At 48.3% G+C, this 968,181-nt stretch overlaps 2 protein-coding genes and 1 pseudogene across 3 annotated transcripts; 1 reads left to right on the plus strand and 2 right to left on the minus strand.

The window, feature by feature from the left end:
• Nucleotides 1–256,581: 256,581 nt before the first annotated feature.
• LOC140420984 (kelch-like protein 4) lies at nt 256,582–820,777 on the minus strand. Of its 2 annotated transcripts, none has more exons than XM_072505214.1 (11): nt 820,643–820,777; nt 351,537–351,710; nt 343,056–343,192; nt 340,811–341,007; nt 323,630–323,842; nt 320,463–320,649; nt 319,424–319,648; nt 290,023–290,185; nt 275,677–275,889; nt 272,795–272,966; nt 256,582–261,178 (listed from the first exon to the last, which is right to left on the minus strand). In XM_072505214.1, the coding sequence occupies exons 2-11, from the start codon at nt 351,677–351,679 to the stop codon at nt 261,119–261,121; spliced, it is 1,710 nt and encodes a 569-aa protein (XP_072361315.1). In that variant the 5' UTR covers nt 351,680–351,710; nt 820,643–820,777; the 3' UTR covers nt 256,582–261,118. The 2 variants fall into 2 exon arrangements, with proteins under 2 accessions (XP_072361315.1, XP_072361313.1); XM_072505212.1 differs by lacking the exon at nt 820,643–820,777 and adding an exon at nt 486,368–486,916.
• Nucleotides 752,807–951,011, plus strand: LOC140418111 (small glutamine-rich tetratricopeptide repeat-containing protein beta-like; annotated as a pseudogene).
• A 7,139-nt stretch (nt 951,012–958,150) lies between these two features.
• Nucleotides 958,151–963,831, minus strand: LOC140422758 (uncharacterized). The gene is made up of 2 exons (XM_072507693.1): nt 963,791–963,831; nt 958,151–959,961 (listed from the first exon to the last, which is right to left on the minus strand). Exon 2 carries the CDS (start codon nt 959,934–959,936, stop codon nt 958,749–958,751), a length of 1,188 nt encoding a protein of 395 aa, XP_072363794.1. The 5' UTR covers nt 959,937–959,961; nt 963,791–963,831; the 3' UTR covers nt 958,151–958,748.
• Nucleotides 963,832–968,181: the final 4,350 nt, after the last annotated feature.

Consider the following 968,181-nt stretch of genomic DNA (forward strand, 5'->3'; position numbering starts at 1 on the left):
TTGCCGGCGGGCGCCAGATCTCGCAGAGAGACCGTGTCCTGTCGGCCGTCGGGGTACTCCACGTAAGCGTACTGCGGGTTCGCGTGAAGGAGGTGAACCCTTTCGACCAACGGGTCCGACTTGTGCGCCCGCACGTGCTTTCGGAGCAAGATGGGTCCTGGGGCCGCCAGCCAGGTCGGCAGCGACGTTCCAGAGGAGGACTTCCTGGGGAAGACAAGGAGGCGCTCATGAGGCGTTTGGTTAGTGCTAGTACACAGTAGCGACCGGATGGAGTGGAGAGCGTCCGGGAGGACCTCCTGCCACCGTGAAACTGGGAGGTCCCTGGACCGTAGGGCCAGTAGGACTGTCTTCCAGACCGTGCCGTTCTCCCTCTCTACTTGCCCGTTCCCCCGGGGGTTGTAGCTGGTCGTCCTGCTCGAGGCTATCCCGTTGCTGAGCAGGAACTGGCGCAGCTCGTCACTCATGAAGGAGGACCCCCTGTCGCTGTGGACGTATGCGGGGCAACCGAACAGTGTGAATATGGTGTTCAGGGCTTTAATGACTGTGGCCGCGGTCATGTCAGAACAGGGGATGGCGAATGGAAAGCGGGAGTACTCGTCCACCACATTAAGGAAGCATATGTTGCGGTAGGTGGAGGGGAGGGGTCCTTTGAAATCCAGACTAAGGCGTTCAAAGGGGCGGGAAGCCTTAATCAGGTGCGCACCATCCGGCCTGAAAAAATGCGGTTTGCACTCTGCGCAGATGTGGCAGTTCCTTGTGACTGTACAGACCTCCTCTAAGGAGTATGGGAGGTTGCGGGACTTGATAAAGTGGTAAAACCGAGTGACCCGTGGGTGGCAGAGGTCCTCGTGGAGGGTTTGGAGGCGGTTAATTTATGCGTTGGCACATGTGCCGCGGGATAGGGCATCGGACGGCTCGTTCAGCTTTCCGGGACGATACAAGATCTCGTAGTTGAAGGTGGAGAGCTCGATCCTCCACCTTAAGATCTTGTCGTTTTTGATTTTGCCCCGCTGTGCATTATCGAACATGAAGGCTACCGACCGTTGGTCCGTGAGGAGAGTGAATCTCCTGCCGGCCAGGTAATGCCTCCAATGTCGCACAGCTTCCACTATGGCTTGGGCTTCCTTTTCCACTGAGGAGTGGCGGATTTCTGAAGCGTGGAGGGTTCGGGAGAAAAAGGCCACGGGTCTGCCCGCTTGGTTAAGGGTGGCTGCTAGAGCTACGTCGGAGGCGTCGCTCTCGACCTGGAAGGGGAGGGACTCGTCGATGGCGCGCATCGTGGCCTTTGCGATATCCGCTTTGATGCGGCTGAAGGCCTGGCAAGCCTCTGTCGACAGAGGGAAGGTCGTGGTCTGTATTAGGGGGCGGGCCTTGTCTGCGTACTGGGGGACCCACTGGGCGTAGTATGAAAAGAACCCCAGGCAGCGTTTCAGGGCTTTTGAGCAGTGCGAGAGGGGAAATTCCATGAAGGCGCGCATACGTTCGGGGTCGGGGCCTATTATCCCATTGCGCACTACGTAGCCCAGGATGGCCAGCCGGTTTGTGCTGAAAACGCACTTGTCCTCGTTGTACGTGAGGTTCAAGGCTTTAGCGGTCTGGAGGAATTTTTGGAGGTTGGCGTCGTGGTCCTGCTGATCGTGGCCGCAGATGGTTACATTGTCGAGATACGGGAACGTGGCCCGCAACCCGTGTTGATCAACCATTCGGTCCATCTCTCGTTGGAAGACCGAGACCCCGTTTGTGACGCCAAATGGGACCCTTAGGAAATGGTATAATCGCCCGTCTGCCTCGAAGGCTGTGTACTTGCGGTCACTTGGGCGGATGGGGAGCTGATGGTAGGCGGACTTGAGGTCCACGGTGGAGAAGACTTTATATTGGGCAATCCGATTGACCATGTTGGATATGCGGGGGAGAGGGTACGCGTCTAGTTGTGTGTACCTGTTGATGGTCTGGCTATAGTCTATGACCATCCTTTGCTTCTCCCCTGTCTTTACTACTACCACCTGTGCTCTCCAGGGACTATTGCTGGCCTGGATTATGCCTTCCTTTAGTAGCCGCTGGACTTCGGACCGAATGAAGGTCCGGTCCTGGGCGCTGTACCGTCTGCTCCTAGTGGCGACGGGTTTGCAATCCGGGGTGAGGTTTGCAAACAAGGACGGGGGTTGCACCTTGAGGGTTGCGAGGCCGCAGATAGTGAGTGGGGGTATTGGGCCGCCGAATTTGAAGGTTAGGCTCTGTAGATTGCACTGGAAGTCTAATCCCAATAATGTGGGGGCGCAGAGTTGGGGAAGGACGTAGAGCCTGTAGTTTTTGAACTCCCTCCCTTGCACCGTTAGGGTAACTATGCAGAAGCCTTTGATCTGTACGGAGTGGGATCCTGCAGCTAGGGAAATCTTTTGTGCGCTGGGATGGGTGGTCAAAGAACAGTGTCTTACCGTGTCGGGGTGGATAAAGCTCTCCGTGCATCCGGAGTCGACTAGGCATGGTGTCTCGTGCCCGTTGATCAGCACCGTTGTCGTCGTCGTCTGGAGTGTCCGGGACCGAGCTTGGTCCAGCGTCATTGAAGCGAGACGTGGTTGTAGTAGTTGAGCGTCTTCTTCGAACCCCGTGGAGCCGTCGATACTGGGGTCCGTTGTTGCCGTCCAAGATGGCGTCGGGGGTGAACAAAATGGCTGCCCCCATGCATCGCACATGGCTGGGGGGTCACAAGATGGCGGCGGGGGTGGACAAAATGGCCACCCCCATGCGTCGTACAGGCCTGGGGTGGTCCAAGATGGCGGCGCCCTTCCTCCCCTCGTGGTGGCCGGGACCCAAAATGGCGGCGTCTGCGGGTCGCACATGGGGCGCTCGGGGGGTTGGGGAGCGTTAGGAACGCGCGGGGCTCCCTCATCTCTGGGGACAGCGGTGGTCGGGACCCAAATTGGTAGCGCCGGCGGGTCAGACGTGGGGCGCGGGGGGGGGTGGTTTGGGGGGCGTTAGAGACGCGCAGAACTCCCTCTTCTCCGGGGAGAGCGGTGGTCGGGACCCAAAGTGGTAGCGCCGACGGGTCATACATGGGGCGCGGGGGGGGGGGGGTTGGGGAGCGTAAGCGGCGTGCAGGGCTCCCTGTTCTCCCGGGACCGCGGTGGTCGAGACCCAGAGTGGCTGCGCCTGCGGGTCGTACATGGGGCGCTGGGGGGGTTGGGGAGCGTAAACGGCGTGCAGGGCTCCCTGTTCTCCTGGGACAGCGGCAACCTCGCGGGACCGGCACACAGCCGCGGAATGGCCCTTTTTCCCGCAGCTCTTGCAGATCGCTGCGCGGGCCGGGCAGCGCTGCCGGGGGTGTTTCACCTGGCCGCAGAAATAGCAGCAGGCGCCCCCGGTGCGACTTGGCGTTTGGACCGCGCAAGCCTGTGGGGTGTCCGGGGGGGGGGGGGGTGGGTTTGTCGCGACGGGTACGTACGGAGCCCAATGGGCTGCCGCGCGGTCGGGGCCGTAGGTGTGGGTATTTCGCGTGGCCACGTCTAGGGAGGCTGCTAGGGCCCGTGCCTCTGAGAGTCCTAGCGACTCTTTTTCTAGAAGTCTTTGGCGGATTCGGGAGGAGTTCATACCTGCCACAAAAGCATCGCGCATTAACATGTCCGTGTGTTCATTTGCGTTCACTGACGGGCAGCTGCAGGCTCGTCCCAAAATTAGTAGCGCGGCGTAGAATTCATCTATCGATTCTCCGGGACTTTGCCGTCTCATTGCGAGTTGATAGCGAGCGTAGATCTGTTTTACTGGGCGGACATAGAGACTTTTTAGTGCTGCGAACGCCGTCTGGAAATCCTCTGCGTCTTCGATGAGAGAGAAAATCTCCGTGCTTAACCTCGAGTGCAGGACCTGTAGTTTTTGGTCTTCTGTGACCCGGCCGGTGGCCGTTCTGAGGTAGGCCTCAAAACAAGTCTGCCAGTGCTTGAAAGCTGCTGCCGCGTTCACTGCGTGGGGGCTGATCCTCAGGCATTCCGGGATGATCCTGAGCTCCATAGTCCTTTAGTCACGCTTAATAAATTGCAGCGCACAAAGACTCCGAGAGACGAATAGAGTGAAGTCGATGAGGCTTTATTAAGCGTGACTGTTTCCCCCGCAGTTCAGTAGTAGACTGCTTGCGGGGGAGGACTCCAGGTACTTATACTCCGCCTTCAGGGCGGAGCTAGAGGTCAACGTCCAACCAGGACCCGGGATCTGTCAGCCAATGACATCATGGCTTCACAGTCCCACATGACCCCTAATGCATACTACCACATCCTGTATTTCCCATTAACCAGTGAGGTCTGGCTAGGACAATGGCCGGTCGTGGGCGTATACATCTGATTCAATCCAAGCTTCCCAGTTTCAAGAAAGCATCAAACAGATCTTCAGCAAGAACCTGGGAGCTGCCCAGGCACAACCATCGCAAGAAGAAAGGGCCCTGGGTTTTGAACCCAGAGAAGACATCAACATCGAGTGATCGAAGCCTGCTAGCCTCCTTTAAAAGTGTGGGTAAAACCCAAAGCTCATCTGTGAGTCTGAGTCATGTTTTCTTGAGTAATAGAATTGTGAATAAAATCACGTTAAACTGTGAACCTGTTTTGTCCTTTCATCTCGCAAATAAGGGCACCTGAGTAAAACCTTTCCGTAAGTAAACTGGTTGAAAGCATCAAAGGTTTTAATGGTACAACAGAAGGTTTTAGGGTAGACAGCAGCATGGCCGGCGCATGAGGACCAAAGGGCCTGTTCCTGTGCTGTACCTTTCTTTGTTGTTTGGAGGAGCGGTGGGGTGGTCTGGGAGTGGGGGGGGGGAGGTTGCACAGGCCTTGCATTGTGAGGGGGAGGGAGGGTTGTTCTCAGATAGACTTTATGGATATCTCCCTTAAGAAGTTACCTCCTTGGTCCACCACGGGGTCCACCACTTCAAGGCCACACTTGATCATACCTGCAGTAATTTTCACCCATGTGATTCCCAGCCTGAGAATCACGCAGGCCTGGTGAATACGGTACCCTTCCCGTGGGCGCAAATCTTGATCCTGACACCAGCGGCGGGGCATAAGCATCGGAAATGGATCGGCTTTTTCTCCCAATGCTGGATTCTCCAACTCACCGGGAACTCATCTACTGGTGGCACAAGACGGAGAATTTGACCGATAAGATTGTGGGTTTGAGCCCTATTTCATGGCTTTAGTGCAAAAAAATAACGGCTGAGTTTCCAGTGTAATACTGGGAATGCGTCGGAGGTGCAGTTTGGATAAGACATGAAGGCGATGCCCCATCTAGCCTACTTGTTCGAGTGGACTTTCTGGCATTGCTTTTGTCATGGGAATGTCACTTTAAGAAATATTTGTCTTCTCAAGTGGCTGCAGTGATGTCATTGTGTGGGTGGAGCTGGGCTCTGGCTCTGCTTTTTACTTTCATTTTGGCTCTGAGTTCTAGTTTAGTTTTCAGTTGGAAAGCTGTATTCAAACCAAGGAGGTGTATTTTAGTCTCTCTCTGCATGCTAAAGAATGTCTCCAGATCACTTGATGATTTCAAATTAATACCCGTTTCTGAAAGGAATGAAAACCTACAAGGCAGCACAGTAGTACAAGTGGATAGCACTGTGGCTTCACAGATCCAGGGTCCCAGGTTCGATTCCCCACTGGGTCACTGTCTGTGCGGAGTCTGCACGTTCTCCCCGTGTCTGCGTGGGTTTCCTCCGGGTGCTCCGGTTTCCTCCCACAGTCCAAAGACGTGCGGGTTAGGTGGATTGGCCAAGATAAATTGCCCTTAGTGACCAAAAAGGTTTGGAGAGGTTATTGGGTTACGGGGATAGGGTGGAAGTGAGGGCTTAAGTGGGTCGGTGCAGACTCGATGGGCCGAATGGCCTCCTTCTATATGTTCTACTGGCCGGGATTCTCCCGCAATCGGCGGGATGGTCCGAGGCCGGAGTAAAAAGCTGCGCGAACCACTCCGGCATCGGGCCGATCGGAGGTTGCGGAATCCTTGGCACATCTGGGGGCTAGGCTGGCGCCGGAGGGGTTGGCGCCGTGCCAACCGGCACCAAAGAGCTGGTGTGGTCCCACGCATGTGCAGGACCGCCGGCGTGGTCCCGCGAATGCGCAGACCGGCCGGCGTGTACTGGCGCATGTGCAGGGGGGTGTCTTCTCTGCACCGGCCATGGCGGAGCCCTACAGAGGCCAGCGCGGAAGGAAGGAGTGCCCCCATGGCACAGTCCCGCCCGCAGATCGGTGGGCCCCAGGTCCAGCCAGGTCCCACCATGTCCACTTCACGCCGGTGGGACTGGCTGAAAACAGACGGCCGCTCGGCCCATCGGGACCCGGAGAATTGCTAGGGAAGCCGCTGCCAATGGCTCCCGACCGGCGCGGCGTAATCTCCGCCTCCGCCCGAAAACCGGTGGCGGAGAATACGGCAGCCGACGTCGGAGCGGCGGGGCGGGTTTCACGCCGCCCCCCCCCCCGGGGATTCTCTGACACAGCGGGGGGTCGGAGAATCCCACCCACTGTCTTTGTTAAAAAGGGTCTTTGACTTATGGATGTTGTTAGGAAAGTTACTAAGGGCTAACTATAGAGTACTGTGTCATTGGTGGGGAGCGTTGGTGGGGGTATCAGTGTTGGTAGTTGATAAGATGTTTACTGTGTGTTTATAAAATGTTAACTAGATTCATAGAATAAACATTATTTTGTTTAAAGTACTTTAGTTCTCTGTTGCATCACACCTGTAAAGTGAGCCCTTGTGCTCCACCTAACCAAAGTCTATTAAAAGTTGTGGGTCAGGTGAACTCCATGATATACTTTGGTGTTCTCTAAACCCTGGCCCATAATACTTTGAAGAATGGTGTCCTGGCCAATATTTATCCCTCAATCAGCATCGCAAAAACAAAGGGATGATCTGGTCATGGTCACATTGTTATTTGTGGCTGTTTGCTCTGTGTTAATTTGCCTGTCACATTTCCTGCTTGACTACAGCAACTACATTTCAAAAGTACTTCATTGGTTGTGAAGTGCTTTGAAGCATCCAGTGGTGTTGAAGCACTGCAATGCAAATATTTTTAATTTTATCATTTCATTCTGTTCCTTGGTGAAACACATATTTTCCTGACCAGTCTAGTCCGCTTCTTCTGAAGACCTTTGCAGGCTAAGCAGCATGTCCTGTGGTCGAGGTGGTTTTAATCTGCCTTCTGTAGTTAGGTGTGAAGACTGCCTCAATTTGTCTTCTGGTCTTGCACCTTTGCTACATCCATTATCATTAACGTATGTTTATGCCTCATATTAAAATTTAGAAATGTTTGCAATGTTTCCTTGACTGAAGCACCTGAGTGTACACTATGGGGTGCTAAATGCTGTAGCAGGCAGAACTTACCTGGTGCTTCCTGACAGCGGGCTGGTGAGACCACTGCCAGTATTCAATGGCACGACTGCCAGAAATGATCATCCATGGGCTCCACGCGGGAGCTGGCCGGCCCATCGGCTGTTTCTTTGGACCATGCTCGGCAGCTTCCCATGAGCAAGGGGGAGCTGCACATGAACATTCCCTCCGAACACACCCCGGTCAGCTTGTAGGCATGGCATTGCGGAAATCAGCTCCACATTTCGGGGACGCCAATCTGGCCTACTGTTGGACGCGTGGAAGTGAGATTGGACACCCTGTTCCCCTGAGGATGTCGGAGGACCAGCCACAGGGCAGCCAATGCTGCATGGGAGTCCGTGACAGCAGCTGCAGTTCAGGCAGCATCAAGAGGAGGACCGCTGTCGAATATCATAAGAAAAACAACGACCTGCATTGGGCTGTGAGGGTGTGAACATCTGCCCCCTGGCACTGGTCCCGCCTGTCACACCCATCCCCCACCCTAACAAATCAGCGGCTGGCACCTCCCCCTCCCCCCCCCTGCCCTCCACCAGCACAGTACCATGCTCATGACCCAGCACACCCTAGCCCCCACCAGCACAAGCCCTCCATGTCCAGTTGCAGTACCCACATATGCCACCTGTTGGCAACCCCCTCCCCCCATGCATTAAGCATGCCACTCACGATGCCGCCTCTCTGTCCCTGCAAAGGAAGATAGCCCATAACAGGCGGGAAGGGGCTCAGACTGGCGGTGGGATTTCAGACATCATAGTCATCACCCCCAATGAGGAACGGACCCTGGCGATTGCGGGGTTGGCAGAAGACAGAGTGGTCAGCGGCAATGTGGTTGACATGTGCCGCAGAGGTTAGGAGCCACCGTCCCTTCACTCAAATGACCAGCCTCAAGTGAGTTGTTCATGTCAGATAAAATAATCCTTCCCTCTCACAGACTACATGTCCATTCTCTTGCAGGATTTCCATTCGAGGGAGCTTCCACCGACCCCTCCCCCCCATCCAAGAGAACACCCTCGGAGGAGAGTCCTGAGGATGTCACCGTCAAGGCGTCACAGCTGCACTCTCCACCTTCCGTCAGCGCAGAAACACACATTCTCGTGGACAATATTAGTGGACAGGCTTCTGGGGCACAATCTGGTGAGCATAAAACAGTTGCTGATGCACGTCAGATGGAGGCAGGAACAGCCATGGGAGCCAGCAGTCGAAGGTCTGCTGGATTCCAGGACTCCCGGTCAGGTGCTCTGCCTCTGGACAAGGTTATCCCAGAGCTGTTGCAGATGCTCGGGTGTAGCTGTGACATTTACGATGGCCGTCAGCAACACTGCACGAGGAGTCCCAGAGCCACGTACGTAGGAGATGCTTCCGACAATGTGTAGCACCGAGGCAAACACTGCTAGGATGGCGACCACAATGGAAAGCCCAGAACACAACATCAACATCAGCATCCTGAGTAGTAGTGCCCAAGGCATGGCTCAGTCAGGGCCGGACCAGGAAGAGCTGGAGGACGAGCTCGGGGAGGACTCGTGGGAGCAGCCGGATGATGGAAAACAGGCAACAGCGAGGGTCCGGCACATTAGGGCAGCACGGTAGCATTGTGGATAGCACAATTGCTTCACAGCTCCAGGGTACCAGGTTCGATTCCGGGTTGGATCACTGTCTGTGCGGAGTCTGCACATCCTCCTCGTGTGTGCGTGGGTTTCCTCCGAGTGCTCCGGTTTCCTCCCACAGTCCAAAGATGTGCAGGTTAGGTGGATTGGCCATGATAAATTGCCCTTAGGGTCCCAAATTGCCCTTAGTGTTGGGTGGGGTTACTGGGTTATGGGGATAGGGTGGAGGTGTTGACCTTGGGTAGGGTGCTCTTTTCAAGAACCGGTACAGACTTGATGGGCCGAATGGCCTCCTTCTGCACTGTAAATTCTATGATAATCTATGATCTGGAGGGCCAAGGAGGCCCTCATCCTCGCATAATTCTCATAGGCTTTGTCTGTCATCTCACCCCATTCCTCCATGCCTCCCCCTCCTACCCTGTCTTTCCCCCTCCCCACCTCTTCCCTTCTCCTCCTCTCTTCCTTCCTCCCCTCTCTTCACCTTTCCCCTGTTCCACCCTCCCAGGATTTGTGTAACATCACTCCAGGGAGATAGCCTGCGTCAGCACTCTCAGCTGAGGGCCTTGACGACATGCATTTGTGTGTGCTAAATGCACCCTTGTGCCCCTCCATTCATTCACTCATCTCATGGATAGACATCCATGCTTTGCCATCAGCTCTGGTTCTGCCACCCTGGTGCTGTGCCATTTTCAAGGCTGCCTCCTACATGCAGATTAGGATATGCTGGTATTGCACCTCTCTGCCAGTTTTGGCCCTCTTTTTGTTGTTACTTGTTGTTCCTCCTGCAAAAAAGAAACACTGATAAGTTTCCAGACAAGACAAACACAAAGGGCGGGATTCTCCGATCCTGGGGCTAAGTGTTGACGACGTCGTAAAGGCAGTGCGTTTTACGACGGCGTCATCTGGCCCCTAGGATCAGTGATCCTGTGCCGCACAGGGGGCCAGCACGGCACTGGAGAGCCTCACGCTGCTCCAGCTGCCGATACACGTGTCAGCACAGGCGGCGTGAGTTCACGCATGCACGCCTCGGCCGGCACGAGTCCGCGCATGCGTGCCACGGCTGGCACGGGTTCGCGCATGCGCGTGGGTTGTCGTCTCCGCGCCGGCCCCGACGCAACATGGCGGAGACCTACAGGGGCCCGGCGCGGAGGAACATAGGCCCCCACCAGGATAAGCCCACCCGCCCGATCGGTAGGCCCCGATTGTGGGCCAGGCCACCGTGGAGGCCCCCCCAGAGTCGGATCCCCCTCCCCCTACCAGGCCGCCCCCCGCAGCATGAATGTCGAGGTCCCACCAGATGATCTAGTGGGGATCAGAAATGAGAGATTGATGCCTCAAGTTGCAGCCATGCTTCTGGCAGCATGTGTTAGTCTGACCCCATTGACACGATGCGAGTGGTCACTCCCTTTCTACCAGATGCACCATCTGGTGTTGCGACATGCAAACTCCAAAGTGCAAGATTATGGAGTACTCACTTTGGCAGAATGGATGACAAGCTTGAGCACAGGATCCAAGTTTGTTGTGTGACCCTGCGGCTGCAGACCTAATCTGTAAACTCCATCCAGGCTTTTATGGCCAGGTGGGCAGTGTCATCTTCTTGTCCCTGGGGAACAGGACCTCGCACTTTGTTCTTGCAGCCTGGGGGAGAAACTGCAGGAAGGCATAGCTGAAACATGGGACTACCCAGGGCCTTCCATTTGCCATTGTGGCAAGAGGCTTGGCAGCAGTCAGGCAGGCAGAGGCTGTTTGAAAGCAGGCATCAGTGAATGCAGGGCTGGCAGCCTCTAAATATGGTGCCAGTGCTGTGATGCCCCCTTCACCTGCTCACTTCCTGCCTCTGCAGTTCAATTGGACAGGCCCAGCCAGTGCCATTCCTGAATTAATTGGCTGGCCACTGTAAGGTGACCTGCAGTGACTCACTGAACATCTGAAGCACTGCCTGCTTCTGTTCCCAATGTCAGGACCTGTAACCTTGCCAGACATTTCAGCAGTTGTTGTCTCTCTGATTGCAACGATGGAGTTCAATACGAACTGGGAACCACCTGCTTTGTATTTCTCAAGTATGAATGCATCAACTTGTTGAAATATTGAGGGAGCCCTGCCATTGCAGTGTTTGTGAACAAGATGTCAGTCAAGTCTCAGTTGGTAGCATATTTTCCTCTGAGTTAGAGATTGTGAGTTCAAGTCACACTCCGTACGTTGAGCACAAAGATCAAGGCTCATACTCCAGCGCAGTATTGAGGGAGTGCTGCTCTGTTATAGGTGCGATATTTGAAGTGAAATGTTAAACTGGGGTCATTTCCCCCCCCCCCCCTCAGCTGGAGATATAAGATTCCACTGCACTATTTTGAAGAGAAACAGGGTAGGTACCCATGATAACCTGAGCAATATTTATATCACAATCAACATCACAAAAACACATATTCAGCGGGATTCTCCAATCCCCCGCCGGGTCGGAGAAACCCTGGGGGGGCGGCGCAAGTCCCGCCCCACCGTCGCGACGCGGCTGCCGTATTCTCTGGCGCCATTTTATGGGCGGGGGATGGGTAGACGCCACGCCGGTCGGGGGCCGTTGGCAGCGCCCCCTCCCCGGCAATTCTCCGGGTCCCGATGGGCCGAGCGGCCGTGCGTTTTCGGCCAGTCCCACTGTCGTGAATCACTCAGCTCACTTACCGGCGGAACCTGGCAGGTAAGTCGGCTGGTGCGGTCCTCGGGGGGGGCTGCGGAGGATCCGACCCCGGGGGGGGGGGGGGGGGGCGCGATCAGGGCCCACCCATCTGCGGGCGGGCCTGTGCCATGGGGGCACTCCTTCCTTCTGCGTCAGTCCCTGTAGGGCTCCACCATGGCTGGCGCGGAGAAGAGAACCCCCTGCGCATGCACCAAAAACACGCCGGCAGTTCTGCGCATGCGTGAGATTATGCAGGCCCTTTGGCGCATGCGCAAACTCACGCATGCCCTTCGCCGCTCGTTGGAACGGTGCCAATCCCTCCGGCGTCCACCAACCCCCAAAAGTGCGGAGAATTCTGCACTTTTGGGGGCTATTGACGCCAGAGTGGTTGGCGCGGGCTCTCCCGCCGCCGTGGGGACTTAGTCCACATAAGGAAGAATCCCGGCCATTTTGAATCTTTGGGCCTTTAGCACACTGCTGTGTTGTTCCATGTGGCTGCTGCATTTCCTACATCACAACAGCGGCTAAAATATTTCATGGGATGTAAAGCACTTGGGGACATACAAATGCAAGTCTTTTTTTAACTGGCTGAAACAGAAGTAATTCCATATCTCAAGTGGCAATAATCCAGCTCACCAATGCTACAAGACCTTGCTGGAATACGAGGAAGAGTGCGGTAATAGACTGCTTTGGTTCCCATTAGGTCAATCAATCTAAAAAATATGAAAATTGCTCTCATTTTTAGATATTTACTAATTATTCACACGATCTTCTATTTAATATTCTGAACCAATTTGATGTATCGCTATTTTGTCTTGCTAAGATGGTGCTTCAGTTTCATTTTAGGAAGAGGTGGTACAAACACCCCAGCTTGATTACCACTGCATGCCTAAAGGATGAAAGGACGATTGCTGAGGGAGGTACAATGTAATGCTGTGCCAAAAATGAGGCTGTTTGTCTATGATGGATTATTTATTGGATTTGTATCCAGTCACAGTGCACACAGATAAAATATTGATTTACAGAGAAGTTATATGAAAGTCTCCCTATAGGTCATTTCATTGGCATTAATATGTTGGTTACTCCAGTGCAGTGCAAGACAGTTTAATATACTACCTCTGTAAAATGCAGAGTCCCATTTTGTCCCAGCAGTGTTCCTCCAGGCTTTATGGATAATGACCCTTTCATTGCCAGGTCCCCTCATCATCAACATCTCGAGAGTCGCCATTGCTCAGAAACTTAAATGAACCAACTGTGTAGTTCCAAGGGCAAACAGATGCTCAATGCTGCAAGGAGATATAAGCAATCACAACAAGTTAATTTTATGTTGAATATTAGCACAGAAGACGTTCTTTGTTTCTGACATTTGAAGGGGAATAATTTATCATTACTGTAAACATATTGTTGGTACTCGTCACTATTTAACTTATTAAATATTCAATTAACCTATCTTGTAGTTTTTGGTCAGAATTGTGGGCTGAACGAATGTTTATTCTTTGGCAGCATGTCCTCTCGCCAGTTTGGTGGGCGGAATTATGAGCATTCTCCGAGAGAGCAAAAGAACAGACTATTATTTAAATGGAGAAAAACTGCAGAAAACTGCACCACAAAGGGACTTGGGGGTACTTGTGCATGAAACGCAGAAAACTGGCACACAGGTACAGCAGGTAATCAGGAAGGCTAATGGCGTGTTGGCCCTTATTTCAAAAAGGGGCTGGAGTACAGGAGTAGGGAAATCTTGCTGCAACTATATATCATAGATTATCATAGAATTTACAGTGCAGAAGGAGACCATTCGGCCCATCGAGTCTGTACCGGCTCTTGGAAAGAGCACCCTACCCAAGGTCAACACCTCCACCCTATCCCCATAACCCAGTAACCCCACCCAACACTAAGGGCAATTTTGGACACTAAGGGCAATTTATCATGGCCAATCCACCTAACCTGCACATCTTTGGACTGTGGGAGGAAACCGGAGCACCCGGAGGAAACACACGCACACACGGGGAGGATGTGCAGACTCCGCACATATATGATGCTGGTGAGACCACATCTGTGAGCAGTCCTTAATTAAGGAAAGACATTGGGCTGGATTCTCCGCTTCCCCAGCTGTGTGTTTTGCGGCGGGCACGCCGTTCGCTGACGGTGGGACTCTATCTTCCCGACACTTGTCAATGGGATTTCCCCACGCTTCCAGGAATCCCGTGGGTGGGTGCTGGTGGGAAAAGTAAATGCAACAGCTGGAGAATTTCGGCCATCATTTCATTGGAGGCGGTTCAGGGAAGGTTCATTAGGATGATCCCCGGTTTGGAGGGATTGTCTTATGAGCAAAGGTCGAACAGGTTGGGACTCTAGCCATTGGAATTTAGAAGAATGAGAGGTGATCTCATTGAAACATAAAGTAAGATTTATTGCCCAACCCGCCACGTGTTTTTCAGCGGCAAAGGCGGCCCGTCAACGGGATGACTGCAGCCCTCATCGCCGGGGTGGGACTGGAATATCCCACCGTTGTGAACAGCCAGTAGATAGAGGCTATATAGGATTCTTAAGGGACTTAAAGAGTAAATACTGAGAGGATGTTTCCCCTCATGGGAGAGTCTAAGAACAGATAGCAAAACTCAGAATAAAGGGGTTCTAATTTAAGACTGAGGTGAGGAGGAATTTCGTCACTCAGAGTGTTGAGGGTCTTTGGAACACTGCACTATCGGGGCTATCTGGTGTATATTTAAGGCTGAGATACATTGATTCTTGATCAGTAAGGGAATCTAAGGTTTTGGGGAAAGGTCAGGAAAGTTAATGTGAGGAATGTCGGATCAGCAATGATCTTACTGAATGGCGAAGCAGGCGCGAGGGGCCGGGCGGTCTACTCCTGCCAACCCAAGAATCAAAGCATGAGTGGCCATAGGAGGCTGGCTAGTGACCAAGCAAGCTGGTTAGAAGGCCCATTCAGGTCCTCGGGACTTCATCCGAGTAGTTTTAAAGGTTGATAGGAGCTCTACCCCTGACTTCCCACATCCCCTTACCCCACCACAAACCGCACAACCCACCCCCCTATCCCATGGCCCCATGCCAACTAATGCTCCCACCCACTTCCACAAGGCCTCATATACCCTCCTTGCCAACTCCTTTCCCCTACCTAACCCCATTATTTCCTTATAGCCACCACCATACCAGCCAAATGGCAACTCATGCTTAGGGGCTGTTTAGCACAGGGCTAAATCGCTGGCTTTGAAAGCAGACCAAGGCAGGCCAGCAGCACGGTTAAATTCCTGTAACAGCCTCCCCGAACAGGCGCCGGAATGAGGCGACTAGGGGCTTTTCACAGTAACTTCATTGTGACAATAAGCGATTTTCATTTCATTTTTTCATTTCGTTTCATTTCATGCTCCTTACAGTTTTATCCATGCCAGGTCATGTTCATCATTCAACCTCCATATCAAATTATCTACCATGACCAAATGTCAAGAGTTATGTGGAGGTGACAAAAGTAAACTTCTAACAATTTAATACAGCTCTGGCTTCTACTCGCTTGTTATGGACGGGAAAGCGATGGTAGGATAGCTTTTTTGCTCCCCATCTCTTGGTTGTCTGCAACAAGGGATTGGAATCTCTGTTCCCAGCAGATACAAAAACGCCAATTTTTATTAATTTTGCAGCCTTAAGGGATTAAAAGTAGATTGCTGGTGGAGGCGGTAAGTGACAACAGTATTGGGCCAAAAATGAAGTTATTTTTCTCTGATGAATTACTTATTAGATTTTATTTAGTCACAGTGTACACAGATAAGATCCTGGGGTCACATGCTGACTGTAAATGTGCTGAATCTTCCATGTGGCTGGAAGGCCTTCTGTAGTTTCTTCCCATCAGGTATTTAGGACAGTGGCGGCCTTTCTCCCAATTAAAGACCCTGGGATATGACACCCCAGTCACCTAAAGCTGCTGACCAATCGGAGGCTGGCAGCTCTTGCAATCAGCAGCACCACAGAAGAGGCCATAGCCACCTACAGACAAACTGTGGGTCGGCGTTTCTCATGGGTTGCGGGTCACGGCAGAAGGGGCCCATAGGCGTTGACAGTGAGAGCAGGGGGTAGCTGTCAGTGGTTAGCCCCCTGCCACATGTCCATGCCATCAATAAGCACGGAATAGTGCAGATTGAGAGACTTCCCTTCCAGCTGACATGCAGCCTGTCCAATTTAGCTAGTCATGCAGGCCTCGTATCAGAAGGCCCGGATAGAGCTGCAAACGTTGCACTGGACGCAGAAAGAGGCCCTTAAGTGGTGGTTAATTGGCCAGTTAAAGGTCTCAGGTGGGGGCCGACCTTGGGCCTTCCCACTACTGGTGGAGGAAGGAAGGCATCAACTATTGCTCTGATGCCAACCCACCTAATTTTCAGACCCATCCATCTCCTAACTCACCTCCTGTGGGATAGGAAGATTCCACCTAAGATGTCTCTTTTAGAAGAAGTGTTTTAAAACACTTTTAGTGTTGTTACTTTTAATAATAGACACATGTCACACTTTCTGGTTGGCTTAAATCAGAAAAAAAATGTTATTCACACAACACCTCGAAATGTAAATACAATGATAAACACACATTTCTTCACGCAAACAGACATGCGTATACAATTAAAGATGGATGCTAGAATCAAAGCATTCATTTAGGTTATTAACAGAAATAGAAGAAGCAAATTACATGTTTTAATGTGGCCCTTCCAGGTGCATGTGTTTGTCATGATATTTAGATCAGCATATCATGGTGCAATCAAACACACACTGATGGACATGCAGTAGGACCAACCAACACACACATAACATGGCAGCCAATCACCAGTGAGAGCACACGCACTATAAAAACAAGGGACACTACAGTTCCCGCTGATTCCAGCAGCAGCCAGCTCAGATCACCGAGCTCAGAGCCTGCCACTCAGACATTCACCATGTGCTGAGTGCCTCACCCAGATAGTAATAGGACAGGGTCCACAGATTAGCTGGTAATGCACGTACCCAAGTTAGCAGTGTGCTGTTACAGTTAAGTAGTTAAGAAAATTGAGTTACACCATCTCCAGCTGTGTTGGATCGTTTGTACATCAGAACACCCAACACGACAGTTTTGGGCCAAATGGACCCACTCTTGTAATTCTTTGGAAACCTTTGGGCATCCAGAAGTTTCTACAGAGATAAATCTTTGCAGGTGAAGACAAATTAGCCCTCCTTTCCCATTGACTGAGTTGATTGGGTGTCTCGCAGAGATTGGAGGATTGGTCCCCATTGTCCTGTCGGTTACCAGAATTATCTGTCTCCAGCAGCTTCTTGGGGTAATAGGATTTGTTATCTTAAGTCAGTTTCAATCATGGGGCTACACAACCAATGTGTTTATTGTCTACAGTAAGGCTTTGAAGTTAGAAGGCATTGCTACACAATGGATATGAATGATGGCCGTTTGCACCTGCTTGTGGTAAACTGGTGACTCTGCACCCCTCTTTGTTAAATGTCCAGCTCACAGACATCATGTTTGGGGGGTATCAGTTTTTGAGTTTTGATAAATACCAGCCAATCGGAGGTGTAAATTCATAAGTAAATACATAATTATCTTTATTTCAACTCACAAAAACTTTATGATGGTTATTCAAATTGGCACAAACTCCAGGGTTGAGAAGCATATACACCTTACTTTTCAAAAACACTGTGGATGGTAAGGTAATTGGGAATTTTGTTCCCTCTCCTCCCTTGTCTATAATAAAATCAACTACTTATTATAAGTATCATACTTTTTAGTGCTTTAGTGGCTAAAGCTGCAACTACATCTCTGCTACTGTAGTTTATCAATAATGCATAATCATCAGTAAAAATCCCATGATGATTTTTGGAGGTCTTTGAATCTCAAAGCAGAGATGTAAGTTCCCAGCTGCACCATTTGTTTATTAATGCCGCTAACCATTGCCCTACTTTGCAAGTTACTAGTTCTATAATCAGCAAGAATCAGAAAATGAAGAATGAGGGTTTGCACTGTTAATAAACATCATGTTCAGCTATTTCTGTTACAACGCTTAAAATTGCTTTGAAAAGGATCCATGATTTTATTTGAAACCTACTAATTTTTGACAAGTAGAATAAATTAATGCTCAACTTTTAAAGCAGGAAATCTAATTACACATCAATGTAGCTTAATATTTACTGCAGTTTATGGGTGAGACATTTGTGCATGCAGCACTGCTTCTAGCACACAGTTAGAATTCCCTGATTTTGAGATGGGGGAGGCTAGCTACACAGTCAGCACAGCATGTGTCAATGATATCAGTGGTAAAAGCTGCACAGGCTGAGCAGGTAGCAGCCTAAAGCATTACTTGCCTCAAGGAATTTATATAATTCTGCGTAGAGCAGCACTTTGTGGATACATTTCCCCCCTTAAATATTTAATGCAGTATATACCAAAAAGGTTAACACCCTCCTAATGATGTAAAAGTTCCAAGTACACAGGATCAAAACTTCACTTTACTTTTTTGTCTCAATATAAAGAAGAAAAGGTTATTTAAAACAGACTGCATAAGCATGAACATCAATTTTATAAGGGAGTACTTTATTCTTGTTGATTCAGGACCATTCATAAAACATTTAGCCTCAACATCTGAACTGTTTTAATTGAATTACTACTTTGAACGACACGGTCAACCATCCAATACCATCCCTAATTGCCCTTCAGAGGCTGGTAGTGAGCTGCTTTCTTGAACCATTGCAGTCCATGTGATGTAGTTGTTCCCACGGTGTTATTCGGGAGGGAGTTCTTAGATTTTGACCCAGCAATAGTGATGGGATGGTGATATATTTCCAAGTCAGGATAGTGACTGACTTGGTGGTGTTCTCTTGTATCTGCTACCTTTATCCTTAAGATGGTAATGGTCATGGGTTTGGAAGGTGTTTCCTCAGGAGCCTTGGTGAGTTCCTACAATGCATCTTTTGGGTGAGATCAGCCAATTCAGACCATACCAAACCGAGGACCTTCCTTGTCTTTGTGACTCAGCTGGTCAATGAATAATTGATCCACAAGAAAAGAAAAGAATGACAATCGACAGCATTATCAATAGCCCAGTTTGTATCTAATTGCTGCCTCCATCACAATTGTTTTAACAAATTTCGAACAGAGTTAGGTCAATAGTGTGTACATCATAAGTTTGTAAAAAATAATTGCTTTTCTCAATTATAAGCTAAGAACGTGGGAGTACCTTTTTCAAATTCTGTTCGCAAACGAGGATGATTTTCTTTATTGCTCCGAAAGATTAGCTACGTTCCACTTATGCCTGCTCAGTTGACTCAGTGAATTGTTGAAAGGTTACATTCTTAAGGGACACGTTTAACCCTGTAGATATTAAGATGAACTGCTCAAAGAAGGTTTAGAAGCTGGAGAAGAGGGTAAGACTGAAGCTGTGGACATTTAGGTAATGGGAATGAGAGAAAAGAGGAATGAAGAGAGTGTGCAGTGAAGGACGTCACAGTTTACTGTTGACTTGAGACAATTTAAACTGCCTACATTGGGGGGTGGCATGGTAACACAGTGGCTAGCACAGTTGTTTCACAGCTCCAGGGTCCCGGGTTCGATTTCCTGCTGGGTCACTGTCTGTGCGGAGTCTGCACATTCTCCCCATGTCTGCGTGGGTTTCCACTGGGTGCTCCGGTTTCCTCCCATAGTCAGGTTAGATGTGCAGGTTAGGTGGATTGGCCATGATAAATTGCCCTCAGTGTCCAAAAAAAAGGTTGGGGTTACTGGGTTTTGGGGATATGGTGGAGGCGTGGGCTTAGGTGGGGTGCTCTTTCCGAGGGCAGGTGCAGTCCTGATGGGCCGAGTGGCCTCCTTCTGCACTGTAAATCCTATATGATCTATGATAATAATTTCTAGTTCAGTGTTCCGGGAGCGAGAGTGGAAGCGGGAGAGAGGGAGGGAGCCAGAGTGCAGCTTGGGATTCAGGTAGGTGCTTAAACTTACCCTCAGGTTCCAGCACCCTCATTTCCGGGAGCGGGAGAGAGAGAGGGAGCCGGAGTGCAGCTTGGGATTCAGATAGGTGCTTAAACTTACCCCCAGGTTCCAGCGGCCTTCATTTCCGGGAGCAGGAGAGAGAGAGGGAGCCGGAGTGCAGCTTGGGATTCAGGTAGGTGCTTAAGTGTTTGATTTTTACCTGTATTTAAGTTGGGTGGTTGCTAAACCTGAGACACTACACTTGTAGTGTCCCCCACCCTTCCACCTCCTCTAACCTAAGGGGTTGAGTGAATATCAGGTAAGCTCTTTCTTTTCTTTTATCTGCAAGTTATAGCTTCAGATTTTCGGCGGGAGCAGTGGCCAGGGGTCTGTCGGGAAGTTAAGTTTCCCTATTTCAAAACTTACCTTGCAGGAGAAGCGGCCTTCAGATTTTCGGCGGGAGCAGTGGCCAGGGGTCTGTCGGGAAGGTAAGTTGAGCTCTTTAAAAACTTATCTTGAAGAGTGACATCACAGTATATCAGTGACCCGATTGGCTGGTAAGGAAAGTGCTCCAGCTGGGAGAAATTTAACTCTTCGTGTGTTGGTAAGTATTGTGATTAGTAAGTAAAATCCTTGTTCCTTTCACTTATTCATTATTTGATATTATATTTGTAATCAGTTAAGGTAAAGTGTAAAAATGGCAGGAGATCCCAGACCCGTGTTATGCCCTCGTGCTCAATGTGGGAGTTCAGGGATGCGGCCAATGCCCCTGACTCCTTCATGTGTGGGAAGTGTGTCCAGCTGCAGCTCCTGTAGACCGCATGACGGCTCTGGAGCTGCGGATGGACTCACTATGAAGCATCCGCGATGCTGAGGAGGTCGTGGATAGCACGTTCAGTGAGTTGGTCACACCGCAGATTAGGATTGGTGAGGGAGACAGGGAATGTGTGACCAAAAGGTAGAGAAAGAGCGGGAAGGCAGTGCAGGTGTCCCCTGCGGTCATCTCCCTCCAAAATAGGTATACCGTTTTGGATACTGTTGGGGGAGATGACTCATCAGGGGAAGGCAGTAGCAACCAGGCTAAATGGCACCGTGGCTGGCTCTGCTGCATAGAAGGGCGGGAAAAAGACTGGCAGGGCTATAGTCATAGGGGAGTCAATCGTAAGGGGAGTAGACAGGCGTTTCTGTGGTCAAAAACGAGACACCCGAATGGTATGTTGCCTCCCGGGTGCACGGGTCAGGGATGTCTCAGATCGGCTGCAGGACATACTGAAGGGGGAGGGGGAGCAGCCAGTTATCGTGGTGCATATAGGCACCAACGATATAGGTAAAAAACGGGATGAGGTCCTACAATCAGAATTTAGGGAGTTAGGAGATAAGTTAAAAAGTAGGACCTCAAAGGTAGTAATCTCAGGATTGCTACCAGTGCCATGAGACAGCAAGAGTAGAAATTCAAGTATAGTCAGAATGAATACGTGGCTTGAGAGATGGTGCAGGAGGGAGGGGTTCAGATTTTTGGGACATTGGAACCGGTTCTGGGGGCGGTGGGACCATTATAAATCAGATGGTCTACACCTGGGCAGGACTGGAACAAATGTCCTAGGGAGTGCTTTTGCTAACACTGTTGGAGATGTTTTAAACTAATGTGGCAGGGGGATGGGAACCAGATTAGGAAATTAGAGATCAGTAAAGAGGCAGCAACTAAAGCCAGTAAGGTACTAGATAATAAACTCAATGTGACTAAGGGGAAGAGTAGACAGGGAAGAGATGATAAACGCAAAGGGACAGGTGGTCTGAGGTGCATTTGTTTGAATGCGAGAAGTGTAGCAGGTAAGGCAGATGAATTTAGGGCTTGGATTAGTACCTGGGAATATGATCTTATTGGTATTACTGAGACTTGGTTGAGAGAAGGGCAAGACTGGCAACTAAATATTCCAGGGATAGATGCTTCAGGAGGGATAGAGAGGGAGGTAAAAGGGATGGAGGAGTTGCATTACTGGTCAGAGATGATATCACAGCTGTGATTAAGGAGGGCACGATAGAGGATTCGAGCACTGAGGCAATATGGGTAGAGCTAAGAAATAGGAAGGGTGCGGTAACATTGTTGGGACTTTACTACAGGCCTCCCAAAAGCGAGCGTGAAGTAGTGGTACAAATATGTAGACAGATTATAGAAAAATGAAGGAGCAATAGTGTGGTCGTGATGCGAGATTTAAACTTCCCCAACATTGAATGGGACTCATGTAGTGTTGGAGGCGTAGAAGGTGCAGAATTTGTAAGGAGCATCCAGGAGAGTTTTTTAGAGCAGTATGTAAATAGTCCAACTCGGGAAGGGGCCATACTGGACCTGGCATTGGGGAATGGTCCCGGGCAGGTGGTTGACGTTTCAGATGGCGAGTACTTTGGGAATAGCGATCACAATTCCGTAAGTTTTAGAATACTCATGGACAAAGACGAGAGTGGTCCGAAAGAAAGAGTGCTAAATTGGGGAAAGGCCAAGTATAACAAAATTTGGCAGGAGATAGGGAATGTGGATTGGGAGCAGCTGTTTAAGGGTAAATCCACATTTGAAATGTGGAAGTCTTTTAAGGAAAGGTTGATTAGAGTGCAGAACAGACATGTCCCTGTGAAAATGAGGGATAGAAATGGCAAGATTAGGGAACCATGTATGACGGGTGGAATTGTGAGACTAGCTAAGATGAAAAAGGAAGCATACATAAGATCTAGGCGACTTAAAACTGATGAAGCTTTTGGAGGAATATCGGGAAAGTAGGACAAATCTCAAACGCGCATTTAAGAGGGCTAAAACGGGTCATGAAATATCTTTGGCTAACAGGGTTCAGGAAAATCCCAAAGCCTTTTATTCGTATAAAGAGCAAGAGGGTAACTAGAGAAAGGATTGGCCCACTCAAAGACAAAGGAGGGAATTTATGCATGGAGTCAGAGGAAATGGGTGAGATTTTTAATGAATACTTTGCATCGGTATTCACCAAGGAGAGGGACATGACGGATGTTGAGGCTAGGGATGGATGTATAAATACTCTAGGTCAAGTCGGCATAAGGAAGGGGGAGGTTTTGGGTATTCTAAAAGGCATTCAGGTGGACAAGTCCCCAGATCCAGATAGGATCTATCCCAGGTTACTGAGGGAAGCGAGGGACGAAATAGCTGGGGCCTTAACAGATATCTTTGCAGCATCCTTGAGTACGGGTGAGATCCCGGAGGACTGGAGAATTGCTAATGTTGTCCCTTTGTTTAAGAAGGGTAGCAGGGATAATCCAGGGAATTATAAACTTGTGAGCTTGACATCAGCAGTAGGCAAACTGTTGGAGAAGATACTGAGGGATAGGATCTATTCACATTTGGAAGAAAATAGACTTATCAGTGATAGGCAGCATGGTTTTGGGCAGGGAAGGTCATGTCTTACAAACCTAATAGAATTCTTTGAGGAAGTGACAACGTGAATTGATGAGGGAAGGGCTGTAGATGTCATATACATGGACTTCAGTAAGGCGTTTGGTAAAGTTTCCCATGGCAGGTTGATGGAAAAAGTGAAGTCATATGGGGTTCAGGGTGTATTAGCTAGATGGATAAAGAACTGGCTGGGCAACAGGAGACAGAGAGTAGTGGTGGAAGGGAGTGTCTCAAAATGGAAAAAGGTGACTAGTGGTGTTCCACAGGGATCCGTGCTCGGACCACTGTTGTTTGTGATATACATAAATGATCTGGACGAAGGTATAGGTGGTCTGATTAGCAAGTTTGCAGATGATACTAAGATTGGTGGAGTTGCAGATAGTGAGGAGGACTGTCAGAGAATACAGCAAAATATAGATAGATTGGAGAGTTGGGCAGAGAAATGGCAGATGGAGTTCAATCCAGGCAAATGCGAGGTGATGCATTTTGGAAGATCTAATTCAAGAGCGGACTATACGGTAAATGGAAGAGTCCTGGGGTAAATTGATGTACAGAGAGATCTGGGAGTTCAGGTCCATTGTACCCTGAAGGTGGCAACGCAGGTCCATAGAGTGGTCAAGAAGGCATACAGCATGCTTGCCTTCATCGGACGGGGTATTGAGTACAAGAGTCGGCAGGTCATGTTACAGTTGTATAGGACTTTGGTTGGGCCAAATTTGGAATACTGCATGCAGTTCTGGTCGCCTCATTACCAGAAGGATGTGGATGCTTTAGAGAGGGTTCAGAGGAGGTTCACCAGGATGTTGCCTGGTATGGAGGGTGCTAGCTATGAAGAAAGGTTGAGTAGATTAGGATTGTTTTCATTGGAAAGACGGAGGTTGAGGGAGGACCTGATTGAGGTCTACAAAATTATGAGAAATATGGACAGGGTGGATAGCAACAAGCTTTTTCCAAGAGTGGGGGTGTCAATTGCAATGGGTCACAATTTCAAGGTGAGAGGGGGAAAGTTTAAGGGCGATGTGCATGGAAAGTTTTTTACGCAGAGGGTGGTGGGTGCCTGGAACGCTTTGCCAGCGGAGGAGGCAGAGGCGGGCACGATAGCATTATTTAAGATGCATCTAGACAGATATATGAACGGGCTTTAAACAGAATGATTACGTATGGAATTAACAGCAGACTCATTGGCGGATTGTAATCTCCTCCCTGTGGCAGGTTTCATTGCGAGTGCCTGGGATCCAGCAATGATCTTAGGCCTTGAGTGATGTATTGACAGCAGGCACTGCTGAATCCCTGATGGTGCAGCTGTTCAATAGAGCTTCTGGCCTCTGATTGGGCAGGACTCCCATCCCAGAGTTCCTTGATGACAGGAACAGCCACTCCCCCCCCACCCACCCCTCCCCCCGCCCCACTTCCCACACCAATGTTCAGTTCAATGCCCAACTGGTAATTTATTGGACTGATCAATCCTGGAAGAGGCAGCACAAAACTCTTGCTGGCTCTCCAGCCGGTGGGTGAGATACCGGTCGCCCCCATTAAATTCACTGCTGTGCCTGCTTTCTCTGCTCTTAGTGCCATTTTACAGTATATGGTATTGTCAGCTCCAAGATTACTAACACCAGATGTAAGTACTGCCAGTGGGTACCACTCTGGAGAAATTGTAACAAAGTGGAATTTTTAGTAGCAGCTGTTCTAATTTTTGCATCTGCCTTGTCACTCGTGAACATTTTTAAAGTCTTCAAATCACAGAAAACATGATATTTGTTATTGAGAATGTCACAGATCAGCATTACACATTTTTGCCTATTGTGCTATTTTTAAAAAAATTCTGAATAATAGATCTCACTTTTCCCTGTTCTTTTCTAATGCATCCAGTCCCTACTGTATTACATTTCTTGGTGATTGTTCAACATTGCTGGATATTTGCACGAACTGTGCCGGTGCTGTCATGATATTCAAACATACATCATAACACATACATAATAATAGACAGACCAACGGACCAATTAGCACACATAACACGACAGCCAATCACAGACAAGAGCAGACACAGTATAAGACAAGAAACACGACACCTCCTAGCCAGTCCATCTGGAGACAGCACAGGGCCAGGACCTCATTAGCAAGACACTTACACAGTCACAACGTGCTGAGTACCAAGTCAGATGTGTAAATAGTTAGTTGGAATAAAACTGCGTTGTACCAATCGCAACAGTGTTGGTTCGTCTGTACCTCAGAGCACCCAACACCTCATGGTATCAATGAGTGAATTGATACCTACCGCAAATCTGCCATCCTGAGCCATGGACACCCGCAACAAACCGCAGCCGTTGCAAGTCGCTGGGAACCTGGGCACAAATTGGAAGCTCTTCAAGCAGCGATTCGAACTGTTCATGCAAGCCAATGAAAAACAGGGCGCCTCGGACGAAACAAAGATTGCCATGCTCCTCACTACCGCAGGTCAGCACGCCATCGATGTATACAACTCCTTGGTGTTCGCGGAAGGCGAGAACAAATCTAAGTATGACACGGTCCTCCTCAAGCTCGACAAGCACTTCAACGTTGAGGTCAATGAAAGTTTTGAGAGGTATGTCTTTCAGCAGCGCCTGCAAGGTAAGGATGAGCTCTTTCAGTCCTTCCTGACGCATCTCCGCATACTCGCGCAGTCCTGCGGTTACGACACCACCTCAGAGTCCATGATCTGGGACCAGGTCATTTTTGGCTTTGCCTCCAGTGGCCTACGCCAGCAGCTTCTAAAAATTAAAGACCTGACCTTAGCATCTGCAGTTGAAGCCTGTGTCCTGCATGAAAATGCGACCAGCCACTATGCCCAATTTCAGGCGACCGAATCGGCACGGAGGGGGTCCCACGCGATCGAATCGGCAAGCCAGGCCGCCCACGAGGCCGAACGCATCCAGGCAATCGAGTTTCTCCTGGCCCGCGGCCCGGACGAGGGCGGCCGTTTCGCGCGCTTTTTGAGGCCTCCCGCGTTTGTGCGCGCCAAAACCTACGGCAACACTGAGGAATGTGCTGCGCAGGCGCGCCCGACGCAAGACCGAACTGCACATGCGCAGTGGCGTAACGAACGCCATGACGTCATGAAGTGCGGCAACTGTGGAGCTGCACATTTAAAAGGGCAATGTCCTGCAAAAACCCGACAATGCCTACGCTGTGGCAAGATGGGCCACTACGCTGCTTACTGTCGAGCGGCTCAACCTGTTGATCTTCCACATCTCCGACAACCTCGCAGGAACGTGCGGACCATTCAGCCTCCACATCACGACATCCAAACCGACGACACAGATGACCAAGACGCCTTCCGGGTTGTGGTCATTGATGCGAACAGGGTCAACACCATCAATCCGGGTGATGAATGGAGTGCCACCCTAACGGTCAACGCGAATTCGTCGCCCACCTACTAGACTGGACTTATGAGACTGTTCACACGTCAAACTTCAGCAACTACTATTTTGTAACATGTCACTGTTTTATCGTTCCAGGCCTCGTTTGATCGGTCAAAATTTCAACGTTGTTCTTCTTTTGTTATGGTACAACCTCGTTAGCATGTCACACCTGACATCGCCCCTTGTACATAGTTCAGCCCCATGTACATGATGTAAATATTACGCACACACACCTTTAGCTGCACTCAGGACACATTTATATTTATAACCACGTAGGCACATAATCTTGTAAAAAAGGGAGGATGTCATGATATTCAAACATACATCATAACACATACATAATGATAGACAGACCAACAGACCAATTAGCACACATAACACGACAGCCAATCACAGACACGAGCAGACACAGTATAAGACAAGAAACACGACACCTCCTAGCCAGTCCATCTGGAGACAGCACAGGGCCAGGACCTCATCAGCAAGACACTCACACAGTCACAACGTGCTGAGTACCAAGTCAGATGTGTAAATAGTTAGTTGGAATAAAACTGCGTTGTACCAATCGCAACCGTGTTGGTTCGTCTGTACCTCAGAGCACCCAACACCTCAGGTGCTACATGGACTCATGTGGCACATGCTTGATGCCAATCGCTTGTATGTTAATGTTGTTTCCTGTAACTTAGTCTACTCTTTAATGCACCACAGTAAACATCTCTATGGCAAAATAGGACTAGCTACAAGCTAAAGTTCCCAATTTTAATAACAGATGCATGAACGTTGCGTCAAAGTGACAGATGAATGCAGCCAAATGGTATCGAACTATTAAACTAAAGGATCTTTATGACCAAAAAATAGTGTAGCTAAATAAAATATAGTGCGTTAAAAATTTGTCTTGGGTGGTGATGCAAAATGGACGGTCGGGAATTGGGAGATGTTCCGCAGTTGTCAATAAAGTAAATGGAAAAGCAAATTGAATAGAGTGAAAAATGGGCTACCCATTCTAGAGCTATTATCAAGGCGAATCTATACCCTATAGTCTTTGGTTTCCATGTTGTTTTATAAGACAATGGGCTGACGTTTCGGACCCAGTGGAGGCAGTCAGAGAAGTGGAGCGCATGGAATTTTATGCCACCAGCTGACATGCCAGTTCCCACGCATCACGCCAAAGTTTTCTTGGAGGCAGGGTGCAGAGTGGTGCAACCAGGCTAGTCACTTGCAAGCTGTGGGTATCTAATTGATCTTGTTATTGGTCTATTAAACTTATTGTCGAAGGCTGCTAATTTTCCAGTCAGCCTCGATGGATTAGCAGTTGATGAACTGATTCCAATATTGATCAATCTCATACAAGAGTCAATCCACACTGGCAACTTACCAGACCTGTGCACACTAGATAATAGCCACGCCATATTCAAGACAGGGGATAAAAATCATACAGAAAACCATAGGCCGGTACTTCTCACCAGTGACATTTGTAAATTGCTTGAAAATATTATTCATTCTCATGTCCGGAAGCACTTCGAAGCTCACACATCCAAATGGATAGTCACCGTAGCTTTTGGTCAAAAGGTTCTATTGAAACACGGCTTTTATAGACTTTCAATAACCGCCAATCTTGAAAGAGCTCAAACTGTTCACATGGCAATATTGGATTTCTCAAAAGCTTTTAACAAAGTTCCTCATGAAAGTTCCTGTACGGACTTCACAACTATGGAGTCAATGGAATATTTATTGAAACTGGCTTTTCCTAGCCAACAGAGACAAAGTGTGTGATTAGAAATCATCCTCTCTCAGAGACATCCTTTCCGGAGTGTTTCAGGGAACTGTGTAGGGCCATTCACTCTTCTTGATATATGTCTTCCCGACGAGTTTAAAAACAGGATCCAACTGTCCACAGATCACTGCATGGTACACACATTAGGGAACACTCACAAGCCTCTCAATTCATTACAAGATTATCTGTTTTTTCAAAACTGGCTGGACCAATGGGAGATGGCATTCAATGCCAAACAATACTGTGTACATTACCAACAAAAAGAATCTAGCAACAAAAAGCTTTACGTTCTGGAACAAATTATCCAACAGGTAGAAACATAACCAAAGAGGTCCATCTTAAAAACAATCTTCAATGACGAGTCGACATTCAACAGATAACATCCAAAACAACTGGGTTCTTGGATTTCTGAGGAAGAGTATTTGGTTTGCAACAATATATCAGAGTCATAGCTCACCTAAACAGTTCTTTGTCCAACCCTAGAGTATGCAAGTTGTGTGAGATTGTTATATGGCAAGAGATGTAAATAAGCTTGAAGTGATCCAAGTATGAGCTGCAAGATTCTGCATGAATCAATCTGGGAAATACATCAGTGTCACATCCTTCATCAAATATTTGGAATGGGAATCACTACAACAAAGGAGGGAGTAAAATAGACTTACCATGTTTTCTAAAATATGGAATAGACTGGTGGGAAATAACAGAAACATGTACCTGGTGCCCTCCGGCAAGGCCAAAGCATGGAGGTCATCATCCATGGAGGTCATCATCCAAAGCATGGGCAGCACAGTAGAACAAGTGGATAGCACTATGGCTTCACAGCACCAGGGTCCCAGGTTCAATTCCCCGCTGGGTCACTGTCGGTGCGGAGTCTGCAAGTTCTCCCCGTTGTCATGAGAATGTCGCTTTAAGAAATATTTGGCTGCTCATATTACTGCAGTGATGTCAGAGTGTGGGTGGAGCTGGGCTGTCTGTCAGCTTTTTACTTTCGTTTTAGGCTGTTTGCTGCAGGGTGTGCTTCAGTTTTGTTTTCAGTGTTGGAGCTGAAGCCAGACACAGCAAGTGTACTGTTGATCTCTTTGCCATGAAAAGACTATCTCTTGATCATTTGGTGAATTCAAAATTATAAATGTTCTCAGTAATGAATGTAAACCTAATGTGCTTCTGTTAAAAGGTGTTTCTTGGGTCTTCTGGATGATGTTTGGGAAGTTATTAAGGATTACTTCGTGTTGTATTCTTTAAGGGTTGTATTTGAATTGGTGGTTGCTAAGATGTTCACTGTATGTGTTAAAAAGGTTAACTTGGGTTCATAGAATAAACATTGTTTTGCTTCAAAAAATACTTTTCCATTTCTGCTGTACACACCTGTAGAGTGGGCCGTGTGCTCCCCATACCACAATCTATTAAAAGTTGTGGGTCAGGTGAACTCCATGACACACTTTGGGGTTCTCTAAACCCTGGCCCATAACAAATTGGGGGCTTGAAGGGGATAAAAGTCCATCTATTGGATTGGCTGAGTGAACTTAAAGACAGTGAGAGGTGAGCACATTGCGGTTGCTTTTCAGGTGTGATATTCGAGTTTAAGTAGGGAATGTGTTGTGGACAATGGCTCTTTCAGAGGCTCTGAAGTTTTTGGGGGTGAAGACGGTCACACGCAGTATCTTACGGACAGCGACTAAAAGCAGACTGTTAGATTTGGCAAAAACATTGCAGTTAACATCACCTGACAAAATGTGAAAAGATGAGGTAATTATGGCGGTGGCTAAGCATTTAAAGTTGCCTGAGATACAGTTTGACTCATTGGGAATGGCAAAAATTCAGTTCCAAATTAAACAAATGGAACATGAGAAAGAATTAAAGCAGCTTCAATACTCGAAAGAGGAAGAAGAAAGAGAGAGAGAGTGAAAAGAAAAGGAAAGAGAAGAAAGGAGAAAAGAAAGAATAGCCCTAGCAGAACAAAAACAAAGAGAAAGGGAGATACAGATCAGGGAAAAAGATAAAGAGAGAGAGTTTGAACTTCAGAAAATGGCCATGAAACATGACACTCAGTTAAAATTGGCAGGCGTAAAGGGAAACGTACAGTTGGATGATAGTGATGACGATAGTGAGAAAGAGCGTCAAAGTCGAAGGCTTGGTGGGAATCTATTTAAATATGCCCAAGCATTGCCAAGGTTTGACGAGAAGGAGGTAGAAGCGTTTTTCATTTCATTTGAGAAGGTGGCTAAACAAACGAAATGGCCACAGGACATGTGGGTATTACTGATTCAAACAAAGCTGATAGGTAGGGCTAGTGAAGTGTTTGCGTCACAACAGCAGGAGGTATCTGGGACGTATGAGGAGGTGAAAAAATCTATCTCAGGTGCATATGAACTAGTGCCTGAAGCTTACAGACAAAGGTTTAGAAATTTAAGGAAAGAATTTGGTCAAACATACATGGAGCTTGCAAAGTCCAGAGTAATTTTGATAGGTGGATAAGGGCTTTAAAAATAGACCAAACATATGAAGCTCTCAGAGAAATTATACTTTTGGAGGAGTTTAAAAATTCAATTCCTGATGTAGTGAGAATCATTGTGGAAGAGAAGCGGGTTAAAACTGCGAGATTGGCAGCAGAAATGGCAGGTGATTATTTATTAGATCATAAATCAAAGCTTGGTTTCCAACATCAGTTTCAGCCTGTGAGGGATAGAAACTGGGGACATGAGAAATACTCAAGTGGTAAAAGTAAAGGTGATCTAATGGGAGATAATAAGGAGAGTGTACCTCAGATTAAAAAAGAAATCCAGGCGGGTGGAAGAGACATGAAAAGTTTCAAATGTTTTCACTGTAATAAACCAGGCCATGTAAAGTCACAGTGTTGGTGATTGAAGAAAAGCACTAGGAAGGCTGATGTGGTAAAACAGAATAAGACAGTGGTGTTTGTGAAAGTGGTAAAGGAAAGCCCAAGTGAAGTGAAAGAGGTGCAAAAGATTGTACAGCCTGATCAAGAGGTGATTGATAAGAAGGTGCTAGATCTCTTTAAAGAATTTACTTGTGTTGGGTAAAGTTTACTCATGTGTATCAGGAGGAGCAGGTAAAGAAGTCACAATTTTAAGAGATACGGGAGCTAGTCAATCTTTAATGGTAAGAGATGAGGAATTATGTAGTTTGGGAAGAATGTTGCCTGAAAAGGTGGTAATATGTGGAATTCAGGGTGAGAGGAGCAGTGTTCAATTATATATGGTAAGGTTGGAAAGCCCAGTGAAGAGTGGTGAAGTGGGAGTAGGAGTAATAGATAAACTATCTTGTCCAGGAATACAGTTTATCTTGGGTAATGATATAGCTGGATCGCAGGTGGGAGTGAAGCCGACTGTGGTTAATAAGCCAGTGGAAAACCAGACAACTGAAGTGTTGAAGGATGAATATCCTGGGATTTCTCCGGATTGTGTAGTAACAAGGTCGCAAAGTCACAGGTTAAGACAAAAGGAGAAATCAAAGAGTGAAGATGAAGTTGAAGTGCAATTATCAGAAACAATTTTTGATCAGATGGTTGAAAAACAGGTGGAGGATGAGGCGGATATATTTAGTTCAAGAAAATTGGCGGAGTTACAACAAAAAGATGTAGAAATAAAACGGATGCATCAGAAAGCATACACGGAAGAGGAATCTGAGTGTATACCAGAGTGTTATTACCTTAAAAGTGATGTCTTGATGAGAAAATGGAGACCATTACATATGCAGGCAGATGAAAAGTGGGCAGAAGTTCATCAAGTAGTATTGCCGGTAGGGCATAGAAAGGAGGTGTTGCGAGCTGCACATGAGGTACCAGTGGGAGGTCATTTGGGAATAAGGAAAACTCAAGCTAAAATACAAAAACATTTTTATTGGCCTGGACTACATAAAGATGTAGTTACATTTTGTCAATCATGTCACACGTCAAGTGACAGGGAAACCTCAAGTGGTGATGAAACCAACGCCCTTAATACCCATTCCAGCATTTGAGGAACCTTTTACAAGGGTCCTAATTGATTGCGTAGGACCGCTTCCAAAAATGAAAAGTGGGAATCAATATCTTTTGACTATAATGGATGAGTCTACTAGGTTTCCAGAGGCCATTCCAGTACGTAATATTAAAGCTCAAAAGATTGTGGAGTAGTTACTTAAGTTCTTTACTAGATGTGGACTACCCACAGAAATACAATCGGATCAAGGATCAAATTTTACCTCAAGGTTATTCAAAGAAGTTATGGATGGCTTAGGAATAAAACAATTTAAATCAACTGCGTACCATCCAGAATCGCAGGAAGCGTTAGAAAGGTGGCATCAGACATTGAAGACAATGTTGAGGACTTATTGGTAAGATTATCCAGAAAATTGGGATAAAGGAATTCCATTCGTACTGTTTGAAATTAGGGATGCACCGAATGAATCAACCAGATTTAGTCCTTTTGAACAAATGTTTGGTCATGAGGTAAGAGGACCACTTAAATTGATGAAGGAAAAATTGGTTACTGAGAAATCGGAAATTATATTATTGGATTACGTGTCAAATTTTAGGGAACGATTAAATAGAGCAGTGAATTAGCTAGACAACATTTAAAAGTTGCACAAAATGTGATGAAACGGGTAGCGGACAAGAAATCCAAAGTTCGTAGTTTTGCCAGTGGAGATAAGGGTTTAGTGTTGTTACCAGTGGTAGATGAGCCTTTAAAAGCAAGGTTTTGTGGACCTTATCAGATTGAAAGGAAATTAAGTGAGGTGAATTATGTGGTAAAAACGCCGGATAGAAGGAAAACTCACCGAGTGTGTCATGAGAATGTGCTTAAAAGGTACTTTGAAAGGGAAGGAAAGAAAAAGGAGGAGGTTTTAATGATTCTAACTCAAAGTTTTGAACCAAATCCAGATGACTGTGAATTTGACATACCTCAAATTAAATTGGAAAACGAGGACGTTCTTAAAAATTTGGATAAATTGTTGAGTTCCCTTCCAGAGGAAAAACGGACTTTGACCTGAAATAGTTATTGACATCACATGGGCAGGTTTGTGGAGATAAATTAGGAAGTACTAAAATGGCTATACATGATGTAGATGTGGGAAATGCTGTTCCCCAAACAACATTCATACAGACTTAACCCTTTAAACTTGGCACAGGTTAACAAAGAGATTGAGAGTATGCTTAAAAATGGCATAATTGAAGTGGGTTGCAGCCAATTCAGCTCACCCATAGTGATGGTACCAAAACCAGACGGTACCCAATGGTTGTGTGTGGACTACAGAAAGGATAATGCAGTTACAAGAACGGACTCTTGTCCTAACCCACGTTTGGAGGATTGCATTGAGAAAGTGGGACAGTCCACTTTTATTTCCAAACTGGATTTACTTAAAAGTTACTGGCAGGAACCTTTATCCGAAAGGGCGAAGGAAATTTCAGCTTTTATGACTCCAGATGGTATATACCAATTCAAAGTTATGCCATTTGGCATGAAAAATGCCCCAGCCACATTTCAACGGTTAATGAACAAAGTTGTTTCAGGATTACCCAATTGTGCGGTATACATCGACGATCTGGTAATTTTCAGCCAGACATGGAAAGAACATTTAAAACATCTGATGGAGTTATTTGATCAATTTCAGGAGACGGGTTTGGTGGTAAACCTAGCCAAAAGTGAATTTGGAAAAGCCCAGGTCACTTTCCTAGGCCATACAATCGGACAGGGTCGAATGGCCACACGGAATGTGAAACCAACAGTTATTGAGGAGTTTCCGATACCCTCAAGAAGAAGGGAAATAATGCGATTTCTTGACATGAGTGGATTTGATCGAACATTTGTGCAAAGGTTTTGTAGCGTGATTGCTCCACTGATGGACTTGCTGAAGAAACGTCGATTTCAGTGGACAGCGGAGTTTCAACATGCATTTTACTGCCTGAAAGCTGTGATAACCAATGCTCCTGTGTTGGAGAATTACAAAGAACTCTGTGATCAGATTGAACTGAAGTGTCTGACTTTAAAGAGAAATGCCGAGGCGTAGAGAAATGGACTGATCGCGCAGTGACCTTCTTGTTCAAAGAGACTGTCAATCAAGCAGGATTTCAGATGGAGGAAGAAAAACAGGAAAAAAATGGATTATATTATTATACCTGTTTGCGTTTGTTGTTTTTTGAAACAAAAAAGTACATTTACTATGTGCATTTCTTAAAGGATAGTGAAAAGGTGAAAAATGAAACCACCTTGAAGTTGATGTTTTGGGTTTTTTTCTTGGGAGGAGGTGTCATGTGAGAGAACCTTTAAGAAATGGATGTTTATACATGGGTGTGTATGTAAATATCTGTAGTGAGAGTACCTTTACGAAATGGGTGTTTATTGCTGAAATTATGTCAGAGGGTGGGTGGAGCTGGGCTGTCTGTCAGCTTTTTATTTTCGTTTTCGTTTGCTGCAGGGCGTGTTTTAGTTTCGTTTTCAGAGCTGGATAGCTGCAGTCACAGCCAGAAGGTGTATTAGAGTGTCTCTCTGTAACCTAAAGACTGTAAATCGATCTTGGTGATTTAAAACTAATAACAGTGGTGACTTTAACCTGATGTGCTTCTGGTAAAAAGTGTTTTAAGTCTTATGGATGTTAAAAGGAAAGCTTAAAGGATTACTTAGTGTTGTATTCTTTGGGTGTTGTATTTGAATTAATGGTTGCGAAGATGTTCACTGTATGTTTTACAAAGGTTAACTTGAGTTCATAGAATAAACATTGTTTTGCTTTAAACAATACTTTTCCATTTCTGCTGTACCACACCTGTAGAGTGGGCCAGTGCTCCCCATACCACAATCTAGTAAAGGTTGTGGGTCAGGTGAACTCCATGATACACTTTGGGGTTCTCTAAACCCTGCCCCATAACACTATCAAGTTGAAAGATCTGTCAGATGAAGATGAAAGTCTTCCCTCTGTAACCTTGAAATATCTTGATGTCTCTTCCACCATGTAAATATCAAAGATCTGTCAGATGAAGGTGATCGTCATCCCTGTTGGAAACATTTGAAGCTCTTTTTCTCGCCTCTGGGCATGCAGTGAAGCTTAACAACTTTCAACTGCATTATTTACATTCAATTTCACAGTCTCAAAAGCCTCCTAATTAACATGTCCAGGCTATTTCAAAGGAGGGTTAGCTTTGTTTGTTTCTGTAGCTCTTCATGGGCCATTAATGAAAATGAAATGAAATGAAATGAAAATTGTTTATTGTCACAAGTAGGCTTCAAATGAAGTGACTGTGAAAAGCCCCTAGTCACCACATTCCGGCGCCTGTTCGGGGAGGCTGTTACGGGAATCGAACCGTGCTGCTGGCCTGCCTTGGTCTGCTTTCAAAGCCAGCAATTTAGCCCTGTGCTAAACAGCCCCGGTAATTCTGAAGTGTTTCCTCTTTTGAGCAGGTATTATTTCTAACAGTAGTTTTCTTTTAAAAGAGGCTGTTTCTTTCTTCTTAAGTGTTTCCGAGAAAAAGCATGTGCAGGAGCAGAACTCAGATGGGAGGAGGGGGTCTGAGTTGGGACTTTAAAGGGGAGACTGAGAACGAGGCCTGAAGGGGAGGATGTGGGTGTCTGAAGGAGGGTGTGGGGGGGACTGAACGGGGGGACTGGGGGGATCTGAAGTTGGGGATTGTGGGGGAGGCTGAAGGGGAACTGGGGGGCTGCCTGGAGAGGGGGTACTGACAGGTCGAGCTGAACGAGGGAACCTTAGGGGTGGTGCCTGAAAGGGTAGCCTGAGGGGAGGGGGGGGGGAGAGAGCTTGAAGATGGGAACTGTGAGGGGGGTTTGAGGAATTGGGGCCTGAAGGGGAGGAACCGGTAGGGACATTTGGCTAGCTCATAACGTGGTGTCACTCACATTGGGGAGTCATCTTGCTCGTGATTGGGGGAGGCTTGCCAGCGTTGAGGGGAGCACTGCGATATTATTCTGATCAGGATAAGCTTTAAACATGGCACCCTGATCTCTGAGGAGCAGGAACTCTCCCATCTCAAGGCCAACGCAAAATTCGCCCCTCACCAAAAAAGTTTCTAAGTGGGATTCAATCCCACTTCACCAACTCTGCAAGTTCCAACAGGAAACACTCCATTTTTCCCATTGGCGGAAGCAGTTTGTTTTTATTCAGGAAAATCCTGGCCACAATTTCTTTAAATATTGCAGTTGTTGCCCTCATTTTACTGATAATTTTAATACTAATAATAATCACTTATTTTCACAAGTAGGTTTCAACGAAGTTACTGTGAAAAGCTCCTAGTTGCCGCATTCCGGTACCTGGCTGGGGAGGCCAGTACGGGAATTGAACCCGCGCTGCTGGCATTGTTCTGCATTACAAGCCAGCTGTTTAGCCCACTGTGCTAAACCAGCCCCTGAATACTTGGTGATCAGACCCATCTTTTTATTTCCTTTTGATATTTGCAACAGAATATCTCATCCATTATGTACCCACTTCAATTTTCCTGTCTTGTCATGTTTCTGTATGGCTTTTATTGTAAAGTTTGACTTATTTTCTGGATTTTGTAAATTTTGACTTATTTTGTGCTTCAAACATGATCAGATCCCTTTGAATATAGTCAGCCTTGTCTACATAAGGTAGGTACATAATCAACCAGTTCAGATAATGCAAAAACTCATTTCTGGTCCGATGTTTCTGTTACATTGTTAGATTATTTGAAGAGTTAGAAACTATATTATTATGCACATGTATGCATGTTACCATAGTCCCAGATGACCATACTGCTTTTCTCTTTTGAGGGGGCGAGCTGACTGGTGGTGATTTAACCAGAGGATCACCACACCTCATGCGAGGGGGCAAGTTTGAGAAGGCGGGATCTTCATGAATAATTTCAGCCAGTAAAGGAATTGAACTTGCGCGGTTGACGTTGTTCTTCATCACAAATCAGCTGTCCAGTCAATTGAGCTAAAGCAGTGGTAGCACTAAGGCCTCATGACGCCAAGGACCTGGGTTCGATCCTGGCCCCGGGTCACTTTCAATGTGCAGTTTGTACATTCTCCCAATGTGTACATGGGTCACACACCCCCACAACCCAAAGATGTGCAGGGTAGATGAATTGGCCATTCTAAATTGCCCCTTAATTGGAAAAAAAAATAAAAACTGAGCTGAATGGCACACCGCTCAAGTCAATACACCCAGCTGCAAGAATGTATCAGTCCACAGTGCATGGTGAGATCTGCGAAATGCATTTGATATCAGCTCCAGCATTTGTGTCCATCAGTGTGATCATTTAATATTGTTGGGAGTAACAGGAAACAACATGGCGGAAATGGGTGCCTGTGAGCTAAACCAAAGTATTTTATAAACAAAATAACTGCTGAATTAGATTGGGAATAGTGAACCCGAATTAATACAGAAAGAGCAAAAGATGGAATAAACTGTAGAAAAAGTGGTGGCACAGTGAAGATCGCACAGCTTGAGCTCTGGATGAATTGGGAGGCTGATGATGTCATAGAAACAGGAGAAATTTAAACAAAAGCGTAGATCAACATTTCGTAGTTTCCTAAAAGGCACGAGCCAAGATTATATGTAGCTGGGCAGCAGATGAAAGGTTAAACAAGCTGGGATATCAGTGAGGGCAACACTAAAATCCCAGACAAAACTTTTCAAAAATTCAGTACACATCGCCAATCAAAGTCAAACCATCAGGTTTACCAGTATGAAATTCAAAGCCTGAGGCAAGAATCAGGTGAGCCTGTTGGCAATTTCTTAATGAGATTGAAACATGTAGCCAGCAAACGTAAATTCAAAGAAAATGATGAAAAGCTGCTGGATCAGTTCATATAGGACTCTACACATCCTGATGTACAAAAGTTTAATTTGGAAAGGACCAGTTTACAATATTGCAATCTGTTGATAGTGCCAGAGCACATGAAGCTAACAGTAACTGGATGAAGCTGCTGACTAAACAAACAGCTCGCCTTCAGTTAAACCAATGGAAAGGCAGCAGGGTTGTTGCATTGAAACAAAAACAAAAGAATAGCATACTAGACAGGGAGAAAGATGCGTAAAAGCTGTGGACGACTGTCGTGGAAATCAAAATGAAGACAAATTCCTCGAGGTTCGATTTAAGGAAATTTATTTACACAAATATATTTGCGGAGAGAGAGTGTTCTAGCTGCAAAGCCAGGGCACCGCACTCTGAGATTCGATTGAAGACTGCATGTTTATATTAAATAGACCTTGGAAAGTACGTACGATGAAATACGTAGTACGTATGTTCTTGCCCTTGGCTTTGTTATCTTTCGGAGGACAATGTATTTTCATAATAAGGCCGAAACCAGAATATTTCAGCAGTATTTCATTTGTGTTAATTTCCCTTCCACAACGACCATGTGAGTTCACAGACAGCAGGCAATGTCCTGCATTTGAATCAAACTGTAGAGTTGTCTAAATTTGTCGAAAACTGCAAAGTCCAATCACTGCAAAAAGGTGTGCCAAACAGAGAAAGAAGATGGTAAAGGTGTTACAACAGGCAGAGCAACTGTGTAAATGAGAAGGAAAAGAAACCAAAAACACTTATATCCTGGAAGTTGATGATGAGTTTGAGGACACAATTGACATAGGAACCGTGCAATTGTACAAAATCTCCGAAGCCACATTTCCCAGAGGACCTCAGACAGCAATTCAGCTCAGGGGGAAGACGAGAAATTAGACCACAACCATAAATCTAAAGCTGAAGCAGAGCAGACAAAATGCAAGAAGCCAAGCAGAGCAGGCACAGCAGGAAGTTGCAAAGCTGGTGAAAGACAGGCTCATAGAAAGGTTGGAAGAAACACTGGTTGCAGATTCATGACATAGACTCTTGGGGAGAAGTACAGCCAGGCCGAAGACTGACTGCAACATGCTGCTTTAGCTCAGAGGATAAGGTATTATTTTATCTCATTATCACCTGTGCAGTAGAGTGAATAACGTTCCTGAGAAAAGGAAGCAAACTGTAACAGGCTCTTAAAGTGTTCAGTTTAAGTATAATTGTTAATCTTCGTTAGCTTAATATGAAAAAGTTAATGAGTGGAACAGTTATATTGACATATATGTTTTTACAGAAAGAAGAAAGTTATATTATTATATTATATAATGTATCAGCGAATACATTCCTGCTGGTTCTGCATTATGTGAAGTGTGGTGACCGTCAGCATAATGTTTGCATGGGTTTTGAACAGATCACCATCTTGATTGTATGAGCAACACACTTAATATAATAAACCTCTCATCGTGTTTTACAAGAATCCAGAGTATGAGCACCTTCATATATTTTCTCTTTGCAGCAACAAAGAATTATAGATGGAGGGGAAAAACTGGCGATGAGGACTGAGGCAGAAAAGGTACTGGAAAAACGATTTTGGCGACTAACTGTGAGATGGCATCAGGAGCAATGGACGATTCTGGGAACTGGACTTGCACACACAAATGTTGGACAAAGCACTGTTGTTGATGTGAAGGTTGAACAAAAATTTTCGAAAGCAACTGAGCGTAAAAAGACCAACAGTCGGGGAAGATTTTCTTGCGTTGAAGTGAGTAGGATCTGGGCTGCAGGAACCACACACATGGCAAAGCTACACAGACTGTGGGGAGTGGGGATTTTGAAGTCTGCCAGCTCTGCACAGGGCCACTACTTGGGAGAAAAGTTGAATGCTCAGTCAAAAAGGTGGAAGATTCCCCTGTTGCTTGTTCAACGAATTGCTTGTGCCAGACTTTCAACCACAATCAAAAGGGAGGAAGTGTAGCCAAGATCCAAAAATGCATGCCATGAAATTCATATGGGAAAATCTTTCAATTGTTTTTAATAGTTAAGCAAACACCTAAAGTTCACAGTGAATTTCTCAGGTCAGTTGCTGTAAAACTTTTATGCTGCTACAGAATCTAGTTCAGCCAGAAAAAACAGAAGATAAGTCCTACATGAATTAATGAAAATCTTATGGGGGCATTTCTCTCCTAAACCGTTATTGATTGCAGAAAGGTTTCAGTTCCACTGCCATGGTCAGGAAGACGATAAAACCATTTAACAGTTTGTAGTTCCCTTCAGAATATTAGCTAGATACTGTGAATTTGATGATACTCTTTGAGTCAGGCTGGTTTGTGGACTCCACAGTGAAGCTATGCAGAGGTAGCTGCTTAATGCAAGTATTCAACCTGGGAGAGAGAGTGTTAGTTAGGAGCTACACCATCAGTGAGAAATGGGTACCACCTATGATCCTAGCAAAGACAGGTCCCTTAGCAGACACCATACAAACGGATGACGAAAGAATTAAAGTGAGTTTTCAGAAACTTCTCAAGAGGTCCAACATTTAGAGGATCGGGAAAGCTATATTTTGGAGCAGAGACCAGAGGCAGGAATGAGTTCAGATTCATTGTTTTCTTTGAATATTATCACACGTAGATTATACATGACCTTATACATATCACCCAAGTATCGTGTAGATTCAAACATATATAATCACTTGACAATGATAATAATGAACTTTCAAGCCTTGCTAAGAAATCCTATGATCAAAAGAATTTCTAAATTTCTCCAGAAGCTTGAAGTGAAATGCGCTGACCGTATTAAATGTCTTAGAGGTTAAACATCCAATTTGACGACCAAAGGGAGATGATTCCAATCTTCAACATTACATTCATTTGTATAATGATCCAACCCCCTTAGTCATGCCTTATTATGTCTAAGCTACTAAGCGGTCTTGTTAGGGGTAGAAAGGTAGAACTTTCTCTCTGGATTTCGAATTTTTTATGATGCTGGGCAAGGCTGTTAAGTTCTGGTAACATTTTGTTGTGTTTTAAAAACAGCCTCCAAGATATATCTTAGTTTCATCTCTTTTAGCTTTCTAAATGTCTTGCAAGAGAAGGCGAGCAGCTGACCTATCCCTGACTGGCAATTCAGTCTATGATTAAGTCCTTTTGGACTTATAAAAGTTGAATGATCCTATACCACACTGAGGAAATGCCTCATCTCTGGTTGCATGTCCATAATGCGCATGCTGAAAATGGGAACGCAACATACGGGAAATTAGAAATGCAAACAACTCCAATCAAGATTTTTTTGAATTGCATCATTATAACAGCAACTGGCATGTAATAAACCCTTACATTTATACAGTCTTTTTCGCCCTCAGAACTTCCCAAAGCACTTTACAGCCAATAAAATATTTGTTGTAACAGGAAATGTGGCAGTCAATTTGCACACTGCCAGCTCCCACAAACAGCAATGTGTTGATGATAATACAAATATGTGACTTTGATGTACATTGAGGATAAATATTGACCAGAACAAGAGGGATGAACCCCTGCTCCTTTTCAAAGTAGTGCCAAGGGATCTTTCAAAACCATGTTTGAAAGCAGACAGTCTTGTTTGTTTTTAATTTTTCCAATTAAGGGGTAATTTAGCATGACCAATCCACCTAGCCTGCACAACGTTTGGGTTGTGGGGGTGAGACCCATACAGACACAGGGAGAATGTGCAAACCCCACACGGCCAGTGACCTCGGGTTGGGATCAAATCCAGGTTCTCGGCACTGTAAGGCAGCAGTGCTAATCAATGCACCACTGTGCTGCCCTCGACAGAGTCTTGTTTTAACATCTCATCTGGAAGATAGCACCTGGGTCAGTGCAACACTCCCTCAGTTCTGCATTATCTGACTGGAACGTGAACACACAACACTGTAGTTTAGACGGTAGAGTTCTATCACGATGCTCCAACTCACGCCATATGGCAGCCTTTATATTGTAACTTTAATGGAATAAAATGTTCCAAGGCACTTGATGGGTGTAATTATATAAAATATGACACTCAGCTAAAGAAGACGAGATTAGGACAGGTGACCACTTCCTTGGTAAAATAAATAGGCTTTAGGGTGTGTCTTACTGGAGTAGAGAGGTGGAGAAGTGTAGGGGTTTAAGGTGGGAATTCCAGGGCTAGGGGACTAGACAGCTAAACACAAAGCTGTCAAATGGCGGGAAGAAGGAAGTTGGAGATGCACAACAAGATTTTGTTTTTAATCAGTTTATCTTGTTCCAATCAAATTACTTTAAAACCGATAAGGGAACAAATTGTATTGCAGTCACAGTATTAATGCCGTTTTAATATACAATACGTTTGTATTTGGTGCAAAGATAATCGAGAGGTTTATCTCTAATAACATTTCTTTAAACTTAATTATTTTTGGTAATAGAATGGCACATTGGAATAACCTGTTAATAAGATACAATCCAGATCAATAATCTATCAAAATTGTAGGTTATATATTTGTCCAGTTGTTCTTTTTTCTTGTAGTTCTTTTCATGGACTCTATGTAGTACTTGTGGCCTCTGGATCATACCTCACCAAAGTATCTTTCCACATTCGCACATTTAAGCATTTGAGATAGGTTTGCTGCCAAATGAATATCACAGCACAAACCAAGGTCCCGATAGAATCAGCCAGCAGAATTGAGAAGTGATGCATTGTCTTACTGTATGAGTTCTAAACATAGAAAAATAATTCCTCCCATCATAAAAATTAAGTACTTGAAGTGACAGATGATTAGTATAAAAGGTGAAATTTTCATTCTTTGAGCTGTGGAGGGCATGGTATAGGGAAAGCTTTTCCATTAATGGCTGTCTATCAGATCTACAGACAAGGACAGAGATGTAATAGCAGTTGGCATGGTAGAATCACTCGACTCAGATTATAAATTAATGAATGAATTTTCATGGTGGACAGTTCTTCATCAAGACATGTAGCCTCATTATATTGTTTGATAACCTGCTCTTCTGTTTCAATATCCATCAGGGATAATAAATGAGGTCAGGGTCGAGCTCGTACTGAAAGGGCACACTAGCAGCCAAGAAGATTCCATCGTCCTTATTACGATTACGTGGTCTTGCATATATTGCATGCGTCAGCTCACACTCTTACATTTATTATAGTAATATCCATGTTTATATTCATGTTCCTTATCCTGAATCATCAATACATTGTATAGCAAGTCCCAATTCCAGAGATTCAGTTATTTTTCTGCAGTTGTCGTGATTTGTTATCAATATAAAGTACTTTTATATTCAAATTCTCTGTTAGGTGAGGGGAGTAGAGAAACCTTTTGAAAAATGAGTTTCAGTATTATCTCAACAACAAAAACTTGCATTTATATCTCTTGACTTGTTCATCCTTTGAGGCAAAGTGCCCAAGCTCATCATCCGGGATGTTTGGCAGTGTTCCAAGGAGGAGGCAAGCGACTGCTAAAGCCGATCTGCACCCAGAGAGTTCTGCTGCAAATAGGACGAGATACCCCAGACGGTTGAGTTTTGGATGTGTTGCTGGCTTGTAATTTCTTCTCCTTCCATCTTCCCTCTGCCTCTGATAGGTGCTTGCTTTCCATATTGCATCTTCTTTTCTCTGCTTGTGCCAGGTGCAGTGATCCTGGGCGAGTTTCTCCCAAGATTCAAAGTCAATCTCAAAACTCTTAAGTGAAGCCTTCAGACTGTGGTTGCAAGAACTTCCTTTGTGCGCTATGAGAACACACCCTGGGCTCAAACTCTCCAAGATTCACTTGGTATGTGAATGTTAGGCATTCAGGTTACATTTTCAGAAGACTACCCAACTCCATTCTAGCTGTCTTAATATGGTTTTGAGTGAGCGCCTCAGTGTCTTGTTATTTTTTTCCTGCCATCTGATGTTCAGAAGCTTCTGAAGGCAGTTCAACTAAAAAGTGGTTGACGTTCTTGATCTGCTTCTGGTTAAAGCCCAAATCTCACATGCGTGGATCAGAGTGATAAGATTATTGCACTGTGGACTTGCAGTTGGGTCAGCAGATTCTTCATTTCCAGACTGATGTTTGAAATCTGTCATAGGCTACACTTGCTTTGGCAATTCTTGCATGTGTTTCAGTGTCAATATAAACAGCTAAAGAGAATGTTCTGCTGAGATATGTGCACATATCCCGTAACAGCCTCCCCGAACAGGCGCCGGAATGTGGCGACTAGGGGCTTTTCACAGTAACTTCATTTGAAGCCTACTTGTGACAATAAACGATTTTCATTTCATTTCATTTTCATCTCCATTGCTGACAGCTTCTGGTCATGGACTGACAACTTGGGTTTGAGATAGGATTTGCCCGGAGAAGACATTATTTTAGGTTTCTTCATACTTACCAGAAAGCTAAAGTTGATGCATGCATTGGAGAACAAGTCCAGGCTACATTGAATGTCCAGCTGTGAACCAACAGCTTGGGTGCAGACATTGGCAAACAGATTACCCTGAAGTAATAGTCCTTGGAAACCTTGGACTTCGCCTTGAGTCATCTCAGATTGAGCAATTTCCTACCAGTCCACCTGATATCTGATTTTGATGCCAGGATCATCATCAGGGTATGTATTGGAGAGCATGGAAGAGAGAAACGTGCTGATGAGTATTAGTGCAAGCACACTATCCTGTTTAACCCAATTAGAATTCCGACAGTGCAGAAGGAGGCCATTCGGTCCATTGGGTCTGCACCAACCCTCTGAACGAGCACCTTACCTAGGCCCATGCATTGAAATAGCACAAGTAACAGAATAAAACATTCCAGGATTGCAGCTCCTCACTATGATGGAATAAATGGCTGTACTTTTCAAGTAATGTGGTGGGTGAATTGCAAGGGAAATTGAAAGTAATTTTTCGAACTGGTTGTAGTAAATTTCTTCAGTAAGTTAATTCTTGTTTCAAAACTTATCCGGTTGCTTTTTCCTACTAAAAATCATATCAAAAAGCAGTGGAGGTTCAATGCTTGTACTTGCTGCTCTTGCTATGCATGGTGGTATAAGTTGTGAAGTTAAGAGATATTACCAAGGTAAGCATGATGTGCTGTTTCAATGTATCCTGTAGATAATATATACCAAAAACTACAGTATAACAAGGTTGGAGGGAAGAGATATTGAGATCGATCTTTTTACCTTTTTTTCTGAAAAACGGGGATTGTGGATTGCCCCCCCCCACCATCATCCACCACCGCACCCCACCACCTGCCCCCCCCACCATCCACCACCCCTCCTTCCCCACCATCAACAGTCCCCCCACCCACCATCTTCCACCCCATCGCCCCTCTCTCCCACCATCCAATGCCACCCCATCATCCACCACCCCTCCTCACCATCCAACACACCCCACCATCAATCGCTTCCCCCATCTATACGTCCTCCCCCACCATCCACTGGCCCTCTCCCAACCCCCACCATCTACTGCCCTTCCAACCATCCCCCACACCACTCTTCACATCATCCATCATTCCTTCAGCTCCTCCCACCATCCACACCCCTAGAATCCACCACCCCTTCCCTGTGATTCAGCAGCCATTATGGGTCCGGGGTGGGTGGTGGTGGCAGCATTACTGGCAGCATTGTCAACTGGGAAGTCCAGTTGATGCAGGAACGGGAACTACTGGCAATCATTCCAGCAATTCTCCTCAATCTAATCCCCATCCACATGGAAAATGAGGGCCTGAATCTCGCGCTTGTTGGGCGCTCGTAACAGGTGAGCCCAAAAGCAGACATGATATGAGAGTTTGCATGCGATCGGACGCCGACCACAATTTCACACTGGCTGAACTCTGCTGGGTGGGGGGGGAAAGGGGGGAAAGAAGCCAGGTGCTGAGTTAAGCGAGGGTGAGCATGGGCATATCCAGTGAGCTCCCTGAAGGCTGACACCTGCTGTGAAGCTGCTTCAGGGAGCTGCAGTTCTGTACAAATTAAATGAGCTCAAAGAACCACTTCAAAATGTATCTGCACTGCACAGTCAGGTACCTGAGAGCAGACCACACAGCACCTCAGCCCTCAAACATCTTGGGCTGGATTCTCTGTACAGCGGCTAAGTGCCGACGCCAGCAGGGAACCCGTGGGGCTGAATTCTGCGCTGTCGGGATTCTCCATTTTGCCGGCAGCCCAGGGGTTTCCCATCGTCATGGGGATGCCCCACAATGGAAAATCCCATTGACCAGCCAGCAAAACAAAGAATCCCGCTGGCGTGCCACACCAGAAATTTAGTGCAGCGGCACGGAGAAACACGCCCAAGGTGTTTCACAATGGGAAATTTGACACAAACCCCGAACCGATTCCGGTACTGGTGAGGGGCTAGCACCGGTGCCGCGTGATACACCCACGGCTCGTGCGGAGAAAGGCCGGAGAATCGGCGGGTCCCAGGCCACTCATGAGCAGGGCTGATGAGCAGGAGCCGTGCACCCCTACACCCCCACCGGTCACACCAGAAAACATAGTGCTGGCCGTGCTGGACTGCGGACCTGCCCACTCCAACCCCACAGCCCATCCCCTGATCATCACCCACCACTCCCTCCAGCCCTAGCAGAAACACTCCTGGGTAGAAAGAGACCAAGATCCTTTAGGAGTTAATATTTATCCTGGATCTTGTAATGCTCTCGAGTGGTAGTGTTACAGCTAGATATTATAATTAACCCGTTAGTTGTATACACATATACATATCATTAGGCGCATACACACAAATTCCATATACACACAGATACACAATACAAAGTGGGACTGGGTGGCAGCTCTATGGGTCAATGCCTAAATAAGAGCCTCTCAGCCACCACCCCCACCCCCAACCCAACCCACCGAAGTTTGTCTGGTGGTCCACCCAGATGGTGGAGGGAACCTTGCCACTCATTAACTGGCAGGGGAGGCAGGAAGAGTCCCTGGATCACTAAAGAGGCTTAATTGGACTCTGCGTAGGAGGACTATCTGTCACCTTCCACATCACTGGCAAGTTGACAAGGCAGTGGGATGATAATAAGAACTCCACCCCTGCCTTGCCTCGCCACGTTACGGCACCACCCCACCCCTCAAACTTTGCTCTAAATAGCCCAAGAAAAGTCCGGCCTGAACCTGAGACCTCCTTGGTTTACAATGCTGAGGAACTGAGATTTTTCTTTGAGCTATCATGGAAGTTTAGAATGCATTTAGTTAATTAAAATGGAGGAGAAACGCAGGAGTAAGACAAATGCAGCTGATACTGATAATAGTGTACAAATAACAGATTATGTATTTTTATGCATGTAGTTTTCATTGAAAACATTTTGAAAGCTAAGATTCAGTAACCTGTGCTATTGACCTCCGATATGAAAACTGGCAAATGAAGAAAGGTTTCAGAAGTTCATTGAGATGACAATTCATGAGGAAAATAGCCCACAGAACCCTAATAAAAAGTAATATAAAAGTAATGACATAAAAAATATGTGACGGGTGGAGTAAAACGTTTAAATGGATGGATGTGTCATCTTTGGGACACTTCAATTTTAAATGAGATCCTCTATTTCTAAGATAGCATCTGAGATGATTATTTTATGAAAGGTAACTGAACTCTCTAAGATTAACACAGCAATGTTGCTGATGAAGCGATATGGCCTGAATCTTAGATGATTATCATATTTGCTGATCAGATAACCATACTGTGCAGATTTGCAATTTTGGCACTCAAAGCGTGTCTTTCCGTTGACATTGTTGCCACAGGACCTGCAATCTCATGTAGAAATAAACATAAGGACATAAAAAATATGATCAGGAGTACACCATGTGATTCCTTGACTTTGCTCTGCCATTCAATAAGAACATGTCTGAACTTTGATTCCATAGAGTTCTGAAATCAATTAATCCCAGACTTGAATGTAGTCACTGATGGAGCATTCACAGACCTCTGGCGGGAGAGTGTTCCATATATTCACAACCATTTGAGTGAAGAAAGTTCTCCTAATCTCAGTCCTAAAAGTTTGCACCCTATCCTGAGACTGTACCCCGGGGTTCTCCATTCTCTCAGTGAGTTTGCCTCTCATTCTACTAAACTCCAGACAGTATTATACTCAATCTCTCCTCTTAGGAAAACACCGTACTACCAGAAATCCATTGAATTTTCATTGCACACCACTGAGACAAACATATCCATCTTTAGATGCTTACACCAAAACAATACACAATGCTCAAGGTGTGATCTCATCAAAGTCCTGTACAATTGCAAAAAGACATCCTTCCTCTTGTACTCCAATTCCCTTACAATAAAGGCCAACTTACCCTTTAACTTTTTAATTGCTTACTGTTCCTGCCTGCTAACGTTGTGAACTTCAACGTGCAATAGTGTCTCACCCTTTTTAAAAAATCAGTTTTTCTAATCTTCCGACCTAAGTAAATGACCCCATATTTCCCCCCATTATATTCCATCTGCCACTATCTTTCCCTATAATTCAACCTATCCTTTTGTAGACCCTGGGCTGAATCTTACCAAATTTGAAACTGCTAAGTAGTTTGAAAGAAGCCTAGTCCTAATTACAACTCGTCTCATGGTGCCATGGTCTCACAGGAGTCGGTTAATAGGGCAGGTTCCTGAGGGGTGAGGCTAAATCAGAGGGCATAAAACTTTGGATGGCTGGCAGTCCCACCGGGAGCGGCGGGTGCTACTAAGCCAGCCTGAGGACTGAATGGGTACCTCAAAGTGGAGGCACTCGCTGAATTTAGAAATTTAGAAATCAAGACTGCAGCTTTCAGACGATCAATATGGAGAGGGAACCCATCCCAACTCGCCTCTGCAGGGCTGGAAGCATTCCACCCTCTGTATCCTCCTCACAACTTAACTTTCCCTTCTAATTTCAACATCAAACATGGATACATTGCACTCAACCCCTTCATCTCAGTAAAGATAGATGGTAAATAGCTGAGGCCTCAACATTGATCCTTGCGGCACCCTAATAGTGATCATCTGCTAAGTGAAAATGACCCGTTAATCCCGAGGAGGGAATTCTCCAACTTGTCGTGCCAGCAGGACCTTCTGATCCCATTGAAGTCAACCCGCCGCAGGTTCCCTGACAGCAGCATTGGTGATGAATAAAAACTGCCGTCAACTTTGGCGGGACAGGACAATTCCGCTGGCGGAGAGGACTGAAGAATTTCACCCCAGGTATTTTTTTTAGTTCTCGAACTGACACGCCATTGATGTTAATATGGTACATCTATCCTCATGAGCATTTGTCTTAAGCAGCAACCTTTCATGTGGTACCTTATCGAATATCTATTGAAAAACCAAACGTACGACAACCACTTTATCTACCCTGCTAGTTTGATCCTCAAAAGACACAAATAGAAGGGCGGCACGGTGGTGCAGTGGTTAGCACAGCTGCCTCACGGCATTGAGGGCCCGGGTTCAATTCCGGCCCCAGGTCACTGTCCGTGTGGAGTTTGCACATTCTCCCCATGTCTGCGTGGGTCTCACCCCCACAACCCAAAGATGTGCAGGGTAGGTGGATTGGTCATGCTAAATTGGCCCTTAATTGGAAAAAAAATAATTGGGTACTCTGAATTTATTTTTTTAAACTCTAATGGATTTGCCAGCATGACTTCCCTTTCATTAAATCATGTTGAATTTGCCATACCATATAATGATTCTCTCATTGCCCTGTTACAACTTTCTTAATAATAGGCTCCAGCATTTTCCTGACAACTGAAAGCATACCTTGTTTTCTTTCTCCTTCCTTATATTTGCTACTTCACAATCTGCTGGGACTGTTTCAGAATCAAGAGGATTTTGTAAAATCACAACCAGCGCATCCACTATCTTTATGCCAAATCTTTTGGAATCGCCAGATTTTGGTCATAAGTTGCAGGCGATTTGTTGGCTATTGGTACGATTAATTTTCCAGTAGCTTTTCTTTTTTTTTCAATACTGTACCCACCCCAGAACCTGAGAACACAAATCTAGGCTAACACTCCAGTGAAGCAATGAGGGAATGCTGCACTGTCGGAGGAGCCATCATTCGGTTTAGGCTTTAAACTGAGGCACTATCTGACCACTCAGATGGACTTCCAAGAACCAGTAGTACTTTTCGAAGAAGTCAATGGGAGTTATCCCCGATGCCCTGGTTAACATTTATGCTTCAATCAGCAACACAAAAACTGATCACATTGTTGTGTGTGGGGATTTGCTGTGTGCAGGTTAGCTGCCTTATGTCCTACGTAATTAAACTTCAAAAGTAATGAAAAGTACGGTGGCGCAGTGGGTTCGCCCTGCTGCTCACGACACCAAGGTCCCAGGTTCGATCCCGGCTCTGGGTCACTGTCCGTGTGGAGTTTGCACATTCTCCCCGTGTTTGCGTGGGTTTCGCTCCCGTAACCCAAAGATGTGCAGGGTAGGTGGATTGGCCATGCTAAATTGCCCCTTAATTGGAAAAAATGAATTGGGTACTCTAATTTTTAAAAAATTTAAAACAAAAGTAATTCATTAGCTGCATCTTCAGCTGCTTCATCAATGACCTTTCCAACATAAGGTCAGATGTGTAGCACCATTTGCCAGTCCTCAGACACTGAAGCAGTCCACATGCAAATGAAGCAAGACCTGGACAATATCCAGGCTTGGCTTGTCAAGTGTCAAATAACATTTGCGCCACACGACTGCCAGGCAATGACCATCTCCAATAAGAAAGAATCAAACTATCATCTCTTGACATTTAATGGTTTTACCATCACTAAGTCCACCACTATTAATAGCCTAGGGGTTACCATTGACCAGAAACTGAAATGGACTTGCCAAATATATGCTGTGGCTACAAGAGCCGTTTAGAGGCTAGAAATCCTGCAGCGAGTAACTCACCACCTCACTCCCCAAAGCCTGGCCACCACCTACAAGACGCAAGTCAGGGGTGCGATGAAAGACTCTCCACTTGCCTGGATGAGTGCAGTGCCAACAACACTCAAAATCATTACTCCATCCAGGACAAAACAGCCTGCTTGATTAGCATATCTTCCACAGACATTCACTCCCTCTAACACCAACACACAGTAGCAACAGTGTGTATCATCTACAAGATGCACAGCAGGAACTCACTACTTACGAAGCACCTTCCAAACCCAAGACCGCTACCATCTAGAAGGACACAACAGCAAATACATAGGGACACCACCACTTGGAAGTTCCCCTCCAGGTCACTCACCATCCTGACTTGGAATGTACCTTCCTTCACTGTCGTTGGGTCAAAATTCTGGAATTCCCTGCCTAATAGCATAGTGAGTGTATCTACACCACATGGACTGCAGCGGTTCAAGAAAGCAGCTCAGCACCACCTTCTCAAGGGAAATTTGGGTTGGGCAACAAATGCTGGCCAAGCCAGCGAAACCCATATCCCATAAAAATGAATTTTGAAAAAGCACTTTGGGACATCTGATGGTCCCTCAGATCACATGGGGTCAGGGGTGAACTAGCTGGATGGATCAAGAACTGGCTTGGCCATAGAAGACAGAGGGTAGCAGTGGAAGGGTGTTTTCTGAAACTAGTGGTGTTCCGCAGGGATCAGTTCTGGAACCTCTGCTCTTTGTAATATATATAAATGACTTGGAAGAAAAAGTAGGGGGTCTGATGAGCAAGTTTGCGGATGATACTAAGATTGCAGGAGTTGCGGATAGTGATGAAGATTGTCAGAGAATACAACAGGATATAGATAGGCTGCAAAATTGGGCAGAGGAATGGCAGATGGAATTTAATTTTGGCACATCCAAATCAGGTGGGAGCTATAAAATAAATGGCAGAACCATCAGGAACATAGAGACACAGAGAGATCTGGGCGTGCAGTTTCACAGATCCTTAAAAGTGGCAGCACAGGTATGCTAAAGAAAGCATATGGCCATGCTTGCCTTCATAGGGGGGTATCGAATATAAAAGCTCAAAAAGTATGTTTCAATTACGTTGGTGTGGTGAACCACTGTCAAAGGAGATATAAGGTAGGACCTGCACTACAGGTTCGCCGGTAGCTCCTGCCAGCTGGCTCCGCCCAGGGAGAACTGTATAAATACAGTATAAACCAGCAGGACCACGATGCCAACCTCGCTAAATTCCTCCGCACTGCCACTCTTCTCAACCTACCTACAACAAAGAGAAGTGTGTGTTCAGCACGACCCGGTTAGCCATTCGTGGCTATGTAGTCCAAAACGGACCCGACCGCATGCGCCCCCTCATGGAACTTCCCCTCCCCCACTGCCCCAAGGCCCTTAAATGCTGCATGGGGTTCTTTTCCTACTACGCTCAGTGGGCCCCAAACTATGCGGACAAGGCCCACCCACTCATACAGTCCACCCAATTCCCCCTTTGCAGCCGAGGCACAACATGCTTTCGCCCGCATCAGAGCAGACATCGCCAAGGCCGGAATGCGCGCAGTGGACGAGTCACTGCCTTTCCAAGTAGAAAGCGACGCTTCAGACGTCGCCCTTGCTGCCACTCTAAACCAGGCAGGCAGATCTGTGGCATTCTTTTCCCGCACCCTTCATGCCTCTGAAATTCGACACTCATCCGTCGAGAAGGAGGCCCAAGCTATCGTTGAAGCTGTGCGGCATTGGAGGCATTACCTGGCCGGTAAGAGATTCACTCTCCTTATGGACCAACGGTCGGTCGCCTTAATGTTCAATAACACACAGCGGGGCAAGATCAAAAATGATAAAATCTTGCGGTGGAGAATCGAGCACTCCACCTATAATTACGATATCTTGTTTCGCCCCGGTAAACTCAATGAGCCCCCAGACGCCCTTTCCCAAGGTACATGTGCCAGCGCACAAGTGGACCAACTCCGTGCCCTACACGACAGTCTTTATCACCCAGAGGTCACGTACCATCTGGTCAAAGCTCGCAATCTGCCCTACTCCATCGAGGAAGTAAGGACAGTCACCAGGGACTGCCAGGTCTGTGCGGAGTGCAAGCCGCACTTCTACCGGCCGGACCAGGCGCGCCTGGTGAAGGCTCCCCACCCCTTTGAACGCCTCAGCGTGGATTTCAAAGGGCCCCTCCCCTCCACCGACCGTAACATGTACATTATCAGTGTAGTTGATGAGTACTCCAGATTCCCCTTCGCCATCCCATGCCCCGATATGATGTCCGCCACCGTCATCAAGGCCCTCAGCACCATTTTCGCTCTGTTCGGTTTCCCCGCCTATATCCACAGGGGATCCTCATTCATAAGCGATGAGCTGCGTCAGTTCCTGCTCAGCAGGGGTATAGCCTCCAGCAGGATGACCAGCTACAACCCCTTGGGAAACGGGCAAGTAGAACGGGAGAATGGGACGGTTTGGAGGGCCGTCCAGCTGGCCCTACGGTCCCGGAACCTCCTAGCCTCTCGCTAGCAGGAGGTCCTCCCTGACGCTCTACACTCCATCCAGTCACGATTGTGCACCGCCACTAATAATACACCCCATGAACGTGTTTTTACCTTCCCCAGGAAGTGCACATCCGGGGTGTCGCTCCCGGGTTCACCTGCTCCACGCCAACCCTCAATATGCCTACGTTGAGTTCCCCGACGGCCGCTGAGATACTGTCTCACTCAGGGACCTGGCACCATCAGGTTCGACCCCAACACATCCCCCCCCCCCACGCCCACCACGCCGCCAATATTGACCCCACCAGACCACCCCCCCCCCCGCCCTTTTCCTCACAAGAGGACAAAGAGGACTTCTGCACGCTCTCGGAGTTCTCTGATGACTGGCCAGCATCAGCACTGCCATCGCTGCCACTTCCACCACCGCCTACACCGCCATCGCTGCCACCTCCGCCACCGCCTACACCGACTTCGCCGCCACCGTTACGCCGCTCCCAACGAAGCACCAAAGCACCGGACCGGCTGAACCTTTGACGGACTGCGGACCGTCAACATGGACTTTTCTTTCCCTACCACTGTATATAATTGCACTAATTGTATATAGTTTCACGTCACCCCCGCCGGACTCATTTTTAACAGGGGGTGAATGTGGTGAACCACTGTAATAGGAGATGTAAGGTAGGACCTGCACTACAGATTCGCCGGTAACTCCTGCCGGCTGGCTCCACCCAGGGAGAACTGAATAAATGTGCATGACCTCCAGCGGCCTGCCATTTCGCCAGCAGCAGCAGGAGGCCACGCATCTGACTGTAATAAAGCTACAGTTGTACCCAACTTTAGTCTTTGTGCAATTGATCGTGCATCAGTTGGTTAGGCCACATTTGGAATATTGTGTCCAATTCTACTCACCGCACTACCAGAAGGACATGGGGGCTTTGGAGAGAATACAGAAAAGGTTTACCAACAGGATGTTGCCTGGTATGGAGGGTATTAGCTATGAGGAGAGATTGAATAAACTGGGATTGTTCTCCCACGAGAGACGGATGGTGAGGGGTGACCTGATAGTAGTTTATAAAATTATTAGGGGTATTGATAGGGTGAACAGTTGGAGGCTTTTTCCCAGGGCGGAAATGACAATTAAAAGGGGGCACAAATTCAAGGTGATGGGGGATAGGTTCAGTGGAGATGTGCGAGGGAAGTTTTTTTACACAGAGGGTGGTGGTGGCCTGGAATGCACTGCCAAGTGAGGTGCTTGAAGCAGATACGTTAGCAACCTTTCAGACTTATCTGGATAGGCACAGATGGGGTATAGAAGGATACAGGCAGCTGGTCTCGATAGGACACATGATTGGCGCAGGCTCGGAGGACTGAGGGCCTGTTCCTGTGCTGTATTGTTCTTTGTTCTTTGTTATGACAAGTACTACATAAATGCAAGTATTTACTTTATTAATGTTATTTACTTTAAGTTCCTCACTCTCATTAGACCCTTTTAGATCCTTGGTCCCCTATTATTTTGGATATGTTTTTTGTGTCTTCCACTGGGAAGATAGGCACAATGTTGGGCAAGATTTTACGCCCCTTCCGTGGGGTGATTGTTAGTGGTGGAGGCAACTGACCATTGTCCACCGGCAAGATCTTCCAGTCCTGCCGAAGTCTGTGGCATTTTGTGTGGCTCGCCCACCCTGCCGCTGGGGAACGCACCGCCGGGGTCACCTTCACCAGGATTGGAAGATCCCACCAGTGGGAAAGGCCGGAAAAGTACACTCAACGTATTTAACATCATTGAATTTTCCTAATTTCCCATTACAACTATACCTGTCTGGGTGTCTAAGGGACTCATATTTCCATTCACCACTTTTTTACATATCTGTCGAAGCTCTTGGGCGGGATTCTCCGAACCCCCGCTGGGCCGGAGAATCGCCGAGGGGCGGCTTGAATCACGCCCCGCCGATCCGACGCCGGCTGCCGAATCCTCCGGCGGCGGTTTTCGGGCGGAGGCAGGGATCATGCTGCGCCGGTCTGGGGCCATTGGCAGTGTCCCCCCCCCCCCCCCCCCGGCAATTCTCCGGGCCCCGATGGGCCGTGCGGCCACCCGTTTTCGGCCAGCTCCACCGGAGTGAAATGGACATGGTCCATCACGGCGGGGCCTGGCTAGAAGGCCATCTACCAGAGTCATCGGGGAGGCGCGGGATGTTCCGGCCCCCGGGGGGGGTCCAACATGGCCTGGCCCGCGATTGGGGCCCACCGATCTGCGGCGGGCCTGTGCCCGTGGGGGCACTTTTTCCCTCCACGCCAGCCTCTGTAGGGCTCCGCCATGGCCGGCGCGGAGAAGAAACCCCCTGCGCATGTGCAGGAAACACGCCGGCGGTTCTGCGCATGCGCCATCTCACGCCGGCCCATGGCGGCCCTTCAGCGCCGGTTGGCACAGTGCCAACCCCTCCGGCGCCGACCTAGCCCCCGGAAGTGCGGAGTATTCCGCAACTTCCGGGCGGCCTGACGCCGGAGTGGTTCGGGCCGCTCTTGGAGCCGGCGTCGGACCATCCGGCCAGTTGCGGGAGAATCCCGCCCAATCTTTATTTTAATATTTCTTGCTATTTCTTGCTACTCTCATGCTATACTTCCTCCTTCTTTATTAATCTTTTAGTCATCCTTTGCTGGTTTCTTAAACTCTCCCCAGACATTATGGGAAATGTTCAGAATACAAAGGGTTAATGTCATATCATAATTAACCACTAGACGGAGCTAGATGCAGAACTATATAAAGCACTGACTCACAGACTTCTGGCAGAAGGCGGGAGAGGAGAGCATGGGAGTTGTGAGAGAGATCAGAGTACAGTTATAGAGTGTAGAGACTAGTGTTGTAGAGTGCAGATTGTAGATTACTAGATTACTGTTTACTATAGGAGGAAGTGGTCGAGCTTTAATAAGTAATGTAAATAAATGTTAGCTTTGTTAATGAACTTAGCTTCTGTCATCTTTGTGAACACTACAACATCCATCCTGATAACAAGAATCACAAGGAACACCACACTAGCTTCAGGCTTAACTCTTGTAAATGTTATGAAGCTCTTATTTCATTTGATACTATCCTTTCCTCTGTTTTGTCAGCAAAAGTAGTTTGAACGATACGTTCGTTCATGGAAGGCATGGAAGACTGTTTCTTAAAGAAAATACATTGTAACTATCTCATCTTTTGAAATGAACAGGGTTAATTTGTGATCTCAGTATATGGATCCTCTGGGGAACAGTGAGTAATACATGGTTCAGTTTTCCCTTTGGGTGTTTATTTCTCAATACAATGTATAGTCATTGAACAATATGAAACATTTATTTAAATATTTGTCATTGCTGATCTACTGCCATGCATTTTAATTTGTTTTTACAATCTATCTTAGCCAGCTGACACCTCATGCCTATGCATTTGACTGTATTTAAGTTTAATACTTCAGTTTTTGACATGAGTATATCACTCTTCAATTCAATATGAATTTCTCGCAGACCATGATCACTCCAGGTGGCATGCTGGGTAGGGTGCCAACTGGGTTTGGGCCAGGTGGTAGGTTACAACTTGGGGAAGTTGGCAGGTGATAGAGTGGGTAGGGTGGTAAGGTCAGGCCAGGCCCGGGGAGCCTTAGGGTGGAGAGAGAGTCGGAGGGTCGAAGGAGACTTGGAAGGTCAAGGGAAAGTCAGAGGGTCGAGGGAGAGTCAGAGAGTGGAGGGAGAATCGGAAGCTGGAGGGAGAGTAGGAAGGTGGAGGTCGGAGGGTCCGGGTAAGTGGGAGGGTCGGGGTGAGTGGGAGGGCGGGGTGAGTGGGAGGGTTAAGGGTGAGTGGGAGGGTTGGGGTGAGTGGGAGGGTCGGATGAATTGGAGGGTCGGGTGAGTCAGAGGGTCAGGGTGAGTCAGAGATGTGAGCAGGCGGGTCGGGGGAGGGGGTGGGGGGGGGGAGTCAGGCCGGATTGGGTGATCAAAGTTCAAGGAGTAGTCAGCGAAGGTTGGGGCACTCGGATTGGGGGATAGCAGGAGGGCTGGCAGGTAGTCAGGGATGTCAGGGTGTGGTTGTGAGGGAGTGTGGGGGAGGGGGGGGGTGATTATGCATAGTTACTCAAGAGTTACAACTTTTAAAAAACTTTCTAACATCTCCTGATTAATTATCCAGGTAAGTAGAGTCTCTGACTCTAATGCAGATTTGGAGATGCTTTTGTGGGGTTCCAGAATCAAGGGAATTGCCCATCAGAAGTCCAAATTTCTCGGGTAATTCCCAACATTCAGTGTCTCAGGACTTTTGAGGGGTCCTGTGGTGCACTCTGAGGTGTATATCTCGAGTACAACCAACTTCATTTTGGATGCATCCAGTGATGGGACGTTTAATATACTTCATTCAGTGTTGTACTGCAGTCCTGTTGCTACTGGGGCTTTTGGTATGAATTGGAATGGATCACATGTTCCAAAGGTAAATTAACTTCGGCATCTTATTAGTTTCAAAAGTAAATAGTAAATCCCAATGCAATTTTAAAATCTGAACATGTTCAGAAAGGCAATTAACATTTTTCAGCCTTTTGGCTAACAACAATTACTTACGTGGGAATATCAGTCACTTTGGGCTGGATTTAGAGGTCCTGCTGATCAGGACGCAGAGGCAAGTAGATGCTAAAAATAGCTCCATCAACTGATGTGCAAATTCCCTCGCTCCATTCAGACCCTGGGATATTTTCTCAGAGGTGGAGTAACTCGGGGGAGACAGAGCTGCCTGCCTTTAAGCAGCCTGCCAAGAATACCAACTGCAGAAAAGCCACACCTGCGCCTTTTCAAACCTGGAGACTGCTCCGTCTTAATAAATCTCTCAGCCTGATTCCTGTCCCAAGTTCACCTGTAAAGAAACTTGACTACCTGATAAGAAAAACTATAAGTGACTAACTTTATGACCTGTTGGAACATCCATCCCTTGAAGGTAATTCTACAGTAATTGTATGATCACAGCTATTTAAACCTAAACTATCCCTTCAAAGTAAAAATGACTTTGATTACAATGACATGGCCAAACATGTGAACCATGAGCTTTTCCTTTGTTTACAACATGTAAATGTGCACTATCCTCTCAAACTGTGGGCGCAATTCTCCCATCGGGAGACTAAGTCCCGACGCCGGTGTGAAAACCGGAGCTCCCAACCCCCTATTCTCCCGCCGCCGAGGGGCTAGGAATGGCGCCGTGTCATTTACACGTGCCGGGCCTTGGCGCATCGTAAAAGCGGCACCGTGTAAATGACGCGACTGGCGCAATGTAAATGACGCGACTGGCGCCGTGTAAATTACGTCACCCGCGCATGCAAGGTTGCCGTCCTCCCCGCAAGAAGATGTCGGATGGATCTTGCGGGGCGGCGGAGGAAAGGAGGTCCTCCTTCAGAGAGGCCGGCTGCCGATCGGTGGGCACCGACCGCGGGCCAGACCCCTTTTGAGGCTCCCCTCGGTGCAGGAACCCCCCTTTCCCCCCCCCCCACAGGCCGCCCTGCCTGTGCCCAGCGTTCCCATGCTGTTCCCGCCGGCAGCGACCAGGTGTGGACGGCACCGGCGGGAACTGTTGTGTTGAGAAGGCCATTCGGCCCATCCGGGCCGGAGAATCGGCACTCGCCCGTTACCAACGGCAAGCGGCGATTCTCCCAGCGGCCAGCCGTGATTCTCGCCGTGCCGGTTTGGGTGGGTGGTAGAATCGCATGCGGGCGTCGGGGCTGCGTGGCGGTACTCGCGCGGCGCCCGGGCAATTCGCCCACCCGGCGTGGGGGGGGGGGAGAATTGTATCTTTCTCAAGTGTGTATATATGAGAGTGATGTAGCATTTACTTACGGGTGAATAAATAAATGATCCTCTTTGTTTAAACCCAAGAAAGCTTTGCGACTGATTGTTGACAAATTGACCACACACTCCGGGGTTGAGAAACATACACTTTTGTGAAAAATGCACTGATTGTGGACAAGAAGTAAATTATACAAGGGTTTTATGTCTCTCCTGATCGTGTTCATCATGGCTCTGACCTGGTTACACTAGGTCGCGAATTTGCCTGGAATCTCCTATAGTCTTTGCGCATTGAATGTCTACCCACCACAACAATGTCACTGATGCATGTAGGTAGCAACAGAGTGTTAACAACTAACATCAGGGCGGGATTCTCCGACCCCCCGCTGGTTGCGGAATTCTCCGGCACCGGATATTCGGCAGGGGCTGGAATCGCGCCGCGCCGGTCGGCGAGCCCCCCTCCCCAGCGATTCTCCAGCCCGCGATGGGCCGAAGTCCCGCTGCTGGAATGCCAGTCCCGCCGGCGAGAATCAAACCACCTCTCTTACCGACGGGACCAGGTGGCGCGGGCGGGCTCCGGGGTCGTGGTGGGGGGGCGGGGGGGGGGGGCACGGGGCGATCTGGCCCCGGGGGGTGCCCCCATGGTGGCCTGGCCCGCGATCGGGGTCCACCGATCCACGGGCAGGCCTGTGCCGTGGGGGCACTCTTTTCCCTCTGCCTCGGCCACAGCCTTCACCAAAGCCGACGCAGAAGAGATACCCCCCCCTGCGCATGTGCGGGGATGACATCAGCAGCCACTGTCGCTCCCGCGCAGGCGCAAAATTCTGCCGACCGTTGAAGTCCTTTCGGCCCCGGCTGGCGTGTCGTCAAAGGCCTTTCCCGTTGCCCGGCGGCGCGCCAACCACTCTGGCGCGGGCCTGGCCCCTCAATGTGAGTGCGGAGAAATCCGCCCCTTTGGGCGGCCCGACGCCGGAGTGGTTCCCGTCACTCCATCCTGCCGCGACCCCCGCCCCGTCGGGTAGGGGAGAATCCCGGCCCAGCTGTTTCTAGATTCCCAGTCTTTCAATCCTTGGTGATCAATGTAAGCAGGCATTTCTGTCTCAGAGAAGATCATGTGAGCCGGCCTTGGGGACTCGAGGCTGGACTGTGATCCTTCAAAGAAAAGTGCAGCAATTTGATAAATACTTACCTGCGGTTGCCTTGAGGGGGAGATCACTGTGATCACTTTCTCCTTACAATTGCACTATTTGCAGCAATTTTTAGCCTCTTGATTATGGCAGGTGCCTAAAATATGCCTGTTATGTTCTTTGTTGTAGCCACAAAGAGAAAGAATCAGAGGTGGCACACATCGAGTTCGTATAACAGAGTACAAGGGGTTTATTACAAGATGCAACTCAAACAGGGTACAATGGTGAACTCCACAAAAGCCCACGAAATGCAATGCGTCATTGCATAACACGTGACAATACACCAGCCAATGATGTATTGATACTCTGATACATAACCCACCCCTTCCTCTTTACTCCTTTTGTGCTCCCGGACACAGATCCAACACATAATGCCATAACTAACATTGCTATGTTACGGATACATATGTACGTTAGTAAGACAGCCTCTTGAGTGCACATCTGTCTCATTTTGGCAGAACTCAACGTTCAGGAACTTGACTCTTAGTTAGGGGTACTAGGAGTGTTTTTCTGTACACTGGTCAATGTTACATCTGGCGAAACCAACTCAAGAACTGTCTCTAGTTGTGTGAATGATTCTGTCGTAACCGGTTCCATAATCTCAGCAGTTGTCTTCAAGTCTGGCATGTCACTGTCCATACTCTCTGTGGTGAAAACATCTGGTACAGATTCTGTACTCTCAGTATGTGCAGATAATAATTAGCAGATATATTTGACCAACACCAAATTTGTTCATCATCAGTTTGCACAGTATATGAAATTGGAACCATTTTGGCAAATACAATTAATGGAGCTCATTTTTCGCCAAAGGTGTAATTTCACTCAAGAACCCATTCCCCACGGTCAACGACTTTGCATTGGGAATGTTCTTCCCTTCTAGCCACTTGCATCTGATGCTGTTGCCTGACTATCTCTGAAGTTAAATGGGGAGTCAAAAGGTTGAACAATGTGCATAGTTTCCTTTTGAACATTGATATAGCCGGTGAGCTTTGTGTTGTTGAATGCGCAGTGTTTCTGTAGGTTCATTAGAAAGCTACTGACACATTTAGGTAGAGAGCCCTTTTCCCTCAATACCTTCACTGCAGGCTTGAGCGATTGTACAAAATGTTCAGTTAAGCCGTTGGTTGATGGGTTGTAGGGGGCAGATTTGATATGGCGGATGTCACACCCCTTCAGTCCTTGAATTCAACAGATGTGAACTGAATCAGGAGCTGTTCAGGTCGCCTGAATCTAGCAAATACCTCATCAAGCCTTTCTATGACCTGTTCCATAGTTGTCGATTTCATGATGGCAACCTCCGTGACATGGAAAGCACATCAACCTTTACCAAAAACATGTGTCCTTGGACTGGTACAGCATAATTGACATGGATTCTTTTCCATGGCTTGGTAGTGGAGGTACATTTCTCAACGCAGCACAGGACTGGCATAGTCCCACCTTCTCTATTTGGGCATCCAACACCGACCACCAGAAGTAGCTTCTTGCAACTCTTTCATTCTGACCACACCGGGATGGTCCTGATGCAACTTTTCCAGGATTCTACTTTGTAGACATGGCGGAATGGTCTTGACCTTGCAACAGCAGTTTAGACAAAGCGTCCATGTTTGCTTCTGTGACCTACGATATTCAACAACGTAATTGTGTGCTGACAAGATTAACCCCCAAAACTAGCAGCGAGAAAAGGGATCCCCTTATGTGGCCCAAAAACTGTTGTTACGGGATGATGGGCCAATAGAGTAAATTGATGGCCAAATAAACAATGATGAAACCTATGAACACTAAAAATAATGCTGAGATATTCTTTCTTAAATTGAGTATAGTCTGACTCAGTGCTAGTCAATGTCCTGGAAGCAAATGTTATTGGTAGTTGCAGCCTTGCAATAGTAGTGTTATGGGTGAGGTGTTTTCAGAACCCCAAAATGTATCATGGAGTTCAACCAACCTCTCCCTTTAATGTATTTGTTGCTTTTCCTAGCACACGGCTTGTTCCCGAGGTGTGGGATTACAATTATGGACACCTGGATTTTTAAACACAAAATAATGTTTATTCCATGAACTCAACTTAACATCTGAAATAAACATTGGATCTCTTAACACCCCTTACTTCAAAGATAACTCAGAAAATATTACAACAGTAAATAATTCCTCAAAATGTTCCTTCAAACTTCCAAGAGACTTAACACCTTTAAACAGAATCACATCAGGTTAAAGGCTTTACTATTATGAGTTTAAATCATCCTACTGATCCAGAGATAGTCTTTCATGGGAGAGATCCAGCTCCCTGCAAACACAGACACTCCCAAGCTCTTTTTCTCCAAACTGCAGCTCTCTGTAAACACACAGACACACACACGCGGCTTTTTAAAACTGCAGCTCTCTGGAAACACCCAGACACACACAAGCTCTTTTTCAAACTGCAAAACTAAACTGCAAAATGGCAGCTGCATCCACTCTCTGACATCACTGTTTTCTTAAAGGTACATTGCTTAAACACCCATGTCTTAAAGGTACTCTCACATGATAGTAGCTTCTAGATTCTTTACCTGCTCTTCATCGTTCAAATCAATGATCAAATTATCATCCAGGTAGCATTTCACACGTGATAGCCCCCTCACCATCTGATCCAAAGATCGTGAAAGGGAGCCACTGCTGGTATTATCCCCAACAGAAGCCTACAATACCGAAGTAGTCCCTTGTGTGTTACTATAGGCAATAATGATTGAGACTCACTGGACTGGATTCTCCACCCCGCCACGTCACTTTTCAGCCTCGACCCACCGGCAGGATTCTCCATTACACCGGCTGGACAATGGGGTTTCCCATTGTGGGGCAGCCCCACTTCATCAGGAAACCCCCGGGCGCCGGTAAAACGGAGAATCCCGCTGGCGGAGAATCCCGCCCACTATCTACATTCATTTACAGATAGACTTGGGAAAGATTAATTTGCAAAGTATTTGGCCTGCAAATGGATCTTTGATAAGTGGTAAATGGTACTGATCAGCACATAATACAGTGTTGATAGTCATTTTGAAATCCCCACATATTCATACTGAACTATTTTTTTTTAAGACTGGGACAATTGGGGTTGCCCAATCACTGGTGGTAACAGGCTCAATACCTCCTGTCTTCAGTAAACTCTTGAGTTCTTCTGCCACTTTAGGTCAAAGAGCATAGGGTATGGTGCACACTTTCAAACACTTGGGCATTCTGTCTGCTTTTATCTTGAGTTCACGACCGCCCAGCTTAGCTTCATCCTCCTGAACCAAGATCTCCCAAAAAATGCTGGACACATTCCTTGAACAATGTGAGGATGCAACTCCCCTTTCTGCTCATTCACTTCCACGGTCACTTTGATGAAGCCCTTCAGTGCACAAACCCCTTGGTATATGTCTTCAAGACCACATCAGATAGTTGCAATGGCAAATACTTCAATTTCAGACAGTATATCGATTCAGGTGTAAGTGATAATTCAGCATGCATATCCTCTTCCACATATATAGTGTTCCCATTTAATTTTTGATAGACCCAAAATTATTTCTGGTCTCCTTGTACTGCTAGAACACCTAACTTAAATTCCTTAAGCTGACTTGAAACTTTGGTACTCAGTAAGTTTTCAATTGGATCATTTAACTGGTAAACTTGCCCTGGAGACTTGGCAGTATTTTTCTTGATATACTTCCTTTGTGCTGATCAGGGTTGGCATGAACAACATACCTTGGCAATGTGACCAATGTTTCCACAATTTTTGCATTTGTTCTCCCTTCTCCAATAATCTCCAGTCATTTTTCCCACTTGTTTGCAGCAATGACATGGTAGATTCTTTGTGGAACTGCTTCTCACAGACTCCATCGTATGCTCTTGAGCTCGAACTACAATCAGTGAAGCTTTTCTCGTAGCAAGTTCTTCAGACACTGCGATTTCTATAGCAGATTTTAGGATTAATGCGCCTGCAGCTACAATTTCCTTTGCATGGCTTCATTCCTGAGGCCACAAACTAATCGGCCACAAAGTGTACATCTGGCCAAATTCGTAGCACTTTGCTAGCTTTCATGGTGATGCAACAAATTATGAAATACTTTCCCTTTCCTCCTGTGCACGATGGTGAAAGTGGAATCTTTCAGTTATTAATAATAGTGGACAGGAAGAGAAATATTCTTGCAAGATAGTCATTAACTCATCATATGACATGTCTTCAGGTTTAACTCCAGGTTTAGCGGCGGCACGGTGGCTCAGCGCCAGGGACCCAGGTTCAATTCCAACCTTGGGGGACTGTCTGTGTAGAGTCTGCACGTTCTCCCCGTGTCTGCGTGGATTTCCTCCAGGTGCTCCGGTTTCCTTCCACAGTCCAATAGCGTGCAGGTTAGGTGGATTGGCCATGCTAAATTGCCCCTTAGAGTGGAGCTGCAGGAATAGGGTGGGGGATTGGGCCTAGGTAGGGTTTTTCGAAGGGTCGGTGCAAACCCAATGGGCTGAATAACCTCCTTCTGCACTGCAGGGATTCTATGATACTAAATTCTGCAGCAAAATTGATGTTTTCCTTCTAACTCAGCTGAGCAAGTTCGCAGTAGGCAAGTCTGCTGGTATCTGATTGGCATTATGGAATGACTGGAACCTTTCCTCAGAGTTCCATGTCTCCTCCTCCTCATCAAACACAACCAAGGTGCCTTTCCTTCCCGCCATTTTTTGGATTGCAGCTCCCTGACCTGTGCTACTCAACCTTCAGCCTATCCTCCTGCTATTTATTTTCTCTCTGTTTAAAGCAGACAAGCCCACAGTGCACAAGCAGGCTAGCTGTTTCTGTGCCTCGCTATCGATTCCTGAGAAGTAGGTTGCAGGCTCATAGGCCAGTACGTTCGCATTCCAGTGACCATTTTCAGTGCATCGTGCATGGTCTCTGCAGCTCTAACTGCTACAACGGTAAGTGGACTGAAATCTTTAGTCCTCCCTGTGAAGTAAGCCACAGTAACTTGCAATTATCCAACAGCTTTTTTTTCTCTTTTTGAAAACCCTTTTACTTGCAAGTGCGGCTATCATGATGGACCGGATGATTTGTCAATGCTCTGCTACAAACTCTATGGTGTCCAAGTATTTACTTGAGAGTTGTTTTTATTCACCACAATCATGATTTCACCTTGGAAATCGATGATATTTCTCCCAACCTCACACCCTGTGGTGAATGGGCCTGGATCTCCGTCAACGATTCCTTCTTTTGGCTCACAAAATTGTCACTTTTCTCCCTTTTATTTTACGGCCTAGATCTTGGCGCCAGTTTCCATTTTGTTATGCTCTTTGTTGTAGCCGCAAAGAAAGTGAATCAGAGGTGGCACACGTCAAGTCTGTATAACAAAGTGCGAAGGGTTTATTACAAGATGCTTCTAACAGGGTACAATGGTGAACTCCACAAAAGCATGGAGCACACTCCGATGATGCCACAATTTAACACATGACACTACACCAGCCAATGGTGTTACTCTGATCTAAAACAGTGTCCCTAATGGTATAGGTACTGTCAATGAGAAGTAAATGAAGAGATCCTCTTGAACCTTACTAATCTTTCCTGGGGCCAAAGGCCGAGTTTTCAGCAAGTACAACTTTGGCATAATTACTGGATTGTCGCCTGGGCTTCTTCAAGGCCTACCCTTTCTTTGTGACCACAGAAGGTTGATAAAGTACTCATATCATAACATGTTCATTATCGGATACTTGTGATGTACTACCTCAATACCGCCCCACCACAACCTTCAAATGCCAAACAGCTTATTCCCTGCTGTTACCAGACTCCTAAACAACCCTCTTATGGATTTACCTGATTAATATTACACTCCTGTATGCTTCACCCGATGCCGGTGTCTATATATTTATATTGTGTACCTTGTGTTGACCTATTATGTATTTTCTTTTTCTTTTCTTTTATTTTCATGTACTAAATGATCTGTTTGAGCTGCTAGCAGAAAAATACTTTTCACTGTACCTTGGTACACGTGACAATAAACAAATCCAATCCATCAGTCGGGGTTATCATTAATTACATCCATATTTGAGTCATTACTGGCAATGCAATAAAATTAACTAGAGTAAGCATGGTTTTGTTTTGTGAAGAAGAAATAACTAAGTTAAAAGACAGGACCTCGAGGGTTGTAATCCCGGGATTACTCCCTGTGCCACATGCCAGTGAGGCTAGAAATAGGAAGATAGAGCAGCTAAACACGTGGCTAAACAGCTGGTGTAGGAGGGAGGGTTTCCGTTATCTGGACCACTGGGAGCTCTTCCGGGGCAGGTGTGACCTATATAAGAAGGACGGGTTGCATCTAAACCGGAGAGGCATAAATATCCTGGCCGCGAGGTTTGCTAGTGTCACACGGGAGGGTTTAAACTAGTATGGCAGGTGGGTGGGCACGGGAGCAATAGGTCAGAAGGTGAGAGCATTGAGGGAGAACTATGGAATAGGGACAGTGTGGCTCTGAGGCAGAGCAGACAGGGAGAAGTTGCTGAACACAGCGGGTCTGGTGGCCTGAAGTGCATATGTTTTAATGCAAGAAGTATTACGGGTAAGGCAGATGAACTTAGAGCTGGGATTAGTACTTGGAACTATGATGTTGTTGCCATTTCAGAGACCTGGTTGAGGGAAGGGCAGGATTGGCAGCTAAACGTTCCAGGATTTAGATGTTTCAGGCGGGATAGAGGGGGATGTAAAAGGGGAGGCGGAGTTGCGCTACTGGTTCGGGAGAATATCACAGCTGTACTGCGGGAGGACACCTCAGAGGGCAGTGAGGCTATATGGGTAGAGATCAGCAATAAGAAGGGTGCAGTCACAATGTTGGGGGTTTACTACAGGCCTCCCAACAGCCAGCGGGAGATAGAGGAGCAGATAGGTAGACAGATTTTGGAAAAGAGTAAAAACAACAGGGTTGCGGTGATGGGAGACTTCAACTTCCCCAATATTGACTGGGACTCACTTAGTGCCAGGGGCTTAGACGGGGCGGAGTTTGTAAGGAGCATCCAGGAGGGCTTCTTAAAACAATATGTAGACAGTCCAACTAGGGAAGGGGCGGTACTGGACCTGGTATTGGGGAATGAGCTCGGCCAGGTGGTAGATGTTTTAGTAGGGGAGCATTTCGGTAACAGTGACCACAATTCAGTAAGTTTTAAAGTACTGGTGGACAAGGATAAGAGTGGTCCTAGGATGAATGTGCTAAATTGGGGGAAGGCTAATTATAACAATATTAGGCGGGAGCTGAAGAACATAGATTGGGGGCTGATGTTTGAGGGCAAATCAACATCTGACATGTGGGAGGCTTTCAAGTGTCAGTTGAAAGGAATTCAGGACCGGCATGTGCCTGTGAGGAAGAAGGATAAATACGGCAATTTTCGGGAACCTTGGATAACGAGAGATATTGTAGGCCTCGTCAAAAAGAAAAAGGAGGCATTTGTCAGGGCTAAAAGGCTGGGAACAGACGAAGCCTGCGTGGAATATAAGGAAAGTAGGAAGGAACTTAAGCAAGGAGTCAGGAGGGCTAGAAAGGGTCACGAAAAGTCATTGGCAAATAGGGTTAAGGAAAATCCCAAGGCTTTTTACACGTACATAAAAAGCAAGAGGGTAGCCAGGGAAAGGGTTGGCCCACTGAAGGATAGGCAAGGGAATCTATGTGTGGAGCCAGAGGAAATGGGCGAGGTACTAAATGAATACTTTGCATCAGTATTCACCAAAGAGAAGAAATTGGTAGATGTTGAGTCTGGAGAAGGGTGTGTAGATAGCCTGGGTCACATTGAGATCTAAAAAGACGAGGTGTTGGGTGTCTTAAAAAATATTAAGGTAGATAAGTCCCCAGGGCCTGATGGGATCTACCCCAGAATACTGAAGGAGGCTGGAGAAGAAATTGCTGAGGCCTTGACAGAAATCTTTGGATCCTCACTGTCTTCAGGGGATGTCCAGGAGAATAGCCAATGTTGTTCCTCTGTTTAAGAAGGGTAGCAAGGATAATCCAGGCCGGTGAGCCTTACTTCAGTGGTAGGGAAATTACTGGAGAGAATTCTTCGAGACAGGATCTACTCCCATTTGGAAGCAAATGGACGTATTAGTGAGAGGCAGCATGGTTTTGTGAAGGGGAGGTCGTGTCTCACTAACTTGATAGAGTTTTTCGAGGAGGTCACTAAGATGATTGATGCAGATAGGGCAGTGGATGTTGTCTATATGGCCTTCAGTAAGGCCTTTGACAAGGTCCCTCAATGTAGACTAGTACAAAAGGTGAAGTCACACGGGATCAGGGGTGAGCTGGCAAGGCGGATACAGAACTGGCTAGGTCATAGAAGGCAGAGAGTAGCAATGGAAGGATGCTTTTCAAATTGGAGGGCTGTGACCAGTGGTGTTCCACAGGGATCAGTGCTGGGACCTTTGCTCTTTGTAGTATATATAAATGATTTGGAGGAAAATGTAACTGGTCTGATTAGTAAGTTTGCAGATGACACAAAGGTTGGTGGAATTGCGGATAGCGATGAGGGCTGTCGGAGGATACAGCAGGATTTAGATTGTTTGTAGACTTGGGCGGAGAGATGGCAGATGGAGTTTAATCCAGACAAATGTGAGGTAATGCCTTTTGGAAGGTCTAATGCAGGTAGGGAATATACAGTGAATGGTAGAACCCTCAAGAGTATTGAAAGTCAAAGAGATCTAGGAGTACAGGTCCACAGGTCATTGAAAGGGGCAACACAGGTGGAGAAGGTAGTCAAGAAGGCATACAGCTTGCTTGCCTTCATTGGCCGGGGCATTGAGTATAAGAACTGGCAAGTCATGTTGCAGCTGTATAGAACCTTAGTTAGGCCACACTTGGAGTATAGTGTTGAATTCTGGTCGCCACACTACCAGAAGGATGTGGAGGCTTTAGAGAGGGTGCAGAAGAGATTTACCAGAATGTTGCCTGGTATGGAGGGCATTAGCTATGAGGAGCGGTTGAATAAACTCAGTTTGTTCTCACTGGAACGAAGGAGGTTGAGGGGTCACATAGACATAGACATAGACATAGACATAGAATTTACAGTGCAGAAGGAGGCCATTCGGCCCATCGAGTCTGCACCGGCTCTTGGAAAGAGCACCCTACCGAGGCCCACACCACCCAATCCCCATAACCCAGTAACCCCATTCAACCAACCCTAAAGCCAATTTTGGACACTAAGGGCAATTTAACATGGCCAATCCACCTAACCTGCACATCTTTGGACTGTGGGAGGAAACCGGAGCACCCGGAGGAAACCCACGCACACACGGGGAGAACGTGCAGACTCCGCACAGACAGTGACCCAAGCCGGGAATCGAACCTGGGACCCTGGAGCTGTGAAGCAATTATGCTAACCACTATGCTACCGTGCTGCCCGAGGGGCATATGCCTGAGGGGCATAGACAGAGTGGACAGTCAGAGGCTTTTCCCCAGGGTAGAGGGGTCAATTACTAGGGGGCATAGGTTTAAGGTGAGAGGGGCAAGGTTTAGAGTAGATGTACGAGGCAAGTTTTTTACGCAGAGGGTAGTGGGTGCCTGGAACTCGCTACCGGAGGAGGTGGTGGAAGCAGGGACGATAGTGACATTTAAGGGGCATCTTGACAAATACATGAATAGGATGGGAATAGAGGGATACGGACCCAGGAAGTGTAGAAGATTGTAGTTTAGTCGGGCAGCATGGTCGGCACGGGCTTGGAGGGCCGAAGGGCCTGTTCCTGTGCTGTACATTTCTTTGTTCTTTGTTCTTTGTTCTAATCACCAAGGAAATGCAAAGTCTGCTTTTGTTTAAATGCTTGACAAAATTTGTCCATTCCTGGCAAACACAGCACCTGTCATCACTAATATTTCTCTCCAATGCTGTACAGATCCACATCCTATCATCAAACCTATCATTAGTTTGATATGTGTACACTTGCTTTTACCAGTTCAAGTGGGCATATTGCAAAATTTAAAGTTTTACTGAAATTGTGCACTTATCTGTTCTCCAACTCCTACAGCCCACTCACTGATAATCGCAAGTCCTCTTCTTTGTTGTTTACTCTGCATTCAGGCACTTTCTGGTCATTGATTTCTCAGCAGCATCTCGCGAACCTGCACTCTGTTGGCTCCTGGTGCAGGGAGATAAAGGGGAAAAAAGAGAAAAACGAGGAAGAAGATAATTATGATGGCTGAGGAACAAAGTGCTGAGTGTCCATTAATGCTGATGACAGCAAGATGGGGCAACATTTCAGAGCAACCTGATTTGACTGAAATGTTCAGTTGAAAGCATCCTGCTTGCCTTGTTTTCAAATGATAATCCAGCAAGTGTTCTTCCAGCATTTTCTATTTTTAAAATGAGTAGATACTTGCATAGTCGCTTACATTAATATTTCACCAAAGAAAATAAAGATATGCATATTTGAATATGAAAATTGACCATATGTCATGCATAAATGTATAATAATTGTATTTAAATATGCATTTTCTCATCTGAAAATGTTTTGTTGCTTCAGACAATGATTTATTTTTAAATGCAATGGTTATATGGACAATTAAGACAACCATTGAGGTAAAAATATGGGTCAAGATATTTTGATCCTCATCTTCAAATATATTCTTTCATTCTATGTTCAAGGATGCAGGTGTTGCTAGCCAGTTCCTAATAGCCTTTGAGAAGCCGCCAAAGTCCGCCTGCTGTGGGGACACCCACGGTGCTGTTTGGAAGGCACCTCCAGGATTTTGACCCAGCGACAGTGAAGGAATTTCGATATAGTTCCAAGTAAGGATGTTGGGTGGTTTGCCGGGAAACTGCAGGTGGTGGTATTCCCATGTGCCCGCTAGCCTTATCCTTTTTGGTGATAGAGGTCACGGATTTGGAAGATGCTATTGTGGTGGTATGTATTAGGGGTAGTATGGTACCTGTGAAGCCGAGAGGCTATTGGCTGACAGGTCCCGTGTCCTGGTTGGATCTGCCGCCTGCTGGCTCCGCCCTGAAGGCGGAGTATAAGAGCTCGAGTTCTCCCAGCAGCCGCATTCTGTAACTGAGTGCTGGGGAACAAGTCTTGCTTAATAAAGCCTCGATTGATTTAATCTCTTCTCGACTTGAGTGAGTAATTGTTGCGCTACAGCTATTGAGATTGGTAAGTTGCTGCTGTGCATCTCATAGAGGGTGGACACAGCTGTCACTGGCATGTTCGTGGTGGAGTTCCTGAATAACTCAGGAGGTGAGTTATTCGCCACAGCATTCCAAGTCTTTAACCTGCTCTTGTAGCCACAGTATGTACATGCCTAGTCTAGCTCTGGCCAATGATAACTCTTCAATGTTGATAGTGGGGGACTCGGTGATGGTAATGCCGTTGAATATCAATGGGCCTTGATTAGATTCTCTCCTGTTGGAGATGGTCATTGCCTGGAACTTGTGTGTTGTTAACATTACTTGTTACCTGTCAGTCCAAAACTGGACATTGTCCAGGTCATTCTGCATTTGTACATGGACTGCTTCAGTATCTGTGGAGTCACAAATTGTGCTGAACATTGTGCAATCATCAGCGATCATTGTCACACCTCACCTTATGATAGAAAGAAGGTCTTTGATGAAGCAGCTGAAAATGATTGGTTCTAGGACACTTCCTTGAGGAACTCCTGCAGTAATGGCCTGGATTTGAGACGACTGATGTCCAACAACCTCAGACACCTTCCTTTGTGCTGGTACGACTCCAACAACTCCCTCTGATTCCCATTAACTCCAGTTGATGCCACAGTCAGACAAATACTTCCTTACCATCAAGGGTAGACACACTCATCCTATCTCTGGAGTTCAGCTCTTTTGTCCATGTTTGAACCAAGTCTGTGATGAAGTCAGGAGATGAGCGACCCAGGCAGAACTCAAACTGAGCATCAATGAGCAGGTTATTGCTGAGTAAGTGTCACTTGATAGCACTGTCGACAACACCATCAGTCACTTTTCTAATGATCGAATGTAGGCTGGTAATGCCATTAAATGTGAAGGGCGATGGTTAGATTCTCTTTTGTTGGAGGTGGCCATTGCCTGACATTTTTGTGACACAAATGTTACTTGCCACTTGTCAGCCAAAGCTTGAATGTTGTCCAGTTCTGTCAGCATTTTGACACAGTTTGCTTCAGTATCTGAGGAGTCACGAATGAAGCTGAACATTTTTTAATGAGCAGTAAACAAACCCACTGCAAACCTTATAATGGAGGATCATTGATGAAGTAGCTGAGGATAGTTGGGTCTTTGGCATGCAAGGAAACCTGTTTTGTAGCTTCACCAGTTTGACAATTAATTTTAGGTATGCCTGGTGCTGCTCCCTTCTGCACTCTTCATTGAACCTGGGTTGATCCCTTGCTTTGAAGTTAATGACAGACTGAAAGATATACCGGGCCAGAAGGTTACAGATTGATGTTGAATACAATGCTGCAGCTGATGGTTCACACCACCTCATGATGCCCAGTTTTAAGTTGGTTGATCTGTTCTGTTTATCATGGTGATAGTGCCACACAACACAATGGAGGTTATCCTCAATGGGAAGATCGGACTTTATCTCCACAATGTGTGGTGGTCACTCCTACCAACACTATCATGGGCAGATGCATCTGCGGCAGATAGGTTAGTGAAGCTGGGATCAAGTAGATTTTTTTCCTCTTGTTGGTTCTCTCACAACCATGCCAGGTGGTCTGTCCATTTTTTTTTACTTTTCTGCAATGGATTGGCAAAACAGCATGGACCATTTCAGAGTTAACCAAATTGCTGTAAACCCGGAGTCACATCTCAGCCAAACCAGCAGATTTTATTCCCTGGAGAGGCATCAATGAACCAATTGGTTTTTCCACAATGATTTAATTGTCGCCATTACTGAGATTAGATTTATGTTGCAGATTTATTGAACTAATTTTCAGCTGTGGTAGGATTTGGACCCATACCCCCAGATCATTAGCTTGGGCCTTTGGATCACTAGTCCATTGGCATTACCAGTCCATCACCTTCTCCTTACATTTTTGCCATTTAATTAAACCATTGGCTGAAGCCTCCGGCCAAATGAAAATGCTTCAATACAGCTCTAGACTCCACATCTAAATAGAGTGCAAATTCTCAAATCCCAATCATCTGACCCAGAGCTAAGAGTGTTATCAGCTGAGCCAAGATTTCATTTAATCCAGGACCTGTACTTTATGCACATAATGTTAAATTTATTGGCCAGGATATTACAGCGCTGCCATACTGGCCAATGCAATGGGCCAGTTAAGTTGCCGTTTACTTCAGCGGCACTGTAATGTCCCACTGGACGGGAAGGCCGGTAAAATCCTGACTATTGTTTCAGACATACACCTGCCTACTCTAAACTAAACAGCAGAAAAACATGCACAGATCAAGTACAAATCGTTTTCGAATCTACAAATGGGGAATTTGAGGGGTAGTTGGGGGAACGGGATAATGGCACAAAATGTAGGAGATCACGGAAGCTGAGAATGACACATTTCAACAGTGATGCCTCATTATCTTTTACTTCTCGGTTTTGGGTCTCCAATGAGCATTAGCAGGTATTCACAGTGCAATTATTTTCAGGGCCAATACAAAGATGGAATTTGAATACATTGAACACGTTTTAAGAGAGGAAGAAAACAGACAGAGTCCCGCAAATCTGAGGATGTCCTAATTTCCCTGCTTCAATGAGGTGCCACTTGATACACTGTTGAGTACAGTAAGGACCAGGAAGAATCTGCTGTTCCCAAATAATGGCAAGAATAAACCGGCCCCTCGAGCAAAAAGGTATGGTTCGAGGTGGCTGAGGAGACCAGCAACAGGGATGTTATGGTCCAGACCTGGATCCAGTACATGAAGCAATATAACAATTGAACCAAGTTGGGAAAGGTGAACATAGTTGCAGATTCGCCTATATCTTCAAATGCAGTGCCCACCAGACACGCCTTTCCCTCACCTATACCATCTTTGTTGCCCTCAGTCGGTCTGTGAAGTGTCCTCTATCACATCACTTCTCATAACCACTTGAATTTTGGCAACATGCAATATTCCCTTTCTATACCTCCTCACTGATGCACGATCAATGACCACTAAAACGAGGTTGTAGTCCAACTAAAGGCTTTAATAAGCTAGATGTTTCCCCCAGCAGCTCAGGTACAGAATGAAGACTGTTGGGGCGGCACGGGCTCTTATACCCCACCTAGCAGGGCGGAGCTACCATACAGCTTGACCAATAGGAAGCATACAATTTCTACCAATGGTGTTCCAGCATTACCAGGTACCGTAATACCTCTACTACCACACTCACCTCCCCCCATTTTCTACATCCCAATCCTTCTGAATGTCATCCTACCTGTGTCAGCTCACCCGATTCTCAACACACCTCTTTGAGTGCATTCCGGTGGCATCTGCTTGATAGTTCCCCTCATCGGGTCCACACATACCCTGTAAATACTCAGGTTAGCCAAGCCCAAATGCAGCAGATGAGAGGTCAACACATGATGGAGAGAGAGAGGACAAGAGGAGGTCCACAACAGATTGTGTAGTTGACATCTGCAGAAAAGAAGACCATGAAGATAAATGGTATTTCAGTGTCCTTGACCATCAGAGAGGAAAAGACTGTGGTTTGACTGCTGCATTGAAGAATTTTGACCTACACCACATAGCAGACTAAGGTAGGTTGACTGAAAATGGTGGTATGGACAACTGTGGGGAGTTTGTGTCAAAGGGTGCAGACGTCGCCAAGCTCTGATCGTCTGGACACATGAATGAAAAAGAGACTAATAAAGAGTCAGCAGGAAATGTGAGACCAACTGGGCGTGGTGTATGGACCTCTTCCCGACAAACTGCATGGGGCTGAGTCCCTATCTGGGGTTGCAGATCAAGGTGGGGAGAGGCGAGCTGTGGGGCGGGAGGCACTGTGCTGCTTCTTCCAGGAATTCTGAGTAGCTTGTTCTTTTCTCACCTCTAGTCCTTGCTACTGCATTAGTACATAGAGGGACTTTCACTAGTGACTTTCAGAAGGCACCTTCAAAACTGACTAGGTACCTGAAGTGCATCGTGATAATGGATTTACTTGCGTGATAAAGCATCTGGTTGTCATAGAGCTCATGATGTAGTGCTGTTAGTGTCCATTGAAGAAGTTCCTCAAAGGTGTTATCAATCTGTTTTGGTACAGTATCCGTTGACTCCCAGCAGGCACTCCTTCAGCAGGGTTCAAGGTACAAACAGTTTTCCGATGCTGGGCTATTGGAACATGAAAGGGTTATGGTAGCTCCCAGGCAACTGTGGAAACTATGAAACTGCCTTGTGGTTGCTGACTCACTAAACACGAGTTAAATCCCTAATTGTTGACAAATGCTTCTGAGAGTGCCTCCATGATCACGTGCACAATTGATGCCACGTTATATTTGTCAAAGTCAGCCAGAGATGTGACTGAATGCCTTCTCATTCTGACTACGGACATCATGGGACAATTACATAACCCCCAGCCTTGGCAAACAAGCCATCCGTTCCATTGCCAATATATCTATACGCAGCTGACTGCAAGCCACTCGATTTATCTTCAATAGCATCCTGGAAGGAACCAGGTTAAAAAGCATCATGGGCAGGGGTGAATTTCATAGTCAATGGTAGAACTGTCTTCTTGCACATGTGACTACCTTACGTGACAATCCCAGCCTGTGTAAGTGCAGATATTCTGAGAGATCAAGAAAGCTGAGCCCTCCCCACCCTATTAGTTGAGCAGTGCCTCCTGTGAATGCAACCCTCCATTGTCTATGTGCGACTTCCTTCGCAGCTGACCCTTGTTGTTGTGGATGATGATCTTCTTCACCTGAAGTTCAATCAAAAGCAGCTGTGAAAGGGCAGCACGGTGGCGCAGTGGGTTAGCACTGCAGCCTCACGACACCGAGGTCCCAGGTTCGATCCCGGCTCTGGGTCACTGTCCGTGTGTGTCATAATATGCACTCATGTTCATAATGAGATACAGGCAGGCAGTGATGGACACACACAGGAACCAATCACCACACTGAATACAGAACAACCAATCACCAGGCAGGACACTACAGGGTACATTACCAGTATAAAACACATGAGGCAGGAAGGCTTGGCCCCTTCGTACTGGTGATAGCTGAAGCAACAGTCAGGGTACAATGTACAGTCAGTACCTACTACACATGGCACAGAGCAAGTCTGGGCAATCCAAACCAAGGTTAGCAAGCTTAGATTAATAGAGTGTCGACCCACAGCGAACTGTGTACATTACTCGGCAAATTCAACAAAGCAGTGTTGAACCATCTACAGCGTTGGAAGCCTGTTTTCAAGTGATACTGCATCGAGTTGCAGTCCGTGTTAATCCAACATATATAACACATCAGTGTGGAGTTCGCACATTCTCCCCCTGTGTGCGTGGGTTGCGGCCCCCGCAAACCAAAAATGTGCAAGCTAGGTGGATTGGCCATGCTAAATTGCCCCTTAATTGGAAAAAATCAATTGGGTACTCTAAATTTTAAATAAAGCTGCTATGAAGCCCCCCATACTGATGTACTTTACGAGCATCATTAACCCCACAAATAGCTTTGTCACAACCGTTACACTCACCGAACTGTTTCCCAAAGATAGCTCAGAGAGCAGCTATGAGCACTGAGTCTTTATCGTATCTGAATTCTTGACCTGTAACTAGCCCGTTGCTGTGCTTCTCAATCTCACCTTCAATTTAGCAATGTTTCCAGAACGCAGGAAATCCGTGCACAGAGCCAATGATGTCAAAACCCTGCCAAAATCTCCAGAAATCTGCTTCATTTAGATATTATAATGCAACCCAATTCCCCCCTCCCCCCTCCAACTCCCACTCTCCTCCCCCTCGTGAGTGTGTTACCTGGATGCCTCAAACTTAAAATCGACATGTTCTGTTCACAATGGTTTGGAGTTGTGATTTTGGAAAGCTTACCATTTGACCCCTGTGGTGATCCACTGTAATTGGAGATCTGAGGTAGGACCTGCACTACAGGTTCGCCGGTAGCTCCTGCTGGCTGGCACCGCCCAGGGAGAACTGTATAAATATGCATGACATCCAGTGCCCTGCCATTTCACCAGCTGCAGCAGGAGGCCTCGCATCTGACTGTAATGAAGCCACAGTTGTACCCAACTTTAGTCTTTGTGCAATTGATCATGCATCAACCCCATCCCCTTCCTCTTATGGACAACAGAAAGAGGGTGGTGAGGGGCTTACAAAGAACAATGAACAAAGAAATGTACAGCACAGGAACAGGCCCTTCGGCCCTCCAAGCCCGTGCCGACCATGCTGCCCGACTAAACTACAATCTTCTACACTTCCTGGGTCCGTATCCTTCTATTCCCATCCTATTCATATATTTGTCAAGATGCCCCTTAAATGTCCCTATCGTCCCTGCTTCCACTACCTCCTCCGGTAGCGAGTTCCAGGCACCCACTATCCTCTGCATAAAAAACTTGCCTCGTACATCTATTCTAAACCTTGCCCCTCTCACCTTAAACCTATGCCCCCTAGTAATTCACCCCTCTACCCTGGGGAAAAGCCTCTGACTATCCACTCTGTCTATGCCCCTCATAATTTTATATACCTCTATCAGGTCTCCCCTCAACCTCCTTCGTTCCAGTGAGAACAAACCGAGTTTATTCAATCGCTCCTCATAGCTAATGCCCTCCATACCAGGCAACATTCTGGTAGATCTCTTCTGCACCCTCGCTAAAGCCTCCACATCCTTCTGGTAGTGTGGCGACCAGAATTGAACACTATACTCCAAGTGTGGCCTAACTAAGGTTCCATACAGCTGCAACATGACTTGCCAATTCTTATACTCAATGCCCAGGCCAATGAAGGCAAGCATGCCGTATGCCTTCTTGACTACCTTCTCCACCTGTGTTGCCCCTTTCAATGACCTGTGGACCTGTACTCCTAGATCTCTTTGACTTTCAATACTCTTGAGGGTTCTACCATTCACTGTATATTCCCTACCTGCATTAGACCTTCCAAAATGCATTACCTCACATTTGTCCGGATTAAACTCCATCTGCCATCTCTCCGCCCAAGTCTCCAGACAATCTAAATCCTGCTGTATCCTCCGACAGTCCTCATCGCTATCCGCAATTCCACCAACCTTTGTGTCGTCTGCAAACTTACTAATCAAACCAGTTACATTTTCCTCCAAATCATTTATATATACTACAAAGAGCAAAGGTCCCATCACTGATCCCTGTGGAACACCACTGGTCACAGCCCTCCAATTAGAAAAGCATCCCTCCATTGCTACTCTCTGCCTTCTATGGCCTAGCCAGTTCTGTATCCACCTTGCCAGCTCACCCCTGATCCCGTGTGACTTCCCCTTTTGTACTCGTCTACCATGAGGGACCTTGTCAAAGGCCTTACTGAAGTCCATATAGACAACATCTACTGCCCTACCTGCATCAATCATCTTAGTGACCTCCTCGAAAAACTCTATCAAGTTAGTGAGACACGACCTCCCCTTCACAAAACCGTGCTGCCTCTCACTAATACGTCCATTTGCTTCCAAATGGGAGTAGATCCTGTCTCGAAGAATTCTCTCCAGTAATTTCCCTACCACTGAAGTAAGGCTCACCGGCCTGTAGTTCCCGGGATTATCCTTGCTACCCTTCTTAAACAGAGGAACAACATTGGCTATTCTCCAGTCCTCCGGGACATCCCCTGAAGACAGCGAGGATCCAAAGATTTCTGTCAAAGCCTCAGCAATTTCCTCTCCAGCCTCCTTCAGTATTCTGGGGTCGATCCCATCAGGCCCTGGGGACTTATCTACCTTAATATTTTTTAAGACACCCAACACCTCGTCTTTTTGGATCACAATGTGACCCAGGCTATCTACACACCCTTCTCCAGACTCAACATCTACCAATTCCTTCTCTTTGGTGAATACTGATGCAAAGTATTCATTTAGTACCTCACCCATTTCCTCTGGCTCCACACATAGATTCCCTTGCCTATCCTTCAGTGGGCCAGCCCTTTCCCTGGCTACCCCCTTGCTTTTTATGTACGTGTAAAAAGCCTTGGGATTTTCCTTAACCCTATTTGCCAATGACTTTTCGTGACCCCTTCTAGCCCTCCTGACTCCTTGCTTAAGTTCCTTCCTACTTTCCTTATATTCCACGCAGGCTTCGTCTGTTCCCAGCCTTTTAGCCCTGACAAATGCCTCCTTTTTCTTTTTGACGAGGCCTACAATATCACTCGTCATCCAAGGTTCCCGAAAATTGCCGTATTTATCTTTCTTCCTCACAGGAACATGCCGGTCCTGTATTCCTTTCAACTGCCACTTGAAAGCCTCCCACATGTCAGATGTTGATTTGCCCTCAAACATCCGCCCCCAATCTATGTTCTTCAGTTCCCGCCTAATATTGTTATAATTAGCCTTCCCCCAATTTAGCACATTCATCCTCGGACCACTCTTATCCTTGTCCACCAGTACTTTAAAACTTACTGAATTGTGGTCACTGTTACCGAAATGCTCCCCTACTGAAACATCTACCACCTGGCTGGGCTCATTCCCCAACTTGTTAAAGTTTCCTCCATCCCTCATGTCTGCCTTTCTACTGAAGTAGTCCAGTCATGCGCTATCATCTATATTATTTTCCCTCACTGTAAGCTATAGGGTAATGAAAAATGTGATGCAGTCACAAATGTTCTTAACCACTTTCGTGAATTGGAATTAAATCAGACGTTACTTTCATGGTTTATCACAGTGTAATAAGTGAATTTATTTTAATGCCTTTCTATGCAGATGCTTGTGCATGCTCCCATCCTGCAGCAGACTTTTATCAAAGCCATTTCATACATTAACTTGACAGAAATTTATTCATCAATGATTAATTAATGTTTAAGCTATATTGACTCACTATTTTCAAATAGTTGCTCTTAACTGAACTTGTACGGATGGGCTTCACTATTTCCTTATCAAAATCTCTCCCTATTCTCTTCTCGCACCTAGATGCGCCTGGGGCAGATGAATACTTAAGCTTATGTCTGCATATTTGCCCTGGATAGGTCGCTAGCCTGAAGCCAAATGCTTGAGGGGCTCCACTCTGCATCAAGCATGGCTGACCATGCAGAATTTTCTAATCTTACTGCCTGCTATAGATGTATGAGTAAGATTTCCAGGTCGTATGGTTACACTATGAACTATGGGGCGGTACGGTGGCACATTCTATTCTGACCTTAGGTGACTGCACTTGAAACACCATCACATTCAAAGATATGGGACAAGTGCTGGTAATTGGGATTAACGTGGGATTAGGGGTAGTTATTGTCGGTGCAGACTTGAAGGGCCTTTTCTGCACTGTACGGCTCAATGGCTATCAAGTCCTCGAGTGGCACTTGAACCGGGAACCGAGATAGGGAGGCACAATGCCACTCCCCTTGCCAGAATAAATTAGCTTAAATGTCAAAATGCTGTACAAGAAAATGCCATTGTGATTGTAAAGAACAGTTCCTTTTATGCACATGTTTAATATCAACCACAACAGAATTTCTCTGACAATGCTTTTCATAAACGAGGAGCAAGTATTCTAATGCTCCCCCTGGACTGACTATCCGAGATGTTCATTTTTTCATTTCAGTTCTGCCTTTGTAAGATGCAACTATGAATGTCAAATGCACAAAATATTTCACAAAAGGCTAAATCATTTCTCTCTTGGGCTCCTACTATACTGGCACTTTTCTATTGACATGAAATAGTTGTGGGTATGCATCCATGAGAAAATGACAATAATTCAGGAATCGCTTTGGATATCTAAAGTGTGGTGTGAGACCACTTGCAACTCATATCATTTCAGATTTGTACTGGGGGCAGTATAATAACAACAGCCACAAGCTTAAGAGTTCCCTGGTGGTCTAGTTAACCTCCTGGCATTTTAATAAACTTGACTCACCTTAACGTCATGAGCAAAGAATTGCTGCCACCTACACTTCAACATTGGAAATGAGCTGTCGGGGAAAACCAAATCAGGTGCAGCCTAGTGCTTCTTTGTTGTTAATCTGAGAGCAAGTTGTGTTAGATCCCAGAGTGCTATGTCAACATGTGCACCATTTTAAATATTCTACATATTGCTTTGAGCTGGCATCAAATATCAAATGCTTTATAATTTTAATATAATTCTTGTATACTTTCTCAGCAATGGTTCAGGAATTCCATGGATATTTCAAGAAGTATTGGCCATCCAGTATGGCTTTTGCAGGTACTATAGACATTCTATTGATGTATATCCACCCCCCCCCCCCCACCCTTGCCACCATTTTCTCTCTTCTTCTGGAGGTATTGACTTATGCTGGGGTGCAGTGCCATGAGGTATAGTTGGCAGTGTAACATTGTTCTGCCATAGATGCTACACAGCCGTTGGAACAAGAAAGATACCTATAGCATCATCTTTCTTTCAGTTCTCTGCCTAAAAGCAGGTCCTTGGCGACGATTTGCCAAACCACAGAAAAATGCTGTGATTTTTTTCACCATCATCAACACTCGCACCACCGCCCCATAGCATAACACCAACCTCAAATAAGCCAGTAGAACAGGGTGGAAGTGTGGGCTTAGGTAGTGTGCCTTTTCCAAGAGCCGGTGCAGACTCGATGGGCCGAATGGCCTCCTTCTGCACTGAAAATGCGATGAAATTCTATGAAGTACATGTACAAGTGCCACTAGGAAGCATCAGGTATATCAAGTGGGTTGCTATGTCATGTGTGAAGCAAATAACAACGGATATGTTTGCAATGGTTGAAATATTCATTCTCCTCTGGACAGGATGCACAGCTTTCAGAGGATGGCAGGATTTTCTTGTGTGCAAAAGCATTGCACATGATGCATACATGGGCATCAGGGCACTTCATATTAATCGCATGAACACCTTTTGCTGATCTGGCACATGTGTTTATTCATTGGTGGGTTGTCTTGAGCCCGTAGTAGGTTATTTCTTCTTTGCACCTCTAATAAGTGAGTCCTGCAATTCTCTGATATGAAAGGGATCAGTGTGGACCACCTATCTTAAAATGATGGCGAGTCAGAAGTGAAACTGACTTTTAAGAATGGCATTACCAAACATCAGAGGGAAAGTGCAACAGGAAGTAGGTGTAACATTTGCACAAAGTGAACCTTTTATGCAAAATCTTTAATATAGTATACAGTGTATACTTGTCAAATAAAATCAGTTTAAGTTAAAGTATCCAGATTGTATCTTTTCTTTAAATAATATTTTACGGCTTCCGAGTAACTCAGTTGATAGGTTCAATGCCCGGTTCAGCTGAGGTCCAAGATTCAATCCCATACAAGATACCATTAGGGGCACTAAGCTTGGCCTCAGCATCCAAAGATTGTTTTCTGCTTCCGTAACAGAGAGAACAATCAAGGTTCCTGCACTTGATATCTATCCAAAATCACAGAAAGGCAGAATTGTTACAACGTGGGGGAGGGCATTTGGCCCACCACGTCTGCACCGGGTCTCCTAATGAGCATTTTGACTTAGTGACATTCATCTGCCTTTTCCCCATTCCCTTGCATATTTTTCTATTAAAATAATCCATATGACTAACAAGTGAACACTGAATCATGTTGATCTCTGATTCTTTTCTGGTAAAATTAAATTGTTCCAGCTCATTACGAAGTTCGCTCATAAAGCATACTTGTTTGAGACACCCCAGCATAAGTCAATACCTCCAGAAGAAGAGAAAATTGGTGGTGGTGGAGGGGGGGGGGGGGGGGGGCAGCTCAAAGCAATATGTGCATTATTTAAAATGATGCTGATGTACTATAATGTGACCAAACACAACAATAGGTGTAATTTTCCATTCTGGGAATGAAGTGCCGTTGCAGCAGGAATGTCGCTGTGATTCGCACTGGGCAGCGGGGTAGATTTTTCGCTTTACAGTTCATTAATTCTGCATCAATGAGAAGTTTGTCAAATCTCACAGCAGGTATGGGCAGGGATTCACCCACCCCCTGCTACCTGATGGAGTCAAATGTCCTGCCGTTATATTTTAACGGCGCCCGCACAGGCATGCATTCACTGCAGGGCAGGTGTGGACTGAATGACTGCATTACAACCAAATGTCACAAACCCTTGGCTCCATTGTTCAACAAGGCCTCGCTCTGGATTCTCTTCCACACCGTCCAGGAAAAGCAGACGTTCTTCCTCTTGAAGGATGGGAGCAGGAGGTCCTCCCACCTGACCATGCCAGTCTGGGAGGAGGTCGTCATGTATATCACCATCTATGCCACCCATTAAAGCACTGAATTTCTGCCAGCCACTTTAAGATTATCATGTCATGTAAGGTCCTGCACAAACATTTCGTCTTAATCACTTACTGGTGAGGGCTCAGCACACGCAACATGCATGCATGCTTCTGAGAAGCTCATTCATCTATAGTGTTCACAGTCAATCCATCTGCAGAAGAAGATTACCCACATTCGAAGAGCGTGATACAAGCCCTGAAGGGGTTTTCTAGCACTCAGGACACTTTCCAATAATGAGGAGCAAGCAGCAAAGCTCATTGAAGGAGATAGGGATCGCTACTACGTGGATCATCAAAACATGGAAAATGGGAGCAGGAGCAGACCATTTGTCTCTTTGAGCATGCTCTGCCATTCCTTATTATCACGGCTGATCCTCTATCTCAGCACCATTCCCCCGTGCTCTCCTCATACCCTTTAACACGAGAGTCTGAAATTGTCTATTTTCTACTTAACTACATTCAGGGACTTGGCCTCGACAGCCTACTGTGGTAGAGAATTCCACAGGGTTTTCTCAAATAGGTTTTCCTCAACTCAGTCCTAAATGACCTACTCAATATCTTGAGACTGTGACCCCTTGATCTAGACACCCCCCCAGCCAAGGAAAACAGCATTCCTGCATCCAGTCTGTCCAGCCCTGTCAGAATGTTATCCGTTTCAATTAGATCCCCCTCATTGTTCTCAAGGCCAGTGAGAATAGACCCAGTTGACCCAATCTCTCCTCTCAAAACATTCTTACCATCCCAATGATCAGTCTGGTGAACCTTCACTGCATTCTCTGTATGGCAGATATATCCTTTCTTTGATAAGGAGACTAATGCTGCACAAAATTGTTGATCCCCAAATTTCTTTCTCTGCCAGTCTGGCCTCAATAAAAGTTGAGATGGATTCGCACGTAAAAAGAAGTTATTTATTTAGCTTGCAAGCTTAATTCATCTTACAGAAACATAAGAGACATCCAGCCTCTTAAGCCCCAGAAAAACGACTGAACAAAGAGACAAAGGGATCTCTGTAAAATCAATTCAAATGGTATCAAGTTTCACATACTCGACGGACATAGGTCAGCCTATGTCCCTCCTGACCTGTTTGATCTATTCTGATTGGCTCACTTCCAATCCCTTTCTCTGGCCCCTATCAATGCAGCATCACTCTCATAGACACACCTCTTCCTGCTTTTTCCATGCGGTCTCAAACCCCTTTGTCCCTAACTGCCAGAATCAAAGTGGCTTATTTCTACATTACATTAACTAGTATCTCTAAAGTAACTATTTTATATCACATTCGTCATTCCCTCCTTTTATCATTCCATGATAACCGAACTATCCAATCCATAGCTACGGTTCCTCATCTAAAAAGATCCGTCGCTGCATCTCCAATTCCTGTCTTAGCCCCCCTTCATCTGCCTCACCCTCATGGATTTTAACAGTTAAATTTTTTTTCTCGGTGATTGGGGACGGTGATCTGATCCAGTGCACCCCGCATTCTACCCATCACACATTTAAAGATGGCCAGGCCCACAAAGATGTAGCCGATAGCTACCACTAGATACATGGCCATATTTATCAACCAGTCCTTCCATCCTCCAAATCCCCAGTTACCCCAAGAGCCAGGATCCTGCATCCCGTCCAAGTGATCCCGTATGCGATCCATAAATTTAGTGATGTTAGCGGTCAAGTCCTGAACTCCCATGATACACTTGCCCTGTACTATGGCGCATACCCCACCCTCACGGGCCAGAAGATAGTCAAGGCATACCGGTTCTGCATTGCAAACAACCGTAGCTGAGACAACTCCTTAGTTATTGCCCCGAGGGCTCCCAAGGTTTCATTTCCCAAGATGGTAAGGCCGCAAATAAAATAATTCCGATCACTAACAGCCAAGGAACCCCCCACACCTCCCAGTGTCAATACGCTCAGAATGCCCCACCCGGCTGAGTGGCCCCAGTTGGGTGCAAGAACCTGAGGTTTTTTCCAGTTCTCGCAAAATTCAGCAGAGACTGCCCGGCGTGCTAACTGATTATGCAGGTTCCACGCCGAAGGGCAGGGGACTGTGGTAGGGACTAGAGTCCCTATAGCAATTCGGCGGGGAAATGGGGGTGACAAAACGTTGGTCGCTGTACCATTAAATAAAAAGTAGTATCCTTGTTCCGTGTGGAGACTAACATCACAATCAGCATATCGGTTGCGTAAAGACCTCCCAGTAGCCCAGTTTATCCAACTTTGAAATGCCCATTCGGGCCGCCCAGCAATGCGGAAAGCCCTAGTCCCAACAGTGATATGAGAGACATTCGCCCAGCCACAGAGGAGCTGGAGGCAACGCAAGCGGTGTTGTAACAAACGCATTGGCCAGACGCCTGGGTGATATGGCACCTCCTGTCCGTACAGGTGGGAAACAGACATGTTATATTTGTGTCCACCTCTACCAGCAAACAGCCATATCCTTCACTGCTGAAGCAATTCTCGTACGACCGGGAATCCCTATTGGGAGTGAAGTGGCTAGGTATGTACGCCCTCCACCGTCGCAGCCTATCGTACTGTGAATGGGAATTATCCCGAGGAAGGGGAAGGCAAATAGCCGGTGGTGCTGAACCCGGATCGTAAGGAAGAGTGACTTGCTCGGGCAATGGCTCGGAATGCTGACAATGAACCACCGTTTGGGGAGTGCCCCAAAGCGGTGAAACAGAAAATAACCTAGACACCGCTGCGGGGTTTGGGTAGCAGACAACCCGTCCCTGGTCATACAGACGGTGGTAAATCTGGTAGAAGAGATTCATACTACCCGGGTTTTCCTCAGTTTGGCCTTTAATTAGCTTAAGTGTATCTCCCGGTAACCTACATTCTAGCTGTACTTCCCTTCTCATACGCCCCGTCCTCTCTCTAGTCCCTTTCTCTTTCTCATAGCCTCTTCCTACACTCTTCTGACAGCCTGATTTTACCTTTATTATACCACTTTTAACACATCCAAAATCAAATTTACATGTATTCCAAAAACAAGGCAATGTCCATATAATGTTCCCTTCCCATCGCCGGGACCGGTGCAGCTGCTTCATGACTCCTGCATTCTCCTTAACTTTGATGACCTTCCATGAGTCGATACCATGTCCTCGTATATGGGGGCAGCGAAGAACATCACCTTTGCATAGGTGATGCATCCCTGTAGATTGGTTGGGGCTACACAGATACATAATATTCCCCTTTTCCATGTCCATCGCCAATAACACGCCAAGCGAAGTGAGGCCAAATATCAGACAGACGATGCGTAGCCACTCCATCATGCTCCACACCTGTAAAATAGCACTGGAGAAGGGAGGCAGGTTTTTACAGACCTTTTACAGTAGTGGAGATGGACTCAATTTACAGTGATGTAGGTGGACCCAAGCACTTCGCCCCTCCACTTTAACTGCTGTGGGGGTGGTAAGGAGAACTTGGAAGGGCCCGTCCCATCGCGGCTCCGACCCCTTCCTAGTCCAATTTTTGACCATGACATAACTACCGGGCTGGACTGAAAGTGAGCTTGGTACTGGGGGCAATGGCTGGTGAGCCGCGCGGACTTGGCCATGGAGTTCCTTGAGCACTTGCGTAAGGGCTAGAACATAGGTGGTCATTTCTTCAGTCATCTGATGAAACTGAACCCGTCTGGGAACCTGCAGGCTCCAAGGAGTTCTAAGAGGCCTGCCATAAAGAATCTCGGCGGGAGAGAGCCGGGCTGGTCCCGCAGGTGTAACCCGCAGCTGGAAGAGGGCAACGGTGAGCAACTTAAGCCATATCAGTCCCGTGTCTGCTCTTAATTTAGCCAATTTAGTTTTGAGGGTCTGATTGTGTCTCTCAACCAACCCGGCCGCCTGCGGTCTGTAAGCACAGTGTAACTGCTGGCGTATGCCCAACTGGGAGCAAAACTCCTTGTTAATTTGTCCAATAAAATGAGGCCCATTATCAGAACTTAACTGAGCTGGTATACCGTACCGGGGAATGATTTCCCTCATCAAGACTTTAACCACAGTAGCAGCTTTATTATCGATAGTCGGATACGCCTCGACCCATCTGCTGAACACATCCACAATGACCAAAACATATTTGTAACATTGACACCTTTCCAACTCAATGTAATCCATTTGGAGCGTCTCAAAGGGACCACTGGGCAACGGGGTTTGCCCCTTCCCACAAGGGATACCTTTTCCGGTGTTATATTGCTGACAAATCAAACACCGATTACTGATACTTTGGGCCAACCCCTGCATTTTAGGGTGCCACCAAGTGTCCAGCAACAAATCACTAGTCCCTCGAGTCCCACAATGAGTTGCAAAGTGTACACATTCAATGACCCATAAAGCCAGCACATCAGTCATACAAGTCTGATGTGCAGGCGTGGTCCATAAAGAGGAAACAGAATCATATGTACAACCTAACCGTTTCCACATTTGTTTATCACTCTCAGGAGCGTCCTCCTGTAACCTTATGACGTCTTGGATGGTTGGCATTGACTTGTCAGAAGCAGACATATTTATAGTAGATCGTTTAGTCTGACTTAACATTTTAGGCACCATCACTTGCTGAATTTGTGCGGCTGTGCGCGCTGCACGATCTGCTCGTTCATTACCAACGTCAACTGGGGTTGTACCATTCGTGTGGGCAGCGCATTTAATAACGGAAATCTGCGCTGGCAGAAGGAGGGCCTGCAGTAGGTCATTAACTAAACCCCGGTTGGATATTTCTGTGCCTGCCGAGGTAAGGAATCCCCTATTCTTCCAGAGTTGTCCGAAGTCATGAACTACCCCGAAAGCATATCGGGAGTCAGTGTAGATATTTACCCGGCGATCTCCCCCAAGTATACATGTACGGGTGAGGGCAAAAAGTTTGGCTTGTTGTGCTGAGTAAGGGGTCTGGAAAGCTGCCGCTTCTAAAATCAGACCATCCTGATCTATGATTGCATAACCGGACAGTCTCCGGCCAGTGGGGCTTACTAATGCACTGCCATCAACATACATAATCATGTCAGGTTGTTCTAACGGAATATCACTCAGATCGTCCCTTATTGTTGTAGTTTCCTGAATCAAGGCTAAACAGTCGTGACCAGGCGCATCCTCATGGACAGGGGGACCGCTAAGAAAACAGGCTGGATTGATAGTGGTACAATATTTAAATGTCAGACATGGATTGTTCAAAAGGTATATCTCATACCTATTCTGACGAGCTGCGGTAAGATGCTGAGTCTGCAGTTGCCCCAATAGTGCGATTACCGAGTGGGAGCTATACATCGTAATATCCTGTTGGAGAGTGATGTTGGCAGCAGCCTGCAAACTATTGTATATCGCTGCCAAGATCTGGGTGCAAACAGGGTGGCCCAACGCCACTGGGTCGAGTTTGGAAGAGTAATATGCTACGGGCCGGTGCTTGTCCCCATGTTGCTGGGTGAGTACCGCTGTTGAACATCCTTCCAGAACAGTACAGTATATCTGGAATGGTCGGTCGTATAGGGGCCTACCAAGGGCCGGTGCTTGTAGCAAGGCCTGCTTCAGGCAACGGAAGGCCTCGAGTGCCTCGGTGGTGAGAGTAAAGTTTCCCTCTTTACTCGTGTAAGGTGTCAGCAGCTTTGTATAGACAGCGATGTTTGGTATCCACTGCCGACAATAATTCACCATACCCAGCCAATGACGAACCTCCTTGGCTATTGTAGGGGCGGGGAATTGGCATATTGGTTCAATCCTACTGGGTTCGAGACTTCTTTCTGTGGCTGTAAGTAAAACTCCTAAGAACTTAACTTTTCTCTGAGCCACCAAGACCTTTGCTTGTGAAACAACATAACCCAACGAGGATAGGTGGTTCAATAATTGGATCACATCATCCCTATTACTGGGCTCGTCAGGACTTGCCACCAATATGTCATCTACATACTGCACTAGAGTGGAACCATGCTCCAATGTCGAGGCCTGGTGTTGGGTCTGCAGACATCTGGAGAAGAGTGTAGGTGAATTGACGAACCCCTGTGGCAGTCGGGTCCAGGTATACTGCTGTCCATTGTAAGTGAAGGCAAACAAATAATGACTTTCAGTCGCAAGTGGGAGGGCAAAGAAGGCGTGCTGAAGGTCAATTACGGCGAAGACCCGGGCTTGAGCTGGAATTTGAGCCAGTATGTGGGCAGGGTTAGGGACGAGAGCATGTAACGGCTGTGCGATGGCATTAATTGAACGTAAATCCTGTACTAATCGGTACTGGTCTGTTTTGGCTGGTTTAGGCACAGCAAGTATTGGGGTATTGCATTCTGATTGGCAAGGGACCAAAATACCCTGTTTCAACAGTTCGTGAATTAATTTATCTATTGATGGAGCAGCTTGAGATTTCAGGGGGTATTGCCGAATGGAAGGTAGCTTTGCATGATCCTTAATCATTACCTTGATAGGTGTAACATTTGTCTTTCCCACTTGTGATGGGTATTCCGCCCAGACCTGTGGATTGACATATTCCAACACATCATGTCCCCTGTGATGCTGCAGTCGAGTGTTAATCGTTTCAGGGACCTCAAATATTTTATGGTAGTGCCGTCTGGCATGACTTGAAGTGCATAGTCTGTTGGATCTGAATGATCCACTGCCCTCCTGACCATTCGCCCCATATCCCTGGCATGGTACTGGTCATGGACCTGACGTGTAATATGAGGGCTTACCGAAGCTGACTGTGGCCATAAATGTGGTGATATTGTAACAAAATCGGCTGTACCTTCTTTTCCCATGACTGTGGCTGTAACCTTGACTGGCCATTCGGTCTCAAGTAATGGCCGGTATTTGTCCTCCAACTCCCTGTTTCGTCCAGTTCTGTCATAGGCCAGGGTAACGTGATGCAGTGACTGTTCAACGTCTAACGTCCACCACTGGGGGGTGATAGAAATATAGCACTGTTGTCTCATCCTCCATGATGTAACCGTTACCCCCTCATCTCCGCATTCTAGCTGTAGCTGGAAGATACACAGTAAATCCCGGGCCAACAAGTTACAGTCCAATCCAGTAGTCACTACAAACTGATGTTCTGCAGACGTATTCTCGTAAGTGACTGTCACAGGTTCAGAAATAGGATACTCACACACCTGTCCTTGGAACCCTGATAATTGCTGCGTGTGGTCGGATATTGGTAATTTAAGTGTTGATTGCACAGAAGACATAGCTGCCCCTGTGTCGATTACAAATGAGTGATGTTGATCTCCTATCTGCAGAGAGATAATAGGTTCCCTGTCGGATTGGAGAGTCCTTATGGCTAAATTAGCTAGTCAATCCTGTGTTGGGAAAGGGTTTTCCTGGGAGAAGTCAGTGTATCTCATCTGTCCTCCCCTTGGTGGGTACCCTCTCCTTTGGGTCGAATAATCTCCTTCTACTGTCTGTCTTTTAAAGGGGCATTCCTGTTGCCAGTGATCTACACGGCCGCAATTAAAACATGCATTGCTCCCTCTATTTCTGCCCCGGCCTTGTCTTCCAGTAGACCAATGGCCCCTCAGAGGGGGCTGCGGTTGTAGAGCTGTTGATTCGTTCGGTGGGCCATAAAAATGGGGTGAGGGTCCCTTTGAGTGGGTTTGGTATCCTCCTCTTCGCTGATCCACCCACCCAAAGTCACTATATTGGGGCTCCTGCTGGTAAACTACCATTTCTGCCGCTTGTTGGGGTCGCAGATCATCCTTTTTCATTACATACTCAGTCTTAACCTTTGTAACTGAGCCTCCTTCTTGGCCTACACCCTCCTTCCAGTAAAATCTGACTGCCCTTGCCATCTGGGAAGGGTCGTTCTCTGTCCAATTCATGTTATTACATTTCACAGCAGTAACCACAGAAGGTGGTAGGCAATGCATTAACATAGCACAGTATTGAGGGGAATTCTGACCATTTTGATACAGCAAATCGCCTGACTGCCCCCGGTAGATTTCATTAAAACGCTCCAGAAATTCCTCTGGCTCTTCAGTCTTCTTAGGTTTTAGGTCTAAGATAACAGAAAGATTTATGGGCCTTTGAAATGTGCTATTCAACGCATTCAAGATCTGTGTCCTTCTATCGTCGTCTAACGCATAGGCCTGCTGGAGTGCGGCATGACTAGCATAATTCAGGTGGTTAAGATAATTGCGGTACTCTGCTGGGGTTAAAATCTGCTGGACAAGGGCCCAGAGGTCCCTTGAATCAGCTTGATAAATTGAGATGGTAGTTCTCAATGAATCCACGAAGGCAGCAGGAGATTTTTTTTCTATCTGGGATTGTAGCCATAATAGCCATCATCTCACTGGGTGTCCATGGGAAGTAAACGTCTATTGTGGGGTTCGCTGCCGCAGTCCCTGGATCGGGGTTTCGCATCTTCCTAATCGGTAACTGTCTCCGAATGTCACCAGGGGGCACTCTAGCTATTTCCCCTGGTTGTTCCAAGACTTCAACGTCTCTCCCTGTCACTAGGGGGAGTTCTTTCTCTTCAACCGAAGTTGTTTCAGCTTTCTTTGTTCCCAAATCTTGTGATTTCTCCTTAGTTTGGGGAGACTTAGGTGATATGCTTAATTGTTTCTGGTGAGCTTCAAGCCCCTCTCTCGCTGCCCGAGATCTTGTCCTAGAGCTAACTGGGCTTGTGGGACAGAGTTCCTTTTGCTCTTTCGGTTGTGAAGTTGGTAAATCAGAACCCACACTATCACCCAAAAGGGCTTGAGTTTCTGGCATATTTGAAATCTGGGGAGCAATGGCTGGGTATATATTATTGTACTCTGGTGGTTCTGGAATGAGCGCAGACCATACTATGGGTGCAGACGGAACTTTTACTGACTTTTCCGAATTATTGAATTTTTCTTCTTCTGTCGATTCAAGGCCAGCCATTGAACTACGTAGTTCACCTCTTGTGTGACCCGGGTCCTTCCTGTCTCTATTTGCTCTTTTTTTAAATGCACATTCCTTTTTCAAGATCTGTAATGTTTTTAGGTTACCCTGTTCACTAATTGAAATCCCCATTTTAAGGGCGTTATCCTGCCAGCCGGACAACATAATCTTATCTTTTTCCTCTTGACAATATTGCCTCCATAATCCAATTAATTCTTTAGTTTCCATACCTTGATTTTTTTTCCATATTTGTCCCTGGATTTTCTTAACCATTTCTAGGTCTTTGGTTCCCCCTAGTGGCCATTCATCTCCCATTTTAGTTTTTAACTGTGCTGACAATTTTCTAAAGTCCTTCGCTTTGTCCGGATACTTATCACATAATATTTGCAGTGGCATGCCTGGATCATTTGTGCTATCCAAGGAATTTCCCATAATCTCAACTAGTCCTTGGAACTGCGTTTTTCGCCACTACAGTCCAAAGAATTTTTTTTAGCTTAATCAACTATATTTTTAACACACAGACATATAGAGGTGAACCATTTTTCAATTTCAAATGTTACATCTACCTCTCATAACGTAACCCAACCGAATTAACTCACAAATAAAGTTGAACCATTTATATTTTAAATGTTACATCAACAGTACAGCCTACCCCAGCCGAATTAACTCACAAATAAAGTTGAACCATTTATATTTTAAATGTTACATCAACAGTACAGCCTACCCCAGCCGAATTAACTCACAAATAAAGTTGAACCATTTATATTTTAAATGTTACATCAACAGTACAGCCTACCCCAGCCGAATTAACTCTATGAAATCCCATCAATTAAAATGCTTATCCCCAGACTGACCTGTGATTTCGTCGAGGCGGTCTTTCTGTGCCAACCGCAAGTGACCAGACTAATCAGACGATAAGAAGAGGGGAACAATCAATGTGCGGTCGTTTTCCAGTTCTACATTGAGGGCCCTTTGTTCCCCATCCTCCTGTTCATAATCAGTCTAATTCTGATTTCACAGTTGGATCAGGATCGCCCTGAGAAATCCCGGTTTTCGGCACCAAATGTTGATCCCCAAATTTCTTTCTCTGTCAGTCTGGCCTCAATAAAAGTTGAGATGGATTCGCACGTAAAAAGAAGTTATTTATTTAGCTTGCAAGCTTAATTCATCTTACAGAAACATAAGAGACATCCAGCCTCTTAAGCTCCAGAAAAACGACTGAACAAAGAGACAAAGGGATCTCTGTAAAATCAATTCAAATGGTATCAAGTTTCACATACTCGACGGACATAGGTCAGCCTATGTCCCTCCTGACCTGTTTGATCTATTCTGATTGGCTCACTTCCAATCCCTTTCTCTGGCCCCTATCAATGCAGCATCACTCTCATAGACACACCTCTTCCTGCTTTTTTCATGCGGTCTCAAACCCCTTTGTCCCTAACTGCCAGAATCAAAGTGGCTTATTTCTACATTACATTAACTAGTATCTCTAAAGTAACTATTTTATATCACATTCGTCAAAATATTCTTGGTGTTATCTCACCAAGGCCCTGTGGAGCTGCAGTAAGACATCCTTGCTCCTGTACTCAAGTCCTCTTGCAATGTAGTTCAACATACTGTAGAAGGAACTTTAGTTGGCAGATTAGTTACCTTAATACCCTGTATTCCTTCTTAACTGGCTGCTTGACTATATTTCATGGCAATAGGCACTTGGCAAAGCATGATGGATATATTAGCTTTATTTCAGTCAAGAAGTTCTGCATGTAATAGGCAGAAGGTCAGACTATGTAAACAAGTGCACAGCTGCACATTTTGCTGAGAGTAGACAATTATTATTGTCCTTAGGCTGGGAATTCAAGGCCTGTTGTTTAACACTGCTCGCTTTTCTGTGTCTGGGCTTATCAAAGGAATGCCTTGTTTTTCCATAATATTGCTTATTAAACCATATAAAGTACTGCTATACTCTTGTAAGGGGGGAACAATTAGAAGGACGGTGGTCACTCTAACTTCCTCCACGAACTTCGTGTTATAATAAAAGACCTTAAAGACACCTCAAAGTTTTTGCTAGTTTTTTCCACACATACTATGTGTCTTTCTAACTGCCTGCTGTACTTGCATGATTGCTTTCACTGACTGGGTGTACTAGGACACCCGGGTATCTTTGTATGTAAACATTTCACAATCTATCACCAGTCCCATTAAATTCTCCAGCACTACTTTTTAATAATACTTATTTCCTTCAAATTCGGCTTCTCATGGGTTTATTTGTTCCTGAGCATTTCTGGCAAGTTATTTGAGTCTTCCGCCATGAAGACAGAACTAAGGTAGTTGTTTAATTGCTCTCCATTTCCTTGTTCTTTATTGTAAGTTCTCCTTTTTCAGACTGTAAAGGACCTACATTGGTCTTTACTAATCTTTTTCTTTTTACATACTTATAGAAGCTTTTGCAGCCTATTTCTAGGTTACTTACAAGTTTGCTCTTAAATTCTATTTTTCCCACCTTACTCAATCGGTAGCACAGTAGTTAGCACTGTTGCTTCACAGCTCCAGGGTCCCATGTTCGATTCCTGGCTTGGGTCACTGTCTGTGTAGTCTGCACATTCTCCCCATGTCTGCGTGGGTTTCCTCCAGGTGCTCCAGTTTCCTCCCACAAGTCCCGAAAGATGTGCTGTTAGGTGAACTTGACAGTCTAAATTCTCCCTCTGCGTACCCGAACAGGTCCCGGAATGTGGCGACTAGAGGCTTTTCACAGTAACTTCATTGCAGTGTTAATGTAAGCCTATTTGTGATGATAAAGATTATTAATATCTCTTGGTCTTCATTTGCTGAATTTTGAACTGCTCCCAATCCTCGGGCTTGTTACTTTTTCCAGCCACTTTATAAGAGCCTGCTTTGGATTTGATACTATCCTTAATTTATTTTGTAATCCATGGTTAGTTAGACCGCTTTTCTTGTGTTTTTGTTCCAGAATGGAATGTATAACTGTTGCAGTGCATGCATATGTTCCTTAAATATTAGTCATTGCCTGTCCACTGTCATGTCTTTTAATGAAGTTATCCAATCTATCTTAATCAACTCATGCCTCATACCTTTGTAGCTTCCTTTGTTTAGATTTAAGATCTTAGTTTCTGATCAGATTTCTTCACTTTCCATTCTAATGAAGTATTGTATCATGTTATGGTCACTCTTCCCTAAAGAATCCCACACAGCATGATTATTAATTAACTGCTTCCCATTGTATAATAACAAATATACGAGCGCCGTTCAGTACTAGTCTCCACAAAGGGGTACCACACGGAACAGAACTCTTGGGGGCCTCCCAGGGTATCAGAGGCTCTCAGATGCTCGCCCTCTTGGCAGAGTGGTGCCCTGGCACTGCTGGTAGGCTTTTGCTAATAGGAAATTGGCAATTGTAGTCACAGCCCCAAGTGGATCCCCGTGGGTAGATGTGCCATGCAGCATAAGGGGGTTATTGCCTTGCATCCCAATCAGAAGTTGATGCCTGGACACCGTGCCCGAGTACTGCAGGAAGCAACACCATGGATGCAGCAGCCAACATCCGAACACCAGGGGCTGTTCCCCAGTACTGGGGACTGGCAGGCCAGGTGGCCAGACAGTGGCGGAGGCGACGGCAGCAGTGTCAACAGAGACGGCCCATGTGCAGGGCCTTGCCCCATACCATGAGGACCCGGCTGCCCATTAAGCCAGGAGTGACCCAGATTGGGGGGGAAGGGGGGGGGTTGGCGACGGCCCAAGGTGTACAGATATTGCTGGTCTTCCGATCAGATGACAGACAGCGTGCCACAGGAGGCTCCGCCTCATCAAGATAACAGTGCAGCACCTGTGGTATGTCCTCACGGACCACACGGAGGAGGAGGATACCTGCACCCAGTGGCCGTTTAGGACCTCAGCCCTCTGCTAACCTGTATCATTTGTACTGATATGAATAACAACCTCTGATTGCTCATCCTCCCCCTTCAGAATGTCCTGCAGTCTTCATCCTGTCACCAAGAAGGCTACATGCCATCCTGGCATCACATCTGTAACCACAGGAACATCGATCTGTTCCTTTATCATAGACTCCCCTATCATTATTTCTCTCCCACTCTTTTTGTTTCCTCCCGTGCAGCTGAGCCACTCTTGAACCTGTCTCTTGCCGCAATCCCCTGAGGAATCACCTCCACCGACAGTTTCCAAAACAGGAAACCTGTTAGAGAAGGAGAAGGACCCAGGGGACTTCTGCAATCCCTGCCGAGTGCTTTTGCTCTGTCTGGTGGTCCCCCATTCCCTTTCTGCCTGTGTATGCTTCACCTGCGATGTGAACACCTCACCGTACGTGCTATCCACAAAGAAATTATCCTAGTGGATGCTCCACAGTGAGTCCAGCAGCAGCTCCAGCTCTGAAGGATGGATTTTGAGTAGCTGCAGCTGGAGCATCTCCGACACACGTGGTCACCCTGGACACTGGAAGTGGCCCTGATTTCCCACATTGCACAAAAGGAGCATTCCACAAGGCCAAGTTGCTCTGTCATGACTTATCCTTAAATTCCTCCCTATACTTTTAAATTTCCTCCAATTTAGGGTATGTCAAGGGCAGTAGAAATACTCACCAGGTACTACTTACTAACACTGCCGTTCATCTTTCTGAGGAAAAGTAAGAAAGGAAAACATCACCTCATCACCTCCTCACAAAACTCCCTCAGTCACCAAACACCAACTTTAGCAAACTACTGCAGTCCAAAGGCACACTCTTGTGCAGACAAAGGCAGCACTGTAAAATAGCTTACTTTTATACTCAAACTGAATTTAGTCTCTGGAAATCTGTATATGGCAGTTATCTAAATATTTGCTGCTGTAAGCAAAGCTTTTATCAGCGCTGTTTTAAGGTTGGACGAAAACACACCTTCCTCCAACCAAAAGAGCAACTTTTAATTAAGTTTTCAATGAAAGAACAACTTGACTTCAGATAAAAATTATCCTTTAATTTAAGTCTTAAATTGCTTCAGTGACCAAACTAAAACTTTAGACTGACTTGGACAAATGTAATGGAAATCTGCAGAAGACCATATGGGACTGCACTATGTATAGTTGCTGAATAATGTGCGCTTGTGGAATACTAAGCACACTCTACAGTAGCCACATGGACCCTAGTCTATTCTGTCTTCCAAGGATAATTTCATTACTAGTTTTGAGGGTGGCTTATGCTTTCTCAGTGACCATTGTGATATTGTTGACCTTTTATGAGATGTTGAAGATGAGAATGGAGGTGTTATTGTGTCGGCTGCATTGAAGCATAAAGAGAACTGCACGCATAGAGCATAGAGCATACATTGCAGAATGAGGCCATTCGACCCATCAAGTCTGCACCGACCCACTTAAGCACCCACTTCCACATAACCCAATAACCCCTCCTAACCTTTTTGGTCACTAAGGGCAATTTACCATGGCCAATCCACCTAACCTGCACGTCTTTGGACTGTGGGAGTAAACCGGAGCACCCGGAGAAAACCCATGCAGACACGGGGAGAACGTGCAGACTCCACACAGACAGTGACCCAGCGGGGAATCGAACCTGGGACCCTGGCGCTCTGAAGCCACTTGTGCTATCGTGCTGCCCACGCATAAAAACTTGTCTTCACCTTATTCCTCCTGGTGTTATGAGATTGTCAAAGGCATGGCTTCTGCACTATGCTGATGCTGTCGCATCCTCATGTGGGTCATCTGAATCCTCACTCTCTTCCGATTCATCTCCTTCAACGCCCTTCTTGTCTGAGATGTACAACTCCTGCATGTCTCCTTGTGGCAAAATATCCTCCTTTTACAATGTTAGGTTGTACAGAGTGCAGGAAACAAGGATTATACTGGAAACCCTTTGTGGTGAGTATTGGAGAGCCCTGCTAACAAGCGACATTTACTTAGCAATAACCTGCTCACTACACTCAGTTTTTCCAGGGTTATAGATACATAGATACATAGAAGCTAGGAGCAGGTAGACGCCTTTTTGCCCTTCGAGCCTGCTCCGCCATTCATCACGATCATGGCTGATCATCCAACTCAGTAGCGTAATCCTACTTTCTCCCCATAGCCTTTCATCCCATTCTCCCCAAGTGCTATATCCAGCCGCCTCTTGAATATATTCAAAGTTTTAGCATCAACTACTTCCTGTGGTAATGCATTCCACAGGCTCACCACACTTTGTGTGAAGAAATGTTTCCTTATCTCTGTCCAAAATGGTTTACCCTGAATCCTCAGGCTGTACCCTCTGGTTCTGGTCACACCCATCATTGGTAACATCTTCCCTGCATCTACCCTGTCTAGTCCTGTTAGAATTTTATAAGTGTCTATGAGATCCCCCTCATTCTTCTGAACTCCAGCGAGAACAATCCCAACCTAATCAATCTCTCCTCATATGACAGTCCCACCATCCCTGAAATCAGTCTGGTAAACCTTTGCTGCACTCCCTCGAGAGCAAGAACATCCTTCCTCAGAGAAGGAGACCAAAACTGCACACAATACTCCAAGTGTGGCCTCACCAAGGCCCTGTGCAATTGCAGAAACATATCCCTGCTTCTATACTCGAAACCTCTTGCAATGAAGGCCAACATACCATTAGCCTTCTTTACCGCCTGCGGCACCTGCATGCTTACCTTCAGCGAATGGTGCACAAGGACACCCAGGTCCCACTGCACACTAACCTCTCCCAATTTACAACCATTCAGGTAGTAATCTGCCTTCCTATTTTTGCTTCCAAAATGAATAACCTCACACTTATCCAAATTATACTGCATCTGCCATTGGTTTGCCCACTCGCCCAACCTGTCCAGATCTTGCTGTAGGATCCCTGCATCCTCATCACAATTCACCCTCACACCTAATTTGGTATAATCTGCAAACTTTGAGATGTTTCATTTTGTTCCCTCATCCAAATCATAATATATATTGTGAATAGCTGGGGTCCCAGCACTGATCCCTGTCGTACCCCACTGGTTACTGACTGCCAATTTGAAAGGGACCCATTAATCCCTACTTTTTGTTTCCTCTCTGCCAACCAGTTTTCTATCCACCTCAATACAATTCCCCCAATCCCATGCTCTTCAATTTTCCACAATAATCTCTTTTGCGGGACTTTGTCAAATGCCTTCCGAAAGTCCAAATATACCACATCGACTGGCTCCCCGGATGGGCCGAAGTCCCGCTGCTAAAATGCCTGTCCCGCCGGCGTAGATTAAACCACCTACCTTACCGGCGGGACAAGGCGGTGCAGGCGGGCTCCGGGGTCCTGGGGGGGGCGCCGGGTGATCTGGCCCCGGGGGGTGCCCCCACGGTGGCCTGGCCCACGATCGGGCCCACTGATCCGCGGGCAGGCCTGTGCCGTGGGGGCACTCTTTTCCTTCCGCCTTCACCACGGTCTCCACCGTGGCGGAGGCGGAAGAGACTCCCTCCACTGCAGATGCGCGGGAATGCCGTCAGCGGCCGCTAACGCTCCAGCGCATGCGCCGCCCGGAGATGTCATTTCCGCGCCAGCTGGCGGGGCACCAAAGGCCTTTTCCGCCAGCTGGCGGGGCGGAAATTAGTCCGGCGTGGGCCAAGCCCCTTAAGGTTGGGGCTCGGTCCCCCAAGATGCGGAGCATTCCGCACCTTTGGGGCGGCGCGATGCCCGATTGATTTGCGCCGTTTTGGGCGCCAGTCGGTGGACATCGCGCCGATACCGGAGAATTTCGCCCCTGATTTGTGTCCTCATTTGTGAAGACAGAACCAAAGTATGTATTCAATTGCTCAGCCATTTCTTTGTCCCTTATTATGCATTCCCCTGTTTCTGTCTGTAGTAGGCCTACATTTCTCTTTACCAATCTCTTTCTCTTCCCATATCTGTAGAAACTCTTAGTGTCAGTCTTTATGTCCTGCAAGCTTCCTTTCATACTGTACTGTCCCCTTCTTAATCAATCCCTTCGTCCTTCTTTGCTGAATTCTAAACTGCTCCCAATCCTCAGACCGAATATTTTACTTGGCCAATCTGCATGCTTCTTCCTTGTATCAGATACTATTTCTAATTTCATTTGTAAGCCATGGATTGGCCCTCTTACTCTCTTTGCTTTTGTGCCAGACAGGAATGAACAGTTGCTGTAGTTCCTCCATGCGTTCCTTGAATGTTTGCCATTGTCTATCCACTGTCATCCCTTTAAGTAACTCTCCCCAATCTATCAAGGCCAACTCGCGCCTCATATCCTCATAGTTCCCTTTAATGAAGGGAACCTTCTCCACTCAACTCCTGACTTCATTACAGCCTTGGTTCAAACATGGACAAAAGAGCTGAACTCCAGAAGTGGGATGAGAGTGACTACACTTGATGTCAAAGCAGCATTTGTCCAATTGTGGAGTCAACGGGAATTGGAGAATCTCTGATGGTTGGAGTCACACCTGCACGAAGATGGCTGTCGTTGTTGTATATCAGTCATCTCAATTCCAGGCCATGCCACAGGAGTTCCTCAAGTGAGTGTCCTAGACCCAACCATTTTCAACTGCTTCATCAATTACCTTCTTTCCATCGTAAGTTGAGAAATGGCAATATTCGCTGATGACTGCACAGTGTTCAGCACAATTCGGCACTCCACAGATACTGAAGCAGTTCATGTCCAAATGCAGAAAGATCTGGCCAATGTCCAGGTTAGAGCTGACAAGTGGCAAGTAATGTTAACGCCAAACAAGTTCCAGGCAATGACCATCTCCAACAAGAGAGAATCTAATCAGGGGCCCATTGATATTCAATGGCATTACCATCACTGAATCTCCCATTGTCAGTATCCGAAAGATTACCATTGACCAGAAACTGAACTAGACTAGCCATGTAAATATGTGGCTGCAAGAGCAGGTCAGAGGCTTGGAACCCTGTGGCGAATAATTCATCTCCTGACTCCCCAAATCCCGTTCACGATCTACAAGGCACAAATTAGTAGTGTCAACAACATTCAAGAATCTCAACTCCATCAAGGACAAAGCAGCATGCTTGATTATCACCCCTTCCACAAACATTGTCGAACAGCAACAGAATGTCAACTAAATACAGGATGCACTGCAGGAATCCGCCAAGGCTCCTTCGACAGCACTTTCCACACCCACGACCACTATCATCTAGAAAGACAAGGGAAGATGACAAATGAAAATGCCACCTCACCACCACGTGCAAGTTCCCCTGCAAGCCACTGACCAAAATGACTTGGAAATATATCGCCGTTCCTTCACTGTTGCTGGATCAAAATTCTGGAATTTCTCCCTAACTTCACGGTATGGATTGCAACGGTTCAAGAAGGCAGTTCACCACCACCTTCTCAAGGACAATTAGTGATGGACAATACATACTTTCCAAACCTGTGATCCCCGCTTTCCAAGAAGGAATATGAAAAGAAAAAAAAGGCGACAAGTCTTTAATCCAGGATAAATTCAGAACAACATTTCAAATTAATTTCTTGCCGGCGAAAACAAGTTTTCCCCATCATGCATATTTAGTGACCCCGGACAACCAGAAGCCCTGCCACTGGTGGGACAGGAAAATTCCACCCATTGGTTTTAATATGTAAAACATATTTGCAACTAAGCACACGTTTAATTTAGATTTAACAATGCAAATCTGATGTTTGTGCCCAAAAATGTGCACTTTCTCCAATATAATGGCTGTTCAGCTCCGGTTTACAGTTTATAAGCGCTGTTGCCTTCTGAATGGCTTCTCTACTAAGGTTACGTATAGAATGCTTTAATATTCCTAATTAGCTCAACATTTTGCCCTTCTGCCATAACCATAGTTACCAAATAGGTTATTGTAACTATTGCATTTATTATCATTAATTTGTACCCTAAAGAGAAATGCATGATATTATGAAGTTTTTTTGATTCCTCGTTCATGTCAATTTAGCTTTTCAGGGCCCATTAATTTTCACTGCCTGACTTGTGCCCTTTTTATTTTTAGCACAAATAACAGTAATTGTAGAAATTATTTTGCATACGCCAGTTGTCTCTCGTAATAAGCATCAGTCATGAATTTTGACCTCTACTTGTGTTCTTGGTGATTAATTTGCCAACAAAATTGTGCAAAAAAGTTCAGTTGATTATGCACCCCAATGACTCAGAAACATTACTTTAACTGAAAGGAAAAGGGAAGGAATGATAAAGTAGAAAATTGAAAGGCATTCAAAATAGAATTGATTATTGGAAAGAGTGAGACTGTACACACTGTTCCCAAAAGTACTGTATTTTACATCGATTACTCTTGAAAGTTCAATTTTAACCATGTCTAACAAACAAGAGTTTTGTGTTACAGTTTATTGAGTGTCCTTATGTAACTTTATGTCAGAATTAATCTAGGGCAGCATGGTGGCCTAGTGGTTAGCACAGCTGCCACGCGGCGCTGAGGTCCCAGGTTCGATCCCGGCTCTGGGTCACTGTCCGTGTGGAGTTTGCACACTCTCCCCGTGTCTGCGTGGGTTTTACCCCCACAGCCCAAAAAATGTGCAGAGTAGGTGGATTGGCCACACTAAATTGCTCCTTAATTGGAAAAAATAATTGGGTAATCTAAATTTATAATAAAAATAAAAAATAATGTCAGAATTAGTCTTTCCTATCAAATCAAAGACAGAGGATCTCCTGCAATGCATTTTCTTCCCATTCCCACACTATTATGTCCAGAGACACACAAAGATTTATATCTAGCTTCTTCCTCATCTCCCCTTCTTCTCATGGGAAGATTTAGGGCCAGAATCCACATGTACATACCCAGCACTACCTCTCTCCCACCTCACTCAAATCTTCCACAGATTCTGTATTGTCAGATTGCTTGACCAACATCCAGTTCTGAATGAGCCTCAAATTTGCTCAGTTAAAAACTGGGAAGGCCAAGGCTAAGATATTTGGCCCCTGTCATAAACACTATAGCCTATAAAATTCTAACAGGACTAGCCAGGTTAGATGCAAGGAGGATGTCCTCGAAAGTGAGGGTGTCCAGACCAGTGGTCACAGTCTGACGATACGGGGTAGACCATTTAGGACAGAGATGATGAGAAATGTCTTTGCCCAGAGAGTGGGGAGCCTGTCGAATTCGTTACCACAGGAAGTAGTTGAGGCCAAAATATTGTACGTCTTCAAGAAGCAGTTAGATGTAGCACTTGGGGCAAAGGGGATCTATGGATATGGGGGGAAAGCGGGATTAGACTATTGAGTTAGATAATCAGCCATGATCATAATGAATGGCGGAGCAGGCTTCAATGTTTCTACAGTTTTGGACTGAACTGACTCTTTGACCTGAGCTCATTGCCCAACATTGGCTGGTGGTCTTCCAATACTTCAAGTTTATACTAATCCTCATGTTTAAACCCTTTCAATGGCTTTGACCTCCATCAGCTCTATCCATGCAATCTTCTCCATTACTCCTAACCTCAGTGTTTTATTTTCCTCCAACCTTTGTCTTATCTTCTTCCCTCATACATTTTACCCCAATATTGGCAGCCATGCTTACAGCAGTAGTTTTGGCATATCATCTCTAAACCTCTTTACCACTCCATCTCCCTCGCCTTCCTCAACACTCTCCTTAAAACGTGTCTCTTTGACCAACCTTTTAGCCACTCCTACTGATGCCTCCTTCTTTGGTTCATTGTCATTTTTTTCTCTAATCATTCCTCTGAGGTACTTCAGTTGTCTTTCAACATTAAGCATGTGATATGAAAGCTGATTATTATTGCTCAATGCTTTTGAGATATAATTAGTAACCACAAAGTTCCATGAATTGATAAATGCAGGACTAATACAACTAATCAGAATTTGGGTTCATTGTGCAGAGGAAGTAATTCATGGGCTGGCCATTTGTGAAATTATTTGGAGGAAATTGCTATTTTAATTCATAAATAAATTGTGGAACTTCACAAAGTGTTAATGGGAACATTATTGGTTACTGACTATAAAATGTGCAAATCATTCCTTCTTTTAGTGGAATAAGCAGTTTGTATGATTTATTTTTAAAGATTTGTCTTTGGAAATTATTTGCATATGTACTATAAGAAAAACAAACAAGATGTCAGCAATAGTTGTAAAAGGCATACCATTAATCTGAGTTATTGACAATGAATCACAGTTCGTGGTACTGCTTAGCAGAGTGAAATAAGATAAGTATGATGTCTCTGCATTAACACCATTTTACAGCCTCAAAACCTGTCAGTTTATTCTCTCTGCTTTTTCTTGATAACAGCTTATAGCATCCATCTAATCTTGCTCCCAGCAGTGGACTGATAAATGTCAGAAACATCCAGCCACATTTGACTTCCTTCATTTGCCTTTTCAAAAACTAATTTCAGGAGAGAAAAACATTTTGTTTAATATACTTCTGTTATTCTACTGGCAGCACATGTCATAAAATGTTCCCCTACTTTTAGGCACTCTAGTTTGCTCGATTAATCAGCACTCATATGAAGACGTGTCGATAGAATGTATACACGCTATTGTGTCTTCTTTCTTCCTTAATTTGGAGCTTTGGAAAAGGTGCAAAGAAGATTTACCAGGATGTTGCCTGGAATGGAGAGTAGGTCTTACGAGGAAAGGTTGAGGGTGCTAGGCCTTTTCTCATTAGAACGGAGAAGGATGAGGGGCGACTTGATAGAGGTTTATAAGATGATCAGGGGAATAGATAGAGTAGACAGTCAGAGACTTTTTCCCCGGGTGGAACAAACCATTACAAGGGGACATAAATTTAAGGTGAAAGGTGGAAGATATAGGAGGGATATCAGAGGTAGGTTCTTTACCCAGAGAGTAGTGGGGGCATGGAATGCACTGCCTGTGGAAGTAGTTGAGTCGGAAACATTAGGGACCTTCAAGCAGCTATTGGATAGGTACATGGATTACGGTTAAATGATATAGTGTAGATTTATTTGTTCTCAAGGGCAGCACGGTAGCATTGTGGATAGCACAATTGCTTCACAGCTCCAGGGTCCCAGGTTCGATTCCGGCTTGGGTCACTGACTGTGCGGAGTCTGCACGTCCTCCCCGTGTCTGCGTGGGTTTCCTCCGGGTGCTCCGGTTTCCTCCCACAATCCAAAGATGTGCGGGTTAGGTGAATTGGCCAATGATAAATTGCCCTTAATGTACAAATTGCCCTTGGTGTTGGGTGAATGTGTTGAGTTTGGGTAGGGTGCTCTTTCCAAGAGCCGGTGCAGACTCAAAGGGCCGAATGGCCTCCTTCTGCACTGTAAATTCAATGATAATCTATGATTAATCTAGGACAAAGGTTCGGCACAACATCGTGGGCCGAAGGGCCTGTTCTGTGCTGTATTTTCTATGTTCTATGTTAATCATGGTTTCCCATCCAATGTAATTGACAGGGCTCTCAACCATGTCTGACCCAGCTACCACATCTCTGCCCTCAACCCCTCTCCTCCCTTCCAGAACCAGGATATGATCCCCCTTGCCCTCACTTTTCAACCCACCAGCCTCGTATTCAAAGAATCAGCCTCCGCCAGTTCCGTCAACTCCAGCATGATTCGACAGCCAAACACATCTTTCCCTCACTCCCCCCGTCAACATTTTGCAAGAACCATTCCTTCCGGAATATCCTGGTCCACTCCTCCATCACCCCCAAAACCTCTCCACCTTCCATTGCACCTTCCCACGCAATCGCAGAAAGTGTACCTCCTCCCTCCTCACCATCTCAGGCCCTAAACACTCTTTTCAAGTGATGCAGAGCTTCAGGTGCACCTCCTTCAATCTGATCCATTGCATTTGCTGCTCCCAATACGGTCTACTTTACATTGGAGAGACTAAACGCAGACTGGTTGACCGTTTTGCAGAACACCTCCAGTCCTTCCGCAGGCAGGACCCAGACCTTCCTGTCACTTGCCGTTTCAACTCACCCGTCCTGCTCTCGCGTCCACATGTCCATCCTTGGCCTGCTGCAATGTTCCAGTGAACCCAGCATAAACTGGAGGAACAGCACCTCATCTTCCAATTAGGCACATTATAGCCTTCCGGACTTAACATTGAGTTCAACAACTTTAGACTGTGAACTCTCACCTCCACCTTCACCCCATTTTTATTTCTATCAATTTATTTTCATTTCCTCCATTGATCTGTTTTTCCCTCACCATTGTTCCCCCACTCCACTTGGGCCAACTGTTCCTAGTTGCCCTTTGACACACTGCTCACCTTTGTTCTGCCATTCACGCATTCTAATCTCTTTATGTGCCACCATCAGCACCCTTCTTATCCTTAATCACCCACATTTGCATTCCTTTTTCTTCTGTCCTCAGCATCTTTAGAACATAGAACATCCAGTGCAGAAGGAGACCATTTTGGCCCATCGAGTCTGCACTGACCCACTTAAGCCCTCACTTCCACCCTATCTCTGCAACCCAATAACCCCTCCTAACCTTTGTGGACATTAAGGGGCAATTTAACATGGCCAATCCACATAACCTGCACATCTTTGTACTGTGTGAGGAAACCGGAGCACCCGGAGGAAACTCACGCAGACACGGGGAGAACGTGCAGACTCTGCACAGACAGTGACCCAGTGGGGAATCGAACCTGGGACCCTGGCGCTGTGGAGCCACAGTGCTATCCACTTGTGCTGCCCATCAGTCAACTATCGCTGGCCCCATATCCAGCAACGCTCAATGCCCTCCCCCCCCCCCCCCCTCCCACTGCAGTATAAATCTGACTGCAGTTCTTTCTAGCTTTGTCAAAGAGTCATCCAGACTCGAAACGTTAGCTGCCTTCTCTCCCCATAGATGCTGTCAGACCTGCTGAGATTGTCCAGTATTTTCTGTTTTAATTTCAGATTCCAGCATTCATAGTAAGTTGCTTTTATTTACTCTATAGTTCCTTGGTTCGATTGCAAGGGTGTCAACTTCATCAGATTGTTAACATCAGAGTACCATTATTTTTAAAATGAACTGTGCTGCATATTTAAAGTGACGAATATCACATGGCTTTAGCAAGCATTACACATCATTCAGATAACTTATTTTCCTCCGTCTAGCATGTAAATACTCCAAAGCAGGTCTCACAGAGCATAAATCACATATCTTATGTAGTGATAATCTGCTGGCTTGTTCACCAGCGGCTGCCTAGAAGTATAGAGATGTATGCATAAAAGTTAAGTGCTGTTGCCACCTTCACAAACACAGACAACGCACTTCCTCCACCACCCACACAAAAAATATGTACTATCTACATATGCCAAAGCTCCGACAGCACGTTTTAAATCCATGTCCTCTACCACCTAGAAGAATAAGTGCATCAGGTATATGGGAGCACCACTGCCTGTGGATTCTCTTCCAAGTCACACACCATTCTGAATTGGTACTTTTGCCACTCTTTAACTGTCACTGGGTCAAAATCCTGGAACTCTTTTGCTCGGGGTTAAGGATAACAGTGGTTCAAGAAGGTGATTCACTTTTGTGAGGCCAATGAACTCTGGACGTGCCAGCAATGCTCATCTCTCAAGAATGAATAATAAAGCAATGACTGTGCCAAAATTCCTTTGAGCCCTTGGCATGAGTTTGCAAAGGCAAGTTGGAGATGTTTTACTTTTCTGTGGATGGAATGGTGGTTGTTGTAAGAGTTTGTTCATCTCACATAGAGGTTCAAAGGCTGGAACGGTCAAGCAATAGTTTAATTAGAAACACATTACTATATGCATATGCATAATGTATAGCCCAAACTGCAAATGGGTCTTAATATAGGGTCCACGCAGGGATGGTGATAGTCGCTGATAAGTTTCTGCTCGGCGATTGTGCAGAATTTAAAACGCGATCGCCGAGCAGAAACTTATAGCCAAGTTCCGCACACATGAGTGCGGCCTCAACCGGGACCTGGGATTCATGTCGCATTACATTCATCCCCCACCATCTGGCCTGCGAAATCCTACCAACTGTCCTGGCTTGATGCAATTCACACCTCTTTAACCTGGGGTCACCCCATCTCTGGATCTGTAAAGATTTAATCACCTGCTAATGGTCGCATTCCAAGCATTGTTTGGCATCTTTGAATTTGTCTATATATGTGTTTCTGGAACATACCTCTTCATTCACCTGAGGAAGGAGCAGCGCTCCGAAAGCTAGTGACATCGAAACAAACCTGTTGGACTTTAACCTGGTGTTGTAAGACTTCTTACTGTCTTTCTTCAGTGGAAGACCAAAGAACCTCCTCATAAACATTGCAAAAGGATGTTGATGCCATCTTCCATGAAGATTACCACAGATCAGAGATCTACAGCGGTAATGCCATACCGTTAAATAGTTTTTCAAAAGGGATTTTTAACATCCATTAGCTGATACAGGCCTACAGGAATTTGGTTTATCATTTCATCCATGTTTATCCTCTCTAATAGCAAACATTCCCATGTGTGCTGCAGCACTGTCAGCCTAGATTCTTCATTCAATGTGGGTCAAACCTAGTATTCGGCTCAAACGCAAGAATGCTTGAAACTGAGCCATGCGTAAAGAAAATAGATCTCAAGGACAGATAAGGAGTTTTGTCTGATACTGGAAACAGATTGTATTATCTTCCAGCAATTCTTGGAGGTAAAAGCCACATAGTTTGAAGTCGATCTCAGAAGTTGTAACATATCAGACTCGATGATAATGCTTTTTGAACTGGGGCATTTTTGCATGCCATTGACTGAAACATTTCTCTTGGCAGATGGCACACAGCCTCATGGCATGGAGCATAATCCAATGGCAATGCTTCTGAGTTCGGATGGATTACGACACAAAATAAATATAAATATAATCCGAGCTCACTGACATCTCAGCCTTTTAACTTGCATTGCATGACAGTGTAACTAGCAGGTTGCAGCTTGAGGCTTGACTGCAGTTTGTCCAGCTGCACAAACCATCCTTGAGCTTTGGGCTCTTTTCAAAATGTTAACAAAGCCTTCTTCTGTTTACCATGTTTTTCAACAAATGCTTTCTTGGCCGCATGTAAGTGGTCAGGGAGTTGTCCAGCTTTCAATTTAACAGTCGATAGTCCAGATTTTCTAGCAGGTGGCAAACCAACAGTGCTTGCTGCTCATCTCAAAGAATATGGCTCTCAACTATCGAACAATCTCTCTTGTTGTTTCCAGTGTCGCTTTGAATTTGGCGCCAAGGGTATCTTCAACAGTCTAGCAATCATTCGCATTGAATTGTTCTCACACGCCGCAAACCAAGTAAAATACACTGGGCAACATTCTCCGGCCTCCCCGCGGCGTGTTTCACGGCAGTGGGAAGCAACCACCATTGGTCGCTGGCGGAATCCTCTCGTCCCTCCGCTGTCAATAGGATTTACCATTGAATCCACCCCACACCATCAGGAAACCCGGGACGAAGGTTCGTTGTCAGTGGGATCGAAAGATCTCGCTGACGTGAACAGCTCGAAAATCTTGTCTTTCATTTTTTTCCCCTCAGTTAAATTTTTACTGAAACCAAAATTAATCGTTCGGACATCATTCTGATTAAAGTAGAATTTGAAATATCCTGGGCTGGGTTGTCCGCAGCTCCACGCCGAAATCGCGAAACGCGATCAGCCGGAGAATTGGCTCCGACGCTGGTTTCGCGGAAATTTCTGACTCTCCGGGCCCCCCAACACAACGGAATCGCGGCGCCCACCGTGCAGCCCGGAGAATAGCATTAGGTGCCCCTACGGCCGATTCTCCGGGGCCTGAGCGATTCTGCGGCATGGATGGGCCGAAGTCCCGACGGCGTGGTTCTAACCACCTATAAAAAATCGGAATGCCGGCATGCTGGCTAATGCGGCGGCGGGAGGAGGTAGGAGCTGGCGTGGGGGGACTGTGGACCCCCGTAACGGATATCGGCACCTCCCCTGCAGGAGTCACCGGCACGGGCCCCAGCACCTTCTCCTCCTTCGGTATCCGATGGCCCCCGGGCTTCTCCATGGGACGGGGGTGCCATCCCCCTGGACCCCCCCGCCACCTGGCGCAGCCACTCCTGGAGGCCCACTCTGGTATCAACCAGAGTCTGAACATTAACGGCTATGGAGCTCAGGGAGTGCGCCATCCCTGTCTGGGTCTGTGCGACGCTGGGCAGCATCTGGTCAATGGCGCCGATGCTCTCAGCCATGGCCTGCTGAGACTGGGCCACACTCAGGAGCGCTGCTGCAATCTGCAGCTGGCTCTGGCACATGGCTGCCTCTGAGTGGGCAGCCATGTCCTGAGCCACAGCCCTCGCCTGCACAGATAGCCCCAGGCCATGCATAACCTGACCCATGTCCAACACCTTGGGCCCCATTGCCTCCACCGCGGATGCCACGCTTGCGGTTTCGGCCTGGGTGGCACGCATGACAGGCACCACTCCCTGCTTCTGCAGGCAGTTGGAGGTGCTGGAAGCCGGCCGTCATCCCCTTCTCTGGTCCCTGGGCTGCTGACTGCAACTGATCTATGTGTGGGAGTAGGGATTCCAGGAACCCGGGACCCATCTGGGTGCAGCTGGTTGCTGGGGCCGGGCGCCCTCCGACCGTCCAGTCCCTTGGCTGCTCCTACCTCCACCTGCTGTACCAGAGCGGCTGTGTGATGCGCACCAGTAAGTGTCCCAGGAGCGTCCTCACTAAAGAGCCCAGCCGAGGTGAGAGTCTCTGAGATAGTGGAGGGTGAAGGAGACAGCAGTGGCGGATGGTTTATGTCATCATCGGACCCAAAGTCCAGGGTCTCCTGTGTCATGTTGTGCTGTGTGTAAGTCCCATCTGTGTTGGTCCCCTGTGTGTTGGTTTCCTGTATGTCTGTCCCCATTGTGTTGGTCCCCTGTGTCATGGTGTGCTGTGTGTCCGTCACCTGTGTCGTGGTTTCCTGTGTATCTGTCCCCTGTGTGTTTGTCCCCTGTGTTGTGGTGTGCTGTGCGTCTGTCCCCTGTGTGTTGGTCCCCTGTGTCGTGGTGTGCTGTGTGTCAGTCCCCTGTGTGTTGGTTTCCTTTGTGTCTGTCCCCTGTGTGTTTGTCCCCTGTGTCGTGGTGTGCTGTGTGTCAGTCCCCTGTGTGTTGGTTTCCTTTGTGTCTGTCCCCTGTATGTTGGTCCCCTGTGTCGATGTGTCCTGTGTGTCTGTCCTCTGTGTTTCCGTCCCCTGGGTCGCAGTGTCCTGGCTCGTCTCGGACAGAGGGCTGTTGTTACGGCTGCCCTACCCGTCAGCGTGTGGGTCCCTGGGGGGGCACCAGCCATGGCACTGGCTGGGGGCGGGGGGTGCCGGATGAGCCGGGACCATTGCCAGCTGGTCCTGCAAGAGGCAAGACATCATGTATGGTTAGACAGACGGACAGGGGTGAGGCGTGATGTGGTGAGGGGGTGGGGGATGGGGGCTGATGGGGTGGGGGTGTTGGGGTGGGGGGTGAGGGGGGCGATGGGATGGGGTGAGGGGGTAATGGGGTGGAGTGAGCAGGTGGGGCTGGGCACACATATGTTGTGAGGGGCCGCATACAGGCAGGGGGTTCTCACTTGGTGGCGTGTCTCCGACCTCCGCATCGTCAACCTCCCGCTCCTCACGTCCGCCAACAATGTCCAATGCTCTCTGCTCAGGCAGAGTGAGGGGACGCAGTTCTGGTGGTCCCCCTCCGGTCTTCTCCCAGTCCCGGCGATTATGCGCCGACTTCTCCTGGGTGGGGGCAAACACAAACAACAGCAGTGTAAGAAGGTCCGACGCATGCAGCCCAGGGGTTGTGTCTCTGATGGCATCAGTGCACAGGGCACCCGGCCATTGTGGCTGGCATGGATGGGCGCAGCCATGTGGGTCAGGATGTGGGAGGGACGGTCCCCTCAGGTGGGGGGGGGGGCACATGTGTATTGGGATAGGGGCACAGGGGCACAGTGCTGGATACTCACTGTGGCCCTGAGGAGGTAGTGCAATTTCTTCCGGCACTGGTCTGCGGTCCTGGCAACTTGCCTGATGGCGCTGATGGACTCGACCACCTCCGTCCAGGCACGGCGGACGATGGCGCCTGCTTTCCTGCGGCTCAGATCGGGGTACAACACCAGCCTCCTCTCCCCCATGGCGTCCAACTCGCTGCCCCTAAATCTCGGGGCGGCTCGTCTGGTGGCCATATTGCCTGCGATGGCTGCGTGTGGGTGAGGCCCCCCCCCCCGGAGGCGGGAACTTGGCCGTCAACCGAGGAGAATCGCCGCAGGGGCCTCATTCAATGGCCCCCGACTGGAGCCGCGTCGACCGCGCGGTCGCCGGAGAATTGCATCCCGGCGTCGGACCCGATCGTGGTCTGAGGCTCCATTCTCTGTCCCCGTGGCGAGCGCTATTTCAGCGCAGAGGCTCGGAGAATTCCAGCCAGGCTGTTTTCACATTAATTACAAACTTAATGCTCCATCGAAAGTCCGGATATATTCCTTTCAACAAGGTGTAAACGTTCCAAGGACTTTCACAACGAGCCTAATAGCATAAAAGAGAAAGTTCTCATTAGATCGAAGAATACCACTTAATTGCAGACTGGGAGGACTCGACCAATGCACCTTCTGGGCAAGAGCAGAATCAACGACAGCACGTTCTGGATATCCGTGTGTAAGTTCATCTTCAGATTCAGAAGTTGCTGTAAGCTTCAGAGGAGTGACGACGCTGCACTCTGACCATTGTTGTCATCATTACTATCGCAAAATCCAGGCCATTATCTCTGGTTAGAGAATAAATCAGTTATATTAGGCCGTGTGCAAATTGCATATAACAACCACAGTAACATTTGTTTGCTTTCTGGCTTATCTGCTTTGCGATAATTAAAGGCACTGATTGGCAATGATGCTTCTGGCAAAAGATCAAACCTTTAATGGCATTTCGGAGGTAAACAAAAATTTCACCATTAGCAGATGGCAGGCAGTATAAGAGTAGCTTAAAGAATTTCCAAGGCAATCAATTCTATAGCTTGCCTGCATGAGATTACCATTCGAGGTTTTCGATTGGAGACATGATTGTTAACTCTCACTGATCTGTTACCGAACCATAGAAGTACAGCCGCACACCCTACCTACTCCATTAAGAAAGATTCATAGAAACTGTATCCGCTGATGAATGATGAGTTCACTCAAAAGCATAAATGCTTCTAAAATAAAATATAAATTTATGATCCATCTGGAAGAAAAAACAAACTGCCAGTTTGCCCATACTTTATCTGATTTGATGAAAAAAAGTCAATTTGTAATTCACTAGCAACATGGCAGTGTTCAATTAATTTTTGGAAGCCAAGTGTGAGATGGGGAATTGCCTTGGTCGTGTTAAAGTTTTTGGTAAGCATATCACCAATCTGGATCTACTTGCGAAAAGTTAGTCCAAAAGGCCGTTAACATCAGCCTAACAAAAGGCCTATTGGCCGTTAACATCAGCAAAAAAGTTTTACATCAATTTCTTTGCACACTGGCAAGAGCAGACATAAAAGCTCTTCTCTCAACCCCATTTTCATCAACAAGGATGCGTCATGTGACAGGTTAACATCATGAGGGGGCAGAGTGGTACTCACTGAATCCACAATCAGCTCAAGTCACTGGTTTTTACGAGGTAGACTTTGGCAGCATCATAGGCCTTCGTACCCTTGGGATGAGGACATCACTGCAACATGAAAGTTGAATTTTATCTTGTCCCTCAGACCCCAACATCTCTTTAGCAGGCTTGGCTTCCAATTATTGCCCAACTTGGAGCACTCGGTCCCTAAGTACACAGGGGGAGATTTGTGAAGAATAAGCACTGAAATTAGAAACGTTGATGGAAATCTTTCTCAAAACTTTACCTCATGAGAGGGTGATCACTATCAAAGTATTAAACAGGGGAAATATTCTTGCATTTTGGGAGATTTTTACATTTCCATGGCAAACACAAAGGTTTGGCATATATCTTACCACCACATCCCAGGAGACATTGGGACAAATTAAGTGATTTGGATGTTAATTAGCTCACCCAAGAGGTCATGAAAAATCATTTTCATGAAACACATACAAAGGTAAGGTAAAGTGGGCAGCACGGTAGCATAGTGGTTAGCACAGTCGCTTCACAGCTCCAGGGTCCCAGGTTCGATTCCCGGCTGGGTCACTGTCTGTGCGGAGTCTTCACGATCTCCCCATGTCTGCGTGGGTTTCCTCCGGGTGCGCTGGTTTCCTCCCACAGTCCAAAGATGTGCGGGTTAGGTGGATTGGCCTTGCTAAAATTGCCCTTAGTGTCCATAAAATGTTAAGTAGGGGTTGCTGGGTTACGGGGATAGGGTAGATATGTGGGCTTCAGTAGGGTGCTCTTTGTAAGGCCCGGTGCAGACTCGGTGGGCCGAATGGCCTCCTTCTGCACTGTAAAATGTGTGATCTGTGATCTGTGAAAGTCACCATAGTCCCAGATGACCATAGGCTGCTTGGTGATGTAACCTGAGGATCACCACACCTCAGGCGAGGAGCAAGGTTGAGAATGCGGGGTCTTCATGAATAGCCTCAGCTGGTACACAAATTGAACCCACATTGCTGGCCTTGCTCTGCATCATGAACCAGCTGTCTAGCCAAGTGAGCTAAACTGGCCCCTAATACACACAAAACTGAGGAGCTGACCAACAATATATTTTTTCAATAAATTGAGTCCCCAATTATTTTTTATTCCAATTAAGGGGCAATTTGGCATGACCAATCCACCTACCCTGCACATCCTTGGGTTATGGGGTGAGACCCACGCAGACACTGGGAGAATTTGCAAATTCAACACGGACAGTGACCCGGGGCCGGGACCGAACCCGGGCCCTTGGCGCCGTGAGGCTGCAGGGCTAACCACTGCACCACCGAGCCACCCTACTGACCAACAATGTTGTTATTGCCTCGTCTTCCAAACATAATTCTGGAAGTGACTCGGGGCACAGCATAAATTGTGAAATTAACCCAAACTATGGTAGGGGGATTACATTGTTTTTAGCTGCTTGTTCCCAGTATTCAAGATACTTCTGCTGTCATTTGTGGTAGCCTCTCTTTAAAAAAAAAATTCAAAGAGTGTTTTAAAATAATTACTGCTGTTCCTGTGGAAAACAGTGACTAGAAATAGCAATGGTGGGGACAAATGCATCGAGTAAAAAAAAACCAGAACCAACAAATTATTAATGTTCAGCATATGTGGTTCATTTTTATTTATATCCCGCCCCCCCGTATAAATTTGCATGTATCATTAAACATAACAATTTAATTACTGCCCAGCGTTTATTAGTGTATTAGAATTGTGCAATATTGAGCAAAGAAAATTCTGCTGGAAATGATAAAACTGAGTACTATCTAAGTGAGCTGGTGTCAATAATTGAGGCACCATAATCAATACTCAGTGACAGTAGTTATCTGTTTTAATGCTATTTATTTGCGTTGATAGCTGTGGTAAATGTATTTCACCTAATGCATGAGCTGTCTGTACTGTCTGTATAATGATGTGATGCATGACCTGGAAGCGATGATTCGGGCTACTTCCAGGTACTGTACTGGAACCCTGGTGGGCTCTGCCTCTGGCTCCGCCCTCACCGGGGCCATATATACTCCGGCCACCTGTGGGGGACACTCATTTGTACAGCCGATTCTGGCAGGCGAGCTCATGGATATTAAAGCCTAATGTTTGCTCGTTCTCACGGTCTCACAGTGAATTGACGGTATAACAAGAACCATATATAAAAAATATAATTTTGTCAGTATAGTACCCAACCCAATGTTTCAATGCGCTGTCTGATCTTTGTCCCGTGGAGCGACGAGCTGTGGTGAGCTTCATGGTGGCTGCGCTTTGGCTCCGAGTATTAACATGAATTGACAAGTATATATCCATACTGTCAGATAGTTGCTCCAATTTGCTGTTATCTCACTGTTCTGATGCAACTTCTACCTATTTTGAGCTTTTTCTATTATTATGGGCCATAGGCACTGGTAGAAAATTTCATTCCAGTTGACAATCTGGGAACAGAATCATTTTTTGTTACTGCTTGTCTAATTAACTGGAAGAAAAAATCAAGAAAAAACTGTTCCTGTGACTCTTATAGCAGCCTGCAGATATTTTTAGCTGGCTATAGAGAATTCTATGCTATACCTTTTTTTTATATAAACCACATACTTAGCACTGTGCAATTCATCTGTTATTTAGAATGTAAAGACATGTCTGTTCATCTGTTTTCCCTAATCATATTGTTGTTCGAATTAAGAAATGTACAATTCATTACTTTTGCTTGAAAACTGGATGCCACTCTCTGTGGGTGTAATTTTTAGCCTCTTAAACAAAAGTTGTTTTCACTACATGAATCACACCACGCTCTTGGTGGCCTCCAGCTGATTCTCTCGCCCTGGGGAAACTTAAGCACGGCAGTCACTGGGGAGCTCCATATAAAAACCTTCCCCGCACTTTTTCCAGATCCATTGCAGGTGAAATGGTAGCTAGGATGCCTGCTGCAAGATTTTTCGAGGGACCCCTGATCAGACTTCTGGATGGATGTCAGCAGAGGTGGGACATCCTCTACCCACACTCCAGGATGCAGCCCACCAGCAAGGTGACCACTCCCGCCTGGGAGGACATTGCGGCATTAGTCAGTGCCAGCTCATTGCAAGAGGACAGGGCAGGTGTGCATATAAAAAAATGAATGATCTTCTTCACATGGTTAGGGTAAGTCTTCCACCTCCAGTCTCGCATTGAACCCCCTCATCCACCACTCGCACTTCCAAGGTAATCTCTCACCCAGCCACATCGCAGGGTGCCCACCTGTCATGAGGCCCTCTTCCACCACTCCAACCCCCCCTCCCCCCCTCTCCCCCCACCCCCACCACCTGTGCAACCACCTTGGTCCCCCCCTCTCCCCCAGAGTCTCAACTCTGATCTTCACATCCCTTCAGAACCACCACGCGAATACTCAATCATCTGAATTGACAGGTCCCCTGCCTACACTCTCCCCATCTGTATCCCCGCAGGACAAAATAGAGCACAACCACGGGAGCAGGCACAGCCACCCGGAGTCATGCGAGAGCACCACGCCCTCACCCCCTCATGACGACAGAGTCCTTGAGCTGGCCGGGGAGGAGCTGGACCGTGCGGTGCTGATGGCGGAGTGGGAGCAACAAGCAAAAGTGAGAACCCTAAGGATACACAATCATTCCTCAAACCTCACAGTGAGTAAACATCTAGCAGAATTTATCCCCCATGATGTACTAATGCCATCTCCCTTCCCTTTCAGGGCAAACAGAAGAACAGCTCAGACCATCCTCACACTCCCTGGAAACCACAGACCCGAGCAACTCAGAGGGGGACTTCTCGGACATAACCATCGAGAAAGCGTCACATCTGTTCCCCCCACTCTCCACCAGCACATCTGTCACAACTCGGTGAGATTAAGTAGTTGACAGGTTTCTGGGTCACTCACTGGTAAGCAGCCCAGCTGATGAACCACAGCAGGCGGAGGAAGGAAAGCACCAGCGATTCGGCACTCGGAGAGATGCCAGTGCCCAGGACACTGCTGAGCCCTGGCCAATGATATGCCCCTGGGCTCAGTCATCCCAGAGCTGATAGAACTGCAAAGGCAGAGTTGGGAGAATCAGGAAGGGATGAGAGAATCCATCCAAGGATAGCCCCTAACCAAGGAGGGTACCACTGCAACAGCCATGTTGCCCAAAAGTATGTCCGGACCCTCAAGGCCCCCCAGAGACAGGCACCAAAGCCATCTCAGCCAACAAGGCGTGGAAGGCTGAAGACCATTTGAACCTCAGCTGTGGATTCTTGGGATATACTTAGATGTAGTGTGAGGGTTAGGAAGAGTAAGAAACTATCTTCTAGTGGCGACAAGTGAGCAGAGGCAGTAGTTAAGAGAAGTCATAACTGTAAAAAGGAACATGTAAATAAACATCACTTTGTTCACCGGCAGATCCTCCTCCCTGGCAGTTCATGGTGTCATGCTCCGCCTCACACGCCAGGGACCCAGGCTCGATTCTGGCCTGCGGTCTGTCTGTGGGGAGTTTTCCCGTTCTCCCCATGTCTGCGTGGGTTTCCTCCTGGTGCTCCGGTTTCTTCTGATAGTCCAATGATTTGCAGGTTAGATGGATTGGCCATGCTAATTTGTCTCTTAATGTCAACATAATTGCAGGTTAGGTGGGGTTAAGAGAATAGGGTGGGGGAGCTTGCCGAGGTAGAGTGCTCTTTAATAGGTTCGGTGCAGACTCAATGGGTTGAATGGCCACCTTCTGCACTGTAAGGATTCTACGGTCCTATGATTCTCCAGTGCACACTCGGCACTTTATCTGTGTGCAGCATGCGAGTGGTAGTGCTAAGTCTCTGCCACTTCCCACACTGATAACTCAGCAAGGAAGTGCTGATGCTGCTTGCCCCCCCCCCCACCTCTTTCCCACCCCCCAGCATCAACGCTCAGGCCTCCCATTGCTGCCACTCTTCTCCAGTGATGAGGATGTCGCGTGCTGACAATGTTTAGAGAGGCTGACTCACCCCGGTGGTTACTTGGAAGATCATAAGAATCTCTGACCTCAAAAGGAGGCTGCTGCAGATGAGTGCTGATCACACATCTCTAAACCCATGATAAGTCTGTTCATTGGTAGGACGCGTACATCTCTCTGTCAGGCAGGAGTCATTCACCCGCAGAGTCTGGCCAATGGCAGCCTGCTCATGGAATCGGACACCATCACAGGAACCTACTGCTGGCACCACACTAATGTGGTCAGGCAGCAGATGCTGGATGTCCAGCAGGATTTGGCAAAGATCCGTGAGAGTCTGCGTTCCATTGTCTCTGTCATGGAGGAGTGACCCTGAGGGCACAGCCTGCTCCATTAAGAGAGTGGTGACCCTCATGCAGAGACAGGTCTAGGAGTAGAATCAGGGATTCCAGGGCTCGTGCTCGGACCCACGATCCAGCACACCAGTTGTGACCTCAGGTAGTCACTGTCAGTTTGAAAGCTGGACAAGGCATTTAGTATCTCTACTAACAATGGTGAGCAGGGAGGCCCAAAAGCACCTAATGCTGGCGGATGAGCTGCCTGTCATCTCTTTGGACTCCTCTCAGGTACTCCAGATGAGGGCACTCTTATCTCCAGATGCAGAGAGTATTGGAAGAGGCGAGATAACCTTGTGACAACTGAGGAGTGCCCAGTAACGGGGCTGGACACTCTCTTCCTGGCAGATACCGCTCAGACTCCACCTGCCGGAGGATGACCGCCAAGGTCATCACAAGCACCAGGACAGCAAACTCAGCAGGGTTCTTCCAATGCCACTGCCAGTGAGGGGTTTGGGGGGGTGAGACGCAGCACCGGCAGATGTAAGTTAATGGTACCTTGAGTAGAACAGGAGCATGTCACAGCTGCTGCTATTTGCATTCATTATTTTGAAATTTATGTTGAGGGATGGCAACTTTGTATGTTCTTTGTCTGTTCCTGTACTGTAACATAAAGATTGATTTTGCTTTAATGGACTTGTGGAGGAATGACTCCTATTGTATCTCTCTTCTGCCTCTGTTCTTGGCAACTGAGTGGAGCCAAAAGCCACCTTTTCAGGGATATTCCTTGTCATCCAGGGGCCATCTATCCAACCTTGCAGGATAGCCTTGATACCTGTGAGTGCTGCAAGATGCAACCATCACGTGAGCTTTCAGGGTAACAGACACAAACTTGGAGAATCGGTGTTGTGTAATCGCACACGACCTGCATATTCATTGAATGGAATCGCTATTGGATAACATATGCCCCCGACTCACCTCTTGGCACCTTGATCGGCATGTGAGTGTAATCTGTTCCACCCTGGATCCGGTGGAACCCAGCCAATGCTCCAAAGACTTGGGTTCTCTCTGCTTGGCTGTCCGGTAATGAGTAAGTGTGAGGTTGTGCCTGAAGATAGTGTCAGTCGACAGTTTGATGCAACTACGTGTAGCTGATTGAGATGCCCCACACCGATCCCCCCACTGTGCCCTTGCAAGAACCAGATGCATAGATATTGAGGACCGCTGTGACCTTCAAAACCACTTGCATGGGGCACCCACCCACACAGTTGGAGGTGATTTCAGGACCAATCATGTGGCATATTGCTGTCACTGTGTCCCTAGAGAGGTGGAGCCACTGCGGCACTGGAACGCGGACACAACTATTCCCTTTACACTGCATCCACTCACCGTCTCCCAGCCTCAAAAAGAAGCAGTCACTCCAGGAAGCGTGGAAAGCCTGCAGGCCTGCAGGTGGGAGTGAAACAACACGGCCCCAAAGCCCCTCTGCCCAGCTTACATCGAGCTAATGTCCAATCTCTAGAAAACAAGCCAGACAAACTTAAAGCCAGATTCACTTTTCAAAGAGGACTAAGGGACTGCTGTGTGCTCTGTTTCACGGAGGCATGGCTCACTCTTGCTTCACCCGACTGTACCCTACAACCAGAGGCTTCTCTATCCGCCGAATGGACCGTACAACGGCCTCAGGCAAGGCAAGGGGAGGTGGGGTCTGCCTCCTAATCAACACCTCCTGGTGCCTAGATGTAGCAACACTGGCGAGTTTCTGCTCCCCGGACCTAGAATACCTGATGCTAAAATGCCGCCCGTTCTACCTTCCGCGGGAGTTCAACTCCGTTATCCTGACGGCAGTTTACATCCCACGCCATGCGAACGTGAAAATCGCACTGGACGAAATATTCATCACCACAAATAGCCTTGAAACGAAACATCCCGAGGCCTTGTTCATTGTAGCTGGGGACTTAAATCAGGCCAAGCTCAAGAGCGTACTACCAAGTTGCCACCAACACGTCACCTGTTCCACCAGAGGCCCAAACATCCTGGACCACTGCTACACAAATATCAAACATGCCTACCGCTCGATCGCCCGCCCTCACTTTGGCAAATCTGACCACAAGGCTGTGCTCCTGCTCCCGGCTTATAAGCAAAAACTGAAGCGGGAGAATCTGTCAAAGAAAGTCGTGCATTGTTGGTCTGAGGAATCGGATGATCTCCTGCGGGACTGCTTAGAGTCAGCGGACTGGTCAGTATTTAAAACTCTGGGACCAGCCTGAACGAGTAAGCCACTACAGTAACTGACTTCATTAGTAAGTGTGTAGAAGACTGTGTGCCAAAGAAGCAAATCCGCGTGTTTCCCAACCGGAAACCCTGGATGAACAGAGATATCCACTGCTTGCTGAAGTCTAGGTCTGAGGCGTTCAAGTAAGGCGACCCTGACCTCTACAAGAAAGCCAGATATGATCTAAAGAAATCCATCAAGGGTGCCAAAAGACAGTACCAGACTAACCTCGAGTCCCAGGCTAGCCACACGGATCCCCGCCGTCTGTGGCAAGGTCTGCAAGACATAATGGGCTACAAGATGAAGGAATGTAAAATCGTCGGCTCCAATACACCCCTCCCTGATGAGTTTAACGCATTCTATGCCCGCTTTGAGCAAGAGGTCAGCGAGAGCGAGCCCTCCACCCCAGAAGCCGCGGATGAACTTGTATCTGAGATCACCACTGCAGACGTCAGAGCAGCCTTGTTGGTCAACCCACGGAAAGCCACTGGCCAGGATTGGTTACCCGGACGAGCATTCAGGTCTTGCGCGGATCAGCTGGCGGGGGTATTCGCAGATATCTTCAACCTCTCTTTACAACAATCTGAGGTCCCTATCTGCTTCAAGAAGACGACCATCATCCCTGTACCAAAAAAACGTCAAGTAGCGTGCCTTAATGACTCTCGTCCAGTGGCTCTGACATCCATCATCAATAAGTGCTTCGAAAGGTTAGTCATGGCACGAATCAACTCCAGCCTCCCGGATTGCCTTGATCCACTGCAGTTCGCCTACAGCTGCAACAGGTCCACAGCGGTCTCCATCTCCATGGCCCTGCACTCTACCCTGGAATACCTAGATAACAAAGACACCTATATCAGACTCCTATTTATCGACTACAGCTCAGCCTTCAACACCATCATTCCTACGAAAATCATCTCCAATCTCCGTGGCCTTGGCCTCGGCTCCTCCCTCTGCGACTGGATCCTGAACTTTCTAACCCACAGGCCACAATCAGTAGAAATAGGCAACAACACCTCCTCCATGATCATCCTCAACACCGGTGCCCCACAAGGCTGTGTCCTCAGCTCCCTACTATACTCCTTATTCACCTATGACTGTGTGGCCAAATTCCCCTCCAACTCAATTTTCAGGTTTGCTGATGACACCACCGTAGTGGGTCAAATTTCAAACAATGACGAGACAGAATACAGGAATGAGATAGAGAATCTAGTGAACTGGTTCGACGACAATAATCTCTCCCTCAATGCCAACAAAACGAAGGAGATTGTCACCGACTTCAGGAAGCGTAGTGGAGAACATTCCCCTGTCTACATCAATGGGAACAAAGTAGAAAGGGTCGAGAGCTTCAAGTTTTTAGGTGTACAGCTCACCAACAGCCTGTCCTGGTCCCCCCATGCCGACACTATAGTCAAGAAAACCCACCAATGACTACTTTCTCAGAAGACTAAGGAAATTTGGCATATCAGCTACGACCCTCACCAACTTATACAGATGCACCACAGAAAGCATTCTTTCTGGTTGTATCACAGCTTGGTATGGAGCCTGCTCTGCCCAAGATCTCAGGAAACTACAAAAGATTGTGAATGTAGCCCAGTCCATCACGCAAACCACCCTCCCATCCATTGACTCTATCTATAATTCCCACTGCCTCAGAAAGGCAGCCAACATAATTAAGGACCCCACGCACCCAGACATACTCTCTTCCACTTTCTTCCGCCAGGAAAAAGATACCAAAGTTTGAGGTCACGTACCAACCGACTCAAGAACAGCTTCTTCCCTACTACCATCAGACTTTTGAATGGACCTACCTCGTATTAAGTTTATCTTTTCTCTACACCTTGCTATAACTGTAACATTTTATTCTGCAGTCTCTCCTTCCTTCCCTATTTACGGAATGCATTGTTTGTACAGCATGCAAGAAACAATACTTTTCACTGTATACTAATACATGTGACAATAATAAATCAAATCAAAATCAAACAGACATTTGGAGGTATTTGTGACGCTGCCTGTACACTCTAGCCACTTAGTAATGGCGTCTTCAGCAGACCATCCTGCTTTGACCTCCCTGCTGGCCTTGCATCGATAGAGCCTATGTCATCACCCCAAAAGGTCTCTCCTTGGGACGCGATCCAGACTCACCTTGTCTCTTCTTCCTCCTACCCCTTTCTTCTTCAGACGGGGTCCCGCCTGTTGAGCACACGATCCTCATGAGGTGAGAGGAAGAGGACCAGTGCCTTGCAAATAAGGGAACCCTGTGCTGCAATCCTCAGGGAAACCTTTCAGGGAAGTTAATATCCTAAAATGAAGAATGTTAGGCTTGATAGGCTTGATGGAGCTGTTTTGCACAGGGCTAAATCGCTGGCTTTGAAAGCCGACAAAGCAGGCCAGCAGCACGGTTCAATTCCCGTAACAGCCTCCCCGAACAGGCGCCGGAATGTGGCGACTAGGGGCTTTTCACAGTAACTTCATTTGAAGCCTACTTGTGACAATAAGCGATTTTCATAATTTCATAATTTTCATTTTCATATACGACTGAAATCCTCAGAAACTCAGGGACAACACCATAGTCACACAGCGACAAACTGGCAATGACAGAGAAAGTGCTGCTGTTCTAGAAGCCATTTATTTATCTTGCCTTTCGATGAGGAAATGAAATCAATTTGTTTTCTGCCCATCCATTTTGCCCATGCAATGAACTGAAAATCGCAATTGCAGCGTAGAAATTGTGGTCTGTTGCCTTATGAATGATCTTAACTGGCCCTTAAGTTGTTGGTCGCAGCACATTCAACTTGCGTGTGTGATCTCAAAGGTGCGCACAGGTGCTATGATGTTGGGAAACATGACAGACACCTTTTGACACTATTTTAATTTTGGTCGAGTCGAGCGTGTTCCCAACCACTGAATGTAAAATTCTAGCCCAAGTGCATGTTGTAGACAAAATGCATTACAATGTTCAACTTAGCTGGTGCAGTCTTCATTCTGTCATGTGAGAGTACCTTTAAGAAATGGGTGTGTAAGAAATGTACCTTTAAGAAATGGGTATTTATTAGTGATGTTAGAGTGTGGGTGGAGCTGGGCTGCCTGTCAGCTTTTTACTTTCATTTTCAGCTGTTTGTTGCAGGGTATGTTTTAGTTTTGTTTTCAGTGTTGGAGCTGAAGCCAGATAGAGCAGGTGTACTGTTGATCTCTCTGCCATAAAGAATGATCTCTTGATCATTTGGTGAATTCAGAATTATAAATGTTTTCAGTAGTGAGTGTAAACCTAATTTGCTTTTGGTAAAAGGTGTTTTAAGTCTTATAGATGTTAAAAGGAAAGGTTAAAGGATTACTTAGTATTGTATTCTTTTGGGGTTGTATTAGAATTAATGGTTGCTAAGATGTTCACTGTATGTTTTTAACAATGTTAACTTGAGTTCATAGAATAAACATTGTTTTGCTTTAAAAAATACTTTTCCATTTCTGCTGTACCACACCTGTAGAGTGGGCCGTATGCTCCCCATACCACAATCTACTAAAAGTTGTGGGTCAGGTGAACTCCATGATACACTTTGGGGTTCTCTAAACCCTGGCCCATAACAAATTGGGGGCTCGTCCGGGATAAAAGTCTATCTATTGGATTGGCTTAGTGAACTTAAAGACAGTGAGGGGTGAGCATATTGTGGTTGCTTTTCAGATGTGGTATTTTAGTTTAAGTGGGGAGTGTGTTGTGGGCAATGGCTCTTTCAGAGGCTCTGAAGTTTTTGGGGGTGGAGATGGTCACACACAGTACCTTACGGACAAAGACTAAAAGCAGACTGTTAGATTTGGCAAAAATATTGCAGTTAACATTACCTGACTAAATGCGAAAAGATGAGGTAATTATGGCAGTGGCTAAGCATTTACAGTTGCCTGAGATACAGTTTGACTTATTGGAAATGACAAAAATTCAGTTACAACTTAAACAAATGGAACATGAGAAAGAATTAAAGCAGCTTGAATAAGAAAGAGAAAGAGAGGAAAAAGAAAAGGAGTGAGAAGAAAGGAGAAAAGAAAGAATAGCCCGAGCAGAAGAAAAACAAAGAGAAAGGGAGATACAGATCATGGAAAAAAATAAAGAGAGAGAGTTTGAACTTCAGAAAATGGCCATGAAACATGACAATCAGTTAAAATTGGCAGACGTAAAGGGAAACATACAGTTGGATGATAGTGATGAGGATAGTGAGAAAGAGCATCATAGTCGAAGGCTTGGTGGGAATCTATTTAAATATGTCCAAGCATTGCCAAGGTTTGACGAGAAGGAAGTAGAAACCTTTTTCATTTCATTTGAGAAGGTGACTAAACAAATGAAATGGTCACAGGACATGTGGGTGTTACTGATTCAAACAAAGCTGATAGGTAGAGCTAGTGAAGTGTTTGCATCAATACTGGAGGAGGTATCTGAGACATATGAGGAGGTGAAAAAAATCCATTTTAGGCGCATATGAACTAGTGCCTGAAACCTACAGACAAAGGTTTAGAAATGTAAAGAAAGAATTTGGTTAAACATACATGGAGTTTGAAAGGATCGAACAGAGTAATTTTGATAGGTGGATAAGGGCTTTGAAAATAGACCAAACATATGAAGTTCTCAGAGAAATTATACATTTGGAGGTGTATAAAACTTCAATTCCTGATGTAGTGAGAAATCATGTGGAAGAGCAGAGGGTTAAAACTGCGAGATTAGCAGCAGAAATGGCGGATGATTATGAATTAATTCTTAAATCAAAGCTTGGTTTCCAACATCAGTTTCAGCCTGTGAGGGATAGAAACTGAGGACATGAGAAATACTCAAGTGGTAAAAGTGATCTGATGGGAGATAATAAGGAGAGTGTACCTCAGATTAAAAAATAAATCCAGGTGGGTGGAAGAGACATGAAAAGTTTCAAATGTTTTCACTGTAATAAACTAGGCCATGTAAAGTCACAGTGTTGGTGGTTGAAGAAAAGCACTGGGCAGGCTGATATGGTAAAACAGGATAAGACAGTGGGGTTTGTGAAAGTGGTAAAGGAAAGCCCAAGTGAAGCGAAGGAGGTGCAAAAGATTGTACAACCTGATCAAGAGGTGATTGATAAGAAAGTGTCAGACCTCTTTAAAGAATTTACTTGTGTGGGTAAAGTTTACTCATGTGCATCAGGAGGAGCAGGGAAAGAAGTCACAATTTTAAGAGATACAGCAGCTAGTCAATCTTTAATGGTAAGAGATGAGGAATTGTGTAGTTTCGGAAGAATGTTGCCAGAAAAGGTGATAATATGTGGAATTCCTGTGAGTTTTCCAGATTGTGTATTAACAAGGTCACAAAGTCACAGGTTAAGACAAGAGGAGAAATCAAAGAGTGAAGATGAAGTTGAAGTGCAATTATCAGAAACAATTTTTGATCAGGTGGTCGAAACAGAATAAGAACAGGTGGAGTATGAGGCAGATATTTTTAGTTCAGGAAAATTGGCGGAGTTACAACAGAAAGATATAGAAATAAAACGGATGTATCAGAAAGCATACACAGAAGAGGAATCTGAGTGTATACCAGAGTGTTATCACCGTAAAAGTAATATCTTGATGAGAAAATGGAGACTTTACGTATGCTGGCAGATGGAAAGTGGGCAGAAGTTCATCAAGTAGTATTGCCGGTAGGATATAGAAAAAAGGTGTTGCAAGTTGCACATGATGTACCAGTGGGAGGTCATTTGGGAATAAGGAAAACTCAAGCTAAAATCCAAAAACATTTTTATTGGCCTGGACTACATAAAGATGTAGTTAAATTTTGTCGATCATGTCACACATGTCAAGTGATAGGGAAACCTCAAGCAGTGATAAAACCAGGGCCCTTAATACCCATTCCAGAATTTGAAGAATCTTTTACAAGGGTCCTAATTGGTTGCGTAGGACCGCTTCCTAAAATGAAAAGTGGGAATCAATATCTTTTGACTATAATGGATGTGTCTACTAGGTTTCCCAGAGGCCATTCCAGTATGTAATATTACAGCTAAAAAGATTGTGGAGGAGTTACTTCAATTCTTTACTAGATATGGACTAGCCACAGAAATACAATCGGATCAAGGATCAAATTTTACCTCAAGGTTATTCAAAGAAGTTATGGATAGCTTAGGAATAAAACAATTTAAATCAACTACGTACCATCCAGAATCGCAGGGAGCGTTAGAAAGGTGACATCAGACATTAAAGACAATGCTGAGGGCTTATTGTCAAGATTATCCAGAGGATTGGGATAAAGGAATTCCATTCGTACTGTTTGAAATTAGGGATGCACCTAATTAGTCAACCAAATTCAGTCCTTTTGAACTAATTTTTGGTTATGAGGTAAGAGGACCACTTAAATTGATTAAGGAAAAATTGGTGAGTGAGAAATCAGAACTTACATTATTGGATTATGTGTCAAATTTTAGGGAATGATTAAATAGAGCTGGTGAATTGGCTAGACAACACTTAAAAGTTGCACAAAATGTGATGAATCGGGTAGCGGACAAGAAATCCAAAGTTCGTAGTTTTGCCAGTGGAGATAAAGTTTTAGTGTTGTTACCAGTGGTAGTGAACCTTTAAAAGCAAGGTTTTGTGGACCTTATCAGATTGGAAGGAAATTCAGTGAGGTGAATTATGTGGTTAAAAACATCAAATAGAAGGAAGACTCACCGAGTGTGTCATGTGAATATGATTAAAAGGTACTTTGAAACTGAAGGAGAGAAAAGGAGGAGGTTTTAATGATTCTAACTCAAAGTGACGAACCAAATCCAGATGACTGTGCATTCCAAATTAAATTGTAAAACGAGGATGTTCTTAAAAAATTTTGAGTTACCTTCCAGAGGAAAAACGGACTGACCTGAAAGAGTTATTGATATCACATGGGCAAGTTTGTGGAGATAAATTGGGATGTACTAAAATGGCTATACATGACGTAGATGTGGGAAATGCTGTTCCAATCAAACAGCATCCAGATAGATTTAACCCTTTAAAATTGGCACAGGTTAACAAAGAGATTGAGAGTATGCTTAAAAATGGCATAATTGAAGTGGGTTGCAGCCAATGGAGCTCACCCATAGTGATGGTACCAAAACCAGACGGCACCCAACGGTTGTGTGTGGGCTATAGAATGGTTAATGCATTTACAAGAACGGACTCTTACCTATCCCACATTTGGAGGATTGCATTCAGAACATGGGACAATCAGCTTTTATATCTAAATTGGATTTACTTAACAGTTACTGGCAGGTACCTTTATCCGAAAGGGCGAAGGAGATTTCAACTTTTGCAACTCCAGATGGTATATACCAATTCAAAGTTATGCCATTTGGCATGAAAAACGGACCAGCCACATTTCAACGGTTAACGAACAAAGTTGTTTCAGGATTACCCAACTGTGCAGTACACATCGACGATCTGGTAATTTTCAGCCCGACATGGAAAGAACATTGAAATGGAGTTATTCGATCGACTTCAGGAGGCGGTTCCGGTGGTAAACCTAGCCAAAAGTGAATTTGGCAAAGCCCAAGTCACTTTCCTTGGCCATACAATCGGATAGGGATAAATGGTCACATGGGATGTGAAACCAACAGTTGTTGAGGAGTTTTCAATACCCTCGAGACAAAGGGAAATAATGCAAGTTCTTGGCATGAGTGCATTTGATCGAACATTTGTGCAAAAGATTTGTAGCGTGGTTGCTCCACTGATGGTCTTGTTGAAGAAACGTTGAAAGTTTCAGTGGACAACAGACTTTCAACAGGTATCTGACTGCCTGAAAGCTGTGATAACCAATGCTCATGTGTTGGAGAATTACAAGGGACTCTGTGATCAGATTGAACTAAAGTATCTGACTTTAAAGAGAAATGCCGAGACGTAGAGGAATGGATGGATCGTGCAGAGACCTTCTTGTTCAAAGAGACTGTCAATTGAGACGGATTTCAGTTGGAGGAAGAAGAACGGAAACAAAAAATGGATTATATTATACCTGTTTGTAAATGTGAATGTAAACCTATTGTGCTTCTGATAAAAGGTGTTTTAAGTCTTATGGATGTTAAAAGGAAAGCTTAAAGGATTACTTAGTGTTGTATTCTTTTGGGGTTGTATTTGAATTAATGGTTGCTAAAATATTCACTGTATGTTTTAAAAAAGGTTAACTTGAGTTCATAGAATAAACATTGTTTTGCTTTAAAAAATACCTTTCCATTTCTGCTGTACCACAACTGTAGAGTGGGCCGTGTGCTCCCCATACCACAATCTATTAAAAGTTGTGAGTCAGGTCAACTCCATGATACACTTTGGGGTTCTCTAAACCCTGGCCCATAACAATTTGGAAAAGTTGTTACATTCTGCTCAACCAATATTGATGTTTTTGCACATAATATTCCTCTTCCAGCATCACACAGTAATCCCAATAGACTTACTTTTACTTTCCTCTGTCAGATGATTAAAACGAGACAAGTGGATAGGTTAGTTGATGCCTGATTTCAACAGGAGGTTCTCTCTGTGATGGTGTTGTGTAATGGATATGTCTTGAGATGGCTGTGTTGGTTTAATGAGCTTTTTCAACCTCATTTTCAGCAACGTTTGTGTCTTCTAACCATCCATAGACACTGCCACGTTCAAAACCACAATAATTAATCTCTGGTGGACATCTAAAGTTTCGTCAAACATCCAGTTCAATGTTACTTGAATGGTGCACAAATAATAACTTTTGTCTCATTGTAACCTTTAATTTACCCTACTGTGAAGCAATATTTGACATTTTTAGCAATGTCAATTGGAGCAATGCGATGGAACAATTCTAACCCATGTTTCTTGGCGGATCTGCTCTGACATCAGGTACTTCTCACTGAAGTTAATGGTTACGTTTTCAGTGAAATTGTGTGTGTGCCTTTTAATTGTCATATACATTACAATCTTCACTGTCATTTTAACTGGTCTATTCTCCCTTCCTTTTGGAGAAGTTGTTACATTCTGCGCAGTAGAGGTTATAACTTTTCCACACAGTTGCCTTCCAGAATCACACAGTAATCTTCCCAGTAGGCTTGTTTATATTTCCTCCTGTCAGCACTTACTTGTTGTTTGATAGACAACAATGTCTGTGAGATTGCACTGCACAGCGTAGATGTATGTTTGAGCTCCAAATATGGCTTCCTGTTATTTGATAGCTTCTTCCCCCAGATGATCTTCCCTGAAACACCTTTCCTCTTGTGCTTTTCTTCCATCATTTTCCGGAGCGAAGTGTAGTGGGGCCTGGAGAAATATTTTTTTTTCCAAGGTCAAATTATCCAATTCTGTGTGAAAGTTACTAATTTGCATCTTTCCAATTTGAGATTTGTTAAATGACTACATTTATCACCAGGGTATTTATTGTATAATAGGGCAAATACAACAGGAACACTTTAGTGGCAAATTGGTGTTTTATGTCTAAAAACCTCTGATGCACAGGTTAAAGGAAAGCTAGGACCACAGGCATTCATTGTCATGAAAACGGGTGCAGGGTTTTTATTTAAACAAAGCTGGTCTTTTCGCTACAACAATTCTTTGAAAACTAGCAATTTAATAGAAATCTTTCTCCTGCAAAACGTCACAGTTTAACAGCTTTTTTTTAAGAAAGCCTTTCTAACATTAAATCTTTGCTGGAAAGACTTTCTTTTACCCATGCATTTCTGAAAATAAAATACAGGACAAATATTACATCAGAAACACCAGCATGTTTAGAAACAGTAAACTTCAATTACTGGGCTGGTCTGCTTTAATATAACTCATGCAATGTCTTTCCCACAACGGGCACAAATTAATTGCCATGTTGCGCTTAAGTGAGAGTGCGGCAAGGTCCTTAGATCGCGGGAGAGACCAAAAACAAGAACCGGGCCGGGTGCAGATCAGTGTGGTGAGAAGCCAAGAATCAGCATCTAATGCCAATGTCCATACAATTAAGGGGAGCGACCCCCCATCTAACAACCTCCTGTGATCTAACAGACTCCCCAGCAAATGGTCATGTGGGCGCTCATTAGTACTCCTTTTTAAAAACGTGAAGCTGGAGGAATGGCTGAGGCGAGGACCTGAGGAGGTGAGTAGCCATCTTCGCTCCCAGGCAATGTGCCTGGTGGCACTGGGGTTGCTGTTCAAAGGGGTTGTGGGAGACCCCAAGCGGCAAGTCTCAGATGGGGGAGGCCCTCCATTTGCGGGGTGAGGGTGTTGTGGGGCAAAGGGGTGACCGTCCACCCCTGGGGGGGTGGGGAGGATAGGTGGGTCTCAGCACCTGCGAGTCTGCCATGCCAATTCCTGGATCATGTGTTCCCTTTCCAGGGGCAACCCCAGCCCGCCAGACCCACCGACCATCCATAACTCCCACTGACCATGGAGGCCTCTGGCTAAGTGGTTGAATGCAATTATTGTTGAATGTTACAAGGTCAAGAAGGCATACGGTATGCTGGCCTTCATCGATTGGGGCATTGAATATAAAAATTGGCAAGTCCTGTTGCAGCTGTCCAGGACCTTAGTTAGGCCTCATTTGGAATATTGTGTACAATTCTGGTAGCCACACTACCAGAAGGATGTGGATGCTTTGGAGAGGGCGCAGAAGCGGTTTACTGGGATGTTGCCTGGTATGGAGGGCATTAGCTATGAGGAGAGGTTAGATAAACACAGTCTATTCTCACTGGAACGAAGGAGGTTGAGGCGACCTGCCTGAGGTCTACAAGATTATGAGTGGCATGAACAGAGTGGATACTCAGATGCTCTTTCCTGGGGTAGGAGCGTCAAGTACTTGGGGACATAGGTTTATACTGAGTGGGGAAAAGTTTAGAACAGATGTGCGAGGCATGTATTTTACACAGAGGGTGATAAATGTCTGGAACGCGCTACCTGGGGAGGTGGTGGCAGCAGGTACGATAGTGACATTTAAGGGGCATCTAGACAAATGTATGAATAAGGTGGGAATGGAAGGATACAGAATCCCTAAGTGCATGCAGTTTTATTTTAGGAAGGTACCATGGTCGGCGCAGACTTTTAAGGCTGAAGGGCCTGTTCCTGTGTTGTATTGTTCATTGTTCTTAATTGGGAATCGGTAGTAGTAGTTAGGTGAGCACTTCACACCTCCCCAGTGGGTCCCCATGGATTTGGCATGTGGAAGTATTGACTAGCTTCCCAATCAGACCGTGATGCCTGGATGTTGTGCCTGAATACTATGGGAGGAAACACCATGTACACAGTGGCCAAAATCCGAACACTCAGGGACTTGGCCCTAGCACCGGCAACATATCGGCGCCCAGAGGGTGGATGTATGCACTTTGGAGGGGACCAGCGCTCGGTTCAGGTAACATTACATGCAGGTGTCTGGGGTACAGGGTGTCGGGTCCGGTGAGCAGGGGCTCCCTCTGCAGCCAGCGGTGCGTAGGCAGGGTGGGTTGGATGGCAGGGGGAGCAATGGATGGAAAGGGGGGCGGGGCAAGAACAAAGAACAAAGAAAAGTACAGCACAGGAACAGGCCCTTTGGCCCTCCAAGCCCATGCCGACCATGCTGTCCGACTAAACTACAATCTTCGACACTTCCTGGTCCATATCCCTCTATTCCCATCCTATTCATGTATTTGTCAAGATGTCTCTTAAACGTCACTATCGTCCCTGCTTCCACCACCTCCTCCGGTAGCGAGTTCCAGGCACCCACTACCCTCTGTGTAAAAAACTTGCCTCGTACATCTACTCTAAACCTGCCCCTCACACCTTAAACCTATGCCCCCCAGTAATTGACTCCCCTAACCTGGGGGAAAGCCTCTGACTACACTCTGTCTATGCCCCTCATAATTTTGTAGACCACTAAATTCCATCTGCCATCTCACCGCCCAAGTCTCCAAACAATCTAAGTCCTGCTGTATCCTCTGCAATGGGGGAATAGGGGGTCCCGGGGTGGAAAACACTGCTGGTTGCCTGTCTCACTCGCACTCCAATTCCTCATAGGTATTACACAGAACGGGTGATATCGTGGACCCCTCAGAGGCTGCTGGCTGGCCAGGTGGCCAGACGCTGGAGGAGGGGGTGGCAGCAGCTTGACAAAGGCTCAAGATGGCTGCTCATGTGCAGAGCTCCGCCCCACACCCTGAGGACCCAGCCGCCCAGCAGGCCAGGGAGGGACCCAGAGGGGGAGGCTGGCAATGGTGCCAGAGGAGGCTCCGCCTCAACAAAGGGATGACCTTGCAGACTTGCCACCATGTGGAGGAGGAGGATACACGCTCTCGGCCATCAAGATCACTGCAGCTCTGAACCCCTATGCCTCAGGACCATTTCAGGGATCAAGTGGGGACTTGTGTGGCACCTCACAAGCTAAAGCCCACGGAGGCCATGGATGCCCTGTTTGCCCGGGCAGTGAACTATATAAACTTTTACCAACAGGATGGCCGGGCAACAGGTTTCTCCATCATCGTCAGGATGCCCCAGTTCCAGGTGGTTGTAGATGTCACGCATGTGCTCACCAAGCCATCTGGGAGTGCTTTACATCAGCAGGAAGGGGTTCCACTCCCTGAACGTCCAGCTCCTGTGCGACCACCATATGAAGATCATGTATGTGTGTGCACACTTCCCAGGTATAGGCTTGTGTTGTTTTTGCTGGAGCGAAGAAATTGAGGGGCGGCTGGATCGAGGTGTACAAGGTTATGAGGGGCACGGACTGGATGGATAGGCAACAGCTATTCCCCTTAGTTGACGGGTCAGATCGGAGGGGACACAAGTTCAAGGTCAGGGGCAGTGGTTTAGGGGGGATTTGAGGAATAACTTTTTTACCCAGAGGGTAATGCTGGTTTGGAAGGCACTGCGTTTAGGGATGGTAGAAGTGGGTTGCCTTACATCCTTTAAAACTATCTGGATGAACATTTGGGATGCCATAACATTAAATGCCAAGTGCTGGCAAGTGGTAGACATGTCAGGAGTTTATCATGAGTTGGTGCAGACTCGTTGGGCTGAAGGACCTCTTCTGTGCTGTATTATTCTGTGATTCTGTGGTCCCCGCCCTCTTTAAAGACCACCCCAAGATGGCCAGTTGGCTCATGGGAGATAAGGGGTCCTCGCTGAGGACCTGGTTAATGACACAAGTACGGAGGCCGGAGATCATTGCAGAGACCGCTATATCGAGGCCCATGTGGACACCCGGGCTGTCATTGAGCAGTCCATCGGACTCCTCAAAATGCGGCTCCAATGCCTCAACCACTCTGGTGGTGCACTGCAGCACACCCCAGAGGGTCACCCGCTTTCTGGTGGTCTGCTATGCCCTCCACAACCTGGCACAGCAACGGGACTACTTTCTGGAGGTGGAGTGGAGAAACAAGTGGCCACCTACTAGAAGGAGGAGGATGAGGAGACGACGGAGGGCGAGGGGCTGGCAGAAGAGGACATGCTCCACAGCACCTCATCAAGGTCCACCTGGTACTGGGTCATGTGTCCTAGCGACTGGGACATGCTGTTGCGGCACTCAGCCACGGCCGTCACTAACTGAGCCATGCTTTGTCTACCATCTATCATGCTGCTGACATCGTGCACCAGGCTCTCCACCGTAGATGCCACCCTAGCAGTGTTGGCCTTGGTGCCATGCACTGCCGGTGCCATCTCCTGCACCCGTAGCCTCTGGGACTCCTCCAGTACAGTATGGACCTGCGGGAGCATCGTTGACATCTCCCTCTGAATATCACGGCCGCGCTCTATCAACTGCATCAGCGCCGGGTAACCCTGGGCCAGAGGCTCAGCAGCTGGGTGCTGTGATCCAGCAGGTCTCTGTCTTTTGTCTCGCCTGGGCATTCCTGCCTCCGCCTGGTATGCATCAGCAACAGTGCATTGCTCACCAGATTGTGCCCCAGAAGCCTGTCCGCTACTGAGCACCGAGGTGTGTCCTTCTGCGCTAGTGCAGGGTGGGGATGACAGCTGTGCCGCAAACATAGTGGTCTCCTCGGAGGTCCCCTCCAAGGTGTTCTCCTGGGATGCTGATGGGGTGGTGGGGTGGGGTGGGGGGGAGGGGGGGCAGTGCGAAGTCAGTGACAGGTCTGTCCTGGGCCACCCCCACGACCTCCAAGGCCTGTTCCTCATAGGGAGTGAGGACTCTGACATCCGGCACCCTGCCACCAGTCTTGGCGCTCTCCCGTCAGTTGTGGGCCAGCTTCTCCCGAGGGGACACAGAAGGGGTACCGTGAGCTGCTTGTGTCGTTCATCATGGGGTGGAGTACAGTGCAGGGAGATATGGGATGTATGGGGGTGAGGAGTATGGGGGATGTGGAGTATGGGTAGGTGGTTAGTATGGGGTCGTGGGGAATATCGGGGTTATGGGGAGCAGTGGGGGGAACGGAGGGACGGGGGTGAGGGTTATGGGGAGCAGTGGGGAGTATTGGTGTGTGGGGAGTAGTGGGGGGGTGGAAAGATTGGGGGGAATGGGGAGTATGGGAGGGGGAATGGGGATTATGGGAGACACTGCGACACTGCAGAATATGGGTTGGCCGGTGCACAGAACGGTACTGGGCAGGGGCGATGGCCATCATATGCTCGTGGATGGAGGGGGTCGGGGGCTGGTGTCGACCCACCATGCAGGTGGAGGTCATTGGCCTTCTGATGGCAATGGGTGCCAGTCCTCCTCATGATGCTCCCGGAGCTCGGCAGCTGCCACTTCCTCTAATGCAGCACTGGCTGACCTGTGGCTGAGACTCCAAGACCTTCGGGGAAACAGGGAATTCCATCTGACCACGTCAGTTTGGCCAGGTCGAATCTTGGGGCTGGTTGATGGCATGGCTGCGAGCTGTGTGGATTGGCTGTGCAGGAGCGGTTTAAGTGCAGCTGCCTCCTTTTAGCAGGGTGTTGGCGAGCTCAATCCCGGCGAGTCAGCTGGTGAGACAGTCATTTGCTGCGTGAAGCCCGATAAGTGGTCCAATTAACGTTTTATAGCAGCCTCGACCTCACTGGGCTGAGCGCGGGAAGCCCATGGCAGTTCCTGCTCGCTACCACACTTGGAAACCTTTCCATTAAATCGTGCCCCCATATTTTTTAAATTTGATTTCTTTCAGGTATTTATTTACTGGGAATTCTGTTGTTCCAATTCCTGGCAGGTCCCAGAAACAAATATTGGACAAGTCGAGATGTTTGTATCCTCTTTGCTCCATTGTGGTTTCTTTCTTTCCAGTTTCAGCTTTTCCATTAAATCGCGCCCAACATTTTTCAAGTTGTATCCTGCTGTACACACCTCGACAAGCATACGTCACTGCAGTTTTATAGTTCATTGACGTATATACAGTCTAATTATACAAACCATTTCAGAAAGAATAAAAAGAAGCTCTGGATAATGTAACACACAATGTTTCAAACTACGCCTCAGAGGCCGATAAACACATCTGATGAAGTGTGTTCAAATATTCAAAAGGCAAGTTTCAAACTTTTCTTTGCTGTGTCATTCAATAATAACTAACAGTAACTTCCACAAACAAAGATTCTTGGCAGGTTAATCACGTGCTTAGAGAACATCCCCCTTGACTGAGAAATATAACACGTATTCACGGAAGCTGAGACATTGTTTGTTATTAAAGAAGTAAAATCTAATTTCTGTTATTTATTCATTGTCGCTTAGTTCTTTGGCTACTCACTCAACATATGTTGTTCTACATGTGAAATAAAGCAGAAAAATCTTGTCTTTATTATTTATCGTGTACTTAGGATAGTCCAAAACACTTCACAGCCAGTTAATTACATAATGAAATGCAGTAATGTATGGAAATATCATGCAGATTAAATTAGTCTTTGTGTTGGTGTAAAATGAGGACAAATGGCAACCAGATTATGCCTCGCCCATTTACCTATTCCACTAATGCCAATTTGACTGCACCTACTCCTGCTCCCCATCCACTCTGGTAGGGTCTGGTTTAGCACAGTGGGCTAAATAGCTGGCTTGCAAGGCAGAACAATGCCAGCAGCGCGGGTTCAATTCCCGTACCGGACTCCCCGAACAGGCGCCGGAATGTGGTGACTAGGGGCTTTTCACAGTAACTTCATCGAAGCCTACTTGTGACAATAAGCAATTATTATTATTACTTAAACCAACCGTCCCCCCCCCCAACCCCGCCTGCGCCCCAACCCCTGCAGGGTATTTGTCATGGGGATTTGCTTATGAGTTTTGTTATTATCCATGCTCAAAATGTTTTAATGTGTGAGGTTAGTGTGTATTTGAATCATCAAACTAGTTTGTCCGATTTATATTTTTTTCAGCAGCAAGCATTTGTGAATTTAAGATGGCAGAATATTATTCTCGCACACTTGCGACAGAGGTTCAAGCACACCATCACGCGCACAGTACCATACACACAATGACTAGATACAGATGAAGGAGCTGTTACAATTTGTAATTATTTCAGTCTCTTTCCTAATAAGCATTTATTCGATTATTGAAGCTTTAGCTCATGTGAAGGTCTTGTAAAACAGAGATTTATAAGTAAGCTACAAAGTTTCTTGTAGCTAAATTGCCATGAGGTGAGCTCGCAGTTGGGACAGTCTGCGAGAAAGGTCCTCCCACTTCCGAAGCATATCTCAATATTACTTGTATTGCAGCTGCTTTGATGGCTTAGATAATAGTTCTGATGGTATCTGCCATGCTACGTCTGAACAGAATATCTTCTGCTTTTATTTTTAAAAAGAGCAGGTAACAAATATAGCTATCTTAATCATGTAACCTGTGATGTGTCCAAACTTCTTCCAAAAAAAGTGCTGGATTGCGCTGATACATATCCTGTCTTTTTGATTTCCACACTAGTTGTGAGACAGCCAGAATCTTTGTAATTGAATGACCCATTCCCTTTAAATCACCCTTTTGAATTCCCTTCAGGAAAATACATTGGGTGGGATTCGCTGGTCCGCTAGCTGAGTTTTACTGGGCGGCGCACCCTCACCGGCAGTGGAATTCTCCGTTCCCATCACCTGACAATGGGATCTCCAGTTATGGCAACCCCACACCGCCAGGAAACCTGCAGGCGTGGATGCGCTGCCGGCGCAATGGAAAATCCTGCCAGCGGAGAATGCAGCCCATTCAGTTTCAATGTCTCTGTGACAAATGGTGAAGTAAAAAGGCTGATGTTGACAGTTTGTCCTTAACACAGGGACTTGTGAATTTCACAAGTGGTTGTGATTGCCTGTACCTTAGTTAGGAATTTGCGTGAGTTTCAGGTCTGTCTGGAACCGATTACTGCCAACGTGACATGACATTTGCCAGCCATCCTAAAAGCTGTTGAGTCCATTTTAAAATACAGCTTTGCAACTTGTAATACCTTTATGCTGTACTAGGCATAACAGAATTCTTGAATCTCATGATATGACCCACTTACAGTGCACCCTGATCCACATTCTCAGTACTAGCTTCTGACCGAGCGATGGATGCAGTTGAACAAGCCGAGCCCATTTGTTCCAAAATCTTGCAACCAAAGTACCTGATCTGTACGCTTCTATGAAGCCACAAGAGGGTACTCATGTTACTCCATTACATCATTAGAACATAGAACATAGAAAATACAGCACAGAACAGGCCCCCCGGCCCACGATGTTGTGCCGAACCTTTGTCCTAGATTAATCATAGATTATCATTGAATTTACAGTGCAGAAGGAGGCCATTCGGCCCCCCGAGTCTGCACCAGCTCTTGGAAAGAGCACCCTACCCAAACTCAACACCTCCACCCAACACCAAGGGCAATTTGGACATTAAGGGCAATTTATCATTGGCCAATTCACCTAACCCGCACATCTTTGGACTGTGGGAGGAAACCGGAGCACCCGGAGGAAACCCACGCAGACACGGGGAGGACGTGCAGACTCCGCACAGACAATGACCCAAGCCGGAATCGAACCTGGGACCATGGATCTGTGAAGCAATTGTGCTATCCACAATGCTACCGTGCTGCCCTTAAGAACAAATAAATCTACACTATATCATTTTCCCGTAATCCATGTACCTATCCAACAGCTGCTTGAAGGTCCCTAATGTTTCCGACTCAACTACTTCCACAGGCAGTGCATTCCATGCCCCCACTACTCTCTGGGTAAAGAACCTACCTCTGATATCCCTCCTATATCTTCCACCTTTCACCTTAAATTTATGTCCCCTTGTAATGGTGTGTTCCACCTGGGGAAAAAGTCTCTGACTGTCTACTCTATCTATTCCCCTGATCATCTTATAAACCTCTATCAAGTCGCCCCTCATCCTTCTCCGCTCTAATGAGAAAAGGCCTAGCACCCTCAACCTTTCCTCGTAAGACCTACTCTCCATTCCAGGCAACATCCTGGTAAATCTTCTTTGCACCTTTTCCAGAGCTTCCACATCCTTCCTAAAATGAGGCGACCAGAACTGTACACAGTACTCCAAATGTGGCCTTACCAAAGTTTTGTACAGCTGCATCATCACCTCACGGCTCTTAAATTCAATCCCTCTGTTAATGAACGCGAGCACACCATAGGCCTTCTTCACAGCTCTATCCACTTGAGTGGCAACTTTCAAAGATGTATGAACATAGACCCCAAGGTCTCTCTGCTCCTCCACAATGCCAAGAACTCTACCGTTAACCCTGTATTCCGCATTCATATTTGTCCTATCCATTAGGATAGTTCTAACCTCTGAATGAGGTTAATGATCTCTCTCAATTTTACTTTGTCGTATTTTGTGATTCTATATTTTGAAAACAGTTTTGTTCTTAAAATTAATCCAGTTGAAAGAACAATGTAGGAATTGATAATAAGGCTGGAGAGTTGGGTGCAGAGGTTGAGAGGCAAACAATCATGAGGGAAATCCTGACGCAATTGTTTTGCTTCATATTTTTAACTCAGAATTAGGAATAAATGTTTAAATTCAATGCTCCAGATTCATTCTTCAGATGAAAGAAATTCGCACAACACAAAATTAACTTGTTGGGGATTGTTTCTGATCATTTCAACAAACTAGGTAAGATAATCAATCAAAACACTTTCATTTATCTTCTGATTTTGAAATCTTCCAACTATCAGCAACCAATTTGCAACACAGCGAGGTCCCACATGCAATAATGAAATAACAACCAATTAATCTGAAATAAAACGCTGGGAAATATTCATAGTCAGCAGCATCTGTGGAGAGAAAGAAAGTTACCGTTTAAATTAACGTTCAGCTTGGAATGCTTGATCCAAGAAAGATAAAACAATATATTTTCCTAATAGTGAAAGACGAAGAGTGTCAGTGGGAATGAATCCAAAAGAATCTCTTGACACTTGGGGGTCTGCTCCACTCATACACCGCCGGGGAGCAGGCTGTTGGCCAATCCAGATACCTCTCCACTGAACAAAGAAAATTATCATCATTTATACAATTACAAATAGCTAGTTGGCCCACCTCAGCTGGACACAATCCAATCATAATGATTATACATTGATTTTTAGTATCAATGAAATTGGTTACTAGACAGCTGATCATCTCATGGACAACTAGGGGGTTACTCATGGTCTCATGATCTCAACAAACTAGGTAAGATAATCAATCAAAACACTTTCATTTATCTTCTGATTTTGAAATCTTCCAACTATCAGCAACCAATTTGCAACACAACGAGGTCCCACATGCAATAATGAAATAACAACCAATTAATCTGAAATAAAATGCTGGCACCCTCATCGACTGCCCTTGGGTCTTATACATACATGGCTCCCCTTATCTTAATTTCATTACAGGCTGGTACTACTGTCAGCATCCCACGGGAGCATCTGCCCGAGGCTCGCTGATTGGGAGCATTTCTGCCTAATGCACCTTTTCTCTGTGTGTCTGTGTGAGGCAGTCCTTACAAGGAATGTGACCAAGTTAGTTAGCTAGGTCACATGATGCCTCACAAACGTTTCACTGCTAGTCATGATTATATTTTTGGTATACAGTATATTGCGCTTTTAAAACTACTTGTGGTTTACATAATATTTATTGCAGGTACCTCTGCCCTGGGAAACACACTTCAAGAGAGGAACAGTTGAGGGCCAAAAATATTTGGGTATCTATTCACACTAAAAGCTAATGTATAGTTATAAAATGTAACTAAAAGGCTAATAGAATGTTTTCATTTTATCTTGCAAGTGATGAAATGGTGTTTCAATTGAACAGAGCCTTGGGGTGAGTCTTTCCAGCCTCTTCCACTGGCAGTATCTTCCAATCCCACTGAAGTCAACAGAGATTTGAACGACACACAGCATCCACCAGAGGAAAACCCGTCACAGCGAGGCCGGAAAATTCCAGCTTTGTTCTGACTCCATCTGGAGTATTGAATTCAATTCAAAGCATCAAACCGCCGGAAAGGTATATTGACCTTGATGGAGATAAAATGCATATTCATCAGAATAAGAGCTAGATTTAAAGGATTCAATTGAGAATACAGGTTACATAAATTTGGATTGAATATGCTTGAGGTTAACAGGTGATTGAATTGAGCTGTTTGTCAGTGTTGGAAACTAATCTTCTCAGCCACACAACCTCGCTGCAGGAGTTCCTCAGGATAGTGTCTTCGGCCCAATCCTCTTCAGCTGATTCATTGATGACTTTTCGTCCAACAAAGTGGGAAGGTTTACTCATGATTGCAGCATCTTCAGTTCCATTCACAATTTTTGAGGTAGCAGTCCACGCCTACTTTCCGAAAGACCTGGACAATACTGAGCTCATAAATGACAAGAAAGGTTTGCACAACACAATTATCAAATAACGACCATCTCCAACAAAGGGAAACTGGCCAATTTCCCTTGACAATCAATGGCATTATTATTAATGAATCCCGACCGTCAACATCCTGGGTCAACCACCATTGACCAGTAACTTAACTGAATCAGCCTGATAAATATTGTAGCCATTACAGGAGATCAGAGACTGGAAATTCAGTGGTGATCAATTCAATTTCTGACTCCCAAAACTCTGACTTCCATCTGCGAGGCACAATGGATGTGATAGAATACAGAGGTTAGGGCCCAGGGTCTGAAAGCAGGGCTAACGTTAATGGTGTGATGACAATCAGGGATGAGGAAGAGACCAGAATTAGAAGTTTGCACAGTTGTCTGAGAGTTCTAGAGCTGGAAGTAGTTACAGGAATAGGGTGTTGCAAGGTCATGGACGGATTGGAAAATGGGGATGCGAATTTTAAAATTAAAGCATTTGCGAATGGGTTGTGAGCCAATGTGAGTGCGCACAGGGGTGATGAGTGAACAGGACATGGTGCGAGTTCCGATAGGTAACAGTTTAGGGCGAGCGCATGTTTATGAAGGGTGCAACATGGGAGGCTGGCTAGAAGAGCACTGGAATAGCTGCGTCAAATGGAAACAAAGTCACAGATGGGCAGCACGGTGGCAGAGTGGTTGGCACTGCTGCATCACAGTGCCAGGAACCCAGGGTCAATTCCGGCCTTGGGTGATTGTCTGTGTAGAGTTTGCTCTTTCTTCCTGTGTCTGCATGGGTTTCCCCTGGGTGTTCCGGTTTCTCCCACAGCCCAAGGATGCAAGTTAGGTAAATTGCCCCTTGGTGTCTAGGAAAGGGGTTGCAGGAATAATAATCTTTATTGTCACAAGTAGACTTATATTAACACTGCAATGAAGTTACTGTGAAAAGCCCCTAGTCGCCACATTCCGGCGCCTGTTCGAGTACACAGAGGGAGAATTCAGAATGTCCAAGTTACCTAACAGCACGTCTTTCGTGTGGTGTTGGGTGCTCTGGTGCACAGATGAGCCAACACAGTTGTATGTGGTACAACTCTATTTTATTTTAACTCTTGTATACAGTTCGTTCTGGATACTCTGCACGTGCTGTCGCCCTGAGTGTGTCGTGTAGCAGGTCTGTCCTTGTCCGTGTCTCCAGCTAATACTGACCACCAGGTGTCATGTTTGTGCTTTTATATCTTTCTGTGATTGGTTGTGGTGTTGTGTGTTCTGATTTGTCTGTTGGTGTGTCTATCATGATGTGTGTGTTTGAATATCATGACATCCCCCCTTTTTACAAAGATATGTGCCTACGTGGTTATAAATATGATCGTGTCGTGAGTGCATCTAAGAGTGTGTGTGTGTGTGTTGTGTACAGCGTGTGTATATGACGTAACTATTTACATGGGGCGATGTCGGGTGCGTCACAATAACAAGGTTGTACCATAACAAAACATGAATGCGAGAAAAAAAACAACTTGAACAGTGGTCCGGGTCAGATGATATCTGGAACGATAAACAACAACAGGTTATAATACAGAAGTGTTTGACTTTTTTGAACGTATGAACAGCGTTATAAGTCCAGTCTAATGGGTGACCGCCTCAAGAATAGGCTGGTCCTCAAGCCGGTTCAGCTGTGGAGATTTGGGTTCACACTGGTTCACCTTGGACTGTTGGAGGTGATGCTGTTGCCGAAGTCTCTACTTTTCCAATTGTTGTACTTTGTGCAGTGCTTGGTTTTTCATTCGTGCAAATATAACATTCAACATCTTTGTTAGTGTTGCCTTGGCTGTGGTTTGGTTTACTAAGTTTTTTTGCTGGCCAGGTGTATATTGTAGCGCGTTCTAACAGCCTGTAACACAGTTCCTTCGTGTATTTCTATGTGCTGAGATGTTACTGTAGTTAGTAAGGCCTTAATTATCTGCAACTGAAAACCTTCGTCGGTTTGTGGTCCTTGAGAACAACCACATATTGTCTCTATAATTCTATCAATTAATTTCTGTAAACAGTCAGATGATGTGCTGACTATGCGGGGACATTTCGACTGGCATGCCAACTCAAAAGGGAGAAAATACTTGTCTGCTTCAATAAAGTTTGCCCTGGATTTGACAGGTGGCAAGGTCCCAGAAACAGCCTTAGCTTCTGCATGGGGAGGATTTTAGCTGCTGTGGCCTGGTCACGGGTGGCGATGGAAGGGGCATGATCCGTGGGATCTCCACGAAGTCATCCTTGGGAACCAGTGGAGGATCCGGCGTGTGCGTACGGTTCAGTTGCGAGCGTGGAAGGCGGCGCAAAGCTCGCTGATTGCGCCTACGCCCCAATCCATCCGCCCTGCATGCCAGGAACAAGGTGAAGTCTTTTTTCTTTTTATGTTTGTGGTGGACGGCATCTTGTAGCCGATGGGTCGTTGCCATCGAAGAAGCACCATCACTAATATCATGCAAGGCGATGACTGTGCCAGATGTAGAAGTTGGCCGAGACCGTGCACGCTGGTTCCGGCCACCTGCTGTGCCGGAAGGGCGACTCCGCAGAGAAACGTCGAAGCATGTTGCCTTGGAGAGAGAATTGTTGCTCGCATCAACGTCTGGCGATGGCGCGAATTGGTGTGTCCGTCTTGGACCGCCGGTGCTGGTCGCCACTACCGACCCAGTGGGACTGTCACGCGATCCATTCCCTGTCGCCGTGGCATCCGCCGTCACCCTGAGCGTGCCATCACCGAGGCCGCGACACCGCCCGTCCGGAGCAAGGTCTGGCGTGCGCGAATCAGAGTCGGCGCTTGGCTGCTCCCCATCTGGAGTCCCAACAGGTTCACTGGAGGCAGCCGAGATTCCCTGAAGCTGCACTTCTGGAGTCGGAACATGCAGGAATGCACCGACCAGTGGAGAGGCTCGAGCCATCGAGGGTGGAAGCGGTGCGCCGCCACCGCAGTCGTCAGTGGTCCCACCGTGATCGTCGAGTGCCTCGGTACGCACTAGGCGAGGTCTGTCACCTTGCACCTTTTGCATGGGAAGTGGGATGCTGTCGTCACTCGTCTCACATCCCGTGGATAGATCCTCATTAGCAGCTTGCTGTTCACTAGGGTTGGGTAAATTGTCAGAGTTTTCATCTGGTGGTGCACACCATGTCAGTGGGCTGTCATTGTCTTGCCGTTGTCCTTCATTTGGGCTTTTCTTCTTTGGAATTTTAAATCTTCCCCCAGACATTGCAGAACCTTGTTTATTACCCCCAAATTCTCCCATATGTATGGTCTCGAATATAGGATCCAATGTTTCTATCGACATTGTACTATTTTCCAAAGAACATTCCGTTTCACTTTTCTTCTCAGGTACCTCATATGTATCTTTGTCTAATGTACATGCCTTCATGGTCTCTGGGTCTGATTTTGCTGGGACTGGCATGGTCACAGTCTCTCTTTTACTGTTCTCAATTGCCCACATTATACTCCCCATACATAACTGCTTAATCACTGGGGTTAGTGTGGTTAAACATATAGGTAATTTCTTTAGCAAATCCTCAGTATCCTTCTGTGACCGTGCAGCATTATTAATCTCTGTTCGGCTACAATGATTCTGAAGGTCAGCGCATGAACCTTTTTCCTTCGGGCTTGGAAGAGGAGATTCCTTTGGCTTGTCTTCAGTTGGGCTTGAACAGTCATCAGCGCTGTGCCCTTCATTGTAGCATGAGAGACTGTCATCGTCATTCTGCTGTGCAGTGGAGCATGGTAGGCTGTCATAGCCTTCGCGCTGTTCACGTGAGCATGGCAGACTTGCATCGTCTGCCGCTGGTTGGTCAGGAGAGGTTGCTAGACCCTCATGGTCTTGTTCCTGCAAGGACTGCGCATCGGAGTCAAGCGTTTCTTCTATCGCGGAGGCTGTCCACGAGCTCTCTGTGGAGGCTTGTGACACTGGAGTCACTTCTTGTTCATGCAAGGACTGGGCTCTGGAGTCTTGCGTTTCTGCAATTGTGGAGTCTGTCCACGAGCTTGCTGTGCAGGCTTGTGACTCTGGAGTCACTTCTTGTTCGCGCAAGGACTGCGCTCTGGAGTCTTGCGTTCCTTCTATCGTGGAGTCTGTCCACAAGCTTGCTGTGGAAGCTTGTGACTCTGGAGTCACTTCTTGTTCATGCAAGGACTGCGCTCTGGAGTCTTGCATGTCTTCTTTCATAGAGTCGGGAACGCTGAGCGGGACGTGGACCATGCTCTGTGTGGCAGCAGGCCGCTCTCTGTGGGCTTGCACCGCTCCCTGTCTGTTAATGTCAGGCTGCAGCATCATCCGGCACTGATAAGTTGGGACATCATATCTGCTGGGTTGAAGATCTTCAAATCCGAAAAATGAATCCGCATCTGCGTCGGATTCAATGTGGGGGCCGCCATTGTGCAACACGAAAGGTTCGTCCGAGTCATAGTCGTATAGGACCACGGAGCTATCATTGGGCTCGCGAGGTCCGGAAACACTGTAAAGATCGTCATCGAAGTATTCGAGGTCGGAATCATCGGCTTGTGCGTAGGTAACTGCTTGTCGGAGGGTTCTTCGGAGGTCAAATTCATCTCCTGGGTCAATTTGCGGCAATGTGCTGTCATTCCAGGTGAGGGAAGGTTGTTTTACAGCTTTAACAGATTTTTGTTTTTTTGATTTGGGACATTTCCCTTTTAAATTGGATTTGGGATGTTTCCCCTTTAAATTGGTGCGGTCTGGGGCCTCTGACATCCTGACGCTCGGTATGTAGCACGTAGGAAGCGACTGCGCATGCTCAGATCGCTGTTCCTTTACCGATGGCCGTTTTCTTGACTGCGCATGCGCAGCATCTCGCGCATGCGCAAACAAAACTTCCGGTTCTGCGCACTGCTCGCGCAACTGTGCTAGCGTGATACCTTTAGCAAGATGGCCACCGACCTCGACCCAGCCCTCTCTCAGGCCTGGGATTTCGGCCTCTGGGAATTCGGGCTCCGGGGTCCCGGCCACGAGGTGAGTACTGCCGCTTTTCTTACCTTTACTTGCCGATTGGATTGCATTTTCTTCACAGTACTTGGAGAATTTGTCCAGGACTGCCTGGTAATCATACCTTTTCTGCCTCCTGAAGAACCTGAACCTTGTGAATATTTCTCTTGCCCTTGCACCGGCGATGGTGAGGAGAAATTTTTTCGCTATCATCCTGGTCTTGGAGTTCAGCTGCCATCAGGAACAATTCGAACACTTGCCGGAATCGCCGCCAGTTTTCGCGGAGATCGCCGTGGCACTGGAGCGGCTGCGGAACCGGGAGCTCTATCATTTTGCCTGGGCACTGCTGGTTGTCTGTGTACACTGAGGTATGCCGGCAGGTATCGATCCACTCCTGTACCATGTGGTGTTGGGTGCTCTGGTGCACAGATGAGCCAACACAGTTGTATGTGGTACAACTCGATTTTATTTTAACTCTTGTATACAGTTCGTTCTGGATACTCTGCACGTGCTGTCTCCCTGAGTGTGTCATGTGGCAGGTCTGTCCTGGTCCTCCTCTGCAGCTAATACTGACCACCAGGTGTCGTGTTTGTGCTTTTATATCTTTCTGTGATTGGTTGTGGTGTTGTGTGTTCTGATTTGCCTGTTGGTGTGTCTATCATGATGTGTGTGTTTGAATATCATGACATTTCGGGACTTGTGGGAGCAAACCGGAGCACCCGGAGGAACCCCACGCAGACACTGAGAGAACGCGTAGACTCGACACAGGCAGTGACCCAAGCCAGCATATGGATCTGGGACCCTGGAGCTGTGAAGCAACAATGCTACCCACTGTGCTACCATGCTGCCCTATTTACGGCGGGCATCTGGTTAGGGTGCTCTTTTGAAGGGTCAGTGCAGACTCGATGGGCCGAATGGCTTCCTTCTACACTACGATGATTCCACGAGTGTTTCAGCAGCAGATGAGCTAAGACAAGTGTGGAGATGTGTGACATTATGGAGCAGCGCCTAAACAGTCAATTGAAATTTGCTAGTCTGAGATAAGGGCACTGAGGGATATGGAGTGAAGTTGGCTTTAATGGAGTTGAGGTGCTGATCCATCATGTTCTAATTGAATGGTGAAACATGTTCAATAGACCAATAGGACCAATTTAGTCAAATACATGTGAGAGGATGCACACTAAAGCTCTTGAGTTTTGTTTACAATTTTGCAACAAGCAATATTCAGGCCTTATGGATTAAACAGGAGGTTAAACCACAGGATCAGGGGCTTGAGGAAAATTACAAAGCTAACCCTTGGAGTTAGGGTAGACCTAATCAAAGTATGAAATTTTCAATGGTATAAAGGCAAACTCTGAAGAATAGCTGATAACAAATTACCTTCCTGTATTTATCTTGTGGATTAAGACACAATCAGTACAGAAATCCATATGGGGCTGGATTCTTCTGCTCTGCCCGTCGCACAAATGCCATGGGCAAGCCACGGACAATGAAGAAGTTCATTGACCTCGAGTGGGATTTTCTGGTCACCAGGTGGACGCCGGAGAATCCTGCAAATGGAATCAAACTTGACAATTGTTCTGACACCCTGGGCTAGTGTGCAGTCAATCCCACCCCACTTGACCTGGAGTCAAAACACAAGTGAGTAAACCAATAATTCTTAGAAAAATACCCAAATTCTTTGGCCCTTAGTTGCCAAATGATTACAGGCACAAGGTTTGCAAATATGAACTCAATTAAGTTTTATTAATAATAAGAACTGTAATGAAATATGCAACAAATACAACTGGTTAACTATTATCTCATTCCTAATTCCCCGCTTTAACTTGCCCCCCACCCTCAAGATATACACACAAGACAGACAAACACAGAGGGGAAGAAAGGGGTAAAACAAATGTAATAGAGAAAAAGAGTCGTTGTTTCAAATGGGTGTTTCCAGCACCCTGCTCCATCCACTTCAAACCTTGCTTTCAATTTGCAGTTTTACTGTGGATTCATTCAGGCCTCTGTAAGTTTAGGAATACAGCACTCACAGCCTTTCTGAAGAGAGAGAGAGCATTCTGGTCTTTGACTGCAGCATGTAATGGTTTACCTGTAGATTCATTTATTCAGGTTCTCTTCAGCCTCAGTAATGCAGCACTCACATCCTTTCTGGAGAGGGAGAAAACAAACAGGCCCTTGCTTTTCTGTGTCCAGGAGTCAAATTGAAACTCCTTGGGACTCTGAAAACCATTCCACTGGGACAGGATCCAATCATCACCTGTTACCGGGCAATGTACAGCTTTTTGGGCCAATTCATCAACATCCAACAAATCAATCAAACCAAGTTCCTGCCTATCTCTCTCTCTGTTGCTGAAAAGTCTGAAGTTCCTGTTCAAACTAGCAAAAACTAGCTGAGTGTTCTCGCCTGTAACATTCTCTCTGTTGCTTGACTGAAAGATATATGTCCATTAATCACCCATGGATCAAAAATGATAATGGCAAAATAAAAGGGGAAATAAGGGAATAAACAGGAATTTACACCATACACTTAATTAGACATGTTTCACGTTTAGCTCCCATCTGTGTTCCGCTGAGTAAAACTACTTAAACAAATATTATTTCATCCAGTCACCTCTTACTGCAAAGCTAAATATTTGAATATTGTTTCAATACACAGACATCTTATCACCTAGTAATGTCCAGAGGGCGCAAAATACTTAATCTAGAGTCAATAGGTGGGTCACCCATTTCTGACATAGGTACACCTGCTGGACCATCTTACAAATTCAGTTAGATTCTGTCAGGATTGACACAGTAAAATAATTTCCTCTCCAATAGGCACTTTGGCTAAACTTTATCACCATAGCGATGAAAGAGCGAGGCACAGGGGTTGTTAGGGCACAGCTTCCCAGACATCACGGAGTCAATCGTGACAGCTCGCTAAACACTTCTCAGTTCCATTAAGGATGCAAGATTTCTATTCCATTTATGTATTCTGCCAAAAGAGCTACTGAATAACTTATTTGTTTCTTCAACAAATTGGGTAAGAAGAAGCATCCAATTTATTTTTATGATTAGCTTGAAACCCTTCTCTGACAACTCTAGATGTTTTTGTCCACAGTGTTTAATGCCTGTTTCTCCCCCCCCCCCTCCGCCAAGAGATTTGAACTACATTTGTAATATCATCAGAATTAATACTGTTGGAAATAGCAAGCTATCTTATGTCAAGCCAACATTTTTATAAATTGTAAATCCCTCACACTGGATTCTAGTACTTAATGGCACATATTCAAAATTATTTAATCAGCTTCTGTGATTTTTGTTGACTCTACATTTCATCCAATTATTTGCTAATGTAATAGCATTCAGTAATCTGCACTTTTTTTGCAATAAACATTCGAGTAATGCTTAGCGAACAATTTCTTTACAAATGCGATCTTGCATCAGTGTACTACAGATTATACCCATAACTGTTTACTTGGTGTTGTCATTTTATGAAGCTCTTTAACTAATTGTTTGTAATCGGCCAATTACATGACAAAGCTAATGTGTTGCCTTTCAAGAAGTTTTGCAAATTGTGCATGACTGTTTCAAATTAATCACATACTAGCAAGGTGAAATGGAAGGTATCTTGCAATGCACACCTTTCCAGAATTGCTTGTTTTGTGCAAGTAGAACATCCATATTTCATTCACGCTATTACGTTTGCCACAATTTCTGCAGTGTTAGCCATCAACTCACCTATAACAAGAATACATGCCCCATTAGTTTTATGCTGTTGTCCCCATCCAGATGCTGTTGTCTTATGTTCCACTGCAAATGGTGCATGGAACTGAAATTGATCGAAAAGTATGGAGATGTCAGTGATGCTTCCAATTGAGCCATCCCTTCGAATATAAAATGCGCCAGATTTGTTATCTGAAATCTAGGTGTTTAAATTGGTAATCCAAAGTGGTTGGCATTTAAAAAAAACTTTATTTAGTTCTGGATAAGGGATTGTGGCAGTAAAATAAAATCGACCGACATAATGCCACTTTACAAATTTGCATTCTAAGAAATGGACATAGTTACAATCGCACCATAGAGTAGGGAGCATGGAAAAAAAAATGAAATAACACGTCAAAGACCCTGAGCGTGACCTAACGGAAAAGTTTCTACATGTCATTTGTGGCGGGTTTTGCTGGGAGTTTCCTGTCGGCTCTGTCGGCAAGTTCCCCTCCACTATTTAACAACACTTAATCACTTTATTGGGCTCTGGGAAATTTCCCCCGATCAAGACCACACTTAATGCACGCTCTACTGGCCACGTTATGCCTGAAAGGCAGCAAGGCACGAAGCAGATGGTAGATGTCAGGAGATCCCTCTTCCAGGATTTAACCAGCGGGCCACTTCTTGCAAGATCTAACGCGGTCTCGCGAGAAGTCGTGATGTGAATCATACCCATTGTGGGTGGGTCACTTTTAGAAAATCTGCATATTAGAGCGAGACAGCTAGTCTCACTCTAATATGCACTCCCACGATATAACCCCTTCACCTTGTAGATCTCGAACAAATGCTGTTTAGGGCTGGTCGCCACAAATGGGGACCAGATGGAACAGCACTCATGGGGGTCTCCCAGTGAGCGGAAACCCCCAAGTGCTTGCCCTGTAGGCAGGGTGGCACACTGGCACTGCTGGTTTCACATGGACACCTTGACACTGTCACACTGGTAGTGCCAGCCTGGCACCCTGGCACTGCCAGGCTGGGTGTCATTCTGGCACTGCCAAGGTGCTCAGGTGGGATTCCTATTGACAGGGGCAGTTCCAGGGTGCCAGGCTGACAGTGCCAAGGTGCCAAGCTGGTATTTTTCCCCTGATGGGGATCCGGCCCTGTGGTGCCCTTGCGGGAACGGGAGGGGGTGCCTTATGACCCCTTTATAGGCAAGGAGCTTCGGGGGATTTGTGGCTCGTGTCGAGGGGCCGAGAGGAGTTCCATCGAGTGTAGCTCCTCAGTGCAGAAAACAGTACTAAGTGCGGCCTCATCAGGCATTCCCAGCTGAGACCAAGGGCGGAATTCTCTCAGTTGGGGCCGGGCCGGAGAATCGGCGCAACCGGCGTGAATTGCACCCCGACGCGATTCGGAGAATCGGCTGCATTGGCGTCGGTGTATTCGGCGTGGTGCCGGCCGAGGGCTGCTCTCCGGGCCCCCCCGCCCCCCCGGTGATTCTACGCCCGGGATGGGCCGAGCAGCCATAACGAAAAACCCGAGTCCCGCCGGCACCGTTCTAATCTGGTCTTACCCGGCGGGGCCTCGGCATGAAAGGGTCCGGGGGCGGCCTGTGGCGGGGGAGGAGAGTCTGACCACGGGGGGGGCCTCGGCTGTGGCCTGGCCCGCGATCGGGGCCCACCAATCCGTGGGCCGGCCTCTCGGGCTGGGGGCCTCCTTTGTTCCGTGCCGGCCCCTGTAGCCCTACACCATGTTGTGCCGCGGCTGGCACGTAGAAGGGAGACACCGCGCATGCGCGGACCGGCGGTGCCCATCTGACGCCGGGATTGGCAGCTGGAGCGGCGTGGATCACTCCAGTGCCGTGCTGGCCCCCTGTAGGGGCCAGAACTGCTGATCCTGAGGCCATGTTGGCGCCGTCGAGAAACGCGACGGCGTTTACGACGGCGTCAATACTTAGCCTCAGGATCAGAGAATCCCGCCCAAGGTATCTACCCGAATGGGAACAGAGTCCCGTTTGATAGTGTGGGGTTTCTCAGCGCTCTTAGCACCAGGAAACACCCGGCTAAATGCGCTTGTTATGGGACTCGGTTCCGATTCGGACAGATCACGTCCTTTGGATTTTGTTCCATCACTAAGGAGCTGAACCTGTTGGCCAGAAAGGCTCCTCAGGGCTCAGGCCACCATTTTGAATGGGTGGCCCAATCGCGAAGTGAATTTGAAGTTCCCCTCAGCCCCAACCCATCGGCAATGTAACTCTCTCCACACCCATGGGCATTTACCCCACATTCACCCGAGTGAGGACACCCCACTGTAGGGTCGTTGAGGGTCCCCATTTTTTAGGTCTTCCCATGCCCCTATTCAGGCCCCCCTTTGCCCTTTCCAGGATGTCCATACCGCCCTCCCTCCAACCTTCCGAAGACCCCTTCACACTCACACCTCCTCAATCCTTATTTCCTGGGCATGACTCCCTCAGAATCTAACCCTTGGCAGTGCCACCCTGGCAGTGTTCCTGCCAGTTGTGTGGACCAGTAATAATTAGCGCTCTGTGACCACTCATTGGGAGCCAATTTGATCACGTGAAGCTGTTAGATAGGGCTTCCTTCCCGGTAGCACAGTGGTTAACACTGTCGCTGCACAGCGCCAGGGTCCCAGGTTCGATTCCCGCTTGGGTCACTGTCTGTGTGGAATCTGCACGTTCTACCTGTGTCTGCGTGGGTTTCCTCCGGGTGCTCCGGTTTATTCCCACAAGTCCCGAAGGACGTGCTTGTTAGATGAATTGGCCATTCTGAATTCTTCCTCTGTGTACCCGAACAGGCGCCGGAGAGTGGCGACTAGGGGATTTTCACAATAACTTCATTGCAGTGTTGATGTAAGCCTACTTGTGACAATAATAAAGATTATTATTAACAGGATGGAGATTGGCCTTAATTGTTGACTATCAGTTTCTCTCCATGCAGTAGCGGGATCCAGATTTCACCAACGGGAATGGGCCAGTTGGACTGGAAACCGATCAGCACCAAGTGCAGTTTCCGATTTCGGACTCTCCCACAAGTTAACCGGCTCGGACTCACGCCCAACGTAATATATCCATCCAATTTAACCACCGTGTTGTTCCTGGCACAGATTTATTAGTGGGAAAGGCCATAATCAAGATTCGTGCCCGCCGATGCCCGATCTTGTCCAAATATGGCAAACATTCCATTAACCCAAATTTGCATTAATTTCCATCTCATTGGCGAGATTGAAGTTGAATGTAATGTCCTCCCAGGAATTAACCTTCTCCCCAGCAAGATATCACGCTGGCATTGTTTTGTATTCCCTTTTAAAATTATGAAGCTGGCTCAATAGCTGCTGAGAGGAACTGAGGAGGTGAGTAGACATTTCTATTTTCCGGCATGTAGCTGCCGCCCCGGGCCGATGTGGGGGGGGGGGGGGGGTGGAGGGTTGAGGGGCTTTTCGTCTGTGATGTCTTGAAGCCATCTTTAAATATTGTGGATGCTCATAACAGGTTAACTACAGCTGCTGCCTGCCTGTCCTATCAAACACTTACAAGACAGAGCCCTATTCTCCATTATATGCTGAAGGTCACATTAACTCCCTTTGACTGTGAGCAGCCTCTGGCTTCACAGTTGCAGGCTATTGCTAATAAGGAATTGGCCTTGTTAGTTGTGAGAGCACTTCATGAACCTCAAGTGGCTGCAGGACATTTGCTTATATACTCTTTCACACATGCACACTCTCGCAGACATGCACGCACTGTTTCCTATGCCCATGCTTTCCTACATACTCGTTGGGCGCCTTTCCACTGAGGTGGAGCTGCTGCTTGGGCACTTGGGCAGGATGGGGAGTGTGCTGGCTTGGATGTTGCTTGTTTTGTTTCTTGTTAATTGTTTATTGAGTTTTTCTATGGTGTATAATGGGTAATTTCAGTGTATTGCTGTTTGCTCTGAAGTGTCTTCTATATTATGGAACTGTTAGCAAACTAAAACATACTCAAGTGGCTGCAGCTTGTGTTTTCTGTTTGATCCTGCTTTGACTGCATAATTTCTGTCAGCATAGTGTTTGTTTGTTTGCTGCTGCCTCTTCTACTTCTGTGGCCTGGAGTCAGGCAAGGAGAGGCTGTAAGCAGGCTTACTACCGGTCTGAAGGAGGAGAAAAGTTGCTATCTCACTCTGCTGTGTTCTGTGTTAATGTGGCTTTCAGGTAATGATTGTTCCTGCCTTGAGAGTCTGCTTCTAGAATCTGGCAGAGGGGGAGAGAGAGGAGGAGTGACCCAACTGCTGTTGCTTACCACGTGGAAACTGTGTGTCTGCTTGCTGCCATCTCTTTTGCTTCTGCTGCCTGGAGTGAGGAAGAGGAGAAAATTAGATGCATCCACTCCCAGTGCTGATGAATGGGAAGGTTGTGGTTGAATGAACTGGGTAAATAGCTGGAGGTATGAAGAACTACTCTTGCAACTTGCTGGTGCTTTTCTGTACTGCTGAATGTGCAATGTTTCATGTCTGGAGGTCGTGTGTTTACATGCTACCAATTCTCTTACTTCTGTGGCCTGGACCAAAGACTGGGTGGAGTTGGTGAGCAGACGTCAGTTCCAGAGAAGTGCTGGATGGTGGCTTGCTTCAACAGAACAACTGAGCGACTTTATTGTTGGAGTTGCTGGGGGTAGGGGTGGTTGGAGGGGGGTGGGAAGAGTTCTTATACTGCTGAATATTTATTGTTTGATGTCTGGAAGCCATGTGCTTGTCTGCTGCAGCCCCTTTTATCTGTGATGGGAGTCTGGAAGTGGCGCTCTCTCACGACTGCACCATGCTCTGCATCAGTGTGACTTTTCGGTGTATTGTTGCTTTATCCCCAGATAATTGTTCACTGCTGCGAGTCTGCTGCTTGGAGCTGCGGGATGGGAAGAGAGCGACAGTTGATTCAGGTGCTGATGCATGTTTGTTATTTAATATCTGGAGGCTGTGTGTTTGTCTGCTGCAACCCCTTTTGTCTGCAGAGGTAGTCCGGAAAGAGGTGTTCTCTCGCTCTTCCACCATGCTCTGCATGAGTGTAACTTTCCGGTTAGTCTCCTGCTGGGACCTGTGGGAGGGGGAAAGGATAGTGAATCATAGAATCATAGAATTTACAGTGCAGAAGGGGGCCATTCGGCCCATCGAGTCTTGGAAAGAGCACCCTACGCAAGCCCATACCTCGAACCTATCCCCATAATCCAGTAACCCCACCCAACACTAAGGGCAATTTTGGACACTAAGGGGTAATTTAGCATTGCCAATCCACCTAATCTGCACATCTTTGGGAGGAAACCGGAGCACCCGGAGGAAACCCACGCACACACGGGGAGAATGTGCAGACTTCGCACAGGCAGTGACCCAAGCCGGGAATCGAACCTGGGAGCCTGGAATTGTGAAGCAATTGTGATAACCACTATGTTACCGTGCTGCACGGTGGCTTGATAGTGGCTTGATTCAGATGCTGATAACCTGTTTGTACTGTTGACTGTTTCATGTTTAATGTGTATTTGGTTTCTTGCATAACTATACTGTTGTGACTTTATATTTGTATTGATGTTTTGTAGTGAACAGGTGCCTGGACATATGGCATGGTGCCTTTTCCTTGTCAGCTGATGCTTAATGTGATATGTAGACTGTTAAGTTGTTTATTTTTATGCTTTTGTATCAAGATATTGTTGATCGTTAATAAACAAAATATTTTCAAGTGGCTGTAGGTTTTGTATGCTCTGTGCTCCTGATTTTGGCTGCAAAATGCTGAAGGCCTCATGTTTGCTTTCTGCTGCCTCTTCTGCTTCTGTGGCCTGGAAAAAGGCAAAGGGAGGCTGTAAGCAGTCTGAAGAAGGGGAAGGGGTGCTATTCACTCTTCTGCTGTGCTCTATGCTACTGGGATTCTGCAGCTGGGATCTGTGTGCCTGTTTGCTGCTTCCTCTTTTACTTCTGTGGCCTGGAACAAGGACAGGGTGGAAGTCAGGTGATCTGCTGACAGTACTGCAGGAGGGGAGGGTGGTGGCCTGACTCCACTGCACAACTTGAAGGTCCTGGAGAAATGTGTGTTGCCGATTGCTGGAGGATTTATTGTGATGGTGACTGTTTTCTGTTTAATGGCTGGGAGCCGCGCAGAGTACTGACAACTTTTTGTACTGTTACCTGTTTATGTTTAATGTCTGAAAGCCGTGTGCAGAGCACGGTTCTCCAGCACAACGGACTCGCTGGATGGCACCCTGAGAGAAGGCAGGACACGTAAGGGTGTGGGAGACTTGGGGGATTTGAGGGTCCCAGGGTGGAAGATTGTCAGTCTCTGCCCTTCTCCAATTCCCTACAGATATGAAAATGGTGGTGTTGGTCCCGCAGTGGATGTCCTCTCAGTGCTGGTGGCAGCCCAGGCACCAGAGAAGGCAGCAGCATCAACGCTGGCTGGAGATGGCACCCCATGTATAAGAGGCTGCTGCACAACCTGAGGACCCGGCCCCCAAGGAGGAACCCAAAGGGGGACACCAGCGATGGCCCAGGGTATATAGGCGTCGTTGGTCTTTCGAGGAGTTGACGGACAGCATGTGCAGCAGGAGACTCCGTCTCAATAAAGAGACAGTACCACATCCTCATGGGCCTGGGTACTCCATCGGAGAAGAGGACAACAGCTCCCTGTGGCTGTCCACCAGCAATGTCTACCTGCATATGGGAAATGCTATAAATTCCTATGCCATTGGTTCATTCCAGGGTTCAAGTGGGGCTTGCGTGGAATTTCACAAGCTGCTGCCCACAAGTGCATCTGTGAGGTCATGGAAGTCCTGTATGCCGGCCAGCTGACTATATCAAACTTGAGATGGACCAAGCTCACCAAGATGCCCGGGCTGCAGAATTTCCCACCATCGCCGGGATGCCCCAGGCCCAGGGGGCAATCGATGACATGCATGCCGCCTTGCACACACCGGGATATCAGGGGTTGCCCTTCATTAACAGGAAGGGAATTCCACTCCTGGAATATTCAATTTGTGTGCGACTAACACCTCTGGATCAAGCACATATGTGCACACTTCCCAGGGAGCTTGCATCACAGCTACATCCTGGGTCACACGGAGATCCCCGGCATCTTCAAGGACTAGCATAAATCACGGGTTGATTCTTGGGGGATAAGGACTAGATCCTGGCTGATGATGCCAGTGCGGAGGCTGGAGATGAGGTTGAGTCCCGATATAACAAGGCCCATGTTGCCACACGCGCAGTCATTGAGCGGTGCAATCGGACTGCTCAAAATGCGGTTCCGATGCCTTGACTGTTCTGAGAGGCAGTACACCCCCAGAGAGGTTCCTGCTTTGTGGTGATCTGCTGTGTCCTCCACAACCTGACACAGCATTGGGGTGGGGGGGGGGGGGGGGGGGGGGGGGGGGGGGGGGGGGGGGGGGGGGGGGGGGGGGGGGTTGGGGGGAAGGAAGGACATACAACCTCATCTGAGGAGAGGAGGCTGACCAGGAGGGGATGGACGATGATCCCGGAGAGGACCCGCATGAGGAGCAGGAAGATGGAAGACAGGCAGTGGCGAGGGTTCTGCTTGCCTAGAGGACCAGGGAAGCCCTCATCCTCACCTGATTCAAGGCCGAAGCTTTGTCCATCAGCTCACACCCCACCATTCCCCTCTTTCCTCCTTCCCCTTTCCCCAAACCTTCCACCGCCATCCCCCAAATACCCTATTCCACCCTCTGAGAGTCTGAGTAACACCACCCCAGGGTGATGGGCTCCTCAGTTTATGCCAAAGTCTGACTCCTGTCTTTCTGCTGACAGCGTGTTCACACCTATCCTTTGGAAGGTGTCTGCATCGGGGCGTTTGATCTTGGACCACTGTGCCCAGGGGACAAGTGTTGGGGGGATCGGAAGTCAACACAGGGGTGAAGGCAGGCCTGCTGTGAAGCTTAACGTGACATCGGCTTCGCATGTGTAACATGTTTTAATTGTGAACATTTGACATTTCCATTCCCCCTACCAATAGAGAGTGCTCCCTCCTCCCCCGCTGTGCCCAATTAGTGATCCTCAATCTTCTTGAACGTACGTGGTCTACTGGTACGTCAAGGTGTGTCCCCAGGATGCACATCAGAGATGGAGGCAGCCAGCTTCTTTCCACACACTGCGGTCTTTAATATCCTTGGCGGACGTCCTCTGGAAGGCCTGGAGTTGGAGGTCCCCGGCCAATCTACCGATGTCACTGGCTTCAGCGTGCCACCCTGTTCTGCCCACTGACCTTGGGATGCACCGGTGTCAGCAGGGGGGGATTCATAAGAACTGGAGTCTGCCATTGTCTCTTTGGTGGCAGACCCCGGGTTGGCCTCCAGCACTTCCTGCTCCCTGACAGTGACCATGGAACCTTGGGGGACTTCATGGGAAGAAGGGGCAGCTGGATTGAGCTCCTGAGGCCTCTGTCACCTGGCTCTGCCAGTCCTGGTGCCTCCCCATTGTCTGCACCATGGTGTCGACGCCTTCAGTGATGGTTCTCAGTGACTGGGCCTCGCTCTGCAGTGCCTCAGCAATGTCCACCTGCACATGGGACACGTCCCTCAACAACTAGGAAATGCTTTGGAGTGCCTCGGCAATGTCCACCAGCAATGTCTACCAGCAACTGGGTCATGATGTCGAGGCCTTCAGACATGGTCGTCACAGACTGAGCCATGCAATGGATACCACCACTCAAGACGCTTACCACGTACCCAGGCTATAGACTGCAGTCATCACCCTTGCAGTGTTGGCCTCAGTGCCACGCATTGTCAGCATCAGCTCCTGCGGCCGTAGCCTTTGGGACTCCTCCAATTGGCTATGCACTCACTGGAATGTCAGTGACATCCCTTCCTGAATCTCACGGCTGTGCCCTAGAACCTTTATCAGCGCTGGGATAACCTTGTCCAGAGGCTCGGCATCTTAATGAGTCTCAGCTGAGTCCTGGGATCCAGCAGACCTCCAACTGCTGGCTCCTTTAGATGTTCCTGCCTCCACCTGATGTGTATCAGCTACAGTGTGGTGCTCACCGGATTGTGCCCCAGAAGCCTTTCCACTGATGTCACTCCTCAAGGTATGTGTCCATGTGCTGGTGGAAGGTGGGGCTGTTAGCTGTGACGCTTCGATGGTGGTCGCCTTGGAGTTCACCTCTGAGGTGGTCTCTTGGGTGGTGGGGGTGGGGGGGCGACTCCGGGTGGCCTGACCCCATCAGATGGAGATCGTGTAAGAGAATGGATAAGAGGTCTGTAAGCGGGAGGAATCATTTTGTCTGGCATGAGAACTCATTTGAGACAGATCATCTAGATGAAGGAGCAGTGGATTCTCACCCTGCGGCCTCAGGCCAACCTCACTGTCGGTGACTGCTCTCTCCTTGATCAACCCTGCAATCTCCAAGGCTCGTTCCTGATGGGGCGAGGGGGAGGGGGGGGTGGGCAGGACTTGGATCTTTGGTACTCCACCCCCCCCCCGCCCCCCCCCCCCCCCACCTTGGCCCTTTATCGCTTATTATGGGCTATCTTCTCCTGCGGGGACAAAGAGAGAGCATTGTGAGCCACACACTTGATGGCTCAGGGGTCTGTAGCAGCTGGCATTTGTGGTCACCGCAACTGGGCACGATGGGTTTGTGCTGGTGGGTGCCAGGGGATGCTGAGGAACAAGCATGAAGATTAGATATGAAGATCAGATGTGAGGAGGGTGCGAGGTATCAGCCAGTGATTTGTGAGGGGGTGGGCAGTGTTGGGAATTTGAGGCAGGTGTAACGGATGCCAGGAGACAGGTGAAAACTTATCCTTTCAGCTCAGTGGAGGTCATTGGTCTTCTTCTGGCATTGGTCACTGGTCCTCCTGATCATGTCGCCCGTGCTGCAGCCGCTGCCATGCGTCCCAGGTAGCATTTGTGGCCCTGCTGCCGGCCCTCCAATCCCCTTCGGAGTACAGGATACACGTCTCTTACTCACAGCATCGAGAAGCCTGTCCAGGTCGGCATCCCCAAAGCGAGGAGCAGGTCTGCGCACTGCCATGCTTGTGTGTTGACTGGGAGTGAGTGGTGGGGGAACACCTCCCCCTTGTTAGCAGCCAGACGCTGAGGCGTGAGTCTGGCAAATCAGACAGAGAGGCAGCCAGTAATGGTGAGACACTTGTGAGAGATCATTTTCGGCATTAAGTGCTGTTAAATACAGGCCGCTATCTTGCCACTGCGGCCGTCAAAAAACACCCTGCTAATCGTGCCCAAAATGACAAGATTTGGAAAAAATTCAAAAGTTTTTACATAAAATTGCATCCACAATTTGCTCTTCTGTGCTCAACAACCTCTTATGTTTCAGTCTAGTTTAATTCACAAATTTGTGTCCTTCCCAAATTTCCATCAGTGGTTTTGCCAAATGCAACAATCTTGCATTTTGCTCAACTCTCCTCCACAAAGATACTTCTGGCGTTTCATGGGCGTCATTCTCCGACCCCCCGCCGGGTCGGAGAATGGCCGTTGGCCGCCGTGAATCCCCACCCCGCCCCCGCCGAAGTCTCCGGTACCGGAGATTGGGCGGGAGCGGGAATCAGGCCGCGCCGGTTGGCGGGACCCCCCGCTCAATTTTCCGGCCCGGACGGGTCGAAGTCCCGCCCAGAAATTGCCAGTCCCACCGGCGTAAATCAAAGCTGGTATTTACCGGCGGGAACAGGCGGCGTGGGCGGGCTCTGGGGTCCTGGGAGGGGCGCGGGGCGATCTGACCCCAGGGCGTTCCCCCACGGAGGCCTGGCCCGCGATCGGGGCCCACCGATCCACGGGCGGGCCTGTGCCGTGGGGGGCACTCTTTCCCTTCCGCCTCCGCCACGGCCTCCACCATGGCGGAGGCGGAAGAGACTCTCCCCACTGCGCATGCGCGGGAAACTGTCAGCGGCCGCTGACGCTCCCGCGCATGCGCCGCATTTCCCGCGCCAGCTGGCGGGGCACCAAACGCCATTTCCGCCAGCTGGCGGGGCAACAAACGCCATTTCCGCCAGCTGGCGGGGCGGAAATCCCTCCGGCGCCGGCCTAGCCCCTCAATGTTGGGGCTCGGCCCCCAAAGATGCGGAGCTTTCCGCACCTTTGGGCCGGCGCGATGCCCGTCTGATTGGCGCCGTTTTGGGCACCAGTCGGCGGACATCGCGCCGTTGGGGGAGAATTTCGCCCCAGGTTTCTGGCTATTGTAGATGGACCTAAGCTTGGATGTCAGTGAATGTGTAAACATCCAGATAAAATTGTGTTCTGTCCAGGGAGTGAATATATTCGCGCTTCAGTTAATATAAGCTCTTAGTTTTATTCTATGCTCTCATGCAAACCTGCTTTAGTTTGGAAGGTGGTGGATGAACACTGCACTAACATTTTCACTTGGACTTTGACTGTCAAACAAATTTATTGAATAGTGAAAGAAACAAGAATGTGACAACACTATTTTATAGTTATTGTTAAATTCAGCTCACACTTTGTGTCATGCAAGTTATTATTGTCCAGTTGCTGCATTCAATGATAACGTGAGTGGTATTTTGATGTGATGGTTCTTTTCCTTTTATCATAACTGACTGCCTCTTCAAAGGCTCCAAACAAACCCCCAACCTGAAAAACATAGGCTGATAAATCTGTTCCAAATGTGTCAGGGATCCAGTGAATTTAAACCATTGCCAATTCAATACAGAAAATATCCCTACTAATCAAAAGCCTATTTGTACAATTCACACGTGTTACTTGCATTTGGATAGAATGGTTTTGAAACCTCCCTTGGGCACCTACCTGATGCAAACCTCTGATTTAGCCACAATTCCACTAGCAATGAGCTGTAACGTTCTTCTAACCCCCAAGTGCACCACGTAGGAAATAAAGGTACCAAATCTTGGAGAAAAATGCTTCTTTTCTTGGCCATACCACATACAGTTTATGTGTAGCTCGGGGAAACCTGTCTAATTGCTGAGAGGGACCAACAATAGATAGTAAATTGTTCGATAAAGACTGGTTTGATACTGTTTTCTGAGCTTTAACTAGGAACAAATGTTTCTTTCACTAGGAAAGCAATTTTAGATGCCTGCACGGACCTTGGGTAGTATGCAGAGGAGATTTGCTAGGACTGTGCCCGAGATGAGGGATAACAATTATTTGGAACACTGTTGCAGGCAGCACGCAAACTTTGTGCTGCCTGCTAATTGTCATGATTGCAAAGTTGAGTGGCTGCTTGTTTCAGCAGGGGGCTCCAAGTTCATACGAGTTATATGAAATGAATAAGGAAGCTGGGTTTGTTTTCCTCAGAGCACAGAAGGTTAAGGGGAGATTTAATACAGCTGTCCAAAATCACGAAAGGATTTGATAGAGTAAATAAGGAAAAATTATTTGCACTGATAGAAAGACCGCTAACCAGGGGTCACAGATTTAAGGTAATTGGCAAAAGACTAGAGGGCAGAGGAGGATAATTATTTTTTTATGCAGCAAGTTATTAATGGACTGCCTGAAAGGGATGGTAATAGCTGATTCAGGAAACTTTTAAAAGGAAATTGAGTGAATGCTTCAAAAGGTAAAACTTGCATGGTTATGGGGAAAAGAGTGAAACTAACCAAATAGCTCTTTCAAGCAAGGGCAGGCATGCTACGTTGGTTTGTTTCGGGGTTCATTACTTCAGCGCTGCAGAGTTGGATAGCCTCCACAATCTGCTCCAGGGGTCACAATGCACGATTTAAAAAAAGAAAATTGTCATTCAAAGTGCTGCAGGCAGTAGTCAAACTTGCTAAGTATATTGATTTCAATGTTGAGTGGCTGCATGTGTCAGCAGGGGGCTCCATCAGGCAAGCAGCACTTAAAATTACTTTGCACTACTTAATGCTGGAATGCGTCGATTAAAGGTGAGATCCATTCAAATTGGGGCGAAAAATCTGGTTAAAAAGAGCTGAATCCGGGAAGAACTGATAATATAGAGCAACAGGTCCAAGGTGTTCCAATGCACCGCTGGAGAGAGATCATTTTCCCTTAGCCAAAGAGACAGATGTTGAGAAGGCAGTGGGAGCAGGTAGCCATTTTGGTCAATCCCAGAAACATAGGCCCGAGCAGCTGCATTCAGTTTGAAAGAAGTTCAATGACGTCAGTAGAGTCACAGGGTCAATTATCTTCATCTGCACCACTAGTCTCACATACTGCGCCATCTCACTCACCTACCAATTATCTCTATCAACGATGCCTTAATACCGCGCATTCATAGCCTCAACTCACTCTCAAATATTTCACGTTTCTTGCAAGCTTCACAACCACATCTCAGAGATTGCAACATTGCTAGCTATTCTACTGACAGACACATATCACTGAAGTACATTTCACCACACTCACTGACACACTTGTTTCTCTCTTGCAGGACAAAGTGGTTGATAAAATGCAACAGCAGCTAACCTGCAGTATGATTGCATGCACTCACCTCCATGAAGGTGATGGTGCTAGCCATCATTGGAGTTACTGTCCCTGAGGGAGTGGCAGGGCTGAAAGCATTGAGGATGATTCTGTTCCAGCTTAATCCACCTACTCATATTCCACTTCACCCTCATCCTCATTAGGGCAGCACGGTAGCATTGTAGATAGCACAATTGCTTCACAGCTCCAGGGTCCCAGGTTCGATTCCGGCTTGGGTCACTGTCTGTGCGGAGTCTGCACATCCTCCCCGTGTGTGCGTGGGTTTCCTCCGGGTGCTCCGGTTTCCTCCCACAGTCCAAAGATGTGCATGCTAGGTGGATTGGCCATGATAAATTGCCCTTCGTGTCCAAAATTGCCCCTAGTGTTGGGTGGGGTTACTGGGTTATGGGGATAGGGTGGAGGTGTTGACCTTGGGGAGGGTGCTCTTTCCAAGAGCCGGTGCAGACTCGATGGGCCAAATGGCCTCCTTCTGCACTGTAAATTCTATGATCCTGCAATCTGCATGATTTACAATTCGCAGAGGCATGCTGCTCTTCCGTTCTCTGGCTTCTCTCACTCGACCCCTCCCCTTGTGCCTTTCTCCTTTAGGATACCAAGAACTGCTGCTGTGCCAGATACCCAAGAACTGCCACCAGACCATGGTGCAGGAGGCTGAAATCCAAGGAAAGACTGATGAAGTAGAAACATTTCGCACTCAGGCTGCAGTCATCATGGCTAGGGACACCAGTCTTCTAAGGGCTTTCGGGGTCTCACAGCTGTCCACCAGTCACAACTCCAGCAGATTACTAGGATTGCTGAGACAATACCCCCAAAACGATGGCAGTGGCTCCAGCCTGTCCTCTCTCAGGATAGCAGCATTCATCCTCCCACAACTCAGCATCCTTCTTCTTGGCCTGCCAACCAGACTGCTGATGCCAAGGCTGAGGTGTTGCTGTTCAAAGCCAGGTTTTCTAGGCCCAGAGCTGCAGCTGCAATACAATTTGCAGTCTCCCCCATTGAAGGTCAGCAGCCTTCCACCAGTCATTCTGCAGGCACAGGGATTTTACTGTAATGGAACACTAGACCAGGCAAAAGCACAAACATCAAGGAAAGTCACAAGGTTAATTATTTGAATTTTGTATGGATTATTAGATATTTTATTGTATGAAATTTGTCAGGGATGTTTGTTCTTTATTGCTGGGGCTTTCAATTCTGGAGTGTGGCCAAGAAATCACTATAAGAGTCTGTAAGTGAGGTTTGTAATGTGTGAGAATGTCAGACAATGCAGGTTTGGGACTGCAGTCACAGGAAATGGAGTCACTGACACACTTTGCAGCAGATGCCAGCTACCTCCTCCTGGGGTCATCTCCAAATTCATAGTGGCAGCGGCTGGGGGCTCATGATTGTCAGGTTGTGGAGACTGTATCACCATCATGAATCAGGGCAGCTGCTTTGGTGAGTGCTCCTCCTGAGTGGTAAAGGCAGCAGGACTGTTGCGTTAACACCCCAATTGTCTGGTAAATTATTTTTTTCAAAACAGCGCAGTTCTTCTTATAGTGATAATTTACCAAAATTTACTAGACTCTGGGGTGGTCCCGGCGGATTGGAAATTAGCAAATGTGACACCACTGTTTAAAAAAGGAGGCAGGCAGAAAGTGGGTAATTATAGGCCAGTGAGCTTAACTTCGGTAGTAGGGAAGATGCTGGAATCTATCATCAAGGAAGAAATAGCGAGGCATCTGGATGGAAATTGTCCCATTGGGCAGACGCAGCATGGGTTCATAAAGGGCAGGTCGTGCCTAACTCATTTAGTGGAATTTTTTGAGGACATTAACAGTGCGGTAGATAACGGGGAGCCAATGGATGTGGTATATCTGGATTTCCAGAAATCCTTTGACTAGGTGCCACACAAAAGGTTGTTGCATAAGATAAAGATGCATGGCATTAAGGGGAAAGTAGTAGCATGGATTGAGGTTTGGTTAATTAATAGAAAGCAAAGAGTGGGGATTAATGGGTGTTTCTCTGGTTGGCAATTAGTAGCTCGTGGTGTCCCTCAGGGATCAGTGTTGGGCACACAACTGTTCACAATTTACATAGATGATTTCGAGTTGGGGACCAAGGGCAATGTGTCCAAGTTTGCAGATGACACTAAGATAAGTGGTAAAGCAAAAAGTGCAGAGGATACTGGAAGTCTGCAGAGGGATTTGGATAGGCTAAGTGAATGGGCTAGGGTCTGGCAGATGGAATACAATGTTGACAAATGTGAGGTTATCCATTTTGGTAGGAATAACAGCAAAAGGATTTATTATTTAAATGATAAAATAGTAAAACATGCTGCTGTGCAGAGAGACCTGGGTGTGCTAGTGCATGAGTCACAAAAAGTTGGTTTACAGGTGCAACAGGTGATTAAGAAGGCAAATGGAATTTTGTCCTTCATTTCCAGAGGGATGTAGTTTAAGACTAGGGAGGTTCTGCTGCAATTGTATAAGGTGTTAGTGAGGCCACTCCTGGAGTATTGTGTTCAGTTTTGGTCTCCTTACTTGAGAAAGGACGTACTGGCACTGGAGGGTGTGCAGAGGAGATTCACTAGGTTAATCCCAGAGCTGAAGGGGTTGGATTACGAGGAGATGTTGAGTAGACTGGGACTGTACTCGTTGGAATTTAGAAGGATGAGGGGGGGATCTTATAGAAACATATAAGATTATGAAGGGAATAGATAGGATAGATGCGGGCAGGTTGTTTCCACTGGCGGGTGAAAGCAGAACTAGGGGGCATAGCTTGAAAATAAGGGGAAGTAGATTTAGGACTGAGTTTAGGAGGAACTTCTTCACCCAAAGGGTTGTGAATCTATGGAATGCCTTGCCCAGTGAAGCAGTAGAGGCTCCTTCATTAAATGTTTTTAAGATAAAGATAGATAGTTTTTTGAAGAATAAAGGGATTAAGGGTTATGGTGTTCAGTCCGGAAAGTGGAGCTGAGTCCACAAAAGATCAGCCATGATCTCATTGAATGGTGGAGCAGGCTCGAGGGGCCAGATGGCCTACTCCTGCTCCTAGCTTGTATGTTCTTATGTTCTTATGAGTGTTGGGCAGGTGGGATTGGGTTGCGAAAGGAGTCATCAACCAAGTGTAGAGCCATTCTACACTCTACAGTTTACGTATTCAAGAGCTACTCAACAGGCTCTATGAGAGCTCCTTTGTGAATTGTATGTGATGAACCCATTGGTCTTGACTGAGGTGGATGTAAGACCCAAGGTAGATATAGCCTTCAATTCTTGTTGCACACCCTGTTCACTTTGCAGGCATCTTTTCTTTTTACTTGCCAGCTCTGCTCCCTATTACTCTCGTGCTGCAGCCCAAGGAGAATTGCTCCAATGACCCCTTATGACTGGGAACAAAATGTGCTCGGAGCTCTTGCTGTTGTGACCATACCTTCCCCAAGTGTGGCACCACTCCCTGCAGTCTTCACCATCGGTAAGCATCTTCTTCAAAGACCCAGTACTTCCACAAGCTCGAACAGAACCAGTAGAGAGAAAGCAGCAATTAATCTGCAAGCTGAAGATAATCTTTTTAAGTTGCATTGGTCGGGATGAAGGGATTCCATAGTGCAGGAAATTCAGGTTCAGCTGTCCATGTTTGAAAGGTCCAAAGTGGCAACAGGAACATCAAATCACAGTCTGCATACTTATGATGTATGCTATTAATACCAGTGCTAAATCCCTCACCGTGATCGTGTTTGGCATGAGTCATGCCAGAAGTGAACGGAAGCAATGTAGATTTCACTTTGGGACTAAAAAGGCACTCAGTGCCAAAACTACCAGTCGATAAAATTGAATTAACTCACAAGGTTGATTTAGAAATTGTACTTTGTGGTGAATGTATTACTGCTACCATTCACCATTATAATTGCATTACATTGTATTGTATTATGTTGATGCCCTTGTGGGCTCTGCCTGTGGCTCCGCCCCCTCGGGGAAGGTATATAGAGCTGCAGCCTGTAGGTGGCACTCAGTACAGAGCAGTTGCAGGCAGGCACAGATCTAACTGATTAAAATCACTGTTCACTTCAACTCTTCGTCTCGTGTGAATTGATGGTCGCATCAATTTGATCAGCTACAATATCACTATGGAAGCAGCCCTCAAACCTGATCGACTGGAACTCGACCCACAGGCAGCTAAAGCCAAAGGAATTTTTTTGCACTGGCTCCGCTGTTTTGAGGCCTACTTCGCCGCCTCCTCCTCGCCCACCGTCACCGAGGAACAGAAACTGAATCTCCTCCACGCCCGGGTGAGCCACAGAATCTCCGTGCAGATCGAGGAAGCGACCACATACGCGGTCGTGATCCTGAAAAGGCAGTACGTGAGACCGGTGAATGAAGTGTTCGCGCGGCATCTCCTCACCACTCGTCGTCAATGCCCCGGGGAATCGCTGGAGGAACACCTACAAGATCTGAAGGTACTCGCTCGAAACTGCAACTTCAAGGACGTCACGGCCTCGCAGCATATGGAACTCGCCATCCGAGACACCTATGTGGCTGGAGTCCGGTACAACTACGTCAGACAGCGCTTGCTCGAAAAGGGCGCCCTCGACCTAGAAGAGACGGTAAAACTATTCACCTCCTTAGAAGTAGCGTTTCAGAGCCTCAATGCTTTCCCCTCTGACCACGCAATCCCCCTGTGGACACCCGACCAGAGGGTGTCCCAGGCCTGTGCCGCGTGGCTGCCCGCCCAACCCGGGGGGTTGTCCTGCTATTTCTGCGGTCAGTACCAGTACCAGCGGCTCGGAACGTGACCTGTAGCGACTGCGGCAAGAAAGGACACTTTGCCAAAATCTGCCTGGCCAGATCCAAATCTCCTAAATCACAGGTCCGACTTCAGACTCACAGGTCCACAGACCCCGCAGTGTGGCTGCGTGCCTGCCGGTACCGCCCCTTTCGGACGCATCATCAGCCTCATGTTGTCCATGGGGGCAGCCATCTTTAACCCTACCCGACACGTGCGACTCATGGGGGCCGCCATCTTGGCCACCATCTCCAACGCCGCCCGACACGTGCGACCGACAGGGGCCGCTATCTTTACCGCCATCTTCAACGCCACCCGACACTTACGACCGACGGGGGCTGCCATCTTGGAACCGCCCCACCACCTCTGACCATGCCGGCTACGGAAAGTCCCACCCATTATCTAAATATAAGTTGTTGTTGATTGGCTGCTTACAATGTTTGATGACAGTGCTGTTTGTTGTTAGATGCCCTTCACCTGGTGCCAGATTCAAACTAATGTCGGGAAAGGGGAAATCCATACCATAGAGATTGCTGCCTCTTGATGAGCAGCTTTCTTGGAGGTCAGCAAAAAACACTGTTGTTTTGCTGTTGACTGCAGATATGGTCCTACATAATACGTTATTCTCACAGGTGTTGTATGTTGTATTGGTCAGGGTTGTATGTTTTCAATGAAATCTAAGAGCAGCGAATAAAAGCTGAGATTTTCACAACATTACAACTTGCCCAAGATCCTGGGAGATTTCAAATGCAGGCTCATTGGAATACAGGCACTTTTCCTCTCACAAAACTTCATTGTTGTTGGAATGTGTAGTCAAGATTGAACAAGTTGCAGTATTTATTCAAATATGGTGGTGACGTCCGAAAGACATCTTAGGTCCCTGACTTAAGTATATCCATTTGGCTCCCTGTCTGTTTTCATATTTTTAGCGCAACTGGGCAGAAGGAAGATGAAAAACCTTACTGATCATCATGCAGGCCCTTAATAAGATGAAATTGTTCTAACTCCAATTTAACAAAATCAAAGCTATCGGGTTTGACCCATATCACAAATCCAATTCACTTTCCGTCAAGGTTCACGACGGCGCGATACGGCCCCTATCCCGACCGATTCAGGGCCCGATAATGGGCTAGGAGCGGCGCCGCGTCATTTACGCGCACCAGGCCTTGGCGCCGCGTAAAGGCTGCGCCGCATACATGACGCTGGCGTCACCCGCGCATGCGTGGTTGCCATCCTCTCCGAGTCCACCCCGCAAGAAGATGTCTGACGAATCTTGCGGGGCTGCGGAAGAAAGGAGGTCCTCCTTCAGAGAGGCCGGCCCGACGATCGGTGGGCACCGATCGCGGGCCAGACCCCATTTGAGGCACCCCCGGTGCAGGATCCCTCCCTCGCCCCCCCCCCCCCCCCCCGCAGGCCCCCCCCCCCCCCCAGCATTCCCGCGCTGTTCCCGCCGGCAGCGACCAGGTGTGGATGGTGCCGGGGGGAACCCGCCGTTTTGGGCAGGCCGCTCGGCCCATCTGGGCCGGAGAATCGCGGGGGTACCGGCGAATCGCCATTTTTTTTTTTTAATAAATATTTTATTGAGAATTTTTGGTCAACCAACACAGTACATTGTGCATCCTTTACACAACATTATAACAATACAGGTAACAATGACCTATTTTATATAAACAAAAAACAAAAAATAAATAAATATTAAATAACAAAAATAAAAACTAGCCCTAATTGGCAACTGCCTTGTCACAAGCTACACCCCCCCCGCCCACCCACCCCCATCCCTCCCCCCCCCCCCCCCAAATCCTGGGCCGCTGCTGCTGCCTTCTTTTTTCCCCCATCTATCTATCCGCAAGATATTCGACGAACGGTTGCCACCGCCTGGTGAACCCTTGAGCCGACCCCCTTAGGACGAACTTAATCCGCTCTAGCTTTATGAACCCCGCCATGTCATTTATCCAGGTCTCCACCCCCGGGGGCTTGGCTTCTTTCCACATTAACAATATCCTGCGCCGGGCTACTAGGGACGCAAAGGCCAAAACATCGGCCTCTCTCGCCTCCTGCACTCCCGGCTCTTGTGCAACCCCAAATATAGCCAACCCCCAGCTTGGTTCGACCCGGACTCCTACTACTTTTGAAAGCGCCTTTGTCACCCCCATCCAAAACCCCTGCAGTGCCGGGCATGACCAAAACATATGGGTATGATTCGCTGGGCTTCTCGAGCACCTCGCACACCTATCCTCCACCCCCAAAAATTTACTGAGCCGTGTTCCAGTCATATGCGCCCTGTGTATTACCTTAAACTGAATCAGGCTTAGCCTGGCACACGAGGACGACGAGTTTACCCTGCTTAGGGCATCTGCCCACAGCCCCTCCTCGATCTCCTCCCCTAGCTCTTCTTCCCATTTCCCTTTTAGTTCATCCACCATAGTCTCCCCTTCGTCCCTCATTTCCCTATATATATCTGACACCTTACCATCCCCCACCCATTTCTTTGAGATCACTCTGTCCTGCACCTCTTGTGTCGGGAGCTGCGGAAATTCCCTCACCTGTTGCCTCGCAAAAGCCCTCAATTGCATATACCTGAATGCATTCCCTTGGGGCAACCCATATTTCTCGGTCAGCGCTCCCAGACTTGCGAACTTCCCATCCACAAATAGGTCTTTCAGTTGCGTTATTCCCGCTCTTTGCCACATTCCATATCCCCCATCCATTCCCCCTGGGGCAAACCTATGGTTGTTTCTTATCGGGGACCCCCCCAATGCTCCAGTCTTTCCCCTATGTCGTCTCCACTGTCCCCAAATCTTCAGTGTAGCTACCACCACCGGGCTTGTGGTGTAGTTCCTCGGTGAGAACGGCAATGGGGCTGTCACCATAGCCTGCAGGCTAGTCCCCCTACAGGACGCCCTCTCTAATCTCTTCCACGCCGCTCCCTCCTCCTCTCCCATCCACTTACTCACCATTGAAATATTAGCGGCCCAATAGTACTCACTTAGGCTCAGTAGTGCCAGCCCCCCCCTATCCCTACTACGCTGTAAGAATCCCTTCCTCACTCTCGGAGTCTTCCCGGCCCAAACAAAACCCATGATGCTCTTTTCTATCCTTTTAAAAAAAGCCTTCGTGACCACCACCGGGAGGCACTGAAACACAAAGAGGAATCTCGGGAGGACCACCATCTTAACCGCCTGCACCCTCCCTGCCATTGACAGGGCTACCATATCCCATCTCTTGAAATCTTCCTCCATCTGTTCCACCAACCGTGTTAAATTTAGCCTGTGCAATGTGCCCCAGTTCTTAGCTATCTGGATCCCCAGGTAACGAAAGTCTCTTGTTACCTTCCTCAACGGTAGGTCCTCTATTTCTCTACTCTGCTCCCCTGGATGCACCACAAACAGCTCACTCTTCCCCATGTTCAATTTATACCCTGAAAAATCCCCAAACTCCCCAAGTATCCGCATTATTTCTGGCATCCCCTCCGCCGGATCCGCCACATATAGTAGCAAATCATCCGCATACAAAGATACCCGGTGTTCTTCTCCTCCCCTAAGTACTCCCCTCCATCTCTTGGAACCCCTCAGCGCTATCGCCAGTGGCTCAATCGCCAGTGCAAACAGTAATGGGGACAGAGGACATCCCTGCCTTGTCCCTCTATGGAGCCGAAAATATGCCGATCCCCGTCCATTCGTGACCACACTCGCCACTGGGACCCTATACAATAGCTGCACCCATCTAACATACCCCTCTCCAAAACCAAATCTTCTCAACACCTCCCACAAATAATCCCATTCCACTCTATCAAATGCTTTCTCGGCGTCCATCGCCACTACTATCTCCGTTTCACCCTCTGGTGGGGCCATCATCATTACCCCTAACAGCCTCCGTATATTCGTGTTCAGCTGTCTCCCCTTCACAAACCCAGTTTGGTCCTCGTGAACCACCCCCGGGACACATTCCTCTATTCTCATTGCCATTACCTTGCCCAGGACCTTGGCATCCACATTTAGGAGGGAAATTGGTCTGTAGGACCCGCATTGTAGCGGGTCCTTTTCCTTCTTTAAGAGAAGCGATATCGTTGCTTCAGACATAGTCGGGGGCAGTTGTCCCCTTTCCTTTGCCTCGTTAAAGGTCCTCGTCAGTACCGGGGCGAGCAAGTCCAAATATTTTCTGTAGAATTCAACTGGGAATCCGTCCGGTCCCGGGGCCTTTCCCGTCTGCATGTTCCTAATTCCTTTCACCACTTCTTCTACCTCGATCTGTGCTCCCAGTCCCACCCTTTCCTGCTCTTTCACCTTGGGAATTTCCAGCCGATCCAAAAAGTCCATCATTCTCTCCCTCCCATCCGGGGGTTGAGCTTCATATAGTTTTTTATAAAATGTCCTGAACACTTCATTCACTCTTTCCGCTCCCCGCTCCATCTCTCCATCCTCGTCCCTCACTCCCCCTATTTCCCTCGCTGCTCCCCTTTTCCTCAATTGGTGTGCCAGCAATCTGCTCGCCTTCTCCCCATATTCATACTGTACACCCTGCGCCTTCCTCCATTGTGCCTCTGCAGTGCCTGTAGTCAGCAAGTCAAATTCCACATGCAGCCTTTGCCTTTCCCTGTACAATCCCTCCTCCGGTGCTTCCGCATATTGTCTGTCCACCCTCAAAAGTTCTTGCAGCAACCGCTCCCGTTCCTTACTCTCCTGCTTCCCTTTATGTGCCCTTATTGATATCAGCTCCCCCCTAACCACCGCCTTCAACGCCTCCCAGACCACTCCCACCTGGACCTTCCCATTGTCATTGAGTTCCAAGTACTTTTCAATACATCCCCTCACCCTTAGACACACACCCTCATCCGCCATTAGTCCCATGTCCATTCTCCAGGGTGGGCGCCCTCCTGTTTCCTCCCCTATCTCCAAGTCCACCCAATGTGGGGCATGATCCGAAATGGCTATAGCCGTATATTCCGTTCCCCTCACCTTCGGGATCAATGCCCTACCCAGCACAAAAAAGTCTATGCGCGAATAGACTTTATGGACATAGGAGAAAAACGAGAACTCCTTACTCCTAGGTCTACTGAATCTCCACGGGTCCACACCTCCCATCTGCTCCATAAAATCTTTAAGCACCTTGGCTGCTGCCGGCCTCCTACCAGTCCTGGACTTCGACCTATCCAGCCCTGGTTCCAACACCGTGTTAAAGTCTCCCCCCATTATCAGCTTTCCCGTCTCTAGGTCCGGAATGCGTCCTAGCATTCGCCTCATAAAATTGACATCATCCCAGTTCGGGGCATACACGTTTACCAAAACCACCATCTCTCCCTGTAGTTTGCCACTCACCATCACGTATCTGCCCCCGTTATCCGCCACTATAGTCTTTGCCTCGAACATTACCCGCTTCCCCACTAATATAGCCACCCCCCTGTTTTTCGCATCCAGCCCCGAATGGAACACCTGCCCCACCCATCCTTTGCGCAGCCTAACCTGGTCTATCAGTTTCAGGTGCGTTTCCTGTAACATAACCACATCTGCTTTAAGTTACTTAAGGTGTGCGAGTACCCGTGCCCTCTTTATCGGCCCGTTGAGCCCTCTCACGTTCCACGTGATCAGCCGAGTTGGGGGGCTTCCCACCCCCCCCTCTTGCCGATTAACCATCATCTTTTTCCAGCTTCTCACCCAGTTCCCACGCAGCTGTATCTCCCCCAGGCGGTGCCCCCCCGCCCATCCTCTCCCGTACCCACTCCCCCCTTTCCCCAGCAGCAGCAACCCAGTAATTCCCCCCTCCCACCCCCCCCGCTAGACCCCCCGCTAGCGTAATTACTCCCCCCATGTTGCTCCCAGAAGTCAGCAAACTCTGGCTGACCTCGGCTTCCCCCCGTGACCACGGCTCGCACCGTGCGACGCCCCCTCCTTCCTGCTTCTCTATTCCCGCCATAATTATCATAGCGCGGGAACCAAGCCCGCGCTTCTCCCTTGGCCCCGCCCCCCACGGCCAACGCCCCATCTCCTCTCCCTCCCCACCTCCCCCCATCACCACCTGTGGGAGAGAGAAAAGTTACCATACCGCAGGATTAGAACATAAAACCCCTCTTCGCCCCCCACATTCGCCCCACCACTTTGTCCAAACGTTCTTTTTAATAGTCCACTCATTCCAGTTTTTCTTCTACAATAAAAGTCCACGCTTCATCCGCCGTCTCAAAGTAGTGGTGCCTCCCTTGATATGTGACCCACAGTCTTGCCGGTTGCAGAATTCCAAATTTTATCTTTCTTTTATGAAGCACCGCCTTGGCCCGATTAAAGCTCGCCCTCCTTCTCGCCACCTCCGCACTCCAGTCTTGATAAACGCGGATCACCGCGTTCTCCCATTTACTGCACCGAGTTCTCTTCGCCCATCTAAGGACCATTTCTCTATCCTTAAAACGGAGGAATCTCACCACTATGGCTCTGGGAGTTTCTCCTGCTCTCGATCCTCGCACCATAACTCGGTACGCTCCCTCCACCTCCAACGGACCCGTCGGGGCCTCCGCTCTCATTAACGAGTGCAGCATCGTGCTCACATATGCCCCGACGTCCGCCCCCTCCACACCTTCAGGAAGACCAAGAATCCTCAGGTTGTTCCTCCTTGCGTTGTTTTCCAGTGCCTCCAACCTCTCCACACATCGTTTCTGATGTGCCTCCTGTAACTCCGTCTTCACCACCAGGCCCTGTATATCGTCCTCATTCTCGACTGCCTTCGCCTTCACGACCCGAAGCTCCTGCTCCTGGGTCTTTTGTTCCTCCTTTAGCCCTTCGATCGCCTGTAGTATCGGGGCCAACAGCTCTTTCTTCATTTCCTTTTTTATCTCCTCCACGCAGCATTTCAAGAACTCTTGTTGTTCAGGGCCCCATATGAAACTGCCACCTTCCGACGCCATCTTGGTTTTTGCTTGCCTTCCTTGCTGCTGTTCCAAAGGATCCGCTGCAATCCGGCCACTTTCCTCTCCTTTTTCCATCCGTGTCCAGGGGGGATTCCCTTCTGGTTTACCGCACGGTGTTTTTAGCCGTTAAAATTGCCGTTGGGGCTCCTATCAAGAGCCCAAAAGTCCGTTCCACCGGGAGCTGCCGAAACGTGCGACTTAGCTGGTCATCGCCGCACCCGGAAGTCCGCGAATCGCCATTTTGGGCTGTCTCGGGCGATTCACTGTACTGCGCTGCGCAAAACGCGATTTTGCCGACCTGGCCGCTTCCGTGAAGGGCGTCGGACCGGCGTCGCGGGAAAATTTGCCGATTCTCCCAACCGGTGCGGGAGCGCAGAATCGCGCCCCATGTGAATCGTTCCGTGTACCAACCTTCCAGCATCGCGAATTGCCCTGTGTCCAAATCAGCTGCTGGACATCATGAGAGAACGGTGAACTCCACACGGATTTCTTTTTAAGCATACAAGTGTATTTTAATTACTATCATTATTAATTTAGAACATGACTGCACACTCAAGTGTTACTTGTAATCATCTTTTTTAAAAGTATGCTAATGTTTTGAAAAGTCTGAAGAGATTAGTGATTACAATCATGGCTGCATTGCTGTTTAAGTATAAGCAATTTAAAGGCTCGAAAGACATGAAGTGAATTCACAGTTTGCAATTACAGAGCCATCCTTTCGATGAAGGGCGTACCCAGATCGACCAGTCGGTAATTACAATGACCTTCCAATGATTTTGTTCAATCTTTGACAGATATCAATGTTGAAGATACAAATGCAAAGATTATGAGTAGAAATCTAATGCTTTTAACCTTCAAGCCATCTGCACAGTGCTAACTGACATTAATTTTACCTGCTTTTACTACTGCTGAGGAAACTTCCCAATAAGTTGCATGTCTAAATTGAATTTGAAATTAAAGTTGTGTGCTGAATACATCATTGTCTGGCACTTTTTTCAAAAAGCAGCACTTTCAACTGTACATACAATATTCATTCAACAACTATAGTTGCATATATATAGCAATTATCAAGATTTTTTTTAAAAGCCTCAAGGCTCTTCACAGTGATGCAAGGGAAGTATAAATATTTCGGAGGGCTGATCTAAAGCTTTGTGAAAAATGTTGATTCTGATGGTCCTAAAGGGAAACAGTGAGATGGAAAGAGGGAATCCTAGAGCTGGTGAACGAACAAGAGAAAAGAGTCAGGGTTTTACTGGGAGAAGGGCGGTGAAGGAGGGGGTGAGGGACCGGTTGATTAACGTCACCGTAAATAGAAAGTCAAAGGTTCGGGAATTTGTCGTTTGAAATTATGGCTGTTAACAACTCAGAGGGGAGTTTATTTTTTCCGAGGATCAGTTAGTAGAATTGGTAGGGGATGTGTGTGCTGAGGAATACAAAGAAGCAATCAGATGACCTTGTCAGTGATGAAGAGAATGGGAAAAGAGAGGGCAAGGGAGATGGAATTGTTGTGGAGAAGGCTTTGAATATAGATAAGAGAGTTGCTATGAAGGGCAAAGTTTATGAAGGAAATGAATTCAGTGCATTCTAGGGAGAAGAGGCAATACAGATGAGACAGAAATTGAAATCACCAAAGATGTGGTGTTTCTTAGTACAGAGGTTGAGGGAAGAATGGAGGCAGTGTGTGTGTGTGGGGGGGGGGGGGGGGGGGGGGAAGGGGGCGGGGGTGGGGGGGGGGAAGGAGGGGAGGAGTGGGGGGACCAGCTCCAGACCCACAGCTATGCAGTTGACTCTTAACTGCCCTCTGAAATGGCTCAGCAAGCCACTCAGTGTATAAAACCACTACAGAAAATTGAAAGAGAAATAAATATGGACAACCTAGGCATTGGAAACATCAATGGGTGTGGTTTCCCACCCCGCCGCATGTTTTCCAGCAGGAGAGGTGGCTCGCCATTGGCTGCTGATAGGATTGTATGGTCCCACCAATATCTGTGGTGCTTTGCGCAGCTCGTCCATCGTGCTGCAAAGAGTCACATTCGATGAGGCAAGAAGATACCGTCAGCAGGAAGCTCTGGAAAATCCAAGCCCAATGGCACACCCAGCCCCTGATTATCCTGCAAAGTCCTCCTCACTATTATCTGGGAGTGCTGTGTCGTAATTGGGAGAGCTGTCTGAAAAACTAGTCAAGGAACAGCCTGACATAATCATACTCACCGAATCATGCTTCCAGCCAATATCCTGTCCCATTGACAAGATGTGCCAGAAACACCATCAAGCATACTGAAATTAGGTGCCAACCTGGTGAAGCTCCAATATAGAAATACTTGCATGTCAAACAAGAAGCAACATGCCATAGACAGAGGCCACCCAACAAGCAATGGAGCAGATCTAAGCACTGCAATTCTGCAACATTCAGTTATGAATTAGGGTGGACAATCAAACAATGAAGAGGAAGGGAAGGCTCCACAAATGTCCCCATCCTCAACGATGGGAGCACCCAGAAGACCAGAGTAAAAGACAAAACTGAAGCATTTGCAACAATATTCAGTCGGAAATGCCAAATGGATGATCTATCTCGGCCTACCCCAGAGGTCCCCAACATCACAAGATGCCAAACTTCAGCCAAGTTGCTTCACTCCACGTGATATAAAGAAATAGTTGAAGGAACTGGATACTGCAAAACCAATGGGACCTGACAATATTCCAACTATCGTACCGTAGTCAGTGCTCCAGAATTAGCTTTGCCCCTCGCCAAGCTGTTCCAGCTCAGCTAAAACACTGGCATCTACCCAGCAAAGTGAACAATTGCCCAGGAATGTCTTGTGCACAACAATTCGGACAAATCCAACTCAGCCAATTACCGCTGTATCGGTCTTATCTCAATCACCAGTAAAGTGATTAAAAGGGTTGTTCACAGTGCTGTCAAGCAGAACTTACACAGCAAAAGCCTGCTGCTCACTGATGCATGGTTTGTGTTCAGCCAAGGTTATCACTTCCTGATCTCATTACAGCCATGGTTCAAACATAGAGAAAAGAACTGAGGTCCAGGGATGGGGTGAGAGAAAAATCCCTGGAGGCCTCCATCAATTGACCTTAAATGGCCTCTTACTGAGACTAATCGGCTATCCACTGCATAAAAATGGGGCAGGGATGGGATGGAGTGGGGGATCAGCCCTTTGCTGGCAGCGCTATATTTAACGCCCACCCACCTCAGCCGCTGAATGTTTTCATAGAAGAATATACTTGACAGGGAGAGAATAATATCTTACCCCTAACAGCAATCTTTCAATGTCCAAATGCGTGTTACCGTCTCAACCACCGTGCTTCAGAACCAAGACCTCAGCTGTTGTCTTGTGATGAGAGGCTGAGTAAATTGGGTTTGTCTTCTTTGGACTTGAGAAGAATGAGAGACAATCACATTGAAACTTACAAAATTTTGAATGGACTTAGTGGCACGGACGCTGAGAACTTGTTACGCCTGGTCAGCGAATCTAAAACGCAAGGGCAGAGAGCCAGGACAAGGGGCCAATCAGTTGGGGCTGAGAAGGGAAAAGGTTAATTCACTGCAAGGATTGTGAATCCTTAGAATTCTCGACCCCAGAGGGTTGGGGATGTTCTATCGCTGACTACATTTAAGGGCGGGATACAGACGTTTGGTTTCTTAGGAAATTAAGGGATATGGGAGTGGGCAGGAAAATTAAGTTGAAGTTCAATTAGATCAGCCATGATGACATTGAATGGAAGAGAAGTTTCAATGGGCCATGTGGTCTGCTCCTTCTCCTGTTTATTATGTTCTTATGTACTTGTGTTCTCAAATTTATACTCCGGTTGAGAGCATATCGGAAGAACTTGGTTACGGAAGCCGGTTAATCTGGAGGATGTTCATCTCTTTAGTGTTTTTGCACGTATTAGGCATCTAGATGAGGTTCTCTGGGGTTTGGTTATTTTCTCTATGTAATTTGCCTAAGATTGTCATTTGTTAAAACCATTATTATTTATTTATAGCTCTATGTATACCTTAGAAACTCTGCACAAGATTGGACTTCTCCTCCCTCGAGATCTCTGTTAGTCATGTGTCGTTGTATCATTGTTACATCAGGTGCTCTGATGTTAGCCCTTTACTCAACATCTCCCCCCCTACCAAGTCTTTATCCCAACTACATACATTTTCTGACATCTCAGGCTTCACAGGGTCAGCCACTTGACCAATCGCCCTGATCATGTTCTGATTTCTTTCTGAGATTGAGGATATTCTTCACTTTGTCATCAATCAATGTGAGTGTCCTCCTCGCTGGTGGTTGTTGAGTGTTGTCTTATTTCTTCTTGCTTATTTCTGTTCCGATCTGAACAGTGAGCCCAAGCTTCTTGTGGCTTTCTTTTCAAAGATATTAAGGCACTGCGGTTTTTTCTTATATTTTCCTGATCCATCTCAATCCTATGAGATCTCGGGTGTGGTTCCTTCCATTATTCTGACTTCTGTTGGCCTTGTATCCATTCACTCTCCCTGGGCCGCAGAACTGTTCAGTCTTATGCGATACGACTGAAGTTGAAGTAATGAATTTTTGGGGGTCTCTGTCCCTCCTCACACTTTTTAATTCTTTCACAGTCATTCAGGGTGATATTTGGTTCTAGTTTCTGTTGCACTGTTGCAAGTTGTGTTCTCCGCTGTCTTCCCATTAACAGCTCTGATGATGAGAACAAACTCTGAAGCCACGAGGTTCGATAACTTAGAAGGGCTAAATTGAGATCTTCATTCTTCTTCATCAAGGCTTTGATAGAGTCAAACACCTCTCTCACCTTCTCCATTTGCTTGAGGATGGAACATAATTATATTCTAACCTCACTTAGCAATAATAACCTTGGGCGTCATTCTCCGACCCCCCGCCGGGTCGGAGAATGGCCGTTGGCCGTGAATCCCGCCCCCGCCCCCGCCGAAGTCTCCGAAGGGAGAAAAGTCGGCAGGGCGCTAATGGCGCCGCTGCCGCGGAGAATGTCATGGGTCTGCGCAAGGCAGCCGATTTTCGGCCTGCCGATGTTCTCCCTTCCGGATGGGCCGAAGTCCTGTCGACGTGATGACCGTTCACGTCGACGTGAATCAAACCTCCTTTTCATCGGCGTGACCCGGTGCTCCAGGCTCACGCCGACCAGCGTGGAGGTGAGTGACGGCCTGGGGGGTTGGCTCTGGGCAGGAAATGGCGTGGCCGCAGTCTGATTGCGTGAGGAGAGGTGTGTCTCGGGTTGTGTGTGTGTGTGTGCGGCGGGGGGGTGGTGGTTAGAGTACGCTGGGCTCCGGGGGAGTGCCGGGAGGGGGTCCGTGCCGGGGCGGAGGTTGGGGGGGGTCCGTGCTGGGGTGGAGGTTGGGGGGGGTCCGTGCCGGGGTGGAGGTTGGGGGTTGGGGGGGGGTCCGTGCTGGGGTGGAGGTTGGGGAGGGGGTCCGTGCCGGGGTGGAGGTTGGGGGGGGGGTCCGTGCTGGGGTGGAGGTTGGGGGTTGGGGGGGGGTCCGTGCTGGGGTGGAGGTTGGGGGTTGGGGGGGGGTCCGTGCTGGGGTGGAGGTTGGGGGGGGGGTCCGTGCTGGGGTGGAGGTTGGGGGTTGGGGGGGGGTCCGTGCTGGGGTGGAGGTTGGGAGTTGGGGGGGGTCCGTGCTGGGGTGGAGGTTGGGGGGGGGGGTCCGTGCTGGGGTGGAGGTTGGGGAGGGGGTCTGTGCCAGGGTGGAGGTTGGGGGGGGGGTCCGTGCTGGGGTGGAGGTTGGGGGTTGGGGAGGGGGTCCGTGCCGGGGTGGGTGATGGGAGGGCAAATGAGTTGGTCCACCTGGCCAGGTGCCAGCCTCCAACAGTTGGACCCATGCGGTCCATGCCACGTGGCTGGGGGGAGGAGGGGATATGGGCAATGATGACATGTCGTCGTTCCCCTCCCCCCCACCTGGCGGTCATGTTTTCAGACCATCCAGCGATGTTGGCCGCCGTGGTGGCAGCCGCTCATGTCTATGTTGCCCTGGATGAGGAGAAGGAGGAGGAGGAGGAGGAGGAGCGTGCCAGAGAGGCGGCGCAGGCTGCCGCAGAGGGGCAGGCGGCAGCCGCCCAGGCTGGAGGGACACCTGACCGACAGGACGAGGAGGGGGAGGAGGACGTCGCGGCCCCACGGCAACGGAGGCACCCGAGGGCGCCCCGTGTGTACCGGCCCCGGCAGTCATACCAGGACCTCACGGACCGGGCATGCAGGAGGAGACTCCGGTTGAGCCGGGAAACCGTGGCACACATCTGCCACCTGCTGGCACACCTGTCACCGCGTGGCACTGGCGGGGGACACCCTCTCCCCGTGTCCGTCAAGGTTACGGTGGCCCTGAACTTTTATGCAACGGGGTCATTCCAGGCACCGAGTGGGGACCTGTCCGGCATATCGCAGACATCGGTGCATCGGTGCATCCGGGCAGTGACAGATGCCCTTTATGCCATGGCACACCGCTACATCCGCTTCCCCGTGGACCGGGCCAGCCAAGATTCCCGGGCCGTGGGCTTCTCTGCCGTTGCCGGGTTCCCCATGGTCCAGGGCGCGATCGATGGGATGCACGTCGCCGTGCGGCCACCTGCAGAGAACAGGGCCGTGTTCACTAATAGGAAGGGGACCTATTCAATGAACGTACAGGTGGTCTGCGACCACCGCATGATGATCCTGCACGTCTGCGCCCGTCACCCAGGCAGTGTACACGACTCATTCGTGTTGTCGCGGTCATCCATCCCCGGCATGTACGAGGGACGCCATCCCCGGCTGAGGGGCTAGTTGCTGGGCGACAGGGGCTAACCATTGCGATCGTGGCTGATGACGCCTATACGGAGGCCACGCAATGAGGCGGAGAACCGCTACAATGATGCCCATGTAGCGACAAGGGGAGTGATCGAGAGGTGCTTTGGTGTGCTGAAGGTGCGTTTCAGGTGCCTGGACCTCTCTGGGGGCGCCCTCCAGTATCGGTCAGATAGGGTCGGCCGCATCATTGTGGTGTGCTGCGTCCTGCACAACATAGCCCAGCAGAGGGGCGATGTGCCGCAGGCAGAGGAGGGCGGAGTGGAGGAGCAGCAGGAAGAGGCCCAGTCCTCCCCAGATGAGGGGGATGGGGGCAATGGTCAGGGCAGACGGGGTAGACACAGGCGGGTGGCTGTCCACCGTTACCGGCTGGCCCAGCGGGCATGGGACAGACTGATAGACGCCCGCTTCACTGACTAGATGGGCGTGGGAATCGGGTAGTATGGCCACAGACCGCACACCATGACAACAGCCGACCACCCACACCCCCCACCCATCCACCCACCCAGCACCCTCACCCCCCTCCCCAACCCCACACACCCCACCCGCATGCACACCACCCCCCCCCCCCCAATTGCCGATCCACCGGTGGCACAACGGGCCGGGCTCACCCAGTTGCGGGTGGACGCGTGTCTATCGCAGGCCATGGAGGATGATGACAACCCGCCTCCGATGAGCTCCTGGCTCTACATCGTTGGACTATGTCTGACCCATGGCCACAGTACCACCATCCACCCGGACCATCCCTGCATGCGGCTGTGACACTGCAGCGCACGGTCCCGTCCTCTGCCCGGGGGATGTTAATGGCGGCCCAGGGGGAAGGGGGCAGACTCACCTGGGGCTGAGGTAAGACCACCCGTCACACACACACTTGCACTCAACGTACATGACACGCCCGCACACTTTGGACAGAGCACAAAGGCAGCTTCGGTAGGTGTAACATTGACTTTAATAACCAAAGGAGTTCATGCACGTGCCGTAGCCCCTAAAACTCATCTGTGCCCTGCACCCGTGCCAACTTACTCAGTGTCTAATTGTTTGGCCTTACGGGCCCTTTGACTACGTCTACGTGGTTCCCCAGACGGTACAGCAGAACTGGAGGTGGACTCCTGTGATTCCTGCCCTCTGACACTGGATCCCTTTGGCGGCCGTTTCCTGGGGCGTCCTGGCCTAGATGGGCCAGGCTGCGGCCCGGGCGACTGGGATGGCGAGCTGCCAGCCTGTCCTGCCCGTTGCCCACCCGATGCACCTGGGACGGAAGGGGGGGAGTCCGAGGTGTCGCGGTGTACCGGGACCTCCCCTACAGAGGGAGCCGGGACGGACCACACCACCTTCTCCTCCCTCGGGGTGCCCGATGGCCCCCAGGCCTCTACATGGGTGGGGGATGCGAACGGACTGGCCATCCGACGCGCCCCCGACATCTGGCGCTGCAGTCCTGGAGGCCCGGGCTGGTATCGACAGGGGTCTGCAGGTTTGCAGCCATGGAGCCCAGGGGGTTGTCGAACCCTGTCTGTGACAGTGCGACGCCGGCTCGCACATGGCCACTGGCGCCGATGCCCTCAGCGATTGCCTGCTGAGACTGGGCCATGGCCTGCAGAGACTGGGCCATGGCCTGCAGAGACTGGGCTATGGCCTGCTGAGACTGGGCCATGGCCTGCTGAGACTGGGCTATGGCGTTGAGCGCCTCTGCCATCTGGTGCTGGCACTGGCTCATGGCCTCCTGTGAGAGGGCAGCCATTTCCTGGGCCACAGACGCCGCCTGCACGGAAGGCCCCAGGCCTCGCAAACCGTTCCCCATGTCTGACACCGTCGCACCCATTGCCTCCACCGCGGACGCCACCCGTGCGGTGTCAGCCTGGGTGGCACGCATGACCGGGACCACTCCCAGCTCCTGGACGTGGGTGGACTCCTCCACCTGCGACCGCAGCCGCCGCAAGCCACCCGTCACCCTATTCGCTCGTCTCCGTGTCGGTGGTTGCATCGGAACTATGTGTGGGTGTGGTAACTGCAGGAACCCGGGATCCATCTGGGTGGCAGATGTTCGCTTGGCCTGGGCTGCCCTCCGACCGCCGGGTCCCTCTGCTGCTCCTACCTCCACCTGCTGTACCGGGACGGCTGTGTTGTGCGCACCAGTGAGTGTACCAGACGCCTCATCACTAAATTGCCCAACCGTGGTGAGTGTTTCCGCGATGGTGGAGGGTGTTGGTGACAGCAGTGGCGTTGTGTCGTGCTCTTCGTCCCAGTCTGAGTCCATGGCACATTGGGGTGGGGGTTCGTCTCCACCCATCCACTCTGAGTCACTGTCCGGTATTTCGTCTTCCCGGGTAGGGGTGTCCTGGGTAGTGCTGTCCCGGGTAGTGCTGTCCCGGGTAGTGCTGTCCCGGGTAGTGCTGTCCCGGGTAGTGCTGTCCCGGGCAGGGGTGTCCTGGGTAGTGGTGTCCCGGGTAGGGGTGTCCTGGGTAGTGGTGTCCCGGGTAGGGGTGTCCTGGATAGTGGTGTCCTGGGTAGTGGTGTCCTGGCTCGGATGTGACGGGGGCCTGTGGCTGCCCCCCTCATCGCTGGGTGGTCGCTCCCGCACGTGACGGGGGTGTCGTCTCCCTGTTGCTCCAGGTCTCTCCGTCTCCCGTGGTGTGCGAGGGGCATCCTGCGGGCGTCGCATGCTGGAGGGTCCGGGTCTCTCCGTCTCCCGTGGTGTCCGAGGGGCATCCTGCGGGCGTCGCATGCTGGTGGGTCCGGGTCTCTCCGTCTCCCGTGGTCTCCGAGGGGCATCCCGCGGGCATCGCATGTTGGAGGGTGCAGGTCTCTCCGTCTCCTGTGGTCTCCGAGGGGCATCCTGCGGGCGGTGTGCATCTGCGGGGATGGGTGCCTGGACGTTTGGTCCTGCGATACACAATGAAGCATGCATGGTTAGACATCAGGCAGTGATCAGGTGATACGGGGGAGGAGGATATAGGGGAGGGGGGATATGGGGACGGGCTGTTGGTGGCTCACTTGCTCGTGGGGCCCCGACCTCTGCATCAGCAACCTCCCGGTCCTCAGGTCCGCCAGCCAGTTCCTGGGCCCTTTCCTCGTGTACGGTCAGTGGCCTCTCATCAGCGGGCCCTCCTCCAGTCCTCACATGCTCCCTATTGTTGTGTGCGCGCTTCTCCTGTGGGGGGGGATGGGTGGTGGCAGGGGTAAAAGGCAACAGTGTTAGGCAGGTATATGAATGCACGCCATCGGTTGCGCGTGCATTGCAGAGGTTAAGGTTAGGGCTGGATTCACTTGGGGATATGGGGGATATGGGGGAGGGGGGATATGGGGGAGGGGGGATATGGGGGAGGGGGGATATGGGGGAGGGGGGATATGGGGGAGGGGGGGATATGGGGGATATGGGGGAGGGGGATATGGGGGAGGGGGGATATGGGGGATATGGGGGAGGGGGGATATGGGGGAGGGGGGATATGGGGGAGGGGGGATATGGGGAGGGGGAGATATGGGGGAGGGGGGGATATGGGGGAGGGGGGATATGGGGGAGGGGGGATATGGGGGATATGGGGGAGGGGGGATATGGGGGAGGGGGGATATGGGGGAGGGGGGATATGGGGGAGGGGGGATATGGGGGAGGGGGGATATGGGGGATATGGGGGAGGGGGATATGGGGTAAGGGGGGATATGGGGAGGGGGGATATGGGGGATATGGGGGAGGGGGGATATGGGGATATGGGGGAGGGGGGATATGGGGGAGGGGGAGATATGGGGGATATGGGGGAGGGGGATATGGGGAGGGGGGATATGGGGGATATGGGGGAGGGGGGATATGGGGGAGGGGGGATATGGGGGATATGGGGGAGGGGGGAATATGGGGCAGGGGGAGATATGGGGGATATGGGGGAGGGGGGATATGGGGGAGGGGGGATATGGGGGATATGGGGGAGGGGGGATATGGGGAGGGGGGGACATGGGGGATATGGGGGAGGCTCACCCTGCCTGCTCTGACGAGGTTGTTCACCTTCTTGTGGCACTGGGTGCCTGTCCGTGGTGTTAGGGCCACAGCGGTGACGGCCTCTGCCACTTCCCTCCACAGACGCCGGCTGTGGCGTGGGGCAACTCTGCGGCCGTGCCCGGGATACAGGGCGTCCCTCCTCTGTTCCACCGCGTCCAGGAGCGCCTCCACATCGCGTGACTCGAACCTCGGGGCTGAGCGACGGCTAGCCATCCAGTCGGGTGTTGCGGTCGGGTGTTCCGGTCGGGTGGGGGGGAGCTGCGCGGCCTTATGAGCCGTCACGCCGTGCAGCGCGTATGACGCTGCACGGCGTGAACCATTGCGCAAGCGCGGATCCCGTCACGTCGCTGCTAGCCCATTTCGGGCCGGAGACTATCGGCCCATTTTTATGACGTGACGCAAGTGGGATTTGCGCCGTTTTTTGCGCCGATCGGCGGACTTTCCGCCGATAACGGAGAATTTCGCCCCTTGTTTTTCCCTTTAACAAGCCATCCCCAATTTGAGCTTGGAACAATTTGTCAATCACTCAAATCTGTCTCCCACAAACAGAATAAGTTAAATGGGTTTCTGCAATGTCAGTCAGCAGAGAATCTGCTGGAAGGATTTCTGGAGCTATATCTGAGATGGTTCAGTGAACCTCGCGTCAGAAGCCTAATTCTGATCTTGGAGAAACCTACAATCTGAACTCTTTCACTGAGGGAGACAACATGGATGCCAGCAAGAACTGCACAATAAGGGAAAGTGAATGGTATCTGTTCAAAGTCTCACTGGAATATTTGAAGAGAGGCTTGCTATTGGGTCTCACCTGCCACTGGTTCGAGCCCTGGTCCTGCCATTAGGATAAGGCACAATCCAGAGGCCAGGAACTTCCCCAGAGGGAGCAAAAGCTGTGAGGTTGCATAACGCAAGGCTGCACTTACATTTCTTGTAGAGGCCAGATCAATAAAGTTATAAGCAGAAAGCTGAGAACAGTTCACCTCACTGCCCTGACCAAGCAGGCAATGGATGATTACCTGCCAGGAGAAGGTCCAGGTTAGGAGCAAGGTTTTTGAAAAATGTAGTTTTTTTTTAAATGCTGCTGTGCTAACAAGATGTGTTCAGGTAACATTGTTTTCTTTAGGATGATTTTAACATGCGAATAGCATGCTCAAGAAACTTTGACTTTAACACATCAGCAATTCAAGTTGTAAAATTAACCTCTCATAGTCCTGCAATTGTTTGGATTTTATGGGGCCTGCGGGAGCGGTGGAATTGGGGAAGTGGATGTGAAATATTAAGATGGAAAATGTTGGGACGGAGTGTCCGATGGTATTCCTGCCACCATGGCACTTTACCAATGCCGAGGTACGTGGAGGATGTCCCTCCTGTCCAGGGACCAATTGCGCACTGGCAATTTACTAGTGAGGGGGAGACCCTCTACAATGGGAGGCTACCTGCTAAACACTGATTGGGCGCCCGTGGCCCACAGAGGGATAATGAGAGAATAACGCCAATGGCGCAGGTTCGATTCCAATTGAGAGACACTTGGAACCTGGCACCGTATCCTGCCCCGAGAGTGGAAGGCAGTGACAAACCATCATGGACAAACACTACCATGAACATGATTCATGAGGAAGCATCAGCACTCGATGAGCCAAGGTCCTGCCTTTGGGAAGAGCATACATGACAATTGGGAAGGCAAATGGAATGTTGGCCTTTATTTCAAAGGGAATGGAATATAAAGATAGGGAAGTCCTGCTAAAACTAAACAAACCACTAGTTAGACCACACCTAGAATACTGTGAACAGTTCTGGACCACTTATCAAAGGAAAGATATTCTGGTATTTGAAACTCACAAGGTTGGTCCTGGGTATGGAGGGATTTTCTTACGAGGAGAGGGTGTGTAGGTTGGGCCTGTACTCATTGGAGTTTAGAAGAATGAGAGGTGAGCTTATTGGAGATGCTGAGAGGATGTTTTCTCTTGTGGGAGAGTCTAGGATCAGAGGGCATACTCAAAGATTAACTGGCCACCCATTTAAGACAGAGATGAGGAGGAATTAATTTTCTCAGAAGATAGTGAATCTGTGGAATTCTTTACCGCAGAGAGCCATTGAGGTTGGATCGTTAAGTATGTTCAAGGCTGAGACAGACAGATTTTTAATCAGTAAGGGAACCGAGGGTTATGGGGATAAGGCGGGAAAGTGGAGTTGAGGATAATATCAAATTAGCCATGATCTCATTGAATGATGGAGCAGATTCGATGAGCCAAAAGGCCTACTTATGCTCGTACGTCTTATGGTCTTATAGACATGGCATCCCTTATAACTTGAAGAAAAAAACAGTGAAACCTCAGAAACATGTGCATAAATGGTTAGATTATATTAGTCAAGTCTCTTCTGCCAAATTTATGGTGGGTGACTGAGAGAATCCCCAAGGAAATTTATACTCTTTGATGCACAGATGGATGATGCCTTGAAAACACCTATTGGAGTCTCACAAACATCACAATAAACTGTTTAAATTGTCACCGCTTGTTCCTCTCTCGACGAGTGCAGCGGCCAATTCTGACTAGCTGTGTCCAAGGAACTGTAATGTGATGAATGTGTAATGAAGGAAAAATCAGTCTTTCAGTTTTTTATGTGTCACATCTTTTTTGAAATGTTATTTTGTTTAAGGGTAAATGTAAGCCAGAACATTCAACAAATGTATTTGAAAGTTTCCACTGGGCTATGAACGTGAACCCAAATCCTTGGGAGGAATTTAAAGGGCCAGCTCGCCATGGGAGAAAATTCCATTATGGCCATTACATCCCGCAAGAGGGCCATAATGGGATTTACGGGGACGAGGTCTCGGTTTGAGATCTTCCCTACCCGCCTGCCAATGACGTGTTCAGGTTCATGCCCAGAAAGGACATGATCCTGATTATATAATAAAATTAAATATACTTAAATGGCTTTATGCCATAACATCCGCCTGACTCTCCTACACAGTCAACGTGATGTCACATTGGTGCGAATCACTGCTGGTATTCAAAAACAAGAACTAGTTGTTGATGTGTTGGGTACTCTGCTACACAGACGAACCAACACGGTTGCGAATGGTACAACTCAGTTTTATTGATAACATTTATTTACAGTGGTAAACTGGTTACTGAGGTTCGATCATAACCCTAGAATCTGTGGACCTATTCCTAATACCATCTTGTAGTGACACTCAGCACATGGTGGATGTCTGAGTGGCTTGCTATGAGCTCTGTGCCCTGAGCTATCTCCTGCTGGAATGCTCAGGAAGTGTTGTGTTCCCTGTTTTGTACTGTGCATGCTCTTGCCTGTGATTTTGTTGTGTGTGTGTTGATTGGTCCGTTGATCTGTCCATCAGTATGTATGTGCTATGATGTTTACCTGAATATCATGACAGTCGTGATGGCCACACTAGGTATAGTTTCCAGGTGGTGAAGGACATGGCCGTCCAGCGCCCTGGTTCTGCACCCTGGCAAATTGCCAGGTTGGTACTGCCATGGTGCCAGGGGGCATTGCCAGGGCAGTGTCAGGTTGGCACTGCCAGGAATTGGCACTCTGAGGAAGCCCATTGGGGGGTTCCACTTACGTGGGGGAGGAGGAAGCTTGATGGCTGTTGCATTGGGCGTAAGATTGTGTATGCATGAGGGTGGGGGGGCAGAGCTTGTCGAGGAGGTGGAGAAGGTGCCAGTGGCAGGGAGGGGGTCGATGCCAATTGGAGGGAACACCCTGATCTTAGCGTGGGGGCTGGCTGCCCTTCTGCATTTGGGGTTTAGCAGCTGTTCCCCTTATCCACCAAGTGATCCTGATCCTTTGCGAGGATCCTAATCTCTCTGGTGGTCTCAACCTCTCTGGTGGGTAGGGGAGTGGAGGGCGGGGATAAGGGTGGGCCTTTAATATGGCTTTGAGATTGAGGGCACCTTTTAAAAGTGTGCCCCAATCTCAGAATAGCAGTTTTCTGCTGTGTTTAGGCCCCGCCCTCCTTAGCTGGCTGTGCAATCCTTGGCACTGTCATGTTATTCACCTTGGGGTAACACGGACTGCAACACTATGCAGTTAAATTATCAAGTATACACCAAACGTAGGCATTGGTTCAATAAGATTTATTGAACTTCAGTAACGAAGCACACAGCTGCCTGTGGGTTGGCTCTCTACTACTCTAAGTAAACTAACATTAACTATCTAGACCAGGCTAGCTCTGATCCATGTGTAGAAGGTGTTGAATGATTTGTACACCCTGACTGTCACTACAGTTGTCACCAGTGGAAAGAGGCAGAGTGCTGATGCCTCGTGTGTTTTATAGTTGGAAGCCCCCCTCTGGTGTTGTCTGGTGATTGGTCGTGTTCTGTTCTGTATGTTGATTGGCTCACCTGGGTGTCTGTCACTGCCTGCTTTTACCTCATGATGTGCATGGGTGCATATTAAGACATCCCACTTTTTAAAAAGATTTGTCGGCTGCTTAGAGCATATATGACATATTTACAAAAGTAACTATATACAGCAATTGGTGAGTGAATGGATATGTACATGTAAGGTGTCTAGCGTGCAGAAACATAACAGTATATATACAAAGGAACTATTTATAAGTCCAGTCGTTGGGGCTGTCGTCGGATTCTTGTGGACTGCCTGAGAGGTGGAGGCGGGGTTGATGGTGTCTTGACAGGTTGGCATGCAGCCAGATTGGTGGCCTCGTGGAGCGAGGTGTCTGGATAATACAGAACAACATCTGGGAACGTGAGATCCGGTGGTGGAAGGCAAGTTTGCGTAGTGCCCTTCTGTTGCGCCCGACAATAGATTTATCAGCCATGCGAACCACAAATGACCTGGGAGCAGCCTGTCGAACAACAACAGCTGGAGCTGACCAGCCTCCACCAGGCAACTTGACGCGAACAGCGCCCTTCGGAGATAGCACAGGCAGATCAGTAGCATGAGCATCATGTGTCAGCTTTTGCCGGGTTCCGATCTGCTGCATCTTTTGCAGCACTGGAAGGTGATCCAGGTCAGGTACATGAATGGCCGGAACAGTCATTCACAGGTTACGATTCATGAGCTGTGCCAGAGACATACCGTTGGACAGAGGGGTTGCCCTGTACGCCAGAAGAGCAAGATTAAAGTCCGAAGCTGAGTCCGCAGCCTCACAGAGCATTTGCTTCACGATAGGGACCATTTTTCAACCTTCCCATTAGATTGCGGGTAATGCGGGCTCGAGGTGATGTGCTTAGAAGTGGTATTGCTTTGCGAAGTTGGACCATTCTTGACTATAGAAACAGGGATAACCAAGAGTGGGATTCCATGCCTGGCAAATGCCTCCTTGCAGGTCTTTATGACAGTCCTGGATGTTAGGTCAGACAGTTTCACTACCTCGGGGTAACTGGAGAAGTAATCAGTTATCAGGACATGAAAAAGGTCAACACCGACCTGAGACCACGGAGAGGTCACGATCTCGTGCTGCTGGAGCGTTTCTTTGGGCTGAGCTGGCTGGAAGCGTTGGCAGGTCGCGCAATTGAGGACCATGTTTGATATATCCTCATTGATGCCGGGCCAATAGACAGCCTGCCGGGCCCTGCGCCTGCACTTCTCAATACCTAGGTGTCCCTCATGTATCTGCGCGAGCACCAAGCTCTGGAGGCTGACCGGAATGACGATGCGATCCAGTTTCAGGAGGATCCCCTCGACAACAGTTAGGTCATCCTTTACATTATAGTATTGGGGGCATTGCCCTTTCTGCCAGCCATTCGTGAGGTGATGTGTGATCCGCTGCAGAAGAGGGTCCTTGGCGGTCTCTTCTCGAATGGTGACGAGTCGTTCGTCGGATGTCGGGAGGGTGCTGGCACACAGTTGCACCTGTGCCTCAGTGTCGTGTATGAAGTCTACCTGCTCACATGGCGAGGAGATGGCACGCGACAGGGCATCCGTGATGATTAGCTCCTTTCCAGGTGTGTAAACCAGTTCAAAATCATACCTGCAGAGTCGAAGGAGAATGCGCTGGAGCCTGGGTGTCATGTCATTTAAGTCCTTGTGTATAATGTGCACGAGGGGTCTGTGGTCCATCTCTACTGTAAAGGTCGGGAGACCATAGACATAATCGTGGAATTCCACGATGCCAGTGAGAAGGCCCAGGCATTCTTTCTCTATTTGAGCATATCGTTGCTCAGTGGGGGTCATGGCCCTTGACACGTAGGCCACAGGGGCCCAGGATGAGGTGTCGTCCTTCTGGAGGAGCACCGCACTAATGCCGTCCTGGCTGGCGTTTGTGGAGATTTTAGTCTCCCTCGCTGGGTCAAAAAAAGCTAGAACAGGAGCGGTGGTTAGCTTCGCTTTCAACTCAAGCCACTCTGCTTGATGTGCGGGTAGTCACTAGAAAGTGGTGGACTTCTTCACCAAGTGCCTGAGGGCCGTGGTGTGTGACGCGAGGTTGGGAATGAACTTCCCCCAAAAATTTACCATCCCCAGGAAGCGGAGGACCACCTTCTTGTCCTCTGGGGTCTTCATTGTGTTGATGGCCTTGACTTTGTCCGAGTCTCGTTGCACGCCCTGCTGGGAGATCTGATCACCCAGAAACTTAATTGACGACATGCCAAAGGAGCATTTGATTTTATTTAATTTCAGGCCGTTGGCATGTATGCGCCTAAAGACTTGCTGCAGCCGAGAAATATGTTCCTCCGGGGTCGTGGACCATATGATGACGTCGTCAACATAAACCCGCACACCGTCAATGCCCTCTAGCATTTGCTCCATTATTCGATGAAAGATTTCTGAGGCCGAAATAGTACCAAACGGCATGCGGTTGTAGCAATATCTGCCGAAGGGTGTGTTAAACGTGCAGAGCTTCCTGCTGGACTCATCCTGTTGTATCTGCCAGAAGCCACACGATACATTCAGCTTTGTAAAGAATTTGGCTTGTGCCATCTCACTCGTCAGCTCCTCCCGCTTCGGGATTGGGTAGTGTTCCCTCATAATGTTGTGGTTCAGAGCCTTGGGATCAATACAAATGCGCAGTTCTCCAGAGAGCTTCTTGACACAGACCATCGAGCTGACCCAGTCAGTTGGTTCCGTCACCTTGGATATTATTCCCTGATCTTGGAGCTCCTGCAGCTGAGCCTTTAGACGGTCTTTTAGGGGCGCCGACACCCGGCGTGGCGCATGGATGACAAGCGTGGCATCAGGCCTGAGCAGACTTTTATAGCGGTAGGGCAGCGTACCTATCCCACTGAACACATCCGGGTATTGCAATAGTAGCTCCTCAATGTTGGCCTGAAGAGTGCTGTTGGCAGAGGACATGGCATGTACACGCTGGACGAGATGGAGTAGCTTGCACGCATGGGCACCAAGCAGAGAAGCCTTGCCGGGCTTGACGATCTCAAACCGCAAAGTGGCCTTGATGGCCTTGTTGGATACGTGCAGGTGACAGGACCCTAACGCAGTGATAGCATTTCCATTGTAGTCGAGCAACTGGCAGGCCGGTGGACGAATTGTTGGCTGCCTTTGGACATGAGCAAGATCTGCTTGGGATATTAGATTGGCCAAAGCACCGGTGTCCAGTTTGAACCGGATGCTACAATCGTTGACTTGTACTGTGGCACGCCACTCGTCCGCATAATCCACATTGAGGATGGGTGTGTGTGTTACTGAATGCGAGGAGGCCTTGTCATGCATGGTGATGATGCCCACTCGATATGGGGACTCCGGGCTGTCGTCCCCTGGATCCGTGACGGGATCAGGTTCCAAATCCAGCAGCCCTTGCTGCACACTTTCAACTCAGCGTTGGAACTGGGATCGCTGGCCCCCTATCGGAGGTGCAGACCTGCACAAAGCCGCATAATGGCCAAGCTTCTTGCAGTTGAGACATCGCCTGCCTCTTGCAGGGCATTGCCGCTTTAAACGGGCGGTGCCGCAGTTGGGGCAGGTCATCAAGTCGACGTCGTGACGCTCTGTGCATCGTCGCACATGCGCAGTGCGGTCAGCCACCGCTCGCACCTGCGCAGTGTAGTTTTCGGCCGCTTTGTTCTCCTGACCGTGGTGCGCATGCGTGGGACTTCTGGAAAAGCGCACAAAATGGCCGCCTCCATCGATGCTCAGGCGCCGCATTCGGGCGATGGCCTGTACACTCTCAGCCTCGTGGGAGGCAAGTTGGTCCTGCTCTGCTGACTTAAGGCGGGAATAGTGACTTTTCACCTGTTCGTGGACTTTGCACGTCTCGATGGCCACTGGCAGGGTCATATTTTTTATTTTTAGGAGCTGCTCCCGCAGGGTGTCGGAGTGGACACCAAACAAGATCTGATCCCTGATGAGGGAGTCAGCAGTGTCACCGTAGTTGCAGGATTGCGCTGGAATGCGAAGATGAGTGAGAAAAGACTGGAAAGGCTCATCCTTACCCTGAAGGTGCTGCTGGAAGTCATAACGCTCGAAGCTTTCATTCGTCTCGACCTCACAATGACTGTCGAATTTGACTAAGATGGTTTGGAACTTGGTCTTGTCCTCACTGTCGGCAAAAGTGAGCGAATTGAAGATCTGGATAGCCTGGTCCCCGCAGTCGACAATAGCAGCGTGATTTTTTTGGGCATCGGACGCACTTTCGAGGCCCGAGGCCTCAAGGTATAGACTGAATTTCTGCTTGAAGACCCGCCAGTTACCACCAAGGTTCCCAGAGATCCAGAGCTGTGGAGGTGCCTGGATCTTTTCCATGCCGCTGGAAGGCAGTTGTTGGTTCTCAGTGAATTTTCGAAGGTAAATTACTTAGAAGCAGTAGCCAGTCCTGGTATCATGTTGTGTTATTCACCCTGGGGTAACATGGACTGCAACACGATGCAGTTAAATGATCAAGCATACACCAAACGTAGGCGTTGGTTCAATAAGATTTATTGAACTTTAGTAATGAAGCACACAGCTGCCTGTGGGTTGACTCTCTACTACTCTAAGTAAACTAACATTAACTATCTAGACCAGGCTAGCTCTGATCCACATGTAGAAGGTATTGAATGATTTTTACACCCTGACTGTCACTACAGTTGTCACCAGTGGAAAGAGGCAGAGTGCTGATGCGTCATGTGTTTCATAGTTGGAAGCCCCCCTCTGGTGTTCTGTCTGGTGATTGGTCGTGTTCTGTTCTGTATGTTTATTGGCTCACCTGGGTGTCTGTCACTGCCTGCTTTTACCTCATGATGTGCATGGGTGCATATTATGACAGGCACCACTTTGAAATTGTGCAGAGTGCTGTTAAATCAGGTGAGAAAAGGCGACTGTGAAGCCGGCGGGTTTCACACAGCTATTCTCGCTCGATCCATCACGCGGGAAAATTTTGGGAAAATCCCGCCCCTTGTTTCAAATATGGCACCTGAAGAATATTGGGCGAAATTTTCCGTAATCGGCGCGATGTCCGCCGACCGGCGCCAAAAACGGCGCAAATCAGTCGGGCATCTTGAGCGGCCGAGCCCTAACCTTCAGGGGCTAGGCCCGCGCCGGACTGATTTCCACCCCGCCAGCTGGTGGGAAAGGCCTTTGGTCGCAGAAATGACATTAGTGCCCGCTCACGGCATCCCCGCGCATGCGCAGTGGAGGGGGTCTCTTCCGCCTCCGCCATGGTGGAGACCATGGCGAAGGCGGAAGGAAAAGAGTGCCCCCACGGCACAGGCCCGCCTGAGGATCGGTGGGCCCAGATCGCGGGCCAGGCCACCGTGGGGGCACCCCCCGGGGCCAGATCGCCCCTCGCCCCCCCCCAGGACCCCGGAGCCCGCCCCCGCCGCCTTGTCTCGCCGGTAAGAGAGGTGGTTTAATCCACGCCGGCGGGACAGGCATTCCAGCAGCGGGACTTCGGCCCATCACGGGCCGGAGAATCGACGGGGGGGGGGGGGGGCCCGCCAACCGGCGCGGCGCGATTCCCGCCCCCGCCGAATCTCCGGTGCCGGCGAATTCGCAACCGCCGGGGGCGGGATTCACGCCAGCCCTCGGCGATTCTCCGACCCGGCGGGGGGTCGGAGAATCCCGCCCATTACCTCTGACCAGACAATACTCATCCAGCAACGCACTGAGGTATCATTGTTGATCAGATAATACAGCAGTAATTGAGCCACACTACCAAATAAGGTTTTCCGCTGTCAGTTTACAGAGTGTTTGTATAATGCGTTGATAATAAACATTGTCGGTCTTAATGTATAATGAAAGAACTTGAGGAATGAACATTTATCATTTACATTTTTTTTAATCAAACAAATTTTGAGACACCATCAACGCAATTACTTAGTGTTCAGTATTGTACCTATGTGGATGCGATATCATGGTCACATGTTTTTATTGAAAACATGATTATCAAAGCCTGCAGATAAAACATGGAAAACAGCACCATCTACTGGATGGATTTATCTGCTTCAACTGCTGGTCTTAAAATTTTGCAGAACGCAATTTTATTAACTGTACACAGGAGACACATTCTAAGCCATTTTACAGCAGCACTAAAGGAAATAGCGCCATGATAAATGGTGCGAATGTTTTTTAGTCAGTTGTGCAGGAAACAATGGTGATTTTATTTGTGGATTTTAGTGGCAATGTTCTGAATTAATAACAGTCACCTACAGTGCACAGTGGGGGATTTTGAATTCTGCGTCACATAATGTGATCAGGATTGTCACAGCAACTCTGCTGAAATGCTGGCATCACAGATGTGTTGATTCAGCAAAGTGAGCTGCAAGGCTCCCCCAGAGGCTCTGATGCAAAGTCAATGAGGGTAATTTTGACTTTAATTTAAGGTGGGCAATACTGGGCCAGCCTCTTGCGAAGTCAATTGAAATGGAAACCAGGAGATATTTCGAACAGGTAGAGTTAATCACCCATTTTACACTATTTCCCAATGCGTCACAGTCCAGATGTTGACCAGCCACCTGAAGCCAGGGGGCCTCCTGGGAGAAGTTTTTAAAAAAAATATATCGGCTGGTGCATTATTCAATGATTTAACAGAGAATATGTTCCCCATGTCCACTATTCAAAATCCTAAACCTTGCCCTGAGATTCAATCTCTTCATACTCTCCCTCCTGTAATTGCTTTCAAGGTTCCTATTGTAGCTTTGTTACTTTTACGCTTTTGCTTTGCTCCTGTCCGTAGAGGTTGACCTCAAATAACAATCCTCCCTTTTTATATTTGTATCTCAATATACGTAGTTGGCTGTGAGGAAGACTTTAGTTATGTGGTATTCCAAATGCAGAGGACTGCCTTCCTACATTTAAGTTACCTGGGATATTAACCAAATGGTAGATCCTTAGGTCTGCATGTTTCTGGGCTGACAATGCAGTAGACGCCCTGATCGTTGAGTTATTTGCACCAATGTAAAAGCAGCCTTTAAATATTCCATTTGTGTCTGTAATATCTGTTTGGCATGCCTGAGTCATATCTCTGGTAAATCAGCCATGTGAGTCTCTCTTAAGGAGTCGAGAGCGAGCGGAAAGGCTTGGGAAAAGCTGCATGAGAGAAAGTGGATAAATCATTCAGAATACTAATCTGGGTACTGACTGCTGGCAGAACAAAAAGTGCCACCTACCCTTCCCAGACCACCGGGTCTGTCAAGACATGCGACTGAAGGTTTTGTGGTGTTGTATATAGATTTTACCAGAGTAAATATCATGCCTATCTTGTCATAGGAACAAAATATAAGCAAATTTAAAGCTCAAGCTCAATCATTGCAACGAACAATGTGTAAAATCACTCAAAAATGATAATAACTGCAATTATTTACACATCAAATGCACGCAGAAATTAATAATGCAGTTTATTTTATGTAGCTGCTTTGCTTGTAAAGCTGTGCAGTATGGGTGAAGAAGATTAGAATTGGTAGAGGGAAACAGCATGAATAAAATAAAAGCTACTTGGCTGGGTTTTTCAGACTTGTGATCCCCTTTGTACTTTTTAAGCATTTCACATCCTGATTCAATTATCTTTCAAACTACAATACTAAATGCCGTGTATGCAGGGAAAGAAGATGTGAGATTATTCTGCTTTCTCGGTCTGTAATAGTTGGCATAAATGTCGACCCCTTTGCTGAATGAAAACAAATCCTGTGCTATATTCAGTCCTCCCAGCCCAGCAATGCAAGGTCACCTTTTATGCCTGCCTTCAGATGGCTTCTCGCATTCCTCACTATATTTGTGGTCACCCAGGAACATTAGGCTTCCCATAGATGTGAGCCCTTGTTCTTCTGAAATCTTTAGTTCTCGAGTAGCACGGTAGCACAGTGGTTAGCACAGTTGCTTCACAGCTTCAGGGTCCCAGGTTCGATTCCCGGCTTGGATCACTGTCGGTGCGGAGTCTGCACGTTCTCCCCGTGTCTGCATGTGTTTTCTCCGGGTGCTCCGGTTTCCTCCCACAGTCCAAAGATATGCAGGTTAGGTGGATTGGCCATGCTAAATTACCCTTTGAGTCCAAAAAAAAGGTTTGGGTGGGGTTACTGGGTTACAGGGATAGGGTAGAGGTGTGGATACGGTGCTCTTTCCAAGGGCCGGTGCAGACTCGATGGGCTGAATGGCCCCCTTCTACACTGTAAATTCTATGAATCTATGAGTCCTTTGTGTTTGGCATCGCAGAGTAGATTTTGTGGCCTCATACGGCCTGTGAAGTTTCCCTGACCCATCCCCCTTCTGCCAACCGCAAAGCCATTAATTTACTGACTATCAAAAGGGATTGTTAATCGGGTATGCAGCACTCGATCACAATATTCTTTCTAAACATTGTTATTCATTCAAGACTCTATAACAGGTGCCAGCTTTGAACACCTGAACTCAATCGTAAAAGAATTCCTGTCTCAGGTATATTCATTTCTAGACTTCATGTATCCAGGTTGATATTCAAAAGTGCCTCTTTGTTGGAGCTTGCCTGCGGGACGTGCTGGGGAACTGATGGCAGACTTGCAATGGTCAGAAAATCATGGGGGTGCACACCTAAGATTTACCTATATATTGAGCACAGGTCCAACTGGAAGTGAATTTTCCCTAGTGGCTGTAGGTATGATGGATGATATAAAATGGCGGAAATTGCATGTGCGGCATTTAGCTTTCCTTTACATATTTGGAAGCCATTAGCATGAGTGAGGAAAAGAGAATTCATACCAATTCCCAATTCGGTTCTAACAGTTAGCATAAAATTAAAATTCTGATTGCCTATAAGATTTGATAACTGTAAATATAACTAGATTTGACTTATTATGGGAGCAGCAACAAACAAGTATTCTCTTGTGATTAAAAATGTTAATTAGACGAATAAAATACCCGCGCCGAGTCTTCGAAACCAGAGGTCATGGATAATTGTCAGAATATCTGTTTGGAATTGAGGTCTGTCTGTCTGGAGAGGATTTTAAGCTCGATGTGCACTATTTAGGAGAAGAAAAACATAGAATTCCTACAGTGAGACCATTTGGTCCATCGAGTCTGCACTGACCCTCTGAAAGAGCATCCTGACAAGGCCCATTCCCCCACCCTATCCCCGTAACCCCATGACCTCAACTAACCTGCACCTCTTTGGACACTAAGGGGCAATTTAGCATAGCCAATCCACCTAACCTGCACATCTTTGGACTGTGGGAGGAAACCGGAGTACCCAGAGGAAAGACACGCAGACAAGGGGAGAAAGTGCAAACTCCACACAAACAGTCACCCAAGGCCAAAATTGAACCCAAGTCCCTGGCACTGTGAGGTAGCAGTGCTAACCACTGTGCCACCCTTTGGCGTTGCAAGCCTAATAAAGCTCTTCTATTTTCTTTTGAAAAGATGAACACGGAAGCACCACTGTCCTCATGAAAATAGTAAGAAGTCTTACAACACCAGGTTAAAGTCCATCAGGTTTGTTTCGATATCACTAGCTTTCGGAGCGCTGCTCCTTCCTCAGGTGAATGAAGAGGTATGTTCCAGAAACATATATATAAACAAATTCAAAGATGCCAGACAATGCTTGGAATGCGAGCATTAGCAGGTGATTAAATCTTCACAGATCCAGAGATGGGGTAACCCCAAGTTAAAGAGGTGTGAATTGTCTCAAGCCAGGACAGTTGGTAGGATTTCGCAGGCCAGATGGTGGGGGATGAATGTAATGCAACATGAATTCCAGGTCCTGGTTGAGGCCGCACTCATGTGTGCGGAACTTGGCTATAAGTTTCTGCTCAGCGATTCTGCGTTGTCGCGCGTCCTGAAGGCCACCTTGGAGAACGCTTACCCAGAGATCAGAGGCTGAATGCCCTTAACTGCTGAAGTGTTCCCCGACTGGAAGGGAACATTCCTGCCTGGTGATTGTCGCGCGATGTCCGTTCATTCGTTGTCGCAGCGTCTGCATGGTCTCGCCAATGTACCACGCTTCGGAACATCCTTTCCTGCAGCGTATGAGGTAGACAACGTTGGCCGAGTCGCACGAGTATGTACCACGTACCTGCTGGGTGGTGTTCTCACGTGTAATGGTGGTATCCATGTCGATGATCTGGCTCGTCTTGCAGAGATTGCCATGGCAGGGTTGTGTGGTGTCGTGGTCACTGTTCTGAAGGCTGGGTAGTTTGCTGCAAACAATAGTTTGTTTTAGGTTGCACGGTTATTTGAAGGCAAGTAGTGGGGGTGTGGGGATGACCTTGGCAAGATGTTCATCTTCATTGATGACGTGTTGAAGGCTGTGAAGAAGATGTCGTAGTTTCTCTGCTCCAGGAAAGTACTGGACGATGAAGTGTATTCTGTCGGCTGTGTCCCATGTTTGTCTCCTGAGGAGGTCGGTGCGTTTTTTTGCTGTGGCGCGTTGGAACTGTCGATCGATGAGTCGAGCGCCATATCCCGTTCGTACGAGGGTATCTTTCAACATCTGTAGATATCTGTTACGCTCCTCCTCATCTGAGCAGATCCTGTGTATACGGAGAGCTTGTCCATAGGGGATGGCTTTTTTAATATGTTTAGATTGGAAGCTGGAGAAGTGGAGCATCGTGAGGCTATCCATGGGCTTGCGGTAAAGCGAAGTGTTGAGGTGACCGTCCTTGATGGAGACGAGTGTGTCCAAGAATGCAACTGATTTTGGAGAGTAGTCCATGGTGAGTCTGATGGTTGGATGGAACTTATTGATGTCATCGTGTAGTCGTTTCAGTGATTCTTCGCCATGGGTCCAAAGGAAAAAAATGTCATCGATGTATCTGGTGTATAATGTCGGTTGAAGGTCCTGTGCGGTGAGTAGGTCTTGTTCAAACTTGTGCATGAAGATGTTGGCGTATTGGGGTGCGAATTTGGTCCCCATGGCTTTTCCGTGCATCTGGATGAAGAACTTGTTTTCGAAGGTGAAGACGTTGTGATCCAGAATGAAGCGGATGAGTTGCAGAATTGCGTCTGGAGATTGGCAGTTGTCGGTGTTGAGTACTGAGGCTGTTGCAGCAATGCCATCGTCATGACCACCTCATGAAAATAAACAAGATCCTTTAAAATTGCCAGATAAACTGAGATTTAAAACTATATTTATCAACCAACAGATCAGATCAAAGCTCTGCAGTCCTGTCACATCCAGTTCAAACCTGCTCCCCCATCCAAACAGATCATGTCGGATCATCTACCCCAGCGCCATTTTTCCCCACTATCCCCATATCCCTCAATGTCATTGGTATCCATAAATCTATCAATTTCTGTTTTGAACATGCTCAATGAAAGAGCTTCACAGCTTTATGGCATGGAGAATTCCAAAGATTCACCACCCACTATCTCATTCTTAAATGATCTGCCCCTTATTCTGAGATTATGTCCCTTGGTTCTAGTCTCACCAGTCAGGAGAAACATCCTACCTATCTTAGTCTAACCTGTTGCATCTTGTAAGAACTTTGTAAGTTTTAATAAGATAAGGAATTAGAGATTGCCAGCGTCAATAATGTCAGTGCCCAGTACATGAGCTTCAGAGACAAGGCTGAAGTATTTTCAATCATCTTCAGCCAGAAATGCTGAGTGGAGGATTCATCTTGGCCTTCTGCTGAGGACCCCAGCATCATTGGGGCCAGTCTTTCGCCAATTTCATCCATGCCACATGATAGCAAGAGAAGGCTGAAGGCACTGGATGAAGCAAAGCCTAAAGACCCATTCAACAATCTGGCTGTAATGCTAAAGGTACTTGTGCTCTGGAACTAGCTGTGCCCTCAGGCAAACTGTTCTACTATATCTAGTAAACTGGCATTTACCTGACAATGTAAAAAAATTGCCCATGTATGCACTGTCAACAAAAAGCAGGAAAATCTAATACAGCCAATTAACCGACTCACGACCTTCAACATAGTGTTGGAAGATGTTGTTGAAAGTTCTATAAATAGCACATACTCACCAATTACCTACTCAGCGATGCTAGTTCTGACTTCCCCAGGGCCATTCAGTTTCAAACCACTTTACAACCTTGGTTAAAACAAAGACAAAAGAGCTGAATTCCAGAGGTGATGTGAGGGTGACTGTCCTTGACATCAAAGCAGTATTTGACCAAATGTGGCATCAAGGAGCTCTAATAAAATTAAATTCAATGGAAATCAGGGGAATACTTTCTACTGGTTGGAGGCGTACCTTGTACAAAGGGAGACAGTTGTACCTGTTGGAGGCCAATCATCTCAGCCTCACTGCAGGAATTCCTCAAGGTAGTGACCAAAGTCCACACATCTTTAGCAGCTTCATTAATGACCTTCCCTCTATCATAAGATCAGAACAGATTATGACATTGATCAGTGCAGTGCTCAGTTTCATTTGCATCTCCTCCGATAATGAAGAAATCCATGTTCGTATGCAACAAAACCTTGATAATATTCAGGTCTGGGTGATAATTGATACATAATATTCATGACATACAAGTGCCAGCCAATAACAATCTCTAACAATAAGAAGTCTTACAGCACCAGGTTGAAGTCCAACAGATTTGTTTGGAATAATTAGCTGTCGGAGCACAGCTCCTTCCTCAGGTGAATCACTTACCTGATGAAGGAGCTGTGCACTGAAAGCTAGTGATTCCAAACAAACCTGTTGTACTTTAACCTGGCATTGTAAGACTTCTTACTGTGCTAACCCAGTCCAACGCTGGCATCTCCACATCATGGCATCTCTAACAAGGGAGAACCTAACCGTCTCCCCTTGAGATTCAATGTCATTCTCATTGTTGAATTCCCACTATCAACATACTTGGAGTCATCATTGACCAGAAACTTAACTGGAGCAACTACATAAATACTGTGGCTAAAAGAGCAAGTCAGAGGTTGGATATTTTGCAAGGAGTGGCTCACCTCCTCACACCCCAAAGCCTTTCCTCAATCTACAAGGCACAATTGAAGAGTATGATAGGATACTCCCCAATGACCCGGATGAGTGCAGCTTCACCAACAATCAAGAAGTTCAGCACCATTGTTACCCAACCACCTATGGTAAACATACACTGTTTGCCCCCGCCAGTGTAGAGTGTACCATCTACCACATTCATTGCAGCAACTTTCCCCAAGGCTCCTTCGACAGCACCTTCCAAATCCAAGTGCTCTATCACCTTGAAGATACAGGATAGCAGATGCATGGGAACACCACCACCTGCAAATTTTCCTCCAAGTCACAAACCATCCTGGCTTGGAACTATATTGTTGTTCCTTCATTATCTCTGGGTCGAAATCCAGGAACTCCCTGCCTAACATCACCATGAAGCCACCAGTGAAATCCAAGAAGGCAGTTCATCCCCACCTTCACAAGGGCCATTAAGGATGAACAATAAATATTGGTCTTGCCAGAGACACTATGTCCCGTGTATACATTTTTAAAATTTGCCTATATTTAGGCAAGAATCAAAATAAAAATCCTTTTTTTTCACCTTGGATAATAAAAGTTAAAAAATGTTGCTTTCCATCATAAATATTTCCATAACACAAATTCTATGGTATAATTCAGAACCATGACTGTATAATATTTAATTCCACCCTATATTTGTGCTTTGTGTGAGTGATATCCCTGAGCAGCTCTACATTTATCTCTTTTACATTATGATTTTCTTAATGGAATTTTGGAAAATGGCTATGAAGAACAGATTGATCGCGAGCAGTTTGATCTTCATGGGCATTCCTGAATATGAGCTGAACAATAAAGAGACACACTGAAAATAATGTGGCTGATGGTGTGAAATACTTTCTTTTCTCAACTTATGTTAATCACCTCACACTGTATTGTTACATTCAACTAATCTCTTGCAACAGTCATGGCCTGGTTATTGAAATTAATTGCAGTATGTAATTGAACGGATTGTAGATTTGTAGAAAATCTTTTTAATATTGTTTATAGAGAAAGTGAATGAAGTGTAATCTCTTTTCACAGACAATGTAAAACCTATTCTATCAGGCTTTCCCACCCACTCATTTAATTGTCTGGAGTTTGAGGTAAGTCTGAGCAACTTCCTGGATGTACAGTCAAATACAGTCAAAAAACACAAAATTGCAGTTTAGTAATTCTACATTTCCCCACAGGGTGCATTGTTAATGTCTCCCCAGAATACAGGCAAGTAGAAGTCACTAAACTGATGAGAAGTTGCCTCTTTACTCTATTCATCTTGATGTAAAAACCATTGGAAACGTTATACAGATATCTATCTATCTATCTATCTTTCTTTCTTTCTTTCTTTTCCTTCTTTCCTTCTTTCTTTCTTTCTTTCCTTCTTTCCTTCTTTCCAGCATTTTGACTTCTACAATTAACTAGTCTGGATCTTCAAATAAATTTTCCTTATAAATTGGCCCTCTCGGGAGCAAGGTTCTGACTTCACAAGTACATGTGTTTAGTACTATGTCCAATTTCACAATGCAATGTTCAGATTGCATGGGCCACTTCATGGGTGGATCCAAATAAATAATGTCAGAACAACCTCAGTATCACAACCCTATTCTTCTCAGACCCACACTCTGCTATAGTGTACAGATTTATCAAACAGAAATAGACCATTTGACTCAGATAATCACATGCACACAGTGGTCTCATGCCTTCTTATTCTGCATTCCTTCATCCGCCTATCCAATCTATTCTTCAATGCTATCACAGCCTTTGTTTCAGTCACTAACTGTGGAAATGGATTTCGTAGCATTTTAATCCATTGGGTGAAAGAAACCCGAAATCTTCCTCCTGTCCCCTGCCCAAAATCTCTTGCATTTAAGTTTGAATCCATAGCCTCTTGTTCGTAACCTCCCCCAGCTGCTGGTAACATTCTCCAAAAAGGTATCTCAATCTTTAATTGTGTCCAGGCAACTCGGTGGCGCAGTGGTTAGCATTGCTGCCACATGGCGCCGAGGTCCCAGGTTCGATCCCGGCTCTGGGTCACTACCTGTGTGGAGTTTGCACGTTCTCCCCGTGTTTGCATGGGTTTCATCTCCACAACCCAAAGATGTGCAGGGTAGATGGATTGGCCACATCAAATTGTCCCTTAATTGGAAAAAATGAATTGGGCACTGTAAATTATTTATTTTTTAAATCTTGAATTGTGTCCAACATCAATTCAAACTGAAATCTTGAGTCAGCCTAAGTCACAATCTACTTGACATGATTCTCAGCGTGTGCACTCGAAAAACCTTTCTCTCAGAAATGGATCCTATGGAATTGAAACTCCCACACTCCTAGGTTTTTCCTCCATTTGTCAACCATGATCACTCGTTCTTGATCACTCATGCCACTACCCAGAAACTCATTGTTCAAATTTTATTGAGTGAATCTGGCCTAGCACTCAAGAGAGATAAAGTGAATGGCTAAAGGGGTTGATCTGCCTGCTGGTAATAGACCCAGCACAAATCTCTTCAACACACCAAAACAAATAGACAACATACAATTATTGTACAAGGTAGTCTTCACGTACAGTTATCAGTAGAAGGGGGCGATGTCGTGAAATATTTCAATACTTGCTTTATTGGCAGTATGTGACTGAGGGAATAGCATGAGAAGGAAAAACAACAGCAGGTTATCATCGACATTTTGAGATGACACCAGCCCTCCTTCATTCCGATTTCCAGCACTCTTCATGTTCTCCCTTCCTATGGCTGCCTCTTTTTCCTGTAAATGTTTGATCTCCCTCACTATGAACTGCCACATCCTGCAATAAAAGTAAAGGAAGTGAGAAGTTCTAATTGTCAAGATGACCTACAAAATTAGCTGCTTATCAGTATCAATCCAGTACTGGGTGTTCTGACATGGTTCTGCAACATGCAGGCAGCAAACTATAGGAGTCACGATCTTTTTGATTGGGTATATGCAGCACACCCTCACTTAAAGTTGCAGTTGTGTTCCTGATGCTTTCAGTGAAACAACTTCAAGTTAAATCAATTTTTCCAATTAAAACCCATGTGAAATCTGTAGTTAGGTTCTGTAGGACCTTTCTCAGCAGAGAAAAACATTAAAACATCATACTCTGCATGTTGATTGACTTTACATTGCTAAATTCCTGTGTTAGTAATTGAAATAACATTTTAAATTAATTGAAAAATGTAATAGAAATATGGTAACTTTCTACTTACCTCCTGCTCACCAAACCTCCCATTCGCCATACATTTGCTCCATGATGCTCCTAGTCACTGCAGACCTTTTCTCGTATCGATTTTCTCTCATCCCCTTACTCTCTTGTTTCCCTATCCCTCTCCCTCCCTGTACCAGTGCTCTGGAGATGATCAGAGAGAGCCAGGAAGAGCAGTTTTGACTTGCTCGAGAGATGACAAGAGGGAGGACAGGAAACTGAAGCCAATGCAAACTCAGGGGACAGTGAGAGAGAAGATCAGGGTGCGCAGAGGCCATGAATCAAAGGGTCAGCAATAGGATGGAGGGTCAGGGAATGGCAGAGGCCATAAGCCGAGGGGTCGGCAGTGAGAGAGAGGATCAGGGAATATCACAGCCCAGTCTAAAATAGCCCCAATCAGGTCAAGTGGCCCTACAACAGACTCAATGAGAAAAAACTTTAAAACAGAATTCAAAATGCTAAGCATGAATGCAGGTCCCATTTACAGACTGCTGTTAAAATGGAACAACTTAAACTGTGAACATGAGTGAAGGTCAAATATGAGAGGGAATGTGAACTTTGCTGTACAATAAACATTTGGAATAAGACTTTAAAGTACAGTAGTGTGAACTGTAATAGTCAATGGAATATATTAGTGAAGAATAACGGTATGCTCTACTATAATGGCTGATCTAAGTAATTAAATTCTTCTGACATTATTTCTAGTTGTGCTATATATTGGACATTGCATTCACAATCATCACCACCTCCTCCCAATTTCCTTGAGATACTACTCTTGGGACCCAGAAATGCAATCTGTAGAAGAGATCCCCTTGCCTCACCTCACTTTCACCAGAAGAATGTCAATCACCTCCACTGAGAAAGGAACCATGATGTAGCCTGCTACTTTCTTTACAGATATTGCTTTTCCAAAGAAGCCGGCTGGCTCATAAATTTGCAAATCTTCATTTTCGCTGCTGCAGCTATTTAAATGCTGCAGCAGTGACTGAATGGATGAGTTCTCAGTTTCAGTTGTGGTCCATTCTGGAGATTTGTCCATATTGTGACCATAACACTGATACCAGCAATATAAATGCCATGAACAGGATAAGGTTTGGACAGCTGCCTTCCTCCCAGTTCCTGATTTACAGTTCATCATTAACCTGACCAGTAAATCAAACATGACTGTCCATTGTAATTACCTAAGCAATTCTCATTTTGAATTCTCTGTATCATCTCCATATCAGAGCATTAATAACAAAGTGACAGAGATAAAATTTGACATGTGCATGCAGTCCAAGTCAGGTTCAGATGACTATATGCATAATCAGTTGAGGATTATTTGGTTTTGTGAAAGTGCCAGTCCAGCTTGTATCACCAGTTCCTTGCCCCAAGCAGCCTAATGTTCACTACCGACAGACTATGACTGACATTGCAGTCAAATAGGTTCACCAGAATTAACATGTTTAGCATCCTTATAACTTATTGCTTTGTTAATTTGAGTAAACTGACAAGAACATTTTGTAATGTTTGAAAGTCTCCTCTGAGCTACATTTTACAACTCGCATGAAATATTTTCTAACCTCGGGCGAAATTCTCCGGTACGCTGGCGCGGAAATGACATTGCCGGGCGGCGCATGCACGAGAGCGTTAGCGGCCACTCACGGCATCCCCGCGCATGCGCTGTGGAGGGAGTCTCTTCCGCCTCCGGAGAATCTCGCCCCTCATTTCTGATTTTATGTCCTTTAATAAAGAGCTCATGTCGTTAAGCTTTTGACACAAAATTACCTGACCTCAGTCACTTTGTCTTTACCACATATGGTTATTTAACCCCTTCGACTCAGTATGAATATCTCCTACTCAGTCTCGGGAAATGTCTGGGAGTGGGAAAGATTAATTTATGTTGTATTTTGAGAAATATATACAATCCTTTCTTTTATGATGTGCTCAACATGCCAGAACAAGTTGAAACAAGTTAGTCTGCCACTGTGCTTATGGTACTTGCAGAGCTCAAAGCAGTTTAAGAATGAAATACCTGGGGTATTTAGGGTGATTTAGCTGGGGTTGATCATGCATTGTCTGATGCTCTCTCTGGCTTGGACTCAGTATTTTTCTGTTCTTTACTCCAGCTGTTCTTTTTAATCTAGCTTTAGTGAAGCAGTTTATCTCAAGTCCACAGAGACAATCCTCATTTAATTCAATGAGCTCTGTTAATGGGAAAAACCTTTGCTTCAAAAAGGCAATCCAGCTCACAGAATTAAAGACTCTATCCCGTTTGTACATTGTGGGACTTGGTTCATTTTTGGGGGCTGTTTGGTGTGTCAGGCCAAAAGATGCACAAAGGCACTGAATAGCAATAATGCCTTGTGCGGAAACATATTTATTGTAAAATGTGAAGGGTTGGAGAGCAGTGAGGTGCTAACAATTACCTTAGGTAATTTGACCAAGGTTGGAGGTTAGTGCTGGAAAAGGAATCTTTGAAATACAATGACCATCCGAGCTGGTGATGTGAACTAGTTATGCATTAATATATGTATGGTACATCTGAAGTTATACTGAGCTGGAGAAGCATATCCCTGGCTTAAATCATAAACTCACAAATCAGCGGCAACATAAACAGTCAAACTTTGTTGGCTCTGCAGTGTTTCTTTTGTATGGATGGACCACCCTGTTCCATTGACTGGCTGCAGATTGGATTTTGTTATCCCAGTGCTGAATTAGTCAATAACGCTTCTAATCACAATGTTCCAATAACTGTGCATTTGATTTTGCGTAAGATGAACAATTTGCAATTCAATGTTGAGCCAATCAGTGCCATTGCCTCTTTGGGATTTTCATTTTACTGAGTTAGTTTATTTAGTATTCTCCTTTCATGCTGAAAACCCACAATTAGTGATTTATTCTGGATAACTCTGTGACCAATACATTATGTTTAATTTACAGAATTAAAAACCTTTCAAAGGAGCCACATTTTTAGAATGCTCGTCCTAATTCAAAATTATTCACTGAACCCCAAATGTTCTTGTAATTAAGTTTTGCTTGATACAAAGAAAACCCGAGTCCCACCGGCGCCGTTCACACCTGGTCTTACCAGTGGGACCTCGGCGTTAATAAATCTGGGGGCAGCCTGGTGGGGGGCCGGGGTGGGTCCGACCCCGGGGGGGGCCTCCGCTGTGGCCTGGCCCACGATCGGGGCCTACCGATCAGCGGGCCAGCCTCTCGGGCTGGGGGCCTCTTTTGCTCCGCGCCGGCCCCTGTAGCCCTACGTCATGTTGCGCCAGGACCGGCGTGGAGAAAGGAGCCACCGTGCATGGTCCCACTGCGCATGCGGGCGTTGGCGCCGGCCCCACTGCGCATGCGCAGACCCGCGGCATCTATCTGATGCTAGGATCGGCAGCTGGAGCAGCGTGGGTCACTGCAGTGCTGTGCTGACCTCCCGTAGAGGTCAGAATCACTGCTCCTGAGGCCACGTTGACGCCGTCGAGAAACACCGGCGTTTACGACAGCGTCTACACTTAGCCTCAGGATCAGAGAATCCCGCCCACAGTGTTTGTGTGAGAGAGGAACTGAAGGAAATCAGTATTATAGGGAATCTGTGTTGGGGAAATTGATTGGATTAAAAGCCGATCAATCCGCAGAGACTGAAAATCTACATCTCAGAGTACTTAATCAAGTGTCCCTAGAAATAATGGATGCATTCATGATCAAGATTCTATAGACTCTAGAATGGTTCCTATAGATTGAAAGGTAGCTAATGTAACCCCACTATTTAAAAAAGGAGGTAGAGAGAAAACAGGGAATTATAGACCAGTCAGCCTGTCGTTGGTAGTGGGGAAAATGCAAGAGTCCATTATAAAAGATTTAATAACTGAGCACTTGGAAAACAGGCAGGATCGGACAGTCAGTATGGATTAATGAAAAGGAAATCATGCTATTTTTAAAAGTATATTTATTGAGATTTTGCATTTTAAAGAATTGTGCAACCAAGTTACAAAGTAATACATCCCCATAAGCACAAAGAAGGAAGAAAACGGCTTAGTATGCATGAGTATGAAATGAAATGAAAATCGCTTATTGTCACAAGTAGGCTTCAAATGAAGTTACTGTAAAAAGCCCCTAGTCGCCACATTCCGGCGTCTGTTCGGGGAGGCTGGTACGGGAATTGAACCATGCTGTGGCCTGCCTTGATCTGCTTTCAAAGCCAGTGATTTAGGCCAGTGGGCTAAACAAGCCAGAGTGGAACAGGAGAATTACATCACAATCGGCTCGATACAATCATTAGACAGGATTAGATGTTCATATAGCCCCACCAGAGTCCAAGGGAAAAACAGAACAAAGTCCTAAAAACATGACAAAACGGTGCACCCCATCCCATGCCCTTAGGCCCGCAATCACCATGCAAAAGCACAATGAATCTGTGCACAAAAAAAATCCTCATAATTGACTCAATGTGATTCGGCTAGATCAGGATAATGAATGATACGGTCCATAATCATGACCTTTCACACTTTGCAGGAAAAAAGACAGCAACAAAAAAATCAACTACCTGAGCAATGTCTAGGATTACAGGAGAACTGCAGGACCAATTGCAGGATGAAGACATCTTCCATGTTGTACTAGAAGACAGAGGATAAGATAGGACAAATGCGCACTAATGTCCTTTATGGAAGGAAATCTGACATCCTTATCTGGCCAGGCATGTGACTCCAGATACACAACAGTGCGGTTGACTCTGAAATGAACTAGCAAGCCAGAGAATTGCATTCAACCGCTACGAAAACACCAAAAAAGGAATGAAACCGGACAGACCACACGGCATCAACCCAGGCACCTGAAATGACAACAGCAAACCCAGCCCTGTAGCCCCTTCAAAGTCCTCCTTGCTAACATCTGGAGGCCTGTGCCAAAGTTGGGAGTGCTGTCTCACAGACTAGCCAAGCAACAGCCTGACAGAATCATACTCACAGAATCATACCTTACAGACAATGTCCCAGACACCACCCTCGCCATTCCTGGTTGTGTCCTGTCTCACAGGCAAGACAGACCCAGCAGAGGTGGTGGCACAGCGGTATACAGTCAGGAGGGGGTTGCCCTTGGGGTCCTCAACACCGACTCTGTACCCCATGAAGTCTCATGGCTTCAGATCAAACACGATCAAGGATCCTCCTGCTGATTATCACTTACCATCCACCAATAGCTGATGAATCAGTAATCCTCCATGTTGAACATCACTTGCAGGAAGCACATGCTATGCTATACAAAAAAGATGAACATAAAATGTGCACCAGGATGAAATGATGGGTTAAAGGATGAGCACGGCCTGAGCTTGGAGAAACACTCCTGCACTCACATTGCGTGATCCCCCAGGAAATTATGCTTGACAAATCTATGGAATTTCTTCAAGGATGCAACTGGTAGAGTTAACGAGGGGGAGCCGGTGAATGTGATTCATTCGGACTTTCTCATAGAAATCTATAAAATTCTAACAGGACTAGACAGAGTAGATGCAGAAAGGATATTCCCGATGGCAGAGGTGTCCAGAACCAGGGATCACAGTTTAAGAATACGGAATAAACTATTTAGGACTAAGATGAGGTGAAATATCTTCAGCCAGATAGTGGTGAACATGCGTAATTCGCTACCACAGAATGCAGTTGAGGTCAAACATTATGTTTTCAAGGAGTTGAGGGCAGCACGGTGTGGTTAGCACTGCTGCCACACAGTGCCAAAGACCCGGGATTGATCCCGGCCCCGGGCCACTGTCTGTGTGGAGTTTGCACATTCTCCCCGTGTCTGCGTGGGTCTCAACCCCACAACCCAAAGATGTGCAAGGTAGATGGATTGGCCACACTAAATTGCCCTTTAATTGGAAAAAAAAAAAATTGGGCACTTTAAATTAAAACAAAAATGTTTTCAAGGAGTTGGATATAACTCTTGGGGCTAAAGGGATCGAAGGATATGAGGGGAAAGCAGGAATAGATTATTGAGTTGGCTGATCAGCCATGATAGTAATGAATGACGGAACAGGCTTGGAGGGCTGAATGGCCTACTCCTGCTTCTATTTTTTATGTTTCTATGTGACAGTCTGTCACTGTCCTGCTCTAATACTATCTCGCTTCCTTTGCAGGACAATCAGTTGACCAGCCAGGCCCATCCTCACGCCCTCTTGACCCAAGCAGCTCTAAGGGAGACATCTTGGAGACAAGCATCGAGGAAGCACCACAGCTGTCACCCGCACCCACCCCTAGCGTAGATACTCACACCTCGGTGGGAATATCTAGTAGGCAGGCTTCTGGTTCACTCACTGGTGAGCACCATCCACAGCAGACGAAGGCAGGGATGTCCCAGATATCCTGGTCTTGGAGGAATGCTGGAGACCAGGACTCTACTGAATCCCAGGCTGATGACGTGCCCCTGGGTACAGTCACTCCAGAGCAGCTCAAACTGAAAAGACCGAGTTCCGAGCATCAGGAAGGGATGACAGCATCCCTCCTCATACCACAAGGCCTACTGGCGGCATTCCACTGCCTTCTGAGGAGATGGTGCCATCACTCCAACACAACGAGGCCAACACAGCGAAGGTGGTGCCTGCAGTCGGGACCTTGGTGCAGGACATGCACTCTATGGCGGAGGATGTCCGCTCCACGGTTCAGCTCATGACCTAGTAAAACTAGTAAAGGTCTGTCCATCTCCTCAATAGGTCAAGAAATACACCAGTATCCCTAGCCTGGAGGAGTTTGTAGCAGCTGTGATGTGTCATTCGGCCTCTCATTAATCCTAGATCACCCAGTTCAGTGGCAGGTCACGCAGTTCAGTGGCAGGTCACGCTCAGGTCTCTGTCAGGTGGGAGTCTTACATTCGCAGAAGATAAGAGGAGTAACGCACTGTCCTCACCGCAAGTCATCACCATTCCTCTGCATCATCTGGTCGTATTGCTTTTGTGCCCTGGCCATGAAAGAAGCTGTTGGCAGGACACAAGTGAAATGGTGTCACACCCCATGGGGGGATATATCTGGCCACCCTAGTCACAATTGTCCCCACAATCAGGCAATCAGGTCGTCCTTAGCCCTTAGCCCCATTCAGCCTTGGCCATTGCCTGAGGTCTTTCCTCCGTCTCCTCCGGGGGTTTCCCTTCACTGCCCTCCTTGACTTTCTCCTCATCTAAGGAGATGTGCCACTCCCTCCTCCTAATCCAGCTCCTCGCCCTTTAGCAATTCCAGGTTGCGCAGAGCGCAGCACACAGCGATGATGCGCAACACCCACTGTGGGCTGTTCTGGAGGATTCCCCCCGACAGGTCCAAGAACCAGAATCACATCTTTAACAGGCCTATGCCTGCTCGACCAGTGCACATGTAGATGCATGTGTCTCATTGTATCGGGTTTCAGTGGGTGTTTGAGATCCCCATACTGGTCATCAGCTACCTCCTGAGTGGGTACCCATGTCCCAAGGAGTCATCCCTCCAGCTGCTGTTCTCCCTCGAATATGGTTGGGATCTGTGAGTGCATAAGAATGTTACTATCAAGAATGCTGCGTAGCAATTGGACACCCACCTGCATTATGCCCCCGGGAGGCCATATTCGGGGTGTCGGACCAGCCTGGGTTGAAAACGGGTGTGGAGGCAGATGTTGTAGTCTTCGCCTCGTTGATCGCCCGAAGGCGGATCCTGATGGGTTGGAGAGCAACCTCACCACCCTGTGCCCTGGCGTGGCGGGGGGACCTGTTGGAATTCTTGACTCTTGAGAAGATTAAGTTTGAACTGAGGGGAAGGATGGAGGGGTTCTACAATTCATGGTCATTATTCATTATGCACTTTCAAGAACTGGATAACATTGAACATTAGTTGGGGGGGGGGGGATGGGTGGGAGGGCTGGGGGGATGGGGGGCGGTGTGCGTTGATGGTGACTATGGGTGATTCCTGATTCCTTTTTGTCATTTGTTTATGTGAACATGCGGGCTAATGTTTGGGGTTTGGTGCGAGGATGGGATCGTTGTTACTGATATGGGGATTCACATATTTGTTACTGATTATTGTTTAATGTTGGTGGGTGTAAATTTGGGAGAAAATGTGAAAAAGGAAGAGAATAAAAATATTTTAAAATATTTGTAGGAGGGGAAGCGGAAGCTATACAAGCTCTTTCCCTGCTGGAGGTCGTAACATTCAGAACGGCTTCATCCCCTCAACAAGGCCTTTTCTTCCATTCATTGATCATTTGTTTCTCTCCACAGATGCTACCTGATCTGCTGACTATTTTCAGCACTTTGTTTTGTTCTTATTCCACATTTACAGCATCCGCAGTATTTTCATTTTTTGCACAAGGTGTTTATTCCTGCCAGCTGACCCAGTTTTTCAAATTGCCATAAGGATTGTTCTGATGTTCATTCATTTTCAAGGCTGAAGTAAATCTTACAATTTTATGAAGGTGTAAGTTAATCCAGTAGTTTATTGTCAGTAATTGTCAATTAGCAATAGGATCCACTATGAATTTCCTGCACAACTACTAGATTTCAATTCTTTTTAGAGGTGCTGGGGGAGTTATACCTATTGTGCCAAGCAGGAAAGGTGTAGGTCCCTGTAAGCTAATGGGTTCAGCCTTAAACTCCAACAGAAACTCACTGGTCATTATTTTAGCTGCTTAGTTTAGTTAGGTGACTGTGGCACCTGCGTTAAGCAGGGATCCTGCCTCCCCTTTAAACTGAGGTTAAGTGGGGAAACTGTGGTGTCTTTCCAGATTGGGTGAAACTATGCTGACCAAAGAAGCAAAAATGATATGAGGAAAATATCTTGGTGTTTAGGGTCTGGAATCTGCTGCCTGAGGGGCTATTGGAGGCAATTTCAATTGAGGCATTCAAAAAGGAATTAGATGGCTATTTGAAAGGGAAGGCTCATGGAGAGAAGGCAGGAGAATGGCACAAAATGAAATGCCCATTTGGAGATTGGTTCAGACACGATGGTCGAATGGCCTCCTTCTGCACTGTAACAATTTGGTGGTTCTGTGAAGATAGGTGGGGGGGGGATGCTTCTTGATGCACGATCAAATGCACAAAGACGAGAGTTGAAAACAACTGAGGCTTTATTGCTCTAAGATGTGTGGCCTCCTACAGCAGCTGGCGAAATGGCTGCTGCACGGAGGACACACATTTTTATACTCTGCCTACTGGGCGGAGCCAGCAGGCAGGGACTACCGTCGTACTTGTAGTACAGGTCCTACCATACATCATAGGTGCAACAGTGGTTTATCACATTCACCCCCTGTTAAAATTGAGTCCGGCGGGGGTGGTGGAGAATTATATACAACAACTGAATTTTACATGTACAATTTTTTGTGAGAAAAAAAATGTCTTTTGAAGTCCAGTGAACCAGTTAGAGATTCAACCGGTCCGGGGCCTTGATGTGCCGCTGGGAGCGACGCAGTGGTGGCGGCCATGCCGATGCTGGTCTGGTCTTCAGTGACTCCGGGAGCATGCCAAAATCCTCTTCACCCTCGGGCGTGGGCAGGGTGAGGATGGATGGTCCAGGGGGGGGATGCTGCTGGGAGCGCCGGAAGAGGGAGGGTGGCGCCGGGCCGGAGGGGTGTGTGTGTGGGGAACCTGCTGGTGCCAGGTCCCTGAGGGAGACAGTATCCTGGCAGCCGTCAGGGTACGCCACGTAGGCATACTGGGGGTTCGCAGGGAGCAACTGCACCCTCTCCACCAACGGACCCGCCTTGTGGATTCGGACGTGCCTACGGAGAAGGACGGGTCCTGGAGCTGCGAGCCAAGTCGGGAGAGACACCCCGGATGTGGACTTCCTGGGGAAGGCAAAATGGGGTGTGTTGTTAGTGGCAGTGCACAGTAGCGACCAAATGGAGTGTAGTGCATCAGGGAGGATCTCCTGTCAGCGGGAGCCTGGGAGGGTCCTGGACCGTAGGGCCAGTTGGACGGTCCTCCATACCGTCCCGTTCTCCCTCTCGACCTGTCCATTTCCCCGGAGGTTATAGCTTGTATTCCTGCTGGAGGCAATGCCCCTGCTGAGCAGGAACTGACGCAGCTCATCACTCATGAATGAGGATCCCCTGTCACTGTGGATGTAGGCGGGGAAACTGAACAGAGCGAAGATCGTCTTGAGGGCTTTGATGATGGTGGCAGACGTCCTGCCGGGGCATGGCATGGCGAAGGGAAATCTGGAGTACTCATCGACCACACTGAGAAAATACGTGTTACTGTCGGTGGAGGGGAGGAGCCCTTTGAAATCCACGCTGAGGCGCTCAAAGAGGTGGGAGGCCTTCACCAGGCATGCACGGTCCGGCTGGGAGAAGTGTGGCTTGCACTCTGCACAGACCTGGCAGTCCCTGGTGATTGTCCGTACTTCCTCGACGGAGGAGGGCAGATTGTGGGTCTTTATAAAATGGTACAACCGTGTGACTCCCGGGTGACAAAGGCTGTCGTGCAGGGCCCGGAGACGGTCTACTTGTGCGCTGGCACATGTACCTCGGGATAGGGCGTCTGGGGGCTCGTTGAGCTTGCCGGGGCGATAATCTCGTAATCGTAGGTGGAGAGCTCGATCCTCCACCTCAAGATCTTATCATTCTTGATCTTACCCAGCTGTGTGTTATTGAACATGAAGGCTACCGACCGTTGCTCAGTGAGGAGAGTGAATCTCCTGCCGGTCAGGTAATGCCTCCAATGTCGCACAGCTTCAACGATAGCTTGGGCCTCTTTTTCGACGTATGAGTGCCGAATTTCTGAGGCATGAAGGGTGCGGGAAAAGAATGCCACGGGTCTGCCTGCCTGATTGAGGGTGGCGGCTAGGGCGATGTCTGATCCGTTGCTCTCCACTTGAAGGGGCAGCGTCTCGTCTATTACGTGCATCCCGGCCTTGGCGATATTGGCTCGGTGATACGGGCGAAGACCCATTGAGCCTCGGGTGTCAGGGGAAAATGGGTGGACTGTATGAGTGGTTGGGCCTTGTCCGCATAGTTTGGGACCCACTGGGCGTATTATGAAAAGAACCCCAGGCAGCGTTTAAAGGCCATTGGGCAATGGGGGAGGGGGGGCTCCATAAGGGGACACATGCGGTCGGCATCGGCCCCCAGAACTCCATTCTGGACCACATAGCCGAGGATGGCTAAGCGGTTCGTGCTGAGCACTTCTCCTTGTTGTAAGTGAGGTTTAGGAGAGTGGCGGTGTGGAGAAATTTGGCAAGGTTGGCATCGTGGTCCTGCTGATCATGGCCGCAGATGGTGACATTGTCTAGTACGGAAAGGTGGCCCGCAAACCGTACCGGTCGACCATTCGGTCCATCTCCCTTTGGAAGACTGTTGGTGACGCCGAAGGGAACCCTGAGGAAGTGATAGAGGCGACCGTCTGCCTCGAAGGCAGTGTATGGACGGTCCACTTTACGGATGGGGAGCTGGTGGTAGGCGGATTTGAGGTCTACTGTTGAGAAGACCCGCTACTGTGCAATCTGATTGACCAAATCAGATATACATGGGAGGGGGTACGCGTCGAGCTGCGTGTACCGATTGATGGTCTGGCTGTAGCCCACGACCATTCTGTGTTTCTCCCCAGTTTTAACTACTGCCACTTGGGCTCTCCAGGGGCTGTTGCTGGCCTCGCTGATGCCTTCCCGAAGCAGCCGCTGGACCTCGGACCTGATGAAGGTTCTGTCCTGGGTGCTGTACCATCTGCTCCTGGTGGCGACGGGTTTGCAATCCGGGGTTAGGTTTGCGAAGAGGGAAGGTGGATCGACCTTGAGGGTCGCGAGGCCGCACACAGTAAGGGGTGGTAGGGGCCCACCGAATTTCAGGGTTAGGCTCTGGAGGTTACACTGGAAGTCCACGCCGAGTAGTAGGGCAGTGCAGAGATTAGGGAGAACGTAGAGGCAGAAGCCGCTGAATTCTACACCCTGGACTGTGAGTGTGACCGTACAGTACCCCCGGATCGCCACGGAATGAGATCCGGAGGCCAGGGAGATTCTTTGATTGGCGGGGTGTACCGCGAGGGAGCAGCACCTTACCGTATCCAGGTGGATGAAGCTTTCGGTGCTCCCGGAGTCCAGCAGGAAAGAGGTCATGTGTCCATCGATTTTAACGCTGGTCGATGCGGTAGCCAGGTTGTGCGGACGAGACTGGTCGATGGTCACGGAGGCGAGTCGTGGTTGGTCGTCGCTGGTGTCGGATGATGGGGTGCCCGGGGGGGCACAGGTCCTGGAATGCTGGTGGTGCCCATGTGCCGTGGTGGAGACAAGATGGCGGCACCTAAAGACCTCGAGGAGGACAAAATGGCGGCGCCCATGGGCCGCACGTGGCGGGGCTTGAAAAAGATGACGTCGCCTATGGGCTGCACGTGTTGCATGGAGGGGAAGGTGGCGGAGCCCACTGGCCATGCTTGGTCTGAGGGGGAGAAGATGGCAGCGCCCACTGGCCGCGCGTGGTGTGAGGGGGAGAAGATGGCGGCGCCCACTGACTGCACGTCGTCCGGGGAGGTGAAGATGGTGGCGCCCATTGTCCGTAAACGAGGGGGGTGGGGGCGATAGCGGCAACTGCGCAGGCCTGGCACACAGCGGCGATGTGCCCCTTCTTACCGCAAGCCTTACAAAGGACAGCGCGGGCCGGGCAGCGTTGGCAGGGGTGTTTCTGCTGGCTGCAAAAGTAACATCAGGGACCCCCGGGTTTCGCTGGCCGGCACGTGGCGCAGGCGTATTGGCTGGGTAAGGCCCCCACTGGGGCGGCCATCTGTGGGGTCCACGATGCGTAGGAGGGGTGGGCCGTGTAGATGGGGGTGTAGGCTTGGATATTGCGTGAGGCGACCGTCTTAGAGAGCGCTAGCTTCTTTGTCACTGTGAGATCGAGCATGGCCCGCTCCAGAAGTCGCTGGCATATGAGGTCCGACCCAATCCCCGTAACAAAAGCGTCCCGCATAAGGGGGTTTGTATGTTCCGTGGCCGCAACGACCTGACAGATACAGTCCCGGACTAGTGGGATTAGGGCCCGCCAGAAGTCTTCTATGGACTCGCCAGGGAGTTGAGAGTGAGTGGTGAGAGCGTGTTCGCCTTCTGGGCGTAATTTTCTTTGAGTAGCATCATGGCTTCGGCATAGTTTGGCGTGTCCTGGATCAGCGGAAACACATTGGAGCTCAACCTCGAGTACAGTATCTGTATTTTCTGAGCCTCCGGAACAGGGCTTGGCGCCGAGTTGATGTACGCAGCAAAACAAGCTAGCCAGTGCTGAAAGTCCTTTTTGGCGACGCTTGATTGCGGATCCAACGGCAGGCGATCCGGCTTGATACGGAGGTCCATCGCCTGAAAAATCTTAGAGCAATAAATTGATGCACGATCAATTGCGCAAAGACGAGAGTTGAATACAACTGAGGCTTTATTGCTCCAAGATGTGTGGCCTCCCACAGCAGCTGGCAAAATGAAATGGCTGCTGCACGGAGGACACACATTTTTATACTCCGCCTACTTGGTGGAGCCAACAGGCAGGGACTACCGTCGTACCTGTAGTTCAGGTCCTACCATACATCACCTAATATAGGTGCAACAGTGGTTTACCACACTTTAAAAAAATTAAGTGCTCCTCCAGCTCCCACAATGAAGGTTGTGACCTCCGCTGCACCATACAGAGCCTCATCTGTGTCTTGCCTGTCTTTATTTGGTGCCAGTTGTCAGCTTCTGGCCACCAAATCTCCCAGTCCAGCTAGCTTCTCTGGCACAGGGAAACCTCCACCCACTGTTGACACGGAGAGCTGGTGCTGGATTAGGCAAGAAAAGGCATTAGGTTCTGGCTGGTTAGAGGAAAGCTGTCCTTGGAGACAGCGGTTCAAGGTTTGGGAGTGGCTTGAGGAGAGAGACCGTGAGTGGAAAATGGGTGTGAGAAGATTGAGGCTTAAATAGGTGGAGAGAGGGAGAACTGGGTGCGAGAGGTGTTCAAGCTTGGTCAGAGAGGGACAGGGAAATAGGTTGGACCTGGTGACAGGGATGAGAGAAGCAATAGTGGCAAGATGGCGAACGGTGGCAGCAGCGACAGAGGAACGGAAGTAGACAAATCAATTTCTTGAGCACATTCAGTTAGATTATGGCAAAATGTACCTCATAACTATTTATCCACTTTTAATCCATATCATTTAATACCTTGGCGAATAAAAATCTACCAATTCAGTTTTAAAACTTTCAACGGAACCACCATTCACAGACTTCAATGGGGGAAAGCTCCAAATTTCCACTACCCTAAAAAAGCATTTATTGATTTCACTCTGGAATGACCTTGCTCTAAGTTTAAGATTGGGTGGGATTCTCCGATCCCCCCGCCGCGTGTTTGTCGACGGCATGCCATTCGCTGGTGGCGGGATTCTCTCTTCCTGCTGCTTGTCAACGGGATTTCCCATTGCAGCCACACCATGCTGCTGGGAAGCCCATGAGCAGGGTTGCACTGCCAGTGGGAAAAGAGAATCCTGTTGCCTTGTTCCCGATTTCCCCCATCAAAGAAAATAGCTTCTCTGCATTGTCATGAGAATGTCGCTTTAAGAAATGTTTGGCTGCTCATGTTACTGCAGTGATGTCAGAGTGTGGGTGAAGCTGAGGTCTGGTTCTGCTTTTTAGTTTGGTTGGGTGTGTCTGTCTGTTTGGTTTTGTTTTTCAGTGTGTTGCAGCTGAAGTCAGACAAAGCAGCTGTATTGTTGATCTCTGTCTGCCATGAAGGACTATCTCTTGATCATTTGGTAAATTCAGAAGAATTATAAATGTTTTCAGTAGTGACTGTAAACTCTGATGTGCTTATGTTTAAAGGTTTGTTAAGTCTTCTGGGTGTTAAAAGACCAGCATACAGATTACTTAGTGTTGTATTCTTTGGGTGGTGTATTTGAATTAATGGTTGCTAAGATATTCACTGTTTGTTTTAAAAAGGTTAACTTCAGTTCATAGAATAACCATTACTTTATTTAAAAAAATACTTGTCCATTTCTGAAGTACCACACTTGTAGAGTGGGCCCTGTGCTCCCCATACCACAATCTATTAAAAGTTGTGGGTCAGGTGAACTCCATGATACACTTTGGGATTCTCTAAACTCTGACCCATAACAGTATTGACTGTATCAAAATCATTTTAGCATTTTAAACACCCGAATTAGATCAACCCTCAGTCTCCACAACTTGGGAATACAAATGAAAGCAATCTGACCTCATTGACAAAAGCACAAAGCCCTGGTATCATTTTGGTACATTTACGCTGTCCGCACTTCAAAGCCACCATATATCCCTCTGAGGTGCAGTGCCCAAAATTGAAGGCAATTCCCCAAATGGGATCTGACTACATAGAACTGAAGCTGAACATCCTCCTCTTTATCCTATGACAAGGAGACAAATATTCCATTAGCTTTATAGCTGATTACTTTTTTCACCTGACACCAGCTTTCAACGATTCGTATACATAGACATTCAAATTACTTTGCATCTCCACATTTTATTACCTCTTGCCATGGAGAAAATATTCTATTTGTCCATCCTGCATCTGAAATGGGTCGCCTCACACTTTTCCCTCATTGTATTGATCTGCGAGGATTTTGTCTGCTACCTCCCTTTGTAACTTATTGCTGAGATTTTCACAACTTGCTGTTCCTCCTAACTTGTCAGCTGCAAACTTGGACATGTATGCACTATTACTTCATCCAGTAAAGTAGTGAATGAAACCTGGGGACTTCACTGTATGTAAATAGTGAAAAATTGTCCCCACTGTTTGGGCGAATGGGCAACAAGATGACGGAGACTGAGTTTTCACTGGGTGAACCAACCGGGAGAGGAGACTGTAAATGCTCACGCTACACTGGCCAATTGGAAAAATTGAGGAGATTCCCAGTAGTGATCACAGGCTGCCTTCAAATTATTTTTAAAAAGTCAAGAAACCAAAATGTTTCGTCGGTCAAAGAAAGATCTGTGCTATTTGGAACTTTTTTCTGCCCTCAGCTTCTCAAGTTATTGATTGTTGAGGCGTGCAGGTTAGTGGAAGGAGGGTTGAATTTTAGTGCTGCTCACTCCCTCTGATATGTCGATCCTGTGCTGATTGCTCATGTGCGAGCAAGTCCTGCTAATGAGCCCCAACCGCAGCACATTGTTCCATTGTCACCTGATGTACAGGCTCGCCTCCAGCAGGGGTCTCTGAGTAGCAAAGGGATGTAGCAACCCTGACTGCTTTTCCCAATCCCACTTGATGGAATCCATTCTCGTTCCTTTATCACAGACAGTGACAGCTAAAGTAGATTAAAGATTGAATTTGGGATTTTCCGGTTTTAAATTACTAAGATGCTCACTGGATTCTCATCAGGGGATCTCAAAAAGGCATTTTATCAGTGACTTTTACTTGCTGATTTATTTTTACTTGGAACTGTTATTTTAGGTTTTAAATTCTTCCCAGATTATCATTTCCTTTAAGAATTACAGTATTAAGGTCTTAATTGATTCCTATTTTAGACTGTTAATGAAACTCTAACTATTAATAAGTTATGTTGATAACACACAATTTACAGCTTTTGGTCAACACCCTGGAAAAATCAATTGCTTTTTACAAGTCATGAACACTATGATCCTAATGAGTAAGTTGCCTGGTTCTTTATTAAATTGCAAAGGGGGGGCAGGGAAAATGTTCAAAGCTAAGAGCGCTGATACAATATTGTGACTGTTTTTCTTCTCAATCATTTTAATCACTTTCTATACAATGTCCTGCAGATGGCATAAGTCAGTAGTTTCCATTTTTTTTTCAGTAAACCGAAGGGTGTTTTTACTCTGTCCGGTGTAGTAAGTGACAAAGGGAGGAAGAAATCTTCCGTCACGGGGGCAGGAATGTGGAGTGTGTCCCGCTGAGGAGGCCGGCAGGCAAACACGCTGATGCAACCATCAATTCACTCGAACACACATGGAAAAGTAAACTGTGGTTTTAATCAGTTTAGAACTGTGCCTGCCTGCAACCAGTACAATACTGAAGGCGGCCCCGCAGGCCAGCTGCTCTTATACTTCTTCTAAAGGGGGTGGAGCCATGGGCGGAGCCCGTACATGCTCCAACATAGCCCCCTGTGGGTGAAGCCACACAATGGCCCATAGGTGGAGCCCAAAGGGTTAATAACATAACATAACATAATACAGTGCACTGGTGAATTATCAGTAATTATACATTCACCACATTCACCCCCTGTTTATAAAATGAAGTCCGGCGGGGGTTACGGGCTCATAGATTCAGTCGGTCCGGTGCCCGGATCGTACGTTGCGACCGCCGAAGCACTCGTGTTGCAACCGCTTCGGGTGGTTGTGGAAGTGGATCCGGAGCGGGCATGGGCATGGACTCCGGGAGCGGCTCTTCCGGAGCTTCATTCCTGTGGACCGGTGCGGCGGGTGGGAGGGAGCGTGGGAACCATATAGGGGTGGGGGCGCTGAACATGGGAGGTTGGGTGGGACATAGTGTGGGGGATGCAGTAGTGGTGGTGGTGGTGGAGCCGGCAGGCACCAGGTCCTGGAGGGAGACGGTATCTTGTCAGCCATCAGGGTGTTCGACGTACGCATAGTGTGGGTTGGAGTGCAGGAGCTGGACCCTCTCTACCAGGGGTTCGGTCTTATGGCTCCGAATGTGTTTTCGGAGGAGGACTGGACCCGATGTCATCAGCCAGGGCGGAAGCGAAGCCCCTGAGGTAGCTCCCCTAGGGAAAACAAACAAGCGTTCATGAGGAGTCTGGTTTGTGGCCGTGCAAAGGAGGGACCTAATAGCATGGAGCGCATCGGGGAGGACCTCCTGCCAGTGAGAAACTGGAAGATTCCTGGACCGTAGGGTCAGTAGGACGGTCTTCCAGACCGTCGCGTTTTCACTCTCCACCTACCCGTTTCCCCATGGGTTATAACTGGTAGTCCTGCTCGAGGCAATGCCCTTACTGAGCAGGTACTGACGCAGTTCGTCGCTCATGAACGACGAGCCCCTGTCGCTGTGGACATAACTGGGGAAACCAAACAGGGTGAAGAGACTATGCAGGGCTTTAATGGCAGTGGGGGTGGTCATATCGGGGCAGGGGTTGGCAAACGGGAAGCGAGGGAACTCATCTATGATGTTAAGGAAGTACGTGTTGTGGTTATTGGCGGGGAGGGGCTCTTTGAAATCGATACTGAGGCGTTCAAAGGGCCGGGATGCCTTTACCAGATGGGCCTTGTCCGGTCGATAGAAGTGCGGTTTACACTCCGCACAGTTTGGCAGTCTCTGGTTATAGCTCTGACCTCCTCGGTGGAGTAGGGCAGGTTGCGGGCCTTGATGTAATGGGCGAGCCGGGTGACCCCCGGGTGGCAGAGGTCATCGTGGATAGCCCGTAGTTGGACATCTTGCGCGCTAGCGCATGTGCCACGGGACAGCGCATCAGGGGGCTCGTTGAGCTTCCTAGGACGATATACTATATCGTAGTTATAGGTAGAGAGTTCGATCCTCCACCTCAAGATCTTATCATTCTTGATCCTGCCCCGCTGTGTATTGTCAAAAATGAAGGCAACCAATCGTTGGTCGGTGACGAGGGTAAACCTCCTACCAGCGACGTAGTGCCTCCAGAGCCGCACGGCTTCCACGATGGCTTGGGCTTCATTTTCGACAGAGGAGTGTCGAATTTCAGAGATGGTGAGGGTGCGTGAAAAGAACGCTACCGGTCTGCCTGCTTGGTTGAGGGTGGTGACGAGAGCGACCTTTGAGGCATCGCTCTCCACCTGGAAGGGGACGGACTCGTCCACCGCGCACATCGCGGCTTTGGCGATGTCCGCCTTAATGCTGTTGAAAGCCTGGCAGGCCTCGGCTGCCAGTGGAAAGAGAGTGGCCTTAAATAGTGGGCGGGCTTTGTCCGCAGACTGGGGGACCCACTGGGCGTAATAGGAGAAAAGTCCAAGGCACCTCTTCAGGGCATTGGGACAGTGAGGGAGAGGAAGTTGTAGGAGTGGACGCATACGGTCAGGGTCGGGCCCTAGGACTCCGTTTTCCACGACGTGGCCGAGGATGGCTAGTCTGGTTGTGCGGAAAACGCATTTCTCCTTGGTGTAGGTGAGGTTGAGTTTTTGGCCGGTTTGGAGAAATCGGTGGAGGTTGGCGTCGTGGTCCTGCGGATCAAGGCCGCAGATGGTGACATTGTCCAAGTACGGAAATGTGGCCCGCAACCCGTACTGGTCCACCATACGGTCCATTGCTCGTTGGAACACCGAAACCCCGTTCGTGACGCCAAAGGGGACCCGGAGGAAATAGGAAAGGCGGCCGTCTGCCTCAAACGCCGTGTAGTAACGGTCCTCCGGGCAGATTGGGAGCTGGTGGTATGCAGACTTCAGATCCACCGTGCAGAACACACGGTAGTGCGCGATCTGATTTACCATGTCTGCAATCCGGAGAAGGGGGTACGCATCGAGTTGCGTAAACCGGTTAATGGTCTGGCTGTAATCAACCACCATCCGGAACTTTTCCCCGGTCTTGACGACCACCACCTGAGCTCTCCAGGGGCTTTGCTGGCATCTATGACCCCCTCCCGCAAGAGACGCTGGAACTCGGACCTAATGAATGTCCTGTCCAAATCTGGAAGGTCCACCAGTAGATGCTCCCCCACCCACTGCTGTGATATTCCAGGGGTCCAATAATAATTCTTACATTTACAGTCTCAATTGGGAAAGTAATTTTCTTCTTCCCTAGAATGGTTAATGTAGCCTGTACACATGTTAACATCCAATTATATTGTTTAAAAGTAAGTCAGAAAATGGGATCTTGAGGTTACAGTTATCAATTCAGTCTGAGACTGGCAAACCTGTAAATGTACAGACACAATTTCCACTGCCACCCAGATATTTGAAATTTTTAGCAATTCAGAAGCCAGTTCCCAAGCCTTTGATTGTATGCCTGCAGCACTCAACAGTCGAACAATTCATTCCTGCTGATGGATTCCAATGGGTGTCAGAACCAGCGAATGCTTCTAAAGTGCATGTTAACATTGAATAAGAACTGTTTGCTCAACAATGCCAGCTGGGCAGTGTCATCAGCATTTGAGACGTGATCGCTACATTAAATATGCTAGAAAAATGCAAGTTGTTGTCCTTGCACCCTGATGCAGTGTTTTTTCAAAGTGCTGCACACACTCAAACTCTTAAGAAATGAATTTGATTTTAATTCCCAACCACTGGTGGATTCATTGAAATCAAATCAGCGATCTGACTTCAATGTCATGCTGTCACTTTTGCAGAGTTACAAAGTGAAAACTGCTTCACAGCAATGCAGAAGTGTCAGTTTAACTGCAGCCTACATCATTAAACTTCAGAGTACCATGGACAGGCTTAACTGCATGTACACTGGCAGACTCTGAACTGACTGGCAATTTATTTGGATACGTTTTTCCTTGCATCAAAAGTTGCCTTTTTGTTTTTAGCTTTCTTTCATCAGTTGCAAAAAAACTAGCCTTTTCAGTTGGTCCGAGACAGATGTTGGGAGCAAATGGGTAGGAGAAGAAAGGTAAATTACACATCCTCGGGCAGGAAGGAAGGAGAAAAAGGTAGAGATAGGAAAATGCAAAATAAGTTTTTTTTTACTACTGTGCAGAGTACGAAGGAAAAGGAATGATTGGATAACTTTTACATTTTGGCCCAAATGTTTAAAGCACTTATTTTAATAATTTGTGCTTAACTAAAATAGTGGAGCTATTTTTCTTGTTGCAGTATTTTTATTAACACAATGTTAATGTTGATTATTGTGTTATGAATACAAAACCCGTTTCTGAAAAACTGTCTCTGGATTTTCTGCAAATCAAAGAGTTCATTTGGGAATTTACTACTTGTATTAATCCCCTTTTCTAATTGACAGTTGTATTTACAATGGTGTTGAAATGACTTTTTAATCTTTAATGCTTGTGCCTAAATCTAGAACAGTAGCATATATGAAGAAAGATTGGTCAGGTCACAGAAATAATCAAAATTGGGACGGCATGTGACGCAGTGGTTAGCACTGGGAATGCGGCGCTGAGGACCTGGGTTCGAATCCCGGCCTCGGGTCACAGTCCGTGTGGAGTTTGCACATTCTCTCCATGTCTGTGTGGGTTTCACCCCCACAACCCAAAGATGCGCAGGTTAGGTGGATTGGCCACGCTAAATTGCCCCTTAATTGGAAAAAAAATAATTGGGTACTCTAAATTTTATAATAAAAGAAAGAAATAATCACAATTATCACTAACACCTGTCAACATCAGCTAGGAATGGACGGCAGAATCATCTGTCTGAAAATGAGACAAATTTAGTATTTTGGCTCCGATTTCTCTTCTGACCCATTGCCAGAATGTTCTACCAGAATTTCAGATTGGCAGTAATGTACTTTTTTTTTGTTCTTTCCTGATCCCATGTTGTTTATGTGACAGAGAACAATATAGATATGCTGCATACAACTATAATTCGGAGTGCCAGTCCATATGTGTTAACATGGCCTGCTTTCTGGAATTTTCTTTTAATCCATTCCACTGATAAACAGAAAGGATCGTATCCTATCACACAACAGGATGCCAGATGCTCATCTGCTTTTGAAGAATCATGTGGAGCCTCATTTTCTGACACCAGCGTCCTGTATCTTGTGGGAATGCACACGGTAGCAGTGTGCCAGCACTAATCCACAAATAGTTCTTTCATCTGTCAAGGTCAACACGTTTCTTCTTTCAAAACAATACTCTTTGTGCAACTAAAATTAGGCGCAGAAATATAATAAAACTGTCTTAACAATAGTGCTGCGTACGTTATGCTGGAAATTATCAACGGAACCTTAATTTAGACTAAAATGTAAGCTCAGTGTCTTCGATTTTATAACCTTTATATAATTTAACAGATATTTGGGTGGGCTTATTTTAAATTATATAATGTGGGGTCAGTGCTTTGAACTATTGATGTATAATCCAGGGGGTTCAGGAGCAAAGAGATCTGGGGTGACTTGTGCACAAATTAGCAAAGGTGGCAGGATAGGTTAGAATGCAGTTAGAAAAGGCACATAAACAAGGGCAGAGTAAATATATATAAAGCAAGGAAACTATGGTGAACATTTATCAAACACTGGTTCAACCTTAGCTGAAGTAGGTAGGATGTGAAGGCATTGGACAGTCCAGAAACAATTTAATAATAATCTTTATTGTCACCAATAGGCTTACATTAACACTGCAATGAAGTTACTGTGAAACTCCCCTAGTCGCCACACTCCGGCACCTGGTCGGGTACACAGAGGGAGAATTCAGAATGTCCAAATCACCTAACAAGTTTGTCTTTCGGGACTTGTGGGAGGAAACCGGAGCACCTGGAGGAAACCCACGCAGACACATGGAGAACGTGCAGACTCCGCACAGACAGTGACCAAAGCCGGGAATCGAACCTGTGACCCTGGCGACGTGAAGGAACACTACTAACCACTGTGCTACCGTGCCGCCATTACGAGAATGTTTCTGGGGCTGAAACTTCAGTTGCATGGATCATAGAAGTTAGAGCAAGTCTCCTTTTGAGAAGGGAATGTGGGGAGGAAATTTGACAGTGGTGTTGAGAATTGTGAGGGATCTGGACAGAGAATATAGAGGAACACTATTCCCATTGATGGAAGGGTCAAGAGGTGATTAAAGTGATTGGCAGAAGAACCAGAGGTGACACGAGGAAAACTTGTTATGCAACAAGTGGTTGGGATCTGGAATGAACTGCTTGAGAGTGTGGTGGTGGCAGGACCAATTGTGAGTTTCAGAATTGGATTATTATCTTGTTGTAGCAGACCCCTTGAAGGGGCAAGGTTTCAAAAGGTCATGTGGCCCAATCAGCCAATCGGGCAATACAGCACGGATCCCAGGCTGAGCAGGGACCTTCCCGGGCAGAATTGTTCCTGGAGCTGTGGACCTCAGTCACACACCCCAGCACTCTCTATATGGTCATAGACGTTCTAATAAATAATTGTTATTGTTCAAATCTGATGGTCGCCAATCATTCAGATATTACATTGGAGATGAGGACATCGGAAGCACCTTCGAATCACTGTGTAAAAGCGGAAACAGACCTCTTGTTCAAATAATTCAAGATAGGCCAGTCTACAATCAGTGAGTCACCAAAATGTCTCTTCATGGCAAATTAGAGTCTTTTGATCTTAACTCCAAAGATTGGGTTCAATATGTTGAACATCTGGAGTACTTTCTTCAGGCAAACGAAATACAGAGGAGGAGAAGAGAAAGATCATACTCCCTACAGCCTATGGAGCCAAAACTTACAATTTAATCAGGGGTTTGACATCGCCTGATGCCCCTGATACAAAGACATTCATAGAGGTTCATACATCTTATGAAAGGGCATTACCATAATAATCTTTATTAGTGCCACAAGTAGGCTTACATTAACACTGCAATAAAGTTACTGTGAAAATCCCCTAGTCGCCACACTCCGGCGCCTGTTTGGTTACCCTGAGGGAGTATTTAGAATGTCCAATTCACCTAACAAGCAGGTCTTTCAGGACTTGTGGGAAGAAACCGGAGGACCTGGAGCAAACCTACGCAGACACAGGTGGAATGTGCAGATTCCACACAGACAGTGACCCAAGGCATGAATCGAACCCGGGTTCCTGGTGCTGTGAAGCAACAGTGCTAACCACGAAGCCCTCCATAATTATGTAGGTATAAATTCAAAGATCCCCTGGAGAAGTGATAGCAGCCTTTGTGGCCAGATTAAGGCAGCTAGCAGAGCATTGTGAATGTATAAGCCTGCCATTAATGAAATGTTAAGAGATCGTCGAGTGTGTGGGGTGAAGAAATTGCGGTGCGGTGGAGAAGAAATTGTTGGCAGAGTCTGAGATAATCCTGAAGAAGATGCTGTAGGTTGCTCTACCTATGGAAAGTGCAGAAAACGATGTTCTAAAGCTTCAAAGCGTACAGGGCAGTGAAGTCCACCAGGTCCGGGAAGAAGCTGCTAGTGGCAGCGGCATCAGGATTGGAGGCGTGGGGTTTAATGAACAGAGATGTGCAGAAAGCAAGCGAATGCAGATGTTTAAAAGATTCAGTCAGTCAGCAGCCCAGGAGTAGTGAAGAGTGCTATAGATGTATAGATGTGGGGGTGGGGGCATGTGGGGGTGGAGGGAGAGGGGGGGGGGGGGGGGGGCGAGTGCCAATTTAAAGAAGCTGTGTGTTTTGCCAGTAGTAGAAAAGGGCACATAAGATGCAAGTGCAGGAATGAGCAGGGCCTTCCCAGTGAAAGCAGGGTCATCAATCCAGCTCCAGTATGGAAGGGAACTCAGAAAGCGAATAAAACATCTTTAGATTGAATAATATAAAGCTGGGCAGGTAGCCCTAATTACAATGGTGTTAATGATCAATGGTCATTCATTCAACATGGAGGTAGACAGGAGGAGCCTCCACCACCAAGTGGATAATAAACTTACCGATACCTCCAGGGAGTGGGTTCAACCCCTGCGATTAAAGAACACTGCAGCTAGACTGGCCACATTTGCAGGCGAGGCTATCAAGGTCATGGGGCAACAATAGCCCCCGCGGGTTACAGGCAGCTATCAGCCCAGCTACCCTTAATCATATTCAGGTCAGGTTCGATTGAGTGTGATTGCCTCCAAGAGACCAATTATACTGGCTGGAAATTTTTAAGATAGTTGAAGGAAGCCTTCACAAAGTTCAAAGGAAATACCAAGAGATATTCCAGGGGGAATTGGGTAAAATCAGAGGGCAAAAGCCAAGATTCAAGTAGATCCTGAAGCCACACCGAGGTTCTATAGGGCCAGGCTTGAGCCTTGCTCATTGCATTAAAAAGTGGAGACCAAGTTGAGACTATTAGAGGATTTGGGCACCATCACAGCCCATACAATTCGCAGAATGGGCAGCATCTATTGTACCTGTAGTCAAACCTGACAAAACTGTTCACATCTGCGGAGACTACACGTTGACTGTAAACTAGGCGGTGAAATTAGACAGGTACCCCATCCCCAAAATTGAGGACCTGTATGCAAAGTTGGCTGGGAATCTAACATACACCAAGTTAAACATGAGTCCTGCGTACCAGCAACTGGAACAGGATGCTGCTTCCAGAGAATTTATCACCATTAATATGGACAAAGGGTTATATCAGTATATGTGATTACCATTTGGGGTCTCATTGGCTTGTGCCATTTTCAAAAATACTTTGGAGAGTCTGCTCCAAGATTCACCAGAATTGGTTATTTACTTAGACGACATGTTGATAACGGAACCCACAGAGGAGGAGCATTTATCAAACCTGGAGAAAGTTTTAAAATGTTTCCAGAATGCTGGAGTTCAGTGAAAGAGAGAGAAGTGCACCTTTCAAGTGAATGAGGTGGCTTATCTAGATGATAGAGTGGATGCACAGAGTTTACATCCAATGTAAGACAAAGTAAGGGCTATTAAGGAAGCACCAGCCCCAAAGAATACATCAGAGCTAAAATCTTTTCTTGGAATAGGAAATTACTATGTGTGGTTCATTCCCAACTTATCAACAATGCTAAAACAATTGCATGCACTATTAAAAAAATGGCAGAAATGGTATTGGAAAATACCGCAGAAGGAAGCATTTATGCAAGTGAAATAAGCCCTTCAATCAATGTGTTTACTGGTCCATTTTGATCCTTCTAAAGAAATAATACTCAGTTGAGTATTATTCGTATCTCCGTATGGAGTTGGCACTGTTTTGTCATGTACAATGAATGATGGGACAGAAAAATCCATTGACTATGTTTCAAGGACCCTGACAGATGCAGAGAGGGCATATTCACAAATCGAGGAGAGCCGCGCCATCATCCTTGGTATCTGAAAATTTCACCAATATGTTTATGGGAGGCACTTCACAGTCATCACAGATCATAAATATGTATTTGTGCTTTTCAAAGACAAAACAATCCCACCAATTGTGTCTGCGAAGATACAGCATTGGGCTTTGTTATTGACTGCTTACGAATACACTTTGCAACACTGACCAGGGTCACACATCGCCACTCAGACTCTGTAAGTTGTATTCTGTGACCAGAAAGCACATTCCGATCAGTGCCACGGGAAATTGTCTTTGTGTTGGATTATCTTGATACATTACCTGTATCAGCACAACAGATAAAGTACTGGACCCAGAGATCTGATATTGTCAAAAGTCAGGCATATGACTCTACATGGTTGGCATCATGACACAACGTGAGGATATTTGAAGCTTTATCAAACAAGTGTCATGTGAGAGTACTTTTAAGACATGGATGTTTAAGCAATGTACCTTTAAAAAAACAGTGATGTCAGAGAGTGGGTGGGGCTGAGGTCAGGTCAGCCATTTTGCAGGTTTTTAGTTTCTGTTTTGAAAAGAACCTGGCTGGTTTTGCTGAGAGCAGCTAAAAAAAGAACCTGGCTAGTTTTGCTGAGAGCAGTTTAAAAGTGCCTGGCTGTTTTGCAGTTTGAAAAGAGCTTGGGGAGTGTCTGTGTTTTGCAGTGAGCTGGAGTTGCTGTGATGTCTGCCCTGAAAGACCATCTCTGGATCATTTGGGTGATTTAAACTCATAATAGTAAAACCTTTAACCTGATGTGATTTTGTTTAAAGGTGTTAAGTCTCTTGGAAGTTTGAAGGGACATTTTAAGGAATTATTTACTGTTGCAATATTTTCTGAGTTATCTTTGAAGTAAGGGGTGTTAAGAGATCCAATATTTATTTAAGATGTTAAGTTGAGTTCATGGAATAAACACTGTTTTGTGTTTAAAAACCCACGTGTCCATAATTGTAATCCCACACCTAGGGAAAAGGCTGTGTGCTAGGAAAAGCAACAAATGCATTAAAGGGAGAGGTTGGCTGAACTCCATGATACATTTTGGGGTCCTGAAAACGCCTCGCACATAACACAAGGAAGGATGAACCTAACTGTGAGGACGGTATCCTTCTGTGGGGAGAGAGAGCGCTCATCCCTGTACCTGGAAGAAAGGTATTACTTGATGAATTGCACAGCGGACACCCTGAAGTTGCCTTATAAATAGTTTAACTTTTTACAGTATGTTGTAGTGAGGGACTTAAGGTCACCAATCATTCAGATATTGGAGAAAGAGCAGGGCTGCAGGAAAATGGTGGGTGGAATGGGCAGGGACAGGACTAAATGAGTTGCTCTTGCAGTGAGCTAACACAGAGACATAACAGGCCAAAAGGCAGTCTCCTGTGCTGTAACCATTCTATGGCTCTATAATCCTGATGCAATTGAATCACACAAAAGCTTTGATGGCTTGTGAACCCTGAAACACAAGAGGAGGACTCACAGCAGTGCCGCACCTATTTGCAGAGGAACTGTGGGGACCAGGAACGCCAAATTCGCAAACAAGCGCACAGCCCTAGTCAGGGGTGGACACCCTCCTAGAGCCAGCGCTTTACACCTGCCGCAGCACAACGAGGATGAGTGCATGTAGCGCTAAGACGAGCAAGGAGGGGACATGAGAAGTATTTGGCAGGAAGGATCAAGGAAAACCCAAAAGCTTTCTATAGGTATGTCAGGAATAAGCGAATGACTAGGGAAAGAGTAGGACCAGTCAAGGACAGGGATGGGAAATTGTGTGTGGAGTCTGAAGAGATAGGCGAGATACTAAATGAATATTTTTCATCAGTATTCACTCTGGAAAAAGATAATGTTGTGGAGGAGAATGCTGAGCCCCAGGCTAATAGAATAGATGGCATTGAGGTACGTAGGGAAGAGGTGTTGGCAATTCTGGACAGGCTGAAAATAGATAAGTCCCCGGGACCTGATGGGATTTATCCTAGGATTCTCTGGGAGGCCAGGGAAGAGATTGCTGGACCTTTGGCTTTGATTTTTATGTCATCATTGGCTACAGGAATAGTGCCGGAGGACTGGAGGACAGCAAATGTGGTCCCTTTGTTCAAAAAGGGGAGCAGAGACAACCCCGGCAACTATAGACCGGTGAGCCTCACATCTGTAGTGGGTAAAGTCTTGGAGGGGATTATAAGAGACAAGATTTATAATCATCTAGATAGGAATAATATGATCAGGGATAGTCAGCATGGCTTTGTGAAGGGTAGGCCATGCCTCACAAACCTTATTGAGTTCTTTGAGAAGGTGACTGAACAGGTAGACGAGGGTAGAGCAGTTGATGTGGTGTATATGGATTTCAGCAAAGCGTTTGATAAGGTTCCCCACGGTATTGCAAAAAATACGGAGGCTGGGGATTGAGGGTGATTTAGAGATGTGGATCAGAAATTGGCTAGCTGAAAGAAGACAGAGGGTGGTGGTTGATGGGAAATGTTCAGAATGGAGTACAGTCACAAGTGGAGTACCACAAGGATCTGTTCTGGGGCCGTTGCTGTTTGTCATTTTTATCAATGACCTAGAGGAAGGCGCAGAAGGGTGGGTGAGTAAATTTGCAGACGATACTAAAGTCGGTGGTGTTGTCGATAGTGTGGAAGGATGTAGCAGGTTACAGAGAGATATAGATGAGCTGCAGAGCTGGGTTGAGAGGTGGCAAATGGAGTTTAATGTAGAGAAGTGTGAGGTGATTCACTTTGGAAGGAATAACAGGAATGCGGAATATTTGGCTAATGGTAAAGTTCTTGAAAGTGTGGATGAGCAGAGGGATCTAGGTGTCCATGTACATAGATCCCTGAAAGTTGCCACCCAGGTTGATAGGGTTGTGAAGAAGGCCTATGGAGTGTTGGCCTTTATTGGTAGAGGGATTGAGTTCCGGAGTCGGGAGGTCATGTTGCAGCTGTACAGAACTCTGGTACGGCCGCATTTGGAGTATTGCGTACAGTTCTGGTCACCGCATTATAGGAAGGACGTGGAGGCTTTGGAGCGGGTGCAGAGGAGATTTACCAGGATGTTGCCTGGTATGGAGGGAAAATCTTATGAGGAAAGGCTGATGGACTTGAGGTTGTTTTCGTTGGAGAGAAGAAGGTTAAGAGGAGACTTAATAGAGGCATACAAAATGATCAGGGGGTTGGATAGGGTGGACAGTGAGAGCCTTCTCCCGCGGATGGATATGGCTGGCACGAGGGGACATAACTTTAAACTGAGGGGTAATAGATATAGGACAGAGGTCAGAGTTAGGTTCTTTACGCAAAGAGTAGTGAGGCCGTGGAATGCCCTACCTGCTACAGTAGTGAACTCGCCAACATTGAGGGCATTTAAAAGTTTATTGGATAAACATATGGATGATAATGGCATAGTGTAGGTTAGATGGCTTTTGTTTCGGTGCAACATCGTGGGCCGAAGGGCCTGTACTGCGCTGTATTGTTCTATGTTCTATGTTCTATGTTCTAAACTGCATCGCCTCACTAAGAATAGCCCCATCAAGCGATTGCCCAGGTTAATGGCCACCCACTTGAAATGGAAATGGACACTGGGACTGCTGCCTCGGTCAAGGATGACAGGCGTACGAGAAAGTCCAGTCAGGAATTCAACGCCTGGAATGAGGGACACCTTCTTCAAATGACCTGGCTGAGCGGGCAGTACAGACATTTAAGAGAGGCATGAAGAAGCAGGCCAAGGTATCCATGGAGACAAAGTTGGCGCAGTTTTTATTCAGTTATCGTACCACACCACACATAATGACCGGAGTGGTGCTGGCGGAACTACTGATGGGCCAACGGCTAAGGACCCGCCTTAGCCTGACATTCTCTGATATTGGCGGTACAGTTGGGAGGATACAGGATTGCCAGAAACAATACCAGAGCAGACGGGCACAGGACAGAGGGTTTTGGCCATGGGGCTCGGTATATGTGCAGAATTCGAAGAGGTGTCTGCTGGTCACCAGGGACTGTAGTGGAAAGGACTGAACTGGTGTCGTACACGGTGAAAACCAAGGAGCAAAATTACATGGACCAACTTAAAAGCAGGGAGCCAGTGCCAGACTGACCACACCAGATGATTCAGCTATCCATCCTTCCTACCCGTCACCCAATGGGCAACATGCACAGAGATCCGAAGGTGGAAGACTCAGGGTCAGACATAGTCACAAGCATCCATTGTCTCGGATAACAGTCTGACCAGGGAGTACTTTCTGACAGAATCTCCCCTGGTGATCGACCCTCCCCAATGTGTTACATGCCCAACACAGCCACACAACCGCTGGAAGCACAACCGTGAGTGAAGCGAAGAAGGAGGCCTTATGGATTTTGGGGATGGGAGGAATGTAATAACGGCCTCGGGGATGACCCGATGGATCCCCCCATGGGGCTGTTGGAATACAAGCTCCCCACTGAGGGGGCGCAGGTCTAACAGCTGGGCACGATAAAACCCACCGATAAAAGCCGGCCAGGAAGGGAACCAGTATCTTCAGATGGTCCTAGCTGGGACTAGTTGTACTCCCTGCTGCTTTGAGACATTGCTTCGGCTTGTTGAATAATCCTTACTGTTTGAATCCTTCTCGGGACTCCTGTGATTGTAATAACAAGGTACAGCAAATTTTCAATACAAATAATGCACTGGATTTCTGACGCTTTCTGAGGCTGGGTTCAGAGGCGGGTGAGAGCTAAAACTAGCTCCGTGAGCTGGTGTGCCGGTTCTCCAAAGCTATCCTGCCTGTGGGCCATTTTTGTGGAGATGGGAACGGGGACACCAAGGCTGCCCGTCTGCATGCACAGATAACTGCTATAGTCTCAATTAAACTAATTGAACTCTTAGTGAACCAATTAAAGCAGAGCAACTGGAATGTCTCAATCAGCCTTGATTTCCACAGGCGAGGAAAGGGAGGGCCTGTTTAGATGCCAGGAAGCAGGTATCCAGCGTCAGTCGAGGTAGCTGTACTCCGAGGAGGCCTGCAGACCCTCCCTATCTGCCTAGGAACCATTGTAGGATACCGTGTGGAGAGCTTAACCCCCACCCCCAGGTCCTCCAAGGTTGTAGTCTGGCTTCCGAACCCATCTTTTAATGAACAATTTTTTTAAATTGGAAATGCGTGCTTCCATTTTTCTCTTACCTTCCATTGCAATTTGATGCTTCATTCAAGCCTCTGATATCCTCTAGTTTTGTGATCTGTTGGCGCATCTTCCCTCTATTAATCAGCAACCGCCACCCCCCCACCCCCTGGGAAAATATTTGGTGAGTTACTGTTTCCTGTTAGGCTTGTTAAAGACCTGCTTCCCAACTCCCATAAGGAACATCCAGACTTGGGTCCCAATAAAAATCCTAATATACATTGGTATGAAAGTTATTATAACCACAGTTTAACATTTCTCTCGGAGTAGAAGTGTCAAGGTGCAGGTCGTTTGTTGCAGCTGTTGGGGTTAGAGAAGTGGCAATATGAAGATCACAGGCCCTAGTTTGTGAGGCACGTAAAATGTTACCCTAACTCAATGCCAGGTCCAATATTACACGTTTTTTATTGATTGAGCAATTACAATGTCTATTATATTTTACAACCCTGGTTTAACAAAACAGGAGATGTATATCATTGATGGGTTAAAATGCAAGCTCAACCAATTATTATGGGCATATTTTGCTTTTTTATTATTCAAAAGCTTTATAACCTTGGACCTGTGGTGATATGCATCACTGTAAATACACAAGGGGTTAATATAAATACACTGGGACTAAATAAACACTAGAGGGAGCACCAGAGACATCATGACACACAGACATTCAACCAATCGGTCAGTAAGATAGGACACGACCAATGAGCAGTCAAGACACACCCAGAGGTCACACTACCACGAGGGGGCTACCCATATAAAAGGACAGGGCACACATGCTCTTTCTCTTTCCATCGGCAACACTCAGAGACACAGGGGCAGATCAGGAAGCATCACACCCACCGCATGGATTAGAGCAGACTGGTTAGTTAGATTGAGTTACTATAGTAAGATTAGCAGGAGAGTTGAACTCAAGTAGGAGAATTGTTAACTGTTCAATAAATGTATTAAACCTATCTCCAAGTCTGAACCTTCCTTTGTCAGAGTATACATCAAGGAAGCAGCTTATGCTACATGAAGAAGCATAACACAACATGGTACCAGTGAGTGATTGTTAAATCTATATAGTTCAACTCAAAATCCGTGACTACCAGCAACAGCACCCAGGCATGATGTTCAAGATTCCGGTTCCACAGCAGCTCAGGTACCACGGCAATCTCAATGAAAACTGGCATGCGTTCAGGCAGAGATTCGAGATCTACCTGGTAGCGTCCAACCTAGATGGCATGGCGGATGCAGAGGAAATAAAGCTTCTGCTCACTATTAGGGGTGCAAGTGCAACAGAAATCTTCAAGACCATCAAGTACTCCAAAGGGCAAGAAAAGAGAGACTTCCAGACAGTCCTGGACAAGTTTCAAGAATTCTGCGAGGAAAACACAAGAGAGAACGGTAAAAGAGGCGCCAATACTCACCACGAGGCGAAGGTAGGCCTGCAAATGCATCACACCCACCACATGGATTACAGCAGATTGGTTAGTTAGATTGAGTTATTATCGTAAGATTAGCAGGAGAGTCAAACTCAAGTAGGAGAATTGTTAACTGTTCAATAAAAGTGTCAAACTTATCTCCAAGTCTGAACTTTCCTTTGTCAGAGTATACATCAAGGAAGCAGCTTATGCTACATGAAGAAACATAACACAACAGGATCATGCTTTATTATTGGTCTCCATATAAAATCAATCTTATTAATTATACATTAGTGATAATACTCAAGACTTAAATTGCTGGTTTGTCTATCAGCAAACCTGTTTACTTTGCTCTGTACTTCTCCAGTATACTGACGGTAAAAATGGGGCACATGCTAGATTGATGCACAACAAATAATTAATTATTTCAAATGACAATTTATTCATGATCACAGGAGACAGAGGACTAGCAGTTTGAAAGGGCAACATATTGAAGAATAATCAAGAAATTGTGAGATATGCACCTTAGACATTGAAAATGCAGTAAATTGCAAATTCCCATCTGGTGATAACATGAAGCAGGAGCTGGTTGGTCGCAACAAATGTATACTTTATTGGGAACACACATCGAGATGTTTTCAGACTCGTCGCCATCTTATTACCCACCAGTTGATTGGCAGGAAGGACATCATGCCCACTCCCATGATGACATTTCCTCCCCAGCGTAATTTCCCATGGGAAGCCCACTCCCATGATGACATTTCCTCCCCAGCGTAATTTCCTCAACAAACTACACAACATTCGCAGATCTCCTGGGTTGGATTCTCTGCTGTTTGGATTCTCCATTGCGGCAGCAGCGCACTGATGCCCGGGGATTTACCAACGGAGTCGGGATGCCCACAATGGGAAACCCAATTGACCGCCTGGCAGAACAGAGAATCCTGCTGCCGGTGGGGGTGCCAGGGGGCGCAGAATCCCATCCCATGGTTTTAACTTCTCCTCTTCTACCAATCAAGTCTCTGAAGGGCTCTGGGGAATGGTCAGAGTGATGCAACTCAACCAAGGGAACTTCCAGAACAGGAATAATGGTGTCTTGAGCCGCAAAAAAAAATGCTTCATTGGATCTGGATGGTTTTGTACTCAACGGCTGATCGGATGTAGCAGGAATAACATCTGAATGGTGATCACACACTCTAGAAGTTGACAACGAAAGATCAATTGCAGGTTGATCCTGCATTCGTTGGGTGTTTCTCTTGCTTGAATGTGATCTACATGTCTGTATTACTTTATTCTCAACTTGAAGAAAATGTATTAGTTTCTGAAATGATGGCTCCTAGAGTCCAGCATGGTCCACTTCCAAAGTTATGCACATACACTGGGTTGCCTACTTTGAATGTACGTACCCTGCTATGTATGAGATGGTTTAGCTTCTGTTCACTTTATTTCTGTCCCACCATCCCCTCCAAATTGGGAAACATCAAATTCAGACACGTGTGCAAGCAGTGTTTCATCAGCAGCTCTGTCAGTGTGGAGCCAATAGTAGTCTGTGGTTTTGTGCATGAACTCAGAAGGAATTTGGAAAGACAAGACTCCAAAGTACCTCCAGACGACTTCATCATACCGGCTTTAAAGGTCTGTACATCTCTTCAGGCAAGACCATTTGATGAAGGATGCCAGAGAGCAGTCTTTATGTGCCCGATGCCGTTCATGTCAGTAAACTCTTAAAATTCTGCTCTAGTGAAAATTGCTCCATTGTCAGAAACAGTAATCTCAGGCAAATCATGTCTACTAAAAGAGATAGGCAGCTTCTAAATCGTTACAGTTGAAGTTGGCGACTTCACCACATCGACATCAAACTACTTCAAATGTGTATCGTTGAGTAATTGGAACATGGTGCCGAGAAATGGTCCCATATGGTCAATATGCAGTCAGACCCAAGGATGGCCTGGCCAATCCCATGGGTGAAGAAGAGCTGAAGGACGCTGCTTCATGTTCTCTCATGTTCTCTGCTCCTGCTGCTGTCAATGGGAATTCCCGCACTGCCAGGAAATACGCGGAGGGGTTGCGTTGCAGGTGGAACCAGAGAATTCCGGCCCTTAAAAATGAAGTAGGGAGAAAAATCTGCCATTTAAGAGGTAAACAATTTTGAGATAGCTGTAGCTTACCAATCTTTTCAGCTATAGAGAGGAGCTCTGCTAGTTTTGCATCAATATGATAAACATATTATTTGGCACATTAACATGGGCCTCAAACTGTTAGATTAAGCAGTAACATTTAATATGATCATGCCATAGTGTATTGTGTGTGTATAATGATGTAATTTTAAACTGCTGCATGAGGAAGGTTTGTGATCTCTTCAAATGTTTTCTGGGCGAGTTTGAGAGTTAATGACAGGCTAGCACCTTCTTGACCTTCACCAGGCAGCCTGCTGCGTACTACACAAAGCTGACCTGTAAGAGATCAGCTGCAGCCTCCATTCTCTCCTGCTGGTTAACACTCATTATCAAATCCAGTGGCTCTTTAGGCTGTGATTATTCACTCTGCTGCATTGTCAACTTCCTTTGCAAATGTTCAAAAACCACTGCAATGGCTCAGTGAATCCTGTCAGCTTTAGAAATGTTTAATGTTGCTTTATGGACTATGCCTGAATTGGAGATGCTTTTTTATTAAGACTTGCATAAACTTAGTCAATTATTAATTATTGCACTTTAGGCACAGAAACAATTATAGACATTGACATAATACCAAGTGATTTACAATACATTCTTAAGAAGCAAATTGCAGGGGGTGTTATGGACATTTACATGTAAATATTTATTTTTAGTTGACAGCTAGCATTTTTTATATTAATTATTAACTCAGCAGCAAACTACGACAGTAATTTGTTGCTGACGTCACCCTGGAGGTTGAATAGTTGGGAAGCATCTTCTTGATCCTTGGAAGTCATTTTCTAAATATTTTGCATTCTAGTGCAATTAAGTTTCACGTTGCTGTGATTTAACTCTTACGGTCCTTTTAATCAACAACTAATTTTCTACAGTCTTGGGAAGTTTCAAAGAAAGAACAGTAATTTGTACTCAACTAGCACTTTACATGCCATTTTAAAATGTTTTCTGGCCAACAATGAGATGCAGTGATTTTTGTAATGCGACACCCAATTGTAATGTGACACTCAATTTACACATATTCTATCAACGTATTGCCCAGGACACTGCAGAAAAGCAGGGTTATCCCAAAAATCTACCGCGTGGAGCCCATTTAACATCTCATCCAAAAGACAAAACCTCAATCCCGACAACATCTCAGCATTACAGTGAAGTGCCAGCCTAGATAATGTGATCCTGGGATTGGAGTTTGAAATACTGAACTTCTGACTCCGAGGCAAGAACACTATCACTGAGCCAAGGTTGATACCTTTGGAGCGATTTCACTGCCAGGGTGCTCGGGTGTCACTGCCAGGATGCCAGGCTGGCAGTGCCAAGGTGCCCGTGTGCCAGGTTGGCACTGCCAGGGATCAGACTCGCGGTACCCTTATCAGACCCTTATGTGGCGGTGTGAGGGGGGGAGCTCGAGAACCCCAGAACAGGAATTTGGGGGGGGGATCTCCGGAGGCCACGGTGGGGAGTAAAAGGGGGCCCAGAGATTATGGAATTCATCCTTGGCGGGGCATTCCTCGCCGAGGCAAAAAAAAACAGATTCCCGTTTGATAGCAGGGTCATTCTTGGTGCTGCAGGTGCCAAGAAAACCCCAATAAATGCTCCCAAAATTAGACCCTCTTTTCCTGTTAAATTGCGACCCAGAACTGCTGACAGTACTCCAAGTGGTGTCTAACAAGAGTTTTGTATAGCTGCAGCATATCATCTGTGTCTTTATACACCAATCCTCTAGATATAAAGGCTAGCATTACATTAGCCTTTTTGATTCTTTTCTGCACTTGTACATGGCATTTTAAAGATCTATGCACCTAAACCCCCACGTCTCTTTGGACACCACTGTGCTTAACCTCTTCTCATTGAGAAAGTACCCTGCTCAATCTTTTTTTAGTCCAAAATAGATAACATCACCTTGCTTATATTGAATTCCATCTGCCACAATTTTGCTCATTCACCAAGTCTGTCAATATCTCCCTGCAATTGTATGCGATTATCTAGACCGTCTACAATGCCAGCTAACTTTGTATCATCAGCAAATCTGGATATATGACAGTCTATGCCATCTTCCAAGTCATTAATTAATAGTGTGAATAATTGAGGCCCCAACACAGATCCTATGATATATCACTAGTCACATCCTGCCAATTAGAGTACTTACCTTAAAGTAGGGGCAGCACCATAGCATAGGGGCAGCATGGTAGCATAGTAGTTAGCACTGTGGCTTCACAGCGCCAGGGTCCCAGGTTCAGTTCCCTGCTGGATCACTGTCTGTGTGGAGTTTGCACATTCTCCCCGTGTCTGCGTAGGTTTCCTCTGGGTGCTCCGGTTTCCTCCCACAGTCCAAAGACGTGCAGATTAAGTGGATTGGCCATGCTAAATTGCCCTTAGTGCCCAAAAAATTAGGGTGGAAGTGAGGGCTTAAGTGGGTCGATGCCGACTCGATGAGCCGAATGGCTTCCTTCTGCACTGTATGTTCTATGTTCCTATGTTACCCATTATCCCAACTCTCTGCCACCTGCCACTCAACCAATTTCCTAACCATGTTAATAATTTGCCCTCAACTCCATGGGCTTCCAGCTTGGTTAACAGTCTCTTATATGGGACTTTATCAAATGCCTTCTGGAAGTCCATATAAATAACATCCATTGACATTCCCCTGCCCACTACTTTAGTCACCTCTTCAGAAAATTCAATTAGAGTAGTCATGAATCCATGCTGGTTTCTCTCTGATCGACCAAATGTTTTTGAGGTGTTCCGTTACCCCATCCCTGATGATAGATTCCAGCAATTTCCAGACTACAGATGTTAGGCTAACTGGTCTGTAATTTTCTGTTTTCCCCCTTTCTCCCTTCTTTTTTTTTTAATTAAAAAAAAATAAATTTAGAATATCCAATTAATTTTTTCCAACTAAGGGGCAATTTAGCGTGTCCAATCCACCTATCCTGCACATTTTTTGGGTTGTGGGGGTGAAACCCACGCAAACACGGGGAGAATGTGCAAACTCCACACAGACAGTGACCCAGAGCCGGGATCGAACCTGGGACCGCGGCGCCGTGACGCAACCGTGCTAACCATTTGCACCACAGTGCCCCTTTCTCCCTTCTTAAAAAGTGGAGTTTAAGTGGACTTAAAAAGTCAATGAGCTAATTCTTATTTCATTATTGACAAGTTATGGTCCAATTGGCTATTTTCCAACAATTAGCTAAGGTGGGCTTTCAATATTTTAAGGCATAAAAAAGGGTCTCAAGAAGGCATTTTCGGCAGAAAGAGAGAGGGCAGAGTAAAGGGGGTAAAGAGAGGTGGAGAGAGATGTTACGAGAAAGATGTGCGTAGCAAGAGGGAGAGAGAGAGATGTTTACAGAGAGACATCGGTGTCACATGTTATCAATGTTTTCAGAGTCTTCATTTCATGCTTGGTCTGAGAAGAGTGTGAGAAGTATGACCAATTGTTAAGTCAAGCATTCTTCTCCTACTGTTAATTACTGCAAATTGCTTTTTATTGCCACTTTGCTTTTTATTTTTCTGACTTGTTACTTTTTTAATGGTTAATAAACTTTCTGAATTCACCATTTAGAACATAGAACATAGAACAATACAGCGCAGTACAGGCCCTTCGGCCCACGATGTTGCACCGAAACAAAAGCCATCTAACCTACACTATACCATTATCATCCATATGTTTATCCAATAAACTTTTAAATGCCCTTAATGTTGGCGAGTTCACTACTGTAGCAGGTAGGGCATTCCACGGCCTCACTACTCTTTGCGTAAAGAACCTACCCCTGACCTCTGTCCTATATCTATTACCCCTCAGTTTAAGGCTATGTCCCCTCGTGCTAGCCATTTCCATCCGCGGGAGAAGGCTCAAACGTGCTATTTCTTGCCATATGGTTACATCTCTGTACCTCGATGTGAGTTACAATGGGGGGTTGTTATAAATAAATAAGTGACCCCCATAAATCTTAGTTTCGATAAATCAACAAGTTATTAGAGCATACACACAGCTCTGATGGCCCCAAGCTCCTGATCTTTGGGCACCCAATGCGGAGAGGGATGCGGAGGAAAGTGGACCTCCTAGTGATCCTGCTCCTGTGCCTAGCCAAGCTTGCCATTAATAGGATCAGGCAGTAGGCGGTCAAAGGGGCCATCAAGCCTGTCTATCTACCCTTTTACCATGGCTATGTTCGCTGTTGGGCGTCCCTGGAAAGTGAGCATATGGGCCGGGATTCTCCGACCCTGCGCCGGGTCTGAGAATCCCCGGGGGGAGGCGCGAATCCCCGCCGCCCCGATGCCAGCTGCCCTATTCTCCGGTGCCGTTTATCGGGGGCCGGCGGGATTCCTGCCACGCCGGTCAGGGGCCGGTGACAGCTGCCCCTCCAGCGATTCTCCGGGCCCCGATGGGTCGAGTGGCCGTCAGGTTTTGCCCAGTCCCGCCAACCTGAATTACTGACCTCACACACGGTGGGACCTGGCAGGTAAGTGTGTGGGGGCGGTCCTGGGGAGGGGGAGGGCGGGGCTATCCAACCCCAGGGTGTGGCCCACGGTACCGATCTTGCGGGCGGGCTGATTCTGCGGGGCCTTCTTTCCTCCGCGCTGGGCCCCAGTAGGGCTCCGGAAGCCGGCGCAGAGAAGGGAACCCCTCACGAATGAGCGGAAATATGCCGGCCGGTCCGCGCATGTGCGAACTCGCACCGGCCCTTCGGCGCCGGCTGAAGCTGCAGGAACCACTCCGACGTCAACCTAGCCCCCGAGAAATTGGAGATTTCCTCAGTTTCGGTGGCTGGTGACGCCGGAGTGGTTGGCGCCGGTTTTCACGCCGGCGTGGAGACATAGTCCCATTATTGCAGAATCCCGGCCATGGTGCCTACCATAACCATCAAGGCCCTCCATACCTTGTGGGCACCGCAGGGATTGGGGTGCATTATCATCCCTTTTAATCACATTTTGTGTTGATATTTTAAGTTTCCTTCGAGAGTTTACCATGATGCAGTATCCCGTTAAGGGATGACATTTTTAATTTATCCCACAGTTTGTTGATTTAGTTTACTTAGTTAATGAATAGAAGCAAACAGCCTTGATACCTTCAAGCTTTATATGTATGTCTAATTATTCTCATGTGTCTCCTCTTAATGAATGAACCCACAACATGTTTGCCCAATCCTTTATGAGTGATTGGCTCCTTGTGGCTTATACAGCAAATAAGTCCAAGGTATTGAATTATTATGATACGGCCAGTAACATTTTATTTCCATGACAAATGATGTGCATTTTATATCTTGCATCATTTGTTCTTCCACCTTTTGCTCTTTTTAACCTTAGTCTATTTGCTCTGTTTACGTCACCTTTGCTCATCAGGCGCCAGGTATCTTTCTGATACCGCCACGTGGTTCAAGTTTAGGTTATGATTAATAACACAGCATACCGCTTAGTAAGGATTAAAACAACGGTCATTTATTATATACAACAAGCAATATTAATACTCTAATACTACTATCTATATAATAAAACCTATCACTACTGGCCAATACTTAACTTAGGAAGAGCCCACCAGATCAGGGAAACGAATGGCTTGTCCAATCAAATCTGGCCCGCGGGATTCAAAAGGCTGCTACAGGTCGATGGCTAGGTGTCTCTACCGGGTAGCGATCGCTGGATTCAAACTTACTATTGCCGGTGGCTGGTCTTGTGAAGGTCTCGAGCAGGCGAAGATGAGAGAGAGAGAGATCTGAACTTGGACCCTCACTTTTATAGGGCCCAGGGGCTTCCCGCCTCCCGGGGCGGCCCTTGACCCTGAGTCCCAAGTGATTGGATCTGTCCCCAATCTCTGGGGTCGATGTGTCCAATGGTGAGGCGATTCCTCGATCGGGGGGTGGTCGTTCACCTGTCTTTGTTTCGGCCACTGCAGGCGCCGACAGGTCTGGCCCGGTATTCAATTGCTAATATGTTGCAATTGTTCCCGGGGATAGCCGATTTAACTGTGGATGTCTGAATAGATGGGCTGCAAACAGTCCTGAATGCAACTGCAAATACCTGGGTTGATGGGCTGTTGATAACCCTGAGTATCGATCTGGGCTATGTTCCCAGAGCCGAATATGTAAAACTGTCTGCAGCTGCCTGCTTGTGTCTTCTTGGCTGCTTTTCCCTGCAGTCTTTCGGGTTAGCCGTTTTAAACTGGGTTTTGGCCAGATTAATCGGAACGCAGCCATTTTACATGGCTACACACCTCACTGAGAAATATTCCTTTGTACAGAAATTGCTTCTTGAAGTTCCATTGCCTATCTTGTCTCAATGGGAATACTTGCATTTCTGAGTCTCAAGGTTGTAGGTTCAAGATAGAAACTTTTGTGGTACTGGACACCAAATAATTAAGCTCTTTAATTTGTAAGTATATCCAAATACAGGAAGGTATAATCACCTCAATGAGGAAGTAAATACAGCAGTCTTGGATCTGATCTAACCAACCATTACTATGATACCTGTAATTATACCCATCTTATTTACTACACTCATGACCCAGCTTTGACCCAACTATAACTGCATTGCTCTCACCATGACCACAACAATGTGCTTTATTATCTCCTTTCTGCATAATTTCAAAAAACATGAGAAAGGTCATTAGATTATTGTTAGATGTACCTACAAATATATGTTTACTACACCTAATTATCACTCACCATTATCAGTATAGTCTTAAGAATGCATAGATTTGGGGTGTGTACAATCATTAAGTGTACAAATAGGCATTTGATAGCACAGAACCTAAGTTTCACTGAAAAAAGGTACATGTCAACCATACTCAACCAACCTGTGCTTGCAAGAGTCAAAACACAGTGTCTAACATTAGACGGTTGGCATGGTGGCACACCTGTTAGCTCTGCTGCCTCACACAGTGTCCAACATTGGACTGGTGGCAGGGTGGCACAGTGATTAGCACTGCTGCCTCACAACTCCAGGGTCCTGTGTTCAATTCTGACCTTGACTGGCTGTCCGTGTGCAATTTGCACATTCGCCCCGTCTCTGCGAGGGTTTCCTTCGGGTGCTCCGGTTTCCTCCTGCAGTCCAAAGATGCGCAGGTTAGGTGGATTGGCCATACTAAATTGATCCTTATTGTCCAAAGGTTAGGTGGGGTTACAGGGATAGGGTAGGGTGGGGTAGGGTGGGGTGGGGGGCTAGATAGAGTGCTCTTTCAGGGGGTCGGTGCAGACTCGATGGGCCAAATGGCCTCCTTCTGCACTGTAAAGATTCTGTGATTCCATGATTGGTCAGCATTTGCTAAATAATCCTGATTATGCTAAGAAGTACACTGATAACAAATGTAAGATTTTCGGTTAGGCTTGTAGTGTGGCTCATTTAAGTGTGCTGCAAGGTACATATATTCACAAACAGGGCCCTGTTCTTTGCAGACAGAAAGAATATGGACACACATTGCACCTGTTTCAAATAAACAAAGCGGGCAACAACCATCCCCTGTTTCATTCTCCGGAGCAATTTCTTGACCAATCAGAGTCAACCTGCCTGGTTTGAATTTAAACCATAAGACCATAAGACATAGGAGCAGAATTAGGCCACTCGGCCCATCGAGTCTGCTCCGCCATTCAATCATGGCTGATATTTTCTCATCCCCATTCTCCTGCCTTCTCCCCATAACCCCATATCCCCTTAGTAATCAAGAACCTATCCATATCTGTCTTAAAGACTCTCAGTGATTTGGCCTCCACAGCCTTCTGCGACAAATAGTTCCACAGATTTACCACCCTCTGGCTGAAGAAATTCCTCCTCATTTCTATTTTAAAGGATCGTCCCTTTAGTCTAAGGTGGTGTCCTCCAGTTCTAGATCCTCCTACAAGTGGAAACATCCTCCCCACGTCCACTCTATCCAGGCCTCGCAGTATCCCGTAAGTTTCAATAAGACCCCCCCTCATCCTTCTAAACTCCAAAGAGTACAGACCCAGAGTCCTCAACCGTTCCTCATACGACAAGTTCTTCATTCCAGGGATCATTCTTGCGAACCTCCTTTGGACCCTTTCCAAGGCCAGCACATCCTTCCTCAGATACGGGGCCCAAAACTGCTCACAATACTCCAAATGGGGTCTGACCGGAGCCTTATACAGCCTCAAAAGTACATCCCGGATCTTGTATTCTAGCGCTCTTGACATGGCTGCTATCACTGCATTTGCCTTCCTCACTGCCGACTGAACCTGCACATTAACCTTAAGAGAATCGTGAACAAGGACTCCCAAGTCCCTTTGTGCTTCTGCGTTCCGAAGCATTTCCCCATTTAGAAAATAGTCTATGCCTAAATTCCTCCTTCCGAAGTGCATAACCTCACACTTTTCCACATTGTATTTCACTTGCCACTTCATTGCCCACTCTCCTAGCTTGTCCAAATCCTTCTGCAGCCCCCTTGTTTCATCAATACTACCTGTCCCTCTACAGATCTTTGTATAATCTGCAAACTTAATAACAGTGCCTTCAGTTACTTCTTCCAGATCATTAATGTGTATTGTGAAAGGTTGTGGTACCAGCACAGACCCCTGAGGCACACCACTAGTCACGACTGCCATTCTGAAAAAGACCCCTTTATCCCCACTCTCTGCCTTCTGTCAGTCAGCCAATCCTCTATCCATGCCAGGATCTTACCCTTAATTCCATGGGCTTTTAACTTATTTAACAGTCTCCTATGCGGCACCTTGTCAAAGGCCTTCTGGAAATCTAAATAAATAACGTCCACTGGTTCTCCTTTGTCTAACTTCTTTATTACCTTCTCAAAGAACAGATTTGTCAGACATGACCTCTCTTTGACAAAGCAGTGCTGACTCAGTCCTATTTTACCATTCACTTACAAGTACTTTGCGATCTCATCTTTAATGACAGGCTCTAAAATCATACCAATGACTGAAGTCAGGCTAACCGGCCTATTACTTCCCGTCTTTTGCCTCCCTCCCTTCTTAAACAGTGGTGTTACACCACCCACTTTCCAGTCCTCTGGGACCCTTCATGCCTCTAGTGATTCCTGAAAGATCACCACCAATGCCTCCACAATGTCCTCAGCTATCTCTTTTAGGACCCTGGGGTGTAGTCCATCCGGTCCAGGTGACTTATCCACCTTCAGACCTTTCAGTTTCCCCAAAACCTTCTCCTTAGTAATGGTCACTGCACTCACCTCTGCCCCTGGTTCTCCTGGAGCTTTGGCATCCCACTGGTGTCTTCCACCGTGAAGACTGATGTAAAGTAACCATTCAGTTCTTCTGCCATTTCTTTGTTCTTATTATTACTTCTCCAGCTACATTTTCCAGTGGTCCAATGTCTATTTTTGCCTCTCTCTTACCTTATATATATTGAAAAAAACTTTTCCTATCTTCCTTTATATTACTAGCAAGCTTGCACTCATACTTCATCTTCTCCCCCCTTATTGCTTTTTTAAAGGCTTCCCAATCTTCTGGCTTCCCACTAATCCTCGCCACTTTGTATGCTTTTTCTTTAGCTTTTATGCTGTCCTTGGCATCCCTCGTCAGCCATGGATGCCTTCTCCTCCCCTTAGCATGCTTTCTCCTCCTTGGGATGAATTTCTGTTGTGCCTCCATAATAACTCCCAAAAACTCCTGCCATTGCTGTTCCATGGTCCTCCCTGCTAGGCTCCTTTTCCACTCAACTCTGGCCAGCTCCTCCCTCATGTTTTTGTACTTACCCTTATTTAATTGTAATACCGTTACATCTGATTGCAGCTTTTCCCTCTCAAACTTCAGGCTAAATCCTATCATATTGTGTTCACTGCTCCCTAAGGGTTCCTTCACCCTAAGTTTCCTAATCAAGTCTGCCTCGTTACACATCACCAAATCCAGAACTGCCTGTTCCCTAGTAGGCTCTGTCACAAGGTGCTCCAAAATACCATCTCTTAGACATTCCGCAAATTCCTTTTCTTGGGATCCACTACCAACCTGATTTTCCAAGTCCACCTGCATATTGAAGTCCTCCATGATTATTGTAATATTGCCTTTTTTACATGCCTTTTCTATCTCCTGATTTATTTTCTGCCACACATCCTGACTAGGGGGCCTGTACATAACTCCCATCAGCGTCTTTTTACCTTTGCGATTCCTCAACTCTACCCACAGAGATTCTATGCCTTCTGATCCTATATCGCTCCTTGCTATCGATTTAACTTCAATCCTTACTAACAATGCAACCCCGCCCCCTTTGCCCATCTGCCTGTCCTTTCAATAGGACATATATCCTTGGATATTTAGATCCCAGCACTGATCCCCTTGCAGCCAAACAAAGCTTGGAAATTAACTTTCAGTCATCCGTTAAATGGTACATGATCTGTGGCAGCTCCTCTACTTATAGAATTCACTTGCCAATAAATCAGCACTTTTTTCTTCCAAAGTATAATTTTTTGTTCCCTCTGATATTTGGTATTATTGTGAGTGTCCTGATGTGTGCAAGCTGAAAAGCTTTGATAAACGTCCTCTTTTAGCAATTTTTATGGATTTGGTGTTCCAGCAGGCCTAAACTATGAGCATCACTCCACAGCTCAGTGCAAAAGAACAAACAAAGAACAAAGAAAAGTACAGCACAGGAACAGGCCCTTCGGCCCTCCAAGCCTGCACTGACCATGCTGCCCGTCTAAACTAAAATCTTCTACACTTCCAGGGATCCGTATCCCTCTATACCCATCCTATTCATGTATTTGTCAAGATGCCCCTTAAACGTCACTCTCATCCCTGCTTCCATCATCTGCTCTAGCAGCGAGTTCCAGGCATCCACTACCCTCTGTGTAAAAAGCTTACCTCGTACATCTCCTCTAAACCTTGCCCCTTGCACCTTAAACCTATGCCCCCTAGTAATTGACCCCTTTACCCTGGAAAAAAGTCTCTGACTATCCACTCTGACTATGCCCCTCATAATTTTGTAGACCTCTATCAGGTCGCCCCTCAACCACCTTCATTCCAGTGAGAACAAACCAAGTTTATTCAACCTCTCCTCATAGCTAATGCCCTCCATACCAGGCAACATCCTGGTAAATCTCTTCTGCACCCTCTCTAAAGCCTCCACATCCTTCTGGTAGTGTGGCGACCAGAATTGAACGCTATATTCCAAGTGTGCCCTAGCTAAGGTTCTATACAGCTGCAACATGACTTGCCAATTTTTATACTCAATGCCACGGCCAATGAAGGCAAGCATGCCGTATGCCTTCTTGACTACCTTCTCCACCTGTGTAGCCCCTTTCAGTGACCTGTGGACCTGTACACCAAGATCTCTCTGACTGTCAATACACTTGAGAGTTCTACCATTCACTGTATATTCCCTACCTGTATTACACCTTCCAAAATGCATTACCTCACATTTGTCCGGATTAAACTCCATCTGCCATCTCGCCACCCAAGTCTCCAAATGATCTAAATCCTACTGTATCCTCTGACCGTCCTCATCGCTATCCGCAATTCCACCAACCTTTGTGTCGTCTGCAAACTTACTAATCAGACCAGTTACATTTTCCTCCAAATCATTTATATATACTACGAACAGCAAAGGTCCCAGCACTGAGCCCTGCGGAACACCACTAGTCACAGACCTCCAATCAGAAAAGCACCCTTCCATTGCTGCTCTCTCCTTCTATGACCTAGCCAGTTCTATATCCATCTTGCCAACTCACCTCTGATCCCGTGCGACTTCACCTTTTGTACCAGTCTGCCATGAGAGACCTTGTCAAAGGCCTTACTGAAGTCCATATAGACAACATCCACTGCCCTACCTGCATCAATCATCTTTGTGACCTCCTCGAAAAACTCTATCAAGTTAATGAGACATGACCTCCCCTTCACAAAACCGTGCTGCTTCTCGCTAATACGACCACTTGCTTCCAAATGGGAGTAGATCCTGTCTCGAAGAATTCTCTCCAGTAATTTCCCTACCATTGACGTAAGGCTCACCGGCCTGTAGTTCCCTGGATTATCCTTGCTACCCTTCTTGAACAAAGGAACAACATTGGCTATTCTCCAATCTTCCAGGACATCACCTGAAGACAGTGAGGATCCAAAGATTTCTGTCAGGCTCAGCAATTTCCTCTCTTGCATCCTTCAGTATTCTGGGGTAGATCCCATCAGGCCCTGGGGACTTATCCACCTTAATATTTTTCAAGACGCCCAACACCTCGTCTTTTTGGATCTCAATGTGACCCAGGCTATCTCTACACCCTTCTCCAGACTCAACATCCACCAATTCCTTCTCTTTGGTGAATACTGATGCAAAGTATTCATTTAGTACCTCACCCATTTCCTCTGGCTCCACACATAGATTCCCTCCCCTGTCCTTAAGTGGGCCAACCCTTTCTCTGGCTACTCTCTTGCTTTTTATGTACATGTAAAAAGCCTTGGATTTTCCATAACCCTATTTGCCAATGACTTTTTGTGACCCCTTTTAGCCCTCCTGACTACTTTCTTAAGTTCCTTCCTACTTTTCTTATATTCCACACAGGCTTCGTCTGTTCTCAGCCTTCTAGCCCTGACAAATGCCTCCTTTTTCTATTTGACGAGGCCTACATATCTCTTGTTATCCAAGGATCCCCAAATTTGCCATATTTATCCTTATTTCTCATAGGAACATGCCGGTCCCGAATTCCTTTCAATTGACATTTGAAAGCCTCCCACATGTCAGATGTTGATTTACCCTCAAACAGCCTTACCCAATCTAGGTTCTTCAGTTCCCGTCTAATATTGTCCTAATTAGCCTTCCCCCAATTTAGCACATTCACCCTAGGACCACTCTTAGCTTGTCCACCAGCACTTTAAAACTTACTGAATTGTGGTCACTGTTCCCAAAATGCTCCCCGACTGAAACTTCAGTAATGGGATAGTGTTGCATTGTGAGAGGTATCGGTCTAGATTTTGAGCTGGTCTGAGTGGTAAAATTGTTAATGTTTGCTGTCATTGCACTGAAATTGTCATCAGGATGCGACACATATGAAGAATAAGGTGGAAATCGAGAAGTTGCTGATATTGATTCAACATTCCTCCCAGGAGCACACTGTTGAAGATCCCCAGAAAGCAATGCCCAAGCAATCAATGAATTGACAGGAACTTACCCTATTTATGTCAATAGTCTCCCTGTAAAAACCCTTGAGAAAGATACACCTTGTCGAATGAGCTGTAACTGGGTTTTAATAGTGTACTAATTTGTAAGTATTGCTACACATCATCATTGGCCCTGGGAGATTAATTTTATATTTGTTGAATGTCAATTTTTTAATGACGGGAGATTGCACAGCTTTAATGTTTTTAGAGTATGATATATTAGTTTCGGTCTCAATCAAATCAATCATTTATTTTGCTATCTAGAAATTTAAATTAGAAGTAAAGTGTAAAGTACTTTTTAATTTCCTGATTTGCTATCTGTGTGAATACTTCAATGTGAGCGGCTGCTTAACTTACGTACTGCACAGTGGGTGCTAGATTTAAGATGCCATCCAGAAAGGGGAAGTCCATGCAATAGAAATTGTTGATTTGTTTTTTGTGCCAGCTTTATTAGAGGCCAATGGCAAACCACTGACTGCAAAATATGCCCACCATCTTTTGGATAAGACCTATCAAAGCCCCCTGTGCTCTCCCAGGTGAGTGTAATAGATTCTGTGGCACTATTCAAGGAAAAACGAAAGCGTTCTCCTGGTATCATGATCAATCAATAGCCCTCAACCAACAAAACTAAAACAGATTAGCTAATTTATTTAATTGTTATTTGTTGGTCCTTGCTGTGCACAAGCTGTTTGCTGAATTTACCAGCAATGTAATAGCCACTGTCCTAAAGGTCCTTCATTGCCTGTAGAAAAGTGCTATATAAATGCTAGTTCCTTTTTTCCTTTCATCAGTTTTCATTCTTGTCTTGTGATGTCTCCTGACAAGTTTCTACGGGCTTTAATCGCCGACTGATGCACAGGGCCTGTAAACTGACTAATTCCAGTGCCTCTGCCGTCCTCCTTGCTGAGATCAACTAACTCAGCACCGACCAGGAATGTCTCCTCGAAGGATCCTGAATTGGAAAGTGGGACTGCCCCTTGCAAAGTAGCCAATCAGTCAGGGAAGACCACAACATCAATTGTTGTCCTTTAAGTTTTGAAGTTAAAGTGTCTCCTTGTGTTGAGTTTGGTAGTCGGATTAGAATTTGACTGTATGTTATATTACTTGTTTGTAATATGTCGTTACGCTTTGCTTTATACTTCCAGAATGGTCTGATGGTGAGATTCTAAAGAAACTACCAATCTTCAACTTAAAGCGAAATAGGTTTAATGAATAACGAATTGAATAACGTTGAGTTTGTTCACTCTTACAGAACTATAACTGGTGATAAAGTAATTCAGAATAAAAGTAATAACTATATTTACTACGTGTGCTGACTATACTATTATCTATCTCTCTAACACATTGCTGTCCAGTCAATCCTGGTTCGAAGAGAGCCAAGATCCTTTAAGTCCGCATATTTATACATGAATCTAGTGCTTGGTTGTCTTACACTTGATGTAGTCATTAACCCTTTACATATCTCTACATATACATATCACGACAGCTCCTTGTGTTAGGTTTGGTAGTCAGATTAGAATTTAACAGTTCCCCAAGGTTGAAGGCCATATAACAGGCAACAGTGGAGATGACTGAGGTGTATGATGTATAAACATTGCTAATAAAGTTGACACTTGAACAGCAGACTTTTTGGATACCCAACTGACTTCTCCTGAAAAACTACAAAGTAGTTATCTTCCTTTTCCTATTTCTTCTACATAGTTCTACCTCTACGGGTTCAACAGAGCTAGAGTCAAACTACTCATTCCTCTGCCATGACAGCTGAATAATCATGGCTGATGTCCTTTGGGTTTTGGAGCCTGAGATCCCTGTCAAAAATTGCCCCACCTGCAGAATCAGGTGACCACTGAGCCAGGAACCAACATGTTCGGCTCTGATTGAAGCAGGGCAAGGGGAAGAAAGAGAAGAAATTTGAAGACTGTTCTGCAACTTCAGAGCAGGACGAGCCTAGGCTGACCAGGGTGCCTGCATCTTTTCGCCTGGTTTCAACATGATTGAGTTATACAGGCATGATTTAAACTGTTTAGATTTTAAGTTGTGACGTTCGCCTTCTGCAGAAGACCTTTCTGATTAATGTCGAGAGAAAATTGGACCCTTTAAAATCCTCACAGCTGGCTGTATCTGACTTCATCTGCTTTGAAAACTGATCAATCAGCAACACGTTTGTTTTAATGAATTTGTTTATTTGCAAAGTGGCAACTGCAAAATAACACATACGTTTTGAGGGTAAATACACCAAGAGTGCATGCTGCACAAAAAATGTGACCAAATGTCTGGTATAAATTACAGTACTGAAAAGATCCAAGCTTACATAAATATATACTCCCTCACCTTTACAGAGTCTTATGATATCCTGAAAGGCAGTTTTAAATAGTTGATCTAATTCCATTTTTTGGCCTCCCGTGTTGTGAAATTAATCTGTAACAATAAGAATTTTTTCATCCTATGTAACCTTCCAAAAGCTTGCTACTTGTCCAAAAATTACAGGTGCGACAAAGATGGCTCATGAAAGTTTCTATATTTGCAATGGACTCAAATTAATTTGCTGAATCCCATTTCATTTTATTTGGCATAAAAACTACATAGAAACCGATGTGCTGTACTGCAAATGCTTTTTGTTACAAAATGGCAGATCCTTCACAACTCGACTTGTCAGCTGTATTAACTCCAAAACTGAAAGCAGCTTCTTTCAGATGCAGCACAAGAGTTAAGATTGGCAGCTGATCTGTAAACATTTGTTAGAATGTCACGGCTGGAAAAATTCAGAGCCCCTGGATTTCCCAAAATATTTGAAGTACCTCCATAATTTAGGTTTTGGCAGATGTATGGAGCACCACTTCACCACTTTCTGTATAGATGTGGTTGACTGTCTGTTAACAATATCAAATACAATTAGGTATGCTGAGAAACTGTAATTTGAGTGTTCGACTGCCCTAGTGTATAGAGACTCCCTAGATATGATACTGGGATCAGGTGGCGTTGGTTGCAAGTTTGGTACAACACTATCTATTAAATTGTACTGCCCATGTTTTTTGAGGGCAGGTAGAACAGAGCTTGCTTGAAGGAAGAAATATCTTATTTATATTGTCTGCTGATGAAAGTGGACTCTCGCATAGCACTTGGAGCTGATGATACTGGCCACTAAACACGGCAGGCCAATTAAAATATACTCCAGTCCACTACAGGGACAGCTCCTGACTGCCGAATGTAATTCTGAATATGTTGAAACCTTGGAGGAAAGGAGTTTACATTTTCCAATAGGTAAGCAAGATATCAATAGTTTATTAGCTGAGACAAAAAAAAAACAGAAATAGAAGCATTTCATAAGTCTGCAGAGACCTTAACTCGTTATCCTTGGCTGTGAATTCTACAGCCAGTAAATCAGCTAGAATCGGGGATGAAGATCAGTATCCAAAGTAGACAAAACCCACATTCTCTATTACCAGCATCTGATATTTTAAAATAAAATTGGGTGTGAACACTATTCCCTCCACCTGCCCTGCAGCTGAATTGTTTTAACTTTGCCCTATCAACAATAAGAAATATATTGTCCCAAAACTGCAACTTGTCTTGTGTTGATCTTGGCTCAGTAAGGTACAAGAGGTTCTTCATGTTCTGAACGGTCATACAAAATATTGTACAAAGCACTGATCTCAATATCAGTTTGTCCATTCAGCAGTTTTATACACACCTGCTATAATTTTGTCGGTACATTCAAAGGCTCCGAAAATTGGATTCACCAATAATACATTTGCCAATATCAATATGATATGTACATAGACAATTGGATTAAACATACATCTCCATAAATATAACTCTGCATTGCTGGAACTGCATAAATAGCCTATGACTAACTTTGGTGTAATTTATTGTTTTATTTTATTGTTGCTATACTAATTAATGTCTGAACTTCAAAGACTATTTAATATCACAATTCAGCCCATTTAACAATCATATTATGCTGTATAAATATATCTTAGATCACAAATGGGAACATTGAAATCTTTATGATGATTAAAAGAGATCTATTAATCTCAACGTGAGTAAAGTGTGGGTAACTCTTCAGAAAAATAATGGCATTATATGAACATTTAGGTTCAGCCAGTTCTATGAATCCTTATACATTTGGTAAGTAATTTGAAGTTTCATTCAGGGAAGAATGATTGATCACCTGAACATTTTTTTTGAAATTTAAAGTATCTAATTCTTTTTCTTTCCCAATTAAGGAGAAATTTAGCGTGACCAATCCACCTACCCTGCACATCTTTGGGTTGTGGGGGTGAGACCCTCGCTGACACAGGGAGAATGTGCAAACTCCACAAGGACAGTGACCCGAGGCCAGGATCAAACCCGCGTCCTCGGCACCGTGAGGCAGCAGTGCCAACCACTGCACCACCGTGCCACCTTTGATCACCTGAAAGTTGATTGATGTGAGGATATGACATCATTATTAGAATGACAGACGTTTGTTCCTTGTAAAATGCTTTGTCACTATGTTTTCATCCTCAGTAAGTGTATTTCCTCAAACTGTGCTTCTGGATCAAGGCATTGCAATTACATTGGTTTAGAAAACAAGTTTTAAGATTCATTGGAAACAATCTTTACAATATCACATGTTGGAGTTTCATCCCAGATTGCTTGTTCGATGTATATACCAGAGATGCATACTGCCACAAAAATAGGTCTGCAATACAAATTCTATTATTTTACAATAAATCATATTTTATGAAGCTTGCAGCTGCTATATTTTTTCCACTGGGACATTTTAAAGTTTAAAGCAAAATAATGCACATTTTGAACATTTTTAAAAGATGTTTTTGGGGTGAATATTTCTGAAATAGAATGAAGACTTAAAATTAGGATGAACACTTTAGGTTACTATACATTGGGTGCAATCGTACAGCCTCGTCGCTTCCAACTAGGTGATGTGACGAAGCCGTAAAATCTCGAGATTTACGACGCCAGGGATGGCTCGCATGATCTTGCGATCTGGATCTCATCATCACTGGGTGGGATCCAGATTTGCACATTTACATGAGCAGTTAGCCTCATATAAATATGTCTGCGCAGGAGTCTCCCAAAGCTCGGTTTCAAACACCTGCGCCTGGGAGACCTCGAAGTGGCAACGTTGAGCACAGGCCCACACAAACACGGACCAGGCACCGGGGGAGTATCCCAGGCCATCGGAGGCACGCGGGTGGTCGGGCTCTGGGCAAGGTGGTACCCTGGAACTCCTGCTTCCACCAGGGCATCTTGGCACTACCACCTGGGTACTCTGTCAGTGCCACCCGGGCACCCTGGCAGTGCATCATCCTGGCACTGCAAGGGTAGAAATGGTGCAAAGCTGGTAGTGCCAAGGTGGTATGATCCCTGTGCCGGGGACCAGACCCAGAGGTGCCCTGCCCTTATGAGATGGGGTGACAAGGGCTAGAGGACCCCGTAACAAGTAAGTTGAGGCTTTGGAGGGTCCTGTGGCCATGATGAGGGGGAAAAGAGATTGGGCGGCATTTAAAAATGGCTGAGCTTGTCAATGCAGGAGCTGAGGTAAGTGCAGCCTCGGCGGGGCGTTCCTTGCCGAAGTCGGGAAAAAAAGAGAGTCCAATTTGATAGCGGGGTCATTCTCGGCGCTGCAGGCACCTAGAAACACCACGCTAAATGCGCCCAAAATGGGACTTTGTTTATCCCGTTAAATGCCCAGAGTGTATGGTACTGTGTGTACCACATCCCTGGAGTTTCCTTCCACCTCTTGTATTGTGATATTAGTGATGGTTGTATTGCGATGGTAAAGAACAACAGGGTAGTTCAAGAAAAATGGCAAGACATGGTTTTTTTTGCACAATATTCCAACATTGCTTACTCGTACCTTTCTGATCACCAAGGTTTAGGCATGTGGCAGGGTCAATATAACGTCTTCATGGAGCAATGCTTATAAAAACCTATTTTGGTGAAAATATTTACAATATAATTTTTGATAATTTTTGGCTTTCATGGAAAAGGGATTTTGAGACCTAAGAATGGAATTGTTGAGTGTACAAAAATACGAAACTTGTTGCACGGATTAATTTAATATTCTCTCTATTTCTTGACGAGTTTAGAGGTGATGTCTAAAAATAAGTGTCATTCCAATGTGTAATTTAATTTGTATTGTTGATATTTTATTTTTAAAGAGATATTGATAAAACTTTCTTAAGACTCAATCCATATTTCATTGTCATATAATACACTTTTATATGAATGTTGATGTACATGATTTCAAATTCTTTCCTGCGTTGAGTACAGTACTAGTAAACCAGCTCAAGCAGTATCAATCATAGAAAAGAGCTTCACTATTAATGTTTTCCAAGAGGCTGCGATCCTACAATGGTACACTTTCTGTGGTGATGCCCTATCAGTGTACATCTCACACTGTGGTGAGGGTCCAGTGTTGTCCATCTCATTCTGTGATGAGGTTCTGGATCCACTTAATTATCAGATGAGCCTCCATCAATATACAATGCTGTGATGAGGCTGTGGCAATCTACACTTCATTCTGCAGTAGATTTATTAGTATATTTTCTGTGGAGTCGCACCAGCAGAGAACGTCTCATTTTGTTCTGAGCCTCTCGCGTTGTACACCTCAGTCTGTGGTGAGGCGGATGCAGTTTTTGGAATGTTTAGTATTTTTATATACAGCACAATGTTTTGTTGACTCTCCGTGGTCTTCATTGAAATAAAATAGGCATTCTTTTTATGGAAGTTTGACCACGACAACACAAGCACCAGCTCTTCCAATGTTTAGAGGTACCTCCTGTAGGTAAGACGTATGCCAATGAGTAAGTCTATAACACAATTTTAGAGCCTTCTAGAGAAGTTTAAGATAAATACTACGAGGTAATTAACTGCCATTTAAGCCACTGAAGGATGTCCAATGGGTGCATCTCTGGTCATGCAATGGGGCATTCCCTAAATACTGGAGTATTAGGGTTTGTAAGCGTTAATGTGTGGGACTGTGTAAATAGCACCTCCCATAATGATGATGTAGGAAGACACGTGATTAGGGGATGAGCATGTTCTTGGCTTCAGCAGCGTAACCTTGGGCGGGAGTCTCCAGCCACCCCCCCCCCTCCCCCCCACCTCCCCGCCCATGTGGTGCGTTTCCTCCTGGCGGAGGCAGCTCGCCATCAGCTGCCGGAGGGATGTTCTGGGCCCAACAAAAACTCAATGGCGATTTGCATTCCTTACCCAAGAAACTGTTGGGGAACCCATGGCGGGTGTCAACTTTAGCGGGTCGGGAAGATCCCGCTGTCGGGATGGGTTGAAGAATTCCATCCCCGGTCATCGATAGCTGTACATAATGCGATTGTATAAAATAAAAAAGGGGCAGCACGGTAGCATTGTGGATAGCACAATTGCTTCACAGCTCCAGGGTCCCAGGTTCGATTCCGGCTTGGGTCACTGTCTGTGCAGAGTCTGCACATCCTCCCCGTGTGAGCGTGGGTTTCCTCCGGGTGCTCCGGTTTCCTCCCACAAAGAACAAAGAACAAAGAACAAAGAAATGTACAGCACAGGAACAGGCCCTTCGGCCCTCCAAGCCCGTGCCGACCATACTGCCCGACTAAACTACAATCTTCTACACTTCCTGGGTCCGTATCCTTCTATTCCCATCCTATTCATATATTTGTCAAGATGCCCCTTAAATGTCCCTATCGTCCCTGCCTCCACTACCTCCTCCGGTAGTGAGTTCCAGGCACCCACTACCCTCTGCGTAAAAAACTTGCCTCGTACATCTACTCTAAACTTTGCCCCTCTCACCTTAAACCTATGCCCCCTAGTAATTGACCCCTCTACCCTGGGGAAAAGCCTCTGACTATCCACTCTGTCTATGCCCCTCATAATTTTGTATACCTCTATCAGGTCGCCCCTCAACCTCCTTCGTTCCAGTGAGAACAAACCGAGTTTATTCAATCGCTCCTCATAGCTTATGCCCTCCATACCAGGCAACATTCTGGTAAATCTCTTCTGCACCCTCTCTAAAGCCTCCACATCCTTCTGGTAGTGTGGCGACCAGAATTGAACACTATACTCCAAGTGTGGCCTAACTAAGGTTCTATACAGCTGCAACATGACTTGCCAATTCTTATACTCAATGCCCCGGCCAATGAAGGCAAGCATGCCGTATGCCTTCTTGACTACCTTCTCCACCTGTGTAGCCCCTTTCAGTGATCTGTGGACCTGTACTCCTAGATCTCTTTGACTTTCAATACTCTTGAGGGTTCTACCATTCACTGTATATTCCCTACCTGCATTAGCCCTTCCAAAATGCATTACCTCACATTTGTCCAGGTTAAACTCCATCTGCCATCTCTCCGCCCAAGTCTCCAGACAATCTAAATCCTGCTGTATCCTCAGACAGTCCTCATCGCTATCCGCAATTCCACCAACCTTTGTGTCGTCTGCAAACTTACTAATCAGACCAGTTACATTTTCCTCCAAATCATTTATATATACTACAAAGAGCAAAGGTCCCAGCACTGATCCCTGTGGAACACCACTGGTCACAGCCCTCCAATTAGAAAAGCATCCCTCCATTGCTACCCTCTGCCTTCTATGGCCTAGCCAGTTCTGTACCACAGTCCAAAGATGTGCAGGTTAGGTGGATTGGCCATGATAAATTGCCCTTAGTGTCCAAAATTGCCCTTAGTGTTGGGTGGGATAACTGGGTTACGGGGATAGGGTGGAGGTGTTGACTTGGGTAGGGTGCTCTTTCCAAGAGCCGGTGCAGACTCGACGGGCCGAATGGCCTCCTTCTGCACTGTAAATTCTATGATAATCTATGAAATCAGTTGTTTTTTTGAGCATTCCCACTTCTCAATAATTATTCTGGACTAAATAATCTGGACTAAAAATCATACAATCAATATCACTAATATTTAACTTCTGGTATTAGATTCCAGTTCCTAATCAATAGGTTGGTTTGCTACCAACTGAGCCAAATTAATATACAGGCAGTCCTCAACTTTACGATGGTTGAGATACGATGAACGGCACTTAAAACGCTTATAAATTGACACCAGGGGCGGGATTCTCTGCAATCGGCGCGATGTCCGCCGACCGGCGCCAAAAACGGCGCGAATCAGTCCGGCATCGCGCCGCCCCAAAGGTGCGGAATTCTCTGCATTTTGAGGGACTGATCCCTCACCTTGAGGGGCTAGGCTCGCGCCGGACTGATTTCCGCCCCGCCAGCTGGAGACCATGGCGAAGGCGGAAGGAAAAGAGTGCCCCCACGGCACAGGCCCGCCCGTGGATCGGTGAGCGCCGATCGCGGGCCAGGCCACCATGGGGGCACCCCCGGGGCCAGATCGCCCCGCGCCCCCCCCCCCCACCCACCCCCCCCAGGATGCCGGAGCCCGCCTGCGCTGCCTTGTCCCGCCGGTAAGAGAGGTGGTTTGATTCTCGCCAGCAGGACAGGCATTCCAGCAGCAGGACTTCGGCCCATCACGGGCCGGAGAATTGCCGGGGTGGGCCCGCCAACTGGCGCGGCATGATTCCCACCCCCGCCGAATATCCGGTGCCGGAGAATTCGGCAACCAGCGGGGGCGGGATTCACGCCAGCCCCCGTCGATTCTCCGACCCGGCGGGGGGTCGGAGAATCCCGCCCCAGGTTTCAACATCGCAAGTTTATGATATCACGCCAGCAAACAGTTGGTTTTTACCAACAGGTAAGTTCCTTTATGTTCCACTTTTCACAATCGCAGGAAGGGAAATTTACTTCCCAGATACAGTCTGGAAGTGTTTCTGAAAGTGTAGGTGCAATTATATCAAAGGAAATGCACAAAAGTAAGGCAATTATACCGAAGCAAGATCTCAAAGACTTTTCACAATTCAGTGAAAATGGTGTATCACGCCTTGGTTCAGGAACAAATCCTCCATTTATAATATTATTCCTGTGGGAAAAACTTTTCCAACTTATAACTTTTCGATTTACAACACTGTTTTCAGGAACCAATTTGTGCCGTAAGTCCGAAGACTGCCTGTAAATGCCTGTTTAAGAAGAATATGATAATGCTTGCAGCAGAACCCATCTGAATTGAAATAGTTATTTTCTAATACTTAGCGGTGGATATTTCCCTATAAACAAGCACCCAGTTTATTTGTTTATGAATGACTTCGTGCAGATTTGAATTTTCATGTAATAATTTATTATTTTTGGTGATTTTAAGCTGAGTGTGTAAGTCAATCCTCACACAGGTTTTAATACCTACTAAACAAAAGCTGCAAACTACACATTTGGCTGAGAGATCAATGTACCATAGTATTACAGTATTTGATCTTTTTGATGCAAGCAAAAAGGATTAGTTCTTCAGAATTTGACATTCAACTGAGAAGTTTCCAGTAATAACTACTGGAAATATATAGCTGATAGTTCTGTGAAAGATTTGAGATAGCTTTTTTATTAATTAGACCATAAGACCATAAGACATAGGAGCGGAAGTAAGGCCATTCGGCCCATCGAGTCCACTCCACCATTCAATCATGGCTGATTTCAACTCCATTTACCCACTCTCTCTCCATAGCCCTTAATTCCTCGAGAAATCAAGAAATTATCAACTTCTGTCTTAAAGACACTCAACGTCCTGGCCTCCACCGCCCTCTGTGGCAATGAATTCCACAGACCCACCACTCTCTGGCTGAAGAAATTTCTCCTCATCTCTGTTCTAAAGTGACTCCCTTTTATTCTAAGGCTGTGCCCCCGGGTCCTAGTATCCCCTGCTAATGGAAACAACTTCCCTACGTCCACCCTATCTAAGCCATTCATTAATTCATGGGATTGTGGTGATATACATCACTGTAAGTACACAAAGGGTTAATGTACAAACACTACACCTAGCTAGACACTAGAGGGAACACCAGAGACATGACACACAGACAGTCAACCAATAGGTCAGTAAGATAGGACACGACCAATGGGCATTCACGATACACACAAAGGTGACACTACCACAGGGGGCAGTACACCAACCCATATATAAGGACACTGCACACATGATCTTCCACTTTCCAGTGGAGACTCTCAGTGAGTACAGACGCAGGGTTGATTGAAATTCACTCCCACCACGTGGATTGTAGCAGACTGGTTAGTCAGTCTGAGTAGCTATAAAAGGATTAACAGTAGCGTTGAATCCAAGTAGGAGAATTGTTAATAGTTTAATAAACGTGTCAAAGCTATCTCCAAGTCTGAACCTTCCTTTGTCAAAGTGCACATCAAGGAAGCAGCTTATGCTACGACAAGAACATAACAAAACATGGTTTGCAGGAGTGAGCTGTTAATTCCATATAGTTTCAACAACTCAGCGAACAGTGACAACCAGCAACAACAGCCAGGCAAGATGATGTTCGGGATTCCGTTTCCGCAGCTCAGGTGCCACGGAAATCTCAGTGAAAACTGGCGTTGGTTCCGGCAGAGGTTCGAGATCTACCTGGTAGCGTCCGACCTAGATGGTGTGGCGGATACAGAGAAAATAAGGCTTCTACTTACCATCGCGGGTCCAGAAGCAGGTGAAATCTTCCAGACCTTCAAATACTCAAAGGGGCAAAACAAGAGCGACTTCCAGGCAGTCCTGGACAAATTCCAAGAATTCTGCGAAGAACTTACAAGAAGAAAAGGTAAAAGAGGCACCAAAACTCACCGCGAGGTAGGCTTGCAGCAACGAACGGCAGTTTTGAATTGCAGCCATCTTGGAAATGGTGCTGCACATGGGCAGTTGCGCGAAGAGCGCACAGAACGGGAAGGTCCGTTTGCACATGAGTGAGAAGCCGCGCATGCGCAATTGAGAACAAGGTCCCAAGTAAAGGAACAGCGATCTACGCATGCGCAATCGCTTCGTACGCACTACATCACACGCGTCATGACATCAGAGGCCCTGGACCACGCCCACTTAAAGGGGAAATGTCCCACAACACGGAAAAAAACATTTTAAGCCGTAAAACCCGATTCTTTCACCTGGAACGACAGCACAATGCCTGAAATTCGACCAGTAGCTGAAAGTTACTTCTGCAGAACCCTGCAACAAGCAGGTAGCACCACCCAAAGAGATGATACAGTCCTTGAAGACTATGACTCAGACCTTGAATTCTTCTTTGGACATCGCGAGCCCAATGCCAGCTCCGACACAAAACGTGATGCTATGGTCTTGAAAGACAATCACTCAGACGAAGCTTTCACCTTGGGAGGCTACCCCAGTACCAAATCCGAACCGTAACTAGACGTGTTGCACATAGACAACCCCGACGATGAGTTCTCCGGATTTGAGGATCCTCAGCCCAGCAGATGTGACATCCCGACTCGTGAGTGCAGGATTATGTTGTGGCCTGACACCAAGAGACAGAGAGTGGTACAAGCCCACAGAGAGAGGCCTGCTGCCACACAGAGAGTGGTCCACGCACCGCGAAGGGTCCCCGACTACAAACAGAGAGTGGTCAATGCAGTACAAAAGATCCCAGCCTCTACACAGAAAGCGATGAAAGACTCCACAGCAAGACAACTGCACGTCTCCACACAAGAAGTGACTCCAGTGACACAAGCCTCCACAGCGAGCTTGTGGACAGACTCCATGATAGAAGCAATGCAAGACTCCACAGCGCAGTCCTTGCATGAACAAGAAGTGACTCCAGTGATTAAGCCTCCACAGCAAGTTCGTGGACAGACTCCAAGATAGAAGCAACGCAAGACTCCTGAGCGCAGTCCTTGCATGAACAAGAAGTGATGACAGTTTCCACAGAGAGACCAATGAATGATTCCACACAAGGAACTCTGCAAGACTCCACAGAGGGAGTGACACAAGTCTCCACAGCGAGCTCATGGACAGCCTCCACGATAGCAGCAATGCAAGACTCCAAAGCGCAGTCCTTGCATGAACAAGACCATGAGGGTCTAGCAACCTCCTCTGAGCAACCAGCAGCAGACAATGCAAGTCTGCCACGCTCAAGTGAACAACAGAAAAACTCTGACAGTCTACCACGCTCAAGTGTACAGCAAGCAGACTATGACAGTCCACCCAGATTATTTGAGCCACCAGAAGAAGACTCTGATGGTCTACCCAGCTCAAGTGAACGACAAGAAGACACTGAGGCTCTACCCACTGTATGTGAGGCAAGTGACGGCGAAATCCCACTTCCCATACAAGATGTGCAACGTGACAGACCTCAGCTAGAATGTACAGAGGCACTCGACAATCACAGTGAGACTGCTGGTGACTCCGGTGACACCATGTTACTTCAAACCTCATCCGCTCGAGCCTCTCCACAAGCAAATGCATTCCTGAATGTTTTGACTCCAAACGGGGAGCATCAAGAAACCTCAGAAGATTCAAGTGAACCTGAAATGACTCCAGACGTGGAGCATCAAGAAACCTCAGCTGACTCAAGTGAACCTGCAGTGACTCCGGACGGGGAGCATCAAGAAACCTCAGCTGACTCAAGTGAACCTGCAGTGACTCCGGACGGGGAGCATCAAGAAACCTCAGCTGACTCAAGTGAACCTGCAGTGACTCCGGACAGGGAGCATCAAGAAGCCAAAATTGACTGAGGTGAACCAGACCAGACTCCAGCCGGGGAGCAACCACAAGCCAAAGCGGATTCAAGTAAGCTGGACATGACTCCAGACGGGGAGCGCCGCAAACTCAGTGACCGCCGCTCAAGGATTCAGCAGATACCACAAAGCACGCTAACACGAGTAGCTACGTGAAGGACTCGTATTATCCACAGAGTGTGGTCCTTGAGCGCAGCAACCACGACAACAAAACCAACCAACACAACAGCAACATCAAAGACAATACCAAGAAGCGTACCAAAGGCAACAGCGTCGACAACAAGCTCGACAAACACGCCACTGGAACTATGACTGGTATGACATGGTACAACTCTGCAAATGAGGGACACTGTTACATTTTTTGGATTCCAATCCCTCTGAGCTAGATTTAATGATGGGCGAACTTCAAAAGGGATGATTCAGATGTAGATTAGATACATTCCAAGATGGGGTTAAGGGAGGGTACCCAAATTAATAAAGCTCCTAGATGACTAAAGATTTGGAAATTAAATGAGTTAGAAAAAGGATAATTGTAAGATTCATAATGTGGTAGAAAGAACCAAGCCAAAATAGAATATACAGAAGATGTCTCATATAATAGGGGGCAAAAAAAACTGGAAGTGGTGACCATTAAAGGGAACTCAAAGGTCTTTTCTAAACACATAAATAGTTAAAGGGTAGTCAGATGAAGGGAAGGGCTTTCCTGTAAAGGCAGTGGATATGTCTAGCTACTAAGTGTGTACTTTGTGTCTGTCTTCAAGAGGTAAGAGAATGCTGCCAATGTAGTGGTAAAGGAGGAGCAGTAAATGAGATATAAATAAAGGGGATCCTTAAAAGATTAAAAGTAGAAAAGTCACTTGATCATCCCAAAGGGATACAATTTAGGTCACTGAGGGAAGTGAGGTTGGAAATTGCAGAAAGTCTGACCACAAAACATTCCAATCCTTCTTGGATATGTAGGTGTTGCCAGAGAACAAGAGGATTGCAAATATTACACCCTGGTTTTAAAAAGGGAGAGAGGAGTAAACCTGGCCATGTCAGGGTGGGGAAACTTTGGACATCACAAAATTGGCACTTGGCAAATGTATGGGCTAAGAAATGAAAGTAAGCATGGATTTGTTCAAAGCAAATTCAGGGTGACTAATTTGATTGAGTTCCATCACCAAGTAATGGGCAGGGTTGATGAGGGCAGTAAGGTTTATGTTGTGTGTATGTGTGGACTAGGAAAAGGTATTTGACAAAATTCCAAATAATAACTTTGCTAGCAAAATTAAAGCCCATGAGATTAAAAGGACAGTGACAGCATGGATATAAAATTGGCCAAGGAACAGAACGTTTGGTAGTGATATTTTCTTTTTTTGATCTACAGTAAAATATACAGTGGTGTCCTCAGGAAATGGTATTAGGAACTCTGCTCTTTTTTTCTGCATAATAATGACATAATTTCAAAGGTCACCGAAGATCAAGAAACACAGGAATGTAGTAAACAATGAACTAGATAATAATAGACTTCTGAAGGACATAGATTGGTAAAATGGGCAGATGCATGGCAGATTCATTGACCACAGTAAAATTATACATTTTAAGAACGAAGATGGGCAATATGAATTAAGTGGCACAATTTTAAATTAGATGCTGCACAAAGAGGTGTATGCTTTGAAGGTGGCAGAATAAGTTGAAGAGGCTCTTTCAAAGAGATATGAGATAATTCTCTTTCGTAATAGAGGAGTATAATGCAAAAGCAAAAATGTTGCGCTGAACCTTTATGAAACACTGATTAGACTTCAGTTGGAGAATATTGTCCATTTCGCTGGGCACCACACTTTAGGAAGGATGCCAGAGTCTAAGGAGGGATGCAGAAGAGATTTACTGTAATGGTATCAGGGGTGAAGGGCGTCAGTTCTGTGGAGAGACTGGAGAAGCTGGGGTCGTTCTTACAACAAAGAAGGTTTCAGAGAGGTTTTCAAAATTATGAATGATATTGATATGAGTAAATAAGAAGATACAGTTTGTAGTTGCAAACAGATTGACAAACACCTTAAATATGTATTCAAATAACTAGAGGCATAACGTTTTTTTGTGATCTTGAGTGCACTGCCTGAAAGGATGTGGAAAGAGATTCAATAGTAGCTTTACAAAGGGAATTGGATGAGTAATTGAAAGAGGAAGGAAAATCACAGGGCTGCAGGAAAAAAAGAGGGAGAGTGGAATTAACTGGTAGCACTATCAAAAAACAGACACTCAAAAGATGGGCCAAATGGCCTCCTATATTAGACCAGTCTATGAAAATAGTGAGAACAGAGAAGGGGCTAAAAGCTGGAACAGGCACTTTAAGAGGAAGAGGGGAGAAGGTGGGAGCAGCATATTAGGTTCGGGATGAAGGAGAGTGTATTCATTAACTGAAAATGGTTGAGGAGGAAAAGGTAGTGAGGAGACCTGAACTAAGCTAAGAGAATTGGAGGAGTAAAGAGTACCAGCTTGAATTGAAAATCAGAGAAGAGCATCCAGTATGACAATGGAAAAGGGGATAGAAGAAAAGTAGTAGATTGTAATGGATTAGGAGGGGAGAAAGGTGCTTAAATAGAAGTGCCAGATAAGAGAAAATTAAAGTTTGCCAGTACGCAGTAAGAGAAGGTTGGGGGGAAGGGGGTTGTGGCTCTGTGAACTGCGGTAAGGAATCGGATGTGGGATAGTGAATGTTGGGATAGTGAACCCATGGTCTGGTTGGTCTTCAAATAGAGTTAAGTGTTGTCAATTTCTAGCTGACCACTTCAAAATCAGTCTGGCGTGAAGGGAGATGATTGGAAAGCACTTAATTATGTTTGAAGTGGTCCAGGAGCTGTCAATCTGAGCTTGATGTTTATGAATATTGTGGTTGCAGCTCTTGAAAATTACTCAATCGTGAAGAGAGATAAATGGAACAATGCTGACAGCTGGGCTGTGTGGAAGCTGTCAATCACAGCCTAGTAAAATCAACATCAAAGAAAAATGAATGAATATCTTGCAGATCAAAGATCTGAGGGGGTTTAAACCCAACTTACTGGTTTGCTCTTTCCAGGAATTGACAGGTGTTGATTCCTGTGCCTGAGCCAGCAAGTATATGGCCCAGGTGAGTGTTAAAGTAGCAATTGTTTTCAATTTGTCTGGAATTTGTCGGGACTTCTTTCTACCTTCCAGACAGGGGTCTCTCTTCTGAAGAGCTTCCTGACAGGGGTTTCTTTTCTCGGGGGTGTCTTGGGGTATCTTTATTTATGGGGTTTATCATAGAATTTACAGTGCAGAAGGAGGCCATTCGGCCCATCGAGTCTGCACCGGCTCTTGGAAAGAGCACCCTACCCAAGGTCAACACCTCCACCCTATCCCCATAACCCAGTAACCCCACCCAACACTAAGGGCAATTCTGAACAATAAGGGCAATTTTATCATGGCCAATCCACCTAACCTGCACATCTTTGGACTGTGGGAGGAAACCAGAGCACCCGGAGGAAACCCACGCACACACGGGGAGGATGTGCAGACTCCGCACAGACAGTGACCCAAGCCGGAATCGAACCTGGGACCGACCCTGGAGCTGTGAAGCAATTGTGCTATCCACAAGGCTACCATGCTGCCCCAGAGGGGTCTCTTTATTTAGGAGGCTTTAGGGGCTTGTGGGGGGGGGGGGGGGGGGGGAGGTCAGGCCACCCCCATGCGGGGGGGGGGACCCAGAATATCTGGGGCTGGGGGCTGAATTGCGCTGCAGGGGAGGGGGCTGATTTGCGCTGTGGAGTGGGTGGCCAGCCGCAGGACCTCGCTATCAGGCCGCCTTATCAAAATGGCAGCCCAATAGTGGGATTCCCTCGGGAATCCTTTGCAATTCTCGGCATGCATAAATGTGCATGGCGAAGGATTGGGAATTGCTTCCTGATTTACGCTGCAGGCTGGAGTGCAAATCCGATGCAATACAGCTCCGGGGGGAGAGCACAGTCTCCCAAATGGAGAATGTTATGTCAAGATTATGCAAAGGGTCACACTTTCAATGACTTCACGAAGTGTCGCAAGTTTCCTCCACAATGTTCTTGCTGATTGTGTACAATCTTGTCCATAAATAAAGAGCAAGGCCTGAAACAGGTCCATAGAGCTGCATTTCATGGATTTAAGGTTGGTCAGAACCTGACTCGCTCTGTGCCAGACCACCATGCAGCCATAGCATGCTACGGGCAGGCTAAAGAGGTGAGCAGGAGTATCTCCGCTCCTCACTCGAAAGGAAGTCCAGCTCTCAGGAGCTGCTGACCAATCCAATTGGCTGGTAGCTCCATGACTCACAGTAGCACCAGAACTGAGTAGTGGACACTGCCAGGGCTGCAGGCAAAAGGACCCAAGAAGCTAAGCCCTTTAGGAAAGGGAAGGATCTGATACCCAGGGATAGATGAGAGGAGGGTTGGGGGGGGCAGGTTCTGATGGACAGGCAACACCGAAGGAAATGGGGACTGGCATCTTGGGTGGGTAAAACAGTGAAGTGTGGGAATTCTGTCTATGATGTGTGCCTGGCACCCTCCAAATAAGTTACCTGTCATTCCTTCCCACCTTTGCTCATGTAGACCTTTAAAAACGACCGGCTAACTCCGGTCTGATTGCCAATAACATGCATTTTTGGTTTTTTTGTTACAGTAAAAATCTTAAAATGTGAACTCCTGTCCTTAGCAATTTCTGTTGATCATTTGGGAAATTCATCTAATTTAATTGGTCTCTAAGGTGATTGTAACAACTGATAACATATTTTTGAGAGAAAACCTTCCGAGATTAATGTAACTGCAAATCTATTTGATGTTATTTTTGTTCCTGATGATATATTACCTTTGTCCATTCATTATTTTGTGCATCGTAGGATTCTACAGTATTTAGGTAAGTCTGTCCATCGTATCCTCCTACAGCATACAGCTTGTCCCCAAGGAGGCACACTCCTACAGCATCTCTTGGAACACTTAAAGGTGCCACAGTTGTCCAGGTGTCTGTTTTGGGATCGTACCTACAGATTTAAATATAGCAAGGTTAGTTTACAAACCTGGCTGATCGATATTATAGACATCATAGAATCCCTACAGTGCAGAGAGAGGCTTTGACCCATCGTGTCCCCTGTAACCCCACCTAACCTGCACATCTCTGGACACTAAGGGACAATCTAAGGGGCAATCCACCTAACCTGCACATCTTTGGACTGTGGGAGGAAAAAGGAGCACCTGGAGGAAACCCACGCACACACGGGCAGAATGTCCAAACTCCACACAGACCGCCATCCATGGCCGGAATTAAACCCAAATTTCTTGCGCTGTGAGGCAGCGGTACTAACCACTGTGCCACCATGCTGCCCCTCATAACATATACAACATATCTATGAAAGATGTAGCATTTTCAGACGACATTGTACAAGTTTATGATTGTAAGAGTAGTGGCTTACGAATTATGCAATTTTCTCAAAGGTTTCTCATTTTAAAACCTTTGAAGGTTCATTATTGTCAAATATGCATGTGCAGGCATGAGATACAATATAATACATAGTCGCATAAGACTAAGCAGTGGAAATAATCTGATTATGCCTGTGAGAACTAATTTCCACTTCCAATTAATTAAATGGAGATCTGGAGAAGTGCCATGAAAAGACAATTAGGATCCTAGGTTTTAAATACGGGACTTTAAATACAAATCTTGGGGTGATGATGACACTGCAGAAGATACTAGTCAGGCTAAAGTTGGAGTACATGGGTAAAGTTTACAGAGTGATTATCCCTACATCAGAGAATTGAGAATGGCATGAGCCAGATATGCTAACCTAACCTGCTGATTCTCAGATTCATGCTCCAACCAAGCAAGATTCTGCAGTCGGAACAGAGCATTGCAAAGCATACCCTGTTGTCTGCAGTTTTAGCTGCTCCATCACAAAAAGAATATTGGAGCCAGGATAAGCTGCAGCATATATCTACCACAAAAAAGATGTAGTTATAATGAGAAATGGAAAACCCGGGCTGTGTTCACTGATTGCTAGAAGTGTTCAGAAATATAAAAGATTTTTCATAAAGCAAGGAGAGTCAGGAAATGAGTTTGAAAGAATTTTTTTACACAAGGCAATACATATTCTTTCACACTATTTGAGCATAAACTGGACAAACATTTAAATAAAAATATTAAGAGTAAAGGAAAAGAGCTAGGAACCGGTGTTATGAGTAGATAGCTACAATGGGGAGCTAACACAGACATGGACACAGAGTCGGATGACCACTATCCCCTGCTGATATTCTTGAGGTTCTATGAAATGTCAGGGTATTGTTCTGAGAAGATGCGCAAAACTATCAAACAATATTTGACAGTCATAGAAGAGAAGCAAACTGAACTACTTTATTTTTCTCGATTTCTGTGTGAAAACAAAGGTGTTTTAATTTTTAACATCAGCTGGGGTGTGTTTCCCCAAACCCTCTGTCTGTGAAAGCAATTTTAAAGTAACTTGCAGCAATATACACAAACACACACACACACCACCACCACCCAAGAAGGAGGAAGGAAAGAAAAAGTTTTACAACAAAAAATAACTTCAAAAAAGAACCAAGGATATGGATATTAATTCATGTGAATGCCGGAGGCCAGTGAGAGTTAATTCACATAAGAATGAGTGAGAATGTTTAGACAAGTTCAGACAGCTGAGAGCAAGAATTGCAGAATTCCTTTAAAGTTGGTGACGATGCACCAAGATGAGATTGCTTCACAGAGACTTAGTCACTACACAGTCAGGAATCTTCCAGAGAACAGGACTTTGAGGTGGTTTAGACTTGAGGCAGGCTTTGTTGTCAGCTTGGAGTCAGGCTTTCGTGTTGTTAACTGCAGGATGTTAACTGCAGACTGCATTGGGAGTGCAGGGATGTAATATTAAAACTGCCCATAGACAAAGGAGTTCAGGACATGTGTGTTATCCATTAATGAGTCAGATTCAGCTTACCAATCAGTTGCAATGCCTCTGGTCAAAATCGATTGTTCACCTTAGGAGATAGATGGTGGCTATTCACACCACCAGAGATATAACAAGTTTTGATGGCTCTCTCTTTGTTGTAAGTCCAGCCTGGGGAGACAGATTGTCTTCTGCTCCATTGTTTTATTAATTGTATTGGGTCCACACAGGTGTGGGATTGCACAAGGATGAGGGCTGAGCTTTGTCCTATATTTACTGTTGGAAGTTTCCAGAACTGTAGCCCAATTCCAAATCATGTGACCTGTCCAGCAAAGTCCCTACTTTTAAATGAGTAGAAAGTAAAATTTGACTTAAACAATGTATGATCTCTTTTATGCCTTTTTAACATTATACATTTTAGGTATATTCTATTTATGCCATGAGCATCTGATTTCTCAATTCCTGAGATTGTTCAATGGAACCAAGGAACCATTCCCTGAGTATGACAATGCCTACTGTAATGTGATGGGTTAATAGAACAGGTATGCTAACGAGTGATGTAGACTATAATGTATTCGCAGTTATGTACTACAGACTGCATAGCGGACAAGCAGCACTCAAGGGTGATGTGCCTACAAAGTAACCAACTGTATATATTGTCATAGTGTAAATGATTTTGAATAACTACCTGGGTCAGGCTACAGATCCTCTTCATAAGATACACGGCCTATCGCATCCATCAAAGGCCTACAGGCAAGGAAGGGAGTTAGTTGAAGGGACCAAGAAACTTGAGCATTCTTACCGTTCAACACAGTCTGACAGCCTGGAGCAGTGGTTCGAAGCAGGGGCATCATGTCCTCCCACTGCATAAAGAAAACCATTGCAGGTGGCAACTCCTACCCCTCCTCTTCTCTTGGACATGGGTGCACACATGCTCCATTTATTAGTGTGAGGATCGAAACACTCCATTGATCGTAGGCAGGAGCTGCCATCTCGCCCGCCTACTGCATACAGCCTGCAAGACATAATGTTCATATTTTGGAATTCGCAATAGAAACAAAATAAAGTAAGACCCTCGAGAATGTGGTTAGACCCCGATATTATCCAGTGGAATCAAAGAAGATTAGGATCAAGTTGCAGAAATTTTGGGGGAAAAGGATAGAATTTGTTTTCCTGTGTTTTGTGTTTTTGAAATATATATTCATTCCTATAAGTATGGTCATAGCTCTGATTTTCAGTCTGTGCCGAGTTAGTCAATCCCAGCTGAAAACACATGTCAGCAATTCGGGAGTGGATAGGAAAACATTTGAGAAGGGAGGGGATGAGGCAGTAGGTCAATGCAAGTCAGAGAGAATTTGATTCATGTTGAAAAGTTAGAGGCAAATTCAGTGTCAGTCCATATCACTTCAGGCGAGCAGACCCCCTGCCACTTTCAGTAATTGTTTCTCAAAAGGACAGTGGGAAAGATTTTCTAAATGAGGTTTACAAACTGTTTCATTAAATGGATAGGGCTTTTGCAAGAGATGTCATGATTTTGTGGGGATTCATTAGTTTTCAGAATGGCTTAAATCAATAAACTTTTACTGCCTCTCACAATGCTACAGGGAGGAAGGTTCTAATTAGCAGTAATTAAATTCCAATTGATGTTTCTACATTGTTAACTGCTGTTAGTTCTGTTCTTTCCCCAAAGAACAATGGACAAGATTAAAGGCCAGTCTATGTGGAATATTGATACATTCTTAAAGTTGTTTGCTTAATTTAAAGTGATTGGTCCTGATTGAATTTGAGATAGAATGGCTGTCAATGATGGATTGACAAATGATGTAAATAATCATCAATTCTCTTCTGGATTACCCAGCCTGTATTTCTTATGGTTATAGCCAAGAAATGCGGAAGCCTTGGACATAACCTGTTGCTTAACACAAAGAATAAGCAAGTCAGTTCAAACTGCTACTATGCAATGATTATGCAAGTGCTATTTTCCACTTACAGGAAGCTACCATCAGTTCAGAAAGGCGTTCTGCCTACCATACAATTATGCATTGTGTTTTAGTTTCAACACTAGTCCAGTGCCATATCTTTCACTTGTACATCCCAATGATTGGATGATCAAATAAAATTATGGGCGCGATCTACTGGCCATGTCATGTCCCAATGGGAGTACAATGTGGCTGGTAGATCTCGGGTGAAGCCTCCCGTGGGCTTGCCGACAGCTACAACGCCTCGTGGGATCTACCCAAGTCCCATGAGGTGTCAGAGTCAGGAACCCGCCCAAAATAGGTGGGTCCAGGTTGCACTCGCGTAAGTAGACCTTAAACCTATTTAAGGCCTACTTACCTGGTATCTACCGGCCTCCCAGGATCTATCCACCTCCCCAGGGAGACCACTGCTGGGCAGCGTTCAGAACTGGTCAACACAAATATGGACCAGGCAGAATGGCACTTGGGGTGTCTCCTAGGACATCGGAGGCCTTGAGTGACCAGGGATAGTGTAGGATGACCGCCTTGCCCTCACCCTGGAACGGGGGCACCTTGGCACTGCCAAGGGTCAGGGCCCAAGGGGGGCCATGCCCATGAAAGGAAGGGTGGAGTATAAAGGATGAAGGGGGTGCAAGGCAGGTAGGAAGGTACCTCAGAGAGTTTGGGGGGTTGATGGATGGCAATTCTGGAAAGGGAGGGCCTGTAAGGCGGTGTGGGTGGGGCCTGAAGGGGAATGCCCCAGTGACCCCTTAGTGGGGTATGGGGTAATTCCCATGTGTGTGGGGGGTGGCATTGCCCATGGTTGGGGGGTTTGGGGGACCCACAAGCTCACTTAGAGATAAGGGTACACTTACAAAATGGTGGCCCGACCTCTTGAGTTCAGCACCCAGTGTTGAAAAAAATTCTCAGTGTGGGCTAAATCAGTGAAAAACTCAAAAAAGTGGCTAAGCGTCATTAGGTAGCAGTGGGTAACTCGCCACAAATGACACGTAGAAAGATTTATGTTAAATTGCGCCCAATGTGTTCCTTGGTCTGTTTGTAATCGGCAGATCGGACTCAACCAGCCAGCGTTTGCAAATCCTAAACCAAAACATCTACTATCAGATATGATTCCGTGATTGGGCAACACTTGCTGCACAATCCTGAGTGTGCTAATAGCTACACAAAGAAACCAAAGTGAGGTAATCAGTCAAACTCGTAATGTGGCTCATCTATACATAATGGAAGTGGCACACATTCATACAGAAGGACCCCATTCTCTGCATATAAAAGGAATATGTTCAAGTGTTGCTCCTTTTTTAATTACCCGGGTACTTAAGAAACCGACAGTTCTCCATTGCTTTCTCCATGGCATGCCTCAGCCAATTAGAGACAGTTTGTCAACCAATCAACACTTAAGGTGACACCATATTACATTTTTAGCCTAATTTATGAATCTCAAGGCTGCTCTTTTTTTTGCCCACCAATTTTCTCCAAATATCTCTCCCTTCCTACATCCGCTAATTCATTTTTTTCCTTTGGTACCATTGGTGTTGATCATACTTTAATACCTTGGGTATCGTTCAAGCATTAGGGTTGACAGTGAATGGCACCATGGGGGATTCACAAACAAACCTAATTCCGTTAGCACATTTCCAATTGAGGCGGATGGGTTCGGTAACATCGTGATTATGTTACTGGTTCCTATTAATCCATAGCCATGAGACCTGCCAAGCCATTGTGGGAACTTACATCCAGGTCATTCAATAATTCTATAATTAAAAAGCTAGCATTAGTTAGAGTGAAAGTGAAACTACCAGGTTGTTGTGAACATCCATTTGGTCACTAACGTCCTTTAGGGAAGGAAACCTGTCCTTATCTGTTCAGGCCTGTATCTCAGGGCAGAACCCCAGAGTGTGGTTGACTGTTAACAGTTCTCAGAAAGGGACTAGCAAGTCACTCAGTTGTCACCATGACCTTCTCAGGATGATTAGGGGTGGGCAATAAATGTTGCCCGATCCGCAACACCTGTGTCCCATCAATGAATATATTTCTGGTTCGTTAAAAAATTGGATTTGCAGGCCAAGAACTTGCAGTTTTCCTTTTTGGAACCTTTGGGCGGGGTGGGGGGAGGGGGGGGGTGCATTTGACACTTGAGCTGGGATCAGTTCATGAAGGACAGATCAGGGACTGAACCCAAGACCTTTCTTCCTCATTTGTCTGGTTCAGCTGCTCACTGAATAAGCTGAGATGCCTGAGACAGATGCTATTTGAATGCAGAACCCACAATGAATTCCTAACGTATATCCAAAAAGATATTCCGTGTGCCAAATGTTAAAATATTTGAAAAGATGAATACTGTATTGATGGAGGAGAGCTGTGCGAACCTGTGCGGGAAACTAAAAATATACTCGACCAATAAACAAATAAAGCCTCAGGCCAGTAGAGCAATTTAGTATTTTACCCTCTCCAGTGCCTGAAGGGAAAAATAACATTTCATTGAAACGTGAGTCAGAGTTGTTCAGAACTGGCTCTGTGCCTGTTTTTGAACTGGAACATCCAATTACTGGGCAGAACATAAGTACATAAGAACATAAGAACTAGGAACAGGAGTAGGCCATCTGGCCCCTCGAGCCTGCTCCGCCACTCAATGAGATCATGGCTGATCTTTGTGGACTCAGCTCCACTCTCCGGCCCGTACACCATATCCCCGAATCCCTTTATTCTTTAGAAAGGTATCTATCTTTTTCTTAAAAACGTTTAATGAAGGAGCCTCAACTGCTTCACTGGGCAAGGAATTCCAGAGATTCACAACCCTTTGGGTGAAGAAGTTCCTCCTACACTCCGTCCTAAATCTACTTCCCCTTATTTTGAGGCTATGCCCCCTAGTTCTGCTTTCCCCGACCAGTGGAAACAACCTGCCCGCATCTATCCTATCTATTCCCTTCATAATTTTATATGTTTCAATAAGATCCCCCCGCATCCTTCTAAACTCCAATGAGTACAGTCCCAGTCTACTCTGGCTCCCTCCCCTGCTATGCCTCTCTTTTTGTTGGAGTTGTGGAACATTCTTTGTTGCAGCTTTATTGTGGTCTCCTCCCTGACCTCTTCCTTTGTTACACTGATGATTGTGTTGTAATCCAAACATCCCTGCAGCTCTCTACATCAAATCCTCATCCCACTCTTGCAGTGGCCCTTACCTCTGTGGTCTCCTCACTCCACAATGATGCTCAATCTGTTCTTCAATATCTGTAGCTCATTCTTTCCCATTCTATCCTGCTAGACATTGATTTTTTTCCCTCTCTTGTCCTATTTTCTCCCATCTGTGGCGATATGCCTGTGCACAGTTTTGTATATAGTTGTCTAATGTCTATAATTATCGATGTGACCTCCAACCAGCGATATAAATCTACCATGTGACTCGAGATATCGGGCAGTTGATAGTCAGTCGTACAAGTGGATAGTCACACTAGAAGTAGCTCCAGGAGAATTCACTAAATTCATTTATTTTGTTACCTTTTGTATCACAGGTCATTAGTAATCCTTCCTCGTGTTCAACTTGTTAATAAAACTATCTTACTCATCAAAGAACTAGATGTTCATAAAATTATAGAATTTACAGTGCAAAAGGAGGCCATTTGTCCCATCGAGCCTGCACCGGCCCTTGGAAAGAGCACCCTAACAAGCCCATGCCTCTATCCTATTCCCCCATCACCCCACTTAACCTTTTTGGGCACTAAGAGCAATTTAGCATGGCCAATCCAGCTAACCAGCACATCTTTGGACTGTGGAGGAAATCGGAGCACCCGGCGGAAACCCACGCAGACAGGGGGAGAACGTACAGACGCCACACAGACAGTGACCCAAGCCAGGAGTTGAACCTGGGACACTGGAGCTGTGAAGCAACTGTGCTAACCACTGTGCTACCGTGCTGCCCAACTACACTTTCTGTCCTGTTCCGTGTTGATCTTTACCACAGCTTTCATAACACTTTCATTTCTTTCCTCTCTCGTTTTAAAGCTACTATTATTATTATTCCAATCAGAGAGATTCCTAAAACAGATCCTGGACTGGATTCTCAATCCCGCCGCGCCGCATTTATGTTTCACCCCACCGGCAGGATGCTCCGTTACGCCGGCTGGTCAATGGGGTTTCCCATTGTGGGCAGCCCCACGCTGTCAGGAAACCCCCAGGCTGCCGGCAAGATGGAGCATCGCGATGGCGGAGAATCCAGCCCCCTATCTCTGTATGTGTTACAGCTGCTCACCAGGGATTTCTAACATGCCTTTAAATAGTTATTCATCATGTCAAATGTTAAAACATTTTGAGTGGATGAATGTTGCACTCATTAGGAAGAGCTTTGTGTATCAGTGGCCCTGAGGGGAAAATTGAAAATAATGCTGACAATACCCAAAGACAAACTCAGGTCATCAGCACAAATTTGCCAGCTTGTCTTTCCCATATTTTTTACTGGCTTAGTTAACAACTTCCACAGGCATCTATTTTGATTAATTTTTTCTGCCTCCTAAGATGATCTTTCTATGCCATTTCCAGTTTTGGGGGAAAAAACTTGACATCTACTTCCCGTCCCTCACCATTTTGAGTTGTTCAATTCTATACTGGGGCCTGTTTAACTTTTGCGCCCAAGAAAGGATCTGGATACACAACATTAATGTAGCTCGACAGCTGCTGACTGACTTGCTGTTTACTTCTTTGTTTCAGATTACCAATGCTTTTTCAATTTGTTCTTAACTTGGTAGGTGGGGACCACGTTTCAGTTTTCTGTTGCAAAAAAAGGCCCAGATTTCAAGGTTTCAATAATGACAAAACTGTTAGTGTTCATAGTCATTACTCTGTGAAACTGATAGCAACTTCTGGCATCTGCACAAGCGTAGTTAAATGTGAAAATCCCGCAGTTGCTTTGTGACTTCCTGTTCCTCCATACATTGTGTTGTAATCTTCAGTAATCAATGAGCTGATGAGATCATGCCCTTTCACATTGCAATATTGCTATTACACCCACTGAAAAAGTGACACTCTACGAAGTAACTGGATTATTTTACTAGTGTAAAAGTCATGACTACTGCAGAACAAACACTCTGACTCTGGAAAGCTGATTATATATTTATCTAATGTCAAATGTTTCCTCCATAATAAAACTGCCACAGGGTAAAAATATTTAGTCTGTTTATGATATTGCATCTTTTAATTTCTCTGCCCCAATCTTTCTTTTGTTCTCTGCATAATGTATAGAAAATGAAGGATAATGGATGCATTTTTACTTCCTGGTTTGCTTTCTGAGAGAATTCCTCCATGTGTTAATACTGCCTCATGACATCCTGTTGCATATTGTTTTCCACTTAAATGTCCAAATTATACACAGGGTCCGTGGATTCTTCATTTGAAGATAAGACTAAATTCAGATAGTATTCGCTAGCAGGGTATAGCACATGTAATCTCGACCACTTCTAGCATTAGTAATTGGGGACTCGATAGTCAGGGGCACAGATAGGAGATTTTGTGGGAGCGTGAGAGACTCACGTTTGGTATGTTGCCTCCCAGGTGCAAGGGTACGTGATGTCTCGGATCGTGTTTTCCGGGTCCTTAGGGGGAGGGGGAGCAGCCCCAAGTCATGGTCCACATTGGCACTAACGACATAGGTAGGAAAGGGGACAAGGATGTCAGGCAGGCTTTCAGGGAGCTAGGATGGAAGCTCAGAACTAGAACAAACAGAGTTGTTATCTCTGGGTTGTTGCCCGTGCCACGTGATAGTGAGATGAGGAATAAGGAGAGAGAGCATTTAAACATGTGGCTACAGGGATGGTGCAGGCGGGAGGGATTCAGATTTCTGGATAACTGGGGCTCTTTCTGGGGAAGGTGGGACCTCTACAGACAGGATGGTCTACATCTGAACCTGAGGGGCACAAATATCCTGGGGGGGAGATTTGTTAGTGCTCTTTGGAGGGGTTTAAACTATTGCAGCAGGGGCATGGGAACCTGGATTGTAGTTTTAGGGTAAGGGAGAATGAGAGTATAGAGGTCAGGAGCACAGATTTGACATCGCAGGAGGGGGCCAGTGTTCAGGTAGGTGGTTTGAAGTGTGTCTACTTCAATGCCAGGAGTATACGAAACAAGGTAGGGGAACTGGCAGCATGGGTTGGTACCTGGGACTTCGATGTAGTGGCCATTTCGGAGACATGGATAGAGCAGGGACAGGAATGGATGTTGCAGGTTCCGGGGTTTAGGTGTTTTAGTAAGCTCAGAGAAGGAGGCAAAAGAGGGGGAGGTGTGGCGCTGCTAGTCAAGAGCAGTATTACGGTGGCGGAGAGGATGCTAGATGGGGACTCTTCTTCCGAGGTAGTATGGGCTGAAGTTAGAAACAGGAAAGGAGAGGTCACCCTGTTGGGAGTTTTTTATAGGCCTCCTAATAGTTCTAGGGATGTAGAGGAAAGGATGGCGAAGATGATTCTGGATAAGAGCGAAAGTAACAGGGTAGTTATTATGGGAGACTTTAACTTTCCAAATATTGACTGGAAAAGATATAGTTCGAGTACAATAGAAGGGTCGTTTTTTGTACAGTGTGTGCAGGAGGGTTTCCTGAAACAATATGTTGACAGGCCAACAAGAGGCGAGGCCACGTTGGATTTGGTTTTGGGTAATGTACCAGGCTAGGTGTTGGATTTGGAGGTAGGAGAGCACTTTGGGGACAGTGACCACAATTCGGTGACGTTTACGTTACTGATGGAAAGGGATAAGTATACACCGCAGGGCAAGAGTTATAGCTGGGGGAAGGGCAATTATGATGCCATTAGACGTGACTTGGGGGGGATAAGGTGGAGAAGTAGGCTGCAAGTGTTGGGCACACTGGATAAGTGGGGCTTGTTCAAGGATCAGCTCCTGCGTGTTCTTGATAAGTATGTACCCGTCAGGCAGGGAGGAAGGCATCGAGCGAGGGAACCGTGGTTTACCAAGGAAGTGGAATCTCTTGTTAAGAGGAAGAAGGAGGCCTATGTGAAGATGAGGTGTGAAGTTTCAGTTGGGGCGATGGATAGTTACAAGGTAGCGAGGAAGGATCTAAAGAGAGAGCTAAGACGAGCAAGGAGGGGACATGAGAAGTATTTGGCAGGAAGGATCAAGGAAAACCCAAAAGCTTTCTATAGGTATGTCAGGAATAAGCGAATGACTAGGGAAAGAGTAGGACCAGTCAAGGACAGGGATGGGAAATTGTGTGTGGAGTCTGAAGAGATAGGCGAGATACTAAATGAATATTTTTCGTCAGTATTCACTCAGGAAAAAGATAATGTTGTGGAGGAGAATGCTGAGCCCCAGGCTAATAGAATAGATGGCATTGAGGTACGTAGGGAAGAGGTGTTGGCAATTCTGGACAGGCTGAAAATAGATAAGTCCCCGGGACCTGATGGGATTTATCCTACGATTCTCTGGGAGGCCAGGGAAGAGATTGCTGGACCTTTGGCTTTGATTTTTATGTCATCATTGGCTACAGGAATAGTGCCAGAGGACTGGAGGACAGCAAATGTGGTCCCTTTGTTCAAAAAGGGGAGCAGAGACAACCCAGGCATCTATAGACCGGTGAGCCTCACGTCTGTAGTGGGTAAAGTCTTGGAGGGGATTATAAGAGACAAGATTTATAATCATCTAGATAGGAATAATATGATCAGGGATAGTCAGCATGGCTTTGTGAAGGGTAGGTCATGCCTCACAAACCTTATTGAGTTCTTTGAGAAGGTGACTGAACAGGTAGACGAGGGTAGAGCAGTTGATGTGGTGTATATGGATTTCAGCAAAGCGTTTGATAAGGTTCCCCACGGTAGGCTATTGCAAAAAATACGGAGGCTGGGGATTGAGGGTGATTTAGAGATGTGGATCAGAAATTGGCTAGCTGAAAGAAGACAGAGGGTGGTGGTTGATGGGAAATGTTCAGAATGGAGTACAGTCACAAGTGGAGTACCACAAGGATCTGTTCTGGGGCCGTTGCTGTTTGTCATTTTTATCAATGACCTAGAGGAAGGCGCAGAAGGGTGGATGAGTAAATTTGCAGACGATACTAAAGTCGGTGGTATTGTCGATAGTGTGGAAGGATGTAGCAGGTTACAGAGGGATGTAGATAAGCTGCAGAGCTGGGCTGAGAGGTGGCAAATGGAGTTTAATGTAGAGAAGTGTGAGGTGATTCACTTTGGAAGGAATAACAGGAATGCGGAATATTTGGCTAATGGTAAAGCTCTTGAAAGTGTGGATGAGCAGAGGGATCTAGGTGTCCATGTACATAGTTCCCTGAAAGTTGCCACCCAGGTTGATAGGGTTGTGAAGAAGGCCTATGGAGTGTTGGCCTTTATTGGTAGAGGGATTGAGTTCCGGAGTCGGGAGGTCATGTTGCAGCTGTACAGGACTCTGGTACGGCCGCATTTGGAGTATTGCGTACAGTTCTGGTCACCGCATTATAGGAAGGACGTGGAGGCTTTGGAGCGGGTGCAGAGGAGATTTACCAGGATGTTGCCTGGTATGGAGGGAAAATCTTATGAGGAAAGGCTGATGGACTTGAGGTTGTTTTCGTTGGAGAGAAGAAGGTTAAGAGGAGACTTAATAGAGGCATACAAAATGATCAGGGGGTTGGATAGGGTGGACAGTGAGAGCCTTCTCCCGCGGATGGATATGGCTGGCACGAGGGGACATAACTTTAAACTGAGGGGTAATAGATATAGGACAGAGGTCAGAGGTAGGTTCTTTACGCAAAGAGTAAGTGAGGCCGTGGAATGCCCTACCTGCTACAGTAGTGAACTCGCCAACATTGAGGGCATTTAAAAGTTTATTGGATAAACATATGGATGATAATGGCATAGTGTAGGTTAGATGGCTTTTGTTTCAGTGCAACATCGTGGGCCGAAGGGCCTGTACTGCGCTGTATTGTTCTATGTTCTATGTACTTGCAGACTGACAAGTCATGTGACTAATATACCATATCCAATGTTCGTAGTAGTAGTGATTGACAGAAGTTTAGGCTACACTCCATTAAAGGGGCATGTCATCATATCACAACACATCACGTGGAATTCTACCATGCCCTGCCAGCAGGATCAATGGCAGGTGGAACTGGAGAGAATTCAGCGGGAGGCCCACGGTTTTCACGCTGTACGTAATTGAGAATTCTACTAATTTTTAGAATCTGTAATATCTATGAATTTTATTCTGCAGCCACAGTCTAAAATTAAGTGGTTCAGGTTTGACTCGTTGCTGGGCAATTAACAGTCAAGAGAGTTGGGGAAACAGGAAAGACAGATGTTGTGAAGAAAGAAACTTGTTTTATTGTTTTATGACTGAGCTCTATTGAGTTGAGCTGAAGGTCTCTTAATGGGCAAAATACGATTAGGTGTTTGTTTTTAAACTAGTTTGAAGGGATGGCTAAAGCAGTGTGAACTTAGGATGATGTCTCATGTTAAACAAACCATGTATTACTTTAATAAATCTATACCAGAGGGGAAATCTTTTATTCTCTGATATTATGATAGGATGTGGTCTTTATCATGATATCCACACTAACATATCATGGTCCAATCACATACACACACTGATGGACAGTAGTTGGACCAACCAACTATCGCTCGGCCCCACTGTCCATGGGCCTCTCGCCAGCCCAGCTGTTGATGGGTCGCACCCTCAGGACCACTGTGCCGTCCATTCATGTTCCTAAACCCGACCATGCTCCAGTACTGCAATGGATGTGACAGCAGCGTGCTCAGCAGAAGGTGGCACATGACGCTCGGGCAACTGATCTTCCTGCCCTGGTGCCTGGAGACAACGTCTGCATACACCTACCGGAGGGTGGCTGGTTGGCAACCGCTGAGGTTCTCCGCCGCGTGGCTCCCCGCTCGTTCCTGGTTCGCCTGCCTGATAGCTCCATTCGCCGGCGTAATCGGCGGGCTCTTCGGCTGCTTCCGCGCTCGCTACGTGATCATGCACCGGTGCCACGCCCTTCTGTTGTCCCTGATGTCGACTTTGTTGAGCTTCCTGCCACTCTGCCTATTCCTCTCTCGCCCGTGGCCAGGCCCATTCCTCAGCCGGTGGATCCTGACCCACCCTTGAACCCGAATTCGTCGCCCACCTAATAGACTGGACGTATGAGCCTGTTTGCATATTGGACTAACGTGAATTGTTTTGCAATACTGTTAACGTGTTTCTCTTTTTGTCGTTCCAGGAGTTCTCTTTCGATATTTGATGATTGCACTTGTTTTGTTTGTGGTACAAACTCCTTGCTCTGTTGCACCTGGCACCTTCCTATGTATATAGTTTCGCCTCATGTACATGTTGTAAATATTGCACACACATACTCAGATGCACTCAGTACACACCAATATTTATCACCATGTAGGCACATATCCTTGTGAAAAGGGGGGATGTCATGATATCCACATTAACATATCATGGTGCAATCACACACACACACTGATGGACAGGTAGATGGACCAACCAACACACACACAACATCACAGCCAATCACCAGTGAGAGCACACGCACTATAAAACGGGGAACACCACAGTTCCCGCTCATTCTACCAGGAGATAGCTCAGAGCACAGAGCTTACAGCGTGCCACTCAGACATACACCATGTGCTGAGTGCCTCACTAAGATAGTGCTAGGGTTGGGTCCACAGGTTAGCTGGTGAAGTACGAACCACAGCCAGACATTAATAGTTATTATTGTACAGAATAATAAAACAGAATTGTACCAGCTGCAACCGTGTTGGTTCGTTTGTGTATCGGAACACCCAACACGACAGTCTTAACTGTTGATGTTGAGAGTTTTAGTGTTAGGCTTGGTTTAGGATATGTTGATGAGGGGCTGGTTTAGCACAGTGGGCTAAACAGCTGGCTTGTAATGCAGAACAAGGCCTCCCCAAACAGGCACAGGAATGTGGCGACTAGGGGCTTTTCACAGTAACTTCATTGAGGCCTACTTGTGACAATAAGTGATTATTATTATTACTAATTATTATTTATTTGTGACTGTTTGGTATCAAGAGGAAACATGCCATTTGTTTGTCATGGAATGTTTTCTTCTGGGGTTTGAAGCAGTAACTGATGGAACTGTGTCGCAGTTTACAACCCTTGAAGCAGAGGTTGTTTCAAAGGTGGGGGTGAGAGGAGATGAATTGCATCCTGTAGCCGATAGGAAGAGTGAATTAGGACCATTTCCAAAAAAGGGAGTGCTGGAATGGGAGACTGAGGTATAAAAGATGAGAAATCTTAATTTTTGTTGGCACATTGTTACCATGGCTGCTGCAGCATGACTCTTCTGGCACAGTTCAACATCAGTTCAACGACAAGAAGAGAGACATCGCCTCTGCTGACAACACCAAGGTTTCCCAGGGTCTTGAGAGATCAGGGGCGAAATTCTCCCCCAACGGCGGGATGTCCGCCGACTGGCGCCAATCAGACGGGCATCGCACCGGCCCAAAGGTGCGGAAGGCTCCGCATCTTTGGCGGCCTAGCCCCAACATTGAGGGGCTAGGCCGACACCGGAGGGATTTCCGCCCCGCCAGCTGGCGGAAATGGCGTTTCTTTCCCCGCCAGCTGGCGCGGAAATGCGGCGCATGCGCGGGAGCGTCAGCGGCCGCTGTCAGTTTCCCAGCGCATGCGCGGGAGCGTCAGCGGCCGCTGTCAGTTTCCCACGCATGCGCAGTGGGGAGAGTCTCTTCCGCCTCCGCCATGGTGGAGGCCGTAGCGGAAGCGGAAGGGAAAGAGTGCCCACACGGCACAAGCCCGCCCGCGGATCGGTGGGCCCCGATCGCGGGCCAGGCCACCGTGGGGGCACCCCCCGGGGCCAGATCGCCCTGCGCCCCCCCCCCAGGACCCCGGAGCCCGCCCACGCCGCCTGGTCCTGCCGGTAAATACCAGGTTTGATTTACGTCGGCGGGACAGGCAATTCCTGGGTGGGTCTTCGGCCCATCCGGGCCGGAGAATCCAGCGGGGGGTCCCACCAACCGGCGCGGCCGGATTCCCGCCCCCGCCCAATCTCCGGGAGCGGAGACTTCGGCGGGGGCGGGGGCAGGATTCACGGCGGCCAACGGCCATTCTCCGACCCGGCGGGGGGTCGGAGAATGACGCCCCAGTTGTCTTCACTGCTTCTTGTTAAGTATATGTTAAATCTTGCTCAATAAATTCCACTTGATTCATAAATACTAGTTAATTGCACCTTATGGGTCAGACACAACTGAACACCCCAGTGTTAGAAATTAAAAATTCAGACTTTCGAGTTTGTTTTAATTAGAAGCATTTTATACCTCAAAACCCTAAACCTTACAACCCTGGCGTGAGTTTACAGCAGGATCTTCTGATGGTGCCCACCATGGCGGATCGGGAAGACCCTCTGGAGGCTGGCGTGAAACCGATTTGCAAATGAAGGCCTGACCAGAAACTCCCCCCACCCCCCATCCACGCCAAATTCACCATTATGCCAGCAGGAAAACACGCCGGTCCAGAACACGGCTGAACCAATGTGATACGCAGGAGTCGGGGCTTACCTGAAAAAGGTCTAGGACTGCCTTTGGAGTTTGGGGTAGAAGCAGCCAGTGACCCTCGACCTGGAACAGCATAACAATATGGGTGGGGGGATCATCTATCACGTGGATCTTCCAGATACAGTGTCTTTGACGTGGTCCATCTTCCAGCCTCAGAGTGTTCCTTGAGGTTCATCTTCATTCTTCGATAGTGGGTCAGTGATGTTGGCGTCTTTTCAATATGTCACCCAGGTATGTCGGTGGGACATGCTCCATCAAGACTGCCCTGCCACAGAAGATGTCCCAAAACCCCCGGATGCATGGTAATTGAGGTCGAGGCCAGAGGATATGGCATGGTTTCCCATTGGCCTCCGCAGTGGGAAACATTCCTGTCCCTTACCTGCCACGGAACTTAGTAGAATTCCGCCCATCATTGCTGCCCTAAGACTTGGCGCTGAATTCAAACTAGTATCGGGTAACCAGATTGCTAGGCCTTTGTTAGTAGTTTTCTTCAAGGTCAGCAGTTAGTGCTGTCATGCTACCTCTGACCACAAAATTCAGGCTATTCTCTCAATTTAAGTACATTTGGTGAGTTATATTATTGAAAAGTTATACCTGTGTTTATTTTTGAGTCAGTGCAAATATTTAACACAGCCGATTTGCCATACAGCTACTTACTTGCCATTTAATGCTGCAACTCCTACCGTGCTTCTTGGAGTTGACATGCTAGCAACATAGTTCCATTGATGAGCTTGTGGATCCCATCGTTCCACTGTGTTAAGGTAACTCCATCCATCGTGCCCCCCAACTGCATACATTGGTCCTTCAAGTACTGCTACTCCTGAAATAAAAGTGGATTTGACCATGTCTGTATTAGAACATGAGAGCAACAAATATTTAACACGGTAGTTGTAAGTGCTAAATATAGAACATAAAATATAGAACAATACAGCGCAGTACAGGCCCTTCGGCCGACTATGTTGTGCCGACCATTTATCCCAATCTAAGGACAATCTAACCTACACCCCTTCAATTTACTGCTGTCCATGTGCCTGTGTAAGAGTCGCTTAAATGTCCCGAATGACTCAGACTCCACCAACTCTGCTGGCAGAGCATTCCATGCACCCACCACTCTCTGTGTAAAGAACCTACGTTTGACATCTCCCCCATACCTTCCTCCAATCACCTTAAAGCTACGTCCCCTCGTGACAGCCATTTCCACCCTGGCGAAAAGTCTCTGGCTATCCACTTTATCCATGCCTCTCATCACCTTGTACACCTCTATCAAGTCACCTCTCTTCCTTCTTTGCTCCAGTGAGAAAAGCACTAGCTCCCTCAATTTTTCTTCATAAGGCATGCCCTCCATTCCAGGCAGCATCCTGGTAAATCTCCTCTGTACCCTGTCCAAAGCATCCACATCCTTCCTATAATAAGGAGACCAGAACTGTACACAATATTCCATGTGTGGTCTAACTAGAGTTTTATAAAGCTGCAGCAAAACCTTGCGGCTCTTACAGTTGAAAAAAAGAGTCAGTTTCATAACAAAGGAAAATTCCTTAACTAAAGGTAACATTGTGAATGCAGATCCCAAAGCACAAAATATGAATAAATCCATATAAAGTCAAATTTCATGAAGCACAAACCCACAACACATTATTTTGGGCTGAAGTTTGCACTTGCTACTAACTGCTGACTTCAAAGAAAGCTTCTTGGAAAGATCTAGGGTTGTATATTTGCTACCAAGGCAGGTAGTTTGAGTCAGGAAATTTTCTGACTTGGCAGACCCACCTTGCTTTAAAGGGCCCTGATACACCCAGAATTTGCTCCAGGGAGGTGAGATAGAATCGGATCAGGCCTGCTGACACCAGAAGCAGACCATAGGCAGCCGGGTCAAGTGACGAGGCAGTCTAGTTAGAAGGCCCATTTCGATTCTCTGGAACTTTGAACATGTAAAATTGAAAGGAATTAGGCCCTCCAGCCCACGCCCCTCACACCCCATCACCCAAGCTTCACTCTCAATGCCCATTGACCCAGTAGACACTTTGTACAAAACCAATGAGTCATATAATAACAATAGAGAATGTTGAATTGTTAAGAAAAAAAGTACCCATTCAGAAATCCATTTGGAAAAAAAAATATTCCGACAAGCATGTCATTCAGATAGTAGTATAAGTGACAGGAGCGTTAACCACATTGTACCTTTTAATCTTATTCAAATAAACATTCAGATGTTGACAGAAGAGATCACAGAAAAAAAAACTATTGGAACCACATAAAAATGTCAAGAAAACAAAGTAAACAGTCCACTTAATTGTGAAAACAAAATCCCAGCTGAGCTAATGCATTTATGAAGCTTGGAACTCAGCCAGACATTCATAATGAGGCCACCTGGGAATTGTTTAGTAGGAACAAATGGCCAGACATCTATATTTTCGCCCTATGCTCATTATGTTTGGATATTTTGAAAAGAGACGGGGGCAGATTAAAATGTAAGGACTTCTAAAATATTCCACAGTACGGAAAACGGATCAGAATGAACAGCCCTTAAAGTTTGGGACCATTTTAAAAATACAATCAAAGCAAAAAAACTTAAAATGCATATGCTTGTTCAGCAAGCAACCCAACATTCTGCTGAAAATGTAATACCTTGATACATCACATCTTCACCATAACTTCTGAAATATCTTGCACGAGTATATTAACAGAGTAATCCTAGCTGCTTAGGCTGTGTACATAAAATTGATCAAAAATAAAGATTACATTTGTTGAGAAATTGATGCTTAGACTTTAAGTTCTAATGCAGATCAGCTTCCTAATGATGAGTGTCATTCTAATTTCTAAATTTATTCCACTTTTCACCAGTGAGTGTAGGGTTTAGAGTGAACTCTAATGATAGCTACTGAGTATGTGCTTGAGGAGCTTTGTCATGGTGATGTCACCCACTGAGAGGAGATGAGTGTGAAGTATCCAGATAATAGCTCCGGCTATGTATTGGTCTTATTTAACCTTTGCAAATAGTTAGATGAAGACAGCAGTGACTGCACCCACAGTGAAAGAGGTGAAAATGGTGGGAATAGCTTCAAATGTAACCCAACAACAGTGAAGAGCAGCTGGTGAAGGATTTTGAGGCTAACTACACCAGAGATGACACAATAACAAAGGCTACCCATCACCTGTCAAGAGAAGCAGCGTAGGTAAAGGCAACCTCGAATCAGGATGAGACATTACCCCTATCAGAATCCTTACAAAATATGGAGGACCCTTAACAGTCGGCACATTGGTGAAGACATTTTACCCAGTACCCAGTACCCCAACACCTCAGGTCTTGCGAATAAAGAGAACAAAGATGAAGGGTGGAATTTTCTGGCCCCTCCCACCGGCGGGATCATAAGTCAACAGGAATTTGAATGGCCTACCACATACGCCAGGGGGAAACTTACTGTGGCGGGCTTGGAAAATCCCAGGGCAGGTTAACACTTTCTAATTTTATGTTGGGACCATAATAGATGATGTGCTGAGCAGACAGAGTCTGAACGAAGAGATAACCTCCTATGGGGATGACATTGGTGCCTTTGACTGATACTTCAGCCTTCATACAAGTACTGTTATAGAGAGGGTGCAATTTAATCAGCGCATTACCATCGCTGAACCCCCCACTATCAACATCCTGGGGATTACCATTGACCAGGAACTGAACTGGACTGGCCATATAAATACCATGGCTACAAGAGCAAGTCAGAGGCTCGGAATCCTGCACTGAGTAACTCGCCTCCCAACCTCCCTAAACCTGAACACCGTCTACAAGGCACAATTCAGGAGTGTGATGGAATACTCTTGACTTGTGTGGGTGACTGCAGTTCCAACAATACTCAAGAAACTTGACACCATCCCCAGGACAAGGAGGCCCATTTGATTTGTACTCCATTCACCACCACCTTAAACAATCGCTCCCTCCACCACCAATGCACAATGGCAGCAGTGTGTACCATCTACATGATACACAGAAGCAACTCACCAAGGCTTCTTCGACAGCACCTTCAAAACCTGTGACCCCTTGCCACCTAGAAGACAAGGGCAGCAGATGGCAATGCCACACACCATCCTTACTTAGAACTATATCGCTGTTTCTGTGCTGTCACTGGGTCAAAATCCTGAAATGTCCTCATAACAACACTGTGGATGCTCCTACAACACCCTGGACTGCAGACAGTCAAGAAGGCAGCACACCACCACCTTCTCAATAGCAATAGAGGGAGGTCAACAAATATTGGCCAGCCAGCAATGCCCACAGCTCATGAATTAATTTTAAAAAACATAGCTGAAAACAATGGAAATTGTAGAATTAAAAATAAAGAGCCTTTATTTTATATAACACCTTTTTAAAGAGTGTTCAAAACCCTGAGGGATATAGGAAGAACAGATGGAGAAAAACTGTTCTGAGTATCAGAACAGCTGAGAACCAGAGAACATTTATTTAAGATGTAAGAGAATCAACAGCGATATGAGGAAATCCTTTTTATGCAGTAAATAGTTAGGATTTGGATATCTGAGATTGTGATGGAAGTAGCTACAATAGGAGCCTTCCAAAGGGAGTTTGGAGAACCACCTGAAGAGAGAAGATTTGCAGGGATATGGGAAAGTTTGGGGGAATGGGATTAGTGGAGTTGCTCTCACAGAGAGACAGTACAGTATGGGCGGCTAGGTAGCACAGTGGTTAGCACTGTTGCTTCACAGTGGCAGGGTCCCAGGTTCGATTCCTGGCTTGGGTCACTGTCTGTGCGGAGTCTGCACGTTCTCCCCGTGTCTGCGTGGGTATCCTCCGGGTGACAATAAAGATTATTATTATATACAGACATGATTGGCTAAATAGCCTCCTTCAGCACTTTAAATCTTCTATTGTCTGTGAAATCTTCCTCATTAATGTGAATTATTTGAACAGGTCAAAGCACAGATAATACCTTGTATCGGGTTACATTAATTGCTTAATAATTATCAATTTAAAAAGTCCCAAAAAGGCAAAAACATCTCATTTGTGGGTATTTTTATATTTTAGAATCAGCTTGAAATACTTTATGTAGTGATTTTTGGAAAGTGTACAGCTGTCAATAGTGAAAACTGGATAAATATTTCACTTAGAAGGAATATTCAAATTCTCATGTTCATTATATATTTGTCTCGCTGTCACCCTAAGCTCTGATATAATGCCATCATACTAATAATAATCTTTATTGTCACAAGTAGGCTTACTTTAACACTGCAAAGATGTTACTGTGATAAGTCCCTAGTCGCCACATTCCGTCGCTTGTTCGGGTACACAGAGGGAGAATTCAGAATATCCAAATTACCTAACAGCGGGGGCGGGATTCTGCACTCCCACGCCGAAGTGGCCGCGCCGTCGCGAACGCCATCGAGGTTCACGACGGCGCGGAACGGCCCCGGTCCCGACCAATTCAGGCCCTGACAATGGGCCAGGATCGGGGCCGCGTCATCTACACGCGCAAGGCCTTGTCGCCCGCGTAAAAGCGGCGCCGCATTGGTGACGCGGCCGGCGCCGCATAACGGGCGTCATCCGCGCATGCGTGGTTGCCGTCCTCTCTAAATCCGCACCGCAAGAAGATGGGGGACGGATCTTGCGGGGCCGCGGAAGGAAGGAGGTCCTCCTTCAGAGAGGACGGCCCGACGATCGGTGGGCACCGATCGCGGGCCACCCCACATTCCAGGTGAAGCCCGGTGCAGGATACCCCCTCGCCCCCCCACAGGCCGCCCCCTCAGTGTTCACGCACCGCCCACGACAGCAGCGACCAGGTGTGGATGGCGCCGGGGGAACCCGCCGTTTTAGTCTAGCAGCTCGGCCCATCCGGGCCTCAGAATAGCGGGGGTGCCGGAGAATCGCCATTTTGGGTGTCTCCGGCGATTCTCCGGCCTGCGGCCCGCGAAACTCGACCGGGCCGTTCCCGCCGCTTGGGAGAATCGCGGGAGGGCGTCGGACCGGCGTCCCTGGAGATTTTGGCGGCCCAGGCGATTCTCCCAACCGGCGTGGGAGTGGAGAATCGCGCCCCACGTCTTTCAGGATTTGTGGGAGGAAACTGGAGCACCCGGACGAAACCCACGCAGACACAGGGAGAATGTGCACACTCTGCATAGACAGTGACCCAAACCGGGTATCGAACCTGGGACCCTGGTGCTTGAAGCAAAAGTGCTAACAACTGTGCTACCGCGCTGCCTGCTAAATTCCAACTTCATGCCACATCAGGGGCGAAATTCTCCCCCAACGGCGCGATGTCCGCCGACTGGCGCCCAAAACGGCGCCAATCAGACAGGCATCACGCCGCCCCAAAGGTGCGGAATGCTCCGCATCTTTGGGGGCCGAGCCCCGACATTGAGGGGCTAGGCCGGCGCCGGAGGGATTTCCGCCCCGCCAGCTGGCGGAAACGGCGTTTGTTGCCCCGCCATCTGGCGCGGAAATTACATCCCCGGTCGGCGCATGCGCGGGAGTGTCAGCGGCCGCTGACAGTTTCCCGCGCATGTGCAGTGGGGAGAGTCTCTTCCGCCTCCGCCATGGTGGAGGCCGTTGCGGAGGCGGAAGGGAAAGAGTGTCCCCACGGCATAGGCCCGCCCGCGGATCGGTGGGCCCCGATCGCGGGCCAGGCCACCGTGGGGGCACCCCCCGCGATCAGATCGCCCCGCGACCCCCCCCAGGACCCCGGAGCCAGCCCACGCCGCCTTGTCCCGCCGATAAATACCTACTTTGATTTACACGGCGGGACAGGCAATTTCTCGGCGGGACTTCGGCCCATCCGGGCCGGAGAATTGAGCGGGGGGGGCCGCCAACCGGCGCGGCCCGATTCCCGCCCCCGCCCAATCTCCGGTACCAGAGACTTCGGCAACCGGCGGGGGCGGGATTCACGGCGGCCAATGGCCATTCTCCGATCCGCTGGATGACCCAGAGATCCCCTGTTGTACATCTGGGGCGTCATTCTCCGACCCCCCGCCGGGTCGGAGAATGTCCATTGGCCGCCGTGAATCCCGCCCCCGCCGAAGTCTCCAGTACCGGAGATTGGGCGGGGGTGGGAATCGGGCCGCGCCGGTTGGCGGGACCCCCCGCTCAATTCTCCGGCCCGGATGCGCCGCATTTCCGCGCCAGCTGGCGGGGCAACAAATGCCATTTCCGCCAGCTGGCGGGGCGGAAATCCCTCCGGCGCCGCACCTTTGGGGCGGCGCGATGCCCGTCTGATTGGCGCCGATTTGGGCACCAGTTGGCGGACATCGCACCGTTGGTGGAGAATTTCGCCCCTGAGATCACCCCCGCCGAATATCCGGTGCCAGCACCCGGCAGGGGCGGGATTCACGTCGGCCCCGGCGATTCTCCGACCCGGCGGGGGGTCGGAGAATCCCGCCCCAGATTTATGTTCACCTCTTTGTGAAGCTGCTCTTTAAAGATCTTGGGTGCGATTCTCCGCTCCCGCGCCGGTTGGGAGAATCGCCTGGGTCGCCAAATCCTCCTGCGACGCAGGTCCGACGCCTTCCCGTGATTCACGGAAGAGGCCAGGTCGCCACAATCGCGTTTTGCGCGGCGCGGTACAGTGAATCGCCCAAGACAGACAAAATGGCGATTCACCGGTACCCCCGCGATTCTCCGGCCCAGATGGGCCGAGTGGCCTGTCCAAAACGGCTGGTTCCCCCTGGCGCCGTCCACACCTGGTCGCTGCCGGCAGGCACAGCGCGGGAACGCTGGGGGGGGGGGGGCGGCCTGCAGGGGGGGGGCGAGGGGGGATTCTGCACCGGGAGGGGGGGGGGCCTCAAATGGGGTCTGGCCCGCGATCGGTGCCCACCGATCGTTGGGCCGGCCTCTCTGAAGAAGGACCTCCTTTCTTCTGCAGCTTCTCAAGATCCGTCAGACATCTTCTTGCCGGCCGGACTCGGAGAGGACGGCAACCACCCATGCGAGGGTGACGCCAGTTATGCGGCGCCGGCCGCGTCATGTATGCGGCGCCGCCTTTACGCGGCGCCAAGGCCTGGCACGCGCAAATGACACGGCGCCGCTCCTAGCCCATTATCGGGCCCTGAATCGGTCGGGATAGGGGCCGTTTCGCGCCGTCGTGAACGTTGACGGCGTTCACGACGGCGCAAACACTCTTCCTCCATTTCGAATAATCCCGCCCCTTGAGTGCTACCCCAAGTTAGTAAGTTCTGAGCAACAAATGTAGCTGGTCCAATCCAGGTGATCTTGAAATTGAGACAGTGGTCTAGTATGGCCAGTAAAATAAACAGAATTGTACCAGGGTGATCATTTGAAGATTGGAAATATATTCAAAATCTCAAGTTGCTGCACTGAGATGGCAGGTGTATTTTGCAATGATGGCATTCAGTGACCTACATTTACTGCAGATGCTGCCATAGGAACACAGTCCGGCAGACTCATTCGAGGGCACCAGTGGTTCAATAGCTTTGACTACATGGTGCTCTGCATATACTGAACTGGTAACTCCACTTCTGCAGAGCAAGCTCATCATCTCAATATATACGTATACATAATATAAGTAATGATGATTGTAATTAGACTAGTAACACGTGGATTGTATATCTGTGAAGGAGTTAAAAGAGCAGTTTATTTTACTTTTGCTATTAATGTGATCTTGAAAATCACTGAATATTGCCATTAAATAAAATGGCCTTTATGTAAATTTGGATTTAACGCTGAACGATAGAAAAGCCATTAATGGTCAGTAAATAAGGAACTCATTATCGACCATACAGAGTAGAAGATTTCCAAGTCTGATGCCTGATGTTGTGGTCGATTAATTGATTTCAACTGGGATGGCTCTAAGAATTCTGCAGTTAGCTCCAGATTTTTCCAAGATGCAGGAAGGAATTCTGTTGGAAGATGCGTGCATGTAGACATTAGCTACAGACAAGATTTAACTTCACAGTTTTGCTCCCTGTATGGTCAAGTAGTCTGCTCACATTTACTGTCTAGGTCTACACAGGAAGAATGGATAAAGGACGGAAGGATAATTAGGGGATCAAACCTTGAAGAGAAATTGATACATTTCTTGCCCTATCATGTAAGATGACTCAGCATCACCCTGCTTTTGAGGAACTGAGAACTTGGCAAAATATCTTGTTGATGAACTGCATTCAATTTTTTTCATACTTCACAGCCAATGATCAGGACCTCAAAAGCATTTCACGATTACCTAAATCAATAGATGTAACTTTGGTCTATAATGACCCAATGCATTTACTTGACATGGGAAACATGTGAGAAAGCTCAGGGGTTGGATTCTCCACTTCGCAATACCGGAAGCGCGAATTGCGATCGGGCGGAGAATCAGGCATATTGCAAAAATCGAGATTTGCACCCAGCACCAATTCTGGGACCATTCTCCGGTCCCTCCCTGGCGATGAAATCGAGGTTTGCGCCCCGTGCCAGCAGACCCATTCAAAACTGAATGGGTTTAAAACTACTTAGTGGTTAGGCACAGTCTGCTCCATCCTTCCGCGATGCTCCGCCACTCCGAGGCGGAAGGCACGTGGGCGCGAATGAATGCAAGTATTTACGAAGGGGGCTTGGGCGCCATGGCTGTTGAGGGAGAGCGAGAAGGTAAAGGAACTTAAAAACTTTCCAAAATTGTCAGGCTTGCTGGGGGTGGGGCAGCTACCTGGGCCAGTAGGGAGGTAGTGGGGTGCGACTTGGTGAGCGGTAACGGTCACTCACTGGGTAAGCTGTTATATAAGGCACCCTTACACTTCTGACCCTGTTTCTAACAATCTTTCTCTGAGGGTGACCCCATGTGGGATGTTCAAGTGTCCTGGGAGCCCTGCCTCCAACCGTCAACTTCTCACCCACCCCCCAAATCTTCCCCCCCCCACCCCACTCTCCCACACCGCACCTGGTGGTCACTCTATACCCAGCCCCAGCCGAACCCTAATACTTTTCAGACAGAGGATTGAGGCAGGGTGGAATGTTGAAGAAAAAGTGTTTACAGGCAATCAAAGTGAACCTGTTGCCCAGGTTCCTCTTCCTGATCAGATCCCTGCTCATCTACATCCGCAAGGCCTTTTTCAACACAGTCGATAGGCTAATCGTGGTGTTTGTGTGTGTGTGTGGGGCGGGGGCGGGGGGGGGGGGGGGGGGGGGGGGGGGGGGGGGGGGGGGGGAGTCCAAAATTATCCAAAAGAGGGTCCTACAAAGGAGAAGAATTGTGGGAAGCCCGCCCCTTCTGAACTTACAGTTCTACTACTGGGGACCACCGCAGAGAGTGTATACGCAATCGGGAGCAGAGTGGGTGAAGATGGAAGAGAGTTCCTGCACAGGGACGTCCCTCCGAGCACAAGCCACAGCCATTCTCCCATACCCACTCTCAGCCAAATACCTGAGGTGGCCAGTGGTAATAGCCAAGCCTCGGACATGGTACCAAATGAGGCAACACGTCACCCTAACTGAAATGTTCGCCATGGTCCCCATCGTCAACAACCATAGTTTCACTCCCGCAATAATGGACACCACTTTCAAAAGATGGAGACAGGACAAGGGGACTCTGAAGGTTAGGGACATGTACACACACAGACGGTAGAGTAGCGATCCTGCGGGAACCCATGGACAGGTTCCAGTTATCAAGAGGAAAGGACCTAAGATACATTCAGGTCAAAAAACGTCCTCCACAGGGAAACAATGACATATCCCCAGATACCAGGACACTCATTAGTAGAAGAACTGCTGGACGCAGGTGACCTAGGGAAGGGAAACTGTGCAGACATCTATGGGCGACTGTTGGAGGAGGTATGCCGCCCCAAGGATGAGACAAGGAAAAAATGGTAGGAGAAACTAGGCATAGAGATAGAGGAGGACTCTGGATTGAAGCACTACATAGGGAAAACTTTATCTCCATGTGCGCAGGGCTGAGACTAACGCAGCTAAAGGTGGTGCACAGAGTGAACCTAACCAGAATCTGAATGAGTGGATTATTCCCAGAGGTGGAGAACAAATGTGAATGGTGCCAGGTAGGCCCGGCTAACCACACCAACATGTTCTGGGCATGCCCAAGACTTTTCGGGTTCTAGACAACCTTTTCTGAAGCCATGTCCAGGGTTGTGGGAGTGAGGGTGGAGTTATGCCCAAAATTGGTGGTCTTCGGGGTATCAGAACAGCCAGAACTCTTCATGGAGAATGGGCCTTTGCCTCCCTGATCGCCTGTCAGAGAATCCTGCTCCGCTGGCGATTGGCAGCACCACCCAAGGCTGCAGACTGACTGTCAGACTAGGTGGAATTCCTCAGGCTGAAGAAAATAAAATTTGCCATCCATGTGGCAGAAGACTTCCACAGGACGTGAAAGCCATTCACCAACTTGTTTCAAGACCTGGGGCGAAATTCTCCGTTACCGGCGGAAACTCCGCCGATCGGCGCAAAAAACGGCGCAAATCCCACTTGCGTCACGTCATAAAAATGGGCCGATAGTCTGCGGCCCGAAATGGGCTAGCAGCGACGTAACGGGATCCGCGCTTGCGCAGTGGTTCACGCCGTGCAGCGTCATACGCGCTGCACGGCGTGACGGCTCATAAGGCCGCGCAGCTCCCCCCCACCCGACCGGAACAGCCGACCGCAACACCCGACTTGATGGCTGGCCGTCGCTCAGCCCCGAGGTTCGAGTCACGCGATGTGGAGGCGCTCCTGGATGCGGTGGAGCAGAGGAGGGACGCCCTGTATCCCGGGCACGGCCGCAGAGTTGCCCCACGCCACAGCCGGCGTCTGTGGAGGGAGGTGGCAGAGGCCGTCACCGCTGTGGCCCTAACACCACGGACAGGCACCCAGTGCCACAAGAAGGTGAACGACCTCGTCAGAGCAGGCAGGGTGAGCGTCCCCCATATCCCCCATATCCCCTCTCCCCCAAATCCCCCCCTCCCCCATATCCCCCCTCCCCCATATCCCCCCTCCCCCATATCCCCCATATCCCCCATATCCCCCCTCCCCCATATCCCCCATATCCCCCCTCCCCCATATCCCCCCTCCCCCATATCCCCCATATCCCCCCTCCCCCATATCCCCCATATCCCCCCTCCACCATATCCCCCATATTCCCCCCTCCCCCATATCCCCCATATCCCCCCTCCCCCATATCCCCCATATCCCCCCTCCCCCATATCCCCCCCTCCCCCATATCCCCCATATCCGCAAGTGAATCCAGCCCTAACCTTAACCTCTGCAATGCACGCGCAACCGATGGCGTGCATTCATATACCTGCCTAACACTGTTGCCTTTTACCCCTGCCACCACCCCCCCCCCCCCCCAGGAGAAGCGCGCACACAACAATAGGGAGCATGTGAGGACTGGAGGAGGGCCCGCTGATGAGAGGCCACTGACCGTACACGAGGAAAGGGCCCTGGAACTGGCTGGCGGACCTGAGGACCGGGAGGTTGCTGATGCAGAGGTCGGGGGCCCCACGAGCAAGTGAGCCACCAACAGCCCGTCCCCATATCCCCCCTCCCCTATATCCCCCCTCTCCCGTATCACCTGATCACTGCCTGATGTCTAACCATGCATGCTTCATTGTGTATCGCAGGACCAAACGTCCAGGCACCCATCCCCGCAGATGCAGACCGCCCGCAGGATGCCCCTCGGAGACCACGGGAGACGGAGAGACCCGAACCCTCCAGCATGCGACGCCCGCAGGATGCCCCTCGGAGACCACGGGAGACGGAGAGACCCGAACCCTCCAGCATGCGACGCCCGCAGGATGCCCCTCGGAGACCACGGGAGACGGAGAGACCCGAACCCTCCAGCATGCGACGCCCGCAGGATGCCCCTCAGAGACCACGGGAGACGGAGAGACCCGAACCCTCCAGCATGCGACGGCCGCAGGATGCCCCTCGGAGACCACGGGAGACGGAGAGACCTGGAGCAACAGGGAGACGACACCCCCGTCACGTGCGGGAGCGACCACCCAGCGATGAGGGGGGCAGCCACAGGCCCCCGTCACATCCGAGCCAGGACACCACTACCCAGGACACCACTATCCAGGACACCCCTACCCGGGACACCACTACCCAGGACACCCCTACCCGGGACACCACTACCCGGGACAGCACTACCCGGGACAGCACTACCCGGGACAGCACTACCCGGGACAGCACTGCCCAGGACACCCCTACCCGGGAAGACGAAATACCGGACAGTGACTCAGAGTGGATGGGTGGAGACGAACCCCCACCCCAAAGTGCCATGGACTCAGAGTGGGACGAAGAGCACGACACAACGCCACTGCTGTCACCAACACCCTCCACCATCGCAGAAACACTCACCACGGTTGGGCACTTTAGTGATGAGGCGTCTGGTACACTCACTGGTGCGCACAACACAGCCGTCCCGGTACAGCAGGTGGAGGTAGGAGCAGCAGAGGGACCGGGCAGTCGGAGGGCAGCCCAGGCCAAGCGAACATCTGCCGCCCAGATGGATCCCGGGTTCCTGCAGTTACCACACCCACACATAGATCCGATGCAACCACCGACATGGAGATGAGCGAATAGGGTGATGGGTGGCTTGCGGCGGCTGCGGTCGCAGGTGGAGGAGTCCACCCGCGTCCAGGAGCTGGGAGTGGTCCCAGTCATGCGTGCCACCCAGGCTGACACCGCATGGGTGGCGTCCGCGGTGGAGGCAATGGGTGCGACGGTGTCAGACATGGGGAACGGTTTGCGAGGCCTGGGGCCTTCCGTGCAGGCGGCGTCTGTGGCCCAGGAAATGGCTGCCCTCTCACAGGAGGCCATGAGCCAGTGCCAGCGCCAGATGGCAGAGGCGCTCAACGCCATAGCCCAGTCTCAGCAGACCATGGCCCAGTCTCAGCAGGCCATAGCCCAGTCTCTGCAGGCCATGGCCCAGTCTCTGCAGGCCATGGCCCAGTCTCAGCAGGCCATCGCTGAGGGCATCGGCGCCAGTGGCCATGTGCGAGCTGGCGTCGCACTGTCGCAGACAGGGTTCGACAACCCCCTGGGCTCCATGGCTGCAAACCTGCAGACCCCTGTCGATACCAGCACGGGCCTCCAGGACTGGCAGCGCCAGATGTCGGGGGCGCGTCGGATGGCCAGTCCGTTCGCATCCCCCACCCATGTAGAGGCCTGGGGGCCATCGGGCACCCCGAGGGAGGAGGAGGTGGTGTGGTCCGTCCCGGCTCCCTCTGTAGGGGAGGTCCCGGTACACCGCGACACCTCGGACTCCCCCCCTTCCGTCCCAGGTGCATCGGGTGGGCAACGGACAGGACAGGCTGGCAGCTCGCCATCCCAGTCGCCCGGGCCGCAGCCTGGCCCATCTAGGCCAGGACGCCCCAGGAAACGGCCGCCAAAGGGATCCAGTGTCAGAGGGCAGGAATCACAGGAGTCCACCTCCAGTTCTGCTGTACCGTCTGGGGAACCACGTAGACGTAGTCAAAGGGCCCGTAAGGCCAAACAATTAGACACTGAGTAAGTTGGCACGGGTGCAGGGCACAGATGAGTTTTAGGCGCTAGGGCACGTGCATGAACTCCTTTGGTTATTAAAGTCAATGTTACACCTACCGAAGCTGCCTTTGTGCTCTGTCCAAAGTGTGCGGGGGTGTCATGTACGTTGAGCACAAGTGTGTGTGTGAGGGGTGGTCTTACCTCAGCCCCAGGTGAGTCTGCCCCCTTCCCCCTGGGCCGCCATCAACATCCCCCGGGCAGAGGACGGGACCGTGCGCTGCAGTGTCACAGCCGCATGCAGGGATGGTCCGGGTGGATGGTGGTACTGTTGCCATGGGTCAGACATAGTCCAACGATGTAGAGCCAGGAGCTCATCGGAGGCGGGTTGTCATCATTCTCCATGGCCTGCGATAGACACGCGTCCACCCGCAACTGGGTGAGCCCGGCCCGTTGTGCCGCCGGTGGATCGGCAATTGGGAGTGGGGGGGTGGTGTGCATGCGGGTGGGGTGTGTGGGGTTGGGGAGGGGGGTGAGGGTGCTGGGTGGGTGGATGGGTGGGGGGTGTGGGTGGTCGGCTGTTGTCATGGTGTGCGGTCTGTGGCCATACTACCCGATTCCCACGCCCATCTAGTCGTTGAAGCGGGCATCTATCAGTCTGTCCCGTGCCCGCTGGGCCAGCCGGTAACGGTGGACAGCCACCCGTCTGTGTCTACCCCGTCTGCCCTGACCATTGCCCCCATCCCCCTCATCTGGGAGGACTGGGCCTCTTCCTGCTGCTCCTCCACTCCGCCCTCCTCTGCCTGCGGCACATCGCCCCTCTGCTGGGCTATGTTGTGCAGGACGCAGCACACCACAATGATGCGGCCGACCCTATCTGACCGATACTGGAGGGCGCCCCCAGAGAGGTCCAGGCACCTGAAACGCATCTTCAGCACGCCAAAGCACCTCTCGATCACTCCCCTTGTCGCTACATGGGCATCATTGTAGCGGTTCTCCGCCTCATTGCGTGGCCTCCGTATAGGCGTCATCAGCCACGATCGCAATGGGTAGCCCCTGTCGCCCAGCAACCAGCCCCTCAGCCGGGGATGGCGTCCCTCGTACATGCTGGGGATGGATGACCGCGACAACACGAATGAGTCGTGTACACTGCCTGGGTGACGGGCGCAGACGTGCAGGATCATCATGCGGTGGTCGCAGACCACCTGTACGTTCATCGAATAGGTCCCCTTCCTATTAGTGAACACGGCCATGTTATCTGCAGGTGGCCGCACGGCGACGTGCATCCCATCGATCGCGCCCTGGACCATGGGGAACCCGGCAACGGCAGAGAAGCCCACGGCCCGGGCATCTTGGCTGGCCCGGTCCACGGGGAAGCGGATGTAGCGGTGCGCCATGGCATAAAGGGCATCTGTCACTGCCCGGATGCACCGATGCACCGATGTCTGCGATATGCCGGACAGGTCCCCACTCGGTGCCTGGAATGACCCCGTTGCATAAAAGTTCAGGGCCACCGTAACCTTGACGGACACGGGGAGAGGGTGTCCCCCGCCAGTGCCACGCGGTGACAGGTGTGCCAGCAGGTGGCAGATGTGTGCCACGGTTTCCCGGCTCATCCGGAGTCTCCTCCTGCATTCCCGGTCCGTGAGGTCCTGGTATGACTGCCGGGGCCGGTACACACGGGGCGCCCTCGGGTGCCTCCGTTGCCGTGGGGCCGCGACGTCCTCCTCCCCCTCCTCGTCCTGTCGGTCAGGTGTCCCTCCAGCCTGGGCGGCTGCCGCCTGCCCCTCTGCGGCAGCCTGCGCCGCCTCTCTGGCACGCTCCTCCTCCTCCTCCTCCTCCTCCTCCTCCTCATCCAGGGCAACATAGACATGAGCGGCTGCCACCACGGCGGCCAACATCGCTGGATGGTCTGAAAACATGACGGCCTGGTGGGGGGGAGGGGAACGACGACATGTCATCATTGCCCATATCCCCTCCTCCCCCCAGCCAGGTGGCATGGACCGCATGGGTCCAACTGTTGGAGGCTGGCACCTGGCCAGGTGGACCAACTCATTTGCCCTCCCATCACCCACCCCGGCACGGACCCCCCCCCCAACCTCCACCCCGGCACGGACCCCCTCCCCAACACCCATCCCAGCACGGACCCCCCCCCCCAACCTCCACCCCGGCACAGACCCCCTCCCCAACCCCCAACCTCCACCCCGGCACGAACCCCCCCCCAACCTCCACCCCGGCACGGACCCCCCCCCAACCTCCACCCCGGCACGGACCCCCTCCCAAACCCCCAACCTCCACCCCGGCACGGACCCCCCCCCAACCTCCACCCCGGCACGGACCCCCCCCCAACCTCCACCCCGGCACGGACCCCCTCCCCAACCCCCAACCTCCACCCCGGCACGGACCCCCTCCACAACCCCCAACCTCCACCCCGGCACGGACCCCCTCCACAACCCCCAACCTCCACCCCGGCACGGACCCCCCCCCAACCTCCACCCCGGCACGGACCCCCTCCCCAACCTCCACCCCGGCACGGACCCCCTCCCCAACCTCCACCCCGGCACGGACCCCCTCCCGAACCTCCACCCCGGCACGGACCCCCTCCCCAACCTCCACCCCGGCACGGACCCCCTCCCCAACCTCCACCCCAGCACGGACCCCCCCCCCCAACCTCCACCCCAGCACGGACCCCCCCCCCCAACCTCCACCCCGGCACGGACCCCCTCCCCAACCCCCAACCTCCACCCCAGTACGGACCCCCCCAACCTCCACCCCAGCACGGACCCCCCCCCAACCTCCACCCCAGCACGGACCCCCTCCCCAACCTCCACCCCGGCACGGACCCCCTCCCCAACCTCCACCCCGGCACGGACCCCCTCCCCAACCTCCACCCCGGCACGGACCCCCTCCCCAACCCCCAACCTCCACCCCAGCACGGACCCCCCCCCAACCTCCACCCCGGCACGGACCCCCTCCACAACCCCCAACCTCCACCCCGGCACGGACCCCCTCCCGGCACTCCCCCGGAGCCCAGCCTACTCTAACCACCCCCCCCCGCCGCACACACACACAAGCCGAGACACACCTCTCCTCAGGCAATCAGTCTGCGGCCATGCCATTTCCTGCCCAGAGCCAACCCCCCAGGCCGTCACTCACCTCCTCGCTGGTCGGCGTGAGCCTGGAGCACCGGGTCACGCCGATGAAAAGGAGGTTTGATTCACGTCGACGTGAACGGTCATCACGTCGACGGGACTTCGGCCCATCCGGAAGGGAGAATATCGGCAGGCCGAAAATCGGCTGCCTTGCGCAGACCCGTGACATTCTCCGCGGCAGCGGCGCCATTAACGCCCCGCCGACTTTTCTCCCTTCGGAGACTTCGGCGGGGGCGGGGGCGGGATTCACGGCGGCCAACGGCCATTCTCCGACCCGGCGGGGGGTCGGAGAATGACGCCCCTGATCTTAGCCAGTAGAGTAAAGGGGGGAGGGAGTGAGGGGCCGGGGGGGGGGGGGGGCACACACAAGTGAGCCATGGGACAGAGAGGAAAAGGAAATGGGGGTGAGGGAACAGGGGAGAAGGCATGCAAAAAGAATGCGAGGGACAAGCAAAAGGGACTGGTCCAAGAGCAAGCTATGGCCCAAACCAAACTGCAAACAGACGTTTGTAATTACATGCTTTGGCCATATTGGGGAATGTGAAATATGTGTGCCGCCTGAAGGGGGATCACGGCCATAGTTGAAGTGAAGACACTTGTTTGTAAATATATGTGCTGGGTTTTGTTGGTGCAGTTTGTAATTATTAATTTATGAATTGTTGGATATAGAATATGAAAACTCAATAATAACCTTTTCAAACAAAAAGGTGGTCTCGGAAATTTCTAATTTTATGTGACCTACTGCTCCTTCTAGGTGTTATCTCAGACAACACACCAGGCATGGAGGCGGCTTACTGCCTTTCTCACCCTCTGACCTGAGATGCACTTGGTACCCATCCTCTAGTGGGCCTGGATCGGGATGTGTCCAGCTGACCTTCGGGTGTCACAAGTGGCCAAGTGCCACCCTGTTCTGCTCGCTGCCCATCAGATGCAGCAGTCTCAGGTGGGGAGGATTTGGAAGGACTTAGGGGTTCCAGCACCTCCCCTGCGGGAGGCACTGACATGGGCCCCTTCACTTCCACCTCTCTCAAGAGTGCTCAATGGCCCCAAAGCTACTCCTCGGAATGAAGGAGAGACCGGAGCGAGATCCGGAGCCTCCACATCACCGTGCGCTGCCAGCCCTGGAGGCCACTCTCGTCTGAGTCACGGTCTCAATGCCTTCAACTATGGAGCACTGAAACTGGGACAAGTCCCTCAGGAAGTGAGACATGTCATTCACTGCCTCGGTCATGACCCTCACTACCTCTGACATGTCCCTCTGTGACCGTGACATGTCCCTCTGTGACTGGCCAAGGTCATTCTTCGCCCGTTAAATGCTCTCGCTGCCTTCAGCCATAACTCTTTATGAATGGGCCAAGCTTTGGAGCGTTGCAGTAATGTTCATGCGGCAAAGTACATGTATGCCTGTGACTGGGCTCCCCTGTCCTGTTCCTCAGCCATCGACCACACAGTGTGCCCAAGCTTTGGGCACCTTGATCCAAGGTTTCCACTGCGGGCGCCACCCATTCAGTGTTGGCCTGGGAAGCACGTATTGTCAGTGCCATCTCCTGCACCTGAAGTGGTTGGACTCCACCTGCAGCTTTAAAATTCATGACACTCCCTCCTGTAAATCCTGGCGGCCAGTGATGAGATCATAACTTTCCAGAAGTGCTATACCTGTCCGTACTACAGTTATTTCCTGGGATTGGGCAGCCTTCCGACTGCCTGCTCCCTTGGGTGTCCCTGCCCCCATCTGATGTGTTGCAGCATTGGTGAGATACGAGCCAGAAGCTGACCCAGCAGCCGCTTCACTAAAATGCCTGACTGAAGTGATAGTCTGTGATGGTGAAGGGTGCTGGTGACAGCAGTGATGAGAATATCAGTGTCTTCTCCAGACTGGTGCTCTGCCTTGTGCTGGGGAACTGGCTGGGGCGAGGTAGCCCAAACTGCCCAGTCTTGTCTGAAGGTGACCCTACGAGACAAAAGAAAAGAGACATGGTGAGATCTTGGGGAGGAGTGGCCAGTGGGAGGGAGTGACTCACTTGTTATAGGGACATCATTTTGCATTGGGAGCTCACTTGGTTGCCACATGCCGACCTCCGCTTCGGAGATAGCCCTCTCTCATCAGCCTCGCCCGTTGGCTTCATCGCCCTCTGCTCGTGGTGGGTTTGGACTCTGAGGTCCGGGATGCCTCCGCCGGTTATCTGCCGCTCCTGGCAATTATGGGCCGCTTTGTCCTAGGGGACACATAAAGGACATGGTGATTTGTATGGAGGCAAGTTCTAAGGGGAGTCAATAGCTGGTGTGCAAGGCACCTGGCCATAGAGGACAATACAGGTGTTGAGGTTTGGTGGAGGGTGGGGATGTAAAGGGGAAGCAGCAGGTGGGTTTTGGTTCGCCTTTACGGGAGTGTGTGGGTGGGGAGGGGGGAGGGGGGGTGATGTGAGGGGTGAGGGACAGGACTGATGCCAGGGCAACAGAAGTGGTGACTCACCCAAGCTGCGCAAAGGAGGTCGTTCATCTTCTTTCGCCACTGGGTCCCAGTCCTTCTGGTGAGGCTGTGCAGCACTGACCACCCCGGCCACCTCCTCTCAGGCCCTTTTAACGATGGCGGGCTTCAGTCTCCTGCCCAACTTGGGGAAGAGGGTGTCCCTCCTCTTCTCCACCGCATCCAGCTTTCTCTCAAGCGCAGTCTCAGTGAACTTCGGGGCAGGACTCTTTTGTGCCATCCTCTTGGCTAGAATGGGAGTGTGGGGAATGCAATACTTATAAGCAGCTCCACCTTGTCAGGCTCTCCAGCGCCAATTCCGGCCCCAGCAAATAAGATGCCGGGGGGAATGGGAATTGCTCTAGATTCGCGTTGGCAGAGTGCTGGCCAATTTGCATGTCCTGACTCACTTCCCGAATAGCGCCCCAACAGGAATGCAAAGCACACGCAATTCAGTCTGGAGGCAACGCTTAGTCTCCCAAAAGGAGAATCCCGACCCTGATTTATCTAACCTCAGCAATAATCTTCCTTTTGCTCCAAGATGTGTATTCCTCACTTACAATAGTGCTGGTCAGTCTACAGCAGGTATTGTCAAACTCGGGGGTGCGACCTTTTTACACAAGTTCGGGGGGGCCAAAGGGAACAAAGGGTCAAAGGGACCATTGGGGCCAAAGGGACCCAAAACCATTTCTTCCATTTTTGTCAGCAACAAACAAGGTAAGAGAAAATGGTGGGTCACGCAGGTCAGCCGGCGTGGGTCGCAATGGTCGGCCGGCGTGGGTCGCGAAGGTCGGCTGGCGCGGGTCGAGAAGGTCAGCCGGTGTGGGTCGCGAAGGTCGGCCGGCGTGGGTCGCGAAGGTTGGCCGGTTGGTAAAAATGGGTCCCCGGAAAAAAAGTTTGAAAAACACTGCTCTACAGTTTCTTATCAGATTTTGTTCATAACTCTATACACCATGACAGGCCTGTTTGCTTCTAAATTTAGAATTTAATGTCAGCAGTAAATATCTTATTTGAACAACCACCAATATTAAAGTAACATCAATTGAAAAATCCAAGCATGTGCGCTGATTGGTTCTTCAACAGTTGAAGAGGTTAACATAGCCTTGCCCAATCTATCACCACAGCGATTCTTGCCAATGGATGATTATTTAAATGTGGGGCAAAGCATCTGTTTTAAGATTCAGATAGTTCCAGCTTAAAGAGGCATCTCTTTAAAATGGCAACTCCTGCATGTCATTATAACATGAACCTGATTGTGATATGGAAATCTATACAGTGAAAAAAAAATCACAACCTTATTTGATGGATTTATGGATAAGGCAATTGCACTAATTGAGTGGTACGTTAAAATAAAAAAAATGACTACTCACTTAAATGAAAGGATTCTCCGTGCTTCTGAGTGCTGCTATCAGGTCAATCTATTAGCTCAAACAGTCATGGGATGTTTTGATGACAATAGTTATAAATTATTGATCCTAGTCATTCACTCTAACCTTTTTCTTCACACTGCTCTCATCTGCTATGTCCTGGTCAGCACCTATCCCTCAACGTCACTTCATGAAAAAAGCAGATGAATTGGCCATTATCCCAATGCTTTATGGAGGGAATCTGTCTGTGCCAAATTAGCTGCTGTATTCCTACATTACACTTGAGAAAGTACTTCATTGGCTGTAAAGTGCCTTGGGCCAGCTTGAGATCAAGAACAGTGCTGTAAAGGTCTATCTTCTGTTTTTATTTGGAACTTGAGCAAAATAAAATGCTGCGAATACTGACCAACAGCCGATATACCCTGGCCATGCAGTAATGCATTAAACCACTGCTTGTCTAACCTCTAAATGAGATAACAAACTGAAATGTAAAATAAAGCAGTTAGGCGTTTCAATATTTATTAAAAGAAGTGAAGAACCAAGATCTGCTGGTCTGGAAGCAAAATTCTGATGAGGATAACAACCTGTTTTCAGAAAGTACATCCTTGTAAATCACTTGCAGTAATGGAAAATATTGGTAAAGCACTTGCTTTATTTTGTTCATTATTTTTAATGTCCATCTTCAATAACCATGAATTACATCTGGGTGTTGCTGTTTCTGTGGGGTGAAATTGGTCCTTAGAAATAGCACAAAATGAGCAACCACTGAGTTTTACATCACGCCAACTTGACTTCAATGGAACCGGAAGTCATGTGTGCAGACACTCTCATGCATTGGTGCTCCCACCAAGGACAAATTTCGCTCCCCTAATACTTTAATCAATGTGACTGGAACATGTATAGCACCTGAGCTTCACAAACTGCAGATGCAGATCTGAAATGTCTTTGCTAACAATGAAAACAATGCATTTTCTTTTTTGCTATCCTATTTATTTCCACATTAGGAAGAGAGCAACTAGGGTAATGAATCCATGAAAATTTCATCATTCCGCCTCATGATTTAGCAGCCTTGATTCTGTGAAGCATCTTTTGAGGGGAAATAATTTAATAATAAATTCTATTATACTTAGTAATCCAAATATATTTCATGAAATGACGCCAAATAAGAATTTCAAGTATGATTGAAGATGATGCAATGATAACAAAGCATTTACAGATATTTCAAAGTAAAAACATTTATTTTTAGCGTGGAATATGGAACTGAAAAATAGAACTATAAGTTTGTAGATTTGTTTCTGTATCTATCTTGTTAATGCATATTAACTTAAAGAAGACATAATGGAGTCAGATGACAAGCCCTCTTGCCTCAATAAGATTTGCCACTAATAGCCTGGGGTAAATCAACTCTGTAATTTTCTGCTGTACAATTGATTTTCAGGTTTCTTTTCAATAAGACTGAAGTTCCACTCTAAGAATACGACTGCAAGACATCCTATTGGCTGAGTTGGAAAATGTGCTTTGTGGTGTGGGAATGAGCCATACCAATGAGCAAAGTGTCTTATTTGTGTCAGGATTGCTTTCAATCAGGCTATTGGTAGATGTCCCATTTCCTCATAAGCTGATGAACTCCAGATGGGTACAAGTAACACATTGAAATGTTAAAACAAAAGCATTTTTCTGTGATTTTGCCACCCTAAATGCTCTACGGCATTCTGTATTTTTTTTATTCATTCACGGAATGTGGGCATTGTTGACGAGGCCAGTATTTACTGTCCATCGCTAATTGCCTTTGAGAAATAGTGGTGTGTTGCCTTGAACTGCTGCACACTACGTGGTGTAGGTAACGCACAACATTATTGGAGTGAGAGTTCCAGGATTTTGACCCAAATGCAGTGAAGTAACAGCAATATATTCCCAAATCAGTATGGTATAAGATGTAAAAGGGAACTTGCAAGTGGTGAAATTCTTGTGTGCCTGCTGCCCTTGTCCTTTTAGGTGGTTGAAGGAGCCTTGGCTGAGGTGCACCTTATAAATGGTACACATTGCTGCCACTGTATCGATGGTGGAGGGCGTAAATGTTTAAGGTGGTGATAGTGTGCCAATCAAATGGGTCACTTTACATCCTGGCCATGTTGAATTGCTTGACTGCTGTTGGAGCTGCACTAGCCCAGGAAAGTAGAGAGCACTGAGGAGGCAAGTGGCCACCAGGAAGTGAGAAAGAGGAATCTATTTGCCTTGTTTATGAAATTTCAGTTCCCCTTCTGTGGCAACTTTTATGTGTCATGAAATTTGGATGCTAATATGTGCCTCAGCACTGGATTGCAAATTGCACAAACTTACTACATTAAAGAAAATCTCCTTCATCGTCATAAAATTTAAGTGTAGTTACAAAAGGCATTTGGCCTGTCCTAAAGTATGTAATGATATGTATAATCTAAGGAGTGTAAAGGGTTAACAAGATGATGTTCATGTATCTCAACACTAGATGGCATCACTGAGTAGTCTTATAAAAGGCTGCATCGCTTAGCCATGATGTGGAGATGCCGGCGTTGGACTGAGGTGAGCACAGTAAGAAGTCTTACAACACCAGGTTAAAATCCAACATGTTTGTTTCAAACACTAGCTTCCGGAGCACTACTCCTTCCTCAGGTGAATGAAGAGGTATGTTCCAGAAACTTATATATAGACAAATTCAAAGATGCAAGCTAATGCTTGGAATGCGAGCATTTGCCGGTAATTAAGTCTTTACAGATCCAGAGATAGGAGTAACCCCAGGTTAAAGAGGTGTGAATTGTCTCAAGCCAGGACAGTTGGTAGGATTTCACAAGCCCAGGCCAAATGGTGGGGGCTGAATGCAATGCGGCATGAATCCCAGGTCCCGGTTGAGGCCGCACTCATGTGTGCAGAACTTGGCTATAAGTTTCTGCTCGCTGATTCTGCATTGTCGCGCATCCTGAAGGCCGCCTTGGAGAACACTTACTCGGAGATCAGAGACTGAATGCCCTTGACTGCTGAAGTGTTCCCAGACTGGAAGGGAACATTCCTGCCTGGTGATTGTCGCGCGATGTCCGTTCATTTGTTGTCGCAGTGTCTGCATGGTCTCGCCAATGTACCATGCTTCGGGACATCCTTTCCTGCAGCGTATGAGGTAGACAACGTTGGTCGAGTCGCACGAGTATGTACCGCGTACCTGTTGGGTGATGTAACTCTCTTGGTTACCCTTCGTCGTCCAGTACGTTCCCGGAGCGGAGAAACTACGACATCTTCTCCGCAGCCTTCAACACGTCATCGATGAACATGAACATCTTGCCAAGGTCATCCCCACACCCCCACTACTTGCCTTCAAACAACCGCGCAACCTCAAAAATACCATTATTTGCCGCAAACTACCCAGCCTTCAGAACAGCGACCACGACACCACACAACCCTGCCATGGCAATCTCTGCAAGACGTGCCAGATCATCAACATGGATACCACCATTACACGTGAGAACACCACCCAGCAGGTACGTGGTACATACTCGTGCGACTCGGCCAACGTTGTCTACCTCATACGCTGCAGGAAAGGATGTTCCGAAGTGTGGTACATTGGCGAGACCATGCAGACGCTGCGACAACGAATGAACGGACATCACGCGACAATCATCAGGCAGGAATGTTCCCTTCCAGTCGGGGAACACTTCAGCAGTCAAGAGCATTCAGTCTCTGATCTCCGGGTAAGCGTTCTCCAAGGCGGCCTTCAGGACACGCGACAACGCAGAATCGCCGAGCAGAAACTTATAGCCAAGTTCCGCGCACATGAGTGCAGCCTCAACTGGGACCTGGGATTCATGTCGCATTACATTCATCCTCCACCATCTGGCCTGGGCTTGCAAAATCCTACCAACTGTCCTGGCTTGAGACAATTCACACCTCTTTAACCTGGGTTTACCCCTATCTCTGGATCTGAAAAGACTTAATTACCTGCAAATGCTCGCATTCTAAGCATTGTCTTGTAACTTTGAATTTGTCTCTATATATGTTTCTGGAACATACCTCTTCATTCACCTGAGGATGGAGCAGTGCTCCGAAAGCTAGTGTTTGAACAAACCTGTTGGACTTTAACCTGGTGTTGTAAGACTTCTTACTCAGCATCTCTAAGCATTCTGGGTGAAGGTTAAGGAGAAGGACAGTGAGAGGTTGTGATAGAGTGTTAGTTGTATTAGGAAGACATTGTAGATTACTGTAGCATAGATTTAATACTGTTGTTTTATTAGTTATTACTTAGTAGAGTGTGCGAACCATTTAAAGTTGTGTACAATAAACTAGCTTTGTTTTAAATACATAGCTTGGTGTTCCTTGTAAACACTGCGACCTTTAGCTATCTTGGAGAACTATACAAGGAACATCACAAAGTACTGCAGGTTACAATATGATTTTGTCTACCTAAGACTTATGAACACAAATTTCATGTACAACAAGAGAATTTTGATTTGTAATCACAAACATTCCATTATAATATAAACTTTTTATGATCAGTCAAATGAACATTGTGGATATTTTATGATTGCAACTGGCATGGAGCTTCACACCTCAATTTCCAAACATACATTGACTGGACATGAAGCTCAGTGCCAGGATCACGATTTGCAAAAGGCAAGGTATAAGACCATAAGACCATAGGACGTCAGAGCAGAATTAGGCCACTGGGCCCATTGAGCCTGCTCTGCCATTTAATCATGGCTGAAATTTTTCTCATCCCTATTTTCCTGCCTTCTCCCCATAACCCCTGATCCCCTTATTAATCAAGAACCTGTCTATCGCTGTATGAAGACACTCAGTGATTTGACCTCCACGGTCTTTTGCGGCAAAGTGTTCCACAGATTCACCACCCTCTGGCTAAAGAAATTCCTCCTCATCTCTGTTTTAAGGATCGTCCCTTTAGTCTGAGATTGTGTCCTCGAGTTCTCATTTTCCTACAAGTGGAAATATCCTTTCCACGTCCATTCTATCCAGGCCTCACAGTATCCTTTAAGTTTCAATAAGATCCCCCCTCATCCTTCTAAACTCTGGAGTACAGACCTCAGCCATTCCTCATACGACAAGCTCTTCATTCCAGGGATCATTCTTGTGAGCCTGCTCTGGACCCTTTCCAAGGCCAGCACATCTTTCTTTAGATATGGGGCCCAAAACTGCTCACAATGCTCTAAATGGGGTCTGACCAGAGCCTTATACAGCCTCAGTTGGAGCTAGTCATTCATTACACTACGTTTGTTCACAAATGTTCTTTGCATTTTTGTATTCTAACTTAATGTGACGAGGAATTCATTTCAATGCTGTTCCCTCGACAGGAGATTTAGCAATTTACACTGTAAATTGGCCATTATACCTTCAAAAGACAATTAAGTTGAATAACTTATTTTCAAAGACCAAGGGTCAGATTCCCAAAATGGGGTCAGGAGCCTGACACAAAATTAATTTGGGTTCCTGTGCAACATCTGAACTGCACTGGTCTCGCGATACTATTTTGAAATGTAGTTAGGCCTAGGGCAGGAGGAGATATCTGTGCCCAATTAGAGGCGCCGAGTACCCCCAGAAGGCAGGAACTGGCGCTAGTTGACCCCTCAAGTCAAAATAAAATACAGATGGAAACTAGTTTTTTTTTGCTGTGGGTGGTTCCGACAGCTGTGTACAAACATGCACCAGACAGTTTAAATTTGTCTGGAAAGAAAAGAGTGAAAATCTCATTCTCTTCTGGACAGGCCTCTTAATAAATTCCTTGAGGAATGTAAGGGGTCATTAATTGGCTATGAGTGTGTTTTCAACGCCCTCCTTGCTGGAGACCCTTTGAAAGTTGCGAACTATTCCAGATGTGGTGGGATCCAGTGCTGCACCCCAGGAACACAGTTTAGGAATCGTGCCCACAACAGTTCCTGCCCCCATTGGCAATTGAAAATCCAACCCCAGATAATTGGAGTACAGCTGGCCTTCTAAAATAAAAGCACTGAATGACAATTTAACTCACTCAAATCCTATTCAGTTGATGAACATGGACAAGAATTAAAATTAGAATCAATGACTGCAATAGCAGTTTCAAAATAGCTGTTCCCGAACTGATGGTCTAAACCTTTCCTTTAACTGCTTCAATATTATATGCACCCAACACCACATGCTGGACTTAAATTTATTATATCGCCACACTCTACACTGTAGTGCTGTCTGTTCTGTATTCTGGAAATTGAATTGAAAATATAGCTGCTCAAATTCACAACTATTGTGAGGTTCTAATTCCTAAAATATACAGCAGAACATTCGATCAATCTGAGAGTATCAGTAGGTCTGGCTAACATGCTGGTACAATGGCAGCAGGTAGCAGTTGCTTTCAGACAGGTGGATAATTAGCCCACAGAGTCTTTTATTAATAAAACAGCAATGTAGTAATATATACATATAAAATCTATACCAACGAAGACTTGAAGACGTTACACTGTTATGAGCAGGTCCAAGGGAGTGCACTGCCCTTCCCTCCCCCTCCATTCAATCTCCGCCGTTAGACATGCGCATGCACACACACAAGCAGGCACATGTGCACACACACGCTCAAAATAAGGGAAGTCCAATACAAACGTACAAGAGTATTTGGTTAATTGTCCTTTGACTGTGCTTTTAAACATTGCGGTTATTTTAGGATAGCTGGTTTCTTGGATACAGTCAGAAGAAGGAAGTGTTGCAATTATTATGAGGGACGGGATTCTCCGGACGCCCAGCCGCATGTCTCTCTGCAATGGGAGGCGGTATGCTGTTCGCTGGTGGAAGCATTCTCTGCTCCCGCTGCTGTCAATGTGATTTCCCATTGAAGCCACCCTGCGCCGCTGGGAAACCCGCGAGCGGGGGTGCGCTGCAGGTGGGATAGAGAATCCCGCTGCCAGCAAATGGCCGGAGAATTCCAGCCGAGATCTCAGTTTGCTGGTAGGTGTCTGGTAGAGTTGGGTTCTCAAACTGGGTGACACACTTAATCCAAAAGAGAGAGGAAGAGAGAGCAACCCTCAGCCTGTTTCCCTGCTAAAGCCTTTTTCAATACCACCTGTGTGACTGTCTAGTATCTGGCAGGCTTGCTTTGAACCATTGTGTATTTCTAAGAGGTTTTGAATGTAGCAGCCATTGTTCCAATATCCAGTACTTTGCATTTTAACATCTCTCCCCGAGATAGTTACGAATTTCAGTGGGTGCATGGATTAAAGGAAATGTCTCTCCCTTCACACTCCCCTGAGGGTGATTTGCTTGTTTCTCACCTTCACCTTGGAATGCAGCCTTGCATTTTTAAGCAGTTTGCTCTGTCTTCTTTCAAATTGCAACATTTCCAGTCAGTTGAAAATTGAAGTCATATTTTCAAAAATAATGGGGTATACCCTCTTGACAACACTTTCAACAATATTTGCTCATGTTACATGAGGCCATACCAACAAAAATATTTTTTTTAGTCTACAGACATGTGGCATTACAAATATTGAAAAATATCTAACTAGGAGTACCTACACTTCTGTAAAGCATAATGCACCAAATTGTGATGGAAATAACACTTTGGGCAGCATGGTAGCACAAGTGATTAGCACTGTGGCTTCACAGCGCCAGAGTGCCAGGTTCGATTCCCTGCTGGGTCACTGTCTGTGCGGAGTCTGCACGTTCTCCCCGTGTCTGTGTGGGTTTCCTCCGGGTGCTCCGGTTTCCTCACACAGTCCAAAGACGTGCAGGTTAGGTGGATTGGCCATGATAAATTGCCCTTAGTGACCAAAAAAGGTTCTGAGGGGTTATTAGGTTACGGGGATAGGGTGGAAGTGAGGGCTAAAGTGGGTCGGTGCAGACTCGATGGGCCGAATGGCCTCCTTCTGCATTGTATGTTCTATGTTCTAGGTGCCCTCGAGATCCTGGGACTGGTGGACAATGTGACATGGAACAACAAGGTTGCAGAGCATTCCTGCTACTTACAGCCCATCATTCACAATGAGGAAAAATTCAACAAATTAGCAAGTAGCCTTACTGCATTTCCAGGAGTTCTAAAGATCCAGGGATAGCGAGGCAGGTCAGGGCAGAAGTATTGGAAGCAGCGAAGCTGCTTGATCTAAGCCACAGAAATCACCAAAGAACTTAATGACAGACATCTCTCACACTTTGAGTCAGGTGTAAACAACTGCTTGAACTGCATGAAATAGTTGCACCATTTATTACAATGACTTTCAAAGGACACTGGAAGATTTTCCCTGGTGGAAAAGAGAGCCTGCTGAAAAGTGGGAGGGGTGTTGACTTCAATCTACGTGTCTACTTATCTCCTGACTTATAAATTGTGTAACCTAACTTATAAATTGGCCATAAAATATTTTCAGTTGTGTTAATTAGTTGATGGATCATTTTAATAACTGGGTATATTCGTTGTCCATAAAATATTTTCAGTTGTGTCAATTGGTTGATGGATCATTTTAGCAGTTGGGTATATTCGTTGCCTATTAGGTACTGGTTAGTCAAGGTTGATTTTCGTTTGTTTGTTACAGGAAAAGTCTTAAAACACAATTTTATGCTTTCTGTTGATCACTGGGAAATCCATTTCTCTTTTTAAAAGTTATTGGTTTCTATGGGAACCTTAATATATTTTAAATACATTTTGTTTTTCAAGGCACAGATAGTTCATGCTTACCTAGACCATGTCTGTGAGTGGACATTGGTGGCATTATGGACCAGACCTTGGCTGTTGGATTATAGCATTCCACAGTGTTGGATGTCTTCAATCCATCTCTCCCACCAACAACGTACAGCTTACTATCAATCACTGCCACACCAAACTGCAGTCGTCTCCCATTCATTGTGCCTACTTGTATCCAATTGTTTGTCCTGAGATCATATTTCTCAACTGTTGTAGCACCTGCAGAAATTGTAATGGTACATCAGAGAAACGCTGACAAGGTTGTAAATTTAGAAGGTATAAATTCAGTAGAATTATCAAGCCCTAGCTTTCAAAAATTAAATGACTCTTAACACTGCTGGTGAACTACAGCTGAGTTGCTTGGCTTCCAAATGCTCTGTTACTGCTATTTATCGACTAAGGTAATAAATCATACACAAGACTACAATCAGGAAGGGACATAAAACAACAGAGGTTATGGTGGTCACAGTGCACTGAGACATAGCAAAACCATTCTGCAAATGCAAAATGGTCCGTAATTGCTTTAAATTCATGCAGCAAGGCCTGATCTCAACTGTGGTCCATTGTGAAAGCATAGAATGACGGTCAAAGAGTTGATCATAAGAATTATAGGACAAAATGACAAGAAGTCTCATGGACCTCCTAGAGGGTGATTGAGGGATATTTTTGGTGGAAACTGTGATTCCAATTTCATCTACCCAAATGAAAAAGTGGAAACTACAGCAAGGGATAGAGGGAAAACATTTAAAAGGAGTAGTGAGGAAGACGTTGTCCAGATTTCCTCTTCACTTTGAAGAAATGCTTATTAATTTCACTCCTAAATGGGTTAGTTTAAAGTTTTAGATTACACCCTCTTTTTCTGGATGTTCTCACCAGATGAAATAGCTTAACTATATACACTCTAAAGAATCCCAATATTGTGACTGTAAGTATAAAGACGGCCACCAACAAAATGTCAAAGTACGGTATGGTATCTTTCTAAATATGTCAATGTTACTATCAATTCAGGCTTCAATCACCCGTTCAATCTTACCCTTGTTAGTGTCCATTCCTCCAACTGCATAAAGTGCTCCTACTGTAGATTTTCGGGGTTTGGTTCTGGGACTTTGCATCATGGGTCGTCTCTCTGGTAACAGATGATATCTCATTGCTTCCATAAGAAGCTTTTGACATTCTAGATCATCAGCAAACATTGGATTATTTTCCAAATCAGCCAAAAGCTATCAAAAGAAAGAGAACTCGTCAGTCATAATTTCCACGTATCAGCATTTTAAAAAGACTTTCATTGCGCAACATGAGATAATGGACCTGATCGAATGGCCTCGTCGTGCCCGACTCGTGGACGCATCGAGGCTGTCAAATCTTGCAAGAGACCTCTCGCAAGATTTGCAATGCTTGGGACGCCTCGCGTGATCTAACGTGATCTTGCGAGACATCACGATCTGGATCTCGCCCTCACTGGGCGGAATCCAGATTTGCATATTTAAGTGAGCAATTAGAATCGAAGGCCCATGTCTGGGAGACCTCACCATGGTGCCGTTTTCCGCTGGCCCACTCAAATGTGGAACAGGCGTACAGCACCGAGGGGGCCTTCCAGGCCATCGGAAGGGCCAGCGTGGTCGGGCTCACTCCCGCTGCCTGGATGGCAGTGCCAAAGTACCAGGCTGGTGGTGCCCAGGTGCCAGGTTGGTACTGTCAGGGATCAGGCCAAGGGATGCCCTGCCCCTATGAAGTGGGCTGAGGGGGGCCTTGAGGAACCCTAACAGGTAAGTTGGGTGTTGGTGGGGGTCCGGAGGTCGAGTTGGGGGAAATTGGGGTGGCAATCTCATCAGCGCAGGCTGTAGGTGAGTGCAGCCCCAGTGGGGCATTCGTCGCCGAGGTCTCAAAAAAATGGAGTTCCATTTGAGAGCTGGGTCACTCTCAGCACTGCAGGCGCCGGGAAATACCCCACTAAACGTGCATAAAACAAGATTGTTTCTTCCTGTTAAATCATGCACAATATGTGTCATACTCTGCAAGTATTATTGTGTTAATAATCACAAATATGAACAAATAGAGATGGTCATATTAGTTTCTGCATTTTAGCATCTATATATATGTGATAGGTTTAGGGGCCTGCTTTTAACTTCAATAGGTTGAGGGAATTGGGAGTGAGGATGGGGGTATGCAGAGGCGATTGGTTAGTAGCATAACACACAAATTTGCTCATTACTGAGATGAGAGCTGAATCGCCATGTGTTTCCATTCGGAAGGCAACTAGAAGTAGTGGAAAATAGCACAGCTGGGGGAACCTTCCAACAACAGGTGGGCAGCAGGACTGGTTAAAGTTTTTAAAAATTCATTTTTATGGGATGTGGGTGTCGCTGGCTAGGTTAGCTTTTATCGCCCATCCCTAGTTGTTTTTCAGAAGGTGGTGGTGAACGTCTTGAACAGCTGCAGCCCATGTGCTGTAGGTACACGCACAGTGCTGGCAGGGAAGGAATTCCAGGATTTTGACCCAGCGACAGGGCAGGAACGGTGATATATTTCCAAGTCAGGATGATGAGTGGCTTGGAGGGGAACTTCCAAGTGATAGTGATCCCAGGGCTGCCCTTGTCCTTCTGAATGGTAGTGGTCGTGGGTTTGGCTGGTGCTGCCTATGGAACCTTGGTGAATTCCTGAGCTGTATCTTGTAGATGGCACACACTGCTGCTAATGTGCATCGGTTGTGGAGGGATTTAAATTTTGCGGAAGGGGTAGCATTCAAGCAGGCAACTTTGCCCTGGATGGTATCAAGCTTCTGAGTGTTGTTGGAGCTGCACTCATAAAAGTAGATGCATAGTTTTCCATTACACTCCTAGTTGTACCTTGTAGATGGTGGACAGACTATGGGGAGTCAGGAGGTGAGTTAGATGCCCAGCCTTTGGCCTGCTCTGGTAGCCACAGTATTTATATGGTTAGTCCAGTTCAGTTTCTGGTCAATGGTAAGCCCCATCATATGGATTGAAACAGGTAAGGCGTGATGGTGGCTGGAGAGTGTGGCTGGGGGCAATACTGTGGCAGGCAAGACGTGATCTCTCCTTGTGAGGCCGAGAGGAGAACTCCTTGGGTGGGATTCTCCAATAATGGGGCTATGTGCCCACGCCTGCGTGAAAAGCGGCGCCAACCACTCCGGGGTCAATGGTCCCCGATAATGGGGAATGCTCCCCTTCCTAGGGGGCTAGGTCGGCGCCAGAGTGGTCACCGCAGCTCCAGCCGGCGTGGAACGGCCGGCGCGAGTTCGCGCATGTGCGGAAGGCCTGGCGTGATTCCACACATGCGAGGGGTTTCCCTTCTCCGTGCCGGCCCCCGGGAAATATGACGGAACCCTACAGGGGCCCGGCGCGGAGGAACATAGGCCCCCACGGAACCAGCCAGCCTGCCGATCGGTCGGCCCGCGCAAACACACACAGATTGGACCAGACCACCGTGGGGCCGCCCCCCACCGGGGTTGGACCCCCCCCCCTTTCCAGGACAGCCCCCACAGACACACCTTCCAGGTCCCGCTGTGTGGGACCTGAGTAACCCACGCCGGCGGGACTCGGACAAACGCGGCGGCCACTTGGCCCGTCGGGGCCCGAAGAATCGCCGGGGGGGGGGTGATTTCAACGGCGCCCGACCGGCGTGGTGGGAATCCCGCGGGCGCCCGAGAATCAGCGGGGGAGATTCAGGAAGCCGTCGTCGGGGCGACAGGGCGCGATTCTCATGTCCCCCCAGGGATTCTCCGACCCAGCGCGGGGTCGGAGAATCCCAGCCCTTGACTCCATGAAGAAAGGTATTTTAAAAATCGTAGCTGTTTGTGTCTCTTCTGACCACATTCAAATTGTCAAGTTCAAATTGAGTCTGGTCCTAATAAAATTGTGAGGAACTGACATGTCTAAAAAAAGAACTGAGCTATGTTTGGCCTTGTATCTTTACTACCTGCTAAGGAGAGGAGGTTAAATCTGGGAATGGTTGACTCTGTATGTCTCCGTTGTGAGTCAGGTGCATTTAGTTAATATTGCCCTTGTCTCGTCAGAAACAATGAAAAGAAATTAAACACTGATGCCAAATGATCGTCATCAGAATATTCCTTTAAAAATTGAAATAAAGATGATAGTAAATTGAAGGAGCTGCATACTCCTAGTAAACACTGTTTGCAAAACTCTGTGACTCTGTGAAACCAATTTGCCATCCATTTACCTGTGGAGAGAGTAAAGGGAGTCTGATGTAAGATAGGAGCATCGCAAGATCCTGTTGTCTCTTCTGTAATTCGTGTTTTACCCACATCATCAAAGCTTGAAATATGGTCTCCTCATCAGGAACATTAATGTCATCACTAGCAAGGAGCTTCTCAATCTCACTGGCAGGAAGCAGAAGGAACTCCTGGTTCTTGATCACTTCCAGGAAATGCTCCTGCAGGCCAAATCAGTGAAACAAGGATTGGTGACAGCAAATGTTTGTGACATGGCAGACTGATGGGAGTTTACGCTTCTCTTTGCATTCGTGAAATAAAAAATGAATTGGCTACATTATTCATGCCTGACCACGATGACAGGTTTCACTCAGCATTTCTTCAATTTCACAAGTGTTGGTGCAGGATTTTATTGATTGCTCGTGCTAAAATCCGTACACTCAACCCAGTGCATGATGAGACCAATCATCATGGACAATACCAGCTATTGGCACTCAGCAGTGATTTAAACCTCTGCAGAAGGTCCCAGGTAAGGGGGGGGGGGGGGTGGGGAGGGGGGGGGGGCACAGTGGCGCAGTGGTTAGCATTGCAACCTCAAGGCGCCGAGGACCCGGGTTCGATCTCAGCCCTGCGTGGAGTTTGCACAATATCCCAATGTCTGCGTGGGTCTCACCCCCACAACCCAAAAATGCATAGGGTAGGTGGATTGACCACACTAAATTGGCCCTTAATTGAAAAAAAGAATTGGACACTTTAAAAAATGTTAAAGAACAAAAGCCCCATGTGAACATGTATTCTACAATAGTAGCTCTAAGATGAAGTCAATACAGGTTTAATGACCCAGCAATTGCAATGCTTCTTGATGGAGTGAGAGAATATTTACAGCAGCGATGGCAAGACCAACCCCACCTCCAAAACCACCATCCCCTCCCCATGTGCCAAGAGGTATTTGCGTTCCAGAAATGTCGGACAGACAACTGGTAAGATAAATCATGTATTCTAAAATGGCAGGTGCTAGAAGGAAGTAGATGTCAGATCTATAAGAAGTTGTTCAGAGAAGTTAAAAGTGTTTTATGTGTAATAACACTGACCTCAGGTAGTTTTGGAAATAAGTCTGCCCAGGCGTGTCTTTTTAATATATTATTTCTGCTGAGCTAGGCTAACCAGCAGGCAGAGTTAACTATTTCAGTGCTAACCTGAGAAAATTAGCACAGTGGCATGGATAGAAACACTTCAGATAGTAAGGACGGCATCTATCAACTTAAGTGTGTAGCCGGAATTCTGAAAAGGAATGGTTAGCACTACACCTGACCAATGATAAACTAATTATTTGTCTTACCATTGTTTTAGAACATTGCTCACATGGCATGGCTTCCCAATTTGTTAGTGAATAGTCACTGCATTGAGAAGCACATTGAGACATTTCAATATAATGAAGGTTCTGTATCATGAACATCAATATTATTTTACTTATCCTTCAGAAACATCTGCTTTTGATTCTCTGACAGATTTGATCAAATTGGCAAGTCAATCTGCCACCGGACAAATGAAGATATACACAGACAAAAAGGTCTTTCAATTCACTGCTTTGGATTACCATCATTTATATGTAAGAGTACGAATAGTAGGCCTTAGATCCTGCTAACGACCAGACATTAACAGAAAGCTCTGCTGTACATCTGTGAGAACCAAACACATGAGTGCAATTACCCTTCTCTAAAATTGCTATGAAAAAAGCCAACAACAATTTGAATTTTATTAATTGGAGCAGAAGAATAAAGAAATACCGATTTGTTTCTGCTAATTATTGGTTCGGCAACAGTTGAAATGTTGTTTTATTCAGTCATGGGATGTGAGTGTCACTGATAAGGCTGGCATTTATAGCTCATCACTAATTGAGAAGATGGTCACGAGACCCTTTCTTGAAATGCTGCAGTCCAGTGGTTTTGGGGAGGGTTTTCTAACCAGAGTTTTTTTTAAGAGACTGTCTCTTTGTTTTCAAATGCTTCCGAGAAAGAGCAGTGCACCTTAGAAAACCAGCTGCTTCCCTGAGTTAATGGATCCCTGCAGAGCCATATAAATCAAAATCTGAATGCTCCCCCTCTGAAACTGCCTCAACCTGGTAATAAACAAGCTTTTGAGAGGCAATAGTACTTGAAATTCAATGTAAACGATGCAGTTCAAAGTTCTAGTCCTTCTAGGCATAAAATCAGGCTTCAATACTTTAAAGGACAATGAAATTGACTGTGAGAAAATCACTTAAAAGGTTTCTGCCACATTAAAAGCATTCCTTTTACCTTTATCTCACAGATCTTTCAGCTTGGCATAGTGACAGACTGTTTAAAGGGTTTAGAGCTACAGATTGGAACACTTCCACTTTATTATCAGAGAACTGTGTTTTTGAGATACTGACTGACTGTTTAAAGAGTTTACGAGTACATGGGAACACTTTCACTTTCTTATGAGAGAACTGTGATTTTGAGATCACAGATGGGGAAACTTTCACTTTATTGTCAGAGAACTTACATTTTTAGATACTGACTAACTGTTAAAAAGTTTGAAGGCTGCAGATGGGAAGAGTGCTAAATGGCCACCATCCCAGGAAAGGCATCTGACTTGAGCCCTTTCAAGCACAAGCCCCCATGATCCCCACCTGTAATGAAGGACCCACCCCCACCCACCTCTGCACCATGGAGGCTTTTGTAGGGAAATTATTCACCCCTTTGCCACTTCTCAGACTGCAAGTTGGCACTGCCAAGGAGTGGCACCTCAATGGGGGGGGGGGAATGAATGGGGGGTGAAGAGGGAATGGGGGTGAGGGAGTGGCTGAAGGGATCCTGGGGAGGTGAATGGGAATGGGGGGGTGCTGAAGGGATGGGCCTGGGTGTGCGGGCACAGTGGGCTACCGAGAAGGGGGCTCTTGTCAATGATTAGGATGGTGGGGACCTTGCCCGTGATCTGGGTGGAGGGGGGAGGGCGTGCGGGGGGGTTGCAGAAGCATTCTGAGATTGGGGCTCCCTTTCAAAATTGTGCTCTGATCTAACAGGAGCGGGATCTGTCAGCGAGATTAGGTCCCACCCCTCGGTTCCAGTGAGATCCCTAGTAAGCCATTGAATGGCACTGAAAATCCGCTTGAAGCTAAAAGAAATTCCAAGTGCCATTGAATGGCACATTGCGGTCGCTCCTCGCGCCAGAGGGAATCACTCTGGTTTTCCTACTGGTAGGAGAGCTTAATTGCCGATTAAAAGAATCGCAGCCTGGGCTTTGGAAGCACAAAAATAAAATCAGAAATAATAAGCTATATATTGTTTAAATGTTACTGATTACTGTAGAAGTAAATCAAAATGATTTCAAGTCACAAAAGCAATACACGAAAGAGCAAAATTAATGGTAAGGTTAAATAAGTTAGTTTCTTCACACAGACTGCTACATTACAAATAGAAACATAGAGCTAACATTTGGGCTGGAATGGATTCAGACAGCATTATTTCTAATTCCCACTTCATTTATTATTTAGTGATTTAAATCCTTTGTTATTCTGCAGATTTGAATTCCAGACCCATGTTGTGAAGAAGAAATCTTCACAAGATTGATTCGGCTTTTGAAAATCAACTGTGACATACATTTAGATTACAATCTCCATTGGTCTGAATAAAGAGAATTCCAAAGTCAGCATTAATTTATCTGACCATTGATAGTGCAAACAGTTGGATTGCCACAAACATGTAATGGTTCACAATTGTCAGGTAAGCTACCTTGATGTTCATCATAAAGAAATATTTATACAGTACCTTTCTTGACCACCAGACTACCCAAAGCAACTTGACAGCCAAGGAAGTACTTTTGAAGTGTAATCGCTATTGTACTGTAGGAAGCATGGCAGCTAATTTATGCACAGCAAGCGCTCACAAACAGTAAAATAAAAGCAAAATACTGTGGATACTAGAAATCTGAAATACAAATAGAAAATTCTGTAGAAACGGAGCAGATCTAGCTGCACCTGTGGAGACAGAAACAGAGTTAAAGTTTTGAGTCTGCATAGTTCTTCTGCAAAGCTGAAGCGAGGTAGAAATGTGATAGATATTATATTGTTGAAGAGGTGGTGGAACAAAATGGAAGGTCAGGTTGGGTAAGGCTTCAGGAGAGATTGACAAAGATGTCATGGACAAAAGAAAGTGCTAAAAGTGGCATAAAGGTAAGATAGCACAGCGTGTTCATCGTAGAACAAGTCAGCACTCCATGAAAATGAAACACAAGAACAAGGTACAGATGCCCCTGTGGGGTAAGGAGGTTGAGGAAAAGAAATAAAATTTAATGAAAAGATCAAAATGGAGGCAAGACCCCCCCCCCTCCCCCCCCCACCCCTTCAATAGTCTAACGTCAACCACATTTCTTTCTCTCTTCAGGTCTGAAGAAGAGTCATACAGACACGGAACATTAACCTTGTTTCTCCCTCAACAGATGCTGCCGGACCTGCTGGATATTTCCAGCATTTTCTGTTTTTAACCCACAAACAGCAATTTTGATGAGAAGATAAGCTTATATCAAATATTAATTTTTAATCCATTGGCTGGAAACACAAAGTTGGATTTTTTTAAAAGACAGACTTTCATGAACCGGAGACTTTACCTCCCAGCAAGATGACCAACCAATTTATATTACCACTCATTCCACATTCCAACCCTATTGAGTGGCAACACCAAGTCTGCCAAACCCATCACAGACAATGACACCTCCTGGGGTTTGTGGGTAGCCTTCCTCCCTGCTCTAGCAACAAGACTTGGATGGAACTGCAGAAGATGATCCATTTGAGCATTAGTTACTTCGATAAAAATACCATAACTTTTGAGATAGTTCTCCTGATGAGGTAATCGAGTTATAATTGAAATTTATAGTTATGTTTGAATTATTGGCAGTTGGGGAAAGACCCAGAAAAATCTTTTGTATGGTTTAAGCAAAGTTGTTCTGAGCAGAATTGGACTAGCGCTTCAAATATGTGGATCTCTTTCTCTCCCTGTCGCTCCACTCAACTAATAAGATTGGGCCCTGTCTACCAGCTTAACTTTGACTCCATTCAGAAATTTTAGAGAAAGAACTCAACTTGAGAGCTGTGTCTCCAGAGAGCAACTGACTCTAGCATCTACTGTAAACTCTAGGGGCTGGTTTAGTACAGCGGGCTAAACAGCTGGCTTGTAATACAGAACAATGCCGGCAGCGCAGGTTCAATTCCTGTACCGGCCTCCCCAACCGGAATGTGGCGACTAGGAGCTTTTCGCAGTAACTTCATTGAAGCCTACTTCTGACAATAAGCGATTATTATTATTACATCTTTAAATCGGAAGCATCAAGTCCATCAAATTCAACCTGAAACAAGCTGAGTCACCAAGCTATGAACTCTTTTGCCCCTTTTATAGAATCTAACTTGGCCAATCTACCCTCCCCTAATCTATAATTGTGCGTGTGGAGCATGTAAGTGTGAGTGTGTGTGTGGAGTGTGTAAGTGTAGAGTGTGTGTGGAGCATGTGAGTGTGTGTGGAGTGTGTGGAGTGTGTAAGTGTGTGTGGAGTGTGTGTGTGAAGTGTGTTAGTGTGTGTGGAACATTTAAGTGTGGCGTGTGTATGGAGTGTGTAAGTGTGTGTCAGTGTGGAGTGTGTGTGAAGCATGCAAGTGTGTGTAAATGTGAAGCCAAGCGTATTTTATAATTTTGCTCAGTTCATTTTAAATATAAATCTAATCTCTTTATTAAACTCAAGAAAACCTGCCCGATTGGTTCTTTTATTATGTCAGTGTACAAACAGTTAAGCACTCATTGAATTACTTTGAACATAAAAACAACTCTATTTTAGTCAAACGAAGAGAGGCAGAAGGAGGATCCATTTGATTCCTTCTCAGCTGGTTGTTACACCAGATAATCTGTTTTTCTTGCAATGTCGATTGAGGGATAAATATTGTCCAGGACAGCAGGGATACATCCCCTGCTCTTGTCTGATATATTGCTCCAGGGTCTTGTACATACACCTTAGAGGGCTGATTGGGCATTGGCTGAACATCTCATCCAAAAGACAGTGCTTCCAGCAATGTAGCACTCCCTCAGTACCACACTGGACTGTCAGGCTTGCTTTTTTTTTGTGCTTGTGTCCATTTGGTTTGACTCAGAACCTTTTGATTCAGAGGTGAAATTGGGACAAACTAAGCCATAACAACCTATATATGCATCTAGTACCATACACTATAAATGCTTCTTAATGTCCTGAGGAAATGCCAATGAATGTAGCCTTATGTAGTTGACCATATGCTAGGACCCAATTAAATAAACTGTTTATTAGCAGTATTTGTTTTTGGTAAGTACTCTCTGGCAATCCTGGTAACATAACACCCTTGTTTGTTTCACAAATTCAACATTCCGTTAATCTGGTGGAATTACTCGAGTTATTTTTGTACTATGCTGATGTCTTTCATCTCTTTTCATGGTTTGTTAGAAAATTAAAAGTACTTGCAAAACAGGCAGAATTTGAAGTGCTGATTCCAAAAGAACCAAGGGATGTGAGCCATTATCCACATCCTATCTCAACCTCTCACTGTGTTTTTGTCTGGAAAATAGGAACAGGAAGCTCGGTCCATTTCAGTTTACAAAAATAGGCAAAGCTGTTTATCAGGATGGGCTTCATGTGTGTGAGAAAGATACTGAAGCAGGAAATTCTGAATAAGATCTGTACTTTTGTGACCATGACTGAAGTGATTAAACTGGGGGGGGGGGGGCTTAGGTTTTACTCATTGAATTCATTTTTAAGTTGCATGCTTCAATGAAGATCCTCGTGTTTCAATGACGATTGTATGAAAACTATACAGCATAGCGATCAAACTATAACTAAAATACGGTTTTGTCATATCCAAAGTAATGAGCTGAAATGCAGCTAAAAGTACTATCAGCGGTTCCCTAGATAATATTCCAATTATGTCTTGATGATGTTTCAATGTTTTAAAAAATCACTTATGAATAAACAACTCGAATGAATTCAGTTTTGAGTGGGATAGCAGATTATATCCTTAAATCTGGAAAATCCAATTTGGAAAGTATTTACAATTGACCTCCATTGTGCAGGTTCCATTGCATTGCAGTTATTTGTTCTGTGAACTCATGTTTGGTATTATAGCTGTTCTGCAGTTCAGTGTGGTGTATGTATGAGGCAGGAGGTATGTAGCAGGCAGATGTAATTTCTGGATATCAATTTTCTGCAAATTTAATTAAGGAAGATCTTTCATTCATGCGGGGCTTTTTTGCAACTCTCGTTGTTTCACATTCAATGAATGAACTTTCTTGAAGTGCAGTCATTTCAAATTTTAGGACTTTTACTGTAGCAAATGAAAACCGACACAATTAAACATTACTTAGTTGGCAGATAATACTGTAAATTACAGAAAAAATATTTCTTATTAGTTTCTTAACACATCTAACAACCCCATTCCACTATGTTACAGCACACTTTCCATAGAATTACAGTCCAAAGAACCCAGGCCAAAGTTACTTCCAGTTTCCAATGGACTCGTTTTTCATCTGTGGCATCCAGTAACTGTCAAGGGTCCTTTCCTTCAGTCTTCCAAAAATTCCCGAACCAACCTCCCACAGCATGGCTCATTCTGATTATCCTTTCCCCCACTCAAGCAGGATGAGTCTTCAGTCTTCCGGAGTCCTTAAATTTCCAAGGATTTCATCTCTTTGACTGGGGAACATCTTCCCTTTCGCATTCTTTATGGTAGCCATCAGCCTTTTATCCTATGGTACTGCAGCAATTTCTCCCTGATTTCACCAAGACTCTTGTCTCTGGGTGAGATTTTCACGGAAACCGGCAAAGACTGATGCCAGTCAGGAAAAGCAGCATTGAAACCGCCAACAGCTATGGTGGCTACCTCCACCGTATAGTTCAGGTCTTTGAAAAAAACCTTCAAGGGGCCGGTCTCCTGACATATTGCTGGCGAGGTGGCTCCAGATCTAACCGCCCCACCAACAAGTTAGACATTTGAAAATCGGAGCACCATTTTTAAAGGCTGCCCAGTGCAGAGAGAACAAAGGAGTTCACCCTGGACCTTCCCCGCAAAGCCCCCCACCCTGGCACTGCCCCATGGCAGTGCCCAGGTGTGCAGGGGGCAGTACCTGAGCATGATGCTCCACCCCCCCCCCCGAGTACTATACTCACCTGGGCTCCCTGGGAGGTCAGCTTGCCAAGTGCACACCTTGAGAAACCAGTCGCGATGAACGCCGTTCTTTCCTTACGCCAACGTGGATCGATTTGCTGTTGGGGAGGGGGATGTTCCAGCATAGGGGCCTGATAACGATTTGTTAATATATCCAAATTATGTTCCCATTGTTAAATGCTGGAAAACGTGCCCCGTCACTGGTGAGATGGGGTGGGGAGGAACAATTGCATCACACATTACTGCGATTTTGCATTTCTCGTGATATTTTCCACTCCCATCGCCCGATGTGAACAGGAGCAGAAAATCCCAGCCTCTGGGCGAGATTTTCCGACCCCCCACCGGGTCGGAGAATCGCCGGGGGCTGGTGTGAATCCCGCCCCCGCCGGTTGCCAAAGTCTCCGGCACCCGAGATTCGGTGGGGGCGGGTATCGCGCCGCGCCGGTTGGCGGGCCCCCCCACGCGGTTCTCCGGCCCGGATGGGCCGAAGTCCCGCCGCTAAAATGCCTGTCCCGCCGGCGTAAATTAAACCACCTTCCTTACCGGCGGGAAAAGGCGGCGCGGGCGGGCTCCGGGGTCCTGGGGGGGGCGCGGGGCGATCTGGTCCCGGGGGGGTGCCCCCACCGTAGCCTGGCCCGCGATCGGGGCCCACCGAACCGCGGGCGGGCCTGTGCCGTGGGGGCACTCTTTCCCTTCCGCCTCCGCCACGGTCTCCACCATGAGGGAGGCAGAAGAGACTCCCTCCACTGCGCACGCGTGGGAAGCTGTCAGTGGCAGCTAACGCTCCCGCGCATGTGCCGCCCGGAGATGTCATTTCCGCGCCAGCTGGCGGGGCACCAAAGGCCTTTTCCGCCAGCTGGCGGGGCGGAAATTCATCCGGCGCCGACCTAGCCCCTCAAGGTTGGGGCTCAGCCCCCAAAGATGCAGGGCATTCCGCACCTTTGGGGCGGCGCGATGCCCGTCTGATTTGCACCGTTTTGGGCGCCAGTCGCGCCGTTTCTGGAGAATTGGAAAGAGCACCCTACCCAACGTCAACACCGCCACCCTATCCCCATAACCCAGTAATCCCACCCAACACTAAGGGCAATTTTGGACACTAAGGGCAATTTAACATGGCCAATCCACCTAACCTGCACATCTTTGGACTGTGGGAGGAAACCGGAGCACCCGGAGGAAACCCACGCACACACGGGGAGGATGTGCAGACTCCGCACAGACAGTGACCCAAGCCGGAATCGAACCTGGGACCTTGGAGCTGTGAAGCAATTGTGCTATCCACAATGCTACCGTGCTGCCCAATATGTTAAACCTGGCACAGGCACTCCAAAAGCATTTGACCTGGGCTGCCTGTCCCTGTGCTAACCAGACCATACGGGCATGTTGTCCAGCAGAACAAACAGCAGGTCACATGGCCTTCTTTGTTACCCCTTTTGTCCCGAATCAGAGACAGTTTAATACATAAACATCTTCTAAAACCTCACATTCCTAACACGTTGCAAATCTGGCTTTTTCACTTAAGCAATCGTTTCAGTATCACTACCGGTAATGTGCATGTGACAAACAGTCTTTCACATATAAATGGTAAATTCAAGGTCAGTGCTTTTGTGGGACGAATAAGCAACTTAATACCACTTGGGGATTATGATAGACTTCTAGAGGACACAGCAGGCTGGTGGACGGCAGATTAAATTTATTGCACAGAAGTGTGAAGTGATACATTCTGATAGGAAATGAGTACAATTCTAAAAGGGGTGCAGGAACAGTAGATGATATTTATTGGTGTCAACTGATGTCTGCCCACAGGCTGAAAAGCCAGAAAGAGTGCCACATCACCTCTTTTAAGAAAAGATTGCCATATTAAGTGTCACTCAAGCACTTTGCTGGAAAGTGGTGGACCTTCCCGGAGACCAAAGACACTCCGAGCGGACGTTCCTGCTGCCAAGGGCTGCTGGACAATCGGGCTGGTAGCTGTATTGAACGACAATGCCACCAAAGAGGCAGTGCCAATTTGACACCCACCTGAGTTCTAGAATCATTTCTGGATCCCATGCCACAATTCAATGATGCATGGCAGGGCCGGGGTCACGGGGAGGGGGAGGAACATCAGCAGCAAGGGCATTAATTGCCCAAGTAAGGGTCTCAATGGGTCACGGGAGGGAGGGCATACTGCTGGCGTTGCCACCACAGACTTAATTGGGGTGCAGATGGGAAAGCAACAGGGTCCCCATCCACCACTTTCCTGCCATATTAAATGATTCCTGTCACCAAAATTACCAGACAGAAGGGGATTAGGCTCCAACCAAGAAACTGGGAGAAATCTGTTCACAAATTGTTAAAGGTGGCAGGAGATCCCTTTATGGATCATTATGGGGGGTATCTTTGAGTTGCTCTGTGAGGGTCGATGAATCCACTCGATAGCCCTGCCACCTAATGGGGGGGGTGGGGGGGGGGGGGGGGGCGGATGTTGGGAAATGGGAGTTGAAATGTATCAGTGAGACTCTGGAGGGTCCAGGTGCGTATTCCTGGTGGAGTTGAGGGGACCATTGTCGGGATATGCCAGTGTGAGAGGGGAGGTGTGAGGCTCAGTGGAGAAGGCCTCACTAAAGAGGTCCCAGAGGAGTAGTGGGCTAAAGGAATTTTCACCACTCACTTAGGTTTCCTTCTCTTTTTAGTGCACAATTCCGGAGAATTATGGAACCTGTCGAGTTGGCGTTTCTACTCATAGCGATAGAGCAGCAGCAGAGACATGCTGCTGCACACGGCCAAGACAACCGCCCTGCTGAGGAGGGGGAGACTGGACCTTTAGCTTCACAGACAGCAGCACCACAGAGGGAACAACGCCATTTGAGACTGTCCCAGTCTAGGGCATTCCAATGTTGGACATCCTATCTGCAGATGTCGGAGACACAGTGCCGGGAAGACTGTGCCTGCCCCGGAGGATGGTGGGCCACCTCTGTCATTTTCTGCAAGAGCTGACACCACATTGAATGGGAGGACACCCACTTCCCATGGCCCTTGAAATGATGTCCTCTCTGAACTATTATGCAGGTGGCTTGTTTCAGAGCACCACTGGTGATATGTGTGGCCCACAAATGCATCAGGGAGGTTACAGATGCCGTTTATGTGAGGGTCCACATGTATATCAATTTGAACCAACAGAGCCAAGATGCCAAGGCCATGAGCTTTGCCTGCTTAGCTGGCATGCCCAGGTGCAGGATATGATGGACTACATCCATCATGGCTCTGCAGTCTCCATCGTATCATACAGTGCCATTTATGAACCACAAATGATTCCACTCCCTCAACATCCAGATCATCTGTGATCACACAATGCGAACCATACAGGTGTGTGCCCGTTTCCCAGGGGGTGACCATGACAGTTACATCATTGGGCGCTCGCAGATTCCAGGGACGGGATTCTCCGACCCCCCCCGCCGGGTCGGAGAATCGCCGGGGGGGCAGCGTGAATCCCGCCCCCGCCGACCGCCGAATTCTCCGGCACCGAAAATTTGGCGGGGCCGGGAATCGCGCCGCACCAGTCGGCGGGCCCCTGCCGATTCTCCGGCCCACGATGGGCTGAAGTCCCGCTGCTGTCATGCCAGTCCTGCCGACGTGAATCAAACCACTTACCTTATCGGCGGGACTGGCGGCGCGGGCGGGCTCCGGGGTCCTGGGGGGGGGCACGCCGTGATCTGGCCCTGGGGGGTGCCCCCATGGTGGCCTGGCCCGCAATCGGGGCCCACCGATCCGCGGGCGGGCTTGTGCCGTGGGGGCACTCTTTTCCTTCCACCTCGGCCACAGCCTCTGCGATGGCCGATACAGAAGTGACCCCCCTCCCTGCGCATGCGCGGGGATGACATCAGCAGCTGCTGATGCCCCCGTGCATGCGCGGACCTCCGCCGACCGGCGAAGTCCTTTCGACCCCGGCTGGCGTGGCGCCAAAAGCCTTTCCAGCCAGCTGGCGGCACGCCAACCACTCCGCTGCGAGGCTAGCCCCTCAAAGTGAGGGCTTGGCCCCTTAAGGTGCAGAGAAATCCGCACCTTTGGGGCGGCCCGACGCCCGAGTGGTTCGCGCCACTCCATCCCGCCGGGCCCCCCCGCCCCGCCGTGTAGGGGAGAATCACGCCCCAGATGTTTTTGAGGGAAAGCAGCGACTTGATGAGTGGCTCCTTGGGGACAAAGGTTACCCAATAAGGAGATGGTTGGTGATGCCATTGAGGAGGCCACATATTGATGCAGAGACTCGCTACAATGAGTATCATGCTTCAATGCGCATGCGGTGTGAGCAGACGAGTGGATTGCTGAAGATGTGGTTCTGAAGCCTGGACCGGTCATTGGGTTCCCTCCAATAAGTCCCCCAGCGGGTGTCCCGCATAAATGTGGTCTGCTACGCTCTCCACATTTGGCACTGCAGAAGTAAGACTACCTGGACTAGGAGGAGATGGAGGAGCACCACATCTCCTCAGATGAGGAGGAGGTTGACGAAGGCAGCATGGGACAACCCGCAGAGAAGGAGGAGGAAGGACCTAGGGCCAGGGCTCACATGTGTCGTGGAGTTAGGGATACCCTCATAGACTCTCGGTTTGAGGACGATCAAAGTGAGGGATTGAGGAGATCGCCTACCTTGGGGACTCTAATCTCATCACTCATCTGGTGCCAGCAGTAAGTTTCGCAAATTTATACCAATTTTCAACCTTCTGTACATGGTGTGAGCGTGAATGATCATGTCATCGCATGGAAATATTGTAAATGGCTTTGACCCAAAAACAACCTCCCTAAACTGAAAAGGATTACACTAAAGAACTGGGGCGAAATTCTCCTACCCGCCCCGCCACATTTCTGCGCCGACCGGCCGGCGGGAGTCTCCGTAACACCGGCCGGTCAATGGGGTTTCCCATTGTGGGGCACCCCCACGCCGTCGGGAAACCCCCGAGCACCGGCAGAACGGAGACTCCCGCCGGCGGAGAATGATGCCCCTGAATCGTAACAGGCTTAAGTCTTTCCACTCACTGGTAAAGAAGAATCCGATGCATCTGCCAGTTTAGTTATAAGTTATAATGAATGCAGTTTAAAAATAAGTCAATAGAAAGTATAGAGCATTAGCTCGTAAAATGAATGGAAATTTATACAAGCCTGGTTGTTTAAGTGTGTCAGGTGGCCCTCGTTATAAACTTGAACCATAAATAAAAGCTCTACAGTCAGAACCTTGTTTACAGTTTCTGAAACAAATTCAAATAAATAGACGGAATAAATATTAGCATTGATCATTAATTTTGTGCACTTTGGTCACTGATCCTAATTTGCTGTTGCCTGACTCCAAACCTACCTTTGGATTAGAACTGTAAAATAAACAACAGGGCATGTGTTGTGTGTCTATTTTGTTTTATGTAACACCCTGATAATTTCAGACATCTATTCAGTGAATAACTTAGCCATTCGGAACAGGAAGTCCAGATTCAGCCTCCAGTCTATGTCTAATTTAATCTCAGATCTGCAACAATGGAAAGCAAGGACACATTACAATTACAGAGCACATTTAAGATACCAGAATTCCCTAAGGACCTTCCAATAAGCACAACAGGCAGTGGGCAGTAGTATGAGGAGAGTTAAGGGAGGTTATTGAAGAAGCGAATCTCTTGGAGGAGACGATGATGGCTGTGGAGAATAGTTACAGAACGAGACAAGGACATTTTGAGTAGGAATAGCTCAATTATCTAGCTGTCACTGATTGTGTAGGCTCACATAAATAACGTTCACTTGGATGCGATACAATAGTATAATCAATAATCGGACACTATTCAATATCTTAATGAGGGCATTTTGTTTAATCACTTTGTTCCTGAACTTATTGTATTGTTTAATGGGATATTTGGGGAAAGAAAATTGGGGTCTAATTGTTTATTCATATCTTCAATGGGTAGCACAGTGGCACAGTGGATAGTACTATGGCTTCACAGCATCAGGGTCCCAGGTTCGATTCCCCGCTGGGTCACTGCCCTCCATGTCATGTTTTCTGCAGGAGGGGGCCCACGATTAACCAGCAGTGGGACCTTCTGGTCCTGCCGCTGTCAATTGGATTCCCATTGAATCCACCCGCACCACCAGGAAACCTGTGGCGGGAGTTCACCATCGGCGGGACCGGATGATCGGAGAACGGCTGGAAAATCCCCTCCATTACTTATTGTCACTTTATTCTTGTTTCCCTGCCATTTTGATCTATTTTCACTAACTTTTATAGACACCAACAGCCCCATCTTTCCTTATGACTGCCAGACAATGTTGCTTTTCACATTACAAATAAACTTCATTGCTTCCACTAATTCAAGCTGATTTCGGGTATACCATGGAGCATCTTAAATTATATAGCACAGAAACGTTACTCATTTCAATGTCAGCATCATATTTGAACAAAACTATTTGAATAACACCTGTCATTTAAATGTTCCAATACTTACCATTTTAATTTACAGATCCATAGAAATTATCTCAATTTGTTCATTTTTATTTTGCAATTCCTATTTTCTGCTTAACATCTATTTGTTAGTCTTATCTATCTGATGTCTTTCCGTGACTCAGTTAAATAATGTTGCCTTCTTTCTCCCCTTGATTTTTGTTCAATTTCAATAATATTATGTTAAAAAAGGTAATTATTCACAGAATGTCTTTCGCAACCTCAGGAAGTTTACAATGAATGAAGTACTTTTCAAGTGCAGTCACTGTAGTGATCTCTGTATGTAGTAATACATGATCATCCTATGTTAAGCTAGTACAGGCAACTGAACACTAGATGGCCACACTATCAGAACCTATATAAAGGTTTTCCTGCTCTTTCCTAGGAGTGAGTATGTCTGGACTGCAGAGAGTACAGAGCCAGAGAAAAGAAGTTTATAGATTTCAGTATTAAGCATTATCTTATTTAATAGTTTAATCAACAGTTATTTGTTTGTTTACTAGTTTAGTATTAAGTAAAAAGAACTCACAAGATTATTTTATATTACTCTTAAATTACTTTATCATCACTGGAAGACTACGTCTACATTTCAACAACTCGTCTAGACATAAAGAGTAATATACATATTACAATATCGTAATATAAGTCACTATTTTAATCTAGGAAACACGGTCACTAATTGCACAAAGCGAGGTTTCACAAATATCTGTGAAAACATTCAAATTGTCTATTTCAATGGTGTTGGATAAGCGGTAAATGTCAGTAAAGACTCTGAGGTTAACAGATTTTACTTTGAGACAGGGTCAGGGTATCTTTTAATGTCTATCTAAAAGGACAGATGGGGCTTTGGTTTGATGCCTTATCCAAAAGACAGCTACCCCCTCAGTACGACACTGAAGGGTTTGCATAGATTATCTGCTGAAGTCTCTAAAATGGGCTTTGGAATAAAAGAAACCATCAGGCCTATATTGATTTACAGAAATGATACCTCAACACTAATTTACTGACATCACCACAAAAACTTAATATGATGATTTACAGAAGTACAATTAAGCAAAGATATTGTTTGATGGTTGCATAATGACTTTACAATTATTTGATGTTTGGAAAATGGTAACATGAATGCAAGAGCAGGCCAACTACACCCATTGATAAACAGTAGGGTTTAGGGAGGGAGTTCCAGAGTTTAGGGCCTGGGTAAGTACCTGGGGCCTAGGTAATTTCGCACTGCTAGCTCACAGCGGCAGAGACCCAAGATTGATTCCGGCTTTGGGTGACTGTCTGTATGGAGTTTGCACATTCTCCATGTGTCTGCGTGGGTTTCCTCCTTGGTGCTCCGGTTTCCTCCCATCGTCCAAAGATGTGCAGGTTAGGTGGATTGACCATGCTAAAAATTGCCCTTTAATGTCCAAAGACGTGAAGGTCATGTGGGGTTATGGAGTTACATGAGTGCACCTAGGTGGGGTGTCCTTTCAGAGGGCCGGGGCAGGCACAATAGGTTGAATTGCCACCTTCTGCACTGTAGGGATTCTATAATAATAATAACTAAAGGCATGGCACCATTAACATCAGGGATGCTTTCCAGGTTGGAACTAGAGAAGTGCAGATATCTCAGAGGGCTTGGGGGCTGGAGGAGCTATGGAGGAACTTGGCCATGGAGGGATTTGAAAACAAAAATAAGAGTTTTAATATCAAAGTTTAAATGGGAACCCATGTAGGCCAGCAAGCACACAGATTTTTTAAAAACATTTTTATTTATAAATTTAGAGCACCTAATTCATTTTTTCCAATTAAGGGGCAATTTAATGTGTTCAATCCACCTACCCTGCACATCTTTGGGTTGTAGGGGCGAAACCCACGCAAACACGGGGAGGATGTGCAAACTCCACACGGACAGTGACCCAGAGCCGGGATCGAACCTGGGACCTCGCCGTCGTGAGACTGCAGTGCTGCCACTGCGCTACTGTGCTGCCCCGCAAGCACACAGATGATGGATGAATGACATATGGTTTCCATGTGCGTTAAACGTCCATTTAGCAAGTTCTTTAATGCCACTCCGAAAGACACCATGTGGCATTCCCCTGCCTACAAGAAGTACTATTATAATGATCTGAATTAAGTTTACAGTCGTGTGCCAATTTAATGTAAAATGCCTTGTGGAAATTCTGCTGCCTATTTCACACTGACTCCTATAGTGTAGTGGAAAATGTAGAAAACAGGAAAGCAAAATTAATGTCTAAAAAATAGTTTCCAAGATATTAACGATACCAATATTGTACACAAAGTGGTTGTCTCAATAAATTCTAGAGAGTTGATTCATGAATGAAATGGGATAGTGATTTTTTACTCAAATACTTGGTGACTGCCTCACTTGGTAAATACCACACAGTCATTAGATGACCAAGCAAGGTGATGGTTTACAGCAGTTGCCTACTTCTGGGTTCAAATTTTAGGATCTTGCTTTTCCCCTCACTTGGGAAGTCTCTATCTGGAACTGCATCCAGAAACAGCTGCAAAAGCAGGATTCAATCTTTGAAGGCGTTACCGTGGTATAGCTGTGGGCCACCTTTAGCAGATTCATGCAGCCTTGAGCATCAGCGAAGGATCTTATCCCCAAACAATTTGATGGATGGAGCTGTTTCATGAGAAAGTTGCAGCATACGTCCACCACTTGAGAGAGCTGGAGAAGACATGCTGCAGCCAATAAGCTCTCTATAGTTTCCTCTTTCAGCTCCAAGAGACCTGTGAAGCATACAGTAGAACCAATCAATGGCAACGTGGAAGCAAAGCGATGCAATATGAAGTGCTATTATTTTATTCTGAGAGGCATTCCAACTTGGACACCTTGGATTTATTTAAATGAGTCTGAACTCTCTTTCCAGTATTCGTTTGGGCTCAGTGCAATTTGTGCAGAAGTGACAAACTCAAAAAACAAAATGCGGGATTCCCTGTTGGTTTGATCCTCTGCTTCGCAGGCACTGCACCCACATCCATCTGTTTCTGTGAAAATGGAGGGGGAGACCGAAATGTAGAAGTTCTGCTCCTGAACATAGCACCTACCATGAGGTGGGCTTTGCGCAAGCTCGTTCCACAGAGGCAGCTGTCCATATAAAATAATAGCTGCCTCCAGTCATGTCTAATCTTTTTGTACCTAGAGTGGGAAACACAACACGTGCAGATTACACCTGGTTGGAACAGGTTCGGCATTTAGGGTATCCCTTTGGATGTGGCCCGGGACACCTTTGGAGCAAGTCAGTTGCTCTTTGAGAGTGATAAGATGAGATATGAGAGAGGTAAGCTGCCTTTTGGGATTGTTAGAATGTACGTTAACTCATTGAAATTGTCACAAGAACGTCAAAATAAATCTGATTAAAGCATTTAAAACAACTCCCCTTTAAATCTTTTATTTTTAATTGCATGGAGTGTTAAAATAAACTGCTGTTTGCTATTCCCCTCTGGCTGTTGACATATACTAGATTAATGCTGCATGACTTATTTCACAACTTTCCATTATCACTGTGAATGTACATCCCCCAGAGGGGAGTGGGTCATGTTCGGGCAGTCCTTGGCACTGCCTAGAGGTAGGGGTTGTTCTTGTGGGGGGGGGGCTTGGGATTCTATTTTTATTTTTAAAAAGGGCACCCTTATCTTTTACAAAGCAAATTGCTGGTGGGGCAGACTCAATCAGAACCCACCCTGCCAGGGTGATATCTTGGGACCTGCTCCTTAATGTTTTTAAATCTAAGTCAATAATACAGCAGAGGAAGCTGCCCTTGTGGCGGAGGACTTTCATACCATTTCCCACCCACTGCACCACTCTGCCAAACAAATGAGAGAATTCCATCCAGTGAACGGGTTTTTATGTATGAGTAATTTTTATTTTTAGAGTTTTCAATTGGCACGTAGAACTTTCATCTCAGCCTAATTCCTGAGGTCTGCCCTTAGTGGATGCTGGGTGAGTTGGCATGCAGAATGTAAGGGCAAAGTGTAGTGGTTAAGGTTGGCATTAGTTGACATAAGCCCTATAAAGGACCATGGGGGTGAGTAGATGGGGTCCAAGGTATGGGTTGGCATGGAGGACATGATGGGCTATGGGAGCTGGGGACATGAGGTGGCGTGTGTTGACATATATGGAGGATGGAGAGTGTGTGGGAGATGAGGGATGCAAGTGGTGAGGGATGCAGAATTGCTTTATATTTTATTTATTTTTTTAAACTTCCACACAGTGCTGGTGCATAGAGGCAGGACTTCTGCCAAGCCTGACTATGGATTCGGCTGCCTCCTCATTCCTTCCATCACCCTCATTTCCACCCATCCCCCTCACAGACCAAAAATCCAACTTTCCGGGGCACTTTCTCCCTGATCGGGTTCGCAGAGCTGGGAATTGCCCAAGAGGCAAATTCCGGGTCAAAGTTGCATCTAAGCAGTATCGTGGGGGATCTATGAATAAATATAATTATTATTTAAATCCAATATCTTTACAAATTACTTGGATTGATTTACTTAAATAAAGAAGAACAGTAATTTTACCTTAACTGTTGGCATCTTTGACCACGTGATCGATGCAAGATTGTTAAATGATTAAAAGCAAGATCAAAGTAAATGTATATATCACACTCTTGATTTGTCGTGCTTGAGCACAGAAACAGGGCTTGAGCATTTAACAGCTTTCCAAGACAGGAAGCAAAACACAATTTCACGTTTTAAAAAAAAATTTCAATGCATACATCCTGTACCTTGAAATAGTGACCACATAAAAAGTTGTCTATAAATACTACATTAAAGGTCACCTGTGTAAGCATAATGAACAAGTGCTTTAAGTGCATCTGGGTCGATGCCCTCCATTTTAATTTCTTCTTGCTTGGCCTCACGTACATCATTGGTAAACATGGCAGCAAAATAGTCCGAAACAGCACTGAGGACTAGCCTGAGAACAATGAAGATAACATAAGAGATAAGCTGAAAGCGTCTAAAGAAATACCACAGGACTAATATTTTTTGCCAACTTCATTAGCCTGAAAGCTACACTTTAAAGATAAACTTTGACCAAACATATTTTTATATGACCATTTAGTGCTTTTCTACAGCGAGCATATTTTCGCTCAAGGAAATTTTTCAAGTCTACTTAATTATGTTGAATGGACTTGCATTCTGCTATCTCATTTTGTTTACTGATCAAAACACAATTCATTATTTATGCAGCAACATATAAAACACTGAAATTTAGATTTATAATTGCTGCCAATTCATTAAAGGAAACCATGAACACACAAGTTAAAACAGTGTATAGTAATAGGTGGTCCCAGAGGAAGTGCGAATTATGTCAACATTAGGAAATTCTACATTGTTGTAAGTTTTTAATTAGATCAATTTTGTTCAGCAAAAATAGGATTTAAGCATTGATCAGGTTTTGTTTAAGCACTGGCGTCTCAAGAATTAAGCCAAAAGCCTTTAATCACCACCATCTGGCACTTCCAAAGGTTCAAGACAGGGACTCGGGAGAAATGAGGACAGTGATTTAATGTTTAATTCCTGTTGTTAACTTGTGGCCCTGTTTGTGTGAAGTTACAATTTTAATGTACTTCATTGTTGATTTATTATAATTACCAAAATAAATTCACGTTAATTTCCTTTTTCTCTGGGGTAGTTCTAAAAATATAGACACAATATTGTAATATTGTCACTGCCCTTACCAATACGTTCTTTGTTAAAAGTCATCCTTCGTGGCATAAGATACATTGATATTTTATTCAACATCATGGCATGCAAATTGAATAACTACATCTCACAATCTGAAAGCTTATCATTCAGTGTAGATCGCCCTTCATATTCTTCACAGTCATTTTATTAGGGTTTTGATACACATAGGTTTGCAAGGCTTTAATGTTGATATGAGACAGTGTGGTAAAGCTTCTGATATGGTTTTTAAAAAAAATAATTTTTATTAAAGGTTTTCATAAAATGTGAATAACAAAATGAGAAAAAAAGAACCCAACAGGCTTAAGTACAAAACACAGTCTAGAAAAGCAACCCTCCATACCCCCACTCCCCCCTGTACATAAATAATAAATTAAGATTAACACCCCGACTTAACACAACAGGTATATACACCCCCTCAGTAAATAACAAAAACAATAATAAAGTAAACCCGCCGCCCCCGCCCCCCCCCCCGAGCTGCTGCTGCCACTGACCAATGTCTATCATTCTGCCAGAAAGTTTAAGAACGGTTGCCACCGCCTAAAGAACACTTGTACCGACCCTCTCAAGGCGAATTTCACCCTCTCCAATTTAATGAACCCCGCCATACCGCTGGTCCAGGATTCCACGCTTGGGGGCCTTGCATCCTTCCACTGAAGAAGAAACCTTTGCAGGGCTACCAGGGACGCAAAGGCCAGAATACCGGCCTCTTTCGCCTCCAGCACTCCCGGCTCCTCTGCCACCCCAAATATTGCGAGCCCCCAGCCCGGTTTGACCCTGGATCCTATCACCCTCGACACCGTCCTCGCTACGCCCTTCCAAAATTCCTCCAGCGCTGGGCCTGCCCTGAACATATGGGTGTGATTTGCTGGGCTCCCTGAGCACCGAACACACCTGTCCTCACCCCAAATAAACCGGCTCATCCTTGTCCCGGTCATGTGTGCCCTGTGCAGCACCTTAAACTGTATGAGGCTGAGCCTCGCGCACGATGAGGAAGAGTTCACCCTCCCTAGGACATCTGCCCACGTCCCTTCCTCGATCTCCTCTCCCAACTCCTCCTCCCACTTACATTTCACCTCCACTACCGAGGCCTCCTACTCCTCCTGCATCACCTGGTAAGTTTCCGAGATCTTCCTCACTCCCACCCATCCCCCCAAGAGCACCCTGTCCTGCACTGTGTGTGGCTGCAGCCGCGGGAATTCCACCACCTGCCACCTGGCGAACGCCCTTACCTGTAAGTACCTGAAGGTGTTCCCCGGGGGGGAGCTCATACTTCTCCTCCAGCTCACCCAGGCTCGCGAACCTCCCGTCCACAAACATGTCCCCCAACCTTCGTATCCCTGCTCTGTGCCACCCCGCAAACCCTGCACCTGTTCTCCCTGGGGCGAACCGGTGGTTCCCCGGTATTGGGGTCCACGCTGAGGCCCCAACTTCCCCCTTATGCCGCCTCCACTGCCCCCAAATTTTGAGGGCAACCGCCACCACCGGGCTCGTGGTATACCTCCTTGTAGGGAGCGGCAGCAGCACCGTTGCCAGCGCCCCCAGACTCGTACCCACACAAGACGCCGTCTCCAGACTCTTCCATGCAGCCCTCTCCCCCTCCATCACCCACTTGCGCACCATCGTCGCATTGGCGGCCCAGTAGTACCCACAGAGGTTGGGCAGCGCCAGCCCCCCCCTATCTCTACTCCGCTCTAGGAACACCCTTCTCACCCTTGGAGTCCCTCGCGCCCACACAAACCCCATTATGCTCCTGTTAACCCGCCTAAAGAAAGCCTTCGGGATAAACACGGGGAGGCACTGGAACAGGAACAAAAACCTTGGGAGCACCGTCATTTTGACTGACTGCACCCTGCCTGCCAAGGACAGTGGCAACGCGTCCCACCTCTTGAACTCCTTCTCCATTTGCTCCACCAGCCTTGAAAAATTACGCCTATGCAGGGCCCCCAGCTCCTGGCCACCTGGACCCCCAAATACCTGAAGCTCCTCTCCGCCCTTTTTAGTGGGAGCTCACCAATACCCCTCTCCTGATCCCCTGGATGAACTACGAACAGATCACTCTTCCCCACGTTGAGTTTATACCCCGAAAAGTCCCCGAATTCCCTAAGAATCCTCATTACTTCCGGCATTCCTCCCATCGGGTCAGCCACATACAGCAGCAGGTTATCCGCATAAAGCAACATCCTATGCTCCTCCCCACCCCGCACCAACCCCCTCCAGTTCCTCGACTCTCTCAGTGCCATAGCCAGGGTTTCAATCGCCAGTGCGAAGAGCAGGGGAGACTGGGGACACCCCTGTCTCGTCCCTCGGTGCAACCAAAAGTACTCGGACCTCCTCCTGTTTGTAGCCCCACTTGCCATCAAGACCTCATACAACAGCCTAACACACCTGACAAACCCCTCCCCAAACCCAAACTTCTTCAGCACCTCCCACAGGTACCCCCACTCTCGCCTATCGAAGGCTTTCTCAGCGTCCATCGCCACCACTATCTCCGCCTCTCCCTCCCTCGCCGGCATCATAATAACGTTCAAAAGCCTCCGCACATTTGTGTTCAACTGTTTCCCATTCACAAATCCTCGTGGCTAAGACCTTCGCCAGCACCTTGGCATCTACATTTAGCAAGGAGATCGGTCTGTAAGACCCACATTGCAGGGGATCCTTGTCCCGCTTCAGGATCAAGGAGATCAGTGCCCAGGACATCGTCGGGGGCAATGCCGCCCCCCCCTCCCTTGCCTCATTAAAGGTCCTGACTAACAGCGGGCCCAATAGGTCCATATATTTTTTATAGAACGCGACCTGGAAACCGTCCGGCCCCGGTGCCTTCCCCGCCTGCATGCTTCCTATCCCTTTGATCAGCTCCTCCAGTCCAATCGGGGCTCCCAATCCCGCCATCAGTCCCTCTTCCACCTTTGGAAACCTCAATTGGTCCAGGAAGCGGCCCATCCCTCCCTCCTCCTGTGGGGGCTCAGATAGGTACAATTCTTCATAAAAGTCCCTGAAGACCCCATTGATGCCAACCCCACTCCGCACCACACTCCCTCCCCTGTCCTTAACTCCCCCGATCTCTCTAGCTGCGTCCCACTTCCAAAGCTGATGCGCCAGCATCCGGCTTGCCTTTTCCCCATACTCATAGATCGCCCCCGGGCCTGCCTCCACTGCACCTCCGTGGTCACGAGGTCGAATTCGGCCTGGAGGCTACGCCTCTTCCTCAACAATCCTTCCTCGGGCTCCTCCGCATACCTCCTGTCTACACTCACCACCTCCCCCAGCAGCCTCTCCCTCTACCCCCCGCTCCCTCGGCTCCTTGTGGGCCCTGATGGAGATCAGCTCTCCCCTCACCACCGCCTTCTGTGCCTCCCATACCATCCCCACTCGGACCTCCCCGTTGTCGTTGGTCTCCAAGTACCTCTCTATACTTCCTCGGACCCGCTCGCTCACCTCCTCGTCCGCCAACAGCCCCACCTCCAAGCGCCACAGCGGCCGCTGGTCCCTCTCCTCCCCCATCTCCAAGTCCACACAATGCGGGGCGTGGTCCGAAATGGCTATTGCCGAATACTCAGTATCCTCTACTCTCGCTATCAGCGCCCTACTCAAAATGAAAAAGTCGATTCGGGAATAAGCCTTATGGACATGTGAGAAGAATGAAAATTTCCTAGCCCCGGCCTTGCAAATCTCCAAGGGTCCACCCCTCCCATCTGGTCCATAAACCCCCTCAGCACTCTAGCCGCCGCCGGCTTCCTAACCGTCCTAGACCTGGAGCGATCCAGCGCTGGATCCAGCGCCGTGTTAAAGTCTCCCCACATTATCAGGCCCCCCACTTCCAAGTCTGGGATCCGACCCAACATATGCCGCATAAAATCCGCATCGTCCCAGTTCGGGGCATACACATTGACCAGTACCACCCTCTCTCCCTGCAACTTACCACTCACCATGATGTACCTACCGCCATTATCTGCCGCAATGCTCGACGCCTCGAATGACACCTTCTTTCCCACCAAGATCGACACCCCTTGATTTTTGGCATCCAACCCCGAGTGAAACACCTGACCTACCCACCCTTTCCTCAATCATACCTGGTCTGCCACCTTCAGGTGTGCCTCCTGGAGCATAACCACGTCCGCCTTGAGCCCCTTCAGGTGCGCGAACATGCGGGCCCGCTTAACCGGCCCATTCAGTCCCCTTACATTCCAAGTAATCAGCCGGGTCACGGAGCTACCCGCCCCCCCTCTCCCACCGACTAGCCAGAGCCCCTCCTCGGCCAGCCACGCGCCCGGACCCCACACCCCACACCCGGCCCATTCCCCACAGCGGCATACCCCCGCCTCGACCCCCCCCCACTTGCTCCAGCTCCCCCTTGACCATAGCAGCAACTCATTCCACCCCCCCCCCCACCCCCGGGCTACTCCCCCCATTGCACTTCCGCAAGTCAGCTGACTCTTGCTGACCCCAGCCACTCCCCCTCCCCCTTCCACTCTAAGTGCGGGAAACAACCCTCGCTTCCCGGCCCCGGCCCCGCCCCCTCCAGTCTTCAGCGCGGGAAAAAGCCTGCGCTTTCCACCTACCAGGCCCCGCCACGTCTGACGCAGCTCCTTTTACAGGCCCGGTCCCCTCACCCCCGACTCGGGCCTCCCCCTCCCCCGTGGGACCCCATCTCACCGCCGTCCACCCCCCTTGTTCCGTTTACCTACCCCCTTCCAAGAGACCAACCCGACCAAAGCAGTGCCCAACCCGCCCCAGCCACCCTCACCGAACCGGGAGAGAAAAACACAGAGAAAAGAAACCCGGAGCAATACAAAGGCTCCCCACTCGAGAAAAAATATAAACATAACATATCAACCGCAGTCCCCAATCGCTCATCCCAACCAATCTGTGTCCAGCTTCTCGACCTGAACAAAGGCCCATGCCTCCTCTGGAGACTCAAAATAATGGTGCCGGTCCTTGTAGGTGACCCACAGTCACGCCAGCTGCAACATGCTAAACTTCACCCCCTTCCTATGCAGCACCGCCTTCGCTCGATTGTACCCGGCCCTCCCCTTCGCCACCTCCGAACTCCAGTCCTGGTATATTCGAACCTCCGCGTTCTCCCACCTGCTGCTCCTCTCCTTCTTGACCCACCTGAGCACACACTCCATATCGACGAACCGATGGAACCTCACCAGCACCGCCCGTGGAGGCTCGTTAGCCTTGGTCCTCCTCGCCAGCACTCTATGGGCCCCTTCCAGCTCCAGGGGCCCCTGGAAGGACCCCGCTCCTATCAGCGAGTTAAACATGGTGACCACATAGGCCCCCACGCCCGTCCCCTCCAGCCCCTCCGGGAGGCCCAGAATCCACAGATTCTTCCGCCTCGACCGATTCTCCATCTCCTCGAGCCGCTCTTGCCATTTCTTGTGGAGCGCCTCGTGCCTCCACCTTTACCGCCAGGCCTAAGATCTCGTCCTCATTGTCAGAGATCTTCTGTCAAGCCTCGCGGGTCGCCGCCCCCTGGGCCGTCTGTGTCTCCAGCAGCTTATCAATAGAAGCCTTCATCGGCTTTAGCAGGTCCACTTTAATCTCTCTGAAGCAGCGCTGGACACCCTCCTGCTGCTCCTCCGCCCACTGCATCCACGCTGCCTGGTCACCGCCTGCCGCCATTTTGTTCTTCTTCCCTCGCACCTTCTTCGGGTCCACCACCACCTTTTCTGTCGCCCCGCTCCTGGTTGAAGCCATATACTGATGGGGAGCTGTTATAAACTCCTTCTCACACTGGGAAACATCGAAAAGTGCCGTTGGGGGCCCTCAAAAGAGCCCAAAAGTCCAGGTATGTGAAACGAGTGACGACAGCATCCCACTTCCCATGCAAAAGGTGCAAAGTGACAGACCTCAGCAAGTGCATACAGAGGCACTCGATGATCACGGTGAGACCACTGGTGACTCCGGTGACACCACACTACTTCCACCCTCAATTGCTCGAACCTCTCCACTAGTCAATGCATTCCTGCATGTTCTGACTCCAGACGTGCAGCTTCAAGAAATCTCAGCTGACTCCAGTGAACCTGCTAAGACTCCGGACGGGGAGCATCAACAAAAAACAGACCAGACTCCAGATGGGGGGCAACCAAACGCCGATTCACGTAAGCCAGACTTTACTCCAGACAGGCAGTGTCGCAACCTCAGTGATGGCACGCTCAGGGTGACAGCAGATGCCACAACGACAGGATCACGTGACAATCACACTGGGTCAGCAATAACAAGCAGCAGCTACAGTCCAAGACGAATACACCAATTTTCACCACAGCTATGTCCACACATTTGTTCCACACGGACAGTGCGGCCAATGACAGCTCATGCTGGACAAACCCAGTATTCAGGCATGCAGCAGCCAGCAGTCTATGCAGCATATTCTCAAACAGGCCAGCACTACGGATTGCCCACTAATGGAATCAAGACCGAAGGAGGACTACCGCCAGCGCAATCTGCACTACAGACTGGATGCCTTAGTTACCGCCCAGGATTTGCTGCACCACAGCCTGGCCAGACAGCATATTCCTATCAGATGCAAGGTTCTAGTTTCACACCATCACCAGACATTGATGCGAGCAGCAATTCTGTCTCCAAATCGACATGCTTCAACGCTTCTCAGCAGAATCACCCTTCCAGCACAGCATGTGGCCAGAACCAGTATGCACAGTCTCATCCGACTTCAACATCTGGCACATCCATGACCTCGAATGATACTGTTGATGGTACCTCTTCAATGTCAACGACCTATCAGCTACAAGATGCCATCCGACAGCACCACCACAAACACAAAAAGAAAAAAAGAAAAAGACCCCAAAGCGGACAGCGCAGTGATTCGACCACTTCTTGGTTCCTGTTGATGGCGTTCATAACCAAGAGAGACATTTGACCATGATGATTGATGGTTTATGGACTCACATGAATGATTTGGACTTATTGTTTAATCACCGTTCCCATGACTTGTATATACCTTACCTTCCATACCTGTTCTTTGTTCAGTTTTTCTTAAAGTGTACAGAAAATATGAACATATAAAAAGGGGAGGATGTGGTGATGTGCATCACTGTAAATACATGTAAGCTAGACAGACACTAGAGGGAGCACCAGAAACATCACACACACACACTCAACCAATAGATAAGTTAGGTGGGAGGCGACCAATGGACATTCAAGATACACAAGGAGGTGACACGACCACAGGGGGGCATTACACCAACCCGTACATAAAGGACACCACACACATGATCAGCCCCCTTCGGCCAGTGGAGACAGTTAGTGAGGAGAGGCACAGGGTTGATTCATTATCACACCCACCACATGGAAGACAGCAGCTGGTCAGTCAGTTTGGGTAGCTACAATAGGATTAGCAGTAGTGTCGAACTCAAGTTATAAAAGTGTACATAGTGTAAATAAATGAGTTGAAGTTATTTACACGTCTCGACCTTCCTTGACAAATGCAACACAAGGAAGCCGCTTATGTTACAAAGGAAACATAACAAAACACAGTCAACTGATCTAACCGACCCCCACTGATTGTACAAGGCCTGTCATTCAATTACATATACTGCAAACTTTACCGATGAGCAGGAATCTTGTGATCTCCAGCAATCAGGAGAACATCACAAAGTTGCTTGTGCTGGAGGTAGTTCTCCATTTTCCGAAATGTTTGCTCCGCATGATTCATTGACTGGAAGAACTCATCTGAACTACCGGAACTCATCCTATTCGAAGAACAGCTGTTCAATGGCAACCTGTGGACGAAAGAAAGGAAAGCAGATTTGTTAGTGAACATTGGAAGCCAAACCTACAATCATAAATGTATTTTTCATTTCCGATTTGCTTCAGAAAGCTGCTGTGAAAATCAATACATAGTCTGTCTCTTTTAATATACAACAAAGTAACAAAACAAAAAAGCACTTTGGCTCTCTCTTGAGTTGAATAATGCAAAGTAGGTTAACAAGCTCATCCATTTTTACCATTAGCAGCTTCAGATTTTACTCTTAGGTCTGCCAAAGTCATTTTTTCAAAACAAAATTGAGCTGTCATGAGAAAAAGTTATGCTCTCCTACTAGAGAAAAGCAAATCACTTTTGGACTCTGGATGCTTCATTAATTTTTCATTATTAGTAAAATACCAAGGGCCCACGCTTCACTTAAAATTAGCTTATTCAGATAGAAAACTATATTCTCCATCTCTATAGATCATGCCTACTTTGCAAATAGTTTATATCCCTGCAGCTGAACTGGAATTAGTAACTTCAAGTAGATTGAATTAAAAACAACCTAACAAGAAATAAGCTTGTAAACCATTGAGAATTGAATTCCATAGATCACACAAGATCAATGAGGGAACATGTGGGAAAACCTCCTGGACTTAAAGGGTTACCAGGTAATTTATGAGCACAGATTGCATAAACTTAGCTTGCATTTCTTTGAGTTTAGAAGATTGAGGAGTTATCAAATCGAGGTGCTTAAAATGGCCAATAGATTTGATGATATCGAAACAGAGAAAGTATTTCTTTTGCTGGGGAATCCAAAACTAAAAGGCATGTTCCAAAGTTAGAGCTATGCCAAAATCAGGAGGTATTTTGCTCCTCCAAAAATCTGTGAATGTTGAGTTGATCGATATTTTCAAAATTGATGGTTTTTGTGAGATAAGGTTATTGAGGAAATTTGAGAAAAGGTGATCAAATGGAATTGAGGAAATCAAATGAGAGAACAGAAAAAAGGGATTGTGTCATGGGACAGGGTTTAGAGAACACCAAAGTATGTCATGGAGTTCACCTGACCTATAACTTTTAATAGATTTTGGTTATGAGGAGCACAAGGGCCCACTTTCCAGGTTTGATGAAACAGAGACCTTAAGTATTTTTAAACAAAACAATGTTTATTCTATGAATCCAGTTAATATTTTATAAACACACAGTAAACATCTTATCAACTACCAACACTGATACCCCCCAAAGATACAGTACTCTATAGGTAACCCTTAGTAACTTTCCTAACAACATCCATAAGCCAAACACCCTTTTTTCCTACAAAAACAGTAGGTTTGCATTCCTGGCAGAAACAGGTATTACTTTGAAATTATCATGTGATCTGGAGACATTCTTTGGCATGCAGAGAGAGAGACCAAAATACACCTTCTTGATTTGGATGCAGCTCCCCAACTGAAAAGTGAAAGTAAATCTCAGACCCAAAAACAGCTTTCAGCTCAAAACAAAAGTAAAAAGCAGAGCCAGAGCCCAGCTCCTCCCACATAATGTCATCACTGCAGCCACTTGAGAAGGCAAATATTTCTTAAAGTGACATTCCCATGACACCTCCCCCCAAGAAAAAAAATAAACCATCAACTTGACGATGGTTTCATTTTTCACCTTTTCACTTTCTTTTAAACAACATTGAAAGTAAATATACTTTTTTGTTCAACAAAACAAATCACGCAAACATTTATAATAACATGGTCCATTTTAGTTCTTCTTCCTCCAACTGGAATCCTCTTGATTGACAGTCTCTTTGGACAAGAAGGTCTCTGCACAATCCATCCATTTCTCGACACCTCGGCATTTCTCTTTAAGGTCAGATATTTTAGTTCAATCCGATCACAGAGCCCCTTGGTATTTTCCAACACAGGAGCATTGGTTAACACAGCCTTCAGGCAGTCAAATGCCTGTTGACACTCCGCTGTCCACTGAAATTTGCTACGCTTCTTTAGCAAGTCCATCAGTGGATCAACCACACTGCTAAGATTCAGCACAAATTTCCGGTAAAATCCATTCATGCCAAGAAATCGCATTAATTCCCTTCGTGTCGAGGGCATTGGAAACTTACATATAACTTTTGTTTCCACATCCCGTCGAACTATTTGACCCTGTCCAATTGTATGGCCAAGGAAAGTGACTTGGGCTTTTCCAAATTCACTTTTGGCTAGGTTTACCACCAAACCCGCCTCCTGAAGTCGATTGAATGACTCCATCAGATGCTTCAAATGTTCTTTCCATGTTAGACTAAAAATTACCAGGTCGTTGATGTATACCGCACAATTGGGTAATCCTGAAATGACTTTGTTAGTTAACCGTTGAAGTGTGGCTGGGGTGTTTTTCATGCCAAATGGCATAACTTTGAATTGGTATATACCATCTGAAATCACAAAAGCTGAAATCCCCTTCGCCCTTTCGGATAAAGGTACCTGCCAGTAACCTTTAAGTAAATCCAGTTTGGAAATAAAAGCTGATTATCCCACCTTCTCAATGCAATCCTCCAAGCGTGGGATAGGATAAGAGTCCATTCTTGTAACTGCATTAACCTTTCTATAGTCTACACACAACCATTGGGTACCATCCGGTTTTGGTACCATCACTATGGGTGAGCTCCATTGGCTGCAACCCACTTCAATTATGCCATTTTTAAGCATACTCTCAATCTCTTTGTTAACCTGTGCCAATTTTATGGTTCGCAGTTGATTTAAATTGTTTTTTTCATAAACTATCCATAACTTCTTTGAATAAGCTTGAGGTAAAATTTTATCCTTGATCCGTTTGTATTTCTGTTGGTAGTCCATATCTAGTAAAGAATTTAAGTAACTCCTCCACAATCTTTCTAGCTGTAATAATGCCTACTGGAATGGCCTCTGGAAACCTAGTAGACACATCCATTATAGTCAAAAGATATTGATTCCCACTTTTTGTATTAGGAAGCAGTCCTACACAATCAACTAAGACCTTGTAAAAGGTTCCTCAAATGCTGGAATGGGTATTAAGGGTGTTGGTTTTATCACTGCTTGAAGTTTCCCTATGACTTGACATGTGTGACATGATCGACAAAATTTAACTACATCTTTATGTAGTCCAGGTCAAAATGTTTTCGTATTTTAGCTTGAGTTTTCTTTACTCCCAAATGACCTCCCACTGGTACCTCATGTGCTACTCGCACACCTCTTTTCATACCCTACCGGCAATACCACTTCTGCCCACTTTTCATCTGCCTGCATATGTAAAGGTCTCCGTTTTCTCATCAAGACATCATTTTTACGGTAATTACAATCTGGTATACACACAGATTCCTCTTCTGTGTATGCTTTCTGATACATCCGTTTTATTTCTATATCTTTCTGTTGTAACTCCGCCAATTTTCCTGAACTAAAAATATCCGCCTCATCCTCCACCTGTTCTTGTTCTTTTCCAACCATCTGATCAAAAATCGATTCTGATAATTGAACTTCAACTTTATCTTCACTCTTTGATTTCTCCTCTTGTCTTAACCTGTGACTTTACGACCTTGTTACTACACAATCCAGAAAAATCCCAGGATATTTGTCCTTCAACACTTCAATTGTCTGATTTTCCACAGGCTTATCAACCACAGTAGGCATCACTCCCACCTGCGAGCTAGCTGTATCATTACCCAGGATAGGATTTCGCTTGGTAATCACTGAAGAATGTTGAAGCTTACTTTGTTCCTGCGTGTTCTCTAAAATTGAGGACTTGGCAAGAATTAACTCACCAATTTAAATACAAATTTTCTGTGTGCTTTGTTCAAAAATGAATTTGATGGAACTTTTTATTTATTATCTAGCTATGATTGACAGCTCCTGACCACATCAAAAGCAATAAAGTGCTTTCTGCTGAGAAAAAGAGGAAGTGAAACCACTTAACTCCTAGATCTTTACAAACATTGAGGTTATGTTCAAAGCAGGAGTTGGGAGATGCATTCAAGCATTAAGAGAAATTACAATAGACAATCCAGACACCTAGCCTAATACCCTGTCAATTGTAGCCCACTAAACGCCTTTTCTATTTGAAAGTGAATATAGGCCTTGCAGATCAAAGGATCTGAGGGAGTTAAAAGCCTTGTGATGTGGTTTTGGCTTTCTATAAAGAAACAACTGCTGCTTTCTACACCTCTGTTTGAGCCAGCAAATATAAGGGGCAGGTGAGTGAAAAAGTCATGAGTTTTCAAAGTTTCTGCCTGGACTGTTCTTTAGCTTGGAGGCAGGTGTGACCGATGGGGGGTCTCTGAAATGGGGTGCTTTCTGATGGGGGGTCTGTGATCTGGGGATCTGCAGTGGGTGTCTGTGGTGGTGGGGGGGGGGGGGGGGGTGAAGAGGAGTCCTGAATTTGGATAATCATGACAAAGTAGCTGCTGAAAATGGTTACAAGGGACTGGAAACTCCCTTACCTGTCGGCAGTAGTGGAGTTCCCAATGTCGTGTCAGGCAGAAATATGGAATTGGCACCCAATTCTCTGGTCTCCCCCCCCCCCCCCCCACCCCAGCAGAGGCGGGATCCGCGCCAGAAGGAGGTCTGCTGGGGGTGTCTCTTGGGGGTGCCTGATAGGGGGTTCTCATAGGGGGGACTGGGGTGGTGTGGGCAGGATTTGCATTGTGGGGAGCAGGGGGCTCTCTGGCAGACCTTGCGGGCACCTCTGTTAAATACTTAACCACTTGGCCCACCATGTCAGGGCCACCCTCGCAAATATTTGCACCAATCCACACCAGCATGAATCATGGCCCAGCGGGCTCGAGTATCATGGAGGCATGGACAATCCAGCCTCCAGCCCGTTAATGGAATGCAATTGGATTCAAATAACCCTCACTCTGCATCCTCCCTCTGACACGGGGCTTTAATCTTGATGCTGCCGCAAGGAGGGACCGCTAAGTTGAAGCCTCGCCCACCTGTTCGGGAGCCCACGTCACTATTTGAAGATGACGAGGGAAGTTGATCTTGTCATGTGACCAATATTTATTTGTCATCCAGATCAAATCATTGACGCTTGTTTTTTGCCCGACACGAGGTTCTCTGCCGTATTGGGAACTCCGCTATCGGAAGCAGAGAGCGGGAGAATCCAGTTTCTTGTAACCATTTTCAGCAGCTACTTTGCCATGGTTATCCAAATTTAGGACTTCTCATTATAAAATAAGACGGACATTTGGTCATTTAACTTGTCAGCATTTTGCTTTCTTTTTATAAATGAAGACAAATAGGAGATTACACGATGTGAAAACAATGTGTTAGCAATCATTTATCTCTTGCCTTCAAATCTCCCAGAAGATTCAATTATTCAATATTCTACGTGATTTATTGTGAACTCAAGTTTTGGTTATTTCCTTAACAGCGAATAATTAATTAACGTTGATATGTAGAAAATCAATTCAACAAAGCTGCAACTTAGTAATTGTAATCAATATTTCAGCTTAAAAGGTGAATAATGTTCTATCCCACATCCATAAATGCACACACTTTTTAAATCAGGAAATTAAACATTGTAAGCAAGCAGATTACCAATTGAAATAGGAGAGACTGGCATGCATTTAACCAGCATAAACTTACTATTAATTATAATGTCATCTAAGAAGCATCACACTCCCTTGATTCCACTTTGTACGTTTACACTCTGGAACACTGTGGGGGCAGTAGACACCCAAAATGATAACCTTTCGTACTCGTACAATCCATTGTGTTTATGAATGGCAAATCATTTATTTAATCTTGTCAGTAATTTTAATTGCAAGTATGTATTTGACAGATCTATCTTACTGAGCACTTTCCCATTGGCTAAATCAGGAAACAAATCCACTGTGGGCAGCTGTCCAGAGGCAGAGAGTGTTTTAATCCTTGAAATAGGCTGTGCCATGTTTGACTAAACTCACCTTTTATGATGTGAATTTTAAAGTCACTCACAGCAAACTCTCTTTCGGGTTAAATCAGAAGTATTGCCTATAAGAGCTCCTTTACAGTTGGCAACTATCCCTTCCTTCCATGTACATGGCCAATGACTCATTGCAGGCCTTCTCTAATATCATCTTATTTCCTTTACTCAAAACACAATCCTGAATGTTCTTATTCTTTAGGCTTTCCAGGAAAATGTCTCTAAGGTTGAATTTAAAGTTTGCAATATTCGCACAGCGAAACTTTCTTTAACTTAAGAATAGTCTCATTTAAGACCGGTTTCCTTTGACAGAATGCAACTTCATTTTTAGTCTTGTGTAATAGGGGTCCAGAATCTCTTTTATGTCAATGTGTTTCATTGTACTGGAGGCTGTCAGGCAGCACTGATTAGACACTCATCAAAAGCACCTGGCCCCATACTCATCTACTGTTTTACTTGCTTGTATCCAATTATGAAGCCTTCATTCATAATTACTCCAGTCCTCTTTTTTTATCCATTCAAAGAACGTGGGCATTGCTGGCTGGATAGCAATTATTGTCCATCCCTAATTGACCTTGAGAAGGGAGTGGTGACCTGCTGTGGTCAATGTGGTTTAGGTACACCCACAATGCTGTTAGGGAGGCGGTTCCAGGATTTTGACCCAGCGACAGTGAAGGAACGATGATATTTTTCCAATTCAGGGTGCTCAGGGACCTTGGAGGGGAACTTCCAGGTGGCAATGTCCCCTTGTATCTGCTGCCCTTCTCTTTCCAGACAGTAGTGGTTGTGGTTGGATAGTTGCTGCCTAAGGGGCTTGCTGAGTTGCTGCAGTGCATCTTGTAGATGGCACACACTACTGCTACTATGCATCAGTGATGGTGAAAGTGAATATTTGTGGATGTGGTGCAAATCAATCGGGTTGCTTTGTCTTTGATGATGTCAAGTTTCTTAGTGTTGTTGGAGCTGCACTCATCCAGCCACACTCACACTCCTGATTTGTACATTGTAGATGGTGGACAGGCTTTGGAGAGTCAGGAGGTGCGTTACTCGCCGCAGGATTCCTAGCCTCTGGCTTGTCTTGTAGCCACTGTATTTATATGGCTAGTCCAGTTCAGCTCCTGGTCAATGGTAGCCCCCAAGATGTTACTAATGCAGGAGTCATTCCTGTTTATTTCCTTTGTTCCCATTTCTTTTATTTTAATGTTATTATTTTTGGTCTGTGGACCCATAATTGGAATGTGTCTTTGAGCAGAAGAATGCTTGTCAGGACAGTCATTTCTAGGTCTTGAATTATGAAGAGGAGGTTTCAGACCCGTCGGAGTTGAGTCAACCTTAGGAAGCTGTTTTGGAGAAAGTTGTTCGATTGGCTAACAGGCAACTGGTGGGTTGGCCAGGGACAATGTTTTGCCTGACAGCAGTCAGCAATTGGTTCCTACCAGATGTTTTTTTCAGAGAGAACCTCGAGGGAAGAGGAGCTGTGTTTTCGCCCTCTCTCGGCTGCTGGTTGCCTCCTACCTCTGTGAGTCTGCAGTGAAAATTATTACAAGCTGAAGAAAAAGAAAATCCTCAACTGAAGGCGGAACCTTGATAAAGAAACTAACTGGAAGACCATCTGAATCATATACCTCTCCATCATCTTTTCCCCTCTGTGTTGTTTGTTTGTGTATGTGTGTGTGTAGAGAGAGTTGGGGTAGTTAGAAAGGGGTGTGGGTAAAGCATATTAGATAGTCAATTAGATTTTTCATTCAGTTTAATTATAATTACTTTTAATAATAAAATGTGTCATGTGAGAGAACCTATAAGAACTGGGCATTTATTAAATAGCTGTAGTGGATGTACCTTTAAGAAATAGGTGTTTATCGAATAGTTGCAGTGATGTCAGAGTGTGGGTGGAGCTGGGCTGTCTGTCTTTCATTTTGCTTTGAGCTGGCAGCTGCAGGGTGTGTTGTTTTGTTTGAGAGCTGGATAGATGCAGGAAAAGAAAGCAGCTGCATAAGGATCTCTCTGCAATCTAAAGACTGTCTCCAGATAATTTGGGTGATTTCAAAGTGATAACTGCTCTCAGTAGAGAATTTAAACCTGATCCCTGTGTTCAAAAGGGTATTTTGTCATATGGATGTTGCAAGGAAAGATTAAGGGTTACTTATAGAATATTGTATCTGTCGGGGTGATTGGTGTTGATAGTTATTGAGATGTTTACTGTGGGTTTATAAAGTGTTAACTGGTTTCATAAATAAACATTGTTTTAATTTAAAACTACTTGAACTCTCTGATGCACCACACCTGTAATGCAGGCCGGTATGCTCCCCATAACCACAATCTATTAAAAGTTGTAGGTCAGGTGAACTCCATGATGCACTTTGGAGCCCTCTAAACCTTGGCCCATCACAAAAGTTACTTGTGGTTAAATTTTACAAACCGAGTGACTGTGGTTAACTTAACTCGACCAAAGCCATGGGTATTAATATAAAATCTAATTTCACTGTGTTGCAATGCCAGGTCAAGTTAGACTGGAATTGACTAGCACAGGGTGTTGTAACAATGATGACTCGACGATGGTAATGCCATTTAATGTCAAGGGTTGATGGCAGATTCGCCATTGCTGGAGATGATAATTTTGCCTGCCACTTGTGTGGCGCAAATGGTATTTGTGAGCCCAAACCTGGATGTTGTCCAGGTCTTGCTGCATATGGACATGGACTGTTTCAGTATCTTGAGTTCCAAGTGGTGCTGAACATTATGCAATCAACAGCGGACATCCCCATTTTTGAGCTTATGATGGAAGAAAGATCATTTATGAAGCAGCTGAAGATGGTTGGGTCTAAGACACTACCCTGAGGAACTCCTGCAGTGAGGTCCTGGAGTTGAGATGACTGAGCTCCAACACCCACAGTCATCTTCCATTATTCCAGGTATGACTTCAAACAGCAGAGCTTTCCTTCTGATTCCCAATGACTTCAGTTTTGTTAGGGCTCCTTCATGACCTGAAACTATGGTTGCAAAAACCCATCTGGTTCACTAATGTCCCGTATGGAAGGAACTCTGCCATTCTTACCCTGTCTGGCCTACATGTGATCTCCAGACCCACAGCAATGTGCCATCTGAAATGGCCTCGAAAACTACTCTTCGGTAATTCTCGCAATGACCCCAAATATACTTTGTATCTTTTTTCCATTTAGCTACATATTCAGTCTGCATTAATATTTGCGGTACATTGCACTTTTGCTGCAAAAATAGAATGCACCGTATGCTAACACACCGAATAGTCCATGTACACAACATGTGCACATAGAGTAGCCTTTCGAAATGCTCAAAACATCCTCACATTTAACTTTAGAAGTTACAAAATGTGTATCACAATATTCTCCGTACCTTGATTATTCAATTGAAAAGTAAAAAATAATTCCATCCCATCCTCAAAACTATTTTCCAGTTTTGGGCAAGGCAGAATTTTCTGACCATTCATGCCGGTGGAATCTTACGGTCTGGGAGGGGGAGAAAATCTGATCCAGAGAGTCTAATCAGCTGTGTGTCTCTTCACTTCATTCTCCCGTTCCAGCAGAGAGGGCAGTATTGCAAAAAATGATTAGCTCATACAATATACTACAATGAGGGTTTCTGGAACAGATGAGCTGAGACAGGACAGAGTTGGGCGATGTTGTGGAGGTGGAAATACACACCTTAGTGATGATGCAGATAGGTAATCAGGGGCGAAATTCTCCCCCAACGGCGCGATGTCCGCCGACTGGCGCCAAACACGGCGCCAATCAGACGGGCATCGTGCCGGCCCAAAGGTGCACAATGCTCCGCATCTTTGGCGGCCTAGCCCCAACATTGAGGGGCTAGGCCGACGCCGGAGGGATTTCCGCCCCGCCAGCTGGCGGAAATGGCGTTTGTTGCCCCGCCAGCTGGCGCGGAAATGCGGCGCATGCGCGGGAGCGTCAGCGGCCACTGTCAGTTTCCCGTGCATGCGCAGTGGGGAGAGTCTCTTCCACCTCTGCCATGGTGGAGGCCGTAGCGGAGGCGGAAGGGAAAGAGTGCCCCCACGGCACAGGCCCACCCGCGGATCGGTGGGCCCCGATCGCGGGCCAGGCCACCATGGGGGCACCCCCCGGGGTCAGATCGCCCCGCGCCCCCCCCCCAGGACCCCAGAGCCCGCCCACGCCGCCTGGTCCCGCCGGTAAATACCAGGTTTGATTTACGCCGGCAGAACAGGCAATTTCTGGGCGGGACTTCGGCCCATTCGGGCCGGAGAATCCAGCGGGGGGTCCCGCCAACCGGCGCGACCCGATTCCCGCCCCTGCCCAATCTCCGGTACTGGAGACTTTGGCGGGGGCGGGGGCGGGATTCACGGCGGCCTACGGCCATTCTCCGACCCGGCGGGGGGTTGGAGAATGACGCCCCAGAAGTTTATCTCAAGGTTAAATATAACACCCAAGGTTGTGAGCTGTCTGCTTCAGCCTCAGATGGTATTTTAGGAAAACATCAGTGCACAGGGAGAGAATGAGAATGAGGTTGATGGCTAAAAAACTGAGGGACCAAAGACAAAGAGCGGGATTCTCCAGTCACATCCATGTCGTGACCCGTTGGCATTCCAGCAAAAACTCTATTCACTTTCAGGTGCACCAGAAAATCCCAGCTGTGAATGAGATCAACATAAGATTTCAGCCAATGGTTTCGGTCATCTTATATTAAGTTGGAGGAAATTCAATTGAGTTAAGGAATATCCATCAAATACGGTTAAGGAAAATCCCAAGGCTTTTTACACGTACATAAAAAGCAAGAGGGTAGCCAGGGAAAGGGTTGGCCCACTGAAGGATAGGCAAGGGAATCTATGTGTGGAGCCAGAGGAAATGGGCGAGGTACTAAATGAATACTTTGCATCAGTATTCACTAAAGAGAAGAAATTGGTAGATGTTGAGTCTGGAGAAGGGTGTGTAGATAGCCTGGGTCACATTGAGATCCAAAAAGACGAGGTGTTGGGAGTCTTAAAAAATATTAAGGTAGATAAGTCCCCAGGGCCTGATGGGATCTACCCCAGAATACTGAAGGAGGCTGGAGAGGAAATTGCTGAGGCCTTGACAGAAATTTTAGGATCCTCACTGTCTTCAGGGGATGTCCCGGAGGACTGGAGAATAGCCAATGTTGTTCCTCTGTTTAAGAAGGGTAGCAAGGATAATCCAGGGAACTACAGGCCGGTGAGCCTTACTTCAGTGGTAGGGAAATTACTGGAGAGAATTCTCCGAGACAGGATCTACTCCCATTTGGAAGCAAATGGACGTATTAGTGAAAGGCAGCATGGTTTTGTGAAGGGGAGGTTGTGTCTCACTAACTTGATAGAGTTTTTCGAGGAGGTCACTAAGATGATTGATGCAGGTAGGGCAGTGGATGTTGCCTATATGGACTTCAGTAAGGCCTTTGACAAGGTCCCTCATGGTAGACTAGTACAAAAGGTGAAGTCACACGGGATCAGGGGTGAGCTGGCAAGGTGGATACAGAACTGGCTAGGTCATAGAAGGCAGAGAGTAGCAATGGAAGGATGCTTTTCAAATTGGAGGGCTGTGACCAGTGGTGTTCCACAGGGATCAGTGCTGGGACCTTTGCTCTTTGTAGTATATATAAATGATTTGGAGGAAAATGTAACTGGTCTGATTAGTAAGTTTGCAGACAACACAAAGGTTGGTGGAATTGCGGATAGCGATGAGGACTGTCAGAGGATACAGCAGGATTTAGATTGTTTGTAGACTTGGGCGGAGAGATGGCAGATGGAGTTTAATCCGGACAAATGTGAGGTAATGCATTTTGGAAGATCCAATGCAGGTAGGGAATATACAGTGAATGGTAGAACCCTCAAGAGTATTGAAAGTCAAAGAGATCTAGGAGTACAGGTCCACAGGTCATTGAAAGGGGCAACACAGGTGGAGAAGGTAGTCAAGAAGGCATACGGCATGCTTGCCTTCATTGGCCGGGGCATTGAGTATAAGAATTGGCAAGTCATGTTGCAGCTGTATAGAACCTTAGTTAGGCCACACTTGGAGTATAGTGTTCAATTCTGGTCGCCGCACTACCAGAAGGATGTGGAGGCTTTAGAGAGGGTGCAGAAGAGATTTACCAGAATGTTGCCTGGTCTGGAGGGCATTAGCTATGAGGAGCGGTTGAATAAACTCGGTTTGTTCTCACTGGAACGAAGGAGGTTGAGGGGAGACCTGATAGAGGTCTACAAAATTATGAGGGGCATAGACAGAGTGGATAGTCAGAGGCTTTTCCCCAGGGTAGAGGGGTCAATTACTAGGGGGCATAGGTTTAAGGTGAGGGGGCAAGGTTTAGAGTAGATGTACGAGGCAAGTTTTTTACGCAGAGAGTAGTGGGTGCCTGGAACTCGCTACCGGAGGAGGTGGTGGAAGCAGGGACGATAGTGACATTTAAGGGGCATCTTGACAAATACATGAATAGGATGGGAATCGAGGGATACGGACCCAGGAAGTGTAGAAGATTGTAGTTTAGTCGGGCAGCATGGTCGGCACGGGCTTGGAGGGCTGAAGGGCCTGTTCCTGTGCTGTACATTTCTTTGTTCTTTGTTCTTTGTTCAGTAGAGGAAATCTGATTGCTGGGATTCAAATCTGGAATTCCTAGAAAGATGGGAAAAGATTTTAAAGGCAAGAACATATTCTAAGACTTTGGATAGGAAAGGGATATTGGAGATAGAGCAGTAATTTGCAAGGACAAAAGGTTCAAGGGTGTTTTTTTTAAATGACAGATTTTCAGGAGTAGGGGACATTTCCTAACAAAAGGGAAAGTTAAAAATATCAGTTAATCTGACAACAGGAAGGGAAGTTGAGTGTTTAGCAGTGGCAATAGAGTCGCTGGATTAGGAAGTTGACCACAGGGATATTATGAGCTGTGTGAGGGAATCATAGGAGAGGAAATAGAGAACAATGCAAGTTCAGGGCTAAGGTGTGAGGGAGCTTTAGATGCAGTTTAGTGCAGTAGGCTAAGAGAAGCGTGGGCCACAGTAGAGGCAACTAATTGGACAGTCCCAATTTTAATGATGAAGAGCACCATGAACTCTTTGCACTGATGGTGGAAGAGTCAGTGGAGTGGGGATGCTGATGACTGTATGCATCAGGGAAAAGAAGCCAGGGGTTATATTTACATTCCAGGATAATTCTGAAGTAGTGAACAGTTCTCGCATATGGGGGCCTTTGTGTTTCATTCAATCCTGGCTGTGATTGGCTAAACCAGTTTTCTGCCATATCCATTCAACTCTACATCTCTTGGGCTTAAGAAATAGAATCAAGGGCTGTACCAAGGGAACTACGATGGAGAGCAAGAGCCGTTGTTTTAATGGGAACTAAGGGGCAAAGGTGGAACTGTTTGTTGCTTCAGAAGTGTCAGGGTGAACAACAGTCCAAAAGCTAGACAATTGGGAAATGAAATTTGCCGTTGCAAGTGAATTGGGAGAGTTCCTTTCCAGGAGCAAATATAGGCAAACATGGTTGGGAGGGGTAGGGTGATATGTGCGGTAGGTGAGCCAAGGAATCTAGATGGCAATGACAGGAGGGTGGCTATGAAAATGGCTAGGGTAGTTTACATGGAGGATTAAATTAAGGGAAAATAAGAGAGCAGTGAACTTTGAGGAATAAAGGGTATGGTGACTTAGAGGTGGAAATTGAAAGCTCTGAGGATGAGAAGTAACTTGGTGCAGAGGTTGAGGGAAGAAAGCAGATATCTTTGAGAACACTTTTACAGTGCACACATAAGGGTGAACAAGGATTTAAATGAGAGCGGAGAGTCATGGAACAAGTTGAATTGCTCAAGAGTACAAATATTCAGACGTGTAAGAGGATAAGAGATAAGAGCCACATCGTCACTGTGACAGTCGAGTCACACTAAATGGTGCATGATATGACCAGCTGGAGAGGTTTCCTTTAGGGGAAAGGTAGCATGGTTCCTTTGCTGTTTTTTTAATCAATGCCACAATGCCCCAAATATCCAACAATGTGTTCCTTGAATGCCACGTCCCTGTCCACAAGTGAGGAGGCTGTCTGGAGGGAGTTGCAGAGTTGATCTGCTGGCAGAGTCTAAAAAGTCAGCACTGGATGGAGTGACTGGGATAGGGAGGGGATTGGTAAGATTATCCCCCAGTGGGCATGCTGGGGATGTGTATATTGTCAGGAGAGTCCTGCGACTTTGCTCACAGCGCTGAGTGCATGTGATTTTCACGTTTTCAAAATATTTTTATCTATTTAAAAGCAAGTTAAGGTTGACTTTGATTACTGCCAATGTTCACTCAACAAAAGCCCTGACAGCTTCAGCCGACGCAAATCAGTCTTTGCACTATTTCCCATTTACAGCAAAATAATATTAGGCCTGAAAACCTATAATAATCCTGCAAGTAAGCTCCATTTGTCAACTGTTTTTAAACAAGCAAGATGGCGGATTGATTTTTGAATGAACTGTGTTATTTGATCATACATTGCAGTTGCAACCTGGGAACTTATTAGTGTAGCTAGCTGGACACATTGAGAGCTAACAGGTGACCACCTAAAATCATTGTGAGTGAGAAAGTAAATTGTACAGATGTGTATTCCTTTGCCCACCTTATAGATGTTCTTTGAATTTATTATTGAAGCTTAAGTCATTTCACAATTTTTATGCCCATGTGTAGATCAACAATCTTTTTGTAACGTGACTTTTATGCTATCCTCTTTACAACTAGGCTTGAGCTTTGTAAGTGCCAGGTAAAAGAAAGGTTGCTAAATGGTCAAACCCATTGTGCCTCCTTATGTTTTGAATTGGTCTGCATGAAGCATAAAATAATTTGAAGCATAAAATGATTAGTACCTATATAGAAGTTAATCAATCTACCCCATATTTGGAAAAACTGTTCATATATTAAGTTCATACAAAATGTTGTAAGTTCCAACCTGTGCATTATCTGTCATCAGTGGCAGGGTGCTATTATTCTCTATTTGGAATATCTATGGGTCTGATCCATATGTAGTCCAGAACACTCCTGTTAACACATTCAGGATTCCAGGCAGTCAAGTGCGAGGGACAACAACCAGTGGAGATATGGATTTAGAATGACACAATCAGACCAGTTGGAGCCTCAGTTCCTCTTTCCTCCCATCAACATTGGAATCTCATAAAATAGCGCAAGTGAGAAGAAAATACTGCGATTATTTCCAGGCGTTATTGTAGCTCCAAATTATTTACTGCATATCCACAGAAATATTTCAATAACTGAAAATCATCCAAACTAATGTTGGCGCGCTTCTGAATCTTAGTGCTAAACTGTACATTGTGAAAGCTTGGGGGAAGTGATAAAAATGATAAACTCACAGTATCTATTTGCTTTTCATTTCTTGTTGTAAATAATTAGCAACTTCTATTTCTAAATCACAGTTGAAATTTGCAGAGCAGAGCTGCCAGTGTATATTAGATTATATATACATCGTGTACATTTTCAAAGATTTTCATTTGCTGCTGAATTTTCCAGCCTGTCCTAATTGACATCTATTTTTAGCACTTCTTTCTCTGGAGCGGGAAGATTACAAGTTTCTTTCCTTATGAATCAGCTTATTAAAACATTTTTTTGCAGCACAGATGGGGAAATTGGGATGACTGACAGAACAGGAGAACATTTCAAATCCATTCTACCTCTCACTCTCCACCCCCACCCTTAATAAAACAGCTTTCAAAGCAGGAAGGTTTGGAGTGTTTTCTCTCAGTCCAGATACTGTGAGCTGTCTATTATGGCTATTTTTGCACTTTATTACATTGAAAGTAAGGTTTGTGTTGAATTCATTTTAAAAGCAAACAAAATACAACGCTGCTTTGAGGCAAGTATATATCAAGACTTTATCCTGCTAATATACCTCTCCTGAGACCGTGTGTGAAGCCCGGGAGGAAGTGCTGTTTGGCTCTCAAATCCATTGCAGGCAATCATCCAAGTGTCCTTTGGAGACTGACTAGTAATTGCACTCGACCAAAGCTCTTGCAGTTGAATTAAGGCGAATGCTAACAAATGGATGAGTTAAATGTCATCCCTTGATGCAAGATTTATTAGGAAGGATCGAATTGTAGCTTTGCTTTTCAAGTTGAAGCTAAGAGCATCAGTACTTATGCAAACAGACTGTGTACTGCTCAGATGGGGATAGGAAAAGCTGCAATGTTTTGCTGTCACGCTTAGTCATTGTACAAAACTGAATACTTTATCTTGCACACTACGAGGAGTTAATTAATAGTAGCCACTAGGTGACTTAAAGAGATTCATCAGGTCTGCATGGGATGAGTCAAAGCCATCTTGGAATAACGGTTGTAACTTGAGACAGAGTGCATTCTGTCCAGGTGCGTTAAAATGAAAGAAATAAACTATAGAAAGTACTGCAAATGTATACCAGTCTATACAGTTATTCAAACAGAATTTTTCATATCGTTGCTTGTATCATTTTGTTTTTCATTCTTAATAAATTCAATCATCTCGGGCACAATTAAACAAAAAGAGTCCCTTTGTGGGTGGGCTTAGCGGGGTCATTTCCGGCACTACAAGGTGGCATGCTAGGTGGCACTGTCATGGTACCCAGGTGACATCACTGCCAGGGTGCCACCCAATGCCATTTCACGTGGTCCCCGTTTGTGGAGACCAGTGCTAAACAGCGCCCAGCTGGGGTCTCCTCAGCAAGGTGATTCGATCCTGGGTGCTGGTTAGATCTGGCGAGAGCATATTCACGTGTGCCTAACTGCACCCTTAGAAATGCAAATTTCGTCCCGCCCATTGTGCGCGGGATTTAGGTCCAACGTCTTGCGTGATCCTATTAGATCTTATGAGGCGTGGCGAGCTGGGTAAATCTCGCCAAAGGCCTCTCATATATTTATTTTGATGGTCACTGGGTAAAAATTACTAATATATTAGAGTGTTGCCACCTAAAATGGCTGATTCCCGATTATTTTGGCCAAAACCCGATGTAAAATGGCTGACCAAAAAGGCTGATGGGAAAAACAGCCAACAGGGCACAAACGGACAGCTGCAGACAGAACAGTGTATTCGGCTCTGGAGAAGTCGGCCCAGATCGATACCTGCAACCATTAGCAGCACATCAACCCAGCCATCTGCAGTTTAATCGGCTAGCCCCAGGAACAATTGCAACAAATTAGCAATTGAATGCCGATCCAGACGTCTCGACGCCAGCAGTGGCCAAGACAAAGAAAGGTGAACGACCATCCCCCGATCAAGGAATCGCCCCATTCTTGGAGCATATCGAACCCAGTGATTGGGAACCAGTCCAATCACTTGGGACCAAGGTCAAGGTCCGCCCTGAGAGGCGGGAAGCCCCTGGGAACTATAAAGATAGGGGCCAAGTTCAGATCGACCCTTCTCTCCCTTCTTCTCCTGCTCGCAACCTTCGCAAGAACCATCGACCAGAAATCGTAAGTTTGACTCCAGCGATCGCTACCCGATAGAGACTCCTAGCCATCGACCTGTATCAGCCTTTTGAATCCCGCAGGCCAGACCCAATTTGATAAGCCATTCGTTTCCCTGACCTGGTGGGCCATTCCCAAAGTTAAGTATTGGCCAGTAGTGGTAGGTAGTAATCTAGAAAGTAGGATTATTGTATAAGTATTTATTGCTGTATATAATAAATGACCGTTGATTTTACTCTTACTAAGCGGTGTGCTGACTTATTAATCATAACTAGAGCTTGAGCCACGTGGCGGTATCAGAAAGATACCTGGCGACTCGTGAGCAAAGGTGACAGAATTAGAGCTAATAAAACTAAGGCTAATAAGAGCAACAAGAGAAACATCTTTATCTCTCATTTCCAGCAGTCGAGTCACACTATGATGTTCCGATCAGCAATATGGTCGCAAACCGATTTGCTGCTACTCCCAGCCTATACCTTCAGGTCATATTTCCATATTTACACTTTCAAACATTATGCCAGCCAAAACTGAGAGAGTGCAAGCAGGTTTATGTTGGAGTCATAGCTCGACTGTGAAGAGGCTAGCATGGCCAGGCTTATTTCACTTCTGAGTCTCAACAGCCAATGAGGGAAAAACATGTTTTGAACTGTTCTGGTACAAATTAAATTGAGGCAATTGAGCAAAGTTTCTCCAAATCATTAAATAGTGATGAAAGATCGACGTATTGCAAGCTGAACCGTTGTTGAATACCAAAGGAGGCAGCTAAGATGAGGTATTATGGCATAAATGTACCTTAGTTGAGTTAAAGAAAGAGGAAGTAGAATCCTGCTGAAGAGTGAAGTGGATGAGCCTGATTTCTGGCTTATGTAGTTAAGAGTGTGTGAATATTGAAATTTGATATTACAGTTAACAGTAAATTCTACAAAATTGGCAACAATGCAGAAAAGTAGATAATTGCTCAGGTATACGCTCACCATAAAAAACAGGACAAATTCAATTTAACCAATTGGCATCCCATCATCTACCTTCAATCATCAGCAAAGTGATGGAAGGTGTCGTTGACAGTGCTATTAAACAGCACCTACCCACCAATTACCTGCTCATCGATGTGCAGTCTGGGTTCTGCCAGGGCCACTCAGCTGCAGGTCACATTACAGCTTTAATCCAAACATGGAAAAAGAGATGTATTCCAGAGCTGAGTGAAAATACTTTCTCTTGAATTTTTGTTTAATTGATCAAGTATGGGATCAGGAAACTTAAATTCCTATTAGCTTGAACTTCTATGTGGCAAAATTCCCCACTGATTGGGATCATACATCCATAACTTTCAGATTCCCCAGCGTCACATGGGTTACCCCAATGATGCGCTAGGGAATCCCTATAGGAAACTCCCACGTTTACCGGCAATTGTGCAGAAGTGCTAACATTCCCTGGACAATTGTGGCAGAAGGATGTAAATCGCTAACTTCAGATGGTTCTACCAGTTTTACCCATATTTACCCATATATTACCTCTGAAAGAGTTAGAAGAAGAAAAATCACTTCCAACTGCAGAGTAACTGAGCAGCATGGTAACACAGTGGTTAGCACTGCTACCTCTCAGCGCCAGGGACCTGGGTTCAATTCTGGCCTTGGGTCACTGCCTGTATGGAGTTTGTATGTTCTCCCTGTGTCTGCGTGGGTTTCCTCCTGGTACTCTGATTTCCTCCCACAGACCAAAGATGTGCGGATTAGGTGTATTGGCCATGCCAAGTTGCCCCTTAGTGTCCAAGGATGTTCAGGTTAGGTTATGGCGTGGGCGGTTAGATGTGGGAGTGGGCCTTAAGTGTCCTTTTGAAGGGACCCAAAGGGCCAAATGGCCTCCTCCTGCACTGTAGGGATTCTATTCTGTGATTAAACACTGGACCCAGCCTTGCACAGGACACCCCCTGTTATATATGTTATACACAGGCTTTTAGGGAGTCTACTGCCAAACGTCGCACAGTGAAGACCTATTCAATAAATGGTTGTTAATCTTGAATAAAGCCATGTGCTTCTGCAATCCTATTTCTTTCGCCTAGTGCTGTTAGTCTAAAGATGCAGCAGTTTACAAAGCGAAGTAGACGAGCAGGATCAGACGAAAGAAGAACATATTTATTTTTCAAAAAATAGTTGGAGTGGAGCAGCTTCAGCAGATAAATTGATCAACTGGTTAACAGAAGGTCAGAAATTGCTGGCATCAGAACCGGTAAGGTTTGGCACAACAATTCGAAGGAAGGGCAAGTACTGATATTAAACCGGCAATACGAGGAGTCAGCTGCGGGGCTCATCATGTGCAGTACAGTGAGACAAGGAGGTAGAGCGGGACAGAGAACAAAAAATTATCATAACCTTTATCCAAAGCTGTGCAAGATTAAAGCTGTTGCAAGTAAAAGCTGATGAAAGTTTAAGCTGTTACAAGTTGCTCATCCATCTTGAATGAACCAGACCACTGAATTAAGTGAAGGGGGAGAGCATTCCGATGCTGTGGAAAAATGGCAGGAAAGTTTGGCACAATGGGCTCTTTTGATGAGCACCCAGAGAACAGGAAGTCATATTCCGAGCGATTCCATTTATATATTCAAGCCAACAAATTTTCGGAAGAATTTCAGAGAGATGTCCTGTTACCCCAAGGGTCCCTGTTCCGAGGGCAAAAAGCTCAACACCATTCAGGACGAAACAACCCATTTTTTTTGACACCCATCCACCATTCAACATTCACTCCCTCCACCGCTGATGAACAGTGGCAACAGTGCATACCATCTACAAGATACACTGCAGCAACTCATCAAGGGTCCTTTAGCAGCACCTTCTAAATCTGCAACTCTACCACCAAGAAAGACAAGGGCAGCAGACCCAAGGGAAACCCACCACCTGCACGTTCCCCTGCAAAGCACATACTATCCTGACTTGGAACTGTTGCACCGTTCCTTCACTGTCGCTGAGTCAACATTCTGGAACTCCCTCCCTCTCAGCGCCGTGGGTGTACGTATACCACACTCATGCTAAATTGCCCTTTAGTATCAAAATGTTTAGGTGGGGATGGGGGGTGGGGTGGGGTGGTGGGAACAGGCCTAGGCAGGGTGCTCTTTCAGAGGTTCAGTGTAGACTTCTTGGACCAAATGGCCTCTTTCTCCACTGTAGTGATTATATGATTCTATTCTATGAAATAAATTGGTAAGACTATTATGCCATACACTTGCAGTTTCGAGGTCACTGTTATGTTTATCATTCCATACCCAACATTGCTCCACCTACACTGCACAGTAGGAGATATCAAGCTGACTTTTTTTAACAACCATATTTGTAACCACTGGAGATTGACCAGTGGAGAATAATGTATGGCTGGCAAGAAGTAATTGAATCTTCTGCTGCAGATGTTCAAAAACCGCTCGAGCCTTACTTTTTCAAAACCACTTGATTGAATTAGAAGCTTTTCATTCATTATCAATCGTCTATTATCCCTCTGGAAATTTCTCTCAATTAATTATCACAGTGGTTAACAATGAAATGAATGATTCCAAAAAAGACTCACTCTTAAATCCATTTTAATAATTATTTTAATTCAGGACTGAAATGTAAGTTTATGCTGGAAACTGTAAGAGAATAAATGTGAGAATGAATTCCTAACTTAAAATTCATGGAGCTAGCTGGTCTCCACTATTCATTATTGAAGAGAAACATACACATCAATAAATCAATAAGGACACCAATAAAAAAACTGCACTGCCTATAACAAGAATTTATCTCCAACTTTGTAGAAATCCATCTTGTCTCTCGTTAGCAATTCTTTTTGCAGGATGATGAATCATTGCAAGTTTCAAAGAGCAATTTAGAAAAATACAATGTCTGTATCTCCCAGGTGTTTTTGGTTTGTCGGCATTTTTGGATCTGAGTCTGTAATAGTTGGAATTTATGAAATGGTCATTTTGCTTTTGAGTACTTCCCACTATTTTGAGAAAGAGATGCTCATGAAATTAGGTGTGCTTCCAGCACCATAACTTGTCAATCTATAAATAATTCTGTCAACCCAAAGAACACAATCTAAATTCGGCATCCTTGTATCAATTCAAGAGTTGAGCAGGGGCATCAACCTTGCTCTAAAATGGACTTAAAATCTGTAGATTAAAATGATGTATCGAAATGAGTAAACATTTTAGGCGGGATTCCCTTTCAGCTGACTCCAGAATCGCGAAATGTGATTGGGTGGAGAATCGGTTCTCATGCCAAAATCACGACGGGCACCGATTTCACGCAAAATCGCAATTCTCCGTTGCCTCAACAGCGGCGTCAGGCACGTACAGTAAAAACTGTTTGCATATCATTAGTGGTCCTGACCCGGTATTCTCTGGGACCTTCGCAATTCTCTGCCTCCAATGGGCCAAATTCCTGGATGAGGTTCACTTGCGCTTTTAAAAGTCGTGAAACCGGCTTCGTGGCTGATGAGGGAGAGAGAGGGGGTATCGAAACTGTCCAACATCGCCATAGTTTGCTGACAGCTGTGCCGCTGGCCGGAGGAGAGGCTTCTGCCAGGGCTGAGGGGAGTAGCAGGGGATGGGCAGGAGGTTGGCTGTGGGGTCAGGGTGGACGGGAATGGAGCACCATTGCTGCAGCCTGCAAGGCAGCAATGCAGCTGCACACGCTGCTGACTGCTCTGTCTGAACTTAGAGCCACAAATCGTATGGGTTCCCCCCCCACCCAGGGCAACCCCTAGGTGCACTCTGGCCCCAGTCGACCCATTAGCGGCAAGGCGTGCTCCAGCGCAACCGGTACCATCTTGTTGGCTGGGTTGAATGTGTGTGGGGGTTGCAATGTGTGGAGGTTGCAATGTGCATATGTGGCTGCAGCGTGTCAGCCTCCCGGATGTCAAACATGGACCCAGCAAATCCAGTACCGTTTCTCATTGGAATCGATTGTGTTCCAAGTGGCGCCGGTGCTAGCCCTTCCACAGTCGCTGAATTGGTCACCTGCCAGGTGATAGGGTACAACAAGGTAGAATGTTATTGTTTGAGGAACCATGATTATTGCTTGAATACAGGGAATGTCCAGACCACTACACGCTTGTGTTTGCATGACTGAATGGCCTGATTTGTGACTGGGACTGGTAACAATTCAAGAGCCAATGGATCAGAACTTGTGATATAAGACCATAAGATAAAGGAACAGAATTAGACCATTCAGCCCATCAGTCTGCTCCGCCATTCGATCATGGCTAATACGTTTCTCATCCCCATTCTCCTGCCTTCTTCTTGTAGCCCCTGATCCCCTTATTAATCAAGAACTTATCTATCTGTCTTAAAGACACTCCGTGACTTGGCCTCCAAAGCTTTCTGTGGCAATGACTTCCACAAATTCACCACCCTCTGACTGGAGAAGTTCCCCTTATCTCAGTTTTAAAGGATCATCCTTTCAGTCTGAGGCTGTGTTCTCAGGTTCTAGTCTCTCCAACTAGTGGAAAAATCATCTCCACGTCCACTCTATGTAGGCCCTTTAATATTCTGTAAGTTTCAATAAGATTCCCTCTCACCCTTCTAAACTCCAATGAATACAAATCCAGAGTCCTCACCCGCTCCTCAGATGACAAGTCATTCATTCCGGGATCATTCTTGTGAACCTCCTCTGGACCCGCTCCCAAGGCCAGCACATCCTTCCTTAGATTTGGGGCCCAAAACTGCTCACAGTATTCCAAATGGGGTCTGGCCAGAGCCTTATACAGCCTCAGCAGCACATCCCTGCTCTTGTAGTCTAGCCCTCTCAAAATGAATGCTAACATTGCATTTTCCTTCCTAACTGCCAACTGGACCTGCATGTTAACCTGAAGAGAATCGTGAACTAGGACTCCTAAGCCCCTTTGTGCTTTAGACTTCCAAAGCCTTTACCCATTTAGAAAATAGTCTATGCCTCTATCTTCCTACCAAAGTGCATAATCTCACACTTTTTCACACTGTATTCCATCTGCCACTTCTTTGCCCACTCTCCTAGCCTGTCCAAGTCTGTCTGCAGCCTTCTCACTTTCTCAACACTACATGTCCCTCTACATATCTTTGTAACATCTGCAAACTTAGCAACAATGCCCTCAGTACCTTCTTCCAGATTGTTAATGTATATCATGAATAGTGGTAGTCCCAACACTGACCCCTGCGGAACACCACTAGTCACCGGCTGCCATCTTGAAAAAGACCCTTTATCCCCAATCTGTGCCTTCCACCAGTTAGCCAATCCTTTATCCATGCCTGTACCTTGCCCCTAAGTCCAAAGACGTGCAGGATAGCCATACTAAATTGCCCGTTAGTGAACAAAAGGTTAGGTGGGGTTACTGGGTTATGGGAGTAGGGTGCAGGTGTGGGCTTAAGTAGGGTGCTGTTTCCAAGGGCCGGTGCAAACTCGATGGGCCAAATGGCCTCCTTCTGCACTGTAAATTCTATGATAACCATGGGTTCTTATCTTATTTAGCAACCCCCTGCACTGCACCTTGTCAAAGGCCTTCTGGAAATCCAAATAGATCATGTCCACTAGCAGCTCTCCTTTGTCTAATGTCCTTGCTACCTTCTCAAAGAATTCTAACAGATTTGTCAGCAGCTTATGGCTAGTGCTCTAAACCTAAAAGAATTACCCTTGTTCTTTATTTAATATTCAAAAAACAACCCCTGCCTTGGTCAATGTAAAAATAGGTTCAACCGACCTGAACTCTGAAAATTGCCAAAATGATCTCCAAGCAGTTGGTTTATATCAAGAGGGAGCACAGAGTAAGACAAGGCCTGAATGCATCAAGGAATGAATGCCAAGTCCAGAATTTGCTGCTCGGGGAAATTCAGCACTGAGGGATAGGAGATATTTTTTCATACTCTATTTCACCCTCCAGTAGCTCGTGACTGTTCTTCTTATGTCTCCAAGCTAGGCTTGTTATTACTTTAATGGTGTAAATTAACAACTAATTGACTGATTAAATAAATAATGCAAGACAGACATGGCAGAGTTTTTGGTGTCACAGTCCCAGACAATCAAATGTTTGTGGTTTGAGCACCTCCAGCTCCGAGTTGCTGAGTTGGATTCTAAGATGCAGATGCTGCATAGCATCGGGGATGGGGGGAGTGTTCGCTGGACATTTTGTTTCTGGAAACAGTTGGATCCCTTAGGTTAGGTAGTACTTTAGAGCTGGTCAATAATCAGGGACAGGACGCTGTGACTGCGAATGAGGCAGGAATGGCGATCGAGCAGGAAGTGATGAACGAGCCTCAACCCTTGACTTTGACCAACAGGTACGAGGTGCTTGCTACCTGGGTGGATGAGTAAACTGACCATTGCACCATGGTGCAGGATGCCATTCAAATGGGGGGAGCAAAAGGAAAGTGGTGATGATCGGGACAGTATGGCCAGGGGCGAAACATTGTTATTTGTAGCTGCAAACAGAGACTGAAGATTGTGCTGCCTGCCTAGTGCCAGGTTTACGGACATCTTTTTGTGACTGGAGACAAACATGGAGTGGTCCAGGTTGATCCAGTCATTGTGGTCTACGTAGGAACAAATGCCATAAGGACAACTGGGAATGATGGTGGGGGCGGGGCGAGGGCGAGGGTTGGAAGGCGGGTGAAGGGTAGGGTCGAGGAGATTTGGGCCAACTGGATGATCGGGATGAAGGAGCATCTAGAGTCGAGCCCGTAGGTTGCTGGGGTGGAGACTCCCATGCATCAAGGGGTCGAGGAATGGGGGGAATCCCATGGGGAGGGGTTAATGGGGAGGTGGGGTGGGTTGGGAATACCTTGGGGTGTGATTAGCTGAGGGGTCCAGAGTATGGGGAGTGTCCCTTGCAGGGACTAGTCTGGGTATTTAAAAGAGTTACCCTGAAGTTCGATGACATTTTATTTCTTCAAACACGTTCAGAGTAACACCTGAAGGAGCGACTTGAATCACTTTGTCGGATGGTTCCCAATGTAGCACCATTGTCCAAGGGATGTGAGCACTTCTGAACAATTGCCACGTAAACCCTTACCTGGAATGTGAGAGAAGAATTTCCCAGTGCATCTTTGGGATACCCTCCTAATCCAATGCTGGGGAGCCAGGGCATTCTGGACCTAATAGGTTGTTTCCACTGGCTGCAGAATCTAGAGCATAAGGGCACAATGTCAGGGGAAAGGGCCGATCACTCCGGACTGAAAAATCTCTTCAATCAAAGGTTTGTGAATCTTTGGAATTCTCTACCCCAGAGGGTTGTGCATTCACTGCCAATGGCTATCCTTAAGACTAGGATTTCTCGGTCTCTCAGGGATCAAGGGATAAGGGGAGCATGCGGGCAAGTGTAGTTGAAGCCCAAGATCAGCCATGATCATATTGAGCAGTGGAGCAGCTTTGACAAGTCATATGGTCTATGCCTGTCCCTATCTCTTCTGTTCTTGTGAATATACCTTTAATGTTACCGGCCTCCTCGAACAGACGCCGGAATGTGGCGACTAGGGGCTTTTCACAGTAACTTCATTGAAGCCTAATTGTGACAATAAGCTAATATTATTATTATTATTGTTGTTTTGGCAACAAACATGCACCTGTAATTTTTAATCAATCAGGATTAAAATATAAAGTCTTTGGGAAGAAAAGAATTCTGATTCGATGAAAACGATGAAGTTCAGTATTCCATTTTTTTTCTTTCAAAGTCTTTACTCAGGCCAAATACAAAATTAAATCATGTCAGAATTGACCAGTTAAAGTCCAACTTAATATTTTTTATCTCTTGATGCGCAGAAACATTTCCTTTTGTTTAACATGTTATCTATGGTCTGTTATAAAACAGCATAGCCAATACAAAAATATCCTTTGAAAAAAGATGAAAATCGCTTATTGTCACAAGTAGGCTTCAATGAAGTTACTGTGAAAAGCCCCTAGTCGCCACATTCCAGCACCTATTCGGGGAGGCTGTTACGGGAATTGAACCGTGCTGCTGGCCTGCCTTGATCTGCTTTCAAAGCCAGCGATTTAGCCCAGTGTGCTAAACAGCCCCTTTCATGTTATTTATATATTCTAGCTTTTACATTTTTCAACAGTATAGTCAGTTTTTGCTGATAGGCTCTGCAATGGATTGGAACAAACTTTATCATTTAATTAAGTTGTCTCCATCAAAATGTAATGAAAGTGTTGCATTATTTTTCAACCAAAGACAGGATTTAATGGACTGTAGCTTCTGAATGTAGCCTGAAGGACATGCTGGGAAAAGGATCTATCACGGTATTGTTACCATTTGAATTCATTGTAAATCAGCCTTGTAAAATTTGAAAAAAAACAGTTACTAATTATTTCCCTGCATCTTTTCTTTGAAACTGGTTCATTAATGTGGTACCCCTCTGGATGTCTGAACAATTCCTAATGTCAGGTTGACACAGGAAGGAAGGAAGATGAATGAAGGGACTCTAAAGTGTAGAGCATGTAATGAAGTACAATATCCTGGCGACATGACAAAAAAATTTGTTGAATAATCACCACGTGGTGAACAGAATAATATATGATCAAGAGAGTAATATTAAACCTTGAAAATTCTCAAAGAACAAAATAATTTATTTCCTCTCTGTCCATTCTATGACTTCTGGCTGAAAATTGATTTTATGTTAGAATTATAGACCACTACTTTCTTTAATAATATGTAAACTGTGAGTTCAATGCAAAAGGTTTGCTTTATGTTTGTAATTATCATTTCAGAAAGTCATTTGGTAAATATGGCCACAGATCCTTTGATATGAATTGCCTAATTTTGTTGAGGTTTTTTTCTCTGGTAATTGTGATAAATGTAGAAATTGTTGTATATTATATCTTATATTTGCGGCAGTAATATTGTTAAAAACCCAGGTTCAAAATACATACAACCAGTCCGTCTACTGAAGCTGTAATTAAAGAGTCATAAAAGGTGTGGTAATCATTCATTCAAACCATTTACTGGGTTACAGAGAAAGGGCTAATGGAATATTGTTCATATTTTAAAAGGTTCCCTGGCGAGTAGATCATTTATGAGGGATTGCATTTGGTCCAAGCTAAGCAGGTCATAGAACTTGGGGTACAGATGATGTAATTAATGGGAGCAACCAGGTCTGTTTGTTAATTGAGGTCTGTTATAAGATTGTTAAGTTGAACAGAAGTTTGCCAAAAGCTTTGAGCATGACAAGAGATTTGCTCTTGAAAGGGTCTCTCTCTCAAAGTATCTACACAGAAGACTTCAAGTAAACTTGTTGTATTAACTTTATTAATAAGTGGCATTTGAATTGTATTGGGTTGCTTAATTGGAATTTGTGGCAGAGTAGAGAGTAAGTTTATGTTTTTCCTGTTTAACTGATAATTGTTGAGCTATTTCTTTGATGTTAATGTGATTAATTCTGTGTTTAAATTGAAGTTTGTTTTGACATAAAAGATACCTATTGGTCAGAGTCATTACTCCTGGGGTGAAGTGTCCTTTCCTCACAGTTTTACAAATTAAAAAATTGTTTGAGGGTTCTCATCCGGTATCCTAACAAAACCTGGGGCGGGATTCTCCGCCGGCGGGATTCTCCGTTTTGCCAGCGCCCGGGGGTTTCCCGACAGCGTGGGGCTGTCCCACAATGGAAAACCTCATTGACCGACCGGCGTAACGGAGAATCCCGCCGGCGGGTCGAGTCTGAAAGGTGGCGTGGTGGGGCGGAGAATCCAGCCCCTGGTTACTGGTGCGGTATTCTAACATAGTGCTTTCATTTTTAAAATTGTGTGCTGGCAAAGTGAGGTTCCCATCATGGATAAATTAGTCTCATATATACTAATTGATAAAGCATTGCTTGCCCTGCAAGGCAACTCCAAATATTCATCACTAAATTTTAACAATACATTTTGATTGTGGCTGACTCCAGGCTGTGATATTTAAAGGTTTCTTCTACGTGTCACATTTTTTTCAAAAACTCAGGATTTGTTAAAGAACCTTGTATTGATGTTAAACATTGTGGTGATGTGCATCAATGTAAATGCATGTAGGCTAACTAGACACTAGAGGGAGCACCAGAAACATCACACACACACACTCAGCCAATAGATCAGTTAGATAGGAGATGACCAATGGACATTCATGATACTCACGGAGGTGACACGACCACAGGGGGGCATTACACCAACCCATATATAAAGGACACCACACACATGATCTGCCTCTTTCCAGTGGAGACAGTCAGTGAGTACAGAGACAGGGTTGATTCAATATTACACCCACCACGTGGATGGCAGCAGCTGGTTAGTCAGTCTGGGTAGCTATAGTAGGATTAACAGTAGTGTCGAACTCGAGTAATAGAATAAACTCGATAAACTCAATAAACGTGTTGAAGTTATCTCCACGTCTGAACCTTCCTTTGTCAAGTGCACCACAAGGAAGCCGCTTATGTTACACCTACAACATAACAAATCATGGTACCAGAAGTGAACTGTTTCAATCCAGATAGCCATACCTCAGCGTACAGTGACAACCAGCAACGGTACCCAGGCAAGATGTGCGAGAGCCGGGTTCCGTAGCAGCTCCAGTGCCACGGCGATCTCCGCGGAATCTGGCGGGCGTTCCTGCAAAAGTTTGAAATCTTCCTGGTGGCAGCCGAACTAGAAGAAGTGGCCGATCCTGAAAAAACAGAGCTTCTCCTCACCATTGTCGGTGCCAGAGCAGAAGAAATCTTTTAAAAATTCAAGTTCTCCAAGGGGCAAAACAGGAGCGACTTCCAGGCAGTCCTAGACAAATTCGGCAAATACTGTGAGGAAAACACACTCCAACCAGCAAGAAAAGGTAAGAGAAGTACCAGTACGCACCTCGAGGCCGAAATCCTAGAGAGAGAACGATTTTGATCGGCGGCCATCTTTCTAAAGGGACTGCACTTGCGCACAGAACAGGAAGGTCTGTTTGCGCATGCGCGAGACGCCACGCATGCGCAATTGCAAAAATGGGCCAAAGTAAAGGAACACGATCTGAGCATGCGCAATCGCTTCCTACGCGCCATGTCACATGCGTCATGACGTCAGAGGCCTCGGACCACGCCCATGTAAAGGGGAAACATCCCAAATCAAAGAAAAAATCTTTTAAAGTCGTAAAACAACCTTCCTTCACCTGGAATGAAAGCACAAAGCCTCAAATTGAACCAGGAAATAAAATAAACCTCCAAAGAACCCTGCAACAAGCAGTTACCTACGCCCAAACCGATGATTCCGACCTTTACATTTTCTCTGGACCTCGCGTGCCCAATGACAGTTCTGACGCAAACAGTGATGACATGGTCCTAGAAGACTATGATTCGGACGAAGGTTTTTTCATTAGAAATGGCGACCCCCGTACTGAATCCGACGCAGGCGCGGATTCGTTCTTCGGATTTGAGGATCTTCAGTCCAGCAAATATGACATCCCAACTCGTGAGTTCAGGATGATGCTGCAGCCTGAAACCAAGAGACAGAGAGCGGTACAAGCACACAGAGAGTTGCCTGCTGCCACACAGAGCATGGTCCACACACCGCTCAGAGTTCTCGACTTTAAGAAAGAAGACACGCAAGATTCCACACCGCAGTCTTTGCAGGAACAAGACCGTGAGGGTCTAGAGACCTCCCCTGACCAACTAGCGGCAGATGATGCAAGTCTGCCATACTCAAGTAAACAGCAAGAAGACTATGACAGTCTACCACGCTCCAGTGCACAGCAGGACGACCATGACGGTCTATCATGCTACAGTGAAGAACAAAGCGACGATGACAGTTCAAGCCCAAATGAAGGACAGCAGCAAGACAATGACAGTCCACCCACATTGTTTGCACCACCAGATAAAGACTCTGACAATTTACCCAACCCAAGTGAACAACAATCAGCTACTGAGGATCTACCCACGGTATGTGAGACGAGTGACGACAGCATCCCACTTCTCATGCAAGATGTGCAAAGTGACAGACCTCAGCTAGTGTGTACAGAGGCACTCGACGATCACTGTGAGACCACTGGTGACTCCGATGACACCATGATACTTCCACCCCCATTCACTCGAACCTCTCACCTGCATGTTCCGACTCCAGATGTGCAGCTTCAAGGATTCTCAGCTGACTCCAGTGAACCTGCTAAGACTCTGGATGGGGAGTATCAACAAACCAACACTGACTCAGTTAAAACAGACCAGACTCCAGATGGGGAGCAACCAAACGCCGACTCTGATTCACGTAAGCCGGACTTTACTCCAGACAGGGAGTGCCACAACCTCAGTGATGGCACGCTCAGGGTGACAGCAGATGCCACAACGACAGGAGATGGATCACTTAACAATTATACTGGGTCAGTAATAACAAGCAGCGGCTACAGTCAAAGAGGAATACACCAATATTCACCACAGCTATATCCACACATTTATTCCACACTAGCAGTGCAGCCAATGGCAGCTCATGCTGGACAAACCCAGTATTCAGGCATGCAGCAGCCAGCAGTCTATGCAGCATATTCTCAAACAGGCCAGCACTACTGATTGCCCACTAATGGAATCAAGACCGAAGGAGGACTACTGCAAGCGCAATCTGCACTACAGACTGGATGCCTTAGTTACAGCCCAGGATTTGCTGCACCCCAGTCTGGCCAGACGGCATATTCCTATCAGATGCAAGGTTCTAGTTTCACACCATCACCAGGCAATTATGCGAGCAGCAATTCTGTTTCCTTTGTCAAGTGCACCACAAGGAAGCCGCTTATGTTACACCTACAACATAACAAATCAAACATGATCTTGTGCAAATAGGAAGATATTGCGTAGGTAGCTCAGAGCATTGAGAGAAAATTAGCAGCAGATGCAAAGCATATTGACAAAAAACTTTAACACTATAACAACAAGAAGGTAATGGTGGAAGAAGTCTGAGGCCTGGAATTGAACATGAGTACAGACTAGAATTCATACCAGGGAAAGACGCTTGCAACATAAGCATTGATTTCCAGTCTGAGCAGACCATGGGCTGTGGAGAGGGATTTGTATCGTCAAATTGGAGGACTGAAGCTTCATGACAATGTTAGTTTGTTCATAATTATTATTTTGGGTGCTGTTGAAGAATTTAAATGCTTGTAACATCAGCACAAAGGTGAAGTGTATTTCAGCAACCATATTTATCAATACATTTAGCTAAAATGTTAACAAAGTGTGAGAGAAGGGCTGAAAAACCTCAGGCCTCAAGATGTAATAATATTTGCGTTCAAGTGTTCTTGGAAGATGTGCAATAAAGAAGGGTCTCACTTCCAAGCTTTCACGAGGAGGGAGACTCTGCTTCCACAGACAAACATCAGGAAACATTCAGAGGAGTTCACTGCAAGTTGTAACGTTTACAGATTTCATCAGGCCAATCAAAATAAGCCCACCAATCATGAGAAAGCCTTACTTTATATCAACAGTGACTATTTATTGGGCTGAAACCACTGGTTGAGTTTTAAAAGATTGAAAAGCAGTAGGGGCAGTTCTCTAGCTGGGTTTCACTCAGTGCAAATCCCGCCATGCTGGGAGAATTGCAGGAGAAAACCAAAACTGAATTTGTGATTGCTACCAGCCCGCTCCAGCTGCCGTGATCAGGATCGCACCCAGAAAGGGCGAGAGCCTGATCACAACTAATTTGCATTCATTAATCACATTGGCACGATTGAAGTTGAATGCAGCATCGTCCCAGTATTCACCCATGATCCCCCTCCTCCACATCAGTAGGAAGTCACCTAGGAGCGAATCACTGCTGGTTCACTACTGGGCTGGAGGGGCTTAGGCTGGGGGTCTTTCCCTGGATGGGGGTCATGAGGTAAGTCTCCCCTCTGTAGTTTTGAAATTCTTTCAACTCTCTCAACGTGTCAGTTTCAAAGAGAGGTCAGCACAGACCATTACCTTTTACAAGCCTCTTGATTGACAGGTCCAGGCTATTTCAAAGGAGGATTTCTCTTTGTTTGTTCTTATGACTCTTCATAGTCCATTAACTCTGAAGTGCTTCTTCTTCTGAGCAGGTGTTATTTCTAACCATAGTTTTTTTTCTGCTGGGTTTCTTCAGTTCTGAAGTCCGTCCTAGAAAGACCAGGTGCTCTGTCTTTTTCAACCTCTAAGCTAGAACAGCATGCCTGCACTGGAGGCTGTTTTCAGCCATTGAAGAAGCTGACAAAATTCAGAAATTAAAGTCCAAGGATTCCCCAATGAGGACCTTATCGCAGCCACTGTTTCATTCTCAGGATAGACATTATGACTACACTGCGGGACTCAGAAGGCCTTTGGAGCCCTGGGTGTTCAGGGACATGGATGTGCAATGCCTTGGCACTTCCACGTGATACCCTGATAGTGGAAACCTGCCAGAGCCAGGTTGGCACTGTCAGGGTGCCAGTGGGAAGTGCCAGGTTGGCACTACCAAGGGGCAGGGGCTGAAGGGAGGGTCTGAAGGGGTTGGGGGCCTTCAGTGACCCTATAGTTGAGTACCTCGCTCTTGTGTGGGGGGATGATGCCTCTGACTGCGGGGGACGGAAAGATACCTCTGACTGGAAGGAGGAATTGGGTCACCCTTATGCCTCTGTGGTGGGAGGTGAGGTTTAACCAATCATTTAGTATGGCGGGTTAATTTGGTCCCCTGTGGTGAATTTTTGGGGTGTTGGTGGGGTCACAATGTCCTTGGGGGGTGTGGGGGGGGGATGGAGTCACTTTACTCTGAAATCAGAGCGCCCTTAGGAATCTGACTTGCTGGCATTTTTACACCCGCCCCTCTCCGAGCCAGTGAAAAACACACACCCTCCAAAGAAATGGCTATGTATGGGTGGATTGCGATTCGGATCACGCCCACACACAATGTGATTTTGGGTGTGATTCTCCAGCTTCATTACGCTCTAGCTGAAATGAAACAAGGGCGGTGAATAGCAGGCCAGGAGCCAAACAGCTTCCGATGCAATCAGACCGCTCCTGTTGGCGAAATCGGGCTCTCGCCGTAGCGTGGCGAGTAACCAATTATCATCACTTAAGCCCAATTTCCATGCAATTAATGAGAGCCACCCCATATCCAATGGCCTCTCGTCATTCAGCGGCCTCCTCAGCAAGTGGTCACGATGGCGCCGATTAGTCCTCCTCTTGAAAAATGTGAACCTGGTGGAAGGACTTCTCTGGGGAACCAAGGAAGTGGGCACCATCTCCTGTGCCCACAGGGTTTGCCGCCTCTATGCTCAACAGGGAGGTAGGGGACCCTCCGCAGCGGTGGACCACCATAAGAGGGCGGGGGAGAGGCGCTAGGGGAAACTGGGGGCAACTGCTCACGGCTCCATCATGCCAACCCCTGGATCATGTTTACCCATTCCGGGCGCAACTCTTGTCCCTGCACGTCTGCCTCATCGACCACCCTTAACCTCCACAGACTGCCGAGGCCTCTGGCCATGTGGCTGGAGGCTATTGCTAATAGAAAATTGGCAATCATGATAAAGTGAGAACTTCACACAACCCAAGTGGATTCCTGTGGGTGGACGGGCCATGTAGCATGTGGTAGTCATTGCCTAGCATCCCAATCACACCTTGATGTCTGGACACTGTGCCTGAACAGTGCGGACGGCAACACCACACATGCAGCAGCCAACATCCGAACATCCAGGGGATGGGATCTAGCTTCCGGGATATTTCCATGGCCAGAGAGTGGGTGGGAGCCACGGGGAGGGGGAGGTGCCTGGAGAGATGGGCCAAGGGTTCGGAGGTCAGCCCGCATTGCGGAAGAAAGTGACAGAGGCATCATACTGGTTGCGCACAAGGGTGGTTAATGTGTAATACAAGTCCCCACTCTCCCGATCCTGCCACCCCCCAAACCCCCTCCCCCAGTGCCCTCAGTGATCGGCGAAGTGGCGATCCTAGCTCTACCGCTACACCTAGGTGTCACATCTGAGGTAGAGACAGCTAGCTGCTTGCCTCGTCTTGTGGCCTTTGATGCTTCTGTGGGCTCTGAGGTCGGAGGGCCCCAGCTCACTTCAGTGGCACATGCACAGCCGTGCCGCCCTGTCCAGTGTGCTGACTTTGAAATGGGGCATCAGCAGACGGGTGGAATTCGGGGAGCTGGTGGCCACCTTCCCTACTCCATGGGACCGGGCTGGCACTCAGCGCCCCCTCCTTCCGCTTGGTGCCCATAGGACCCTGGCGTTCACCTTGGGACGGAGGGGCAGCTGGTTTGAGCACCGGCTGCCCCTGCATCATCTGGTTCTGCCAGCCCTGGTGGTTCCCCATGGTCTGCACCATCGTGTCAACGCCCTTGGTGATGCTCCTCAGTGATTGGGCCATGTTCTGCAGTGCCTTGGCAATGCCACCTGCGACTGGTACAAGCACCGCAGATCCTCAGCCAGGCCCAACTGAGAGCAGGACATGTCCCGCAGAACCTCATCAAGGTCAGCCTGGTACTGGGTGACATCCCCCGGCGAGTCGGACCTTCTGCCGAGCCACTCAGCCATGGCCGTCACCAACTGCCTTGGACACCTTCACTAATGATGCCGACACCGTGCACCAGGCTTTCCACTGCGGTCGCCATCCTAGTGGTGTTGACCTCGGTGCCATGCATTGCCGGCACCATCTCCTACGCTCATAGCCTCTGGGACTCCTCCAAGCAGCTATGGATCTGTTGGAGTGATGCCGACATCCTCCTTTGAATATCCCGGCTACTCCCTAACATCTCCAGCTGCTCCGGGTAACTCTGTTCCACAGGCTGGTGCCCAGCTGGGTCTTGTTAGCGGAGAGCTGGTGAGCATGGTCCCAGTGAATCAGCTGGCGTACCTTCATTTGTGGCGATAAGCCTGTGAGGCCTCATTAAGTGGACCAATTAACGTTGAATTGCGTTGCCAGCCTCACATGGCTGGGCGCCGGCAAGCTTGCGGCAATTCCCATTTCGGTACCACACTTTCTGGAGAATCGTGCCCCTTTGTCATTTTTGGCGGGAATTCCACCCAGTATTTCTGTTACTTAAAACAGCGACTTCTAAAATGGTTGAACATTTGCATAATTGTACTCTACAAATTATAAGCCATTAAAATGTCAGTCTGTCTCAAGATACCCATCATAGACTATCATCCTAGAGGAGTGTGAATGAGCCATCTCCTGATCCAAACAGCATAAAACATCCAGACTCTCTGTGTATTCGACTTGGCGTGGACCAAGCCGTCAAATGCAATCTTTTTGGACAATGGACCTTGGCTGGCAGCAAAAATCCTCTAGCCATAATCAAATCATATCTAAACCATGGACCTGGAATAAACTTGTAATGAGCATTTTGGGGTAATTGAGGGGAGATTATGTGATAAACCAAGTAACCCTCTTTTGTGCTTTAAGAAACTGGTTTTCTCCAGGCCAGAGAACAGAAGAAGTATAGATGCAGAAGAATGACCCTGGATGGGCACTCTCCCTCCCTCTCGCTCACTCTCTCTCTCGCTCACTGTCCTGCAAGCTTGATCCCTGCTTGTTGTTTGATCAGCTGTACTTGCACATAGCAACTAAAAATCAACCCAGCAGTCGATGTTTCCAGGGGAGCAGATAGAGCTCATCCCGGAGGTGTGTGTGTGCGTGCTTGTGAGTTGAAGCATTTTTATTCTTGTTTTAATTTTTACATTGGGTATTATGTACAATAAATTCTATTCTTCTTAAAAACCTACAAGGAAATCAATCTGTGCATCTCTTTTGCAGTCACAGCACTAATATACTGTTCAACACTCACTGAATTAGCAAGCCCATTCTTCTTAAAAAATTGGAGGTCAAACAAGGGCTGGAAAGACAGAGTGGGTGAGGTGCATTTTCTTTCTTCTCCTGACCATATTATCACCATCCCCTCACATCAACTAACAACTAAAATTTATGCCCGGTGGAGGAGATTAAAGGCCAGATTTTTGCCACCAAAGTGGGTAGCTCAAGTCAGGAAATGTTCTGCGTTTGTTTAAATGGTCCTGTTCCATCCAATTTTCACTCCTGGAGGTGGGAGATAGATGTGCTGACTGTCATAATATACACCAGTATATCATGGTGCAGACACACGGTGGGACCAATCAACATACACAACACCGCAACCAATCACCAGTGAGAGCACACGCACTATAAAGACAGGGGACGTCAGAGTTCCCGCTCATTCGAGTAGCAGCTAGCTAGGAGCACATAGCTCACAACCTGCAACACAGATATTCACCATGTGCTGAGTTCATCAACTGGTTAGGACAAGGCAAAGGTCTTTAGTTAAAGCTGGTATCGTATTTACCCACAGTTCAAGTATGTTTAAATCATAGATTATCATAGAATTTACAGTGCAGAAGGAGGCCATTCGGCCCATCGAGTCTGCACCAGCTCTTGGAAAGAGCACCCTACCCAAGGTCAACACCTCCACCCTATCCCCATAACCCAGAAACCCCACCCAACACTAAGGGCAATTTTGGACACTAAGGGCAATTTATCATTCGCGGCTTGGGTCACTGTCTGTGCGGAGTCTGCACATCCTCCCCGTGTGTGCGTGGGTTTCCTCCGGGTGCTCCGGTTTCCTCCCACAGTCCAAAGATGTGCAGGTTAGGTGGATTGGCCATGCTAAATTGCCCTTAGTGTCTAAAATTGCCCTTAGAGTTGGGTGGGGTTACTGGGTTATGGGGATAGGGTGGAGGTGTGGACCTTGGGTAGGGTGCTCTTTCCAAGAGCCGGTGCAGACTCGATGGGCCGAATAGCCTCCTTCTGCACTGTAAATTCTATGATTCTATGAATTCTATGATCATGGCCAATCCACCTAATCTGCACATCTTTGGACTGTGGGAGGAAACCGGAGCACCCGGAGGAAACCCACGCACACACGGGGAGGATGTGCAGACTCCGCACAGACAGTGACCCAAGCCGGAATTGAACCTGGGACCCTGGAGCTGTGAAGCAATTGTGCTATCCACAATGCTACCGTGCTGCCCAAATAGTTAACCTTTTAATAAAATAGTGTTGCACTACTTCAAATGTTGGTGACCTGTATGTGATCCAGAACACCCAACACATCACTGACCCTGGAAGCAGATTGTAGGCAGCCACAGAGTAAGAGTGGTACAATTGGCTCCTACACCCATGCTACCTCCTTAACCACTCCCTCGCCCTGGGTTAAGGCACTTGGAAAATTGAAAATTGGACTGTTTGGGCTCAGTACTAATTTTAAATGGCGCCGCTGAGTTCAGCTTTCCCGCCTTGTGTGATTCATACCCCAGCTCTTTATCCCTGCCACCTGTTTTTAAGCACTCCACTTACTACTCACTCAATGCAGCCACCAAGATGGCTCAGAGAAGACCTGTCCCTTAGGTCTGAATTAGCAAGCCCATTCTTATTAAAAAATTGGAGGTCAAACAAGGGCTGGAAAGACAGAGTGGGGGAGGTGCATTATCTTTCTTCTCCTGACCATATTATCACCATCCCCTCACATCAACTAACAACTAAAATTTATGCCCGGTGGAGGAGATTAAAGGAGAACACGGTAGCATTGTGGATAGCACAATTGCTTCACAGCTCCAGGGTCCCAGGTTCAATTCTGGCTTGGGTCACTGTCTGTGTGGAGTCTGCACATCCTCCCCGTGTGTGCGTGGGTTTCCCCCGGGTGCTCCAGTTTCCTCCCACAGTCTAAAGATGTGCAGGTTAGGTGGATTGGCCATGATAAATTGCCCTTAGTGTCCAAAATTGCCTTTAGTGTTGGGTGGGGTTACTGGGTTATGGGGATAGGGTGGAGGTGTTGACCTTGGGTAGGGTGCTCTTTCCAAGAGCCGGTGCAGACTCGATGGGCCGAATGGCCTCCTTCTGCACTGTAAATTCTATGATTCTATAATTCTATGATTAGGTCGGGAGTCCGAGTTAGACCACAGTTCCATGCATGCGTGACCATAACCACAATGGTGTGCATGCCAACAATTGACTATCACCTAAATTAAAACAGTTCACCTTTGTTGCATTGTTTGGAGGAGAAGGCTGCACCAACGGGGCAGGAGTAAACCTGAACAGGACATAACTCATGACTGTTGATCAAGTTTAGGAAGACTCTTTCTGACTAAGAGACACAGAAGAGTTAAATGATTCAGAAGTAGGTTAGTACTATCCTACTCATTGTCTTCTTTCTCACCCTAATCAGCCACTAACTGTTACCAAATCTTGCAGTGAAGCAGAATATAGTGTGACTCACTCTGCTGTAGATTTTTTATAATTGTAATGATGACAGTATTGTAACATATGTTCCTCTCCTCTCTCTAGATGTGTCACTGAAAATGTGCCAGAGCCAAGTGGTTCATGCCTTAGTACCTCACAGATGAACAATCTTGCAAGCTTCAGTTCAGGTATATCCACAGCAGGAAATTCAGATAATGAGGTAGAGGAAGATGCACAGCTCCGAAAGAGTGGGTGTAAGTGGGAAGAGGAGAAAGAGCAGGATTTTGTTGTTTGAATATCAAAGCTTGTACCATTCTCAGCTGTTGAACTCAGCAATTTGGATCTCCCAGAGCTTGCTTCTAAAGAAGAGTATTAATTGAGCCATTACACACTTTACAAATGGCCTGTAGCAACTTCTGATCATTTGGGTCGAGTGAGTGTAAACGGCAATAGTTTTTTTAAATATCTGGCATCCATATGAAATGTTTTCCTGGTCTTTGGATATTATCTTAGGCAGCGGCATAAAAATGGGTGCTATCACATCAGCTGCTTGTTAAATGCAGTGCCTAATGTTCAGCTCCAATGCAGTTAATGGAATTCCATCTCGGGCACTGCACATAACAGGGTCTGACAGCGCCTTTTTGCACCTGTCTGAGAGGAATTTGAGAACTTCATATCTTGTCAAAAGGAGTCTGGAAAGTGTATACAGAGATTTAAATACCTCCGTTACTATTAATCATATATTACCTTATTCACAGTAAGAAGTCTTACAACACCAGGTTAAAGTCCACGGATGTTGTAAGACCTCTTACTGTGCCCACCCTAGTCCGCGTTGGCATCGCCGCATCATATCTTATTCACCACAAAATAACTTTCTTTTTTTTAAAGAATACAGCCAACAGGTCAATATTAAACGCACCATGTTTTATTTGGCCGAAGACACATATTGAAGCTCCAGTTCTATTGAAACAATACTTTGAAAAACAAATGGTGAAATGTAAGATGAGTTGAGTGCTCAGGTTTGTCGTTCTCCTCTGAGATTGGAGCTACAAAATAAAACTGGCAAGGAAGGAGCAGAAATGTAAGAGGGAGCATATATCCAAGGATCAGAACAAGCAAAGTGTAAAGGCGGGTCTTCCAGATATTACAGCAAATATGGTTTGACATACCCGAGTAACCCAATTAATAATGTCTTTCGGGGCTGTTATGCAAATGAAGGTATTATCACTTGAATGTAACTGTCACTATATTTGGATCAATTCCGCTCATTGCATTTCACAGTTGATAATTTAGATTTGCTCCAGGCTTAATATCTCCGAGAAACATCCAAATTCTCACATATCTGTTGGGTCGTGGATTCATACAAAAGCAAAATACTGCAGATGGTGGAAATTTGAAAAAGAAAACCCCAGCAAATTCTGGAAATACTCAGCAAGCCAAAAGCAGCGTCTGTGGAGAGAAATACAAAGATAACGGGGGTGGATCATTCCCGCCTTTGTTTTTGCACAAACAGTGCAATGGTTTCCTGGTCGGGAACTCTGAGGCAAAAGATGGAAGGAGGTGTGAAGCTGTCGGAGTATCGGCTCCCATGGATTTTCCCCCCCAAAGTTTTCCAGTACCCCAAACTCCAAACATGCTTTCAAAGGCCCGAGATAACTCCCCTCCCCCAAACTTTTCAGATTGATGACCTTTTCTCATGACCAGAAGTGAATTAACATTAATTTATTTTCATATATTTCTGTAAAATTGAATTTATAACTGCACTCCAATGTGAATTTCATCAGAGGTGTGTTGGATGTTGCACTACACATTTTCCCTGATAGATAGTAGTCTTGTGTTTTATCTGACGGAAGAGGGACCTGGGGAGGTGAAATATGCTGGAAAAAATGGGAAGCATTAACATGGAACTATTCACAGCTTGATTTCAAAGTAAGGTTGCGACATGTAAAGGACTAACTTAATGTGGTTAACTTGACTTGGGGTCTTCTTACTCCATTCATTGGTCTCTACGAAGGATCGCAGGATAAGATATCCACCTTAGTTAATGGCGGGATCTAAAAACCTTCGGCTACTGTCTGAATGAGATATTGGACTGCTTTGCTCCTTCATCCCTGCCAGTTCTTTTAGCATGGTGATGAATGTTGAAACTTTAGCTCTAGTGGGACCATCTTTGGGTGACATGTCCTTGCTGAGTTTGATTGACAAACTATAGGATGGCTTTAAGGAGAAAATCTAATTTTCAATTGTGTAGAGCTTCTATCCTTACCAGAGAATATCCTCCAATGGCTTCCCTTCCCACTCCCACACCATTAGCACTTGTATCCCCCACAAATCTATCCTTGACAACCCATACTTTCAATGGCTTTACAATGCTGCTTTGTGATTCTGCTCAACCATATGGGTGCTCACATTCCAATAAGGCATGAAAATGATGTGTAAATAATTACCAGACCATCGCTTGAGAGAGACTGGTACTTCAGCTTCTGAAGCTTGTGCAGATGGTTGTTAGCTCATTTAACAGTAGATTTGGCATGTGGATCCCATTTTAGATATGTCTGGATAAATAAATCCAGCAGTTTCAAACTGTTCAGAAAGGGGCTTGTAAAGTAATTCTAGGCCAGAATTACCATAGTTACTCGGATGCCTTACACGATTGTGGCTTGGAGATACTCGAGTACAGACACAATCAACTCTACTCTTTTGTGAGAACGTCCCGAAACTTGAACGCTTCCATAACTCTGAACCTCATGTCCTAACTTGCACCAAGTCGTATGAATTCATCACTCCTAGGCTCACTAGTCTTACGTTGGCTACCTGTTTAGCAACGCATAAATTCTCATCCTTCTTTTCAAATCCCTCAAGCCCTCACCCCTCCCTATCTCTGTCCTTCTGCCCCATGACACTGCGAGGTTTCCATACCGTCAAAAACATTGAATGACGTTGTTTCCCACGGTGTACTATGCCTTAAATCAAGTTCAAAGATATCAATAATAACGACTGGAGCAACATGAAGATAAATTACCAATGGTCACATGATGTAACTGTCATCTTTACTCTGCTTCTTTTATTTAACAACAGTCATTTGCACTAAGAGGGTTTGTTATTCGTCAGCATTACTGTTCTACCCCAGGGATTAAATGCTGAGTGCTCTCTAATATTGATAAGAGGCTCGCAAGTCTCTTTGCTAAATCACCCATTAAATGTACTGGTGTGGTGTATTTAATAATCCACCACTGAGTGGATGAGTCTTGAACCTGTGAACCAGCAGTTGCCCATCTGTTTATTTATAACCTTATTATTTCCGACAATAATGTTCAGTTTCGTGCAATCTGTAGATTTATTGGATTATTGTAGAATATGAAATGTTCCTGGACGTCCCACGCTAAAACCATGAAGGATTTTTTGTCTTGTGTATAAAATATTCTTGTAACCTAGCTTGCCTATTTTTAACGGTTATCGCAGAAACACACAGAATTGGAGATGTTTATGAAATAGTGATCTGGTAAAATAGACCTGGAAGGACTAGAGCCAAGAAAACTGGACAGTCAGAAATTAGTTATGGTAGCCTCCTTACAAATAGTTAATTTTCAATAATCCACTTATCAACTGGAAACTTGAAACCTAATTTTAAATATTTTACATTTAAAATAAGTGGAATAAAGTAATTATACCAACGATGATCTTCATGTGGATTATTTATTCACAGACGTCATTGTTAAATTGCTTGTTTTCTGAGCCATTACGGCAATTATACTTCAAATAAGATTATACTTTCCAAGTTGAATCAAGTGTTGACCTCCACAAGCTGGCAAATGTCATTTCAGTGAGAGATGCCCCGATAAAAAGTGGCAGCTCACCTTCTAAACATGAAATAAGAAAAAATATAGTTTCCAAATTCTTCACAGGTCACAGTATTTGAGAAACATTATTAAGTATTTATGGAAATGTCTCTGTATTTTAGTGGTGGCACCTTGCGTGGAAATATGCCCCTTGCATGGGGAGTTTGTTCATGCTTGAGTAATTGTTTACTCTTAAAAATAAATCTTCCCAAAAGAGCAATGTTCTTTATTTAACCAGTGGGTAAAGGTTACACATTCAGCTTATTATATTTGTCTCTGAATTGGTGTCCAGTAAATACTACTTAAAAACACAGAAAGCTCAGTGTAGCAGTAGTTTGTAATAGTTTAAACTGTAGAGTTTCAGTTTCAATATCTAAGTTGACTTCCTCTATGTACAAAAGATCACCATGATAAATACCAACATATATTTCAAACTCTCTCCCCCAAATAACAATGGGCCAAATCTTTCAGTCTCCTGATTTTCAGAGACCAGCAGCGTGATCTAACCAAATTCATTCTTAAGTGTGGTGGCAAGCAGGAAGCGCCGGGAGTTCCCGACAGGCGAGGCCATTTCCGGTATCTAACATTAATTGGTCTACTTAACGAGGCCCTACCGGCTTCACGCCACAAATGACTGTCACGCTGGCTGATTCACCGGGACCGTGTTCACCAGCAACCCCCCCTTCCCCTCCCCCCCCCCCCCCCCTCCCCCGCTAACGAGGGGCAGCGACACTTTAAAGCATCCCCCAGAGCAAACCCCACACAGTATGCAGCCATGTGATCAAGAAGACTGGCTCTAAGATTTGGCAATGCAGACCTGGCCAGACAGTTGGACATGGTGGAGGCGAGCTGGGATACCCTGTTCCCCAGAGGGGCTCGGCGGGTTAACCACAGGCAGCCAGTGCTGTCTGGGAAGAATTGGCAGTGGGCATCGTTGCGGAGAACGTGGCCAGGGGTACCTTCACACAATGCCACAAAACACTGAGCGACCTCCACAGGGCCGCACGGATGAGTTGGCATTGGCCCGTGGCACAGGTCCCATCTGTCACATCCTGCCATGGTCTCCCCAGCCACGCCCCCAAACACTCAAAGATGGCTACTCACCTCCTCGGATCTCCACAGCAGTTACTCTGCTAGCTTCATGTTTTTAAAAAGATGTACTAATCAGCGCCCGCTTGACTTCTTGCTGGGGAGGCGGTTAGGTCACGGCAGGCTGTTAGAGAGGGAGCCGTCCCAGTTAATGGTATGGAGATTGGTTTTAATTGGTGATTATTGGTTTCTCGCCACGCTGCGGCGGGAACCTGATCTCGCCAACGGGAGTGGGGCGGTTAGATCGCAAACCGGCGCACTTCTCGATTTTGGCCTCTCCTTGCGATCGAACAGCTGCATTGCGCTCAAGCGAGAGCGCGAGGCGGCCATTAAATCGCACCCCAGATTTACGACTAAAAATCTTCGGCAGGATCCGGCAGGGTCCGAATGCAAGGACCTGTGGAGGAATTGGCCGAGAAGTTTAAACTTCCGATGAGCAATTTCCCCACTCTTAGGGTGCTCCACGAATGTCTCTGACTTTGAGTAAGAGTTGGAGACTTTGGACAGTTCTGTGGTACTCAGAAAATCATAGTCAAATTGATATCAAGTCTAAAACCAGGATAGCTGTTCAACTGATTCCTCAAACCACGCCCCCCCCAACCTGTCGATACCCTCCAGCCAATCCAACCCAACATGACCGAAATACCGCCGACCCGACCCAACCCAATTACACTCCATCGCCCTCTCTAACTAGACCTGATTGCCCTCCCAACCTGACTACCCTTCACCCATCTACCTTCCTGACCTGACCTAACTACCCCACACCTGGCCCATTTACACCTCTGTCGAGCAAATCCGACTAACATCTCCAGCTAAACCTGACTACCCACCCAACCTGACTACCCCACCCTCGAACACCCAACTAACCTGCCACCCAACCCAACTGCCCACCTAGCCCCTCGCCATTTACCCAACTACCCATTCATCTACACACTAATGCACTCCTCTATTCACTAATATTCAACGACTGGTCCATTAAACATTAACATAGGGCAGCAAGTGTCATAAAAATGCGACATGTCCTGTCTTCCCCGGACTCTACATTGCTCCGACAGATTTCTTCAAGGGACGCAACACTGCACATTTCTGTGATAGTCAGGAACAGAAGACACCGGAAGAAATGTGCCGCAATATTGTGTCAGGGGAATTTACAAGTACAGTGATAATCCGACTATAATTGCCATTGGTGAGTAGATCTGGACCCATATCCCTTAACTGGGGGTACATTCACTTTCTAGCTCAAGAGATTTGGCTCTATGCTGATACTGCATTTCTTGGGTAAATGAAACATGACTCTGAAGAGGAGATCCCCCCCCCCAGAAAGCATGATTAAAAGAAAACAAATAGATATTTCCAGGGTGGTGCAATAACAACTTGACTAAATACAATAACCTATATTGGAACTGTATGACTCAAAATCTTGGGGAAACCTCATTCTGGGTTTTTTTGCCTGTATTTCAGTTATCAAGGGAATATTTTGTAATGAATTCATTGTGTTGTGCTTTGTTAAGTGACTATTGATGGAGTGGATTCAAATTTAGCTCTCATGACTCATGAAGTGTAAGTTCAGAAACAATTGGTGCACAAATTTGTATTGTATCAAGACGTTGACTGGGACAGAGAGCTAAAACTTTAATTAAGCCCCTTTGTAGCTGTGGTGATTGTCATAATATACACCAGTATATCATGGTGCAGACACACACACACACACACACACTGATGGACATGAAGTGGGACCAATCAGCATACACAACACCGTAGCCAATCACCAGTGAGAGCACACGCACTGTAAAGACAGGGGACGGGAGAGTTCCCGCTCTTTCTAGTATCAGCCAGCTCGGAGCATAGAGCTCACAGCCTGCAACACGGACATTCACCATGTGCTGAGTGCATCACCTGGTTAGGACTAGGCAAGGGTCAACAGTTAAAGCTGGTATTGCATTTACCCACAGTTCAAGTATGTTAATATAGCTAACGTTATAATAAAATAGAGTTGCACCTCTTCCAGTGTTGGTGACCTGTTTGTAATCCAGAACACCCAACACATCATGATACCAGGATTGGTTGCATACTAGCACCTCTGAGACCCACCTGCAACTAATCAGCATTCCGGCATCCTGAAGTATGGAGAACATCAACCCACCGCCGCCGCTCCTCATCGCCGGCACCTCAGCGTACAGTGACAACCAGCAACGATACCCAGGCAAGATGTTCAAGATCCGGGTTCCGCAGCAGCTCCAGTGCCACGGCTATCTCCGTGAAAACTGGCGGGCATTCCGGCAACAGTTTGAAATCTTCCTGCTGGCAGCCGAACTAGAAGACCTGGCCGATTCTGAAAAAATAGAGCTTCTCCTCACCATCACCGGTGCCAGAGCAGAAGAAATCTTTTAAAAATTCAAGTTCTCCAAGGGGCAAAACAGGAGCGACTTCCAGGCAGTCCTGGACAAATTCGGCAAATACTGTGAGGAAAACACGCTCCAACCAGCAAGGAAAGGTAAGAGAAGCGCCAGTACTTACCTCGAGGCCGAAATCTCGGACCACGCCCATTTAAAGGGGAAACGTCCCAAATCAAAGAAAAAATCTTTTAAAGCTGTAAAACTACCTTCCTTCACCTGGAATGACAGCACAATGCCTCAAATTGTACCAGGAAATTAAATAAACCTCCGAAGAACCCTGCAACAAGCAGTTACCTACCCCCAAACCGAGTCCGATTCCGACTTCCCGCAGACTAGTGACACTGAGGACCCGAGGGAGCCTTTTCCAGTCGCTGTTATAACAAAGAACAGGCTGTCCCCGAATCAAAACCACCAGCCGCTGTCGGGGCACAGCATTGATCCAGACGACGAGTGGTGTGCCACCCTGACGGTCAACCAGAATCCGTCGCCCACCTCGAGACTTGACTTATGAGTTTTACGATGTTGGACTCTTTGATCTGTTCTGTTATCCTGTTTCATCGTTCCAGTAGTTTGTATATAATGTTCATTTCGTTGTTGGTGTGACATCCTATTTCTGGGCACCAGGCACCTTCCCGTGTAAATAGATTAGCCTCATGTACATAGTCATGTAAATAACATGCACACACATAGTCAGGTACATTCACTACACAATATTTATTGTCACGCAGGCACATATTCTTTATATAAAAGGGGGGATGTCATAATATACACCAGTATATCATGGTGCAGACACACACACACACACTGATGGACATGCAGTGGGACCAATCAGCATACACAATCACCAGTGAGAGCACACGCACTATAAAGACAGGGGACGGGAGAGTTCCCGCTCTTTCTAGTATCAGCCAGCTCGGAGCACAGAGCTCACAGCCTGCAACACAGACATTCACCATGTGCTGAGTGCATCACCTGGTTAGGACTAGGCAAGGGTCAACAGTTAAAGCTGGTATTGCATTTACCCACAGTTCAAGTATGTTAATATAGTTAACCTTATAATAAAATAGAGTTGCACCACTTCCAGTGTTGGTGACATGTTTGTGATCCAGAACACCCAACACATCAGTGATCATAATGCACAATTACACTGCGCCTAATCCAGTTGATGCAGGCAGCATGCAAACTTCATGCAGCCAGCTCATTTCAATGATTTTGGTCTGCAGCCTACTACGAAACTGACTTTCAGTATTGCTAGCATGCAGGTCTAAAGACAGTCTCTCCCTCTTAAAGGGGAGCTGCACTGATGCTTCAGCAGCAACTGGACATGTGTCAGAAAATATTTGAGAGAGGAAGGAGGCTGCAACTGGAGCAACAGTCCAGGGTGAAGGCTCACAGGATCTCTCGCGCTATGCTGAAGGTGTAAATGTAGAGATCAGGAGGAGGGAGGTGATGCCCCCATAGGAGGCCAAGGAGTTCTCCGAAGAGAGAGTAGATGGTCAGGGCGGTCAGTTCCCCAAATCTTGCCCCAAGAACCTGGCTGCAGTGCAGAAAAAGGTTAATGACCTCACACGTTTGGACAAGGGCAGTGAATGTATCTTCCGATGGAATCTCCTACCATTGCACCACCAACTTCACTCAATGCATCCAAGCCTCATCACTCACCAATTAGCAATCTGGAATCATGTCCAGCATACACTATCATACCCTCACGTCCTCACACACTTAGCATTGCTGGCAGCCTCATACCCACCATGTGTAGCTTCCACCTATTCAGCTATGGCAGGCACCAAGAAACACTGCAACACACTCATTCTTTCCTCCATCTTTCAGGACAAGGTTTCGCATAAGCATAGGGAGCAGAAATTTGGCAGGGGACAGGCACATTTGTATCTGCTGAGTCCCTTGGAGGAGAAGGTGATCTGCATTATAGGGCCGGCATCACTGAGGCTGTTGCATATGGTATTGCTGAGAACATTGAGGATGAGTGTATGCTCCTGTCTTGTGCGCCTTCTCAAATGCCACTTCACCCTCTGTCTGCCAGTACAAGCTGTAAATAATGTGACCAGGCATCTCCTGCTTTCTACACTCTGACCTTTCCTTTCTGCAACAACCCTGCCCGCCAGCACCCCCATCCCATTTCATTTTTGCTTTCAGATGGCCAGATCAGTTGAGTGGTCAGCTAGTACAAATCCCCACAAAGGGCAGGAGCAACAGCAGGAATTTGATAAAGAAACTTGACCTGGCAATTACAGACACCAGCACAGATAGTGGCCCTGCACATGGTTTAGTGTGTAGTGTGTTAGTGTGTGTGGTATAAGGGTGAGATCAGCACATGGTGAGTCACTGGGCATGAGTTGGTTGCAGCCGGGAAGAAAGGATAACAAATGTGCCAGATCCTCATAGAATGAGATTGCAGATAAAGTCTGCTGCTGAGGCCATGATGCAGTATCTAATGACTAATGATTCAGCCTTCATGTAGATAGAAGATATACAATATCTCATAGTTGCAGTGGAAGCTCAGCCTGAGGTCATGAGGCCCCATATGTGGAATCATGCAAGCTCTTACAGCAATGGCTATGGGTACGAATGTCTAAAGATGAATATAGCAATCCAGCAATCTGTGCTGTAGTACATTACTAGGAGTGTTTTGGCACTGGGCCGGGGAATTGGCAGTGGCTATATAAAGCACAGTCCTGCTGTCCCCTTTCTGGAGGATAGCATTTGTTCTCCCATCCACTCCATTAGTGTACTTACAATCAACCAAACAGCTGAGGTAAAATCCAGCACCAGGCTTCAAGGCCTAGAATTGCTCAAGGGCCATCATCTGCAGATAACCACACTGAAGGTCAACAGTCTTTCACCAGTCATGTTGCAGCCACACTGTGTAGAAGCAGGAGCCCAAACAAAGACTCACAAGACAGTCAGCAAGGGAATGCAGAAAGGTGAATGGTTCAGTTGTGTATGTATTATTGAAAGTGTTATTGGATAAAGTTATTATGAAATGGTGTTCTGTGGTGTATTTTACTCAAGGATTTTGGCCAAGAGGATAGTTGATGATCCATAGAGAGGGATGGAAAGTTGGGGAGTTGTGGAGCAATGGGAAAGTGGTGGAGATTGAGTAATCAGTTACATGAAGCCCATCTGGGGCAAAGGGAGTTCTGGATGCCATTTTCTTCCTCCTCCACCTCATTATCTTCTTTATCTTCCTCTTTCTCCTCCTCTTCTTCCTCTTCTACCCCTTCCCGAAATGACCAGCTCAAGCCTCATTGCAAGGCCTGCACCCTGGTTAGACTGAGTTTGTGAAGAATGCAACAGACCATCATGATTGTGGAGATCTGCTCCAGTGGGTTTTCATGTAGTCTTTATGATTGTGGGTTCCTCAAAGCCAAGTGCAGTTAGTGACCCCCTGAACCAAAGGAAATTCCACTATCCCAGCAAAGTTAAGCCCCTGCTCCTCCTGCTTGTCTCTGGTAAGTGAGAAGGCCATGAAGATCCCTCTTCTTGTATAAAGGACCTCTGTCTCCTCACTGATGCAGCAATGTTGGCGACGTTGCCTGCTGCGACCTGGAATGATTCATATTTAGGCATAGAAATTGAGGGCCACAGTGATCTTCATGACCGTGGTAGCATGTTCTCACCCGCCTGTGTTGCTATAGATCTGGTTGTAGGAGGTGGATCATTGTGACCAACTGCTTGGTAAATCACAACCACCTAAGATTCAGCTCCTAGTCAAAGTGGAGATGGGAAAAATCCTTTCTTAAAACCTTTGGTGGGTAAAACCATCTATTGAAAACATTCCTCCTCCACCACCTTCTCTGCAGAGTCTCTGCTGCCTGTGCTCTATGTCTCCGTTGTGCTACAGATGAGAGGGATTGCAGTTATGGCAGTTTAAAGCAGGTTTTTATTGTCCTGCTCCACCTATTTCTGAGTTCAAATGTTTTCACAAGCTCCTCCAACTATATGGAACATGGTATGTTCACTTGCTCTGCAGCAGGAAGAAAAATCAAAAGCACCTCACCCACAAGTGCCATAGTGACCCCTTCAAAAGGCCTGGAGGCCCCTCCTCATGCTGATAACTGTATGTTCAGCATGCGGTGTGTGGGAAATGACATTAACAGGACCTGTGAGTTCCCAAAATGGCTGATTCTTTTTTTTAAAATTATTTAACGGCATTGCTAGCTAAGCCAGCATTTTTTGCCCATCCCTAATTGACCTTGAGAAGGCTGTGGTGAGCCACCTTCTTGAACCTCTGCAGTCCATGTGGTGTAGGTACACCCACAGTGCTGTCAGGAAGGGAGTTCCAGGATATTGATACAGCGACAGTAAAGGAATGACGGGCGATGTAGGGCAGAATTTCCGTTTCCCCCACCCCCACCCCCCAGCAGCATGTATTGCAGTGGCGGAGGCAGCCCACCATTGACTAGCAGCGTTACCTTCCAGTCCCGCCACTATCAATGAGGTTTCTCGTTGTTCACCCGCTTCGCTGCCAGGGAATGGGGGGGGGGGGGGGGGGGGCGGTCACCGTCAATGGAACTGGAAGATCCCACCATCAGGAACGGCAAGAAAAATCCCACTGATAGTTCAAAATCAGGATGATGTGTGGCTTGGAGGAATACTTGCACGTGATGATGTTCCCATGCATCTCCTGCCCTTGTCTTTCTTCGTGCCAGAGACCACGGGTTTGGAAAGTGCGTCAAAGGACTCTTGGTGAGTTGCTGCAGTGCATCTTGTAACTGGTTTGCACTGCTCCCGCCGTGTACCAGCGGTGGAGGAGTTGCATGCTGAAGGTGGTGGAGGGGGTGCCAGGCTACTTTGTCGTTCAGCTACATGAATACTGTTAGATTTGCACTCATCCAGGCAAGCAGAAAACATTCCATCTTGACTTGTGTCTTGTAGATGGTGAATGGGAATTGGGGAGTCAGGAGGTGAGTTATTCGTTGCACAATTCCCAGCTTCTGACCTGCTTTTGTAGACACAGTATTCAGTTTCACTTCAGTTTCTGGTCAATGGTATCCCCCCAGGATATTGATTGAGCACCAAATCAGCGTTAAATGCTGTTTGAATTCACAATCTGTCCACTCTACGTGATTCCAGCACATGAACAGCATGCCCACTCTTCCAATAATGGCATATCATACTAGACCATCTGCCACTTTACAAGCTCCAGAGTATTTCATGCTCTGATAGAAAATGATCTAAAAATTGTATGAAACATTAAGAAGGGATTGATTTTATGAATGGAAATCCAATTGATGTACAGTGAAAGCTCAGGTATGTTACTTAATTTATTCTTTGTGACCTTCATCCCAGATCCTGGATGCAGTAATGTTTTGAGTTTTTCAATAGGAATCAGCAACAGTCGAAGCTTTAATGTCCAGTTATTTGTTTCATTGTTAAGCTCTTTCTTAGGGATGTTTGGCTACCAAAATATTGGCTGCAAACTAGCGACCCTGTTAACCGTGGACGCCAATCCTGTAATGACGACCGCTAAATCTCATGAGTGGCCAAAAACGGGATTTGTGCCAGCAAGTTATCAGTTTGAGATCATCTCTGTCTGGGCGTGAACCTGATTTCCATAGATTATAAGATATTAACATGTTATTAAAGGGCTTGACCTCCCGGGCGGTCTGATGTCATGCCCCCCAAAATCACTACTGGTTTTCAAAAGCGGAAACCAGTCCTTGTCATAATATCCACGCATGTATATAATGAGATGCAGACAGGCAGTGATTGACACACAGGATGGCCAGTAAGCACACAGCACAGTGCAGCCAATCACCAGACAGGACACCACCACTATAAAGCCAGTGGACACTAGGTTTCCCGCTCTCTCGGGACCCAGCCACTGAGACAGTCAGAGTCCACGAGCTAGCACAGTGCAAACACCATGCGGTAGCTAGTAAGTCTGGTCAGGCTAGTAAAAGGTCTCCAGTCAGTTCAGTATAGTGTCGACCCACAGTTAAATATGTATGTTAGTTCTATCATTCAATAAAACCGTGTTGGATCTTCTACTGTGTTAGAGGTCTGTTTCTCGCATCGCTGCATCAAGTGCAGTCCACACCGAACCGACCTGCCTAACACATCATGGTACCACGGAGTGATACTGAAAATTGACGGACCTACCTCGAGTGAATCAGCATTGACCAGCAAGCAGCCATCCGGTGACATGGAAAACATCCAGCCTCCTCCGCAGCTCCGCATCTCCGGCAACCTCGGCGCAAATTGGAAGCTCTTCAAGCAAAGGTTCCTCTGGTACATCGAGGCCTCTGACCTCGAAGCAGCATCGCATGCCAGGAAGATTGCGCTATTTCTCTCCACCGCGGGGGACCAAGCCATCCACATATACAACTCCCTCACGTTCGTTGATGTTGAAGACAAAACGAAATTCAAAACTTTGACAGCCACTGCGGCATTGAGGTGAAAGAGAGCTTTCATAGATAGAATTTACAGTGCAGAAGGAGGCCATTCGGCCCATCGAGTCTGCACCGGCTCTTGGAAAGAGCACCCTACCCAAGGTCAACACCTCCGCCCTATCCCCATAACCCAGTAACCCCACCCAACACGAAGGGCAATTTTGGACACTAAGGGTAATTTATCATGGCCAATCCACCTAACCCGCACATCTTTGGACTGTGGGAGGAAACCGGAGCACCCGGAGGAAACCCACGCACACACGGGGAGGATGTGCAGACTCCGCACAGACAGTGACCCAAGCCGGAATCGAACCTGGGACCCTGGAGCTGTGAAGCAATTGTGCTATCCACAAGGCTACCGTGCTGCCCCAAACACGGTACGTTTTCCAGCAGAGGCTTCAGGGTAAGGATGAACCTTTTCAGTCCTTCGTCACCCATCTCCGCATCCTAGCGCAGTCATGTACCTATGACTCGACGGCTGATTCCATGATCCGGGATCAGATCGTTTTCGGGGTCCACTCTGACTCCATTCGGCAGAAGCTCCTGTAAGTCAAACAGTTGACCCTCTCTGTCGCTATCGAGACGTGCGTTGTCCATGAGCATGCTAAGAATCGTTACTCCCACATCAGGGCGACAGAAACTGCAAAGCTGGCCTCCCACGAGGCGGAATGGGTGCAGGCCGTTGCACAAATGCAGGGCCTGAGCATCGAGGAGAGTGGCCATTTCGTGCACTTTTCCCAGGTCCCTGCGCATGCGCGCCATGACCGAGTGGATGACGAGCCCGCCAACCCAACTGCGCAGGTGCGTACATTGGCCGACCGCACTGCGCATGCGCGATGGCCCACTTAAAGCGGCAATGACCGGCAAAAGGATGCCGGTGTCTACAGTGTGGCAAGCTTGGCCACTACGCAGCCCTTTACAGATCTGCTCCACCGCTCAGCAGCCAGCGATCCCAGCTGTGGCGCAGGAGTGTCCGCTCAATACAACAAGGCATGCCAGATTACGATCCCGACAACCCAACAGACCCTGATGCTGAGTGCCTCAAGTCCCCATACCGGGTGGGCATCATAACTACACATGCACTGCCTTCCACCATACCTACGCAACACCTCTCGATCCTCAGTGTGGATCCCTACGACGAGTGGTCTGCTGTCCTCACAGTGAACAAGGCCCACATCCGGTTCAAACTGGACACCGGCGCACCGGCGAACCTCATCTCGAAATCCGACCTCGACACCAACCGCGCCAAACCAAGCATTCGTCCAGCGGCCTGCCAGCTCCTTGACTACAATGGCAACGCCATAGCTGCCATGGCTCGTGTCAACTGGGGGTATCCAATAAGGCGATCAAGGCGACGCTGCGGTTTGAAATCGTCGGGCCTGACAGAGCATCTCTGCTCAGTGCTCGTGCCTGCAAACTCCTGAACCTTGTTCAGCGAGTCCACACCATGTCATCATCACTGGCGACGGCCTCGCCCGATGGAAACTTGCAAAACGACATAGATCACATCATCACGCAGTACCACAGGGTGATCGACGGAATGGGCATGCTCCCATACCGATACAAAATCCTGCTCAAGCCGAACCCCACCCCTGTAATTCATGCACCTCGCCGGGTACCGGCGCCCCTCAAGGATCGAATGAAGAAGCAATTACAGGACCTCCAAGACCAGGGCATCAGGTGAGCTTCGCATTTGCATTGACCCTAAGGATCTAAACCGCAACATCATGAGGGAGCATTACCCGATACCAAAACGAGAAGAGTTGACCAGTGAGATGGCTCATGCCAAATTCTTTACTAAGCTCGACGCCTCCAAGGGCTTTTGGCAAATACAACTGGACACGACCAGTCGCCCGTTGTGCACGTTCAACACCCCGTTTGGTCGTTACTGCTACAAACGGATACCTTTTGGCATCATATCTGCCTCAGAAGTATTTCATCGCATCGTGGAACAGATGATGGAGGGCATCGAGGAGGTGCGAGTGTATGTTGACGATGTCATTATCTGGTCCACAATGCCCCAGGAACACATCGCTCGCCTCAAGAAGGTATTCCAAAGAATCCATGAACATGATCTTCAGCTCAACAGGGACAAGAGCTCATTTGGTCAATAGGAGATCAAATTCCTAGGTGACTACATCTCACAGCAGGGCGTACAGCCTGACGCCGACAAGGTCTCGGCGATCAACGCCATGAAGACCCCGGAGGACAAAAAGGCGGTCCTCCGCTTTCTCCATTTGGCAGATACTGCTACAATAGAATGCCATTTGGCATCATATCGGCCTCTGAAGTGTTCCATCACATCATGGAACAGATGATGGAGGGCATCGAAGGGGTGTGCGTCTATGTAGGCGACGTCATTATTTGGTCCACCACAACGCAGGAGCACATCAGCCGCCTCCAGCGCGTCTTTAAACGGATACAGGACCAGGGTCTGTATCTTAACCAAGCCAAATGCACTTTTGGACAACCCGAGCTGAAGTTCCTGGGGGACCACATCTCCCAGTTGGGGGTGCGGCCGGATGTCGACAAGGTGGCAGCCATCACGGCCATGCAAAAGCCCACAGACAAGAAGGCGGTGCTACACTTTCTCGGAATGGTCAACTTCCTAGGGAAGTTCATGCCCAACCTTTCTTCCCACACTACAGCTTTCCGGCACCTTCTCAGGAAGACAACTGAATTCCAGTGGCTTCCCACCTACCAGCGTGAATGGGAGGAGCTCAAGGTCAAGCTTACCACCGCCCCGGTACTGGTGTTTTTCGATCCTGCAAGGGAGACGAAAATCTCGACTGACGCCAGCCAGTCCGGCATTGGGGCGGTCCTCCTGCAACGGGATGACGCCTCATCATGGGCCCCAGTCGCCTATGCGTCACGGGCCATGACCCCCACAGAGCAGCGTTATGCGCAGATTGAAAAGGAGTGCCTAGGCCTGTTGACTGGCGTTGACATGTTCCACGACTATGTGTATGGCCTTCCCCAGTTCACCGTGGAGACTGACCATCGCCCGCTGGTTGGCATCATTCAAAAGGACCTCAACGATATGACCCCTCGCCGCCAGCGCATTCTGCTCAAACTCCGGAGGTACGACTTTCAACTTGTCTACACCCCGGGTAAGGACCTCATCATAGCAGACGCTCTGTCCAGGGCAGTCAACACACCGTCCGACCCTGAGGGGTTCATTTGCCAAGTCGACGTACATGTAGCCTTCACTTCTGCCAATCTGCCGGCCACTGATGCACGCCTGGCCTACATTCGACGTGAGACTGCGGCCGACCCCCTTCTGCAACATGTGATGCGCCACATGATGGACGGGTGGCTCAAGGGACAATGCCCACAGTTTTACAACATTCGGGATGACTTGGCAGTCATTGATAGTGTCCTCCTGAAGCTGGACCTCATTGTGATCCCACACAGCATGCACCGGCTTGTTTTAGAACAACTACACGAAGGCCATCTTGACATTGAGAAGTGCCGTCGGAGGGCCTGAGAAGCTGTGTACTGGCCGGGAATAAGTGAGGATATTGCTAACACTGTGCTCAATTGCCCCCCCTGTCAGCGGTTTCAGCCGGCACAACCCCGTGAGACCCTTAAGCCCCATGAGTTGGTCACGTCCCCCTGGTCGAAGGTGGGCATGGACCTGTTCCATGCGCTCGGCAGGGACTACATCATCATCATCGACTACTTTTCCAGCTATCCAGAGGTCATACGCCTGCACGACACCACGTCATCGGCTGTCATCCGGGCCTGCAAAGTGACCTTTGCTCACCACGGCATTCCGCCCACCGTGATGTCAGCCAATGGCCCCTGCTTTGCGAGTCAGGAATGGTCTTTCTTCGCCAGCTCATACAACTTCACACACGTGACGTCCAGTCCTCTGCAACCTCAGTCGAACGGCAAAGCAGAAAAGGGCGTCCATATCATTAAAAGGCTCCTCTGCAAGGCTGCTGATGCAGGATCTGACTTCTGCCTCGCCTTGCTGGCCTATCGCTCGGCCCCACTGTCCACGGGCCTATCGCCGGCCGAGCTGCTTGTGGGTAGCACCCTCAGGACCACTGTGCCATCCATTCACGTCCCAGACCTCGACCATGCTCCGGTACTTCGGCAACAGCGTGAGCAACAAAAGGCGGCACATGATACTCGGGCGACTGATCTTCCTGCCCTGGCACCTGGAGATAATGTCCGCATACACCTTCCGGAGGGCGGCTGGTCGACAACCACTGAGGTTCTCCGACAGATAGCTCCCCGCTCGTTCCTGGTTCGTCTGCCTGATGGCTCTATTCGCCGCCGCAATCGGCGTGCCCTTCGTCTGGTTCCGCGCTCCCTACGTGATCCTGCACTGGTGCCACGCCCTCCTGTTGTCCCTGCAATGGACTTTGTTGACCTTCCGGACACCCTGCAACCTCCTCACCCGGCCCGTTCCTCAGCCGGTGGATCCTGACCCACCCTTGAGGCAGTCAACCCAAATTTGTCGCCCACCTGAGAGACTTAATTTATGAACGTTTTCATATTGGACTCACTGACTTGTTCTGACATACTGTATTTGACTTTTTGCCATACTGTTTAAGATTTTGTTATTGTTTGTTGATGACATTGATTTCGTTCTTGGTGTAACATAGTTAGTTTCTGCACCTGCCACCTTCCTGTGTATATAGTATAGCCACATGTACATATTGTTGTAAATATTGCACACACATGATTCGATGCACTCACCACACTTCTTTATTTATTATCATGTAGACACATATTCTTTGCGAAAAGGGGGGATGTCATGTTATTTAGATCAGCATATCATGGTGCAATCAAACACACACTGATGGACATGCAGTAGGACCAACCAACAAACACACAACATTGCAGCCAATCACCAGTGAGAGCACACGCACTATAAAAACAGGGGACACGACAGTTCCCGCTCATTCCAGCAGTAGCCAGCTCAGGGCACCGAGCTCAGAGCCTGCCACTCAGACATTCACCATGTGCTGACGGCCTCACCCAGATAGTAATAGGACAGGGTCCACAGATTAGCTGGTAATGCAGGTACCCAAGTTAGCAGTGTGCTGTTATAGTTAAGTAGTAAATAAAATTGAGTTACACCATCTCCAGCCGTGTTGGATCGTTTGTACATCAGAACACCCAACACGACACTGACCTGCGGGGCCGCCTTCAGTGTTGTACCTGTCACAGGCAGGCTCAGTTCTAAGCTGATTAAAACCACGGTTTACTTCTCCACATGTCTTCGAGTGAATTGATGGTCGCATCAATTTAATCAGCTTAAAATACTACTGTGGAATCAGCCCTCAAACCTGACAGACTGGAACTCGATCCACAGGCCGCGGAGGCGAAATAAATTTTTTCACATTGGCTTTGATGCTTCAAGGCCTATCTCGCTGCATCGTCTACGCCATCCGTCACTGTCGAACAGAAGCTGAGCCTCCTCCACGCACGGGTGAGCCATCGTATTTCTGTCCAGCTCGACGAAGCCGCTTCCTATACAGAGGCCCTCGCACTACTTGAACGCCTCTATGTGCGGCCTGTGAACGAGGTATACGTGCGACACGTCTTCACCACTCGCCGCCAGCGCCCCGGGGAGTCGCTAGATGACTACCTACGCGACGTTAAAGCCCTCGCGCGCAACTGTAACTACCAGGCCATTATGGCCACTCAGCACATGGAGCTCGCCGTCCGAGACGTTTACGTGCCGGAGGTCCGATCGAACTATGTGAGACAGTGCCTGCTCAAAAACAGGGCCCAGGACCTGGACGACACGGTAAAACTGGCTACCTCTCTGGAGGCCGCTTTTCAGAGCCTTACTGCGTTCCCGGCCGATCACACAACCCCCTCATGGGCCCCCGACCTGAGACTACCCCAGGCCTGTGCTGCGTGGCTGCCCGCCCATCATGGGGGGCTACCCTGCTACTTTTGTGGCCAGTCCCAACACCCCCGACTGCACTGCCCGGCCCGCAACACGAACTGCAGCAGCTGCGGGCGTAAATGACACTTCGCCAAGGTCTGCCTGGCCAGGTCTAAGAACTCAAACTCACAGACCCGATCCACAGACCCACAGGCCCGCAGACCGCGCAAGGTGGCAGCGTGTCTGCCGACTCCGCCTCCACATAACATGTGCGACTCATGGGGGCCGCCACCTTGGCCATCCTCCTCCACGCGGCCGGCCACTATCTTGGACGTCACCTCCCTCACCGCCCGCCACGTTCGACCAACCAGGGCCGCCATCTTGGCCGCCATCTGCTACGCCGCTCGACGCGTACGACCTACACGGACAGCCATCGCGGGACTGTCCCAGCACCTCCGATCACGCCGCCGGCTACCCACACCTCAGCGTGGTCACCCTGGACCAGTCGCGACCTGAGCACCTCCGGAGCTCCATGATGGCTGTCGGGGTTAATGGATACAAGACACCTTGCCTTTTCAACTCTGGGAGCACAGAGAGCTTCATTCACCCGGACATGGTAAGACGGTGCTCGCTCCCAATATTCCCGACGCTACAAAATATATCCCTCGCCTCTGGGTCGCACTCGGTGCAAATCCAAGGATGCACGACTGCAACCCTAGCGATACAGGGCGCTGAGTACGCTAATTTTCAACGAGATGTGCTCCCAGACCTCTGCGCTCCTCTCCTTTTGGGACTCGACTTCCAGTGCAACCTCAGGATCCTAACTCTTAAGTTCGGGGGGGCCCTGCCCCCGCTCACCATATGCAGCCTCGCGACCCTAAAAATTACCCCCCCACCCCCTCTTCGCAAACCTCACCGCCGATTGCAAGCCAGTAGCCACCAGAAGCAGGAGGTATAGCATGCAGGACAGGACATTCATTAGGTCCGAGGTCCAGCGTCTCTTGCGGGAGGGGGTCATAGAGGCCAGCAATAACCCTTGGAGAGCTCAAGTGGTGGTCGTCAAGACCGGGGAAAAGTTCCGGATGGTGGTTGATTACAGCCAGACCATTAACCAGTTTACGCAACTCGATGCGTACCTCCTTCCCCGGATTGCAGACATGGTAAATCCGATCGCGCACTACCGCGTGTTCTCCACTGTGGATCTGAAGTCTGCATAGCACCAGCTCCCAATCCGCCCGGAGGACCGCCACTACACAGCGTTTGAGGCAGACAGCCACCTTTTCCATTTCCTCCGGGTCCCTTTTGGCGTCACGAACAGGGTTTCGATGTTCCAATGAGCGATGGACCGAATGGTTGACCAGTACGGGCTGCGGGCCACGTTTCCATACTTAGACAATGTCACCATCTGCGGCCATGATCAGCAGGACCTCGATGCCAACCTCCACCGATTTCTCCAAACCGCCCAAAAACTCAACCTCACCTACAACAAGGAGAAATGCGTTTTCCGCACAACCAGGCTAGCCATCCTCGGCTACGTCATGGAAAACGGGGTCCTAGGGCCCGACCCTGACCGTATGCCCCCCTCCTACAACTCCCTCTCCCTCACTGTCCCAAGGCCCTGAAGAGGTGCCTTGGATTTTTCTCCTATTACGCCCAGTGGGTCCCCCCAGTATGCGGACAAAGCCCGCCCACTATTTAAGGCCACCCTCTTTCCACTGGCAGCCGAGGCCCGCCAGGCCTTCAACTGCATCAAGGCGGACATCGCCAAAGCTGCGATGCGCATGGTGGACGAGTCCGTCCCCTTCCAGGTGGAGAGCGACGCCTCAGAGGTCGCTCTCACCGCCACCCTCAACCAAGCAGGCAGACCGGTAGCGTTTTTTTCACGCACCCTCACCACCTCCGAAATTCGACACTCCTCGGTCGAAAAAGAAGCCCAAGCCATCGTGGAAGCCGTGCGGCACTGGAGGCACTACCTCGCTGGTAGGAAGTTTACCCTCGTCACCGACCAACGATCGGTTGCCTTCATGTTTGACAATATGCAGCAGGGCAAGATCAAGAATGATAAGATCTTGAGATGGAAAATCAAACTCTCCACCTATAACGACGATATAGCATATCGTCCTGGGAAGCTCAACGAGCCCCCAGATGCCCTGTCCTACGGCACATGCGCCAGCGCGAAATATGACCAACTACGGGCTATCTACGATGATGACCTCTGCCACCCGGGAGTCACCCGGCTCGCCCATTACATCAAGGCCCGCAACCTGCCCTACTCCACCGAGGAGGTCAGAGCTATAACCAGAGACTGCCAAATCTGTGCGGCGTGTAAACTGCACTTCTATCGACCGGATAAGGCCCACCTGGTAAAGGCATCGCGGCCCTTTGAACGCCTCAGTATCGATTTCAAAGGGCCCCTCCCCTCCAGTAACCGCAACACGTACTTCCTTAACATCATAGATGAGTTCTCCCGCTTCCCGTTTGCCATCCCCTACCCTGATATGACCACCCCCACTGTCATTAAAGCCCTGCATAGTGTCTTCACCCTGTTTGGTTTCCCCAGTTATGTCCACAGCGACAGGGGTTCGTCGTTCATGAGCGACGAACTGCGTCAGTACCTGCTCAGTAAGGGCATCGTCCCGAGCAGGACTACCAGTTATAACCCCAGGGGAAACGGGCAGGTGGAGAGGGAGAACGTGACGGTCTGGAAGACCGTCCTACTGACCCTGCGGTCCAGGAATCTCCCAGTTTCTCACTGGCAAGATGTCCTCCCCGATGCGCTCCACTCTATTAGGTCCCGCCTTTGCACGGCCACAAACCAGACTCCTCGTGACTGTTTGTTTGTTTTACCTAGGGGAGCTACCTCAGGGGCCTCGCGGTCCAGTCCTCCTCCGAAAACATGTTCGGCGCCATAAGACCGACCCCCTGGTAGAGAGGGTCCAGTTCCTGCACTCCAACCCACACTATCTGTACGTCGAACACCCCGATGGACGGCAAGATGCCGTCTCCCTCCGGGACCTGGCGCCCGCAGGCTCCACCACCACTCCCACTACTGCATCCCCCACACTATATCCCGTCCAACCTCCCATGTTCAGCGCCCCCACCCCTATATGGTTCCCGCGCTCCCTCCCACCCGCTGCACCGGTCCACAGGAATGAACCTCCGGAAGAGCTGCTCCCGGAGTCCACGCCTGTGCCCACTCCGGACCCACTTCCACAGCCACCCGAAGCGGCTGCAACACCAGTGCTTCGGCGGTCGCAACGTACGCTCCGGGCACTGGACCGACTGAATCTATGAGCCCGTCACCCCTGCCGGACTTTATTTTTAAACAAAGGGTGAATGTGGTGAATGTGTAATTACTGATAATTCACCAGTGCACTGTGTTATGTTATTAACCCTGTGGGCTCTACCTATGGGCCATTGTGTGGCTTCACCCACAGGGGATATGTTGGGGCTTGTATGGGCTCCGCCTATGACTCCACCCCCTTTACAGGAAGTATAAGAGCAGCTGACCTGCGGGGCCACCTTCAGTGTTGTACCGGTCACAGGCAGGCTCAGTTCTAAGCTGATCAAAACCATGGTTTACTTCTCCACGTGTCTTCGAGTGAATTGATGGTCGCATCAACAACATTTCACTGATGCATAGGTAGAGGGAGGTCAAATTACTGTCTGAGTTGTTAAGTGGACGAACTGCACATATATTGGATCCAATCATGGAAATCTGGAACTCAGCAAAAGTTGTTTGTGAACTGAGACTCTAAGGCTGGAGTTATTACATCATTGAGACGGAAGCTAGGAAGCAAATGGGGAGGAACAGGATCCATGTTCAACCTACGCCTAAGCTAGAAAAGCAGAAAAGTTCACCAGCAACATTACTAACCAGTGAGACAATATCAACAGCATCGTCAATGTGCAGTGCAGTATCAACAACAAGCCACACAACATCAGGCAACAGCACGCACAACTCCCACACCACCAGACACAATTTCACCAGTGCAGTCTGCCAACTCAGCACTGAGAATAATGAATGTCAAATTCATGAAAAGAAGACACAATCTACCATCTAATCAATACTTTGAATCATGCTTTTGAGAATAGAAAACACGCTGTAAAAGATTCTTAAGATGTTCCATTTTGATTGTTAATCATCTTTAGTTTAGACATAATACAAAAGAAGTTAATGATTGGAACAGTTATATTAATATGTGGAGGCATTTTGATATGTAGAGACTTTTTTTTTAAGAAAGAGGGATGTCATCATACTCCATTATTTCTAAGAGTTCAAAACTATGGGGGCGATTTTCCAGCTGAGATGTTCAGAAGATCGCGCCCGAAATGACACGTAGTACATTTTGGGGCAATTTGGGGAAAATTCCACCCTCTGTTAATTTATTCTTTCATGGTATGTGGCCAGCCTGTGTTGCCTGTCCTAAAATGCCTTTGAACAGAGTGGCTTGCCACACCATTTCGGAGGGCAGTTAAGAGTCACATTTCTGTGGGTCTGGAGTTACATGGAGGCCAGATCAGGTAAGGATGGCAGATTTCCTTCCCTAAAGGACATTAGTGAACTATATAGGTTTTGCTGATAATCAACAGTGGATTCATGGTCATCATTACTGAGACTAGCTTTTCAATTCTAGATCATGGTTTGAATTCAAATTCCACCAGACGCCTTGTTAAGATTTCAACCCTTGTCCGCAGAATATTAGCCTGGTCCTCTGGATTACTCGTCGAGTAACGTTATCACAATGCCATCATCCCATAACATGTGTTGTTCTGCGCCTGCAGACTCAGAATACCACATCACTCAATACTGCACTACAGTCAGGTGTTGAACAACAACCTATCAACCTGCAGTACATGGTGAGATCTGAGAAATATGTTCAAAGGGAGCGCCAGCATTTTGTGTCTAGATGTGTGATTATTTTTAACTTCTGGGAAACAGAAGATAGAAGAGGAATACTGACGCTGCATTCAAGCAGTAGCTGGGAGGGTGCATCAAAGAAAAGGTGCTTCAATTCTGCTTGTTACTTTGGAGACTTCCACTTAAATTGTGAATGAGGATTCTCTTTCAGGATGGCGGGTTTTGACCATACTGTGCCTCCAGTCTTAAGTTCTGAGGTTTTCTTTGATACTGTTGAAAATCATTGTGAAATTTTAATAACTTGTAGGAGAGTAGCGACAGAGGCAGACCATTCTGCTCCATCAAGCCTGCTACTCTGTTCAATGGTACCATGGTTAATCTGTACCTTAACTGCATCCACCAGCCTTGGATCATTGTCATTATAGAACCTTGTCTAGAAACAAAAATCTATTGATCTCAGGTTTAAATTTATTAATTGAGCTTGCCTCCAATGTTTTCGTGGGGAGTTCCAAATGCCTATCAGCCTTTCTGTTGGTTTCTTCTTATAACTTCTTTCCTGAATGGCTCAGCCATAATTTTAAGGTTATAATCCCTTTACTTACTTGAGGCCTGGGAAAGTGGATGGTGGGGTGGGGGTCGGGGCGGGTGGTGGTGGGGAGGGGGGTGGTGAACGGTGTGCTGACGGTTCCGAACATGGGGACTCAGAGGCTAAGTGTTGCCCAGGCTCGGTGTTTTAAACACAGCTCCCGTTGCCCAGCCTGAACAGCCAGAGCTTCATTCACGAAAGACTGAATTAAAAATAAGTCAGAACTGTCAGTCTGACAATATTGATTTTTTTTTAAAAGCCGGTCTTTCAGGTTAGTTTCACCAATTGCTGTGCTGTTGCTGCTGACCTTCCAAGAGCGTTGTGGTTCCAATTTGTGTTTTTTGAAAATCCTTCCAGAAAACCACAAAAGGACAGGAGCAGCACAGCAAGTGAGAATGTCGGTTGAAAATGGGAAGTGAAATCCCTGTAATCTTAGAATCAGTTGGGGGGCTGGATGGGAGATTCGGGTGAGGACAGTTAAAGAGGGTGGTGACGGCTGGGGGACATTAGAGGGAGGGTTGGGGGAAGCTAGTGGGATTGTTGGGAGTAGGATGGAGCAATTGCTTGGGGAGGGGGCTTTGGGAGTTTGTTGAGAGGGAGGTTGGAGTGGTGGGTGGAGGGTGGAAAGGTGACACTTTTGAGGTTTAGTGCCACAAAAATTAAATACTGTACCCTTCGCAAAATTGAGTTTTGAATTTAAAGCAGCATATAAATAGCAGTCTAAATTTTCAGTATGCCATAAAATAGACTCAAGTCTGATGACACGCTGTGCTGATGTACTAGAGGCTTGAGAATGTTTGCCCTCATCAAAATAAATGTGAGAAACTAAAACCCAGGAGTGATATAAAACAGGATATTGACTCACGATTGGCCGTTTTATAACTCTCCCAAAGTCTGGGAATTAAATCCCTATTAATCACTAAAAGATTGCTTAAAGAAAGGTTTTACAAATCTTTACTCCATCCTCACCCCACCTTGCTCCATCTTGTATAAAATTTAGCAGAAGTTGATTGCACTGTGGAATTAACATTTCCCTGGGGGTGAGGGTTATCGATCTTCCATTATAACTTTGACAAAAGAAAATCCATTGAAATCCCAGAGAAATGGCATGAAAGACGTTTACCATAAAGGACCTTTATGAAAACCTGATTCTATGACTTAAGTGTTTCTAGAAATTATTTCTCTCGGGATTTTGCTGCCACACTCTTTTTCACTATTGGAGTTCTTATTTATGAATTAGAGCTTTCCATTTAATTTGCCTGTTTCTCTCGCACTTTAAAAAACAATTAGAATTTTAAAAAATACTATTTACACATTTATTTGGTACGGGGACTCAGCAATGGGCCTCCAATTCACTAATGCCCACTCCACGCAAGTAAAATGAAAAAAAACCACAATCTACATATGTACGGCACCTTTCACAATGTCACAAATTGCTTTGCAGCCGATAAAGTATTTTTCAGTTGTAGTCACTGGTATAATGTAGGCAATGTTATCAATAGGCAGAGCAGGTTTGAGAGGCTGAATGGCTTACTCCTGCTTCTAATATAGTGTTTGTTGTCACCCTGGGATAGATGAGATGAACTGAGCTAGATGACCTTTGTCAGACATAATTATCTTGCAAATTGAGAATGGAATCATGGCAGGGGTTCTGTTTATTTTGTGGTTAGTGAAGGTTTATTATACATGCCTTGTGGGGTGAGATAGCCAGGACAGGATTGCTAATGGGGAATCTGTAACCTGTTTTACATTGCACATGCTTCTCAGGAGACTTTTCCATTGACTTCAAGCTTGTCCACTTACCAACTTTCATACTCTATCTTTTTATGAGCTTTTTCGAGGTATTGAAATATCAAAATACTTCACAACCTTTAAAAAGTGCTTGGATGAGCACATGAAACACCATCACATTCAAGAATATGGGACACGTGTTGTTAACTGGGATTGGTGTGAGATTGTGGGTAGTTATTGTCAGTCCAGACTTGATGGGCTGAAGGGTCTTTTCTGTGGTTTACAGTTCTATGACTCTATAACCTATCCAATCTATTCTCGTAGCTATACTTTTCTAACACTGGCAACATTTTTTGAAACCTCCTCTGCACTCCCTCCAGAGAAATTCCTTCCTTCCTGTAATGTGGTGACCGGGAGCAGGATTCCCCCCTACCCGGTGGGGCGGGGTGTTCCGGCGGGATGGAGTGGCATGAACCACTCTGGCGTCGCGCCGCCCCAAAGGTGCGGATTCCTCCGCATCTTTAGGGGCCAAGCCCGCACCTTTAGGGGCTAGGCCCATCCCGGAGTGGTTGGTGCCTTGCCGGCTGGTGTGGAAGGCCTTTGGCGCCAGGCCAACCGGGGCCGAAGGGACTCCGCCAGCCGGCGGGAGTCCGCGCATGCACGGGTGTGTCAGAACTGCACACAATACTCCAGTTTGGGCCTCACCAGTGTTTTATGCAATTCCAATATTATCTAATTTCTTTTATATTCTATAACCCTGCCAATGAAGGAGAACATTCCATATGCCTTATTTACAACATGGTCTACTTGAACTGCTGCCTTTAAGCAACTGTGTACGTGTACGCCAAGATCTCTCACTTCATCGACCCCTCTTAGTATATTCCCATTTACTGTGTACTTCCTATAGCCGTTTGACATCCTGAAATGCATGACTCACACTTCTCTGTGTTAAAATCCATCCTTCACTTTACTGCCCACTCCACCAACCCATCTATTTTGTTTTGCATATTATAGCTATCCTCTATACTATCTCTACTCGGCCAATCTTTGTGTCACCTGCAAATTTCCCAATTGTGGCCCCTATGTTCATGCCCAAATCGTTAATATTTGACACAAACAGTAAGGGTGCCAACACCAAGCATGTGGAACCCCCCCCCCCCCCCCCCCCCACTTGAAAAAACTTTCCAATAGCAAGGGCATCCATCAACCTTTGTTTCCTGTTAAGAAGCCAACTTTTTATCTGTTTGCCACATTACCCTACATCCCATGGGCTTTTACTTTTTTGACCAATCTGCCATGTGGGACTTTGTCAAACGGCTTGCAGAAATCCATGTACCCAATATCCACTGCATTTCCTTCACCAACTCTTCTTGTTACTTCCTCAGAGAATCCAAATTTGTGAGTCATGACCTTCCTTTGACAAATCCATGCTGACCATCCCTGACTAGCCCATGCCATTCTATGTGACAGTTAATCCTATCTCTCAGGATTGATTCTACTCATTTCCTCATAACTGAGGGAGACTAACTGGCCTATAGTTTGTTATCTCCTTTGATTCCTTTTTGAACAATGGAACTAAGTTTACATTTCTACAGTCCTCTGGTACTTCTCCTGTATCTAGTGAGGATTGGAAAATCATCCTTAGAGCATCTGCTATCCCTCCCCCACTCCCCGCACCCCAATACCCCCCACTCAACCTCCTTTAGCAGCCTCAAAAATGACCCATCTGGCCCTGGCGTCATATCACCTTTCAAGAATTCCAACCCTTCAAGTATTCCTCTCTCTTTATAATTATTCCATCCAATTTCTCAGTGTCCCTCCTGGACTAATGTATCTGCATCATCCATTTCCTTTGTAAACATAGAGCAAAATATTCATTTTAAATCCTTCCCACAGCATCTGCATCTACACACAAGTTTCCTCCTTCAGCTGTGATAGGTCCCACTTTTTCCTTAACTAACCTTTTACCATTAATATATTGGTAAAACATATTTGGGTTTTCTTTAACTTTACTTGCTAATCTTTTTTCATGCTCTCTCTTTGATTTCCTTATTTCCTTTTTTACTTTGTCCTTGCACTTCCTATACTCATCTAGGCTATCCACAGTGCTCAGTTTGTTATGCCTAGAGTGCACTTCCTTTTTCTGTTTGATCTTCCACTATATTCCTCCAGATAACCGGGAGGTCTAGATTTGGCAGTATGGCCATTCAGACTTTGCCCACTGGCTTCTTAAAAGTTGTGTTGCACAGACACCTAAGGCCTCGAATGTTTCTCACTGACAATGAAGACCTATGTTGTTCAGTCATTCCACTGTAGGAATAATTCAATCTTTCTACCTTGCGAGACTACTGATAAACTAGAATCTAGTTACACCCCTTGTATGAACTAATTATATTGAATAATATCATGCACACAGGAAAAATAAAGCCTTCTTCTACAGAATGGAAAAGACATTGTGCAGTTTATCGAGGTTGCAAGTGTTGAACATCCCTCAAAGTATGAATTTATTATCACCATGTCCATATGGTGCAATGTGCTGAATATGGAAATGAGGGCTGAGGCAGTTACTGAAATCAATATTTTTATCTGCAGAGTGTTATAAATAACTAATGGGATATTTTCTTCTCAAATTAACAATATTGCACAATGCCGTTAAAATAAAATTTGTGCTCTGTTTTGTTTAATAGTCATGGTGGAATCTCCAGTAGAGTGCACACAAACGAACATTGCATTATATCATTGCTGCTCTTAATATTAATGACTCATAATATTGCATAGTATTTCTGCCAACAATCAGCATTATCATTTTACTTGGACTTTTCTGTGATTAGTGAAATGATTGGTGAATCTTGAAAGAGGAAAAAAAATCATGCATCATTGAGGGGGACGGTTAAAATAGATGGTTGAGGGCGGGGGGAGAAAATAAGGGGCCCAGATATAGGAGAAGCATCAGGGCCTATGATTTCTCTCCCTGACCCTCCTTTGGATTAACCTTTCAATAGAGAAGTTTCCCTGTGTTTCCTCTATCAAGTAATTTCAAAATCCTGAAACTTTCAATCAAATCACCTGTTAATTCTTTATATTCCCGGGTATACAAGCATAGCTCATATAATTTCTGCTCATAATCTAACCATTTGGCTTCAGAAATATTCTGGTGAATCTGTACTGCATTTCTTTCAAGGCCATTATTTTCTTTCTAATATGTAGTGCCCCGTACTGCAGTCAGCACTCCTGATGTAGGGTAGACGTTTACAGCTCTGACCTGGCAGGGGCGGTGCCCTAAATGCAGTGAGCCATTCAAAAGTCCATTGTCTTCTGCGGGGATCAGAATTCCTACTGGTGGGAAGGACCGTAGACCCATGGTCTAACCAGGACTTTGTATAGATGTAGCAGTTTTTCCTCATCTTTGTATTCTAGCCTTCTATCGTAAAGGCTAACATTCCAGCAGCATTTTTATTTATTTGTGCACACAACCAGGAGACTATACGGACCCCCTAAATTTAATTGGACCTCTTTGCTGTTCTTCGCTTCTAATCTGCCCTTTCTTGATCCAAAATGGATGGTATCACACTTACCTCTGTTGAAATCCATCCGCCAGTTTTGCCCACTTGACACACAGAATCTCCCCAGTGCAGAAGGAGCCCACCCGGCCCATCGAGTCGACACTGATTCTCTGAAAGAGCACCCCACTTAGGCCCATTCGCCCGACCTGTAATCCCATCTAACCTGTACATCCCTGGACAGTAAGGGGCAATTTTATTATGGTCAATCCACCTAACGTGCACATCTTTGCACTGTGGGAGGAAACCGGATCACCAGGAGGAAACCCATACAGACAAGGGGAGAAAGTGCAAACTCCACACAATCACCCAAGGCCGGAATTGAACCCGGGTCCCTGGCACTGTGAGGCAACAGTGCTAACCACTGTGCCACCGTGCTGCCCACTTTCCTAATCTATTCATGTATCTTTGGCATGGTCCATTCCCTTCTACAATACTCACCATACCACCAATCTTTATATTATCAGCAAACCTGGATATTTAGTTCACTATTTTGATATCTAATTTATTAATTGTAATATAACTGAAAGCTTTAATCTGTATCTTGCCGGCCGTCAGGGAATGCCATGTAGGCGTACTGGGGGTTAGCGTGCAGCAGGTGGACCCTCTCGACCAACGGGTCCGATTTGTGCGCCCGCACGTGCTTCCGAAGCAGGATGGGTCCGGGTGTCGCTAGCCAGGTTGGGAGCGAGGTCCCGGAGGAGACTTCCTGGGGAAGACAAGGAGACGTTCATGAGGTGTCTGATTGGTAGTTGTACAGAGCAGAGACCGGATGGCGGGAGGGCCTCCGGGAGGACTTCTTGCCAGCGGGAGACTGGGAGATTCCTGGACCGTAGGGCCAGTAGAACGGTCTTCCAATCCGTTCCATTCTCCCTCTCTACCTGCCCGTTTCCCCGGGGGTTGTAACTGGTCGTCCTGCTTGAGGCGATGCCTTTGCTGAGCAGGAATTGACGCAGTTCATCACTCGTAAAGGAGGACCCCCTATCACTGTGTATGTACGCGGGGAACCCGAACAGAAAGATACCCTGGAGGGCCTTGATGATGGTGTTTGCGGTCATGTGGGGGCAGGGGATGGCGAATGGGAACCGGGAGTACTCGTCAATCACGTTCAGGAAATACGTGTTGCAGTCGGTGGAGGGGAGGGGGCCTTTGAAGTCCATGTAGAAGTGTGGTTTGCACTCCGCGCAGATTTGGCAGTCCCTGGTGACTGTCCTGATCTCCTCGATGGAGTAGGGCAGGTTGCGGGTCTTAATGAAGTGGAAAAAATGAGTGACCCCCGGGTGGCAGAGGTCCTCGTGGAGGGCTCGGAGGCGGTCCACTTGTGCGAAGGCTCGTTTAGCTTCCCAGGACAGTCCAAGATCTCGTAGTTGTAGGTGGAAAGTTCTATCCTCCAAGATCTTGTTGTTCTTTATCTTGCCCCGCTGTGCATTATCGAACATGAACGCCACCGACCGTTGGTCAGTGAGGAGAGCGAATCTCCTGCTGGACAGGTAATGCCTCCAATGTCGCACAGCTTCTACTATGGCTTGCGCCTCTTTTTCGACCAACGAATGGCGAATTTCTGAAGCATGTAGGTTATGGGAGAAGAAGGCCACGGGTCTGCCCGCTTGGTTGAGGGTGGTGGCCAGAGCTACGTCGGACGCATCGCTCTCGACCTGGAAGGGGAGGGACTCATCGATGGCGCACATCGTGGCCTTTGCAATGTCTGCTTTGATGCAGCAGAAGGCCTGGCGGGTCTCCGTCGACAGGGGGAAGGTTGTGGACTGGATTAGGGGTAGGGCTTTGTCTGCGTAGTTAGGGACCCACTGTGCGTAATAACTGAAAAACCCGGGCAGCGCTTCAGGGCCTTGGGGCAGTGAGGGAGGGGGAATTCCATAAGGAGATGCATGCGTTCAGGTTCGGGGCCTATAACTCCATTTTGCACCACGTAGCCGAGGATGGCTAGGCGGTCAGTGCTAAATACGCATTTATCCTTATTATACGTTAAGTTAAGGATTTTCGCGGTCTGGAGAAATTTCCGGAGGTTGGTGTCGTGGTCCTGCTGGTCATGGACGCAGATGGTGACGTTATCAAGATACGGGAACGTTGCGCGTAAGCCGTACCGGTCAACCATTCGATCCATCTCACGTTGGAAGACCGAGACCCCATTAGTGACACCAAAGGGAACCCTTAAAAATTGGTAGAGCCGCCCATCTGCTTTGAAGGCAGTGTACTTGCGGTCACTAGTGCGGAGGGGTAGCTGCTGGTAAGCGGACTTGAGATCCACCGTGGAGAAGACCTTGTATTGTTCACCAGGGGGAGAGGGTACGCATCCAACTGCGTAAACTTGTTGATAGTCTGACTGTAGTCAATGACCATCCTATGTTTCTCCCCGGTCTTTACCACCACTACTTGAGCTCTCCAGGGACTGTTGCTAGCTTCAATGACCCCTTCCCTCAGTAGCCTTTGGACCTCTGACCTGATGAAGGTCCGGTCCTGGGCACTGTACCGTCTGCTCCTGGTGGCGACGGGTTTGCAATCCAGGGTGAGGTTCACAAACAGGGAAGGCGGGTCAACCTTAAAGGTCGCGAGGCCGCAAACAGTAAGGGGGGGTATAGGGCCACTGAATTTGAAGGTCAAGCTTTGCAAGTTACATTGGAAGTCCAACCCCAGGAGTGTAGCCGCGCAGAGGTGCGGCAGGACATAAAGGCGGAACTTGTTGAATTTCCTGCCTTGGACAGTGAGGTCTGCTAGGCAGAACCCCTTTATCTCCACTGAGTGTAACCGCCAGGGAGATTCTTTGGTTTACAGGGTGAGTAAGAAGTGAACAGCGCCTTACCGTGTCGGGGTGTATACAGCTCTCCGTGCTCCCAGAGTCGATCAGGCAAGACATCTCGTGGTCGTTGATGAAGACCGTTGTCGTTGCTGTTGCGAGTGTCCGAGGTCGACTTTGGTCCAGCGTCACCGAGGCCAGATGGAGCAGTTGCGGGTTGTGATCGGGCAGCATTACTCGGCCGTGCTGGGGGCCTGGGGCCCCATCCAAAATGGCGTCTCCCATGGATCGCACATGGTGGTCGGGGATGGACAAAATGGCGGCGGGAATGGACAAAATGGCGGCACCCATCCATCCAACGTGGTGTCCGAGGGGCAAGATGGCCACGCCTGTGGGTCGGATGTGGCCCTAAGATAGGGGGGTGGCGGTGAGTGTTGGCCGCCTGGGGCCCGACGGGAAGGTTGCCGCGGCGGTCCGGAGTCGCTGGAGACCGCGGCCACGGCTCGTGCCTGGCAGACCCCCACATAATGGCCCTTCTTGCCGCACCCTTTGCAGGTGGAGGTGCGGGCCGGGAAGCGTGTGCGGGGTTGCTTCGCCTGCCCGCAGAAGAAACAGCAGGGCCCGACGGAGTTAGCAGGCCGTCTTACAGCACAGGCCTGTGGGGACACGGGGAAGGTCAGTGGGGCTGCTGCTGCGGGATGCCACCCAGCCCAGGGGGCCGCCGCGTGGTCAGGCGCATAGGACTGCGCGTTTCTGGAGGCAACATCCATGGACCCTGCCAGGGCTCGTGCCTCTCTCAGTCCCAGGGTGTCTTTTTCTAAGAGTCTTTGGCGGATCTCTGAGGAGCTCATACCTGCTACGAAGACATCCCGGATTAGAAGTTCCATGTGCTCGCTCCCCGAAACTTGCGGGCAGCCACAGTTTCTGCCCAGAAACAGTAGCGCATGGTAGAAGGCCTCCAACGATTCCCCGGGGCTTTGCCGTCTAGTTGCAAGCAGGTGACATGCATAGACCTGGTTTACAGGGCGGATATAATGTCCTTTTAACAGTTCGATCGCAGCATCGAAGTCCTCTGCCTCCTCGATGAGGGTGAAGATCCCAGGGCTTACTCTCGAGTGCAGGAGATGCAGTTTCTGTTCTCCTGAGGGGGTGCCTCTGGCCGTCTCGAGGGAGCATTTAAAGCACGCCAGCCAGTGCTTAAATATCGCCGCCGAGTTCTCCGCATGGGGGCTGAGTTGTAGACACTCTGGCTTGATTCGGAGATCCATCCTTTCAGCTTAAGTGTAGTCGATTAAATTGATGCACGATCAATTACACTCGAAGACGAGGTTGTAACATAACTGAAGGCTTTCATCGACTAGAACTGTTCCCCAGCAGCTTTGGTACAGAAAGTGAGGGCTGCTGGGATGGCACCGGTTCTTATACCCCGCCTGTCAAGGCGGAGCTTCATACCAACAGCAAATGGTAAACTCCTAGGTTTAACCAATGGTCTTCGGCCTCTTGGGTACTGTAATACCTGATAATACCACATTAATAAATATTGTTGATAGTTGAGGCACGAGCACAGATTCTTGTCAGGTAGCATTATTCGCTTCCCTCGAATTTGAATACATACGCATTATCCCCACTCTCTGTCTTCTAGCATCCATCCAATTTCCAAAGCAGGTCAATAATTTGTCATGCATTCAATGAGCTTTAATTTAAGTAAACAGTCTCTTATGTGGAACCTTACTAAATGTCTTCTGGAAGTCAGTATGACCTAAATCCGTAGACATTCCCCTGTTAACTACTTCAGTTATTCGCTCAAAAAATTCAATTAAGTTCATGGGACATGACTTCTTCTCCAGGAATCCTGTTGTCTCTGTCTGATTAGCCGATATTTCACTTAATATTCAATCACTGCCATTAATTATAGATTCCAATAGCATCCCCAGAACAGAGGTTAGACTAACAAGTCTATAATTTCTCGCCTTATCTCTATCAACGTTTTTAAAATAATGACGTTACTTTTCTAATTTTTCAATGCAAAGGGACAATTTCTGAATTGATAGTGATTTGGAATATTAAAAAGCAATTCCCTCACTTACTTCCTTTAAAGCTCTGGGCTTGAGACAAGCAAGTCCAGTGCACATGTCAGACTTCCCTGCCATTGTTTTTCTGATACAATTTTGTTGCTTTTGTTAACTTGAATGAGTTCTAGCCCTTGATTCATTATTAATTTTCCTGGAATGTTAGGTTTATTCCCCTCTTCGTCATTATTAAAGATTGACACAAGTAGATGCTCAACAAGTCTGCTATTTCATTATTTTCATTTGAAATATTACACACATTTGTTTAAAACAGCCCACATTAACCTTCACTCTAAGTTATTTTCTGACATAATTGAAAAGAACCATTTTGTATTCATCTTGATATCTCTTGCAAGTTTTTTTCTGTATTTCCTGTAGCTGCTCGAACTATAATTATATCTTCCTTTATTGTTTTGTACAGACATCCTAGCTCAAAGAAGTACAATATTCTGCAGTTCTATTTTTGCTTTCCTTTAATTTTATATTACCTCTCATCTCTTATGTTAACCATAACTGTTCTATTTGATAGATAGAGCTCTCTTTCCTGAGAGGCAACTACTAGTCCTGTCATCTGGTGAATTATCTTTTCAGCACATTCATGTTCAACTGTAATTTTACGTGATAACAGTTTTGACCATTTGACTGTTGGCAGCAGTCGTCTCATCCTGTTAAAAGTGAGCCTTACCATGATTTTAAACTTAGTAACATGATTTTAAACTTAACATTGAACTTGACTGTTGTGATCGCTGTTCGATAAATTTTCCCTTACTGCTCAATTTTTAATTAAGTTTGGCTCGTCACTCATTACTATTGTAGTCTGCCATCTTATTGATACTAGAACATAGTGGGCCGGTTTAGCTCAGTTGGTTGGACAGCTGGTTTGTGACGCAGAGCGAGGCCCACAGTGTGGGTTCAATCCCCATACAGGCTGAGGTTATTCATAAAGGCCCTGCCTTCTCAACCTTGCCTTTGCCTGAGGTGTGGTGATCATCTAGTTAAATCGCCACCAGTCAGCTCTATGGTCATCTGGGATGATGGCGACTTTACCTTTACTAGAACATATTGGTCCAGAAAATTACCTTGAATGAATTCAGTAAGTTCCAATTTTACTAGGATTTCTCTGATAATTCAGCTCAATCATTGTTAGAATTTAGGTTGTTTTGTCCCTTCATCGACTGCAATATTCACAGTGCATTTAGTAGTCCAATTTGCTGTCAAAAGTATTTTCTTTAAATTTTATTCTGTATTCCCATCATGCTGACCCTTTGAAAGAGGCATCCAATCAGTCTCACTACCATCCCCATCTTTCCTCAGAGCCTATACCTTTTTCCTTTTGAAGCATTTAATCAATTCTCTTTTAAAAGTTACTCGTGAATATGCCTCCGCCCCCTTTTGGATAGTGCATTCCAGATCATACAACACATTTCAGTGAAGAAAAAAATACACTTTGAGCGGGATTCTCCGACCCCCCACCGGGTCGGAAAATCGGCGGGGGCTGGCGTGAATCCCGCCCCTGCCGGCCGCCAAATTCTCCGGCACCGGATATTCGGCGGGCACGGGAATTGCGCTGTGCCGGTCGGCGGGTCCCCTCTGGCGATTATCTGGCCCACGATGGGCCGAAGTCCCGTTGCTGTTATGCCTGTCCCGCCGGCGTGAATCAAACCACCTACCTTCCCAGTGGGACTAGGCGGCGCGGGCGGGCTCTGGGGTCCTGGGGGGGGGGGGGGGGGCGGGTGGGGCGATCTGGCCCTGGGGGGTGCCCCCACGGTGGCCTGGCCCGCGATCGGGGCCCAACAATCCGCGGGCGGGCCTGTGCCTTGGGGGCACTCTTTTCCCTCCACCTCGGCCACAGCCTCCGCGATGGCCGACGCGTAAGAGACACCCCCCCCGTGCATGCGCGGGGATGATGTCAGCGGCCACTGACGCTCCCGCGCATGCGCGGACTTCCGCCGCCCGGTGATGTCCTGTCAGCCCCGGCTGGCGTGGCGCCAAAGGCCTTCCATGCCAGCCGGTGGAGCGGAAACCACTCCAACGCGGGCCTAGCCCCTCATGGTGAGTGCTTGGCCCTTAAAGGTGCGGAGAAATCCGCACCTTTGGGGCTGCCCGACGCCGGAGTGGTTCACGCCACTCCATCCCGCCGGGACCCCCCGCCCCGCCAGGTAGGGGAGAATCCCGGCCTTTATCTCTTATACTGGGCGAAATTCTCCCCCAACGCCGCGATGTCCGACTGGCGCCAAAAACGGCGCCAATCAGACAGGCATTGCGCCGGCCCAAAGGTGCGGAATGCTCCGCATCTTTGGGGGCTGAGCCCCAACATTGAGGGGCTAGGCCGGCGCCGGAGGGATTTCCGCCCCGCCAGCTGGCGGAAATGGCGTTTGTTGCCCCGCCAGCTGGCGCGGAAATGCGGCGCATGCGCGGGTGCATCAGCGGCCGCAGACAGTTTCCCGCGCATGCGCAGTGGGGAGAGTCTCTTCCGCCTCTGCCATGGTGGAGGGCGTGGCGGAGGCGGAAGGGAAAGTGTGCCCCCACGGCACAGGCCCACCCACGGATCGGTGGGCCCCGATCGCGGGCCAGGCCACCGTGGGGGCACCCCCCAGAGTTAGATCGCCCCGCGCCCCCCCCCAGGACCCCGGAGCCCGCCCACGCCGTCTGGTCCCGCCGGTAAATACCAGCTTTGATTTACGCTGGCGGGACAGGCAATTTCTGGGCGGGACTTTGGCCCATTCGGGCCAGAGAATTGAGCGGGGGGTCCCGCCAACCGGCGCGGCCCGATTCCCGCCCCCGCCCAATCTCTGGTACCGGAGACTTCGGCGGAGGCGGGGGCAGGATTCACGGCGGCCAACGGCCATTCTCCGACCCGGCGGGGGGTCAGAGAATGACGCCCATGAAGTCTCAGCAAGTCTTTTGCTATTTAAGAAACTATTTATCTTTAATCTGTTTCCTGTTATTACTGTCTTTACAGTTATTGCAACCCAAAGTACTCTATCTAAACCTGTTATAATTTTGAACGCCTCTACTAATTCTCTTACCAATCACCTCTCCTCAAAAGAGAACAATCTTTACTTTCTTTAGTCACTCCACAAAACTGAAGTCCTGGCATCTCGGGTACAATTCTTAACAAATTTCCTCTGCATCCTCCCTAAGACCTTAAAATACTACCTGGAGTGTGGTTTACAGAGTTTAACATAATACTCCAGTTTAGACATATCCACTTATTTGCAATGGTTTAGCATAACCTTTTTGCTGTTGTTGCCTCTTATAAGGCTGTAATAACTCCACAGGGAAACTGTAGTTGATCTTACACTGGGGGTTGTAGAATACGAACTTCCCCAGAAGTGGGCAGAGACACGCCCAGCTGATTGAGCATAAAAGCCGGCCCGAGCAGGGACCGGCATGTTGGCTGTCCCAACAGGGATTATGAAGTGTAAATAGTTACTGCTGTGGGGCAGACTTCGTGTTATGTTAACTAAATCCTTTGTGCTTCCTACTGCTGGCTTCCTAGTCATTAAACTGGCAATGAGGAAAAAGGAATATGGACTCTACTTCAGGACTCCCCAGCAGTTCCGGAAGATTGCAGTGCAGCAGCATATAAAATTAGGTTTTAGAAATGCTGTTTTTGGTAAACTAGAGGCCTTTGTTACTCGACCATACCAGACGTAGAGGCAGTGCCCCGGGCAGGCGATGTGATCCTCGCGAGCCTGGGCCTTGCAGATGATCCCACCCAAGAAAGACAACAAGATGCAGCTCAACTGTATCATGACCCCAAAGGTGGCGCCGATGCACCTCACACTGCAGATGAATGGACACGCCCTGTCGCTGAAGATGCCACAGGAGCCGCCATTGCCAACATTGGTTCTGCCGATTCCGCACAGGAATCTGGCCCTAACCCTGCATGATACCAAGACCAAATTGGCGACTTACATGGGCGACACACTGAGCATCGTAGGATCCACCGCGATCCATCGGTAACCCATGGACAGCAAACTGTCAGGCTACCTTTGGTCGTGGTGCAAGGGCCAGGACCTCACCTGCTGGGGCATGATTGGCTACGAGTCCTCTGCTTCGGCTGGTAGCAATGTACGCCCGGTGCAATGTTTGGAGTACCAGTGATGAAGCTGGACAAGTCTGTTTGTCTCTGAAGCTGGAAAAGTCTGTTTGCCTCTGTGGGGACTACAAACTAACTGTGAACAGGGCATCCTGCCTGGATCGTTACCCTATGCTTAAGGTAGAGGACTAATATAAAAACTGGCTGGTGGATGATCCTTTACAAAACACGACATGAGCCACACATATTTACAGTTGGAACTGAACTCCGCTTCTTGAAAGTATGCAACTATAAACACCTACAGGGGACTATTCGAGTATACCCGCTTCCCGTCTAGGTCTCTTCAGCACCTGCAATATTTTAAAGAGTCATGGAAGGTATACCTCAGGGACTACCCAAGGTAGCGGTATATTTGGACAACGTGCTCATTATGGGAACCACCGACAAGAAGCACATGGAGAAAATAGAGGTGCTCCTCAGACACTTCTCCCAAGTTGCCGCCCACTTGAAAAGAAGCAAATGCATTTTTCAGGTTAGAGTTGTGATGTACTTAGGTTGTAGGTTGGACAAAGACAGCTTTCCCCCTGTGGAGGAGAAGATTCAGGCCATCAAAGGAGTCTCAATTCCAAGGACTGTCAAGGAACTACAATCATTTTTAGGCCTTGTAAATTACGACGGAGAATTCATTCTGAACTTGGCCATTCTGTTGGCACTCCTGCTCACCTTGTTAAAAAAGAACCAAAAGTGTGCCTAGGATAATCCACAGGAAGAGGCATTTGCTGGTACGAAGAGGCGGTTTTCATCCTCCAAACTACTCACCAACCATGACCCATCCCAAGCCGCTTGTCCTTACTTGCGAGACCTCCCCTTATGGCATTGGTGCGGTGCTGCCCCATAGATGGGATAATGGCACAGAATACCCCACCCATAGCACTCGCACTCAGAACTCTGGCAGACATGGAGGGTCAATATGCTCAAATAGAAAAAGAAGGCTTGGCGGTGGCGTTCACTGTAAAAAGAATTTCAGCGGTATGTTTACGAGCGGGCCTCTTTAAGGAGGACAAGGGGATTCCCCCCATACACTCGGGCCAAATTCAAGGCTGGGCACTCCTGCTTGCAGCATATGAATATGCTTTTCAGCATCGCCCAGGTAGCCCATGTTGATGCCCTCTGTTGTCTCCTGCTCCATGGGAGCCCCCCCTGTCTCCACCAGTGGCGATAAAGTCGTGACGACTTTTAACTTTCTGGACACTCTGCTGGTGACGGCCATACAGTTATGAGCATGGACACAGAAAGATCCAAATTGGCAAAGCTCCGCTACATGTTGTTACATGGAGGGTTACATGGCAACCCCCCCAGCAGCCCTACAAACCTATGCCCAAAAGCAACAGGATTTGAGTATTGAAGGTGGAATCCTTCTGTGGGGAGCTTGCATGGTCATCCCATCTCTAGGCCAGGAATACATCCTGAAAGATTTATACAGTGGTCACCCGGGAACTTCAAAAATCAAGATTCTGGCTAGACGCTACGTCTGCTGGTCAGGAATCAATGTTAGAAGCTACCTCTGCTGGCCTGGGATCAATGGGGACATCGAGCGATTCATGCATAGTTGCCCGGCATGTCAGGAGCACCAGAAACTCCCACCTTCAGACTCTCTCCTCCCCTGTGAATGGCCAGGGCATCCCTGGGGAAGGCTACATGTGGATTTCGCCAGGCCTTTTCTGAGGTCCATGTTTCTTATCCGTGCGGATGCCCATTCCAAATGGCTTGACCTATATAAGTTGGCCTCTACCACATCGAGGGCCAGCATTGAGAAATTAAGGTGCTCATTCCGAACTCTCGGGATTCCTGAAGTTCTGGTCACCAACAACGGGACAAGCAAAGAATTTTTTGCATTCTCAGAGATGAATGGAATCAGGCACATCTGAACCACCCTGTACCACCCGTCATCAAACAGCCTGGCCATTTGTGCGGTCCAGATGTTTAAGAGAGCGTGAGCAGAAGGCAGACTGTGGGCTCCCTGGGCTTGCGGCTGGCAAGATTCCTTTTTAACCAAAGGACTTTCCCGCATTTTTACAACAGGGGTAACACCAGCGGAGCTGCTGATGGACAGATGTCTCAAAACCCGACTCCGCCTGGCTTTTCCAAACCTGGGCAGGAAGGTAGAACTGCAGCAGGACTCACAGCAAAGGTATCATGACCATAGGACATCAGGGTGGAATTTTCAACCAGGAGCCATGGTTTATGCCCCCAATTTCAGAGATGGTGCACTCTGGCTCCTAGTGGTCATAGTGGACAAAACAGGACCCATTTCACATCGGGTTCAGGTCCAAGGGAATATCCCACATAAAGAAGCGGGAGCCCACTCGAGAGGACTTCCAACCAGGACGTTGATATCTCCACCGAACCAGGAACCAATCATTAGCCAGGGCGTGCATCCAACCATGGCCCAATGCAAAGACCATCAGGACTAAGACGACTCCGGCTCAGTAATGGACACCGAGGCATGCGCACGATGGACGATGCCGTGTCTGGCGCCGAGATTGCGACAATAGCACTGCGGAGATTGACTAGAAAAAGAAAGTCTACTAACCGCCGTGCACAATGTTTTTTTTTTTAGTTTTTCCAATTAAGGGGCAATGCAGCCTGTCTACCCACCCTGCACATCTTTGGGTTGGCAGGTACACATGAGGAGAATGTGCAAACTCCACATGGACATTGACCCGGGGCCTGGCCCGGGTCCTTGGCGCTGAGATAATCAGACACAATTAATGTAACGTCACAAATTCACCATCAAATGAAGACACATATTTTGTGGATGGCCTTGCATTTCCTCCCTACACTTGTCAGTTCTATCACAGATATTAGACTTGACAACACTCAACCGAGCATTTCTCAACATGAATAAGAAACCAGGAAAAATAAAAATTCATAAATGTTCCTGTATTTTTATTCAAAGCATACGGCTTTATCTTTTGTAACCCACATGCAGAACTGTAGGACAGATGAAGAAGAAAAAGGATTTTTGGAAAAGGTAATTGCCTCGAGAAAAACAATATAAATACTTAGATGCTTGTGGAAAAATATGTTGAGTTTTATGCAACTGTCCCATGAGCTTTGCAAGGAAAGAACACAAGAATCACCATGAACTGGAATCAGCCTTTTACATAACATTGTCCCATCATGCAAAAGTTTAACCCTTTCCTGGTTGCAAAATAAATTTCCAAATATAATTAATGGAATTCAATTAAAAATGTATACTATTTTCGATGCAAAATGTTGTTTAAAGACTTAGAAGTTTGCAGGAGCATTAACTGTCAGTACAAATCCCCAGAAAAGAGCAAGACTGTCCAGTGATCTGGTCTGACTGTATCTAGAGAATAATGTCCAATGCTGGACATTGCATGATAAGGAAGCTACCTAGGTCCTGTAGGTAATACATGGGAGAGCAATGAACATAAATCTAGGAGCCCAGGAGTGCTTAATTCAACCCCTCAAGCTCACTCTGACATTCAATACGATCATGGCTAACCTCCTCTTGGCCTCAACTTCAGTTTCCTGCCCGTTCTCCAAAACCATTCAACCCATTACGAATTAACAATCTGTCTATCTCTTCCTTTAATTTACTCAAAATCCCGGCATCCAAAAATGAGATCGTGAATTCCACAGATTCATGACCCTTTGACAGAAGTAATTTCTTCTCATCTCTGTTTTAAATCTGCTACCCCTTATCGTAAAACTGTGACTTCTCATTCTATATTTCCCCACAAGAGGAAGCATCCACTCTTCGTCTATTTTGTCAATAACGTTTATCATTTTATATACCTCAATAAGATCTCTTCTCATCCTTCTAAACACTTGGTGCACCCCATTCACTCAAGTGTGTGATTTCACTCCACTTACCTCTCTTTAATGCGGTCAATGTTTACCAACATGAGGGTTTCACCACTTAGGCCACTGAAGCATGAAGGGATATGAATGGATCAAAGCTGCAAATGGTTTTAACGAGCTGTCAATCAACAAACCATTACTCAAAAGCCATGAATGGATTGCAGACAGTGGATCTGTAGGAATCAGACGCAGATAGAGCTACTCGCCTTCGAGGAATGGACACGTGGAGCTGCAAGGTAAGTATTACAGCAATACTGATTCCAACAGCCCCCATCGGGACTGCTCTCTAGCTTCCAGACAGGGTCCCTTTTCTGGGGCGGGGGTCCGTGGAGGGGATAAATTTAGGCAGAGGGTCCCTGTGGGCTTCCCTCTATGACAGGGGTCCCTGGGGGAGTTCCCCCAATACAGGGATCCCTGGAGGGGGGGGGGGGGCTATTACTGGGGTCCCTGGGAGGGGTTACCCCAATACTGGAACCTTTACCACATCCGGGAAATTTTGGAATATTATAATCAATGGATCCACTATCTTCACTGCCACTTCCTTTACACCCTAGGATGTAGGCCATCAGGACTGGGACGTGTCTGCCTTCAATCCCAAACGTTTGTTCAGTATTGATGATGATTGTTCTAAGTTCCTCCCTTTCTATTACCTTTGCATTACCTGTTACCGGTAATGAGGCTGAGTCTCACTCAGTGAAAAGCAAAGAGAAGCAGCTTTATATAAACTAAGGCCATTCAGCCTCATAAGGAAATATCACAGTTAAAAAGATGTGTATGTGTATAGAGAAATAAATCAGAAACAGTACTTTCAGGTATCCTACAACAGCAGGCGAAGAGGACGCAGACTCAACCTTGTAAGGCACACACTGAGAATTGTTATTGTGAAAATTATGTTCACAAATAGGGTGATAAAGAACTGAGCAAATTGCCACAAAAGGTCATCGAGGCCAGAAAACCGCAGGGATTTAAGACAAATTCAGATGCTGTAATTATGTGTCTCACAGGCTGAGGTTTAGGGATGGTTCCACCAAAGTAAGCAGCAATTTAAATGGCCCATCGCATCTTCTGGTGAGACATATACCATGGCAGGGCTGTAAAACCCTGGCCATAATCTAGAAATATGCTATTAAATGAGCTGAAGGTACTTCTTCATCTAAACCTAGCTCACCTTCAATAACAGGGGATCTTTGTGAAAGAAGATAATGATCTGGAGGAAGCTTGCTTACTTAATAATGAAGAGACGCAGAAATTCTGAGAGGGCAGCACGTTTGCACAGTGGGCAGCACTGTTGCTTGACAGCTCCGGGGTCCCAGGTTCGATTCCCAGCTTGGGTCACTGTCTGTGCAGAGTCTGGATGTTCTTCCCGTGTCTGCGTTGGATTCCTCCGGGTTCTCCGGCTTCCTCCCACAAGGTCCCACAAGGGCTGGTTTAGCACACTGGGCTAAATCGCTGGCTTTTAAAGCAGACCAAGGCAGGCCAGCAGCACGGTTTGATTCCTGTACCAGCCTCCCCGAACAGGCGCCGGAATGTGGCAACTAGGGGCTTTTCACAGTAACTTAATTTGAAGCCTACTTGTGACAATAAGCAATTTTCATTTTCATTTCATTTCATTACAAGTCCCGAAAGACGTGCTGTTCGGTAATTTGGACATTCTGAATTCTCCCTCTGTGTTCCCGAACAGGCGCCAGAATGTGGCGACTAGGGGCTTTTCACAGGAACTTCATTGTCGTGTTAATGTAAGCCTACTTGTGACAATAAAGATTATTTTTTCAAATTTTAAAAAGATCGACAAATGCTTTGAAAATTTGACAATTTTCATACCTAATCGAAACCGCCGAATTGCGTGACAAGTTTATGTAAACCAAAGTTTTGAACCAAGCCATTGGCATGGTTACATGATATCAGCATTCTGGCCTGTTCCTTACTAATGATCACAGCAAGATTGACAAGACTCCATTAGCTAATCAAAACTTTGCTATCCATATCATCACGATCCAATGTTTCTTGAGTAATTAAAATAAACAATTGATCATTACTTTGGATTATTTATAAATTGCCTGTAGACATGAAATCACATCAGAAAAAGTTGAGAGTGTGTAGAAGTCAACCAACATAATTAGTGATGGACTCACCTTATATTTCCAGCAGCGTCTGTTTCTATTCTGGGTTATAATCAATCCCCCTTTATTCAAAAGTTTTAGAAATGTGCAAAAACAACAACATTTTGGATTTACTTTGAAAATACATGACATGAATGTAACCGTTTTTTTTTGGGGGGGTGGTGAATATCGTTATCAAGACCAACAATATTACCCTCCCTGAATCACCTTTGAGAATCTGGTGGTCAGCTGCCTTCTTGATCTGCAATAGTCCATGTGGTGTGTGCTGTTAGAGAGGGAGTTTCAGGATTTTGACCCAGCGACAGTGAAGGAACAGCGATATATTTCCATGTCAGGATGATGAGTGGCTTGGAGGAAACTTGCAGGTGGTGGTCTTGTCCTTCCAGATGGTAGAGGTCAAGGGTTTGAAAGATGCTGTCAAATGAGCCTTGCCGTGTTGCTGCAGTGCATCATGTCGATGATACATGCTGCTGTCACTGTGCATCAGTGGTTAGAGTGATTAAATATTTCAGATGGTGGATGGGATGTTGATTAAGCAGGCTGCTTTGTCCTGGATGGTTTCAAGCTTCTTGAATGTTACTGGAACTGTACTCATCCAGGCAAGTGAAGAGCATTCCATCACTCTCCTGGCTTTTGTTTGCTTTGAGGAGTCAGGAGATGAGTTACTTGTGGTGGAATTCCCGGTGTCTGACATGCTTTTGTAGCCACAGCATTGGTATGGCAGGCCCAGTTCCGTTTCTGGTCAATTGTAACCACCAGGATGTTGATAGTAAAGAGAAAATGCTGGAAAATCTCAGCAGGTCTGGCAGCATCTGAAGGGAGAGAAAAGTGCTGACGTTTCGAGTCCAGATGACCCTTGTCAAAGCTAAAAGACTTCAAAAGTGGGAAATATTTATACTGTAGGCTGGGAGAATGGAAGATGACTTTGAAAGTGGAAAATATTTATACTGTGGGGTGAGCGAATGAAAGATGAGACTTTGAAAGTGGGAAATCGGTGCTGGCACCAATGCTGCCAGACCTGCTAAGATTTTCCAGCATTTTCTCTTTGGTTTCAGATTCCAGCATCCGCAGTAATTTGCTTTTATATAGGATGTTGATAGTGGGGGATTCAGCGATGGTAATGCTGTCAGATGTCAAGGGGTGGTGGTTAGATTCTCCCCTGTTGGAGATGGTCATTGCTTGGCACTTGTCTGGCAGGAATGTTACATGCCACTTGTCAGCCCAAAGCTGACTGTTGTCCAAGTCTTACTGCATGCAGGCATATGACTGCTTTATTATTTGAAGAGTTGTAAATAGAACTGAGTATTTTGCGATCATCAGTTAACATCCCCACTCCCGACCTTACAATGGAGGGATGGTCATTGATAAACAAGCTGAAGGTACATGTGCTATGCTGGCACTGAGAAAATTGGCATCCTACAACCACAACCACCGTCCTTTGTAGTGGAGAGTTTACTGCCTGATTCCCATTGGTTTACATTTTTTCTATGGCTCCTTGAAGCCACATTCCGAGAAATACTACCTTGATGGCAAGGGTAGTGACTCTCACCACATCTCTGGAATTCAGCTCTCTTGTCCAGGTTTGGGCTAAGGCTGTAGAGAGGACGGAAGTAGCTAGATGTTAGACTCTAGCACTCAAGTCTTCAAGTGATAGGTTTTGGATTCAACCTCTACTCTAGAAACTTGAGCATTGAAGGTCGGCTCACTTTTAAATACAGCACTGAAGGAATGCTGCATTTTGCGAAGGAATTGTCTTTTGTGTGAGACATTAAACAGAGCCGTCCTCAAATGAACTTGAGGAATCCAATCAAAGAATTTGAAGAAGAATGGGTGACATGGCTAAGTCATTATTTATCCCTCCATCAAAAACAAATGATTAGATATTCTATCTCATTACTGTTTGTGGGACCTTGTTGCATGCACATTACTTATGTCTCCCAACATTATCATAGAATTTACAGTGCAGACAAGGCCATTCGGCCCATCGAGTCTGTACTGACCCTTGGAAAGAGCACCCCACTTAAGCCCACGCTTCCAACCTATCCCAGTAACCCCACCCAACCTTTTTGGACACTAAGGGCAATTTAGCATGGCCAATCCACCTAACCTGCACAGCTTTGGACTGTGGGAGGAAACCGGAGCACCCAGAGGAAACCCACGCAGACACATGGAGAACGTGCAGACTCCGCACAGACAGTGACCCAAGCCGGGAATGACAATGATGGTACTTCAACACGACTTCATCATCTATGAGGTACATTAGGACATATTGAAATTTTAAAAGGTGCTAAGTAAATGCAAATTCCTTTTTTATGATTGCTAAAAAAAACATTTAAAATGTTGGCAACATTAATTTTCCACCCTATATTAAATATTAGCCTTGGAAAAAAGGCCAAAGACTTAGATCATCATAGAAAGTGACAGATATGTCTAAAAACAGTAATTAGTGGATCTGTTTTGTAACTTCCACGTTAAAGTTATAGGTTATCTATATGTCCATGCTTTGCAGAAGATGGGATCAGCTAATTTTATTGCATTGATCTGGAATCAGATATTTATTGAGGATTAACAAATGATCATCTGTTAAGGATTAGAGACATTATAGTAATGATAGAACATCTATCTGCTTATAAACTACAGAGTTCAGAGAGAAACTGAGTTAATTACTTCACTTCAATGACCTTTCACCAATACATTCTAACAAAAAAATCATGAACCTGAAACATTAACTCTGTTTCACTCTCTTCGGCTACTGTGGGAAATGCTGAGTATTTAAAATATTCTCTGTTTTCGCTCCAGCATCTTCAATATTTTGCTTTTGCACAGAGTTCAGAGTACCTCTGTGACTGTACAGTAGAACTGTCTTGAACTTTGGCAGCCTTCCATCTCATGAGATGATGGTTTGCGTCTTGGTGCTGTACGCTCTGTTAAAGACCACCTGCTTTGGGTCAGGAGCCCAACTCTGCAGGTGAGGATGGAGGGCTGAGAAAGTACAGGATTCCCAGCCCTCCCTTTTCTCAGGGCCCTCTTCCTGGCCTAGTGAGCTTTCAATTCCTCCTTGCCTCTTTCAATGCTCAGCCAAACAGTCAGCATCCAGAGGTCCCAGCCATCAACAATTCTCACCCAGCTGTCTGTGTCAATATCTTCCAACTCTATATCTCATTTACAAGTGTTCTTCTAGCGGAGGTATGGGCATCCAGCAGTTTATGACCCAGCGTCTAGCTCATCATACAGAAAGTCATCATCTGTACGATGAATGTGCCCAAGCCAGTGAAGATGCCTGCTTAGCAATGAGCGTATGATGATGAAATTATCACACTCCAAGACCTCTGAATTGGTGATCTTGTCTTGCCAAGATATATCAAAAGTACATCTGAGACAGCGGAGTTGGATACTGTTCAACTATTTCTCCTGCGCCGCACATGGTGTCCAGGTCTCACTGCTGCAAGGAGTGCATTGAGAATGCAGTTATAGTGGATTGCCAGTTTGATGTGCTCAGTCAGGTTGCTGATCCACACTCTCTCTTACTCAGCCTGGACATAACAGGAACAGCTTTTGCAATGCATGTGTTGATTTCAGCATCAGTGATTGCTGGTGATTGTAGAGCCTATATATGTGAAGCTATCAATAACCTCCAACATCAACCTAACCATGCTGATTTGTGGTGATACGGCAATGTCCTGGACCATCAATATTTGACTTCCTGCTTCTGATGGTCAAACTAAACTCTTCACAGGCCTGGGAAATGTCTCTTCCAGGTTAGTTCTTCTTTGGAATTATATGTATATTTTATCTCTGGAAATGATCAAAATTCTTCATTTAGAGTAAAGGGAACAACTTTATTCCCTTTGAGTAAAGGGAACAAGGTCAAGGCTATACCTTTAATGCTGAAACATCCATCAACCTGGTGTGGTACAGGTGTAGCCACAGTGGTGATCGGCCCTTCCAGTCCAACACATGCAGCATGGCTTTTGTCCACCATTACAGCCGGACCAAACGCCAATGCATCCACACAAGAGGGAAACCCTTCCTTCTGCTAGGCCTGAAGAGAGGATTTCACTGAGTTAGATGCTGTGTGCAAACCCTGGCTCATCCACATGGAGAATAAGACCTTCTGCAGCTCAAGCCTCCTGATGTTGCACTGCAGGCACCCACCAGGGACAGGCAGCAAATAGCTTCAATCCAGGTAAGCCATTCTGTGGCAAATCCCACTTCTTGGCTCCCGCTCCATTCAGCTCTGTGGAGTACAAGCGTATGGGTGACCAAATGAGTCTGCATGTATAGTACCAGAATTGTCTGCAGCCTCCCCAGTTGGGCTTCATGCTTCCCCACATGGGTCTCCTGGCAAATGATTGCTTGGCATAATCTGTCCCCAGCTGCCAATATTGACTGCAGTTACCAGAAGGCGACAATTGTTTTAAGAGTATGCAGCACTGACATAGAAATATAATCCAATATAATCAGGAATTACAGTGAAATATTATTTTCCAAAATTCTCATGAAGTATTTGGTGTTTACACTGAATTTAGCATGGTATAACTGGAAAATTCACTCCAGTTACTTATGATATCATATCATCAATGTGTTATTCAATTAAGTGAAGAAGATCTTTTGTACTTGTACAATAGACTGTCCGTATTGACTGAACAGTAACTAAGTACAGTTCTGTACGGAACTAAGGAATAATGTATTACAGAAGTGCAACCATTAGCTGTATGGCAAGGACCTTTTGTGCCTTGGATTTGAATCCAATCCAAAATGGATGGAGATTGTAATATAGAAAATATAATATTCAGGACATAATGTGGCCGAGATGGATTCTGATCTCTTATCAAATATAACAATGGAATTGTGTAACATAGTCACTTGCAAATTACATTTTATTCTTTCAAAATCCTTGTCTAATGACTTTCATCATTTTAATTGCCAAAGGATTGTTACAAAGACAAGAGCATCAGTCACAGCAAAGATTTATGATTTCAATTATTAGTCTCCTAATCTTCCCTAATGTTTTTGATCATTTAGCTAAAGGTCCCTTAAATTTTGTTATTTTTGTTATTTGAAACAAAGTCAAGCAACAGATTTCAAATTATTTCATAATCTATATCAAAGCTTTTACTTCATTAAATTAAAAATCACACCGTAACAACAATTTGTATTTATATAACACCTTTAATGTAATAAAACCCTGACGGGTGCTGTTGACATCAAACAAAATTTGACACTGAGCCACATAGAGAGGTAATAAGACGGGTAATCAAAAGCTTGGTCAAAGAGATGGGTTTCTAAGAGTCTCTTCAGGTAGGAACGAGAGATGGAGAGGTTTAGGGAGGGAAGTCCAGAGCTTAGCGCCCAGGTAGTTAAAAGCACAGCCACAGCCACAAATGATGGAGATGAAAATTGAGATGCCAGAAGGCACAAAGATAAGCCTGAAGTTGGTCAGGCTGGAAGATGTCGCAAGAATAGGGAGGGGCAAGGCCATGGAAGAATTTGAAAATAAGGATGAGAATTTTAAAATTGAGCAGTTGGGGTGAATGGACATCAACGAGCAAAGGGGCAGTGAGAAAATAGAATTTGGTGAGTTGGGATATGGGCAGCAGACAGTTCACCTGAAAATTATATACTTGTACATAGAACATAGAACATACTGTACAGCACAGTACAGGCCCTTCGGCCCACGATATTGTGCCGAACGAGTCTGAAACTAAGATCAAATCAACCCACTCCCAATCATTCTAGTGCACTCCATATGCCTATCCAATAACTGCTTGAAAGTTCCTAAAGTGTCCGACTCCACGACCATAGCTGGGAGTGCGTTCCACGCCCCAACCACTCTCTGAGTAAAGAACCTACCTCTGACATCCCTCATATATCTTCATTTGACTAATTTATATTAAATAATCTTAAGAAAATCAAAAAGCACATTTTTAACTGAGCATAATTGTATGAAGAAAATGTTACCATGTAGCTGCCAGAATTTAATGTACATCTCCTTCACTGATGGCTAATTTGGCTTCTCACTGACATGCTGTAGTGGAAAATAGGTCTGTTCACAGTAACTCAAGTACCAACAACCACTCCCCCTCCACCCCCACCCCCATCCCCCACAACACACAGCAGCTTGTTGTGTGCAGGCTTCGAAAGGGTTATGCACATGGTCCTAATCACAGGAGCTCGTGCCTTCATGCTGGGCGCGCGGAGTTGGGGAATCCAAGCTCAGACAGCATTGCCCCTTGAGTGGTCACCTCTTGCCCCAGGGCAGTTAGTGCGTGCTGCATGCCCTCGGGAAGGACTTAGCTCAACTCACAGCTTTTGCTTTACCAGCAGCACTTGGGTGGTAGGTGGCAATAATGAGGCCTGACTGAATGTTCTGAGTCTGAAAGCTAGCCATGATGGTTTTCAATTCAACAGAGCTGCTGGACACTGCATCTTAATTAGCCACCTCCAGGGAGATCTACTTGACCAGCACACTAATGGCTGGATCATGCGGGGTGCTGCGGGTCGAGTGATTCGCGCGAGGTTTTGCGCCCTCCGCAAAGCCCGATTTGGGCCTCTCCCGCAATGCCCCATCCAGATCGGCGCCGGGCGCAACATGATGGAAGAGCGTGTGGAAGTGTGTGTTAGAGACAGAGAGAGAGCGTGTGTGAGTGTGTGTCAAGGGGAGAGAGAACTTGAGCCTGAACTCAATACTGAGAGACACACACACACACACACACACTGTTCGACAGGGACGAATACACATTCCCCCCTCTTCCTCCTCCTCTCTCCCCATAAACCTATCCACAAACTGGGCAGGGTGAGTAGGAAAGCACAGACTGAAAGACAACCAGCTTCCAACCCCCACTTCTGTATGAATTGCCTGAGGCCAGCTCGAAAGGTGCACCACCAGTGGCAAACGCAAAGAAATGGTAGCTAAACCCAGCTCCTTAGCTCAGCCTCAACCCTCTGCCTTTTCCCTGGTGACCAAGATGTGGGACCAAGTCTGTCTCTTTCTAGCTCTACTTATTCAGCGAAATAGCAAAAAACGTTTTTATTCGTTAGCTGCTGCTTCGCACTTCTAAATGGTCATTTTATTAATAACTTATTTTTTAAATTATCATTTTATTGCTCTGACATTGGTGTTTGTTTTCTTCATATCCTACCATCTTTTTTTGAAATTCATGTTTAATGACCATCCAAACCAGAGGTGCAATTTTTCCACCATGCTGCGCCGAGCGCTGATCTGGGCACGCTAGGTGCTTTTTGGGAGAGGCCCAAATAAGACTTTGCACTAGGCGCACAACTTTGCATGTGTCACCTGTCCTGTGGTGCCTGGCACGATCTGGATCATGCCCAGGGTAATTATATATAAATGTGTCATAATCCTGCCCATTGAGGGCGGGATCACCTTTTTGCAATTATGCATATTGGAGCAAGACAGCCATTCTCACTCTAATGTGCAGACTGAGGTACCTGAGGCTTTGGGATTCATCCCCTTTTCATTGAAGGCATATGCATCGCAGATCTCAGGCGAGCACCACTCAGCATTTGTGGGGACCAGAGGGAACGGTACTTGTGGGGATCTCCCAGTGGATCGGAGGCCCCCAACTGCATGCCCTTTGGGCAGGGTGGTGCCCAGGCACTGCTGGTGCCACCTGGGCACGCTGGCAGTGCCAGGCTGGCATGTACACTGCCAGGCTGGCACTGCCAAGCTGACAATTTTTGCACATGTGCGATCAGGCTGGGGTGCCCTGCATGGCTGTTGGGGGTATGTGGGTGGGCCTGGGGCCCCTCCCATACTGCGTTTGGGCTGGTGAGGGTCGGGAGCGCTTCAGGGGCCTCAGAGTTCGGGATGTCATTTAAAAGTAACATCCGATTTCTCGCTACACTGGGGAATTCCGGCGAGCGGAGCTCCCCAGTGTGAAAAATGGGGCTATGTGCGGCCTCGGCCGCGAGTTCCCCGCTGAGGCCGCTTATATAACGCGAGCCGCGTTGCATAGCCATGGGCTCCTTGGCACTGCGAGCGCTGGGAAACATGTAGCTAAATGCGCTCACTACGGGACTTTGTTCCAATTGCTTGAATCGAGCCCTCAGTCATTTTTTGGTTGAATCGTGGCCCAGATCTCAGGTATTTTCTGCTGGGCATCTTGCTGAAGAGAAATGGGAGGCTCAAAAAAACTCTGATTGCTTTTTGAAGGATTGGCAGAAGAGGTTATATTTGCTCCAATAGAAACGGGAAGTGTTGGAACTGCTCAGAACATCTGACTGCATCTGTACAGAGAGAAAGAAGTCAGCGAACATTTGTTGGAGCTAGTGCAGATTGTGGACCTGAAGCTTTTACACAGATGCTACCCGGCATGCTCAGTATTTCCAGCATCTTCTGTTTATGTTAATGTTTCAGATTTCCAGTATCTGCAGTATTTTGCTGTCTTATTATATGTTCCATGCTGGGCATTTGTACGTGTTTAGTGTTAAGTTAAAATGCTAAAATATTTATCATTCAATGCAAACTGTAATTTTTCTGTTAACAGAGACCACTTGTATGGATAGATATGCCACATTATTGCAGGTGAATATGTTGGTGCTAACGTATCGGAAGGTTTTTCCCTTTTTAAACTTAAAGTACAACTGGGAATCACGCACCAATAGAATATGCCAATGTTAGTTCATGATATTCACTTTGTATATGGGATTGTGTTTTATGGTGCTTGAGGTTCCAGTCTTGTCGATGTTACTGTCCGGATAGCGCATAGCATTAGGTTCAACGAAGCGGAACTGGTTGCATAATATGAACGACCATGTTGTGTGTAGTTGTCTGACGGAAGGCTTTGGAAGGTGTATCATACTGAGCTTTCAATGGGATTTATTAATAGAGGTACAGAGTACAAAAGTCAAAATGTTTTGCTAAATCTGTATAAAAGAGTCTGAGCCCCACTGCGACTCTGGTTCCCATTCTGGGCACTGGAAGGATGTGAGGGAGAGGGCTAAAGGGGTTTGGAGGGCAGGGGGGTGTGATTGGAGAAGCACCAGAGGCCATGGTTTCTCTCCCTGGTCCTGATTGTGCCGCATGTCTATACATATGATGGCATTGTAGGAGGAAAATAAACTGGGACATGCATGTTATAATACCTTGTTGAATATCTGACCTTTGACATTCCCTAGAGGAAATCAATTAATCCCGTGCATTTCACACGTCACTATTTGGAATAAATAAACACTCAGGAAAATGTTTGAATGGTGACATGATCATAGACTCCCTACAGTGCCGAAGGAGGCCATTCTGTACAGACCCTCTGAAAGAGCACGCTATCCAGGCCCACTCCCCTGCCCTATCCCCGTAACCCCACCTAACCTGCACATCTTTAGACTGTGGGAGGAAACCGGAGCACCCGGGGGAAACCCATGCAGTCACTGGGAGAACGTGCTAACTCCACACAGGTAGTCACCCAAGGACGGAATTGCTTTTGGGTCATTGGCGCTGTGGGGCAGCAGTGCTAACCGCTGTGCCACCGTGCCGCCCTTACATGAGCAAAGGATAATTTGCACCCAAGGTTCAAGATCATTCTAATTTGTTGCGAACATAAGTAGCAATGGTATTATGTGCCCAATTAAATTTGTGGTTGTTCAAACCGACCATCAAATGTGGACCGTTATCTCCTCAGGTGTGAAAATGTAATTGCGCCTTCTTAAAACCTTTCCAAGAAAAGTTGCCAAAATGAAAATAAGCCATGAGAGTTGAGTTGATTTACTTCAATTAAAGCCTTAAATGAATGTTATGTCTGGTTTAATGCTATTTATTAAACTGATCCAAAAATATAATGGTACAGTCCTCTGCCAGGTGCTCTCACAGGGAACTGCACTTGACTTTGACGAAGATGTCTAAGACTTCCTAAAGAGAATGTGTCCATATGGAGTCAGGCAGTAGGGCTCTGAAGGATAAAGCCTGTATTCAATTCCAAATTCTGAGAGTCTTCATTATTAAACATAAATCTATTAAAGTGGCCTGAATTCTGTAAGCACAATGGGTCAATCCAAATCTTACGCAATCCCAGGCATTAATTATGTGGATATCCGAGTAGCTTGTTTTGAAGACACTTAAGTATCTTGACAGATTTCTCTGCATGGGGTTAAATGCACAGCTAATCAAAAGAAAGGCCAATTATGCATCTTTTGAGTTTGAAGACTGTCTCTGCTGTTCCCTTTTCTTACAGTAAATGGAATTTCACCTTTGACCGTGTTATAAATAATGTTAGAATGGCCTCACAACGCCATGGATCCCCTGTTCAATTTCAATCTTGGGTGACTGTTGCGTTTGCACGTTCTCCCCATGTTTGCGTGGGTTTCCTCCGGGTGCTCCGGTTTCCTCTCACAGCCCAAGGATGTGCAGGTTAGGTGGGTTGGCCATGCTAAATTGCCCCTTAGTGTCCAAAAGATCTACCAGTTAGGTGTGGTTAAGGGGCTATGGGGATAGCGCAGGGGGGGGAGTGGGTTAGTGCAGACCCGATGGGCCAAATGGCCCCCTTCTACACTGTAGGGATTCGATGGGCGGGATTTACCGGCTGTTCACGCCGGTGGGAAGTTCCGGTAAATCACATCCACTATCATTCCGGTTCCACGCCGGTGCAATGGTTTTCCGGTGGTGAGTGATGCTGCCCACGGGAAATACTGTTGACAGTGGTGAGACCGATAGCTCCCGTTGGCGGGCCGCCACCCCGCCGAAAAACACGGGGCAGGGTGGTCGGTAAATCCCACCCTATGAATCTATGCACTTATTTATACAATATGGAGCCAGTTGTATAATCCTTGTATAATCCTTGCGTGCTGAAACCCGGGGCGAAATTCTCCGGTATCGGCGCGATGTCCGCCGACCAGCACCACAAACGGCGCAAATCAGTCGGGCATCGCGCCGCCCCAAAGGTGCGGAATCCTCCGCATCTTGGGGGGCCGAGCCCCAACCTTGAGGGGCTAGGCCTGCGCCGGACTAATTTCCGCCCCGCCAGCCGGCGGAAAAGGCCTTTGGTGCCCCGCCAGCTGGCGCGGAAATGACATCTCCGGGCGGCGCATGCGCGGGAGCGTTAGCGGCCACTCATGGCATCCCCGCGCATGCGCTGTGGAGGGAATCTCTTCCACCTCTGCCATGGCGGAGACCGTGGCGAAGGCGGAACGAAAAGAGTGCCCCCACGGCACAGGCCCGCCCGCGGATCGGTGGGCCCCGATCATGGGCCAGGCCACCGTGGGGGCACCCCCCCGGGGCCAGACCGCCCGGTGCCCCTCCCAGGACCCCGGAGCCCGCCCGCGCCGCCTTGTCCCGCTGGTAAGGTAGGTGGTTCAATCCACGCCGGCGGGACAGGCATTCTAGCAGCGGGACTTCGGCCCATCTCCGGTGATGGAGAATTCGGCAACCGGCGGGGGCGGGATTCACGCCAGCCCCCGGCAATTCTCCGACCGGGCGGGGGGTCGGAGAATCTCGCCCCCGGTCTCCAACATAATGGTGGTCAAATACAATATAACAATTTCAAGAAGGATTACGGCACAACAAATTCATGATCAAATGATTATGGATAAGATTTTCCGGATGTTCAAGCTTGCAGGATATTCTGGCCCTGCCGACGGCACACCCCTCCACAGGCTTTCCGATGGCATGGGGTGAATTCAATGGGAAATCCCGCTGACGTGACGAGACCGGAAGATCCCACCAGTGGCCAACAGCAGTCCGCCTCCCAGCTCGGAACGCGACCTGCAGCGACTGCGGAAAGAAAGGACATTTTGCCAAAGTCTACTTGGCCCGACCCAAAGTTCCAAAATCGCAGGCTCGACTCACAGACTCACAGGCCCACAGACCCCGCAGCGTGGCTGCGTGCCTGCCAGTACCGCCCCTTCTGATGCGTCATCCACCTTGTGCAACCGTGGGGGCCGCCATCTCCAACTCCGCCCGACACGTGCGAGTCATGGGGTCCGCCATCTTGGTCCACCTTCAACCCAGTCCGCCATGTGCAACTCATGGGGGCCGCCATCTTGGCCACCATCTTCAACACCGCCCGACACGTGCGACCAACGGGGGTCGCCATCTTGGCCGCCATCTTGGGACCACCTTGCTACCACCGACCACGCCGGCTACCCGCAGCTCGCCGCTGTCACTCTCGACCAGTCACGGCCCAAGCACCTCAAGAACTCCATGATGAGGGTCAATGGGCATGAAACGCCCTGTCTGTTTGACTCCGGGAGCACGGAGAGCTTCATCCAACCAGACACGGTAAAGCGCTGCTCCCTCCAGATTTCCCCCGGTCCCAAACAATCTCCCTTGCTTCCGGATCACATTCAGTGCAGATCCGGGGGTACTGTGTCGCGAACCTCGCGATACAGGGTGCCGAGTACGTCAATTTTAAACTCTATGTCCTTCCCCATCTCTGCGCTTCTCTCTTGTTAGGACTGGATTTTCAGTGCAACCTCAGAAACCTGACACTGAAGTTCGGCGGACCCCTACCCCCTCTCACCTTGTGTAGCCTCGCGACCCTTAAGGTCGCCCCTCGCTCGCTCTTCGCGAACCTCATCTCCGACTGTAAACCCATCGCCACCAGGAGCAAGCGGTACAGTGCCCAGGACAGGACTTATATCAAATCGGAAGTCCAGCGGCTCTTGAGGGAGGGGATCATTGAGGCCAGTAATAGCCCCTGGAGAGCCCAAGTGGTGGTCATCAGTATGCCCAGTGGGTCCCCAACTATGCGGAAAAGGCCCGCCCACTTATCAAAGCCACCATCTTTCCCCTGACGACTGAGGCCCGCCTGGCCTTCAGCCGCATCAAAGCAGATATTACAAAGGCCGCGATGCACGCGGTGGACGAGTCCATCCCCTTCAAGGTGGAGTGCGATGCGTCAGATGTCGGCCTGGCTGCTACCCTTAACCAGGCAGGCAAGCCCGTGGCCTTCTTTTCCCGTACCCTCAACGCCTCCGAGATCCGACACTCCTCTGTCGAAAAGGAAGCTCAAGCCATTGTGGAAGCTGTGCAGCATTGGAGGCACTATCTGGCCGGTAGGAGGTTCACCCTCATCATCGACCAACGGTCGGTAGCCTTTATGTTCAACAACATACAGCAGGGCAAGATCACGAATGATAAGATCTTGAGGTGGAGAATTGAACTCGCCACCTATAATTACGATATTGTGTATCGTCCTGGGAAGCTCAATGAGCCCCCAGATGCCCTGTCCCGCGGCACATGCGCCAGCGCGCAAGATGACCGACTTCGGGCCCTCCACAATGACCTCTGTCACCCAGGGGTCACCCGGCTTCTCCACTTCATCAAGGCCCGCAACCTGCCCTACTCCACCGAGGAGGTCAGGGCCATGACCAGGGACTGCCAAGTCTGCACGGAGTGCAATCCGCACTTCTATCGGCCAGACAAGGCCCACCTGGTGAAGGCCTCCCGCCCCTTTGAGTGCCTCAGCATCGATTTCAAAGGCCCCCTCCCCTCCACTGACCGCAACGTGTAATTTCTCAACGTCATTGACGAGTACTCCCATTTCCCCTTTGCCATCCCATGTCCTGACATGACCGCGACCACTGTCATTAAGGCCCTGCACAGCATCTTCACCCTGTTCGATTTCCCCACTTATGTCCACAGTGACCGGGGCTCCTCTTTTATCAGCGATGAGCTGTGTCAGTACCTGCTCAGTAAGGGCATTGCCTCGAGTAGGACTACCACCACCAACCCCCGGGGAAACGGACAGGTGGAGAGGGAGAATGCAACGGTATGGATGGCCGTCCTTCTGGCCCTATGGTCTAGAAGTCTCCCGGTTTCCCGCTGGCAGGAGGTCCTCCCCGACGCGCTCCACTCCATTTGGTCGCTCCTCTGCACAGCCACGAACGAGACCTCTCACGACAGTCTATTTGTCTTCCCCAGGAAGTCCATCTCCGGAGTCTCGCTTCCATCCTGGCTGACAACACTGGGGCCTGTCCTCCTTGGAAGCATGTGAGGATCCATAAGTCCGACCCCCTGGTCGAGAGGGTCCAGCTCCTACATGTCAACCCTCAGTATGCCTACGTGGCGCACCGCAACGCACGACAGGATACAGTTTCCCTCCGTCATCTGGCACCCGCCAGTTCCCCACCGACCATCACCAAGGCCCCCCCCCCTACACCGCCTATCACCACCAACCGAATCCCTCACGGCGGGCTACCAGACGCCCCCTGGGGATCCTGAACACCACACCTGCCCCTACACGGCCTACACCCCCCCTTCCCCCATCGCCGACACACCGTGATGAAGCTCCAGACGACACGCTCCCAGAGTCAACGGGTCCAATACCTGTGCCCGCAGTGACGAGTCCAACACCCGTGCCCGCAGCGAAGCCGGAGCTGAGGCAATCACAGAGAACGATTAAGGCTCTGGACAGACTCGATATGTGAGCCCACTTCACCCCCGCTGGACTTCAGTTTTTAACAGGGGGTGAATGTGGTGAACATTTTGCAATTCACCACTGTATTGTACTGTATTATGTTGATGCCCCTGAGGGAACCGCCTGTGGCTCCACCCCCTCGGTGGTGGTATATAAACCTGCAGCCTGTAGGCGGCACTCAGTACAGAGCAGTCGGAGGCAGGCACAGATCTCGCTTATTAAAAGGACTGTTCACTTCTACTAATTGTCTTGTGTGAATTGATGGTCGCATCAATAGGACAATTAGTCTTTCAGCATTTTTGTCAAGTTGCAAGTACAAGTGACTTTAGAGAAGCCCATGTTAGTCAGTCTAATGTAAATTTTTCCCTGTTCTGGAATATTCAACAGTCCAAAGATGTGCAGGTTAGGTGGATTGGCCATGATAAATTGCCCTTAGTGTCCAAAATTGTCCTTAGTGTTGGGTGTGGTTTCTGGGTTATGGGGATAGGGTGGAGGTGTTGACCTTGGGTAGGGTGCTCTTTCCAAGAGCCGGTGCAGACTCGATGGGCCGAATGGCCTCCTTCTGCACTGTAAATTCTATGATAATCACTCTATGAGTATGCAGGGTGACTGGGTTGTGCAGTGCATTACAAACTGAGATCTGGCTTTGAATCACTGAAACTATTGTGATGAAGGTCTCTGCAGGGTGAAAGTCTTCTCTGTGAAATAGGTTTAGGAAAACAAAGCCAAATTATAAGTGAGCATGGGTTGAGAGTACAAAACCTACTTCACCCAGAATGGCTGTAAAGAAACCTTTGGCCACAAGAACATCAGACAGTGTTCCATATATAACATCCTCATGGCCCTGTGGGGAACAAAGGATGGTGGATCCTATTGGATGGTTCCCTGAGCAGGCTGGCAAAGCCATTTGACAAAATGCTTCATCAACAGAACTTTCACACAAGTACCATGACATAGCTTGGCTGGTGGTGAGAAGGGCTCTCCTTATTGGATCTTTCTGCATGCTCAGAATTTCACCACCTTCACACACTGTCCTCGAGGTGGCTGTGCAGGGAAGAGACTGTTGCCCACCTCCTTCTGCAAGGTCCCTTTGTCCATGTCTGGAGCAAGATATACTGATTATTGTCGAGATTTGTCCTGAGTAGTTCCACAATGCATGCTACCATGTTCTTTGGGCTGTTCCCAGTGTTAAAAATACAAAGTTTGTAAAATTGCTATATTTTGGGACTGTCTTTTAAATTTATGGTAAAATGGAGGCATAAAGGGCGGTCACCTAAATGTTGCCCGAAAACAAGCTTGATTGTTAAAGGGTCACACAGATTGTTGTACTGTGACGAAGGTGTGAGATATTCATATATCTCAAGTGACAGTTGATTAGGATTCAGGAAAGTCACGTTCCTGAGGGAACGAAGGATAAGTATGGGTAGTTTAGGGAGCCTTGGATAACGAAGGATATTGTGAACCTCATCAAAAAGAAAAAGGAGACTTTTGTACAGTCTAGAAGGGTGGGGACAGTCGAAACCCTTGAGGAGTATAGAGGAAATAAGAAGGTACTGAAGCGGGAAATTAAGAGGGCTGGGAGGGGGTCATGAAAAGTCCTTGGCAAGTAGGATTAAGGTGAATCCCAAGCCGTTTAATCATATGTAAAAAGCAAGAGGGTGGCCAGGGAAAGGATTGGACCACTTAAGGGCAGTCGGGGGAATCTATGTGTTGAGACAGTGGAAATGGGCAAGGTACTAAATGAGTATTTTTCATCAGTGTTCACCAAAGAAAGGGACTTTGTGGAAGATGATTCTTGGGTAGGGTGTTTGGACAGTCTGCATTGTGTTAACATCGAAAAGGAGGGGGTACTGGGTCTTTTAAAAGATATTAAGGTTGCTAAGTCTCCTGGGCCGGATGGGATTTACCCCAGAATACTGAAGGAAGCAAGGGAGGAAATTGCTGGGGCCTTGACTGACATCTTTGTATCCTCATTGGCTACAGGTGAGGTCCCAGAGGTCTGGAGAATAGCTAATCTGGTACCGCTGTTTAAGAAAGGTAGCAGGGATAATCCTGGAAACTATAGGTTGGTGAGCCTCAAGTCGGCAATAGGGGAGTGCAGTGGATGCTGTTTACATAGTCTTCAGTAAAGCCTTTGACAAAGCCTCATGGCAGACTGGTACAAAAGGTGAAGTCACACCGGGTCAGAGGTGAGGTGGTAAGATCGATACAGAGCTGACTCGGTCATAGAAGGCAAAGGGTAGCAATAGAAGGGTGTTTTTCTGAATGGAAGGTTGTGACTAGTGGTGTTGCACAGGGATCTGTGCTCGGGCCTCTGTTGTTTGTAGTGTACATAAACGATTTGGAGTAAAATGTAGCCGGTCTGATTAGTAAGATTGCGGATGACACCAAGGTTGGTGGATTGACAGATAGTGTTGAGGATTGTCAGAAGATATACAGGACATAGATAGGTCAGAGACTTGGGCAGAGAAATGGCAAATTGAGTTTAATCTGGATAAATGTGAGGGAATGCATTTTGGTAGGTCTAACATATAAGGGAACCATATCGTAAATGGCAAAAAAATTAGGAATATAGAAAGTCAGAACGGCCTGGGCGTGCATGTCCACAGATCTTTGAAAGTGGCAATACAAGTGGACAAGATAATCAAGAAAGCATATGGAATGCTTGCCTTCATTGGATGGGGCATCGAGTATAAAAACTGGTAAGTCATGCTACAGTTGTACAGAACCTTGGTAAGGCCGCACTTGGAATATTGTGCACAATTCTGGTCGCCACACTACCAAAAGGATGTGGAGGCTTTGGAGAGGATGCAGAGGAGGTTTACTAGGATGTTGGCTGATCTGGAGGGTGGAAGCTATGTGGAGAGGCTGAATAGACTGTTTTCATTCGAAAGACGGAGGTTGAGGGGTGACCTGATAGAGATCTACAAGATTATGAGGAGCATGGATAGAGTAGATGAGCAGGCACTCTTTCCCGTGGTAGAGAGGTCAGTCACCAGGGGGCATAGGTTTAAGGTCCATGGGGCAAAGTTTAGAGGAGATGTGCGAGGAAAGTTTTTTATGCAGAGGGTGGTGAGTGCCTGACGCATTGCCAGGTGAGGTTGTGGAAGCAGATATATTAACGGCGTTCGAAAGGCATCTTGACAAACACATGGATAGGATGGGTAAAGAGGGATACGGCACAAAGAAGTGCTGAGGCTTTTGGCAAAGGTTGGTATCATGACCGGTACAGGCTTGGCGGGCCGAAGGGCCTGTTCCTGTGCTGTATTGTTCTTTGTTCTTTGTAAATAATAACCAGGACACCTGGCTGGTGATAGATGGACTGTTAGTCTGAAAGTCACAGGGGGGTATTGCAAATGTTATATTTTGTAAATAGGCATGCATCAGACTGTCCATTTAGATTGGATTTGGGAGTTTATAAGATAGTTAGTCAGCATTTCTACCTGGATACAAGACCTATGTGATTCATGTTGCCATGGAGATATGCTTTCAGAGATAAACAAACCATAGAAAGTCATTGGATTACAGGATTCTCTTAAGATATCCCTGAATCCTACAGGTCAGTCTGCAGGAATCTCAGAGATAGAGCAGAGAGATGGCGGAAGCCAGTTTTTATAGTTTAAAAGTTAAATGGGGGATATTTTCCATAGTTCAGAGTATATGTTGCCAACTGAATAGTGTTTAGACAATGTTGTTTCAGTTTGTTTATTACAGTAAAGGTCTTAAAGTTTGAAATCTTATTGTGTGATCTTTCTAAAATATATATGCCTATACTGGGATTGTAACATGTGGGATGCACACTGAGAGAAACATCAACTGCTGCTGGACAACCATCAGCTTGGTGAAAGATGGTCTATATGCCCAAAACATGTTGGTCTTCAAGTGCAAAGAGCTGTTAACGACCAAGTGTTACAGGCTGGCCCTTTACAAAGTCATGGACTATGCACTGAGGGACATTTGGAACTTGGAGCACCACCACAAATGTTCAGTGGGGAATGGCCACTGTCTAAGGTCCTACCACCTGAGTATACTGGGAACTACAAACCATGTAAAACCCCTTGTGCTGTATGCATCAGAGAATGTTTGACATAAAATATAAACGTACATTCTAAATAGAATTTGTAATGGCAAATATAGTCAGTCACCTCATGAAGTACATTGAAATAAACTGAACTTTACTGCAATTTATGTAATGTCAAATTTGAACTATTATGTAATGTACCCTTACAAATGTTATGAATAAAGTATATTTTTGGAAAAAGAAAGGATTGCAAATGCAGCAAGTGGATACATTCACTGTAATGTGGTTGGCGTGTTCTTCTGCAATTGTAACACAGCATACAGCAGACCAGGGAGAACCTGTTCTTGAATTTCACTGTATATTATAAGTGGCATAGATGTTTTTATTACCAACACTGCATGGGAAAAGTGTTCCATTTTGCAATAAGTACCAAAAGCACCTTAAAGCAATTTAGAAAAAGGAAGTGATATGTAATTGGAACTCACCTCAGAATAGATTCGTCATGAAATGGACTCCCAATTGCCACAATTCAGGTTGGCGCCAAATACTTTAGTTCAGACCCTCGAAACAAAGATAGTTTCTGAACACAACCACTCACTCCATTTGGAATGAAGTGTTAAATTATGCTTATTGCCATCTGGGATAACAGGTTGCAGGAAATAATAGGCCCTTTTAGCACTGAGGGGTGCTCTAGAAATCGATTGCAAATGCCACACAATAAGACTCGAATTAAAACAATGAATCAACAGTATAAAGAATAAAACAAACAGACCCGAAACTTTACCGAAATGTCAGATAAACTTAGGTTGCAATGACTTACTTAAATTGCTGTTTGTCCCCAAATAATAAGTCAAGAGCTTTCGGTAGTTGCCCAAAGTACTATTTCGAACTTGGGCCAAGCATGCTGATTGAAAAGTTTTGATTTGGGAAATGAAAAGCATAGTTCCCTGCAATTGTCTCCTGCATGTGTACAGTGAGATGTAAACAGGCCAGCAAAAAAAACTCCACGTTCTATCACTTCATTTCCTTTAATCCAGGCTAGTCCAATGAAAAATAAATAGATTTCACTCTCAATTAATCAAAGCTAACTCGGCGTGAAACACTTCCTGCAGTGAATTACCCCTCAGTCATGATCGGGTTTCCAAGTAGCAGTCCAGCCTCTTGAGCACCAGACAAGCAATTCACATACCTTCAGGACATGGACACAGTGAAAGATCTGCCTGCAGGATGCCTGATGAGACAATTGCAAAGGCTACAATTGGAAGTGTAAGCAATGGATTGTAATCAATATTAATTATTTCGAACACCAGAATGAACTGTGTGTCTCCCAGCATTTCTTTCAGCAACTTGCTTAAAGAGTTCAGACAGGCCCCTTTGGATAATCCTGTGTGTGTGCCACCTTCCTACATGTAAAGAAAAACAGAGAGCTATCCTCAAAATAACTTGAAATTGCTACAGGATTGGAAAACTCAGCAGATATAAAAGCAATAAGGATTCTAATAATTTGACTCAAGTTATACTATCATATACTTCACCATAATCATTGCCAAGGTGCTGAAAAGGAATATATTGGAGAAATGTTTTGTTGTAACAATCACTGGTCTTTATATGCAACAATATTCAGAATATATTTTGACCTCATGAAAGTCTTCATAGGGCATTTTCCACACCCCCATGGTGTGTTTCTCGGCGTTGGAAGGCGGCCCGCTCTTGGTCAGTGGCGGAATCTTCTGGTCCCACTGCTGCCAATGGGCTTTCCCATCTAATCCACACCACGCAGGTGGCGTTCGCAGTCGGCGGGACTGGAAGATCCCGCTGACAGGAACGGCCAGAAAATCCCCACCCTTTGACTCTGTCAACCATGGAAGCTTCTGGAGTATCCTCCTTAAATTTGGCTGCCATCAGAAATTTGTCACCATCATCCAATCCATCTACTTCACCATCGTATGCAATCTGTGATTCTCACCAATGGAATCACCACAACTCCAATCTCAGCGAAAACTGGAGTCAAACAAGACTGTGGTATGTCACCAACGCTGCAATACCGCATCTCAGCTCCAAATATTACCCACAGACGTGGAGCTAATCTACAGAACAGATGAGAAACTGTTCAACCTATGCCACCTTTAATCCAAAGCCAAATCCACTCCCTCCTCAGCCCTAGAGCTTCAGTATGCAGGTGATGCTTGTGTGCACACCCACTCAGAAATTCTCACAGCACTAGACCTGCGCCACCCGCCTCAAAGGATCAAGACATCCTTGATCCCAAGAGGCCGCCTAAGAAGGAAAATAATGCTGCAACAGTATTCAGAGTATGACAGTTAATTCTGCATAATGAGGGGTAGTGTTTCAAATAAACAAAGTAGTTGGGGTCTGAATTTTGGCCTTGGGTGCAAGAGCAGGAGTCCAGACTCTTTCTCTGTTCTGAATCCACCTCCAGGGAGCAGGGGCGAAAGAAGCAATGCCAAAATACAAACGGCAGCCAGGCCATCACTTTGGGGAGTGACGGGAGATAGGGGGCTGGATTCTCCGTCGACGGGATCCTCCATTTTGCCGGTAGCACATTCACGCCAGTGGACTGGGGGTGTCCCTATTGGCCGGCTACCGGGATGGAGAATCCCGCCCAGGGCATTTGGGAGATTCTCAACACAGGGCAGTCTTTTGCACCCCATCCAGGAAGTCAGGGAAAGTATGTAGGTCTGCAATGTCACGACATCCTGGGATAGTGCGTGGTCAATTCCAGCCACATTTGACCTGGAGTCACAAACAGGTGAAATAAGGTTTTATTTAAAATACCCGAGGTCCTTGGTTGAGCCCTATAAACTACAATCACCAAGTCTGTGACTTTAAAATACAAGTAACATTTTATTATGTACAGTAATTTTAATAAACAGACAGAAAATGTAACTGACGATCTACTACCAATTTCCCACCCCGCCCCCCCCATCCTAACTCACCCCACTCTCTACATGCACGCACAAGCAACACAGAGGAGAAAGGGAACAAAAATATTAATAAATAAAAAAGGATAAGGATCTCTGATGCACTGGGATGACTTCCAGTCAATGTCTTTCTGAAGTTCAGTCTTTCATTTTTGTACTTCTACCTTCTAGGCTTGAGGTGGTTTTCTCTGACAAGGTTGTCTACCTTCTCTGCAGGCTCAGCATCATTTTAGGTTCACAGCAAAGGATGTGCCAGGCACTCACTACTTTCAGAACAAGAGAGCAGTTTTTTCACTTCAGCGAGCAGGAGAGCGCGAAAGCATTCCTTTCACTTCCAAGGTCTAAACACTTCTGCCCAGTTCTTTCAGAAAGCATCACGCAGGAACCAATCACTGATCACTTTCAGACAGTACACGGTCCTTGACCAACCCACTGGGTGCCAGCTAACCAATCAAATGGACTCCCTTCAGAATGGTTCCTAAGACCCAGTTGGTGCCGAAGAGCCTGTCTTCTCCTCTCCAAAATACAAAACCTGAGAATGCAGTGCCTTGGTAAGCAGGCTGTCATAACTTTGAGTCTTCTGTTTAAAGGCACATCCTGATTATGGTTCCATCGACCAAAGTAATAAAATAAAAGAACGGGGAACAAAGGAAATAAACATGAAGGACTCTTACAGTAAGGAGTGATGCACCCAGCTTTCCCCTCAAATGTTAACTCCAGGCAGTTAATCTAGCCCCCTTGCAGCAGGAAACTGTTTAGTCCCTGGTTAACAGGGCTCTTAATAACCTGTCATGGGGACAGGCACTTATTCAGGCCCTGAACCCAATTTGGCTGATGTCATGAATGGGGATGGGAAACCAGCACACCCACTGGCCTCAAAGTTTTAGGCTGCCTTCCTTTATTCCCAAACTAGCTGCTTCCCAAACATTCATCCCAAAATATGTGCTCATGTGTGTGAAAAGGGGCATATCTCACTGGCAGGGTAGGTGGTGTTTGGAAATCTGTTTCTGAAGAGCAAGTTCAGCAACTTGTATGTATGATCTGCTACAAGGGCTACAAAGTGAGACAGCCTCATAGAGGAGTGTTAATTACGCTGATCTCTTCAATGTTGGAGATAGTGAACTTCGGACTAGAATAGAGTATCCTCCACTGTGTAGTGATATGCATAAACAAGTGTATGTGTAAATATGTATAGCCTCCGACCAGTAGGTGTCAGGCAAGTAATAGCATGTGACACTGTAGCCTGGAGAGAGTCTGGAGGGGAAACCATCGTGGTCAGTCATGTTTGCATTAGTTCCAGTTTGATAGCATTAGTTTCTCACCTACAATTTATTATACTATAATAAAATTAACTCGTCATGAACTAGATGTTCTTTAGTACGCCGGCTCAGTAATTGTTTCCGTACATGAACATAACACACTGGTACCCCAGGTTCCATAATTTTGGACTGTACCAAGTTAAGGAATGAAAATTAATGGAAAAGAAGGAAAAATTAAATAGAACTAAGGAAGAAACATGAGATTAAAAATAGAATGACAAAGGTCCATGCAATTTGACCTGTCAAGTCAACATTCCACATAGAATTTTAAACATCATGGACTCCTTTAGCCTAAGATTTCTTTCGTACATTTTATGAATTGTAAATTTGTTCTTTGTGAACACATGTACAACTTGGTTACAGACAACAAATAGAGGAAACCTCTCTCCTTCATCTTCGGGATCCAATAAACCAATCCTTGATGATTATCAACAATAATCCAGAGGAAATGTCAAAATGGTATAGAGCTGTGAGGGAAATGTCATTGCTAACGATGGAAGGCAATAGAAGTAAATAACGAGAGAGAAAAAAATAAAGTTGTCACAAGTTATACAGTTGCAGACCAGGATTCCTCTGAGAGTGATGTAAAGTTCACTGCGAACTCCGAAAAAGTACAAAAATATGTACAGTGATAAGGACATGGAACAAAGCAGTGAAATGCAGTATAATGAGAAAATCTATGCCAAGTAAGATAGAATATTTTAAAAACTAACAATGTTTTAAAATTTAAAATGAGTTATTCTATTGGGTGTAGAAATTTGGTAGTATTTACTGCAGTGACACTTCAAACATTTGACATAGACCTGTTGGTTTGCCTCAGACTTGTCAGTAAAAGAAGAAGAATTTTTTGAAAAATATTGCCCCACAGAAAATTGAAAAATGCACCTCCAAGTACTGGTTAGGAAGAGCACTGAGAGAATGTATGGTCAAGCAACAAGTAATGAGTGAAACACAAAGTCCAAGAAATCTTGTGTAAGGAATAAAGTAGCAGTGATAAACGTGCTCGCGAGAACATTTTAGAGCTATGTTGTAAATCTTATTTTCCCAAAGAAAATGCTCAGAAGAAATTGAAACTCTGCAACAGCCACTTTACAAATTGACTATTTATTTTCATTAATAAAACCCATGTCAGAAGTACAGCAAATTATAGGCAAAGTAACCCATTCAACCATTTGTAGCTGATAAATCAACTCCAGGGTTCTTTCAAATTAGCTGTACTGAACAGTATTATTCAGATGTCAAGCTGCTCGATCTGAAGGTAAAACTGAGGAATTCTACAAATAGACCAACAAGGAAATTCATCAGTGCAGTCCATTAATTTTCTGAATATCGATTATTGAACTCGAGTAGCAGGTAGAATTCTTAAATGAATTGTGTGCATTAACTGAGGTTTTTGTGGCTCGAATTGCTTCTACTGCAAAATGTATCAGCACTAATGTGTGACACATTTAGGCAGATTTATTGGCTTTAAAATTGCAAATGAAATGAATTCGTACCAGCGCTGTTGAAAACTGGAAGAACAGAGATTAACATCAGCGCGCAGTCCTTCCCCACTGCTTCATTGTATGTATGCTGTGAGTGGCTCATTATAATATCTGCTTTAACACCCAGTCAGGAACTTGGCACGGCAGTAATAAAGACTTGCAAAAATAAGCAGTTATAGCTTCAACTTTATGTATTTTTAAACATCAAGTAAAATTATGTTTAAAATGGAGAGTGCTTCTTTACTAAATTCAGATTGTGAAATTGAAGATAATTCTTCAGAACAGTCAGTGTCCATAAATTAGCTTAAATAATAGTGCTTTTTAATGAAGGAGCATAGGTGCATCAAATGAAAATGAAAGACATGAGAAGACTAGCTAATCAGTCAAGCCTATCCTATGCTGCCAAGGTGCAATTTATGCATACTATGCCCACTACCTGCTCCTTCCCACCAACAGCAATCTCCTGAGGGAGTCAAAAATTAAATGAATGAAATTCAGGATGAATTGACAATCTCAGTGTCGCAATGATTACTGCTGTGGGAAATAGAAAAGTAGAATTAATGTTCCTTTGATATTGGAGTTGAGCATCAATTTCAGAACACCGTAAAAGGCCATGATGAAGAAGTGTTCATTTCAAATTCCTTTAGTATCTTTTAAAAATCAGCTGGAATATAGATGAAGCATTTTTAATATTTCCATATTGTCATTGTGTTTTATTCTGATGCTGGACCCTTATGTAAGCATGTTTCATTTTGCAACATTGATATTCCTCCCGCTGACAACCTAGAAAAAATGCCTCAGAAAAAGATCTGCAATACACTCTTGGGGTGCAAGTTATATTTATCAGGCATGAAACCTTCGTTTTCTTGCTGCGCTCATTTGGACCCTTCAAATAATCTTTTTTCAATATAACTCACTTTATCTTAATTATTATCTTCACCACCTGGTGCTATTGATTCTTTGCTGGAATGTGCTGTCATGGGATCACTAAGTCTGGGCTAGAGACTATTCCCTCCCCTGGGGCAAATGGCATTAAGGCAGACCCAGTCCTCACTCAACATTCCCACACGCATACTTCCTACATCAGGAAGATTACTAGGTATGTGGTCAGGAGATGAAGAGCTGGTTAATTTTCTCCTCATTGCTCCAGAGGCACTGGGAGGCCAGTTGTACTTCCTTAAATAGCTTCCCTGGCTAAGGTCAGGTAATCTAACACAGATTGGAGAAGAAACCTGGGACTTTCCTGAATGGGTCAGCTACTTCCTGAATATTGAGCCATGCACAAAGTCTAATGGCTCGATTTGGCCCTGTGAAACTGCACTAAAAGAAAACAGATAATGTGGTCATTATTACGTTCCTATTTGTGGGAGTTTGTTGTGCATTAATTGTCTGCCATGTTTCCTACATTATAACAGTACTTCAAATATACTTAATTAGCTGCTGGGCAATTTTGGACGTCCTGATAATGTGAAATGTGCTAGATAATGTAAGTCTTGCTTTGTCTCCTTCTTTGTCTCACGAGATTAAAATAAAATGTCTGTTTTAATGTGCAGGATTTTCCGGCTGGTCCCGCCAATGGCGACCTGCGCGCCTCTGCTGTGGGCTCCTGGCAGCGGAGGGTACGAATAATGGGAAACCCGATTTCAGCAGCGGGACAGGAAGAAACTCCCACCCAACATATTACAATTGTTGCATACTTTCATACCCTATGGCAAAATTAAAACAAAGGTCATGTAAAAGATTGCTTGCTGGTTGCATGTTAGAATATTCAATTTACCCAGTCAATAAATCTGAATTTCAGTGCCAATCTCAGCTGATACACTGGTGTCTTTAAAAGGGCAAGATTTAGGGGCTTGATAATATATTGCCTGTGGGAGGAAAAGTGGTGAGGGAAGCTTTCCCAAATTCACTGAACATGATTCCTGTTTGTTCAACTTGAGAGACTGTTACAGCATTCAGTGCAGTTCAACACACCGCAGCATTGATAGCCTTCGTGAAAAACAAGGCTACCATTTTAAACTCGATGACGAAAATAAGTGTCCATGCCCCTAACAAATCTTTTCATTAATTTTAAATTAACCAAGCTTATCTCATTTAATACAGGCGAAGCGGCAGGAAGCTTCTTCCATCGCGCCACAATGTCATCAAAATTCTATCTTGTTATAGTTCTAATGCCAAGTATTATTTCTAATTCAGTTTAGGATTGAGCAGGACAATGAGCTCAGACTGAATTATATCATCTCAATTAACTGGAAGCAGCAGGAAATTAAGTTTAGTATTCGGCTGATTGAATGGTTTGGAAAGTAAAATAACCCGCTCAATGAATTTTATGCGGGCCAATTGTTGTTGGGGCTGCTGCACTAATGAAATTTTGCTGAAAAAAATAAGCTATATTTAGCAATAGTGAAATAGCGGAGTACTCTGAATACTAATATTGAGTATACATATTGAAGCTCAGCATCAATAATAACCATCCATAATGAAGACCCAGGAATAATAAAATTAGTATATTGTCGAACTAGATTTCATCATGCCTTTCTTCATAATTGACCTTTATTGATCTCCACACTGGAAAATCTTTATAGTTGAGGCTATCAGGATTGAATAAAACAGCACACTTGCCTTACTGGTAAGGCATGTGTGAACAGATAATTATTTTAGCTTCAATTCATGTTTTAATGATTGACATTAACTAACCCAAACATAAACTATACTTATCACTTCTTTCAGTTCTGTGGTGATATTTTAAAATGTTGTCTTTTGCTCATTTGATAACAACTGGGCTAACTTCAAATTAATTTTCTTGGTTCAATATGTATGTCTGCACAAGTTGATCAGGATTGCTATTCAACAAGGCTTCATTGAGGAAGAACATCAGTGTTTTAATTTCATAATTTTTTTGTGAATGTGTTTTCAGAGTATCAGTCAAATATTTATCTCTCAGTGCAGTCTAATGGGCAGAATGAGCAACCAAGCATGAAAAACGAAAATAGAAAGGAAGAAAAAAAGTTGATCGAGCGTACTTATCTAGTGCCTCTTATGACCTCAGGATATCTCAAACCTAATCCATGAAGATCATAGGGGCCGTTAACTAAGACTACATGGCTAATGTAGTGAAAATCACTGCTGCCCTCAGCTTATTGAATTCTAGATTTTACAGCATCAAAGCACTAAACCGGAATTGACGATTTTTCACATGAATAATCAAGGCTAATCCCAGACTTGTACTTGCATTATGTTTGAACAATATTTCTATGGGTAGAGGATTCAGCAAAGAGGTTGTGCCACAGAAGACGAGGATGTTAATGGTGGATAACAGCCACCATAAGCAGCTCTGCTGTTGCAGCCAGGAAAATAGGTCAATGATCTCTGTGATTAGTTACTATTACAGTTCACTGCCATCATTTTGAAAACATTCCCTGAAAGTAAAGTCATCACAGTCCCAGATGACCATAGGCTACTTTCCCCTTTGAGGGGGCGAAATGACTGGTGGTGACTTAACATGAGGATCACCACACCTCAGGCAAAGGGCAAGATGGGGCCTTCATGAATAATCTTAGCCGGTACGGGAATTGAACCCATGCTGTTGGCCTCGCTCGGCATCAGAAACTAGCTGTCCTGCCAACTGAGCTATACTAAAAATGACACAAACATTAAACGGCTATTTATCAATGGGTGAGCTACATGGGATGTAAAGGCCCACTACCTGTAGCTTAATCCATACGTGAAGTTCCAGATGTCCTTCATGCTGAAGCAATTGTGGGTTCAATGTTTTGAAGTTGGTCCTGTGGTCACTTGTGAAAGACTACATCATGGAGCAGAACTATCCAGTGAGCCAGATAAGGCATATTCTCCACATTAAAAATTAAATTTCTTTAAAGTTTAAAAATATAAGAGAATAGTATTATTATACTAAACCCAGTTTAGGAAAAATAGTAAAAAGATGCTCTGACTTTCACACACACTCGAAGTTCACACTCACTCAAATAAATTACAGAGTGGGAAGATAATTTAAGCTATTTAAATTCCAGTCAAGTTAAGGGGTATATGAATCTTGAAGGTTGCTAACTTGGCTGCCTTCAGGCTGAACCTAGTGGTCCTTCTAGCAATTTAAAGATATCTGTTATTCTGAAGATAGCAGCTCCGCGGTTGAGCTCTTTTTAAAAATCTCTGACTGTGGAATATGGAGGGCGGGGCTTTCTGGGATTTAGTTCAACTCTCAGAAATCACATGTATTGCATCAATTAAATGTCATGGCAATAGTTGATAGTTTAATGCAGTGATCTGGCAATATTTTTCTTTCATGAAAGTGTGTTTGTTCTTCACACGATACTGAACAAAGGAGTTAAATTGTTCAGCGAGTGACATAGAGAATATCAGGTGGATGGACCTAAATGCTGACTCGGCAACTTGAATGGCAAGAGTGGCTTTTAAGCATCGCTCAAACTCTCTACATTTATTACAGTTCTAAAGGAAACACTCTTATTGATTTCCAAATTTTTCTATCTGAGGTTTTTCATTTCAGGTTTTCCTTTACTCCCTTTCTTTCCAAAGTCTGAATTAATCCTTGACTCACAATTCATGTGATCTGCAGTACCTTGTTCAAGTGAGGGTAATTGAGCTACAAGACTTTTACAGTTTCAGCAAGCTAAATGTGAAGGAGGTTATAACCATCCCATCTCACTACTATCTCCATCCATGAATTTTCATCAGAGGTTACTTTCTAATCTGAAAAAACTGAGGCTAATTGGGTACTTGCAGTCATAGTTCAGTAAAGTCAACTCTGAGCAGGTTACCTGAAGCAGGTGACCTGAAATATTCCTTATATACTTTATATAGTTCATCCAGTGAGCAGTTAAGCTTGCATGGATGTGGAGAGAAAGCTCTCTTCCAGTTTTACCATTGGAGTTTGTACCTTCCAATATTGCTGTTAATTTCTCCTTATTGTTTGTAACCATCGTGAAACCTTTATATTCTGATGTGCAACTTTGGCCTGAATTGTCACAATGGCAGCGAGGCTATCCATCATTGCACCATGCGCAAAAGGAATGAGGAGGAGGAAAGGCAGGACATCCCGGTCCCACCCTGTGGGAAGGCGACAGACCTAGGGCATTCTACCTCAATATGATGGAGAACCAGTGCTGAAGACAACTAGGTCTAAGCTGCAAGGTGGTCACAGAAAAATGTCACAGACTGCAGCAATAAGTTGAGCCACAATCTTTTGACCTCCTTGCCCTGCCTGTGGCTGTGAAGGTAACCATTACTCCCAACTTGCATGCCTCAGGATCCTTCCAGGGATCAACAAGAGGCCTGCTTGGTATATCCCAGTTAGTAGCACACTGCTGTATTAAGGCAGTAACTAATGTCCTGTTCACTTGTATGGGCAATCACGTTACTTTCCCTATTGATTTGATGTCTTAGATACAGAGAGCTATGGCTTTTTTCCAATTAGCAGGCTTACCTCAGGTGCAGGGTGTTTCTGATGACACTGATCTTGCCATGAAGGATCCAACTCAATGTATGGACACCTTTGTGGACCTAAGATCCTTCCACTCAATCAATGAATGAGTGGTTTGTCACCACACAAGTTCTTCCTTCATGTGTGTGCAAGGTTTCCTGGCAGCTGCCACAACATCTTCATAGTAAAGTGTTTCCAACTCCCTCACCTATTTCACTCACCAGCACAGACCTGTGACTGGCTTCTAGGGGACAAGGACAGCCCATTAAAAACTTGGATAATGATCCCCTTTGGAGCCCCTCAAACTGAGACAAAGCACAACTACAACAGCAGCCATGTTGTCACAAGGAGTAGCTTGGAGCAAATAATTAGCATTTAAAAATGCACTTCAGAAACCTCAATTGGTCAGGTGGAACTCTGTAATATGTCCCAGCAAGAGTATCAAGAACAGAAATGGGGCGTTTATATGCTGCTCAACATTGCGCAGTAGAGGGACCTTGAAATTAATAATGGTGATGCCATTTCCAGAGCTCCACAATCTGAGGAGGAGAAGATGTGGAAGATGAGGAGGAGGAACAGGACTTTGTTTCCATCCTGATGATTCCCAAATGGAGGGAGATGAGGAGGCTGCCAATGGCAGAGTAGCTGGTGGTTGGGGGTGGGGGGGGGGGGGGGGGGGGGGATCAATGCCTGATGTGTACTTCTGCAAAATGGATTCACATAAGATCCTTGTATCCCATACTTGTCATCAGCCAGTGCCTGGTGAGCAATTTCCAAGTAAAAAAACATTGATGTCACAAAGAAACGATAATGAGGAAAGTGGTGACCTGCCTCGTTGTGCAGACACCCATCAAGGACATTCTTCAGACTGCAAACTCTGCCTGGGCAGCCATGGTCAATGGCACAGGTGGCTCATACAAGAGAGCTCTGGCAGAGGGGCTGGTGAGGTGGAGGAAGATGAGGGTGCTGAGAAGGTCCTAGTACTTTCACCTTCCTTAGTGACTTGCACAGCCCAAGATTGGCCTTCGGGTGGGGTTGATGTGGCTGGCTGCTGCTACGTAGCAGTTATCCATTCCAACAACTGTGTGCCAACAATGCGATCATCTTGGTAAGAATACGTAGCTCCCCATGTACTCTACGGATGTCAGCATTCATACTTTGAATGGACAGATCCAGGCTATTGAGGGAAGCTTTCATCCTTTCCGGGCCAAGGTGCTGCTCTTTTTTCACTCCATGTACTGCTACATGTGTCTATCCATGAAATAGGTCAACCTCTCATGGCTGAAGCTCATGCGGTTGAGCCCCTGGGACAATGTAGAGCTCATGTTGGTGAAGGACCCCTCCATTCAAAGTCCTAGAGCTCCCACTGCTTCAAGGAACTCCACCAGATGTCCACATCTACTGCTGATTGTCCGAATACTGTTCCTCAAATGATGAATCCTCAGGCTCCATGTTTCTTCCCACTAGAGCATGAGTTTGACTTTTCTCCCTCCGCCAGGCGGGGCTAACATGCACATGGCTCTGATTTTGACATCTCCTCCTGCGCCCTGGTGCGCACTGACACAGCAGGCAGACTACAACCTTCTGAAGTGTTGGCAGGTGTGTGGGCTAGTTAGATGTCATGCTGTCTCTCAGATATTCCTTCCTCCTCTTGATGTCCAAGTTAAGATCTGGGTCAGGGAAGTGAAAAAGTAGAGCTGGGACCAGTGTGAGAAACAAAAGGCGTCATTTAGTTATAACTCTTCACATTATGACAGCACCCTCTGATGCACACCACTGCTTTTAACCATGCTTGCTCTGCCCGTAAGATGCAACCCCATTGTTGTACTCCCTCTCATGCCAACATCTCCTTATGCTCAATGCATTGACATTCTGACCTCCACTATTACCCTCACGTGTCAAGGTGAGTTCAACACAGTCGTACCACCTGCTAATGACAATTCCCCACCATCAACCAATAGCTCAGAACGGTGGCGCAGTGGGTTAGCCCTGCTGCCTCACAGTGCCAAGGTCCCAGGTTCGATCCCGGCACTGGGTCACTGTCCATGTGGAGTTTGCACATTCTCCCTGATTTTGCGTGGGTTTTGCTCCACAACCCAAAGATGTGCAGGCTAGGTGTATTGGTGACGCTAAATTGCCCCTTAATTGGAACAAATGAATTGGGTACTCTAAACGGTTTTTTAAAAATTAACCGACAGCTGAACAGTTACCTTGCCAATCGCCATGGCCATCTGCTCAACAGAGCAAATTGTTCTCAACCAGGCTGACCAACCCCATTTCACGCCATCTCCTTGACATTCCTCACCTTTTCCCATTACATGATTTTATGTTAGTCTATACAGGGAGGGGGGCGGAATTCTCTGGGTCCGCTAGCTAGCAGTGAGATTTATCATGGCCATTGAAATGGCATTAGCAAAAAATGCTGGGCGTCATACCCATTGTGAGACCCTCAACCCACCCCACTGGACCAACGGGTTTTCCCACCCAGAACAGATGGAAAAATGCAAAGTTCTCACCTGCATTCATTTGAATGTAATTATCGGGTAGGAAGCCTGATTCACTGGCCTCCTGTGATACTCCCACCCCTCCAGCCAGGGTCACGCTCGGGTGAATTGATGCAAGTCCTGAGAAATGGAGTCCTGGCAGCTTGCACTCCAGGTGCCAGCTGCGGGGGCAGCATTCAGGCACAGTTCCTGGTATTTTTAGGAAGCTCTTCAGCGCAAATAAACAACCTCTTGTAAAGAACTGAGGTTTGAAATAGCAGCTGCTCAAAAGAGGAAGTGCTTCAGAGTTAATGGGCCCTGTAGAGTTATATAGATGAACAGCGGTAAGCCTTCCTTTGAAACAGCCTGGATCTGTCACTCGATAAGCTTCTAAATGACATTGGTCCATAAAATTGAATGTAAACAATGCAGTTGAAAATGTTTTCTTCTTGGCATGCACACAGGCTTGAGAAAGATAATGAGCAATGAAACTGACCATACAAAGAAACACTTCAAAGGTTTCTACCACATTAAATGGAATACTTTTACCTTCGTCTCACAAATCTTTCATTTTATCAAGCTGCCAGGCAGATTAAAGGTTTTAAGGCTGCAGATGGGAAGGCTTTCACTATATTTTCACACATCTTTAATATTGACATGCTGGGAGATAATTTAAAGGGTTTAAAGGCTGCAGATGGGAAGATCAGCCAAAAGACCCCCATGCCAGGACAGACCCCTGACCTGAGCCCCTCTGGCCTTCCCCCCCCCCCCCCACCACCCCCCACCAATGCCAACCTACAATGAAGGCCCCCGTCGGTACACTGGAGGTAAGTGAAGGGAGAGTACTCATACCCTTGTACCCCCTCAGAGTGCGAGGAGCCACGAGCAAGGGGTGGGGCCTGAAGGGGGCACTGGGGGATCTGAAGGGGGAGACTGAGGTGGCTGCAGGGGGAACTGAAGGGGTGGGCTGAAGCGGAGGACTGAGGGGGCCTAATGGGAGGGGGAATGAGGGGGAGATTGCCAGTGGGGGGAGGCGGGGGGGTTACAATTGTATTCTAATATCTAAACACCCTTTAACTATGGCACCCCGATCTCTGAGGTGTGAAACCTGTCAGCAGATTTAGGCCCTGACCCTCTCAGGTCCAACGTAAAGCCCAATTCTGTAAAACATAATTTCTAAGTGCCACTGAATGGCACCTGAGCAGTGCTCCTCAGATCTGAAACACTCAGATGGGCAAATCATGCCTATAGTACTTGCATTGATTTTGCTCTTCACTGTGTCTGTGTTATGTGCCCCCAGGTTGCACATACAAGCCTCAATGCAGAAGCAGTACTATGTGCCATATTTCACATCTGAGCTGCAGCATGCAGATAAGCCCCTTCCCTTGGAGCTCCGCGGGGATGAGCCAAGTTACTTACCTGGCTAGACCACAGCAGGTCATTGAACATTTTCCTACACTGAATCCATGAGTGCTCATGGTCTTCTACTGCACTCACTACAGCTGCAATTTGAATCCAGGCCTCCTAGGTTGCAGGGGCATGACAGCAATCAGCGGGGTAGAGAACCAATCTCCTCCTCTGGACCTTTTTCACCAAAACATGAAGGTCCTTGCCAGAAAAGTGTGAAGCAGCTAAACGCATCCCTTCCCCCATGTCTCCTCTGTCTGACATTCTATCCATAAAAGTGTAAGACAAAAAGAGCCATTCAGATCACCGTGCCCTCATTCACTTTCAAGTGCTTACACTCACTAACTATTTTCATCATATCATCAGTGATTACTGGTAAGATTTAGTGGAGAAAATAGCTGAGCAAATGTTGGGTGCCGTGTATGTTGTGGCTATGATTCCAAGGTGGCATGATGTGCTCTGCAATCATTAACAGCCTATTTTTTCCTCTATCTTTGTCACATCGCTATGCCGAGACAGTGTGCAGCTATAAGGGACTTCCTGCTCAAGGAGATAATGCATGCGCGCCCTGATAGATGGGTGGCAAGAGATAAAGTAGATGGTATAGTGAGCATGGCACTGTTCATCATCCACCCACTGAGTCATGTCAGCTACGTATATGACTGCAGAATATCTGTACCCTCAGTAGTGATGGTAAGATAATACTATTTCCACGGCTGTGTCTTGTGAAGTCAATCCAAGCTTTCATAGTTTAGTGGACGGCGCTTTGATTAGGCAGAAACAGTGGCAATTTTTCCTCGTGAAAGACCATGATGGGTCATCTATTCCAGGGCAGTTAACAGTTGGACAACATTTATAGAGTTCTCACTCACCTAAAAAGGCCATGACATCTCCTTGGAGGCACCGGGCCTCACCCTGGATGGCCAACCTCTCAAATGGGCCTTACCGAAGGCCCTGCTTTTTCCCTGTATTCGAGTCATCCAGCCCAGCCTGTGTTCTCCTCCGAATGTTTACTTCTTCTTGGCATGCCCAAGTATAATCTGCCCACCCCTCAGACCACAAATCTGACCATCGGTGAGGACAAATTGGGGTTCACTGAAATTGTCCCAACTCTGTGCATCTGACAGACAGACAAAAATGTAGGCCATTGTGTCAAGTGACAGGGATAATAATCTTTCCAAGATTAACACATGATGCAGAGAACTGATAGAGTTTTACTCTAAAGTGGAGTACCTTTTTATGAAAATACAAGAGTTAGTTAATAAATGCAAAATAATTAAAAATTTGTCTGATTTTCTGCTTGCGAGGGTTTCATATGTTTTCTGACTTGCAGTAGAATAACCCTATATTGCAGAACAAATGTGGATAGAAGAAAGGGTTCAATTGGAGCTCTATTCAGAATGGCATGGTGTGACTAATGGTTTTTTTCACGATGAGCAATCAAATGAAATATTAATTTACGATAGCATCTGTTGTATAATCTGAATAATTAATTTAGATATTTCTTTGTGCTCTCCCAAGTAATGGTTATAACTCTTGAGATGTGTAACAAAGGGGCAAAAGAACAATCATTCTGCTTTGAATTATTGAACAAGATGCATTCAAAAATTCAAAAAGATGTTTCCCTTGGGATTACATTTTGACTCTGCCACCATGAGCCCCATATTAAAACAGCCCAAGCATTAAATCCTTCAAGCTGGTCCTAATGAAGCATGCGGTATCTGCTAGAAAGTCCTTTACCATGCCACTGTATCTCTGAAAAAAGCCTCCAAGCACTGATCTGAAAATAAAGAGCCGGTACGAGCAAGTATTTGAGGATTAATATTTCTAAAAAGCTTCCTGTTCAGTTTCAACATACCTATTAGGATTTAGAATCATAGAAACATAGAATCATAGAATTTACAGTGCAGAAGGAGGCCATTCAGCCCATCGAGTTTGCACCGGCCCTTGGAAAGGGCACCCCACTTAAGCCCATGCCTCCACACTAACCCCATAACCGCCTAACCTTTTTGATACTAAGGGGCAATTTAGCATGGCCAATCCACCTAACCTGCACTTCTTTGGGAGGAAACCAGAGCAACCGGAGGAAACCCATGCAGACACAGGGAGAAAGGGCAAACTCCACACAGACAGGCACCTGAGGCCGGAATTGAACCCAGATCCCTAGAGCTGTGAGGCAGCAATGCTGGCCACTGTGCCACCCTCTAATTTCTGGCAATTACTTCTGTCTCAGCTTCTGCTGAAAACTTCGTCCATCTCTTTGTTACTTTTGGACTTCCCATCTTCCACCCTCTATAAACGTGAGCTCACCCAACACTCTGCTGCTCATGTCTTAGCTCAGTCTTTTCCAAATTTGTTTTCCGAGGACCTATTTTTACCAACCGACCGACCTTTGGGACTCCCGCCTGTCATAACATACACCAGTATATTATGGTGCAGACACACACACACTGATGGACATGCAGTGGGACCAATCAGCATACACAACACCGCAGCCAATCACCATTGAGAGCACACGCACTATAAAGACAGGGGACAGGAGAGTTCCCGCTCATTCTAGTAGCAGCCAGCTCGGAGCACAGAGCTCACAGCATGCAACACAGACATTCACCATGTGCTGAGTGCATCACCTGGTTAGGACTAGGCAAGGGTCAACAGTTAAAGCTGGTATTGCATTTACCCACAGTTCAAGTATGTTAATATAGTTAACCTTATAATAAAATAGAGTTGCACCACTTCCAGTGTTGGTGACCTGTTTGTGATCCAGAACACCCAACACATCACCGCCGACCGATCTTCGCGACCCAAGCTGGCCAAACTTTGCAAACCACACCACCGAACTTCACGACCCACTATTTTTGCTTACTTTTAATGCGACAGGTGAGCCTGTTTGGTCCTCGCTATCTCACTTGCTTTGTCATTCAATGTTACATTTCTGCATGGGTTCTTCATCAGAGGTCCTGGACTCTCCTGTGAAGCTCCATCCAGCAGATTCAGTTGGGAGATCCTGGTCTGTTTGTGTCTCTGACCCTCTCTTCCTTGGTCCAAAAAGATCCATCTTCAGTTCTTCAAGCAGTCCTGTTGGTTGCTTGCTGGCAGGAACAAAATGGAGGAAGCTCTCCTCAGTAATTTCGCGCTCAGAGTAAGTGACATCAGCGTACCAGGCACGTGACCTGCTCTCTGCCTCCGCTTCTGGCAGGAAGACAAGTTGATTATTTAAAACATCTGCTCCTAGAACAGCACTCTGGAGTACTGAGGAGGCAGTTTGCCCTGCTGGGCTCTGGGCCTGCTCCCTGCTACATCTGGCTGAGGGGGCACGCTTGCGCGGATCGGCCGGCATTTTTAAAAGCCGGTCGTGACCATTGGGCACTCCTTCCCACGATTGGGAACGCTGCGGCCGATCGCTCCACAACCCTCCCAGCCTGCAATATTGTGTACAGTTTTGGTCACCTTATTTGAGGAGAGACGTAGTTGCTTTGGAGGAAGTTCAGAGGAGGTTCACGAGGTTGAATCCAGGGATGAGGGGTTTGTCGTATGGAGAGAGATTGAACAGATTCGGCCTACACTCTCTCGAGTTTAGAAGAATGAGATCTATAAGAGGATCCGCCTCTTTCAGAAGCACAGGGATAGTGAGCAGCAGCAAACAGAGACAGCTCAGCACAGGCAGTTTACCTTAGCTTTACTGGTCATACCTCTTGACTGTATTATATCTAGTTAAGCTCTGGAAACAGAACAAACCCACTGAATAAAGTATTTGTGTTAACTGGAAGTCTACAATCTTTATTCAGACTTAGAGAATAACATATGATACCCGGAGTGATTTCAGAAAGCTAGCTCGACACCAGCAAGAGAAGAAAAACTTAAACCGGACATTCGACTGTGAAAGACTTTGCAGCAAATGGATCCTCGATGACTAACTGATTCGATGGAACTTGTTGGAACCCCATGGCAGCTGGAAACAACCGGTAATTTAAGTTATAACTGGAAAATGTTTGAACAGCTGTTCCAAATATTTATCACAGCTAATGATTCAAGCACTTCCTCTGACACAAAAAAAATAACCCTACTATTCTCAACAGGAGGGCATGAAGCGAGAGAAATCTATAATTGATTTAATTACTTAGAAGGTGAGGACAACACCAAAGTAGACGTTATACTCAAAAAATTTGCTGAACGCTGTAACAGTCAGTCTGGTGAGATGCTGAAAAGATTTAACTCTTCTCAGAGAAACGGAGGGCCCATCTCTGATTTTATTACAAATCTCAAGTTAATACCACAAGGCTGTGATTATGCTGATTTCAGAGACACTGTGATAATGCATCAATTAATTTCTGGACTATCTGATAAAAATTTGAGGGAAGAACTTTCACAAAATAAGTATCTAACTCTAGAAATCGCTATAGTAAAATGCCTTGCTTATGAACAAAAACAAAATCAGTACTTTGAGTCTCTACAAACACAGAATCATCATTTAGAAAACAAAATTGGTAAAAATGGCGCGAACACTCACCATGAGGCGGAGGCAGGGTTGAATCGGAGGAAGATGGAGGTTCTGAGTGGCAGCCATCTTGAGAAAGGAGCTGCACATGCTCAGTTGCGAAAAGAGCACACAGAACAGGAAACTCAGTGTGCGCATGGGCAATCGAGTCCGACGCATGACGTCACGAGCGTCTTGATGTCAGAGGACCAGGACCATGCCCACTTAAAAGGGAAATCCCAAAAATGAACAAAAATAAATTTAAAGCTGCAAAACCCAATTTTCTTGCCTCAAAAGACAGAACAATGCCCGAACTTACACCAGCAGTTGAAAATAACTGTCACAACACCCTGGAACAAGCAGTTAGCAACGCCCTAGAAGATTATATGGTCCTTGTAGACTACGACTCAGACGAAGATTTCATCTTGGGAGATGGCTACCCCAGTGACAAATCCGAACCGCAACTAGAGGCGTATCGTGACGATCCTGACGATGAGTTCGTCGGAATGGGGAAATCTTCAGCCCAGCATATATGACATCCCGAATCGTGAGTGCAGGATTATGCTGCAGCCTGACACCAAGAAACAGAGAGTGGTCCACACACCATGAAGGGTCCCAGCCTCCACACAAAAAGATGATTTGTTCATTGAACATGAAGAGAACGATCACAACTCCGACACAAAAAGCGATGATTTGTTTATCGAACAATACACACAATACTGCTCAGACATGGCTAAGTTATGCGGAGATCCTGATCACAGCATCAGCAACACGGTTGAAAAGCTCTATACGACTCTTCTCATGGTAGATGAATCCAATAGCATGGTGCCATGGCAGATCGTCGGTACATTGGATGACAGCAATACCTGAGACGAAGAGGACGCCACACAGAGAGCACAGAACGACTCCGTTGAGAGAGCACAGATAGACTCTACAGCGAGAACACTGCACGACTCCACAAAGAGAGCGATGACAGACTCCACAGAGAGAGCGATGATAGACTACACAGAGAGAGCGATGACAGACTCCACAGTGAGAGCGATGAAGGACTCCACAGAGAGAGCGATGAAGGACTCCACAAAGAGAGCGATGCAAGCCTCCACAAATAGAGCGACGCAAGCCTCCACAGACAGCTCGGTGACAGGCTCAAAAATGGAAGCAAGCAAATACTCCATAGCAAACACCATGCATGTACAAGACCATGAAGATCTATCAAGCTTATTTGAGCCACCAGAAGAAGACACTGAATTTCTACCCCTGTATGTGAGACAAGTGACGACAAAATCACAATTCCCATACAGGATGTGCAGGATCACAGCAAGACTGACATATCTCAGCTCGTCTGCACAGAAGCACTCAATAATCAGAGGACGGCCACCCATGAGTCCAGGTAGACCACGTCAATAGAAATCCTGAAGATTTTGACTCCAGAAGAGGAGCACCAAGAGTCCAGAGAGACCACGTCAATTGAAATCTTGAAGATTTTGACTCCAGAAAAGGAGCACCAGGACCCACAACAAAATGAAATCGTGAAGATTTTGACTCCAGAAAAGGAGCACAAAGAGATCACAGATGATTCAAATGAACCTGAAACACCTCCAGAAGAGGAGCACCAAGAAATCAGTGATATTTCAAGTGAACCTGAAATGACTCCAGAAGAGGAGCACCTAGAAATCAATGATGATTCAAGTGAACTAGAAATGATACTAGAAGAGGAGTACCAAGTAAGCAAAGAAGAGGGATCAAATCCACCACAAATGACTGATGTCACCAACATCAATGCAACATCAGATCATTCTTACAATTCTCAAGAAGAAATGCTCAATGTAGCAGATACCACAAAGGACACTGACACCTATGAGTGTGACAATGACTCAAATCATCCACATGGCACACTCATTGAGTGCAACAAGAGCAACAAAAACCGCAAGAAGCACAGCAGAAACACGAACAACAACAGCAACAACAAAAACAACATGCAGCGCAACAAGAACAACAAAAGCAACAAGAAGCATCCCAGAAACAACAAGCACGACAAGAAAAAGAACAAGAATAAAAGCAAAAACAACAAAAACAGAATCAACAAGCGCGACAAAAAGAACATCAAGAATGACAACAACAAGAACGCCAACGAAAACAACCAAGACAGAAATGACAAAAACAACAACAAGAACGACAACGAAACCAACAAAGACAGAAATGACATGGTACAACTCTGTATGCGAAGGACAATGCCACAGCACACTGCAAAACATTGACAAGACTACAAACATGCCATGGCATGATAAAGAATCTCACAAATTCACATTTGCTCCAGAACAAACAAGCAAAACAGCTTTCACGAACGATGACATACAGAATCAATACCACAAACACAGGAAAAAGTCGATGTCAGACAACGGTGCAACACAGAATCGCTACCCACAATCAAATGGAACAGGGGAAAAAGATGTCCACATCATTAAACGACTCATCAGCAAGGCAACCGAGTCACGTTCCGACATCAACCCAGCTCGGTTATTGTACCGAGCAACCCCATTGAGCTCAGGACTGTCGCCAGAGCAAATGCTCTTCGGCAGAGACAGCCGGACAACCCTACCGGAAATGCAATTCCGAGACCCCGGCAACGCACTGGTTCTCAGCAACATGCGGGCACTATGCTCCAAACATAAACTATACTACGATCAACATGCGATCCCACTCAAGCCACTGACAATAGGTGACACCATCAGAATCAGGGACCCAGAAGGCGGATGGCCTGAGTCAGCCACGGTGATCAGACAGGAGGCACCGCGGTCCTACATTGTCAAATCGTCTGCGGGAGTACTTTTTTGCCGTAACCGCCGGGATCTATTAGAGATTCGACCTACAATGCCAGTATTTCCCACACTGGACTTGACCGAGTCTATTTGTCCACAGGACGTTCCTCGCCACACAACGCCAGACAGTATTCTTGATGCCATCAAACCATCAGCCCTACTACCATCATTAAGACGCTCCAGCAGAAGCCGTAAGGCACCCGACCGGCTAGATTTGTAACGGCACTTCAACACACGCACAAGACGAATATGGATATTTCTCACGATGGACTCACAACACAGTTAATTGTTTCTGTATTACTTTTATCATTTTCACAATCTGCAGATTTGCATGTTCTCACCACTTGTTATGTGCAGTTTTCTTGAGGCCAGTCTAGAAAACATGTCAAATAAAAGGGGGAGGGGGATGTAGTGATCTGTACGTCTGTACATACATCTGCACATACACCAGGGACTACAGACAGATGTAACAGCCACAGCATCACTAGAGGGCAGCATCAGAGACGGGTATAAAGGGTCCAGCCCAAGGCAGGATCCGCCTCTTTCAGAAGCACAGGGCTAGTGAGCAGCAGTAGACAGAGACAGCTCAGCATAGGCAGTTTACCTTAGCTTTACTGGTCATACCTCTTGACTGTATTATATCTAGTTAAGCTCTGGAAACAGAACGAACACACTGAATAAAGTATTTGTGTTAACTGGAAGTCTACAATCTTTATTCAGACTTAGAGAATAACATAACAACCTCAGGGTGCGGTGGATGCCGGGACTTTGAGTAAATTTAGGAAGGAGATAGACACATTTTTAATTAGTAATGGGTTGAAGAGATTTGCAGAGCAGGCAGGAAAGTGGAGTTGAGCCATGATCGTATTGAATAGCGGAGCAGGCTCGAGGGGCTGAATTGCCTAATCTGCTCTTCGTTTTTATGTTGTTATTACTATTCCCTATCCATGTATCCTCCTGCAACCCTGCAAGGTTTCTTTCACTTCCTTTATTGCCTTTGCCCCAACATTGCTGGCCTTGCCTTCAGCTGCCTCCACCCAAAGCTCTGAAATTCTCTCCCAAAACGTTTCTACCTCTAGCTCTCTCTCCTCCACTTAAGATGCTCTTTAAAGTCCACCTCTTTGACCAAGCCAAAAATCTCCGTGTGTCATTCAAATTTTGTTGAGATAATATTCTTATCATAGAATCATAGAATTTACAGTGCAAAAGAAGGCCATTTGGCCCATCAGGTCTGCACCAGCCCTTGGAAAGAACACCCTACCCAAGCCCACACCTCCACCCTATCCCCGTAACCCAGTAACCCCACCAAACCTTTTTGGCCACTAAGGAGCAATTTATGCCAATCCACCTAACCTGCACATCTTTGGACTGTGGGAGGAAACTGGAGCACCCGGAGGAAGCCCACGCACACACAGGGAGAATGTGCAGACTCTGCACAGACAGTAACCCAAGCCGGAAATCGAACCTGGGACCCTGGAGCTGTGAAACAACTGTGCTAATCACTGTGCTACTGTGCTGCCCGGTGGCTTAATTAGTTATGAAGTGGCTTGAGGCATTTAACTATAAAACAAAGCAAAAAAGTATGAGTTCTTATTGATGAAACAGTTCTCATCCTATATTTATATCATTACCTCAATACACGGTTGAAATTATGCTATGGTGGGGATTTTTGCACCCACATTTGCCGCGAGTGCAAATGGCGACATGGACGCAAAACTCTGCGAGGGCCTGAAACTGAGAATCTCCACGGCACGATCTCGAGTTCTGATTTTCTTTGCCCCTCACCAGGGATATAATGAAATTCCCACCCAGGAAGGTCAGGAACTGTGGTGAACGTATTGCTGCTACAATTCACCACTGTATGGTATTGTATTAAGTAGATGCCCTTGCGGGCTCCGCCTGTGGCTCCGCCCCCTCGGGGGTGGTATATAGATCTGCAGCCTGTAGAGCAGTCGCAGGCAGGCACAGATCTAGCTTATTAAAACCACTGTTCACTTCTACTAATCGTCTCGTGTGAATTGATGGTCGCATCAATTTAATAAACTAAGATATCTCAATGGAAGACGCCCTCAAACCTGATTGACTGGAACTCGACCCACAGGCAGCTGAAGCAAAAGGAATCTTTTCACACCGGCTCCGCTGCTTTGAGGCCTACCTCGCCTCCTCCTCGCCCGCCGTCACCGAGGCACAGAAGCTGAGTCTCCTCCACGCCCGGGTGAGCCACAGAATCTCTGTACTAATTGAAGACGCGACCACGTACGCAGACGCGGTCGCGATCCTGAAAAGACATTACGTGAGGCCGGTGAACGAAGTGTTTGCGCGGCATCTCCTCACCACACGTCGTCAACACTCCGGGGAATCGCTGGAGGAGTATCTACGCGACCTGAGGGTACTCGCTCGAAACTGCAACTACAAGGACGTCACGGCCTCGCAGCACATGGAACTCGCCATCCGGGACACCTATGTGACTGGCGTCCGGTCCAACTATGTCAGACAGCGCCTGCTCGAAAAGGGAGCCCTCGACCTAGAAGAGACGGTAAAACTATCCACCTCATTAGAGGTAGCCTTCAAGAGCCTAAATGCTTTCCCCTCCGACCACGCGATTTCCTCGTGGGCGCCGGAGGTGCGACCATCACCCGACCCAAGGGTGTCCCAGGCCTGTGCCGCGCAGCTGCCCACCCAACCCGGGGTGGCCGCCTTGCTATTTCTGCGGTCAGAACCAGCACCCCAGGCAGCGTTGCACAGCTCAGAAAGTGACCTGCAGCGACTGCGGCAAGAAAGGACATTTTGCCAAAGTCTGCTTGGCCCGACCCAAAGTTCCAAAATCGCATGCCCAGCTCATAGACTCACTGGCCCGCAGACCCCGCAGCGTGGCTGCGTGCCTGCCAGTAACGTCCCCTTCTGACGCGTCATCCGCCTTGTGCTATCCGTGGGAGCCGCCACCTTTAACCCTACCTGACATGTGCGACTCATGGGGGCCGCCATCTTGGCCGCCAACTTCAATGCCACCTGACACGTGCGACCAACGGGAGCCGCCATCTTGGCCACCATCTACAATGCCGCCCGACACGTGCGACCGATGGGGGCTGCCATCTTGGAACCACCCCGCTACCACCGACCACGCCGGCTACCCGCAGCTTCGCGCTGTGACTCTCGACCAGTCACGGCCCAAGCACCTCAAGAATTCCATGATGACCCTCCGGGTCAATGGGCATGAAACGCCCTTGCTCTTTGACTCTGGGAACATGGAGAGCTTCACCCATCCGGACACGGTAAGGCACTGTTCCCTCCAGATTTCCCCCACATCCCAAACAATCTCCCTTGCGTCTGGATCACATTCAGTGCAAATCCGGGGGTACTGTGTCGCGAACCTCGCGATGCAGGGCGCCGAGTACTCCGATTTTTAACTCTATGTCCTCCCACATCTCTGTGCTCCTCTCTTGTTAGGACTGGATTTCCAGTGCAACCTCAGAAGCCTGACCCTGAAGTTCGGAGGACCCCTACCCCCTCTCACCGTATGTAGCCTCGCGACCCTTAAGGTCGCCCATCCCTCACTCTTCATGAACCTCACCTCCGACTGTAAACCCGTCGCCACCAGGAGCAGCTGGTACAGTGCCCAGGACAGGACTTTTATCAAGTCGGAGGTCCAGCGGCTCTTGAGGGAGGGAATCATCGAGGCCAGTAATAGCCCCTGGAGAGCCCAAGTGGTGGTCGTCAGCACCGGGGAAAATAACCAGATGGTTGTAGACTACAGCCAAACCATAAAACGGTACACGCAACTCAATGCGTACCCCGTTCCCCGCATAGCGGACATGGTTAATCAGATTGCACACTACCGGGTTTTCTCCACTGTAGATCTGAAGTCCGCATACCACCAGCTTCCGATCCGCCCGGAAGATCGCCACTACACTGCCTTTGAGGCAGACGGCCGCCTCTTCCACTTCCTCAGGGTCCCCTTCGACGTCACCAATGGGGTCTCGGTATTCCAAAGAACGATGGACCAAATGGTTGACCAGTACGGGCTGCGGGCCACGTTCCCATACTTGGATAACATCACCATCTGCGGCCATGATCAGCAGGACCACGACGCTAACCTTCAGAAGTTCCTCCAAACTGCCCAAGCCCTCAATCTCACCTAAAGCAAGGAGAAATGCATTTTCCGCACAACCCGACTAGCCATCCTCGGCTATGTCATACAAAACGGAGTCCTAGAGCCCGACCCCGACCCCATGCAACTTCCTCTTCCCCACTGCCCCAAGGCCCTGAAAAGATGCCTAGGGTTCTTTTCATATTATGCCCTGTGGGTCCCCAACTATGCGGACAAAGCCCACCCACTTATCAAAGCCACCATCTTTCCCCTGATGACTGAGGCCCGCCTGGCCTTCAGCCACAAGGCAGACATTACCAAGGCTACGATGCACGCAGTGGACGAATCCATCCCTTCCAGGTGGAGAGCGACACGTCGGATGTCACCCTGGCCGCTACTCTTAACCAGGCAGGCAGGCCCGTGGCCTTCTTTTCCCGTACCCTCAACGCCTCCGAGATTCAACACTTCTCTGTCGAAAAGGAAGCTCAAGCCATTGTGGAAGCTGTGCGGCATTGGAGGCAAAGATCAAGAATGATAAGAACTTGAGGTGGAGAATCGAACTCTCCATCTATAATTACGATATCGGGTATCGTCCTGGGAAGCTCAATGAGCCGCCAGATGCCCTGTCCCGCGGCACAGGTGCCAGCGCGCAAGATGACCGATTTCGGGCCATCCACAATGACCTCTGTCACCCGGGGTTCACCCGGCTTCTCCACTTCATCAAGGCCCGCAACCTGCCCTACTCCACCGAGGAGGTCGGGGCCATGACCAGGGACTGTCAAGTCTGCGCGGAGTGCAATCCGCACTTCGATCGGCCAGACAAGACCCACCTGGTGAAGGCATCCCGCCACATTGAGCGCCTCAGCGCGATTTCAAAGGGCCCCTCCCCTCCACTGACCGCAACGTGTACTTTCTCAACATCGTTGACGAGTACTCCCGTTTCACCTTTGCCGTCCCATGTCCCGACATGACCGCGGCCACTGTCATTAAGTATCTTCACCTTGTTCGGTTTCCCCACTTACGTCCACAGTGACCGGGGCTCCTCATTTGTGAGCAATGAGCTTCGTCAGTATCTGCTCGATAAGGGCATTGCCTCGAGCAGGACTACCAGCTACAACCCCCGGGGAAATGGACAGGTGGAGAGGGAGAAAGCGGCGGTATGGAAGGCCGTCCATCTGGCCCTGCGGTCTAGAAGTCTCCCAGATTCCCGCTGGCATGAGGTTCTCCCCGACGCGTCCACTCCATTCGGTCACTCCTCTGCACAGCCACGAATGAGACCCCTCATGACCATCTATTTGTCTTCCCCAGAAAATCCACCTCCGGGGTCTCGCCTCCATCCTGGCTGACAACATCGGGGCCTGTCCTCCTCCGGAGCACATGAGGAGCCATAAGTCCAACCCCCTGGTCGAGAGGGTCCTGCTCCTACATGCCAACCCTCAGTATGCCTACTTGGTGCACTGTGACGGCCGACAAGATACAGTCTCCCTCGGGGATCTGGCACCTGCCGGTTCCCCAGCGACCATCACCTACGCTCCCCCCCCCTACACCGAACACCGCCCCCAGCCCTACACGGCTTACGTCCCCCCTCCCCCCATTGCCGACCCACCGTGATGAAGCTCCAGACGACACGTTCCCGGAGTCAACATGACCAACACCTGTGCCCGCAGTGAAGCCGGAGCTTAGGCGATCACAGAGGACGATCAAGGCGCCGGACAAACTCGATATGTGAGCCCACTTCACCCCCGCTAGACTTCAATTTTTTAACAGGGGGTGAAAGTGGTGAAGGTATTGCTGCTACAATTCACCACTGTATTGTATTGTATTATGTTGATGCCTTTGTGGGCTCCGCCTTTGGCTCCGCCCCTTCAGGGGTGGTATATAGATCTGCAGCCTGTAGGCGGCACTCAGTACAGTGCAGTCGCAGGTAGGCATAGATCTAGCTTATTAAAACCACTGTTCACTTCTACTAATCGTCTCGTGTGAATTGATGGTCGCATCAGGAACGTAATTACAATACAGTTAAATATCATTCGTGGACTTCCCTGCTGTATTATCTCCCCCACATTCGGAATTCCCGGCCAAGGAGGAAACAGGTTTTTCAAAACGTGAACCAGGCGAAGGAAACATGCTGCTAGCGCACAGGTCATGATAGCCCCCGGGGGGGGAACATCCTCAGGCACTACCCTGGCATTGTTCGCTGGCACTGCCCCTGGCATTGTCCACTGGCACCTTAGCACTGCCATCTGGCACAATGGCAATGCTGAAGGCAGTGTTGTGGGTGTTCTGGGGACCTTCATTGGGTAGGATTCCCCATTTATATGAGGGGGGTGGGGGGGGAGTGTACGTGGAAAGGCGTCCTGTTGGTGGATGGGGGGTCTCAGTGTCTGTGGGCGGGTGGTCAGGGGTGAGGGGATTCTATGTTTTTCTATGTTCAGGAGATCCTTTAAAAAGGGCGCCCTGGATCTCTGGAGATACAACATTGTCGGCTCTATTAAACCCTATCTTACCAGTGTGACGGCATGAGACACACCTCCAGCATTTGTTTTCTAAGTGCTGGGCAATATGGAAAGAAAAGCTGCACTCTGGCTCTCCCGCCTGGTCCAGTACTTCGGGCGGAATTTTCCCTTTTTTTCTCAACATTTGGGTTTCATTCAAAACTCAGATAATACATGAGATCATTTCAAAGCTTTTGAAGAATGAACTTATCTGCTTCAGGTGGCCTGGCTCTTTAAGAAAACCTGCGTTACATTTGAAAAATACTTCCACAGGAGTGGGATGCTCTAATATTCATGAGTATTCTGCTGAAACTTATCTTAGATTATCATAGAATTTACAGTGCAGAAGGAGGCCGTTCGTCCCATCGAGTCTGCACCAGCTCTTGGAAAGAGCACCCTACCCATGTCCAACACCTACACCCTATCCCCATAACTCAGTAACCCCACCCAACACTAAGGGCAATTTTGGACACTAAGGGCAATTTATCATGACCAATCCGCCTAACCTGCACATCTTTGGACTGTGGGAGGAAACCGGAGCACCCGGAGGAAACCCACGCACACACGGGGAGGATGTGCAGACTCCGCACAGACAGTGACCCAAGCCGGAATCAAACCTGGGACCCTGGAGCTGTGAAGCAATTGTGCTATCCACAATGCTACCGTGCTGCCCTTGCAACTTGATGAGATGTCGGCAATAATGTAGGAAGCATTTGTACACCTCCATGTGACACCCACCTTATCATTAGTATTTGTATGTCAATCCATTCTGATGATGATGCTGTTAAATGACTATTTGCTTGTGGGTGGTACGACTGCCATCTGTGTGGGTAGAAAGTGTTTGTCAGGGTGAAATTATCATCCATTTCCAGTCTGCCCATTTAAAAAATCTCCAGTCTTTGTCAAATTTTTAAAAGAGAGAACAATTGAGCTGTGTTTTCGGTGTGTCAGGTCTCCGGGCGGTCAACCCCACAGCAATTGGGAGGAGGGAGCAAAAGGCAGCATTTGCTTTCATCATTTGACACGTAACTTATTGCTTCGCCAAATATCTCTCTTCCATTTTCTGGCAATTTTAAGAGGGCTTTTTAACAACCATAGAACCATAGAATTTACAGTGCGGAAGGAGGCCTTTCAGCCCATCGAGTCTGCACCAGCTCTAGGAAAGAGCACCCAGTTAACCCACACCTGAACCCTATCCCCATAACTCCACCTATGCTTTTTGGACACTAAGGGGCAATTTAGCATGGCCAATCCATCTAAACCTGCACATTTTTGGGCTGTGGAAGGAAACCGGAGCACTCGGAGGAAACCCAAGCATACACAGGGAGAACGTGTAGACTCTGCACAGACAGTGACCCAAGCCGGGAATCGAACCTGGGACCCTGGAGCCGTGAAACAACAGTGATATCCACTGCGCTACCCTGCTGCTGAAATTGAAGGATTTCTTCATTGGAAAATGAAGGCATGTATATACCATCATTCATCGAAAACAGCTGTGATGATGTATATCACTCTTTCATGCTGCAAAATGTGCCTTTGGTGTCAGTTTTCCCAATCCTGAGGGAGTGGAATGTTCCTGGGACTTCCCATCATATACAGAAATGCTTTACATTGAATAATTTAATGGTCGAAGGGGCTTGCAGGACTAAATGGTTGACTCTTGTTTCTGTGTTTGGGACTGAATCGCCAGGATGTGCAGTCCAATGCAACCCTCTACAGTTTGGAACCTCAAAGTCTGTGTCCATAGGAACATGTCTACAGTGAGTCCCAGTTGTCAGCCAAAGTATTAAGGGAGACCGTGGCCGGATTTTCAGGCCCCGACGAGGGCAAGCAAAGAGGTGGAGGATTTTGCACCACTGATTGGTACGTTTCCAGTCAGGCTCTGGGTTCCCCAAGGAGTCAGGGAGCAGGTCGCTTCCTGATGGTTGGCCTCCTGGTGGCAGACTTTGTGGCCTGCCCTGTCTGTCTGGTCTCAGGCGCAGCTGCAGGATGCCCTTTGGAGGGGCTTCCCCTGAGGGAATTTTTCAATTTAAAATGTTTTAAAAGTTGGAGAAGGATGCTTCCATTGGAGGCTTCCTCTCTCTCACTTCCCTAAACTGCAAGCTGCTGCTTCTTCAGTGTTAGAAGACTTCCAACTGGTCCTCCAGCTTTGGAGAGGCTGTTTGCCACCTTTAATTGGACTGTGAGCCCACTCCCTGATCACTGATTGGCCAATTTAGGGAGAATCACTGACTGTTCTTAACAAGAGACAGTGGGATGAATACTCTGCCTCCCCAGCCGTGTGATTCTTGGCGGCGAGTCATCGCTGGCAGTGGGATTCTCCTTTGCTCCAGTGGCTAATGTGATTTCCCATTGTAGCCACCCCATTCCGCCGGGAAACCAACGTGCAGGGGTGCACTGCCGGTGAAATGGAAAATCTTGCCGGTAAGGCTTCACCCCAATGTTTAATTCTTTCTGGGAAAATTATTCCCAATTTTCTGACATTTTCTCCACTTCTACAAATGTTTCTGTTAGCGGTTTTCCACCCCTCACCTCTCCCCAAGATATATATGGATTGATTATTCCTCCTCTCTGCATACTTCCCTGTGTCCCATGGTGTGGACTATTCCTCAACATATAATGGTGATTTTGACAGTATGCCTTCAGACAGTTTGCCAGTGTTCTCACAGCAACCTGTGGAAACTCAGTTTTCCATTTTCTCTCGTTCCCGTGGCCACCTGTTCCTTGTTCTTCCTGATGGCAGAGAGATTTTTGCGTGTGAATTCAGGCTCAGAATTTGAATCTAACCACTATTAGTCCAGAGTGTCCATAATGTAATGCCTTTCCCATGCGCTGCGCCTTCGCTGCTCAGTTTTTAAAGACACGCAGTTACTTGGTGGAGCCAAGAGTTTGAGAATCAACATGCATAGCATAGAATTAAGTAAAATTGCACACCATTTGGCCCAACAGATCTTTTCTACACACAAACCTCCTCCCACCTTGCTTCATCTCACCCGGTTTCACCCAGTTTCTGTCTCATATAGTTATTTAGCTTTCCCTTAAGCGCATCTGTGCTGTTCAAATCAATGACTCCATGTTCCACACTCTCACCCTGTGCAGTACCTGGATCATCTTTGGAGTGGGTCCAACATAAGTTTTGGGAAGTATAAATCAGAAGTTTCCACTCATATGTGCTGGTGAAAAACACCAAGAAAATCTGCTTTCGACAAGTGCCACAAAATGAAGCTTTGAATAAACATGATTTTGACACGTTTTAAATATAACCCAGAATAAATCATTTGTCTCCTCTGCTGACTGTAGTGAATACAGAAGTACGACTGAGGCTACATTCGCAGAGCACACAAAACTCTGCTCTCAGCCTATGGAGTTGCAGCACATATTTGCATGTTTTTACCTAGGAGTGATAAACATGTGATTGCAGGCAAATTATCCACAGGCTCCTTCACTAGAATATCGTAATAATATGCCAAGCAACTGATCAGTCACAATTATCAGAGGCAGAGCACTAGAAAAAGCTACAAGCATGCATAAAAATGCTGCCAATATTATGCACACTCTAGAATTACAGTCCCTATGTATTGATTTTTAAAAAAGATATAAATTACACACAGCTTTCTTCAGTATTATTAACATTTTCTGATCACAAGTTCCTACCTCTCTGTCACCTCCTCTGAAAGATCAACACCTTCTGATTCCACTGCTTTTTTGTTTTCTTTTTCTTCTTCATTAACGGTGTCCTCTTGTAGAGAAATTTTTGCGAGTCCTTCATTCTCTGGTGTGCGTGGTACTGTATTCTGCTGATGCCATGGCTGACTGTCAGGTCTGCTGTAAATTGGAGCTGGCACAGGTGCCAGTAAACTATTTACAGGGCTGCTGTTTTTCCTGAGACCACTCCTGTCCCGAGAGTGGCTTTTCAACCTGTTCTGACCCATGCCACGGTGCTCAAATCCCTCCTGCTGAAGACAGCCACTGTTCCCAGAAGAACTCTGCGAGGGGTGGCTAAACCATTTCCATCTCAGCCTCAGAATCTGCTTCATGTCAAACTCCTTCCTCCCGGACACGGACATCATTGTCCAAGGCAGCCTTAAACTTGTGGATGTCAGACTGCTTTTGTTTTTATCCACCGTCGCGCGCCTCTGCACCAAATCCCTTCACTGGAGAAACCAACAAGAACAAGCCCTTTCTTCTCTGTGCGATACACAGAACAGCTAGCACTCGCTGCTAATACTAAGCTGCTGCTAACAGTGTAGGTGGGATACCATACTGACAGGATGATGAGGTCAGCCCTCAAACGAGTAAATCAGATTAACACAGGAAGACAGCTACCAAAACTCTAAACAGCAGCTGGTCTTACATGGAGTTAAACACAGATTTTAACAGCACTGTCCTTTGCGTAGCAAGATCCCATCTGTTTAAGGAAATACAAGCTGCAACATAAGATCCAGGAAAACATGAAATAAATAAAGTACTAGGCTTGCATTTCCCGGGAAAAGTACATGCAGCCTGTTCCTTTGCTGTGTGGCACTCACATGAACTCACTAAAGGATTGAGGCAACAAAAAAGCATTTATTTTTGGTCTGACTTTAATGGTTCCTTGACTTGCCTTATCACTTTCTTCACTGAAGAAAGGGGTCAAAAGACAAGTGTCAACCCCAAGCATACACTAAACAGCAGCTTAAAGTGGTGAGAGGGAAGAGTGGTCTCAGTCAATTAGGATGTTTTGTGATGTGATTAAACTAGGGCAAAGGCTGTTTAAATCTTGCAGATGTGTCATTGATCGAGCACAGTTTCTCTGCATGATGTACGATGTGAAGGAATCACTGAAAGCAGGTTAAAAATAGCCAAAGATGTGATTTCTTTCGATGCAGGATATCAGCTTTGATTCATGGTTTTCCAGGTATTTTGCCAGCAATAAAAACATCCCTCCGGGTGACTTTAATACAGGAGGTCATGCTTTAAACAGAGGCACAAAACAAAAGTGGAAATTCTGTTAGAAGTTGCCTGTGACCAAAACTTTCAGCTGTAAATAAAAACCAGAAACAAAATAAAGTTCTCTCATTCTAAAAACTTTGGCTGTCATATCTTCTTGAAATTGGAAAACGACCTTTTGGACGCGATTAAGCAAATTGCAACAAAGTCCCGTGACGAGCCCGTTTAGTCGGGTATTTCTCAGAGCGCGCAGTGCCTTCTCTTTCGGGATTTTGTTGCATTCCAGGGCATCAGCGGGGAACTCCCTGGTGAGGCTGCAATTAGACCCGTTTCCTGCACTGACACACACCAATCTCTCGACCCCCTGTCGTGACCCCCCCCCCCAAAGCCCCAACTCACCTATAAGGGGGTCCTCGGGGCCTCCCGCATACCACCTCATATGGGCAGGCAACCCCAGGCCCGATCCCCGGGAAAGAAAAATGCCAGCCTCGCACCTTGGCACTGCCAGCCTGGAACCTTGGCACTGTCAGCCTGGAAATGCCCAAGCCAGCCTGGCAGTGCCACTGGGGCAGTGCCCAGGTGGCAGGCTGGCAGTACCAATGTGCCCATACAGCACCAATAGTGCCAGGATGCCACCCTACCCAGAGGGCAAACACCTGGGGGCTCCCAATCCCCTGGAAGACCCCTCAAGTCCCTATTTGTGAAGATCAGACTGAACGGTGCTCACCTGAGGTCTCTGAGGCAAAGGGGTGAAATCCCAGAACTTCAGTAGACCAGGTGAGTGCATATTAGAGTGAGACTAGCTTTCTCGCTCTAATATGCAGATTTTCCAGATAGTGATCCCTCCCACAATAGGCCTGATTCAGATTGTGACAACTCGCGAGATTGCGTTAGATCACACGAGGTGTGGTGAGCCAGGTAGATCTCAGAAGAGGGACATCATTCGGGCGCAATCTGGCCAGTAGATCGCACCCTTCATCTCAGATATGGAGAACCATTTTCATCTCTGTGTTTCTGAAGAAGAAAGTTTAGATTCAGCAAGAAAGACTCTTTTTGTCATCTGTAGTCAACTTTTATGCAATTTAAAAATCACCCGGTTGTATATTTATTTGTCTTGTGACCCAAGTGCAAATGATAAAATAAAAGCAGCACTGAACCTACGTTCCCTTGGAATGTTGTACACAGTGGAGTAAAGTCACCAATTTACTTGGATATCGGTCTGGATTATAAATTTGCTAACCCACCAGGAGCAGAAGAGGGGTAGGGAATGGCTGTGCTGTCAGTCAGGCATGCAAAACACAAAGTCAGGATTTAACTCACCACCATTGTTTGACAATGTTGATTTGCTCCTTGCCAGATAGACAATCAAATTTACAGGCTTAGCTTCCATTTGGATGAGGAAACGGGCAGTGGGGGGCCAAAGGACAAGATAAGGTTGCATCCGGAACAGGGGATTGATCCATGTACGGCTGCTGATCCTGAGAAACCTTTGGTGGACCATGGTTGGAATGATCGGAGGATTGGGAAGGGAATTGGAGGCCTGGGTGGGGGAAGGTCAGAAGGTGGGGGTAGGTTGTGATCAGAGACATAGTAAGGGGAAAGAGGTCTGGGGATAGGGAGGACTGTCAGAGACCTGGGGTATTGTACCAGAGGCCTGGAGTGTGTTAGGTCTGAGGCTTCGATGGGTTAAATCGGAGGCCTGGAAAGGTGTTTGGAAGTTGAGGGGGTGTGGTGGAGGGAAAGTTAGGGGTCTGTGCAGGTGAAAAGAAGGATTACCTTGTGTGGGGAGAGCAATGTTTTCACTGCAAGAATTCAAATCATTTCACACACAAGCGTTTGGCTAGTAAGAAGCAAATATAGATGACCACTGGAGAGCTATCAGCAGAAGAGCCTGATCAAGAACCAGGCACGATAAAACAGGATGGTTCTGTCAAGTCTATAGGAGATAAATAGTTTGTGACTGTTATAATGATGAATGCAGAAGGAGAGTATCAAGTGAGTAAGAATGTCAGATAGACGCCGATACATCTTTCAACATAATGAACTTAACTGATCTGTGCAAAGTGGCTTAACATAGCAATCCAAAAATTAAACCCTCCAAAGTAATGTTGAGGGTACATGATGGCACGATACTCATACCAAGAGGATAGATTAGCCTGTGAGCCCAATGCAATGGCAAGAAGGAGTTTCAGATGATAGATGGGACACAATGGCCACTCATTTAAGCTGGAGCAAATTTAAAGCTTGGACAGATGACCTTGCACATGCCAACAGAAGTTTCCAACATGTCAAAGCACACAAAACCATTCACCCAGAACAAAACCATTCACCCAGAACATACCCTAGAGGACCTACAAAGATGTGCTTGCAGGGTTTTGATGTCTATCTGGAGGATATCATCTAGATGTAGATGATAGACCATTTCAGCATTTGATGAGAAGAGTTCCAGTTGCTCTCAAGTCAAACCTAAAAGACAAGATAGAAGAGAGGTAAAAGAGGAGAGTAATCAAAAAAGTAACAACTTCTACAGACTGGATTAGCAGCGTGGTAGCAGTGAAACAATCTGGAAAGGTAAGAGTATGCTTAGACACAAAGGATCGAAATAAAGCACTGCATTTTGCCGCAACTTGCCAAGGCAAAGATATTCATTACCCGAGGTGAAGGATGGTTACTAGCAAGTGGAGTAGAATGAAAGCAGTAGCTTTCTAATGACATTCTGGATGGCGTTTGGGAGATACAGATAGTTGAGACTGCTGTTTGACATTTCCATGGCTTCAGAAGAGTATCAACATAGACAACATGAGGTAGTCATGTTCCTCCTGTAGTGGACGCCATTGTAGATGATTAATTAGCCTATGGATATGGAGACACAATGGAAGAAGTCAAAGCTGACCATGATTGGAACATAATTCGACTGCGACAGAGAGCTCGCCAGCTGAACCTGAATCTGAACAGGTGAAAACTGTAAGTGAAGATGTCTGATGTCAAGTGCATAGGTCATGCACTGATGGTAAAATGTTGTCACCCTGATCTTGACAAAGTGAGAGCTTTGGCAGTGATGCAGCACCCAACGGATGTAACAGCAGTGCAACCATTTGTTGGATCCATGAATTATACAGCAACATTTTTGCCTTATTTGTCATCAGTATGAACCATGATGCCCGCTCATTGCCACGTATGTGCAGTGGTATTGGGACACAGAATAAGAAGCGCTAAAGTCAAACAACTAGTGACGACTGTGCCAGTGTAAAAGTACTATGACACCAATGAGGAAGTTGTCTTGCACTTTGACGCCAGCGAGACAGATCTGGGAACAACCCAAATGCAGCAAGGATAAGCAGACAACTTTACATTCAGGGTACTAACACTACACTCAGATTGAGAAAGAGTGCCTGGCAGTTGTTTTTGCTTGTATGCCTCAAGATCCTCTTGGGAGTAATAAAGTAACAGTGGAGTCCAACCACAAGCTACTTCAAAGCATTTTTCTCAAACTGTTACTATCTGCTCCAAAGCACCATCAAAGGAATTGTCAAGAAATCAAGTAAATCCAGCACAGATATATATACGGAAATTCTCAAGTGGGGAAATACACCAACAGGGGGTAGGGAAATTAGCCCTGTCCAAAGATTTAAATTAATGCCACATTGTGCACAAATTACTCTTCCAATAGCAAATAAGCTACTGAAATCTGAAGTAGTCACAGGTGTGAGTGAAGAAAATCAAGGTGAAATGGCCGAAAGCGAAATATTAGCTTGACAAGACTGTCAAACCATTACCAGAGCTGATCACTGGAGAGCCAGTCAGGGTAGAAACCATCAACACTCTCAGCAGAATTTAGCCATCGTGGAAACTTGGGACATGAGCAGAGAAATTGTTACCAGCCGTAAGATCCTTTCTTTCACAGAAACACCATCCACTGGACACTGGTTGGAGATTAAAGTTCTGAATCTCTTAGTTCTTTGATTGTGTGGGATGGAAGTGAATGGCCAAATATACCAACATAACCGCAGGCATATACACACTACTAGCAAAGCTGTGCCTTCACAGTGTGAAGCTGTTCTTTGACAACAATTGGCCAATCAGGTAGAAGGGACCTCACCAGCTGGACTGAGTACAGAATTACCTTTAATCTCAGGAGTCCACGCATCCCCAACAACCGCAATAGAACATCAACAGTTAACAAGGCAATAAGTGCCATTGGAAAGACACTCTTCAGACAAAGAGCAAAATGCAGATGAATAGCCAATGACAATGCACACATACCGTTGTGATGTGCACAATTTTAAGACTGGGAGCAATCGAATGGCCTCATCACGCCCGGCTTGGGACACGAGGGGCTATTAGATCTCACAAGAGACACTCGCAAGTTTGCACAGCTCAGAACGCCTTGCGAGATCGAACAAGATCTCACTGGACATTGCGATGTGGATCTTGTCCTCACTGGGCGAGATCCAGATTAACATATTTAAATGAGCCAATAAGCTCAAATATGTCGGTGCCTGATTCTTCCGAGGCCCGGAAACTAACGCCCCTGCCTGGGAGACCTTGTCATGGTGCCATTTAGTGCAGAAACATGCACCTAAAGGGTCTCCCAGGCCATCAGACGCTCCCGGGTGGTCAGGCTCTGGGCAGGGTGGCACCCTGGCTCTCCCTCTGGCACACAGGCACCTTGGCACTGCCAGCCAGACACCCTGGAAGTGCCAGGGGTGTCCTGCTTTTAAGAAATGGAGTGAGGGCAGCTCAAGACCCCCTGAGAGGTAAGGTGGGGCAGTGGGGGGCTCCGGAGGCCATGGCGGGGTGTCCAAGGGGGTCAAGATAGTGGGACGGCATTTAAGAATGGCGCCCCGATCTCTTCCTGCACTGACAAGCTGAGCTTGTAAACATTGCAACAGTATTACATTGCAACACTACTACATGTCCCATCTGGTTTGCTGTAGTCATATGACGATGCAATGAAGCAGTCTCTCTGGAGGCTGCCATCTTACAATCAGTTCAATAGAGCCTTACAAAGAGAAAGCACCGAGGAAGCACTACTGTTCTACAAAACAAATCCTGAATCTGACAGGTCTTGTTTGGATGTAATGGATGGATTTGCAACATTTGTTAAAGGCAGAAGTGGGGTGATCGGAGGTGGATTTGGGATGGCTTTCTGGATTTTAAGACATGAACACAAGTCGCTCCCCCCCCCCCCCCCCCCCCCACCCCCACCCGCCACCTCCGACCTAATCCAAACCTACTCCATATTTTGTTGCTAAATCCTTCCTAATAGTGTCAATTCTTGTGTAGGTGAGCTGTAAACAAGTTAAATTATATTCCCATTGTAGAAAAAAGATGGAAATGGCAGATCTGGCATTTTGTTTTGGTAAAATAACTTGCAATTATATAGCAAATTATTATGACTTTAAAATATTCCAAAGCGCTTTGCATCCAATGGATTACATATGCTATTGTTGTCATGTGGACAAACCTGATATTCAATTCAGAAACAGCGAATTGGTACAAATTTCAGCGACAAGTTGTATTTATTTGGCACCTTTGACATAATTAAATGTCTCCACAAGTTTCACAGGAGCATTACAAAGCAAAATTTGACTTCAAGCCACATAAGGAGATATTACGGTAGGTAACCAGGATCAATCACAATCAACGCATATCCTTATTGAGTGGTGATGTTGGTACATTTCTTGGAATTCTGGAAAACCCAGGTGATGCCCACTATTTGAACGAAACACTATCTTTCATGAAACAATCTTCAACCTTCTATTTGAACCAGTGGAGCTTCAGGCTTCAGAAGCTGAGGAAAATTATCCCATCAGCCGTAGGATCCTTTCTTTCACAGAAACACCATCCACTAGACACTGGTTGGATATTAAAGTTCTGAATCTCTTAGTTTGTCATGATGTTAGGCCAAAGGTTGCTGATACAGAAAGCACTGCAACTGACAGTGACCAGCCTGAAGACCTGCTGCACTTGAAATGGCTCTTACCAGATGAGAGAGATGAGGAAGAAGCCTTTACAGCACTGAGTGATCTATTGGAGGTTGAGATTAGTCTGTCTTGCCAACTGATAGATGCATCGCACTATGCGTTTTTGGAGGAGTCAGCTGTGTTTCCAATGGCTGAGGAGCATTCAGATCTTTGCTCCACTGAACCTATCAATGTATTGCCTAGTCCATTTCTTGTTATCCGTGAAGAGTATTCCAGAGTGAATGCCTTGTGTGATTCCATGTCAGAATCCATAGAGGATCATACTGCCATAGAGCTGTTGGCTTCCAGGAGTGAAAGTCAATTGGCACCTGTACTTCAGCCCCAGCAGAAAGTATTCATAGAATCCATGGAAATCATAGAACCCCTACAGTGCAGAGGAGGCCATTTGGACCATCGAGTCTACACTGACCCTCTGAAAAAGCATCCTACCTAGGCCCACTCCCCTGCTCTATCCCCATAACTCCACCTAATCTGCACATCTCGGACGCCACAAAGCAAATTGGCATGGCCAATCCACCTAACCTAGTCTTCACTTTCAACATGCATGTCAACACGGAAGCTGCATCAGAATCTTCAGTACTTCTGAAGCTGCAGGATCCTGCACAGCAATCTTGTCACTGAGTTATTCGCCTGCAAGAAATTTGTCTTCATTCTGTCTTTGAAATTTGTCCCATTGCAAGATGGTGCCGTCTTGTCTCCATATCCTCGGCAATTCTTCCCATTGCCCAGAGTCTAGCAAGCAGCCTGGCACAGAGAGAAGCGTGGTTCTCTTACCATTGCCTACAGAAAGCAAACAATTCTTCCGAAATATCATCAGGAAGTCATTTCTTCTTTTCCTGAAAGGCTTACAGGAATTATTATTTTTTTTTTTATCATCCAGATTAATCAAAATCTCAGATCTGCAATGCCTTTTCAGCTTTCGATGCAGCAGTGAATGACTTTGCTGCAAGAGTCTTCCCTGAAGTTGAAGAGCATTCCTATTCTGAATGTCTTTCATGTGTGCTTCACGAGAGCAGTAAATTCCTCCGAGAGTCACGATTTTTCCATTCTAGTCCCAGAGGGTCTAAACATCGATTCCCGAGTGCTCTTCTTTCTTGGATCAGTCTTTCGTTGCCCTTGTCATTTGGTAATTCTGAAACCTACACTGTTTTTCAGCAATGCTGCTAAATTGCTGTCCCATTTTGTTGATGGTTTCCTGCTGGATGCAGAAGAAGGCTCTTATATCTCGTGACCTCAGGATCAAAAATACTGTTTCAGATTGAATCCCTCACATCTGTGACTTGGGGAGGTGCAATAGTTGGAGTTAGATAGAATCTGTAGTTGTAAAAAGCGAGTTACAGAAACGCAATGTAATTAATTAAAGATTTTGGATGGAGTTTTCTCTGCCGTGAAGGGGGCAGGGCAGGAAAATGCAGCAAGCCATCGACTTCAGCAGGATTGGAAAATTCCGCCGACGGTGTCCTGATATCCACATCAGCATATCATGGTGCAATCACACACACACTGATGGACAGGTAGTTGGACCAACCAACACACACATAACATTGCAGCCAATCACCAGTGAGAGCACACGCACTATAAAACAGGGAACACCACAGTTCCCGCTCATTCTACCAGGAGATAGCTCAGAGCACAGAGCTCACAGCGAGCCACTCAGACATAGACCATGTGCTGAATGCATCACTAAGATAGTGATAGGGCTCGGTCCACAGGTTAGCTGATGAAGCACGTACCCAAGCCAGCAGTTAGTAATTGTCGTTGTTAAGACAATAGTAGAGTACCATCTACAGCCGTGTTGGATCATTTGTGCATCGGAACACCCAACACGACAGACGGTTTCATATTGTTGTTGAAAATGGATATTATACTTGTGGGAGGTGTAGTTTAAAGGGTTAATAGAAGGGATATGCTAATATATGACATAGCTGATGATCTATCAGTACATAAATCAGTTGTGTGTTCAACTTGAGAGAGAGAGGTTGGAACACCATGTTCAGGAGAAACATACATATTCGGTAACCTGTTTTTGCAGTATTAATAAACAGGTGTTAAGCATGTACAATCTGTCCAGTAACCAAGCAGCATTCCTGGAGTCCACACCGAAAGGAGGACCGTCTCAGAACACAAGGGTCCTGACAGATGCACTGCTCATGATTTCCCCAAATTTCCTAGATTCTAGAACTTTCCCAGCAAATTATAAGTTAGCAAACGGAACAATGCAAGAAAGGAGGGAGAGGGAAAACAAGGAACCACAGGCCAGTTAACGTGGCATCATTTACTGGGAACATGTCATGTCAATGCACTTAGAAAATCATAATCAATATGGTTTTATGAAAGGAAATCATCTTTGACAAATTTATTGGTGTTTTTTTAGAATGTAACATGTTGGGTAACTCATGGGGAGCAAGTAAATGTAGCGTATTCGGATAATGTGCCACATATGGGGCAACACGGTGGCACAGTAGTTAGCACTGCTGTCTCACAGTGCAAGGGACACGGATTCAACTCCGGCCTTGAGGACTATCTGTGTGGAGTTTGCACATTCTCCCCATGTTTGCGTGGGTTTCCTGTGGGTACTCTGGTTTTTTCCCACAATCTAAAGATGTGTAGTTTAGTTGGATTGGCCATGCTAAAATTGTTCCTTAGACTACAGATTAGGTGGGGTTATGGGAATAGGAAAGAGGAGTGGGCCTAGGTAGGGGACTCTTTCAGATGGTCGGTGCAGACTTGATGGGCTGAATGGCCTCCTTCAGCACTATAGGGATTTTATGGTTCTAAAAGGATAAGGACACAGGGCACGGAGAGAAATATATCAGCATCGATAGAGGACTGGTTAATGCACAGGCCACAGTGTCTAAAGATAATCTGGCATTTTCAAATTAGTGGGCCATATTAGTGGCATGCCAGAGGGATCAGTGTTGGAGCTTCAGCTATTTACAATCTATAATGATTTAGACAAAGAGACAGAGAGTAATGTATTTAAGTTTACTGATGAAACAAATCTGGGTGAATAAGTAACCTGGGAGGATTTGAAGAGGCTGCAGAGGATATAGATAGGTTAAGTGATTGGGGAACAAGATGACAGATGGAGTATAATGTGGGGGTTAATTGTGAGGTTATCCATTTTGGCAGCAAGAAAATAAAACAATTTGTTTTAAAAGATGTGACATTTCTAAATGTTCACGTTTATAGAGACTTCAGTGTTCTCGTAACAGGACCAATGTTAACACTGTAAAAAAGCAATTAAGAAAGCAAATGGCATGTTGGCTGTATTACAAAGGGATTGGTTTTCAAAAATAAGCGAGTCTTTCTATAATTGTACAGGGCCTTGGTGAGATCATACCTGAAGTACCATGTGAAGTTCTGGTCTCCATGTGAAAGGAAAGATAAATGTGCTTTGGTGGCTGCTACAGCAAAAGTTCAGTAGATTGGTCCCTGGGATGAGTGGGTTCTCCGATGATGAAAAGCTGACTAAACTGAGCCAATATTCTCTGACGTTTGTACGAATGTAAACATTGAAGATGCTGAAGAGACTTGACAAGGTAAAGTAAGTAAGTAAAGTTGCCATAGTCCCAGATGACCAGAGGCTGCTTTTCTCTTTGAAGGGGAGAGCTGACTGATGGTGGTTTGCCACACCTCAGGTAAGGGGCAAGGTTGAGAATGGTTCATGGATAACCTCAGCTAGCAAGGGAATTGAACCCGCTCTGTTGGCCTCGTTCTGCATCATTACCCAGCTGTCCAGCCAACTGAGCTAAACCAGCCCCACTTGACAGGGTAGACACTGCTGGCTTACTTCTACTGTTGGGGAATCTAGAACATGTGAGAACAGTATCAGGATAAGCAATTGATCATTTAGATGAGGAGAAACGTCTTCACTTAAAGGGTTATGAATCTTTGGAATTGTCTCCCCAAGAGTTAATGCAGATCCTCCCATAGTTGAATATTTTTAAGACTGGGGTAAGCAGATCTTTGGCCCAGCGAATCGAGGGATATGGGAAGCAGAGGGAAAGTGAAGTTGAGGCAGATGATCAGCCATGATCAGGTTGAATACCAAAAATAGGAGCAAGCTCAACAGGCTGAATGATCTATTCCTGCTCCCATTTCTTAATTTCACACAGCATGAATCCTAAACTATCACAAATACTGTTTAATAAATCCTAAATTCACTTTGTCAACTGTGACCATCAAATTTAATTTGCGGTGCTTGTGAAGATTTGCTCGTGTTTATGAAAATCTTTGCAGAGTTAACAACAGTTATGCCTTCCGAAGGAGTTGTTCTTAGTGAAGCTGCACCTAATTTAGAGCCCAATTGTTTTTGAACATTTGTACAGTAATTTTATTCTCTGTTTAGTGCTCCTCGTAGAATAATTCTTTTAGAATGAGCCTTAGGTTGGCATTAATTACACTAAGCTTGCATTTTAAATAGTTCATCACAGGTGCAAAGCAATCATGCAAATCATACTGAACTAAGTCAACCAGCAACTTCCCAGCAATACATACACGGTGAACATGTGCGTAATAATGCATACATAAAATAGAGTTTAATACCTACCATCTGCTAAGCAATTGCTGAGTCAGAAAGCTACTATATATCTTCCATCGCATGTATATAAAAATGACAAAACCACTGGAATATATCTAATTGGTTATGTTGCAAACACAGTGGAATTTTAGAATTTATTAACGACCTGATTCTGCATCCAAGTTACAGTGGTTATAAAATGTCACAGTGATATAACACAGAAAGAATCCATTCAGCACATCCTACCTATGCTGGCTCTTTGTATTAATATTTTAGGCACAAAAACCATAGAGTTGAAAAGATTGCTCACTGGCTTTTTTATTCCTGAATTCCTTCAATTCTGAAGGCTATACCTCATCACTGAGACAAGTACTGAAGAGGGAGACAACTCAGCCTATCGACAAACTCCTTCCATAAAAACGTACAGATTCCATATTTGGAGTGATCCTAGATTTATTCTGCTGGGGTACAATTCGATGCTCGTGTTACTCTCTGGTGCTTTCCCCAAACTGCATGTTTCAAGCTGGATAGTGAGTGCCAGAATCCTATTTAACATGATGAAATCACAGTCAAATATCAAGTTCTCTTCATAAATCTTAGTGACATGATTCAGGAACGGGTTAATCAAGATCACAACTTCAATTGAAAGTGTTAAAGTGGAAGAAGAGAATCTAAGTTTCAACTGGTAAAAGGTAACTATTGCTCTTTCTCCGTATGGAGAGTCATCAACAATTGGAATGCATTTTGAGTGAAAACAGTATTGGCAAAAACACTAATTATTTAACAAACAATTAGATGAGCCATTGAAGGGAGTGTAGGTATTTTTTGCATGGATGAGTTAACTAACTTTCCTCATCTGTAAGTATTTTGTAATCTTATACCACAGTCATCCTCTAATAACAACTGTCAATGGGAAATGATCAGGAATAGTAAACCTAGCTAGTTCCTTCCCTTGTCATTCTCAGAATTCATCATAAAATATGACTGATTCTTGGAATCTTCCATGTCCATATAGTTCAGTAACACATCGGTCCAACTATTTTAGTAGCTACCTGGCACAACACAAGATACCTTTAGTATCCATAAAACAAACATGGAGTTACAGAACAAAGAAATTTACAGTAACTTTCCAGAAACTAAAAAGATAAGGGGCGAGATTCTCCGACCCCCCACCGGGTCGGAGAATCGCCGGGGGCTGGCGTGAATCCCGCCCCCGCCAGTTGCCGAAGTCTCCGGCGCCGGATATGCGGTGGGGCGGGAATCGCGTTGTACCGGTTGGCGGACCCCCCGCGCGATTCTCCGGCCCGTATGGGCCGAAGTCCAGCCGCTAAAATGCCTGTCCCGCCGGCGTAAATTAAACCACCTACCTTACCGGCGGGACAAGGCGGCGCGGGCGGGCTCCGGGGTCCTGGGGGGGGCGCGGGGCGATCTGGCCCCGGGGGGTGCCCCCACGGTGGCCTGGCCCGCGATTGGGGCCCACCGATCCGCGGGTGGGCCTGTGCCGTGGGGGCACTCTTTCCCTTCCGCCTCCGCCACGGTCTCCACCATGGCGGAGGCAGAAGAGATTCCCTCCACTGCGCATGCGTGGGAATGCTGTCAGCGGCTGCTGACGCTCCCGCGCATGCACCACCCGGAGATGTCATTTCCGCGCCAGTTGGCGGGGCACCAAAGGCCCTTTCCGCCAGCTGGCGGGGCGGAAATTCGTCCGGCGCCAACCTAGCCCCTGAAGGTTGGGGCTCAGCCCCCAAAGATGCGGAGCATCCCGCACCTTTGGGGCGGCGCGATGCCCGTCTGATTTGCGCCGTTTTGGGCGCCAGTCGGCGGACATTGTGCCGTTTCCGGAGAATTTCGCTCATGACTTGGGACTATAATACAGCACTGACTCCAAGGGAGGGATTCTCCCAACGGGAGTCTAAGTGCCGACGCCGGAGTAAAAACCGGAGTGTTTTACTCCGGCGTCGGCGCCCGTTTCCAGACTCCTATTCTCCGCTCTCCGTGGAGCTAGCAGGGGCGTCGCGTGATTTACGGGGGCGAGACCTCGGCACGGCATCAGAGACCCGGCACCGCGTAAAAGAAGCGGCGTCTTGGGTCCCGCGCATGCGCAGTTGGGCCGGCGCCAACTAGCGCATGCGTGGTGGCCGTCCTCCCCCAGGCCGACCCGCACAGAAATGGTGCATGGATCCAGGCTTGCAGGCGCAAGAAAGGAGGCCCGCGACAGAGAGGCTGGCCCGTGCACCAGGCCACCCCGGAGGGCCTCCCCGGGGTTGGAACCCCCCCTCCCCACCCACAGTCCGCTCCCGGCCCTTGAAGCCCCATGTCCCGCCGGCCCGAGAGCAGGTTAGAACGGCGCCGGTGGGACTGTCAATTTTTCCGGCGGCCGGGCGGCCCATTGCGGACCGGAGAATCGCCGCTCGCCATTTGCGGCGATTCTCCGAGCTGCCCGGCGCAATCCGTGCGGCGCTGATTTCGGGGGGGGGGGGAGAATCGCATGCAGGACTCGGGGCGGCGTGGCGCGATTCGCGCGGCGCCCCGGCGATTCTCCCTCCCGGCGGGGGGGGAGAATCCCGCCCCACATCTCTATTTCTGTTTAACAATTTCGAACATGAAAGGTCGGTGATATTCTTTATGGCAGTTCAGCTGTGTGTATTAATCTCAGATTGCTCCCTGTGGTTTGCAATATATCACAGGCAAGCTCAAGATATTTCACCAGCTGCACCTTGTATTGAATTTAGAGACAAGCTCTGTGTCCGTCCAACTCAATGTTAGAAGTGTTCAGTCATATTCATAGAATCCATACAGTGCAGAAGGAGGCCATTCGGCCCTTCGAGTCTGCACCGACTGACAGAGCACTCCACACGAGCGCACTTCCCCACCCTATCCCAATAACCCCGTAGCCTAACTTGCACATTCCTGGACACTAAGGGGCAATTTAGCATGGCCAATCCACCTAACCTGCACATCTTTGGACTGTGGGAGGAAACCAGAGCAGACAAGGGGCGGAAGTACAAACTCCACGCAGACAGTCACTCGAGGCTGGAATTGAACCCGGGACCCTGGAGCTGTGAAGCAGCAGTGCTAGCCACTGTGCCACCGTGCTGCCCCTTTTTTTCTGGTTTGAAACAAAATAAATAATATACTAAATATTGGCATCAACTTCATGCTAAAATTAAAAATACAAGAAACGTGAGTTTGTAACGTTCCCAGACGTTTGTTAGAAGACCTGTGTACATCTAAAGTAAGCTTTATACCATACTGATGCAAAGTCCAGATAGCATGAAGCTACCTGCATTTCTCACCTTAATGCGTTGAAAGTCACTTTGGCAACCTGGCTGAACTGTAGCACCAGTTTCCCATTAGAGTGCACCTAAAACTGTTCCACAACTGTATGACGCATGAATTGCGCTTATACATTACACATCAAAAAGAAAAAATAACTTTGTTTAAACAAAGAAAAAGAAAGATCGTTTGGAAAAAAAACAGAGAATAAAGGATTGCAGCAAGAGTTTTCCACAGGATCAGACTCTGAGAGGAATTATATACCCACCATTGAGCCACTGAGGATGCAACCACCTGCAATCCTGACTGGCAACATTCAGAGCTATATAGAGCAAGAGTGTAGGTGGCAGATGATAGTAATTAATGGATTCACAATAATTAACTTCTGTCTATTCTATTCTGTACTATAATGCGCAATGTTGGTGAAATCCGTGTACATAACACTAAAACACTGTTTTGGCTCCTCCTGTTCTCTTGAAAGACTCAACTCTCAGAGCTTGACTCCTTCAGCCAGACGAGCTATTCTGGTGCTGTACAGTGTGGAAGATGAAGGGAAAGGTGAAGTGACAGATGGTTCTCAAACTCGGATCTAGCGGGCAGCACGGTGGCGCAGTGGGTTAGCCCTGCAGCCTCATGGCGCCAAGGTCCCAGGTTTGATTCTGGCTCTGGGTCGCTGTCCGTGTGGAGTTTGCACATTCTCCCCGTGTTTGCGTGGGTTTCGCCCCCACAACCCAAAGATGTGCAGGGTAGGTGGATTGACCACACTAAATTGCCCCTTAATTGGAAAAAATGAATTGGGTACACTAAATTTATTTTTAAAAACTCGGATCTAGTACAATCGTGCTCTTGCATCATTTCCTGACAGGAAAGCACATGTTTAGGAAGGAGGGTAGCAGAAAATAAGAGATGGTGGCGTAGTGGTAATTTATTGGTCTACTGACCTACAGGCCTAGGCTGATGCTCTGGAGGCATGGGTTCAATGCCCATTATAGCAGCTGGAGGAATTTAAGTTTAATTAATAGTTCTGGAATTGAAAACAATCGTTTATTGTCAGAAAAACCCATCTGGTTCACTAATGTTCTTTAGGGAAGCAAATCTGCTGGTCTTTCATGAGACTCCAGACCCACAGCAATTTGGTTGACTTTTAACTGCCCTCTGAAATGGTCTAGTAAGCCACTCAGTTCACAGTCAACAAATGCTGGCCTTGCCAGTGGCAAAATGAAAGATTTTTTAATACATCATTGTGTACAAGTATATGTTCAACCACAAAGTATCTTGCAATGCAGGCTTTATCAGGGACTGTGGTGTAGATCACATCTGAACATTTTCCCTTGTCTGCCATGTAGGCTTGCAGCACTGTTACTGACCACAAAACAAGCAGAGCTGCACAACATTGTATGTCACTCTCATCCTAGTTTATAAGCACCAACAGAACTACATACACCTCGCCATTCACACGGATGAATAAATAATGAGTTGAAATAGTGAACATAAATGCGAGGAGGCAAGTCCAATGACAAAAGAAGAGCCGAAACATGCTCACCCGTAGGCCATGGCTGTTGGCAACCCTATCACCCAGTAAAAGTTATTGATCTTTTTCATGGAACCTTACTCAGAGAAAGCGATAAATGCATTCCCCTTTGCAAATGGAAGCTCCATCATTTGCTTGGTGCATCTTTGTGCACCTAACGGGCTGACTAAGCATAGAAGGTTGGCTTCAAGGAGATGGTATGGCTCTGTGACATCCTCCCTTATGCAGTGAGATTGTGAACACAGGGCACGTCTGGCATGCCCAGGTAGGCCTGCCTGGGGCTGTGAAAGTAAATTCTGATAGGTGCATATTTAATACCAAAGGTGAAATTGCACAGCCTCACATGTTTCATCATGAATGTGCTTCCTGCTTAAATGTGGGGATGCTAATGAGTCCCCCAAATCAATTCCCATCCTGCCCGCTTTAGTTGCTGCAAGTTAAAGAGCATGTTCGAAATGTCATTGCACAAATCCAGTCTAAAAGAACAGAAATTGTAGAACCAGTGGAGATGCAAATAAAGATAGATAAGAAGGTGGGTTGGCACAGTGGTTAGCACTGCTGCCTCAGAGTGCCAGGGACCCGGGTTCAATTCCGGCCTTGGTTAACTGTGTGGAGTTTGAACTTTATCCCCATGTCTGTGTGGGCTTTCTCCAGGCGCTCCGGTTCCCTCCCACAGTCAAAAGATGTGCAGGTTAGGTAGATTGGCCATGCCAAATTGCTCCTTATTGTTCAATGGTTAAGTAGGTTACAGGGATAGGGCAGGGGGTTGGGCCAAGGTAGGGTGCTCGTTTGGAGGGTCGGTGCAGACTCGATGGCCCGAAAGACCTCCTTCTGCACTGTAGGGATTCTATGATTTTATGAAGGTGAAAATGTAACCTTTTAAACCAACACTAAATAGTGTTAATCGGTTTCAAGGTATCAGCCCAAAATGCTCAATCCAATTGACATTTATTCACCCCTTTCAAGATGCTAGGAGGTACACAAAGATCACAAGATTGCACTAGGCCTATATGGATAGGTAGCCCTTTAACAACATTGACATTCTCTTGTTTCAGAACCTTGTAACCTCTGTATTCATTAGAATAGGTCACTGGGTAAGAATGAACGAAAAAGTTAATTATAATTATTGCTGCTTCATTTCTGACATGTTGATGAAGAACATATTGGGCAATTCACAAAAACAATACTCAGACACTTAAATGGCCAATGGCAGGCCCATTCACTGACCAAGTCACACCCTCTGAGAGCTGCCTGCCTATTACAGACAGTGCCAGCATAAGCGGTGGCTGTTGCCAGTAATGCGCCCACTTGAAGACCAGGATCACCAAGTAAACCGAGCCGCAGGTAAACAAGGGCAGAATGAGGGTCGTGGAAAAGGGTTCGCTGAATAGGGAGGGAGGATATAGGTTCTGGAATTGAAAACTATCATTTATTGTGTGCTGGATAGGGAGGGGGAGATCGGTTGGCACCAAGGTCAGGAGGGTTGCTCTCAGTGCCCTTCCTGATGCCAGTTTGCACTATCAGTCACTGAGTGCCTTTCAATGAGGAACCAACCCCTGAGAGCCTGCAAACAAACGTACCAGGGTTGGCTTTCAGGCTTCCTGCATGACAAGTCCCCCACCCACTGTTGGTTGAATACCACGACTGATGGGCTCAGGTCCATCCTTAAGTATGCATCAATTTCTCACTTAAGAGCCACAATTAGCAATGGTGCAGAAAGTCCATTCTCAAACCTTCCCTCTCCGGATATAATCAGGGAATAGGCAAAAAGGATTCACTCAACGCCCTCCCACCCGATCAAAAGCTGTGCACCTCCAAACTCACGTCAAGGGCATTAAATACCACCCAATATGTTGCTATGTGTATCTATATTAATACAGCTGGTCCTCCATTCTCCTGAGTAGATATTTGTTCTCCGTCTTGCTGCCTCCACAAAAAATTGCTCAGGGTAATTTCACTAATGTTAACTGAAATGTAAAGGATTGTACAAGGAAAGTATATTTCAATCCATCTGGCATCTCACTTAAAATGAAAATGCTTCAGAAACAAAGGTTTATAATTATTTAATTATATCAGTCAGAATCTGCTGGATGTTCATGCTGGTGGAACCTTCCAGGCGCTTCCCCATCGCGCGTTCCATGGCGCTGAGTGGTGCATTTAATGGGAAACCCGCTGACAACGGCGGGAGCAGAACATCTCAACATCAGCCAATAGCGGGCCGCCTCCCGCCAATGAACATTGTTATTAGAACTCAGGAGAAGATTGACTTAAGTCAAGATACTATTATTTCCGTGTGATTTATTCACAGTTTTTCTGATCTTGCTTGGATGAGTGGTTCCCAGAGACCAGAAAAACCTGTGACGGTGAACTTAACAAATTTGCTGGAAACACAGTATCTCTCTGATTTAATAACCATGTCCTTGAAATGTCCCTGACATTCTGTCTCGAGCAAAACCATTACATTCAGCTACATTAATTTTTAATTTCAGAATGGTCGCATTATAGCTATAGATTTAGGCAGAGTGTGCCTTTTCAAAAAACGTCCAGCAATCACAAGCTGGTAGATTAATAGCAAATAGGGACATGGGATCATCGGACTTCGAAGCATGAACAGGCCATTCGGCCCTTCAGGCCTGCTGCGCCACAGCTTATCTGGTTGCGGTCGCAACTCCATTTTCCTGCCTACTCCCCATAATGATAGATTCCCTTGTCCTTCAAAAATCTATCAAGCTCAACTTTGAATAGATTCAAAGAGCCTCCACTGCTTTCAGCAGAAGTGAATTCCACAGATTTTTATAAAAATTAATTTACAGGATGTAGCCGTCGCTGGTTATGCCAGCATTTATTGCCTATCCCTAGTTGCCCTTCAGAAGGCGGTGATGAGTTGCCTTCTTGAACCGCTGCAGTCCTCCAGGTGGAGGTACACCCACTGTGCTGTTAGGGAGGGAGTTCCAGGATTTTGTCCCAGCTACAGCGAAGGAATGGCAATATATTTCCAAGTCAGTGTGGTGAGTGACTTGGAGGGGAACTTCCAGGTGGTGGGGTTCCCAAGTATCTGCTGCTCTTGTCCTTCTAGATGGTAGTGGTCGTGAGTTTGGAAGGTGTTGACTAAGGAACCTTGGTAAGTTACTGCCGTGCATCTTGTACATGGTACACACGGCTATAACTGTTCATCGGTGGTGGGGGGTTTGAATGTTTGTGGAAGCAGGAGCAATCATGTGGGCTGCTTTCTCGTGGATGGTGTTGAGCTTCTTGAGTTTTGTTGGAGCTGCACTCATCCAGCCAACTGGAGAGTATTCCATTACACTCCTGACTTGTGCCTTGTAGATGGTTGACAGGCTTTGGGGGTTCAGGAGGTGAGTTACTTGCCATAGGATTCCTAGCCTTTGACCTGCCCTGGTAGACTAACTGTTAGACAATATTGGTTACATTTCAGTAGATCTGAAGAAGTGTTTGTAGTCATACATAAGTTAACTGTAAGTCTTGATTGACTCTTGGAAATATTTACAATGTCATGACCCTCTGGGCTAGTGCATGGTCAATTCCAGTGCCACTTTATCTTGAGTTGCAACACAGGTGAAATTAGATTTTATTTAAATACCAAAAGTCCTTGGTTTGGCCCAATTAACTAGTCACTAGGTTCGTAACTTCAAAACACAAGTAACCTTTTATTATGTACAGTATTAAAATTAAACGGATGGGAAATATAAATAACTATCTACCACCCTTTCCCACCCCATCCCCTATACACACACACACAGTCAAACAACACAGAGGTGGTGGAAAGGGAAAGAAAATATTAATTAAAATGAAAGGATATGGATCTTTGAGGCACTAGGATGACTTCCAGTCAATGTCTTTCTGAAGTTCAGGCTTTTGTTTTGGTACTCCCTTCCTTCTAGGCTTGAGATGATTTTCCCTGGCAATGTTGTCTACCTTCTCTGCAGACTCCGCATCATTTCAGATTTACAGCAAAGGATGTGCCAGGCTGTTCTTGCACTTCAGCAAACAGGAGCAAGAGAGAAACCATTCCTTTCACTTCCACAGTCAAAACACTTCTACATAGTTCTCTCAAAAAGCATCACACAGGAACCAATCACTGACTGTTGTCAAGCAGAACACTGTCCCTGGCCAACACACCCCAGTTGGAATTAACAAATCGATCTGATTCCCTCCATAACTCGTTCCTAAGATCCACTCAATGTTGAGGCTTTGGTCTTCTCCTCTCCCAAGAGCAACTGAGAACACAATGTCCGAGCAAGCAAACTGTTTCAATTTTGATGCCGTGATTTAATGGGAAAAAATAATCCTGTTTTGGGCACGATTAACGGGATGTTTCTCAGCTCTTGCAGCACTGAGAACAACCCTGCTATGAAACGGGACTCTGGTTTTTTTGGACCTCGACGAGGAAAGCCTTGCCAAGGCCGCACTTACCTTTATTTCCTGCACTGACGAGCTCTGCTCTGCTCATCAGTACAGGGAGAGATCGGGCCCATTTTTAAATGTCGCCCCGATCTCTCGACCCCCCAGCGTGGCCTCCAAACTTAGCAATTAGGAGTCCTCAAGCCACCCCTCACCCCACCATAAGGGCAGGGCAGTCCCGGGCCAGATCCCCAGCATGGGCAACATGCACCCAGGCACCCAGTTTGCCATCTGGCAGTGCCAAGGTGCCTGGGTGACACTGGGGGCACCAGGTTACTATCTTACAAAGAGCCCAATTGCCCGGGGCCTCTGATTTACTGGGAGACCCCCCCCCCCACACCCCAGATGCCGTTACGCCTGGTCCATGTTTGTGTGGACTAGTGATAAACGGCTCCATGATGAGGTGTCCAAGGCACGGGCATTCAATCCCACACCTTGGGAGACTTTGGTGCATATATATTTAAGTGAACTTAACTGCACACTAAAATATGCAAATCTGGATCTTGCCCATTGAGAACGAGATCCAGATCATGAGATCTCGCGAGATTTCCCCCGAGACCTCTCGCAAGATTTACCGACCTTGTTGTATCACCAAGTCGGGCACGACAAGGCCATTTGATCGCAGTCTGAGTCTTCTGCTTAAAGGCACATCTCAATAATGGGTCCACAGACCAAAAAATAAAATAAAAGAATTGGGAACAAAGGAAATAAACAGGAAGGGCACTTACACAAATATACAGTAAAGGGTAAGGCGATCACCATGTTTGCTGGTACACATGGCTCTGTCCAACACTCAACTGACCCTGGGTATGGGTTATGTGCTTTCTTACATCACTGTATGGGCAGTACTGTACTCAGTCCCCCATAAACCGTGGGCGGGTTTCTCCGCCCACTGCACCAGATTTCTGGTGCGGCACGCCATCGGGATTCTCCATTTCCCCGGCTGGTCAATGGGGTTTCCCATTGTGGGGCAGTCCCCCGCCGTCGGGGAACCACTGGGCTGCCGACAAAACGGAGAATCCCGCGGCGGAGAAGTCAACACCTCTATATGTGCCATGTGTACTACACCAACGACCCTACGAAAATAATTTCTCCTCATCTCCATTTGAAAAGGAGCCCTCTCATTCTTAAACTATGTACCCTAGTTCCAGACTCCTGCCCCCAAAAGATGAAACATCCATCCCTTCAAGTCCCCTCAGGATGTTACATGTTTCAAAAAGATCACCTCTCATTCCTCTAAACTCCAACCTGTTCAACCTTTCTTCAGATAAGCTCTCCATCGCAGGAATGATTGGAGTGAACCTTCTCTGAACTGTTTCTGATGCAATTATATCCTTTTTTCAAATAAGAAGACCAAAACTATACACAGTGCTCTAGATGTGATCTCACTAAGGTCATGTAGCCACAGTAAAACCTCTCTATTTTTGTATTCCAATCTTCTTTAATAAATGTAAATACACTGATCTAATTGCTATCCTTCAACCGGCGGAGGTCGGAGTACTTTCGACTGTACCGAGGAACGAGGCAGGGGTGCCCCCTGTCTCCCCTGTTGTTCGCATTGGCGATCGAACCATTGGCCATGTCATTGAGGGAGTCTAATAAATGGAAGGGAGTGGTCCGAGGGGGAGAAGAGCATCGGGTGTCGCTATATGCGGATAACTTGTTGCTGTATGTGGCGGATCCAATGGAGGGGATGGTGGAGGTCATGCAGACTCTAAGGGAGTTTGGGGAGTTTTTGGGCTATAAGCTCAATGTAGGGAAGAGTGAGCTCTTTGTATTACAGGCGGGGGACCAAGAAAGAGGGATAGGGGGCCTACCGCTGAGGAGGGCGGAGCGAAGCATTCGGTATCTGGGGATCCAGATAGCCAGGAGTTGGGGGACCCTACATAAACTGAATCTGACGAGGTTGGTGGAGCAAATGGAGGAGGATTTCAAAAGATGGGACATGTTACCGCTCTTGCTGGCGGGTAGAGTGCAGTCGGTCAAAATGGGGGTCCTTCCGAGGTTTCTGTTTGTGTTTCAGTGCCTTCCCATCGTGATCACTAAGGCTTTTTTAAGAGGGTAGGCAGGAGTATTATGGAGTTTGTGTGGGCGAATAAGACCCCGAGAGTAAGGAGAGGGTTCTTGGAATGCAGTAGGGACCGAGGAGGGTTGGCGCTGCCAAACCTGGGGAGCTACTACTGGGCAGCAAATGTGGTGATGATCCGCAAGTGGGTTATGGAGGGAGAGGGGGCGGCATGGAAGAGGATGGAGATGGCGTCCTGTAAAGGAACGAGCCTGGGGGCGTTGGTGACGGCACCACTGCCGCTCTCGCCGACAAAGTATACCACGAGCCCGGTGGTGGCCGCAACGCTAAGGATCTGGGGCCAGTGGAGACGGCACCGGGGTGCAATGGGAGCATTGGTGTGGTCCCCGATCAAGGGTAACCACCGGTGTGTCCCGGGGAAGATGGATGGGGGGTTCCAGAGCTGGCATCGGGCGGGGATTGGAAGAATGGGCGACCTGTTCATCGACGGGACGTTTGCGAGCCTAGGGGCACTGGAGAAGAAGTTCGAGTTACCCCCGGGAAATGCCTTTAGATATATGCAGGTGAGGGCTTTTGTGAGGCGACAGGTGAGGGAATTCCCGTTGCTCCCGGCACAAGAAGTTCAAGATAGGGTGATCTCGGGTGTATGGGTCGGGGAGGGCAATGTGTCGGAAAATACACCAGGAGTTGAAAGAAGAGGGGGAAGCGCTGGTAGAAGAGTTGAAGGGTAAATGGGAGGAGGGGCTATGGGAGGAGATCGAGGAAGGTCTGTGGGCTGATGCCCTAGGTAGGGTTAATTCCTCCTCCTCGTGTGCCAGGCTCAGCCTGATACAATTTAAGGTGGTCCACAGAGCGCACTTGACGGGGGCGAGGTTGAGTAGGTTCTTTGGGGTAGAGGACAGATGTGGAAGGTGCTCACGGAGCCCGGCGAACCATGTCCATATGTTTTGGTCATGCCCGGCACTGGAGGGGTTCTGGAGAGGAGTGGCGGGAGCAATATCTCAGGTGGTGAAAGTCCGGGTCAAGCCAAGCAGGGGGCTAGCAATATTTGGAGTAGTGGACAAACCGGGAGTGCAGGAGGCGAAAGAGGCCGGCATTCTGGCCTTTGCGTCCCTAGTAGCCCGGCGAAGGATCTTGCTAATGTGGAAGGAGGCGAAGCCCCCCAGCCTGGAGACCTGGATAAATGATATGGCTGGGTTCATAAAGTTGGAGAGGATTAAGTTCGCCTTGAGAGGGTCTGCGCAGGGGTTTTACAGTCGGTGGCAACCGTTCCTAGACTATCTCGCGGAGCGATAGAGGAAGGTCAGTCAGCAGCAGCAGCAACCTTGAGGGGGGGCGGGGGGGGGGGGAACGTCCTGGGAGGAGGGGGGAGAGGGGGGACTGCCTGGGAGGGTGGATGAGCAAGAGATAACATGAAGGGTTGGGGAAACTGGCACGTACGGGTGAGGGCCAGTGTACAAAGCTGTGTAAATATATCATTTTGCCATGTATATATCTTGCTCTGCGCGATTTCTCGTTTTTGTGCCGGAAGTCTGCGCATCCTCCCCGTGTGTGCGTGGGTTTCCTCTGGTTGCTCCGGTTTCCTCCCACAGTCCAAAGATGTGTAGGTTAGGTGGATTGGCCATAGCTAAATTTACCCTTAGTGTCCAAAATTGCCCTTAGTGTTGGGTGGGGTTACTGGGTTGTGGTGATAGGGTGGAGGTGTTGACCTTGGGTAGGGTGCTCTTTCCAAGAGCCGGTGCAGACTCGATGGGCCGAATGGCCTCCTTCTGCACTGTGAATTCTATGATAATCTATGAAATTCAATTGTTTCTGAAAATTCCAGCAGTAATAAAGGCAACAAATACAGAAGCAGGGCCCATGTAGAACTATGGAAAAATATTTGTGTACAATGGACTCATAAGCTCAATCATTATAAATGGGTTTTACATGTTGGTTGCACTAGGTGCACAGAGCAACGCTTCGGTTGCTTTGTTGAATGTTACATGTCAGTCGGTTAAGGGAAAAAGTAGCTGCATTATGGAAACTGGACAGTGGTTGGACAGTGAAAACGAGGATGGCTTGTTCATAGAATTTACAGTGCAGAAGGAGACCATTTGGCCCGTTGAGTCTGCCCTGGCCCTTGGAAAGAGCACCATACTTAAGCCCACACCCCCACCCTATCCCAGTAACACTCCTAACCTTTTTTGTTCACTAAGGGAAATTTAGCATGGCTAATCCACCTACCTGCATGTCTTTGGACTGCGGGAGGAAACCCGGGCACCCAAAGGAAACCCACGCAGACACGGGGAGAACTTGCAGACTCCGCACAGACAGTGATCCTGGATCTGTGAAGCAACAGTGCTAACGGCCGTGCTTCCCCTTTCATCCCCTTTCCAGGAAATTAAGCTGACTCGCATCACTGAAACACTTGGAGTCCTCGACTTTTCTCTTCAAATAAAAAGAAATCTGACTGATGGATCTGTCAGGGCATTCCTGTTTTGAGATCTTGAAAAGGAGGTAAAAGCAGGCGGTTTGGGGACTATGAGGTTGGAGGGCATGGGGGGAAGATAAGATCTCCAGAGGAAGTAAGGTCAGTGACAGTCTTGGAAATGATGACTTGATATGTGGTGGTGGGGTCATGGACCAGTGGAAAGTTGGAGTCCATGCTCAGCTAGTTAGAAATCAGTTTATTAAACAGCGACAACGCCATCTTTGTCAGCAGAATGAGGGTTAGATTGAAAATAATAGAAAGGGTTTTTCTCATTTAAACAGTCTGCCTTAGAAACAGCGTCATTTTGCAATTTTCCAACTCAGTAACTGAGGAGAGTGAAACATCATTGCTTAACCACCTCCCATCCATTGACACGGTCTACACCTCCCGCTGCCTTGGGAAAGCGGACAACAAAATCAAAGATCCCTCCCACCCGGGGTATTCTCTCTTCTAACCTCTTCCATCGGGCAGGGGATACAAAAGTCTGAGAACACACACTAACAGGTTCAATAACAGCTTCTTCGCCTGTTACCAGACTCCTGAATGAATCTCTTATGGACTGAACTGATCTCTCCACGCATCTTCTTTACTGTGCAGTACTACACTCCGTATGCTCACCCAATGTCTGTGACTAGGTATTTACATTGTGTATTCATCATATGGTCTATGTCTTTTCATATATGGAACAATCTGTCTGGACTGTACGCAAAACAATACTTTTTACTGTACCTCAGTACACTTGACAATAAATCAAATTGAATCCAATCTTTAGGGCTGCACATTCTGAAATTCTATTTTGATCCATTTGCACCTTCTGTGAATGCCGTGGTACTTATTCTGTTGTACTGTTTGCATGAACAAGTGAGCATATGTTGCCCTCTTGGTAGGCACACCTTCGTTTGAGAAGTCTAGGAAAAGCACGATTCTTATTTTCCCATTATATTATTTTCCCTTCTGGATATTGACAGCAAATAAAGATCAACTTCTCGGTCATGGATTAGAAGATACCTCTTGGGACATCTCAAGTAATTTAGCATATTAATGTTTTTTCTATTCTTCAACAGGACTTGGGTGTCGCTGGCTAGGCCAGCAGTTATTGTCCACCCCTAATTAACCTTGAGACCTTCTTGAACCACTGCTGTCCATATGGTGTAGTTACACCCAGAGTGCTGTTAGGAAGTAAGTTCCAGCATTTGGACCCAATAATGGTAAAGGAACAGCGAGCGATATAGTTCCAAGTCAGGAGGGTGTGAGGCTCGGAGGGGAACTTGCAGGTCTTGGTGTTTCTCATGCATCTGCTCTCCTTGTCTTTCTAGTTGGTTGAAATCACCAGTTTGGAAGGGGCTGTTGCAAGAACCTTGGTGAGTTGTCACAGAGCATCTTTAGTTGGTACACTCTGCTGCCACTGTGCATCAGTAGTGCAGGGAGTAAATGTTTATGATAGTGGATGAGGTGCCAATCAAGCATGCTGCTTTGTCCTGGATGATTTAAAGCTTCTGGAGTGTTGTTGGAATTGCAACAATCCAGGCAAGTAGAGAGTGCCCCATCAATCTCCTTGTCATGTTCTGTAGACTAGCCAAAGTTAATGATGAACTCCAGAACCTCTAGTTTAAATAATTTATTATGGAACAACTGCGTGATAAGATAACTAGGAAAAATAAAATAATAAAGTACTAACACTAATTAACTATTGTAAAGCTACTGCAAAATACATCTATCCTCCAGCATGACCTACTCCCAACTCCCCAGCCATAGGGCACGTGGTGGGTTTACATTGCCACCTAGTGGCCAGAGGTCATATATAACATTATGTACAGAATTGCTTTATGCATATCATCACATTCCTGACTTGTACCGTGATGCTGGCAGGCTTTGGGGAGTCAGGAGGTGAGTAACATATGACAGAATTCCTCACCTCTGACCTGCTCTTGTAGCCACAGTATTTATCTGGTTGGTCCAGTTCAGTTTCTTGTCAGTGGTAATCTCTGGCATGTGAACTCAACTGACCATTTCTTCTTTTCAAAACAGTAGGTACAGAGAAAATTAGAAGTTTTATGGTCAGAAACCTACGAGCTGGAAATAATGGGCATGGCTTTCCCACCCCATTATGCCCAACACAGATCCCGTTGCACCAGGAGCATTGCAGAGAGGCCCAAAACGGGCTTTGCGACGGGCTCCTGCCATGCATAAGTCACACAACCCACAGCACTCAGCACAATCTGGATCAACCCTCGCTGGCCGTGATGCCGATAATCATACTTAAATGATCAATTAGGCTGATCTAAATATGAGTGGCTGGTTTGAGATTGCAGGTTCCCAGCTGCCGGGAGTCAGCGGCCGCAACGGTGAAGCCTCATCTGGGCGCCAATTAGTACTGACCCCCATAAGTGGAGGCCAGTCATGATGGCCACACCGCGGGGGTCCCTCAGTGATTGGGGACAAGGCAGAGCAGTTCCCTGGCACTGCCTCTGGCACCCAGGCATGTTGGAATTGACAATCTGGCAGGGTGCCATTATGGTACTGCTAGGCTGTTGGGGCACTGCCCGGGTGCCAGGTTGCTACTGCCATGGGGAGGGGCCTGAGGGGGCCATGCCCATGAAAGGATGGGTGAAGTGGGGAGTATGAAGGTTGGGGGGATGAAGGAAGGTTATGAAGGGACATTAAGAAGGTTGGTGGGGTTAATGGGGGGGAGGTCCTGAAAGGTGGGAGGCCAGAAAGGGAGGACTGAAAGGGGGCCCTAAAGGTGTGGGGCTCTCAGTGACCCCATAGAGGGTTATGATCAGTTTGTGGGAGTGATGGAGTGATTACCTGATGCTCACAAGGATGGATGGGTGTGGAGCAGGGTCACCTTCATGCCTGGGTGGTGGGAGGGCTCACACTAACTTTTATTGATGGTTGGGAGGTTGCCCCTCGGGAGTCGAGGGTTGGGGGTGTTGCCCAAGTCTGTGGGAGGTCGCATTGTCCATGGATGAGTGACATGGGGGACCCTCAACCTTAATTTAAGATCGAGCCAACTTTCAAAATGGTGCCCCGATCTCTGAGGAGCTAGTCTGGCTGGCAAGTTCAGTTCCCCGACAGCGCATCATGCCCACGGATTTCCCGGCGGCATGGGGTGATTACAATGGGAAATCCCATTGGCTAGCAGCGGGAACAGAGAATCGTACTGCCAGCGATGGCCCACCGCTGAGGAACACGCAGCTGAGGAGGTGGAGAATTCTCCCCTTAAGTGCAGGATTGACCAATGAGAATTCCCCAAGGCCCGAAAGGTGTGGGTGAATACTGGTCTGGATCACACCCAAACAATTGGCGGGAATCACTCCGCCAAACCCCCCCAATAATAATAATAATCTTTTATTATTGTCACAAGCAGGCTTACATTAGCACTGCAATGAAGTTACAGTGAAAATCCCCTAGTCGCCACATTCCGGCATCTGTTTAGGTACACTGAGGGAGAACAAGCACGTCCTTCGGGACTTGTTGGGCCGCTGCCTTGAACATCGGCTGACGCTGCTGTCGCCGTCTCCGGCGTCTGACTGCCCGGCCTAGCAGCAGCACCACTAGGGCAAGTCCTGGGTCCAATATAACGCCATAGCATTCAATATCTGTAAGGCATTGGGAGAGATAGTCTGACAAGAGCAGTGGCTCCCACCCCAGGTCCCCTGTACCCTATACCCAGAGAGGGAATCCCGCGACAGCCCAGGGTGCACAGGTACTGCTGGTCCTTTCAATAGGTGATGGACAGTACGTGCCGCAGGAGGCTCCCCCTCAAGGAGACGATGTGGCACCTGTGCCATATCCTCGCGGACTTGGCACCACGTGGAGGAAGAGAACACCCGCTCCCAGTGGCCGTCAATGTCACTGCAGCCCTGAACCTTTACACCTCGGGATCATTCCAGGGCTCGAGTGAGGACCTGTGTGGTATATCCCAGGTCACAGCCCAATGGTGCATCCGGCAGGTCGCTATTGATGCTCTCTGTGCCCGGGCGGAGATCTACATCACAAAGCCCAACAAAATGCCCTGGCAGGAGGTTTCTCCGACATCGTTGGGGTGCCCCAGGACAAGGCGGTAATAGATGCCACGCATGTCACCCTGCGCTCACCGGGCCATCTGGGGGTGCCCTACATTAACCGAAAGAGGTTCCACTCCCTCAATGTCCAGCTCGTGTGCGACCATCAGATGAAGATAATGCACGTGTGTGCACACTTCCTGGGAGTTTGTCCGATAGCTACATCCTGGAGCAGTCGGTCACTTAAGCAGCAATTGCTTTATTCCGCAATGTGGGCTGACCTCCGAACCCTTGGCCCACACTTCCCGGGAGTGTGTGCGATAGCTACATCCTGGGGCAGTCGGTCATTAACGGCCCCTTCAAGGAGCACCCCAGGATGGGCGGCTGGCTCTTGGGGGATAAGGGGTACCCGCTGAGGGCCTGGCTAATAATGCCAGTACGGAGGCCGGAGACCAAAGCGGAGACCCGGTACAACAAGGCCCATGTGGCCACACGGGCTGTGATTGAGTGGTGCATCGGACTCCAAGATGCGGTTCCAATGCCTCGACCACTCCGGTGGTGCATTCAACTGCACCCCCGAGGGGCTCCCACTTTGTGGCGGTCTGCCGCCACAACCTAGCAGAGCAGCGAGGCGCCGTGCTATAGGTTATGATGAGGAACATGTGGCCACTTCCGAGGAGGATGAGGATGATGATGTGGTGACGGACCAGCAGGGACTAGAGCACGAGGCTGGGAGGAACCCAAGGACCAGCCAGAGGCTGCAGGGCAGGTGGCAGCGGTGAGGGCCCTGCAAGCCCGGAGGGCCAGGGAGACCCTCATACTCATCCGATTCACTGAGGACGTGGCCTGGTCCGTCACCCCCCACTCCCATTTCCCACCCTCCTTGGTCAGTGTCACATTACTCCAGGGTGCTGGGACTGTGGTGACATCATCAGCGGGTCACTGTCGAGGGCAGGCGGTGATGATAACCTGTCTGACCCCTGCCTGTCTGCTGAGTGCGCGCTCACACCCAACACCTGCACGTGATGTGCCCGGGGAGGGGGGTGAAGTGGAGGGGATGCCTGGAGAGATGGGCCAAGGGTTCGGAGGTCAGCCCACATTGCGGAATGAAGCAATTGCTGCTTAAGTGCTGCTCGACCTTGTAAGCGGGGGCTGGCAAACGCGGTGCCGGCGAATCAGCTGGCTAGCCTTCATTTGCGGCGGGAAGCCCGTGAGGCCTCATTACGTGGACCAATTAACGTTGAATTGCGTTACCGGCCTCGCTGGGCCGAGCACAGGGAAGCTCGTGGCAGTTCCCGATCACGACAACACTTCAAAATCTTTCCAGAGAATCACGCCCTGAGTTAAGTTTTGAATGAATTGTACCCAATATTTTGTGATCTATTATTTGACAACTATTAGTCATCAGGGGCGGGATTCTCCCCTACCCGGCTAGTCGGGGGGTTCCGGCGTAATGGAGTGGCGGGAACCACTCCGGCGTCGGGCCACCCCAATGGTGCGGAAGTCTCCGCACCTTTAGGGGCCAAACCCTCACCTTGAGGGGCTAGGCCTGCGCCGGAGTGGTTTCCGCTACGCCGGCTGGCGGGAAAGGCCTTTGGCGCCACGCCGGCTGGGGCCGAAAGGTCTTCGACAGGCGACGCATGCGCGGGAGCGTCAGCGACTGCTGACGTCATCGCCACGCATGCGCAGGGGAGGGGGTCTCTTCAGCCTCCGTCATAGTAAAGACCATGGCGAAGGCGGAAGAAAAAGAGTGTCATCACGGCACAGGCCCGCCCGCGGATCGGTGGGCCCCGAAGCGGGCCAGGCCACTGTGGGGGCACCCCCCAGGGCCAGATCGCCCTGTGCCCCCCCAGGACCCTGGAGCCCGTCCGCGCCGCCTTGTCCCGCCGTTCAAAAGGTGGTTTAATCCACGTCAGCGGGAGAGGGTTGACAGCGACGGGACTTCGGCCCATCGCGGGCCGGAGAATCGCCGGGGTTGGGCCCGCCGACCGGCGTGGCGCGATTCCCGCCCCCACTGAGTCTCTGGTGGTGGGGAATGTGGGACAAGGCGGGGGTGGGATTCACGCCAGCCCCCGGCAATTCTCCGACCAGGGGTGAAATTCTCCGGAAACGGCGGGATGTCCGCCGACTGGCGCCCAAAACGACGCAAATCAGTCGGGCATCGCGCCGCCCCAAAGGTGCGGAATCCTCCGCATCTTTGGGGGTCGAGCCCCAACCTTAAGGGGCTAGGTCGGCGCCGGACGAATTTCCATCCCGCCAGCTGGCGGAAAAGGCCTTTGGTGCCCCGCCAGCTGGAGCGGAAATTACATCTCCGGGCGGCCCATGCGCGGGAGCAGTAGCGGCCGCTGACGGCATTCCCACGCATGCGCAGTGGAGGTAGTCTCTTCCGCCTCCGCCATGGTGGGCCCCGATCGCGGGCCAGGCCACCGTGGGGGTACCCCCGGGGCCAGATCGCCCCGCGCCCCCCCCAGGACCCCGGAGCCCGCCCGCGCCTCCTTGTCCCGCCGGTAAGGTAGGTGGTTTAATCTCCGCCGGCGGGACAGGCATTTTAGCAGCGGGACTTCGGCCCATCTGGGCCGGAGAATCGCGCGGGGGGGCCCGCCAACCGGCGCGGCGCGATTCCCGCCCCCGGCGAATCTCCGGTGCCGGAGACTTCGGCAACCGGCGGGGGCAGGATTCGCGCCAGTGGGGGGTCGGAGAATCGTGCCCACTATGTTTTTTCTGCATTACAACTTATACATTTTTTGTGGATTTTGAGCATTTATTTACTCTAGATAATAGCATGCAAGCTAATTTTCTGGATCTTTGTTCATGTAGATTCTTCTTTGCCCTCCAATCAAATGTCAGTAAAAAAGAAGCCTGGATTATCCAAAATCTTGGCTAAGTGTTGATGCGCGCGTAAACACCAGAGTGTTTCTCGCCAGCGTCAACGGGCCTCTTAACCCAGCGATTCAGTGGCCCACAGGGGGCCAGCACGGCTCCGGAGTGCTCCACGCAGCTCCGGCGCCGATACGCAGCCCTGCACTGCCGGCGCGGGTGTGTGCATGCGCGCGGCAGCCGTTTCCTCGCCGGCGCATGCGCCTGGTGGCCGTTTCCATGCTGGCGCCACGCAACATGCTTAGCGTCACAGAAGGTAGGCCCCCCCCAGATCGTGCGCGCCCACCGATCGGTAGCCCCCAATCGCAGGCCTGGCCGTTGTGGAGGCCGCCCCAGAGTCTGATCCCCATCGCCCCCCCACCAGGACGGCCACCGTGGCCGTGGGTCCGAGCTCCCGCCAGGTGGTATCATATATGAACCACGCCGGCAGAACTCGGCGGGAACGCGACCACACATGCGCGACTGACACCAATTCCCGGGTCGCCGGAGAATCGCGACCCGGCATCGGAGCGGCGAGGCGGGAATTTTTGGCGTCAACGGCGATTCTCCGACCCGACCCTTATCAGGTCTTGTTTCCTTTATATTTCCAATTTTTGTTCCAACATTTTTCAAAGGCGTAGAAGTTGGGCCTGCATCAGTTGCAGCTGAGAGCCTATTGAAGTAATCCAATAAAAGAGGAGGGACATTTCTGACCTCCAACCACATTTTCTGCTTGACAAAGGGGCAAAACAAACATTTAGCACTGCAGCCTGCCCTTGTAACTTCTGGTGGTCAAAGAATATGTGGAGGTTATGGAGAAAGGTACAAACAGGTGCAGCAAGCCCTTTATTTGAAATCACTTTTAGCATTTTCTTCCTGGATGGCCAGGTCATCTCCAGGGCCTTAGTTAAGATGGCTGAGGATGCGCCTCATCTCCTGCACATTCGCCAATACTGGACTGGATTCTGTCAGAGGGTGTCCTCAGACTTAATAAGTGGCCCAGGACAATTCCAATATTCCTGAGCATGGACAGGAATGGTGGTCTGGATGCTCCGATTTGGAGACTATGTCCCCACGCCAGCATGGGAACAGTGGCAGGAGACCTGGCGCAAAAAGGCCACCGATTCCCCGTTTTGCTGGGGGCTCGCGGGGAGGCAGCGTCGAGCACCCGGCTCTAGCTGCCAATACGGCCTGGAGAATTGCTGGGTCCGTGGCCGTGCATGTGCATGGTGGTGGCCTGCAGCGGCCGTGCCGTGCTTCATGGCGGATGAAATCAGCCCATGAAATAGTCCCCCCTTTCAACTATCTTGTGCGCCCCCGGACTGTCCCACCACAGTGCCCCCAGCCCCAAATATGTCCACCCCGGCCCACGGATCAGCCCTCCCCCGACTGTAGTGGCGCTGGACTGAGTCTGCAGTCGCCACGCTGACTTCCCGACGGGTGAGACCATGAGAGACCCACACCATCGTGAACTTGGCCGGTCGGGGGCGCAGCATCGGGGGGCGGGTCTCAGGCAATGGCCTGAGGCTGTGGATACTTGGCGCAGCGTACTCGCAGAGGAGGGTGCGGAGCATCGCGGAAGCTGCGCCACCCCGATTTTGTTGGGAATTTGGATTCTCCGGCCCATCGCCGAACGCGATTTTGGCGTCAGCGACTGGAGAACCCAGCCCGGTGTACTAGGAGAGGACAAGTTAGGGGGTTGGCAGAAAATGCTTTCCATTCCAGCAATAAATAAGAAAAAAATATATGCCCTTGTCCTCCTGCCCAATGTATATTTTATGATGTCATTGTCCCCTATCATTCCTTGATGGATTGATAATTATTCGTCTTCCACTCATATATCATCTCTTCAGTGTCGTACTTCAGGAACATTAAGTGATCTTTCTGCAATTATTTCTTCCATGGCATCCATGCTTTGTAAAAATTTTCCTTCATTAGTTACTGATTCACAATTTTATTATTTATTAATTATTACATTCGCTATTTTTATTTGTTCATTATATTTATATGGTGCAATTTCCAATTGTACCACAAATGCTATCTCAGGATGTGAGCAATAATCCCAATATGGCTTCATACAACATGGTTTAAACTGACTGGATATACTGGGCGGAAATAACTTTTCATCGTCCATAGACAAAACTTAATTAGTATTACAATCATTCGAGAAACGTCTGCTCCTTTAGTTGCCCAACACCAGCATCGGTCTATAATTTGTGTATCTTTATTTGCTGTTAATTTAATTGGAAAGTGGAGATGTCAGATGGGAAATGTGATAATGACTTTGTTATTGATTTTGGTTTCTTTGCGGTGAGTTACATTGATTCTCCAGAGTCTGGTGTAAAAACCCCAGTGAATGGAATTGCACAACTATAGTCTTTAATGGACTGTGGGTCCCACTGAAATGTATAGGAAGTGAAATCTTGTCAGATACATTCAGTTGTTGATGTGATGACTTTTGCGAAACAGTTTAAGTCATCCTGACCTCATTACAGCCTTGATTCCAACATGGACAAATGAGTTGAACTCCAAAGGTGAGGTGAAAGTGACTGCCCTCGTCATCAAGGCAGCATTTGACATAGCATCAAAGAGCCCTGGCAAAATTGGAGTCAATGGGAATCAGGGGAAACCTTCCGCTGGTTGGAGTCATATCTAGCACAAAGGAAGATGGCTGTGGTGATTGGAGGTCAATCATCTCAGTTTCAATAGCTCCTAGGCCTAACCATTTTCAGCTGCTTCATCAGTGACCTTCCTTCCAACATAAGGTCAGAAGTGGAGATGTTCATTAATGACTGCACAATGCTCAGCACTATTTACGACCCCTCATGTCCGTGTCCAAATGCAGCAAGACCTGGACAATATCTAGGTTTAGACAAGTGGCAAGTAATATTCACGCCACACAAGTGCCAGGCACTGACCATTTACAACAAGAGAGAATCTAATCATCACCACTTGACGGTTAATGGCATTATCATCGCTGAATCCCCATTATCAACATCCTGGGGATTACTATTAACCAGAAACTGAATTGGACGAGCCACATAAATACTGTGGCCTCAAGAGCAGATCAGGGGCTCGGAATCCTGCTGCAAGTTGATCACCTTCTGACTCCGGAAAGCATGTCCACCCTCTACAAGGCATAACTCAGGAATATGATGGAATATTTGTATGCCTGGCTCCATGAGCATGAATTTAAATTTTATAATTGTACCTGTTTATATTATAGGTACAATTTCAGTTGCACCCAGCTACTTTCCATGTGCTATTAGCTTTGTATTGTGTCTCTTGTTTTATTTGGCCTCTTACTGAAGTACTGTAGAAAATAATCTTTGCTAATTGGCCACATAGCCAAGAGTGTACAAACCCCAGTTAATGCAAACTAGTTGTATCACAGCATCTCAGAACTGAACTGGCCTCTTGAACTTCCCTGATTGGCCCTGCTACAATTGTTTATTTACAATTTTATAAATTTAGAGAACCCAATTTTTTTTTTCCAATTAAGGGGCAATTTAGCGTGGCTAAATCACCTACCCTGCACATCTTTTGGGTTGTGGGGGTGAGACCCATGCAGACACACAATTATTTTATCATTATTCACTTTTACTACAAATAATTCATAACATTTTCATTCTTAGCTATAGTAAGGCTTGTTTTATCTTGGAATCTAGATCACCATCATAAAGTATTGAGTACCGAGCAGACTATCAGAATACAGTTACTCTTACAGTGTTCACAACCTACACAACATGGACTGCAACAATTCAAGAAGGCGGCTCCTTCTCAAGGACAATTAGGAATGGTAAGTAAATGCTGGCCGAGCCAGCGACACCCATACCCAGTGAATGAACTCATGTGTGAATGCTAGGATCCCAAAGAAGGTCCTACAAAAAACAAAATCCAGGGGGGGGCTAGCCCTCCCAAACCTACAATTCGACCACTGGGCGGCGATGGGCGAGCAAATAAGGGGATGGATCAAGGAGCCAGTAGCCGAGTGGGTGCGCGCGGAAGAGGCCTCCTGCAAGGGGACCTCCCTCTGGGCCCTCGCCACGGTGGCACTCCCATCCCCACCCAAAAAACACTCCAGCAGCCCAGTGGTGATGGCTACCGTCCAGTCCTGGAACCAACTACGGCAGCAATTTGGCCTGACCAAAATGTCGGACAAGGCTCCCATCTGCAACAACCATAGGTTCGCACCAGCACTGACTGGCGCCACCTTCAAAAGGTGGAGACAGGACGGGGGGGACACTGACAGTCAGGGAGCTATACACCAATGGCAGGGTCGCAAAACTGGACGAACTGACAGAGAAATTCCAGCTAACCAGGGGGAACGAGCTAAGGTACCTGCAACTCAAAAACTTCCTACGAAAGGAGACAAGGACATATCCACAACTGCCACGACAGACATTACTGGAAGAGTTACTGGACACAAGCATCCTAGATAAAGGGAACTGTAGCGACATGTATGACCGACTGGTAGAAAGGGCGACACCGTACTGGACGCAACAGGAAAGAAATGGGAGGAGGACCTGGGGATTGAAATAGGGTGGGGGCTCTGGAGCGAAGCATTGCATAGGGTAAACTCCATCTCCACGTGCGCGAGGCTCAGCCTGACGCAACTAAAAGTGGTACACAGAGCCCACTTAACAAGAACTCGTATAAGTAGGTTCTTCCCGGAGGTGGATAACAGATGTGAACGGTGCCAAGGAGGTCCAGCCAACCATGCCCACATGTTCTGGTCTTGCCCCAGACTTGCGGGGTACTGGACAGCCTTCTTCAAGGCAATGTCCAAAGTGGTGGGGACGAGGGTGGAGCCATGCCCGAAAGTGGCAGTCTTCGGAGTATCAGACCAGCCAGATCTATTCCTGGGGAGGAGGGCAGACGCCCCTGCCTTTGCCTCCCTGATCGCCCGCCGTAGAATCCTGTTTGGCTGGCGGTCAGCAGCACCACCCAAAGCTGCGGACTGGCTGTCCGACCTCTCGAAATCTCTCCAAATGGAGAAAATCAAATTCACCATCCGAGGGTCAGACGGCGGCTTCCACAGAACGTGGGAGCCAGTCACTCAATTGTTCTGGGATCTTTTTGTGGCCAACGAACGAGCAGAAGAATAGCCAGGTAGCCAAGAATCAGAGGAAAGTAGCCGAGGCGGGGAGGGAGGGATAGACTGGGGGGAGGCGGGGGAGGGCTGATAGCAGCTAAACCTAAGAGAAAAGCAAGGCAAACCACAGGAGCAGGGGAGGGGGATGGGGTGGAAGAGGGTGGAGACAGGGAACAATAGAGGGGAACCAGTGAGGTGGGGGGGAGGCAAGGGAATGGCAGCCGGAAGGAGGGCACGGGAAACAATAACAAACTTGGCATCCACAGGAGCAGAGAGCAAGGAAAATCCGGGTGAAAGACGGGACGAACGGCTGAAGTGGAGGGGACCACGCGGCGACAATGGCAGCGAAAGCCGTCCGGGTGAAGTAAGCGACAACACCAACACCAGATCCATTCATGTATTGCCCTCTGTAATTGTTCTGTAATTGTTTCCCCAGCGCCCAAATGTATATGTACCCCCCCAGTTCCCCCCCGCCCCCCCCCCACAAACAGATGCCTACTTATGTGCTAAAAACAATACTGCCAATTGTACAGAGCTGCTGTTGTTGAGCCAGCACATAATACCCTACCAGTTATTTTATTCTAACTTTTTTTTCTTTTTTTGTTTGTTGTTGATCAGTTTGTTTTTTGTGCGTGTTCCCTTCTCTTCTATGTATATATACATGTATTCAATTTTGTGTACATACTGGTAAATATACTTTATTCAAAAGACCAATTGCAAAACATTTATTTTTTTAAAAACTTGTGTGTTTCAGTACCACAGAATGCCTTGTGGACTAAGTTCAGCAGCTAGTGCAGTCCATTTCTTCAGCCTTTTCAGGTGTCGAAGGGACACTCAACCTACTTGATGATCATGAAAGAAACAAAGCAGAGCACGACCAGAGATTATCAATAGTGCTCACTTGACTCCAACAACACTGCTTAACAAGGACAAATGTACATTTCCGACATCCATGGTTGACTTTCCATGGCTCAGAGTAACGGCATCTAAGTAAAGCCTACACGCAACAACATCAATGCCATTGATACACATCTAACCCCATTTTGCATGGAAGTGTTGGTATCGTTCCTCAATATTAATAACGAATATCACAAATTCCTTCCTAAATACACAGAGATCATGGAGCCTCTTTGAAAGTTACAGCACAAAGATGCACAATGGGAATGGACAATCACATAGCAAACAATGTTAAGTGCAAAGATAGATGGATTCTCCTTCCCGCCGCATCCATTTTCTGGTGGGGCGTGCCCCTGCTGACAGCAGGATCCTCTGTCCCGCCAGCAGGCCAATGGGGTTTCCCATTGAGGGCACCCCCACGCCATCAGGAAATCCGCGGGCATGAGTGCGCTGCCAGTGAAACGGAGGATCACACCGACAGAGAATCCAGCCCAGCATTTCCATCAGTCCTTGTGCATTTCAACCCACATGTGGGATTATACGTCACAGCAGATGTAACATGGAACGGCAACTGGAGTTGTACTCTCATAATAAATGGGATGAAGCGAATGACCAATTGATTATAAGATTGTTGGAAACTGAATGCAAATACTCTACTGGAGAGCAGAAAGCATTAGCTCGCATCTACACTTGTGGACATTGGCATATATAGCTCTATGGTAGAAAGTTTACTCCGTGCCCCAATCACCAAGCACTGATTACATTATTAGTCACTTCAGGATCTCGACTAAGACCTCCACGCAACTACAGATGATCAGATTGTCTTCATCAGTGCAACTTTAAGGTTGAGTATCTTGCAGTCTCATGCAACCAAATAGCTGATACTTGATCACACTACTATCACGGAAAGTGTTACTGATAGCAAAACAACTTGTGTCATTGAAGACTTTCTGAGCACATGATTTCCCATCTGTCCCTGAATCTTGCTATGCAACAGGAGTTGATGGCAGAATCCCTGACAGACAGCATACTATACAAAATGAGCCTGTAGCTAAAACCCAAGTAGCCAAGCGAAGTAAAGAACTGGTGCCATACTACAGTGTATGCAATGAACTCACTTTGTTTGATGACAACTTTACTGCCCAAGGAACTCAAACAGTTATCCCTAAAGCACTACAGTAACGTTTATTGCAATTTTCCTACGAAGGACTTTTGGGTGTTGTTAAGATGAAGCAGTGGTCCTGTGAAGCAATAGATTGCTGTAAAAAATAATTCATTAGGTATTGCGTAGCTTGTATACTCAGTGAACAATCTATTAAGCCATGTCCTTCACATCAACAATCGACCCCATGACCGACAAAACCATGGCAACAACTCAATGGAGATATTTTTGGAGAGGTGCAAGCTGCCTCTAGCAGCCACCATTTTTTTACTTGTTGTTCATGATCTGGATAGAAAATGGGTCGAAATCATTACAATAAATTCCACAACCACCACTTTAATCATTCTCGTTGACACAGGTTGCCTAGGATTTGCCAGAGACCATCATTACAGACAGCAAAATCTCATTCTCAATCGTTTCATGAGTGGGGACAGTTTCTCCCCAACTACTCTGTCCAGATCCCCTCATGATTTTCAATACTGTACCTCTATTAAATCTAGTCTCAGTTGTCTCTTCCCCAAAGAAAACAGTCCCAAATTCTCCAATCTATCTTCATAACAGAAGTTCCAGCTTCCTGGGACCATTCTGGTGAATCTTTTCTGCTCTCTTCAATGCTTCCTTCTTAAAGTCCTACACCCAGAACTGTATGTAATACTCCAGCCATATGCTTTAATAGCCCTCTCAATCTATCCTGCCACTTTCAATGAATTATGTACATATACACCCAGGTCCCTCTGCTCCTGCACTACCTTCAGATCTGTGTCCTTAATTTGTTATTGTCTCCCCATGTTGTTCCTGCCAAAATGAATCACTTAATTTTTCTCTGCATTGAACTCCATCTGCCACTTGTTTCCCATTCTACCACCTTGTCAGTGTCCTTTTGAAATTCTGCACCAACCTCCCTACGGATCAGAATACTTCCAACTTTCATTTTATCTGTATACTAGAGTCTAGGTTGTTAACACATATCAGGAAAAGAGTCCCAACACTAACCTCTGGGCAACTCCACTACAAACCTTCCTGCAGCCCGAAAAACATCCGGTAACCACTACTCTGCTTCCTGGCACTCAGCCAATGTTATATCTATGTCTATTTCCTGTCCCTTTTATTCCATGGGCTAGAACTTTGCTCACAAGTCTGTTGTGTGGCATTGAATCAAATGTCCTTGGAACTCCATGTACACCATAAGACCATAAGATATACAAACAGAATTAAGCCATTCGGCCCATTGAGTCTGCCCCGCCATTTGATCATGGCTGATGTGTTCCTCATCTCATTCTCCTGCCTTCTCCCCGTAACCCCTGATCCCCTTATTAATCAATAAATCCCCTTATTAATCAAGAACACCAGATTTGTGCTTGAGGCACTGTTACCTACAAGAGGAAGGTGGAATTAGACAGAATAGCTCTTTGTTAGAACATAGGAACATAAGAAGTGGAGCAGGAATTTAGCCATTCAAGCCTGTTCTACCATTCAATACAATCGCATCAACAGTGTTAGTGGAAGAAATTGCTACATGTGTGTCAGAATTGGTATAAGTAATAATAAAGATGTCTCAAGTATTATATCAGCACAGGTCAAGGGAAAAACCAGCAGGCAAGGAGTTAAAATGTTTAGAAGTCACCTGGACTGGAGATAATTCAATCATCTCACAGAACATTAGGATAAGAAAGGGGAACCACGTCATGGCTCCAGCCTGTGTGTGAGGGATTCATTGTCCGGACCAGTGCAGGTGATGAAAACACATTAACATTCCATCCAGCACGGATGCATTGTGGCTAGCACAATTGCTTCACAGCTCCAGGGTCCCAGGTTCGATTCCGGCTTGGGTCACTGTCTGTGCGGAGTCTGCACATCCTCCCCGTGTGTGTGTGGGTTTCCTCCGGGTGCTCCGGTTTCCTCCCACAGTCCAAAGATGTGCAGGTTAGGTGGATTGGCCATGATAAATTGCCCTTAGTGTCCAAAATTGCCCTTAGTGTTGGGTGGGGTTACTGGGTTATGGGGATAGGATGGCAATGTTGACCTTGGGTAGGGTGCTCTTTCCAAGAGCCGGTGCAGACTCGATGGGCCGAATGGCCTCCTTCTGCACTGTAAATTCTATGATAATCTATGAGAAGTTAAATATGTTGAACAGAATCCAGGAAATTGTAAAGAAGCATTGTTTTAGCTGATCGTTTTCCCATTAAAGAAACCAGGAAATATGCATAGTGATCACCTTGTCTTGTTCCGACCGAATTGATGACGTCAAATGCCTAATTGTAAATCTGACAGAACTTTAAATATATATGCGTGTAATTCTGACTATGTTTAGAGCTGGCTTTTGCGAGCTAAAGCTAGCAGCAGAACTTGCCTCTCCTGTGTGCACACAGCTATTCCGAAATAAGCACAACCTTTACAACTCCATGCGGTCGAGAACAGACTCTGAGCTTTACTTCCCTCCAACAAACAGCATTGCCCTCATTAACCCTCTCTGTTACTTCTTCAAAAAATTCTAGCAAGTTAGTTGAACACGATTTTCCCTTAAAACTTTCTGCTGTGTTATGGGTCCAAACATGAGAACACCAATATGTTATGGGATTCCGGATGAGAACCCAACTGTTTACTTTAGAAAACTGTGAGGAAATGTCACTGCACCACAGGAGTGATAACATTGACCAGGAAACTTCTTTTATGGTAAATTAAACTTTAATTTGAACATAGAATTAAACACACTAGCAACAAGTAAATAACCTACATTTAACAGTTGTAACGTCTTACTTGCTTTCTAACCCTGCCTCTATCTATTTTTATTTCAAATTAAGCAAACCAACATCTCTTGAATACCACTCATGGATAAAGTCATCAACAAGGGTATTTGTCTCCAGCTGGAGAAGATTAAGTACGCCACCCGAGGGTCAGAGGAAGGCTTCCTGGACACTTGGGGGCAGTTTGTCGGTCTGTTCCAAAACCTGTTCGAGGCCAGCAACAAGGAGTAACCTAATAAGGTGGAGGGGGGGGATGGTGTGAAAGGAAGGCGGGGAAACCACGAGAGATGATTCCATTCTGTCCGGAAAAGAAAAGAAAAGCACAGCCGAAGCCGGGGGGGGGGGGGGGGGGGGGGGGGGGGGTGGCAGGGAGTGGGGGACAACGGGGAAGGGGGAGGAACCATAGACCGATCCAGAGGGCAATGAAATGCACGTAGTGTCAGTTAAATGAAGGACAAACTAAACCTCTCTGTATAATAAAGGAAATTAGCACGGGCGAGAAAAATGTGATGTGTATATATACAACTGTTTATAAATATGGGAAATGCCAATAAAAAGATTTCTTTTAAAACAAGCGTATTTGCTTGCTTATATTTTATCCTTTTAGAGAGAGCCCTTTGAGAGCAAACTGAACCCTCTCAGTCCAGCTGTCCCAGAAGCAACTGACAAACCTGGCCCCTCCCATTAACTATGCCATCTGCAATCCTAAAGCACATCATATTCTTGTGGTTACATTGCCCCGGCAAGAATCAATGATTCTCTTTATTTTTATATCACAGAAAAAATACTAAATACAAACTTTCAAAAATTAAAATCCCTTATATTCATCACAGCTAGTTTCCCTTAAATACCCTGCATTTGTCCACGTGACTTCATTTTATCCCAAATGATTGTTTCTGCAGGTTTCTCCACTACCATTGAAGTTAAACTGAATGGCCAGTAGTAGCTGGACTCATTGTTGCACCCTTTTTAAACAAGAGGGTAACATTTCCAATTATCCTGTCCTCTGGCACCACCCCTGACTCTAAGAAAGACTGCAGAATATGGCAGCTTCCACATGTTGCACTCTCACTTTCCTCAGTACCTTTGGATGAATCTCATCCCATGCTGGTGCTTTATCAACTTCATAAAATATAGACAGCCGATTGTTAATACTTCCTTTCTTTCATCAATTTTAAATCCTCTCTTGTATTAATTACCCCATCTTTTATCATGGCCTGGGTTGCGGGTAAAGTATTAATTTAATACCTCAGCTACTCCCACTGCCTTTATGTAAGATGACACTTGGTCCCTAACTAGTCCTACTCCTCCTTTTATCATCCTTTTGCTTTTTATATGCCCATTGAAGATTTAAGGATTCACTTTTATGTTAGCTGCCAATCTCTTTTCATACTTCTCCTTTGCTTCTCTTAGTTACATCTTCCCTCTGAACCTTCCACGTTCAGCCTGGTCCTTCATTTTATTACCCACTGATGTCTGTCACAAGCAGGCTTTTTCTGTTCTGTCTTCATCTCTATCACTTTTGTCATTCAGCGAACTTGTGATTTGTTTGCCTGACTTTTCCCTTCCAAGGGAATATACTTTGACTGTGCCCGAATGATCTCCTCTTTGAAGGTAACCCATTGTTCAGCTACCATTTTTTCTGCCAACCTTTGATTCCAATTTGTTTGGCCCAGGTCTCTTCTTACCCTAATTGAACTTGGCTTTCCCCCCAGTTAATTATGTTGCGTCAATATTGTTGTTTGTCCTTTTTCATAGCCAACCTAAGTCTTATGATACTAGTTTGGAAATACATATATAGTTTTACATAATTTATATTTTTAATTTATGTGTTGGGAATAAGGTATAACTTTAAGTTTAAGTCTATGCTTAATTTACACTTCTGAAGTTGTGTATTAAGGAGATTTCAATTTTAGGTTCATTTCTTAATGAGGGTTTTACAATTTTAAAGCAAACACCATGTATAAAAAACTGGACTGTTGCCAAACATCCAGGGGACCAAGGAGACAGTAAAAGTAGTTCAGTTGAAAGAATATAACCTAAAAGTAAGGAGATGTTCCCAGAATCTGCTGGAACAGGGGAAGGAAGAGAGACCACAGAGAGCTAGGGCGGGATTCTCCATCCTGAGACGATGGAATGCATTCCCCAATGGGACTGAGAATCGAGTGTCAGCGGGAAATCGGGGTTGGCATTCTTTTAACTCAAGACGATTGAGTTTTATCCCTGGAAATCCCTCGCATTTCACGGAATGCATAAATTTGCATGCCGTGGAATACTGAATTGCATCCTGCTTTACAACTCCAAGATTGTAATACTGGCGCAATTCAGCTCTGCAAGGCAAACATAGGGCAAGATTCTCTGTTCCCGATGTTGATTTCATAATTGGCGATCAGGCGGAGAATCCCTTTTTACGCCGAAATCAGGGACGGCGCCTGTTGACGCAGATTTTGTATGGTCCGTCCCCTCTGAAACGGCGTCATTGCATCGTGTGCCTCACGCCATTGGGACGGCCTCAGTGCATCACCTGAAGGCCCTCCACCGATGCTCCACCCCCCATGGGCCGAGTTCTCGACCGTGCGGGAATATGTGATCTCAGCGGTCGGAAACACGGCTTGGCGGCTGCGGACTGTGTCCAGCGCTGCCACAGTCGGGCAGGAGCCATGGTGCGGCCGGGGGGGGGGGAACGATGGCGGGGGGGGGAACTATCTGGCAGGTCGCGTCCACGCACGACTGCCGCCATGTTTTACAGCTCAACGCTGCAGGTCTTCGCTGTGCGTATGCGCGGCCACGCACCCTACCATTCTCCAGCCATTTATATTGTGGGAGCTGGGAGTTCTACACGGCGCGGCTGCTCGCCCATCATGGGTTGCAGGATCGGAGAGGGGGCAGCACTTATTTTTTTCACGTATAACACCGCAGATCCTCTGCACTTAGCCTCAGAAATGGAGAATCCAGCCCATAATCTCCCAAATGGAGAATGCCATGCCAAATCCCAATCTAAAGAACAGAAAGGTCATAAAAGCATAGGGAAGAACAGAAGACAATCACAGAAGGCCTTCTAGTTATGGGGAAAGAACAGGAATCTGAAAAGGGTCCAGTTAAGTAAAGTGAGGAGCAGAGAGAGGTCCCAAGTTAAAAAGGCAATGCTGCAGTAAGCAGGCAGAGAGTGGAGTGGATTTGCAAGAATCCAATGGTCCAAGGTGACCAGAAGGTTGATAACCTCTCCCTATAAGCCTGTGAAGTAGCAGTATTCTGTTGACATGGTGAAGCTTGAATATGAATGGTGCTCCACGGCTGAAAGTAGAGATGAAAGACTGGAGGTGGATCCTTAGTGAAGACATCCAGGAGAAAGTGTCATTTGGGAGAAGATTCCAAGGCGTGTTCTTCAAGTGTGAAGATTGGAAAACATCATGTGGAAGATAGAGTGCTCAGTGTCTGAGGGAAATTGGTGAGAAATCCGTAGAAATATTTCAGTCCACCTCCCACTTCAAAGCTAAATATAATATTCATTTGTTAGATTGTTTGTTGTTTGATTATTTGTGTCTTTTTGACTCTTCTCTGTTGTGTGTGCTGTTAGTCAAACCCTGGATATGATGACAGAGGAAGAAAAACTAAAAGTAAACTGGTTGTGCTTTAGACATTTTAAAAACCCTGTAAATACAGTTCCTGTTTAGACATAGAAGTTAGTTGGTCATCTCTGCATATCTCCAAGGCATAAAACACAATGGAACCAGCTTTATTCGTTTCATCTATACTTTGCTGAGTGTTTTCCCAAGACTTCACTTACCTTCAATCCTTGAAACCTGATAAGAATGTTGATAATCCACGGGGACATGGATGGACGGCACCGTCGTCCTCAGGGTGCGACTCACGAGTAATTGGGCTGGCGACAGGCCATTGGACAGTGGGGCGGAGCGGTAGGGAAGCAAGGCAAGGTAGAAATCAGACCCAGCATCGGCAGCCTTGCATAGGAGCCGTTTGACGATATGTACTCCTTTCTCTGCTTTGCCGTTGGATTGGGAGTACAGGGGACTGGACGTCACATGGGCAAAATTGTACTGCCTGGCAAAGTGGGACCATTCTTGGCTGGCGAAGCAGGGGCCATTGTCCGACATAACCGTGAGCGGGATGCCGTGTCGAGCAGAGGTTTCTTTACATGCACGACTGACTGCAGACGAGGTGAGGTCGTGCAACCGTATCACCTCCGGGTAATTCGGAAAGTAGCCCATGATCAGGACATAGTCTCTACCCAGCGCGTGGAATAGGTCGATGCCCACCTTGGTCCATGGTGACATGACCAATTCATGGAGTTGCAGGGTCTCACGTGGTTGGGCCGGCTGGAAGCGCTGACAAGTGGGGCAGTTGAGCACTGTGTTGGCTATGTCCTCATTAATGCCGGGCCAGTACACTGCCTCTCGGGCCTGTCGGCGGCACCTTTCCACGCCAAGGTGGCCCTCGTGTAGTTGTTCCAGGACAAGCTGGTGCATGCTATGCAGGATGACAATGAGGTCCAGTTTCAGAAGAACCCCGTCTACTACCGCCAGATAATCTCTGACATTATAGAATTGAGGGCATTGGCCCTTGCGCCACCCGTCTGTTAGGTGGCGCATGACACGCTGTAGCAAGGAAGTCCATAGACATAATCGTGGAACTTAACAACACCGGTCAGAAGGCCCAGGCACTCCTTTTCTATCTGCGCGTAGCGCTGCTCCGTGGGGGTCATCGCACCTGAAGCATATGCAACGGGGGCCCATGATGAGGCCTCATCACGTTGAAGGAGCACTGCCCCAATGCCGGATTGACTGGCATCGGTCAAACTTTTGGTCTCCTTTGCTGGATCGAAGAAAGCTAAGACCAGGGCCGTGGTCAGTTTTGCCTTGAGTTCCCTCCATTCGCGCTCGTGGGCAGGGAGCCATTGGAAGTCTGTCGTCTTCCTGACCAGGTTCCTGAGAGCCGTGGTACGAGAGGCGAGGTTAGGGATGAATTTCCCTAAAAGATTGACCATGCACAGAAATCGGAGGACCGTCTTCTTGTCCTCTGGTGTTTTCACAGCTGTGATGGCAGCTACCTTGTCCGCATCCGGCTGCACACCCAATTGGGAGATGTGGTCCCCGAGGAACATAAGTTCTGTCTGACCAAAAGAGCATTTGGCCCTGTTGAGGCGGAGGCCATGCTCATGTATACGTCTGAATACGCGCTGGAGGCGACTAACATGCTCCTGCGGGGTTGGACCAAATGATTATGTCACCGATATAGACGCGAACACCTTCAATACCTTCCATCATTTGTTCCATAACCCTATGGAACACTTCTGATGCAGAGATCATCCCAAACGGCATCCTGTTGTATCTTCCAAAGGGGGTGTTAAATGTGCAGTATTTCCTGCTGGATTTATCGAGCTGGATTTGCCAGAATCATTTTGAGGCTTTGAGTTTGGTAAAGAGCTTGCCGCGAGCCATCTCACATGTGAGCTCATCGCGCTTGGGAATTGGATAGTGCTCTCTCATAATATTGCGATTTAGATCCTTGAGATCAATGCAAATTCTTAATTCGCCGGAAGGCTTTTTTACACATACCATGGAACTGACCCAGTCGGTCGGTTCCGTGACTTTGGAAATCACTCCTTGGTTCTGGAGGTCTTGCAGCTGCTGCTTGAGGCGGTCCTTAAGGGGTGCTAGGACCCTGCAAGGTGCGTGCACCACAGGCGTGGCATTCGGTTTTAATAAATTCTTGTACATAAGAACATAAGAACTAGGAGCAGGAGTAGGCCATCTGGCCCCTCGAGTCTGCTCCACCATTCAATGAGATCATGGCTGATCTTTTGTGGACTCAGCTCCACTTTCCGGCCCGAACACCATAACCCTTAATCCCTTTATTCTTCAAAAAACTATCTATTTTTATCTTAAAAACATTGAATGAAGGAGCCTCTACTGCTTCACTGGGCAAGGAATTCCATAGATTCACAACCCTTTGGGTGAAGAAGTTCCTCCTAAACTCAGTCCTAAATCTACTTCCCCTTATTTTGAGGCTATGCCCCCTAGTTCTGCTTTCACCCGCCAGTGGAAACAACCTGCCCGCATCTATCCTATCTATTCCCTTCATAATCTTATATGTTTCTATAAGATCCCCCCTCATCCTTCTAAATTCCAATGAGTACAGTCCCAGTCTACTCAACCTCTCCTCGTAATCCAACCCCTTCAGCTCTGGGATTAATCTAGTGAATCTCCTCTGCACACCCTCCAGTGCCAGTACGTCCTTTCTCAAGTAAGGAGACCAAAACTGAACACAATACTCCAGGTATGGCCTCACTAACACCTTATACAATTGCAGCAGAACCTCCCTAGTCTTAAACTCCATCCCTCTAGCAATGAAGGACAACATTCCATTTGCCTTCTTAATCACCTGTTGCACCTGAAAACCAACTTTTTGCGACTCATGCACTAGCACACCCAGGTCTCTCTGCACAGCAGCATGTTTTAATATTTTATCATTTAAATAATAATCCCTTTTGCTGTTATTCCTACCAAAATGGATAACCTCACATTTGTCAACATTGTATTCCATCTGCCAGACCCTAGCCCATTCACTTAGCCTATCCAAATCCCTCTGCAGACTTCCAGTATCCTCTGCACGTTTTGCTTTACCACTTATCTTAGTGTCGTCTGCAAACTTGGACACATTGCCCTTGGTCCCCAACTCCAAATCATCTATGTGAATTGTGAACAGTTGTGGGCCCAACACTAATCCCTGAGGGACACCACTAGCGACTGATTGCCAACCAGAGAAACACCCATTAATCCCCACTCTTTGCTTTCTATTAATTAACCAATCCTCTATCCATGCTACTACTTTCCCCTTAATGCCATGCATCTTTATCTTATGCAGGTGTACCCGAGCGTGCACATGCCCTCGATGACGTCGTGATACTGGTTGATAGTGGCGTCGAGCTGCGCCCTGAAGTTAGTGTCCTGAGAGGCAGATGCGTCAGCAGGAGAGAGAGATTGGACTCTCTGAACTAGGTTCAACAGCTTGCATGCCTGCGCGCCAAGCAGGGAGGCTTTCGAGGAGCCCACGATTTCAAAGGGAAGGATGGCTTCGCGTGACCTGTGCGTCACTTCAAGTTGGCATGAGCCGCTGGCAGCAATGGCATTGCCATTATAATCTAATAGCTGGCAGGCTGATGGCAGGATGGATGGTTTGACACGAAGGCTTTGGAGGTCAGACCGCGCAATGAGATTGGCGGAGGCACCGGTGTCCAGGCGGAATCGAATTTGGGACTGGTTGACTGTAAGGGTGGCACACCACTCATCGTCTGGATCGATGCTGTATACTGAAAGAGGCTGGATTCTTTGCTTCAGGGACACCCTAGGCGAAATTCTCCTACCCGCCCCGCCACATTTCTGCCCCAACCGGCCGGCGGGAGTCTCCGTAACACCGGCCGGTCAATGGGGTTTCCCATTGTGGGGCAGCCCCACGCCGTCGGGAAACCCCCGGGCGCCGGCAAAACGGAGACTACCGCCGGCGGAGAATGACTCCCCCTGTTTTTTGTAATGATACCGACTCGAAAAGGCGCCTTCGGGTCCTCGGTGTCAATATCGGGTAGCAGGTCCGAATCGGGCTCGGTGACCGTGGGTTGAATGGCCTGGACAATCCTGCTGGGCTGGCTAGAGCAACAAGAGTTGGCAGGCTGAGCTGATCTGCATAAAGCAGCATAGTGGCCAAGTTTGCCACATCGCAGGCATCGTCGGGATTTGGCAGGACATTGCTGCTTTAAATGGGCGGAGCCACAGTTGCCGCACATTGTAGCGTCAGTACGTTCGCTGCGCCGCGGCGCATGCGCGGTGCGGTCATACGTGGTGCAGGCCTGCGCAGTATGTTCGTCGACGTCGCTGTCCCCTCGTTCGGTGCGCACAAGCGCGGGAGTCCGCAAAAAGCGTGCAAAATGGCCTACCTCATCCAGGCTGAGGCCCTGGAGTTGCTCGATTGCTTGGACCAGTTCTGCCTCGTGGGGACCTTGCCACGCCGTTTCAGCCGCTTGGATGTGGAAATACCGACAAGTGGCGTGTTCATGTAGCACGTAGGACTCGATGGCAATCTCTAGGGTGAGCTGCTTTACCCTGAGGAGCTGCTGGCGTAGGGGGTCCGACTGAACATCAAAAACGATCTGGTCGCGTATCATGGAGTCGGAGGTGGGCCCGTAATTACAGGACTGCGCAAGAATGCGGAGGTGGGTGAGAAAGGACTGGAAAGGTTCATCCTTACCCTGCAAACGCTATTGGAATACATAGCGCTCAAAACTTTCATTCACCTCACTTTCGCAGTGACTGTCAAACTTAAGGAGGACCGTCTTGAATTTTGATTTATTTTCACCATCAGCAAAGGTGAGAGAATTGAAAATATGGCTGGCATGTTCCCCGGCCGTGGATAGGAAGAGAGCGATCTTCCTGGTGTCTGAGGCAGCTTCCCGGTCTGTGGCTTCAAGGTAGAGCTGGAAGCGTTATTTGAATATCTTCCAGTTGGCCCCTAGGTTAACGGTGATGCGGAGCGGCGGCGGCAGGCAGACGCTGTCCATTTTGCAGGATGGATGTATGCTGGTGGAAGGCAGATCACTTGCAGGTAGGTCTAACAAGTTCTAACATCCCTCAACTACTGATACCATGATGTGTTGGGTGCTCTGGATCCGTGGAACACATATAGGCCACCAATACTTAAAATAGTACAACACTATTTTATCAAGTTAGAAACTGTTGAACATACTTTCACTGTGGGTTAACACGATGTTAGATTAAACTAAAGATCTATGCCTGTCCTAACCAGTCTATGCACTCAGCACATGGTGAAGATCTGTGCTGTAAGCTGTAAGCTCTGTCCTTCTGAGAGGCTGCATCCCGAATGAGCGGGAACTCTGATGCCCTCTGTCTATATAGTGAGTGTGCTCTAACTGGTGATTGGCTGCGGTGTTGTGTGTGTTGATTGGTCTTGCTGTGTGTCCATCAGTGTGTGTGTCTGCACCATGATATACTGGTGTATATTGTGACAAAATAGTCATCCGGATTGGAAACATTAGTTCCCATCTCTCTCCACAGATGTTGTCAGACCTGCTGAGATTGTCCAGTATTTTCTGTTTTTGTTTCAGATTCCAGAATCCGCAGTAATTTGCTTTTATATACTTTTGTTTGTCTTTGATTATGTCTTCTCTCTATTTGGCTGTCTGCCCCTATCAACTTCCTTGACTATACATTAATATATGTATACCTCATTGATCTTCCCCAATCGTCTATGTAAACTGTTCTACTCATAAGTCATTCGCATGTGATTCTTATCTAAAATGCCTTTTAAACAGAACGAGAGGAAAGATGCATACCATTGGGCCTTTGGAATACTGTCTACTGCTGTCTAGGTAGATTTGTACCTGTTGCTGGACAGCTCGCATCCTATTACGTTTTGTTAAACTTTGTTTTACTACCGTTGCTTGGCAAATTCATAACAGTATGATCATAGAATAAATTGATTTTTGGTACCTTTGTTATTTCAACTGCAACCATTCTTCTCCCAAACTTCCAGTTCTTTGAACTTCCCTTTATCTCACCCTATTATCATTGATGTAGTTATTTTTTGAAGCCTATTCATCAGGATTTTTGCATCGTGAAGCATACCCTTCTATCTCCATACAAAGAGGCCCTTCTTCATGCCAGTTTACCATCAATAAAATGGAAGAAACAAAATCACTGTTTATCGCAGTCAATCCTGTGCCAAAAAATGATCACGAAAAACATTTGATCCTGTGCAGGTTAAATATCCTTTAATTTATACATTGCAAATAACTCTTATCCAAACTCAGAAGTCCTCAGGTGTGTTGTTATCTTTTGAAGCAGTTGGAATTTGTAAAAAAAAGCATGGTTATCAGCCAGAGTTGACTTCTAGGCATATTGCATTGATGCCCTCTATTGTCTGTTGCTTTTCTTTAATACTCACACTGATTCCACTCAGGTTATACGTTTTCAAGTCAGTCCCTGAGCTAAGCTATATCTGCTTGCCCCTTTATTACCCACCTATCTGCATTCAATCCACATGTCAAACGTGCTTTTCTGATGTCTGGATTTCAAAGCAGTTCAAATAATCTCTCGGCTGATCCATTGCCTTTTCCTTTCGAGCAAGCATCCTTTTTCATGTTTAACAACCTCTGTGAAGCTTAATGTTTTTCATGGAGCCCTATCTGCAGTCTTAGAAGAATTATTGTAACTCTGGAAAAGTCTTTAAATCATTTCTCAATTCCTGGTGCACCTTATTATTGGCCATTGTCAGGATATACTGCAGAATTGAATGAGTAATTGCAGAAAAAAATTGCACTAGGTATATGTTATTTCAGTGAGATTCAGGCAAGCATTTATTTTTCATTCACTCATGTACAATAAGACTCTTAACTTGTTTTCTAACCACATCAAACTCACCGTATATTCAGGTACACATTGTTCAAAATTTGCATTTGAATAGTGCTTTTAACATAATAAAATGTCCCAAGGTGTCTCACAACAGGTCTTATCTCACAAAATTTAACACTGAACCACATTAAAGGTTATTAAGACAAGATTCATCAATGAGGTATGTTTTAACCTTTAAAAGGAAAGAGATTTGGAGAGGAATTCCAGAGCTTAGAGCTCAGGCAGCTGGAGGCAAGGTAGGGAATAGTGGAGTGAACAGCATCAAGAGTGAGCAAGAGACAAGAATTGGAGGAGCGCAGCAATCTTTGAATGTTGTGGGGGCTGGGAGAGATTACTGAGGTAAGGAAAGGTCAGACCATGGTCAGATTTGAAACAAGAATGAGAATTTTTTCAATTGAGCCATTGCTTAGCTGATAATCGAAGTACATCAACAAGCATAGAGGTAATATGCAAACGGAAAGTGCTGTGAGTTTGGAATTGGGCAAGAGTTTTGAATGAGCTGAAGTTTACAGAAGGTACATGGTGGGAGGCAAAGAGAGTATTGGAATATAACAGACTGGAGGTATGATGGGGTTTTCAGCAGCAGGTGAATTGAGGCAGGGGACAATGTACTTTTGAATAATTTTGTTACTTTAGCCCTCATTGGACACTGTGGACTGAAATTTACACTGGAAGTAGGGTTCACGCCACATAGCATAAAAGTTAAAGGCAAGCCCATTCTGGCTGGCCAGTTCGCCCCGCAGCTATTGAACAACCATTGTGCCTTTTATTGGCTTGAGGCGGGACTTCTGCCCCCCCATCGGGGAGGAAGTCCTTCTGCTGAGAGTTACCAACCAATCAAATGGCCAACAGCTCCCTTGTCTTATCAGTGCCACCAGGAGCAGTCCCAGAGGGATCTTAATGGGCGGTGAACAAACACAGGTAAATAGAGTTATTATACAAATCAGTCAGAGTCTAAGTGACTGGCTCGGCCGAAAGCATTTGTGCCTCTGAGTCAGTAGGTTGTGTATCTGGAAACCCACTGCAGGACTTCAGCATAAAAATCTAGCACTGCACTGGGGTAGTAGGTGTTAAACTGAATCTGTCCTTTCAGATGAATATGAAAGATCCCATGTCACAATTTTCAAGAAGAACATGGGAGTTATTCCTGGTGTTCTGGCCAATATTTATCTCCCCATCCATCAACATCACAAAATCAGATTACCTGATCACGGTCACGTTGCTGGTTGTGGGAACTAGCTATGTTCAACTTGGCTCCTGAATTTCCTGCGTTGCAACAGTGGCTACAGTTCTGCAGTCCCAAATTGGCTGTAAAGTGTTTTGGGACATACTGAGGTGCTATACAAATGCTCGTCTTACTTTGGAATAATCAACTTGAAGGGTTTAATTGGCCAGTCCTTGGTTCTATGTTCCTAAACTCAGAGTTGCCGAGGTCTTGTCCAGAATTCACTAAAACCTACTGGCTGATTGTTTTTTCCTAATATTGGAGGGAATAAATGAAATTGTAAATGGAAAATGGAGATTCCTGAACTAATGCCATATCAACAATTGCAAGAGCTACTTTTAAGTTATGGTGAAACTAGTTGCTGAGAAGTAGGCCAGTCAGATTGATGAAACCTGTTCTTGTACCACAGTGAAGTGTTTGTGTTTGCATACACTGAAGGAAAGTCTGAACTTTCTGCTGTCTGATCTATTAATACATTTCATGGCAGTAGTAATGTATCAATAGGGAGAACAATTTGGCATCATTGCCTCATGTAACTACAATAGATTTGCTGTCAACCTTGGCCATTCAACACTGCTGAGCACAAGAGCACATGTTCAAAATGTTTAAGGTTCAAAAGAGTTATTTATTTCCATTTAATTATTAGAGTTGACAAGATCTTGCTTGGAAAAGCAACACTTTTTCAAAATGTAAAAACTTTGTCCAAGAAGCTCTACGTGTGTATTTAAAAGAAATAGTTCCAGTCGTACATCAGCTGATGCAGGAACGTGTGTCGGTAATTCTGCTTACAGCATTCATGCACTTTGTGCCTGAGGTCACTTTAAACTCAAAACAGCAACCTTGGAACTTGTTGAAACCTCAGCGGTCCCTGAGACTTATTTTGCTGCATTGCAGATATAAGTCAAAGCTCAACATGACACGCTATTGAATTTATAAGTAAATTGTGGATGTTCACTTTTATTTTAGAAAAAGCTATATAGATAGGTCAAACAAATGCTGATTTGTTCTGAAGAAACATTCTAAATATTATTTTGTTATACACAGGATACATAAAATAAGTTAACTATTGTATTAAATAATCTAATTGCTTTGAACACCATTACACTGCATGTATAGCTTGGAAATGGATGCAGACCACAGATCTCAGATCTCCTGCCAAATTCACATTCCTCTCTGACCATGGAGATGAATGCTCTGGACAAGCCCATGAATGCCCAGGAGCTCTGATCACTAACACTTGGCAACTAATTAAACTGGTACATTGATAAAGAGGGAAAGTTGTACAAACTACTCCATTTAAGTAGATTTCAAATTAAGCTCTTTGCTTCACTCCAGTTAATTGATTGATTGATTGATTTGATGTCCGGAACCCCATTCTGCAGCCCACAGGGGGCTAGCACTGCGCTGGAGCAACCCACGCCGCTCCAGCTGCCGATCTCGGCCTGAACACGGCATCGCGGGGTCCGCGCATGCGCAGTTGGGCCGGCGCCAACTAGCGCATGCGCGTGGCCTTTTTCCCGTGCCGGCCCCGATGCCAAATGGCGCAGGGCTACAGGAGCCGGCGCGGACAAAGGCGGCCGGGGAACAGAGAGGCCGGCCCGCTGATTGGTGGGCCCCGATCGCGGGCCAGGCCACTACAGAGGCCTCCCCCGGGGTCAGACACCCCCTCCCCCCCCACAGGCCGCCCCCAGACCCTTCAACGCCGAGATCCTGCCGGCTCAGAGGATGTTAGAACGGCGCCGGCAGGACTCTGCTTTTTTAGGACGGCCGCTCGGCCCATCCGGGCTGGAGAATCAGCGCGCCGGCCCGGGCCAGAGAGTCGTCGCATACCCCGACCGGCGCCACACCGACCCCGATGCCGCTGCGGAGAATGGCGTTCCGGCATCAGGGTGGCGTGGCGCGATTCGCGCAGACTTCCGGCGGTTCTCCGACCTGGCGGGGGGTCGGAGAATCCTGCCCAGGATTTTTCACTTTCATACTTTAGGCATAAACTCAGTGTTAAAATTAATGGACAGAAATTTGCAGGTTTGAGTCTGAATTTCTGGGGCCATGTACTAAAAATAGGTGTTGCAGAAAATTCCAAACACTTACTAATAATATAGGAAAGAGGGGCAGAAGTAGGCTGCACATCTTCAAACCTGCACTGCCATTCAATAAACTCATGGCTTCAACCTCAACTTTATATACCTGCCCAATCCCCATATCCCTGGATTATTTTATGGGTGAATTTTACAGACCCTCACTAGGGTATTTGAAGGCAGAGGACCGTAAATCAGAAAGAGTGGCCTGCCCGCCACTCCCCCACCTCCGATCTGTCTCCCATACTATGGTGAGTGGAAAACGTGCCTGGCAGTCCACCCACCCTTAGGCCAATTAGGCCTTGAGTGCCCAACCAATTAATAGTCAATTAGCGGCCTGATTCCCCAACCTCTGCAATTTTACATCCGGTTGGGAAACGTGTGGTCAAGGCAAGCAGCCCCCAGTTTTTACTGCACAGGCTACTGGTAGACAAAATGTTGGGTGTACCTCCTTTGTGGGGCGGGGAAGGGGGGGGGGGGGTTCGCCTGTGCCCATCAGGGGCAGCTGCCCCGAAGATTGTACATTGTCTTTATCCCACCCTTCCTGGCCTCTAAAACCTAGGCCCAAAATCCACTGATCTTCTTCATCCTAGACTGATTGTAATTGCAGCAGTGGCCGCTTGCTTCTGGTGTGGCTGGGTCTGCAGAGCTGACAGACAATCAGATTGGTCAGCAGCTTTTGAGGGTGGGAATTCCTCCGGATGGGGGCGGAAGTTCCACTCTGAACTAATGACGGGTGGCCCCAGCATATGATTGCTGAGCAGCAGCACGATTTCTGGTTGGCGAGCAGGTGATGGACTTTTCGGTTGGGGTGGAGTGGGTGAGTAATCCGCTCCCCTGTAAAATCCACCCCAAGAGTCCAAATGTCAGTCTTGAATCTGTTCAATGATATTTTAATCCTGCTGTATAAGATACGTCACCTGTGGTGGCTCCTCAGTGCTGGTGAATGATGGAGGTGAGTCAATAGCCAAGTGAGTATTGCATATTTACATTGGACAAATTGCTGCTGTTGCAAATTCAGCAGCCAAGGATTATCATTTCTGCCATTTGCTCATAAGAAAATGATCTCCTGTAGATTTATTGGCTGCTTCCGAAAACTATGCTCTTATGAGGTTGTGATCCCTTGAGCTAAGACACCCCTACCAACAACAATCCTGGGCATAAAGTCTAACCCGTTTGATTAGTTTCTAAGAGGAAAAGTAAGAATGAATGTTTATAAATTCTACAAATGAATCAACAGGAGATGTGTGTAAGCAGCAGGTCTTAATAGGAGAATAATGATTCAATTAGCATTGCATGTAGGTTCAGTAGAGAATTGTATAATTCAAACACTAGTTAAATCCACTTTACTAGTCAAAAGGAGACTGTATCTATTAATAAAAGATAATACGGGAAAAGAGTAATTAGGGAAGAAGAGAATGTGAATTTAAAGTAGTGTTTCTCCATCCAAATCTCCAGAAAACTTGATTATATGGATATTTAGAGATTTTAATCTCGAGAAGAAAGTTATTTGGACCGTAGTAAATGTAGGAATGCTTTATGTTCATGATATCTCATCAAAAAGGGTACGGCCCAGATTCTGCTGTCCTAATTGAAACGCATAGGATAGAATTTTAGGTCTGCCAGGCTGGCGCATGCCCGACCCAGAAGGGCATTAAATAGTGTGTAATGGTATCAGGCACGTATCCCAACATCATCTCACATGGCATATGATATTTTGGCCAGTGGACACAAGAGTGGATCAGCAGCACACTCGCCAACAATAATGCTGCTTGTTGAGCGGATTAAGTCCCATGCAATTTTGAGCTCGCGCACAGCAAACATGTGCAGGCAGACCAACACCCTTTTAGCTTTTTGGATTCAAGGGCAGGAGAAATGGTGAATGGAGCAAATGCTGAATGGGGAGTTGGGATTTTCAGGGAGTGTGACGAGGTTTTGCTGTGAGTGTTTGAGCTCTCAGGACATTGCTGTTCTCTTGCTGACCACCTGAACACCCTCTCACCTGTGTGTCTAAATTTCAAAAATGTTTGGCAGTTAACTGTCAATCACCATCAACTGGGTATTCCCCATGGCAATAACTCTACCAATCAGAGTCCACTTGCCAACCAATAAGCAACCTCTTCTCTTACAGTAAAAATTGTTGTTTCCCCTGACATTGGTATTCTTGCTCTACTCAGAGCTTTAACATGGCAAGACAGCCCTAGGAAGGCAGAGGGAATGCTTCAAGATCACCCTCAAAGCCTCCTTGCAAAGGTGCAACATCCCCACCTACACATGCTAATCCCTGGGCCAAGACTGTTCGAAGTGGAGGAAAAGCATCTGGGAAGGAGTTGACCACTTTGAGTTTCGTCGCTGAGAGCAAACTGAAGCTAAGCGTCAACAGCGAATGGAGCGGGTGGCAAGCCGGGTACCCCACCCACTCACCACTCCAACCACCACCTGCTCTACCTGTGACAGAGACTGTAGGTCATGCATTGGAATCCTCAGTGACCTGAGAACTTATTTTTAGTATGGAAGCAAGTCACATTCGATTCCAAAGGGCTTCTTAAGAGAAACAAAGAAGGTGTTTATGATTGGCCTGATGAGTGCAGGATGTAAAGCTTTGACAAAATTTCCTTTTCATTGGTACAGAAACTAATGATGCATGTAAGTATGCCAGGCAGCATTCACCCTCCCCCTAGTCCTCTCCCCATCTCTGTCCCAAATTTGGACAAAGCCCCTTGCATCTCACCACCCCAAAACTTTCCTCCAATTTCACGTTTGTCTGGTAGAAACCTTTGTTACGTTCTCTATTCTGCTTTACCTGGATGGTTCGGTTGCATAGTGTTGAATATGGAACGTAAAGCTTTGTTCACGACAAAACTATACATTTTTTGTTATATAAAACATTTTATTGAGGTATTTGTGATTTTGTAACAATAACAGAAGAAACAGTGTACATAAAGTATAAAAAAGTGCAAAGGCCATCTTCCTCCCTCACAGGTCCCACCTTTCTTACACACTAATCTAAACTAAACAACCCCCCCCCCCCCACTCTCTGCTGACAGTTAATTTTCTCTAAAGAAGTTGACGAACAGCTGCCACCTCCGGACGAACCCTGACATTGGTCCTCTCAGGGCGAACTTGATTTTCTCCAGACAGAAAAAGCTAGCCATGTCAGTGAGCAATGTCTCTGAATTTGGGGGCTTTGAGTCCCTCCAAGCTAATAGTATCCGTCTCTGGGCTACCAGGGAGGCAAAGGCCAGAACGATTGCCTCTTTCTCCTCCTGGATTCCCGGATTTTCCGACACTCCAAAAACCACCAACTCTGGACTCGCTGCCACCTTGTTTTTAACACCTTGGACATGACATCCGCAAACCCCTACCAGAATCCCCAAAGCTTCGGGCATGCCCAGAACATATGAACATGGTTTGCTGGTCCTCCCGCACACCATGCACACCTGTATTCCATCCCAAAGAACCTGCTCATCCGGGCCACTGTCATGTGAGCCCGGTGAACAACCTTAAATTGTATCAGGCTGAGCCTGGCGTATAATGTGGACAAATTGATTCTACTCAACGCATCCGCCCAGGCACCATCCTCTATCTCTCCTCCTAACTCCTCTTCCCATTTGTGTTTCAGCTCCTCGGTCTGCGTTTCCTCTGACCCCATGAGTTCTTTATAGATGTCCAAAACCCTCTCCTCTCCCACCCATACTCTTGAAACTACCCTGCCCTGTATCCCCCTTGGTGGTAGGAGCGGGAAGGTTGAGACCTGCCTGCGTAGGAAGTCCCACACCTGCAGGTACCTAAACTCATTCCCTCCTGTCAATTCAAATTTCTCCTCCAACTCCCTCAGGCTGGGAAAGCTCCCCTCTATGAACAGATCCCCCATCCTCTCAATCCCTGCTCTTTGTCATTTCTGAAACCCTCCATCCAGCCTCCCCAGGGCAAACCGGTGATTATTGCAGATTGGAGACCAAACCGATGCTCCCTCTGTTCCTCCATTGTTTCTTCCATTGCCCCCAGACTCTCAGGGCCGCCACCACCACAGGGCTGGTGGAGTACCATGCCAGAGGGAAGGGCAGAGGAGCCGTTACCAATGCCCCCAAACTCGTGCTCTTACATGATGCCACCTCTACTCGCTCCCACATCGACCTCCCACCACCCACTTCCTAATCATGGCTATATTTGCCACCCAATATAATTGCTAAAGTTCGGCAGCGCCACAAAACTATAAATTTATTACACTACTAACTAAGATTTGTTTACATTCCTAAAGTAGAAGGTTATTGTATAAAACTATGCTATCCCTAACTTACAGAACACTCAAGTATACAACTGCTGTCTATGCCTGACTATCATATCCAGCTCTCTCCTTACTCTTGACTCCCAGAATTCCCAAAGTCAGATGAGATATATATGACTTCTGTGGTTCCCTCTAGTGGTAAGAATCATTATTATTAACGTGTTAACTCTTTACACCCCAGTCAATATACATATCATTCCAACCTTGACAGGATGTTGTAAGTGGTGTAATGGTTGCAATATGTCATATCTCATAATCCATATAGTGCTAACTTTGTTTAAGCTTGAGCCCTCACACACCTCATGAAAGTTGTGAAAGACCAATTAAGGCCCTTTTCTCTGCACAGGTGAACCACTGTCAGCTGAGGCTGCCAGCCCTGAGGAACACACGCTATCGTCCATAGAGGCAGGGAAACATCAGAGAGTGCAGCCTCACATCCATTCCCTGCATCAAACACCAGTGTAGACACTGTCTCTTCGGCAGAGTTTAGTATGGTTGAAATAGGGCAAGAGCAACCTGGTGAGTGCACATCACATTTGCATGTGCAGCTGCCAGAGAATGTGGTGGAACAGACCTCTGGCAGTCAGAGGGTGATCCAGAGACTGAGTCCGAGTTGGATGCTGAGTGTCTCGAGTCATTTGTGAGGCAACAGACGCTGGATATCCAGCACGGGGTGCCTGAAAATTTGGGAGATATACCAGAGGGGCTGCATGCTCGGGCCCAGACTGTGGAGCGCCCACCCATCGGAAACCCATGCAGAGCAGCGGGAATGTGCAAACTCCGCACAGACAGTCACCCAAGGTTGGAATCAAACCTGGATCCCTGGCGCTATGAGGTAGCAGTGCCACCATGTCACCGAGGTGTCAATCCAGGCCATGTGCAATATGATCATCTACTCTTCAGAGTGCTAATCTTCCTCTGTAGGCAGACTGATATCTGTGTTTGAAAGGTAAACCCACTGTATTGCAGAAGCAATCATGGGGTCGCCCTCTGATCTACACTCCATAAGCCTGGAGTTTGAGCTCAGGGGTTCAGAGCCAGGGGAATGGGATACCTGGACACTGAGCCTGCTCCTAAAATTTCATGGGAAGCTAGAGAGGACCAATCAGTCCTCATGATGGAGGATGAACAGATCAAAATCAAGCAGATCAACAGCCTCTCTCCAGCACAGCAAGAAGCCAGGGGAAGCGGATGTTGTGGGGGATGTGAAGAATTCAACCAGAGCACATGGAAAAGAAATAAGAAAAATCAACAGTCGTCATAAAAAGGGTGAATTCTGCTCATATTTTCCTCAGCGATGCCATTGATCATATGTAAAGAGAAACGTAGTCTTCATGAAGAGGTTTAGTTCATCTTTAATTGGTTCATGACAAGGCGGAAGATAAGGTTTGGGCATTTTCAGTAATGAACATTAGTCACGTTACAACAATGTATAAGATATCAAGATGGTGTGGTATGACAGGACTCTCTCAGAGAGATCAACATGTAGATGGAATGATGTTAAGACATCAACGAGCAGCACACGCATCTCAGAGGCCAGGAAAGCCTGACCTACTGGAACCTCTGCTGTATTGAAGCCTCCCGTGTGTCACAGCTATCCATCCACTCATGTGCAGGCACTTGTACTTCTCCATTGAGATGTTCACTCACCTCTTCATCAACTTCATCAGAGCAAAGTCTGAAATCCTTCATCTCCTCTTGCTACAGCACATCCCCTCTCTGAATGGCAAAGTTATGCAGAACACCGGACACAATGGACCATCAGTGACACTCTGGATGGAGCATACTTCAATGCCCCTCCTGGTCTATGCAGGCATTGGAACCTCACCTCTAACAGTCCAAGCGCCTGCTCCAGGATGTTCCTTGTCGTTCTGTAGATATCATTATAGCTCCTCACTGCGTCTATTCTAGGGACCCTGATGGGAATCATAAGCCATCTCTTCAAAGGGTAAACCTTGTCAGCCAGAAATCAACTGGAGCCTTTTATGGCTTGTTGCAGCCATTATGATCACATTTCCCCCTGAACCCTGGGGAATCCTGTGATAGCCGCAAAACCTCTGGCTTATTTAAGTTGCCTGTGGTGATCCATGGAAAATGAAATGTACTGACCTGCCCTTTGGAGCACTGCATCAGTAAAAACCATAGGGCAGCACTGTGCAGCAGGCTGCGTAATGCCACTGAGGTCTCCACAGGCTGCCTGAAAGATGCGGTGGTAAAGAAATTTAGCACCATAGTGACCATGATGGCTCCTGGCATTGGCTGACCATCCAAGCCATTGGAAACAATCTCCCCTGCCAGCATCTCACAGAGGTCACTGTGGCTTGAGAGAGTCTGAGTCTCCTCCGGCACTGTGTCTCTGATATTTGGCATTACTCATTTTCTGCCTATATACTCGATTCACACCATAAATGCTTGCTCTGTACCACTGTCGTTGCAGCATGCTACCTTCATCAGCAGTTTGCTCCGGTGTTGATCTGCCACCCTCATGCACCTCCAGTGCAACCTGACCATCTGGCCTTCTCCTTCTCCCTCTCGATCTCCTCCTCCTCCTCACTGGAAGGCTTATTTCCCCAGAGACCACTATCCCCATGTTCTTAAAATTAAACAGGCTGAGGTAAAAATGAGGTAGCATAATTGCACATTTCTGCAGGCTCATTCAAGCCTTAAAACAGCAAAGGTATTTCCTGGAACAAGACCTTCCAATATCAAATAATAACAGCACTCACTGCAGTCCGAACCTCTGAGGTCAAATAAAAGGTCCAACTGCTGCCTTTAAACCAGCCCTCACAATCATTCAGTGCAAAATATGGGTGTGATCAAACCAAATGGAAACTATACCCCATAGCAAGTACGTTTAGCTGCCTTTTGTAACACAGAGAAACACATTGATATCTAACATGACTCCGGTTAGGTCGGGGTCTCAGCAGGGGACACACGGCTGAGGCTGCACTTAGCCCCATTTCCTGCACTGAGAAATGGCGTCCTGATCTTGGAACCTGTAGACGCGACCCCCGAATCCCCCCAAAGCCCCAACTCACCAAAAAGGGTGTCAAGTGCCAGCTTGGCACCACCAGCCTGGCATCCTGGGAGTGTCCGTGCTAGCTGGCAGTGACACCTGGGCAGCTTGGTGGTGCCAGGCTGACATCCAGCTGGTACTGCAAGGGTGTCACCCTGTCCAGAGGGCCTCCAATCCCCTGGGAAACCCCCACGTACTGACCAGCACTGAACGACGCTCACCCGACGTCTCAATCGGTGAAGGGCATTGATCCCAACTCCTTGATCATTTCAGGGAACTGCACATCAGAATGAGACTAGCTGCCTCCTCTAATATGCAGGGAAAAAGTGTGAAAAAGTGATCCCGACCACAAAAGGCGAGCTTCACATCACGACATTGTGTGAGATTGCGTTAGATTGAACAAAGCGCGGTAAGCTGGGTAGATCCCAGGAGCGTTGTAGCGTGCTGATTTCCGGGTGCAGTGTGGCCGGTAGATCGCGCCCGACAAATTCTCCATCTTGTGTGGTTCATACTCCAACCATTTTATCTCTCCCAGCTTGTATTTTTACAGTCAGTTAGACCATTAACAAGCTTAACAATCCAATATTAAACAATCTGATTATGGTAGGCAGCCTCCCAATTTCTAGCCCCCACCCCCCCCCTCCGTCTAGCATATTACCACAATCCGATGATGATGTCAGGAATGTGACCTTCTGTCATTGCATCTAATAATACGCCATTCTGCTACCTTTAATCCAGCCTATGGCACCTCATTTCTTCAGACTTTAATTTTCTTGGAAGATTAATCTTTTAAAAATGTAATTTCTTTCACTTTTTCTTTCTGCCACTTTTATCTCTCCCTCTCCTGATCCAATTTTCTTTGCTTCTGTTTAATTTACTTTCGGTAGCCAATTTGACATTGAATTAAATATTTCAACTGATGCTTCCTCTGAACTACTTATTAACAATTCTTCAATTTGGTTAAGGGGATGTCGAGTTTCTTTCCCTATTCACACAAGTCCCAGATTCTCTATAGAGGGCCATTTTAGCTCTGTAATTTACAATAAATTCCTGTGCAAACTCCCACAGAAAGCCACAGGGTGAAGAGTGTTAATGAATGGCTGTCAGTGTGCTGAGAGCAGAAATCCCACCCATTATCTCAACATGCTTTATTGGTGTCATTTGTAACACTGGCATTCTCCAGCTTTTGAGGAAGCTGTCTCAAAAAATTCTAAAATATAAACCAGATGCCACAATTCAATTTTTTTTTTAAGTCTCTTTTCTTTCACACTTATTTCTGTGAATTCATGGCATTTGGTACTAGCGATGTCACACCACCATTTGCCAGTGTCAACGGTCATTAAGATCATAGCATTCTCACCTCTGGATCGCAGGTCGTGAGGACCAGAAGGAAGTACTCCAGTGGAGTACTGAGGGAGTACAACTCTGTCAGGGGTACTGACTTTCAGGTGCAATGTTAAACCACATCTGCCTACTTGGGTGGCCGTAAAAGAAACCATGGAAGAAGAGCAGCAGAGTTATCCCTGGTGTCCTGGACAGCATGGTGGCATGGTGGTTAGCACAATTGCTTCACAGCTCCAGGGTCCCAGGTTCGATTCACGGCTTGGGTCACTGTCTGTGCGGAGTCTGCACGTTCTCTCCGTGTGTGCGTGGGTTTCCTCCGGGTGCTCCGCTTTCCTCCCACAGTCCAAAGATGTGCGGTTTAAGTGAATTGGCCATGCTAAATTGCCCTTACTGGCCAAAAAGAAAAGGTTAAGTGGGGGTTACGGGGATAGGGTAGATAGGTGGGCTTGAATAGGGTGCCCTTTATAAGGGCCAGTGCAAACTCGATGGGCCAAATGGCCCCCTTCTGCACTGTAAATTTTATGATTCTATGAATATTTATCCCTCAGTAGGCCAGCACAGTGGCACAGTGGTTAGCACTGCTGCCTCATAGCGCCAAGTTTCCAGGTTCGATCCGGCTCTGGGTCACTGTCCGTGTAGAGTTTGCACATTCTCACCTTGTTTGCATGGGTTTCGTCCCCACAACCCAAAGATGTACACGGTAGGTGAATTGGTCACGCTATATTGCCCCTTAATTGGGCAAAATGGATTGGGCACGCTAAATTTATTTAAAAAATATATTTATCCCTCAGTCAGCAGATTATCTGTGTTTTGCCGGATGGTTTGCTGCGCACTTCCTACTCTACAGCAGTGGTGATACGTCTCAGGTACTGAACTGGCTATGAAGTGATTTGAGGGGTGAAATTCTCCCGAAACGGCGCGATGTCTGCCGACTGGCGCCCAAAACGGCGCCAATCAGACGGGCATCGCGCCGCCCCAAAGGTGCGGAATGCTCCGCATCTTTGGGGGCCGAGCCCCAACATTGAGGGGCTAGGCCGACGCCGGAGGAATGTCCGCCCCGCCAGCTGGCGGAAACGGCCTTTGTTGCCCCGCCAGCTGGCGCGGAAATGACATCTCGGGGCGGCGCATGCGCGGGAGCGTCAGCGGCCGCTGACAGTTTCCCACGCATGCGCAGTGGAGGGAGTCTCTTCCGCCTCCGCCATGGTGGAGACCGTGGCGGAGGCGGAAGGGAAAGAGTGCTCCCAAGGCACAGGCCCACCCGCGGATCGGTGGGCCCCGATCGCGGGCCAGGCCACCGTGGGGGCACCCCCCGGAGTCAGATCGCCCCGCGTCCCCCCCAGGACCCCGGAGCCCGCCCACGCCGCCTTGTCCCGCCGGTAAGGTAGGTGATTTAATTTACGCCGGCGGGACAGGCAATTTATCGGCGGGACTTCGGCCGATCCGGGCCGGAGAATCGAGCGGGGGGGGCCCGCCAACCGGCGCGGCGCAATTCCCGCCCCCGCCGAATATCCGGTGCCGGAGACTTCGGCAACCGGCGGGGGCGGGATTCATGCCAGCCCCCGGCGATTCTCTGACCCGGCGGGGGGTCGGAGAATGTCGCCCAAGATGTCCAGTGGTCACGAAAGGTGTTGCATAAATTAAAGCCTTTTCTCTGAGCTAATGAAGCTCTTTCCAACATCCAGTGCCAGTGCAAACTAGGATGAGCTGGAACAGTTCTGAAATTTGACCAGTTTGAATCATTGGGCGATAATGTCAGTCACTTGACATTACCCTGGGAGGTCCATGATCAGCCAACTAGAGGATCATTGCCAGTAAATCCTTCACACTGACAGAATTCAAGCTAATTTAATTCTTTTTCAATTTTTGATTTTGATTGCTCTTTAATTGGAAAGTAATTAACTCTCATATTCAGACAATTATTCAGTACGTTTCAATGTGCTTGAGGTTCAGTTCTAATGTAAAAGGATTTTCAGTCTCCAGGGTTACCAGCTTAAAGCTGAATCATACGAGGAAACAAAACAATGGTGATTTTTTTTTTTAAACTGCACTGCGGCATTACAGTAAAATCAAAGCTTGAGAATTAGGCACCTTGGGGTCAAACCTCAAGTTTTCTTTGTGCAGATATTAATTTTAAATAAATCCATTTAACTTTCGCAATATAATTTCCCAAAGATGTTTCACATTTTTTGTCCTGTTTTTGCTTTGTTACTGGTTGTAATGGCTGCATGAGATGTGTTTTCCATGCATCCTCAAAGGTACTTTATGCTGGAGCCCAGTAACTGCGGGGTTATTGGGCAACATGATTTAATAACACTGGGAGATGGGGAGTTGTGCAAGCCTGCCCATTATGTGATGTGGTTGGGCTGTATTAGTCAACAGAAGGATTTCCATTCCTCACTGGATTGGCCAGCAGCTCCAATAGTCTCAGCAGCGCCAAGAGCTCAGTAGCTTGTTATGCCAGGTCTGCCACTAGTCCCATGAACAAGGCCCAATGGATCGCAGAAGTAAGTCAGTGCTATTGGGCAGGGAGGGTTTGTCCAACTTGGGAGGGATGGAGGGTTTGATAGGAGGGCTTTTAGAGAGCAAGCACGTAATAAGGAAGGGAGGTGTCCTTTATGCATTGTGAACACCCCTTCACCCCCCCCAAAGATAGTATACCCTTCCTTCCCACCCTTTTAAAAGCTTTTTAAAAATGGCCTGTCTACTCTCACCAGCCTGCTCATGCCAATTCCATTATTGTATAGGCAACATATTATCCTGGTCAATTAGCTTGTTATCAAGCTCATTTGAAAGGTAATAATATTTTTTAAACATAGTGTGCGGTCCGCTGATTTCAACGTCCACACACCTAGCGTGTTATGGGATGAACTCAGCGGTGGTTGGGAAATTGATGGGCTGGGCATTCATCTTATTTTACACGCCTTCCACTGAAAACATGCCTATTGGAGCCCATTATTCTTGATATACCATAAGGCTTTTTACGGTGGAGAGGCAGAAACAACGAGAAAGAAAGCAAGAGATCTTAACTGTTTATATGAGTGACTTTATGACAGATTTGAATCAGCCATTCCTTCATTTTGGATATTTGAAATATATCCATTTTTATTTCATATTTACTGAAATCTCACAGGCATTAATTATTAACATAGCAAAACAAGCCAGATCCGACAGCCTGGATGCGTTCCGGTATGGCTCTAGAGCCCTTGAGAAATGGTGGATGTGTCCCGACTCTGGGATGCTCGACCCCATTCCCAGGTTTACCAACTTTCACCAAGGTGTTTTGAGGATACAGGCTGGTTTGTGTCACAATCCCACAAATTACAGCCTGCACCTAGCCAATTCCAACAGCAGAAATTGAAAGCACTTTAAACCTCTTAAACTTGTGTAAATAAACATTGTGCAATTGACACGAGAGATCAGAGAACCAGAGTTGTCAATTAACAATTTCCCTGGGTCTCAGATATTTCAACAGACTCATTGATTTCAAACCCAAAGAGGTTTCAAATGCTTGCAGTTTCTTCTGTGGATACTTTAAAGGGTCTCAATTATTGATATCTTTATTGCCCTGTAGTAAAAGGGCATTTTTTAACACAATGGAAAGTTATGAATGAATGGCTGCTTTTTAAAAACTTTATTTTGCACATTCTATTACCCCCATGGGGTCTGTTGGTCTATACAATAGGTTAATAGGCATCAAAGTGCCATATCTTTGCAGAGAGGGCACGAGGGGCCATGGGGGTGGGTGGTGGAGCTTTGCCTGGTTGGGGGCATAAAGGTCATGGGAAGTGGGTGGAGGAGCTCATGTGGCAGGGAGGGGCATAGGATTTGTGCGGGGTTTGTGTGGAGGTATGAGGGGTGAGGGCTTGCGAGCCTTACTGGTTTAATTATAATGTAACAAAGTCCCGCAGCACCAAGGTGGGGCTTTGAAACAGGCTGCCTCAGCACCTGACAGCCCCTGTAGCTGCCTTCAACTTCTTTCCAGGGCTATCTGGCCGACTGCAATTCACACCCACTCCCCAACAATTATGATCCCATCTTTGTGGGCACTTTTCCCAGAGGAGAGGACCAGGAATTTTCCAAATTCCCGTACCCACCTCGAAGATAAAAATCCCAAACTACATTTGTGTTTTTATTTTTTATTACTCTTAAGATGCATTAGATATGAACTTCATTAGCTATGCCAGCATTTACTTCCCATCCTTAATTGTCTTTGGGATAGCAGTAGTGAGCTGATTTTGTTTGGCCATGTGGTGTAGGCATATCCACAGTGCTGTTAGATTTTAACCCAGTAACAGTGAAGGAACTGCAATACATCAGGATATTAAATGGCTTACAGAGGAACTTCCAGGTGGTGGTGTTCACACATATCTGCTGCCCCTTGTCCTCCTAGAAGTTACTGGTCATGGGTTTGAAAGGTATAGTCTAAGGTGCTATTTTAGAGTGCTACAATGTGCAATGTGATGATTGTGAAATGAAAGGAGCAGAGCCAGGTGGATAAAAGAGCACAAGAAAGAGTGAGACTGAGAGCGGGGCTGGGAAGTTAAAAGAACATGAGAACAAGTAAGACTGAGAATAGTCTCAGGGGGAGTATTTGCTAGAATGGTTGGGGAGGGTTTAAACTAAAATGGTAGTGGAGTGGAAACTTATGCAAGGAGTCTGAGGAGGGGATAACACAGACAAGATCAAAAGACAGAAAGGGGAATTAGAGCAATGATAGGCAGAGAAATCAAGGGTCAGAATTAAACAGGGCCACAGTGAAAAGTAATGGGAACGGGACAAGTAATGTAAAAAAAAAACAACCCTTAAAGCTTTGTGCCTTAACGCGTGGCGCATTCCCAATAAAGTCAGTGAATAAATCGCAAAAATAGGTCCAGGGCACAATCTAACAAAAAAATGGGGCGCAATCTATTGGCCATGTCCCACCAGAATTGGAGCGGGATACAGCTGGTAGATTCCCGGAGAGGCCTCCGCTGGGATTCCCGAAGGCCATTTCGCCTTGTGACATCTAACCAGATGGGGCGAGATGTCATGATTTGGGATCGGCCGTGGCCGTGGTGCCGTTGAATCAAACGGCCACCCGGGATCTACTATACTCTCTGAGGAGACCACAGCTGGGTGATGTTCAGTACTGGTCCCCACAGGGGAACCGGTGCCTGGGAGGGGGTCTCCCAGGCGATCGGATGCCACTGGGTGATCGGCCTCTGGGCATTGTGCCACTGCTGGTGCCAGCTAGGCACATTGGCACTGCCAACTTGGCACCCTGGCAGGGTGACAGGCTGACAGTTCCATGCTGCCAGACTGGCAGTACCAAGGCGCCAGGCTGGCATTTTGCCCAAGCCGGGATCAGGCCCAGAGGTACCCTGCTCTGTGAGGTGGGGTGCTTGAGGACCCACCCAACAGGTGAGTTTGAGCATTGAAGGGTTCCGGTGGTCGGGTTAGGGGGTCATTCGATACATCAGCAGCAGAGAAAATTGGGTTCTTAAATTCACTTTGCCTTACGAGACCAGGTCCTACCTATTGTGGTTAGATCTCGCAATGCATAGCGGCCCGGTGGGAGGCGGCCGGTAAATCGGGCCCATAAACAGGTATGATATATTCGGGAATACCGAGACATGGCTGCAGGGTGACCAGAGAAGGGAATTGAACATCCAGGGATATTCAGTGTTTAGGAAGGACAGACAAAAAGGAAAAGGCAATGGGGGTGCATTGCTGATTAAAGAGTAAATTAACACAATAGTGAGGAAATGAATTAGCTCCAATGAATCTGAATGGGTAGAGCTGAAAAACACCAAGGGGCTCAAAACGTTAGTGGAGCTTGTATATAGCCCCCCAAACTGGGTCCTGAAACTAAATGAAGGAAACTATGATGGCATGAGGCGCATGTTGGCTATGATAGATTGGGAAATGTTACTTAAAGGGTGACAGAGGATAGGCAATGGCAAACATTCAAAGAGTACATGGGTGAACTGCGATAGTTGTTCATTCCTGTCTGGTGCAAAAATAAAATGGAAAAGGTGGCCAAACGGTGGCTTACAAAGTAAATTAGAGAGAGTATTCGATACCAGGAAGAGGCATGCAAAGTGATCAGAAAAAAACTGCAGGCTTGAGGACTGGGAGCAATTTAGAATTCAGTGAATGAATCGGTTAGGATTATATTCACTGGAGTTTAGAAGAATGAGGAGGGAATCTCATAGAGACCTATAAGATTCTAACAGGATTAGGCAGGGTAGATGTAGGAAAGATGTTCTCAATGGCAGGGGTGCCCAAACCAGGTACCACACTTTAAGGATACGGGGTAAACCATTTAGGACTGAGTTGAGGAGAAATTTCTTCACCAAGAGATTGGTGAGCCTGTGAAATCCGCTACCACAAGAGGCATTTTATGTTTTCAAGAAGAGTTAGATACAGCAAATGGGCTAAAGGGATCAAAGGATATGGGGGCAAAGCGGGAACAGATTACTGAGTTGGATGTTCAACCCTGATCATAGTGAATGGAGGAGCAGGTTCGAAGAGCCAAATTACCTGGTTTTGGCCCTATTTTCTATGTTTCTATGAAAACATTTCCTATTCTGCAGTCCGAGTCCAAACTGATTGTGAGGACTACCGTGTCAAACACTCAACTGCAAGCCCATTCAAGCAGTTCTGAACAGCGATTATTGTGAGCAAGAGCAGGAAGCCCATTTTCTCCCCCTTAGTCTAAGGAGACTGAAATCCATTGGACACACCTTGAGTCACAGCAGCTGAGATGCTCAATCTCAGCAGAGACTTAAACCTGGGACATTCTGGTCTGTTTGGTTAAACTATTCATCGTTTTTTATAAAAGCAAAATTCTGCAACTGCTGACGACTTGAAGTAAAAACTTGTCATGTGAGAGTACCTTGAAGAAATGTGTGTTTATCAAAGAGTTGTAGTGGATGTACCTTTAAGAAATGGGGTTTATCAAATAGCTGCAATAATGTCAGATTGTGGGTGGAGCTGGGCTGATCTGTCTGCTTTACTTTCGCTTTGGGCTGGCAGCTACAGGGTGTGTTTGGTTTCGTTTTGCAGATTGGGAGCTGCATCAAGGGAATCAAGGTGTAATTCTGGTCTCTTTCTGCATGAAAGGAATGTCTTCAAATCACTTGCTAATTTAAAAGTGATAACGGCTCTTAGTGGACAATTTAAACCTAATCTCTGTGTTAAAGAGGGTATTTGTCTTATGGATGTTGCAAGGAAAGATTAAGGGTTACTTATAGAGTACTGTATTCTTTGGGGGGAGAATTTGATTTGATGGTTGCTAAGATGTTTACAGTGTGTGTTTACAAACGTTAACTGGATTCATAGAATAAACACTGTGTTTTGTCTAAAAATACTTTTAGTTCTCTGTTGCATCATACCTGTAAAGTAGGCCCTTGTGCTCACCATAACCACAATCTATTAAAAGCTGTGGGTCAGGTGAACTCCATGATACACTTTGGGGTTCTCTAAACACTGGCCCGTAATAAACTGAAAAACTCAGCAGGTCTGACAGCATCGGTGGAGAGAGAAGCAGAGTTGTTTTGAGTCTGTGTGACTCATCAGAATAAACTTTCAGAGAAAATGGGCGGAATTCTCCCCCCCACCCCGCCGGGTGGGTGAATTGCCCGGGCGCCGCATGAATCCCGCCACGCTGCCCCGACGCCCGCACGCGATTCTCCCAACCCCCCCAAACCAGCGCGGCGTGAATCACAGCTGGCCGCTGGGAGAATCGGCGCTTGCCGTTGGTAATGGGCGAGTGGCGATTCTCCGGCCCGGATAGGCCGAGTGGCCTGCCCAACACGACAGGTTCTCGCCAGCGCCATCCACACCTGGGGCGAAATTCTCCACCAACGGCGCGATGTCCGCCGACTGGCGCCAAAAACGGCGCCAATCAGACGGGCATCGTGCCGGCCCAAAGGTGCGGAATGCTCCGCATCTTTGGCGGCCTAGCCCCAACATTGAGGGGCTAGGCCGACGCCGGAGGGATTTCCGCCCCGCCAGCTGGCGGAAATGGAGTTTGTTGCCCCGCCAGCTGGCGCGGAAATGCGGCGCTGTGGGGGGGGGGGCGAGGGGAGTTCCTGCACCGGGGGGGGGGGGGGGGGGGGCTCAAAAGGGGTCTGGCCCGCGATCGGTGCCCACCGATCGGCGGGCCGGCCTCTCTGAAGGAAGACCTCCTTTCCTCCGCTGCCCCGCAAGATCCATCCGACATCTTCTTGCGGGGCGGCCACGGGGAAGACGGCAGCCGCGGGTGACGTCATTTACGCGGTGCCGGTCGCGTCATTTACGCGCCGCCGCTTTTACGCGGCGCTAAGGCTCGGTGCGCGTAAATGACACGGCGCCACTCCTAGCCCCCCAGGGGTGGGAGAATAGGGGGCTGGGAATGGCCTCCGACGCCGGAGTGAAACACTCCGGTTTTCACTCTGGCGTCGGGACTTAGTCTCCCGATTGGAGAATTGCGCCCAATATCTCCACTAACGAAGAGCGCAGTTCCTTTTATATATGTTCTATTCATATATATTATTATATTCACATACATGCATATATATTATATTCATATGTATATATTCTTATTATTTTATATTTTATATTCATTTTTTTGTCTTGAGACAACTGCATGTGATTCCAGATCCACATCAATGTGGTTGACTCTTAACTTTCCCCTCAAGGGCAGTTAGGGATGGGCAATAACTGCCCAGCCTGTGATGCTCACATCCCATGAATGAATATAAAAAAGCTGCGTAGTGTACATATGTGTTTACCTTCATTGGTAATCTGATTATCCCATGATGGATAAATAGATTCCCTGAATACGGCAGATGTTTACTGGGACACCTGCCACTCAGTAGAGTGCAGCAATGTAAGAATTAAGTGTGATCGTTAATACCTCTGTTTGTACCTTATTCTAAAGAGCACTTCATATTTATATTGATATGCCCACAACCCTTACCCAGCAATGTTTGATACTTCTCTCATTGAAAACCAGTCAAGGTACAAGTATTCACTCTTGTCAAGCTTCTCAGTAATCTAAACACCCCAAATATAATTACCATTCTTGCTTTGAATATTTGCAGTTATAGTAAGAAAGAGGACATGAAAGATCTGGAAGATTTGTCATTTGCCTTGCAGGATTCTATTCTAGCCTTTTCGTCTGAATTTAAACCTATTCACGTTTTATTACGTTTTCAAAAAGATGCGAGGAAATATATACCGATGCTCTGATTAATCACCTCAGGTTGGTTGGCAGCATTTGATAATTGTGTAAACTTCAAATTAAAAATTGAAATGTTCTGAAATTCCAACCAGAATGTTCAGCTATTCATAATTAAGCATATCTTTCATCTGTCAAGCCCCTTTGTTGACATCATTTTTATAGAAAATACAATATCACAAACTATGAAATGATCTCCCAGGAAGCATTATTCAACCCAGTCTGAAGGCTCCGATTCAAAAAGCAATAGCAACCAAAAACTGCACTTACCAAGATTTTCCCAAATGAATAGAAGAGCCAGGGAGGAAATTTATTTAAAAATTAAAATTGAGCAATGAGCCTGGCTGAACCTGACTTTTGTGCGAAAATTGGTGTGTAATGACCTTTCAGCAGAAGGAAAAAAAAAGTCGACACAAAATATCACATCAATATCACATCAAGGCTGGTTGGTGATTAAAGCATGAAGGCTAGAAAATGGGTAACACATTGCCTGAAGCAAACGCATGACAAATGAGTAGAACTGCTGTTAAATATGTGCCATTGGGTCGATACGTGGTAATTTTTGCCTGCATCAGTCTATTGGTTTCCAAAGTCATTCATTTTGATTCAATTTTGACAGTACCTAAATTGTCTTTTGATTTGCACTGGACTCAGTAGTGGTTTAGATTTACGGGCAGTAGGCAGCTGCACTTAGATTGGTCCCAGAAGCCTGCTGGCAATAAATAGTCTCTCCTAACCTCCCATTAGATTCTTATTTTGGGCACAAAGACGGAGAATTGATTAAATCAAGGTGTCATCAATTACGACAATGGAGACTTCATTTATGATAGGTTTCCTGCCGTATAAGTCACAAAAGAGATGAACAGTATCAGAATTGCCTGCCTGAAGCATACATTACACTGTTGAGGAGGAGCCCAAGAGGGATATCAGCATAATTAACGCTGCAGCTATTTTCCTTTGAGCTGCCAGAGGTTTTCTTCACATTTCTGCATGGAGGAAATTTGATTTGACCTGTTTTGTTACTTTGAAAGCTCTTTTGGATTTAACAGACTAACAGGATGCTTGTTTTCCTCAGACAAAAGTGGGATCTTTAATCATATTCATTTCTCTAGGAAAAATAGCAGTGTTTACGAAATGAAAGGAATTACTTCTGTGGCACATTTCCTTCAGTACATCCTCCCCTAATTGTTTTGGTACCATAGTGTTTCCCTAAGTTTGATTTTGTCGTTGAAGAAAAAAATTCTCCCCTGACAAAGAGGTCATAGTGCAGTGAGCACAACAGGCTCTGAAGTGAATCACTTTGGAAATACGGTCTTGGCTTGGGTTAACATCTTGAAGCATCAGTGGTGTTAACTTGGCAGAGTAATATTGTTTCTCTATTATTGCAATGAAAACAGAACATGCACCCAGCTTACAACAAGAACCAAGATTCATTGTCAGTACAAGGCGGCTGGCACAGTGTCACATATGCAGTGGCAGAGATAAGGGAGGGTTGCGCTGCCACCTGAATCTTATTCAACTAGATTGTTACTAAAACCACCCCGCTGTTCCTTTTTTAATGCATGATGGTTTACGGTGCCTCACAAAATATGGGCTTCCAACTAAAACCTTGCTGGCATTTTTTTTAGTATGCAATGAAAGGGTAAGCACCTGTTTACTGTATTTTAATGCCTTGTTTGCATTTTGAAGTTTGTGCCACAGTGCATATAAATATGAACCTGGCTCCCTCATATTTTACAGATCAGGGGCGGGATTCTCCGGCGACCCTGGAGCTGTTAAGCAACAGTGCTACCCACTGTGCTACCGTGCTGCCCCATTTGGCTGAAAGGGTAGCATTTGCATGGTTGACACCAAAAGTCATGGTTGAAATCTGACTCGAGGATTTGAACATAATTGAGGAAGGTGGTGGAACAGTGGTGCTTTCGCTACTAATCCCAGCATAATGTTCTGGGACTCAGATTTGACTCTGACCACAACAGATAGTGAAAGTTGAATTCAGTTAAAATCTCGAAATAAAAGTCTAATGAAACCATTGTCAAAAAACCCCAACTGGTTGACTAATGCACTCAAGTCTGCCATCCTTAACTGGCCCGGTCTACTGGTGATTCCAGACCCACAGCAATGTGGTTGTCTCTGAAATGGTGCAGCAAGCTAGCAAGCCACGCAATTGTATCAAACTACAAGAAAGTCAAAAAGGAAGTAAACAGAATGGACCACCTGGTTTCCATCGAAGCACCGGGAACAACATAGCTGCTAGACTGGGTGGAGAGGGAAAAACCTGCTTGGCCTCATACTCACCAGCCTGTCTCCTGCAGATGCAACTGCCCGTGACAGTATCGGTTGGAGTGACCACCACACACTATTTGTGGAGCCAAAGTCCCATCTTTACATTGAGGATGCCCTCCAACGTGTTGTGTGGTACTAACGCTGTGCCAAATGATAGATTTTGAACAGATCTAGCAACTCAAGACTGGGCAAGCATGGGCCGCTGTGAGTCAAATACGCAGCAGAATTATACCCAGTCACAATCTGTAACCTCTTACATGGCATATCAACCACTCTAACGTAACACCAAACCAAGGGATAATCCCTGGTTCAAAGAAAAGAGCAGAAGCACATGCCAGTAGCTGCATCAGGCATACCAAAATATTAGGAGTCAATCTGGTGCTGCTACAACAAGACTACTTGCATGTCAAACAGTATTAGCAGTAAGTGATAAAGTTAAGCAATTCCACAACCAACGGATCATATCTAAACTCTGCAGTCCTGCAACATCCAGTCACAAATAGTGGTGGACAATTTAACAGCTCACTGGATGAAGAGGCTCCACAAATATCCATCTTCAAATATGAGGGAGCCCAGCACATCAGTGCAAAAGTTAAGGCTACAACATTTGCCATAATCTTCAGCCAGAATGAAGGTAATGTAAGGATTAATGGAATGGATGCAGACAGCCACTAGAAGGAGCAATCCTAGCAGTATATAAGGGATGATGCAGAGCCTTGTGGGACAGAAGGTTGGAGTAGGTGGCAGGAGCAGGAGCTGAGCTAGGAGTACTGAAGATAGTGAGAAAGCATGAGAGGAGTTAATGAGTTAGTGAGTAAGATGTTAGATGAGTATGGTTTATGTGTGTTTAATCAACTGTTCTTAGAGATAAGTATTGAATCCAACTGTAGTGTTAAATAAATAGTTTTGTTAGTTTACAAAACTCATTAATCTCTGATCAACACTACACATCAAAACCATCTGGATAGAGCAAGGCTGAGAATACACTGAAGACTTGTGCTCTAGAACTTTCTGCATCTCTAGCCAAGCTATTCCAGCACAGCTGTAACACTGGTATGTACCAGACAATGTGGGAAATTGCCCTGGTACACAAAAAGCAGAACAAATCCAACCCAGCCAATTACCACCCGATCAGGCTAGTCACAATCATGAGTAAAGGGGTATCAACAGTGCTATCAAACCGCACTTGATTAGCTCAGTTTGGGTTCCACTAGGGTCACTCAGCTCCTGACCTCATTAGAGCCTTGGTTCAAACATGGGCAAAAGAGCTGAATTGCAGAGGTGAGGTAAAAGTGACATCAAGACAGCATTTGACCAAGTATAGCATCAAGGAGCCCTCGCAAAACTGCAATCAATGGGGATCAGGGAGAAAACTCTCCACTGGTTGGAGTCATAGGAAGATGGTTGTGGTGATTGGAGGTCAATCATCTCAGTTCCAGGTCATCACTGCAGGAGTTCCTCAGGATAGAGTCCTTGGCCGAATCATCTTCAGCTGCTTCATCAATAACCTTCCTTCTATCATAAGGTCAGAAGTGGGGATGTTCACTGATGATTGCACAATGTTCAAAGCTATTCGCAGCCCTTCAGATACTGAAGCAGTCCATGTCCAAATGCAGCAAGACCTGGACAATATCCAGTTTGGACAGACAAGTGGAAATAAACATTTGCACCACAAAAGTACCAAGCAAAGATTAGAAAGAATCTAACTATTGCCATTGGCATTCAATGGCATTATCATCACGGAATCCCGCACTATCAACATCCTGGTAGTTACCATTGAGCATAAACTGAACTGGATTAGCCAGATAAATGCTACAGCTACGAAAGCAAGTCAAAGGCCAGGAGCCCTGTAGAGAGTAACTCACCTCCTGACTCCCCAAATCCTATCCACCATCTAAAAGGTAAAAGTCAGGAGTGTGATGGAATACATTTGCCTGGATGAGTGCAGAGCCAAAAATTATCAAGGAGCATGACGCCATGCATGACAAAGCAGCCCACTCGATTGGCACCCCATCCGCAAAGATTCACCCACAAAATGCACTACAGGAACTTATCAGGGCTCCTTAGACAACCAATGACCACTACAATCTTGAAGGACAAAGGCAGCAGGCACAGGGGAACACCACCAACTGGAGGTTCCTCTCCAAGCCACTCACCATTCTGACTTGGAAATATATCGCTGTTCATTCACTGACACTGGGTCAAAATCCTGGAACTCCCTTCCTAAAAGCACTTTGGCTGTACCTACATCACATGGTCTGCTGCAATTCACGAAGGCAGCTCATCTTCATCTTCTCAAGGGAAATAAATTCTGGCCTAACCTGCGATGCCGACATCCCATAAATGAATTTAAAAAACTAAATAAATGCTGCATTGTCAGAGCTTTGCCATCTTTGCAATGGAATATTAAACTGTGGCACTGTTTGTCTGATCAGGATGTAAAAGGCATTATTCAAAGGACAGTAGAGGAGTTCTTCTGGTGGCTTGAGCAACATTCCTCCCTTAGGCAATGCAAGTAATATTTTAATTGGTCAATCATACATTTATAAAACCCAGTGTGCACAAATTGGTTGCTGTGTTTATTTTTATAACAACAATGACTGCACTTCAGAAATAATTCTTTGGATGCTTTGAGATGTCCTGAGGACATAGTAAAGTTAAATAAATTCAAGTAGTTCTTCTTTACCAGAGCTACTTTCTGTAGCAATTCATACAGTTAGTTTTGAAGACATGTAACCATTCCCAATTGTTCTAGTTTTTCCTCCTCTCCTATTTGGACGGGGAACAATCCCACAAAATGCCCCGTACCCGAATAGCTGCTCTTCATGTTTGAAATTTGACAGTATCAGCAGGCTATCCTACTATGGAAAGCATCACAACCATGTGTAATCTTGAGTTCATGCAATATCTAACAGAAGTTCCTGGATAAAGATCCAGGGCTGGAACCATAGCAACCAATACTCGTCCCCATCTCCCAGATCCCAAAGCCATGATATACTGAAGCCAATTTTAGCACCACAATCTCCTGCTCAATTATGTTTAGCTTATTTAACACAGACAAGTGTTTGAATTTGGGAGCTTCTGGCCCCAATTATTCTTTAATGGAAAAATATTGTGTGAAGCTGATCATCTTGGAAGAGAGAACATTCAACAGGGTTTCTGTCAAACAAAATGACATTGCAAAGTGCAAGAATCTACTGACGTGAAATCAGCCTGCTCATTTAGTAATGCTGCAAGTTTGTTTTCGCTTTTAGTAAATTGCTTCTCACAATGTAAGCTTGCTGCTGGTGTTGCATTTTTTTCTTTGTTTAAAAAAAGGATGAATTTTAAATATGTTCAATTATAATAATAATGAACAATGTTCATGTCAAGTGATCTGACCCACAAAGTTCTCTTCCAGAAGAAAAAATAATTACTTATAAATCCTGTAAGTATCTGACAGAAATATCTGCAGACAGTTTATACTCTTACCAGCTAATTAAACCTAAATTAGACTATTTGTTGATCAGCACATTAAAATGTGTGGTTGATCATGACCCTTAGCATACTACACACTAAATGAACGCTTTGCTTGAAGCTATGGCAAATGGATTATCTGGACAGAGGTTGGAAGCCTGGTGTAGCTGAAGGAAACAATAATACCTATATTTGGAATTTGCACTCTCTAAATTATCACATTACTGAATTAATTTCCAGGCCCCCAAGCCTTTTAGGATATGAAAGCTGAATGCCAGTCTGTGTACTGCAGATGTCACATGGACACCAAGTTACCAAAATACTGAAGAACAAACAGAAAAGATTTTTTAAATGTGCATGTTCTGAACGTGGACCCTAGTCGGGTGCAGTAAATAAACAGGAATAATAATTTTTTTCCCCCCATGTCTCTAATTGATTATCAGACTGGTACGATGAATGAGTATACAGTGTGTAAAATGCAGTGATGTCCTTTTAAATAATGGGTACAACTTACAAAGGTAATGCAAAGTAACAGCAAAGGCTGTAAGTGGATTGTTGGAGCAGTGTTCTCCCAACAAACATAATGCACAAATTCTCACTCACTGCTCTGTGCAATGCTGGAGAAAAGTCAGAGGGACATAAAGGATACTTAGAAGAAAGCAATCTTTGAACATTCCTCTTTACCGGATATAAAAATATTGAAAATAGGAAAGAAAGGCTGTTTGGCTGACAGTCAAGCGTCATCGATTTGGGCCATGAATATTCCAGTTGCTGTAGGAAGGCAGAACATCACAAGGATGGATATTTTAGCCAACCAATGGCTGGAGCATGGGGAATGTCATGCGATTAAATCTCCAGAAATACTATGATTGTAGTTAGCAACTGTAAAGGGGATTGATGTACAGCATCTAGGAATCATGGGATACTTGACTTAAAACTGAAAACTGTTAAACCTTGTACAATGACTGTGGAGGAGAGTCATTTTTTGTTTTGTTTATATATTTAATCTCCTCCTTTTTCACATTTTCTCCTCGGCAGAGAGTCATATGAGAAGAGGAAATGAGATCACGAGAGGAGACAGATTCATACAGGAGGACATGATTAAGAAAGGCCAAGCCGACTTCCGGTGGCGCCCTCGAGGAAGCAGGTCGCAGGTCGGATCGCTCCCGCCCGCGATGGGCAAACGGACCTGTTAAACAGACTTTTGCGGGACCTGCGACCTGGTAGGTTGAGGAGACGATAGGGAAGAGGCTGCCCCCACCCCCCCCCCCAACCCTCCCCCGGGGTATGAGCAGCTGGACCAGAAGTGGTCGGGTGGAACGACAGGTCTCGAAGCGGGAGCAGCAGGGACCCCAGGCCGGGCGGCGAAACATGGCGGACGGCAGGGGCCAGGGAGCGGAGGCTCACTGGCCAAGGGAGCAGCAGATGGAGTTTTTTAAGAACTGCTTCGCCGAATTGAAGAGGGCCACATTGGACCCGATGAGGGCGGTAATGGACCGAATGGTCGAGGCGCAGGCGATCCAGGAGAAGGTGCTCAGGGAGGTCGAGGGGAAGCTCTCCAGCCAGGCGGACACGGTGGCGGAGCTGGAGCATGAGGTGGAAGAGCTGAACGCCCGCCAGAGTAGGATGCAGGAGCAGCTTGAAGAGCTGGGGAACAGAGCCAGGAGGCAGAATTTGAGGATCGTTGGCCTCCCCGAGGGCTGCGAAGGGTCGGATGTGGGTGCATACGTGAAAGGTATGCTCGAGGCGCTGATGGGGCCGGAGGCCTTCCCCGACCCCTGGAGTTGGATGGGGCGCATAGAGCCCCCGCAAGGAAGCCAGGGCGGGCGACCGACCGAGGACCTTGGTGGTCCGCTTTCACCAGCTTGCTGACAGGGAACGTGTGCTGCGATGGGCCAAGGCGGAGAGGAGCAGCAGATGGGAGAATTGCGAGGTGCGCATTTACCAGGACTTGGGAACAGAGCTGGCCAAGAGGCGTGCAGGATTCATCAAGGTAAAGGCAGCCCTCTACAAAAAGGTGAGGTTTGGAATGCTGTATCCTGCGAAGCTGTGGGTTACGTTTGAGAAACTCCACTACTATTTTGAGACACCGGAGCAGGTTTGGACTTTTATCAAAGAAAAGAAGCTGGACTTGAATTAAAGGGCACTTCGTTTTTTCAGTGCTGTACAGTGACGGCGGTCTGTTAACCTAACTTGCTCTGATTAGGAGTGATTTTTTTCTTTTTCTTGAAGGAAGAAGCTGGACTTGAACTAAGGGACTCTGGGCTCTCAGAGCTTTTGTGTGGCGGTGGTTTGTTAGATTATCCTGTAATGTAATGTTATATCCAAGATTGTTTTCAGCCGGGACAGGGAGCAGGGGCTGGAGGGCGCACTGTGTGGGGTGTTTGTGGGAGATTACATCAAGGGAGGGGGGGGAGGGGGGGGGGTAGAGAGAGGGGCCCTGCAAAGGGGGTCCCGCGCTTGGTACCTTTTGGTGGGAGATCGGGGCCTCGGAGAGGGGGATGGGCTAGGGGCTGGTCAGGGGACATGGAGGGCACGGGGAGATATGATCAGGTTAATGGGTCCTTGGTGTGTGAGGGGAGGGCCCGAGTGCTTGGGTAGGAGACAGACAGGCGCCAAGGGCAGGGGTCAGCGTAGCTAGCATAGGTCAGGGGGCACCAGGGAGAGTAGGAGGAGGGGCGGGCTAGGGCCAGGCACGGGGCTGGCCAGGCAGGTTAGGCCTCGAGGGGTGGGGGAAGTTAGGGGGGGCAGATGGGAAGGGGAGCAGAGGAGACTTAAGGGTCAAGGGGGGGGGTGTTGAGGGATCCCCAGAGGGAGAGAGTCGCTGCGGACTCTCAGGAAGCGGTGCAAGAAACCAATAGCAGCAGCATCCGAGGGGGGGGAGGGTTAGAGCCACGTTAGTTTAGTTGAACACGTGGGGCCTGGCAAACAGAGTTGATAGGGGAAATGTTTCATTAACATGTTTATTCTTTCCCACTATTTGTTTTCACTATGTTAAGGCCCTTTGCATAGGCCCTGTGATCTCTCTGGAAATGTTACAAATTTGTTTTAAATTTTTTTAAAAAGAAAGGCCGAGACAGGGGAAAGAGGCCGAGTCAGGTGAATAGGTCTACTTAAAGACAAGGCAGCTGGTCGAGTGAACCTCTTGTAACAGTATAAATTGACTGCTTAAACATTTCAGAAGCCTACTCCCGAGAGTGGGGCTTCTACTTGCATGCTCGTCATGAAGATCGCTCACTTGAACAACATCCAACTCTCGAGGCATTTTTGGATGCTGGGGCAAGCCCACACTCTTTCAGCAACCCAATATTATAACCATGTTTTATACTTTATTGCATAACACTCCATCTGAATGTCAACTGATGACTCTCTGTAGTCAGCGCCCTCCTATATTGGCTTGTTTATTAATGAACTTGAAACAGAACTCCCACTGTGACTTTCATTTCTACAACCGTTTTCCTTTCACATAGCAGCATTGCTTAACTCTGTCTGCATATGGCTGCCTTTCTGACCTTGCACTACCTGTCTGCAATCCCCAAAGACTCATTTGCTGCTTGGGACACAGGACTCATTTAAAGTGGCAGCTGCCATTTGCTTCTAATTTTGAGTGATTTCCCTGTTTTACAAATATGTTTTCTTCCCCCTCCCCCAAGGTATTTTCGCTGTGATTTTACTTAATGCAACTTCAGGAAGGCGGGAGAGAAGGACTGACTAAATGAGTCTGCACTAACCTTTCCCAAGCCTTCAATTCAGCACTCCTTTAATATTAGTGAGCCAAACTACTTAGCCTATTTATATCATGCACCAGCCACTCAAATATTACGATCCATGCAAAAATATTTACATGAGCACTTAGCAATGAATTTTCTCTGTTAACATCATGCACCTATATGGGATATGGGAAAAATGATGTGAGCAAGGAACTCATAATTGGCTTTTGTATTTTGTTTGTTGTAAAGTTCACTGTGCCCTTCCAGGTAATCATTTTTGTGTTTTTCCTTCGAACTGAATTTTTTATTCCTGTTTATATTTATACAATATTGTGGGTTATTTGTTATTAATTTTCAAAGCAAAGTTCATTTTGCAAGAGATTCGAAAAGCAAAATGAAATAAACTGAAAGCTCCTGGATGTTAGGAGCTCTCATACCAGAATTGCAGAACTCGGTACACTGAGACAAGAATGACTCCAGACAATTCCCTCAGCTTGCACAGGTCAATAGGACAGAAGTTTTCCATCTGTGGCAAGAACAAGCGCAGCCAACTTTTAATATAAAGTCAGCTTTGCCAGCTTCCCTTCCTGGCTCCTATAGTTGCTGGCATTGTTCATGGGCCCCCTCTCCAGGTACTGTTTCTCCCTAGTGTCATAATATACACCAGTATATCATGGTGCAGACACACACACTGATGGACACACAGCAAGACCAATCAACACACACAACACCGCAACCAATCACCAGTTAGAGCACACTCACTACAAAGACAGGGGGCATCAGAGTTCCCACTCATTCGGGATGCAGCCTCTCAGAAGGACAGAGCTTACAGCTTACAGCACAGATCTTCACCATGTGCTGAGTGCATAGACTGGTTAGGACAGGCATAGGTCTTTAGTTTAATCTAACATCGTGTTAACCCACAGTGAAAGTATGTTCAACAGTTTCTAACTTACTAAAATAGTGTTGCACTATTTTAAGTGTTGGTGGCCTGTATGTGTGATGCGCGATCAATTACAATCAAAGACGAAGTGGTATCATAACTGAAGGCTTTAATCGACTAGAACTGTTCCCCAGCAGCTTCGGTACAGAAATGAGGGCTGCTGGGACGGCACCGGTACTAATACCCCGCCTGTCAGGGCGGAGCTACGTACCAAACAGCCAATGGTAAACTCCTAGGTTCAACCAAAGGTCTTCAGCCTCTCGGACTGTAATACCTGATAATACCACATTCACCCCTGTTAAAAAAGAGTCCGGCGGGGGTGGTGGCCACTGGTAACAATCTCATCTAACATGGTATGATCAGATATGGAGGTACCGTGATACCTCCTTACAGAGCTGTCGAGAATATTTACATGCAGTGTTCGTTTACAGTTAAAGTTACAGTGAAGCAATCAGTCGGTCGGGTGGCCTGGTCGTCCTCCTGGATCGTCTGGGCTTCGGCGGTAATTCTGGTGGGGGTCCGAGCGTATGCAAATCCAGGAGCGTGACTTCAGCCTCCATGGCAGCTTCGTCACCCCTAGGCGGCGCTGGTGGGGCAAACGGTTGACACGAGAGGGGTCGCCTGTAGGGGGCGTCGGTGGGTGGGAGGGCCTAGGCAGGAGCGGCGGGAGGACTGACCCTCCTGTGAGGCGCTGTGGACGGGGGGATGGGGGGGGGGGGTAATGGTTCAGGTGCGCGTGGGGTTCCGGCGGGCACCATGTCCCGAAGGGAAACTGTATCTTGCCGGCCGTCAGGGAACGCCACGTAGGCGTACTGGCGGTTAGCGTGCAGCAGGTGGACTCTCCCGACCAATGGGTCCGACTTGTGTGCCCGCATGTGCTTCCTAAGCAGGATGGGTCCGGGTGTCGCTAGCCAGGTTGGGAGCGAGGTCCCGGAGGAGGACTTCCTGGGGAAGACAAGGAGACGTTCATGAGGTGTCTGATTGGTAGTTGTACAGAGCAGAGACCGGATGGTGTGGAGGGCCTCCGGGAGGACTTCTTGCCAGCGGGAGACTGGGAAGTTCCTGGATCGTAGGGCCAGTAGAACGGTCTTCCAAACCGTTCCGTTCTCCCTCTCTACCTGACCATTTCCCCGGGGGTTGTAACTGGTCGTCCTGCTTGAGGCAATGCCCCTGTTGAGCAGGAATTGATGCAGTTCGTCGCTCATAAAGGAGGACCCCCTATCACTGTGTATATACGTGGGGAAACCTAACAGTGTAAAGATACCCTGGAGGGCCTTGATGACGGTGGTTGCGGTCATGTCTGGGCAGGGGATGGCGAATGGGAACCGGGAGTACTCATCGATCACGTTCAGGAAATACGTGTTGCGGTCGGTGGAGGGGAGGGGGCCTTTGAAGTCCATGCTGAGGCGTTCAAAGGGCCGAGAAGTCTTTATCAGGTGCGCCCTCTTTGGCCGGTAGAAGTGCGGTTTGCACTCCGTGCAGATTTGGCAGTCCCTGGTGACTGTCCTGACCTCCTCGATGAAGTAGGGCAGGTTGGGGGTCTTAATGAAGTGGAAAAAACGAATGACCCCCGGGTGGCAGAGGTCCTCGTGGTGGACTCGGAGGCGATCCACTTGTGCGGTGGTACATGTGCCGCGGGACAGGGCATCAGGAGGCTCGCTTAGCTTTCCAGGACGGTACAAGATCTCGTAGTTGTAGGTGGAGAGTTCTATCCTCCACTTCAAGATCTTGTCGTTTTTTATCTTGCCTCGCTGTGCATTATCGAACATGAATGCCACCGACCGTTGGTCAGTGAGGAGAGTGAATCTCCTGCCGGCCAGGTAATGCCTCCAATGTCGCACAGCTTCTACTATGGCTTGTGCCTCTTTTTCGACCAATGAATGGCGAATTTCGGAAGCATGGAGGTTAGGTGAGAAGAAGGCCACGGGTCTGCCCGTTTGGTTGAGGGTTGCCGCCAAAGCTACGTCGGACGCATCGCTCTCGACCTGGAAGGGGAGACACTCGTCGATGGCGCGCATCGTGGCCTTTGCAATGTCTGCTTTGATGCGGCTGAAGGCATGGCGGGCCTCCGTCGATTTGGGAAGGTTGTGGACGGGATTAGGGGTCGGGCTTTGTCTGCGTAGTTAGGGACCCACCGGGCGTAATAACTGAAAAAACCGAGGCAGCGCTTCAGGGCCTTGGGGCAGTGAGGGAGGGGGAACTCCATAAGGGGGCGCCTGCGTTCAGGGTCGGGGCCTATAACTCCATTTCGCACTACGTAGCCGAGGATGGCTAGGCGGTCGGTGCTAAACACGCATTTATCCTTTTTGTATGTTAGGTTAAGGATTTTAGCGGTCTGGAGATATTTTCAGAGGTTGGTGTCGTGGTCCTGCTGGTCATGGCCGCAGATGGTGACATTATCGAGATACGGGAACGTTGCGCGTAAGCCGTACTGGTCAACCATTCGGTCCATCTCTCGCTGGTGGACCGAGACCCCATTAGTGACACCAAAGGGAACCCTTAAAAATTGATAGAGCCGCCCATCTGCTTCGAAGGCAGTGTATTTGTGGTCACTAGTACGGAGGGGTAGTTGATGGTAGGTGGACTTGAGATCCACCGTGGAGAAGACCTTGTATTGCGCGATCCTGTTTATCAGGTCGGATATGCGGGGGAGAGGGTACGCGTCCAGCTGCGTAAACCTGTTGATGGTCTGACTGTAGTCGATGACCATCCTATGTTTCTCCCCGGTCTTTACCACCACTACATGAGCTCTCCAGGGACTGTTGCTAGCTTCAATGACCCCTTCCCTCAGTAGCCTTTGGACCTCTGACCTGATGAAGGTCCGGTCCTGGGCACTGTACCGTCTGCTCCTGGTGGCGACGGGTTTGCAATCTGGGGTGAGGTTCGCAAACAGGGGAGGCGGGTCGACCTTAAGGGTCGCGAGGCCGCAGACAGTAAGGGGGGGTATAGGGCCGCTGAATTTAAATGTCAGGCTTTACAAGTTACATTGGAAGTCCAGCCCCAGGAGTGTAGCCGCGCAGAGGTGCGGCAGGACATAAAGGCGGAAATTGTTGAAGGTCCTGCCTTGGACCGTGAGGTTTGCTAGGCAGAACCCCTTTATCTCCACCGAGTGTGACACGGATGCCAGGAAGAATCTTCGCCGACCCGCAGAATAAACAGTGGGGCCCGACGGAGTTAGTGGGCCATCTTACGGCGTAGGCCTGCAGGGACAGGGGGAAGATCTGTGGGGCTGCCGCTGCGGGATGCCACGCAGCCCAGGGGGCCGCCGCACGGTCGGGCGCATAGGACTGCGTGTTTCTGGAGGCAACATCCATGGACCCTGCCAGGGCCCGTGCCTCTCTAAGTCCCAGGTTGTCCTTTTCCAAGAGTCTTTGGCGGATCTCTGATGAGCTCATACCTGCTACGAAGGCATCCCGGATTAGAAGTTTTGTGCGCTCGCTCCCCGAAACTTGCTGGCAGCCACAGTTTCTGCCCAGCACCAGTAGCGCACGGTAGAATTACTCCAACGATTCCCCGGGGCTTAGCCATCTAGTTGCAAGCAGGTGACGTGCGTAGACCTGATTTACAGGGTGGATATAATGTCCTTTCAGCAGTTCGATCGCCGCATCAAAATCCTCTGCCTCCTCGATGAGTGTGAAGATCCCAGGGCTTACCCTTCAGTGCAGGAGATGCAGTTTCTGTTCTCCTGAGGGGGTGCCTCCGGCCGTCTCGAGGTAGCCTTCAAAGCACGCCAGCCAGTGCTTAAATATCGCCGCCGAGTTCTCCGCGTGGGGGCTGAGTTGTAGACACTCCGGTTTGATTCGGAGATCCATCCTTTCAGCTTAAGTCTAGTCGATTAAATTGATGCGCGATCAATTACAATCAAAGACAAAGTGGTATCATAACTGAAGGCTTTAATCAACTAGAACTGTTCCCCAGCAGCTTCGGTACAGAAATGAGGGCTGCTGGGACGGCACAGGTTCTTATACCCCGCCTGCCAGGGCGGAGCTACGTACCAAACAGCCAATGGTAAACTCCTAGGTTTAACCAATGGTCTTCAGCCTCTCGGACTGTAATACCTGATAATACCACAATGTGTTCCACGGATCCGGAGCACCCAACACATCATGATACCAGGAGTTGAGGGACATTAGAACATTTTGACCTACCTGCAAGTGATTTGCCTTCCACCAGCAGACAGCCATCCTGCAAAATGGACAGCGTCCGCCCGCCGCCACCGCTCCGCATCACCGGTAACCTAGGGGTCAACTGGAAGATATTCAATCAACGCTTCCAGCTCGACCTTGAAGCCACAGACCGGAAGCTGCCTGAGACACCAGGAAGATCGCTCTCTTCCTATTCACGGCCGGGGAACATGCCATCCACATTTTCAATTCTCTCACCTTTGCTGATGATGAAGATAAATCAAAATTCAAGACGGTCCTCCTCAAGTTTGACACTCACTGCAACATCGAGGTGAATGAAAGTTTCGAGCGCTATGTATTCCAACAGCGTTTACAGGGTAAGGATGAACCTTTCCAGTCCTTTCTCACCCATCTCCGCATTCTTGCGCAGTCCTGTAATTACGGGCCCACCTCCGACTCCATGATACGCGACCAGATCATTTTCGGTGTTCAGTCGGACCCCCTACGCCAGCAGCTCCTCAAGGTAAAGCAGCTCACCCTAGCGATTGCCATCGAGACCTGAATGCTACACGAACACGCCACTAGTCGGTATTCCCTTATCCTAGCGGCTGAAACGGCGCGGCAAGGTCCCCACGAGGCAGAACGGGTCCAGGCAATCGAGCAACTCCAGGGCCTCAGTCTGGATGAGGGCGGCCATTTCGCGCGCTTTTCACGGATTCCCGCGATTGTGCGCACCGAAAGAGAGGACGTCGACGAACGTACTGCGCAGGCACGCACCATGTACGACCACACCACGCATGCGCGGTGGCGCAGCGAACGTACTGACGCTACAACGTGCGGCAACTGTGGCTCCGCCCACTTAAAGCGGCGATGCCTTGCCCAATCCCAACGATGCCTGAGATGTGGCAAACTTGGCCACTACGCTGCTTTATGCAGATCAGATCAGCCTGCCAACTCATCGCTCCAGCCAGCCTCGCAGGAATGTCTGGGCCATTCAACCCACGGTCACCGAGTCCGATTCGGACCTGCTACCCGATATTGACACCGAGGACCCGAAGGCACTTTTTCGAGTCGGTATCGTTACAAAAAACAGGGTGTCCACGAAGCAAAGAATCCAGCCTCTATCGGTATACAGCATCGATCCAGACGATGAGTGGTGTGCCACCCTTACGGCCAACCGGTTCCAAATACGATTCCACCTGGACACTGGTGCCTCCGCCAATCTCATTGCGCGGTCTGACCTCCAAAGCCTCTGCGTCAAACCAGCCATCCTCCCATCAGCCTGCCAGCTATTAGATTATAATGGCAATGCCATTGCTGACAGCTGCGCATGCCAACTTGACGTGATGCACAGGTCACGCAAAGCCATCCTTCCCTTTGAAATCATGGGCTCCTCAAAAGCGTCCCTGCTTGGCGCGCAGGCATGCAAGCTGTTGAACCTAGTTCAGAGAGTTCACTCTCTCTCCTGCTGACGCGTCTGCCTTTCAGGACACTAACTTCAGGGCGCAGCTCGACGCCATTATCAACCAGTACCACGATGTCTTTGAGGGCATGGGCACGCTCCCGTACACCTACAAGATTTTATTAAAACCGAATGCCACGCCTGTGGTGCACGCACCTCGCAGGGTCCCAGCACCCCTTAAGGACCGCCTCAAGCAGCAGCTGCAGGACCTCCAGATCCAAGGAGTGATTTCTAAAGTCACAGAACCGACCGACTGGGTCAGTTCCATGGTATGTGTAAAAAGGCCTTCCGGCGAATTGCGAATTTGCATTGATCCCAAGGATCTAAATCGCAATATCATGATGGAGCACTATCCAATTCCCAAGCGCGAAGAGCTCACATGCGAGATGGCTCGCGCCAAGCTCTTCACCAAACTCGACGCCTCAAAAGGATTCTGGCAAATCCAGCTCGATAAATCCAGCAGGAAACTTTGCACATTTAACACCCCATTTGGCAGATATTGTTACAACAGGATGCCGTTTAGGATCATATCTGCATCAGAAGTGTTCCATAGGATTATGGAACAAATGATGGAAGGCATTGAAGGTGTTTGCTTCTATGTCGATGACATAATCATTTGGTCCACCACCCCGCAGGAGCACGTTAGTCGCCTCCAGTGCGTATTCAGAAGTATACATGAGCATGGCCTCCGACTCAACAGGGCCAAATGCTCTTTTGGTCAAACGGAACTCAAGTTCCTCGGGGACCACATCTCCCAATTGGGTGTGCAGCCGGATGCGGACAAAGTAGCTGCCATCACAGCTATGAAAACGCCAGAGGACAAGAAGGCGGTCCTCCGATTTCTGGGCATGGTCAATTTTTTAGGGAAATTTATCCCTAACCTCGCCTCTCATACCATGGCTCTCAGGAACCTGGTCAGGAAGACGACAGACTTCCAATGGCTCCCTGCCCACGAGCGCAAATGGAGAGAACTCAAAACAAAACTGACCATGGCCCCGGTGTTAGCCTTCTTCGGTCCAGCAAAGGAGACCAAAATTTTGACCGATGCCAGTCAATCCGGCATTGGGGCAGTGCTCCTTCAACGTGATGAGGCCTCATCATGGGCCCCCGTTGCATATACGTCACGTGCGATGACCCCCACGGAGCAGCGCAACGCGCAGATAGAAAAGGAGTGCCTGGGCCTTCTGACCGGTGTGGTTAAGTTTCACGATTATGTCTACGGACTTCCTCAATTCACCGTTGAGATCGACCATCGCCCGCTGGTCAATATAATACAGAAAGACTTGAATGACATGGCGCCTCGCCTCCAGCACATTCTTCTCAAGCTCCGGCGATACGACTTCCAGCTGGTATACACCCCAGGCAAAGACCTCATCATTGCTGACGCTCTCTCCAGAGCAGTCAACACTCCATGTGACCCAGCGGGATTTGTCTGCCAGGTTGACGCCCATGTGGCATTCGCGGCCTCCAATCTACCTGCCTCGGATGAACGCCTCGTCCAAATTCGCCGCGAGATGGCGGCTGACCCCTTGCTACAGCGTGTCATGCGCCACCTAACGGACGGGTGGCTCAAGGGCCAATGCCCTCAATTCTATAATGTCAGAGATGATCTGGCGGTAGTAGACGGGGTCCTTCTAAAACTGGACAGCATTGTCATCCCGCACAGCATGCGCCAGCTTGTCCTGGAACAACTACACGCGGCCACCTTGGCGTGGAAAAGTGCCGCCGACGGGCCCGAGAGGCAGTGTACTGGCCTGGCATTAATGAGGACATAGCCAACACAGTGCTCAACTGCCCCACCCTGTCAGCGCTTCCAGCCGGACCAACCACGTGAGACCCTGCAGCCCCATGAGTTGGTCACGTCACCAGGGACCAAGGTGGGCATCGACCTGTTCCACGCGCTGGGTAGAGACTATGTCCTGATCGTGGACTACTTTTCAAATTACCCGGAGGTGATACGGTTGCACGACCTCACCTCGTCTGCAATTACAGTTATGTCGGACAATGGCCCCTGCTTCACCAGCCAAGAATGGTCCAACTTTGCCAGGTGGTACAATTTTGCCCATGTGACGTCCAGTCCCTTGTACCCCCAATCCAACGGCAAAGCGGCGAAGGGAGTACATATAGTCAAACGGCTCCTATGCAAGGCTGCCGATGCTGGGTCCGATTTCTACCTTGCCCTGCTGGCCTATCGCTCCGCCCTGCTGTCCACTGTCCTGTCACCAGCCCAGTTACTCATGAATCGCACCCTGAGGACGACGGTGCCGTCCATCCATGTCCCAGACCTTGACCACGTTCCGGTCCTTCGCCGGATACAGCTGTCTCGTGCACAGTACAAGGCGGCTCATGACTCCCGTGCAGCTGATCTCCCTGCTCTGGCTCCAGATGACAACATCCGCGTCCATCTTCCGGATTAGTGGCTGGTCTGCAACCGTTGTTGTCCTTCGGTAGGTGGCCCCCGCTCGTTCCTGGTTCGTCTACCGGATGGCTCTATTCTGCGCCACAATCGACGCGCCCTTCGTCTCATTCCACGCTCGCCACGTGATCCTCCAGTGTCGCCTCGCCCTCCTGCTGGCCCTGCCATGGACTATGCAGAGCTCCCTGTCACTCTGCCTCCCCCTGACTTTGACGCAGTCCAGCCCGCTCCTGAACCATCGGCTCTCGACCCACCCTTGAGGTGGTCAACCAGAATCCGTCGCCCACCTCAGAGACTAAATTTAGGAACTTTGCGAACTTATGGACTCTCTGACTTGTTTTGTTGCTTTGTTTGATCATTTCCCTGGTTTGTATATAGTGTTGATCTTGTTACTCTTGTTGCATACTGCTTCTCTGCACCAGGCACCTTCCCATGTAAATAGCTTAGTTCTCATGTACGTAGTCCTGTAAATATGTCTTCGTACCCCACACGTAGTTAGGAACATTCTCACCATACATTATTTATTGCCACACACATGCATTTTTTTTTATAAAAGGGGGGATGTCATAATATACACCAGTATATCATGGTGCAGACACACACATTGATGGACACACAGCAAGACCAATCAACACACACAACACCGCAGCCAATCACCAGTTAGAGCACACTCACTATAAAGACAGAGGGCATCAGAGTTCCCGCTCATTTGGGATGCAGCCTCTTAGAAGGACAGAGCTTACAGCACAGATCTTCACCATGTGCTGAGTGCATAGACTGGTTAGGACAGGCATAGGTCTTTAGTTTAATCTAACATCGTGTTAACCCACAGTGAAAGTATGGTCAACAGTTTCTAACTTAATAAAATAGTGTTGTACTATTTTAAGTGTTGGTGGCCTGTAAGTGTTCCACGGATCCAGAGCACCCAACACATCACATAAGAACATAAGAATTAGGAACAGGAGTAGGCCATCTGGCCCTTCGAGCCTGCTCCACCATTTAATGAGATCATGGCTGATCTTTGTGGACTCAGCTCCACTCTCCGGCCCGTACAACATATCCCCGAATCCCTTTATTCTTTAGAAAGGCATCTATCTTTTTCTTAAAAACGTTTAAAGAAGGAGCCTCAACTGTTTCACTGGGCAAGGAATTCCAGAGATTCACAACCCTTTGGGTGAAGAAGTTCCTCCTACACTCCGTCCTAAATCTACCTTCCCTTATTTTGAGGCTATGCCCCCTAGTTCTGCTTTCCCCGACCAGTGGAAACAACCTGCCCGCATCTATCCTATCTATTCCCTTCATAATTTTATATGTCTCAATAAGATCCCCCCGCATCCTTCTAAACTCCAATGAGTACAGTCCCAGTCTACTCAACCTCTCGTCATAATCTAATCCCCTCAACTCTGGGATCAACCTAGTGAATCTCCTCTGCACACCCTCCAGTGCCAATATGTCCTTTCTCAGGTAAGGAGACCAAAACTGAACACAATACTCCAGATGCGGCCTCACCAACACCCTATACAATTGCAGCATAACCTCACTAGTCTTGAACTCCATCCCTCTAGCAATGAAAGACAAAACTCGATTAGCCTTCTTAATCACCTGTTGCACCTGCACACCAACGTTCTGCAACTCGTGCACCAGCACACCCAGGTCCCTCTGCACAGCAGCATGTTTTAACATCTTACCGTTTAAATAATAATCCATTCTGCTGTTATTCCTCCCAAAATGGATAGCCTCACACTTGGCAACATTGAATTCCATCTGCTAGACCCTAGCCCATTCACCTAACCTATCCAAATCCTTCTGCAGACTTCCGGTATCCTCTGCACTTTTTGCTTTACCACTCATCTTAGTGTCGTCTGCAAACTTTGACACATTGCACTTGGTCCCCAACTCCAAATCGTCTATGTAAATTGTGAACAACTGCGGGCCCAACACTGATCCTTGAGGGACCCCACTAGTTACAGGTTGCCAACCAGAGAAACACCCATTTATCCCCACTCTCTGCTTTCTGTTAGTTAACCAATCCTCTACCCATGCTAGCACCTAGCACCTTCAAATCTGCTGTTACTACCAACATCCTCAAAATAAAGCAACCTTAACCACTCTGTCATTGCAAACTATGGCTCCCACCTCCAGGCTCCATTTCCTCTCCAAAACCCATCGCCTCTCAAATCATTGCTCATCTTTCCCACAACCCCATTTTTGAACCCCTCCCAGAATTCCATCCTGCCTCACCACTCAAATGGCCCTTATCAAAGTCCAACTGACATTCTACATGGATGCGACCATGATAAACTATCCCTCCCAATGTGCCTGCAGTTGATCACTACCATCTTCTCCCAATACTTCTCCCTTACTGAGCTGGGAGTATGGAACTTCTCTCACCTGGTTTTGTCTTTATCTCTCTAATCATGGCCAGAGAATTACTTCCAATGGAATCTCTTCCCATTCTCGCAAGTTATTTCTGAAGTCCCTCAACAATCGATAATTGGCTTCCTCCTGTTTCTCAACTAAATACTATGCCTCAGCAACATTTCTATGGGCTGTATTTTCCCTGTGACAATCGCCAGGCTCAAATATAGGTCAGAAGCCCAGACGGTGCAGGAAACAAAGAGGCGTATTGATTTTCCTCCTGGTCGACCAATTGATGTGGGCGGGCTCACCATCCAATTCAGAATTGAAGGCGAGGAACAATCTGAGGCCTACCAGCTGGAAAAGAGCAGTAGGATTCTATGGAAGGTAAATGAGGAAGAGGTTATCTCTTCAAAATAAAGGAGCCCTCTCTCCAACCTTACTAAAATTTAAACTAAAAAATGTCCTTTCCACTGTATGGTTGGTGAGGATGAGCCCCTCCACAGGGCCCCCTCCAGGCAACCAAATGGACCCCACCACTGCGAGACCTGGAAGCTGACTGGACAATCCCAGTCGGCCTCCTCTAATTGGCCTTAGGTTCCCTGAATGAGCCTGACCAGCTACGGACCAGGTGCAGGTGGGAAGCCATGCTGCCACCTCATCCCAGTTCCAGGCAAATGGGCCTGGTGAAGCATGGATCCTGGGAACTGACATTCCAGCTGATGGTTATATTTTTAGCACCTACCCGCTTTTTCTCCCAGCCCTAGCGGAGCCTAAAAATCGGGCCCCTCATGTATACTGATAACAACCAGCTTTTTCTCACAGACACCTTTGTCAATCCTTTCACTCTCTTTAATTTACCACACTGTCTGACATCCAGTACACTATGCATACAAATTGTTTCAAACTAAATATTGGGAAGACCAATGTCATGGATAGAATGTATTTGCTTTCTTGCTGCTCACAATCCGTATGTTTTGTATAGATAAAGATGTTTCTTTTCTTAACCTTGGAATGTGTCTTCCAATTAAATAATTCAGCAGTAAGCTCTCATGAATTTAAAATAAAGAGGTTATTTTTTCTCACACACTTACGTGGAATTATCGCAACGGCACACATTCAGTCTCACGCACGCCACAGCCCAGAAATATCTCCTCATATCTGTCCTAAATGGTCTATTCCATATCCTCAGGCTATGACCCCTGGACACCCCCACCATCCGAAACATCCTTCTTGCATTTATCCTGTCTAGTCATGTTAGAATTTTATAGGTTTCTATAAGATCCCCCCTCATTCTTCTGAACTCCAGTGAATACAATCCTAACCGACTCAACCTCTCCTCATATTTCAGTCGCGCCATCCCAGGAATCAATCTGGCAAACCTTCGCTGCACTCCCTCTATAGCAAGAACATCCTTCCTCAGATAAGGAGACCAAAACTGTCCACAATATTCCAAGTGTGGTCTCCCCAAGCCCCTGTAACAAGACATCCCTGCTCCTGTACCCCAAACCTCTCGCAAGGGAGGCCAGCAGACCATTTGCCTTCTTTACTACCTGCTGTACCTGCTTGCTTACTTTCAGTGACTGGTGTACGAGGACACCCAGGTCTCGTTGCACACTCCCTTCTCCCAATTTATGGCCATGCAGATAATAATTTACCTTTTTGTTTTTGCCACCAAAGTGGATAAACTTGCATTTCTCCAAATTATACTGCACCTGCCATTCATTTTCCCACTCACTCAACTTGTCCAAATCACACAGAAGGATTTTTGCGTCCTCCTCACAGCTCACCCTCCCACCCAACCTGGTGTCATCTGCATATTTGGAGACACTTTGTTCCCTCAACTATATCATTAATATATAGTCTGAATATCTAGAGAACCAGAACGATTCCCGTGGTACCCCACTGCCTGCCAATTTGAAAAAGATCAGTTAGTTCCCACTTATTGTTTCCTGCCGACCAAACAGTTTTCTACCCACATCAGTACACTACCCCTAATCCCATGCGCTTTAATTTTACATGCTAATCTCTTATGTGGAACTTTATCAAAAGCCTTCTGAAAGTCTAAATAAACCACATCTGCTGACTCCCCCTCATCAGCTCCATTAGTTACATCCTCGAACAATTCCAGTAGATTAGTCAAGCATGAGTTCCCCTTCCAAATCCATGCTGACACTGTCACTGTTCTCTCAGTACTCTGCTTTAAAATCTTTGATACTGAATTCTGCAATTTTCCCCACTATCGATGTCAGGCTCACCGGTCTATCATCCCCTGCTTTCTCTTGACCTCCCTTTTTAAATAGTGGAGTTATATTAGCGACCCTCCAATATGCAGCAACTGTTCCAGAATCTGTGGAATCCGGGAATGCAACTGACAAATGGGCACTGTAAATCGAATAATTTTGAGGCGTACTTGAAACTTCAGACCAATTTCAGAATGTTCCCAATGTATTTGAGTCTCACCACAAACAAAAACATAAACCAGCAGCATGGTCAAGATTTGACTATCAAGTTCACATTATGTGCGACTGAAGGTTCCTCCCTTTGATTTCTCACATTACGAGCATCTGGGCATGACATTGCAAAGGTTGTTTAGTGCCTCACTAAGAGATTTGGAGTGGTTGAAAATAAACTATTTACTGTTAACACACAACAATCTCCTGAAGGCAGTTTTGTCATTCCACAACCTCTTACTTAGCACCCTCCGTTACCACACATAAGCGGTCATTTTTCTTCTATGGTAACCCTTGGGAAATTATTCTGCTGCAGGGGCATCACCATAAAACTCAAATCCATCCATGCAGTTTCAAACCGTTGCAGTCCATGTTGTATAGGTACACTAGCAGTGCTGTTGGGAAGGGAGTTCCAGGATTTTGACCCGATAATAGTGGCTTGGAGGGGATCTTCCATGTATCTGCTGCCCTTTTCTTCTGAAAGGTACATCTTGCAGATGGTACACATTACAGCCACTGTGCATCAGTGGTGGAGGGAGTGATTGTTTGTGGAAGGGGTCACAAACAAGGGAGTTGCTTTGTCCTGGATTTATTTTTTAGAATTGACAGTGCAGAAGGAGGCCATTCGGCCCATCGAGTCTGCACCGGCTCTTGGAAAGAGCACCCTACCCAAGGTCAACACCTTCACCCTATCCCCATAACCCAGTAACCCCACCCAACACTAAGGGCAATTTTGGACACTAAGGGCAATTTATCATGGCCAATCCACCTAACCTGCACATCTTTAGATTGTGGGTGGAAACCGGAGCACCCGGAGGAAACCCACGGGGAGGATGTGCAGACTCCGCACAGACAGTGACCCAAGCCGGAATCGAACCTGGGACCCTGTAGCTGTGAAGCAATTGTGCTATCCACATGCTACCGTGCTGCTCAAGTTTGTCAAGTTTCTTCAGTGTAGTTAGAGCTGCACTCATTCAGGCAAGTGGAGAATATTCCATCACATTCCTGACTTACGTCTTGTAGATGGTGGAGTCAGGAGGTGAGTTACTCTCTGCAGGATTCCTAACCTCTGACCTATTCTTCTAATCACAGTATTTGTATGGCTGGTCCAGTTCAGTATCTGTTCAATGGTAACCCCCAGGATGTTCATAGTGAAAGATCCAGTGATGGTCATACCATTGAATGTCAAGGGGTGATGGTTAGATTCTCATTTGTTGGAGATGGTCATTGTCCGGCACTTGTGTGGCACAAATGTTGGCACAATATTTAGCGCTGCTGCCTCGCAGCTCCAAGGACCCAGGTTTGATTCCAGCCTTGGGTGACTGTCTGTGTGGAGTTTGCACTTTCTCTCCATGTCTGAATGGGTTTCCTCCGGGTGCTCCGGTTTCCTCCCACAGTCCTAAGGTGTGCAGGTTAGGTGGATTGGCCATGCTAAATTACCCTTTAGTGTCCAGAGGTTAGGTGGGGTTATGGGGTTGCAGGGGAGTGGTCCTGGGTGAGCTACTCATTCAGAAGGTCATGCAGACTCGATGGGCTGAATGGTCTTCTCCTGCACTGCAGGGATTCTATGATTCAATATACAAGTATATACATTCCTCCAAGGTATAAGGCAGCACGGTGTCACAGTGATTAGCACTGGTGCCTCACAGCGCCAGTGACCCAGATTCCTGGCGTTGGGGTAACTGTCTGTGTGGAGTTTGCATGTTCTCCCCATGTCTGTGTGGGTTTCCTCCGGATGCTCCGGTTTCCTCCCACATTCCAAAGATGTGCAGGTTAAGTGGTATTGCCACGCTAAATTAGGTGGGGTTACTGGGATGGGGTGGGGTAGAGTGCTCTATCGGAGGGTCAGTGCAGGCCCGATGGGCAGAATGGCCTTTCTCTGCACTGTAAGGATTCTATGGTTATATGACTTCCCACATCACAATGTGGGTGGTACTGTTCTCCAATCCCACCGTAACCCTTGCTATGCTGAACACCCTTATACATTGTTGTATGAGTTTACCGAAGGTACTTCTCCTTCAGAGGGTGGCTTAGTTTGAACCATTCCAGAAGGTCAGATTTTTTTCGCACAACAAAAAGGCTGTGAAATCTAACTAGCCAGTAACAGAATGATAGACCTACCTACTGCCTGTTTTCTCATTATACCATTCAATCCCTTCTCCCTCGAGAAATGCGAATGTCCTTTGAACTCATTTGTACTCTCCACTTCTGTGGCCTTCTCTGGTAAGATATTTTACAATGCTGTTACTTATTCAGTAAAACATTTTCCTGATGAAATACATTTTAATATATCCCTCTTGGTATTTTAATCATTTGCTGTTTAAAACAATGTTTGTGTAACTCCTGTTAAGGTTTGGATTAGAGTACTTTGAAATCTTGTCCAAATTTCTTGGGCGGGATTCTCCTCCGATCCGCCAGCTGCGTTTTCCTGCATGGCGCGCCCCCGCCGGCAGCGAGATTCTCCGTTCCCGCAGCCGGCCAATGGGGTTTCCCATTGAGCCCACCCCACGCCATCAGGAAACCCGCGAGCATGGCAGCGCTGCCGCTTAACTTTTCATCATAACTTACATTTATAATAGTTTAAAAATTTTTTTTAATTGATTTTCATATTTTATGGTACGTAATTCCATCAAAGTCAAAGTTTGCATATTTACATTGTTACTTCTTGGGGGAGGATGGTATGTGGGTTGAGCACCAGAGTATTCCAAGGCCCGCGATCGGATTCCCCTACGGAGGAGCCCTCTCCTTGGTGCCGTTTAGCACTGGTTTCCAGTACTTGGGAGGGTCTCCTAAGCGTTCGGAGGCCCCCGGATGGTTGGCTCTGGGCAGGGTGGTACTCTGGCACCCCAGATGCCTTCTGGGAACCTTGGCACTGTCACCCTGGCAGGGTGCCTAGGTGGCACTGCCAGGCTGGCTGTGGCACTGGCAAGCTGAGAGTTTCAAGCTGCCTGGGTGCCAGCTTTCCCATGCCATGGATTGGGCCCAGGTTTGCCCTGCCTTTATGAGGTGGGGTGAGGGGGGGGGGGGGTAGGGGGGCTCGAGGACCTCCTAACCTGTAAATTGGGGGGGTCCGGAGACCGCACTGGGTGGTCAAGAGACCGGGGCGGCATTTCAAAATGGCAGAAATGTTAAAAATGAGGAACGGAAGACATGCTGAGCAACATATGAAAGAACAGCACAACTACAGTCATGTTAAAATTAGCATGTAGAAGCCATCTATTGCTACAAATAGACTGCTTCCTCACACTAAGTCAAACACCTTTAAGAAAATGGATTACTCTATCCCTCTTTACCAAAACATGTTGGTTATCTAATTTTTACAATCAGCATAACCAATTGAGCTACAATTATTGACATTAAATTAATGCTAGAGATTAGAAAATTATACCAAGTCATCATGTCACATGCTTCCTGATGTTTTTTAAAGAGAATTTTACATGTAAATATATAATAAATTATACAGTTTAGAACATAAATCCCCAAAGATTTCCAAATTTAAAATTAGTAACTAGCATGGGTAAATGGCTACTGGATAGAGATGTTCAGTCAAAGATTTCTTCACTATTCAGGGCTGAGTATAGCGAATATAGTTCAGAAGGAGAAGAGAAAATGATTGCATCAAGGATGGCTTAGGTATTAGACTGCAATTTATGAGCTCAAAAGAGATGGGGATTATTTAACATTTGAGACAAATTCTTGAGCATAAAATGTAGTTAATGGGTGGGATTCTCCCAGCCCCGCGCCGGAGAATCCCCGCAACCGCGCCACATCACCCCGACACCGGCATGCGATTCTCCACGCAGCGGAGAATCGGCGCCATTGGCGCCAGCGCGTTTAGCATTGCGTCGGTCGAGGGCCGCTCTACGTGGCCAGGCTGCCGATTCTCTGGCCCAGATGGGCCGAGCAGCCACTCTAAAAATGCAGAGTCCCTCCGGCGCCGTCCACACCTGGTCGCAGCTGGCTGTAACTCTGCGGGCAGGGTCGGGGGGCGGCCTGTTGTGGGGGGGGGGGGGGGGGAGGACGACTCCGACCCCGGGGTGGGGCCTCCGATGGGGCCTGGCCCGCAATCGGGGCCCACCGATCGGCGGGCCAGCCCCTCACTCCCGGGCCTATTTTCTTACGCGCCGGCCCTTGAACTCCCGAGCCATGTTGCGTAGGGGCCGGCCACGTTGAGGGAGGCCACTGCGCATACGCAGGTGTCCTCGTTGACACCAGTGCCTTTGCGTATGCGCGGGTTGCCGCATCGCACAGTTCGCGCCGGGATGAGAACCACTCCAGCGCTGTGCTGGCCCCCTGTAGGAGCCAGAATCAGTAATCCCAGCGGCCCGTTAACTCCGCCGTGAAACGCGATGGCGTTTCCGACGGCATTGACACTCTGCCGCCGAATGGGAGAATCCCGCCCATTATTTTACTTCATTCAGGATGTTCACCTTAATTTTAATTTTAAATAAATTATAACTACGTTCTAAAATGACTCACGTTGGACATCTCGTGACATCTTTTCTAAATTGTGCCTTGTTCTGTTAAGCTTTTTGGCACATGTTGTTTCATCGATCGTTTAACAAATCATCAGAAAATAAAACAAGATTGCTAGGGCACAATCTACTGGCCGTGTAGCGCCTGAAAGGCAGTGAGGTCGCTAGGTGCCGGGAGGTCCCTCTTCTGGGATCTACCCGGCTCGCCATGCCTCGCGAGAACTAACGGGATCATTGTGGGCAGGATCAGAATTTTGTAATCCTGCATATTAGAGTGAGACAGATAGTCTCACTCTAATATGCTTTTCCATGATCTACCCAAGGTGTTGGGGTTAACCCCTTTGCCTCGGAGAGCTCGGATGAGCGTTGTTCAGTGCTGGTCTCCACAAATAGAGACCAGACAGAATGGCACTTTTGTGGGTCTATCAGAGGATCGGAGGCCCCCAGGTGTTGCCTTCTGGGCACAGTGGCACCCTCGTGCTGCTGGTGCCACCTGGGCACCCTGGTACTGCCAGCCTGGCACCCTGGCTGTGCCACATTGGTGCCAGCTTGGTACTGTGATGGTGCCCAGGTGGTACTGCCAGCTGGCAGTGGCACTGTCAGGGTGCCAGGCTGGCATTTCTACCATAATGGGGATCGGGCCCATGATTGGGGTCCGCGGGTGCGATGTGATGTGGGGTGGCTGAGGACCCCCTTAGTTGGGGCTTCGAGGGGGTTCAGGGGTCACACCGGAGAGTAGTTCAAGAGATCGGGGCGCCATTTAAAAATGGCGTCTTGATCCCCTCCTGCACCGTGGGGATCCAGGAGCAAGCAGAGCTCCTCAGTGCAGGAAACGGGACGAAGTGCGGCCTCGGCAGGCATTCCCCACTGAGGCTCAGAATAGAACCAGAGTCCCGGGGCGAAATTCAACCCGAAACGGCGCGATGTCCGCCGACTGGCGCCCAAAACGGCGCCAATCAGACGGGCATCGCGCCGCCCCAAAGGTGCGGAATGCTCCGCATCTTTGGGGGCCGAGTCCCAACATTGAGGGGCTAGGCCGGCGGCGGAGGAATTTCCGCCCCGCCAGCTGGCGGAAACGGCCTTTGTTGCCCCGCCAGCTGGCGCGGAAATGACATCCCCTGACAGTATCCCACGCATGCGCAGTGGAGGGAGTCTCTTCAGCCTCCGCCATGGTGGAGACCGTGGCGGAGGCGGAAGGGAAAGAGTGCCCACACGGCACAGGCCCGCCCGTGGATCTGTGGGCCCCGATCGCGGGCCAGGCCACCGTGGGGGCCAGATCGCCCCGCGCCCCCCCCCCCCCAGAACCCCGGAGCCCGCCCACGCCGCCTTGTCCCGCCGTTCAAAAGGTGGTTTAATCCACGCCGGCGGGACAGGCAATTTATCGGCGGGACTTCAGCCCATCCGGGCCGGAGAATCGAGCCCGGGGGCCCGCCAACCGGCGCGGCGCGATTCCCGCCCCCGCCGAATCTCCGGTGCCGGAGACTTTGGCAACCGGCGGGGGCGGGATTCACGCCAGCCCCCGGCGAGTCTCCGACCCGGCGGGGGGTCGGAGAATGACGCCCCCGGTTGTTGCAATGTTTTCCTCGAATTCTGCAATATTGATGCAAAATGTGGTACCTTGCTTTACAAATTAAATTTTGCCGTACTTAAACCTTGAACTAACTCACTCTGTGGAGTAAACTTGTCACAACTGAAAAGTCAAAATATATGGATTCCAAAAATATTGACTGGTGTTTTGGGGACTGCATTCCACGATGTTGCCCTTTTCTTAATTTACACCAATTGTATTGTCGTTGGATTAGTAATTCAGAGACCCCGGCCATGCTCTGGGGACAGGGTTCAAATTCTTGCCATGGCAATAGAATTAAAAGTTTAATGATGATTTCCATTGTCATAAAAACCCATCTGGTCCACTAAATTTCTTACTCTACATGTGACTCCGGATCCACAGCAGTGTGGCTGACTCTTAAATGCTCCTGGGGGTGGGAAATAAATGCCGGCCCCGTCAGCGGGGCCCACATCCCATGAGCAAATTAAAAAAGAGCCGCCTTCCACCCTTCTTCATCTAATCCTGTTAGCATTATTTTTTTCTCCTTCACTTGTTTATCTTGCAGTTCCTTAATTGCATTAACGCTCTTCACCTTAACCACTCCCTGGGCAGGATTTTTCAGTTGTCGGGGATTCCCACTCTATCATCTGAAGAGTCATCAGGAAATGCATCTCAATGGATCACATTGTGCTATGGCCACTTAATGCGGTGTGTTGAATGGCAGGAGATGGGAATCCCCACCTCCCTACCCCATCCCACCTCACTCAGGCATGATTCCCGCCTCAGAGAGCTGCTGGTCAATTTGAGTGCAGCGCCAGTAGCAGCAGTGGCCAGGACTGGGACTACAAGAAGTCATCAGATTCTAAGTCCCAGAATCAAAGACCGGGGGCAGGATTCTCTGACCCCCCCCCGCTGGGTCGGAGAATCGCCGGAGGGCGGTGTGAATCCCGCCCCCGCCGAATTTTCGGTGCCGGAGAATTCGGCGGGGGCGGGAATCGCGCCGCACCGGTCGGCGGACCCCCCCCCCCCCGGCGATTCTCCGGCCCGCGATGGGCCGAAGTCCCGCTGCTGTCATGCCAGTCCCGCCGGCGTGAATCAAACCACCTACCTTACCGGCGGGGCTGGCGACACAGGCGGGCTCCGGGGCCCTGGGGGGACGCAGGCCGATCTGGCCACAGGGGGTGCCCCCACGGTGGCCTGGCCCGCGATCAGGGCCCACCGATCCGTGGGCGGGCCTGTGCCGTGGGGGCACTCTTTTCCTTCCACCTCGGCCATAGCCTCCGCGATGGCCGATGCGGAAGTGATCCCCCCCCCGTGCATGCACGGGGATGACATCAGCAGCCGCTGATGCTCCCGCGCATGCGCAGACTTCTGCCAACCGGCGGAGTCCCGTCGGCCCTGGCTGGCATGGCGCCAAAGTCCTTTCTCGCCGGCCGGCGGCACGCCAACCACTCCAGCATGGGTCTAGCTCCTCAAGGTGAGGACTTGACCCCTAAAGATGCGGAGAAATCCACACCTTTGGGGCGGCCCGACGCCGGAGTGGTTCATGCCACTCCATCCCGCCGGGACCCCCCCCGCCCTGCCGCGTAGGGGAGAATCCCGGCCCAGGTAAGTGCGGGAGGCCTCACAGTGGGAGGGGAGATAAGGCCTGGAGGAATGGAGAGCGGCAGGGATGGAAAATTGGTGTCTTAGTGGAGAGGCCAAGGGAGGAGAGAGCACCTGTGGGGTCATCCCTTTGGAGGGGGACCCGATGTAGAAAGGGACCCCTTGAGAGTGGCACCCTTCCCTTCCTGCCCATGACCCGAGCAGGGTGTTCTGCCAGCCTTCTTCCCTGCCCTAACTTCTTCCTGCCAGATTTGAAATTGTGGCTGGGCAGGAAGTGCCTCTTAAATAAGCAATAATTTGCAACTTAAGGACCTCAATTGGTGCAGGGTGGGCAGGCCGCCTTAGGCCTCACTGTCTCATGTAAAATTGTGGACAGGTTGGGGGCAGGTCGGAGGACAGTGTGATGGTCATCTGGCTGCAAACCCACTGGCATGGGACCATAAAATTCTGCCCTTTGTCTTAGTGAGTTCCACATTATGCCCACTTTCTGGTTTAAGAGGTTTCTCCTGAATTCCCTTTTGATATTATCAGTGACTATCTTATACTTATGTTCCCTGTGTTGTGCTCTGCCACATTAGTGGGAACATCTTCTCTGTTCTCCATATCAAAAGCTTTCACTGTTATAAATTGTCACAACACCCCAAGCTAGTGCACAGTGAATTCCAGCCCCGCTGACCCAGAGTTGCAATACAGATGAAATAAGGGGCAAGATCTATCGGTCACATTGCGTCCGAAAAGCAGTGCGTACGGGAGATCCCTCTTCTGGGATCCACCTTGCTCAACACCCCTCGTGAGATCTAACGGGATCTCATTAGATGCGCGATGTGAATACTGTCCATTGTGTGAGTGATCACTTTCTGGCAAATCGGCACATTAGACTGAGACAGCTAGTCTCATTCTAACATATATTCCCGAGGTCTACATAAGACGTGGGATCTAACTCCCTCACCTTGGAGACCTCGGGCAAGCCCTGTTCAGTGCTGGTCCCCAGAAATGGGACCAGATGGAATGGCACTTGTGGGGATCTCCTAGTGGATCAGAGGCCCCCAGATGTTTGCCTTCTGGGCATGGTGGCACTCTGGCACTGCTGGTGCCACCCAAGCATCCTGGCAATGCCAGCTTCGCACCCTGTCGTGCCACCCAGATGCCAGCCTGGCACTGCCAAGGTGCCCAGGGACATTTTCTGCAAGATGGGTATTGGGCCCGAGGGGCGCCCTGCATGGGTGCTGGAGGGTGCGAGGGGGCTGAGCACCGCCTTATCAGTGTGTTGGTCTTGGGAGGTTTGCGGATCACGTCAGGGGGTTGACAGGTTTTCTAATGGTGTCCCGATCTTTACCTCCACTGTGGAATTCCGGCGAGCGGAGCTCCTCAGTGCAGAAAATGTCCTCAGCCGTACACTCCCCACTAAGGCCATGATCTACCCAAATGATCATTCGATAGCATGGTGTTTCTCAGCTCTCCGAGCGTTGGGGAACATCCAGCTAATCGTGCACGCTATGGGACTCTGATCCCATTCAGGTAGATCGCATCTAAGATTTTATTTAAAATACCCGAGTTCCAATAAATTTTAGACACCAGGTTTGTAACTTTAACACAAGTAACCATTATGTACAGTATTATAGTTAAACTAACAGAAAAAATTAACTATTCAATACCCCTCCCCAACCCCCTCCTAACTATCCAGAATCTCTACACACACAAGCAACACAGAGGAGAAAGGGTGGTTGAAAGGAATAGAAAAATATTAGTAAAAAAAGGATACAAAATCTTTGATGCACTGGGATGACTTCCAGTTAATGTCTTTCTGAAGATAAGGGGCGAAATTCTCCGTTATCGGCGGAAAGTCCGCCGATCGGCGCAAAAAACGGCGCAAATCCGACTTGCGTCACGTCGGAAAAATGGGTCGATAGTCTCCGGCCCGAAATGGGCTAGCAGCGACGTAACGGGATCCGCGCTTGCGCAGTGGTTCACGCCGTGCAGCGTCATACGCGTTGCACGGCGTGACGGCTCATAAGGCCGCGCTGCTCCCCCCCCACCCGACCGCAACACCCGACCGCAACACCCGACTGGATGGCTGGCCGTCGCTCAGCCCCGAGGTTCGATTCACGCGATGTGGAGGCGCTCCTGGACGCGGTGGAGCAGAGGAGGGATGCCCTGTATCCCGGGCGTCTATGGACGGAAGTGGCAGAGGCCGTCACCGCTGTGGCCCTGACACCACGGACAGGCACCCAGTGCCACAAGAAGGTGAACGACCTCGTCAGAGCAGGCAGGGTGAGCCTCCCCCATTTCCCCCTCCCCCATATCCACCCTCCCCCATATCCCCCATATCCCACCTCCCCCATATCCCCCATATCCCCCTCCCCCATATCCCCCTCCCCCATATCCCCCATATCCCCCCTCCCCCATATCCCCCATATCCCCCCTCCCCCATATCCCCCCTACCCCATATCCCCCCTCCCCCATATCCCCCATAGCCCCCCTCCCCCATATCCCCCCTCCCCCATCCCCATATCCCCCCTCCCCCATATCCCCCATATCCCCCCTCCCCCATATCCCCCCTCCCCCATATCCCCCATATCCCCCTCCCCCATATCCCCCATATCCCCCTCCCCCATATCCCCCATATCCCCCCTCCCCATATCCCCCCTCCCCCATATCCTCCATATCCCCCCTCCCCCATATCCCCCTCCCCATATCCCCCCTCCCCCATATCCCCCTCCCCCATATCCCCATATCCCCCCTCCCCCATATCCCCCTCCCACATATCCCCCCTCCCCCATATCCCCCATATGCCCCCTCCCCCATATCCTCCCTCACCCATATCCCCCCTCCCCCATATCCCCCCTCCCCCATATCCCCCCTCCCCCATATCCCCCCTCCCCCATATCCCCCCTCCCCCATATCCCCCATATCCCCAAGTGAATCCAGCCCTAACCTTAACCTCTGCAATGCCTGCGCCGCCTCTCTGGCACGCTCCTCATCCTCCTCCTCCTCCTACTCCTCATCCAGGGCAACATAGACATGAGCGGCTGCCACCACGGCGGCCAACATCGCTGGATGATCTGAAAACATGACGGCCTGGTGGGGGGGAGGGGAACGACGACATGTTATCATTGCCCATATCCCCTCCTCCCCCCAGCCAGGTGGCATGGACCGCATGGGTCCAACTGTTGGAGCAGTGAACTATGTTGTGCAGGATGCAGCACACCACAATGATGCAGCCGACCCTATCTGACCGATTCTGGCGGGCGCCCCCAGAGAGGTCTAGGCACCTGAAACGCATCTTCATGACACCAAAGCACCTCTCGATCACTCCCCTTGTCGCTACATGGGCATCATTGTTGCGGTTCTCCGCCTCATTGCGTGGCCTCCGTATAGGCGTCATCAGCCACGATCGCAATGGGTAGCCCCTGTCGCCCAGCAACCAGCCCCTCAGCCGGGGATGGCGTCCCTCGTACATGCCGGGGTTGGATGACCGCGACAACACGAATGAGTCGTGTACACTGCCTGGGTGACGGGCGCAGACGTGCAGGATCATCATGCGGTGGTCGCAGACCACCTGTACGTTCATCGAATAGGTCCCCTTCCTATTAGTGAACACGGCCCTGTTATCTGCAGGTGGCCGCACGGCGACGTGCATCCCATCGATCGCGCCCTGGACCATGGGGAACCCGGCCATGGCAGAGAAGCCCACGGCCCGGGCATCTTGGCTGGCCCGGTCCACGGGGAAGCGGATGTAGCGGTGCGCCATGGCATATAGGGCATCTGTCACTGCCCGGATGCACCGGTGCACCGATGTCTGCGATATGCCGGACAGGTCCCCACTCGGTGCCTGGAATGACACCGTTGCATAAAGGTTCAGGGCCAACCTTGACGGACACGGGGAGAGGGTGTCTCCCGCCAGTGCCACGCGGTGACAGGTGTGCCAGCAGGTGGCAGATGTGTGCCACGGTTTCCCGGCTCATCCGGAGTCTCCTCCTGCATTCCCGGTCCGTGAGGTCCTGGTATGACTGCCGGGGCCGGTACACACGGGGCGCCCTCGGGTGCCTCCGTTGCCGTGGGGCCGCGACGTCCTCCTCCCCCTCCGCGTCCTGTCGGTCAGGTGTCCCTCCAGCCTGGGCGGCTGCCGCCTGCCCCTCTGCGGCAGCCTGCGCCGCCTCTCTGGCGCGCTCCTCCTCCTCCTCCTCATCCAGGGCAACATAGACATGAGCGGCTGCCACCATGGCGGCCAACATCGCTGGATGATCTGAAAACATGACGGCCTGGTGGGGGGGAGGGGAACGACGACATGTCATCATTGCCCATATCCCCTCCACCCCCCAGCCAGGTGGCATGGACCGCATGGGTCCAACTGTTGGAGGCTGGCACCTGGCCAGGTGGACCAACTCACTTGCCCTCCCATCCCCATCCTCGGCACGGACCCCCCCCCCAACCTCCACCCCAGCACGGACGCCCCCCAAGCCCCAGCCTCCACCCCAGCACGGACCCCCCCCTCCAACCTCCACCCCGGCACGGCACGGACCCCCCCAACCTCACCCCGGCACGGACACCCCCCCAACCTCCACCCCAGCACGGACCCCCCCCAACCTCCATCCCAGCACGGCACGGACCCCCCCAACCTCCACCCCGGCACGGACCCCCCCCCAACCTCCACCCCGGCACGGACCCCCCCACAACCTCCACCCCGGCACGGACCCCACCCCAACCTCCACCCCAACACGGACTCCCCCCCAACCCCCAACCTCCACCCCGGCACGGCACGGACCCCCCCCCCCAACCTCCACCCCGGCACGGCACGGACCCCCCCCAACCTCCACCCCGGCACGGCCCCCCCCCCCAACCTCCACCCCAGCACGGACCCCCCCCCCCAACCTCCACCCCGGCACGGACCCCCCAACCTCCACCCCGGCACGGACCCCCTCCCGGCACTCCCCCGGAGCCCAGCCTACTTTAACCACCACCCCCCCCCCCCCCCCCCCCGCCGCACACACACACACACAACCCGAGACACACCTCTCCTCACGCATTCAGACTGCGGCCACGCCATTGCCTGCCCAGAGCCAACCCCCCAGGCCGTCTCTCACCTCCACGCTGGTCGGCGTGAGCCTGGAGCACAGGGTCACGCCGATGAAAAGGAGGTTTAATTTACGTCGACGTGAATGGTCATCACGTCGACGGGACTTCGGCCCATCCGGAAGGGAGAATATCGGCAGGCCGAAAATCGGCTGCCTTGCGCAGACCCGTGACATTCTCCGCGGCAGCGGCGCCATTAACGCCCCGCCGACTTTTCTCCCTTCGGAGACTTCGGCAACCGGCGGGGGGGGGGGGGGGTTCACGGCGGCCAACGGCCATTCTCTGACCCTCTGGGCGGTCGGAGAATGACGCCCAAGGTTTTTGTTTTGGATGTTTTGTCCTTCTAGGCTTAAAATGATTTTCTCAGGCAAGGTTGTCTACCTTCTCTATGGATTCAGGATCATTTTAGGTTTACAGCAAAGATGTGCCAGGCACTCACTGGTTTTACAACAAAAAAAAAGTTCTCTCACTTCAGCAAGCTAGAGAGAGATGATGCTCATTCTTTCTCCGTCCAAGCTCTAAACACTTTTGCCCAGTTCTCTCAAAAAGCATCAAGCAGGAACCAATCACTGAGTGTTGTCAGGCAGAACATGTCCCTGGCCAATCCAGCGGTTACCAGTTAGCCAATCGAACCAACTTCCACGAAAACCAATTCCTAAGATTCACTCGGGACCGAAGAATCTGGGGCGAAATTCTCCGTTATCGGCGGAAAGTCCGCCGATCAGCGCAAAAAACGGCGCCAATCCGACTTGCGTCACGTCGGAAAAATGGGTCAATAGTCTCCGGCCCGAAATGGGCTAGCAGCGATGTAACGGGATCCGCGCTTGCGCAGTGGTTCACGCCGTGCAACGCGTATGACGGCTCATAATCTGAAAACATGACGGCCTGGTGGGGGGGGAGGGGAACGACGACATGTCATCATTGCCCATATCCCCTCCTCCCCCCAGCCAGGTGGCATGGACCGCATGGGTCCAACTGTTGGAGGCTGGCACCTGGCCAGGTGGACCAACTCACTTGCCCTCTCATCCCCCTCCTCGGCACGGACCCCCCCCCCGAACCTCCACCCCAGCACGGACCCCCCCCCAACCCCCAACCTCCACACCGGCACGGACCCCCCCCAACCTCCACCCCGGCACGACACGGACCCCCCCCCAACCTCCACCCCAGCACGGACCCCCCCCCCAACCCCCAACCTCCACCCCGGCACGGCACGGACCCCCCCCAACCTCCACCCCAGCACTGACACCCCCCCAACCCCCCAACCTCCACCCCGGCATGGCACGGACCCCCCCCAACCTCCACCCCGGCACGGACCCACCCCCAACCTCCACCCCAGCACGAACCCCCCCCCAACCCCCAACCTCCACCCCGGCACGGCACGGACCCCCCCAACCTCCACCCCGGTACGGACCCCCCCCAACCTCCACCCCAGCACGGACCCCCCCACCCAACCTCCACCCCGGCACGGCACGGACCCCCCCCAACCTCCACCCCAGCACGGACCCCCCCCCAACCTCCACCCCGGCACGGCACGGACTCCGCCCAACCTCCACCCCAGCACGGACCCCCCCCCCAACCCCCAACCTCCACCCCGGCACGGCACGGACCTCCCCCAACCTCCACCCCAGCACGGACCCCCCCCCAAACCCCCAACCTCCACCCCGGCACGGCACGGACCCCCCCCAACCTCCACCCCGGCACGGACCCCCCCCAACCTCCACCCCAGCACGGACCCCCCCCCAACCTCCACCCCGGCACGGCACGGACCCCCCCCAACCTCCACCCCAGCACGGACCACCCCCCCCACCCCCCAACCTCCACCCCGGCACGGACCCCCCCCCAACCTCCACCCCGGCACGGACCCCCTCCCGGCACTCCCCCGGAGCCCAGCCTACTCTAACCACCCCCCCCCGCCGCACACACACACACAACCCGAGACACACCTCTCCTCACGCAATCAGTCTGCGGCCACGCCATTTCCTGCCCAGAGCCAACCCCCCAGGCCGTCACTCACCTCCTCGCTGGTCGGCGTGAACCTGGAGCACAGGGTCACGCCGATGAAAAGGAGGTTTGATTCACGTCGACGTGAACGGTCATCACGTCGACAGGACTTCGGCCCATCCGGAAGGGAGAATATCGGCAGGCCGAAAATCGGCTGCCTTGCGCAGACCCGTGACATTCTCCGCGGCAGCGGCGCCATTAACGCCCCGCCGACTTTTCTCCCTTCGGAGACTTCGGCAACCGGCGGGGGCGGGATTCACGGCGGCCAACGGCCATTCTCCGACCCTCTGGGGGGTCGGAGAATGACGCCCCTGGTTTCTCCTCCCCAAAGTACAAACCCTGGAACACACTGCCTTGGCAAACATTCTTCTGCTTAAAAGCACATCCTGATCATGAGTCCATGGGTGAAAAAGAATAAAATAAATGGGAACAAAGGAAATAAACAGGGAGGACTCTTACAAAATACCAGCACTTCAACCCTCGGACTTCTCTTTTCCAGAGAAAAGAACCCCAAACCCATCAACCTTTCCTGACAAGCATACCCTCTCAGTTCTAATGCAATTCTTCTGAATCTTTGTTGCACCTTCCCCAATGACTTTAAATCATTTCCGATGACATGTAGTGCTCAGCACTCCAAGGCTGACCTAGCCAAGATTTGATATAAGTATAGCAACACATCTCTGCTCATTAATCCTGATTAATCTCAGTGCTTGATTTGTTTATGTTATGGCCTTGTTAACCTGTGCTGCTACCTTTAGTGACCTGTGCATCAGCAACCCCAGAGCCCTCCCTTCCTCTACCCCATTTAGATACTTATTTTCCAAGGAGTATGCAGCCTCCCTATTCCTCCCCTCGAGCTGAATAACCTCACCCCAATTATCTAAACTAAGCTGATCAGCGCTGCATATGGTGAGAAATGCTGTAGTACAGCAAGTGATTCTTCCGAATGCAAAATCAAATGGGACTTGAATATTTATTAAATGAAGTGTGTTTTATGTAAACATCATCTTTTTTTTTAAGGTGTGATTTTACCTGATTGCTCTATATAAGGCACTAATTTACCTGATGACTCCGTAGGAGTGTGAATTTGCTTGATAAAGCTGTATGAGGTGCATATTTGTGCCAAAGGTGTGAAATGTGGAAATGTAGGAACTTTGAGAGCTGCTGCTTACCCAATGAATAAAATGGCTCTCAGTAAAGCGTCGTTATTTCAGAAAAAGAAAATCAGAAATACACTTTCCACTCACATCCCTTGATTTCAAGAAGAAAATGATGTGACCATAAATTCACTCAAGGACTCGTGTCGGAGTAAAACAGTGGTTTTAATTAACTATCAACTTTGCCTGCCTGCGACTGGTACATACTGAGGGCAATCCCACAGGCCAGCTACTCTTATACTCCTTCAAAGGGGCAGAGCCATGGGCTGAGCCCGTACATGCTCCAACATCCTCCTACATCTCCCCCTGTGGGTGAAGCCACACAGATAAAACCCACAGGGTTAATAACATAGAACATAACTGGTGAATTAACTGTATTTACATTCACCATATTCACCCCCTGTAAAAAAATAAAGTCCGGTGGGGGTGATGGGTCACAAGTTCAGGCGGTCCGGCGCCCAGATCGTACGCTGTGACCACCGAAGCACTGGTGTTGCAGCCGCTTCAGGTGGCTGGGGAAGTGGGTCCGGTGCAGCCCCAGTGGTGGACTTCGGGAGCGGCTCCTCCTGAGCTTCATTCCTGCGGACTGGTGTGCTGGGTGGAAGGGAGCGCGGGAGCCAAATGGGCGCGGGGGCGCTGGGCATGGGAGAAAGAGCAGAGTACAGCGCGGGGGGTACTGTGGACATAGTGGTGGCAGAGCCTGCAAGGTCTCGGAGGGAGACGGTATCCTATCGACCATCGGGGTGCTCAACATATGCGTAGTGCAGGTTTGAGTGCAGGAGCTGGACCCTCTCTACCAGGGGATCGGTCTTATGGGTCCGAACGTGTTTCCGGAGGAGAACTGGACCATGTGTCATCATCCAGGGTGGGAGCGAGGCCCCTGAGGTAGTCCCCCTGGGGAAAATAAACAAGCGGTCATGAGGAGTCTGGTTTGTGGCCGTGCAAAGGAGGGACCTAATAGCATGGAGCGCATCGGGGAGGACTTCCTACCAGTGGGCAACCGGGAGATTCCTGGACTGTAGGGTCAGTAGGACGGTCTTCCAGACCAGCGCATTCTCCCTCTCCACCTGTCCGTTTCCCCGGGGGTTGTAACTGGTAGTCCAGCTCGAGGCGATGCCTTTACAGAGCAGGTACTGACGCAGTTCGTCGCTCATGAACGACGAGCCCCTGTCGCTGTGGACGTAGTGGGGAAACCAAGCAGGGTGCAGACACTGTGCATGACTCTGATAACAGTGGGCGTGGTCATATCGGGGCACGGGATGGCAAACGGGAAACGGGAGAACTCATCAATAATATTGAGAAAGTATGTATTGTGATTATTCGAGGGAAGGGGCCCTTTGAAATCGATACTGAGGCATTCAAAGGGCCGGGACGCCTTCACCAGGTGGGCCTTATCTGGTCGATAGAAGTGAGGTTTACACTCCGCACAGATTTGGCAGTCCCTGGTTACAGCTTTGACCTCCTCGGTGGAGTAGGGCAGGTTGCGGGCCTTGATATAATGGGCGAGCCGGGTGGCAGAGGTCGTCGTGGATAGCCCGTAGTTGGTCCTCTTGCGCACTGGCGCATGTGCCGCAGCGGGACAGGGCATCTGGGGACTCGTTGAGCTTCCCAGGACGATATACTATATCGTAATTATAGGTGGAGAGTTCGATTCTCCACCTCAAGATCTTATCGTTCATGATTTTGCCCCGTTGCGTATTGTCGAACATGAAGGCTACCGATCGTTGGTCAGTGACGAGGGTAAACCTCCTACCAGCGAGGTAGTGCCTCCAGTGCCGCACGGCTTCCACGATGGCTTGAGCCTCATTTCCGACCGAGGAGTGTCGAAGTTCAGAGGCGGTGAGGGTGCGCGAAAAAAACGCAACCGGTCTGCCTGCTTGATTGAGAGTGGCGGCGAGAGCGACCTCTGATGCGTCGCTCTCCACCTGAAAGGGGACGGACTCGTCCACTGCGCGCATCGAGGCTTTGGCGATGTCTGCCTTGATGCAGTTGAAGGCCTTGCGGGCCTCGGCTGCCAGAGGGAAAAGGGTGGCCTTAAATAGTGCACGGGCTTTGTCCGCATACTGGGGGACCCACTGGGCGTAGTAGGTAAAAAATCCAAGGCACCCCTTGAGGGCCTTGGGACAGTGAGGGAGAGGGAGTTGCAGGAGGGGGCGCAGACGGTCAGGGTCGGGCCCTAGGACCCCGTTTTCCATGACGTAGCTGAGGATGGCTAGCCTGGTTGTGGGGAAAACGCATTTCTCCTTTTTGTAGGTGAGGTTGAGTTTTTGGGCGGTTTGGAGAAATCGGTGGAGGTTGGCGTCGTGGTCCTGCTGATCATGGCCGCAGATGGTGACATTGTCTAAGTACGGAAACGTGGCCTGCAGCCCGTACTGGTCCACCATTCGGTCCATTGCTCGTTGGAACACCGAAACCCCGTTCGTGACGCCAAAAGGGACCCGGAGAAAATGAAAAAGCCGGCCGTCTGCCTCAAACGCCGTGTAGTGGCGAAACGGATTGGGAGCTGGTGGTATGCAGACTTCAGATCTACCGTGGAGAACACGCGGTAGTGCGCGATCTGGTTTACCATGTCTGCAATCCGGGGAAGGAGGTACGCATCAAGTTGCGTAAACCGGTTAATGGTCTGGCTGTAATCAGCCACCATCTGGAACTTTTCCCCCGTCTTGACGACCACCACCTGAGCTCTCCAGGAGCTATTGCTGGCCTCTATGACCCCCTCCCGCAAGAGACGCAGGACCTCAGACCTAATAAATATTCTGTCCTGCATGCTATATCGCCTGCTGCGAGTGGCTACTAGCTTGCAATCAGCGGTGAGATTAGCGAAGAGGGAAAGAGGGTCGACTTTCAGAGTGGCTAGGCTGCACACAGTGAGTGGGGGCAGGGGTCCACCAAAGCTAAGCGTCAGGCTCTTGTGATTCCATTGAAAATCGAGCACTAAAAGGAGGGGGGCGCAGAGGTCTGGGAGCACGTACAGCTGGAAATTAGTGTACTCAGCACCCTGTACCGCTAAGGTTACCGTAGTGCACCCTCGGATTTGTACCGAATGCGACCCGGAGGCGAGGGAAATTGTTTGTTGCGCCGGGAATATCGGGAGCGAGCAGCAGCTTACCAGATCTGGGTGGATGAAACTCTCGGTGCTCCCGAAGTCGACCAGGCAAGGTGTCTCGTACCCGTTAACCCGGACGGCCATCATTGAGCTCTTGAGGTGCTTGTGTCGTGACTGGTCCAAGGTGACTGCGCTGAGTTGAGGGTAACTGGCGGCGTGGTCGGCTGTGCTGGGGCGGCCCCCCGGTGACTGTCCGAGCAGGTCGTACGCGTCGAGCAGTGTAGCAGATGGCGTCCAGGATGGCTGCCCACGATGATCAAGCGTGGCGGGCGTCGAGGAAGATGGCGTCCAAGGTGGCAGCCCCCATGGATCGCACGTGGCAGGCCGCATGGGGGAGGATGGCCAAAATGGCGGCCCCCATGAGTCGCACGGCTGTGCGGAGTCGGAGTCGGCAGGCACGCTGCAACATTGTGAGGTCTGCGGGCCTGAGAGTCGGTAGTCCGGGTCTGAGAGTTCGCGTGCTTAGGCTTGGCGAGGCAGACCTTGGCGAAGTGCCCTTTTCGACCGCAACTGTTGCAGTGCGTGTTGCGGGCCGGGCAGTGCTGTCGAGGGTGTTGAGGCTGGCCGCAAAAATAACAAGGCAACCCCACATGATGAGCGGGTGGGCGCGCAGCAAAAGCCTGCGGTAGTCTCTGGTCGGGAGCCCATGAGGGGGTCGAGTGTCCGGCCGGAAATACAGTGAGGCTCTGGAAAGCGACCTCGAGTGAAGTCGCCAGTTTCACCATCTCATCCAGGTCCTGGGCCCCTTTCTTGAGCAGTCGCTACTGCACGTAATTTGATCTGACCCCCGCAACATAGACGTCTCGGACGGCGAGCTCCATGTGCTGAGTGGCCGTTACGGCCTGATATTTGCAGTTGCGTGCGAGGGCTTTGAGGTCGCGCAGATAGTCGTCGAGTGACTCCCGGGGCGCTGGCGTCGAGTAATGAGAATATGTCGCGCATAGACCTCGTTCACAGGCCGCACGTAGATGCGCGCGAGGATTGCAAGAGCGGCGGTATATGAGGTGGCCTCTTCGAGTTGCACAGAAATGCGGTGACTCACCCGTGCGTGGAGGAGACTCAATTTTTGTTTGTGCGTGACTGCTCAGTACTGGACCCAGTCCCTCAGAGCTGCTGGGGAACAAGTCTTGCTTAATAAAGCCTCGATTGACTTCATCACTTCTCGACTCGTGAGTAATTGGTTGTGCCACAATTTATTAAGCAGACTTAAAAAGACTATGGAGCTCCGGATCGCCCCAGAGTGTCTGCGAATCAGCCCCCATGCAGCAAACTCGGCGGCCGTGTTTAAACACTGGCTAGCATGCTTCGAAGGTTACCTTCGAACGGACCCGGCCGGACCACGGAAGACCAGAAAATGCAGGTCCTGCATTCCAGGTTGAGCCCGGAGATCTACACGCTCATCGAAGACGCGGAGGATTTCCCGACGGCGCTCACCATGCTGAAAGGAGTCTACATTCGGCCCATAAACCAGGTCTATGCACGCCACCAACTCGCGGCGAGACGGAAAATCCCCGGAGAATCGCTAGACGAGTTCTACAGCGCACTGTTGATATTGGGAAGGAACTGCAACTGCCCGTCGCTGAGCGTAAACGAGCATACGGAGCTCCTAATCAGGGATGCTTTTGTGGCAGGTATGACTTCTTCTCAAATTCACCAGAGGCTGTTAGAGAGAGACTCGTTAGGACTCGCAGAGGCACGGGCCCTTGCGGCCTCGGTCGACGTGGCCTCACAAAATGCCCACGCCTACGGCCCCGACCGCGCGGCAGCCCCTTGGGCTCTGTGGACCCCCGTTGCGACGGACTCCCCGGTACCCCCCACCCCCCTCCAGAAGCCTACGCGGCTTGAGCACCAGGCCATCCGGGTGGGCCCCGCTGCTATTTTCGCGGGCAGGCGAAACACCCCCGGCAGCACTGCCCGGCCCGCTCAGCTATCTGTAAGAGCTGCGGCAAAAAGGGGCATTACTCAGCGGTGTGCCAGTCCCGGGGGGTCGCCGCTATCTCCGGGGGAGAACGGGTAGAGCAGACTCAACCCCCCCCCAACGATCCATGTGCGGCCCGCGGGCGCCGCCATTTTGGGTTCCGGACACCACGCGGGGAGGATGAGCGCCGCCATCTTGTGACACCCCCCCCCCCCCGGCCACGTGCGATCCATGGGAGCGGCCATTTTGTCCGCCCCCTACCACGTGCTATCCATGGACGCCACCATCTTGGCTGATAGCCAAGGACCCCAACATAGACGGCTCCACGGGGTCTGAAGAAAACGCCGCGATGCAACAACCACGACTGGCTTCGGTGACCCTGGACCAATCGCGGCCCCGGACGCTCCAAACGGCAACAACAACGGTGCCGGTCAACGGCTACAAGACGCCATGCCTGATCGACACTGGGAGCACGGAAGGCTTTATCCACCCGGATACGGTAAGACGTTGTTTTCTTTCCATTCGTCCGAGCACCCAAAAGATTTTCCTGGCAGCAGGATCCCATTCCGTAGAGATCAAAGGGTTCTACATTGCGAACCTAACGGTGCAAGGGAGGGAGTTTAAGAATTATCGGCTTTATGTCCTTCCCCAACTCTGCGCTCCCACTCTCTTAGGGTTAGATTTCCAGTGTAACCGCCAGAGCCTAACGTTTCAATTCGGCGGCCCAATACCCCCACTCACTATCTGCAGCCTCGTGAGCCTCAAGGTTGAACCGCCTTCCTTGTTTGCGAACCTCACCCCGGATTGCAAACCCGTCGCCACTAGGAGCAGACGATGCAGCGCCCAGGATCAGACGTTTATCCGGTCTGGAGTCCAGTGGCTGCTGAAGGAAGGCATAATCCAGGCCAGCAATAGTCCCTGGAGAGCCCAGGTGGTAGTTGTGAAGACCGGGGAGAAACAGAGGATGGTCGTAGACTATAGTCAGACCATTAATAGGTACACGCAGCTAGATGCGTACCCTCTCCCCCGCATATCCAACATGGTCAATCAGATTGCACAGTACAAAGTCTTTTCCACCGTGGACCTCAAGTCCGCGTACCACCAGCTCCCCATCCGCCCGAGTGACCGCAAGTACACGGCCTTCGATGCAGATGGGCGGCTCTACCATTTTTTAAGGGTCCCATTTGGCGTCACGAACGGAGTCTCGGTCTTCCAACGGGAGATGGACCGAATAGTTGACCAGCACGGTTTGCGGGCCACGTTCCCATACCTCGACAAAGTAACCATCTGCGGCCATGACCAGCAGGACCACGACGCCAATCTCCGCAAATTTCTCTAGACAGCTAACGCCCTGAAATTAACGAGGAAAAATGCGTTTTTAGCACTAACCGTCTGGCCATCCTGGGATACGTAGTGCGTAATGGAGTGATAGGCCCCGACCCCGAACGCATGTGCCCCCTTATGGAATTTCCCCTCCCCCACTGCTCCAATGTCCTGAAACGCTGCCTGGGTTTCTTCTCGTACTACGCCAAGTGGGTTCCCCAATACGCAGACAAGGCCCGCCCGTTAATCCAGTCCACTACCTTCTCCCTGTCGACAGAGGCCCGCCAGGCCTTCAGCCGCATCAAAGCGGATATCGCAAAGGCCACGATGCACGCAATCGACGAGTCCCTCCCCTTCCAAGTCGAGAGCGACGTATCCGATGTAGCTCTGGCGGCCACCCTCAATCAAGCGGGCAGACCCGTGGCCTTTTTCTCCCGGACCCTCCACGCCTCAGAAATCCGTCACTCCTCAGTGGAAAAGGAAGCCCAAGCCATATTGGAAGCTGTGCGACATTGGAGGCATTACCTGGCCAGCAGGAGATTCACTCTCCTCACTGACCAACGGTCGGTAGCCTTTATGTTCGATAATGCACAGCGGGGCAAAATCAAGAATGACAAGATCTTAAGGTGGAGGATTGAGCTCTCCACCTGTAACTATGAGATCTTGTATCGTCCCGGAAAGCTGAATGAGCCGTCCGATGCCCTGTCCCGCGGTACATGTGCCAACGCACAAGTAGACCACCTCCAAGCCCTCCACGAGGACCTCTGCCACCCGGGGGTCACTCAATTCTACCATTTTGTGAAGTCCCACAACCTCCCCTACTCTGTTGAGGAGGTCCGTACAGCCACCAGGAACTGCCAAATCTGCGCAGAGTGCAAACCACACTTTTTCAGGCCAGATAGAATGCACCTGATAAAGGCTTCCCATCCCTTTGAACGCCTCAGTTTGGATTTCAAAGGCCCCCTCCCCTCCACCGACCGCAACGCGTACTTCCTAAAAGTGGTGGACGAATACTCCCCTTTACCTTCACCATCCCCTGCCCCGACATGACCGCGGCCACAGTCATTAAAGCCCTTGGCACCATCTTTACACTGTTCGGTTTCCCCGCGTACACCCATAGCGACAGGGGGCCCTCCTTCATGAGCGACGAACTGTGTCAGTTCCTGCTCAGCAAGGGCATTGCCTCGAGCAGGACGACCAGTTACAACCCCCGGGTCAGGTAGAGAGGGAGAACGGTACGGTCTGGAAGACAGTCCTACTGGCCCGACGGTCCAGAAATCTCCCAGTTTCCCGTTGGCAGGAAGTCCTCCCGGATGCCCTCGACTCCATCCGGTCGCTGCTGTGTACCACCACTAATCAAACGCCTCATGAGCGCCTCCTTGTCTTCCATAGGAAGTCCTCCTCCGGAACTTCGCTGCCGACCTGGCTGGCAGCCCCAGGACCCATCTTGCTCCGAAAGCATGTGCGGGCGCACAAATCGGACCCGTTGGTCGAGAGGGTTCACCATCTCCACGCAAACCCTCAGTACGCCTACGTGGCGTACCCCGAAGGCCGACAGGACATGGTCTCCCTGCGGGACCTGGCACCCGCCGGAACCACACACACACCTCCAACACCAATCACCCCCTCCCTCCCACAAGCGCACCTCACAGCCGCTCCCTTCCTGGGTGTATCGGTCCTCCTCCCGTGCCCGCCCAGGAGAAAAGAAACAGGTACGAACAGCGCAACGCTCCCAGAGATGACAGTGCCCGAGCCAGCACCTGCATCACCACCGGGGCTGAGGCGATCGACAAGGACGACCAGGGCACCCGCTCGACTCGTGGAATCCGCGTGACAAAAATCTGTAAATAATTCTGACAAAACCTGAAAATAGTTAACTGTTGAGCTAAATGCATAGCCACTGTATGAAACTAGCTCCAGGAACAGCCTTGTAAACCCCTACCACCATGCAACCCACCACCCCGCTGGTTTCCTTTTTAACAAGTGGTGAATGTGGTGGTATGTATTAGGGGTGGCACCGTACCTGTGAAGCCGAGAGGCGATTGGCAGACAGGCACTGGGTCCTGGTTGGATCTGCCGCCTGCTGGCTCCACCCAGCAAGGCGGAGTATAAGAGCTCGAGTTCTCCCAGCAGCCACATTCTGTAACTGGGCTGCTGGGGAACAAGTCTTGCTTAATAAAGCCTCGATTTACTTCATCACTTCTCGACTTGTGAGTAATTGTTGCGCTACATACTGCTCAGTACTGGACCCAGTTCCTCAGTATTATATTATACTGCTCAGTACTGGACCCAGTTCCTCAGTGTTACATTCTACTGCTCAGTACTGGACCCAGTTCCTCAGTGTTACATTCTACTGCTCAGTACTGGACCCAGTTCCTCAGTATTATATTATACTGCTCAGTACTGGACCCAGTTCCTCAGTGTACATTCTACTGCTCAGTACTGGACCCAGTTCCTCAGTGTTACATTCTACTGCTCAGTACTGGAGCCAGTTCCTCAGTGTTACATTCTACTGCTCAGTACTGGACCCAGTTCCTCAGTGTTACATTCTACTGCTCAGTACTGGACCCAGTGTGGTAGTATGCATTAGGGGTCATGTGGGACTGTGAAGCCGTGATGTCATTGGCTGACAGATCCCGGGTCCTGGTTGGACGTTGACCTCTAGCTCCGCCCTGAAGGCGGCGTATAAGTACCAGGAGTCCTCCCCCGCAGGCAGTCTACTACTGAACTGCGGGGGAACAGTCACGCTTAATAAAGCCTCATCGACTTCACTCTATTCGTCTCTCGGAGTCTTTGTGCGCTACAATTTATTAAGCGTGACTAAAGGACTATGTAGCTCAGGATCATCCCGGAATGCCTGAGGATCAGCCCCCACGCAGTGAACGCAGCAACAGCTTTCAAGTACTGGCAGGCTTGTTTCGAGGCCTACCTCAGAACGGCCCCCGGCCGGGTCACAGAAGACCAAAAGCTACAGGTCCTGCACTCGAGGTTAAGCACGGAGATTTTCTCCCACATCGAAGACGCAAAGGATTTCCAGACGGCGTTCGCAGCACTAAAAAGTCTCTATGTTCGCCCAGTAAACCAGATCTACGCTCGCTATCAACTCGCAACGAGACGGCAAAGTCCCGGAGAATCGATAGATGAATTCTACGCCGCGCTACTAATTTTGGGACGGGCCTGCAGCTGCCCGCCGGTGAACGCAAATGAACACACGGACATGTTAATGCGCGATGCTTTTGTGGCAGGTATGAACTCCTCCCAAATCCGCCAAAGACTTTTAGAAAACGAGTCGCTAGAACTCTCAGAGGCACGGGCCCTAGCAGCCTCCCTAGACGTGGCCGCGTGAAATACCCGCGACTACGGCCCCGACCGCGCGGCAGCCCATTGGGCTCCATACGCACCCGTCGCGACAAACCCACCCCCCCCCCCCGGACACCCCACAGGCTTGCGCGGTTCAAACGCCAAGTCGCACCGGGGGAGCCCGCTGCTATTTCTGCGGCCAGGCGAAACACCCCCGGCAGCGCTGCCCGGCCCGCGCAGCGATCTGTAAGAGCTGCGGGAAAAAGGGCCATTTCGCGGCTGTGTGCCGGTCCCGCGAGGTCGCCGCTGTCCCGGGAGAACAGGGAGCCCTGCACGCCGTTTACGCTCCCCAACCCCCCCAGCGCCCCATGTACGACCCGCAGGCGCAACCACTCTGGGTCCCGACCACCGCTCTCCCCGGAGAACAGGGAGCCCTGCACGCCGTTTACGCTCCCAAGCACCCCCCCCCGCGCCCCATGTATGACCCGCCGGCGCTACCACTTTGGGTCCCGGCCACCGCTGTCCCCAGAGAAGAGGGAGTCCTGCGTGTTCCTAACGCTCCCCAACCCCCCCAGCGCCCCATGTGCAACCCGCAGGCGCCGCCATTTTGGGTCCCGGCCACCACGAGGGGAGGAAGGGCGCCGCCATCTTGGACCACCCCAGACCTGTGCGACGCATGGGGGCGGCCATTTTGTCCACCCCGCCGCCATCTTGTGACCCCCCAGCCATGTGCGATGCATGGGGGCAGCCATCTTGTTCACCCCCGACGCCATCTTGGACGGCAACAACGGAGCCCAGTGTCGACGGCTCCACGGGGCTCGAAGAAGACGCTCAACCATTACAACCACGTCTGGCTTCAATGACGCTGGACCAAGCACGGCCCCGGACGCTCCAGACGACGACGACAACGGTGCTGATAAACGAGCACGAGACACCATGCCTGGTCGACTCCGGGAGCACGGAGAGCTTTATCCACCCCGACACGGTAAGACGCTGTTCTTTGACCATCCGTCCCAGCGCACAAAAGATTTCCCTAGCTGCAGGATCCCACTCCGTACAGATCAAAGGCTTCTGCATAGTTACCCTAACGGTGCAAGGGAGGGAGTTCAAAAACTACAGGCTCTACGTCCTTCCCCAACTCTGCGTTCCCACATTACTGGGATTAGACTTCCAGTGCAATCTACAGAGCCTAACCTTCAAATTCGGCGGCCCAATACCCCCACTCACAATCTGCGGCCTCGCAACCCTCAAGGTGCAACCCCCATCCTTGTTTGCAAACCTCACCCCGGATTGCAAACCCGTCGCCACTAGGAGCAGACCGGACAGCGCCCAGGACCGGACCTTCATTCGGTCCGAAGTCCAGCGGCTACTAAAGGAAGGCATAATCCAGGCCAGCAATAGTCCCTGGAGAGCACAGGTGGTAGTAGTAAAGACAGGGGAGAAGCAAAGGATGGTCATTGACTATAGCCAGACCATCAACAGGTACACACAACTAGACGCGTACCCTCTCCCCCGCATATCCGACATGGTCAATCGGATTGCCCAATATAAGGTCTTCTCCACCGTGGACCTCAAGTCCGCCTACCATCAGCTCCCCATCCGCCCAAGTGACCGCAAGTACACAGCCTTCGAGGTAGACGGGCGATTATACCATTTCCTAAGGGTCCCATTTGGCGTCACAAACGGGGTCTCGGTCTTCCAACGAGAGATGAACCGAATGGTTGATCAACACGGGTTACGGGCCACGTTCCCGTATCTCGACAATGTAACCATCTGCGGCCACGATCAGCAGGACCACGACGCCAACCTCCAAAAATTCCTCCAGACCGCTAAAGCCTTGAACCTCACGTACAACGAGGACAAGTGCGTTTTTAGCACAAACCGGCTAGCCATCCTGGGCTACGTAGTGCGCAATGGGATAATAGGCCCCGACCCCGAACGTATGCGCGCCCTCATGGAATTTCCCCTCCCGCACTGCTCAAAAGCCCTAAAACGCTGCCTGGGGTTCTTTTCATACTACGCCCAGTGGGTCCCCCAGTACGCAGACAAGGCCCGCCCCCTAATACAGACCACGACCTTCCCTCTGTCGACAGAGGCTTGCCAGGCCTTCAGCCGTATCAAAGCCGATATCGCAAAGGCCACGATGTGCGCCATCGACGAGTCCCTCCCCTTCCAGGTCGAGAGCGACGCCTCCGACGTAGCTCTAGCGGCCACCCTTAACCAAGCGGGCAGACCCGTGGCCTTTTTCTCCCGAACCCTCCACGCTTCAGAAATCCGCCACTCCTCAGTGGAAAAGAAGCCCAAGCCACAGTGGAAGCGGTGCAACATTGGAGGCATTACCTGGCCGGCAGGAGATTCACTCTCCTCACGGACCAACGGTCGGTAGCCTTCATGTTCGATAATGCACAGCGGGGCAAAATCAAAAACGACAAGATCTTAAGGTGGAGGATCGAGCTCTCCACCTTCAACTACGAGATCGTGTATCATCCCGGAAAGCTGAACGAGCCGTCCAATGCCCTATCCCGCAGCACATGTGCCAACGCACAAATTAACCGCCTCCAAACCCTCCACGAGGACCTGTGCCACCCGGGGGTCACTCGGTTCTACCACTTTATTAAGTCCCGCAACCTCCCATACTCTTTAGAGGAGGTCCGTACAGTCACAAGGAACTGCCACATCTGCGCAGAGTGCAAACCGCATTTTTTCAGGCCGGATGGTGCGCACCTGATTAAAGATTCCCGCCCCTTTGAACGCCTTAGTCTGGATTTCAAAGGACCCCTCCCCTCCACCGACCGCAACATATACTTCCTTAATGTGGTGGACGAGTACTCCCGCTTCCCATTCGCCATCCCCTGCCCTGACATGACCGCGGCCACAGTCATTAAAGCCCTGAACACCATATTCACACTGTTCGGTTGCCCCGCATACGTCCACAGCGACAGGGGGTCCTCCTTCATGAGTGACGAGCTGCGCCAGTTCCTGCTCAGCAACGGTATAGCCTCGAGCAGGACGACCAGCTACAACCCCCGGGGGAACGGGCAAGTAGAGAGGGAGAACGGCACGGTCTGGAAGACCGTCCTACTGGCCCTACGGTCCAGGGACCTCCCAGTTTCATGGTGGCAGGAGTTCCTCCCGGACGCCCTCCACTCCATCCGGTCACTACTGTGTACTAGCACTAACCAAACGCCTCATGAGCGCCTCCTTGTCTTCCCCAGGAAGTCCTCCTCTGGAACGTCGCTGCCGACCTGGCTGGTGGCCCCAGGACCCATCTTGCTCCGAAAACATGTGCGGGCGCACAAGTCGGACCCGTTGATCGAAAGGGTTCACCTCCTTCACGCGAACCCGCAGTACGCTTATGTGGAGTACCCCGACGGCCGACAGGACACGGTCTCCCTGCGAGATCTGGTGCCCGCCGGCAACACACACACCCCCCCGACACCAATCACCCCCTTCCTTCCACCACCGCACCCCGCGACCGCCCTCTTCCCAGGAGGATCGGTCCTCCTCCCAGGCCCGACCAGGAGTGAAGCCCAAGCTGAAACCGTAAGGCTCCCGGAGACGACAACACCGGAACAAGCACCACCACCACCACCGGGGCCGAGGCGATCGACACGAACGACCAGACCGCCCGACCGACTCGTGGCGTCGATCTAACACTACAATATGTGGACTTTTAACGAGAACATTTTGTTTTTTTTCCTGACGATTACTGTAAATAGTTCGAAACAGAAAAAAAACCTTGTACATACTGTAATAACATGCAAAGGTTTTCCTCCCAGGACCAGCCTTGTAAACCCTTACCACCATGCGAAGCATCACCCCGCCGGGTTCATTTTTAACAAGGGGTGAATGTGGTAGTATGCATTAGGGGTCATGTGGGACTGTGAAGCCGTGATGTCATTGGCTGACAGATCCCGGGTCCTGGTTGGACGTTGACCTCTAGCTCCGCCCTGAAGGCGGAGTATAAGTACCAGGAGTCCTCCCCCGCAGGCAGTCTACTACTGAACTGTGGGGGAACAGTCACGCTTAATAAAGCCTCATCGACTTCACTCTATTCGTCTCTCGGAGTCTTTGTGCGCTACGCCCAGTTCCTCAGTGTTACATTCTACTGCTCAGTACTGGACCCAGTTCCTCAGTGTTACATTCTACTGCTCAGAACTGGACCCAGATCCTCAGTGTAACATTCTACTGCTCAGTACTGGACCCAGTTCCTCAGTGTTACATTCTACTGCTCAGTACTGGACCCAGTTCCTCAGTGTTACATTCTACTGCTCAGTACTGGACCCAGTTCCTCAGTGTTACATTCTACTGCTCAGTACTGGACCCAGTTCCTCAGTGTTACATTCTACTGCTCAGTACTGGACCCAGTTTCTCAGTGTTACATTCTACTGCTCAGTACTGGACCCAGTTCCTCAGTGTTACATTCTACTGCTCAGTACTGGACCCAGTTCCTCAGTGTTACATTCTACTGCTCGGTACTGGACCCAGTTCCTCAGTGTTACATTCTACTGCTCAGGACTGGACCCAGTTTCTCAGTGTTACATTCTACTGCTCAGTACTGGACCCAGTTCCTCAGTGTTACATTCTACTGCTCAGTACTGGACCCAGTTCATCAGTGTTACATTCCTGCTGCTCAGTACTGGACCCAGTTCCTCAGTGCTACATTCTACTGCTCAGTACTGGACCCAGTTCCTCAGTGTTACATTCTACTGCTCGGTACTGGACCCAGTTCCTCAGTGTTACATTCTACTGCTCAGTACTGGACCCAGTTCCTCAGTGTTACATTCCTGCTGCTCAGTACTGGACCCAGTTCCTCAGTGTTACATTCTACTGCTCAGTACTGGACCCAGTTCCTCAGTGTTACATTCTACTGCTCAGTACTGGACCCAGTTCCTCAGTGTTACATTCTACTGCTCAGTACTGGACCCAGTTCCTCAGTGTTACATTCTACTGCTCTGTACTGGACCCAGTTCCTCAGTGTTACATTCTACTGCTCAGTACTGGACCCAGTTCCTCAGTGTTACATCCTACTGCTCAGTACTGGACCCAGTTCCTCAGTGTTACATTCCTGCTGCTCAGTACTGGACCCAGTTCCTCAGTGTAACATTCTACTGCTCAGTACTGGACCCAGTTCCTCAGTGTTACATTCTACTGCTCAGTACTGGACCCAGTTCCTCAGTGTTACATCCTACTGCTCAGTACTGGACCCAGTTCCTCAGTGTTACATTCCTGCTGCTCAGTACTGGACCCAGTTCCTCAGTGTAGCGCACAAAGACTCCGTGAGACGAATAGAGTGAAGTCGATGAGGCTTTATTAAGCGTGTCTATTCCCCCGCAGCTCGATAGTAAACTGGCCTGCGGGGGAAGACTCCGGCTTCTTATACTCCGCCTTCAGGGCGGAGCTAGAGGTCAACAGCCAACCAGGACCCGGGATCTGTCAGCCAATGACATTAGGGCTTCCAGTCCCACATGACCCCCAATACATACTACCACACTCAGTGTTACATTCTACTGCTCAGTACTGGACCCAGTTCCTCAGTGTTACATTCTACTGCTCAGTACTGGACCCAGTTCCTCAGTGATACATTATACTGCTCAGTACTCGACCCAGTTCCTCAGTGTTACATTCTATTGCTCGGTACTGGACCCAGTTCCTCAGTGTTACATTCTACTGCTCAGTACTCGACCCAGTTCCTCAGTTTTACATTCTACTGCTCAGTACTGGACCCAGTTCCTCAGTGTTACATTCTACTGCTCAGTACTGGACCCAGTTCCTCAGTGTTACATTCTACTGCTCGGTACTGGACCCAGTTCCTCAGTGTTACATTCTACTGCTCGGTACTGGACCCAGTTCCTCAGTGTTACATTCTACTGCCCGGTACTGGACCCAGTTCCTCAGTTTTACATTCTACTGCTCAGTACTGGACCCAGTTCCTCAGTGTTACTTTATACTGCTCAGTACTGGACCCAGTTCCTCAGTGTTACATTCCTGCTGCTCAGTACTGGACCCAGTTCCTCAGTGTTACATTCTACTGCTCAGTACTGGACCCAGTTCCTCAGTGTTACATTCTACTGCTCAGTACTGGACCCAGTTCCTCAGTGTTACATTCCTGCTGCTCAGTACTGGACCCAGTTCCTCAGTGTTACATTCTACTGCTCAGTACTGGACCCAGTTCCTCAGTGTTACATTATACTGCTCGGTACTGGACCCAGTTCCTCAGTGTTACATTCTACTGCTCAGTACTGGACCCAGTTTCTCAGTGTTACATTCTACTGCTCAGTACTGGACCCAGTTTCTCAGTGTTACATTCTACTGCTCAGTACTGGACCCAGTTTCTCAGTGTTACATTATACTGCTCAGTACTGGACCCAGTTCCTCAGTGTTACATTCTACTGCTCTGTACTGGACCCAGTTCCTCAGTGTTACATTCCTGCTGCTCAGTACTGGACCCAGTTCCTCAGTGTTACATTCTAATGCTCAGTACTGGACCCAGTTCCTCAGTGTTACATTATACTGCTCGGTACTCGACCCAGTTCCTCAGTGTTACATTCTACTGCTCAGTACTGGACCCAGTTTCTCAGTGTTACATTATACTGCTGTGATGAACGGTTACTGCCTTATCATCATGTAAGGTGATGTCCCCTTTAAGACCAGGCTTGGAACCCTGGGGACTCCGCCTCTGGCTCCGCCCATCTGGGAGCCATACATAAAGGCCTGCCTCATGGTCTGTATAGCAGTCAGCTCTCGTCCAAATCTGTAGCATAGTTATTAGCCTAATAAAGCCTTCTTGACAGTTTAATCTCTCAGCATCATTATTGAGGTTACCTCAATTTATTAGGCTAAACTAGATTCAGGATGGACGCAGGCCTAAAACCAGAGAAGCTCAATCTGGAAGCACGAACTCCGGAGGCAAAGGAAATTTTTTAATTCTGGCTGCGGTGCTTCGAGGCCTACCTGGACTCCGCAGAGACTCCCATCCTGGGGCCACGCAAGCTGCGTCTACTCCACGCCCGGGTGAGTCATAGAATCTCCGCCACGCTCGAAAAGGCGACGATTTATGAGGAAGCGATTGAGTTGCTCCGCAAGCGGTTTGTCAAACCCGTCAATGAGGTGCACGCCCGGCATCTGCTCTCTACCTGCCGGCAGCGCTCGGGGGAATCGCTCGACGAGTTTGTTGAGAAACTCACCGCGCTGGCCAGGGACTGTGACCATCAGGATGTGACAGGGGAAGTCCATATGAACCTGCACATCAGAGATTCTTTCGTGTCCGGCATCCGCTCGACCTACATCTGGCAACGACTGCTCGAAAACGGGGCAAAAGACCTCCAGGAGACGCTAATGCTCGCCTCCTCGCTGGAGGTGGCCCGACATAACTTGGGTACGTACCCCGCGGACTCTGCCAGCCCCCCCGGACTTCCTCAGACTCGCCCATATTACAGGCCTGCGCCACGCGGCGACCCGCTCACCATGGGGGCACACCTTGCTACTTCTGCGGGCAGGGCCAGCACCCACGCCCACGCTGCCCAGCCCGCTCCGCGATCTGCAGCGACTGCGGGAAGAAAGGGCACTTTGCGAGGGTCTGCCTGGCCAGACCCAGGGGCCAGAAAAACAAAGAACAGCCGGCCCGAAAATCAGGCTGTCAGGCCCGCAGGCCTCGCAATGCTGCGGCGCACCGACCCGACACGTCCTCTTCTGACGCGTCATCAGCCTCGTGCGAATCATGGGAGCGGCCATCTGGTCGGCGGCCAACTTCTCGACCCGACACGTGTGACCAATGGCAGCGGCCATTTTATGACTCCGACTACCCGCGACTGGGTGTGATCACCCTCAATCAAACTCGGCCCAAACACCTGCAGAACTCCATGATGCAGGTCCAGGTCAACGGGCACGACACTGCATGCCTCTTCGACTCCGGGAGCACGGAGAGCTTTATCCACCCTGAAACGGTAAGGCGCTGCTCCCTACGCACCCATCCCACATCCCAAACCATAGCCCTCGCATCTGGGTCCCACTCGGTACAAATCACGGGGTACTGTATTGCGGATCTCTCGATCCAGGGTGCCAAATACACCCGTTTCAAATTTCATATCCTCCCTCACCTCTGTGCCCCCCTGCTGCTCGGACTGGATTTCCAGTGCAGCCACCGAAGCCTGACACTGAAGTTCGGCGGACCCTTGCCCCCCCTCACGTTGTGCTGACTTGCGACACTGAAAGTCGCACCCCCCTCGCTATTCGCTAACCTCACTCCCGACTGTAAGCCCGTCGCCACCAGGAGCCGGCGATACAGTGCCCAAGATATGGCTTTTATCAAGTCAGAGGTCCAGCGTTTATTGGGAGAGGGGGTCATCGAGGCTAGCAACAGCCCTTGGAGAGCGCAAGTGGTGGTAGTCCGGTCCGGGGAGAAGAAACGGATGGTCGTGGATTATAGCCAGACCATAAACCGATTCACGCAGCTTGATGCGTACCCCCTTCCTCGCATCGCGGAACTGGTAAATCGGATCGCCCAATACCGAGTCTTTTCCACGGTCGACCTCAAATCTGCCTACCACCAGCTCCCCATCCAACCAAAAGACCGCCCCTATACTGCCTTCGAAGCAGCCGGCCGGCTCTTCCACTTCCTCAGGGTCCCCTTTGGTGTCACAAATGGGGTCTCCGTCTTTCAAAGGGCAATGGACCAAATGGTGGACCAGTACGGTTTGCGGGCTACATACCCGTACTTGGACAATGTCACCATCTGGGGCCATGATCAGCAGGACCATGACGCTAACCTCAAAAAGTTCCTCCAGACTGCCCGAGCCCTTAACCTGACCTATAACGAGGGCAAATGCGTTTTCCACACCACCCGGCTGGCCATCCTCGGCTATGTCGTGGAAGACGGGGTCCTAGGTCCCGACCCCGACCGCATGCGCCCCCTTAAGGAACTCCCTCTCCCCCGCAGCCTCAAGGCCCTCAAACGGTGCTTGGGGCTTTTCTCCTATTACGCCCGGTGGGTCCCCAAGTATGCGGACAAAGCCCGCCCACTCCTAAAGACTACCACTTTTCCCCTCTCGGCTGAGGCTCAATTGGCCTTCAACCGCATCAAGGCCGACATCATCAAGGCCGCCATGCACGCGGTGGACGAAACCATCCCTTTCCAGGTAGAGAGCGATGCATCAGACATCGCCCTGGCTGCTACCCTCAATCAAGGAGGCAGACCAGTAGCGTTCTTCTCCCGAACCCTCACCGCCTCCGAGATTCGACACTCTGCAGTCGAAAAGGAGGCACAAGCCATTGTGGAGGCTGTGCGGTGCTGGAGACACTACCTCGCCGGTAGGAGGTTTACCCTCGTCACCGACCAACGGTCGGTCGCCTATATGTTCGATAACACGCAACGGGGCAAAATAAAAAACGATAACATTTTGAGGTGGAGGATCGAACTCTCCACCTACTCGTACGATATCAAGTATCGTCCAGTGGAGCTCAACGAGCCCCCAGATGCCCTGTCCCGCGGCACATGCGCCAACGCGCAGGCGGACCGCCTGCAAGCCATCCACAATGACCTCTGCCACCCGGGGGTTACCCGGCTCGTCCATTTCATCAAGTCCCGCAACCTACCTTACTCAACCAAGGAGGTCAAGGCCATGGTCAGGGCCTGCCAGGTCTGTGCGGAGTGCAAACTGCACTTCTATCGGCCAGACAAGGTTCAGCTCGTGAAGGCCTCGGGCCCCTTTGAGCGACTGAGCGTGGACTTCAAGGGGCCCCTCCCGTCCACCAACCATTATGCCTATTTCCTCACCGTGATCGATGAGTTCTCCCGTTTCCCATTCGCCATTCCCTGCACCGACATGACCTCAGCCACGGTGATTAAGGCACTGCACAGCATCTTCACCCTGTTCGGTTTCCCTGCTTATATCCACAGCGACCAGGGTACATCGTTCATGAGCGATGAACTGCGTCAGTATCTGCTCAGCAAAGGCATCGCCTCGAGCAGAACGACCAGCTATAACCCACGGGGAAACGGGCAGGTGGAGTGGGAGAACGCGACCGTGTGGAAGGCTGTCCTTCTGGCCCTGCGGTCGAGAAATCTCCCAACCACCCGCTGGCAGGAGGTCCTACCCGATGCCCTACACTCCATTAGGTCACTCCTCTGCACGGCCACAAATGAGACCCCTCATGAGCGATTGTTTCTCTTCCCCAGGAAGTCTACCTCCGAGGTCTCGCTTCCACCTTGGCTGACGGCTCCGGGACCTGTTCTTCTCCGGAGGCACGCGAGGAGCCATAAAACGGACCCCCTAGTTGAAAAGGTCCGACTGCTCCACGCCAACCCCAGTTACGCCTACGTGGAGTACTCCGACGGCAGGCAAGATACGGTTTCCCTCCGGGATCTGGCGCCCGCTGGATGCTCCAACACAGACGCCCCTTCCCGCGCCGCTCCCCTGCAGGACCCGTCGCCCCATACAACACACCCCCTTCCGGCCCTACCGCCCGTTGGTGAGATCCTACCGTGTGCCCCCCCTTTACACACCCTGCCGGCGCCGGCTCCGCTACCCCCGGCCCTGCCTAGTTCCTCTGCCCCGACCCGGACCGAAGCTCCGACCGCTGTGCTCCCAGATGTGCCCTCAACCGGGACGTCCGTGCCCGACGCACCACCGCCCGAACTGAGGAGGTCGAGGAGGATGATCCGGCCGCCGAGACGGATGGACCTATGATGGCACTTCACCCCCGCCGGACTCCTTTTTAAACAGGGGGTGAATGTGATGAACGGTTACTGCCTTATCATCATGTAAGGTGATGTCCCCTTTAAGACCAGGCTTGGAACCCTGGGGACTCCGCCTCTGGCTCCGCCCATCTGGGAGCCATACATAAAGGCCTGCCTCATGGTCTGTATAGCAGTCAGCTCTCGTCCAAATCTGCAGCATAGTTATTAGCCTAATAAAGCCTTTTTTACAGTTTAATCTCTAAGCATCATTATTGAGGGTACCTCAACTGCTCAGTGCTGGACCCAGTTCCTCAGTGTTACATTCTACTGCTCAGTACAGGACCCAGTTCCTCAGTGTTACATTCTACTGCTCAGTACTGGACCCAGTTCCTCAGTGTTACATTCTACTGCTCGGTACTCGACCCAGTTCCTCAGTGTTACATTCTACTGCTCAGTACTGGACCCAGTTCCTCAGTGTTACATTATACTGCTCAGTACTGGACCCAGTTCCTCAGTGTTACATTATACTGCTCGTACTGGACCCAGTTTCTCAGTGTTACATTATACTGCTCGGTACTGGATCCAGTTCCTCAGTGTTACATTCTACTGCTCAGTACTGGACCCAGTTCCTCAGTGTTACATTCTACTGCTCTGTACTGGACCCAGTTCCTCAGTGTTACATTCTACTGCTCAGGACTGGACCCAGTTCCTCAGTGTTACATTCTACTGCTCAGTACTGGAGCCAGTTCCTCAGTGTTACATTCTACTGCTCAGTCCTGGACCCAGTTCCTCAGTGTTACATTCCTGCTGCTCAGTACTGGACCCAGTTCCTCAGTGTTACATTATACTGCTCAGTACTGGACCCAGTTCCTCAGTGTTTCATTCTACTGCCCGGTACTGGACCCAGTTCCTCAGTGTTACATTATACTGCTCAGTACTCGACCCAGTTCCTCAGTGTTACATTCTACTGCTCAGTACTCGACCCAGTTCCTCAGTGTTACATTATACTGCTCAGTACTCGACCCAGTTCCTCAGTGTTACATTATACTGCTCAGTACTGGACCCAGTTCCTCAGTGTTACATTATACTGCTCAGTACTGGACCCAGTTCCTCAGTGTTACATTCCTGCTGCTCAGTACTGGACCCAGTTCCTCAGTGTTACATTCTACTGCTCTGTACTGGACCCAGTTCCTCAGTGTTACATTCTACTGCTCAGTACTGGACCCAGTTCCTCAGTGTTACATTCTACTGCTCAGTACTGGAGCCAGTTCCTCAGTGTTACATTCTACTGCTCAGTCCTGGACCCAGTTCCTCAGTGTTACATTCCTGCTGCTCAGTACTGGATCCAGTTCCTCAGTGTTACATTCCTGCTGCTCAGTACTGGACACAGTTCCTCGGTGTTACATTATACTGCTCAGTACTGGACCCAGTTCCTCAGTGTTACATTCTACTGCCCGGTACTGGACCCAGTTCCTCAGTGTTACATTATACTGCTCAGTACTCGACCCAGTTCCTCAGTGTTACATTCTACTGCTCAGTACTCGACCCAGTTCCTCAGTGTTACATTATACTGCTCAGTACTGGACCCAGTTCTTCAGTGTTACATTATACTGCTCAGTACTGGACCCAGTTCCTCAGTGTTACATTATACTGCTCAGTACTGGACCCAGTTCCTCAGTGTTACATTCCTGCTGCTCAGTACTGGACCCAGTTCCTCAGTGTTACATTCTACTGCTCAGTACTGGACCCAGTTCCTCAGTGTTACATTCTACTGCTCAGTACTGGACCCAGTTCCTCAGTGTTACATTATACTGCTCGGTACTGGACCCAGTTCCTCAGTGTTACATTCCACTGCTCAGTACTGGACCCAGTTCCTCAGTGTTACATTCTACTGCTCGGTACTCGACCCAGTTCCTCAGTGTTACATTCTACTGCTCAGTACTGGACCCAGTTCCTCAGTGTTACATTATACTGCTCAGTACTGGACCCAGTTCCTCAGTGTTACATTCTACTGCTCAGTACTGGACCCAGTTCCTCAGTGTTACATTCTACTGCTCGGTACTCGACCCAGTTCCTCAGTGTTACATTCTACTGCTCAGTACTGGACCCAGTTCCTCAGTGTTACATTATACTGCTCGGTGCTGGACCCAGTTCCTCAGTGTTACATTCTACTGCTCAGTACTGGACCCAGTTCCTCAGTGTTACATTCTACTGCTCGGTACTCGACCCAGTTCCTCAGTGTTACATTCTACTGCTCAGTACTGGACCCAGTTCCTCAGTGTTACATTATACTGCTCAGTACTGGACCCAGTTCCTCAGTGTTACATTATACTGCTCGGTACTGGACCCAGTTTCTCAGTGTTACATTATACTGCTCGGTACTGGATCCAGTTCCTCAGTGTTACATTCTACTGCTCAGTACTGGACCCAGTTCCTCAGTGTTACATTCCTGCTGCTCAGTACTGGACCCAGTTCCTCAGTGTTACATTATACTGCTCGGTACTGGACCCAGTTCCTCAGTGTTACATTCTGCTGCTCAGTACTGGACCCAGTTCCTCAGTGTTACATTCTACTGCTCGGTACTCGACCCAGTTCCTCAGTGTTACATTCTACTGCTCAGTACTGGACCCAGTTCCTCAGTGTTACATTCTACTGCTCAGTACTGGACCCAGTTCCTCAGTGTTACATTCCTGCTGCTCAGTACTGGACCCAGTTCCTCAGTGTTACATTCCTGCTGCTCAGTACTGGACCCAGTTCCTCAGTGTTACATTCTAATGCTCAGTACTGGACCCAGTTCCTCAGTGTTACATTCCTGCTGCTCAGTACTCGACCCAGTTCCTCAGTGTTACATTCTACTGCTCAGTACTGGAGCCAGTTCCTCAGTGTTACATTCTACTGCTCAGTACTGGACCCAGTTCCTCAGTGTTACATTCCTGCTGCTCAGTACTGGACCCAGTTCCTCAGTGTTACATTCTACTGCTCAGTACTGGAGCCAGTTCCTCAGTGTTACATTCTACTGCTCAGTACTGGACCCAGTTCCTCAGTGTTACATTATACTGCTCGGTACTGGACCCAGTTCCTCAGTGTTACATTCTACTGCTCAGTACTGGACCCAGTTCCTCAGTGTTACATTATACTGCTCGGTACTCGACCCAGTTCCTCAGTGTTACATTCTACTGCTCAGTACTGGACCCAGTTCCTCAGTGTTACATTATACTGCTCAGTACTGCACCCAGTTCCTCAGTGTTACATTATACTGCTCAGTACTGGACCCAGTTCCTCAGTGTTACATTCCTGCTGCTCAGTACTGGACCCAGTTCCTCAGTGTTACATTCCTGCTGCTCAGTACTGGACCCAGTTCCTCAGTGTTACATTCTACTGCTCAGTACTGGACCCAGTTCCTCAGTGTTACATTCTACTGCTCAGTACTGGACCCAGTTCGTCAGTGTTACATTATACTGCTCGGTACTGGACACAGTTCCCCAGTGTTACATTATACTGCTCGGTACTGGACCCAGTTTCTCAGTGTTACATTTTACTGCTCGGTACTGGATCCAGTTCCTCAGTGTTACATTCCTGCTGCTCAGTACTGGACCCAGTTCCTCAGTGTTACATTCTACTGCTCAGTACTGGACCCAGTTCCTCAGTGTTACATTCCTGCTGCTCAGTACTGGACCCAGTTCCTCAGTGTTACATTACTGCTGCTCAGTACTCGACCCAGTTCCTCAGTGTTACATTCTAGTGCTCAGTACTGGACCCAGTTCCTCAGTGTTACATTCTACTGCTCAGTACTGGACCCAGTTCATCAGTGTTACATTCTACTGCTCAGTACTGGACCCAGTTCCTCAGTGTTACATTCTACTGCTCAGTATTGGACCCAGTTCCTCAGTGTTACATTCCTGCTGCTCAGTACTGGACCCAGTTCCTCAGTGTTACATTCTACTGCTCAGTCCTGGACCCAGTTCCTCAGTGTTACATTCCTGCTGCTCAGTACTGGACCCAGTTCCTCAGTGTTACATTATACTGCTCAGTACTGGACCCAGTTCCTCAGTGTTACATTCTACTGCCCGGTACTGGACCCAGTTCCTCAGTGTTACATTATACTGCTCAATACTCGACCCAGTTCCTCAGTGTTACATTCTACTGCTCAGTACTCGACCCAGTTCCTCAGTGTTACATTCCACTGCTCGGTACTGGACCCAATTCCTCAGTGTTACATTCTACTGCTCAGTACTGGACCCAGTTCCTCAGTGTTACATTCTAATGCTCAGTACTCGACCCAGTTCCTCAGTGTTACATTCTAGTGCTCAGTACTGGACCCAGTTCCTCAGTGTTACATTCTACTGCTCAGTACTGGACCCAGTTCATCAGTGTTACATTCTACTGCTCAGTACTGGACCCAGTTCCTCAGTGTTACATTATACTGCTCAGTATTGGACCCAGTTCCTCAGTGTTACATTCCTGCTGCTCAGTACTGGACCCAGTTCCTCAGTGTTACATTCTACTGCTCAGTCCTGGACCCAGTTCCTCAGTGTTACATTCCTGCTGCTCAGTACTGGACCCAGTTCCTCAGTGTTACATTATACTGCTCAGTACTGGACCCAGTTCTTCAGTGTTACATTCTACTGCCCGGTACTGGACCCAGTTCCTCAGTGTTACATTATACTGCTCAGTACTCGACCCAGTTCCTCAGTGTTACATTCTACTGCTCAGTACTCGACCCAGTTCCTCAGTGTTACATTCCACTGCTCGGTACTGGACCCAATTCCTCAGTGTTACATTCTACTGCTCAGTACTGGACCCAGTTCCTCAGTGTTACATTCTACTGCTCAGTACTGGACCCAGTTCCTCAGTGTTACATTCTACTGCTCAGTACTGGAGCCAGTTCCTCAGTGTTACATTCTACTGCTCAGTCCTGGACCCAGTTCCTCAGTGTTACATTCCTGCTGCTCAGTACTGGACACAGTTCCTCAGTGTTACATTATACTGCTCAGTACTGGACCCAGTTCCTCAGTGTTACATTCTACTGCCCGGTACTGGACCCAGTACCTAAGTGTTACATTATACTGCTCAGTACTCAACCCAGTTCCTCAGTGTTACATTCTACTGCTCAGTACTCGACCCAGTTCCTCAGTGTTACATTATACTGCTCAGTACTGGACCCAGTTCTTCAGTGTTACATTCTAATGCTCAGTACTGGACCCAGTTCCTCATTGTTACATTATACTGCTCAGTACTGGACCCAGTTCCTCAGTGTTACATTCCTGCTGCTCAGTACTGGACCCAGTTCCTCAGTGTTACATTCTACTGCTCAGTACTGGACCCAGTTCCTCAGTGTTACATTCTACTGCTCAGTACTGGACCCAGTTCCTCAGTGTTACATTCTACTGCTCAGTACTGGAGCCAGTTCCTCAGTGTTACATTCCTGCTGCTCAGTACTGGACCCAGTTCCTCAGTGTTACATTCTACTGCTCAGTACTGGACCCAGTTCCTCAGTGTTACATTCAACTGCTCAGTACTGGACCCAGTTCCTCAGTGTTACATTCTACTGCTCAGTACTGGAGCCAGTTCCTCAGTGTTACATTCCTGCTGCTCAGTACTGGACCCAGTTCCTCAGTGTTACATTATACTGCTCGGTACTGGACCCAGTTCCTCAGTGTTACATTCTACTGCTCGGTACTCGACCCAGTTCCTCAGTGTTACATTCTACTGCTCAGTACTGGACCCAGTTCCTCAGTGTTACATTATACTGCTCGGTACTGGACCCAGTTCCTCAGTGTTACATTCTACTGCTCAGTACTGGACCCAGTTCCTCAGTGTTACATTCTACTGCTCGGTACTCGACCCAGTTCCTCAGTGTTACATTCTACTGCTCAGTACTGGACCCAGTTCCTCAGTGTTACATTATACTGCTCGGTACTGGACCCAGTTCCTCAGTGTTACATTCTACTGCTCAGTACTGGACCCAGTTCCTCAGTGTTACATTATACTGCTCGGTACTGGACCCAGTTTCTCAGTGTTACATTATACTGCTCGGTACAGGACCCAGTTTCTCAGTGTTACATTATACTGCTCGGTACTGGACCCAGTTCCTCAGTGTTACATTATACTGCTCAGCACTGGACCCAGTTCCTCAGTGTTACATTATACTGCTCGGTTCTGGACCCAGTTCCTCAGTGTTAAATTATACTGCTCGGTACTGGACCCAGTTTCTCAGTGTTACATTCTACTGCTCAGTACTGGACCCAGTTCCTCAGTGTTACATTCTACTGCTCAGTACTGGAGCCAGTTCCTCAGTGTTACATTCCTGCTGCTCAGTACTGGACCCAGTTCCTCAGTGTTACATTATACTGCTCGGTACTGGACCCAGTTCCTCAGTGTTACATTCTACTGCTCGGTACTCGACCCAGTTCCTCAGTGTTACATTCTACTGCTCAGTACTGGACCCAGTTCCTCAGTGTTACATTATACTGCTCGGTATTGTACCCAGTTCCTCAGTGTTACATTCTACTGCTCAGTACTGGACCCAGTTCCTCAGTGTTACATTCTACTGCTCGGTACTCAACCCAGTTCCTCAGTGTTACATTCTACTGCTCAGTACTGGACCCAGTTCCTCAGTGTTACATTATACTGCTTGGTACTGGACCCAGTTCCTCAGTGTTACATTATACTGCTCAGCACTGGACCCAGTTCCTCAGTGTTACATTATACTGCTCGGTACTGGACCCAGTTCCTCAGTGTTACATTATACTGCTCAGTACTGGACCCAGTTCCTCAGTGTTACATTCCGGCTGCTCAGTACTGGACCCAGTTCCTCAGTGTTACATTCTACTGCTCAGTACTGGACCCAGTTCCTCAGTGTTACATTCCTGCTGCTCAGTACTGGACCCAGTTCCTCAGTGTTACATTATACTGCTCGGTACTGGACCCAGTTCCTCAGTGTTACATTCTACTGCTCAGTACTGGACCCAGTTCCTCAGTGTTACATTCTACTGCTCGGTACTCGACCCAGTTCCTCAGTGTTACATTTCATGACAGGTACTGGATGCAGTTCCTCAGTGTTACATTCTACTGCTCGGTACTCGACCCAGTTCCTCAGTGTTACATTCTACTGCTCAGTACTGGACCCAGTTCCTCAGTGTTACATTCTACTGCTCGGTACTCGACCCAGTTCCTCAGTGTTACATTCTACTGCTCGGTACTCCACCCAGTTCCTCAGTGTTACATTCTACTGCTCAGTACTGGACCCAGTTCCTCAGTGTTACATTCTACTGCTCAGTACTGGACCCAGTTCCTCAGTGTTACATTATACTGCTCAGTACTGGACCCAGTTCCTCAGTGTTACATTCCTGCTGCTCAGTACTGGACCCAGTTCCTCAGTGTTACATTCCTGCTGCTCAGTACTGGAGCCAGTTCCTCAGTGTTACATTCCTGCTGCTCGGTACTGGACCCAGTTCCTCAGTGTTACATTCTACTGCTCAGTACTGGACCCAGTTCCTCAGTGTTACATTCTACTGCTCGGTACTCGACCCAGTTCCTCAGTGTTACATTCTACTGCTCAGTACTGGACCCAGTTTTTCAGTGTTACATTATACTGCTCAGTACTGGACCCAGTTCCTCAGTGTTACATTATACTGCTCAGTACTGGACCCAGTTCCTCAGTGTTACATTCCTGCTGCTCAGTACTGGACCCAGTTCCTCAGTGTTACATTCCTGCTGCTCAGTACTGGACCCAGTTCCTCAGTGTTACATTCTACTTCTCAGTACTGGACCCAGTTCCTCAGTGTTACATTAACTGCTCAGTACTGGACCTAGTTCCTCAGTGTTACATTCTACTGCTCAGTACTGGACCCAGTTCCTCAGTGTTACATTCTACTGCTCGGTACTCGACCCAGTTCCTCAGTGTTACATTCTACTGCTCAGTACTGGACCCAGTTCCTCAGTGTTACATTATACTGCTCAGTACTGGACCCAGTTCCTCAGTGTTACATTATACTGCTCAGTACTGGACCCAGTTCCTCAGTGTTACATTCCTGCTGCTCAGTACTGGACCCAGTTCCTCAGTGTTACATTCCTGCTGCTCAGTACTGGACCCAGTTCCTCAGTGTTACATTCTACTGCTCAGTACTGGACCCAGTTCCTCAGTGTTACATTCCTGCTGCTCAGTACTGGACCCAGATCCTCAGTGTTACATTCTACTGCTCAGTACTGGACCCAGTTCCTCAGTGTTACATTCTACTGCTCAGTATTGGACCCAGTTCCTCAGTGTTACATTCCTGCTGCTCAGTACTGGACCCAGTTCCTCAGTGTTACATTCTACTGCACAGTCCTGGACCCAGTTCCTCAGTGTTACATTCCTGCTGCTCAGTACTGGACCCAGTTCCTCAGTGTTACATTATACTGCTCAGTACTGGACCCAGTTCCTCAGTGTTACATTCTACTGACCGGTACTGGACCCAGTTCCTCAGTGTTACATTATACTGCTCAGTACTCGACCCAGTTCCTCAGTGTTACATTCTACTGCTCAGTACTCGACCCAGTTCCTCAGTGTTACATTCCACTGCTCGGTACTGGACCCAATTCCTCAGTGTTACATTCTACTGCTCAGTACTGGACCCAGTTCCTCAGTGTTACATTATACTGCTCGGTACTCGACCCAGTTCCTCAGTGTTACATTCTACTGCTCAGTGCTGGACCCAGTTCCTCAGTGTTATATTCTACTGCTCAGTACTGGACCCAGTTCCTCAGTGTTACATTCTACTGCTCAGTACTGGACCCAGTTCCTCAGTGTTACATTCTACTGCTCAGTACTGGACCCAGTTCCTCAGTGTTACATTATACTGCTCGGTACTGGACCCAGTTCCTCAGTGTTACATTCTACTGCTCGTTACTCGACCCAGTTCCTCAGTGTTACATTCTACTGCTCAGTACTGGACCCAGTTCCTCAGTGTTACATTCTACTGCTCAGTACTGGACGCAGTTCCTCAGTGTTACATTCTACTGCTCAGTACTGGACCCAGTTCCTCAGTGTTACATTCTACTGCTCAGTACTGGACCCAGTTCCTCAGTGTTACATTATACTGCTCGGTACTGGACCCAGTTCCTCAGTGTTACATTCCTGCTGCTCGGTACTCGACCCAGTTCCTCAGTGTTACATTATACTGCTCGGTACTGGATCCAGTTCCTCAGTGTTACATTATACTGCTCGGTACTGGATCCAGTTCCTCAGTGTTACATTATACTGCTCGGTACTGGACCCAGTTCCTCAGTGTTACATTCTTGCTGCTCGGTACTCGACCCAGTTCCTCAGTGTTACATTCTACTGCTCAGTACTGGACCCAGTTCCTCAGTGTTACATTCCTGCTGCTCAGTACTGGACCCAGTTCCTCAGTGTTACATTCTACTGCTCAGTACTGGACCCAGTTCCTCAGTGTTACATTATACTGCTCAGTACTGGACCCATTTCCTCAGTGTTACATTCCTGCTGCTCAGTACTGGACCCAGTTCCTCAATGTTACATTCCTGCTGCTCAGTACTGGACCCAGTTCGTCAGTGTTACATTCTACTGCTCAGAACTGGACCCAGTTCCTCAGTGTTACATTATACTGCTCGGTACTGGACACAGTTCCTCGGTGTTACATTATACTGCTCAGTACTGGACCCAGTTCCTCAGTGTTACATTATACTGCTCGGTACTGGACCCAGTTTCTCAGTGTTACATTATACTGCTCGGTACTGGATCCAGTTCCTCAGTGTTACATTCCTGCTGCTCAGTACTGGACCCAGTTCCTCAGTGTTACATTCTACTGCTCAGTACTGGACCCAGTTCCTCAGTGTTACATTCCTGCTGCTCAGTACTGGACCCAGTTCCTCAGTGTTACATTCCTGCTGCTCAGTACTGGACCCAGTTCCTCAGTGTTACATTCCTGCTGCTCAGTACTGGACCCAGTCCCTCAGTGTTACATTATACTGCTCGGTACTGGACACAGTTCCTCGGTGTTACATTATACTGCTCAGTACTGGACCCAGTTCCTCAGTGTTACATTATACTGCTCGGTACTGGACCCAGTTTCTCAGTGTTACATTCTACTGCTCAGTACTGGACCCAGTTCCTCAGTGTTACATTCTACTGCTCAGTACTGGACCCAGTTCATCAGTGTTACATTATACTGCTCAGTACTGGACCCAGTTCCTCAGTGTTACATTCTACTGCTCTGTACTGGATCCAGTTCCTCAGTGTTACATTCTACTGCTCAGTACTGGACCCAGTTCCTCAGTGTTACATTCTACTGCTCAGTACTGGACCCAGTTCCTCAGTGTTACATTCCTGCTGCTCAGTACTGGACCCAGTTCATCAGTGTTACATTACTGCTGCTCAGTGTGGTGTTGGGTGTTCTGACACACAGATGAGCCAACACAGTTGCATATGGTACAACGCTTCTTTATTTAAACTTACTATTTACAGTTTGGTCTTTGCACTCTGCACGTGGGGGGTTCCCTGCTTGTGGTGTTTTAACAGCTCTTTCTTGTTCCCTTCTCCCCAGACCTACCGACCACCAGGTGTCGTGCTCGTGCTTTTTATATGGTTGGTGTTCTTGTCTGTGATTGGTTGTGGTGTTGTGTACTCTGATTTGCCTGTTAGTGTGTCCATCATGATGTGTGTATTTGAATATCATGACATCCCCCCTTTTTACAAAGATATGTGCCTACGTGGTGATAAATATGATCGTGTCGTGAGTGCATCTAGGAGTGTGTGTGTGTGTCGTGTGCAGCATGTGCATATGACGGAACTATGTACATGGGGCGATGTCAGGTGCTTCACATGAGCCAAGTTGTACCATAACATAACATAAATGCGAACGAGAGAAGAAGAAAAAAAAAACTTGAACAGTTGTCCAGTCAGACGACCTCTGGAACGATAAACAACAACAGGTTATCATGTAAAATTGTGCAACTTGTTAAACATATGAACGGTATTATAAGTCCAGTCTAATGGGCTTGCGACGAGTTCGGGTTGACCGCCTCAAGGGTGGATCAAGAACCACCGGCTGCTGTGCAGGCCTGGCCATGGGCGGCGACGGAAAGGGCGTGATGTGCGGCAGCTCCACAAAGTCATCCTCAGAAGCCTGTTGAGGATCTGGCGTGTGCGTGCTGTGTGGCTGTGAGCGTGGAAGTCGGCGAAGGGCGCGCCGATTGCGGCGACGCACGGAACCGTCCGGCATGCGAACCAGGAACGAGCGGGGAGCCACTTGTCGGAGGACTTCGGCCGGTGCTGACCAGGCACCATACGGTTGATGGACGCGTACTTTGTCTCCGGAGGACAGGCGGGGCAGGTCCGTCGCTCGTGTGTCGTACCGACTTTTCTGGCGATCACGCTGCAGTTGCATGTTCCGAAGAACCGCCTCATGGTCTGTCGTTGGTGCCAGGATGGACGGTACCGTCGTCCTGAGGGAGCGACCCATTAGTAGCTGCGCTGGCGAGAGACCCGTGGATAACGGGGCCGATCGATAGGCCAGCAAGGCAAGGTTAAAGTCCGATCCGGCAGCAGCCGCCTTGCACAGGAGCCGCTTGGCGATGTGGACACCCTTTTCAGCCTTCCCGTTCGATTGTGGATGCAGAGGGCTGGACGTCACATGAGTGAAACCATATGCTGCGGCAAAGGACGACCATTCACGGCTGGCAAAACAAGGTCCATTGTCTGACATGACAGTCCTTGGAATACCATAGCGAGCAAATGTTTCCTTGCAGGCCCCAATGACTGCGGACGACGTCAGATCATGGAGAGGCATGACTTCCGGGTAGTTTGAGAAGTAGTCTATAATAACAATGTAATCTCTGCCTAGCGCGTGAAATAGGTCAACACCCACCTTCGCCCAGGGGGACGTCACCATCTCGTGTGGTAGAAGTGTTTCCGGAGGTTGCGCCGGCTGAAACCTCTGACAGGTTGTGCAGTTGAGCACCATGTTGGCTATGTCTTCATTAATACCCGGCCAGTATACCGCCTCCCGGGCCCTTCGTCTGCATTTTTCGACGCCCAAGTGGCCTTCGTGTAGTTGATGAAGAATCATCTGGCGCACGCTGTGCGGAATAACAATCCTGTGTGATTTCATAAGGACCCCGTCTATGTTGGTGAGATCATCTCGCACGTTATAAAACTGGGGGCACTGCCCTTTTAGCCACCCTTCCGTCATGTGGCGCATCACTCGCTGCAGAAGGGGGTCAGTCGCCGTCTCTGCGCGTATGTGGGCCAGACTAGGATCATCAGCTGGCAGATTTGCTGCTGTCAGAGTTACGTGTGCCTCAATTTGACGCACGAACCCCTCCGCATCTGGTGGTGTGCTCACTGCTCGGGAAAGAGTGTCCGCCACGATGAGTTCCTTCCCCGGAGTGTAGATCAGTTCAAAATCGTACCTCCTGAGTTTAAGTAAGATGCGCTGGAGGCGAGGAGTCATGTCGTTCAGGTCTTTGTTAATGATGTTGACCAGGGGGCGGTGGTCAGTTTCGACCGTAAATCGTGGCAGGCCATACACATAGTCGTGGAACTTGTCCAGTCCAGTTAACAAGCCCAGGCATTCTTTTTCGATTTGCGCGTAGCGCTGTTCGGTAGGGGTCATGGCTCGTGAGGCATACGCAACCGGGGCCCATGATGACGTGCTGTCTTTTTGCAGGAGTACCGCTCCAATACCAGATTGGCTGGCGTCTGTTGAGATCTTTGTAGGGCGAGTCGTGTCAAAGAAGGCCAGCACTGGTGCCGTGACCAGTTTGTGCTTGAGCTCCTCCCATTCCCGCTGATGCGATTGGTGCCAGTTGAATTCTGTCGATTTTTTTACAAGATGGCGCATATTTGTTGTATGAGAAGCCAGGTTGGGAATGAACTTCCCAAGGAAGTTGACCATGCCCAGGAATCTTAAGACAGCCTTCTTGTCAGCCGGTCGTGGCATGGCTGTGATGGCGCTAACCTTGTCTGCATCGGGACGGACCCCTGACCTTGAGATGTGGTCCCCGAGGAATTTCAGCTCCGTCTGGCCGAAGGCACACTTCGCACGGTTGAGACGCAGGCCATTTTGTCGTATGCGGGTAAAGACACGTCGTAGACGATGCATGTGTTCCTGCGGAGTGGTGGACCAAATGATGATATCGTCCACATATACACGTACCCCTTCGATGCCTTCCATCATCTGCTCCATAATGCGGTGGAATACTTCAGATGCCGAAATGATGCCGAATGGCATCCGGTTGTAGCAGAATCTGCCAAAAGGGGTGTTGAATGTGCATAGTCTTCGGCTGGCCGGGTCCAGTTGGATCTGCCAGAATCCTTTGGACGCATCCAATTTAGTGTATATTTTGGCTCGCGCCATCTCGCTGGTGAGGTCTTCTCGTTTCGGGATGGGATAGTGTTCCCGCATGATATTGTTATTCAGATCTTTTGGATCTATACATATACGGAGCTCGCCAGAGGGCTTCTTTACACAGACCATGGAGCTAACCCATGGCGTGGGCTCCGTGACCCTGGATAGGACCCCTTGGTCCTGAAGAATCTGCAGTTGTGCCTTGAGGCGGTCTTTGAGTGGCGCAGGAACCCTGCGAGGTGCGTGAACGACAGGGATGGCGTCCGGTCTGAGTCGAATCTTGTACGTGTATGGCAATGTCCCCATGCCTTCAAAAACCTCCTGGTTGTGAGCAAGGAGGGAATGGAGATTTGCGTGGAACTCAGCATCCGGGAAGTCGGATGTCTCATCTGGAGAGAGAGACATAATGCGCTGTACCAGGTGAAGGACCTTACACGCCTGTGCGCCGAGTAACGAGTCCTTTGATGAGCCGACAACTTCGAAGGGGAGTGTGGCCGTGTACCTCTTGTGAGTCACCTGTAGCTGACAAGATCCTATGGACGGGATGACGTTCCCGTTATAGTCAACCATCTTGAGCCAGGATGGCGTGATGGGTGGTTTGACCTTCATGGCCTGGACTGCAGAGTAAGCAATCAGGTTGGCGGATGCGCCGGTGTCCAGACGGAAGGCGACGCGAGATCGGTTGACCGTCAGGGTGGCACACCACTCATCGGCTGGATTGATGGCATTGACCTTGTTGACATCAATGACGGAAACTCGGAAGGCATCCTGGTCATCTGCATCACTTAACTGGAAGTCTTGATGCGTGGGCTGGACGGTCCTGACTCATCTGCGAGGTTGTCGAGGATGCGCCGGATCCATGGGTTGAGCCGAACGACAGTGGGCTGCGTAGTGGCCCATCGTGGCACATCTGTGGCACTGTCGGTTTTTTGCAGGACATTGCCCTTTTAAATGTAGAGCTCCACAATTGCCGCACGTCATGACGTCACGGCGTTCGTTGCGCCACTGCGCATGCGCAGTGCGATCTTGCGGTAGGCGCGCCTGCGCAGTGCGTCCCTCGTTGTGGCCGTTATTTTTGGCGCGCACCTGCGCGGGAGACCGCGAAAAGCGCGGGAAGCGGCCGCTGTCGTCCGGGCCGTGGGTCGGGAAGTAATCGACGGCCTGGATGCGTTCGACGTCGTGGGCGGCCTGGCTTGCCGATTCGACGGCTGGGGACCCCCTCCGTGCCAACTCGGACGCCTGAAATCGGGCAAAACGGCAGGTAGCATTTTCGTGGAGGACACAGGCTTCCACAGCAGACGCTAAGGTGAGGCTTTTTATTTTAAGAAGCTGCTGGCGTAGGCCACTAGAGGCAACGCCAAAAACAATCTGGTCCCTGATCATGGACTCTGTGGTGGTGCCGTAACCGCAGGACTGCGCTGGAATCCGGAGGTGCGTCAAAAAGGGTTGAAAAAGCTCCTCCTTACCTTGCAGGCGTTGCTGAAAGAGGTATCTTTCAAAACTTTCATTTACTTCAACTTGAAAGTGCTGGTCCAATTTGAGGATGACCGTGTCATATTTGGCTTGGTTTTCGCCTTCTTCAAACACCAGTGAGTTGAAAACGTCGGTTGCGTGCGGACCTGCGTAGAAGAGGAGCATTGCAATCTTCGAGTCATCCGAGACATTCTGTTTTTCGGTGGCACGGATGTACAGGTCAAATCGCTGCCTGTAGAGCTTCCAGTTGGTACCTAGGTTCCCCGTGACTTGCATCGGCTGTGGTTTGCCGGTGTGGTCCATGTCCAGAATGGCAGGTTAGCAGGCAGGTATCGATCCACTTCTGTACCATGTGGTGTTGGGTGTTCTGACACACAGATGAGCCAACACAGTTGCATATGGTAAAACGCTTCTTTATTTAAACTTACTATTTACAGTTTGGTCTTTGCACTCTGCACGTGGGGGGTTCCCTGATTGTGGTGTTTTAACAGCTCTTTCTTGTTCCCTTCTCCCCAGACCTACCGACCACCAGGTGTCGTGCTCGTGCTTTTTATATGGTTGGTGTTCTTGTCTGTGATTGGTTGTGGTGTTGTGTACTCTGATTTGCCTGTTAGTGTGTCCATCATGATGTGTGTGTTTGAATATCATGACACTCAGTACTGGACCCAGTTCTTCAGTGTTACATTCTACTGCTCAGTACTGGACCCAGTTCCTCAGTGTTACATTCTACTGCTCAGTACTGGACCCAGTTCTTCAGTGTTACATTCGACTGCTCGGTACTGGACCCAGTTCCTCAGTGTTACATTCTACTGCTCAGTACTGGACCCAGTTCCTCAGTGTCACATTCTACTGCTCAGTACTGGACCCAGTTCCTCAGTGTTACATTATACTGCTCAGTACTGGACCCAGTTCTTCAGTGTTACATTCTACTGCTCGGTACTGGACCCAGTTCCTCAGTGTTACATTCTACTGCTCAGTACTGGACCCAGTTCCTCAGTGTTACATTCTACTGCTCTGTACTGGACCCAGTTCCTCAGTGTTACATTCTACTGCTCAGTACTGGACCCAGTTCATCAGTGTTACATGCCTGCTGCTCAGTACTGGACCCAGTTCCTCAGTGTTACATTCTACTGCTCCGTACTGGACCCAGTTCCTCAGTGTTACATTCTACTGCTCAGTACTGGACCCAGTTCCTCAGTGTTACATTCTACTGCTCAGTACTGGACCCAGTTCATCAGTGTTACATTCCTGCTGCTCAGTACTGGACCCAGTTCCTCAGTGTTACATTCTACTGCTCAGTACTGGACCCAGTTCCTCAGTGTTACATTCTACTGCTCAGTACTGGACCCAGTTCATTAGTGTTACATTCTACTGCTCAGTACTGGACCCAGTTCCTCAGTGTTACATTCTACCGCTCAGTACTGGACCCAGTTCTTCAGTGTTACATTCTACTGCTCAGTACTGGACCCAGTTCCTCAGTGTTACATTCTACTGCTCAGTACTGGACCCAGTTCCTCAGTGTTACATTCTACTGCTCAGTACTGGACCCAGTTCATTAGTGTTACATTCTACTGCTCAGTACTGGACCCAGTTCCTCAGTGTTACATTCTACTGCTCCGTACTGGACCCAGTTCCTCAGTGTTACATTCTACTGCTCAGTACTGGACCCAGTTCCTCAGTGTTACATTCTACTGCTCCGTACTGGACCCAGTTCCTCAGTGTTACATTCTACTGCTCAGTACTGGACCCAGTTCCTCAGTGTTACATTCTACTGCTCAGTACTGGACCCAGTTCCTCAGTGTTACATTCTACTGCTCCGTACTGGACCCAGTTCCTCAGTGTTACATTCTACTGCTCAGTACTGGACCCAGTTCCTCAGTGTTACATTCTACTGCTCAGTACTGGACCCAGTTCTTCAGTGTTACATTCTACTGCTCGGTACTGGACCCAGTTCCTCAGTGTTACATTCTACTGCTCAGTACTGGACCCAGTTCCTCAGTGTTACATTCTACTGCTCAGTACTGGACCCAGTTCCTCAGTGTTACATTCTACTGCTCCATACTGGACCCAGTTCCTCAGTGTTACATTCTACTGCCTGGTACTGGACCCAGTTCCTCAGTGTTACATTATACTGCTCAGTACTGGACCCAGTTCCTCAGTGTTACATTCTACTGCTCAGTACTGGACCCAGTTCCTCAGTGTTACATTCGACTGCTCAGTACTTGACCCAGTTCCTCAGTGTTACATTCCTGCTGCTCAGTACTGGACCCAGTTCCTCAGTGTTACATTCTACTGCTCAGTACTGGACCCAGTTCCTCAGTGTTACATTCGACTGCTCAGTACTGGACCCAGTTCCTCAGTGTTACATTCTACTGCTCAGTACTGGACCCAGTTCCTCAGTGTTAGATTCTACTGCTCAGTACTGGACCCAGTTCCTCAGTGTTACATTCTACTGCTCAGTACTGGACCCAGTTCCTCAGTGTTACATTCTACTGCTCAGTACTGGACCCAGTTCCTCAGTGTTACATTATACTGCTCAGTACTGGACCCAGTTCCTCAGTGTTACATTCCTGCTGCTCAGTACTGGACCCAGTTCCTCAGTGTTACATTCTACTGCTCAGTACTGGACCCAGTTCCTCAGTGTTACATTCTACTGCTCAGTACTGGACCCAGTTCCTCAGTGTTACATTCTACTGCTCAGTACTGGACCCAGTTCCTCAGTGTTACGTTATACTGCTCAGTACTGGACCCAGTTCCTCAGTGTTACATTCCTGCTGCTCAGTACTGGGCCCAGTTCTTCAGTGTTACATTCTACTGCTCAGTACTGGACCCAGTTCCTCAGAGTTACATTCTACTGCTCAGTACTGGACCCAGATCCTCAGTGTTAGATTCTACTGCTCAGTACTGGACCCAGTTCATCAGTGTTACAATCCTGCTGCTCAGTACTGGACCCAGTTCCTCAGTGTTACATTCTACTGCTCGGTACTGGACCCAGTTCCTCAGTGTTACATTCTACTGCTCGGTACTGGACCCAGTTCCTCAGTGTTACATTCTACTGCTCGCTACTCGACCCAGTTCCTCAGTGTTACATTCTACTGCTCAGTACTGGACCCAGTTCCTCAGTGTTACATTATACTGCTCGGTACTGGACCCAGTTCCTCAGTGTTACATTATACTGCTCGGTACTGGACCCAGTTCCTCAGTGTTACATTCCTGCTGCTCGGTACTCGACCCAGTTCCTCAGTGTTACATTATACTGCTCGGTACTGGATCCAGTTCCTCAGTGTTACATTCCTGCTGCTCAGTACTGGACCCAGTTCCTCAGTGTTACATTCTACTGCTCAGTACTGGACCCAGTTCCTCAGTGTTACATTCCAATGCTCAGTACTGGACCCAGTTCCTCAGTGTTACATTCCTGCTGCTCAGTACTGGACCCAGTTCCTCAATGTTACATTCCTGCTGCTCAGTACTGGACCCAGTTCGTCAGTGTTACATTCTACTGCTCAGTACTGGACCCAGTTCCTCAGTGTTACATTATACTGCTCGGTACTGGACACAGTTCCTCGGTGTTACATTCTACTGCTCAGTACTGGACCCAGTTCCTCAGTGTTACATTATACTGCTCGGTACTGGACCCAGTTTCTCAGTGTTACATTCTACTGCTCAGTACTGGACCCAGTTCATCAGTGTTACATTCCTGCTGCTCAGTACTGGACCCAGTTCCTCAGTGTTACATTATACTGCTCGGTACTCGACCCAGTTCCTCAGTATTATATTATACTGCTCAGTACTGGACCCAGTTCCTCAGTGTTACATTCTACTGCTCAGTACTGGACCCAGTTCCTCAGTGTTACATTCCTGCTGCTCAGTACTGGACCCAGTTCCTCAGTGTTACATTCCTGCTGCTCAGTACTGGACCCAGTTTCTCATTTTTACATTATACTGGTCAGTACTGGACCCAGTTCCTGAGTGTTACATTCTACTGCTCGGTACTGGACCCAGTTCCTCAGTGTTACATTCCTGCTGCTCAATACTGGACCCAGTTCCTCAGTGTTACATTCTACTGCTCAGTACTCGACCCAGTTCCTCAGTGTTACATTATACTGCTCAGTACTGGACCCAGTTCCTCAGTGTTACATTCTACTGCTCAGTACTGGACCCAGTTCCTCAGTGTTACATTCTACTGCTCAGTACTGGGCCCAGTTCATCAGTGTTACATTCCTGCTGCTCAGTACTGGACCCAGTTCCTCAGTGTTACATTCTACTGCTCAGTACTGGATCCAGTTCCTCAGTGTTACATTCTACTGCTCGGTACTGGACCCAGTTCCTCAGTGTTACATTCTACTGCTCAGTACTGGACCCAGTTCCTCAGTGTTACATTCTACTGCTCTGTACTGGACCCAGTTCCTCAGTGTTACATTCTACTGCTCAGTACTGGACCCAGTTCATCAGTGTTACATTCCTGCTGCTCAGTACTGGACCCAGTTCCTCAGTGTTACATTCTACTGCTCCGTACTGGACCCAGTTCCTCAGTGTTGCATTCTACTGCTCAGTACTGGACCCAGTTCCTCAGTGTTACATTCTACTGCTCAGTACTGGACCCAGTTCATTAGTGTTACATTCTACTGCTCAGTACTGGACCCAGTTCCTCAGTGTTACATTCTACTGCTCAGTACTGGACCCAGTTCCTCAGTGTTAGATTCTACTGCTCAGTACTGGACCCAGTTCATCAGTGTTACAATCCTGCTGCTCAGTACTGGACCCAGTTCCTCAGTGTTACATTCTACTGCTCAGTACTGGACCCAGTTCCTCAGAGTTACATTCTACTGCTCAGTACTGGACCCAGATCCTCAGTGTTACATTCTACTGCTCAGTACTGGACCCAGTTCTTCAGTGTTACATTCTACTGCTCGGTAATGGACCCAGTTCCTCAGTGTTACATTCTACTGCTCAGTACTGGACCCAGTTCCTCAGTGTTACATTCTACTGCTCTGTACTGGACCCAGTTCCTCAGTGTTACATTCTACTGCTCAGTACTGGACCCAGTTCCTCAGTGTTACATTCTACTGCTCTGTACTGGACCCAGTTCCTCAGTGTTACATTCTACTGCTCGGTACTCGACCCAGTTCCTCAGTGTTACATTCCTGCCGCTCAGTACTGGACCCAGTTCATCAGTGTTACATTCCTGCTGCTCAGTACTGGACCCAGTTCCTCAGTGTTACATTCTACTGCTCAGTACTGGACCCAGTTCCTCAGTGTTAAATTCTACTGCTCAGTACTGGACCCAGTTCCTCAGTGTTACATTCTACTGCTCAGTACTGGACCCAGTTCCTCAGTGTTACATTCTAATGCTCAGTACTGGACCCAGTTCCTCAGTGTTACATTATACTGCTCAGTACTGGACCCAGTTCCTCAGTGTTACATTCTACTGCTCGGTACTGGACCCAGTTCCTCAGTGTTACATTCTACTGCTCGCTACTCGACCCAGTTCCTCAGTGTTACATTCTACTGCTCCATACTGGACCCAGTTCCTCAGTGTTACATTCTACTGCTCAGTACTGGACCCAGTTCCTCAGTGTTACATTCTACTGCTCAGTACTGGACCCAGTTCCTCAGTGTTACATTCCTGCTGCTCAGTACTGGACCCAGTTCCTCAGTGTTACATTCTACTGCTCAGTACTGGACCCAGTTCCTCAGTGTTACATTCTACTGCTCAGTACTGGACCCAGTTCCTCAGTGTTACATTCGACTGCTCAGTACTTGACCCAGTTCCTCAGTGTTACATTCTACTGCTCAGTACTGGACCCAGTTCCTCAGTGTTAGATTCTACTGCTCAGTACTGGACCCAGTTCCTCAGTGTTACATTCCTGCTGCTCAGTACTGGACCCAGTTCCTCAGTGTTACATTCTACTGCTCAGTACTGGACCCAGTTCCTCAGAGTTACGTTCTACTGCTCAGTACTGGACCCAGATCCTCAGTGTTAGATTCTACTGCTCAGTACTGGACCCAGTTCATCAGTGTTACAATCCTGCTGCTCAGTACTGGACCCAGTTCCTCAGTGTTACATTCTACTGCTCGGTACTGGACCCAGTTCCTCAGTGTTACATTCTACTGCTCGGTACTGGACCCAGTTCCTCAGTGTTACATTCTACTGCTCGCTACTCGACCCAGTTCCTCAGTGTTACATTCTACTGCTCAGTACTGGACCCAGTTCCTCAGTGTTACATTATACTGCTCGGTACTGGACCCAGTTCCTCAGTGTTACATTATACTGCTCGGTACTGGACCCAGTTCCTCAGTGTTACATTCCTGCTGCTCGGTACTCGACCCAGTTCCTCAGTGTTACATTATACTGCTCGGTACTGGATCCAGTTCCTCAGTGTTACATTCCTGCTGCTCAGTACTGGACCCAGTTCCTCAGTGTTACATTCTACTGCTCAGTACTGGACCCAGTTCCTCAGTGTTACATTCCAATGCTCAGTACTGGACCCAGTTCCTCAGTGTTACATTCCTGCTGCTCAGTACTGGACCCAGTTCCTCAATGTTACATTCCTGCTGCTCAGTACTGGACCCAGTTCGTCAGTGTTACATTCTACTGCTCAGTACTGGACCCAGTTCCTCAGTGTTACATTATACTGCTCGGTACTGGACACAGTTCCTCGGTGTTACATTCTACTGCTCAGTACTGGACCCAGTTCCTCAGTGTTACATTATACTGCTCGGTACTGGACCCAGTTTCTCAGTGTTACATTCTACTGCTCAGTACTGGACCCAGTTCATCAGTGTTACATTCCTGCTGCTCAGTACTGGACCCAGTTCCTCAGTGTTACATTATACTGCTCGGTACTCGACCCAGTTCCTCAGTATTATATTATACTGCTCAGTACTGGACCCAGTTCCTCAGTGTTACATTCTACTGCTCAGTACTGGACCCAGTTCCTCAGTGTTACATTCCTGCTGCTCAGTACTGGACCCAGTTCCTCAGTGTTACATTCCTGCTGCTCAGTACTGGACCCAGTTCCTCAGTGTTACATTCTACTGCTCCGTACTGGACCCAGTTCCTCAGTGTTGCATTCTACTGCTCAGTACTGGACCCAGTTCCTCAGTGTTACATTCTACTGCTCAGTACTGGACCCAGTTCATTAGTGTTACATTCTACTGCTCAGTACTGGACCCAGTTCCTCAGTGTTACATTCTACTGCTCAGTACTGGACCCAGTTCCTCAGTGTTAGATTCTACTGCTCAGTACTGGACCCAGTTCATCAGTGTTACAATCCTGCTGCTCAGTACTGGACCCAGTTCATCAGTGTTACATTCCTGCTGCTCAGTACTGGACCCAGTTCCTCAGTGTTACATTCTACTGCTCAGTACTGGACCCAGTTCCTCAGTGTTAAATTCTACTGCTCAGTACTGGACCCAGTTCCTCAGTGTTACATTCTACTGCTCAGTACTGGACCCAGTTCCTCAGTGTTACATTCTAATGCTCAGTACTGGACCCAGTTCCTCAGTGTTACATTATACTGCTCAATACTGGACCCAGTTCCTCAGTGTTACATTCTACTGCTCAGTACTGGACCCAGTTCATCAGTGTTACATTCCTGCTGCTCAGTACTGGACCCAGTTCCTCAGTGTTACATTATACTGCTCGGTACTCGACCCAGTTCCTCAGTATTATATTGTACTGCTCAGTACTGGACCCAGTTCCTCAGTGTTACATTCTACTGCTCAGTACTGGACCCAGTTCCTCAGTGTTACATTCCTGCTGCTCAGTACTGGACCCAGTTCCTCAGTGTTACATTCCTGCTTCTCAGTACTGGACCCAGTTCCTCATTTTTACATTATACTGCTCAGTACTGGACCCAGCTCCTCAGTGTTACATTCTACTGCTCGGTACTGGACCCAGTTCCTCAGTGTTACATTCCTGCTGCTCAATACTGGACCCAGTTCCTCAGTGTTACATTCTACTGCTCAGTACTCGACCCAGTTCCTCAGTGTTACATCATACTGCTCAGTACTGGACCCAGTTCCTCAGTGTTACATTCTACTGCTCAGTACTGGACCCAGTTCCTCAGTGTTACATTCTACTGCTCAGTACTGGACCCAGTTCATCAGTGTTACATTCCTGCTGCTCAGTACTGGACCCAGTTCCTCAGTGTTACATTCTACTGCTCAGTACTGGATCCAGTTCCTCAGTGTTACATTCTACGGCTCGGTACTGGACCCAGTTCCTCAGTGTTACATTCTACTGCTCAGTACTGGACCCAGTTCCTCAGTGTTACATTCTACTGCTCGGTACTCGACCCAGTTCCTCAGTGTTACATTCCTGCCGCTCAGTACTGGACCCAGTTCATCAGTGTTACATTCCTGCTGCTCATTACTGGACCCAGTTCCTCAGTGTTACATTCTACTGCTCAGTACTGGACCCAGTTCCTCAGTGTTAAATTCTACTGCTCAGTACTGGACCCAGTTCCTCAGTGTTACATTCTACTGCTCAGTACTGGACCCAGTTCCTCAGTGTTACATTCTAATGCTCAGTACTGGACCCAGTTCCTCAGTGTTACATTATACTGCTCAGTACTGGACCCAGTTCCTCAGTGTTACATTCTACTGCTCAGTACTCGACCCAGTTCCTCAGTGTTACATTCTACTGCTCAGTACTCGACCCAGCTCGTCACTGCCTATGCTACTTGCAGCCATACCTACTTGGTGAACCCATTTAGCCACCTCTTCCCATCCTTTGGAAACCAGAATTCTCTTCTGGCTCTGATTGCATCCTTCCTTCCCCTCAGAGACACGTTTGAATACCAATGTGGTGGACGCTGTGATTTGCTGAGCAGGCCTCCATGTCTTGTTTCCATCCTGCAACAGTTTTCTCCTTCCCAATGATACTCTCAATGCTGCACTTGCTGCAGCTCTTGTGAACACCACTGGAGTGCTTATAAATAGAGATCCTTCCCTGTATAATTGACGTGTCACCCTGCCCATCCACCCTCCCCCATTGGTTTAGCTGCCCTGAGGCAAGATCAGAATGCCAAGCCATGGTGATCGCCCTTTGTTAAGGCTCGCCGATTAATCAAATGGATTTTTGACCCACTAATAGTCCTGTTGTTTTGACAGGGTCTTGCTCCAGACAATACTGCCCTACTTCTCTATTTATAAAGCCAAATATCCCATGTGTTTTCATAACTGCTTTCTCAACTGGTCCTGCCACCTTTAAACAATTATGTATATACACGCAAGGCCTACCTACTGTAATGCCCATTTCAAAATTATAGCATTTAGTTTATATTTCCTCTCCTCATTCTTCCCACCAAGGTTCTTTAGGTCACTGTGTTCAATAATATCTGTCAGACGTCTTCCTATTTCACCTGTCTGTGTCGTCCCAAAGCCTGTTACTGGCTTCCACAATGTTGACTACATTTCTGAGTTTAGTACAATCTGCAAACTTTGAAATCATGCCCTGCATTCCCTCGTCCAGATCAATGATATATATCAACTGACCACTGGTAGACCCCATTCTGGAAAACATGCATTCACTACTACTCTCTGCTTTCTGTCCTTGAGCTAATTTTGTGTCCGCCCAGTCAATGGCTCTTCAATCCCATGAGTTTGAACCCTGAACTGGAGACACATCATCAATTCCTTTGAGTGTTCTGATAAATTATTCCATCGGGGAAAGGAGGGCTGCCAGCCTCATGCTATTCCTGGCTGAGAAACATTTAAGAAATAATTATGGGGGGAGGGGCATTTTCTCCCTGCATATTACAATAACCCAAACTTCAGTCACTCGGTCATGCCTTCTGGTCCTTATCCTTCAGAAAAAACACAGATGCCATGAAATGTTAGTTTTTGAGTGGACCTCTGTCATATAGATCATTTACCTTGTCCACTGAACTGAAACAAAGTCACATTAAGGTTGCTTGTGCTTGTTAAAGGTTAAAGAACAATCCTGCGCCCACTCTCAGGTGAGGTTCCCCAAAAGTTGTTGATCTGGGAAGACCCCTCAATTTCTCACCATCCGGCTGGGATATATACCCAAATTGTGAGGAACCCAGGTGAGTAGTGTAGCCACCTGGGTTGGCCACTTCCCGACGTAAAATGGAGAACAGCAAAGGCTGAAGGGAAATTCAGCCAACACAGGCAAAAACTGGTTTAGCACACTGGGCTCATGTGGTGGTATGTATTAGGGGTAGTACGGTACCTGTGAAGCCGAGAGGCTATTGGCAGACAGGCACCGGGTCCTGGTTGGATCTGCCGCCTGCTGGCTCCGCCCAGCAAGGCGGAGTATAAGAGCCCGGGTTCTCCCAGCAGCCGCATTCTGTAACTGAGCTGCTGGGGAACAAGTCTTGCTTAATAAAGCCTCGACTGACTTCATCACTTCTCGACTTGTGAGTAATTGTTGCGCTACAGCTAAATAGCTGGCTTTTAATGCAGGCCAGCAGCACGGTTCAATTCCCGTACCATCCTCCCCGGACAGGCGCCGGAATGTGGCAACTAGGGGCGTTTCACAGTAACTTCATTTGAAGCCTACTTGTGACAAAAAGCGATTTTCATTTTCATTTTTCAACTAGCAGGTGCAGGTTTACTGTGTATTAGACTCTGCAGAAACCCAGACAGCATTGATACAAGCAGCCATCTGCATAATAATGTAGCAGCCATCTGCATAGTAATGAGCGATCCCTGGGAACAATCGAAACATTTGAGGTAAACAAGGCCAAGCCAGTCTCCTCAGCGCCAGCAGGAGCCAACATAAAAGAGGTTAACGGACACATAAAGACCGCCCACCGATCAGGGAACAGCTCCAGTATTGGAGAAATCGAACCAAGCGATTGGAACAAAGTCCAATCACTTGAAACCAGGTACGGGGTCGGCCCCGAAAGGCAGGAAGCCCCTGGGGACTATAAAGTAAAGCCCCCAAGTTCAAATCATCCTTCTTGACAGGGTCATTCAGCAACGCGAGAGTGTACTGTCCAGCGGCCTCCAAGAAAGTAAGTCTCAAGTTAATGCTCGCTCCGAGATAGGCGATACCAGTCTCTACCAGCTTTTGAATCCTGCAGTTTTCGTACCCGAACAAAAGGCCATTTGTTCCCCTGACCTGGTGGGCCAGTCCGAAGCTAAGTATAGGCCTGTTAGTGATAGAAATAGCCTAGAAAGTAGAGTTTATGCATGAGTAGCGATTTACTGTGTATAATAAATGTGTATTGATTTGAATCTTACTAATTAGTGTGTTGAGTTATTGATCATTACTTGAACTTGAACCTCGTGGCGGTATCATAAAGATACCTGGCGACTCTAGAGCAAAGGTTATAAAACTGAGCCAATTGAACCAACCAAAAGTTAGCAACAGTAGGGATAACTGGCTCCATCTTTATTCAATCCCCATCCCTCTCTTGTTGGTACCAAGAAGGTTTAATCGAAGAAGGTTTCCCTTCATTTACAGACTGAATTGTTCTGTTTAAAATGGAGCCAGTTTTACCAGGCGTTCTTGAGTTAAAGGTAGAGTGAGTTTCTTCACTACTAATACGGTAAGGAAAACAATGGTAAAGCACATGCACATACAGTGATCCATTAGAAGTGAGAATTGAGTCCAATTCTAAGTAATTAGAAATAAAAACGTATACGGAACAGTCCTTGACTTGTGAGGAGTAGGTGCTGAAGCGTGTGGCCGTAAAAATTTGATTCCAATTGAGTTAACTTCGGAAGGCTGATAGTCAGTTTTGAGGTTCCAGCAGAGTTGACTTCTCCAGGTGAATAGTTGATTCTTCGTTCCAGTATCCTGTGGTTTGATGGAGAAACTTTCCAGTTCTTTTTTCAGCTGTGACCCTTTTAATGCTTGGGGATGGCTTCCCCAGTCGAAGCGAGAGACTCAAGATATACCGGCAAAAGATGGCATTTTTGCAGGGGAATTGTTTCTGGTACTGTATCACACACCTTCAGTGTTGAAAAAACTTCCAGCTGCATATCCTCACAGAACACAAACAGACAGACTGATAAACACTGTGGCAGCACTTTCAGCTAGCTTTTAATCCCACTCTTTGTATGTTCTAAGTGGAAACCAGAATCCACCAGTCCGCCAAGGCATTACACATGGTGGGGGAGATTTTCTGGCCATTCACACCAGCGGGATCATCCAGTTCAACTCATGGTGAACCCCCACCACATGTTCCCCGACGCCGGGGGGTGGATTCAATTGGAAATGCCATCGACAGCAGAAAGACCAGAAGATCCTGCCGTTGGCCAACGGCAGACTGCCTCCTGCTGCTGAGAAATGCATCACGGGAGTGGGTCTTTCCCAGGATCTTTTGAGATGAGGGGCGTCATTCTCCGACCCCCCGCCGGGTCGGAGAATGGCCGTTGGCCGCCGTGAATCCCGCCCCCGCCCGCGCCGAAGTCACCGAAGGGAGAAAAGTCGGCGGGGCGTTAATGGCGCCGCTGCCGCGGAGAATGTCACGGGTCTGCGCAAGGCAGCCGATTTTCGGCCTGCCGATATTCTCCCTTCCGGATGGGCCGAAGTCCCGTCGACGTGATGACCGTTCACGTCGACGTCAATCAAACCTCCTTTTCATCGGCGTGATCCGGTGCTCCAGGCTCACGCCGACCAGCGAGGAGGTGAGTGACGGCCTGGGGGGTTGGCTCTGGGCAGGAAATGGCGTGGCCGCAGACTGATTGCGTGAGGAGAGGTGTGTCTCGGCTTGTGTGTGTGTGCGGCGGGTGGGGCAGTGGTTAGAGTAGGCTGGGCTCCGGGGGAGTGCCGGGAGGGGGTCCGTGCCGGGGTGGAGGTTGGGGGTTGGGGGGGGTCCGTGCTGGGGTGGAGGTTGGGGGTTGGGGGGGGTCCGTGCTGGGGTGGAGGTTGGGGAGGGGGTCCGTGCCGGGGTGGAGGTTGGGGGGGGGGTCCGTGCCGGGGTGGAGGTTGGGGGGGGGTCCGTGCTGGGGTGGAGGTTGGGGGGGGGGTCCGTGCTGGGGTGGAGGTTGGGAGGGGGGGTCCGTGCTGGGGTGGAGGTTGGGGGTTGGGGGGGGTCCGTGCTGGGGTGGAGGTTGGGGGTTGGGGGGGGTCCGTGCTGGGGTGGAAGTTGGGGGGGGGTCCGTGCCGGGGTGAAGGTTGGGGGGGGGTCCGTGCTGGGGTGGAGGTTGGGGGGGGGTCCGTGCTGGGGTGGAGGTTGGGAGGGGGGGTCCGTGCTGGGGTGGAGGTTGGGGGTTGGGGGGGTCCGTGCTGGGGTGGAGGTTGGGGGGGGGTCCGTGCTGGGGTGGAGGTTGGGGGTTGGGGGGGTCCGTGCTGGGGTGGAGGTTGGGGAGGGGGTCCGTGCCGGGGTGGAGGTTGGGGGGGGGCCGTGCTGGCATGGAGGTTGGGGGGGGGGGGGGGTCCGTGCTGGGGTGGAGGTTGGGGGTTGGGGAGGGGGTCCGTGCTGGGGTGGGTGATGGGAGGGCAAATGAATTGGTCCACCTGGCCAGGTGCCAGCCTCCAACAGTTGGACCCATGCGGTCCATGCCACCAGGCTGGGGGGAGGAGGGGATATGGGCAATGATGACATGTCGTCGTTCCCCTCCCCCCCACCAGGCCGTCATGTTTCAGACCATCCAGCGATGTTGGCCACCGTGGTGGCAGCCGCTCATGTCTATGTTGCCCTGGATGAGGAGGAGGAGGAGGAGCGTGCCAGAGAGGCGGCGCAGGCTGCCGCAGAGGGGCAGGTGGCAGCCGCCCAGGCTGGAGGGACACCTGACCGACAGGACGAGGAGGGGGAGGAGGACGTCGCGGCCCCACGGCAACGGAGGCACCCGAGGGCGCCCCGTGTGTACCGGCCCCGGCAGTCATACCAGGATCTCACGGACCGGGAATGCAGGAGGAGACTCCGGATGAGCCGGGAAACCGTGGCACACATCTGCCACCTGCTGGCACACCTGTCACCGCGTGGCACTGGTGGGGGACACCCTCTCCCCGTGTCCGTCAAGGTTACGGTGGCCCTGAACTTTTATGCAACGGGGTCATTCCAGGCACCGAGTGGGGACCTGTCCGGCATATCGCAGACATCGGTGCATCGGTGCATCCGGGCAGTGACAGATGCCCTTTATGCCATGGCGCACCGCTACATCCGCTTCCCCGTGGACCGGGCCAGCCAAGATGCCCGGGCCGTGGGCTTCTCTGCCGTTGCCGGGTTCCCCATGGTCCAGGGCGCGATCGATGGGATGCACGTCGCCGTGCGGCCACCTGCAGATAACAGGGCCGTGTTCACTAATAGGAAGGGGACCTATTCAATGAACGTACAGGTGGTCTGCGACCACCGCATGATGATCCTGCACGTCTGCGCCCGTCACCCAGGCAGTGTACATGACTCATTCGTGTTGTCTCGGTCATCCATCCCCGGCATGTACGAGGGACGCCATCCCCGGCTGAGGGGCTGGTTGCTGGGCGACAGGGGCTACCCATTGCGATCGTGGCTGATGACGCCTATACGGAGGCCACGCAATGAGGTGGAGAACCGCTACAATGATGCCCATGTAGCGACAAGGGGAGTGATCGAGAGGTGCTTTGGCGTGCTGAAGATGCGTTTCAGGTGCCTGGACCTCTCTGGGGGCGCCCTCCAGTATCAGTCAGATAGGGTCGGCCGCATCATTGTGGTGTGCTGCGTCCTGCACAACATAGCCCAGCAGAGGGGCGATGTGCCGCAGGCAGAGGAGGGCGGAGTGGAGGAGCAGCAGGAAGAGGCCCAGTCCTCCCCAGATGAGGGGGATGGGGGCAATGGTCAGGGCAGACGGGGTAGACACAGGCGGGTGGCTGTCCACCGTTACCGGCTGGCCCAGCGGGCACGGGTCAGACTGATAGACGCCCGCTTCACTGACTAGATGGGCGTGGGAATCGGGTAGTATGGCCACAAACCGCACACCATGACAACAGCCGACCACCCACACACCCCACCCATCCACCCACCCAGCACCCTCACCCCCCTCCCCAACCCCACACACCCCACCCGCATGCACACCACCCCCCCCCAATTGCCGATCCACCGGCGGCACAACGGGCCGGGCTCACCCAGTTGCGGGTGGACGCGTGTCTATCGCAGGCCATGGAGAATGATGACAACCCGCCTCCGATGAGCTCCTGGCTCTACATCGTTGGACTATGTCTGACCCATGGCCACAGTACCACCATCCACCCGGACCATCCCTGCATGCGGCTGTGACACTGCAGCGCACGGTCCCATCCTCTGCCCGGGGGATGTTGATGGCGGCCCAGGGGGAAGGGGGCAGACTCACCTGGGGCTGAGGTAAGACCACCCGTCACACACACACTTGCGCTCAACGTACATGACACGCCCGCACACTTTGGACAGAGCACAAAGGCAGCTTCGGTAGGTGTAACATTGACTTTAATAACCAAAGGAGTTCATGCACGTGCCCAAGCCCCTAAAACTCATCTGTGCCCTGCACCCGTGCCAACGTACTCAGTGTCTAATTGTTTGGCCTTACGGGCCCTTTGACTACGTCTACGTGGTTCCCCAGCCGGTACAGCAGAACTGGAGGTGGACTCCTGTGATTCCTGCCCTCTGACACTGGATCCCTTTGGCGGCCGTTTCCTGGGGCGTCCTGGCCTAGATGGGCCAGGCTGCGGCCCGGGCGACTGGGATGGCGAGCTGCCAGCCTGTCCTGCCCGTTGCCCACCCGATGCACCTGGGACGGAAGGGGGGGGAGTCCGAGGTGTCGCGGTGTACCGGGACCTCCCCTACAGAGGGAGCCGGGACGGACCACACCACCTCCTCCTCCCTCGGGGTGCAAGATGGCCCCCAGGCCTCTACATGGGTGGGGGATGCGAACGGACTGGCCATCCGACGCGCCCCCGACATCTGGCACTGCCAGTCCTGGAGGCCCGTGCTGGTATCGACAGGGGTCTGCAGGTTTGCAGCCATGGAGCCCAGGGGGTTGTCGAACCCTGTCTGTGACAGTGCGACGCCGGCTCGCACATGGTCACTGGCGCCGATGCCCTCAGCGATGGCCTGCTGAGACTGGGCTCTGGCGTTGAGCGCCTCTGCCATCTGGCGCTGGCACTGGCTCATGGCCTCCTGTGAGAGGGCAGCCATTTCCTGGGCCACAGACGCCGCCTGCACGGAAGGCCCCAGGCCTCGCAAACCGTTCCCCATGTCTGACACCGTCGCACCCATTGCCTCCACCGCGGACGCCACCCGTGCGGTGTCAGCCTGGGTGGCACGCATGACCGGGACCACTCCCAGCTCCTGGACGCGGGTGGACTCCTCCACCTGCGACCGCAGCCGCCGCAAGCCACCCGTCACCCTATTCGCTCGTCTCCATGTCGGTGGTTGCATCGGATCTATGTGTGGGTGTGGTAACTGCAGGAACCCGGGATCCATCTGGGCGGCAGATGTTCGCTTGGCCTGGGCTGCCGTCCGACCGCCCAGTCCCTCTGCTGTTCCTACCTCCACCTGCTGTACCGGGACGGCTGTGTTGTGCGCACCAGTGAGTGTACCAGACGCCTCATCACTAAAGTGCCCAACCGTGGTGAGTGTTTCTGCGATGGTGGAGGGTGTTGGTGACAGCAGTGGCGTTGTGTCGTGCTCTTCGTCCCACTCTGAGTCCATGGCACTTTGGGGTGGGGGTTCGTCTCCACCCATCCACTCTGAGTCACTGTCCGGTATTTCGTCATCCCGGGTAGTGCTGTCCCGGGTAGTGCTGTCCCGGGTAGTGCTGTCCCGGGTAGTGCTGTCCCGGGTAGGGGTGTCCTGGGTAGTGGTGTCCCGGGTAGGGGTGTCCTGGGTAGTGGTGTCCCGGGTAGGGGTGTCCTGGATAGTGGTGTCCTGGGTAGTGGTGTCCTGGCTCGGATGTGACGGGGGCCTGTGGCTGCCCCACTCATCGCTGGGTGGTCGCTCCCGCACGTGACGGGGGTGTCGTCTCCCTGTTGCTCCAGGTCTCTCCGTCTCCCGTGGTGTGCGAGGGGCATCCTGCGGGCGTCGCATGCTGGAGGGTCCGGGTCTCTCCGTCTCCCGTGGTCTCCGAGGGGCATCCTGCGGGCGTCGCATGCTGGCGGGTCCGGGTCTCTCCGTCTCCCGTGGTGTGCGAGGGGCATCCTGCGGGCGTCGCATGCTGGAGGGTCCGGGTCTCTCCGTCTCCCGTGGTGTGCGAGGGGCATCCTGCGGGCGTCGCATGCTGGAGGGTGCGGGTCTCTCCATCTCCCGTGGTGTGCGAGGGGCATCCTGCGGGCGGTGTGCATCTGCGGGGATGGGTGCCTGGACGTTTGGTCCTGCGATACACAATGAAGCATGCATGGTTAGACATCAGGCAGTGATCAGGTGATACGGGGGAGGGGGATATAGGGGAGGGGGGATATGGGGACGAGCTGTTGGTGGCTCACTTGCTCGTGGGGCCCCGACCTCTGCATCAGCAACCTCCCGGTCCTCAGGTCCGCCAGCCAGTTCCAGGGCCCTTTCCTCGTGTACGGTCAGTGGCCTCTCATCAGCGGGCCCTCCTCCAGTCCTCACATGCTCCCTATTGTTGTGTGCGCGCTTCTCCTGTGGGGGGGGGGGGGGGCGGTGGTGGCAGGGGTAAAAGGCAACAGTGTTAGCCAGGTATATGAATGCACGCCATCGGTTGCGCGTGCATTGCAGAGGTTAAGGTTAGGGCTGGATTCACTTGGGGATATGGGGGATATGGGGGAGGGGGGGATATGGGGGAGGGGGATATGGGGAGGGGGGATATGGGGGATATGGGGGAGGGGGGATATGGGGAGGGGGATACGGGGGAGGGGGGGATATGGGGGAGGGGGGATATGGGGGATATGGGGGAGGGGGGATATGGGGGAGGGGGGTATGGGGGAGGGGGGATATGGGGGAGGGGGGATATGGGGAGGGGGGATATGGGGGAGGGGGGATATGGGCGAGGGGGGAGGGGGGATATGGGGGAGGGGGGATATGGGGGAGGGGGGATATGGGGAGTGGGGGATATGGGGGAGGGGGGATATGGGGGAGGGGGTATATGGGGAGGGGGTATATGGGGGAGGGGGATATGGGGGAGGGGGGATATGGGGGAGGGGGGATATGGGGGATATGGGGAGGGGGGATATGGGGGAGGGGGGATATGGGGGAGGGGGGATATGGGGGAGGGGGGGATATGGGGGATTGGGGAGGGGGTTATGGGGGAGGGGGGATATGGGGGAGGGGGTATATGGGGAGGGGGGATATGGGGGAGGGGGGTATGGGGGAGGGGGGATATGGGGGAGGGGGGATATGGGGGAGGGGGAGATATGGGGCATATGGGGGAGGGGGATATGGGGGAGGGGGGATATGGGGGATATGGGGGAGGGGGGATATGGGGAGGGGGGGTATGGGGAGGCTCACCCTGCCTGCTCTTACGAGGTCGTTCACCTTCTTGTGGCACTGGGTGCCTGTCCGTGGTGTTAGGGCCACAGCGGTGACGGCCTCTGCCACTTCCCTCCACAGACGCCGGCTGTGGCGTGGGGCAACTCTGCGGCCGTGCCCGGGATACAGGGCGTCCCTCCTCTGCTCCACCGCGTCCAGGAGCGCCTCCACATCGCGTGACTCGAACCTCGGGGCTGAGCGACGGCTAGCCATCCAGTCGGGTGTTGCGGTCGGGAGTTCCGGTCGGGTGGGGGGGAGCTGCGCGGCCTTATGAGCCGTCACGCCGTGCAGCGCGTATGACGCTGCACGGCGTGAACCATTGCGCAAGCGCGGATCCCGTCACATTGCTGCTAGCCCATTTCGGGCCGGAGACTATCGGCCCATTTTTATGACGTGACGCAAGTGGGATTTGCGCCGTTTTTTGCGCCGATCGGCGGACTTTCCGCCGATATCGGAGAATTTCGCCCGAGATGGCCACTATGTTCCTCTGTTTTTACTGGAGATAGTAATCTATCTTTAGATGCTTTTAGCGGTACCTTGTCTGGAAACAGGGAAGCGTTCCAGTGTCCCGTAGGTTAGAGAAACATCCTGCAGTCAATCCTGTAAGTAGCTGGTTGTCCATTCCCAGCCATCTTTGCGAATTATGTCCATTTTAACATATAACTCAGATCTCATTTAAAGTTCAACATTTCAGTGTATATCCATGGTTTTTTCCCCTCATCATCACGACAACTATTTGTTTCCGTTGGAGAAACATTATTATACGTTCGGACCTCACTTGAGCCAGGACAAATTTCAGAATATAGAAATTATAGAAATAAAATAACATTTTAATTTGAAATAGTACAGAGGAAACACTATGGAAAGTGACCCAACCTCACAGATCAGCAATACCATAACCGCATCTCGATAACAGCATTTAAAACCTCACTCTTTATTTGATAATTCTGGTTATTATTACATTTGCTGTTTTTAATAACTATACGGTGATTTCACTCGGTTGCAACCATTGCTTAAAAATAATTACCACATAGACTTACATCTAACATCATTCTTTTGTTTAGTTATTCATTTTAATTTATTGCTTGAATCCTTTGCCACCCGGACACATTCCTATTGAAATGAAACAGACTCCTAAGTGCTCTTTTTAAAACAATCAATGAAAGTTCACCTTTTCCTACTCAACTGGGAATTGTGGTTAAAAGTAAAGCACTTGAATTTACAATCTTCCTTCAATGTAGAGTTTAGAAGTAGCAATGGAAATAGGAGAACTAGAATTGGGCACCAAACCTCTAATTAGGGTGGAGAAAACCCACTCAGGCTCCTGCCCCTGATCATTATCTGCTGCACCTTGCTGGAAAGTGTGTCCGTGTTGACAAAAAATGATGACTGATCTGGCTTTTCTCTGGGGCCTACACCATGTTTAAATAGCCTCAGTCAATGTTAGCAAAATATCATCTAATGAGCCATATGCAGCTCTCTTGTGACTCTTTGAATGCTCTCTTCATCCGCCTGCCTTTGTATTCACTAAAACAAAGAAAGACTATTTTTATATCTGTATCTATTTATTTTGAGGGTAAGTATTTATTTTTGGGTGGATGCAAGAATTAATGTCCTTCTTAGGATCATCGGTTCAAGTCCCACTCCAGAGCTCTGAGTATAAAATCTGAGCTGAAACTCTACTGACATGCTGAGGAAGTGCTGCATTGTCAGAAATGCCAGCTTTCAGATCAGATCAAAAATGCACAGTTCAATGTGAAAAATCTCATGGCACTATTTCAAAGAAGAGTGGAGTTCACTTCATTGTCTAGGCCAATATTTATCCCTCAATCAATATTACTAATACAGATTATTTGGTTTGTATCTCATTGTTGTTTGTGGGATTAGCTGATGCACTTCCTCCATTAAAATAATTACGATGCGCCGATGCCGGCGTTGGACTGGGTGAGCACAGTAAGAAGTCACACAATACCAGGTTAAAGTCCAACAGGTTTGTTTCGAATCACTAGCTTTTGGAGCACAGCTCCTTCCTCAGGTGAATCTCCTTCACCTGAGGAAGGAGCTGTGCTCTGAAAGCGAGTGATTCAAAACAAACCTGTTGGACTTTAACCTGGTGTTGTAAAACTTCTTGCTGTACAATAATTACGACAATGGGGGAGATTTTACACCCACCGTCAGCGAGAACGACAATACGGGTGCAAAATCTCACGGGAATCAGGAAATAAGATTCTCAACGGCAGGATCCTGGGTGAAATTCTCCATTTGGGAGAGCGTTGACGCTGGGGCTGAATTACATGTGGTTCACGTTCCCTTGAGCGCACTATTTGTGGAGTAATTCAGGACATGCTAATGGGACAGCACTTTGCACGCATTCCAAGCAATTCCCAGTGGGCATTCTAACCGCTGGGGCCAGAGTTAGCACCAAAGAGCCTGGCAGCTAGAGCTGTTTTTAAGCGCTCCACTTACTACACCAAGATGGCTCAGAGAAGACATGCCTGCCGAGGCCGGGAGTCCAAGATGCATCCACAGTTCCTTGCCAGTGAGGAGAGAAGGAATTGGTAGATGTTGAGTCTGGAGAAGGGGGTGTAGATAGCCTGGGTCACATTGTGATCCAAAAAGACGAGGTGTTGGGTGTCTTAAAAAATATTAAGGTAGATAAGTCCCCAGGGCCGGATGGGATCTACCCCAGAATACTGAAGGAGGCTGGAGAGGAAATTGCTGGGGCCTTGACAGAAATCTTTGGATCCTCGCTGTCTTCAGGGGATGTCCCGGAAGACTAGAGAATAGCCAATGTTGTTCCTCTGTTTAAGAAGGGTAGCAAGGATAATCCCGGGAACTACAGGCCGGTGAGCCTTACTTCAGTGGTAGGGAAATTACTGGAGAGAATTCTTCGAGACACGATCTACTCCCATTTGGAAGCAAATGGACGTAATAGTGCGAGGCAGCACGGTTTTGTGAAGGGGAGGTCGTGCCTCACTAACTTGATAGAGTTTTTCGAGGAGGTCACTAAGATGATTGATGCAGGTAGGGCAGTGGATGTTGGCTATATGGACTTCAGTAAGGCCTTTGACAAGGTCCCTCATGGTAGACTAGTACAAAAGGTGAAGTCACACGGGATCAGGGGTGAGCTGGCAAAGTGGATACAGAACTGGCTAGGCCATAGAAGGCAGAGAGTAGCAATGGAAGGATACTTTTCTCATTGGAGGGCTGTGACCAGTGGTGTTCCACAGGGATCAGTGCTGGGACCTTTGCTCTTTGTAGTATATATAAATGATTTGGAGGAAAATGTAAGTGGTCTGATTAGTAAGTTTGCAGACGACACAAAGGTTGGTGGAATTGCGGATAGCGATGAGGACTGTCGGAGGATACAGCAGGATTTAGATTGTTTGGAGACTTGGGCGGAGAGATGGCAGATGGAGTTTAATCCGGACAAATGTGAGGTAATGCATTTTGGAAGGTCTAATGCAGGTAGGGAATATACAGTGAATCGTAGAACCCTCAAGAGTATTGAAAGTCAAAGAGATCTAGGAGTACAGGTCCACAGGTCATTGAAAGGGGCAACACAGGTGGAGAAGGTAGTCAAGAAGGCATACGGCATGCTTGCCTTCATTGGCCGTGGCATTGAGTATAAGAATTGGCAAGTCATGTTGCAGCTGTATAGAACCTTAGTTAGGCCACACTTGGAGTATAATGTTCAATTCTGGTCGCCACACTACCAGAAGGATGTGGAGGCTTTAGAGAGGGTGCAGAAGAGATTTACCAGAATGTTGCCTGGTATGGAGGGCATTAGCTATGAGGAGCGGTTGAATAAACTCGGTTTGTTCTCACTGGAACGAAGGAGGTTGAGGGGAGACCTGATAGAGGTGTCCAAAATTATGAGGGGCTTAGACAGAGTGGATAGTCAGAGGCTTTTCCCCAGGGTAGAGGGGTCAATTACTAGGGGGCATAGGTTTAAGGTGAGAGGGGCAAGGTTTAGAGTAGATGTACGAGGCAAGTTTTTTACGCAGAGGGTAGTGGGTGCCTGGAACTCGCTACCGGAAGAGGTGGTGGAAGCAGGGACGGTAGTGACATTTAAGGGGCATCTTGACAAATACATGAATAGGATGGGAATAGAAGGATACGGACCCAGGAAGTGTAGAAGATTGTAGTTTAGTCGGGCAGCATGGTCGGCACGGGCTTGGAGGGCCAAAGGGCCTGTTCCTGTGCTGTACATTTCTTTGTTCTTTGTTTGTTCTTTGAACGCCCTCTTCCCCAGCGTGGGCCGCAGACCCCAGCCTGCCTTCCTGAACACTGCCTGGGGGGGGGGGGGGGGGGGGGGGGGTGGCAGAGGCAGTCAGTGCTGCCAGTTTCACAAGGAGGTGACAACTGGTGATCCAGAGGAATGGGGGTCACTGGTGAGTCCTCTGCTCTGAGAGGGGCAGAGAACCAGGGAGTGTTCCAAAGGCTGTGGGGCAGATGTTCTCTGGTTGGAGTGAACTCTGCTGATCCCCTGCTTCCTCTGCAATGGGGCATTGTGTCTGAGGGGTGTCAGCATATGGTGGACTCATGGGTCTGTACTCTGAGAGGATGACATGTTATTCTGTGGTGGGGAGTGGGAGGATGCGCCAATTATCAGTGGCATGCAGAATTTGTGTTGTGGGTGGGGGGCCACCGCCAGCCTCGTTATCGGGTCGGTTGCTCAAAATGGCGGCACAATACTGGAATCCTGTGGGCTCGCCCCCATGCATAAATGAGCATGGTAAAAGAGAGAGACTTGCATACCGGGCCCTTCTAGCACTAATGGAGACCAGTAGCGATTCTTCGCTGGTGGGAGCACTTGGGCTCCAGAACAGAGAATTCAGGCCTACAGAAATGGGAGTCTTTCCTTTTTTTACATTCTCAACTATGTTGCATTTCCAATAGAAATGATATACTAAATGTGGGTTCCAGTTTCTTGGGAATGGAGCCATTTAGATATTTTTTTGCACATATATATTTTAGGAAGTAGATATTGTCAGCCGTGGCTCTTTTAGTGACACTTTTGAGCGAGAAGTTTGTACTCTAGATTTAAGTCCCAGTCGAGCAATTTAAGCAATTCATTGGAGTAGTTCAGTGGAGTATTGTGACAATGCTGTACTGTTAGAGGCACTGCATTTCCCAGATTAAATGTTACATTGATGCCCCACCTGGCCCCTCAGATCGATGCACCAGGGAGATGGAAGCTCTTAATAAATAACTTTCTTTTCAGTTTTGTAGTTAGAAAGTAGGAAGAGCTGGGTAATTCAAATAATGTTGAGTTAACTCAGCATGCTGGAAGGATGCACACTACATATTGTTGTAACTGTAAATGCATGATTTCAGTCAGGCTGAATAAACATGTTGAACGCCGTTGAAAATAAAAGTTGTTTTTTGGCTGTGACAAGATCAACTTGTGAAATGACTGTTTTCTGGCATGCAGCTCAAAAAAAAAGAGGGTTTTTTTAACATCCAACGAACAGTTATTGAACTTTAATGTTCAATTATGATAATAGATTTTTCATCCCAGGTTATAATCTAGAGCACCAAAGTTTTCAACCTACAACCCCAGGTATTGATTGTTTGATATTGTCTCCTGAACCTTTTTTGCAATGTTTTGGAGCTATCTATTGTTCCTGCTCTTTGAAGTTTAATGCTGTGTTTGACTTTTAGAAAGCAGCATAATTTAGGTGAGCCTAACATTCTCAACCAATTGAGATTGTCTCTTAAATTGCCTAGACCTAATAAATCATATCAAATCTTTAGATTGCTAATTGTCAGGAGTACTTCAATCTCTATATTTCAACTTTTTCTCCAGGGGTATGTCAGTTCCACTCTGTCTTCAGGCGTTCTGGGCCTGATAGTTTGTTTCCACTGGCTGCGGAATCTGGAGCACAAGGGCACAATGTCAGGTTAAAGGGCCAATCACTCAGTACTGAAACATCTCTTCAATCTTGCAGCCACACTAGCCGCGGGCGCAAATCCCGTAATGGAGGCCAAATCTCACAAGAGGTGGCTCGGTAGCACAGTGGTTAGCACTGCTGCCTCACAGCTCCAGGGTCCCGGGTTCAATTCCAGCCTTGGGTGACTGTGTGGAGTTTGCACGTCCTCCCCGTGTCTGCGTGGGTTTCCTCCGGGTGCTCCGATAGTCCAAAGATATGCAGGTTAGGTGGATTGGCCATGCTAAATTGCCCCTTAGTTTACTAAAGGTTAGATGGGGTTTCTGGGTTACGGGGCTAGGTGGAGGTGTGTGCTTAAGTAGGGTGCTCTTTCCAAGGGCCAGTGCAGACTCGATGGGCTGAATGACCTCCTCCTGCACTGTAGGGATTCTAGTCCACCCCTTATGTGTGGTGGGGTGGGGGGGTGTCCCAATGCCTGTGAGGGGGAGAATATCGATCCCAATGAAGGGAATGACCAGATACATGCGTGGTGGTAGTCGGGGGGGGGGGGGGGGGGAGGGGGGCGGGGGGGATACCCCAATACTTCGGTAGTGGGTGTGGGGTGGGGGTAACCCCGAGGCTTGAGGGAGGGTCCTCTGTGGCCGTTGGAGGGAAGGGGAGAGGTTTATTCTCAGCACAGATTGAGTGCCCTATAAAGATGTGAGCCGGCCACGGGCTCAATCAGGCCCCGCCCCACCAGAGTGACAGGACAAAGCACGTCTCCAGATTTTCTGTACACTGTTTCCCAGATAATCTGGAGTGAAAACTGCAACTGAAGAGATATTATTGTAAGTATTTTGCTTTTGATCATAATAAACAGCCCCCTTGTGGTAGCTGAACATCCTTCAACCAACATCATAACTGCATGATGTAACTCACTTGATGCTCAATGAAGTGTTTTTAGATCAGTCCATTGGAAATATAAACAAAAGGGTGTGATTTTCACGTTACCCCATGAAGCGTATTTTCCAACAGCAGAGGCAACTCACATTGACTGCCGCCCACCACTGCCTGCAGCATTTTGTGTACCTCGCCTGTTCCACCGCCAGCTGTAATTCCTCTCACTACCCCTGTCTGGACTGCTCTCTGGCTCCCAGACAGGGGTCTCATTTCTGGGGGGAGTCTGTTGGGGGGGTCCCTTTAGGCATGGGTTCCCCCTATTTACAGGGGTCTCTGAAGGGAGTCTACCTATTAAAGGTGTCCCTGGTGGCTACCCCTATTACAGGGGTCCCTGTGGGGGGGGGGTCCTGCTAACATAGGGGTCCCTGTGGGGTCCCCCTATTATATAGGCCTCTGTGGGGGAGGGGTCTCCCTATCACAAGGGTCCCGGGGAGGGGGGAAGGGGTGAGGGACGGGCACCCAGGCAATGCGGGTGGGAGGCTGCTATGCAGTACTGGGAAAGGCAGTTTTGAGGCCTATTTGCAGTGGGTGGGGGCAGTTTGGGGCTATTTGTGGTGCAGGGGTGGGTGGCTAACCATGAGCCCTCACTATCGGGTCGCTCGTTCAAGATGGCTGCCCTCTAGCAGGATTTACCATGCATAAATTTGCCTGGTGCGGAACACTGAATTGCTTACCGATTTGCGTTCCCAAGGGTATTGTAAAACGGTTGCAATTCAACTCCAACGGGAAAAGATTGTCTCCCAAACAGAGCATCTAGCCCTACGTGTCTCAGTTTATCAAGGTGTTAGTCGTACTTTGAGTCAGAAAATTGTTCATTCAAGCTCAACTATGGATTTGAGTATATTATCTAGACAGATGGTGTACTACTGAAGGATAGCTCCAATGTCAAAAGTATAGGGCGGGATTCTTCGTCCCGCCGCAAAGGTTTTCTGGTGTGCCGCACCCCCGCCGGTGGCGTGATTCTCCTGTCCCACCAGCCGGCCAATGGGGTTTCCCATTGTGGACAGCCCCACGCCGTCGGGAAATCCCCAGGCGTGGGTGTGCCGCCGGCTCAACGGAGAATCCCGACAGCGGAGAATCCAGCCACAGTCTTTTGGATGCAATGTTAAATTGAGGGGCGGGATTCTCCCATGCCCAGCGGGGCAGGGGTCCCGGCGGGACGGAGTGACGTGAACCACTCCGGCATCAGGCCGCCCCAAAGGTGCAGAATCCTCTGCACCTTCAGGGGCTAGACCCGCCCCGGACTTGGTTGGCGCCCAGCCGGCCGGCAGGATAGGGGCCTGGTGCCACGCCAACCGCCGCCGAAGGGCCTCCACCAGCCGGCGCGAGTCAGCGGGCCCACCGATCCGCGGGCGGGCCTGTGCCGTGGGGGTACTCTTTTCCTTCCGCCTTCACCACGGTCTCCACCATGGCGGAGGCGGAAGAGACCCCCTCCACTGCGCATGCGCAGGGATGCCGTGAGCGGCCGCTGACGCTCCCGCGAATGCGCCGCCCGGCAAAGTCATTTCCGCGCCAGCTGGCGGGGTACCAAAGGCCTTTCCCGCCAGCTGGCGGGGCGGAAATCAGTCCGGCGTGTGCCTAACCCCTCAAGGTTAGGGCTCGGCCGCTCAAGATGCGGAGGATTCCACACTTTTGGGGCGGCGCGATGCCGGACTGATTCGCGCCGTTTTTGGCGCCGGTCGGCGGACATCACGCCGATTGCGGAGAATTTCGCCCGAGGGCAGTGCTATTCTCCAAACCCACATTAACCCTGGGCTTAATTCTCCAAAAGTGGGCTTTGTCCCCACGCCGGTGTAGAAATGCTGGCATTTCACTCCGAAGATTCCTGAAGAAAGTTTGAGGCGATTAAGTGGTTTAATATTGTATTCATCATAAAGTTTTGCTTTAAAATATCAAAGTCCTATTTTTTCACGTAATCACATTCTTTCTGCACAGTCCTACAAAATAAACTAAAATATTGGGGCTACAGTCCAGTATCCTAGCCATTGGTGGATTTGGATTTATTGCCTCGTGTACCGAGTACAGTGAAAAGTATTGTTCTGCATACAGTCCAAACAGATCGTTCCATACATGAAAAACATAGGACATACGATAAATATACATGTAAATACATAAACATAGGCACAGGGTTGGGGTCTGGTCTGGGATCATAATACCCAAGCGATTCAATGCCCTGCAGAAGGCTAGCAGGGATCCGGAGTAATTCACGCAGCTTTAGCTGCGGATACAGGCCTCCACACTTCCGGTTTTGAGTCCGCGCCACGCAAGGTTCCCGAACGGCAATAGATGGTTAGAACCATGCCGTTGGAAACTCGGCCGGTTGGGAGTGGAGGATCGCTGGGCGGGCCTCTGGCAATGGGCCCCCAGCCACGCGGAGAACTCCACAAAAACAGCGATTCTCAGGTCCTGGAGAATTGCTGGACCAGCACCGGGCCCGATTTTGGCGCAAAAATTGATTCTCCGGCCTGCGCCAAACCCGATTTTGGCGCGGGGCTGCGAGAATCCAGCCCCCTTACTCTGTCATTATAATGGCATGCAGGCACATAAGAAAACACCCAGGGCGGGATTCTCTGTTCCCCAACGCCGATTTCAGAATCAGCAATCGTGCGGGGAATTCCTTTTGATGCCGAAATCGAGGACGGCGCCTGTCTGACGCAGGTTTTGTATGCTCTGCCCCCTCCGAAACGGCATCATCGCGGTACGCACTGCACGCCATTGGGACGGGCTGAGCGCGTCACCCGGAGGCCCTCCCCCGATGCTCTGCCTCCAATGGGCCGAGTTCACGATGGCGTGGTCCATTCATGGAATCAGACCGTGTCCAGCACTGCCACAGTCAGGAAGGAGCAGGGCTGCTGACTGGGGGACTTGTACGAGGGCTTGTGGGGGTGGGGGTGGCGGGGAGGGGGGGAGGGCGGATGGCCATGGGGTAGCCAGGGGTTGGCCAGGGAGACACTGTCTGGCAGGTCGGGTCCGCGCACAGCCGGCGCAGGTCGTCGCCATGCACATGCATGGCCACAGACCCGGCCATTCTCCAACCATGTATTTCATGGAGGAAGGGAGTTTTACGTGGTACAACTACTAACCCCTCACCGGTCGCAGGATCGGTAATTGGCGCCACTGATTCCTTCCATGTAAAAGGCCACAGATCTTCACCACTTAGCCTTAGATCGGAGAATCTAGCCCAAAGTGATTTACTGACATCATGATAAAACATTCTTCTCACCATCCTTCAGCAGGCAAATTATTCTGATATTACAGATGCCCTTCTATTTACAACATATCCTAAGCCAACGCTGTGCAACGCCATTTGTATTTCGTATAAAATTGAACCAAATCACTCTGGCTTACAATTCCGCACTTTTGTAATTACATTTCGGGCGTCATTCTCCGACCCCCCGCCGGGTCGGAGAATCGCCGGGGGCTGGCGTGAATCCCGCCCCCGCCGGTTGCCAAAGTCTCTGGCACCGGAGTTTCGGCGGGGGCGGGAATCGTGCCGAGCCGGTTGGCGGGCCCCCCCGCTCGATTCTCCGGCCCGGATGGGCCGAAGTCCCGCCGATAAATTGCCTATCGCGCCGGCGTGGATTAAACCACCTTTTGAACGACAGGACAAGGCGGCGTGGGCGGGCTCCGGTGCCCCCACGGTGGCCTGGCCCGCGATCGGGGCCCACCGATCCACGGGCGGGCCTGTGCCATGGGGGCACTCTTTCCCTTCCACCACCGCCACGGTCTCCACCATGGCGGAGGTGGAAGAGACTCCCTCCACTGCGCATGCGTGGGAAACTGTCAGCGGCCGCTGACGCTCCCACGCATGCGCCGCCCGGAGATGTAATTTCCTCGCCAGCTGGCGGGGCAACAAAGGCCGTTTCTGCCAGCTGGCGGGGCGGAAATTCCTCAATGTTGGGGCTCGGCCTCCAAAGATGCGGAGCATTCCGCACCTTTGGGGCGGCGCGATGCCCGTCTGATTGGCGCCATTTTGGGCGCCAGTCGGCGGACATCGCGCCGTTTCCGGAGAATTTCGCCCATGCTGTTTTATTTCATTAAGATGTTTATTTTCCTGGACAGGCATGTACTTTCCTTGGCCGAATGAACTGGTACTTCAAGTTCAATTTAAACAGACCTGGGGTCATTACAGTTCAAAGGGGAGTTTTCCTTGGGCTGTTGGGATGGTGGTAAGATCTAGACACACCTCAGATTATGCTGGCTACTTTGGATCTATCAGGAGGAGCAAATTTGACTGATGACATCTCAGAAAGTACTTTGAAGTTGAAGTGTAAAGCAGGGACATTTCAACTATTCATGTAGATTCCCAGATCAAAGAAGCTAAAAGCAGCTTGTTTCTTGCTGAAACCAGTAAGTCTAGAGGGAGGGCTGATATTTCCAACAGAGAGATAAATTATTCACCAGAATCAAAAGGCTGTTTTGAAGGTAAAAGATAATGGGCAGGATTCTCCGGTCAGCCATCCGCGTTTTCTGGCGCGGCACTCCCTCGCCGTCAGTGGGATTCTCTGTTCCCACAGTCAGCCAATGGGGTTTCCCATTGTGGTCACCCCACGCTGTCAGGAAAATCACAGGTGTGGGTGCGCTGCCGGGGGACTAGAGGATCTCGGCAACGGGGAATTCCATTGAATTTGTTTACATTTCTGCTTGGAACAACCCATAAATGCCGCACTGCTATGGAGATAGGGGAGGCAATGGCGCAGTGGTATTGTCACTGGATTAGTAATCCAGATACCCAGGGTAATGCGCTGGACACCCAGGTTCAAATCCCACCATGGCAGATGGTGAAATTTGAATTCAAAAAAGAATCTGGAAATAAAAGTCTAATGATGAACAGAAAACCATTGTTGATTGTCGTAAAAATCCATCTGGTTCGCTAATGTCCTTTAGGGAAAGAAATCTGCCGTCCTTACCTGGTCTGGCCCACATGTGACTCCAGATCCACAGCAATATGGTTCACTCATTTTTAAAAATGCCACTCAGTTTGAGGGCAATTAGGGATTGGCAACATCCCAAGGACGGGTAAGAAAAAAAAAGATAACCTCCACGGGGATATGATATTCTTTTGCCTGGAGTTCATCTGTGTGTGTTTTATTTTTCCCACAGAAACAAGCAGTTAACTTGGAATGCAGTGGGAAAGCTAAGAGCTGATTGAGCTTGGAAGGCTGTGAGAAGATAATTGTCTATCTGCTAGCAGCCAAGCCAAGGAGCATTGGGGCCCTCAGAGATCAAGGACGTTCCTAATCTGGAATCTCAAAGCAGGAATTGTGAGTTGGGCCCACGCTCAGAGTGAAAAGTCCAAGAGCATAGGAAGTACAATTGTCAGATCTGACTGGCAAAAATGAGTGGAAGACATCAGCAGGATCACGAACAGGAAGAGCTGGAAAATCCCATCCATAAAACAGGATTTTGAACCTGTGTTTTCCACGGGTGCAAACAGCAACGTGGGCGCAAAATCCCGCAAGAGTCAGGAGCCGTAAAGCTTGCCAGCCAGAAAGGTCAGGAACCACTTTTAAATAAATTATCATCGCCTTTAAGGGCATCCTCGCCATATGTCATATATGGGCGGCACGGTGGCACAGTACTTAGCACTGCTGCCTCACAGCACAGTCACCCGGCTTCAATTCCAGCCTCGGGTGACTGTCTGTGTGGAGCTTGCACATTCTCCCCGTGTCTACGTGGGTTTCCTCCGGGTGCTCTGGTTTCTTCCCACAGTCCAAAGATGTGCAGGTTAGGTGGATTGGCCATGCTATATTTCCCCTTAATGTCCAGGGATGTGGACATTAGGTTATGGGGTTACAGGGATAGGGCGGGGTGGGCACCTGTCAATGAGAAGGTCTTTATTCAAAGGATCAGTGCAGAAACATTGGGCCAAATGGCTCATTATAATACGACCCCCCCACACCTTGGGAACTCCCTGCTCATCGACATGACGTCAGCAAGATTTATTTGAATGAAAACCACGAGGAGAGAACATGCTGGGGGAAAAAGGTATGTATCGTCCCTGGGGGGAGAGGGACATGCCAAGGTAGTACCCTGGCACTGTGACGAATGGAGGATTTTAGGAAAATTGGATTATAAATGTACTGGGCAATTTAAGGGTTAAAAACCTGGGGTTAGAGTGTGACTGACTGCAGTGGTCCTGTGTTTTTTTAAACAATGATTCTGATTTTGCAGGTCTTGGGAGCTTTTAGCACAAGATGAAATTGACAGAGGAATGTGCTTTTTAGTCTGGGCTCATACACTGTGGTTTGATTGGGGACAGTCGCTGGGGAGTTAGTGCTTTCTGTCCCTGGAAAGTTCATTTGCTTTTTAGCTTGGAGAGATGATGTCAGTGCTGGGTGGAGCTAAGGGAGAGACAGACATATTGAAAAAGCTTTTGGGAGAAGAATTGTGGTTTACCTGGGTCCACAAAGTTCACAAGTAAAGATAGTTTAAAAAAGAGCAATAATACTTTAAAGCAGAGCAGTCTTGTCTGAAGACAAGGAAGAGGCCGAACAACCAAATTGAGGCAGCGACTTGAAGATATTCAGCCAGCGCCTGAAGGGGTTCTAACTGGGGCCCACGTCTGTTCTGCAAAGCAAGTATTACGCAGATTTTAGATTGGATTAAGAGCTGTATGTTTCTTTTCATGTTATTTAATTGAGAATAAGGGGTAATTGTAAGCTGTTTGTTCCACATGTCAAGTTAAGTGGTTTAATATTGTATTCATAATAAAGTTTTGCTTTAAAATACCAAAGTCCTATTTTTTCACGTAATCACACGTGAGCAAATCATTCTTTCCTACAGTCCTACAAAATAAACTAAAATATTGGGGCTACAGTCCAGTATCCTAGCCATTGTTGGATTTGGATTTATTGCCTCGTGTACCGGGTACAGTGAAAAGTATTGTCCTGCATACAGTCCAAACAGATCGTTCCATACATGAAAAACGTAGGACATACGATAAATATACATGTAAATACATAAACATAGGCACAGGGTTGGGGTCTGGTCTGGGATCATATACCCTGGCACTGCCTCCTGGCACCATGGCACAGTGCCAGGGTGCCAAGGTGCAGTGCCAAGGGGGTCCCCTCTATGGAGCTCCACTCCCCTTATCCATGGGGCGGGGTTTACGGTGTCTGTGGGAGAGGGGGACCCTGTGCCCGTGGGAGAAGCGTTTTCCTGTGTGCGGGTGGAGTGGGTCTCAGTGTATGTAGGGGACAGTGGCAGTTCTTTGTTTTTTATTGGCCATTAAAACGGCACCTCGATCTCTGGGTTCTCAGCTTTGCCGCCCTTCTGGCCCTGCGACGCCAGCCCGACAGGGTGTGCCACGCCTGCAGTTTCTTTTTGCACAGGTGCTGCACAATGTGGCGAGTAAAGCCACCTGTGCAGCCGGCGAGCTGCGCGCCAGCTCTCTTGCCTCAGCCCGCACCCTGTGCAAAAAAGGGAAAGTTCTGGCCATCATGTTCAACTCACGTGTTGTTTAATTCTTGAACACAAACTTTCTTTAACACTAAAAGTTTTGTTGTATGTAGTGTGATATTCTGCATACTAATTGGAAGGTCAAACTTTATTTTCAAAGTTCACGGTCTCCCTTGAGATCATGACAAGGATCAAAAAAAAGTCAACATATTTGCCAGTTCTAGTTAAGTTAACATGATGTTCCAGATCAAAGCACATCTTTCCCAGGGAAATGTATTTGATTTATTATTTAAACTGAGAAGACTGGCTATGCAAATGGCACTCCTTTGAGGACTGAATGACCAAAAAACAGCTTGCAGATTTGGATATTGAAAATCACTTTGGAAGGGCAGGCTTTTCAGTTTTACCAGCTGGAAAGTTCCGTAGAGTAGAAATATTAAAAACAAACAGGAGAAATTTTATCGAGACGTTGCTAATGAACAACGGATTGTGACTTGTTCATTTGCACCAGCCTTAAGTATTATAAACGCAGGGGCAGCTTGGTGGCACAGTGGTTAGCACTGTTGTCTCACGGCGCCAAGGACCCAGGTTCGAATCCTGGCCCTGGGTCTCTGTCCATGTGGAGTTTCCACATTCTCCCCATGTCTGTGTGGGTCTCACCCCCACAATCCAAAGATGTGCAGGGTAGGTGAATTGCCCATGATAAATTGCCCCTTAATTGGGAAAACTTCAAACAGAATTGAGTACTCTCCATTAACCTCCACGATGGGGCGGAGAATCCCTTTTAACGACCAAATCGGGGGCGGCGCCTGTTTTCGGATGCTCCACCCCCTCAAAAATGGCATCATCGAGCAGTACACCGCATGACATTGGGACGGCCCCAGGACATTACCAGAAGGCTGTGCCCAGACGCTCCACCCCCGATGGGCTGAGTTCCCGACCGCGTGGTTGACTCATGGTCTCAGCGGTCAGGAACCCGGCATGGCGGCTGCGGACTGTGCCCAACGCCGCCACAGCCGACCCCAGCTGGCCAGGGGGGCTTCGGCGAGGGCTGTGGGGACTGGTGGGGGGTGGCCCAAGGATGGTGAGGGGGTGTCCAGGGGGGCACATTCTGGCAGGTCAGGTCCGCCTGGCCGGAGCCATGTTGTATGGCCTGATTGTTGCAGGTCTTCGCCATTTTGAGCAGGCAGCCCAATAGTGAGGTCCGTCCGGCCTCTGGGCCTCCCTACCCTCGCAACGCAATTTAGCTCCCCCACAACACAATTTAGCACCCACTCACAACACAATTCATCCCTCACGCAATGCAATTCAGCACCCCTCCCATGCAACACAATTCAGAAACCCCCCCAGGGATTTTCTGGGTCACCCCCCAGCCCCCTACCCCCCAAAAAACTAAGAGAAAGTAGTTACCTCTCTTTGATGTTGTCCCGGAGCTGCCAATCATAGCTTGATGTGTATAAACATTGTGGTTAGTTTCACAGCTGACCACATCAAAGCCACTCAAGTGTGAAGGGAGTTGAATGGAACAATGCAGATAGCTGAGTGTGCATGGAAGCTGTCAATCACAGACTAGTAAAATCAATATCACAACAAAATGAATGGCTGAGTTGCCGATCAAAGACCTGTGGCAGTTTAAATCCACCTGGTTTTCTCTTTGCAGGAATTCACAGGTGCTGCTTCCTGTGCTTGAGCCAGCAGGTTTACTACACAGATGAGTTTTAAGCTGTGATCATTTTCCCTGCCTCTGGCTGGACTATTCTCTAGCTTCCAGACTGGGGGGGGCTTCCAGGTTGAGGTCTGTTTTCTGGGGGGCTTCCAGTTAGGGGGTCACTCTTCTGGGGGGTCTCTGGTGAGAGTCTCTCTTCTGAGGGGCTTCCAGATTGGGGTCTCTCTTCTGTGCAGTTTCCAGGCAGGGTCTCTCTTCTGGGGGGCTTTCAGGCTGGGGTCTCTCTTCAGGGGGGTCTCTTCTGGGGTCTCTCTTCTGGGGGGCCTTTCCAGGAAGCGGTCACTTTTCTGAAGCATTTCCAAGCAGGAGTGTTCCTTCTGGGGGCCTCTGATGGGGCCTCTTTAATTAGGGTGTCTCTGGTGTCAGGGGTCTGAGTAGGTGGGGTCAGCAGGTCTTGCATTGTGATGGGTAAGGTGGCCCTCCAAGGATCTTTGGGGGCAACTCCCTAAAGAGTTAACCCCTTGGCCCACCGCAAGGTCCACTGTGCCAGGGACCCGCTTGTCAAGACCTGCACTAATTCTCGCCAGTGTAATTCCAGCCCAGAGGCCTGTAGAATTATGCGGGCCTGGAGAGTGACCCATTTTCATCATCCCACGGGCACGGGGCGAGTACCTCAATCCTTCACCAGCAGGGGACCGGAGCATCAGAAAGCACCTATCCCATTTTCGGCCCGATGCTGGATTCTCTGCCGCCTCCCACTGATAGCAGAGTTCCCGATGCGGCGGAGAATCTAGCCCAAAGTATTGCTTTAAATAAATTTACCTTTGTGTTTCTGTGTAAGAAATTTGAAACTTTAGTTGGCTTCATGTTAAACAAACGTGCTTACATGTCTATGGGTTTTGATCATTCTAAACCATGCCTGCATTGTAATAAAGTTTACGATGTAAAACAATTATCGAGATAAAAATATCATAGTGGCCACACTGAAAGACAGAAGCATTTGTGATTCAGTTGGAACCTGGGCCGGGATTCTCCCCTACCCGGCGGGGCGGGGGGTCTCGGCGAGATGGAGTGGCGGGAACGACTCTGGCGTCGGGCCACCCAAAAGGTTTCTCCACACATTTAGGGCCCAAGCCCTCACCTTGAGGGGCTAAGCCCGCGCCGCAGTGGTTGGCGGCCGCCGGCCGGCGGGAAAGGCCTTTGGCGCCACGCCAGCCGGGGCTGAAAGGACTTCGCCGGCCGACGGAAGTCCGCGCATGCGCGAGATCGTCAGCGGATGCTGACGTCATCCCAGCGCATGAGCAGGGGGGGGTGTGTCTCTTGCGCATCGGCCATGATCAAGGCTGTGGCCGAGGCGGAGGAAAAAGAGTGCCCCCATGGCAGAGGCCCGCCCGCGGATCGGTGGTCCCCGTTCGCATGCCAGGCCACTGTGGGGGCAGCCCCCAGGGTCAGATCGCCCCGCGCCCCCCACCCCAGGACCCCGGAGCCCGCCCGCGCTGCCTAGTCCCGCCGGTAATAGAGGTGGTTTGATTCTTGCCGGCGGGACAGGCATTCCAGCAGCGCGACTTCGGCCCATCGCGGGCCGGAGAATCGCTGGAGGGGGGGGGGGGCCCGCCGACCGGCGCAGCACGATTCCCGCTCCAGCTGAATATCTGGTACCGGAGAATTCGGCAACCGGCGGGGGCGGGATTCACGCGGGCCCCCAGCAATTCTCCAGACATCAGGGGCGTGATTCACCGATCGTGGGACTAAGTGTCCACGCCATCGTGAACGCCGTCACGTTTCACGATGGCGCAAAACGGGCATGGGCAGGAGGGATTCTGCCCCCCACAGGGGGCCAGCATGACACTGGAGCGGTTCACGCTGCTCCAGCCTTACATCCTGGCGCGGACTGTGGACGGCGCTAACCCGCGCATGCGCAGTGGCGAAACACCAACCGACGCATGCGCGGTAGACTCCGGAACGCTCCGGCCCCGATGCAACATGGCGCGGGGTTTCTGGGGCCGGACGTGCAACAAAGTAGGCCTGGGGGGGTGGGGGGGTGGGGGTGGAGAGGCCGGCCCACCGATTGGTGGGCCCCGATCGCGGGCCAGACCCCATCAGAGGCCCCACCCCCCCCCCCAGTGAAGGAGTGCTTTTCCCCGCCCCACAGGCCGCCCCCCATCCTTCGCGTAGAGTTCCCACCGGCAGCGACCAGGGGCGAACGGTGCCGGCGGGACTCTGCCGTTTCCACGCGCTCGTTTGGCCCATCCGAGCCAGAGAATCGACGGCCTGGCCGCGGATAGCGGCCCGCTAACGGCGCCGCGCCAAATGCGCCGGCGCAAATAGTGCCGATTCTCCGCACCTCAGAGAATCGCGTGCCAGCATCGGGGCCGCGTGGCACTGTTGCGCCGATTCTCCATCCCGGCGCGGGGCTGGGAGCTTAATGCAACCTGTGACACCTTAATACAGCCTGTGAACTAATGGAGCGGCACAGTGGTTAGCACTGCTGCCTCACAGCGCCAGTGCCAGGGATTCCGACCTCGGGTGACTGTCTGTGTGGAGGTTACACGTTCTTCTTGTGTCTGCGTTAGTTTTCTCTGGGTGCTCGAGTTTCCTCCCACAGTCCAAAGATGAGCAGGTTAGATGGATTGGCCATGATAAGTTGTCCCAAGGTGTCCAAAGGGTATGTGGCGTTACAGGGTAGCGTGGGGGATTGGGCCTAGTTAGGGTGCTCTTTCAGAGAGTCGATGCAGACTTGATGTGCCGAATGGCCTCCTTCTGCACTGTAGTGATTCTATGAGAGCTTGAAATCATGGAAGTGTACCCTGTTTTCTTATGCTCTTGACGTAGCATCAGCTGCTTCCTTGATGTGCACTCTGACAAAGGAAGGTTCAGACTTGGAGATAGCTTTAACATGTTTATTAAACTATGAACAATTCTCCTACTTCGATTCGACGCTACTGTTACTCCTTCTATACCTACTCAGACTGACAAACTAGTCTGCTACAATCCACGTGGTGGGTGTGATGTTCAATCAACCCTGTGTCTGTACTCACAGAGATTCTCCACTGGAAAGAGACTGAGATTGTGTGATGTGTCCTTCTATATGGGTTGGTGTAATGCCCTCCTGTGGAAGTGTCACCTCTATGTGTATTGTGAATGCTCATTGGTCGTGTCCTATCTTACTGACCTATTGGTTGAATGTCTGTGTGTCATGTCTCTGGTGCTCCCTCTTGTGTCTAGCTAGTTTATCTGTATTTACATTAACCCCTTGTGTATTTACAGTGATGCATATCACCACAGACCCTTGAAGGCATTTGAGAGAAAGCATTGTTTGCAAGAAGATTCCAAGGCAAATTTCTTAGAGGGTGGTATTTGGAAACACTCATGTGGAAGTCAGAGTTCCAGTGAAATCTGTTGACTCACAATGTGATAAATATCTGGGGAGATTTGGTGAGAAATCCACAGAAATTGTATTGGGTGGAATTTGCCACTTGGTTTCAGAGCGGGGGGTGTCTGACCACCGTTGGCCTGTTGGTTCACATGAACTGTTTACTTACTGTGGAGATGCTGGCGTTGGACTGGGGTGAGCACAGTAAGAAGTCTTACAACACCAGGTTAAAGTCCAACAGGTTTGTTTCAAGCACTAGCTTTCGGAGCACTGCTCCTTCCTCAATGCTTAGAATGCGAGCATTACATCCATCCCCCGCTATCTGGCCTGGGCTTGCAAAGTCCTACCAACTGTCTGGCTTGAGACAATTCATACCTCTTTAACCTGGGGTTACCCCTATCTCTGGATCTGTAAAGACTTAATTACCTGCAAATGCTCGCATTCTAAGCATTGTCTTGCATCTTTGAATTTGTCTATACATATGTTTCTGGGACATACCTCTTCATTCACCTGAGGAAGGAGCAGTGCTCTGAAAGCTAGTGTTTCAAACAAACCTGTTGGACTTAAACCTGGTGTTGTAAGACTTCTTACTTTTACTTACTGAGAACATTATAACACGAGATCTATTTTGTAACCTGTGTTATCCTTAGAAATATGTGTCCATCTGTGAAGATAAACCTGGGGTGAAGGAGCATTGCATTCTAGTCAACCTTGTCATATTTAATAAATGTTTTATTGTTTCTTTAACAGTTAATTGACAGCTCTGTGACTCTGTTCATCCATATCTCTCAATAAATTATAAAAGTTACAAAACAGAATTCTCCGTCGGCGGGTTCCTCTGGTCCACTGACAGCGCACCCATGCCCGCCGGTTTCCCGACAATGTGGGGTACCATAATGGGGAACCCCATTGGCCGGCTGCAGGAACGGAGAATCCTGTTGCCGGCGGCAGTGCGCCGCGCCAGAAAAACGCGGCCAGCAGACCGGAGAATTCCGCCCACGGTCTATTGAGCCAGGGATAATTCTGGGTGCTGATTGTCCACTAGTAACATCAGCTGAAACCACAACAGGAGTCGTCCCTGGTTCCCACCACTTTTTACTTTCACCATCTCACTTTCTCCACATCCAAAAAACTGAGTGAGAAATTACAGATTTAGTCAGGACTCGGGATTTCCCAGGTCTTACGTTTGTTATCAAGTTCTTCTGTCAGGTTTGTGCTGCAGAGTTGTAACAGGAGTCTTCTGGAACAGGGAGCCAATCTCAGCGGAAGGTGTTAATGAACAAAATTGATTAGATTAATTGATAGAATCACTAAGAGTTGGTTGGTCTTTGTTGCTGCCACTGCCTGTCCCCCAAAATTAATTAAATCAATGTTTGCTTGGAAGTTAGTAGCCTCTTTTTCAAATGGTAATGAATGTATATTTGCAGACTCAGGGTAATAGGTGAATTCATTATTCACAATGGGTAGCCCATCAAAGGATCTGTTTGAAAAGAAGGAAGCAGAAGTCTCGGCAAGAATTGATGCTCACAGAAACACCTGTGAAATTCAACCCATCAAGTGACGTCTTGCACAAATCGCCTCATCGTGCATTTGAATTTAATTGATTGAACACTCTTTGAATGAAGAGGAGGCCTTTGAACTAAGATAAATATTCAAACATTTCCCTTGTGTCTTTAATTTTCAGTTCAACCTAATTGACAGCTGAGCTCCATGAAATGTACAGGAATTTTGCATCTGTCATGTACCCATCTGCACATTCTTTGCTGTCTAACTAATTATGTAGAAATGCACTCTAAAGGGGATAGTTTAAATATTTGTGGACTGATTGAGGGCGATTGTGATGTTGTGCAATCAGTGGTCTATTTTACACCTCTCCAAATCATTATTTCTATTGAAGTCAAGACAGGGAGGTGGAGAATTATCCGGATACTTCTTCCAGGAGACAGTCATAACCCCTTTTAGAGTTGGCTAATGGATCAGAAGGGTTTGCAGGTAGGGGAATCCAGGGTGTCACCCTTGACTTTGACCAGCAATTCTGTGGTTTTTGCTAACTGCGTGGATGAAAACAAGGAACGCAAGTTGGTTGGACAAACTGACCAGAGCACCATGATACAAGAGGGCAGAATCAAAAGGAATATGGTAGCGCTTTGACAAAGAATCATCCAGACTCCAAACGTAGGGCGGGATTCTCCCAACGGGAGTCTAAGTGCCTTCGCCGGAGTAAACACCGGAGTGTTTTACACCGGCGTCGGCGCCCGTTCTCAGACCCCTATTCTCCCCCCTCCATGGGGCTAGCAGGAGCGTTGCGTGATTTACATGGGGCGGGTCCTCGGCGCGGCATCAGAGACCCGGCGCCGCGTAAAAGACACGGCACCTTGGGTCCCGCGCATGCGCAGTTGGGTTGGCGCCAACTAGCGAATGCGCGGTGGCCATCCTCCCTCAGGCCGCACATACATGGCGGATGGATCCAGGCTCGCCGGCGGAAGAAAGGAGGCCCGCCGACAGAGAGGCCGGCCCGCCGATCGGTTGGTCCCGATCGTGTACCAGGCACTCCGGAGGGCCTCCCGGGGTAGGGACCCCCTCCCGCCCCTCAGGCTGCTCCCAGCCCTTGAAGTCCCAGGTCCCGCTGGCGCCATTCTAACCTGCTGTGGTTTTTTGCGCCAGCCGCTCGGCCCATCCGGGCCGGAGAATCGCCGCTTGCCATTTGCAGCAATTCTCCGAGCGGCCCGGTGCGATTATCACGGCGCTGGTTTCGGGGGAGTGGGAGAATCGCGTGCGGGGGTCGGGGCGGGGTGGTGCGATTCCCGCGGCACCCCAGCGATTCTCCCACCCAGCGGGGGGAAGGGAGAATACCGCCCGTTAGCTCCCATCTCTCTCCACAAATGCTGTCAGATTTGCTGAGATTGTCCAGCATTTTCTGCTTTTGTTTCAGATTCTAGCATCTGCAGTAATTTATTTTTATGTTAGGAATCTGGGGCGTCATTCTCCGACCCCCCGCCGGGTTGGAGAATCGCCGGGGGCTGCCGTGAATCCCGCCTCCGCCGGTTGCCGAAGTCTCCGGTACCGGATATTCGGCGGGGGCGGGAATCGGGCCGCGCTGGTTGGCGGCCCCCCCCGCTTGATTCTCCGGCCCGGATGGGACGAAGTCCCGCCGATGAATTGCCTGTCCCGCCGGCATGGATTAAACCACATTTTGAACGGCGGGACAAGGCGGCGTGGGCGGGCTCCGGGGTCCTGGGGGGGGCGCGGGGCGATCTGGCCCCGGGGGTGCCCCCACGGTGGCCTGGCCCGCGATCGGGGCCCACCGATCCGCGGGCGGGCCTGTGCCGTGGGGGCACTCTTTCCCTTCCGCCTCCGCCACGGTCTCCACCATGGCGGAGGCGGAAGAGACTCCCTCCACTACGCATGCGTGGGAAACTGTCAGCGGCCGCTGACGCTCCCGCGCATGCGCCGCCCGGGGATGTAATTTCCGCGCCAGCTGGCGGGGCAACAAAGGCCGTTTCCGCCAGCTGGCGGGGCGGAAATTCGTCCGGCGTCGGCCTAGCCCCTCAATGTTGGGGCTCGGCCCCCAAAGATGCGGAGCATTCCGCACCTTTGGGGCGGCGCGATGCCCGTCTGATTGGCGCCGTTTTGGGCGCCAGTCGGCGGACATCACGCCGTTTCGGGAGAATTTCACCCATGGTAGTGATGAGTGACATTATTGTCTGCAGCCACAATGGTGACCCAATGGTGTGTTACCCACCCAAAGTTAGGGTTAAAGGCATCTCCTGGCTGTAGAAAAATGTGGGTCATCATTTTCCATTCCCCCCACCCCACTCCCCCCACAACAGGTTTTCCTATGGCATGGCTGGAGAGCCAATGAAATGCCTGTTCACATCGGCAGGACTGGAGGATCTTGCTAGATCAAGTGCTGAACAATTCTGGCAGTGGAATAGGATGGGGAGGATCCAATCATCGTGGGTCAAACAAAGGCCAATGATATTGGTTGAACTATGAATGATGTTCCACTGCGAAGATTTGAGGAATTAAAGTCAAAATTAAGAAGCAGAACCTCAAAGGCAATGGGTGAGTATTTTGCAGGGGACTGAAGAGTGGAAGTTCAAAGTGCACTCTTAAGGTGGGATTCTCTGGTCCGCCAGCCGCGTGTTCCTAGGTGGCATGTTTTGCCAGCAACTGGATTCTCCAGTCCCGCCACCTGTCAATGGGATTCCCCAATGAGCAGCACAGTAGCACAGTGGTTAGCACATTTGCTTCACAGCTCCAATATCCTCGGTTAGATTCCCGGCTTGGGTCACTGTCTGTGCGGAGTCTGCACGTTCTCCCCCTGTCTACATGGGTTTCTCCCGGGTGCTCCGGTTTCCTCCCACTGTCCAAAGATGTGCAGGTTAGGTGGATTGGCCATGCCAAATTGCCCTCAGTGTTCAAACAAAAGGTTGGGTGGGGTTACAGTGTGACGGGGATAGGGTGGAGATGTGGGCTTGGCTAGGGTGCTCTTTCCAAGGGCCGGTGCAGACTTGATGGGCTGAATGGCCTCCTTCTGCACTGTAAATTCTGTGATCTATGAACTATTGTGGTCACCCCCACGCAACTGGGAAACCCAGGGGCGTCGATGCGCTGCCTGCACAATGGAGAATCCCACCGGCAGAGAATCCCACTGTTAGTGGTCGCTGTCATTACCCCTACAAAACTGACCACAACTTAAGGATGTTGGAAATGCAGATTACCAACATTCTGCATTATGGCTCCTCACCAAGCAGCCAATCGCTGAAATTAGTGAGTTTCAATTTTCTAGTCCCCATATTGCATTTCGAAACTCCTCAATAAGTTACACCTTGTTCAATCAGGTTTAACCGGGATTTAACAATGATGTGATTAATAAAATTTGCTGAACAACAGAACAAACACTAAAGGAGTGCTGTTAACTGAAGAATTAACCGATTTTTAAACTAAATATTTGAAAATTGTTTGTAGAAAAGAGTCAACTCCTACCTTCAATCCATGTGTACGCCCCAAATTTTATCAAAAGATTTTTTTAGTGCATTTAGTTTACTGTTCGAGTGGCTATGAAAATCCTTTCATGTGATTGGCTGCCTGGACAGTCTTAAGCCATCACTCCAGCTCTATGCTGTAAATGCCCATTAAAGAATGCTGCAATCAGTTCCAGTACTGCTACCCAACAAAAGAAGCGAAATTGTCACCTGGAGCACAAGGCAGGATTAGGCTATTGAGTTGGGTGATCAACCATGATCATAATGAATGATGGAGCAGGCTCAAAGGGCCGAATGGCCTCCTCCTGCTGCTAATTTATATGTTTCATAGCAAGACTTACATCATGGTCAGCGCTGAGCACCTTTGTTTCAAAAGGCCAATCCAATAATCTCAGGATTGTTAAACGAGCTATGTATCAGTTAGAACGATAAAATCCCTACAGTGCAGAAGGAGGCCATTCCACCCTTGGAGTCTGCACCGACCCTCTGAAAGAGCACCCTACCCAGGCCCACTCCCCTGCCCTATCCCCGTAACCCCACCTAATCTTTGGACTGTGGGAGGAAACTAGAGCACCCAGAGTAAACCCACGTAGACACTGGGAGAAAGTGCAAACTCCACACAGCCACCCAAGACCATAATTGAATCCAGGTCCCTGATACTGAGGCAACGGTGCTAACCGCTATGCCACCATGCCCCACACGGATAAGCTAAATATTTGACTGAGAGCGTCGTATGTGGGCAAGAGTTTTGTTTCATGGGTCACTGGCACAAGTACCAGAGTTTTTTTGGGGTAAGCAAAAGCTGAGTGGGTCAAGGAGGGACAGTGAGATGAATAAAGTAATAAGGCATTAGTGTTTCAAGTTAGATCTGAAACATGAGAAAAGGTAAAAGCTGAAATCTGTTTGAGGTTTTTGAGAATGTAGATAGTAGGATGGATAAACGGGAACAATAGATGTAATATATGTGCATTTTTCAAAAAGCATTTGATAAAGTGCCACACTAGAAGTTATTCTCAAAAATTAGGGATAATGGAATTGGGGGTAATATAATTGCATGGACTGAGGATTGGTTAATGGACAGTCACCAGAGAGTAGGAATAAATGGAACATTTTCATGTTGGCAGGCTGTAACCAGTGAGGTGCTACCAATATCAATATTTGGACCTCAACTATGTTCAGACTGTTAAGTGTCCAAGTTTGCTTACAATATTAAGTTAGGCAAGTTGGGTGAGTAGGAAAGGACATTTCAGATGTCTGGTGAAGTGTGAAATTATTTACATTGGTAGGAAAATTAAAAAGTAAAATATTTTATGAATGACGCAAGAGTGGAAACGGTGTACATTCAAAGATACCCGGTGTCCTTATACGTAAATCACAATACGTTAACATGCAGATAAAACAAACAAATTAGAAAGGCAATTGATATGTTAGCTTATGTTACAAAATAGTTAAGAGTACAAGAGCATAAAAATCGTGCTACAGTTATCCAAAGCATTAGTGTGGCCACACCTGGAATATTGTGTGCGGTGTTGGTGCCCTTATCTAAACAAGAACATAGCATAACTAGAGGGAGTGCAACAAAGGTACATTAGATTGATTCCTGGGATGAGAGGATTGTCCTATGAGGAGAGATAAGTAAAATCAGTCTACATTGCCTGGATTCCCTGGTGTTTAGATGAATAAGAGATGATCTAATTGAATCATAAAATTCTTAATAGGTTTGACAGATTGAATGTCGAGACAATGCTTCCCTAACTGGGGAATTTAGAACACAGGATCACAGTCTCTGAATAAGAGGTTAGCCATTTGGAATTAAGATAAGGAGAAATTATTCACTCAAAAGGTTGTGAATCTTTGGAATTCTCTACCCTAGAGAGTTGGGGATGTTCAATTGATGAGTATATTTAACAGTTTGATTAATTTTTGAGTACTTAAGGAATTAAGGAATATGGTAATAGAGGGGAAAGATGCAGTTGAGGTGGAAGACATGGGGCGAGATTCTCCGACCCCCCGTCGGGTCGGAGATTTGCCGGGGCCTGGTGTGAATCCCGCCCCCGCCGGTTGCCGACCGGATATTCGGCGGGGGCGGGAATCGGGCCGTGCCGGTTGGCGGGCCCCCCTGCGCAATTCTCCGGCCCGGATGGGCCAAAGTCCCGCTGCTAAAATGCCTGTCCCGCCGGCGTAGATTAAACCACCTACCTTACCGGCGGGACAAGGCGGCGCGGGCGGGCTCCGGGGTCCTGGGGGGGGTGCGGGGCGATCTGGCCCCGGGGGGTGCCCCCACGGTGGCCTGTCCCGCGATCGGGGCCCACCGATCCGCGGGCGGGCCTGTGCCGTGGGGGCACTCTTTTCCTTCCGCCTTCGCCACGGTCTCCACCATGGCGGAGGTGGAAGAGACCCCCTCCACTGCGCATGCGCGGGAATGCCGTGAGCGGCTGCTGACGCTCCCGCGCATGCGCCGCCCGGAGATGTCATTTCCGTGCCAGCTGGCACCAAAGGTCTTTTCTGCCAGCTGGCGGGGCGGAAATTCGTCCGCCGCCGTCCTAGCCCCTTAAGGTTGGGGCTCGGCCCCCAAAGATGCGGAGCATTCCGCACCTTTGGGGCGGCGCGATGCCCAACTGATTTTGGGCGCCAGTTGGCGGACATCGCGCCATTTCCGGAGAATTTCACCCAAGATTTCAATAAATGGCTAAGCAGGCTCAAAGGGCCAAATGGCCTACTCCAGTTCCTATTTCTTATATTTTCATGCTTCATTGAAATCTTACATTGGTTTCCTAAAGAAAACAAGAGAATGACGTGAGCATCCTCCATAATCTCCACATAATATGGTGTGATATGTCAAAATTAATGGGTAAAGATTAATTGCTTGGCAAACTGTCCTAGTATAAAGTGAAAGTTGCTTAAGGGGACTATATCAAAAATGTTTGCAACTTTAATAGCATCCATATTTCCTCCTCAACATGTATTTGATTGCTAGTGATATAAAGCAAGGGAAGTTTTCATGCTTTTGGTAATCCCTACAGTGCAGGAGGAGGCTATTTGGCCCATCGAGACTGCACCGACACTCTGAAATGGCACCCAACCAGGTCCCACCATGCCCCCGCAACCCCGTAACCCCACCTGACCTGCACATCTCTGGACACTAAGGGGCAGTTTAGCATGGCAAATCCACCTAGCCTGACCTGTAAATGCAGTAGCTTGCTAGATAAATGACCAATCGTAGTATTCTTCTTTGTGACTAATATTTGGACTCAGAAGTGAGTAAGGGGGAATATCTCAGTTCTTGCTCAGCCTGAGCGATGAAAAACCTAGCAAAAGATTCTGAAATTGTAACCATTTATTTTTAATAAGTGTAATAAATTGTAGGAATACAAAACTAGCTCGGTGACACTTTTGGCCAGATTTTGCAGAGATGAGAAGGCACTACAGACTTTTAAAAATGGCAGATGGCTTTTGGTTGAAGATGTCATGATCCATTTCTGACAGATCGTTTTTGGCAGTAGTGGATAGGAGATAAGGTATGATTCAGGACAGACATTTTTACTTGTTGCTGAGTTCAAAGACTCCAGTTTGGGTGTTGCAAAGGACTTAACTTGCAGTGGGAGTCACAAATTGAACTATTCGCAAAACAATTTTGAAGGGTGGATATGTTTCATAGGCTTGATCTTAAGTTTTATAAATGCCCCGCTTTATAAATATTGTTTAGAAAAACAGCTGAAGCTGTCACTGGGAAACAAAAATAACTTCTACTGTACTGCTTTGATTGACAGGCTATCTGGTGTAGGCTAGAGAAAAAATATTAGCACATGGCTTCAATAGTGTTCTCACTTTACTTTTCCCCAAGGATTATTATTATGTTATTATGAATGCTTAGCTGAATTTCAAAACCTATGATTACATCAGCAGGGTGTTCTGAATATACAATTTGATTGACAGTTGAAAGAGGTTACTAAAAGATTAACTATCTTTAATGTTGAGTATGAATAGAAGTTTATTTTTGTAAGAGATTAACCACTTCATATTTAAAAGCTTTACATGGATTTGTTTTCGCATAAAGTGTGTGTCAATGGGATTCATATTAGATTGTTAGCTTGTTTTTTAATCTCATCATGGTTCCTGAGGTGTGCTTTTATGGATACTGGGTGAGTGGCTATAGAGGTCGCATGGGAGCTATGAATGAGCATGGACGTAGGTTGGGGGAAAGAGTTGGCATTAAGTTGCCATAGGGATATGAGAGGGCACGGGGTGGATGGGGCATGAATTGGCATTGAGTTATGATGGGGTAATGAAGGGATAAGGGGGGGGCTCAGTGGGAGGGCATCATTTGGAAATGCCTGACATGGAAGATATGAGAGGCTCTGGGGGTTAGGTGGGCGTGTTAGGGAGTATGAGGGATGAAGTACAGAAGGCTTAAGAATTTGTACAATAAACGGAATGAAGTCTCAGAGAACTGAGGCAGGCTTTCTCACCAGCCCACCTTGGTATTCACCTGCCCCTGTGGCCCAACTCTATCGTGCTAACCAGAGTGACAATTGTGTGTATCAAGGCACTTTATACAGATGTGGGTCCAGAAACCCGAGCTACCTGCCTCAGTCGCAAAAATCGATCCTTAATTGCCCTTGTGTCCTTTTCCAATTGGAATGACTTATGATAGCAAGAAAATTCATTTACAATTCAAAAGTGTTGAAATAATAGTCAATGGCTTTACTTATTGTCACAAAGGTGTGCCTTATGCCAAAGAATGATTTTAATGCATTGACTGGAACATGAATTGAACTTTTAAAAAACAGACTTTTTAAAAATAGATTGAAATGACTTGAACTCACAGCTAATATGGCTGCCGAATTTGTATTCCACACTCATTAAGATAGAGAGTGAATGCGCCGCGTCACATTTCTGTTTCACCCTGCCGGCGGGATGCTCTGTTACGCCGGCTGGTCAATGCGGTTTCCCATTGTGGGGCAGCCCCACGCCATCGGGAAACCCCCGGGCATCTGGCAAAACGGAGCATCCCGCCGGCGGAGATTCCAGCCCCATATCTACAAAAATCCATCAAAGACCAGGGGCTGGATTCTCCGTTTCAGAAGTTAAGTGCCGGCTCGAACGGAGAATCTGTGGGCGATTTACGACCAAAAGAATCGGTGCCGACCCCTCACTGATTCCGGGACTGGTCAGGAGCTAGCAGTGGTGCCAGGTGCAACTCCCAGCTCCTGCGCCGAAAACGGGCAGAGAATGGTCGGGTCCCTGGCTGTGCAGGCGCATGGCTGATGACCTGCAACGGTCCAACCGTATAACATGGCGCCGGCTGTGCGCGGACCTGACCGCCATCCGCGACCCCACATGCCACCCCCTGGCCACCTCCTTCCAGTCCCCTCAGCCCTTGCAGAAGCCTCCCCCGGCCAGCGGCACGGAACCTGGCTGCGTGTGGCGGTACTGGACACAGTCTTCAGCTGCCACGCTGGGTTCCCGACCGCTGAGACCACCCATGTCTGGTGCTGTTGGGAACTAGGCCCATCGGGGGCAGAGCATCGGAGGAAGGCCTGCTGGTGACGCGCCAACGCCATTGCAATGGCGCACGCCATGTAATGCGATTACTCCATTTCCGAGTGGGCAGATCATGGCTGACCGGAGTCAAACCGGTGCCGGCCTCAATTTGGGCGTCGGAGCCGATTCTCCACCCGATTGTCGATTACAATATCGACGTGGGCAACGGCGAATCCAGCCCAATGACTTCAGAGGAATGTGAATTATTCCAAGAGCACAACTGTCTGGAGACAAGCCATCAGATTTAATCACGTGAACAATTGGGGGAAGAGGGGAAATTCCCAGACCTGACCTAATTAGAATATTTAGCTGCTTTTTGCCCAAAGCAGACATGATGGACTGATGGGTCTTTTCTGTGCTGTGAACCTCTATGGCTCTCTGAGACTATGACTCGAGTCAAGTTACAACTGGAACCCATGACCATGTTTGAATTGCTGGTCAGCTGGAGAGGGTGGTCATATGTCAAGCCAACCATATGTATTCTTTAAGCACATGTTTTCTCAGCAGAACTGAGGACAAGCAGCTCTCTCTCCCTCCATCCAGTTTGCAAGCTTATGGGGCCTGTCTGCTATTGTTCGACACTCTCTCCATGTGCAGCAGACAGGTTTTAAGAGAAAAACTCGATTCCATGGCAGTGTCTCCAGAACAAATGGATCATGCATTTGTATTTTTAAACCACCTTGACATTGAGAGCAGAAGACCACCGAGTGAAAGCAGCAAGACCACCAGATTCAGCCTGAGCCAGAACAGTCACCAAACTATAGACCGTGAATTCCTTTTAACATTTAGGAACTCTTAATTTGATCATCATGTCCTTTCCCAATCTGTAATGTGTGTGTTTGCCTGCAAACGTTTGTACTCATTTTATTATTTTACTTAGATTGGTTTAACTATAATATAACTACTCGCTTTCTTTGTTAAACTCAAGAAAACCAGGCCTTTGGGTTTTTTATGATCCCAGCATGTAAAAAGTAAGTGCTCACTGAAGTAACAAGTATATCCTTTTCAAGCAAAAAAAGGAGAGGGCAGACAGGAAGTCATTTGGCTTGTCCTCCAATTGTTGCAACAACATGCAGTGGATTGTACAATATTAAGTTGTAACCAAAAGAACAGTGACCAGTGTAGCCATCTGGGATGGCCACGTCCCGATTACAAAATGGACACTTGCAAAGAATGCAGGGAAAATGGAACAATACTCAGAAACAAGCAGGTGCAAGGTCTGTCTGTTGATCAGAGCCTTGGCTCTCAGACAGGACAGAAACTGCTAAGCCATCTACATACTAATGAGTCGTCGCCGGGGACAAAAGGGAAACATTTAGATAAACAATGTTAAGGCAGACACCCCGGCGCCAGAGGAGACTCAAACAAAGCAAACCAACGGCCACCTAGGACACACCTAGCAACCAGGGAACCCACCCCTCTATTGGAGGAAGATCGATAACAATGATTAGGAAAGGTCCAATTAATTGAGGCCAAGTTCAAGGCCCACCCAAAAGTGCGTGAAGCCCTTTTAGGTATAAAAGGTATTCCCCAAGAGAGAATCTTTTTTCTTTGGCCTTGGCTCTCAGCGAAGAGAGAGGCTAGCCGAGCAGCTACGCCAGACCAAGTATGTTCCAAGTCAACACACGCTACGAGATAGATGCTCCTAGTTGCTATCCTGTAAACAGCTCAACCCAGCAGCCTCAGAACCGAGTAACGGCCATTGTTCCTCTGACTGAGTGGGCACCCGAAGCTAAGAATAGGCTTTAGTAATAGTGATAGTTTAGTTTGTAGAGTTTATGCATGAGTAGATTTGACTGTGTGTAAATAAATGAGCATTGCTTTTGAACTTACTAACTGGTGTATCGAGTCTTTGATCAGTATTCGATTTTGAACCTTGTGGCGATGCCGAAAGATACCTGGTTACTCTTGAGCAAACGTAATTAAACAGAGCCAAATTAAGAGACAACACCAAAGAGAGCAACATTACTGGCGACTCCTGATGGGACTCAATTTAGAAGTGGCCTAACCACTCCGAGAGAACCCAAAATTTGAATTGAGAATCCATTTGGAAACAGAGAAACCACAAGCGTAAGAACAGTACTGATCAAGACTCTGTGTTAATGCATGCGTACTAACAGGGATGTAAGGTAAACCTGAGAGATTTTGTTGCATAAAACTGTCGGCAGTTTTGTAGGCCGGAAATTAGCGTAAGCCATACCTGTGTTTACATCACCAATTTATCATCCCCTGTTCCAAATTCAGTAGAGAACCTAGATAGAGAAAATGGCAATGAAAGCAATGGAACGCCTTAAGAACCCCCAGGAATTTGAGGTCGCAGCGACCAGTAGAGTAGGACAGTGTCCCGTTTGGGAAGATGAGATCAGGAAATATCTCAAAGGTTAAGGATGGCCCCTTTGGAGTGAATTCTGCACTAATGAGGAAACAGGTCCCGGGGGTATAGGACATACTTGGTGGGAGAACCTGTCAGGGATCCACAAGAAGAGCTTAGGGAAAGCTCACAAGCCGATGGCAATCGTGTCCTGCTTGGCACAATTGCGAGGCACAGAGGAGGTCGTTAGGACGGTCCATAGAGAGATAGAGTAGAGAGACAGAAGTAGTGAGGTAGACGTGAGCGATGTAGAGAAGGAGAATGGAGATTTAAAAGAGCAGTTATCAGCAAGGGACAGAGAGGTCGATGATGCCAAGAGGGCACATCAGTCTTGTCTCGTACATTTGAACAGTTTTCAGACGCAATATGATAAGGCCTACCAGGACATGCAACGTGCGGTCTTGGTAAGACAAGAGACAGAACAGCAAGTGGAGAAATTGCAGAAACAATGCAATGATCTGAAAGCAGCCCTACGAGCACTCCATACTTCCACAACGGAATAAAGGCAGAGCTCCGTAGACCACGCAAAGTGCCGGAAGCAAATTGCAGAATTGCAATCTCTGCTTTCCATTCAAAATGGGTTTCAAAGCACATTTGGACCACAATTAAATCAGGAAAACGGCCCCGACTGGCAGGAATTGAACGGGACTGCCCGTAGATACCCCAGAAAAGGAAATCGCCCCAACCCCCTACTGAACAGGCAGAACACACCCCCATGAATCCTGTAACCACACACAGCAGGGCCGCAGGAGAAGGAGAAGCAGATTTCCTGTATACAACCCCGTTTACCGTGACCCAATTACGGGACGCGTGTGGAAAAATTACACCGTTCCTTCCCACCTCAGACCCCCACCAATTTTTCGCGAAAGTCAAACAGCAGGCTACCATGTACGGCCTGGACGAAAAGGAGCAAGTGAAGCTCACAGTTTTAAGCCTCGCCCCTTCAGTCCTGGCAGCCCTTCCTGACCAACAGAATGTAGGAAGAGGCACACTCCAAGAGATGCACACAGCGATCCTTGATGCGATCGGCTTTAACAGAGGAGACCCCGTAGAAGACCTAAATAAGTGTAGGCAAAAGAAGACATAGCACCCCACAGCGTTTGCTGGACGCTTGTGGATTCACTTCACCGCAGATTTTGGAGAGTTAGCCCGCGCCCATTTGTCCCCAGATAATATGGCTAAATGGACCCGAATTCTAGTCTCCCACGCCACGGACACAGGACGAAAAGCTTGCGCAAATTATGACCACTCAGATGAGGCCCACAATGAAAAATGGGTTTTAGAGAGGTTGTCCGTGCGCTTGGGAGCAATCAATTGCAGGCAAAACCGCATTTATAACACCCGATGAAGAGCAGGCAGAGATGAACCCAGTTAAAACGCACCAGGACCCCGCATGGGTAAATGAGGGCAGGAACAGCCCACCCCAGCCCAAAGCTCAGGAATGTTACAACTGTGGACAGCTAGGACACTTTGCACGAGAGTGCAACGCGCCCCAAAAGCAGCAGAGAAACCAACAGACAGGCACCCTAAACAGGAATAGGGCAAGGCCGATCCATGGCTATGTTGGCTATTGCCGAAACCATATTGATGGTTTTGCCACTAAAGCAGCACCCCTTTCGGAACTTCTCATGAAGCAAGCACCTTGGGAATGGCTTGCACAGCATACAGATGCCGTAGATGCTTTAAAAAGAGCACTCAGCACAGTCCCCACACTACAGGTCCCAGATCCACTTTCCCCATGCGCAATCGAAGTAGCAAGCACCGACCAAACCCTTTCGTCCGTACTCCTCCAGGAACGCCATGACCAATTACGCCCCATAGCATATGCCTCACGTGTGTTAGATTTTCTGCCTGTGAAAGGCACCTGCTCACAGTTTTTTGGGCAGTACAATACTTCACCTACATTACAGGACCCAACCCCATCACCATCCTCACAGAACACACCCCGACACAACTATTGTTAGACGGCCGACTTAAGGATGGCATAGTCAGCCAAATCCGCGCAGCCCGTTGGACCCTTCTTTTACAGGGACGGGACATCACAGTAAAACGAACCAAGACCCACACCTTCCTTGCTGATAATTTGCAGTATGCAGGCACCCCTCATGAGTGTGAGATCATCACCACAAAACAGAACACAGGCCCATTTATTCCCAAAACACCTCCCAGGAAAACAGGTAGTACACCCCAGAGACCCCAGCCCACAGACACGTGCGCACCCTTGAAGATTTATGTGGATGACTCCTCCACAGTGTTAAATGGAAAGAGAATGACTGAATGCAGTATATATGTAGGGGACGCGCAGGCACGCGCCCTAGATGAAATTTCATTAAAGTTGACAGGACACTTAGGCTCGCAGGCAGCAGAACTGGCAGCGATTGCATACATTGTAGACCACCCCGACTCGTTCCCGACCCCAGCTAACAACTATTCGGACAGCTTGTATGTCTGTAATAGTTTGACAGAGTTCCTACCACTCTGGGAAACAAGAGGATTTGTTTCAGTGGACGGTAAACCCCTACCCTCAGCCCCATTACTCCGCCATATCTTAGAGACAGAAAAGGATAGGAAATACGGAATAATTAAGGTTTGCAGTCATCACCGTTCTTCCCCCCCTGGTAACGTTAAAACAGACACCCTAGCGAAGGTAAGCTCCAGGCGTGGTTATTTTTGGCACCCCCCGAAAGCACCCCAGTACACGCAGTTCAGGTCTCACAGACCAATATTCAGGATTTAGCGAAGGCACAGAAAGAGGACGAGAAACTCAGGGAAGTTTTAAAGGGAACCGTCCCAGCCCCATATGATAAATACAAAAATGCAATGACCACACATGACGGTGTGATTTTAAAAGATGGCATTTATATAGTTCCCAGCCAGGACAGGAACCAGATCATTTGTCAGTTCCATGACAATCATGGACACCAAGAAATTGAACCCACCCTAGCTAACCTCAGACCGCTCTGCTGGTGGCCTGATTTAAAAACCGATGTAATGCACTACTTAGAGAATTGCTTAATCTGTGCCCAGAACAATCTGGACAGATATGCGAAAAAAGCTCAACTTGGTCATACCCTGGACCCTGGACAAATCTCCAGATAGATTCTATAGGACCCCTACGCCCGTGCAGAAATGGTTATGAGTATGTGTTGGTGGTCATAGACACCTTCACAAAATGGATGGAAGCATTTTCATCGCGAACTAATACGACCAAGACAACGGCTAAAAGATTAACACACCACATCTTTACAAGATGGGGACTCCCCCGCAGTACAGCGTCCGATCAAGGCTCCCATTTCACAGGACGTGTAATGAAAAACGTCCTCACCATTTTCGGCATTCGACAAAAGTTTCATATCGCATACCACCCCCAGTCAAGTGGTATTGTAGAGAGGATGAATAGGACATTAAAAGCCACCCTCAGGAAAATGGTTCAGCAGAATAACAGCACCTGGGATTCAGTTCTCCCATTTGCTTTAAAGTTTTTAAGAAACACGGTATCCACGTCCACAGGATACACCCCCCACACCCTCATGTCCGGATGCCCCATGAAAGGCACTGAGTATTTATTAGGACTGGATTTGGCCAGTCCCGCAGTCACAGCTCTCATGCATGAAAATGCTGTACAACAATTGTTAGGGAACATAAGGGCAGCACAACTCGCAGCAACTGTGAGACTTGGAACCAGGAAGAAACAGAGCAAGGCTTGTTTCGACAAAACATACACGCCACTGAGTTTACAGTAGGCAACAAGTTATGCTTTCCCTTTACAACCCCAGTTCATTCCTCTCCCCAAAATTTTCCGGACCGTACTCCATTTTGGACAAAGTCAGCCCCTCGGTATACAAAATAATCTATCCCAATGGTAAGTCTGCATGGTTTCACATAAACCAGCTAAAGGCTTATGGCTCGCAGAATAACCACACACACCACATCCTGCTCACAGCAGCAGACGATCATGCCCCGCCCAGAGGTGACATTTTCCTACCCTCCCCCAACCAGTCCAGCCCGCCCTCAGACACGACTTCAACTCCGCCCCCAGAGGCACGACTCCACCTCTCCCTTCCCTCAACCAGCAGCGACAGCGACAGTGATAGCGATCACGATGATGATAGCCACAGCACACCACATTATGACTATACCCCTGTACCAGGCCCCACTCCCAGCGAATCCGAGCATGATTCCACTGACCCCTTTGCAATTACAGATATCAAAGCCCCTGACCCAGACCCACCGCCCGACGATTACGGATTGAAAACTAGTAGCTCCAATCTCGACGCACTATTCTGGCACTGAGACAATTCGTTCAGGCTCATGAGATGAGATGGACCCCAATTCGCTCCAAGCAGCTTTAGCACGGTTACTACAGTCAAGAGTTTGGCAGCCGGGAGAAGATGATGATTTTGAGTCTGACTCCCACCAAACGAATCCCTTTGCGACCCTGTTCGCTATTGAGCAGTGAGGTGTCGAAATGATGAAAAAAAAAGGAATCAATGGAGAGATACGGTGTCCTTTCTGATGGAACCTGCACCATTTTCGTTGTATGTTTGTTTGTTAGTGTTAACGTTAAGTGTTGTTTGTAAACGCGAAAGTTTTCACGACCCCACGTCACCACTCCTTTGACGCCCAATGCCTGTTAGAGGAACATGTTTGTCCCAGACAACAGTTCAGAGGAACTAGTTTGTCAACAGAAACCAGTTTAAAGGTACAAGCTTGTCACCAGACAACTGTTCAGAGGAACTAGTTTGTCGACAGAACACGACCCATAGCTACTCTCCTAATTCGAGAGGAAGCCCCCACGATGACCACATTCTTACCCGTTCCTGCCGGTTGCTCAGGCAGTGGAGAAACGGCACTGGTCCCCGCCCTGCCTGAGGACTCCCCTCTGGTCAGCTACACTCGGGTAGAGCACAAATGCCATTGATCACCGTTCTACCTGGGATTCCACCCATTTCTTACCCGCCATGATCCATAAGCACCCAATTTTGGCTCGTTCCGTTCAAAATTCTTTTGTTTGGTTTTGGCAACCCTCAGGTTGCTTCTGTATGCTATTTACATCCTCAAACACTGGGATGGTAAATCACACAGGCTGCGAGACAGCTCGCAGTACGGCAGTATTTTTCTCAGATGTCTTGTCCAAATATTTGATTTTTTTTAAAAATGAGGGAGTCACAGATGGTGACCAATTATAAAGGGAAATTGGCAACAAAAGACAGACAGACAGACATACGAGATCTTAAGCAAGATAATAACAGAAATTATGCTTATGTTCACAGAACTCCGGAACCTCAGGAAACCCAGAGGAAGACAAAGAAGTAGACCGACAAAGATCAAGACAGCCTTCGTGTTCATATGGATCTTAGCGGGATCCTGTCAGTTGGGTGTGGATGCTACCCCCCTCACCCCTACCACACAAACCGTAAATTATTCCCACCCTTGCAATACACGGAACTCCGAGATAACTAGCCCCGCGACAGCTAGCAATACCCCGACATGGTGTGATAAGTTTAACACCTGGTACTCACTCTCATATGTAGTCGAAGCACTCTTAGTGCTGGCGATACTTTGCAGTGTCGTGCAAACATTTAGAGTTAGGAAATGGCGAAAGAGAGCATATCGCTCTCGCACCCCGGTACACAGGTTTAGGTCCCCTATTTTCGGATTTCACCAAACCCCCGAACCCCTTGACATGAATTAAAGTGCATCCATTTTTCCTTCTGTATTCTGTGAAATAAAGAGATGCAAACCTCTGGTCTGACTGCCAGGCCAGAGAAATTTGTGTGCTTCTATTTTGCACAGGTTAAGATGTATAGATTATTTTTGGGTTGTTTGAATGAGGATAGTTTATTGAAAATAGTTAGAGTTTCCAGTTTTTTTATTTTTCTGTAATGCATGTATTAATGTCATACCGCCCCATAGAGTTTTATGATTATGAATGTATTTTAAATGGTTTAGGTAAAATTGTGTTGCATAGGATAGGACAGTGTAGAGCCTAGGTATGTGTGCCCTATTTGGTCAGAGGATGAAGACGACGCAGTAGTGTGATCCTTCACGCTTCGCGTGGAGGATCACAAGGAGGGCGTGTAGCCATCTGGGATGGCCACGTCCCGATTACAAAATGGACACTTGCAAAGAATGCAGGAAAAATTGGACAATACTGAGAAACAAGCAGGTGCAAGGTCTGTCTGTTGATTAGAGCCTTGGCTCTCAGACAGGGCAGAAACTGTTAAGCCATCCACGTACGAATGAGCCATCTCCGGGGACAAAAGGGAAACATTTAGATAAACAATGTTGAGGCAGACACCCCAGTGCCAGAGGAGACTTAAACAAAGCAAACCAATGGCCACCTAGGACATGCCCAGCAACCAGGGAACCCACCCCTCTATTGGAGGAAGATCGATAGCAATAATTAGGAAAGGCCCAATTAATTGAGGCCAAGTTCAAGGCCCGCCCAAAAGCACATAAAGCCCTTTTAGATATAAAAGGTATTCCCCAAGAGAGAATCCTTCTTCTTTGGCCTTGGCTCTCAGCGAAGAGAGAGACCTGCCTAGCAGCTACGCCAGACCAAGTATGTTCCAAGTCAACGCACGCTATGAGATAGACGCTCCTAGTTGCTATCCTGTTAGCAGCTCAACCAAGCAGCCTCGGAACCGAGCAACGGCCATTGTTCCTCTGACTGAGTGGGCACCCGAAGCTAAGTATAGGCTTTACTAATAGTGATAGTTTAGTTTGTAGAGTTTATGCATGAGTAGATTTGACTGTGTGTAAATAAATGAGCATTGCTTCTGAACTTACTAACTGGTGTATCGAGTCTTTGATCAGTATTTGGTTTTGAACCTTGTGGCGGTGTCGAAAGATACCTGGCTCTTGAGCAAACATAAATAAACAGAGCCAAATTAAGAGACAACACCAAAGAGAGCAACACCAAGCAATCATTGAGTGCCAGCTGTGATATGCATTCTGACTGTGCTGCTAAACTAACTGTTCTGACACCTATCACAGTATTATCAGAAAGAAAAAGATGTGGATATTTTAGTTGCTGTTGTTTCCAAACCTCTCCCCAGAACAATTATTCAAGCAAAGTTATTGTCTTATTATCTGTTGTCACTTTTGCCAGTCTGTTATAAAGATTTATTTGCTTTTCCAGTCAGTCTTTAACCTCTCTAATCAGGCTGCATCAATTCAATTCACAACAAGTGTATGTAGCCATGAGTAAACAGTTTTTCACCAACATTCCGACCCATCTCAATCCTCTGACTGAAGGGTATGAGATGGGCTGGGTTGGATATAGAGGGTGTGCCCGGTGGGGGGGATCATTCCACCTGGGGTCACCCACAAAGGCAGCAGGGAATGACGGCAGAAGTGTGAGGCCACCTTATGTGACAGCTTACCCAGTGATTATCGCATCACCGCCAACCATTTCCATAACCGCACACCCTTCTCCAAAAAATATATGTGCCCTTGTGATGGAATAGCCAGCACACACACAGGGATCACCCAGGCAGACAGTGGAATGTGATCCTGAAGGCAGGAATCAGACTTTGTCCAATGATAAGGAGCACCAGAGCTCATCTCACAGAGAGTCGTCACCATCTCCGCCCCGTGGACAGACCCACTGATACTGCTTGCCCAGGGCCAAAACCCTGTAGTGAATCTGATAGGACCCTCAGAATGGGGAGAGGGAGCTGGGGTGATGGGATGGTGTGAAGGGAGGAGGGCGCCAGGGGAACGGCTATAGGGAAGGGTGTCACTTGGAAGGGGTTCGGGGGGGGTGAAGTATGGAGAGGTGTTACAGGCTGGTGGAGCCGTCGGTGGCTAGGCCGCTTAGTTGGCAAATCTGGAGGCGATGAGGCTGTCCCACGTGTGGCGTCCCTGGTGCTCACATTGGGCGGTCTGCCATGCTTCCCGGGCTCCATGCCTAGTTCTTCCTGGCCATCCTTCTCATCTTCCTCATCAGATGAGCCCCGTCATCCTTCCTCATCCTCCAGCATGTTCCCCCCACTCTGCTGCACAATGTTGTGCAGGACCCAGCAAGGCAGTATGATGTTTGAGACCCTCCTGGGGCTATTTTGGAGCACCCTACCAGAACGGCCCAAGCATCGGAAGCACATCTTTAGGACACCTAAGCACCACTCAATAACGGCCCTGGTTGCTGCAAGGATATCATTATAGTGGTTCTCCGCAGTGCTGGCGTCTTCGGAAAGGCATCACGGAGAATGATCGACAGGCAGTCATAATACTCACTGCCTGTGGCACACATACGTTCAGATGAGATGCCTTACCTACCCAGCGGTGCCCAACGTGCAACCTTCAACCAACTAGTCACTCTAGTGGGGCACCACTTTAACCCAACTCCATCCATTATCGTACAGCGGTATTGTTTTAATACCATGGAGAGGACCCTGGGTGAATCCATCACTAAATATTTGTCCAAGTTGCGCAAGAATGCCGAGTTTTGTGAATAGGGCACTGCCATGCAGGAAATTCTGCGAGACCATCTGGCATACGGCATTAACAACGCAGCCACCCAAAAGGAACTATTGGCCGAACATTTCCTGAATCTACAACAAGCCACACAAACTTCACTGTCCCAGGAAATCACAGAGTGAGGGATGCAGAAAATACAAGGAACGGAAGTAAACGCCTTGGCACGTGTTCCCTTCCAAGCCTGGAACCCTTCCCCAGACCGCTACCCTGTCCTGGACCGAGCGCCATAAAGGCCCGGCCCATTGGGGAAGGTTGAGTCGTCCCGACAGAATCTTGCCCGGAATCTGCTGAGGACGAGCAAAGTCATTGTGGGGCATGTGGTCACTGGCCCAGGCAAGGGCGCAGGCCACAGCCAAACCAGAGATCCAGGCACCCCGGTAGAGCTACGCATCAACCTAGAGCCTGTACTTTCCGCCTGGATGACTGCCTGCAGTAAAATTGTGTGGCGGCGCCTTGGGTGACCTTCATAAGGCTTGAGGTGGAGGTAAATGGGCATTTGCTGAACATGGAACTGGATGTGGCACGGTGGTCTGCATTATGGGGCAGAGTACATTCAACCACATTAAACAAGGAATGCAGAATTTGAACCTAACTGATACCAAGGCTCGGTTGACCACCTATATTGGTGAGCCATTGGACATTGCAGATACCACCATGACTCCGGTGGTTTATGGTTACCAATCGGTGCGCCCCTCCACTTATTGTGGCTAGGGTACAAGGCCCCAGTTTATTGGGACGTGATTGGTTGAGGTATTTCCAACTAAATTGGCAATACGTCCTCAATTTGGGGTCCTGGGGCTTAAGCGAAATGTGGGCAAGCACCACAAAGCATTTCAACCCGGACTGGGGAAGATACAAGGGGCTGTAGCTTGCATTCACGTCGACTTGAGAGCCCAACCTTGGCATTTTCAGGAATGCCCAGTCCACTATGTGTTGTTGGAAAAAGTAGAAACTGAACTCCGGTGTTTGGAGAATCTGGGTATTATCAGGCCCGTTCGTTTCACGGATTGGGCAGTGGTGCTGGTGTTAAAACCAGACGAGAAGGTCCGGTTGTGTGGGACTATAAACTCACCGTACAAATGGCTTTGTGGTTGGATCGCTATCCTATTCTATTTATGCAAAGCTGGTGGGTGACTGTTTCTTCACTGAGCTCGACATGAGTATTTACAGCTTGAGTTGGGCGTGGCTTCCTGGAAATATGTCGCAATAAATACATGAAGAGGACTGTAAGAATACACCCGCCTGCCTTTAGGGGTATCCTCCGCTTGTGCTATATTTCAATGAGTAATGGAGAACATCCTGGGGTGGTTGCCATGCGTGGCGGTTTACTTAGATGATGTACTGGTCATGGGAGTGACTGAACGACAGTATCTGGAGAACCTTGAGGCAGTACTGAAACATTTCTCTGAGTCTGGTTTCTGCTTGCGACGTGCAAAATGTGTCTTGAATGTAAAGGAGGTGGTCCACCTCTGTTACCGTCCCGTCATGGACAAGGTATGTGTCATCCAGCAGGCCCCCACCCAACGGCAATTGTGGGTGTGGAAGAAGCCGCAAGAAACAGTTTTTCTGCAGGTGAAGAGGCAGTTATCGTCTTCTGGAATACTGATCCACTACAATCCCGCCAAACCCTTACTCGTCACGTGCAACTCATTGCCTTACGATATTGGGGCCGTCCTGTCATATCGAATGGAGAACGGCAGGGAGCGGCTGATTACTTACGCCTCTCGGACACTGGCATCGGCAGAATGGGAATATGTGCAGATTGAAAAAGAGGTGGTCTACGCAGTGAAACAATTTCACCAGAACGTTTACGGCTGCGATTTCATTATTACTCCGGACCATAAGTCTTTTTAAGGAGGACAAGACAATCCGGCCCATTGCCCCTGGGAGGATCCAGCACTGGGCCCGACTGTTGCTGGGGACACAGATAGTGAACGCTGGCACACTGAGCCATTTGCCTTTCCCGACTAGCCCCACATCACCCCACCGGGTGGACAAAGTGGTCACCACTCTAAACTTCATGGACTCTTTTCCTGTCACGGTGTCTCAGATCCATAAATGGACTCGGGCAGACGCGATTCTCACAAACATTCGACACGGAGTGTTACGTGGAGGTCAGCATCGATAGCTACCAGGTGAGTTAAGGCCGTTTTTGTCAAAACTGTCCAGGTTTAGCGTGGAGGGCGGTATACTGCTATGGGGTATGCGCATCGTCATTCAACCAGGAGTTGTTATTGAAGGACCTTCACAATGGACATCCAGGGAATATCCAAAATGAAGATGTTTTCACGCAGTCACGTCTGGTGGCTGGGCCTGGATACGGATGAGGAGATGGTCCAGCAATGCTCAGTCTGTCAGGAGCACCAGAAACTCACACCGGCTGCGCACGTCACCATTGGGTATGGCAAGGATGGCCATGGGCATGATTGCATGTCGACTTTGCTGGTCCATTTCAGGATTCAATGTGCCTCCTATTAATTGACACTCAGTCAAAATGGCTGGAGGTCCACGGGATGGCGGCGACCACCTCCCGGGCAACCATCAAGAAGTTGCGATTGTCGTTTTGCACACACAGAATCCCTGCAGAAAACGGGACCATTTCATGAGTGAGGAGTTCTCGGGTTTTTGAAGGTGAATGGGGTATGGCACATTCATTATGCCCCGTACCACCCGGCTTCTAATTGTTTGGTGGAGGGGACGGTACAGATGTTCAAAAGAGGCCTCAAGAAGCAGTCTTCAGGTTCAATCGACACAAGGTTGGCCCGTTTCTTATTTTGCTACAGGACCACCCCACTCGCAATGATCGGGTTGGCCCCGGCTGAAATGCTGATTGGCGCACAGGCTGCAAACCTGCTTTCATATGATTCTCCCTGGCATAGGTGTGAAAGTGCGCCACAACCAGGAGCTGCAAGCGTATTGCTCCGTTTGATGCCGACCACACAAATGCTTTGGACCAGGTGATTCGGTGTATAATCAAAACTTTGCACTCCGTAACTATACTCTGCCAAACAGGGCGAGTTCCCTATCAAGTACAGGTTCCTGCTGAGCGTAAAGCTCTCATCCAGCCGACTCTGATGCTGCAGCAGCCAGTAATGGGGCCCCAAGGGGGTCACGACATCGAGGTGACTGAGGTCGTGGACACAAATTCGGAAATGGAAACTCAAGCATCGGAAATCTCCGATGGGGAGTCAAGAGTACTGCAGCCATCGGCTGAGCAGCCTCTGTGACGTTCCACTCGGAAATGGCATTCACTTTCCATGTTCACATTGCTCGATCCAGCACTTTGGGCGCATGGCATCCAACCAGACGCAAAGAGACTCCAGTGCCCTCCTTCCCCACAGAAGTCAGAGGATTCTTCGGACTTTGACGGGGGGAGGTGTTATAACCCACAAGTATCTTATGGGGTGGGAACAATTAATTTCCCCGTGAACTTTACAGAATACAGGCTCCCCCATATAGTTGTAGGGTATATAAAACCGGCCAGTTAGACATGGGCAATGCAGACCTAATTGGGATCAACCATGAGATGTATATAATAGTTATTGTCAATAAACTAAGTTTCTTTGAACTACTCAGTGTGGACTTCTTTATGGCTAAAAATAGATACATTTTCAAACCAGTGTGATGTGTGGCTTGGAGAGGAATCTGCAAGTGGTGGTGTTCTCATATATCTGCTAGGGGACACAGGTTTGGAAAGTGTTATCGATCGGCTTCACACGCATTCTACTACACTACCTTCTTAAACTTGGACTCATTTTATGATGGTCTTTGTCAAGAGGTCATGGAAGCTATCTGATACAATCTTTAGATTTTTGCTAACGGTCATTATCTGGATTTATCAGCTGAGGCTGATCTTCAGTTTGACTAAATGTTCAAAAGTGGTTGTCACAACTAAAGTCAGCTTCTTTCCTCCTCATGAATGACTCGATGTGTGGACAATGCAAAAATGAAGTGTGGAATTATTCCATTCTGAGACTAAGTGCCATGACCGGGGTGGGGAACGTGGAGTGTTTCTCATTGCCGAGGCTGGCGTGAAAACATGGCAAATCATCCAGCCCCGGCCTCGTTAATTATGCATCCGGGTGTTTCACGCCATTTTCAGTAACCAGGCAGGTCTGGGTAGCGTGTAGTCCGCCATGGTGTGTGGGTGCCATATTGAAAAGGTGTCCAACATCACTGACCCACCACTGAAGAAAGAAAATAAAGATAGATCTCTGGGAGCACCCAGCGGCAGGAAAATGGATCCCTCCAGGACACCTAATCTGGAAGATCCACCTGCAGATGGATCCCCCACTCATTGCTGTGGTGTTCCAGGGTTTAGAGTTGTGGGCGGCCTCCATCCATCCTGAACTTCAGAGGCAGCCTCAGGCATTGTTCAGGTGAGTCCCCACATCTGCATCCCATGTTGTTCCAAACGTGTTTCCCTGGCGGCATTGCAGAGAATCTGGTGTGGGGGGTGTTGGGCCTCCAACTACACCCCATCAACAGAATGCAAGCAAGGTTCAAGACGGCATCTGATGGGTTTTCCGACCCACCATGGTAGGCACCAGCGGAAGATCCTGCTGCAAATTCACGCCAGCGTGGGATTGATTTCTGGGCATCCCGCCATATCCCTCATGCCTGCCATCAAACCCACTGGTACGGGCTTGGGAGATTTCCACCTAAGGAGATTTTAAAAATTAACTGATTGGCAAGCTGTTTATCATTGTTCGAATCAAAACCTTTCCCAAATTAGCTCAATACTATCCTTTCATCCCATTCCCCCCAATACCTCTCGGTATCCATTCCATGCATTGTTCCTCTATACCTCACTGTATACTTTGTGAACAAATGTCTAAGCAGTGCATATTTTCACAACACTGGGAAGGAATCAAATTCCTGGAATGAAAGATGTCAAATGTCTTCAGCAGCATATGCCCTCCTTGTTTTGCTGGTGATACCTTGAGCTCTCTCACGTAGTTTACGAACAGTGCTCTGTTTCAAAAATCCAAGCAGGTTAAGATTTTGGTTCATTCCTCCATAATCAAAAACAACCTTGTGAGGTGAATATATCAGCTTAGGCTATCAGCCACTAAGTGAAGAGCGTGATGCAGCAATTTTTACATTGCAAGAGAAAAATATGTTTCTTTGACAAGAATAGGCTTGAAAAGGCAATTGTGTCAAGGTACAGACAACTTAACAACCGCAGAAAGCTTTATTCAAAATTGTGGAAATGTTATTATATATGTTGCAATGATGAATAATACTGTAGCATCTGTTCAGTACTTAACGGTAATTGTGCTGAAGGAGCCTAAGGAAACAATCCCGACTACGTGTACAGCTGACCGCTGTGGAAACAGATTCTCAGAATCGTTAGCCAAAATATGAATGAAGCTTAGAAATAGGCGACAGGACTGCCAAGAAGAACAGACGTTGCAAAAATAATGAATGGATAATTGCCTATATATCTTCCTTCAACTAGGTTTACTTGCAGAATTTAGCTGAATTAATCTGTAGAACATGTACTAATGTTTGCGTTATTGAGGATCTTCTGGGCATTGTGTAATGACTGTAGCATACTGAAGAGACCAGCAATTGCTTTGTAGCTGTCTGTTTTCTCATGTCGTAAATCAGGCCTAACAGCACATTGAACAGTTTTTGATGGATCATGAGATCATGGTACTCTTAGAGTAGTTAATGCAATATTTAAAAGACTGTTGATTCATCATCTCAAGCCCCAAATTAGATTCTGCGTTCAAAGACGCCAAATTTGTCGGTTTGACTGCATATATCGTGAACGTGTCTGTACTTTGATTTCTATTTGGTGCACAATTTATTTGCACATCAGAAATTAACTCTCTACCTTTTGTACAACATTTAATAGCACATCACTTTTTTTTCAATGCATTTGGCCAAGATGTTGAGGCTGTGAGATAATGGATTCTCCGGCTTCCCAGCTCAGTGGGCACGATTCTCCACTCCCGCGCCGGTTTGGAGAATCGCCTGGGCCGCCAAATTTTCCCGCGACGCCGGTCCGACGCCCTCCCGCGATTCTCCCAAGTGGCGAGAACGGCCCCGTCGAGTTCCGCGCTGTGCAGGCTGGAGAATCGCCCGCGGCGTGACCCCAGTTCACTCCGTCGCCGTTCACACCTGCTTTTTAAAGTCGTCAGCCAGTCGTGCTGGCTGACGCTGAGCAGGGAGGAGGTGAGCGGACTGTAGCGCAGCGCCTGGAGACCGGGTCGGCTTACCTGAGAAGGCTGCGGCCAAAGGGGGGGGGGGGGTGAAAGAGTGTGCAGGTGGGGGGGGGGGAGGGGGAGGGAGAGTGTGCAGGTGGGAAGGGGGGGGTGGGAGAGTGTGCAGGTGGGAGGGGGCGTGGGAGAGTGTGCAGGTGGGGGGGGGGGTGGGAGAGTGTGCAGGTGGGAGGGGGTGTGGGAGAGTGTGCAGGTGGGAGAGTGTGTGTGGGAGAGTGTGCAGGTGGGGGGGGTGGGAGAGTGTGCAGGTGGGAGAGTGTGTGTGGGAGAGTGTGCAGGTGGGGGGGGTGGGAGAGTGTGCAGGTGGGAGGGGGGTGGGAGAGTGTGCAGGTGGGAGGGGGGGAGAGTGTGCAGGTGGGAGGGGGGATGAGGGAGAGTGTGCAGGTGGGAGAGTGTGTGTGGGAGAGTGTGCAGGTGGGGGGGGTGAGGGAGAGTGTGCAGGTGGGAGAGTGTGTGTGGGAGAGTGTGCAGGTGGGGGGGTGGGAGAGTGTGCAGGTGGGGGGGGTGAGGGAGAGTGTGCAGGTGGGAGGGGGGTGAGGGAGAGTGTGCAGGTGGGAGAGTGTGTGTGGGAGAGTGTGCAGGTGGGGGGGGGTGGGAGAGTGTGCAGGTGGGAGGGGGTGTGGGAGAGTGTGCAGGTGGGGGGGGGGGTGGGAGAGTGTGCAGGTGGGAGGGGGGATGAGGGAGAGTGTGCAGGTGGGAGAGTGTGTGTGGGAGAGTGTGCAGGTGGGAGGGGGGTGTGGGAGAGCGTGCAGGTGGGAGGGGGGGTGGGAGAGCGTGCAGGTGGGGGGGGTGGCAGAGTGTGCAGGTGGGAGGGGGTGAGGGAGAGTGTGCAGGTGGGGGGGGGTGAGGGAGAGTGTGCAGGTGGGAGGGGGGTTGTGGGAGAGTGTGTAGGTGGGAGGGGGGAGGGAGAGTGTGCAGGTGGGAGTGGGGTGAGGGAGAGTGTGGATGGTATCGTACATCCGTGGATGCCACAGGTCAGCCGACCTGATATGGCAGGACGGTGACGAGGACATGGCCGCAGGGTGCGTGTGGCTGATGGGCACAGGCGAGTGGCACACTGGTGAGCAGTACGGTGTGAACTGACCGTTGGGCGCAGACAGTGACCAGGTGTTAGGCTGGCTGCGTGTCTGCAGCGCGACGAGGCCATCCGGACACACAGGTATCCCATGCAGCCCGGCTGGCGAGGTGTGGAAGAACCTCCGTGTAACATGTCGTTTCTCTGCCCCCCACCACCCTCCTGCAGGTCACCATGTATGCCAACCAGACAGCGATGTTCACTGCCGTGGTTGGAGCCGCAGCTCTGGAGTTTGCCATCCGGCAGCGTAGAGTCGGACGGCCCACAGTGGCTGCAGATGCAGCGGTTGCCGGTGCAGCAGAGGGGATGGCCGCGGAGTGGCCCGTCGTCGCCGCGCAGGCCGCAGGCGCTCAGGACCCGAATGTACAGGGGGATGCTGAGGGGAACATTGACCCCCTGACGGTGAGGAATGCAGAGGAAGTGCTTGGGGGGGAGCAGGAGGAGGAGGATCCACTGATGGTGGTTCCAGGGTGCCACAGGCGTCCAGCAAGGCCGAGGGTGTACCGTGACAGAATGTCGTTCGAGGCCCTACCGGACATCACATACAGGAGGAGACTACGGTTCAGCAGGGAGACGGTCGCACATATATGCCAGCTCGTGGCGCACCTCGCACCACGTGGAATGGGAGGAGGACACGCGATACCAGTCTCCGTCAAGGTGACGGTGGCCCAAAACTTTTATGTGACCTATCCGGGATATCACAGGCATCGGTCCACAGGTGCATCAGGGCCATGGCCGACGCCTTGTATGCCATCGCGGACAAGTACATTCAATTCCCTGAGGACCGGGCACAGCAGAAAGCACGGGCACGTAGATTCGCCAAGGTGGCCGGGATACCGATGGTCCAGGGTGTCATCGATGGTGTGCACGTCCCCATGCGCCCGCCTGCAGACAGCAGGGAAGTGTTCATGAACAGAAAGGGCGCATACTCCATGAACATTCAGGTGGTGTGCGACCCCCACATGAAGATCATGCACGTGTGTGCAAAGTACCCCGGCAGTGTGCATGACGCCTACATTCTGGCACATTCGTTCATCCCCGCAATGTTCGATGGATGCCCCCCCCCGGCTGAGGGGCTGGTTGCTGGGCGACAAGGGCTATCCATTGAGGTCATGGCTGCTGACGCCAATATGGAGGCCTCACACCAACGCGGAGAGCCTATACAACGAGGCACATGCAGCAACCAGGGGTGTGGTGGAGCGGTGCTTCGGGCTGCTGAAGATGCGCTTCAGATGCCTGGACCGATCAGGAGGGGCCCTGCAGTACCAACCCAACAGGGTCAGTCGCATGGTTGGGGTCTGCTGTGCGCTGCACAACATTGCCATGCAGAGGGGAGATGACCTGGTGGAGGAGTCGGAGGGAGGACCAGACGGCACCGGAGCCAACGCAAACGAGGGGGATGGGGAAGAGGAGGATGCGGAGGATGAGGATGATGGGGCGCATCAGGGTGGGGGGAGGGGCGCAGGACGCAGACACTGCCCGGCTGCTCGTTATGCCCAGGAGGCTGCGCGACGGCACCGCCGGGGACAGTGGGCACGCGACGCGTTGGTGGCCGCACGGTTCACGCACTGTGGGGGTGGGATTCGCTGAACACTGCCACTTGCACCATCACTCCTGTACACGGGCACCACACAGCGCCCACCACCTCCCCCCCCCCCCCACCCCCGCACCCCCACACCGCGTTCACGGCACCAATTCCACATCACCCTACCACTGCGGCACTACGGGATTGCACAACAGTGATGATTGGGTAAGCGGGTGTGAACATTGCCATGTTGAATGATGACAGCCCGCTCTGCGATGAGCTGTGTGCTCAGATTCGCCCGCCGAGGTCTGACTCATGGCTATAGCTGAACCATGCACTCCGGTGGTCACAGCCTTCGTGACGGATATTTCACCAGATGCCCGTGTGGGGTGGCTGGGGTCGGTGTCCCGAGGACAACGGTGTCCGATTATGGGAGAAAGGGGGGGAAAGGGTCAGCACATCCGGAACAGACCTTGAACGGCTCGTATACCACTACACCAATCGGGCACCCTCCCGAGCCCCCTGGCACCGGACATAGCACACAGTCTTACAAATCAAATTTAACAGTGCGTTTATTCGTGAGGTTAACATAGGTGCCCTACCCACTACAACTAGACTGTGCCCTGCACCCGTGCCACCTTCTTACATGCCTAACGACTTTGCCTTACGGGCCCTACCACTACGTCTAGGTGTGTTACCAGATGGTACAGCAGGAGTGGAGGTGGACTGCTGTGAATCACGCCCTTCGACATGGCTCCCCTTCGGCACACGTTTCCTGGGGCGGCCCGGCTTCGATGGGCTAGGCTGCTCGGCGGGCGTGCTGGATGGCGTGATGCCACCCTGACCTGCCCGTTCCCCAACAGATGCGCCAGGGACGGAACGGGGGGAGGCGGAGTGTACCGGGACGTCCCTTGATGGAGCTACCGGGACGGGTCCCAGAACCACCTCCTCCCTCGGGGAGCCCGGTGGCCCCCGGGCCTCACTGTGGGATGGAGATGCGCTCGGAGACATGCCCCATCACACCACCGACACCCGGCACTGCCATTCCTGGAGGCCTGCAGCGGTATCGACCACGGTCCGAATGTTCGCCGAGACGGGGCCCAGGGAGTGCCACATTCCTGCCAATGTCTGTGCGATCTCGACCTGTGAGTGTGCGACGCCATCCATCACATGCGCCAGGCGGTCAATGCTCTCCGCGACCGACTGCTGGGACAGTGCCATCGCTTGCTGGGACAGAGCCATGGCATGGTGAGACTCAGCCAGGGCCCCGAGAGCGGCGGCAATGTCCTGTTGGCTCTGTGAGATGGCTGCCTGTGAGAGGGCAGCCCGCTCCTGGGCCACGGATGACGCGTGCACGGTAAGCCCAACGCCTTGCAGAACGTGACCCATGGCCGAAACCCTTTCACCCATTGCCTCCACCGCGGACGCCACCTGTGCGGTGTCGGCCTGGGTGGCTGCGATGAGCGGCACCACTCCCTGCTCCTGGACGCGGACAGACTCCTCCAGCTGCGTGTACAGGTCCTGGAAGATGGCCCTCATCCCGTTATTCAGTCCCTGGGTGTCCACATGCATCGGTTGTCCGGGTGGGTCAATTACATCCAGGAACCCGGGAACCATCTGGGTGGCAGCTGGTTGCTGGGCCTGGGCTGCCCTCCGACCGTCCAGTCCCTCGTCTGCTCCAAACTCCACCTGCTGTACCGGCTCGACTGTGGGATGCGCACCAGACCGTGACACGGGAGCCTCATCACTTATATGCCCAACCGAGGTGGGTGTCTCTGTGATGGTGAATGGTGTGGGAGACAGCAGTGCCGCAAGCCCGAGGTCATCATCCGTCAGGAAGTCTGGTGTGTACTGGTCCCCCTCATGGCCCGGCGCAAGCTCCATGCGGGCCATGTCGTCTTGACCTCCAGTTCGATCCAGCGGGTGTGTGGCCGTGATGTGGGCTTCGGCATGACTGTCCACCCTGTGCCCCTCACTAATGTCTGTCCCGGTGGTCTGAGCGTCCCGGTCCTGTGTCCCAGACTGTGAGGTCTGCCCTCCTGTCCGACCGACTGCCGACCTCTGGCGTGCGTCCCTGGGTGCAGTTGCGGTTGGCGATGTCGCGCTGCTTCCTGGGCGAGACGTCCCTGAAGGTTCGGCGGGTGGCCTTGGGGAACATAAAAGATTCGGGGTTCGTTAGACACGGTGGCCCGGGTGTATGGTGGTGGTGGGTGCACAGTGTGAGGGGGGAGGGGGTCGGGGGTGCAATGGCCAGAGTGTGAGGGGGGATGGTATCGGGGATGCAGTGGCTAGGGTGTGAGGGGGGCTGGGATCGAGGGTGCAGTGGCCAGAGTGTGAGGGGGGGCGATGCCGGGTTGGGGTTGGAGAGGACATGCAGGGTTCTCTCACTTGCCTCTGCGCCTCCGACCTGGCATGGCGCGACCTCCCTGGTGGCGGATCCCCCAGCGAGGTCCAGGGCCCTCTGCTCGTGAACAGTTAGGGGGTGCAGGACAGGCGAACCCCCTCCGGTTCTCATGCACTCATGCTGGTTGTGCGCTGTCTTGTCCTGGGGGTGGGGGGGGGTTGGATAAAGCATCACCATTAGGCAGGTATCATCAGGGCATGCAGATATAGACAACATTGTTGCTGGTTCAGGAGACAGCACGCCATGGCTTCGCTCCAGGGGGGGTCCCGGGGCTCATGTGGGTCGAGTAGATAGTTGGGCACCGTGACCCCCCCAAACCCCCCTGACCCCCCCCAACATCGCCCCTGATGCCCCAGTCCCCCCCCAACACTCACAACCGCCCCTGGTCCCCGCCCCCAGCACCGCCCCTGATGCCCCAATCCCCCCCAACACTCCCAACCCCGCCTCCCACCCCCCCACCCCACTTCCCCCCCGTGCCGGGGGGGGGGGGGGGGGCCTGGGGGCACCCTCATGGCACTTACCCTGGCAGCCTGGGTGAGGTCGTGCAGCTTCTTGCGGCACTGCTCCCCCGTCCGGGGGATCTGCCCCACAGCAATGACTGCGGTGCCCACCTCCCGCCAGCCACGCCTCACCGCGCTGGATGGCTGGCGATGCCCACGTCTTGGGCAGAGGGTGTCCCTTCTCCGTTCCACCTCATCCACCAGGGTGTCCAGGTCCGTGTCCCGGAACCTCGGTGCGGCTTTTCGGGGCTCAGCCATCTCCTCTCTTCTCCTCCGGGTCCTCTGTGCCCGGATCGCACAATTTATGACGCAGCACCGCATCATTCGGGCGTCGCACGGTGACGACGCGGCCTTCACGGCACGCCCCCCCGAGGTTCTCGCAGCCCCGATCCTAGCCCATTTTCAGGCCCTGAATCGGTCGGGATCGGGGCCGTTTCGCGCCGTCGTGAACCTCAAAGGAGTTCACGACGGCGTAGGCACTTCGGCGCGGGAGTGGAGAATCGCGCCCAGTGTTCTCGGCAGCTGGAGTCAGAGTGCTGTTCGCTGGTGGCGAGATTCTCTCCTCCTACTGCTGTCAATGGAAAATCCCACTGAAACCACCCTAAGCCATCGCGAAACCCCCAGGCAAGGGTGCGTTGCCGGGGGAACCAGAGAATCCGGCCGCCAGCAAACGGCCGGAGAATTCCAGCCTATATTTGGATTCTCAGCTTCCTCCTGCAGTTATTTCTGACCAGCTTACGTCAAAGCATTGTTTTTGTCCCAAAGTTCATCGCCTTCCTCTTCATTAATCTATCTATTGGGAAGTCCATTTCACTAGCTGCAAATTTTTAGTTCCAGATATTATAACTGGGAAAAGAAAGGGCATATGATGGACTGGGAGTTTGATGGGTGGGGGAGGGGGCTTGATTGGTTTATGATATTAGTCAATGAAACAATCACAGTGTGAGGTGGGCGGATATGTTAGGAGGAGCATCAAATGAGGCCAAATTGGTAAAAGTTAGGACAATGACTGGAAATATATTACGACTCCCAAATAGAAAGAAGAGCAAATGCAGGGCAAATTGCTGAAGAGTTCAGAAATGAAAGAGGGGTAACAGTAAGGGTTTTCAGCTACCTAATGTTATCTTGTAATATGTTCAGTAGAAAAGGTACCGGGGTGTACAATTCTTAAAATTTACCTGGGGAAACTTTTTTTCAGAAATTCCAACAACAGAAGGGGAAATTCTGGTTTAGTTATAAGGTAGGTGGAAGGGGAATCTCTGGAAAAGCATTGCAGTTAGTAGTGATCATAATTTAGTTGCATTTAAAGTGGTTATGAAAAATTATAAAGATATGCCAAGAGAAAGGGCCAATTTTTCTAAGCTTAGAAACAATTTGACAAAAGTGGAGTGGAAACAATTTCCGGAAAACAAATCAATGTCAGAGGAGTGGGAGGCGCTCAAGGAGAAACTAAAGAGGGTTAAGAACAAGTATGTGCCCACAAAGATAAAGGGTGGGACTGCGAAAATTAAACCCCCACCGCCCCACACCTAATGGATGTTAAAGAACATAGAGTAGGATCAGGCATAAAAAAACCTTTATGTCAATCACCGAAAATTAAACTGCAGAAAACCTGGAGGAGTACAAAAATAAAAGCATGACATTAAAACTGAAATTTGGAAAACAAAGAGAGGGTATGAAAAAATATTCATAATTAAAATTAATGAAAACACAAAGATATTTTATAATTACATAAAGAGCAAGAGTAAGGAAAGATTAAGACCAAAAACGTATGGTCGTGCAAGATGTGCATATGGCTCTTCACAAAAAAGAGGGACAAAGCAGACAATGTAGTTAAGGAGAAGGGCCAGGCTAAGGGCCAGATGTCACAAACTCTTCTCGGTTGTGGCAAGGCTTAAACAACATAACAGGCTACAAAGCAAAGCCGAGTAGAATCTCTGGCAGCAGCACACCCATCCCCGATTAACTCAATGCATTCCATGCTCAGTTTGAGTAGAAAATCTGCCCCAGCAGCCTCGGACACGCACATACCCACCGTCACAACTTCAGTAGTCAGATCTGCCTTCTTGAAAGTGAACCCTCGGAAAGCGACAAGTCCTGACGGGGTCCCTGGTTGTGCACTCAGGTCCTGAATGGACCAACTGGAGGATGTATTTGCGGACAGCTTAAACCTCTCCCTACTCCGTTTCGAGGTTCCCACCTGCTCCAAGAAGACCACGATCATACACCGGTGCCAAAGAAGAACCAGGCAACGTGCCTCTATGACTACAGTCCGGTGGCCTTGACATCGATCATTATGAAGTACTTCGAGAGGTTGGTCATGAGACACATCTACTCCATACTCCCAGAATGCCTTGATCCACTGCAATTCGGATACTGCCGCTACTGGTCCACAGCAGACGCCATATCCCTAGCCCTACATTCATCCCTGGAGCATCTTGACAACAAGGACTGCTACGTCAGACTCCTATTCATTGACTACAGCTCTGCCTTCAACACCATAATCCCAGCCGAGATCATATCAAAGCTCCAAAACCTAGGACTTGGCTCCTCCCTCTGTAACTGGATCCTTGACTTCCTGACCCATAGACCATAATCAGTAAGGATAAACAACAACACCTCCTCCATTTAGTCCTTAAACCGGGAGCCCCAAAAGGCTGCGTACTTAGCCCCCACTCTACTCCCCAAAAACAGACAACTGATGGGCAAAATGTGGCTCCAACTCCATCTACAAGTTTGCTGATGACTTGACCATAGTGGGTCTGATCTCGAACAACGATGAGTCAGAATACAGGATGGAGATAGAGACCCTAGTGGAGTGATGTAATGACAACAATCTCTCCCTCAATGTCAGCAAAACTAAAGAGATGGTCATTGACTGCAGGTAGCAAAGTATCATACTCACCACTGTCTGCATCATATTCCTAGGTGTGCACATCACCAACAATCTGTTCTGGTCCACCCACATTGTCGTTACAACCAAGAAAGCACAACAGCACCTATACTTTCTCAGGAAACTAAGGAAATTTGGCATGTCCACACTGACTCTTACCAACTTTTACAGATGCTCCATAGAACGCATCCTATCTGGCTGCATCACAGCCTGGTATGGCAACTGCTCGGCCCAAGACCGTAAGAAATTACAGAGTGTCATGAACACAGCCCGCCTCCCAATTATTGATCCATTGACTCTGTCTACACCTCCCGCTTACTTGGGAAAGCGGGCAGCATAATAAAAGCCCCCACACCACACCCAGGTTATTCACTCTGTAATGATATGCATCACTGTATGTACACAAGGGGTTAATGTAAATACACTACAACTAAGTAACCACTAGAGGGAACACCAGTGATGTATATATACATAGACAAACAGGAAGTCAGCTCTCTCTTCACAGGAACGGCAACTGGTGAGCAGGACAGACAGGCAGCTCAGATGTAACATAGTATAAGCACTGGAGAGAGAACAAACTCATAGAAATAACTCATCTACTTCAACTGGAAGACCACGAGCTTTATTCAGACACAAGGAATAATACACACTCTTCCAACTTCTTCCATCGGGCAGGAGATACAAAAGTCTGAGAACACACACTAACATATTCAAAAACAGCTTCTTCCTTGCTGTTACCAGACACCTGAATGACTTTTTATGGATTGATCTGATCTCTTCACACATCTTCTCTCCTGAGTAGTACTGCACTCCTGTCTGCTTTACCCGATGCCTGTGTCTATGTATTTACATTGAGTATTTATGTATGCCCTATGTTTTTTTTTCATGTATGGAATGATCTGTCTGGACTGTACGCAGAACAATACTTTTCACTGTAGCTCGGTACACATGACAATAAAACAAATACAAATAGGAGTGTGAAATATTGGGTATGATAAATATAGTGAAGGAGGAAATATTGAAGTTTCCATGCCTGGATGAAATATATCCCAAGCCGTTAAAGGAAGCAAGAGAAGAAATAGCAGAAACTCTGACCATTTTCCAATCCTTGCTATAGAGATGGTGCAGAAGGACAGCTAACTTTGTGCCATTGTTTTACGGGTGGAAGGGATAGCTTGAGTCAACCTGGGCCAGTCAACCTAACCTCAGTGGTGGGTTAGTGATTGGGGGGAAAAAAAATCATAATTTAGAAAAGCAAAGATAATCAAGCACAGTCAGTATAGATTTTTTGAGAAAGGTGTAGCTGCCTGGCTTGCTTGCATTTTTTTGAGGCGATAACGAAGGGGGTCAATGAGGGTAGCCCATTGGATCAAGCCTACACAAATTGTAGCAAGGCTTTTGACAAGGATCCACATGGCATACTGGTTAAGGAAAAGCTCATGGGTTCCAAAGGGTAGTGACAAGTTGGACCCAAAAGCGGCTCCGTGGTAGTAATAAATGGTCAATGGGTGTTTGTATGACTGGAGGGCTATTTCAAACAGCTGTTCATGCTATATTTCAATGGCTTAGACTTCAATTTTGTTCCTTAGCTCTAGCCAAATTGATTCTGTCCTTGAATCCTCTGGGACATCTTCTTTATCCAACACTGGTCCCAAGTCAAATGTATTCTTCAATCCAATCTACTTTCAGTTCGAAATGGTGTAAAATTATATTGATGGTTACTGCCTTAGTTTGCGGGACAGGGAGCAAGGGAATCGATGACATGGGGCGTCATTCTCCGACCCCCCGCCGGGTCGGAGAATGGCCGTTGGCCGCCATGAATCCCGCCCCCGCCCCCGCCGAAGTCTCCGCTCCCGGAGATTGGGCGGGGGCAGGAATCGGGCCGCGCCGGCGGGACCCCCCCGCTTGATTCTCCGGCCCGGATGGGCCGAAGTCCCGCCCAGGAATTGCCTGTCCCGCCGACGTAAATCAAACCTGGTATTTACCGGCGGGACCAGGCGGTGTGGGCAGGCTCCGGGGTCCTGGGGGGGCGCGGGGCGATCTGGCCCCGGGGGGTGCCCCCACGATGGCCTGGCCTGCGATCGGGGCCCACCGATCCGCGGGCGGGCCTGTGCCGTGGGGGCACTCTTTCCCTTCCGCCTCCGCTACGGCCTCCACCATGGCGGAGGCGGAAGAGACTCTCCCCACTGCGCATGCACGGGAAACTGACAGCGGCCGCTGACACTCCCGCGCATGCGCTGGGAAACTGACAGCGGCCGCTGACGCTCCCGCGCATGCGCCGCATTTCCGCGCCAGCTGGCGGGGAAACAAACGCCATTTCCGCCAGCTGGCGGGGCGGAAATCCCTCTGGCATCGGCCTAGCCCCTCAATGTTGGGGCTAGGCCGCCAAAGATGCGGAGCCTTCCGCACCTTTGGGCCGGCGCGATGCCCATCTGATTGGCGCCGGCTTTGGCGCCAGTCGGCGGACATCCCGCCGTTGGGGGAGAATTTCGCCCCTGGTCTCCAATGGGGTAGATGGGATTCACAAACTTCTCACTAGGATCAGCCTCAGATTATGAACCTAGTTTCACAGTTCCTTGAATTTTTGAACCCTGGGATCACATCACAACTAGTCAAACATTACTGAAGTTATTTTGACTGAAGTTCCTGGTTTACATGAAGTAGCACAAATTATACAATAAGTTCCACGTGAGCTGAGTTTCAACTAATATGTAATGAGTGACTTGCGAAGACATAAATACCATGAAAAGAAAACAAAAGTCCAAATAAAGTGGGTGCCGGAAATCATAAGTTAAAAACAGATATTGCTGGAAATACTCAGCAGGTCTGGAAGCATCTGCGAAGAGAGAAACAGAGTTAATGTTTCAATGTACTTGACCACGTAAGAATTGAGATTGATAGCTAAACCAGCTTCACAAAATTTACGTTCGAGCATAAAGAATTTTTCCATCTAAGATTACTTTTCAGTATGTCAGCAGCTGTCATTTTTTGCAGTCTATAAAACTTCATTGATTGTACTTAATGTCTTGTGTGCCAGAGTAGCAGTTTATGTGTCTGCCTGTATTATATGTGCATGCAGGCTGATGCTTGGTAAGTCAATATTTGATGGAGTGGTATAAATATACAGCAGAATGTAAATTGATCCAGAATTCATTTGAATTAATTGAAGGTTGACTCATCTCCAGCCAGATCATACATAAATCAGCGTGCAGTCACCAGTTTAACACAAACTGATACTAATTTGGAAATCTCACTCTTAAAGGCCATAAAATCGGTTGTTAGAATGTTTTCATAGAATCTCTACAATGCAGAAGGAGGCATTTGCCCCACAGGGTCTGCACCAAAAGAGGACGCTACTGAGGCCCACTCCCCCGTCCTTTCCCGTAACCCCACCTAATCAGCACATCTTTGTGCTTTGGGAGGAAACCGGAGCACCCAGAGGAAACCCACCCAGACACGGGGAAAACGTGCAAACTCCACACAGACATCCACCCAAGGCCAGTTTGTAACTTGGATCTCTGGCGCTGTGAGGCATCAGTGCAAATCATTGTGACACTGTACCACTTGTAGTTGATCTTAAGTTGGACGTAAAATGCTTGAGAAAAAATTGCAGTCAACAAAGCTAATTAAATCCTTGGATTTAGAAGACGTTTCATTGCAAATCAAAATCCATTGTTCAACACCTTTACATCACTCATGATCAGGTGACATTTTGAAAATTGTATTCACTATTTGGGATTCTACCTTCAGAAGTGACATTTTGAAGAGCATTCAGAAGGAGGAGGAACTAAGATGCTTCTGGAACTCAGGGTTCTGATTTACGAGAGAAGAGTCACAGTGAGCAATTTGTTTTCACTGGGGAAAAGGTTCAAGGAGGAACTTAAGCCAGGTCTTCAACGTGCTCAGCAGCACAGTGATGTAGTCATATGAAAGCTTTTTCATCTCTTTCATTTGCATTGTTAGTGCACTGTAAGTGTGCTTCCTGTTTATTTCCAGCGTTCCCATTTCTTTCATTTTATTTTATTATTTTTTGTTGGTGGACCCATAATTGGAATGTACCTTTAAGCAAAAGAGTGCTTGCTGGGACAGTGTGATCCTAGGTTTTGTATATTGGAGAGGAGAAACCAGACTCCTCAGCACCAAATTAACCTTAGGAATCAGTTTTGGAGGAAGTCGGTTCATTTAAATATCCAGCGAAATTCACCTGTTGCACTGGATTTGTGCCGGGCGCCATGGGGTTGCTGAATCACACCTCTTGCCTTTTGAATTTAAGCATTGGTGATGCATCTCCTACCCCTGAATCCATTCTTCTTCTCTCTCATTACTCTTTCACATTTCCTCTCCTCTCCTCCTTATTTCCAGTCCCTCTTCTTTATATGTCCCATCTTCTCATCTCGACTTCCTCCTTTTCTCTCCCCACCATACTCTTTCCTCCCTCTTTTCCCACATGATTCTTCTACTCCCCTTCCTTCACCGCCTCTTTCAGTCCCTCATTCTTCTCCACTTATCCTTTCCACACCCACCCCCTGCCTCACTGCCACAATCCAATTATCTCCTCACCATCTCCTTCCTACTTGACCTGAGTACTGCATTTAGTCTTGTGAAAAGTCATTCAACTAGTCAACCTAAGTATTGCAATGCACAAATATTAATCACATAGGGAGGTCATGATAGTGGTCTGTGAGGGCAGCATGGTGGTGCAGTGGATAGCACTGCTGCCTCACGGCGCCGAGGTCCCAGGTTCGATCCCGCCTCTGGGTCACTGTCCGTGTGGAATTTGCGCATTCTCCCCATGTTGCATGGGTTTCGCCCCCACAACTCAAAGATGTGCAGGACAGGAGGATTGGCCATGCTAAATTGCCCTTTAATTGGAAAAAATGAATTGGGTACTCTAAATTGTTTAAAAAATGATAGTGGTCTGTTATAGATCACTCGGAAAGTCCGTGTTGCTGTGGCAACATGCACATTTACATCTTTGCTGGAGCTATGAATAGGATAAAGGCTGCAACTTTCTACCACATACCAGGAATCTTTCCTGTGCTTCACACCTGGATTTGGAATATACTGGAAGGATTTGCAGCTTGATAATCAACTTGTTTGGCCACATGAGGAATGCACCTTCCTTGGCTAGTGTCCTGAGGTATGGGCCAAATCTTGAGCTTCTCACTCAGAGACAGGGTGCTGGATTCTCTGCCTTCCCAGCCAAATGTTTCTTCACGCCATTCCCGCTGCTGGCCAATGGGATTTCCCATTTTATACACCCCCAGGCCGCTTGAAACCCCATGGGTGGGGGTTGCGCTGCCGGCGGAACGGAGGATCCTGATGGCGGAGAATTCACCCAGGGACACTAATCAGTGTGCCACAAGACACTGAGGTAATACTGAGTGATTATTTCATATCAAAGTATTAATTAATTCATATACAATTCCTTTGTCCACTATTTTAATCAAGGTCTTAACCTGTTAATATTAAAACTCTAGCACTTTGATATGTCAACATTTCAGAATACAGTGTCATCCAATATGAGTTTTATTGCTTGCCTCGTTAAATATGTGATGCACGATCAATGACCACTAAAGCGAGGTTGTAGTCCAACTGAAGGCTTTAATAAGCTAGATGTTTCCCCCAGCAGCTCAGGTACAGAATGAAGGCTGCTGGGGCGGCATGAGCTCTTATACCCCGCCTAGCAGGGCGGAGCTACCATACAGCTTAACCAATAGGGAGCATACAATATCTACCAATGGTGTTCCAGCATTACCAGGTACCGTAATATCTCTGCACAGACTACCACAATATGCATTTTTGAAAAATTTTGAATAAGGTGAAAATAAATGAACTTGCACAGAAATATGAAAAATTTAATCAGCAGCAAGCCACGCAAAATATTTTTCAATATTCGGTCAAAAGCATCTCACATAAATTCAGGAACTGAAGAGTAAGTTCCTTAAAGCTATCTATTAAAACAAGAGAGATAAGTCAACATAATTGCAAAGGCAATAGAGCCTTAAATACCTCTACTTAATTAAAGTACAGTGAGTGCAAAGTACTATCTTGCAATGTGTCTTCAGAAATATGGACTCCATTAAGGAAATGAGGAACATTGAAACCCTGTACAGCTGTCGTTTTGACTTCAATAATTTATGTGTATCATTAATGGAACATTTTTATCCAGCCCATGGCACTGCATAGAAGGAAGGAAAGCATCTTCAATTATTGGCTCACTGCATATTTAAAACAAAGTACTGCCAATGAAATAAATTGTCAGTAACACTGCATTTGTAGCCATATTTAATGTGCATTATAATTGCATTACGGTAAGATAGTCAGCTCTTCCAACCAGAAATCCTTTGAGTAACAACATTAAGGGCAATTTGATTACAACATTTCTGAGGTATAAGAAAATTCAGACTTCCGGTGGCGGCTTGTTTGGCCACATGAGGAAAATCCCCCGATTTTCTACCGGACTTGAATTGTAAAACTGATGACAGAGGCAATTGTGTACTGAATTCCCACATCGGTGCATGGAGAGAAGGATTAGAAGTGCTCGCAAAGGCAGAAACAGAAAGACAGAGAAGGCTTGGGCTGAAGCTGAAGTGGGAGATACCATGGCAGAGGACCGGACCTCTGGTTTGTCGACCCAGCGGTCAACGGAGCAGCTGATGCAAGTTATTCAGAAAGGCTTTGCTAAGCACAAACGGGACTGCTTGGACCCGATACAAGAGTGTATTGAGCAGCTGGAGCTTAGATTGGACACCCAAGATTGGGCGATCCAGAAGGTAGAGAAGGCACTGGCTGAGCAGGAGGAACATCAAACTGCGGTGGAGTTGGAGGTGAGGATGCTGAGAGACCAGCAGAAGAAGCTCCTGGAGAAGGTGGAGGACCTAGAGAACAGGTCCCGCCGGCAGAACTTGAGAATCGTTGGGCTCCCGGAGGGGTCCGAAGGAGCGGACGCTGGGGCATACATCGCAGACATGTTTGAGAAGCTGCTGGGGGATGGGGCATTCTCCCTTGGAGGTGGACAGGGCTCACAGAGCACTCGCGAGAAAGCCGCGAATGGGAGACCCCCCGAGGGCAATGGTGGTGAGATTCCACAGGCACTTGGATAAGGAGCGCATTCTACAGTGGGCCAAGCAGACACGGAGCTGTAAATGGGACAACAGTGTCCTGCGGGTTTACCAAGACCTGAGTGTGGAGGTGGCCAGGAGAAGATCAGGCTTCAACCAGATTAGGTCAATCCTTTTTAAGAAAAAGGTGAAGTGCGGACGGTTGTATCTGGCCCGTCTCTGGGTCACGTACGAGGAACAGCACTTTTATTTTGAGTCTCCTGAAGACGCGCTGGACTTCGGTAAAAAGGTGGTGGACTGAGAACTTTTGAATTTTGCTGCAACGTTCATGTTTTTTTTTTTGTTTGTTTTTCTGTTCTTTTTTAAAAAAGTTTCCCCGTTTTTCGTTTTGTGGAAGCTGTTTGTAATGCCTTCTGTATTGATTTGGGACCAGTGGCAGAGCTGAGTGAGTTAAGGTTTTCATTTGCACTGTTGGGGGATGGAGGTGTGCTTGTTTAGATTTTGGTGTTTTTCTGTCGGGCAGTTGTGTGGGGATTTTTGGTGTTGGAGTATGTTTGTATGGGCGGGGGGGGGGGGGGGGGGGGGGAGGGAACAATAGGCTGGAGACTAACCGGCGCCAGGGATAGGGGCCACCAAACTAGCTGGGCAGGCTAGCTCACGGAAGCGTAGTGGGGGCTGTGCATATGTTCGGTTTATTAAAGGTGTTGGGTTACAGAGTTGTTACTGGGGGGGGAGGGGGAAAATGTTCTGCTGACGAGGGAGGGACTTGGGCTAAGGGACAGAGAGGAGGTTGGGGGCGGAGGCTGCCTGGCGGCGGGCCGGTGGAGGCACGGAGCATGGGTTGGAGGTAGGACCAGAAAAGGGGATGGCTGATCGGCGAAGTGGGGGGGGGGGGCAATGAGCCCCCCAACTAGGCTGATCATCTGGAATGTTCGAGGGTTAAATGGGCCGGTCAAGAAAGCACTTCTGTTCGTGCATCTTAGAGGATTGAAGGCGGACGTGGTAAAATTGCAGGAGACGCACCTTAGAGTAACTGACCAGATTAGATTATGGAAAGGCTGGGTCAGCCAGGTCTTTCACTCGGGACTAGATTCAAAGACTAGAGGGGTCGCGATCCTGATCAATAAGTGGGTGGTGTTTGAGGCAGGTAGAATAGTCTCGGATGTGGGAGGTCGGTACATTATGGTCAGTGGGAAACTGGAGGGGGTGCAGGTGGTATTAGTAAATGTTTATTGGGATGATGTGGAATTCATAACGAGGATGCTGGGGTAGATACCGGACTCGCACAGGTTGGTCATGGGAGGGGACATTAACACAGTTATTGACCCTGGCTTGGACCAGTCAAGCTCAAAAACGGTCAGGGTGCCAGCAATGCCAAAGGAGCTAAAAGGGTTCATGGAGCAGATGGGGGGGGGGGGGGTGGATCCATGGAAATTTGGGCAGCCGAGGGTGAAGGAGTTCTCCTTCTACTCATACGTGCATCAAGTGTACCCCCGGATTTATTTCTTTATTTTGAGCAGGGCCTTACTGACAGGGGTGGTGGGCACGGGATACTCGGCGATCACAATCTCAGACCATGCTCCGCACTGGGTTGACCTGCAGGTTAGTAAAGACAGTAACCAGCGCCCGCAATTGAGGTTAGATGTGGGACTTTTGGCTGATGAAGGGATGTGCGAGTGGCATAGGAAATGTATTCAGAACTACCTGCAGGTCAACGACATGGGGGAAATTTCAGCAGCGGTGGTCTGGGAAGCACTGAAGGCGGTGGTCAGAGGGGATCTTGATACGGGCCCATAGGGAGAAAGTGGACAGGGCAGAGACGGACCGACTGGTAAAGGAGATACTACAGATCAATAGGAGGTATCCGGAGACCCCAGAGGCAGGGCTTTTAAGGGAACGGCGGAGGCTGCAGGCAGAGTTCGGCTTGTTAACCACTGGGAGGGCAATGGAGCAGCTAAGAAAGGCGAGGGGGGCAATCTATGAGTATGGAGAGAAGGCCAGCAGAATGCTTGCACAGCAGCTTAGAAAGAGCGAGGCAGCCAGGGAGATAGGGAAAGTAAATGACGGAGATGGGAACCTGGTTGGAGATTCAGCAGGGGTGAATAAGGCATTTAAGGATTTCTACAGTAGGCTGTCTAGGTCGCAACCCCCTACAGGGCCGGAGGGGATGAGGCACTTCTTGGAGAGGGGGCTGAATTTCCCAAAGGTGGACGGGGAGTGGTAGAAGAGCTGGGGGCCCCGATCGAGTTGGAAGAGATAGTGCAGGGTGTGGTAAACCACTGTATTGTATTGTACTGTAGTACTGTTACATGCCTGGGCTTGTCCCTGCTGGGTCTGAACCACTGTAGTATATAATCTGTGTATTGTGGTAAACTGCCACTGTATTATATGTAATGTGGTAAACTACTGCCTGCTGGCTCCACCTCCCCGGCCTCGGTATAAAGGTGGCTAGGCTCCGCCGCTGCCCCAGTTCGGGATCCGAGGCCAGGAGGCTTTCTGTTTAGTTTATTAAAGCCTCAGTTACGTTCGCCACTCGTCGTGTGTTCATTGATGGCATATCAGAGGGTTTGAAGGCCATGCAGTCGGGTAAAGTCCCGGGGCCGGACGGGTATCCAGTGGAGCTTTATTAAAAGTTCTCTGGGATATTGGGGCCCGTGTTGATGAGGATGTTCAATGTGTTAAGGGAAAGAGGGGTGTTGCCCCCGACGATGTCACAGGCCACGATTTAGCTGATTCTGATGCGGGACAAGAACCCGAAGCTGTGTGGGTCCTACAGGCCGATATCCCTGTTGAATGTGGACGCCAAACTGTTGGCCAAAAGTTTGTCCTCCAGGATTGAGGATTGTGTTCTGGACGTTATTGGGGAGGACTAGACTGGGTTTGGTAAGGGTAGGCAGTTGGTGGCTGTGGCGATCTGTATATCTGTGTATATTAAGCAAGGGGTCAATGTAGATGCAATACAACTCAGCAATCACTAGAGGGAGCACGGGAGGTATAAAAACACATGAACAGGAAGTCAGGACACTTCACAGGAACGGGAGCTGATAGCAAGACACAGACAGGCAGCTCAAATGTAACTTAAAGTTAAGCACTGAAGAGAAAACGAACTCACAACAAAGCATCTACTTCAACTTCAAGACTACGAGTGTTATTAAGACACAAGGAACAACACATGGTACCAGGACTGGCTTCAGAAAGCTTACGATACGATTACACAAGCTGCAGACACAAAAAGACCAAAATGACAAGGAAAACTCCGACCGGACATTCGACGTGGGAAGACTTCGCTAATGTTGGAACCCCACCTCAGCTGAACACAACCGGTAATTTAAGTAATGACTGGAAAAGGTTTAAACAAATGTTCGATATATATATCATAGCCAATGATTTAAAAGCAGCCTCAGAAGAAATGAAAATAGCTCTGCTCATCGCAGGACATGAAGCCAGAGAAATATATAATTGCTTTAAATACTTGAAAGGTGAAGACAGCACCAAATTAGAAGTAATACTAAAAAAAATTGAAGAGCACTGTATGGAATTTGAACAGTACTGTATGCTCAGAGACCAAATTGCACAGGGAATGAGTGATGCAAAGCTCAAACAATCACTACCAGAAAAGAAAGGGTTCAGTCTAGAAATTGCGAGTGAAAAGTCCAGATCGAAAGGAAAAAGTAACTTTGATGTCTTACTGAGCAAAAACGCTGAAATCCAGTGCAAAATGGTGCCCAAGCACATTTCACAGTCTGCGGGCAACAAAAGATGAAAATCTGCGTCCGAAGCCGCACATGCGCAGTGGACAAAAAACTGCAGAGTAAAGGACGATCGATTTGCGCATGCGCAATCGAGCCACACGCATGACATCTCAAACGTCATGACGTCAGAGAACCCGGACCACGCCCACTTGAAAGGGAAATGCCCGAAAATTGAAAACAAGAAACTTAAAGCGGTAAAACCCAACTTTCTTACCTCAAAAGACAAAACAATGCCTGAATGTTGACCAGCAGTGGAAGATAATTTTCACAACACCCTTGAACAAGTAGTCTGCACCACCCAAAGTGAAGAGAACAATAAAAAATCCGAAACAAAAAAAGAGGAAGAGAACGAAAACACATCCGAAACAAAAAAAGATGATTTGTTTTTCGAACAATACTACCCAGACACGGCTGAATTATTCGGATACGCCACACAAAGAGCACAGAATGACTCCGTTGAGAGAGCACAGATTGACTCCACAGAGAGAGCGATGAAAGACTCCACAGAGGGAGCGATGCAAGCCTCCACGGACAGCTCATTGACAGACTCCAAATTGGAAGCAAACAAACACTCCATTGCGAATGGCATGCATGATCAAAACCATGAAGGTCAACCCACCGTATCTGAGCAACCACAAGCAGACTATGAAAGTCTACCAAGCTCACATAATTAAGAAGAAGACAATGTAAGTCTATCCACCGCATGCAAAAACAGTGACAATGTCATCACACTCAACATACAGGAGGTGCAGGATCACACCGAGACTGACAGATCTCAGCTCGTCTGTACAGAAGCACAGAGTAGGGCTACTCATGAGTCCCGAGAGACCACGTCAATTGAAATCTTGAAGATTTTGACTCCAGAAGAGGAGCACCAAGAGTCCAGAGAGACCACGCCAATTGAAATCTTGAAGATTTTGACTCCAGAAGAGGAGCACCAGGACCCACAACAAAATGAAATTGTGAAGATTTTGACTCCGCAAGAGGAGCACCAAGACTCAGAAGGGAATGAAATCTTGAAGATTTTGACTCCAGAAGAGGAGCACCAGGACCAACAAGATAATGAAATCGTGAAGATTTTGACTCCAGAAGAGGAGCACCAAAAAAGCAAAGAAAAGGAATCAAATCCACCACAAATGATTCCAGAACAGGGACATCAACAAAGCAAAGAAGAGGAATCAAATCCACCACAAATGACTGATGTCACCAACATCAATGCAACATCAGACTATTCTCGAGACGAAGCGCTCAAGGTAACAGATACCACAAAGGACACTCGCACCAATTACGCAAATTATCCACACGGAACACTCATTGAGCGCAACAAGAAAAACAAAATCCACAAGAAGCACAGCAGAAATGAGAACAACAACAGCAAGAACAAAAAGAACATGAAGCGCAACAAGAACAACAAAAACCGCAAGAAGCACAGCAGAAACAAGAACAACAGCAACAACAAAAACTGCAAGCACAACAACAAAATCTACAAGAACAACAACAAAAACAACAAGAAGCATAACAAAGACAACAACAAGCACGACAAGAACAACAACGAAAAAAAAACAGAAACAACAAGCACAACAAGAAAAACGACAAGAACAACGACGAAAACAACAAAAGCAGAAACACCAAGAAAGACAACGAAAACAGCAAAGACAGATACGACAAAAACAGCAACAAGAACGACAACGAAAACAACAAAGACAGAAACGACAGAAACAACAACAATGAAACAACAACCGGTACAAAATGGTACAACTCTGCACATGAAGGACAATGTCACAGCACAATGCAAAACAATGACGAGACTACAATCATGCCATGGCATGACAACGAATCGCACAATTTCACATCTGCTCCAGAACAAGCAAGCACACCAGCTTTCAAGGCAGATGACACCCCAAATCGACACTACAAGCACAGAAAAAAGTCCATGTCAGTCAACATCAGTGGTTCGACCATTCAAACACCTCGGGATGATTTGTTGGTTACTTAAAAAACAAGAACACCGACAACATTCAGAATGGAGTTACAATATCAATATCACCACGTCAACAACAAAAAAAGAAAAAAACTCAACGAACAAATTCATCAAATTTGGACTCATAAATGGTTTTATTAAGAGTGGACTCATAAATATTAATTGGCTTTGTAAAATATCCAATATCATCATCACTTGTACAGATATACATATCATAAGTAATCTAACCATTTTCTTTAACACTGTACAGAGAATATGTAAAGGAAAAAGGGGGGTGTGGTGATCTGTATATCTGTGTATGTTAAGCAAGGGGGTAATGTAGATGAAATACAACTGAGCAATCACTAGAGGGAGCATGGGAGGTATAAAAACACACGAACAGGAAGTCAGGACACTTCACAGGAACGGGAGCTGGTAGCAAGACACGGACAGGCAGCTCAAATGTAACTTAAGGTTGAGCACTGAAGAGAAAACAAACTCACAATAAAGCATCTACTTCAACTTCAAGACTACGAATTTTATTAAGGCACAAGGAACAATACAGTGGTCAATGCAAGAAGGTTGTTAAACGTACTCATGATGCCCCCGAAAGATAGGGAGGTGGAGGTAGTGATCGCAATGGTTGCAGAAAAGGCTTTTGATTGGGTAGAATGGGATTATCTCTGGGAGGTACTGGGATGGTTTGGATTTGGGCGGGGCTTTATTGACTGGGTCAGGTTGCTGTACCAGACTCCTGTGGCACGTGTACGATGAATAGGACAATATCGGACTATTTTAGACTGCACCGGGGGACGAGACAGGGATGCCCCCTCTCCCCACTGTTGTTCGCGCTAGCTATAGAGCCATTGGCAATTGCTCTGAGAGCCTCAAGGGCTGGAAGAGGTTGGAAGGGGCTGGTCCGGGGGGGTGGAGCATAGAGTCTCACTCTATGCAGATGACTTGCTTCTGTATGTATCGGACCCAATAGAGGGGATGGAAGAAATCAGGAGGATTCTAGAGGAATTTTGCCGGTTTTTGATGTATAAGCTAAATATGGGGAAAAGTGAGATGTTTGTGGTCCAGGCGAGGGGACAGGAGAGGCGATTGGGGAAGCTGCCATTTAGATTAGTAGGGGGAAGCTTTAGGTACCTAGGCATTCAAGTGGCGCGGGAATGGGACCGGCTGCATAAATTAAATCTGGCCCGGCTAGTAGACCAAATGAAGGGACGATTTTCGGAGATGGGACGCGCTCCCGTTGTCATTAGCTGGGAGGGTGCAGACGGTGAAGTTGACGATCCTCCCGAGATCCCTGTTCGTGTTTCAATGTCTCCCCATCTTTATTCCGCGGTGCTTTCTTAAACTGGTCAACAAAGTGATCACTGGCTTTGTTTGGGCGGGCAAGACCCTGCGAGTAAGGAAGGTAATGCTTGAGCGGAGTCGGGGAGAGGGTGGGCTGGCACTGCCAAATTTTAGTAACTATTACTGGGCGGCGAATATAGCCATGATCAGGAAGTGGGTGGTGGGAGAGGGGGAGGCATGGGAGCGTATGGAGGTGGCTTCATGCAAGGGCACCAGTCTGGGGTCATTGGCAACTGCGCCTCATTTACAAGGAACTTATGGGGTCAGAGGAGACGCAGATCAAGGAATTCAAGCGCAAGTGGGAGGAGGAGCTGGGAGGAGAGATAGAGGATGGTCTATGGACGGACGCGTTGAGTAGAGTCAACGCGCCCGCAACATGTGCCAGGCTCAGCCTGGTACTATTCAAGGTTGTTCACCGGGCTCATATGACAGCGGCCCAGATGAGCAGATTCTTTAGGGTGGAAGATAGAACATAGAACATAGAACAATACAGCGCAGTACAGGCCCTTCGGCCCACGATGTTGCACCGAAACAAAAGCCATCTAACCTACACTATACCATTATCATCCATATGTTTATCCAATAAACTTTTAAATGCCCTTAATGTTGGCGAGTTCACTACTGTAGCAGGTAGGGCATTCCACGGCCTCACTACTCTTTGCGTAAAGAACCTACCCCTGACCTCTGTCCTATATCTATTACCCCTCAGTTTAAGGCTATGTCCCCTCGTGCTAGCCATTTCCATCCGCGGGAGAAGGCTCTCACTGTCCACCCTATCTAACCCTCTGATCATTTTGTATGCCTCTATTAAGTCTCCTCTTAACCTTCTTCTCTCTAACGAAAACAACCTCAAGTCCATCAGCCTTTCCTCATAAGATTTTCCCTCCATACCAGGCAACATCCTGGTAAATCTCCTCTGCACCCGTTCCAAAGCCTCCACGTCCTTCCTATAATGCGGTGACCAGAACTGTACGCAATACTCCAAATGCGGCCGTACCAGAGTTCTGTACAGCTGCAACATGACCTCCTGACTCCGGAACTCAATCCCTCTACCAATAAAGGCCAACACTCCATAGGCCTTCTTCACCACCCTATCAACCTGGGTGGCAACTTTCAGGGATCTATGTACATGGACACCTAGATCCCTCTGCTCATCCACACTTTCAAGAACTTTTCCATTAGCCACATATTCCACATTCCTGTTTTTCCTTCCAAAGTGAATCACCTCACACTTCTCTACATTAAACTCCATTTGCCACCTCTCAGCCCAGCACTGCAGCTTATCTATATCCCTCTGTAACCTGCTACTTCCTTCCTCACTATCGACAACACCACCGACTTTAGTATCGTCTGCAAATTTACTCACCCACCCTTCTGCGCCTTCCTCTAGGTCATTGATAAAAATGACAAACAGCAACGGCCCCAGAACAGATCCTTGTGGTACTCCACTTGTGACAGAACTCCATTCTGAACATTTCCCATCAACCACCACCCTCTGTCTTCTTTCAGCTAGCCAATTTCTGATCCACATCTCTAAATCACCCTCAATCCCCAGCCTCCGTATTTTCTGCAATAGCCTACCGTGGGGAACCTTATCAAACGCTTTGCTGAAATCCATATACACCACATCAACTGCTCTACCCTCGTCTACCTGTTCAGTCACCTTCTCAAAGAACTCGATAAGGTTTGTGAGGCATGACCTACCCTTCACAAAGCCATGCTGACTATCCCTGATCATATTATTCCTATCTAGATGATTATAAATCTTGTCTCTTATAATGCCCTCCAAGACTTTACCCACTACAGACGTGAGGCTCACCGGTCTATAGTTGCCGGGGTTGTCTCTGCTCCCCTTTTTGAACAAAGGGACCACATTTGCTATCCTCCAGTCCTCTGGCACTATTCCTGTATCCAATGATGACATAAAAATCAAAGCCAATGGTCCAGCAATCTCTTCCCTGGCCTCCCAGAGAATCCTAGGATAAATCCCATCAGGCCCCGGGGACTTATCTATTTTCAGCCTGTCCAGAATTGCCAACACCTCTTCCCTACTTACCTCAATGCCATCTAATATATTTACCTGGAGCTCAGCATTCTCCTCCACAACATTATCTTTTTCCTGAGTGAATACTGACGAAAAATATTCATTTAGTATCTCGCCTATCTCTTCAGACTCTACACACAACTTCCCATCCCTGTCCTTGACTGGTCCTACTCTGTCCCTAGTCATTCGCTTATTCCTGACATACCTATAGAAAGCTTTTGGGTTTTCCTTGATCCTTCCTGCCAAATACTTCTCATGTCCCCTCCTTGCTCGTCTTAGCTCTCTCTTTAGATCCTTCCTCGCTACCTTGTAACTATCCATCGCCCCAACTGAAACTTCACACCTCATCTTCACATAGGCCTCCTTCTTCCTCTTAACAAGAGATTCCACTTCTTTGGTAAACCACGGTTCCCTCGCTCGGCACCTTCCTCCCTGCCTGACCGGTACATACTTATCAAGAACACGCAATAGCTGATCCTTGAACAAGCTCCACTTATCCAGTGTGTCCAAAACTTGCAGCCTACTTCTCCACCTTATCCCCCCCAAGTCACGTCTAATGGCATCATAATTTCCCTTCCCCCAGCTATAACTCTTGCCCTGCGGTGTATACTTATCCCTTTCCATCCTTAACGTAAACGTCACCGAATTGTGGTCACTGTCCCCAAAGTGCTCACCTACCTCCAAATCCAACACCTGGCCTGGTTCATTACCCAAAACCAAATCCAATGTGGCCTCACCTCTTGTTGGCCTGTCAACAAACTGTGTCAGGAAACCCTCCTGCACACACTGTACAAAAAACGACCCATCTAATGTACTCGAACTATATCTTTTCCAGTCAATATTTGGAAAGTTAAAGTCTCCCATAATAACTACCCTGTTACTTTCGCTCATATCCAGGATCATCTTCGCCATCCTTTCCTCTACATCCCTAGAACTATTTGGAGGCCTATAGAAAACTCCCAACAGGGTGACCTCTCCTTTCCTGTTTCTAACCTCAGCCCATACTACCTCGGAAGATGAGTCCCCATCTAGCATCCTCTCCGCCACCGTAATACTGCTCTTGACTAGCAGCGCCACACCTCCCCCTCTTTTGCCTCCTTCCCTGAGCTTACTAAAACACCTAAACCCCGGAACCTGCAACATCCATTCCTGTCCCTGCTCTATCCACGTCTCCGAAATGGCCACAACATCGAAGTCCCAGGTACCAACCCATGCTGCCAGTTCCCCTACCTTATTTCGTATACTCCTGGCATTGAAGTAGACACACTTCAAACCACCTACCTGAACACTGGCCCCCTCCTCCGACGTCAAATCTGAGCTCCTGACCTCTATACTCTCATTCTCCCTTACCCTAAAACTACAATCCAGGTTCCCATGCCCCTGCTGCATTAGTTTAAACCCCCCCAAAGAGCACTAACAAATCTCCCCCCCAGGATATTTGTGCCCCGCAGGTTCAGATGTAGACCATCCTGTCTGTAGAGGTCCCACCTTCCCCAGAAAGCGCCCCAGTTATCCAGAAATCTGAATCCCTCCCGCCTGCACCATCCCTGTAGCCACGTGTTTAATTGCTCTCTCTCCCTATTCCTCATCTCACTATCACGTGGCACGGGCAACAACCCAGAGATAACAACTCTGTTTGTTCTAGTTCTGAGCTTCCATCCTAGCTCCCTGAAAGCCTGCCTGACATCCTTATCCCCTTTCCTACCTATGTCGTTAGTGCCAATGTGGACCACGACTTGGGGCTGCTCCCCCTCCCCCTTAAGGACCCGGAAAACACGATCCGAGACATCACGTACCCTTGCACCTGGGAGGCAACATACCAAACGTGAGTCTCTCACGCTCCCACAAAATCTCCTATCTGTGCCCCTGACTATAGAGTCCCCAATTACTAATGCTCTGCTCCTCTCCCCCCTTCCCTTCTGAGCAACAGGGACAGACTCTGTGCCAGAGGTCTGTACCCCATGGCTTACCCCTGGTAAGTCGTCCCCCCCACAAGTATCCAAAGCGGTATACTTGTTTCTCAGGGGAACGACCGCAGGGGATCCCTGCACTGACTGTTTTTTCCCCGTCCCTCTTACAGTTACCCATCTATCTCCAATCTTTGGTGTAACTAATTCCCTGAAGCTGCTATCTATGACCCCCTCTGCCTCCCGAATGATCCGAAGTTCTTCCAACTCCAGCTCCAGTTCCCTAACTCGGTCTTGGAGGAGCTGGAGATGGCAGCACTTCCTGCAGGTAAAATCAGCAGGGACACTAACGGCATCCCTCACCTCAAACATCCTGCAGGAGGAACATTGCACTCCCTTCCCTGCCATTCCTCTAACTTTCTACCAAGATCTGGCTAACAACTAAATTTAAAAAAAAATTTTATATATGCAAAAAAAGAAAGAATAAAAATTATTAATAACAATAATAAAATATGGTACTTACCTCACTCCAAAGGGTTTTATTATTAGGTTAGAGGAGGAGGGCGGGTGGGAGACACTACACGTGTAGTGTCTCGGGTTTCCTCTCCACCAGAATTTATTGGTGAGGGTCTTCCCAGACGTCCGCGGGTCGACTTCCTGTTCCCACCTTAAACACTAGAATTTTTTTTTAAAAAATTTATTTAAAGGAGAAACTTACCTCCCAGAAATCACTTCCGCACTGCCCCCGCTGAAATGGACTAACCTGCTCCGCTCCTGCTGAAATCGACTGGGCCTGCAAGGTAAGCAAGTTGTTAATCTGCGCTTTTTCAAAATTCCCGCGCTGATTCTAAGGTCCCAGCTCTCACTCCCGAACTCAACAGCTGACCTGCAAGGCAAGTAAGTTAATATGTACTCACCTCACCACAGACAGCAACCTTTTAAATGGTCCCCTCTGTCTCGCAGCCCCCGCGCTTTTCAAAATTCCCGCGCTGATTCTAAGGTCCCAGCTCTCACTCCCGAACTCAACAGCTGACCTGCAAGGCAAGTAAGTTAATATGTACTCACCTCACCACAGACAGCAACCTTTTAAATGGTCCCCTCTGTCTCGCAGCCCCCGCGCTTTTCAAAATTCCCGCGCTGATTCTAAGGTCCCAGCTCTCACTCCCGAACTCAACAGCTGACCTGCAAGGCAAGTAAGTTAATATGTACTCACCTCACCACAGACAGCAACCTTTTAAATGGTCCCCTCTGTCTCGCAGCCCCCGCGCTTTTCAAAATTCCCGCGCTGATTCTAAGGTCCCAGCTCTCACTCCCGAACTCAACAGCTGACCTGCAAGGCAAGTAAGTTAATATGTACTCACCTCACCACAGACAGCAACCTTTTAAATGGTCCCCTCTGTCTCGCAGCCCCCGCGCTTTTCAAAATTCCCGCGCTGATTCTAAGGTCCCAGCTCTCACTCCCGAACTCAACAGCTGACCTGCAAGGCAAGTAAGTTAATATGTACTCACCTCACCACAGACAGCAACCTTTTAAATGGTCCCCTCTGTCTCGCAGCCCCCGCGCTTTTCAAAATTCCCGCGCTGATTCTAAGGTCCCAGCTCTCACTCCCGAACTCAACAGCTGACCTGCAAGGCAAGTAAGTTAATATGTACTCACCTCACCACAGACAGCAACCTTTTAAATGGTCCCCTCTGTCTCGCAGCCCCCGCGCTTTTCAAAATTCCCGCGCTGATTCTAAGGTCCCAGCTCTCACTCCCGAACTCAACAGCTGACCTGCAAGGCAAGTAAGTTAATATGTACTCACCTCACCACAGACAGCAACCTTTTAAATGGTTAGGTGTGCAAAATGTCCACATGTTCTGGGCATGTCCGAAGCTTAGGGGATTTTGGCAGGGGTTTGCAGATGTCATGTCCACGGTATTAAAAACAAGGGTGGCACTGAGTCCAGAGGTGGCGATTTTCAGCGTGTCGGAAGATCCGGGAATCCAGGAGGAGAAAGAGGCAGACGTTCTGGCCTTTACTTCCCTGGTAGCCTGAAGACGGATACTATTAGCTTGGAGGGACTCAAAGCCCCCAAAATCGGAGACATGGCTATCGGACATGGCTAGCTTTCTCTGTTTGGAGAAAATCAAGTTCGCCTTGAGAGGGTCACTGTTAGGGTTCGCCCGGAGGTGGCAACCATTCGTCGACTTCTTCGCGGAAAATTAATCGTCAGCAGAAGGGGGTTTAGTTTAGCTTAGAGTAGGGGGTTAATAAAGGTAGGACCTGTAAGGGAGGGAGACGGCTTTTGCACTATGCTTATAGTTTCATGGACAATGTTTATTTTGTTGTTGTTATAATACCAAAAATACCTCAATAAAATGTTTATTAAAAAAATAAGAAAGAAAATTCTAATCTTCAATTTGGTATAGGAGCATTTTCTGTCAGCTGTAAGGATAGCAGGAAAATTCTTAAATGATCAAGCATCACAAAAACATACAAGTTCTGTCACCAGTTATGTTCTCAGATATTGGATGGTCTGCATAATATGCTTAGTTCTAACTTAAGTCCGATGTCCCACTATTACAAAGATAAACTTACATGGCAATGTGGCTTGCATTTGCGATAGTGACCCAAATGGTTTTAAAGGTGATTTGCTAAAGGTAACTAAAAAGTATTAAAAGTGTTATGGACAGGAGGGGCTGTTCATTTAAACAGCACCAATTTCTTCCTTGATAAGCGGTGGTACATTTCCCAACCCCTCAATGTCAATGTGACCTCATTTTTCATTAATGACCCCACAGCAAATTTGAGATAGGATGAACTCAAAGGTTTGCTTATTGTGTACACTCAAAATGCAAGAGGAGGATCCCAACATTGTCACCTGTGCACTCATTCAGGAAAAGAGAGAAAAAAAAAATTTACAGTACAGAGATCATAGAGAAAATAAATAACCTCTTTGACCCTGAAAAAAATTATTTTCCAGGTGTGGAGTCGCATCAACTCGGAAGAAGGCTCGTGTTGCATTTTAAAACTAGAAATTTAATTTATATTGGAGCATAATGTAATAAATAGGAGAAGGGGAAGGGGCATACGACCCACAAAACTGCACTGTCACGTAATAAGATCACGGCTGATCTGATATAGTTTTTCTGTTTTATGTCTTTCCCTTAATCCCATATGTATGTCCCCATATTTCACTTCCTGTACAATGATTTGAATATAATTTATGTTTTCTGTTTTGCACTTCCTGCTTTGTGTGTCCCGAGAAGGATTCTTCAATTTGGTTGAAGGGTATCTCTGCTGATTGCCTGGTCACAGCCACCAGTCCTCTGCAGACAGCACTGATTTCAAACAGGTGCCAAAAGTATGGAAGTTTCCGCTGACATGCCTACTGAAAGCCCATGGGTAACTGTACTCAAGAAGGGTGCTTCTTTGCAGCTCACAGTAAATTCCAGGCTATTAATATATTTTTGTTTTGAATTAAATTTCAGACAACCTTAGATAAGCCCTCCACTTCCCCCTGTGCCTCTGTTAGAATCTCCTGAGACTTTTTGAGGCACTGATTGCTGCTATGAACAGCAACTCCACTGACGCCATCCTACACTCTCACTAGCCTTCCTGTCCAGTTGTCCTGTCCTGAACAAAGCCCCTGTCACCCAGAAGCTTATTGTGGATGATTACGTTCATGGAATCAAGGTATTGACAGAAAGCTGGCTGACGGGGTGATGATACCTTCCCCCTCAATGAAGGCTCCTCACCTGCCTACACTTTTCACCACTTGCCCAACCCAGACTTTCACGATGGCTATGTGGCTCTTATCACCAAATTACACTTCGATCTGTTCCTTTTAGGCTTTGAGCATTTCACTCGTTACCCCTCTCCACATTCATTTAACATTCTAGGCCTTTATCACCAATGCAAATCGCCTTAAACATTTTCTCAGTGGTATCTTCACTGGTTTCCTCCCACATCCTTGCTGATTTTAATCGCCATCCCATTCATCTTGCTCTCTCTCCTCTTGAGTTCACTGCCCTCTTATTCTCCCTTAATACCGCCCCCCATATTAACTCCCTCATCTACATCACAGCCATTCCCTTGACCTTGCTATCTCACAGTGCCTTGTTATTCACATCATATCACTCAGAGCTCAGACCATCCTTGAGCATTTCCTTTTCATCATGATTTATTATCTCCACCCGACCCTAATTTCTTCTGTGTCTGCCCCGGAACAAAACGTGCCAGGGACCTGAGTTTGTTTCCATTCTCGGGTGGCTGAGTTTGCAGAAAGCGTTGAGTTTTCGCTTTCTCTCCATGTCTGCATGGGTATCCTCTGTGCGCTCTGGTTTTATAGAATTATAGAATTTACAGTGAAGAAGGAGGCCATTCGGCCCACCAAGTCTGCACTGACCCTTGGTAAAATCACCCCACTTAAGCCCACACTTCCACCGTATCCCCGGAAACCAGTAACCCAATAATCCCTCCTAACCTTTTTTTTTACACTAAGATCAATTTAGCATGGTCAAACCACCTAAACTGCACATCTTTGGACTGTGGGAGGAAACCGCAGTACCCGGAGGAAACCCAAGCAGACACGGGGAGAACGTGCAGACTCCGCACAGACAGTGACCCAAGCGGGGAATCGAACCTGGGACTCTGGAGCTCTGAAGCCACAGTCCAAAATGTACAGGTTAGGTGGATTGACCATGCTAAATTTCCCCTTAATGTCCAAAGATGTGCAGGTTAGATATAGAACATAGAACATAGAACATTACAGCGCAGTACAGGCCCTTCGGCCCTCGATGTAGCGCCGACCTGTGAAACCACTCTAACGCCGATCTACACTATTCCCTTATCGTCCATATGCCTATCCAATGACCATTTGAATACCCTTAGTGTTGGCGAGTCCACTACTGTTGCAGGCAGGGCATTCTACACCCTTACTACTCTCTGAGTAAAGAACCTACCTCTGGCATCTGTCCTATATCTATCTCCCCTCAATTTAAAGCTATGTCCCCTCGTGCTAGACATCACCATCCGAGGAAAAAGGCTCTCACTGTCCACCCTATCCAATCCTCTGATCATCTTGTATGCCTCAATTAAGTCACCTCTTAACCTTCTTCTCTCTAACGAAAACAGCCTCAAGTCCCTCAGCCTTTCCTCATAAGATCTTCCCTCCATACCAGGCAACATTCTGGTAAATCTCTTCTGCACCCTTTCCAATGCTTCCACATCCTTCCTATAATGCAGCGACCAGAATTGCACGCAATACTCCAAATGCGGCCGCACCAGAGTTTTGTACAGCTGCAACATGACCTCATGGCTCCGAAACTCAATCCCTCTACCAATAAAAGCTAACACACCGTACGCCTTCTTAACAACCCTCTCAAGCTGAGTGGCAACTTTCAGGGATCTATGTACATGGACACCGAGATCTCTCTGCTCATCCACACTGCCAAGAATCTTACCATTAGCCCAGTACTCTGTCTTCCTGTTATTCCTTCCAAAATGAATCACCTCACACTTTTCTGCATTAAACTCCATTTGCCACCTCTCAGCCCAGTGCTGCAGCTTATCTATGTCCCTCTGTAACTTGTAACATCCTTCCGCACTGTCCACAACTCCACCGACTTTAGTGTCATCTGCAAATTTACTCACCCATCCTTCTACGCCCTCCTCCAGGTCATTTATAAAAATGACAAACAGCAGTGGTCCCAAGACAGATCCTTGTGGTACACCACTAGTAACTGGACTCCAGTCTGAACACTTCCCATCAACCACCACCCTTTGTCTTCTTCCAGCTAGCCAATTTCTGGCCCAAACTGCTAAATCTCCCTTAATCCCATGCTTCTGTATTTTCTGCAGTAGCCTACCGTGGGGAACCTTATCAAACGCTTTACTGAAATTCATATACACCACATCAACTGCTTTACCCTGATCCACCTGTTTGGTCACCTTCTCAAAGAACTCAATAAGGTTTGTGAGGCACGACCTACCCTTCACGAAACCGTGTTGACTAACTCTAATCAAATTATTCCTTTCCAGATGATGGGATAGGGTGGAGCTGTGGACCGAGGTAGGATGCTCTTAGGGGGTTGGTGCAAACATTGCTCATTATTCTAGGATCACCCAAAGTTGCAAAGATAACTGCTGGCTTCTTTTCTCTACTGCAAAGTATCTTACAAAGTATCTACCTGCACCCTTCACCTTGACCTCCAACAAGTGTGAGGACGTTCAGGATTTGTTTATCACGAGGAATCAGACTATCTAACAGCTACTTCTGCCTTTCTTCCCCCACCTCTGCTCACCCCACCTTAGGCCAGCCCAAGGGACCAAACCTCCTCTCATGATACAAGCCTGAACTTGTAGCTTCCTCTAGTTTATCTTCTTTCCACCCTCTTTCCTATTCAGGTTCACTATTACCATAATGCTCACCTCCTAATCGTTTGATTCTAAACTGATGGCTGACCAACTTCCCCTCCTAGTCCCCTCTGAACAACAGGTTCAGAGCCATCCCACACTACTACTATGCAGTGGTTACATGAGTCGTATTTTCCACTAACAGGATGCTACCATCAATCTAGAAAGACCACGGCTGTGCTGTGCCGTTTGGGAGAATCGCCGTTCGCGCCGATTTTTCACGCGACGCCGTCCCGCCATTCTCCCAACCGGCGAAAATGGCCTCATCGAGGTCAGCGCCGCACCTGCCGGAGAATCGCCTGAGGTGCTAAGTATGGCGATTCTCCGGGCCCCCCGCTATTCAGCGGGCAAGATGGGCCGAAGTCCCAACGGCTATTCACCCCTGCTAAATAAATTTGTCAGCCAGTCGTGAGGAGTTGAGCGGCTGGCGTTCTCGGAGTCAGCATGATGCGGCGTCCACAGCCGGTGCTGGCGAGGGGAGGGTTTTTTGGGAAGGGTGCCGCCATGCTCGGTGAGGGGGGGGGGGGAGGGGGGGAAGGAGGAGGGAGGGGGAGGGGGGGAGTGGAGGGGGGAAGGAGGAGGGAGGGGCAGGAGGGGGGTGTTTTGCTCTGCTCTTGACGAAGCATAAGCTGCTTCCTTGATGTGCACTCTGACAAAGGAAGGTTCAGACTTGGAGCTAGCTTTAACACGTTTATTAAACTATTAACAATTCTCCTACTTGGATTCGACTCTACTGTTAATCCTGCTGTAGCTACTCAGACTGACTAACCAGTCTGCTACAATCCATGTGGTGGGAGTGATGTTCAATCAACCCTGTGTCTGGACTCACTGAGAGTCTCCACTGGAAAGAGGAAGTTCATAATCACTACTAAGCAGTCTTATTGGCCTGAAAAAAAATATTTGTTGCATGGTACATTTCTCCGTTATTATCTGTGTTATGTTCCTTGTATTGTTATCCAAGATAGCTAAAGTCGTAGTGTTTACAAAGAACATAGATCTATATATTTAAACCAAAGCTATTTTATTTTACACTACTTGAAATGGTTTGCACACTCTACTGAGTAATAACTAACAAAATAATAGTATTGTATCTATATTACAATCTCTTACAATATATTAATTATCTATCTCTAATACAACCTACACTCGAACTCAACCTCAGACTATCTTTCTGCATCAGCTTCTCCCCAGCTTCTCCTAGAATGCTTTGAGACATGCCTTTTATAAGACTACTCAGTGATGCCATCTAGTGTTGATATACATGAACATCATCTTGTTAACCCTTTACTCTCCTTAGATTATACATATCATTACAATCAGTATTTCCATAACATTAAAGATAGTTTGAAACATGATATTTTATCTCCAACCTTAATTCCACGTATATGTCCCAATCATCTATTTCACTATCTGCAAAAAAAGTTAAAATTGTAAATGATGGGACTCGGTAGCTTTTACCTCATAGCTTTCTGTCTGAATAGTGCGCTTGACTGCTTGCCATATGTGAAGACATCACTGTTACTGGACACCTGGAGAAGATACCCTTTACTTGGCACAAAGATTCTGTCTGATATCTGAAAATGTAAAGTCCACGTCACTGAATCGCTAGATCTTTGAATAGCTTTCTTCAGAATCAATGGTGAGAGCTGACCTCTGCTGACCTGTGTGAAGAAAATTGCAATGCCTTGTATTTCTGAAATCTCTGACATACAATGAGATACAACCATCGGTCAATTTACTGACCTACAAGGGCTTCAATTTTGCAGGAATTAATTCTGTGGTGTTTAATAAATCAGTTTGAAATTTCAAGTGAGAGCACAAAGGCAGAAACTAAACTATGGTGAGATCTGCAGAATGTCAGCTTAGTTGTCATGTAACTTGCATACATGTATTGTTTTATTAATGTTCTGTTATAAAGAGGTATGTAACATAATTATATCCTAGTGATATATAATTATATCCTAGCTGACCAAGGCACCATGGTTCAGCAGGCCATTCAAGGGGAGGGAGTAAATAGGCAAGTTGTAGTTGTAGGGGATTCTATTATCAGGGGGATAGATCGTATCCTTTGTGAGCAGGATAAAGAGTCCCGCATGGTATGTTGCCTCCCGGTGCTAGGGTGCGGGACATCTCTGACCGGCTTGAAAGGATACTGGAGAGGGAGGGGGAGGATCCAGTTGTTGTGGTCCATGTCGGTACCAACAACATATGCAAGTCGAGGAAAGAGGACCTGTTTAGAGATTATAAAGAGCTAGGATTCAAATTAAAAAACAGGTCCTCAAGGGTCATAATCTCCGGATTACTGCCCGAGCCACGTGCAAATTGGCATAGGGAGGCAAGAATAAGGGAAGTTAACACGTGGCTGAAAGAGTGGTGTGGGAAAGAGGGGTTCCTTTTCATGGGACACTGGCATCAGTTTTGGGACAGGGGGGACCTATACTGTTGGGATGGTCTCCACCTGAACCGAGCTGGGACCAGTGTTCTGGCAAAAAGAGTAAATAGGGTGGTCAATAGGACTTTAAACTAGAGATTGGGGGGGAAGGGAAAGTCAGGGAACCAAGAGGTGAAGTAATCAGTGGGAAGCGTAGCTGCTTAGGAATACAAAAAAGCACGAAAAGACAGAACTCAGGAGAGGTTACGATAGTCCCCATCCCACAAAATATGACACAGTGTATGGAAAGGCTCAGTAAACCAAGGTCCACCACACTAAGAAAACAAAAAGGGAAGGTCAATAGAGAATTAAAGGTGCTATATTTAAATGCGCGCAGTGTACGGAACAAGGTAGATGAGCTTGTGGCCCAGATTGTGACTGGCAGGTATGATGTGGTAGGCATCACAGAGACGTGGTGGCAGGGGGTTCAGGACTGGCATTTAAACATTCAGGGATTCACAACCTATCGAGAAGACAGAGAGTTGGGCAGAGGGGGCGGGGTTGCCTTGTTAATTAGGAATGAAATTAAATCAATAGCACTAAACGACATAGGGTCAGATGATGTGGAGTCTGTGTGGGTAGAGTTGAGGAACCACAAAGGCAAAAAAACCATAATGGGAGTTATGTACAGGCCTCCTAACAGTGGTCAGGACCGGGGGCACAAAATGCACCACGAAATAGAAAGTGCATGTCAGAAAGGCAAGGTCACAGTGATCATGGGGGACTTCAATATGCAGGTGGACTGGGTAAATAATGTTGCCAGTGGACCCAAGGAAAGGGAATTCATTGAATGTTTACAGGAGGGCTTTTTGGAACAGCTTGTGATGGAGCCCATGAGGGAACAGGCCATTCTGGACTTAGTGTTATGTAATGAGCCAGACTTGATTAAAGATCTTAAAGTAAGGGAACACTTAGGAGGCAGTGATCATAATATGGTAGAATTCAATCTCCAATTTGAAAGAAAGAAGGTAGAATCAGATGTAAAGGTGTTACAGTTAAATAAAGGTAACTACAGGGCATGAGGGAGGAACTGACGAAAATCGACTGGGAGCAGAGCCTAGTGGGAAAGACAGTAGAACAGCAATGGCAGGAGTTTCTGGGAGTAATTGAGGACACAGTACAGAGATTCATCCCAAAGAAAAGAAAGGTTTTCAGAGGGGGGATTAGGCAGCCATGGCTGACAAAGGAAGTTAGGGAATGCATCAAAGCAAAAGAGAAAGTCTCGAATGTGGCAAAGAGTAGTGGGAAGTCAGAAGATTGGGAAGGCTACAAAAACAAACAGAGGATAACAAAGAGAGAAATAAGGAAAGAGAGGATCAATTATGAAGGTAGGCTAGCCAGTAACATTAGGAATGATAGTAAAAGTTTCTTTGAATACATTAAAAACAAATGGGAGGCAAAAGTTGACATTGGGCCGCTCCAAAATGGCACTGGTAATCTAGTGCTGGGAGACAAGGAAATAGCTGAGGAACTAAATAAGTACTTTGCGTCAGTCTTCACAGTAGAAGACATGAGTAATATCCCAACAATTTAGGAGAGTCAGGGGGCAGAGTTGAATATGGTAGCCATCACAAAGGAGAAAGTGCTAGAGAAACTAAGAGGTCTAAAAATTGATAAACCTCTGGGCCCAGATGGGCTACATCCTAGAGTTCTAAAGGAGATAGCTGAAGAAATAGTGGAGGCGTTAGTTATGATCTTTCAAAAGTCACTGGAGTCAGGGAAAGTTCCAGAGGATTGGAAAATCGCTGTTGTAACCCCCCTGTTCAAGAAGGGAACAAGGAAAAAGATGGAAAATTATAGGCCAATTAGCCTAACCTTGGTTGTTGGCAAGATTCTAGAATCCATTGTTAAGGATGAGATTTCTAAATTCTTGGAAGTGCAGGGTCGGATTAGGACAAGTCAGCATGGATTTAGTAAGGGGAGGTCATGCCTGACAAACCTGTTAGAGTTCTTTGAAGAGATAACAAATAGGTTAGACCAAAGAGAGCCAATGGATGTTATCTATCTTGACTTCCAAAAGGCCTTTGATAAGGTGCCTCACGGGAGACTGTTGAGTAAAATAAGGGCCCATGGTATTCGAGGCAAGGTACTAACATGGATTGACGATTGGCTGTCAGGCTGAGAGTTGGGATAAAAGGTTCTTTTTCGGAATGGCAACCGGTGACGAGTGGTGTCCCGCAAGGTTAAGTGTTGGGGCCACAGCTGTTCTCTTTATATATTAACGATCTAGATGACGGGACTGGGGGCATTCTGGCTAAGTTTGCCGATGATACAAAGATAGGTGGAGGGGCAGGTAGTATGGAGGAGGTGGGGAGGCTGCAGAAAGATTTAGACAGTTCAGGAGAGTGGTCCAAGAAATGGCTGATGAAATTCAACGTGGGCAAGTGCGAGGTCTTGCACTTTGGAAAAAAGAATAGAGGCATGGACTATTTTCTAAACGGTGACAAAATTCATAATGCTGAAGTGCAAAGGGACTTGGGAGTCCTAGTCCAGGATTCTCTGAAGGTAAACTTGCAGGTTGAGTCCGTAATTAAGAAAGCAAATGCAATGTTGTCATTCATCTCAAGAGGCTTGGAATATAAAAGCAGGGATGTACTTCTGAAGCTTTATAAAGCATTAGTTAGGCCCCATTTAGAATACTGTGAGCAATTTTGGGCCCCACACCTCAGGAAGGACATACTGGCACTGGAGCGGGTCCAGCGGAGACAAATTTTGGTTGACCGCCACAAGTGTGGGTCGAGAGCCGTCGGTTCAGGAGTGGGCTGGACTGCGTCAGAGTCAGGGGGATGCAGAGTGACAGGGAGCTCTGCATAGTCCGTGGCAGGGTCAGCAGGAGGGCGAGGCGACAGTGGAGGATCACGTGGCGAGCGTGGAACGAGATGAAGGGCGCTTCGATTGCGGCGCAGAATAGAGCCACCTGGTAGACGAACCAGGAACGAGCGGGGGACCACCTGCCAAAGGACAACAGCGGTTGCAGACGAGCCCCCATCCGGAAGATGGACGCGGACGTTGTCATCTGGAGCCAGAGCAGGGAGATCAGCTGCACGAGAGTCATGAGCCGCCTTGTGCTGTGCACGAGACAGCTGCATCCGGCGATGGACCGGGACGTGGTCGAGGTCTGGGACATGGATGGACGGCACCGTCGACCTCAGGATATGACCCATGAGTAACTGGGCTGGCGACATGCCAGTGGACAGCGGGGCGGAGTGATAGGCCAGCAAGGCAGGGTAGAAATCGGACCCAGCATCGGCAGCCTTGCATAGGAGCTGTTTGACTATATGTACTCCCTTCTCTGCTTTGCCGTTGGATTGGGAGTACAGGGGACTGGATGTCACATGGGCAAAATTGTACCGCCTGGCAAAGTTGGACCATTTCTGGCTGGCAAAGCAGGGGCCATTGTCCGACATAACCGTGAGCGGGATGCCGTGTTGAGCAAATGTTTCTTTACATGCACGAATGACGGCAGACGAGGTGATGTCGTGCAACCGTATCACCTCTGGGTAATTCGAAAAGTAGTCCACAATCAGGACATAGTCTCTACCCAGCGCGTGGAACAGGTCGATGGTGACGTGACCAACTCATGGGTCTGCAGTGTCTCACATGGCTGCGCCGGCTGGAAGCGCTGACAAGTGGGAGCAGTTGAGCACTGTGTTGGCTATGTCCTCATTAATGCCGGGCCAGTACACTGCCTCTCGGGCCCATCGGCGGCACTTTTCCACGCCAAGGTGGCCTTCATGTAGTTGTTCCAGGACAAGTTGGCGCATGCTGTGCGGGATGACAATGCGGTCCAGTTTTAGAAGAACCCCGTCTACTACCACCAGATCATCTCTGACATTATAGAATTGAGGGCATTGGCCCTTGAGATACCCATCCGTTAGGTGGCGCATGACACGCTGTAGCAAGGGGTCAGCCGCCGTCTCGCGGCGAATTTGGACGAGGCGTTCATCCGTGGCAGGTAGATTGGAGGCCGCGAATGCCACATGTGCGTCAACCTGGCAGACAAATCCTGCTGGGTCACATGGAGTGTTGACTGCCCTGGAGAGAGCGTCAGCAATGATGAGATCTTTGCCTGGGGTGTGTACCAGCTGGAAGTCATATCGCCGGAGCTTGAGAAGAATACGCTGGAGGCGAGGCGTCATATCGTTCAAGTCTTTCTGTGTTATATTGACCAGCGGGAGATGGTCGGTCTCAATGGTGAATTGAGGAAGTCCGTACACATAATCGTGAAACTTAACCACACCGGTCAGAAGGCCCAGGCACTCCTTTTCTATCTGCGCGTAGCGCTGCTCTGTGGAGGTCATCGCACGTGACGCATATGCAACGGGGGCCCATGATGAGGCCTCATTACGTTGGAGGAGCACTGCCCCAATGCCGGATTCACTGGCATCGGTCGAAATTTTGGTCTCCTTTGCTGGATCAAAGGCGGCGAAGACCGGGGCCATGGTCAGTTTTGCTTTGAGTTCTCTCCATTCGCTCTCGTGGGCAGGGAGCCATTGGAAGTCTGTCGTCTTCCTGACCAGGTTCCTGAGAGCCGTGTTATGAGAGGCGAGGTTGGGGATACATTTCCCTAAAAAATTGACCATGCCCAGAAATCGGAGAACCGCCGTCTTGTCCTCTGGTGTTTTCATAGCTGTGATGGCAGCTACCTTGTCCGCATCCAGCTGCACACCCAGTTGGAGATGTGGTCCCCGAGGAACTTGAGTTCCGCCTGACCAAAGGAGCATTTGGCCCTGTTGAGGCGGAGGCCATGCTCATGTATACGTCTGAATACACGCTGGAGGCGACTAACATGCTCCTGCGGGGTGATGGACCAAATGATTATGTCATCGACATAGACGCGAACACCTTCAATGCCTTCCATCATTTGTTCCATAATCCTATGGAACACTTCTGAAGCAGATATGATCCTAAACGGCATCCTGTTGTAACAATATCTGTCAAACGGGGTGTTAAATGTGCAAAGTTTCCTGCTGGATTTATCGAGCTGGATTTGCCAGAATCCTTTTGAGGATTCGAGTTTGGTGAAGCGCTTTGTGCGAGCCATCACACATGTGAGCTCTTCGCGCTTGGGAATTGGATAATGCTCCCTCATGATATTGCAATTGAGATCCTTGGGATCAATGCAAATTCTCAATTCGCCGGAAGGCTTTTATACACACACCATGGAACTGACCCAGTCGGTCGGTTCCGAGACTTTGGAAATCACTCCTTGGTTCTGGAGGTCCTGCAGCTGCTGCTTGAGGCGGTCCTTAAGGGGTGCTGGGACCCTGCGAGGTGCGTGCACCACAGGTGTGGCATTTGGTTTTAATAAAATCTTGTAGGTGTACCCTAGCACGCCCATGCCCTCGAAGACATTGTGGTACTGGTTTAAAATGGCGTTGAGCTGCGCCCCAAAGTCGGTGGCCTGAAAGGCAGAAGCGTCAGCAGGAGAGAGAGAGTGAACTCTCTGAACTAGGTTCAACAGCTTGCATGCCTGCACGCCAAGCAGGGAGGCTTTCGAGGAGGCCACGATTTCAAAGGGAAGGATGGCTTTGCGTGACCTGTGCGTCACTTCAAGTTGACACGAGCCGCTAGCAGCAATGGCATTGCCATTATAATCTAATAGCTGGCAGGCTGATGGGAGGATGGCTGGTTTGACACAAAGGCTTTGGAGGTCAGACCGCGCAATGAGATTGGCGGAGGCACCAGTGTCCAGGCAGAATCGTATTTGGGACCGGTTGACCGGAAGGGTGGCACACCACTCATCGTCCGGATCGATGCTGTATACCGATTCTTTGCTTCAGGGACACCCAGTTTTTTGTAACAATACCGACTCGAAAAGGTGCCTTCGGGTCCTCAGTGTCAATATCGGGTAGTAGGTCCGCATCGGACTCGGTGACCGTGGGTTGAATGGCCCGGCCATTCCTGCGAGGCTGGCCGGAACGATACGAATTGCAGGCCGAGCTGATCTGCATAAAGCAGCATAGTGGCCAAGTTTGCCACATCTCAGGCATTGTCGGGATTTGGCAGGGCATTGCTGCTTTAAGTGGGCGGAGCCACAGTTGCCGCACGTTGTAGCATGCTGAACACCGAAAACGATCTGGTCGCGTATCATGGAGTCGGAGGTGGGCCCGTAATTACAGGACTGCGCAAGGATGCGGAGGTGGGTGAGAAAGGACTGGAAAGGTTCATCCTTACCCTGCAAACGCTGTTGGAATACATTGCGCTCGAAACTTTCATTCACCTCTCTGTTGCAGTGAGTGTCAAACTTGAGGAGGACCGTCTTGAATTTTGATTTATCTTCATCATCAGCAAAGGTGAGAGAATTGAAAATGTGGATGGCATGTTCCCCGGCCGTGGATAGGAAGAGACCGATCTTCTTGCTGTCCGAGGCATCTTCCCGGTCAGTGGCTTCCAGGTAAAGCTGGAAGCATTGTTTGAATATATTCCAGTTGGCCCCCAGGTTACCGGTGATGCGGAGCGGCGGCGGCGGGCGGACGTTGTCCATTTTGCAGGATGGCTGTATGCTGGTGGAAGCAGATCACTTGCAGGTAGGTCTAAGAAGTTCTAATATCCCTCAACTTCTGGTATCATGATGTGTTGGGTGATCTGGATCCGTGGAACACATACAGGCCACCAACACTTAAAATAATGCAACACTATTTTATTAAGTTAGAAACTGTTGAACATACTCTCACTGTGGGTTAACACAATGTTAGATTAAACTAAAGACCTAAGCCTGTCCGAACCAGTCTGTGCACTCAGCACATGCTGAGGATCTGTGCTGTAAACTGCAAGCTCTGTCCTTGTAGGAGGCTGCGTCCCGAATGAGCGGGAACTCTGATGCCCCCTGTCTTTATAGTGAGTGTGCTCTAACTGGTGATTGGCTGCGGTGTTGTGCGAGTTGATTGGTCTTGCTGTGTGTCCATCAGTGTGTGTATCTGCACCATGATATACTGGTGTATATTATGACAAAGATAAACTTCCTGAAGGCCAGAATAGGAAAAGGAAATCCTGAAAAGCAAGAATTAAAAAAGTAGACTCATCATTTCAATATCTTTGTTTAAGCAAGAGGTTCTGAGGCCATTCCACCTCCACCTGCCTCCCACATCACATTTCACAAAACCCATGTCACACAAGAATGTTCTGTTAAAAAAAGTTACATAATGAAATATGTATATATTCCACTGAAGGTGAACAGAGATAATGGGTGGAATTTTACAAACCTTCCCACCGTCAGATTCTTTTATTCCTGCCAAAGTCAATGGAGTTTTAAACAGCTCGCCGCATTTTGCAGTCCCGCTCCCCACTGTTTCTGGACCGTAAAATTTCACCCAATGTTTTTGCCCCTGTTATTCTTTTGTCTGTAAATCTATAATATATATCTCAAAAATGAATGGACTATTTTCAGTGAAAGTTGGTACACTGATAGGGTTAGCCCTGAGGAAGAACTGGTTAGCTTTTGACAAAGATGAGGATCCAGATCTGGATCCTGGAATTTTGTAAAGGATGCATTAAAATTGGGAGGTAGGAAAAACTCACTTGGTGTCATTCCACAGTAATATGACTGACTCTAAAATGTTAGCATCCACAGACATGAAAATGGCTTATTGTCACAAGTAGGCTTCAAATGAATTACTGTGAAAAGCCCCTAGTCGCCACATTCCAGCGCTCGTTCGGGGAGGCTGTTACAGGAATTGAACCGTGCTGCTGGCCTGCCTTGGTCTGCTTTCAAAGCCAGCGATTTAGCCCTGCGCTAAACAGACATGCGTGCAAAGTTGTATCGTCATTTCTGTGCTACTCCATCTTTGCCACTCTAATTTACGGCACCATCATCCCCCATATAACTGAAGTGATTTAAATCACCAAGGTCAGGTACAAAGAACAAAGAACAGTACAGCACAGGAACAGGCCCTTCGGCCCTCCAGGCCTGCGCCGATCATGATGCCTGTCTAAACTAAAACTGTCTGCACTTCCGGTGTCCGTGTCCCTCTTTTCCCATCCTATTCATGTATTTGTCAAGATGTCTCCTGGTAATTGACTTGTTCACCCTGGGAAAAAGTGTCTGACTATCCACTCATAATTTTGTAAACGTCTTATCAGATCACCGTTCCACATCCAATGTTCCAGTGAAAACAATCCAAGTCTATCCAACCTCTCCTCGTAGCTAATACTCTCCAGACCAGGCAACATCTTGGTAAACCTCTTCTGTACCCTCTCCAAAGCATCCACATCCTTATGATAGGGTCACAACCAGAATTGTGCACAATATTCCAAATGTGGCCTAGCGAAGGTTCTGTACAGCTGCAGTACCTTACCCTCTAATGCAAAATATGATTTTTTCTGACCCGGTTATATCCGTCACATGCTCCCTGAGTACCTTGATATCAAGATCCAACAGTCAATAAGAAGGAGAACTGCTGCTATTTGTATTCTGTTTTGAATTTAATTGGGCACAGTGTCTAGTAACTCATTAGTATAAGATGACCCCCATTAATATCTTATTCAGTGAGTTGCCACCCCAGATGTTCTCACTACATTATAATAGTAACTGTTTCATGTAGAACAAATAATTAAACACTACACCAGCTGGAGATACTGTTTGCTTTCATTAAAATAATACAACAACAAAAACTTTAACACAAAACACATTAATGAACAATCCTTAAACTAAAACTTACGCGTCCCAAATAACTTTCCAAGTAGTTTGCAAACATGACACTGCTACAGTATAAAGCAAGTCAAACAAATGTGACTACTATAACGACTAGGACAATTTGAGTGCATTATGTTACAACTAGATAAGGATATTTGGCTTCCCATTTATCAGCCCCCTCAGTTGGTCACAGAAAAGGTTTTTTTTTAATGTATTTTCTCTATAGATGCCTTTTCCAAAGCAAATGTACTTATTTGTTAATAATATTGTCACAAGTAGGCTTGCATTCACACTGCAACGAAGTTACTGCGAAAAGCCCCTAATCGCCACATTCCAGCATCTGTTCAGGTACACAGAGGGAGAATTCAGAACGTCCAATTCACCTAACAGAATGGGCGGGATTCTCCGCGAACCGGCGGGGCGGGCCACTCCGGCGCCGAGGAGTGGCGTGAACCACTCCGGCGTCGGGCCACCCCAAAGGTGCAGAATCCTCGGAAACTTCAGGGGCAAGGCCGGCGCTGGAGTGTTTGGTGCCGCGCCAGCCGGCGCAGAAGGGCTTGGCGCCACGCCATCCAGCGCCGAAGGGCCTCCACTGGCCGCCATGAATTGGCGCATGCGTGGGAGTGCCAGCATGTGCTGGCGTCATCCCAGCGCATGCGCAGAGGGGTTCTTCTCCGCACTGGCCATGGCGGAGGTTGACAACGGGCGGTGCGTAGAGAAAGAGTGCCCCCTCGGCACAGGCCCGCCCGCGGATCGGTGGGCCCCGATCGCGGGCCAGGCCACCGTAGGGGCACCCCCCCCGGGGCCAGATCCCCCCGCACACACTCGAGAACTCTGCAGACCGCCCGTGGAGCCAGGTCCCGCCGGTAAGGAACTGTTGTGATTTACGCCGGCGCGACCCGCTGAAAACGGGCGGCCACTCGGCCCATTGCGGGCCGGAGAATCGCTGGGGGGGGCGGTTGCTGCCAGCAGCCGCCGACCGGCATGCCGCGATTCCCGCCCCCGCCAAAACTAAGGCGCTGGAGAATTCGGCAGCCGGCGGGGGCGGGATTCACGCCGCCCCCTGCCAATTCCCCGACCCGGCGGGGGTCAGAGAATCCCACCCCATGTGTTTCGGGACTTGTGGGAGGAAACTGGAATCCCCGGAGGACACAGGGAGAAGGTGCAGACTCCACACGGACAGTATCCCAAGCCGGGAATTGAATCTGGGACACTGGCTCTGTGAAGCAACAGTGCTAACCACTGTGCTACCGTGCCACCCCACGGTACGAAGGAGCTAATCAAACCAGGCTTTCTTGAGTCAAAGAGGAAAAAAATAGTAAAATACGTGACAACACACACACACACTCTCACATACATTTCAAAAGTAATAAAATTTAGAATCAAAATAAAAGTTAAAAGAATATATGATTAAGTCATTTGCTTGTCCTTGAGACGTAGACTGGTGAATGTTGCAGCCTTTTGAAGTTAATTAATTTCCTTTAAAATGCTAGGGCTGAATAAAAGTCTGGGTGACTGCACTTTGCTGGAGACAGAATTATCTTCAGAAAGGGAGAAAGAGAGAGTGAGTGAAAAAGAGAGTGAGAAAGTGGGAGAGAGAAATTCCTTATTATTCTCTTCAGCAAATTTTTCCAAATATCTTTGATGACTTTATTTCTGTCTCGCTTAGCAAAGCAAGTGCTTAAACCTCCTATACATATATTCCATGAAAAGAATTTGATTAGTATGGCTTTTCAGTCATTATGTAGAACAAGTAATCACATTTTTGATCTTTTATCTTAGAAACCTTTGCAATAAAAATCATTTAAAAAACAAAGAAACCTTTGGCACATTTCAAGATAATAGAAACAAACAGAGATAAGGGTGTTTTGACCTCCAGTGTCTGATGGGCAGATCTGGCTGGTGAGCAGTTCCCATTGTCTTGATAGAATTACAGTTGATTGAGTCCAAACCTGTGCATTTTAATACCTTCCTTTCAGGAGTTCATTTTTGAAATGGACCTTGACACCCCCAGATGTGAAATTCCTTGCAATATATCAGGGCAGGTCTGCAGTCCAATGCATACAGGAACTTTACAGAAAGTCACATCAGGTGACTGGTGATAGCCATCTTTGGCCAATGTCTTTCCTTGGTTTTTTATTGTTTCAATAAACAGATTCTCTTTCAACAGTTCAATATATTTTTGTTCAGCTAATGAGGTTATAGGTAGATCACACTCAGCCACAAGTTCCTGTTATCATGCACCTATCCACAAACATGTCCAGTGCCAAGAACATGTTGTCAATAATGATCAGAAATGAAAGAAGTGCTTTTGTATACGCAAATATACTTTGATACTGGAACTGCCACAACCATATCCGAGTGAAGTAAAGTGCATAATAAAAGAGAAAATGAGGTGGAAAAGTTCCTGTTATCATGCACCTATCCACAAACATGTCCAGTGCCAAGAACATGTTGTCAATAATGATCAGAAATTAAAGAAGTGCTTTTGTATACGCAAATATACTTTGATACTGGAACTGCCACAACCATATCCGAGTGAAGTAAAGTGCATAATAAAAGAGAAAACGAGGTGGAAAACAGTGAGAGAAGCGGGGCTACAAAGAGCATGGAGAGGCAGGTTAAGCGGTCAGTCCGAGAGGCGAGAATCAGTGAGAGCAGCAGGACTACAAATAGCAGCTTCTGCTTCCAGCACATGCTGACTTGGAGAGAGAGGGAGAGAAATTCAAAATGGCGTCCTCACAGGAAAGTTGTAAGTCGATTAGTTGGTAAATAACTGCGGTTAGGGACTGTCTGCACAGAGCTGGAAATCAGATAAACATAACATTTTAAATAACCCTAAAGAGCCTACCTTTTTAATGTTTTTTTTTACTTCTTAACTGATGGATTACTATTTTTTTATTGGATTACTTAGTTTTGAATTTTTACAGTAAGTGGTGGTGAGAGAAGGCATTAGTTTTTGTCAAAATTAATTAAGAAAATAATTAGCTATGTTTTGTGAGGACCACGAAGAATCCAGCACGCGTTTGTAGAGTCAAACAGAAAGTAACTTTATTTACAACAATATTCGCACAGCAGCAGTGGTTCACCACTGCTTCCTTCTCTAGCCGGTACCACTCTGGCCACCTCTATTTATACAGCTGCAATTACTACCCCTCATTGGAGAAGTTTATACTCCCCAAGAATCATGGGATAACTAATTGTCCCCAGCTAATAGGATTTGGGAACGTTATAACACTATTTAATACAGAAGGATGACAACGCAGGTGGTGTACTGCGACTGCAAGATAGGGGAGCTCCTGGATGCCAGTATGACCCCGTGCAAACACATCTGCTGTAAGTGTCTGTGACTTGAGGAGCTATGGCTCGCAGTCATTAAGCTGGAGGCCAAGCTGCAGACACTTCAACACCACAGGGAGGGGGAATGTTACTTGGACATTTTGGTTCAGGAGGCTGTCGCAAATCTTAGGATAAAGTCTTCCATTTTGGTCAGGGGCAGGAGGGTGTGACTGAAAGTGAGGGAGGTAAGGGGACCAAGAAGGCAGAAGTGCAGAAGGGGACCAAGAAGGCAGAAGTTACCGGGGAGCACGGTAGCATTGTGGATAGCACAATTGCTTCACAGCTCCAGGGTCCCAGGTTCGATTACGGCTTGGGTCACTGTCTGTGTGGAGTCTGCACATCCTCCCCGTGTGTGCGTGGGTTTCCTCCGGGTGCTCCGGTTTCCTCCCACAGTCCAAAGATGTGCAGGTTAGGTGGATTGGCCATGATAAATTGCCCTTAGTGTCCAAAATTGCCCTTAGTGTTGGGTGGGGTTACTGGGTTATGGGGATAGGGGGGAGGTGTTGCCCTTGGGTAGGGTGCTCTTTCCAAGAGCCGGTGCAGACTCGATGGGCCGAATGGCCTCCTTCTGCACTGTAAATTTAATGATGTGGAGGAGCCTCAGCACTTGCAATTGTCCAACAGGTTTGAGGTGCTTGCGTCTGTGAATGGGGGCTACAGGATGGCAAACTGACCATAGCAGCATGGTACAGGAAGCCATTCAAATGGTGAGGGACTATCAGGAACATAGTGGGAGTAGGCAGCAGTATAATATGGGGTACAGATGCAATTCTCTGCACCCAAGAGCGAGAGTCCAGAAGGTTATGTTTCCTGCTTGGTGCAAGGGTTTGGGACATCTTCCCTTGGCTGGAGAGGAACTTGCAGCGGGAGGGGGTGGATCAAGTGGTCATGGTCCATATTGGTACCAATGACCAGGTAGGTCTAGGAAGGAGAGTCTGCTTAGAGATTTTGAGCACCTAAAGGCTAAATTAAAAAACACAACCTTAAAGGTAATAATCTATGCATTGTTACCTGAGCCATTGGCAGATTGATGTAGGGTAAATAAGAAAAGATGCATGGCTTACAGATTGGTGAGGGAGGTTTTTGATTCCAAGGGCACTGGCATCTGAATTGGGGAAAGTGGGAGCTGCACCATTGGGACGGTCTTTACCTCGACAATTCTGGGATCAATATTCTGGAAAGTTGCATATCTAGGATAGTAGATGAGCTGTAGGAAGATGTGATAAACTAAAGTGAAAGGAGAAGGTGAGAGAGCAGAACAGCAATAAGAGAAATGGTTATCAGATTGTCTCAGAAAGGCTTACAAACATAAGACCATGCCAGCAGTTAAAGCTAGAGACTGTGAAAATAATAAGAAAGATTAAAAACACTGCCTGAATGCACAACAAGGTAGATGAATTGACAGCACAAATAGATGTAAACAGGTATGGTCTAATTGCCATCCCAAAAACATGGATGTTTGGTGACAAAGGCTGGGAACCAGAAATTCAAGGGTATTTGACATTTAGGATGGGTAGGCAAAAATGAAAAGGAGGTGAGATCGCACAATTAATAAAGGATGGGATCAGTACATTAGTGGGAGAGGATCCTGGATCTGAAAAGATGTAGAATATGTTTGGGTGGAACTAAAAAGCAAACAGCAAACTTTGGTAGGAGTTGTTTATAGGCCGCCAAATAGTTGCGCTATAAATATAAATTGGGAAATTAGAGGTGCATGTAACAAGGGTAATACAGTAATCACGGAGGATTGCAATCTACACATAGACTCGATAAACCTAATTAGCACTAATATCGAGGAGAATGAATTCCTGGAATGCATATGTAATGATAATAATCTTTATTATTGTCACAAGTAGGCTTACATTAACACTGCAATGAAGTTTCTGTGAAAATGCCCTAGCCACCACACTCCGGTGCCTGTTTGGGTACACTGAGGGAGAATTCAGAATTCCAATTCATCTAACAAACAGTCTTTCGGGACTTGTGGAAGGAAATCTGAGCACCCGGAGGAAATTCATGCAGACACGGGAAGAACGTGCAGACTCCGCACAGACAGTGACCCAAGCTGGGAATCGAACAGTGCTAAACACTGTGTTACCATGCCACCCATGTGACAGTTTTCTAGAACAGTGGGCGAAATTCTCCGGAAATGGCGCGATGTCCGCCGACTGGCGCCCAAAATGGCGCCAATCAGACGGGCATCGCGCCGCCCCAAAGGTCCGGATGCTCCGCATCTTTGGGGGCCGAGCCCCAACATTGAGGGGCTAGGCCGACACCGGAGGAATTTCCGCCCCGCCAGCTGGCGGAAACGGCCTTTGTTGCCCCGCCAGCTGGCGCGGAAATGACATCTCCGGGCGGCGCATGCGCGGGAGCGTCAGCGGCCGGTGACAGTTTCCCACGCATGCGCAGTGGAGGGAGTCTCTTCCACCTCCGCCATGGTGGAGATCGTGGCGGAGGCGGAAGGGAAAGAGTGCCCAAACGGCACAGGCCCGCACGCGGATCGGTGGGCCCCGATCGCGGGCCACGCCACCGTGGGGGTACCCCCCGGGGTCAGATCGCCCCGCGCCCCCCCAAGGACCCCGGAGCCCGCCCGCGCCGCCTTGTCCCGCCGGTAAGGTAGGTGATTTAATTTACGCCGGCGGGACAGGCAATTTATCGGCGGGACTTCGGCCCATCCGGGCCAGAGAATCGAGCGGGGGGGCCCGCCAACCGGCGCGGCCCGATTCCCGCCCCCGCCGAATATCCGGTGCCGGAGACTTCGGCAACCGGCGGGGGCGGGATTCACGCCAGCCCCCGGCGATTCTCCGACCCGGCGGGGGGGTCGTAGAATGTCGCCCAGTATGTTGAGGCATCAACTCGAGAATGGTTTATTTTAGATCTCATATTGTGCAATGGGAAATGGCTCATTTATAATCCCATTGTAAAAGAGCCTTTAGGGAAGAGTGATCAGAATATGGTGGAATTTTAAACAAAGTTTGAAAATTACATAGTTCAATCCAAAGTAAGGTCTTTAATCTAAACAAAGAAAATTACAAAGGTATGATTGGCAAGTTGGCTAAAGTAGATTGGAGAATTACATTAAAAGGTCTGATGATAGGGAAACAATGACTAGCATTTAAAGAATTAGTACATGGTTTGCAACAAATTTGCATTCCTTCAAGACATATAAAGACAGAAAGAAATGTGATCCAACCACGGCTAATGAGAGAAGGATTTTATTAGATCAAAGGAAGAGGCATATAAAGTTACCATACAATGTAGTAAGTCTGATGATTGGGAGCATTTTCAAATTCAGCAAAGGAGAACCAAAAAAATGATAAATAAAGAAAAAATGGAATATAAAAATAAACCAGCGAGGAACATAAAAATGAACTGTAAAAGCTTCTGGAGGTAGATAAAAAAGGAAAAGATTAGTAAAGACAATGTAGGCTCATTACAGGCAGAGAATGGAGAATTTAGGATACATTTTCCAGCCCTGCCAACCGTGGGAATCGTCGCAGTCGGGACAGACAATTTGATGGCCCATTGACCTCGGGTGGGAATTCCCTGGTCTCAGAGCAGGCAGGACCTGAAAATCCCACCCTTTATAATAGATAGTTTTGTGCCTATCTTCATGTTGGAAGATACAAAATACACGTTCCTGAAGTATTGCGGAGCCAAGTAACTAATGAGATTTAGAACCTGGAAGAAATTAGTATTTGTAAAAAAAAGATGTTGTGCTGGAGAAATGAATGACACTGAAAGTTGATGAATAGCCTAGATCTGATGCTCAACATCAGAGTGTTGAAAGAGGTGTGTAGAGATAGTGGTTGCATTGATGATTAGTGTTTAAAATTCTATAGATTTTGGAATGTTGCCTACAGATTGGAAGGTGGCAAATTTAACCCCACTATTTAAGAAAAGATACAGTGAGAAAAGCAGAGAACTACAGACCTGTTATTCTGACATTAGTACTGTGGAAAATTGTAGAATCTGTGCTGAAGGATTTGATAACTAAATTCTTAGAAAATAATTGTGAAATTGGGCAGACTGAACATGGATTTATGAAATGGAAACCGTTGGAGTTTTTTGAGGATATTGTTCGCAGGGTAGATAAGGGAGAAGCAGCGGAAGTAGTGTATTTGGATTTTCAGAAGCCTTTCGATAAGGTCCCACACAGGAGGTTAGTAAACAAAATTTGATTTAATGGGAGAGGGGGGTTATATACTGGGATGGATTGAGGACTGGGAAACAGGTAGAAAACAGACAGGAGGGATAAACGGATCATTCTCAGCTTTGCAGGCTGTGATTAGTTGGGCCCAACAAAGATCAGTCCCTGGGTCCCAGCTATTCACAATCTATGGGTGAGATTTTCCCACCGCATTGCGCCCAGCGGCAATCCCATTACGTCAGGTGCATCACGAGATAGGCCTAAAATGGTTTTCGCGACGAGTGCCAAGCAGTTCGCATGCCCACTGCACCCTCGCTGGGCATGATCCTGATCAGCATATCTAAATAAGTCATTAAATTTATTTAAATATGTGCATTCTGTTTGCAGCCGTAGTCTCCGGGTCCTGGTATTCACCGGCCCCATCGGTGAGTCCTGACATTGGTTCAAATTAGTATTGGTCTCCAGAAACAGAAACCAGCCGTGATGACCATGCCGGGGGGCCTGAAGGCCATTTACCCCGGCTGGTTGAGGACAATGGCATCAGAGAAATGCCAGCCCGACACCCTGGCACCCTAGCAATGCCAACCTGGCACTGCAGGGGTGCCAAGAACAGTGCCTGAATGCCAGCTTGGCACTGCCAAGGGGTGGGGCCTGACGGAGGTCATGCCCATGAAAGGGAGGTTGAGGGAGGGGTATGAAGGTGGATTATGAACGATGACAGGGATGACTGAAACATGGGGCCTTTAAGGTGGGGGAACCTCAGTGACCCCATAGAAGGGTATGCTCACATGGGGAGAAGGGGGCGATGCTCCTATGCCAGCAAGGTTGGATGGGGGTCGGGCCAGGTCACCCTCATGTCTGAGTGGTGTTGGGAGGATGGTCACGCAGATTTTCGTGATGAGGGGAGGTTGCCTCTCCAGGTTCGAGGGTTGCGGGTTGCCAATGCCTGCAGGGGGGTCATGATATCTGTGGGAAGGTGGTGTGGGGGACCCTCAACCTAACTTTAAGATCTGGCAAACTTAATAAATGATGTCCCGATCGCTAAGGAGCCGGTGTTGCCGGTGTCTTTAGTTCCCCACTGCATTAAAAAATTCGACATGTGGGTTTCTTTCTGTGATAAACTTCCAAAACACTGAAAAAATGAAAAGCTGTGGGTGAATATTGATCTGGCGCATGCCCAAACACCTGGCAGGAATCACTCCACGAAACCTGTCTAAAATGAAAATTATGCCTTGTTTTTATGATTTGGATGTGGGAGCCAAATATAATTTTTTTAAGTTTGCTGATGACACAAAACTTGACGGGAATATAAGTTGTGAGGAGGATGCAATTAGGCATCAAAGAGATTTAGACAGTCTAAGTGAGTGAGCAAGAACTTCGCAGATGGAATAATATAATGTGAAACATTGTGAAGTTATCCACTTTGGTAGGAAAAGGGATTAAGGGATAAATGTTGGCTAGGACTCTAGGAGACCCAAAATGGACCATCCCAAATCAGCAGTGCACTTTATACTCTGCATGATGTTTTTTGTCCACTGACTTTAATGTGGAAGTCGTATAAAATTATTCACTATTGCCTGTTTTGCACTATTGATTTTTACCCCTAAGATTTGAAATACCTTATAAACTTGCTTGAGGAGTGTAACTAATGCAAAATGTAAACATGGACCAAACGAGAAAAGAAATAGCAGGCTGCATAACTGATGAAGTAAAGGAGTTGAAGAGCGCAGAAATTAATGCTTTATGCAAGGTTGAATTAATATTAATCAACGGATTGTGGGAGACATAAGGAATGCAGGAATTAACATGAATGAAGTAATCAATGTAACAAACCAGCATCCACACTCAATGGAGCTTCCAGTCGCTGAGTACAATAAAATAGATTTTTATAGGATGAAGTGTGTGAATACCACACTGAAGAAAATAGTATCATTAAATCTTTGAATGGAACTCTTAATGGCCAAGAAAGTCATTAAATTATATATTTTCCTTAATTGCACATTTACTTTTGAAATAATTTTCTTCCATTCATTATCTTCATTCATTGTAACTGAAGTTAATTATTGTAGGATATTAACATCAATTTTAAGTATCTGGCCAATCTGATTACTCCTAAAAATGTCATGCGATGTGCATTTAGGCTATGGTAGATCATCTGTTGCTTTCTTTGCTGGTTATTACAAGATATACCCAGCACAAATATTGGTTTGTGATGATTGTTCCTGTAAGTCAGAGGAGTATGTGCGTTAGAATTGATGATGCTTAACAAGTCCCTTCAGATTTATAATTTCTTAGAAGCTTCTCTTGATGTTTGCTATTTATATGTCTTTCTATCTAATTTGGTCAGATAGAAACAGATTCAAGGTGTCTTTGTAACTGAAGAAGAATAATGGTGGTGCAACTATAATAATCAGGTAAATATTCCCGTTTTCTGCATGGACAGAGAGTACCAAAGATTTGAGTCCTCAAGTGAGTTGTCCATGTCAAACAAAATGATCCACCCCTCTCAATGACCACATGTCCAAAATCTCGCGGATCTCCATCTGAGGAGGCCGGGCCATCTGGAGTCTTTCCCCCACCTGCCACCCAAGAGACCACCTCGGAGGAAAGCTCCGAGAAGAACATCATCGCGACGTCACAGCTATCACCCCCACATACACCTCGGTGGATGACATGAGTGGTCAGGCTTCTAGGGCACAATCTGGTGAGCACCGCACAGTTGCTATTGCACATCAGGTGGAAGCAGGAACATCTAAGGGTGACAGTAGTTGGAGGTAGCTGGATCCCAGGACTGAGCTGGGTCCCAGACAGATGCCAAGGCTCTCGACACAGAACCGTCACTCTGGTGTTACACAGACCTTTGGAGGTGGAACAGGGTGGTCGGGGAGGAGGTAGTGTAACGATTGAATTGAATTGAAGGGTCAGCCTTGCCTTAGTTGATAGCCCTCAAGCCTCTAAGCCAGAAGGTTCTGGATTTAAATCTCACTCCAAAACATGTGCACAAAAATCAATGCTGACACTCCAGTTCAGTTTTGCGGGTGTGGTGCATTGTTCGAAGTGTCACCTTTCAGATGAGATGTCAAACAGAGGCACGGTCTGCACATACAGGAGGATACAAAAGATCCCATGGATCCCGTTTCAAAGAAGAGCAGAGAATTTATCTCCAATGTCCTGGTCAATATTTGTCCCTTAATCAACATGGCCAAAACAGATTATTCGGTTATTATCACATTACAGGTTGTGGGAAGCTTGCTGAGTTCAGATTGGCTGCCACATTTCTTAAATTATAACAGTGACTATACTTCAAATGTATTTAATTGGTTGTAACTGCTTTAAGATGTCTGGTAGTTGTGAATGGTGCTATGTGAATGCATGTTTTTCTTATTGGAGTGGAGAAGGCAACATAACTAATATTTATGTCAAAGAAGCTGGATATTCATAATGACACTTTGGTGAAATGTGGCATTTGTAGCATATATATTCATTGTAAAATGGGCCCTTGTTGACCCTGGATGCATCAATCAGGTTATTAACATCATTCAGTTGCATATTGATGCATACCTCATCAAACAGCAATACTTTACAACCCTGAAGTTGAGGGTGAATGATTTCTTCATACGCCAACACGCCTTGGCATTCCGCATGGCTTTGGGAAGTTGCCAACAGAGGGTTTTCATGATAGTGATGTCTATTGAAGTGTCTTAAAGCAACCACTGTGTAATTTTATCAAAGTCAACAAGCAACCTTGTCATACACTTGACAGATTTCCCTTATAACATAACAATTAATCCAAGATGTTCTGAGTTTCTTTTGAGAAGAGCTTAATGTCATGATATTCATAAACATATCATGGTGCAATCACACACACACACTGATGGACAGATCAACGGACCAATCAACACACACGCAACATCACAGCCAATCACCAGTGAGAACACACACACTATAAAACATGGAACACCACAGTTCCCGCTCATTCCTGCAGGAGATAGCTCAGAGCACAGAGCTCACAGCGTGCCACTCAGACATACACCATGTGCTGAGTGCCTCTCTAAGATAGTGTTAGGGCTGGGTCCACAGGTTAACGGGTAAAGTACGAACCACAGCTACGAGTTAACCGATGTTGTTATCAAGAGTAATAAAACAGAGTTGTACCATCTACAACCGTGTTGGTTCGTTTGTATAGCGGAACACCCAACACGACATTGGAGTTTAGAAAGATGCGGGGGGATCTTATTGAAACATATAAAATTATGAAGGGAATAGATAGGATAGATGCAGGCAGGTTGTTTCCACTGGTCGGGGAAAGCAGAACTAGGGGGCATAGCCTCAAAATAAGGGGAAGTAGATTTAGGACCGAGTTTAGGAGGAACTTCTTCACCCAAAGGGTTGTGAATCTCTGGAATTCCTTGCCCAGTGAAGCAGTTGAGGCTCCTTCTTTAAACGTTTTTAAGAAAAAGATAGATACCTTTCTAAAGAATAAAGGGATTCGGGGACATGGTGTACGGGCCGGAGAGTGGAGCTGAGTCCACAAAGATCAGCCATGATCTCATTGAGTGGCGGAGCAGGCTCGAGTGGCCAGATGGCCTACTCCTGCTCCTAGTTCTTATGTTCTTATGACACTTAAGACACAAAAACATCTCAAAAGACAGATGATACAGAAGTACAGGTGGATAATACAGAATTTTCAAATATACTGTTGCTTCCACCAGTATATAGCTATGTTATCTAAACTAAATGAATTTGTCATTCCCCTTCAGTTTCACCAAAAAGGTCTTGTCTGTGTATGTTCAACTAAAATACTGTGCAATTCATGCATGAAAGGCAAATGCCCCAAAATTAGATTATTTAGCACCTGTACTTCCGATTCTATATGCATCATATCAGGCTCATGCATGTATGCTTTGCCACGTGGGCACACTTCTGTGTGAGATGCGCTGGATGTCATTTTGAACAGATCACATTGGACAGGGTGATCGGAACATACATGAGAAGTAAGCAGATTGTGATGTCAGTAGCACGTAACTCTAATTCACTCTAGCACCACCACTTTCAAATCCATTCCAACTAAGGCCCTATCGTCACACAGCTGAAATTGCATACAGAAGTAGGTAGGAAAATCCCTCTCCACCCCATTCCCCCCTCCTACTGGTGCTATCTAAAGGGATAAACTACTTGCAGGTTAGTTGCCTTTGTTAACTCACACGTCTATCTCAACAACTGCTGATCATCCTCTCACATACTTACCTCAATAAACTTGATTTCATCCAATACTCTGCTGCTCATGTCCTTATTTACACTGAGTCCCATTCTCCCATCACCACCTCTGTTCTTCCTGACCTGCACTGGCTCCTCACAAAGCAACTTGTTATGTATCTGGGAATACACCCTGCTAGTGGCACATCACATGATCTGTAGTGACATCAGCAGAGTGTTTTGTGTGGGCTTCAGTTCTCCATCTTACTTCATATATGCAACACCTAATAAACTTTTCCTCGTTTTTGTCAGAAACCCAGGTGTGTGATGACTCAATACCTTTTTTCTTTACAGTACACGTTGGCAATATTACACAACTCCTTATTTTAAAATTCAAAGTGCTTAGCTATCATTTAAAGTGCCTGCAGTAGCTGAGTTGTTGTCTCGAATCTGAGAATAGGTGAGGTTGTTACTTCATCGTCAGAGGAGGTGGTGGCATAGTGGTAGTGTCACTGGACTAGTAATCTAGATACCCAGAGTACTCTGGGTCACATTCCTCCACTGCGGATGGTGAAATTTGAATTCAATTAAAATTTAGAATTAAAAATCTAGTGATGACCATGAAACCATCGTCGATTGTCGTAAAACCCCATCTGGTTCACTAATGTCCTTTAGGGAAGGAAATCTGCTGCCCTTACCTGGTCTGTGAATCCAGACCCACAGCAATGCAGTTGATGGTTAACTGCCCCATTAATGGGAATGAGGGTTGGGCAATAAGTGCTGGCACAGAATGCAACGCCCACGTCCCATGAACAAATTTTTTTAAAACTTGTTGTCTTCTACTTGCTCCTGTGACACTGCTTGACAAACTTCCTGTTCTTGGTTATTTGAAAGCAGGAAGGCAAAAGGGTACATTTGCCATGAGGGGAGCATTGGAGAACAAGTGCATCCTTAAACCCAGAAGTGATCGTACAACAAGGAAAAGTTGATGTGAAAAAGAGGATTAACCTTAATGATATCAGCCCCACTTCCAGTTATGGCTTCAGTCGTGGCTGCTCCTGCTCCATTGATATCCCTGACGGGTTTTAGGTGAGGTTCATTACCTTTTATTGAACATCCTACTATGTACAGAAATCTGACAGTACAGGGCTAGTGCCAGGCTTCAAATAGAATATCTCTCAGCATACTCCCATGCTATCCTTGTCCCACAGTTGGTTTGCCTTGCTGGCTCTTCCAATCACTGAACTCTCTTACTTTCTGTTTCTTCCATTATGTTTTTCACTGTCACCATCTATTATTTTCATTGTGGATCTTAGATGTAGAGGAATGATAGATCCTGCCGGAGGCAAGGTGTTGGTAAATCTTACCTTTTATTGAACAGTCTACAAACTATGTACAGTACGGCTAGCAAGAGGCTTAATATAGAAGGATCTATCAGCATACGCTGTCATGTCATCTTACATCACTTATGTAGACTGTCTATTTACATATTTACTATTAACCCTGTTAGGGATTTAAGAGATTTATATTTATATTGGTAAACATTAAAAATAAGGTATAGTCTCTGTGCCTAGAAGAGTAAAGCATACAGTTAGATTCATGCTGGAAAAAGATGTTTGTATGTGTGAAGATTGGTTCAGTTCCAACTATGTCGCTATTGTGTTTAGAGAGATTACGGCTAGCAACAGGAAGCCACTTTCCAGAGGGAAGGGCTTTACTTTGTTCTTAGTTTTAACTGGAAGCCAAAGCAGTTAATGATAGGCAGTGAGAGAGATGTGAGCTCTCACAGCTCTGCTGGTAGCAGTTGGTTTAGAGGGTTTGAGAGGGAACATCTCTATCAGCTTTGTTCGGAGAAAAGCCATACCATGGAGTAATGGTTTAAAAAATAAATGCAGAGATCTAAAGAGCAGCTAGTTAAGGAACCTAGAGAAAAGAAGAGACGTTTCCAAGAGGTCTGAGATTAAATGTACTAGAACAGAGCACTGTTCAGTAAAGACAGATAGAGCTGAGAAGAAGGCTGAGACACCAGAGAGGTATCTGAAATGATTGTCAGGTTTGTGACATTTTACTACATCCCATGGAACATGAGTTGAAGTAACTATGAAAATCAGTGGCTGGATGTTGGGGCTTGTGTAAAACAGTTATGACAAAGGAATCCTAAAAAGGGGGAATGTAAAATCCTAGACTGGATTCACCATTAAACGTGGAGTAGAAGCTTTGCTTAAAAATGTCATTTGGAAAGCCTGGGGCGAGATTATCTAATAATGGGGTTGTGTCCCCACGCCGGCGTGAAAACCGGCGCCAGGGCTCTGGCGTCAACAGCCCCCGAAAGTGAGGAATTCTCACCTTTCTTGGGGGCTAGGTTGCCGCCGGAGTCGTCCCCGCAGCTCCAGCCAGTTGTCATGTGAGAGAACCTTAAGACATGGATGTTTAAGCAATGTACCTTTAAGAAAACAGTGATGTCAGAGAGTGGGTGGAGCTGAGCTCAGGTCAGCCATTTTGCAGTTTGGTTTTGCAGTTTGAAAAGTGCCTAGCTGGTTTTGCTGAGAGCAGTTTAAAAGTACCTGGCTGTTTTGCTTGGATGAGGCCTGCAATATCATTGACTCCTCCTGCAGTAGGTCCTGCTCCACCACCCGACATCATTTCAGACATTAATTGTTGTACTTGCGAATTCTGCATTAGATTTGATGCCATATTCATGAAGCCCGGGTTATTCCGTGTCATGTGAGACAACCTTAAGACATGGATGTTTAAGCAATGTACCGTTAAGAAAACAGTGATGTCAGAGAGTGGGTGTAGGTGAGGTCAGGTCAGCCATTTTGCAGTTTGGTTTTGCAGTTTGAAAAGTGCGTGGCTGGTTTTGCTGAGAGCAGTTTAAAAGTGCCTGGCTGTTTTGCTATACTGAGGTTTGCTTTGTATGATTCATTTTCAGGGTCCAGCTCCAGGGCCTTCTTGTAGTCATCAGTGAATATACAGTGAATGGTAGAACCCTCAAGAGTATTGAAAGTCAAAGAGATCTAGGAGTACAGGTCCACAGGTCATTGAAAGGGGCAACACAGGTGGAGAAGGTAGTCAAGAAGGCATACGGCATGCTTGCCTTCATTGGCTGGGGCATTGAGTATAAGAATTGGCAAGTCATGTTGCAGCTGTATAGAACCTTAGTTAGGCCACACTTGGAGTATAGTGTTCAATTCTGGTCGCCACACTACCAGAAGGATGTGGAGGCTTTAGAGAGGGTGCAGAAGAGATTTACCAGAATGTTGCCTGGTATAGAGGGCATAAGCTATGAGGAGCGATTGAATAAACTCGGTTTGTTCTCACTGGAACGAAGGAGGTTGAGGGGCGACCTGATAGAGGTATACAAAATTATGAGGGGCATAGACAGAGTGGATAGTCAGAGGCTTTTCCCCAGGGTAGAGGGGTCAATTACTAGGGGGCATAGGTTTAAGGTGAGAGGGGCAAGGTTTAGAGTAGATGTACGAGGCAAGTTTTTTACGCAAAGGGTAGTGGGTGCCTGGAACTCGCTACCGGAGGAGGTAGTGGAAGCAGGGACGATAGGGACATTTAAGGGGCATCTTGACAAATATATGAATAGGATGGGAATAGAAGGATACGGACCCAGGAAGTGTAGAAGATTGTAGTTTAGTCGGGCAGTATGGTCGGCACGGGCTTGGAGGGCCGAAGGGCCTGTTCCTGTGCTGTACATTTCTTTGTTCTTGTTTGTTATCAACTGCCTCACTGTATTTGTTCAGACTAGCCAGGGCCAACTCCAGTCTGGGGACCTGACTTCAGATGCTCAAGAGACGTGAGAGGTTGTGGTCCAGTGTTTAGAGACCGCATTTGGCATCTCCGTGGAAAATGAGGATCTTGCTGTGTCTCGGACACTCCCAGAGATTTTCACGACTGCTGTTGGTGAGGAGATACCTCATGTGATTGTGGACTCTGTGCCTACTTCTCCAACGCTTGAAGATATCTCAAAAGCTGAGCAGCTGAAAACTGAAGGAAATGAGCAAATGAAAGTAGAAAATTACCAGAGAGCTGTAGATTATTACTCAAAAGCCATTGAATTGAATCCGGGCAATGCAGTTTATTATTGCAACAGGGCAGCAGCGTTGAGTAAATTAGGAAACTATACTGGAGCAGTGCAAGACTGTGAAAAAGCAATCGCTTTTGACCCGAGCTACAGCAAAACTTACGGCCGAATGGGGTTGGCCCTGGCTAGTCTGAACAAATACAGTGAGGCAGTTGATGACTACAAGAAGGCCCTGGAGCTGGACCCTGAAAACGAATCATACAAAGCAAACCTCAGTATAGCAAAACAGCCAGGCACTTTTAAACTGCTCTCAGCAAAACCAGCCAGGCACTTTTCAAACTGCAAAGCCAAACTGCAAAATGGCTGACCTGACCTCAGCTCCACCCACTCTCTGACATCACTGTTTTCTTAAAGGTAAATTGCTTAAACATCCATGTCTTAAGGTTCTCTCACATGACACGCGGGCCGTGCAGAACGGCCCGCGCGAGTCCACGCATGCGCAGAACGGCCGGCGTATCTCCACACATGCGCAGGATGGCTGGCGTATTTCCACGCATGTTCGGGGTTCCCTTCTCCGCACCGGCCCCCGGGCAATATGGCGGAGCCCTACAGGGACATGGTGCGGAGTAAAATAGCCTTCCCGCCGATCAGTAGGCCCCGATTGCGAGCCAGGTCACCGTGCACCCCCCCCTCCCTCCCCCCCGGGGTCAGATCTCCCCGCCCATCCTCCAGGACAGTCCCCGCACACTCACCTTCCAAGTCCCGCCGTGTGGGAGGTGAGTATCCTATGCCGGCAAGACTCAGCCAAACTCGTCGGCAACTCAGCCCATCGGGAACCGTAGAACCGCCAGGGGGGCCGCTGTCAACGGCCCCCGACCGGCGTGGCAGCGATCCCATGGGCGCCCGAAAAATGGTACCGGACAATGGTGAAGCCGGCGTCGGGACGCAATTCTCACGCCCCCCCAGGGGGATTCTCCGACCTGGCGCCTGGCCCCGGTCTACATTCCAGAATGAAAACAGCTAAGGGAAAACCTACTTATAAGAGAAGATTTTAAAGCATGTCTTGGGAGTGGAGTTTGAAAACCCTCACATGACAATCATCTGGAGGGATTCTGAGGCGACATCCACAAACATTCACTTGGAGTACAGAGTGGAGAGTGTATTTGCCCACAGTCAGTTTGTGTGCTTAAAAGGGATGTTGTGTTAATTAGAACATTGTAGATTAAGGCGCATATTGTAATCCATGTTAATCCTAAAATCTGTGTTTAATTGTTAAACTAAGGGTAGAGTAAAGGTGTATTCTATAATCCGACTTCCCATATTTAATAATTTTTTTTCTTGTTGTTAAATCTGATTAACGGTCCTGTGACTCTGTTCCTACTGAGCAGTATTCTCCCGTCTGCCAGCTGTATTTTCCAGCGCGGTACGCCCCCACCGGCAGCAGGATTCCCCATTCCCGCAGCCGCCAATGGGGTTTCCATCAGGAAACCTGTGGGTATGAGTGCGCTGCCGGCGGAGCAGAGGATCCCGCAGACAGAGAATTCCACTGACAGTCTTTTGAGCCAGGGTTTCATTCTGGGATCTTCCAGTCCAGTTGTAACATCAACTGGAATTCTAACAACTCTTTACATTACTGGTAATATAAACTGTCTATTTACATATTTAGCGTTATCCCTTTATGCTGCAACTATCTCCTCCATCAATTTACATAAATCATAGATCATAGAATCTATATCTATGCCTGTTACCCCTTCCAGCTAGGTGCAGCTACCTGTGGTTCTCTGCCACAGTAATATCCAGCCCTCGAACTGGAGGAACTCATAGAATCCTATGGAGAGCAGATCTTTCCCCTCCTAACCACCCCCTCCATGAAGGCTGCCAGCACTGCATCGGAGGACCTTGCAGCATGCTGCCTTCCCTTTCGTGCCATTATTCTGGGGTCGAACAGCTTTGACACTCCCAGCAACCAGAATTCACCTCCCAGCAGCCAGAATACACCTCCCCTTTAAGAGGCGCAGTTTGGCTTTAAGGAATGTCAATCCCGCATGAACATAAAGCCCCTATTGAGCATGGTGCCCGGACCAAAATATGATTGCTCCAAATGGACAATGTTTTCCATCAAAAACTATATTTCGTCCAGTGAATAAAAGGGCACGCTCTCCATAAGAAAGATTTGGATAAATGTTTTTTAAATTTCGATATAGAAATGCAATGTTATTTTGTGAAGTATTCTTATGATCATGTTAAAAATGTTGCAAAAATCTTCTGATTCTTGCCCTTTCCCAAAGATTCACCTCGCACTTTTTGATGATGTTGAGGAACAAATGGTTGTTACATTTTGATAATCTGCTGAAAATGTATCGCATAAATCCAACCACACTCAGCTCTTTAAAGCCACAAAATGGTTGTGGTATTCTATGTTTTGTAACCTGCTTTTTTTCTTATTTTGTTTGCACACTGTGTGCTTCTGCAGTGACAGCATAATGTTGAGAATGCTGGTGACGAATGATTAGAAATTGATTCTAGTATCGTGCTTCTGGTCTGGTGCAAGTGCTGACAGTGAAGTCAGCCAGTATGCCAAATTTTATTTACACCCATTCAATGAATCTCAAATGCATCCTTGATATGCAGAGGCTTCAAGGATAAGCTATTTGATGGAGTGTGATTTATAACCTAAAGCCTGGAGACCAATTGTAAATCCATTTAAGTGTATAGAGCTGTGTTGATTTTTGTTAAGAGAAGATGCATTGCAATAGTTTATTTTTCAAAGCCGAGACAAGTGAATCTTACTCCAAATGGATGAATCTTGACAGGTCTGGCTATGTATTCAGAAATCTGAAGAATCGCGATCCTGACAGTCGATGCTGAAAGTGGAACTCAAAAACGGGCCTTTTTCATGTAAGCTTATAAGACTGGCAAGGAAATATTAATTGGACTTATGAAATATAGAAAAACAGATAAATTCACAATTGGAAGGACAATGCATAAAAGGATCATGGTCAACTGCACCTCCTTTAAGAACACGTTGTTACTCTTTTGTAAAACATCATTATAATTCATGCAATAATTGAGCAATGTTGGGGTCAATAGTTGTATGCACTCCGGCTTTGCTCTTTCTGAGTCAGGTATATTCAATAAAATTATACTTAATCTGCAACCATTCCTGATAGGTTAATGAAAGAACTTGCATTTATTTGATGCCATTTCTAACTTCAGGATGTACCAAAGCCTAACAGCCAATGAGGTGTTTTGAACTGTGGCTCCTGTTGGAATGTGAGGAAATGCAGCAGTAAGGTCCCACAAACAGCAGCGAGATAAATGATGTGGTCATCCATGTAATGTTGGTGTTTGCTGGTCAAGTTGGCAAAACTCCCTTGCTGTTCTTCAATTAATGCCATGAGATTTTTTATGTGCGCTAGAGAGAGCAGATTGCTTTAACATTTAATCAGAAAAATAGCTGCTCCAAAAATGACTCAATCCCCCAGTAGTGCATGAGATGCTGGTCCAGATTGTCTTTTTTGAACTTTTAAGGTGCAACTCATCATTACTAATGTCATACTAGCACCTGTCCTGAAACATTTTTTATCTAGAATGCCATCAGAGCTTAAGGGCAGCAAACAATATTCCCTTGTACCCCAGAAAAGAAAACTGATAGAACCTGGAAGGCGAAGATTGTGAATTTTTGTTGTTACTGATAGAATGAGAATGCTTTAATCCCGTCTATGCTCATCTGGTTCAGACCTGTGGGCATGAAACAAGAAAAGTATATTGTTTAACTTTGTTCTTCCTAAGTTGATGGTGTCACGACGATGGGAAATTGTGACAATGATATCAACCGATAATTTCACCAGCGAACCAAAAACACACAACTGTTTTTTAAAATAAATTTAGAATACCCAATTCATTTTTCCAATTAAGGGGCAATTTAGCATGGCCAATCCACCTAGCCTGCTCATCTTTTGGTTGTGGGGGGCGAAACCCACGTAAACACAGGGAGAATGTGCAAACTCCACACGGACAGTGACCCAGAGCCGGGATCGAACCCGGGACCTCGGCGACGTGAGGCAGCAGGGCTAACCCACTGCGCCACCGTGCTGCCCCACACTGAACTGTTTACAAGGGACTTTATTTAAAGACAAGAAAAAGCACTGACTAAAGAAGGCTGGCACATGTCACCTGATGTCTGAAAATGTAAGTTGATCATTAAGTTCCTATATGGATTGCACTGCAGACAAGCCCTGACATGATTGCTCATGGAAATTTCACCTGGAAATGTCAAGGCCCACTTCAAAAAGGAACTATCAAGACAATGGGAAACTGCCAGCCAACCAGAATATACAAGTAACAAATACTCAAACCCCCTGAGGAGGATGAAAGAACACTGTCTCTTGTTAGTTTCTGCAAATTTGAAATGGGTCCAATGTTTCTGAGACGAATCATCAAAATGTGATTACTTGTGCTGCAACAATGACTAAACAGGCATGGTAGTCCAATTCCTTTGGAATATGCTGTTACTACCATTTCCCAGGTGAGCTTCCCCAAATTTGTTAACATGGGAGAGATACCTCAATTTTTATCATCTGGATTGGACATCCCCAACTGTTGTGTCCTGTGAGGGAGGAAGAGCTGGTTACCTTTCTTTATTGAACCCTTCTGCTGTGGCAGCAAGATTAATCTAAAAAAGATCCTTCCCATCAACAGGTCCCTTTCCCTTTCCCCAGTCCCAATATTTATGCTTCAAAAGGAGCCAAATTAACTAAGCCTTCTTGAGTCAGAATTAGAGTGAGTTTATTGACCACTAAAGGCACCAAAATGGTAAAGTACGCACATACATTCATACATATCAGTGGTCCGAACAGAGTCCGAAATAAGGAAATAATAAAATATACGAAAAAGTCCTTGATTCATGAGGAGTAGATGTTTGAGCATTTCAGCCACTGTGATTCCAATTTCCAGTTGGTTTTGAGATTGGAGTGTTCTGCAGTTTAGCTGAGAAGCTTCCCTGTTTCTGTTTTAGCCATGGTCTTTGTTGACCAGGCTGACTTCAAAAATCAGAGATACAAGCTGGCTTTTTGCTGTAGACTCCTCCAGCACTGGTACACACTTGCACACACATGCCGTACGCACACGCCGCCCACACACGCCGCCCGAACACGCTGCCCACACTTGCTGCCCACACACACATGGCACCCACACATGCATGCCACTCACGCATGCCACCACACGTGCGTGCCACCCACACACGCACCCGTACTACCATGCACACATGCCACCCACACACACACACACATGCCATATGTGCACCACACGTGCTCCATATGCACGCCACACGCACGCCACAGCCACTTATCACAACCAAATTGGGCTCGGCGGCGAGCAGCTGACTCGTAGCATTCAGCACAATCTGGATCACGTCCTAGCTGGGCACGACCTAGATAATGATACTATGTAGAGATAGGGGCCGCATTTCAAAATGGCATCCCGATTGTGAGGAGCCAGTCCGACTGGTGAGCCCAGCTCCCTAGTGCATGAAAGCTGCCTAAATGTGGCCTCGATGGGGAGAAACTCCCCGAGACCCAAAAACCTGCTAAGTGCCGTTAAATAGCAGTGTCAATCTCGGCACTGCAACCAGCAAGAAACAATCCACCAAATGTACCCTAAACCGGACTGCTCCAAGTATATTTTATGTTTTTAAGTTAGCATTAAGTGATTCGATGTCATGCACTCTGATCAACTCAAATGAACGCACTTCCTGGAAATGGCATATGTATAATTTTAGAAACTAGCTGACATGCCACTGCTACCAAATGAAGTAAATCTACTTTGAAAATCTAACAAAATATGGAACTGATTTACAAAAGATTAACTTTTCCACTTAGGGGCATTCCTGATGAGCCAAGAGAATGAAAGTACAATGCAATTAAAAATATAGAGCAGTACTAAAGAGAAGAGAATTAAGAGGAAAGTGTATCCTTATACTCATTATTGTGATAAGGATGTATTATCATGGTATGTAATACAATGGAAAATAATAACAATGATGAAATCTCCTGCTGCTTAAGAATACTGCCCTTCTTCGACTAATGAATCAGTACTCCTCCATGTTAACCACCTCATGGAGGAAACTTCGAGGTGGTCAGGGCAAAGAATGTACTCAAGGTAGGTAATTCAATGTCTGCCATCAAGAGTGGCTAGCTAGAATGACTACTGACTGAGCTGGCAAGTCCTGAAGGACACATCTTCCAGACTCAACCTACAGTAGTTGGTGAGGGAACAAACAGGAGGGAAAACTCACTGGATCTAGTATTCCCTTATCCATTGTCCCAGACTCATCTGTCCATGAACTCACCTGATTCCAAACAAACCTGTTGGACTTTAACCTGGTGTTGTAAGACACCTTACCATGACAGTAAAGGTAGGTGTGAGCACTGCACTACCACCCTGCTAATTGGGTGGTAAGACCATCCAGCCACAGCTGTATTGCAGTTCAAACAATGACTCTCATTATTGAGGGGTGTCCACCTACTAAACATGAAAGTAGACTTAAAGAATTCACCTAGCCACTGACGAGGCTATTGCTTGGTTCAATGACAATGCACATAAATAAATACATTTTTGGGTTGGTGCATACAGTGGATCACAATATCAACTATGTTTAGGTGAAAATATCAAGATAGAATGCAGAAAATCAAGCAGTACATTAAGCAATACAAAATGGCCACATGGGAATGGGTTCCAGTCACCAATGGTGATAACATGTAATGGGGCAGGATAGCGTCTTGCAAAATTTGCATCACACAAGTGGCAGACAATGCTCACTTCTAACCATCTCTCCTTAACATTCAATGACATTACCATCGCTAAATCACTCACTATCAACACCCAGGGGGCTGAGTGGGTACCAATGGCCAGAAACTGAATGGGACTCGCCATATAAATACTTTAAGAAAGGGTAAGAGGCTGGTAATTCTGCAGAGAGTAACTCACTTCCTGACTCCACAAAGCCTGTTCACTATTTACAAGGCACAAGTCAAGACTGTTGTGAAATACTGTCCACTTCCCTGGATGAGTGTAGCTCCAACAACACTCAAGAAGCTCGACACCAGGGCAGCATGGTGGCGCATTGCTGCCTCACGGCGCCGGGGTCCCAGGTTCGATACTGGCTCTGGGTCACTGTCCGTGTGGAGTTTGCACATTCTCCCCGTGTTTGCCTGGATTTCGCCCCCACAACCCAAAAGATGTGCAGGGGAGGTGGATTGGCCACGCTAAATTGCCCCTTAATTGGAAAAAATGAATTTTGTATTCTAAATTTATATTTAAAAAAAGAAGCTCGACACCATCTAGGACAAAGCAGCCCATTTGATTAACATCCTATCCACCCGCCTGAATGTTCACTCCCTCTGCAACAAAGGAATCTATAGTGGCAGCAATGTGTGTTGCATACATGATACACTGCAGCAACTCACCAAATCTTATTTGACATTGGCATCCAAACCTGCAACCTCTATCACGTGGAATGATAAGGGGTGCAGATACATGTGAACCCCACCATCTGCAAGTTTCCCTCCAAACCCCATACCTCACTTGGAACTCCATAGCCATTCCTTTACTATTGCTGGATTAAGATGCTCAAACTCCCCAGCAGCACTATGGGTGTGCCTACACCATATGGACTGCTGCAGTTCAAGAAGATAGCTTCCAAATACCTTCTGAAGGTATTTTAGGGGAGGCGGTGATGTGGTGGTATTGCCACTAGACTAGTAATCCAGCGACCCAGGGTAATGCTCTGGGATCCCAGGTTCGAATCCCGCCATGGCAGATGGTGAAATTTGAATTCAATAAAAATACGGAATTAAAAGTACAACAATGACCATGAAACAATTGCCGATTGTCTTTCAGGGAAGGAAATCTGCCGTCCTTACCTGGTCTGGCCTACATGTGACTGCAGACCCACACAGCAATGAGGTTGACTCTTAACTGACAAGCCTCTGAAATGGCCTAGTAAGTCTCTCAGTTCAAGGGTAATTAGGGATGGGCAACAAATGCTGGGCCAGCCAGCGACACCCTCACCCCAAGGACGAATTTTTAAAAATTAGGGATGTGCAATTAATGCTAGCCTCATCCCATGAAACTATTTTTTTAAAACAGACTTTTTTTAATGCAAGTTAAAATATATTAATGGTAGCATTAAAAGAAAAGAAAATCCAGAGAACAGTATGTATTTCATAATGGCAACTAATCAATACTATGTGGTAAACACAAAAGTATATTGGTTTTCTGACAAAGTCATTCTTTGAGCATTTAATGTGTGGGCAGATTGTATAAATTATGTGAGGTATGATCTTTCGAAGTTTTGTGCCAGCATGTAACCTAGTCCCTAACATCATGTTAGTCATATATTGACAGGACTCCACCTGACCTTGCAGGCTAGAAAAGGTTGTTTACTTGCTGACTGCAAACCTCAGAGAGAATGACAACTCTGAATCATCCAAATCCAAGCACATTTTCCTAGAAGTGCTCCATCTAGGGAAAGGAAACTCTAAGAATTGTTAAGTGGAAGCATACTATCTAAAAACAGATGTGGGAGCCTAAAACACGAGGGGAAACGCCACAGAAAAGGAAGCAGCAGTCTGCCAGGGTGGAAGCTGCAAGTATTGTTTATTCAATAATGGAGAAAAAATAACATTGATCCCGGACCAGACCCTTAACAGTTGATAGGATACGGGACAGAAACCCTAATACTTTTTATTTGTACAAGAGTGAGGAAAGGATATTTCGTCCCAGGAGTGATTCCATGCATAACTTAGGATATGGTACATTAAAACAAACATTATTATCAACACAGTATTACTATCTTTAACCTCTTAAAGAAAATAGCTTACAGCTACCAGTTAAACAATGTTTAACAATAACATGAAACACTAACTCCTATTATTTATCTCCAATCAAGCAAAACCCATCCCAGGTCAAAATCCACTTTTTAATACAATTAACCAACCCAGGGATACTTGCTGTAAAGAGATGTCTTGGATTAACCACCTTGAGAGAGAGGTCCTCCAGCAATCAGCTGTCAGACTCTTGCCTGAGTCAAACTATTGTTTAACTGCTAGCCTTTTTGGAAACCTCTGTTCTGTTCACAGGCAAAAATCTTCTTAACTAAACTGCTTTGAGAGCAGCTGCTAGACTGTTCACAGACAGATCAAAACTGAACTGAAATTCAAAACTGAAACTCAACACCTGACTCCTTCAACTCCTGGGTCTTCCCTTTAACTACATTGGCTTACTAAGGCCAACCTCAATTGCCGGAATTCTCAGTTTGGGACACTAAGCATTCCCACTGGGGCCGAATAGTGTGCAATTCGTACTTCCGTTGTGGGTGCTATTCGGTAAGTGAGTCGGTACTTGCAAATGGACCAGCATTCTGCCGGCTCAAATTGAGAGAAATTCCTGGCCCAGTAGGCGTTGTAACCGCTGGGGCCGGAATTAGCGCCAAAAGAGACTGACTGCTGGAACCGTTTTTAAGCACTCCACTTACCACACAATCACATCAGTCATGAAGGTGACTCAGAGAAAACTGGCCCCACAGTTCGGGAGTCCGAGGTGGGCCCACAACTCCATGCCTGTGAGGAGAGGAGAGACACCATCTTCCCCAGGGTGGGCCGCAGGCTCAAGATTGCTCTCCTGAACAGTGCCTGGGAAGTGGTGGCAGTGGCAATCAGCACTGCCAGCCTTAGCAGCAGGAGATAGATGTTGATCCTGAGGGGTGCGGATTATTGTTGAGGGCTCTGTCCTGAGAGGAGCAAAGAACCAGGGAGGAGTTCAAAGGCCATGATGCAGGTGTCCTTTGTTTGAGGTGAGCTCTGCTGATGCCCTGCTTCCTCATCAGTGGGGCAGTGCTTCTTGGAGGGCCAATACCTGTTAGACCCCTGATAGAGCTTGGCCATGGCCATCATAGATTAGTTTCTGTGCAGAGGTAGGCCATTCACACCACTGAATCTGCACTAACACTCTGAAAGAGCACACTACCCAGGCCCACTCCCCCGTTCCATCCCCATAACACCGCCTAACCTTTCACACTACGCAGCAATTTAGCATGGCCAATCCACCTAACTTGCACATCTTTGGACTGCGGGAGGAAATTGGAGCAACTGAAGGAAAGGGGAGAATGTGCAGAGTCCACATGGACAGTCCACCAAGGTCAGAATCAAACCCGGGTCCCTGGTGCTGTGAGGCTACCAACTGTGCCACGAGACAGCTGGGGTATAAGAGTGTCCAGAAGGGCAGCCTAGATGGGCTCCCAGGTGACCAGAGGCTCTCTGAGCATTGAAAGGACACAGTCAGGACTCAGCAATATGAGCAGCCAAGAGCCTGTAAGTAGCACCAGAGGGGTGTGTTTAAAACACATACTGCAGCAATGGCAGTCTGCGCCAGTCCACCCCAATCTCAAGGGGGGCAGCCTGAGTCCATGGACCTGGCAGCAAGTAGTTCCCCTCAACTCACCCGGCCCAGGCATCCACCCCCCAGAAAGCCTGACAGGTTTTGAAACTTTTTCAGAATTTGTTTAGCCTCCTATTCCACCTCCACAACCAGGACGGCAAGGCCTCGTGAGTAAATACTTACACTTCAACATAAAGGGGGGGGAGCATCGTGGAGAAGTGGAACATGTGGGGCGAGATTCTCCGGCCCCCCGCCGGGTCGGAGAATCGCTGGGGGCTGGCGTGAATCCCGCCCCCGCCGTTTGCCGAATTCTACGGCACCGGAAATTCGGTGGGGGCGGGAATCGCGCCGGTTGGCGGGCCCCCCCCCCGCGATTCTCCGGCCCGGATGGGCCGAAGTCCCGCTGCTAGAATGCCTGTCCCGCCGGAATGGATTAAACCACCTATCTTACCGGCGCGACAAGGCGGCGCGGGCGGGCTCCGGGGTCCTGGGGGGGGGCGCGGGGCGACCTGGCCCCGGGGGGGTGCCCCCACGGTGGCCTGGCCCGCGATCGGGGCCCACCGATCCACGGACAGGCCTGTGCCGTGGGGGCATTCTTTTCCTTTCGCCTTTGCCACGGTGTCCACCATGGCGGGGGCGGAAGAGACTCCCTCCCCAGCGCATGTGCAGGGATGCCATGAGCGTCCGCTAATGCTCCCGCGCATGCGCCGCCCGGCAATGTCATTTCCGCGCCAGCTGGTGGGGCACTTCCGCCAGCTGGCAGGGCGGAAATCAGTCCGGCGCGAGCCTAGCCCCTCAATGTTAGGACTCGGCCGGTCAAGGGGCGGAGGATTCCGCACCTTTGGGGTGACACGATGGCGGACATTGTGCCGATACCGTAGAATTTCGCACGTGGTGTCCAAGCCATTAATGATATTAAAATCCATGCAAATGTTGGTTTTGCATGGATCCGCCTGCATGGAGCTTAAACTTTGATTTCACCACCAGTGATGGTCCGGAGCATGGCGCGAAATCGGCGGCGGGTGCAAAATGGATTTTTTACATTTCACGCGATTCTCTGCTTGATCGCGATTCTCGCTTCTGGCGTCGTAAAGCGGAGAATCCAGCCCAATGTCTCTAATTATCTACTCCCCAGGGAACGTTCTTCATATAAACAAAATTCCATTGGCCTAAAAGTTTACCATGCTTTAACTATTCCTTGTAGCTATAGTTCTGCCTTTTTTAAAAATATTACGGCAGCAGACATACACATACCAACCTGAGCTTTAAACCCTTACTGCAGCAAAAACATAGAATGCAATATATATCTCACATTCCCGCATTCATCACAATTGGTTAGAATGGAACATGTAGGGATGTGGTGATGGTCCCTTTAAGGGCAACGCAGCAGAGTTAGGGTCAGATGGCCTGTGTGACCGGTCGGGACCATGCAGCTGCTGTACAATCCTTGTTCATAAATTATTCTTGTGCTCACTAATGGAGTCTCTGAAAATGCATCTTTACATCTGGCAATGAGGATAAATTATCCTGACACCGCCTCTGGCCTGACACCTGTGAGTTTTAATCGAATCTGAAAAAGATGTACTCACCTGAATGCCTCTTTTTGAGCAAATAGACCCATTTGAAGTGGATACAGCGGCATCAGCATACATTTCAGTAGCTAAGAGAGGAAGTCCAACCTTTGAACTTGAAGAGCACTTTTGTCGAGTTGAAGACTTAAATAGGAGAAGCAATAAAAATAAAAGGCACCACAGTGGTACCTGTAAGTTTATGGACAACAGTTACCAAGCTCTCTGCGATAATAGAATATCTTCTAGGATGAATTAGGCAAAGTCAAAGGGCTATAAACTAAGATTCACATGGATCCAAAGGCAACGACGTGATCCTTTAGGGCAAGACTTGTACCATGTGCTTTATGAGAGAAAGTGGATACTGAGTTAAACAGGTCAGAAGAACGAGGAATTATCCAGTTGCTTCAGTTCTTGGAATGGGCAGCACCTATAGTCCCCGTATTGAAACCGGACAAGACCATCCCCATTTGGAAAAATTATAAGCTGACAGTTAATCAGGCTGCCAAACTGGATAAATATCCCGTCCCGAGAATTGAAGACCTGTATGCAAATCTGACAAGGGGTCAATATTAGGCATATGGGCCACGCAGACCAGCAACTTGAATTAGATGATGCTTCCCAGGGGTGCATCATGGTAAACATTCACAAAGGCATATTCCACGATATGCACCTGTCTTTTGGCATGTCTTCAGCATGTGAAATATTCCCAAGGACAATGGAGAGTTTGCTACAGGGGCTATCATGGTTTGTAGTTCTTATAACTGGATCGACAGAGGATGAACATCTAGCAAACTTAGGGGAGGGGTTAAAGTGACTTCAGGAGGTTGGAGTTGTTCTTGTAAGTTATGGACAACAGTTACCCAGCTCTCAGTGATAATAGTGACAGGTGAAGGACCAAGCAATCTCGGCCGTGATTGGCTTAACAAAATCAAGTTGAATTGTGCTGAGATTTTTCCTCTGCGGGAAGGGGGAACTGCCCAAACTGATGAGAAAATACGAGAACGTCTTCTAGGATGAATTAGGCAAAATCAAAGGGTTATAAGAACATCTCTAGCCTCCTAAAGTCACTTTAACATCTCCTCTAAGCTTGCTAAATGTTCATCCTTTGGCGATCCAGTTATAAGAACTACAATCCATGAAGAGAAGTGCACCTTTCAAGCAATTGAGGTGACCCACCTGTGGCACAGTATAGATGCACAAGGATTACACCCCATGGAAGACAAAGCCAAGGTGATAAAGGAGGCACTAGCCCCCACAAACACAACTGAAATTGTTTTTGGGATGGTAAACTACTATGGGTGTTTTCTTATACCAAACTTCTAGATGGTATTGGCCCCTGGCATATTCTGCTAAAGAAACATCACTGTTGTTCTTGGAAGGCTCCCCGGGAGGAAGCTTTCAACAAAGTAAAGCAATTGTTCTATACTTCAAACCTGTGAGGACACTTCAACCCATTCTAAGGAACTAGTATTGACCTGCAATGCTTCTGCATATGGTGTTGGTGCAATGTTGTCCCATGAGACAAATGGACAATGGCTCTGAAAGGCTGATAGGGCAGTTACTCTCAACCGCTGTGCCGCGACACACTGGTTTACCATGAGAAGGATGCAAGTGTGCTGCTGCCTCCGGCACTCCCATGTATAGATCCTTTCATCAAGCCACCCGAAAAGCCCCAGTCATTTGGACTAAATTCTCTTCAGCCAAATATACCAGATATTTGTGTTTCTCTGTATTCCCAGGAATCTCGATTTAAATGGTCTCCAATTTGCTATTCGAGACCAATCTCTGCCAATTCCAATGTGATGATCTCGCACCAGCTGCATTAAAAAATAAATAGATTCATCCGGTAAACGGAACAATAAGTGAAGTACGCAATTGTCCATATCCTGTCTTTATTCAAGAGGTTAATGGGATCATTCTAGATCAGAGTAAAGTATGTTTATCTCTTTTCCACATTCAATGCTTTTGTCAGCTCTCTGAGTTGTGGAGTGCCAGTTGCATTTTGCCTACCGATAGCATTCACCCACTCAATTAGAACATCAATTGACTAGCCTACCTTCTAGGGTATCTTCTCCAGTTCCCCAGAGCCCATCACTAAAAATGGCCCAGTCAGTTTGTCATCTACATCAGGGATGATAAGTAAAAATGTTGGGCGGGATTCTCCAGTCTCCGACACAGAAATCACGTTTGGCGATCAGCTGGAGAATCCCCGTTGGCACCACTTTTGCGATGCTTCGCCCCCTCCAAAACAGCGTACACTCAGAGTACGCCGCACGCCATATGGACAGCCTCAGGATGTCACCTGAGGCCCTTCCCGGTGCTCTGCCCCCCATAGGCCGAGATATCAACGGCGTGGGTCACTCATGCTATTTTCTTTTTTGGTAACCCGGCGTGGCGGCTGCGGACTGAGTCCAGTGCTGCCACAGTCGGGGGGGGGGGTGCGAGCCAATTTGAGGGCAGGGGGTGCTGGGGGCACTGGTGGGGGTTGGCGAGCCTGTCCAAAGAGAGCCACTATTTGGCAGACCAAATCCGCGCACATATGCGGCCACGGACCCGTCAATTCTCTGGCCGTATCTGCAGCTAGATTCGGGGGCTTTACACTGCACGCCTGCTAGTCCCCCACCAGACGGAGGTTTCGGGCCATTTTTTCGGGTGTAAAACGCCACTGTTCTCACGCCGGAGTAGCACTTAGTCTCAAAATCACAGAATCCAGCCGGTTATCTGTATTAATATGTACACATCAAATCACACTGCAATGGTTTTCAGATTTTTTTTTAACAAACAATTTTATTGAGGTATTTTTTGGCATTGTAAACAATTACAGATTACAGAACTATGCAAACATCAACAGAAAACCAACAGTTCACACTCTCCCGCGAAGAAGTCGATGAATGGTTGCCACCTTCGGGCGAACCCTAATACAGATCCCCTCAAGGCGAACTTGATTTTTTCCATACCCAGAAAACTTGACATGTCCGAAAGCCATAGTCCGGTCTTTGGGGGTTTTGAGTCCCTCCATGCCAGCAGTATTCGCCGCCGGGCTATCTGGGAAGCAAAGGCCAGAACATCGGCCTCTTTAATGGTTTTCATATTTAACACATGTGGGACCCCTTTTAACTGCAAATAAATGTTAAAAGACAATAGTAGTTGTTCAAATTATGTCACCCTAGAAGAAAATAGTGATTCTTAGATTTGTTCTATTTCTGTTTTAAATAGAGAAATAACATTAGCTGCATTTCAGTCATTTAACAATGTCCTGATTATTACTAATGAACAGGTACTAGAGTGTCCGCTGTCATCCCCTATTTTTTTTCAACATGGTTGGATGCGATCACGGTGGCACAGTGGTTAGCACTGCTGCCTTACAGCACCAGGGACCCAGGTTCGATTCCAGCCTCGAATGACTGTCCGTGTGGAGTTTGTACTTTCTCCCTGAGTCTGCGTGGGTTTCTTCTGATGTGCGCTGGTTTCCTCCCACAGTCCAAAGATGCGCAGGTTAGGTGGATTGGATATGCTAAATTTCCCCTTAGTGTCCAAAGGTTGGGTATCAAAACAGGACTAGGGCGGGGATTGGGCCTAGGTAGGTTGCCTTTTCGAAGGGATGATGGGCCGAATAACCTCCTTCTGCACGATAGGGATTCTATGAAAACAGAGGTTTGAGGCTCTTTTTACTTACTTTATCAATTATTCAACATAAGTTGTGGAAGATTTAAGTTTAAATATTTCCCTAATTATTTTACGGAAAATTCCTCCCTTCAAACATCTCTCTACCTTCCTCTGGCTCTGAATCCTTATCCACTGATTCATTCTGCCCCGGCTGTCCCACAACACTATTTACTTCCTTCTTTCTGAGCTCAAGCTGTGCTCCAGAAGTCCATTTCCATTTTTGTCCGCGTCAGCCTTTCCCTCTCTGAACCGAAGTCCAGTAAAAGCTGAAATGTCCTTAAATAGACAGAGGAGGGGCCCTTCCCTGACAGACACCATGAGCCTGTTTTGTGGCCAGTTCTCACCCATAATCTGCTCCTGGGAAATTACGAGGACCCGATTTGGAATTGAATCGTTCAGTTTCATTCACTTTGAATTCCAGCTGGAAGTCACCTCTTCCACACAGGTTCTGATCAAGAAATGAAAAAAGCTCTCATGTTCATCACCTTGATATCCGCAAGTGTGCAGACCTTGGGTGTAAACATAGGGACGTTACACACTCAAATTGTCCCGCTGAGAGAGCCTGTATGTGTGCTAGTAATCTTGTCTTTGAGTAGGCTATATTAACCATTATTGCAATCATTCTTACATTCCCGGGCACTTTGCGGATTGTGTTGGCACTATTTCCTCCCTTTGGAACTACTTCGTTTGGAAAATATCGGAGGTGTGGCTCAAGATTTTTATAGTATAACGGTGTACCATGATTGATAAAAGGTTGGAGACCACTGTGATAGGGTATGTGTCTCTCAGAGGCCGAAAATACTACTCAAAGCTACTCACAAATCAAGATGGGAGTGAAGGAAATACCACCAGTACTTACATGGCAAACACATTACCATTGTTTCTGACCATAAACTGCTCTTGGGTCTCTTCAAAGAGGGCAAAGCTATCCCGCCGATCACCTCAGTGGGAATTCAACGATGGGCGTTAATTCTGTCCGCCTATGAATATACTTTCAATCACTGACCTGAAACACATATAGCGAATGCGGATGCTCTTAACCGCCTACTCTTGCAAGAAAGTACCACCTGTACTCCAGTACCACAATAAATAATCATGGCATGAAATGTTTTGGACACATTCCCAGTCTCGGTGAAGCAGATCAGGAACTGGACCAATCGAGATCCACTTCTGTCCAAAGTGTCCAAAATACTTACAGGATGGGTAAATAAATCGGTTTCCAAGGAAATGAAACCATTATTTACCCCCAAAAGTGAATTTGGTTGTCAGGATGGTATCATACTCTGGGCAGCAAGAAGAGTCATTCCTGTACCAGGCAGAGTGCACCCTTGGGAATGGCCTGGCTAGCCATGGGTACAAATCTACATCAGTTCATTTCTGGGCACAATGTTTTTGTTCATGACTGATGCACACTCTGATTGGATGGACATTTTTGAGGTGAAGTCACCTACATCGCATGTTACCATTGAATGATTACGCCAATGCTTCTCAACTCACGGATTACCTGAAGTCATGGTATCAGATAATGGAACCATATTCCCAAGTGTTGAGTTCCAAAGCTTCACTGCTCTCAACGGTATTACACACATTAGAACTGTGCCTTACCATTCCAGCATCAAATGAACCAGCTGGGAGAGTTGTCCAAACCTTCAAGTCTGGCTCAAAGAAACTGTCAGGAGGAGCCTTGAAGACAAAAATCTTGCAATTTCTCCTTAGCCATTGTACCATTCCACGTGCAACACTATGAGTTCCATCAGCAGAATTGCTGATGAAACATCGTCTCAGAATGAGACTGAGCCTCATGTTTCTAAATTTGCCAGGGAGGGTAGAAGCAAGTCAAAATAATCAGAAAGCAAGCTACGATTCACATAGTACAGCTTGATAATTTGTGATTATGGCTAATGAAGCTAAATACGTGAAAAACTTCAGTAGTGGTTCAAGCTGAATCCCTGGAATTATTGTCTCTAAGACTGAACCCCTTTTATACCTGGTGGATGTGGAGTGACAAATCTTTCATAAACATGTGGCCCACTTGAGGAGTCGAGAGGTGCTCCAACGGTCGGTGTCATCATCAAGAAATGTTTTAAGCACCAAAATGCCTGACTGACTTGTATCAACATAACTGATATCTCCGTGGAAGCAAATAGTGATGAATCGCCTGTGCCAGAAGAGGTACTTGCTATTGCAGTTCCTGTTAACGTTGATCACGTGGAAGCATCTCAGACAACAAAATTACGCCACTATACAAAGAACAGAAAACTCCTTCAAAGGCTTGCTTTACAATTGTCCAACTCATATACATAATGTGTAGGTAATATTTAGGGCAGAGTGAATGAGCTATTGAAGATTGTATAAAGGAGTTAAAGGGGGAGGGATGTGGTAATTGTTCTTTTAAGGGCAACACAGCAGAGTAAGGGTGCCATGGCCTGTGTGACCAATCAGGACACAGAGGTGGAACCACCCCATGGTGAGAGAGGCAGAGACATTTTGAGAACCGGCGACAGTCATATGGCTGCTGTACAATTCTTGTTAATAAATCATTTTTGTGTACACTCATGGAGCCCCTGAAAGTGCATCTTTACAAGAGGCTTCAATCTTAGCAGCTGAAATGATGTCAGACTGGTGGACTGTTCGCATAATTTACGTTGATTTGATATCACTGCATATGCTATAAAAATGATGTAACTTTTTTTTCTACAGCCCCCCCACCCCCTGTGAAAAGAAAGATTGTCGAAAGGGCCATGCAAATATGCTTATCTGGCGTGCTATTTGCTTATTATAATCGAGACAATTAGCTCACTATTAGCATTATTAGATTCTACCTCTTCAGGGGACATACAGTGGCATGGTAGCAGCAATTACCCTGCACTACTGCACATGATAAATAGATGAAACTCCCGAGAAAGTACAATCAATGAACAATATATCTGAATAAACATGAACTCAGGATTGGAGAAGACCTGTACGAATATTATCATAGACTGTTACACTCCAGAAAAACATTTGATATTTGCACTGCTGATAGCATTGAGAAGAAATAAAGCAAACAGTGATTTTACTTTTCAAAGACAATCAATATCTCTAAATCATACAATGAAAGTAAGCTTTTGACATGAAGGTAATATACCTTTAAAAAGAAGCACCTTCAATATGGAATTCAGTGTCAAAAATCAATGTCGCCTGACAGTGAAGAGAGGGAAGAGATTAAGACAGACTTAGCAGTTGTGAAAGCTATAGGTTGCAATTATTCTGCTTCAAAATAAGGACTTCACGAGGCCAAGAAGAGCAAAATGCACAGAGTAGAGCATGTTTATGAATAATCCAAATGCACAAATATAGAATAAAAATACCAGGGGCGGGATTCTCCGACCCCCCGCCGGGTCGGAGAATCGGTGGGGAGTGGCGTAAATCCCGCCCCCACCGCCCGCCGAATTATCCGAAGGGTGAGAAGTCGGCGGTGCATCAATCGCGCTGCCCGCCTCGGAGAATGGCAGGGGCGGGCGCGAGACAATGAACTCCGGGGCTGCCAATATTCTCCCGGCCGGATGGGCCGAAGTCCCGGGTCACGTCGGCGTAAATCAAAACACCTTTTTAACGGCGTCAACCAGTGCTGATGGTTGACGCCGTCCAGCGTGGAGGTAGGTCACGGCCGCAGGAGAGGTGATGGCGTGGCCGCAGTCTGTGTGTGTGGGGGAGAGGTGTGTGTGTGGCGGGGGGTGGGGTGGGCTTTGGGGGAGTGCCGGGTAAGGGGGGGGTGAGTGCCGGGTACAGGAGGGTGAGTGCCGGATACGGGGGGGGTGAGTGCCGGGGAGGGGGGAATGAGTGACAAGGACGGGGGGGTGAGTACCGGGGACGGGGGGATGAGTGCCAGGTACGGGGGAGTGAGTGCTGGGTACGGGGGGATGAGTGCCAGGGACGGGGGGCTGAGTGCCGGGTACGGGGGGATGAGTGTGGGTACGGGGGGGGGGCGGTCGCTGGGTACGGGGGGCTGAGTGCCGGTACGGGGGGGGTTAGTGCCGGGTACGGTGGATGAGTGCCGGGGACGGGGGGGTGCGAGGGCAAGGGAGTTTTCCGCCTGGCCAGGTGCCATCCTCCAACAGTCGCGCCCATGCAGCACATGCCACCTGGCTGGGGGGAGGGGTGTACAGGCAATGATGACATGTCGTCGTTTCCCCCCCGCCCCCCCCCCCCCCCCCCCCCGCCCCCCGCCAGGTCGTCATGTTTTCTGATCAGCCAGCGATGTTGGCGGGTGTTGGAGACCGCAGTGCCGTTGTGTCGTGCGCATCGTCCGACTCTGAATCCATGGTACTTTGGGGTGACGGTTCGTCTCCACCTATCCACTCTGTGTCACTGTCCTGTATTTCGGTTTACTGGGTAGAGGTTTCCTGGGTAGGGGTGTCCTGGGTAGGGCTGTCCTGGGTAGTGGTTTCGTGGCTCGGCTGCGACGGGGGCCTGTGGCTGCCCCCCTCATCGCTGGGTGGCACACGCCTGCGTCGCCGCACCCGCACGCGATGGGGGCGTCGTCTCCCTATTGCTCCAGGTCTCTCCGTCTCCCGTGGTCACCCTGGGGCATCCTGCGAGCGTCGCGTGCCAGAGGGTCCGGGTCTCTCCGTGTCCCGTGGTCTCCGAGGGGCATCCAGCGAGCGCGTGCCAGAGGGTCCGGGTCTCTCCGTCTCCCGTGGTCTCCGAGGGGCATCCTGCGGGCGTCGCGTGCCACAGGGTCCAGGTCTCTCCCTAGCCCGTGGTCGCCCTGGGGCATCCTGCGGGCGGTCGGCATCTGCGGGGATAGATGCCTCGACGTTTGCTCCTGCGATACACAATGAAGTGTGCATGGTTAGACACGCAGGCGGTGATCAGGTCATATGGGGGAGGGGGGATATGGGGGAGAGGGGATATGGGGGAGGGGGGATATGGAGGAGGGGGATATGGGGGAGGGGGGATATGGAGGAGGGGGATATGGGGGAGGGGGGATATGGGGTAGAGGCGATATGGGGATGGGTTATCGGTGGCTCACTTGCTGGTGGGCCCCCGACCTCTGCATCGGCAACCTCCCGGTACTCAGGTACGCCAGCCAGTTCTAGGGCCCTTTTCTCATGTACGGTGAGTGGCCTCTCATCAGCTGGGCCCCCTCCAGTTCTCTCATGCTCCCTATTGTTGTGTGCGCGCTTCTCCTGTGGGGGGGGGGGGGTGGCAGGGATAAAAGGCAACAGTGTTAGACAGGTATATGAATGCACGCCATCGGTTGCGTGTATAATGCAGAGGTTAGGGTTAGGGTTGGTTTCACCTGGGGGGGTGCCACACCTCGGGCGGGGGGGGGGGGTGGACTCACCCTGGCTGTCCCGACGAGGTTGTTCACCTTCTTGCGGCACTGGGTGCCTGTCCGTGGTGTTAGGGCCACAGCGCTGACGGCCTCTGCCACCTCCCTCCACAGAAGCCGGCTGAGGCGTGGGGCAACCCTGCGGCCGTGTCCGCGGTACAGGGACTCCCTCCTCTCCTCCACTGCATCCAGGGGCGCCTCGATATCGCGGTCCTGGAACTTCGGGGCTGCGTGGCGAGCGGCCACCTTGTCGGGTCTTCCGGGGTGGGGGGGGGCGCGTTGTTTGAGCCGTCACGCCGTGCAGCGGCAATGACGCCGCACAGCGTCACCGTCCACGTCAGGTGACGCCATCGCGAATTCTCCATTTGGGGCCGGAGAATTTGCGTTGTTTGGGGGGGCCCGATGCCGGAGTGATCCGTGCCCTGCAGCAAATGGAGCAGAGATTACTATGCCAGAGTTTCATTCTGAACCACAAGGAGATGCTTAACGCAGAGATGACCACCATAGCGCAAACCATTGTCTGACAAGACGTAAGGCCGGCACGTCATTCAGAGGACCGCACAAGCATGATGGACAGCATGGTGGCCATGTTTTCTGTAAGTTTCTGCAATTCTTTGATCCCAAAAGAATTGTCTTCTCATTATTGCAAATGAAATTTGCTTCAGAGGTTGTAATTATAAGGATTTTCAATACTTGGGAAGTGCTCTGGGGTGGATTTTAGCTTACATCCAGCTAACTGTTATTCCCATCGGCAGTATTTTTTTTTGCGGGAGGGTGAGTGCTGTGGGGCGATGAGGAGCATTCTGCTTTTCATGGCTTCACAATAAAAAAGCATGGCAAATATATTATTAGGGTGACCAGCGGCAGCCTCTTTAAAGGTTTGACCACGTGCCCCTTAAAATTGCAGTTGGGGTGCCAAGAATGTCACAGGACCCAATGTACTTTGTAAGGAACATAACACCTTCACACACCCTCTGAAAGTCTATGACTGTTTCAATTAATGATGATTTCAGCTTGTTAAAATACACTTTTCTGTATTATATTTGTTGATGAAGGACATGTCATGCAGGTTAAAGCAAGCCTCCTTAATCTTCTTAGCTTCTGAGCACCCCTCTCATATGTTCTATATACCCCACAGATCCCCTCGCTGCCACTGGGACCCTGGAGCCTGAATGTTCTGCGATGAAGTCTGGCGGGGGGCACAATCTCCATGTTTCTGACCCAGAGGTGAGATCTATTCACTCAACTAAGCCAGTTCTTGCAAAGTTTTTTTTCAATTTCCTTCCTATATTTTTCCCGTGGCCCCTGTGCGGAGAAACTGCTATAACTACATCTTTCCATGAATGTCAACACAATTTAATATCTGAAGGAAAGAATTAACTTGTTTCACGCTAATGTCTGACTCCTTTGAATTTCTTTACCAGGTTAATCGACTAAATGCACAGGATTGAGCATGCTCCACAATTGAACAAATTGCGAACACCCGCTACACAAACTCGCACATGGAAACTGGCCCTTTGCACAAAGAGTCAGGAAGCTTCCAGAAGCGAAGAGTAATCCAGTAAGATTCAGCTTTTTCAGGGTGAAAAGGACAAAACAAATGCCAGGAACAAAATGTATACTGGGTGAAGGACACTTGTGTTGAGGCACAAATTTCTGAAAAGAAGAGTTTGTGATTTTGAAATTGCATTCTGTGCAGCACAATAGTTACTGTATTAATTCTATTTTATTGAAGATAAGCAGGACTCTACAAGATTTGGGGAAAATTAGCTACCCACCAAAAGTCTTCCGTCCCCTCTGTTCCTTCTAAATCGACATGCACTGCACTGTACAGTTTGACGGATTCACTCCCAGCAGTTTTAGAGTGAAGAAACAGGCTGGATGCTAGCACCTGCTCTGTTTGGCGTCTTCTTCTCCATGCTTTTGGCCTGTGCCTTCTCTGCAAATATGGAGGCCGTCTACTGGCTTACCAATTCGGATGACGTTCGGCTACAAAGACTGTCTCTCCCTTGCCTGTAACTAAATCTTCTTGACTATGTGTCAAGAAAACCGGGACAAGCTGTTATATCTCTGTCCCTGATCACACTGCAGTAAATAACACCCCGCTGGAAGTGATTAACAAATATTTCTGCCTCAGGTCCACACTGATAGGCAATCTGTCCCTTGGTGCAGAATTTGATACAAGCATTTGGAAAGCAGCTATCACCTTAGGCTCATAAAATACTCATGGACTAACATGAAACTGACCCTTAGGGCCAAGCTAATGGTTTATAAGGCCTGCCCCCAGCACATTAGATCGCTGTGAAACATGGACAATTCATAGCCATCGTGAAAAGGTCAAAAATGTCTACCTTTGCTGTCTGTGTTGTATGGGTATACGGGCAGGCATGTTTATATTATGCAATTTTTAAGGGTAGAATATTTAAATAACTTGACAGCTTGACAGTTCTACATACCTTAACCACCCTCCAAGAACATTTATGACCTCTCTAAAATTTGTAACTCCCACATTGCCTAATAAGGCACTGACTTCAAATGGCCCAGCTGAGTCCGTATTTCCCTCATGTGTGAGTCCCAACCCGCCCCATTTCCCTTCCAATGAAAATAGGATCTGTCGTAAATTGGTTGGGACTTCCAGATCTGGGACCCATCCAGCATTTTGGAAGGTGCCCAGAATCTCCACAACTTTTGAAAATCTGGGCATCTCCATAGTGAGGTAGCCAGAGCCAGGCAATCAGCAGGACGCTCAAAGCTCCACTTCAAGAATGCTTTCAAGTGTGTTATGAAGGCACTAAGCACCAACTTATAGTACCTAGGCGTCACTAGCTGAAGACAGAGGGAAATGGCAACAGCCCATGTGTGTTCCACATACACCATCAGTGGCTACGGTGGCTTGGCAACAGACACCAACGCTGAAAAGAGAAACCTACAGTGATACATGGCAGTTTCATGTGTGGCACTTGTAGCAGAACCCACACTCAAGAATTGCCCTCCAGCCATTAGCAAATGTGTGCCATATGAAGAGCCTCCATCTGAAATGGATTATTTGCTACATGTCCATCGTCCTTCATGGGAGGAAGGATACCAATGAAATGAAAACGATTAAAAATAAACACTGAGCTATTTGTGAAGATGAGATTGTTAAATTCCTCAGACATTTTGATCAGATCACCAAAATTTAAAATAAATTGAAAGCAATGGTTTTGAGATATGAAATCAGGGAGTCTAAGTGATTATTCAGCAGAAACCGCATTGGCTATAGAAGCGACTTGCAAAAGAAAACTGATTATTTGGAAAGAGCAAACACAAGAGCAAACTCACAGAATGTGGAAGCAATCAGTTTAAAATGTCACCCAAGACAAACAAATTTTGCTGAATGAATGAGTAGAAGGTGAGAATTGGAAGGGGAAATCACAACCCCACTTTGCAATTTACTGACAAACGGTTAAACAAACGCCAAGCCAGTATTTTGAGGTAGCAATCGCAATGAAACTGTCAGCATTTTCTGTCATTACTCCTCTGAAACTGACAACTTCTGAAGTCACACATATGCAGTAAAACACAGACATTCAGAAGTTACTGAGCGTGGCCCTATGTTTCTCCAGAGACTGCATTGTTGAAATGCCCTGCAAATAGAAATCATTGAACTGACACGAATTCCGCTTTTACCCTATTAGTCACATTGTTAAAGTTCAAGAAGTTACACTTTGTTGATTGAGACATGGCTGGGTTTTTAATATACCAGTTACTGTTAAACAACTTGCTGGTGTAACTTTTATATTTTTGTTCAATGTCAAATTCTACCATTATGATTTTTAAAAATCCACAGAACTTTATTTTTAAAAAAAAGTTATTTGTGGTAGTTCAGCTTCTTTCTTAATCTCACGTGTATGCTCCTGTTATTTATTTTGCGATCTATAAAATTTAAACGAAAGCTGAAAGGATTTAGTGTCTTTTTTTTCCCTTCCTGGTTTGCTGTCTGTGGGAATATTTCAATGTGATTGGCTAATTACCCTGTTTAATGACATCACTGCTGCTTGATGCCTGGGGATCCCCATGACTTGGCATCAGATTCAAACTGCAAAGTGGAAATGCCTGAGAGACTGCTAGTCCTTCAAGGTTAGCAGTGAGCACCATTATTTTGCTGCTGTCGGGGAACTCTGGTCCATTGTGCTTTTCCACATACAATATAAAATGGTTGTCAAATGTGCACACCTATTTAAAATAAATTTATAATATCGGTTAAATCCCTTTTAATGTTATCCCACAGAGAAAGGAAGGAAACACAATAGGCAAACCTATGTTGTTCTTGAGGCCCGTTCACACAGAAAGCATTTTAAGTACATCCTGGGTAAGACAGCAGCATTGTCCAAAGGATTTCAGGAGTGTGCAATTGTCTGAAATAATGAATCAATGTTGAGATGCTCGCATGTGTCCAACCATACAAAGGAGCAACAAATATGTGTGTGTAATGAGCTTGAAGTGGAACAAACAATTTTGTGCAATATTTATACATCCCAAGATGCACAAAGAAGATTTGCTTTGCTCCCTATTTGTAGTGGAATCAAGAATGCAATTTTTTTTTTTAAATGGTAAAAAGTCATGTAATATCAAAAATTGCCACTTCAGCACGAATGCTGTAGAAAAAAATAATTTTACTCAATATATATCTGATGGCGTGATCAAAATCTGTCCTGTTTCAAATGAGAAAATTATGGTATTGTATATTTATTTTTTAAGTCAACATGCATGTATGAAATTGATCGATTTTTTTTTGGATTGAGCTGTAGACCAAATGAAAGCTGTATATTTTCTCTCAAGACCAGCAACTGAGAACCTCAGCAGGTTTTGATAGAGAGCAGGACAGATTGTTTGTATTGCCAATGAATCAGATATACAGCTATCAGAGTTGATTTTCGTGCTGTGTGTGTTTCAGTTGGGCAGGCACGGGCCGGTTTTGTGGCCCCATCGCGGAGGGTTTTACGACAGTAGAGGCGGCTCAACATTGGCTGCCGGCGGGATCTTCCAAAGTCTTTGATGTTTTGCACGACTCGCCCGTCCCGCCGCTGGGGAAACCACTGCAGGGAAGAGTCAACATCGGAAAACCCACCCATGTGTTAACCCACCAAGCTGTAGTGGGATCTGTGCAATTTTGATGCTTGGCCTTATACCATGCATTTGGGAAGCTACCAGCAGGACATGCTTCGAATAAACCAAACTCCAATTAGCAACTTAAAGGTCTGGAGGATTTTATTGTGGGAGACAGAGACAAACAAGACTATGAAACAGCGTGACCTCCAGCAGGGATGTGAAGCTGCTGGACGCAGCATTGATAATCCTGATAGAGGAAGTGACCAAGAGGATGGAACATCACTGCTGTCTTAGCTGTGGCAGTTAGTTGTCTTTCTTGTTGCAGGCAGAGGCATAACTCAATCACAGCCTTCCATTACAAGTGAAATCTCTCGATGCATTGTTCCTCTGAGAACTGTAGGTATGGTGCCCTCGACAGGTGTGGTATTATAGGTATTACGTTACCTGAGAGGCTAAAGTACCATTGGTAGAACCTGTATGCTTGCTATTGGCTAGAGTGTATAATAGCTCCGCCCTGATAGGCAGGGTATAAGAACCTGTGCTGCCCCAGCAGCCCTCATTCTGTACCTGAGCTGCTGGGGGAAACATCTAGCTTATTAAAGCCTTCAGTTGGACTACAACCTCGCTTTAGTGGTCATTGATCGTGCATCAATTTAATAAGCTAGTTTTTTTTAAGAAGAAAGGATGGAGCTCCGAATCAAGCCGGAGTGTCTGCAACTTAGCCCCCACGTGGCGAACTCAGCGGCAATCTTTAAGCACTGGCTGGCGTGCTTTAAAGGGTATCTCGAGACGGCCGAAAACGCACCTACGGGAGAGCAGAAACTGCACATCCTGCACTCAAGGGTGAGCCTGGAGATTTACACCCTCATCGAGGAAGCGGAAGACTTCAATGCAGCAATCGAGCTGCTAAAAGGACACTATATTCACTCGGTAAACCAGGTCTACGCCCGGCACCTGCTTGCAACAAGGCGACAAACCCCTGGGGAATCGTTGGAGGAATTCTACCGCGCACTCCTGGTGCTGGGAAGAAGCTGCGACTGCCCGCAAGTTTCGGCGAGCTAATACACGGAACTCTTAGTCACGCTGCAGGTATGCATTCGTTACAAATCCGCCAGCGCCTGTTAGAGAAGAACACCCTGGGTCTCAGGGAGGCACGTGCCCTTGCAGGCTCCCTGGACGTGGCCTCCAGGAATGCCCATGCCTAAGTTCCCGACCGTGCGGCAGCCCCCTGGGCAGCGTGAAACTCTGCAGTGGCCAACCACAGGACGTCCCCCGTTCCCCCACAGGCCTGCGCTGCAAGGTGGCCTAGCAACCCTGAGGGGCCCCGCTGCTACTTTTGCGGGCAGGCCAAGCACCCCCGCCAGCGCTGCCCGGCCCGCGCATCCACCTGCAAGTGATGCGGCAAAAAGGGCCATTTTGTGGTGGTATGTCAGGCCCGAGCAGTGGCCACGGTCTCCAGCGGCGAATCCGGACGGCCACCACACACTTCTCCATGGGCCCCGTGCGGCCAGTGGTCGCCGCCACCCCTATATTCCAGGGCCACGTGCGGACCCCGGGCGGCGCCATTTTGTTCCAAGGACGTCACGCTTGAGGGATGGGCGCCACCATTTTGTGCACCCCCGGCCATGTGCGACCTATGGGAGACGCCATCTTGGATGAACCCCCAGGGCCCCAGCTCAGCCGACCACACACTGCCTGAACAGAATTCCCAACTGCTGCGATTGGCCTCGGTGACTCTGGATCAGTCTCGACCTCGAACACTCTCAACCGCTACGACGACCGTTTTCATCAATGGGCACGAGACGTCCTGCTTAATTGACTCTGGGAGCACGGAGAGCTACATACACCCCGACACGGTAAGGCGCCGTTCTCTCCTCGTCCACCCTGTTAATCAAAAAATCTCACTGGCCTCCAGTTCCCACTCAGTGGAGATAAAGCGGTTTTGTGTAGCAAACCTCACAGTCAAGGGAAGGAAGTTCAAAAATTTCCGTCTCTACGTCCTTCCCCACCTCTGCGCGGCTACACTCCTGGGTTTAGACTTCCAGTGTAACTTTCAAAGTCTGACCTTCCAATTCGGCGGCCCTATACCCCCCCCCTTACTGTCTGCGGCCTCGCGACCCTTAAGGTCGACCCGCCTTCCCTGTTTGCAAACCTCACCCCGGATTGCAAACCCATCGCCACCAGGAGCAGACGCTACAGTGCCCAGGACCAGATCTTTATTAAGTCAGAGGGCCAAAGGTTACTGAGGGAAGTGGTCATTGAAGCCAGTAACAGCCGCTGGAGAGCTCAAGTAGTGGTGGTAAAGACCGGGGCGAAGCATAGGATGGTCATCGACTACAGTCAGACCATCAACAGGTTTACGCAGCTGGACGCGTACCCTCTCCCCCGCATATCTGACCTGGTAAACAGGATCGCGCGTTATAAGGTCTTCTCCACGGTGCATCTCAAGTCCGCCTACCACCAGCTCCCCATCCGCACTTGTAACTGCAAATACACTGACGATGAGGCAGACGGGCGGCTCTATCACTTCTTAAGGGTTCCCTTTGGTGTCACTAACGGGGTCTCAGTCTTCCAGCGCGAGATGGACCGAGTGGTTGTCTGGTACGGTTTACGGGCAACATTCCCGTATCACGATAATGTCACCATCTGCGGCCACGACCAGCAGGACCACGACACCAACCTCCGATAATTTCTCCAGAGCGCGAAAATCCTTAACCTAACATACAATAAGGATAAATGCGTGTTTAATACCGACCGTCTAGCCGCCATTCTCGGCTACGTAGTGCGAAATGGGGTTATAGGCCCCAACCCTGAACGCATGCGCCCTCTTATGGACTCCCCCCTCCCTCACTGCTCTAAGGCCCTGAAACGCTGCCTCGGGATTTTTAGCTACTACGCCCAGTGGGCCCCCAACTATGTGGACAAGGCCCGTCCCCTGATCCAATCCACAGTTTTTCCCCTGTCGATAGAGGCCAGCCAGGCCCTCAGCCGCATCAAAGCAGACATTGCAAAGGCCACGATGCATGCCATCGACAAGTCTCTCCCCTTCGAGAGCGATGCGTCCGCCGTAGCTCTGGCGGCCACCCTCAACCAAGCAGGCAGGCCCGTGGCCTTCTTCTCCCGTACCCTCCATGCTTCCGAAATCCGCCACTCGTCAGTTGAAAAGGAGGCCCAGGCCATAGTAGAAGCTGTGCGACATTGGAGGCATTACCTGGCCGGTAGATTCACTCTCCTCATGGACAAACGGTCGGTTGCTTTCATGTTCAATAATGCACAGCGGGGCAAGATAAAAAATGACAAGAACTTGCGGTGGAGGATCGAACTCTCCACCTACAACTACGAGATCTTGCATCATCCCGGGAAGCTAAATGAGCCTCCTGACGCCGTGTCCCGCGGCACATGTGCCACCGCACAAGTGGACCGCCTCCGAGCCCTCCACGAGGACCTCTGCCACCCGGGGGTCACTCGCTTTTTCCATTTCGTCAAGACCCGCAACCTGCCCTACTCCATCGAAGTCAGGACTGCCATCAGGGACTACCAAATCTGCGCGGAGCGCAAACCGCACTTCTACCGGCCAGAGAGAGCGCACCTGATAAAGACTTCCCGTCACTTTGAACGCCTCAGCACGGACTTCAAAGGCCCCCTCCCCTCCACCGACCGCAACACGTACTTCCTGAACGTGATTGACGAGTACTCCCAGTTCCCATTCGCTATCCCCTGCCCCGACATGACCGCCACCACCGTCATCAAGGCCCTCCATCGCATCTTTACACTGTTCGGGTTCCCCGCTTACATACACAGTGATAGGGGGGTCCTCCTTTATGAGCGACGAACTGCGTCAATTCCTGCTCAGCAAGGGCATCGCCTCGAGCAGGACGACTAGTTACAGCCCCCGGGGTAACGGACAGGTAGAGAGGGAGAACGGAACGGTCTGGAAGACCATCCTATTGGCCTTACGGTCCAGGAACCTCCCAGTCTCCCGCTGGCAAGAAGTCCTCCCGGATGCCCTCCACTCCATCCGGTCACTACTTTGTACAACCACCAATCAGACACCTCACAAACGTCTCCTTGTCTTCCCTATGAAGTCCTTCTCTGGGACCTCGCTCCCAACCTGGCTGGCAGCACCCGGACCCATCCTGCTCCGAAAACACGTGCGGGCGCACAAGTCGGACCCGTTGGTCGAGAGGGTCCATCTGCTCCACGCTAACCGCCAGTACACCTACGTGGCGTACACCGACGGCTGATAAGATACGGTCTCCCTACGGGACCTGGTGCGCGCCGGAACACGACGCACATTGCAGTCACCAGTCCCACCCTCCCCTCCACCGCAGCACCTTCCAGGAGGATCGGTCCTTCCGACGCCCCCGACTAGGCTCCCCCACCGACCGACGCCCCCCACAGGCGCTCCCTTCCCAGATCAGCCGTTTTCCCCACCAGAGCCATCTAGGGGTGACGAAGCTGCCATGGAGATCGAAGCCACGTTCCCGGAGTCACAGACGCCTGAGCCTCCACCGGAGTCACCACCGAGGCTCCGACGATCACAGAGGACGGCCAGGACCCCCAATCGACTGATTGCTTCATTTTAACTGTAATCTGTAAATATAAAACACCGAATGTACATAGCTATCAGACTTGTAAATAGTTACTAAACACTGTACCAAGGTATTATGGTACCTCCATAACTAATTATACCATGTTGTTATGTTTTGTAGTTTATGGCCACCAACCCCGCCGGACTTTTTTTAACAGGGGGTGAATGTGGTATTATAGGTATTACGGTACCTGAGAGGCTAAAGTACCATTGGTAGAACCTGTATGCTTGCTGTTGGCTAGAGTGTATAATAGCTCCGCCCTGATAGGCGGGGTATAAGAACCTGTGCCGCCCCAGCAGCCCTCATTCTGAGCTGCTGGGGGAAACATCTAGCTTATTAAAACCTTCAGTTGGACTACAACCTCACTTTAGTGGTCATTGATCGTGCATCAACAGGTAAACAGTGTTGTGAGGCGGTCCTGCACACACACTTCCTAGTTGTTGCCCCTGCAGTTGCTGCTCCTCCTGCTCTTTCCAGAGTGGAATTTCCAGAAGAGTCCTCGTGAATAAAAACATGTGGTGCTATTAAAGCCCCATAATGGTTCAGAACATCTACAGCAACTACAAGCACTGTACATTTCCAAGATGGACAGGAGCAGCACAGTAGCACAGTGGCTAGCACTGTTGCTTCACAATGCCAGGGTCACAGGTTTGATTCCTGGCTTGGGTCACTGTCTGTGCGGAGTCTACACGCTCTCCCCTGTCTGTGTGGGTTTCCTCCAGATGCTCCGGTTTCCTCCACAAGTCCCGAAAGATGTGCTGTGAGGTGAATTGGACATTCTGAATTCTCCTCTGTGTACCCGAACAGGCGCCAGAACGTGGTGACGAGGGACTTTTCACAGTAACTTCATTGCAGGGTTAATGTAAGCCTACTTGTGACAATAAAGATTGTTATTCTAAAAATCGTCAAGTCAATGCAAGGTGTTTCCCAGCACTTTCTACAACTTTGCTGGAAAGCAACTGAGGATCCCTGTCAGGCCACCTGACATTTACAGTTCATGGTTAGTCCTTACATTTAGTACTGTTCGAGAAAGGAAAGTTAGAGAAGGCAATAAATTTTAGAATGTGAATAGGTCATTCACCCATTTCCTTCAAAGCCAACGTACAATATTCGTGCGAAGTCTTACAACACCAGGTTAAAGTCCAACAGGTTTGTTTCGATGTCACTAGCTTTCGGAGCGCTGCTCCTTCCTCAGGTGAATGAAGAGGTCTGTTGACCTCTTTCACCGCTCCGAAAGCTAGTGACATCAAAACAAACCTGTTGGACTTTAACCTGGTGTTGTAAGACTTCGTACTGTGCTCACCCCAGTCCAACGCCGGCATCTCCACATCAACGCACAATATCTTAACCATGGGGTCACTGAATTTGCCCTGGGAGAATACCAATCATAGACTGACCAACAAAAACAATAAAACCACGAAAGCCCCCGAGACCTAAAAGCAAAACTCCAGGATATTAATATAGCCTACTGTCATAATATACACCAGTATATCATGGTGCAGACACACACACACACACACTGATGGACATGCAGTGGAACCAATCAGCATACACAACACCGCAGCCAATCACCAGTGAGAGCACACGCACTATAAAGACAAGGGACAGGAGAGTTCCCGCTCATTCTAGTAGCAGCTAGCTCGGAGCACAGAGCTCACAGCCTGCAACACAGACATTCACCATGTGCTGAGTGCATCACCTGGTTCGGACTAGGCAAGGGTCAACAGTTAAAGCTGGTATTGCATTTACCCACAGTTCAAGTATGTTAATATAGTTAACCTTATAATAAAATAGAGTTGCACCACTTCCAGTGTTGGTGACGTGTTTGTGATCCAGAACACCCAACACATCACCTACAACCTGCCCTGCTGAGTTCTGATCAACTGCGCTGCACAAATGCCTCATTTGTTGACTGAGCGGCACAGAAGTGATTATATTCCTCAGAGCATTTAATCAGTATCTGTTTATTTCATTTTTAATCAGGCCGGCGTAATGCTTGCATGCACTCTTCGTAATATGCTTGCCGATCTCCTGTAGTATTGCTTTTAGCAAGCCGGGGATAGGCTGTATTAGCAGGATGTTTCGAAGCAACCCAATTATTGCGTTTAAAGTATTCAATATCGTGAACACTGCTGTATTCCACACAAAGACTACAACATTTCATAATTGGCCTAAACACTGACCTTTACTTTTCTGGAACAATTGTTTGAAGAACTGTTACTTTAATTAATTTTGAGATTAATTTTAATACCACAATTGCCTTCGTCCTGCGAATTAAGCAATGGAACACAATTCTTTCATTTTGGAGAGTTGTATATGAAGAAAAATCTCATCCTTTCGTAATTCATCACCCTTTCGCTATTGCCTTAAATTAGTTGTCTTAGACTTCAAACATCAAACCAAAAGAATGAATGAATTATGTTTCAGCTCCATGCTACGTAGACTAATGGGGCGTCATTCTCCGACCCCCCGCCGGGTCGGAGAATGGCCGTTGGCCGCCGTGAATCCCGCCCCCGCCCCCGCCGAAGTCTCCGAAGGGAGAAAAGTCGGCGGGGCGTTAATGGCGCCGCTGCCGCGGAGAATGTCACGGGTCTGCGCAAGGCAGCCGATTTTCGGCCTGCCGATATTCTCCCTTCCGGATGGGCCGAAGTCCCGTCGACGTGATGACCGTTCACATCGACGTCAATCAAACCTCCTTTTCATCGGCGTGACCCGGTGCTCCAGGCTCACGCCGACCAGCGAGGAGGTGAGTGACGGCCTGGGGGGTTGGCTCTGGGCAGGAAATGGCGTGGCCGCAGACTGATTGCCTGAGGAGAGGTGTGTCTCGGCTTGTGTGTGTGTGCGGCGGGGGGGGGGGGGGGGGGGGGGTTAGAGTAGGCTGGGCTCCGGGGGAGTGCCGGGAGGGGGTCCGTGCCGGGGTGGAGGTTGGGGGTTGTGGAGGGGGTCCGTGCCGGGGTGGAGGTTGGGGAGGGGGTCCGTGCCGGGGTGGAGGTTGGGGGTTGTGGAGGGGGTCCGTGCCGGGGTGGAGGTTGGGGGGGGGGTCCGTGCTGGGGTGGAGGTTGGGGGTTGGGGAGGGGGTCCGTGCCGGGGTGGAGGTTGGGGGGGGGGGGGTCTGTGCCGGGGTGGAGGTTGGGGGTTGTGGAGGGGGTCCGTGCCGGGGTGGAGGTTGGGGAGGGGTTCCGTGCCGGGGTGGAGGTTGGGGAGGGGTTCCGTGCCGGGGTGGAGGTTGGGGAGGGGGTCCGTGCCGGGGTGGAGGTTGGGGAGGGGGTCCGTGCCGGGGTGGAGGTTGGGGGTTGTGGAGGGGGTCCGTGCCGGGGTGGAGGTTTGGGGGGGGGGTCCGTGCTGGGGTGGAGGTTGGGGGTTGGGGAGGGGGTCCGTGCCGGGGTGGAGGTTGGGGGGGGGGGGGGGTCCGTGCCGGGGTGGAGGTTGGGGGTTGTGGAGGGGGTCCGTGCCGGGGTGGAGGTTGGGGAGGGGGTCCGTGCCGGGGTGGAGGTTGGGGAGGGGGTCCATGCCGGGGTGGAGGTTGGGGAGGGGGTCCGTGCCGGGGTGGAGGTTGGGGGTTGTGGAGGGGGTCCGTGCCGGGGTGGAGGTTGGGGGGGGGGGTCCGTGCTGGGGTGGAGGTTGGGGGTTGGGGAGGGGGTCCGTGCCGGGGTGGAGGTTGGGGGGGGGGGGGTCCGTGCCGGGGTGGAGGTTGGGGGTTGTGGAGGGGTTCCGTGCCGGGGTGGAGGTTGGGGAGGGGGTCCGTGCCGGGGTGGAGGTTGGGGAGGGGGTCCGTGCCGGGGTGGAGGTTGGGGGTTGTGGAGGGGGTCCGTGCCGGGGTGGAGGTTGGGGGGGGGGGGTCCGTGCTGGGGTGGAGGTTGGGGGTTGGGGAGGGGGTCCGTGCCGGGGTGGAGGTTGGGGGGGGGGGGGGGGTCCGTGCCGGGGTGGGTGATGGGAGGGCAAATGAGTTGGTCCACCTGGCCAGGTGCCAGCCTCCAACAGTTGGACCCATGCGGTCCATGCCACCTGGCTGGGGGGAGGAGGGGATATGGGCAATGATGACATGTCGTCGTTCCCCTCCCCCCCACCAGGTCGTCATGTTTTCAGATCATCCAGCGATGTTGGCCGCCGTGGTGGCAGCCGCTCATGTCTATGTTGCCCTGGATGAGGAGGAGGAGGAGGAGGAGGAGGAGCGTGCCAGAGAGGCGGCGCAGGCTGCCACAGAGGGGCAGGCGGCAGCCGCCCAGGCTGGAGGGACACCTGACCGACAGGACGAGGAGGGGGAGGAGGACGTCGCGGCCCCACGGCAACGGAGGCACCCGAGGGCGCCCCGTGTGTACCGGCCCCGGCAGTCATACCAGGACCTCACGGACCGGGAATGCAGGAGGAGACTCCGGATGAGCCGGGAAACCGTGGCACACATCTGCCACCTGCTGGCACACCTGTCACCGCGTGGCACTGGCGGGGGACACCCTCTCCCCGTGTCCGTCAAGGTTACGGTGGCCCTGAACTTTTATGCAACGGGGTCATTCCAGGCACCGAGTGGGGACCTGTCCGGCATATCGCAGACATCGGTGCATCGGTGCATCCGGGCAGTGACAGATGCCCTTTATGCCATGGCGCACCGCTACATCCGCTTCCCCGTGGACCGGGCCAGCCAAGATGCCCGGGCCGTGGGCTTCTCTGCCATTGCCGGGTTCCCCATGGTCCAGGGCGCGATCGATGGGATGCACGTCGCCGTGCGGCCACCTTCAGATAACAGGGCCGTGTTCACTAATAGGAAGGGGACCTATTCGATGAACGTACAGGTGGTCTGCGACCACCGCATGATGATCCTGCACGTCTGCGCCCGTTACCCAGGCAGTGTACACGACTCATTCGTGTTGTCGCGGTCATCCATCCCCGGCATGTACGAGGGACGCCATCCCCGGCTGAGGGGCTGGTTGCTGGGCGACAGGGGCTACCCATTGCGATCGTGGCTGATGACGCCTATACGGAGGCCACGCAATGAGGCGGAGAACCGCTACAATGATGCCCATGTAGCGACAAGGGGAGTGATCGAGAGGTGCTTTGGCGTGCTGAAGATGCGTTTCAGGTGCCTGGACCTCTCTGGGGGCGCCCTCCAGTATCGGTCAGATAGGGTCGGCCGCATCATTGTGGTGTGCTGCGTCCTGCACAACATAGCCCAGCAGAGGGGCGATGTGCCGCAGGCAGAGGAAGGCGGAGTGGAGGAGCAGCAGGAAGAGGCCCAGTCCTCCCCAGATGAGGGGGATGGGGGCAATGGTCAGGGCAGACGGGGTAGACACAGACGGGTGGCTGTCCACCGTTACCGGCTGGCCCAGCGGGCACGGGACAGACTGATAGACGCCCGCTTCACTGACTAGATGGGCGTGGGAATCGGGTAGTATGGCCACAGACCGCACACCATGACAACAGCCGACCACCCACACCCCCCACCCATCCACCCACCCAGCACCCTCACCCCCCTCCCCAACCCCACACACCCCACCCGCATGCACACCACCCCCCCACTCCCAATTGCCGATCCACCGGCGGCACAACGGGCCGGGCTCACCCAGTTGCGGGTGGACGCGTGTCTATCGCAGGCCATGGAGAATGATGACAACCCGCCTCCGATGAGCTCCTGGCTCTACATCGTTGGACTATGTCTGACCCATGGCCACAGTACCACCATCCACCCGGACCATCCCTGCATGCGGCTGTGACACTGCAGCGCACGGTCCCGTCCTCTGCCCGGGGGATGTTGATGGCGGCCCAGGGGGAAGGGGGCAGACTCACCTGGGGCTGAGGTAAGACCACCCCTCACACACACACTTGCGCTCAACGTACATGACACCCCCGCACACTTTGGACAGAGCACAAAGGCAGCTTCGGTAGGTGTAACATTGACTTTAATAACCAAAGGAGTTCATGCACGTGCCCTAGCGCCTAAAACTCATCTGTGCCCTGCACCCGTGCCAACTTACTCAGTGTCTAATTGTTTGGCCTTACGGGCCCTTTGACTACGTCTACGTGGTTCCCCAGACGGTACAGCAGAACTGGAGGTGGACTCCTGTGATTCCTGCCCTCTGACACTGGATCCCTTTGGCGGCCGTTTCCTGGGGCGTCCTGGCCTAGATGGGCCAGGCTGCGGCCCGGGCGACTGGGATGGCGAGCTGCCAGCCTGTCCTGCCCGTTGCCCACCCGATGCACCTGGGACGGAAGGGGGGGAGTCCGAGGTGTCGCGGTGTACCGGGACCTCCCCTACAGAGGGAGCCGGGACGGACCACACCACCTCCTCCTCCCTCGGGGTGCCCGATGGCCCCCAGGCCTCTACATGGGTGGGGGATGCGAACGGACTGGCCATCCGACGCGCCCCCGACATCTGGCGCTGCCAGTCCTGGAGGCCCGTGCTGGTATCGACAGGGGTCTGCAGGTTTGCAGCCATGGAGCCCAGGGGGTTGTCGAACCCTGTCTGCGACAGTGCGACGCCAGCTCGCACATGGCCACTGGCGCCGATGCCCTCAGCGATGGCCTGCTGAGACTGGGCCATGGCCTGCAGAGACTGGGCCATGGCCTGCAGAGACTGGGCTATGGCCTGCTGAGACTGGGCCATGGCCTGCTGAGACTGGGCTATGGCGTTGAGCGCCTCTGCCATCTGGCGCTGGCACTGGCTCATGGCCTCCTGTGAGAGGGCAGCCATTTCCTGGGCCACAGACGCCGCCTGCACGGAAGGCCCCAGGCCTCGCAAACCGTTCCCCATGTCTGACACCGTCGCACCCATTGCCTCCACCGCGGACGCCACCCGTGCGGTGTCAGCCTGGGTGGCACGCATGACCGGGACCACTCCCAGCTCCTGGACGCGGGTGGACTCCTCCACCTGCGACCGCAGCCGCCGCAAGCCACCCGTCACCCTATTCGCTCGTCTCCGTGTCGGTGGTTGCATCGGATCTATGTGTGGGTGTGGCAACTGCAGGAACCCGGGATCCATCTGGGCGGCAGATGTTCGCTTGGCCTGGGCTGCCCTCCGACCGCCCGGTCCCTCTGCTGCTCCTACCTCCACCTGCTGTACCGGGACGGCTGTGTTGTGCGCACCAGTGAGTGTACCAGACGCCTCATCACTAAAGTGCCCAACCGTGGTGAGTGTTTCTGCGATGGTGGAGGGTGTTGGTGACAGCAGTGGCGTTGTGTCGTGCTCTTCGTCCCACTCTGAGTCCATGGCACTTTGGGGTGGGGGTTCGTCTCCACCCATCCACTCTGAGTCACTGTCCGGTATTTCGTCTTCCCGGGTAGGGGTGTCCTGGGTAGTGCTGTCCCGGGTAGTGCTGTCCCGGGTAGGGGTGTCCCGGGTAGTGCTGTCCCGGGTAGTGGTGTCCCGGGTAGGGGTGTCCTGGGTAGTGGTGTCCCAGGTAGGGGTGTCCTGGATAGTGGTGTCCTGGGTAGTGGTGTCCTGGCTCGGATGTGACGGGGGCCTGTGGCTGCCCCCCTCATCGCTGGGTGGTCGCTCCCGCACGTGACGGGGGTGTCGTCTCCCTGTTGCTCCAGGTCTCTCCGTCTCCCGTGGTCTCCGAGGGGCATCCTGCGGGCGTCGCATGCTGGAGGGTGCGGGTCTCTCCGTCTCCCGTGGTCTCCGAGGGGCATCCTGCGGGCGTCGCATGCTGGAGGGTGCGGGTCTCTCCGTCTCCCGTGGTCTCCGAGGGGCATCCTGCGGGCGGTCTGCATCTGCGGGGATGGGTGCCTGGACGTTTGGTCCTGCGATACACAATGAAGCATGCATGGTTAGACATCAGGCAGTGATCAGGTGATACGGGAGAGGGGGATATAGGGGAGGGGGGATATGGGGACGGGCTGTTGGTGGCTCACTTGCTCATGGGGCCCCGACCTCTGCATCAGCAACCTCCCGGTCCTCAGGTCCGCCAGCCAGTTCCAGGGCCCTTTCCTCGTGTACGGTCAGTGGCCTCTCATCAGCGGGCCCTCCTCCAGTCCTCACATGCTCCCTATTGTTGTGTGCGCGCTTCTCCTGGGGGGGGGGGGGTGGTGGCAGGGGTAAAAGGCAACAGTGTTAGGCAGGTATATGAATGCACGCCATCGGTTGCGCGTGCATTGCAGAGGTTAAGGTTAGGGCTGGATTCACTTGGGGATATGGGGGATATGGGGGAGGGGGGATATGGGGGAGGGGGGATATGGGGGATATGGGGGAGGGGGGATATGGGGGATATGGGGGAGGGGGGAATATGGGGGATATGGTGGAGGGGGGATATGGGGGAGGGGGGATATGGGGGATATGGGGGAGGGGGGATATGGGGGATATGGGGGAGGGGGGATATGTGGGAGGGGGGATATGGGGGAGGGGGGATATGGGGAATATGGGGGAGGGGGGATATGGGGGAGGGGGGATATGGGGGAGGGGGGAATATGGGGGAGGGGGGATATGGGGGAGGGGGGGTATGGGGGAGGGGGGATATGGGGGAGGGGGGAATATGGGGGATATGGGGGAGGGGGGATATGGGGGATATGGGGGAGGGGGGGATATGGGGGAGGGGGGATATGGGGGATATGGGGGAGGGGGGATATGGAGGAGGGGGGATATGGGGAATATGGGGGAGGGGGGATATGGGGGATATGGGGGAGGGGGGATATGGGGGAGGGGGGAATATGGGGGAGGGGGGATATGGGGGAGGGGGGATATGGGGGAGGGGGGATATGGGGGAGGGGGGAATATGGGGGATATGGGGGAGGGGGGATATGGGGGATATGGGGGAGGGGGGGATATGGGGGAGGGGGGATATGTGGGAGGGGGGATATGTGGGAGGGGGATATGGGGAATATGGGGGAGGGGGGATATGGGGGATATGGGGAAGGGGGGATATGGGGAGGGGGGAATATGGGGGATATGGGGGAGGGGGGATATGGGGGAGGGGGGATATGGGGGAGGGGGGGGATATGGGGGAGGGGGGAATATGGGGGATATGGGGGAGGGGGGATATGGGGGATATGGGGGAGGGGGGGATATGGGGGAGGGGGGATATGGGGGAGGGGGGATATGGGGGAGGGGGGGATATGGGGAATATGGGGGAGGGGGGTATGGGGGATATGGGGGAGGGGGGATATGGGGGAGGGGGGAATATGGGGGATATGGGGGAGGGGGGATATGGGGGAGGGGGGATATGGGGGAGGGGGGATATGGGGGAGGGGGGAATATGGGGGATATGGGGGAGGGGGGATATGGGGGATATGGGGGAGGGGGGATATGGGGAGGGGGGATATGGGGGATATGGGGGATATGGGGGAGGGGGGATATGGGGGAGGGGGGGATATGGGGGAGGGGGGGATTTGGGGGAGAGGGGATATGGGGGATATGGGGGACGCTCACCCTGCCTGCTCTGACGAGGTCGTTCACCTTCTTGTGGCACTGGGTGCCTGTCCGTGGTGTTAGGGCCACAGCGGTGACGGCCTCTGCCACCTCCCTCCACAGACGCCGGCTGTGGCGTGGGGCAACTCTGCGGCCGTGCCCGGGATACAGGGCGTCCCTCCTCTGCTCCACCGCATCCAGGAGCGCCTCCACATCGCGTGACTCGAACCTCGGGGCTGAGCGACGGCCAGCCATCAAGTCGGGTGTTGCGGTCGGCTGTTCCGGTCGGGTGGGGGGGAGCTGCGCGGCCTTATGAGCCGTCACGCCGTGCAGCGCGTATGACGCTGCACGGCGTGAACCACTGCGCAAGCGCGGATCCCGTTACGTCGCTGCTAGCCCATTTCGGGCCGCAGACTATCGGCCCATTTTTATGACGTGACGGAAGTGGGATTTGCGCCGTTTTTTGCGCCGATCGGCGGAGTTTCCGCCGATAACGGAGAATTTCGCCCAAGATTTATATTAATCTCTCACATCTCTCACAATGTAGGTTGGGGGAATCACTTGGCAGAACAGCTCCTTTCAATCCGCAAACATGACCAGAGCTTCCAGTTACCTGTTATTTTAATTCCCCACGCTGACCTCTCTGTCCTCAGGGCAGCGCAGCACGGTAGCATGGTGGTTAGCACAATTGCTTCACAGCTCCAGGGTCCCAGGTTCGATTCCCGGCTTGGGTCACTGTCTGTGCGGAGTCTGCACATTCTCCCCGTGTGTGCGTGGGTTTCCTCCGGGTGCTCCGGTTTCCTCCCACAGTCCAAAGATGGGCAGGTTAGGTGGATTGGCCATGCTAAATTGCCCTTACTTAGTGTCAAAAATTGCCCTTAGTGTTGGGTGGGGTTACTGGGTTATGGGGATAGGGTGGAGGTGTTGACCTTGGGTAGGGTGCTCTTTCCAAGAGCCGGTGCAGACTCGATGGGCCGAATGGCCTCCTTCTGCACTGTGAATTCTATGAATTAATTCTTGAACCAAACAGAATGTACTTTTCAATCAAGGGTAGGTCAAACCCGAAGTATAATTTGATAATGTGCAGGCAGTGAATTAACCTCAGTTATTCTCCAAGTATGAGAAAGAAAACTGGGTGGCAGATTAGATTCAAGCACTTTTCTTTGGGGCTTATCAACAGATGAATTGAATGAAAAGCTTCTGCTTTTTTTAAAAAACCAGAAATGACAGCATTTACTGGACTAGAAAAAGAACAGTGCAGATGATCTGGCAAGGAGTACTGTCTGGGAAATATACCCTTTACAAGAATTTTGGAGTAGACAGTACAGACCAATGTCATTTAGACCTTTGTTTCTAAAAGTGACTTACCAACTCATCTTCCCCTCTCTTCAACTTTCAGCATCCCAAAGGGTCGATTCCCTCTATGATACCAAAACACCCCTTCCTTTTCCCATGGTGCAGGAGACGTAACATCTCTGTGTTTTTACCTCCTCCCTATCTATACTTCACAGTCCCAAAAATTCCCTCAAAGTAAAACCACAAATCACTTGTACTGCTTCCTATTTAGTACTTACTTGCTGCTCATGCTGTTGTCTCCTCAACATTGGAAGGCCAAATGCAGGTTGGGGGAATCACTTGGCAGAACACCCCCTTTCAATCTGCAAACATGACCAGAGCTTCCAGTTACCTGTTATTTTAATTCCCCACGCTGACCTCTCTGTCCTCAGAGTTCAGTATCTAAGCTCAGGAAACAGCACTTCACCTTTCAATTTGACACTTCCGAATTCAACATTGAGTTCAATAATGTGGATCAAAAGTTCTGTCCGCATTAATTTGCAAGGCAGCATTTGACCGAGTATGACCAAGGAATCATAGCAAAATTGGAGTCAGTGGTAATCGGGGGGAAGAATCTCCACTGGTTGCAGTCATATCTAACACAAAGGAAGATGATTGTAGTTGAGTTCAATCATCCAACTGCCAGGACATTAATACTGGAGTTCCTCAGGGTGGTATCCTAAGCCTATCAGTCTTCAGCTGCTTCATGACTTTACTTCTATCATAAGATCATAAATGAGGATATTCGCTGATAATTGCACAATTCCATTCACAACTCCGCAGATACAGCAGTCCATGCCAATCTACAGCGAGATCTGATTACCACTTACCTCCCCATCTTAACTGATGAATCAGTGTTCCTCAATATTATTGTCAGAAAGTTGTCAGGGCCCATAGCTTTTGCAGTTTCTAGTGTCTTCAGCCGTTCTTGATTTCACGTAGAGTGGTTCGAATTGCTGAAGACTGGCAACTGTGATGCTGGCGATCTCTGCAGGAGGCCAAGATAGATCATCCATTCGACACTTCTGGCTGAAGATCGTTGCTGATGTCTCAGCCTTATCTTTTGCACTGATGTACTGGGCACTCCCATCTTTGAGGATGGGGATATTTGTGGAGCTTCCTCCAGTGAGTTGTGTATTTGTATACCACCATTCACAACTGGATGAGGCAGAACTGTGGAGCTTCGATCTGATCCATATATTGTGGAATCGCTTAGCTTTGTCTATTGTTTACTATTAACGCAGTTTGGCTGGCAAGTAGTCCTGTGTTGTAACTTCATGAGGTTGACTCCTCATTCTTAGATATGCCTGATGTTACACCTGGCATGTCCTCGTGCGCTCTTCATCAAATGAGGGTTAATCCCCTGGCTTGGTGGAAATGGTAAAGTGGGGGCTAGTATCCTAGGGGCCATGATGTCACAGGTTGTAGCTGAGTACAATTCCGCTGCTGTTAATGGCCCACAGCACCTCAATGTTACCCAGTCTAGAGTTGCTAATTATATTGGAAATCTATCTATTTAGCACTGGATAAAAGCAAATTACTGCGGATTTTCTCTTTGGTTCTCTATTTAGCACAGTGGTAGTGCCACACAATGCAATGGAGGGTATCACCAATGTGAAGGTGGGACTTTGTCTCCACAAAGACTCTGCGGTGCTCACTCCTACCGACACTGTCATGAACAGATGCATCGACAGCAGGCAGGTGGGTGAGAATAAGGTCAAATATGGTTTTCCCTCTTGTTGGTTCCCTCACCACCCAAACTAGCAGCTATGCCCTTTAGGACTCAACCAGTGCATTCTGTACTGGTCTACTATGCCACTCTTGGTGATAGACATTAAAGTCTCCCACCCAGAATACATTCTGCACCCCTGCCACCCACAGAGCTTCTTCTACGTGGTGCTAAACAGGGAGGAGTATGGATTCATCAGGTGAGGGGGAGGGGCGCCGGGGCAGAGGTGCAGTGGGGGAGAGGGGTCGATTGGGATGGCGAGGGGTTATGTAGTAATCAGAAGGAGGTTCCCTTGCCCATGTTTACCTAGATGCCATGAGACATCATGGGGTCCAGCGCCGATGTTGAGGACTCCCAGGGAAATTCCCACTCAACTGTATACCATTTCTGCTGGTGGGACAGGGCATACCCATTATCTGTCAGGTATGAATCATAGAATCACAGAATTGTTACAGTGCAGAAGGAGGCCAGTTGGCCCATCATGTCAGCACCGGCACTCTGAATTAGCATTATGACTAATTCTGCTTTTTCCCTTAACCCTGCACATTGTTTCTGTTCAATTAATTATCTCATGCCCTCTAGAATGCCTCGATTGAACCTGTCCCCACCACACTTCCAGGCAGTGCATTCCATTCCTGAATTTGTTTTTCTCACATCGCTTTTGCTCCTTCTGCAAATCACTTTAAATCTGAGCCCTCTCATACTTGATTCTTTTATGAGCGGGAACAAGTTTCTACCCATCCAATCTGTCCAGTCCCCTCTACTAAATATCGCTATCAAATGTCATCACCCAACTTCTGGCTTGTAAACATCTTCTGCACATTCTCCAATGTTTTCACATCCTTCCTAAAGCACCCAGCACTGTACACAAAAGCCCAGCCGAGGTCTAACTAGTGCCCTATTCAAGTTCAGCATAATCTCCTTGCTCTTGTGCCCTCTGCCCCTATTAATAAAGTTGTGGAGATGCCGGCGTTGGACTGGGGTGAGCACAGTAAGAAGTCTTACAACACCAGGTTAAAGACCAACAGGTTTGTTTCGATGTCACTAGCTTTCGGAGCGCTGCTCCTTCCTCAGGTGAATGAAGAGGTATATTCCAGAAACATATATATAGACAGATTCAAAGATGCCAGACAATGCTTGGAATGCGAGCATTAGCAGGTGATTAAATCTTTACAGATCCAGAGATGGGGTAACCTCAGGTTAAACAGGTGTGAATTGTGTCAAGCCAGGAGAGTTGGTAGGATTTCACAGGCCAGATGGTGGGGGATGAATGTAATGTGACATGAATCCCAGGTCGCGGTTGAGGCCGCACTCATGTGTGCGGAGCTTGGTATAAGCTTCTGCTCGGCGATTCTGCGCTGTCGCGCGTCCTGAAGGCCACCTTGGAGAACGCTTACCCGGAGATCAGAGGCTGAATGCCCTTGACTGCTGAAGTGTTCCCCGACTGGAAGGGAACATTCCTGCCTGGTGATTGTCGTGCGATGTCCGTTCATTCGTTGTCGCAGCATCTGCATGGTCTCACCAATGTACCACGCTTCGGGACATCCTTTCCTGCAGCGTATGAGGTAGACAACGTTGGCCGAGTCGCACGAGTATGTACCGCGTACCTGGTGGGTGGTGTTCTCACGTGTAATAGTGGTATCCATGTCGATGATCTGGCATGTCTTGCAGAGATTGCCATGGCAGGGTTGTGTGGTGTCGTGATCACTGTTCTGAAGGCTGGGTAGTTTGCTGCAAACAATGGTTTGTTTGAGGTTGCGCGGTTGTTTGAAGGCAAGTAGTGGGGGTGTGGGGATGACCTTGGCAAGATGTTCATCTTCATCGATGACGTGTTGAAGGCTGTGAAGAAGATGACGTAGTTTCTCCGCTCCGGGAAAGTACTGGACAACGAAGGGTATTCTGTCGGTTGTGTCCCATGTTTGTCTTCTGAGGAGGTCGGTGCGGTTTTTTGCTGTGGCGCGTTGGAACTGTCGATGGATGAGCCGAGCGACATATCCCGTTCGTACAAGGGCATCTTTCAACGTCTGTAGATGTCTGTTACACTCCTCCTCGTCTGAGCAGATCCTGTGTATCCGGAGAGCTTGTCTATAGGGGATGGCTTCTTTAATGTGTTTAGGGTGGAAGCTGGAGAAGTGGAGCATCGTGAGGCTATCCGTGGGTTTGCGGTAAAGCGAAGTGCTGAGGTGACCGTCCTTGATGGAGACAAGTGTGTCCAAGAATGCAACTGATTTGGGAGAGTAGTCCATGGTGAGTCTGATGGTTGGATGGAACTTATTGATGTCATCATGTAGTCGTTTCAGTGATTCTTCGCTGTGGGTCCAAAGGAAAAAAATATCATCGATGTATCTGGTGTATAACGGTTGAAGGTCCTGTGCGGTGAGTAGGTCTTGTTCAAACTTGTGCATGAAGATGTTGGCATATTGGGGTGCGAATTTGGTCCCCATGGCAGTTCCGTGCATCTGGATGAAGAACTTGTTGTCGAAGGTGAAGGCGTTGTGATCCAGAATGAAGCGGATGAGTTGCAGAATTGCGTCTGGAGATTGGCAGTTGTCGGTGTTGAGTACTGAGGCTGTTGCAGCAATGCCGTCGTCATGGGGGATGCTGGTATAGAGTGCCGAGACGTCCATTGTGACGAGGAATGTTCCTGGTTCAACTGGTCCATGGGTGCTGAGTTTCTATAGGAAGTCCGTCGTGTCGCGACAGAAGCTGGGCGTGCTTTGTACGATGGGTTTCAAGATGCCCTCGATGTAGCCAGATTAATAGGCGATGTAGCCTATTAATAAAGCCTAGGATAATGTATGCTCTCTCCACCTGTCCTGTCATGTTTAATGATTTATACGCATATACATTTGGGCCCATCTGCTGCTGCACACCCACTTTTGAGTTGTACACATTTTTTAATATTGACTCTCCAAGTTCTTCCTACCAAAATTAATCACCTCAAACTTCATTATTTTATGAGTACAAATATGTCAGGCTTATCTGTGAGACAGCTCTCCCAATTTTAGCACAAACGCCCAAATGTTAGTCAGGAGGAGGACTTTGCAAGGTCAACAGCCTTTGTTGTTTCCTAGGTCAATTCTGGGTGGTCTGTCTGGTTTCATTCCTTTTAAGCTTCTTAGCAGTTTAATATGGCTTTCTAGGCCAAGAGCCATTTAATAATCAACCATAGGATCCAAATCAAAGTGTCTGGCGTGAAATGGTAGGAGGAGGACAGGAGTTGTTGTTTTGCCATTGTCATTTCTGGCACCATGGTCGATGCCAGGTAATTTGTCTGGTTTCATTTTTTTTAGCAGTTTGATACAACAGAGTGCCATGATAGGACATTTCAGAGGGCATTTAAGAGTCAACCATATTGCTGTGGATCTGGAGTCACATGTAGGCCAGACCAGGTATGGATGGCAAATTTTACTCCCTGAAGGATATTAGATGAACAATGGCTTCATAGTCATCATTAGACTTTTAATTCCAGACATTTTACTGCATCTAGCATGATAGCTATCGTACCCAGGTTCCCAGAACATTACCTTGTAGATAGTGGACAGGCTCTGGGAATTCAGGAGTTTAATTAATCGCCACAGGATTCTCAGCTTCTGACCTGCTCTTGTAGCTACAGTATTTATATGGCTGGTTCAGTTCAGTTTCTGGTCATGGTAACCCCTAGGATGTTCTAAGGACATGGCAGTAGATGTATGCAAACACTGTAATTCTGCTTCCAATTTGTACACCATCCTGATTTGGAACTATATCACCATTCCTTTACCGTCACTGGGTCAAAATCCTGGAATTCCTTCCTAACAGCACTGTGCCTTTGCCTACACTGAAGGGGTTGCAATGGTTCAAGAAGACAGTTCACTCAAGGGCAATTAGAGATGGAAACAAATGTTGGCCTAACCAGTGACACCCACACCTTGTGAACTAATACAACTGTAATAAATGATCGCATGATCTCTCTCCAGTCTCCTGTATCTTCTTCTGCTTCAAGTAGTTATTGAATGTTCCACTTGCCTCAACCACTCTGCATCCATGCTCCAAAAAGCCCCTGCATGAAGCAATTTGTCCTATCCTCTTTCCTCACAGTCTTAATCAGCAATTCCAGTTGCACCATGAACCCCCAAATTGTAAATAACTATAATTTGATATTAAGTGGTTGCTATTCTTAAAATAATCAGACAAATGTTGATATGAGAAAGGAAATGTCACAGCTGTGTGGCAGACAGTGCTTTAATACACTCAAATTTAATGATCATTACAGAACCATTTAGTGGACGCATTACTCTACATATTGTCGTGTTATTCCCCTGAGGTAACACGGACAGCAACTGGACGCAGTTGTACTGTAAAGTAGACACCAAACTTAGACGTTAGTTCAATATGTTTTATTGAACTTCTGGAGCAGTGCACACAGCTTGCTGTGGGTTGACACTCTACTAATCTAAGTGTGCTAACTATAACTAACTAGACCAGACTAGCTCTGAGCCACGTGTAGAAGGTGCTAACTGATATATACACCCTGACTGTCACTACAGTTGTCACCAGTGGAAAGAGGCAGAGTGCTGATGCCTCGTGTGTTTTATAGTGGGAAACCCCCCTCTAGTGTTCTGCCTGGTGATTGGTTGTGTTCTGTCCTGTGTGTTGATTGGCTGTACTGGGTATCTGTCACTGCCTGTCTATATCTCATTATGTGCATGAGTGCATATCATGACATCCTCCTTTTTAAAAAAAATTGTCTGTTGCTTAGAGCATATGTGACTGTATGTACATGTATAACTATTTACATTAAATGGTGAGTGAATGAATATATACATGAAAGGTGTCTCGCGTGCAGATACAGAACAATATTTACAAGATAAATGTCTAAAAGTCCAATCTTTGAGGCTGGCGTCGGATCCTTGTCCACCGCCTGAGAGGCGGAGGTGTGCACGATGGCGCCTTGACAGGCAGGATTGCTGCCATTTTGGTGGCCTCGTGGAGCGAGGTATCCGGAGGAGGCATAACAACATCTGGAAAGGTGAGATTTGGTGGTGGGCAGGTAAGTCCTTCTGTTGCGCCTGACAATGGAGCCATCAGCCATACGAACCACAAATGATCTGGGAGCAGCCTGTCGAACAACAACAGCTGGGGCTGACCAGCCTCCATCAGGTAGCTTGATCCGAACAGCATCTTCCGGAGATAGCACAGGCAAATCGGTAGCATGAGCATCGTACGTCAGCTTTTGCAGGTTCCTGAGTTGCTGCAACTTTTGCAGCACTGGGAGGTGATCTAGGTCTGGTAAGTGTATGGCCGGAACAGTCTTCCGCAGGTCTCTATTCATGAGGAATTGTGCCGGAGACTTACCAGTGGACAGAGGGGATTCCCTGTACGCCAACAGCACAAGGTTGAAGTCAGAAGCAGAGTCTGCAGCCTTGCAGAGCAGTTGCTTCACTATATGGACCACTTTCTCGACGTTCCCGTTGGACTGCGGGTATTGTGGGCTTGAGGTAATGTGTTTGAATTGGTACGACTTGGCGAAATTGGACCACTCTTGGCTGTGGAAGCAGGGACCATTGTCACTCATGACAGTGAGTGGAATACCATGCCTGGCAAATGTCTCCTTGCAGGCCTTGATGACTGTCCTTGATGTGAGGTCTGACAGCTTCACAACCTCCTGGTAACTTGAGAAGTAATCTATGATGAGCATATAGTCACTGAATCACTCGAGGTAAACTACTTAGATAAAGTAGACTACTGGTACCATGTTGTGTTATTGACCCTGGTGTAACATGGACTGCAACTGGATGCAGTTGTACTGTAAAGTAGACACCAAACTTAGACGTTAGTTCAATACGTTTTATTGAACTTCTGGAGCAGTGCACACAGCTTGCTGTGGGTTGACACTCTACTAATCTAAGTGTGTTAACTATAACTAACTAGACCAGACTAGCTCTGAGCCACGTGTAGAAGGTGCTAACTGATATATCCACCCTGACTGTCACTACATTTGTCACCAGTGGAAAGAGGCAGAGTGCTGATGCCTCGTGTGTTTTATAGTGGGAAACCCCCCTCTAGTGTTCTGCCTTGTGATTGGTTGTGTTCTGTCCTGTGTGTTGATTGGCTGTACTGGGTGTCTGTCACTGCCTGTCTGTATCTCATTATGTGCATGAGTGCATATCATGACACATATGACCCATGCTTTAATAAGTTTTGGAATACCTTAAGGTGGCACCTTTATTTTATTCATGGGATGTGGGGTCACTTGCCAGACCAACATTTGTCACCCATCCCTAATTACCCTTGAACTGAGTGGCTTGCTAGGCCATTTCAGAGGTCATTTAAGACTTAATGAACACAATACTCTCAGTGACAAACACGAGCAACAGCACCTTCTCTTTTGATTGCCTTTTCCTCTAAAACAGAAATGAAATGACTAAGAGAAGAGCATGTTACAGAATCGGCCTTGGTTTGACTGATCAGACTCTGCGGCAGCACGGGAAGTGTTCCAAGTGTAGTCAATGCTTCAGAAGGGGAAGAAGTGTCGTAGTAAAAACAATAATCAGAGTGGCAAACCTAAAAGCTGCTCACAGTCTGAAATATTACACTGGAACCCTAAATGAGTGACCAGAAGAGTTTCCACACTTTTCACCAATCACACCCATTTATACCGAAAACCAGTCTGAAAATTACACAACACAATCTGGACAATACCAGGAAGGTCAAATTTTAACCTGAGAAAACTGAAACCGCTATTTAATTCTGTGATCAGCAACTTTCATTCAATGCAAATTTGTGAACTTCCTTGTATATCAGAATTGAGGAAGATAAACATTAGATGTTGACCCGAATAATCACTGTGTCATTCTGTGTCAAAATAATCATTGATGCGGTAAGAGTGTGTTGCATTACCTATGTTTATTTTCTATTTATGTGACAACAGTGAATTAATTACACTGAATAGATCCTAGGCGGGATTCTCCAACCCCACGCCGGGTCGGAGAATCGGCTGGGGGGGGCGTGAATCACGAGACGCCGTTCCGACGCCGGTCTGCCGATTCTCTGGCGACCGGAGAATTGGCGCCAATGGCGCCAGCCGGGGGACGCTCAACGCGGCCCTCCCCCCAGTGATTCTCTGTGCTCGATGGGCCGAAGGCCCTCCGAGTTCGGCTGAGTCGCGCCGGCGCCGTTCACGTGCAGTCCTACCCAGCAGGCCCTCGGTGTTCATGCTGCGGGGGCCGTCCTGGTGTGGGGGAGGGGGGATCCAACTCCGGGGGGATTCCAGGTTGGCCAGGCCCGCGATCGGGCCCTACCGATCGGCTGGCGGGCTTTTCCCGGGGGGGGGTCCTATGTTCCTCCGTGCCGGGCCCCTGAAGGGCTCCTACATGTTGCCCGGAGGCCAACGCGGAGAAGGCAACCCACGCGCATGCGCAAACTCACGTCGGCCGTGATGCGCATGCGTGAACTCATGCTGGCCGTGATGCGCATGCGCGAACTCGTGCCGCCCGTGATGTGCATGCGCAAACTCATGCCGGCCGTGATGCGCATGCGCGAACTCATGCCGGCCGTGATGCGCATGCGCAAACTCGCCGGCCGTATCGGCAGCTGGAGCTGCGTGAAGTGATCCAGTGCTGTTTTGCCCCCTGTGCGCCGCAGGACCGCTGCTCCTAGGGGCCAGATGGCGCCGTCGTAAAACGCTCCGGTGTTTACGACGGCGTCAACCCTTAGTCCCAGGATTGCAGAATCCTGCACCTGATTCTAGTCGATGAGGATACACAGAGGTGCCCAAATAGGAAATGCAGTGGGAGGAAAGCGGGAATGGTTGGGGAGAGAGTGATGCGCACAAAAAAATGGGTGGAATTTAGTGGAGCCCGCTGGAGCAGGTAGGCCAGGATAATCGCCCAGGCGGCTGCGTATCCCACTCCTGATGGAAGAAACATTGTCCCGCATTTAGTGAGCGGCAGGAAAGGAGTCAACCCTGGAAACCTGGCCACTAGCGGTAGGAAAGCAATTAGGCTCCTTCATAAGCTACTTCAAACCAATTTTTCCTGGGCCCACTGGGATTTCCTGGGCTCAGCGGTCACACCAGATTCACATGGGTGCCTGATCCTCCAGAAAGCCATCCAGCAAACTCTATCAAGTTTGCCAATAGTCTACCGGAGGGATGACTCATTTACAGCACTCAGTGCCTGGTCAAAGGATCTGGCATCAGGGCGGGATTCTCCCAGCCCTGGGCCGGAGAATCCCCGCAAATGGGCCACGCCGCCCCGATTCCAGCACGTGATTCTCCGCAGAGCGTGATTGGCGCAGCGCCGGTCACGGGCCGCTCTATGCAGCCGGCCCGCCGATTCTCTGGCCCGGATGGGCTGAGCGGCAATAAGAAAAGAGCCGAGTCCCGGCGGCACCGTTCTAACCTGCTCTGAGCCGGCGGAACCTCAGCGTTAAAGGGTCGGGTGGAGGCCTGTGGGGGGTGGGGGGGGGGGGCGGGGTCCGACCCCAGAGGGGGGGCCTCCAATGTGGCCTGGCCCACGATCGGGGCCCACCAATCGGCAGGCCGGCCTCTGTGGCTGGGGGCCTCCTTTCCTACGCGCAGTCCTTGTAGTCCTGCGCCATGTTGCGACGGGGCCGGCGGGTTGAAGGAGGCCACTGCGCATGTGCGCGTTGGTGCCGGCACTACTGCGCAAGTCCTCATTGGTGCCGGCGCAACGGCGCAAACGCGGATCCTGCGGTGCCCAGTTCGCGCAGGGATCGGCGGTTGGAGCGGCGTGAACTGCTCCAGCGCCGTGCTGGTCCCCTCTAGGGGCCAGAATTAGTCCTGAGAGCAGCCCATTCACGGCGTCGTAAAACGCAACGGCGTTCACGACAGCGTGGACACTCTGCCGCGGGATTGGAGAATCCCGCCCCAGATGGGAGGGGGTCATAAAAACATACATAGAAAATAGTAGCAGGAGGAGGCCATAAGGCCCTTCCAGGCTGCTCCGCCATTCATTATGCCCATGGCTGAACATCAAATTATTCAATACCCTGATCCCGTCTTCCCCCCCCCCATATCCCTTGATCCCCTTAGTCCCAAGAGCTATCTCTAATTCCTTCTGGAAATCACACAAAGTTTTGGCCTCAACTACTTCCTGTTGTAGTGAATTCCACAGATTCACCACTCCCTGGGTGAAGATATTTCTCCTCACCTCAGCCCTATAAGGTTTACACCTTATCCTCAAACTATGACCTCAGTTCTGGACTCTCCCACCATCAGGAACACTGGACAGGATTCTCCATCCCACAGCACCCGTTTTTTGGTGCCGTGCGCCCCCACCGGCGGAAGGATTCTCTGTATCGCCAGCCGGCCAATGGAGTTTCCCATTCTGGGCAGCCCCACGCCGTCGAGAAATCCCCGGGCGTGGGTGCGCTGCCGGTGCAATGGAGAATCCCGCCAGTGGAGAATCCAGCCCATTCTTTCTGAATCTTCCCTGTCTAATCCTGTTAGAATGTTATAAGTCTCTATGAGATCCCCTCTCACTCTTCTAAACTCGGATGAACATACTCCCAACTGATTTAGTCTCTCCTCATATGACAGTCCCGCCATCCCAGGAATCAGCCACGTAACCCTTTGCTGAGAGACCTTCCTGCCCTTGTATCTGACCAGCTACCTCCCTGAGGAGCCTCTCGCCACCCCATTTACCTTCAGGTATCTAGCGATGATCCCTGTGGAAGGCCAGCAGTGACCACGGTACTCAGTGGCACTGTGTGTATTGGAGAGCTAGCTGGCCTCTGATTAGCCATCAGCTGTTGGGGATTGGATTTCTGCTCCACTGGTGAATTAATCCAATATGAGGTCTGATGCTGTCCAGGTAAGTGCCTGCTTAGCTTTAATTGTGCTCAGCCACCTGGAGAAAAGCAATGCGAGGTTCCCGCTGGTTCGCCAATCAGCGAACGGGGCTCCTCTCACCAGCATAAAATTCTGCCTCATGTTACTGCCGTCAGCCAAGAGTAAGATTAAACCTCAAGTTTATTTCAAACTGTTGTTCTTTACATAAGGAGACAATGTTTTCTTTCTAGCCAGTTCTCTCACCCAGATTCAATCTTGTTTTTTGCCAATTTTCCCATTACAACATTTCACTTTATTCTTCTTATGGGGTATTGATCACACTCTCACACCATATCCCTTGCCGTTTTTTTAAATTGAGTTTCATTCTTTTATCCCATCTCATTTTCAGATCTAATGTAACATTCAGTTAGACAGTCAGAGACCTGAGATTAGCTTCACCAAGTGTTTCTGGTAATAATAATTCATGTTGACTGAATGCATATGTTTCCTCAAACTCTTGTCTGTTATAATGGTTTTAACGAACTGATATTGAAATACAGCATGTGGCCAGATAAGAGAGACAATGAAAGTATTACTTTGTCATTCATTCTACTGTAAAATATAATTAATTACTTTCTAAAAAGCATGTTTTCACCAAAGAAGATCTTCATGTCAATCAAGTTGAGGAGCTAGTCTCTGTGGATTACCAAACAAGGGTGTGATCTAATGGTCATGCTGCACTGGTTGCAAATACGAGCGAATAGATTATGGGAGTGTCCGAAATCGGGAAGCACGCCAGGCGACGATCGGTTTCCTAAGTAACCGACACATTAACGTTGGCGAGATCATGATCCTGCTGCGGTATGCCGAGAAACCAATAATTACCAATTAAGACCAATCTCCAACCCATTAACAGGGAGGACTCCTGATCTAACAACCTCCCATGATCTAGCCATCTCCCCAGCGAGCAGGTCACGTGGATGTTGTTTAGCGCACCAATTTAAAAATCATGAAGTTAGCGAAATGGCTGCTGTGGGGATCGGAGGAGATGAGCAGCCATCTTAGTAAACAGGCAGTCAGGGGACACTGGAGTTGCCAGGACCAGAGGGTGGATGTGTGGATCGGTGGGGTACCTGGGCCCGGTCCTAGTTCCGTTCCTGGCGGGGGTCTGGAGTTCGGTGCCCAGGGGCCTCCACTGCAGCCGGGTAGGGTCCCCCAGCTCAACCAGCTCATTGGATGGCACCTCTGTGAGATAGCAGGGAATATAAGGGTGGGGGAGGCTTGGGGATTAGAGGGTTACAGGGTGGAAGCCATAACCAATTGTCAGTCTCAGACCCTCTCCACTTCCTTACAGGTATCATAGTATGGATGGTACTCTGGACCCCTCAGTAGCTGCCCTCGTAGTGGCATTGGCATTCCAGGCAACCAGACACCAGCGAAGGAGGCGGTAGCAGCGATGCAGATGCTTGAGGGGGCAGCCCATGTGCAGGGGCTTGCCCCACACCCTGAGGACCCGGCCGCCCATCAGACGAGGGAGGAACCCAGTGGGGGAGGCCAGCGACAGCCCAAGGTGTACAGGCGTCACTGGTCTTTCGAAGAAATGTTGGACAGCATATGTCGCAGGAGCTCCGCCTCAACAAGGGGATGCTGTGGCACCTGTGCCATGTCCTTGTGGACCTGGAATCATGTGGAGGAGGGGGTTACTCGCTTCCGGCGATCGTCAAGTTCACCACAGCCCTGAACCTCCATGCCTTTGGTTCTTTCCAGGGCTCAAGTGGGAACTTGTGTGGCATAGCCCAACCTATCGCCCACAAGTGCATCTGTGAAGTCATGGATGCCCTGTTTGCTTGTGCAGCCAACTATATATAAACTTTGACCTGGTCCAAGCCCACCAAGATGCCCGGGCAACAGGATTTTCCGCCAGCACCTGGTCCGGGGGTAATAGATGGCACGCATGATGCATTGCATACACTGGGCGGTCCAGGAGGATCACTCATTCATTTTCTGAACATTCAACTTGTGTACGACCTGAGGATCATGCAATGGTGTGCACACTTACCCGAGAGTGTGCACGGCAGCTACATCCTGGAACACCCGGGGATCCCCGGCGTCTTCAAGGGACACCCCAGGATTACCGGATGGCTCTTGGAGGATAAGGGTACCTGCTGAGTTCCTGGCTAACGACGCCAGTATGGAGGCTGGTGACCAATGCAGAGGCCCGACACAATGAGACCCATGTGGCCACCTGGGCTGTCAGTGAGCGGTCCATCGGGCTGCTTAAAATGCGGTTCCAATGCCTCGGCCGTTCTGGTGGTGCATTGTAGTACACTCCGCGGAGGGTCGTCCGCTTTGTGCTGGTCTGCTGTGCCTTGGCAGAACCTGGCACAACAGCGGGACGATGTGCTCAAGGTGGAGAAAGAGGAACATGTGGCCACATCAGACCAGGAAGACCAGGAGAAGCCGGACGAGAAGGGGCTGGAGGACGAGGCTGGGGAGGACCAGTGGGAGCAGCTGGAGGATGGAGGACAGGCGGTGGCAGCGAGGGTCCGGCATGCCCAGAGGGTGAAGGATGCCCTCATCCTCGCCCACTTCACATTGGATATGGCTGCGTCCATCATCCCACCCACTCTCCCCATCCCACCCAACCCCTGCAACCGTCCCCTCCCATCTGCCCCCCAGTGACCACATTCCGCCCTTCCAGTTTCTGCGCTGCATCACTCCAGGGTGATGGGTCTGTTTCGGGACTGTCAGCAGGTCAATAGACAAGGCAGAAGGGTGATGAAAACTCACTGTGAACTGAGCTCTGGTGCTCCTCGATCTATGCTATAGTCTGACTCCTGTCTGTCTGCTGCACACATCACCAGCACGTGGTATACCTTGTGAGAAGAAGCAGATCTCGGACCACCGTGTACGGGAGGGGGCTGCGAGAGGGTGGAGGGCGAACGGGTGTAAACGTTTTAGTGATTACAATTGTGACCCTAATTGTCCCTGACTGCAATGGTGCTGCCACCCCCCCCCCCCCCCCCCAACTTCTCCTCAGTCCCCTCTCAGTGATCCTCAGTCTTCTTAGCCCTCCGTGCTCTGCCGCTACATCTAGGTGTGTCCCCAGGATGCACATCAAAGGTGGAGGCAAGCTGCTGCATTTGTGGCCATTTATGCCCCTGGAGGGCCTAGAGCCAGAGGGCCCAGCCGCCTCGGTGGTGGCACATGCCTCGCAGTGCCACTCTGTTCTGCCCACTGACCCAAGACGCGCCGTTGCGAAGAAGTGGGGTGTCTCGGGAGAGCTGCTGAACGTCGTTGCCTCCCCGAAGGGTTGTCCCCCAAAGCTCTAATCTTCTAATCGGTGTTTGTAGGGCGCTGGGGGTCACCTTGGGAGAGAGGATTGAGCTCCAGAGGTCTCTGCACTATCCGGCACTGCCAGTACAGATGACCCCCCATTGTCTGTACCATGGTGGCAATGTCCTCAGCGCGGCCTCTCTATAAGCGGGCCACACTCTGCAGTGCTTCGGCAATGCCCATCTGCATCTGGGACATGTCCCACATCACCCCGACAAGGTCCACTTGTGACTGGGAGACATCTCCCAGTGACTGAGAAATGCTCTAGAGCACCCGGGCAATACGTTCTCCAGTGAATGGATCACTGTCGAGGCACTCAGCCATGGCCTTCACTGACTGAGCATCGCTTTGGACACCAGTACTCATGCTGCTGATGTTGTGCTCCAGGCTCACCACCCAGCAGTGTTGGCCTCAGTGCCACGTATTACCGGCGCCAACTCCTGCGCCCGTAACCTTTGGGATTCCTCCAATTAGACCTGCTGAGGTGTCACTGACATTATCCTCTGAATATCATGGCCGCAACCTAACACCTGCATCAGCTCTGGGATAACTTGATCCAGAGGCTCAGCATCTGACTGGGACCCAGCAGGGTCCTCGGATCCAGTAAACCTCTGACACCTGTGCCACTGCAGGGCCATGGCAGTGTCAGACAGGACAGGTGCCAGAAGGCCGATGCCAACTCACCCGTGCGGCCTGTTGAGCTACTTGCGGCACTGGGTGGCGGTCCACCTGGTGACACTCCCGCACTGTCGGCCGCTGCCACTGTCTCCCAGGCGGCACTGTCTGCACTTTGCTGACCCTCTGAACCCCATCATGTGAACAGGGTATTCCATCTGGACTCCATGCGTCCAACAGTTGGGCCAGGTCAGCATCTCCGAATCATGGGGCTAGTCTGCGCAGTGACATGGCTGTGTGCTGTCTGGGGTTTGCTCTGTGGATCGGTTAAGTGCTGCTTCCCCTCATTAGCAGGGAGCCGCTGGGCATGGTCCAGGCAAATCAGTTGGCAGGACAGTCTATCACGGCGTGAAGTGCCCGAATTAACGTTAGATACCAGTAATGGCACTGGGTTGGCCATCGGGAAACACCTGACTCTTCCTGCTCGCTACCACACTTAGAAACTTTTCCGTTAGATCGCACCCAAAGACTTTCTTATAACTTGGATCGTAACGGAGCACTGAGTTGTCCAAAGAAACTATCTTAGAATCATCTAACAATAAAACACAATTAAATCTTTGCATCAATGTTAAATGACCACCACAAATAATGTTTTCTTCAGCTTCCAACCCATTGCCTCTGGAGCTGGGAAAGGTTTTGATTGTGAGTGATGGTTGTATCATTAAATTCAACTCCATAATTGTAAATAAATGAAAAAGTAGAGGGAAGAAGGTAATATATTGTGGCCTACTACTCAAAAAATTTCAGTTCTCCATTTAAAAACATTGTCCTGAATTCCTGTTGTGTGAGCAAAGGATTCTACAGTTATTGTTTCTTTTTTTTGACTTTCTCAAGCATGGCTTTGTTTCAGAACTGATATTATACAAGGCGCAAAGCTTGACTCTGAAACATTGATGGAATTTATTGCCTTCTGCCATGGCAAGTTTGGTGGTTGGTATTTGAATGAAATGAATGAAAATCGCTTATTGTCACAAGTAGGCTTCAAATGAAGTTACTGTGAAAAGCCCCTAGTCGCCACATTCCGGCACCTGTTCGGGGGGGGGCTGTTACGGGAATCGAACCGTGCTGCTGGCTTGCTTTGGTCTGCTTTCAAAGCCAGCGATTTAGCCCTGTGCTAAACATTCAGATACGTTTGTTCTGAGGAAGATGCCAATTTGGACATGGGTGTCAGCTCTCCAGTGGAATCTTCCCTCCAAATTCTCAAAGAACCTGTAATACCCCTGGGCGGTACCAATGATCAGAAACTGAACTGGACATGCCATACAAATACTGTGGCTACAAGAGCGGATCAGAGGCCGGGGGTTCTGCAGAATGTACCTCACCTCCAAAAGCCAGTCCACTATCTGTAAGTCAGGAGTGTAGCGGACCCTCCACTTGCCTGAATGAGTGCAGCTCCAGCAACACTCAAGAAGCTTGTTGCTATTCAGGACAAAGAAGCCCACTTGATTGGCACCCCATCCACCACTCCCAACATTCACTCCCTCAGCCTCTGGTGCAGATTAGCAGCAGTATATACCTCCTACAAGATACACTCGAGCAACTCACCATGGCTCCTTCGGCAGCACCTTCCAAATTCATGAGCTTTACCTCCTAGAGGAACAAGGAGAGCAGATGCATAGCAACACCACCACCTACAAATTCCCCTCTAAGCCACACACCACCTTGACTTTGATTCTCTGTTCTTTCACGCCAGTGGGATTTTTGGTCCCGCAGCAATGAATGGAGATTTGGCTGAGCGACAAATTCTCAGTTCTCGCCAGCAGAGGTAGTGAGGCGGACTCGCAACAGAATCCCGGCCTTTGACTTGCAACTATATCGCCATTCCTTCACTGTCACTGGGCCAAAGGCCTGGAATTCCCTTCCTAACAGTATTGTGGGTGTTCCCACACCACATAGATCATAGAATTTACAATGCAGAAGGAAGCTATTCGGCCCATCAAGTCTGCACCGGCTCTTGGAAAGAGCACCCTACCCAAGGTCCACACCATCCTCATAACCCAGTAACCCCACCCAACACTAAGGGCAATTTTGGGCACTATGGGCAATTTAGCATGGCCAATCCACCTAGCCCGCACATCTTTGGACTGTGGGAGGAAACCGGAGAACCCAGAGGAAACCCACGCACACAGGGAGAGGATGTGCAGACTCCGCACAGACAGTGTCCCAAGATGGGAATCGAACCTGGGACCCTGGAGCTGTGAAGCAATTGTGCTATCCACAATGCTACCTTACATGGCTTGTTGCGGTTCAAGAAGGCAACTCACCACCACCTTCTCAAGGGGAATTAGAGATAGGCAATAACAATGCCGGCCTAGCCTGTGACGCCAATGTTCTGTGAAAGAATGTTTTTTCATGTATGGTTGGTGCCTTAATGTTTATCTACAAAGGAAGCACAGGAGAAGAAAAACACAACACTTCTGACTCCCTGCCCCCACTTCCTGCAACCACCTCTGCAACACTGGGCTTTGGGCCGATGCATTACTGACAGCAGCCACTGTCTCCCCAGTGGTGCTACAAAGCAATGAGTAGCTGGTGGTCTTCGGCAGGTGGGACATCGAGCCCCAGGAATCCTTGATCCTAGGCAAAAGCTGCCTAACTGAGTGGCACTTAATTCAGCAGGCCGCTCCTAAAGGAGGTGGTGCAGGGCTTCTCGCTACCTTGCCCAGCCCAAGAATCCCGACACGTACATTAAATTCTGCTGATTGCATAATTGTCTCCCTAACTGCTAATGAAATCATCGCACTATGTATTACAGTGCCAAGCCTGAACACACTTGGAGTTTTGTTTCTTCGAATATTTGAGCAACTCATCAAGCAGGTTGAGGTCCGTACTGCCGTTCCAGAAATCGAACGCTATAATGTGAGGTTGCATAATTGAAATTAATTCAAATACCTCAAACCTACTTAATAAGTGAAGCAAAATGATTGAAGAATAGAAAACCACTGATTATGTCAGAAATTGGACTGTAGAAACACGTATTTTGAAATCAATTTCAAGTTATTTTCTCAAATTATTTTGCGAGGAATTATTTTCATGCTTCGGTACCTTATGCCTTGAAAATATTTTTTGTTAATTTAGCATTTATATATTTTGAAATAAAATTCTGTTGCTGTATAAGTATGCCATTGCTGTATTAAAATGTCTGGATTCACTGACCTAAAATTGACAGACAATATATGGATAGAAGTAACATTCAGAAATGGTACATATTAGCAAAGCAAGGCTCAAATCAGGAAATGCAAACACCTTAATCAATTTAACTTGACCATTATACATTACTGCATTATGTCACAGCTTCAGTATTTACATTGGTTGCACTGAAAAGAAAAACGGTGGTAGTTCAGTCTAGGTGGACTTTACATTTAAGATTGGCCTTTAGCAAGTACAAATAAGAGAACAAAAATGATTCTCTTACCTTTTGAAAGTAAAAGAAGAGGAGACAGAGGTGCCCCGTCAGACTAAATGTATATCCAGAGCAGAAAGTCGTGTTTTTCTTCCTTGTTATAACTAAAGTGCCTATTTACTAAGCTGTGGCGTTAAATATGTTTTTCTTCGTCCTTTAACAACCAATTATTTTGCAGAATGCAACAGCAACCTGCTTCCTCTTTCCTCTGCCCTTCAAAGACTGATAAATGTTTGCCTTATACCCCAAAACACTTTCCTTTGAGAGGAAGTTGCAGATAATTGTTTTCCGTTTCACTTCCCTCAGCATCTACACTGAATAATCCTGAGCCCAAAGATTATAGGCAGGATTTTCAGTTTCTGAGACTAAAGGCTGGATTTTCCGATTCTGCGGCTATGTCTGCAGGATCCGGCTGGTCATACACCCAAAATGTCGGTGTTGCCCCCGCACCGATCTTTCGCCCAGTAGTGGGCTAACAGCCACGCCATGTAAAGCCCCTGGTTTTGCCTGTAGATACGATCGCAGAATGGCCGGGTCCGTGATGCTCACGTGTACGGCCACGTAGTACAACATAGTGCCGGCCACATGTGGGCCAGGCCTGCCAAAAACTACCCCCCTGTAATCCCCTTCGCCATCCTCGGACCACACCCCACCAGTCCCCCCAGCCCCCGTCAATGATCCCCCTGCCCAGGGCGCTGTGGCGGCGCTGGACACAGTCAGCAGCCGCCTCGCGAGGTCCCCAAAAGTTGTGAGGAAACTCGTCCCACCCCGTCAGGGACTCGGCCCATCGGGGCAGAGCATATCGGGGGAGGGTCTCAGATGATTCCTCGAGTACGCCATTTTTGAGGGGACGGAGCATCGGGGAAATGGCACAACCCCCGATTCGAGCGTCAAAATGCATTCTCCAGCCGATCGCCGGAAAATCCAGCCAGAAGTGTTGATGCCAATGCAAAATTTGTGGACTTTCACGACAGAAAAACTGGCGCCACACCTGGACTGATTCCACTACAATTAGGGCCCAGCACTGGCGCCACATGGAACACGCTGATTCTAATGAGAAACGGTGCCGGATTCGCCGGTTTCACGATTGGCACTCAGGAGGCTGACAAGCTGCATCCGCATAACACACTTCACTCCCCACACACACTATCCCAGCCAACAAGGTGGCAGCGAGGAGAGCAGCCCCGAGGTTTACCGATGCCAAGCTGGAAACCCTTTTGGGCGTGGTGGAGGAGTGGTGAATTACCTTGTACCACACCATTCGCTGTGCCTGGGCGCAGGTGGCAGAGGCCGTGAGCACCGTGGGCAACATCGTCCGGACGGGCCAGCAGTGCAGGAAAAAACTGCACAACCTCCTCAAGGGGGCCAGGGTGAGTAGGCAGCACTGCACCCCTGCAGAAACCTGTGTCCAATACACACCCGAAAACCAACCCGCTCGCCCGCCTGCCCCACCAGGAGGATGGCCAAACCCTCACCCTGCACCACATGCCTCTACCCAAACCGGCCGCCATGGCCGCGTGCCTTGGCCACTGAGGCCACCAGCTACCAACCACCTGAGCTGCATGCTGCGGACCGTCTAACACTGTCGTTTTCTGTCCCCCCCCAGCCGCTGCCCCCCCAGGAGAAGGCCGCACACAATGCCAGGAGCGGGAGAAGATTGGAAGGAGATTGGATTGGATTGGATTTGTTTATTGTCACGTGTACCGAGGTACAGTGAAAAGTATTTTTCTGCAAGCAGCTCAAACAGATCATTAAGGACATGAAAAGAAAAGGAAATAAAAGAAAATACATAAAAGAAAATACATAATAAGGCAATACAAGGTACACAATGTACCTACGTAAGCACCGGCACCGGATGAAGCATACAGGGGTGTAGTGTTAATGAGGTCAGTCCATAAGAGGGTCAGCTTCCTCCATCCCATGGACCAGGCCCAGTGTTACTGCCAACCCAGGGCCCCCATCCCGTAATGAGACAAGTATGTATCACGGAGGGAGTTGCAGGCATGGGGCAGCCGGGGGAGGCAGTGAGGGAGTGTGGGGTTGGGATGAGAAGTCCGTGCCCCTGGCCAGTCCCACCCTACCACCCTCCCAGTTGGTGAATCTGGAGGCAATCAGAGCATCCGTGCACATCGGCCCTGGTGCACACGTCTTACGGCATGCCATGCCTGCCTGGGCTCCATGTCCTGCTCATCCTCACTCTCCCCTGCATTGTCCTCATCGGACGAGGCCTGGCTTTCTTCCTGCTCCTCCAACACATCGCCCCTCTGCTGTGCGATGTTGTGGAGGATGCAGTAGGCCGCCACAATGCGGGGTGACCGTCTCAGCATCATATTGGAAGGCCCCTCCAGAGCGGTCCAAGCACCTGAACCACTTCTTCAGTAGGCCGAAGCACCGCTCCTAGTTGCTGCATGAGCTTCGTTGTAACGGTTCTCTGCGTCGATCTGTGGCCTCCAGATGGGCATCAACAGCCACGAATGCAGTGGATCATAGAATGTACAGTGCAGAAGGAGGCCATTCGGCCCATCAAGTCTGCACCAACCCTTGGCAAGTGCACCCTACCCAAGTCCACACCTTCACCCTATCCCCGTAGCCCAACCTAACCTTTTTTTTTGACACTAACGGCAATTTAGCATGGCCAATCCACCTAGCCTGCACAACTTTGGGCTGTAGGAGGAAACCGGAGCACCTGGAGGGAACCAACCCAGTCACGGGGAGATAGTGCAGACTCCGCACAAACAGTGACCCAAGCCGGGAATCGAACCTGGGACCCTGGAGTTATGAAGCAATTGTGCTAACCACTGTGCCATCATGCTGCCCACAGGGGATAACTCCTGTCACCCAGGAGACAACCCATCAGCCGGCGGAGTGCGTCTCAAACATGTCAGGAAACGTCGAGTGTGCCAGGATGAAGGCGTCGTGCACACTGCCAGGGTACCGGGCACAGACGTGTATGATGCACATCTGAATGGTCACATGTCAGTTGCACGTACATCAAGTGGAACCCCTTTTGGTTGGTGTAGAGCGACCTGTTATCCGCAGGTGCTCGGAGGTTCCGTCGATCACCCCCTGGACCCGGGGCATCCCGTCGATGACGGCGAACCCCGCTGCTCGGGCATTCTGGTGGGCTCAGTTAAAGTAGATGTATTGAGGTGCATGGCCATACAGGACCTCCATGTCGGCAAGGATGCACGAATGCACCTGTGCACCGAGGTCTGAGATGCCGGACAGGCTCTCACTAGGCGCCTGGAAGGACCCTGTCGCATAAACGTTCAGGGCAACCGTCACCTTGGCGGCCATTGGGAGTGGGTGTCCTCCCCCATATCCCTGTGGTGCCAGGTGTGCCATCATCTGGCAGATATGTTGCACTGTCTCTCTGCTCAGCCGGAGTCTTCAACAGCATGCCCTTACCGGCAGGTCCCTGAATGACAGACGGTGCTGGTACACACGAGGCCTCATGCGGCGCCTCCTTGACACCTCCTCCTCCTCGGTCTGTTAGGCAGCCAGCTCGCCAACCTGGACAGCTGCTACCTGCCCCTCTGCTGCCTGCTCTGCTACTGCAGTTTCCTCCTCCTCCTCGAGCAGCGCCAGCTAGTACAGCCACAGGGCATCCCCCAGGGCTGCAAGGACTAACAAGAAGGCCACTATTGCTGGTTGAATTCCAATATCCATTGTCTGCAGGGGTGAAAGGCCGACATGTTAGCATGGCGCGTACCCCCATGCCCAACCAGGACCACCGGGTTACATGTTGGCCCCGGTTGGCACTACTGGCTCCGCCCCCGCATGTCCCTCTAGCCCCCCCCCATATCCCCGCACCCCTGGCCCTGTTGGTGACCGGCACTGTAGGGGCTCTGGAGCCTGTCCCTGATGCCACAGGTACATTGGCTGGCATTGCCCCCACCAAGGGTAGGCACCACGGACCCCATAGGGGGTACTGTGGGTATTGCCCAGGGTGGGCCGCCAATGTGTGGCGGCCGGGTGGGGACAGGTGTGGAGGGGAGTAGGGTGCGGGGGTGGAGGGGTGGGGACACCCATACGGTCGGTGTCACTCTACAGAACCAGGGGCCATGGTGGGTGGTTAGTGGTTGCTCAGCAAGATGGCTGCCTTGATGGCTGCGGTAATGATGGTCCGTGCCTGGATACCGCCCCAGTCCTGTGGAGGTCACTCCGGCCACTCGGCCTGTTCCCCCTGCCCCTCCCTCCTCCGGCCCTGGCAAGGCCCCACACACCAGCCAGCCCATCCAGTGTTCGGCCCGGCAGCCCACAGTCGCTCCTCTCCATGTCTCTCTCCCTCAGCAGCCACCACGCCGGTTTCATGATTTTTAAAAGCTCAAGGGAACAGCGCCGTCGGGAACTCATCCCATTGGAGGCAGAGCATCGTGGAGGCTCTGGAGAATACCGGGTCACGTCCCCTAATGATACGGAAATGGTGTTTACGGTATTTGCGTTCTGGGACACATTGATTCCACTGTCGAGGTAATGGAGAATTGTGATTTGACGTCAAATAGACCCCACCCGCGATTTTGGCATCAGAACCTATTCTCCGCCCAATCACTTTCCCGATTTCGGAGTCGGCCAACGGAGAATCCCGCCCTATTTGTTTTCTATATAGACCACCTCAGTGCATAACTGCAGAGATACATAGTTAACATTCTAAACACCCGGTATATCCCTTTTGGAATTAACTCATTTGAGACATAATTATCGAGGGCCGTCAATGATAAAAGGCTGGGGATGTTTCAATAAAACTCAAACTATCATTTGACAAAGAACCTAACCTGAGAATAATGGGAAGGTGTTGTGACAGAAATGCATTGAGCAGGTACTTATTTGTCATTGTCATACAACAATGTAACCAAAATGGAATTGTTGCCTCAATTTTTGGTGTTACTGAAAGGATTGAGCATCGACGAACGTCTTTGTGTTGGAGCGGAGAGTGATCACTGCATGTATCCACACTGAAAAACCGACACAGGCCCCAGAGAGTGGTTCCCACAGCAAGCTAAAGGCTTTGTGCAAAACTGTTAACATCTTTTTCCACAACTGATGGTTCCAAAACAAAATTTAAGACATAAAATATTCATGGTAGTTAAATGTCACGAGTGAGAATGCATTCTTGATAATAGGAAAGTGCTGAAGGTTTTTCTCCCTGCAGCCATGACAAAGCCGAGATTAATCATCAGTGGAGCTTCAAAAGTAAATACATTCAGTGAGTCAGGAAATAACACTGAACAGAGGAAGGATGAAGAAATGTCCCAGATATTCCTGAATTCTTCTAGTAAATATGGATGATTTGGCTTGATTTATATTGCTGCGGTAGAAAATCCAGAGCTCAATCCTCTCCAGCTCCCCGTTAACCGGATTGTGATCCAGCAGCTCTATCCTCTCCAGACCCTCATAGATCAGGCAAGACCCAGATTATTTCCAGCCGTTTATTCGGGAATTTATGATGGAGACCGCACCTCAGCCAAGGCGGAGGCACAGACTCTCAGATCAGTTAGAGTTCATCATTGTTATACATTTTCGACAGGTACAATTATTAACATAACCAATCACAAATTAACATGATTTGCTACTTATATACAGATACCCAATCAATGCACAAATACAGTAATGTACTATCATGTTTAACTATAGCTAGGACCTTCAACACTGAGTTACAATTGACAAAACTGCATCTTGTACCTTTGTTGAAAACTCAGTTTCCACAAGTTCTTCCAGCTGCATCTTGAGTCCTGAAAACACAATTTGACTTTTATGTTGTTATAAACCCTTACTTTCCCCTTTCGATATTAAGCCATAAATATTGTAGAAATCAATAGTAACTATTTTTTAAGAAAAGAATAGGCAGAGATTTCAAAAACTATTCTGGCAAATTGTAGTGAACTCCAAAGTGTAATAGGTTTGATCTATTTAGTGGTGCTGTGAGATCTTCCTATTAACCAATTATACCAGTTGTAATGGGTCTTAGAATAAGAGGTGAGATGTCATGTTTCCCCCCTCCCCCCCCCCCCCCCACCCCCTTCTCTCTGCCTCATCTTAAAGTCATGAATACAGCCTGCATGTACAGGTTCAGACAGACCTCAGTATCTTGCCCAGATAGTGATTCTTTATATGCGAGCTGTGACAATAGTTAGTGAAGGAGGATCATCACAGCTAAATCGGCTCCCGTCTCTTCTGATATCCATGTCTCATGTTGTTTTTCTTCATTCATCTTGGGTGTGGGTGTCACTGGCAAGGTCAGCATTTGTTGCCCATCCCTACTTGCCCTTGCTTGTTGGGCCAAGAGTCAAGAGTCAACCACATTGCTGTGGATCTAGAGTCACACTTAGACTCGAATGAGGAAAGGTGGCAGATTTCCTCCTCAAAAGGGCATTTGTCAACCAGCTCAATTTTAGGTGCATGATCACCATTACTGGGACTAGCTTTCAATTCCAGATTATGAATTGAATTTAAATTCCACCAGCTGCCATGGTGAGATTTGAACTCGTGTCTCGTAGATTACGAGAGCAGTGACACTATGCCATCATCTCTCCATAATTGTGTAGCAATAATGACCACCGACTTGTGGCAACTTTCCCTTTTGCACCATGGTGCTCAACTTAGTGATAAGCATTGCCTGATGTGGCTGAGGAGCACCTACCTCCCCCAACCCATCCCCATGTCTCTGTCACATTTGCTGGAGAGGAAGATTTTCTCTGGGCCACCTTCTCGATCAGCTGAACTTTTTAATTCTACTCCTTCCGGTGACCTTCTGAACAGTCAGCCTTCAGATGTCACAGCTGCTAGCGACTATCTCCCAGTTGTCAGTGTCAACGTCTGCCATTTTCTTATCTCGCTTTCTGGCGTCCTTGGAGCAGAGGTGCAGATGCCCAGGAGACCATAATCCAGCAGCCAGTTCACCAAGCAGAAATGAACCCATTTACATTCCAGTAGGTGATCCATTCCAACAAAAGTGGCCTAGCCAGCATAGACATCATCGGCCAAAGCAAGGAGTGTATACTGATGGAATTAACATGCCTCTGAGATTCGAAGAAAATGTCCGAGACAGAGCAGGTGGCGTTAAAACCATGTGAGGTGGGGTTGCACAGGTTTTAAGTTTTCAATAAGGATACTGTTATGTATTTTTAGTGTTTCCTCAGGATGTAGAAAAACTTGTAGCTGAACAGGGGCACTTTAAGAGATGATGTAATTGGCTGTTTGCACGAGCAAACAAGCAATTTAACATTGCAGCCTCTTGTGTTAAAAAATTCTCAATAAAGCTCTACAGTTTGGTTGATCCTCCAAGGCCAGCAGACTCAATCTTGAATCCACCATATAAAAACTGGCGGTGATGTAGGCGAACAGCTTTTCCCAGCACCTGAAGAAATATAGGCCCGTAACTTCCGACTTGCCACGGAAAAGCCATGGGCTGCCGAGTCTGAAATAGAAAAATGCACTTACCTGCGCTCAGAAATCACGGTGAACCTTCCTCTTCCTGCGGCAGCTTCAGGCCTCTGGCGCAGTTTTGATGTATCGTGACCCCTTGTGACGCAGCAGCTACAGGAATGCAATTGAGGGCAGGCATTTAAACTGCAGATTTATATTGAAGTCTACAGGCAACATGGATAACAAGTGTATTAAAGGTATGTAGAATTTTTTTAACAGTTTTTCTTTTGCTCTTTTATACAGGCATTGCTGTTACTTTGGTTCTTTTAAAGTAATTTTTCTTTATGATTAAAGGTGATTATTTATAAGTGAACATAAGGATCTGGATTCTGCGTGCCAGGAAGCTCAGAATGTGTTCCCCGATGAGATGGAGAATCGGACATCGGGTCAAAACAGAATGCCGTGCTCCAACCACACTGGCGGCGTGAACGAGTTATAGGTTTGCATCTATTTAGTGGGCCCAGCGCTCTATGCTCCACTCTCCGGTGATTCTTCGGTACCCGCGTCCAGGAATCGAGTGGGCACAGTTCACTTATTGTCTACAAGTGTGTCCCTGATGTGGTGGACCTCATGATGTGCCATGGACCCCCTTGGCCCACTGTGAGTTCCACCACTCTAGAGCCATGATGGTATTTACCATCCAAGCCCATCCAAGGTCCAACCCTGACCCCCACCAGGATCCCTATTATAGGGAGACCCCCATAGTCACCTCTGAGAAAGGTCGACATCCCACAGTGACCCCTATGATAGGGAGAGCCCCCACATGGATCCCAGTGATAGGGATATCTCCCATAGGGATCTCTATAATAGGAGAACTCCCCACAAGGATCCCCTGCCTAAAGGAATGCCCTCAACAGACCCCCCCCCACACATATCCTCCCCACTCTGACGTTCCCCCCAGAAAAAGGACCCTTGTCTACAAGCTAGTGAGTAGTACAGACAGGCGCAGCGTGATGCATTACAGCCATAATATGTACCTTGCAGTTCCCCATGTTCATTCCTTGAAGGAGAGCAGCTGTACCGATGCCTGGTTCCCAGGGATCCATTACCTGCAGATTATTTGTAGCTTTCAAGTAGTTGTCTATGATTGACAGCTTGTAAAAATCATCTGTAGCTTTGATCAATTCATATTCTTTCACGCTTCAGTGACCTAAGTGGTGAAACCCCAAAATTTGTAAACATTGGCCACATCAAAGAATGTAAGTTGCACTAAGTGCATTCCAAACACTCAAGCATGTAATGTCGCTGCACAATTTGTTGTGCGGGAGGGGTTGTGGCTGATTTGCGATGTAGGGGGGGATCAGGGCTCACTGGCCATGGGAACTCTCTATTTGTTTTTAGAGTGCCCAATTAATTTTTTCCAATTAAGGGGCAATTTAGCATTGCTAATCCACCTACCCTGTATATCTTTGGGTTGTGGGGGCGAATCCCACGCAAACACGGGGAGAATGTGCAAACTCCACATGGACAGTGACCCAGAGCCAGGATCGAACCTGGGACCTCAGCGCCGTGAGTCACAGGGCTAATCCACTGCACCACCGTGCTGCTCCTTGGGACCTCTCTATTGAGCCACCCACTCAAGATGGTGGCCCAATAGCAGGATTTCCTGGGAATCCCTCGCATAAATTTGCATGGCGTGGAACCCTAAATTGTATTCGCTTTACAACTGCAAGGGATCATAAAACTGGTGCAATTCAGCTTCGGCAGGAGAAAATAGTCTCCCTAACGGAGTATCCAGCCCAGGTTTTGTTATGTTTTAAATCTGTTAAAGTATTTAAATCTGCACTATATATTGGCATGCTTAAAAGTGTTTGTATGTTTTAATCTAGATTATGATCATAAGGTTTAAAAGCATCCCAGGGCATTTTTCTGTCATTGTCCTTGTAACATCAGATTTTTTTTGATTTGTGTTTATAGGACCTTGGAATCACTGCAGTGCAGAAGAAAGACATTCGGCCTATCGAGACTGCACCAATGCTCCGAAAGTGCACCCTACCTAGGCCCCGGCCCTGCCCTATCCCCATAACCCCACCAGATCTTTGGACACTAAGCGGCAATTTAGCAAGGCCAATCCACCTAATTTGCATATTTATGGACGGTGGGAGGAAGGTGAAGCACCCAGAAGAAATGGCAGTGGCATGGTGGAACAGTGGTTAGCACTGCTGCCTCTCAGCGCCAGGGACCTGGGTTCAATTCTGACCTTGGTTGTCTGTCTGTGTGGAGTTTGTTCATTCTCCCCATGTCTGCGTGGGTTCCCTTCGGGTGCTCCGATTTCCTCCCACAATCTAAAGATATGCGTGTTAGGTGGATTAGCCATGCTAAAGCCATGCTTTACACTTTAGTGTAAAGGGATTTACAAGTTAGATTCCGGGGATAGGATGGGGGAATGGACCTAGCTAGGGTGCTCTTTCAGAGGGTCCGTGCAGACTCAATGTGCCGAATGGCCTCCTTCTGCACATTCTCCCATGTCTGCTTCGGTATTCTGGAACCACAGAATAGAATTCCTTCAATCACCACACAGTCACCCAAGGTTCGAATTGAACACGGGTCCCTGGTTGTGAGGCAGGAGTATTAACCAGTGCCCCCGGTTTATTATGGTTCTGCCTTATTCACTTGAATTATGTTATTCATTTATAAAATATGTTTATTCAGATTTTTCCAACAAAATGTTTAACAAACCCCCCCATAACAAAAAGAAAAAAGAACACAAACACAACAATCGAAAATAATACAAAACTTATACATTGGTTTTCCCCCCGTATATAGTAACCCACCCATATGACTTTCAAAGGTACCCTTGGGGAAGCCCCCCCCCCCCCTCCCACCCACCCAAATACCCCCCTCAAAAGAGACACCCCCCTCCCCCCCCCCTCCACCCTTGGGTTGCTGCTGCTGCTGACCACCTCCTAACGCTCCGCGAGATAGTCTAGGAACGGTTGCCACCGCCTGCAGAACCCCTGCACAGACCCTCTCAAGGCAAACTTTATCCTCTCCAGCTTAATGAACGCTGCCATGTCAATTATTCAGGCTTCCACACAGGGGGGCTTCGCGTCCTTCCATAATAGCAAGATCCTCCGCCGGGCTACCAGGGACGCAAAGGCCAGGATACCGGCCTCTTTCGCCTCCTGCACTCCCAGCTCATTCGTTACCCCAAATAGTGCCAACCCCCAGCTCGGCTTGACCTGGACTTTCACCACCTTGGACATAGTCCTCGCGAAACCCCTCCAGAACCCATCCAGTGCCGGGCACGACCAGAACATGTGGACGTGATTCGCCGGGCTTCCCGAGCACCTCCCACACCTGTCCTCCATCCCAAAGAACCTACTCAACCTCGCCCCTGTCATATGCGCTCTGTGAGTAACCTTAAATTGTATTAGGCTGAGCCTGGCGCAAGAGGAAGAGGAATTAACCCTACTCAGGGCATCAGCCCACAGACCCTCATCTATCTCCTCCCCAAGCTCCTCCCACTTGCCCTTTAACCCCTCTACCGGCCTCCTCCTCTTCTTTCATCTCCTGATAGATCGTCAAAACCTTGCCTTCTCCGACCCATACACCCGAAATCACCCTGTCCTGAATCCCCTGTGCCGGGAGCAACGGGAATTCCCTCACCTGCCGCCTCACAAACGCACTCACTTGCATATACCTGAACCCATTTCCCGGGGGTAACCCAAACTTCTCCTCCAGCGCCCCTAGGCTCGCAAACATCCCATCTATAAACAGGTCCCCCATTCTTCTAATCCCTGCCCGATGCCAGCTCCGAAACCCCCCATGCATCCTTCCCGGGACGAACCGATGGTTCTCCCGAATCGGGGACCAAATCAAGGTTCCCACCTCACCCCTATGCCGTCTCCACTGCCCCCAAATCTTCACCGTTGCAGCCACCACCGGACTCGTGGTGTACCTTGTCGGCAAGAGCAGCAGCGGTGCCGTCACCAGTGCCCTCAGGCTGGTGCCCCTGCAGGACGCCACCTCCAACCTCTTCCACGCCACCCCCTCTCCCTCTATTACCCACTTTCGGATCATCGCCATGTTGGCTGCCCAATAATAGCCACACAGATTCGGCAGCGCCAGCCCTCCCTGTCCCTGCTACGCTCCAGAAACACCCTCTTTACCCTCGGGGTCTTATTTGCCCACACGAAACCCATGATGCTCCTACCTACCCGTTTTAAAAAAGCCTTGGTAATCATAATGGGAAGGCACTGGAACACAAAAAGAAACCTCGGGAGGACCATCACTTTAACCGACTGTACCCTGCCCGCTAGCCAGAGTGGCAGCACATCCCATCTTTTGAAATCCTCCTCCATCTGCTCCACCAACCGCGTCAAATTGAGCTTGTGCAGGGCCCCCCCAACTCCCAGCCACCTGGATCCCCAAGTACCGAAAGTTCCTTTCTGCCCTCTTCAATGCTAGGTCGTCTATCCCCCTTCCCTGGTCCCCTGGATGCACCACAAAGAGCTCACTTTTCCCCACGTTGAGCTTATAGCCCGAGAAGTCCCCAAACTCCCTTAGGATCTGCATGACCTCCACCATCCCCGCCACTGGACCTGCCACATACAGCAACAGGTCGTCCGCATACAGCGACACCCGATGTTCCTCTCCCCCTCGGACCAATCCCCTCCATTTCCTGGACTCCCTTAGTGCCATGGCCAAAGGCTCAATTGCCAATACAAATAAAAAGGGGGCCTGGGGGCACCCCTGCCTCGTCCCTCGGTACAGCCGAAAGTACCCCGACCTTCGCCAATTCGTAGCCACACTCACCACCGGGGCTCTATATAGCAGCCTGACCCAGCTGATGAACCCCTCCCCAAATCCAAACCTCCGCAACACTTCCCAAAGATACTCCCACTCCACCCGGTCGAAGGCCTTCTCCGCGTCCATAGCTGCCACTACCTCCACTTCTCCCTCCACCGATGGCATCATAATCACGTTGAGGAGCCTCCGCACATTAGTGTTTAACTGCCTGCCCTTTACAAATCCCGTCTGGTCCTCATGGATCACCCCCGGGACACAGTCCTCAATTCTCGTAGCCAGCACTTTTGCCAGCAACTTAGCATCCACATTGTGGAGCGAGATCGGTCTACACGACCCACATTGCAGTGGGTCCTTGTCCCGCTTCAGGATCAGAAAGATCAGCGCCCCGGACATTGTCGGGGGCAGGGTCCCCCCTCCCTTGTCTCATTGAAAGTCCTCACTAGCAACGGGCCTAGCAGGTCCACATATTTCCTATAAAACATGACCGGGAACCCATCTGGCCCCGGGGCCTTCCCCGCCTGCATGCTCCCCAGTCCTTTAACCAGCTCCTCCAACCCAATTGGCGCCCCCAAACCAGCCACCTCCTGCTCCTCCACCCTCGGGAACCTCAGTTGATCCAAAAATCGTTGCATCCCCTCTTCCCGCGCTGGGGGCTCAGATCTGTACAGCTCCTCATAGAAGTCCTTGAATATCTCATTTACTCTCACCGCACTCCGCACCGTATTCCCCCCGCTATCCTTAACTCCACCTATCTCCCTCGCTGCCTCCCTCTTACGAAGCTGGTGTGCCAGCATCCGGCTCGCCTTCTCCCCATACTCGTACGTCGCCCCCTGTGCTTTCCTCCACTGTGCCTCTGCTTTCCCAGTGGTCAACAGGTCAAACTCCGTCTGGAGGCTTCGCCGCTCCCTGAGTAGTCCCTCCTCAGGGGCCTCTGCATATCTCCTGTCCACCCTTTAGATCTCCCCCACCAACCTCTCCCTCTCCCTGCCCTCTCTCTTCTCCCTGTGGGCCCTGATGGTGATCAACTCTCCCCTGACCACCACCTTCAACGCCTCCCAGACTACCCCCACCTGCACCTCTCCGTTGTCATTGGCCTCCAAATATCTCTCGATGCACCCCCGCACACCTCCTCATCCGCCAATAATCCCACATCAAGACGCCACAGCGGGCGCTGATCCCTCTCCTCTCCTAACTCCAGCTCCACCCAGTGTGGGGTGTGGTCCGAGATGGCTATGGCCGAATACTCCGTTCCCTCCACTTTCGGGATTAGCGCCCTACTCAAAACAAAAAAATCTATCCGGGAGTGTGCATGGGAAAAGAATGAGAATTCCCTGGCTAGGGGCCTGGCAAACCTCCATGAATCCACTCCCCCCATCTGGTCCATAAACCCCCTAAGCAGCTTGGCTGCAGCCGGCCTCTTCCCCATCTTGGACCTAGAGCGATCCAATGCTGGATCCAGCACCGTGTTGAAATCCCCCCCCATTATCAAGCTTCCTACCTCCAGGTCCGGAATCCGACCCAGCATGCGCTTCATAAATCCCGCATCATCCCAGTTCGGGACGTATACGTTTATCAGTACCACCCGCACCCCCTGCAACCTACCGCTCACCATCACGTATCGACCTCCATTATCCACTACAATATTCTTTGCCTCAAACGACACCCGCTTCCCCACCAGTATTGCAACCCCTCTGTCCTTCGCATCCAGCCCCGAATAGAATACCTGTCCTACCCATCCCTTTCTCGGCCTGACCTGATCTGCCACCTTCAAATGTGTATCCTGAAGCATGACCACGTCTGCCTTCAGTCCCTTTAAGTGCGCGAACACTTGGGCCCTCTTAACCGGCCCATTCAGGCCCCTCACATTCAAAGTTATCAGCCGGATTGGGGGGCTGCTCACCCCCCCTCCCCCCCCCCCCCCCCCCTGCCGACTAGCCATCTCCTTTTCTAGGCCAGTCACGTGCCCGCGCCTCCCGCACCCTCCAGTCCCCCAGACGGCGGACCCCCACCCCGACCACCTCTCCTATTTCCAGTTCCCCTTTGGCCAATGCAGCAGCAACCCTATACCCCCCTCCCCCGCCCCCCCCTTCCCCCCACTAGATCCATATCTAGCTCTTTTGCTCCCCCCCATAACACTCCTGTAAGTCAGCTGACTCCTGTTGACCCCAGCCTCTCCCGCCTTCCCATCAACCCCCCCAGTGTGGGAATCCCCCCTCCCCCTCCTCCCTGGCAGTCAGTGTGCGCTCCTCTCCAGTACCGCGCCACCCCCCCTCCGACCCCCACCTCCGTCCTTCCCTAGCGCGGGAAAAAGCCCGTTCTTTCCTGAGCCGGCCCCGCCCCCTCTGGCGCAGCTCCTTTTGCGGCCTTACCTCAATACCCCATCCCCGGGCCCCCCCCCTCCCTCCAACACCGACGCCCACACTCTCCCACAGTCTCCCCATCAAATCCCTTCACCCATCCCCATCCAGCACCCAACCAAAGGAACATTCCCTCCACGTAGTTAAAACCATATATACAGCAGACATCCCCCCCACAACAACAAACCCTCAATTTGAGTCCAACTTTTCAGTCTGTATAAAACTCCAAGCCTCCTCAGGCGTTTCAAAATAGTGGTGCCGATCCTGGAATGTGACCCACAATAGCGCTGGCTGCAGCATACGAACTTCACCCCCTTCCGATGGAGACCGCCTTAGCCCGATTAAAGCCAGCTCTCTTCTTGGCCACCTCTGCACTCCAGTCCTGGTAGATTCGGATCTCCATGTTCTCCCACCTGCTGCTCCACTCTTTCTTGGCCCATCTTAAGACACACTCTCTGTCCATAAAGTGGTGAAACCTCACCACTACAGCCCTTGGCGGCTCGTTGGCCTTGAGTCTCCTTGCCAGGACCCAGTGCGCCCCATCTAGCTCCAGGGGCCTCGGGAAGGCCCCCGCGCCCATCAGCGAATTGAGCATCGTGCTCACATATGCCCCGGCATCGGGCCCCTCCACTCCTTCAGGGAGGCCCAGAATCCGAAGATTCTTCCTCCTCGACCTATTCTCCAGGTCCTCAAATCTTTCCGCCCACCTCTTGTGCAGCGCCTCGTGTGCCTCCACCTTCACCGCCAGGCCTAAGATCTCATCCTCGTTCTCTGAGGCATTTTGCCGCACCTCTCGGATCGCCGCCCCTTGGGCCTTCTGGGTCTCCACTAGCTTCTCAATCGCCGCCTTCATTGGCGCCAGTATTTTGGTTTTCAGCTCCTCAAAGCAGCGTTTAAGAAACCCTGCGACCACTGCTCCTGCGACCACTGCTCCTGCTCCTGCGACCACTGCGCCCATGCTGCTTGGTCTCCACCCGCCGCCATCTTGCTTTTTCTCCCTCTCACTTTTCGCTGCTCCAAGATCCCTTTTTTCACCGCTTCACTCCTGGTCCAATCCATATACTGTCGGGGGGACCTTGCTGTCACCTTCACACACTGGAAGCCGTCGAACAAGTGCCGTTGGGGCCCCTCTAGAGAGCCCAAAAGTCCGTTCCCGGCGGGAGCTGCCGAACGTGCGACCTATGCAGGCATGGCCGCAACCGGAAGTCCCTATGTTATTCATTTATAATTATCTCTTAATTAAATGTTGCGTTTGATGTTTCAGTAAGACATTTGTTAAGTTTAATGGGAAACTTTTATTAACAAAAATAATTTTATAAATACAAAACCTGATACCAGTTAACATTAAACTTAACGTTTATCTTTATTAGCTGAACAATGACATAAAGGTACCTCAACCTTTACACATTTCTTGCAATAAAATGTATTTTTTCATTTAAACACAACGGTCCTGATACACTTTGATCCAAATTTACTCCTGAAACTGGCATGTGGCGTATCAACTTATGGGGTTGGAGCAGTGGTTTCCCACATGATGCCCACAGGTGAAGAGAAGCCTTTGCATCGAGGACCTTGAATAAAGCCAATAGCATTTATGCACAGATGTAGAAAGAAACCCTGGGAATCACTTTTGGAATAAAACCATTCTACCAATTCCTGTTTGGGAGGAAATTTACTTTATTGACAGATCATAAAAATAAAAAAATAGTCTTTATTGTCACAAGTAGGCTTACGTTAACACTGCAATGAAGTTACTGTGAAAAGCCCCTAGTTGCCACATGCCGGCGCCTGTTCCGGTACACTGAGGGGGAATTCAGAATTCTCAGCTGGTATGGGGATTGAACCCACACTGCTGGCCTTGTTCTGCATCACAAACCAGGGGCGTCATTCTCCGCCGGCGGGAGTCTCCGTTTTGCCGGCGCCCGGGGGTTTCCCGACGGCGTGGGGCTGCCCCACAATGGGAAACCCCATTGACCGGCCGGTGTTACGGAGACTCCCGCCGGCCGGTCGGAGCAGAAATGTGGCGGGGCGGGTAGGAGAATTTCGCCCCTGATGTCTAGCCCACTGAGCTAAATCAGCCCATCATCGTGCACTAACAACGATTTTTGGATATCATACCGGGATTCTATCATTGGCATGAACAGAATGCAGAGGTGGGCATTGCCCTTGTCAGCACACACATACATGATCAAGTGTCATCAGCCAAACCTTCATGGGAATGCAGATGCACTCTCCCGACTGCCCTTACCAAATAGTTTGTCAATAAGATGTTTGTGTGGAAACATTTTCTTCTTCAAGAAAGTAGATAACACTCCTGTAACCGCAGGGCAGGGGAGGAAGCACACCAGAAGTGATCCAGTACTGTCAGAGGATTTGGACATGGTGCTTCAAGACAAGACTTCAGGAGCAAACATTGAGTTAAAGCCATGTTCCAACTGAAGACTTTGGGCGCGATCTCCCAAAAAATTTCTAAGTTAATTTGTGGTGGGTTTTTCAGGGGGTTTCTCGTTGGCTCTGCCAGCGACTTCCCACTGCTATTCAACAACACTTAGACACTTTTTTGGGCCCTGGGGAGTTTCTCACTGGTTTAGCCCACACATAGAGCAGGATTCACCGGCCGCATTCGCCCGGTGACCGGAGAATCCCACCCGAGGTCAATGGATTCCCCACAGCGATTCCCTGACTAATGGGAGTTGCCCCCCCACAGTTCCACAACAGAATGAATATACCCCCCCACTCACCACAGAAAAGAGACCGCTGTCTAGAAGCTAGAAAGCAGTCTAGACAGGGGCAGTGAAAACAATTACAGCTGTAACACTTACTTGGAAGCTCCAGGTATCTATTCCTTGAAGGAGAACAGCTGTGACCTGTGTTTCAACTCAGCAGATCCATTAGCTGCAAGCCATTCATAACTTTCTAGTAGTGGGATGTGATTGACATTTTCCACAAACAGCTGCAGTCTTGATTCATTCATCTCTCTTCATGGATCAGTGAAACGCCAATGTTTACAAACATTGACCACATCCAAGAGAGGTAAATGCATTCCAATCACACGCTTAAGTGTTTGGAAAGCACTTAGTTTCTTTACAGATATTGATGTTGTTGTTTGTCTTCTTACACCCAGTGGTGCACAAGGCAGATTTTCATCTGTCCCCATAACAGTTTTTTTTTCCTGGAACAGGTCGCTAACCTGTCGCCAGAAGTTTATAGCTTGAAGGGGGCCACTCCATGTGACTGACCAAGGGTTTCTCGACCTGTTGGCCACATCACGAACACACCTTCCTTGGCCATCGAGTCGTGGCATGGGATACAAACCCAAAGCTTCTGGCTCAGAGACAGGGACCTACTCACTACACCATAAGACCTCAGACATTAGCTTTCTGTAACTGTAGTTTTTCCTTCTATTACATTACAAATGTACTTAAAACATAAATGAGGTAAAATGCACGGACCATGAACCCAAGCTGGGTAGTCCGTATTTGCATGAGCAAAATTGAAGCTAATCCCAACTGTATAGTAGCAGCTGAAGTTCATTTTTAGAAATGACTAATTTTTGATCTTAATTGACTCAAAAAACTCCACTTGCTCAAGTGTTTGAACCATTAGCAGACAGAGGCATAATTTCTGGTTTTATTTTGACCATAATTCCACCGAGATTTCAAATTTTGCAGTCTAAAAGACACAAGTTCAGGGTTAAGATGGTATTACTTTTGAGGTCTCTTGACTATTACAGTTAGACTAAGCTCATCAGTCAGAGCCTATTTTGCAAGTCACCGTTCTCCATCACCCAAGAGCAAAGAAAGCCTTGGGAACAATCTCACAGTTCTTCACCAATCTTTTCAGAAATATTCTCCAATCCAACTGTATCACTAGTGATTTTCTTTTTGTAAAACATTCAGCTGAGTTGTACGTAGCCCTGGCCTTATTGTTGATCGTTTCAGCATGGGAAAATTATTTAATTTAACATTAGGTTCGGTAATGGAATGACAGAAAATGGATGGGATTCTCCGAACCCCCAGCCGCTTGTTTCTCAGCGGCGCTCCGTTCGCTGGCAGCGGGATTCTCTCTTCGTGCCGCTTGTCAATGGGATTTCCATGGGAAATCCACGGGCGGGGGTGTGCTGCCAGTGGGAAAAAAGAATCCCAATGACTGAAGAATTCCAGCCAATATCTTCTTGACGTAACGGACGAGATTCTCCGTTGCGAGTCCGAAGGAGAATTTGCCGCTCAGCCAAATCTCCCATTCACTGCAGCAGGAATCCCACTGCCGTGACCAGACGGCGAATCCCACCCAACATCTATTGAATATTCAGATCAAGCAGCCTCAGTCATAATGTGATACCAACCGCAGGACTGTAAAACAAATCTTCTGGTTCCGTTTTCATGGTGCAAACCTTTAACACTTGTATGCTGTTTGTATGCAAAAGCGAACTTAAATAGAAATGTATTTGCGTGTGTGTGTGTTTTTTCCTGATTACTGAATGCGACTTCAAGTAGACCGAGTGCATCCCCGGGGCCTAATTCATGGCAGATTTTATCAAATCTCAGATCAAATCAGACAGATATTTATGAGTATTTCTTTTAAACATTGAATTTCCTAGTGCTCAGAAAGCTCGTAAATAAAGAAAAAGATTTGTCTACATCAAGTTCAAATGTTTTCTTATAGCAGTCTGTGCAGGCCCTTCTTAAAGTTGATGAATTATGCTATAAGTCTTTCTTATTCCCCTGGGATATCCGGGTACTATCGGTGAAATTAAGTGGATGAGTGTGAACTAGCTCAGAGACTTGCTTTCATATTTATACTTGTTAATGTAGGACATCTAAGGTTATCAATTCTGTGGATGATAGTGGGCAAATGCATATTGTAACAAGTGAAAGGGCATTCAGTAGGGCACATACCACTGCCACGCTATATTAAGTGAATGTTATTACAATTATGCATCTCTGCCTTATTAGGGGCCAGGGTTTAGAGAACCCCAAAGTATATCGTGGAGTTCACCTGACACACAACTTTTAATAGATTTTGGCTATGGGGAGCACAAGGGCCCACTTGACAGGTGTGATGCAACAGAGATCTAAAAAGTATTTTTTTAAACAAAACGTTTATTCTATGAACCCAGTTAACAGTTTATAAACACACAGTAAACATCTTATCAAATACCAGCACACGGAACCCCACAGATGCAATATTCTATAGGTAACCCTTGATACCTTTCCTCGCAACATCCATAAGTGAAACTCTTTTTTTTTACAAAGGCAGCAGGTTTAAATTCTCTACAGAAACAGGTATTACTTTGAAATCATCAATGAGCTGAAGACATTCTTTAGCTTGTACAGAGAAAGATCATTTTACATATATGCTTTCTTTGAATACAGCTCTCCAACTCGGAAAATGAAACCAAAAACACACTGCAGCTCCCAGCTCAAAATGAAAGTGAAAGACAGACAGCCCATGTCCACCCACACACTGACCTCACTGCAGCTATTTGGTAAACACCCATTTCTTAAAGGTACATCCACCTGTCAGCCTTGAGGCTTTCCCCTAACTGGAGATGCTCTGTAACTACAAAGCTAGATAAATGTTTTTTAATAAAGAGTTAACTCACTGAGGAGGCTTCGGGCCAATCCACATCCACCAACCTGCACTGAATACTCTGCTCATCCATGACAAATTGCACCATAGCAGCTGAGACAATCAAAAACATTCTAAATGGAACAATGCACAACTTAAAAATACATTTTCTTAATATCCCAATGTTAACAGATACTTTCCAAAATTCCTGGATCCAAAACTGTATCTTTCCCAAAAATTAAACAGGTCTGCCTTGGGCCAGAACATTCCAGAACCAGCACCAATCAGCATCGAGAGCCAGCCAAGTCTGGGAAAATCCATGGAGCCGATTGGCTGCCACCCAAATCCATCAAATTACACTGGACCAAACCAAATAGCACAACTCACAGGGGGTCTCCTTGGGCCAGACCAAATAGCACCTTGAAACGGTGGGGAGAGGTTCTTTAGTTTTAAATTTAAAGGTTTAGTCCATCTGAAGGCAGAGTTCCCAGCAAGTGACCAGGCACACAAGTTATAGAGACAAAGAATAACAGAAAATAATGGGAATACACCAAGGAAATCAAGTTTAAACGGGAGGATCCTTACATGGTGTCCAAGGCGTTGATCAGTATGTGACAACAATGGCTGAGGGCCTCAACTTCATGTCCCAGTCGATGAGGGACATGTCCCAGATGCAGGTAGACATTGCTGAGGCACTCCAGTGCATGGATCAGTCTCAGAGGCCCATCGCTGTGCGCGTTAACACCATGGTGCAGACAGTGGGGAGTCTCCAGGACTGGCAGTGTCAAATGACTCAGAGACTTCTGTAGCTTACTGCAGCTGCTCCTCCATCTCATGGAGTCACCCAGGGCCCTACAGGCCCCCTCAGGGAGGAGGAAGCACTGGAGCCCATCCCAGTGCCGTCCACCAAGGAGATTAAGGTGGACTCCAGTTCTTCTGAATCCCCGCCTCTTGGCACTGGCGCATCTCAAGGGCAGCAGTCGGGACATGGTGACAGAGCATCGCCTGTGACACTGATAAGTTGGTCAGGGTCCTTTGGTTCCAGGCCCTCCAGAGGACTTCCACAAAGGGCATTAAAGGCCACAGGGCATGGAAAGCAGCAGGCTGCCACCACCTTTGATGTGCCTCCTGGGGATACACCTAGACGTAACATTAGACCACGGAATATCAAGAAGAGTGAGGATCACTGAGTGGACACTGGTGAGGTTACAATCCGTAGCTAGGGGAAATGGAAATATGTCACAACATAAGGTTCACCATCAAACCATTTCACACCTGAAATACGTGAAGGCCCTGTCACGTTAACATTCACGGCAGGCCTGCCTGCACCCCCACCCCTGTCCTCCCCATTCCCCCTTCCCCCCACCGTCTCCCCCGGCACAGTGGTCAAAGATCAAAAGCCCCCAAAGCCAACTCCACCATGAGGATGGGTGTGAGCTGCTACTCGCAGAAAGAGAGGAGTCAGACTTAATCAGATTCTAAAAAAGCACCGGAGCTTTCCTCACAGCCAGTGGTCATCACTCTCCTGCCTTTTATAGACCCGCTGACAGTGCCAACACAGGCCCATCACTCTGGAGCGCTGTTACATAGACCCTTGGAGAAGGAGCAGGGTGGTCGCGGAGAGGGCGGTGTGATGGGGGAGGGGGGGCAGAGGTGCGGAATGGGAGGGTTCAGCTGACAGACACAGCCCCGTCTCAGTGGAATCTAAAGACGATGACGGCCTCCCTGGTCCTCCTTGCATCTTGGATTCATGCCGCGTCCTGTCCTCCATCCATTGGCTCCTCCACTGGTTCATCCTGCAGCACCTCCTGGTCCTCCTCCTCTTCAAATGAAGCCGCATATTCTTTCTCCTCCAGCATGTAAACCCGCTGCTCTGCCAGATTGTAGAGGGCACAACAGACCACCATAAAGTGGAGACTATATAGGGAGTGTACTGTAGAGCCCTGCCAGGGTCCAGGCAGTGGAACCACATTTTTAGCAGCCCAGTGCACTGTTCAATGACAGCATGGGTGGCAACGTGGGCCTCGTTGTATCGGGTCTCCGCCTCAGTCCCAGGCCTCCACACTGGTCATCAGCCTCAGCAGGCATCCCTTATCCCTCACCAGCCAACCCGCCATCCTGGGGTGGTTCGCGAAGACACCAGGGATCTGCAAATGCCCCCAGGATGTTGCTGTTGTGGACACTCCTAGGGTGGACAATCCTCAGGCGGACGTCGTATACGAGCTGAACATTCTGGGAGTGCAACCCCTTCCTGCTAATATAGGGCACTCCCTGATGTTCGGTGCTGGCCAATCGATGGCACCCTGGACCTGGGACATCCTGACGATTGTGGCGAATCCTGAAGCCAGGTCATCTTGATTAACCTAATCCAGATCGAAGGTGATATAGCCTGATGCTCAAGCATACGGAGCATCCGTCACCTCCCGGATGCACTTGTGGGCTGAAGATTGCGAAATGCTTCACAGGTCCCCGTTCGAGCCTGGGATGACCCAGTGGCATAATAGTTTGGTGCTGCAGTGACCTTCATGAGCACTGGGAGCGGATGTCCTCCTCCTCCACGGGGTGCCGTGTCGGCGAGGACCTGGTACCAGTGCCTTACTGTCTTTTTGTTGAGACGCTGTCTTCTGCATCATATGCTATCCGTCAGCTCATGGTATGACCAACGACTCCTGCATATGCTGGGACATTGCTGGCCCCCCCTTCTGGCCCCCACCTCAGCCTGATGGGCAGCCGAGTCTTCAGGATGTGTGGCAGCCCCCCACACATATGGTGCCACCTCCAGCCTGCGTTGGCCTTGCTGCCTTCTTCAGCATTTGCCCTTGTCAGCTGTGCTTCCGCGGGATCAACTCCATGGGATTGTGTAGCTGGAAGGAATTGGAGAAGGAGTGAGACCAATAATCAGTTTGGTCTTCCATCCCGGGACCTCAAATCCCCAAGTCTCCCCCTTACCATGGTTGGCCTGCCTTCTCTCAGAGTGCCATCCAGTTAGCCAGTTGTGCTTCGCTCTGCACACTCACTCCCGGCCAGATCACGAACCCTTAGACCCCAGACCTCTGTCAGCAATATTAGGGAGCCCGTGCTCAGCTTTCCTCCGCTCAGCCAGATACTTACTCTTTGGCTGCGAGAAGATCGTCAGTGGTGAAGCCCTGCTCGTTAGTGTTTGATTGTTGGCAGCTGCCTCTACGGTGTTGACTCTCCAAGAGTTCATGCGCATTGTTAAGCCATCAAAGATTGCAGGGCATCCAGTCCACTAATCATCCTCTCAAACAAGGTACCTGTTCCTTCAAGGAGGCACTTGAGAGTACAGGAGCGCGAGGTGCTATCACAACCAACAAGGCTAAACCCTCCTTTGAAATAGCCTTCAGCTGTGAAGCTAGAGGCTGCTCACAGTCAAAGGAGGTGAAATTGACTTTCAGGAGAGAAGCTCAGCATGACTCTGTGCTGGGAGAGTTTGGTAGGACAGAAAGACTGCTGTTGTGGTAGCGCCTGTTATGGGTCTCCACAGTATTTAAAGATGCTTGAGGGCCTCACGGACGCAAAGCCGCTCACCCCCCGACCCAGGGGCACCTTCTGACCTGGACCCCTCCAGCCCCCCAAACAACCCCAACCCCCCTGAAGGACTCCCATGCCGCCGCCCCCCCCCCACCCACCCCCCCCCCCCCCCCCCCACCCCCGTCGCTCCGAGCACTGGGGCAGCATCTCCGGTGCCCTTGAGCTGCCTGCCAGTAAATGGAGGTTGCTACTCACCTCATCACTTCCCCTCGGTAGCCATTGCACCGGGTTTCCATTTTTGAAAACGAGTACTGAACAACTTCTCTCTGGGGAGGCCGGTGACTCCTGGGAGGTGCTGCAATCGACTGCAATCTCACTGATGAGATTGAAACAAATGCAAGTGAGGCTTAATAAGCTTCTCGTCATTTTTGAGAGGGATCCAGATCTCTCCATCGTCTTGAATGGGTGAATTGTAAAATGGATCACGTCTGGCGCAAACCTCGATTTGGGCATCTCCTGCGATTCATCCAGTGAGCCACGATCAGTGCCAGGCACAACACAGTGGGAAAATCATGCCCTACCTGTCATTGTGGGTGAGGTTGGTGGGGTCTTTGCCGCCAGCTCTTTGGATGAGATCCAAACATTGGGCTGGATTCGCCGTTCCTGAGTCGAAGTGCTGACGCCAACGGAGGTACCGTGGAGTTCCACGTCAGAGAAATCGGCGTCAAACCTGCACTGATTCCGCTACCTGGCTAGCACCAGGGCCACACAGAACACCAACAAAGAACACAAAAAATGGTGCGGGAATCGCCGAGTCGATGATGGACACTTACAGGGCTGACAGGCTGCAGCCGGGCTTAAACAATACACACACAAACGGATTGTGGTGGAACAGCTGTCGGCGAAGTATGGCGGTGCTCTCTCAGCAGCCACCACACCAGGTTCATGATTGTTGAGAGCACATGTGGACCGTATCGTCGTGAACACGGCCCATCGAAGGCGGAGCATCGCTGGTGTGCCCACTAATGAGGTGCAAACGCGGTTTCAACTATGCGCGGCGTGCATTGCAATTACGCCGTTTTCGAGGAGGGGGAGTATCACGATTCAGCATCAAACCAGCAATTTTGGCGTTGGGAGCTATTCTCCGTCTGATGGTACGCCTCGATTTCGGCGTCGGCCAACGGAGAATCTCTGCTTTCATTTTTTGGGCCTTGGGGAGTTTCTCCCCGGCCTAACCTACACTTGAAATGTTATCATCAGTGGGGAACTGAACCCGTCAGCGAAACCGGCAACTCAGATATCAGGGCACTATTTTGAAAAGATGTCCCGATCTCTAAGTGAGTTTGAGGTTCCCCACACTCCCCATCCATGGACAATGCCACCCTCTGCAGACATGGGCATTAACCCCGAAGTGAGCACACTCCACTATGGCGTCGCTAAGGGCCCTCCCTTTCAGGGCCCCCCACTCCCCTTTCAGCTCACCCCCCTTTCAGGACCCCCCCCATTCACCCTCCCAACCAGTATGAAGACCCTTCACAGCCCCCTTGCTCCTACCTCCCACCCTTCATAACACCCCTTTCTTGAGCATTGTGCCCCTCAGCCACTGACCCTTGGCAGTGCCAACCAGGCACCTGGCCACCCTGACACTGCCAGCCTGGCACCCTGATAGTGCTAACTGGGCACCCTGGCAGTGCCAGGTTGCCAGACCTGTGCTGCCAGGTTGTCCAGATGCCAGGGGTTTGCTAGGGTACTGCCCTGCTTTGTCCCCAACCAGCTGTGGGCTCCAATGGTTTCTGGGACCCCCAGAGTGGCCATCATGAAGGTCTCCTCTTGTGGAGGCCAGTACTAATCGAAGCCCGGTTGAGGCCTTGCCGGTGTGGCAGGTGATTCCCAGATGCTGGGAGAATGCGGCCTCAAATAGGATATCTGGATCACGTCCCGCGTGGGAATGATCCAGGTCCTGGTGCCGCATGTCAGGTGACTCGCTCGTAGTTTTGCGCCTGACGCGAAGCCCGATTCGTGCCTCTCCCGCAATGAGGTGGGAAAATCGCGCCCTAAGCATCTTGATGCGTGTGGGAACTTGGAGTGTTTCCTGATGTCATGTCCGGCAGGAAAACATGCCAAATCCTCCTTCCCCGACCATGTGCTTCACGCTATATTCAGTTGTGGGGTAGGCTTGATGGCATATAGGCCAATATCACTGCCCCACTATTGAAGAAACAAGGTGGACCAAAAATGAAGATAGGTCTCCAGCAGAACTCTGAGGCTGGAAGATGGACCCCCTGAGAATAAAGATGGATCTCCAGGAACGTTCTGAGGCTTGAAAATAGACCCTCTCCAGGACAATTAATCTGGAAACTACACCTGAGGATGCTCCTTCGACCCACTGCTCTGGTGTTGCAGGTCCAGAGTTGCGGGCGACCACCATTTTGAACTCCGGAGGCGGTTGGACACATTGATCAGATGAGTCCAAACATCTGCACTCTACATTGTTCTGAACATGTTTCACACCAGTGTGTTTTCCTGCTGGCATCACAGAGAATCTGGCATGCGGGGGCAGGCCTTCATCTGCATCCCATTAACGGGGTTCAAGCCGGCCTCTGATGGATTTTACAATCTGCCATGGTGGGCACAAGTGGAAGATCCCACTGTAATTTCACAATGGCGTGAAGCCGATTTCTGGGCTTCCCACCATATTCTTCCCCCATGCCCGCCATCGATCACGCCGGAGGGGGCTTGAGCGAGTTCGGCCCAGCCTCTCTCATCTTAATGGCTCGCGGTCTTAAAAATCTGGGGCTGGATTCTCCGTCCCACCACGCCGGATTTCTGGTTCACCCCGCCGGCAAGATGCTCCGTTTCGGCAGCTGGTCAATGGGGTTTCCCGTTGTGGGGCAGCCCCACGCCGTTGGGAAGCCGTTGAGCTGCCGGCAAAATGGAGAATCCCGCGGCAGAGAATCCAGCCCCTGGTTTCAAGCAAGGATACAAATCAAGATATTATAATTAGTAGTTATGAGGGCAGCATGGTGGCGCAGTGGTTAGCATTGCTGCCTCACAGCGCTCAGGTCCCAGGTTCGATCCCGGCTCTGGGTCACTGTCCGTGTGGAGTTTGCACATTCTCCCCGTGTTTGCGCGGGTTTCGCCCCCACAACCTAAAGATGTGCAGGTGAGGTGGATTAGCCACGCTAAATTGCCCCTTAATTGGAACAAATGAATTGGGTACTCTGAATTTTAAAAAAATAATAATCAGTAGTTATAGAATTTACTAAGATGAATGGAAATTGTGGTGGCATTAAAGCTAACTTCCCAGCAAAAACGCTCTAAGATTCTCGTAATTACCACCTGCTAACTAACCAGATCCGCCTGACCATAATCTTTTATACAGATTTGCGGTCAGGTGGCTGCACTACATTACCATAGCTAAGATGGTAGCCGAGAGCCAAGGTTTTGTGCGTCCTTTAATATGCAGATTGGTATTCAATGACGTTTTTACAACTGCAATGTGACTGCAATTTTATCTCAGGCTGATAGACTTCAATTCAGACGAGACGCTGAGAAGCAGTGAACCGATGCTTTAATAAACTAAATATGTGCCGAGCTGTAGCTCCTCCCACACTGCAAGACTCCCCTAGATCAACAGGCTTTATACCTCCAAAGCTGGGCAGAGCCACAGGCGCAGCCAACAGCAGCACCAATAATAGCATTCCAACAATACAACAGCAACAACCAATAACAGAACAGCATTAACAATAAGTATATACAACAGTGGAGATAACGATGCTAACAGAACAGTAGACCAATAGTGAACATGTATACAACAGCCTTACGCAGCCATACGTGGCTCACCACATTCACCCCCTGTTACAAAAAGTCTGGCGGGGGTGAAAGGGACACACAAGTTCAGTCTCACAGGAGGAAGAATTGTTCGCTGCGAACGCCTCAGCCCCGGCTGCGGCTTGGACACTGGCATCAAAACCTTCGGCTCCGGGAGCACATCGTCCGCACAACAGGGTCCCGGATAGGGTGACGACGCAGAGGCAGGGCTAAAGGACCGTGTGGGAGATGTTGGTGAAGGTATAGGTGGGGAAGTGGGTGGGGAGGTGGTTAGGAGGGGTGCGGTGATAATGGGCGCGGGGGTACCCACGGGAGCCAGGGTCCCGGAGGGAGACTGTGTCCTGACGTCCATCGCGGTGTGCCACATACACATACTGAGGGTTCGCGTGGAGAAGCTGAACCCGCTCGACCAGGGGATCGGCCTTATGGTTCCTCACGTGTTTCCGTAGGAGGACCGGCCCAGGTTTCGTTAACCAGGCCGGGAGCAAGACTCCAGAGATCGACGTCCTGGGAAAGACAAATAGGCGGTTGTGAGGGGTCTCATTTGTGACAGTACACAGAAGCGACCGGATGGAGTGGAGCGCGTCAGGGAGGACCTCTTGCCAGCGGGAGACTGGGAGACTTCTAGACCATAGGGCCAGAAGGACGGCCTTCCAGACCGTAGCATTCTCCCTCTCCACCTGCCCTTTCCCCTGGGGGTTGTAGCTGGTAGTCCTGCTCGAGGCGACGCCCTTACTGAGCAGGTACTGACTCAGCTCCTCACTCATAAAAGAGGAGCCCCGATCGCTATGTATATAGGCGGGGAAACCAAACAGGGAGAAAATGCTGCGCAGGGCCTTGATGACAGTGTCAGAGGACATAACAGAACAAGGGATTGCAAACGGGAAGTGGGAGTACTCATCATCAACGTTGATAAAGTACACATTACAGTCAGTGGAGGGGAGTGGCCCTTTGAAGTCCATGCTGAGGCGTTCAAAAGGGCGGGAGGCTTTCACCAGGTGAGCCTTGTCCGGCCGATAGAAGTGCGGCTTGCACTCTGAACAGATTTGGCAATCCCTGGTCACAGCCTGACATCGTCAGTGGAGTAGGGCAGGTTGCGGGCCTTGATGAAGTGAAGAAGCCGGGTGACCCCCGGGTGACAGAGGTCGTTGTGGAGGGCCTGTAACCGGTCTGTTTGCGCACTGGCGCATATACCGCGGGACAGGGCATCTGGGGGCTCGTTGAGCTTCCCAGGGCGATACAAGGTGTCGTAGTTATAGGTGGAGAGTTCGATTCTCCACCGCAGAATCTTGTCGTTCTTAATCTTGCCCCGCTGCGTGTTATTAAACATGAAGGATTAATCCACAGCGTGCATCGTGGCCTTGGCAATGTCGGCTCTGATGCGAAAGCCAAGCGGGCCTCAGCCGTCAGGGGAAAAATGCTGGACTTAATGTGTGGGCGGGCCTTGTCCGCGTAGTTGGGGACCCACTGGGCATAATACGAGAAAAACCCCAGGCATCGTTTCAGGGCCTTGGGGCAGTGGGGAAGGGGGAGCTGGAGAAGGGGCGCATGCGGTCGGGGTCGGGCCCTAGGACACCGTTTTCCACGACATAGCTGAGGATGGCTAGCCGGGTTGTGCAGAAAACGCATCTTCTTATTGTAGGTTAAATTAAGGAGTCGGGCGGGGCGGAGTAATTTGTTTAGCTTCGCGTCATGGTCCTGCAGGTCATGGCCGCAGATGGTGACATTATCCAAGTACGGGAACATGGCCCGCAGTCCGTACTGGTCCACCATTCGGTCCATTGTTCGTTGGAAGACCAAAACCCCATTGGTGATGCCGAAGGGGACCCTGAGGAAATGGAAGAGGCGGCCATCTGCCTCGAAGGCAGTGTACTGGCGGTCTTCCGGCCAGATAGGGAGCTGGTGGTACGCGGACTTCAAGTCTACCGTAGAGAAGACTCAATACTGCGCAATCTGATTGACCATATCAGATATGCGTGGGAGGGGTTACGCATCGAGCTGCATGTACCGGTTGATCGTCTGACTGTAGTCGACTACTGAGGCACGATCAATTTGGCTGGAGACGAAGTTGAATTCAAACTGAGGCTTTATTAGTATCTGAAGTGTGGCCTCCCAGCAGCTGACAAAATGGCTGCGAGCTGAAGGCCACGCATATTTATAACCCGGCTCCTGGGCGGAGCTAGCATGCAGGGACCCAGGTGAACCTGTAGTGCAGGTTCTACCGTAGAACCCTGTAGCAGGATCAATCACTCACGAGACGAGATGAGAAGGAGTCAATCGATGGCTTTATTACACAGACTTGTTCCCCAGCAGCACAGTTACAGAATACGGCTGCTGGGAGAACCCGGGCTATTATACGCTGCCTTACTGGGTGGAGTCAGTAGGCGGCTGATCCAATCGGGACCAAGCGTCTATCCACCATTAGCCTCTCGACATCACAGGGTACCGTAATACCCCTAATACATACCACCACATTCACCCCTTGTTAAAAAAGAACCCAGTGGGGGTAGTGGGCCGTATGGTGGTAGGGATTTACAGAGTCGGTACCTAGGATGCCGCTAACACGGTGGCTATGCTCCGATATCAAACTACCAGTACTATTTACAATGCCACTTTTACTGGGCAACTGAATTATTTACAGAGGCATTTCTTGTTTTGTTATATGGATTCGATGAGTCGAATGGGTGCCCTGGTCGTCCTTGCTGATCGTCTCAGCCCCGGTAATGGTGCAGGTGCTGGCTCGGGCACGGTTGTCTCTGGGAGCGTAGCGACGCCTCTTCCTGCTCTACTACCCCTAGTCGCCACTGGGGGAGGACCGATCCACCCGGGAAGGGGGCAGCTGTGGGGTTCGCCGGTGGGAGGGAGAGGGTGATTGGTGTTGGGGGGGGGGGGGTGTGGAGCTCCGGAGGGGGCGGCTGTGGGGTGCGCCGGTGGGAGGGAGGGGGTGTGTGGAGCTCCGGCGGGCGCCAGGTCCCGCAGGGAGACCGTGTCCTGTCGGCCATCGGGGTACGCCATGTAGGCATATTGAGGGTTCGCGTGGAGGAGATGAACCCTCTCGACCAACGGGTCCGATTTGTGCGTCCGCACATGTTTTCGGAGCAGGATGGATCCCGGGGTTGCCAGCCAGGTCGGAAGTGACGTTCCGGAGGAAGACTTCCTAGGGAAGACCAGGAGGCGTTCGTGAGGTGTTTGATTCGTTGTTGTACAAAGCAGCGACCGGATGGAGTGGAGGGCGTCCGGGAGGACTTCCTGCCAGCGGGAAACTAGGAGACTTCTGGACCGTAGGGCCAGCAGGACGGTCTTCCAGACCGTTCCGTTCTCCCTCTCTACCTGACCGTTCCCCCGGGGATTGTAACTGGTCGTCCTGCTCGAGGCAATGCCTTCGCTGAGCAGGAAGTGACGCAGTTCATCGCTCATGGAGGAGGACCCCCTATCGCTATGTATGTAGGCGGGGCAACCGAACAGTGTAAAGATTGTGCAGAGGGCTTTAATGACCGTGGTCGCGGTCATGTCGGGGCAGGGGATGGCGAATGGGAACCGGGAGTACTCGTCAATCACGTTCAGGAAGTATGTGTTGCGGTCGGTGGAGAGAAGGGGGCCTTTGAAGTCCAGACTGAGGCGCTCAAAGGGACGGGAAGCCTTTGTCAGGTGCGCTTTATCTGGCCTGGAGAAGTGCGGCTTGCACTCTGCGCAGATTTGGCAGTTCCTGGTGGCTGTCCTGACCTCCTCGATGGAGTAGGGCAGGTTGCGGGTCTTTACGAAGTGATAGAACCGAGTGACCCCCGGGTGGCAGAGGTCCTCGTGGAGGGTTCGGAGACGGTCCACTTGTGCGTTGGCACATGTGCCGCGGGATAGGGCATCGGAAGGCTCGTTCAACTTTCCAGGACGATACAAGATCTCATAGTTATAGGTGGAGAGTTCGATCCTCCACCGCAAGATCTTATCGTTCTTGATCTTGCCCCGCTGTGCATTATCGAACATGAAGGCAACCAACCGTTGGTCAGTGAGGAGAGTGAATCTCCTATCGGCCAGGTAATGCCTCCAATGTCGCACAGCTTCCACTATGGCCTGTGCCTCTTTTCCACACTGGGCGTAATAAGAGGAAAAGCCCAGACAGCTTTTCAGGGCCTTGGAACAGTGAGGGAGGGGGAACTCCATAAGGGGGCGCATGCGTTCAGGGTTGGGGCCTATAACTCCATTTCGCACGACGTAGCCAAGGATGGCTAGACTGTCGGTGCTAAACACGCATTTTTCCCTGTTGTACGTGAGATTCAGGGCGTTTGCGACTTGGAGGAATTTTCGGAGATTGGCGTCATGGTCCTGCTGATCATGGCCGCAGGTGGTGACGTTATCGAGGTACGGGAACGTAGCCTGCAAGCCATACTGGTCAACCATTCGGTCCATCTCCCGTTGGAAGACCGAGGCTCTGTTAGTGACGCCGAATGGAACCCTTAAGAAATGATAGAACCGCCCATCTGCTTCAAAGGCAGTGTATTTGCGGTCGCTCGGGCGGATGGGAAGCTGGTGATATGCGGACTTAAGGTCCACCGTGGAAAAGACCTTGTACTGTGCAATCCGATTGACCATGTTGGATATGCCGGGGAGAGGGTGCGCATCCAGCTGTGTGTACCTATTGATGGTTTGACTATAGTCTGTGACTATCCTCTGCTTCTCCCTGGTCTTTACAACTACCACCTGAGCTCTCCAGGGACTATTGCTGGCCTGGATTATGCCTTCCCGCAGCAGCCGCTGGACTTCCGACCGGATAAAGATTCGGTCCTGGGCGCTGTACCGTCTGCTCCTAGTGCCGACGGGTTTGCAATCCGGGGTGAGGTTCGCAAACAGGGAAGGCGGGTCGACCTTGAGGGTCGCGAGGCCGCAGATAGTGAGTTGAGGTATAGGGCCGCCGAATTGGAACGTTAAACTCTGGAGGTTGCACTGAAAATCCAAGCCCAGGAGTGTGGCAGCGCAGAGGTGGGGGAGGACGTAAAGCCGGTAGTTCTTGAACTCCCTCCCCTGCACCGTGAGTTTGCGATGTAGAACCCTTTGATCTCTACGGATTGGGATCCTGCTGCCAGGAAAACTTTCTGATTACTCGGATGGATAGGAAGAGAACAGCGTCTTACCGTATCAGGGTGTATAAAACTCTATGTGCTCCCAGAGTCGATCAGGCAGGGCGTCTCGTACCCGTTGACGAGTACCGTCGTTGTTGCCGTTTGGAGCGTTCGGGGCCGCGACTGGTCCAGGGTCACCGAAGCCAGACACTGTTGCTGCATTGGGGTGTTTTCTTCAGGCCCTGTGAAGTCGTCCATTACGGGGTCCTTGGCTGTCAGCCAAGATGGCGGCGTCCATGGGTTGCACACGGTCGGGTGGACAAGATGGCGGCGCCCCTCCCTCCTGCATGGAGTCTGGGACCCAAGATGGCGGCGCCCCTCCCTCCCGCATGGAGTCTGGGACCCAAGATGGCGGCGCCCCTCCCTCCCGCATGGAGTCCGGGACCCAAAATGGCAGCGCCCGTTGGCCGCACATGGATCGTAGGGGGGGGGGGGGGGTGAGGGGGGTGCCGGGGGGTCGGTCGTGGCGGGGGTCCACGGTGCCCAAGGGGCAGCCGCGCGGTCGGGGGCGTATGGAGTCCGAGACCCAAAATGCCGGCGCCCGTTGGCCACACATGGATTGTTGGGAGGGTTGAGTTTGGGGTCCTGGTTCTCCCCGGTAGATTGCGGCGACCCCCTGGGCCTGGCGCACCGCTACAAAGTGCCCTTTCTTGCCACACCCTTTGCAGAGTGCTTTGCGGGCCGGGCAGCGCAGCCGGGGGTGTTTCTTTTGCCTGCAAAAGTAGCAGCGGGGCCCCCCTGGGTGAGCTGGCACTCTGGCAGCACAGGCCTGCGGGGGGGTGGGGGGTGCCGGTCGTAGCGGGGGTCCACGGTGCCCAAGGGGCAGCCGCGCGGTCGGGGGCATAGGCACGGGCGTTCTGTGACGGCAGCGATCGAGCGAGGCAGCGAGGGCCCGTGCCTCCTTGAGGCCTAGTGCGTCTCTCTCCAGCAATCGCTGGCGAATTTGGGACGGGAGCATGCCTGTTGCGAAGGCATCCCAAACTAGTAGTTCCGTATGTTCATTAGCCGAAACCGATGGGCAGTTGCAGTTTGTCCCCAGTATCAACAGCGCACTGTAGAATTCGTCCAGCAATTCCCCGTGGGTCTGCCGTCTCATCGCGAGCTGGTGGCGTGCGTAGACCCTGAAATGCAAGACTTGCATCTTCTGTTCTTCTGGAGGCACGCAGGTGGCTGTTCGGAGGTATCCTTTGAAAACACGGTGGCCAGTGTTTAAAAAGTGGCCGCTGAGTTTGCCACGTGGGGGCTAGTTCGCAGACACTCCTGAGTGATTCAGAGCTCCATGTCCTTTAAAGTCGCGTAATAAATTGTAGCACGATCAATCACTCACGAGACCAAATGAGAAGGAGTCAATCGATGGCTTTATTACGCAGACTTGTTCCCCAGTAGCACAGTTACAGAATGCGGCTGCTGGGAGAACCCGGGCTCTTATACGCCGCCTTACTAGGTGGAGCCAGTAGGCGGCTGATCCAATCAGGACCCAGCGTCTATCCACCAATAGCCTCTTGGCATCACAGGGTACCGTAATACCCCTAATACATACCACCACAAACCCTTAATATAGGAACACAGTGGTTTACCACGTTCACCCCCTGTTAAAATTGAGTCCGGCAGGGGTGGTGGATAACTATATACAATTCGCAATCTTTAATATTTACAGAACAGTGAAAAAAAAATGTCTCTGGTCATCCGGTGGGCCGGTCAGAGGTTCAGCCGGTCCGACGCCTTGATCGTACTCTGGGATCGACGAAGTGGAGCCGGCGATGTTGGTGCTGTCGTCGTCGAAGTTGACTCCGGGAGCGTGCCGAAATCCTCTCCATCAACGGGGGTGGGTAGGGGGAGGACGGACAGTCCTAGGGGGGGTGATGGGGGCAGCGGGGGAGGGGAGGGTGGCGCCGGGGGTGGTGATGGGGGCGGAACCTGCTTGTGCCAGGAACCTGAGGGAGACGGTATCCTGGCGGCCATCGGGGAACGCCACGTAGGCGTACTGTGGGTTTGCGTGGAGCAGGTGCACCCTTTCCACCAACGGGTCCGCCTTGTGGAGCCGCACATGTTTACGGAGAAGCATGGTTCCCGGAGCTGTGAGCCAAGTTGGGAGTGATACCCCGGATGTGGACTTCCTGGGGAAGGCAAAAAGGCGTTATGTGGTGTACTGTTAAGAGCAATGCAAAGTAATGAGCGAATGGAATGTAGTGCATCAGGGAGGACCTCTTGCCAGTGGGAGGCCGGGAGATTTCTGGACCGTAGGGCCAGCTAGACGGCCCTCCATACCGTCCCATTCTCTCTTTCTACCTGTCCGTTTCCCCAGGAGTTGTAGCTCGTCGTTCTGCTGGAGGAAATACGTGTATCGGTCGGAGGCGGGGAGTGGCCTTTGAAATCCACGCTGAGGCATTCAAAGGGGCGGGAGGCTTTCACCAGGTGTGTGAGGTCCGGCCGGTAGAAGTGCGGTTTGCACTCCGCACAGACCAGGCGGTCCTTGGTGATCGTCCTTACTTCCTCGACGGAGTAGGGCAAATTTCATGCCTTAATGAAGTGGTACAACCGAGTGACCCCTGGGTGACAAAGGCTGTCGTGCAGTGTCCGGAATTGGTCTACCTGTGCGTTGGCACATGTACCTCGGGATAGACGTCTGGAGGCTCGTTGAGTTTGCCAGGGCGATACTTAACCTCATAATTATAGGTGGAGAGCTCGATTTTCCACTGCAAAATGTTGTCATTTTTGATCTTGCCCCGCTGCGTGTTGTTGAACATGAAGGCAGCCGACGGTTGGTCAGTGAGGCGAGTGAATCTCCTACCGGCCAGGTAATGCCTCCAATGTCGCACAGCTTCAACGATAGCCTGGGCCTCCTTTTCGACGGATGAGTGCTGAATTTCGGAGGCATGGAGGATGTGGGAAAAGAATGCCACACTGCCTGCCTGGTTGAGGGTGGCGGCAAGGGCGACGTCCGATGCGTCGCATTCTACTTGGAAAGTGTCATGATATTCAAGTGAACATCACAGCACATACACACATACATAATGATGGACAGATCAACGGACCAATTAGCACACACAACATGACAGCCATTCACAGACAAGAGCATACACAGTACAAAACAAGGAACACGACACTTCCTGGGCAGTCCAGCAGGAAACGGCTCAGGGCAAGGACCTCCATACCAGACACTCAGACAGTCACCATGTGCTGAGTACCAGGGTTTGTTATATAAATAGTAAAAAGAAATAAAACTGCGTTGCACCAATCGCAACCGTGTTGGTTCGTCTGTGTCTCAGAGTACCCAACACTTCAGAAAGGAAGTGTTTCGTCTAGAGCGTGCATTGTGGCCTTGGCAATATCAGCTCTGATCCGGGCGAAGGCCTGTTGGGCCTCTGCCGTCAGGGGGAAATGAGTGGACTGTATGAGTGGGCGGGCCTTGTCCGCATAGTTTGGGACCCACTGAGCGTAATACGAGAAGAACACCAGGCAGCGTTTGAGGGCCTTGGGGCAGTGGGGGAGGGGAAGCTCCATGAGGGGGCGCATGCAGTCGGGATCGGGCCCCAGAACTCCGTCCTGGACCACGTAGCCGAGGATGGCAAAGCGGTTTGTACGGAACACACACTTCTCCTTGTTGTACGTGAGGTTGAGGAGAGTGGCGGTGTGGAGAAATTTAGTGAGGTTGGCGTCGTGGTCCTGCTGATCATGGCCGCAGATGGTCACATTATCTAAGAACGGAAAGGTGGCCCGCAAACCGTATTGGTCGACCATTCGGTCCATCTCCCTTTGGAAGACAGAAACCCCATTGGTGATGCCGAAGGGGACCCTAAGGAAGTGATATAGCCGGCCGTCTGCCTCAAAGGTGGTGTATGGCCGGTCCGATTTATGGATGGGGAGCTAGTGGTAAACGGATATCAGGTCCACCATTGAGAAGACCCGGTACTGTGCAATCTGGTTAATCATGTCAGATATGCGTGGGAGGGGGTACGTGTCGAGCTGTGTGTACCTGTTGATGGTCTGGCTGTAGTCCACGACCATTCAATTTTTCTCCCCAGACTAACCACTACCACTTGAGCTCTCCAGGGGCTGTTGCTGGCCTCGATGACTCCCTCCTGAAGCAACCGCTGGACCTCGGACCTGATGAAGGCCTTATCCTGGGTGCTGTACCATCTGCTCCTGGTGGCGATGGGTTTGCAATCTGGAGTTAGATTGGCAAAGAGAGAAGGAGGATCGACCTTTAGGGTGGCGAGGCTGCACACAGTGAGGGGTGGTAAGGGTCCGCCGAATTTAAGGGTCAGGCTCTGGAGGTTGCACTGAAAATCCAGGCCAAGGATAAGTGCAGCGCAGAGGTTAGGGAGGACGTAGAGGCAAAAACCGTAGAACTCTACGCCTTGGACTGTGAGCGTGACCGTGCTGAAATCCCGGATCACTACGCGATGGGATCCGGAGGCCAGGGAGATACTTTGATTGGTAGGGTGTACTTTAAGGGAGCAGCGCCTTACCGTATTTGGATGTACAAAGCTCTCGGTGCTCCAGTAGTCCAGTAGGCAGGAGGTCACGTGGCCATTGACTTTCACGCTGGTGAATGCGTTGGTCAGATTGTGTGGTCTGGACTGGTCGATTACCATGGATGCGAGTCGTGGTTGTTCGTCGGGTAGTGAGGCGGCCGCTGCGTCGGGGTCCTGAAACGCCTTTGGTCTCCGTGTGCTGCAGGGCGGACAAGATGGCGGCGCCCGGAGGTCCTGGGGGTCACAAAATGGCGCGCCCATCAAACGCACGTTGCGGGGGTGGAGCAAGATGGCGGCGTCCATGAAACGCACGTGTTGTGCAGGCGAGAAGATGGCAGCGTCCATTGCTCGCACATGGCCTGGGGATGATTGCGGCGCCCATTGTCCGTGAACAGGGGGGAGGGGCAACCCCTGCCGCTGAGCGGGCCTGGTGTGGGGGAGAAGATGGCGGCGCCCATTGCTCGCACATGGCCTGGGGAGGAGGGGAGGATAGCGGCGCCCATTGTCCGTGACCGGGGGGATTGGGGGCAACCGCTGCCGCTGAGCGGGCCTGGCACACCGCTGCGTAGTGGCCCTTCTTCCCGCAGGCCTTACAAAGGGCAGCGCGGGCCGGGCAGCGTAGGCGGGGGTGTCTTTGTTGGCCGCAAAAATAGCATCGGGGCCCCTCGGAGATCACCGGCTGGCGCGTAGCGCAGGCGTACTGGGTGGGTAGTACCCCCGCTGGGGCGGCTGCCTGTGGGGCCCATGAAGCGTAGGAGGAGTGGACCACGCGGTTGGGGCCGTAGGACTGTACATTATGCAGGGCAACCGCCATGGAAAACGTTAGTGTTTTAGTCTCTGCGAGGTCGCGCGTGGCCCCTTCTAGGAGCCACTGCCTGATAACATCGGACCCAATCCCAGTAACAAAAGCGTCCCTCATAAGGAGATCTGAGTGCTCCTTAGCTGTAACGTCCTGGCAGTCACAGTCCCGAACTAGTGGGATCAGGGCCCTCCAGAAGTCCTCGATTGACTCACCAGGTAGTTGAGTACGCGTGTCTGATGACGAGCATGTTCGTCTTCTGCTCATAACTCTCTTTGAGTCGAGTCATAGCGTCAGCATAATTGGGCGCATCCTGGATCAGCGGGAAGATTTTAGAGTTGAGTCTGGAGTACAAGATTTGAATCTTCTGAGCCTCTGGAACAGGGGTCGGCGCCGCGTTGATATACACTTCAAAACAAGCTAGCCAGTGCTGGAAGTCCTTTCTGGCGTCGCTTGAGTGTGGATCCAGCTGCAGTCGATCTGGTTTAATCCGGAGGTCCATCTTCTGAATCAGATACTAATAAATTGAGGCACGATCAATTTGGCTGGAGACGAAGTTGAATTCAAACTGAGGCTTCATTAGTATCTGAAGTGTGGCCTCCTACAGCAGCTGACAAAATGGCTGCTAGCTGAAGGCCACGCATATTTATAACCCGGCTCCTGGGCGGAGCTAGCATGCAGGTTCTACCCTACAACCCTTAATATAGGAACACAGTGGTTTACCACACATATATACAACAGCCTTACGCAGCCATACGTGGCTCACCACACAGGCCTGAGCATGGAAGGTGCTGCTGCCTTCTCACCAGACTGATGTGAGTGAGGATCTGCCGGGACCAAGAAGAGGCACAAACAGGTAAGTTAATTTTATTTTACTTCCTTTGCGTGATCAGGAGGAGCAGGAGTGCTAAGTTTTCTGGAGACTGGCTGCCACTGCTTACCCACATTATTCCCATTCCGGGCAGGAAACAGACTGATGGCATTCAAACGAGGCCCATGACTGAAAATAACCCTGATTTCTACAACAGTGGTTCAGTCCCTGTGTCAGAGACATTCAGCTTTATACATGTCTTTTTTAGTCTCCCAAACGTTGCTCTCCACAAATTCCAACTTGTCCAATATTTCATAGTTCCCAATCTCTCCGATACAAGGTCCAAACGTCCATCAACCTCCACTAACCGCCAGTGGCTCACAATCCAAGTGCTCCCATTTTGAAACCATTATCGGGTCTTCCAAATCTCTTAACAACTTTGCTGCCCTCAACTCTGCAATTACGCTTTGGAATAAAAAAAATAAGGCGCTCACATGTTCCTTGGAAAATCAGAGTTCTGGGAATATAAATACACAAATGACTCAAATTAGTGTTGGAGGTAAATAAGTTGGTAAAAGAAAAGGGGCAGGAAATCGCGAAAGTGATTGGGCGGAGAATCAGTTCTGATGCCCAAATCACGGCAGGCGTCGATTTGACGCCAAAACATGATTCTCCGTCACCTCGACAGTGGCGCCAATGCGTTCCGGAACGCACGCACAGTAAACACCGTTTTCATGTCATTAGCGGGCCAAACCAATATTCTACAGGGCCTCCGCGATTCTCCTCCTCTGATGGGCCGAGTTCCTGATGGCATGGTTCACTTGTGCTTTTAAGGATCGTGAAACCTTGGTGGTGGCTGCTGAGAGAGAGAGAGGGGGTAGGGAAAGTGTCCAACATCGCCATAGTTTGCTGACAGTTGTGCTGCTCACCGGGGGCTTCTGCCAGGTCTGGGGGGAGTAGCGGGCCAGGGTGGCCAGGAGGTGGGCTGTCGGGTCAGGATGGTTTGGCACGAACACCATCGCTGCATCTGGCAAGGCAGCCATGCAGCTGCGCATGCTGCTGACTGCTCACTCTGAACTCAGAGCCACAGGTCATATAGATGTCCCCTCTGGCCCCAGCCGACAGTTTTTATATGGCTGAACTAGTTCAGTTTCTGGTCAATGGCAACCCCCAGAATATTAACATTGGGAGATTCAGCAATGGTAATTGCATTGAATGTCAATAGGAGGTGGTTAGATTCCCTCTTGTTGGCATAAATGTTACTTGTCACTTATCAGCCCGGGCGTGAATATTGCTGAAGGAAACTGGCTATTTCTGATAGGTAAAAGGGTAATTGATTTAGCCATTTTAATGTAAATCCTAAAGCCCAGTTTAAAATCCATTTTAAAATGGATTTCATCATACAACCTCAAGAATAACTTAGATTACAAATACACACAGCTTGCAGAATTTGCAGTGGCAAAGCACAGAATCTGAAACATTCAAAAAAGCTAGCTAAAGCTTATGCAACATTTTACTGATATCATAAACTGACCATTGTTCTAATAGCAAAAGCTATGCAGCCATACCCAAGGTCGCCATGACTACATGAACACACCATTGTTCAGAATACAGATAAAAGCACAGTCAGCAATTAACCAGCGAAAACTAGAATTGATCAAAAGGATATATCACATTCCAACACGCACAAATATCTACAAATACAACTAACCATCCAACCAAATGCATTTGAAACCCATCCAAGCCAATCAGCACAGTAGGGACAGATGGAGTCAGACTGATAACATTCTCCGTAAACATAGAGGTTCGGGAAGCCATTTTCTATCCAGGATCATTCTATATTTTTTACTTAACTACTCGCTATCCTTATTTCATATTTTCATATTTCCACTCTAACTCTTGAAGTTCGCGCAAGCTGTTTTGCTTTGAGCAAAGAACCGTTACTGTATGTTGAAAGTGAAATTTGTTGTAAACCATTAAGCCAATTATTTCTCTTAAAGTCTTTTGCTGACAAGGGCTTTTTGAGAACATTTGATTTGTAACCACAAGAAGATTTCAGTCTCTCAATTATAATCAATAGACACAATAAAAGATTTCTATTTCGCATCCGAGAAGTGTAACTTAAAGTCGACTGAGTTTTGAAATGTATACGAGACTACACTTAAACCGCATGGTAGATTCCTACAATTGCCCTGGACTTACTGCAGATGCACACAGACTGCTTCAGTATCTAAGGAGTTGCAAACAATGCTGAACATTGTGGAATCATTTATGATCATTCCAACTCCTGACCTCATGGTCGAGGGATGGTCATTTATGAAACAGCTGAAGATGGTTGGGCCGAAGACACTACCCTGAGGAACTCCTGCAGCAATGTTCCAGGATAAGGTGGTTGACCTCCAACAGCCTCAACCTTTGTGGTCAGTTTGACTCCAACCAGAGAAGCTCCCCCCTGATTCCAATTGACTCCAGTTTTACTAGGATTCCTTATTGCCATGCTTGGTCAAATGCTGCCTTGATGTCAAGGGCAGTTGCTCTCACTTCACCACTTGGGTTCAGCTCGTTTGTCCATGCTTGGACCAAGAATGTAATGAGGTCAGGAGCTGAGTGACAATGACGGAATCCAAACTGAGCATTAGTGAGCAGTTTATTGCTGAGTAAATGCCATTTGATAGCACTATCGACAATACTTCCCATCACTTAGCTGATGATCGATAGTAAACTGAGACTTCTGGCTGAAGATGGCTACAAAATGCTTCTGCTTTGACTTATACATTGATGTGCTGGGCCTACCTGTCATTGAGAATGAGGATATTTGTGTAGACTCCTCCTCAAGTTAGTTCTTTAATTGTCCACTACCATTCTCGACTAGGTGTGGCAGGCCTTCAAAACATAGATATGATCCATTGGTTGCATGATTGCTTAGACCTGTCTATTACTGCTTCAAGTAGTCCTGTGTTGCAGCTTCACCATGTTGACACCTCATTTTTAGGTATATGCCTGGAGCTGCTCCAGGCATGCCCTCCTGTGCACCTCATTCAACTAGGATTGATCCCATGGCTTGATGGTAATGGTAATGTGCAGGTAGATTGGTGAGGACAAGTTAAGTAGGCTATTCCCTCTTGTTCGTTCCCTCACCACCTGCCAAAGACCAAGTCATTATATTTATATTTTAAAGTATTTAAATTAACTTTCAGCTGCTTTATCACATAGCAGGATGAAATAAAAAGATTATATTTATTCCTAATACTAAGATATTTTTAAAATGTGCTTTATCATGTCCCTAAAGCATCACTACTATTGGACAATATTAGTAAGAAACTGGCACAGAATCACAGAATTGTTACAAGGCAGAATTAAGCCATTTGCCCCATTGTGTCTGCATCAGCTCTCTAAATGAGCATAGTGACTCAGTGCCATTCCCCTGCCCTTTTCCCCGTACCTCTGCACATTGTTTCTATTGGGAAATGCCCTCTTGAATGCCTCAATTGAATCTGCCTGCACCCACTTCCAGGCAGTGCATTCCAGAGCCAAACCATTCACTGTGTGGAAAAGTTTTTTCCTCACATCACACTTGTTTCTTTTGCAAATCACTTTAAATCTGCGCCCTCTCGTTCTTGATCCTTTTCCAAGCTGAAACAGTTTCTCCCTATCGACTCTGTCCAGTCTCTCATGATTTTGAACATCACAATCAAATTTCCTCTCAGCCTTCTTCTCTCCAAGTAGAAGAGTCCCAACCTCTCCAATCTATCCTCATAACTGAAGTTCCTCATCCCTGCAACTACTCTTATAAACCTCTTCTGCACTCTCACCAATGTGTTCACATCCTTCCTGTAGTGTGGTGCCCAGAACAGTACACAATATTCCAGCTGGGGTCTAACTAGTGTCTTGTATATGTTCAGCATAACCTCTTTGCTCTTATACTCTATGCTCCTATTAATAAAGCCCAGGGTACTTTATGCTTTATTAACTACTCTTTCCACCTGTCCTGCCAACTTCAATGATCTATGCACATATACCCACAAGTTCCTCTGTCCTGAACCCATTAAGAATGTTACCCATCATTTTATATCAGTGATGGGCAACCTAAGCTAGTGGCCCGCATGAGTGGCCCTCCTTCATCTCAATGGGCCACAAGATTGAATTCAAGCATGTTCTTGACCCTTGAAAAAGATTGAAAATATTTAATACATGGCGAATATTTCAAAACAAGCTATAGAAAAAGCTTAATTCGTCATATATTAATAGAACTGTCATCAACTTCAAGTGGTAAAAACAAAAAAAATGTAAGTTTGATTGAATGCAGAGGGAGCGCACGGCTCTCACAGTCAATGTTGAGTGCAACCAGCATACACCTCACTTCAAGTGCCCTTGTGTTACGTGCGTATCACTTCAGTTATACTGGGAGGAAAAAAAAATACCAGGACGGAAACCAGCAAAATATAGCAATGCTCTATGTGAGCAACAGTCAACAAACTCTCCCGTGAGCTGCCCTCGGAACCATGATGGACTGTATGTGGTCCCTGGGCTGCGGATTACTCATCACAGTTTTATATTGTCTCTCCATATTCTTCTTACTAAAATGCAGCACGTCACACTTTTCCACATTGAATTTCATCATATTGTTCATACCCCTGTCTGCATCAACGGGGCCGAGGTGGAGATGGTTGACAGCTTCAATTTTTAGGTGTGCACGACACCAAAAATCTATCCTGGTCCACCCATGTCGACGCTACAACCAAGAAAACACACCAGCTCATATACTTTCTCAGGAAACTAAGGAAATTCGGCATGTCCACAGTGGGCTAAATAGCTGGCTTGTAATGCTGAACAAGGCCAGCAGCGTGGGTTCAATTCCCGTACCGGCCTCCCCGAACAGGCGCCAGAATGTGGAAACTAGGGGCTTTTCACAGTAACTTCATTGAAGCCTACTAGTGACAAAATAAGCAATTTTTATTATTATTATATTGACTCGTACCAACTGCACCATAGAAAGCATCCTATCGGGCTGCGCCACAGCCTGGTATGGCAACTGCTTGGCCCAAGACCATAAGAAACTACAGAGAGTGGTGAATACCGCCCAGTCCATCACACAAACCCGCCTCCCATCCATTGACTCTGTCTACACATCCCACTGCCTTGGGAAAGCGGGCAGAATAATCAAAGACCCCTCCCGCCCGACTTTCTTTTTTTTAAATTTTTTTTTTAATTAAAGTTTTGCAAAGTTTTTCATAATAAATAGTAATAATCCTAACACAGCAAAATAGAGTGAACATTAACATAGTGCAAAAAGAGAATATACAATAGCAATTGACTAGACGTGATCCCACGCACCTCAGTCTTCCCACACCCTCCCAACGGAGCACTCACCCCCACTCCCCTACAGGTCGCTGCTGCTTCTGACGTTTTAATTTTCCCTGAGAGGCCATCGGACGGTATTATGCCCCCGCTCAACAGCAGCAGCTCTGTACACTTGGCAAAATTATTTACACACATAAGTGGGCATCTGTTCGTGGTGTTGTCGTCCCTTGCTTCGCCCAGACGGAGTTCGCTGCCGTTGTCGTCTCGTTCCGCTTCTGCGCACTTCCGCTTCTGCGGCCCTCCCGTCTTCCCCATTTTCTCTGTTCCTGTGGACGTTAAATTTGTTAACATTTCCCTGCCTCCCCCCTCCCCCTCCCTGGCTCTCCTCTATTGTTCCGTCTCTTCCCTCTACCCGCTGCTGCCCCCCCCGTGGCTCGCCTTTCCATCCTCTTAGATTTAGCTGTCATCGTCCCCACCCCCCTCTCCCAGTCTATCTCTCCCTCTCATGCTTTGGCTACTCTCCCCTGTTTCTTGGCTACCTGGCTATTCTTCTGCTTGTTCGTTGGCCACAAACAGGTCCGGGAACAATTGGGTGAATGGCTCCCACGTTCTGTGGAAGCCGTCGTCTGACCCTCGGATGGCGAATTTGATTTTCTCCATTTGGAGAGATTCCGAGAGGTCGGACAGCCAGTCTGCAGCTTTGGGTGGTGCAGCACGGTAGCATTGTGGATAGCACAATTGCTTCACAGCTCCAGGGTCCCAGGTTCGATTCCGGCTTGGGTCACTGTCTGTGCGGAGTCTGCACATCCTCCACGTGTGTGCGTGGGTTTCCTCCGGGTGCTCCGGTTTCCTCCCACAGTCCAAAGATGTGCAGGTTAGGTGGATTGGCCATGATAAATTGCCCTTTGTGTCCAAAATTGCCCTTAAGTGTTGGGTGAAGTTACTGGGTTATGGGGATAGGGTGCGGAGGTGTTGACCTTGGGTAGAGTGCTCTTACCAAGAGCCGGTGCAGACTCGATGGGCCGAATGGCCTCCTTCTGCACTGTAAATTCTATGATAATCTATGCTGACCGCCAGCCGAACAGGATTCGACGGCGGGCGATCAGGGAGGCAAAGGCAAGGGCATCTGCCCTCCTCCCCAGGAATAGATCTGGCTGGTCTGAAACCCCGAAGACCGCCACTTTCGGGCATGGCTCCACCCTCACCCCAACCACCTTGGACATTGCCCCAAAGAAGGCAGGACCAGAACATGTGGGCGTGGTTGGGTGGGCCTCCTTGGCACCGCTCACATCTGTCCTCCACCTCCGGGAAGAACCTACTCATACGGGCTCTTGTTTTAGTTGCGTCAGGCTGAGCCTTGCGCACGTGGAGGTGGAGTAGACCCTATGCAGGGCTTCGCTCCAGAGTCCCCTCCCTATTTCGATCCCAAGGTCCTCCTCCCACTTTATTCTTGTTGCGTCCAATACGGTGTCATCCCCTTCTACCAGTCGGTCATACATGTCACTACAGTTCCCTTTATCTAGTATGCTTGCGTCCAGTAACTCTTCCAGTAGTGTCTGTCGTGGAGGTTGTGGGTATGTCCCTGTCTCCTTTTGTAGGAAGTTCTTTAGTTGCAGGTACCTTAGCTCGTTCCCCCTGGCTAGCTGGAATTTCTCTGTCAGTTCGCCCAGTATTGCGATCCTGCCGTCCGTGTATAGGTCCCTGACTGTCAGTATCCTTCTGTCCTGTCCCCACCTTTTGAAGGTGACGTCAGTCAGCGCTGGCGTGAACCTATGGTTGTTGCAGATGGGAGCTTTACCCGATATTCTGGTCAGGCCAAATTGTTGCCGTAGTTGGTTCCAGGACTGAAGGGTGGCTATTACCACTGGGCTGCTGGAGTGTTTTTTGGGTGGGGATGGGAGCGCCACCGTGGCGAGGGCCCGGAGGGAGGTCCCCTTGCAGGAGGCCTCTTCCGCACGCACCCACTCGGCTACTGGCTCCTTGATCCATCCCCTTATTCGCTCGGCCGTCGCCGCCCAGTGGTCGAATTGTAGGTTTGGGAGGGCTAGCCTCCCGCTCAATTTTGTTTATTTAAGACCTTCTTTGGGATCATAGCACCGCCCCCCCCCCCCCCCCCCCCCCCCCCCACCATACGAACGCCATGATTAGATTGTCTAGTGCTTTGAAAAAGGCCTTGGGGATGTAGATCGGGGTGGATATGAACAGGAAGAGGTACCTGGGCAGCGTGTTCATTTTGATCGTCTGGACTCTCCCCGCAAGGGAGAGTGCGAGTGTGTTCCATCTTTGCAGGTCCTTTTTTGCTTCCTCCGTCAGACTGGTGAGGTTCCATTTGTGGATCCCTTTCCAGTCATGGGCTATTTGGATCTCCAGGTAGCGGAATTTGTGTCGGGCTTGTTTAAACGGCAGTCCCGTTAGGGCTGCCCCACCTACTTGTGGGTGTACCGGGAAGATCTCGCTTTTGCTCATGTTGAGTTTGTAGCCCGAGAAGGTGCCAAACTCTTTCAGGAGCACGATGATTTCGTCCATGCTGCTCTGTGGATCCGAAATGTAGAGGAGCAGGTCAACTGCATGGAGTGAGACTCTGTGCTCTCTCCCTCCCCTTCGGATCCCCCTCCAGCTTTTTGCTGCTCTGAGCGCGATTGCTAATGGTTCGATCGCTAGAGCGAACAGCAGCGGGGACAGTGGGCATCCTTGTCTGGTGCCCCTGTGCAGCTGGAAGTATCGGGAGTTGGTGTTGTTGGTCCGTACGCTCGCCATGGGAATGTTGCATAGGAGCTTTACCCAGGAGGTGAACCCTGTTCCAAGCCCAAACAGCTCCAGTATCTCTATGAGGTATTTCCATTCGACTCTGTCGAAGGCCTTTTCTGCATCTAGGGAGACGATAACCCAGAGGGTTCTCTCCCCGGAGGGGGTCATTATCACGTTCAGCAGGCGCCTGATGTTCGAGGTAAGCTGTCTACCTTTGACAAAGCCCGTCTGGTCCTCTGCGACCACCTCAGGTACACAGTTTTCTAACCTTTTGGCTAGGATTTTGGCCAGTATTTTGGCATCTGCATTCAGCAGTGAAATGGGTCTGTATGACTTACATTCCATTGGGTCTTTGTCTTTCTTAGGTATCAGCGAGATTGAGGCCTGTGCTAGCGTGGGTGGCAGTGTGCCCCTCGCTAGCGAGTCTGTGAACATCTCCCGCAGGTGCAGGGCCAGTCCTGTCGCAATTTGTTTGGAGAAGTCCGCCGGGAACCCGTTGGGTCCCGGCGCCTTCCCCACCTGCATGGAGCTAATGCTGCCCATGATCTCTCCCAGTGCTAGTGGTGCTTCCAAGTCCTGTTTTTTGCCCTCCCACACGACTGGAATGTCCAGTCCATCAAGGAACCATTTCATCCCAGACTCCCCCATTGGGGGCTCTGAGGTGTACAGCCTTTGGTAGAAGGCCTTGAAGGTTTTGTTGATCTTTTCTGGTTCTGTTTCTAGCGTGCCTCTGATATCCCTGATTTGTGCAATTCCTCTGGTGGCTGCCTGCTTTCTCAGCTGATGTGCCAACAGGCGGCTGGCTTTGTCTCCGTGTTCGTATAGGGTCCCACGTGCCTGGCGGAGTTGGTGCACTGCTTTCCTGGTGGTGAGCAGGTCAAAGTTCCTTGTAGCTCTTTCCTCTCCGCGAGGAGCTCTACGGTCGGGGCCTCGGAGTATTTACAGTCTACCTCCAATATGGAGTCGACCAGCTGCTGCCTAGCCGCCCTTTCCGCCCTATCTCTTCGCGCTTTGAAAGCGATGATTTCCCCTCTTAGTACGGCCTTTAGTGCTTCCCAGAACGTGGAGGATGAGACCTCCCCGTTTTGGTTGTTCTCTGTGTACTCTGCAATGGCCCGTGATAACCTTTCGTTGAAGGCCTTGTCCGCTAGTAAGGCGACGTCCAACCACCATGTGGGGCATTGGGCCCTGCCTGTCTCCAGCCTCACGTCCATGTAGTGTGGAGCGTGGTCTGATATCACAATTGCAGAGTATTCCACCTTGTCTATCCCCGGAAGCACCATTTTCCCTACAACAAAGAAGTCAATTCTGGTGTATACGTTGTGTACTGGGGAGGAGAAGGAGAATTCCTTCTCCCCCGGGTGGGCGAACCTCCAGGGATCCACCGCTCCCATCTGCTCCATAAAGTGACTGCGTTCCCTTCCCCATTTTGGGGTTTGATCTGTCTGTCTTTGGGTCCTGTACACAGTTGAAGTCCCCCCCCCATGATTAGTCGATGCGTCGCTATGTCAGGGATTTCTACCATGGTCTTCTTGATGAAGCTCGTGTCGTCCCAGTTGGGTGCGTACACGTTAACTAGTACTACCGGTGCCCCATCCAAGGCCCCGCTGACCATGATATACCGTGCCCCCGGGTCCATAACCGTCTATGTCGCCCTAAACATCGTCCTCTTGCCGATCAATATCGCCACCGCCCGGCCCTTGTTCCATAGCAGGAATGGTAGGTTTGTCCCACCCAGCCCTTTCTTACCCGCAGTCGGTCCTGCTCTTTCAGGTGTGTCTCTTGGAGGAAGATTATGTCGGCCCTCATATTTCTTAGGTGGGTGAGGACTCTGGATCTCTTCACTGGGCCGTTGAGTCCCCTTACGGTCCAGGTGACTATCCTGGTGGGGGGCTTCTGCCCCCTCGCTCCTGTGGGATTAACCATACTTACCTGGTGGACACACCCTTGCCCTCCGGGGTTTCCCTTTGTTAGGGGGCTGTCCAGGATGGCCGCTGTCACTGCTCTCCATGCGGTCGGGTCCCTGCGCTCCAGGGTTTCCCTTTGTCCCGGGGGCACCCGACATGGCCGCCCACTGTGCGTCAGCCATGCGGGTAGTCTCCTGCACTCTGGGGTCTCCCTTCGCCCAGAGACCGTACTGGGTGGGTGCTTGCAGCGATTCCTTGTTTCAAGCCCTTGGTTGTGGCATTTTGTAGCCCAATTCCTTTTCTAGCCCTGTTTGTCTCTCCTTCCCTGCATCGCCCCTCCCCGGTCTCTCCTTCCCTGTGCCCCCCCCCCCCTCCTGGTCTCTCCCCTTTCCCCCCTCTCCCTTGTACCCCTCCTTTGTCCTTCTTTCCCCTGTTACTGTCCCAGTTTGCTCTCCCGTCTCTATTGAGTGCCCCCCCCCCCCCCAGCCTGCGCCTTCCCCCCGTCGGCGGCGCGCTGCAGCCCTGCTTTGTTGCATGCCCCCGGCGCTAGCTTTCCCGCTAGTACAGTGGCCCCCCTCTGGGACTTCTCCCCTGCCGGGCCTCTACGGTTTTCTGCCCGCTCTTCCCCTATCCTACCCTGCACTCCTCTTGCTTGCTCTCCCTTCTCTGCTACTCTCATTCCCTCGTGCTGGGGCCTGGCCTCCCACCTGAAGCGGTCCTTCGGGCAGTGATCTGTTCTTAGTTCAAGGTGCGCTCGCCGTGGCAGGGGGGCCTGGCATTGCCTCATCCCTCCCCTCCCCCCCCGTCGGCGTGTTGTTGCCCCCTTCCAGGGGCCCCTCATTTCTACCTTCGCTGGTGGTTTTCCAGCCCGTGTTCCTCGACAAACTTGTTTGCTTCGGCAGGGGCTGTAAAGAAGTATTCTCTTTCTTGGTATGTGACCCAGAGTTTCGCTGGGTACAGCATACCAAAACGCACGTTGCTCTTGTGAAGAGCTGCTTTCGCTCTATTAAACTCGGCCCGTCTCCTGGCTAGGTCTGCCCCAATGTCCTCGTAAATTCTAATGGCATGTCCTTCCCATTTACAGATTCTGTTTTTCCTGGCCCAGCGTAGGATTGTTTCCCTATCTTGGTATCGGTGCCGTTTAGCTATAACTGCTCTCGGGTGTTCCCCTGCTTTGGGCTTCGGGCGCAGCGACCGGTGTGCTCTGTCCATTTCTGGTGGGCTGGGAAAGGTTTTCTTCCCCACTAAGTTGCCCAGCATCTCGGCCACGTATGTTGTGGTGTTTCTACCCTCGATCCCCTCTGGTAGGCCCACTATCCTGACATTTTGCCTCCTCGAGCGGTTTTCCTGGTCGTCCACTCTTGCCCTTCAGGCTCCCCTGTGTTGTGCCCAGTCTCGCCACCTCCCTCTCCAGGACCATGATCCGGTCACTCATGTCAGTCGCTGCTTTCTCCAGCTCCTTGATGGCCGCCTCTTGGGCTTCCAGTTTCTTCCCTTGGGCGTCCAATTTCTCCTCTGCCCTGTCCAGGACCTGCTGCACCTCCCCCAGAGCCTTGGCCATTGCTGCCTGCACTGCGGCCTCTATGTCTGCCCTAGCCTCTACCTTGTTTACCTGCTGATGTTCCCTCAGCGCATCGGCAAAGGCTGCCTTCCAGTTCCAGCTCGCCCCTGGCCCCGGGGGAGACTGCACCTGTCTGCCCAGCTCTTTTTGGTGCGGCGATACTTCCGTTCTGCCGCTTTGCTCGCTGATTGGCTCGTCTGAACTGGCTTGCCCATTGCGCCGTCTGCCTTTGATGCCCATTCTCGCTCTGCTTTGGCTCCCTTCTGGCATTTTTTCCCCCTTTTTTTTTCCTTCCCCCTCCTTATTTATTTATTTATTTATTTATTTTCTCCCTCCCCCCCCCCTTCCCTTTTCTTCTCCCCTCCCTTCTCTCCTTTACCACTTTATTTTCCCCCTCTTTTATAAAATTCTTCTCAGGTGAACTTGTTTTGGGTGAGAACAAGAATAGTGCAAAACGTTTTTTAAATTTTAAAAGTTTTCTTTTCAGAGTTTTGTATTTGCAAAAGTTCTTTTTTCCTTCCTTTTCCCTCACTCACCCAGGTCGAGAGAGAGAGAGAGTGGCTTCTGGTCTGGAGTCCCTCTTTGTTCCTGCCTCGTGGTGGTCGCCGCCGGGGCGGGGGGGGGGGGGGGGGGGGGGGGTCGGTCGGACGGTCCCCGCTTCGTTCCCCGCTGCTGTCCCCGCTGCTCGGTCCGGGCCGCCGCTCGTCGCACCCTGCGCTCTCTTGCTGGGGGGAGGGGGGGGCGGTGTCGGTCGCTCCTCCGTTCCTTCCTCCCTGCAGGTTCGGCCCCCGCTTCGGTCCTGGCCGCCGCTTCGGTCCTGGCCGCCGCTTCGGTCCTGGCCGCCGCTTAGGTCCTGGCCGCCGCTTCGGTCCTGGCCGCCGCTTCGGTCCTGGCTGCCGCTTCAGTCCTGGCCACCGCTTCGGTCCTGGCCACTGCTTGTCCTGCCCTGTGCTCTGCTGCCATGCGTGGGGGTGGGGGGGGGGGGGGGGGGGGGGGCTGGGGGGGTGGCGGTCGCTCCTCCGTTCCTTCCGCCCTGCAGGTTCGGCCCCCGCTTCGGTCCTGGCCGCCGCTTCGGTCCTGGCTGCCGCTTCGGTCCTGGCCGCCGCTTCGGTCCTGGCCGCCGCTTCGGTCCTGGCCGCCGCTTCGGTCCTGGCCGCCGCTTCGGTCCTGGCCACCGCTTGTCCTGCCCTGTGCTCTGCCTTACTCACTTTTCTAACTTCTTCGGGCAGGAGATACAAAAGTCTGAGAACACACACGATCAAATTCAAAAACAGCTCCTTCCCCGCTGTTACCGGACTCCTAAACGACCCTCTAATGGACAGATCTGATCTCTTCACATATCTTCTCTACCAAGCAGCACTACACTCCTGTATACTTCACCCGATGACTGTGTCTATGTATTTACATTATGTATTTTATGTTTGCCCTATTATGCATTTTCTTTTCACATACGGAATGATCAGTCTGAGCTGCACACAGAACAATACTTTTCACTGTGACAATAAACAAATCCAAATCCTCTGTCACCTATCTGCCCACTCGACCAACTTGTCTATGTCCTTTTGAAGTTCTACACTGTCCCCCTCAGTTTACAATACTTCCAAGCTTTGTACCATTTGTAAAATTTGAAATTTGAAATTGACCAATATCTATATCATTAATATATATCAGGGAAAAATAAGGGTGTCAATACCGACCCCTGGGACAAACCTTCCGCCAGCCTGAAAAATATCCATTGACCATTACTCTCTGCTACCTATTATTCTGCCAATTTTATATCCACATTGCTACTGTACCTATTATTCCATGAGCTGTAGCTTTTCTCAAATGTCTGTTGTGTGGTACTGTATTGAATGCCTTTTAAAGTCCACGTAAGCCATATCAACAGCATTACCCTCATCGACCCTTTTTGTTACCTCTTCAAACAGGCAAGTTCGTTAAACACGATTTCCCTTTAGAAATCCATGTTGGCTCCTCTTAATCAATCCTAATTTTTCCAAGTGACAGCTCATTTTTTTCCTGAATAACTTTCTTGAAGTTTGCCCACCACTGATGTTAAGCTGACTGGTCTGTAAATGCTGGGTTTTTCCTCACAACGTTTTTTGAACATTCCCTAAATGCTAGTATTGTACAGATAGTCCATCTGAGTTGTAATCTAAAGCAATTTGGCTTTGTTGAATGCAATCGTAAGTGTAGGGAAAATGTTTTGTGGTTGCTGCCAGAATTATGTGTATAATTTGCTTAATTATGATTTAATCATTCAAAGCTGCTGCTCATAATTACTGCACCCGAGTTGTTTTTCTTAGTTACAGCTCTTCTTCACGTTCGCTGTTTTGGAGAGATTCTTTTCAGTGCTGCCCCACCTGTGACTAGAAGGTGGATTGCATTGGGTTTTTTTTTGCAAGTTGTTTAATCCCCCAGTAGCTATTATCCTATCAATCTTTCTCAGGATTTTAGCGTACATCCATCAAGATTCTGCTGATTTACTCGAAAATTTTGCATTGATGCTTCAGGCTCAGATTGGAGTGAAAAGCAACAGCACAAATCAGCAGTGAGTCCCAAGTTGTAATTGAATTTGTGTTTACCTGATGTGAGATTCAACCACCTCAACAGACTGTGTTCTACATCAAGTTTGCAACAACTGCGATATATCAAAGCTGCAATTTAAAATTGTCACAGGGTACATTAGACCATCTGAGACATTTCAAACCTTATATGAAAACATAATTAATTTTAAGGAATATGTACTATCACCACAATTCATGCCCCCCCCCTCCCCCCCCCACCGCACACCCTGCGGCCCCACACGCACCCTCACCCCCTCTATTCCCTTAAAACATTAAGAATTAACCATGGAAAAAGTAGAGCTCTTTCCATACAGTAAAGCACACATGAAGAGTAATCAGTGCTGCTCAGATGTGCATTGGTAGGCTGGAGAAGATGGATCCGTTGCCTGACTCTCACTGCTTAAAGGTACGAATTTCAGAACAAATTAACCAATTCACGAAGGTCCATTTATATCAGGTTTATTTTCTCTCGTGCTGTTCCAAACAACATTGTCAAATATAATTGTAAATACTAGAAAGGCATTGAATGTTACATTCTTAATTATTCAATCCACGTGCGGAAAAGTACATTTTCAGGACAGTGATTATTTGGGCAGATTAAACACGGTGCTAAACCCACTAATTATCTAAAATATATTTTGCCTCCATGGGCGACCAAAAGGCACATCATTCCCAAAGCTTATATGAAGCTCAAGATCATAACTGTGCCATAGACTCTAGACTGCATTAAGTTATTCAGCAGGTCAGAAAAGGCTGACGCATGTAATGAAAGGTGCAGATACGCATGGCAGCCTTTTATTATTTAAGGAATCGTATCTGAACCGTCAGTGAGCTGCAATGCAAGGAAGATCATGATCTTGACTCCAAGCTACTCAGTAAGTAAATGACCTTCATGAAAACTCACTTGAAATACTGTGATTTTATTGTTAATGCATAGGGATGAGCCAAAAGGTAGGAGACCGAGAATGCAAAGGGTCTACTAGTGACAATATTTATGTTTTTTGCTTTAATAGCAAAAAACGTATTCTATATTCATTTGTTCTGTATTAATGAAATAGTTGCTATATAATAGTTGGTCTGACTGAGATAATGAAGCCTGTGTGCAGAGGCTGCAAGATTAGTATTGAAGCTGTGGGCCTCAGCTGAGGGTACCCATGTGGTTTATATTGGGCAGCCAACCTGTAACTGCCTCTTTTCTGACTGTGTTTAATGTGAAAATCCCATCATCAAAAAACAAACTTCACATTCATACAAACAAAATTTCAGTGACAAAATTATCAAATGGAAAATATCTATCAGCACCCTCCAAAAAGACCTACAATAAGCGACATTGCAAAATATTGGAGGTATTACCATCAGACTATTGGTCCATCCATTGAATATCGGAGTCTCCTGCAATTTATTTTATAAAGAAGCCCTCCCTCCTGTTGGCTGCCTGAAATCTGCTCAACACATTTCTTGATTAGGCCAAGGCAGTTTATGTTGTTAATTCCAATTCTCTATTTCTTTCATGTTTTCCAAGTCCACATTTGGTATTGGTATTTATATCTGGTGCAGTCCATTCCACATTCTCAAAATTATTTTGAGCTTTTTCGGCATTCTCTTGTTTGGCTCAATTTTTAAATTAATGGAGCTAATTTAGACCTTAGGCACAAATATAAACCTGGCATGGAAAGCAAAATTTGGCACAGTGCATAATGGACAGCCTACCTGAAACTCTCCTCTGATTGTGCTCAATATGAAAATTACCAACAATGTTTCCTTGTTCCAGATCACCCATTGAGAGGGAAACATCATTCCTGTCTACTTGTTAATGCATTTCATTATGTTAAACATCTCAAACAGATAAACCTTAACCTACTCAACGTCAGGGAATATAATCCTTTTGGCCAGTCCCTTAATAACGGTGTTTTATATTCCTCTCTACATTGCCTTTTGATTTCTGACTATTCTTAGGATGTCTTCTCTGGTGGCGGTGGGAGAGAAGAGGGCAATGAGATATCAGATTAATCTTCCTAATGTAAATTTCCCAGTTCTGAGCACAATATTTTGAATAAGGGCTAAATTGCAGTAATAATTAGTTACTTTTATATTCTAAATCTTTTTGTGATTAATAATCCCAGCATATTTTAATCTTTTTGATCCATTTTGCAATCTGAGATTTGGTGTAATTACATAATTACCTATATACTGGATTCATACACAAAATAGCTGTGGACACTTGAAATTTGAAGTAAAAACAGAAAAAGCTAGAAATATTCAGCAGATCTGGCAGCACCTGCAGTGAAACAGAGTTAAAGTTGCAGATCAATGAGCTTCCATCAGAACTTAAATCACGGTAGCACAGTGGTGAGCACAGTTGCTTCACAGCTCCAGGGTCCCAGGTTCGATTCCCGGCTTGAGTCACTGTCTGTGCGGAGTTCGCACTTTCTCCCCGTGTCTGCGTGGGTTTCCTCCAGGTGCTCCGGTTTCCTCCCACAGTCCAAAGATGTGCAGGTTAGGTGGATTGTCCCTGATAAATTGCCCTTAGTGTTCAAAAAAGGTTGGGTTGGGTCGGGTTCTGGGTTGCGGGGATAGGGTGGAGGTGTGGGCTTGGGTGGGGAGCTCTTTCCAGGGGCTGGTGTGGACTCGATGGCCCGGGTGGTCTCCTTCTGCACTGTAAATTCTATGGTTCTATGATTTCACTCATTGCCCTCTTCTCTTCCACCGCCACCAATAGAAGACATCCTAAGAATTGTCAGAAGTCAAGAGGCAATTGGGAGAGGAACATAAAACAGTCACAATCACAAGGGAAAAATGTAGTAACACAGTGCCTTTAAGGGCATGCCTGCGTGGTCCATGTGACTGGCCTATTTGCGGAACCGCGTAAACCCCAACCAATGAGGGAGCAGCAGGTTTCCCAGATTCACTGGCAAGAACTCGGGACTCGCGCTGATCCCTCATTGGTCAGAGTTTACGTGCTCCCGTAAAATAGGCCACAGTAGAGGCCTTGCAGCTGGTGTTTGCCACACATGGCCTCCCTGAAGTAATAGTGTCGGACAATGGTGAGGACTTTCACCATTTTGTTATTCACCACACCAGGACGACCCTGCCTTAAATGGGTTAGCGGAGAGAGCTGTGCAAACGTTCAAGGCAGCTATCAACAAGTGGACCAGCTGACCTTATGTTCTTATGCTCTTTCAGTTATGCTGGACTTCTGCTGTCTGATCACAGATAAGCCCTGTGCTGCACAGTGGTGATGTTTCAGGACTCTGTCTGATAGAAACCAAGCCATCATTTGCATAATTGATGTACTGTTTCTGGTTTATTTTCTTTTGTCTTACAATACGATCCCCCCATGCGACTATGGGCATCACATTGGCAGAATTGATGGGTTATCGTTTAAGTGGCTTGGTCTTGATCTTCCCAAATTGGGGGGGGAAGGGTAGAGGCACGGCAAGCCTGCGAGAAGAAACGACAAACGTCGCAAAAAGGTGACATATCAGTTGGTGATCTGGTCCTTAACAGAAACTTTGGCCCACTATGGTTACCAGACCAGATCGTGTCCAAGTCAGGGCCAGTTTCATATGTAGTGGACTTGGGTGGCAAGACAGTGAGGAAACACTTAGGCCACATGAGAAGCCGGGGAACCACAATCTCAATCTCAGAGCAGTTGGAGCCGGCTGCCAGCACCAGTGCTCCAGTGGTGGAGCAGGGATAAAGGGGATCTATAAGACTCAAGGACAGCTCATCATTGATCCAGGAACAAACTGCAGATGAGAATAACCCTGCGGGATTGGTGGGCCCTCAGGAACATTCTGCTAAGAGGGACGATGCTCGCCGAAAACCCCTAATGTAGTCCCTGGCTCTGCGACTGCACCTCCACAATCGATGGGACTTTCTGTTCCAGAAGCCCAAACCAGTCTGGATCGACCCGCCCTCCGACCATCCTCGGGAATTTCTACCCTCATTTGCAGTACTGGAGCATGTGTGTGGTGCGCACAAGATGGTGCCCCAGGAGCCTTCTCACTTAAGTGCCCAACCGAGTTGCGTGTCTCTGGGATGTTGGAGGGTGTTGGAGAGAGCTGTGACATGTCATCCTTGGACTTGAGCTCTGGGGTGTGCTGGATTTCGGGTTGATGGCTCCCGTCGTGTCAGTGTCATCATCACTGGTCAACACCTGGGGCTCTGACTGTGTCTGTCAGGGAGGGGGGACACCAGAAGGGCCTGCCCCATCACCAGCAGGTCCTGCAAGACACAAGACGTATGGTTAGACTGCAGGCCAGGATTGGGGGTGGTGGGGGGGGGTGTTGAAGAGGGGGGTGTTTGGGAGAGGGGGGGGGGGAGAGTAGGGGTGGTGGTAGTGGTGCTGATGGTGGAGCGGGGGTGTGGGGATGGTGTGGTTGGGGGGGTGGCATGGAGAACCGCATCTCAGCGGCGTCTCACTTCCTCACCCGACGCCGATCTCCACCTCGACGACTGCCCATTCCTCGGGCCCGCCAACCATGTCCAGTGCCCTCTGCTCTGCCATGGTGAGGGGCCGCAGGTCTGGCAGTGCCCCTCCAGCCTTCTCCCACTCCTGCCGGTTATGGCCAGCCTCCTCCTCTTCTCCTGGTTGTGTGGGGAGGGGGGGTACAGAAAATGCACAGTGTCCAACTGTCTGATGCATGCAGCCCAGGGAAAGCTTCAGTAGCCAGGGCATCTGGCCATGGCGGCCGGTATCGGTGATGCAGGGCAGGTGTTCTGTCACCCTTCGGGTGGAGGGGTTGGGGTTACGGGTGTGTGAGATGGGGGTTAGTGCCGGGGTACAGTGCTGCCTACTCACACTGGCTGCCCTGAGGAGACCGCGGAGTTTCTGACAGCACGGCTTGCTGTTCTGGACAGTGTTGCTGATGGCCTCTGGCACCTGTGCCCAGGCACGGCAAACGGCGACAGTTGGCTGGCCAGGGTACAGGGAGGACCACCTCTCCTCCACGGCATCCAGCAGCGTCTCAAGCTCGGTGTCTGTAAAATGGAGTGTCTCTCTTCTCGCTGCTATCTTTTGGCTGGGGTGTATGTGGGGAGTGGTGTGTAAGTGGTTGCAGCTTGTGAGCCTCCAGAGTGTCAATCGCGAATCCGCTGAACCCAGCATCGTTTCTCATTGGAATCGAATGCGTTCCACTTGCGCCGGTGCTAACTCCTCAATGGTCGTTGATTCAGTCCGGATGTGACATCAGAACTCCACTAATCCTGCCCCAGTTACTCTCATAAACAGAGAATTCATTACTACTACCTGTTAGAACCTTGAGCCACCACAAAAAGGTATTAGAAAAAGTAATGGGACTAAAGGCTGAGAATTCCCCTGGACCTGGGCGCAAATTAACAGAAACATTTTAAAATGTCATTTTTGGCACAATTGGCGGGGTGTTTCTCGACGGTTGTGATTGGTGAGATTGTGGCCCCTATTTAACGGCACTTAGTACCGGAAATGAGCCCCCCACGAGCGAATCACCATTACTGGCTGTCTCACGGTTTGATTTACCAGATTTGTCGCTAAAAAGGGGGAGCTGCTTTTAAACACTACCTCACCACTCACTCACTGTCAACACAACAAGCATGGCGGCACGCAGACCTGTTCCTCGCTTTGGCAATGCTGACCTGGGCAGGCTTATCAACGCTGTGAATGAGAGATGGGGCATCCTGTTTCCCAGAGGGGGTTGGAGGGCCAGTAGCAGGGCCACCAATTCTGGGAGGCAGTGGCAGCGGCTGTCAGTACGGGCAGCATGACCAGGAGGACCAGCATCCAGTATCGGAAGAAGACCAACGACCCCCTCCGAGCTGCAAGGGTAAGTTACCACCTCTCTCCTGGCATCAGTTCGGCCTGAGACAACCATCCTCATTGGATTGTAATAAGGGAAACCAGTTGATGTAGTGTGTTTGGATTTCAAAAATAGACATTCAATAAGCTGTCACATAAAAAGTTACTGCACAAGATAAGAGCTCCCGAAGTTGGGGAGGATATGTTAGCATGGATTAAGGATTGACAAATTAATAGGAAACGGAGAATTGGGATAAATGGGTCATTTTCAGGTTGACAAACTGTAACTAGTGGAGTGCTGCATGGATCAGTCCTGGGGCCCCAACTAGTTACGGTCGATAGTAATAATTTGGATGAAAGGGCAGATTATATTATGGCCTAATTGATGATAAAAAGATAAGTAGGAATGCAAATTTCGAGTATGATGCAAAGAGTCTGCAAACGGATATCGATAGTTTAAATGAGTGGTCAAAAATGGAATTTAATGTAAGAAAATATGGGCTTACCCACTTTGGTAGAAATAATAGAAACAGATCTGGGTGTCCTAGTCCAAAAATCACAAAAGATAGGCATGCCGGTGCAGCAAGTATCAAGAAGGCAAATTGAATGTTGACCTTCATTGCAAGGGCGTTGGGGTTTAAAAGTAGATGAGTCTTTCTACAGCTGCACAAGGCATTGGTGAGACTGCGTCTGGAGTCTTGTGTACAGTTTTGGGCCCCTTACTTAAGGAGGGGTATATTTTGATTTGAAGCACTTCAGAGTAGGTTCACTAGGCTAATTGCAGGGATGAAGAGGTTATGTTGTGAGGAAAGTTGCATCTGCACTTATTGGAGTTTAAAGAATGAAAGGTGATCTTATTAAATTTATAAGATTCTGAGTGTCTTTGACAGAGTAGATTCTGGGAACATGTTTCATCTTGTGGGGAAATGTTGGGCGTGATTCAGTGGCCTCGTTGTGCTCGAGCGAAAGCGCGACGAGGCCAGTAAATGGCGGCAGAGGCCAAAAATGAGAACGGTGCCCGGTGCCAAACCATTTGCAATGCAACCGGCCCGTTTCATAGGCAAAATCGAGATCCCGCCATTGCGTGGCGAGAAACCAATAATCACCACTTAAGATTGATTTCCATACAATTAATGTGAGCCACCCATCTCCAACGGCCTACCGTGATCCAACAGCCTCCCCAGCAAGTAGTCCAGCCTCAGTTGGGGTTGGGCTGCCATGGGAGTGTGGGTGTACCAGAGCTGGGAGGAGGGGGTCCAACGGCAGATGGGTCCAAACCCCACTCCAGGGGCAACCCTCGTCTCATCCTATCTGCCCCACCGACAATCCATAACTCCAATTGACCGCGGAGCCCTCTGGCAGTGCGGCTGAAGGCTTTTGTTAATAGGGAATTGGCAATCGCGATTAAGTGAGCTCTTCACACATCACAAGTGGATTCCCGTGGGTGGGCGGGCCATGTGGCATGTGGGAGTTATTGCCTCGCATCTCAATCAGACCATGGTGCCTGGACACTGTTCCTGAACACTGCGGAAGGCAACACCACAGACGCAGCAGCCAACATCCGAAGTCCCAGGGGCTGAGCCCCAGCCCCGGGGCCAGATGATCGGTGAGTGCAATGGTGAGGGGACACACGCTTGGTCCAGGTAACGTTATGCGCGGGTGTCTGGGGTGCAGGCTGTGGGGTCTGGTGAGCGGGGGCCCCTGCTGCTGCCAGGTGTGTGTGGGCAGGGTGTGCCAGGTTGGGGGGAAAAGGGGGGAGCAATAGGGGAATGGAGTGCCCTGGAGGGGAAGACATCCTCCATCTCCCATCCTCTTCCAATTCCTTCCAGATATTGAACGGTGCAGCAGATATTTTGGACCATGCAGAACTTGCCCGAGTGGTGCTGCTGGTAGGCTGGGTGGCCAGGCGCCGGAGAAGGCGGTGGCAGCAGCGGCGTCGACCTGAAGCAAAGACTCTAGGTGGTGACCCATGTGCAAAATCCCGACCCACAACCTGAGGACCTGGCCGCCCATTAGGCCAGGACGAGACCCGGAGGGGGAGGCCTGCGACGGCCCATGGTGTACAAGTGTCGATGGTCTTTCAACCAAATGATGGGCAGCGCCTGCCACAAGGGGCTTCCCCTCAACAAGCACATCTGCGGCAGGTAGCACAGTGGTTAGCACTATTGCTTCACAGCGCCAGGCTCCCAGGTTTGATTACCAGCTTAGGTCACTGTCTGTGTGGAGTCTGCACCTTCTCCCTGTGTCTGCGTGGGTTTCCACCGGGTGCCCCGGTTTCATCCCACAAGTCCTGAAAGACGTGCTGTTAGGTAATTTGGACATTCTGAATTCTCCCTCTGTGTACCCGAACAGGCGCTGGAATGTTGGCTCATGGGAATATCACTTTAAGAAATGTTTGTCTTCTCAAGTGACTGCAGTGATGTCTCTGAGCTTGGCTCTGGCTCTGATTTTTACTTTCATTTTGAGCTGGAAGCTGTTTTGGGCTCTGAGTTTTAGTTTTGTTTACAGTTGGGGAGCTGAATTCAAACCAAGTATTTTGGTCTCTCTCTCTGCATGCTAAAGAGTGTCTCCACTTCACTTGATAATATCAATGTAATACCTGTTTCTGTAAGGAATGCAAACCTACTGTTTTTGTAGGAAACAAGGGTGTTTGGCTTATGGATGTTGTTAGGAAAGTTATTAAGGGTTACCTATAGAGTACTGTATCTTTGGGGGGTATTTGTGTTGGTAGTTGATAAGATGTTTACTGTGTGTTTATAAAATGTTAACTGGATTCATAGAAGAAACATGGTTTTGTTTAAAAATACTTAAGATCTCTGTTGCATCACACCTGGAAAGTGGGCCCTTGTGCTCCTCATAACCATAATCTATTTAAAGTTCTGGATCAGGTGAACTCCATGATATGCTTTGGTGTTCTCTAAACCCTGGTCCATACTAGTGGCGACGAGGGGCTTTTCACAGTAACTTCATTGCAGTGTTAATGTAAACCTACTTGTGACAATAAAGATTATTGTGTTATTTAATTTGTCCTTACGGACTTGGCACCACATGGAGGAGGACACCCACTCTCGGTTGCCATTCAGGTCACTGCAGCCCTGAGCTTCTCTGCCTCAGAATCATTCCAGAGCTCAAGCGGGTTCTTGTGTGGCATTTCTCAAGCTACAGCCCACGGGTGCATCTGACAGGTCATAGATGTCCTGTTTGCCCAAGCAGAAACTATAGAAACCTATAGTAACCTATTATTGTAAAACGTCACTCTATAAACCTCGACATGGACCAAGCCCAACAAGATGCCCGGTCAGCTGGATTCTCCGCCATCGACGGGATACCCGAAGTCCAGGGGCTGATAGATTGCACGCATGTCACATTGCGCTGACTGGGCCATCAGGGAGTGCCTACCTCAACAGGAAGGGGTTCCACTCCTTGAACATCTAACTCGTGTGCGACCAACACCTTGATATCATGCACGAGGTGTGTATGCTTCCCAGGGAGTGTGCATGACTGCTACATTCTGGGGCAGTCAGACATCCCTGGCCTCTTTAAGGTCCACCCCAGGATGGCCGGTTGGCTCTTGGGGGATAAGGAGTACCCATGAGGACCTGGCTAGTGACGCCAGTACCGAGGTGGAGACCTGGTACACCGAGACCTATGCGGCCACCCGGTCTGTCATTTAGTGGCGCATTAGTCTGCTCAACAGGCCATTCCGATGCCTTGACTACTATGATGGTGCCCTGCAGTACACCTCCCTGAGGGTCGCCCACTTTGTGGTGGTCTGCTGTGCCCTTCACAACCTAGCACAGCAGCGGAACGATGTGCTGGAGGTTGGGGATAGGGAACATGTGACCACCTCCGAGGAAGAGGAGGATAAAGAAGGCGAGGCACCGGACCAACAGGAGCTGGAGGACGATCTCATGGAGGAACAGAAGAACCAGCTAGAGGCTGGTGGACAGGCGGCTGCAGCGAGGATCCGGCAAGCTCGGAGCGCCAGGGAGGCCCTCATCATCGCCCGCTTCATGTAGGACGTGGCATAGTCCATCACCACTATGGCTCCCCTTCTCCGCCCTCCCCCTATTTCCCACCCTTCCAGGGTCTGCGTTACATCAATCCAGAGGGATGGGACTGTTTTGGCACTGTCAGCAAGCGGGCCATTATCCAGGCCACAGGGGTGATGATAACCTGCAGAGAGCTAAGCACTGGTGCTCCTCAATCTATGCCATAGTCTGACTTCTGTCTGACTGCTGAGTGCTCACTCACACCCATCACCTGCACGTGGTGTGCTGGGAGTGTGGGGGGGGGGCATGGCGAGGGTCCAGGACCCCCGCAGGTTAGGTGGATTGGACATGCCAAATTGCCCTTGGTGTCCAAAAGAAATGTTAGGAGGGGGTAGGGTGGAAGTGAGGGCTTAAAGTGCGTCAGTGAAGACTCGATGGGCCGAATGGCCTCCTTTTGCACTGCATGTTTTATGTTCTATGTTCTATGTTTGGGTCGATGAGACAAGTGTTTGGAGGTTGGCACACATTGCAGAAGAAAATGCCAGAGGCGTCATATTGGTTGTGGTGAAAGATTTGTTATGTATCACACATGAGTGTCCTCCACTCCTGACTCTTCTGATGGTGTTGCCCACATTGTCTCCACCACCCCCTCCCCCCACAGCACCCTTCCCCCTCCTTACCACCTCACTCAGTGCTCACTCAGTGATCCTCAATGTGCTTAGCCTTCCTTGCTCTACCGCTACATCTAGGTGTTTCCTAGATGCACATCAGAGGTGGAGGCTGCCTTCTGCTTACAGTGTTCCGTGGCCTTCGATGCCCGTAGCAGTCGTCCTCTGGAGGCTCTGGGGCCAAAGGACCCCAGCGTAGTTGCCAGCTGCACATGCACAACTGTCCCAACATGTTCTGGCTGCTGACTGCAGGTCACTGGTGGCCACTGCCACTACTCCATCGGACGGGTCCGGTTTGGCACCCATCGCCCCCTCCTCCCGGTCAGTGCCCATAAGGCCCTGGGATTCACCTCGGCTCGGAGGGATATTTGGATTTAATTACCTGCAAAGATTTGCATTCAAAGTATCGTCTTGGATCTTTAACTTTGTCCACATATGTTTCTGGAACCCGCCTCTTCATTCACCTGAGGAACGAGCTGTGCTCTGAAAGCCAGTGATTCGAAACAAACCTGTTGGACTTTAACCTGGTGTTGTAAGACTTCTTACGGTGCTCATGAGGAAGATAGACTGTGAAAGATTTATTTATGACTCACTGTGATCACTGTAGTCTGGGAGGGTTTCTAAGAAATTTATGGGATATATCTTGCTTGTGTTTGCCACTTCATGTGCAGTTTGTGGTGTGTTCAATCTCAGTTTGCCTGTTAATTCTGACTTCCGGGTGCGGCAATGACCAGCTGAGTCGCACGTTTCGGCATCTCCCGTTGGAACGGACTTTTGGGCTCTTAATAGGAGCCCCAACGGCAATTTAAACGGCCAAAAACACTGTGCGGTAAACCAGAAGGGAATCCCCCTGGACACGCATGGAAAAGGGAGAGGATAGCGGCCAGATTACGGAGGATCCTCTGGAGCAGCGGCAAGGAAGGAAAGCTCAAAGCAAGATGGCGTCGGAAGGTGGCCGTTTGTTATGGGGCTCGGAGCAACAAGAGTTCTGCGGCGCTGTGTGGAAGAGCTGAAGAAGGAGTTGAAGAGGGAAGTGTTGGCCCCGATATTACAGGCGATTGAAGGGCTAAAGGAGGAGCAGAGGACCCAAGAGCTGGAGCTTCGGGTCATGAAGGCAAAGACTGCTGAAAACGAGGATGAAATACAGGGCCTGGTGGTGAAGGCAGAAACGCACGAGGCACAGCACAAAAGGTGTGTGGAGAGGTTGGAAGCACTGGAGAATAACTCGAGGAGGAAGAATTTAAGAGTCCTGGGTCTTCCCGAAGGCGCAGAAGGGGCGAACGTCGGGACATATGTGAGCACGATGCTTCATTCGCTAATGGGATCGGAGGCCCCGACGGGCCCTTTGGAGGTGGAGGGAGCCTATCGAGTTCTGGCGCGAAGACCAAAGGCTGGAGAAATACCTCGAGCTATAGTGGTGAGGTTTCGCCGCTATTTCCGTAGGGAAATTACTGGAGAGAATTCTTCGAGACAGGATCTACTCCCATTTGGAAGCAAATGGACGTATTAGTGAGAGGCAGCACGGTTTTGTGAAGGGGAGGTCGTGTCTCACTAACTTGATAGAGTTTTTCGAGGAGGTCACTAAGATGATTGATGCAGGTAGGGCAGTAGATGTTGTCTATATGGACTTCAGTAAGGCCTTTGACAAGGTCCCTCATGGTAGACTAGTACAAAAGGTGAAGTCACACGGGATCAGGGGTGAACTGGCAAGGTGGATACAGAACTGGCTAGGCCATAGAAGGCAGAGGGTAGCAATGGAGGGATGCTTTTCTAATTGGAGGGCTGTGACCAGTGGTGTTCCACAGGGATCAGTGCTGGGACCTTTGCTCTTTGTAGTATATATAAATGATTTGGAGGAAAATGTAACTGGTCTGATTAGTAAGTTTGCAGACGACACAAAGGTTGGTGGAATTGCGGATAGCGATGAGGACTGTCTGAGGATACAGCAGGATTTAGATTGTCTGGAGACTTGGGCGGAGAGATGGCAGATGGAGTTTAATCTGGACAAATGTGAGGTAATGCATTTTGGAAGGGCTAATGCAGGTAGGGAATATACAGTGAATGGTAGAACCCTCAAGAGTATTGAAAGTCAAAGAGATCTAGGAGTACAGGTCCACAGGTCATTGAAAGGGGCAACACAGGTGGAGAAGGTAGTCAAGAAGGCATACGGCATGCTTGCCTTCATTGGCCGGGGCATTGAGTATAAGAATTGGCAAGTCATGTTGCAGCTGTATCGAACCTTAGTTAGGCCACACTTGGAGTATAGTGTTCAATTCTGGTCGCCACACTACCAGAAGGATGTGGAGGCTTTAGAGAGGGTGCAGAAGAGATTTACCAGAATGTTGCCTGGTATGGAGGGCATAAGCTATGAGGAGCGAGTGAATAAACTCGGTTTGTTCTCACTGGAACGAAGGAGGTTGAGGGGCGACCTGATAGAGGTATACAAAATTATGAGGGGCATAGACAGAGTGGATAGTCAGAGGCTTTTCCCCAGGGTAGAGGGGTCAATTACTAGGGGGCATAGGTTTAAGGTGAGAGGGGCAAAGTTTAGAGTAGATGTACGAGGCAAGTTTTTTACGCAGAGGGTAGTGGGTGCCTGGAACTCACTACCGGAGGAGGTAGTGGAAGCAGGGACGATAGGGACATTTAAGGGGCATCTTGACAAATATATGAATAGGATGGGAATAGAAGGATACGGACCCAGGAGGTGTAGAAGATTGTAGTTTAGTCGGGCAGCATGGTCGGCACGGGCTTGGAGGGCCGAAGGGCCTGTTCCTGTGCTGTACATTTCTTTGTTCTTTCTTTGTTCTTTACAATGACAGAGAGACGGTCCTCAGATGGGCGAAAAAAAACTCGGAGCTGTAGGTGGGAGAACGCGGTGATCCATGTATACCAGGATTGGAGTGCGGAGGTGGCGAGAAGGAGGGCAAGTTTCAATCGGGCTAAGGCGGTGCTTCACAAAAAGAAGGTTCAATTTGGAATGTTGCAACCGGCGAGACTGTGGGTCACACACCAAGGGAAGCACCACTACTTTGAGACGGCAGAAGAGGCGTGGACATTCATTGTGGACGAGAAGCTGGAATAGTCTGGCGAGAGAAAGAGCTTCTGGGACAAAGTGGTGGGGTGATTATGTGGGGCGAGGAAGGGGAAGGGGGGGGGGGAGGATTTTTCAATTTGTTAATTCTGTGATCCTGTAACTTTCCTCTCTTCCCCATGTTGGGGGGGGGGGGGGGGGTATGAGGAACTGTGGGCGCCGGTGGGACGGAAAGGGGAAGGAGAAGGGAAATGCACCATTAGGGGCGGGGCCGAGTGGGAAACGCGGGCTTTGTTCCCGCGCTATGGTAATTGTGGTGGGAACGGGGACGCAGGAAGGAGGGGGCCTCGCACAGTGGGGGCCGAGGGCAAGGGGGGAAGCCGAGGTCAGCCAGAGTTCGCTGACTTCTGGGAGCAACATGGGGGGTGCAACTACACTAGAGGGGGATCTAGCGGAGAGGGGGGGAGTTAACTGGGTTGCTGCTGCTAAGGAGAAGGGGGAGCTGTTAAGGGATGGGGTGGTCGAGGCGGGAGGGCACCGTCGGTGGGATATACGGGTATGTGGGAACCGGGTGAGGAGCTGGGTTAAAATAGGGGATGGCTAGTCGACAAGGGGGGGGAGGGTAAAGAGCCCCCCAACCCGGCTGATCACGTGGAACGTGAGAGGGCTGAACGGGCCGATTAAAAGGGCACGGGTACTCGCACACCTAAAGAAATTAAGGGCAGATGTGGTTATGTTGCAGGAGACACACCTGAAACTGATAGACCAGGTCAGACTACGTAAAGGATGGGTGGGGCAGGTGTTCCATTCGGGTTTAGATGCGAAGAATAGGGGGGTGGCTATCTTAGTGGGGAAACGGGTACTGTTTGAGGCAAAGACCATAGTGGCGGATAGTGGGGGTAGATATGTGATGGTGAGTGGCAGATTGCAAGGGGAGGCGGTGGTTCTGGTGAACGTATACGCCCCGAACTGGGATGATGCAAATTTTATGAGGCGTATGTTGGGGCGTATCCCGGACCTGGAGGCGGGAAGGTTGGTAATGGGAGGAGACTTCAATACGGTGCTTGATTCAGGGCTGGACCGGTCGAGGTCCAGGACCGGGAGGAGACCGGCAGCGGCCAGGGTGCTCAAGGACTTCATGGAGCAGATGGGAGGAGTAGATCCCTGGAGATTTAGTAGGCCTAGGAGTAAGGAGTTCTCATTTTTCTCCCATGTTCACAAAGTATACTCACGGATAGACTTTTTTGTCTTGGGAAGGGCACTGATTCCGAAGGTGACAGGGACGGAGTATACGGCCATAGCCCTTTTGGACCACGCTCCACATTGGGTAGACCTGGAGGTAGGAGAGGAAAAAGAACAGCACCCACTCTGGAGAATGAATATGGGCTTATTGGCGGATGAGGGGGTATGTCTAAGGGTGAGGGGGTGCATCGAAAGGTACTTGGAGCTTAATGACAATGGAGCGGTTCAGGTGGGAGTGGTCTGGGAGGCGTTGAAGGCGGTGGTCAGATGGGGAACTGATATCCATAAGGGCACATAAAGGGAAGCAAGAGGGTAAAGAAAGGGAGCGATTGTTGAAAGAACTTCTGAGGGTGGACAGGCAATATGCAGAGGCACCGGAGGAGGGACTGTACAGGGAAAGACAAAGGTTACATGTGGAATTTGACCTGCTGACCACGGGTAAGGCAGAGGCACAGTGGAGGAGGGCACAGGGTGTACAGTATGAGTATGGAGAGAAGGCGAGTCGGCTATTGGCCCACCAATTGAGGAAGAGGGGAGCAGCGAGGGAGATAGGTGGGGTGAGAGATGAGGAGGGAGAGATGGAACGGGGAGCGGAGAGAGTGAACGGGGTGTTCAAGGCATTCTATGAGAGGTTATATAAGGCTCAGCCCTCGGAAGGGAAGGAGGGAATGATGTGTTTCCTGGATCAGCTGGAATTCCCGAAGGTGGAGGAGCAGCAGAGAGCGGGACTGGGAGCACAGATTGAGATGGAGGAGGTGGTAAAAGGGATTGGGAGTATGCAGGCGGGGAAGGCCCCGGGACCGGACGGATTCCCGGTGGAATTTTATAGGAAATATATGGACCTACTGGCCCCGCTTTTGACGAGAACCTTTAATGAGGCCAGGGAAGGGGGGAAGTTGCCCCCGACTATGTCGGAGGCGACGATATCGCTCCTTTTGAAGAAGGAAAAAGACCCGCTGCAGTGTGGGTCCTACAGGCCCATTTCCCTTTTAAACGTAGATGCTAAGCTCCTGGCCAAGGTGATGGCGACGAGGATAGAGGACTGTGTCCCGGGGGTGGTCCACGAGGATCAAACTGGGTTCGTTAAGGGGAGACAGCTGAACACGAACATACGGAGGCTGCTAGGGGTGATGATGATGCCCCCACCAGAGGGGGAGGCGGAGATAGTGGTGGCGATGGGCGCCGAGAAAGCATTCGACAGAGTGGAGTGGGACTATCTGTGGGAAGTGCTGAGGAGATTTGGTTTTGGAGAAGGGTTTATTGGATGGGTACAGCTGCTGTATAGGGCCCCGGTGGCGAGTGTGGTCACGAACAGGCAGAGGTCTGACTACTTCCGTCTTTATAGAGGGACGAGGCAGGGGTGTCCCCTGTCTCCGCTACTGTTTGCATTGGCGATTGAGCCCCTGGCCATAGCACTGAGGGGCTCCAGGAAGTGGAGGGGAGTACTCAGGGAGGAGAAGAACACCGGGTATCATTGTATGCAGATGATTTATTGCTGTATGTTGCGGACCCAGTGGAGGGGATGCCTGAGATAATGCAGACACTCAGGGAGTTTGGGGAATTCTCGGGGTACAAATTGAATATGGGGAAGAGTGAGTTGTTTGTGGTGCATCCGGGGGAGCAGAGCAGGGGAATAGATGATTCACCGCTGAGGAAGGTAACAAGAGATTTCCGGTACTTAGGGATTCAGATAGCCAGGAGTTAGGGAACCTTACATAGGCTTAATTTAACACGATTGGTGGAACAGATGGAGGAGAAATTTAAGAGATGGGACATGGTGCCCCTGTCACTGGTGGGTAGGGTGCAGACGGTCAAAATGGTAGTCCTCCCGAGATTCCTTTTTGTATTTCAGTGCCTTCCGGTGACGGTCACGAAGGCTTTTTTCAAGAAAATCGAGAAAAGTGTCATGAGTTTTGTGTGGGCTGGGAAGACCCCGAGAGTGAGGAGGGGGTTCTTGCAGCGTAGCAGGGATAGGGGGAGACTGGCACTACCGAGCCTAAGTGAATACTACTGGGCCGCCAATATCTCAATGGTGTGTAAGTGGATGGGAGAAGGGGAGGGAGCGGCGTGGAAGAGATTGGAGATGGCGTCCTGCAAAGGAACCAGCCTACAAGCACTGGCAACGGCGCCGTTGCCGTTCTCCCCGAAGAAATACACCACATGTCCAGTGGTGGTGGCAACACTGAAAATTTGGGGGCAGTGGAGATGGCATAGGGGAAGGATGGGAGCCTCGGTGCGGTCCCCGATAAGAAATAATCATAGGTTTGTCCCGGGGAGAATAGATGTGGGATTTGGAGCATGGCAGAGAGCTGGGATTGTGCAACTGAGAGATCTGTTCGTAGACGGGACGTTTGCGAGTCTGGGAGCACTGACGGAAAAATATGGGTTGCCCCAAGGGAATGCATTTCGGTACATGCAACTGAGGGCTTTTGCGAGGCAACAGGTGAGGGAATTCCCGCAGCACCCGACGCAGGAGATTCAAGATAGAGTGATCTCAGGGACATGGGTGGGAGATGGTAGGGTGTCGGATATATACAGGGAAATGAGGGACGAGGGGGAGATCATGGTGGATGAGCTGAAGGGAAAATGGGAAGAACAGCTGGGGGAAGAGATTGAGGAGGGGCTGTGGGCTGATGCCCTACGTAGGGTAAACTCGTCGTCCTCGTGCGCCAGGCTAAGCCTGATACAATTCAAGGATTTGCATAGGGCACATATGACCGGAGCAAGGCTCAGTAACTTTTTCGGGGTAGGGGATAGGTGTGGGAGATGCTCGAGAAGCCCAACAAACCACACCCACATGTTTTGGTCATGCCGGGCACTGCAGGGGTTCTGGGTGGCGGTGGCAAAGGTGCTTTCGAAGGTGGTGGGGTCCGGGTCGAGCCAGGCTGGGGGTTGGCTATATTTGGGGTTGCAGAAGAGCCGGGAGTGCAGGAGGCGAGAGAGGCTGATGTTTTGGCCTTTGCGTCCCTAGTAGCCCGGCGAAGGATATTGCTTATGTGGAAGGAAGCCAAACCCCCGGGCATGGAGACCTGGATAAATGACATGGCAGGGTTTATAAAACTAGAACGGATAAAGTTTGCGCTAAGGGATGCGGCTCAAGGGTTCACCAGGCGGTGGCAACCGTTCATTGACTACCTCGCAGAACGATAAAGGAAATGGGAAGGTGACAGCAGCAACCCAGGGGGGAGGGCGGGGGGGGGGGGGGGGGGGGGGGTGGAGGGCTCGGGTGGGTCCTCAGGGGTGGTTTTTGTATAGATATTTGTACTTGGTTATGTATATTCGATTGTTTGATTTTATTATCTGGAGAGTTATTATTTTTGTTATGGCAGTTGCCATTTAGTTTATATATTATTTATTTACTTGTTAAAACGGTCACTGTTATTTATATTGTTTTATTGTTGTAAAAAGGGAAAGCCTTTGTATTGTTTTGTTTGGCCGAAAAATTTGAATAAAATATATATATTTTTTAAAATTCATGTTAATTCTGCATATTAGAATCTAAGATAGATATTGTTGTCTGCATTGATGACTTTTGAATAGCAAGAATTCCTTCTGTTTGTTTAAAAATCAAGGAATCTTGTGGAGATTATTCTCTTAGTAAATAGCAGTTTTTCAAATATTGTCTATTCTACACAAAAGTTGGTGGTCTCATCGGGGATTGTAAAATAAATTGGGGATCTAGTCTTGGATGGTGACAGAATCTAGAACTAGCGGCATGGATTTAAAAACAAGGGGTCGCACATTTAAAATGGAAATGAGGGGAAATTTCTTCGCAGATGATCATTAGCCTTTGGAATTCTCTCCCCCAGAGAGGGGTGGAGGTTGGGTCATTGAACATATTCAAGGCTGAGTTAGACAGATTTTTGATTGGTAAGGGAGTGAAAAATTATGCGGGTCAGACAGGAAAGTGGAATTAGCATCACAATCAGATCAGCCATAAACTTATCGAATGATGGAGCAGGCTTGTTGGTCGAATGGCCTATCCCTGCTCTTATGTTTATGATCTTGTGATTCCCCTCCATCTTTCTGCATTTAAATTATATTCCTGTCTGCCCTTCACGTTCATTACAATAAATTGCATTTTCCATTGATTTGCCTACTCATTTAATCTGTATCATTTTGCAATTTAATAATTTCTTCACAACTCGCAATTGCTTTGGATGTTTTCCAAATATATTTGATAAACTCGTCACAAGATAAAGAATATAATGTATCTAACTGTACCACATGCTTCAAAATTAAAAATACTCTCCTCCACAGCCAATCTTTATTAATCCTTCAGTGGAATGTGTCCATTGTTCAAGCCAAAATCTGATAAATCCAAGATTCACGAATGGCAACCCTACCCATCATCAAAATATAGCTTCAGAAAATATCATTTTCTGATTTTTGACACTTTGTACCAAAGAGCGCGCATCCTTTTATTTATAATGCTATATGTTTGTTCTAATTGTTGTAACATTTGTCCTTGCCTTCTCTTTTGTTTTTAAAGGCACCAGATGGCACATTGTGAAGTAGCAGAAGGTAATTCTGAAATGTAGTGCATGGTATTAACTTTGTCTTTAGATAGTGGTTGGAGATGTGCACCAGTAGTGCTGTCTCAAAGGGTTAGAAGTGAATTACGTTCTGATTGTCTAAATCTTATTCACAGAGAAAATAAATCAGTAGTTATTTTGGAGGTTGTTCATTTCCAAAACTGTGCTTGTGTCATATTTGTTCTTTTTCTTCCACAGGGAAATGCGTAGGTGTTTGAATAAATGATCTAGGGCATTATTACTGTATGGCTGATTTATAATGCATGTGGCGCAAAGCTTAATTTGTACGTTGATATCACAATTTGATCTGCTTGGTGTTTCCCTAAAGGATCAGTCTTCTATTGATCTTTCACAGGATATAGAGGTTTCACATTAAGCCATTCATTTATCAAAAGGAATGATAATTTGGCAGATATGATGCAGTATTTATAGAGTATACAAGACACCAAGTATCACCATTGTATGCTGCAGTAAAATATTCTTGGATCATTGTCCCACCCTGAAGATAGAAAAGAGGACTCACCCCCCCCCCCCTCCTACCCCCCCTCTCCCCCCCCCCCCCCCCTACCCCACCACCACCCTCATTATGTTTTATTGTGCCAGAACAGCAGAATTTAGAGGCAGGTGAGGTGTTAAGCTAGCTGACATTGAAAAATGTTGACTAACTGAAATATTATGTAAATCAACAGATAACCTGAGGAGTCTGTTAATGTACTGTAATTAGGAGTCACTTTGGCACTGCTTAAGCTCCACTCAGTAAGAAAGCCATAATGGAATGCCGTATTTGAGATGTGTGCTATTTCAGGTGGGCTTTTGAACTAAGATTTGTTCATAAGGATATTAAAGGATCCCATGGTAAGGTGTGATGGTGAGCAGAGATTTCTTCTGGTGTTCTGACCAGCATTCGTCCCATATCAAACATCCAAAACAGAATAGATAGTCATTGAATTTCCTGTGTTGGCACTTAGTGTACAAATTAGTTTCTATGTTTTCAGGACCACAAGACAATTACAGATGAGGAAAATCATTTGGTCTATTTTAGTTTGTTGTTTCGGGGTGATCTAACTCGCTATCCCATTGTAATATCTAAATGCTTCTTAAATCATGGCTGAGTATTTGCCCCCACTGTCCTATCTAGACAAATGCAAAATCTAAAATAAAATTAGGAAATGTTAGAAATACTCAGCAGGTCAGAATTACATCTGTGGAAATGGAGACAGAGTTAATGGGGGAAATTTTACATTAACAGAAACATGTGCGGTGGGAAGTCTGGTAATGGGTCAGGGATCCATTTGTTCTGTCAGTGGACTTTGCTGTAACTCTTGGATTTTCTAACCATTCAGAGAGAATGGGTGGGATGAGCACAGAACCTGTTAGAAGAAAGGACCCTGGCAGGTATCAGAATGGATGAACTTTACATCCATACTGTGGCTTTTGCGACCACAGTAATGGAAAGAAAACTTGGGAAGGTGGCCTTCCACATCCTGGACTCTTAACCTGGCCATGGATGTGAGCAGCATGGGTATGATCTCTCGAACCTGGAAACAGTTCTCGTGGTTCAAGAATCTCAGAAGGCCAGCAAGGAGGAGTGACATTTCAATTTCTGTTGCCAACCCCCACACATTTAATTTCCTGACATTCTCCTGTACAACATTGCAGTTCTATATTCTTCTCGCTCCATGCATCTCCTCATGTTCTCCAATGAAAGCCACACATTTACTCTCCTCTTTGTGTCATCTCACATCCATGCCTCACAATCACCATTCGCAAATGTTGTTCTTCCCTCCTCACCACACAATCAATTTCTCCAACATTCACCATGTATTAAAGGCATCAGTAAGAAAGAATGACCAGAATATGATAGAATTTTATCATGGGTTGGAAAGTGCTTTCATTAAATCTGAATCTAAGGTCTTAAACCTAAACTACGCCGGTCAGTGGGTGAGATGACTAAGGTTGGTTGCGAAATTATATCAAAAGATATGATGGAAGACAACAACGATTACAAAGCTTGAAACAAATAGACATTCTTTTATGGCCCAAAAGTCCCTCAGAAAATGTGGTCCAACCATAGCTAACCAGAAGAGTTATAGGTAGTATTAGATCAAATGAAGAGGCACATCATTTCGCCCAAAAAAAATAATAAGCCTGATAATTTGAAGAATTTTAAAATTCAGTAAATGAGGACCCAGAAATTGATAAACAAAGAGAAAAGAGACTCTGTGATGAATTTTAATGTTGAAGATGGGAATGGGTGACAGGACTAATCCCACAGTTATGATCCTGTCTCCATCTTGAGACTGTCAGGAGGTGAGGTTTCCTGGGAGTTGAGGCCCTACTTGGCCTGGAGATGGGCCTGCTGGTGAGGCAGAAATTGAGGTACACCAAGACCAGAGTGAACACGTTAAAAGGCTCACTCTGTTACCACAAGAATTTTGCCTGGTGTTTCCCATGCAGTTAGCAGCTCATCTACAAATAGATGAACATTCAGAGCACTTTAATGCCCCCCCCCCCCCCCCCCGTCACCACCCTCTCATATCCTTCAAACCCACCATTCACCCTATCATTCACTTTACGAACAGAACTCACAAGCCCTATTATAACAGTTGGAAGCCGATGAATAACCCATAAAGTTGCAAGTAAACAAACAAACTATCCAAACCAGTTGTAGAATCAAAGTCAAGCATTCTTAACATGATTAGGCAATTGGATTGCAGCTCAGCACCCATGAAACTCCCCAAGACTGGTACAAGGCCTAATAAGAATGCAGCACTGAGGGTCTGTAATAGTTAATCGTAAGGCTTGCAATGTAGATGTCATGCTTTTATGCTCCCATTAAAGGTCAAAATTGCTTTAATACGCTTTAGATCAGTTCTGTTTTGAAATCAGAAGAGGACTTAGTGAATATCAAGCAGCCATGCTGTTACTCTCTGAGTATCAGTAGATCAATGTACTGATCAGGTAAACATGTCATTGAGGAAATGTCACAACAGCATGTCAAATCCAGAGAATCTGCTAGATTCACTAATACCCTTGTTTGATTCTTTGTTCAGATGCGGCATACAAACTACATATGAAGAAAACATGTTTGATAACTGTCATGATGTGAGGTGCACTTTAGGGCTAAGGTTGCAAACATTTTACCATTTAATTCATCCTGGGTGATTTCCTGGATAGTGACGGATCTTCTAGTAACTTGCATCAATGTGGCATCGTGTGGGACACTTTTCCTTTTTGCATTACTTCAAGTTATACCATTATTATTATCAAGGCCATGATAGACCATTTTAGGTAAAAGCAAAATATTGAGGATACTAAAAATCTGAAGTAAAAACAGGAAATATTGGAAATCTTCAGCAGGTCTGACAGCAACTGTAGAGAGAGAAACAGATTTAATGGGCGGGATTTTCCAGCTCCAGCCAGAACTGGCATCATTTGGAGATGGTTGACAGCTTCAAATTCATAGGTGTGCCAACAATCTGTCCTGGTCCACCCATGTCGACGCTACAACCAAAAAAGCACAACAGCGTCTCTACTTCCTCAGGAAACTAAGGAAATTTGGCATGTCCACATTGACTCTTACCAACTTTTACATGTACACCATAGAAAGCATCCTATCTGGCTGCATCACAGCCTGGTATGGCAGCTGCTCGGCCCAAGACCGCAAGAAACTTCAGAGTCATGAACACCGCTCAGTCCACCACACGAACCCGCTTCCCATCCATTGACTCTATCTACACCTCCCGCTGCCTTGGGAAAGCAGGCAGCAGAATCAAAGATCCCTCCCACCCGGCTTACTCACCCTTCCAACTTCTTCCATCGGGCAGGAGATACAAAAGTCTGAGAACACGTACAAACAGATTCAAAAATAGCTTCTTCCTCGCTGTTACCAGGTTCCTAAATGACCGTCTTATGGACTGATCTGATTAATACGGCATTCCTGTATGCTTCACCCAATGCCAGTGATGATAGTATTTATGTTGTGTAACCTTGTGTTGCCCTTTTACATATTTTCTATTCATGTACTAAATTAACTGTTTGAGCTGCATGCAGAAAAATACTTTTCACTGTACCTCGGTACATGTGACAATAAACAAATCCCATCTTTGCATTTTAATTTTTCAGTAAAATTCTTCTGTCAAATGCTGTAGTGGTTTCTCTGGTCTCTATTGTTCAGGAATAGATTGAATCAAATAACTATTCCTGGCAACTGGCATCATTTACAAATCTATTCTTTTATAATTGTTAACTTTACTCCCGATGATGTAGTGGCCTGACTCTTACTCTATCCTCAGTGTCTCTCACTGTTGAAGTCTTTCCTGCCTCTATTTTATCAATCTCCCTGTAGCCATACTTTTCTAAATTTAGCTCTGTTGTTCAACCTGAACTCCAGACATATCAACCTAACCGATCATCCTTACTGTGCCTACATCAAGACTCATTGCGTCATTTCCTATTCAACATCATTCTATTCCAGAATCTAAAAAATGTACAATTCCTCCGTTCTCTCAAACTTTCTTTCCCCTTATCATTTACATGTTTTCAAAACCAAAGCTTGTAACACACTCACCACCTGCTCCTTACCTTCTCTCCCACTCTTTTCCTTCTTGGCAGTACCCTGAACTGTATACCTTGAACACCTCTTTCGCTTTCCAGGATAGAAATGCCTCCGTGGTGACACTTATTTTTTGCACTGTGTGGTGTTTCATCTTTTGTGAATTATTGTATTTTCCACATGTTGTAAATGGCTTTTTTGCAGAACAATACTAGCCATTTAAATCAGGCTGATAAAAATATAAAGATCTGGAATAACTAGCGGCATTGAGATCTGCGTAAAGAGCTCTATTTTGAGCTCAATAGCAGTAATGAAAGAGTTCAGTTCAGCAGGTACACATCACAGCTTGAATTTGTTGTAGAACTAACACTTACACCTGTTTAAAGCTAACTAAATGCTCATTTTCAGTCCCTTTTTAATGCCTGGCATTGGAGCAAAATACACTGCAATTGTGCCTGAAAAGCAAGACTTTTCCATCCATCTCTCTTCCTATATACACAATCACACTTTTCTTTTACTAATAATATACTGTTGCTGTCTTTTCAAAAGGTTGTTCTGGAAAGTCAAGTGGTTATAGAGTAGCACCCTCTGCTGTGCTATTTTGACATTTCACTTCCATCGCAAATTCACCCTTTTCAAATGTCCACACTCTCAGAGATTTGCATTCATCTTCAAAAAACTAGACATATGTTTCTCCTGCTCACCTCACTAGACTATGTGAGAGACTCCATCTATACAATGTGTTGTTGAATTATAAGCACTTTCCTTGGTCCTGACTTAGTGTTTGTAGGCACTATGAGGCCCTTAAGGTTCCCATATGTAGACATCCGCCGTGAAGAGTAATGAATGCCATATTTTTTGATGAGTCTGTGGGTGCAGTGAGTGACCGGCAAAAGTCGGTAGAGCAGGCAGGTCATGATGTCAAAAATGTGCACCACTAATTTGGCGCCAGTGCTTCTATTTCGGAACTCCGTACTTCAGCCTATGCCCTCTCTTAATCTCCTACAACCGGGCAAGTGTTTAACAGCATAAAGTACCCCAACCCAGTGCTCTGTAAAGGGATCACTGCTTATGCATGAGTTACTGGTTGATTTCATTTCACTGCTGCTGCAATTCTGTGTGCTTTTGGTGCTTTTCCATACTGGTTAAAAGTTTCAATAACCTAATGGGAACTGTCTGGTTGAAGCTGAAGTAATGTTTTGGTGACTTAAAGGCTTATGCACAAGCTAATTTGCTACCAGACATAGATGACCCCATTGGGTTTTCTCTCACCATTAAACATGACTGGGGGAATAACAGGAGACCGCAATTAGCAGCTAGAAGAGAAGCGGAGTCATTGGGGAGGGGCGGGGGGTGTTCCCTGCAGGAAGCCATCTCTGAGGAGAATCTTTAGGGAGAAGATCTATTGGAGAACAGATTGCATGAGTGCAGTAACACCCTGAATGCTCCCTGGAGCTTTGGATCCAAAGCCATGATGGCAGCAAGCTGAGGTTGTTTAATATCATTTGGAGCTTCCACCGCAACACTCAGACATTGGGTAGCTGCTGTTTGTGCTGTGATGGAAACTGAGACATCAGCCATCAGATACTGCATGATAGTTGGCTCGACGAGTAAATTAATGGACATGTGCTCCAAACATTTGGTCATATTTATCCATCAGCCTTCTTCTGTGTAGGCAGATCCATCAAAGTCATAATTTGAAGTGGAACAATTCTGCAACCTCACTATCCAACAAGTTGGCACCAATGCAATCCATTTCCACTCTCCCAACTGCAACACACTTTGTTCTAAGTTTCATCACACGAATATCCTGCCTATGTCCCAGGCGCTAAATTGCACGCAATGTCAGTATCTGAGTTAGTGGCTGCGACAGTGAAATCAAGCTTTCACAGCGGGATTTAAACCCATGCCCCCAAAGAATTAGACTGGCTCTCTGGATTACTAGTCGTGACATTACCACTGTGCCACCATCTGCCCCAGGTTAGATGAACAAGCTCAGGAAACAAAAGTAGGAAATGACTGGCTTTATTTCTTTTGTACATGTGTTGAAGTATCCCATCCAGGAGACAGGAAGAAATATATATTTCCGTCAACCGGGCTACTTAGTAAGTATTTTTTTTTGTTTTACAAAAAGGACAATTGTTAGGCTGATAAAATGGCTGCAGCTTTTCACATGCTTCTTTCTGGAAACCTCTGAGCAGTTTGAAAACAAACAAAGGATAAGCCAACAAAAATGTTTAATGATAAATCTGCACCAGCCAGCTATGCACAAAAGTAGAGCTCTTTGTGTCTCCTAATCCCTAATGTGGTGCTAATGGTCTCACCATTTGCTGCCCCAAAATACAATGAGCGGGATTCTCCGTCCTGCCAGACCGGTTTTCTGGTGTGGCGCGTCCCCGCCAGCAGCGGGATCCTCCATCCCGGCAGCCAGTCAATGGGGTTTCCCATTGAGGCTACCCCCGCGCCATCGGGAAATCTGCGGGTGTGAGTGTTCTGCTGGCAAAACGGAGGATCCCACCAACAGAGAATCCCACTGAATGTGTTTCAGCCACCCTGTCACATGACCAAGACTTAAGGTGCCTGAATTCCTTTAATTATGCAGCTTTTGAATGTTATGTTCAGTCAATGTTTGATCTCAGAAGAGAAGCAGGACTCCAGGAAAGCAGCCATCTAATAGGTAACTGTAGAAAGAGTTCTGTTCAGGTAAATTGCCTGGTCCTCATCAACACTATGAACTACTGGAACATTGGAATTTCGGTATCTATGCCTTCAAGACTAATTCTTCTGTGTGTGCTCTCCCTCATCGTAGAAGTCCTTGCTTCTGGAAAAACAGATCACCCTTCAACAGTCAGCCTGCTAACCTCTGAAGGAATATGCCATTGAACCTTTGATTCTGAACTCTGGACTGATGTGAAACCATAACTCTTACTTTTGACATGGTTTTGTCCTGTATCCCTTTCTTTGCCATATCCCTCTATTATTCTATCCCTCTATTATTATATGAGTATAAAAAGGGGCAGATAATGCAAAACAACTTCCAAAATTTTGTGTGCGTGTTAAGTAAACCAGCCCTCCTATTTTACCTTATCTCAAGTTTGCTGTGAGGTTATTAACAGATTGGATCATTCCAAACTGAAGGGCTGGGGAAAATTTGCCACAACTTATAAAGGGGAGAAATCAGAAATCAAAAACACCTTTCTGTTTATGGACATGAAGTGAGAGGAGAAATCAGGGCAGTTTAAATTAATCCCCCTCCTGTCTGGAAAATAAAATTGTTCAGTTGTGATTTGTTGCTGTTTGTAAATACAATGGGCGGGATTCTCCGTCCCACCGCAACCGCTTTCTGATGCAGCGCGCCCCTGCTGGCAGAGGGATCCTCCATCCCGGCTGGCAGCCAATAGGGTTTCCCATTGTGGGCTTCCCCACGCTGTCGGTAAATCCGCGGGCGTGAGTGCGCTGCTGGCAAAACGGAGTATCCCACCGATGGAGAATATGTTACAACACCCTGAGCAAGTGCACGGTCAATCCAATCGCCACTCGTCCCAGAGTCACAACAGAAGTGAATCAACTAATAATTCTTATTAAAAATACCCAAAGCCTTTGGCCCTTGGCTGCCCAATAATTACAGTCACCAGGTTTATAAGTTGAAACACAATTAATGTTTATTTATAACCAGAATAATGGTTAAATATGCAGCAGACACAGTTGGTTAAATATGGATAAGTATCTAACTCCTACTTTAACTTGCCTCCCAACCCTCTGCACACACACACACACAAGACAGACAAACAAAGGGGTGGAAAAGGGGGAAGAACGTAAATGCAAGACCTAAAAGTATTTACTTCAGATGATGTTTCCTTGAAGTAAGCTAGTAAATCGTAAATCATAGTCCTTGTTTTGTAGCCTTTACTCACAATTTTCCTTTGGAGACAGAGTCACCGTTTCATCAGACTTTGCTTTCAATTCATGGCCTGCCTTCAGGCCCTGTTTTCACAAATCCAACACCGACAGGCTTTTGGAGAGAGAGTTAGCTGGATCATTTGTTGGAGAGGTTTAGCAACAGCTTTCTGAAGAGAATTTAGCTGGATCTTTTACATCCGGACTACCAGAATCAAAAGTGAAATCAAACTCAACTCTTGGAGCTCCGGAAAATATTCCAGTTGGATCAGATCCAATCCCCATTTGTCACTGGGCAGGGCGAACCCTTGTGGGCCAATTCATTGGCCACAGCCAAATCAATCAAACCGAGTCATCACTGATGCCGGCCAGTCTGCAATCACCAATCCAAATTAGCACAACCATCTGGATCCTTCTGTTTGAATTAAAGGCACAGTCCACTGCTTTCTTCTGCTTGAATTAAAGATACAGGCTGCCTTAAAGACACTTGTCCATAAATCATCCATAGATCAAAGATGTAATGGCAAAAATAAAAGGGGGAATAAGGGAATGAACAGGGAATGAACAGGAGGAATCCTGACAAATATCATAACCAGTCTGGTGCAAACGCTTTAGAGTCCCCACCACTTAAACTGCACACCTTTAAATCAGGCAATCATTTAAATCATTAAAAACAGCACAAACCGTGTGCCACCTCACTTATTGACAAGTGCGAAATCACCGCTGACAGTGCATTACGTATGTGAGCCATTTCAGGCCGAAGCTGAAGTTCAATGAATAGCTGCATTTCATTCATGTATATTTGCCTATTGAACTTCTCGATTAAGTATGCTGGCCATTGAAGGCATGGTGCCACGTGGAGAATTCAGCTGCAGTAAAATTAGGTGAAGCTGATGGGACAGGCTGGCGACAGCATCGAAGCGGTGGTGCATGAATAAATTTCTTTCCATATTATCCCTTATCTTCCCAAAAACTTCAGATTGAAAAACTACATTAGAATAATAACGTAACCCTAATTACAGTGTAACCATCTGCAGCCAACAATAACATTCTGAGAAAGAGAGTATATAATTTCTTTTTTTTTGATAAATAATTTTATTAAGACATTTTGGCACAATAAACAACAACAATAATATAAAACAGTGTGCACCCCCCCCCCCCCCCCCTCCCAGCTGACGATAAATTTTCCGCGAAGAAGTCGATAAATGGTTGCCACCTCTGGGCGAACCCATACAGTGACCCTCTCAAAGCGAACTTAATCTTCTCCAGACCGAGAAAGCTCACCATATCTGATAGCCAAGCCTCCGACTTCGGAGGTTTTGAATCCCTCCATGCCAACAGAATTCGTCGCCGGGCTACCAGGGAAGCAAAGGCCAAATTGTCAGCCTCTCTCTCCCCCAGGACTCCCGGGTCCTCCGAAACCCCAAAAATAGCCAACTCTGGGCTCATCACCACCCCTGTTTTCAGTACCCGGGGCATAACATCCATGAACCCCTGCCAGTACCCCCTGAGTTTTGGACATGCCCAAAACATGTGGACATGGTTCGCCGGCCCTCCCGAACATCTGCCGCACCTGTCCTCCAATCCGAAAAATTTACTCATCCGGGCCACTGCCATGCAGGCCTGGTGGACGACCGTGAATTGAATCAGGCTGAGGCTGGCGCATGTTGCACTCGCATTTACCCTGCTCAACTCATCCGCCCATAAGCCCTCTTCTATCTCACCTCCGAGCTTTTCTTCCCACTTAAGCTTCAGCTCCTCGGTCTGTGACTCCTCCGCTCCCATAAGTTCTTTATATAAATCCGAGACCCTTCCCTCCCCCACCCATCCACTGGACACTACCCTGTCCTGGATCCCCCTGAGTGGCAGGCGTGGGAAGGACGGAATCTGTCTGCGTAGAAAGTCCCGCACCTGCAAGTACCTGAACTCATTCCCTCTCGCCAGCCCGAATTTCTCCTCTAATGCCCTCATGCTTGGGAAGCTCCCTTCCAAGAACAAATCCCCCATCCTCTCAATCCTTGCCCTCCGCCATGCTCGGAACCCACCGTCCACATTCCCCAGGGCAAACCGGTGATTGTTGTAAATTGGGGACCAAACCGATGCTCCCACTCCCCTCACGTGCCTTCTCCATTGGCCCCAGATCTGCAAAGTCGCCACCACTATGGGGCTGGTGGAGTACCGTGCCGGCTGGAGCGGCAGGGGTGCCGTAACCAGGGCTGCCAAACTGGTGCCCCTGCACGAAGCGGCCTCCATCCGCCCCCAAACCGACCCCGCACCCACCATCCACTTATTTATCATAGCTATGTTGGCCACCCAGTAGTAATTACTGAAGTTTGGCAGCGCCAGCCCCCCTTCCCCTCGGGTCCTCTCGAGCACCAACCTCTTCACCCGCGGTGACTTTCCGCCCACACAAATCCCATAATCATTTTATTAACCTTCTTGAAAAAAGACCGCGGAATGAAAATGGTGAGACACTGGAAAACGAACAGGAACCTTGGGAGGATCATCATTTTAACTGTCTGCACGCTCCCCACTAGTGTCAGTGGGAGCACATCCCACCTCCGGAACTCAGCCCTCATTTGCTCCACCAACTGAGACAAGTTCAACTTGTGCAAATGGCCCCAGTCCCGCGCCACCTGTATCCCTAAGTATCTAAAACTGTCTCCTACTAACCTGAACGGCAGCCCCCTCAACCTACCCTCCTGGCCCCTCGCCTGGACTACAAACAACTCGCTCTTTGCCATGTTCAGTTTGTATCCCGAGAACCGGCCAAATTCCTTCAGGATTCCCATGATTTCATCCATCCCAGCCACTGGATCCGTGATGTATAACAGCAGGTCGTCGGCATACAATGAAACTCCGTGTTCCACGCCCCCCCCCCCCCCCCCCCCTGTACCAGCCCCTTCCAGCCCTAGAAGCTCTTAGGGCAATCGCCAGCGGCTCTATTGCTAACGCAAACAGCAGTGGGGAGAGGTGACACCCCTGCCTTGTCCCACGGTACAGTCGGAAATAGTCAGATGTTGTCCTGTTCGTCCTCACACTCGCCTCCGGAGCCTGGTACAATAGTCTGACCCAGTCGATAAAGCCCTCCCCGAAACCAAAACGCCTCAGCACCTCCCATAGATAGTCGTACTCAACCCAGTCGAAAGCCTTTTCGGCATCCATTTCCACAACTACCTCTAGCTCCTTCCTCTCAGGGGGCATCATAATCACATTCAGCAGCCTTCTTAGGTTGGCCAACAGCTGCCTGCCCTTGACGAACCCGGTTTGACCTTCCATAATGATGTCTGGCACCCAGTCCTCAATCCTAGCCGCCAAGAGCTTGGCCAGAATTTTAGCATCTACATAGAACAGAGAGATCGGCCTATAGGGCCCACATGCCTCCGGGTCTTTGTCCCGTTTCAATACCAGGGAGATGGTGACCTGTGACATCATTGGGGGCAACACCCCTCTGTCTCTTGCTTCATTAAAAACCCTAGCCAACACCGGTCCCACTATCTCGGAGAACTTTTTGTAAAACTCCACCGGATACCCATTCGGCCCTGGGGCTTTACCCGATTGCATGTCCCTCAAGCCCAGCAATATTTCTTCAGTCCTGATCGGGGCCCCCAACCCGTCTACCAACCCCCTGCCCACTTTTGGGAAGGTCAGTTCATCCAGAAAGCGTCTCATCCCCCGTCCCGGGGGGGCGGGGGGGGGGGGGGGGGATCTGAGGTGTAAAGCTTGCTATAAAAGTCCCTTAACACCTTGTTCAGCCCCACCGGATCCCCTACCAAGTCCCCCCCCCCCCCATTCGACTACCTTCCCTATTTCCCTGGCCGCTTCCATCTTCCTCAGTTGCTGTGCCAGCATTCTATTGGCTTTCTCCCCGTGCTCGTAAATCGCACCTTCCTAAGCTGCTCTACAGCCTTACCTGTGGACAACACCCCAAACTCAGTCTGTAGCCTTCATCGTTCCCTTAATAGCTCTGCCCTCGGGGTCTCCGCGTATCTCCTGTCTGTCTGTAAGATCTCCCTTACCAGTCGATCCATTTCTGCCCTGTCCGTCCTGTCCCTATGTGCTCTGATCGAAATCAGCTCCACTCTCACCACCGCCTTCAGCGCTTCCCAGAGCACCGCCGCTGAGACTTGTCCGGTGTCATTGACCTGCAGGTAGTTTTGCATACATTTCCTCACCCTCTCACACACCGCCTCGTCCGCCAACAAACCGACCTCCAGCCTCCATTGAGGGCGCTGAAAACTTTCCTTGCAGACCTGCAGATCAACCCAGTGCGGGGCATGGTCCAAGATAGCGATCGCCGAATATTCTACGTCCATCACCCCTGCTCATGACGAAAAAATCAATTTGGGAATATACCTTATGGACGTGAGAATAGAACGAAAACACCCTCCCCGTTTGCCGACTAGCCATCCATGGATCAGCACCCCCCCCCCCCCCCCCCCCCACCCCACACACACACATTTGCTCCATGAACCCCCTCAGTTCTTTCACCATTGCCTGCATCCTACCCGTTCTTGAACATGACCGGTCTAAGCCGGGGTCAAGGACTGTGTTCAAATCCCTTCCCATAATCAGCCTGTGTGAGTCCAGGTCAGGTATCTTCCCCAGCAGTCTCTTAATAAACTCCACATCATCCCAATTTGGGGCATATACATTGACCAAGACTACCCTCATCCCCTCAAGCTTGCCACTCACCATGACAAATCTGCCTCCCCCATCCGAGATTGTGCTGCCTGCCTCAAATTGCACCCGTTTGTTGACCAATATCGCAACCCCTCTAGTTTTAGTGTCCTGCCCCGAATGGAAGGCCTGGTTAATCCGGCCTTTACTTAATCTGACCTTGTCAGCGAACTTCAGATGAGTCTCCTGAAGCATTATCAAGTCCGCTTTCAGCGGCCTCAGATGTACGAACACACAAGCCCTCTTTACTGGCCCGTTTAACCCTCTAACGTTCCAGGTGATCAGCCTGGTTGAGGGTCACCATCCCCCGCCCCCCCCCTCCCCCACCCCCGCCCCCCACCCCCCCCCGCCGATCAGCCAACCCCATTCTTGGGGCCGCCCCAGCCCCCGTGTCGTGCTTCCCCTGGCCCGCCTCCTGACAGCCCCCATCTCCGACCTCCTCCATGATCCCGCACCTAAGTCCCTCCATCGTCAGCAGAACAACCCCCCCAACTAGCAACAACACCCTGTAACCTAACCCCTGCCATAAACTGGCCCCCACCTGGCTTCCGTAGACCAGCTCACCCAGCTAGCCTGGTGACTCTCGACTCCAGCGGCAACAAGTCTCCCACCTATTCTTTGCTCAGACCCATCCCCCCGCCCATCAACGCCACTTCCCCAAACTAGCCATCCTCGAGCAATTGCTCTGAAAAGAAACAAACAAAACGAGAAACAAAGAGAACCCCAACGCTAGTGCAAATCAAATAAAACAAAATAGGTAATAGGCACTTCCAGCCCCCCCGATCCGAACACAAAAAGCCCCCAGCACCACATACGTTAACCTCCCTCTTTCATCCCAACAAAAACTCAAGTACAGGAGGGAAACAGAAAAACCAGGAAGAGAAAAAGAAAAACACATAGCACCAGAAAAATATGTAAACATCGCTCAGTGTCTTGTTAACCCAAGTCCAAAAAGTCCTCAGTTCGGCACCAGCCCTTCTCTCTTGACGAAGTCCATCGCAGCCTCGGGCTCCTCAAAGTAATGGTGCCGTCCCTCGTGTGTGACCCACAGGCGTGCCAGATACAGCAGCCCAAACTTCACCTGCATCTTAAGCAGAATCTCTTTGACTTGCCTGAAGCCTGCCCTACTTCTGGCCACCTTCACGCTCAGGTCCTGGTAGATGCGCAAGACACTGTTATTCCAATGGCAGCTCCGCATGCACTTGACCCACATTAGCACCCGCTCCTTGTCCAGGAACCTGTGAAACCGGACCACCATCGCTCGGGGGGGGGGGGGGCACTCACGGCTGCCTTGCCAGCGCCCTGTGTGCCCTGTCTATCTCCACCGGGCGCGGGAAGACATCATCTCCCAACAGCTTCTGGAACATGCCCGCCACATACGCTGCGGCATCCTCTCCCTCAGCCCCCTCCAGGAGATCAACGATTCTCAAATTCTGCTGACGAGACCTATTTTCCAGGTCCGGGCTGTTTAGCACAGGGCTAAATCGCTGGCTTTTAAAGCAGGCCAGCAGCACGGTTCAATTCCCGTAACAGCCTCCCCGAACAGGCGCTGGAATGTGGTGACTAGGGGCTTTTCACAGTAACTTCATTGAAGACTACTTGTGACAATAAGTGATTTTCATTTCCACCTTTTCCAGGAGGCTTTTTTGCTGGTCCATCAGCCTCTCCACCTCCGCCTCCACCACCGTTTGGTGGTCCTCCTGCTCCTCCAGCACCTTTTCCAGCTTCTGGATCGGATGATCCTGGACATCTAGCCTATGCTCAAGGCGCTCGATAGACTTCTGAATCTGATCTAAACCGTCCGCTTCAAAGCAGTAAAGCCCTCTTGGGTGACCTTCAACAGATGCTCCGTTGTTGGCTGTGCTGTCTGCACCGGGGTCCGGAAGTCAGCCATATTGTCCTCAGCAGCAGCTTCTACACTGCCCTTGTTTGTCCACTTCTTCAACTGTTTGCGATTTTTTCTGTCGGGGGAAAAGGTTCAAACGTCCGACTGGATCGAGAGCCACCAAATGTGCGACTTACTCCTCCATAGCCGCCACCGGAAGTGAGAGTGTATATAATTTAAAAGTACAAATCTATTTGCAGAAAAATTAGTTGCAGAAGAGTATAAGACCATCCGATCACTAATGAAGAAAAAATGCATTATGTATAGTTAAGGTAGAATTTTAATAAGGCATATTGGGAGATTACATGCTTACTTCAGAGAGTTTGAATTCATAAAGGTATGATTTGCATAAGCCATTGAAGATGCAGTCAATTAAAGGACAATTAAAGAATAATCTTGCTATAATAATTACATCTTGAAGTACCTCCATCTTTGGCATATACTAAAAGCATATCTCGAGTCCCAAGCAAAGATGCATTAAGTAGTTATACATTCCAATGAAACCTTTTATTGTGTGACCATAATGAATGACGATCCAGTGTATTTTAAACAGAAACTAATTTCCCGCTATAATTCCTACACATGGAAACTATATGCTGTGATCTAAGAACATCCCAGAAAATCTCAATCTAACTTGTCATTAATATCATGGCTTGCGGAGGAGCTTTGAGGAGCAATGTGATATCATGAATAGTAAAATAGGGACAACCACATTTTCAGGTAGAAGACTAAAGGGCAACAATTAATTATTGTTGTTTATCTGAAGAGCAATGTGCAAGGTGGTTGAGGGTCAGCCTGCATTTTAAACTAACACTGGAAAATACTATATCTCTTGACAGCATCAGTGGTAAATTAGTTAATATCTTGGGTTTGAGGTCTTGTTGGCTCAGTTGGTATGTTGTAGCCACCAAGTCAAAACATTCAAGCCCCATATTTAGATTGATGCTTCATTACAGTATTGAAGAAAAGTTGCATTGTTAAAGAGGTGCTAAATTGAAGCAGTTTTTGAAAATGAGCATTGGTAGGACCGGACAGAGGTAGCACGGATTTACGAAAGGAAATCATGCTTGACAAATCAACTTGAATTCTTCGAGGATGTAACCAGTAGACTTGATGAGCGGGAGCTAGTGGGTGGAATTTATTTGGACTTTCAGAAGACTTTTGACAAAGTCCCATATAAGAGATTAGCGTATAAAATTAAAGCGCATGGGATCGGGGATTGTGTATTGAGATGGATAGAAAACTGGTTGGCAGACAGAAAACTAAGAGTAGGAATAAATGGATCTTTTTCCAAATGGCAGGCAGTGTCTAGTGGGGTACCTCAGGGATAAGTGCTGGACCCCAGCTGTTCACAATATATATTCATAATTTAGATGAGGAAACTAAGAGTAAAATCTCCATATTTGCAGATGACATAAAGCTGGGTGGGAGGGTGAGCTGTGAGGAGGATACAGAGATGCTTCAGTGTAATTTAGACAAGTTGAGTAAGTAGGCAAATGCATGGCAGATGCAGTATAATGTGGATAAATGTGAGGTTATCCACTTTGGTAGCAAAACAGGAAGGTAGATTATTCTCAGAATGGCTTTAGATTGAGAGAATGGAATGGCAAGGAGGCCTGGGCGTCCTTTTGCACTAGTCACTGAAAGTAAGCATGCAGATGCAGAAGGCAGTAAAGAAGGCAAATTACATGTTGGCCACAGTGAGAGGATTTGAGTTTAGTTGCAGAAATGTCTTGCTGCGGGTAGCACGGTGGCGCAGTGGGTTAGCCCTGATGCCTCACGGCGCCGAGGTCCCAGGTTCAATCCCGGCTCTGGGTCACTGTCCGTATGGAGTTTGCACATTCTCCCCATGTTTGCATGGGTTTCACCCCCACAATCCAAAGATGTGCAGGCTAGGTGGATTGGCCCTTAATTGGAAAAAATGAATTGGGTACTCAAAACTTTTCTAAAAAAAAAAGAAATGTCTTGCTACAATTATATAGGGCCTTAGTGAGACCAGACTTAAAATATTGTGTGCAGTTTTGGGGCAAGATTCTCCGTTCCCCCAGCCCTGTGTTACTCGGTGGCGCACCAGTCCCTGGCAGCGGGATTCACTACTTCAACAACTTGTCAATGGGATTTCCCTTTAACACCACCCCACACCACCGGGAAACCTGCAGGCGGAGATGCGCTACCAGTGGGGTCAGAGAATCACAATGGTCGGAGAATTCCAGCCTTGGTCTCCTTATCTGAGGAAGGATGTTCTTGCTACAGAGGGAGTGCATCAAAAGTTTACCGGGCTGATTCCTGGGATGGCTGGAATGGATATGAGGAAAGATTGAGTAGGTTCAGATTATATTTGTTGGAGTTCAGAAGAATGAGGAAGGATCTCATAGAAACCTATAAAATTCTAACGGGATTAGACACGGTGGACAGGGCTAGCCTGGTGAAATCACTACCACAGAAAGCAGTTGAGGCCAAAACACTACTGTGGGCTGGAATTCTCCAGTTGTCGCGATTCAATTTTCCCTGCGCACTCCTACCAGCGGGTTTTCAGACAGTGTGGAGTGGTTAACAGGGAAATCGCATTGACAATCGGCAGGAAGATAGAATCCCGCCACCAGCGGAAGGTGTCAATCAGAAATCCCATTGACAAGTGGTTGAAGCAGTGAATCCCGCTACCAGCATATGGCGCGTGGCCGAGAAACATGTGGCTGGCAGACCGGAGAATCCCACTCTGTACGTTTTTAAGAAGGAGTTGGATATGGCTGTTGGGGCTAAAGGGATCAAAGGGTGTGGGGAAAAGTGGGAACAGGTTACTAAATTGGATGATTAGCCATGATCATAATGAATGGTGGAGCAGGCTCAATGGGCTGAATTACCTACTCCTGCTCCTATTTCCTACACTTCTATTCTGAGTATAGCTGCCTTAAGCCATTTCCCCATCTCCCATATCCTCCTGCACACTTCTATCATGCTCCTCACTCGGTGCCACCTAATCTAATCCCACGTGAGGACCCACTAAAGTGACCATTGGACAGTGTACTTATATGCTGTGACAGTACTTCTTCAGTGCTTTGGTGTTGCAACTCTTGGCCCAATGACGGCCCAATTCTGCACCACCTGTAAGAGGCACAAGAAAAGGCGCCTTGGAGAGCAGACGCCTCTGCAGAAATGAGGCTTCCCATTGCAACTCAATTTTGGTATGCTGTCAGACAGGGTAGTATAAGTCTTCCCTTTGATTAGCGCAGTGCCCTCTGTGATCACCATCTCTACTATGAATGTCTATCTTGATGTTGTCAATTTCCTCATGGACTGTAATATTAGCTATACCCATGGCTCTCTCCTCCATGACTCTGTTCACCAATTTGACCTTTCTCCAGGGCATTAAGGTTGATTTCTGCTATTCTGAATTCTATTTCCCTCCCACTGCAGTCAAAATCCTGCCATAATGTCAGTTGGCACGTGTATGCTGATAGCAGTAAGCACTACCTCACAACAACTTCTTTCACACTTGCCAGTACCTATGTTGCCTGACATTCAGTTTGAATAAGGCACAGTTTCATCCAATTGAATTCTGAAAAGACCATTGTCTTCTGACACCACCACTAACTCTATTTCCTAGCTACTGATTCTGCCTCCCTTCCTGGCCACACTCAGGCTGAACCAGACTTTGCACAATTTCAGCAACAACTTGGCCACTGAGCTGAAGCTCTGACTCCCTATCTCCTCCTACTTCTACTTCAGTAATATTGCCCGACTTCGCCCGGCTTCAGTCCATGTGCTGCTGAAACCTTCACCTATGTGTTGCTACCTCCAGTCATGGCTATTGCAATGCTCCTCTGTCCACCCTCTCGCATTGTACCCTTTGAACTTGAGCACATCTCAAACTCTGCTGCTCATGTATTAACTAACATCAAGCCTATTCATTCTTTGAGATCACTATCTTGCCTTGTATCTTCATCCACCAATGTTCCTGTCCTTGTCACTTAATCCACCAATGTTACCGTCCTTGCGTTCTAATCTCTCCATGACTTTGTATCTTCCTATTTCTGTAGCCTCCTCCTGCCATGAAAGGGTTAAAAAAGAAGAATCGCACACGCTGCTCACTGATTATTCTCAAAGACTGCAAAGACAGAGAATTTCTGATGAGGCACCAGTTTCCTTAGTCCCAGACTGCCTACAGAAACATCCAAGGCCCATTACTATGTTTAATTATAAGGGAAGCTACAGCCACATCGGCTGCGCAGAAAAATCCAATTGATCGTTACGCAGCTGCAACTCATGTGTGTTCGCTAAAACCAGAAACAATGGGCAAGGGAGTTTGATGCACCACTGGTCAGACATATTTCTATCTTACTCATGTCTGGAAGTTAGATAAGTAGAGATGAAATGTGCTTCACGATGTTATAATTAAGTAGACATGCGCAAATTGTAACTGGATAACTATATACATTATGCAATCCTAATTATTAATTGTGAATGGACATAGATAATTGCTAAACAAATGTATACTTTTGATTGGTATATGCAAATTACCAGTCAGATAAGCTAACTGTATAATTACTGTGCAACGTATTGTTCTGGTGGCCTGTGAGCCACGTTCAGTGGAGACAGGCCTCCCAGCTATAGCTTGAATAGAGGTCTTGAACTGGCACTCAAATGTCATCTGGTCAGTCAGGGAGGTACACTGTCATTCAATAGCTGTGAGACTCCCCTATCAGGACATACAAGCCTTCAAGAACTCTACTTGTCTTCTAATTCTGGCCTGCATAACCTCTCAACTCTGGTATCATTTTAGAAAGTTTTTTGTGTACCCTCTCCAGTGCTCTTACAGATACAGTGTCTCAAAATTGATAACCTCGGGATCAAATTTGTGCTGGATTTCAGAGGCTGGATTCTCCGTTTTTGGGACTATGTCCCCACACCATCTTGAAAATTGGTCTTTTACACCAGGAAAACTGGCGTCAAAAGGCCACAGATTCACTGTCTTGCAGGGGGCTAGCAGGCAGCTGTCATGGAGCTCGCAGATCCAGCTGCCGATACGGCCCCCTGCACTTCCGGGTCAGAGGCCGCGCATGTGCATGGTGGCGGCCTCCAGCGGCTCCATCACGGACTCAGCACGTGGACCTGGACCGCCAAAATAGTGTCCCGCATCCATCGGCCGCTCGCCTGAACCGCCCGCATACATAGCCCCCAGTCCCGAGTGAAGCGCCCCCTGCCATCTGGTCGGCCCTTCCCCAGCTATGGCGGCCCCGGACTGAGTCCGCAGCTGCCATGCGAGGGTCCTGGATGGTGGGACCATGAGAGGTCGGCCGGTCGGCGACGGAGAATAGAGGACGGGCCTCAGGCAATGGACTAAGGCTGTGGATACTCGGTGTTCCCCAAGTACGCCGCATTTCGGGTGGCGGAGAATAGCGAAACTGGCGCCGTCTCGATTTTGTGCGAGAAAACGGATTCTCCCCCCCCTTCGCCGAACGCGATTTCAGCGTCGGGGTGCGGAGAATCCAGCCCCAGATCTTGCCTATCCTTGGAGAAAACAAAATTGGAACTTTAATTCAGTTAATGGAAGACACATGAAAGCAAGTGAATAAGTTTTTCTGTTAAATTAAAGTTTGAAAAAAGAATACATAATAGTGAAGAAAGAACGTTCAAAAAAAGATATAAGGCAAGTAAGGAAGGTTGAGTCGATCAGATTGAGCCAAGCTAGTCAGGTGGGATCATGGATTCTCTGTAATGAGACAGATGGGCAGAGTGAAGGCGAGAGTCCTGCCATGTCAGAGGGTGAAGACATTTGGCATGCGTGGGAGCGGGAATGTGAGGAGCAGATTATCTAGTGGGGGGAACATGGGGAGTGGGCAGCGGCGGAGGGCAGCGTGACAAATGTTGGGACCCTGTGCGAGAGAGGTCACCGAAGAGGTGTGGTAGGTGTGTGAAGGGGTGAGGAGGCAAAGTCATTCATCTTCTTTCGGCACGGTAGCCCCGTCCTTTTATGGAGCGAGTGGCCCTCACTATTGCGACCACAGCCACCCAGGCTGGGTTGGTGACCTCGCTTGCTGGTTGTCTGGCTGATCGCTGGTACAGGATGTCATGCCTCTGCTCGACACCATCCAGAAAGTTGGTGAGGGTTCCCTCTGTGAAACGTGGTACTGTCTTCCAGGCAGTCTTCCTGGCACAGGAACAAGAGGACACAGATTTAAAGTGATTTGAAAATGAAGCAAATGTGATGTGACAAAAAACGTTTTCACACAATGAGTAGTTTCGGTCTGGAATGCACTGCCTGGGCATGTGGTGGAGGCAGGTTCAATCGAGGCATCAAAGAGGGATTTGATCATTATTTGAATAGAAACAATGTGCAGAGCATGAGGAAAAGTCAGGAGAATGGCAGTCAACAATGATGTTCATTTGGAGAGCCGGTGTAGATACGTTGGGCCAAATGGCCTCCTTCTGCGCTGTATTAATTCTGTGATAAATACGATGTTTTGATAGATTGTTGGAACAGATTGAAATTTTACTCTAAATGCTGTCTTAGAATTGATTACATTAATCCATTTGTACAGTCTTCCTAGTATTGAAATGTATTGTGTCCGTTTGAATTGATGTAGATTGATGGATGTTTTGGCAAGTTCCCAGCAAACGCCCAGTGGGAATGTAGCATTGCGGCTGTAAATTCAGTTACGTCCAAGATGTGCCTTCCTTCCAAATTGCAGTGAGCATGTTCTAGGATAGAGCCCCTATCCTTCCCATGCAAAATCACTCCTTTCAGAGAGAGTGCGTCCCAGACCACAGTTTCTTTATCTGTCGCCTGGTAATTCTTTCTGTGTCCACAAATGAGAAAATGAACCTAAATGCCTAAATTTGGTGGACAGAACTTTGTGACTTACAGAGGTAAGTAAAGAGATGGGGCTAGAAGGAAAATATAAGATAGGTTGAAGTTGTGTCGGTAGCCTGATGCATTCCTGCTTCTGAATGATCTTGCCAGAAGAGGGAGAATTACTGAAGCAACTACCCTGGCAATGACAGGTAGCCTAAAATGTGCAATTATGCAGATAATTAGGGGGTTGGAAAGGACTCTGACAAGATCCCCCTGGTGGTAGTGCTATTTTCTACTGAGTTCTAAGACCATCAACTCAGTGGAGGTGGCATACAGGCAGCAGGTGAGGTAGCCATTGGAAGCCCAATATCCCATGACAGGGAAGTTGGGAAAATAGGAAAAGTCAAACCTTTGGCCCAAACAAATCCGCCAAAGGGGTTTCCATCCGGTCCTAAGTGCCCACTGGCTTTGGCCATCTTTAATTTTGTTCCTGCCTCCGGGATTGCACTCTCCTTGCCAACTGAGCAGTGCCCATCTCTCCAAGTGGGGCGCCCATCTTTTCAAGCTGCAAGCCTATCCAGAGAGTCTGTAGCTTCAGGAACCCACCCGCCCACCATCTTTAATTGTATGGGGCTCCCAAAAGCGACCAATTAAGAAGCCGCCTCTGGGAAGATCTTGCAGACAGATGGGACTCACAGGCTAATGGAACCCACTTCGACTTCAATGAAAGAATATTTTCGAAGGATTCCAGTTAGCGTGTCAATCTATCTCATTCCATTCCACATTAATGTGGGGCAAAAATATACAACATTCTTAGAACAACCGTTACTTATTAAATTATCTGTTCCAATGGGATATTAGATATGTCTGTACAACAGCACACCCTGTGTCTGATAATTGTTATAGTGCAATTCGCGTATGATACAACTATTCTGGAAATCTTTCTCACAGCTACAGAATGATGGTACACTTAAAAGTAACAATCCAGAGCAGGAGAACTATATATTTTTGAATAAGATAAATGAATGAAAAAAGGATGGCTTTCAAATAATAATGATGTGGAGATGCCGGCGTTGGACTGGGGTGAGCACAGTAAGACGTTTTACAACACCAGGTTAAAGTCCAACAGGTTTGTTTCGATGTCACTAGCTTTCGGAGCGCTGTTCCTCCCTCAGGTGAATGAAGAGGTATGCTCCAGGTATGCCCTTGACTGCATTCAGCCTCTGATCTCCGGGTAAGCGTTCTCCAAGGCGGCCTTCAGGACGCGCGACAACGCAGAATCGACGAGCAGAAGCTTCTAGCCAAGTTCAGCACACATGAGTGCGGCCTCAACCGGGACCTGGGATGCATGTCGCATTACATTCATCCCCCACCATCTGGCCTGCGAAATCCTACCAACTGTCCTGGCTTGACACAATTCACACCTCTTTAACCTGGGGTTACCCCATCTCTGGATCTGTAAAGATTTAATCACCTGCTAATGCTCACATTCCAAGTATTGCCTGGTGTCTTTGAATTTGTCTATATATATGTTTCTGGAGCATACCTCTTCATTCACCTGAGGAAGGAGCAGCGTTTCAAATAATAGGAAGCAATACATTGAAATCTACTGGTGTTATAATCCTGGAGCCATAGTAATGATATAGGTTGTGAGATTTTGTTGAACTTATTTTAGACATTGTGTAGGCAATGGAAATGTGCATTTAAAAGTAAGAGATGTGAAATACGCAGTGTTAGTGTTATGACTGGAAATTGAGACTACAAGAGAAATGAGTTTAACCTGCATCATTTGTGTAATAACCTAGATTCCTCAGAGAAAAGGCCATCTGCTATCTTAACTATAAGCGTGTGACTATCTTAGCAAGATACCCTGAGGCAGAGGAAATGTCTCACTCGTGTGCAGTTTATAGGTTTGTAGCACCCCCTACTGATTAGTTTCTGATCTAAATTTTCAAGGAAGTGTAAAAGAGCTGACATAGGTTTCAATCAAATTTATTCAAAGGATTTCACCTCAGCATGTGGATAAGATGCTTTCATGAAGTTGTTCTTCAAATGTTCAAAGGTCTGAATCATTAACACACGGACATCTTTTAGCATTGCTGCACAAGCAGGTCAGCCACTATTAACTTACAACTTGCATATCAATGTTGCACAGTTTAGCGTGTGGCTGTAATCTTCTGAGAGTCTGATCCCACGTAAGCAAAATAAATAATAAAACAAAAATTATTCCTTAAAAATTGGGTGCTTTTTAATTAAATCTACTTTTTAGGTGCATCACAAAATACTTCAGATAAGTTTATATATGTCAGATATCCTTATTGTTAAATGGAGAAAAACAATTCTCTTCAAATGTACAGTTCAAATGTCGTTTTTGCGTCAGTGCGAAGTGACTTCATAATGAGTGGCCACATCGCTGGGAAATCAAGTCTCTAACTTCCATTAAAGCCAAGGAGAAGATCTCACAATGCTTTGGCTGCACTAACTCCAACCAATTAACAGCAAAATTATTAATGTGCCCAGACTGTGTTGGATTGCTTGCAAGTATTTAAAAGCTTGGAGTGAATATTTCTAACATTCTAGGCGTGATTTAGCTAAATGGGAACAAAGTCTCATAATGAGCATGTTTAGAAAGAATGCTATTAAACATCTCTCAGGTTAAATAGGGGGCCTCAGCAGGGAATGCGGAGCCGAGGCCGCTCATAGCGCGTTTTCTACTGCACAGAGGAGCTCCGCTCACCGGAACTCCTCAGTGTACAGAGAGATCGGGACACCCTTTTTAAATGGTGTCCTGACCTCTGGAGCGCCTGACACGACCCCTGACCACCCCCCCCAAAGCCCCAACTCACTATGAGGCGCTTGGGGCCAGTGGCTCTGCCAGCTGGCTGTGCCACCTGGGTAGCTTGCAGTGCCAGGCTGACACCCAGGTGGCACTGTCAGGGTGCCAGAATGCCTGGGTGGCATCACTGTCAGGGTACCACCCTGCCCAAAGTGCATGCACCTGGGGGCCTCTGATCCCCTTGGAGACTCCCACGAGTGCCGTTCCATCTGTCCCCCGTTTGTGAAGACTAGTACTGAACGGCGCTCACTCAAGGTCTCCGAGGCGAAGGGGATAGATCCCAACGCCTCAGGAAACTGCACATTACAGTGAGACTAGCTGTCTTGCTCTAATATGCAGATTTACCAAAATGTATTCCCGCCCACAATGGGCAAGATTTTGTCGCCACCTGAGTTGGCCACTTCCCGACTTAAAATGTAGAACCGCAAAGGCTGAAGGGAAATTCAGCCAACACAGGCAAAGACTAGCAAATACAGAAATCATGTATATTGGAACCTGCAAAACAACCAGACAGCACTGAAACCAGCAGCCATCGGCATAGTAATGCAGCAGCCATCTACATAGTAATGTGCGATTCCCAGGCACAATGACAACAGTTAAGGTAAATAAAGCCAAGCCAGACTCCTCGGTGCCAGCAGGAGCCAAGACAAAGGAAGGCCAACGAACATTTAGGGACCGCCTAGCGATCAGGGAACCGCTCCAGCAGTGGAGAAATCGATCCCAGTGATTGGAAAGTAGTCCAATCATTTGGAACCAGGTACGGGGTCCGCCCCGAAGGACAGGAAGCCCCTGGGGACTATAAATTAAAGCACCCAAGTTCAAATCGTCCTTCTTTGGCAGGGTCACTCAGCAACTTGAATCAACCCGTGAGAGTGACCTGTCTCAGCTGCCGCCAAGCAAGTAAGTCTCCAGTCAACGCTCACTACGAGATAGGCGCTCCTAGCTACCAGTCCATACCAGCTTTTGAATCCTGCAGACTCAGGACCTGAACGAAAGGCCATTTGTTCCTCTGACCTGGTGGGCCAGTCCAAAGCTAGTTATAGGCCTTTTAGTGATAGGAATAGCCTAGAAAGTAGAGTTTATGCATGAGTAGTGATTTACTGTGTCTAATAAATGTGTTTTGATTTGAATCTTACTACTTGGTGTGTTGCGTTATTGATCATTACTCGAACTTGAACCTCGTGGCGGTATCATAAAGATACCTGGCGACTCTAGAGCAAAGGTTAAACAAACAGAGCAAATTACGAATTAAGAGCCAACCAAAAGTTAGCAACAATTTACATCGCAAACCGGGTAGATTCCGGGAGCGGGGTCTCCCTGCTTCTATAAGCCACATTGCACCATGGCACGCTGCTTTTCAGGCACAGTGTGGCCATTCGATCGTGCCCTCTGAGTGAGTCCGGTCTGTACTTACCTTGCATCAAGGAATAGGTCACCTAGTAGCAGATTTATGGCCAGAGGTTTGCGCTGCCCAAGCTGGTGTGAGGTAGACATGAATGTTGGAAAACTGAATGTGATGGTGTTGCGAGGGTGCCCCAATGTCATCATGCCACATGATGATACTTCGGTTGGGGGGCGAATACAAAGTCAGAGCCATGCCCGCCAATAATTACTGGGCCTGTTAAAGACTAATTCACAAAATGATTTAGTGACCCATGCACTTTTACCTCTGTGCATGGGTCAATTGGCCAGGCGGCCTTCACATTTTTAATTAATTCTACATCCAGGGTGGGATAAAAGACCCACTGAATGTTGACAAGGTGACAAGTTAGGAACTTTTCTGTGAGTTGTTAGGAGTTGGTGTAGAGATCATGGGCAAAATTCTCCGGAAACGGCGGGATGTCCGCCGACTGGCGCCCAAAACGGCGCCAATCAGATGGGCATTGCGCCGCCCCAAAGGTGCGGAATGCTCCGCATCTTTGGGGACTGAGCCCCAACATTGAGGGGCTAGGCCGACGCCGGAGGAATTTCCACCCCGCCAGCTGGCGGAAACGGCCTTTGTTGCCCTGCCAGCTGGCGCAGAAATGACATCTCCGGGCGGTGCATACGTGGGAGCGTCAGCGGCCGCTGACAGTTTCCCACGCATGCGCAGTGGAGGGAGTCTCTTCCACCTCTGCCATGGTGGAGACCGTGGCGGAGGCGGAAGGGAAAGAGTGCCCCCACGGCACAGGCCCGCCCACGGATCGGTAGGCCCCGATCGCGGGCCAGGCCACCGTGGGGGCACCCCCCGGGGCCAGATCGCCCCGCGCCCCCCCCAGGACCCCGGAGCCCGCCCACGCCGCCTTGTCCCACCGGTAAGGTAGGTGATTTAATTTACGCCGGCAGGGCAGGCAATTTATCGGCGGGACTTCGGCCCATCCGGGCCGGAGAATCGAGCGGGGGGGCCCGCCAACCGGCGCGGCGCAATTCCCGCCCCCGCCGAATATCCGGTGCCGGAGACTTCGGCAACCGGCGGGGGCGCGATTCACGCCAGCCCCCGGCGATTCTCCGACCCGGCGGGGGGTCGGAGAATGTCGCCCCATTTCTGGCATTTCTTTTGGCATTTTGGAGAACTCTCTGATTTTTTGACATTTTGAAGAAGGTTTTCATTGCAGAAACCTGTGCAACCACCTAGACAACCATGGGGGTGGTGCACTCTGCTGAAGGCACCTCCTCAGAAGAGGGCCAGAAGGGTGATGGGAGCCAGTTACCTACAGGCACAGACACAGAATCGGCCATGTGGACCAAGAAGGGGTGGTGAGTCAGCAGGAATTGCAAAGCAGAATTGCCTGGAGAAAGAGCCATTACCCAGTGAGTAGAGTTACCCATGTGATGTGGGTGCAGATTTAACATCTGCTTCCGGTGCCCCCCAATCGTCACCAGGCCTATGTGTGCATCCTTTGTGACTAACTACTTTGCAACTTGCAGCAAGGAACCAAATTCCTTCAACGGGCTAACAAATCTAAAAGCAAGCACTTTTTACATTGATAATGAAGCAGCCTTTTTCTCTATAAATAATATAAGTAAACCTATGTAAGTCCAGTAAACCAAGATTTAAAAACTTTAAATTTCAAAAATGCAGCGTTAAATCAATTGGACAACATCCCCAATCCTAATAATTAACCACCTGATGGTTGTTTTTCAGTTTTCTGTGTGCAGATTTTAATAGATGTGAACAAGCTGTTTGGCAGCCTCATTAATGTTTCTGGGGTAAAATCTAAAATACAAAAGCTGCTTTCCAAGGAGATGTGAAGGATAGAGTATATCGTGCATAGCTCAGATCTCAAATCAAAAATTTACAACAAGAAACAACAATTCTCAAAAGACACGTCATTATTCTCTCTTGCCAAAAAAGTGTGAGCTAAGATAAGTGTAAGTTGCTTTCACCAATGAATTTGTAAATTACTATGTGATTCCAAATGTGACACACAGGATCCTTCTGAATTACTTAAGGGGTGAATTTATTCCCAATGTTTTGAGCAGCATTATGCTAATTTGCGAGCTGTTCAAGTGCCATAAAGTGTATCCCGAACTCATCCGTCATGCTGAACTCCAGCACCACACTCCTGCACTCGAGATGAGAAGAGAAGAGCCTATATTTTGTGGTATGTCAGGTGTTGGCAGTGTTTGCTTACATTTTTGCAGTGTTGCCCAGATCCTGTGGTAAGGATAAGACATGCTGCCCTGATGCGTTCTATGGGCTGAATTTTATATGCCCTGTGTTTTCCGTTGGGGGGTTGGGGTGGGGGGAGCACAGGTTTCCCACTCACCCTCATAATATGAGGGAGGGGGCCCACCTGCCATATTTAAATAATAATTTGAGGGTCAATTGACCCTGATAATACGCTGCCAAGTCATAAATCATTTGGCGTAGGAAGCAGGGTGAGAGGACGCAGCCCAATTTTTTAACTTAAATTGAAGTGGGGGAGATGAGTTTGTCGCTCTTTGGGGTGCCCTCTTCTGTCGAGCCTCCCCTTTCTTCCTACACACTCCTTTCCTACTTGCTCCCTTCCTTAAACCCACCCTTTACCCCCGCTGGCACTCCCCCTAACCTACCCAAATTCTCCCGGCCCAAGAACCCGGATTTACCTGCTCCCAGAATCCATAAGACTTGATCATCTTCTGAGGGGCAGAGCTTTATGGCTGTGGGGCAGGTCAGCATGGAGGGTATCGGTTTCCGGGGTGGATGGGGGACATGCTGTCTGCCCCACCTGTGTAATTCAGTCCTATATTTTTCTTCTGTGGCATCAGATGTCCGATTATTAGGAGTTCGAAGTAGGAATTGAGATGCAGGAATCCACTGGATTAAAAACTTGGAAATTCTTGGGGCCTGCACACTGCTGGTGTAAATGCGTGGACTGGTATGTAAATAAGGTGGGGTACAAGTGGGAGTCAGAGAGAGGTTGGAAAATGAGATTAGAGAAAGGTAGAGAGTTGAGGGCAAGCATGAGGTGAAAGATATGAATGATTTCTTTATTCATATTTAGACGAAGAAACATGGAGGCAACAAAGAAGCCAGCCAAATGTGTGATGACCGCATATAGAAAGTGAACCTGAAATGATAATGAACAGGAAGTAAAGAAAAATTAAATTAATTAAACCATGGGCAGAAATAGAACCTATTGATTTGTATTCAAACAAAGAAAAGTATATTATTGCTGATCCTACATGTTGTTATGGGCCAGGGTTTAGGGAACCCCAAAGTGTATCATGGAGTTCACCTGACCCACAACTTTTAATAGATTGTGGTTATGGGGAGCACATGGGCATACTTTACAGGTGTAGTGCAGCAGAGAGTTAAAGTACTTTTACATTAAAACAATGTTTATTTATGAAACCAGTTAACACTTTATAAACCCACAGTAAACATCTTAACAACTATCAACACCAATCATCCCGACAGATACAATATTCTATAAGTAACCCTTAATATTTCCTTGCAACATCCATAAGACAAAAGACCCTTTTTAACACAGCGATCAGTTTTAAATTCTCTACTGAGAGCAGTTATCACTTTGAAATCATCCAAATGATCTGGCGACAGTCTTTAGATTGCAGAGAGATCCTTATACAGCTGCTTGCTTTTCATGCAGCTATCCGGCTCTCAAAACGAAACTGTAGCTGCCTGCTCAAAAACGAAAGTGGAAGACAGACAGCCCAGCTCCACCCACACTCTGACATCACTGCAGCTATTCGATAAACACCCATTTCTTAAAGGTACAACTACTACAGCTATTTAATAAACACCCAGTTCTTAAAGGTTCTCTCACATGACAATGTCCACGTTCACAACAAATACAGGCAAAGTACACGGTAGTATCTTTCCACAACAGCAATTAAAATATTGTTGGGACAGGTCAATTGCCCTGATTTTAACTTGGTTGGAAGTGTGGTGTATGGGGTGCAGGCAGGAAACACTGAAGATGATCCAAGTCCTGATCCATTTTTACCTCATTGTCATATTTGAATATGAGCTCCTACCTGAACCCAGCAGTAATGGTGAAGTGGCCAGTGTGTGTCAGAGTGGGGTTTGAGTGGTCGGTTATCACTACTGTAGCCATCTGGGATGGCCACGTCCCGATTACAAAATGGACACCCGCAAAGAATGCAGGGAAAATTGGACAATGCTAAGAAACAAGCAGGTGCAAGCTCTGTCTGTTGATTAGAACCTTAAACGCTCAGACAGGACAGAAACTACCAAACGATTTACATACTAATGAGCCATCTCCGGGGACAAAAGGGAAACATTTAGATACACAATGTTAGGACATACTCCCCGGCGCCAGAAGAGGCTAAGACAAAGCTGACTGACAGTCACCAGGACTTGCCCAGCGATCATGGAACCAGCCCTCTATTGGATGAAAATCGATACTGATGATTGGGAAAGACCCAATTAGTTGAGGCCAAGTTCAAGGCCCACCCAAAAGAGCGCGAAGCCCTTTGCAGTATTAGAGGTATCACCCAAGGGAGAATCTTCCTCCTTTGGCTTTGGCTCTCAGCGAAGAGAGAGACCAGACCAGCAGCTACAGCAGACCAAGTAAGTCCCAAGTCAACGCACGCTACGAGATAGACGCTCCTAGTTGCTACCCTGTAAACAGCTCAACCCAGCAGCCTCAGAACCGAGCAACGGCCATTGTTCTTCTGACTGAGTGGGCGCCCGAAGCTAAGTATAGGCTTTAGTAATAGTGGTAATTTAGTTTGTAGAGTTTATGCATGAGTAGATTTGACTGTGTGTAAATAAATGAGCATTGCTTTTGAACTTACTCACTGGTGTATCGAGGCATTGATCAGTATTCGGTTCTGAACCTTATGGCAGTGTCGAAAGATACCTGGCGACTCTTGAGCAAACGTGATTAAATAGAGCCAAATTAAGAACCAACCAAAAGTTAGCAACACTACCATGGGAATAGTTCTTGACGTTGACAGTCAAGGGAAAAAGAGGGAAGCCAAGGGCAGAGGAGACCCATGGTTTTCTGTGGAATTTGGAGAATTACTCCTGCTCCTCCTAGCTTTCAAGTAAATCATGAAAAAATAAATAAACTTGACTGAATCAGTTCAGCACTCGCCATCTTTGGTTCCACCTGCACAAAAAAATCAGATTGGGTCTGAATTTTGTCATTGGACCCTGATATTTAAATATTGATGAGGTCCCCACCTGTACGTGACCAGAATAAATCAGACCCGCAGTAGGGGCTGAAAGAAAAAAAAATTAAAGAACATTCTTTTGAATCTAAACAGAAATAAATGGCCCTACATTTTCACATCTATGAATCCCGTAATTGCTTTACCAAATATACATAAGCCATCTTCAAATTTACTTTCCCAGCAGGTGAGTTCATCCTGACAGCCAGATCCCTTAACCTCTCTTCAAAGCCTCGTTGCTACTAATCTTGCTTTGGCATTACTACGTGCTGTCTGGGAGCACCTTTTCTGCACAGATCCACTGGTGAGATAAAGCTGGCTGTCCTGTGACAGGTACCTCAGTATAAATTCCTAGCTCTTTGTTTTGCTTCCTTAATTAGCTTATTTTCCAGTTTATTAGCAGCTACTAAAATCTCTTGGTCATGAGAACTTCTACTTCTATTGAAATTGTGAAATTCCCGCCACGCCGTCCGGGAGCCGGACCGCCGATTCTCTGGCAACTGGAGAATCGGCGCCAATCGCGCCCACGCACTCGCCGCGCCACCAGTCAGGGGCCGCTGAAATAGGGCCCTGTGGCGATTCTCCACAGTCAACCGGCCAAAGTCCCACCGGCATAGTTTACATCTGGTACCACCCGGCGGGAGTTTGGACCCACGGCCGCGGTGGGGGTCCTGGTGGGGGGGCTGGGGAAATCTGACTCCAGGGGGAGCCTCAGCAGTGGCTAGGCCCACGATCGGGGGCCAACCATCGACAGGCCATCACGATCTGGGGGAGACCTACCTTACTCCACGTGGGCCCGCTGTGTGGCACCGCCACGCCAAGGTGGGCCGCCGCGTGCGTGCGCGGACTCACTTGCGGCCGCCGTGCACATGCGCGGCCGTGCAGTCTGGACAGCAGGGCCCCGCCAGCAGCCAGAACTGCGGGACGCACGCCGGGGCCTTGCTAGCCCCATGGAAAATGGAGAATCACCCGGGACTTTCGAGGAAAAAGTCTGGAGTGATTCTCACCCGTTTTCCGGTGGGCGTGGGGACTTATTCCCAAGAAGGGAGAATCCCGGCCATACTCTTTCTCCCATACAAACAGAACCTCGTGCGAAATTCTCCGGAATCAGCGCGATGTCCGCCGACTGGCGCCCAAAACGGCGCAAATCAGTCGGGCATCACGCCGCCCCAAAGGTGCGGAATGCTCCGTATCTTTGGGGGCCAAGTCCCAACCTTAAGGGGCTAGGCCGGCGCCGGACGAATTTCCGCCCCGCCAGTTGGCGGAAAAGGCCTTTGGTGCCCCGCCAGCTGGCGCGGAAATGACATCTCCGGGCGGCGCATGCGCGGAGCGTCAGCGGCCGCTGATGGCATTCCCGCGCATGCACAGTGGAGAGAGTCTCTTCCGCCTCTGCCATGGTGGAGACCGTGGCAAAGGCGGAAGGGAAAGAGTGCCCCCACGGCACAGGCCCGCTCGTGGATCGGTGGGCCCCGATCGCGGGCCAGGCCACCGTGGGTGCACCCCCCGGGGCCAGATCGCCCCGCGCCCCGCCCCAGGACCTCGGAGCCCGCCCGCGCCGCCTAGTCCCGCCGGTAAGGTAGATGGTTTAATCTACGCCGGCGGGACAGGCATTTTAGCGGCGGGACTTCGGCCCATCCGGGCCGGAGAATCGCGGGGGGTGGCCCGCCAAATGGCGCGCCGCGATTCCCGCCCCCGCCGAATATCCGGTGGTGGACAATTCGGCAACCGGCGGGGGCGGGTTTCACGCCAGCCCCCGGCGATTCTCCGACCCGGCGGGTGGTCGGAGACTCTCGCCCCAGGTCTGCAAGTTTGCAATATTTTTCGGGGTTCATGCATACTTTCTGGTCCATTGTCAGAACTGATACTCCACTTTTTGCTTTCCACATTTTTACATAACTTTTCCAACCCACAGATTTTGCCTTTGTCTGACCTCCTGCACATTTAACCATATTTGTATTTTCCAGAGGTTTTCCCTGCTGTCCCTGTTATAGTAGCCTCCCTCCACACTCTGGTCCCTTCTGGCATGTATGTTACCTTTGTGCCCACTTTAGGTAGTTGCCCTTTTGAACAAATAGCATCATCCTGCACCTCACAATACTCTGTTCATAGCCTGTCAACCTTGTGTCTCCTGTCATCTGCCCCTCATGACTACCCAGTGCATGGACCTGTGAATGTATAGTCAGTACAAATCAACTGCAAAGAATGTACCCGAACAATTTGATTTCCGTGTTGTACCACTTACTACTTTCTATTACTCTCTATTACCTTGCAAGGTCCTTTCCACTCTTTTTGGCCTTTCATTTATAATCCCCTTGCTGAAATTGTATCCCTGATGGCCTTATGTGGTGCTGTAGTGCTCACAGAATTCTCTCTGAAACCTCGGCTTTAATGAATACTTTTCTCCCTGCATGCAAGGCATTTAGACGAGCAGAAAAAGTAGAACTAATGCTAGTCCCTTCTAAAGTAGGGGAAGCATCTGATAGCATGGAAGACAACTTTGGACTTCTTGCGTATACCAACTGGTATGGACTGTATCCCACAACCATTTGCAATCTGGTCCATCAACCAATATTTTATGTAATATGTTGTCCATTGCCACATGGCTTCTTTCACAAAGACCATTACTAAATGGGCTCTCAGCTGTCATGTGCATAATTACAAAGTTTAGGTTTTCGTACATAGCTTAAAATTCCTCATTGGAAAATTCTCCTCCATGATCTGTCAGGAATTCCGTTGGTGTTCCCAATGCTGTTCCCGCCCATTTTTCCATTACCTTATCAATGGTCTGTTTGTCTTTACCATGTATCACAGTAGATAGATAGGCTAAATCTGGTATCCATATCTATGAAGTGTAGTATATAAATTGCCCTATCCTTGTCCTAAACTTTCAAGTCCATTGCCACTGCATTGGTAAGCTCCCTGGCTAATGGCAGGTTCACAACAGGACGCAGTGGTGTTGTGCAGTATTAAATGCAGATTTCGCATTGAACAGCGATATGTTCAATAAGGTCATCTTACCCTTTATCAAGTACTACTGAATTTCGAAATAGAGTCTGCAGTTTATGTGGCTTTGGATGAGCAAACTGTTTTTGTAATTTCCAGATTATCCTTTTGTCTCCCAAATTCTTCTTCTCAGTGGTTAACAAAACTTCACGAATCTTTTGATGAGAAATCTCTGGCTTCCTCAGTGATAAGCTGTAATGGCCTGATCGAGTAAAATGCAGATCCACATGTCTTCCAAACACTATAGCTCAATCATTCTTCATATCTTATGCCATCTGAGCCTTTTTCATCGCAGATCGAATTAACAACAGCGGAATCTTGTGAGAAACCACATCAGTACGGATAAACAAATTGATCCCTGTATTCTTAGAAGGGAGGATGTTAATGTATTGTCATCTCCGAACCTGAAGCAGGTGGTGCTTTCATACTCCCTGACCATCCGCTGGTCTGCCTCCTCAACAAACTCCATATAGCAGTTGTGCCAATCCACACCACACACTAGATGGGCAACCACTGTCCAAAACTGCACACTTGAAGGAATCGACCATCAATATGTTCATTACTGGATTCAAAATCTCAGTGACCAATACAATGCCATCATGACAGTAACCATCATCATTTTCTCAGATAAATCCATCTCACGGGTTATTTCAAAAACATGGTTCCTTTGCTGTAGGTAGTTCATCAGATAATGGGACTGGGAATCACACAGAAACACCAATTAACCTCTGATCTTCAGGTAAGCGTTCTCCATGGCGGCCTTCAGGACGTGCAACAACGCAGAATCGCCGAGCAAAAACTTATAGCCAAGTTCCGCACACATGAGTACAGCCTCAACCAGGACCTTGGATTCATGTCACATTACATTCACCCCCACCATCTGGCCTGGGCTTGTGCAATCCTACCAACTGTCCTGGCTTGAGACAATTCACACCTCTTTAACCAGTGATTATCCCTCTGTCCAGTTGCTCCGTCTGGACCTGTAAAGACTTAATGACCTGCAAAGACTCGCATTCAAAGTATCATCTTGCATCATTGAATTTGTCTATATATATGTTTCTGGAACCCACCTCTTCATTCACCTGAGGAAGGAGCTGAACTCCGAAAGCTAGTGATTCGAAACAAACCTGTTGGACTTTAACCTGGTGTTGTAAGACTTCTTACGAAGCTTCCTTGGGTTCAAGAAAGAATGAGTTTTTTAGTTACAAAAACACGACAAGAAAATAATAAAATCGCAACACACATGCACACAAATTAGAAATGAGAAGTGAGTCCAAAAATAAATGTTAAAAATATATACAACTCAGTCTTTGACTTTGTGTGAGCAGCAATTGGTGAAATACAGCAACCATTAAGTTGGGTGATTCCGGTAGTGCTGACTTTGGCAGTTGGCTTGGAGATTCTTGGTCCTGCAGGTTAGGTGAAAGTAGTTGTGCTGTTTCCTTTTCTACTGCGGCTTTGCTGACTTACGACTTGCTTCCAGCAATGTCAGAGAGAGACTTTTTGACCTGCAAGTGCAGGGATGGCTAGTGGACGCTCATCAACTGTGACCTTCACAGCACACATTAGAATTAGAGCAGCAGAGTAGCACACACAGACCAGGGTTGTAGCTCGTGTTTAACCCAATTTTTTGTCTGTTCCTTTAAAGGAAAAAAAAAACATGGGCTGGATTCTTCGTTTTCCAGACGAAGTGCTGATGCTGGCGTGAGAACAGTGGCGTTTACGCCAGACAAAAAGGCGCAACAACTGCACCGATCCTCCATCAGGTGGGGGGGGCTAGCAGCCGCGCAGCGTAAAGCCCCCGGCTTTACCTGCAGATACGGACGGGGAATTGCCGAGTCCGTGGCCACGCATGCGCATGGCGGCAACCAGCGGCGGTCGCGCCACACAACATGGCGCCGGCTGCGCACGGAACCAGCCTGCCAGATAATGACCCCCGTAACCCTCCTCGCCATCCCCGGACCACCCCCTACCAGTCGCCCCTGCCAAAGACCGCCGGCCAGCAGAACGGCTCCCTCCCCCGACTTTGGCGCCGTTGGACCCAATCAGCAGTCACCTCGCGAGGTTGACGAAACCTCAGACCACACGCGCCCCACGCCTTCGGGAAGTCGGCCCATCGGGGGCGGAGCATCGGGGGATCGTCTTCAGGTTACGTCCTGAGGCCGCCCCAACGGCGTGCGCGTGCTCACCAATGACGCCACTTTGGAGGGGGCAGAGCGTCCTAAAAATGGTGCCGCCCCCGATTTTGGGATCAAAACAGATTCTCCGGCCAATCGACGAATGCGATTTTGGCGTTGGAATCGGAGAATCCAGCCCTAAGTTCTCCCGCTGGAGTCGAATCACTCCTGATCTGTGCTGGCGTTCGGAGCAGTGCCTGTTTGGATTCGCTGTATCAGGCCGCTATTTTGAGCAGGCAGCCCAATGCCGTGGTCCAGCGGCTGCCACCCCCGCCCCACAATGCAAGGGCATCACTATGATGGACTTACCTCCTTGACTCTCAACGGGGTCACTGCAGCAGGACCATGCTTGAACCAAATCACGCCAACATGAATCCCGGCCGAGTGGGCCGGGACATCACAGGGGGATGGTGAAGAATCAGACTACTACCCTGTTAATACGATGAAATGAACCATTTGCATCCTTCCGCCAGCACGGGGCGTGTAGCTTGCTGCCGCCGCCTGTGGGGGACCAGAGCATCAGAACAGGATAAGTGCTGACCCTCCGTTATCCGGCGGATCAGGAACCCTACTACTAGCAGCAGAGAATCCACCTCATGGATTCCGGATCTCGGGTCTTTGAACAGACCAAGGGCCAATTCCAGTCCTACCAGATGGACACAGCAGAGGGCACCGTCAGACAGTCTTCATAGATTGGCCACTCCCATTGCACAGTGGGTAACTATTAAGGAAGGTCCTGAATGCCAGTCTACCCTCAAAGCAAGAACCAGAACTAAAAGAGCCTACCATTTGTCTGACAGAACAGCGAACAAAATATGAAAGTGTTGTAAAGCCTCCAGACTGCCAGAAGCTGTAAATTGAAGTATTTGAAGGGGGGAGTTGGGTAGTGAGTAAATTGTAGTAGTGACAATGCAGTATTGCGGTAAACCACTGTGTTCCTATATTAAGGGTTGTACGGTAGAACCTGCACTACAGGATCACCTGGGCCCCTGCATGCTAGCTCCGCCCAGGAACCGGGTTATAAATATGCGTGGCCATTTTGTCAGCTGCTGTAGGAGGCCACACTTCAGAGACTAAGAAAGCCTCAGTTTGAATTCAACTTCGTCTCCAGCCAAATTGATCATGCCTCAAGTATTAAAGAACCAATGCAAATGCTTGACATTGGTTACAATGTAAGACATGAAGTAAACTGGTGTCATATAAATTGGATAAAGGCTCAGGGTGAGGTGTAGTATAAGGGTCAGGCACATACAGCGTTTATGTGGGACTGAATACAGTACGGCCCAAACAATGATGCAAGGCGCCACAGGACCAGGCTGGTGTGGTGTTGACCAGAGGTGTGTAAAGAGCTTGACATGGACATGGACATGGCGATGCTGAGGACGTCGTGGATAGCACGTTTAGCGAGTTGGTCACACCGCAGGTGAAAGGTACTGAGGGAGATAGAAAATGGGTGACCAAAAGACAGAGCAAGAGTAGGAAGGAAGTGCAGGTGTCCTCTGCGGTCATCTCCCTGCAAAACAGATATACCGCTTTGGATACTGTTGAGGGAGATGGCTCACCAGGGGAAGGCAGCAGCAGCCAGGTTCATGGCACCGAAAGGGACCCTAAGGAAGCGGTAGAGGCGACCGTCCACCTCGAAGGCAGTGTATGGCCGGTCCGACTTCCGGATGGGGAGCTGGTGGTAGGCGGATTTCAGGTCAATTGTTGAGAAGACCAGGTACTGCGCAATCTGATTGACCATATCAGATATGCATGAGAGGGGGTACGTGTCGAGCTGCGTGTACCGATTGATGGTCTGGCTGTAGTCCACGACCATCCTGTGTTTCTCGCCACTACCACTTGGGCTCTCCATGGGCTGTTGCTGGCCCTGATAATACCCTCCTTAAGCAGTCACTGGACTTCGGACCTGATGAAGGTCTTGTCCTGGGTGCTGTACCGTCAGCTCCTAGTGGCAACGGCTTGCAATCCGCAGTTAGATTCGCAAAAAGGAAGGAGGGATCGACCTTGAGGGTCGCGAGGCCACAAATGGTAAGAAGGGCCCGCTGAATTTGAGGGGGAGGCTCTGGAGGTTGCACTGCAAGTCCAGGCCCAACAGGAGTGCTGCGCAGAGATTAGGAAGGACATAGAGGCGGAGGTTACTAAATTCTACGCCCTGGACCGTGAGGATGACTGTACAAAAGCCTCGGATCAGGACGGAGTGGGATCCGGATGCTAGGGAGATGCTTTGATTGGCAGGGTGGACCGCGAGGGAGCAGCGCCTTACCGTGTCTGGGTGAACAAAGCTTTCGATGATCCCGGAGTCCAGCAGGCACGAGGTCGCATGGCCGTTGATTTTAACCGTCGTCGACGCGGTGGCCAGGTTGTGCGGGCGAGATTAGTCCAGCGTCATCGAAGCGAGCTGCAGGTAGCCATCGGATGCTTCGGGTGGCGAGCGTGAGCGGTTCCGATGTCGGGATGTCCGGAGACCCTGTGGGGGACAAGATGGCGGCGCCCACGGCGCGCACATTGTGGGGTCGGGACAAGATGGCGACGCCCATGGTGCGCACATTGTGGTTTGGGACAAGATGGCGGCGTCCATGGGGCGCACATGGCCGAAGGGGGACAAGATGGTGGCGCCCATTGGTCGCACATGGACCCGGGAGGAGAAGATGGCAGCTCCCATTGTGCGCCTGGCGTGGGGGAGGGGGCGATAGCGGGTGCGATTGCAGCGACTGCGCGGGCCTGGCCCACAGCCGCGAAGTGGCCCTTTTTACTGCAGGCTTTACAAACTGTGTTGGCGGGGGTGCTTCTGCTGACCGCAGAAGTAGCAGCGGGGATGCCGAGGTGCGCGGATCGGCGTGCGGCACAGGCATATTGGGGAGGCAGGGCCCCGGCTGAGGAGGTCGTGGGCGGGTCCAGGAGGGGTAGCAAGGAGTAGAAGGATGGGCAGTGTGGCGGGAGTGGTACAATTGTACGTTACGGGATGCGACCGTCATGGAGAGCGCCAAGGTTTTCGTCTCCGCCAGTTCGAGCGTGGCCCCTTCCAGTAATCGTTCTCGGATGCGGTCCAACGCAATCCCCGTCACGAAGGCATCGAGCATAAGGAGATTTGCGAGTTCGGCCGCCGTAACGGCCTGACTGTCACAGTCCCGGACGAGTAGAATTAGGGCCCGCCAGAAGTCTTCGATGGACTCACCAGGTAGTTGCGAGCGGGTGGCGAGTACATGCCTGGTGAAGAGCGTGTTCACCTTTTGCGCGTAGTGTTCCTTAAGGAGTTCCATTGCTTTTGTGTAATTCGTGGCGTCTTGGATCAACGGGAACACGCTGGAGCTCAGTCTGGAGTACAGGACGTTTATCTTCTGAGCCTCCGTTGGCTCGGGGTCCGCAGCCTTGATATAGGCCTCAAAACATGCTAGCCAGTGAGTAAAGTCTTTTCTGGCGTCGGGCGAGTGCAGATCCAGCTGCAGGCGATCAGGCCTAATTCTGATATCCATTCTGTGGAAAATCTGACTGTAATAAATTGATGCACGATCAATTGCACAAAGACTAAAGTTGGGTACAACTGCGGCTTTATTACTGTCAGATGCGTGGCCTCCTGCTGCAGCTGGTGAAATGGCAGGGCACTGGAGGTCATGCATATTTATACAGTTCTTCATGGGCGGAGCTAGCCGGCAGGAGCTACCGGCGAACCTGTAGTGCAGGTCCTACATTACATCTCCTATTACAGTGGTTCACCACAGGTAATGAGATACAACTGGAAGGAATTCAGGGCCATTCTTTTGAAGATAGAGTTAAATCTCCTTGTTGATGTGGGGTGAAATGGTTTTACCCAGCATCTGACTCATTTTAGGCCTGCAAAAACATCCCACAGGCACCGCCGAATACTACTGAAAATAGATAAATACCAATCATTATTTAGCCAGAGAACATATAGGGGGTGATTCTCCGATATGGCGGCCAAGTGTTCGCGCCGTCGTGAACGCCGTCGCGTTTCACGATGTCACGAATAGGGCCCGGGCACGTGGGGGCCAGCACGGCGCTGGAGCGGTTCACGGCACTCCAGCGTCCTTACGCCAACCCGCGCATGCGCAGTCGGGGCAGCCCAATCCTGTGCATGCGCAGTTGAGCCGCGCCATCCTGCGCATGCGCGAGGAACATCTTACGCATGCCGGCCTCTCACCAACATGGCGACGGTGTCCTGGGGCCACGCGCGGAAGGAGGTAGGCCCGGGGGGGTGAGGCTGGCCCGCCGATCGGTGGGCCCCGATTACGGGCCAGACCCCTTCGGAGGCCACCCCGGTGAAGGAGCCCCCCTCCCTCCCCCACAGGCCGCCCCCCAGCGTTCCCGCAGAGTTCTCGCCAGCAGCGACTGGTGTGGACGGCGCCGTCAGGAGCCTGTCGTGTCGTAGCGGACGCTCGGCCCATTCGGGCTGGAGAATCGCTGCTCGCCGGTTCTCCGAGCGGCCCGGTGTGAATCGCGCGCCGCTGGTTTCCAGGGGGTGGGAAAATCGCGTGCGGGAGTCGCGGCGGCATGCCGTGATTTGCACGGCGCCCGGCGATTCTCCCACCCGTCGTGGGGGGGAGAATAGCGGCCATAATATTCCAAGTTCAGTGCAAGGGTTGAATGCCTCTTTCTGGATTTCTAATAGTTTTTTAAAATAAATTTAGAATACCCAATTCATTTTTTCCAATTAAGGGGTAATTTAGCGTGGCCAATCTACCTACCCTGCACATCTTTGGGTTGTGGGGGCGAAACCCACGCAAACACGGGGAGAATGTGCAAACTCCACACGGACAGTGACCCAGAGCCGGGATTGAACCTGGGACCTCAGCGCCGTGAGGCTGCAGTGCTAACCTACTGCGCCACCGTGCTGCCCTGGGTTTCTAATAGTTAACCAGAAATTGTTATTGTTTTGGTTGTACATAGAGCAGCCATTTGCCTTCTCACTTGCTCCATTGAAGTAGTAGCAGTGGTTTGATTTGTATAATTGTAAGCCAAATTCACAGCAGAAGGTGTGCACAACTGATCATTATATTTAAAGTCACAAATCAAATATTATCTGAACTGTTACCAGTTCCATAACAGAATAACAGAATTGTTACAGCACAGAATTAGGCCTTATGACCCATCATGTCGATACCGACTCTCCAAATGAGCAACTCGCTTGGTACCTGTCCCCCACCTTCTTCCCGTAACCCTGCACATTCTTAACTTTGCCTTAAGCATAGGCAAATCTGATTCTAGGTTCAATTTAGCTCTGTTGCCCAGTTCCCAATCTGATTTGTTATGGTATGTGTTACTGCAGATTGTTTGCCACAAAATCAGATAGTGTCTTTGTGTCAATTGCAAAGTCTGATTGAAGGAACAGCAGATGTACAATTTTATTACCAGGCATAATCTTGGAAACCTGATAAAGAAAGATAGATTTTTTTTGCCAGTTATGAATGACAGGAGGTTATCCATCACAAACTAAAGTCTGTTTGCACACCGAAAAATACATAGGAGAGTGGTCACTCCGAGCTTTAAGGCAATAATGGAACTCAGAAGAGTACCCACAAGTACAATGATACCAATATGTGTGGTTTGCGAGGAGAGAGCAAGAACGGTCTCTTAGTAAAAATTGATTCTTTCATTTGTAATAATTCAATTGTGATTCTTTCAGGGCTTAGTTTTTCAGTACAGTTTAAGAATTAATTACTAAATTTGAGGGGCGTCATTCTCCGACCCCCCCGCCGGGTTGGAGAATCGCCGGGGCCTGCCGTGAGTCCCGCCCCCGCCGGTTGCCGAAGTCTCCGGCACCGGATATTCGGCGGGGGCGGGAATCAGGCCGCGCCGGTTGACGGGCCCCCCGCTCGATTCTCCGGCCCAGGTGGGCCGAAGTCCCGCCGATAAATTGCCTGTCCTGCCGGCGTGGATTAAACCACCTTTTGAACGGCGGGACAAGGCGGCGTGGGCGGGCTCCGGGGTCCTGGGGGGGGGCGCGGGGCAATCAGGCCACGGGGGGGTGCCCCCACGGTGGCCTGGCCCGCGATCGGGGCCCACCGATCCGCGGGCGGGCCTGTGCCGTGGGGGCACTCTTTGCCTTCCGCCTCCGCCACGGTCTCCACCATGGCGGAGGCGGAAGAGACTCCCTCCACTGCGCACGCGTGGGAAACTGTCAGCGGCCGCTGATGCTCCCGCGCATGCGCGCCCGGGGATGTCATTTCCGCGCCAGTTGGCGGGGCAACAAAGGCCGTTTCCGCCAGCTGGCGGGGCGGAAATCCCTCCGGCGTCGGCCTAGCCCCTCAATGTTGGGGCTCGGCCCCCAAAGATGCGGAGCATTCCGCATCTTTGGGGCGGCGCGATGCCCGTCTGATTGGCGCCGTTTTGGGTGCCAGTCGGCGGACATCGCGCCGTTTCGGGAGAATTTCGCCCGAGATTCTGGACAAGTTAGAGATTATAGAGCAGTCAAATATTCTCTCTGATTACAGAGGAGGAAATGATGCACCAAACATGCAGCAGTTGTCCTGACACATCTGCTTTGTCAGCCTTACATGTCCCCTCACCTTTTATTCATGTAAGTACCACCGAGAACAGGAAAAGCCGCAGCAAAGTCTGATGAACATAAACGGACATTATTAATCAGCTAAGAGGCCAGAGTTGTGATATATATGACCTTAAACATATCAGGATCTTAATTTTGACTGGACTCCAGAATTGTAGAGAAGCTTTCACTTTCTTTTATTACGTATCTGCCTTCAACATTTTTCCATTCCCATGATTCAAGAAATTATGTTCCATGGAGAAAATAACTGAGAAGAACCAAGGCCCATAATGCAGTGCACTATCAATGCTGTAAAGAAATTAAGTCAATCAAGAAGTAGTGATTTAGTGGCCATTAGCTTGGTTTTAAAAGCATGGGGAGTACAGGAAGTAAGGAAGATTTACTGAGATAAAGAGCTCCACACATTTAATATCCTTGGAAAGGATTACGTAGGATTAGGAGACTGTCCGATGTGTTTGGTTTTCAGCATAGTGAGCATGCAAAGACAGGAAAGGCATTGTAGGATGGTGTATTTTGAGTTTAGATGGATCAAAAGTGGGAATAAAAACAGAAAATGCTGGAAATACTCAGCAGGTTGGGCAAGATCTGCAAAGGCAGAAACAGAGTTAACGGCTGGAATTCTACACCCCAGAGAGCCAGCTGGTGGGTGCAGGAGAGGTGCAGGTAGCAGCAAAGCAGGGATGGCGTGTACATTGCCCACCATCTCTGCTGGAATTGTACCAGTGGCAAGCTAGGTGTTGGACAACCTGTCACCCTAGGACACCTGAGGCCCTAAAGTGACCAATTAATGCATGCTCAAGGGCCTCCTCTTGCCACCACTGGTATTTTACTAGTGATGCTGGATGCCTACACCACATTGTAACGGTGGCCTGGCTGCAGACTTGAGGTAATATTCTTTTTTTTTCATTAAATTTTATTGAGGTTTTCACAAAATATCAACAACAGAATGAAAAAGGAACCCAACAGAATTAAATACAGAACAAAGTAAAACAACCCCCGTGCCCCCCTCCCCCTATACATAAATAATAAATTAACACCCCGAATTAACACAAAGCAAACATAGCAAATATATACACCCCCTCAGATCCCCCAAGGTAAATAAACAAAAATAAAATAGAACCCCCCCCTCCCTCCCCCGGGTTGCTGCTGCCACTGACCAATCTCCAATTCACCCTCTCCAATTTGATAAACCCCGCCATATCGTTGATCCAGGATTCCAAGCTTGGGGGCCTCGCATCCCTCCACTGAAGAAGAATCCTTCGCCGGGCTACCAGGGACGCAAAGGCCAGAATACCGGTCTTTTTCGCCTCCTGCACTCCTGGCTCCCCTGCAACCCCAAATATTGCGAGGCCCCAGCCCGGCTTGACCCTGGATCCTACCACCCCCGACACCGTCCTCGCTACGCCCTTCCAAAATTCTTCCAGCGCTGGGCATGCCCAGAACATATGGGTGTGATTTGCTGGGCTCCCTGAGCACCAAACACACTTGTCCTCACCCCCAAAGAACCGGCTCATCCTTGTCCCGGTCATGTGTGCCCTGTGCAGCACCTTAAACTGTATGAGGCTGAGCCTCGCGCACGAAAACGAAGAGATCACCCTCCCTAGGGCATCTGCCCACGTCCCCTCTTCGATCTCCTCTCCCAACTCCTCCTCCCACTTACCTTTGAGCTCCACCACCAAGGCCTCCTCCTCCTCCTGCATCACCTGGTAAGTTTCCGAGATCTTCCCCACTCCAACCCACCCCCCCAAAAGCACCCTGTCCTGTACTGTGCCTGGCAGCAGCCGTGGGAATTCCACCACTTGCCGCCTGGCAAACGCCCTTACCTGTAAATATCTAAAGGTGTTCCCCGGGAGAGCCCATATTTCTCCTCCAGCTCAGCCAGGCTCACGAACTTCCCGTCCACAAACAGGTCCCCCAACCTTCATATCCCTGCCCTGTGTCACCCTGAAAACCCTCCATCTATTCTCCCTGGGACAAACCAGTGGTTACCCCGTATTGGGGTCCACACCGAGGCCCCAACTTCCCCCCTGTGCCGCCTCCACTGCCCCCAGATTTTGAGGGTAGCCGCCACTACCGGGCTCGTGGTATACCTCATTGGAGGGAGCGGCAGCTGCGCCGTTGCCAGCGCCTCCAGACTCGTACCCTCACAAGACGCCGTCTCCAGCCTCCTCCCCCTCCATCACCCACTTGCGCACCATCGTCGCATTGGCGGCCCAGTAGAACCCACAGAGGTTGGGCAGTGCCAGCCCCCCCCATCCCTACTCCGCTCCAGGAACACCCTTCTCACCCACAGAGTCCCTCGTGCCCACACAAACCCCGTTATGCTCCTGTTGACCCGCCTAAAGAAGGCCTTTGGGATAAACATGGGGAGGCACTGGAACAGGAACAGAAACCTTGGGAGCACCGTCATGTTAACTGACTGCACCCTACCCGCCAGGGATAGCGGCAATGTGTCCCACCTCTTGAACTCTTCCTCCATTTGCTCCACCAGCCTCGTGTAATTAAGTCTATGCAGGGCCCCCAGCTCCTGGCCACCTGCACCCAATTACCTGAAGCTCCTCTCTGCCCTTTTTAGTGGGAGCTCGCCAATCCCCCTCTCCTGGTCCCCTGGGTGAACCACGAACAACTCGCTCTTCGTCATGTTGAGCTTGTACCCTGATAAGTCCCCGAACTCGCTGAGGATCCTCATTACCTCCGGCATTCCCCCCACCGGGTCCGCCACATATAGCAGCAAGTCGTCCGCATAGAGCGACACCCTATGCTCCTCCCCACCCCGCACCAACCCCCTCCAGTTCCTCGACTCCCTCAGTGCCATAGCCAGGGGTTCAATCGCCAGTGCGAAGAGCAGGGGGGACAGGGGACACCCCTGCCTCGTCCCTCGATGCAACCGAAAGTACTCAGAACTCCTCTTGTTCGTGGCCACACTCGCCATCGGGACCTCGTACAACAGCCTAACCCACCTGACAAACCCCTCCCCAAACCCGAACCTCTTCAGCACCTCCCACAAGTACCCCCACTCTACCCTATCGAAGGCCTTCTCAGCGTCCATCGCCACCACTATCTCCGCCTCCCCCTCCCTCGCCGGCATCATAATAACGTTCAGGAGCCTCCGCACATTCGTGTTCAACTGCCTCCCCCTCACGAACCCCGTCTGGTCTTCGTGGATCACCTGCGGCACACAATCCTCAATTCTCGTGGCTAAGACCTTCGCCAGCACCTTGGCATCTGCATTTAACAACGAAATCGGCCTGTAAGACCCACACTGCAGGGAATCCTTGTCCCGCTTCAGGATCAAGGAGATCAGTGCCCGGGACATCGTCGGGGGCAAGGCCCGCCCCCCCCCCCCCCCCCCCCCTCCCTTGCCTCATTGAAGGTCCAAACTAGCAAAGGGGCCCAACAGGTCCACATATTTCTTGTAGAATTCTACCGGGAAACCGTCCGGCCTCCGCCTTCCTGGTGGTCAACAGGTCGAATTCGGCCTGGAGGCTAGGCCTCTCCCTCAACAGTCCCTCCTCAGGCACCTCCTCATACCTCCTGTCTACCCTCACCATCTCCCCCACCAGCCTCTCCCTCTCCCTCTGCTCTCTCCTCTCCTTGTGGGCCCTAATGAGATCAGCTCTCCCCTAACCACCGCCTTCAGCGCCTCCCATACCATCCCCACTCGGACCTCCCCGTTATCATTGGCCTCCAGGTATCTCTCTATGCTTCCTCGGACCTGCTCACTCACCTCCTCGTCCGCCAGCAGCCCCACCTCAAAGTGCCACAACGGGCGCTGGTCCCTCTCCTCCCCCAGCTCTAGGTCTACCCAATGCGGGGCATGATCCAAAATGGCTATCGCAGAGTACTCGAGGTCTTCTACTTTCGCAATCAGCGCCCTCCTCATAATAAAAAAGTCGATTCGGGAATAAGCCTTATGAACATGCGAGAAGAATGAAAATTCCCTAGCCCCCGGCCTTGCAAAACTCCAAGGGTCCACCCCTCCCATCTGGTCCATAAACCCCCTCAGCACCTTAGCCGCCGCCAGCTTCCTACCCGTCCTAGACCTGGAGCGATCCAGTGCCGGATCCAACACCGTGTTAAAGTCCCCCCCATTATCAGGCCCCCCCACTTCCAAGTCCGGGATCCGGCCCAACATGCGCCGCATAAAACCCGCATCGTCCCAATTCGGGGCATACACATTGACCAGCACCACCCTCTCCCCTTGCAGCTTACCACTTACCATTACGTACCTCCCGCCATTTTCATAGAATTTACAGTGCAGAAGGAGGCCATTCGGCCCATCGAGTCTGCACTGGCTCTTGGAAAGAGCACCCTACCCAAGGTCAACACCTCCACCCTATCCCCATAACCCAGTAACCCCACCCAACACTCAGGGCAATTTAGCATGGCCAATCCACCTAACCTGCACATCTTTGGACTGTGGGAGGAAACCGGAGCACCCGGAGGAAACCCACGCACACACGGGGAGGATGTGCAGACTCCGCACAGACAGTGACCCAAGCCGGAATTGAACCTGGCACCCTGGAGCTGTGAAGCAATTGTGCTATCCACAATGCTACCGTGCTGCCCCAATTTTCTGTCACAATGCTCGACGCCTCGAACGACACCCTCTTTCCCACCAAGATCGCCACCCCACGATTTTTGGCATCCAGCCCCGAATGAAACACCTGACCTACCCACCCTTTCCTCTATCTTACTTGGTCTACCACCTTCAGGTGTGTCTCCTGGAGCATGACCACATCCGCCTTCAGCCCCTTCAGGTGCGCGAACACCCAGGCCCGCTTGACCGGCCTGTTCAGCCCCCTTACATTCCAGGTTATCAGCCGGGTCAGGGGGCTACCAACCCCCTCCCCCGCCGACTAGCCATACCCCCTCCTTGGCCAACCACGCGCCCGCACTCCACTCCCGGCCCGTTCCCCATGGCGGCAGACCCCCGTACCAACCCCCTCTACTCGCTCCAGCTCCCCCTTGACCATAGCAGCAGCAAACCCGGTCGTCGTCGTCCCCCCCTCCCCCCCCCCCCCCCAGCTATGACCCCTCCTAGCTGCTTTACTCCCCCCATTGCACTCTCGCAAGTCAGCTGACTCCTGCTGACCCCGGCTACTCCCGCCTCTCCTTCGACTCCTCCCATTGTGGGACATACCCTCCTCCTCCATTACCCATCCACAGGCTCTCCGCCTCCCCCTTCCATCACAAGCGCGGGAAACTTCCCTTGTTTCCCCGCCCCAGCCCCCGCTTTCCACCTGCCCAGCCCCACCACCTCTGACGCCGCTCGTTTTACAGGCCCAGTCCCCTCACCCCCGACTCGGCCCCCCCCCCTCCCCCGCGGGGCCCCATCCCCCCTACCGGCCATCCACCCCTACTCCATTTACTTACCCCCCCCCACAAGCCCACCCGACAGACCCAACCAAAACAGTGTCCAACCCACCCTAACCACCCTCACTGAACCAAAAAGAAATAAGAGCAAAGAACCCCCCCCCCCCTCAAAATGTAACACCCCAACAGCAATCCCGACCACCCATCCCGACCCTCAGTTTGTGTCTAGCTTCCCGGCCTGGACAAAGGCCCACGCCTCCTCCTGAGACTCAAAATAATGATGCCGGTCCTTGTAGGTGACCCACAGTCGCGCCGGCTGCAGCATGCCAAACTTCACCCCCTTCCTGTGCAGCACCGCCTTCGCCCGGTTGTACCTGGCCCTCTTCTTCGCCACCTCCGCACTCCAGTCCTGGTATATTCGAACCTCCGCGTTCTCCCACCTCTCTTTCTTGGCCCACCTGAGCACGCACTCCCGATCAGCGAGCTGATGAAACCGTACCAGCACAGCCCGCGGCGGCTCGTTAGCCTTGGGCCTCCTCGCCAGCATTCTATGGGCCCCTTCCAGCTCCAGGGGCCCCTGGAAGGACCCCGCTCCCATCGGCGAGTTTAACATGGTGACCACATAGGCCCCCACGCCCGACCCCTCCAGCCCCTCCGGGAGGCCCAGAATCCGCAAATACTTCCGCCTCGACCGATTCTCAATCTCCTCGAACCGTTCCTGCCATTTCTTGTGGAGCGCCTCGTGCGCCTCTACCTTTGCCGCAAGGCCTAAGACCTCGTCCTCGTTGTCAGAGATCTTTTGTCCGGACCTCGCGGATCGCCACCCCCTGGGCTGTCTGCGTCTCCAGCAGCTTGTCGATAGAAGCCTTTATCGGCTCCAGCAGGTCCGCTTTGATCTCCCTGAAACAGCGCTGGATAACCTCCTGCTGCTCCTGTGCCCACTGCATCCACGCTGCCTGGTCCCTGCCCACTGCCATTTTCCTCTTCTTCCCTCGCACCTTCTTTGGGTTCACCACCACGTTTTTCGTCGCCCCGCTCTTGGTCCAAGCCATACACTGTTGGGGAACTATTACAATCTCCTTCCTGTCATGATATTCAAACACACACATCATGATAGATAGACCAACAGACCAATTAGCACACATAACACGACAGCCAATCACAGACAAGAGCAGACACAGTATAAGACAAGAACACGACACCTGGTGGCCAGTCCATCTGGAGACAAGGACAAGGACAGGACCTGATTAACAAGGCACTCACACAGTCACCATGTGCTGAGTACCAAGACAGATCTGTAAATAACAAGTTGGAATAAAACTGCGTTGTACCAATCGCAACCGTGTTGGTTCATCTGTACCTCAGAGCACCCAACACCACATGATACCAGTGAGTGGATCGATACTTGCCGGCAAATCTGCCATCCTGAGCCATGGACACCCACAACAAGCCGCAGCCATTGCAAGTCGCTGGGAACCTGGGCACCAATTGGAAGCTCTTCAAGCAGTGATTTGAACTGTTCATGCGAGCCAACGAAAAACAGGGTGCCTCGGACGAAACAAAGATTGCCATGTTCCTCACTACCGCAGGTCAGCACGCCATCGATGTATACAACTCCTTGGTGTTCGCGGAAGACGAGAACAAATCTAAATATGACACGGTCCTCCTCAAGCTCGACCAGCACTTCAACGTTGAGGTCAATGAAAGCTTTGAGAGGTATATCTTTCAGCAACGCCTGCAAGGTAAGGATGAGCTCTTTCAACCCTTTCTGACGCACCTCCGCATACTCGCGCAGTCCTGCGGTTACGGCACCACCTCAGGGTCCATGATCCGGGACCAGATCGTTTTTGGCGTTGCCTCCAGTGGCCTATGCCAGCAGCTTCTTAAAATTAAAGGCCTGACCTTAGCATCTGCAGTGGAAGCCTGTGTCCTGCATGAAAATGCGACCAGCCGCTACGCCCAATTTCAGGCGACCGAATCGGCACGGAGGGGGTCCCAAGCGATCGAATCGGCAAGCCAGGCCGCCCACGAGGCCGAACGCGTCCAGGCAATCGAGTTTCTCCCGGCCCTCGACCCGGACGAGGGCGGCCGTTTCGCACCAACGGCAACATCGAGGGATGCACTGCGCAGGCGCCCGACGCAAGACCGAACTGCGCATGCGCAGTGGCGTAACAAACGCCATGATGTCATGATGTGCGGCAACTGTGGAGCTGCACATTTAAAAGGGCAATGTCCTGCAAAAACCCAACAATGCCTACGCTGTGGCAAGCTGGGCCACTACGCTGCCTACTGTCGAGCGGTTCAACCAATGGATCCTCCACATCTCCGACAACCTCGCAGACACGTGCGAACCATCCAGCCTCCACATCAGGACATCCAATCCAACGACACAGATGACCAAGACGCCTTCCGGGTTGCAGTCATTGATGTGAACCGGGTCAACACCATCAATCCGGGCGATGAATGGGGTGCCACCCTGACGGTCAACCGATCGCCGATCACTTTCCGCCTGGACACTGGCGCATCCGCCAACCTCATAGCATGGTCAGCATTCTATGCCATGAAGGTCAGACCACCAATCCAGCCATCCCGGTGCAAGATGGTCGACTACAACGGGAACGTTATCCCGGCCATGGGATCCTGCCAGCTCCAGGTGACACACAGAACACACACGGCCACACTCTCGTTCGAGATAGTTGGCTCATCGAAGGACTCCTTGCTGGGCGCACAGGCATGTAAGGCTCTCCACCTTGTGCAACAAATTCTGTCTCTCTCTCCAGACGACACATCTGACGTCCCGGATGCTGAGTTCAACGCACAGCTCCAATCGCTCCTCGCCCACAACCAGGAGGCATTCAAAGGCATGGGAACACTGCCATACACATACCGAATTCGCCTCAAACCGGACGCCATCCCGGTTGTTCACGCACCTCGCAGGGTTCCTGCGCCACTTAAAGAACACCTCAAGCTGCAGCTGCAGGATCTCCAGGACCAAGGGGTCCTATCCAGGGTCACGGAGCCCACGCCATGGGTCAGCTCCATGGTGTGTGTCAAGAAGCCCTCTGGCGAGCTCCGCATCTGTATAGACCCCAAAGACCTCAATAATAACATTATGCGGGAACATTATGCCATATCTAAACGGGAGGAGATCACCAGTGAAATGGCCCAAGCGAAGATATTCACGAAACTGGATGCTTCTAAAGGGTTTTGGCAGATCCAGCTGGACCCGTCCAGCCGAAAGCTATGCACCTTCAACACCCCTTTCGGCAGATTCTGCTACAACCGGATGCCATTTGGCATCATCTCGGCATCCAAGGTCTTCCACAGAATTATGGAGCAGATGATGGAAGGCATCGAAGGGGTGCACGTATATGTGGACGATGTCATCATCTGGTCCACCACACCGCCGGAGCACATACATCGTCTCCAACGCGTTTTTGCCCGCATACGGGAAAACGGCCTGCGCCTCAACCGAGCCAAGTGGGCCTTTGGCCAGACCGAATTGAAGTTCCTGGGGGACCATATCTCCCGGTCAGGGGTCCGTCCGGATGCAGACAAGGTGAGCGCCATCACAGCCATGCCGCGGCCGGCCGACAAGAAGGCTGTCCTATGATTACTTGGCATGGTCAACTTCCTAGGGAAATTCATTCCCAGCCTTGCCTCCCACACAACGACTCTGCGCCATCTCGTAAAAAAATCTACAGAGTTCCAGTGGCAACATACACACCAGCTGGAATGGGAGGAGCTCAAACACAAACTCACCACTGCACCAGTGTTGGCGTTCTTCGACACGTCCCGTCCCACCAAAATCTCAACTGATGCCAGCCAATCCGGCATTGGAGCAGTGCTCCTGCAGAGGGATGACACGTCGTCATGGGCCCCTGTTGCCTATGCATCACGGGCTATGACCCCCACAGAGCAGCGCTACGCGCAAATCGAAAACAAATGCCTGGGCTTGCTAACCGGTTTGGACAAGTTCCACGATTATGTCTATGGTCTTCCACGATGCACAGTCGAAACTGACCACCGCCCCCTGGTCAGCATAATAAACAAGGACCTGAACGACATGACCCCTCGCCTCCAGCGCATCCTACTTAAACTCAGGAGATATGACTTCCAACTGGTCTACACTCCAGGGAAGGACCTCATCATGGCGGATGCCCTATCCAGAGCAGTGAGCACGCCGCCAGATGCGGAGGGGTTCGTATGTCAGGTCGAGGCACAGGTGGCCTTGACAGCGGCAAATGTGCCGGCTGACGACTCCAGTCTGGCCCGCATACGCCGAGAGACAGCGGCCGACCCCCTTTTACAGCGAGTGATGCGCCACATGACGGGAGGATGGCTCAAAGGGCAGTGCCCGCAGTTCTATAATGTACGGGACGACCTAGCCATCATTGATGGGATCCTTCTGAAGCTAGACAGGATTGTCATTCCGCACAGTATGCGCCAGCTGGTTCTCGATCAAATACACGAAGGCCACTTGGGGGTCGAGAAGTGCAGACGGAGGGCCCGAGAGGCGGTATACTGGCCGGGCATCAGTGACGAAATTGCCAACGTGGTGATCAACTGTACAACCTGCCAAAGGTTTCAGTCGGCGCAACCTCCTGAGACGCTTCTGCCCCATGAGCTGGTGACGTCCCCCTGGGCGAAGGTGGGTGTCGACCTATTTCACGCGCTTGGCATGGACTATGTTATCATCATGGACTACTTCTCCAATTACCCAGAAGTCGTACAACTACACGATCTGACGTCATCTGCTGTCATCAGGGCCTGCAAAGACACCTTTGCTCGCCACGGCATTCCGATGACTGTCATGTCGGACAATGGGCCTTGTTTTACCAGCCATGAATGGTCGTCCTTTGCCGCCTCGTATGGCTTCACACACGTGACATCCAGCCCTCTGCATCCCCAGTCCAATGAAAAGGCGGAGAAGGGCGTTCACATTGCCAAGCGGCTCCTCTGCAAGGCTGCTGCTGCCGGATCGGACTTCTACCTCGCCCTGCTGGCCTATCGCTCGGCCCCGCTAGCCACGGGTCTCTCGCCAGCACAGCTGCTGATGGGTCGCACCCTCAGAACCACTGTGCCTTCCATCCTGGCACCAACAACAGACCATGCTCCGGTACTGCATAGGATGCAACTGCAGCGTGATCGCCAGAAGAGATCGTACGACACAAGGGCAACTGATATTCCTCCCCTGGCCCCTGGAGACAACGTCCGCATTCATCTACCAGACGGTGGCTGGTCAGCACCTGCCGAAGTTCTCCGACACGTGGCTCCCCGCTCGTTCCTGGTACGCATGCCGGATGGATCCGAGCGTAGGCGCAATCGGCGAGCCCTTCGCCTACTTCCACGCTCGCAACGGAACCATACACAGACGCCGTGTCCTCCATTGGTTCCTGATAGTGACTTCGTGGAGCTGCCATATACCATGCCCCTTCTGTCGCCACCCGTGGCCAGGCTCGCACCTCAGCCGGTGGTTCTCGACCCACCCTTGAGGCGGTCAACCCGAATTCGTCGCCCACCGACTAGACTGGACTTATGAGACTGTTCACACGTCAAAGTTTAGCAACTATTGTATTGTAACATGTTACTGTTTTATCGTTCTAGATCTCGTTTGACCGGACCACACTTCAAATTTTTTCTTCTTTTGTTATGGTACAACCTCGTTAGCATGCCACACCTGACATCGCCCCTTGTATATAATTACGCCACATGTACATGCTGTAAATATCACGCACACACACCTTTAGCTGCACTCAGGACACATTCATATTTATAAACACGTAGGCACATAATCTTGTAAAAAAGGGGGGGATGTCATGATATTCAAACACACACATCATGATAGATAGACCAACAGACCAATTAGCACACATAACACGACAGCCAATCACAGACAAAAGCAGACACAGTATAAGACAAGAAACACGACACCTGGTGGCCAGTCCATCTGGAGACAGGACAAGGCCAGGACCTCATTAACACTCACACAGTCACCACGTGCTGAGTACCAAGACAGATCTGTAAATAACAAGTTGGATTAAAACTGCGTTGTACCAATCGCAACCGTGTTGGCTCATTTGTACCTCAGAGCACCCAACACCACACTTCCCACACCGAGAAACGTCGAAGAAATTTTGTTGGGGGCCCTGAAAAGAGCCCAAAAGTCCGTTTTTAGCGGGAGCTGCCGAATGTGCAGCGTAGCTCCGCATAGCCGCAATCGGAAGTCCAAGGTAATATTCTTCCTGTACGGTCACACTATACCCCACAATGGTGATTGCCACCCTTGCTTGCTCCAGCACCGTCTCCGCCGCCCCCCCCCCCCCCCCCCCAACCGCCAGACTTAAGAACATAAGAACATAAGAACTAGGAACAGGAGTAGGCCATCTGGCCCCGCGAGCCTGCTCCGCCATTGAATGAGATCATGGCTGATCTTTGTGGTCTCAGCTCCACTCTCCGGCCCGTAAACCATATCCCCGAATCCCTTTATTCTTTAGAGAGGTATCTATCTTTTTCTTAAAAACGTTTAAAGAAGGAGCCTCAACTGCTTCACTGGGCAAGGAATTCCAGAGATTCACAACCCTTTGGGTGAAGAAGTTCCTCCTAAACTCGGTCTTAAATCTACTTCCCCTTATTTTGAGGCTATGCCCCCTAGTTCTGCTTTCCCCGACCAGTGGAAACAACCTGCCCGCATCTATCCTATCTATTCCCTTCATAATTTTATATGTTTCAATAAGATCCCCCCCTGCATCCTTCTAAACTCCAATGAGTACAGTCCCAGTCTACTCAACCTCTCGTCATAATCTAATCCCCTCAACTCTGGGATCAACCTAGTGAATCTCCTCTGCACTCCCTCCAGTGCCAATATGTCCTTTCTCAGGTAAGGAGACCAAAACTGAACACAATACTCCAGAAGTGGCCTCACCAACACCCTATACAATTGCAGCATAACCTCCCTAGTCTTGGACTCCATCCCTCTAGCAATGAAAGACAAAACTCGATTAGCCTTCTTAATCACCTGTTGCACCTGCACACCAACTTTTTGCGACTCGTGCACCAGCACACCCAGGTCCCTCTGCACAGCAGCATGTTTTAACATCTTACCGTTTAAATAATAATCCAGTCTGCTGTTATTCCTCCCAAAATGGATAGCCTCGCACTTGGCAACATTGAATTCCATCTGCCAGACCCTAGCCCATTCACCTAACCTATCCAAATCCTTCTGCAGACTTCCGGTGTCCTCTGCACTTTTTGCTTTACCACTCATCTGAGTGTCGTCTGCAAACTTTGACACATTGCACTTGGTCCCCAACTCCAAATCATCTATGTAAATTGTGAACAACTGCGGGCCCAACACTGATCCTTGAGGGACCCCACTAGTCACAGGTTGCTAACCAGAGAAACACCCATTTATCCCCACTGTCTGCTTTCTGTTAGTTAACCAATCCTCTACCCATGCTACCACTTTACCCTCAATGCCATGCATCTTTAGTTTATGCAGCAACCTTTTGTGTGGCACCTTGTCAAAAGCTTTCTGAAATCCAGATATACCACATCCATTGGCTCCCCGTTATCTACTGCACTGGTAACGTCCTCAAAAAATTCTACCAAATTAGTCAGACACGAACTACCCTTTGTGAACCCATGCTGCGTCAGCCCAATGGGACAATTTCCCTCCAGGTGCCCCGCTATTTCCTCCTTAATGATAGATTCCAGCATTTTGCCTACAACCGAAGTTAAGCTTACCGTCCTATAATTACCCGCTTTCTGCCGACCTCCTTTTTTAAACAGTGGTGTCACGTTTGCTACTTTCCAATCCTCTGGGACCACCCAGAGTCTAGTGAATTTTGATAAATTATCACTAGTGCGTTTACAATTTCCCTAGCCATCTCTTTTAACACTCTGGGATGCATCCCATCAGGGCCAGGAGACTTGTCTACCTTTAGCCCCATTAGCTTGCCCAATACTGCCTCCTTAGTGATTACAATCATCTCAAGGTCCTCACCTATCATATCTTTATTTCCATCAGTCACTGGCATGTTATTTGTGTCTTCCACTGTGAAGACTGACCCAAAAAACCTGTTCAGCTCCTCAGCCATTTCCGCATCTCCTATTATTAAATCTCCCTTCTCATCTTCCAAAGGACCAATATTTACCTTAGCCACTCTTTTTTGTCTTATATATTTGTAGAAGCTTTTACTATCTGCTTTTATGTTCTGAGCCAGTTTACTTTCATAGTCTACCTTACTCTTCTTTATAGCTTTTTTAGTAGCTTTCTGTTGTCCCCTAAAGACTTCCCAGTCCTCTAGTCTCCCACTAATTTTTGCCACTTTGTATGTTTTTTCCTTCAATTTGATACTCTCCCTCACCTCTTTAGATTTCCACGGTCGATTTTTCCCCTTTCTACCGTCTTTCTTTTTTTGGCAGTATGAACCTTTTCTGAACACTGTGAAAGATCGCTCAGAAGGTTCTCCACTGTTCCTCAACTGCTTCACCATGAAGTCTTTGCTCCCAATCTACCTTAGCTAGTTCTTCTCTCATCCCATTGTAATCGCCTTTGTTTAAGCACAAAACACTAGTGTTTGATTTTACCTTGTCATCCTCCAACTGTATTTTAAATTCCTCCATATTGTGGTCGCTCCTTCCAAGAGGATCCCGAGCTATGAGATCATTAATCAATCCTGCCTCATTACACAGGACCAGATCTAGGACCACTTGTTCCCTTGTAGGTTCCATTACGTACTGTTCCAGGAAATTATCCTGGACACATTCTATAAACTCCTCCTCAAGGCTGCCTTTAACCTGGTTAAACCAATCAACATGTAGATTAAAATCCCCCATGATAACCGCTGTACCATTTCTACATGCATCCGTTATTTCTTTGCTTATTGCCTGCCCTACCATCCTGTTACTATTTGGTGGCCTATAGACTACTCCTATCAGTGACCTTTTCGCCTTACTATTCCTGATTTCCACCCAAAGCGATTCAACCTTGTCCTCCATAGCACCAATATCATCCCTTACTATTGCCCGGATGCCATCCTTAAACAACAAAGCTAGACCCTCGCAATCGTGGACCCTGCACCTCCACCTCTTGCCAGAGCCTTCCTGACAGGCTCCAGCCCTATTTTCCCTGCAGTTCAGCCTCCATGCTTCACCCCATGGTAGACTTCCTGCAAACCCAATAGCAGACACCAGACAGTCTTAAATCTGGTTGTGGTTTCATGGCACTGTTGGGGCAGGCTCACTCCCTGACTTATCAACTGATGGGTGGAGCCATGCTTCCACAAAACATTCTGTTCATCGACCTGAAAAATTAATTCTGCTTGTGTTGTGTATTCATGTTTATTGTGAGTTGGAAGATTACTTTAAGAGTTTGACCACATGAAATGAAATGAAATGAAAATCGCTTATTGTCACAAGTAGGCTCCAAATGAAGTTACTGTGAAAAGCCCCCAGTCGCCACATTCCGGCGCCTGTTTGGGGAGGCTGTTACGGGAATTGAACTGTGCTGCTGGCCTGCCTTGGTCTGCTTTCAAAGCCAGCGATTTAGCCCTGTGCTAAAACAGCCCCTCATAGGTAGTTTGGTTGGGCTAAAAGTCAGTCTAGTCTAGCAGCCTGTAGAGAAGACACCTTTCCAATAAAGCTCTTGTTTGTTGCCGTCATTTATGATCAGCAACCTTTTTATTCTTGTTGATCCTTGATGCATGAAGGAAATCAGTAGCTCTTTTCCCAAACGGAATGTTCTTTTCAATGACCTTCAGTGCTTCCTTATGGTCAGGCATTTTGAGATATGCCTCAATTGCTTGTTCCTCTGTGGTTCGGAATTTACAAAGGGAGCATGCAAATGCATTCCGGTCATCCTCGTCCAATTTTTCAATGTAATTTTGACCTCAATTTTTGTCAAAACATTCATGTGCATCTTCCGTAAGCACGTCATCCTATGTTTCTTGATCCTAAACCACATTTGTTACAGTATGCTGAGCCTTTGTCATCTTAGCCAGCACTGCGAGCCTTGGCCACAGCTGCTTTTAGAGCTTTTTTCAGCAGCTGACTCTTTTTTTGTTCTTTTAGGTTTTTGGTTGGATCAGCTTCGTACTCCGACATGAGATTAACTTTGGCCCAGTTTAGCTTGATTCTCTACAGCCAGGTTCTTCCCATTGGGGTTTAATGATACGCAGCGATAAGTCTGTCCATTTAGCTGCACATTTACATCAATACGGCCCCTCAATGAAACCACTTCTTTGGTATATGTTTTGACTATTATCCTTGAGGGTTTCAAGGCGATATGTAGTTTCTCTTGGTAAACAGTTTCTGGGGCCAGTGATCAGTTGTCATATGCCTAGCTTTTGTACATCGATGGAAATTTCAAACCTGTGTCTGTGTTCGGGTCTCAATCGACATTTCATAGATTTTAGTGCTCCAGCTTAATTGCGGCACCTCCTTAACTGCTAGTTCCATAGAGATCGTGACTTCCAAAACCTCCTTTAGGTCTAGGTAGCTCTCTGTTAATAGCCTTTTCTGGGTAACTTTGCTTCTTAATCCACACACAAGTCTGACTCTAATGGTGTCGCTCAAGACATCTCCAACTTCACAGTATTCAGCTAATTTCTTCAAAGTAGCTACGAATTGTGTGATTGATTCACCTTACTGCTAGCTACATTTGTGGAACCTGAACTTCTCGGCGATGGCCAAGGGTTTAGATGAGAAATGGCCCTGCAATATCTCCACAATCTCACTATAGGTTTTTGAGCCAGGTTTTGCTGGTTGCACCAGGAGGTTGAAGGTGTCCCCCCCCATTGTGCTCAGGAAAGTCGGTAGTACTATATCTGCTGCAATTTTCTTTGCCTGAACAAAGTCTTTGAATCTTTCAGTGTATGAGTTCCAGTGCTCGGTGCATTCAACAGATTGTCCCATGGTGGCAAAATCTCCCACCATTTTACTATAGGAAGGTTGTGTGAGAACAAATGTATGACAATGGTTTTAGCACTGCCTTGTTTCTTTTTTTCTTTCAAACAAGGTAATGCTAAGCTCAGCCTGTTCCTTTCCAAGTTTTGCAAGGGACGCTGCAAAAATCCCATGGCCCTCAATTAATTGTTTCAGGGTATTTGTTACTTCACTTGCTACTCACAGTAGAAGGGGCATTGTTTCATAACTTTCCAGGCAGAGCACATGGCAAGTTTCTTTTGATGCTGTTTTCATCTTTATCTTTGTTTAAATATTGGCTCCTTCAATGCTCGCTGCCATTTTCCTTCACTCCTCCGATGCCAGCTTTGGTGTAGCATTTGTTTAATCTTTTTAATCCAGTTTTGGATGGCTGCAGCGTGGATCGATGATTTTTCGTACTCCACCAGATATCTGCAGTTCTTTTTTGGGTGTTTGCAGTGTCGCCAATTTCATTGTGGTATTTTTAAAGAATAGGCTTGCAGACCACAAAGGTACAAACAAACAAGAGCTTTATTGGAAAGGTGTTTTCTCACAGGCTGCTAGACTAGACTGGCTGTCAGCCCACCCAAACTGCTGTTGATGTCATCAATATGTCACGTGACCAAGCTCTTAAAGTGACCTTGTCCAATGAATACACAACTTTTTCCTTTCCCTTTACATCAGAGGTCCATAAATGTTGCCTGACCCACTGAATATTTCCAGCATTTTCTGTTTTTATTTCAGATTTCTAGCATCCGCAGTATTTTGCTGTTGATCAAGCGTGTGGTGTTCAGAAGAGAATTGTCCATGGCACTGTAAGTAAAAATAAAGACAAGAGCCATTGAATAAATGTGATAGGTGTGGAGAGAGAGCATCCATTATAATTTTATTTATTTTATTCTGTGTCAGTGTGAAAAAAGAATCAAAAGAGCATTTGGTAACATTAAAGTCTCGGTAAAGTTGAGCTTTCTAAAATTAAGAATTGATGAGAGGAAAGCGTTATTCTGGACACAAAGGGATCCAAGATTCTTGGGGCAGCATTACCAGTTGAGGTGTGGAAGCTTCATTTGGGCTGAGGGATGTTAAGGAACCCAAAAATGTCAATAAATGAAGAATTAGTACAGATGGAGTCACCAAAGTTGAGATGCACTAGGTGCTTTCTAGTGACTTGTAATAGACCTAAAGAAACTTTGAGCTGGATTCATCACTTCCCAGTGGGATTGGGTTGTAGGGTGTGACTTCAGCCACTTTGGTGAATTAACCATACCTACTAGCCCCTCTCCCTCCATCAATTGACATAGTGGACTTAACTCTGCTGTCAGAGTTACCCCACCCCATTCCACTTGGTAGTCCTGGTTTGAGAGGAGACTGAAGCCGTGAGATGCAAAATCATTTAGCGGCCCAATCCCACTGGCATTTACCTGTGATGGGAAAGGAAGAGGCAGTCAGCATCTGTTCTGATAAAGTAGAGGGAGGAAATCTGGGATTTCACCGAGTGCAGTGCAATAGATCTTACGATTCAATTTGTTCCATTTTGTGCTGGATAGGAGAATAAATCCAGCTCTTTTGGGAACTGAAAGAAAAAAAACTTTGGAAGATGTATGAGCAGTGATTCAGACACTGCAGTGTAAGAAAAACGCATACACCTTGCAATCAGAGGAAAGTTTACAGCTGTAGAATGGGGTCTGCAGCAAAAGTTAATGAGTACATGACATCATTAATTTAAAGAAGGACTAGAATGCAGGAGAGAATAGAGCTCTGAGAAACCTCTAAATTATTATTTTTTTAATTTACAGGATGAGGCATAAGCTATGGCAGCCACTAATATAGATTGGTATGCAAAAACAGAATTGTTCGACCTGGTGCCAATGGAGTGGGCAGGTCTTTAAAATAGTAAAGTCGCCCCTACTGTAAGCAGCCCTAGATCTAGAAGGCCTGGCTTCAAACTGCACCATCAGGGCCTGGCTGGCTGGCAGGGCACAGCAAAAGCAATGAAGAAGTGGTGGAGGGACAATGAGAGGGGACAGCATGTCCGTACTCCGCTGATAGTTATTCTCCAGGAAAGTATTCAGGAAACACCAAGAGCTGTGTCCAGGTAATGCCAGGCGGTGTACCAAGCGGAGTGCCTGAATAATGCCATGGGGCATTGCCAGTGGGTGCCCGAGTAGTGCTCTGGTGCTGGGGTGTTCCAGGGTTAACTAGTTGGTTCACTCTATGCCAGGGTGACCTTTAATAATTGTGCCTTGATCCTCTGCTTCTAGGTTGCTGGCCGCAGAGGAGGTCCTGCCAGCGATATGTAGTGGAACCCGTGACTTCAAGCTTTTTCTAAGTGCTGCTCAATATGGTGACGAAAGCCGCCATTGCCGTTGGGGGTTTCAATGCTGCTTTTCCTGCCTGACATCGGCCTTTGCAGATATCAGAGAAACAATCGGCTACCATTTCATTGCGAGCGTTTGGCTCACTGTGTGACAAGCAGCTTAGTACGTTGTTGAAAAAACCATAGTATCTGCTTTGGTGGTATCTGTTATGATCCCAGCTGGTGTTACTAATGGATGGGAAGGTCCCAGTTTGGAACCCTGGCACAAAAGACCGTAACATATACATTTTATTTTAGAAAACATAAATGAAAAATGTCACAGGACTGCCAGTTAAATTTTAACAACCAACAAAACATTTATTAAGCATGAAAAGTTTGACTGTAATAAGATACTCCTTTATTCCTACTTATCTTCATAAATATACACAGATTTTAAGGATAACACTGGTTACAAAATATATCTCACGCTAAAAGGTTTTCAGTCCATTTAACCCAACAGGCTAACTGTGGTCAGACAGCACCCCACTCTGAAACCAAGTGGCAGATGCCACTCAATCAATCTTCTGTTGATTTCTCCTCAAATCTCCGACCTGCCCCACGTGCTGTTAGGTAATTTGGACATTCTGAATCCTCCCTCCGTGTACCCGAACAGGCGCCGGAATGTGGCGATTCGGGGCTTTTCACAGTAACTTCATTGCAGTGAGACTATTTGTGACAATAAAGATTATTATTAGAATTATTATTATTATTACACTTTTGCTTAACACAAATATAACTAGAGTTTTATCCTTTTTTACACAAAAGTACTAAATTAAACTCACTTAAATCTATACTTGATTTCTAATGTCCAACAATACAATAGATGACTTAAAACTACTGCTGCTTCCCGAAACCTGCCCCTTTGAAAGAAAGACATCTTCATAATCATGAAGATTTCTTTACACTGGTGTTACATACACTCCACACAAACTTAACACCATAACCTATTACATCATACTCATAAACTTATCTTATTTCACAAGTGCACATGTCATATTGTTCAATTACAATAGTTTAACCAAAACAAAGGCAATAAATTTAACAGCACTATCAGAATCTGTACACAATAACATTATCCTAAATCAAGCCTTGGGTTTCTTTTGCTTCTGGTTTCCAGTTTTTAACTCAGAAATGCATGCTACATTTAAGTCAACAGTGCACTTGTCCTTTTCATTATTTGCAGGCAGAGTTCCACTCGCAAGCCCATTTTCCAAATTCATGAGAGTAAGTTTTCATTGTACACTGTTATCCCAGTGCAGGGTTTCAGGTCATGTCTAACTTCTCCTCTATTGGCTTTGCAGTGATTATATTTCCAATCAACCTGTGTGTGCAATCCAGAACAGGGCATATGAATAGTCTGAACTCTCAAATACATGCAGACTCTGTCTCTCTGCTGCCCCAGAGGGTCAGATGTTGAGAATTACTGTTTAACCTTAAGGCTACCAGGCATCATTGAACTTACACATGCACAGTGATAGCAATGGTGAAATGTGACCTGAAACCTGATTATTCCTCCTTGCAGGCATGTTGCACTGCTACTCTCGAGACAAGTGCTGTGGGATGGTATAGAGGGCAGCCTTCCTCATAAGCATCCAATGTAACACCAATTCATCATTAGAAACCATCAAAGAAAACAACAGATGTTCTGAAGCTCCATCATTTGTTTACAGGCACATATTTCAAGAATCACTTGTGTCTGCAGCTTTCGGAAAGGTTAGTAATTTGTGGAATGCTTTTTTAATGTTCTTTAGAAACTTTCTGGATTTTGGCTCTCTTCCTCGTGACACTTCTTTTATTGTCCCTACTCCTTTAAATTTGCCATACAAGGGGTTCTTTTATCGCCTGCCATTGGTGTCATCCCTAAATCCACACGGGTTGGAGCGTAGAATTGTGAATAATTACACAAATGCTCTTCAACCACAAAATGAAACGTTCTTCGCATTTGAAATTAAGAACATAGGAACATAAGATCTAGGAGCAGGAGTAGGTAATTCAGCCCCTCGAACCTGCTCCGTCATTCAATAATATCATGGCTGAGCTTATCTCAGCCTCAGCTCCACCTTCCTGCCCACTCTCCATAACCCTTCATCAACTACTAATTAAAAACCTATCTGCTGTGTATTGTACTTGCAGGATAAAAGAAAGGAAATGCTGAAGCACGTAGGTTGAACACGATAATCAACAAAGGTTTATTAGATGATTGTTAACTCTACAAAGGCTTCGTCTGGACTGACTCTAAGCCCGCAAAGTAGCTAATGGCATCATAGATTATCATTTGACTCAACTCTTAAAGGTACCATGCAACAGCACAACAATATCTTTTTTAAAATATATATTTTATTACAAACATGTATCAAAACAGGTTACAGCAAATAAACACCCCGGGTAGCACAACAATATCAACCCTCCAAACAACACTCCCCTTTACTTCTAAGGTCCAACACAATAAATAACTATGGTATTTTTACAGTCATTTACACATATATGTGGGCAGGCATTCCATTATTCCAATGGTAATACAGTCAATAGGAAAAATATCCTGGTGGGCGTCTAATCCGCACTGGTTGCCTGCTTACTTCAAGGATTTGATTGTTCTTGACCTTAGATGTATTCTTAAGTTCGTCTGTGAATGACTACCTTGGAAGGCGATACAGTCTCTTTTGCAGAAGGAAGACTAGTAGCAGCAGGGGATTCTTCGGCAATCGCTTTTTTAATGGATGGACCAGAAGTTACAGTCACTGGCTGTGTGGATGGTGTTTCCAATTGAGCTGGTTATATCGTACATGGTACTGGCACATCGATAGGTATAGATAGCAGCTGATTTGCGTGTTGCCTCCACATGAACTCATTGTTCCTAGGTGGGGGGCCTGGTTGTTGGTGTTGGTGCTGGTTCGGGGGGTTTTGTCGGCATTCGCGGGCGTAATGTCCCATGTGTCCACAATTATATCAAACTCGTGGTGCCTGTGCTCTGGGGTGCTGTCCTTCATGTCTACCCTCGTTTATCCACGTTGGGTCCTGGTTAGTCCTGACCGGGTGCATATTTGCTTCTATCTGTTCCTGATCTGCCTTCCTGTGTAGGGATTGTTCCCAAGCTCTGGAGAGTCTCTTTAAAACCCAAACTTCATTATGTGTGTGGTCTGTGGGGTCATAATTCACACAAGCCTTTTGACCTGCTTCTGTGGCGTGGGAGACTAAAGTGCGGGACCATTTAGTGGTGTTGTCCTCATTTAAGTGTGCGTGGTTCAAATCCCCAAATACTGTCTTAAAATGGATCCAAAGGCGACCTGCAAATGCGGTCTGATGCTCTCCCTTCTTTTGCCTACAGCGGTTTAAACCTTCTACTGGGTCTCCCTTGCTGTACCCGATCGCATCTAAAATGGCCATTTTCATTTCCTGCAGGATTCCTCGTCCTACATTCTGGGGTTCTGGAAAAGCTGGGCTGACGGACTGGTCAAGGCTCATTACTATAAGTTTAACTTCCTCCCTTTCGTCTAGACCGTACACAACCTTTTGCTGGCGTACTATCTCAAAGAAATAATGCATGTCTGCGGTGGGTTCGAATGGATCAATTTTAGCGCAGGCATCTCTCAATTGGGTGATGGATAATGGGGTGGTGTAAATGCAATCAGGCTCCTCCCGATCCGATGACTTGCGCTGTGTGGTGACCGGATTCATGGGGGGGGGGGGGTGCTGCCTGTGCAGTCGGTGGTCTGGATGCTTTCCTTTTCGGGGCATGGGAGGCTCTATTGTGATTTTCTGTGTCCTCCACATATCTCTGGGCGGTTTAATTTAGTTCTTGCCAATTGGGGACACCTTCCTAATCTAAATTTGTCCAAAAGTATACCTAAATCCATTTTGCACTGAAAGCAGTGACTGCAACTTCTCTCTTTGTTGTCTACATTTCGCGTGGTCTACTGTGCTCTTGTTGATTCCCAAATTTCTTTCTCCGTCAGTCTGGCCTCAATAAAAGTCGAGATGGATTCGCACGTAAAAAGAAGTTATTTTATTTAGCTTGCAAGCTTGATTCATTTCATAGAAACATAAGAGACATCCAGTCTCCTACATCCCAGAAAGCGAATGAACAGAGACAAAGGGATCTCTGCAAATCAATTCAAATGGTATCAAGTTTCACATACTCGACGCCCATAGGTCAGCCTATATCCCTCCTGACCTGTTTGATCTATTTTGATTGGCTCACTTCCAATACCTTTCTCTGGCCCCTATCAATGCAGCATCACTCTCGTAGACACACCTCTTCCTGCTTTTTCCATGCGGTCTCAAATCCCTTTGTCTCTATCTGCCAGAATCAAAGTGGCTTATTTCTACATTACATTAACTAATATCCCTAAAGTAACTATTTTATATCACATTCGTCATTCCCTCCTTTTATCATTCCATGATAACCGAACTATCCAATCCATAGCTACGGTTCCTCATCTAAAAAGATCCGTCGCTGCATTTCCAATTCCTGTCTTAGCCCCCCTTCATCTGCCTCACCCTCATGGATTTTAACAGTTAAATTTTTTTTGTCGGTGATTGGGGCGGTGATCTGATCCAGTGCACCCCGCATTCTACCCATCACACATTTAAGGATGGCCAGGCCCACAAAGACCATTAAATAAAAAGTAGTATCCTTGTTCCGTGTGCAGGCTAGCATCACAATCAGCATATCGGTTGCGTAAGGACCTCCCAGTCGCCCAGTTTATCCAACTTTGAAATGCCCATTCGGGCCGCCCAGCAATGCGGAAAGCCCTAGTCCCAACAGTGATATGAGAGACATTCGCCCAGCCACAGAGGAGCTGGAGGCCGGCGTTCAATGGAACGCAAGTAGTGTTGTAACAAACGCATTGGCCAGACGCCTGGGTGATATGGCACCTCCTGTCCGTACAGGTGGGAAACAGACATGTTATATTTGTGTCCACCTCTACCAGCAAACAGCCATATCCTTCACTGCTGAAGCAATTCTCGTACGACCGGGAATCCCTATTGGGAGTGAAGTGGCTAGGTATGTACGCCCTCCACCGTCGCAGCCTATCGTACTGTGAATGGGAATTATCCCGAGGAAGGGGAAGGCAAATAGCCGGTGGTGCTGAACCCGGATGGTAAGGAAGAGTGACCTGATCGGGCAGTGGTTCGGAATGCTGACAATGAACCACCGTTTGGGGAGTGCCCCAAAGCGGTGAAACAGAAAATAACCTAGACACCGCTGCGGGGTTTGGGTAGCAGACAACCCGTCCCTGGCCATACAAGCGGTGGTAAATCTGGTAGAAGAGATTCATACTACCCGGGTTTTCCTCAGTTTGGCCCTTAATTAACTTAAGTGTATCTCCCGGTAACCTACGTTCTAGCTGTACTTCCCTTCTCATACGCCCCGTCCTCTCTCTAGTCCCTTTCTCTTTCTCATAGCCTCTTCCTACACTCTTCTGACAGCCTGATTTTACCTTTATTGTACCACTCTTAACACATCCAAAATCGAATTTACATGTATTCCGAAAACAAGGCAATGTCCATATAATGTTCCCTTCCCATCGCCGGGACCGGTGCAACTGCTTCATGACTCCTGCATTCTCCTTAACTTTGATGACCTTCCATGAGTCAATACCATGTCCTCGTATATGGGGGCAGCGAAGAACATCACCTTTGCATAGGTGATGTATCCTTGTAGATTGGTTGGGGCTACACAGATTTTCCATGCCCTTTTCCATGTCCATCGCCAATAACACGCCAAGCGAAGTGAGGCCAAATATCAGACAGACGATGCGTAGCCACTCCATCGTGCTCCACACCTGTAAAATAGCACTGGAGAAGGGAGGCAGGTTAGTATCCGACCTTTTACAGTAGTGGAGATGGACTCAATTTACAGTGATGTAGGTGGACCCAAGCACTTCGCCCCTCCACTTTAACTGCTGTGGGGGTGGTAAGGAGAACTTTGAAGGGCCCGTCCCATCGCGGCTCCGACTCCTTCCTAGTCCAATTTTTGACCATGACATAACTACCGGGCTGGACTGAAAGTGAGCTAGGTACTGGGGGCAATGGATGGTGAGCCGCGTGGACCTGGCCATGGAGTTCCTTGAGCACTTGCGTGAGGGCTAGAACATGGGTGGTCATTTCTTCAGTCATCTGATGAAACTGAACCAGTCTGGGAACCTGCAGGCTCCAGGGAGTTCTAAGAGGCCTGCCATAAAGAATCTCGGCGGGATTCTCGACCGAGCAACTTAAGCCATGTCAGTCCCGTGTCTGCTCTTAATTTAGCCAATTTAGTTTTGAGGGTCTGATTGTGTCTCTCAACCAACCCGGCCGCCTGCGGTCTGTAAGCACAGTGTAACTGCTGGCGTCTGCCCAACTGGGAGCAAAACTCCTTGTTAATTTGTCCAATAAAATGAGGCCCATTATCAGAACTTAACTGAGCTGGTATACCGTACCGGGGAATGATTTCCCTCATCAAGACTTTAACCACAGTAGCAGCTTTATTATCGATAGTCGGATACGCCTCGACCCATCTGCTGAACACATCCACAATGACCAAAACATATTTGTAACATTGACACCTTTCCAACTCAATGTAATCCATTTGGAGCGTCTCAAAGGGACCACTGGGCAACGGGGTTTGCCCCTTCCCACAAGGGATACCTTTTCCGGTGTTATATTGCTGACAAATCAAACACCGATTACTGATACTTTGGGCCAACCCCTGCATTTTAGGGTGCCACCAAGTGTCCAGCAACAAATCACTAGTCCCTCGAGCCCCACAATGAGTTGCAAAGTGTACACATTCAATGACCCATAAAGCCAGCACATCAGACATACAAGTCTGATGTGCAGGCGTGGTCCATAAAGAGGAAACAGAATCATATGTACAACCTAACCGTTTCCACATTTGTTTATCACTCTCAGGAGCGTCCTCCTGTAACCTTATGACGTCTTGGATGGTTGGCATTGACTTGTCAGAAGCAGACATATTTATAGTAGATCGTTTAGCCTGACTTAACATCTTAGGCACCATCACTTGCTGAATTTGCGCGGCTGTTCGCGCTGCACGATCTGCTCGTTCATTACCAACGTCAACTGGGGTTGTACCATTCGTGTGGGCAGCGCATTTAATAACGGAAATCTGCGCTGGCATAAGGAGGGCCTGCAGTAGGTCATTAACTAAACCCTGGTGGGATATTTGACCACACATAATCATGTCAGGTTGTTCTGACGAAATGTCACTCAAATCGCCCCTTATTGTGGTAGTTTCCTGAATCAAGGCTAAACAGTCGTGACCAGGCGCGTCCTCATGGACAGGGGGACCGCTAAGAAAACAGGCTGGATTGATAGTGGTACAGTATTTAAATGTCAGACGTGGATTGTTCAAAAGGTATATCTCATACCTATTCTGACGAGCTGCGGTAAGATGCTGAGTCTGCAGTTGCTTCAGTAGTGCGATGACCGAGTGGGAGCTATATACCGTAATATCCTGTTGGAGGGTGAGAGCATGTAATGGCTATGCGATGGCATTGATTGAACGTAAATCCTGTACTAATCGGTACTGGTCTGGTTTGGCTGGTTTAGGAACAGCAAGTATGGGGGTGTTACATTCTGATTGGCAAGGGACCAAAATACCCTGTTTCAACAGTTCGTGAATTAATTTATCTATTGATGGAGCAGCTTGAGATTTCAGGGGGTATTGCCGAATGGAAGGTAGCTTTACATGATCCTTAGTCATCACCTTAATAGGTGTAACATTTGTCTTTCCCACTTGTGATGGGTATTCCGCCCAGACCTGTGGATTGACATATTCCAACACATCATGTCCCCTGTGATGCTGCAGTCGAGTGTTAATCGTTTCAGGGACCTCAAAATATTTTATGGTAGTGCCGTCCGGCATGACTTGAAGTGCGTAGTCTGTTGGATCTGAATGATCCACTGCCCTCCTGACCATTCGCCCCATATCCCTGGCATGGTACTGGTCATGGACCTGACGTGTAATATGAGGGCTTACCGAAGCTGACTGTGGCCATAAATGTGGTGATATTGTAACAAAATTGGCTGTACCTTCTTTTCCCGTGACTGTGGCTGTACCCTTGACTGGCCATTCGGTCTCAAGTAATGGCCGGTATTTGTCCTCCAACTCCCTGTTTCGTCCAGTTCTGTCATAGGCCAGGGTAACGTGATGCAGTGACTGTTCAACGTCTAATGTCCACCACTGGGGGGTGATAGAAATATAGCACTGTTGTCTCATCCTCCTCTTCGCTGATCCACGCACCCAAAGTCACTATATTGGGGCTCCTGCTGGTAAACTACCATTTCTGCCGCTTGTTGGGGTCGCAGATCATCCTTTTTCATTACATACTCAGTCTTAACCTTTGTAACTGAGCCTCCTTCTTGGCCTACACCCTCCTTCCAGTAAAATCTGACTGCCCTTGCCATCTGGGAAGGGTCGTTCTCTGTCCAATTCATGTTATTACATTTCACAGCAGTAACCACAGAAGGTGGTAGGCAATGCATTAACATAGCACAGTATTGAGGGGAATTCTGACCATTTTGATACAGCAAATCGCCTGACTGCCCCCGGTAGATTTCATTAAAACGCTCCAGAAATTCCTCTGGCTCTTCAGTCTTCCTAGGTTTTAGGTCTAAGATAACAGAAAGATTTATGGGCCTTTGAAATGTGCTATTCAACGCATTCAAGATCTGTGTCCTTCTTTTCTCTATTTGCTCTTTTTTTAAAAAAACTTAAAAATGTTTGAAAATTCAAATTGAATTACTGCAACTTGCAAGCTTAGCTCTGATCTCAACTCAGAACTAAATTTACAATTTGCTTAACACAAACTTGTATAACATTTACAACTTAATTATTTCTTTATCTTAACAATTTTTCTTTCAACAAGTTTTTTTTCTTTTACATACACATAAATATTAGCAAAATCAACTATCTTCTCCAGATTGACACTTTTTAAAATGGTGTCCATGATCTTCTTTAAGTTTCTATTAATCTCCAGATAAAATGAGATAAACCTTATTTCAAGTAAGTAAAACTTAAGATTCTGGCAATTTCAATCAATTGCTTTCGAAAATAATAACTTTTATCAAAGAGGTGGAGAAACCCACTGGTTTCCTTGAATTAATTCAAAACGTAACTTTGCTGGTGTTCACTGACTCAAAGGAAAGGTATCCGATTACACTACAGGCTGCTGCTGTTATCTCAAGGCCTGAGTGAGAAGCACTGTCTGTTTTCAACTTTGCCTGCTGCTGTTAACCCTTTGAGAGACTTCTGCTTCAACCAATATGCAGCATTCCCCACAATCTCAACTAGACCTCGGAACTGCGTTTTTCGCCAATACAGTCCAAGGAGACAATTTTAGCTTAATCAACTATATATTTAAAACACTCACACATAGAGTTGAACCATCTTCAGATTTAAAAACAGTTATACTGGACTGAACCTTCATCTACTGAAGTCACATCAGCCATAAAAACACTTATACTTGACTGAACCTCCATCTACTGAAGTCACATCAGCCTCTGAACTCTTATACTTGGAACTGAATAATCATTTGAGATGTCCCATCAACCCAAAACCCTAACCCAAGCCGAAACAACAATATGAAATCCCATCAATTAAATTGCTAATCCCCAGACTGACCTGTGATTTCGTCGAGGCGGTCTTTCTGTGCCAACCGCGAGTGACCAGACTAATCAGACGATAAGAAGAGGGGAACAATCAATGCGCGGTCGTTTTCCAGTTCTACATTGAGGGCCCTTTGTTCCCCATTCTCCTGTTCATAATCAGTCTAATTCTGATTTCGCAGTTGGATCAGGATCGCCCTGAGAAATCCCGGTTTTCGGCACCAAATGTTGATTCCCAAATTTCTTTCTCCGTCAGTCTGGCCTCAATAAAAGTCGAGATGGATTCGCACGTAAAAAGAAGTTATTTTATTTAGCTTGCAAGCTTGATTCATTTCATAGAAACATAAGAGACATCCAGTCTCCTACATCCCAGAAAGCGAATGAACAAAGAGACAAAGGGATCTCTGCAAATCAATTCAAATGGTATCAAGTTTCACATACTCGACGCCCATAGGTCAGCCTATATCCCTCCTGACCTGTTTGATCTATTCTGATTGGCTCACTTCCAATCCCTTTCTCTGGCCCCTATCAATGCAGCATCACTCTCGTAGACACACCTCTTCCTGCTTTTTCCATGCGGTCTCAAATCCCTTTGTCTCTATCTGCCAGAATCAAAGTGGCTTATTTCTACATTACATTAACTAATATCCCTAAAGTAACTATTTTATATCACATTCGTCACTCTGTATTTGTTCTGTAGTGGAGCTGTGGAGCGCTCGCAAAACTGCTTTTAAATCCGCGCATTGACTCATTAACTGTGCTACCTGTTTTTCTGTCTCTTCTCATACCAAGACTGCGTGCTTTGTATCTTGATAGGCTTTATCGTAATGGATCTGAAAGCTGCTAAGGTGAACTAAACAAGATTGGTGTGCACGTTTCACATCAGCCATCTCCTTATCTTTAGCTGCCAACTTATCCCGGAGTTGCTCAATAATCTTTTTGCTTTCACTATTAGGCCATAAGACCATAAGACATAAGAGCGGAAGTAAGGCCTTTCGGCCCATCGAGTCCACTCCACCATTCAATCATGGCTGATTTCAACTCCATTTACCCGCTCTCTCTCCATAGCCCTTAATTCCTCGAGAAATCAAGAATTTATCAACTTCTGTCTTAAAGACACTCAACGTCCCGGCCTCCACCGCCCTCTGTGGCAATGAATTCCACAGACCCACCACTCTCTGGCTGAAGAAATTTCTCCTCATCTCTGTTCTAAAGTGACTCCCTATTATTCTAAGGCTGTGCCCCCGGGTCCTTGTCTCCCCTGCTAATGGAAACAACTTCCCTATGTCCACCCTATCTAAGCCATTCATTATCTTGTAAGTTTCTATTAGATCTCCCCTCAACCTCCTAAACTCCAATGAATATAATCCCAGAATCCTCAGATGTTCATCGTATGTTAGGCGTACCATTCCTGGGATCATCCGTGTGAATCTCCACTGGACCCGCTCCAGTGCCAGTATGTCCTTCCTGAGGTGTGGGGCCCAAGATTGCTCACAGTATTCTAAATGGGGCCTAACTAATGCTTTATAAAGCTTCAGAAGTACATCCCTGCTTTTATATTCCAAGCCTCTTGAGATAAATGACAACATTACATTTGCTTTCTTAATTACGGACTCAACCTGCAAGTTTACCTTTAGAGAAGCCTGGACTAGGACTCACAAGTCCTTTTGCACTTCAGCATTATGAATTTTGTCACCGTTTAGAAAATAGTCCATGCCTCTATTCTTTTTTCCAAAGTGCAAGACCTCGCACTTGCCCACGTTGAATTTCATCAGCCATTTCTTGGACCACTCTCCTAAACTGTCTAAATCTTTCTGCAGCCTCCCCACCTCCTCAATACTACCTGCCCCTCCACCTATCTTTGTATCATCGGCAAACTTAGCCAGAATGCCCCCAGTCCCGTCATCGAGATCGTTAATATATAAAGAGAACAGCTGTGGCCCCAACACTGAACCCTGCGGGACACCACTCATCACCGGTTGCCATTCCGAAAAAGAACCTTTTATCCCAACTCTCTGCCTTCTGTCTGACAGCCAATCGTCAATCCATGTTAGTACCTTGCCTCGAATACCATGGGCCCTTATTTTACTCAGCAGTCTCCCGTGGAGCACCTTATAGAACATAGAACATTACAGCGCAGTACAGGCCCTTCGGCCCTCGATGTTGCGCCGACCTGTGAAACCACTCCAAAGCCCATCTACACTATTCCCTTATTGTCCATATGTCTATCCAATGACCATTTGAATGTCCTTAGTGTTGGCGAGTCCACTACTGTTGCAGGCAGGGCATTCCACGCCCTTACTACTCTCTGAGTAAAGACATCTGTCTTATATCTATCTCCCCTCCATTTAAAGGTATGTCCCCTCGTGCTTATCAAAGGCCTTTTGGAAGTCAAGATAGATAACATCCATTGGCTCTCCTTGGTCTAACCTATTTGTTATCTCTTCAAAGAACTCTAACAGGTTTGCCAGGCACGACCTCCCCTTACTAAATCCATGCTGACTTGTCCTAATCCGACCCTGCACTTTCAAGAATTTAGAAATCTCATCCTTAACAATGGATTCTAGAATCTTGCCAACAACCGAGGTTAGGCTAATTGGCCTATAATTTTCCATCTTTTTCCTTGTTCCCTTCTTGAACAGAGGGGTTTACAACAGCGATTTTCCAATCCTCTGGGACTTTCCCTGACTCCAGTGACTTTTGAAAGATCATAACTAACGCCTCCACTATTTCTTCAGCTATCTCCTTTAGAACTCTAGGATGTAGCCCATCTGGGCCCAGAGATTTATCAATTTTTAGACCTCTTAGTTTCTCTAGCACTTTCTCCTTTGTGATGGCTACCATATTCAACACTGGCCCCTGACTCTCCGGAATTGTTGTGATATTACTCATGTCTTCTACTGTGAAGACTGACGCAAAGTACTTATTTAGTTCCTCAGCGATTTCCTTGTCTCCCATCACTAGATTACCAGCGTCATTTTGGAGCGGCCCAATGTCTACTTTTGCCTCCCGTTTGTTTTTAATGTATTTAAAGAAACTTTTACTATCATTCCTAATGTTACTGGCTAGCCTACCTTCATATTTGATCCTCTCTTTCCTTAGTTCTCTCTTTGTTATCCTCTGTTTGTTTTTGTAGCCTTCCCAATCTTCTGACTTCCCACGACTCTTTGCCACATTAGAGACTTTCTCTTTTGCTTTGATGCATTCCCTAACTTCCTTTGTCAGCCATGGCTGCCTAATCCCCCCTCTGAAAACCTTTCTTTTCTTTGGGATGAACCTCTGTACTGTGTCCTCAATTACTCCCAGAAACTCCTGCCATTGCTGTGCTACTGTCTTTCCCACTAGGCTCTGCTCCCAGTCGATTTTCGTCAGTTCCTCCCTAATGCCCCTATAGTTACCTTTATTTAACTGATTCTACCTTCTTTCTTTCAAATTGCAGGTTGAATTCTACCATATTATGATCACTGCCTCCTAAGTGTTCCCTTACTTTAAGATCTTTAATCAAGTCTGGCTCATTACATATGACTAGGTCCAGAATGGCCTGTTCCCTCGTGGGCTCCATCACAAGCTGTTCCAAAAAGCCCTCCTGTAAACATTCAATGAATTCCATTTCCTTGGGTCCACTGGCAGCATTATTTACCCAGTCCACCTGCATATTGAAGTCCCCCATGATCACTGTGACCTTGCCTTTCTGACATGCACTTTCTATTTTGTGGTGCATTTTGTGCCCCTGGTCCTGACCACTGTTCGGAGGCCTGTACGTAACTCCCATTATGGTTTTTTTGCCTTTGTGGTTCCTCAACTCTACCCACACAGACTCCACATCATCTGACCCTATGTTGTTTTGTGCTATTGATTTAATTTCATTCCTAATTAACAAGGCAACCCCGCCCCCTCTGCCCACCTCTCTGTCTTTTCGATAGGTTGTGAATCCCTGGATGTTTAAATGCCAGTCCTGAACCCCCTGCCACCACGTCTCTGTGATGCCTACCACATCATACCTGCCAGTCACAATCTGGGCCACAAGCTCATCTACCTTGTTCCGTACACTGCGCGCATTTAAATATAGCACCATTAATTCTCTATTGACCGTCCCTTTTTGTTTTCTTAGTGTGGTGGACCTTGGTTTACTGAGCCTTTCCATACACTGTGTCATATTTTGTGGGATGGGGACTATCGTAACCTCTCCTGAGTTCTGTCTTTTCGTGCTTTTTTGTATTCCTAAGCAGCTACGCTTCCCACTGATTACTTCACCTCTTGGTTCCCTGACTTTCCCTTCCCCCCCAATCTCTAGTTTAAAGTCCTATTGACCACCCTATTTACTCTTTTCGCCAGAACACTGGTCCCAGCTCGGTTCAGGTGGAGACCATCCCAACGGTATAGGTCCCCCCTGTCCCAAAACTGATG

Source organism: Scyliorhinus torazame, chromosome 5 (assembly GCF_047496885.1).
Source record: "Scyliorhinus torazame isolate Kashiwa2021f chromosome 5, sScyTor2.1, whole genome shotgun sequence".
Lineage (NCBI taxonomy): Eukaryota > Metazoa > Chordata > Chondrichthyes > Carcharhiniformes > Scyliorhinidae > Scyliorhinus > Scyliorhinus torazame.

What these genes read in the sequence shown, in the direction of transcription:
- LOC140420984 (XM_072505212.1), bottom strand. Translation starts at nt 486,783, where the DNA reads ATGATGTCCGTGTCCGGGAGGAAGGAGTTTGACATGAAGCAGATTCTG. An exon ending in TGTTCATTATGCTTACACAG is followed by an intron (nt 341,008 to 343,055) that starts GTGACCTTTAAT and finishes TATGCTTCACAG; the next exon opens with GTCTCTTGGAGCTGAAAGAG. An exon ending in CACTCACAGACATGGTCTAG is followed by an intron (nt 290,186 to 319,423) that starts GTAAGCATGAAC and finishes CTTTTATTTCAG; the next exon opens with GAGTAGCAGTACTTGAAGGA.
- LOC140422758 (XM_072507693.1), bottom strand. Translation starts at nt 959,936, where the DNA reads ATGGAGTGGCTACGCATCGTCTGTCTGATATTTGGCCTCACTTCGCTT.